Below are 975,175 nucleotides of genomic sequence, written 5' to 3' on the forward strand. Positions count from 1 at the left end.
TTTACAGTGGAAGAAAGGCCCAAAATGGTGAATTAAATTGCCTAATGTTGTGTAGCTAGCAAGTGAGGCATTTTTGAATCAAACACAGGCCATTTGATTCTGAAATATCTCCTCTCGTAAGCACCGTAAAGGAGAGAAGCACCCTTTTCTGGTCTTTATATGCCCCCAAACTTGTCTTTATATAAATTGGGATTTATGAACTCAAATGTGTTCAGGAACGAGGCAGGTAACAAAAGCATTATGTGAAGGTGTTGGGTGAAATGAAAGAGAGTGGTCAGCCTTCAATAAATCAGAGACTTTTCCAGTTTTCTTACAAGAACTGTGTGCGTCGAGCAAAACCACAGTTCTGCTCGATTCAGTCCATAGATTGGGAATTAGTGGTGATGCCACTTTGGATATATTTCAGATGTCATATGGCCAAATAGTGTTAGCCACTCCCTCTTTGGTGTTCCTGGGGCCTTCATGTACTTAGCACCTCATCCAGTATGGCACTGAGCAGGTCGTTAATGCACAAGTGACTGAGCCCCTGGCACGTGCCAGGCACCTAAGAAAGTCGAACATTGGCTTCAGTCTAGTAGGGGCCAGACCTGCACTAATGGCACCCGAGTGTCATGGTTGCAGTGATACAAGGCTGTTCAGGGGTGCGCAGGAGAACAAGAAGGAGGGGTGAAAATGGCCAGTAAAGGCCTCAAGGAGGCAGTGGCTATGGAGTCCATAAGGATGAACAGGTGGGCTCACATCAGATAAGGCCAGAGAGAAGCCAGGAGACAAAGTATTCCAGGCAGCATGAAATACATGCTTGAAATACTCTGGAATTCTTGGGGAAATTCAGGAATGTCCATATGGCTAGAACCAGGGACCTGCAAGGACAAGGGCCTGGTGAAGGGGGGACAGAGCAAGATGCAAGGCAAACCTTTTTGTCTGGATCTGAAACCTACCCTGTGGGCTAAAAGACACTACTGAAGGGCTTTAAGATGACAAGTAACACGACCAGGAAAGTTAGGTACAAGATGATTTAAATAGGTGGGTGTGAATAACATATCTGTGGATTTTTCTGGATGGGAAAGAAGAATGAAAGGCAATGAAGACAGATTGTAGCAACGGAAAACATGGACTCTCAAGGAATTTCTACCTGCTTGTGTCCAGAAGAGAGGGAGGCATCTACGATGATGGATTCTTGGCTTAGGAGGGCAGATGCATGGTAGTGTCATGCCCAGATACAGGGAGCATGGTTGGAAGAGAAGGATTCAGGGGGACACATACTAAGTTCAGTAGAATTGAGGTGCTTGGGAGATAAGTGGGTGGAGATTCCTAGCACGGAGGTTTTACTGCGTAGGTGTGGGCAGTAGTGGAACCATGGGAACAGATGCTTTCAAGTGGGTGCAGAGCAAACAGAAGACACGGTGGGGTCCAGGACAGGAAACAAGAAGATCTAAGGCAGGGAGGAAAAAGACAAGCCAGCAAAAGCAGCTGAGAAAGTGTGGTCAGAGATAAAAGGAGAATCGTGATAGAAGGGACCCAAGCCAGCATTACTGAGGAAGCCAAAGTACCCACTGCATCTGTCAACGCAGTGGCCAACAGTGCCAGCCCACAGTTGGGAGGGATCCTGGCGGGAGAGGCTGAGTGGTGAAAGTGAAGAAGTGGAAACCGCAGAGGTAGAAGGTTCTTTAGAGGAACTTGGCTCTGACCATGAAGGAGGAAAGCGACTGGAGGGGAATGAGTGAGTGAGGGTGTGTTTTCTCCCTACTGAAGACACCTGAGCCTGTTCCTCATCTGAGAGGAAGCAGCCTCAGGGAGGGAGAGTCTATAGGTACAGACGGAGCAGTATCTGGGGTTAGACGGGAAGGCACGAGATCAGCTCCCCGGTGGAGAATGTCCACATGTAGGAGCAAGAAGACCCCTGCCTCCGAGACTGGGAGGAAGGAGGTGAAAATGCAATGAAGGTACATTTTAGGACACTCACCCCGAAAAGTGGGAGGTCCATCAACACTGTTAATCCTCTCAAAGAAGTAGGAGGAAGGGCCTCCACTGAGAGCACCATCTTCAGAACCGTGCGGTCCACCTCCTTCCACACAGCTCTGCTGGGGTTTTGCCTCCGTGTGTCCTGGTCCTTTCTCCATCAGTTGGAGTACCTCTGTTGCCATAACAACAGGGTGCTACATTTTAGGTTCGTTTTTAAAGAGAGAGAGAGAGAGAGAGAGAGTGTGTGTGTGTGTGTGTGTCTGTGTGTGTGAGTGTCGTGGTAAATGTGTTGGTATGGGCTGGAGTGTCTGAGAGCATCTGCAGTAGGTGTCTAGATACGTAAGTTGGTGAGAGCGTGTGAGCTGTTTTGTGAGTGTGTGAGTTGTTTTGTGAGTACACCCCCTTGAGGGATGAGTGTGGGTGAGTATATTACTATGATGGCACATTCATGAAGAAAAGGTTGGTCTATTTGTATGGGTGCGAGTGGGTTTGTGTGGGGAAAAAGCCTACAGGTGCATGCGTTTTGCGTGTGGATGAGCAAGTGCATAGGTGTATGTCTGTGTGCGATGGAAAATGTGTGTGGATTCATGCATGTGGGTGTATGTCTGAGTGTACATGCATGGGTAGGTACCAGAGCATATACAACTAGGCTTTGCTGGCTAGTTAAAAAGGTTTGTATTCTCACTTTCCTTCTCCACACATATTTCAAATTATACCCTGGCCATCTTCTTCAATGCAACATTCCCTCTGTGCTGCTCTTAGGGGTCACCTGATGTTAGTAGGAGTCACATGCATAGGGACTTTGTGGAGACTCTGTAAGGAAGGGTGCAAGTGCAAGAGTGAGATGAGCGAGTGTACATCAGAGGGTAGGTGAGGACAAGGGTGGGGCACATGTGTGAGTCTGCACATAAGTTGCACGTGAGAGTGGACAGCGCTCTCAAAGCAAAGGGACAGAGCTCCTCTTTTCCCCAGTAGGCATTTATAGAGCAAATTCCATGTGTCAATCATTGTTCCGAGTACCGGGACGCAGCGGCAAACAGGACAGCCACAGATCCTGCTCTCCTGAGGCTTGCGTGCCGGTGAGGAGTGTCGGACCATAAATTAATAAACTGACATGCAACTCATCAGTGGAGAGAAGGACTAAGAAGGGAAATAAAGCAGAAAAGGGGGATGGAGAGCAGGAAAGGCGCTGTTTTATATGAGTGGGTCCGGGAGGGCCTCTCTAAGGAGGTCGCGTCTGAGCGGAGGCTGGTTTGGGCAGGTGGAGCAAGCTGAGGGTTGCCAGGGGGAACGGCGTTCTGGGCAGAGGAAGAGCGAGTTTCCCCAGGGAGGAGGGCGATGGTGTGCTTGAGAGGAGGAAGGAGGCCAGCGTGGCTGGAGTGCGTCGGGGCGCGGGGAGTGGGAGCAGATGGAATGGGAGGGTCGGGAGCCACAGCACGCACGGCATTAGCACTCGGGACACTCTTCTGAGTTCCTGGGAGTTTTTTCAGAGAAGTGCCATGAACTGACAAGCATTTAATAAAGATTTTCCCACTTGCTCTGTAGCTTGGGCTCTAAAAAAAGCAAAGAGCAAGAGTGGAAGCAGAGAGACTGAACAGGAAGAGTCTGTAGGCAAAGTCAAGGCAATGGCAGTGTAGACGGTGAGATGCTACCCGATCACAGACACAGTCTGAAGGTCAATCAGACAGGACTTGCTGATGCATCGGAATGGAGAGTGAGAAAAAGAAAGGAGTCGGTATTACACCGAATTTTCTGGCTTCATCAACGGGAAGGAGGACGACACCACTTGCAAAGATAGGGAAGAATACAGCAAGTGCAGCATCAGAGATGGAATCGAGAACAAGTCACCGGATGTGCGAAGTCTGTGGCAGCTGCTGGATTTCTGGGTGCAGATGTCAAGCGAGCCTTGTACATTCGAGTCTGCAGCTTGAAAAAGAGCTCTGAGCTCAGACTAGAAATTTAGGCGTTATCAGCCCGTAGATGGTATTTAAAGCTTCGAGACTGAGTGGGAACATGTCGAGAGCACCTAGCAATGAGTCTGGAGGGGGCACAGAAAGGGAGCTGCCCTAGCAGGTGGAGTTCGAGAAGTGATGAAAGATCCCACGAAGGAAATTGGGAAGGCACATCTAGAAATGTAGCAAAAAGACCATTTGATTCTTCTCTCCTAGAACCCAAATGCTAATAAAAAGAGTATTTCATTGAGGAGGAGGCACAGGTGAAGTGCTGCCAATAAACAAGTTAGGTGAAGACTGAGCTTTGGCCCTGGATTTGGCAGTCTGGCAGTTACTAGTAAGCATGGCGTGAGCAGCGTCTGTGCAGGGGCAGGGATGGCGGCTGGCTCAGAGCAAGATAAAGGGATAAAGTTTGCTCACTAGGGGGTTTTGGGATAGGATAATCCCAATCTATGATGGACAGAGCCCTCAGGGAGCAGGAGCAGGTCTTAGGGCCATGGACCTACTGGTTGGGTAGGATATGGGGCTAGCTTGCCCCGGTCACAGAATAAGACAGACCTGTGGAATTGCGTCCCTTTGGGGAAGATGAACATGTGAAGAACATTCTCCATGGGCTGATTTCGATCTAAAGAGGGACTTTACAACTCCATGTTCAGAGTTGCCCAGCATGTGGTGAGGACAGTCACCTTACAGAGGACCAGAACTGCCAGGGCTCAAGATCACCAAGTCCACCCTGTCCACAGGGGGCAACCAAGGCCCAGACAAGCACTGAGATTTGGCCAACTCCCTTGGCCAGCTGGGGGAGCAAACTCCTGAGGGCCTGTGACTCAGGGGCTTCCTCTTTCTGCTCTTAAGTGGTGAGATTCTGTGCCAGGGGTCCCGACCAGAATTCATAAAATATCCTCCCAGTGATACTGAGAATTGTGGTTTTAGAACTTCACTATTTTAGGCAAGCATTTGAATCCTACTAAAATGTAAAATCCTACTGAATCCTCAAGTATTTAAGTTTTCATCACCCAGGTTCTCTTTGTTGTAAGTGAAGGATTTGAGATCAGTGTTTGACCAGGCGTGGACAGAGGAAATAGGAAGGCCCTGCCTGTCACAAAGAATAACAGAACCAGACAGGGATGAGCTGGGGGTCCCAAGGGAAAACACTGATGTGTCCGAAGTTCAAATCTTGGTGGGAACTCCAAACACTAGACCAGGGCTGCAGTATGTGGCTACCAAACCAGACTGTGTCACTTGTACACCACATGATCCTGGGAAAGTCATGTGTCCTTGGCATATCTTTAAGAAACAAATAATAATCTTCTATCAGAGGGTTGTTCTGAGAACTGAATATTGTTTAATTCTCATTCCACAAGTATTCTTTAGAACTGCTGTAGGTATTGGACATAAACAGAATGGTTTTTTAAAAACCTGCTTTTTTTTTTCCTCTTTTACTTACCTTCCATGTATTAGTAAATGGCCTTTAGTTAAGAGCTAATTAAGGACTTGCATTTCAAAACTTCTGCTCTGGGATGCGATTGTCATTCAAATAGTAGCTAGTAGGAGATATTTGGAGTCCAACAATGGGTCTCTTTCTGATTCCCAGCAATATCTGCAAATCATGACTGGGAAAGAGAGGCACTAGCTCATCTGCATAATAATGTGTAACTTCTCTGGGGAAAAATTGCTCGAAAATGATGATGTAATTCCTATTTATGAACCAAAACATCTCTAGGAATCACTGTCAGTGCCTGGCCAACACTAGTCCTTTGCAGGACATAGAGTGGCCGGCTCCACCCCCTGCAGCTGCATACCCACCCCAGACCCTTATGCAGAGCTTGGATGGGCTAAGTGGCCGGCACTGGCTATCCCGTTACAACCCCCATGAAAGGGTTGGCTTCTTGGCTGGTTTTCCCTTGGACTCTGGACAAACTCCTATTTTGTGTACAGTCTTGAGATTTTTTTTACCCTTATACACTCTGAGAAAACAAAAGGAAAAATAATGTCTGACATTTCTGAGCAAATTTTCGAGGACCAGCTGGAAGCAGAACTTCGCTACTAGATGTTTCTTTTAATTCACAGCGGGGCCCTGTGAAACTGGGCTTTCACCTGTGTAGTTGGAAAAAGTGCCACACTTTTAACCAGCCTTGTGACTAGTCTAACAACCATTAGTGGTTGACGATCATACCTGGCTACCTTTTCCCCTCTTATATTGACTCCTTTACTTAAAAAAAAAAATGTGAACTGTTTTGTTTTTTTTCTTTTTGCAAATTACTCTGTTGCAAGTCTGAAATAAAGTTTTGTTGCATCCTCCCGATCAATTCTTCCGAGAAATTGTTCTTTAATAACTGTTTCCCTCCAGTCTCTCTGTAAAGTGTGACACAGTCACACAGCCTTGGGAGAATAGAGGGTCAGGACACTGAAGGGCACCATGGCACTGCGGCCGTGGAGGGGCGTGGGTGATCTGAGAAGGAACTAGGAGCCGTGCAGAGGAAGAACCCACAACTGAAGAGAAGCTGCACGGCTCAGGACAACGACGGCAGCTCCTGTGTGCCAGGTGTCATTCCTAGTCCTTACGTGGATCGACTTATTTCACCTTCGTAATGACCGCTGGGAACATCCTGCCTTATCCTGCTACCAGTGAGGAACCACAGCACCGGGAGGTCAGGGCCTTGCAGCGAGACAGCGCGGATCCAAGATCCGAGCACAGGCGCTGGTTTCTGTCCCCTCTCTTGCGTCTGAGCCATCGCTCCCTCCCTCCTGCTAGAAGACGAATTTGTCCTCCAAAAAGGGAAGCCTGTCCATCAATCATTTTTACAAAATGCAAGTCTGATCATGTTACCTGCCTTAAAATCCTTCAATAATGCCCATTGTCTTTGAGGCAGAATCCAAAGTCCTTAACTTGACACAAGAAGGCCAGCGTGATTTGACCTCTGTCCCCCCTCTAGAGGCTCATTCTTTTTTTTTCACTTGTCTCTTCCTCTCCTCCAAACCGTGGCTCTCAGGAGCAGAAACTGAGACTCAATTTTCTCTTTCATTTCAGTTCATCAACCGAGTCTCGCTTCTTCCTCAGCACCGTGCTTCGTAGGTGCTGAATAAATCATTGAATTTTAAAATACCTTATTAGGACTAGAGGAGAAGAGAGGCCAACGGTGCCCTCAGCACGGGGGTGGCTTCCTCCTCCTCCCGGGAACCTGAGAGTCCCTCGGTGCATTCGCAGTCTGAACTCGGCTTCCGGACGCCCGGGCTGCTCACATGGTTTATTGATTTCTTGTTCATCTCCCAGCTCCTCAAAGCCACCTCCTCCTGCCTCCCTCGCTTCCTCGGGGCCTGAGCCAGTTAGGTGTGAAACCCCAGCAGGCCAAGGAGGATCTTCCCGACAGGATGAGTGGGACTTGAGTTCACGCTTGCTCCTTCCTCTTTCCCGCTGCCCCTGCTGCCATGAAGAGGTGGTATGGAGCTCTGGGACCACACAGCCGAGGCTGACAACCCCGGGAAACCGGAGCAACAGGCCAAGTTCGTGGAGGGCACTGTTTACCCGGTGCGTGCTCTGGAAACCGCCCCATGGAAACCAAGTTCAGAGAAAGAGAAACCTGTTTCCCCTTCAGCTCTCTGCAACGTCAGGGTAGGGTCATCACCATGACTTACTGAACATCTGTCTAAAGTTCCAAAGAGGTCACCCGTGAGATCACCGCCCTCTACACATGTGTGCTTTGCTGCAAGCTCCTTCCATTCCCTGCGTCTCAGTTTCTTCATCTGTAAAATGGGGATAAAAATAAGATCTTCCTCATAGTGAAGGTTAAAGGGATTATTAAATTATGTAAAGTGCTTAGAAAAGTGTAAGTGTAAAGCATGGTAAGTGCTCATGTTGCTGCTGTTCTTACTCTGTGTGAGGATAGCTTCAGGTTCAGATTGCTTCCACATAGCCTATCGGGTAAAGTATTTATAAATTAAGCTGTGCTTCCAAATTTGCAACAAAGCTACAGGTCTCCTGTAAGAATTAAGATGTAGGTTTGGCTGCATTTAACAAACACCCAGAATAAGGATAGCTTAAGCAAGACGGGGATTTATTCTTTCTCACATAAATGTTGGAACTGCAATAGCTTCTCTACAAAGTCAGCTGGAGGGTAGTTTGCTTTGCTTTTTGCTCGGGTTCCCTGGGGTGTGTCCTGGCTTTGCAGGGTCCCAAGTGTTACCTACCGTCCCTTCACATCCCAGCGGGAGAGCAGTGGGGAGGAGGGAAGGGAAGCTGTGACATGGACATGGCGTTCTCAGCTCTGCTTGCCCTCTGTCGGCCAGGACTCGGTCTGCAGTGCTCATTCTCTGTGGCCCCACACCCAGCCTCAAGTTCTCTTATTCTGGGAGAAAGACAGAATGGACTTTGGGGGAAAAATCTCTGCCACACTGCCAGTGTTCACAGTAGAATATCCATTTCTAAATTTCAGAGATAAAGGGTTTAACGCAGGGACTAAGGGACTCTGGAGCCAGACTGCCTCCGTTTAAATCCCAAGCTTGCTACTCATTAACTGTGTGACTTTCAGCATGTTCCTCGAGCTCTCTGGGCCTCAGTTTCCTTGTTTGTAAAATGCAGAATACGTCTTTAGCCTCTAACCCATAAAAACTAATTATACACCACATATCTACATCTGTCTCTATCTAGTTTAGAATATGGACCATTTATAGTAATCATCATAATTTTATTTTGCTATTATTGTATTAATAAACCCAGTATTATTATAAACTCAATATTTTTAGTGAATAAAACAGATACACAACTTTCTCCAAGACAATAGTATTGCTGATAATATATGAAGTTTTAGTGTACTGGTGAGTTTAAGCTTTTTTCCTAAGATATTCTACTATAATAATAACATAAACTCCTAGGCCCTCACATTTGGTTTAGAGGTTTATACATGTAACATGCCTAAGGTCGTCTTGTACAGCAGCAGTGTGTACATCAGTGTGTACCAGACCTAGAGCCAGAGGACTTAGATTCAGATTATTTGCTGTGTGACCCTGGCCTGCCATTCCTCCACTCCGAACCTTAGTTTCCTCTTCTGTTACACAAGGAGACAGCACCACCCATCTTAGGGTGTGGTTGTGAATATGAGATGAGAGGGCGACCGGGAAACCACCGAGCCTTCCCGCCTGGCCCCTGGTTAGGTGTGCGGCAAAGTCCTGCTGTATCTGAAACCCCCAAAGACAGATCCTGTCCTCGCTGCTCTCTGAGAGGGGCCAACCGTGGGCAGCTTCTCCATCTGGGCGCTTGGGCAGAGGAAGTAGCAGTTTTAGAAACCAATGGCCCGCTGCCATGTCTTTGCTGGATACAGAAGTACTTTCCTTAAAGAGCGAAGTACTGAACCTTCCACTCACCTGCCCACGACTGTGGTTCCCATAGAAAGGAGGGCGCGTGAAGGTCAAGTGCAAGGTGAGAATGTCCTTGGGACGACAGCTCCCTTCTGCCCGCCTCCCCTACTTCGCTTTCTTTCCCCTCCCACCCGTCCCTCAGAGACGGATTATGTCTCCCCTGACAGGTTCTGGAGATAGAATTTTCCTCAGAACGGGGAAGAGCCTCTATTAGAGCTGCGGCTGCTTATCTCGCACTGTCCCTGCCGCCTCCACCTCCTCCTCATCCCTCCTGGCTCTCTCGGGTTCCAACTCATCGCATTCCTCTTCATTTTTTTCTTCCTCCCCCCTCCCCCCACTCCAATCTCTCGGTCTGCTTTGCAAGATTAAAAAGAAGTGAGTTTGCGATCTCAAAACCTGATGCAGGCGTTTGAATTCCTTCTTCCTTTTCAAGAAAGCTCCTTTCCTCTTCTCTTACATCACACTGGCAACTGCAGATGCCAGGGATGGAAAGTTCTGGAACTTTAACCATTGCACCAGTTATGTGACCTGGGACAAGTCAAGCTACTACACCTCTCTCAGGAACCCAGTTTTGTCTTTTGAAAAGCAAGGAGAATTTATAAAAAAAAAAAAAAAGAAAAAAGAAAAAGAAAAAAAGCAAGGGGAATTAAATCCTCTCTTCGAGGGGAAATTAAATCCCGATAAACAATTAAGGAACCTCGCACAATTCCTAGAATAGAGTAGCCATTCATTCAATCATTTTTTTTCTCTTTTTTGCTTTCCTTTAATTTTTTCTTCTCCCTTGCTAATTCTTTAATTACTATAAAGGCTGCAGAGCTTATTCACAAATAGTTGAAGTGTCAACAACTTGTAACTGGGACAACAAAGAAAAGGGATGAATCTATTTCTCGCTGAATCCAGGTTATTGAGTACTTACCTGTGCCGGGTCATTTCTATACAGTTTTCATATATGGAGATGCACTTCATATCCTCCTAGTAAGCCTGAGAAGCAGGTGTCCTTGTCACTGGCTGGAGGTAGCAGACCTTGCCCGAAGTCACACAGATGGAAAGGGCGGGACTTGCACCTGACCCCAAGCATCTGCTGCGGCTCAGGTGAATGCTTTCCCACAACCCCATGCTGCTCTCTCCTAAGCGGCTGAGATGGAGCCTCCGTCCGGCCTGGTCAGGAGCACAGAAACTAGGCATTTAAAACACAGGAAGTTTCATACAGGGAACTGGTTACACAGGTGACAGAAGGGCTGAGAGCCCAAACAGGATTCCAGCACTAAAAACCCACAGGCAACTCAGAAGTTCCCATAGGAAAAGTGACAGGTGATTCAGAGGGTCCAGCAGTAAGAAGTTGGTGCCACCCCTGGAGCTTTCGATCACAGGGAAGTGATGGCACTGCCAGAGCCCAGAAGTGGAGCCCTGCCGTGGGAGTGGGAGCCAGAACCACGGCGAGGGCTTCCTTGTAGGAGCCGAGTCCCAGGAGAGAGGGCGCTGTAGCCTCCAAAGCCCAGAGAGAGGGAGGGAAAGGCCCCAAACGTTTTCCCATCTTCTGCCCGTGCCCCCACCCCACCTTGGATGAAATTACTGGGGAGCAAAGGGCAGAGGAGCCTGGCAGTGTCATTCCCCATGGGGCAAGCAGAACAGGACCTGACCTTGGGGTGGGTTTTTGAGAACAAACAAGAAGCCAGCGAAAACTGCAGTGATGGAAGAGGAGGAGAGCTTAGAGAGGACCCGATTAACTTGAAACACTTAAGGAGAGGCACAAAGGAAAGTTACTCGACGAAGGAGAGTCCACTTGCAACCGAGGCGATTCTCAGGTTGTCGGCTTTGACCGGGTCCTAAGGACGAAGCAGCATTTCTCCAGGGAGGTGGAGGGGAGACCCAGGTCAGGGGAGGAAAACAACAGCCCGTAAAATGGTGTTGCATTAGGAAAACACCTCTCCTTGCAGGTAAATGGAGCAGGCGCATTGAAGAAGGGCTTGCTATGGGTACTGGTGACCCATTGCGGAGTTTGAGGAAGGTAGAATTGGTCAGAGCAGGGAGGAGGGCCATTTTTTAGGAGGTGGTGGTCCTGACTGAGTTTGTTGTAGCGTGCAGTAGAAAAGGTTTGGAAAACCTTAAGATGATGACCAGGCCTCTCTGAGTACTGAGTGTCAGATAGATCCACAACCGGGAGCTCTCCTGCACAGCCTGGGGCATTTCAAACCCACCCAGCAAGTGTCAGGCTACAGGCCACTTTCCTATTTGTCCTTCAGAGACAGAGAGGCAGAGTTGATTCTGTGTTAAAGATCAAATACATATTTGTCTGGATCCTACAGCACCAGGAGGGTGTGAGAGCCCCCCTGCACCGCACTCCCTGCTATTTCCTTTGGTTTCTGCTTTCCCTCCAGCTCTGCCACCCGCCCTTCTTGCACGGCAGGTAGAATATGTCTCCCCGGCTCCCTTGCATTCTGGCTTCTGGTCGGGTTCAGCCAATGGGAAGTGCCGGCTGGAGTCACAGCGTGGAGGACAGATGCAGGTGTTTACGCCTGTGTCTCTCCCTGACAGCCTCAGGTGGCTTTCCGCCCTGAGATGACAGCACGTCCAGCCTAGGCCAATGGCTTCCCTGTGTTCATAGTCCCTGGATGCTTCTCCCATTCCTTACTTGTTCTTTCAACTCTACCCGAACCTCTATAAACAGTCCTTGTGTTAAACTTTCTCGGCAAGCCTTCGGAGTGTGCCGTGCGTTCCCAGCCAGGCCCATGCCCGATCCTACATCCCTGGGATACTTACACAGTCACAGAACCTCCGTCCACAGGATGGCACAAAATACCTAGACGGTGTTGGCGGGAGAAGGACTTTGGACATGCCTCAGTAGGTCTAACTTCCTAATTGTGCCGATGAGGGTCTAACTGGAGCCCAGAAGGGAGAAACCCATGTCACAGCCAAGTGGCAGCTGAATGAGAACAGGCTTTCCCCCCAGCGTATTCACCACAACATCACACAAATTATTTTTTCCCTTAACTAAGTAAAAGTAATATTTTTCTTCAATTAACTCGTGTGTAAAAAATAAATGTTTCCATCATAGCAAAACTGCCTTATATAACCAAGAGATTCAATAAGCTGCCATTAAGCATAGCATGTGCTGAAGATAATAGCAATTTATGTTATGCCATATCTCCTTGTTTACACTGAAGTTGGTTGTGTTTACAGAATAGAGAATTCATTTTCCATATTCTGTGTCTGCTCAGTTGGCCTTTCTTTCCTGTGCTGTTTTAAAAGGCATCTAGAATGATAAATTATAACCATTTACGGGGAAGACAAGACAGGAGGATCCCAGTCATCCCCCACACCTGCTAGCAAAGAGCAGCTTGTGTCTACACAGAGGGCTCGAGAGATCTCTCTCCCATCCTTGTCGAGATAAACGCTCCTGATGGTCTGCTCAGCTCCCGGTGAGCTTTCTTAAGCACCCCTAAGCCCCAGTTAGTGGGGTGATCCTGTGTCTCTGGCCAGGTGATTAGGCAGGGATGGGAGGCACTGACGCAAGTCAGCCAGTCAGGTTCCTTCCCCAGGCATTTGGAACTAGGACGGGGTGCTTGCTGAAGACAGAGGCCAAGGTACAAAGCCATGTGTCCCGACAATTCCAGAGCCGTGGGTGGCTGTTTTCCGCCATGTGCACTGGAGAATGGAGAAGTTGGAACCTCAAAGGCAGAGTGGTCATTTGGTCTCAGTCCCAACAGTTCCCACCAGGGCCTGACCACCTTCCTGCCCTGGATTGTGGTCCATGTCCTGTCAGCGCACTGTTCACCTTCATGTGGCTTAAAGCACACATTGGTTCCCGTTATTTAAAACATGTCCTTATTATTCACACACCCTAAGGACGTCCCAGTCAGCTGTGAAGAGGCAGAGCTTCCTGGAGAGACACATTCAGAAGTTCTAGGCCGAAAGCAGACTTTGAATCTGTCCCGTGAGTCATGACACTCCCAATAAGTAAGGTTTCCTTCCATCTGACTTGCAGGAAGTGGCTCAGAGAAACCTCATGTCACCCAGATAAACAGAGAATTTCCTGTTTAAAAAAAATATAAATATATATACACATACACACGTCTTAATATCATTACCTCCCCCTCCCCCTTGCAGATGAGAAAATGAAGGTACAAGAGGTTAAGAAACACGTACCAAGGTAAAACAACAAGTACGTGGTAGAGGCTCAACTCAGAAGCAGGACACTCTTTGCACATGACCCTGATTGATTGACAGGCCTCCTGTCTCGAGGACCCAACCTGATGATTCCCTGTGTCCAGCCTCATCCGCTTCTTTAGGGCTGGCGTCACCCTGACATCCACAGCTGCCAGGATTGGGATTTCTGCCTGTGCAGAGTCCTTAGCTCCCCAGCAGGTCTAGTCCTGTGGTTCTCCAGCTCTAGCGTGGTCAGAACCACCTGCAGGACTGACTTCAACACAGACTACTGGACTCTCCTGTCAGGGTGTCTGATTCAGAAGGTCCAGGGTGGGGACCGGGGATTGCATTTCTAACAAGTTCCCGGGTGACGCTGTTGCCACTCTTCTGGGACCCCACGTTAAGACATGGGCTGACCTTTGCATCTGACAGGTAAAGACACTGAGGTCCAGAAGATGCAAGTGACATTGCCGAGGCCACAGTGAGAATAGGAACCTTAGAGCCCAGACCTGCAGCTCCTGGGACCCTGCCTTTAACTCCTCTCTATTCAGGGTGACCCCAAAGGTAAGCACAGGCCAGACAGGTAATTTTTCAGTTCCTCTAGGAGAGAATGACTTGGGATGCTAAAGTGACAGGAAATGTTCTGATGTGTCTTGATACTTTTAAAGCCTCTGGGAAAAATTAAAAGCAGTAAGAGATGGAAAAAAATGCTATTTGTTACCTACTGCTCTTACAAGAGAGCTCCTTCCTATAGGAAAGGACCCTGCCTCACCTCTTGGAAATTCGGTATTAGGGAGTAAGGGGACAGAGCGGGGGAAATGAAGTTCTCATGCTCACGCTGTATCTTTCCCTGTTTGGGACACACAGCAGAGATACACTCCCTTCTTTCTGTGATCTGTTTGAGACGAACAATGAAACTGGAGGTTTTCTTAGGTTCAGTCCGTGTGATAACCTAAATTTTAACTCACTCACCAGCACTTTCGGAAAATGCTCCTAAAATATTACTGTGAATTTCCATAAGATCAGAGAGTCCCAGAACTGCAGTGTTCCTCTGGAGGGTCCGATCCCCTGGCAGGAGGCACTTGGACTTATACTGTCCCCAGATGATGATACTGGTGATGATGACAATGATGACAGCTGATATTTAGGAAGTGCTTACTTGCCTAGGTCCTGTCTAAGGGCTTTACACGTGTTAATGCTTAGAACAATCTGTGAAGCAGATGATATTACTTTTAATCTCATCTCATGGATGTAAAAACTGAGACACAGAGATGTTAAGTAAGTTGTGCTAGGGCACACAGCTAGTGATGGCAAAGGCCAGAAGTTAAACCCAGGCAGTCTGGCCCTTAACTTCTCACTGCTCTATCTCTGAAGATGGTAACACAGAGTGTGTCTATCACTTTGTGTCTAGACAATACTGCATCAGAGGTGGCATCTGTCAACTCTCAGAGTTGTATCCTGGACAGAATAAGGACTTTGGAGGCAGATAGGCCTTAGGAATCTCTGTCACTTACTACCCATGAGTGACCCAGCCAATCCATTGATTTCTGTGCCCCTCTCCATCTGTGTGTGTGAAAGCCGTAACAACAGCACCCTCCCAGAGCAGGGGTGAGCGTAAATAGTTCTCCACACAGTGTCCGACAGAGACCCTGGAAGACAGGGGGTGCTCAAGCTGTGTTAGTTCTCTCCTCGCCTTCTCCTTCAAGAACAGAATAAAAATAGTTTTAGACTGCTCCAAGAATAATAGATGAGAATAAGAATAGCGCGGAAGACCTTAGAGAGCATCTAGTTCAACCGAAGCATTTTACAGACGGAGAGACGGAAGCTTGAATAATGAAAGCTGGGCATAATGGAGAACTTTTCAAGGAGGAGGTTGCGCAACCTCCTCTGCAGGTTTATCATTTTGTTCATTCTTCTTCCTAGAGTAGAATATATTTACATATGCAGTGGCCCTGCCCAAAGGCTGAAAATTAGATCAAATGAATCCTATGTGTCATTGGATAATATATTTTAAGAAAATCTTGTAAACTAAAAAATTAAAGAAAGTAACTTACATCTTTGAGCATCTTTTATGTATCGGGCACTGTATTTATACCCCTCGCTTGTTTCATTCTAACAACGTCCCTGTGGGGAGGATATTACTTCTTTGGTGTGCAAATATAGGAGGAAAATGAGGTCCAGGGAGAAAGAGTAGGACACAATGGATCGGAGGTGGTAGAGGCAGGATTTCAACCAGGCCTGTCTTGCTCTTGTTTATTTGGAACTCAAACTCTTACTCTTATACAAGTATAAAGGCTTCTTACTTGTGGTGTGCAAGCGTTGTGTGTGTGTCTACACTGATGCTCAGATATACCGATGACCACTTGTCCATCGGGCACCTAATGAAGGGTGTCATTTATATGCACATTCAGTGGAACTTAAGGTCACTGGATGTCAAAGGCAGGTCTCCGTTAGAGCTGGGCTATTTCATTACAAATGAAATGGAGATGTACAAGGAGCCCTGACTTTCACCCATGGCTGTTGCCTGCGCCTTGACTGTCGCACTCCATTTGGCTGTGTGTGCAGAGGGGTCTCAGATCAGTGGGTCAACAGAGACTCGTCCGACCTGAGCACTGAACAGAAAAGTCAATTACGGAGAAACAACCAACACTTGGGAATAGCTCCTTCTGTGGGTTATCAGAGCTTGACCTAACTAGAGGGGACTACAGTCAAGTTGAAGAGCTTTTACACAAAAAGGGAATAGGCTTGTTAAATCTGCTCCCTTTCAGCCCCAAGGGATAGAAATAAGGCCATGAGATGGAAGTCACGGGGGACCAGACTGGCCTTGACATACAAAGGAACTTTTCGTTCGTCAGAAGTGTGTCAAGATGGAAAGGCACGCTTTGCAAGGTGACAAGATCCCTGTCACTGGAAGTGTATGAATGCAGCTTGAGTGAATGTTCTTAGGGGATCTTGAAGATGACATTCAAGCAACAGATGGCCGATTGTATCAAGTATGATTAGATATTCTGTCTCTCTCTCTTTTTTTAAATTCAGGATATTATGGGGGTACACACATTTTGGTTACATGCAATGCGTTTGCCTTGCCCACACCAGGGCCACAAGCATGTCCTTCCCCGATACAGTGCACTCCATTTCCATTAATTGTGCTACCATGTGAGCACCTCAGTGTTGATCAGTTAGTACCAATTTGATGGCGAGTACATGTGGTACTTGTTTTTCCATTCTTGTGATACCTCCCTTCAAAGGATAGGCTCAAGCTCTATCCAGGACAATATAAGAGGTGCTAGTTCACCATTGTTTTTTTATGGTGAAGTAGTATTCCATGGTATACATATACTACCTTTTATTAATCCACTTATGTATTGATGGGCACTTGGGTTGTTGCCACATCTTTGTAATTGTGAATTGTGCTACTATAAACACTCGAGTGCAGATGTCTTTATTATAGAATGTCTTTTTTTTCCCTTTGGATAGATGCCTAGCAGTGGGATTGCTGGATCAAATGGTAGTTCTATTTTTAGCTCTTTGAGGTATCTCAAAGTTACTTTCCATAGGGGTTGTACTAATTCACAGTCCCACCAGAAGTGTAAGAATGTTCCAGTCTGTCCATATACACACCAGCATTTGTTTTTTTTGGGGGGACTTTTTGATAAAGATCATTCTCACTGGAGTTAGGTGATATCTCACTGTAGGTTTGATTTGCATTTCCATAATGATTAAAGATGTTGAGAACTTTTTTATATGTTTGCTGGCCATTAGTCTGTCTTCTTTTGAAAGGTTTCTGTTCATGGCCTTTACTCATTTATTGATGGGGTCGTTTGATTTTTTCTTGTTGATTTTCTTAAGTTCTAGATAGATTCTTATTAACAGCCCTTTACTGGATGTGTAGAAAGCAAATATTTTCTCCCATTCTGTAGGGTGTCTGTTGTCATCTAATCTTTGATAAAGCAGACAAATATATACATTGGGGAAAATAATCTCTATTCAATAAGTGGTGCTGAGAAAACTGGATATCCACATGCAGAAGATTGAAACTGGATCCCCACCTCTCACAAAAATCAACTCATGATGGGTAACAGACTTAAACCTAATGCACAAAACCTTAAGAATTCTGGAATAAAATGTTGAGAAGACTCTTTTACATTGGCATAGGCAGAGAATTTGTGAAGAAGACCCCCAAAGCAATCACAGAAGAAATTAAAATAAACAAATGGGACCTGATCAAATTAAAAAGCATCTGCACAGCCAAGGAAACTATCATTAGAGATTCCTTCTTTTAACACTGGGACAAGGTTCTGATGACAGTATAGCCAAGAATGCCAAGAATACCCAAATCTCAGCCTCATCCCAGTGACACCTTCCTTGTGAAGTTCTTGGGAAAACTCTACTTACAAGGAGCAATGAAAATAAGAAACAAAACCAGCATTTTGTTATTGATTGGGTCAGTGTGTTTTTTCCCCTCAAGGGTATATATATGGTATAGCTGGGTTAGAGCAAAACCTCACGTATACAACCATCGAGGTTTCTACCTTCCCTGAAGTCCCAGTGGATCCTAAGATCACAAGCTCCCTGGCTTGCTGCACTGATCGTGAAAACAAAACAATGACATACTCGTCAGATACACATGCAAGGCAGAAAGGAGAGGAGATCCCAAGAGCTGAATACCAAGTGGGCTCTAGCTCAGCTTTCAACCCGCTGCATGGAGAAACACAGAGGGAAGACCCATGTGCATTTATGCAACATTTTGATGCATGCTGACTCTGTGCACTGGCAAATATGCCACGATGGACTATTAAGCTGGTAACTCCCTTGCCTTGTAGAGAAACTAACAGGGTTAGGGGAGAGGAAACTTCCCTCCTATCTATACCCTCTGGCACTTAATCATGTATTAGACTATGGAAGGGCCAATGAATAGAAGTTACAGTGAGCTGAATTTTTGAATCAATATTAGGAAGGGTTTATAATGGAGCTGCTCCAAACTATAACAGGTGGATGATTACAGCATGAGTTCTCTTATAGCAGGAACAAATTCTTTATTATCTCTGTAGCCTCCAAGATGCCTGGCACAGAACTCGTGGCAGAGCAAGTGTTGGGGAACGGTTTGTGGAGTCTGGGCTGAGTACATTGCTACAAAGGACCTCAGAGACCAGATGACTGTTCAGAAGAGCTTCTTGCATGCAATTTATCATTATACTATATAGCCTCTAGATTTCATATTTAAAAGTCTGCGACTTGAAGTTTAGGACTTATTTGTGTGTTTTAAAATGGATTGGGCACATTGTGAACTCTTATAACAGTTAAACCATAAAACTACTCTTCTAAGGGTGTGGGTGTGGCTTTTAGTGACGGGAGAAATTGAGATTCGTAGAAAGAGTTAGATTTGAAGTCAGAGAGACCTGGGTTATGGTAACAATTACATGAAATAACAGGAGGAGGTAGACTGGCCTGGCTCTGAATACCAGCTCGGCCACTGCGGGGGAAGCAGAGAGTCCAAGCGGGAAGCTGTGGGCGAAGGAATCTTAGGCTGCCCAAGCCAGACACAACTGTACAGATGTTGTTATGTTCATTCTATGAGACAAGCCTATGGTCACACTTTGAAAATTCCCAAGTGATATCTTTCCTGTCTCTCATGGCTGAGTGACCTTAGAGGTAGCTTCTAAAACTCAAATACAGTTCTGTGTGATATTTCCTTTTGTATACATACTTTTCTGTACTTTCTATTCTGTCCACCTTGAACACGACTCCCAAATTTGTGTCACCAACTTGAACCTCTTCTTTGAACTTCAGATGTGCAGCTGCTTCCTTGCCATTTGTACGTGGATGTCTAATGAGCAGCTCTAGCTTAGCATGCCCCAGACCTGCTCCTCCATAGCCACCTGCATCTCAGAAAGTCACTACTCTGGCTCTCCAGCCGGTCAGGCCAAACCCTGAGGTCATTCTTCACACACTTCTCTTTGTCACTAGCCCAGGTCTAATCCATGGCAAATCTGTTGTCTCTCTCTTCAAAGTAGAACCAGAATTTTATTTTGTAGTAGATGATGTTACTGTTATCCAGCTACCCTGACTTCTCTCTGTGTGATGGTCCTCTCTCTGTGAGAAGCATTTTCATCCCTGCTGTGCGGAACTCGGGGGCAGTCCTGTGGCTCACTCTGGCCAATGTCTCTTTTACAACTGGTGACGTCCAGATGGAAGATACTTGTGTTTGCAGTAAAGATAAAATGAATTAGAGCCACAGACATTTCACGAACACATGCACCTTAGCAAGCAATAGACCTTTGTTCTATGCCACTAAGAGAGTGGGGATCTTTTGTTATTCGGGCATTCCATAGCCTATCCTAACTGATACAAACCACTTCTCATCACCTGTACTGTGAACACACCAGTCCAAGCCTCTTTCAGCTTCTGCAGGGAGTACTGAAATAGCCTCTCTATTTCTACTCCCCCCCCCCATGATAGTTTATTTTCAACATGGAAGCTGAAGTGATCCTTTAACAAAATAAACTGGATCATGTCATTCCTTCACTCAGAATCTTCCAATGGCTTCTCTTCATATTCACAATTAAGGACAACGTCCTTACACGCCTGTTTACAAAAGGCCCTACATGACCCTACAGGGTTCTTTCTGCCACTCCCACCCCCAGCACCACTATCTTTTGGACCTTATATCCCACTCCTCTCCTACCATCCACTGAACTCAGTCATATTTTCCTCCTTGCTGTTCCCCAGACATGCCAAGTACGATCATGCCTCTGAACCTTTGCACTGGCTCTTCCCCCTGCCTCGTTGCTCTTCCCTCCGCTATCTCCGTGGCTTTTCTACCACTTCCTTCTGTTCTGTGCAGTGTTCCTATGTCTTACTATCTACCTTCAAGCTCTCTCTCTCCTGCTACCATGCTTTATTTTTCTCTCTCATGTGTATCATAATCTGACCTACTATACATGCACTTTACATTTGCCATCTGTCTCCTCCATCTAAAATTTAAATTTCATGATGGCAGGAACTTGTCTTGTTAATAATAAAATAGCTGTATAACCCCGTACTTTGACTTGTATCCATCACAGGGCTCAATAAATATTTGCAGAATGAACGGAAAAGTAAACTTTTTAAAACCAGAAAGAGTAAATAAAACAAAACAGGGGTAGAGAGAAGAATGTGTTTCTTTTTAAAAAAGAAAGCAATTTAGTGGTGGTGGAGACAGATAGTCACACACAAACGCGTCTCAAATTTCAGGACCACGTTAATGAATGCTATGATGTAAGTGGCATCCCTGATATATTAAGCTTCTCACTGTGAATTCAATTGGCACCGTGTACAGTTGGCACAAATTTACTCATTTTTCACTTAAAAATAAAACTCCTTTTAAAAACTGTCCCTGTTCCACTGATAAAAAAGAATTTTTTTAAATAAAAGGAAAAGCCAAAATCAAAAATTACTATATTTTTATATTTCTGTAGCCCTTTGTGGTTTTCAAAGATCTTTAACATTCTTTGTCTTTCAGAACTTCACTGAGGGACAGAGACTGTCGTCCCCATTTACAGATGGTGAAGTAGAAGGCCAGGAAGGTGCAGTGATTTGCCCAAACTCCTAACGGAACGGAAGTGGCAAGGCCAGAATTCTAACCGGTTAGCCATCCTAAACCTGACGCCAAGAAAAATACTCTTTTTTTACTCTCCACGCTATCTCCCTCGATTTAAAGTAGTATGAAATAAGATCATACAACTGAAAATCCCTTGCAAATGGAAAAGTATATGACAAATGTTCTTCTTATTTTTATTACTGCTGCTACTGCCATTCATGAGGTGTATTTGGAAAACTGTAACCTCAACTGGAAGTGAAGGGTTTGGACAAAAGCGTCTCCTAGGGTCTTTTTCAGCCTGCATAGTTGATGATTTATTTTCCTTTAAGATCCTCTGGCATTACTAAATGGGCCTGGGCAAGTCCTTCCAGAAAGGATCAAAGAAAGGGCTGTCAGGGAGGAGAGACAAACATGAGAAAGTTCAGCACCTCAAAAAAAAGTAATTATTTCAGAGCAGGAGAAGCCAGCCAACAAAAACACCACGCTCGCGGGTTTCAAATGAAAGTGTCTTTTCAACCACGGCTTTAATGGAAACCACTAATGAATCAGGGTACCTGGTAAGGAATAAATAACAACTTCAAAGGCGTTTGGGGCTCGGGCAGAATGCAGAGGCTGATCTAAGAGAGTCGAACAGGACACAGAAGGTTGTTTTTCTCGTGCTGGAAGGAAGTTGCAGCAAGTGTGTTTATTACTTATTCATTCATTCTGCAAATGCTTAGTGAATGCCTACTGTGTGCCCATCATTGTTCTCAGAGACAGTGCACTTTCCAGGCGTGATAGGAAGTAGGGAAGCTAACAGGAAACAAGTTGGTCAAGATGGTATGATATCTCAGTGGCTTAAACATTCAGCTTCTTTCTTAACCACTTCTGTACAGCGCTCACCGGCCGTGAAACCTTGCCCACAGCCGGCACTCACAGTCCGCACGACAGTTTGTGCTGTGCATTGACGACAAATCCGTTTTGCTCTTGTGAGATGAGGAAAGCTTTAAAGCACTGAAAGCTTGTTTTACTTTACAGGCAGCTTTAGGAGAATAACTATAATAACTACTACTAAGGACTTGTTTAAAAAGGTCACAGATTCGTAGTAACTTATTAGCTGAATGTACACACTGCAACCACAGAGATAAAAGTAAAAGCTTTTGGCTGTCGACTAAAGTTGATGCTTGGCTGTGCGCCTTCATATCACGGCTGCTGGCTAAAGTCGACGCTCTTGTTCATCTGTGGCTGTCGACTATAGTCGACACTGCGCTGTGCACCTTCATCTGTGGCTATTGACTATAGTCAATGCTGGTACCGAAGTGGTTAAATATTAAAGGCTTGGAAGGAGCCACGTTGGTGGCTGGATGACAGGGTAGACTGAAAAGGAGGCATTTGTCACTGAGGCCACTCCCTGTACTAGGGTGCTAGGGCTGCCATAGCAAAGTGCCACAAACCAGGTGGTTTAAACAACAGAAACTTATTATCTCCCAGTCCTGGAGACTAAAAGTCCAAAATCAAGGCGTGAGCAGGGTTGGTTCTTTCAAAAGGTGTAAGGGAGGATCTGTTCTAGGTCTCTCTCCTCGACTTGTGGGTGGGCGTCATCTCCCCGTGTCTCTGCACGCTGTCTCCCTCGTCTCCACACATCCCTCTGCATCCAAAGTTCTTTTTCATATAAGGACACTGTCATATTGGATTTGGGCCCACCCCGATGCCCCCATCTTAACTTGTTTCCATGAAGACCCTGTCTCCAAAGAAAGTCAGATTCTAATATACTGAAGGTTAAGAATTCAACATGTGAACTTTGGGGGAGACACAGTTCAACCATGCGTTCAACCCATAACACACCCCTTCTCAGGTACAACCAGCCACTGATAGGGAGTGGACAAGGAGGTAGTTTAGTTCAGTTCAATTACAACTTACTGAAAGCCTAGCAGTCCGTCAGATACTAGATACATTCGGAGATGACTGAGGCATGTCCCTTCCTTGAGCAGTCATTGCATTCATGTTGTGATCTTGTTTGGTTGCTTGTCACTAGAGGTCAGGATCTCTGTGAGGCCCTAGGCACATAAATATGAATAAGAGGGGACCCTAACTGCCCAAGAAACATACAGAAACAATTACAACAAAACGTCAAAGTGCATCTAACCCGAGGATGGCATCACCTTGGAGGCGACGTTGGAACTAAATCTGAAGGATGGATGGGAGTTATCCAGATGTGACTTAGGTATCCTTGTTCATCCTCTGCTATGTCTGTAGCCTGCAGGCTGGAGACCCAGGGAGGAGTTGATGTTGCGGCTCGAGCTGAAAGGCAGATTGCAGGCAGAATTCCCTCTTCCTCGGGGAAGTCACTGTTTTTTCTCATAAGGCTCATCCAATTCATTGGAGGAGGTGCACCCACGTTATGGAGGCAATCAGCTTTATTCAAAGACTACCGATTTAAATATTACTCTTATCTAAAAAATGCCTTTACAGCAGCATCTAGACTAGTGTTTGACCAAATATCTGGGTACTCTGGCCAAGTTGATCCATAACGTTAACCATCACACCCTCTGTTCCCAGTGTACTTGGGAACACAGAGGATGCTCACATGCTCTGGTCTTACTGTCACACAAACTCCTGGTACATTCTGCCCCATTCCTCTTGGTATCTGGTGGTCCTGTACACCTGCTCACACATGACCTGAGTGTTGCTAGGAGACACCCTCACATGGCGATTGGTCATCAGGGCTGTGGAGATTCCAAGCACATGTAGGACATTGACTACACTTACTTAGAGGGAGAAGGTTGGCAGATGGAATCTCAAAACCCAGGGTGATGTGCTCCCTCCTGAGATTCCCAGGTGCTGGGTGTGCAAGATCTGAGAGCAAAGGGTGATGTTGCCATGGAAGACAAGAGGGGAGGCATCTCTCTGGCTGCAGCGCAGGGTTGGTTTTCCTACCTAGCACAGCTCCCAGGCACGCCCGTGTTGCCCTCACAGGACACCAGTCTCCCCACTGGCCTAGCATTTACTTTACTCCCTGCTGAGATTGGAATCATTCCTAGGAAAAAAGTGCAAGATCTAATCCATCCAGTTTTCTTCATAACAGTCAACATTATCTGGCATTAAACTGGTGTGTTTGTCTCCTTCACTAGAGTATAAGGACTCTGAAGGCAGTTTGTTCATTTTTTTCCTTTCTCCTTTCTCTTTCTCTTTCTCTCTCTTTCTTTCTTTCTTTCTTTCTTTCTTTCTTTCTTTCTTTCTTTCTTTCTTTCTTTCTTTCTTTCTTTCTTTCTTTCTTTCTTTCTTCCTTCCTTCCTTCCTTCCTTCCTTCCTTCCTTCCTTCCTTCCTTCCTTCCTTCCTTCCTTCCTTCCTTCCTTCCTTCCTTCCTTCCTTTCTTTCTTTTCTTTCCCTCCCTCCCTCCCTCCCTCCCTCCCTCCCTCCCTCCCTCCCTCCCTCCCTCCCTCCCTCCCTCCCTCCCTCCCTTCCTTCCTTCCTTCCTTCCTTCCTTCCTTCCTTCCTTCCTTCCTTCCTTCCTTCCTTTCTTTCTTTCTTCTTCAAAATATTAAGGGAGTACAAATGTTTTCAGTTACATGGGTTGCTTTTGTAATGCTTGAGTCCCGGCTGTAGGTGTGCCCATCACCCAAATAGTGTTCATAGTACCCATTAGGTAGGTTTATTTCCCCTGCCCTCCTCCTCCATCCCTCCGGGAGATTTCCACTCAGTTTTACTTCCCTGTGTGTACATGTGTGCTCATCAGTTAGCTCCAATTTAATAGTAAGTACGTGTATTGTCTATTTTTCCATTCTTGAGATACTTCACTCAGGAGAATGGTCTCCAGTTCCACACCTTTCCCCAGTCAGAATGGCTTTTATTAAAAAGTCCAAAACAACAGATGCCGGTGTGGGTGCAGACAGAAAGGAACACTGATACACTGTTGGTGGGACTGCAAATTAGTACACCTCTATGGAAAACAGTATGGAAATTGCCTCAAAGAACTAAACGCAGACCTACCATTTGCACTACTGGGTATCTACCCAAAGGAAGAAAAGACTTTTCATCAAAAAGACACTTGCACTTGAATGTTTATTGCAGTACAATTCACAATTAAAGTAGTTCTTTCACCGTTCACTGCAATTTTGTAGTATCTAGAAGAGTATCTAGCACATTGTGGTCACTCAGTATATAATTGTGGAAGGAAGGAAGGAAGGAAGGAAGGAAGGGAGGGAGGGAGGGAGGGAGGGAGGAAGGAAGGAAGGAAGGAAGGAAGGAAGGAAGGAAGGAAACAGGGAGGGAGGGAGGGAGGGAGGGAGGGAGGGAGGGAGGGAGGAAGGAAGCAGGGAGGGAGGGAGGGAGGGAGGGAGGAAGGAAGGAAGGAAGGAAGGAAGGAAGGAAGGAAGGAAGGAAGGAAGCAGGGAGGGAGGGAGGGAGGGAGGAAGGAAGGAAGGAAGGAAGGAAGGAAGGAAGGAAGGAAGCAGGGAGGGAGGGAGGGAGGGAGGAAGGAAGGAAGGAAGGAAGGAAGGAAGGAAGGAAGGAAGGAAGCAGGGAGGGAGGGAGGGAGGGAGGGAGGGAGGAAGGAAAGAAGGAAGGAAGGAAGGAAGGAAGCAGGGAGGGAGGGAGGGAGGAAGGAAGGGAGGGAGAAGAGAGAAGAAGGGAAAGAGAAAGGGAGGAATGGAGTGTGGGAGGAAGGGAGGGAGGGAAGGGGGCAGTGATGATGTTCAGACCCAGGCCTCTGCTCCCTGACGTTTCCCTCCCAGTATTTTCTCAGAGTCACATTTTCCTGTTAAGTCTCTTCCTTTCCAATTCCCTGGCTCATTGGCTCACGATTATGGATCTTTATAATAGTAATCACCAACCCTTATCAATTGTTTAACATACACCCAGCATCATTCTAAGTGCTTTATAGTAAATCCTCATAGAATTCCTATGTGGCTGCTATTATCATACCTACTTTACAAGACCCTGAGGCACAGAGAGATATTAATATTAAATTTGTAAAAGTTACAGAACTGGTGTGTGGCAAAGTTTGATGTAAGCTTGGGCCATCTGAATGCAATGTCCACTCTTTTAAGCGTTGCATTATGCGTGCACACGCACACACACACACACACACACACACCCTGTAAAACCACTTGTTTTGTCCTCCCTCAAAGGTAAAGCAGGTCTTGCTTCTTAGAGACATTCCTTTATGCTGAGTGACCCCAACTCCACGAAGGTTGACAAAGGGACTTGCTGCACCTCTGAGAACCCAAGACACAAAGTGAGTCTCAGTGGGTCACACCTGCCTCCGTGTTTGCTGGGCGATCGGTACTGCCTAGTATAGCAATGTGGGAAATGGGAATCCACCCGTATAATTATGCTATAAATTATACTGGCATTGTGGAAGGATCTTGGGGCTCTCAGTTCTTTTGTTCTTTAATAGTTAAGCTAAATATTTTGGTCTTATCTCAAAACAATATTTATTTTTTAAAGTATCTTCATTCTTCATTTGAGAAGCTACAAATGTACTTTATAGAAAAAAAATATTTCTTAACCTTTCCATATTATTCACAGTGTCTAAACCAGGGATATAAGCTAGATAGGCTAATAAATAATCGTATTGTGACTCATTCGGGTATTTCTATCATTTCAGTTCATTAAGCTGTCAAAATGTAAGTGTGTTTATGCTGAATCGCTGAAACATCTAACCACATCCATGCTCTGTACTGCCGCTGAAATTATCCCCCATGTCCTATTTTCTTCAGAAACCAAACTACAAATTCTTTAACACAACATTCAGGTTCCCTCCTAATCTGGCCCATTCTACTTGTGCAGCCATATATTTTACCCGTTTCACAAATTTTCCTAACACATCATGCATCTTTGCAGCTATGTACTTCTGCTTATATAATTGCCTCTTTTTAGAATGACCATCTCTCATTTTTCTCAGTGTATACTGAGAAAATAAATAAATAGATCCTCATTTATTCTTCAAAAGTCAGTTGAGAAATCACTTTTCCCATGTAGTATTTATTGACAACCCTAGAGTTGGCTATTCCACTTCGTACACCCATAATTCTAGTACATGATATAATGGCAGCACATAATATAATACATTATGATCTTAGAAACACATTGATTCCTGTATCCTAAATATCTGTCTAAGCCAGGACCTGGCATGAGCTATTTACTCATGGAGTCTTTTTTGAATGATTTCACTGCTCCCATATCCTTTCAAAAAAAAAAAAAAACAAAAAAAACAAACTGATGAGAATGGCACATAGGATATCCTAAAACTTAATAATCAGAATGATCGGGTTGCTTTGGTATATAGTCATCTAATACCATGAACTACTGACTGAAAACCAATCACAAAACATACCACACATATTGAGCAGGTTTTAAAATTTAAAAACCTGAACAAGAAATGCTCATAACCCCCTGGATTCTACTGAGTTAAGTTATAAGACCCAAAATGTATTCTATTGCCAACTGTTAAAAAGTCCTTTTTAAAAATAGATTTTTCTGTATCTTTTTAAAGTTTTGGTTTTCTTGATCATAGGAGCAGATCCCACTATTTGCACAAAATTGAAAAATACAATAATGTAAAATGGAGAAAATAAAAACAATACATACAATTCTACATTCTTTAAAATAAGCACTATGAACAATTTGATGTGTTTTATTGTAGCCTTTTTTTCCTAATGGTATATTATATTCAAAATTAGTGACAAAGTGTAATGAAGGTGTTTACTATTCTATCCTTTCCACTTACTAATATTTTTGAACTATTTTCCAAGTCATTAAATATTACTTGAAAACATGATTTTTTTATGGCAGAATACTTTCTGCTCACATTTATTTAGCTGTGCTCCTCTTGTTGCATATTTAGATTGTTTCCTTGTTGTTCTTTTGCTTCTATAAACACTGCTGTGATGCACATGCTTGAACATAAAGCTTTCTGCAATATTAGCTTGCATGAAGTGGCAGGATAATGTCATTAAGGTTATATGTCTCCTGTGCAGAGATTATGTGGATATAAATTTATGGACTATGTGTACTGCACAGACACAGTCTGTGGGAGTCCAGACTGAGGGACAAGGATGAGCCTGGCCACTGGCCATTCCCTGACCTGTCTGACCAAAGAGCAGTCCTCAAGTGATAGAGCCGGATGAGTATTTATGTGGGCGGGGCCTTCAGTCCTGAGATGAAGGGCTTTGGGTCCAGAAGAACATCACGTTGTGCACTTAAAGAGAAAATGTCACACGGTACACAGTAGCTTTACCCTCCTTCAGGACAGGAAGGGCTTCAGCTGCAGGGCCCACTGACTGTCCCACTTAGGAGAATGGTAGCACCCAACAAGAACTGTGTGAGTAGGAAGCAAGGAAAGCCCCCCAAGGCAGCAAAGGTAGCTCAGGGCTCCATATCCAAAGGCAGTACCAACTCAAGCCCAAGCAAAGATGCTGTTCATGTCCCAAAGGTCTGACCTAAGGGCAGTCTAGTCAATGCAGTACAACAAGCAGCATGCCACCAGCTTTGAACTCTTCTACCTACCCGGGTTCTGATTCTGGCATTGCCTCCTGCCAGCTCTTTGATCTTGTCCAGGTGTGTAACTACTCAATGTCTCAACTCCTCATTGTAAGACAGAGCTAATAATGTCTACCTTGACTTACAGCTGTAAGAGCTAGAAGTGTTTTATGAAATACTCAGAACAGTGCCATGGCACATAGCGTATGGTCTGCAAATCATAGTAGCAAAAAGAATAGAAGGAAGAAAGGGGAGAAAGAGACATGTATTATGTCAGGTTTTTTGGGAAACAAACCCTGAGACTTCTGTGTGTGCAGAAGGTGTCTTCGGGAATGATTTCAAGACCCCGAGAGAGTGAGGGAAGCAGGACAGGACAGGCGAGAGGTCGAACTGCCACAACGCTGCAACAGAGACCTTGGGATGGCCCATCAAAGTTGTCTTGAATTGAAGCGAGGGACCATGCTCTACTCCCAAGGAATGAGAAGACACTGGGTGCAGACTGACCCCAGGGAGACGTGCCTTTGGTGAGGCAGCTCCCCTCAACCCACTCTCACAGCACCAGGCAGAATGAGTATGTTGGCCCAAAAGTGGAGATCTAGTTGGGACCAACTGTCAAATCACTGCATGTACTGCAAGGAGAAAATCTGCTGTTGATCAAATGCTTCTACTGCGTTCCAGGCACGGTTCCAAGTTACAGATATTAACTCATTTACTCCTTGAAACAGCCCCATAAGATAGGTACAGAGTTTTATTGCTGAGGACACTGAGAAAGATTAAAAGATTGACCCAATATCTCCCAGCCGTACCTGCCAGAGGCAGGATTTGAACCCAGGCAGCCTGACTACAGAGTCTGGGCTCTCAACTTCAAGGATAATAACAAACAATCTTGGCTCCAGAGGGACGACTCACTGCTTCATCTGATGTGGGGCAAAGTCTTGTTAAAGGCAGGATGTTGGTTTTCTATTGCTGTCATAACAAATTACCACCCATTTAGCAGCTGAAAACCACACCGGCTGATCTCACAGTTCTGTAAGTCAAAACTCTGGCACAGTGTGGCTCAGCTGGGTCCCTTGCTTGGAGCTTCACGGTGCTGAAGTCAAGGCGTCAGAAAGGAAATGTCTCATTCTGGAACCTCTGGGGAGTGCATCCGTTGCGACCTCAGCTGGGTTGCTGGCCAGTTCTGTTTCTCAGGGTTGTCAGGTCGCGGTCCCCATTTCCCTGCTGGCTGTCGTCTGGAAGACAGCCTCTGCTCCTAGAGCCGTTCACACTCCTTCTCATGCCTTCCAGTTCTCCCTCCCTAGCAGCAGCAGGTTGAGCGCCTCTTGGGCTTCCCATTTTTCCAAATTCTTCTTTTGCCACATACTTCTTACTCTAGACCTTTCTCTGCTTTTAAGGGCTCTTGTGATTAGGCTAGACCCTTCCATAGTCCAAGATAATCTCCCTCTCTAAAGGTCCGTAAACTTAATCACAACTGCAAAGTCCCTTTTGTCATGTAACAGCATACTCATAGGTTCCAAAGACGAGGACTGAGTGGGCACCTTTGGGAGACCATCCTGCCTACAGAGGCCGTTCGGAGCTACAGACACTCCTGGTCTGTCATCGCAGTGACTGTTCACTATCATCTTTGTCTCCAACTCAGGTGCACCTACTACTTATCCATGGGACCAGCACCCGACAACGATGAGGGTGGGAGCCACGGTTCAACTATAGCTGTTATTTTGGGTCTTTCTCTCTCCTTAATTTTTGCTCCTACTTTGTTCTTGAATTTTTCTGGATTTTGGTCTTCTTGTTTCTGTCTCCCCCTTCTAACTCTGTCCTTGTCTCCTAGGCTTATTGAAGGGTGGGGCTTCCCTGGTCTTCTCCATGTCACCTGCCGCAACAAGGCTCCTTCTGTGGCTGGGCCATCCAGGGAACCCCTCCACCTGCCTGGCTCCCCTGTACTTCTTGAGACCTAGGCTGCCCAGCCTCTGCCTACGTCTCTAGCTCCACTTTCCTCTGCAAGGCAGGGACTCCATCATATTCATATCTGTAGCCACAGCTTCTAGGATAGTGGTGGCAAAGGGTAAGCAATCAATAAAGGCTTGCTGAATTTTGAAAGGAAGGAGGATGGATGGATGGATGGTTAGATAAATGAATTGGATGAACAAAAGAGCTCAATTAGTTATTAGCATTGCCCTTTCCTAAGTGCAAATGATTCATGAGTTAGGCCAGCAGGGTGAAACTCAAATGTATTTTCCTTTATAGTTTATTTATTAAACAAATATTTACGGAGTGCCTACTATAAATTAGATTCTATAATAGGTTCTGTTGGTGATAAATAAGACATGCCCCTTGATCTGAGAGAAGTTTGCTTTCCATCAGGGAGTGTAGCTATGTACATAGTAGCTTCAGTCTCTCTCCCTGTGTCTTCTGACTCATCCTTCCTCATCCCCTCGTCCGTGCTATCTATATTCCTGCCACTCTGCCTCTCCCTCCTAAGTCACTCCCAGCCCCACAGCCCCTGCCACTAATCTTGTAAAGAAAGAAATTTCTCATCCTAGTCTATGCCTTAGAAACTAAATATTAAGGATTTGGGAGCTGGCTAGATGTCTTTATTGGCAAGAAAGGGAATACGCAGTATTCAAAACCTTAAAATTTATACCCCCATAATATGCTGAAATAAAAAAAAGAATGGGAATATGAAACAATTTTAAAGAATTTTGTTATTTTGATTGTTTAATGGCTCCTCTTAAGGTTATTTGCACTTAACTCCTATGCTTTCTGGCATAGATAGCTCCATTTTGGTGCTAGTTTCATGATTAGAACCAAGTAAGAGAGGTAACAGGGCCATGTCCAAACAAGATCACTATGAGCTTTGGGACCAGAGTGTCTGGGATTTTCTCATTTTTCTTTCTTCTTTTTATTGAGGCAAAAATCACGTAACATAAAATGAACCACATTAAAGTGTAGAATTCAGTGGCATTTAGTATATTCACAATGTTGTGCAACCACATTTTTGTTTCTGGTTTCTGTCACTTAACATAATGTTTTTGAAGTTCATGTATATACATTGTAGCATATATATCAACACTTCATTCCTTTTTATGGCTGAGTAGTATTCCATTGCATGAATATACTATACTTTGTTTATTCTTACACTGATACATTTTTGAGTTGTTTCCACCTTTTGGCTATTGTGAATTATACTGCTATGACCATGCATGTGCATGTATTTCTCTGAGTCCTTGTTTTTGATTCTATTGGGTTTCTACCTAGGAGTGAAATTACTGGGTCATATAGTAATTTTAAGTTTAACTTTTTGGGAAACCAAAACTGTTTTCCACAGCAGCTATAATATTTGATATTTACACCAGCATTGTACAAGGGTTCCACATTCTGCACATCTTTGACAATATTAGTTATTTTTATTTTTTTTTAAATTATAGCTTTCCTAGTCGGTGTGAAATAGTATCTCACCCCTTACTCATATTTTTCCTGTACCTCATTCTCAATTGCAAAGGGCTTATTCTTCAGAATTTTTGCCTCTTTTATGTTAACATGGGTCTTGCCATCTCTAGAAAACCCCAAAGTCCTTACACATTTCAGCCTAAGCTCTTATGCTTTGCAAGGGAAGCCTTCTGGGTTCTTAAAACATCAGAAGATCCGAGTTCCACCCACTGCACACAGCTGCCTAACAGAGTGATTTGGAGGAAGCTACTTTATCTGTAGAGCCTCAATTTCCTCATTTGCTTACTATCTTGGGATTAACCCTTCCTCACTGGGTTGGTGTGGGACTCAAAGAGGCTGTTAATTGTAATATAAATGTTTTGTTGTGTTCATATTGCCCAGAAGGATTGGATCTTTTTTGACTGTTTCCCTAGCACAGTATCTGATCACGATAGAGAATTAGTGATGAATTAATGAACAACTATTATTATTGTTATGACTTCACTGTTAAAGCTCGTGGGAATGACAAAGAGATAGAGAAGATATTCTAGTTTTACTTTAAACAGAGAAGTTTAATAGATAAAAGAATGTTCAGCTGGAAAGTGTATAAATCTGGCCTTGCAACAGTGTTGATTCCTGCATCTCCCATACTGTACAATCCTGGTCCACTTGCCAGGCTCACTAGGGACCCATTTTCCACCAGGCACATCTTGTTGCCATAGTCCTGGTCACAGCATGAGGTGGGAAGGCAGAGCTACTAAGGTGTCAATTCATGGGCCATTCGTGACCCTGGCTTCACCTGGGGAAAAAGGATACAGTCCTTTCCATGCATGGGGTACACTGAGTCCTTGTCCCTACCCACGAAAGGGGTCTCTGACCCCCACCACCCATACCTGGTCCTAACATCTACAGATCAGGATACTTCAATTTCAGGCTTCCCACGTTAGATTTCCCCATCATCTATTTCTTTCTTATACTTTGAACAAAACAATGTTATTCTTATAACTATATAAAATGTTTTATCTGTAATTTCTATGCATTGATAACATAGAACAAAGGTTCAGAACAGGCTCATGTCTCTAAGTTGACCTTCATTATTCTTTGTACCATTTTATTAACCAGGCCTGTCTAATTCACACCACACTCCTCCATTTATGAATAAATAGATATTAAAGATAGATACTCAGAAAGTAACTTATACAAGTCTTACTATGTTTGGTCTTTATAGCATCCCTGTTATTATTCTCATTTTACAAAAAAAAGCACTAATTTGACATGTTCAAGATGCCCATAGGAAATAGGAACCTCATTTTATTCTGACTCCAGTACCATCAGATGTGACAAGTGTACATACTCCATGGCTGTGAGGAAGCAATCACATGTGTGTTGCATGTGCATGCACACACACACACACATACACACAGAGTAAATACATTTTTGGACCCATAATGCTAATCAAAGAAAGGTTGTTTGCTTAGCACTTGTCGACACCATCATTTCAGCTATTTAAATAGCAGGAGAATTGTTCACTTGTGTTTCCCTTTTGGACTGATGGAAAACATGAAACTCTTTTCAGTGGACCCAGCCTATTAGAGGCAACAGAAGGGGGGTGCCCTTTGCCCCTTCCTACCCTTTTTCTAGAAACCATGGATGCAGAGACCAGAGCACTGCATCCGACAGTAATGGGCTGTAATTGAGTTCTCCGTTTGTTTTAACTGCCTGGGTGTGATTGCCTGTGAAATGGTTTGATTTTATACTCTTTGTGAAGCTGCGTCAAGCCCCATTTGAAATAACAAGCACCTTGCTTTCTCTTGCTCTGCTCAAAGTGGGGATGAGTGGAGAGAAAAGGAGGAGGATGCTGCTAAGAGAGCGTGCAGACGGACTGTGAGCAATCACGTGCAGACGTCAGCATGCAGATGGGGGAAGCAGTGCTGAAAAACTGCCCCAGGCTACCTGGAGTCTTGGCAGATGACAGGTGGAATATACATCTGGAATCTTCCACACTTCTCCTCCAATCAGTAGCTCTTCCAGGAGGCCTGGGCAGGTAAGCACTGGATGAGATCTGCCCCATTTCTGTGGACAAGGATAATGCCCTCCTGGGGGACAAGGAGGAGAGGTCAGGGGTCAGAGGTTAGACTCACTACTCAGGGCATCATAGAGCCCACCAGAGAAGTTCACCCTGCCTTGGCTTGGCTGTTTCTGGCAGTGGCAGGCCTCAGAGCTGTGATGTCCAGTATGGTGGACACTAGCCGCACCAGCCACACGCAGCTACTGAGCACTTGGAATGTAGCTGACCTGAGACGTACAACACACCTGATTTCAAGGGCTCAATGTGATAAAAGAATATGAAATATGTCAAAATGATGATATTTTAGATGTATTGGCTTAAATAACATATATTAAAATTAATTGCACATGTTCGTATTCTATTGTGACTACTAGAAAATTCAAAATTACATGTATGGCTCACATTGTATTTCTATTGGCAGTGCTGGTTGAAAGGCTTCCTCAGAACCCATAGCTTCCTCCCTTAAGCTACAGCACAGATAAACCAGGCTGGGTATTACGCATTGTTTTACTGAGTAGAACTTCTTCTTCTCCGCCCTCCTTGAGAAGCATATTAAAATGCAAAGGAGTGGGAATTATATTATTGTAGAAATTACCTTGAAACTAGTGCTTCAGAAAAGTGCATCATTCAACACTGTTGTGTTTTCTTATTTTCTTCTTTTTATTTTTTTAGAGATGGGATCTCACTCTGTTGCCCAGGCTGGATTGCAGTGGCATGATCATAGCTTACTGCAACCTCGAACTCCTGGGCTCAGAGGATCCTCCCTCCTCTTTAGCCTCCTGAGTAGCTAGGGATACAGGTTCATGCCACCATGACTGGCTCTGTTGTGTGGGGTTTTTTTTTTTTCTTTTTTTATTTCAGAGTTTTATGGAGCTACATGGTTTTGGTTACATGATTTGCTTTTGTACAGTATGAGTCAAAGTTGTAAGTGTGCCCTTCACCCAGATAGTGTGCACTGTACCCATTAGGTGTGAATCTACCCATCCTCTTCCCCCCTTCCCCCTGCCTGATTTCCTTTGAGTTTTACTTCCTAATGTGCACATAAGGGTTGATTGATTAGTTCCAATTTAGTATTGAGTACATGTGGTACTTGCTTTTCCATTAAACAATAAAAGCAATTCTTAGTGTTGTTGTTTAATTAAGAGCAAATTCTTTATGCAATACAAATATCAATGAGACCCCTCCCTAACTGTTGAGATTTAAGTTAATTTCTCCTTGATGACTTTTAATCCCATGGCCCATGGAAGTCTTTAGTATTGAAGGTGATACAAGCAGGTAAGAGCTATGTTCTAGTCCCTACTGCCTTCTGGGCCCTAATTTTCTCATCTCTCCACCACATGGAGTAGTCACCATCCTGAGTTTCCACCACAAAGAATCTGCACACCAGGCATTCATGACTTCAGAAGGCTTTAGTGAAGACTGGAGCAGAGGGGGTATTTCCTGGAGAAAAATCACATAGAATTGTGCAGAGACTTCTACCGTTTGGCCGGTGTATCGGTCAGTATCTGCTAGGCCTGCCTCACCCAGGTGTTGGGAGGTATGAACTGTAAAGCCCCCTACAAATGTAAGGCCCTAGCACAGGACAGCCCGGAGTCAAAAGGGTTGTATTTCTAGGATATGAAGGAGCTCTCAAGTACCCAGAATATACCCATAAATGCATCAAAAATCTTGATAAGAAACCAAGGTGTTCATCCTGCACTTGGGAAGCCTGAAAACTAACAGGGAGACAGCTTATCATTATGACTAAATGAATACCAGGTATGATCAGGTTCCAGAGGGAAAACATTCTTGGGAACTTCAGCTTTCTGGGCTACTGAGTTAGAAGAACCATAGTCAACCAGGTCTAGACCCTCAGATGAGGAAATAAGAAGAAAAAGAAAGAGGAAGAGGAGGAAGAAGAGGAGGGGTCAGAGGAGAAAAAGAGAGAAGAATATGTACATCTCATGTCTCATTACTGGCAGTGTACAAACAACCTGTTGCATCTTCTGATCCCCCAGAATATGTTGGGAATAAATTGGCATGTTACAGGTGCTTTAATTAATCAGGATATTTAACACTAAATGCTAAAACAACCAACCTGAAAATAAGTCTCAGTGGTTCGACATAACAGAAGTTTCTTTCTCTCCCTTTCACCAAGGGCAACTCTTGGTTCATATAGCTTAGAAGAACATAGGGTCTCTCCAGGAATTGAAAGAACTCTCAAAACCCCATGTTCTCCAGAAACCCCAACTCTATCCACTCAATTTCCATCTGTTAAAATTTGCATGTAATTTAACTGCTAAATCAAATACTGTTTCTCTTCATTCTCTTTCTCCTTTTCCTCTCCATGAAACACTGACTGCTCCATCCTAAGATTCCCTTGAATACTTTGCTCATACAAAAGTACTTGCCACATTTTGCCTTGTGTTATAGTGGTACCTATCTTAGTATTCAGATGTAGACCAGCTCAGTATCCCATAAGTAATGGGTGCCAAAAAAGATTTCTGAATAGATAGATAAATCAAGAAATGGATTGATAGATACATGGATAAATGTATCGCTGTAAGTTAAAAACAGTGATAAATGGTTAGATGGGTGAATAGACAAATAGATGGAAAATATATTTATAGATGGAATTGTGGTTTGATAAATGGGTTGAAGATTGGGCAGATTAATGAGTGGAGAGATGGATAATTTTATAGGCAATAGATTGATGGTTGACTGATGGAATTGGTGGGCATAGGTGAGTGAACATAAGGGCAAAGATATGGGTAGATGAGTGACTCAACCTGTGCATTTGAAGGACAGCTTTCCCTTTTAGGTGTGTGTAGAATTCTAGTTCCTTCTTATATAAATCAAATATGCAGCTGGAACAATTTTCTATAGTTTTAATTTTTTCCATGGTAATACTCTTAGAAGATATCTAGAGAAAGTTGATGCTCTATCTCCTTTAGATGAAGTCTTAAGAAATGTAAGTAAAAGGTTTATGTGTTATGGTTTTTATATTGCTTATTGTAATGTGTTTGAATATCTCATTGAAGAGGAAAAGGAAAAGCAGATTTTATATAAATGTGTGACAGCCCATTAATCTTGACTTGCCTCCGTCTTGGATTCTGAGAGTAATGCTGCCCAGATTGACTAGGGAGGGGAGGAAGAGGTTGGGGATGAATGGAGCAGAAAGATGGTCTGGCTAATCATTTGCACTCATGGGGCAAAACAACACTGCAAAATGCAAATCCTACTTGCTCCCTTTACCTCACTCTCTGCTGCATACCTGCCCCCAGGCTCAGCTGCTCTCTCTGCTTTGGAATGAGCAGGAACAAAGTTGAACTCTAGAGCTAAGTCATTCAGAAAAGGTATACAAGTTCTGAGTACTAAATATAGTACCCGTGATCCAATCTGACTTAAATTGGAGTAGACTGGAATCTATCTGTACCATCACTACGAGGGTATTAAATGTGATGTGGTTCAGAGTGGTCAAGGATCCCCGGAGGCAGGCAAATTTAGGTTTGTGTCACAATTCTTTATCTTACTGAGTGAAGGGCTTTTGTTTCTGTCAGTTGATAAACTAGGTGCCTCCGCCCAGTACCACTCCCAACAATCCTCCTGCTGAGACAACCGTCCACTGCTGGAGAAATATTTTTGTTCTTTGACCTTGCAAAAAGGTGAGTGTTACTCATAACAAGGACTGAGCTTTCTCTACTATTGCCCCTTTCTAGAGGTGCAAGCATAGCACTGAAGTTTCCTGTGCCTGGAGTGAAATTTCAAAGATTTTTTTTTGCAGTTTTACAGGGCCCAGAGACAGCTAACAAGATACAGAGTCCACTTAATATAAAGAGATCTCTAGCATAGGAGCTCCTAATAAAGCCAGACCCTACAGAGTTTACATCTTTAGTGCATAGGAGAATTAGAAATACCCATCCCCTGGAGGACTTCAAAAAAGTTTGCCCATCTCAGAAACCTTGGCATGAATGGGGAGGAATATTTGCCAATAAGAAGTTGTAAACATTAACCAGCTATCAGGCAGGTTGCAGTCACAATTCACTCTACCTGTTGAACATCTAGCTAGGAATTCAGTTTAAAATGGCCCTAGTCTTGTAGACCCTTGCCCCAGGTAGCTAGCAGAAACTTAGGTAAATCTTTTCTGGAATAAACCATCTCAAATTATTTTCAGATGTAAAGTTTCACAAAAAATGTACACACATCAGTAAAGTAGCATACAACCTTTATAGGTTTCTGTAAACTAGATTTGGCTTCACCTGTCTACCCTATAGTTACCATCTTTCAAAATGGTAGGTGCTCCTTTGAGTGCAAGGTGATGAAGCTTTCTTTGGAAGAAGAAAGTAGAGCGAAGGATAAGAATAGGAAGGAGGAGGCAGAGGGTGAAGGGAGGAGAAGGAGGTGGAAGAGGAGGAGAAAGATGCAGATGTGCAGAAAGAAACGCAACTTATTGGACTGCTATTGTGTTGCTGGACATAAGACTGTGACCAATTTTGATTAATATAAATAATGCTGAAAGGAGTACCTCTACACTCAAATATTTCACTAGACTCTTTTTATTTATTTGGAATTATTTCCTAAATGTACAATTGCTGAATTGAAAGGAATAAACATTTTTAAGTCTCCTAATTCCCAATGAGTTAATTTACACAAAAGAGCCTTCTGACTCTCAGTGAGGTAAAAAATAAGTGACTTAATGTTATTTTTGTGAAAAGATATGGAGGCATGGAGTGTAAGAAAGGTGGTGAACTTTAGTGTGATTAAGTCACCAAATATCTCTTGCTATAGTCTGTTTTGTTCATCCTTTCCAAATGTCATGTTGAAATTTGACCCCCAGTGTTGGAGTTGGGGCCTAATGGGAGATGTTTGGGTCATGGGGTGACTCCTCAGGAATAGATTAAGGCCTTTGTGGAGGGTGAGTGAATTCTCACTCTGTTAATTCCCGCAAGAGCTGGCTGTTAAAAAGAGCTTGGTACTTACCACCCCCACCCCCACCCGCACCTTGCTTCCTGCTTCCTCTCCTGCCATGTGACCTTAGGCACACGCCAGCTCCACCTCACCTTCTGCCAGGAGTGGAAGCAGCCCAAAGCCATCACTAGCAGCAGATGCCAGTGCTGAGCTTCATGTGCAACCTGCAGAATGATTAGCTAAGTAAACTTCTTTTCTTCATAAATCACCCAACCTCATGTGGTCTTTAAAGCAACAAATGGACTAAGCCATCTCTTTAGGTCATGGTTTTAAATATCAAGGAAATCCTAGGTGCTGGGATTACATCCATAAAAATTCACAATCTTTACCCTCCAGACACTAAACATAAATGAAATGAGATGGGTAAATAACTATATACCCTGGGTTTGCAACTGTGCCAGCACAGAGCAGATGCTCAATAAATGCTGTTGAATTAAATTCACAGGTACTCAGAGTTCAACGATGTTATGATAAGGATGCAGGAGAGATTTTTCAGGTGAGCCTCAGCAGAGGCAGGAGGAGAAAGCTCAGTTAACCAGCTTCCTGGCAAGAAGGCAGAGGGCTCTGGAGCAAGACGTGGAATGCAGAATTCCGTCCTTTGCTTTATTCTTGGGAAACTTGAGGAGTGGATGTTAGCAGGGATGTGGGGACAGTGGAGAGCGGAAGCTCATGCTACATTGAATCTGAACCTAAACTGAAAATCTCCCCAATATAGCCAATGTTCTAAGTTGCTAAGCACAGCTTGGAGTATGCTATTTTCCATAGTTTTCATGTTGGGATCACTCTTCTCTACTTGGGGTGACTCCCTTAGGCCTCGTTGGCTCCCTTCACATGGATCAAATATCAGCTCCTCAGAGAGGAACTTCCTGACACTTCCTGACCCCTCACCCTTCCCGACCGAACTCCATCTAATCACCACTCTCCTTACTGGTTTGTGGGTAGCCATGAAAGGAAAAAGAGAAGGGTCTTTGTCTCTTTCGTTCACTGTTGTAACTCCAGTGCTCAGAACAGGTCTGTAGGCATCGTGGAAGCTCAGCGAACATTTGTTGAATGAGCAAATGAATGAATAGGTAAATAAAGGCTATTTTTTTCCTGGAAAGCCATCTCAACAAAAGGCACTGTGTTGACTTTTCTGTGTTCATCCTTTCATTTAATCGCCCAAGAAGCATATGGGATAAGCCCTACTTATATCCCATTTTATAGACACAGAAATTTTGTGAGACAGAGAGGATTTTAAATGTTCTTAGCACAGTGGCTTTTCATCCTTGTTGCTTTTCTACTCTATGTAACATCAAGAGAAATTTGTGTATGTCATCTAAATCACATTATGTAAAAATTAACATAGCAGAGTGAGGTTGTGAGGAGAATGTGAGATTTACAGTCAGGTCACCTGAATCACAGCTCCAGCTCTGCTTCTGTCATGCTCTGTGACTTTGGTGGGGCCTCCCTTTCCTCATTCGTAATGTGGGAGCTCTTCCTGGTATTGCTAACTTCGGGGGTTACTGTGGGGAAGTTAATAAATGTAAAAGTTCTTAGCAAGCTCTAATTTGGCTCTGCACAATAGCTGTGTATAAATCTGGCTATACTTTTATAGTTATGCCCTCAGGGGAACTAAGTCTAAAAGACCTGAAGTTTCTGGGCTTCCAAGTTTATCTTCCTCTGCATATTTCATTTACCTGACTTTAGTGGACAGGATCATTAATATTAATATCCAGGCTTCATGAATAATGCACATGAACCAAGGCATTTTTCTTCTACTTTTCCCATCCCATACTTCATCTCACAGGCCCAATGAGCTTCAGCCACTACAAAGGTGCCAAGGAAGATGAAGACGAGTTGCATCCATGGGTTGCCCAACACGTGGCCATCCCCATATTAGGCATTATGGCTAGCTGTATGTATCTGCTAGCCATAGTAGGCCAGATGTATGCATCTGCTAGCATGCAATTAAAATTCCAAGTGTGGATCTCAGTGTTTGCAAAAACCCCATTGTATCATTCACTGTCTATTGACTCAGTGCATGAGGTTGGAAACCCTTGTGTTGGAAGCTCGGTTACACCCTCAGTCAGTGGCTTGTTCACAGGGTGATGGACCCTGAGGAGCACATTGAAGTTGTTACCATAAAGGGACAGAGGGAAGAGCGTATGTATCTGGTATAAAGGTGTTACTACAACATTTCCTCAGCAATCAACAAGGTACCAAGGGAGGGAGAGGGAAGGTTCCTGCAGCATGCAAAATAATACCACCATCTTCCCCACCAAAGATAGCTCCATCTAATACCATGAACCTATTAATATGTTACATGGCAGAGAAGAATTAAAATTATAAATAGAATTAAGGTTACTGAACAGCTGGCTTTGATATATGTCAATTATCCTGAATTATCCAGGTGGGTACAATGTATTCACAAGAATTCCTGAGTGGTGGAGAGAGAGAGCACTGGAGTATTGTGATGGGGGAAAGAGTCACCTCCCCATGGCTGGCTCTGAAGATGGGGGAGGGGAGCAAGAGCTGAGAAATGCAGACAGCCTTACAAAGCTTGAAATAGATTCTCCCCTAGAATCTCCAAAAAGGAATTCAGCCCTGTCAACACCTTTATTTCATTCCACTGACAGTCATTTCAGACTTCTGACCACCAAACTGTGTGTGAAATGTGTTGTTTTAAGCCACTAAGATTGTGGTATTTGCTACAGAAGCAACAGGAAACTAATATAGTGCCAAAACTCTGAATATCATCTAGAAGTTTCTGATCAGAGGTTCTGGCTTATTACCCTAAAAGCTAGAAGACTGAGACGCTAAATCAATCTGGAAGTTAGAAGATACAAGATATAGTATCTCTACCCTAAAACTGGTGAGCTGCAAGATCAAAGGTTCCTCTGGAAACCTCCACTTATGCATTTCTGAGAGGGCTGGACATGGGTCTCCAGATGTATAACCAGTGTCTCCAGGAATGTTTTGCCTCTGTGGCTGGTGACTACTGCCCTGACAGGAATGGACCCGCTAATGCAGCTGTGTAAGACTGGGGGACAGACACCAAGACTGCTTTTGGAGACAACGCACAAATACTTGAGATATTTTAGAATGTTGCTATATTTGGTATTCACTGCAGCACAACAAATCTCTCCAAGACTCAGCAGGTTAAAGCAACAAACACTTACTATTTCACGGTTCCTGGGAGGCTCCGAGTATTGTTTAGTTGGGTGCCTCTTGCTCAGGGTCTCTCTGGAGGCTGCAATCAAGGTGTTGGCTGGGGCAGCAGTCATAAGTCATATCAAGACTTGACTGGGGGAGCGTCTGTGTCCAGGCTCACTCCCGTGGCTGTTGGCAGGGTTCGGGTCCTCTCAGGCTGCATATGAGCTCCAAATCACATGGCCTTTCACAGAGCAGCCCACAGCAGGGCAGCTGCCTTCCCTCAGAGCGAGCAAAGCCACAGTCTTTATGGGATCTAAAATCCGAAGTGACATCTAATCCATCTCCAGTATTCTGTTCATCAGAAGAGAATTTCTAAGTCCAATTCATGCTCATGGGAAGGGATGACACCAAGGCATGAATACCAAGAGGTGCGGCTCACTGGGAGCCACACATCTCAGTTCCCCTCTGTAATATGTGGAATGATGAATTGGTGAATATCCCCAACCATTACAAAGAATAACGAGTTTGAATCTCAGATGAGGGGGAAAAAAAATCACATTGTACTATGGCTGGTTTGACCAAAAGTTAGGAGATTAATCTAATGAGCCTGAAGTCATGTCTTTGAGCCCTTGTGGACCCACCACCTTCAGCCTGGCCTGGGATTGCTGAGGATGATGGATGGGAGAGTTTCTGCTGCTCTCTCCGGATAAGCTGCCATCACTTCACACCTGGATGATCGCAATAGCTCCTGAATGGCCTATTGCCTTTTAATCTTGCTCCTTTTCAACTCATTTTCTACAAAGTAGCAAGAATATTTTTTAAGTAAATTATGCTACTTTTCTGCTTAAGATGTTTTCATGATCCTCATGCACTTAGAATAAAGCCTAGAATTCTTACCAGCCTATAAAACCAGCATAATCTGGTGGCTGCCTGTCTCTCCAGTCCTGTTTCTTATTCATAATACCTCCTGATCACTGCTCTCCAACCTCTGTACCCTCCTTGTAGTCCCTTGAACCTGTCAAATTATTTCTTGCCCCAGGGCCTTTGCACATGCTGTTGCTTCTGTCTGATATATATTTCTTTGGACTCTGTCTAATTTCTATTTAGTTCAAATTTTGCATTTTCAAGTGATATAACTGGCAATTATGCATGTGGGTTTCTTGTTTGAAGCCTCTCTTACTCATTCGACTAAGTTTCAACAGAGATGAGCCACATCTCATACACTTACCACTACTTATTATCATCTTTAAAAAGTACCTAGTACATAGGAGCTTGATAAATAGCTATTGAGGGAATAAAGGGAACCCAAGAATATCCAAACCCTGGCTTGGACAAGCCACCTCTCTTTCTTATAGGTCTTAAAAGAACTATAAACACAAAGAAAGAAAAACAGGGCAGGGAACTTATGTTAGAATTGAACTAATAAGCAACTTGTAATAAAAAGCAACGCTCGGGCACATGTAGGACATCTCTCTTACTATACTTGTTAGCGCTAACTATAGCCTTGCATTAACCAAGATGAACGCCTACCATGCCTATTTCTTTCCAGTGTTCAGTGAAGAAGAATGTCTAACCCACTGCAGAGGGAAAATCTTGCTTAGGCTGCCCACAAACTTGCTCAGTCTGGGGCCGCATCTAAGGGCTAGGCTGTCCCTTAGAGAAAATAGAACAGCCAAAAAGGAAAGAAAGAGAAAAATGAGGCTGTGTGATAATTGACACGTAGGAGGAAGAAAGAGAAGAAGGACATGGGTACCAGGTACCGGGTCTTGAAGGCTCCTCCTTGTTGACGGTGAGATGCTGTGACCCTGGTCCTGCTACATCTCTGGGAGGATCAAAGATTGGAACAGGAAGAGGGATTGATTGGAGCCTTGAACTCCTTTTCCTAGAGACCAATCATGGCAGCTGTCAGAGTATGGTGGCTCCTGTGTGTGTGGAAAGTGTTGTGCCACCCTGAGCATTGGATTCTTTCCTCTTAGCGCTTTAAAGTGGGAAGAGTGACTTCACATTTAGTATCTTCTTTGATCCTTAGAGTACCTCTGCAACATAAGCAATAGGCTTAGGTCAATGTTGCATATTTTGTAAAAGGCGAAAGATTTATATAATCTGAAGAGAAATCAGAGTATGATGTTGCATGTTTTGAAATAACTCAATTTCAAAGACTGTGACTTTCTTTTAAAAGATGCTTCTAAAAAGTCTTAGAGGTTCTAGCCTTTTTATTAATTTAGGCACGTATTTGTAAAAACACTGACTTGGGGTGTTAAAGAAGAATCTTTGCCTCAAATATTATTCCCCTTCTTCTTCTTCTCTTCTTCTCTTGTTATATTCAAGATTCACAGGGCTGCATCACAGAGAGACAGAGTCACCGAGGCTGTAATTATCAAAAGGAGTTTTATTGTCTAGCTCGAGCTAGGGTCCTAGCCCCTAGAGTGCGAGCCCAGTGGCCTCTACTTCGGGCAGGGACCCCCCTTTGTGTGCTAGTGACCCTTTTATAGCTAAGTTGTTTACATACTGACCATGCATCCGCCCCCACAGTGATTCTTACTTCATCCTGCCCCTGATATGCTCTAACCTGTCCGGGTCCTAGCTGAGAGACTCTGGTTTCTGCGTTCTTTGTCTTTTTCCTCTGCATCCCATAATGTACTCATAATGCCTTGCGGTTAGCAAACAAGCAGTAAACAGAAGCTGGAAGGTGTCCATTGTCCTTATAGCCCAGTATCTTACACTCTCAGCCCCACTCCTGCTCTTTCCTTGCTGAGTAAGTCAATCCCCAGGCTGCCAGGTACTGTAGCAAATGTAGGCGCCTGCACCCACCAGGGAGGGAGCTGCCATGACCTGGAGCCAACAGGGTCGCACAGGCAGGGTGGGAGGGTCACAGGTGAGGGCTGCCCTGAGCAGGGTCACCTGAGCCCTTCCAGGGTGAGGGGGCTTCCATGCAGAGGGGCGTGTGAAATGTCAGGACTGGAGCATGTGGCTATGTTGTCTGTGTCAGGAGAGAGTCATCCATGTGGGGGTGGGGAACAACCACAGAGAGGAGCAGCTATTGGGGCCCAGTGGGGTGATTAGGGTATCTGTGGGGTGGTGCTGGGGGTTTGCTCCACACAGGTAGTCAGAACCCAAGCAGGATGACGAGCACATCTGCATGAAGGGCAGTTTGTGGGGGGCTATTGGAGCCCAAGAAGGACAGGGGACCCCACGGGAGGAGTGAGCTTGAGCATGAAGAAGTAAGGAAGGGTGTTCTGAAGTGGGTTCCTCAAGAGGATACCTGTGCACAGGGGCAGCCCAGGGCAGGGACAGCCAAGACTCAGCAGGGTGAAGGGGTGTCCCTGTGCAGGCTATTGGGGTTCAAATGGAACAAGGGCCATCTGTCCCTGGGGGGGTGTGTGGCAGGGGAAGGAGGCGGTTAGTTACATGCAGGGGGATTGCTCAAAGTGGCAAATCAAGTAGGGAGAGTGGGAACCAGCTGGAGAAGGGAGGTACAAATATGGAAAGACAGAAAATTAGAATGAAAATCATAGTTTTGGGGTTACAGTTGGAGTGAATTCACGGTTTTTAATGAAGATAGGTAGATGAGATATAAATGTGTGGATCTACACAGACACTTTCCCTGGTGCTGTCTACTGAGAAGACCTGGGAGCAGTGACCTCCCAGCCGCAGTGAGCACACTTATAGCTCATATGCTGGTTTCCTAATACCATCCTCCAGTGAAAGAAACCAGAGCCTTCTAGGAAATGGCTTATTTCAGAGGGAGGGCAGCGAAAGCCCAAGATGAGCCTGGAGACATCTCTCCCGTGACAGAGAGAAACCATGGGTGCATGTCAAAGGGGACCCAAACCAGCCTCAATAGAGCCCCGATGGCCAAATTAGGGACAGAATAAATAATGATACTAATAGATGATGACTTTATTATTTTATTGTATGATTTTATTATTATAGAATAAAATAGGAAACTGCAAATCCATACTGATAAGACTGACAACAATGGCATATTTGTGTAGTGTCAAAGTGCTTTTCCATAAACACATATTATAATAGTTACAAAAGGAAGAGAAGCGACTTTAGCATGGGGGAGCCCAGCAGACGCCCCCTTGATCAAGAGATTAAAATTAAAAAATGAACTCATCTACCACCTATGAGGTGCAATGACAAAAAAAGACAAAAACTCCTTTAGCTGAGAGGGAAATTATTGGGACAATTGGAGAAACTTGAGTGGAACAGAGGAGTGGATGGTGATGGTGTATCAAGCCTAACTTTCTGATTTGAAAGATGTGTTGTGATTATAGGAGAATGTCATTGTTTCTAAGAAATACACACGTAAGTATTCTAGGTGATAGGACAACAGATTGGCTACTTACTCTCAAATAATTTAGTAAAAAATGTTTCTGTATTGTGTTTGCAATTTATTTGCTAAGTTTGGAGTTGTATCTAAAATTTTAAAAAGGCAATTGGAGGCATAATGTTTCATTGGTTAACAAAAATACCAATGTCTTTGCTTTTTTACTGGAATTAGTCTGATAACACTTCTAGGTTCCCTCCTGCTAATCAGAAATCCTAATTTGCAGCCATGACTGTCTTTGATCCATTTTAGCAGGAGGATTGGGGAGGGAAGAGAAGAAATCAAGCATAGTTGGATAGATCACATTTTCCAGTCTATGGAATTCTTGGGGGAAAAGATTACAAAGAGGGCCTTAGGAATAGTAAGTAATAGTAATTTTAACAGCTAACAGTTGCTGAGAGTCTTCTACGTTCTAGGTGTTGTTCTATTTTATATTTACATTCATTAACTCAGGTTAATACTATCCGTAACCCTTTGAGACAGGTTTTATTAATACCCACATTTTGTAGACAAGACCACATAGTTGGTAAGTAGCAGAGTCAAAGATTCAAGCCTAGGTAGTTTGACTTCTGGGTTCATAATTACTAAATTGGTAATAATAACAATTTTGTCAAAAATAGTTAATATTGACTGGGCATGGTGGCTCATGCCTATAATCCTAGTGCTCTAGGAGGCCAAGGTGGGAAGATTGCTTGAGCTCAGGAGTTTAGACCAGCCTGAGTAAGAGTGCGACCCCCATCTCTACTAAAAATAGAAATTCTAGCGGGGTGTCATGGCCTGTGCCTGTAGTCCCAGCTACTCGGGAGGCTGAGGCAGGAGGATCACTTAAGCCCAGGAGTTTGAGGTTGCAGTGAGCTATGATGATGCCACTACACTCTAGCCTAGGCAACAGAGCAGGACTCTGTCTCAAAAAAAAAAAAAAAAAGTTAATACTTATCAAGTATTTACTATGTTCAAAGCAAAGTATCATGAAACTTACCTTGTTTAATGTTCATATAAATCCTATCAATTCGGGTTTCCAGGTGAGGAAAATCTAACTAATAACACTCAGTTAATAAAGAAGGAAGCAGGAATTCAAATCTGGATCTGTTTGAACCCAAAACCTGTGTTCTACATTACCTATCTGTTAGTGGAAAAGTAAGGAACCCTAGAACGTTATACTTTGCCTTCCACTGTCCCTTGCAGAGTCTGGATGTCAGACTCTTTATGCAATGTCATTTTTAAAAAATAGATAAGAGACTTGATCTTTGTCAAACTCTGTCAACAGCTGCCATGTTTAAATGACCCAGTCCTGTGAGTGGTTGGTCAGTTTGTCAATATATTTTTAAGTAACTTTTCCTAGCAGAAAACTGACTTTGAAGGTCTCCCTCACAGCACTGATCACATGCTGCTCTTGTAATCCATCTTTTTCAAAGGCCAAGCTGATTAAAACCTTCTAACAGGCAGCCGAGTTGTCTCCCAAATCTTCATCTAATAGGGTCAGAAGCAGCTGTACTTTGCGGGTTGGTGCCGTTAATTATGAAATAAAATGCCTGGGAAGCCAAGACTTGATAAACAATTGTAAATAAGTGAAACCAATGTCAATGATAGTTCTTCCTGTCATCCTAGAATTTCAACAGAGGCCCCAAAGGCCTAGAATAGTATAGTGGATGATGGGTATCCATCCCCACATCCTAAAATGAGGTGTCGGATCCCCCACCCACGATGGAATAGGAAACAGTACAACTGGTTCTGCCAGCAAAATCGTTTACATCCAGTTTATAAACATATTGAGTTGGAAGTATTTGAGGAGGGGAGTCCTTTGGAGAGAGCTGTAGAAGTGTGAAAGGGTCTGTCCCCTCTTTCTTCTCAAGGTAGAGGGAAGGGGCTCACCTCTTGATGTTAAATTGGATGAGAGGTTAATGGGACCATACAGGGAGCTTGATCTGGGTCCTTGGGGTTGAGGGAACATTGAGACTGGTGTGAGAGGCTGTGAATGAACCCTGTGAGTAAGTTCTACTGGGTGAAAGAGATTCTTTCACTATTGGTGGATCAGCCACAACTGAGAGAGCTAGCCTGGAACATCTTGGAAGGTTTTGTGCACAAGGATCCCTGGGGCACACAACCAGAGGATGGGCCACCTTTGGTTGTCCCCACAGAATGCATTGATTTCAGAAGGGGAATTGCCCTGAGGGAAGCTCCCAAGCAAAACACACACTCAGTAGTCCAAGGAAGATGTCAGTTTTAACTGTTCACCAAGCCTAGACCCCAAAACCAACTTCCAACACTAACCAGCCACATGAAACTATGCCCTTCTCCCCATTCCCCTCTTTGTTTGTCTGACCGTAAAGGAGAAACAGGAGCCAGTGGTGTAGAAGGTGGTCATGAGAGACATAACCATGCCCTTCATCAGCTTCCAAGCTGAGGGAGGGAATGAGCTTAAATTTGAATTGTGTTCAATTTATGCTGCATTGTAAGTTTCGACTATGTGAAAATGTCATTTACATAGATTGAAAATTATCAAATATTAGCAATTTCTCATGATTTGACTTGAAATGGTAGATTGGGTTGGACAGTTTATTTGCCAAAATGAAGTTATGCTTGAGACTGAGAGGAACTCAGAAGGCTGTGGTACCTGAGTGAGATTTCCTCCAGGGTTGGGGTAACAACGGGCCTGCGCAGCAGCTTGGAGATCAGCAGGAGAGAAAATTAGGCTCTATTACAGTTGCCCCCATCGAGTGCAGCTCAACACATATAATGGAAGCATGTATGAAATACTTTTCTGTTGGAAAAAAATAAAACCTGGTTATATTCATGAGCAAATGTTCTTTGCAAATAGTCATTCTTCAACATATTGATTTATTCAACAAATACTGATGGAGATATTAGCACTGCTTGAGGTTCCAAGAATATATGCCGAAGTGACCAAGACAGACAGGATCCCAGTCCTCAAGGAGCTTATGTACTTTTAGAGGTCTAGAGGGTAGGGGAAAACTATGAAAGAAAAATATAAATAAATAAACACACAAGAGCATGCCAAGGTGTAATAAGTGATAGGAAGAAAACAAACAGCATGGTTTGATGGAGATTATCTGGGATTTGGTGACCAGCAAAGGTCTGTGTAGGAGGTGGCTTATGAACTGAGATAAGAAGGAAGAAGTAGTCAACCATTTCATGAGCAAAAGAAAGACGGCTCCAGACAGAGAGAATAGCAAGTGCTAAAGGCACCAGGCAGGTGTGAAGGACAGAAAGGAGTTCAACATCAGTGGCGATAAGCAAGCTCTTCCCTTTGATGGTGACCTGTTGGAAGACTGAACCATGTCCCCTCCATGTCAGTTTTCCCAGTCCACAGATTGGCACAGTGTACATGCACAACTCAGGATGCTAAATAAACCTCATTTACTCTGAGGGAACTCTGCCCAGGCTTCAAGTCCAATCTACCTTTTGAGAAAATTTCACAGCTGGGCACAGAGTTTGGCCAGTAAGAAGATGCACAGACGAGTGCAAGCCCAGTCACTTACTCAAAGCCTGGGTCCTTCTGGCTGTGAGTGAGGACGTGGTCCATAAATGAAAAGAAAAGTAGCACAAAGAGGAGATGGAGAAAGAAGGGACATTTTCAGGAGGAAAGGGGCTCAGAGGGTTGGTCAACAATAACCTTTAACCCTCTGTTTTCATAAGGACTTTCAATCACTCATATCTGCTGTTGGAGGTAAAAGTCACCAGCTTTCTACCATAAAGAAGCCGAGCCTCAGAAATAGCACACAGCAGGGAAGCGAAAAGCCTGAATTTGAAACCAAGGCTGGGAGAGTCCAAGTCCACCAGGGCCCTTTTTACTGTAATGCGTGCCTCTAAGGTACAAGGAAAAACGAGCTCATGAAAAAATGACTGGCAAGTGGTCCACCCCTATACACCCATTATTTTATATCATTAAATCCTCCTACAAAAATCACAATGGTGGTACTATAACACTGCGGTACTTTGGCTTCCCTGGGAAGCAGTTGCCAAGATGGAGTTAGAAGCCCAGGGCATTTACTGGGGCAAACGCCCGCGGAGGACAAAAGGGCGTGAGAGCAGGAGTGGATGGGGCGCGTCTCAGACCACACGAGGGTCTGACAGCTGTGAAGGGAGAGTGGAAGGCGCAGGGCTGGGCAGGAAGCGCCTCAGGCTGCAGCGTGGCTCTGGGAAAGCCCCAGCGAGGCCAGTGTGTGTCCCAGAGCCAAGAGGGGATGCGAGGGGTCCCACCGTGACGGAAATGGCCCAGCTCTAGTCTCCCCCAACCCCCACACATGCTGAACCCTGGCTGAGCGCGGCGAGAGTGTGGCCTCAACATAAGGTCGTGGCGGTGTGACCCACTGCCCTCCTCCCAGGCCCGGGAAGTTAGATACTGCTAGGTTTGGATGAGGTGTGTTTGTCCCCGCCAAAACGCATGTCGAACTTGGGGCTGCAAGGCGGAAGTGTCGCGATGCTGGGAGGCGTTTGCGTTTGCGTTGTGAGGTCGGACCCCTCAAGAACAGCTTCCCCCTGCTCTCCTGCTAGAGAGTGAGTTCTCGCTCTCGCGAGTCTGCGTTAGTTCCCGCGGGAATGGATTAGTTCCCACGAGAGTGAGTTGCTGTAATGCCAGGTGACCCCTCCGTGTTTCTCTTCTCTGCGCATGCCCACGGACTGTCCTCTGCTACAGAGTGGCGCATCATGAAAGCCCTCATCAGAAGCCCTGGGTGTGCCCTTGTACTTCTCAGCTTGAAGAACCATGAGCTAAATAGCCCTCTTTTCTTTATATATTACCCAGTCCCAGGTATTCCACTGTAGCAGCTCAAAACAGACCAAGACATGTGCCCGAAGCTGCTCATTAATAGAGTTGTCATTCTGACCCAAGTCTCTCCAAAAGCAAAACGCTTTCCCCCATAGCACCAGGACGCAAAAGAAAGCAACATGGATGAAAAGGTCTCTCACTGTTCCCCGCGGTGTTTTCACTCTCCCTGATCTTCATCCCATGATCTTTATCCCACACTTTCCAGCCTTTCCTTTCTCTTGCCCCAAGCCCCAGCCATACCAATTTTTCCTGGACGCATGAGCAGCCCAAGCTGTTTTCTGTCTCCATGGTTTTTACATACTGTTCCCCCATCTGGAGAATCCCTCTAATCCTGTCTTCAGTTGGCATTTGCGGTTGTTTGTTCTCATTATCCATTTACATGGCTGCCTTCCCCACCTGACCACCTGCCTTAAGGTCAGTAGCCTGTGTACGGCACTTCTGTGTTTCTTCATCCCTGGCCCATTACCAAACACATAATACGGGCTCAGAGTGCTTTTGGAATGAACGAATGAACAAACAAATGAGTGAGTGGCTATGATCACTCCCAAGAACCATTCCTGGGCCTTTGGCCTTCCCTCTTACTACTCCCCATCTGTGTAACCAGGTGAGGATGAAGGGTTTATCCATGCGGTTCCAATAGGTCGTCGTAACAGGTATTTCTACTGTTTGCCAATGCCCGTTCGTCGCTACTTTGGTCCAGACACACGGGGATGATTGCCTCTCTCTGCCCCTCTCCATTAGAGCTGGCGAGTTTGGCTTACTTTCCTCATAGTGGCAGATTTCCATCGCCAGGCCTCCCTTCTGCCAGGGAGCATGGCAGCAGCACACGTTGCCATGGAGGTGCCACAGATCAAGGCAGCCCGAGGTGGAGAGCCAGCACGTGGAGGGGCGCCCACACTGACAACAGACGTTACATGAGTGGGGAATTCTTTTTTGTTGTGTTAAAGCATGTGATACAATTTGAGATGTGTTTGTTGCTCCTCTAACCTCCTACACTTGACCACCACAGGCACCAGCTCATAGAACGTGAGAACTAGCAAACTAGTGGCAGTTTGCACACCTTCCTTATGACAGATGTGAGTTCGCTCAGCTACAAACTCTCAGGTCCCTCCCACAGAGATCTGAGGTTCTCTGGGCCTGGGTTAAGGTTCAGGAATCTGTGTTTTCATCAAGTTGCTGGTGGCAAGTCAGGTAGATGTACAGACTCACATTACAGAGTATTAAATACAAAGTTCTTCATTTCATATAAAAGATGTTGGCATTTGATTTGCTCAAGGGATTCACTCAAGGATACCCCATCGGTACTGGCAGAATCTGGATTGATGCTGCGGTATTTCTAGTTCTTCCCCTTCTGCCCCATGGCTTTGCGTCCAGGCTCCACCACTTATCAGCCGTGTGGCCTTGGACGAGTCTCTCTGAGCCTGTGTCCTAGAATATAAAATGGATCATAAAATATTCTCTGCTGGGTGGTTAGGTGAATTATGTTGGGTTTGGTACATTAAAGGTACATTACCTAATTTGAAGAGCGTGCAGTCCAGAGAATCACAGTAACGTGCCCAAAGTCACACAGCAAGTTTGTGGTAGTGGAGGCCATAGAAGGCAGGATTGCTTCCGCCTCCCCAGCTGCCCGTCTGTGTAACCAAGCCCGGAGCAGAACCTCCAGGTGAGAAAGGGACCTGGGCATGGTCAGAGAGAGCAGCAGGCCAGCTCTGCTCTGTGGGGCGCTGGGACAAGGCTGGCTGGCTGCCTGGCACATTAGTTCCCAGGTACCCGGGACTAAGTGAAAGCCTGCAGCCAAGCAGTGGGAGTGCAATCTCTCTGCAATTAAAAAACTAATGGATTTTAAATGGAGCTGCTTCTCCAGCTGGCAAAAGCCAAGTCGCCTTCAGGTTGTAATAGAAGATGGAGAGAGAGGAAGGTGGAGCTTTTAAGCTCAATCCAAGAGCATTAATTTTAAACCACCTAAACTCTTCCTTCCTTCCAGTCCACAGGCAATGTCTTCTCTGAAGGGTGGGGTGGCAGTTCTATGGGTGCAAAGCTCAGACCACTGGGATTTGGGCCAGTTTGGCCGTTCTCTTTGCACACTAGCCAGTTCCTCTGCGGCCTTCGGGCTGGTGTAGTAGTCAGTTACTTGGCAAACAGATACAGAGCTGTGAGTTAAGGGTTGGGGTGGGACCAGTGGAAGGCCAAGGCATGGTGCCATGCTGCACAGAGAGCTCTGGGCTGGGAGTTAGGACACTTCAGTTCTGGTCCCTGCTCTGACACTCACTAGCTGTGTGGCCTTAAAATGGTCACTTCCCCTCTCTGTGCTTCTTTATTTGTAAGAGAGTAGATAGGCCTGGAGGTGGTTGGATCAGACAATAACATTAGGTAACATTTATTTAGTGTTTACCATGCTCCCGGCATTGTTTCATTTTTACACTTACAGACTTAATTCTGACAACAAACCTATTTCATCATTCTCATTTTACAGGTGAGTGAACCGAGGCACAGGGACTTTAAACAACTTTCTGAAAGTTATAACACTGCACTATTCTGGGTCTCCAGCCTCTGCCTAGCTTGACCAGGTTATGGTTCCAAGGAAAAGACCTGGACCTCCTGTCCTCAGAGTTTTCTTCCTTAGCAAATAAAAGAGACTGTCAGCAAAAATGTAATATTGGGCACCATAGCCTGGAACAGACTTCAAGAGTTCAGGGAGGAGAGAGAGGGTGGTCTGGGAAGATGTCACAGCAAAGCTGAGATTAGATTCAGTCCCTGAAGCATAGGTAGGACTTGGGTAAGCAAAGGAAGAGATTCCTAATAATAGAAATGCATCAGCAAAGACCTGAAGGTTAGAAAGTGAATGGTGTCCCAGCCAGAAAGCAGGGCTGGGCATACCATCTCTGTCTTGCAACCATCTCTGAGAAAACCGCACCATCCTTCCATGCTCAGCACGAGTATTATCTCTTTATTCAGTCCTTCAGGACCACCCTTCACCTGCACAAACTTGGGGCTGCTGTCATCTCTGTAACTCTTTGCTTTTCCTGCTGGTCAGTGAGCGCCCCTTGAGGTCAGAGATGGAGCTCTGTATGTTTCCCCATCGCTCCACCTCTGGATCACAGAGCCTGGCAATGTGGTGAGCTGTAGACAATGAATTCATACCAGAGAAAATATTTACACCAAATAAGACTGGGGCATGTTTCTGATGCCTGGCCATCAGAAGAATTTGCATTGGAGCTAAATATAGACAGGGAGGTTGAGTAATCTTGGGCAGAGCAATGGCCCCATAAAATCTGTGTTCCATGAAACCCATATTGGAGGGGCCAAGACTTAGGGTGGACCAACGACCTTTGCCCTTTTCATATGAATTTAAGATCTTTAGAAGGGCAATGGATGATTCATATTCTGCAATCTTTACCTTGTTATTGAAAGGGTGATGATGATGGCCATGTGATGTCAATGGTAGTGATGGTCCAATTTTGTCTTTTGGGTGCTGCTCCTCCAAAATTCCTTTCACTTAAACCAGGCATAGTTTTTTTTTTCTTTTAACTTATGTATCCTTATTATTTCTCTCTTATTGTATCTTATTATCTCTATTATTTCACCTCCTACACCATATTCAGTTTCTAGGATAATGCCTTTCACATAGTAGGTTTAAAAAAGGGAGAGAAGGAAGGTATGTTTCACAGTGTCTGGATTTAGTAAATTTTAGGTCAAACCATCTAATCAAAGATTTCTAGGAAAAGATATTTTTGAAAATTACCTAGGTAGCCTATTTCAGGTTTATATTAATACCACCTTTGAAATGCAATAATTCTTTGTAACTAATCTACCACCCTCCAGCTATATCACAGACACAGGAGAAGGGAAAAGAAAGATAGATCCTAAGCCTAGAGTATTTTTTCCTTAAAAGGTGAAAACAGAGAGAACTCAAGATAAATTAGGATGAAGGGATATGAAGTCATTTAAACAAGGAGGAAGATGCCCAAAGCTGTTCTGATTCCAGAGCTGGGCAAACCATTTAGCAGGTGCTTTGAGCTCTTACTAGCAAAAATCAGAAAAATAAGCAAAATAATGATTATTTAGAAATAATTAGAAGAAGATGAACCTCCCTAGTTGAAGAAACAAGGAACTAAAATTGCAAGGACATTTAAGCCTTCAAAATATAGTTGTCCAGATCCACAAAAACATCTCCAGGACCTGAGTATTAAAGCCCCAGCTCTTTGAAAGAACACACACACACACACACACACACACACACACACAGAGCCATATCACAACACTGCTGGGAACACACAAAACCACCTGGACTTTACAGCCACTTCTTACAGGTGCCCAAGGAGACCTGCTTCTCACTTGAGAGACCACTTAGCAAGACAGAATTCTGTCTTCCCTTAATCCTGTCTGTGCCTTATTGGCCAATTTTGGGTCCCAAGACCAGCTGTCAAGACAGGATTCCTCTTTAGGAAGACATGATATAGTTTCAGGTCCCCGGAACTTGGGAAAGTTAGTGCCTGACAATATACACTCCAGTGAGTCCAGGGAGATTGCCAAAGCAAAGGACATTTACTCATTCCTAGATACAACCTCTTCCTCTTCCTCCACCACTCATCACCACCAATCGCACATATTCATACTTTCACCACACACTCACACGCACAGTACACAATCACACACAAAGCCTACCGCCTCCACCCAACCTCACCTTACTCCTTGATTAACTCACAGGTCATGGGACAGCTGATCTCATTTGCACAATCGCAGTAGATTCCCCACCCCCATTTCACATATACTCGTATGCACAGACACCCCAGTATCCCATCACCCCACATCCGTCTGTTTGTTCATATGCCATGTCCTGTTCCCAAAGTGGAAGGTGCACCAGTATACAAGACACGTCCTGCTCTCACGGATCGTACATTCCATGGAGAGGAAACAAGTGAATGCTTTTATAAGCAAGATGGATTTAGAGACTGATAGTGCAAAGAAGAAATGTGAACAGGGTAATGTCAGAGAGAGACATTAACAAACCACTGAGCAGCATCTACCCCTTCCCACTCCCACCACTCATAGGCACTGCACCCTGGACCCCTCTATAGCAAAAAGTACCCCCCCACACACACCCATCATGCACATGCATGAAAACACGTGTCTCAGTCACCTCGTGCCATTACCAGCTACCCACCCACACTCATTCTTTCCTGCAGACAAATAACTACACAAATGACTCCTTCCTGTCCATGCTTTGCCATCCCTCACTCACACCTGCTCATGCACCAGTATCCTGGGGTCACAGCCACACACGACTCCTCCCATCACACTACTGTCCCCTGCCACCTGTCACACAGGCTTGTACATGGTGCACATATACGTAGGATTCCCACAGCCACACTTCCACGTCACCTACATGCGACGTAACTCCACGTGTACCACACATCCGTGCTGTGACTCTGGTACCTGTGGATCATCTATACCTGTCTACACAAAGACACACACTTCATTCACACACACACACACACACACACACCAGATCTTACAATTTCGCCTCACGAGGGGGCACTTCTAGTCTTGTTCACCAGCTTACATAAGCAGCACCACAACTCATTCCTCCCCTTCTCCGGCCCCAGAAATCACTCAGCCTGTAGCTGTGTTAAGAATAGACAACACTTGCTCTGATCTCGGATTAGGTGATACCTATAAACAGTGACAGGGGAAATAACAAGTTTATTTGGTTGAGCTTGCAACCTTTGTGCCATTTCCCCTGAAGTCAAAGCCTCTTCCTCTCCCCACTTCTGCTCATGCAGTTTCTGAGCTGCCGCTGGCCACTCATGGCTGGAAACAGAGGCTGCCCCAGGTGGAGGTCTGTGGAGTGTGGCTGACTCCACACTGAATGAAGCGCTTGGTGGCTGCTTCAAGTGCTCCTTTGAGTGGCTGGTGGGGGCTGGGATGGCTCAAGGGGACACACCAGAGGTCACTCTCAGGGTATCGGTTTTCTATTGCTTAGTGGTTCAACACAGCCTCCATTTATTATCTCACAGATGGACAGGTCAGGTGTCCTGGCATAGGGTAACTGGGCTCTCTGCTGCGGGTTTCAGGGGCTGAAGTCAACGTATCAGCCAGGCTGAGTTCTGCCCTGGAGGCTCTGGGGTAGAAGCTTCTTCCAGGCTCATTCATAGCTAGGAATCTGATTCCTTGCGGTTGTGGGACTGAGGTTCTTACTTCCCTTTTGGCTCCTGCCCTCGGCTCCTAGAAGCCCTTCATAGTCCGTGCCTTATGGACTGTTCCATCTGCCTCCAACAGGTCCCTCTTACACTTTGTGTCTCTGACCTCTAGGTGCAGATTTAAAGGGCTCATGTGATTGGGTCAGGCCCACCAAGATGCCCTCTCTATCCTAAGGTCACCTGATTTGGGACTTTCATTACATCTTCCAAGTCTCTTCCCAGTAGTACCTAGATCAGTGCTTGGTTGAGTAACTGGGAGGAGCGTGTCCATCACAGGTTGGGAATCTTGGGGCCTTCTTGGAATTCTGTCTGCCACACCCTGGCAGCGGGATCCAGCCAAACCACTATCTCGCTCCTGCAGGCTTTCCCTTGGCCCTCACTCAGCCAAATATCTCCATTTCCACTTTGATTTTAGCTTCTGGCTTGATTCCATGCTTAACTAATCGCTGTGCCGAGGCCCACGAGTGCTCTCTCCTTTATATCTCCAGCCTTCACGTATTTGGCAGTGACCAGCACATCCCTCTCAGCTGGTGTTTTGCTGCATCTTGAAAAGCCAGCTCCTTTGAGTTTTCTTCATGAGGTACTCTCAGCAGCCTTCCTTCTCTGAACCCTGGCCCAAGTCCTCTAAGAACCATGGCATGTCAGCCCTGAAATGGCACTTAAAAATCACCAAGCCCAAGCCCCTCGTTTTACTGTTAGGAAAGCTCAGGGTACCAGAGAGATTGCCCAAAGTCACACAACAAAGGCTACAGCATCTTAGAATGGCACCATCCTGAGTTAGTTCCTATCTGCGCACCCCACTGGGAGAGTACAGGAACCTTCCCACCAAACAGGTAAGAACAGCCAGGGAGAGGAATGGAGAAGGAAACTGTTTAATAGTATTTGTTGATCCGGCACTGGGCTAGCTAGGCGTTTAGTATACTGCATCTTACATTCTCATAATAACCCTCAGAGCCAGTGTTTTTAGTGGGGATAATTGTGCCCCCCCCCAACATTTGGAAAATCTGGATATATTTTGTCACAACTGGGAGAATGCAACTGGCATCTGCTGGGTAGAGGCCAGATATACTGCTAAACATCCTAGAATGCACAGGACAGCTCCCCGCAGCAAGGACTTTTCTGGCCCCAAATGCCAACAGTACCGAGGTAGAGAAACCCTACTTTGAGTTAAAGGCTGTTATCCCCAGTTTCTGTGCCCCCCGTGATTCTCAGGCTGCTCCATATTTTTAGGCACAACTGAGTTATGACAATAGTAATCACGTTTGTTATATAGGCTGTTACCCACTCCCTGCTCCAAGCCAGAAAGAGTCAGTTTCTTTCAATGATGTCCCATGGGTACTCATGAACAGTTTCAGCATCTCAAGAGACCTGCCAAGCTCTTCTGCTTTGATCTCCCAGGAGTCTCTCCCAGCAGGACCGTGGATACCTGTGGAGCTGCATGAAGGTACCTCACTCCTGCCTCTGATGCTCACCGCCAAGCGCCCTTCTGCTGGGGGCTGCTATAGCCTCTACTGCCTGGCTGACACACTGAAACCCTCCAAGTTCCAGGATGGCATCCCTGTCCCAGGAGTTCACAAAAGGCCAAAGCCATGAAGGTGTCCCTTATGGAAATGTTCCCACCTCTCCCCAGCCTGGCACCTCACTGGGTCTTCCCAGCTCCCTAAGAGGGCTACCTGAGCACCGATGTCTCAAGGAACTTTCTAATGACAACAGTGGAAACTGCTTTTTCAGCTTCTGTTTGCATTGTTTCTTTTTCTAGGATCCGGATGCAGGATTTGCTGTCTGGATTAAAAGAACAATTTCTGACATAGGCATCATTTCCTTCTCTCAAATTTCCTCCTCCTTGCTCATGCACTAACTGTGTTTCTTCCACCAAATGCTGTAAGCAAGTTGACTTTTGCATCCTTGGGTGTCTACCCTACCTTACCTTTATAGCTGCCCATTCTAGACATTGTCCAGGCCAAATCTGGGATGTTTGCTACCTACCACAAAGGAAACAGGGCTCAGGAAGGTTAAGAAATGGGCCTGAAAATACACAATAGATAAATACTGGAGTCAAGATTCTGTCTCACTCCAAAACCTGTACTAAGAGCATCTACCTCCTCTTTCTGCAGAGGTAGAAATCAACTGCCTTCCTTCTCCCTGATTAAGACAATCCCATATTCACTTTCTGCTGATCTATCCATCAACCATGAAACTCCTCCTAAGGCCATATTTGTATAAAATAAATAACTAAGACAATTCCAGCCTCTCCTCTATGCTTTTTATTTCATTTGAAATAACATTTCTTTTCTTCATATTATCTTCAAGTCTGAGTCACATTTAAAAAAAAAAACACCAGTTGCTTAAATTTGCTTAGTGACAAGGCAAGCGCATTTCTGCGTGTGCAAACCCAAGCTGTTCTATCTGACTTTTCTAAAGTTCACTTATTTCAATCTTTTCTCCAAAGTTCAAGGTCATTCTCCTCCCTCAGGAGAGCTATATTTTTCATCAAGTCGGAGCCCACCCACCTCACCTCTCCATCGCTGGGGGTTCAAACTGCTGCCCTGTTGTTTCCCTGGTCTTTTGGCTGAGCTAAGCCTGGATATTCCCTCCTCATAATGTTCTCCAGATTCTTCTCTGAGTCCAGAGAGCCCCTTCCAGGCCAGTTCCCATGGGAACAGTGGTTCCCAATGCTGAGACACCAGCTGAGGGGAAGGGTCATCATGTGTGGCCATCAAGATTTCTCTGTGAAAATCATCATGGCACAGAGTGGCTCAGTCCCCATGTTCTGAGCTCCCCTGCTTTGCTCCAGCCCAGTGTCCCCCAAACCCTGTTGTGCATTAGAATCACCCGAAGGAATTCAGATTCCACTACTCAGCGGGGGGGGGGGGGGCAGGAATTGGCATTTTTAATGATTTTTATTATCCAGGTGACTGATGTTCAGCTAAGTTCAGAAACCACTGTTCTAACTACCAGTTAACTACCCTGCCAAGACATCCTGGGACCCGAGATGTTCGTGATTTCATTTTTCAACCAAAATCCTCCTACTGATGAAAGTCAGGCCAGGTAGGGCCATCCCATTGCCCAAGCCATTGTTGTGCTCTTTTCCATCATTCTCCCATACACTCATAATTATTAAGAAATTATTATAAGTCAGATTCAGCTTTTGAGTAACATAGTCCATCCAGAGAGAATAAAACTTATTGACAAGGCATCTAGAAGAGCTAGTGTACACCAAGTCCTGCTCACTCTGGAAAAGGTAATCCTGGCTGCAATGTCCAGAGCAATTTTATACATCCTAGTGCAAAAGTACCCAGAAGGTTTGGATTTTAGATGCTGTGTGTTTGGTGGGTAATAGGAGTAGCACACGGGTAGGTGAAAGTTAGAGTAAGTGTTCAAGTGGGGGTCCATACCTAGTTATGCTATTATAAAAGTAAAGATACAGGACCATGCATGGCAGTGACAATGATGTATCATGAACAAAAGGTTATGACTAATCCAATTCTGGTCTACTATGATCTATTAGGGAAAAACAATCATGATTTTTCTAATAATCACAAGAAGATCTGTTGAGAATCACTGGACCAACACTTTAAAATGAGAACTAAATGCAATTTTTGCTATATTTTTGCATATTGTGTGCCACAAAGGCTATCTGGTGATATTTCTAAAGTCATTTTTCCAAGGCTCTTAAGTGTTATTAGTACCGCATGTTAGCAGTAGAAAATAAGTAGCATGTCAAACAAATGTGTTGTATAAAATATAGAAAATGCAGAAAATATAAAGAGAAATATGAAAATGATCCTTAATTCTACTATCTACTACAGCCATTGTTAAAGTTTGGTGTATGATTTTTTTCCTCTCTCCCTACCTCTCTGTCTGTCTGTTTCTATGTGTGTGTGTCAAGATTTTATAGAGTGTATTTTTTAATTTAACACTCAATTATGAGTTGTTTCCCCATTATGAAATATTTTAAGTCATCTGCACCGATACATTTTAAAATTTGTGTGTCAGTTATGTGCCTGACACTCAGTTTGGCTTGAAGATTTAAAGGTGAGACCATAAACACAGTCCCAATCCTCATTGGTCCAAATCCAATGAAATTTAGCATCTAGTAGGAGCTGTAATCACGTGACTACATGGGTAAGTGTAAAGAGACAACAGTCACGAGAGCTATGAAGCTAAAATATGTGGTTTCATGAGCGCACGTGTCGAGAGAGTAAGCAGAAGTGGGCATTGGGGGACAGGTAGACAGGGGAGCATCCTAGCCAGTGTAGTGGGTTGAACTGAGTCCCCCAAAAGATATAGCCAGGTCCTAATCCTAGTACCTGTGAATGTGGCTTTATTTGGAAATAAATAAGATCTTTGCAGATGTAATTAAGCTAAGGATCTCAAGATGAGATCATCCGGATTTAGGGTTTGCCCTACATCCAGTGACTGATGTCCTTACACAAGGAAAGAGGGATAAACTTGAAACACAGAGAATAAGGCCATAAAGATAGATGCAGAGATTGGAATTAGGAAGCCCCAAGGCAAGGAACACCAAGGGTTGCCAACAGCAACCAAAAGCTAGGAAAGAGGCATGGAAAAGGTTCTCCTCCAGAGCCTCCAGAGGGAACCACCCTTACAGATACCTTGATTTCCAACTTCTGGTCTCCAGAACTGTGAAAGAAGGAATTTTTGCTGTTTTAAGCCACCTGGTTTGTGGTAATTTGATAACAGCAGTCCTGGAAATGAATATAAGGGTTTTTCCTTCACCAAAAGAAGGTACTTGCCAAGATTATACTCTAGAAAGGACACCAGACTTTTATGTGTGTGGTAAAAACACTTACCATACAACCTACCTCCTTAACACGTATTTTTTTGCAGAATACAATACTGTTAACTATTTTTCTTTTTTTTTTTTTTTTTTTTTTTTTTTTTTTTTTTTTCATGGAGATCTTTGGAATGCATTATATATATATTTTTTTATTTTTTTGAGTTGTCCAGATAATTTCTTTCTATTTTTTTAGTAGAGACAGGGTCTCGCTCTTGCTCAGGCTGGTCTCGAAAATACTGTTAACTATTAATATGTGCACAGTGTTGTACAGCAGATTTCTAGAACTTGTTTGTCTAGCATAACTGAAACTTTGTTCCCGTTAAACCACAACTCCCAACTTCCCTTCCTCCTAGCTCCCTTCAGTCTCCATTCTACTCTCTTCTGAGTTTGACTATTTTAGGTACTTCATCTAAGAGGAATTGTGCCATATTTGTCTTTCTGTAACTGGCTTATTTCACTTAGCATAATGTCCTCCAGGTTTATTCATGTGGTTGCATGTGGCAGGATTTCCTTCTTTTTTAGGGCTGAGTAATATTCCGCTGGACATACAGACCATATCTTCTTCATCCATTTGCCCATTGATAGACATTTAGGTTGTTTCCATATCTTGGCTATTGTGAATAATGCCACGACAAACATGGGAATGCAGATATCTCTTCAAGATCCTAATTTCAGTTCTTTTGAATATATACCCAGAAGTGGTATTGCTGAATTATGTGATAGTTTTCTTTTTAATGTCATGAAGAACCTCCATAATATATTTTTACATAGGCTGCACCATTTTACATTCCAACCAACACTGTATAAGACTTCCAATTTCTCCATATTCTTACCAACACTTATCTTTTGTTTTATAACAGCCATCCTAACAAGTGTGATGAAATATCTCATTGTGGTTTTCATTTCCATTTTTGTAATGATTAATGATGTTGAGCATCTTTTCATATACCTATTGACCATTTGTATATCTTCTTTGGACAAATATCGGTTCAAGTCCTTTGCCCATTTTAAATAGCGTTATTTGTTTTGTTTTGTTTTTGCTATTAAGTTGTAGGAATTCTTTACATATTTTGAAGATGAACCCATTATTGGATATTTGGTTTGAAAATATTTTCTCTTGTTCTGTGATCTACAGATTCAATGCAATCTTTATCAAAAGCCCAATGGCATGATTTTATAGATATAGAAAAAAGATCCTAAAATTCATGTGAAACCACAAAAGACTACATAGCCAAAGCAAAAGAAAAATAAAGCTATAGCATAATATTTTTATTTCAAAATATATTACAAAGCTACAGTAACTAAAATAGTATGATACTAGCATCAGAGAAAACCAACAACATATAGGCTAATGGAACAGAATAGAGAACCCAGAAATAAACCCACATATGTACAGTCAAGTGATCTTTGACAAGGGTGCCAAGAATACACAGCGGGGGGAGGACAGTCTCTTCAACAAATGGTATTGAAAAAACTAGATATTCACGTTCAAAAGAATGGAATTGGACTCTTATCTTTCATCATACACAAAACTCAACTCAAAATGGATTAAAGATTCAAATGTAAGACCTGAAACTATAAAAATCCTGGAAGAGAAGCTTATATGACTTTAGTCTTGGCAATGACTTTTGGATATGACACGAAAAACTCAGGCAATAAAAGCAAAAATAGACAAGTGGGGCCACATCAAACCAAAAAGCTTCTGCCCAGCAAAGAAAACAACCAACAGAGTGACAAGGAAACCCCATTGGATTGTATGTGGCTGTGGCCACTTCCATAAAACATTTGAGGCTAATAATTCAGGGTGCTAAAACAATAAATATATAAAGAATAAGAACAAACTGAGATCCAAGAGAGGAAGACAGAGGCAACTATTACCCCTCCTCTTCTCTGAAAAAATCTCCCTCCTTTGCTTCATTTCTTCCTTCCCCCTTTCTGTGCCATTTAACAAAAGAGCCAGCAGATTTGTTGAGCTACAGAAGTTGAGCCAGGAAGCCGAGCAGCAGCCCCTGCACCCCAATAAATCACAAAGCTCAAGCCATTTGGGCCCCCAGAAAGCTTCTACCCAGGATCTACTTCAGAATGTGTCTGTGCTCACGTATCAGTCCCATTCTGAGATTAATTCATCACCCTGTTCCCCTCATGGTCCTTTCAGTGATGCTCTGGGTAGGGAGAGAAGGATAGGGGAAAATGGAATCACTGGTCAGATCCAGGTTGTGTGACTGGAGGGTCTCCCATAGAACAATTTCTGGAGTCAAATGGCTGGAAGAGACCTCCAAGGCCATCTAGTCCACACCTCTCCATCTACACATGTAGAAGCTGAGACTCAGCAAGAAGAGACTTCCCTATGACCTTTCAACATATAGGTGGGAGGGATTTGCTCAAGGTCACTTAGCAAGATGTTGTGAGTGAAGGTTAAAATCCTTGACAAATTCCTTTAAGCTCTACCAGAAAGTGTCTACATGTGGAGCTGTGATACTTATTTATACTGTAGAATTCTAGATTGTGGTTAAATGTTAAATTATATATAATTGTATTCTTGTTAGGATGAGAGTTTCCAGAGGTCTGAGACTTTGTTTTTATCCCCATATTCTAACACTTGGCATGTAATGGGAACTGAATGAGTAATAAATGGGTGGATGGGTGGATGGATGAGTAGACTCAGTTGGCCACTTTCTCCTATCTCTTTCTCAAAATGTGATTTGCCTTTGGGACTGCTCTAGTGCCTAGGGTTGAACTAGAGAAAGCTGCAAAATTGAATGAATTTATGTATGAGACCTTGATTTTTCCCCGGTCGGCATGGCTTTCCCACAGAACTCATATCTTCCTACCGCTACAGATGTTGGGAGGCTTCCCACTGTGCTATGTCGCCTGGGACTAGTCCCTTCACCTCTTGTGCCCGTGCTGTATCTTTGACGAGCACCTGTTTCTCATCAAGGTGTACCTGTCCTGTCTCCTCTTCCCCTCCTCTTTATTAATTTTGCCTCCAAGCAGATAAATTTGGAAGTCATCAACACCTATCTCCTTTCCCTTGTCTAGGTATGAATTTTTTCTTATCCAACCATCACAGTGTCACTAACTTCACTTGCTTCTCCCTCCACGGCGTCTCTCCATTCATTTGTTCTTTCCCATCTCTGGTGCCATGGACCTATCTCAGGCGCTCACTTCCTTTCTCCTTGTCACTGCGGTGACAGCCTAACTGGAACCACTCCCTAGCCTCTCTTCCTTTACCTTGGTGTATGTAGTGTGGCACTAAAGCGATTATTTTTCTAGTCACATCATTCACTCACCCCACAGTCAACGCACACTCACACTCACACACATGCTCACTCACCCTCACGTTTTCTTCTCCTAGCCTCAGTCTCACCACTTGCAAAGTAGGGTCAGTGATAAATATTTCTCATTGTTCTGGTGCCATGTAAATGAGGTAATAATAACATGTACCATCATAAATTAGACATTCAATATGAGCAAAGCGTTACACCGTGAGCTTACAGTATTATGCCATCTGTTTCTCACAGTAGTCTCAGAAGATAGGTATATTTCACCTTAATCTTACAAATGGAGACCCCACGGCAGATAACAGTTAAATAGGTTGCCCAAGTTTAAGCATTAGATTCTCAGTTTAAACCCAGGCAGTCTCTCTTGAGAGCCATTGCACTCAAGTACTAAAGAACACCACTTATATTTTATATAAAGCACCTATCAAACTGCCTGGCAGCATTAGGTGCTCATTTAATATTTTCAGTCTTGTCTCCCACAGAAATGTTGAAAGCACTAAAGTAGACATTTAATATGTCGTTGCATTAAATGCGATTGATGTTGGAGTTCCCAATTTTATCCAAGTTGGAGTAGCTTGTATCAGATCAACCCTCCTGCCAAGAACAACTGTAAGTGCTGAATCTACAACAACAGTAACAACTGCAACAGCAGCTGTTCCAGGGTATTGGCGGGAAAGTAAGCCAGCCAAGGCAGGAGGCGCCCCGGTCCTGGAGAGAAGGAAAATGCAGCAGGCAGAGCATGATGGCCTTGGCTGCTTCTCCCCCCCAAGAAATGTGCTGATTTGTTCACCACCTGGGGCAAGAGGCTAAGCTTTGGGTAGTCTCAGGGATGGGGAGGCGAACATTAGTGATCATAACTTCTAAGTCACCCAGGACTCGAGGGACTGAGATTCTCTCACCCTCTTGTTCAAAGATTTCTTTTATTGAAGAGTTTGTTGAATTTGGGGCCAAAAGCCTCAACACTGCTCACTTCAGTGCTTCAGTTCAGGGCTGACAAAAGCAACTGGAGAAGAGATTTTCCTCTCCTCCCCTCCCACATCCCAACAATCTCTAATTCCTGTTGCTTTTGCCTCTTTTAACATCTCTCTAACCTGCCTTTCTGCTGCATCCCCAAAGCTGGATCTTGCTGCCTTGAATCGCTCAGATCTTCATTATCTCTCTCCTAGATTACTGACCGTCTTCCTGCCCGGACACTCCCTGCTCTGATCTGTTCTTTGTGCTGATGCTAAACCCATCTTCCTAAAGTACATATCTGATCCACTGGTTCCACAGTTGGAATCTTTCCATGGCTCCTCGCTGCTCTTAGCACCCACCCCCCAAAAAGAGCCCAACCCTGATAGCGTCACAATGCAAAGTCCATTGACGCCCTGGCCCCTGTAAACCTTTCTAGCGTCCTCTCTCTTTACCCTTGACCTTCTGATCTGTCACCTCAACCCACTGCAGTTCCCCAGACTGTCTTCACACGTCTCTACATAACGTCCCCTCTTCAGGAGACAGTCCCCTCCCCTCTGCCCTCTGTCTTCTCCTGGGCAGGTAGTATCAGCTGCCACACTCAGCCCATGCAGCAGCTCCACAAGGTGACCCTCCCTAAGCCACCCCCTTTCCCACCTTGCATCTGGATCCCGTGACCTTTCTGCATCGTCACAGCCCCTGATGTAACCCTCTGTCATAGTACTTGGGTACAGTGCCAGAGAGAACCAGCCAGCTACTCACGCCTGGCCCTATTTGGCCACTATCTTTCCGACGGCAGAGCCTGTGAGATCTGTCTCCATGACTCAAATGCACAGCCTGGTATGTTTCGAGTGAATAACAGAAAAGAGACATGAGAGAGACATATGTGATGCTAATTGCTGCCAGCTTCATTCAAATTAGGCTAGACTGGGCTGAGATCAGAGGAAAAGCAATAGGCGAGACCTTTCCGCAGGTCTCGAGGCGTGGGAAAGACGGCTTATCATGGAGCAAGGCTTTACTCGGGGCTCGGGTGGTGCCCCCTGACTCAAATTAGCTCAGACAAATAAGAGATGCTATTGGGTCACGCACTCAATCCACAGCAAGGTCAGGGATGGTGACAGCAGGGACTCCAAGCTCAGCCGCAGAATTGACTCTCCTGAACCCATGCCGTTCTCCCTCCCAGCTCTATTCCCCTAGATCAGCGTGCCCCCTTTGCCAGGGGAATTGGGCAATGGTAGTTCAGGCTGATGCCATTTCCTTTCCAGTTTGGAGAGAAACTTCTTACTCCCTTCAGTTCTCCAGGCGAAAAGTCCCGGGAAGGACTCTGATTGCCCCACTGGACTAACCATTGTTTTTTTGGAGTAAGGCACTCTGATTTCATCCAGATCATGCCATATGCTCATCCCTGGCCTGGGCTGGGGACAGAGTTGGTAGGAGGATGGCATCTTTCTCTTTGGACCCTGTGGCTGAAGAAAGAATAGGCGGAGAAGCAGCTCTCCCGGCTGCCACGGTTGTGGCTTCTGGGGCATCACCAGAGCCAGAAAGCCAGGCGAATTTGTGTCAATGACAAATGGCTCTAGAGGAAGATTCGGAAAAGCAGGAGAGGGAGGTGTATAACTTAGTTATTGCTGCATAGGAAACAACGTTTAAACTCAGCAGCTTAAGATAACACCATTTAGCTGGCTTTCAGCTCTGCAGGTTGACACTTGGTCTTGCCCCAGTTGGATGGTTTTTCTAGTCTTGGCTCAGCACACTCCTGAATCTGTAGTCAACTCCCAGTCAATTAGTAGCTCTGCTTTTAGGAGTTGACTGGCTCAACTAGGGTGCCGGGGGTGATGGGGCCATTTATTCCTCCCCGTCCAGCTGGATGGCCTGGTGTTGTTGACACAGTGGCTCAGCATGGTTCCAAGACAATGGACAGACACACGCAAGCCTCTCCATGCCTGAGCTCAGAACTGTACAAGGTCACTTCTACCATATTCCATCATCAGAGAAAGTCAGAGGACACCCCAGATTCAAGGGGTGGGAAATAGATTCTACCCTTCAATGGAAAAGGCTGGAGAGTACAAGAAGGAGTGAGGAACTGTGGTCATTTTTGCAAACTGTCATAGGAAAAGAGAAGGAAAGAAAGAGAAGTAAGGGGTTGACAGCAAGCAGAGGGTAGGGGAACCAGGGGGACTAAAACCATGGGCAGTGTCCCAGCATGGCAGGAAAAGTGTGGCCTGGGGGATGTGAGGGCCACAGAGTCAAGTGCAGCTGTTGTCATCTGGGGGTCTGGACGGTGGGGGCAGGAGGATAAATGTGCCATGGTCTCAGCCGCATGGCGCCCAGCTCCAACCCTGCGTCTCTGATATTTCAAGTTAATATTTTAATTGGCTGTCTCTAGGAGGACATGGAGACTCTGCCTTAGCTGAGCATTGCCCGGAACAAGAACACACCAGAGAAGACTGGGAGGCATTTCAGAAACAGATCTAAGTTCGGTTCTCTCCTTTTGTTTATGCATTTTGCTTTATAAAAATTAAAAAGATAAAAGGAAGGCAGCCCCTGTGTTCCACTAAACCGGCTGTTAGGGGACTCCGGAGGGGAATTAGCAAGTGTGTGTTATGATGATAGCATCTAGTTAAGCCAGCAAAATGGCTCCTCCAGCTCCAGCGGGTGGGAGCGCTCACAGTATCCGAGAAAGCCAAACGTTTATTTCTGAAAGTCAAGGTAAAAGCTGCAGCAGGGAGAAGCTCTTTACGCAGGAGCTTCTGCTGGGGGGAACGTACCAGGAACTGCCAAAAGAAGTGGGTGCGTAGGGGGAAAATTGAGGGGGAATCCAGGAAACAGCTCATGGTTTGGCAACAGGAAACATTTGCAAGAAGCTCTTTCTGCCACGTTCAAGCTGGGTGACCTCGCGCAAGTTAATTTCTGAGCCCCAGTCCCCACATCCGCACAATCAGGGTAATGATGATAATATCTGCCTCAATGGAAAATGTGAATGATTTATTGAGATAAGCTGGTAGCACAGAAATATGAAAAGTTTAAACACAAGGCATAGTTCTTGCTACTTGGGGAAAGTTGGATTCCACAAGTCAGAGGCAAGATGCAAAATGAATGATAAAATTTGTTCCCTGAGCTACAAAAATCCTCACTTCTATCCCATAGTCTCAAATGAATGAGACTTCTCTAATCAGAAATTGAACGTGAAAGAGAGAGCTCACCTGGAAACATTACCCTGCATCAGTAATTCCAGCCAGAGCCGTTTTTCCGCATAATTATTCCATATGTGTGGCAACATGGACGGGGCTTGGGCTGCATCAGGGCTGCTGCCCCGGGCTCTGGGTCTCCAGGGCTCCCTGCCCATCACGGAAACCTGGAAACTGTGTCTTGGCTGAAGATGTCATGCACCAGGGACAAGGAAACTGACTTGCATTCCAACCAGTTCAAGAAAAGTAAAAAATCATTATTATCCACATTTTTAAAAGAAATGATATCTTTTAAAAAATATAAAATCAGGAAATGCAACAAGTACAATTGTATTTAAGAGTTGTTTATTATTTCTTTTCTTTTTCCAAAAAAGAAAGGGGGTACAAATGTTGTTTTTTTTTTACATGGATACCTTATATAATGCTTAAGTCGGGGCTTTTAGTGGGCCCATCACCAGGATAGTGTACACCGTACCCAATAGAGAAGGTTTTATCCCTCTCCCCCTCATACCCAACCTCCTTCTTGGTTTCCAAAGTTATTTGCATCTCTTTGTGCCCCTGTGTGCACATCGTTTAGTTTCCAATTATTAGAGGGCACACATGGTGTTTGTTTTTCCATTTCTGAAATCCTTCACTTAGGATAATGATCTCCAGTTCCATCCAAGTTGCTGCAAAAGACGTTATTTCATTCTTTTTTATAGCTGAGTAGTACTCCATGGTATGTGTGTGTGTGTGTGTGTGTGTATGTGTGAATATGGGTGTGTAGATGTATATAAACATGCACACACACACACATACCACATTTTCTTTATCTACTTATGAATTGATGGGCACTTAGGTTGATTCCACATCTTTGCAATGGTGAATTATGCTGCAATACACATTGAAGTGCAGGTGTCGTTTTGGAAAATGACTTGGTTTCCTTTGGGTAGATACCCAGTAGTGGGATTGCCGAATCCAATGGCATTCATTGTAGGATGGCAAACGAATGAGTGAAATGAATGAAGATTATTAATCTCTGAAGTTAGAATGCTTAGTTTCATTGCTGTTTGTTTCTGCACTTAAATTGAAGTAAATAACAAATAATGTGAGCCACACTTAATAAACAAGTATTTATAAAGTTCCTATTATTTTCCAGGCTCTGTTCTAGGCTCTGGTGATATAGCATAACATCACAAATAAAAAAAATGAAGAATATATACTGATGTGGAGGCCCACCAAAAAAATTTTAAATAAATGAATACGTAAAACGTTATGCAATGAGCACGTTAGAGAAAAATGAAATAAGATAGGGGAATGGTGGGTGCATGAAGCATGTTCTATTAATTAGGGTGGTTGGGGGAGAAAGGAAGGGGGACTTCACTGAGGACAAAGCTTGGGGGAGCAGAGGAGAGCACATATGCACCTAATGGTCATCTCCTTTCCGGCAGGAGAGGAAGAGAAAAGACTGAGTGATTCATACGTAGTTCCTCCGTCCCAACTCACCAATCAAAGAAGAAAACTGAACTTCTGCAGAAGCAAAGATGAAGGTGAAAGGCCCAGAGTATTACACTAATTTATATCTCTCCACATGGAAGGAAACAGCAGCAGCAGGAAGGGGAAGTTCCATCCCCACAAGTATCGCTTGAGATGACCCAGGTAGAACACCCAGTAGAGCGTTGGCCTGTACTGGGCACTCGATAGTAATAATAACAGCAAAAACAATAGCAGGAATAATCATAAGCATCACTGAGTGTGCAACAGCTGCCAGATATGAAGCTAGGCACTTTCTGGGTATATCCTCCGTGTGTCTTCACAATGACCCTGGAAGGCAGGTGTAATTATTAGGTTGAACCATATAAAATTTTTCATATTTCACTGTTCAATCTAATCTGATCGCTAATTGACAGATAGGAAAATAATTTTGGTTATTATTTTTTTTTATTACTCTTGCTTCTGTCAATAGTCACTGTCAAGTTTTGACCTTAGAGAAACCCATCAAAACCAGGATGTGAGACTAATACACTGGTTTCTTCTTTCCTGAGGCTGAATTTGCTTTGAATCATTGTCCCCATTAGCCAGCAGCCCCCACCAGCCCTTATGCATATTCCAGAATGTTGGCAGATCTTTAGTGGCTCGTTGTATGCTCATTCTGGGTCCCATCCTCAATATTTTTTTATTTTTATTTATTTTATTTATTTTTTAATTTTTCTTAAGAATTATTATTTTTTTTTTATTTTAGCATAGTATGGGGGTATAAGTATTAAGGTTATATATATATTGCCCATGCCCCCCTCCCCCTTGAAGTAAAAGCTTCAAGCGTGTCCATCCCCCAAACGTTGCACATCTTACTCATTGTGGTTGTATGTGGAGGAAGACTTAGCACACCAAGCAAATGTGCATGTGACGGTGCTAACAGAGCTAGACTAGCAAGCATGAATCAAAGCATCGAATGTAAAGGTTCCATGAAAGTGACCGATTAGATTAAAGGCAACAAAAATCTCATCCATGCAAACATACACTTTTTCACTCAAAAATTACTTATTTGGTATCTGTCCTACCGTGGGCATTGTGCTGAGGCAGGGGATTCGGAGATGAACGAGACAAACGAGGTTCTTGTTCTTGCTCTGTTGAGCTCACGGTTTAGTTCGGGAGACCTCCCATACACAGGTATATCGACGAGGTAACTACCGATTGTGATAAATGCCACCAAGTGGGGTGAAATGCAGCTTTAAAAAAAATGTGAGTTTTATTTCTGTGACTGAGTGTGTACTGATCCCCTCAGGCTCAAAAATTGCCTGCTCAAATACTGGTGGGGGAGAACTGGGAGAGGCCATGAGCTTCCTTAATGACTTAATGACAGAATCGTGCCACAAGTTAGCATAGTGACAGCAGGACCTGGCCGCGGGGAACCACAGCAGGCTGGCACCGTATTAATAGAGCTGCATTGCTCATCATGAAAGAGGTGAGCCTCCTGCCCCTCTGTGATCCTCAGAGCACAGCTGCAGCCCTGTGTTCAGACCCCTGAACCTCACTTTCAAATGATGTCCACACACCGAAGCCCATGTAGAGGGAAAGCAGAATAAAGTTCTGTAAATAACGTGAAGTGCAGAACCACTGAGGAAACTGTGGCTTCTCAGATTGAAGAAAAACAGATTTGGGGGTATAATCATTGCCTTTGAGTGTCTGAAGCCCTGTCATATGGAAGAAAAAAACAAACAAACATCAGTTGAGAGCTTAGGTTGATCCAGGAAAGGCATTGTGCTTTAAAGTTTTTGTCACATTGAATCTGTCCAACAGCCCTTGTGAGGCGTGGGGCCTTATCCCCACTTTTAATTTTCGCCTAAGGAAACTGGCCTTTACCTGAGATTTTGTGACTCCTTAGTGACAAGGCTGGATTTGAACTCAGGACTAAGCTGGTGGTTTATTCATTATGTCACGCTACCCTCAAGCAAAAGATAGTGACTTACTTATCATGAGCCCAACAGACAAAGAGAGGTACAAGTTACCTAGAACTGGTCTCCAAGAAGAAATAACTTTCTGGGAACATGTGTGTTGTATAACAATGGAGTTATGCAGCCAGGAGGTATTGGACCCAAGGCCAGAGGAACTTTGGGGAAGAAATTGTGGCAGGACCCTATGTGGGGGTGGGAGGGAGGAGGGACTTGAGCCCTGAAGACCCTTTCAGGATTAATGAGATTCTCTGGTTGTGTTCCTGTAACCATTTGCCTCTATGCAGAACTAGCATGTTCCAAATGCTGTGGGAGGTATATAGGCCAATGGAATGGCATAGAGAGTCCAGAAATAAACCTACATATGTATGGCTAACTGATTTTTGACAATGGTGCCACAAAAAGAGATTATATGATAGGACTCAACTCCTCTCTTCCTGACCAGCTGTACAGTGTGAGCCTCCCACTGCCTCACCCCTCATAGGTCTACCCAGAGTCTTCTAACACAAAGTGGAACAGGTCCATGAGCTCTAGTTTGACTCCTGGCTCTGCTCCTCTCTTGCATGCAGAGTCTGGTCTCAAGATGATGGCTCGGGAATACAAACACTTCTTCAGAACAGATATAAATCCATTTCACAGTGTGCAGCAGATGCAAGACTGATCTCACTTTGGACTTAAATTTCAAAGGAAGAGAAAAGTCAAGAGTGGAATTTTCCTCTTTTCTTAAAAGAACTGATCAGCTAATCTTAAGAGGACAATCCCCACACATACATTGGCGTAAGCATGACCACACCGCAGGCAGGTAAATTACATCACTCAGGCTCACGGTACATGTTAAGTTAGTAAGTGCGTCTATACAAGTTACAGTCCACGCAAGAGCAAACACATACTCAAAATCATAGCACGTTGCATGCTAATTCCATACACATATGTGCGTAATCTTTCTACACACCTAAATGCCTCCATCTCATGCACATTCACAAATGTTCAAAACCCACGCACTTTCAAATGCATGCACACACAAATGCACACGTGTGAATACATACACATGGTACAGGCATACTCATAACTGTATACACATACCTATTACTGACCATTAGAAAACTATCCCCAGGTTGCCTGATTTTCTCCTAATTCAGACTTGGAAAGGGCTTTTCCCTCCTCCCGTGTTCTTGCACATGGGGGCAGGTGGGAACACTGCTTGTGCATATCAGAGGAGTCATGTGCTCTCTGCCTTCACATAACTCCGTCTATAAATAAACATAACATTCATTCCCTGGGCCCCTGGGGTAGGGGATTAGTTAGAGCCCTGGGTTGGCAATCTCTAAATAAACAATTACTCACTTCTCCTGAACTGGAAACCAGGTGATCTTGGCCAGTTGGGAAAGTATGAGAAGGCCTCCCTCTTTGCCTTGAGCAAAATGAGCCCGCCCTCCAAATCTTCCTTATCAGAAAAAACAGGGGATGAGAAGCAAATAGAAGGCTAACGAATCTCTTTTCCTTCATAAGACCAGTATCTTTTGTTGTTGTTTTTACCATTTTCATTCCACAGAAAGTGTCAATGAAACTTCAAGCCAATCTAAAAGCTCTTGGAAAGGGAGAGGTAAAGTTGCAGCCACAGAGATTTCAGCTTTAGGACATGTTTCACCCTTTCCCCAAATTCTAAGGTTCCGATCGGTGGTACTAATTGGTCTAATACCAGAAGTCTCTTGGCTCCACTCCATTTTGTCTAGCATGCTGTGTGAGCGAGTTTTATTTTGCAATGAATGTCACACCGACCTGAATGCAAATTCTTACTGTGCCATGTACAGGGCAACTTTAAGTAACATATAATAGTTAATTTCACAAAATTTCAGATTTATTTTCTGTAAAATGGAGAACCGACATCTACCTTGCAGTATTACTGGAGAATTCAATGAAATAACGACTGTGAAAATGCTCTGCAAAACATAATGAATCTAAAAGTGTCAGTTGCTGGTTGACATGGGAAAGTATCTCAGTGACTCATTTCCCACATTTGTAAAAGTTGAAAATTCTGGAGAATAAATATATGCAAAGTGCCATGTGCGACACAGAAAATAAAAGTATTATGTTAACTCTTTCCTTCTTTCCATTGAGGCAAGATTAGAGTCTTAGAATAGAGCCAGTGTCACACACATAGTATTTTTATGGCTTTTTGTTTTGTACAAACCCTATCCTACATCTTTTAATACATACATGGCCAGGCGTGGTGTCTCACGCTTGTAATCCTAGCACTCTAGGAAACTGAGGCAGGAGGATCACTTGAACTCAAGAGTTCAAGACCAGCCTGAGCAAGAGCAAGACCTGGTCTCTTCTAGAAAAAAAAGAAAAAATTAATTGGGCAACTAAAAATAGAAAAAATTAGCTGGGCGTGGTGGTTTGTGCCAATAGTCCCAGCTACTTCGGGGCTGAGGCCAGAGGATTACTTGGGACCAGAAGTTAGAGGTTGCTGTGAGCTAGGCTGATGCCATGGCACTCTACTGTGGGCAACAAAGCAAGACTCTGTCTCAAAACAAACAAACAAAAAACAAACAAAAAACCATATATACTACATGCTCTCTGAGGGCATCAGGTGTTAAGGACTATGCTTTGTCTTGAAAGTCAGTGCAATATACTAAGCCAAGTGTCATAAGGTCAGAGATACAGTTCTGGCTTGGCAACTACATGCTGGGTAATTTGAGGGAGACATCATTAAGGATCCCAGGTTCTCATTTTTCAGATTTATATGATGTGATATGTGATATGTGATGTGATATGTGATATGATGTGATATGATGCTATTAATCTATTAATGTTCTACTTCATAGAGCTATTTTGAGGATCAACTTGGATAACCAACATGAAAGCACTTCAAGAAGTATTCGGTTATTAATCAGGTGCTTTTCTTGACCAGCAGATGTTGCATAAGTAGGTAGTCAAGGTGCTTAGCTAGTTGTTTGAAACCTCTCAACCATAATCTCTTGGTCAGTGGATAATCTAGCCCAGGGTTTGGCAAGCTTTTTCTGTCAGGGACCAGATAATAAATAACTTGTGCCTACTCACCTCAGTACCTTTCAGTGGAAAAAGGGAAGAGGATCTCAATCATGACTATTCAACTCTACTGTTGTAGCACAAAAGAAGACATAGACTATTAGATTATATATATATATATATTCCATTTATTTTTGATTTGTTTATATTCATGGAGTACAAGTGCAATTTTGCTGCATTGATACATTGTAAAGTGGTGAAGTCAAGGGCCTTCAGTGCATACAACCCTGAAGCAATGCACACTGTACCCACCAAGCAACCTCCCATCATCCACCCCCTCTTACCCCCACCCCTCTGAGACTTCCACACTCTGCTTCCATGTATACACAATATTTAGCTCCCATTTATAAGTGAGAACATGTGTTATTTGGCTTTCTGTGTCTGAGTTGTTTCCCTTAAGATAATGGCCTTTAGTTTCATTCATGTTGCTGTAAAAGACATGATTTCATTTTTTTAATAGCTCAATAGCATTCCATTGTTTGTGTGTGTATATGTATGTGTGTGTGTGTATACATATACATATACATGAATATATATAAATGGATATTTCTGGTCCAGAAAAAATAACATAGGCCTACTCTTCCCTACCTTCCCCTCTCCCCCAACTAAGCACAGTTATAAATCCTAAAAATGGTACAAGAGACAACCAAAGGAGAACCCTGACAGGCAGCGAGAGGAAGGAAAGTGGGTTTGGGACCCTAGCACTAGAGGCAAAAAACAGTGAGGAGGCATCTTACACCCCCTACCCAACAGAAGAAGGCCAACTAGAACTAATGTTTTTTGACCCATTACTTAGAAAAACAAGGCATCCCAGATAGATTTATTCCTCCAATAGATTGGATGGGAGACCCTCCAACAACACCAGGTAAGCCTAACACCATCACAGCTGAAGTACTCTCCTTTCTCACTAAATCAGAGACTCCCTTTCTCTCCTCAGGGATAACAAGGCAAGCAGGCAGAACTGGCAGGGGAGACTCAGTAGTAGCAAGTGCCTGGTCCAGAAAGCCTCTTGTCCCCAGGGACTTGAGATTCCAACCCCATCCAGAGATACCAGGACGACTGTGGGTACCAATGGGAAGGTCTCACCACACTCCTCCCCAACAAAGAAGTCCCTCTCCTACCTCAGACAGTACCAGCAGGGAACACTGGGAACCCCAGTAGTACCAGATAAACCAAGCAGACCCAAATTAGCACTGCAAAGGCTCTGAATACTAAACCTCCTTTGGAGCTGTAGTCCACAAAAGTAGGCCAAGACACATATGCTAAACCAAAACAAAGTGAGTGCCTGCTAAAATAAAAGATGGAAATGGAACCCAGAGCCTCTTAACATAATAGACAAAATATAATGGATACAATTTTAAAATCACCCATCATACTAAGAACCAAGAAAAGCACAGCTAGAATGAGAGGAGACAATCAATGGATGCAAACACTGATATGAATCAGGTATTGAACTTTTCTGACAAAGATTTTAAAGCAGTTGTCACAAAAATACTTTAAGAACTAATTATAAATTATCTATAGGCAAATTTTAAAAATAGAAAATCTTAGCAAAAAAAGTTATAAAAAAAGAGAACCAAATGGAATTATAGAACTGAAAAATGCAATAACAGAAATTTTGAAAAACTCACAATGAGTTCAATAATAAAATGGAGATGACAGAATACAAAAATCAATAAACTTAAGTACAGAAAATAGAATTCACCAGTCTGAACAACAGAGAAAAAGAATCAACTGAAAAAAACCTGAGAATTCATCTGCAGGACAAATAGCAAAGGTCCAACTTTCATATGATCAGAGTTATAGAATCAAAGACAAAAGAGAATGGGGCTAAAAGAGTATTTGAAGAAATAATGGTTAAAAACTTTGTAAATTTGGTGAAAGACAAAAAACTACAAATTCAAGAGTCTGAGCTCACCTTAGGAAATCCACACTAAAATATACCTTAATAAAAATTTTGAAAACTAAAGAGAAAGGGCAAAGTCTTGAAAGCAATTTGAGAGAAATGACACTTTACCTGTAGTGGAATATCAATCCAAATGAGAGAGGATTTTTCATATGAAATCATACAAGTCAGGGGGAAGAGTTAATTATACATCCAGTGAAATCAACTTCCATGAAGTAAGGGGAAATAAAAAACATTCTAAAATTGTAAAAAATGAAAAATTTTAAAAGAAAATGAAAAGAATTTGTTGCTAGCATATGAACACCTAAAGGTGGATCATCAAATAGAAAGGAAAAGAAAAAAGGAAATATTGGAGTATCAAGAAGGAAGAAAGAACAAAACAAGGTCAGAGATATGTGTAAGAGATATGTGTAACAAATTGTCCTTTTCTTTGTGAGTTTCATAAATCATATTTGATGATTGAAACAAAAGGTAGAATATCTTCTGATTATTGAGACAATGATATTCAAAAGTGAGGAAAGTAAAGGGTTCTAAATGGAAATGAGCTTTTCACATTCCACAGTTGTGCAATGATGATCCCAATTGGCTATTATAAGTCATATGCATATATTGTAATACCCAGAACAAACACTATGAAATCTATACAAAGAGATATACTCAGAACCACTATAAATAAATCAAGATGGAATCCTAAAATATGTCAAGTAGCTTTCAAGAAGATAAGAAAAGAAACAGTGGAAACAAAAAGAAAACCAACAATAAAATGGCAGACTTAAGCACTAACATATCAATGATTACCTTAAAATATAAATGATCTAATACACCAGTCAAAAGACAGACTGACAAAATAGATTAAACTAAAAAACACCCATGTATATGCTCTTAACTTACTGAAACTCACTCCAAATTGAATAACATAGGTAGCTTGAAAGTAAAAGAATAGAAAGAGATATACTATGCAAACATTAATTGTTTAAAGAAGTGGCTATATTAATATCTGAGAAAGTAGATTTCAGAGAAAAAAATTACTAGAGACCAAGAATATTAAATAATAATAAAAGTGTCAGTGTTCTGGAAATACATAATGATCCTAAATATGTACACAGTAAAAACAGAGCCCCAAAGTAAATTTACAATTATAGTTGTATACTCCATCACCCCTTTCTTAGCAACTAATAGAACTACTAGCTTGAAAATAAGCAAGGATATAGAAGATATGAACAATATACTCAACCAGTAGGATCTAACTGACATATATAGAGCACTTCACCTAACAGCAAGATACACATTTTTTAAAGTGGCCATTGAGCAGTCATCAAGAAGACATACCTGGGTCATAAGCAAATCTCAGAAAACTTAAAAGAATTTAAGTCACACAAAGTATGTTCTTTGACTGTCATGGTATCTAATCAGAAATCGGTAGGAGCAGAGCAACAGAAAAATTTCTAGACATATAGATATTAAATAACATTCATCTAAATAATCAATGGACCAAAGAGGAAGTCTCACCATAAATTTAAAAAAAAAATCAAAGGACTGAATAGAAATGAGAGCACAACATATCAATATATGTAGGATGCAGCTAAAACATACTGAGAGGGAAATCAATAGTATTAAATGTTTACATTAGATATGAGGGGAAAAAATCAATAATCTCGATTCCAACCTCAAAAAACAAAGGGCAAAATAAACACAAAGCAAGCTAAAAGAAGAAAATAATAGTAATAAAAGCAGAAATCAATAAAATTAAAATAAGAAAATAATAGAAAAATCAAGGAATAATAGCTATCTCCTCAGTGCACCATGCATTTTCTCCTACAGCACTTGTCATATTTTCTGCTAGAGTCACTAGTTTAAATGTCTGTGTATGCTACAGTCTATAAACACTGAGATAGGGAGCTGGATCTTTGTTGCTCATTGCTTCAGGCCCAGTGCTTGGTATATAGTAGATGCTCAATAAATGGTGGTTTCATGCACAAATGGATTATTTTCCTCCAGTGATCTGGCTCTTAGCAAATAAATAATCTTTCTCTCTCTCTCTCTCTCTTTTTGCTTCTTACCCTAGAGCCACAGCTTCCCTGCCCCAACATCATTTCTAAGCAGCAGGATATACTATTAATATTTCCAAGCCAAATTGTTGAACCATCTGTACTCTCCTTACATGGGAAATGTCTTTGTTGCCCAAGCGGTGAATAGGTGACAATACGTGGCCAATCTGCTTTGTCAGTTTTTGGGTGTGACATCACTCTTCCTACTGAGCCTACAATAGTCAACAATTCCGATGGGCTTTAGGACCTGTTTACACTAATTGAAGAACATCTTTTTGTATGGGGAACAGGATTATTTGAACTGAATGGGAGGGATCCCAAGAGGATGGGCAGCTTTGAAAGATGTGATGTTATCATCTGTGCTATGCAAATTGAGTTTGGGTTGAAATATGAGTTCTGTTTGCCTGACTCAAATGCACCGGCTGGAAACATCAGAGTTACTGTAAAATATGGTGACATGCTAGAGCTCACACATTATGCCGAGAGGCCTCCAATACACCATGCAGCACAAGCAATTCTCCTTTATTCTTTTATTCAGTATTTGAGGGAGTTGCTGATCTAATAATAAATTCTTCTTGTCGGGAAGAGGGGACCAGATGAGTGTAAAATAGCGTTTTTGATTAAAAAAAAAAAAGTATGTGTGTTGGGGGAGGAAATCACTTTGCATTTTTTCACCTCCTTCCATAGAAGGAGGTGGCGCTGAAAAACACACACTCATTTATTGTCACAGCAGCAGAACAGCAGGGACTCCTTGCTGTCTGTTTTTCTAAGAAAGGAAAATGGAGCCACAGGAGAGTTCCTGAGTACTAACAGCAAGATGAAGCAGGGACCAGAATGTGGAAACGCAGCATCTCTCTTGGAACCAGTAAGGTTCTTGGGGACGGCACTGTCCGAAAGGACAAGGGGGTGGCCAGTGTGACTGCCAAGACATAGGCTGATTTTGTATAGAATAGGATGAGCTCATTTGTGATGATTAGAAAAGCCTAAATGGATAGTTTCTAAACTTTTTAATATTACTTACCCTATAAGTTAAAAAAATGTGTGTGAGGGGGCATGCATCACCAATATACCTATCCCTGTCACTCCCTCATGTTCCATGAAGAAAATATAAGCTCCGTGAGGATGAATTGTCTTATTCAACACTGTAGCTCAAAGGCCTAGAACAATGCCTGGGGCATAGTGAGAGCTCAATAAATATTTGTTGAATGAAATAATAAACACATGAATAAATGTATATTTATGAATTATATTCATGTACTCAAAGAAACAAATGTATATTCATGTAGTGAAATATTATGCAAATCTTATAATAATGCAAATTGGAAAAGGAAAACCTTTAGAGAACAGGATGCAAATAAATATGAATAGTTCATGTGATTCTCTCCCCTCATCAAAATATTTCCATCTACTTCACTTTGCACTAGATATAAAATTATTTTTAAACTTTAGGGTGAATATGAACCACCAGAGAAGCTTTCTAAAAATGCATATTTTTATTCAGCCCTCTCATCTTTCTTCCTAACTTTTGCCTTCAGATTCTTATTTAATAGGTTTGGTTAGGCAAGGATCAGAAATTGTGGGGGTTTTTAAATTTCAGAATATTGTGGGGATATAAATGTTTTGGTTACATGAATTACTTCTGTACAGTTGGAGTCAAAGTAATAAGTGTATCCATCACCCAGATAGTGTTCATTGTACCTATTAGGTGTGAATCAACTCATCCCCCGACCCCTTCCACCTGCTTGATTTCTGTTGAATTTTACTACCATATGTGCACATGAGTGTTGATCATTTAGATCCAATTTCATAGAGAGTACATGTGGTGTTTGTCCATTCTTGCGATACTTCACTTAGAGGATGGTCTCCAGTTCCATCCAGGTTGTTACAAAAGATATTAGTTCACCTTTTATTTATAGCTGAGTAATACTCCATGGTATACATATACCTGGAATTGATAAATAAATTTAACAAAGTCTTAAGTTACAAAATCAATGTACACAAATCAGTAGCATTTCTATATACCAACAACAGTCGAGAACCAAATCAAAGACTCAATACCTTCACAATAGCAACAAAGAAAATAAAATACCTAGGAATATATTTAAAAGGAGGAGAAAGACTTCTACAGGGAGAACTATGAAACACTGAGGAAAAAAATCACAAAGAATATAAAAAAATGGAAAAACATATCATGCTCATGGGTTGGCAGAATCAACATTGTTAAAATGTCTATACTACCCAAAGTGATTTACAGATTCAATGCAATCCCCATTAAACTACCAACATCATTTTTTTTTCAGATCTATAAAAAATAATTCTATGCTTCATATGGAACCAGAAAAGACCCCAAATAGCCAAAGCAACTTTAAGCAAAAAGAACAAATTGGGAGGCATCACTTTACCAGACTTCAAGATATACTACAAGACTATAAGAACCAAAACAGCATGATATTGGCACAAGAACAGAATCATAGAACAATGGATCAGAGCAGAGAACCCAGATATAAAACTATCCTCATATATCATCTGATCTTTGACAAAACAGATAAAAACATACAATGGGGAAAATAATCCCTATGCAATAAATGGTGCTGGGAAAATTGTATAGCCACATGTAGAAGAATGAAACAGGATCTGTACCTCTTACTGTTCACAAAAATTAATTCACAATGGATAACAGTTTTAAACCTAAGGTATGAAACTATAAGAATTCTAGAAGAAGAGGTAGAAAAACTCTTATAGATATCAGCCTAGGCAAATAATTTATGAAGAAGAGCCCAAAGGCAATCACATCAACAACAAAAATAAATAAATGGGACCTGATTAAATTAAAAGGCTTCTGCACAGCCAAGGAAACATTGATAGAGTGAATAGACAACCTACAGAATGCGAGAAAATATTTGCATGCTACACATCTGATAAAGGGCTGATAACTAGAATCTACAAAGAACTCAAGCAACTCAGCAAGAAAACATCAAATAACCCCATTAAAAAATGGACAAAAGACATGAACACACCTTTTCAGAAGAAGATAGACTAATGGCCAATAAACATGAAAAAAGATGCTCAACTTCTCTAATCATCAGGGAAATGCAAATCAAAACCAGGTGAGTTATCACCTAACTCCAGTGAGAATGGCCCTTATGAAAAAGCCCCAAAACAACAGATGCTGGCATGGATGCAGAGGGAAAGGAACATTTATATGGCTGGACTGTAAACTAGTTCAACCCCTATGTATCTCCATACTACTATGGAGATACCTCAAAGAACTTAAAGTAGGCCTACCATTTGACTCAGCAATCCCACTATTGGGTATTTACCCAAAGGGGAAAAAAAGATATTTTATAAAAAAGACATCTGCACTAGAATGTTTATAGCAGCACAATTCACAATTGCAAAGACGTGGAAACAACCTAAGTACATATCAATACATGAATGGAAATTGCATTTTTATGAGCTCCAGGAAAGTGTGATGTAGGTAGACTTTGCAGTACATTTTACAAAATCTGTTGTAAGAAAAAATTGTTGGCTACCTGGGGCCTAAGTCACTATAGGTCTAAGCCTCTGATTGGACCTGTAGGTAAAGTGAGCCAGCTCTACCTTCCACGGTGATGCAGTTTTTTTGGAGCCTGGCTTTCCAGATAGAAGCACATACACACATTCTTGGCAGTAATTTTTACTCTAAGGGTTATATTCAATTACAGCCGACGCAGAGTCTGAGATCACCTGCAGCAATGGCTTGTCCAGGTTGGGTGCTAGAGACATTTCAGAACCATGGACAGCTCATGGGAGCCTGCCAGCCACCCAATTCACACTAGTTTCCTAGCATCCTTCCCAATTGTCTGCTGCCCCCTATCTGGGGAGTGAAGTGCTCTCTAAGCCCCCAACAATGCCTATACTGCACCTGAAGGACATTGTAGTTGCCTTTGGATCCCCATATCTGCCTTTGTTTCTTCTCCAGTGCTTCCTTCTCCAGAATGCTCATGGTACTGAACAGCATCATATAATTCATGGCCACACAAAAAATAATAAAGAGGGAACCAGGAAATGTGGGGATGAGAGAACAGCATCCCAGGTGGGCGAAACTGACCGATCATGGATAAGGCGGCAAAACCATTCTACAAGCACATAGGAGGTTCCTATCATATGCCAGGCACTGTGAAGGAAGCAACCAGATTAGGTCTCTTTTCTTTCCTCTTTTTAACTTTTCATTTTTAAATAATCTTAGACTTACAGAAAAGTTACAAAAATACTACAAAGTGTTTGCATTCGTAACATTAACAACTTAATCATAATTCAATCACCAAAATCAGGAAATTAGCATTATAGACAATTCGGGTCTGACCAGCTTTTCCCCTGGTGTTCTTTGTTCGTTCCAGAGTCTAACCCAGATTCTGGCATTGCACTTATTTGCCATATTTCCTTTGTCTTCTTGAATCTGTGAAAGTTCTTCATTCTTTCTTTGTTTTACATAAATTTGACTTTTATTATAATTTACTTCATTTGTTTTTTATATTTCATGACACTTTATTAGCAATTATAATAAACTGATTACATACAATGGATTAATATCACATGATATTCCTGTATTTCCAGATAATATAAATATTCCTATGGTAATGACCATGAGTATATGCAAAAGGATAATGTATTTCTTTTTTAAATTTCTTTTTTTGTCAGAAAAAGTTGTATATATGATAACCCAATTTAAAAATGGGCAAGGGACCTGCTCATTTCTTGAAAGAAGACATAGAAATGGCCAACAGATATGTGAAAAAGTGTTCAACATTCTAATCATTCAGGAAATGAAAATTGAAACACCATGAGATATCACATCTCACCTATTAGGATGGCTATCCTCCAAAAGTCAAAAGATAATACATGCTGGTGAGGGTGTGGGAAAAGAGAACTCTTGTACACTGTTGGTAGGAATGTAGGTTGTGACAGCCATATGGAAAACAATGTGGAGGTTCCTAAAGAAATTAAGAATAGAACTACCATATGACCTAGCAATTCCACTTCTGGGTATATAATCAAAGAAGATGAAATCACCACCTTATAAAGATAACTGCAATCCCATGTTCATTGCAGCATTTTTCATAATAGCCAAGATATGGAAACAATCTAAGTGTATGTTAATGAACAAATGGATAAAGAAAATGTGGGAGATAGGCACACACACATCACATACACACACATCACACACACACACACACACACACACGCACACATGCACACAATGGAGTGTTATTCAGCCTTTAAAAAGGAGTTATAAGAGAGATGTAAGAATGTAGGAATGCTTAAAATATACTGTCTTAGCAATTTATCATGACTGTCATATTTTTAATTTGTAATAATTAGTTATTTCATAAAGTATCTCTTAAAATATGGGTTTGTCTGATGCTTTCTTATGATTATTTTTTGAGGTTTGAGGTTATAAATCTTTGGCAAGATTAACAAAGTGTGATATACTCTTTTGGTACATTACAGCAGGAGTATCTGATATCAAAATGTCTTATGGGTGATGTTAACCTTGATCACTTGGTTAAGGTGGTGTCTACCGGGTTTTGTCACTATAAAGTTAATATTTGTCATTTGCAATTGATAAATAACTTGGGATAGGTAGTTTGAGAATATTAAGAATATATTGTTTTTTATCAAACTTTCACCCACTGAGTTTTGTATCCATTGGTAGATATTGCCTGCAATAATTACTACTGAAATGTTTGCCTAAAGGTGGTATCGTATTTTCCTCTCCACTATTAATTGAATTCTTCTGTAATAAAGAGCTTTCCCATCTCCCCCTTTATTTGTTCATTTAGTTATTTATTTATAACACTATGGATTCTGGGACATTTATTTCATGGTATGGGTAATAACCTAATACTGTTCTCATTTATTTTGTTGCTTGAATTGTTTCATCTTTGGCCATTGGGATGTTCTTACAGTAGTCTCCTGTTTCCTTTGAATACATCCTTTTTTGAGCATGTTCTTATTTGCTGGCATCAGAAGAAAGATATTCGAGGCTCATCTTGTATTTTCCTTGACTCAGCCCTGGAGTAAGCCACTTCTCCAAGGAGACCTGGTTCTTTTTATTGAAGAATAGCATTTATTAAATAGAAACCAAGATCTGAGTGGTAGGAATGTTTACTGCCACTTGGGTGACATTGCTTAAGTTCTCTCAGTGATCAGACCTACAAATAAATGCATGCATACATAAATATCTATATTTATTTCTATACCTATCTGTTTGTATATATTTTAGAGACATGAGTTCATACTGCTACCTCTAATTTCAATCCAATACCACTGAGTTCATTCTAGCTTTCCCCCTTTTTCTTATTTGTAACTTCTTTCTCTGACAGTGAGATAACTGGATCTTATTATCTACCATTTATTCACTTGTTTGTTCAACAAGTATACACATGTAATAATAGAATTAGAAGCATACCCTTTGAGAATGTAATATCTGCACATATTTCTTCTTGTCTTTAACCTTGCAGCATCTTGTATAAAAATTACTGCTTTCCTAATGTAGAGTAATCTTGATGTCAATTTATGATGTATGGGTGTATGTTTTTGAGTGTATGTGTTTGATTTAGTACCTTCTGTGATTTAAATGCTTCTACTAGCCCCATTTCCCAAATCTAAACTGAAATTAAGCCAGTAGAAATAGCTGCTATTATACCAGATGACTATAGTAGGCTAGGGAACAACATGGATCTCACAGAAGGTGCTCTGTTTCAGACACTAGCTCCTCCCTCCTCTAACCCTCTTAATGTGCATCCAGACCTACTCCACAAGGTTTGCAATTAATCACTTGTCAGAGTCTTACATAAGCAATAGCCAAATCTCTGTCCCCCATTTTTGAAATTCAGCTTCTACATGTAGACACCTGTGCTTGCCTCTGTCACAGCATGTCCTGCCCTCTATTATAAACTAGCTTTTACCATTGTTGCCATCACTTCCTCACTCCAGACTCTAAGTCCTTGAGGACATAGAGAGCATCTTACTTATATCTCTGTCTCCATTACCTCTCTTAGTGCCCAGAATGGAGCAAGTACTCTATAAATGTTTCCTGAATGACTAAATGAACACGAGTCAGATTGAGGCAGCTTTGGTTAAATGGTATTCTTGGATCCTCCACAGAAAATCACCAAATGTGCTTGCTGAAAATATAAGCCCAGAGCCTTTCCTGCAAGTCTTAAGATCTAGTAGGTTGGGGCAATACCCAGGAATAAGCATTTTTACAAAGAAACGAGGAATTATTACCTAATTTCAAGTTTGCTAACCACATGGATGCTAGCTCATATAGTACTAACAGGAAGTACATTGAAAAATAAAGAGTTTGTTGGAATGGAGTAATCAGGGGGGACTTCTTGGAGTAGGAGTTATTATCTTAGTTGGATAGATCTGACTAAGCCAAGAAAAGATCATTGTACCTGAAAACAACAGGATTGCAAAAGTTATTTCATGACTGCTTTAGTGGTCTGGGTGAGTGAAGAAAATTTTTTTTAGAAATTTTTCTTAGGAGGCCCAGCTTTGCCCTATGAGTATAGCTACTGTTCATATAAAAATGCAAAAGATAAGTGTTCTGGGCACATCTTGCCACTAAGTTTCTGAATGACCTTAAGAAATATTGATAATAATAATAATAATAATTATTATAGTAATATTATTATCATTATTAGTATTATCACTTACCAAATATTTAAAATATCTCATGCAATATGCTAAGCATTCCATAGGCATTGCCTCTGTACGTTGATCTTAGACATGGTTACTGTTATAATTTTCATATTTCATAATGACATTCAGATTCAGAAAAATTCAGTCACTTTCCTAAAGTGGCACAATGAATGGTTTCCTTATATGCAAAATGGGAATAATTTCATCTCCCTTATAGGACTGTGATGAGTTTTAAATTATAAGAGTTGCTGGGAAAGTTTCTGGATGAAATGGAAAAAAAAAAACTGTCTTTTCTCTGAGGAAAAGAACCAGGATTTGGGATGAAAAGAAGATTAACATTTCCTTGTATATTATTTAATACTTTGTGAAATTTGTGTGAGCTTTCATTATATTACAAAAAATAATTGGAAAAAATTGGGGATAGCAAGGCAAAATATATATATTGGAAACAACAGAAAGCTGTTACCATCCCTAGCATGGAGGGAGAAAGAGAAGAGACAGCGTTACCAGATTCCAAGAGTCAGAGTCATCCAGCAGAAGCTGGAACCAAAACCAAACTTTTGACATGCCTGTCAAAAGAAGCTGGAGTCATTAAGGAGGGCATTTTCCCATCCTATTTATTTTAGGCTTGACCATATAACTAGCCTTTGTCCAAGAGATATTAGCAGACATGACAAAAGAAAGGCTTAAAATATCAGGTGCAGTTAGACTTACCCACTTGCGCTTTTGCCATTGCAATGCAAAGAACATGCCCTGGGTAGCCAACTAGTCCCAGAAGAATAAGAAACATGTGAAATAGAGATGTCTCAGCTAACTTGCAGAATTGAAGCACAAGGCATATTTCCTCCAGCCACCACAGCTCAAAACAGAACCACCTCAGCAGATCCATTGACGTGAAATCCAGAAATAAATGTTTACCATAGTGTGCCACAGAATTTTGGGGTCATTTGTTACATAGCAGTAGCTGACTGATGTACCTAGCTTCTCCCTTCCTTCTGCGCTCTGGTCTGCCACCTACACTTCCCATTTGCTAAACCCAACCAGAAGCCACTTGATTTTAGGATCTTGGAAAATATTGGCTTTTGGGATATAGAGATGTGAAAGGGAAGAGCAAGAATAGATTTGGGTATGAGTGTAGGAGAGTGCAACTAGGCACATACCTGTCACAGCTTGTTATAGCTTTACAGTGCCCAGCAAAAAACAAGTTGTTCAATAAATGGAGGTTATTGTGACTTGGGGGGGGGGGAATCCTCTGCGAGGAGATAAGACCCACCATTGGGCTCAAAGTCACCTTCCAGGACAGTGTTCCTGGATTCCGTTTGAAGAAGAATACTCCTGAGAAGTAGGCCTACTGAGAGGCAAAGCATAATAGTGCCCTCCATAGTGATGATGAGGATGATGGTAATATGCTGACATAGCTAACACTTATTCACCATTGAATATGCTACCAGCACAGACTTAAGTTCTTTACTTGTTGATTGTAATTTGATCCTCAGAACAAGCCCATGAGGTTAGCACTATGTATACATTTACTTTCCCAGTAGGAAATGGAGGCACAGAGAGGCGACTCCAAATCCCATAGTAAATACCAAGGACAGTATTTAAACCCAGGCAGCAGCTTTCCCCACTACAGTAAGCTGAGGAAAACTCTGTGGTTTGGATAGGCATAATGAGGAGATATGAGTAGCGGGTGTGTGTGCGTGCTTGCGTGTGTACGTGTGTACGTGTGGCTGGTAGAGACAAGAGGAAGGACTGCCCCCTAAAACTTAATCATACACATTATGGATTTACAGGCTTTGCTCACCCTGGGGAAGACGAGTGGGGAAGAGATGGCTGGGTGAGGGCGCTGCACCTTGGAGCCAGGTGGATGAAGCAGAAGGTGTAAATCCTCTTTCCGGAAGCAAACCCTTCCTCCTGGGGGCTGGCAGCTGACAAGCAGGGGAGAGGGACACTGCCACCTGGGCTGTGGACACGACCGGGGAGGGTCTCCTCTGGGAAGTCAGGCAGCGCAGGGACAGAGGGACGGAGGGACGCATGTGTGACAGGAGCAGCCCTGCGTTCCCTTCTCAGGTAGCGGACGAGGGGAGGAGCCCCAGGGGCTGCTGCCAGAGGCTCCACGGGCTTTGGCATCAGGGAAGCCCAGGGCTGAATCTGGGCTCTTCTTGTTATGAGCTGTGTGGCTCTGGGGAAATCATTTCAAATCTCTCAACTGACCCACTGACATGGGCAATTTCCCACATAAAAACTGCCTGATAATACCTCCCTGGGAAGGTTAAAGGGAAGATCCAATAAGACAATGTTTATTAAAATACTAGCTCGGTGCCTGGCACCTGGAATTGCCTTTAACTGGTGGTAATGAGACCAATAAGGGTAGTAAGTTGTTTGCCTATAATCAGACCCCAAGCATCACGGCAGCATATTCCGCAGGAAACTCAGTCTAAAGGAAGGGCCTGCTTCGCGTGTTAGAGCTGGAACAGATAGGCGCATGGGCTTTGTCATCAGCCACTTGGGTTCTAAGTCCAGCCCAACCACTCCCCTGCTGTATGGCCTGCAGCTCATTAGTTAATGTCTTGAAAGCTTAGTTTCTCATCTGCAAAATGGGTAGTAACAGCAGTTCCTCAGTCACTGTGGTGTTGTAAAAGCTCACACCGCACGCGTAGCGCGGTCCCTGGCTAAGAGTAAACTCTTGATGCTCATTAGCTGTGATTATCATGGCTCATGATGTAAGATGTATTGATCAAGGGTAAAACCAACTTAATTAACTCAAAATCTACCTCTGGCAGTTACCATTATGTAGTAAGCAACCTTGGACAACAGCTCAATCTCCCTGGGTCTCTCAGCTTGCCCACCTGTGGCGTGGTGATAACAATGCAATCCTCCCCACGGAGGTTGCTGTGAAGATTAACTGATTGGGTGTATGCAAAACACTCAGAATAATGCATGGCTTAAATAAAGATTCAGGAACCATGACATTTTCTTAATTTCTAAAAATTATCTATCAAGGGGGCTGCAAGGAGCATTTCATCAGATCGCAAAAGCACTGCACATACACACCAAGCTCATTCCATCAGGGACAGGAAGCAGAAATGATCAAACCAAACAACAATGACACACCTAGGAGAAAGGGGTTAAAAACAGGCAGAGGTTATTGATTGGACAGAAACTGAAGTTAGAGCATGTTTTCTAAGCTCTATTGAAAGGGAAGAATCATACAAACAATTATATCCATAATTCAGAAGAGATTCTTGAAGATTTTTTATTATATATGTATACATAATCTATATCTCTATTTCTATATTTTACATGTGTATGTATTTACATATTTTGAAAATATAACAATGGAAAGACAAAGAACTTTCCATACATAATATCTGGGAAACTCTAACCTGGTCTCATGAAGCAGTGTTGTATAGAACAGGTGCTCAGTGATGTGTTGTTGAATGAATGAATGAATGAATATCGGCAGCATATGTTCCAAATCATTAACTGATGATGTACACAAGCTAAAGATCATGGAGACCACTAGCCTACAGAGATCTTTAGAATTCCTAACTTAGGAATCCAAACTCTTCCTGTCTCAACCCCACCTCCCTTTCCTTGGTCTTGTTCTTCCGTCCACCCACCATCTACTTGCAGTCGTTCCTCTCTCCCCAAACACAAGCTACTCGCTTCTCTCTTCTCTCTGCCAGAGGTGCCCTTCCTTTTGTCTCTGATAAACTCCAACTCATCCTTTCAAACCAGACTTACACCCCCATCCCCTGTGAAATCTTTGCTAACTCTCCAACTCCCCTCTTTCCTCCTTGCTTCCATATCATTTTACACAGCTTTTATTACAGCTCTGATCACAACGTGTTATAATAATCTATGTTTTAACCTGTCCCTCTCTCCTCCACCTTGACTGCAGTAGGACAGTGCTAGGCACAGGGGGTGCTTCATTTCTATATGTGAGAAAATGAACAAAACAATGAATGAATGAATGAATGAATGAATGAATGAATGAGTGAGCGAATGATACTTTCAATCCCTAGACTCCCGAGGCCTCTGTGAAATCTCCCCTGCCCTATCCTTCCTGCAAAGACTTCTGTCTCACTCTGAGTGTCCACAGAGCACTGACTGCATCATTGTCTTACTCTTCTTAATCTTTCACCTTTGACCTTTGCTTATCTTGCCACTTTTTGCTTTCTTATGTCTTTCTCACCACTCTCAGCTCCTCTCCTATCCAACCCTCGGAATTTGTGTCTGGCATCGCCACCTCCAGCAAGCCTTTCTGCACAACCCACCCAAACTCTTTGGAAGAGCCATTCAGGATTCAGGCCTCGCTAAGCTAAGACTCTAAAACCAGAATGGACTGCTAGCTAGCCCTATGCCCCAAACCCTCGCCATCTATTCATTACCACTCGATGCATTTGCAATGAGCCTGGAACGCTTCCCACTGTTCTGGCTCTGCTTCCAGGCTGCATGCTGCGACACAGGGAATTCTGTGTCAAACTTGCAATTAACTAACTACTGTACTTAAGCTAATCTCTGCCTAATTAATGACTGCTCTAGTCCTGCTGATAAGGCAGGACTCTCCTGCCCCAGGAGCTTGGCTTCCTTGACTAGCCCATGTAAGGAGAAGGCTGTGGCACCCAGCCAGCCTCCACGAGAGCCCTGGGAATTTTTAGTTAACTCACAGGGGATTGAGCAGGAAGCTGAATTTGTATTTGCTGGCCTTCTGGGGATCTCAGGAAGTGCTATCCTAGGGTTCCCCCGATCCCTTCATCTCCCCCACCTCACTTAGAGGTGCCTACAGGAGCTTGCAAGATCCATGGAACTATTTGTCAGGCAGTTTTGCTGACAAACTGGCACTGTGCTGACAAAAACTTTGTCAAACTTTTGTATTTATTTCTTTTAAGGATTAAGGTAATATAAGCATGGTTTTTAAAATTATATAAAATTAAATTTCCCCATAAATAAAATAAAATATCTGCTGATCATAGAATACTTAGAAAATATAGAAGAGCACAGAAAATACAGAAGAAAATACAGAAAAGAAATATACCATTCTAAAGGTGATCTCTTAAATAATTTTGATACATTTCCTTCCATTCTTTTTCTATACAGTGTTTTATTCTTAATATTTACATAGTTTTGAACATTCTGTGGATGCCTAAAATCACTTTGGCCAGTTTCCTCTACGCTAATGGCTTTGCACGTGTTCAGGCACACATGAGGGGAAATATCAAACATCTTATTCACATTTTAAGCAGATTTGACATTGGCTTGCTCTTCTTGATAGGCAGTTTCCAGCCAACTCTCTCTGTGATAGATAAGGCAGAATCTAAATAGAATGGGAGCTGTATATGGGTTTCCCTTTGTCATCAATTTAAAACCTCATTCCCAAGTTTATGTTATCCTTTCCTGATTTTTGTTATTGAGATAATATAATCCTTGTGGCTATTGATAGAATTTGGGCTTCAGGGTACAGGATTAATCTGAATGCTAACTCTGCCACTTGCTGTTTTCTTATCCTTGAACAAGCCATATAGCACCTGGGACCTTCACTTTTCTCATTCACAAAAAGTAATAATAATGCCCATCCTACAAAGATTCCTGCTTTGAGTCTTAAGTGAAGATAAGTAAGTCAATAAGTGGCCGGGCGCGGTGGTTCACGCCTGTAATCCTAGCACTCTGGGAGGCCGAGGCAGGTGGATTGCTCAAGGTCGGGAGTTCGAAACCAGCCTGAGCGAGACCCCGTCTCTACTAAAAATAGAAAGAAATTAATTGACCAACTAAAAATATATATAGAAAAAATTAGCCGAGCATGGTGGCACATGCCTGTAGTCCCAGCTACTCGGGAGGCTGAGGCAGTACGATCGCTTGAGCCCAGGAGTTTGAGGTTGCTGTGAGCTAGGCTGATGCCACGGCACTCACTCTAGCCTGGGCAACAAAGTGAGACTCTGTCTCCAAATAAATAAATAAATAAGTCAATAAGTGTATAGCATTTTATACTGTCCTTGACAATTAGCAGAATTCCATAAATTGTAGATAGTTTTTATGTATGCCTTAAGACATTTGGGGTTTTAGCCTTCCTGACAGTAACTATCATTCATTCAGCCATAGCCTTTTATTTTTACTAAAGTGTCTGTTCTATCCTAGGCTTTGAGCTAAGTTGGAGAGATGCGAAGATTAAAATTTTTGATGTGCCTGTGCATTTCCCTCTATCTCTTCTGAGAGGCCTAGACACTCCTGCCTAAAAGCAGGAGGCTGGGAGAGAAAATAGAGGATAAGCCACAGCAATGGCTTCAGGCCAGACAACGCGCACGGACGGCGAGGAGAAGGGGCTCTGCCCGCCCAGCATGCGCCTCACACAGTGGTACTGTTGGGTAACGCATTTCTGGCGTGAGGATTCCTAAAACACTATTCCTTAATTTATACTACTCACAACTAAAATCAGTGCTTTGCCCAAAAAGATCCTGAAAATGCGGGCTCTGTGCAACTCCCTTTATGCCCAGCTCAGATTCTTCTCCTCCTTGCCGCACAAATGCTTACGGGGGACGCCTCCCTAGAACTGCATCCAAAGTGGAGCTCGTCAGAACGCTGGTTGCTTTTCCCCAGCTATGATTTGTTTCATGAACATATGGATGAGTTCTTTATTTCAATATCATTATTGTGGAGCGGGACTCCATTACCAGGATGCGGCTTCATTCGGGCGAAGTCTATGCACATGCACAGCTGATCTTACTTTTGTGATCCTAAGAATATAAACCCGCATGGCTCCTCTTCCTTGTTTCCTGATGCTCCATCTGCCCGTATGCTTTTTTCTACATCCATTCATGGATCCTACTCTGTTTCCATTAACTGGTATTGATAATTTTTTTCCTATCCGACATAAAACATCTCTCTCGTGATCAATTCTGCCTATTGCACAGAGTTCACCATGGAACCAGGGAGACAGACATAAAATCAAAAGTGGAAAATATCATTAAGTAAAGCAGTCTTGCGTCTGTACAGTGGGTGCAAGTTACAGTGGTTGATGTAGGGAAGGATATTTAATTCCACTTAGAGTGATCAGGAAAGGCCTCTCTGGGGAGGGAGGATTTGTACAACACTGCCAGATATAGCTGGAATGCCATCAAAAAAAGAAAAAAAAAAACAGAAAGAGAGAGAGAGAAAGAACTAAGAGAAGCCTCAACCCAAAGCCGTGGCATATGCCATGAGACACAGAGGCCTGGACCATGACGGGCACCGGGAGGTAGCGGGTTCTCTGATGTGGCTGGAACACAGGGAGCGTGGGCCTGACAGATAAAAGATGAGAACAGAAGAGTAGCTTTAAAGCCAGACCTTCAAAAAGACATAATACGAACACGGAAATTATAATAGTAAGCTATAATGTTTTGCAAGACATAATAGTAAATGGAAATCAGAGTATCATGTTCATTGTTGGGCGACTCTGTGACATGTCAATAGGGCTGTGGGTAGTTGGAGGAGCAGGAGGTCAGGTTCAAGGCGAAAGCAGGACCTCCACTTCCCTCTTTCACATCCCTAATCTCACACTCATCCCTTGCAACAAATACGTTGGCTGGGAACCCTCCTCGTGCCTTCAGGGAAAGCAGTCCAGGCCCCAGCTAGACCTACGACAAGCTCAGAATGGTGGCCATGCCGAGGACCGGGCTTCCCGGCAAGGCCAACTCTATCTGCTCACACGCGTGGCCCAACCCACCACCTGAGCTCTCACCAAGCGGGACTCCTGGAGCAGTTAATCGGAGGCTTTCTCCCCATTTAAAGGCGAGGTGACTGAGCATTAGAGAGGCTAAGCAACTCGTTCAGAGTCACACAGCTTATAATTGATAGAGGTAAAACTTAATTCCAGGCCTGTCACACTCCGAACTCTGCACTTTGCCCCACATTTTAGAATGACTACTGGTGACTGGGCGGAGTAAAGGTTAGAGGAGCTATTCATTGAAAGGAAAGCAGAGCAAGGTCAAAAGAACCTGAATTAAAGAAGCAGCCACAGAGGTGGGGAACGGAAGGAGAGAGATCAGATGCATTTATACCACTGCAAATCTAGAGAGGGAATGAACTGGATTTGTTAACTGAAAGTGGACAGTGAGGAAGAGGAGGGAGTCCAGGCTGCTGCCTATGGGCTGTCAGAGCAGAAACGAGAGCTTTGAGAGCTCCATAGCTCAATGTCAACTGTCCTCCCATCCAAAACCTCAGTGCATCTGGTCTTGAAACTTTTTGAAAGTTTTCCCAAAATACCAGGACACCTGCTGTCTGCTTCGCCTTTGTCTCTAACTACCGCACACCCTGACATGATTTAGCTGCTTTATTACAAGTTGCTTCTCACCTTTGATTTGCCAACCAGCTCTTCCTCCTTCTCCACTGATCATTCTTCCAGACACGGCTCAGGCGCAGCCATTTCTACTCCGGCCAGCTCCAGCCCGACAGAACCGATTCCCCTGAGCTCCAGCACCACTGTTTCATGGTGTTGGCGGACTGAGCATTTACTCTAGATTTGTGTCTCCCCTGCCCAGCACAGTCTCTGGCTCACAGGAGGCAAAGGAATCCATGAAACTTGGGGATTTTTGTGTTTCCTCCTATGAGAAAAGGGAATAGGAAGACCTATCTCAGAGGACGGTTTTGAGAAGAAAATGTGATAATAAAGATAAGAGTGTACAGGTTGCATTGTGCATTGCACATGGGAGGAAATGTTCTCATCGCCGTGGTTATTCCCAAGGCCAACATTCAGGGATCTTTCTCTCCTAGGAAGAACGAGATGCAGGCCGTGGTGAGCAGAATGACAAAAACTGCTCTAGGGACCCTGGACACACACCAGGCACAGGAATTGATGGGGAATTGGTGCGGGGACCAGGCAGGGAGAACAGCAGGGCCAGAGGCACAACCCAGACTCCTACTGAGGAAGAAATCTCAGGACTTTCCTCAAAACTAGGACAGTAGCAACTACTGCAACATCAACTTCTGGAACGAAACACAACTGACAGCGCCAAGATAAACACAGGCTGCGGCTGAGAGTTCTAGCTTTTTACCTTTTGTCGTGGTATATCAGGATGCACTCAGGTTACTGCAGGATGCAGTGGAGTGGAATGAGAAGGGAACCGAGAAAGCACCTGGCCGGTGGCAGAGCAGAGTAAAGGGCGTCTCTAGTACCTGGGAAAATCATAACATGGGCTAAAGGGAAAGGGTGAGTTTGGGCAAAGGGTCAGCACTAAAGCTGATAAAAGGGGGCCTATTTTTAAGTGGCAGCTCCTGCTTGAGAACATAATGTGTCAAAAGAGGCAGGCAAACTAAAGACTTTGAAGGAAAGCCCAAGATTTATTTTGTGCACTATTCGAATGTAAGCATCTGGTTTCCAAAAGAATTTCTGTCTGGAAACCTATGCAGCTATATCCCTAAGCTTAAGTTGAAAATGAGCATTTCCTGCATATCTTTAAGCTGATCGGTCAGACCATCCCCTGCCTTGAAACGATATGCCTCTAGATGAAACCATCCACCCGCCGGCTCTACCAGGTGCCTGGGAATCATAGAGCCACAGACAGCAGAGATGCAGGGGAAGTATGAATGGGCTCTCTGACCTGGAGGGAGGCTCTGATCAGTGGGCTCTTGAGTGTGTCGGAAGGGCCAGATATAAACCACAGCTACCTTGCTGCTAAAGTCTGTGAAGAACCCTTGACCGAGGAGCCATCCAATCCAGGACCAATCAGAAAAGGCACCAACGTGGTAAAGGACAACCCTGAGGACTGGATCAATGCTGGGGCTGGGCCAAGTCGGCTAGTGGAGCAGGATGGGAGTTATCAGTTCAAGGTCACCTGACAAGGTTACACATGAAACATTAGGCAAGGCTTGTGGCTCAGTGGCTGGGGTTGTTCTCCATGAGTATATATATTCTTACTCTAAAAGGAGAATTGTTTTTGACATCATTTATACCACTGCAAATCTAGAAAACCTTTATAGATTTACATAACCATGAGCGACTTATCTGTTAAATAGACATTAAAGTACATTGGGTGCAAGTGAGAGAAACTCAACCTAATCAAGCTTAAGAAAAAAGGAATTTATTAACTCATTGACTGGCATCATTTAAGGGTCTAGAAAAAGCTGAAGTTAAAGCAAGACCAGATCCTGGGTGCAACCAAAATAGTTGAGATTCTATGATTCTCTCCAGTTCTCCAGCACGGTCTTCCTGCATGAAGGAAAAGGTGGCAGAAACTCCCTCTTACCATAACCCCAGACTCACTATTTATTTCTAATGGAAATAAATATTTCCAAAATTTCCAGGAGAAAGCCCCATAGAAGACTCTAACTGGTCCAGCCTTGATTGTATGTCTACATCCCTAAACAAATCACTTTGATAAGGAGAATGGGATATTCTCATGAAAAGACTTTATAGTAAAAGAAGGTGCAGTGGGTGCTCTAGAGAGGGGAAGAGATGTCAATGCCTGTTCCTTTCCTGTACTGTGAGGACCAGTTCAGATAATACTTGGAAATTGTGTTGCAGAGTGAAAATTCTTATAAAAACACAGAGACGTTAAACATTTAACTAAGAGGTAGTAAATGCTGATGTTTATTCACCAGTGTCCACAAATAGCTGAGAGATGAGTGTGGGATCCTTTCTCGAATTTCCCTCCCACAGTGAGTACTAGAAAGAGACAGTCTCTGGTGTAATGAGACCCAAGTTCAAGGCTGGACTCCCCTCTGTTACTGGATACATAATGATCTACTCACTCTCAAGACTATTGGGAGGATTAAAAGAAATGCAACATATGGAAGTATTTTGAAACCCAGAGAGCTGTATGCAAACATAAGAGGAAACAGTAAGAGTTTTGGAGTCAGATTACAGGGAAAGCAGAAATCGGCAAGATGCCAATGGCTAGGAGCTGAGATTTCCCCCAAAAGCCTGCAGGGCAGCTTCAGGGCCTGAGGTGGAAAGACAGCAAGATAGAACTCTCTGGAATGGTCAGTCACAGGGGCAGGCACTGATGCCAGGAGTTTTGGGGGATACTCTATGTGGAGGGAAGCCCAGGCTCAGCATGCCCATGCCCTGCAGCCATGCCAGCTTCTCCTCCTGTATCACCCGGGTCCTACAGCCGGCACTTCACTCTCCTGGAGGAATTCAGGAATGAAAGAACTCCAAGAAAACAAAGGTTACCCAGAAAGCAAGAGCTCATTGTTAAGTCAACCTGGGTGGTCCTACTCTACCCAGATGCACCTGCAGGGCAGGGAGGGAGAAACTGGAGAAAGGGGTTAGAATGATTTGGCCAAAATACATGGACATCTTTCATACCAGACAGTTGGGTTTCATCTTATCTGGAATGCTGTGCCCCAAGGCTGGAAAAAGAGCCAGCCTGCTTCTGGCTGCACCTCAGTTAATCCATTGATTCTGTTAAAATACTTTATTCTCATTCTCTAAACACCCCACAGTGCTGCTCACTGCTGTTCTATTAGAATTCCCGGAGTCCCTGCTGTGTGCCAGGTCCTGTGCTGGGATCTGGGGATGTGAGCGTGAGTGGCTTGTTGTCCCTGTCACCCCAGGGATAAGCAGGTAAGCTCACTTAGCACGACTAGGAAATGCTAGTACTTAGCACTAGCACTCAAGTGCTTAGCACTATGAGGAAGGCTGTGGCAGGGAAGTCTGGCTGGGTTGAAGGGACAAAGTGTGGAATCAAACTCAGCCCAAGGAGGCTTTCTAAGAGTGCTCTCTGAAGGAGGCAACCACTGAGCAAAGCGGGCATTATCTAGGAAAAAATAACGTGGGAAGGCCATTCTGTGGTGAAGAAATGAGAGAAGCAGCCCCAAACCTGTAGCGATTATGAAAAGGCTTGTTTGACTAGAGCGGAAGTGTGAGGCAGGTAAGAGGTTGCTGCGGGGCAGCATCGTGGGGGCGTGAGGTACGTGCTGAGGGGCAAGCACCTCATCCTGTGGTTGTTAGGGAGACGCTGGAGAGCCCTGAATGGACGGTCATGGTCTTATTTTCACTTCAGGAAGAGCTTATGGGGCCCGCATGGATGATCTATGAGAGGTGAACCTGGTAGAGAAAGTAGAAAGCAAGAGCAATAATTCAGATGGAAGGTAATGAGGTTTTGAGTAAAGGCAGATTGCTAGTAGGGGTGAGGGAAGAAAATTAATTAAAATAGATGTGTAAGGTAAAATTGGCCAGATAGGCCACTGATTGAAAGCATGGCTGAGGGAGAGGACGACATCTAGACTAACTAACTCCTAGGCATCTGACTCCAGAGGCTGGTGATGACATTAAATGCATTAGTCACAACAGGAGAGCCGGTTTAATGGGGAAGATGGACGTTTGGTTCAGGACATATTTGAAATTGTGGTATTCACGGAACATCAAAATGGAGATATCTAGCAAGTAGCTGCATCCACAAGTCCCTACACTAGGGAGATGTAAAGGTGATCATCATCGGACTAGAGGTGGCAGTTAAATCACAGGCCCATGTACAATTGCATAAGAGTAACTTACAGCCTGATAGAATGAGTTAGCTGTGCATGCCAGGAATCTAAGAGTTTTTAAAAGGCGAAGGTAGGGAAGGTGAAGGGAAGAATGGCCAGGAAAGGACAGACACAGAAGAGAGACGCTTCAAGGTGGGAGGAAGTGACCATGGCCATCAAATGCCGCTGGGATATCAGGTGAGGTGAGGACTAAAAAGAGCCACTTGGGATGTGGTGACTGGGAAGTCACAGATGACCTTGATGGGAGTGACTGCAATTGGATGTGACCAGTTTGGGGGAGCCAATTAATAGCATCCCTATCTTTCTAGTCTGTGGCCAAAGCCAACTGACAAACTAAGACACAAAAATCAGATGGAAAGCAAAGTGCGGCTTAGATGTGTGGTCACATGGGCTTGTTACTTTTCCCTCCCCTTCATAACTTCACTGCCCTTGTCCCCAAATGTAGCCCTCTTGATCTGCAGAGTAGGACGTGCCCAAGTGAACTTAAAGCTCTGATGAACAGATGAGTCACAAAGAAATGGAGCTAGGGGTTGAGCAAGCAGACGTCAGTCAGCCTTTTCCCAATCCCGTCCGTTAGATGAATCTATCCATCTACAAAGAGGTGGAGGGAACAGTGAGGTTTCCTTCTCAGGAAAGCTCCATCCCAGCAGGGGAAGGAAGAGTTGCCTTCCTTCTCTTTGAAACAAAAGTGACAAAGGAAGATAATGTTCTTTTTAACAATAGTAGAGATAAAAACCCAAATTCAAGACCTTGCGGATTTTATAACTTTGCCTTGATGGGTGTGTGTGTGTGTATATATATATATATATACACACACATACACACATTAAGTGCGATGTGCATTGTCAGGGGGATGGGCATGCTTGAAGCTCTGACTCGAGGGGGGAGGGAAGGCAAGAGCAATGTATGTAACCTTTACATTTATACCTCCATATTATGCTGAAATTAAAAAAAGACCCTGCGGAGTGAATCGAATTAAGGAGGCAGAGACTGCTAAGATAGGCATCTCATTCTGGGGACTGTCTGGGAAGAACAGGAGTGAGAGAGGAGAGAGAAGGATGGGGTGCTTGGGCCAGAGCCCCTGCACGTCTTCTATCCCAGATGCTCGGATTTACTTTTGTTTGGTGGGCCCTGCCCAAAGGCTATGACTCCCTCTTGATTTCAATAAACAATACATTCTGATGCAGGAGAGAGACCACCTTATCTTAACCAAGATGAATTAGCAAAATTGGCCTTTTCGTCTCAAATACTTTGCTCCACGGATGATAGAAAGAGCAGCAAGCTTGGAGTCAGAATGTCTAGACTCAAATGTTGGCTCTTTTACTGACTTCTTCCATGACCTGGAATAAGTCTCTTAACTATTCTGAGCTTCAGATTTCCCATCTCAGAAATGAAAAAAAATTTGGCTCTATTTCACAAAGTGATTGTGAAAATCAGGTGGAATGAGATCAAATCATATTAGGTAAATATCAATTGGAGAATGTATATGAGAAGGGCTCAGCACAAGGCTTAGATGTGCAATAGATGCTTATTGATTCTATTTGCTGGCAACAATACTCTTCCATAAAAGCATCGAAGAGCTACAATTCAGAACTGTAACGCAGGACAGTTAGTGCACTGTCGCCCCTCTGGGAAGATCTCCTTTGTGTTTGTGGATAAGAAATGTCAGACTAGGACTCCGGCTCACTGCTCTGAGCACGAGCACACCAGTGCCTTGTCAGAATCATTCCTTTTTAGAATTTAGTCCTACTTTGCATCTTTGGGTCCTCAATTTTTTCTCAATACCTAGAGGTGATATAATTCATGGTGATAGACTCACACTGCCCGAATTGACAAAAGACTAATATCTAATATAGGTACCAATTCATTTTTTAATGAATCTTCTATTCCTTGGTAATAATACTCACCACGTTACATTTATTCATTCAATCGTTCATTCAATACTTAGTTTCATTATGTTTCAGATGGTTTGAGTACAGACATGAACAGAAAGCAATTGTCTCTTCCCTTTAGGAGCTCACAGACTGTTAGTAGAGACAATCAGATAAACAAAGGCGTGGAAAGCAATACATTAAGTGCAAAAATCCAAGAGTGAGGGCCTCAGTGACGCTGACTGAAGAGAGGCTAATCCTGCTTGAAGGAATCAGGGAGCTTTCAGAGTTAGCAGTTCTTGAGCTGGGTCTTGAAGGGTAAGTAGGAGTTCGGTGAGACTGAGCACTCTGGACAGAGGGAACAGCACTCACAAAGCTAGGGAAGCACAGAACAACCTGCTGCTCAAGGAGCGACTCATTCTGGGAACAGGCTTAGTGGGGCCTGAGAGTAGGCTGCGCCTGCCGGCAGGTGAAGTTGCAAGTGGGAAGGTAGACGCCGTGCCAGCCACGGCTGTGCGCACAGGAGCTCGGACTCGGGCAGAGGGTAGTGGTGGGGAGGGGCAGGGTGAGCCCCCCTCTGCCCTTAGGGAGGCCACGCATGAAACCACGGTCTCCCAGGAAATTGCTCGCCGAACCTGATATCGGAACAAGCACATTTTGATGACATCCATCATTAAGATCATTCAACTCTCCTTGTTAGTTCATTACCCAGTTGGTCTGCCGTCATCACTTGGCAGAGGACCCCCTCTTCCACAAATGAAAGAAAGGTTCTAGGCCCCAAATGGGCGACCTGCTTCCATTAACAAAATTTTTTCTAATCTAATTACCATATAGCTTAGCAGCCAAGAGCATGGAGCTGGCCTGCTTGGATGTGAATCCTGGCTTTTCCACGGATGAGCAATGGGACCTAAAATGCGGGTTTCATTCTTTTGTGCCTTAGTTTTCTCATATGTAAAATGGGGAAAAGTATAACTGCTACCTTACAGTGTTGCTGGATGAAATGACTTCATATATATGTGCTGGGAATAGAGCCTGGCTCATGGGAAAAGCTACATGATGTGAGTTGTTATATCTTAACAATTAGATTAAAGCCTTAAAGTTCTTCTGTAGACCCAAGGGATTATTCTAGACTCTGGGTGAGGGTCGGTGGGGGGGGGGTTCTCTAGTGTTAATCAAGGAGATTCAAACTACCTAGATTCAAGTCCTGGCTCTAGCCTTCAGTGTCTATTAAACTTTTACAAGTTACAAGACTCTGTGAACCTCAGTTTCCTCATCTATGGTATCAAAACAATAATGTGCACCTCAAAAAGTTATTGTGTTTATCGTAATAATATTTGCAAGTGCTCTTGTTGCATACAAGAGGTGTAATCATTTCTTTTTCATTCCATTAGGAATCAGCCAACAGCAATTCTTACCTATGCTCCAAGTAAGAATACAAACCCAATAAGAAAGAACACACATAAGACATTCTTTTCAAGTAGGTTAAAGAGATGGAAAACTGAAGTAAGAACTGGCTTTAAATTTGTCTTTAAAGCCCAGCGAATAGATTAGTCATGATTTATCCAGACACTAATTTGCTTAAACGGATTTGAAAATTGTGAAAAATGACTTCTTTCACATTGACCCTAAACTCAAGCCATGGGCACATCCATCCCAGATCTCTTTCATGCAGATAAATGGTGCTGAAGTTGCACTAACTGTGATGGCTCACCTTGGTTACAGACTTTGGATTCCTGCACAAGTTGCTTTTGAAGTCCCAAAGTGTATATCCATCTGACCTGAAAAGGCTCCAGTTTGAATCAGTCTAGCTGCCCTTCAGTTAGGCTCAAATTTTCCCTTGGCAGAGATTCACCTTCCGTGAACATCCATCTACAAATATTTCTTTTGAAATTTACTCATTTAGGTAGCTGACTTCTCACTGGTAAAATGCAGAGTTTAGATTATCAGAAATCCTTAATGAAGGTATATATTAAATGCAGGGAGAATTGGGGAGATGTCAATATCTTCATGGTGGGTATGCTTTCTGCTAACGGTGCAAGCCTTGTGGGGATTCTGATAGTGGCTGTCCTGGAGGAGGATGGAGGGGGTAGAAGGAGAAAAATGGTACAACCGAGCTCCCTCCCTGCCACCAAATACTGTGCAGCACAGCAAGGTGGAATGGGAGCTGTTTTTACAGGAGTCTGAATAGCATGCATGAGGAGCAAATGTTAAAAACTATTGAATTATAGTATTTCTTAGAGCTTTGGTAACTACAGTGAGGCAATTTAAGCAGCACAGGCTTAAAGGCTGGAGAGGCAATATTCAAATCCCAATTATGTCTTTTATTAGTTAGAGTGAAAACTTGTTCGAGTTGTCTTAGCCTTGATTTCTCCATCTATAAAATGGGGATAATGATAATTATCTCATACGGGAGAAATGGAGAAATTGAATTTAAAATGGTAATTGTAATATGTCACAAATATTAAGGGCTGAAAAATGTTAGATCCCTTTTCTCTAACATCCCAAATCTGTGATTTAGTGTGTGTTACAGGAATACATTTTTCCACCCACATTAGGAAGAACTTTCCAACACTGAGGGAGGGCTTCCCAGCAATGAAATAAAGTGTAGGATGCTGAGCCCCCAGTCCTCACTGCCTCCAGTCCTTGCTGAAATATTCAGACACAGACTCAGCAATCCCATTATGGACATTTTAAAGATGAAGAGATAGGAGATTGGACTAAACGTCATTTAAGCTCAAAGATTTTTAGATTCCTTAAAATCCACTTCTCATTTTTAAAATTCCCTAGCAGGATGAACTAGATGCTTCTGAAGACATCAAGATTATTCACAGGAGTTCATGGTGACCCATCCCTGTGGCCCAGAAAAAAAGGATGATGCTCAAATATGAGCCTGGTCATGAGAAGGAAATTCTACTGATGTTATTTAACCTCAAGGGCATCCACCTCTCTGGGACATTGTCGAATTGCTCTAGTGTGTAAAAGCGGAGATTACTCAGTGTCACAACTGTCAGCCGAGAAAATGAACAGGAAAAAGTATCCAGCCACATGGTTGCTCATCTGCTTGACCCCAAACAGCCGGTCTGACTGACTGTTCCCCGTGAACTGTGGCGTTAATTGGAGGGAGGTAGAATGATCCGGAAGAGCCTCCAGGTTTGCCGTTGCCCCTTTCATTTGCGAGGAAGCAAGGTTTCCTGATGAGCACCTAGTCTTGGACTCCATGCCTGTCCCTGACAGCCATGTGTCCTTAGGCCAGTCAGTAAACACCCTGGCATTTCAATTTCCTGCTCTCTAAATTAAGGATAAACCAAATGTTCTTTCAACATCTTGCAGAGAGATGTTATAAGAAAAATTGAGACCTGATTTTTCAGATTGTGGTTTTTGTTATCACTACAGTTCTACCGATGAAGGGGGTGGGGGGAAATAATGACAAAATTTCTCAATCTACATTGTCCAGACCAGCTCTATACTGGTTTAGGATTTCTTTTCAAGAAAGGATTCTAAGATTTAAAAATATTGAAAATTCTTAGACTCTTTCATTTATTCATTCATATATTCATGCATGTTTATTTTGTCCTGATAAATGCCAGGCAATGTCCTAGACCCTGGAGATATAACAGTGCCCAGGACAGACAACATCTTGGCCTTCATGGGATTATATTCTAATGTCAAGGAAGTAGAAGGGAAAGTGATAATTACTTTATTAGGGTGTCGGCGCTAAAAACAAGAAGTCTCTTCTCACCAAGATTTATTGTTAAAAATAAGGAAATAAAAAAAAATAAAAAAAAAATAAAAAAAAAAAGAAGTCTGGCTATCACTTGGAGAACATGTAAGATCTGAATGTGAAAACTCAACCTCTCTGTCAGATTTCCTGAGGAATTGTGCCCACTTTGCTAGAAACTCTTTAGCTTAGTGGGAAGAGAGTTGCCAAGTGACAAGGTGGGTCTAGTGAGCTAGTCCAGGCATCCTTCTCTGGTTGAGGCAAGAAGCTCTTTGCTCAAAATGACTTGGCAAACTTTCTCTCTGTAATGCCCCCAAATTTACCACTCTTCACTCTTTAATTATATTAATACTCAATCCACAACCTATGGCTGTCTGTGGATTGCCTTTGGTCAGCTTTTCCTAGGCATGGATCATTTCCATACCACTTTCTAGATTTTTTCTTTTCTTTTCTTTTCTTTTTTTTCTTTTTTCTTTTGCTAAAATATCCATATATTATGTTAGTATTTACTTACTATCTAGGTTTAAATCTGCTCACATTTTACTTAAGAAAATTTACTTAACCAGAACTCTCTAGTAAGTGAAAAAGACCAAAACCTCTTTCCACAAAAAAAAAGAAGGCATGCATGAAGAACAGATACCACACAGACAAAATAATGTCATTAAACTTGAAAGCGTTGCCTGCTATAGGTTCTGAGCCTGAGGCCCTCTCCCTCTTTGTTAAAATGCAGCATGGCAAGAGCTAGAATGCTGCTATGAAGATATGCTGACACTAAGCTGGGACTTTCTGCTTACCTTACTGAGACATATGGAAGTTGGAAAAGGACTAACTGTCTCATTATGTTGCTCAATGTTATTTAATTCCACAGCTGCATACCACCTAAATTGCTCTCGAGTCCCAGAAGCACCTAGTGCCTCCAGAAAGCCACGCCTGGAGAGCTTGGCTTTGGCAGACCTTCCATTAGGCTCTGGGATGTCTTAGCTCCGGCAGGCAAGCCCTGCCTTTTGATGCCCTGTGCCCTAGGGATACGCTTCCATCTGTCACCCAGTCTGTGAGCCAGGAACGCAGTCCTTGTGTCTGAGCTCCAAACCTATCTTTCTTGACTCTGTGGCTGATGCTGAAACTGCAGCTCCCAGTAAGCCACATTTCTCTTTAGATCCTGCCAATGGGAGGCATTCCAGGGTGGCTGCATCCCAGGAGGAGGCAGAAGGGACTCGCTCCTTCTCCTGCTGGTTCTGTCCATTTTGCCCCAGGATTTGTGCTTCACCTGGCACAGGTATTGTTTGCACTCTCTGGTTTCTTTGTGCCCTCCCAGGACCAGTGGGTTGGTTCCTTCCCCTTGGACAGGAGGGTGCATCTGTACCCCAGCTCCCTGAGGTCCTCTGAGCTCCAGAGGTACCAGCATCACCTGGGCAGCATGCTGTCCTTGAGGTCTGCGCCCCAGCTCCTCAGGATTTTGGGTTCTGATAACCCCAACCTCCCAACCCCTTTGTTCCCCAGCCCTATCAGTGATGGCTGCTTCCTACAGTTACCATCTCTGGAACTTGAGTGCTTCCTTTCAGCTTTCTCAGTTCTCCAACATCTGTTCAACCAATTCCTTTTATCAGATCCTCTTGGCGTGAGACACCTAGTGTTATTCTGTTTTCCTGGCTGGACCCTGACTGGAAGGTACATGTTTACATCTTTCTCACTGGACTGAGCTCCTTAAGAGCAGAGATCATTATTAAACACTTAACCAATGTTTTCTGAATGCTTCCTTTGTAGAAGGAAAAAAATCTACCCTCTCACTGTCTCTGCTGATCACCTTCCAACTCTGGCCCCATCGCCTGGGGGAGAGAGATGCTACACTGATGGGTTAGCAGCCAAGGCCTTGACTTTGCCTCCTTCTCTAGGGCTCAGGGTGCCCGGGAGCCATTCCCTCTTCTGCGCCTCCTCTCCCACTCTGTATGGAGTCAGGCTCTTTCCAAGGTCTAGTGATCTTTCTCTTTCCCCCGCAGGTAACTCAAAAGATGTTGCTCCTAAGATTTTGATTCAAAGGAAAATAAGAGTCTTAACTTCCAACTCCAGGGCTAAGCGCCATAGCTCAATACAAATTTTACCATAGAGCTATACATTGTGGTTACTGAGTGCTGGGTCCAGTAATGATCAAGTGGAAATTTGACATACCCTTCTGCTGGTTCTTACATGTTTTGCTCCCTTAGGAATTTGGTGGAGATGCGGGTCTTATCATTTTCTATTATTGCGTAACAAATGACCCCCAAATTTAATGGGTTAAAATAACAACTAAGTATTTGTTCATGATTCTGTGGGTTGGCAATTTGGACAAGGCTTAGCTGGGAAGGATCCTTGCTGTGCCACGTGGTGTCAGCTGAGCTCATTGATGTCCCTGTGTTCATTGGGTGGATCAGCAAGGGCTGGCTGGCCCCGATGTCTCATTATTGGCTGGGATGGTGGGGCCAACTGAGCCCCATGTTTCTCATCTTCCAGCTCGTTAGTCTGAACTTCACAGGGAGGCTGAGTCCCAGATGCAGCAAGAGAAAGAGAGCAACCCTAATGTGCAAGTGATTTTCTAGTTTTTGCTCCCATTTCATTGGCCCAAACAAAAGAAGTCACATTCCACCAAACTTGTTCTCTCTAACTTTCCTGAGGAAAGAGTTCTACAGAACAGAAAAACTCAATCTGTTTGCCTCTTGCACTAGGATGGAGTGAGAGCTGGGCAAGCCCAGGATGTTGAGACATTCTTCCATCCTATCTGGACTCTTGTTTGGCCAATGTGCTCTATCATTGATCTTCCTGAATTTGAACTGTTCGCTTTAGAAATCAGTTTATTTACCATTTACAGTTACTCTAACGTACTCCCTGGGAGTGTTAATGGGGTGGGGAAGAATAGATATAGCTGCTATAATGTTAAGATTTTTTTTTGTCTCATAACAATTTTATATTTGCAGACATAAATGGGAAAATTGGACCAATGTGGAGCAGCAATAGGAGGATTACTCAGAGGCTAAGACTAGATTTAACATCTCAAGAGCCATACCTGAAAAGAATGCTTGATATGCCTGCTTAGAGAGCACGTGCTATGAGACAACTCTGATTCTTCCAACAGCACTGTTCTGAAAGCTGTCCTTGGTGTACATAGTGACTAACCCTTGCCTGACCTTCCAGAGTTGGAGAACATCTTGCTTTGATCAAAAGGAACCCCCTCACACACACACCATCCCACCACCCCAAACATCAGTATGGAAGCTTTTACAAACTTTTATAAAATACCTTGTCATCTAAAAATCCATTCCTCCCACACCCAAAGGCCATTACATTTGGTTGTCATATCTTCATCATAATGTGTGTACACTGCCCTGTACATAGAAGATGCTTAAAACCACATAATGGATAAATGGATAATGCTGGTCAACAATAAGTAATGGAGTCCATGTTCAAGCCTGTATTTGAATATGTAAAAGTACAAGCAGGAGGCATACCTTATAACAGGTACTTGACAAATATTTGTTGAATCAATGAATGAATGAATGAAGCTTAGGCCCTAAGAAAGACCATAATTTCCAGTGAGGTCAATAATCTTAGGAGTCAACCTTTTACTCTTGTTATTTCCCCAAAAGTCAAAATCAATTATTCTTAAAACCTGACCCAACACTGAATCTCTGATTACACTTGAATATGTTAACAGAAATAAAGAAAGAAAGAAATAAAAGAAGGCCACCTGGAGAAATAAATTTTATGGTGATAGGCTTGGAAAGGCAGATTTGATTCAATCTGGCACATCTTAGGCAGAAATTTAATATAGAGCAATGAAAAAACAGTATCAATGTCTCAGGACAGTGTGACACAAATCCTGCCCACTGCTGCTTGCCCCGCCCCACCCCTGGGAAGATACAAAGTCGTTAGAACATCAAAGCTGGGGCTGAGTAGAAGTCCCCTTGGCTCTGCACCTTCTTCTTCTGCATGGAGCCACAGATCCAACTCAAGATGAACAGAGTAGGCAGCACATGGCTCAAAGGCAAGAGTGTTCTGCTACAGGTTGGCAAACGCGGGTTTGCATCCAGACTCACCAGATTACAAACTCTAGGAACTGGATATGTTATTTCACCTTTTGGGACTTTCGCTCCCTCATCTGCAGATAACTACAATAATGCCTAAGACTGTGGTAAGCAGTAAAAGAGAAAGTGATTTACAATGAGCAGTGCTACATTGTACAAGCTGTCATTATCATTACTATAAAGACAGAGCTCTTGACCTCAAGAACTTAAAATCTAATCAGAGAGACAATCATGTTTGAAAACTAGGATCCATGAAAATCTATATTCCTGATCTCTCTGTTCCTTGAGTGATTTCCAATCACTGTTTGTTCTTTTAACAAACATTTATTGAGTGCCTACAACCGGGGAGATAATGGCATTGAGAGGACATAATGGCAGACAGAGAGACATAATCACTCTCCATATGGACCTTCTGACTCAGTGGGTACCCACCTGCAGTCACACACAACCTGGATGCTGAATGCTTCCTAAAACCAATCCCATTCGGTTGCCTATCTTTCTCAATTATTTGCAATCACTTTATTTTAACTCCCTAGTCTTTGAAGACATATAAGCTAGCTGGTAACAACTGGGTAAACTATTTGGATTTTATTTTTTCTGTACTGAGTGGGATACAAAAGCCAAGGGGAAGATTAAAATGCACCTGACCACAGAAGGGACGTGAAAAGGGTAGGTAGAGAAGCCAGAAAAGCCTTGGAGATACAGGGCATCCCAGTCAGAAAGTTTTCATAGACATAAAGGATCAAGTTTAAAAGAAGGAGCACCTATGTTTTTCCCCAGACTGGCTCTTTAGACCTAAAATTTTGAAAGGAGGCCTTTGTACGAGAAAGCAGGGTCAATGTGGTCTTTTCTAAAGTCAAGGCTAAAAGGCGAGAGAATTGGTAACCCCTTCCTCAGGAATATAGGCAAAAAGCTGAGGTTATCATGTCAGTAAGAAAGTCATGAAAAATCTGGGGAATACAAACATGGGAAAGCTGGTGAAATTTTGACACATTGTGTTTGTTTTTTCTTTTCTTTTCTTTTTCATACTAGAGATCAGCAATAAAAAACCTTTTATAAAAAGGAGGAGGAAACATTTCTTTAAGAGAGGCTGAAAAAGAGAGTGCAAGTAGATTGTTCCACTTTGCAGCCAGAAGGGACTCCAAGCAAGAGCCCGGGCAGGGGCTGCTGCAAAGCCAACGTGTGTCAGGGGGCTCTGCTGGGAGGGTGTGGATGAGAATGAGCCATTCAGATGCTGACACCATCCAAAGAAGGCAACTTGGGGCTGAGCCTCAGAAACACCAAGGAGGGTTCACTGAATTGGAATTTTAGTTAAACATCAAAGAAAGCCATCCTAGGGAAATTCCCTTATTCCACAGATGAGAAAATTGCAACCCAGTGTTATGGACTGAAATATTGTGTCCTCCCAAAATTCCCTCCAAAATTAGATTTCATGTTGAAATATGTTGATGGTATTTGGAGATGGGGCCTTTGGGAGGTAATTCGGATTAGGTAAGGTCATCAGAGTGGAGTCCCCATGATGGGACTGGTGGCTTTATAAGAAGAGGAAGGGAGACCTGAGCTGACACACATATTCTTGCCATCCTGCCATGTGATGCTCTCTCCACGCTATGACACAGCATGAAGGCTTTCACCAGATGTGGCCCCTCTACCTTAGACTTCCCAGCTTTCAGAACAGTAAGAAATAAATTTATTTTCTTTTAAAAATTACCCAGTCTATGATATTCTGTTATGGTAACAGAAAAAAGACTAAAATACCACCCCAGTGTTCTTTCTCCCAACCACTCAGATTCATGGGTTCATACTACTCTACCCAGAGCCTGACACGGGTCATCTCTCATCTGGATCACAGGCAAGTCTCATAGCACGTCTACCTACTTGCAAAGTTCCCTGCTGCAGTCCACTCTCTGCAATGTGGTCAGTGCAGTACTTCTAGAGTGTGCACAACAGGATAAATGGAAGGCCTGAGGGCAGGCTCCATAAAGACAGATTGAGCTAACTCAGAGTTTACAAACCAGAGAGCTAGTGGCTGGCTAGATGCAGCTCTCAGACGTGTTTGTTCGGCCCACATAGTATTTTTTTAAAGAATAAATTAACTGGCAAAAAAGGGCAATGAAAATCAAGCTAGAGAGTTACCTAAAAGTCTACATTTCTTTTTCTGGAAAACATGGAACATCTGGAATTACTGGGCTAGCATTTGCAAAGGTAACAACCCAACGGGGTAGAGCAGCATGGTTCTCTAGACAAGGCATTTGCTTTGTAGTTTGCACCAGTCTCTGCCTTTAGGTTTTTTTTTTTTTTTTTTTTTTTTTTTTTTTTTTTTTTTTGAGACAGAGTCTCACTTTGTTGCCCAGGCTAGAGTGAGTGCCGTGGCGTCAGCCTGGCTCACAGCAACCTCAATCTCCGGGGCTCAGCGATCCTACTGCCTCAGCCTCCCGAGTAGCTGGGACTACAGGCATGCGCCACCATGCCCGGCTAATTTTTTGTATATATATTTTTTTAGTTGGTCAATTAATTTATTTCTATTTTTGGTAGAGACGGGGTCTCGCTCAGGCTGGTTTCGAACTCCTGACCTTGAGCAATCCGCCCGCCTCGGCCTCCCAAAGTGCTAGGATTACAGGCGTGAGCCACCACGCCCGGCCATTGTTTTTTTTGGCATATTATGGGGGCACAGATTTTAAGGTTTCAATAAATGCCCTTTACCCTGCCTCCCCCCACAAGTCTGAGTTTCCAGCATGACCATCCCCCAGATGGTGCACATCTGCCTTTAGTTTTAAATGCATCCTGCCCCACATAGTTATTTTAACTGCTTGGACTTTGGAGGCTCTGAGTTTGTAACAACTTGGAGGGCTGCTTGGTTGCTTCTGGGCCGAGTAACACAGGCAAGCCGAGGGGAAGTGTTGAGACACACCCTAACAGTGGAAGAAGCTGGCTAGGAAAGGAAGAGGCCAGCGAGAGGTGTCAGAAATGGCAAATGAGAAAGTTAGATAACGTTCTCTTGCACTGTGTGCAACCCTACCACACCTTCTGTGAAATCTCTACTTCTTATGACTGTTTTTGTATTAATAGTTGGGTTTGAAGATTATATAAAAGCTTTGAGAATCAGCCAAAGAAGGGCACATTTCAATAGTTGTTGGGGGCTGGCTCGGCGAAACATGGCTTTTGCATCATCCTGGTCACATTGTTCTCCTGCATAATAACATCTGTGTCCCTCTTTCCTACTCAGCTGGGGGTCTTCAAGGGCTGGGACCTCAGATTTTCTTTGTGTTGTCTGTTCCATCACTTTCATGATTAAATCTAAGTTCCTTAGACTAAGATATAATGCCTCCAAGATTTGACTTCTTTCTCTGTTCTCTTTTTTTTCTACTTCTTCCAAAGTATTATGAACTCCATCATTACCCACATGTTTACAGCTCTCCAAATGTGCTTTATTCTTTTACATCTTCATGCCTTCGTGCTAGATTTTTCCACTCCCTGCAATATCCAACGTCACCAAGCAAATTTAAATTTTTTCTTCAAACCTCAGCTTAAATATCTCCTTATCTTTGAATTAATCCTAGATTTCTTCTCTTCCACATGCCAAATGAGTCATTCTGTCTTCTTTGTGTATCTCTCAATTATAGCATCCATTGCACTACAGGGTGTAGTTACCTCTTTATAGGATTATTATCCCAAAAGTATTCAGAGCAAAGATAACAGTCAATGTATTTTTCCATAGCTCAGCTTTCACCTGTTAATATTCTACAAATGGAAAACTGCCACCCTCCCTGTGCTTCTCTTTGGCTTTTAACCATTATGCTATCTGCTGAGTGGGTGAGTATGTGCGTGGTTGAGTATATACATGGCTCAAGGAATGGAAAACTGATCCCTAAGGTGTCCCAAGAATGACTACTCTCCTCTCCTCCCATGTTCTCCTGGCTCTCACATGCTGAGCTGGAACTCCCTGCACCCAAACTATCTGTAGACTTAGCAGCACTGCTATGGCCTGAAGGAGTCCTATGCCTTCATCCTCCTCTGTCTAGGGCCAGGACTGTCAAAGCTGCCACTGCTCCGCCTCCATCGTACCTAAGGCTCTGACTCTGGGTCGCACAGTCTCTGTGCAAGAGGCCAAGCTAAGCCTCTGGCATGATTCTTCAATGCATGCTTCCTTATTGGATCTGCAGATGTTCCTTCCCTCCTTGCCTGCCCTTTTCCTGACCAGACAGTGAAAGCAAGGGTTAAACCTAACCGCTAGACCGGATCTCATTTATTAGTCACTTGCATCATTCTTTATGGTTTTTCTTTCCTTACGATGGAACAAATTCAGCCCCCTTCCCCAGGGGAATGTGCCCCTCCAGAGATGTTCCCCCATCCTCTGTGCTCTCCTTCAGTTTTCTGCTTCTCGCCCCCCATCTCAAATCATATTTCACTCAGGAGGCTCAGCTCAACTCAAGCTCATGACTCTCTTGGATGCCTTTGCCACACAGATGTCTATCTCTCTCTCTCAGTAGCCAGGGCTTCGAAGAGTACAAACCATCTTTTCTCATCTTTAAGTTACCTAGCACAGCACAGCACTGGCCAAAAGTAGTTGTTTAAATAATTATTTGTTCAATGAATGACTATCTTAAAACCTGACCCTTAGTAGCAATAATAATAACTATATTAATGATGCCTATCATGTATTGAGCACTGGAAATGCATAAATTATGTCATTTAATTCTCCCTTAAACCCTGAGTGGTCATATTTATTTTTTTCCATTTTCCAAATCGACGCTCGGAAAGAATATGTGATTTTCCCAAAGTCACCATTTAAAAGAGGCACCCAGCTGAGATTTGATTGAATATTTGACTCCAAAACACATCCACCAAGTGAATGCAAGAGTAGATCTGTGAATGTTTGCATGTGAAGGTAAATAAACAAATAAGTGGAGTCTAAATGTTGCGTTGCAGACATGATTATACCCTGCACAGAACTGCTACCAAATTGCACAGCCCTGGTCATCTGCAGGTGCCCAGCATCTGAGAGGCCAAGAAACTCAGGCTCCTTTCTTCCTCCAAAGTGTGTTGCTTGGCTGACGAAGGAGACCAAGGAATTAGGGAGGAGGAAGGTGGAAAGGCCATGGCGGGTGGGAGAGTTGACAGAGAGTCCTGTTCTGTTCATCCCTTCTTTGGCTTAACACGAATTTTTCTTTGATTTAAAAACAATCAAAACAGAAACCTCTTTTGCCTCTCCCTCTGCTCCTCCTAAACTCTCAAGCTCTTTTCCACAGACTCACAAAACTATCAAATATCCACTGAAGTGGAAAGAATAAGAGGTTCTCTATACTTCAAGTCACAAGCTTGGGAGCCCCTCTGGGATGGCTCTTTCAAAGAGAAGGCTTGATCTGTCACCTCGGTAATTACACCATCTTCGACAAACTCCCCTGGTGCCTCCAGCAAATCTCACTCTCTCCGGACGAGCAACCTGGGACTGAGAGAGCCTCACCTCACTGACGCAGGTGTGCGGAGACCCAGAATCCTCTTCCAGAAGTGGATTTTACTTGTGTTCTTGAGACCGGGGCTAGAAAGAGTGTTTAGCCTTTTTAGTTACCCCCCCCCCAAAAAAAAGCAGGCATCAGGGCTGCAGAGGGAGCTGGGCAGTGTGGGGCGGCTGGCAGGAGGTGTGCTCTCTCACTCTGAGACTTCCGAACTTCCCTCAGAGGCTTTTTGGTCTCAGAAACTCACAAACATGCTACTCTCTCATCCTCAAAATACACTCCCCTGGTCTCTTCAGCTAAGCCACTCCAACCAGGACTTGTGGTCTTGGTCAAAATACCGCTTCCTCCCCAAAGTCTCCGCTGCCCCTGAGATTTAGTGGGAAGAGTGGAGTGCTTAAGAGAACAGGCGCCATAATCCCAGAGTGATCTGTGCTTGTACCCACAGCTGCCGCTTCCTAGCTGTGGGCTTGGGGCGAATGATTTCATCTCTCTGTGCTTCCATGTCCCCTTTTAATGTTAAATGAGGAGAGTAATGATGTGAGGACTAAGTATGTTAGAACATGTAACTCACACAGAATCATCTCTGATATAGAAGATTTCCATAATTGTCAGTTATGGTTATTATTAGGATTTTCCTTTATTAAACTCTCAGCACTTGGAGTTATTTGTTCGGTATCAGCATTTGCCCCTAGACTTCGAGATCCAAGAGATTCAGAGTGTGTCTGCCTTGTTTACTGCTAAACGATAAGTGCTCGGTATGGTGCATCGAAGACTGAATAATAGAGTTTGAATAATGAGTGAATCAATCCGTGAACTGAAAATCTTCAGCAAATGCCGAAGTGACACCAGATCCCTCCAAAAGTATCTATCATGTTTTCTTTTAAATCCCCAGAGCCTAGCACAACTTCAAGCTTATGATAAACAAGAATGAAGTACATTTTGGATGAACAAATGATGCTTTTGGGGGAGGTGAGAATTAGTAGAAATAGGAAATGCAATTGCCAAGCACGTGCAAAAACACCAGAAAATGTTTATCCTTGCAAACTCTTAACATCTAATGAAAATCATCTGTGATAAAGGGGCTTGTCATGTCGCAACCTATGAAAACATAGAAAAGAAGCAAAGTGTGGCTGCCAGGTGATACATCTGAGACAGGTTATGCCAGGAAGAAAGTAAAAACAGAGAGCTCAACCCTTAGATCAATGAACAGTGATTTCTGCTCCTGTCCCCTGTGCCCGGCTTATGGGCAGGGAGACCCTGCTTCCTGGCATCCCTCAGGCACCAGGTAAACAGAGGCTCTGCCGTATTGCGATGCTGCCATCTCAGCACCAGACTTCAGGGTTTGTAGCATGAAGGGAAAGAGCATGAAGAACACAAACACGCTCAGGGATAGAAACCGAGAGCCTTGCACCATTTGTGCTCCGGTGAGTCAGCACCACCGAATCTGAATCTTTTGTGCAATTCCTAGAAGGCAGAAGTCTTTGGAAGCAGAGTGGGAGTGAAAATGCATTATCTTAACAGCTGGTACCAGAATTTTTCTTAAGAAAAAAATTGTCTTTTTTTTTTTCTTTCCAGACAAATACCTTAGTAAGTTTCTTGGGGTAGAAAGAGGAGCTCAGAAAGCATGGGTGTTAGCAGAAGCTCTCGCAACAAAGAAAAAACGAGCCATTAAGCCTGAGATACAGGAGGAGAATGAAAAGCAGAGGAGAGCTGTTGTTCCTGGGGCGGGAAGGCTGGCTAGGAGAGAGAGGAACAGAGAAGGGAGGAGGGAGGAAAGCACCAGCAGCACCGCATGAAGCTGACATGCTATGTCGGGTGGGTGGCAGGTGAAAGGAATCCCTCGTGATTCTGATGCTAAAAAATCTCTGATGAACAGTGCTGGCAGCTGTGCAATTTGAAGTGACATGCCTGAAATATAAACTGTGCCCCAACTTTCTTTTCTTACATACCTGTCTTCCGTCAATTCAACCAACACAAATACCGCTTAATGCGAGCGTACTACGTGTGAGTGAATGTGTGCGTAAGAGGCTGAGTTTCCCGTCTAGGTTGAGAACGTATGAAACTGAGACGGCATGCACTGGAGCCTGAGAGATCCCATAAAGCAAGGGAGCCAACGCCAAGTGCCAGAGGCAGCCATAAGCAATGGAAGCCCCTGGCTATCATCCCAAATAGAAATATGGGAGAGAACTTTGACATTCTAGACTGTAGAATGGAGGCCAAAACATCTCATTAAGATGAGCAGAGACGGACAGACCCTGGCTGGCATCTGGGACACATACAAATTAAACACTCATAAAAACATTTCTTCTCTAATGCCTTGCAACTGTAAAGTTGTACACTAGAAATAAAAGGGTTCGTGGAAAAAACAGGCTTCAAAAAACGATAACAATCCTAATAAAAATGTTAACAGAGTTAACTTTCCCCCAGCAGATGCATGTAGACCACAATCAGTCCTGAACAGTTTCACGCCTTGGTTCTTATGCATTCCTTGATTACCAATTTCATCAAAATTAAAATGCGACCCAGGATGTAGCCTTCTTCCTGATTTTTTTTTGTTTGTTTGTTTCCTTTGAGACAGGGTCTTGCTTTGTTGCCCCAGCTACAGAATGTGCAGTGGTGTCATCATAGCTCACTGCAGCCTCACACTCCTGGGCTCAAGTGATCCTCCTGCCTCAGCCTCCTGAGTAGCTGGGGCTACAGGCACATGCCACAACGCCTGGCTAATTTTTCTATATTTTTTAGAGACAGAGTCTTGTTCTTGCTCAGCTGGTCTCGAACTCCTGGCCTCAAGCAATCCTTCAGCCTCGGCATCCCAGAGTGCTAGGTTTACAGGCATGAGCCACTGCACTCCACCATTCTTCCTGAATTTAATACAATTTGATACAAGGAAAATGTCTTCTCAGATTCTCTAGAGGCTGAACATGTGGAAAGCACGGTAATCCTTGAAGCCTTCAAACTTGCCATAGATGCGACAAAGAAGGCACTTTCTCTTGTGTTCCAGGATCTTCTTTAATTATGGGGAAACTTGCTCCTGATCATACCAAAGCAATAATGTGCTGGGAAAAACCATGAATGAACTAATGTGACTTCCACATTACTTAGACATTACACTGACCACGCACTAGGTAATTCATGTCAACGAAACGTGTTGTGGCAGAACAGATTGCACTGACTACTTCCTTTGTCCTGCATCCTGTCTTTGGGTTTTTTTGGGGGAAGATGGAGACTTCAGGGCATCTTGAAATCTATTGAGTCACCCATCCGGAGCCCTGCCTACCCCAGCAAGCATCCTTGGTGACAGCTGCAGTGATCTTGGGTGGAAAGCCAGAGAAAGCCATGAAAGTCATGGAGAGACTCTTGTCAGAGCCCCTGGCTCCTACATATTCTTTTACTCTTTCAAGAGTGAGTTTTGTCTTAGAAATTTAATTATATTTTCAGAAACTTTTCATTGTCATATATTCATATTTATAGTCTTTCACTTATTCATTTTTTCATTAAATATATATTAAGCACCTGCTGTGTTGAGGATACAGGACATGAATATATATTAATTTTTTCTAGGCTATCTCCCTCACCAAATTTTGAAATCATTTAAGCTGAATGCTCATCTCTCTGTCTTCATGGTCTAAATCAGAGACTAGAATAGAACAGGTCTCCATAAATCCTATTGAATGAATGAATAAATCTACACCTATTCACTCTGCACTTAAAAGCACACACTCTAGATCCAAAAAGAGCCAAGTTTGAACCCCTGTTCTACCTTCTGACTATAACTGCAGACATTTTAATGAAGTCCACTAGCCCCCTCAGTTTCCTTATATGTGAAATGGGAGCAACAATCGTTATTGTGACCTTTAAATGAGACTATGTGTGTTAAACATTTAGTATAGTGAGGATTACAATTCATGTTCTCAATAAGTGTTAGTAGTTATTATTATTAATGTATTAATAAGACTTGCATCTTGCCTTCAACTTATGTATCCATGTATCTAAATGATTCTAGACATGATTTAAGGGATCTTTTTATAGACGGGGAGATTGACTCTCAGAGATATAGAATGATTTGCTCAAGGTGGATTTAATAATATAAAGTCAGTTTAATAAATGGCTAAATGAGTGATATAAATCCTGGTCTTCCTGTTAAGTCTTTTTCTGAATCAGTCTTTACCCCTCACTCACACCCATTGTTTGTAGAAAATAAATAGAAGCTACACTCATGTTCCCCATGTGTATTACTGGTATTACCTCGAAGCCTTAGATATGGCAAATATTAATTCCATCAAGTAGCAAGGGTTCTTTAAATTACAAGTAGTAGAAAACTCTACACAAACTGGATCAAACAATAGAGGAGACTGTTGGCTCATGTGATAGGAAAAAGTGAATTGGGCAGGCTCCATGTGGGTGAATCCAGTAGCAGCCCAATGACATAACCGTAAGATCCTTATTTATGTCTCAGCTCTACTCCCCAACATTAGCCGCATCCAAAGGCTAGTCCTCATCGTGGTCAAAGAATGATTGATGAGCAGAAAGCTTAAGTTCAACAGAAAACAGAGACCCATCTCACAATCATCAAACAGCATCTTGCACTTTGCAACGACTAGGCCACATCTGAGCCAATTCTGGTGACCAGGGAACTGTCATGTGCCAATTGGCTTAGGACTGTGATATTCTCAACCAATCATTGTGGAAAACAAATTAGAATTAACCTGATTGGCTGTCCAAGGCAGACGGCTGTTACCCGGTGGAAAGAGGTAGAATGAGGAACTGATGGGCTACGCCCTGGGTTACCAATGAGGAAGCAGAGACCAGAAGACTCAAATGGAAGGGGGGCATGTCAGAGCTGTCTTTATTTTTATTTATTTATTTTTTGTGGGTTTTTTTTTTTGAGACAGAGTCTCACTCTATTGCCCAGGCTACAGTGAGTGCTGTGGTGTCAGCCTAGCTCACAGCAACCTCAATCTCCTGGGCTCAAGCGATCCTGCCTCAGCCTCCCGAGTAGCTGGGACTACAGGCACACACCACCATGCCCAGCTAATTTTTTCTATATATTTTTAGTTGGCCAATTAATTTCTTTCTATTTTTAGTAGAGACAGAGTCTCGCTCTTGCTAAGGCTGGTCTCGAACTCCTGACCTTGAGCGATCCTCCCACCTTGGCCTCCAGAGCGGAGCTGTCTTTAAAACATGGGCTTGCTTGATTTTCATGCCACCGTGGTTTTTCTGCTGTTTGCTCACTTCTGTGAGGGGTATGGTCAGGTTATTACTGATTCCGTCTTTGCTCTCCAGGGATGCTTTAACAACAGTGATGTTTTCTCACTGCATCACTGCTTGCTGTTACTGTCTGCAACAGATTAGAATGAGTTTGGGGGCCTCCAGAGGTCAGAAGAATCCTACAGTCACTGGGTAGATCACCTAGGAGCAGGCCAACTGGAAAGAAAGTCAACTTGGTGTTGTTCAGCTGCTACCCCTCCATTTACCCATCCCTAAAGCCCATCCCGCCACGCCAACCAAAAGATACCCATCCCAATGAATTGCTGAATGGCTCCAACCTGGCAAGTGTTCACATCTCATCACCAAGGAGGAAGAATGTCAGCACTATCAGGACCTCATGATTCGGAAAGTTTATCCCAAAGATTGAATAGAGCCTATGACTGGCAGAAGCCAAGCACAGATTCTACCATAACTTGGCCTTTTAAACTTGAAAGAGTGATGTGGGAGGAAGGACCATGAAGTAGAAAGAGTGCTAGACTTTGAATGCAAAGACCTGTGTTCATATCCTGGCAGTCATATAAAACTTGCTTGTCCTAAATTCTCCTTGACTAGCATATTCATCCAGCCTCTAGCCAAACTTCCTTTTTCAAAAAGCAACCTTCCTTTGATTCCACACCACCTTCGAGCTTCCCCCCATTCTCTCCTTTCTCTCTCACGCCAAATTCCCAAAAAAGTTACCTACATTTCTCTATTTCCTCAGCTACTTCAATTCTTCTTTTTCAAATGGCATTATTAAGATATAATGTATATATCATGTATCACTCATTTAAAGTAGACAGACAGCTTTTAGTATATTCACAGAGTCATACAAACATAATCATAATGAATTTTAGGACATTTCATCACCCCAGAAAGAAATCCATACCCCTTAGCCATCACTCCCAATCCCTTCATTAACTCTTCTTGAAACTCTTTTTATTAAAAAATATGTCATAAAGGCAAAGAAGTACTTTGATATATATGGGTAAAGTTTAAAGAATAAAAATTTAAAAAAGCAAACACTAAGCATTTGTTGAATAAAGAACTGAGTAAAAGTTAAAAAAAATTAAAACAAACCTCATGTACTCACTCCTTAGATTGAAAAGTAGAATATACTAATAACATGTGCTTTAGTCTGACTTCATTGCCTGCCTTCCTCCTAGAGGTACCAAACGTCCTGAATTTTTAAAAATCAATTTGACTATTTCTCTCGGTAATTTTTCGAGAAATGTATTATTTATATTTGCTTGTTTTTGAAAGTTGAATAAGTGACATCAACCTGAGCACATTCTTCCACAGCTTGTTTTTTCACCTTCAACATTATGGTTTTAAGATTTATCTGCATTGATGCTTGTAGCTGTAGATAAGTTATTTTCACTGCCTGTTTGTTTATGTTGTATGAGTGAAGCACAATTTATTTATTCATTTCATAGACAGACATTGGAATGTTGTTTTTGCAATTTTAGAAAACAATGCTGAAATGAACATTCTCTATGTGCCCTTAGTGCTCACAAATGCTCCTAGCTGTAGAGAGCTAGATAATAGGCCATACTCGTTTTCAAATTTACTAAGTAGTGTCCAGTTGCTCATCAAAGCAGTTGTTCCACTTTTTGTGTCCTCTGTAAATTGAATGAGTATCCTCATTGCTTCACATCTTTGTTATTGGTCATTGTTCCCATTTAAAATATTTATTTTGCCTTTCTCTGTTTATTAATGAAGTTGAGAACTTTTTGTCTTTTGACTTTATTGGCCAGTTATGTTGTGTGTTCCACTAAATGCCTGATTTTGTCTTTTGCTCCTTTGCTGTTCTGTGGTTTGCCATTTCGTATTGTTTCATAGGCATTCACTATACCTTCTGGATGCTCATCCTTCCTTGGTTGCATATATCGCAAATATCTAGTCCAACTTTATGGCTTCTTTTTGTGGTTTCTTTCAGTCAGTAGAAATTTTTAAGTGTAAAGCAGTCAAATTATCAGACTTATCCTTTATGGGCAGCACACCTTTGTATCTTACTAAAAAATACCCAACCTACCCTGAGATCGGAAAATCGTTGCCTTATACAGTCCCCTAATAATTTTGAAAGTCTGCTTTCATATTTAAATCTTAGATCCCTGTGGAAATAATTTTATGGGTGAGGTGCAGTAAATGCCCATTGCTGCTTTTCTGTGTGGATAATCAATTATTAACACACATCTAACAATAGGCCATGATTTCCTTTGATCTGAAACATCCACTGCATCATACACCATGACTCCATGTAGCTGAAGGTTTGCTTATGAGCACTTTATTATGTTCTTTGGACGTATTCGGCTCTTTTGCACCACCACCACAGATTATAATTACTATAGTTTCACAGTGAGTCTTCATATCTGGCAAGATGAGTCTCTGGGCCTGATTTGCCTTCCTTTGGAACATCTTGACTATAAGTTGACCCTTGGTTTTCCCTTATAATTATTAGAATCAGTCTACAAAGGCCTACTGAAATTCTTCTTGGGATAGTGATTGGATTTTTGGTGAGCTTAGAGATAAATGTGGAAGGAATTGACATATTTATGACATTGAATTTTCCTGCCCATTAGCATAGTATCTCTCTCCTAGTAAATGGATCTTCTTTAATGACTTTCATATAACATTTTATGCGTCTCACCATAAAACTCTTGGGCAATTTCTCTTAGATATATTTTGATGACACTAATTTTTTGTAAATGTTGTTTGATATTGTATTCTTCACTTGATTGTTGCTAATGTATAGAAATGTAATTGGCTTTTTATATATTGATCTTTTAGCTGGTAAATTTGCTAAACTCTCTTATGCATTATAGTGATCTATAGATTTTTGACATTATTGATGTAGAAAATCTCATCTTAAAATAGTGACACTTTGATTCTTGATTTTCAATGTATTTTTTAAATTTATTTTTCTTGTTTTATTTTGCTGACTAGAAATTTCCAATAAAGTGCTGAAAATAACTGGTGGTAGCTATTATCCTTATCTTTTTGTGATTGTAAAAGGAATGTATTAAATATTTTATGATCAAGTATGATGTTTGCTCCAGGGCTTTTGTGTATATGTAAGAATATATTTTTCATTCCAAGTCTGGTAAAAGTTTTAATTTTATCATGAATGGATGTGAAATTTTGAAAAATTCATTTTTGCCTCTATTGAGGTGATCATTTATTAATAATTCCCCTTTGACTTGGAATGTAGTGGTTATAATAATAAATATTTCTAATTTTGAACCAACCATGCATCCTTGAAAGAAACTGAACTTGGTCATGTTATATTATTATTTATTTATTGCTAGATTTGGAGTATGTGTGTGTGTTAGGGAGTGAAGATGCTCTACAATTTTCTGTTATTATAATAGCATGGTAGAGTTTTGATGTCTAGTTTACTGAAGGCTTAGAAATAAACTAGGAAAACTTTCATAATTTTATATTACTTTTTTAAAATTTTACTTTAAGTTTACATACAGTAATATTTATTCCTTTTGATGCACATTTCATATTGTTTATTTTTTCTATTTAAGTCATATGAATAGTTGTTTAGTAGAATCCCAACTAATGACTAATGGTATCTCTTTCCATGTGCCATCTGTATGTCTTCTTTGGTGAAGTATCTGTTCAAATATTTTGCTCATTTTTTTCAAATTGGATTGTTTGTTTTCTTACAGTTGAGTTTTAAATTTTGTTTATATACACATTCCTAACACAAGTCCTTTACCAGATATATAATTTCTAAATATTTTTTCACCATTGGAAGTAGTGCTTATTCTTCAAATTTTCCCTTTCCTCCCCAACTGGCCTATTATAATTACTTTTCAGCTTCCTCAGGTAGTTGATTATTTTTTGTGGTTCAGATATTTTAGTTGTAATTATTAAGAAAGATGGGCTATAAAGAACTAATTCCATCTCGGCCTGCACCAAAAGTCAGCCATTTTTCATTCTTTAAAAGCTTTTTTGAAAAATTAGAGTATTAGGACATGATAGTCTTTTTTAAAAAAGGAAAAATTAGAATAGTCTCTTTGTATTTTGTATAATTCACATGGAAGACCGTTTGAGTATCTGTTGGTAGATTTTAACGATCACTTTATCTTTTTACATGGACATAAGACTACAGTTGACCCTTCGGGCAACACAGGGCTTGGGGTGCTGACCCCCCCATTCCATCAAAAATCCACATATAACTTTCGACTCCCCCAAAACATAACTACTAATAGCCTACTATTGAATGGAAGCCTTATGATAACATAAACAGTCGATTAACATATATTTTGTATGTTATATGTATTATATACCGTCTTTTTATAATAATCTGCAGAAAAGAAGATATTATTAAGAAAATCATAAGGAAGGGAAAATATATTCACTATTCATTAAGTGCAAGTGGCTCATCATAAAGGTCTTCATCCTCATCATCTTCTCATCGGGTAGGCTGAGGAAGAGGAAGAAGTTGGTCTTGCTGTCTCAGGAGAGGCAGAGGCAGGGAAAAAAATCTGTATATCAGTGAACCCACTCAGTTCAAACCCTCGTTGTTCAAGAGTCAACTGTTATTCAATTTTTCTATTTCTTCTTCAGTTGGTTTGGTAGTGTATGGTTTCCTGGGAATGTATGATTTCACTCAGGTTTTAAAGTTTATCAGCAGAAAGTTATTCACAATATTCCCTATTTAATTATTATTTTATTTTTAGTTATGGCTGTCTTATTATAACATCATTTATTTTTGCCTCCTTTCCTTAGGGGAGGTAGTAGATCAACTTTTCCAGGAGTTGGCAATTACATTATTATTTATGGAGAGCAGCTCTGTCTTCTTTATTGTACATTTGCATTCTATTTCACCTCTTCCTGCACTGCTCTTTATTATTTTGTTCCTTCTACTTTGATGTTTGCACTTACTCTATATTTAACTTCTTTAGTTGGATGTTTATTTCATTTATTTCCATCTATTTTGTACTGAAAGCATTAAAAGCCATGCTTTCCCTCTATTGTACCACCTGAGTTTTATCCCACGAGTATAGGTTTGTGGTTAGGAATTCTCAGGACAGACTCCTGTATTTTGGTTAGTCTTGTATTCCTGATAGTTTATGGGGAACGATTAGCCTTAGGGAAAATTAGCCTTTCTTTGGAGGCATCTCAGCTTCCAGTCCAATGTACTAAGCTGAGTGTCTACTATGTGCCCTGTGGCCGTCTCTTTCCCCCAGGAGAGCCCACCTGTGGTCCCCAGCCTGCATCCAGCATCATAGGACTCTCTGGAAATAAATGTCTGGCGGTTGTCAGCTCACTTAGAAAAGGCTCTTCTCTCTCTTGAGTTTTCATTCATCTACTCCTTTTTGCTTTCACAGGTTTCATAGATCTTAAAAATGTGAGTTTTGCAATTCACTAAATTTTTTTCTAGTTGATGCAATGGGAATGTGAGCCTGCTGTGACCTACTACATACTACTTAGAAGTTAAAGTCCTCTTTGGACATTTTAAAACTATTTCTTATATTTTTATGACTCATAACTTTATATCTCTAGTTCTGAGCTCTCCCCTGAGCTTTGAAATCATACATTCAACTGCCCTGAGATTCATCCACCTGAATGTCCTACTTACAGTTCTAACTCAGAGTCTCCAACGCTGAACTCACTAGGTCCTGCCTCCCATACCAGCTCAGTCCTCTATTCTTTCCCCAGTTGGTGGCGTCCCGGTCTCTCTAGTCATCCAAGCTGTTCCCATAAACATTCTCCACACTGCATAGCTCGCATGTAAATTGCACTTTGCTTACCTCATATCTGTAACCATTATGATTGGTTAACAGATAAAAGCTAACTTGGCTCAAGATGGGCCAATTAAAATACTTCCCTGAGAATTTTATGTCTAAATCTGAATCTGGAATAAGAGGATCTTTCTCATCTGGGATCACATGTGACTGTAGTTATTAGAAGCCAGTCTCACAGATAAAGCAGAGCTAGGGGGTGACTCTGACATAAACAGGATAGCAAACATGAGAGAGAGAGAGAGAGAGAGAGAGAGAGAGAGAGAGAGAGAGAGAGAGAGAGAGAATGAAACACAGAAAGAGTGCAGAGAGAGAGAGAGAGAGAGAGATTCCTATTAGCATCTGAGTCCATCATTCTAGTCTTTCATGTTCTTCCGTCGGCTGGGAAAGTTCTGCAACCCCAGCTGGTACAAGTTAGCTGTCTGTTGTATACAGCCAACAGAGCTCTGACTTAAGAAGTAAATCAACAAATCTCTACTGGGTTTAGAGCAGGGCATAAAGCTAATAGTGAAGGGTGTAAAGGAGACTACCCCTAGAAGCTCATTATTAATGGGGGGGGCAGAGAAGTAACACACACACTAAGAATGATCATTGCGTGAATGTTACGGCAAGTGCTGCACGTGTCACAGAGGGGCGAAGAGTGCACATCTGGGTAGGATCATCTATGAAGGCTTCGTGGAGGACAGGAAGAAACAACATCATGGGAGGCGACAACGGCGGGAAATAACACTGATCGCTAATGTTAACTGAGCGTTCGGTATGTGCCTGGCACTGTTCTTCCTGCCTTGTGCGTATGAACCGCCTAAATCCTTGTGATAACTGTATGAGGTAGGTACTATTACTCTCTCCATTACATAGGTGAGAAATTGAGGCATGAAGAGGTTAAGCGATGGCCAACATGCTAGAGCACCCGCCCACGGCACAGGCAGGCTGGCTCTTCTCCTAGCCACTGTGCTATACTGCCCCCGATGGCCAATCAGGCATTGCAGCTGAGGAACATGACGTGGAAAGGCATGATCACGGTGCAACTTCATGGTGGCAAAACTTCCCACGTGCGGGGAGTAAAGGTTCTTGTGGAAAAGAAGTGCAAGATAAGATTGAAAAATGAGCTTGTAAGTCATATGCTAAGAGCTCTTCGAAGCTATGCAAATCTGGGCTTGATTCTGTTTTCCCGAGGTCATCATAGCTAAAGCATGTCAAGCTGCAATGCAGGTCACTGTGCACAACTGCTGAAGTCACGCACTGCTCAGGGGCACCGGCCTGCAGGGACCAGTGGGGACTGAAATCTAGTCTGTGCATCTCTGCAAACTGAGGGTCCTGCATACGTGGTATCCACCTGGAAGTTGCACCATTTTATACTATGTATGAAGTACTGTATTAACTGGCGGCAGCCCATCCTTCTTTTTGCAAGGTTGTTTGCTGTTAAAAAACTGGAAGGCAATAACGGGATGTTTAAATGCCTTTACTGTTCTAATCCTTACACAATCCAGTGCAGGAGGTTGTAACATCCCCATCACAGAGATGAAGAGCTAAAGGCAAGAGAAGCCCTGTCACTCATTCAAAGTAGCAGGGACAACATCCTAAGCCAGACCTGACTCCAAACAGCAGAGATGTCTCAGTTCACTCTCTCAGCCTCTCCAATATCCAAAATGAATCCAAAAGTCCACCTTTCAGCACCATGCTATTAACCATGGCAGGAATAAACCACACCTAAAACCAAAGACCCGGTTAAGCTAAAACCTCCCAGCAGCCAAAAGCGAGGTGACAGTCGGCTTCCTGGTTGGCAAAAGCAACACAGACTGAGCCGACTGCCGCTTGCTTTGAATCCTGCCGGGAGATAAAACACAGAAGACAGATGAGCAGTGTTCCTGGCAGTGGACGGAGAGTGAAAATGAAATCTATTCTAAGCTGCCAACTCGCACCTCTCCCTCAGTTTAACAAGTGTATTATTGTCGAGTTTGCAGCTACGGACATGCCAGTTATGGTTCAAAACCCTTTCTGTTTTAGCTCCATCTCAGTCAGTCAGCATTGGCAGGGAAGGATTTGAAAAAGTAAGAAAGAATGAAAAAAATAATTAAAAGACACTTTCCAGCCATTGTTCTCCAAAGCAACTCTTAGTTGTCATGACTCAGGGTGAAGACGGGTTGGAGCACTCCCCACGGGTTTGTCTTAGGTCAGTGAAGGGCACATTTTGCCCCACTCAGTCCCTTGCTTATAACTGGTACCTTCTGCAAATAGATTATTTTTCCTGGAATTGTTTAAAATTTCAAACATCAAACACAGTCTCCAGGGAATTCTGGTTGAGGGCATAGGATTCTTACTGAGCCAAAGGAAAACAGAAATGATTTCAAATTAAGGAACTTGCTCGCTTGAAGAGATGCTACATTGAGACCTGCAGAATGGAGTCGGAGAACCTCAGATTTATTGTAAAGAATAAGAAAAGGAAAGATCTCTACCTCTCCTTCCCGTGCTACAAGCCATGCGCTATCCTAAGACGTTTGCATATATTAATCCATTTAAACATCACAACCACCTGATCTGTTAAGTACTATCACTCCTACTTTACAGAGGAGGAAACTGAGTCACGGAGAGGATAAATAAATCCCCAAAGTCAAAAATTTGGTAGTACTCTGGTAGAACTCAAGGAGTTTGGACTGAGAGGCTATGCTCTTAACCACAGTGCTCAGTGCTGACCCCACTCCATGGCAACCAGTGGAAGGAACAACAGCCATGATGGTGATGATCACACAGAATGGAGGGAGAGCTTAACGAAGGCACGGCTTTTCCAGACAAAAGCCAGAGGGGGCAGGAAATTAGAGACCACTTCACAAAATAGATAGACTTGGGAAGGGTCTTGAGCACTAGGTAGGATTTTGAAAGGTTAAAAATAAGAAGAACCTTCTAGATGGTTCCACTCCCTTGAGATCAGGTGTGCAGCTTCCTGTTGGACCCCCCAAGTTGGCCATCCACTGTGATTTCAACTCAACATATCTAAAACTGAACTCAAAATGCTTTTCCGCTCCCTCCAACCTGAATCTTTACTGGAATTGTTCCTGCACGTTGCTCTCCACGGACTGACTTTGGGGTACTTCCCATGAAGACACCCTCAGGGACTGTCCCGTGTGTTCCTTAGGCCTGGCTCTCCTGTTAAATTGCATTTCTCTTCAAGAGAAGGTTGTGAGGGACAAGATCACAGCTGAGTAGATACTGAGGGGGTGAAATCAAAGTCGACTTCTAAGTCAGTGGTTGGATGAAGGGAGAAGCCTCCATCATCTGCTCCTTCTAACCCTGCATCTCTTGCACTCTGCGTCGGACCATGGTGGCTCGCCAATCACTTGCTGCTGCAAAATGAACTCACCTTTCTGGGCCTCAGATCCCTCCTCTGTAAAATGGCAGAAGAAACCAGAAAGGTTCGAAATTGATGGACTAAATTATTTCTAAGTTGTTTTTAGTTCAAACATTCTCTCATTCTTTGCTTTCTGTCCACTCATTTCTAAGCTTAAGAACCTGCAATAGATTCCTTTTTAGCTACATTAAGTGTTAATTACCCCTCTGCTCGCTCTTCTTAAGTTTTGAAGCCAGACAGTTTTGACGTACCTGGGAATTCTGTTCCTTACAGGGTGAGAATCTTCAGGAAATTGCCTCACTGAAGTCTCTGGGTCTCCATGCCCGTTACCAAATTTAGTCCATGTGTTTTTTTTATTTACTTATTTTTTAAATCTTAGACAAGAGGACAGGCCCAAGAGGCCTGGACAACGCTTCCTTTTCTGTAAATCACACTCTGGTTCCTGCCTGGGTCGCTCGGGGTGAGGGCTTCTCCCCAGAGAGTCACCCACTGACTTGTCTTATCAACTCAGCCACGGGAGAAAGAAAAAACAAAAACTCCAGAGAAATGAGAGAAGTCCAAGAAAGAACAAGGTAACGAGCCCCACAAAACCCCCACATTTGAAACAAGAAATCCCCAAAGGAAAAGATACCAAGATGCAAAAAGAAGTTGATTTTACCCCTCCCCAAATCACACACACACCAAGGCCACAGGTCAAGACTGTGTCTTTGTCAGACAGAGAATTTGCCTCAGGAGTAAAATGAGGCAAGGAAACCTTGGGCTCCTCTTAGAAGTCAAATCCTGCCACTGTCACTCAGTCTGCCAAACAAACAGTAGGTGCACAATCAATACCTGTCAAAGGAAGAATGAATGCATTAACATTGTGATGTTCTTCTCAACAACATTTTTAATAACAAAATCCAATTCAAGTCATCGTAAATATTGGACCAAATAAAGCAAAGTTTCTTTTTTATTTTCCCTCACAAACCACTTAGCCTTTGGGTCTCTGTTCATTTTGGTTTTTATTTCTATTTTATAAATTTCTCTATTTATAACCTACTAGTATCATTAAATTTGTTTTATTGACAAGGAAATTGAGGTTCAGAGAGTCCAGGTACTGTTTTCTAAGAGTCAGAGTCATGAGTAAAGCTGGATTCAAACCTACTTCTACCTAACTTCTAAGCTAGTATCATTTCAATCTCACTGTGCATTGCTAGGGAGAGATGTGAGCAAAACTCAAGACAAACAGGTTGAAGTTTTTTTGTCCTCCTCCCCTCTAACTTGTTGAAAAGGTAGAACTTTGCTTTCCTGTTGACTTGTCAATATATTCCTCTTAGAAGCTGTGTCAAGAGGGAGATAATGTTTCTTTAAAGAGCATCCCTTTTCCATTTCTAGAAGTGATGACTTTACTGCAAGGCTGACATTGCATTATTATGGATTTTTTTTTTTACTTAATTAAAATTAATGAGTTTTTCAGCTGTACTCCCCCTCCTAACAATTCTTCTTAAGATGCTGGAAGGACTATCAGGTGTATTTGGTTACTGCCTTTCAGTTCAAAAAATAGAGGCAACGTAGTCTTCCTTCCAGGGGCACAGGACCAGGGGGAGGAGAGGGTGGAAGAGTAGGATGGATGGTGTTTTCCTTTTCCCCTTTCCTGTCACTGTCACTATGACTCAATCTATTCCATTTGTAGTTTAACTGTTATTTTTCTGACCCTGTTGATTCTTAGGGAGTCTGGTCTTTTCAAGAGACTCTGCCAAAAATACCAAGCCCCAAGTCAGACTCATAGAGATGCCAACACTAGCTGGCTTATCTACACGTGAACTAAACTGAATGTAGACTGAAGCTAAATCTTGGGAAGTTGGGGGCCGGGTGACAAAAAAGCAGAAGAGGGTATGTTTTTTATTCACTGAAAAGGCTTTGGTTTTCCAAATGACTGACTCATACACTTGCAGTTTTAATAACTTTTTTGTTCTTTAAAAGTAATTTTGGTGATGATATTCTAATTTCTTTAAATTGTAAAGACAAAATATTAGTAAAATTACTGTTCAGTGTCAGCATTAATCAATTAATATTACTGTTGGTGTAGGCACACATTCCCATGTGCCCATGTGCAAATACACACACACACACACACAATGCACACAGCTCCCCTCTAGACCCTTTCCCCTTTACCATTCTTAGAGATGAAGTCTTGTTCCCACAACCTAATGTTTCCTTGAGTGTGAATTGATATCCTCTAGTGTGATTCCCACGCCTCTTGCCAACGCCTAGCTCACCGGTCCTTGGTATGGGGCCGTGCGTGCTCTGATAGAAGTTTGCAAAGAGGAACCAGGTGTGTGTAGCTGAGTCTTGTTATCTCTTTGGAACCGGCCTTCTCTCAACCATGCGGTGAGTTTATCTATAAAGCCCCCTCTTCTGTTGGTAAGAGCCTTCCCACCCCTGCCTGCATCTAGGTGGACAAGCTGTCTCATTCTGAAATTCAGTATCAGGAAGCCCGTGGTCGCAACTCATCATCGTAAGCCCATTTTCTGATCCATCTTTAACAATGGCAATATCTTGCTCTCCATTGGGTGGTGCCTTTCCCTCTCTCGATTGGTTCGGAACAGACACAGCAGAGAGAGGAATGATGTATCCACCCCAGTGACCCTCAACGACAACTACCTCTGTGTTCTGACCTCTGAGCAGACGCTGGCTAAAGGAAGGGCACAAACACAGGATATCTTGATGGAACACGAAGGATACTCCTAGATGTCAGCCTTCAAATGATCCTTCTTTCTACAGTTGGGGGCGGAAAGAGAATCCTGGCTTCCTTTATAGACCAAACCATAAAATCAGCAACACCAAATTACCCCCAAACAGGAATGAAGACCCTCCTACACACCCCTTGTGAGTACAACCGTGCTCTGCTGGCCCATTTTACAGATTGGGCAGCACTTACGACAACGCACCTACGCAGTGGGGATGACAAAATTATACACCTTATCAGGTCACCAGGAGGATTAACTGAGACAATAGATGGATAGCACTCAGTTTCTGACACTTACAGAGTCTCAATACAGTTTATCTATATTTGTTATTTCTGTGCTTTTGTTTTTATTTCACGTTGCTATATATATATATATGTATATATATAATAAGAATGACAATGAGGCCCAGTGAGGTTATGCATCTTATGCAAATACTCATTTCATAGTTTGGCATCTCTTTGCCTTGACACCTCACCCATCTTTCATCTGGTTGTTCGTGTGATGCTGAATTAGCCTCCGTGGACGGGTCTCCTTTTTATGTGCATGTTGTTAGAACCCTGATCATATTTTCAAAGTGATCACCTTTAATCAAGAGAGACAGGACCTCCGTGTGCCAAGAGTTCTCACTCAGTTCTGCACTGATTGGTAAAGGTGTTAATGGCACCAGCCTGTAATTAATTATGCAGCCCTCAAAGGTCAGCATTTCCATTATCTCCAGCTCCATCATTGATGTGTCTAAAGTGAGGGAAGAAAGGAGCAAGAGAAGGGCCTGATGTGCCCCTCGGGGCCGTTATACCCCTCGGAGTCCGGTCAGAGCCGCAGAGTGCAGTAAGAGCAGACTGGGACAGCAGGAAGCAGGTGATTGTAAGAACACGATAGTTCACAGTGAAAGGCTATTGGCTTCTAAGTCAGGAGTTTTGGGTTAAGTCACCTACCTGCCACTAAGCTGCTGAATGAACCCTAAAAACAGGAGGGAATCAGCATTACTAAATGCTTACTCTGCCAGAGCCCTGAGTGCATGATTTCATTTCACCTTTTTAACATCACTATGAGAGAGAGAGTATTGCCCTTCAATTTATGAGGAGTAAAAATTAAACTCTGAGTAGGGAACAAATTTACTCAAGGAAACACAGCTGGTGGGTTGCAAACATGGACTCAAACCCTGGAAACGGACTTGTTTCACTGCATCCTGCTGTCTCTAAGACATCAGTCTCCTAATCTGCAGATGAGGGGTTGCCTGCAATGACCACCTGCTCATATCCGACTCTATCAGCCAAGCAGAAGCCCAGGGCTGCTTTCTCCACGATGCTGCTTCTGAGTCTCCAGGTAAGAAACAATGTTCCTTTACCATTTCCCCGCCAGGAGTTAGCAAGTTGTGGGCAATTAGAATCTTGTCATTCCCCTCTGCCTCAGACAGCCTAGACGTTTTGAAAGATTTGTTCCTAAAATGGATGAAAGGACTAGGTCTTCCCAGAATCCGTCCCTTCCCCTAGGAACAGCACCTTCTTTTCTGGGACCTTCTCTTGCAATTCCAACGATGGTGTTCGAACCAGTACTGCTATCTTCTTACAAGCACTGTCTCCCTGATGACATCATGTTCAAGCCGATCAGTCATGACACCGCAGCTGCCATCCTGTCTCCCCTCCCAGTTGGTTAGTCCAGGAGTGAAACAAGCAAAAGAGAGACTCTGGAAGTGGAAAAAACAACATGCAACACACAGAACCCATCTGTGGCCATGTCCTATGCCATGTGTGCAGTGTGCATTGGATGGACTGAGGCAGAGAAAAGAGACCGAGGCAGTGGGAATCCTGATGGTTCTAGGTCCTCCATGTGCAACCTAGCTGTATCTCTATAGTATCTTCCATTCTGTAGTTCAGTTGATACCACAGTATGCTTGCAACCAATTCTGCTTTTTTGCCTTCCTAAGTTCAGTAACTGGTAGCTAAAATACCCTAATAGAACATTTATCCATCTCGTGGTACATATATACACTCACACAGTCTCCAATTTACAATGGTTCAACTTAATGATTTTTCAACTTTATGATGGTATGAAGGTGATACACATTCAGCAAAAACCATATTTTGTATGCCTGTATCAAACAAACACCACATGTAACCTATAAATATATACAACTATTATGTGCCCAAAATAATTAAAAATAAACATTTTTTAAAACCATATTTCAAGTACCTGTACACCTATTCTGTTTTTCACTTTCAGTGCAGTGCCCAATAAATGACATAAGATATTCAACAGGTTTCTATAAAATAGCTTTGTGTCAGATGATTTTGCCTAAAAGTAGGCTAATGTAAATGTTCTAAGTGTGTTTAGGGAAGGCTAGGTCAAGCTATGATGTTTGGCTGGTAAGGTATATTAAATACATTTTTGACTTAGGATATCTTCATCTTACAATGGGTTTATCAGTACATAACCCAGTCGTACATTGAGGAGCACCTGTATATAATGATTCAATTCTCATTATTCATGGATTCCACATTTGAAAGTTTGCCTACTTGCCAAAGTTTATCACTAACCCAGTATAACGAATACTCGAGGCACTTTCGCAATTACTCGCAGACATGTGCAGTGGGTGAAAAACTTGAGTCGCCTGAAATGTACATTCCCAGCTGAGCTTGAACAAGGTGACGCTCTGCCTTCCTATCTCAGCTCTTGTACCCCTAAACAAGTTTCTTTTTGTGGTCTCTTTAGTGCCACGTTTTTCATAGTCTTGTACTCTTTGTTGGTGATTTCACCGTTTAAAACGGCCCCCAAGAATGTGTGAAGTGTTGTCCAGCGTCTCTGAGCACAAAAAAGCTGCGATGTACCTTATGGAGAAAATGGGGTTGTGAGGCAAGCTTTATTCAGGTATGAGTTTTAGTGCTGTTGGCCATGAGTTCAATGTTAATAAGCAACAAAGTGTATTAAACAAGGAGTCTTTAAGCAGAAATATACACAAAAAACAAAGTCACAAATTGATTGGTTAATGGAAATATTGTGAGCAGAGGCTGGTACAGGAAGCTAACCCTGTATCTGCCTTAAGAGAAATGGTTCAATATTTGCTAATTCGGTGTTCACAATGACTTTATAGAACATTACTGAAGATAATGAGAATCAATTGTATTTATATACTATATATTATATGCATACATATATGTGATATGTGCGTGTATATAGAGAACATAAGTACTGAGAATAATGAGAATCAACTGTGTGCATACACATGCACACAGATATACAGCCAATCCTATTATTTGTGGTAGTGATGTTCTCTCTATACATATACACATATATATGTAAATATATATGGAGAATATAGCTACCGTGAATATGTATATATACACACATATATACATGTCCACATGTATATATACATGTGTGTACACTATGTGCATATATGTGTGTATTTATACATATGTATGTATGTATATATGTGTGTGTTTGTTTGTGGAGAGAGATTTACTGTAAATATTTTCCAACAATCCCTTGCAAATGAATCCTTTGGATGTGAACTTCTTGCACATTCTTGACCTCTGTCCCCACGGTCCCCTACTTTTGTCTTAATACTGAGTACATGAATGCTGATCACCTCAACGGCCTAACAGATGCTGGTTACTCAGCACCTGCTGTCTATCACCGCGAACATACATCACGGCTCACCTGCACAGCCACCCTGTGGGGAGCGATCACAACTTCCCCCTGGGAAGGACAGCTGCTTTCCCCGGCTTCACCAGTGTTAGGGGCACCCCAATTGAAGATCCGTGGATCCTGTCTCTACACCCAATCCTGGGCCTGGAGAGTAACTTCAAGAGGAAGAGGTGGAGCAGAGAACATGCACTTGGGTGGGCCGGATACTCAGCTCAGCTCTTGGCTGCACGCTCACTAGTTGGAGGCCTTGCTCGTCACCTACATTCACTCGCTCTGTGAAATGCTGCTTCTGCTATGCAAAGGTGCTCTGGATTCACCCTCGCCCAGAAACACTCTGAGATGTGTACCAGTGGGGATGTCCCCTGAGTTACACAGGGGGTCTGGGAGAACAGCACGCCCTCAGTGCCTCCCCTGCCGTCTACTCACACAACACAATAGCTAACATGACTGAGTTCTGCACGAGGCCACACAGCGCAGCCACACAAAACGGCTCAGAGAGGACTTGAGCCTGCAGCAGGGTCCCTAAACCAGCAGAAATGGCCAGCCAGAGACAAAGCTAGCCATGCTAGCAGCAGGGGAAGGAGGTAGAGTAATTAAAAGCCCCAGTGATAATTCTGTAATAAGGGGAAAGGTGAATTGTGGCATGGCAGGCAGAAGCTATCCTGGGGCTACTTTCAAATTAGGAGAACAAACAGACAACTCCCTGGGGAACGTTAATGAGCTGGGGAGCCAGGCCTCCATGGCTGAGCCTCCTGCGCATGAATGAAAGCTGCTGACTAGTCAATTCATTGCATAAGACAGAATAACGGCTCATACACAGGCCTAAACACTTTTTAGTTGGCAAAGCACTTTCCTTACATTGTCTCACATTTGATTCTCAGTACGCTGGAGAGTAGGCAGTTGAGATGATACTGAAGAGGAAATCGAGGCACCAAAGTTAGGAGAATTGCACAAGGTCACATCGGCAGTGAGAAGGGACCTGGGGCATTTTGTGCTAAACACAGACCTCTTTCCACCCCCCACCCCCCATCACTGTTCCCATGAGACTTGAGGATGCTGAGGTCTGTTTGGAGCATGTTCTAGGCTCTTTCGTTGGAGACCAGTAATGTTAAGCCCAACTGTCCCTATGGAGAGCAAAGAAGCAGGACATCTACAAAGGAACTAATAACAGGTTGGGCCCAAACATCTTCTCGTGGGATAGTGGAAGATGCTTTTAAATATCCCCCAGGTGATTCCAATGTGCAGCCGGGGATGAGAACCACTGTGAACAGCGCTTCACAAACTGTGGCATGCACCAGCATCACCTGGAGGGCTTGTGAAACGACAGGTTGCTGGACCCCACCCACTCCCTGAGATCCCGATTCGATAGATCTGGGGTGGGGGGTGCCAATAATTTTAATTTTTAACAAGATGCTGCTGGTCCGGGAACCACACCTGAGGGCCACTGAGCTGGAGCATTCCAGGGGCTGTCCTCCCCTCTCTCTCTCCTTCATACCGCCCAACTCGCAGGGCGTTTCTTCCTAGTCAGCTCCCCTCTTCATGGTATATTCTGTGGCACAGGCTTTGAGGCCTCCATAACCAAGTGTGTGTGTTTTTTTTAAAAAGGGAGCCCCAGAAAAAGTTTAGATCAAAGCCCTATTTCCCAATCCAGCTGTACTTGGAATAAAGCTAATATTTCTGATCCCTTATACAACTTTAAAATTGAGTGTCTACCCAAAAGTAGAGGACAAGGGTATTACTCATGTTAATACATATTCTAGAACACAATTTTCTAACCTTCAAGTGTGGTTCTGGTTTAGATGAGACTTTTGGGGTTCTTGGAATAGGGGTGAGTGTAATTTGTGAGTGTAGACAGGAAGGCTGGCTGTGACCAGTGGAACCATTATCCCCAGTGCTGTATTGCCCTGCAGTAGTGTTACGCGCCCACACCCTTGCCGTGGCATCCAAGTGGGCAGAGGTTGCTTCCCTGTGCCTTGACTTGACTTTGCCCAAAGGGATGTTAACGAATGTGACATGATCAAGATTTAAAATGTGCCTGCCTGTTGGAGCTTTTGTTCTTGTGACACCACTATAGAAGGGATATGTTTGAGGAAGCCATCCTCCCCTGACCTGAGTCCCCAAAAAGAGACAGGTGGGACAGAGCCGATCAGACCTGAAGTCCCACGCTGAGTTGCAGCCAGCCTGCGGACACCTGAGTGTGAGGTTCAAGCTTATTATTATATGTCATTGTGTTTTGGGTTGGAATGTTATGCAACATTAATATGACAATGCAAGAAGGATAACAGAAGTCCAGAATGAGGTATAAAAAGAAACAGAGGAATGGAAATATTTGAATACATTGTGAGTGTATTATTCGGGATTTTCCAGAGAAACAGAGCTAACAGGATGCGTCTACATCTGTCTATGTCAATATCAAGAGATTGATGATAAGGAGTTGGTTCACACAACTGTGGAAGATGCCATGCTCCCAGATCTGCAGTCAGCAAGCTGGGGGATGGGAGAGCCAACGGTATAGCTCCAGTTCGAAGGCCGGCAGGCTTGAGACTCAGGAAGAGCCAGTGTTTCAGTTGGAGGCTGAAGGCAGGAAAAAACTCATGTTTTAATTTGAAGGCCATCAGGCAAGAGGAGTTCCCTCTCACTCAAAGGAGGGTCAGCTTTTTTGCTCTATTCATTCAGGCCTTCGACTGATGGAGAGAGCCCCACCCACAAGGGAGGCAATCTGCTTTACACAGTCTACTGATGAAAATGTTAATCTCATCCTAAAAGACCCTCATAGGCACACAGAGAATAATGTTACATCAAATGTCTGGGCACCCCATAGCCCAATCGAGTTAATATAAATTAACCAACACTATGAGCAAGAACCTTCCTAAAGAAAGAATAAGACAAAATATTGAAGAAGTTCATAAAATATCAAGCAAGATAGAAAACAAAAACCCTTAACTAGGCATAGTTGGTGAATTTTAAGCACTTAAAAGACAAGGAGGAAAACAGAAATGCTCATAGAGAGAAATACAGGTCAAGTGCAAATGAATACAAATTGGCTATCAAAACAACATGATGTAATGGCCAGTCTGTGGGCCTGACTGGGTCAAATTCAGCTGAGCCAATTACCAGTAGCATATCATTGGGCAAGTTACCTAACTTCTCTGTGCCTCCGTTTCCTTTTCTATAAAAAATAGCTAATAATAATACCCAGCTTTATTAGAATATTTATTAGCAGTAAATGAATTAATATACTTTGAGTACCTAGCATACAAGACATGATGTGTAAATCTTCACTACTGTTATTTATATCATACCTTTAAAATTAGCACCAGAAGCTAGCAGACAATGACAAAATATTTTAAGTGTTGTATAATAAAAATTTTGAACTTGTATTTTGCATTCTACTAAACTATAATTTAAAATTAATATAAAGTCTTAGATGTTAAGGTCACAGGCCATAGATGCAGGTCCACTAAAGGACTGAGAACTATTATAATTAGAACACTTTACTTCCTCACCTCTGAATAAGCTACAAGATACAGGCTTTCTCTGCATACTCATGCACACAAAAAATAATTTATAATCCATAATTTTAATAATATATTTAATGACAATAATCTATGACCAAAACTGTGAGGGCTTGCAATAGGGTATACAATATAACACTCATCCATCTTACACATACAGGGGATTCAACATATAATTTCTTGTTGACTTTTCTGTATGGAGACATATAGAATATAAATGTCATCTTTGAAAGACTAAAAGCTGTGAATTCTAATCCAAATATGATGAGGAAAAAGTAAATATTGTCAACATAGCAATGGAGGTAATGCAAAAGAAATGTGAAAATAGCATTAATAGGGAGAGCATAATAAAGCATATTAGTTGATGAAATAAATGTAGACTAAATGTAGAATAAAATCTCTGATATAATTTGAATAATTTTAAATCTCTGCTACATGTAAGAGATACTGACAGCAAATTGACAAAACTTTTGTGCCACAAATATTATCATCAAGAAAATGAACCAAGATAGGTGAAGGTGGAGTAAAATAACAGAATATTATAGAACTTTCCAGCAAATAATCTCCCACAGAAACTTCAATTTGAACAGCTACCCATGTGCCAAAATACTTTCACAAGAGCTAAGGAAACTAGGTGAGAGATCAAAGAACCTGGTTATAGCATAATAATAAGAAAAGAAACATAGAACCGCGCAGAGCATAGAACAGTTTTACATTATTGACATCACACCTCCCTGAACCCTAAGCAGCACAGCATGGAGAGAGATACCATATGAAAAGAAAATGAAATGAGCCAAAGACTCAGCCTTGAACTCTAAGACTGGGCCTACCACAGTAACACCTAACACTAGGAGACCCCTATGGCCTCTAGGCTGAGACCCAAGGACTGAGCCTGCAGAACTGCCCTGGTGCCAAGCAGGAACTGACAGCTTCTGGAAGGCAGACTCAATCTCCAATCCCCACTGCTACTGGCCAATTACAGTGGCCTTGGGTTCTGGACAATCCTCAGCAGCAAACAGGTCTCAGTAGCTGTGGTCTTTAGGCACACTCTAGATCCATACCAGCCTCTGTAGCCATGGATTCTAGCCCAGCACCATGCCAGCTACAATGTTCTCAGGCTTAGGGCATCCCCCAGTGCTGCAGTTGTCACAGTGGTCCCAGGCCTAGAGACCACACCAGAAAACCTTCCCAGAATCTCTACACTGGCTTACTGTTAAAGGATATTTTTAGACAAAGCCAGTCTGCAAAAAACTAGAATAAGTATCTGCTTCTGCAAATAAACAGATGCCAGTGCATGGTCACAAAGATCAAGAATAATTAGGAAGACATGATATCACCAAATGGACAGAATAAAGTGTCAGTGACTAACCCAAAACAATAGAGATTTATGAAATGCCTGACAAAGAATTCAGAATAACTCTATAAAAGAAGCACAGCAAACTCCAAGAAAATACAAATAAACAATTTAACAAAATGAGGAGAATGATAAGTGACCAGAATGAAAATTTCACAGAAAGATTGAAATAATAATAAACATAAAAAATAGAAATCCTGGAGCTAAAAAATATAGTAAGTGAAATAAAAATGCAATAGAGAGCATCAATAGCAGACTTGATCAAGCAGAAGAAAGAAAGTTATTTTAAATAACTTAAAGACAAGTTATTTAAAAATATACAATCAGATAAGGAAAAAAGAATGAAAAGATATGAAGAAAGTTTTCAGGATTTATGGGGCAGATTCAACAGTGTGAATGGATGATTCACTGAGGTTCAAGACAGAAGAAAGAAAAATAAAGATGTGGAAAGCTTATTTAAAAAAATAGTAGCAGAAAACTTTCCAAACAAACAAAAAAGATATAAATACCCAGGTACAGAGAAGTTCAAGGCTCAAATATGATTCAATCCAAATAAGACTACACCAAGACATATTAATAATATAATCAAGCTGTCAAAGATCAAAGACAGTGAGAGGATCATGAAAGGAGCAAGAGAAAAGAAACAAATAACATGTAAGGGAGTTCCAAAACACCTAGCAGCAGACTTCTCAGCAGAAACCTTACAATCCAGGAGAAAAGGATGATAATTCAAAGTGTTGAAAGAAGAAAAAAAAAAAAAACTTCCAACTTAGAATACTGTATCTAGCATAGCTCTCCTTCAGAAATGAAGAAGAAATAAAGGCTTTCCCAGAAAAACCAAAACTGATGTAGTTCATCACCAGCAGACCTGTCTTACAAAAAATGTTAGAGAGTCCCTTAGGAGGAAAGAAAATGATGCTAATGAGTAACATGAAAACATCTGAAACTATAAAACTTACTGGTAAAAGTAAGTACACATTCAAATTTAGAATAGTCTAACACTGTAATGGTGATGGGAAAATTACTTATATCTTTAGTATAAAGGTAAAAAGACAAAAATATTAAAAATGGTAATAACTACAATAATGTTTTAATGGATATGCAATATAAAAGGATGTTAATTGTTATATCAAAAAATCAGAATATGCAGGGGTGGAGAGTGGAGTAAAAGTGTAGAGTTTTTGTTTGGCAATCAAAATTAATTTGTTGTCAGCTTAAAATAATCTGTTTTAACTGTGAGGTGTTTTTGTAAGCCTTATGGTAACCACAAAGCATAAACTGATAATAAATGCACAAAAAATAAAAAACAAAGGATCGAAACATACCACTAGAGAAAATCACTTAGCCACAAAAGAAGACAGCAAGAGAGGAAGCAAAAAATAAAGTAACTAAAACACAACTACAAAACAATTAACAAAATGGCAGTGATAAGTCTTCACCCATAAATAATTATGTTGAATGTAACTGGATTAAATTCTCCAATCAAAAGATATAGAGTGGCTGAATGGATTAAAAAACAAGACCTAACTATATGTTGCCTACATAAGACTCACTTCACCTGTAAGGACACACATAGACTGAAAGTAAAGGGATAGAAAAAGATGTTACATGCAAATGGAAACTAAAAATGAGAAAGAATAGCTATATTTATATCAAATAAAATATATTTTAAGTCAAAACTGTAAGAAGCTTTTTTAAATGATCAAAAGTCTTGAATAGACATTTCTCCAAATAATTTACACAAATGATTACTCAGCACTTGAGAAGCTGAGCATCAATAGTTGTCATGGAATTGCATAAAAAACCACAATGAGATACCACTTCCTCCCTACTGGGATGGCTATGATCAAAATGACAGATAATAACAAGTGTTATTGAGGATACAGAGAAATTGGAAACCTCATAAACTGCTGATGGGATTGTACAATGTTGCAGCTTCTTTGGAAAACATTTTGGAAATTTCTCAGAAGGTTAAAATACAGTTACAATATGACCCAAAGATATATACCCAAGAAAAATAACATCATATGTCACCCAAAAATGTATACACAAATGTTTGTTGCAGCATTATTCATAATAGCCAAAAAGTGCAAACAACTCAAAATGTCCATCAACCAATGAATAGATAAATAAAATGTGGTGTGTGTGTGTATGTATAAAATATCCCATTACATATAATATAATGCATATATTATACATATGGTATGTATATATAATGGGATATTGTTTAACAATAATATACACATAATGGAATATTATCAACAATGCTGAAACATTCTACAACATGAAAAAACCTTGAAAACATCATATTAAGTGAATGAAACCAGTCACAAAAGATGACATATTATACGATAAAATTTATATGAAATGAATTTATAGGAATACGAAAATTTATAGAGGCAAAAGTAGGTAAGTGGTTTCCAGGGCTCAGAGGTGGTGGAGGGTGGGGAGGGATATGGAGAGTGACTGCTAATGAGTACAGGATGTCTTTAGTTGTTGTTGTTGTTATTAATGCCATATTCTAGAATTTATCGTGGCAATGGTGGCACAACTCTGTGCTTATACTAAATCTATTAAATTGTTCATTTTAAATAGGTAAATTATGTGGTATATAAACCATAGCTCATCAAAAAGAAAAAAACCAAGAGTTAAGCAAATCTAAACAAAAATATATCAAGAATTATAATAATATTAGAAAACACAGAATTCAAGGGAAAAATCATTTCAAAAGCTCATTTTAAATTTATGAAATATTAATTCCAGAGTTAAGATCAAAGAATCATACATCTTAAAGGGCTAAAAATAAGACACAAATATGAAGAAACTCTTAGATATTAAGTGAGAAATTTACAAAAACAATTTTTGTCAAAGACTTTAGTATACCTTGCCCATCCTTGACAGAATAAGAGATGAAAAAAAAAATAACACAGTATGATAAGCTTGATAAAAGTATATATTCAATTATATGAACATCAAATAGAAAATACACCTTTGTAAGCATCAGTGTGATGTTTACAGAATGTAATTATATAGTAGAGATCGTAGAGGCCATATTCTCTGGCAACACTGCTTTAAAGCTAGAAATTAACCACAAAGTGTAATCAAAACAATGTGAGAAAACCACTTGGAAATTAAACAACATTCTATTAAATAAGGATTGGTTCCGAGAATAAACACATTTATAATTACATGCCATTTAAAAAATAGCAAAACTGGGAACAATATTTATCAAAACCATTGGGGAAATATTAGCCTTTACCTAAAGTCAGATCCCTTAAAAGTTTTCGTTATTAAATAGAAAATCATGTAATGCAGAATAACTATGTGTTTAATTTTTAAGAAATTTACTAACATTACACCAAAATCAGCATCCAGGAAGGAGAAAATGATAACATTAAAAGAAGATATTTTTGAATTACAAATAATATTTGGAATGATTAAACTCTGAGAGCGATTCCTAGACTTCCAATAATGGGACTATGACAAGACTAGAGTTCTCTAGAGAGAACTCAGAAAAGCACATAAAATGCTGGATAAAATATGGAATTTGAAGTTTTAAATGCATGGCTAGAAAGTAATACAAATTTTTAGAAGGCTAAAACAAAATGTAAAGAACAAATGCAGAGAAGTAACTGAGCCTTGCTGCTCCATTTGCCCATAGGACTTATGTCATCCCCTGATGGTCTAGAGTGTGAGTTTTAAAGGTTCCAAATATGTCAAGATAAGACACATATCAGAAGACAAAACCTGAAACATGCAGATGGGAGACCCTTGCAAAAAGCTGGGCTCCTCTAAGAGCAACACCATCATTGGTGAGTTAAAATCACACACACACACACACACCCCACATCACACACACCCTCAGAGATATACAATCTGGACCCTTGTCTCTCTTAGACTTGGCTCAGGCTTATGTGAGACAAGTGAAAAAAAAGAAAGAAAGAAAGAAAGAAAAAAGTAAAAGAAAAAGATTTCACTCAGGGAATCCTTAACTCCAAGTTCACACTCATATGAAGTTTTAACTGCCTTGACCATTACCCTCAAAAAATAAAATCAAAATAGAGAATAGTTCTCCCTCAGCTACAGTTTCACTTTCTGTGGTTTCAGTTATGCACAATCAACCTTGGTTCAAAATATTAAATGGAAAATTCCTGAAAGAAATAATTTATAAGTTTTGAATTATGTGCCATTCTGAGTAGCATGCCTGCTATGGTCTGGATGTCTGTCCTGTCCAACTCTCATGTAGAAATCCAATCCCCAGTGTGGCAGTGTTGGGAGGTGGGGCTTCTATTAAGGAGGTGTTTTGGTCATGGGTGCAGATCCCTCGCGAACAGATTAATATCCTCTCTTAGCAGAAGTGAGTTCTTGCTCTGTTAGTTCCCATGAAAGCTAGTTGCTAAAAAGAGCCTGGAACCTCCCTCTTCTCTATCTCTCTTGCTTCCTCTCTTGCCACGTGATTTGTACACGCAAGGTCCCCTTTGCCCCCCGCCTTGAGTGGAAGGAACCTGAAGCCCTCACAAGAAGTAGATGCTGGCACCATGTTTTGGGTACAGCCTGCAGAACTATGAGTCAAATAAACCTCTTTTCCTTATAAATTACCTAGCCTCAGGCATTGCTTTGTAGCAACACTACATAGACAGAGACAGTGATGAAACCTCATGACGTCTCACTCCCTCCATTCAGCAACACAAATCATCCCTTTGTCCTGCATGTCCATGCTACCCATGTTAGCCACTTAGTAGCCTTCTTGGTTATGAGACTGTCATGTGTTGCATTGCTTGTGTTCCAGTAACCCTTATTTTACCTAATACTGGCCCCAGAGTTCAAGTAGTGATGCTGGCAATTCAGATATGCCAAAGAGAAGCTATAAAGTGCTTCCTTTAAGTGAAAAAATAGAAGTTTTCTACTTAATAAGGAAAAGAAAAAGAAAGAGTATGCTGAGGTTGCTAAGATCTATGGTAAGAATGAATCTTCTATCCATTAATTGTAAAGAAGGAAAGAGAAATTTGTGCATAGTATACATACTATCTACAGTTTCATACATCCACCTGGGGGCTTGGAGTGCACCCCCCGTGGATAAAGGGGGACTATCTGTGGTTTTAAGTGTCCTAAACTGATGATCCTTTCTCACTAGCAAATATATTCCTCTCTGGAGAAATGCACCTTAAATTTATACCTCAAAAATTCCCACAGATAAAGTTTCACAAAGAATGATCTCATAATTATAAATCATAGGACTTACATGAGGAATTAAGCCACCATAATGTGAGGCAGCGGAAATGACTAATCATAGCCACATTGACTATAGATATAGGAATTATAAGGTAGGTAATATATATTGATATTTAATTTATTTAAAACCAAAGGAACCAAGTGATCTAGTGTTCAATGCAGTCTCTATCAAAATTCCAAAGACTTGTTTTGCAGAAATAAAATCCTTACTAAAATTCATATGACATCTCAAGGGACCCCAATTAGCCAAAACAATCTTAAAAAGGAAGAACAAAGTGAGAGAACTCATACTTCCATACTTCCTGATTACCAAACTTACTACAAAGCTACAGTAATCACCACAGTGTGGTACTGGCATAAAGAGATACATATAAACTAGTGGAATACAATGCGGAGCCCAGAAATAAATACTTGTATATATGGTCAACTGATTTTCAACAAGGGTGCCAAAACTATTTAGTATGTAAAGGACAGTCCTTTCAACATATTGTTCTTGGGAAACATGAAAAATAATATATACATATACAAATATTAGCTGAAATTGGATCAAATACCTAAATGTAAGATCTAGGACTCTAAAATTTCTATAAGAAAACATAGAGGTAAAGTTTCATAACATTGAATTTGGCAATGATTTCTTGGAAATGACATAAAAACACAGAATACAGAAAATAACAAGTGCTGGCAAAGATGAGGAGAAATTGTAACCCTTGGGTATTGCTGGTGGAAATTTAAAACTGTGTAGTTTCTATGGAAAATATAGCAAAAAATGAAGCACAGAATAACTATATGGTCCATCAGGGTCACCTCTGAGTACAGATTCTCCTTGACTTACCATGGGATTACATCCTAATAAAGTCACCTATCATAAGTTGAAAATATCAAAAGTCAAAAATACATTTAATATACCTAACCTACTAAACATCATAGCCTAGCCTAGCATACCTTAAAGGTGTTCAGAGCCTATAGTTGAGCAAAATCATCTAACACAAAGCCTATTTTATAATAAAGTGTTAAATATCTCATGTAATTTATAAAATACTGTACTGAAAGTGAAAAACAGAATGGTTTTAAATTACATTTTCTACTGAATACATATTGCTTTTACAACATTGTAAAGTTAAAAATGTTAAGTCAAACCATCATAAGTCAGGGACTATCTGTACATACCCAAATGAATTGAAAGTAATTATTTGAACAGATATTTGTACACAATGTTCATAGCAGCATTATTCACACTAGCTAACAGAAAGAAAACAGCACAAATGCCCATCAATAGATTAATGGATAAACAAAATGTGGCATATGTATATAAGAGAATATTATTTAGCCTTAAAAAGGAATGAAATTCTGAAACATGCTACAACATGAATGAACTTTGAAGACATTATGCTAAATGAAATAGGCTAGACACAAAAGGGCAAATATTGTATGATTCTACTCATATCCTATCTAGAGTAGTCAAATTCATAGAGACAGAAAGTAGAATGGTGGTTGCCAAGACCTGCAGGAGAAAGAGGATGAGAGTTATTATTTAACCGGTATAGAGTTTTAGTTTGGGATAATGAAAACGTTCTGAATGTGCAGTGATGATGGTTGTACAACTATGTCAGTGCACTTAATGTCACTGAACTATACACTTAAAATGTTAATTTGTAAATTTTATATGATGTATATTTTACCATAATAAAAATATTAATTAGATATACACATATATTGCATTATTTTTAGGACTAATTAAAAATTTTATGGATTCCCAGAAAAATGTTTCTAAAGTATAATTCAGGAAAATAAGTCTATCACAAATAACCAAGTGGATTTTAGAAAGAACTGAAAAGAGCTTCTACAAAAAAATGTTTATATAATAATAGAAAGTATAATAGAAACCCTTAGGCAATTTAAAGAACAGATTAATGCACCTAAATAGAGGATTAATCTAGGCATAGTGGCATGAGTTGTAGTCCCAGATACTCAGGAGGCTGAGGTGGGAGGATCTCTTGAGCCCAGGAGTTTGAGAACAGCCTGGGCAACAGAGCAAGACCCTGTCTCAATAACATAACATAATGTAACACGCATAGCATAAAATAAAATAGCAAGATAGAGCTGAAGGAATAATGTAAAATCACATAATTGTGATTATGTAGCACAGAGTAATAAATGTAGCACAGAGTAATAAAGACAGAAAAAAATGTAGCACAGAGTAATAAAGACAGAAAAAAATGTGATAAAGAAGTTAAGAGAATAGAGGAAAAATTGAGAAGTCTATTATGTGTCTAAGCAGAGCTCCACAGGAGTATAATAAAGACAATGAGGAAGATACAATATTTGAAGAGATAATGGCTGAAAAATTTCCAAATAAATATAATTGCCTAATGCTCAGATGCAGAAAAACCAATGAAACATTTGCAGAATAAATAAGATGACACATCTAAATCCTTCTTTTTCAAACTGCACAACAAGGGACAAGAAAAGGATCTTAAAATCTGATAGAAAAAGTAAATGCCACAGAGAACAGTAACTGGAGCCTCAGCTTCTGTCTCCTAGCAAAATGGGAAGCCTGAATACTGGAGTAACATTTTAAAATTTCTGACATAAAATTATTGACCATTTAGAATGCATACCCAGGAAATTATCACTTAAATGCTATGGCAAAATAAAGACATTTTCATTGAAAACTAAATAATGTTTTTACACAGACTGTTAAAATTTTAAAAGGATGAATTGGAAGGATTGATTTCAGGAAGTAAAATATCTCACAACATATGTGAAACTCCAAACACACACTGGTTAAACAAAAATAATGTCTAAATTTTAGACTTTCAAATAAGGTAGAACTAAAACCTTGCCTAGTAATCACATAAAACATTAGGAGAAAAGTATAAGATTATATAATGCATTGCTCAGAAGGAGAGTAATGATACTGATTAACTTTTGAAATTGATGTACATAAGTACGTTAAAACTTCCAGGGTAACCACTGAAGAATTAGTATGTAATTTCTACATTATTAGAAGGAAAAAGTAGAATTCAGAAGACAGCATAATTAATCTACAGGATGGCTAGAAAGACTAAAAAATGGTACGTAGAAAAAGTGTGATAGAAATGAGTCAAAATGTAGTTGGTTTTAATAATCACCATATACACAAATTGGCAAATGCACAACAGTAATGGGCAGAATTATTCAACTGAATTAAGAAGACACACCCTTTCCTAGAGGCCTTTGGTGTGACCGGACACGTAACACTGGATCCAAATTTACTGTAGTATATGTAGGGTATTTTGACATTGCAGTTTTCAGAGAGGTTTTTAATGGGCCTTCTAAGGCTGGGTCTTTAAGCCCTACAGCATGTGGTATTAGATGTTGGCTGGTGAATTCATCTAGTGGCAGCTCTATTCATAGGCTAATGGCTGTTTTTATAGCTGCAGCTCCACTTACCCTGGCCCATAAGCAAAGGCAGAGGCGGTACAAGGGCCTCATAAAGGATACGCCCCGGTGACTTCAGTGGACTTCTGTGCAGACACCCTGGCAAGCAGAGGCTGCGTATTCTCAGCATGCGCAAGGTCTGCAGTGGTGGGTCTCCGCGTGCAGTTCTCAGACCAGCAGCCGCGGCAGGGCCTGGAAACCTGTTAGAAATGCAAATTCTCGGACCTCACCCTTGGTCAGAATCAGGATTTCAGGGAGTAGCACCAGCAGCCCGGGTTTTAACAAGCCCTGCAGGGGCGTCCCGTGTACACTGATATCTGAGAACCACCGGGCTGCAGCAGCAAGGACAGCTTAGGAAAGCACGGACGCCTCGCACGAGGGCGGATTCCGCGTGCACCTGCCACAGCTCATTCCACAGCAACGCTTTTCCTAAGCATCTGAGGCTGTGGCAAATAGTCCATGAGAGAGAAAAGAGCATTTTTTTTTTAAATCAAACTTTGATTCGTTTGGGAGTGAAACAACATTTGCTGTGCTCAAAGTGCGGGACGGCTGAGTTACGTGTATGCCTGTGAGTCCTGTGGAATTTCTAGACTTAAATGATTAATACCTGCTCCCCGTTAAAGCACCATTCTACTTTCCGAGTCTATGAATTTGACTGTTTTAGGTACCTTGTATAAATGGAATCATGCAATGTTTGTCACTCTGTGACTGGCTTCTTTCACTTAGCATAAAGTCCTCCGGGTTCATCCGTGTTGTTGCATATTGCAGAATTTCCTTCATTTTTAAGACTGAATAGTATTCTATTTATTAATATGAACAACTTCATTTTCTTTGTTCATCAATGGTCATGAAATTTCAGTTAAGCAAAATAAATAAGTTCTGGAGATCTCCTGTACAACATTACACCTATAGTTAATAATACTTCATTGAATACTTAAAAAAAATTATTAAGAGGGTAGATCTCGTGTTAAGTGTTCTTACTACAATAAAATAATTTTTTAAAGTGCTCAGGAAATATGCAAGAACCTCAGAAACAATTTTTTAATGACATATCCTAGGTGGATACGCAAGACTGGAGCATTTCCCCAAATTCCATTTTACATTCATACCCTGGATGTGAATCGGTGGTATAAAATTTGGAAAAGGGTAAACAGAGGGTGTTTCGGCTGAGAAACAGTGGAAACAAGACAAGGATGTGCACTGTCACCACTGTTATTTAACACTGCCCTGGACGTACTGATGCATTATTAGCGAACAGCAAAAAGAGACAAGTAAACAATCATTATTTTTAGATTATATTATTCTAATCCAAAAAAATCAAATAAAAAACTGTTAACACAGTAAGAAGTTTCAGGAAGGCAGCTTGGTGTGGTGTCATGAAAACGTGACTTTGAGGTCTCTGACTGTAGGGGTCATAGTCGGCCTGTGGTCCCAGGTACTGGGCTGTGACATCTGTCACCACGGGAGCTGAGGCTAGGCCTCCCAGACAATGGCTGAAGAGTGGGAGAGATACTAAGGCAGGCTTATTCCTGGGAGACGGGGGCTGTTGGAATAACTGATCCACAGGAATAGAATCCCACACAGATAGCATCTGACCGGGGCACCCACTTTGAAGTGAAGGCAGTCTGGGAATGGACCAATGACTAAGGTTCACACTGGTTGTATCACATACTGGCCATCCGGGGACAGCCTGGTCTCACAGAATGCTGCAATGGCCTCCTAAAGCTCAGCTGAAGTACCAGCTTGATGGTAACGTGGTGAAAGGATGGGTCACATTCTTCAGGATGCAATGTGCATATTAAATCAATGAACTCTGTATGGTATTTTATCCCCAAATGGAAGAACGGGCCTGGGAACCAAGTGGTGGCAGCAGGAGTGGCTGCATTGGCCCTCACTCCTAATGACCCACTAGAGTCTCATTCTTCATTCTATTAGCTCTGGTGTTGTTGTTGGAGACAAGATCTTGCTCTGTCACCTGGGCTAGAGTGCAGTGGCATCATCATACATAACTCACTGTAACCTCAAACTCCTGGGCTCAAGTGATCCTTCTGCCTCAGCCTCCCCAGGAGCTGGGACTACCGGTGTGCACCACCACTCCTGGCTAATTCATTCTCTCAACTCAGGACTCTGCAGGGTGGGAGGGCCTGGTTTCCAAAAGAGGTAGCCTCTTGCCAGGGGACACAGCAAGAGTTCCATTGAGCTAGAAGGAATGGCTTTCACCAGGGCACTTTGGGCCTCTTGTGACCAGGGATCATCAGGTGAGTAGAGAAATCACCCTACTGGCCAGGGCAATTGACCTTGATCAGCACAAGGAGGTGGGGATGCATTAGACAATGAGGACACGAGGGAACACAAGTGGACCCAGGTGATCCACTGGGCACCTCCTGGAACCACCCTGATTTCTTACCTCATTGTAACTGACTGAGAAGGATGTAATTGCCAGGGTTCATATTTCTCATGAATGTAGGTTTGGATCACACTACCAACTAAGTCACCACAACCTGCCAAAGTCACAAGGAAGGGCATTTAGAATAGATGACGGAGGAGACAGACAGTGAGTACAGGTGCAGCCCTGAGATCAACTGCAGTGACAGGTGTTCCACTAACCTCTGTCTTCTATGTTTTTCCTGAGAATAAAAGGCCCACAGGAACCGTGGAGGACCCACTCCCACCTCTGAGTGGAGAAGTACATCTGTGCAGTGCAAGGGGTGACAGTGATGGCCAGAAAGATGTGCCTCTCAGACCTAAGGGAATATAATTGTCCAACAAGGTCAGCAGCTACACTTGAAATCCATCACCACAGGCCTGCCAAGACCACACTTCTGTCAGGATGCTCCCAGTCAAGGACCGAGCACGGCAGGGAAGATGGAGAACTCTCCATTGGGCAACTGTGGCTTAAGGGCTGCTCAATGGCCACGAACTTTCCTTAGAACTGCACTGCAATCTAAAATGCTTCCGCTCAAGCTTTCTTTCTTCATTTGGTGTCATACCAGCATCTCTCAGCCTCTCTGGACTCCCCCTCATCTTCTGATGAGCATTTCCACTGATTCTTGTCTTAGCATCTGCTTCTTAGAGAATCTAAACTGACATACTTAATGTATAATTAATATATTTGTCAAATACGCATACAACAAACTGTTTGTATATTTCAATACCAGCAATTAAGAGAAGACTTCATTTACAATCACAATAAAAACAGATTAAAATATCCAGGGAACAGAATAACAAAAAATATTCAAATGTAAAGTAAAGTAAGGAAGACATAGGTATACAAAAATGTATCATGTTTTTGGATATCTAAACTCAGTATCATAAATATCTTAATTCTTCTTATGTCTGTCAACTAAGAAGAGGTGAAGAAACCAGACTGCCCAGACTGCAATGCATAAGATAAGGGGTTATTTGGGGTCTTAGGAATTGCTATTCAGGAGACATAAATTCACATCATATTCTGAAGAGAGGGAGGAGAGTCAGGATTTTTAAAAGGAAGCTAAGGGTGATTACACAAGTTGTTTTGAAAGAATTGTCATTGGTGGAGGGGGCTGGCTCAGTACATTAGTCCACAGTTCATTGGTTGTTGATGTTCAAGTGTTGCAGCATTGCTGAAATTCAGCTGTTTTCTAGAATGCTGTGGTCATGGCAGTTTGGCTCAGTTCAAAGGTTCAAGGAAGCAAATTTCTCTCTCTCTCTCTCTCTCTCTTGCAAGGTTGCAGGTGGTTCTTCTTAGAATGGTTTCCCATTTCCATTTTCAAGCTCTGAATCAGAGTGACGTCATTTTTTTCATCACATTTCACATATCTTTTTAGATCTTTAACATGATCCCAGTAGAAATATAGACAAATTTTTTAGACTTATCAATTTTAAAGTTTATATGGAAAAATTGCAAATGTCTAGACCTTTTGAACCAGGAATCTCAACTCTGTGAAATGACTTCTATACAGGGTGAATTATTGGAACAATGTTTGCAATAACTAAAGACTGGGAATGATGCAACATTCACCAGCAGTGGGCTGGTTAATGAATATGGTGACTACATACGATGGAATATACTAAGATCCTTAAAGAAAATGAAGAAGTTAACTAGCTACTTACATACTAATTTGCAAAGACCTCCAAGTTAAACTGTTAAGTAAAAAGGCAAAGTAGAGAACAATGTGTATAATATACCACCCCTTCTGTATAAAAAGAGGAAAGTAAGAATATATCATCGTATTTTTGCACATGCATAAAGAAGTTCTGGAAGTTATGGAAACTCAAATGATCAACTCCAGCTAGGGATAGTTGGGTATACTGAGAGCAGAGGTAAAGCAAGACTTTGACTTTGAACTGCGGGCATAAGTGACCTATTCTAATAATTATAAAAACATACCTTTAAAATGCCTATGGGATTTACCACTCTGTCGCATACCACTTTGCATCCACCAGTTTGACAAAATTAAAAAGCTTGGTAACACTGAGTGTGGTGAGGGTGTAGGGCATTGGGAACATCTACATATTTCCCATGATGGTGTAAATTGGTTCAACCCCTTCATAAAGAATATAACCTAGTAAAGTTAAACTCCAAATACCATGTGATCTTACAATGTCACTCCTTCCTATATATCTGAGAAAGTCTTGAACATGGGTACTAGGAAATATATACAAGAATATTCGAGGAAGCACCATTTTAATAGAAAAAAAAAAACAACTTCGAAGCAATCTAAATATTCATCCAGAGCAGAATGGGTAAACTATTTAATATCCATGCAAGGGAATAACATACTCATGTGAAAAATAATCAAATCTACTATATACACACACTATAATGAACCTCAAAAACTTATGCTGAACAAAACAAATCATGTATTATGAGTCAGCTGATCAAAATTCCAATAATGGAAAAACTAAACAATATCTGGTTTAGAAGAAAGTGTGTATATTATAAATATTAAAAATATGGCAGTCACCTGTACACTATTCAAGGATGTGGTTATTTGCCCACAGAAGAAAAAGAGGCTATTTAGAAAGGATGAGTGTGGGTTACTAATAGTGTTCTATTCACCTCAAGATTGGAACAAAATGTTTATCTTAGTTGTAGCATTTAAAAATATCTATATAGAAATGCAGTCTTTTGTGTATAGAACATATTTCCTGTTCCTTCTTAATGTAAAAAAAAATGGTTCTTTATAAAGATTCATAAAATGGACACCTCTGATGTGTTGAATCAGAAAAATAATTTTAATTAGAAAAGAATTTTTGTGAGTGATGAGGAGAAAAGAAAATATTAAAGACTCTAAACAACTATTTATACTTAAACTTCAGACTCTCCATGAAATGGAAAAGGTCTGAGGCAACAGACACTTTTAAAAGTTTACTCAAAAAAGATAGAAAACCTGAATAGACAAGCTACTATGAAAAATTCCTAAAAAATTTATCAAAGAATTACTTTATAAAAACTGCCATGCCAGACAGTTTTCAGATTTAGTTCTTTCAAATTTTTGAGGGACTAAAATCCCTATGCTATTGAAATTGTTCTATGCATAGGAAAATATGAATGCATATTTTATTTTACAAATCCAACATAACCCTGATTTCAAAAAAGTAAAAAGGGGGAATAAAAATCTGAAGTAAAATCGGAAATGGATGCAAAAATCCTAAATAATATATTACTAGACCAAATCCAGCAGCATAAGTAAAAGAATTATTCACAATCACCAAGTAGGATGTATCCAAGAAATGCAAAGATCACTATTTTAAAGAGATCTTTTAATGCAACATTTCACATGAATATTTTTAAGGAGAAAATAAGAATTACAATTTTAGTATAGGAAGGAAAGCCTGTAAATACATTCAAAGTATATTCTATAATCCTCAAATTTGTTTTGGGAGAAAATTAGGAATGGAAATATTTTGTTAACATAGTAAGAATTTATATCTTAAATCAATTAACTATTATTTTTAACAGTTAAAAACTAAAGAGAAGTCCTGTTAAAACCAGATGCAAGAAAGCAAATAAGATGCCTGTTGTCATCATTATCATTTAACATCATTCTGAAAAATCTGAGCAATGGAATTAGCATGAAACCTGAAGAGGAGATAGGATTATTTAAAAAGGAATATCATTTTGTATGACATTAAACTAGTTTTGTGAAGTAACTTCATAGAAAAGTGTTTTTAAAAATATGTATATTTCATATATATCAATAATAATCCATAAAATATAGCAAAAAAGACATTTTTACAATGGTAACCAAAACATAAAATTCTAAGGAAACCAAACTTTTTGAAGAATAAGTAGAATATATAGGATATAGTCACATTTGCTGAAAAATAACAATACTCACTTTTAATATATAGGCAAAAATATTCGTGTATGAGAAAAAAGTGTACATTAATTCTTGTGATATCAATTTATGGTTTTAATGAAATTCCAATTGAATTCCTGATGGAATTTGTTCGTTACTCAATTATTGGATTCTTAAATTCACCTGAGGGAAAAAGCACTAATAATATAAACAAAGCAGAGTCATGAGAAAATAGCTAAGAACTTTATTTTTCTTGAATGGATGTATAATTTTATTTTCTTTGAAATATTATTAAGTAGGCCTTACCTAAACAGTTCTTACCCTTGCCTCCAGTTGTAGTTTTTTTTTCTCCAACGCATATAAAAGTTAGGTAGTAAAGATCAGATTTTAAAAAACATATTTGTGTAAATCAACATATTTTAGTATTATTAAATGTAGAATACTAGAAAATGTAGAATACTAGAGTTGGAAAGAAGCTTTTAAGATATCTAGTCTATGCCTCTTACTTTCTAGGTGAAGTCTAGAAAGATCGAATCACCTAGGAATCCATGACGAAGTTTAGAGGTCAACAGGAGTAATTTCCTGATTCCTGATGTTTTTTTCTTCCTCTTCTGCCAAGGATGACTATGCTCTTGCTATTTTTTACTGCACAGTTGTTCTTGATATTGTTCTTGATATATGCATTATAAGGTGCTGTACCTGGTTGCTAGATGGTTACAGAAATATTGATATACACACACACCTAAACACACACATACACTTCAAGTCGTGTTTGCAGTCTACCGGGCAAGAATCAACTATTTCTCTTTCTAAATTATTCAATTTTGGAACTGTTCTCCTTTATTTTTTCCAGAATGTTACAGGGGAAGAAACATTTTGGTTCCATAAATTGCTTTTATACTGTCTGAGTCAGGGTTGTAAGTGTGCCCATGCCCCAGATAGTGTGCATTGTACCCCTTAGGTATGAATTTACCCATCCCCACCCCCCCCACCTGCTTGATTTACAATGAAGTTATTTCTGTATGTGCACACAATATTGATCCATTAGTTCCAATTTAATGGTGAGTACATGTGGTGTTTGTTTTTCCATTCTTGTGAGACTTCACTTAGAAGAATGATCTCCAGTTCCATCTAGGATAATACAAGAGCTACAATGTTCACTGTTGTTTTTTGTGGCTGAATAGTATTCCATGGTATATATATACCACATTTTATTAATCCATTCATGTATGGATGGGCACTTGGGTTGTTTCCACCTCTTTGTAACTGTGAATTTGTGCTGCTATAAACATTCGAGTGCAGGTGTCTTTTTTATAGCTAAGAACTTTTTAAAAAGAGTGATAAGGAAATAATTTTACTGCAAACAAAATTCATGAATTAAAACATACGACATCAAAATTGTGTGATAAAAACAGAAGAAGAAAGGTTATTAGAAGAAGGTAGCTGCAAAATAGGACTGGTTCTTCCCCGACTGAGGCGGCGGGAGCCTCACAAAACGAGGAAGCGATGAGAAGTATTCACTGTATTTTCAGGGATAAATTCAGCATTGGGTGAGGGGAATGAAACTGCACACTCAACTAAACTACCAAAACCAAATTCTGTCCTGATAAAGAGTTAAAAGTGAAAACAAACAAGCAAGTACACAAAGGCAGAAATCTAGAGGCAGCTGCGAGGGCGAGCCCCGGATGTCATGGGTCAGCCACTTCCGCACTAAGCCCCACCCTCCTCCCCTCTGCGCATGCTCATCCATCAACAGGTTCCCTGGGACCCGGTGCTGACCAGGTCTCTAACCTTCACCGACTCCCCGTCTCTGCTGTCACTTCACCTGCCCAGGCCGCTTTCCCCTGGACCACTGCAGTCCTCTCCGTGGGTTTTCTGGTTCTGTCTCCCTCCAATCCCCTGTCCACCCATTGGTCAAGGTCAAAGTGACCCTCACAATGCAAATCTCTTTGGGTCACTTCCCTGCTTACTTCCCTTCCCATATGCCTACCCCTTGTACTGGGGATCAATTCCCAGATCAAAAGGCTTGTGTGTGATCTCATCCCTGACTGCCCCTCCACGCCCAGTTTTGCTGTCTCCTGTCCCCCACTTTGCTGCTCCAGCTACATTGTTGCCTTTGGATCAGTTTCTCAAAAGCGAAAAGCTTAGTAAAAGAAAACAAAGACATCTAATGAAAGAACTGCTAAAAGAAAAGATGAATAGATTGGGTTACTTAAAGTTTTAAATTCTCTGTACAATAAAAATCATCATTGAAAAAAATCATCATTGAGTAAAATAATGAAAGATGATGAGCTGGAGGGAAAGCGTTTGCAACAAACAAGTGGAGAGGGATTCAGAAACACTGCTATTTAACACGGCTCTTCAGAGTGGTGAGATGGGAACAAAGATTCCAGTTGGAGCCTGGGTTGCAGTCTGCACAGGCAATTCACCAAAAAATGCTTAAGACAGATAATACGTGAAAGATTGTCTTTCTTACTTAGCAAAGAAATGAAAGGGTGAACTACAAGAGCATTTTTCACCTATTGTTTTGGTACATATATTGTTTTCTTTTCAAAGTGTTTTTATTGAGTTATAGCTTATATAAAGTATGCAGAGGTTCAGCTTTTACATTTTTGTAACAGTACATTTTGTACTCTTTGCATAGTGTTTACATCCATATAACTACACGCAGATCAAGATATAGAACATTTACAGCACCCCAGAAGCTTCATCATTAATACCCTTCTCCTAAGAGGTGAGCATTATTCTGACTTCTATTTCTGTAGATTCATTTGGCCTGTTCTTGAACTTGATAAAAATGGAATTTTACAGAATGTACCTTTTTTGTATTTATCTCCTTTTGCTCAACAGCATACCATGTGGTGGCAATCATCAGTATCAGTTTTGTTGTTTTTTTTTTTTAAAAAAGATTGCAGTGTGGTGTCCCATTATAGGAAACACCAGGACCAGGTGTCGTGGCTCACACCAGTAATCCTAGCACTCGAGGAGGCCAACATGGGAGGATAGCTTGAAGTCAGGAGTTTGAGACCAGCCTGAACAACACAATGAGATCCTGTCTCTACAAAAAAATAAAAAAATTAGCTGCTCATGGTGGTGCATGCCCGCAGTCTCAGCTACTGGCGAGGCTGAGGCGGGGGATCACCTGAGCCCAGGAGTTCGAGGCTGCAGTGAGCTATGATCACATCACTGCACTCTGGCCTGGGAGACAGAGTGAGACCCTGTCTCAAACAAAAAGGAAATACCACACGTATCTCTTCATGCTCTGGTTGACGGACATTAGGGTTGTTTCCGGTATGGGCATAGTATAAATAGCTCTGCTATAAAAATTAGTGTACATGTCTTTTGGTAGGCATATGTATTCATTTGTTTTAGATATAAACCTTGAAGTAGATTTCCTGGGTCATAGATTAGGCATATGTTTAGCTTTAGTTGATACTGCCAAGTAGTTTTTCAAAGTTATTACGCCAAGAATTAGTGTTGAAGTCTTCCAAAATAAAGTCTGGTGCCATTTATAGCCACAGAAAGTGAAGATAGAATGCTCCTTCCTTTTTTCCTTTCCTTTTTTCCTTCCTTTCTTTTCCTTCCTTTCCTTTCTTTTTTTCCTTTTCTCCCTCCCTCCCTTCCTTCATTTCTCCTTCTCTTTCCCTCTCTTTCTGTTCCTTAATCTCCCCACTCGCCCTTTTCCCAGCCCCATCCCTATCCCTCCTCTTCCCACACTATCTCGGATCACCTACAGCTGGAAGATGCTTCTGGCCTGAGCCAGCCCATAAACTAGATTCTGAACTCCTTGCATCAGCAACTGCCTAATTAGAGGCACAATTTGCGGTCGAATGAAGTTTCCACCAACCTAATGTGCATCACAGAGCTGTGCTTCTGCCAGTAATTCCCTCTAGCTTCCAGTTAACAGAAGGACAAGAACATCTGTACTAAGAGTGACGAGAAAGCCCTTGCCCAGGGTCCTCCGGGTCTGAAATACAAAGCGGGGAGCCAGATCCCCGCTCGGGGAGTGGGCCATCCTTCCTCATTCACTGATGGGAGCGAGCGTGCAGCTTCTCAGCAACTCCTGTTGCCTGTCTCTCTTGCTCAAAGGAGACAATTCAGTTTCTGCTACTGGAGGCCAGCAGGTGTCTAGCTAGTGTTTATTATTTAAATAAGAGAAACGAACCGGGAGAAAATGGTGGTGTGGTGTGGAGCATAGATTCTTAAACACAAGCACGCTGAGGCATATTGCAAAGTTAGTCTGTTCCCAATAATTAAAGGGCCAAAGTGTCCAAATGATTCCCTTTCCAACGGACAGAAGAGTCAAGTATTTCCTTGTGGTGACAGCCCTCTCGTGTACATGCAATAGTCATATATTTAACTCTCTCCCCAACATGCAACAGGTGGAAATTCAGGAGCAAACAAAACAGAAGTGAACTCTGATGTCATCATTAGGTATTAATTAAATAATCACTTAACAGTTTGCTTAGTAGCTGTGTTTCACATTGGGGAGGAATACAGCCAGGAGGAGGGAGGAAGATCTTTGAGAAGTAAAGGATGTACCATCCCCAAAATATGTTGAATTCCTATATTGATTATTTCAAGCTGAAAACAATGGAAAAATGATAGTTTCAGAAATGGCTAGGTAGCCTGTCTTTTCCTACATGCAACAAGCCATAAACTTCCCCTGGGAGGCATGCTGTCCCCACACCAGGGTGAGAAAATAGCCCTCTCACCAGATGATTCAGGCTGCCACGGGCAGGCAGTGGGCACCTGGAATAAGTAAACCTCCCAGAGTAACCCATCTTCCACTAGCTTCACACCCCCATATATCTCCTTGTGACTTTCCCAGAATTTACTGCTCCTAGCCAGATCCCCCTTGTCCTGTCATTTCTTCACAAATTTATTGGTCTTTGTCTAAAAAGTATAAAAGCATCCCACTTTGGCCATTTCTCTGGGCTTGACTGTCTTTTGAAGCTGCCCATGCACATATAAAAGTAATCAAACTTGAATGCTTTTCTCTTATTAATCTGCACAGTGTTGATTCGGTTCCTAGACCCAGACAAAGAGCCCACGTAACACCTAAGGTGGGGGCAGGTGGAGGTGATCTCCCCCTCCCCTATAATCTGCAGAATGAAGGAGTGATGGTGGGGTGTCAGGGGATGATTGATCAAATAGCTGAGGACAAGGCTGCTTTGGGGTAGGAGAGAAGGGGGCAAGATTGCAATAGGGCAGCAGAAATTACTAATCTTCTGGTGGCTCCCTTCTGCATATCATAGGCATGTGAAGGTTTTCATTTGTTGAGTCTGGAAAACGAGACACAAGGTCTAGCAGCTGTTATTTTTTGAGCACTTAATCTATGTCATGCACTGCTCTAAAACCAAAAGTATTGTTCTCATGTAATTCTCATAGTCACCTTTTGAGGTGGGACATCTTATAGTCTCATTGTGCAGAAGTGGAAACTGAGGCACAAACAGGGAAGTAAACTTCACAGGGTCACCCTGCTGGTGAGCATGGAGCCAAGTATACAAAGGATTCCTGTGTTTTATGGAAACAGCGGCGGTAACCCCTGTTAGTAGCAGCGGACCTATCATTCGCCCAGGGAGTTCCCACCCAGACGTGAGGAAGCCAGGAGGCTTCCCACGGGACGCTTCTTTCCTGAGAACACAGTCAGGGCCCTGCCCCTGCCCAGCCAACATCCCGAGAAATGTCCACCCAGGGAACCGGGAGAACGTGTGTGCTGTAGCGTGTCAAAGGAAGGCAGCAGGACACTACCCTGTAGATTCAGCGTGACGTCAACCGGTGAGAACGTCAGCGTAACAGGCATAGCTTTGCTCCACAAAATTCAGGTTCAAAAAAATATTTCAGAATATGTTCTTTCTTTGAATCAGTTGGAATCCGACTTCTAGGACCATGAGTGGCTAGATCGTTCCTCTCCCCTAAGGTCACCAGAGAGCTCAGAGTGACAGAATCAGTACAGAAAATGTTGCAGGGAGCCCCGCTCTTGCTCCCGGGAGGCCCATTCTCCCAGCTCAGAGCTGGGCCTCGCTCTCCCAGGCGAGCAAGGCCTAAAGCTCACCCTCCGAAAGAACAAAGGCTCGCTCGTTCCCTCCTGGGGCCAGTGAAGTTCAGTCCTCCATTTGCTGGGCGGCATATATAAAATAATAATGCACCACGTGGCTTTCCTGATGAGCTGAGGGGAGAATTAAGTTATCCTCTGTGTGTGTGTGTGTGTGAGAGAGAGAGAGAGAGAGAGAGAGAGAGAGAGAGAACAAAACCTAATTAGAAGAAAATACTTCAAATATAAATACAAATCACTGCTGTGTATTGGGATTTGGGATTTTTATTTCCTTTTTTATACCTTTCTCTATTTTCTAAATTTTCTAAAACTGACTAGTGTTGCTGCCATAGTCAGAAAGGAAACAAAAGGAATAGTCTCTCTCTCTCTCTCTCTCTCTCTCGTTTTATTCCGGCCCTATAATTACAAGATGTCTTTGCCGAACACAACCTCCTGGAACTTCCCTGCACCACAAGCTGCAGTTTTGTTTCCTTCTAACTGCCATCACGGCCACTATTATTATCTCTCTCTGGCTTTCCTCCCGCCCGTGTCCAGAAAGCAGGAGCTGGGAAAGCCAAGCCCCTCATTTTGTGTCTGCGAATCAGTCCCAGGGCTGAGGACTGTGACCCCCGCACCTGGAGTCCAGAGTTGAGGGGGGATTTCCTGGTGCCACACGGAACTCAATTAGGCCAGAAGGAGGGAGAGAGACCACTGGGACAAAGGAACCCATGATGCCTCAGGGCTGCCTCTGCAATTTTGTGTGTTTTGACAAGAGTAATTTAGTTCTAATTACTGACAATAATTATTTCTCAGCCCGCAGGGAAGCTGTGGGGCTTGTCACTGTGGTGGATTCTAAGGGTCTCTGTTTTGGCTGTGCTTCTGCTGAGAGGCAGAGTGGACCCTAGGGGCTCTCTGCTAAGAAGGCTGAGCCTGGAGCTGAAGGAGGAAAGGGAGGAGGAATTCCAGGCCTTCTCAGCCAAAGAGAAGTCCCAGCAGAGAAGTCCAAGGAAACCAGGCTGGCATCCAGAACTTCAGCCCACGTAGGGGACATAGCAGGGGCCCCAGGGACAGGAGACCCAGTTCAAACTTGCTGTGCAGATGTGGACCTCTTTAAGCCTCAGTTTTCTCATCTGTAAAATGGTGATGACATAGGTTTGTTGTGAAGATTGAATAGAAAGTTCTGGAAGAGAGAGGCTTTGTTGAGCTTTGACCTCCCAGCATTCTCCTAGCTTCCTTGGGTAACTACACTTCAACTTCCTTCTGAGGCTCTTCCTCCTCCCACACCCTGTTCAGGTGCCCCAGGAGGAACCCCTCACCTGGCTCAGGTGGCCCCGCCGCCCATCAGCATGGACAGCCCTTGGCCCCTCGGCTCTCAGAGGCAGAATGTGGGTGTGAGCTTTCTGTTACCAGAGCCAGTGGAAACTACGTACATCAAGGGGAGGCCACTCAAGAAAACCAAAATGTCAAGTCTTCTCACTTTCTAAAAAGATTTAATTAACATAATAATAATAATTGTGTATATTTATGGAGCACAATGTGATGTTTTGATCTAGGTATATATTATAGAAAGATTCAATCAAGATATTATTAATAATATATCCATCCCTTCGCCAATTTATTAATTTTTTGCAGTAAGAACATTCAAAATCCATTTTAGCAATTTTGAAATATACAATACATTATTATTATTATTTTAGCGTATTATGGGGGTACAACTGTTAAGGTTACATATATTGCCCATGCCCCCCTCCCCCTTCGATTATTAACTGTGGTCATCATGCAGTGCAATGGATCACTAAAACTTATTCCTCTGGTCTAACTGTAACTTTGTACCCCGTGATCAACATCTTCCCTCCCCCCACCTTTCCCCGGTAGCCACCTTTTTACCCTCTGTTTCTATGAGGTTGACTTACTTTCTCTTTTTCAAACTCAAGACTATATTCGTTCTATGTAGGAACATTGATTAATTCATGCTCATCAGGTCTCTTTGTGGAATTCCTTTGGTTTTTACAAAGCATGAGTACAAATTAATCATTGCTTAGCAGATGCACTTTTCTAGACATGACCTTCCAAAACATGACACCCGTGGGGGGGAGGGGTGGGGGTTGGGAGGAATAGCTCCAGGGCTGCTTGGGTATTCAAAATGATGAAGTCGTAAGTAACTAGTTCCCTTCTGGCTCTCACAAACTCTGAGCATCACGTGGAAACTGCAAGCCTCCTGACAGGCAGAGGGGAGTATTTGAAGATTTGGGAGCGTAGCCCAGTAAGACTAACACCACACTGCGCGGTCAGGTGCAGGGCCGGCTGAGCAGGGGTAGCGTTCTACTAGGCTCTGGCTGGGAGCTTTCTCATGGAAGCCTCAAAAACACCTGGGAGGCAGCACTATTATCAATATTTTTCAGATGAGAAAACCGAGGCTTGGAGAGTACAAATTTGAGGGCAGGCTTTAGAAGGTGAAAGGCAGGCAGGCACATGTCCAGGCCCAGCTCTGAGCAGGCTGGGAGTGGCAGCTGCAGCCACGGTTTCTCCATCCTGGCATGACAGCTGAGCAAGTATGTCACTGGAGCCAGTAGTTCCAGCGTTGGAGCTTCTCGATCCCCTGGCTGAGGAAGCGGCTCCCGGGGCACGCTGGTTCTGCAGTATTGTTCCGGCTGTTCCTGGAGCACCAGACTGATGCCTTTTCCCCAACCCTTCTTAAGGCTTTGCTAGATCCTTTAAACAGATCCCTGCTCTGTTTAAAATACTTCCCGCTGAAAACATGGAATACAGTTTCTGTTATCTTTAACTGATTCCTGGTTGAGTCAACTCCCAATCTCACCTCCCACGTACTCAGGAAGAGGAAGAAGAGGAATACCCAAAGCAGAACTCTTCCATGGGCTTGATTTTCATTTATTTTCCCCACTGAGTTCCGCTTCCCGACTGTGGAACAGCTGGGACTGGAGTGAGTTTGAGGCTGTTGATTTCACCTCTTCCTTCTTCTATTTTGCTGCAGAATGGCCCACGGCACAGGCTTATTTAAGGAGCAGGATGAATCTTCCTTCTTAGGTGCCTTCTAATTACAAATTAGCATTTGGGAAGCCCTTTGCACCTTTACAAAGCGTGTAGCAAAAATATTTCACTAGCTATTCCTCCTGCTACTGCACCAGGCTCTGGATGGGGTCTCAGAAGCCACGTGGGGACAGGCTACAGATCTGTGGACCAGAGTAAGGAGGAGAACATTCTGGAATCCAGAAGAACTTCTGGCCCCACCTCTGCTTCCTCCCTGCTTGGAGGCAGCATGGTACCCTGGAGCCCTCAATCTGTGTTAGGTATTTCATATTTCTCCCCCCTCTCCCTCTTAGTGCTGTGTGGCCACCAACATCGATTTAACTATTCAGTGCCACTGTTGCTTGGATTATAAGCATTGGGATTAAAACAGCACCTACTTCATAAAATTGTTGTAAAAGTTAAATGATGTGCATACTTCACTTAGAAGAGATCCAAGCAAAAGTAAGTTCTATAGAAGCATTTATTATTATTATTATTCATTTTAATGTGTGGGGTGGATATTAGTTCTGTTTTACCTTTTTACATTTGAAGAATCTGAGGGTCAGAGAAGTGGGGTAATTTACCTAAAGTTTCTGCTGTCCCTTCCTGTCTGGCCTGACAAAACCCCAGTCCTACTTCCCTGCCCGGCTGAAAGGCACCTTCTCTGTGAAGCTCACATACACACACAGCCCAGGTTAGATGTAATATTTCCCTTCACTGTATTTTATGTGACTCATAAGACTCAACACATTTTGCAACATAAATTTAACAAGGGTACTAATATTATCCACTTTCATAAATTACAAGACTCTAGAAAACAGAGAGCCTATATGTTTGAATGCCCCACTGGCTACCAGCATAGTGCCTTCCACGTAGTACTTATAATAATCATAGCGTGTATCCAGATTTGCAGGTTATAACAACCTTCTGCTTGTGTCCCAGCATTGAGTTCCCACCATCTCCCTACGGACTAGCTATTGCTCTTCACATCTTAAAGAATCAGAAGCCACGAGATGTGACATCACACAGCCTATGGGATGGAGAGCTAGGGTTTGAACCCAAGTCTGACACCAAAGCCCAGGGCTCTGTAATATACTGCCGCTCCTTCAAGAGCTTGGGTACAGAATGGAATGGCATGGCATAGAGTAAGTGGCGTGGCATAAAATGGATTGGAAAGACAGAACACAGTGAGGGGAGGGAAGCAGAGAGCAGCATGAGCAGGTAGAACAGTACGCATTATCAGAGGCACAAAGTACAAAAATCAGTACAACTTGACCACTGGATCACACTTTTACAATAAAACCACTTGTCCATTCCTTTTCCTCAAGGCTATTGTGATGTTGCAATGAGAAGGTGGGGAAGCCAAGAGAATGTTGAGGAAAAAAACAGTGCACCCTAGAAACATAAAGGATTGTTGATCTTGTCCCAGGAACAAGGGTGATGACAAGGACTCCGGTGCCCTCCCGTTCAGAGTGTCCTGAACTGGTGATGCTGACATTAAGACCATTGAGGGCAAGCACTTGTTGTTCCCTCTCCTCTCAGCAAATGCAAAGCTTGTTTCTCCTTCTCTCTACTGAGCTGAGATACAACAGAACAGAAGAGGGGGACACCCTCTGCCAGGCTCAAGTCAGGTTGAAAGGGACTGGTGCCAGAGACAAGCCTGGGTCAAGTTCATGGCAGGTCAACAGTCCCAACTGGAGTGGCAGGCAGGGCTGTGGGGGCCATGCAGAAATCCAGGCCTGCCGCATGTGGTCAGCAGCTGGGTAGCCTGAGAGAAGGTAGCAAGGACCCACTCTATAAGAATGGGTTTTATGATCAGATTTCCATTTCGGGATGAATTTTGTGGAGTAAAAAGATGGGTACCCTTTCCACAGGCAAAATGCCTAAGATACAAGGAAGTGTCTTGGTCACACCAATTATGCAAGGGCCCAGTTACTCAACAGGAAGCCCAGGGCCAGCGCAGGTCTAGGAGCATAATCTCTCGGATGCTGAGTCACCGCAAGTCCTCACTGGTGGTTGTACAGGCATAAGACTGGCCAGGCTGCTCTCCCAGCTGGAAGTAAAGAGAGCCCACCTATGTGTCACTGGGCCCTGTGTCTTCCCGTTGGCCCTATGTGAATTGAAAACAAGTTATGTCCCAGCTAAAATAACAGATGGGATGAATGTACGTTATGAGATAAACTCTTGGAACCACAGCCTGAGCTACGTACCCACTGCATATTCAGATGTTTCCAGACTCTGGGGATATTTATATGAGACTCTATTTATGTGAGAGCCCAAGGATCGCATAAAGGGGCCAATGATTAAACATGTGGTGTGATCGGGAAACAAGGCCACACACATTAATTCACTCTTTTTAGTTTTCATTTATCAAACATGACAAATAATAGATTGTTCCTGCTTTGAAGGAGCTCACACAAGACAGACATGTAAATAAATTATTGTGTGCTTTGAGCGAAGCCGTGCCACAGGCAAGCACGTGTTGCAGTGAGTTTACTGTGAAAGGTCAGAGAAGGAACATCTTAATCAGATTCGAGGGAGTGAGGGCCAGTTTCCAGGAAGAGATGGGGCTTCGTTCAAATATTGCAGGTGAGAATGAGTCCACTGGACGATCAAGAGGGAGAAGAAGATCTGGGAAAATACTTGGTTTTCTCAGCATGATGTGCTGAGGCCATATGATGAGCCAGGCACTCTGCTGGGGACCAGGGTTATGGCAGTGAAGAACTAAGCATGTCCCCAGCTGCATGGAAGCTGCACCTAAGTACGCCCCCATAGACACCACACACACTCCCAGTTGGTATCCCTGATAGGAGAAGAAATTTGAGAGTGATTTATTTTATAGAAGCTTATAGAAAGGAAATGAATAAGGGTCAAAGACAAGCCAGGATTGAACTTGGTGTGGATGCGATCAATGACTTGGAACACAGGGTGGTGTGCTAGAGCGGAGATCAACGTTCCGGTAAGATCGTCAGGTGCCACAGCTGCATTGCTGCATCGTTGGTAGGAACCAAAGCTTTATGACCTAGTGAGAGAAGATAATGTGGGTGAGATGGAAGGTGAATCCCAGGTGTCCACCTGAAGCAGGTATTTACTTGGAGCAGAAGACAGTTGTTAAGGAGGTAAAGTGTTATCTCATCTCAGCAACCAAGAGGCGGGGAGGTAGAGAGAGGGTGACCCCCACAGCAAAAGAAGCCACTTAGTGTACTGTATCATGTGGGCAGGAAATAGCAGGTGCCAGGAGGTGGGAGAGGATGGTGGGCCTGGCCACTAGAGAACCTCTATGAGGCACCTGCGAACTCCTGAAGAGGACGGAAGGATTGGGAAGGGACTGGGGTCCAGAGACTCGATGGTAGGCATAGACCCAGGGTAAGAGTTGTGGTTTGGCTCCAGAGAAGTCATGATGCCCTGATGCAGGGGCTACCACCTCTTATTCAGGAAGACTCACTCTCCTTAAGGTCATAACATCAGATCTCAGATTGAAATCCTTCAAAAAATGAAGCAAGCAAGAAAATCAAGTAAGCCCGGCTGACCAGGGTACCTCGGCTGTGGAGGCCAGATCTCTCGTCTCATAACAAGGGGAGGCTGGCTGGCTTCACTAGCTGTACCTAGGTTTCCTCCTGTGCCTGTTTGTGACGTTTCCCCTATTATCCCAACAGAATATGTGTGGCCATGGTTATCTCCTTGGAAACAAAAGGGTTCCAGGTATTTCTGCTGGATACAGCATCTCCCTTTCAAAATGAAGTAAAGACATAGAAGCAAAACCGGTGACCAGTGTTGGGGGTAGCAAGGGACTCTGCCACATCCTTGGAGAGATAAATGTATGATAGGCAAATGCCTTCCCCCTTCATCAAACACCCTTCCCCGCTTAGTCTCCACACTCTCCCCGTCCCGTTTCTAAACATCTTACCTCTTCTTACCAGGAGGAACCTTCTTTATCTTACCAGCCATCACCACCAACTGTCACACGGTGTTAGGTTGGGATGCCCCAAAATAAACCCGGAAGTTCTCCCTGTTATCTGCAAGGCCTTTCCCTGAGCGCAGACAGGATCCAGGATGTGAAGAGGGTGCTGGGACTGGTGGTTGGGAGCGTGACACTCTGGTGTCAGCTGAGTACTTCCTGAAGGTGCAGTTTAACTAGGAGGGAGGATGATGAAGAACAAACCCAAAGGCATGACGGGAGGAGGAAAGGGCAGCAAGGGTGTCGCATTTAGCCTCATTTTACAAGTGAGGAGAAACTAGGTCTCAGACACGTTGAATAACTTAGAGAACGTTACACATAGCTCATAAGAGCAAACACGCTACGAACCACGTCAAATTAGAATTCTAAGTTCAAGTTTAAAATTCCATGATACTCACAATAATAATCTCTTAACATTTGTTGACTATTTACTATGAGCCAAGCCATACCCTAAGTGCACTTGACATAAATAACTCACCCGATCCTCACAAAAGCCATGAGAAAGTATTTGTACTCTGTGAAGTAGATACCTATATTGTCCCCATTTTATGGATGAAGAAACCAAGGTTACACAGCTAGTGAGGGAGAGTGCCAGGATTTATATTTGGACAGGCTGGCTCCAGAAGTCATGTTCTTAATTTCTGTGTCATGCTGACTTTCTAATTTTTGTTCATGATCAATAATTACTTGGCTAAGCCCTTGACGGAGCAATAGTCATAGGACAGTGCCTAGCAAATGAAAGCAAAGTGACCCTTGATTTTATTAGCTGAGACTTGGAGTGAAACTCCCATGCGAAGACCTCTGGCAATGACCTTTCCCCTAAGATAAGCTTAACCCCAAGAAGACTCAAGAAGTCTGTTCTATTTGAACACTGAAACTGTATCTTAGATCTTACCAGCATGAAGTAAGGTCAGCTCCCACCCATAGAACTGGCTGAGGACTCAATGTACATTCCAGATTATAGAAAGGTAGAACTGCTAGCTCCCAGGAGGATTTGAATGTGGCCAGTGAGGAGTTTGGATCCAGGTGATAAAACGTCAGTGAAGAAGGTCTAAATTAGTTGCTCAAGGATCCTATTCCAGAATTGTTTAAATCATATCATGGGCAACTGTTCTAGGAAGACTAAGAAGACTCAGAAGTCAATGTCCTGGAACTTGGACTGCAAGCTGAAACAGAGAAAACCTTGATGCCGAGTTCCCCCAATTTTCAACTTTGACTTCCTGACCCCCCTTATTGCAGTTGGGCTTGAGGTCAAAGTGGTTCCAAATGTAGGGACCAGAGAAAAGGAGAAGATATTAAAGACAGTCCATAGCAAGTGTGCTTAACTCCAAATGGAGACATTTGGGAACAACCTTGTGGTCAGTAAGGAAGCAAAGAAGTGAAGCTATTAACCAATTCCCACTGATCGGTGCTGATTTACTCCTTATCCCACTGCTATCAGAATACTGATGAAGTGCTCTTTTATTCCTCCATTGTAACCACTGCATGGGATGTGAAACCATCTGTATCGGATCTCTAGGGCACTGTAGTGCTCCACCCTTCTTCTCAGTGCCCACAGTGTAGAAGCACTTAGGTTCAAGGTCTGCCTTTGCTCTTCTGTGCTGTGCAACATTGGGCATGTTACTTAACCTCTCTGAGCCCCAGCTTCCCATCTGTAAAGCTAAGAATGAGAATAGTGATAGTACCTAATTCAGTGGGCAATTATGAGGATTCAATGAAAGAGATGGTGTAAAATGCTCAGCCTCATGTTTGGCTCATTGTAAGATCTCAAGAGATGTCTGCTCACGCATTGTTCTTTTGAAGGTGGGCAAGTGCTGTTGAGACGAATCTCGATTCACACCAACTCAGAGATTTTCACCACCCTCGTGCCTGCCTGGTTAGCCAGGGGGGAAGCCCCACCCTGTCCCCAACAGTGGCTGTCAAGCAGTCAGCACCTGACACTGTTGCCATGTTCCCCGGTGGCCAGAGGACATGTCCAGTGGACAAGGATAGGTGATTTGGTGGGAAGGACAGACCTGGGGGACAGGCAGGGCTCTAGGACAAAGGAAGTCAGAGACTGAGATTCTGAGAACAGTGCGTGCTGCGATGCTCACTCTGTCCCAGCAGGTTGTGCGTTCTGGGACTTTTCTTCCCAGAGAGTTTTCAAAGAGGCTGGTGGCAGGGGGGCGCACGAAAACAAGCATTATTTTACTGTCTTTAAAAGCACTGACCTTTTAATCTGTTCTTCCAAAGAGAAAATGGTTTGCACTTCATAATTTCTGCAAAGTCAATGATCCTGAATACATTCCGTGAAACAGACTCTCATAAAACTATACATGTACAAGTTAAAAAGATAACGAAGCGCTCTGATTCTGAGAACCGGCCGTCCTTGACAATTAAAAGACCCCAAATGCATTCATCTCAAGCGTTTCTCTTTTTGGACCCAAAGACCTTTCCTTCCACTCTCACTCATTTTCATAATAATTTAATCAAAACAATACTCACTCAGCATATTTTCTTGTCCAGGTCTAAGAAAGTCCCGTAGAGAATACAAAATAAATAAGAAAATGGGGCCACTAGTCTCAAAGAACTTAGATTAGGGACAAGGAAAATTTGATTAATTATCCCACCAATATTGTCAGGAGCCACAGATATACCAGTGACCCAGATAGACGCAATCCTTCCACCATATGGAGCTTACAATTCAAAAAGCTTGAAAACAGGTTAAGAGCAAACCCAAAGCTAAACTCAGGGGCCCGGTAAGTGGTAATAGCAGAAAAGAACCTGGTAGCATTCACTAATTTGAGCACCTACTATGTGCCGACACTATGAGGGGTGCTTGCTTGGCATGTACTTACTATATTATGTAATTCTACAAGGAAAAGGTAGATATTGTGCAACCTTGTGAGCAAATTAACTGACTGGCCCAAGGTCACATACAGAGTTGACGACAGAGCTAGGATTTGAACTCAGGTCCAACTGCAAGGGAATGCCCTTTCAGCTACAGCAGAAGTGCTACAGTATGGGGATTTGCTGAACATCCTGGACCCAGGGCCTAAAGAATTGATTGGATCCCAAATTGTAAGCAAATTCCTCACATGATGATACTGAGGGTCACAGACATAGACACGATTTGTCACAGGTTGAATATATGTGCTGTTCTTTCTTTGCCTAAAGACAAGGCCTCTTGCTTTAGAGGCCTTCCTGTTCTCAACTCTCCTCAAGTGAGATGAAAGAGACCCCCATGTGCTCCTGAGAAGAGCTAGTATCAGTTTCCCAGGGCCGCTGTAACAAATTACTACAACTCGGTGACTTAAGACAACAGAACTGTGGCTTTCCAGCTCTGGAAGCCCGAAGTCCAAAACCACGGTGTCAGTAGGGTCATGCTCCCTCTGAAGGCTCTAGAGGAGGTTCTTCCTTGCCTCTTCGACTTACGGTGGCTTCTGGAATTTCTTGGCTTAAGGCAGCAAGACTCCAATCTCTGCTTCTGTCTTCACATGGTCTTGTTCCCTCTCTCTTTATGTCCTCTCTCTCTCTCTTTTTTTTTTTATGAGGACACCATTGATTGGATGTAAGGGCCCATGCTAAACCAAAGATGACCTCACTTTTATATCTTGAATTAAATATATCTAGAAAGACCCTATTTCCAAGCAAGTTCATGTTCTGAGGTTCAGGATGGACATGAATTTTGGAGAACTACTATTCAACCCACTACAGAATCCTATAATCTATTTTGTTGTTTTATAAAGACAGCTGGATGTTGGTCAACTCACGATGGTCCTTCTTAAGATTTATATTAGGGTGGGAGGAAAAAATGGAGAGGAAGTGGATCTGGGAGGTTATTTTGATGCTGTGAGGTACAGTAGGAACAATGTGGAATGTGAGCTGAGAGATTTTGCTTTTAGTATTAACCTCCTCATTTATCAACCATGAGACCTTGGATAACTTATTTAACATCTCTAGAAGCTCTATTTCTCATATAAGAGAATGGAGGCTTAGGGAGGTTTAGAAATAGCTAACCATCCACCAACGATTGCTGTTATCTCTTCAATAGCAGAAGTTATTGCTTAGAAGTAATTTACCAGCCAAAGATAGCATCTCAAGTTCACCTTCCATCTGGTTGAGGCCCCGTGACAAGACCTCACTAATGGAATGCATGTACCTCCAGGCTGAGTTGGTTAAGACGTGGTTACACCTTTTCCACCTTCTATTTCCCCATAGGTAGGCTGAGTGAAGAGGACTAAAGGGGGGACTGAGAAAGGATGGAGCCCCAAGATGGGCAGAGCCTGAGCCCCAGAATCATACCATGAAAAGCCACCCAATAACTAGAAGCACAAATGTCACACTGTTCAGTGAACAAGAAATACAGACTACAGTGGGTCTTTTAGATTTGGTGTTTTTATTGTTATAACACATAATATTACCCTAAATAATGCCCTACCCAAGGTCAAGGACTGGAAGGGCTGAGGTACAACTAAAATCTTCGCACTATTCTTTCCTTTCCAAGCTTTGAAAGGCAGCAGGATCTGGACTCGGGCCAGAATCTCTATCCCAGAGTCAAGATGAGCATCTGGCTGGAGTAGAGTTTACCCTAAATCCCTCCAGAAGTTGAGTTTGATGGATGGGGTGCAGAAAAGCAAATGCTAAGGGCGTCCCAGAGTGCACAGGAGTGGTGGATTGGGTGAATCAGTGTGAGCATTGTTGGGGTGATCTCAGGGGCGGATTTGGGAGGGGAATTGTAATATGGACGAGCAATGCCTCAGGCTCTGCAAAGGGAGATGTTTTGGAGATGCAGTGCAGCCTCTTTCAGATTTACCGCTTCCTCTTTCTCCACCCAACACAGAACAACTTCTCAAAAGACTTTTCATTGCTCTTTTAATAAACCTGAGCTCTCTCTTCTCTCTCTTGCTACGGAAATGTATGGGCCTAAGATAAAGAAATCCCTAACTACAAATTCAAACATCTGATATTGAAAGTCAACTGTTGATGTTAAAAAAATAAAATAAAAAGAACACTTCTTGTAGAGCACATTTTTTGAAAAGCCCTTGTACTTCCCATTATTGAAGTACTGGTATTTTATTCAGCCAAACATAAGAAATTTGAAGCCATTGTGGACTATCCAGAGGAAGTTTGTGGATGGAATTTTCTGTCTGAGATTAAAGGCATATTTGAGCAAATGCTTACCATTTTATCCCACGAGAACTGGGGCTTTGTTAGGTGGTGGGAATGGTCTTTAGCACCGCGTTCAATGCCTGTGTTACACTTAGCTGTGCACATTCAGAGCACTGGTTTGAAGCCTAACAGACATGATGTTCAGGAATTCATAAAGTTTTGGTATTTGGGACCCCCAAAATACTCAGATTCAGCCACCATGGCTTTTTTCCCAAGGCAGAGACACTCACAAGGGACAATGACACATGGGAAAACTCAGTAAAATGTTATTATTAGTTGAGCTTATGCCCAAAACTACATGAAGAGCTCTCTGATAGAATTTACCTGGCAAATGAAGAACTCCTTCCTGCGTGGAGGGGTAAAAGAAAGCAAAGGAAGGAGAGTTGAATCACATCGGTGCATCTTACACCCTAAAAACCCACGCTGGGGCTCCAAACACACCCTGCCTCTTCCTATTTGCGTGCCCTTTGGGGAAGTTCTTGGTCCCATCTGCCCTGGCCTTCCTCGGATGACTGACATTCGAGATCAAAGGGATAGAATACGTAGAGTGTCTAAAGCAATGCCTGGAATTCTACTCACACGGCTCCTTTCCTAGCTCAGATAAAGACAGGAGAGAGTCTGAGCTGGAGGTAGAGGTCAGGCGACCCCAGCTGGGGAAAGGAGAGTGGCGAAGTCTGGGAAGGGATTCAGGAAGAGGGTGAAGAGACAGACGTGAACTGGAACGAGACGTGCAATTCCCGGATCAGAAGAAGCAAGAGTCCTGCTCGCTGTGGGGCTGGCATCCAGGTCATGATGGGATCCCCGGGCAGGTTCTTTCCCCTTCTGATGAAGAAGCTGGTTAGTTCTGGAGCCCGAGCAAGCTGGGCCTGCACTGGGGACGACACAGCCTGTGTTGCAGCAGATCAGAGAACGTGGGGCCAGAGCCAGGCAGGTCATTGTGCATCCAGGTGCCAACCCACAAAGGACGTGGGGCCTGGCAGTCACAGGCCAAAGAACTGCCAACACTCTTGACAATCGTCATTTGGTTCAATTGTTAGGAGACAGCCTTGCTCAGCAGTAAATACACCGAGGAGGCTCGCAGGAAAATCAGATATTCTGGTGGCCACTGTGGCGTGATGAACAACGGAATAACTCTATCAAAGGGAGGCGGGCCGGGGGAGGGAGGAGACAGCTGTGAGGGGAACTGGGCTGCCCTATTGTTCCGGCAGAAAAGACTCCAGGACTCGGAGCTCAGCAGTTCCTCTTTTGGGGCCTGGGCCCTGATCTAGAAGGTGATGCAAGGCCGTTTTTGTTCAGAGCTCTCTGCCCCACTGGGAAGGGGAGGGGTCGTTGAGCTTTTGTAGGCTCACTGGGGGGAGGAGGGGATTTTCCTTAACCAGAGGTACAAAGTCAGGGTACATAAATTAATGGTAATTACTTAGATATATTGAACATTTACAGTGTTCAAAGCACTGTTTTACCTGCTTCTACGACTTACTGCATTTAATCCTCTAAATAGCCCTATTGTCTTAGCCTGTTTTGTGCTGCTTTAACAGAATACCTATGACTGGGTGATTTATAAAGAATGGAAATTTATTTCCTCCCATTTCTGGAGGCTGGAAGTCCAAGATCAAGGCACTGGCAATGTGCTGCGGGCCTTCTTGTTGCAGTTTTGCATGGCCAAAGGTGGAAGGGCAAGAGAGCGGGAACCCACTCCCTCAAGCCCTGTTTATCGTGGCATGAATCCATTTACGGGGGTAGAGCCCTCGTGACCTAAACACCTCCCCCAAAGCCCACCTCTCAACACTGCTGCTTTGAGGATTGAGTTTTCCAAAAAAAAAAAAAAAAAAAAAAAAGAATGAGGGAGCACCTATGGATTCGGAATAATTATAATATCCATTATTTAGATGAAGAAACTGAGGCTCCTGTATGTTAAAGAACTTGCCCGAGGGAACACACAGCTGGTGAGCAGCTTATCAGGAGCTCACGCCAATGCCCACACTCCAAACTGCAGCACCATGCTTCCAGGAACATTAAGAGTCTGGTGAAAACATATTTAGTGCCATTTCTGCTGGATGCATTTGGTTACGAGTAATAGATTGCTTGACTGATAGCTTCAAGCATAAGAGTAGTTACTGTTTACTTAATAAAGTCAGCACCCATCAATATAAGGCCTCTGACCAAAGTCTGCGAAGCTTTCTTGGCCTTTCCTCGTTGCTGAAAGAAACTGCCACAGCTGCAAGGTTGACATCCTTACCTCACAGCTGCCACCCATTTCTCTGCTCTCCTGTACAGCGAGACTCTTCAAAATCACTTCCCATACCGTCTCTCCTCTGCCTCCTGCCATTCTTTTTGGAACCCAATCTGGTGGGGCTATTCTCTGCACTGACCCACTGAAACTGCTCCCTGGAGGTCCCCAGGGGCCTCCACATGGCCTAACCCCATGGCCCATTTTCAGCACCTGCTCTTACTCGACCCATCTGCAGCATTTGGTGGACAGAATGACCCCTCCCCTGTGACACACTCTCTGGCTTTGCCACCAGGACTCCACCTGCCCCTGGCCTCCCTTTCGCCTTGATGGTCTCTCCATCTCAGTCCCTTCTGCTGGTTTCTCCTCATCTGTGCAAGGTCCAAAGTTTGCATGCCTCGGGGCTCAGGAAGTAGGCCTCATCTTTCTGTATTTGCTGCACAATGCCTAGGTAATATTATTCAGTAGGGCTTTAACCACCATTTATAAACTCCTGACTCAAGATGTATGTCTCTGGCACTGAATTCCAGACATGAATATTAAACTGACTTTGTGACATCTACACTTAGATGTCTCCAAAGTTCACATGCCCCAACTGAACTTTTGATCTCAATTCGTTCCCCAAACCTAATTCATACTCAGTCTGACCCTTCTCTGTAAAGGACAGCTCTGTTCTTCCAGTCGCTCAGATCCAAAGCATTAGAATCATCCTTGGTCCCTACCTTCATCACCCTACATCCAACCCATCAGAAAACCTGCTGGATCTGCCTTTGAAATAAACCTATAATCAGGCCACTTCTGAGCACTTCTTCTCTTCCCTCTCTGGTCCAAGTCCCCATCATCTCCTAAGCAGGCTGTTGTAATCGCATCTTCCTGTTCCTTGTGCAACCTTTGCCCTACTATATTACGTTCTCCAAAGAGCAGCCAGAGTCATATTTTAAAATCTCAAATCACTCCTTAACCCCAAGGTCCATATAGCCTCCCTACTCACTCAGCCCTTTTCCAGAACCCATCTGGGCTGTCATTGCCTCTCTCATCTTAATTCCTACCATTCTCACCCATCTTAGTGTAACTGTGGGTTCTGACCTCCTAGAAAGTTATGTAGTCAATTTAGATAGTCATGACCAGAATTTTTTAATAAAATATAATAGACAATGTCACAGTGCATTGCACATAGTAAAGGTAAGTGTTCTTTTCTGAAACTTCGAATTCAGTGTGTGTGTGCGTGTGTGTGTGTGTGTGTGTGTGCGTGTGTGTGTACTGGGTCAGAATGTGAAGCTTATTTCTCACTGTGGGTCATGGGGCTGGCTCTCCCTGCTCTGGTCACTGAGATCCCTTGATTTCCCCAATGTGCTGATCATCCTACCCTCTAAATGATGTTGTGTTTATTACTGCCTCACCTAGAATTTTCTTACACCCAGTATTTGGTCCCTACTTCTTTTCAACCTTTCCTCAAGGTTCACCTGATGTACGAGGTCTTATCTGGTCACACTATGTAAAACAACCACTTCATCGCTATCCCCCCTCCCCCGCTTCTCACCACTTCATCTACTATGGGTTAATTTTGGAAACTAGTTTATTGTCTACCTTCCTCCATTGTAATAAGTTCCATTAGGATAGGGATTTATTTGTCTGTCCTGTTCACTACTGTTTCTAGATCTTCCAGTTTAGTTTCTGGCACATAGTGGGAACTCAATGAATATTTATCAAATAAGTTAATTATGTAACCCAAGCAGGAAGGAAGGAGACCAGCTGCAGAAAAAAATCCTCTACCCATCATATATTGTCTCCAGAAACTTTCCTCTTTCATGTCATTGTTCAGAAATGGGTCATGTGACCTCCGCCAGAGCAGCATCAGTCAAAGAGGAATTCAGTGGCCATTGCTGGCTTAGACCAATCCTGGTTCCCTGGTGCTGCATGAAACTGGGTTCTAATAGTCAAGAAGAACGTGGGGTGCAGAGGGGATGGATGCTAGTAGGTAATTAGCAGGATCTGTCACAAAGGCCTCTGAATTTCCAGATATGCTCGGCAATCAGATGCAAGACCTCTGCCCTTCGGGGCCATGCGTGTGCGGGCAGAGGCGGCTAAGAAAGGCTAATGTAGCCCATATGTGGTGAAGCTATAACTCAAACGCAAGTTGCTTTGGTCCAATTTCTACCCTTCTAAGCTCTGAACTTCAATCAGTTTGTGTCTATGAATTTCAGCTTCCTTAATGTGTAGTTGGGAAAGTCATCGGCTATTCAGGATAATACAAAGACTTCATAGCAGAAAGGCTTAAGAGACAATTTGTAAATCTTATGATTATCCTATGATTGTGATTCACTGAACATAGCATTTTGTCAGGCAGGGCTTTCTCATTCTTTGAATGGAGAAACTGCCCCCACTCTGAGCCATTTGTCTTTCTTGAAAGTCTATGAAGTATATGAAAACATGAAATGACTAGACTTAAAGTCAACTCTTTGGGTAAATCACTTCCACTCTCTGAAACTAAAAGTATTTTTGTCTGACAATGGTTATGTTTATTAATATACCTATCTCAGGAGATTGCTGTGATTACTAAGTAAGAAACATGTGTATAGTGTGGTGTAAAATAGATGAACAACAACAATAATAATTCAACTAATCTTAAATGCCCACAATATCCCCATATTTTAGCCTTTGGAGAAAGAAAGGGCTAGTTAACTTCTAGTGCACTTCTTGGTGCCACAAAGAGTCAAGTCCCCCCAAATGTTGTCCTCTCTAGAGACAAGAATAAGCCATTTCTTCTTCGGAGGAATTGATCTCTCTCATTAGAAGGGATGGGAGAAGCCTCCTCCCGAATGCTGGGCGTGCTCCAAGCTGGGAAGGAGGAAGCCAGGGCGGAATCATGAGCTGAGAGCTTCCCTAAATAAGCTGCATTCCTCACCCGGCAGTCACGAATCCATATTGGGCCCTGTGTGTGGGCATCCATCGGGTTGGAGGCCTCCTTATCTGCCTTCCCCAGCTCCTGGCAAAGAAGCAGGCCAGGCCCCACCTCCATCTTAAATAGCAGGGAGAGCTTCCTTGCTCCGTCTCGGGGGATGTCAACAAATTCACATCCCCAAACGCTTAAAAAACATTTTTGTGTGAGGCGCTTTATCCCCTGAAGATAAAGCCATGGAAAAGACAGACAAAGTCCCTGTTTCCACGAAGCTTATGTGGTAATACATTTCTGAACAATTACACTAATAAAGCAGCTTCATCAGCGAGACGAAAGTGCTGTGAAGAAAATTAAATAATGTGAGACAGTGACAGAGGGTTGGGGGACAGGACAATATTATATGAGAGAGTTTTGGGAAAACTTTTCTAAGAAGACACATTTGAGCAGAGCTAGGAAAAAAAAAAAGCACAGGGTAGGTTGTATTCTTGTTCTTCCAAATACAGGCAGTCCTCATTGTACACGGCGGTACGGAGCCGTAAAAGTGACCACACAGGCCAAACAAAGCAATGCCAGCAATGGGGAACATTATGATTGTTCCCTGACTTTAAAAATGTTTGTAAAAGCATCATTGTTATTTATAAATCTAAAGAGAAATTAAAAAAATAAACCTGAAGCAATAGTCTTATTTCCCTCCCTATGTATATCCCTGCTTGGTGACAAAATAACTATGTTTCTGTCCCGTCGAGCATTGGATTTGCTGAGGACAACAGAATGTGAGTGGAAGTGACATAGAACTTCTGGGCCAAGTTTTAAGAGCTAGGCCTGGGTCCGCCACATCCTTCTTTTCTGTCCCAGTTGGAGGCTGCTCCCTACGCTGGCAAAGTAAGGGTGGGGTAGAACAATGCACAGCGTTCACGCAAGGTGAATGAGAAACACACCTTCATGGTGCTAAGCTTGTGGTTCTTAAACTTCAGTGTGCATCAAAAACACCCAGAGGGCTTGGTAAAGCAGAGGTTGATGGGCCTCATCCTTAGAGGTTTTCATTCAGTGGTTCTTGGGTAGAGATCAAGAGTCTGCCTTTCCATTAATAAGTTCCCAGGCGATACCAACACCGCTGGTCCAGGGACACAACTTTGAGAATTGCTGTTCTGAGCCACTGACATTTGGGGGTTCCATTGTTATTGTAGGATACACTTAGCCTACACTGACTGGTACAGAAGGGCATAAACCAGTCATGCACGGACATAGGAAAAGAATAATTCAGGCAGCTGGTGCTTCGGGGCTTTGGAATCAGACAGACTTGAATTAAACTCCCTCTAGCTACTTACCATGTGCGAGGCAGTGTGCCAAGGGCCAGGAAGATGAGGGAGAGCTCCTGCCCTCAGGAAGCTCACACCTTTTGGAAGGTTTATCCAAGTTAAAAAAAAATTGATCTCTAACTACTTCTGGGTGATACTTATGATGCCACTAAGTACCTTTACACTAAATCAAGATGTGTCAATTTGACTATTTCTTCCAGAGATCTAAAATTTGGTTAAAGATATTCTAGCTAAGCCTTATCTAGTAATGCAGGAAATGTTAACTGAAGATTCTATGGGTGGACATTCATAGCTCAGCATGTGTGACGGGTGGCAAGAAGAGATAGCCTTCAGAACAATATGCAGGGATTGCTCAAGGAAAGCTAAACATATGACCTAGAGAGATTGTCCTGGTGTCTTTCCAGATCCTCGTTTCAATTCTTTCCTAAAGCCGAGCTTTTTTCTTTTTGGGGGGTAGCTGACATGAGACATGTATTCTTTCAATGAAGCCCCCTAATCCCTCGAACATATTTTTTTGCTTTAGCAATCTCCAGTGGATATTCATAACTTACAGCCAAAGAATCATAAGAATGAAGCTTTTAAACAAACAAACAAACACAATGCACTGAGATAAGTCTGTCGAATGTGCTGTCAGTGATTTTGATGAGTTTGATCATCCTAACAACTTTGGCAAGCACATTGTCCTTCTGCTCTAAAATTGCAAGATAGATATAATTACATGTTTCTTTGGCAGCACTTAAATATATAATAACTCACCAAGATATTATTTTCAATGGACAAGACACTGCTTTTAGACAGGATACCCTACAGGGAATGGCAGGAGATGGGGTGTTCTGCTTGTACTAAGAGCCAAGGAAGGGGAGGGCTTGCAAGGAAGAGGCTTCATGTTAAGGCATTACCACATTTTACCCATTCGCTGTCCCCATGCCAATGCTAGGCCTTGGAAGGGCCCTCCTGCTTGGTTCTAATAATCAACTTCAGGCCTGCCTCCTGCCCCAAATAACTCAAATCCTCACCTTAATCATTGATGTATGACATTCCCTGCTGCTGGAAATGTTTGTTCTCATTCTCAAACCAAGGTCTGTTCCATGCACACACTATAGGTGGGATGATGAGGCATACCTACCTCTCAAGGTGCATCCACTCCTTCATTCACCCACCCACCCATCCATCCATCCATCTGTCCATCCGTCCATCCGTCCATCCGTCCATCCATCCATCCATCCACCCATTCATCCAGTCATGCATCTATTTATTCATAAAAAAATGTAATTATCAGCCACCTATCATGAGTCAGAACTCTTGTGGTAGATACATGAACACAGTAGATTTAAACATAAGTAAAATATGATTCCTTCCTTCCGGGAATCTGCAGTACTGTGGTGGTTACAAGCATGGATTTTAGAGTTTCTTCATCCTTAAAATGATGACTTGTTTATTATAAATTGGTTTAAATATTCATGGAGGTAATGCATGGAAACAAAGCACTAAGAACAGCCTGGTATTCTGATAAGTAGTTGCATGGTATATATTTTTCTAGCCTTTTTTGTTTACCCTATTTATGTCTTTATATCTAAGTGGTTTTCTTTATCAGCACCATGGACCCAGGTCTTGTTTCTTCATCTAATCTATCTCTTGAGTGTCATACCTTTTTGAATTAATGTAATTATCAAGGTAGTTGGGTTTTAAACCACATTGTACATTTGCTTTCTTTTTATTCTATCTGTTCTTGATCTTTATTCTGTTTTTCCTGCCTTCTTTTGAATTAATTGAATATATTTCAGTATTTCATTTTGTCTCCACTATTGGCTTAATCATTATACTTTTATTTCTTTCTTTAGTGGTTGCTCTCAAATTTACAATGTACAACTTTGTACTTTAATTAATCGCTGCCTTCAAACATTATTATATCACTTTATGGATGACATAAGAAATTACATAGCACAACAATTTCTTTTCCCCTTCCCGTCTCTGGCTATTATTATTTTACAATTTTCTTCTAAGATGTTATAAACCCCATAATACATTGTTAATATCTTAAACAGTCAATTAACTTTTAAAGTGATTAAAATGAGAAAAAAAGTATCTCATATTTATTTCATACTTTATTACTTCTGGGAGTATTTATTCCTTTTTGTAGGTGGAAATTTCTATCTAATATAATTTTCTTGTGCCTAAAGTTTCTTTTAATGCAATATTTTGTTGGTAGATTGTCCTGGCTTTTGTTTTCTAAAAATTTTAATTCAAAAAAAATTTCTTTTGTTTTAATTTTTGAAAAATATTTTCACTGGAGAAATAACTTTTCCTTTTCAGTTCTTTAATTATTTTACCTCAATGTCTTCTGACTAGCATACATTTTGGTTAGAAGTCTGCTTAAAAATCTGCTGTCATTGTTAATTTATTCCTCTGTATGTGATGTGTCTCCCCCACCCCCAACCCTGGCTACTTTTATTTTTTCATCTCCAAATAAATTTAACTATGATATGTATTTATGTGATTTTCTTCATCTCTACTTGAGATTTGTTGAGATTTTTGGTTGTGAATGTATAGTTCTCATCGAATATAAAAAAAAATAGCCATTATTCTTTCAAATGCATTTCCTGCTTCTTTCCTTCTAAAATTCTAAATATATATAATTTAAATTGTTTTACATTGACTCACAAGGCACAGAAGATTTTCTTGCAGCCCATTTTAAAAGATTTGAATCTCCTAACCATGGAATTCCTAAGTCATGATGCAAACCCTCATGGGCCCCTCCATGGTGCCCCTGTTGGACTTTGGAGGAAGGAGAAATTAATGCTATGAATAACCAGGTTGCTTTGTCTCTATTCAGGTGTTTCACGTCCTCTGCCAACATCCAGGAAAAAATCTCAGACACCTCGTAGCTCTTGCCAGTGGACACCGTATGATCTCTCACACCACAGTCTGGGGCCAACCATGATTGTTCTGCCTCCACTGGCAGAGATTAACTCAGGCATTGACATGAGCTCGATTCTAGCCAATGTGATGTGAGAGGAAGCTAATGTCGTGGTATTTCTGGACAAAGCTTTCTGTTTTCAAAGAGGGAAAGAGAAGGAGGAGGAGGAAGGCAGGGGCCAGGGCAAGAGGTGGAGAAGGAGGTAGAGGCAGCGCAGGATTTGGCCCTGTTCTCCTCCTGAGTGTGTTAGGCTGAGTAGCCATTGGTCAGTCCACAGATCAGCCAAAAGACGCTAAAAATAGGAGAGCAGAAATATGGAAAGAACCTGGGTCCCTGCTCACGTGGTTGAGTTACTGAGTCAACTAATCCTGCGAGCTTTCTATATTTGAACTTTGCTTTTCTCAAGGTGAATTTTTTATTGTTTTTGCCAGTTTGAATGAGAGTTTCTGTTATTTGAAGCCATTATCATCATAAAGAAGCAAAGATAGATTAATAAATAGTGAGAGACAAAGAGAGATGGAGAAACCATGGAGAAAAATAGGAAAAGGAAAATGGAGAAAAATAGGAAACGGAAAATGGAGAAAGAGAGGAAGAGAGAAGGAGAGAGAATCTGATAGAAAGATACATTCAGAAGATGCATCTTGAGAGTCTGATGTAGACCAAAAACCTTTTCTACACTCAAAGGCGGCCAAGACCAAGCAGACAGAGAAGCAGACACCACTGGAGATGGCGTCTTGGGGGCAAGGAGAAAATTGGTCATCAAAAGACATTAGTTTTCCTGGGGAGTTGGAATAGCTCACCCCATGCCTGTAGCCTCTTATGGTTTTCTGCATTCACGCTTGTTGTTATTTCATTATTGTTCTTGCAACAGTGACAAATGAACTTGAAGAAAAGAGATAAATTTGAAAGTGACAGAATTTTGGTCCCACATCAAATAGAGCACGACGTTCTCAGTTCCAGTGTTCTGAGACCCTGGAAGTTGCCAACCAAAGTCCCTGGAGAGGAGACCAGCACCATCTATGGCCTCACTCCCCATTTATCATCTTCCCAGCCCTCCCCCACCCTGTATGCGTCCGTCCATCTCCATCTCAGGCCCCCACTCCCGGGGCTGGCTCTGCCTGTAACTGTCTCAGTGGGGTTTCAGGGAATGGAGGTTAGACCTTCTGACTCTCTACTGCTGTGGCTGTCACAGTGCTTGGCAGGTACCAAGCTCTCTTTAACAGTTGGATGGATGGATAGATGAGTAGATGGATAGGTAGATGGAAGGTAGAATAATATAATTATTAAATTTCTGAGTTTTAGAATCAGGCAGAATTGGTTTAGAATCCCAGCTCCATCACTTACTATCTCAGTAATTGTGAGCAGATGATAAAATTTGTTTGCACCACAGTTTTTTTTTTTCTTTATTGGAAAAACATTACCTACATCATGGAGTAGAATATTCAGCAAATATTAGCTTTTTAGAAATCATTATGGGAGCTAGTTTATCAGATGGTGAAGAATCTTCTTTCAAGATTGTTCTGACGATGATGGAAGAGGAGGAGGTAGATGTTGAGTTGGGAAGAAGGAAAAGTATGAAAGCTCATGTAAAATCCAACAATGAATGAAATGATTCTTGGCCTCTGAAGACCAACACTGAGATTCATGGAGGAAGCAACCAGCTATAGGATCTCAATGTACATCCAGAAGTAACTTAGAGAGGAGAAAAAGGGAGATGCATTATACTCTACTTTCTCCTTCTGTAACCTTGAGAAAGTGAGTTTGGAAGTGGTTTTAGTTCCCATCAGCTGATATTCTAACAAAGGAAGCCATTAGAACCAATTAACCCTAAACGCTCTGATTCTAAATTACTTATAATCCCTCTCCCCATAGAGTGAGTGGACAGAAGTCACTGCCTTTAAGAGTCAGTGTCCATACAGGAAGATAGGAACCAGGTATTTACAACTAGGTATTTTTAAAAAATAAGATTGGCCAGGTGTTGTGGCTCACACCTCTAATCCAAGCACTCTGGGAGGCTGAAGCAGGAGGATCATTTGAGCTCAGGAGTTTAGTTTGAGACAAGCCTGAGCAAGAGCAAGACCCTGTCTCTACTAAAAACAGAAAAATTAGCCAGGTATCGTGGTGCACACCTATAGTCCCAGATACTCAGGAGGCTGAAGCAGGAGGATCGCTTGAGCCCAGGAATTTGAGGTTGCAGTGAGCTACCATGTCACCACTGCACTCTAGCCTGGGTGACAGAGCAAGACTCTGTCTCTAATAATAATGATAATAATAATAATAATAAAGAATAAAAAATAAAAATAGAAAAAAAATGTAATACAAGGAACTAATTACCAAAGTGTTGCCAAGGCTGAGAAAGCAAAATGAAGGTGTGATAGCATGTAGGTGAGTAAGTGCAGGAAGCAGTGACCACCCTAGGTCTGGAAGAACAAAAGGAGGAGATGGCATTTGAAGAGCCCAGGAGGTTACTGGGTCAGGGCTGGAGGTGCCCAGGAGAGGTGGCGCCAGTCCCTGCTGGAACCATGGAGGAGGTTCTATTCTGCTGGAAGTACTGAAAAGGGCCTGGTTCTACGGGAGGCTCGGTGGCCCCGTGCTGGCTGTCGGCGAGGGTCATACTGTGCGAGTCGGGTGCCTCTAGCCTGGGGCAAGCCGCTCCGGCCTAAACACGATGTGCTTTGAGAAAGGGGTTTTGAAGTTGACAATGAAAGTCATTTTTTCCCCCAGTAGAGCCTAAATGGCAGCTCTTGAAAGCCTGTCAAGCAAAGAATAGTTTAAAAGAAAAAAAGAAAAATTAAAAGCGCTGCCACAATCTACTCCCTAAAAGAGAGGGACATAATTCAAGACATAGCAAGCTATCTGCACTGAATTGTCAGAAAATCCCCATAAACTGGGTTTGCAAGGAGCTGCAGGTCTGAAGGCCCCCCACAAACGGGTGCCGCTCTTGGGAGAGCAGCAATGTGAGCCGGGGTCGGTGGGGTTCGTGTTAGTATGGACAGGGTTAGGGGCCCTTCCTGAGAGATCATCTTGATAATGGAAGAAGATAAAAGCACCCAGGCCCTGGTGCTCAAGGCAGGAAGGAAAAGGGACCACCGTATTAGTTTTCTGTCACTGCTAGTTTCCGTCACTGCAGAACAAATTACAGCACACTTAGTGGCTTCTAACAACACACATTTGTTAACTCACAGTTCCTGTGCATCCGCAGTCCAGGCACAGCTTAAAGTCCTCTGCTCAGAGTCTCACGGGGCTGCAACAAGGTGTTGAGCAGAGCTGGGTTCTCGCCTGAGGCTCAGGGTCCTCTTTCGACCTCACGTGGTTGTCCGGCGGCATTCGGTTCCTTGCAGGGGTAGGATTTGTGCTGGCTTGCTTCTTCAAAGGCAGCCACGGGGAGAGAGCATGATTTGGGAGGCGGGGCGCAGAGAAAAAGGGTCTCGCGTGAGTCCGCTAGCAAAACAAATCTTACATGACATAACGTAATCACGGGAGCTATGATGTCCCTTCGCCTTTGACGTATCTATGGGCTAGAAGCAAGTGACAGGTGCCATCCATACTGAAGGAGAGAAATGGTAAAAGGGCACTAATGCCAGAGGATCCTACAGTCTGTCTGCCACCGTCACTGGCGCTGCAGAGCACAGTAATGACAAGATGCTGCTAAGAACCTCCTGCTCTCTGTCTCCCCACCTTGTGCCTCCCAGCCCACTCTTTCTCACCTGGCCCTCCCACCAGCCCACGGACCATGCAGCAGCTTCTGAGCTTTCCACACCTTGCAGGAGACAACACTGGAAGTCTTCACGGCTCAGGGCTGTCCTAGAAGTCCAGGGGCAGGAGAGATGGCCTGGGGTGGCGGGGGCTCTGTGTGCATCAGTGGACGCTGTCTAGGGCACCTGAATCAGGGTATAGTGTGGGAGCTGGGGGGAGTGGATCAGCAGGCTATGGGGAAAGGCATGGTTGTGTTTGAGCTTTCTCCCCTTTGTCTAATCTCTTATTGACTGAGAAACATCCCAGAGAGGTGTCTGGGAGAATTAACACTAATCCCTTCCTGCCTTTGCAGTGGCTGGGCTCGCCCACCCCTGCCCCTGCAGGACGTTCCCTGCGGGTCTGCCAGTCTGTGAGGATCCCCGCAATCAATGAAGAGGCTGACACGCCCCCTCGGGAGATGCATCGGCCCCGTCCCACCAGCACATCCTTAAATAAAAGGCGATGAAAGTGAGATCCGGAGCATCACGAATGAATTCAAAAGGAAAGATGGAAGTGGGGAAAAATGCAGAAACGGCGAGGGGTTTCATTTAAAGAGGAAAGGAGAGGAGATGGAAGAAATGAAAGGAAAGGAAACAAGAGAAAGAGAAAGGAAGTAATTTTTCTTCTAAAGCTTAATCCTTCTGCTCCAAACCAGGCCAGGCCAGGGCCCCAGGAACCGGCTCCCTTGGAGTACACAGTTAGTCTTGCTGAAAAGTGAGATGCAACGTAGTGAGAACGTAACAAGAGCCAGGTCAAGGTCAGGCCCTGCTGATCAGGATGGAGTCTGGCCCTCTCTCCAGGTGTCCACATTGCCCTGCACAGAGCCTGGTACAGAGGAGATATTCTGGAAACGTGTGTCCAATGAATCGGTCCTTTGTTTTTGCTATGCCAATTTTGATCAAGCCCTTCCCCTCCAGGGCTATGGTTATCCCATTTTCATTCGTGCACCCATCCATTCATCCACTTATCAGATATGTATTGAATGGTCCCCACTCTGCTTCGGGCACTTTGATGACAAATGCTGGTGCAGTAGTGAATCAGAGACATGGTTGTTTTCCTCGTGGACCCCTACTGCTGGGCAGAAATTAAGTTAGGACCCATCGAAGAGGCATGTAACCTTGGTTTTATGGGACATGGAAAACATCTTTGAGCAAGTTACATCTAAGTTAAGAAGTAGCAGGTGAAACCAGGCAAGAGGGCATGGCACAGCGTGTTCCACTTGAAGGGAAGAGCATGGCCAGGGCCCAGACGTCAGAGGAGATGAGCAGGCTCAGAATGACAAGAGCAGGGGTCAGGTGCCAGCATCCAAGTACAAGGACAGGGTGCCTGGGACACAGGCCTAGAGGAACGAGCAGGGTCAGATTATGTTGGGTGTTTTGTTCTGGAGAAAAGGGAGAACTCCCGGAGGGCTTTACGCAGGAAAAATGACATAACCAGGTTTGTGTTTAAGAATTTTACCCCTAGGGTGGAGAACAGATTAAAGGACGCAAAAGTGAAGGCAGCCAAGCGAGTTAGGAGGCTGAGACAACAGTGCAGATGGAGACAAAGGTGACCTGAATGTGGTAGTAGTGGAGGGAATGAGAATAAGTGAAGAGATTTTTTTGGGGGAAAAACCCAAACTGACAGAGCTGAATGAGCAAAGGGACAGAGGGGAAGAGTTAGGAATGACTTTCCTCCCAGTGCTGATCTTGTCTAGCCCGGGTGGAGGGGGGTGCCGTTGACTGCAGGAGTGGGCAGGAGTTGGGGAGACAGATGATGGCCACTGAGTATGGGGGAGCTCAGTTATCTCTGGGGTGTCAGGTGGGGTGTCCTACAGGTTTCAGGGGAGAAACTTGGATTAGAGACCAAGACTTCGGTGGCACCAGCATGTGGGTGGCAGAGGAGGCCAGGGGACAGATGAGCTCATGCTGGGAGACGTGAATCCGCAGCCAAGCTGTGCCCTCCCCCTCCCCTGCCCGCACCCCCAGGTCAGACCCTCCACTCCCAGTCCACACCAGAAGTGCAGACGTGCCTGAGTTCCACTCACAGGGACCCTGCAGCAGCTTTTTTTGGTGGCAGGCAGAGGGGGAGCTTCCTTAGCATCGGGTTTGGGCAACAGAAAAGCTTTCTGCTGTTTCCACTGTGATTCCTAGAGCCAGAAATGCGTATTTGGAAAGCTGGCTATTTTTGTACTGCCTATATTTGCTGCAATTATTTCCTTTCACTTTCCCTTAGTGTTTAGTAAAAATCTTTCTGAAAATACCAGCCTGTCTCAGTTGCGTGAAAGGGATGGAGGTAAAGGGAGTTTTGTCGAGTTTGGGCCCGGCTGCTAAGAGGGCGGTTGCAGCTTTGGGGACTTGGCTTGGGGTCACAGGAGGAACCAACCAGAAAGAGACTGGAAAGGGAAGGAAAGCCCCGGGAAACAGAACCGGGGCTATTTGTACCTCTGCCCCTTCCTAACCAAAGGTGGTTTTCCAACCTGGTTCTCTGCTCTCACTTGCTCCGCTTTATTAAAGGATGTAGTGGAATGTTTTGGAAAGAGAAAGGATGTTGGAATCATATAGAAATGAACAAATTGTGAGACCCTGGGCATGTGAGCCTCTGTTTTCTCACAGGCACAATGGAAATAATAATAACTGACCTTGCAGTGTTGTTAGAATAACATCTGTGAAACTCAAAGCCCAGGGCAGGCACTCAAGCTATGGCACCTGTTGCCTTCACGACCCTGTGTGCAGCCATAAATAAGGACAGCAGCTGAGGAGTAGAATTCAGAAGTCAAGGATGAGCCTGAGGGAGCAGCATCGAGTGGGCTAAGAGGCAAAAGTCACTGGGTTAACTTCGGGTCCAAGCCAGGCAATGGGTTCAAATCCAATGACTGGTGAGAAACGAGAGGTCTGCAGGAAGCAGAAGGACGGGACAGAGTCAGTAGATACAAGGCACCAGCCTTTGAAAGACGCCAACCTGAGACCTCACCGGCTCCAGCTCTTGGCTTCGTGTATTTTTCTTGCTGGGACAGAGGTCTACTCCTGGGCTCAGTTTCCCTGCGATCTGAGGCTGGCCTGGTGGCCAGAGAGTGGCCGGAGCATAATGTTCTTCCTGGTATGCTGACATGCTCCCTCTAACCATTCATGCTAAGCCCTGCTGCTTGGGGTGACAGTGGGTGTAGCCCATACACTCTCTATCTACCTTTTCCATCTTCTCTTTCCCTTACTCTCTGGGCACCTGAGCAGGATAGGACCTCAGCGGTATCTCCATCTGAGCACCCTTGACACACTGGGTGAGTGACCACAGAGACAGCAGCCGTGGTCACCAACCCACTTCCTCCCCTTGCCAGTGGTCTCTGTTCTCTTCCTGCCTCCCTCAGGAGGGGGTGGATGGATTATAGTCACTGCATAGGAGTCACAGCTGGACAGACGCCAAGATGCCTAGGGAGCAGGCGTATCTGGTATGGAGTCACCCTTTTGTGTAGGTATTTATAATGCTGGAGCATTTGGAAATCACTAAATCCAGGGGTTGCAAACTCAGATGCAGTCACCTCAATGCCATGCTCCTCCGTCCTTGAGTCAGAACAGCCCCCTTCCCCTTCCCCTCCCCAAGGCCAGGGGAGCCAGCACGTGCTGTTCATTGTGGGCTCAGCATCTACACTGTCAGAAGAGAATGAGGCTGAAGACTTTTATCCAGGGGAGGGGGATGAAAAGTCATCCCCCTGCTCCTGAATGTGAATGAGGAAGCAAGTAACCCCAGGAAGTGTCAGCACCTGTGCTACTAAAATGAAAAGTCAGCCTTAGATCAAAGCAAACTATTAACACAAAGAATAGTAGAACCAAGAGAGCTGAGGGGGAAATGGAGCTGCAACCCCCAAATGTATTGCAAGCCCCTAAATGAAACAAGCTCTGAAACCTGCTGTATTTCAGGACCGTCTGGCTGGTGCCCGCAAGCCTGTGTGAGTCAGATCCATCACTCGAAACATCAGAGCCTCCTGATTTACTGAGAAATCCCTACTGTTCTCCTACTTTGGATGGGTCCAAATAAGGACGTCCTGACATGCTCCTCTCTGCACTGTTTGAAATGCTGACTTCCCTTCGACCTTGGAAAAATCACTCAACCTCTCTGGGTCTTGGGTTCTTTTTCGGTAAGGTGGGACCCACCTCTAGACACTATTGTCACCAAGGGAGACGACACGTTCTCAGCTCCACCTTACTGGTCACTGGTTGTGTGGGTCACTGGGATGGGGGTCAAAGGGGCTGGGTTAAAGGATCAGGGCCAGGATGAACAAAAGCTATTGGTGATACAGTGTCAGTCATTCCAAAGCCCCCATGAGTTGTGTGATTCTGTAAACCCTAAAAGAATCAGGGGCAACCATCTCTGACATTTATTTTGTGCAAAAATTGTCAACCTCAAATGCCATCTGGAATTCTCCATATGACACAGTAGTCACCAGCCTGCCTGGTACCTCCCCATTCAGCCCTTCCCCCTGCTCCCAAGCCACACCAGGTGGACAGAATAGTTCTCCAGGGAAACCAAGAGCTATCACTTCCTTTCCTTCATAACACAATTTGTCCCTGATAATCCACTTGTTATATCTGACTCTCTCCTTCCTGCCGGCAGTAACCAGAGCCCCTCTCATTACACGACTGCCAGGCCTGCTACAGCCTGAACTGCTGCAGAATTAACTTGTCATGTCCGCCCCACCATGGGGACCCGCGGGGTGTCAGAGCCTCAAACAGCTGAAACGCCGTAGGGAAAGAGGCTCGCCTGCCGGTGTCGTTTCCATCTGCAGCGCCACGGTGAGCTCATTAAGGAGCGGGCTGGAAGGTGCTGTGGACAGATACGTGCACTGGGAGGATGGGGACCTACTTTTGAACTTAAAGCCCCAAGCACACATGTGGGTAGGATGTTTTGTACCTTCAACACACTTGTTCACAATCTCACATGTGAAGCAGCCCATGGGGATGTAATTATTTCTTTTTTACACAGAGTTGGTTACCACATTGCAGAGAAATCTCTGAACTCTAAATCCGGGGGCACCAGTTTAAGGAATGTCTCTGCTACTACCAACTTATGAATCTGTGCAAAGTCACTTCACTTTTCCCATCCTCAGTTTTTTCAGCTCCAAAATCAAGGCAATAAAAACCGATGTTAATGTTAAGGCTTGATCAGAGGAAGATAATTTTTAAATGCTTTATAAATTTTGAAGCACCGTACACATTGATCCATTGCAATGATTCTATTATGAAACTGCAGCTCAAGCTGGAATCGTGAAGCATCAGAGAAGGCAGGAGGGGCAGGCAGTGCCCTGGAGTTGGACTTCTGAGTTTCAGTCTCTGCTCCTCCTCTTCCTCATTCTGTGGCCTGGGGTAAGTTATTTACTTTCTAGTGGATCCATTATTTCATCTATAAAATGGAAAGCAATAGAAGCTATTTGAAGGTTTATTTTTTTTTTTTTTGAGACAGAGTCTCGCTTTGTTGCCCAGGCTAGAGTGAGTGCCGTGGCGTCAGCCTAGCTCACAGCAACCTCAAACTCCTGGGCTCGAGCGATCCTCCTGCCTCAGCCTCCCTGGTAGCTGGGACTACAGGCATGTGCCACCATGCCCGGCTAATTTTTTATATATATATATCAGTTGGCCAATTGATTTCTTTCTATTTATAGTAGAGACGGGGTCTCGCTCTTGCTCAGGCTGGTTTTGAACTCCTGACCTTGAGCAATCCGCCCGCCTCGGCCTCCCAAGAGCTAGGATTACAGGCGTGAGCCACCGCGCCCGGCCTGAAGGTGTATTTTGAGGATTGAGTAGGTAGTACAGGTAAAGTACATAGCACAGAGGCTAGAACGTTATAAACCTTCGGTGAGCACTTGGGATCATCACCATCATGTGTATGAACACCTAGCAACCAAACATCAGGGCCAGACTCACGATCCCTGGTCCAGTGCTGCAGAAGTGCCCTGTCAATTGGATGACCTTGACCCTAACCTCAAACCAGAGAAGGTTAAAGTTAGGGGCACTGGAGACCTCAGTCTGCCTTTCTGCTACTATAGACAAGAGAATTGGAGTTTAGAGAGGAAAGTGAATTGTTCAAAGTCATAGGTAGAATTAGCAAAAGAACTCAAACTTCAGCCCAAGTCCTGGGCTCTCAGTCCAGTGTTTCTTCCACCAACCCACAGAGTCCGAGATTCACAGATCTCAGGACTGCAGAGACTATGAGAGGCCACCTGGCTTACCCCACTGCTCATGATGGGAGACAGTCATGATCCAGACATGTCATAAGTACACAGATGCTGGAAGTCATTCACAGTGTCTCCCATAAATATATACAACTTTTATTTGTCAATTATACCTTAATTAACCTGGAAGAGAAAGAATGGCAGAACAAATATATAATACCCTTTGTCCATCTGACTCCAGAGCTCAAGTGCATATTTATTTACTCAGTTATTCTTCTTCTCACTTGCAGAAACTGAGGGTTAGAGAGGGAAAATGATTTTCCCATGGTTTATCAGTGATGGGGTGAGGAGCTGGCAGGTACACCCCGTGTTCCCACCCCAAGTCCCCAGGAAACTCCATCAGGCAGTAGTTCTCTTATGCAACCTCCACGTGTGTATTTTCTGGCCAAGTCTTCCTTGGCTCCAATATGATGGGATTTCCATATAAAAGTTGCTGCAACATTTGTACCAGGTCATGGTGGACTGTGATGAAGACATCCTGTATACATGAGGAGCAAGAGAAGTGAGGAGTAGGACTGGGCAGGTGCCAGACAACTAGATTGTCAAGGGGATGAAAACCATTTCCTGTAAAAGTGGTGTAAGGAACTAGCTATTCTTAACTTGAAGAAGAGTAGAGAACAAACTTTTCATGGCAAGTCATGGAACTTCTTTACAAATTATCTTTTAAAAATGCTAGGTAAAAGAGAAAATAGATTAATAAACATTAGCCATCTGGGCTCTGGAGTCGGAGCCCTGGCTTTGAATGCTGACTTCACTGCTTCCTAGCTACGAAAGCTTCCTCAACTCAGCTGACCTCGTGAGTTTCAGTTTACCTGCATCTGCCAAAATAATCCAGTGTGAACAATGATGCCCTTGCCCACCTGACTCCAGAGCCCATGTGACTGGGGTAAGGATTAAAATGGGCCAATTCCCAGTCCAACAATTATTTCCACTCAATATTCAAAGACCTTATAAGGCCACTCAAGAGTCAATTTCTGAATTAAGCTAGAGATGGGATCATAAAGGATTTTCAAGCTTTTTCCAGTGCTACATTGTGTTGCACTACGTGCCACTTGGATAGGCTCAGCTATGGACATCATTTATGTCATGTGTCTGTAACATTTGAGGGGGAATGATGTCATCCAATGTGCACCAGCATCCATAAATGATGCAGATATATTTAACCATGGGAGTTCTCCATAAAACTACTTTGCCCAAGAAGGTTGTCACTGGCAGTTTTCATAGAACAACTCTGCAGGTCCTTTGAGACCTCATGGTGTGCAGAGATAAAAAGAAAATGTTAATTCCATTATTTTCCAAAAGGAAAGAAAAAACCCTCATAGCAGTCAGTAGAGGATGCCCAGGCATTCACAACCTGGTCCTTTAATCTAAAAACACTGGTCCCATTCCTTTGTTTCTGGTTTCTTCTCTCAGCTGGCCTATTCAGATTGACATTTTGGTTGGCTGGACTGTGGGATTAGTTTCAATTTATCCTTTCTTCCTTGATGTGGCCTACCTCTGTGCCAAGATCAGGTTCCCCAAAATCTTGATGCTACCAATAATAATAATGATAACAATAATAATATCATCACTGATTCATAGAGAAGTTGCAACTCACTGAGAGGAAAATAAAAAATGATTGTATTTTTTCAGGAAATTTCCCCAAACTGTGTTGTATATATTTTAATAAAATTTTGTTGAAATGCACGTATATACAGAGGTATGCACAGATCACAAGGGTCTATAGCTCAATAAATTCCACAAAGTGAAAAACATATGTCACCACCACAGATCAAAAAACAGAACATTATCAGAAAAACAAGAGATCCACTTAAACTCCATCCCAGTCACTACCCCTCCCTCTCTCCAGAGTTAACCACTATTTTCACTTATGACATCAGAAACTATTTCTACATTTTTGAACCTTACTAGAAAGGAATTGTATAGTATGCATTCTTTTGTGTCTGGCATTCTTTATTCAACATCGTGTGATATCCACCCATATTATAGTATGTAGCAGTATTTTGTGCATTTTCATGGCTTAATGGTATTTAATTATAATGACTATGCCACAAGAGATCAAAGTATTCTCCCAAATTTGGATTTCCAATTTGAAGCTATTATAAATAGTGTTGCTATAAAATGCCTCCACATACCATTTGGCGTACGTATGCACACATTTCTGTAGGATATACATCTAGGAATGGAATAGCTGAGTCATAATTTCTACATGTATTTTGGTTTTGGGGTTACTGCTAAATAGTTCTCCAAATTGGTTTTATCAATTATATTCCCACCAGGAATTTATGAGAGTACTGATTTCACCAATTCCATGCTAAAATTTAGTATTGTTAGTCTCTTTAATTAAGTCACTATGGTGGTTCTGTAGGGTTATCTCATTTATCTCTTGTCTTATTTAATTTACATTTTCCTGATGAATAAGGAGACTAAGCACCCTTTCATATATTTATTGGAATAGTTGGATATCTTCATTTTGAAGTTCTGTAAAGTCTGTTTAAGTCTTTTGCTCATTTTTTCTACTGGTTGTCATTTTTAATTAACTGATAGGAATATATATTAATATATATTCAAATATGAATTTTTGTTATATATATTCTGAATATGAATTTTTGTTATATGTAGTGAATATCTTCACCCACTCAATTATTTCTTTCAATGAGCAGAAATTTCTCAATTTAATATAATCCAATGAGGCAAAATTTTGGTGCATTTTGTCTCCTAATAAGTCTTTGCTTATCTTTCAACTTAAATCTATAATCCTGTCATTGATTTTTGTGAACAGCTTAGCATTTGTGTCATTATTAACTTTTTTCCATTTAGATATTCACTAGGCTTAGAACCAATTATTAAAGAAACAATCTTTTTCTCCCTACATTGTAGTGGCAGGTTTACCAATAACACACTGTCATATAAAGGGCCAACATGGCCCTTTGTAATCCTGAGTCATACAGTTAACACTAACCCTTAGTCCTCTTCCTCTCTGACCTTTCCCCTTCCAATTACATCACTTCCTGTTACATCACTTCCTGCTATACCCTGTTACATCCTAGCTTCACCCCTTCCTGTCCAAAAATTTCAATCTCTCCAGCCTGACCCCTCTCAACTGCCCAAAACCATCTCTTCCCATCATCCCATTCCTGCAGACTAGATTGGAGGAATAGGAGAGAAGAAAACAGTTTTCAAAGACTTCTAACATCTGGTGTATTAACCCCCTTGGGTTGCCATAACAAAGTACAATAGTCTCCCTCTATCCAAGGAGGGTATGTCCCAAGATCCCCAGTGGATGCCTGAAACCTCAGATAGTACAGAACCTTGTATATACTATGATTTTTTTCTATACATACATACTCATGATAAAGTTTAGTTTATAAATTAGACACAATACTTTTGTGTTTTGTGGCCATTATTAAGTAAAGTAAGGGTTACTTGAACACAAGTACTGCGATACCATGTTAATTGATCTGATAATGGAAGTCTGATAATGGCTACTAAGTGACTAACTCGGGTAGCATATATCTCATGGATATGCTGGGCAAATGGATGATTCATATCCAGGTTGGACAGATGAAACCATGCAAGATTTCATCATGCCACTCAAGAACAGCACACAATTTAAAACTTATCAATTGTTTATTTTTGGAATTTTCCATTTTGTATTTTCAGACCACAGTTGACCAAGGGTAACTGAAACCACCAAAAGCAAAACTTCAGATAAGGGAGGACCACTGTACCATTGACTGAGTGGCTTAAACGATGGAAATTTATTTTCTCACAGTTCTGCAGTCTGGGAGGTCCAAGATCAAGGTGCTGCCTGATTTGGTTTCTGGTGAGGGCTCTCCTCTTGGCTTGTAGATGGCTGCCTTTTCATTGTATTCTCTTATGCTAGAGAGAGAGTGAGCTCTCTGGTGTCTCTTAAGGACACTAATCCTATTGTGTTAGGGCCCCACCCTTATCTCAATCAACCTTAATTACCTCCTTATAGGCCCTCCTTCCAAGTATATTCACAGTTAGGGCTTTAACACATGCATTTAGGGGAGGACACAATTCAGTTCATAACACTCTGCCCTGGCCCCCTCAAATTCATTCATGTTTTCACCACATGCAAAATACATTCATTCCATCCCAGCTCCCCCACGGGTCTTAACTCATCCCAGCATGAACTCTAAAGTCCTAAGTCTCATCTAAACATCGTCTAACTCAGATATGGATGAGACTTAAGGTATGGTTGATCCTGAAGCAAAATTCTTCTCCAGTTGTGAGCCTGTGAAACTGGACAAGTTATGTGCTTCTGAATACCAGGTGGCTTAAATAGCAGAAATCTATGTTCTCACAGTGTGAAGAATGAAAAGTCCAAGATCAAGGGTCAGTCTGATTCAATTTCTGTTAAGGGCTCTCTTCCTAGCTTGTAGGTAGACATCTTTTTGCTGTGTCCTCCTATCTTGGAGAGAGCAAGCACTCTGATGTCTGTTCCTATAAGGACGCTAATCCTTTTAGTATTAGGGCCCCATCCTTTTGACCTCATGTAACCTTAGTTTTCTCTGTCTGGGCCCTGTCACCGCATACCATCACATTAGGGGTGAGGGCTTCAACATAGGAATTTGGGGAACACAATTCAGTCCATAACATCTGGTAATGTAAGTCTTGACATTTTATTATTTTTATCAAGATTTTCTTGGCTGTTCTTGCTCTTTTGAATTATTATATAAATTTTAGAATCAACCATTTAATTTTCACAAAAAAATATTATAGTAGTATTGATTAGGATTACATTGAATCGGAAGATCAAATTATAGAAAATTGATACCTTAAAGTATTCAGTCTTCCAATCCATAAATATGATATATTCTTCCATCTGTTTGGTACTTTTTATGAGGATGTAACATCCTGTACTTGTTAGATTTATCACTTCATATTTGACTTATTAATGTTATTGTAAATGTTACCACTTAAAATTTTATTTTCTATTTGTTTTGCCAATTTGATTTTTTTTCTTTCAAATTATTTTATTTTAAAAAAATATTACTATTGTTCTGTACAATAAACCTTTATCATTTTAATTTATCCACATGCTTACTTTTTTCTGTTACTCTTCATTTCTTCAATTCTGTGCTTCCTCTAAGAATATGGTCTCCTACACGAATAACTCTCTTTGGCATTTTCTTTAGCATGGGTTAACATAGTAACATATTCTTTCAGTTTTTGTTTGTTTAAAAATGTCTTTAGTTTATCTACATTTTTGTTCTGTATAGAATTTTAAGTTGCTAGTTATTTTATTTTAGCACTTTGAAATTTTTTTCTATTATCTTCTGAACTTTCATTTCTATTGAGACACAAGCTATCTTACTGTTGCTTTTTTAAACATAATGTATCTCTTTGCTCTGACCACCTTAAGAATTTGCTAAAAGAGTGCATGTGTTTTCACCACAAAAAAAGATAGGTATATGAGGAAATATATATGCTAATTAGCTTGATTTAGCCATTCCATAATGTATACATACATCGAAATATCATGTTAAAAAATTTCTTTTTGTCTTTGGTTTCCAACCTACTTACTCCAATGTGCCTACATGTGTTTTCTTTGTATTTAGTCATCTAGAGATTAGTTTAACATCTGTAATTGGTGACTTGAGTTTGTCTTTCATCAGTTTGGAGAAATTCTCAGCTAATATTTCTTTAAATATTGCCTCTACTTTATTCTTTCTCATCTCTCCTCTGTGATCTCCCTTTTCACACCAGTTGTTGTAGATTTTTCATTTTCTTCTGCATACTACATTAATTTTTCTCTTCATGCTAAAGTCTGGACTTTTCTTCAAATCAGTCTTCCAATTCATTGTATTCTCTCTTCATTCCCATCTAATCTGCAGTTAAATCAAGTAACTGAATTCTAAAATTTAATTACCATATTTGTTTATTCTAAACTTTTAATTTGTTATGTTTTTGGCTTCCAATCCTAGGATGGAAATTTCCAATTTGCCTAATTCTTTGAACATATCAATACATTCTAAAGTTCATTTCTAATAACTTTAGTATCAACATTTCCTGTGAATATCTTTTCATTTAGCAAAACAGCTCAAGCTCAGCTATCTTGTGGGGTTTCCTTTTAAGCCATAGGAAACTTGCATGGCTTATTCATACCAAATTGTGGGATATGGAACTGCTTTGCTGGAGGAGAGAGTAAGGTGTATTTCGGTCAGCTCTGCCATCTCTCTCTCTTTCTCTTACTCTCAGCATCATTAGACACTCTGCTGATCCAATAGCTTGAAGAAATTCCCAGGAGAGTTTTTCGGGGCCCAATGCATAAGACAGAGGTGTTAGTGTGGGTATATCTGAACAAGAGTTATTCTCTTTGGACACTCTCCTTTGCTTCTTTGGCTTGGGTGGAAGGATGAAAGGACAAGCAATGGGAAAAAGCCCCTCTTCATAAGCAGTTGTTTTTTTGTTGTTTTTTTTTTTTTTTTCTAGAGCAGCTTTTCTCATTTGCAGCCCCCATCTAACATTGAATGGTTGTGGATTCTAGAGGATGAGAGTTAGAGACAGAGTCTAAACTGGCGCCCTGTAGTTAGCCCTCCAAGGTGGGGGCTGATACCAAATGATGGCAGTTTCATAAACTTGGAACATGTGATACTTAACATCTTCTTTCCTCAATTTTGAAACTTAGCTACAATTCTAGAATGATAGGTAAAACCCTGCTTGATACCCTACAAAGATAATAATAATAATTGCTACTATCATTAATAACACATAGGAAAATGAAATACATATTATATTAAGCACCCTTCAAATACTTTGCAAGTGAATCCCCAACCTTATCATGTTTAACCTTTTCAACCACCCTATGAGGAAGATACTGCAGTAGTCCCCTCCTATCCATTCCACAGTTTCAGTTTTCCGAGGCCAACCACACTCCAAAAACATTAAATGGAAAATTCCAGAAATAAACAATTCATGAGTTATAAATTGCACGTTGTTCTAGGGAGCATAATGAAGTCTCAAGCCATCCTGCTCCATAAATCATCCCTTTGTACAGCATATACATGTGGTGTATACCACCTAATAGTCATTTAGTAGCCGTCTCAGTTATCAAATTAACTGTCACAGTATCAGAATGTTTGTGTTCAAGAAACCCTTATTTTACTCGATAATGGCCCCAAAGTGCAAGAGTACTGCACTTAATTTGTAAATAAAACTTTATCATAGGTATGTAAGTATAGGAAAAAAACATAGTATATGTAGGGGTTCCATACTATCTGCAGTTTTAGTCGTTCACTGGGACTCTTGAAACCTATTACCTGCTAATAAGGGGGAACCAAAGGATTGTCATCCCCAAGTTACAGGTAAGAAGACAATAGGTTAATAGGAAGTTAAAAATTCATTCCCAAGATCACATAATTTGTAAGAAGTTATCTGCGATCATTAACTCAATGCAGCAAATTTCCACCATCTGGAAGGAGTAACAACCTTCCATACTCAACAGGGTCCCACAGCAAACTGACATGGAGCAAGTGCAAATGAAAAAATGCATCCAGTTCCTCTGAGAACAGCTCCCTTCCCCCACTCCTTGTGCCCACCCAGGACAGAAATGCAAAATGAAGGTTGAAAAATATTTTTTAAACATCTTAAACTTGAATGATAATCATACATTGTATGAGGCTCTGTCCATCAGCTCTGGAGCGCATTGCTCTCTCCTTCTTAGAAGGCGTTTCTGTGAGGGAAACCTGCCATCCATAGAAGTTTTTATTCCACCTAATGCAGGTTTCATTTACCTTTGGAAACAGCCCAAGTGCCCATCAATCCAAGAACGGATTAATAAAATGTGGTATATGTATACCATGGAGTACTATTCAGCTCTAAGAAACAATGGTGATATAGCACATCTTATATTTTCCTGGTTAGAGCTGGAACCCATACTACTAAGTGAAGTATCCCAAGAATGGAAAAACAAGCACGACATATACTCACCAGCAAACTGGTATTAACTGAGTAGCACCTAAGTGGACACATAGGTACTACAGTAATAGGGTATTGGGGAGAGGGGAGGGGAGAGGGGGGCGGGTATATACATACATAACGAGTGACATGTGCACCATCTGAGGGATGGTCATGCTGGAGACTCAGACTTGTGGGGGGAGAGGGGGAAAGGGCATTTATTGAAATCTTAAAATCTGTACCCCCATAATATGCCGAAATAAAAAAAAAAGGCAAGGAACCAAATACCCAGCTGATCTCCTGAGCAGAGAGTAGGAGGAAATCCTCTGGCTCCCCCTGACAAGCTCACTGTGACCCCAACACCTCCCTCTCCCGTGAGAAGCAGAGGACGCTGCCTAGAGACAGCCACTTGTGTGAGAGTTGGGTCAGAGCTGGGGACAGAGGTGTGGGATGAGGCATGATGTAATCTTGCCCTTGAATTCCATTCATGGCTCTGCCAAGATCCTGGGAAAGAGTCTATCTATAAATGTGGGTGTTTTCTTTTTTTTTTTTTTTTTGCTTTGTTTTGTTTTTCAAATTTTGGAAAGGTCACCTCTGGTTTTAAAATAACTACTTTCTGCTGCAAGCAGATTAGTCAGTTCCCAAGAACCATGCTACTTTCTTTCTTCCCATGTTAGAGTCACCTGGACACAGATCCCAAAGGATACTTCGCAGGAGAGACACACAACAGAGAAATCGCATTTTCCCCCTAAGGACAAAAGAGGTTACAGCTCTATTTTTGTGAAAGTATCTGCAAATTCTTAAAATGCAATGCACATATTTTTTGACCGAGTGATTCTATTCTCTCTTTTAGACAAGGAAATATATGAAATGATCATCACTGCAAAATCTTGCTTATATTATAATAGCAAAAAGCTGTGATCAACCAAATAGGACTGTGGTTAAATCCTCTATGGTGTATGTCATATATGCAATAGAATATTGTGTAATCATTAAAGTCAGTGATAGGTACTCACATAGAAAATGCTCCAAGATATAATGTTGGAGGGAAAATACGATGAATAACAGTATGTAGATTTCCCAGTTCTGGCACAACGTTGAATTAAGATAATGCAACTATCCCATCTCCATCCCCACACTCTAGTGAAAACCATTAACATTTTGGATAAAATATAACCTTCTCTTCCCCTGTGCCCCCACAAAATTTTATAGTGAAGTTCAAAAGAAAAAGAGAGATATAAACATAAAGAATAAATTTAAAGACAGAGATTTAGGTTTCATGCTGTATGAGGGCAGCCTGAAGAGGAATCAGAACCAGCTATACTATATACCATGACATTGGGGTGGGGGCAGGGGGGGCTGGAATTTTCATGTCCATGCAGGAGTTCTGGCTAAAACTGAGAGCCACACTTCCTGAAGCTCTAAGCCCTTAGAGAAAGAGGAACTTAAAATTTTTGCCAACTAGAATAAGGAAATGCTTTCGTGCTGGAGTAGGAAAAGAAAATTCCCATGAGAACATAAAATCCCAAATCTGAGCTACTTGTAAATGTGAAACCTGAACATTTACCTTCCCCGTGTATAAGGATCCTCAATTCAAGAAATTGACCTGCAATTGACTCTATACTGGTAAATACTTTTGGAAAACACAGAAGAAACTAATGCAAAACCACACTCAGGAGAAACTTTTATAACCCAGGTGTCATTAGACTAGCCCGGGAAAAAAACAATCCCCAAAGATGATGAGCTCCCAGAAAAATAACTACAAACTACTTCAGGTAATGATCCACCAGGGGAGTGATTCAGCAGACGCAGCAAACAAGAGCTTTAGCACCCTCAAGAACTTGAGATGAGAGAACAATGTGTATAAGATCCTAACATGGTTTTATTTAAAATGACCAGAGAGACAAAATAAAAGAATAGAAACCACATGAAAATGTAGAACTTTATGAGGAAAACAATTAATAAAGTGTTTTGTTTTTTAATTTTTTCCAACATATTGTGGGGGTACAAATGTTACGTATATTGCCCTTGCCCCCCTCCTCCTTTGAGTCAGAGCTTCAAGAGTGTCTATCCCCCAGTTGGTGCACATCCCATTCATTATGTATGTATATACCCATCCCCTCCCCTCTACCTGCCCGACACCCGATAAATGTTATTCTTATATGTCCACTTAGGTGTTGATCAGTTAATACCAATTTTCTGGTGAGTACATGTGGTGTTTGTTTTTCCATTCTTGGGATACTTCACTTCATAGAAAGGGTTCCAGCTCTGTCCAGGAAAATACAAGAGGTGCTATATCACCGTTGTTTCTTAGAGCTGAATAGTACTCCATGGTATACATATACCACATTTTATTAATCCATTCATGTATTGATGGGCACTTGAGTTGTTTCCACATCTTTGCAATTGTGAATTGTGCTGCTATAAACATTTGAGTGTAGGTGTCTTTTTCATAGAGTAATTTTTTTTCTTTTGGGTAGATGCCCAGTAATGGGATTGCTGGATCAAATGGTAGATCTACTTGTATCGCTTTAAGGTATCTCCATATTGCTTTCTACAGAGGCTGAACTAGTGCAGTCCCAAAGTGTTTTTAAAAGAATAAAATATGTCAGAAATTCAATTAAGAATATAGTAATTAAAATAAAAAATTTAAAGTAGGCTTCAGTCTAAACATAGTCTATCTCTATTGCCTTCCTGAATTTTACCATAGCATAATAAAATAATAAATATTGTATAAATCCAGAAGGTAAAGCCATCAAGAGAAAAGCTAACATCAGATGAGAAATGAGAAAGCAATTTTTCAAAATGGAACTTAGCAAACTAAAGAAAGCTGAGACCCAAAATCCTGAGGAAGGGAAGGTTAAATAAAAACAAAATAAAACAAACTAAAATACTAATATGCATTTGGAGAAAGCCTGGACAGCTTACAAAATTGAGGTGCCAGATTCCTGGGATAGTAGGTAGGAACAAAAGCAGAATTCCTTGAAGCTCTACTTAAAGAGAAATTAGACCCCCAGATTCCTCATTAATTTCACATAGCCAAGTGACTCCCTTCCCCTCATTTAAGCAAGAGAGATTCTGCCCTCCTATGCACAAGACACAACAGAGGGCAGAATATTACAAGAGTTGAAGGAGGGAGAGTTAAAAGTTAGACAGGCAGACATATAATGATAAGGCACCTCAGCCCCATAATCTCACTTGTCTCCCAAAAGATATTAGGAAATTATAAAATTCCTGCCTGCAGAAGGAATTGGCAAACCTAAGAGACCTACAAATACCTACATTTGAAACTAGCCCACCAAATTGGATTGTTCCCTACACAAACACTCTTTGGCAAAGCTCACCAGTCAACAAACCTTACCCATGAGAGACAGTTCACTATTCATCAACATTAACTACTTCACACTACTCAAGTGTTAACAGGCAGCCAAGAACAATCAGAATCAAATGGACATTCAAGACCTGCACAACACAAAATCTGCAATTAAGAACTAATTGGTTGAGTTTAACAGCAGACACAGGATGAGGAAACTCAAAGGCCAATCAATAGAAAAGATCTAAATCAAATCACAGAGAGAGAAAAATAAAGCAAAACACAAAGGAGAGCATGAAAGAGCTGTGAGATGTGGTCAAAAGGCCTAACATAGACGTAATTGGGGTACCAGAAGGAGAAGAGAATCAGGCGGAAGAAATGATGGCTCATGGGTTTCCAAGGCTGATAAAAGACATCAATACCCATGTTTAAGAAAAACGGAAAACTCAGAGAAAAATAATGTCATAGCCAAACTGAGTACCAATATTGGAGAGAAAAATCTTAAAAAATCCAAAGAAAAAAAGAAATTGCCTTCAGAGAAAGAAAAATGAGAGAGATAATTCACTTATTGATAGATACTATGTATCTTAGTTGTTATTTATAAAGAACACCTGAACCTGGGTAATTTATAGAGAAAAGAATTTATTTCTTACAGTTCTGTAGGCTGCGAAGGCCAAGGTTGAGGGGCCGTACCTGGGGACGGCCTTCTTGCTGGGGAAGACTCTCTAAGGGTCCAGAGGCAGCACAAAGCATCTAGTGGTGAGGAAGCTGAGTGTGCTAATGTTCTTACCATAAAGCCACCAATTCACTTCCATGACGACCCAATGGTCTATTGACCACTAATCCATTAATCCACAAATGGATGAATCCACTCCTGAGGGCAGAGCACTCATGACCCCAATCGCCTCCTACAGACTCCACATCTGAACATGCCACATTGTGGATTAAGTTTTAACATGATGATTTGCAGGGAACAGATATCCAAACCATAGCACCACAAAAGCTAGGAAGCAAAGGAACAGCTTCTTTAAAGCTCTGAGGGAAAATAATTGCCACCCTGGAATTCTATCCCAGAGGAAATACTCTTCAAAAATGAAGGTAAAATAAAGGTGCATTTCTAGACAAACACAAATGGAGAGAATCTGTAATCAGAAGACTCACACGACAAGAGATGAAGTCTTTCAAAATTATTCCAGATGGATTTGTGAAATTGCAAGAAGGAATGAAAAGCAATGGAGAGGGTAAATATAAGGGTCACTTGAAAAAAATGTGTTGACCGTTCAAGGAAACAATAACAATGCCTTGTGAAAATTATAACATGTTGAGGGAAATACACAGTAATTATAACAAAATAATAGGAGAGAGACAAGTGGAGATATTGAAAGACATGACCCCCCAAAATTAGAGGAGATAAAATATAAACTAATAAAAACTGCTAAATAGGGAGAAATAGAACAAAGAACAGAAAGGACACATAAATAAATAGTAAAATGATATATTTGACAAACTTAACCCCAATTACATCAGTAACTACATTAAATGAAAATAAAATAAACACTCCAATTAAAAGATTATCAGGCCAAACGAAGCAAGGCCTACCTATGTGCTGATTAAAAGAAATATATTTTAAACATAAACAACAGATTAAGAGTAAAAGGATGGAAACTATATGTAATTCAATTATAAAAACACTAAGCAAAAGATAGCACCTATGGCTATATTAATATCAGCAAAAGGTACTTGAAGGAAAGAGCTTTTATGAGAGAAAAGCGGGTCCCAATATAATAATAAAAGAGTCAGTTCAACAGGAAGATATAGCTATCCTAACATTTAGAGTACTTAATAATATAGTTTGAAAATACATAAATTTTAAGTAGACAGAACCAATGGGATAAGTAGACAAAACCACAATAAGGGTTAGAAATCTTAACACACATCTGTCAGCCAATGACAGAAAAAAAGTAATCATAAAAGTTAGCAAGGGTATAGAACATTTGAACGAGATGATTAAAAAACCTAACCCCACTGAATGCCTCCAACAATGCAAAATCTGTTGCAAGTACACATAGAACATGTACCAAAACAGACTATACTCTGGGCTAAAACTCAAGTTTCAGAAGTTTCCACGGAAGGAAATAATTTAAAGTGTATATTCTGATAACTATGGAATTAAATTAGAACTCAACAGGGAAGGATACCTGGAAAATCTCCAGATGATTGAAAATTAGATAATACTCCTAAATAATCTATGTGTCGAAATGGAAATCAAAATGGAATTTAGAAAATATTTTTAGCTGAATACTAAATATTTCAAATACCAAATATCTAAATTTGTGAGATGAAGCTAAAGTAGGACCTAGAGGGGAAATATACATTTACGCGTGTATATTAGAAAAGGAAGAAAAGTTGAAAATCAATGGTATAGGTTTCCAACTCAGTAAGCTTGGAAAAAACACTAGCTTAAGCCCAAGGAAAGTAAAAGAACATAATAAAAATAAAAGCAGAAAAATTACAAGAGAAAATACACTTGCTAGCTTCTATTATGAGTTCAGTGTAACCTGGTCCTAAGACTTGACAAGAACATTTTAAGAAACAGAAGGTAGATGAAGATCTTTATGAATATAAAAGCAACAATCCAAAATAAAATATTAGCAAGTCTAATTCACTGGCTATTTTTCTTTATTCCAGGAAGGCCTTGAAGAAATAAACAATTACAAGAAACATTATAAAAAATTGCATGCCAGCCTCACTTGTGAAATAATAATAGAAGTAGTTAAATCCTAAATAATGACAACAAAAATAAAATAACAATAATAAACAAATTATGTAATAGGTTTTTTTTATAGGAAGGCAAAGTTAATTTGTCTTTGTAAACAGAAGACAAAAATTATTACAATTTTTTCAAAAGATGCAGAAATAGCATTTGATAAAATTGAACATTCATTCATTTTTAAAAATAAAGAAAAACTCAGGAAATGAGGAATTGCAAAAAAGATTTTTTAATCTGATAATTGTATCTTCAAAAAATACCTTTAGTAACATACTTGATGGTGAATTGTGACTATGGGAACAAGACAAAGATTTCTATTATTAATTTCCATTCAACTGCATTGAATTGTGCAAATAGAAAACCCAAAAGATCCTACAAAGAAATTATTAAAAGTAATAAGCAAATGTAATAAGGTCAGTGAATATAAGGTCAGTATATGAAAATCAAGTATATTTCTACATTCCACAGCAAACAAGTAAAAAACAAAATTTGAAAAACAATAACATTACAAGAGCATCAAAAAATGCCAAATCCTACAATATTTCCATATATTCATAATTTAGAAGACTTACTAAATTAATAAAGTTATCAATTTCCTTCAAATTGATATATAGATAAGTGTAATCCCCATCAAAAGTCTAGAAGGGGTGTATGTGTATGAATTGACAGGGTACTTCTAAAATGTATATGAAAGTTGAGGCCGGGCGCGGTGGCTCACACCTGTAATCCTAGCTCTCTGGGAGGCCGAGGCGGGCGGATTGCTCGAGGTCAGGAGTTCGAAACCAGCCTGAGCAAGAGTGAGACCCCGTCTCTACTATAAATAGAAAGAAATTAATTGGCCAACTAATATATATACAAAAAATTAGCCGGGCATGGTGGCGAATGCCTGTAGTCCCAGCTACTTGGGAGGCTGAGGCAGGAGGATTGCTTGAGCCAGGAGTTTGAGGTTGCTGTGAGCTAGGCTGATGCCATGGCACTCACTCTAGCCTGGGCAACAAAGCGAGACTCTGTCTCAAAAAAAAAAAAAAAAGAAAGTTGAAAAAACCTAGAATAGTTAGGAACATTGTAAAGAGAAAATTTCAAGGATTTTGACTATCATATTTCTATACTTCCTATAAGTTACAATAAATAATGGAGTTTTGGTATTGGTTCAATGATAAATAGATAAATAGAACAATGGAAGACAACAGTGATTTGGAAATAGATATTCATGTACATTGTTACTTGATTTACTGCTTGGGCCTCAGTGCAACTCAGTGGGGAAAAATGGTATTTCTAATGTCTTTTTTTTTTACTTTTAAAACTTTTTAAAATTTTATTTTTAATTGACAACAATAATTATATATATTTATGAAGTACAATATGATGTTGTGATATATGTATACATTGTATAATCAGGCTAATTAACATGTCCATCACCTCACATGCTTACCATTTCTTTGTGGTGAAAACATTTACAATATACCCTTTTAGCAATTTTGAAATATACAATGCATAATTATTGAGTGGTATTTTCTATACATGATTCTGAAGCAAGTGACTACTCATATGAAAAAATAGTAATTGACTTCTTTCTCACATCAAAAATTAATTTCAGGTGGAATACATACCTAAGTATAAAAGAAAAAAATATAAAGTTTCTGGAAGAGAACCTAGGCAAATATCTTGATGACCTTGGGAAATGGAAAAATTTCCTAAGCAGGACATAGAAAATAAAAGCTAACTTATATTTCATTAAAATTAAAACCTACTATTCATCAAAATAAATGACAAAGAAAGTGAACAGGCAAGTGCCAGACTAGAAGAAATTCTCAATGCACATATCTGACAAGAACTTAAAAACAGAAAACCTATTTTTGTTTAACTTCACCAACCCAGTTAAAAATAAGCAACAGACCTAAATCGGCACTTCACAAAGGAGGATATCCAATACATCTGCAAATGGCCAATAAGATCAACATTGGGAAATGAAAATTAAAACCACAAGGGGATACTACTTCATAATTCCCAGAAGAGTTAAAACTAAAAAGACAATGCCAAATTTTGGCAAGAATAGAGAGCTACTGGGTCACAAGTGACCAAGCAATTCCACTCCTGTGTATGTACACAAGAGAAATGAGTGCATATGTCCACCAAAAGATATGTACAGAATTCTTATAGCAATTTATTCATAATAGCTAAATCCTAGAAATGATCCCAATTTCCAGCAACAGCACAGCAATAAAAAAGAACAAACCACCCAAACATGCAACAACATAAATGAATATCACAGATATTCACTGAGTGAAAGAAGCCAGTAGTTTAACATCTTCTGATAGAACCCGACCTGATGTAAGTGGATATTATGTGACAAAAGTTCAAGAACAGACAAAATTAAACTACAATGATGTGGTAAGAATACAAGTTAACTCTGGGTGGTGATATTGACTAGGAAAGGGTAGGAGGGAGTCTTTTGAGGTGTTGGTCGTATTCTACATTTTGACTAGTATGGTAGGTACATAGTTGTACACATATGCAAACATCTGTTAAGTTCTTCACTATATCTAAGTTAGGCTTCAATAAAAAAGAGTATTGAACTGCCCTTTCAAATCCATTTTCCATTTACTACCTTTTCCTTGCCAAATTATAAGCATATTTTTATGTTATAGATATTACCTGTTGATCTATTAGCAATATTACATTTTTCATATCTATTATTATTTATTGATTTTGCCCATTGATTCTAGTTTTTTTTTTATTTCAGAATATTACGGGGATACAAATACTTTGGTTACATATATTACCTTTGCATGACCCAAGTCAGAGCTACAAGTGTGCCCATCCCCCATATTTACCCACCACACCCATGGGTAAACATGCCCAGCCTTTCTTTTATATCTCCTGGCCTTTTAGCTATGGTTAGGAAGTTTCAAGGTCCCAGATTTTACATGTAGTTCCCTGAACATTTATAAAATTTTTATTCAATCATTTTTATATATTTGAACCTTATACATATGTAGTTATTTTGGGCTATATTGTATGTTATGGTCTGTCTACATTGTGTCCTCTAAGCTTTCACATGTTGAAATAACCTCTAATGTAACTATTTGGAGGTAGGACCTCAAAGAAGGCAATTAAGGTTACATAAGGTCATAAGGGTGGGGCCCTGGTGCGAGAGGATTAGTGTCTTCATGGGAAGAGACACCAGAGCTTTTTCTCTCCACCATGTGAGGACACAGCAGGAAGGTGCCATCTACAAGGCAGGAAGAGAATCTTCTTCAGGAAGAACCCTGCTGGCGCCTTGGTCTTGGATCTCCCAGCCTCCAGAACTGTGAGAAAATAAATCCCTGTTGTTTAAGCCACTCAGTCTATGTATTTTATTATGGAAGCCAAGCAAACTAAGGCAGCGTGTTGTGGGAATCTATTTTCTTCCAGGTGCATAAATCAATCCCTTTCAAATAACCTTCTTTTCCCCACTCATTGAACTTCTCAAACATTTTGGAATCAGTGTCTGGGTTGTCTCATCTATTACATTGATAAGTTTGCCATTCCTATACACATTTCAATACTATATGAAGGCAAAAATGCCCAGAAATACCCAAGAGAAGAAAAAGGAGAAGGAAAAGGAAGAGGAGAAGGCGGAAGAGAAGAAGAAGAATAGGAGAAGGAAAAGAAAGAGGGTGGGGACATATATCAGACTATCTTGTAAGGCCCCTGAAATCAAATTAATATGTTGCTGCCATTGGGGATACACTTAGAAGTATGTTTTCACACACTGCTGGTGCAAATGTGAAGAGGATAATGATTGTGGAAAACAATTTGTCTAACGTCTATTAAAATTAATAATACATATTCCTTTAAATCCAGCCATTTCAACTCAGAGTACATCTCCTACAGAAATAAAAGCACTAAGTGCATAAGGATGTGAGTACTAGGGTGTTCATCTCATTATCCTTCTAAATGGTGATGAACTGGAAATAAAGTTAGTATCTATCAGTAGAGAAATGGCTGAGTAAACTGTGAAGCATTCACACCATGGAATATTATGTAGCTCATTATAGGGAACAAATTAGAGCTATCTGAGGATTTGGGAGGATTTCCAAAAGGCATCATTGAGTCAGAAAAGCAAGATATACAAAAGGTTGTATATTATGATCCTTCATGTGTAAGTTAATCAATGGTAATAAACTTTTTGATAGGTATATGTATATGTATAATGGGTTCTATGTAGATACTTATAGAAATATGCAAGAATTCAATATAGATTATTAATATAAGTAGACAGTGAGAGTAAGTGGAGAGAAAAGGATTAAGTATTTGGGGAAAAAGGGGGGCACAGTAAGAAAAAGCAGATATGTGGTTATATGTATATATTTGCGTAAAATTGTGTGTACATACTAAAATATGCACAAAGTTGTTAAACTAATTTTGACATAAAAGAGAAATACTGAAAATGAATAAACTGTAACAAGAAGTTACTGTAACAAGAAGTTACTGTAACAACAAGTTACAGTAACAAGCTGGGAAAAAGGGATGAAACAAAAAAGAGAAGATCAGAAATTAAAGAAATAAGAAAAAGAAACTATAAAAATGAGTAATAAAATCAAAAGTGAGTAATTTTAAAAGACTGATAAATGCAATAAGCCTCTGGCAAGGTTGACCAAGGGAACGGAAGAGGACTGTGTGCTTCAGCATGTTGAAACGAAGAGACATCTGCCAAACGATGTGACAGATTGTCCCAGGAATCTAGGTATGGAAGAAGAATTAAACTCCCCTTACTGCAACAATTTACACAGTGACTGAATTCTCACTCTGCCTAAGAGCGTCTATAATCATATGTGTACCTACATAACCAATGCAACACCACAATGGTCTTGCAGCCGGAAGATCTGGATTAAATCAGACATCTGCCACAGCGGGCTGATAAGAAACAAAATCAACTCTCCTAACATTTATTGAGGGTTTTACTCTGTGTTAAGTCTTATGCCAAACATTTTTGATGCATACTTGTTTAATCCTCATAAAAACCCCATAAGGTATGATCTCTTATCACTATTATTATTTTACCTGTTTTTTCAGATGAGGAAATTTCAACACAGAGAAATTTAATAACCTGTCCAGGGTCATGCATCTAAGAAGTGGTGGAGCTGGAATCATCCCAGGTCCTCTGGGCCTCGGTTTCCCATTTATGGAGGGCAGCTAGTGATCTCTATCTCAGAAGGAAGACTTTAAAACAAAGAGATCAGGAGGCTGAATATGTGTCGAAAACTGTGAAGGGTGGACAAATATTACTTACAGAGGTGTGGTTTCCAGAGTCAAACGGACTGCGGTTAGAGTCAGTCTTTGCAATTGAAAAGTGGTCTTACGAGAGTGACTCTCTAAAGCCTCAGTTGAGGGTTGCCAGATTTAGCAAAATACAAACGCAGAAAGTTGAGTTAAATTTGAATTTCAGATAAACAATGAATAATTTTTAGCATAAGTATGTTCCACACAATATCTGGGACATAATTATACTAAAAACATTGGTTGCTTTCAATTCAAATTTAACTGGATAGTAACCCTACCTCAGTTTTCTCATTTGAAAAGATGAATAAGATCAAAATAACGAACTGCCTGATACATCAGTGTCACCAGTCTTGCAGTTGTCTCCAAATATCCATTCTCTTCTCCCTTAGTAACAGAACGTCGATTTTTTTTCTTTTCTCTCTTTTTTTATTTCCGCATATTATGGGGGTACAGATTTTAAGGTTTCAATAAGTGCCCATTCCCCCCTCCCCCCACATGCTGAGTCTTCAGCATGACCATCCCCCAGATGGTGCACATCTCACTCATTATATATGTATATACCCGCCCCCCTCCCACCCACCCAATATCCTATTACTGCAGTACCTATGTGTCCACTTAGGTGCTACTCAGTTAATACCAGTTTGCTGGTGAGTATATGTGGTGCTTGTTTTTCCATTCTTGGGATACTTCACTTAGTAGTATGGGTTCCAGCTCTAACCAGGAAAATACAAGATGTGCTATATCACCATTGTTTCTTAGAGCTGAATAGTACTCCATGGTATACATATACCACATTTTATTAATCCATTCTTGCATTGATGGGCACTTGGGCTGTTTCCACAGCCTTGCAATTATGAATTGTGCTGCTATAAACATTCGAGTGCAGGTGTCTTTTTTGTAGAGTGTCATTGGATCTTTTCGGTAGATGCCCAGCAATGGGATTGCTGGATCAAATGGTAGATTCACTTGTATCACTTTAAGGTATCTCCATATTGCTTTCCACAGAGGTTGAACTAGTTTGCAGTCCCGCCAGCAGTGTAGGAGTGTTCCCCTCTCTCCGCATCCACTCCAGCATTTGTTATTTGGAGACTTTTTGATAAAGGCCATTCTCACTTGAGTTAAGTGATATCTCATTGTGGTTTTGATTTGCATTTCCCTGATGATTAGAGATGATGAGCATTTTTTCATATATTTGTTGGCCATTCTTCTGTCTTCTTTAGAAAAGTTTCTGTTCAAGTCCTTTGCCCACTTTTTAATAGGGTTATTTGATTTTTTTCTTGCTGATTTTTGTGAGTTCTAAGTATATTCTAGTTAGCCCCTTATTGGATGTGTAGGATGCAAAAATTTTCTCCCATTCTGTAGGTTGTCTGTTTACTTTCATGACTATTTCTTTGGCTGTGCAGAAGCTTTGTAGTTTGATCATGTCCCATTTAATTTTTTTTGTTGCTGCTATGATTGCCTTTGGGAACTTCTTCATAAACTCTTTGCCTAGGCCAATGTCTAAGAGAGTGTTTCCAACATTTTCCTCTAGAATTCTAATAGTTTCATACCTTAGGTTTAGGTCTGTTATCCAGCGTGAGTTGATTTTTGTGAGAGGTGAAAGGTGTGGGTCCTGTTTTAGCCTTCTACAAGTGGCTATCCAGTTTTCCCAGCACCATTTATTGAAAAGGGATTCTTTTCCCCAGCGTATGTTTTTGTCTGCTTTGTCAAAGATCAGATGGCTATATGAGGATGGTTTTATATCAGGATTCTCAGATCTGTTCCACTGGTCCATATTCCTATTTTTGTGCCAATACCATATTGATTTAATTACTACAGCTTTGTAGTATAGTTTGATATCTGGCATATTAATGCCTCCCATTTTGTTTTTGTTGCCTAGAATTGCTTTTGATATTCGGGGTCTTCTTTGGTTCCATACGAAGCATAAAATTATTTTTTCTATATCTGTGAAGAATGCTGATGGGATTTTAATAGGTATTGCATTGAATCTGTAGATCAGTTTGGGTAGTATAGACATTTTGATGATGTTGAGTCTGCCGATCCACGAGCATGGAATGGATTTCCATCTGTTTACATCCTCTGCTATTTCCTTCCTCAGTGTTTCATAGTTCTCCATTTTTAGCTGGGCATATAGCCACTCAACTAAAGGATTACATTTCCTAACCTCCCTTGTGGAAAGAAATAGCTGTATAAGTTCTGTCCAGAGGATATGAGAGGGAGTGGAAAGTATAGGGAGTGGGGTTTCTAGAAACTTGTCCTGCGAATGAAATGATATGGTCATCCTTTGACTCCTTTTCCTTACATGGATATAATGGCTGTAATTCTGTTATAACAAATTCTATCCTAGACCATAAGGATTAGCCACACACTTTCTAGGGTTGGCAGACATAAGAGCTGGAAAGATTGTGCCTTAGTGACCATCGGCAGTGGGCCTCACCTTGGCCGCACCTTACAATAACCTGGGCACCACTGAAAACTCCCAATGCCCTAAACAAGTAGACCAAAACTTCTGTGGACATCTGTATTTTAATAATTTTTTGATTAATTTTTTAATTTACACATTGTCATTGTACATATTTACAATGTACAATGTGTTGTTTTGAGACATATCTATCTTGGATCACAAGCCAATCACGATAGTGTATCCATCACCTCATGCATTTATCGTTTTCTTGCAGTGAGAACATTCAAATGCCACTCTTCTAGCTATTGTGTGATATACAAAATTTTACTATAAACCATCTAAAGCTCCGTAGGGTCACATTGTACAGCAGAGGGGAGAACAACTGTTTTAAGTTTTCTTCAGTGTTTCCCAAAAAATGCCCAATGAATGACAAGAATCATTATGCCTTTCCAATGGAAATTATAATACAGTAGGTTTAAGTTGGGGCCCAGGAATCTGGTTTTTGTTGTAATTGTTTAGTTTTTAAACCAAGCATTCCAGGTGATGTCTGGCTTCAGTCAGGTCTGGGGGACACTGTGTCTAGCTCTGCGGTCCCCAACCCCCAGGCTGTGGCCCCAGTACTGGTCCCTGGCCTGTTAGGAAATGGACCACGCATGACCATCTGAGCTGTGCACCCTCCCCACTATGACGACCCAGCCCCCACCCCTGGTCCGTGGAAAAATGTCTTCCATGAAACTGGTCCCTAGTGCCAAAAAAGTTGGGGACCACTAGCTAGCTTAATGAGCATCAGAATGACCTTAGAGAGCTTTTTTTTTTTTAATCAATTTTATTGAGGTATATTTTACATATCATAAAATTCACCCATTTCAAGTGTACAATTCAATGATTTTTACTGACTTTACTGAGTGGCACCATTAATCAGTTTTAGAACATTTGCATCCCCCAGTAGATCCCCCCTGCCCGTTTCCAGTTAGTTCCCTTCCCACCCCCAGCTCCAGGCAACCTCTGATCTACTATCTGTCTTTACAAATTTGCCTTTTCTGGACACTGCATATAAATGGAATCGTGCAATATGTGTTCCTCATGTCTGGCTTCTTTCACTTAGCATGATGTTGTTGAGATGCATCCATGACGTAGCATGTGCAGGGAGTTCGTTCCTTGTTTGCTAAGTAGTATTTGCAGAGTTTGTTAAAACCCAGACCTACTCCTGGGCTCCACCCACCTAGAGATTCCTTTTCAGTGGAATCTGCAATTCTAACAAGCTCTCAGCTGTCTTGAGTAGAACTGCTCTAGAAGATGCCAAACCACAAACTGATTCATTCAACACACCTGTCTGCTAGGTGCAACTTCTCAGTGAGTGACAGAACGATGTCATGAAGGTGCTCTGGACACATGGGCTCATTCTGAGAGGCTCATCGCCAGAAATTGCCTTTTATTTTTACTTTGTCACCTACTGACAAAAGTGTTTCTGCACACAAGTCCCTGCCAAAAGCTTATAGGCCATTTAGAAAATTAAAAAGAAATAAGGTCATCGGTAATCAGGATCATTGTAACTGGAAAGAAACTGCTTCATTTCACTAATAATTGAAAAGATAAAAATTTAAATCATGTTACTATATCAAATTATCAATCATATATTTAAATATCAAATATTCAGTGATGATGAGGGCATAATAAAATAAGTGCCCTATTTATGACTGGTGGAAGATTAAGTGGTTAGATCATTTTGAAAGATGACATAGCCATATTGTCCATGTCAAGATCTTTAAAATGTTCATACCTCTTTCTCAAAGTCGTAGAACTTGTGGTACAGCATTGAGATCTGAACCCAGGTAGTCTTACTCTGAAGTCTGAGCTATTAACCACTATGCCACATTTTGTCTTAAAGGAGTTTACAGTTTAGTTAGAGAAGAGGACACACTTTTCTGCAGAGTAAATAAAGGAACAAATATTTTTTTTAATGGAGGAGGGAAGTGATAAAGATATAGTATGGATGGAGCATGTAACCAACTAGTCTTAAGGTTTTCATATTAGAAAATGTATAATTGATCCTAATGCTTATATGTTACCTTTCTGACAAGGTGCTTAATAATAGATCGTAGATAGAAGTGTGTGTCAGTAAGTTTGGGCTCACATTTTAATGGGTAGATCTTTTCTGGACTGGCTGGACTCGGTGACTCTCAGCTGAGCTTGCTCATGTGATTTAGTGGTAAGGTCGTTGGGCGTTGGCAGGTTGGCAGGAAGCTAGCTAGTCCCAGCTGGCCTCACCCACAAGTCCAGTAGTTTGCTGGCTAGGAGCAACAGCGGGGACTGTGCCACGTGTCCGTCACCATCCTGCCAGCCAGCTCAGGCCTCTGCACAAGGCAGGCTAGCCCAGACTTATTCAAATATCTGCAGGTTTCAAAAGAAGCAAAAGAGGACATGCTCCAGTGTGCAAATTTTATGAAGAAGAATTTTTGGCTGCCTTTATAATCCAGGACAGTGTGCCCTCTGAAAAACTGCTTACTTTCCAGTCATGTGCAACAGGTGCTTGTCCTATTGTCAGACCCTCCAGAGTATCACCCAGTGATAGCATCAGGGTAAAGTCTAGGATTCTATTCCTAAAAATTAATCCTAAAGAAATAACTAGAAATGCACGTACATATACAACACTGTTGGAGGCGGTGCTATATTTAATGTTGAAAATCTAACTGAAAACTTGAACACAGTGGAGAAAGGGGCTACACACACTTTAACTTAGTCAGTATGTTACAGAGGCCAAGAGCACTGATTTGTGCTCTAATTTATATGAGTTCCAATCCCAGCTCTGCCAATTGCTGGCTGCTGCATGCCTGGGGGCAAATCACTTCATCTCTCTCTGCCTCAGTTTCCTTATCTATAAAATGGGAATAACAACATAACCTACCTCACAACGGTACAGCAATTCCTAAAAATATCAAATGCAGAATTACCATATGATCTAGCACTTCCTTCTAAAAGCAGAGACTCAAACAGGTATTTGTACACCATGTTCATAGCAGCACTATTCCCAATAGCCATAAGGCAGAAGCAACCCAAGTGTCCATGGATAGATGAATAGATAAACAAAATGTGTTTTTTTTTTCCTGCAATGGAATATTATTCATCCTTCAAAAGGCAGGGAATTTGACACAAGTTACAACATGGGTGAACTTTGAGGACATGATACTAAGTGGACTGTCAGTCACAAGGACAGGTGTTGTATAATTCCATTTATATGAGGCAACATGATAGTCAAGTTCACAGAGATGGACAGTAGAGGACTGGGGAGGGGGGTGGTGTCTGATAGGCACAGAGTTTCAGTTTGAGAAGTTGAAAAGCTCCTGGAGATGGATGATGGTGATGACTACGCAACACTGTGAATGTGATCAAGGCCACTGACCTGTACACTTAAAAATAGTTAAAATGGTAAATTTTATGTTATATATATTTTACCACAATGAAAAATGGAAAAAAAATGTTGCCTCCCTTTTAGAGTCTCTGTGAGAAATAAATGAGTTAATATATGCAAAACATTAAGGTAGTGGCTGGTACACAGAAAGCATGATGTGATATCTGTTTGACAAATAAAGATCCCACGTGTTTTCAAAGAATATTAACATGTAAAAACACTCATGAGAGAAGGTTAAATAAAAATGCAGGATACATTTTTCGAACTATGCATTACCAGTAAAATTCCAATTTTGCTTAAAATAGTTTTAAGATCCATGCATTTGTATGCACAGGAAAGAAAGAATGCAATCAGTGCAACAAAATGTTAACCCGTTAGTTCTGCATGATGAGATTTTAAGTGATGTTTGTCTGGATGTATTTCTGATTTTTCCAACGTGGTCAAAAACCACATGTTATTTTTATGAGCATCACTCTTAATAATGCTTTCAGGTGTTTAAGGAGAGCTTTATGGGCCCAATATCCTGTGCACACTTTCTCATTGACTGGGGATGCCTTTCTCTCCCCAGATAAATAGACCACGCACATGACATGTCCACATCCTGTTTATTCTCCCCAGAACTTCATCTGTGTGCCCAAGACAGATCAGGGGTCTCTCTCATAAGACCTCAGAACATTTGTTTCACATTGTGCATTCAGATGAATTCTGAGAAGCACCAGAGACAAAGAGACTAGAACTTCAAGGGGTTCACTAAAACTGGAAGGAGACTTTCTTGCCTGAATCCATGCTGTGAACTTTCACAGCATGCTTGTGGTTTTGCTTCTGCCTAGTGGGATCCTGTTCTTCAGCCTTTGTCAAAATACTGGCCCTTTTTCAAGGCCCTAGTGGATTGCCCATCTTTCTGCAGCCTCTCCCAGTTCTCCAGGAGGAGAGGAGGCCCCCATCATCTGAGTTGCCAGAGCAGTTGGCAACTGTCCACCTGGCTCTCTCCTCTATGACTAAAATATGAGCTTCCTGAGAGCCGGATGGTTCTCGCTCAGCTCTGCAGCAGGAGCTCAACTAACAAATATTAGGTACAGAAGTATTTGGCTCAGTGTCACCTTGACTTTGACACATCTCTACTGGTATCCACAAGCTCATTCTTATCTACTCTGTATGGCTGATAAGAGAACATGAAGACCCAATAGATCATTTGGGGTGAGGAACAGACAACAACAAAACCTCTTATTCAGAAAGTTCCACAATTATCCCAAAGGATCACGATCATAATCATGAATGTGCCTGACTCCAACTTACAGAGCTGGGCCCAAAACATTGCTCTGGTCACAGCTTTGATTTATACTGCCAGAAATGGAAATGTTTCAACTATATTCACCTGAATAATTGAGTTCATTGCTTGGGAGAAGAACAATTGAGCATTCAACTGTCAGGAGAGGAACAATTGAGTATACTTCATTGTTTGAGAGAGGACTGATTGAATGTTCCATTGCTTGGGAATGGAACAATTGGGCATGAAACAATCTGGAAGAGAAATAATTAGGCATTCCATTGTTGAGGAGAGGAACAATTTAATATCCCATTCCTTAGAATAGGAACATTTAAGGTCAGACTTTCACCAATTTAGGACCCAATTCTACCTAAAAGTTAGTTTCCAAGTCATTTATTTATTTGCAACAGAGACCATATTTACCTAAGGAAATCATGTTTGTACTTATTTGTAGGATTCTGGAGTTGCACATTCATCCCCACCAAATCTATTAAATTTCCATCGTATGTGAAGTTGAATGCCAGTTACAATTTCATTTACATTATACCACTAATTATAATACTGCACCTGTAAGGTTGTATGTTCCCCAATCCAGCTCTGCATGCCAAGAAGTTGCATGACTGCCTTCACTGCATACAGGTGACCTCTTTCTTCTCTGCCCCGTCCATGTCCTGACACAGGTGTACAGATTAGAGACTCTAGCCAGGTCATTTTAACTCTCAAACATTCCACATGAAGTGAAATTGACTATGTGTATTGGCATAAGAGAAAGTCACTCCTCAGGGAGTACTGAATAGAGTATTGATTCAAATGTTTTGTATCCAAAAGTCAGTGATAAATAAATCTAAGGTAAAATCTCAGAGTTCCATTGCTTTGTATATCTTGTCTCCCAAGAGTAAGTGATACTGTCTGCTTAGCCAGAGGAACGTTTCAAAGCTTTCACTCTCTCCAAACTGTTTGTCCCCATTTAGGAACTGAGATGAATCTCTGACAGTGACAATATCCTTCAACTAGGAGTTTAAATAAACCCTTCCATCTTTCCATTTTAATGTCTATGGTAGATTGTTTGCAAAAATGACCACCATGGTTACCCTCCCTGTCATCAGACCCTTGGGTAGCCTCCCACCCCATTGACTCTGAGCTTGGCCACATAACTTAATTGACCAATGCAACAACAGAAAATGCAATGCAAGCAGACTTGAAAAGTGTTTATGCACTGGGGCTTGCTCTGTCTATTCTTAAAACTCTGCTCTCATGTGAGGGAACTTGGTCAAGCTTGCTGGATGACGAAAGACACTGCTGCCCTAACTGACAGCCTGCCAACTGCCAGGTGTATGAGTGAGCTCATGACTGAATTTTGGTCACCACTCAATCTGCCAGATGACAACAGACTCATGAGCAAGCCCAGTGGAGACCAGCCAGGATGACCCCAAACCAAAAGAACAAGCTGACCACAGAATCAGAAGCTGAACAAATGGTTGTTGTTTGAAGCTAGGATTAGTGCGCAGCAAAATCTAGCTGGTACAGAAATTGATACCTGAAAGTGGGTGGCTGCCACAACCACAGTCTAAAACACCTGGCATTGGCTTTGGCACCAGTGGATGGAGTGTTGAAAAAAGGCAAGGAAGATGTTAGTGAAGGCTAGAAAAATGGTGAGCTGGTTGCTAGTGCAAACTGGAAAGCAGTGAGAAAACTGCAATGGGAACATGGAAAAATATTGACCTGTGATATACGAGGTGGAACACTGAGCAATGCTGCCTTCTGTGGTAACTGGGATGAGAGCAAACATACAACTTTTGGACCTTGGCAAAATCACTGCCAGGCATAAGGTTGAAAGAATCAATTGGTTTACTTAGGTGTCTATGATAAGGTACAGGACAAGATATGGTAGATGGAGAAAGAATTGGTCAGTGCAATAATAATTTAAAGAAAAAAAATAGAGGAATGAGGATTTGGTGGATGAAAACATAAATGTATTGCTCAATCCCAAGCTCTTGAGTCAGTAAAAGATTCTCAAAGTAAGTAATGGCCTCAAGGGCAAGATAAATCAAGGGTATGGCTCTAAGAGACTTTGTAAAGATCTCTGAAATATTTACTGTTTGCCTATCAGACAGTCTTAGCTAGAGAAAAGGGCTTGTAAGAATCTTAGGGCAATTGTCCCAGAGTAGAGGGAGGCTTTTGTGGAGTGGATTTATATTGGATGCATAGAAAGCCTATAAAGTGTTAGGGGACTTATATCAATAAAAAAAAGCCATCAACTTTAACTGGATTGGACTGATATTGCTCAAACTGCAAAAAGAGCTCTGGGCCTCCAACTTTATATTGGCACAAAGCAGGCAGAAAAAGCTACACAGCTGTCAACACACCTGTCATGTCTTACAAAAAAGGAAGGATGTCTGAAAAGATAGGATCAAGATAGTGGACCCTTGAAAGCAATAGATTTGGAGTCCATCTCAAAGAGTTAGACTCAGCTCTTATCGAGGAAAATTTCCTGTCTCCAGGGCATGGGACAACACAACATTTGACTGGAGGGATTTCAGAATTGCTATGGACCATGATGGCTGTCTTTTCATTTTGACTTTTATGGTTGTCCTTCCTTGTCTTACTATGGAATGTTGGGTGTGGGTCAGAAATCTCTTCTTTAGTTCAAGGTCTCTAGATCAAGAATACCCACATTCAAAGGATCACACCCAAGAAGCCTCATCTATATCTGAACCTGATGAAAATCAGGATATCTGAGACTTTTTTCAGGGGATACGTGTAATATTTTGATACATTCAAATAATGTGTAAAGATCAAATTAGGGTAATTAGGATATGAATCACCTTACATATTTATCTTTTCTTTATGCTGGGAACATTTTAATTATTCTCTTCTAGCTATTTTTAAATGTAAAATAGACTACTGTTAACTAAAGTCACCTTACTGATCTATAGAACACCAGGTCTTAATTCCTGAACCAACCTCTCCTCCTGCCCCACCATCACCCTTCTCAGCCTCTGCTGTCTACCAATCTACTCTCTATCCTCATGAGATCCACTGTTTTTAGCTCCCATATATGATATGTGTGAGCACATGTGATATTTGTCTTTCTGTGCCTGGCTTATTTCACTTAACATAATGACCTCCAGTTTCATCCATGTTGCTGCAAATGACAGGATTTCAACAAGGTTCTTCTTGTTTTTGTTTTCTAGTTTTATTCCTGTGTGATCATAAAAGATATTTGATATGAATTTATACTTTTTTGAATGTATTGAGACTTGTCTTGTAGCCTAAGATGTGCTCTATTCTGGAGAATGTTCCATGTGCTGACAAAAAGAATATGTGTTCTGTAGGAGTTGGGTGAAATATTCTTTAAATGTCAGCTAGGCCTAATTGGTCTAGGGTATGGTTTGTTTGTTTGTTTGTTTGTTTTTGAGAAAGGGTCTTGCTTGTTGACCAAGCTACAGTGCAGTGGCTCACTCTAGGATGCTCTAGGTTGCTCACTGCAATCTCACACTCCTGGGCTTAAGCAATTCTCCTGCCTCAGCCTCCCAAGTAGCTGAGACTACAGGCACACACCACCATGTCTGGTTAACTTTTCTATTTTTTATAGAGATAGGGTCAGGCTTGTCTGAAGCTTGTGGCCTCAAGTGCTCCTACCACCTTGGCCTCCCAAAGTACTGGAATATAGGCATGAGTCACCATGTCTAGCCCTAGAATATAGGTTAACTCTGATGTTTCTTTGTTGATCTTCTATCTGGACAGTCTATCACTGAGAGGTGGGTATTGAAGTCCCCCACTATTATTGTATTGTACTATATCTCTCCCTTTAGATGTATTAATATTTGTTTTATATACTTGGGTGTTCCAGTGTTGGGTGCATCCTAGACTATAATCCTGGTACTAAAATTGGATGATATTTTGGAGGGTCTGGAGATAGGAAAGCATACTTTGCGCATGAGTGGAATGTAAACAATTTTGCAGGGGGCACACTGTGGTAGATTACAAAAGTAGACAAAAATTTGTCTTAAAAAGACTTAAACACTGAGGGGTTGCTCTTTCTTGCTTCTCTTGTTTCAAAACATCATCATTTGAAGAAGACTGGGCTAGCCTGCCATGTGCAGAGGCCTGAGCTAGCAGGCAGAATGGTGACAGACATGTGGCACAGTCACCTCTACTGCTCCTAGCCAGCGAACTACCAGACATGTGAGTGAGACCAGCTGGGACTAGCTAGCCTCCACCAACCTACCAACACCCAAAAACCTTACAGCTAAAAGCAAACGCATGAGCAAGCTCAGCTGTGAGCCACTGAGTCCAGCCAGTCCAGAAGATCTACCTATCAGAAATATGAGCCAAAACTCACAGACACACCTGTAACTATCTATGATCTATTATTAAGCACCTTGTCAAAAAGGCAACATAAAACCATTGGGATTGATTAAACATTTTTTTATATGAAAATGTTAAGAGTGGTTAGTTACATGCTCCATCCATACTTTATTTTTACCACTTCCCCTCCCCAATTAAAAAATGTTTGCTCCTTTATTTTCTCTGAAGAAAAGTTTGTCCTCTTCTCTAACTAGACTATAAACTCCTTCAAGAGAAAACATGGCATAGTGGTTAATAGCTCAGACTTTGGAGTAAGACTATCTGGGTTCAAATCTCAATTCTACAACTATAAGTTCGTTAATTTTGAGTAAGTTACTTACTTCACTGTGCTTACCTTCTTCAGCCTTAAAATAGGGATAATAATGGTAATCACCTCTAGGGCTTTGGGAGGATTATATGAGTCAAGAAGTGTTATCTGCTTACAATGGTGTCTGGCATTTATTACTAGTGAGTGATATATGTTTCCATTATCTGATGTCAAACAAGACACCCTGACACCCCTCATTTCCCATGCTTTGAGCGGTACACTTTTCTGTAAATAATCACTAGTAAAAGATATGGGTGATTCCAGGGCACTAATTAGACTACAAGGCAGTGAAGCAGCTGTAATATACTCATAAAGTTACCAGTATAAGGTACTCATGTAATACTTTTCTTTTGAGGATCTGGGAGTGTGCCTTAGTCATTATCTCAGCCAGCCCTGTCACCTGCCCTGCTAAGTTCTAAGCCTAAAAACGGGCAGATGACTTTTTCGAACATTGGCGCTTTGCTTTTTTATTAGAATAGCATCTCTGTGCAGAGAAAATAACAAGAAAACACTTGTTGTTTTATCTTGGTGGCTAGCCAAGACTGACAAGAGCAGCCCCTTGGTGTTCACATCCCGCCTTCCTGATTGAACCTGCCACATGGTCTATGGGCTTTGCTTTCCATGAGGCTTTTATCGAGTCTCTGGACAATCAAGCAGCACAAAAGCTTTGAAGATAGAGCCACATGATGTCATCATGAGAGAGAACCTGGCAATGAGTCTTCTGTGGGCCAGTGCAGGTAGAACTTCCCCAACGAAAGAGGAAGAAGTATCATTGGCAATTCCGTGAAGAAAGGGAGCTTCCCCAATGCCACGAGTCTTCTGCATCTCCTCAGATGTGAAGTTTGTCAACCTCAAGTTACTTGTGGTCCCCAGTAGGAGTGGGTGACATCGAACAATTCAGGTATAGTTCACTGGCCTCAATAAACACCTGCATTGATTTAATTGCTTTTTTCCTGCAACCTGGATGTTTGGACTTTTGTCAAATGTGGTTCTTGACTCTGCATCAGAATCTCCAGGGAGCCAACTGAAACTTCTGATGCTGTGTCTCAAGCCAGATCTAGCGAGTCAGTTTCCCTAGGGTGGGTAGGGCCTGGGAAGTGCCTCTCAACAATCTCCCCAGATGTACCTTGTACACGCTCATGTGTGAGGTCAGGTGCCGGTTGTGCCTTAATCACAAGATGCCCAGTTAAGAGACTTAAGAAGTCAGGAGTCGGAGTCCCCAAATGTCCACTCTTAAAATTGCTTTCAGGGATTCAGATGAGGGAAGGGGAAGAGAAAGAGGACAGAAACAGAGACAGAGACAGAGAGACAGAGACAGAGAGACAGAGACAGAGTGAGACAGAGAGAGAAATACAGAATGTCTGTATAGAACATTTTTTTACATCAAGACCTAACGTAAACACATACCCATAAACACACACACTTACCTGGAATAAGTTTCAGGAAACAATACTTACAGAAACTACTTGACACAATTTGATTATCTTCTATCCTTTCTATTATAATTTGTAAGGCTCCTGGTCACATTCCAGTGAACTGTTTTTTCCCACCCACTATGGGATTTCAGAAAGCACTAGTGTACAGGAAGCAGGGCTGGTGGTGGGAATAAAGGTAGATAAGAATCAAAACAGCTTGAGCTTTTTCCTTTTGCCATGAAAGCCACTGACAGTTACGGATCAGAAACAGAATAAAAGGAGACCCCCTTCCTCCTCCTGCCCCAGCAGCCATCATTCTGTCCCTTTCATAAAATGAAAGTCATGCATCTCCTAACATTACTAAAAATCTTGGAGAAAATGAATTGAGAACAAGAATGGTAAGCAGAAGGAAAAGAGTAAAACAACATGATTTGTGGGAATTCTTAGCTTTATACCAAACAAGGTTGTTTCTCGTGGGGAAAACTGCACTTAGGTTAACATGAATCTGCAAAGAGTCAGGAGAAATTAAGTTGTACATCTGTCAGCAAAACACCTAGCCTTCCCCACCACTCTTTTATTTGTTTAACAAATATTTATTGAGTGCCTAGTGGAGTTAGGGATATTGCAAAGAACAAAACATACAAAAAGTCCCTGCCCTGGTGGAGCTCCTATTCCAGTGGGAGAAGACAATTTCTTGTACAAAAGTAAAATATACAATACGTTAGATGGCGGTGAGCATTAAGAAAACAAGGAGAAAAGAGTGAAGATGAGGGTCTTGGGGTGGGGGCTGCAATTTTAGACGGGGGTGGCCAGAGAAGAGGTCACTTAAAAGTGACCATAGTGGGTGGAATTGTGTCCCCCAAAGATAACGTTCAAGTCCTAACCTTCAGTACCTGGGACTGTGACATTTGGAAATAGACTCTCTACAACTGGAATCTAGCTAAAAGGCAATCATGGGCCCCTAATCCAGTGTCTGGTGTTCTTAAGCGAAGAGAGAAATTTGAATAAAAGCACAGAGAGAAAAATGCCACGTGAAGACACAGAGAGACACCCAGGAAAAACAGCCACGTGACAACAGGGGAAGAGATCAGAGTGACAGCTGCGGTGGAGGGACGCCAATCACCAACAACCACCGGAAGCAGAAAGAGGCAAGGACGGATCCTCCCCTGAAGGCTTCAGAGAGAGAATGTCCCTCCCAACGACTTGTTTTCAGATTTCTAAGCTCTAGAACCGTGAGAGAACAGATTTCTGTTCTTCGATGCTACCCGGTTTCTGGCAGCTTGTTACATCCCCGGGAAATGAATGCTGTGACATTTGAGAGTGTTTCTGAAGGGGGCAAGGGCGGCCCGTGTGGATATGTGGAAGGAAGACAGGAACAGCCAATGCGAAGGCCCTGAGACGGGAGCGTGCGTGGCATGTCCGGCGATGACCAAGGAGTCTGGTGGGGCTGGAGCAGACGGAACAAGAAGAACAGCAGGTGCGCTCAGAGAGTGGTCGGGCCAGGCCATGTTGGGCCTTGTGGCTTTTACTCTGAGTTAAAAAAGGAGGCATTGCAGAGTTTTGAACGGAGGAATGGCTTGATCTGACTTGCATTTTAATAAGCTCACTCTATCTTCTTCGATGAGAATAAGCTGAACAGTCGGGGTGAAAACAGGAAGATCAGTTAGGAAGTTACGCAAAAAGTTCAGGAGAAAGATAACAGTGACTTGGACCTGGGTGTAGTAGGGAGGTGGGGAGAAGGGCAGGTGGCGAGAAGGTATGTCCAACAAGATTGACAATCAGTTGACCTGCCTGCCTGTCTCTAGGCCATCAGCTACCTGCTTTCTGACACTGTAGTTAAGATTTGCATTTAATATAAATGGAATCACATAGTATGAACCCTTTTGTATCTGGTGTCTTTTCTCAGCATAATGTTTTTGAGATTCATCCCATGTCAGTGCATGTATTCATAGCTATATTATTGCTAACCAGTATAGACAATAGGATAATTTATGTATCTAGTCATCAGTTGATGGACAGTTGGGTTGTTAGAAAGCGTTTGAGCTTTTATGAATAAAGCTTCCAGGAACATTCATTTACAAGTCTCTGTGTAGATATGTTTTCACTTCTCTTGGGAAGGTGTTTAGGAGTGGGATAGCTGGGTGATGCAGTAAGTATATGATTAATTTTTAAAGAAACCACTAAACCATTTTCCAAAGTGATTGTACCAGCAGTATATGAGTTCAATGGATTCACATCCCTATCAACATGGTGTATGGTCGGTTTTGGGGATTTTAGACATTCTGCTAGCTATGTAGTAGTATCTCATGATGGCTTTGTTTTTCCTTTTCTTCATCACTAATGATGTGAGAATCTTTTCAGTATTGGGAGGCCATTCATTCATTTTCCTTTGAGGAGTGTCTGTTCAAATCTTGGCCCAACTTTCACAGCTTTATTGAGGTATAGACAGCATATAATAAATAGCACATGCATAAAGCATATAGTTTGATAACTTGTGACAAATGTGTACCTATGAAACCATCCCCTAACTTCCTTCAAAGAGTATTTTTTTTAAAGAGTTGGGCTTTGTTCCAGCAAGCATTTAAGTTACTGGATGATTACTTGAACCTTTGGAGGCTTATTTTGAAGCTTTGGTAGCTATTTTGGAAATTTGATTTTGCCTTGTAAGTCTGTAAAAGTCTTCCTGGTTCCAGAGTTAAATGTATAAAGTGAGGTGTATTCATAGATATTTAGCTTCCACCCCATACCACACACTTTACTGTTTTCCTGACCTTATAGGTATGTAATACCTTTTTTTTTAATTTCAGCATATTATGGGGGTACAAACGTTAAGGTTATGTACATTGCCCTTGCCTCCCCTCCCCCCTCGAGTCAGAGCTTCAAGTGTGTCCATCCCCTAGACAGTGCGCACCGCACTCACTATGTGTGTATATACCCATCCCCTCCTCCCCCCTCCCACCTGCCCGACACCCAATAAAAGTTTTTGTTTTGTTTTTTTTTTTTTGTACTCGCCATCAAATTGGTACTGACTGATTAACACTATGGTGCTCAAATGGTGGTGGTGTTCGCCAGGGATTCGGGGGTTGGGGGGTAGACCCACGTCTGAGGGGTGCGGTGAGCATTGTGGAGGGGAAGGGCATACCTCTAACCCTTGCTAGGGAGAGACAAAAATATTAAATGTAATACCTTTTTTGATTGTGTTTTTGGTTTATCTTCCCATCACAAATATACATATACATATGTAATTTATATCCTCACCCCATTTTTAAACTATGCATGCACATTATCCATTTTGCTTAATTTACTTTAGTGCAGAAGATGATCTAGATACCACTCCATAGCTAGTTTATAAACATTCTTTGCATAGTTTATAAACATTCCTTGTTACAGCTATGTAGATATCAAAGTTTATTTAACTAGTGCCCTATTGATCTCTGCATACATTTTCCCACTCTTTTATGCACTTTTACTTTTGCCAAATAGTATTTTTAGATTCTCCTTTAAATTTTATGTAGACTTTGGATTTATAGACAACAGAAATCTCTAAAGACCAGTTTGGAGGTAACAGATGAAGAGAAATACACCCTGTTGATGTTTTATTTCAACTAAGTGTTATTTTTTTTATTTTTTTATTTTTTTGAGACAGAGTCTTGCTTTGTTGTCCAGGCTAGAGTGAGTGCCGTGGCGTCAGCCTAGCTCACAGCAACCTCAAACTCCTGGCTCAAGCGATCCTCCTGCCTCAGCCTCCCGAGTAGCTGGGACTACAGGCATGCGCCACCATGCCCGGCTAATTTTATATATATATATCAGTTGGCCAATTAATTTCTTTCTATTTATAGTAGAGACGGGGTCTCGCTCTTGCTCAGGCTGGTTTTGAACTCTTGACCTTGAGCAATCCGCCCGCCTCGGCCTCCCAAGAGCTAGGATTACAGGCGTGAGCCACAGCGCCCGGCCAACTAAGTGTTATTGATCCCACGTTATGTCAAAAATAATGGGCTAAGTGTCATGGGGAACACCAAGATAAAGAGCACCATCCTTCTCTAAAGGGTCCAAGTAGGTCAAAAAATAGACAATAGACAATTAATTGTGTGATGAAGGGCAGGATGAGATTAGCGTTATTAAAGAAGTATAAATGAGAAGATGAAGAGAAACCATGCAATGACTTATAGCTGGGAAGAATCAGATATTACTTCATAATGGAAGACTGAGCCTTTTAGACATTACAAACGTGTGACCTAATATAGGTAGAGGAGGGATGAGCAGCCAGGGAGAATCAAGGGCATGAGCACAGGTATGCTCAAGGGATGCACAAGGTGAAGCCCGGAAGTCACAGGGAAGTGTTTTGAGGTTGACATAAAGATGGCACAATGTCTAGGAATATAGGCTTGAGAATTAATTAGACACTGGAGTCCGAGCCCTGCACCTGTCACTTACAAGGTGACCTTCGGCAAGTTCCCATAACACATTCTTATGCGTGCGTACCCCGGACCAGGCAATGTGAGCGATCCCCCGTGCAGCTCGGTCCTGAAATAGAACTGCGCAGTGTCTGACATCCATCATCGATGACCTCCTTTTGGAAACTCTCCACTTTGGGCGTCTGGGACGATCTCCCCGTTTTCTAAGACACTCTCTCTCCTCGCCGGCTGCCTTTCTCCTAGCGTCCCAGGCAGATGCAGCTGCAGTCGAGGAGACCCTGCCTTTGTTCTCAGCACAGAATCCTTCTACCCCAGGTTTCCGCCTCCTCAGCCCGCAGACGTGTTGGCTTCTATAGTAACCACCTCCGCTGGCTGCACGCACATCTCTTCCCCCAGACACCTCAAGAGAACTTCCCCCCAGCTCGGGATGCTGGTTTGTACCTGCAGCACCTCAGCCAGCCTACGGTTATGTAAGTCAGAGAAGTTCCCCCAACTCCAGCCTTTCCTTATCCAGCACGCTTTATTCTTCCTTGCCGTGTCAAACCACTTCAGGCACTGTGATGTAAGATTACCCTTCATCTCTCCTCAGCGACTGTAATAATAATAGTGGACATTTTAACATGTATTCAATAAATATTTATGGATGATCTATTTTGTGCCAAACAATGTTCTAGGTACCAGGGATAAAGGGGTGAACAAAAGAGACTCAGGGGAGGCTCTTACGGAGCACACAAAATATTCCTGGAATTCTGCTAAATATTTTATGTGGATCAGGTAGCTGAATCCTTGTAATGACCCTCTTTTAGGTGAACATTTTTGTTGTGCTTATTTCTTACAAAGGTGAATAAAATGAGTGTTGGTTACATGAACTAACTTGAAACCCTGTTCATCCTCTGATTAGTTGTCTAACTTTAGGCAAATTTCTCATCACTGCCCTCTGCCTCACTTTCTCTGTCGGGAAAATGGGGATTATGGCAACTACCTCTAAGCACTTTGTGAGAAATAGATGAACTCTTACCTAGAAAGAAAGTAGAACAACTGTACCTGGCATGTTTAATAAATGCTAGCAATTATTGCTGTATAATTCCACCCTTAGCACATGATATAACATTCAGTTGTTTAAGCATTTGGCCCATTAGATAGTGAGATTCTAAGGGTGTGGAATTTGATTTTTCGTCTCAAAATTCTCATGTGGAAAATAGGCTACTTCCTTTGCAGCTGAGTTATAGGGTTAGAGAGAATGTTTATACAAAGGACTTAGCACAGTTGCTAAGATGTAGAAGGCGCTCAGAAATTATCACTGTTACTACTATTATCACTATTAGTGTTATTCTCTAATGATTAGCATAGTGCCAGCAATGGAGAGATGTTCAATGTTCAAAAAACATTTTGTGACTCAAATGGAAATTAATGGGATAGAATTGGCTCAAGCACTGCCCTCCCCTTAGCCATGGGACCTAAGGGATTACCATTGCCCCCTCTGCTTCCTCAGTGGCAGCTCATCACTTGCTTTGGTTAACACTGAGCAGCGAGGGCTCACTCCTGCTAACTACTTAAAAACTAATATTGGGTTTGCAAAAACTGCTTTTTAATGATCTTTAACGGCCCTCCAGAAAATCTCATTAGCAGCCACCGAATCACTTGGGGCTGTGCCGGGGAAGGTTGGCACACATGGTCAGAGGTCGTTAGCTCCCATTTGGCTCTGATTAAAGGCAGAGCATGTGGCATGCATGAGCTACACAAAACCCCTCCACCAGGTATCAGAGAGGCACCCTTCCTTCCCTTGTCCATCTTGCCTGAAGCCTCAGGCCTTCTGAGAAGAGTACTGCAGTCACCTGCTAGCTGATCTGACACCAGGCTCTTCCTGCACAGATCCTCCTGGTTTTAACAGCTAGGCATCACTCCTCTGCTCAAGCATCCAGCATGTCTCCCTATTGCCTCTTTCTCCAACTCCAAGCTCTTTACCAGTGATCCCTTTCTACTTCCCTCACTTGCTCTCTGTGACTCCCCTGCACTGAGTGACTGTCCAAATCAAGTGAATCAGTATGCTCTGTTCCAAACCTGAAGTTTGCACTCTGTTCCTTCTTGCTCCCAAGCCTTTTGAGCATAGAGTTCCCATTATCTGGATCTACACTGCTCATGTCACAGTTGCCCCTATGGCAATATAGGGGAGCAGAACAAAATCAGGACGTGGACTCTATAGATGGGTCTATATGTGTTCTTGTCCTGCTTTTGCCCCTAAACAACTTTTTGGCTGAGGGCATATACATCACTCCATGGGCCACCTGTTTTTGCTCATTGTTCAAAATATTGCAATGGTGTTTCTAAACCTTGATACTATAGACATTTAGGGTCAGATAATTATTTCTTATTGGGGCGAGGGTGCTATCCTGTGCATCATAGTATGTTTAGGAGGGTTACTTCTATTAACTAATTTAATCATCACAGACCCCATGAAATAAGTACTTGTATTGTTCCCATTTTAGAGATGAGCAAAATGAGTCACGGAGAAGTTAAATAACTTGCCCAAAGTCACACTCTCAGAATTCGCTTCCGGGCAGGTATCTCCATACTCCCTCTTCTGATTCCACAATCTCTCTTAGATTAAGTAGGCATTTTGAAATAAGACAGACCCAAGTGTACATTCCAGCTCCAGCACTGATGAGCTCCAGAACTTTGGACAAGTTAGAGCTCTTATTTCCTTAGTCAATTTAATGAAGATAATAACATCTATGCTATGAGAGCAAAGTTTAAAAATAATATGCATAAAGCTCCTAGAATAGGGTCTGACCCACCGAAGATGCTCAATGAAGGGGGCTGGTGGTGACAGCGATTGAGATAAAAGAGGAAGGCCAGGAGGTGGGAGGACATCACAAAGCAGAAACTGTAAATTCCTAGACAAAAAGGTAGGTAACTCTTTTTTCTTCCTTGCATTCCCAGGATTTGGGCAGTGCCTGGCATACAAGAGGTATTGTATCTCGGTCTTTTCAGTACTTAGCACATGGGTTGGCAAACTACACCCTGCAGGCCAACCCAGCCCCGCATTTATTTTTGTTAATAAAGTTTTATTGGAACACAGTCTTTCCCATTCATTTACGCATTATCCATGGCTGCTTTTGCATTACAGTGGCAGAGCTGAGTAATTGCAACAGAGACTGATGGCCCACAAAGCCAAAAATAGTTGCAATGGGGTCCTTTAACAGAAAAGATTTTCCCACCTCTAAACTATAATTTGAATTACAACACACTGGATGTGAAGACCTCCAATATCCCTTCCCAGATCAAATACAATCTGTGATTTTCTGAGTTGCTAGCTCCAAGCTCCCCTCTCCCATGTTACCTTCTGGAACTGACCTCCTCCCATTTAAGCTTTTCTGACTACTCTCTCTCATTGCCTCCCTCACACCCCAGATGAAGGCACTATGCTATTAATTTGCACTATGTCTCATGGTATCAATTTGTAGGTCTCTCGATTGCTTTCTGCAAATGCTTCTGCAGACCAACCCTCCAGTGCTTGCTCGAGGCTGTTGCCAGGAGCTGCCCTTGGAAGCTTGCTGCCAGCCCAGCTGCTGGCCTCCAGATCGGAGAAGAGATACCAACCTCACCTTCACAGGGAATGAGAAGGAAGACTCAGGAAGTCCCACATCTGGGCCCAACCCCTTGTCCTTGGATTTCCCCTGTCCTTCCTGGTGGCTCCAGACCCCACTGGTCTCCTGTAGGTACCACCAGGCCTTTCAATCTATCTCCTCTCTGTCTTGACCAGGTCTGGTACGACCAAGTTCTGTTTTAAGAATTCAGAAATACATCAGGGAATAAGATAAAAAAGTATAAAGAAAGGCATGAGTGAATTTTGCTTCCCAAAGGCTAATGCTTAACTTCTAAATTAGCTTCCAACTCAGAAATTCCAGCATTCCAAGCATTCACAAAGTGACTTGAGCTGGTATTTGCAGATACAGGATTTAACAAACATAGGTCAGGACCACTCACCAGTTGTGTGCATCCTGTGTATCTCTCTTTTCATTAGGGAAAAAAAATTCTTCCCAGAAACACCCTGAAACTTCCCCTGTAGCCCTATTGGCCTGTAGAGTGTTCTATGTTCTTGCTGTAGCTGCAAGGGATTCTGAGAAAGTAAGCATCTATCACTTTCAGCTTCTGTTGTGAGACGTGATCTTTGGAGAAGAAAGGAGAGGAGGAGGAATAGGTCCTGAGCAAGAGCAATCAGTGTTCACCATGATGAGTTGTTACTACTCAAAAATAAGTAATAAACATCCGCTTTCTGTATACAGCAATGCATACTATTGTTTACAAATGTCAGCTCTACCCAGAAAGCCCACGCTGAGAGCCTATTTTCATTTTTGCTCTCAGAAGGACAAAGATCTACTCTCTCTAGCAAGAAGCTTTCTTTCCCTTGGACAGATTCCTCAGTTCATTTCCCCACCGCCTGGCGAGACAGGTACATGCTGGGGATGGGAGGGGGCTAAGGAAGGAAGGTACCTGAACATTCACAGTTCCCGTGTGTCCGGCACTCTGCTAATTACTTTCCCCGCATGATTTTATTTCATTCTCATCTCAACCCCATGAGGTAGATATGATCATCACCAGCCCCCACCCAACGCTAGGCTGAGGCCAGTGAGATGCCTAGGACTAAAAATTTAAGGAATCACTCATTCTCAGGGTTGTGACAGTGGCGTCCCTCCAGTGATATGACCAAGAGAGTGTGTGCTTCCTTAAATCTTGCTCCCACGCCTCCTCCTTCATCTCAGCCTCATCTGGCCCTGATCATCACCATTGTATAGTGAGAGTATCAGAGAGGTTGTAGCTTATCCAAAATTATATTCCTGAAAACTGACAGAGCTGTGATTTAAACCCAGTTTGCCTGACTCTGGAGAACTTGCCCTTAAACCCTCAGTGATGCTGCTTTAAGTATGAATGATGCAGGTGCCATGGAAACGGGTATCACGTGGAGTCTGTTCAAAGAGCTGGGGCCAACTGGTAGACAAGATGTCTTTAAGAAGCAAGCATCCACTTCCTTGAGTGCTGGTCCATCAAAGGCCACATGTTGACCACAGCTGGGAGGCGGCTGTGCAGCCTTACCTCCCTGCTAACTGTCAGTCCCACCAACGGCTCCCTCCCCTTTTATTGCATTCCTCCCGGGCAGCATTTGCTGTCCCCCCTGGTGGAACACACCTGCAAGTCTCTCTACAGCACTCCTGAATCCCACTTTCAGATAATTAATTAAAAGTCTAAAATAGATCATTACCCAACACCTTCTTAGCGTCATTCAACAGGAGATTATCTCCCTACTGGATAGCTTGTTGCTTGACTCATCTTGATTTAGATTTCCTACGTGGCAGGTATTGAGGAAACTGATATAGGGGCCAAAGGAAAACTTCCCCGTCATCCTTTGAAGGTTCACTAAGAATTAATAAAAGGCAGGAGAAAAGGCAGACAAATTTATGTGATCATAGTCTTATGTGATGCAGGAGTCTTCAGAATGAAGACACCAAGATACAAGGGAAACTGCTCATTTTTATGCTTAGGTCCAAAAGAGCATGGACAATCATGTAGAAATATGACTGGGCAAAAAGGGGATGATCCAATGCTAATAGAGTGAGTGGGGAAACCCCACAAGGCCTGTCTGTCTAGATTCCTCTTAGCCTCTCTGAGCATGCATTCCTTTTGGATGCGGGGCAGAACTCTCTCTGGAATTGGGGTCTTATGACCTACAATCAAACAAGGTAGGTCAGATAATTTCTTTATGGTTAGTTTTTACACAGAAAGGCAGGGGAAGGGGGAGTTAGAGTAATATTTTTAGGTTTTATGGCTGGCTTTGAAGAAAAGCGGTTCTGGTTTCTATGACCTGTCCAGGGGAAGAGGGATTCTAGTTTCTATGACTGGCCTTGGGGGGAGGTTGAGGGGCCAGGGACAGGAGGGCAGAAGAAGTTCAGACAAAACTTAGAGCTTAATTTCTTGCCCAAGATGGCACAGCTAGAGAGTAGTAAATCTGGGACAGCCTGGAAAGTCCAGCGTGAGAGACTTTGCTCTTAACTACTGTGCTTCACTCGCAGGTGGATGTGTGGGATAAAGGAAATGACAGCAAAAATAAAAATGCAGTTGCATTTTAAAGTGATAAGGAATAATTCCAAAGTGCCAAAAAGAGTGAATTTAAAGTTTACAAAGAAGTGATCAGGGGTTTAGATCAATATCCAAATTGGTATTAGAACAAACCATTGGCCTCAGAGGCTGAGACTGGGGTTTTGGTACCTACCCAGAAGCAGGAACTGAGAGCTCGTGGCTGCTTAAGGTAGTGCCCTGGAACTGTTTTCTCTGCATATAGCACATAGTCTGAATTGCTGCACTGTGGCACAGGGATTAGAAAAACAACCCATGACTTCTGTTTCCAGATGTAATAGATGACCAGAAAAACCTCCTGGTACAGAATTCATAAAAACTCTGAGTCAAGTATAAAAATCAAGAAAATCTCCAGAGGTTAGAAATGATGGAAAATACAATTCACAAAGAAAATTATTATTTTTCCTAGGACTATCTGCTAATTTTTCATGACCTAGAACTTAGATTTTAAGGAACCATGTACCCATGGAACAGTAGACAAAACCTAGGAATCATGAGGAGAAGTTGAATCAGAAATCCATAAATAAAGACAAGATTATCATAAGTGACTTAGGAAAAATAAAATAAAACAATAAACTTGCTCTCCAGAAAGCAAGATTGAAATGTTTGCTTATCTCTGGGTAAAGTAGATTAAAGCCTTACCAAGAATCTCTACCCACAAGCCCATCTGCACATGAGTTTGTGTCCAGAAATCACATGTGATGTATAATCCAAAAAATATTCCAAAGCAAAAATGTAGTTGAAAGTAGTCCAGTGTTTTAGTAATGCAGAATACAAGTAAAATTCTCTTTTGAGGAATGTACTTTAACTCAGGTCTCTGGAAGTAACATTCCAAGAAATATGCACTCATGGTAACAAATTGCATGATGTATAGAAGCCAGTAACTATAAGAAAGATTAAAAACAAGAATATATAACAACAAAAACCTAGACTTATGATCAGTGTTAGAATTAACAGGCACAATTAAAAATTCGTATAAATAATATATTTAAAGAAATAAGGTAAACATTGAAAGTATAACAAAAAATCACCTCCCCTCTCTCCCCCAAAACTATCAAAATAAATCAGAAAAATTTGAAAAATAGTCAAATGGAACTTTTAGCAATAATAAATGAATAAATGGTAATTAGAAACTGTGAATAAATTAGATGGCATATTATACAGAGATAATGAGAGTCTTGGTGAACTGGAAGATAGGTTTAACCAATTGTCAAGACAGTAGACAAGAAAGGCAGAAGACAGTAAATGTGAAAAGGCATCACGAGTCACAGAGGATAGAGCAAGATGGTCTAACAAAGAATCAATTGGTGAACAAAAGGAGATAATAAAAAGACTAAGGAAAAGGAGGCCATATTTTAATAGATCATTCTCTGAAAAATTTTCAGAATCACTGAAGGCACTATTTGGTAGGTGCAAGAATCTAATGAATCCCAAAAACCGAAAAATGTGCATTATTGTGAAAGGGGCTATAAACTGACAACTGGCTTCTTATGTGCTAAAATAAAAGCAGAAAGACAATGGAATAATATCTTAAAAGTACTATAAAAGAAAATCATCATCAATCTAGAATATACATGGTTTCAAAGAAACCATCTTCCTGGAACAAAGGTGAAATAAAGATATTTTCGAACAAAAAAAATAGTATTTAAGATCAAGAGACCTTCATAAAATATGTACTTCAAGAAGAAGAAAAACAAGCCTCAAAAAAAAGCATTAAATGAAAGGATGGGATGGTAAGTAAAAAAAAAAAAAAAGTAAATGTGCATATACACAATCATTATATTCACAATCATTATACATATATATACGTATATACACAATCATTATATTCACAAATGTGAATATAAACAAACTTGGAGTGTACAGAGCAATAAAATTATGTCTTATTTATGAGGTTAAGGAAGAATTAAAAATAGACATCATTTTTATTATTTGAAGGTAAGCAGCAAAAAGCATTCCATAGTTCTTTTATTGTGCAGAAAGATAAACTTTATATTTGTTTAAAGCTAAATATACATGTTAAAACATCCAGGATAACCACTAAAAGAATGGAAAGTAACAATCTTCTTTAACACTGCTAATAAGAAAAATAGAATATGAAAAATCTCAATTCAAAAATGGTACAAAAGGAGATGAATGATCGATATGAGAAATTTTAAAGAAACAAAAATAAAAACATATTACCTTTATTCCCTTCTACTGTTTGGGGAAGGAACAAGCAAACATGTTGATCATCTGAGTTAGAGGAAGAGAAAGTCATGACTCAGTAATTGGTGCTCCATTCCCATGTCATGAAGAATGAAGCATGGAATCCACACTGTCCATGTGGCTTAGGAACCCCAGATTGGGAAATGTGCAAAGAAGTTGATGCAGAATAGGTAAATTCTGTAAGTCCAGAATTTACAGGCAAATGCTAAACTACTCAACAGGATGTCTTTATAAATCAGGGCATAAAGAATGTACAAAGGAAAATAAGTACCACTACAAATGAGCTAGTAGTAAAAATTACAAACTACATGATGAATAAATGTCAATGAGAGCTCTCAGACATAGCAAATGTCAGAGTCACACCCCAAGGACAATGAATAACAAAAAAAATTAATAGCACTATTTTGTCGACATGGTAACTCAGTTTCCATGAAATTAAGCTGTCTTTCTAGCCTTCAGTATGTTACATTTTACCCAGCATTCTGACATGTTTGGAGCCAAGGATAGATTAGGGATGTGGCTTTCAACTTAAGTATGTTTAAACTATTCAAAGAGGTAAAAGAAGAAAGAGAATCAGTAATATAATAGCAGTATGAAAAAAATTACCACAGATTCGAAGAAGAACTAAATGCAAATTGTAGAAATAAAATACATTAATAGAAAAAAAATTAAAAACCTCAGTAGATAGGTCAAATGGTAAATCTGTAACTAAATTTCAGTTCTGGCACCTATTGAATAGCCTTGGTTGGGCAAGTTACCTTATTTCTCTGAGACTTAGTTTCCACATTATAAAATGGTTGCATAATATCTATCTCATAAGGTTATTGTGGAATTTGAATGAACAATATACATAAAATCTGGCACATAGTTGGTTTCAACTTTGTTCCTTTTCCACATTTCTGCCTACTGTTTTGCCTTGTATAATAGCTATTTTATACTTGACTTTTCCACTACTAGACTGTATTCTCTTTATAAGCAAGACCTAATACAAAATTTGCATATAGAGAGTTTTGGAAAAATACAATTTTATATAATAAAATATAAAATATAGATAATATAAAGAAAGTTAAAATGCATTTGAAAATGAATATTAAGAGAAAATAAAGGTAGAAAATAAAGTAAATCTAGGGTAAGTGTTAGTATCCAAATACACTAAAAATTTGTGAATAGTTATCCCAAATTTGGATTTATAGCTCCTGGAATTCAGCCACACCTACTGTGGTAGCTCCAGAGTCAGCAAACTTTTTCTATTAAGGACTAGAAAGTAAATACTTTAGGCTTTGCAGGTCACATAGTCTCTGTTGCAAGCACTTAACTCTGCCATTGTAATGCCAAAGTAGCAACAAATATGTAAATAAATAATCATGGCTGTATTCCAATAAAACCTTACTTATAAAAACAGGTTGTAGGCTGAATTCAGCTCACAAGACTTAGTTTTCCAACCTCTGAGATGGGCTACCATGACTCTATGTTCTTTTGCCACTTATGCATCACCTTTATTCGTTCTTATAACACCATATGGATATTATCAATAGACACAACAGCCTCCACAACTAGACCATGGATTTTTCTAGGTTAGGAACGTGAATGGTTCACATTTTTTGCAACCCCAATAATATCTAGCAAAGGCTTGGCATAGAATAGGAGTTCTATAAATATTTGTTGTGTAAATGAATGCTTGAGAGGAGGGGTCTAATCAAATACATACTGCTCTTAGTGACTTACTTGACTAATAGAATTTGACAGAAATGACATTGTCAGGGGGCTAGAACTTGAGAAATCTTATAAAATCTGCTTGGTTCTCTTGGAATACTGTTTGGAAGCCCTGAGCAACTATGTAAGAAGTCATACTGTTTAGTATGAGAGAACATGGGAAGAGGCCCTGAGACTATATGGAAAGGAGAGTGGCCTGGCTGAGTGCAGCCTTTTGACCATCCCCACCAAGACACTGGGCACAGAAACAAGCCATCTTACACCCTGCAGCCTAGTCAAACCAGCAGCTGAATACCACAAGTGACTCTAGTTGATGCCATGTGGAGCAGAAGAATCATCCAACTAAGCCCTATCTGAATTCCTGACTAATGAAGTCGGGAGATACTATAAAATGGTGGTCATTTTAACCTACTACATTTTGGGGTAGTTTGTTATACAGCATCAGATTATTGGAACACTTGGAGACATAACCACAACATTGAGGAGAGTCCATCCATGTCTCTGAGTACTACTAAGACTGTTCTCTTTGCAGGCAGTTCTTAAAATTGTCCTGCCCTACCCTGTTTCTTTCTCAGAAAGCTCTCCTGGCTCCCATACACCTTTGAAATTCTGCCTTCAGAACTAGACCAGTCCCTGCTGCCTCACAAAGCCCTTTCTGGACTTTCCCCAGCCATGGCCAACACTTCCCTCTCTGTATACCAATAGCATATGTTTTTTGTACCATCCTTTGGAAATTCTGACATGGCTATTGCCTAAAATTGTTTAAATATTACCTGGGCTTTTACTTTTCTATGTTCCTGTATTTCTGGAAGGTTGGGGTGTATGATCTCTGAGTTCTCATACAGCTCAGCAATTCTAAGACTACATCTAGGATATCTGAGCACTTACTCTACTTGTGCATGAACTTCTCTTTAGGGATTCAACAGGGATAAGACCTGGAGCCAACACCAGGGAGTTACTTGATGTACAAGCAGAGAAAGAGCAACAGGGTCACAGATCTCATGCAATATCTGTATCCTGCAGCCAGGTGTGCTTGAGTCTGGACGCAGCTGGACAACTTGTGAGTCTGGGCTCCAGGGAAGGGGGAAGGAGCCTCCCTGTTGCTCTGCCTGGCAGCGGGACATAAACATTGTGGACCCAGGTACCAAGCAGACTGAGCCTAGGTGCCAGGGATTTAGAGGAGCCCTGAGGGTTGCCAGGGCTGATCACCTGGGGACCTCCAGCACCTGGAGCTTTGGGAAGTACAGTCAAGCAGAGCCCTGCCCACCAGGCCCAGCTCACTCGTTGCCAGGCAACCAGGAGAGACCTTAGCAGGGTCACTGAGTCCTTCTTGTCTGCACAGGAGACTGGCCTCATTTCCTTTCATGTCCACCAAACCCCAGTCTCTCCTGTGTCTCCCCTGGGTTGAAACAATCCCAAGGCACCGCCTTTGTGTTGCCAGGCCCCATCCCCCACCGGCTTTGCCCGATGGAGAACAAACATGCCGTGTGCCTCTTCTGCGCCGTCAAGAATTTCCTTTTCTCACACTCTGCATCCTTGAGCAGTCCTTCACGAAACCACAGCAGATGTTTCTTAGTCCTTTCATTTTCCTTTTTCAGAAGAATTGTAATCGGCTGTGCTTTAATTAGGCTCTCCCTCAGGATACTCCAGCTTTCTTCCACACCCGGGAGTTTGCACATTCCCTCGTAGTGCACCAGGCTGATTAGATTTCTTAATTCCCTGAAATTTGCAGTCTCAAATCCTAATACCCTTGTAGTGATGAGGTCTGTTTCTACCCCTCCCCCATCGTTATAGTGTTAACCCCGGGCAGCGGTCACCGGCTGAGCACGTCCCCTGGCTTGGAACCCCTTTCTTGGGTGGGTGATGGGCCTTGCCGAGCAGCCTCCCCTTGGATGAACAGCCTTCTGGAAACTGAAAGGTGCCCTCTGCACAGATTTAAAAATCCCTCTCCAGGGCAGATTAGCGCTGGCCTCCTGGGTTGGATCTAAATTGGGGTGCGTGGCTAGCATGTGCCTCATTCAGATTTAGTTGTAGCTCTCTCATTCACTCGCAGTCACGTGTTGCATGAATTTTTTTCGTGCTCCTAACATGCGCAATGCAGATACAACGATAAACATGGTTCCTCATTTGATGGAAATTATGGAGACCAGTAAGTGAAAATACAAACACCATGCACTGCTGTGAAAGGTACTTGGAACAAAGCAGGACACCACGACAGGCATTTAAGTCTTTAAGGAAGAGAGAAGGGTTTCTGGGGAAAGCAGCCTCTAAATTGAGACTTGAAGGGTAAGAAGGAGTCGAGTCTTCAAGCCAAGGAGATTGGGAATGGAATGAGAAGCTATGGTAGAAGTGACGAGAATATTCTAGGCAAAGGGAAGACCCTTTGCAAGAGACAGTGAGGCTTGTTCCAGGACCTGCAAATAATTTGCTATTGCTAGAGTATAATGTCATGCGCAAGGAATTGGGGGTTGGGAGAGAGCAAGGAGTGCTCCTAGGAATCGGGACAGCCACTAAGTACCCACACTCTAGTTAAGGCTGGTCCTGGCAGCAGGTGCCTCTGCAGCCTAAAACACACACCATCTCTGCTCTTTGAAGCCTGCAAACATTCTAGCAGAGAAGCAGACATGAAAAGACAAAATGGGCCCAGCTGAGAACTAGACGGAAACTACTTACACCCTCAGTGAACCAGGAGCTGGGTGTTCTGGGCTGTTGAAGAAGAAATCGGAGTAATGGGGTAGAAGCTGCTCTCACTACATCCAAGCACGGCCCAGTATCCATCCCAGGTGGGTGCTACTGTTAATACTTCTCACGGATACGTGGGTTGCCTTTTTTATTTTGTGAAACTTTGAAAATTCAGAGTTTTTCTCAAAAGCTGCTAGGGAGTAGAAGTACGGGAGAAGGAGGCAGAGCAGGCAGTTGTGTCTGTTACTATTTTTTTGTTCAGATTCAGGGCAAAGCAGAGGAATAGAGCTCTCTATTCCTCTCTAGAAGGTTCCAGGGCCAGGACAAAAAGGAATTTGATCAGCGATCAGAGCAGGCCTGGAGTCAGGAAGTAGGGGAGGAAAATACAGACTAATGGGCAGGATGACATCAAAAGCTGAGTGTGACCAAAGGACCCAACCACACAACCCCAATTACAGACTGAGCCAAATCATCAGCCATTGAAATCGCAGTGTTCACAGCTGAGAATAACAACAACATGCATTTACCAGGCATTCCCTACGTGCCAGGCACGACCTTTGCTAGAAGATGGATAGGTAGACAGCTGGGTAAGTAGGTAGGTAGAGAGAAAGACTACCTGCCTCCATGGTTCTTCTGGTAGACAGAAAACCCGATGACTTCAAAAGCATTACTTAGCAAGGTGCATCCAGAGTTAACAGAAAAGAGACACAGGCACTCTTATCGGATTAAAAAATTATGTTAGTGTTTAGAACAGGATCTTAAATGTAGCCTGGGTGAAGACTACTGGCACAGTATTAACCCTCACAGGACAAGATATCTGATTTATTTATTTTTTTAAACTATGACAGGCTGTGGAAGAAAAAAACAGAGGGCTGCGAAGTCTAGAGGAACCCAAGGCAGATGGTTCCCAAGTCTTTCCCCCACGCCACCTCGCCTTCCTTCCCAGATTTCCATCTCCCCCTTCCCAGCAACAGAAACAGATGCAGGAATCCTGAGATGCAAAGGGAGGCTGGAGACTTGCTAATTGCTAGGGAATAACGACAGTCTGAGAAAGGAGGGGCGAGGGGGAGGAGGGAAGAGGACCTGGAGAGAAAGATGGGCGTCTGCAGGACGTCCCTCCCCGGCTGGGAGATCGTCTGCAAGGGCACCTGGAGGCCCGCAGCTGGTGCCATGCGCTGCTGTAGAAGCCCTGTTATCCACAGTGATCAGAACCAGCTGGCTGAAAAGATGGTTAAGATAGAGAAATCTTTTAAAAATGTGCACACCTTAACACTTTTGTTTCAATCTAAAACATATTACTGCATACTTGTTTGCCTTTTGCCACGGGGCCCACGCAGTTCTTCCGGTATAGCCTGCAAATTAGATATCCCAAACTTTTTTTTTTTTATAAACCTCCTTTACATTTTAATTCTAGTTTCGAATCTGTTAAAATGCAATGAGGATGTCGAGAAACACATGAAGCAATCTGAGTGAAGAGTCGTTTCCCATTTTTACCATTGCTTTCCAACCAGTTAGTATCACCTCCTGTATATCCGATTGAACGGCATTTTTAAATATCTTGGCTTTTCAAGTTTTTCCAATTAGTTTAACTTAGTTTTTATGGAAATGCTGCTCTATTTCCTTTTACATGTACATTTGATCAACTTATATAATATCTAATTAGGTTAAAGTAACAAGAGTAGCATCAAATGGGACTTTTACTGTTGACCCAGAATTAGCTACTAAGACTCAAAGCAAATGGCAAAGTGGCCCCAGTAGCACACATTCTAAAGGAAACTGAGACCATTAGGAGGCCACACACTCCTCTGGGTGTCAACAGGAGGCTGAAGCCCCCAGACGTCCATTCCATATAAGCAGGTGAAAGACTGGGAGAAGAGGTGGAATGGCAGGACACTAGCCAGACAACCTCATGTGTATGGGCAGGTTTATTCCCTCCCTCCCCACAGGGGGAAGAGGGGGGCCAGTCTTCATCCCAAGACATGAAAAGAGGACCCTGAAGCAGCACCAGTAGAGCCTGGGGCTTGTGCAAGGATTCTTTGGTGGATGGCAGTTATGCATCATACGTTTCCATCTGCCCCTGCTTCATGCCTACTTGAGCAGCAGAGAGAGAAGAGAATTTGGAGAACTTCCAGGGCAAGGAGGAAGCAGCCACAGAAAAGGCTGCACCCTCACAGCTGTTGTAGGGACGAAGAGTCTCTTGCGGGATAGCGAACACCGCAGAATGTTGCCGTGAGCTGGGGACCAAAGAGTTAGTCCCTGGTGAGGGAACGCTCATACAGACCATGAGCCGAGGGAGGCCCTGTATGGTCCTGGAGAGAGTCAGTGTGGAAGTATCTGCCACACAAAGGGCATCTCTGGGAGTCAGCGATGGACACGGTTGGCCTATAGCACGATTCATTTTTCCCCTTTGGCAACTTGTACCCCTAGAGTTAGGAAGAAGTGATGTTGTTAATCATTGCGGAGAGAAATGGGGCTGCTTTTAGAAACAGTGTCTGTATGTACATGCAAATATGTAGATACTGAAACAATAAAAATAATGACGGCAAATCTTTATACGGCACCAACTATGTAATAGACACTATTCTAAACACTTTACCTAGTCACTTCTTAATATTCATGTTTATGTTGATATATAAGAATATAAGAGAATATACACATATTGTACGTATGCTTTTTAGCCCATTAAAGTGGAACTTATCCAGAAATGAGTACCAGAGGCAGACACTTATCGTAGGTTACTCAATAGCCATCCTCCCCAATCCTTTCTTTCTAGCAGAACCCAGTTTTATTCTGGGCAGCAACACGCCCATCCCCGAGTGTCAGATTATAATTGTTCTTCTTCTCCTTGCCACCTGACCGTGTTTCTTCCAAAGAGGTGAAGACTTTTCAGAAAGGTTTTGCTTCCTTGATTACGGGGCCAGATTGCTGGAGCTACTCCTTCCTCCTTCTTTTCCCTGGACATGGATGTGGTATCTGGAGCTGCAGCAACCATTTTGTGTTTATTAGGCAGTAACTATGATTAGACAAAACAAACCTGCTAAGGATAGTGAAGCAGAAAGATGAAATGATTGATGGTCGTTGACAGCATTACTCAGCAACTGAACCAATAACAAGAACAAATTTCTTAATGGGGGGAACGTGGATGTTGTTTAATCCTAGGTCAGGATTTATGTTACTCACAAGTGAAAACATTCATAATTAATAATATCTATCCCCTAATAGATTTACACCTAAACTACAATATTTAAAAGTCCTTCTGTTTTCAGTTGTGTATTTAAGTATATTATATGAGTGATACATTATAAAATGATGCAATTTTGTTAATCATATATTAAGAAACAAAAAAAGCCCTCTTTGGAATACTTGAAATGAGTTCTTAGCAAGAATATATAAGTAGTACTATAACTGTGAAACGTAACTTCTATGCAAATAGTTGACTCAAATGCAAAGAGATTGAGTGATTTGAAAACCTGGTTCTGACTGAAAAATATATGTATCATCACAGGGCTTTATCAAAGCAAGTGAAGTTATGTTTCATGTTTCTGGGCATGTCTATTCTAACCACAAGAGGATAAAATTAAAAATGAAACAGTTTTAATTCCCGTAGCTTTGTGATATATTTTTTAATCAGGAAGTTTAATGCCTCCAGCTTTGTTTTTCTTTCTCAAGATTGTTTCAGCTATGCGTGGTCCTTTGTGGTTCCAAATTTACATGAATTTTAAAATTGGTTTTCATATTTTTGTAAACAATGTCATAGGATTTTGATAAGTATTGCATTGAATCTATAGATTGCTTTGGGTAGCATGGAGATTTTAATAATATTAAGTCTTCCGATCCATAAACAGAATATCTTTATATTTATTTGTGTCTTCTTTAATTTCTTTCATCAACGTGTTATAGTTTTCAGTGGGCAAGTCTTTCACTTCTTTAGTTAAGTTTATTTGACTATTTAATTCTTTTTGATGCCATCATAAATGGGATTGTTTTCTTAATTTCCTTTGTGGATAGTACATTGTTAGAGTATAGAAACACAACTGATTTTTTGTATGTTGATTTTGTATCCTGTAATTTTAGGGAATTTGCTTATTAGTTCTAACATGTGTATGTGTGTGTGTGTGTGTGTGTGTGTGTGTAAGAAGTCTCTAGGGTTTTCTACATATGAAATCATGTCACCTGCAAATAGAGGTAATTTTACTTTCCTTTCCAATTTGGATGTCTTTTATTTCTATTTCTTGCCTCACTGGTCTGCCCAGGACTTCCAATACTATATTGAGTAGAAATCATTTGAATTGGCGTCGTTGCCTTGTTGCCTGTCTTAGAGAAAAAGCTTTCAGTTTTTAACCATTGAGTCTGTTGTTAGCTATGGGCTTTTCATATATGGTGTTTATCATGGTGAGTTAAATTCCTTCTCATCCTAGTTTTTCAAAGGTTTTTATCATGAAGCAGTGTTGAATTTAGTCAAAAGCTTTTTCTCTATCTATAGAGGTGATCATGTCATTTGTACCCTTCATTCTGTTAATGTGGTGTGTATAACATTAATTGATTTTTGTATGTTGAACCATCCTTGCATTCCAGGGATAAGTCCCACTTGGTCATGGTGGATGGTCTTAAAGACAGAGGAATGACGAGTTGAATAGAATAGACAGCTGGAAATGAATTCATGCATATATGGTCAATTTATCTTTAATAAATGTGCTAAGAATATACAATGAGGAAAGGATAGTCTCTTCAAAAAATGCTGTTGGGAAAACTGGATATCCACATGCAAAATAATGAAATTGTACCCTTTTCTTATACCACACAAAAAAGTCTACTTGAAATGGATTAAAGACTTAAAATAAGAACTGAAACTTCAAAATTCTTAAAAGAAAACAGGGAAAAAGGTTTATGACATTAGTCTTGGCAATGATTTTTTGAATATGCCACCAAGGAACAGGAAACAAAAGCACAATCAACAAATGGAACTACATCAAACTAAAAAACAAAAGAAACAATTAATAAAGTAAAAGATAACCTACAGAATAGGAGAAGATATTTATAAACTATATATCTGATAAAGGGTTAATTTCCAAAATATGTAAGGAACACCTACAACTCAATAGCAAAAACAAATAAATAAACTGATTAAAAATGAGCAAAGAACTTGAATAGACATTTCCCCAAAGACATACAAATGGCCAGCAGGTATGTGAAAAGATGCTGGACATCACTAACCATCAGGGAAATGCAAATCAAAACCACATGAGATACCACCTCACACCTGTTAAGATGGCCATTATAGAAAAACAAAAAGGCAAAAGGTAAAGAGTGTTGGTGAGAATGTGGAGTAATTAGAACCCTTGCATACTGGTGGGAATGCAAAATGTTGCAGCTGCTATGGAAAATAGCATAGACGTTTCTTAAAAATAGAATGACCATATAATTCAGCAATTCCATTGCTGGATATTTACACAAAGGAATTGAATGCAGAGATACTTGCACAGATTTTCACAGAGATACTTCCACTTCCATGTTTATTGCAGAATTATTCACAATAGCCAAGGTATGAACACAACCCAAATGCTCACTGATGGATGAATGGATAAAGAAAATGTGGTATATTTATATACACATACAACGGAATATCATTCAGCCTTAAAAGAGAAGGAAATCATGCAATATGCAACAACATGGATGAACCTGGAAGACATGCTAAAGGAAATACGCCCATCACAGAAGAACAACTATTGTATGCTTCTATTTATATGAGGTTTCTAAAGTAGTCAAACTCATAGTGCAGAGAGTAGAATGCTGGTCGACAGAGGCTAGAAGAAGAGGCAAATGCGGAATTGCTATTCAACACATACAAGTTTTCAATTATGCTAGAGGAGAAAGTTCTAGAGTTCTGCTGTACCTTGTGTCTATAGCTAACAATACTATATAGCCCACTTCAAAATGTGTTAAAAGGCCAGATTTCACATTAAATATTCTTACTATAATAATAAAAAAATGAAACAGAAGAGCATCATGATGTGGGTTTCCTTAAAATGAGAGAGAGAGAGAGAGAAGAGAAGAGAAAAATTGAGGATTGAAGGAGAGTATAGAATGAAGAGTAAAAAGATTCCTTCAATACTAATTAGGAATGACTAGTCAGTTGAGAAGTCAAACTGTGTATAGATCTTCATCAGCCTTTGCTACCTCAAGCCGTGAGACCACGCTGTGCAGGACAGCTGATGACAACTGCACTGTGCTTCATCAAGCACCCCATGTGCTTCTCCCCACTTGGTGAGTGTAGATGGGCTTCCAGTTCCAGGCTGAAACGTGCGCCAGGTAGATGGTGACCACTTGTCCCTGGTGGGCTCCTGAATGGACCATTCTTGACACAGGTAAATCTGCTCTGAATAAGGATTCTCCAAACCTTCAATTTTTGGGGAAAAAAAGAGGCTAGAAAAGCATCTTGATCAAATAAATCTCTTTTGATCAAATGTCAGAAGCCAACTCAAGCCAGCTTTTAAAAGTGGGTGGAAGGTGGTGGTTTGTGTCTCATTCAAAGGAAAAGATATATATTTAGCTTTAAGCCAGGCTAGATCCAGCTGGTCAGACAGCATCAGTTGGTTGGGAAGAATCAGTCTCTCTCTGTCACTCAGCTCTGCTTTCCATTGTATTGGCTTAATTTTCAGCCAAGTCTTCTCCACACTGGTGGGAGGGGTGAGGATGGAGGCCAGAAGCTCCCACAGGCCTGCATGATCCCAGTTTCAAGGCGAGTGGAAAGAGAGCTTCTTCTCTTTGCCAGAAGTCACAAGAGAAGTTCTATAATTGCATCTCATGGATTCCCAGATTGGGTCACATGTCCATCCTGAACCAGTTGTTGTCAAAGGGAGGTCACAGTGTGGGTGGCCAACCTTGGGTCATGTACCCTTCTCTGGAGTGAGGGGTGAAATTAGTTCTACTTGGCTGAGTGGGCTGGGAGTGCTTTCCAAGAGGAATACCAAGACACTGTAATATCTTGTTTTGAAAAGTTTCTGTTCATGTCCTTCACCCATTTATTGATGGGGTTGTTTGACTTTTTCTTGATTTTTTTGAGTTCTCGATAGATTCTTGTTATCAGCCCTTTATCAGATGTGTAGAGAGCAAATATTTTCTCCCATTCTGCAGGTTGTCTATTTGCTCCAATGATAGTTTCCTTGGCTGTACAAAAACTTTTTAATTTGATCAAGTCCCATTTATTTATTTTGGTACCTGCTATGATTGCAAAAGAAGACAGAATACTGGCCAGCAAACATATTAAAAAATGCTCAACATCTCTAATCATTAAGGAAATGCAAATCAAAGCCACAATGAGATATTACCTAACTTCAGTAATATTGGTCTTTATCAAAAAATCCCAAAGCAACAAACGCTGGTGAGGATGTGGAAAGATAGGAACAGTCAAACACTGATGGTGGGACTGCAAATTAGTGCAACCTCTGTGGAAAAGAATCTGGAGATACCTCAAATAGCTACAAGTAGAACTACCATTTGATCCAGCAATAGAACTATTAGGCATCTACCCAAAGAAACAAAAGTCATTCTACAATAAAGACAATTACACTCGAATGTTTATGGGAGCACAATTTGCTATAGCAAGGATGTGGAAATAACCCAAGTGCCCATCAATCCATGAGTGGATTAATAAAATCTGATATATGTATACCATGGAGTACTACTCAATTATAAAAAACGGTGGTGATCTAGCACCTCTTATATTTTCCTGGATAGAGCTTGAGGCCATCCTCCGAAGTGAAGTATCACAAGAATGGAAGAATAGGCACCACAGGCATTCACCATCAAACTGGCTCTGACAGGTCAACACTAAGGTGCTCACACAGTAGTAATATTCTTTGAGGGTAGGGGGAGTGGGGGTGGGTAAACTCATAACTAATGGACACAGCGAGCTTTGTAGAGGGGGAGGGGCACATCTCAAATCATGGTTTGGATGTGACAAAGTCATAACATGTAACCAAAATGTTTGTACCCCCATAATTTCCTGAAATAAAAAAAAAATTTTAAAAAGACACTATAATAATAAAAAGAGGTATGATGGGTTCCTGGTAGGAAAAAAACAGATGTCTTATACAGATAAGTAAAATTATTAATCTACCATTAATTAAGCATGCACTATGAGGCTGAGGAAGTTACTTGCTTTGTGTCTTTTTTAAAGGTATTTGCTCCTTTTTAATTATCATTTCAAAGTATTATAGGGGCACCAATATTTTTGGTTACATGTGTCAATTCTGTCATGCTCGAGTCAGGGCTATAAGTGTGCCCATCACCCAGATAGTGTTAATTATACCCATTAGGTAGGTTTTAGCCCAACCCATCCTCACTCCTCCCCACAGCTTGATTTACACTGAGTTTTACTTCCCTCTGTGCACTTGTGTGCTCATCGGTTAGTTCCAATTTAATAGTGAGTATATGTGGTATTTGCTTTCTCATTCTTTAGCTACTTTGCTTAAAACAATGGTCTCCAGTTCCATCCAAATTGTTGCATTCCATCCAAAAGGCCTTAATTCATCCTTTTGCATGGCTACATATTATTCCATAGTATACATATACCACATTTTGTTAATCCACTCACGAATTGATGGGCACTTGATTGATGGAGTTGATTCCACATCTTTGCAATTGTGAATTGTGCTGCAATAAACATTCACATGCAGGTGTCTTTTTGATAAAATGACTTAACCCTCAATAAATTAGGCATAGAAGGAATACATCTCAAGATGATAAAAGCCATATATGACAAACCACAGCCAGTGTCATCCTGAATAGGGAAAAGTTACCTTGTATCTTTTAATCTACACAATATTTGCAGAGGTAGGTATCATTACCCTTATTTTACAATGGAAGAAACTGAGACCTAGAGCATTTAAGAGAATTTTCCTGGCATCACAAAATGAGTAAGAGTTATAGGGACATTAACACAAACATGTCTCATCCTAAAGTATCTACTCTCTGGTGTTCTACTTTCCATTGCTCCATTTATGAACCCACAAGCAAGCTTCTCTCCAATCTTGGGTGGGAACAGGTTAATGCTTATCTTTTGTTCTGCTTGGAACCAGCAGGCAATTTCAAAGATAAGCAGAGAATTGAACAAGACCTTGAAATGGGAGCAGAATTACTTAATTGAGAAGAAAAGACAAAATCAAAATTATAAATACCAACTATTCTAAATCTGTAAATAAAAGGTACCAAAGGAAAAAAGACTAGAATCATATATCCCAAAAGGTTGAGAATAAATGCTACAGCCAGTTAAAATTTGAGGAATTCTTTTCTTCTTTATATTTTTCTGATCTTTCCAAATATTCTAGTGGGAGAATGATTTATTTTTAATCATAGAAAAATCTACTTAAAACAATCCTGTAAGTATAGTATGAGAAAAGATAAAAATAAGATACTTGAATCAGGTTGATAAGCTAGAAAAAGCTGTAAAAATCTTGTCAGTTTCTGTGAACGAAGTTTTTAAAAATGAAACATCAGAGTTAATAGCAAATCCTCTGCATGAACAGAAGTTGATATTTCCATGCCTTCTGGCTCTCAGAGGCCAACAGCATACAGGGCATGCATATATATTAACAGCCTGGACATGGGTACAAACAGCAAGGTGGAAAAACTTGCTAGACTCAGGTTGGCAGTTGGCAGAGATGAAACAAGGACAGACATGAGAATTCTTCCTGGAAGATCCAGAATTTCCAGGATCCTAGGCAAAAGGAAAGGTGAGCAAGAGATCCAGTGAAAAGAAAGGAAAGAGATTCTCCCCCTGGGTTGCAGGGCCCTGAGCAATTCTCCATGGGAGGGGAGGGGTCCTAGTTCCCACCTGCATTGGTCAGGGTTTGCCAGAGAAGAGGGAGATCGATCACACACATGCAATTGATCTAGGTCAGGGGTCCTCAAACTTTTTAAATAGGGGGCCAGTTCACTGTCCCTCAGACCATTGCAGGGCTGGGCTATAGTTTAAAAAAAACTATGAACAAATTCCTATGCGCACTGCCCATATCTTATTTTGAAGTAAAAAAACAAATGAGCAAAAACACCTGCATGTGGCTGGCAGGCTATAGTTTGAGGATGCCTGATGTAGGTATGGTGCCAAGACCTTAGAGCTGGAAAAACTCTCAGATTTAGTTATAGATTCCAGTCTTAGTCTGAAGGCCTGAGAACCAGGACCCTCACCGACACATCCAGAAATAATGAAATAACCTTTCACCATATATCTGAGCAGCCCATGATGCAGTCAAGTCGACACAGACACATACAGTTAATTAGCGTATCACCTGAAATCCCTTCTCCCTGTGAAATGGAAGAAAATAATCCTCATGACAAGCAGAGCCCCCTGGGTTTCTATCACGCATCACTGCTACAAGCCACCCCTTCATTGACTAAGTCATTTGATTCTTACCATCTGCTCCTTAGGCTAGCAGAGCAAGAAGAGCAAATCCCCTAAAAGTCTGGTTGTGATTACCTCACATCAGAAGGTAAAAAAAAAAAATTGAAAAGCTTCAGGCTATGTTCATGTTATGAACTGGAAGTAGCATTTTAAAAAATTCAAAGTGATCTTGGAATGATTAGCAATGGCTAATTGAGAACCTGTGCATTTCTGCTGTTGCTGCCTGTTGTCCTAAGGGAAAAAACAAATAAATGAAACTGAGCCATGAAGAAATAAGTCTCTCTCCATTCATGGGACAGACCGACATCATATGGCTCCCAGTGTCACACCCTGGGAAGGATACAGCATCCCTTTTGTGGTATTCCTGCCAAAAATTTATAACCTGAATCTAATCATGAGAAGACATCAGACAAACTCAAATTGGGAGATGTTCTACAAACAACTGGCCTGTGCTCTTCTATAATTACAATGTCATGACTGACAGAGAGTGAACAATCATTCCAGATTTAAAAAACACTAAAAAGATAATATACCACATGATTCTGGATGGGGTTCTAGACCAGGAAAAAATATTTTTTTGGCTATAAAGTTCATTATTGCGATAACTGGTGAAATCTGAATAAGGTTTGTAGATTAGGTATCACTAAATCAATGTTAATTTCCTGATTTTGATCATTGTACTCTAGTTATTATAAGAGAATATCTTTGTTTCAAGAAAATGCACACCAAAGTATTTGAAGTAAAGGAGCATCCAGCCTACAAATTGCTGTCAAATAATTCAGAAATAGATAGGGGGACAGATAGATTCATACAGACAGTATGATAGATGTATTTAGTAGAATGACAAAGCTAATGGGTAGATACAGAGACAGAGACAGGGATATGGGCATAGACATGGAATGATAAAGACTGTTAACAATTGGGGAAACCACATGAATGCAATAGCATAGATCGTGTGTGCCTCAGTTTCCCCATCCTTCGAATAGAATGAAACAAGAGAACATAGTGCATAGGATTGTCATCGGCCATAAACAGATACCATAGTAAATAAGTTAGAACAGAACCAGGTCCAAAGCAAGCATTCAATCTCTGCTGTTTTTACGGCCATCCAGAGTGAAGTCGGTGCCAACAAGACACCAGATAAGCAGAGCTCCAGGAGGCGACAGGGGAGTTGTCTTCACTGGGTAGAGTGCTGCAGGGCAGGAAGCTCTGAGAGGCCAGCGCCACGCCACAGCCACCTGCAAGCTTCCAGCAGCATCTGAGAAAACCACTGTGGAGTACGCAGAGCACAGCCGACTCGGGCAAATTCATTATGTTTTCTCTGCTTAAGTTCAGGGTTTGCTGCACCCTGCCACATCACAGGCTCCTGAAAACGTGAACTTGAACTTATACCAACATCTAAATTGTCAGGATGCGATTAAGCCTTGGAGAAGACTACCGACTTTCTTATTGTCAACCCCGCTCCCCACTCACTCACTGAGTTCCCTACCCCCACCAAGTCTCTGAAACAATCTTACTTTATAAACAAGGTTCTAATTAGCAACTCGAATTCGGGCTGCAGATCTTTTGTGAAGATTTGGTCACAGACACTGCTTTCATCTCTGAGGACCATTCTTCAGCATGCAGGGAAATTTCAGTTACTTTCTGGGGCCTTTGGGGAATTTCAACTCATGTGAATAACTGCTGCCAGTTCCAAGGACCTGCGGAGGAGTGAACTCAAGATTAAGCCTCTAGAAGGGCCAAAAAGAATTCTTTTTAGTGTTAGGCTTCCTTCCCATGCTTTCTACATCCTCGCAGAATACTGCTTGCACTGGTGTTTCTCTCAGTCGGGGTGACAGGGAGATACGGTTCTTCAAATGGACAGGGACACCGCAGAGTGCTGCCTTGCTCGCCCATCCGAAGGAGCCATTTAGCTTTGGTGGTGGATCCTCTCAGCCTGGCCTCTGGTGCTCAAGTTCCTTCCCCTCCTCCACCTTCCTGTGGGCGCACAAGGGTCCCCACATCACATCAGGCCTGGACCACAGTCTGTCTCCACTCTGCCCCCCAGGGCGTCTTCCCTCCCACCTGGCTTTCGCTCTGCTGCCAGATGAATGATCCTCAATGCAGCTTTGATTGCACCACTGTGTCCAAATAAAACTTTTCATGGCTCCCGGCTACCAAGTGATCAAAGTCCAGGGTCCCTGCTCTGGCATTTAAGACCCTCCCTTTTGTGGGTCCAAACCACCACCTCCACCCAGCTGCTTTACCACTTACACACCTGGGTTCTAGTTCTTCCAGCTGCAGGTGGCAGCCTATCAAGGAGGTCCTGAAATCAACTGAGTGATAACCAGCACTTTTTAATGAAATTTATAGCAAAAGAGCAAATGCTCATATTGTTGAACTACACAGCATGCTCTGTTCTAAACACCTTACATAGACTCACATACCTCTCACACTGTCCCTGAGAAATAGGTGCTGTTGCCATCTGTGCTTTGCAGATGAAGGCAAAGGGACTGGGGGAGGTCGAATAAGTTGCCCAAGCTGGTTACTTCAGGCTTGAATTGAGACAGCCTGCATCAGAAGCCATACTCCTAAACACCCCCCTACTCTGCCTCTGCGTGCTACATGAGGTCAAACCATATTCTATATTCCACAGAACTCCAGGGAGTGGAAGAGAAGATTCAGGGCATGCTGCATACATAAGGGCAAATGCTTCATGAAGGTCTGTGGCAGAGAGTTATAAATGTATCCACACACAAGCATAATAGAAAATGTGTACTGAGCTGAGTACACAATGTAAAATGTTTGTCTTACTGTGGCCTGTGGTTGAAATGTGTGGAACCTGCTGTTCTAACCAAAATGAAGGACATGCCAATGGTCCTTCATGCTTCTCTGTCTCCACGTCTCCACCCACTCTGCTCCCAGCACTTGAAATGCCTTTGCCCATCTCTTCTCGCCTCTTTGGTCCGAACCGTCTTGTCCAGAGTCATCCTTAATTCTTCTCTCCATTTTCTCTCCTACATTATAAGCTTCTCAAGGACTTGGGTACGTGCGTTTGCTAATCAGGACTTATTTCCTGACAAAGAAGGGAGCATTTTCCAGGAGACTTTCACGTTCAACCTATTTTAATCCCCCACTGGGTTTTGATGGGTTTCTGATATTCGTCTTCTTTCTGCATTTGTGCAGAAAAAAGTATGGTTCTCAAAGTGTGATGCCCGGACCAGCAGCATCAACACCACCCGGGAACTTGTAAGAGATGCAATTTTCGGGCCCCACCGCAGACCTACAGAATCAGAATTGTCAGAGTGAGCAATAGCAATCTATGCTATAACAAGCCCTCCAGGTCATTCTGATGCTCGCAAAAGTCAGAGCAACACTGGCTTAAGGAAAAGCAATCCTTATTCAACACCAGAGAAATGTTAGTTCCGTGAATCTGGGCCCGTTGGCTGCATTATCATGGTTATAAGGGCAAGGTCACGGGGTCAACTTCCTGCATGCAAGTCACATTGAATGTAATATTTTACACCACACACTGAATCTCCTAACCCTAGCTTTTCATGCAATTGCAAGCTATTCAGCCCTAAGAGAACTGTGGCTGTCTCAGTAAAAGTTTGTTCCTGCTCAAGGCTAACTCACAGCCCTAAATTACTACTGTATGGAGCCAGGCTCAGAGCCACGAGCCACCCAAGCACCCAGAAGGGGGCAGTGAAAGCAAAACCAGGAGCGGACAAGGACCTTGTTGGAGGCCAAGAGCACATGGGCAGAACACCGGTTTATAAGGCAAAAGCATTTTAGGAGTTATGGCCAAGACAGATTGCAAATGATCACTAAAGGCAGTGAAAATCCAAGTGAGTTTAGGATAGGAATCAAATTTTATAGGAAATCCAAGGTCACAGAAATGGCAAACCAAGAAGGCCTCCGAGATAGCATTTGATGCATTCAAAAGCATTTCCACAGACAGACATCTGATATTTGAAGAAATTCAAATCCATATTCTAAGAAGTTAAGAAACAAGCTCACACCACGAGGAAGCAGCAGAGCTAGAATGCAAATCCAGCTTTTGCTGTGCCGGAGCCATTTGGAAAGGTCTGTCTGCCCCCAGGAACCTGCGGGCCCCCTCCCCTCGGCCGTTCTGCGCCCTCTGCACTCCCACCAAACTGGCCCCAAATGCCGCCATGCCCGTCCCCAGCGCTCTGCACTTACTCTTCCTTCTCTGTTAAGTGTTCTTTCTCCAGATGTTCCCACAGCTGTACCTGCCTTGCCCTTTAGGTCTCAACCCAATGCTGCTTCCTCAGAGAGGTCTTCCTTGACCACCCAGCCCACCCTTCTGTGCCTGCATTAGTTTCCAAGGGCTGTGGACACAAATGACCACAAACCAGGTGGCTGAAAACAACAGAGGTTTGTTCTCTCACAGGTCAGGAGGACAGAAATTCAAAATCAAGGTGTCGGCAAGGCCACATTTCTCTGCAGGCTCTAAGGAAGAATCTGTTCCAGGTCTCTCTCCTCACCTTTGGCAGTTGGCAGCTGTCCTTGGCCTGCCTTGACTTGCAGATGCATCACTCCAAGCTCTGCCTCCCGCATGCCATAGCCTTCTCCACGTGTGGCTTCACATGGCATTTTCCTCTCTGCGCCCGTGTCAAAGTTCCTCCTTAAGGACACCACTCCTAGGATTAGGGCACACTCTGATACACCATGACTTCATTTTAACTTGATTACGTCTGCAAAGACCTTAATTTCAAATAAATTCACATGCATATGTACCAAGGATTAGAACTTCAGCATATCTTTTTGGAGGGGACACAATTCAACCCACACACAATAGTCCAGACATTTTCTAAATACCTTATTTTATCTTCTTCAGAGCACTTACCAGTACATGAAGTTATCCTATTTATTTATAAGTGTATGTGCTCATTGTCTGCCCACCCCATCCCCGGACTAGAAAGAAAGCCCCTCACTGCCAGGCTCCTGTCTTCCTCATTCACAGCTGAATCTCCTAGCATGGAGCCTGCACAGAGCAGTGTTTTAACAGAGATTCACTGATTGGCTGAACCGGGTCTTCCCCTGGGATTTTTAATTACATAGACTCAACTCCCCAACCACAGGGATGGGCACATGACCTAAGCTATCAGAACCACTTTAAGCCTATCAGAACCACTTTAAGGACAGACTATGTGAGAGGGAGCCATGTTCTTTCTTCTGAAATTATTAGCCATGAGGATGATGTCATAGGGTTTCCAGATCAAATACAGACTGCCTAAGATGCTTGTTAGTTACAAATACGTCCCATCTAGTATTTGGGCATACTACAAATACTACTTTGGACACTTATACTAAAAAGGGTATTAATTAAGAAGTTGAATTAAGAAATTCAATTTAACTGGGCCTCCTATATTTTTAGGTACTAAATCTGGCAACTTCAGCCTTGCTGTCCACCTTGTGGAGAAAATGTCCCTGAGAATGAAGCCTTTCTAGAATAAAGCAGAACCAAGAGATAAAGACTTATTCCTGACAGTCTTCCCCAAGCCCCTGGATCCAGCCAAGCCTGAATGCTTTCTTTATTGCAGGAACTTTTCAGTAATGTGTCAATAAATTCCTCTCTTTTTTTCTTTCCCAAGCCTTTTGGAATTAAGTTTTTGCTACTTACAAATGAAGAAGTTCAGGTGAAGTAAGTCACCTTCCAATCAGTGTCAGCTCTTGTCTTCATGATCACCTGGAGGTCCATAATCTCTTAATCTCCCTCCTACTTTTTCTGCCACTTACCCCCAGTGATTCCCATTTCATTCTGACATGATCCTTTTTGTTCAGGCCAGAAAGGTCCATCCCAGCTGTCACCTTTCAATCTGCATCATCAAGTCCCATCAAGAAGCAGAATATGCCCAAGAAGACACAAAGCCTCTCTCTTGCTGATGCCCCTTGCCTTTCAGAGCACGAATTCAATATCTTATTCTGCTAAAAGGTCCCCTCCTCTTGATCAGGAGTGAAGAATGAGAGCAAGAAAAAAGGTGGAGGAGAAAGCAGAGAACCCTTCCCTGCTACAGCCCAAACCTCACCTGAGTCTCCAAAGGAACCGGCCCACTGCTAGGTCTGGGTGCTGCGAGCTCCTTGAGTGCAGAATCCCAGCTTTTCATTTCCTTCTCCAGCTTCACTGCACAGTCTTGAGCACAGACCCAGTTGGCCATGCAAAGGAGACAGCAAAAGAGAAGGTCCACAGAGCCCAGAGAGCACTTGAGATGGTATCGCCTGCAGATGACTTGTGCAGTGTTCCTGCCATAACACTTATCAATTTCATCCTGCACAATAAATCTCCTCTTGTTGAAGCAACAGATGGTTGGGCTTGCTACTTTTACTTTTGGCAGACCCTCGTTTGATAAAGATCAAGTCTTTAATTCCAAGCAGAAGAGAAAGAAGAGGCCAAATGCTAAGGTGCCAATCCCTTAGCAACTGAGCAGGGGAGAAGAGAGAAAACTCACCGCCTTGCCAAGAGATCATTCAAATAGCCATCGGCAGGGACACTGACCTCCTTCCAAATTAAACACTCAGCCTTCTGAGTCCAGCAGTTGCCAAGCAAACACTTTGTAAATCAAGACAACATTAATTCATCCAGCAAATGTTTATTAAGATCAGACAATATACAAACACTGTGCTAGGAGCTTGGGAAAAACCCACGAGCAGTTGTAAACATGGTCTTCTATGGTTTGAATGCTTACATCTCCTCCAAAATTTATGTTGAAATGTTATGCACTTAAGTCCCAGTGCAACAGTATGAAGAGGGGAGGCCTTTAGGAAGTGGCTAGGCCATGAGAGCTTTGCCATTATGGGTGTGATTAGTGATCTTCTGAAAGGGCTGGAGAAGCTGGCTGTGCCCCTCTGCCCTTCCACCACGTGAGGCCACCATGCTCATCACTTCCAGAGGACTCGGCTACAAGGAGTCATCTTGGAACCAGAGACCAGGCCCTCCCCAGACACCAAACCCGCCAGCGCCTTGATTTTGGACTTCCCAGCCTCCAGAACTCTAAGAAATGAATTTCTACTGTTTGTAAACTGCTCAGTCTTAGGTATTTTGTTATACCAGTAGTAACAGTTTGGACTGGACACTGTCCCTTCACTCTCACACAGTCTCTAGGTGGAAAGATGGGCATCGGCAAATAAATACTTAAGTAAATAAACACATCACTGCAGTAAATGCTAACAAAGAGAGAAACATATAATACAAGAACAAATAAAAAGATTCAACAGGCTTCATTCAATATTCAACAAATATTTGTTGTACCTCCGCTATGTGCCAGACGCTGGTGTGAGTGCTGGGGCTACAGCCTCACTTTATTCATCAAGAGTTTAGATCTATTTATTAACTGGAATTATTTACCCTCCTCCCCCACCCCCATGCAGAAGCTCATCTCAGTCCTAGCATGTGCAGTGAATGTTCTCCCATGCCGTTCCTGGCTTCCTGGTTTCCTCCAGCCCAGAGTGCTTGCCTGCTGTACCTACTCATTTAAGCTCATGGAAACCAAAGGTCTGCAATCCGTCACTGGGCTCCCGGGAAAAGCAGGGCACAGGCAAATGAGAACTGGAATTGGAATGGTGCAGGCTGTTATTTCGTTTTTGGACTCCATCTGTGAAACTGGTAAATTTTAGAGAATTATAGAGTAGAATTAATGTAGTCTCCAACTGGTTAGCATTCGGGAGCTTTGCACTTTGCCGATGATTCATGAGGTGGGAAGTTTGGGATTTTAACTGCTTTATATTAGCCTCTGCATTTTTGGGGTTTTTTTTTGTTTTAAATATTCCTAGCTGCTTATGGCTTGTCTCCAAGTCTGATGGTCTCCCCATGACAGTTTGGCTTACAAACTCCCCTACTATAGTCTGAGAAAAACCCAGTGGTTATTTTCTTGCCATGAAAGTGCCCTGACTCTACCTGCAGAGCATTCTGGCTGTTTGCCCAGACTCAAAATTCTCAAAAATTTGTAAACTAAGAAAGTGTCCTCCGGCTGCTCTGGACTTCAGCATCTCGAGTCTTAGGCAAGAGTCTCTCAACTGCATGTAAGAACAGCTCCCCTTCAAAGAGCTTAAGCAAGGACAATTAAAAGGGGAGGGAGGGGTGAGGATTATTAGGAATATACAGGGTGTCTCCCAGAACCCAAGGGAGTAGGACCCTGCAGAGCCCCATAAAGGTCTGGAACCAGAAATTGGGCAGCCAAGAGGAAATGCGATGATCACCACCCAGTCTCCCATGCCCCAGCGACAATCATCCCTGCTGAACTCTGCGTTACCTGGGTCATTCCTTCCTGTTGGGAGAGCAACAGTCTTTTTGCCCTGAGCACGTGAGGGAACAGGGCTGCTCAGCAGTTCTCGCATTTCCAGTCCCTCAGTTTCAGCCACATTAGAGACCAGCTGCCATTTTCCTCTGAAATTCTAAAATTCTGCCACCTCGGTCGTTTAACTGCACGTCTGAAGGGCCTGCCACGTGCCAGAACCTGTTCTAAGACTGTACACGTGCCCACTCATTGAATCGGGCTCCTCAAAAAAGCCCCACTCAGTATTGTTAGTGTCTTACGATACGGTCCAGCAAAGGATATCTCTCTCCCACACCTGTGCACTAAATAATTTGGGAGACGAGAATAGGGGCTGAAATATTACTTGTATTATTAATAAAGACTGGGTTGGAATTACACGAGTTGTATTTGTGGGCAAGTGATGCAAGTGATCCGTATAATACTGCAGTCCAGAACTGAAGGGACTTGCCCCTTTGCCCGCTCCGACACGAGCCCCTGCCGGTGTGTGTCCCAGCCTGTCCGCATACAAGACGCGCTGCCTGGAGGAGCGGCTTAGAACTCGTTCGCCCTAAGGGCAGCTCACGCTCCAGGAGAAATGGGACAAGCTGAGTTGAGCATGATAACTTTACTTTTTCTAAACTTACCAAATAGATAAATCACTTCACCTTCCCTAGGGCAGAGTGCCTACAGAGGCAGAGAGAAGCCAGAAGTGGAGGAACTAGCTGGGCTCCTTCTACATGAAAGAAAACACTAGGCATCTTCCACCCCAAACAGCCATATTTAATATTATTCTTTCTTTTTATCTTTTAAGCTTCTTAAATCTCTCATTAAAAAGCCTAATTTCCTTTTTCTTTTTTTTTCTTTTTTTTTTTTTTTTAACTGTGTGGGCACATTTTCTGCTAATATTTTGGAAGGTTTCATTTTTTTATTGTCATTCTTCATAACTGTTATGGTTGTCTTCATAACTATTATTACCTTGGATGCTTTCTCCTCTGTTCTCCAGCCTGAGTCTGCCAACTCCCTACTATTAATATACAAACTGTGACAAGGTTAGCATGTTTTCCCTTCCTCGCATACCTTTTCCATTTCACCGCCACCCAATTCTAGCTGGCTATCATACGTTTAAATATCTCTGTGACATGGTTTATCATCTTTGCATGATGTTGTTTGACCTCTGGCTATGAAAAATCAGGAAGGCAGAATATGTGCTGGCATCTGTCACCATTTTTTCCCTCTTCTCCTTCAAGTTTCCCCTAATTAAACCATTTCTACATCGGGAGAGCTTATAAAGCTTCGTTCTGCAATCGTAATCTTTAAGTTTATTTTAGTCTTGGTCCCATAATTAGGTAGATTCCACACTCTCCATGAGCCTTATTTCCATACTTCCAACTTTCATCCTGAAGGCCATCCTCTAGTGGCTGCTTCCAGCAGGTTCTCAGGAAATACACTCCAGTGCTCAAGTGTCAGTCTTCTGCCTTTATACACAAGCAACAGCAACTATGGGAAAAAAATCCTTTTATCACATATTTTCTTACAGATTTTATAAATATTGTTCCCACCACAGAAAATTGTCATAGAGAAGCTGGAGACCTTTTTGGGTGATTTTTGGCACTTTCCTTGGTTGTCTAAGGTATTTGTTTTTTTAATTTCAGAATATTACGGGGTTACAAATGCTTTGGTTACATATATTGCCAAGTCAGAGATACAAGTGTGCCCATCCCCCAGAAAATGTGCACCACACCCATTAGGTGTGAATTTACCCATGCCCTCCTTCCTCTCCCACCTGCCCGACACCAGATGAATGTTACTTCCATCTCTGCACATAAGTGTTGATAAATTAGTACCAATTTAGTGATGAATACATGTGGTATTTGTTTTTTCCATTCTTGTGATACTTTACACTTCGAAGAATGGGCTCCAGCTCCATCCAGGGTAGTACAAGAGGTGCTAGATCACCACTGTTTTCTGTGGCCAAGTAGTACTCCATGGTATACATATTCCACATTTTATTAATCCACTCACATATTGATGGGCACTTGGGTTGTTTCCACATCTTTGCAGTAATGAATTGTGCTGCTATAAACATTTGAGCGCAGACGTCTTTATTATAGAATGCCTTTTTTTCCTTTGGATAAATACCTGGTAGTGGGCTTGCTGGATCAAATGTTCTACTTTTAGTGAAGATGTTGACAAAATACATGTGTATGCGCGTGCGTACACACACACACACACACACACACACACACACACCTATGCTGCCTGGGCTCACCTTAAACCTATGACCACTAAATTCACATCAGCCCTATAGGAGCACCCAACCATCATAATTTTTCTTAGCTCTTTCATTTTCCCACCCTCATAAACAATGATTTTGCATTTTCTTCTTTCTCCTCAAACCTCCCACAACTCTTTCCTAATTCACTTTCAGCTGATAATGTTTTCTATTCCTTTGAAAATTTAGAAACAAAGGGAGGAGAACTCCGACATAGTGCTTCTACCACGTACATGAAACTATCAGATTTACTCCCATATACTGTGTGCCTTTCTGTTGTCAAGGATGAACTGCACATTCTCCTACCAAAAGGCTAATCAATCCTTCTGTGCAATGGATCCCACCCAGTTGCACCTCCATCAAAAATCTCTTTCACATTTTTCTCCTTTCTCCTGCGTTGTCAATATCTCTCCTGTAGATGGTTACCATGAGCACACTGACGTACTAACATGCTTACGTTCCTCATCTTCTTGCTGCTGCTACCGCATTTGCTCAGCTCCTCGTCAGAGCAAAACTCATGGCGTACTTCTTCCTCTCTCTCCTGGTCTCTTGACCTCAGCCAGCTGGTTTTTATCTCCACCCATGTTTCAAAGCCCAGTAAATGTCATTTCATCCTCCCATTTTCTCAGGCAAAAAAAAAAAAATGCCCTATGTTTTGTCTTCCCTGTCTCACCTGCAGACTGCTCCCTGGACTTAGGATTCATCCACGTGAATTTTTCATCCGTGTGAATTTTTCATTCATTCCTGTCTTCTCTGCTTCTCCTTCAGGCCAAACTGGGCCACAGAAGCTCCTGACATCAACCACACAGCTGTTCCCATTGCTCCAGCTAAGGGCTTTCTGGGTTTGTCTCTTGGACGTGCCTTGTACTTTAGGGAAATATGTTTGGCCATGTTCTTCTGGTATTTGCAGCTGCGAGGATCCTTTCCCTGCAACTTCCCTCAACTTACTTGACCTTCACTGCATTTGGCAGCTCTCCTCTGTGGATTGTGGCTCAGGGTTACAGATGTCTCCTGGCTTCATCAGAGATGAAGATTTCTTTTCTTTTCACATAGGCTTTGTTGCTTTGAGGGTGATCTCCAAGAGGAGAAAGAAGAAATACTGTCTCTCACTGCTATTTTAAAACTGGAAAGCATAAGAAATATGATTCATAATTTGCTTCTTGAGAATATAAATATGACCACAATATGTAGTAAGAGGCAGGGTATATTAGTCAATTAGTCAGGGTTCTTCAGAGAAACAGAACCAATAGGACAGACAATAGCTATATTAGAAAGAGAGAGAGAGAGAGCTAGCTGTGGGGATGTTACCGCCAGGTACTGGCTCATGCAATTAAAGAGGCTGAGAAGCCCCACCATCTGCCCTCTGCAAGTAGGAGACCCAGGAAAGCTTGTGGTGTAGCTCAGAGGCCTGAGAACTGGAGAACCAGAGGTGTGGATTCCAATCTGGGTGTGAAGGCCTGAAATCCAGGAGTGCTGAGAGTAGAAGACTGATGCCCCAGCTCAAGCAGTAAGGCAGAGTGAGAATCCAACCTCCCTCCACCTTTTTGATCAATTCAGGCCCCCCAGCAGATTAAATCGCACCCACCCACTCTGGGGAGGGCAGTCCTCTTCACTCAGCCTACCACCAGTGCAAATGCTAGTCTACCTGTAAACACCTTCACAGACACAGCCAGAAATGGGGTTTTACCAGCTACCTGGCCATGTGTTGGGCCAGTCACCTTGACACATAAAATTGGCCACCGTGCAGGAAAACCATTTGGTGATGGCGGGAGGTCCAAAGTGTCCAGGAAGCTGTTGAAAGTTAGACAGAAAAATTGAGGAAGACGGGAGCCTTCAATGGCTTCAGAGATGTGGCCACTCCAATGTGCCAGTGAGGACTTAATTGTAAGTAACAAAAAAACTAATGCAATTTCAAATTTTTTAAAAGAGGTATTTGAGAAGGGCTAGGGGAGTGAGTTCTAGGTAGGGAATGATTAGGAATGTCTCCAATGGAGCACCCCAGAACTGGCTCGCCAGGGGAACCTCTGCCACATTAGGGCTGCTGGGGAATCAGAAAGCCAGTGTTCTAACTACTGCTGCTAGGATCTCATCACGTGATCCCGGCGTCAGGGGCCTGCTGCCACAACGGTTGGACCCAGGAACGATTCTCCTGCAGGGCAGTTTGGGGACCAGGATGCCGCCATCTGAATGTTGACCTCTAGAACCAGAGTGAGTCCAGACACTGGCACAATCCGCACTTGATTTACTTCCTCTGCCTTTTCCCACTCATCTTGGTGTGAACCTAAGTCTCACATGTGTCTGGTTGGGAGGGAGAATCTTACATCAAAAACTGTACCTTCAACTGAGAAAGTAGTTTTTAGATGCCCAAACTGTCGAGTACAGAAAAGCACATAAGAAGAAAATTGGAGCCGATGATGAGCTAAACTACCCAAACTACGCAACTTTGGCCCAATTTTCTTCCCCTTCCAGCTGAGCTCACTTTTCGCTCCTTTAGCTTGCTATGAGCTCTGCTTCCCTCAAGCCCCTCTCCTTAACCCATGGTCTTCTCCCACAAATACCTTTGTTACTCTGTGTCACACTGTCTTACTTATTATGACAGCCATAGGTATTATTAACTCCTATTTTGTGACCAAGGACATTGAAGTCCAGAAAAGGCGAAATAATGTGTTGGAGGCCACCTAGTCAATAAATGGTGCAACTGAGACATAACCTAATCTCGTCTTCTTCCGCCTGTTAAATCAATGAACTTCTTTGACTATGCCTCCTTCTAAGCTGAGAAGGGCACCGGCCTCTCCCGGGCAAGCAAAATAAATAGGTTTCTCAATCACTCTTTCTTTCTAAGACCTATGCCCCCACTGCTGCATGCTCAGATGGTTAATGTTGCCAGCCTGGCTGGGGGCTACATATAACATTCCTCTCCTCTTGAGGGGCTGCCGTCTTACCGGTTGCCTCATTGTATTTTGCCTGTGCAGATCATCAGTTGAGTTTTCCCTCACTGGTAAAAGTTACTAATGGTCACTTGCTCCTGAATGTCTAAAAGGGACCCCCTGGTCTCTCCAAGCCACAGGCCTTCCTCAGTCAGTAAACATTGATTGGAGCCTTTTCTGGTCCCAACCTTTCCTGGTAACTGTTACTTTCTCCCATGAACCTGGTCAAATTAAACTTATTATTATTCCTGAACACACTGCTAGTTTCATGCCTTTGTTGATACTATTCTTTCTGCCTGGATTTCCCTTTTCTTTTCCAATACCTGGATATTTAATTCTTAACCCATTTGCAAAATTTAACTCAATCACTTCCTTTTCCATACTATTTCCCTGGACTCTCAACTAATTAGAAGTGAGTTGTTCTGTTTTTGAACTATGTTGACATTTCTATCTATTATAAGTCTCTCTTATAATACCCCTGACTTTCTATTTGGTATTGAAGATGATGTAGGTTGAATTACCAGTCACAAATGTTTATTCCCTTTTGGTAACATCATATATCCACACTTTTGGCATGGCCAGGAGTACTTGGCTTTGGGCTTGAACATGTAACTTGCTTTGGCCAATGAGATTGTTAGAGAATGCAATATATTATTATAAGAAAATGTGTAAAGTGTACTTGCATAGCTGGGCCTGTCCTCTTGCATTTCTGCCTTTTGCCAGAAGAATGTCCTGAGGGTAGGTATTGGTCCAAGGAGGAGGAGAGGCACATAGAATATATTTGCACCCCAAATGCAGCTTAAAACCAAGCCCAGACAATCCTAGATCAGGCAAACCCTACCCAATCCAACCTATGTGTGAGCAAAAAAAAAAAAAAACCAAAACAAAACAATACATGCTTGTTTTGCCTGCCACTGTGTTTTTTTTCTGGTGTTCTTTTATGGCAGCAACTAACTAAAACACCCATCCGTGCAATTTTATTTTCTTTCATAGATTACGCATTCCTAGAAGATAAAGCTTTCTATCTTACTCTTTGTGTAGCTTTGTGATAATGACAACAATATAATAAGATATTTACTATGCATCATGTGAAAAAGCTGAGGCCTAGCAAGTTTTAATACATTATCTCAGGAAAATGCAAATCAAAATCACAATGAGATATCACCTCACACCTGTTAGGATGACCATTATCAAAAAGTCAGAAGATAATAAGTGTTGGCGAGGGTGTGGAGAAAAGGGAACTCTTGTACTCTGTCAGTGGAAATGTTGATTAGTCCAGCCATGATGGAAAACAGTAGGGAGGTTCCTAAAGAATTAAAAATAGACCTACCAGAAACCCTCTTCTGGGTATATCCCAAAGGAAATGAAATCAGACCTTTTAAAGATATCTACACTCCCATGTTCGTTGCAGTATTATTCACAATAGCCAAGATATGGAAACAACCTAAGTGTCCATCAACAAATGAATGGATAAAAAAAAATGTGGTATACAGGCACTATGTAATATTATTCAGTCTTCAAAAAGAAGGAAAGCCTGCTATTTGCAACAACATGGATGAAACCAGAGGACATTGTGCTAAGAGAAATAAGCCAGACAGAAATAAAAATGCCACATGATCTCACTTATATGTGGAATCTTAAAAAAAAAGAGAGAATACATAGAAATAGAAACAGAAAATAGAAAAGTTGTTATGGGAGTGGAATGGTTGGGGATATATAGGTCAAAGGGTACAAAGTTGCAGTTATGTAGGATGAAGTCTAGAGATCCAATGTGAAGCATGAGGACTATAGTAAATAATATTATGTTGCACACTGGCTATTTGCTAGGAGAGTAGATTCTGGGTACTCTTAACAAAACAAGGTAACTATGTGAGATGAGGAACATGTTACTTTACTTGGCTGTAGTAATCATTTCAATATGCATATCAAAATATTTTTTATACCTTAAATATATACAATAAAAAATTATAGTAGTTATCAGAACTGCAATTGTTGGAAAATTTTATTATGTAGTTATTATAATACAAAATTAAAAATAAAGCAAAATGTTTATAAATAATAAATTTTCATTATTTTTCAAATCTGGTTTTACAATTTGTCTGTTAAATTCAACTAACTGAATCACAGTTAGAATTTTGGTTTTTGTTTGTTTGTTTTTTGAGACAGAGTCTCACTCTGCCACCCCAGGTAGAGTGCAGTGGTGCAATTGCAGCTCACTGCAACCTCAAACTCCTGGTCTCAAGCCATCCTCCTGCCCCAGCCTCTCGAGTAACTGGGACTACAGGTGCGTGCCACCATGCCCAGCTAATATTTTCTATTTTTGGTAGAGATAGGCTTTCTCTCTTGCTCAGGCTGATCTGGAACTCAATTCAAGTAATCCTCCCTCCCACCTCGGCTTCCCAAAGTGCTAGGATTATAGGCGTGAGCCAGCGCATTAGACCAACAATTAGAATTGATATATAAATTTAATATTCTTCCAAGATGCAAGCTCCAGGTATAAAAAATATTACACTATAATTTCAGTATATCAAGTTAAACTTAATTTTTAAATTTCAAAGACTGCAAATAAAAAAACATGGGGGAATCTGGGGGGAAATTATTTTAGAGCAAAAATTAGATTATATAAATGAAGAAACAAACCATCAAAAAAAAGTTTCCTAAAGTTACATAGTGAAGTAGTAGCAGAGATGGGGTTCAAATGCAGGCAGTCTGGCTGGAAAGGCTTGATGCAATATATCCACCCACATAAAGGATGTTTAAGAAAATATTTGAGGATTGGAAGGATAAACAAAGGCACGGAGGAAAGGAGAGAGGAAATAAAAGCTCTTCAATTTTTGTTGTATTTTTTTAAAAAGAAGATTTTTCCATTTGCCACTGAGTATTTAAAAGTATAATTGTCATTATGATTTACACCCTTAAAGAGGATGTTTATTATTTGACTGCCCAGGAGTCATTCCTTTTCTGTAAGGAAACCTGACTACCTTTCAGGAAGCACCCTGACCCACCTGTCTTGGAGAGGAACACACCCTGCAAGACCCTCCCACAACAGAGCCCCTCTTCCCACAAGGTCTCCTTCCCCTACTGTGGTACAGCCAAGGGGTGGGTGGGCTTGTGACCCAAACTGAAGCATTGGCTGCTCTCTCCAGGACTCAGGTGAGTGGGGGAAAGAGGAGGTGCAGTTAGTCATCACAGGACCAATGTGCCTGCCAGACTCGCTGCTTGGGAACCATGGTTAGGGCTCCTACCATGAGCTCCTCTGAGCTCCCCCAGCTCCTACCAATTTCCCTGACCTCCCTTAGATCTGTGGGTTTCCCATATTCTTCCTATGAATCTCTTTTCACTTAGGAAATCCAGCATTGCTCGCAACCAACAACACTGACTGATTTCGTTCCTTTCCCCAAAACAATCCCAATATTGATGCAACTGGATGCTCCATTGGCCTGAATTCAAGAAAAGGCCATGAGAAAGTCCGAATGACTTAGGTTCTGAAAGAAGCAAGTTCACAACATAAAGTTGCCTTCGAGTTGCTGTTTTGCCAACTGTGGTCTGCGTGAGATCGGCTCTTGGCCCCGTAGCCCAGGGTCTGAACGCCAGGTCTCCCACATCTATGGCCGGGAGAGGACAAGCAACATGACCTGTTTCACATCTCCCGTCACTGATCACAGAATGTCCAAACTGGACAGGATCTCAAAGAACAGCTAGTCCAACTCCCTCATTGAACAAATGAAAGCAAATGAGGCTCTGGGAGAGGAAGTGACTTGTTCAGCGATTAGAGCTGACTGGCTGAGCTAAGACCAGCACGTGGGTCTCCTGATTCCCAGCCAGGGCTCTCTTCACTCTGCTACAGGCTGTCCATCTGCTGGAATGTTTGTTCTCATTCAAACACTGCACAAGTTCTGTCATGGTTTACAGCACAGTTGTGGTGGGGCAGCCCACTGCGCTCGTATCTGAGCAAAGTCACTTCCTGGCTGTCTAACCTTGGGAGAAGCACCTGCCTGTCTGTACTTCGGTTTATGAATCTGTCAAATGGGGATAATGATATTAATAGTATCTACCCCCATAAGACTGTTATGAGGAACAAATGCCATAAATATCTTATCCTAGTACTGCACATATAGCAAGTGCCCAATGAATATTAGAAAAATGATTATTCATAAAGGAAGAGACCTTGAATATCAAGTATTTCTTATGTTAGCAATGAGGAAACAGGTGCAGAGATGAAGAGACCTGACCAAGGTCGTGCTGTTCCCACACACCAGGACTAAAGGTTTGTGTCCCTGCAAAATTCATATGTTGAAATCTATTCCCCAATGTGATAATATTTGAAGGTGGGGCCCTTAAGAGGTGAAATCACCTTTGGTATGTGAATATATCACGAAGGTGGAGCCCTCATAAATGGGATTAGTGTCCTTATAAACGAGATCCTAAAGAGCTCCCTTGGCCCTTCTGCCATGTGTGGGGGCAGTGAGAAGACAACCGTCTATGAGCTGGGAAGTGGACCCTCACCAGACACTGAATCTGCTGGCACCTTGGTTTTGGACGTCCCAGCCTCCAGAACAAGAAATAAATGCTTGTTGTTTAAGCCTCCCAATCTACGGTATCTTTGTCACAGCAGCTCGCATGGACTAGGGCATCACACATGTCCCATTTAAGCCCAGGGTGTTTTCAGTAGCAAATGACAGGCAATCTCAACCTAACAAAAAATTATTGACTTACATAACCGAAAAGGAGCGTTGCTGATTAAAGTCATGTTGGGTCCAGCTGCTTACATAATTCTCTCCCTCCCTCTCTCCCCCCTCTTCCCTATATCTGTCTCTCTCTCTCTCTCTCTCTCCCTCTCTTTCCCTGTCTCTCTTTCTATCTCTTCTCATCCCTCTCCCATCTCTTGACCTTTTTCCCCACTGAGTTGGCTTCCTCAAGTCCTCTGCACACGGAGACTCTTACATCTCCAAGTTTGAACTATGTTTATAGATAATGGTCTCTATGGAAAAAGAGCTATGGTTTTCTAGTTATTCCTGAAAAGTTCTGGAATTCATGCCTTTTGGGCTAATTAAAATCAGGTGTTCAAGCCTGACCCAATCACTCCGGCCAGGGGCACTTCACGTGCTCATTGGTGGCGCTGGGTGGGTGGGGTCTCTCCCACTTACATGCGTAGATGGGGTGCAGGAAAGGAAGCTGACGCGGGAAGAAGGAAGGAAGGAGATGTGAACCCACACGTGCAGCCAGCACTGATGGAGCCTCATCTCATTGCATGGCATGTTCTGATGCTATGGTCTGAGCTTAATGGGGGCCCAAATGCATCCATTTACCATCACTTCTCTGTCCCTTGTGCCTTCAATTCTGTCCAGTTCCTCATTCTGCTTACATCTTCTTCTTAGGACTTGAAAACTATCAACTCCTCTGTAGACTCCTAAGGGATCTCCAGTCCCAAATCTGAGCTCCAGCCACTGAGTACAACTCCCTGAGTACAACCAAACACAGAAATGTGGTAACCTACAAGCACAGTTATCTTTGAAGCAGATCTGGGACTCAGCTAAGAGGGTAACCTACTTCTCTTTCCTTTAGCACCTTAGACCCCTCCTGGCTCAGGGACTGTTGGCTCCAGCACTGGCCTCACCCCTCAGCAGCTGGGATCCTCTAAAGAAGAAACAGTGGGGGCTCGGATGTTCCAAGAGCCAGCACAGCTTTGAACACTGCAGGGGGAGTCAGAGTCATCCTCTCCTGCCGACTGCAGCCGTTCCACAGCAAGCACTGCCTACTCGCTTGCTCAGAAGGTGTGGGGCCACGGGAAGGGGCTTATGCTGTGGAGACGTTGGTTCTAATACCAGATCTGCTGATTAGTAGTAGTCAGGTGACTTTGGGGAGGGCACGTAGCCTCTAAGAAGTCTCAGTATTGTAGTCTGTAAAACAGGAGCTGTAACACCCGCCTTCCAGGGGTGACATAAGCGTTAAAGGAGAGAATGCGTGTGTTGACTTCTAGAGACTTCTCGGCACACTTTGGTCTCCATCCACATCATCCCCCAGTTCTGCTCTTTAGGGATGAGTCAAGATCTAGGGCAAATATCTCCACCCCCAACAAAGGAGATGGGCCAAACTGATGAATTAGATCCTAAGGTGCAGATTGGACTATGTGTTCTAAGGTATAGATGCACCAGGTCTCTGCTTCTCTTCCTCTGTCTCCTTAGGGTGAGGGCTGGGGCTGCCTCTGAATTCGAGGAGACCCAATTCTCTCTTCCTCTCCCCTTGTGGCTACAGGTCCAGGTTTAGAAAGACTAGGGCTGCCAGTTCCAGGCATTGGGACCAATGCTTTCTCTTCTCTCTGTCTCCTGACTCCATATCCTCCAGGGCCAGGGGAGCCTCATCTCATTGCTTGGCATGTTCTGATGCTATATGGTCTGGGCTTAATGGATACAACATTTTGCTTATCCAGTTTTGGTAGCTAAGCTGTCCTTATAAAAAAGAAACAGGGGTCCTGCCTCAAAAATCAGCCTTTGGGCCAAATAGCACCCAACACAAGTTTTTGGAAATTACATTTCCTTGAAACACTGCTACACTCGTTCATTTACATACTGTCTACCAGGATGTGCTTGTGCTTCGGTGACAGAGTCACATCTTCTGCAGAAGACAATATGGCCTGCAAAGCCACAAATATTTACTATCTTTTCCTTTACTGAAAAACTTTGCTGACCCCTGGCCTATTGATACATAACCCAGCCCACCTTCTAGACTTCAACCTTGGGGTTTAGAACCAAAACCCCATGAACTAATAAATACCACTTTTCTTTCTTTTGTCATGTCACTCTCCTTACAAAATTATATAATCAGTCTTGGACGCATAGAGGGGGCTTTGGAAATACTTAGGTCTCTAAGCTATAAGGTCTAAATTTATAATTACTTTCCACAATATCAAAATGCTTACACATCAAGCATTTTCACTTAAGTTTTCTGTTTGCTGTCATGATTATCATTGGTCATGGATTCACAGTGATGTAGCAGGAGTGAGGCCTTCTAACATGAATGCAGTCCACGTGCTATCTGCAGAAGCCCACGTGGCTGAGCTTCTAGCAGCTCTTCCACTTGGTAGCTATGTGACATTCCACAAGAAACTTAGCCTTTCTTGGCTTCCAAACCCTCTTCCATAAAATAGAGTTAAATAAAACTAGACTTCCTGGTCACTGTAAAGGTGATATGGGATCACAGGTGCCATGCAGTTAGCACAGGGCCTGGGATATTGTAGATACTAATGAGCCGTTTATTCTTTACTCTCATCTCTCTTCTTGCAAATACGAAGACCTCTATCCTTTGTGGCGCTGGATCTCTAGCCCAGTTGCATGAGGTCTATATGTCCTGCCCAGTAAGAGCTCAGGGCCCAGAAGTTTCCTCTTGCTCTGCTACCACAATGTGTTTTCAAGTGTCCTGTCTACCCAGCGCTCTGTTCCCTTACACCAGCCAGTAAGATCCTCTGAGAGGCTTTTTTCAAATCTCCTTTGTGAGATGCTCATCCTGCTTTGTGGTCAAGGGGGAAAAGTGCTGGACTTGCTGTGACTCTGCTGTGACTCTGCTAAGTGCCAGCTGCGTGACTTTGGGGCACCTCGTTGCTCCTCCGTAAACCTATTTCCTCTTGTGAGATGGGGACGACAATACTTCCTCCATTAGAGTGTGGTGCGAATGCAGTGCTGGTTGCGGTACAAACCCATGTAAATAAGGGGCATTATTTGGTACATATGCATGAAAATGTTTTCTACAAATTTCTCTCCCTCTCCTACCACACGTAGACTTCCTTAAAGCCAATATATCATTGTTTCAATGTATCATTCCTTTGAGGGCCCTGCATTGAATGATCGAGTAGATCGACGGGGATTCTCTTCCAAAATATATTTTAATTATTTTATTTACAGAACGAAGAATTTTCCAGTTCATTTCTGTATCCCTCTGTCTAGTAGCAGTAGCTATCCAGCGAATGTTTTCTGGTTGAGTCGCTGAATAATGGAATGATAGAGAAGTCGCATCTTCTGTCTGTCCATCCTCTCCCTTCAATCTCCCTTCCTTGCACATGCGGTGGTCACCTGCCTTGTGTCTGTTACTTTGCTAGGTGTCCTCAACTCTGTGCCCCTGACATGCACAGCACATTTACACACTAAGAAAGCTACCTAATGAAGATACGGCACAGTGTAGTTGCCATGATCGCAGGCTCTGCACTAAGACTACCTGAGCTTTAAGTTCCAGGACTGCCACCTGTTAACTGTGTGACCTTGGACTGGTTAATAAACATCTCCACGATTCAGTCCCTTCCCCTATAAGGTAGGAATAATAAAAACTTCCTTGTAGAACTTTTGTGAGAATTATATCAGTAAGCATTTACAAAACACGTGGAACAGTATCTGTACGTAACATTATTAATGCTATGGGTTGAATTGTGCCCCCCTCAAAGACACGTGAACCTAACCCCTGCTGTCTGACTTTACTTGGAAATAGGGTCTTTGCCGATGTGGCCAAGTTAAAATGAGGTCATTGGGGTTGGCCCTAATCTCATATAGCTGATGTCCTTATACAAAAGGGAAATTTAGACACAGATACACACAGAGGAAAGACAACATGAAGACACAGAGAGAAAGAAGGCAGAGGGAGAGATTGGACTGATGCATTTACAATGAATGAACACCATGGCTTGTAAAACTCCAGAAGCTAGGAATGGGCAAGGAGAGGACCTGCCCTTAGAGGCTACACAAAGAGTACGTGGCAACACTTCGATCCAGATTTCTAGTTTGCAGAACTGTGAGACAATAAATTGCTGTTGTGTTAAGCCACCCAATCTATGGCATTTTGTTATAGTGAGCATAAGAAACGAATGCAATTAGCTATCATTATTGTGTGGCTAAAATGCTTATTGAATACGAGGATGACTTCATGCACTTCTTATGGAAAGATGCCCTCTTTAGGTTCCCAGAGTCCTTTCCTTGGGCACCTGGAGTACGATGAGAATTCAGAGAGCAAAGTGGTTGGCAGGTCTCTGAAGGCTTTATTGGAACCCTTCTTCTCATGACATCGTGGAAACAAGGCCATGAATATCTCCAGCCTGATTCGCTAGGTGAATTCCAGCTTAAGTTTATCTAAGTCTCAAAAAATTCTGCTCCTTCTCTAATGATTCACAGTCCTCCTACAGTGTCACCCTAACTCCCATCACATCACTGTAACAAGCCATAGCCCATGACAGGCGACAGGCACATCACACAGGGAGGTGAGAAGAACCAGCCAGGCAGCGCAGCCCCCGGCCCATTTCGGAAGAGCTTGTCATCAGCCGTCACATCCTCGCCGGTTTACTCTCTGCACTTGAGTCTCTTTCCCACGAATTCCAGACCGGTTCCAATCAGAATCAGACTGCAGTCAACATCTTGGCACCAAGCATGTGACCTAAAAACCTCCTCCGCATCTTCGGGAATTTTCCCATCAAGCTTCCTCCTGGTGGTTATGTCATTTGGAACATGTGTGTCTTCGTGGACTGGTTAGACGGATTCATACCATAGAGGTCACGATTAGTTGCCCACCCAGCATCCCTTTCCCCCTCCTCCTCCTTAACTGAACAGTGATTGTGTCCAGGGACCCACCCTCCTCTACAAGCCACGTGAAACCCAACCCCTCCAGCCCCAAAATGGATCCTGATTGGTCTGAGTATAGTCTCATTTCTCACCCAGGGGTTGGTTCAGAAACCAGCACTACCCGGTTCAGGCCTATAAAACGTGAGGGGGATTCTGCAGGTGGGCTAGTGAGAAAAACATCATTACTCCTAGTGAAAGAGAGGGGTTGCAGGGAGAGGGACAGGAGAAAGAAGAAAGGAGAGAGGGGAGAGAGGAGAGAGGAAAGAGGAGAGAGGAGAGAGGAGAGAGGGGAGAGGGGAGAGGGGGGAGGGGAGAGAGAGTGAGAGGAGAAAGGAGAGAACATGCACAAAGGGAAGGCAGGGGTCTCGTTTCCCCGAACATTATTGCATCTGGATGTGACAATGGCAGTCTGAGGATGAAGGCAGCACTGAGGGTGGCAGAGAGATTGAGAAGGAACCTGGACCCTTGATGAAAATGTTGACCTGATAAATCAACCAATTTTAAAGCCTGACATGTTTTTGGATATTTTCTACTATATAAGCTTATAAATATGATTTGTTACTTAAGCCAGTTTGAATCAGTGTCTGTTACTAGCAAAATAAAAGCCCTTTCAATATATAAAATGTCATGTATTTTTAAACCAAAAATTACGATATAAAAATAAAGTTTCTTATCTTGCTTTTTCACTTGCCAAGAGAATGTTCCTATGTCAGTGGATAATCATTACAAATTTAACTGTATAGGACATTGCTATATTTTGAAAATGCATCATAATTTACTTAACTATTTACATATTTTGAACAATCAGATTATTTCCATTTTTCATTATTATAAATAACATTGAGGCCAACATCTATAAACAATCCTATTTAGTTCCTTAAGACAGATTAGAGAAGTAGAATTACTGGTTCAAAAAAAAACTTTTTGAAGATTCTTGATATTGCCAAATTGCTTTCCAGAAAGACTGAATCAATTTATACTCCCATTAGCATGTATAAGAGAATCTATTTCACCACAGCATAAATCATAGGCAATTTAATAAAAAAGAATGGTATTCTCATCTTCATTGAAATGTTTTGATTACAAATGATGCTATGTTCTCTCTGCTTACTGGCTACGTACATTTTTCTTCAACAAATGGCTCATTCATGTTCTTACTGATGTTTTTAATATTTCCCTGCAGACTTGTACAATTCTAGGATTAACACTTGCCTAATATGTGCAATAAACTAAATTCATAATTTAATCATCAAAATAATTTTGTTCAATAGGTATGATGGAACACATCTTCCAGAGGAGATGATGAAGCTTAGAGGTTAAATGAATTTATAGTAGTTATCAGGTGTGTTTCAAGTTCGAGTACAGGTACACACACACGCAAATACCAATTTGACATTTGACATTTGGTAGTGACTTAGCTGTCACCTAGACTCTCCTCTTTTTCTTGCAGGTGAGGCTTTATATCCGGGGAATCATCTGGTGCTTTATGCAGAAGACATACTGGTAATTTATTTTAGAAAAATAGAAGGATGCATTTTTTCCACTAGATGAGTTTCCTATTCTTTTGATGACACATATATTACCTAACTCCCTGAGAGTACCCTAATCCCCACCATCAGAGTGCCCCCTGATGGGGCAACTGTAGCAGTAAATCCAGATGTTCCTAATGTATGAAATCCAGCCAAAAACTGCTTGCACCACCTGCTCCTTGCTTGTTAGCAATTGAAGGGATAATTGCATCCTATGCTTGAATTGACAGATGATACAAGCAGTAACAGGACACTTTGAACTTCCATTTTGGTAGAAATTATAAAAGTAATCCAAAGGAGGAAACTAGTAGAATTCATAAGGGTTGGAAACTATAGAGCAGTGGTTTTGAAACTTCATGTAAGAACCACTAGGGAGATTTTTAAAACCTCATACTCAGGTCATACCCAATACCAACTAAATTAAAATCTCTAGGGGTGGGATCCAGGTATCAGTTTTTAAAACTCCCCAGGTGATTTCAATGTGCAACCAAGTTTGAGCACTAGTGCTATAGAATCATGCCTCTAATTTTCTGTCCTGAAAAGAAAACATCATGCCCAGAGATCCAGGAAGGCTCCAGGAGAGAGAGAAGCAAGAAAGAGCTCAGGGAGAGCCTGGTGACCTGCCAAGACCAACAAGACCATGCTGAGACTGTGTCTTCACTGCATGCCTCAACTTGGGGATGTCCCATGTTCATTACAGCATTATTGACAAAAGCCAAGATACAGAAACAAAGCATCTGTCTATCCAATGGATAAAGAAATGGTGGTGTATACGAAGTCTGACGGGAAAGTATCCAGCCATGGAACTGATCTCATTACATTAACAATGGCTGGATACTTTCTGGACAGACCCCATGTATGTGTGTACACACACACACACACACACTAGAATATTCGGCCTTAAAAAAGAAGAAAATCCTGCCATTTGTCACAACATGCCTGAACCTGGAGGATATTATGCTAAAGGAAATAAACCAAACAGAGACAAATACTGCATGATCCCACTTTTATGTGGAATCTACAAAAGATAAAGTCAAGCCCATAGAGGCAGAGAGTAGAATGATGGCTCCCAGGGGTTTGGGGTAGAAGGGTGGAAAGGGGAGATACTGGTCAAAGGGTACAAACTTCCAGCTGTGAGATGAAAAAGTACTAGAGACAAATAAGCACTAGCGCACAGCATGGTGCTATAGTTAATATTGTATGATATACTTGAAATTTGCTGAGAGTAGATCTCAGGTGTTCTCACCACCACAAACAAAATGGTAACACATGAGGTGATGAGCATGTTAATTAGCGTGATTGTGGTAATCATTTCACAATGTGTGTATATATATCAAAACATCATGCCGTACACCCTGAAAATATGCAATTGTTATTTGTCAATCATATTTCAATAAAGCTGGGATAAAATAAAACAAAAATAAAGGCACATTCATTTTATAAAAAGCAAGATATATCTGTTTATTTAAGTGACGGTTGTTGAGATTTTTTTCCATCAGCCTTTGAGCAAACTCAGGCACTAAAAAATTCAGCTCGTTGTCTGAATTGGTTGGCTATGGGTCAAACACTGAGGGGGATTCTTGGCTCAGAAACCAAGTAATAGGAGATGAGGCATATATTTTATTAGAAATATCTCTTAGATTCATGAAATAGATACAAGCTGGAAGGTGGGCAGGGCCCAGGGACCCTCCTCCATGAGTGTGAGGATGCTGTGAGCACTTCCCAAACTCCAGGCTCTTGTCTAGACCTTGCCAGGGAGACAGTCTCCCCAAGGCTAAGTAAAGGCAGAAGAGAAACTTCCCCTCCCCCACCAAACAAACCAAAGGGAAAAGAGCAAACTCACCGAAGTGACTTCTCCCGGCTCATTCTTGCCCCTTTGGTTCCTCTTCCTCCTCCAAGCCACCGGCTTCTTCTGCCACTACTTAGATGGAAGCTCTTTATTGCACAAATGTGCTCCAGCATTTCCATTGTCTCAGAAAAATCTTTCTCCCTCATGATCACAAACCAAAATATTACTTTATCTTCTAACAAGCTCTGTTTCTATGGCCATGTGGTTCCCACTCTCTCTTTCCTGTGTTGAAAGCAGCCAGACTCTAAAAATGCCCTGGTGCGGAGCAGGCACCACAATCCCCAATTTGTATATGGAGAGGTCAAGAGGCATCCCCAGGGGCTCAAAGCTACTCGGTGGATGCACTGAGACACATCTGCGGCCAGAGAGAGAGTGGTAGCTCAAAGACAACCAGAAAGCAGAGACACTCAGAGACTCAAAGAAAAAGACATGGAGATTCAGAGACATAAAAACACAGGAGGAAAGATTCAGTGTCGGGACTAGAATGGCCTTTACTCACAATAAAGAACCTGGAGGCAGATCGGAGCATCAAAATCTACTGACAGAGTGGTGTTGGGTCATTTCCACCCCTCAGTTTCCCCCTGTGCAATGGCTGGGACTGGAGCAGGGATGACGAATGAGTTTCATTTTGTGTGCCAACTCCAATCAGTCAGCAGTCACTTAAGCACTGCCTTGACAAGGATTTGAGGCTGCACCTGGGCTCGCAGAGAAAGACTGCAGTGATGGATTAGTAATGTCTGTCATGGCTGTGGGTGAGGAGAATTACAACACGCGGGCCAGGTGTTCTCCATCTCCAAAGTAGATTGCCTCTAAATTCAAATTTCAGCTCTAACATTCTATGATTTCATGCAACCGTGACAAAAATGTAAGATCTTTTCGCTAGACTACGTTTTTCTCTCAAATTGCGGCTATTACCTGTCATCATTGGGTAAGAGGAAAAAATATATGATCCAAGGAATATTTAAAGAGGGAGTATTTGTGGTTTTTCTTCTTTTCTCCCAGAGCGTCTAGAAATACGAACATTTTAGAATGCTGGGGGCTGTTTCTTGCATCCCTTGGAGAGATGGAAGAAGAAAAGACAGCTGGAAAAATTTAGGACAGTTGTAAATTATTTAGGACCCTTTGCTTTACTTGTATTTTCCAAAAGAACACAGGCACCAAGGTTTCCGCCGCACGCACCCCGCTCACTCAATAAGAAAATATGGAAGCTTAGGCTGTGAAAATGAAATAACCCCAGCGTGCGCTCAGAAACATCTGATAGCTGGAGTTTAGTGATTTGTGTCTTACAGCACAGGTAATCCTCCCTCCAGGAGCTGAAGTCTGTGAGGGAACAGGGATGGTTGGCAGAAAATTCAGACGCATGGTGTTTAGAGGATGGTGGGCTTTAGAAACACTAGAATTCTCTTCTGGTCTGGGGTCTGGGTTGCCATTGGGGCTTTCACACTCCTATGACTTATAGCAGAGGTAACTATATAATGAGATCCTCTGGGCTGGGATATTTTAGATCCTAAGTATATCCGAAATCTGTTCATTCCTTTCTGCCCCTTTTTGTCCCAGATGAGGTCTGCATGATCTTTCACCTAGACTCTTACCAAGGCTTCTTATGTCCTCTCTTGACCTCTTGTCCGACCTTCTGACTTCTCCTCAACACTGTAGCCCAGGCGTCCTCAAACTACAGCACTACAGCCTAGCACATTTATCTGGCCCTCTGGGTGTTTTTGCCACCGATGCCTGTCCTGCTTAGCAGCTGACTCATCCCCGGCCCACTTTGCACACTCTCCAACGGTCTGAGGGACAGTGAACTGGCCCCCTGTTTAAAAAGTTTGAGGACCCCTGCGTAGCCAGACTGACCTTTGCAAAATATATACCTCACTGTGTTGTTCCTGTTTAAAACTTCTCTACAATTCCTTTTACCTTTAGATAAAATGCGAGGTGCTGAAGGTATCCTAAGAGATCCGACCCCTACCTGTGACTTTGGACCCCCACTTGCTATGCTATTAACACCAACCCAGTTGAGCTTCCCTGTAACTGTGCTGTTTCTTACCTTTACACCTTTGCTCCCATGGCTTCACCTGGAATGGTCAGTCCCTCACTGGCCACCTGGCTAACTCTTTATCCCTCCCTTTTTCCACCATCTGCAAACTGCTGCCATGCCATATAAGCCATATTTAGCTACAATCATTGATTTCTCTCTCTACTCTTCCAGACAGGAGTTCCTTGAGGGATGGGAGCCACATCCTAGTCATCTTTAATATATGCCATCTGATTATGCGCCAGGCACATAATCTTTGTTCAATAAAATGAGTGGATGAATGAATGAATAAATGAAGGAATACAGTGCAACTGCCTACCTCATACAGGTTTTTATTCTTTAGCAAATTTACCCAAAGCAAGTTCTAGTGTATCTTTCAAGGATTAAAACAAAGTCAATTTGAAATTTAAAATGGGTTATACTAACAGCCTATCTCATCCCATTTTGAATTATTAGAAGACTAATAATTTTAGCACTCATTGATAATGATGTTAGTGGGAGGGACGGGAGAAAATTTGGAAGGAAAAGCAGAGATTTATTCATCAAGAGATGATAGTGTTTTAGAACATGCATCCTATCTGCAAATCTATTTTAAGCTATAGGACCTCAATCTTTGTCTAGATTTCTTCATTCTCTTCACTCCTTGAATATTGCTTACTTCCTCCTTATGTGTGTGCACGTGTATGTTAGAGAGTGAGGTTCTCTTGTTTCCTTTTTTGCAAAGGAAATATTGATATTTCATTTTGTAAAAGAAATTATATGATTGTACTAAGATGATAAATGGATTTATCTGGTTTCAAATGCTGCTGGAAAAAATTATTTCTGCCTGATTCTTGACATTTTCCTGTTCCAAAAGGAATTCCCATTTAGTCTAATTAGGTGCATTCTCTCTCTCTCTCTCTCTCTCTCTCTCTCTTCTTTACTGGAGCTCCATCACTCATTAGTTTCCAGCTGGGTGATGCATTAGAAGACGTTTTCTAATTACCTCTGTTTTTCAGGCCTCCTCCCCTGCAGGTGGCCAGGGGATGCTGACCCAAGCCAGATTGTGGACTCCACTGACCTGGAGTCCAATCTGCTTGTTCTCTCTCTCGCCCTTTTAGGAACTAAAGAACAAAGACCCACACCATACAGTGCAAAGAATATCACCAAATATAGGCTTCTCAAAGAGTCGGCATTCTAGAAATGAAAAAGTAGTGCTTCACCCTTCTCAAAGCCCAGAGTCTCTTTAGCTCGAGGTTTCTCAATCTGACCATCTTGGCCCACCGGCAGCTGTTTATGCTTCACCTTATGAAACCTCTAGTTGATGGCTACCAGCCACTGCTATCCTGAACACGTCAGCAGCTCACAGAAATTTTCAATAATTAGGACGAGTGTATCATTTATCATCCAAATTAGGGTCCCTTCAGAAGTTGAAGTGGGCACTGTTATAATCACACCAGGAAACCAAATGTAAATGAGGACTGTCCCAATCCATAACTCTATCGATCACTGACCTAAGCATTTGTGTATTCCTCTTGTTATCCCCTGTGCACGTTGCTCAAGTCCCAGTTGGCAGGCTTTGTGATCAAGACCCCAAAATGTGGCCCGGTTCTCACTCTGATGCTGTTTGTTTCCATAGCACCCCAAACCCTCCCGTCACAGAGGTTTCCTGGATCATGGATGTGTGTGTCATGGTGTTTCCCCCTGGACTGTACCCTAGATGACAGCAGGAATTAGGTCTCTCTCAAGACCCCAGCACTTAGCACAGCTCCTAGTATACAGTAGGCCCCTAATACTTCTTTTGCACTTGTATGGAGAATACCTACCACTAACCTGGCTCACTGTTGGTTCAATAAAGACTTCTGGATCACAGTGATAAAGATGACAACAATTCACCCATTCATTCATTCCTTTCTCCTTACTTTAAATCAGTATTTATTGAGCACCTGATATATACCAGCCACCCTATCTTCATGTGAGTGCAAACCAAGGGGTATTTGGCCTCTGTAACTTTGTTTCACATTCTCTTCCAAAGTGAATCAGCTGACACCCTGTGGATCTTACGCTTTTTAATTCCCAAGCTTTCATTTTCCTCTTGCTGCCCCAAACATGATGCCTATTTTCGAGTCATAAAGGTTGTAATTTTTTTTTAAACAGGGTCAGTGGATTTTGATCCCTAAATGCCACAATGGGATAATATGATAGATTAAGCCTAGACAGTCACAATTAATTCCTAAACAGACTTAATTTAATTTCCCTTCTCCAATAAACCCAATTTACCTCAGTGGAGGTGTGACACGTTTGATTAGACACAGCGATGCTAAGCGCAGAGCAGGGGCTGTGTGTGCCGAGTGATAAGAGATCAAAGCTGAGCGGGGTTCCTGTGCAGCGTGATTACTTGTGATTCCGCAGAAACTCCTGTGCAGTTGTCCCTCGGTTCCTCTTTAATTGGAGAGATAATTATGCCGGGAAGGGGTGGGAAGGGGAGCCAGGGTCAACCCTCACTTAACACTGGAATAACGGAGAGAGAAGTTCAAGGAAACAACCTTTATAATTCCTGAATGCTAACTCCAAGCCAGAGTGGTCACCATTCAGGAGAAAAGGATAGTGCTTCAGGGACAGCCGTCTTCTCAGGAGCATTAAGAGACACTGAGCATTTAAGTCATTACTTATGCAAATTATCTTTTCAATTCAAGTGTTGATTAGGCACCTACATAAGGGTTGGGGCACAGGATGTTTGACCACGTTGTGTTGACCTACTCTGGATGCCGTTGGTCCACACATTTATGCCACACACCAATTCCCAAGAACTTTGAAGGCCTCGAGCATCACAGACTGGATTTCTCCCATCCAGTCATTGGTTAATTTCTCCCAAAAACCTTGAGATATTTGAGCACTCATTCTTTACAAGGGTGTTTTAATCAACCTTAATTTAATCTCATTACTTTAGCATTCTTCCTGTGACACAGACAGCTGGCTCTGTGTTTTTAATTCCTTGCTCCTGTCCTGGCAAACTGTGCAACTTTAGGAAAGCTATCCAACCTCTCAGATACTATGACCAGCCACATGGAGATCAAATGAGGCAACTAACAAAAAGCACCGTTTCATATATTCTCAACAGAACACGGTGCCTTTCTTTTCTAGGCATCGCTACAGTGACAAGTGCCAGGTCCTTGTGCACCGCCCATGGAAGAATTTCAGACAATTTCCAGATTAAGCAAGGAAGCATCACGATCAGGGGTCCTCAAATGATAGCAGGAGAAAGGAAGAAAAAAAAAACACCTCTTAATTGTGACTCTGTCGAACAGAACTGAATTTTAATTAAGTGACATGACGGGAGACACCGTGCATTTCCGGGCAATTACGGAGCACCGTAGGGGGTGTTGTACAGTCGGAGGCTGCAGACGGAGTGACTTCAGAAGTTCACCAATTAATTCCCACTGAAACAGGGGGTCCAGGATGCCTCGCTGCCGACAGGGAGCAATATTTGTCAATGAGCATAGGAGAGAACTCCAGCGGCATGACCGAGAGGGTCACCACGGGGAAAAGTTGGATTCTGTCGTCTGAACAGAATGATCCTGAGCTTCCTCCGTCCGGTGCTGAGCGCACACTGAAGACTTCCTGACCCTGATGGAGGGGTTTCGTGGCTTATCTGCGGTCGGTTCTACCCGCGTCAGCACCGGGAGCAGCGGAAGCCCAGCGGGGTGCCCACAAAGAGAGATGCGAGACCCAGGGTGCTAAGGCTGTCTGCTGGCACAGCTTAGTGAATGTGTGGAGGGTAAAGACGCAGAGGAGAAGGAGCGGAGAATCCAGAACAAGTCCAGAATCTGGTGACAGAGGCACAGTTGGGGACCTGGCACCCTTCTCGAGTGGGAAAGCAGCTTCTATTTCACAGTCCATTCATTTCCTCAGAGTAATGCTTCTCTGCGTGCCAGGCGTTGTGCCAAGTGCTTTATATAAATACAGTGCTGTATGGTTTGTTACATTCATGTAACAGGAAAAGAAACTGAGGCTCAGAGAGATTAAGTCTGTAAGTTCGTGCATTTCCCCAAAGCTACACAGCTAGCAAGTGAGGAGGAAGGATCTCAACCCAAGTGTTTGATTGCAAACCCACGCTCCCAATCACTGTGCCGTGATGAAGTGTAATCGATGCCTTCAGCCAGATTCAAAATTCAGAGGAGGCAGTTTCGGAAGGGAGGCAAGTTGAGGTCAGAATGTATAAGAAGAGGGAGAATGAAGTTATAACTTGAGTCGGGATCCAAAACGTTTAGCTAACATTCAAAAGATTGATTAAATAACTATGGGAGGTCAAGGCAGGCAGCTGGTCCAGCATCCCTGAAGCTAGTCTGAGTAGGAGAAGTCAAGATTTGGGCAAGGAGACCCAACAGCCTGGAGAACTTTAATATTGCATCAACTCTTTGCCTAGGCCTGGGAGCTTTCATCCAATCCCTGCTGAGAAGGGTGCCATCCTCAGTGTTTTTTTAACTACTCTCTAGGGTGCTTCTTTGCTTTGTCTGTATGGTCACATTCCAAGGTATTAGGGGTTAGGGCTTCAATCCGTGAATTTTAGGGGTGCACAATTCATCCCATAACAGAGTGGGTATTGTTGGTGGCACTCAGCTTGCATGAGCCTGTAAGGAGTATCCAGGCACATGACGCTTGTGCACACACACACACGCGCACACACACATCATTCCACAGTCATTAGAAAGTCATCTAGATTAGAATAACACAGAAACTGTGGAAGGTGCACATGGCTGTGAGCAGTACAATAAAAAATAATCCTGGACTATTGGCCAGGAGGCTTGGGATTGAGCCCAGCTGTGACACTAATAACTGTGTGAACGTAGACATGTTGATTACCCTGTATGGGTTGTGCAGTGCATGGCGAGGCATTGCTGCAGAAGACATAAAGTTCAACACACGCTGCAGAAGACACGAAGTCCAACTCACACTAGCCAAAAAGGGGAATTGTATTGACCCATGTAACAGAGGAAAACCAGGGGTAAATTGAGCTTCTGTAATAGTATGGCTGGATCCAGATCCTTGGGTGATATTATCAGAAATTTTTCTGCTCATTTATAGGCTCTGCTTTTCCTTGTGTTGACCTCATTCTCAGATAGATTCTCTTCAGCCAATGGCTCCAGAAATCCCAGGCTTAAATATTCCTGAGCTCAAGTGTAGCCAGCAAAAGAGCATCTTCCTCCTAATAACCTCCCAAATCATGAGATTACCTCTGATGGATGTTTTAGGCTACACAATTACACCTGGAGTTGAAGGTGAAGTCAGCTCACCTGGAACTTCATGGAGAACCTCTGGGCTTTGTCCTTGGTTCTCTTTTTTTCTGTCTGCAATTGCTCCCTAGATGATTTCATCTGGTCCCATAGCTTAAATATCTCTATATCTTAAAGACTCCCAATAGCTACCTGCAGCTCGGACCTCTCTCCTGAACTCCAGACTTATGTATGAAACTATCTCCTATACACATTTGCACTTGCACATCTATTATTCATCTCAAATTTAAATATTCAAAACAGAATAGTTGATTTTCTCCCTCAACCCAACTCTTCTCTTAGTCTTCCCCATTTCATTAAATGGCACCACAGTCCAACAAATTGCTCAAGACAGAGTCTGTGATACCACTTCTCTATTCTCTTCTATAACTACGCACCAAGTACAATCCATTTGCAAGTCCTTTGGCTCCTCCTTCAAAATACATCCCACATCTAACTACCTCCTACTTTTGGAGAATTCTAACTGAACTCTCAGCTTCCTCTGTTGCTTCCTATAGTTTATTCTCAATGTAGCAGATATAAATCCCTGTTCTACTCAAACACGTCTGGCGGCATATGTGCCTTCAGAGTAAGATCCAAATTCCTGCCTAGGACCCATGAGGTCCTGTGTGCTACAGTCCCACCCTCACCTCTGCTGTAATCTCATTCCTCTCACGCTCGTTCACTCTTCTTCACCAACACTGGTCATTCTGCTGGTTCTTGAAAATGCCAAGCTAGTTGCTACCACAGGGCCTTTGCACTTGCTTTTCCCTCTGCTTGGGACACTCATCCCCTGGAACTATCACATGATTTGCTCCTTTACTTTATTCAGTTTTCTCTATCAGTGAACTTCCTCAAAGAAAACTTCCCTGACATATCTCTTTCCTTCAGTCTTTCCCAGTCAAATTCTATACTTCACCTACTCTAATTTTCTTGAGAACATTTATCTCTTCCATAAATACATTAAATATGTTTATTTCCTGTCTTCTCTACTACCATGTGGACTCAGGGGGGTAGGAATCTTGCCTGTCTGACTCACTACTGTATCAATAGTACCAAGTACCAATAGTATCAAGCATATCATAGGGACTCCGTAAATATTTGCTAGAAGAAAGAATGAACTGATAGTGGAAGATGGGTAGTTATCTTTTTAAAAAATGAGGGTGATTATATTGGAATAAGGAGAAATGAGTATTGGGCAGACACTGGCCACACTGTATATAAAAATATCTAATAATCAGGTCAACTCACTTTCTGAGAATTCCCAGTAACTAGGAGGCAACATACATAGTAACAAGCATAAGAGTCCAACCTTTTCTTAACTCATCCAAAATACTAGATTTATTCAGTAATTTACTTAAGTTCAAAAGATACTGTTGAGGTTGATTCGGGCTAGGGCTCAGGACTATGTAAACTTCTGGCTAAGAAATTCAGAAGTGAAGGTACTCTGCAAAACACCCCATCATGCATTTCAGGTTAGCATCGGAACTTTTTTTTTTTTTTGAGACAGGGTCTTGCTCTATCACCATCTTGCTAGAATGCAGTGGCATCATCATAGCTCACTACAACCTCAAAATCCCAGGCTTAAGCAATCTTCCTGTCTTGGCCTCCCGAGTAGCTGGGACTACAGGCAAGAGTCAGCACACCTGGCTAATTTTTCTATTTTTTGTAGAGATGGGGGTCTCACTATGTTGCCCAGGCTGGTCTTGAACTCCTGGCCTCAAGTGATCCTCCTGCCTCAGCCTCCCAGGATGCTGGGATTGCAGGTGTGAGCCACCACACCTAGCTGTCAGAACATTTTGATTGAATATTTTCATTTTCCTTTTTTACATAAGAGAAACTATAAGACGGGCATTTAAGAAGGAAAAGGTAAAAAGTCTGTCATCCTGAATGGGGCTGATTTGATTTCATACATAAAAGTTGAACTACTTAGAATACATGAACTAGATCATTCTCTTCCTATAAATACAACAGAGCAGCCTAACCTATTTTCAGATTGCGTGACACCCTTTTATTCCTCCCGAACCTTATGTTAAGAGTCTGATTTAAGGAGCAGGTGATTGGCAACGTGGCCTCATTTGCAATGATGAAAGGCTGACATTGTTTTCCTGCCTGTTTTATTTACTCTCTTTCAAGCAATTGCCTTGAGATTTTAAAGATGATTTCATTGATTCCCCAAATCTCTCCATCCACCCTTCTGTCAATACCAAGTTCAAAGTTACCGGAGATACCATTTGTCTTATTGATGCAATTCCTCCTTCTTCCTTTACTAGCCTGGTTTGGATCAATTTTATTAATAATGCAACTGGACTCTTTCCACACCCTTCCCCTCCCTCAAGCCCCAGCTACATTTCAACTTTAACTTCCCCCTTAACATCACTCATTCTTTTTTGGAACATTCTGAAAAACTGCACTCGCAAGAATGAACCTTCCCTTGCTTGACTCTGAGCTGTGAGTATTTCAATTTTCAATGAATATTTTTAACACTACATGGTGTATTTAAGAAGGTACAAGCTTAGGGAGTCTTTATTTCCAGTGTTTACATGTTTTTTTTTTCATTGCATAGAGTGCTAAAGTCCAATCTCACTTTATTTATCTTTCTACAATGAGCATCCATCATTATTACATATTTCAAATTCCTTTCTCTCTTACAAGCTTCTTGAAGGTAGATACTGTGTTTTAATCACCTTCGAATCTCCCACAGGGCTTAGCAAAGAGCCTGGTACATAGAAGTCACTTGATGACTGAGTAACGAGTGCATGAGTATGAATTGTTGAGGGTTCCACAGGGATGTATATGTTTATACTCCCACAGGTTTCCTCGAACATAAACTTGACAAGTGAATTAACTCCACAGGACCGGGCTTCCAAAGAAATTGGGTCTTCCTTATCTCTGTAACCCCAAGGATAAGCTAGCTCATGGCACAGAGGACTAAAGGCTGATTACATAAGAGAATAATTGCAATACTATAAACTGTTTATTAAAAGGAAAAGTTGCATATAAAGCTCCTTACATTATACAGGATGCTAACTTTTTCTGCTGGGAAGGGAAACTTGCTGAAGAGCACTATTGTGAGTTGCATGGTATCCCCCTTTCCCAAAATATAAGTTCAAGTTCAAATCCATAGATTGGACTGTGAACATTACTTTATTTGGAAAACAGGATCCTTGCAGATATCATTAAGTGAAGGATCTTGTGATGAGATCATCCTGGATTACCCGGTGGGCCCTAAATCCTATGACGGTGTCCTTAAAAGAGAAAGCAGTAAAGACACAGAGAAGAGGAGAAGTTGATCTGATCATGGAGGCAGAGATTGGAGTGGGGCAACCACTGGCAAAAGAATTCTGGCAGCCACCAGAAACCAGGAGAGGCAGGATGGATCGTGGCAAAGGAAGCGCAGCACTTCCAGCCTCCAGAACTGTAAGAGAATAAATTTCTGCCGTGTGAAACCACCAGGTTTCTGGCAATTTCTTACAGCAGTCTCAGGAAAGGAATACAGGCATGAATTAATAGAAAGAGTTATTTCATCTCATTGAATCTCAACTTTTAATATTGTCATTTCTACAGATGAAGGAAATGAACTGCGTTAGTCTCTTCGTGGTCAGTCACAGAGCTTAGATTCAGAGCAGGTCTTGTTGGACACTTCCCTCGCTCCCAGCCCCGTGGGGCTCCGGAAATATAGACTCAAATAAGACGGAGGAGATCTCCATGAGATCTACCTTTGAGGAGCTTTCAGGGAACATGCTGTTTTGGGCCAAAGCCCATGCTCTTTCCTCTGCACACGCTCTGGAAAGGAACTTAGAAGTTCAACTTACCCAAATGTGAATGACTTCATCTCTGCTTCACTTGCCAGCCTAGACATCCCGCATAACAGCGAACCACCTAGCTTGTCTACCAAGGACAACTAGATGCAGAGAAGGAAAGAAAGAAGAAGAAGAAAAAAAGAAAGAAAGAAAGCCAAACTGCAAGAAAGGGGTAACGAGGAAGGGTTCTGAGATGGGGGACGCTGGCTTACCCGACACACAGCTGCCTGAGACACCAATACACTCCGTCCCCAACACCTGGCCAAAGGCCTCCGCTACAGTAAGATACGGAGAGGGAGAACGCACCTACAGAAAGCAGCCAGTTTCTCGTGGAACAGCCCTAGCTCTTGGAGATGGCATAGTCCTCGGAGAGCTGCCTCCCTTTAACTTTCACCATCCATCCCAGTTTTGCCCCCTGGAGTGATGGAGGTTTTTAAAATTTTACTCTGATTTCCCTAGGGAGTCCTTTAGACATTTTAACACAGCCGTTGGATCCTGTCTATGTGGACTCTTTTTCAAGCTAAAGCTATCACTTTGTGTACTCCTTTAGAGTTTGTAAAATACCTCCAACGTATATTAATATGCTTAACTCTTCCCGCAATGTAACGAGATGGGAATATTTTCTCACTTTGTAGGAGAGGGAAGCAGTTCCATCGAAGTGAAGAAGTGATTTTTCCAGGAGTTTAAATCCAAACCCAAGAATTCCGAATGTGTTTTCCACCACATCGGAAGGAGGCTCGCGTGAAAAATGAGCGGCCAAGATGGTGTATCAAGAAATGCTAGTTCCCAAGTATCCAGTCTCCCCTTCTTCTGTAATACTAAGACCTCCAAATTATAGCGAGACATATGGCCAACCAAAATAAAAACAACATGTCCTAGCCTCCTTGGCAGCTAATTACGATGTATGACTAAGTTCTAGCAAAGAGACATAAGCAGAAAGTTGCGTCCAATTTCTAGAACAAATCTGGTCTTTAAAAAAAAAGAAAAGAAAAGAAAAAGAACTGTGCCTTTCTTGTCTCTCCGTTCTTTCTGCTCCTGGGTGGAATGCTGATGTGTTGGCAAGATCTGAGCAGCCACTGTGGACTACTAGATGAATGCTGTTTTGAAATGCTGGATTAACTAGCCAGACAGGAACTGGCTCCCTATTGATCATGGAATAGACTTGTCCTCTGTGGATTGTCTATGTTTACGTGAGGGAGGAAGGAACATCTATCCATTTTCTTTAAATGATTATTATCTCCCAGGATATAATAATGGCTGTCATTTTCAGCCAAACCTAATTTTCACTTACAAGGAAGCCAAATGGTTTGAAATCTTTAGTTTTAAAGGTGCAGATGGTTTGCCAGAGCCTTATAAATTACCAAAAACTGCTTTCACTGCCTGAAAACTGTGAAAATGAGGAGAAGTTAAACTCAAAGTTGTACTCTGCCATGAGACAATTATGAAGAGTTGAGATTTTGTTATTTAAGAGCTACTTTCATTGATGAGGAGGGATTCCATTTCTTTTAAGTCTTGTGAAGGTCGAATCACCATTTATTATAGAGATTGGTTAAATAATTAGGCTTTGTGTAGTTAGCTTATTGTGTAACAGCTTTATTGAGACATAAATCACATACCATTCAGCTTATCCATTTAAAGTGCACAATTCAATGGTTTTCAGCATATTCACAGAGTTGTGCAATCAATTTTATAACATTTTTATAACCCCCAAAGAAACCCCCTGCCCTTTAGCAGTCCTTCCCACTCCCCCATCCTTCCATCAGCCCTAAATGATCACTAACTCACTTTCTATCTGCACGGATTTGCATATTGTGGACATTTACAATAAATGGAATCACACGGTGTGAACTTTGGTGACTGACTTTTTCCACTTAATATTTTCAAGGCTCATTTATGCTGTAGTTCATACCAGCACAGGCTGTCCCTGGATTACGGAAGACCTGACTTACAACATTCTGTACTCCCTGGGCTCAGCATAAGGATAATTTATAATTAAATAATTAAATTAATAATTCGGAAACTGGTTTCTTCCACACATGTAAGCAAACCTGCAGGGCATGAGTGGTTCCTTGGCATGGCATCCTTACGCCGGCAGCTAGTCTCATAGATAGATGGAGAAGCAGCGGAGAGAAACACAAGAACAGGAAGAATCAGAAGATCCAGAGCCAAGAAAGTTTATGACAAAAGAATTAGCTGAAGCCTCTCCTCTCATTGAAGCAGGATTTGCTAAGCTTGAGGAGCAAGATCCGAACGTTGAGGTGTTTACAAAGGTTTACTGTGCAGTCAGTGAGACTGTCAACTGCTGCAAGGCCATTTATGATGAAGAAAAGAAAAAAGCTGTGCAAACAACCCAAGGATACCTTTCTCAAGAAACTGACTTCAGCAGTAAGCTCCCTCCTCCAGCAACAGAACCAAACCCTGATTCTCCAGCACCCACTCTGTCCTCTATAGCCCCAATTAATGTCAGCTACCTTCTTGCCTCAAAAATGCCCCTGCCAGTAAGCAAGACATTGATGCAAGATAGGTGAGTGTTAACTCTGAATATTCTTTTTTGAAATTTGTTTCAACCTCCTATCTAAACTTTTTGATGGGTTTATTTTTATGTTCTGTTTGTTTGAATGAAAAGAAAAAGCCCAGTAGTTTCTGTAACTTATTATTATAGTACAGGGGTATTATTATTATAATAGCATTACACTGTATTATTACCTCATATGAGCCATTATAGTAATTGTTCTTGTTATTAGCATTACCATATATGCATTGTTCATCAGGCAACTGAGTTACATACAAATCTGACCCAAAGACATTCTCAGGAACATATCTTGCCCATAACCCAGTGACCACCTGTACTCCTTTTTATGGCCAAATAATATTCCATTTCATGGAAATACTACATTTTATTTATCCAACCATCAGATGATAGACATAAGGGTTGATTCCAACTTGGGGATATGCTAAATCACATTCTGCTGTGAACATTGATGCATTATTTCATCTTTGAAGAGTTCTGACTATTAATACTGAAAAGATTTTATTCATAGTAAACCACATTCTAGCACCCTCTAAGTTACAACTATTTGTTTGATGTAATTTCTTGATAATTATTTCAGAAGACAAAATATATTCTTATTAGTAAACTGAAGTTGCGTTATTCCCATAATGCCATGGGAAAAAAGCAAGATGTTTGTAGTGTCTAAGAATAAAAACAGCAACAAAGATACTAATAACAATAATAATAGCATTAACCAATTGTTGAGATCTTCCATGTGTTTGTCATTTTCCATTCATTCATTCAGTTGATGCACCTTAATTTATCTAATAATTCTACTATAGCTGGTGGATTTGGGTTGTTCCCATTATTGTACTAGGAAGATAAATACTTTAAGAACCATTTTCATGTTTTCTTTCTTTCTTCTAGAATTATTTTCTCAGGACAAATTCCCAATCCTTGCAAAAGAGGATAAACTGTCTTAAGGGTCTTGATGCTAAATTGCCATATTGATTTCTAAAAGCATTTAGAAATGCTAATTTCAGCACACTTCACCAGCAGTGGGTGCTAACTTTTAAAAAGGCTTACAAATTCTATCAGTGAAAAAACACAAACTCTTCAATAATGCCCTAATTTGCATATCTTTGATTACGAGTTGAGATTAAATCTTTTTTTATTGCTTTCTTGAAGACTAAAGCTGAGTTACCTAATGGCGTCTTAGTGAAAAATTGAATTTAAAGGAACACACACTTAAACTCAATATCCTCATGAACCACTGACCAGAGGGGTGGTGACATGTTTGATTTAAAGATGATTACCTGGAACAACAACGAGCCTCAGTGGGATTTCCCAGAAACGGCTGTGAAGCTCGATTCCATTGAATGTTTCATCTTCATTAATGATTTGGGAGAAAACAGTAAACAGTACCCAAATTAACTTCACAGACGGCTCTAAATCAAGAGGATTCGAAGTAGCAATGAATAATGAGAACTACACGGGGACCAGAAAGGTGAGAACTAGCAACACATAAAAACCAGTTCATCCTGGGAAACAAGGCTGTGGAGCAGGAAAACAGAGGCTTACCTTCCGGAAAGCGCCACACCACACCCCCACGCCCACCAGCTGCTCACCCAGCACCTGCCACCGCCCCTCCTGCCCCGAGTATAGCAGCCGTCTCCCCGACCCGACCACTCACACATGCTGTCTTCTTTGCCCAAATGCCTCGTTCTCCTTTATTCCCTCCACTGACTCCTTCTGGGGCTCCGTTCAGGCAGAAGTTACCTCCTCTGGGAAACCTTCCCTGGCCTCCAAACCACCCCCTCCCCACTATCTCTGCTCTTCCAGGGCAGCCTGTGCCTAAAGTCACATCAGCACTTCTAAATCCACATTTTGCAGTCACGGAAAGATGGCTAGTGTGGCATAGTAGTTTTTGAATCGTCTCCCATAAAAACATATGGAGCAATTAGGATAACAAAATCAAAATTCCACAATGTCTACAACAAAACCAGGAGGCAAGATATCCACAAAAACAGCAAAACAAGACCCAACAAAGACAAATCATGGTGATTCCTGCTCACAGTGCTGGGACCAGTGTGTAAGGAAGGGGAGGGAAGCAACGGGGTCTCTGAGGCCAGAAGAACTCCCAAAATAGCATCACATATTCATTAATAAGTGCAGTAAGTCAACTTGACGATAGCAATCGATACTGGAAGAGTTGCTTCCCCATAATTTGCAAGTGAATACGAGGGGGTCCACACAAGGGCTGAAGGGGCTGAAGTAGTCCATGCCCTGTGAACACCCGAGACTAACTGGTCAACATACCACACCCACCCTTCCAATATAATTTCTCACACTGGGGAGATAAACGAGGAGTAGAGGTGAAATTGAGCAGGACAGAAATAACAGGGGCAAAAGACAAAGAAATCCGGAGAAAAGTAGAGGAAGGAAAAAGAGCCAAGAGATCTCAGAATTCATAAGTTCTTGACTTTTTGACACTTTGCAAAAACAACAGAAAAAAGAACTTTAGAGTTCTAAAGGTATAAAATCTTTCCTGACTCCAAAAGTTCAGGAAAATAAATCTAATGTGAAAATGAGCATCAGAAAAATATTATGCTTACATTCCATATATTGTTATTAATATTATTAAAACAGTGAATTAAGAGCAAAACAATGTCCTTACATATGATAAAAGATGACAGAAAGTGTTTTTGAAGAAGCAGATGAAATTGTTTATAACCTAATATTTCAAAATGAACTTTAAAAATTAGAAGCAATAATAGAAGATAGAGAATAACGTAACATATCGGAATCAGATACACTAAAAAATGGGAGGTTAAAACTCAGGATTAGAAGCAAACAAGAATTAGAAGCAAACAAACCGAAAAAAAAAAAAACACCAGCATTTCAGAAATAAAGACTAAAATAGAAGAAACTGAAGAGTAAATAACAGAGAATGCCATAAAAGAAATAGAAGACGAAAAAGGAGAATTTTTAAATGAAAAGAAATAAGAATTCAAAAGAGAAAGTGACAAATATAGAGGGTAATAAAAGAATCCAATACATGTATTGAGTGTTAGAAGAAGAAAAGCCAAAGAAAAGGAACAAAATAAATCCTAAAACTATAATTCAAGAATTTTTTAAAAATTTGAAACAGTATTTAAAAGGGCACATTTTATGTCTAGGTACAATCAACCCAGGCCAAACAATATAGAGACATGTTCTAATAGAATTTCTTTACTTAGAAAAAAGAGTGTTGGAGCATCCAAGCACAAAGACTAAGTCACTTATAAGGGAAAGAATAACAGATTGTCATCAAACTTTTTGATAGCAATCTATTATGTCAGAAGACCATAGATAATATATTTCATATATTCGAAGAAAAAAAATATGAGCCAAGGATTTCCAATCTAGCCTAGCTGACTTTCAGATATGAAAGCTAACAAATGGCTCTCATCAAGGAACCACTAAGCGAATATTGTTTCTACAAGCTCTTAAATCACCCTGGAGAAAGCAACACAAAGACTAGGTGTGAACATTAAATACACACACACACACACACACACACACACACACACGCACACACACACACGTGCCTATAGAGTAGAAGAAATCAGGCCTCCTTGGAGAAATGACTGATTCTATGTCTGGAGCAGCAAATGGACAGGTGAGCCTAACATACTGCCATCCCAGATTCTAGGGAAACTACCGAAGACTACCAAAGTAATGTTGAAAAAATCAGAAGCCAACTTTAAGACCATTGGCTAAAAATGGAACATATCGAACATGAATGGAAAATAACTTCAATGGATTAAAATACACCAAATGTATTAACACTCGGGAGTGCATAATGATGCTTAAAAATTTTAAACTAATTGGTCACTATTGGGAGTTTTTGTTTTTTTTTAAATACCTGCCTTCTCTCACTTCTTGGTAACCAAATAGTAGAGGCAATAAGTTGATTTTTCTAGAATCGATAATTTTATATTGACTCAAAAAGGTGCAACAGAATTAGAATGTAGCCATTTTGTAACCCCTAATTAATTAACATCAATGATGGCCATCAACATCACAAAAGGAGAGACAACCAGACCTTATATGCCTTCTTTGGAAGAGACTTGCCAAAAAATACTGAACTTCAATCCGACCATGCCTTGAGAGCCACTGCCAATGCGTAGGAGATATGGAGGACAAGGGAACAGGGTAAAGGGTAACATGTGGATACAATCACCCATATCCAGACTACGGAAAGCTATAAAGGACAAATGATATAGTGGCAAGGGGAAAAAAGAGACAGGCATGAAGGATTAAAGTATACATTAGATTTAAAGAATCTTAAAACACATGTCAACCAATCACAAGGTGTGGACCTTATTCAAATAAATTATTAAAGAGGACATTTATGGAAAATGGAAATTTGAATACTACCTTAACATGTAATGGCATTAGAGAATTACTGTTAATTTTTTAAGGTTTGATAATGATAGTAGTTTTTAGAGTCTTCATCATATAAATACTATAATAATTCTGGAGGAAATTATATAATGTCTCAGATTTGCTTCAAAATAACATGGACAAAATATACAAACACAAATGAGTAAATGAATATAGGTAAAACTGAAGAAATCTAAATAAGATTGATAGATTGTATCAATGTCAATGTCCTAGCTCTCATATTGTACTACAGCTTTGCAAGAAGCTAGAATCGGGGAAAACTACATGAAGGGTACACAGATACTTGTTTCATTTCTTAAACCTTTATGGGAATTTATGATTATCTCAATAAAAATTACAATTAAAAAAATTATATGGGGGATGTTGGTGGAGGTATAGACAAAGATTGGTGATTGTGGCAATGAATTGATAATTGTTGAACCTGGATGATGGGTTCATGGGAGTTCATTATTTTTTCCATACTTGTATGTGTTCATAATTTTCTATAATAGAGTTTTTAATGCATTTATTTTCATATCTCTCCATTTGTGAACTTTTTGAGGACAGGTTTTGTGCCTTGTGTATCCCTGTAGTCCCAGTTAGTTGCACAAGAATTGATTGAGAATATGTTTGTTGGATAAACTCATGGAGAAATGGATGGAAAAATGGGGATGTGAATGAGTGTACAAATCCCAGTGAGAAAGTGTATACAAATGGCGAAGGATTCTTATCCCAGATCCGATGCAAAACCCCCAATGGATATTAACTATTGCCCAGCGAAGGACTTTGTATAACAGGAGTATGACAGACTAACTGCTTGCCAACAACGGATTTCCCACTGTGGTGGAGGGTTATAATCCCAAACCCCATTTAAGGGGGGTTGTCAGGTTTGTCGTAAGACTTTGATTTGACCAACTAAATATGACAAATTACTTCCAGGAAAACTTTAAGGAATAATTCACCATGTTCCCTCTCTTTTTTGTTCCCTTTTTCTTTTTCTTTGTTCATAGCTCATGACATAGAAAGCATGGCCCTTCTCTTTGTCGCAGACAGAAAGACCATCATTGTTCTAGAAAGTGGACGCTCCGCCCCAGCGTTCGGGGCCTGGAGCAGTGTGGAGCAGAAGGACAGCCACCGGTGCGGAGTGCGCAGTGTGTGCGAAAAACAAACCTCTGTTGTTGAATGCCACAGGCGTTTGGGAGTTTGTGTTGTTACGTCAAAGGGTAGCATAACCTGGCTGATAGAGGGAGCCGCTTAGGTTTTGCTTTGTTTTGTTTTAGCAGGAATGAGAACAGCAAAAGCTGGGCTTGCAGCAGCCCAGAAAAGAGTTGAGGAGAATGTAAAGGAAGCCAGAGGCAGTGGAGAGGGATGGAGCTGAGAGATGCTGTAGCAGCAGAATCCACAGGCTAGAAAAACAAATACAAAGAGAAGAGAGAGGAAGATCCAAGGGGGCTCCCGGGGGTGCACCTGTGAATGGTGCCACTCTTCCTGAGAAAGGGAGCCCTGGAAGAGAAGAAGGCTGTACTGATGAGGAAGACAACTTTGGTTTTAACTTAAAAGGGTTCCAGCAAGACTAAAAATACACCTTGTTTGTACCATTGAGCTGCTCAGTAAGCAAACCGGAATCTCAAAACAGACTGTGGGTATCAGAACACTGGAGAGGTGAGCAAAGATCCACCCAAGGTCGCGTACTTGGCCTCCAAGCTGGGCTGGGCCTGCAAAATCCCTGACAGGTGAGCGCATTCCTCTTTCTCATCCTTTGCCAGGAAGCCGCTCCAGGAGCCTAGCAGTGTCTAACAAGGCCAATGGTCAGCAGGTTTTCCCCTTAGTAAGCAAGCAACACTCGCCCCTGGGGTGGGCTGACCACAGAGCCTTAATCAATATAACCATGCTTATCAAAGCTTTCAAGAATTGGCTTTAGCATGCCTGGATTTCTGGAATCTTTCTGAGCTTCGGCCAAAACAAGCCATGAGAGATCTAAGTAATACATCTTAATTTGGTAGCTTTTTGTGGACGCCATCTCTTACCACTAGTAGTAATAAGAAAACAACAATAATAAAAAATTATAATTTATTTAGCACTTTCCTATGTGTCACTGTGCAGAGGGCTTCATATATTTTCCCTCATTCATGCATGGCACCTCACATCCACAGTATGAAGTTGTAAAAAATAATGCTAGGGCATGAGAGCTAATGCACATGGCTTCTGAAACAGATTTCTCCAAAGAATAGCATAGAAAGAAGTTTATTTACTTTTTCCCGGGTGGAAAAAGGGCCAACACAGGAGTGAAGGAGGTAGAGAATGTTAGCAGAGAGAACCAGGTATTCAGACTTTTTATTTAGGGGATGAAGAAGGTTTATGGCTGTAGCCAAATTAACTGTGGTACTGCTGCATCCACTCTCGTCTTTCTTCTCGGTAGAAGATGGTAACAGAAGCAATGGCAGGATGTCAAAGTCCAAGAGTTGCTCCCCTGCCTTCCCTTGGAGAAGGAATTTTCGCAGGAGATGTGACTTTCCCCTCGAGATATGGCTGGGATCTGAAACTCGTTCTCCTGCTTTTCACTCAGGATCTCTGCAAAAGCAGATCCTCAAAGGCAATTTCAAAAGAGAAAGATTTATATCTCTTTTCCGTCTGTTCAGCTCTTTTCAGAAGTTGTGCAAAACAGAACTCCTGCAGGGTGCCTGTTAGTGAGAGAACTCATAGGATTGATCTTTAACCGTTACTAGGAAATTGCAGGATTAGGTATTTTCCTGTTAATGTTTGCAAAGCAGCCCCTTTCACTACATGCCATTGTGCAGAGGGCTTCCTATATATTTCCTCATTCTTGCATGTCACCACACATCCACCGTATGAAGTTATAAAAAATATTGTGATGGAAAACATTAGCAGTACTTACTGAGAAAGAAAAATTCTGGTGACTGCAGGGTCTTCTGTTTGCTGAATAGAGGGATGGTTGTAGCATGTCAGCTTGGGGGAATCAGAGCTAAATTATTATACATCAGAGGAGGATAAGGAATAGCAGGGAGAGATGGAAAGAGGGACAGGAAGAAGATCTAGGAGCTGGAAGGCAACAGCTAGAAGTTGGAGCCCTGAATATGAGGAGACACACACACACACACACACACACACATAATTGATGGAGTATCTGGAAATCTGAAACAAATTGGTACTTGTCGCAGGGTGTACCATGTAAAGCCCTTCTGAATTCCCTTTACAAAATCTTTAGCAAAGTTTTCATTGCTTACTAATGCTTTGAAAAGATTTTGTTGGAGGAGGGTGATAAAGAGGTGCTGAGCCCTGCTTCAAGGTCAGGACGAGGCAAAAACAAGGATGCTCATGAGGTCTTTACAATAATGATAACAGCAATGTTTTTATTGGGCAAAAGAAAGCCGAAGCTCTAAATGGATTATGTATGGATGTACCACACACTACTCAGCAATCGAAATAACAAGCTGTTGATTCAACAGCAACATAGGTACTATCTTAAATGTATTTTGCCAAGTGAAAAAAGTCAAGACCCAAAACCTTCATAGTATACGATCTTATTTATATGATATAATAGAAAAGGCAAATGATAGGGAAAAAAAAAACCCAGCTTGATCGATTGCCAGGGGTTGGGAGAAGAGAAGGAGTTGACGACAAGGAGGCCACACAGGGGAAATTTGGGGTTGTGGAGCTATTCTGTGTGGCTCTGCAGTGGCGGATACAGGACTATGCATTTGCAAAGATTCTTTAGGAGTACACTTTATGAAAATGTTTAAAAAACAATCAGGATGTCCAGGGATTCCGGGATGGAATACAGATAATAAAAAGTAAATCTAGCTGTATTACAAATGTGTCCCATCACCCCTGATGGGAGCAGGGAAAACAGGATTAAACCTGATTAACTTTGGAAAATGGTGTTTCAACTGTCTACTAGGGTTAAACAAATAACTAAATAAATTGTAGATAATGGGAACTATATGTTTTACTGTCAGAGAAAGAAGTTAAATATAAGCAAAGAGGGAAAGCTAGAATAAACCCAGGAGTGGGCTGGACTTACTGACTCATGTCCAAAGAATAAGTTATGGAAAGGGGGAATGACTTACCATGGTTCGACACAGGGTGTTTTTACTTTATAATGTTGCAAAAGCAATATGCATTCGGTGGAAACTATAATTCAAGTACCCATATAACCATTCTGTTTTTCACTTTCAGTAAAGAATGCGGTAAATTCCATAAGATGTTTGACACTTTATTATAAAATAGACTTTGTGTTAGATGATTTCACCCAACTGTAGGCTAATGTAAGTGTTTTGAGCAGTTTTAAAGTAGGCTAAGCTAAGCTACGGTATTTGGTTGGTTTGGTGTATTAAATGCCTTTTATATTTTCAGCTGGCAATGGGTTTGTGAGAATGTAGCCCCTTTGCAAAGTCAAGGAGCATCTGCACTACCCTTGACATGGATAAAACTGGCAGATGCCACCCTAACCAAGAGACCAAGATTAACATCGGCTGTGATAAGGCACGAGGAGGTCACACACCCCTGATACAAAATGATGAGAAGGACACTTAACCTCATTAGGGTTTTTTCCCCTGTATCCCATAATATGATGTTTTAATAATGAGAAAAATGTCAGAAAAACTAAAATTGAGGAACATCTTATAAAATATCGGACCAGTTCTCTTCAAAACCGCCCAAGTCATGAAACACAAGGAAAGAACGAGAAGCTGTCACAGGTTGGAGAAGACTAAGGAGACATGATAACTAATTGCAATGTGGTATCCTGGGTTGGATTCTGGAACATTAAAAAAAAGTCTTCAGTGGAAAAACAGGTGCAATCTGAAGTCTGTAGTTGAATTAATGGTAACATACCAATGTTAGCATCTTCTTTTTGACCAATGTGCCATGACTCTGTAAGACACTAGTACCAGGGGACGCTGGATGAAGGGTGTGTGAGAACCTTCTATTCTATCTCTATAACTTTTCTATTAACCAAAAATTATTCCAAAATATTGCTAGGCCAGGGTAAAGTATATCATTTCTGCCCATGTAGCATTGGCTAGATCCCACCCACCTGTCCCTAACCTGTAGAATAGCTGGGAACTGTAATCAGCCCTCATGCACAGGAAAAGGAATATAAAACAAGATTTAGTTAATACTTAGAATGGTCTCTACCACTATGAAGGTACAAGCTAGCAGTGGTGGTAGGCAAGAAAAAGTTCGCTGCCCCCACAAATTTAAGCAATACTTTTTCCCCAAATGAAATGCTTTTAATCCTAGCCATTAACCACCCACAGAGCAGCCAGAAACATTTTGGAAATAGACTCAGGACTTAGCCACAGCTGTGGTGTTGTGGGAAGAGTTTGTACAGCAATGGTGGGAACTGACGCTTAGAGAACCTAAACAGCTTTGTGCTTTAAATATATTGTCCCGTTTTAGCCTCACAACCACCTGCCAGTTTTAGAAATGTGGAACCTGGGGATTGGAGAGGTTTGGAGTTTTTCACCATATGGACCTACCAAACATCAAGTTATAGATGTTTAATGAGTCCATATGGTCAAAAAAAAGAAGAAGAATGCCTAGTGGGTCTCTGTTATGACCTGAATTGTGTCCAACCCACTCACCCCCAAAATTCATGTATTGAAGTCCTAACCCCCAGTACCTCAGCATGCGACTGTATTTGGAGATATGGTCTTTAAAGAGGTAATTAAATCAAAATAAGATCGTCAGAGTAGGTCCTAATCCAGCACGACTTTACAAGAAGAGAAAATTTGAACACAGACGTGCACAGAAGGAAGACAACAAGAAGATCCAGCAAGGAGACGACCACCTGCAAGGCCAGGGAAGGTCTCAGAAGAAACTAGAACTGCCGACACCTGGATCTCGGACGGCCAGAACTGTGAGAAAATGATTTTTTGCTATTTAAGCCACCTGGTCTATGACACTCTTTTATGATGGTCTAGAAAACTAATGTGGTCCCTCTGCAGTTATTCCTCAGGCCACGGAGTCCCAGAGGAAGGCGTGGTCTTTTCCTTAAGAGAATCCAACCTCACTGAAGCAGGGCACCACCCACTCACTGCACCCCGTCCGTCACCACCAGGACCTCCATCGCCCTACCAGAAAAGCAGTGTAGTCTAGGGGGACAAGCCTAGGCTGTGCCACTTTTGAGCTGAGTCACCAGAATGAGGAACATTGGCAATACCTGCCCAACAAGGTGCTTGTCAGGCTAACTCGGTCTAACGCGGGAAAGCACTAAACAGCGCGCCTCGGACATCTCAATCAACACAACTGGCACACCCAGGGTTATTGTCTTGTGAGGTCATGGCCAAGAGTGGAGGTTTGGGAATCAGATAGACCCAGGGCGTGTCCTTAGGTCGTCACCGGGTGACTCAGGTTACCTCGGCTGTTTGAACTTTGCCTCTCTGTCCAAAGGAAACAATGACAGTGGCTCCTTCCCGGGACTCCTGTGGGGTCCCAGTGAAATCATATGCACAAAGATCTCAGCATAGAGGTTGGCCCATCATTAAGGGTTCATCAACAAGTCTATTAGAATTTTTGGTTTGGTTTGGTTTTTAAAATTCTCTTCTTCCAGTTCCCCATAATGCACTGGCACATGCACCAGCTCACCTGAGCTCAACCAAGGCATCACGTCCCAATCACCAGGGGGCTGATCTGCAGACAGGCAGCGCTAGGAGCCTCGTCACATTGTCACAATTCACAGGGAACATGATGCGGCCCCAGACTGTGTTTTTAAAACGGCCTTTTAATGGCTTCTGGGGAATGGATACCTCCTTCCACACCTTTATGTTAGAGATGTCTCTACTTTAAAAGGGCAAAAAATGTTCAGGGAAGGAGGATTACATCCTTGTTCTCAGACGTTGTTCTGGAAAAGGAACAGAAAGTACTCCCAACAGGTCGGCATCAATACAATTCTATATTTAATAGTGTGGTTTGCTTTTGTGAATTCTTTATTAGCTGGTCATTAAGAGCATAATTGCTGATTGGAATCGGTGCACAGGGAGGGATTTACTTGCCGCCTGCTTTTGAATCTTAATTGTAAGGCAGATGGAATGAGTTTGTGTACTGACCTGGGAATGGGCCTGAAGACGTATTCTCAATTGGAGACAAAAAAACAAACAAACCAGCCCACACGCAGCCTGCCCCCCAGCTTGAACAACCTGGGAGGTTTCGGGAGAGAAAAACTGGACAGGCCCTCCTGGGGCTGGACTCCCGCTCCAGCGACAAAGGGATTTGAAGTCTGAGTTGATCAGTAAAAAGGACGAAGGCTGAGCAGGCTGCCCACATAGGTTCAGCGAGCTTGTCCTGAGCCCCTCGAAAACATCCCGTCCTCGATGGTCCACCACCCACCAACCTCGTAAACCCAGGACAGCTGCTTCCTTCCCCTGAGGCTCAATTGCCTTAGCGGTAGAATGGGGCTGATAATGCCACTTAATAGCACCGCTGTGAGATTTAATGAACTAATGTGTGTTACGTGGGAATCATTCAGTGTCGATGATGAATACAGGAAATATTTCTTAAGTTCATGCTATATGCCAAGTGTTTTATATGGGTTATCTTATTGAATGCACACAATCCTCTAAATAGGTACTGTTATTCTAATTTTAAAGAAAATCTAAGCCATAAAGAAGTCAAGTAACTTTCCTGCATCTCAGAGCCAGTAAGGGTAAGGCCAGAACCAGGTTCTAAACTCAGGTCATTTGATTCCAGAGCCTCAACTCTTAATTATTGTGAAATTATGGTCGGTAGCAGAGGCGGGAACACCCAGCTTCACTGATTAACTAAACCACAGTCCGGCGCCCGAACAGCTTGCAGAGTAATGAGGAGTCAGAGACGTCAACACGCAAGTGACTAACCAGTGATCCAGGTGCTGGAATCGAGTCACAGAAATGCTGTGAGTGTACGGGGCAGGGAATGGCTCTCCTGCCTGGTGGGGTCAGGGAACATCTAAGGAGGGAACGTCTACGCCGGGGGCCTCGCCGGGCAGAGAAGGGTGGGGTAGAGGGCAACACGGGGAAATGGAACAGCAGGCATAAAGTCATAAACTCAGGGGAGGGCAGGCTCTGTGCGGGCTGTGATTGCAAGCCCTGCGTGCCCTGGCGGATGGGGCAGGAGTCGGGGGAGCAGTGACAAGCTGCTCTCAGTAGGGCTCAGTGGGGCCGGGTCGAGAAGGGCCTTACATAGGCCAGTGATGGGTGTGTCCTGCAGAAACCAAGGGGCAAGGGCAGGTTAAGCAGGGCAATAAACTTAGCAAAGTGTGCGTTGCAGGAAACCTCCTCTTGCAGCAGTTGGGTGTAGCAGAGACAGTCCCTGAAAAGGTGACAGAGACTTTGAAAATGAGATTAAGATCTGGCCAGTGATGAACAAATCAGGACCGTGGTGTCAGCAAACTGTAGCTCACGCAGTAGGCAGGAGGGGCCCTCTGGCCCAACAATGAGGCACCTGTCCCCCACCATGCGGAATTGTGTCTGCTTAGATGTCAGACACACAGTGGAGCAGGCTTTGAAATGAGAAAGGAAGGAGGGAAAGAATGCCCAGAGAAAACCTTTGCCTGAGGACACTCGCATGCATTCAGACATTCTACAGATTCTTATTAAATTGTAGGTACGCGGGTCAGGGGTGGGTATAAAGATGAACAAACTGCTGCTGTTTCTGCCCTCAAAGGGCACACCGTCAACGCCTAAGAAGAAGTTTGGAAGCAGGAGGTTCCCAGGGGTCAGCATGAGAAAGACTTGGGAAAACATGCCCAGGTGTCTCTCCTCCTGCCTTACAGAACAGCATGGACGATGGGCAACGGGGCCCAGTGGTCCTTGCCCAGGGAGACCACGTACTCCCAGAGCACCACAGAGACCCGGGGAAATAGGGTTCAATAAAGGACAGCTCCAGGGTGTCAGAAAGTATTCTTTCTCTTTTCAAAACATAAAGGACACAGATTCTACAGACCAAAAACTGGTGAGCAAGTGACAATGGACAGAGGCATTTTGTATCAACATTATAATACGATAGAACAACCTTGTACCATTTTAAGAACATGGGATTTGAAGTGTCGCCAACCTAGGTTACCTCTTGGACTCTTTTGTTGATTCTCTAAGTGACCCTGAATCGTTTACTTCGTCTTTCTCCTGACGCCACAACCTCTTGGTCTGAGGAATGTGGACAATAATACCTTCTGCCAAGGTTTATGATGAGAAATACAGGATGGGACATTATAAAGCGCCTACTCAAGGGACTGGAGTACAGCAGGTGACTGCTGGCGTCTCTGAGGCACATCCAATAAATATTCCTCTCCTCCCTGCCTGGACTTCCAGACAAGGAGAGAAATAAAAGGCAAGAGAGTAAAAATAGAGGTCAAATATCAACTTTACTACTGATTATCTGGTTATCTGCAAACCATCTTAAAATGTAGTGGCTTTAAATAAAACCATATTTATTTTGTCCATAAAGCTGCCACTTGGACAGCCCTGGATGGGACAGCCGGCTCTGTTCTACTCTGCGTCCGATTGGCGCAGCGCCAAGGTCGAAGGCTAGAGTCATCTGAAGAAGGCTCAGGCACTCATACACCTGGCAGCTGATGCTGCTGTCAGCTGGGACCTGTCGCCAGGACACTGACACCTGTCCTGTCTGTGTGGTTCAACAGCATGCCTCCCCAGAGGACCGAGTAGAAGCCATCTTGCCTTTTGTGGCTTAGCCCAGGAAGTCACACGGCATCATTTCTGCTATTTTCATAGTTCTGCCCGGATAGATTTAACAGGAGGGAACATCAACTCCGCCTCTTGATGGACAGCGTCATATGTTGGTGTGTGTTTCCAAACACGGTCCCACTGACAGAGGCTAGCCAGCCAGGCGTGGTTAGAAAGGAGAGTCTAATAAAGCGACTGTTTATAAGGGCATGGGAAGGGCTTAGAAAAAGCAACCAGACCTAGCTACAGTAGAAGTTGTTACGATGCCTAGGCCTGGAGGGACAAGGCGAGGGAGGGGTTGCCTGGCGGAGTTAAGGGAAGCAGCCAAACAAGGTAACTGGCAAGGGGAGGGCTGAAGGAGTAGATACTCTAGCCTCCCTCTCCTCTTGCCTTTTAATCCCCCTCCAGTCCTCCCCAGTCTGAAACCAGAGGACAAAGTAGCCTATTGATGACGAGGATGCAGTTTGGCATGCGGCCAGAACAGAGAAGGGCAGCAAACAGATCTGGAGGAGCAAACAAAAGTCATGTGGCACAAAATCCATGTTGCAACATCGGGGTTTGTGTGGGATTGCTAACTGGATCATTCGTCTTCCAGCCTCCCAATCTAGAACCAGGACCAGCCCGTCGCTGGGATGTTTGCATTTGTAGAGCAGGTGCATTTACCCAGGACATTGCCTCCTGTGGGTCACCTGGAGGAGGAAGGAGAGAGACCAAATGAGTCCTGTCTGCTGCATTGTTCCAAACAGAAACGGGAACCACCTCTCTGAAGGTGGAAGGTGTAAAGCGTGAGCAAAGCTGTCGAAAGTCCCTATCGAGGAAACAGCGGTTGGGAAGATTCCCCCAACAGGGCTCAGTCGCCTTTCCCTTTTGCCTACCTGCCCGCTGCCTTCCACGGAAAAGGAAACGATGACACCTGGGCTGTGTGCATGGAGTGAGACAGAGATTTGTGTATTGAGCCAGCAGCATAATCCATCAATTTCAGGCACATCAAACGACCAATTTAAAACAGAAGACTTTTCAATGATTTCTGCATTTCCCATGTACACAAATAATGCGAGAGGAGCCAAGCAGTGCCTGGGCATCTCAATCTTACTCCTTCCAGAACCTGACATTCTTCAGGACAACTTTTCAAATAAGTAGACAAGAATGGACAGGAGGCAAATGCTTTGTGCAAACACCAATAATTCCCATTCTATCCTCTCACATATTGACATGTTCTGGCTATAATCTCTCTCTCCGTCTCCTTCTCCACCCCTCTCTCTCCTATTTTAAGCTGCTCTCCTTTGGGAAATGATGAAGGGGCTGAGAAGGCAATTTCAACAGCAGAGAGCAGAAGAGGAAGAAGGGTGGCCTTGGAGATGCTGACCTGATGGTGGTCTCCTGTAGGGCCCACCACGGACACCCCAGGCATGGTTGACCGTCCCCCTGTCTGCACCCCCACACACATGCTATGACCTCCACAACTCAAACACTGCATTTCTTTGTGCACACGTTCACTCTTCCACCCTCCTTAAGGGTAGAGGGCAGCTCCCCCTGGGCAGAAGCAATGTCTTCCCCACCTCTTCAGAGCTCAGTATCCGGCTCATTGAACGCGAGGCAGAACCCAAATTTAACATGGAGCAGGGCCAAGTGGAGTGAACACACCAGCTATGGAAAAAGCCATGGGGACACTGGTACCACTCTTCCCCTTCCCCACTTGTAATGCTCCAATAAATGATGCATAGGAACTTGCTGTACAACCTGTCATGCCTCTCATGCGCTATACTAGTCTAGTGCTGAGAGGCACAGCAGTCAAAACCCAGGGCCTCCAGATCCCAGCAACATGGCACCATGAGGAAGAGAAACACTGCCTCGGTTCCAGTCCCAGCTCCACCTATTACTAGCTGTGTGATTTTGATCAAGTTGCTTACCTTTCTGTACCTTGGTTGTATCACTTGTAAAATCCAAAATACTTTATAATGGAATCTGTCTTACAGAGTGGCTTGAAAATCAAATGAACCAATATATAAAGCTTTTACAACAGTGCCTGGCATATAACAAGCTCTATATTAATATTAGTTATTATTCAAAGTAGTATTGTTTTCATTATTATGCTAAAAACTTGTACTTGGCTCCGGCCACAGTGTCCTGCAATCTTAGAAGTGGAGAACATCTTACAGGGCCTGAATTCCAACCTCCTGCCACTGCACCCTCTATGGGCAGGTGGCCACCCATGGAGGAAATTAACCTTTGTTAAACACCCACTGTGTGCCAAGACATGTGCTAAATGCTAAGTACACAGCACCGTCCTTTTGTCTCAGTACAATTCAGTTTCAACCTGCATAGCTTTCAGGCTGGGAGATACTGGAGGAAAAGCAAACGTGAACTCACCTTGGTTTACCGTGGCTTAAATTCCCATCTTCCCTAATACACCTGCTGTGACTTAAATTTTCAGAATGTTTAAACCACTTATCTGCATTCAGTGTGAGAAAAAAGAGGGAGTGTGTTTTTTCGTCTTTTTTCTTTTAACTTTATGTCTTTTAAAAACTTTTTATTATGAAATATAATATGCATTAGAATAGTGAATAAGATGTGAATACATAGTTGCATGAGTATTAATCAATACTGTAAGTTGATGCCTGTGAAGCAACCACCCAGGTTAAGAAAGAAAACATTAATGATATCCACAAAGCCTCAATGACAAGGCACTCCCTTCTCTGCTAAAAGTAACCAATATCTCCTGATTTTATGGCAGCTATTTCCCGACTTATCTTTTCTTTGCCATCTATACTATATGACAGTATGGTTTAGTTACATCTTTTTTAAACTTTATGTAAGTTAAGTCATACTTATGTAATCTTTTATGTCTGGCCTTTTTTGTTCAACATTGTTAAGGAGATTCTTCTATGTCATGTGTAGCTGTTATTAATTAATTTGCATTTCTGTATTCCATTGTATAAATATATAGCACTCGGTTTATCCATTCAAATTTTGATGGGTTGTTTCTAGTTTGGGGCTGTTAGGAACAATGCTCTGTAACATTTTTTATGCATTTTTCTTTGTGCACAGGAGCCCGAGTTTTTCCAGGATATATACTGGAACAGTGGAATTGCTAGGTCGTAGAATACATCTTCAGCGTCAACAATAACGGCAAAGTGTTTTCTCGTGTGTTTTTCCAATTTACACTCTTACCGGCAGTCTGTGAGAATCCCTGTGGCTGCATGGGGCTGGGTCTTACTCATGTCTGTACCTCTCATGCATGACACAAATGATGTTCAATCCACATTTGCTAAGCCATTGAACCGACAGCTGGCTGTGGCTGTGTTATGTGTGACTGAGATGAAATCCTTTTGTTCAAACTCTGAAAAGCCTTGGGTTACGCTCCACTTTCATTAGAAAGGAATTGAGGACATGTCACAACAATTATCTCCAGTGAAAAATGTGCTATAGCAAGCTAATGATGATTTGTGAAGGGGAACGGAGAGGCTTGGTCCTTTGATGGCATATCAAAGGCCATCATCCTGTACTCGAGAGCAAAGGGGTTGGCGGGAGGTTGTGGGCAGGGGGACAGAAGGAATATAAAAGAGGGATTGTGTCAAGAACCTCAGGGCAGGAAAGAGAAGAATGACTGAGTAAATTCCATGGTTGAGGAATAGCGTGTGAGTCATTTGTTGTTGTGTGTCAAGAATGACAATTCACTCCATCAAAGTGACGGTGTTCAAGACTAGATTTGAAGAATTCAAACTATGCGGTGTTAGAACAGACAGCCTCATTCCATTTCTGTACTCCAGTTTTAAGACTTTGTCCCATAAACCGCTTTAAACTAATAGTTCTGAAAAAATCTTTGAAACGTGGGAGACAGACAGCTCACTACACAGGGATGATCTCATGGTCTTACGAGGTTAAATTATAAAGTTTATATAACCCTTCTCAATCTGATACAGATGTAAGATATTCTGAATTAAGTGAAAATTACCATAGAACCCCCCTGAAGAGATTAGTTTTTGGAAAACTAAAATCCCTTCAATGCAACAACCAGACTAAACTTCATAATGCAATCAACAGAATGCAGAGCAAGTTTTCAGCTAGCAAAGTGCTAAGTAAGGATTGAGGCTGTGGAGGTCTCAGCTGGAATCCAAACTCCACCATTCTGTAGCTTTGTGGCAGGAGGCACGTTTCGCTTTATACTTTGCTTCCCTCATCTGTAAAATGGGTGAATGACAGCATCTACCTCACCGGCTTGTACTTTCTCTCGTCTCTCATACCTGGTCCCCACGCAACCCTGTGATGTCAGTGGCAGAGGTCCCTGCAGGAGGCGACAGGAGCCTGTATCCTGAGGGCGGGGCCCTGGCTCTCTGATCAGTGCACCTGTGATCGCAAGAAGGTGAAACAAATACTGGTTGCTTTCTTTAAACACACTTTTGAATTTTAGAATAGTTTTATATTCACAGAGGAGTCATGAAAAAAGTTCCCTTGCACCCTATATCCAAGGTCCCCTACTATTAGCATCTTACAATAGTCTCCCTTTCTCTGCCTTCCTGCAGCGTGGCCCTGGATACAGGCACAGCTAAGTGCATGGCAGAGCAAGGTCACCAAATCCCCAGTTTTCTAAACAAAGGAAAGGCAAGGGGAGCCCCAGTAAAGGTAAAGTGCCAGGGACATAAGGAAGACAGAGGAACTCAGGAAGGTGACATCAAAAAAGTGGTTTATGAATCCCTGCGCTCACATCCAAGCTGTGCTTGCACGGATTTGCTCCTAACTGACATGCCCAATGCTCTCAGAACTGACCAACAAAGAGACCACAACCCATGTCATTCCAGGGGTGGGGAACCTGAGGTCTTCTGATTTCAAGATTGCTCTTTTTTAAGCACCAAAGGAGGCAGGATAAGTTTCATCTTTCTCTGCTGCACCCCTTTTAATAAAAGTATTTGTTCTATAAAATTTGGATTCAGTCAAAAAGCTGCACCCAAGGACCTAGAAGGCCACAATTCACCTTAAAGCTGAAGGTTCCCCACCCCGGCAGAGTGGTGCAAAGTGCAGACATCAGTGTATCTAAATAACACTGCAAAGGTTTGAACACTGTACTGACGTTGGAACCAGAGTCCACAGAGAAGGGTTGAAACTTGCCACCTGTAGCTAACCAGAATGATTGCTGCTAAGGCAAAAATTTTTTATCAACATTTTTCTATAGTAGTTAAATAGGAACCAAGGTTACATAGCATACTATTCAAAATGTTCAAAATCCAATCCAAAATTATTCAGCATACCAAGAACCAGAAAGCACTTGATTCCCCTGGGGAAAAGCAAGCAACAGATGCCAGTGCCCAGATGTTACAGATGTTGGAATTCTCTGACAAAGACTTTAACGTAGTCATTATACAAATGTTCCAACTAGCAATCGTAAACAATCTTGAAACGAATGGAAAAACAGAAAGTCCCATTAAAGAGATAGAAGATATATAAAAGAATCAAATAGAAATTTAAAAACACAATAACTGAAATGTTTTAAGAACTCACTGGTAGTAGGTTCAAGTGCAGAATGGAGTTGACAGAGGAAATATTCAGTAAACTTGAAAGTACATCAATAGAAATTGTCCAATCTGAAAAACAGAGAAAAGAAGATTGAAAAAAAAAATTAAGCAGACCCTCAGAGACCTGTGGCACCATAACAAAAAGTCTAATATTCATATCATCGGAGTTCAAAAGGGAGAAGACAAAGGGTGCGGTGGCGAAAAAATATTTGAAAAAATAAAGGCTGAAAACTTCCCAAATTTGGCAAAAGCCATAAACATGCAGATTGAAGGTGTTCAGTGAACTCCAAATAATATCCACTTAAAGAAATCCACATACACACTCAAACTGCTCAAACTGAAGACAAAGAAAAAAGTCTTGAAAGAAGCCAAAGTGAGAAAAAAAAAAAAAACATTACCTAAAGGGGAATAATAACTCGAATGACTAGATTTTTCATTGGAAATCACAGAGAGCGGAACTATAATAGCACTATAATATTAGTACTATAATGTTTAGTACCATAATATTAGTAATATAATATTACTATATGTGTAGTAATCTACATTACTATAGTATTAGTACTATGTTTAAATGCTGAAAGAGAAGAATTACCAGTCTGGAATCCTATATCAAGTGATCTATATCAGGAAGGAAGTCAAAATAAAGGCATTCACAGATGGAAACAAACGCACAGTATTTTTTTACAGCACATCTTGAAAGTAAACTGCCTTGAAGGAATTGCTAAAGGAAGTTCTTCAGGCAGAAGGGACAGGAAAGGAGGAAAAACTTGAAATATTAAGAATGAAGATAAGTTGGTGAGGTGACAGATGTGTTAATTAGCTTGATTTAATCTTTCTACCATTTATACATATAGCAAAACATCATACCCATAAGTATATACAATTATTCTTTGTCAATTAAAAATAAGTAAATAAAAAGAATGAAGGAAGAGCAAAAGAAATAGAAAATATCAAAGTAATATAATAAACAATTCTCTCCTTTTGTGTTTTTAAAAGTGTAGTTCATAGTTGAAAGTAAAAATATAACATTTTTCTGATGGAGTTTTTAACAAATTTAGATGTGATTTATAAGATAAAATAAAGGTGGAGTGGTAAAAGAACGTGTATGATGCTAAGGTTTCTGCATTTCACTTGGAGTGATGAAATATTCATTATAAGAAGACTGTGATAGGTTAAGTATCTATATTGCTATTCCTTTTTTGACCATTAAAATTACTATTAAACGAGATACAGTCAAAATCTAAATAGATAGATTAAGATAGAATATTAAAAACATTCAAAGAACCCCAAAAAGGCAGGAAAGGAGAAATAGAGAAAAACAAAGGAAACAGAAAATGGTAAGTCTAAATCAAAACATAAATTATTATATTCAATGTAAATAGTCTAAATACACTCAATAAAAGACAGATTTTCAGAATGAATAAAAATGCGTGACTCAACTATATGCTGTGTATAAGAAACTCACTTTGAATGCTATAGATAAGTTAAAGGTAAAAAAAAATGAAAAATGACCTATCATGCAAACACTAATAAATAGAAAGCCGGAGTGACTACACTAAATGGACTCTAGGGCAAAGAAAACTACCAGCAATAAAGAGGAATGATACATAAGAAAAGGGCCAATTCAACAACAACAACAAAATAATAATCTGAAATGTGTATGCAAACCAACAAGTTTCAAAATACATGAAGCAAAACTGACAGAAGTGAAAAGAAAACTAGCCAAATCTAAAACTATAGTTTGAGATTTTAAAACTTATCCTGAAGTAATAGATAGAATTAATAGGCAAAAATCAGCAAAGATACATCAAAGAATGGAACAAGAACATCAACGACTGGATTTGATTGATATTTTAGAATGTGCCACCCAACAACATCAGGATACACATTCTTTTCAAGTGTATATGAAACATTCACCAAAATAGATCATATTCTAAGCCATAAGATAAATCTTAACAAATTAAAAAGACTTAAAATCACATAAAGTATGTTCTTTGACTAAAGTAGAATTAAATAATAACATAAAGTCTGGAAAATCAATACAATTGCATATTATCAATACACTTCTAAATAATCTATGGATCCAAGAGAAATTCTCAAGAAAAATTATCAGATATTTTGAACTGAATAAAACTATAAAAATTTGTGAGCAGTGGCTAAAGCAGTGCTTAGAGGGAAAATGATAGTATTAAATGTTTCTACTAGAAAAAAGGTCTCAAATCAATAATTTTCACCTTTAGAAACTAGGAAAAAGATAAGAAAAGCAGTATAAACTCAACACAAGCAGAAGGAAGTAAATAAAGATAAGAACAGAAGTTGATAAAATTGAAAAAAGAAAATCAATGAAACCAAAAACTGTTTTTTTGAAAAGATAAAAAATATTGACAAACTTCTACTGAGACTGTGAAAAAAGAGAAGATGCAAATTCCCAGTATCAGAAATAAAAGAGAGAATATCATTGCAGACCCTACAGACTTTAAAAGGATAAAAAAGGAATATTACGAACAACTCTACTCACACAAATTTGACTAATTAGAAGAAATAGACCAATTCCTTGAAAAACCACGAACTCATAACTATTATAACTCATTTAAGATGAAATATTAATAGATAATCTGAACAGGCTTATAACTAATAAAGACATTGAATTCAGTGTTTACAACCTTCCAAAAAAGAAACTTCTATGCCCAGATGGTTTCACTGGCAAATTCTCCCAAACATTTAAAGAATAAATAACACCAATTTTACACAGTCTCTTACAGAAAACAAACACAGAGGGAATACTTTCCTATTCATTTTATGAGACCAGCATTACCCTGATACCAGGGAGAGTTCAGGTCTGGCAGTGCAGAATTGAGAGTCAGCAGAGTAATTAATAGCAATGCATGCAAAATCCGTGCAATGACTTGAATTCACCCAAGGAGCCCACGTCTAATAAAAAGAACTGCAGGCCATGGTAAGATGCTGGGTACCACGTAGGCCTGGCAGCAAGAAGGGGCTCAGTAAAAGAGACAAAGAAGAAGTGGTCAGAGTTGAGGCTCAAATAAGCAACATCTTCAAGAAGAGGCAAAAGGTCAATGGTATCAAACGAAGCAGCGAGATTCGAGACAAGAAGAAAAGTGCCTACAATTATTGTCCAGTTTGGAGTAACAGGCTCCCAAGTCCATCTCACTGGGTTCAAATCCTGGCTTCACTAGGTAACTCAGTTAACCTGCTGTGTCTTCTTCTGCAAAACGGGGCTGATAATAGTCCCTACTTCAAAGTTAGCTAAGAAAGAGAAGTGAGCTAAAGGGAGGAAAGTGCATGGCATAGTTGCCAGGCACATAGAAAGTGCTCGATAAATATTAGCTGCAGATAATGCAGCGCCAACATTCCTGGCAACAATCAGACCTAACATAGGTGACGGCAAAATGAGGTTTGCAACCCTATCCCTCCCCTCAGCCAGTCTCATTGCAAACCCACTACTCTTGCCCTTGCAGTGAACTCTTCCATATTAAAAGGCGGCATGGTGTTGGTCCGGGAATGGTAATCTAGTTCTCCAAAGATGATGGCTCTAGCTCTTGATCTGTCACCAACGAGCTGTGTAAACCCGGGCGATTCCACTTACTTTCCTGAGCCCCTCATCAATACTTCCACGTGCCTTCCCCATTTCACACAGTGGCACTTTCATCAGTAGCTGGCATGGGCTCTTCCCCTCACTGGACATTCCTGAGACTCAACAGCTACTGGCTGAGCCTAAAGTCGCCAGCCTGAGTCCCACCTGGGAGATTTTGAAGATCAGCAGCCCACTTGTGGATGGATGACTGATGGAGCGACTTCCAAGAAGTCAAGAAGCCATCCAGCCTCTGCTGCCACGCTGTTCATCAAGACCAACCTTCAAAAGCCGTCTCCGCGTTGGAACAGCTCTCTCCATCCGAAAGTCCTCCCTTTGGGAATGAAAGTAGAAGAATCACCAGCACCAGAGTCAGGGGACTTGGGTGCCAGACCGAGTCTTAATACCAATTAACTGTTGAGATCTTGGACAAGGTACTTCCTCTCTGTGGGCCTTGGTTTCCTCATCTGTAAAATGAGAGTGTCGGCCCGCCTCACGACAAGCTCAGTTCTGGCGCTTAGATCCTTCATTCTAAAATGAAAGGGACAGAGAGGTCTTCCTGAACTTCGGTGAGTGAAGCTTGCTGGATGGATCCCTGAGAATGAGAACAGCTATGATGTCAACCGCCAGTTTCCCAGAGTCCACGGGAGCTATCCAGAGAGCTAAACAAGACCAAAATAGTTTGTTGATTTTGGGTAAGGCAGTTTTTTCCCCTCCCTCCCTCCCTCTCTCTCTCTCTCTCTTTGGTTGCCTTTTAATGTTCACAGAAGCGTAGGTTTTAAGCGTACCACGGCACAAATGCAAGATGACAGGGGTGCGAAATGGGACAAGAGGAACTTATTCTCATAACTGCCTCCCGTTCGGGGGGCACAGAAGGAATCCACGCACCGTCATCGCCCAATTACTTCTCCTCCTGAAACTCATTAAGGCTTTCTCAATTCATAATCAATACGTTAAAGTCCCTCTGTTTTATAAAACAGCTCATCAATATTTTATTGTTTTAATAATTTATGTTTTATTACAGAAGCAGATGGAACCCTACAGCACACTTAACCTCTAGAGACAACAGTGAAGAAAGAAAACTTGAGCTGCAGAATCTGGGCTTCAATATAATCAGCTTTTCTGGGCCCCTGCCTGCAGTGTGGACTTTTGCTGGGAGGGCTGGTGGCTGGGGGATGACTCATCTGACTATACACTTCAAGAGGCAAGGGACCAGTTCCGACTATTTGTTGAGCATCTGTCAAGCATCAGGCTCCATGCTGAGTCCCCAACAGGCATTGCTTCATCGAATCCCCCCAGCAGCCATAAGAGAAAGGTATTATTGTCCCCTCTACACAGATGAGGAACCTGAGACTCAGAGTTAGCAAGTGTGTTGGCCACGGCTGCACAGCCAGGAAAAGGCAGAGCTAGGATTCAAGCCAGGTGGTCTTGCTCCAACATCCATGCCGTTAACCAGTTAACAACTGTGCTTATACAATGATGGTCACCATCCCTGCTTTTGGAAATATTTATTTATTGAGCAGCAACTTTTCTAAGCACTGGGGATGTAGAGATGAACTACATAGGTGGGGAACTGGGACCTCATAGAGCTAACAGACGGGTGGTGTTGTTACACCAAAAACAAGCAAAGGGTTTTGAAAACCAAGAGAACTCAGAACTCCCACCAGATTCCATCCACATTCCCCCTTGCAACAAGGCTCCTGCAGCCCATGGCCCTGGTGAGGCCACCGCAGGACTTGCCGTCTCAGCTGTGCTCGTGTGGCCGGGAGCACAGACCAGGACGGGACAGAGGAGAGAGGCCTTCCTATCAAACTAGGTTTCAAACAGGTCCCCCGACAGGTGTATGCTCTGATGAATACTTTCCCCTGGGACTGTGCTTCCCCAGGGCACCAGGAGTGTTCTCCTGGGTGTTTACGTTTTCCCAGTGGCTATGATTCCCAGGGGAGCTGTGGTTTGCTGCAGGCCCGGGACAGTGGCTTCCTTCAGAAATACACAAAGGAACTTCAGTCTGGTGGAAACGTTTTGCTTCAGTTTCCAACGCAGAGGCAAATGTATGAAAGCTCATTTCCCTATAGTTTCATGGTCTTTTTGCAAATCGGTCTCTCATGTTAATTCTTAAAACCGGGATTTATGTTTCATTCAGTGTTAGACCTCATTGCCTAACACAGTGCTTGGCACATATTAGGTGCTCAATAAATGTTGAATGAATGAGTCGCTGTTTGAGTTCAAAGCCAAGGCTGTCCTTTACTTCCTGTGCAAACGTGGGCAAGTTAACTCACCTCTGTGCATCAGTTTCCCCACAAGTAAAACAGAGCATGGAACAGTACCTACCTCATAGGAGCTCTCATTAGGAAAAAGTAAGTTAATAGACGTGAAACTCTCAGAAGAATGCATGACACATGATGTGCACAAAACAAATGATAGTTTCCTGATTTCCACACTTGGTATATAGTCAAAGGCCATTTTCAAGATGAATATAATTTTCCCAGGTGTATTTTCCCCATGGATATTTGTTCCATTCAGGATATGTTTCTATAGGTATTAATATTTTTCATACCAAGTGTGATTATTTTTCCAGTAGATATTTTTCCCTGTGCATATGTTTTGGGTGGTCATTCTTACGAGCGAAAATCTTCCTGGTAGCCATTTTTCTAGAAAGGATATTTCTCCAGAGGGTCACCGATTCCCATGTTTGGCAATGATTTTTCTTCAGTGGATATTTTTCCTACTAAATGCTTTCACATTGAACATTTTCCCCAGATAATATTTTTTTAGTGGGGGTTTTTAGTGAGCATTCTTTCTGATGTGCATGTTTCCCAGTATCTCTTTGCTAGACAGCATATGTGTCCATGAGACATTTCTTAGAATAAAGTTTGTCTCCAGCAGCTGTTTTTTTTGAATAAGTATTTTTCCTACATGTGTTTCCTCCAAGGAACATGGTCCATTTTATGGGCTGAACTGCGTATCCTCAAAATTCATATGTCGAAGTCTAAACTCCAACGTGACTATATTTGAAGATAGGGCCTTTGGGAGGTAACTGAGAGGTTAAATGAGATCAAAGCAGTGGGGCTCTGGTCCAACATGACTGGTTCCTTGTTAGGAGAGAGAGCGATGAGGAACAGCTGCCCACAGAGGAAAGGCGTGTGGGGCCGCAGTGAGAAGGTGGCCATCTGCAAGACGTAGAGAGACCAACCCTGCTGACACTTTGATCTTGGGCTTCCAGCCTCCAGAACTTTAAGAAAATAAATTTCTGTTGGTTAAGCCACCCGGTCTGGTATTTTGTTATGGCAGCCTGAACAAACTAATACACTGCCTGCTACGTCGTATTTTTTTGGTCGGAGCTGAAATAGCAATAACCTCTCTCCTTGAGGCCACTTTGTGCTGGTCACCCAAAGGCATCCCCCGTTTACCCCATATTGAGCACTAAGGTTTAACTCAACATTAAGGTTTAACTCACCCCAATTGAACACTAAGCTTTAACTCACCCTAATTGAACACTAAGGTTTAACTCAGCAGAAGCAGAAAGTCTACACTGACCCGTGGCTCCCTTTTGTGCTGATGAAAGAATATACTGTCCTAAATCCAGTGTCTTTTCCAGCCCACAGCTCTCCATAACTCTAGCCCTGCAAAACCAGCTGCATCATTAGGGCTGCGTTCCCACTGATATAGCCCTGAGGCTGTGCCACAAGGTGTGGCAGATACTGAAGGATCTCAGGAGCAGGAGAGCTCACTTGGGTCCCACTGCCTGGGTAAGCGCACTGGGGGAAGGGGGAACATTCTGCTGTCAGTCTTCTCCTCCACATCCCTCCCAGCCTGAACGTGGCTCCAGGGACAGTATGTGTTTGGAGCTGTTCGGATCCTCTCCACTAGAGGGCAGCCAATGGTGACATGGCGGCTGCTGAGAAAAGCCACCCTATACATGCAAATGGCAGGCTCTGGATAAACATGTATTCATTACATGTGAGCATACTGAGAAACGCTGGTCAAAACAGCCTAGGAGGGCCACCCACACCGGTAGGTAGAGACCACTTTGTCTTTAGCCCCCAAATCACATCCTATACTCCAGTTCTCCAGCTCCTGTAGAACCAAACCCACCCACCCCCACTCTGAGTGATGGATTCCACTCCTTCTACAGAGCTAACCACTGAAAGTTTTCTACTCCCTTCTTATCTCCATTATATTTTTTCTCTACAACAAAAAATAATCAAAAACAGATTCATACTGAAGTCCACACAATTCATAACAATGAAAAATGTTAGTCCTTCCTCCTCCCATTTCTTTTTTTCACACATTCTTTTGAAAGAATCAAGGCCTTAAATTAAAGGAATAAAGTCTACTGTATGGAATTTCCAGGGTTAGCTACTTGGGAGAGGCACGAATGGCAGGTGGCGAGACATCAGCTGTGGACCTCTCTCTCCCCTCCCTGCACCCAGGAAGTCAGAGAAGCAAAGTTGCCTTGCATGGTGTTAAAGTGCTACCTGATACAAATTCTTTAGACACCAAACAAGGCACAGAATGCTCTTCCCCAACCCAAGTCAGCACAGGCATCTCATAGAGTGAGAGCTTCATGCAAAACAGATTCTCCATGTGTAGCAGAAAGAATGATGCCCCCCACCCAGATGTCCACGTCCTGATCCTGGAACCTGTGACTATATGACCTTGCATGGCAAAAGGGACTCTGCAGAGATGATGTTATTCTGGATGGTCCAGGACAGGCCAACATAATCACGAAAGTCCTTATAAGAGGAAGGCAGGAGGGGCAGAGTGAGACAGAGCATTGCAATACTGCACTGCTGGCTTTGAGACCAGACTTGGGGCCAAAACATTCAGGTGGCTTCCAGAAGCTGGAAAAGGAAGGGACCATATTCTCCTCCGGAGTTTCCAGAAGGAACACAGTCCTGCCAATGCCTTGATTTTAGCCCAGCGAGACCCATTTCAGACTTCCACCTGCCAGAATTGAAAAACAATAAATTTGTGTTTAAGCCACTGAGTTAGTGGTAACTTGCAAGAGCAGCAACAGGAAACTAACACACCACTGCCCTGTGGATGCAGAGTTTTTCAATCAGCGTGGGGAGCTGACCTGCAGATATCCCAGTACACTGAAGGGCTGATCGTTTAGGATGCGGCTCAGATGCCACCTGCACCATCAGCCTGCTGTGCCTCGCCAGGTGGCAGTGGCCTCCCCCTCCTCTGGGCATCTCCGGCCTACCCTTGACCGAAGGAAAGAGAAGCCACATTCATGGACCATAACGACATACCACAGCAGCCTCTTCAGAAACGCTCCTTCCACCCCCCCAGCCCCGGAAGGATGTCATCGTCCCCACCTGAGAGGTGCAGAAATAAGCTCAGAGAGGTTGCACAGCCAGCGCCTGATGCTGGAGCATGATCCCACCCGTTCTCTCCTGCTGCTCACCTCAGCCCCTCTCCAGAGCACTCTGCCCACGCTCGTGACATTTATCATGTCACCTCAGTTCTGAGCACAGTCATATGTCGCTTAATGACAGGGATACATTCTGAGAGATGTGTTGTCAGGTGATTTCATCATTGTGCGAGCATAAATACATCAGTACCTCAAAGGTGTACATCAGGAGAGTGCTCATGCACACCTAGACGGGGCAGTCTACTGCACACCCGGGCGGTAGGGTGCAGCCTATTGTGCAGGCTACAAACCTGCACAGCACGTGACCGTACTGAATACTACAGGCTGTCATAAAGCAATGCTAAGTACTTGTGTATCTATGCATAGAAAAGGGACGGTAAAAGTAAGGTACTATATAATCTTATGGGACCACTGTAGTGTACACGGCCCATCATTGACCTAAACTTCATTGTGCAGCACGTGACTGTACTTATGTCTCTTTCTCGCCTTTACGCCCAGCCAACAGGCCCTCGAGGGTCCGCGCTGGCTTCAGCTTGTCTCTCCCCACACCCCTGATGTCTAGTAGATGATCACTAGATATTTCTGAAAAGAAAGAAGGGTGACACACAGAGGGGGAGGGGAAGAAGGGAAGGTGAGATGAAGACAGACAGAAAGGAAAGAAAGAGGGAGGGAGGGAAGAGGGAGGGAGGGACAAAAAGGAAAGTAGGAAGGAGGAACAGAGGGAGGGAAGAGGGAAGAAAGGACAGAATCGAACACCTATGAGAGGCTTTCAGCTTGTCCCCTACTGTCTGCTGCAGCATTTCTCTGGCCCAGTAGTGCCATTTACCACCTATGCAATTCTGATGGGCACGGCTGGTGCTCACCAGCATCCGTGTTCTCTTCTCCAGGGACACACGGCTGGACAGCATTTTCCAGCTGTGGCCAGTGGAATGTGGGCAGAAACATGCGCCACGTCTAAGTCCAGCCCCTAAAAACCTCCTCGGGACGGTGCCCACACTCTCTCCCCAGCTAAACCGAGATGTCTCTGAGGACTCGTAGGAGGGAGGAGCCCAGCGGTGGAAGGAGCCTGGGTTCCTGAGGGACTGTGTGGAGCAGAGCCCCTGCCCTTCCTCCCGACACACACACTGGTCCGTGATGTCCGTGAGAAATGAAACTTTACTGCAGTAAGCCACTCAAATTTGGAGGGTGTTCACTGCAGTAATTAGCCTATCTTGGGCAATTGCCTGGCCCTCTCTGAGCCTCAATTTCTGGACTAGGAAATGAAGGTGTTAGGTGATACCTAAATGCCTTGTCATTAAAAACTCTGCAGGTCTCTGACTTTCTCCAGAATTTAATCCTAAGTCTTACGCAATACATTTTTTTAAAAAAATGAGTGAATTCAACCACCAACCGGGCTCTTAATGTTATGTATGTTACTCTCTGAACAGATCCATTTCTTTTAATAATAGAACAGCAGATCCATCCATAACGGGCTCATTTTTGGAAAAGGGTTTCTATTGACTGGGCCTCAGAGCGTTTGAGTCCTATAACATAAAATCAGTCAGCAATTGACTGAATTTAACTAATTTCCACTTGTGAGGTGGCCTCTGATTTAAACACCGTTTCTTATCTGTTTCCCTGTCACCTGGCTTCTTGCCAGCTCCGTACCTACAGAGGATGATTCTACATCTTCCGGAACTCTCCGGGGGGGCTAACCACTTGGAAGGAGAAAACACTGGCCTTGATTTCCTGTTTGGGAAATTTGGGCCATACCTAGTGGGAATATCAGCAGCCTCTCCCCCGGCAAATGTTACTGATCCACAGCAATGGAACCCTCCCATGATGTTGACCAGAGGGGGTGCCCACCAGGGCATGAGAGAGAATAAAGGTGGGTGTTATTTGTTTAGTGATGATGGACCTTCCTAGTGGCCTCCCTGCTTGCTACCTTCATTTCACTCTCAACACATCAGCCCATGTGACTCTGTTAAAATGCAAGCCAGATCATGTCAATCCTCTGCTCATGGAATTCCAAAGAATTCTCTCACTCCAAGTAAAAAGCTAAAGTCCTTACAAAGATACCCAAGGCCATATGTTTTCTGATCTGACCATATTTCCTTCTCATCTCTCATTGCTCCCTCCATCCCAGCCACATGTACCTCTTAGCTGTGGCTGACTAGTCTACTCCTGCCTCAGGGCCTTTGCACGTGCTATTTCCTCTTCCTGGAACACTCTTCCCCAGATATCTTTATATTCTCCTCCACTTCCTTCAACATTTTGTTCTAATAAGGAGGTCTTCCCTAAAAATCTTATTTATAATTACAAAATCTCCATCAGTGACATTTCCTATTCCCCTTTCCTGATTTTATTGTTCTCCTGTTATGCATATTCTAGCCAACATAGCCAGTCTTGCTTTATTGTCTGTCCAGCCCTCCTGAATGCAAGCGTCATGAGCACGTGCTATTGCTCTTTGCTGCCACTGCCCCAGCACCTAGCAGATTGGCTGGCACATAGTCAGTGCTCAATAAATGTTTGTTGACTGGAATTGAAATGTTGCTCTGACCTTGTATTTATCAAGTGACACTATAGGCCCCTTATATTTAATTTCTTATATTATGTGCCATGGATAGGTGTTAATTACTACTGTTTTTACTATTACTCTTCTGTGATTCCAGCGTGGTCACCCAGGGGTAGAGAATGGAATGACATTGTCCCACTCTGAAAAGCCAGCTTGGGGCGGAGGAAGAGAGGGCTGGGAGTTCCTGAATCACTGGGACCCTTTCACTCTGGGTTGGAGATACCTGTGTCATAGCAGAGGTTTCTACCCAAGACGCATGCACCTCAAACTTAGGAGGGCCTGAAAATCCCCTGAAATCATAGGCAAACATGTGGCTGTGTGTGTGTGTTAAACATATATGTCTGCTCATTCATTCTTTTCATGATGCCTCCTAGTGCCAACTCCTTCCTGGGCCCCTGAGTTGCAAAAGAAGTCCTTGTGCGGCTTATATTCTAACAAGGGAAGAAACATTGAGCAAATATATATTTCTGTAAATAATGAAGCTAAAAGCCTAGGGAAAGACCAAGCTGGCAGGTGGCTTTTTCAGGTAACATAAAATGGAAGCTCTCTTTGAGAAGATGAACCTGTAGCAGAGCTCTGAATAAAGCAGGGGGAATAAACAATGCAACTATGAGGCAGAGAGAAGAGCAAATGCAAAGATGCTGCAATGAGAACACCTTGGCATGTGCAGGAAATGGGAAGGAGGCCAGTGTGGCCGGAATACAGAAAGCCATAGAGAGAATGGCAGGAGAAGAGGATGGAGAGTAGGGGGGTGGGGGCAGGCAGGTAGCAAGCACCATGCAAAGTGCGGCCTTTGCATGTGGATTTAATTGTAAGGATGATGGGAGTCCAGGCGAGGGTTGTGAGCGAAGGTGCAGCAAGATCCGCCTAGAGCTTCAAAAGGCTCTCAAGCTGCGGTGTGCAGAGCGGACTGCAGGGGGCAAGCTTAGGAAGCAGGGAGCCAGCGCAGGAAGCACAGCAGCTAGCCACAGGAGAATGGGTGGCCTGGGCCAAGCAGTGGCAGTGGCAAAGGCGAGGCATAGGATTGCTGGCTGATGGGTGTGGATGCATGGGCATGTATCCGGAGAGAGAGTCGTTATCAGCCACCTGTCTGTTTCTCCTGACGGCCCAGCATGCTTGCCTGCTGCTTCTGGTGAAAGCATCTCCACTTCATGTTTGGGGAACTAGCCTGCACCAGGGGACGCAGCCTGCGTGGAACTGCCCTTTGAAGGGGATCAGCCCTGGACCTCGGCTAGGTCAGTGAGGCTCCCTTACCTGGAAAACTGTTCCTTCAGCAGAGTGACACATAGGTCTGAAATCGGAAAACATTCACCCTGACGGTACTCCCCTGCGAGAGCTCCCAGGAGTTCTGCTACCCAGACAATGGGGCTGCTTTGTTCCCATCCTTTCCACTTTCCGCCCATGATACCAAGTGATTCTTATGCCCGTGACACTTCGGAAGCACAGTTTCAGAGTCAATGGGATATAGGAAAAGGCTATCAGACTGAGATTCAGGAAACCTGGGTCCTAGACTTTGTTCTGTCACTAAATAGTTATGTAATGTTGGCAAACATCCTCCCTTCCAATCCTCTGCATTTAATTTCCTTACCTCTTGCAAAAAAAAAAAAAAGAGAGAGAGAGAGAGAGAGAAGGCAGAGATGCGACCCACTGTATCTTCTCGAGACACTTGCTATGTACCCATATCCAAGCATGTGGCATAGAACATTATAACCAGTAGAATGTTTGTATCCCTCGCTGGCCTAGAGAAGGGGGCAGTGTCATTCATTCACAGGGAAATGTTTGCTGAGCCCCTTCCATGTGACGGGCACCATGCAATGTTCCAGGGTGATTACCTGTGTCTGCTCCTGCTCAGTACTAATGTCCAGCAAATGTTTTCAAACAAATGATTTAACTTCAGGATTCCTTTAGAGACCAATGAATGCATTAAATGCATACTGTAAGGTGATTGAAAATTATTATTATGAGAATTATCTCTTTAGAGCTTCCTCTCCAGTTCCAGCAGTCTATGAATCTATGAGTTGTTTATTTGAAAGGTTAGCGAGGATGGACTGTGTCTTCTGGAAATCACAGCAGCTCACCTGGTGCTTTTCTTAACGAGATGCCATGAGCAGGTTATCCTGACCCACTCATCAACACTTTCTTAGACAACAGGATTAGTAGATAATTCACCTGTCTGGAAAAACAGGTGCTAACTTCTACTTTATGGCTAGGCTGAGGGGTGGGGGGGGGGATGAAAGTAACTGTTTCCATAGCAACAGAAATGCACAATTTAAAGAACATAGTGTCTTGCTTAAATCTATTTATAAAGAATGTGTAGGAAATACAATTAAGGAAACTAACAGCAGATGAAGTGCTTGGGCTCTGAGTTGATTGTCTGTCTTCCATCATTTTGCAATCAAGAAAAATCAGTTGCAAAAGGACCAAGGGGTCAGTGGCAGGGGAGTGTGCACAAAGAGGAGTGTGCAGCTTTCCTGCATGGTGGCAGAGCCAGGCTCCTCCACGCCCCTGCGTTCCGGGCCCCAAAGTGAGAGCTCGCACCGCCCCTGCGCAGCCTTGTTCAGACAATTTTCAAGGCTGGCCTGAGGTGTGGGTTAGTAGGTCACCACCTTCCAGACCTGATTTAATAGTCCCCTGTGGCGCACTAGACTGCTAAAACCTTTATTGTTGACCTGTAATTTTCACCGTGAGATTTCCAAAGCTGCATTTGTAACGCCTCCTTTGTTTCCAAAACTCATCATGCTACCCATGTGCCTCACGGCGGCCCCAAACTGACACATCCAAACCAGCTCCCCTTCCTGACCGACTTACTCCGTCCCATCACCGCTCCAGCATCCCAGATGGATACCTCTCACCGCCCTAAATCTTGCCCACTTTTTTCTCAATTGTCTCTTGCAACCTTTCAAGTGTCATGACCCAAGATGACCCGAAATGCAGAAGAGCAGGTCTGGATGCAGGTCTTTGGAGGGACATTCCCTGGCTCCTTTCTTGGGCCACGTCACCTCTCCCAGCACACACGCTGGTCCTGGGCTCCAGACCCAGGAGTGCCCAAGTGTCTAAATCCCGCCTGCCAAGCAAAACCTTGACCGTGCGTTCCTTGAACTTCAGGTGCTGGCGCAGCTGTGTGCTGGTGGGTGCCTCACCGGACAGTCTCAGCTGTCACTAACTCTGCAGGAGCTGTGGTTGTGCAGCTGCCCGCCCATGACCAGTTACACCTTCATCCTGCACTGGGCCGCGCAAGCAGGGTGTGCTCAATTGTTGGTGGTGACTGCCCACACACCCCCTTCCTTCCTGCACGGTCCCCAGCAACCACGAACTCTTGCTTAACCTGGAAAAAAGAAAAGGCCTCCTGGTCCATCTCTCCGGTATTCATGCTTCTCTCTCACTAACGAACCAGAGAGGCTGTATGCAATCCAAGGGACTCCTAAATGGAATAAAATGACTCCCTTGTCACGTGGGTCGATGATAACCCAACACTAAATAATAAAGAAAAAAGATCATAAATACAATAGTCCTCTGGTATCCACTGTTTTGCTTTCTGTTTCCATTACCGTTGAGGGTTCTGGCCGAGGTTTCAGTTACCCTTGGTTAACCATGGTCCAAAAATATTAAATAGAAAGTTCTAGATATAAACAATTCATAAGTTTTAACACGTTGACTGCCACGTGAGTTGTATTTAACTCAGGCTACTTTTGAGCCTGGGGCCTCGTGAAGCAAAACCCTGCAGTTGGTTCGTGATAATCTTACTTGTTGATGTTCTTATTGTTACAGTTAATATTGACAATTTAATTCTAAAAACGTGGATTGCGTTGCATATAACTTGTGCACAGAAAACAATAAAAAATAAATTAGAAAGATTGTTTTGTTTTAATAAAACACCGTGGCCCCAGGGAAAATATTCTTTTTTCTAGTGTGGCAGGCAGTGTGTTGCAGTGCGTGTGTTCTGAGTGGTGTGATGGGATCTCACACTGCTGCTCAGCCCTGTCCAGACGTGACTCTTGCCCGTGTCCAATGTCTCCACACCGTCCGTGCTAGTGGCCATCCAGGTGATCAGATTGGCTGTCCAGGATTCACAGTACTTGTGTTCAAGTAACCTTTATTTTACTTAATTTTCACTTTACTAATAATAATTTTACTTAATTTTTACTTTACTAATAATAACTTAAGTCTTAGTTATTGATGCTGACCTAATTTATAAACTTAACTTTGTCAAAGGCATGTGCATATAGGAAAAAACACAGTTTTTTTGCAGGGTTTGGTGCTACCCATGGTTTCAGGCTTCCACTGGGGGTCTTGGAACGCATTCACATAAGCGGGGACTACTGTAAAACACAAGAAAACCAGTGCCTTGCATTACAAAGAACTCTTCTGGTCCATTTCTCCAGCACCCTCCTTCCTACCAGAAAGAATCTAATCAGAAGACTCTTGAGTCTTTTTTTTTTTTTCCTATAATGACTAAGGCTCTGTGACAACAGGTGCAGCCCAAGGAATTTAACCCTCCAGCCGGCTTCCCTAAGCCTTATTCCAGCTCCGTCTCCAGCGCCTGCCACATCTGTCTTCCTTTCCTTCCCCAAACAAGCCCGGCACATTCCCTTGGGACTTGCTGCTTCTTCTGTCTGAGTCTCCTCACCTCAAATTATTGCTTGTTTGGTTCTTACCATTCATTTCCCAGCTCAGAGAAGCCTTCCTGGACCAGCCTGTAGAGAGTAACCCCTGCCCCCAGCCAAGACTTCTATTTGCTCTGTTTCATCCATGGCATTCACTGCTGCCTCCAATTATTTTCTCCACTTGCAGCTCCACTTGCTTATTTCTTATTTCCTCCACCAGCATATAAGCTCGTTGAAACAGACACGCTGTCTGCATTGCTCACCTCTACGTCCCCAGTCTCCAAACAGCGCCTGGCACAGAGCAGAAGTTCAGTAAACACGCATCACAGGAATGAATGCTCGCAGGAATGAATGAATGGTTTGGCAATACAGCCTAACAGAACCACGGGCTCCAAAGTGTGACATCTTTGTGTGTGAATCCTGCTTTGAGCATTTAATAGTTAATCTGACCACAGGCAAGGCAGTTAACTGTTCAAGGTCTTTCTTCCTTTGTAAAATAGGGCAAAACACAACATTTATCTCATGATTGAGAGGACTCAGTGAGATAGCACAGGCCAAGCACAAGGGCTGGCGTATAACCTCGACAAATGGAAATTGTAATTATCTTCCTATTTTCACCTATTATGTAATACTCTTCCTATTATTGACAATTAATGGAGTTAAAATTCTTTTAAACCTTACCTTATAGAAAGTCCTCTTGGGGAAACTCTAGTCTAATCTAATCCTTCCCTATTGCCATATTGAAGTTTCATCTCCTCTCAAATTACTGTAAAATAAGAATTTAATGACTATTTAATGAGCATCTACTATGCTCAGGCATTTGATATATATTATCTCTTTCGTCCTCCACTGGGGGAGGAGCAGACACTGGTAATTGTGCCATAATATCCATTCTGCATTTGTATTTAGCGAGAGAATCCCAATTATTAATACTTGGGGGGGGAGGAACAAAGAGAATATCTCCCAACCTCGCCGCCCTGACAGTCAGTCGTGCCATGCCGTGAGACTACTCCGTGGCCGTTCAGATAAAGCAGAGGGAACTGAGTCAGCCAGGATACTGGCCTGTGTCTACTCCAGCCCCACAGTTGTGGCAGCCTAGAGGTGGGCTTCATGGCAGGGGCTGAGGAGGCTTGAAGGTAGCTTGAACCACGAGGTAAGCACGAGAACTATGGGGCAGAAAGGTAACCTGGAGGCCCTACCTCCAGACTACATTTATGGAGAAATAAAAAATGCATTTCTATTTAATTCAAGTCAGTGATGTCCAAGCTTTTCTGTGATAAGAAGCAAAACCTAATCCTAACCTTTATCATGGGCATTCTAAGCCAGTGTTATTAATGAAAAACGTGAACCTTAGAAGGAATGAATGATTTCCCCAAGATCACATGGCTAAAAAGTCACCAACCTGGTATTTCAGTGCTGATGAACTTCATTCCAATGTAGAAGACTCTCCCATTAATCCTACAAACTATTTCTCAACTCGGATCTCAGAGGGGCTTACCTCAAACCCTCAGAATCCTTTCTAGAGCACCCCTGAAGGACATCGAGCTCAAGATTCATTGCTCAGTCCTTTGTTTTTACTATTAAGAAGGTTCTTCTTTAATGCGACTGCTGAACTGTCCTCTGCAGTAGCCACATCATAACTGAGAACGTGCAAACCAGTAAGCCTCGTGGAGTGTGCACTCAGCCCTTCAAACCTCTGAGGACGGCCTTCAAGCCTTCCTCAGTCTCCCGTCCTCCAACAGCAGTGAGCTTTCATTCATGCATGACGCAGGAAGGAGGGATTCCTACATGCCAAGCACCGTGCCATGCGCCGGGCAGGTGTGATGGCTGGCCTCAGGGAGCTTAAAGTCCAACAGGGCTCCCGGAAAGGACGTGGTCTCCTTTGATCACAATAAAGTTTGTAGATTACTTTTGGAAGAGTGGTCCCTAGCAATGCTTCCAATTATGGGGACATGGACTGGTAAAGTCAGATTCTCAGTATCGAGCGGGCCCTACCCTTAGCCTCCTTCCTTTTATTCTCTTCATACTCTCCTCGACAATCTCAATTATGCCTATTATTCGAGCAGTCAACTGCATACCGAAAAACCCGGCCTTTATCTCCAGACTTTCTCTTGGGCTCTGGACTTTAATTTAAAGGTCTAATTGTCAACCTCACCTTGATACACCACCAGGCCTGCAAAGGCAGTAAGTTCAAAACTGAATTCATCGCCTCTCTCCCTCTCTCCCTCCTCCATCCAACACGGTCTGTCCTCCTGTGCTCTCTGTTCTGGTTAATGTCACCACCAACTACTCCATTTCCCAGGCTTGTTTGACCCCCTCCTCCACCTTACACTCAGCCGATCTTTCACGTATTTCTCACACCCACCCCTGCCTCTCTGCCTCCATATCTGCTATTATTAATAAGTCCCTCATCCTCGTTTCCCCGAACCATTCCAACCCCCCCCCCCCCCCGGCTAATCCTCCTGCTCCTGACCTCAGCCCTGCACCTTCCTATCTAACCTACACACTCTTAGCACTGATCTCTCCACATCAAACCCTTCCCCACTTAAAAACCTTCCATGGAACATGCCTACTTATCAGCTGCAAACGCTGTAGCCTGCCCTAAAATGTCCTCGTCAATCACGCTCCAATTCGTGTTTCCAGCTCCATCTCTTTCCACTCCCCTGACCCAAATTCTACACCCCGAACTCCAGCTACATGAAATGGCTCCCTGTGTCCTGATGTGCCACATGCTTTACTGACCCTGTGTCCTTCCTCTTTGGTGGCCCCTCTTTGGTGAAATGTCACTGCCTGTGCGCTCCCCAGCTCATCGTACAGCCTCTGCTGCAACCTCGCCACACGACTGTAGATCACTTTTTATGTGACGGTCTTTGTGACTATAAGCTCATGGAGGGCAGTAATCACTTCCCACTCACCTCTGTGTGCCCTCGATGTACACGTGCTCTGCGCACAGAGGGGAAACCAGAGGCGATTAACCATTAATGACCTCTCCTGTGTTTCCAGCACCACCTCGACCACCGCACACGACTACTATTCGCCTGACTACTGTGACAGGTTCTTGAGGTCAGAAAGTGCAGCATAATAATATGCTTAATAATGCATAACGTTTATTAAGCACTTACAGTATGCCTGGTGTCAAAGCAAAAATTGCACTGGGTAAAGTTAAGCAGGCAAGGAAGGCTTTGTTCAAGGCTGCTGTGACAGGGAGAGAGGCCAGAACTCAGCCTGTGCTCAGCTGCACTGGCACAAGGTTGGAAGAGGTTTTAAGAGCCAGAGGGGTGGGATCATGGACCACCTGCTCTTGCTAATAGGCCTTACCCAAAGAAGAAGTACTCCTTCTTGCATCTCCTTGACAGGAAATAGTTATACAAGTTGGAGCAAGGCACCCAGCCTCCCACTGAGACTTGGAGTTAGGGGCTTGTGTTCCATGATGGTCACATGTCAAAGGGATGTCCCCTACGTCCTGGAGAAAGACATTTTTGGGGCTACAAACTGGCAAGAGACTTTTAAAAAGATTTACATCTCAAAGGGGCATAGAAAAAATTTGCAATTACAATTTCTCTGAAGTCAATGCTCTAAAAAGGGAAGGGAGGGACCTGGAGTCAGGAAGAAGCCTGTCTAACGTTGAGTCAAGCTGAGAGGAAAGTTAAGGCCATCTTAGTCACTGGCATTGTGCTCAGCACTTCACCATCCTATTTAGTGATCCTCACAACAACCCTCTGTAGAAGACATTAATAGACCCTTCGTTTCACAGCAAAAGGCTGGCAGAGCTGCACGCCATTGCTGACCCAGCTGCCTGTCTGTACCAGCTAATTCATTTCTTCAACCTCGGTCTGTGCTCAGTCTGGCACATAGTAAGAACCTAACATGTTGGTTTGTTGAGTGAATAAATGACCTTTGTGTTACACCTCTCTGGCATGTAGTTGGCCAAGTGATCCCACTGAGTGAAAAAGGATGGTAGATCCCATAGGATGCTATGAGATCTCAGCTAGCAATTGGTGGGTCTCTTCTGGAATACCAGGTGCTGTAGACCAAGGGCAGGCATCCTACACTTGAGCACAAGTCCACAGGTAGCAAGACACAGAAGGGTGAGCAATAAACATTTGTGCAAAATGCTGAAGGAAATTTAAAAAGATGTGAGGCACTACAGAGTGTTTCATATTTTAGGCAGCCACCTTGCCGTTGAGCAGCTATTGGTTAAGTGCTCAATAAACGTTAGCTATTATGCATACAACTGGTGTGGACAATGCTTAGGAGCATGAACCCTGGGATCAGACTGCCTGCTTGTGGCAAGGGTTAATGTATTCGTTTGCTAGGGTTGCCCAGAGTACCACAGGCTTAGTACCTTAAACAACAGAGATTTATTTCCCTATCATTCTGCAGACTGGAAGTCTGAGTTCAAGGAGTCAGCAAAATTGGCTTCTGAGGCCTCTTTCTTTGGCCTACAGATGGTCGTCTTCTCCCTGTGTCCCCATGTGGTCTTCCCTCTGTGTGTGTCTTTGTCCAGATACCCTCTTTTCACAAGGACGCTAGTCAGATTGGGTTAGGACCCACCCCAATGACCTCATTTTAATGTAATTACCTCTTTAAAGGCCTAATCTCCAAATACAGTTACCTTCTAAGATACTGGGAGTCCAGGCTTCAACATGTGAATTTTCGGGAGTAGATGCAATTCAGCCCATAGCATTTATGAGATTAATAGATGTAAATATATGTAAAATTCTTCAGAATGGTGCCTGGCACAGAGTTTGGTGCATAAGTGTTATTATTATAATCATTATCTGTAATTTTAATAAATTTTATTTTCATGCTTTTGTCTGACACATATTATTCAATAAATATGAGCTGTTATTAATTTATTCTAGAAATACGCATTGATCGGCTATTGTGTGTCAGCTACTGTTCTGGGTGCAGGGATGGGGCTGGCTATGAGTAAGATAGATGAAGAATTTGTCCTCATGAAGTGTCATTATCATTATTATTATGGTTATTATCATATCTTAGGCAATTCAATATCTACCAATCACACAACCTTAATTGTAAAAGCAAAGCCGTGGGTCTGTCAATCCATAAACCATCTGTTTGCTATTTGTCCTACGACTCGATGAAATTAAAGTCCAGTTCAGTGTGTTACCATGTCAAGGGTCCACTTTACTGTAAAGTGGGACAGAACTTACCCATGTTTGTTCTTTCTTTCCTCGAACCCTCCTGATCTTTTCTCTGGATCACCGGCTTGCACCTGGGAGGCAGTCTGTCAACTCACTTAGAGCAACTCCCTTCCGCCTTCCTCGTCAATGCCCCCGCAGGTCTTACCTGTGTGGGCTGCAATTCTGCCTTCATGCTGCTTGTTCACCCTCCCCAGCTCTTATCCTGAGTTAGGCAGAACCCCTTTCATTTAAAAGCTAAGGAAACCCAGCTTAAAACCCAAACTAGCAAAAAATGGAATTTATTGACCAACATAGATAAAAGTCCAAGACGCTCCAGGGGAACTGTCAGGTATCTCTCTCCATCGTTTGGTTCCGTCTTCAGCTCCACCGTCTTCAGTGTCACACGGGCTTGCTGGTGACAGTGGCGAGATGGCTCCCAGCAAGCTCAGTCTGGATCCTGTGAGCTCGCAGCTCCGGCAGGGAGAGGCCTTCTTTCCGCCAACGTTCCAGCAAAACTCCAGGGCTGTCTCATCATCTTCAACTGCTTCATAAACCCTGTCTCAGACTATTCATTTGATTCTGATGGGTCAGATTTGAGCATGGGCTGAGGACACCTGCAGGGCCTCATGGCTGGAGAGGGGACAATGAGCAGTTCCCCAAAGAAGATGCTGTTGCCAAAGGAAACAGGAATGGATGCAATTAGAGAAGCAAAACTTTGATGCCCGTAATAAATTTTATTTTCCATGCTGGTATCGGTGGAGACAATTTGAAATTGAAAGGTTCTGCAGTTTATTTTTAATGTTTTAACATGACACCATTTTTCTCAAGCGTTGGCTTTTCTTTTTCCTTCGCCTTGCTTCAAATAACATTGACACCATCGTTTTTGAGGTTGCCTAGGAAGAGCAAGTGAGATGAGAAGATCTCGAATTGCACCTTGAGGGGCTCTGACATTTGAAGTCTAAGGTAGGGGAGGATGTGAAGGTAAGAGGACTGAGGTGGAGCTTCCAGGGAGGTGGGAGAAAGAGCAGGCGAGTGTGTGCCCCAAAAGCCAAAAGAAGGGGGACGGTCTCGTCACCAATGCTGACAACTGCCGCAAGATCAAGCAACATAAATGTGGAAAATGTTCATTGGATTTAGCCATGTGCAGATCTTTGGAGACCTTCTCAGGAGATATTTCCGTAGAGTGGTGAAGACAGATAAGAGTGAGATGAGGACTATGTGGGAGGTGAGAAAACAAATGCATATATCTCCTTTGAGGAAGAGTGGAAGAAAAATGTGGTGGGAGATGCATCAGCCGCCCCGAATTCCAGCATTCAGCTCGGTGTCATACTCAAGTGGCAAAGAGACAAAGGTGCCAACCGAGCTAGGAGCAGACAAGTGGATGAGATGGAAGGAGAGCTCTGGGCCCCCTTGGGCTGCACATGTGGCCAAGGGACCACTGACGGCTGCCTGCTCCAGGGAGAGGACACCGAGTTTCCAAGGGAAATTGGCAGCAGAAGTCTAGGGGTGGAGCAGAGTGAATATAGAAGCAAATAACCAAAAGCACAGACGCCAGCACATATATCAACCCGTAAAAAACAGATGGCACCAAACAAACAAGAACAAAAACCCAACCCAAAATGATGGGGGGGGGGCTGTTCAAAGGAATACACCAACCAGTTGGAAGAGCTCCCAATGGTCAATGCTGGATCAATTTGAGCAACATTTATGAAATAGTATTGAATTATAACCCAAAGTATAAAATAAACATCATGAGTTCACACTGATATAAATAAATGACTAGATGAATAAATAAATGGTGGATAAGAGACAAATCTCCTGTGCAGAATTCCAAATAGCATTTGTGGATGTTCCACCCTCAAGAAGGTGAAACATAACTTCCCACTTCTTAAGCGTGGGCTGTACAGAGCGACTTCCTTCCAAAGAGTCCGGTGTGAAAAGTGGCAAATAACTTTACACTGGAGAAACCTGACAACCATTACATTAGCCCAGGTTGTCAAGGGCAATGTCAACAGCGATTAGCCATGCTGATAGTGTGCACCTTTGATGTGATATGATAAAAATGGTGCTTTCCCTCTGAGACGGTCTTCCCCAAAACCCATAGCCCCGATCTCATTGTGAGAAAAACATCAGATAAATCCCAACTGAGGGACAGTCTACAAAATAGCCACCCAGTACCCCTCCTAACTGTCAAAGTCAGCAAAAACAAGGGAAGTAGGAGAAAAATGTCACAACCAGGAGGTGCCTAAGGAAACATGATGACTAAATGTCATAGGATATCCTGAGTGGAATCCCGGAACAGAAACGGGACATTAGGGAAAAACTTAGGAAATTTGAATCAAATGTGGACTTTAGTTAATAATAATGTGTAATATTGGTATACTAATTGTGACAAAGGTGCTGTAGTAATGTAAGATAGTAATAACAAAAGAAACTGAGTGTACAATATATGGGAACTGTCTGTACTGTCTTTGCAATAATTCTGTAGATGAAAAACTGTTCAAAAATGAAATGTTTATTAACAACACAAGACAGATGGCATCAGATGAAGAGTGTTTCGGGGTCGCCGCACCCCTGGGGGATGCTCTGACCAGCCGCTCTGCAACAATTGCCAATAAAGATCCCAAGGATTTGAGATGAATTCAAACACCCTGTTTCCCTCCTCCCCTGCACATAAAACACTCTCCCTCTCTTTCACTTAGATTCCCACTTGCAGAGAAACAGAAGGGAAACACTCTGAAAATTAATTAGTTGTAAAATCTAAAGGACAAGTTTAAAACACTAGACTTTTGAGTACTGCCTTGGACCCGTCTGATGGGGCAGAGACTCACGTGGGCCATCAGAATGGTGTTGGAGACATAAAGAAGCTCCTTTTACATCACCCAGCTGAAACTGTGGATAAACGTGCAACTCTTTTATCCATGGAGCCGTGTTGTCCAAGATTCTAAAAAGTCCCGGTGCAGCATGTACCTGCGCCGCACAGGGATTACAATCCCCAAACCTGAAATAAGGTCAAGTCGTCCTGAGGCTGCCGCCACAACGCCAAAAGGCAAGTGCTGTGCAGGCCCTGTGCAGGCCGGCCTGCAGAAGACAAGGAGGGCCTGGGGAGGGAAGGGCTCTTTCCTAGGTGGAGTTCCTTGCAAGGAACTTGTCCTACAAATTCACCACACTCTGGAGGTGGATTGTGAAGCCTGCTTCATGCAGGCGCTATGGCAGCTGGAATGAAGAAATTCAAACTTGCCCCTGAACCACCCTTTACAGCAGCAGTCCCCAACCTTTTTGACACCAGGGACTGGTTGCATGGAAGATAATTTTTCCACAGATTGGGGTTGGGGGTTGGAGTTCAGACGGTGATGTGAGCGATGGGGAGCAGCTGTACAAGCAGATGAAGCTTTGCTAGCTCGCCTTCCGCTCGCCTCCTGCTGTGCGGCCCAGTTCCTAACGGGCCACCAACAGGTACCAGTCTGCAGCATGGGGGTGAGGGGCTGCAGCTTTAGGGGACTCTCAGCTGGAGAGATTCAGCTGGTCCCAACTGATGTTAGCGTCTCTTTCCCCGGAACATAAGAAATGGCATTCCTAGTACAAGCCTATAACGCCATCAAAAATGATGCACCTGGTTTTTCTTCTTATTTTTCCATATTTAGGCGGGAAACTAGACCACCGATTGTTCCCTGTTTTGGGAGCTGGTGAGGAGTTGGGGAAGGAAGGAGGTTGTTTGGCCTTGGGGAGCATCACTTAACATGCAACTGATTTTATAAAAAAGTTTAGCAGATTCAAACTAACTAATGTACAGTATAATAGTAAGCAAGTGTACAATGGCTGACTGTGGTAGCAGGGCCTGAAAGAAGGGAACCAAGGATTGCTAGGGAATACCGGATGAGATAGGAGACCCAGTGGCAAGAAATCCACTCCCTTGCTCGTGATTAGGAAGGTTGGCCCCTTGCCTCAAATCCCAAGTGCAGGTTGGGGTATCCCACAAGATTAGCCCAGAGTTCAGTGGTCCCTACCCTTCCCCCTGTACCCCTGACTCTGAATCAGCAGACCTGGGGTAGAATCCATAAATTTGCATTTCTAACAAGCTTCCAAGTGATGCTCACAGCTGGACCATGGACCCCACTTTGTGTAGCACTGGTCTGAAAAATAAAAATTTTTAACTATTACTTTACTATTCCCTGATTTCCTTCTCCAGAGATTCTGATTCAATGGGCCTGAGCTGGTGTCCAGGTGTTTTGGTACTTTATAAGAGCTCCCAGGTGATTCTAATGTATAACCAGGGTTGATAAGCACTGCCATAGCCCATGGGGAACTTACAGTCTCTCTCTCTCTCTCTCTCTCTCTCTCTCTCTCTCTCTCTCTCTCTCTCTCACACACACACACACACACACACACACGCACACACACACACACACACACGCACTGGCATAGAGCAGGAGGCATGGAAGACGTCTGGTGGGGTCTGATCAGGCGAGGGTCAGAAAAAGCTGTCTAAGGAGAAACCCAGCATAACAGCCCCTAATTCCCTAGGACACTAGGAGGACAGCAAAGGCCCCAGGGAGTTGGAGTGTAGTGATCGGGGGTGGGTGTGGCTTATATTATGGGAGTTCCAGGAGTTCAACTCTTGGATGACGCTTTGCAATCCGTGGTGCAGTACGGATGCAGGGAGAGCACATCCAGAAGAACTTAAAAGTATATGGAAGGTTCCTTCTAGCCAAGCGATGCCTCAGGCTTTGCAAAATTTGGTGTAACAATCCAACAAATGCCAAGTAGAATTAGACACATGGTAGCTTTTGGCCTAGAACTGCAGATGGCAAGCCCGTAGCAGGTAGCTTTGCCTGGCAGCGTGAGAGCTAGGGGACAACCTAACCCGTCACAATAACCCAAGCTGCCCGGAATGGGCACTCCATGCAAGCAGGGCCCTTGTCCTGTTCTCCTCCTCACACCCCTGCCCAGCACAGGGCCTGGCGCACAACAGAGGGTCAACAACCGTGTGTTCATGGAACGAGCAAAGGAAGGAAGGAATCTGAGCAAAGCCACATTGATGATCTGCAGCCCTTAGAAACTCTGATCCAGTGGGTAGGAATAACACAAACACCCATTTATCAACAACAAAGAAGTGAGATTTCTGCAGTGCTTTGGGCGTCTCAAAGAAAACATCTAGATGCACATATATCCAGACAGCAATTTATACTGTGCCGTATGTAATGGGAAGAAAAAAGACCCAAATCCTATTGATATCAGAGTGAGGGTATGGAGGGTTGTTTTTGGTTTATTTGTTTTGTAGCTTTTTCCCTAACAATTGAAAGTTATTAGGAAGAGGCAAAAGAAAAACTCAGTCTGAAAACATTCTTAGCCTCTGCCCCAAGTGAACCTCTTTTGAATATCAAAATACAGCTCATGAAAACAAACCCTTAAAACTAGAATACATTCCCACGCTCTCCATGAAAGATTCAAGAGCTGGGACAGATATCTGAGGCTTTACATCCAAACTGTACTACAGGGCAGCAGTCCCCAGCCAGCGAGCGGGACCCAGGCAGGAACTCAGCCGCCCTGACTGCCAAGGGGCGCAGCTCCACCCTGGGGTGACACACACCTGCCAGCATGGCGCCAGCTCTCTCCTAGCTTCCACCGAACACACCGCTCAGGTTAAATGTTCGTACTTCCCAAAGGACTTTTAACTGAAAAATCTCACAGAGCACATCGTGTGTCAGACTCAAGGAACCTGGTGAATCACTTGTCTGAGGAGCTGAACGTGGTGAACTCGGTGACCCCACAGGTCATCGAGATGTTCGTAGGCTCCTTTTGTTCCATACAGACCCATAATGGATCCTCTTTTGGATTGGAAGTAACCCAGCAAATAAGCAAAAGCTCTGCATCTGGAGTGGAAATTGCATGCATCCTGGAATTGATGCAGGAAAGTGGGATAAGGTTGTGCTGCTTGTCCCCCTCTGGATAAGGGTAGCCCTCAGAAGCAGGCTTAAGGTAAGCCCTGAAGAAATAGTTTACGAGAGACCCTTCGTAGCACCCTGAGATAAGGACAGCAATATAACCATGAGTAAGAAAGCAGAGTAAAGCAATATGTCAAGTGAGTGGCTCAGGTGCTAACCACTGTACATGGGTTTGCCCCTCTCAGGTCTCCGTGCCAGTTGGAAGCAGAGAAGTAGAAGGGACCCTTTGAAGTGCCTCTAACAACTCACACCTCACTAAAATTGTCAGGAGTAAAACCTTGGGTCCACCATACCAAAGTAAAGAGGTGTCCTTGGAAGAAGAGAAAGCAAGCCCACAGTGGAGGGGCAAGGCTTTAAAAAAGTATCTGTTTGAGAAGGGAAAAATGAAAATGTTGATATTTTTGCTAACCTTTTTTAAATTATTTGCTCTGTATAGGATGCAGAGACAACTCCTTAGTGAGGATTTCCTCGGGCTATGGCCTCTTCTGTTGATCTGTCTTGCTGCTGGGTTTGTCATCTTAAACCTTGTTTGGTTCTGTATGTGATTTCTGAATTTGCAGAAGCTGGTCTCTAGGATCACCTACAGGATACAACTGACAGCTCTGTACTCAGAAGTCCTGTGTTTCTTTTCTAACCTAGCCCTGTATCAGACATTGTGTACAGGGTGACAGTCCATTTGGCCTTGTCATTCCTCACTGTTGTAGTTGTTGCTTATGACTGTTTATGCCTGGTAATCTGTTGTTACAAATATACTGCCAAAGCTTTGCAATGGCATACATAAGTATAAACCTCCCATCTAACACGTTGCCCCAATTCAGCAGGAAGTAGAATGATGACTACTCTGCCCCTCCTCCACAGATATGGAAGAGTAAAATTGATATTGGAGAATATGTAACAGAGAGAATGGCCTGGAAAAAAAGCGGCAAAAATGCTTTCTGTCTCTTTAAACCTTCTCACTTTTTTTGAGAACTAAAATCTGCACCCCTGCCTCCAGCCAGTGGTTGTGAGGGTCAGGAGAATGTCCTTTGATCTTTGTGCTACAACAAAACTGTCTGGCAGAGGGTGGGAGTCCTGGGTGGAGGTCACAGGATTGTCTTCAGCAGAAATGGGATGGAAACAGGACAATCAGGATCATAGACTGTAGTTGAACAGCAATTGCTTGAAGCTGAGAACCCACCCTTTAACACTTCTGGACTTCTGCTTATTATTAGGACAGTGGAAATTTTAGACAGTAGTCTCCATCCTCCTCATTTGCCAGCAAATTAATACAATCCTCTTTCTTTCTCCTAAAAAACTAAAATAAATACATAAATAAATAAAAGTATAGAGGCCCCCAAAATGTTAGAATCATAGGTTCCAGTATAGAATTGGGGGAACAAGTGGTCAGCTACAAATGGAGGAGGTAAACATTCATACTTGTGCCATCCACAAAGATAATTGCCTGTAAGCAATTTACCTGCCCAACGGACAGGCCCTCTTAGAGAGTCCACCTCCAGGATCTGCTTTCCTGGGTTCAGAAATATGTTTTGACTTAAACTGGTGATTTTTTTTTTAACATGATCAAGGACTGAATTGAACATATTGGCTGAAAAGTCAAGATCCCACTGAACTATTCCATAATTCTGATAGACCTAAGAGCTTTTTTCACCTCCTACCCTGGAGAGATGATTACTAGGAGGAGGATTACTAGGAGGGATGATTACTAGGAGGATTACTAGGATTATTAAGAGGTTGATTACTAGGAAGCCCTAACAAAAGCTGCTTTCATGGTATCTGTAGTGTACGTTGGCATTCATGACCTGTTCTGGGACCCCTCATTTAAGAAGTGGAAAATAATTTCATCTATTATGCATTTATTCTAAATATAATTGCTCCTACTTCCATTAAGTCATTTATTGACCATTTACTATATACTGTGCACACTGGGGACAGGGACAATGGACAAGCCCCCATCCTCAAGTAACTCACAGTCTCGTGAAAAAGACAAATGGTCTGTGATAGTACAGTTTGTGCTGAGACGAGAAGAATTTGCAGAGAGGAAACTCAACCCATGTTAAGGGAATTGGGAAAGGCTTTCTGGAAGAACTGATATCTGAATCATGTTTTGAAGGACAAGAAAGAGTTGGTCTATGCTATGGACTGAATTGTGTCACTGCAAAATTCATATGTAGAAGGTTTAACCCAAAGTGATGGTATCTGGAGCTGGGACCTTTGGGAGGCAATTAGAGTTGGATGAGGTATGAGGGTGAGTCCTTATGGGATCAGTGGCTTTATATGAAGAGGGAAATAGAGAAAGATCACTCTCTCTCTACCAGAAGAAGACACAGAAAGAAGGTGGCCAGCCCTCTGCAAGCCAGGAAGAGAGCCCTCGTCAGGAATGAATCTCTTGGCACATTGATCTTGTACTTTCCATTCTCCAGAACTGTGAGAAATAAATGTTTGTTGTTGAAGCCTCCTGGTCTGTGATGTTTTGTTATAGCAGCCCAAGCAGTCTAATATAGTTTAGTAACAAGGGGAAGGAATGGGCATTCCAAGCAGCCCGAACAACATAGAAGGGTGGAAGGAACACTCCAGGTAGCAGGAGCAGTAGCAGAGTCCCAGAGGGATGAGAGAGCTTGCTGTGTTCTGGAGCTATGAGCACTTCTAGATGCCTGAATTACAGGGTTCCCATATGACTGGTCCTACAAGGGAGGTAGCAATGACAGTGATAATTAGAAGTTCAAGACAACTGATACCCAAGAGCTAAATTGCACACTATCAACCCCAATTAGTATGTGCATTCAAGGAAGGGCAAGTTCAGCGAGTGCCAAGGGCCAGGGCAGGAGGCAGGGGGTAGGGAGGATTTCTTGGAGTGGATGTGGACAGCAGAGAGGAATACCACCCAAGGCCCAGAATGGAATCCAGTACATTCCCATTTTGCCTTCATTGTAAAGTGAGCATGGCTTGCCTCTCTCTCCCCACCCCCCTTTGCAAAGTTTGCATTCCACAGGAAGCTGTTTAGGGGCATGTATTTGCTTGAGGCAGATGGAGAGGTCATGGCTTTGGTAAATGTGCATGGAGCTCATTCAAATCAGATGGATTAAATCACATTTTGGCAAAAGGATTTTCAAAAGCCTTTGCCAGGCTGGTTATATAGAGGCAGCTTGGCTGATCATCTGACACCCTTCCACATGTTGAGATATACATCTATAGCAACCTTTTAGGGCACTTACCCAGTAAAAAAAAATTAAATTATGCATTGAAGTGGAGGCGTGATATGCAAGGGAGAGACAACAGCATTTCTATTAAACCACTTAGCACCACCGTCCTCAGCCACTTGGGACCGGAAAGATGGTCTGTTTAAGGGTGGTGTTTAAAAAAACTTGTTCCAAGGCACTTACAGAAATAGTTTTTTTCTAACAATTAAGACACATTTTCAGATATTTTGCTCTGGTGGGGTATTTCAGAAACATTTATGTCTTTAAATGCCAGATTCTTCCGACTGGTTATTGCAGAAGTATTAAAAAAAATCTATTTGAAAATAATTGTTTCAGAATGCATCCAGTGGTAGTGGTTCAGCATGGGGAATTTTTTAATCCTTTTCAACCTTTTGAATAAATCCAGAGAGTACCTCGGGACCCCCAAGGACCTTAATGCCTGGCTCCCTACTGTATCCTCTTCTCTTGAAACTCTTCAGGTGACCTGCTACATTCAAATACTATCAAGGTGTCAATAATTAACCAAAGATTTTATAGTGGTAGGTGCTTTTGTTTCTCTATGCCATTGCCTTTGCCTAGAATGAATTTTTGTCACTGTTTGTCTGGCAAACCCCTTTCTAGGCCCTTTGAAATAAACAGAAACATGACTTCCTCTGGATCCCTAAGATAACAGTTATTCATTTCCTCTCTTCTGCAGCAACCAGTTCAGTCCCCACTCTTGGCCACTTGGGCAGAGTGTATGAGCTGCTGCTCCTCTCCCCACTACCTTAAAACAATGGGGCGTCAGAAACAGCTTCAGAACATGACCCTTCGCTCCCCACCCACCCCATACACACACCCTCCCTAGGCCTGCCCTGTGCTTGTTCCAGAGCTCTGTGAAGCTCAGGTGGGCATGTTCCTATCTGATAAGCATCCATTCTGTGTATGTTCTCTTAATGGGCCTACGGGCATGGGGATGCACATATGATAATATCTGACAGTCATCGAACACTTTGTGCAAAGAGCTTTTCTAAGTTCTTCTCATGTCTTAATAGATGGATTCTTTCTTACTTTCAATCTTGATAGGCCTGGGCTTACAGGGGCACAGAGCAAACCAAAGGATCAGGCTCATGCTGGCCAACTGGCCAAGCCTTGGGATTGACCTCTAAGCATTCTGACTAGCACTTAATAGAGACTGGCACAAAGTGCTGTGAAAGCACAGAGGATGGAGTTGCTGATCTTGCCTGGGGAACAAAGAGGGCTTCGCAAAGGATGTGCACCGTGCACCGTGCAGTCATTAGCTCTATGGCGATGTGTCCCATCGGGCAAGATGAGGCTTATTTGTGATGTTTGGTAGCACATGGATGAACATGTAAGTTAGAAAATGTTTCAATTTAAAGATAACAGTACAGGTGGCATGTGGATTAGACGAAAATTAGAACTCAGGTTCCTTACATGCCATTCTATTTGCTTCATTAATAAATGCCATTCTCCCTTTACTGTAAGAGAGCATTAATCTAACTATTTTCAACGTTAATTCATTGGACCCTCACAACAACTCTATGAGGTAGGTACTATATTATTTTTAGGTCCTTAGGGCAGAGGAAACTAAGGCGCAGAAATGTTAAATCACTTTCCCAAGGTTGTAGAGCCAATGGGTGGATTTGAACCCAGGCATTATGGGGCTAGAACCTATGCAGTTAGACACTGTATATGCTGCCTCTTGTGCAGACATGCATGGAGAAGCCATATGCTCAAGGGAGCTAAGGCATATATCTTACTTTTTTCCTCCACTGTACTCATCTTGGGCTCTTATTCATCTTGGAATCTTCTCACGTCCAGCACGTTCCTGGAACATAGTATTTGCTCACTAAATTCATTCACTTGAAAAACATGTATTATGTGCCTTATATGCTGCAAAACTGCCTATCACGTAGTAGAAGAAGATCCATAAATGGTACTATAATGATGCTGTAACAAATAGGGAGAGAATTTTTTTAAAATCGAAAATGATCAGGTCTATACTTGTGTACAGTAACATGGTATCACAACAAGGGTACCTCCTTCTAAGAAAACCAGATTTTTCACAAAAGAAAAGTTGAGAGAGCAGCCATATTCCAAATGTTACCCCCCAAAATACAATAAGGTTCCTCCTTGATACTGATTTACAATATTAGGGTTCCTCCTTTATATTGATTCCCCTGAAATATACTTCAAAGTTATTCTACTTTCAAAACCTGAACTTATTCCAGCTTTGTCAAGGCCAGCTCAGCGACAGAGTGCACCCACAAATCAATCAACCTACAGGATGACACATATCTCATGGTGAAGCCCTTAAGAAAGGGCACGGAGCATTCTCATCAGAGTTCATAATTCTTCTGACAAAGTCATGTGATGCCTACCTTTTCAGTTATAATTAGTGACATTACCCAATATAGCAGGGTACAGAATAGCAGAGGAAGAAAATGAACTTTAACGTTAGCCCCACATGGATTCAAATTCTAGTCTCCCACATCTATTTGTGTGCCCTTGAATGTGTGGCTCTGCTTTTCTTTCTTCCTTTGAAAAAAAATGAGAATAATAATGCCCCTCTGCACAGGGCATTGGGAGATAATGGCTGCCAAGTGTCAGACACATGCTAGCTCCGAGATAAATGTGCATTTCCTTGACTTCTTTCCCATGACCCTCGGTATTTGTAAAAAAAAAAAAATAACAAATCAGCTTTATATGACTAATAAGCAATACCAAAAGCAGAAAGACATGCCTTGCCAATGTCTTGACCCCTTGAGGCAACTGGACCAGGTGTCTAGCTGCCCAGGAGGAAGCTAAGAGGAAATAGCAATTTATGACTTTGACTTAGCACTTATAACTTTGACTCAAACTGCACAAAAGCAATTCATATAACGAAAACGTTTGTACTCCCGCTAATATTCTGAAATTAAAAACAAACAAACAAAAGAAATAGAACAATAAGCGGGTCTACCCCAAATCTTGGGCTTTCTTGGGGCATTTCAGTGAGTTCTTTGAAAACTTGACAGGAGAATTCTCATCGCACTATTTCCTGGAGTGGCTCAAGCCATCTCCAGCAAACTATAAGTGAAGTATGCGTGCATGTACATACTAAGGAGTATGGTGTAGTTTTCAAAAATGTGCAACCTAGAGCCAGACGGCTTAGATTTAAACCAAGACTTCAGCGTGTATTACTTGTGTGTGCTTAGCAAAGGTATCAAACTTCTTTATCTTTTGTAAAATGAAGAAAAGAATAATACTTAACCTTGTAAGGTTGTTTGGGGAATTGAACAAAATAAAGCACTTAGAATAGAGCCTAATGTATAGTAAGTGCCTAATAAATCCAATATATCATACATGTCCACAAGTATTAATGGGGTTATCTGAGTGGTGAAATGATGATTGATTCTTATTGCATTATATTATTTTATATTTTCTGAGTCTATTGCATTAGTGTATTAACTGATGATTTCACACACAAAAAAACTGTAATACTGTTTCAGATTTTTTAAATAGGATTTATTTTTAAAAAATCAATTCAAAGGGATGAGAAAGTTGGAGATTCATTTAGAGCCAATGGGTGTAATCTAGGAAGAGCCAACAATTCAGGATTTGGTGATGTAGTCTAGGACAATCCAGGGAAGAAGTAGCTGCAAGGGCTTTTCAATAGATGACCTGAAACCACAGGCCAAGGGGTGAATAAACCTATAAAGTAGGGGTCCGAACTCAAATACCTGCTGGGATTCCTTTAGGTACCATGAATGAGTGACGTTGAGAGGGAAACCAATGGGGCATGGTGGGATCCCTGGACAACATGGACCCCATTTAGCAAGGGCAAATGCCACCAGCACCTGCTTGCTGTGGTAGGGCAGTATTTCCAGATTTTGTGCTTTGTAAAGAGAACTCAAAAATCTAGAATCTTATGCAAAATATCCCACATTTTAAATGTTGGAAGCTAGTGGAAATTTTTAAAAATATTGAAAACTAAACAAGTATGTCACAAAGCCATCCATTTACAAACAGTGCACTAAAGGCTCCTCTCTATCACAAAACATTGGTAGGAGGAAAAGAGACATTCATACAAAAATCAACAAGAGCCATGGGAGGTGTCCAGTGGATAACAAAATAGAAGGAAGAGAAGGACCAGGGTTCTTGATGATGTTGTTGAGACAATGAACCGATCCTGGCATACCTATCTCGTGTCTTGTTAAGAAAACAACAAATGCTTAATGGTTTCATCCACTATCTGCCAGGTTTTCTTTTATTTTCAGCCATATATGTGCTTACATGTTCATGCTCACATGAAACAAAAAAGATGAGCAGCAATCTGGAGGAAAAGATGAGGAGTAGGGACAGACAATTAAAACATGGTAGTGGGAGCAGACAACTGCCTCAGAAAGTTTATTTGTCTGCTAACTCATTTTACAAATATTTATTGTGTGACCACACCATGCCACGCACTGGGCCAGACACAGAGAGTGTGAAAGATATATCAGACTCAATGTCACAAAGCTCACAATCTGGTTTGCATTGGCAGCTTATCTTAGTCCACTCAGGCTGCTATGGTAGAATCCATAGACTAGGCAACTCCAACAGTACATTAACTTCTCCCAGTTCTGGAGGCTGAGGATTCCAGGATCAAGGTGCCAGCAGATTCGGGGCCTGGAGAGGGTCTCCTTTCCGGCTTGCAAATGGCCACCTCCTTGCCATGTCCTCACATGGCAGGGAGAGAGAGTGGGCTCTGGTCTCTTCCTCTTCTTATAAGGACATCAACCCTATCATGGGGCTTCACCTCATGGCCTCATCTAAACTTCATTTTCTCCCAATGCCCCCCCTCCCAATACCATCACACTGGGGATCAAGGCTTCAACATATGAATTGGGGGGGAATGCAAACGTTCAGTCCACAGCACAGTTCATCTTCTTGGACAGAAAGGAAAAAGAGAACTGGCTCGGAAGACCAGGCAATGTGAATGGGCTGCTTGCAGGTGCAACGCAGAGGACAATTTCATTCCGGGCAAGGTAAAGAAATAAATCTGTAGACAGGCCTCTGGCTGGCTGCCAAGAGCACGGAGCCTGTGTGCAGACGTCAAGGACACAGTGCACAAACGGTGGCCGCCATGCTTTACTTATAACCTATTTCCATCTGGCTGCTATCTGGGAAGGCCCTGGCTCTCATCTCCTTGACACTTTCTTGTACCGTCCAACTTGACAGCATAATTTACAGTTCTCCCTTCCCAGATACTCCTGGGGCCTGGGGAAATGTAGATAAAGGGGGTGGATGGCCAGAGAAGGAACTTAGGGAGACTGGGGCTAGGGGAGGGAGGAGCTGGCTGCAAATCTCTCTGCCTTACAGAGACGAGCAGGAAGTTGTTTCTGTATCTGCTCCTGCTAGCCTCTCTGACCATGCTCCTCCACGTAGACATGAATGCAAGATATGGGGAAAGACGGAAGTGAGTTTAACAGACCCAGAAAGCTGCATAAATTAAAAGAAGAGGGCCAGGTGTGCCCAGGAGCAAGGAACCTCCTCTCTTTCTGTCTTGAAGTCCCAAAACCCACCAGCACAGCTGGGATGCCTCTTCCTGCTCCCCACCCTGCCTTTGCTTGCCCATCTTCCCCTCTTTAGAAGCACTGCTGGAGCCTGGACGTCATTGCTATTGAGTTATCCAGCAAAACGTAACTTGGAAAAATCTGGTTTGCTTTTTTTTATTTTTTAAGCATCATTTGTACCCAGAAAAGCTCCACTTAAGGGATGATGGCTTCCACCAATAGCGGTCCCGTCGCAGGATGGTCCGGCATTACGAGAGTCAACAACAGCAGGGGAATGTTCAGGACTGTAATATTTTCATGAAGTACTGAAATATTTGGGGGCAGGGTGGAGCAGATTTGGTGTCTTGGAGGGGCCTGAGCAATCGCATGCCTTTTTGCCTCGTGGCTGCTGGGGCCCTTCGAGGAGGTTGAGCGCCTCATTGCTAGGAGGGCTTATGGTAGGCAGCGCACCACTGAATCCTAGTCTGCACTATGAAACTGATTTCTTGCACTTTATTTCCACAGTTTGCTACAGTTTGAATGTGTCCCCCAAAAGCATGAGTTGGAAACTTAATCCCAATGCAACAGCGTTGGGAGGTGGGGCCTAAGGAGAGGGGATTAGGCCATGCGGGCAAAGTGAGTGGATAAATGTCATCTTTGCCAGAGTGGGTTCCTTGTAAAAGGATGAGTTTGGGCCCTTTTTTGCGTGCCTCCCCTGCCCCCCACACACACATGCAACACTTTCTCTTGCTCGCTCCGCGCTCGCTCGCGCTCTCTCTCCCCTTCTCCCTCTCTTTGCTCTGCCGTTCTTGCACCATGTGAGAAACAATATCCCTCAGCGTTCAAGGCACCATCTTGGGAGCAGAGACCAGGCCCTTGCCAGACACCAAACCTGCTGGTGCCTTGATCTTACAGCCTCCAGAGCTGTCAGGAATAAACCTCTGCTCTTTATAAATTACCCAGTCTCAGCTATTCTGTTATAGCAGCAGCACCAACCAGACCAAGCCACAGTTTAAGTGACAGAGGTGGGGAGGTGAGCAGCTGTTTACTTTGAGTGACCCAAATCCAAAGATGGAAAATGCCCCCCCACCTCCTGACTCCCCATCCTTCCTCCCTCAACAGGTGCACGTTTGGCAGGCTGAGCCCCTCACAGGTTTCCACACCAATTTTGCTCACAGTGTAGACCCAGAACCTATTTATTTAGTCATTCAAACGAAACATGTCATTGAATGTCTTCAAATGCTCTGGGGTTGTAGCCAGGAGCAAGAAGGAGGCAAGGTGCCTACGCCCGTAGAATTCACATGCTCGTGAGGAAGAACAGAGTGAAATAACAAATACGATAATATCATAGACTAGTGTAATAAAGAAAATATAGCTGATTGCTACAGAGTGACTCCTCCAGGGCAGGGTCTAGCGAACATATTCTGTAAAGAGCCAGAAAGTAAATATTTTTGGCTTTGGGGCCATAGGGTCTCTGTTAACAACTGCTCAACTCTCCTGTTGTAGTAGGAAAGCAGCCTTAGACAATATGTAAAGCAAAGAGGAATAAAACCTTCTTTACAGAAACAGGTAACAGGCCACCCCCCTGCTCTAGGGGAATGTGGAAGAAATATTTCATGGGATGGACTGAAAAGGCTGAGGTCTGAATGATGAGAAGGAAACAGGCATATAAACATTAGAGCGAAAGCATTCCGGACAAGGGAACAGCATGTGCAAAGCCCCGAGTCATGGCTTCTTCAGAAGCAGAAACATCTACTGGTGTGGTCGGGCAAAAGGAAGAGGAAGGAAAGAGAAAGTACAAACTCAGGTCAACAGAGGGGCAAGGATCAGGTTGCAATGGGCCTCACAGTCCATGGTGAAGCTGGAACATAGCAGGCATTCAATTAATTGATATGGCTCTGTCAAAGAAAATTTAAGGAGCTCTAGTTATCATCCAAATAATTTAGATGATGGTCCATAGCTTTGTTCAGCTCTATGTGTGCCAGTTCTAGCCACAAAAATCTCACTTTGGTCTTGTGAGCAAAGTCCCACCTAGAACCGCAGTTCCATAAATTATGGAACCCCATAAATTATGGAGGTTTCAGCCTCCTCTCCTATTAATAATCCCACCTATGCCTAAGCCCTGCCTCTATAACCTAACTTGAGACCCCCAGATCCTCTAAAACAAGATCCTTGACTTAAAGCTAAGAGCCTCTTGCCTCCAATCTCCAAGAAGGAAGAAACCTGCCATGTGCTAGCTGCTCACAGTGGGTGCCTATGGTAGCAGTCATTAGATATGCTCACAAATGTTCTGGTTCTCTTCCTTCCAGTACTTCCTTATACCCTGACAGTTACATGTAATCCATGACTTGCTTTAGCCAAAGAACTGTGAACAGAGAACAATGACACAAAGATGTGGCATGTGTCATTCCCAGGCCGAAGCTCCAAGAGCCCATGTAGAAACTGCCACATCTCTTTGCTTCTGCCACCATGAGTGTGGAAGCCTTTGTCAAGAGGGAGCCTCCTTCTAACCCATGTTGGACATACGATATTACCAGAAATAAACCTGGGTTGTGTTGCAATACTAGGACGCTGTGACATTGACCTAACAGTCGAACAATGGGTGACTCTGGGTATCCAAAATCGAGTTGAGAGAGAAGCAAGCCATGGGAATATAAAAACACAGCAAATCTAAGAGATATGACTACTAATGAGTTGTGGACATGACTACTGGCTTACAGGAACTAGTAGGCATTAATTATGGCCTCTAAAGGCTCAGCTCTGTAGGGAGCACAGTCAAGTAAACAGATAACTGCAATACACTGTGTAACAAATGCCATGGTAGAGTTGGAAACTGCTCATAGGAACCCAAGAAAGTGAAGTGACATTAATGATACATGTAACTATACAATAGTAGTAAGATTAATTGGCCAGGCTGAGCTTGGTAGATTATGTTGCTCTATGAAGGCAAGGATTTGTCTGTCTTATTCTCTGCTATAACCCTAGAACATTACTAGAGATTGATGAGTAAATATTCTATAGATCTTTGTTGAATGAATTTCTATTTCCAGAAATATAATAGTAAACACGTATTTCCAGCAGAAACAAGAGCATATGCCAATGCATGGTGCTTGACCTTATAATCTAAGGATTTCCATTTACCTGGATAACATGATATGCCCAGAAAAAGAAGGAGGTTGAGGAGACATGAGGGAGCAGGTAGAGGTGACCCTGGAGAAGTCACCTGGGACTCTGCTCTATAGAACCTTGCATGCCACCCTTGGAGACCAGGCTAGTCAAGGTCAAACACCCAGAGGGATAAGGAAGAAAATATAAATGTGTGCAGTGATAGGTTAAGATAATATGAGGGGGTAGAAACCTAAAGGCTTTCCATTTTGGATATTCAAAAATATTGTGATAGCCAAACACATGTCTGTAGACTGTAGGCCAGTTGCAAGACACCAGTTTTCAAACCCTGCTAAAAGAGACAGTATCAGAAGCCAAGAGAAGTTTCAAGAAAGGAAGTATAAGTCCACAATTCATTATCCACACTCTTGGAATTCTAAAAATTGACAACTGAAGGTTTTTACATAAGTTTGGCACAAAGTCATTTGGCAGCAGACACTGCCTGAACTTGCGGGAGGCTATTTATGGTCTTTATCTACCCGTCTTCATGTGAATATTCATACATTTCGCTCTTTCATGTTTGAGTACAGGGCGCTGCCCCAGAGTACACTGCTCTGGACCTACATGATATGCTATATCTGGCTTTTCTTAAATCCAAAAGAATCCGCATTTTTGGAACACTCAAAGTTTTAGATAAAGGATTATGGACCTCTACCATGATTAGATTCATAGTCTTCCAGAGGAAAACTCCTTTAGCAGTTTTAAAGATAAACTCAAGGAAGGAGAGAAGGAAGCTAGTGAAGAAGCCATGGGAAAACCAGTGGTGAAAAACACTGCGAGCTGCACCAAGCTGAAGATGCTGGAAATGGAGGAGTTTCAGGGATGTTTCCCAGATGAATCAGCACGACTTGGTGCCTGAAAGGAGGTGGGAGTAAGAGAGGAAAGAATGCAGGAGGAGTCTCACGCTCCTTGCTTGTAAGAGTGGACAGATGGCGAGGCATCCCCCACGAGACAAAATCAAGAATGATTAGAATTAAGCAGGAAAATTCTAAATGCCAGGTTGGACATGGGTGTAAGGTTCTTCTCATCCTGTGGTTGGAGACACATGGTAAGAAATTAGAAATGAGGGTCTGGGGCCCGAGAGAGAAGGTGGTGTCAGAGGTACAGCTATAAGGGGTATAATGAGTTGAATAGTGTTCCCCAAAATGATATGCCCAAGTCCTAACCCTCAGTACCCATCAATGTGATCTTTTGTGGAAATGGAGTCTTTGCAGATGCGATTAAGTTATGGATCTCAAAAATGAGATCATCCTGGACTTAGAGTGGGATCTAAATCCATGATTGTTATCCTTGTAGGAGAAAGGAGAGAGATTTGAGACACAGGCAATACAGAGGGAAAATAATGTGAAGACAGAGGCAGAGATTACAGTGATGCATTTGCAAGCCTAAGAATGTCAAGAATTGCCAGAACTGCCAGAAGCCAGGAGAGAGGCATGGGTCCCCACTCAGAGTCTCCAGAAGGAACCAACTCTACTGACACCTCGATCTTGAACATCTGGCCTCCAGAACTATAAAAAAATAATTTCTGTTATTTTAAGCCACCCAGTTGGTGGTAATTTGTCATGGCAACTCTGGGAAACTAATACAGAAAGCTTTCAGCCATGCAAGGCATTTTCAGCCCCAGAATACAGTGAGGTAGGAGAGAGGAGGACCCAAGGACAGAAATCAAGTGACACCAACATTGAGTAGAAAACAGAATGGGGATTAAGAAAGGGCAGTTGGAGAGGTAAGATAAGAACTGGTAAAGTGAAGTCTCAGAAAACTATGAGCTCCAGGCAGGAATATGTGCTCTACAGTGGTCAAATTTTGCAGAGAAGACACATAGAATTAAGGCTGAGAATACCAGATTTATTAATAGCAAGGTTGGTCATTATGACTTCTTTAATAGATTTTTTTTATTTATTTCAGCATATTACGGGGGTACAAATGTTTAAGTTACATATATTGCCTTTGCCCAACCTAAGTCAGAGCTTCAAGCATGTCCATCCTCCAACTGGTGTGCACCACACCCATCTTCTCCTGCCCCCTCCCACCTGCCTGACACCCAATGAATGTTACTACTATATGTGCACATAAGTGTTGATCTGTTAATACCAATTTGATAGTGAGTACATATGGTGCTTGTTTTTCCATTCTTATGATACTTCACTTAGTAGAATGGGCTCCAGCTCTATCCAGGATAATACAAGAGATGCTAGATCACCATTGTTTTTTTTGTGGCTGAGTAGAACTCCATGGTATACATATACCACATTTTATTAATCTGCTCATGTATTGATGGGCACTTGGGTGTTTCCACATCTTTGCAATTATGAATTGTGCTGCTATATAAACATTACAGTGCAGATGTCTTTTTTATAAAAACTCTTTTTTTTCTTTTGTGTAGGTGGCCAGTATTAGATTGCCAGATCAAATGGTATTTCTACTAGTAGCTCTTTGAGGTATCTTCATATTACTTTTCACAAAGGTTGAACTAGTTTGCAGTCCCACCAGCAGTGTATGAGTGTTCCTATCTCTCTGCATCCATGCCAACATTTATTGTTTTGGGGCTTTTTGATAAAGACCATTCTCACTGGAGTTAAATGATATCTCATTATGGTTTTGATTTGCATTTCCCTGATGATTAGAGATGTTGAGCATTTTTTCATTTGTTTGTCGGCCATTAGTCTATCTTCTTTTGAAAAGTTTCTGTTCATGTCCTTTGCCCACTTTTTGATGGGGTTGTTTGATTTTTTTCTTGCTGATTTTCCCGAGTTCTATACAAATTCTAATTATCACCCCTTTATCAGATATATAGCATGTGAATATTGTCTCCCATTCTCTAGGTTGTCTGTTTGCTCTTATGATGGTTTCTCCTTGGCTGTGCAGAAGCTTTTTAATTTGATCAGGTCCCATTTATTTATTTTTGTTGTTGCTGTGATTGCCTTTGGAGTCTTCTTCATAAATTCTTTGCCTAGGCCAATGTCTGTAGGAGTTTTTCCAACATTTTCTTCTAGAATTCTTATAGTTTTATCCCTTAGGTTTAAGTCTATTATCCACCGTGAGTTGATTTTTGTGAAAGGAGAAAGGAGTGGATCCTGTTTCAGTCTTCTATATGTGGCTATCCAATTTTCCCAGCACCATTTATTGAATAAAGATTCTTTTCTCTAGTGTCTGTTTTTGTCTGCTGACTTTTTTGAGTCAGAATTGTTTCAGTAAACTAAGGAATAAGTAATATGTGAGAAAAGTAAATCAATAAAGAATCCTTTCAAGAAGTTTGGCAATAGTGAAGGGAAGAGGGTGGCTATGTCAGTAGCTTGAAATGGCTTGGAGTTCAGAGAAATGGTTTTAGGGTCAGAAATATGACTATGTCTACAGGATGTTTATAGTAACTAGTGTGAAGGCAAGGTTGTCAATATAGGACAGAGGAAAGAAAATGAAAGAGCTAGGACTATGTACTACAAATAGCTAAATATCTATCAACATTTGGGGTGTAGAGTACAGAGCATTTCCTAGTATAAGGCTATTGTTGGGAAGCAGTTACCCAGTGAGAAACAATGCTTCCTGACTCCCTTGCAGCTAGGTGGGTGAATGTGACCAGTTCTCACCAATGGAATGAAGAGGAAGTGTAAGGGTCTCCCTGAACCAAGGTGGGTGAAAAGTGGGTATACCATCTCCATCCTTTCTTCCCCCATCTGCCAACTGGCAGCAGAGGAATTCACAGTCCTTAGGGATGGCAGCATCACAAAACTAAAGGAGCCTGGGTTCCTGAATCACTCCCTGGAGGAAACTCTCCCATTCATGGGAAAATCCACAATGGACTGTTATACAAGTGAAAAATAAAGACTATCTAAAGTCACTGAAATATGGGAGTTTATTTGTTTTAATGCTAGTGTTACTCTAATACAACCTGCATATTATATGCACCCAGATCTCATACTGCTGGGTTCCAGCTGCCTGCCAGAGAGCTCAACTCCTGCCAGACTGACTTACTAATAACCATCTGCCTGCCAGAACCTAGCATCTGTCCCTTTCTGACTAAGGTCTCTCAATCATTCAACACAAATGCATTAATTTCCTACAATGCACTTAGAAGGAGTTAGGGATGCAGCCATGCCTGTGATGGATCTCTGCCTTCATGTATCTTATATTCTCATGGGCAGACAGACAGTAAACAGATGAACACATAAACATAAAATGCAATACCAGGTAGGAATATGTGACATGCTATAAAGAAATAAACAAAGCAGAATAAAGGGAGAGTGATGGGTGGAGTGTGGCTGAATATTAAATAAGCTGGTCCACCAAGTCCACTTTGAGGATATGACCTTGATGCAGAGACTTATGTGAAGTCACTGGATAAGCAAAGAAAAGGGTGGAGGAGAGGTAATTGAGACAAAGGAAGCAGCTCATGCAAAATCCCAAAAAAGAGAATGTGTGCGGCATATTTAGAGAGCATGGTGGCCAAAGCCAGGTGAGTATGGGGGTGGGGGCAGTGATAACAGGTGAGGCAGGGAGATGAACAGCACATGCAGGGCTGCGGAAGGACTTTGAGTCCTGTTCTAAGATATAGGGAGCGCCTGACTCCGCTTAGCCTTCCGGGCAGAAAGGGCTTCACTGACCACTTCCCAATAGGCTGTTCCTTCCTTGAAGACATGTTCCTCTTTGAGGACTTGGCTCCTACCTGCCTGTTCCCTTTTCTATTCCTTGTTCTGAGTCCCCTGTTCTCCCCTATTCCGCCACTGACCAGCCAGACTGCAGGATGCATTTGCCAAGGAGAAGCAAAGCAAAGACCTTCTTTCATGGAGAGGTGAATCCTTTGCAAAGAAAATAAAGCTCCTCCATGGGCTTCCCAGGGGAGAAGCGGTGCCCACAAGGCGGCGGGGACAAAGTCTATATTTGAGCCGAAAAACACGCAGATGGGCGGGCGGGAGCCCAAACACAACTGCTTACGCCTTATGCAATCGCAAGTGAGTAATTTTGCCTCCTGGAGCTCCAGGAAGTTCCTCCAGCTCTGAAACAGAGCCATCCCTCATGCTAGAAGGCTGCAAAGATACATGGAAGGGCTTTGGGACCTCCACAGGTGGAAACACTTTTAACAGGGACAATAACACACCTTTGCAAACTGTACTTCACTCTTTCCATCTATGTCACCCTCCTGACATCAGTCTAGGACAGGGACTGGCCGGCCTTATTTTTAAAATGAGGAAATTCTGACCTAGGCAGGAGAAACAAACAATATGCCTAAGGTTACAAAGTCAGTGGTTATTCTTATGAACCACATTTAAAAATGTAACTATTCTTCCCTGCTTGACATTGTCCATAGCTACTTAAAACCCAAACCTCCTCCCATGTCCTGCAAAGTCTCATATTAGGCATCAGCAAACTACAGCCCGCAGCCTGATTTTATAAATAAAGTTTTATTGGAACACAGCCACAGCCATTTATTTATACATTGTTGCAGCTGCTTTTGCCCCACAGCAGGAGGGTTGAATAGTTGTGACACAGACTGTGTGGTTCACAAAGCTGCAAATATTTACCTTTTGATCCTTGTGGGGTTGTGGACCCCACTGCCCATGGTCAGTCCGGGCCTTGCCTTTTTAGCTCTTTTGTTCTGCCCTCCTACACACAGTTTTCCAGGCACCAATGTGTCATTTTCACAGGCTGGCTTCCTTTCACTCTTCACGTCTCAGATCAGATGCTGACTCTCAGTGAGGCCTTCCACGATCTCCCATGTAACGCGGCCCAGTCCTACCCCAAACTCACTCTCTGTTGTTTGTTTGTTTGTTTGTTTTTGGTGGTGTATATCACCTTCTAAATTATTTACGTATGTACTTATTGTCAGAGCATCCCACAAGAATAATATCTCCATGGGAACAGACACCTTGTTTTGGTGACAATTAAATCCCTGGTATTAGAATAATGCCTGACACACAGGGGGTGCTTCATACTCAAGTGCTAAGTGAGTGAATTAATGAGTGGATTGTGACGCATCCTTAGTCTACACGTCAGGCTTTCTCCACCTTGGCGCTATGACATGTGGGACAGGATGATTCCCTGTTGCGGGCGCTGCCCTGTGCATTCGAGAACGTTGAGAAGCATCCTTGGCCTCTACCTACCAGATGCCAGCAGCACCCCTGCAACTCCCCACCAAACCGTGACGGCTAAAAATGTTTCCAGACATTGCAAAATGTCCCTGGGAGGGGCCATGGAATCAGCCCCAGTTGAGAAACACTAGGCTACAGGGTTTTAAGTTGCCTAAAATAGAAGCGCAAGCTTTCACCCAGGACCACAATCGTTCCAGATTTCTAATTAATTGTAGCTGTACCTATAGGTGACCTCTGCTTTGGGGCCATCTCCTTGACAAGTTGATGAAATTGCTGCTTTGAGGAAGTTAGCAGGGCTGTTTTGGAAACAAAAGTCCCAAGTTAGAAACCACTTTAATGTTTTCGGTAGGGAATGATTAATAATCAGGGAGGCAGAAGGTATAGGGCTACAAGTTATTGCCACGTCCGGGAATGACACAAACGTAAAGCAATGTTGTGTTGCGACGAGGGTGGTAGCTGGGAGGAGGCAGCGCGGACCGAGGGGCCAAGGGGCTCCCGTGGGGATCTGGCCATTTACAGAGATCAGAATTATTAATGTGAGTGTTTTGTTAAGTCTTTTTCCATGACAAGAAGAAAAATGGCTGAGAACAGAGACGGAGCAAATGCACCGACTGGCAAGGCTGCCTGCAGTCTCTGGGGTGCGCAGAGGAAGGGAAGATGAGGAAAGTCGTTTAGTGATCTTGTTTTCTGGGAGGAAAGCGCTGAGTGCGGGGAGCCTGCTGTCGCTGCAACCTGGCTCCCGCCGCTGCTTCTCATGTGGAGGTTGGTCAGTGTATTTCGCTCAGTTCCTGGGGGTGGATTCTATCTTAATAGCTCTGGGCCCCACAGGGCACAGCTTAATGTGCCACCCAGCGGACACAGCTACATCTCCAAGAAGGATGGTTGTCCTCCCGCAGATGACCCGTGGGGAGGGACTCAGGCCAGGACAGACGGCCTTGACCCCTGAGCGGCACTTGCAGATGAGAGTGAGAACTGGAGGGGAGAAATGGGTGGCACAGGCAGGATCTGGGAGCCATGCCTGTTCAAGTAGGTACATTTCTCCCAGGCTGACTCCCCAGGGGTCCTTGTCTCCCTCTGACAGCCTCCGGGGACTAATCTTCCGTCCTGTTGCTCATCACAGCTGCCCAGGCTTCTTCTATATTTTAGACTTTGTCTCTCACCAAGAGCTGGTTTCAGATTAGGATGCATCCCTGGCTCCCAATTTTAATGGAGAAAAACAAGCACACAGTGTTTTTATTCCTATGGTTTCAGGACTGGAAAATAGATGAGGTGAATGAAAATAGTACCAGAAGAAAAATAAATGTTAGTGGAATATGCTGTCTCCAGTTATCTAGCATCCATTCCCCCTTCTGACTACAACACTCACATTTTGGGGGAATCCACCACCCGCTAACGTTCAGTTCTTGGGATGTGGGTTATGGCTAGCCTCAGCCATGCCAGATTCAGGGGTAGGCACATGACCCAGGCCTGTGCCCATCATGGTATTCCATCCTCCTGGCCATGGCAAAAGGCTCAGAGGTGTACAAATGTCCCAGGTCAATCCAATCATCATGAATTAAAGGGCTTAAGCAGAAGAGTTTAGGGAAGAGGAGTGCTCCTTCTGCCTGGACCAGGGAGAGAACAGGATGAAGGCCAGAAGCTGCTAGGAACCACTTTGCCACCACTGCTGGGGAGTCTGCTGATAGACCCAACAGTGACAAGCAGAATATGAGGTGGGACAGTCTGGCTCCATCCTGACAACCACGTGAGCTTCTGTGCAAGGCATGCCTGAAGTCATCCTCGCTCCTGAACTGGTCAATTATGTAGGATACATATTATGTAAAATGTTTCTTTTAATTTTTTTCTCAAGCATGTTAGAGTTGGATTTTATATCTCTTGCAAAAAAAAAATAGAAGCTTGTATTATAACTGACAAAGTTCTCAGATTCTCACAAACTTCTCAAAGACATGATCTTTTTGGTCAATATTAATTTCCTTTACTCTCTGTGACTCCTAAGTCCCTTTCTTAGACAGTAGGTGGGTAATTCTTCCTATCTAAGAGTGCTTCTTCTTTAATCCCCATGCTGGAAGCTGCTAAGTATTTATTGAGCACCTAACATGTTCAAGATGCCATGCGTGGTTCTTTACCTAAGTTTTGGGTTTTTTTTTTTCCATTTAACTCGGATTATAAGAATAGGTGGTAGATAGTTTCCCCCACCTTAAAGTTGAACAAACTGAGATTCTGAAAAGCAAAGTAAGTGCTGAAAGCCACACAGCCAACAAAGAGCAGAGTGAGCATTCAAACCCAATTCGCCTTTCCATGGTCATCTGAGCTCTTCTCCCATTGAAGCCTGGAGTTGCAGCAGACAGAGCAGCAGCGATTGTTGCCTGACCGTTCAGTAATAACAATACAATTCACTACCTGAGCACTCACTATAATCCACCCTGTGAGCCATGTGTATTGCCTGTAGTATTTGTAATACACTACATTGTAAGAGAGGAATTATTTTCTTCTCATCATGTCCATTTCATGGATGGAGGTACTGCGGCTCAAAACATAACTTAAAATAACTTGCCCCATTAGTTCAAGAAGAGATGGAATGCAAAACCACGGAGACTCCAGAGCTAGTGTTCTTTCCGGTAGACCAAATGTCTTCCCAAGCCTCAAGTGAGAAATTAACCTTTTAAGAGCTTTGTTTTCTCCCACCCCCATGAAAGAAAGCTCTGAAAGTCTGTCATAGGCCATCATCTAAATACTTCATGCAGAAAAGTTTGAATTCCCCGTAAAAATATGACACCTGAAGGCTTGGTCCATGGCTTACCCATCTTCCACACACCCAGAGGCATGGCAGGTGCATCATTAGTACTTACTGGAAAACAAGGAAATCCTATACTGTTTCCATATCTTCAAACCCTCCATCTAGAACCTTTCATCCAAGTGTGGTCCCTGAAGATTTCCCTGGGAATCCTGCTAAAAGCACAGATTCTGCTAAAATCCTGCAAAAATCCCAGATATGAGCTTAGATCTACCAAATCAAAATACATAGAGACGACACACAAAAATCTGCATGTTATAAAGCACCCAGGTGACAGGTACGTGCATCAAAGTGTCTAAACAGCAGCCAACCTGAAGAACAAACTTATATTTTATTCTTTCATTTAATAAATTTCTTGAGTGTCTCCTACACAAATCGAACCTTGCTAACTATTAGGAATAAACAGTAACAAAGGTCACTGCCCTCAAGAGGAAAAAGAGTATAGAAATCATGATAAGGCCATTATCTACTTACAACTGTGCCAAGTTTTGTTGGAACGTACAATGGGAGGATCTGATCTTGTCTCAGTTTATATCATATGTGTGTTGGGGTGCACTCTAGGCCTCGTGGACCAAGAGGCTTTCATGCTGGGCTCTGGAGGTTGGTTAGGAAGTAACCAGGTAAGGTGGGAGACAAGGTATTGCAAGTATAAAGAACAGTATGTGAAAAGGCCTTGAGATAGAAAGGTAAAAAGAAGGTTCTAGAAACCAAAGCAAGGGGAGAGGGTCTATCTTGGAAAGACAGGGTAAGAGTGCTGCATTGTGATGCTGCTGAAGCACATCATGGAGGGGATTGTGTACCACAATTTGATCTGCATTTTTAAGGTATCCGCCCAGCTGCTTTACAGAGAAGAGATAAGAGGAGGATAAAAACGAAGGCAGGAAAACCAATGCAAAGACTATTGTGCTCCAAGCGAGAAATGAAAGTGATATGGACAGGAGTGGCTGTGGACAGAAACTATATATATTTTGGAAATAAAAATGACAGCCTTGGCAGTGGATCAGATACAATGGTAGAGGAGAAGAAAGAGTTGCAAAAGACTAGATAGAAATACACCAGAAGAGAACCAGAGTTCACTTGGGAAATATGGATAAGCTTGGCTTGGGCAATGTGTGTGTCAGGTCAGGCTGAATTGCAGGCAACAAAAACCACTCTAGCTATTTTAAGCAGTATTGGATTTAATTCCCAGAATTAGGTGTTCTCTCATTTATCTCTTACTGCATAATAAACTATTCCAAAACTTTGTGGCTTATAATAGCCATTTACTTAGCTCACAGTTCTGTGGGCTGTTGATCAGAGCTGGGCTTAGATGGGCAGTTCTTCAGCTCTTGGCTTGGCTCACCCCTGTCCGTGGTCAGTTGTGAATTAGCTAAGCAGCTTTGCTTCTGAGCATTGATTGGCTGATGGTTGAAGGTGATGAGGACCAAGGGCCACCTATTTCTCATCATTTCTCATATTCTCATCATTAGCAGGCTAGCTTGGGCTACTCACATGACTTCTGGGAGAGTTGCAAAAGAGAAAATGCATACAAGGCCTCTTAAGGGATAGGCTCGTAATGAACACAATGCCATTTTATCTCATTCTATTGGTCAAAGAAAGTTACAAAGCCAGCCCAAATTCTAGGAGTGGGAAAATAGACTCCACCTCTTAATGGAATGAGCTGCAAAGCCTCATTGCAAAGAGGCATGGATATAAAGAGGAGCAAAGGATTGGGATTGTGGCCATTTATGTGAACAATCTATACCCGGGTACTTACAAAGTCACTGGAAGGGCTGGTGGAACAAACTCCATGTTCAGCCTCTCAGAGTCAGTCTGAGACTGTGAGAATGTGCCTGCCAGGGCAACACCTGCCACTACCAGTCAAGAAGCTGGCAAATCCAGAGGCCACACCAGGACCACTGATTTCAATAATAGACCACTGTCATTGTGACCCAAGGACCAAGAAGCCATTCTTGCTGTCACCTCAGCTGCAATGACCATTCCACATTCTGGAAGGCAGCGACTAGCACCTGGAACCCTTACGAAGAAAAAGCCAGCACCTCAGCTACTGGAGCAGGAAGACGGCATTCACCTGCCAAACATCATGTACTGCAAATAATTTGTGGAACCTGAATTCATTGCAACTCCAGCTGCAAGGGCATCTGGGAAATATAATTGCTAGCTTTCCAGCTTGTTAGTACAGGAAGACACTCTAGAAGGAGTTTGGAACGGATGCTGAGTGCCAGACCACCACATATGGCTCGGGGTGACTGCGAAAAAAAGCCAAGCAGAAATGATAAGGAAGCAACTAGATAGATGTTACTGTGACTCAGGTAGGAGGCCTGGGCTGATTTACGTTTGAACAAAGATCTGAGCATGATCTGGGAATGCATCATTGTATGCCCAGGATTCATGCCAAGGCCCAAATTCAAACCATCCTGGGATATGTTAACACCCTATCCCACGCTCACTGTCTCAGTGTTTCTTGCTTCAAGACAGGTATAGAAACACCCTAAAATTAAACCGAGAAGACCAGAGTCTAAGCTTGTTACTCAATAGCTCTGTGAGTTTGACCATTCTCCTGCCTCCATCACCTTATGTTTTTCCAAGTGCAGCAAGATGAGGGTTTATCTAGATAGGTGAATCTTAAAAGCCCCTTTCAACAATAGAATCTAAGAGCATTCCTTGTCTCCCGTGCACAGGTGCTGCTTATCCTGCCCCTCTGGAGTCTCTTGTTGAATGAACCCTTCCCAGGTGATGGAAGGGCTCACTCACCGGACACTTGGCAATTACAGCAAGGGAGGTGCCTCGGCTGCCTGCTGGGCCGGCCTGCTCCTCACCCTGCCAAGCAGCAGACGTGCCCCCAGGCCTGGGCTCCCTCCTTTCTCTTGCCCACTTCACCCCTCCCACCTACACACACCTGCCCCCATCCAGCCTCAGACCTGGTCTCAACTTGGGGGACAATTATAGGACATACTCCAACTATTATAATACAAAGGCAGCTTAATGGCTGGAATCTCAGTAAACCCCCCATTATTCAGTGGTTATTCAGGGTCCAGCCAGATAGCTGGTAAGGTAAAAATGTTTGAGGACCACAGAGCTTCATCCAGTGGAACTAAAGGATCAACTGAGAGAGGTAACCAAAGATGGAAGAGCAAAATCAAAAAACTTAGCAGTTCCATCTCTTGGTCTAATCATAGAATCTGAGAAAGCACTTGAGCAGGGTAGTGCCCCAGATGTAAAAATGAGTCACAGATGTGTGTATTTGGAGACCACGCATATTGCACTGAGCAGAATGGTTGGCATCCAGTGTTTTAGTGTCCTTACTACAGGGCCCAAATTGCTTCTTACTCCAAGAACTGACATAGAGATTCCTCTTTCCCACTTCTTGTCCCAAATTTTAGTCTTGAAAATATAATTTCCCTATTTTCATTATTTTCCCTATTTTCACTCCTCCCCAACCCATCATCCAACAAGTGACCATTCTGAAATGCAAACATGACTGGATTTTTTTGTCCCTATTTGTAAACTTTTGATGATTAACTTTTGTCCTCCTTGACTTTGTAGATGAGACCCTTCATGCTCTGGCCTCTGCTGGCCTCTCCAGTCTGTCTCTCACTACAGATCCCTCTTGCAGGCTAAACTCCAGCCCTGCTGAACGTCTTCCAGTTTCCTAGAGACACCCTTTCCTCAACTGCCTTCAATTCTTTCACCTGGAATAGTTTCCCACCCACCACCCCGACCCTGTGTCTGACTTTCTCCAGCTCCTGCCTTGGAACTTCACCCAACCTTATCTACCACTGCTTCCCAAAAGCCCTCTTCCGAGTATGTTCTACATCCAACAATTGGGCTTTCCTTGTCCTCTTTCTAGAGGAGGAGTCTATGAGGGTAGATATTGCCTTATTAGTGGCCAGTTGTCTGAGCCAGAAAAGGCACAGAATACAGGTTAATTTTTTTAAAAGATTATAATTTAAAGTAAATAAATCAGTGAATTAAATAATAAATGGTCTCTGGGTATATGAATTCTTTTACTGGGTACCTCGGTATATAGACCACAGTATAAATAAGTGCAAAATTTCAGGACAAGGCATTGGATCCAACTGACGAATGGTCCCAATAACACTCCTATGTGTCTTGGCCAGAGATGGGATCCCTAACCTGCACAATGACCCTGATGTTCAGTCACCAGGGGTACCCAGAGAACAGAGTATAAACATAGTAGCCCAATCATTTCTCCAAATTGATCAACAAATATTTATTAAGCAATTACTGTGTGTCAGGCACCATTCTAGGTGCTGGAGGTTCAAGTGCAAATATGTTTCACAAAAGGTCTGTTGTTGCTGGGCTTGCATGCTAGAGAGGAGACAAGCCTTACACAAGTGAGTATGAAAAAGAACAACTTGATTCACTGCTTCCCTTAGCCATAGCTAGTGTTTAGTGCCACGAAGAAACCAAACCAGACAATGGAATGTCGAGTGACTGCAAAGGCTGCTCGGAGGTCACGACGTCACCCAGGAAGTGGCATATGAGCTGAGTCCTGAATGGTGAGATGCACTAGCAAAGAAAAATGGTGAGGTTCCAAGAAGATAGGCCAGCAGTGCAAAGGCCTTGAGTGGGTGAAAGTTTGGGGCATTCGAAGACAGAAAGGCAGCTGTCGTGGCTGGAATTCAGCAAGTGAAGGGGGAAGTGCTAGGGCACAAAAGGTCTGCAGGAATTGATGATGTAGAACTTCATGGACCATCCAAGGGTGGGAATTTTATTCTCAGAGCAGTGGGAAGTGCTTGGAGTGTTTTATGCACAGGAAAGGCGTAATGTAATTGAAATATCCCTCTTGCTGACCTATAAAGAGTAGGTCATGGGGGCAGAGGAGGAGATGAAGCAATTAGGAGGCTATTGCAGCCATCCAGGTGAGAGGTGACATGAGAGATGATGGAGCCCACACAGACGTAGTGGCAGTGGAGATGGTAAGCAGGGGACAGACTGGGGAGGCAGGGTTGGCCAACAGGACATTCAGTTGCAGGGGGTTAAGGTCCCTTAAACTGAGAACAGAGAAACTGAGAAGGACTTCTAGTTGTTTTGGCTTGAGCTATTGTGAGAACTGTGTTGACATTGGTCAAGATCAGGATATTTAGAAGAATGACAAAGGTGGAAAATAGAAGTGATAGCTTATCCCACATTACACTTGAGATGTCCATAAAATGCTGAATTGGACACTTGAAATAAGCATATGGATAAGAATCCAGAACAGAGGAAGCTCAGAGATAGTTTCTGCATTATCACCAAATACATAGTCTACAAAGGCTTGGACTGGATCACCCAGGAAGATCACAAACAAGAAAGGAAGTCTACACTGAGTGCAGGGGCAGTCTGTCATTTTGAAACCAGGCAGGGGATGACAGGTCAGCAGAGGACTGTGAGGAAGCCAGAGAGGTAGGAGTAAAACCAGGAGATCAGAGTATCCTGAAACCAAGGGAAGCCCAGCACTGGAATAGATGAGGGTAGAAAAGCCCAAATCCATCACCCTTTCTGGAAGGATATTTGATCAGTGCTATCATCTCCACAGAGAAAGGGAAGAACTTGCAGAGGAAATGATGTTGAGTAAATAGCTCTATGATAATCAATAACCAAATCAGGCAGAAGAACAATTTGGTTCAACAGTAATTACAAGCTAAAATCACAGATTGTGGTTTGTATTACCTTTGAGAGCTTAATCTGGAAAGCCTCCATCCCAAGAATAGGAAGAGACCAACTGGACAGGAAATACCTTGGGAGACCCAATTCCATCCTTTGGATGATGTCTTCAAAGTTTCCACTAATTTTTTTTTAAAAAGTCTTAATGTGAAACATAATTGCTTTGCAATGCTTTCAACTGTAGCTAATCAGTTGTAATTTAAAGTGAAATGAGATGCTTCTGCTAAAGAAAGCAGAAGAGCACCAGAGCACCAGAGAAAAGAGAGGTTTGATGCAGATTGTTCAGACCCTTTGGGGAGCTGTGGATAGAACTCAGGGGTTTGTGAAGTTAGACAGCAAATAAAAAAATTCATCTTTATTCTGACTTATCTCTGATATTTGGCATTTCCTTCAGTGCCTTTGACTCTGTCACCAAGAGGGATCACAAATATCTTTATATCATATCACAGTTTTAGATATCTGAAAATATTGTTTATATTCATCTACTTCTTCAAAGGAGAACTTCATCTAGATCCTATTATTTAATGTATTAATAAAGAAGCACATACATTACCATATCATAAGTTTGGTTTGTTTTATTTGATAAATATTTTGATAACTGAATTTCAACATAATTCTTTGGTACTCCTGTGGGTTTTCTCTGATTCCTTTAAAAGGATTATTCTGAGAAGGGGTCTATAGTCTCCACCAGACTTTCAGAGGAATCCATGGTACAAAAAATGTGAAAAGACAGTGTCTAGAAAGAAGTATGGCCCCAGTGGAAGAGAATTGCTCCAGGAAAACCAGAGAAGATGATGATGACGGACACAAAGCTACCCCAGAGGGCACAGGGCTCGAGAAGTAATATACCACATGTGAGAACAACAGAGCTAAGTGGAAACTGCACCTCAGAAAGACAAGAAAACACCAAATAGAAGAACTTGAAACAACGTGGTACTTCTTAGTACCTGGAGGGAAGCAAAGAAATGGATATCCATGATTTTTGGAATAAACTGAAGCAAAAGTGCCCAAAGCAGCAATTTTATAGTAAAGGTTAAACAGGACAATAGTACAAGTGAGAGATTGTTATATTAATGGTCTCCAATATGGGGATGCCAGATTTACCCAATGAAAATACAAGATGGCCAGTTAAATCTGAATTTCAGATAAACAAAGAAGAATTCTTTGTATAAGTATACCCCAAGTATTGCATGGGGCATATACACACTACAAAAATTAACAAAGGGTAAGTTTTAGACTAAGTCTTAGGATCCTAACTATTGCACAGGCCATACTTATACTAAAAATATATATTCTTCATGTGTCTGAAATTCAAATTTAACCGGTTATCCTGTGTTTTATCTGGCTACCCTACCAATGAATCATGGCTCCCAGCAGCCGCCACATTTTTCACAGCCCCCTCCCAGACTGCCTCTGATCACATGACTTGCCTTGGCCAATGAGAGGTCAGCAAATGTCACACAGGCAGAGGCTGGATCAATGCCAGTGGAAGAGGCTCTTGAGCTGCTGCTGTCACTGTGTGAGGAAGCTTAGGTCAGCCTCTTCCAGGATGAAAGAGCCTCTGGAGAAAGAAGCTCAGCTGGCCGGGCTGACCCAGCCCCAGCTAACCCTCCCGCTGGGTGTAGCCACACGAGGAGCCCTGGTGAGCCCAGCATAACCTCCCAGAATGTCAGCCCACAGAACCAGGGAAAATAATAAATCTCTGTTGTTTTAAGCCGTCTCCACTGCCACTACGTCTGTGGAGGCTCCACCCTCTCTCACATCACCTCTCACCTGGATGGCTGCAGTAGCCGCCAGTTGATTCCTCTCCCTCCCCTCTTGTCTCCATCACCTGCTCTTTACACACTGGCCAGAGTGAACTTTCAATTAGATTATGCCATCCACATGCTTAAAATCCTCCAGCTGAGTTTTAGGGGTGGTTTCTTATGCAGCAATAGATAAGTGCTATAGTACACCTTATCATAATTCACTTAATGAAGATTTCTGGAGCATAGTATATGAAAACATAGGTAGATAAGCTGTAATTCCCAGAGTGCTGTAATCCCCCTACACTAGAATTGTCCAGATTTTATTTGTTAAAAATCCACATTCATGGACCACTCCCATTGAACCAGAAACTTTAGAGGTAGGACTAAGGCATTTGCATTTTTAACAAACTCCCCTCAAACTGTAAAGAGGATTTATAATTTTTTTTTTTAATTTTAAAGAGGATTTTAAATCCTCTTTACAGTTTGAAGATTACTGCACTAAAGAGATACAAAAATTTGTAGACACTGCTGTGCCCTCAAGCAACGTAGTCTAGGGAAGGAGATGGAAGGGTACACACGTACGTATAATACAAGGGAGGAGGAAATGACTGCCAAAAGAAGAGGCAGAAGGAAGACCCCATGAGTGACAAAGAAAGGTGAGATTGAATCGGAGAGGGAGACACTGGAAGGCTGTGCGGAAAAGACCTTAGAGCTAACCCTCATGGAGTGAGGATGCATCAGCTCTGGGTAATGGAAAAGGGCTGGACCAAGAAGTTGGCTTCCCAGGTTTGGGTCTCAGCTAATGATAGCCACCATTTATTGAGCAACTACTGTTTGTAAGGCAATGGGCTAGGCTCTTTACATGCATTCTTTAGAATCTTACAATAACTCTGCAGGGCAGGTACTATGATCTTATTTGGTAATGAGAAAAGAGTTTCAGAGAGAGGATGTCCCTTGCCCAAGGATGCACAGCTAGCAGCTGCCAAAGCGAGAATGTCATACCGTCTGCCTGACTCTACAGCCCAGGTACCTTTCACTGTGCCACATGGCTGACATCGAGGAGCCAGCTCACCCTTCTGGGCCTCAGTTTCCTGATCTCGAGGATGGGACAGAGTGCACAAGATGATTTCCAAGGCCCCATCGTTGGAGGCCAGTCAACTCTAGGGAATGATTGCACTAGGTGGGGGTGGGTGGGCGTGGTAATAAGAGGAATGAACCTCAACCCTTGAGGAGTCATCTCTATGTACCCAACATAGAAAATACCAGTCACAAGCCACCTGCCGGTCACTCTCAATAACTGTGGCTCTAAAGACCCAGCTTACCTCTGTGGGAGGAAGAAAATGAGGAGGAAAGAGAGAATGGAGGTAGGGAGGCAGGTTAGTAAATAATTGAGTGGCTGAAGGAATGAGGGAGAGGATAAAGAAGATAATGAATGAATGAATGAATGATGGGAAAACAGAGGGTTGAGGAACTCTGATAAAATGGCCTCTAGTTCCTCAAATTAAGAAGAAGGTCTCCTGCTTGAGAGATGGGGGGATGAGTGGAAATATGTGCTCCAGTGACAAGAAGAGTTCGGCAAGCATGGTGCATGTGTGACAAGATCCAGCTACACGGCTTTGGCCTTCGGTGGTCCAGGAGGAAGGGCAGAAAAGGTGGAGGGGCAGAGGAGACCCAGCAGAAGGGGAAAGGGGCACCAGGGCCCTGGGACAGTGACAGCAGCCCCAGAGCAGCTTTTTTGGAATAAAGGCAGAGTGCAGAGCATGTGACACACCCAGCACTAAGTTCTGCCCAGAGTGGATGAGAAGCCGCTAACTGATGGTGAAATAAACAGGGAGAGTTCACTGCAAAAGGTCAGTGAGGACATTAAGATGCCTGGGTGGTGAAGTGTTGGGATCATTAGAGGCCGAGGCTGAGCAGGTTAATGTGACGGTCAAGGATATCAGCCCATGCTGAGAGCCCTTAATTCTGTGCTAAATTAAGCCAATTCAGATCATTTAATTAACTATGTTCTGAAGTTTCCTCACTTTGAAGGGAATAAAAATACTTCCATTTTATTCTGATTTCTGAGAAAATTAGACCATGCATGTAAGCACTTTAAAAATTATAAAGTGTTTTTAAAAATGCAAGAGATTGCTGTTGTTAACCAAGGACATCTTCTAGGGGAGAACAAAAGATCCAACATTTGTAGCCAAGCACCAGGCACTTCATAAGTATCAGATCATATAATCATCACAACAGCCCAATATGGTATCTTCTTGTCTCCACAGATAAGGAGATTGAGCCCAAAGATCTCTAGTCTGGCCGGGTGCTGCCTCTTGGACTGTCACCTGTGTGTCATTGTTTGACTTCCCTTTTCAGGGTGCAATCCAGAAAGTTCTTGTCTCAAATGTTTGCCATACTAAAGCATCTTTTCCATTGCCAAGAACCATCCTATTAACTGAATTCAACTAATAGAGTCCAATTAACAGGAATCCAATCTAGGATCTGACTTTTCAATAGCATTTCATACTATTGCTTCCTTCTAGTTAAAAGGGTAAAAGTAAGAGTTGGAAAGGAGCATTAAATTCAACTATGCCCTTAATTGAGGCTCTCTTCCAGTGGTAATAACGATAAAGTATATTTAGGTAGAATGTGCTTACAAAATTCAAGGGATCTCATAATTACCTGCATGTTCAAAACCGAACCTTCGCTTTCCCCCTCCTGCTCTCCCGCCCTGGGGTCTCCTTAGGGTTTTCCTCATCTCAGTCAGTGTCACTAGCCTTCATCCTACTGCTCGGGCCAGGTGTTTAATAAGCATCTTGTCCCTTACCCCCACCCCCTCCTTGCTTCCCCTCCAACCCTGGTCCCCAAACCCATTCATTTCCTCAACCTCATCACCAGCCCCACACCCACCATGGTTCCCTTTACCCCTCAGCCAAGGCTTTCCTTCCAACTGGTCCCCCACTGCCAGTGTCAGCCCACTCTGATTTGTCCCCGCACAGGAGCCCGAGCTGTTGCCTTAAAACATAAACTAAAGGAAGTCATCTCCTTGCTTAGACTCCTCCAGTGATCTGGAGTTGAGTTACTAGTCTTGCACCTGTGTTAATTTCTAAGTTCTGGTAAATGTACCGTGGTTACAGTCAGAGATTTGCATTAGTGGAAACTGGGCAAAGTGTATAAGGAGAGCTCTCTATGCTATCTTTACAACTCTTCTCTAAGCATAAGATTATTTCACAATTCTTTAAAATGTTTTTTAATTCTCCAAAAACTTTCCTTCGACTTAAAGAAAACACGATATTAACAGATGGAAGAAATCAGCCTGCCACTGAGACCTTCATCCCTAATCCAAGTAAGTGTGTCTCAGGAGGCATCCTTCTCTCATCCTCTTGAAAGTTTTGGATATCTTGTGACCCTCAGCTCAACATTTCAGTGCTTGGATTCCCTCCTTTCCCCCATGTCCTAGTTCCATGGACCAGATAAATATAGAGATTACAAAAATTCTGTATATCATCCATGGGAAAGGGGAAGCCTTCAAAACAAGCAGAGTGGACTTCATGGTTCTGTTTAGGAATAAGAAAACACGGTAGAAATAGCTGTCATTTATTGCACACTTTACTGCATGCCAGGCACTTAGTGAAGTATTCGCCTTACGTTGTCTCATTTGATCCTTCACAATGATGTCCCCCAAATACCTAGGATAGGCATACCATAGGTGCTTGATAAATGTTTAGCTATTAACAAATGAACCATCCTCTAACATAAGTACTGTTAATATCTCTGTTTTATAGATGAGAGTTCTGAGTCTTAGAAGAGCTAAGCAATTTGTGCCACGTGACCCAAGCAGGATGTGGGAAATCGACTGAACCCATATCCAGCCTTCCCTGTTGTGACAGCTAATCGTCACAGCCCTCCACTCCAATTCCCAAACTCATTTGGATACAGGTTCATAATATTGCCTAATCCTAAAGCACAAATATTGCTTAATACTCCCCCAAATCTAAGGGTTTCACCCTCACACCCAGTACTTCCCTACTGGCTTTCCGGATGATTGGATCTGCATGCTGTTCTGAATGAAAGAACAACCTCATAAAGAGACCTTTCTTCAAAGTAGCATTTTGCCCTTTAAATTTGAAAGTCATCTGACACTGTATTTTTTTCATTAGTTCAGGGTTGCTGAATTTCCACTCACTTTTTCAGTGAGTGGCTATACAGGGAAAACACACCGCTTAGGAAGTCCAGATCAGCTTGGCTGAGTAACCGGAGGGTGGAAACACTGGTTTGACTGGTGTTCTCCCCAGCCCGGGCTGCCCGTCTGAACCCGGGAGAGGGCAGCCAAATAGCTCTCCTAAGGCTTCCAGCCGTCACCTGGGGAACAGGAAGCCACGGGGGCAGAAAACATGGGCAAGGAGGTAAAGGGGAATCAGAAGCATCTCTTAGAGAATCAAAGCAAGGAGAACGGTACTATTTATTGAACAGAACAGTCATAGAGGAAGACGATGGGACTGGTGTCCCTGGAGTTGTGCAATATAGCAGACACCTCTGTGGGCCAACACCTGCGCTGAACACCTTACACAGGTTCTCTCCATTCATTCTCACAACAGACCTTTGTATCAGCGGTATTATTAAGTACAATTCCAGTGCAGAAAGTGAGGCTCAGAGATGGTGTGCATCTTGCCCAAAGTTGCACAGCTACTACGTGAGAGTAGAATTTTGCCAGCTGTATGAAAGTCAGTAAGAATATAGAGACGGTGTCTGCAGTGGCGAAATGGCCTGGGCTTTAGGAGACGTGGATTTTAGTCTTAGACTGTTTCTTACTCGGTATGTGTTCACGGGCTAATTCCTTCCCTGCTCTGAGCCTCGGTTTCCTCATCTGTGAAATGAGGAAACTGGACCACACTGGCCGATACATGGGGGGTTACTGCCTACCGATAGTTGGTGTTTGGGGAGAGGAGGACCTAGTACAGACCGAAACAGACGAAAGACACAGAGGAGCCACCGGAGGTAATATTTGATCTGGGATTTAAAAGAGAAGAGTTTGTGGGACCAGATTAATGAAAGGGGATTTGGAATTTCAGGTACTGGGAGAGGTATGTTCTAAAGGACAGAACTAGTGAGCATGATAGTTAGGAACACTGGTGGCTCGGAAGCCAGAAAGGCTGAGAGTCAAATCCAGCTTCATGTTTCCCAGCTGGAGAGTTGTCTAGTTAACTAGTCATCTCAGTTCCCTCATCTGTAAAAAGAGGGAAATAGGAGAACCTACCTTATGCGTATTGGGAAGATTAAATGAGATGGTCCACATAGTTCCTGGCCTACCATAAACCCTCAATGTTAGTAAGTAGCCTCTGGTATTACTTCCGCTATTTTTATGAAAGCTTTAAGAAAATGACACATTCAGGGAAGGGCAAGGATTGGTGTGGCTGGCCACTCACCCATTCAGCAAATGCTTATTGATAGCGCATGTGTACAGGCGTGTTCTGGATTGATAGGAGGAGGTGGAGTGGGAGGCAGGGACAGTGACAGGGAACAAAAAAGTCAGGTGGGAAGCATTGTGTAGAGCCTGCTGCACTAAAAAGAGGAAATTGGTATTATCTTGAAACTATGGTGAGGTCTAGAAGGATTCTGATCAAAGGATCACACGTGCAGCACAGCCAGACTGGAGGCCAGGAAATGCTGGGCAGTAAGGGGAAGGGAGAGGCTGTCCTGACCTGGGGTCAGGCTGGGGGCAGTGGTGATGGAGGTGAGAAGGTAGAAGGGAAAGATGTTAAAGAGGTGAAAACTAAAGCATAGAACTTGGTAATTGGTTGGATGTTAAGAGACAGGGAAAGGAAAGAATTTAGGAGATGGATGGATGATGGATAAATGGATGAATGGACAGAGGGATAGATGATGGATGGATGGATAGATGGAAGAATATGTGGGTGGATGAGTGGATGGATGATGGGGCATGGATGAATGAATAAGTGAATGCATGGATGGATGATGGATGAATAAATGATAGGTTTGGATGTGAAGAAGCTCAGCTGTTTCAGACAAAATATAACTCATGTTTCTTCCTCATATCCCATGAAGAGGCATTTCTCAACTCCTCAATATTCTCCCAAATAAGTGACACCAATTTTACATCCAAGGATATTTGTAGCATACATATTCTAAAATACTTTGAGCTTCAGAGTAATGCTTAAATTACTTCATGTGCTGGTCTCTGGAAACCCCTGTGGGTTGCATTGTGAGGGGAGAGAGGTCCGCTGCATTGAGAGACAGAAAACCGCCACCTCTGCATCCTACCACAGTGCAGGGGTGGGGAGGGGGTTGTAGATCACTTCTGTTCTCTGCCTCCCTGCTTGTTTTTAAATCTGTGAGTTGAAGTAATTGAGTTAGATGCTCCGGGAGTTTCTATCAAGCCCTAACCTTTCCTACATGAAATTAGATGTCTCTGTGACATTATCTGGAACACCAGAAAGTGCGTTGTATGGAATTTATTTACAATAATGAATGTGTCACCTGGATGTATATTCTAATTAAGATAACTTTCTCTAAACTCCATACCTTACTTCAGCTACCAGATTGTCTGGATTCGAACCCAGCCCTGCCAACTACTAACTGTGGAAGCTTGGGTTAGGCTCCAGTTTGTTCCAGTTCTCTCTGTTCTACCTGCTCTCCTGCTCCTAGAGCTAGGAAGACTTTGGTCTTTAGTTACATTACTGGAACAAGATAAGAAGAAATGTCTTCAATTTTCTAAAATGACATTCCAGCTGGAAACCTGGGGTCAGTTTAGTAGATACTCGAGACGCAGCATGCACTCTCCTTCCCCATCTCACTCCACCGAGTTGGACTCCAGAAATCTTAGAATTTTAACCTACCATAACCTGAAACAGTGATCACTACTTATAAGCATCATATTTACATTGCAAATCGAATTCAGTAGAATGACTTTCAATCACCATAAATGACAGAGCTCAATCTTCAATATATTTTTTTAACAAATCAAAAAACTAGAATATCTTCTTCCTGACTTGTCATACCACCTGAAAGTCCACTATAAACATCTGTTTTAAACAAGCCCTACTGTAAATATAAACCTTAAGTTTTTACCAGCTAATGCATGATTATTTTCCAAATCCACAAGATTGATAGACAAAAAAATGAACCTTGGTACAAATGAATTAATCACGAGAGAGAGAGAGTCAATAAAAGATACTTCCTACTATGGCACAATTTTCCCAGAGGTTCAGACCAGGCTGAGAAATGCAAGGAATTGTGTGCCTGGACTCGAAAACCTCACTTTAGAGATTTTGCTTGTCAGAACTTATATGACTGCAGAAATACAGTGACAAATGAACTCAATAATTAATGTATAAAAAGGCTCAATGCATAAAAATGTGAAATTGGTCATGTGAATCAAAGTCCTTTTTTGTTTGTTGCGTTATAGTTGCCAAACAATTTCCATGGCAATAGCGGTGGCCAAGATACAGCACCAACACGGTGTCAGGTGTTAAACATCTCTATAGGTGTTAAACATTTGCACCAAATACACAGAGATGAAGCAGCAAATGGAAGATCTTCCTCATCATCTTCTTCAAACTGTAACAGACAAGAAAAGAAAGATCCGTTTCCTATAAAAATTCATTTAGGCTGTGACATTAACCCTTTGTGTTCCAGAAGCTAGACATAAACACGGCAATCTTTCAAAGCACAGGGAGGGTGGATTGGCAAGAAGCACTAGCTTGGCTAGTGTTAAACTTCAACAAAAGAAATTATATTTATCACCCAGTGTGGGACAAATTAAATTTGAGATGGGTCTGGAGGGCTATTTTTCTTCAAAAAGCCCCAGTACATACTTCCACAGAAAGAATGTTCTGCCTCATGCCTTGAAGAGCACCGAGTTTCATCTGAATCATTTATTACTTTCGAGTTTGGGAAGATAGGAAGGGTTTGGAAAACATAGGACTCTGATTCATAAGTATTTGATTCTATTAGTGGCGAATTTTGACTATATTTCTGTGACCGCAACTGTGAGCCGCTTGAATAAATGCTTTCCTCTGACTCAGATATGTCCCCAACCTTTCACACTTTCCTCCAAAATCCGGTTCCATGTGAAACCCAACGGCAAATCTACCAGGAGCCACTGCTGGAGAGGTTAATGAAAATGCTTATCCCAATAGGCATAAACTGAAATGTAGGAGGGAAAATCATGTAGCCACTAATAGTTCCTGCTTTGGGTTCACGGTTAGGAGTTCTACGACCTTGGCCAAATTACTTTACCCTACAGAGACGTATTTTCCTCATCTGTAGAATGGAAATCCGAATACTCACCCAGAAAGGCACACATAAGTCCCAAATGCCAGGATGTCTGGAAAGCAGTCGGCATGGTGCCTGCCACGTTATAAGCCACGATGAGTGGAAGGTACTATTGTAAGGGAACAGTGAGGGATAGAAATAGCAGGAAGTAGTGTTCGGAAAATGGGCACGACACCTCTAGATCTGGCACAGTCTGGAGCTGTGAACACCCCGACCCAAAGTGAAAGAGAGAAAAGGAGAACGGTTTCTCAAGAACTCCCATGAGCTAGAGAACAAGGACCCCCCGCCTTCTTATCTCTGCACTATTAATGCCAAGCACAAGGTGTGGCACATGGAAAATGCTCAGTGAATATTTGAATGAATAAATGAAAGAACCAGCCAAAAAATCAATTAAGTTAAAACCATGACGGTGATGATGACATCAAACATTTGTGGAGTGTTTACTAGATGCCAGGTACGTATAGCGAGCATCTTAAATAGACCCACTCATTTAATCCTCATGTCAGCTCGATCAGGAATGTCTTGCTATTACGCACATCTCAGAGAGATGGAGCTGAGACACAGAGTTGGGTCTTCTGTCCCAAGATCACATAGCTAATAAGTAGCAGGGGTGGGATTTAAATCCAGGCAGCCTGGCTCTTGATTTCATGCACTTAAATCTAAATGTCTTCGCTACCTCAATAAAGAAATTTACTATTTTGTTTTTTGAAAAAGCAATTAATGCTGATTTTGTAAAAATCGTAATGTACGGAATGGTTAACCTTTTGGTTTACTTCCTTCTAGGCTTTTTTCTATCCTTATATAAGCAGGTATGACCACAGGTCACATACAAATTTACATCCTGCTTTTTAAAAAGACTGGTTACATAATTAGTTCGTCCACAAATCTCTGTAAAGAATTTTTACAAAGTGAAGATTTGCTGCTATTAATGGTGCCCAACTCAAAAACTGGGGTTCTTCTTGGCCTTCTGGTCACAGGAACTCTGACAGAGCTTTCCTTCCAGAACCCAAATCTGGAATCTGGAAGCTGATAATCTCTGATTGGTACCTACACCCTAATTTTATATGCTCCAGAACATTCCACTGCTCCCCACAATCTGCTCATCACCTTCTTCCCCATTCCCCTTCCCATATCCCAGGCAGGTGTCTACTGGGACAACTGCTATTGAGCACAGCAGGGGATAGGAAGTGTTTGTTTTTTCCTATGAGTCCTTGTTAGTTTATTCCTCTGGGGCCTGTGAGCTACAGTCTGCAGGAAGCAGAGTCCATACTTTTCAAGAGCAGCTCATAAAGTGTTACAGCTAAACCTGCAAATCCTCTGCCCGTTGCTGCTGTCCAAACACAGCATTTATTAAGCCTACATATGTGGTGCAAATAATATACAAGGGTACAAGAGTTAGAAGCCTTTATTTCACCCGATATTGACCTGCAATATCCAAGTCAGTCCCATTATTCTCAACATTACTTCACCTAGGAATATAGGGGCCCAGGCAGTGGTTCCAAATTTAGCAGATTGCTGGTATCACCTTGGTGCTCGGATTTAAATACAAGTTCCTGAGCTTTCTCCACCCCTCCTGGATCAGACTTTCCGAGGGGAGTGCCCAAGAAGTTATGTTTTTAAGACTTCCTTTTTATATCTGGTGGTCAGTGCTTATGGGAACCACCAACCAAAGGCAAGGCGTAGTAGAAAACACCAGGCAACCGCATTTCAGTTGAAATGCTAGCTTTTCACACAGTAAATGTCAATCAAGATAGAACTCAATAATAAAAACACAAATAACCCAATTAAAAATGGGCAAAGGATCTGAATAGACATATCTCCCAAGAAGATATGCAAATGGCCACAATAAATGCATAAAATGGTCTCAGTATCATCAGCAATTAGGGGATTGCAAATTAAAATCACAATAAGCTACATTAGGATGGCTATAATCAAGAATACAGACAATAACAAGTGTTGGTGAGGATGTGGAGAAATTAGAACCCCCATACACTGCTGTTGGGAATGAAAAATGGTACAGCCTTTGTGAAAAAAATACTCTGACAGTTCTTCAAAAGATTAAACATAGAGTTGTGATATGACTGAACAATTGCACTCCTAGGCATATATAAAAGAGAAATGAAAACATAGGTCCACAGCAAAACTTATTCACAAATGGTCACAACAGCATTAGTCATAACACCCAAAAAGTGAAAACAACCCAACTGGCGAAATATAATGAAATAATATCCTGCAATTAAAGAAATGAAGTACTGATAGATGCTATGATGTGCATTAACCTTGAAAAAAGTATGTTAAGTGAAAGAAGCCAGTCACCAAAGACCACATATTGTATGATTCAACTCATGTGCTATTTCCATATATGCAAATCTATATAGAGAGAGTAGATTCGTGGTTGCCTAGGGCTCAGGGAAGGGGTGACGAGAAGTGGGGAGTGGTGGGGGTTTCCTTGGGAGGGCTACAGAATGTTCTAAAATTGCTTGTGCTGAGGGTTGCACAACTCAGAACACGCTAAGAACCATTGAATTTCATACTTTATATGGATGCATTGTACGGTATGTGAATTATATTTCAACAAAGCTGTTTTAAAACATCGGTCAAGGTAATCCGCTGGCTCGGTCAGACAGTTGTCATGATTTTGTCATTAAGATGATTAGACACACCAATGAGACCATTTTGACTCAGCCTTTTCCTTTGTTTAGATATGTTAATCATCCCAAACATGATGTCCTAAAACGTTAAGCATTTATTCATGCATCTGTGGGTCCACAGAGTGGCACTGCTGGGCTGAGTGAACTTGGCTGGTTGGATGGACCTATTCTTGTGTCCCTGGTCATCTGGCCAGTCTTGGCTGGTCCAGGTTGGTCTCAGCTGCACTGCTTCATCTCTGCCTCATGTGGTCTTTGCTTTAATGCATGAGTCTGGTTTCCGGTTTTGTTCACATGGAGATGGTGGGGGTCTAAAGGAACAAATGGACATTGGAAATTGGCATAGAGCCACATCCACCCACTCAACAGGACAAAGCAGGTTATAAAGCCAGCAGAGACTCAGGGGCAAGGGTGAGGGGGTGGCTGAAAAATCACACTGCAAAGGACAAGGATACAGGAAAGTGTAAAGAATTGAGGCACTTTTTTATAACCAGCCTATCACATACATAGTCTTTGGGGCAATAAGTCTAGCTTTTAATTTCATATTAATCACTCATCTTGCGGGTAGCTTTGGGCACATTTATTGCTTCTCATTGCAAGAAGAGATAAGGCACACTTGACCTTCAATCAGATTTCTTACTTAAAATGAGATTTAGAACTTCTTTAGGCTACTTATTTTTTTTAAATGAGGTTAAATACAAAGAGAGTATTCCATACTTATTAGCAGCAAGTGTTTTACGATCCGTGGATATAAATAAGGTGGAGTTCAAACTACCACATACTGGAAAGAGCAGAGATTTCTGAGAATTAAAAACCTATTTAGGTAATACCTACCTTGGAATGAAAGTCAAGTACAGAAAAGTTTTACATATCCAGTGTGATTCACCCATCCAGTTTATTGTGACCTTGTGTAAGACACTAGGGATACAAGAATGAATCACCCTATCCATCCCTCCCTTCTAGGAGCAAATTGGAGTGGAAATAGGGAAAGAGAACTATGTCCTAGAATCCAGAATATGAAAATTACAAGAAGGATGGATGGCCAAAAGTGGAACATGCATCTGAGAAGAGGTGACATTAGAGTCATGATGAAAGGGAGCCACTAGATTTGGCAGGGCTCATTCATTCTACAAATGTGAGTTAAGTTACAATAAACTAGGTCTTCTGTTGAACTCCAAAACACAGAATTAAGAAGGCTCCTCAACCTCAAAGAGCAGAGTGTCTAGTGGGAGAGAACAGACATCAGAAAAGCAACAATAGAGTGTGAAAAAAAGTGTTTTAATGGAGGTTATTGGTCTCCTTACAATGTATGGTTTCAGTGGAAAGAGAAAACAAAAGAAAGACTGTGGCAGGTAATGAGCGAGAGAGAAAGACAAATAACTGCAATTGAAGAGAAGAAAAAGTCAGACAGCAGCTTGAGGAAAATGTGGAGTTCCAAGAAAGTTTTGCTTTTTTTTTTTTTTTTTTTTTTTGAGACAGAGTCTCACTTTGTTGCCCAGGCTAGAGTGAGTGCCGTGGCGTCAGCCTAGCTCACAGCAACCTCAAACTCCTGGGCTCGAGTGATCCTTCTGCCTCAGCCTCCCGGGTAGCTGGGACTACAGGCATGCGCCACCATGCCCGGCTAATTTTTTTTTATATATATATCAGTTGGCCAATTAATTTCTTTCTATTTATAGTAGAGACGGGGTCTCGCTCTTGCTCAGGCTGGTTTTGAACTCCTGACCTTGAGCAATCCGCCCGCCTCGGCCTCCCAAGAGCTAGGATTACAGGCGTGAGCCACAGCGCCCGGCCAAGTTTTGCTTTATTTTTGTCTTTGTTTTTATTTTTGTACGGAGACCACCAAAGTATGTTTGGAGGCTGATGGAAGAAGCCAGTAGAAAAGAGAAGCTTGAAAATAGAGAAAAACAAAGACTAGCACTACCTCCGGAAGGGAAACTAGATCCAGGACACAAGACGATGGTTTATTTTGGAAGGAAGTGGGGACAACTTCTTCCTCTGAGGCAGGAAGAAAAGCAGTAAACTTGGGCGAATGCCTATGCTTTTCAACAAAATGTCTGAACACAGAAAGCAGTTTGTGCCATTTGGGGGCCAAGATAAGCAATCTAGGGAGATTGATGCTGGACTTAAAAAATACTGGCATTTCCAGGGATTTTGAAGATTAACTGGGAAAACAGGACAGAATAATTAAAATTGGGAGTTTCCAAGAAAGCTAAGACAGGTGCTTGCTTAGACATCTTTTTTGGAGATGGGTGTGGGAGAAGTGGAAATAATCATGCCTGTAGATCTCCACTTCCTTGGTGGGGCTGGAGTGAGGTCGTCTGTTGAGACCCAGCAGGGTGGGATGAAGCACAGGATGTTAAGGAGAGAGGCTGCAACTGAGTAATGGACACAAAGATGGAAAAGGACACTACCCAGGACTCAGCTCCCAAATTATAGGGAGCTGCTGCCGAAGGATTTATGTATTCTGGGAGAGATGCTGAAGAGGTCATGCTGGTTTATGGGAAGCCTAATTAGGAAAGTTAATCAGATGCAAAATTATCGCAATGAATTCCATGCATTCCAAAGCTAAGGAGTTATGATTTGAGGATTACCTGCTGTTTTGGATTTGTATGCTTCCAACTCTCTTCTGTTACTGCGAAAAATTGTGTCGGCTCCATAGAGTGTCTCTATATATAAATGTGCAGGGCGTGTCACACTTTCTGTAGGTGCCACTTTTCTCTAGGCAAGCTCATTGCTTTTAAAACAGTAGTAGTACTTGTGGCAGTGTCTGGAAAAAGGACAAAACAGCCAGACACAAAACCACCACAGCCTTTGACAGTGTGTGAGTGATAAAGTCTGCCATCCTAATGCCTGAAAATATGTCACCTCCAGCCCCAAAACGTCAGTTCTAATACCTCTCATTAAAATTTGCTTTCTTGTTTGCTACAAACTCAAATGGGTAAAGGAGAGAGTTGTCGACACTTCTATGGATATTTTAACAGTGAAATTGAAAATAACTGCACTGTAAAAGAATTGCAACTACATTTAATCATAGTCTTGATGTAGTAAAAAAAAACAAAAACCCAGCACAGGTTTTGAAGTCAGATAGTTCTAGACTAGAAAATCAGCTGTGTTAGTTGGGGTCTGTTATCTGGGTTGAGTTCTGTGAGCTTCAGTTTTGTTCTCTGGATTATTCGGCTAGTTATATGTACAGAAATATGTGTAAATATAATACATAATAGAAAGACAGATGATTGAGAGAGATAGGTAGGCAGACAGATGAATAATAGAGATGATCAGGATAATGATGATGATGAGGATGGATGGATAGATGGGTAAATAGGTAGATACAGAGAGGTAAGTGATTAAGAAGGAGACAGGAAAAGAAGGAGGAGAGAGGCAGGGAGGGAGGAAAGAAGAAAACTCTACACGTTAGTTAAGATATACTGGTTAAAGGTACAGGCTCTGGAGTTAGGCTGCCTAAATTAAACCCAAAATGTTTCAGTTACTAGCTGTAGGACTTTGAGCAAGGTCTGCCTGATAGAATGTTTGTGAGGATTAAACTCAATAATCCTATAAAATCCCTGGCACATGGCCACATTAATAACCAGGAGTTATTGTATGACTACTCTATGTCAGTTACCAAGCTGAGCAATTTATGTGCATTAACCTACCCAACTCTCCCAACATCGCCTAGAGGAAGAAAGATGTTGTCCCCATTTTCAGATAAGGCTCCAGAAAACCACATTCAGCCAGGAGGTCCATGCATCACCCAGCTCTGGGGCTGCTATTCACAAGGAATATCCGAGGCTGGGGCTTTATGGAAATTAAATAACTTGCCCAAGTTTATGTGGAATCCAAAGAATATGTCTGACACTAAATATATGGTTTTTAGCCCCAAGACACATTCTACCATAAGTACTTATTATTATGTTATCCAAATTAGACTGGTTGCAAAACCATTTTAGTATTCAGATGTGTGGAGAAGAGGAAAAAAGCTGTTGAAAAAATTATCTTGACATGTCTCCATTTCTTCTCTGTCCCTTCCGTCTCAGGCACTGCACAAATTCCATTAGCAATCCTATAAAGCCAGCTTACACTGGATTTAAAATTCTTTTGTGCTTAAGCTCTTGGTTATTCCCTACTCTCGATTAGCTGGGTGTGGCTTGTCCTTCACTAATCCATCTACAAATGCCCCTTATTTTCCAACCAGTGTGCTATTGGCCATTCTTGCCTCTGTGACTATTAGTGTCTGCTGGGGAAACAAAAGCCAATTTAAATCCTAGCCCTAGGAAATCTTAATTGGGAAGTCAATCTTTCTCCCTGCTCTAAAAAATTCCATTGCTGAAGGCTTGGCCTCAGCACATAGTCAAGAAAGTGGAGACACCCATAGGCATTTAGATAATGGGGCCTGGATTTGACACTGACAGTACCACATGCAGGTTCTAGCTCATGTCAGCATCTCACCTAGACTGCTCACATCAGTGCCTCCAGCCCACTTCTTTCCCTTTCTTGTGTCATGCCCAGATTGAGCTCAAATCCAGCATTTAAGAACACGAGGACCAAAACTTTTGATGAACCCTTCTGTCCATGGTGCTGAAAAAATAATGCCTTAAAAGCATCCTTCTTTCTTTTAATACAGTAACTCCTGTCCAATCTCTGTAAGGAATGCAGAGCCAAGTGAGGGAAGAATTAAATACACAGGGGAGAGACAAAGGCAGAGACAGAGAGATAGAGACAGAGACAGAGGCTGTTTGGTGGTAGGAAGAAGCAGGACATAGCAACTAAAGAACATAAATTGTCAGGAAGAAAACGTAGACTTCTGATGCCATTTAAAAATAATTCAATTTCTAAGAAATATTCCCCATTGCCAGAACTTAAGGGATAATATAGAGCTAATGGTTTATAAACACACACACACACACACACACACACACACATACGTGAACCACCCTTCTCACTACTCTGAGTGAGGCCAGAAACCCTTTGTGGTCTCCTAGCACCAGCATATTCCCTCCTTGTGACTACACCTAGAGTTTCAAAGCATCTTCGCAAAGAAACTATCATTAGAGTGAACAGACAACCTACAGAATGGGAAAAAATACTTGCATGCTACACATCCAATAAAGGGCTGATAACAAGAATCTATATAGAACTGAAGGAAATTAACAAGAAAAAAATCAAACAATCCCATTAAAAAAGTGGGCAAAAGACATGAAGAGAAACTTTTCAAAAGAAGACAGAATAATGGCCAGGAAACATATAAAAAAGTTATCAACATCTCTACTCATCAGGGAAATGCAAATCAAAACCACAGTGAGCTATTACCTAACTCAAATGAGAATGGCTTTTATCAAAAAGTCCCAAAACAACAAATGCTGACATGGATGTGGAGAGACAGCAACACTCTTAGACTGCTGATGGGACTGCAAATTAGTACAACCTCTGTGGAAAGTAATTTGGAGATATCTCAAAGAACTAAAAATAGAAATACCATTTGATCCAGCACTCCCACTGCTAGGCATCTACCCAAAGGAAAAAGGGCATTTTATAATAAAGACATCTGCACTGGCATATTTATGGCAGCACAATTCACAACTGCAAAGATGTGGAGACAACCCAAGTGCCCATCAATACATGAGTGGATTAATAAAATGTGGTATATGTATTTCATGTAATATTACTCAACCATAAAAAACAATGCTGAACTAGCACCTCTAATAGTACCCTGGATAGAGCTGGAGACTATCCTTTGGAGTGAAGTATCACAAGAATGGAAAAACAAGCATCACATGTACTTGCCATCAGATTGGTACTAACTGATCAACACCTAGGTGCTCACATGGAAGTAATGTTCACTGGGTGCAGGGTGGGTGGGAGGTGGGTGGTGGGGATGGGTAAACTCACAACTAATGGGTGTGAAGCCCATTGTATGGGGGATGGGCACACTTGCAGCTCTGGCTTGGGCGAGGAAAAGGCAATATATGTAACCAAAATGTTTGTACCCCCATAATAGTCTGAAATTTTAAAAAAAAATAAATAAATAAGATAAAAGTAAATAACTTTTAAAAACACATAGAATTACAATAGAACCCAATCACATCTCAATAGAGCTATCAAAATATTTTAAAATACAACACGACAACCTGCATGCTTCTTTGTTATCACATTAACAGCAAGATTCAGTGGTGGGTCTAATATCTAACATAAGTCCAAAGTAGCCATGAGCAATAGCAATAACAGAGTGTAAAAATATCAATTTCTATTGTTGACAAGTTCTCTCAGGTACTGCTAACACAGCCACAGTCTTCTGTCTATATTCATGAGGAAAGTAAATTGTGTGGAGATATTAATGCAAAGAAAAATGTAATGTTTTCCCACCATGCTTTCATGAACGCAAGAACATACACTATGCTATACTACCTCTCAACTTTGGTAAAGGTGTAACTTCAATTTTAAAATTTAAAACTGTAATGAAACAGAAGAATAATACTTAACAAATAAATATGCTTAATAGTAATAATACGTAATAAAATATAGTAAGGCTGAAGGACTTGTGCAGGGGTAAGTGCCACAGCAGTGGGGCATAAAACCTTCGGTGTGTTCTGGACTCTGCAAGGGTTCCTTTTCCACACCAAGTGCAGTCATTGGATATATTCGTTATCTATTGTCACAATAACGCCATGCGACACACAGTCACAAAACTTCAGTAGCACTCAATAATGGCATTTCCCATTCACACATCTGTAGTGTCCAGCTAGGAAGCTCTCTCGATTTTGGCTGGGCTATGCTGGACTTGCCCACAGATGTGAAGGTTGCCTACTTAGCAAGTCTAGGGTGGCCCTGGTTGGAATAACTAGGCAACCATATCTCCTTCATCCTCCCACAGGCTAGCTCAAGAAGGCTGTCATGGTGACAGCCAAGGTGCAAAAGCAAGCGCCATCACACAAACACTTTTTAAACCTTGGCCTGAGTCACATTAGCTAAGATCCTATTGGCCAAAGCACATCGCGTGGCTAAACTCAGTATTCGATTCAGAGTGGGAGGCCACCACAGAGTTACATGACCACTGCATGGGTACAGAGGACAGCAGAGAATTTGGACCACTGATGCAATCAGTCTACCACATCTTCCAGTAGGTCCTGTTTCATTGCATTCTCCCTCCTGACTTCCACAAAGAGGTTCCCATCACTAACATAATAACATCGAGGATCTCGATATCATGTCAGAGCCCATCTCCATGATTCCCAGTTCCGAGTCTAGACCTCAAATGGTCTTGCATGCTTGGAACTCAATATCAGATCAGAGACCATCACGACTTCACCTTGAGGTTTTTGTACAAATGACCTGAAGTGGGGCTATTGGTCGAGCAAAGTGGAAGATGTGAATTCCCAAGCTGTCTCAGCTGCTGCTGACTGCCAGTCAATCAGAGAAAATTTTCCATCTGGGCCTCCCACTTGGTAGCTTACATAATAAACCAGGAGAGTTCAAATAATCGGCTCTTTATTTTTCTTCACCAAAGTTGGAGTCCTTGATTTACTTAGCACCAAATAAAAGATAAGCATGGTGCTGTCTTCCTCCAGGGACTCCAACAAAGTAAGGGAAAAAAAAATCTTGATCTATTTTGAATTACAGGAATTTCTCATACATCTATTTCTCTACGACTCTCCCTGCCTCTTTTTAAGTGAAAATGATTTGAAATAAATTATTAGCAAGCCAAGGTGATGTACTGAGAAAAATTACATACAAAAGTAGCTAAAACTAACCTCAACAAGTGAAAAATTAAGACACAAGCGTCCAATTGGTAAAAGTAGGCACTATCTGCCTTAATGTCAGGAATGTAGTATATATTACACTAACCTGCTCCAATTCTTTAATAGCTCTTGACTTCCCACCAAAATATTTAACCTGACATTCAAGACCCTTCACAATCTAGCCTCAACTAACTTTTCTAAGGAGATGTCCCAACACTTGTCTTTGTATGGTTTGTGCTTTTGTCAAACCAACCTACACACCACACACAATATGTGTTCCTTGTCCCTGAATTTTCTATATAACAAACCACTCTCCAAACTTAGTGGGCTTAAAACAGCATCCATTTTTCATTACTCACACATTTACAGGTAAGATGAATGGTCCTGCTGATCTGGGCCGAGCACAACGTGTACCTGCTGCCTCACTCCTGTACCTGTGGTCAGCTGACAGGTGATTGGGAAAGGATCAAGCTAGGATGGTTGTCAGCTGGGGTGATGAAGATGCCTCGACCACATGTCCCTCATCATCCACAGGCTCACCTGGATTTGTTCTCTGCTGGCAAGACAAGAGGGCAAATAGAAGCATGCAAGACAAGTTTCTGAGAGGGCAAATAGAAGCATGCGAGACCACTTGAGTCTAGACTCGGAACTGGAACAATGTCACTTCTATTGTATTCACTTGGCCAAAGCAAGTCACAAAACCAGTCCACATTCAAGATACAGGTAAATAGAATCCCCCTAATGGAAGAAACTGAAAAGTCACATTGTTAAGGGTATAGATATAGTGGGGTATGGAGAATTGGGGACATTTCTGTAATCAATCTATCATAGAGAATTTTTAGATACAGATTTGGCTGGAGAAAAATAATTCCCTTAGCTGCAATGACCAAGATAGAATTTTCTGGATGTTTGTACATGATGGTGATGATGAGGACACAGATGACTCCTATTGCAATCCTACGATGTCTACTACTTCATAGGTTTAATGTGAAGAACACATCTTCACAGTAAATCTATGAAGTAGATACCATTGCAATCCCCATTTGACAATGGTGGAAATTTAGTCTTCCAGGGGGAATGTACCTTACTCAAGGTTATCCAGCTTCTAAGGTAGAACTGGAAACACGCAGAGTCATCACATGGAATGCTGGACAGCTGGCATAGGCCCCAGCTGCAGAGAAAATTTGCTAGATGTTTCCCAACTTGGCTGAGAGCTGCAGGAGTCTTTTCTATTCATCTAGTTCTCCTTCTCCTATTGCATCTTCTTCTTCTTTTCATCTCTCTTGATTATCCCTATTTCTAAGTCTATTTTTCAGATTTATTCCATAATGTTTTATAATAAAGAACTTTTTTCACTGCTTTATAGAGACACAGAGGGGATTAATAGTTAATTTAATGTTTGCAAAATGCCTTGAGCACCTTGGAATTAAATATGTCGTGTGCAAATAAATAAATAAAGGCTTTAGAGTGTAGAGACATCAGTCTTCCCTCACTCAGAGCATCTAAATGCATGCATACACACAGCCAGCTGAAAATCTACTGATTTCACTACACGGGCACCAAGCGACCCTAGAATTTGCACTTTCCCATGTGGTATTAGAAGGAAGAGATGAGACCCAAAATTCCATCACCCATCACACTGCCACCTATATAGGCAGGAGATGAAAATCAATACAAATGCCTTCCTAATGTTTGATAATCCAAGCCCCCTCCCTAGGACTCCCATTGCACTAACCCCTTTACTACCCTTCCCATGCCCTTTTCTCCCTGTTCCCACCATCTCTCCAAAACCACTCCAGGATCCTACCAGCTGATGGGTGACTGGGTGGTGAGGGTAGAATAAGAGGTCTTATTTTAAAAAGAACAAGAAGGAAAGACAGCAGGAGATCTGAAGCTTATATGGAGGCCATCTCTAGGTTACTACCATGCTTTCATTGATAGCTAGTTTATCAGAACTACTATCTCTGACTGTGGCAGATAGAGCCTCCACTCATGCCAGCCACTGCCAGCTTCTTGAATCCCCATCTAGCATTCCCTGAGAACTCAGCATTCGTGGAAGTCGGGGGTGCAAGGATCCTCTGGAACTCATAATTTGAATGAAATTGCATGGTAACAGTAACATCTTCTCTTTGGAGAAACCATTTCAAGTCCTAAACAACTGAAATATGAGTGGACTTTTAGGGTAAAATTCATGGTTGCCAAGGTAAGGTGGATTTACCATGAGATGAAGCAAACGAGAGGAGAAAGAGCCTCCAATTTCCAGGCCCACCCTTCACCCACATGGTGCATTTTTGTGAATTATTTTCCTTCTGAGGCTGTTCTTGATTTTCATTTTGACCAGAGTAGAGGAGTGAGCAGGAGAACACATCATGTGAGTGGCCCTAACCTCCATCAACTTTGGAAGGACCATGGGATGGAAGATGGACAAAGAAATTAATGTGTCCTGGGTGCCTCTAGGAGCTGGTTAAGTTTTGTTTCTCTGCATTGTCACATTTCATCCTTCATATTCTTCAAGGGTATTATTAGAAGAATATAGAAATGTTATCTGCATTTTACTTACAAAGTCGGTGAGGTTAAATATCTCACCCTAGGTCTCTCACATAGCTCTTCAGTGGATCGTGGGCTCCCAGAGCAGAGGGCAGAATCTTATACACCTTTGCTTCCAAGTACCTAGCATAGACATGGCATAAGAAAGGTATTCAGTACACACTTACTGAAGAAAAACTGAGAAAGTGGCAGAAGTGGAATTGAAATCTATCCCTATCAGTCTCCAAAATCTTTACACCTTTCTACAGAACCAACCTCACTGTGTCTAAGACCCAGGAGTTTTTATCTTGGCATGGAAAATGCCCAAGACTGAAAATGTATTAAGCTATTTGTTGGTTCTTCCTTTCCTTTCCGAAAATGATGTATCATTGGAAGCATCTCCTTTGACAGGACAGGTATTTTTTTATTCCTCTTATACACTTGTATTCTCATTTCTTTTCCCCCTTCCAGGGATGGGTCCTGAGCTAGAGCAACTCTCTATACTGGATTCATTCATTTTTCCAATGTAAATCCATTTGAATAAGACCCTTGAATTCTTGGCAAACTACCTATTTAGATCTGAAAACTATATGCAGATGGGAAATTCTTATTTTATTACCAGTTAGAGCTTTGGACCCAGTGCTACAGACTTCAGTAGGATCTTGCCCCGAGGCACCACTCAGCCCTCATTTCCCTCCCTATCTTCCCTATTCATTGACCCTGGTCTCAATGGCCTCTCTGTTGCTTTTTGGACAAACCCATAATACTCCCATCACAGGGCCTTTGCGTTTGCTGTTTCCTCTGCCTAGACCTCTCTTCCTGTAGAAACTACATTTCTCACTCCTTCACATCCTTCAAATCACTGCTTAAATGTCACTGTATCAAGATGCCATTCCTGACCACACTATCTCAAATAGTGCTTCTCACCCCATCATTCTCTTTGCCTTTAACCTACTTGTTTTCTTCATGGCCTCAACACTACCTGGCATATTATAGATGGATTTGTTTATTGTGTGTTTCCATCTCCCACCAGGATGTAGGATCTTTATTTTGGTCACTGCTGTATCTTCAGTGCCTAAAACAGTGCCTGAAACTTAATGAAAACTCAGTATTTTCTGAATGGATGGAATTCCTGCATCATGGATGGCAAACACATGTGCCCTCACTCCTCTGTTCCATGTCTGCTTCAGACCTCACTAACCAATCATAGTAATCACCCTGATAAACCAACACAGAGCCTCAGAGTCTGTTCCACACAGCACTCTGGCCATAGCCACCAACCAACTGAAGTCAGCATTTGCAAAGAAACTTATTTGCCCTTTTCGTGTGGACTTCTACCCTGGTGAACTGAGCTGGCCCAAACATTAGTCATGAGAACCCTCATTTGTGGCTTTGACTTAAGGCCAAGATTATACATTAGCCAAGTGGACACTATTGGACTATTAGAATAGTGGACACTATTCCATCCATAGTGTCTTTATTTCTGCTGGGTCCACAACCTGATCCTCTGATTTTGCCCGGAGATGTACTGAAGCTGGCTTGGACTGGGTCCCTAGAGCAGATTGTGCAGTAACTACATGTTGGTATCTTAGAATCAGCCTTGGAGGGAGTATTTACACCATAGTAATTAGCATGTGCTACAAATCAGGGCTTGTTTTTTGTTTGCTTTTCTGAGACCTAGTTGTTAAACCAGCACATCACTTCCTCAACTCTCTGAATTCCAATAACTAGAGGAAATGTAGAAGAACAAGTCCAAAGGGAAGGTTTCTTTTCTCACTGAGAACAGAAGTGGCCTAAGCCACTTCCCATGGGCCCCAGCCTGGTTTCTATTAATATTTAGTCTTGTAAGGGAGGGAAAGGAAAGAAAAGCAGTCTGTGTTATAGGAGAGACAGAGAGAGTAGCAGCTTGACACATGGAAAAAAGAGGTTTTAGCCTCTTTGTTCTTTCCATGAAAAACTCCATCCATACTCCTAAGCATCTGTGGGTCCCTCCCCATGGTGAAGTGAGGCTGAGTGAGGAAAGGACCTAGAGAGACTCTCTTTATACTTTATGCTTTTTGTACTACCTGCACCAGAATCCCCCGAGATGTCTGTTAAAATATTCATTAGCCTGGTACCACCCCAGAGGAGCTGATCAAACTCAGAAGATGGAATTTAGAAAAATGCATCCCAATGAACACAACAAAATGACTCTTATGAGCACAAAAAGTGATTCTTGGATTGGTTACATTGAATCAGACTCACTCAGGGAGGTCATTTAAAACCTTTCAGAGATTCTGGGCCTCTTAGCAAGAGATTCTGATCAGTAGGTTTAGGGTGGGGCCCTAAAATCTATGGTTTGATAAAGATTTCCAGGTGATTTTGATGATAGTCTAAGTTAGACTTTGTTATCAATACAGATTTTCCTTTTTTGTTCACAAGATGAGCTTTTTTGAATTTCCTGACTTCTTTGCAAGAACAGGCCTTATCTATTGTAAAAAATCTGGATACTTTATTTTTTAAAATTTTTTATTTTAAATAATGGGTACCAAATAGTTGTATATCTTGATAGGTGGACGCTTTCTTTAGATAAACACCAATAAACATATATAGAACACATATGGTAGGACTTATGCCAAGCTTTTTGTTTGGCTTATTTTATTTAATACACAAAATGAGCCCGTGAGATGCAGAGGTGGATGGTGTTATTATTCCCATTTTACAGTTGAGGAATCTGAGGCTTGGAGGAGTAAAGTTATTTGTGCAAAGCCAGAAAAAGTAAAAAGAGGCAAAACTAGAATTCATACCCAAGCAGTTTGATATTGGAACTCTCACACTCCTAATTAAGTTTACTGCCTCCCAAAGATTTTCATAAATAAAAATAAATAGTAATTTTAAAATCTCTCAGTGTGTGAGCAAAATGATTGATTTTTTTAAAAACTAATGCCAAACATTTCTCCAAAATGATAAATTTTACTTTTCTAGATTTTCCTCATGTACAAGTCTGAACCGGTTACGATAGATTTATATGGGTAGAAAGCAATCAGAATAATTGTTTTAGGTAGAGCAAAGTAACCAATAAATTAGCTGAACATGACCTTTCAGAGGCAGCCTTCTATTTTGTTCTTATTCTCTGCCCCTGAATTGTCGCTCGTTAATTGGTAGTTTGTTCTCTAGTCGGGCTGCCTGTTTCTGACACTGGGTAATGCATTATGAGATAATCTACTTCCTGTGACTTCACACAGTTCCCATGGCAACCATCAATGCCATTTCTCTGCAGAATGGCTGCTTCGCTTGTTTCAAATGTGTTGCAGAAATGTAAACATCTTTGATAAAAATGCCCAGTAAAATGACAGTCCAAGCAAAGAATGGCATTTATATAATTACAAAAGGGAAACAATCTATAATTATTAGAACTCCTTTCCCCAGATTTAAAAAGGAAGGTGTAGGGTTTTTGGTTTTGGTTTTTTACCTTTTTTTGTTTGGGGAAAGAAAATAAGGAAAAGGTTTGCTTAACAAGACAGAATTGAAGAGACACAACACTTCTGTCAAAAGACCTTGTTCATTAAAGCTATAGTTCATTATAGTTAAGGTGGCAACATTTCGGGAAGGAAACAACCATATCCATCAACCCAATCGCCACAAATACAAGGGAAGTGGCTCACCTGGAACATTGCCTCAGGTGACCTACCCATCCTGACATTCAACACTAATAACCCAAGATTCTCTTGGTTGATAGAAAGAGTCCTTCATTTTTAATTCCTGCTGGCTGGCTATCTGTTTCCCCAAAGTGAAATTTCTCATCTCAAGATGCAACCCCAAAATAAAGTGAGTTAGTAATTGGATCTTTTTTTTAAATAGCTTTTTTGAAGTATAACTGATAGACCAAAAACCTGCACATATTTAATGTATACAATTTAATAAGTTTGGACATAGCATCTGGATCTTGATAGCAACTGCGCTATGTTCTCTCTTCTTTGTACATGCTATTCCGTCCGCCTCAGATGCTTTTCCCATCTTCTGGGCAGGCTCATTCCAGCTGTCCTTTGGAACCACATTCAAGGATCCGCCGCACTGGTGAGGCCTGGTAGAGGCAGAATTCTAAGATGGTCCCCAAGGTTCCTGCCCCATGGTGTAGACACCTCGCATAACCCCTCTCCTGGAGTGTGGGTGGTACCTAGGCGTACACTGGCGTATCTCTCCTGGGATCAGGTATATCCAAAGGGAGTTTATTCTAATGGGCCCCCCATAATCAGGTAAGCTCTTAAGGAAGTAAATACAGGGCAGCCAGTTTCAGCTTTGACACATAAAGAGCTTGGACATTGTCATACCCATCCTTACACTAAGGAAAAACTGGACAACCTAAAAATTAATAATTGTATTGGACCTGTAAGAGAACTGGAAATGTAGGAAAAACTGTCACTGTAAAATATGGAGGGACAGTCTTGAGATCTGCTTACCTAGAGAAGCTGCCTCTGGAGTCATAAACTGGAAAAAAGACTCAAATGGTAATTTTGACAAATTTCTGGAGGCTGAGTGTAGACTCCTGTGAGAGTGAGAAACCTGTAGGGGCCACAGTCATAGGGGGACCTCCAAATAATTTTGGATTTTCCTCCAGAAATCTACCAGGTTCACAAGGCAGAGATCTGAGAAAGACCCCGTTTCAGGCTCTGCTAGCAGGAAATGTTAAGGATTGCAGATTTAGAAACCAGGCATGGCTATCTGCCTTGCACTGTCTGCTTACAAGGTTCATTCAATCTTCTTAACAAATGTATGAGAGATTAAGAAGCTTGCTTGCAAGGAATGATAAATTTGAAATTCGGGGGGAGAAGGAGGACAGCACAGAGTGCAGATGGGGAGAGAGATGAGGAGAAGAGGATTTCTGGGTGGTCATAGCCAGTTTATTGTTTTTTGTATATTATTACTACATTCTAAACATTTATTTTTATGTATTCATTTATAAAATCAAATGTTTAAGATACAGCATGTTTGCCCGGGGTTACAAAATTAGTCTGTGGCAGAACTGGCTGGCACTTCGATTCAGACTTTGCGAATCTAAATCTGGTGTCTCTCCCACTCCTCTGTCGCGTAGCAAATGCCACCATGAGTTATGTCGTGGTGCACCAAACCAGCATCTGTATCTGACCGGGTATCCAGGGAGTAGGCATGATTATCTGCCTTGGTTAATACCTTGACATTTAATAACAACAATGCCCTTGTTATTATTACTGTTATAATAGTTTTTGCAATGCACAGATGTGCATTATGTAATGCTATGTCTGGTTTTATATATATGTATATATAATCACTCAATCGCATCACAACAAGTCCTATTATTTTCATTATTCAGAAAAGGAAATTCAGATTAAGCACTCACAGACTACAAGGGATTGAACGCATTTCTGCCTGATCCCAAAACAGGATTGTATCCACTAGTCTCTTCTTGTCAAGTCCATCCCTACCCTCGGTTTTGTAATCGTGCTTCTCTGCGGTAAAGGGGGAGGTGTGCAGGATTGCTCTGACTCTGTCCCAGCTACCTGTCCTGGGCTTACACAGGAAGAATAATCGCAGAATGGTTGTCAAGGTTGCGTTTCATCCAGAGCTTCCCATGAGCCAATCAGTCATTGCTGCTGAGCCTGTGGCTCCCACGTGAGACCAAAGTGTCCTCCTGCCCTCTGACTCTTGGGACAGACATGCTCAGGCAGCCATGCAGCGAGAGACAGACCGAGACAGAGACAGAAACACAACTGACTCCTTCAGAGGGCTCCGGAGTCCACCTCCCCACTTGCATAAGGGAGTGGGGATGTTGGGGTTCACATCTTTCTAGTCACGGTGACCTTGATTTTGTAGAAGAGCATAGCCCAGTGGGTGCCCTGGACACGGAACAATCCCATGAGTAACTCATATCATTTTTGCATCCTTATGGCAATGCAGTGCCTGAAATATGCTGACGGCAAAAGACAGGTGTTTCTTCCAGAGCCACATGGTCCTTTCCCTCTGCTCCCCGCACTCCTCTTGATGAGCAAGCACTGAGCTGGCCTCGCCATCTTCAGCAGCGCATCGAGCCGATGTCCTCGTGCAACAGTTCTCAGGGAAGTCAGGGCCCCGCTCTTGGGTCACAAAGGAAAGTGAAGAACACTTCTTCTCCTGCGTGCTACCTGGGCTGGTTCCCTCTCGGCCCGTCGCCTCACACTAGGCACCATGCGTGTGAGTGTCACACTTTGCCCTCCCCCCAGGACCCTCCCCACATCCTTCCTGGAGCCCCTGTGTCCTGCCATGTCATTAAATGGAAAAGCTCAGAGAGACTTGCATCCTTAGAAGTCCTGCGAAGGGCAATTGTGAAAGTACTTAGAAGTCCACGATCCCATGCAAACCCTGGGCCTTCCGTTTCCCCCTCTCAAGAAGGGAGGTTGACATCAGTTTCTGAACATTAAGCTGGTTTCCAGTCTATAAAATACCCCCTTCCCCAACCCATGGCAGGAGTAATTTTTAAAATATCTACTTTCATGTGGAATAAATCCCAGCACTTGTCAACTACCATCCCTGCTTTTTTTTTTTTTTCACAGTTCTGTCTCCTTGTAACATATTCTATTATTTAGTCATTTGTTTTTCTGGGAGTCTCTCTGCTCCCACCAACACTAAAAGATAAGCCCAGGAGGCCAGGGCTTTTTGTCGGGGATCTTAGCTCTGTATCTCCTGTGTTCTAAACTCCAGTATGTACTTGGCACTCAGTAAATACTTATTGACTGATTGAAGAAATGAACAAATGAATATTAGAAGAGAATATTTTTTAGGTTTTTAAATACACTTGGGTATTTAGAAGTTTATTCCACCCCCCCCAAAAAAAAGACTATCCCTAAAAAATAATCTCATATTATGTCCTTACAAAATCTCTGAATGAAGCTATTCACTCAGTTTTTCCCGGGGTTATGACTTCATATTTACAAATGTCAGATGCCATTCTAAACCAGGCATGCTCAAGTTGGACCTGCTCTTGGACTTTAATTTTGGCCTAAGCAGGTCTGAGTTCAATCTGGCAAACAAGATTGCTGACCAATACAGAGCAGGAGGGAGCCGTTGACCTCGTTTAACAAAGATTCCTAGTGAATCTTTGGAAAATAATATAAACCAATGTTTGTAACACACTACTCTGAGCCAACCATGTTCTTCTATGTGCTAAAGCAGGTAGAAGAGCATGATTGACTCACTTTACACACACACACACACACATACACACACTATGTACTGTGGCTCATAGTTTATATATACGTGTGTGTGTATGTGTGTGTAATTTCATTTAATTCTCACAAGGACCCTATGAGCTGCCCATTTCATAAGTGGGAAAACTGAGGCACAGCAAGGTCAATGACCGGCCCGAATCACACAGCTAGTAAGTGGCAGAATCAGGGTTCGAACAGTAGCAGGCTTGGCCAGAGACCACGCCATGCTTCATTGCTGACACCAACTTGAATTTCATGTGTGGGGAACAGAGTGTTGTTAGTAAACCCATCCAAAGAATCTGGACTTGCCCCTTTCCCGTGTGCTGTGAGACATCTGGACACACAGGAATGTCCACAGGGGGCGATTCCTGGCAGGACGCACCTGCCACCCGAGGATGCCCAGCTCCGCAGGCGAGTGACCGGGCGCGCATTCTCACCTGCAGCCACGGGGGCGTGGGCAGTCCTGCACACGTGGCCAGCAGGCTGGACGTGCTCTGCTCCGTGTCCCCCGCCTGCTAATCCCCACGGGCTGCGCTGGCTGGCTTTGACTTCAAACACAAAATCTTTTTTTGATTGAGATTATGCAGCTCCCTAAAGGAAAAGGATTATTGCCTGCTAAAAGAAACGTCGTCACGGAAATGGAGCATGGACATTTGGACTTGTAGCGAGTGCAGTGTTGGTGATGCAGGGAGGGGAGGTGAAGACCCTCAGCAGCACAGCTGGGGATAGAAACCAGTGAAGTGGGCTAATTGTCAGAAAAGGAAAGGCGTAATTGTGTTCGTTCCCTATCTTAAAGTGGAGGAAATGTGCTGCAGCGGATGAGAGTTCTGGAATCTGAACTGAGCATGAGCCTAAAGAAGGAGCAATGATTCACCCCATCGTAAGCATGGGGTTTGGGATTCGTTCAGTACTAAGTTCAAAGCCAAGGCCAACACTACTTGCCTGATGTTGGGCAGGTTCCTTAACTACATCACAGTGGCCGGGAAACCAATTTCCACTGAGCTTGGCACAGGGTGGCCGCTCAACAGATGTTCTGTTCCACTTCCCTTTGGTGCTGTGCCCTCTAGGGGCCACCTCTTCCACATTCCCAGTCTGCTCCTCCTGACCTGAGACTTCTCCACCTCTGCTTCACACCAAACACACTGCATCCTCCCATGATGCTTATTAATACCTATAAAGAGTAATCACTCAGGGTTAGCGTCAGCAGGGAGTGAGGTGACAAAACAGTAACCGGAAAGTTTGCTCTGGAAACACTGAGCAAAGTCCAAAGGAAAAAAATTAAAAGACATGGTCAAAGAGAAATAGAGAAATCAATCCAGAAGAATCTAATTCTAACTTGTGTCCTAACCAATATGCAGCCTTTTGTAAATCACTCGACATGCCTATGCCTCAGTTTTCTTGCCTACAAAATGGGGGCACAGGAACTAAACAGTTTTATAAGTGCTTAAAGCTACAAATTTTCCTCTGAGCACAGTTTTAACTGCATCACACAAATTTTGACATGTTTTCTTTTTAATTTAATTCAAAACACGTTCTATAATTTATCCTGTGATTTCTTTTTTGACTCAGAGGCTATTTAGAAGTGTATTGTGTACTTATACTTTGCAAATACTTGGGGATATCCCAGATATCTTTGTGCTATTAATTTCTCATTTAATTATCTGTGATCAGAGAGCATACTGACTTAATTCATGCCTATCTTAGTGAATGTTGCATGTGCACTTGAAAAAAATGTATATTTTGCTATTGATGGGCAAAATATTCTGTCAGTGTAAGGGCAAGTTGACTGACAATATTATTCAGTTCCTCTGTATCCTTACTGATTTTCTACCTATTTGTTCTACCAATTATTGAACAAGGAATGCTGAAATCTCCAATTGTAGTTGTGGATTTGTGTACTTTTCTTCTCAGTTTAATCTGGTTTTGCTTCACATATTTTAAGCTGTTATTAGGAATAGAAATAATAAGGATTGTTATGCCTTCTTAATGCAATTATCCTTTTACTATTGTGAAATGTGACTCTATATTCTTGACAATATCTTTCCTTCTGAAGTCTACTTTGTCTGATATTAATACAGCAACTTTGGCTTTCTGATGCTTAGTGTTGTATATGGCATATCATTTTCCAACCTTTTACTTTTAACCTACTTCTTAGTTTATAGTTAAAGTGAATTTCTTGTAGACAGCATAAATTTGAGTCTTACTCTTTTTATCCATTCTAACAACCCCTACCTTTTGATTGAAGCACTTAGACCATTTATATTTAATATAGTTATCTATGTGACTTTTTTTTTCATTTATCATCTTGCTATCTGTTCTCTGTTTGTCTCACTGCTCTTTGTTTCTATTTTTCTCTTTTTATGCCTTCTTGTGGATTGGGTATTTTGTAGCATTCCATTTTATCTTTCCTGTTGGCTTATTATATATAATTTCTTTATTTTTTCAGTCATTTCTATAGGCTTTAGAATATGAATCTTTAAACCATTATAATTTACTCTCAAATAATATTAATCTACTTCACATATAATAACACTATAACTGTATACTTCTATTTGTTTTTCCTATTTTTCCTGTAATATTAACAGTTGTCAAACATTTTATTTCTACTATGTTATAAACTGCAAAATACACTACTGTTAATTTTGCTTGACATGTTCATTTATCTCTTAATGAGAATTTTTAAGAGAAGAGGGAAAGTCTTTTAGATTTATCTATATACTTACCATATCTGGAATTATTAATATTTATTACTTTGTATAGATCTCATCTAGTATAATTTCTCTTTAGCCTGAACAACTTCCTCTAATTTTGTTTGCATGCTTACCAATGATAAATTCTCTCAGCTTTTGTTCATCTAAAAATGTCTTTATTTTGTTTTCATATTTGAATACTACTTTCACTAGGTTTGGAATTCTGTATTGGCAGAGTTTGAGGTTTGGTGGATGTGCTAAACTTCTTGGGCTGCCATAACAAAATACCAAGACTGGGTGGCTTACACAACCAATATTTATTTTCTCACAGTTCTGGAAGCTAGAAGCTTCAGATTAAGGTCCAGTAGGTTCAGTTTCTAGTGAGGGCTCTCTTCCTGGCTTGCAGGTAGTCACTTTCTCCATGTGTTCTTACATGGTTGAGAGAGAAAGAGTGAAATCTCTGGTATCTCTTCTCATAACGACACTAATCCTATCAGAGCAGAGCCCTACCCTTATGACTTCATTTAACCTTAATTATGCTCTTGCTCCAAATACAACCACACTGGTAGGCAAGATTTCAACATATGAATTTGGGTGAGTGAGAAGGAACATATATTCAACCCATAACAGTAGGTTTTAATTTTTTAGTACATTAAAAATGCAATTCCATTGTCTTCTGGTTTTGTTTCGGCCGGTATTCTACATTCTTATCCTTACTCCCCTGTTCATAGGTGTTTTCTTTTTTTCTGACAGCTTTTAAGATTTCCTCCTTATCACTGGTTTTCAGCAATTTGATTAAGATGTACCTTGGGTGGTTTCTTTTGTGTCGATACTGCTTGAGGTTTGTTGAGCTTTTGGGGCCTGTGGGTTTATGGTTTTCAATAAACTTGGAAAATTTTCCATCATTATTTCTTCAACTATTTTTCTGACCCTGCTCCTATCTACTAGGTCTCATAATGTCAAGAGCCACATGTCATTGAGGGTCTTTTAAATTTTTTCAGTCCTTTTTCTCTTTTGATTCAGGTTAATTTCTGTTGCTGTCTTCAAGTTCATTTGATCTTTTTCTAGTGCCTAATCTACTGTTAGTCACATCCAGTAAATTTTTCATTTCAGATATTATATTTTCTTATTTCCAGAAGTTTCATTTGGTCCCTTTTTATATCTTACTCTCCTTATTCTGTTCCTTTTTTCTTTTAAATCCATGAGCATATTTATAATAGCTTTTTTCTTGTCTGTGTCTGATAATTTCATCATCTCTGTCATTTCTAGGTCTGTGTCTATTGCCTTATTTTTCTCTTGGTCACATTCTTCTGTTTCTGTGTATGTGAGATATTTGTTTATTAGATTAGATTTTATTGTCTTCTCTTAAAGAATGTTGGATATTTCCTGGAAGGCAACCACATTACTTCCAATTTAGCTTTCTTTGTTTGAGAATTGTTTTCAAGCTATGTCAGGGCAGATCTAGAGTAGTCTCTACTCAAGGGCTACTCTAGCCTTATAGGAAATGCATGACCCTTTAGGATCTCTACAGAACACCTTGGGTGTTTAAGGAGCTCTTCCACTCTGACTGATCACAAGCCACATATCTCTGGCCCTGTGTGAACTCTAAGAATTCTTTAGTTTATAGCTCACCAGTCATTCTTTGCTCAGCTTTATGGAGTTACAACCCTACACACATAGCTCAGTATTCAGCAACTGGCTTGAATGGATCCTATATAGATTTCTGGAGCTCTCTGCACTTCCTCCTTCTCATTGGCTCTGTGTACCATAAATACCAGCCACCATGGCCTCCCTAAACTCCAATCCTTGTCCCTTCATCTCAGCACGACTTTCATACAGCACAATCAGGGTAGTGCCTCTAAGCAGATAGCCGGTAAGGCTCACACCTTTGTTTCACTTCTTCTAGAGGTCATAGTCCTACATTGCCTACTAGCCAATGTCTAAAAATAGTTTCATATATTTTGTCTTGTTTTCTACTAGTTTACAGTGGGAGGACAAGTTCAATCCCAGTGATTTCATTATAACTGAAAAAAGGATTCTGGTGAATTGTAAAACACTTTTTAGCAACAAAATTGTCTTTTTTAAACAAAATCTGTCATATAAACATAATATAGCAAGGGACAAATGTGAGAAATTCAAGGTTATGCTGAATTTAAATCCATATTGTTGGACATAATTATTTTATTATTTATGAGACACCTTAGCGCTCCTCTATTAGCATCAAGTTTAAGAATCATTGTCCAGACCAGTTTCTATATCTCCAGACCAGAGAAGGATCTGGAGATTAAGGGTCTGCAAATTCACCCTTATGTGTGCTGGAAGAAAATACTAGACTTTATTTTCAACTCATTTTTATACATGTATTTTTGATAAATGTTTTATGGTGGAAAATATATTAGAATAGCAGTACACTTAAATACTACTTTATAGATAAAAAAATACACACATGTAGGTTAAAGGATGTGTGTTTATTTATTTATTTGCTTATTTACTAATAGGAATGCACATTAAAATAGCTCAAAGACCTCTGTACTGGATCAGAGGTTGGCAAACTTTTCTTGTAGAGAGCCACAGAGTAAATATTTTAGGTTTGGAGGTCATACGGTCTCTGTCAAAACTATTCAACTCTGCCTTTGTAGCACAAAAGCAGCCCTGGACTATATGTAAATAAATGAGCCTGGCTGTGATCCAACAAAATTTTATTTATAATAACAAGCAGCAGGCTGGATTTGGCAGTCAAGCCATAGTTTGTCGACCTTTGGTCTGGGTGATTTCTGAAGACCCTTTCAACAGGAGTTTTTTGACTAAACTTCAACCTGCAAACTGTAGAGTGGTGAAGTGGAGCATCTGATATCTCTAGCTCCTATCTATTCTTAAAGGGTTCATATATTTATGCCACTTAATCCTAACCTTCCTCCCACATAAATACACCACTTTTTTAATCTCTTCGAAAAATCACAGAGTGCTGAAAACTCAGGCAGTGGAATAAAACAGAAGTTAACATCCTCACTCTACTGTGTAGAGCTGAGCTCAGCTTCATTGCTCCTCCATATCCCTCACGTCAAACTAATAGGTACCTGGCACAGAGTTTGACACGCAGTATGTGCTCAATAAATGCTAGATTCCTCCCCTAGTCTCTGCTCTGGGCACTTTTCCCCTCCATAGCAAAACATTGCCAAGAGCAAGAGAGAGACTGAGAGGAGGAGAGACAGAGACAGAGTTTTGTTTCTTTGATCCTCCTCCCCACAAGTTTAGCTTCTGTGCTAGGAAAAGTGTAAAGAGGAGAAGTTCACCTGGAGCTCTTTATGCCTTTGCCACACACCAAGGCACCTTCCTAAGGAGACGGGGTGGCAGCAGGAAGGTAGGTAAGGGCAGCAGAATCTGCACCACACCCTTTAGGTCAGGGGTCCTCAAACTACAGCCCGTGGGCCACATGCAGCCCGCGGAGGATATTTATCCAGCCCACCAGTTGTTTTTGCCACGGCTGCCTGTCCTGCTTAGCAGCCGATTCGTCCCAAGCCCACAGAGCTCATGTGTGGAATGTGCGCCGCGCTCTCCAATGGCCCTCCCACGGTCTGAGGGACAATGAACTGGCCCCCTGTTTAAAAAGTTTGAGGACCCCTGCTTTAGGTTAAAGGTCTCCAAGAGGAGTGTCTACACCAGGGGTTTTATAAGATGATCCACTGGGGCACAGGGAGCAAATGTTAGAACGTCTATTCATGTTTACTTTTCATCCTATCCTTTTATAGTTTCTATTTTTGATTTTTTTCTCATGTATTTAATATATAACACTGTAGTACATGCATGTAGTTTATCAACAATTATACATAAACGAATGAATATGCTTTCAAAATGTCCCCAATTGTGAGTACGATAAAGGAGATAAAATGCTGTTCTAGGGATGTACTTCTCAACAGGGGTATTCGAACTCATTGACGTGTCAAGAGACTCTAAAAGCAGCATGATGAATCTGGCACATCTTCTTGGAGTATCCATTTAGTTCAAAGATTTTTCTGGAGGGGAGAAAAGAGTTATCATTTAAAAGAAACACACATATTTTGGAGTTGAATACTAACTTCCCATGATTTTTGTTTTAAGTTTAAAGTTCAGCATAAGACTTCTAAGAAATTTTGAAGTAGCGGCTGGTTCTTTCAGATATACCCCAGACCACTCAAGGTTATGTGTTTCTACACTTTTGTCTGGAAAGTTAGAGAAAGTTTGAGGAACTGTGCTACTGCCAAAAGACCCACTTGAGGGGAGTCGCTCTTATCTCTCTGAACCCAACTAGTCCCAAAGAACAGAGTGTGGTTCATATTCTAGATGTGTACCCTAGAGATTCACATCAGACTTCTATAACAACAAAAACAATAGCTAACATTTACAGTGATGCATTTACTCTCTATCATGTCATATGATCTTCAAAACAACATTATAAGGTAGGTGCTATTGCTGTCCTCCTCCTGCAAGGATCTGCGGTGAGCAGAATTCTCAAATGACTGTCAATGACTCAAGTTCTTGTATAATTCCCTCTCCTGGAGTGTCGGCAAGACCCATGGATAAGATGGGAAATCACCCTTGTGATTGTGTTACCTTATTGGGCAAAATAGATTTTTGCAGATATGATTAAGGTTCCCAAACTAGCTGAGTTAATAAAAGGTAGAACATCCTGGGTGGGCCTGTCCTAATCAGGTATTCTCTTAGTAGGTGTGTCCAGCAGTCACAAAGTAAAGACGATGGAGAGACACGTTCCTGCCAACGCAGGAGGAAGTAGAGAATTGTGCTGTGAGCCTCCCATGACAGCCTCGAGGAGCCGAGAGTAGTCCACCGCCAAGAGCCACCAGAAAAATGGAGCCTCTGTCCTACAATCACAAGAAAATGAATTCTGCCAACATCCTGGAAGCCTGGAAGAGGACCTCAAACCTCAGATGAGAATTGCAGCCCCAGCCAGTATCTTGATTTCAGCCCAGAGAGACCCTGAGCAGAGGACCCAGCTAACCCAGACCCAGGGTTACACCAGATCCTGTAAGACTGGTGTAAGATAATACAGGTGTGTGGTTCTAAGCCACTAAGTTTTAGGCACTGTGTTATGCAGCATAGAGAACTAATATAGGAGTTTGAGAAGCTCACTTGAGCTTCTGCCTAGCAAGAGGCAGTGTCAGAGTTCAAAGCCAAGCAGTCTTTGTCCATTTGTTCATTTGATCATCTATTCAGCACCGGTCCTGGTCATGGGAATTCACCAGTGAGGAACCGATGTCCTTGCTCTCATGCAGATTCCACCCTAGTGCCCCCAGAAGCCTTGCTTTTAATGCTATATTACACTGCCTCCCTGTAAATGTCCTTAAGACAAAGTCTAGTATCCCCAGATAGAAGAGATTTCAGATCCTTCTCTGCAATGTTTTAGAAGAGGGTTGTTTTTCCCAAATAAGGAGATTGAGAAGGCAAGCCAAGGTGAGATCACCAAACCCAATATAATTCCCATATATACCACTTTGCTTCTGCTTCTTCTGGGACCCAGTGGGCCCGATGAAGGGGTCTTCCTCATCTAGACCAAGGAATGTCTGCATGGGGGGCTCTGCCACAATGTGGTTAGTCATAAATTTAATCTTATTTAATCTGGTTTGTTTCTGTGGGGTTTCTTTTTCCCCAAATCAGGTTGTGATTTTTTTTAAGATACTCATAGATTTCCCAAAATAGTTTTAATATACTTTTAAAAGATTGATTACTTTGATGCCAGTGCCTAGAAAGGACTAGAAAGTTGGCACTACTCCAGGAGGACCATGGTTAGGCCACCTCTAGGCACCTCCTGAACACCAGCACCCAGGAATGTGGTGAAAGTGAAGGAAGTCGATTGCACGGCCGTGTCCTCAGAGAGAATGAACAGAAACGCACATCATAAATGTAAAGACCTAACAGTACAAAGGTTCACGGATGTCGGCACCGATAGGCACACCCGGAAAAGTCCTTGTGCTTTGGAACCTCACATATCTGGGTTCCAGTCCCCGCTCTGCTCCTGTCTGCCTTAGAAGATTTCCAGAGTAATAAAAGCAATACCAAAATTTTATTTAGTGCCTACTGCATGCCAGACACAAGGCTAAGCCCTATATATATAATTGCAATCACTCATGCTCACGAGTATGAAAAGTACAGTATGATCTTTATTTTACAGATGAGGCCATAAAGCTCAGAAAAGTTAAGCAACTTACCCAGCATCTCCCAGCTAAATAGCGGGGAAGGTCCATTTAGCTCCTCAACCTAAACTAGAAGCTTCAATTTCCCCATTTTTAAAATGAATTAAATAACCCCACTTCACAGGGTTGCACAGAGGAATAAATGAGATGATGTATATAATGCATCTGGACCAAGATAGGGGCTCAGGTTATGTTAGTTTCCCTGTGGAAGCAATTACTGAGCTGCAGAAATCCCAGCAGGCTTCTTGGAGTAGGTGTGGCCTGAAATGGGTGGATCAGACTGAGAGATCATTTTGTGTTCCAAGCTTTTAGAGGTGCCTCCAGTTCCTCTCTGTGGTCAGGCTGCTGGGCACTGGGCAAAAAAGAGACACGCTGCCTGCTTCGTAACAACGATGCATTCTTCTTCTCCCAGTAATTCAGGTAAGGAGCATGTGAGTCTGTAAATGCCCCGTGCTGAGCACATACTGGGATGGATGCCCTGACTGGGCTGCTTTACAGAACAGCCGCATGGAGAGACAGTGACACCTTCCTTGAGGGGTTATAACCTCTTTCCTGTTTGAATTGACGGAGAAATATTTAGCCCGAGTTGCAAAAATCCTCCAGGAAGGCATCGTGTGAAAAAAGAAGAAGAAGAAGAAAAGAAGGGAGGAAGGAAGGAAAGGAAAAAAGAGAGAAGAAAGAAAGAGAGAAGGAAAGAAGGAAGGAAGGAAGGAAGGAAGGAAGGAAGGAAGGAAGGAAGGAAGGAAGGGAGGGAGGGAGGGAGGGAGGGAGGGAGGGAGGGAGGGAAAGAAAGAAAGAAAGAAAGAAAGAAAGAAAGAAAGAAGAGAGGGAGGGAGGGAGGAAGGAAGGAAGGAAGGAAGGAAGGAAGGAAGGAAGGAAGGAAGGAAGGAAGGAAGGAAGGAAGGAAGGAAGGAAGGAAGGAAGGAAAGAAGGAAGGAAGGGAGGGAAAAGAAAAAAGAGAAAAAAAGTCTTGCTGTATTGGATAAGCAACGCTTCCCTTTTGACATGCCATAAGGCACAGGTTTGATAGCACAGAAGCCCCAGGGACACACTGTCAGCTAAACTGCAGGCGAAGGCATGTTCTGAGGAACACAGGCAGTGCTGTGTCCTTGCCTTCGTCATCCTGAGCACAGCCATGTCTGCAGTATCTCTAGTAGACCTCTTTCTCCCAAGGTTAACTCACCAGGGACTCCGGCTTCCAGTCTACCCTCATAAAAATGCACGTTTTAATCCATGCCTCTGGCTCCCCTGCAGAACCCACCCTGATAGGCAACAACTCCAGGGTCTGAATTTGAGAAATTTGGCGGGGCTCTCTGGGGTCTTCCAAGAGCCGGTCCTCATTGTTTCTGGCTGGCTTTTCAAAGTCACTGCTCGCTCTTTGGTGAGAGGGAGAGTGAAAGCAGCTACCCCAGGGGTGATGATGTCAGGACCAAGGGGAGGTTTAGATAGGGCTCCACCATTTATTTCGTGCTCCCAGCAGCTCATGGTGGGTTTCTATGAGGCATTCACTGCAACAGCTTAAAATAAAATTTTTTTAAAAAAATAAATATTGGGTGGAGTTCAGAATCTGATCATCTCCAAGATAAAATCTGAGGATCTCCTTAGTTGCTTAGAGAGGACATTGGCACGCTGTAGCTCTCTGAAATCAGCGTAAATACGATTTACCTGCTTGTTTTATTAAAAATGTGGATTCCTAGCCCCCATCCCACGAGGCCCTGATTCAATAGGGGGACCTATAACTCTGCACTTAACGAGCCTCAGGTGTGGTTTCGATGCGATGGCTGGGCAGTCAGCTTCGGAAACCGATTAAATGAAAACAGAAAGGACTCTGGAGTCGGGCAGCAGCATCTGGCTGTGATTCGAATCCCCACTGAGTCCTACCCTTGCTCTGTGACTTTGGACACGTGACTTAGCCTCCCTGAGCCTTGGTTTCCTCGCCTGTAAGTAAACCTCAGTCTTAGGAGCTATCACCATTTAGAACCCTAATTTACAGAATCTTTGGGTAGGAGAGGGAAGGGGGCAGGAAAAAAACACCTGAGCCCTGCCATGAGCCGGGCATGGCATGTGACAGTGGCCTCTCCAGAGCTCACTCAGCTAAGCATGTCTCTTAGTGAAGTCAAGTAGTACATACTAATCTGTTTGGGCTTCTGAAAAGTGCCTTCAAAGTGGTGGTTTCTGACTCATATGTTAACACAAGGTGTGTACGGTGAGTTAATTTTATTAACACACATCAGTTGTTTTGTAAAAGGAAGGTCAACTTGTACAGGTTATTAAATGCAATTCTGTTCATTCATTCAGCGAGCATCTATTGGGCTCCTACTGTGTTCTGGGCCCAGTGTGAGATGCTGGGGCTCCCACCGTGAACAGGCACAGGCTGCCCTCGCCGAGCTGGCATTCCTTGTTGGCTAACAGGAAAAGTTAATCAGAAGCCTCTCTCAGCCCAGGCGTTCGAGGCAGAGAGGAAGCTGGGAGCCGCGTGGTCTGGGAGCCAGGCCGAGCTGAGTCAGAGCTTGGCTGCTCTGAACCAAAGGAGAGTAAGGCCAGGTGAATTCAAAACACCTGCCTGCAATAAATAGCAAAACAATGATAATGTGATATTTAAGCACCAGAGCCCAGACGTAGAGCCCTTATCAGCTGTGCAGGCTGGTAGGGAGCGGATCAAAACAGTGGAAAGGGCACACGCGCACCCTGAGACAGGCAGGTGCAGATACAAACAACGGGTTTTTCTCTGAACAGAGTCCTCAGGCCACTGCCCACACAAGCACCTGGGGATCTCATTTAAAATTCACGTTCCTGCTGTCCCACCCCAGACCTACCCAATGCGAACCTTGATGGGGAGGGCTCTTCCCGCCCCCTCCCGACCCCCCAGCCTCTCTGTCTGGTCTGCAACCTGCTGCATCTAGTCTGCACGTCTCTGGCAGTGGACATTTCACCCTCCTTTCTGGTGGGAGTGATGATCAGAATAATAATCATGGAGCACTTTCTATCTGCCAAGAGTTGTCCAGGCTCTTTACGTCTGTTTTATCCCCGTGATAACTCTGTGGTGGTGTTATTGTTATCCCCATTTTACAGACGGAGAACCTGCAGAGCTTGGTGACTTGCCCAGGGTCTTATTCAGAAGGAACGTAGCCGAGACTCAAACTCAGACCTCTAGATCACACATGAAAAGATCCAGCTTTTCATAAAAACAAAACAAAATAAAAGCAAGGTGTTGATGGCAGTTATTTCTGGATGGTGGGAACACAAGTAATTGAATTTTTACCTATGTGCCCTTCTAAATTCTCTATAGTAACCGTGCTTATTTTTGGTATGAAAACAGACTTGGGTTTATATTGGTATTCTGCACTCCTTTGCTATACAAATGCAGGCAAATATCTTAATCTTGAGGCTCAAAGTTCTCATCTGTAAAATGGGTATAATAATTGTTGTTGTCGTATTGAACTAAGATATTTTATATTAAACAGATAACATATTGCAGTTCCATAACCGGTACCAAAACACATGAAGTCGTTTTACTTACTTCTTTTCCACCACTACTCTTTGTACCCAAACAGGCATCACTGTTTTAGCTGTCACTGTTGGCTAGAGCTGGAGCTGCAGTCTGAGCTCTAGAACTTTCCTGCCTCAAGTGTAGTCCCAGACCCACAGCATCAGCGTCCTCTGGGAATGTGTTAGAAATGCCGACGCCAGGGCCCCACCCAAGACCTACTGAGTCAGGATATGCATTTTAAGATCCGCAAGCGAGTCTCATGAGAGCATGGGCTAGAGACGTGGCGGTCTCCAGAAAGAGGGATGTTACACAGGGAATAAAAACACAGTGACCTACCAGGGTGCAGGAAGAAAACATTAGAACTTCTAGTTTATATTTATTTCTAAGCTCCATTTTCAGTGTCAGATTTGTGTTTTTCACGACGTATGTCGGTGATTGGTACGGAGTTCGCACACATCTGTACACAGTTTGCAGGTAAACAACGTCCCGAATGGAGAGGGTCTCAGAGTCACACAGGCTCAGATAACATCGTCCCTTTCTGCCCTGCAATGCTCCTAGCACCAGCTTCCAGGAGTTCTGTTGTTGTGAGGAGGGTTGCCCTTCTCTGCGCCTGTGGTTTTCTTACTTTGAGTAAGAGACTCTCGGTGTTAGTAGTAATATTTCCAACCTCCACCCTCCCTAGGAGGGGAGGAGTGAGGTAACCACATGGTAAATCTGTGGCGTGCGCCTTTCTCTTCCGTCTCTCCAGCCAGGACGCATTTCATTCTGCTCCTCGCCAGTGAGTGCAGAAGGGGCATCTCTCCCGGACAGGTGCCTGTCATCATCAGAGTCCCTTCCTGGCATATCCTATCAACCCCCCACCCCTGCCCTGCCTCCCCTGCACTAGCCCAGCAAAACCCAAATCCCTGTCCACTCCAACACCCAGCCTGCTCAGACCTGCCCCGGGGAGTTGAGTGGCTGGGAAAATACACACAAACAAGCTGGCAGCACTCTCCTTAAATGTGAGTCCCTGAGCCTCAGGTGGGCCCTAATCCTGCCTGGCCCCCTGCCTGCCTTGTTTCCCTACTCCGTTCTTCCTCCCACTCTGCGGGACCCCTTCCCTGCACTCCTCAAACCTCCCGAATCTCACCCCTCCACCCCCCTCAGCTCAGGACCTTTGTCTCACGCGACAGATTTTGAGAAGACACCTGTCCTTTGCCAAGGCTTGTCTCGCCTGCATTTTGTACTTAGATATTTCAGTCCCTTGGAAGCAGATCAGATCCTCGCTAATTCTGTGCACTTTCCAGCACACACGGCACCGCTGGCTCCCTATCAATGTTGAATACAAACACCACGTGTTTAGAAGCTGCCCTTTTCCCAAGCACCTTATTAAGCCTCAAAGCAATTGTAAGCTTTAACACATTTTTGCTAGCGATAGGTGACCTGTGGGACAGGCCACGGCTCACGCTCCCCATTTTCCAGACCAGGAAAACAAGGACGCTTGACTGAATTCCTGGTCCAGCATCACGCAGTGAGTCAAGTCTGGGTTGGAAGGTTTCTTCCTCTCCCGAAAACCCACTGCCTCTTTGGGACTGTATTCTAACAAAAGGGAATCAAAAAATGCAAAATACAAAGGCTTCTCCCCTGCCCCCCAAATGAGTCTGAATAACGCGGCTGAAAGTTATCTGCAGATACAGGCAGGTTTGCAGGCCCAGAATCCAGGATGGGAGGCTCTGGGGAGAGGCCAGTGTTTTCATCCAATGAGACTGTTTGAAATAACAAAAATGACCTAGATCTGGGCTGGCTGCAAAGGGCTTTCAGTTCCCCTAGTGGTTCTCAAATGCCAGCCAGGTTGAGCACAGGCTGTGCAGAATCACCTAAGCCTGTTAAAAATACGCATTTCTAGGCCCTGAGACCTCCTGAATCAGAATCTCAGGACTGGATCAAAAAATCTTTATTTTTTAACACCCTCCTCAGCTGCTCCTGTTGCATGGTTAGGTTTAGGAACTCTTGCATCCTTGTCATTATGAGTCTATTTACAGTATATCCTAAAATGGCAAAGCTGGCAGGGACTTAGAGATAATTTAGCCCAACCTCTCACTTTTCAGGTAAGAAAACTGAGTCTGGCTCAGAGAGCAGATGTGACCTGTCCAAGTTCCTGGACCCAGGGCAAGTTAACTGTGGCCGATTGAACTTGCAGTTACAGTCCCAGATTTACTTCTGGGATCAAACTGACACCAGTGAAATTCACTTAAATATTAACTTTTGTAATGATTAAAAAGTAGAGCCAGGTTTCTCATTTAGATTCTTCTATCCAATAAAACAGGTAATCTAAATCAAGAATAGGCATCCTGGAAGCTCAAAGGACTCAGCAAAGTGATTTCCATCTTGAACAGGAGGAGGACAAAGGAAATGCATCCTGTGGCCCTTTTTAATGTTCTGCACTGGTCTTTGGGTATTGAGCAGAGTTGGTCCTAAAAGCAGGTCTCAGGTCCCAGGAATGTTTTGCTCATCATCTCTCCTTGTCCCACGCTGTTGGATTCCTGAGTCCTCCAAATCCTAAATGATCAGGTGACTGCTCAGTCAGACCCTGGAAGCCACTCACCTGCAACAAACAAAATGCAAATGCATTCTGCACACGCCTTCTCCCTGTGGCAGGTTTGCAAATAGAGGCTGGACACACTGATGACTTCTTAAAAAAACAAATTAAAAACACATGCCCCTGGCCCGGGAACGAGAGTCACTGATGGGAGAATAAACATGCCACCTAAGTGGATGTGCAGTTGGGAGGGTAGCTGCAGTTGTTACTGCCTGGAAGTCCCTGGCAAGGTCTCTCCCTCTAAGGATTTGTCCCTACAGCCTTTGTTGGAGCTGCCGATCCCTGGCCTGTTGTTCCTGCTGCTGGCAAGCTGGGTGCTTCCCCAGACATCCTACTCCGTAAACTGACCAGAGTCCCCTGGGAGCCTGGAGTCTAGCACAGTGCCTGGCCCTTGGGCACTAACAAAAATATTTGCTGAGCCTTTGAATGGAACTTACCCTTTCTGATTTCCATGTTTCTTGGGTAGCTTCCAACCTAACAGCTGATGCCAAAGTGAACTCGATTGAATTTTTATCCGACAAGCATGGAATGCCTGCTGTTTGCTGTAGCTGTATTAAGATCAATGAAATAAAGGTCCTCCTGGCCAAGAGGCTGCAATCTCGGGGAAAACACAGACACACATTTACATCATCCTTACATAAGGCAGCCTGTGATAAATGGAACTCAAAGGAGTGCAGAGAGACAGGCAGCACAGCGGGAAGAGTCCCCCTTTCGGTTTTATCCAAAGCACCTCCTAACCCACCATAGATTGTTTATCGCCCAGTGCCCCCTGCCCAGACGGTAAACTCCTCACGGGTGGAAATCTTTCTCTCTCTTCACTAATCTTGCCAAGCACCTAAAACAGTTCCTGGCACATAGTAGGTGATTCGCAAATATTTCTGAGTGATTTTGGATTCCTATGAGAGCAGGATTCTGATTCTCTTTCTGCTGCCTATTGGCTATGTGACCCAAGACGACTTGATTTTAGCTTCAATTTCCTCCTCGACGAATCAGGAATAATGATGGTCGTTATGAGAATTAAAGTTTATAAAACATGGGGTTCTCAATGGATGGTATTAATGTTACTGTGGTCAGCACATGACCTTTGTGTTAATACTTCTAAAAGGCACAGCATCTTGGGGGGAAGGTGATTATAACTGGCACACCGATTCTGTCTTTCAAGTGTTCACTAGGTTGCCTTCAGCCACAAGTAACTTGAAAACCAATTCACAGTGGCTTAAACAAACAGGGATTTGGTTTTCTCTCATATAACAAGAAATTTGGAAGTGGCTCCACAATGTCAGGGCTGGTGTCTGCAATTCTCTTGATCAGAGGTGAACAAGTCGTGGCCCACAGGCAAATGCGATGCACAGACTGTTTTTGCAAATAAAATTTTATTGAAACACAGCCACGCCCACTTGTTTACCTGTTATCTGTGGCTGTTTTTGCACTATAATAACAGAGTTGAGTAGCTGCAACCAAGATCATATGACCTGCAAAGCCTAGAATATGGGCTAAAATATTTACTATTTGCCTTTACAGATAGGTTTCCCACCTTTGCTCCTGACCATTGTTTAATGAGGCCCGGCTGACTTCCCTTTCCATCTCATTGGTCTGAACCAGGTCACATGTCCACTCCTTGCCGAAAGGGAGTCTGGGAAAGTAGGAAATGGATTGTTGTGATTGGCTACACCTGAGCTGGCCTATAAGATGCCACAGGTGACTATTCAGCTCTTGAAATGTGGCTGGTCCAAATAGAGATGTGCTGTTAAGTATAAAATTCACATCAGATTTCAAAGACATAATACAGAAAAGGAATGTAAAAAGCTCATAAATAATTTTTATTAATTACCGGCTAAAATGCCAATATTTTAGGTATATTGAGTTAAATAAAATACTGTCAATATCCATTTCACCTGTTCTGTTCTACTTTTTAAAGGTGGCTTCCAGAAAATTTTAAATTACATACATGCCTCACATTGGTAGCTCTCATTATATTTCTGTTGGACAGCACTGTGCTGATCATGATCTGTTGCCTGAGGCTGGGAAAATTGCTACCCTAAACTACAGGAGCACTCTGTTGGCAAGAAGGAGAAGGGAACAGATAGTGGATAGTAACTAACAGGGTTTGCTGTAATTCATCTATAAAAGAAGAAAGAAAAAAGTACCTAGACCATGCCAAGCACTATGCTAGATGCCTGGAATACAACAGCAAGCAAAACAGATGTGGTCCCTGCCCTCATGGAACTTAGAAAGTCTTCCTGGACAAAGTAATATTGGACCTAACATTTGTGGAATGGGATGAACTTTGACAGGCAGTGACGGGCAGAGTTGGATGATGGGCAGAAGGGCATTACAGGCTGAGGGAGGGGAAAGAATAAATGTTTGAGGAGTGAAAGGAGGTAGGATGCAGGGGAGTTTCTACCCAGGCTCACTGCCCTCTTCACCCTGCTGCATCCTAATCCAGGCATACACATCACCTCTCCATTTCCCAAAAATACCATGTAGGTTCCACCTGTGAGACTTTGCCTGTCCTACTCCTCCAACTGGGAGGCCTTTCCTCATTTCTATCTCCCCTTTGTTGGCTGAGAGAAATACTATTATATTCTGAGCATCAATGTAACGATCCCCTCCTCTATGAAAACCTCCTTGGCCCCTGATCCCAGAGGTCAACTTCTACCTCCTTTGTACTTTAATAAAAATAATAATACACTGTAGTAGTCATAAACATCTACTGAGAACTTACTGTGTATCTGACACCATGTTAAATACTGTGTATTAATTAGAGTGAGTTTCATGACCACCTTATTAAGTAAAAATTTTATCCCATTTTACAGATGAAGAGAAGAAAGGTTAGAATGATTAACAGTCTCATTTCACATGGCCTGAGCTCTGACTTTGAACACTAACAAAAGATAGGAGGCTCTGGGGTAGGGTAAGAATAGGAAAAAGACATTTTCGAGAGAAGGAGCAGAGAGACCATAGAGTGTCACCAAAGCAGGTGATTCCCCAAAGGGAGAGGCAGCGGGGCAGGGGTGCGGCCACCCAGGGAAAGAAAGGATGGGGGAACAGGAAACTTCAGACAGGGAAGAGCCACGTGCTACATGGAGATCTGTGAATTTCACTTTGCAGCTACTTGGGAGCCACAGAAAGAAACTGTGGGCATGAAGGGCTAAATTTGCATTTTGGAAACAGGAGAACTTTTGGAAGGTGACCCCATCCATCCAGACAAAAGATGAGGAGTTCAGTGAGTTGAGGAGGAAGGGCAGTAGCTGCAGGAACAGAGGTCTGTGGGAGCTTCAGGATGCACTCAGCAGCCTGATGGATAATAATCTGCACACTAGGGCGGGAAGAGGAGGTTCACTCCCCAGCTTCCCATCTCAGTTAACCCCTGTCACCCTTCAAGTAAGGCTTTACCATTCTTCTACAGATGAGGACGCAGAGCCCCAGAGAGGTTAAGTGGGCTGCTGAAGGTCACACCAAGTACCCAATACACACAGAGAAGTCTGCCTAGCCTTTCCAAGCCCAGGATGTTGCTGAAACCCTACACTACTGGTAACCCTAAACCAGGAAATGATTCTCTGTCCTTAGCACTCCTTGTTTGACAGACATTAAATAGGATGCAAAGCATTTAAATTCCTCATCAATTTGCAAAGCATTTTGCAGTGAGGGTTCTTCACTTGACTTTCATTTTGTTCCCTTTGGGGTAAATACCATGTTGCAGATGATAACAGCACCTCTGGTTTATGTCCACTCAAACCTTTAATGGTAAGGAAAAGTTACTGATCTCCTCTGACCTTGAGTGCCACCCCACTGCCCCCACCCTCCTCCTATTCATCTCCCAGCGCCTGGGTCAGCTCAGAAGGAACCCCTCCAGAAGGCCACAGAATCTCCCACAAAGCAAGATACATTGGGAAAGATATATCTTGGTTCTACTTTGGAGGAGGGCAAAATTCTACTTTAAAAAAGAGACTAAATTAAATGAGTACACCCCCCAAAACCTTGGCTGTAAACGCAGTTATAGCACTTGTCAACTTCTAATGGGCTTTTGAGTCAGCTCAAAAGAATGTGGCCCTTCCCACTCTATTTACTGTGAGGGCTTCACACCCAGAGCCTGAGTCTTCCCCAACCTGGTCTCCCCAAAATCAGCCTCACCCAGTGTTCGTGCACAGTGCCTTGGAGAGGCATGTGGTTTGGGAGAAAGTCCTTGAGCTAGTTATTGGCATCTGAGCTCTACTTTTCTCATCTCAAAATGGGAATAATGATGCCCATCTAGCAGAGTTAGCATCATTAAACAAGATAATATGCAGGAAACAGAAGCTACTTGATCAATTTTACTTTAGTTAGTTCTTAAGGGAATGTTGGAAAAATTAAATATGATAAAGATAGCTTTATGTTTAAATAAGTTGTTTTACCTGTTTGTTATGCAAGTCTAGCTTTTTTCTTTTGTGATAGCATTTCATACTCATTCCAGTTTAATGAAAATCTACTTAGCACCTATTGCCTTCTTACCACTTGCTAGTCACGTTGCAGGGGGCAGGAGAAGGGGAGGAGACAGAGAGGAGACAATGAATATGCCAGAAGGAAGAGAGGGACTAGCACTTATTGAGCAAGTACTAGTTGATAGATGCTGTTAAGAGCTGAACTCACCTCGATTCATATGTTGAAGTCCTAACCCCTAGTCCCTCAGAATGTGACTAGATTTGGAGACAGGGCTTTTAAAGAGGTAATTAAGGTAAAATGAGGACATCTGGTTGAGCCCTAATCCAATCTGACTGATTTCCTTATAAGAAGAGGAGATGAGGACACAGACATGCACAGCAGGGAGACCATGTGAGGACCCAGGAGAAGACAGCATCTGCAAGCCAAAGAGAGAAGCCTCAGGAGAAACCACCATGCTGACACCTTGATTTTGCACTTCCAGCCTCCAGAACTGTGAGTGGTAAGTTTCCATTGTTCAAGCCACCCAGTCTGTGGTACTTTGTTATGGCAGCCCTGGGAAATTAACATAGCCACCATCCTTGATGCTTCATATATTCATTCATTCATTTGTCAATATTTACAGAATAGCTACAATGGGCCAGGGCCAGGTCTAATATAAAATAAGTCAGATGTGGCCCCTGCCTTTACATTACTTCCAATCCAGTGCATGCTATTTTACTTACTCTTCATGATAGCTCATGTGACAGATAACAACGGCAATCATCCCCATTGTACAGACGGAGAAACAGAGGCCCTAAAAGAGTAGCTGGATAGCATGACACAGAATGTTGAAAGCTCCACTGGGCACTTAGGGGTGACTAAAGCAGGCTCAGTGTCTGAAAAGGCCCAATCCAATGAGTAAGGAAGGAGTGGCAGTTGGAATTTAAAACCAGAGATACGACGGGTCATAGAAGGCCCTGTGTTAGGAACCAGGAGGTGAGAGCAGGGTAGGACTCACCCCAGCCCCCCAGGGAAGGGACTGGTAAGAATTAGGCAGCATGAGCCCATGTCAAGGGCACAGCCTCTGGGTACTTACAGAAAATTCATGCCTATATCCATTTAGTTTGTGAGGAGTCATGGGGTCTCAGCCCACTCCAATCAGGACACATCCTGGGTAAATCAGTGGGTTTGCTGGGTATATTACACCTTCTCCACTACATCCTCCCAAAATACTTACCCAAACTGCAAAAACCTCAACACAGTGGAATTTGGCGTGGGAGTCAGTGAAGGGTCAACATTTATAGGAAAGCCATCCCATAAGGTCCAAGGGACAGCTAATGTTTGAGTTCTAAAACTAAGAGTTGCTGTTTCCTTTTATCAAACACCTACTATGTGCATGAGATAATTGCATAGATTCTCATATTTAACGTTTACAACATCCTTACAAGACAAGTACTGGAATCCTTCGCATTTTGCAGTTGAAGAAAATAAGGGCCAGTGAAGTTCGTAAAGTTGCTTAACATCCTTCCTACATACACTCAGAAACAGATGACACGTGGGTCTGATCTCAGGCCCTTCCAAGTCCACATTCTTGCTCTTAACTACCACACTCTACTGCTTCCCAGATTCAGGAGTTGGGCCCAGCCACATAGGGGAGCGTCTGGGCTGACTGGGAGTCCAGCACACCTTTCTATTCCCCATCACTCTTTCCGCCAACTCACCAGGTGCTTTTCTTTAACATTTAGGTAGCTTTTTAGAAAATTGGAATAGAAGCAAAAATCAACTACATGGCCCTACATCCTGCTCTCATCCCCAAACCCTATAAATGGCAGAACACATTTGAAAAAGAATGCATCTATAGTGGGGATAAAAATCAATGGAGGACAAGTGGCTCAGAGGAATATCTGAGAGAGAGAGAAGGCAAATGGACCAGATGAACATCTACAGGGACTCACCAAGCACCGGGAGGTTCCAAGGTTAGAGACAATGCACACGGGAAGCAGAAAAGGGCTCTGGAGAAAACATCAGGGTGACTGGTTTGGAAGCCCATACCTTCAGCATCCAGCACTTTGGCCCCTTCTGTGACCTCTTATGTCAAGTAGAGGCAGCAGGGGCTCCTGCCTTGCACTCCCACCCAGGCTAGCATTACTAGTGTGGCTGTTTTGGCCAAAGAACCAAGATGAAGGTAATGCCAAGGAAGAATGGGGAGCCCCATATACTAAAGAAAAAAATTACTGAAAGGCCTTCTTGGAATCATGTCCTATACTGCTTCCCTACAGCCATTAGAGACAAGTGGTAACAAACACAAAGAAGCCACAGGCAGATAGGGAACTTCAAGTACAGAGACAGGCATATAGCCTAAAGCCACTGGCCATCAGAGAAAAGCAACACCCTGAGAGATGTATAAGGTTGAAATGTGTTCCCCAAAAGTTATATTGAAGTCCTAATCCCTAATATCTGTGAATGTGACCTTATTTGGAAACAGAGTATTTGCAAATGTAACCAAGTTAAGATTAAGTCATACTGGATTAGGGTGGGCCTAAATGCATGACTGGGGTCCTTATAAGAAGAGGGAATTTGAACACAGAGACACTGGAGAGACACTCTCGGTCATGGGGAAGGAGGTCATAGGAAGGTGGAAGCAGTGACTGGAGTGATGCAAATTCAAGCCAAGGAACACCAAGGATCACCAGCAACCCCCTGAGGCCAAGAAGAGGCAAGAAAAGATTCTTCCTATAATAGCATCAAAAGGAATAAAATACTTAGGAATAAATTTAACCAAGGAGGCTAAAGACTTGTACACTGAAAACTATAAAATATTGATGAAAGAAATTAAAATAGACACAAATAAATGGAAAGACATCACATGCTCTTGGATTGGAAGATTTAATAGTATTAAAATGTCCATATTACCCAAACTGATATAGACTTAATGCTATGCCTATCAAAACCCCCAGTGGCATTTTTCACAAAGGTAGAAAAAAACAATTCTAAAATTTGTACAGAAACGACAAAAGACCCTGAATAGCCAAAATAATCTTGAGAAAAACAAAGTTGGAGGCCTCACTTTCCTGACTTCAAACCATATTTCAAAGCTATAGTAATTAAAACAGTATGGTACTGGCATAAACCAGATATATAGATCAATGGATCAGAATAGCAAGCCCAGAAATAAATACATATATACTGTGAAACAATCTTCCACAAGGGTACCTAAACTATACAATGAGAAAGGATAATATCATCAACAAATGATGTTACCATCAACAAATGATGCTTTAGTTTTGCAAAATAAAAAAATTCTAGAGGTCTACTGTATAACAATATTCACATAGTTAGCAATACTGTATTGTACAGTGTTTGGTAAAAGGATAAATTTCAGATTACTGTTTATGGTAATAGAGAAAAAGAAAGGATTCTTCCCTGGAGCCTTAAGAGGGAGTGTAGTCCTGCTGACACCTTGATTTCAGACACCTAGACTCCAGTACTGTGAGAGAATAAATTGCTGTTGTTTGTAAGCCACCCAATTTGTGGTTATTTGTTACAATCACTTTAGGAAATTAATATAAGAGAGATACACCAAGCTCAACAAATGGAATAACTAATGCCCAAGGAAGTATAAGAAGGCAAAAAGAAAAAAAAAGTAAAAAGAATCTGAAAGAAAGAAAAGTAAATATTTTCACAAGGAGAAGGGAAGATATCCACGAAATAAGAACAGGTACTTAAGAAATAAGAGCAATCAGCCATTATGGGTAATATAATTCTAAAAATCACAATAACTAATAGTGTAAAGAACAAGGTGGGCACAGACAGAGAACAATGTGAGAAGTTGGTCAACATAGCCTAGGAATTCCCCAAGAATGCTGTGCCAAAGTATAAAAAGACAGAAAGTAAGAAAGATGAAGATACAGAAATAAATAGGTAAGCCCAAGCATCTTCAAACAGGAATTTTAGAGATAAAGGAGAAAAATACACAGGGAAATAATAATAAAATGAATAAATGAAGACATATCCCAAAACTAAAGGAAGAACAAGGCTTCAGATTCAAGGGCACAAAATTACTGGACAGTTTGAATGAGAAAGTATTTTGACCTTATGGATTTGGGTACCAAGGGCATGAGGGACTCAGAGGTAGCTAGAGTTCCCACTCTTACCCTTAGCATTCAATACCAGGCACTTCACTATGTGGAGGTAGTGTCCTTTCCTCTCTCATCTTCAATGGGACTTCTATGTTATCTGAAATGCAATAAAAGCATTGGTTTAGAATTCATCCTTGATTCTTGGCCAATATTTGTGGTGTATGGAATTGGAAGTGCCTATTTCAGAAGAGGCCTGTGGTGTAATTAGAGTTTATTAGTCTCAGTAGTGTGTGTTCATCAGAAGTTCATCCAATTTGACATAGTGTTGGCCTGTGACAAACTAAAGCTTTAATCCCTGCCAAATTAGAGGGAAAATCATGATAAGGAACCATCTTGAGATTTTTTATTGCATATAAAACATTTTAAAATGCTAAAAAAAATCTCATGTAACAATCTGTTTGGATAATATTATTGGAGATGTTGACATTTAAGTGAGAAAATTGTTCATAAAGTGAAGTGAAATGAGGATTGTAAGAATCTTTGACCAGATAGCAAAACTGAAAAGCTATATAAACCAATCAATTTTTAAAATTAAAACAGCATTAATCTGAGATGTGAAATACAAATTTTGTAAGCATGATTCGAGGCTGGCATTTGGTGAGGTCCAATGTCTCTTGAGGAGTGAAGAGTTCACAGAATTATTTTGTTAATCAACTCTTAGGAGAGAGATTTGGTAAAAACATTTTACTTAGTAAATGAAACATATTTAATTTGGTGTCTCATTCTGTCAGTTTGTCTTCAGAGGAACCCGTATAAAGACTTATAACAACAGCTTTCCATCAATAATTGTTTGACAGTTACTATGCTACTGGGTGCACCTTTCAAATTTATAATTAGGAAGACTTGGCAGATGGGACATGCTGATCAATAACATAGTCAATTTTCTATTATGGAAATAAATTGATATTTCCACTGTAAAAACATTTCTTTCAGCACCTTAGAACAACACTATTTATTTCCAGCAAGAAGGTAACAAGAGGATGTATAAATGTTAGACAAATTATAGTAGATGTTTACCAATTCTTTCAACTATACTCCATTTTCAATACCCCTAAGAGATAGCAGTCTTGCTTATCAAATTCTTTACAGGGAATTTACTCTCAGATTTCTGCTTTGGGTCAGGAGAACTGGATCTGATACATTTTATACTGTTCTTCCTACCAGGTTTGACATTATCAGAGATAAAGTTGGCATTGGAGGGAGGTGTAATACAGTGGAATGAGCATAGATTAAGGAATCTGACAGATTTGGACATAAATCTTAGCCTTGAACTTGAAGACACTGCTGTCTCTGAATCTTAGCTTCCTCACTTATAAATTGGAATCAGCTAGATCTAGTTTGCCCTTCTACTTACTCACTAGCTAGATGAACCTAATCAGGTTACTGGACATGTGCTAGCTTATCTTGCCTCAGTGAACTGTTGTGAGTGAAATGAAATAACATATATAAATATCACAGCACCAAGGGCATGCTTAACAAATTTTAGTTCTTTTCCCCTTCACTATGATATGTTATAAGGGCAATGTACAAAAAATGCTCCAAGGCATAGAAATTTGAGATACAATTGTGCAAAGTGTTCAGCTTTTTAGATGTCATTTTCTCTAAGAAGATGGATGTATATCCAAATATGAAATCATATTAATATACCAGCTTCTTTTGTCAATTGTTTGTGACATCTACATGATCAAGTCCAACTCATGGAATTGTTGAGAAGCAATTATACACAAGGCATGAGAATGGATGGTGTGAGGACCACGTCATGACCTCCGATCTCAAGAAGGTTAAATCTAGTTAGGAAGTTCTTGCTCAATCCAAGAAGAAACCTAGTCATGACAATGGCACTACTGTCCCCTATGGTTAAGAGGAGGCCAGCCTCTAATAATTTCAGGACTTTTCACCAGTACCTAACTTCTGCTGAACTATATCAGAGGACATTGCATCTGAGTCTTCTGGCTCCTGGGGTCTGCCTTTCCCAGTGGGAATCTAGCCTGCTTGAGAAGAAAGGAGTAGTTCAGTCTTGCTTTAATCACTGACAGCCTTATCACATGCACGGTCCACCTCAATATGACATATCATCTGCTCCCTCCAATATAGCCATCCAATATTAAAGAATGCTCAGAATCAGAATAATACGTGGCCACTTCCATGGGACTTGGGTCTTGGAAACCATCTCAAGATGGTCAAGATGGACAGTGGCACTATTTATAAGAAAAATCAGGAAAAAATTCTTTTTCCTTGTTTGGGAAGGGTGGGAGAATAGAAAATCAAGAGTTTTATTTTGGACTTGTTAAAATTTACATTTCTACTCAACATCCGTGTGGAGATGTCTAGTAGAATTTTAGACACATGAGTCATGCACTCAAAGGAGATGTCTGAAGTAGTGAACCGATGTTATAAATCGGAGCATTATTATTCCATGGAGATAAGTAGACCCAGGGAATCACTACGGATTTCCCAGGGAAAGAGTGGAGAGACAGAAAAGAAACTAACCCAGGAGAAAGCCTCTTGAGGAGATAGCACTGAAGGATCAACAAGATTTGGATAGATGAGAAGACAGGAACACCTTTAGGTAGGTTCAGCATGTGAACGAAGGCACTGCAGGGCCAATTGTGATACCTTGTTTGGGGCTACTGAAGATACTAGCTAACTGGGTTTTCAAACAGTGCCCCATGGAACCCCATGGCTCTTTGGGTAGTATGGACATGTTAACAATATTAATTCTTCCAATCCACATTGAATATCTTTCAATTTATTTAATATCTCTTAAAGACGTTGGTTAAGTGATAAAATCACAGGTCTTAAAGTCTCAAGCAATGTCTTGTGGTCCAGATTCTGGCACTTATGTCTGTGTGACCTTGATCAAGTCTTGTCTGATATAAAATGAGGCTATTAGTACTTCCCACTTTGTCAATTTGTTGAGAGAATTAAATAAGAAAATCTGTAAACATAACTAACAGAGTGGCTGATGCCTCGTAGGTCCTCAATTCTTGCTGGTTTTATTCCTTTCTTAAAGGAGTGCTGGCTTAGAAGAGTTAATTCCAGACACATTAATTTCTAGGTTTCTCTGGCATTGCTGGCCTGACTCCAAAGCCTTTTTGTGTCTTTGGGGGTTTCTCCTCTTCTACTCCCAGCCTAAGCAACACACACACACTCGCGCCCACACAAGTTTATTTTCTTCCTGTTCCCAGCAATGTTAAGTCTACCCTTCATGTGGACCTCACCTGTCTGGGCTCCCTCTCACTCCTGTGAACTCCCACATGGCAGCCATGCCAGATCAAGGCCTGCCCCAGGGCCCACTGGCTCCCCAATGGTCTACAAAGCCCCCTGATCCTCTCTGGGAATCTGCTGCAGGAAGGAACCTGCCCAATGGGACTGCTCCTCTTTCGGGCTAGGCTTAAATGGGATTATTTGAGAACTCATGAACTCACTTTTTCCCAGAGAGAACCCAGAACTGAAGATGTCTAGAGAGGGAGCTAGGGGCCTGGAGAGTGGAAGGAGAAGAATTTTAAAGGTTTGATGGAAAAGCTATACATTGCTTCTTTCTTCCCTGGGCTAGATTGTATTTTCCGAAGATCACAGCACCAACACCTCCACCCCACATGCTCTTCTGCAATGTGACCCTGACAGCCCTCCACCAAGAGAGAGGTTCTCATTCTTCTCCCCGTGAAATCCAAGCTGATCTTAGGACTTGCTTGTAACGAGGAGAATGCAGCAGACGTGTCCCTGTGACTTCAAAGGCCAGGTCGGAGCAGGCCAGGCAGCTCCCACCTGGTTTCCATGGAACGCCTCCTCTGGGAGCAGTCCCTCTTGGAAACGAGCCGCCACGCTGTGCAAAGGCCACGCCGCACGGAGAGGCCACACACAAGTGCTCTGTTGACAGGCCCAGCTGTGCACGGCGTTTGAGTTATCCCAGCCCGGGGAACAGACAATAATATGTGAGTGAAGGAGCCTCCAGATGATTCCAGCTCCCGTTTGTCGGAGTCACCACCAGCCATGTGAGTGGCCCCGAGTGAAACCCCAGACATGAGAGAGCAGAGACAAGCCATCCCCTGTGTTCCCTGCCTGAAGTCCTGACCCACATAACCTGTGCGCGTAACCCACTGGTCATTGTTTTACGCCAGTCAGTGTGGGATGGTTTGTTACACAGCGTTAGGGAGTGGGACAGTCTCCCAACACGTATAACAGGTAAGCATGCACACATGCACACACACATGTGTGCATCTTCACCCATGGTGGGGAATGGGATACACACACATACACGCATGCATGCATCCTTACCCATGATGGGGATGTGACAAATATTAAAGAAAGATCAACTCACTAACTCTCCCCTCGTCCCAATTTCTCCATCCGTCAGGTGATAGGAAGAAGAGACTCTGGCTCCCAAAGGCCCTTCCAGCTCTAACATTCTGCTCGTGTGATCACCCTCCCCCCCTTCCTTTCAGTTAAAGCCTGCTCTGAAATCCTTTCTCTCCTCTGAGATATACATCACTGACAACTTCCCAGGACTAGTTGCACTTTAGACAGCGTTGAAGCCTAAAGGGAAAGGAATAAAGCTTTGATGGTGGAATTTCAGAACCAGTGGATTTTTGTTTTCAAGAGATTGGGGAGAAGTGGTTATCTCAAGTCTTGAAGTTAGTAGTATTGGCATATCATTATTATATAAGTGAATTATAGTATACACAATGATTGTTATTATTACTCGGAGTGTCACCATGTGTTGAAGCTCACTTTGAGCTGAACATTCTTCTAGGCCCTGTGCGTGCATTACCCTATTTAATCCTCATGGTAGGAAATCCCCCCCACCCCAGCATGAGTGGAACCTACCCTGATACTATATTAGGGAACACAGAAAAATCTGTCACATGGGGACATGAATATACCTGACAATTCTACACTAAATGCTGGTTTTCAAGACTTGCTGCAGCAAAACACTTTCTATGTTCTGAATCGAGGTGTTCTCCTAATAAAATTGAATAATGTTAATTTTAATTTTTTAATTGCAGAGAAAACATGTTAATGTGGAGTGTTTTTAATTCTCCTTGCATAATTTTTGTTTAAAACCTTTGATGTTCATTGCTACTTGCTGGCTAAGAAAATCAGTTCTAGCTCAAAGGAGAGGCAAAGACTGGAGCAGTTACCAGGGTAAACTCCAGAGTTAGACCCGGGTTCAAAAAATGAACAAAATTAATTTGCCATTTACTGCTGGGTGACCTTGGACAAGTCCATTAACTGTTCTAATGCTTCATCCTGTCATCTATAACGTGGGGGTAACTATAGTTCCTTTCTTATAGGGTGGCATTGGGATTAAAGGACATTATGTATTCAGCCCGGTGCCTGACACGGAAATAGTTGACAAAGGTTTGCTGTTTTATTAATAATCCATTCCTGTATTGTAGGCAAATTCAAGATAGAAGGCAATTTTCAAGGTGATTTTTGTCTGCTAGAGGAAGTCTTACAAAAAAGAAAAACTGTGTATGTGCGTGCATGAACATCTGAGTTTTACAAATTAGATAATTTCTTACAATAATATTTCCAGATTAGTTGTTTAACTTTCCACTTTTCTGACATAAAAATATCCTAGAGAAAAGTCATATACTGATCTGGAAAAGCATGGCCTTTGAAGTGGAACAAAAATGGATTCTAATCCTAGGTAAGTTCCTCACCTTCTCTGAACTGTGGTGCAGACATGTCTAAAGTGCTCAATAAATATTTGTGGAACAAACTTCTAAAAATTATTATATTAATACCTTTCTTTGTCTTGTTAGGATTAAATGAGATACAAAGTAAAAATACTTAACTCATAGTTATTGGTTGGCAAATGTTAGTTTTCTTTATTCGCACACTTTTTAAAGTACCTGGCATCTTTTATTAAGAAACTCCAAATTTGATCGGTTCTATTCATTATGATGAATTTTAATTCCTCTGTTTATCATACGGATAACTGGTTTTACTGAATATTCTCACTGTTTATCTTAGAGATTCTCTAACAACATGCTGTGTGGATAAAGCAATGGTACTGCTCAGAGAAAGTCAACAGGATGCACATAATTAACCCAAGAGATAGCTGAGTTAGCTTTTATCACTAACACACATACCCCCCTTGAATATGGTGCCTCATTATTACGATGAAGTCGGAGATTGTCTTGGACTCATTAGACTCCCTTCCTCTGGAGGTGAGTTAATAGATATCCATGACTTCCTGAAAGAAAATCATTTGTTTCATCTTTAAAACTAAGGAAGAAGGGTCGAAGTTCAGTAGGAATTTTTGTGTGTGTGTGTGCTCAGCGATTTCTATTCCTCCACTTAGAAGCAACTAAATTCACATCACATGACCCATCTTCCTGCCATAAATCTGGTGATCAATCTAAAAGCTCTGTCTGCCAGGCAGTTCCTAGGTAACCAACCCCAAGTGACTTTAATGGACAGCCTGTAACAGGCAGAAACCAGTAAGAGAAAGGAAAAACCTGTCATTTTGTACTTTCCCCCCCATACTTTTAAATAATTAAAAACACCATCAAGAAACTAATCCATAGATAAAATGATATGTAAAATATGATTGCATAGTGCTTCTCCACCTTCATTGATTCATTCTAAAGGGGAAAGAACCATTTACTCAACGCTTTACTTGTCCTAAAAGAAATTTCTTCCAACTTTTGATGTGACATTAGAATTATCAGGCCAGATCTTGTTAAATGAGTGAGTTACAAATGATTATGAGATAAATATTTGTAGCAGTAATGACCTCTAAGTTTCCTTTTAATCTGGAAATATAAATTAACTCTTTTGGGGATGTACATTGAATAAAATTTAGTAATTCAAGGAAGTTTAAAAGTTCAGGTATCCCACTTTTTGATAGGGTTATTTGATTTTTTCTTGATGATTTTCATGAGTTCTAAGTAGATCCTAGTTATCAGCCCCTTATCAGATGTATAGGATGCGAAAAGTTTCTGCCATTCTATAGGTTGTCTGATTGCTCTCATGACTGCTTCTTTGGCTGTGCAGAAGCTAAACTTTTCAAAAGAAGACAGAATAATGGTTAACAAACATATGAAAAATGCTCAATATCTCTAATCATCAGGGAAATGCAAATCAAAACCGCGATGAGATATCTCTTATCTCCAGTAAGAATGGCCTTTATCAAAAAGTCCTAAAACAATAAATGTTGGCCTGGATACGGAGAGATAGGAACACTCCTACACTGCTGGTGGGACTGCAAACTAGTTCAACATCTGTGGAAAGCAATATGGAGATACCTTAAAGTGATACAAGTTGATCTACCATTTGATCCAGCAATCCCACTACTGGACATCTACCCCAAAGAACAAAGGACAGTCGACAATAAAGACACCTGCACTTGAATGTTTATAGCAGCACAATTCACAATTGCAAAGCTGTGGAAACAACACAAGGGCCCATCAATACATGAGTAGATTAATAAAACGTGGTATATGTATACCATAGAGTACTATTCAGCTCTAAGAAACAATGGTTATATAGCACCTCTTGTATTTTCTGGGATGGAGCTGGAACCAATACGACTAGGTGAAGTATCCCAAGAATGGAAAAACAAGCAGCACATGTACTCACCAGCAAATTGGTATTAATTGATCAGCACCTAAGTGGACACATAGGAATTACATTTATTGGATATTGGGTATGTGGGAGGGGGGAGGAGGGGTTGGGTAAATACATACATAATTAGTGAGATGTGCACCGTCTGGGGGATGGTCATGCTTGAAGCTCAGACTTGAGGGGGGAGGGGGGCAAGGGCATTATACGCAACCTCAAAATTTGTACCCCCATACTATGCTGAAATAAAAAAAAAAAGGTTAAGGCATCCATTTGGGAAGCAGGCCTCGGTGAATCCTGGGTCCAAAACATATCTGTTGCATGACTTTTGAAAAGGAATGTAATCTCTGTGAAACCCTATTTATTCATCTGTTAAATAGGGATAATGTCAGATTGTTGAGATGCTTAAATCAGGCAATACAGATAAAACACCCAGCTTAATGCTGGTCTCATAGTAAACACTTAATAAAGGTTAGAAATAAGTTAAAAGAATAATCACCTTCTTATATGTAAGTACTTACTGAATGTCAGACACCAGACTAAGGTATTTATACCTATGAAAACACTAGAGTAATAAAAAGTGAAAGGGCTCCGGAGTTGAAAGAAAGAAAACCGTTAGCTCTATAATATCATCAGCAGCATCATAAACGGCAACCATGTATTGAGCACCCTCTGTGTACAAAGCAGTGTAGTAGCTGGAGAGCATGGGGTTTAGAATAAGAAAGGAGCTCATTCTTTCATATTAGCTGTGTGACCACCATTAACGTAAATTAAAATAGCAACGGGGCCTGAAGAACCCCTGAGCAGAAAAAGCCAGTTAGGCCTCTGAAGCGGCCTTGACCTTGCTTGATCTGCACACATGAGCTAAACTTGAGCTATGTCTTGTGAATGCCTGTATTAACAAAAAACAGAACTTAAGCTCAACTAATCAGAAGCAGCCAACAAACTTATAATTCTATAGCTAGGGACTTTTTGGGGGGATAGACCAAATAAGGCAACTCTGTAACTGTAGCCAATCAGATATTTTCTTCCTATTACTTCCACATTCACTCCATAAAAGCCTGTTTGGTTTGGTGCGTCCTGATTCATGAATCACTGTTTGCTCAAATAAACTCTTTAAAACTTTGTTGTGCCTCAGTGTACCCTTTTCAGTATATACTTTTTTTTCAGTTGTCAAATGGTCCATTACTGAAATATTTTCGTTCGTACTTTTTCACTAGCTGGCCGTTCCGCTGCACCACTGCCGATGTCACCTATGGTGTCATGAGTACGGTGGCCATCAGCATTGTCACATAGACTGGAAAGTCCCTGGGGTCTCTTTAATGGTTCCAGAGAGTTCTCTGGCTAAAAATTGGTGCCGCGTCTGTCTGGCAATGTTGACAATTTCATCAAAAGGGACATTTCTGTTGTGTTTCATTCTTTTCTGTTTCTTTCTGTCTCTTGGTGGCTCCTTGAGAGATTTAATAATCGGGGCAGAGGCAGAAGGTGCCACTTCTATCTGGGCCTGTCTGTTGTGAAGAGTCCGTTTCACTGTAAGCCTCAGACCCTTCCAGTCACTTGTTGTCTTGGCGATGTCATCCCCAACCTTCTTTGGAGACAGACCCATGGGGCCGATCTTGGGGGCCAGGGCAGATGTGGCACCAACTGTGCCACTGGTGCACCTTAGGTACATGACTTGGATCTCACCGGGGTCTAACTTAGGCGGCCTCGCGGAAGTGGCTGGTGTCGGATGAACCTGGATTCAGGACCACTGACGAAAGTTGCACCTCGGCCTCCTCTGAGCTGAAAACAGAAAGGCCAGCAAATCCTTTCAATACTATAGAAAAGCAACTTACCTCTCATCTTCAAAATGAGTAAGTCCACCCGGGCTCATGGTTGTAATCAACACAAATGGACTCAGCGATCTTAACCACAAAAGGCAATTCATTACAAGTACTGAGGACACTTACAGAATCAAAGAGAGATGGGAAGAAGACCAGTTTGGAAAACTAGTAAAGGATTGGGAAGACTCCATAGAGCTAGATGGAAGGAACCTTAGAAAGACCACGCAGCAGCAATGATCTGGTTTAGAGGCCACCAGTGCTGCTGGCATGGATACAAGCTCCAACTGGCCCCCTGTTGTCGGATCACTGGCTCAAGATTCAAAGTCCTCAGTGGTGACTGCTACGTCACTCACATGCTGCTGCTGGTTCTACCATTATTGGAGGGAAATATTCCTTCCACCATGACCATGCATGTTGAGCTATTCCAGGAAAGGGCATTTGGGTTCCCAAATGGCAAATGATAGGAATAAGAATACAAAATATTGCAAATTCATCGTGAAAACAAAGGAACTAAAGTCTTTAAAATGCATATCACAATGTCCAGCACACAATTTGCACCTAACTAGTGCTATTATTATACTGGAAACTATTATCATTAGATATTCAAAGTATAGCCTCTGGAACCAAACAAACTTTATTTGATCACCTGTTCTGTGCCTGGCCCTATGTGAGGCTTAGGGTACACTGGTGCTAATATAGGTTAATACGGTTTACATCTGCTCCAGTATAATGGAGAATGCAGAGAGAAGTGAATGATAATAATTTGAAATGCTTGTGATGAGGACCATATGCTCTGGGTAGGAGTAAAGTGCTCTGGACTCAGAGGGGAAAGAACTATTCATTCTCTCTTGTGTCTCTGGAGGAAGTGGAAAGGAAAAGGAATTTCTCACTGAGATGGTGGCCGTTGAGGTTTTTGTCTCATTACTCATTTATTATCTCAATAGATGTTTCTTGAAGAGGTGAGCCAGGCAGTACTTCTCAGTGGTTAGGCACCTGGGTTATAAAATCAAGCAGATCTTGATATATAATAGATCCTACATTTGCCCTAACTCCCCAGGTAACCTTGGGCAACTCACTGAAACTGTTTAGCCATATGTAAACCAGGGGTGAACATAGTAAACACAATCACAGAGTTGTGACACCACACACTTATACCTTTGTAGGATGAGAGGCATTCAATAAACGTTAGCTACATTATTACTATAAGTAGCATGTGGGAGAAATTGCTTTCTAGTAGCAAAGAGAAGACACGCTGGAATTTTCAAAAGCCTTTGTTAAATGCTAGCAGAGAAAGGAAGGAAATAAAGAAAATTCAAGAAATACAAGTCTGACATTATCAAGGTCAGCTTTCTGATTCTTCCATCACTAGCCTGGTCTATTTCACTACTTCTTCGGGACCTACAATAGTGGCTGGCACCAACAAGGTTCTATAAATATTTCGTGAATTATTTAGTTAATAGTGCTTGTTTAACTAATCATTGAGGTTTATCCCACAACAATACCTTGCACAGTTCCAGGAGATACCTCTTATATATGACACACATAGATGACAACATCATGCTTCAGAGCAGTGGTTCTCCAACTGAACCAGACTCTGGAATCCCCTGAGCACATTTCAAAAAATACTGGGCTGGGCATGGTGGCTCACGACTGTAGTCCTAGCACTCCAGGAGGCTGAGGCAGGTGGATCGTTTGAACTCAGGAGTTCGAGACCAGCCTGAGCAAGAGCGAGACCCTGTCTCCACTAAAAACAGAATTAATTGGCTGGCTAAAAATATATAGAAAAAATTAGCCAGGCATGGTGGTGCACGCCTGTAGTCCAAGCTACTCAAGAGGCTGAGTCAGGAGGATCACTTGAGCCCAAGAGTTTGAGGTTGTTGTGAGCTAGGCTGATGCCACGGCACTCTAGCCTGGGCAAGAGAGTGAGAATCTGTCTCAAAAAAAAAAAAAAATACTGATGTGTAGGCTCCACCCCCAGAGCTTCTGATTTAATTGGTAAGGGGTACGGACTGGGCCTGAGGATTTTCTAAAGCTTCTAGGAGATTATAACGTGGAGCAAAGTGTGAGAATCGGTTCTCCAAGAGGCCATTGTATTGTGTGCAAGTTTTGAGCCCTGGATTCTACAACAAGGTGGTCCACACGTCTCCAGTCCCATGTTCTCTAAGATACACAGTGATGGGGAACATTGGCGATTCTGCCAAAGGTGGTAGTTTATTGTGGTGAAAGAGTAGAACATTGAGGTTAGGTAGACATGGGTTTAAGTCTCAACAAGCCTGGTTCTAACCTGTGTGACCTGGAGCAACTTACAACCAGAGTCTCAAAATTCAATGATCTGTGATACAGTGTCTGGAGGAAGGGGCAGCCCTGAACCAAAGGCGATTATATCTAAGTCTTCCCCGACTGTTGAAGAGCAATCACGTCTATAGCCTTCTTTCACATCCAGAGTCTAAACCAGGGGTTGGCAAAGAGCAGCATGTGGATCAAATCCAGGCGGCCACCTGCTTTTGTAAATAGTTGTACTGAAGCATAGTCACGCCCACGCCTTTGTGCATTACCTGTGCTGCATTCACACTACGACATCAGAGTTGAGCAGCTGCAACAGAGATAGCATGGCCCACAAAATCTAAAATATTTACTCTCCGGCCCTTTTAAAGAAAAAGTTTGTCAGCCTCTGGTCTAATCACCAATTAAATATGTTTTTTTTGTGCTGTTTATGATAAAGAGCGTCTATTGTTATTTGCAAACCCCTTCCCCCACATCAAGTTTGTAAGCTCTTTGAAGCTGGACCACCTCCTGTAGTTTTTCTCTAATAATACTATTTCACATTCACTTCCTACTTTCCAAAGAACTTTGATGTGTGAGCCATTATTTCCCACAGAGTCTAGCATAGTGTTGAGCAAACAGAAGACACTCAAAAAATATTTGACTGATTGATTGCATTTCTCTGATTTATTTCAAGCTCCGAGCAATTGGGGCAATGGTTATTTTTGTCGCTGATGTGAAAGGTCATGAGGACCATTACAAATCCCCATATGTAGTGGGGATGGAATATTTCAAACCATTGTACAAAGTGGCTTTTTGTAACATTTCTGGTTATCACTAGTTTTTATCCACATCCTTTCTAAGCATTATGTGATTCTTCCCACAAGAGACAGTGCCGTTTTTGTATAAAAGAACAATGTTTAGAGTCAGACTTGAGTTAAAATCCCAGCTCGGCCACTTCCTAGCTTTGAGGCCCTGGCCATATGGTTCGTGTTTCAGTATCATTTAGAATCTAGACAACTTAGAAACATGTTCTTCCCTTGACTCATATGTCTAAGTCTCACTTTGCTACCTATCAGCTCCATGGTAACAATAGCTTAGGATCTACCAGTTCCTAGGAAATCACATTGTGTGACTTGCCTTTTAGAGTTGTAGACGAAGACAGAGACCATAAAGTCAGGTAAATTTGCTAAGAAAAAAAACAATATTGAGAAGCAAATGTTCAAGACAGAAGATAAGAATTGTCATGAAATATCTGTGAAGCTCTGGAATGATGTGACGTCTTTTGTCATCTATTTGACCTACTTACAGCCCTTCTATAAAATAAATGACAAAGCACTCAGTATTGGTCAAAGTTCTATTTCTGCACAATGAATAGTTAATTGTAATGATGCTTTCTAGTTGATCTTTGCTTGTTATCGTATGAACCAAGAGGGACTCTTTTCTTTTTTAATAATTGAATTTACCAGGGAGATTTCATTACAAACCTTAAGCTGAATAGGGTTCAGTACGTACTATTGTGGCTAGAGGTAAACCGATGTTGAGATTTTTAAATGGGAGATTTATGTAATTATTTTGAGTTAATTCTGTCTTTATTCCAATTATTACATGCTTCTTTGTTGGAATCTCGTATTTATTTTGTGCTCTATTTGTGTCTTGTTAAGAATGTGGATAATTTATAAAAGAGCCCCAGACAGGGATTATGTAGCTGGAAAAGAAGATCAAGTGTGGAATTAAAGAAAAGGAGTCAGAAAAGAGGGTTTTCAACTATAGGCGAAGACAGTATCGTCACTGGTAGCTCTGCACACTATTTCAGGGAACCAAAGACATGAATTATCTTCCCTATAATCATATATTTGGCAACAAAAATGAATTTTTATATTTATAAATATGAATGGGACTGTGAATAAATATGAATATGGAAAGATCTCATATGAAGGGAATTCACTTCAAATTAACACATTAACCACCATATGGGTTGTATTTAACTCACGCTAGTTTTGAGCCTGGGGCCTCATGAAGCAAACCCTGGGCAAAGCCCTGCAATTGGTTCATGAAAGTCTTATTTGTTGCTGTTCCTATTGTTACAATTAATATGGACAAATTCATTCTAAAAATGTGGATTAAATAAATATAAGTCAATAGATTTCATTTTTCATTAAATTTTTGATTAAATTAGAAAGGATTGCTTTGTTTTTGAAGTTTCTATTCTATTTTTGTAATAAAACACTGTGGCCCCAGGGGGAAAAAACTTTTTTTTCTATTGTGGCAATCAATGTGATAAATAACAAACCATGAAGATTTGGGTATTCTTTAGAACATTAAAAATGATAAGGCTAGCTAATAGATAGCAATAATCTCTCCGTGGTACCTGTCTTATCTCATTTGGTCATCACAATGATCCTATAAGGTAGTGTGGCAGGCATTAAGATTTCTATCACATGGAGAAAGACACTGAGCTTTAAGGATGCACTCAACTGGCTTAAAACTCGTATCTGACTTCCAGTCCTCCGGGGTTTACAATCCTTTATATATGAACCATCCTCTGTCCCCTAGAAGAAGGGCATGCCCTGTCCCAACAATTTTCCTATGTTCTCTCTTCCGACTCCCTTCCAGAGTCTATTTAGCCTCTGGCTTTTTATCTAGTTTTGTCTCCCAGCTCTAATCTGCACTTTCCCCCTTGGGAACTGTCACAGAACTTAACTTCACCCTTTGTTGACCAGGTTTCTGGCTCCTAGTTGAACCCAGTCTTCTAAAACTCTTCTCCTAGACCTCAGTCCAGTCCTCTCAACCCTTGGCAGACAGTGCCTGCTCTAATAATATGTTTTGGTCTGGCAAAAAAAGTCTGTGCATCCCATTAACTCTGGGACTTCTGTTCAGAGAATGGTGGTAGACAGTTCCTGCTGGGGGCTGGGAAGAGGGGAAGAGATGAAGATTGTGAAAGAAATGTTCTCTAGCTGGCTGGTTACAGCAGCTCGTGTTGGTCCCTATGGCCAGAGGACTATAGAAATAAAGCAGATTTTTTTGGCATGAGAAACTTTATGAGACTGAGCAAAATCAAAGCTGCTTTTAGGCCTAGTGTGATCATTCCTTCAAAAGGTGTTTATGAGCAACTACTATGTGCCAGACATTGTTAATAAACCCTAAAGATACATCAGGAAGTGAAATAGAAAATATTCCACTTAGGTGTGATGGCTCACATCTTTAATCCCAGCACTATTGGAGGCCAAGATGGGAAGATTACTTGAGGCCAGGAGTTCAAGACCAGCCTGGGCAAAACATAATGAGACCTTGCCTCTACAAAAAAAAAAAAAAAAAACAAAAAACAGTTTTAAAGTTAGCTAGGCATGGTGGCACAGGCCTGTAAGTCCTAGCTACTTAGAAGGCTGAGGCAGGAGGATCGCTTGAGCCCAGGAGTTAAACATTACAGTGAGCTATGATTGTGCCACTACACTCCAGCCTGGGCACCAGGATGAGACCATGTCTAAAAAAGAAAAAGAAAAAGAAAAACATTTTGTTGGGAAATGTAGACAATAAACATATAAACAAAAATATATAAGTGTGAGAGTTCTAATCCTTGAACATAGTATATGTTTCTGTTTATAATATTTAGTTATATCTCACAGCAATGCTTTGTAACTTTTAGTGTATAAATCTTAACTTTTATTAAATTTAGTTTTAAGTATTTCATAATTTTTAAAGCTAGTGTAAACAGAATTGTTAAATTTCATTTTTCAATGTTTGCTGTTAATATATAAAAACAGTTAAGTTTTTTTTATATTAACCATCCATGCAATCCTATTAAATTTACTTACTAGTTCTGGTAATTGTTTTGTGGAATCCTTGGGCTTTTCTATGTAAATAATCATGACATCTGCAAATCAAGACAATTTTACTTCTTACTTTCTGATCTTTATGCCTTTTTATTTCTTTATTTTCCCTATTTCAAAGGTTAAGATATCTGGTAAAATATTAAATAGAGTGATGACGGTTGACATCCTTGCCTTATTTCTAATCTTAGGAGGAAACCATTCAATCTTTTACTATTTTTTTATTAATTTAATTTAATTTTATCATATTATGGGGGTACAAATATTGTTAGGGTTACATATATTGCTCCTGCCGTTCCTCCCCCCAGCCCCTGCCTTACCAAAACATCAAGCGTGTCCTACCCCCAGGCAGTGAGCTATTTTGTAAGTATAAATTCTTCCCCTTTTCCCCCCTCCCATCTGCCCACCACTCAATAAAAGTTTGTTTGTTTTTTATTTTTTTGACCTTTGGGTTACATTGTATATCTTTAATCTTTTACTATTAACTATGATTTTAGGTATATATCATAGTATAGTTCTTTATACATGTCCTTTAGCAGATTGAGGAAGTTCCCTTCTATTCCTAGTTTGCAGAGAGATTTTTATCATGACTAGGCAAATTTTTGTTAAATGTGTTTTTGTATATGTTAAAATGATCATACAGTGTCTTAGTCCATTTGTGCTGCTATAACAAAATACTACAGACTGGGTAACATACAAGTGATAGAAACTAGTTTTCATGGTTCTGAAGGCTGGTAAATGCAAGATCGAGACCCCAGCAGGATTAGTGTCTGGTGAGGGCCCCTCTCTGCTTCCAACAAGGTGCCCGTTGCTGCATCCTCCGGAGGGGAAGATGGCAGAGGGACAGAGGGCAAAGAGTGTTCCCTTCAACCTTGAGCCCTTTTATAAGGGTGCTGATCCTGTTCATGAGAACAGAGCCCTCATGACTTAATCACCCCCCAAAGGCCACACCTCTTAATGGGCTGTATTAGGGATTAAGCCTTAACATGAATTTTGGGGCACTATCATGCAAACCATACCATATGGCTTTTCTTAGTCTGTTAAATTATGAATTACACTGAGTTTTTAAACACAGATATATAAAACAAGTCGTAGACTAACTGTGATAAAGAGAAACAAACAAGTTAAAGGGAGTGAGAGTGGGCAAGGAAGTACTCTTAGAAGAGATGGCATTTGAGTAGGGACCCAAATGAACTGGGGGAGCAAGTTATATAAAATCATGAAGGAAATATCATTGCAGACACCAAATATGAGCCCGAAGAGATAACCAGGGTCACATAAGCCATTGGTGGCCATGGGGAGGAGTGTGGGATTTTATTCTGAATGCCACAGGAAGTCTTTAGTAGTTTTTAAACAAAATAGCTCCATGAACTGATTTATGGTTTTAAAAGATTATCCAGCTGCTGTGTAGAGAATTGAATGTGGGTGGCAAGAGTGTACGGGCAAATCAATCAGGAGATTATTTTATTATGCCACAAGGGTTTACAGCATCCTGGATTAGAATGGAGACAGATGAAGTGGTGACAAGTGACCTACTTTGGGTCAGTTTTCAAAGTTGGGTCAATAGGATTTGCTGTTTGATTGGATCTGGGGTTGAGAGGAAGTGAGGGTGAAGGAGAACTCTTAGAGTCTGCAGCCTGGGCAACTGGGTGCAGTGTTGCCCCATGAGGGAGAAGAGGATTGGAAGAAAGAACCGAGAGATCTGCTTCTGAAATTTAGATATTCATCTCTCTGGGTGAATCCAAAACAGACAGCTATCCAAAACGGATGGCTAGATACACGATTCCGGAGCTCGGGGGAGAGATGAGGGTAGAGAAAAAAACCTGGGGAGTCGTAAACTTAATCCCGTGGGGCTAGGTGATCTCAGCTCCAGCTCCAGCACGTGAAGGGGCAGGAAGAAGAGGAAGGACCATCTGGGGAGGCTGAGAAGGAGCAGCCAGTGCAGTAAGAGAAAAATAGAGAGTTTGGGTGTCTCAGAAGCCAAGTGCAGGAAAGATGTCAAGAAAAAGGGAGTGACCCATTGTGTCCAATCTTACTGTGAAGACAAATGAGAGGAAGGTCAAAAGTTGGTCATGGAATTTGTTTTTGTTTTTATTTTTTTTGATTGATTGATTGGTGACAGAGTCTTACTCTGTCGCCCTGCCCAGAGTGCAATGCAACCTCAAACTCCTGGGCTCAAGTGATCCTCCTGCCCCAGCCTTCCGAGTACCTGGGACTGCAGGTCCCACTGCACCCGGCTAATTTTTCTTTTTCCATTTTTTGTAGAGATAGGGTCTCACTCTTGTTCAGGCTGGTCTCAAATTTGGCTGGACATCATTGGTAACCTTGAAAAGTGCAATTTCAGTGCAGGCAGTGGATTTGGAGTGGCCCGTGTGAAAGAATTGCAGTCAGCAGGTATAGACAATTTTTTTTTTACAAGTTTTACTTTAAAGGGGAGCAAAGAAATTACTTGGGCCAGGAATGGGAAACAAAGCCTAAGGATGTAGTTTGTTTAATTTTGTGTAATTATCATAGGAATTTCCCCTGTGTGTATGCTGACGGGGATGAGTCAGTAGAAAGGGAGAAGCTGAGGATGCAGGCAATAGTCGGGGCGAGTGAGGGAGCAGCACAGCCCGCAAAGATGGAGCAGGATGAAGTCAACCGTGGGACCACCTGACTCTGGAGCTAGATGGATCCCCTGCCCTCTCAGCAGGGAAGGTGGAGTAGCTGGGAAGGTGGAGTAGCTGGGAAGGTGGAGTAGCTGGGAAGGTGGAGTAGCTGGGAAGGTGGAGTAGCTGGGAAGGTGGAGTAGCTGGGAAGGTGGAGTAGTGGGGAAAAGATGAAGGTAGGCGGTGGATTAGGAAGTGGGGAGCGACAAGATAAGGTTTGGTTCCATCATTTCAGTAAAATAAGGCATGAGGTCATCAGCTGGAGGGAGGGGCCGGAGCAGCGCTGGAAGTTGGAGGAGAGAGAAGTTAGGAAAAATTTGTCTTAAGGGCGACAGAATGAGTGGATTAGGGAAATCTAGCAGGACAGCCAGACAGTGCTAAAGTCCATCTAGGACTCATGGTCAGAATTTGAATTGAGATCCGGCAGCTCGCTCCCCAGCTGTGTTTTTCTACCTCCACGTTGTGCTGCTTAGCGCAGAAGCAGGGGCCGTGGGTCTAGCGTGCTAGCCTGGCGGAGGTGAGGTGAGGGGCGAGGAGAGCAGGGTATATGTGAGGGCTGGATCGCAGGCATGGACTCTGTTATCTACGCCAGGGGCAGGGAAGTGATAGGTAGTAAAACAGTGTTGGGGAAATGGCGGCCTCAGTGAGGTCAGAGAAGTGGCAGTCAAGTAAGTGAGCTGGAAAAACAGAGAGTGGTTGTCACGGCAAGCAGGATGCTTACATCAAGAATTTGAAGATGGCAGAGCTATTGCTAATGACACCGTCTAGAATACAACCTTGTGAAAGGATGCTTGACATTTGGCGGCAGAATGAGATCTTGCAAAATGAGAAGGGTATGGAAGTGAAGGACCAAGGCCTGCATGTTGCCCTCGGAGTCTTGCCCTTTGCATGTTGTCCCCCTCTGTTAGCTGCACAGCTCACTCCCCGTCACACTGGCTTTCTGTTATGGTTCTATCATTGTCGTCCACCCCCACCTTCCCTGCGTTATTTTTCTATTATATTTATCACCAGCTGAGATATTCCCTGGGTGTTTGTTATTAGTTGCCACATTCTGCCATGAAGGCAAGCACTTTCTCTGCTTTGGGTCACAGCTGCAGCTTCAGAAGGGAGCCACCGTGGGCCTGGTGGGGACAAGACAAAGCACTGAGGACACGTATCCAGCTCCTAGCCCGGTGGTGACAATCAACCAGCTCTTCAAGGAGCAGCCAGGGAGGCAGTGCTCACAGGGGCAATGAAGGGAAGGGGCCCGGAGAGCAGGGGTTACAGCCCTAGAATTGGTGAGTGTGTGTGTCAGACAGAGGACAGAGTGAATGGGTAGGCAATTGAGTCAAGTTTTTGGATGCGTGTGGCAGCCTGAGGATGTGCCCAGGGGACCAGAGATGGCCAGAAAGGCCTGGGAGTGTGGTGGTGACATAGGCAACAGGAAGAAGAGGCATAATGGGACCAGCACTGGTGGTCCTGTAGGGAAAGGTGAGTTTTGCAATTTTCGCCATGAACTCCCTTTAGGGATTGGCCTCGTGGGTGGTTTGTAGCAGGAGACAGATAGTGATGGTTTTACCAGGAGCTCAAAGATTCCTGGAGGCCTCCTTAAAGACTGTGGTGGGTTACATCATGGGACGTTTCTCCCCACCTCTGCACAGAACCCCGCACCCGAGAACTGGCAGTTTAGAAGGATGGTGTGACTGCCCTTGCATCTAGACATCCTCACGATGTCACAGCAGTGGCAGCCGTAGGGGTCCTTTGAGCAGATTCCAGAGTGGTGGACAAGAATGACCGGAGCTGAAGCAGAAGAGGAGCACCTCCTTTAAGGATTCCCCCCAGATAGCCTGCATTGCTTTAGGAGGAGATATGGCATGGAAACCTTCCGAGTCACTGTCATTTGAACATAAATGTGATATGATTCCATCCTATCATGGGTGCATTAATAAGGCCAGAGGGCATAGAAGTTACAAGCAATATCTGGCCTCTTTGCCAAACCTTTCTCTATGTAACTCACTTCTTGCTCTCCCTCTTTTAAAAAATCATAAAATTCGCCTTTTTATATTTAAAGCTTCCCTGGTGTGGAAATCCTTCAGCATTGAGATTTCAAAGGCTAGCTCGGTTTGCAGAGTTCCCCATAGCTGAGACGTCAGCAAAGCAAGTTGGAAGGTTGAGAGCCACGGAGCTGTCACGTGCACCTGTGCAGGTTCCTCTGCACCGTGCACCCAGACCAAGGAATGCCCTTCACTCCTGTGAGCAATGACATCGTACGGGCAGATGGCGTTCCTGAGTCAATAAACCTGAAAGCAAAATCTGAGTATATGTCGAAAAGGCAGCAGAGTACTCTTCATGTGCATAAATAAAGTAGGAGGACGTGGATCTCATGCATGGGAGGAGAGATTCAGGTTCGAAGTGGAGAAAGAGACCCTGTTGTGTGAATGATCCTAAGGGGTCTTAGAGAATAGCTTTTTAAAGCAAGGCTTCCAAAAGAAGATAGTTTATGGTATTTTGTCTTCAATTCTGCATGGATGGGGTAGAGGACCTCTCAAGGTCTCTTCTAGCCCTAGTGGTATATGTAATTGCTTTTGTGTTTCCCTTTCCACTCTGGGGGGCAGGATCGTAGCTGCTTCATCTTTACAGTCCCAGGACTTAGCCAATAGTGGGTGCTCAGAATCCGTTTGTTGAACTAAACTGTACAAAATGCTGCATGTATAATGTGAAGTTTTAGTTCTAAGACAATTTTGAGCTCAGAATTTTAATATTGCAAAATCAGAATAGATACTCAGCACAGCTAATCTTTACTGAGAGCTCTGTATGAATTGTACTATTTAATCTTCACAGCACAATCCATAAGGTAGGTACGGTCATTACCTCTCTTTCATAAATAACAATCACAATAATTATGAATACTCACATGATGCTTAATATGTGCCAATCAGGGTTACAAGCATGTCTACTCATGTTAACTAATTTATCCTCCCAACAGCCCTTGGAGGCAGGTACTATTGTTATCCCCATGCAGCTGATAGCAAAACTGACTTGGAGGCAGCACATTTAGTAAATAGCAGAGTTTGTCATCTCTCTGGCTCCAGCAACCCTTTGATTAACCAATAAATGTTACTGACTCCTCAAGTTCTCTGGTCAAAATAATCAATATACCAGGATCTTTCAAAACATCTCTATTGATCTCATCCCAAAGCCAACAATATTCTAAACTCTGAATCCAAAAGATTCTGCGTTCTTAGGAGAGGGGAGAGTCACAAGAAAGAAATGGGAAAGTGAGTCTGTGAATGTGTTCAATTCCAATGAAACACTGACGGGAGGGAATTAAAAATCCAAGAGTTTAGAAATGTTATTTCAAAGCCTGACTGCACCCTTCAATGATCAGTATGCCACCCTCACCGTAAGTGGCTCCAGTATAGATTTCCCATTTGGTCATTAACACCCATTATCTCACTCCCCCTACAGACTTGCCAAATTTACTTTTAACTGCTCTCAGCACTGAGACAGGAGGGGGGCAGGATAATGAGTCTCCACAATGTATAATTATTATAAATGAGCAGAGATAAACTACACCTGTCAAAATAAATGATCAGCATCCTAAATCGCTGGTTTCTCCATTTACTGTTTTGTAAACTTGAGTTATTCACCCTTGCTAATCTCTCCCACTGTTGTTCCAAGATTTTTTTCCACTGATCTGAGCCCCTAGAGTTAGCTCAGAAGGTGCCTGTCACCTCCAAATTCCTCTGAAGGTAAGAGAAAAGCTCAAAGTAAATTGCTCCTGCAGGAAATGAATTACTAAATAACTAGACTTCCCTGAAAGGATGTCAGACATGGGCTGGCTCATTGTGGCTCCGTCTATCAACGTTCAGCCTTTCAATAATACCCCCCTTTTGTTCTTTCCTAAGGTTCTGCCAAGTGACAAAGAGACAATGGCAATGCAGCACAGGAGTCAAGCTAATTTTGAGTGTAACTGTATTTAAGACATGTTCAGCCGACAGCAATTTGGATGCAGGAATACTTGTTTCCATAGACTCCCAAGTTCAAATCCAATGAACGAGACACTATTGGCTGCCTCCAGATCTCTGTGTCCGCACTAGTATAAAATACTTATGTTTGTGGTTTTTAACGCTAGAACACTTACATCTGTTTTCCCTGCAAATTTGTTTTCTTACTATCTGGGTGTATGGGTCGGAATTCTTCGGATGTGAGCAACAAGGAAATGAGCGTTATCGGAAGGACAATGAGGTCGCCCAGCAGATCAGAGACAGGCCTGGACAATCAGGCAGGAACCGGGGCCACGTGAGCGTGCCAGAAACAGGAACACGGCGCTTCCCAGGGGCTCCTATCAGAAGGACTTTAACACCACCCATTGCCTTGGAGAGAAAACCTGATTAACCCTGAGAGACTTATGCGTCCAGCTGCAAGGGCGGGCGAGGAATATACAGTGATAAGTGGGCTGGCAACAGAGGAAGGGAAAATAAAAACAAACAGAAACATAGCTCCCACCCTGAGTTTGGTTTGTCACTTCATACAAGAAACTCTAACAGCCTTCCAGAGTTTAGTCCTTGCTCCAACACTCTCCAGCCCAAGACACAAACATGAATTTCTTTGAGTTCTTGGGTGTTGAGCAGCTCTAAGGAAAGAAAGGCGAGTGGTGTCTGGAACAGGAGGCTGTTGAGACAACGCTGAGGCCACGAATTTGCTCCTTGTTGCGCTGGGCTGAATTCAGTGCAAGGAGAGGTGTCTGGCCTCTACCAGCCAGGCACCCCCAATAGACTTCTTACTTGAGAATCTCTCTCACGCTCTCTCAGCTCCCTGGTGATCCTGGGGTTCATTTTGCTTTAGGGATGAATATATCCAAGTGTGATTGATATTCAAAACCTTTAATAACCTGCATATTAACCTGCATTGCCCAGCCTCCCCTGCCCCCCCAGACCAAGCTCAGCTTCTGCCGTGCCCAAAATTACCCCCCTTTAGTTACTGGATCACAGGAAGGTCTAATTTCTCCAGGGAAGAAGCCTGGGGTGGCTGGGATCTGGGAAGGGCACTCAGGGTTCTCAGCACAGCAGCTGTTTACCAACCAGTACAGAATATTTCAGTATTTTAACTGTCAGTAAGGCATATCTGAATGTCAGCCCAGCGTACAGTCCCTGGAAGACTTAAGCCTGCGGGTCTGTGGGTTCTTTGAGCAGATAAAAATCTGCCTAAGAACAACCTTAGGCACTGGAAGTTTTGATTGAGGAGAGAGAAACAGAGGAGCTTTAAAAAAAAAAAAAAGATGTGAGAGAAGAAGAGGCAGCTATATCCCAGAACCTACCAGATGTTCCCTCCTCCTCCCAGGGAAGGTGCACCTGCTCTAAGAGGCCCTGTCCTTTCCCCGCAGCTGCAGCTCCTGCTGCCACTGACAGCCCAGTTCCCAGGGGCACCCTGGAGCTCCAACCTGGAACTTGGCATCAAGACCTTTTGCTGCACATCCGAGCCTGATGGGTTGGTGCGATTGGACAGCTGGGCTCCAGCCCTGTTCTTGAGCCTTAGTCCCCACTGAGTGACACAGTATAGAGACACTAAGGCCACCTTTGTCCCCTGTAACTGGCTTCTGTTGCAATGATCTGCCCAGTATCTCCTTCCCACTCCGTGATGGGCATGGCCTGCACTTCATCATTCTTGCCATTCATCAATGGCCACTGACAAACATTCCCTGGGGATTCCAAGATTAATCAAACACAATCCTTGACCTCGAGAAACCAAAAGCCTCACTTTTGAGCCCCACCTTGTGCCTGGGGCTGACTACCTGCTTACAGACCTTTGTAGAAGCAACAGCCTACATGGATATCCGGGTATCTCTGTGTCTAAAATTCCTGAAGCTGAGCTCCAGCCATTTACTGGGAAACCTGAGTACTGGGATGGTCATTGGAGACTGAAACAGTTGGAAATCAGGACTCATCCTACTTGTAATCCTGGGAGATGCACCATACCCCCAAATGGGATTATGTTAGCCCTCTCACCCCCCTCTCACCTTCCCTATTCTGAGTCACCGGCACATCTAGCCATGTCCCCACATACAGCAATCTTAAGTTCCCCTTAAATTCCTGCTCCATGATCCTCACAGGGACTCCTGTATTTTCCTGTTCCTTGGGAACTTCAAGACCATGGACTATATTAACCTGTACAAAATGTGAATATTCAGCTTTCCCCAAAGCTTCTGCTTTCAAATAAAAAGTATGATATCAGCTTAGACAGGTCACCATAAAAAAATCATCACTGAAAATAGGTTATTAGTTCAGATGTCTGATTTTGAAATGTCCTACTTTGTTACCCTAAATTTCAACCTTTGCAATATCCATGTTTGGCTACCATGTAACTATCACAGTGTTTACTTTACAGAATACAGGAACTCAGAGGAATTGGCAGAAATGTGTTTTAAGGGTATATTTGTCCTTCAAAGAGAAAAATACCAAAAGAAGGCAGGATGTCACCTGCAGGTAAGAGACAAATTTTTGTGTTATTCTCAAGGCTACGAAACATATAACTGGTGATAACCAAGCAGGCACCAGGCTGTCTTCCTCTGTTGGCTTTTAGTGAAGTGAAACAAGGTTGGTAGGCAAGGCTTGGTTGGCTGCCTGAAAACAGTTTATCAATGTCCCAAGATGTGAAGAAGAAACATTTCTAGATGCAAAAGGCCACTGGCATTTAGCCCTGCAAGAGTCTCTCTCTATAATTCATCAACCTCAACCTCAAATATCCAATGACACCTGGTCTGACCCTTCCCAGGCCCACTCAGCACATGGCATTCTAGCCTGAATTCCCCAGGCTTCTGACCCCATCACCTCTTTTCTAGTTGATGGCCTTGGTCCATCTTGAAGGCCAAATATACAGTTCCTCTTTCCAAACTATGACTTCAGAAGCCCTCTCCAACTACTTTGTCTCTGGATGCTTCGGGTAAATAACTTTCCCAATTCTGTTTGGCCACTGGGCACTAGCATGGTGTTTCTATTTTAAAAAAGAGAAAGAGATGATTACTAGCCAAGCTTAATTACTCTCTTGAATAAGCTAACATTTGTCTTTCCCATAAAGATTGGCAATGACATGAGGCCATTCCCTTCAAAAGAGGCTATGAAGTCTATTGCCTTTGTTTCTATCTAGGATTTCATAAGGTTTTGTGAACAGCAACCAAAAAAAAAAAAAAAATCCAAGAAACAAAAACCTGATTTGCTGCTTAAGTGGTGAATTTGGAAGTTACGTGGACATTGTGGTTGCCTTTAGTTTGAGCAGGAGGACTTCCCAGCTGGCTCTCTTGGCCCAGCCCTTGGATGCTGGAGCCATCTCTGCAAAGAATACTCATCACTTTTGGCCGTTTGGTACACTGCAATAATTAGCCGGTAGTTTATGTGATAGATAACAGAGCTTTTGAAACCAGATTTTTCCCCCTGCCCTCTTGTCAAAAATGCAGGGTTGAATTGTTCTTTCAGAGTGTTATTGGGAGAGTTAAGGGAAAGCATGGAAACCAATACAAAACTGCAGCCTAGTGTGAGGAATCTTCTGAAAATGTTCCATCATGCACCTGTTTGCCAGGCAATGAAATTTGTCAAGAAGAATATTTGTAGAGGGGAAGTGGTTCTTAAACTCAATGTATTGCTGGCTTTAGCTGTGGGTAAAATCAAGGAAGCAAAAGTGTTCCTTTGCTTCCTTCATTCTTTAGAAAATGTAAAAATTATATACCTCACTCTTACCATGTAAAAAGCTTTATCAAAGTGTTTTAATAGCAAGTGTTCAGGACTCTGAATTCTAGACCTGATTCTTCCCCCAACACATCATGTGATAGATACAGAGCATTCATTCATTCACAAATATTTATTCAGCACCTACTGTGTGCCAGACACCAGGCCGGGCACCGAGCATATTTGTGTCAGTAGAGCAGAGAGCACCCCATCGTTAAGAGGGCATAAAAGGGAGCACTGGATACACCAGGATGATGGTCCATTGTGCCTTTAGCAAGAGCCATTTTCCATAAAGTAACAGCATCAGAAGCTTAACTGGAGCAGGTGGGAGAGTTACTGGTGAAAGAAGAACTGGAGACAGCAAGGCCAGCAGCTGTTTCTGATCTCCTCCAGAAGGCACACATATGGGAATCACGCCCTCTTAGAGAAGAGACCTCATTTGCTGCCTAAGTGATGAATAGGTGCATAGATCAGGCCTCCCTCCCCAGATCCAGGAAGTGGATAGTGGCAAATTAACCACTTGATGGGAGTTTTCGCTCAACAGAGTTTAAATTCAGAATGATTTGGATTCTCCTCTTCTGTTGCAGAATGACTATCATCTTGCTGAGCAATTATCTCTTCTGTGCCTACAGTTTTGCCCCAGATACCTCTGCTCCTCTGCTATGACTTTTGGCAGCTATAACATGAGTTCAGACTACGGGCTGGCCTCTTAGAACACAATTTTGCTTGGAGTAGATGATCCCAGGGGTGAGGATGACATATTCTTAAATTTTGTGGGTGTTGGGAAAATCTTATGAGTGAGTACTATTGAAAAAAACCCTTCCCTGACCCTCAAGTGATAACTTTTTATCTCTTAACAACAAAATTTCTCAAAATACATGAATCAAAGCACCTAGCCTGGCCCTTGGAATGTGCAAACATATATAAATGTTTGTCGCTGTTGTTTCTAGGACCTAACTCCCCTGCATCTCTAGTTAGGGCTTGGATGATGGGTGTTCTGCATATCACTCACAATTCTAGAGTGCTAGGCAGTTGACCATGGAGAGCTATCAAAAGGAAACACTTTTGTACATAGTAGAGTTTGAAAACCATAAAATTGATCATTATAATTATAATTGATCATATAATTGGGGGATTTGCAGCCTGGGTGAATGGTTCTTGAGATATATGTGTTGAGATGCATTCATCTGCAAGTAACACTGACTCACCCAATCTAAACAGTTAAGGAAATTGCAAGTTTTCAAAATTGCAAGCATCCTGAAGTAAGGTGGCTTCAGAGTTGATTAATTCAGGGTCCAGTGACATCATAAAGGACCCATATTTCTTCTAATTTTCAGTGGTACTATGGTGACCACTTTGTCAAGTTCGTCCTCGGTGAGACGATGGTCACGAGACGGCTGCTGCCATTCCAAGCATTGCATGCAGACACCGAAATGTCCAAAGGAAGGAAGCAAAGGTGCCATCCCTTCCACTGTCCCTTTCTGCCAGTGATATTAATAAAAAACTTTGCCCCCAAATCTTCGGCACATTTCTCACATTTTATTGGCCAGAACTAAGTCACGTTTCTACGCCAATTTCTGGCAAGGGAAATAAAGATTTAGATGGTAGATTCTGGTGGATCTGGGCTCATTAGAATGTCCCCCTGGAGCGGGAGACTTTGCCAGCAAGGAGGAAGGGCTTTGGCAGTAGGCAGTGCACACGGTGTGCATGGATGGCTGCCGGGCCAGTGCACAGACGGGTTGCTTCGCTCTAAAGAGTAGAGAAAAATCAAGCCTCCTGGAATCTCTTTCAGTGCAAGGGTACACAGAGCAGACTAAGAGTGTTTTATAAAAAAAATACTTAACAAAGACCTGGTGTTCTGGGCTGGGAGTGATAAGGGAAACAGTTTTGGAAACACCGCCTGGGGCTATTTCCTGCTGGATATATATACATTTATGGGAACTGACCCAAAACTTTCCACCCGACAATGGACAACACTAACCTCCCCCGAAAGCCCCCTGGCTGGAAGAGTCGGCTACACTACAAATTTAGTGAGGCTGGACAGCAAAACATTTAAGTCCTTCTCGAAAATAAACCCCAAACAAATGAAACAGCCACAGCAGTAAGAGCCTCACTTTTCCCTAATGGAGTCCTTGGGAAACAGAGTAGGAAGAGGTTAAGTGGGAAAGGAGACGAGATAAATAGTTAAAGCATTCCTAAGATGCAGGAAGGGCTAGAAGAGAATTTTAGAGAGAAAGACGCAGAAATGAAAACCTGCATCTTGCTCTTTAAAACCCCCAAGAGAGAATGCATTTCCACAGGAAAACTCTATACCGTGCAATGGCAGGTATCTGTTGGTGGATAGACTGTAGACTTTCTAGGGGGGTTTACCATTATGTATTAGGCACTTAGCTCAATAATGATCTTCCATGATGGCCCCTGAAGTTTTCAAATCAGGTTCTTGTTTACCACAATTTAAGTGATAATGATTTATCTCTCACTTGCACCAATAATATTTTGTACCTGTAGACCAATAGTAACTCTTCTGAGTCAGTTTTTTTAAATCAACTAATTAAGTAACTATGCACACACCCCTAACATAGAAAATAAAATATCATGTGATGTAAAAGTACATATTATTACTCTTTAAAGACTTAAATGAAAATTATTATTTTTTTAAAAAATCTTATGTAGAATTTCTGGATGTTAGAGCTAAAGGTAGATCAGTTCACACCATCCAGCCAAAATCTACAGCCAAAGTATCAGTTGCTATTTCTGAATGGCCCCCCCAAACGTCCAATTTTGTTAGTATCACAAACTGACCTGAAAGAGAAGCGCCTGAAAGCTTCTACAGAGAGACAACTAAAATGATTAAGTAGATTTAATCCAGAAAAAGACTAAAAATAATTGTACTTTGTAGAGACTTAGAGAGCTTTTGGTATCAGTTAATAATGTCATAAAGGTTAATCAGAAAAATGACAGTCACTGCGATTTATTGGCTGTCGATTATGTGGCAAGCATCCTGCAGTGAGCACCTACTCTTGGGCATGTTTAGGGTTACAAACAGCAGAAACCATTTCTGGTGAAGCTGGGCAGGAAAGGGCATTTTAGAAAGGAAATGCTATTGAACTCTATTCTTAAAAACAGCAGAAAATAAGTGGCTTAGAGAGCTGAGACCATAGGCAAGGACATATCTCAGGGTTAGTCTGATTGGGATAGAACAACATCTGAACAATTGCATCTGCCTCCCTTGGACTCTGCAGCTTTCAACTGGGCAACCTTGATCACGTGTGGCCATGTCTCAGCTGCCAGAGAAAGGGACCATCTGCCCCTCCTCAGCTTATGGGAGGTGGAGCTGTGTCCCGCCAAGGCCTTTACAGTAGAGCATGTCACCATAAGAGGAAGGAGGTTCAGGTGCTGGGTAATCTAAATAAATAAATAAATGGTCCTTGAAGTCTACCCCTTGGGCATTCAGTAACCTCATAACCCTTCTTCCTATATTTAAAAATGATTTCTTGGCCAGGCACTGTGGCTCATGCCTGTAATCCTAGTACTCTGGGAGGATTGCTTGAGCTCAGGAGTTTGAGACCAGCCTGAGCAAGAGCGAGACCCCGTCTCTACTATAAATAGAAAGAAATTAGCCAAACAACTAACAATAGAAAAAAATAGCAAAAAATAGCCGGGCCCGGTAGCAAGTGCCTCTAGTCCCAGCTACCTGGGAGGCTGAGGCAGGAGGATCGCTTGAGCCCAGGAGTTTGAGGTTGCTGTGGCATGGCAACAGAGTGAGACTCTGTCTCAAAAAAAAAAAAAAAATGATTTCTCTCCACTAACAAAATACCCCTTCAATTATCCCTTTCACAACTGAGAATGAGGCATGAAATGCTCTGCTCAAAACACTGTCCATGATAGGCTGTCGAGTGTCACCCTCGAGTGACACCACAGTGCTACCATCTTGGCTTGTACACACAGTGCAAACGTTCTGGACACCAAACTCAAATTGTTTCCTCCTCTGTCATCAGGAAATCCCACTGGAAGTCTTAGACATAGAATGAGAGAGGGGCAGCAAAGTAAAAGCAAGTATACTTGGAGTTTGAGCAAAGTGTTTATGCAACTTATTTGTCTTCAAAGTCATTTGGGGGTGTCTTTATGCCTATGTGTATGTGTGCTCGTGTGTGTGTGTGTGTGTGTGTGTGTGTGTGTGCACGTGTGCGCATACATTTTATTCGACCATCTCAGCTATCAATTAGAACTACTCACAGCTGTCTGAGCCAGCACACTGAATGCGGTGTCCAGTGTGTGTACTCAGAGCAAAATGATCTGTGATGGATCCTTTTCCATTAAGAGTTGAGTTTTTAACTGGACTCCAGCTCAGGGTATGCTGGGGTATGAGTCTATTTCTAGGTATGGAGCCCATAAATAGAACTAGCTTCTTCTCCAGAGATATTGCCCTTAGGCCAGGGAGTTACCTTCAAGCCAGAGAAAAACTGCCTCATTAAACATGAGAAGGAAGGGATGCTTCCCCTAATTCTCAATGGGAGAATTACCGAAGGTTGAGAGTGTTGGGTGCGCCAAAGTCTCTCCGATATGCCTATTCCAACTGTCGAGGGCCCACTGTTTTCTTAATAATAACCTAGTCTACACAAAAGACATTTGGTGATGCTGAGAATTCAACACACATTGCTTTGCAATCAATAGATTCAAGTTTTACATTTGGTTTTCGGCTCTCATAGATAGTAGATTATTTAACTGCAGTCATTAAAAGTCCTTGGTTTCTGGGTTTTGAGCTAAAATGTTAGAGATTTGAGGATATCATTTTATTTCTCTACATTATCACTCATAGCCCATGAATTCCTCCTGCTCTCGTAGATACCAAATGTGACGTGTTAATTGTTAACATTTTCTTCTGCCCTTCTCTGTTCCATATGGTAAGTTTTAAGCTTCTCAGCCTGCGTTTCCCCCTCTCATGGCTAATAATGTGATTTCATTACTTAGCTTGAAGCTGCATGCTCTTCTAACCTCTGAAGAAAGAAATCTCAAGAAAAATAAGGGGATAAATGTTCACTCTTTCCCTTTGGCTGTAGAAAAGCAGATACGGTTCTGTGATGCTGCCCGTGCAAATATATTTTCTTAACAAAGGAGTCTTGTAAAACTATCAGACTTGAGATGGTTTCAGTGACCAGAGAAAGTTACCTTTAACCTCTAAAAAAAACAAAAGCTGCAATTGTCTTTGTTATTTTAATTATTTGCTGCCTGAATATAATCTATGGAGGGACATCCTCACTTTTGTAAAGGCTACAAATACTTGTGGCATTTCTTTGATAAGCCAGAAGGGTTTAATTGGTACATCCCTCTTTACATGCATGGAGTTAAAAAAAAATTAAATAAATAATTTTTTTTTTCATTCTGTTGGGTTTCTTATTTAAACAAAGTATCTCAGACTATTTCAATAACACCCTTTAGACTGTTCTATGACTGCGAACACTCACTACACCTCGGAGGTGATCAAATGCATTGATTTAATTAACTGTAACACCATCATATACCTTCGTCTGCCAGATTCTCGCAACCACAATTAGGCTGGAAACAATTACAGACTATTCCCTTTTCCCTAATGGTCTACTATTGTCTGCAACCTACTCACTACCAACGTTTTCTGTACCACTGCGTGTTCCTGGTTGCAAACATCAGACAGAAAATTATTTTATTGGAAGGTTATTTTATGGCTCACAGAATATATGAAAGAGATGGAAAATCAGGTTCAAGACAAATGTGGAATCGAAAGAAGCCAAGAAACCAAAACCATAATCAAAGCTGTGCCTCTCGGAATGTAGTTAAGAAGCCACTATGGGTACTGTCCTCTCCAGAAAGTCCCCACTGCTGCCTCAGACCTGTAATTCCACTGCGGCCACCAGTGACAATCTCTGATAGGCCTTATATGTCTGCTTGGCTCCCTCAGATGGCAAAGTCCTCGATGGGACATTTGATTGGCTCAGCCCAGGTCACATGCTTGTGCTGTAGCTGTAAGAGAGGGCAGAGAGAGGCAGGATCTGCCCTGGGATAGATACATGGATATCTGTCCTGTGTTCTGGCTGCCCAAGACCTTTCGAGCACCTCATAATCTCTGGGTAATCCATCGCCCCCATGAATCCCACCTCCCCCAGGTAGAAGTCTGAAAAATCATTTCTCCAGGTTTCTCTGCAGCCTTGGCCCAGACATGGGACCTCAATGTCAACCATCAGGAAGGGACAACAGGAGGAAACAGGTTCTGTGTGGAGCACCCATTTTGAGGGGTTGCCAGATGCAAGGTCAAGTTCATCATGCGGAAGTGGCATCTGAGTTGTGGCAAAGGTTGAGTTCTTAATTCAAGGTTGCAAACTTAAAGGTTGCAAACTCTAGAACCTAGAACTCAGGGGCAGCAGAGCAGTGTCCTCACTGGGCCAGCTCCGCTCCCAAGCATGGCTGTGGGCCTTGTTCCTAATCTCCTGCGTCTATTTCCTCAGCCCTCTCAATGACTCATCCAGGGTCAGTGTTTGACAATCACAATCAAGCCCCCTGGCTAATGGTGTACATCCCATTTCGTTTCCACACCAGAAGCTGGGGCCGGCCTCCCACTAAGACCAAAATGATGGGGATTTCATCCCAAATAGAAATATTCTTCCAATCTTGGGTAGCCAAAGAAACAAACAAGACACATTAATACTACAACACTACTCTCACATACATTATCTCCAGCACTCACACCAACCCTTACATTTGCCATTACTATCCATTTTTAGAAATTAAATTGATTAAGTCTCAAAGAGACAAAGCAACTTGCATAAAGTCGCCCAGGCAAGTACCTGGCAGAGCTGCAACTAAACCCATCAGGTTCCGATTCCCAGCAAGCATTCTAAGCCAGCTCTTTCTAATTCCTCTTTTATTATCTTCCACTGCAACACACCTTTCCATTAACTGAAAGGAAAAACACAAAACAAGAAACCCCAACATTAACAACAACATTTTTCCTGTAAGAAAGCACGTTGTAAATTTTGAGAGACTCTGCTAAAAGGAGGCATTATAGAGTAACATTCTGTAGGGTAACAGATGATACTATAACCAAGAAGTTTACAATGAACACACAGTAGAGATTCATTCAGCTTCTTCTTGGGTCAGTGTAGCATCATCTCTAAGGGCACAAGGTCTGAAGCCTCTGCCACTCAGGCTGTGGTGCCCGGGGAAAGTCCCTTAACCTCTCTGAGCTTCATCTTACTCATCTGAACAGCCAGGATAATAATAGAACCATCTCCCTTGTCATAAAAATTGAAAGACAAAATGCATACAAGCACTTAGGGAGCACAGTGTCTGACATATATTAAATGCTCAAGAAAGGTGGGCTATTATTATCCTTGGGCAACCTTTGATAAAATGGGGAGGCATTCCATAGAGGAGCAAGTCGGCTAAGGGTTCTGAGGGAGGCCACTGTGATGGGGTCCAACTTGATTCTAAACCTCTACAGAGTAAATCAACGATTAGTTTTGTTTTATTTTTTTTTTCCTCAGAGAGAAAATAACATCTACCTTCCCTAACTCACAGAGCCATTAAGTGGGCAAAATGAGATAATGCATTTGCAAAAAAAAAAAAAAAAGAAGCAACAGAGAAAAAAAGTTAAGTGCCATCAAGTTTCAAGGTATTGTTGTCCTTGCTGCTGTTAGTTGTTTTTGGAAAGCTTTTACCCTGATAAATAATAAGACTTGCCTTTGAAAGCTCTTTAAGTATATAGGGTCTAAATATGTGACTAAAGAGGAAAAAAAAGGTTTCAGGGACTTAAAATTAATCTGGCAAAAGCAATGCTGAACAGGGTGATTTAATTATTTTTTGTAACGTGAATATTGCCTCCACTGGGAGGGTTGTGACCACGTCCTCTGGTTTCTACCAAAGGCTAAACAGTAGGAAATTAGTTTCTAGTGCAACTGGAGGAGATTAGTTTAACCCTGAGAAACACCCCCAGACATTCTGTTGGAAGAATTAAAGGTGTCACATGTAGATGCTGTGAGTGTAACAATTCTGAGCTTTCCAGAATGAGGCATCCAGGTGAATGCTTTGGACAAAGGGCCAGTGGTTTATAAGATATGATCGTGGCTGGGCGCGGTGGCTCACGCCTGTAATCCTAGCACTCTGGGAGGCCAAGGCAGGCAGATCGCTCAAGGTCAGGAGTTTGAAACCAGCCTGAGCTAGAGTGAGACCCCCGTCTCTAGTAAAAATAGAAAGACATTAATTGGCCAACTAAAAATATATAGAAAAAAATAGCTGGGCATGGTGGTGCATACCTGTAGTCCCAGCTACTCAGGAGGCTGAGGCAGGAGGATCACTTGAGCCCAGGAGTTTGAGGTTGCTGTGAGCTAGGCTGACACCACAGCACTGTAGCCCAGGCAACAGAGTGAGACTCTGATTAAAAAAAAAAAATACAATCGTGAATTTTATTCTAAAGCTAAGCTGAGATAGACCATGAATTCCACAAAAGGGAATCTCAGCTGAGCCAAACAAATGATTGGAGGGAGTCCCAGCGAGTCCATGGGATTGTTGGAAGGCCATTCCATTCCCACTGGGAGTTGGAAGAACATGGGGTGAGAGAGAACATCACAAACCAACTCAATTTTTAGTCAAAGGAGCAGCGATAGTTTTCAGATAACCTCCCTGTTTGGGACAGGGTGTTCCCGGAATACGGTTTCAGGTCAGACAGACGACACGAGGAGGTTAAGTGGATCTCTCAGCAAGGATTAGTGAAATGCAGTCGAGGGCACCAGACAGGCCATGACACAAGCTGAAGCTGGGTTTCCCACCTCTCCTTAGCTTAGGCAAAGCTGAAAGACAGACAGAGTGATAGAATATTGCTGGAGAAAGTCCCAGACCTGTGCTGACTCGGTTCAGGATCAATTCATGCTAAGTTCAATGGGCCCACGCTGCTACTTGGCAATCGATTTATTCAACTCTTTTGATTCCCCTAAATACCCTCAACAGCTGTTCGTGTCCTATTCTTCTCTTCAAGACTCTCCCTCCTACTCACGAAGCTCCAGCGACACGGGCCTTTGTTTAGTTGCTCAAACATGCCAACTTCTCTTGTCTCGTTGCTCTGCACATGCTGTTGCTTCAACCTGGACCGCTCTTCGACCTCACTGATTGCCTCAATAACTCCTTTATATCTCAGAAAGACCATCCAGAACTATAACTTTGGTTCTTTCCCATAGTGCCTCCTTCATTTCCTTTGTAGCATTTGCCCCAATTAACAATGATGTATGTCTTTGTGTGTGTTTGCTTAATGTTGGTTGCCCCACCTGGATGAGAACCTCCACCAGAGAAGGAACATGTCTGTCCTGTTCACTATCGGGACCAGTCTCAATTAATCCTGGTTGAATGAGTTAATGTTAGATGAATAAAGTCACTTTCCACCAGTTTTCAGCCAGTACTTTACCTATCTTGGGCAGGAAAGAGTTAACTCATTGCCACATTCCTGTCAATGGCGGGGTGAGCCCAAAGGGACAATCTGGTTAGCTTACTCTGGCTGACTTGGGTAGCTCTTCCTATTCCAAGTATGTCTTCCTATGCTCTGCTGAAGTGGAAAATTATTTCCAAGAAAAGAAGTATCTGAGTTTCCCTCCTCTTGCATCCAACCCCAGCCTGATTCTGTCGGGAAGTTAGAGTATGTACTTTTCACTAAAATTACAGCATCAAACACATCCCTCAAAAATTGATGCACATAAAAAAAAGGCCTAGAATTATGTCACAAGAGAATAATAAGTTCTTCCCCTCTCCCTCTCGAGCACGAAACAGCTTTGGCCAATTACACATTGTTTTGCACGATCTCAAACTAAAATATCCGTGTAATCACAGGAAAAGGAGAAGTCGCACAACACAACATGGCAAAGTGGGCCTGTCAGCCGAGATATTCGCACCAACTGCCCGGCTGCTGGTGGGGATGGAGGAAGCTCATGGTCATGAGCCACCTTTATTGCGTCCATGGAGGCAGCAGGAGCCTGAACTTCATACGCAGACCCTTCCAGGTAACCCCGACCACCTGCTTTCTCTTTGAGAAACTGTAGGTCTTGACTCAGCAGAATCAGAAAAGTGCAGTTCCCGCAGGTAAAGTAGAAGAGGTAAGCACAGTGAGAGGGAGAACTGGGAATTGTAGTTTCGCACACTCCACTTGTTCAGGGTATCAGAGGGCCAGGTGGAAGGAAAGAGAAGTTTCATTCTCAATTCAGCAAAGCCACACAAGTTGCAAGTTGGCTAAACGGGGCTCCTGGCCAGGAGCATTTTGTGCATATCAACCTTCTGTCCAGCTGCAGGTCTGAAAAATAGTTCAACACGACCTCCGAGAATTGGACTAAGGGAAATCCATCAACCCAGGGTACTGGTAAACACTGGGTGTATAGATGGATTTGTTCTTATTTGAGGATAAATGAGCAAGAAAACACCAACCATACTAAGCTGGTGAAAAACACTGCAGAATAAGGGAAAGAGAATATCTTAAAGACTTAAAGAAAGATAAATTCTCTCAAAATGATTTACTGTAGGAAATAAAGCAATACTTTAGAATGTGCTTGACATCCATAAAATTGTAACAGAAAGGCCAAGATGTCAAGACAAAGAAAATGAAATTAAAAGCGAGACAGGTGACATAAATAAGGATTGTAAGGAGAATGAAAAATGAAATAGAAATGGAAAAATTAAAGTCTACCATGAAGCAGTAAGGAGTAGAGTTGAACATAGGGAAATTTGGATTGGTGATATGGAGGTTAAATCAGGGTACCCCGCTCAGAAGGCATATGTAAATGATTAGGAGTTAAAAAGAATGAGATAATGATGTCTATGTTAGACAGCACATATAGACAAAACAGATAGGGAGCTAGCCTGCATTTTTATCCACTTCCTCCCCAGCTATTAGTCAAGGTTGTGAAAATCTTTAAGAAGCCCCTAATGCTTTGTTCCACTGGCCCAGAGATGTCCTTCCAAATTCATCTCTTACCTTTTACTGTGATCTCGTCCATTTGTTCCAGTGCTCACACTTTATAGAGCCAAATGGCACAACGGTTAAGAGTACAGATCTAGAAATAAACTGCCTGTGTTTGGATGCCAGTCCTACTATTACTGTGTCACCTTTGGTAAGTTATCTGACTGCTTTATGTCCTAGTTATCTAATCCGTAAAGTGGCCATGATGTTAGTAATAGTAACCGCCTCATGGGGTTTAGTATGATTAGATGAGCTAATGCCAATGAGCGTTTTGAACAGTGCCTGGCAGGTTGCAACTCCATAGTAAATCATCATCCAACTCTTTTGCACTGTCCCCGGTTTCTTCCTTTTTACTCAACCCCAGCGAATATCCCAGGGTTGATACTGCACTTCAGTATCAAGGGAAGGTCTGGACTTTGGATTGTCTGCTGGCTCTCCTTTCGGGAACCCATGGAGAAATCTTAGCCTCACCTGTTGGATAATCCCCAAACCCCGGTTTAGGGCTAGAATCCCAGATCTCCACATAGGAGAATCAAATTACTGATATCTTTAGAAAGGAACTAAAATAAATAAGAAGTAAACAGAAGCTAGTGAGCAGTAAGTCCAGATTTCCTTTGTAGAGGCAACTTGGTAAGGATGTGTTAGGAGACTGAAGATAGGCAGGTGGGTTTTGTGATATTCCAGGTGTGTGATGGGGTCTGAGCGAAGGCAGTAACTACGTGGATAAAGCAGAAGGAATGGATCTGAAGGACATTTTGAGGGTAGGATAGACAGGGATTTGTGACTGAGGAAAAACAGTGGATGAACTCCATAAATAGTTAAGCATTTAATCCATCACCTTTTAGTGGTTTTTCTCTATCTACTTGACCACGAGCCATTAAAGAACAAGAACTACGTTTATTTTTATTAAAATCCTCAGTGGTCAGTATAGCAACTGGCACGCAGTAGCGATTCAGCTACTATTCGTCAAATAATTCCAGACCTCACTTGGCTTTCCAGTCTCTGATCCTTTAAACAAATGCTTCATCTTAGCAACCACACCTTCCGCTTAACATCTTTCCTGTTTCTCAAAGCGTAACACTCCTTCACTTTACATATGGCCAAATCTCGACAAATCTTTAAAGTCCAACAAGAGGCTCCTTTTTTTAGAAAAGTCTTCCAAAGATGGGATGGGCCCTAGCAACCTCTCTTCCAGGTTCATTGCCCCAGTCATCCCCAATGCATCTTTCAAGAATACTCAATGACAACTCTTCATGTTTATCTAATTCTTGCAAAATCATTTAACTCATCAAAGTAGGTGCTTTGCTCCCCAAATTGGATCTGGAGATTCTCAAGTATAGGAACCACCTCCATGTTTCTTTCAGTTCACCCTCCCTGACTCCCAGCCCGGAGAATGCACATCACTTTAACATGGAAGAGTAGCTGCCCAATCAAACATGGGCCACATGATGCTAAACATTCATGTTACACTTTTTAATCTTTTTAAGTTAGCAATCTTTTTTGAATATTGTTTAAGTAGAAAAATCCCTGACTTTCTAACAGGACTAGGCAAAACACTGCCAGAACAGCCTCTCCCTGGCATCCAGGCATTCTGTAATCTCCCATGAGAGAGGAAGACCAGTCTGAGGCTTGCATTTGGGAGTTTAACTGGGACATAATGACTTGCCACCTCCACACAGAGCTCATTTAATCCAAACACCCTAGTTCTGTGACCATAGCACACTCAAGTCCAAATGTGCAAACATCAAAGCCAAAGATCCAAGTGCTCTGGTGAAGAAAGGACCTGTTACAGGAACTTTGACTCATCAGCAGTTCTCTAATCAGGTTCTTGCCCGAATATAGATCTATAAAGATTAAAGCAAGGGTTCTGGAAGCAGAATTCAGCTCCCACGATGAAAATACTAGCAGAAACTTCTCAGTAGGGATGAAGGTGGTTAAAGGACCAACCAAGCGGGCTGAGTCTCAGGATTTGACTCCAGATACAACAGGAAATTCAATGATAAACAGGCCCTCAGGCAAACAAATGTTGTAGTGGGGCAGAACATCGGCATGTGATAAGTGTTGGGTGGAGGACGGGTAACTGCAGCTTCCGGCATCTAGATCTGTTCACACCAGCATAAAATAGTCAATGATTTCCAATTTGAATTTCACTCTAGAGGAGAGGGAGCTCCTTGCATCCTTTCAGGATTGGCTCTCATTGCATCCAGGAATAGAAAGGATGAAAACCACCAAGCCTGAATCTTCATTTTCTATATTGGTAAGGTTGTTTTTGAATGCAAGTAAGAGAAAACCCAACCAAAACTTACATAATAGGTGGATTTATCAGCTCTCATAAATGAGAAGCTCGGAGTTAGGACCAGTTTCAGTGTTGGTTTCATTCAGTGACTTCATGATGTCACCAAGATCCTAGAGCAGACACTGTTAGTACCCAAGAACCACCTCCTCTCTTTTTCTTCTTTGCTAATAAAACCTCAAAATGTTCCGTCTTCTAGAAGGTGACTTGTGACTAGCCTAAGTCAATCATAAGGAGAATTTACTAAAAAAACAAAAAAAAAAAAAAAGAAAAGAAAGGCTTTTTCTGCCTGCTAGTTTGGATGCTGGTTTCTGCTTTGGATACTGGGTTGAGAACATGATGTTTGGAGCTACCGCAGCCGTCTTGTGACTATGAGGACACATGGGAAGCCAAGATGCTAAGGAGGCTGCATGTCAGACTAGAAAGATCTTGGGTCCTTGGTGAAATTGTTGAGCTGCTGCACCAAACCTGGGCTTGCCTATCTTGAGATTTCTCAAGATGTGAGATAATTATTATTTAAGGTTAGCTGGGTATTTCTGTTATTTGCAGCTCAAAGCATTCCTAACTGATACAGATTGGGTTTTCTGACTCCATGCTCTGTTACCCTCAGTGTCTGCTTTAACATTTGTGGTGGCAACCTGGCTGTAGAAGCGCTTCGTTTTGTGTCTATACCCCACACAGTCCAGCAGGTGAAAGAATACTTTTAGTAGTTCAGCATCCCATATAAGAGTCTTGAGATTCCCCTTGACTGGACCGCTCTAGTCATCTACCTAGCCTCAAACCAAGGATAGTGGTCAGGGATATGGAATGCATTGATTAGCTTATGCTGTTCAGGATCTGGTCTTGGAATCAGGGATAGGAATCAAAATAAAACCAGGATTCATTTAGCAAATGCTAATGGGGCCTTGCTCATATCTCCTAGGCCTAACTTGGTGATCACCTCTACTTTTGATGAGCAGTTTCCATACACAGTAAAGGCTTCTTGCCTTAAGCACCTGCCTTTCTCTGTTGAGGTTATTCTCTGGCCATAGGAGCACAGAGGAAGTACCAGAAATTGATCACTTCCCAGGAGCTACCCTCAATAAATGAAGGGATTTGACAGATATTCCTCTAGGTCTCTTGACCTAGCAGGAGAGTTCTGAGTTATGTTCTATATCTTTAGTGTTCAACACAGTAACCACCAGCCACATGTGGCTACTGTAATTTAAATTTTAATTAACGATAGACAAAAATTCAGTTCCTCGATCACATAAGCTTCATTTCTTTCTTTTTTTGGGGGGGGGGTGGAGGAGAGGGCTTCAAGGTTCCAAGCGCAACCCCTAGGACGACTCCTGCCCTACAAAACTTGGGCACCAGAGTCCTCTCCCCACAGCAGCCTCAGTTCAAGCACACAACAGTCACATGTGGATAGCGGCCACCATATTGGACAGCGCAAGTATACGACAATCCCAGCACACAGTTCTTTAGGGCAGCTATTCTGCACAGTCTTTCAGAGTATCCTCTCAGAACCAAGCACTTGTTGACAACTTATTCACCCTTAGTTAGCCTTTTTCCTTTCCCTATTTCATTACCTCACACCTTCACTCTGTCTTCATCCATTTGCACTGCTATGACAAAATACCTGAGACTTGATAATTTATGAAGAGCAAACTTTCCTGGAGACTGGGAAGTCCAAGATCAAGGCACTGGCATTTGGGGTCTGGTGAGAGCCCTCTTGCTGCGTCTTCACAAGGCTGAAGAGTGGAAGAGAGTGAACCCACTCCCTCTAGCCCTTTTATGAGGGCCCTAATGCCATCTATGAAGGCTCTGTCTTCATGATTTAGTCATCTCCTAAAGGCCACACCTCTTAATACTATCGCATTGGTGATTATGTCTCAACACATGAATTTTGGGGGGTATTCAAATCATAGCACCCTGCTTTCCAGAATCAACTCCCAAATAAGCTTCTTGCACACAAATCCTTGTCTCAGAGTTCACATTTTGAGGAATCCTAACCAATGCAATACTGTCTGGAATAGGAAAGGGAGGAAAGAATGTTGTCAACTACCAACAGACGTCTTCTGCATCCTTGCTACTCAAGGTGTGGTCCACGAAGAGGAGCTTGTTAGAAAAGCAGAATCACAGGCCTCACCCCAGGCCTACAGAAGCAGTATTTGCATTTTAACAAATGCTTTGTCCTGCTTTATAGCTTTCTCAAACAGAGAGTTGGGGGAGAAAGCAGAAATTGATAAAACATACCAGTTAAATAGGGCTTCTTGCTTAAAAGCTTCAAAAGATATATGCCATCATCTTTTATTTCATATTTCAGGACTTTGCTGCCTTTACCAAAGTTTGAATTTTTTTTTTCTATTTTTGTCTTGAGGGTCTTACAGTCCACCAGCTTGAGGTCCTTTTCCATCAGGAGGGCCAGGACTTCAGGAGAAAAGCTCTCTCTGTCCTTTTTTTTTTTGGAGACAGAATCTCAATCTGTTGCCTGGGCTACAGTGCTGTGGTTTCAGCCTAGCTCACAGCAACCTCAAACTCCTGGGCTCAAGCGATCCTCCTGTCTCGGCCTCCCGAATAGCTGGGACTACAGGTATGTGCCACCATGCCCAGCTAATTTTTTCTATATATTTTTAGTTGGCCAATTAATGTCTTTCTATTTTTAGTAGAGACAGGGTCTTGCTCTTGCTCAGGCTGGTCTCGAACTCCTGACCCCGAGCTATCCTCCTGCCTCTGACTCCCAGAGTGCTAGGATTACAGGCGTTTCTCTGTTCTTTAAGTTGACCTTTTTAGCACTGATTTTTTTTTTTTCTTGTCTCCAAAGGGGTATTGGCTTCCCAGTTCAGCATTTTATCAAGAGGTGATCAGGGAGCTATACACCTGACAAGGTTTTACTCTGATGGACCTTCACAGCCGGTGAGTGAATAAACTTTCTCTTCTAAAGACAATGGGATTCTCTATCGAGAGCCAAATTTGTTCTAATTAGCTGGCTCTGAGGTTTGCCGTGGCGAGTCTACCGGAAGTTAATAATGCTATTTTGAGAATACTTATACCTCATCTGCTTAATGAACATGATGATACAAACATAAAATATTTTTCATTTCACAAAGAAAGACTTTATCCCCATTCCCTGTCTCATGTCTCGATTCTGGACTGGCTTTGTTTTTAGTTAAATTATGTTCAAATCACACTTCCATTAGTGTTAATTTGGTGGCTTTTGCAATGTTCTTTCATTCTTTAGCTAGCAAGTGGCTTCTTCTTTGCTTAGCCCTGATGGAGGCATTTTGTTTTGCTCGGGAATGTCTTTTGATTATTGGCCTGAATGACAGAGGAATGCTTTATGCCTGGTGCTTAAATTTTCACTTGAAACGTGTCTTGATAGAACATCTTTGGCAGATATTTCTCTAGCATTGGTTTAAGGAAAATTAGGCTTTATACCTGTGCTACCTGAATGCTGTTTGAGTCCTGACCCTCATCAAGGTCATCGTAACCTTACTTACTGGTAAGATGTGGGAAAAATTATTGTGTGACTGCTAGAGATTCACAAGACCTGAACATTTGATTGCTAGATACTGAAGCCTACAAAATAATTTTGGGCAACTTTCCGTAGGATCTGACCTGGTACTTAGTTCCTTTGACAAGTGTAACATTACTTGTTAAAACACTGTGATCCTTCCAGACTGGCTAGTAAGTCTCCTCTACTACCCCCTCCCCAATTATACCCTGCCTCACCCCTGCTGTGGGAACCACCCCTTCCTCCCACCACCCACACCATTTCGCCAGAACCCAGCACTAAAGAATTAATACCTGGCCTAGCAGGGGCTTTCAGGACTCTGCTCTTATGCTAGTGTCCCTATGGTTGGCTTGACTTTAATTACGTTGGCAGGTTGGTGCCCTGCTGCACCAGTTGTTAAATATTTTAAATACCCCTCCTGTGAGAATGCATTCATCTTGTTACCTGGCTCTTGAAGAGTGCGCAAAACATTCAGAAAATAGTCCTCAATCTTTGAAAGAAAGTCCTGTTTGGAATGGTAAAAATAATTGAGTTGACTTTCAGATAGTAAGAGGCCACTGTCCTTTCAGCAATATTCCTTTCTTGTATTTTTAATTTTTTTGGAGGTCAGAAAAGAGTTGGGAGTCTACATTCTTGACTCAGGAGTCAAAACTGGACTCAGGCTGTTCAAAACATAAGGCTGGATTTGTCTCCAAACTTTGCACCATGGTCTTAAGTTGTCTTCAGAATCCAGTTCCACTAGGAACAGAGGAAAAACGGAGGTGAGAGTGTGTTTTCTGGCTTCCTCTTTGAGATGCCTTTAGGGCCCCCTAGTGGCTGTTTTAAGATGCCAGGTTTCTTAGGATTACGTCTCCTTGACCCTAATAAAAAATAAAAGGGAGACCTTTCCGAATCTCTTCAGTGACAGATACAATAACTGTGTGGAGATAAATAAGTAACAGTTGGTTTAGAGGGCTCCATATTTTTCCATTTCTTAGTTCTTAGGAAAAGCTGTGCTGATTTTTTAGAAATAACAGATATATCACCTTACATATTTTATTCTGCATTCCTCACACTACATTATGTCGCAGCTGAAATCCTTTTAAGGCATTTATATCTTGGTTTGTGTCAAAGGGCTGTAATTCCTAGGCAACTACATCCTACCTTGGGTTTTCCATACATATGATATATGTAGTTGTTTGGGCTAGGGAGTTCCGGAGCTTTACAATTTTCCAAATGAATTCTTTAAATGGGGGGGCTTGGGTGGGGCTCGATTATTAACTAACTAAAAGGTTCAGCTTGTGGAATACTTAAGTCTGAAAACATTTCTGTCATTCAGAGCATTAGATATGCCACTGACTTTTAAAAACTGCAACCTTGAATCGATAGAGCAAAGCTTTTTCACATTTAATGTGCTTATTGAACGCTGCGAGTGAATTTTGTGAAGTCCCCTAATAATTATGTATTCAATGCACCTTACTGACCAGCGTGAATATTGCTCCTTCCCTCCCTCCTTCACCATGGTTATATTTTTCCTTCTAAGGTCCGATCTAGAGAATGCACTCCACTTGGGTAATTATAATGAACATGCTTCTTTCCCACATGCTTATATTTCAGTTTCTGATGTTATTCAATTATTTCTCCTTTGCTTGTAAATTTCAGGTCTCTTTTCCCTTCCTCAGTCACGTTACCCTCATTAATATGCTAATGTGCTGTAATAATGCATTTTACACCAGTAATGAAGTGAAGCAAAGCAATAAATAAAAAGAAAGCGCAAATTCTCGCTGTAACTCTACCCGGTTCCGGGGCGGGGGTGGGGAGGTGGGGGAGGAGGAAGAGAGCAGGAGGAAGGAAGGACCTTCGGCCCGCAAAAAATAAAAATGATCCCCTTGTTTTCAGCGCGTTCTAGAACAGAGCTGCACGTCAGAGGAAAAACGGAGCAGCTTCGAGCTAAAAGGCTTGGCATTAAACTTTGACACTTTAATGGTCCCTAGGATATTAGATAATATTTTATCCTATAATGTTCTTTTCCAACACGGTAATGGCATCAAAAACAGATACGATCTCTCATCCCTGCGACGTGCACGGCGAGACTCGTCCCCGCAGAGATAAGACAGCAGGACCCGAGCTTCGCAGCTAACTTATCCCGAAGCTGCGCTGCAAACGTCTCCTACTTCTTCGCCGCGGACGCCGCTGTGCGGTCGGCAGCTTCCCCCGCGTCCGCGCGGCGCGGTCTGCGCTGAGCCTAGGTAAACAGCGCCCGGGAGCGGGAGGGCGCGCGGAGGTGGCGGGGTCGCCGTCCGCCAGGCTGGAGGGGAGGCGTGGGGGAGGTCCCGCCGGGCCGGCCGCGGCCGAGCGCGCGGCACCCAGCGGGGAGCCGGGTCCCCAGCCCTGCGGGCGCGAACCCCCGGAGGCCCGGCGCCCAGCCGACCTCGGGGAGCGAGGCAGCCGGAGCTCGGCGGCCTCCCCTGCGCACCCTCCCCGCCCTTTGCAGGAACCAGGGTGGGCTTCCCGCTGCGTCGCGCGCGCCCCGGCGCGCAGGGACAGGCGCGCAGAGGGGAGGCAGACCCCCGGAGGCCCGCCCGGCTGGGGAGAGGTGGGGACCCGGGGGGAAGGGGACCCCAGAAGCCCTGGGACCGAGCTGAGGAAAAACCCGGGAGCTGGATCGCGCGCCCGGAGCTTCGGGCTCCGAGTCCGAGTTGTGCATCCCTCGGCGTCCTGTCTCTCTCCTCCTCTGGGCTTTCTCTCCAGGGAGGCCGCCCCCCATCCACCCTCACACCCCGCCCCGGTACCCCGGCCAGTCTCACGCATTCCTCCCTAGCGTGGGAGGACTCGCGGCACCCCACCCTCGCCCTTAGCTCCCGGAGGCTGGAGGTCCATTCAATGGGATGTTGTGCGCGGGCTCCAGTGCCAGGAAGGAGAGAACAAGAACAAAACCGGAACGAGGAGGGGGCGTGCTGTGCGTGCATGGGGGCGCATGTGTGTGCGTGTTGCAGGGGGCACGGAAACGCCGTTTCCCTAAAAGAATACAGAAAAATCCTTGGACAGGATTCTCGGATACAGACTCCAAAAAGATGCTGTCAAAGCCCTTCAACGGGGCTTCTCGCAGCCTCAGGCTGCCCCATACCCTGCCCACCTCCGAGAGAAGCGGAGACCCGGGAAGGGGAAACTTCCTACTTCCCACGACGGCTGCTGTGCAAAAGGAGGGTGGGCAGGCTGCACGGCCCTACGAGCTTGCAAGCGTCTCCACAGCAGCAGCTGCGCACCCGTCCCGCCTCCCTTCCCCCTCTTTCCGCGAGGCACGCCAAGCCCGAGGCGGCCGGGAGCGGCCCGGGTGGGGGGAGAAGGGCGGGGAGCGCCCAGCTTGCAGCCTTTCACGCCGACCCGGCCCGGGATCCCGGCTCCGGGTGTTGCTTCCGCCTGCCTGCCTGCCAGCAGCGGCAGGAGGAGGGAGGAGCCTCGCTGGGGGGCGGAGCCCGGGCGGGGGCGGGCCCTCGGCTCGCGCGGCTGCGGCGCTTGCCATTGGCCGGCCTCCCGGTCACGGGGTCGAGGGCGGGCGCCGGAGCGGGCGCGGGCCCCGCCCCCGCTCGGAACCCAGCCCCGGCTCGCGGTCCCCCCCAGCTGCACAGACATGACACAGACACACAGTCACTGCAGCTGCTGAGCGAGCCCGGCGCCCTGGGCACGCGGCGGCGGCGGGGCCAGCCCGGAGCCCGGACCCCAGCACCCGCCCGCCCGTCTTCCCCGCCGGCCCCCGCGCGGCGGAGCCCGCCTGGCCCGGCGCAGGAGGCGGGGATCGCGCGCCGGCTCCGGCCAGCAGCGCCCGGCTGCCGCGGCTGCAGCGGCCGCCCAGCTCCGAGCGCCGGGCGCTCCGGGAAGCCGGCGCGTCTCGGAGGCGGCGGCGGCCGAGGCCGGCGAGCGCTCCCAGCGGCGGGGGCCGCCCGCCTCTGCTCCCTGCACCCACCGCGCTGCGCTCCGCTCGCCGCGCCTCCGCTCCTGTGACCTTCCCGGGGCGCCTCCCCCGGCCCCGCGCCCCAGGCTCCGCGCCCCAGGCCGGGGCGAGGCCCTCTCCAGCGCCTCCTTCCCGCGGAGCCGCGGGCGGGCGACGCAGGCCCGGGGGGAGGGGGATCCGCGGCCGGCTGCAGCCCCCCCGCCGCCGCGCTCGGCGCCCGGCCCGGCCGGACTGCCTCTGCCCCGCCGCGCCGGAGCCCGGGCGCCCGGAGCTGGGGGCGCGGCCGCCCTCGCCTCGCCGGGCCGGTTGCGGGCAGGCCCTGCCCTGAAGGGGCGAAGCTACGGGGAGCGCGGGAGGTGGAGCCGGCCCCGGCGGCCGCTCACCGGACCCAACCCGAGGCGGACCCAGGCCCCTGCCCATGCGGGGCGCCCCTGGCTCAGAAGAGTCCCCCGGGCAGGGAGCGGTTCCAGGCAGCAGCCTCAGAGGAAGAGAAAGAAGGGACAGTGCTCAGCTTGGGCGACCCGGACCCTCCCCGCTGTGTTTGGAGCCGGGGGCCGTCGCGAAGTCTGCCCTTGGCACCGCCGCTCAGGCTAGGGCAGCGCCTGCCGGGACCACGACCCGGACCCCCTGCGCTTCGTAGGCGGCGTCGCCGCCGCGCCACCCGGCTCTTCCGCGGTCTTCCTCTGCCTGGCGGCAGTCTCGGCCAAGGTAAGAGCCCCGGGGTGCGAGAGAGCCGCCGCGGGGGCGCCCTGCTGAGCGGCGCCGGACAAGTTCTCCGAACCTGTGGCTGGTACCCTCTGTACTCGGGATGCTCGCGGGGAGGGCGGGCACACCCTCTGCTGCCTGAGCCGGGAGCCCTGGAGGGGCTGGAGGTGGAAGTCCCCAGGCTCCGAAGCCCCCAGGACCCGTCTCAGGGCCTGCCCGGCTCCTAGGCACACGGGCTGCTGACCCGGAGTGAGGAGTTTCCCCGTTAACACCAGAAGGTGAAGTGCCTGTCCGCCCCCCACTTGTTAGCTGTGAGCACCTGTGTTTTGGGGAGCCTGCTGTGTTTGGACAGTTCCCTCTTTGGCGGTACTGACCTCCCTTTCCTGGTGTGATGCTGTGAACTTTGCTCCTTGTTGCGGAGCGCGGAGGCCAATTTGGGGTGAGCGGCCACAGCTTGCGAGCCACTCTTTAGGACGGAGTGGTTGGTTGGCAGTGGTGTCTGTAAGGGGAAAACCTAACCAGCAGTGTCCGTCCTATTAGACAGAAGCTACTTGTGAGGAGTGATCCATTTATAGCGATCCAGACATTCTTGTAAATGTCACTGCTTTTGAAGTTTGGAGTGAGGACTCCAAAGTTTGTGCATCCTCAAGTTATTTTGTTCATTGCCTTCTTACCTTCTTTCAAATGTTCCTCCTAAGGAACCTCATTTCTACAAGCCTGTCCTTGCCTGTTTGAAATTTATGAAGCCTATGAGCTTCCTCCGGAACAATCTGATTTTAAATGGGTCACTTTGGAGGGAACAGATTGTCTTTTGCACACTGAATCCATCCCCTGGGTGACCCTGTTTAATGGGGATGGATTTTTTTTTTTTCTCTCCTGTGCTGATGTACCTCGGTTGAGCAGGTTTCTGCTGAATTCAGAATCCGTGAATTTTGTCACTCAGTCCATTAAAATGATCTCCTCAGGGAGCAAAATAGCAGCTTACATTTTCCGTGAATGTCACAGAAAGTTTTTCAGGGTCTTATGTAAGTGCCCCAAGAAGGAGCTCAGACTCATCTTTCCTCCAAGGGGAGACGGGGAGGGGGTGTCTGGAGGGAGTGTTGGAGGGGGTGGCTGGTGGGGGCGTCCACCTCACCTAAACCAGATGCCTTTCCACTCTGACACAGGTGGAGACCTGAAGTGCTTATTCACTCTGTGGAGGCAGTCACCTCAGGTTAATTTTTCTCCTCACCTCTCCTGCCTTCCCACCTCAGGAGTCGGCTTTGATAGACTTAAGATAAGGAAAGGTTCTAAATTAAGAAAGGAACAAGAGGTGGTTTTTTCCCCTCTTCCCTCACCAATGGGTGACATGAATGAATTACTCACAGTCATGCTGGGCCCTCACTAGGGGAAAAAATGTTTAAAAAACCTGGGCTTTAAGGTTTCACACATCTCTAAGTGAACCTTTATTTTTCAAGAGTACTTTAGTGAAAATTGCTTGAGCAGAACGCATTTATCGAGCCTTTCCCTGTTAATTCCATACCAGGAAGAAAACTAAAACGGAGAAGCAAACTCACGGAGGGTTAGATTGTAGTGGGTTTTCAAGAGTGGTGAGGAAAGGAAACAAAGCCCCCTGGTAGGCGTACAGAGGTTTGTAAAGAAAAGATCGCATCACTCTGCCATGGGCAGTGGCTGCTAGTACGAGCGGGCCCTCCGGCTTCACTTAATGCAGTGTGCTGGGTTGGGGATTAACTTTTTGATGTGAAATAATGCAGATTTTTTTGGCTTTTAAACCATAACTGGAAGGGCCTTAGAAATGAAGTGGACGTTTTTTTGGTCTCAGGTGCTTCCACCTCTTGGGAAGGTTGTGAAGGTTTCCTGTGGTTCTGGATTCCTGAGCTGTGCTTTCTTTAAAATTGATGTAGAATGCAGGAGAATGTGTCCTGTAGTGTCTCCATTCTTCAGCCACCTACAGTGGCAGGACACTAGGGGGGACTAGTTTTCTATTCCACCAGTGATGAAGAAGACACAAGGACCCGTTTTACAAAAGACGTCAGGGCTCATGAGCCTAACTTTTTGGTACCCAGTGCTTGCTTGCAAGAACAAGTGGCTTCCAAATAAATAAATGCTCAAGTGATGGGCCTGCTCTCATTGCAAGTGTCCTTTGGACAGCTCACAACTGGTTAACTGCAAAGTGTTATGTGAAACTCTGAAAAGACTCAGTTACAGTCTCCAAGTAGATAAGGGCTGTAAGTTTTGGGGAGATAGACCCTCCTGCAGACTCTACCCTTTGGGCATTAGACCGTGCTATCTTGAAATTCTCTAACAGTTTGTAATCAAAACTTCCCTTTTTGATTTTCTGACTGCACACCACCCACAGTCTTCATAAAATCACATTACTTCAAAACGTCTCTAGAATCGACTCCATCAAACTTAAAATTTCTTGCCATCATCCCCTTACATGTGCATGCCTTATAAAGATGTCAATGTTTGACAATGTAGTTGCACTTTCATCTCGGATGCTCTCTGTACTTCTAACAGTATGAAATCTTCAGTGTCTGGGGTTCTTCCAGCACAGTTGTAAAATAATTCTTTTTCCCCGAAGATCACTGCCCCATTGCCTCGGCTCACCCACAGTAGCCAGGTCTGGCTGAAGCTGACCCCAGAGGTGGGGAGACGGGAGAGATGAGAGGCAGAGTCCAAGAAGAGACTGTCCAGTTTCCAGTGTTGGCAAAAAAAAAAAAAGACAAATGTTGCCAAGATTTAGGTCTTACTGGATTCCAAAAGGCCCAATTCAGCATGCAGAATTAGACCCTGTTTGGAACCTGTGAACCTGCATGAGTTCTTCCTTCTCCCTGAACTCTGGTAGACTGCATTTGTGACCCTTTACCCATGTGGACAGTGCATGTTTTTTTGGGTAGTTGAAGGGGAGCAGGAGCTATTGTGGTCTAGGAAAAAAAATGGTCAACATAAAGCTTTATTTCTACTATCAAGACTTTACAGATTGATTCTTCTAGGCACAGTATAGCTAAGGGGTCAGAGACCAGAACCATTACATTTGCCATGGGGCCCCAACTCGTGGAAACTTGCTCCCGGAGAGGATGTATGCTGTGGTCCTGAGGCATGGAATGCAGTCTTGTGAATTTGAGGACTGCCAGATGGCAGAGGGAGAGGCAGGATACTGGTCTTCCTTAGGATCTGCGAATGGGAGAAGGTGTCTTTTCAGCCAGAGAGTCTCAGAGAGGAAGGGGCACAGTCGGTCGGGGGTATAAGACCTATGGGACTGAGAGCTGCAAGCAACCTGCCATTGATACACCTTGTGGATACAACCACCTCGCACAATCTGCTAGTCTTGGTGAGGCTTCACTGCTCTACTCTAGAGTATTTGACATTGAGAGGTAGTCAGCTTTTCTCTGTCTCATTGATATTTGGACAATAGTAGGCAGCAGCTGGTCAAGTTAAGGCTTAATTAAATGTAGTTTAGAAGACTTTTCTCTTTTTAATGTAACGTATAATAATGGACCTCTGTGCTGAGGTCACAGAGACTGCACACTTACCTTGTAGTCTTTTTGTGTGTTGAGGGGGCAGACATGGAAACATTACTACGAGCTAAGTATTAATATTACACTGCCACGCAGGTTTGTTCGAGCGATGAGTTTGAGCTTGCCAGGATAGTAGGAAGGAAGGAGGTCCCAGGCATAAAGACATAAAGAGCAGGATGGAAACCTTCAAGTAGGTAGTGTGCAGGGAGAGTAGTCAGAAACTAGTGTGGCTGGAAGGTGGGATGCCCTGGAAGAGGAATGCTTGGTGTTAAAAGGGAAATAATTTAGTAGGATTCCACGCTGAGAACCCTGCCCCAGCTCCATGCTTTACATATTCAAACAGTGGCAAGAATGGCCGTCAGATAAGATCCATGAATACTAGTTGATTATCCCGCATGGTTATTAAAAACAGAAAAAGATTTTTTTTTCTGCATTATCCTTCTACATACAGCATTTTGCCTGTTCTTTAAAAAACTATTAGCAATGCAAATAAAGAAAGGGTCCCTTATCAGCCCCAAGTCTGCCCTCTTGCGTACATGAATTACACCTGGCGCATTCATTACGCAATTATGCAGCAGTGGGAAAAATGACACTGTTACTTGACAAATGATATAGTTTGGTAAAAAAAAAAACAACAAAAAAAAACATAAAAAGAAAACCCTACCTCTGTGAGAACAAATTCCATTTTGTCAGTTTTGCTTCTGGGTAGAGATGTGGTCATGATTAATACCTGAATAAGGTTCTTGTATTAGAATCATTTAAGTTTTGGCCTAAACTTCCTTTGCCGTTGGAAAAGGAAGAGTTTTAGAATATTGAGAATGGGAGTGTGCGTATATGTGTGTTTTGTAGAATGAGCCAACTATATGGTGAGGTAGGAAAAGCAACAGTGTAGCTATCTGGAGGATATTAGAGAGAATGGAAAATTGCAGTTGCAACAGCAATCTCCAAGGCCAGGTGGATTTAGTTTTTCAGAAACAGAAACCAGAAGGACAGTGGTGAAAGTCAGAAGCCTTTCTGTGTGTTTGTGTTTGTGTGTCTTTATTTCCATCGTCTATCCCTTTGTTGAGTAGGAGAGACAGGATGGTTTAAGTAAAACCAGGAGAACTGGGGTCCAGTTTTACACCGTCCTATGCCAACTTGCTGTGTGACCTTAGACTATTTCTTGATATCTCTGGGCTTCAGGCGTAGTCTCTATATATTAGTGCAGGGTTATTTATCTTGTAAATAGGAATTTCGATGCCCAGAGAGGGAAAGGGCTTGCCTAACTTAGTTTGTGACAGAGGTCAGACTACTGTTCCTTAGGTTTTTCTAGTTTTCTAGCTCTGAAAGGGGAAGAGGCCTGACCAGTTCAAAGGTGAACTCTACCTTAAAATGTAAAACACTGTTAAGTATGAAATGCTGAAGAAAAGAATCACTAAATTTTTGCTGTGTTGGTCGTGGCCATTTATGTACACAGGCAGTCAGACTTGCTGCCAACTTCTTATGTCTTGTGGAAACCTGTTAGTTACGAAATGTTACACTGTTCTTTGGCTACAACGTGGGAATTAAGTGCTTTGTGATAAAAAAAAAAAACAATGCTGAAAATTTAAATTGTTTCAAAATTAAGTAGATAAAAGCTGATTTGGCCCATTAGGATTTTGCAAAGCCTAGATTGTAACTTGGAAAGGGAAATCCATTCCTTTGTCTGGAGAAGTTACCTTGCAGGGAAGCTGGTGGGTGAATCTAAAGAGAGGGATATTTTGAAGAAAAATAGATCCTAAGAGCAACTGTGTAGAAGCATAAGTCAGGAAAAATGAAACCAACTTTATTTTATGCCTCCAAATTTGTGAGTTGCTAGAAGAAGCCTCCTGACCACCCCTGATCTCCTGGGGTTATAGGGCATTTCTTATTGGAAAGAGGAGATTTGAAGTAAGTGCAGTGTCAATATGAGGTTTGTTAACATTATTATTTCAATATTGAAGCTAAATGGAGGAGTGCTTTATTTTAGGAGAAGTTGGCATATAAAATGTGATTTTAATCCCAGATGATTTGAGGTAAGTAATTGTTTGGGGTGCAAAAGGATTTTGATTTTACAAAAGGGATTCATAGCAAGTCTCCTTTTAATAGCTAGTTCCTTTATTGTATTTGGAATTATTTGATTAACACAATCGTGATAGATACTTTTGGGAGCCTCACCTGTTATATAAAACCAAGGACTTTTCAAACGTAAACTAGAATGTTTTAACAAATAACCCACTAGGTTGGCCTATCAAGAAACCTAATATTGAATTACAGTTACAGCAAGACGTACAGTAGTTATGTAAACTGTCATACCCACTCGCCTACCACATGGAATTACTTTGCCTCCTTCCTTACTTCTGGCAGATTGCTTATTTAACTACTGTTTTTCCTGGAGATAACAATATTAACTACCCACCCTCATAAGTTCCTTAACCACCCTCACATTCTACCTCTGTGAGTATATCAAGAACAGAAGTGGTTTAGCAAGTAAGTAAGGGGAGAGTTTCCAGGATTCTGAGTTCTCATCATTGCAGAGACATGGAATTCATTTTGTTCTGCTTAAGTATACAGTAGAGGCGGTGTGCATGAGCCATTAAAAAAAAAAAATCGAAATCATTCTTGTCTACTGACTTTTCCTTCACTGTAACGGAAATATCTAGGCTTTTTTGGGTTTTTTTTTTTTTTTTGGTTCCTTTATCTCTTGTGAAGGTTTCCAAAAAAGAATTTGTTCTAGGAATGGAATAAAATGTAAGGCGTTTAAGGCTCCAGAGGTAATTTTGGGCAACCTGGAGTTGTAGGTAATCACAGGCTGAGGCTGGAATTGAAAGTGCAGTCTCACCCATAATTTGAGCCTCTCTTGTCACATTATGGGGCTGTGCTTTGGACAGGCAGCAGAGGCAGATGGAGACGGAGCCCTGTCTACCCGGAGAGCTTTGCTCTTAACATAGTCCTTTTCTGAATTACCAAGGCCAATTGGGAAGAAAGGGCTTACTGATCTTTTCAGCTGTCCATGGTAGCATTAGAATTTAGGAAGATTTACAGCAGAACATGGGCATGTGGGGATTTCTTTCTTCCTTTTTTTTTTTATTTTTAATTTAAATTCAGCAGGGAATCATGGACTTTTGAGTGTTATTCTGTGGTTAGAGATTGCTGCAGCCGCCTTGGGTACATGAAGCACATACTTGTCATGATCGAGTAAGGTTGACATTGCTGTGGCTAACTGGAAGCCATCCCCTCCCCTGTTGCTTCCAGAACAGTTGCACAGTTGCTTAATATGCCAGCGCTATTTATTTGTGTACCAGCCTCCTTGACTGATGGCAGCTCTCATCTGGGACTGGCATTTAGCGGTTGTTTCAGGAGCCGAGGGAGGAGCGAGCAGGCATGGTGATGAGGAGGTGGGGCTGTTTCCACCTCCAGGAGTGGTGCTGGTGCTTAGTAGGTCTGCACTTAATAAGTTGTGTCCACACTGAATGATTTATGTAGTGAATGAATGAATGGCCATGCCTTCATTATTGGAGTGGGGGTGATGGTGGAGGGAGGGGGGTGAATAACAGTGGACTTAAATGGTGATGACTTGGACTCCTCGAGGCCTCTCCTGGAAGCTTTTATTTTAAAGGTATAAAGGACATTTCAGATTAGCAGCATGAATTCTCTCTCTTAAGGATCATTGTTGTGATCCAAACATTGATGGCTTTGTAAATAGGCAAGGAGAGTGCAACACCAAAATGCGTCGTGTGTTTCCTTTCCCCCGAATTTGTAGGAATTTTAACTTATCTGGAATGAGAAGAATGGGCATGCTGTAAAGCTTGCTCAAATTTGCATGCCAAGTGGCCCTGAAAATGCCTTGAAAGCCATTTCCAATGCAAGAAGCCTCAGGATGATTGTTGTCCAGAGCTGGCGATGATGATTATGAAATGACGTGGGTGTAGACAGGGGCAGTGGCTCCCACATGAAGAGGTTGATGTGGACTTGGGAAGTGGAGGGGAGGGCCGGAGCGCTCTGTCTCCAGTAGGAAGAGCTCCCCTCTGCCTTCTCGGTGTCTGTGCCCCTCTCTCTGCTTGTGTGACTTGCTCCCACCTGAGCACGACACAGAGACACCCCCTCTCTGTAAGGCAGCACTGCTGTGCTGAGAGACTGCCAAGGCTGGACGAGACCTTTGAGCCACACTAGACCGAAATCTTCATTTTACAGCTGTGGAAACAAACGCCAGGGAGGGGAAGAGAATTATCCAGAGAGAGGCTGGACTAGACCTCAGGCTCCCTGACCACCAGATGCGTGTGGCTCTACCTCCCCCCCCCCCCATACTTTCTAGGCTTCCTTTCACTTCTGTACTCTCTGCTTCAGTCTGATCCATACTCAAAAGCACTTTCTTCAAGTGCTCCCTCATCATTTGTGTCATTTCATCCTTACAGCAACCCATTTCTCAGATGCGGAAGCTGAGGCTCGCCCAAGTCACATGGCCACGAAGCATGGACTCAGGACTCAACTCTCAGCTGCTCACACCCTCAGTCAGTTGTCTCATTGCTCCTTTTTGCTGGAGCAAACCCTGCATCCTCTCTGCTACCTCTGTTTGGTTGAACTCTCTCTGTCGTGACTGTAGGCTCCATGACACTCTGCCTCCTTGGGGGGTTTCCTTCACTCATTCAGCCAGCAGATGCCAAGCACACCGAAGGTGCACAGGTCGTGGCTTGTGGTGGAGGTGCACATATTGTGTTCGTCATCTGCCCAGTGGCCTTGTCTTGGTGAGGGAGGAAAATGTTAATAAAGGCATGAATTAAGGGCAAAGGGCAGTGGGGACAGTGTGTTGGGTACCATTATGCTTGAAGGAATCAAAGAAGATGAGAATATTAGATTCGGGTCTTAATGAACAGGAGATGGGAGGATAGAGTGAGAGGCAGCATTACGAAACACAAAACCACCAAACCAAATCACAGGCATTGCCAGTGTCTAGATCCTTTTCTTATTCCCTCACTCCGGTATCAGCTCCGTAGGGGCTGCGACTAGGTTACTCTTATCCTCGTATCTATGGGAGCATCCTGCTAAGCTGTTAGCAGTTGGAAATCCTTCGATAAGTTGGAGAGCTTGGAAAACAATGTGAGATAAGTTAAGCAATAATAGAAGATGTAGACGAACAGTTCAGAGCAACAGTAGGAAGGATGTGATAATGCAATGAATGAAGTGGAGTTTGGAGGCCAAACACTGGTGGGAAACCAGAGTGGGAACTTCCTTTAGCTTCTCAGACTCCATGGAGCAGGTGGGATTTGAATTGGGTCTTTGGACAGAAGATCATTAGAATCTGACTGGGAGGATGAAAAGGAGGTTAGGTTGACAAGAGCACAGATATTTATTTTTGGGTTAGGGTTTCTGTTAGCAAGGAGTTGCAGATGAAGTTGGCAAGTTGGGTTGGTGCTGTGGGCTTTGGAGGCAGGGTAACTTTTGATCAGGAGAAGGGAGTACTGAAAGCTGTGTTTGGGGACGATGGATTTACACAGCGCTGGGGACAGATTGAAGTGGGAAGAGGTGAAGACGGGTGGGGAGAGTCCTTGGACAGCCTTTGGCACCAGTTCACAGATGAAGTTCCGAAGGCCACTGGGCTAGACCTGTTTCAGGAGGACAGAAGCCTGGGAAGCTTGTACATTTTTCTTGCATCTCAGTCACTGGCTTGCAAATGTTTGCTTGGTATTGAAGCCTGGGATGGTGTCCATTGCCCTCGGTAAAGTGGCCACGCTGGAATAAAGTCCGCTTATGACACAAGCAACAGTTCTTAAAATAGTACTTTCTCCTTTGGCTTGGCTTTGGTGGAAATCCACTCTGCGGAGCCTCTCTTCCTGGGGGTTTGTTTAAATGTGCCCCGGCTTATAGAACACCCTTTTTCCTAGCCTTGGAGGACACCCAGTAAGGGATGTAATAGAGAAAATTCTTCTTTTCCTCATGAGTGGCTTCTGAAACGGCTGTGCAGAGCTGAGAGCAAAATGCAGGGAGCTCTGACACCTGGGTTCCGGACTCGGCCTACAACTGAGGGCGGTTTCCTTGCCTCCCGTGACTGCTGGCGTGCCTCTGCCCGCTGAGATTTCAGTGCACGCTGCTCAGAGTCGTGGAGTATTCTGGCTAACAGTTTTCCAAATAGGATAGTCCAGTCCCATGTCTATAGGCAGTCTTTATTTTTAATCCTTAAGGAATGAGGGTTTTTCTAGAATGTTCTGTGCACTTACCCTCCCTGGCTGTCAGCCACTGGAAAACACCCAGACTTCTTAGGAGGACGCACAAAGCTGGTCATGAGCTGGCCTTTGCCTTTCTCTGCAGTCTCCTGGCACCCCCACGCCATGCATCGCCATGCCATAACTGGTTCGTTTTTTTTTTTTTTTTTTTCCTTCCAGGTTAGTTTTCCCTGAACCTGCCAAACTGTGCACATACCCCTCCTTCTGCCTGGTAAGCTCTTTCTTTGTCTGCCTGGGACACTGGATTTTTCCTTCAGAACCCAGCTCGGGTGGTCATTCCAGGGAGCTTTTTTTCCTGATGCTCAGCTACACCTGTGCCTCACACTGCCACTGCTGTGTGTTCTACGCGGTCCTCTCTGTTCTTGAGCCCGGCTGTCCTGCCAGGACGGGGAACCATTCGGTGAAGACTGCAGCTTCTGACTCTGGGGGGGTCCTCAGGGTTTGACTTTATATGCCTGGAACATGTCTATACAGTAAATGGTGGTGGTTGCTGTATTGGATTTCATTGAGCTTGCTGGCCAGGCACAATGCAGCCCTTTCTTGCTGAACCTTGAGGGTCACGCTGTGCGCTGTGCTGCAGGGGTGATGTGAATTAGCACTTCAAGGTGTCTCTGAATCTGAAGAGTATATTGGTCCCTCACCAGTTACTAGAAGGGCTGTTGGGTCTTCCTGGAGCCCACTGATGCCCTCAGAAAGTCTGATGGTGGAGAAGAAAGGCGTATCTGCCATCTCTCCAGACCTGAGCATGTCTTCACATAAGTGCGCAAAGGCTGAATATCGAAGTGGAGGGTGGGTGGGAGGACTCGAAGAACCTTTGTACCTTTTCTCACTGCCCCTTCCCTCATGTGGTTGGTTCTTTGTGGCTCTGCTCATTGGTCCCTGGATGCTGCTGGTCACTTTGACCGTGGCATCTGCCGACTAGGTTTAATCCCGTCCCACATTCTGTAGAGAACCAGAGGCAGAATGGCAGTTGTAATTGATGGAGAAATTATCGGACAGTGTTGGGGAGTGGCTAGGGAGGATTGGATGAATTTGTGCAGAAGCTCGGCAGCCGTGCCCAAAGACTCTTCTCCACATGGCCACACGTTTATGCTAGAATATTTAGTATTGCCTCTAGTATTTGTGAGGTCCATTTGGGTTTTTACTGCACTGCCCTTGTAATCCAGGCATGGGTGCTGCATGAACAGGTTTGCTCAGCAAATCACAGAGGAGTGACAGAGCAGCCCGGGGCTTATCAGAGGGCCTGTGTGATCCAGGCACTAGCAAAACTTTATGCACTTGCACTTGGCATGGAGTGTTATATGAAGCCCTGCTGCTTCTCCAGCGGTGGTCTGATTTAATCCACACCCAAGGGATGCTTTCTTTGGGTCTTAGCTTTTGCCATTTTCTTTGTTGTTCTGCTTGGATTTGTCCATAACTCCTGTCGAAACATAGCATTTTTGAGCTCATTAAATCTCTTAATGTATGTGCCATGTTGGGAAAGCATTCAGTATTAGCTGTTGTAATAGTTGTTCTTATTTGGAGCTTCTCCACTCCCCTCCCTGCCCACCCCCGTACACATCTTGCCCTTGCAGCTATGCTTGATAAAATCAGAAAACAAATGGCTTCTGGGCAAACGAGGCCACAGTCTTTCTCCTTTCAGCCCTGTCCAGCAGTCTCAGAAAATTTGCAGAAGCCCTCAAGGTAAAAGCAAACGCTTGCCCTCTAATCACCTGAGCCCATTTTTCAGGAGTTTTCTGTCTGCCTTGCTCCTTTCTCTCATAGGAAATTGGGGCGCTGACAGGTAAGGGGGATGAGAGCCAACGTATGGGATAGGAAAGGCCCCCTCCTGAGCAAGTTGTGACGAACAGTATGTAAAATACCAGTAATAACGGTGGTAATAATTATAGCTACCGTTTACTGAATGCTTCTTATGTGCTTATGCGTTGGGCTTTGCAGGCATGATGCCTTTTGATCTTTACTACAACCTCTGAGCTGAGCAGTTTCATTTTACAGGTAAGGAAGCCGAGGTTTGGAGAGGTTTCTTTACCTGTGAGTGAGGGGCTGCCTGAGCGATAAAGCCTGGAGACTGGAATCCAGTTTTGTCTCCAGAATATTTGCTTTTAATCTCTGCCCTATAATCTACTAACCCAGACGTCTCGATACTGGAATATTCATACCCCCAAGGATACATGAAGAATTCCCATGGAGTATGCAGGTGTGGGTAGTTTTAAGGAAATCAATTTCTAGATCTTCAGCCTCACATATGTGCCCTTCTCTGAAACTGATCGGTCTGCCTTGTGCAGGTTCTTCTCTCACCTGGCCTTTCATAGCTGTCCTCTCCCATTTTATAAAGGAGCATCCCGTACCCAAAACTAATCTTACCCTGGTGCATTGCACTAGGTATAAAAACCTCAAGGGGCACTGAACAAAAGAACTATTTGAAATTAGTGTATGGGACCTGTTTTCTACGACACTGCCACAGGACTGCTGCTTTCCTGTTGTCTTTGACATGTTTAAACAGGGCATTTGGGCTCCTTTCTCATGCTAAGGAATGATAGAACATTTTCAGCTCTTAAAAAATCACTTGCTCTTGAATTTTTAAAATAAATGGATGGACATTGGATTGCTAGAGTCCATTTAAAACTATGATGTGAAAGTTTAATTTTAAAATGTTGATGTTTATAATATGCTGAAAATTACATTCTTAGAAGTTACTTTGCTGGTGAAAACTTTAGGTGTCAGCCTAAAAATAGGCAAGGCAGTACAAGTTTTTCAAATTTCAGAATTAAATAAAAAAAGAGCTTGAAGATCACTGGTACTAATATACTTCTCCCTGAGATACTGAAGTATAGAGCGAGTAATTTTTAAGTTGTTTTCTGCCATAGATCCTTATACAGCTGAATTTTTTTTTTCCATGGAATTTCAGGGACATCGATATCTCCTAAAGTTTATACGTTGCATTCCTGATTAAGCATGCTTGGGGTTATATAAACCCATTTATATAATACAAACCCATTTTCCTGGGTTTCAGGAAAATGTAAACATACTTTAAGTTTTGATGAAACGTTTACACATGTGGCTGGACATGTGATCATATACCACAGTGCCCAGCGGCTCAGTGAGGACTGTTTCAGGCACAAATGATAGAAACTTAATGCACATTGATGCTAAACAACAGCAACCACAAGAACAATTCAACTTTGTCTGCTCAGGTAACTGACAAATAGAGGAAGCATCGGGCAAGGTTCCATCCGAGTCCTCCAACAGTGTCACCATGAGTCTGTTGCTCCATGGCTGGGCTCTGCCTTCATCCATGTTGGCTTCGTTCTCAGGCCGGCCGTCCCCATGGGATGGTAGGGATTGCCCCCAGGATCCCAGGGTCACGCACTGCCCCCTCACCATAGCAGCCGACGGAAAGCATCTCGTCTCCAGCACATCTGGTGGAAATTCTGCCCATGATCTGGTTAGAAGAGCTGACACCACATTCCCGGAGCTGGTAGGGGGAAGAGGGATCAGTCCTATTTGACTTGCTTGGGGAGTTGGGAGAGGGCGCTTGTGGAAGAGAAGCTGGGCAGACAGAAAGCCCCAGAATGTTAGGAAGGAGGACCAACCTGAAGATCTTGAAGTCATACCAAGCAGAGCAGAGTCTCCTGTCTTCAACCTTTTTGCTCTCCTGGATGTGCTTCCCCTACCAGCACCGGTCAACACTTTCCCCAGCGGGACGCCCATCTGTCCATCGGCAGAATGGCGTTCCTGATGCCTCCTGTTCCCTGCTTCGGTAATTTCAAGACTTTTAAGGAAATGGTAAAGAATTCTTGACAGTGTATTTTGTGATTTTTTTTTTTAAAGACCATTAGTCATGATTTTATTCATTAAAAAAAAAGATTCAAAATGGTGAAATTCCATCTATGTTAGTCTGCCAGGGCTGTGTCATAATGAAATACCACGGACTAGGAGGCTTAAACAACAGAAATTTATTTTCTCATAGTTCCAGAGGCTGGAAGTCTGAGCTGGGGGTGTTGGCAAAAGTGGTCTCCTCTGGGGCCCCTCTCCTTGGCTGGTGGGTGGCTGTCTTCTCCCTGTGTCTTCATGTGGTGTCCCCTCTGTGTCGGTGCCCTAATCTCCTCTTCTTATGAGAACACCAGTCAGACTGGATTAGGGCGCACCCTGATGACCTCATTTTAATTTAATCACCTCTTAAAGACCCTTTCTCTAAATACAGTCACATTCTGCAGTGCTGGGGGTTGGGACTTCAACATAGGAATTTGGGACCAGGGCACAATTCTGCCTATAATAGCCGTCTGTCGTTTCAGTGCTCTGAATGTGCAAACCTTGCTTGAAACACAAATTAGTAACAAATTCACCTCTGCAAATGCAAACAAAGTGTTACAGGGATGGCAAATTGAGGCAGAGTTTGTCATGTGGGTACACCTTTTCTTTTAATGGCGGTACAGCGAAGACGAAGTGTGGAGATGGGAACTGGTGGTGGGTTTGCAAAGAGTGATTGGGATTGGATGGAGAATCTGGGCCTTTCACCTCCCTGGGCTCAGGGATGCCAGGGAGGTTTCGTGGCATTGTCCTGGCAGATTTTAGCGTCCCTGAAATGCTCTGAGGGTGCACTTTGGTTGTGAAAGGAGTTTTATGACTTCTTTGGGAGGTGCAGAGGGGTGCTGCCCTAAGGCAGGACCCTGACATTGAGACCAGCAGCACGTGCTGCTCTTTCCACTGGAGCAGGGGCTTATCTGGCCGAGAGCTTGCTGGGGCTGGTGGTGCCAGTGCTGCTGTGTGTGAAGGACTCTTGTCATCCTGGGTTTTGTGTGTATTTTAGGGACCAGAGTTTGAGAGTGTGGGGTTTTATGAGTCCATTTAGCCCATGTTGCTGAAGGACTGCTATTGTGTTGGAATGGTTTCCATTCAAACCCAGAGCTACTCTTCTTTAAGGCTGCAGATGATACACCTGTTGAGTTATTCCACTTTGTCAAAAAGTTGTCATTGTTCTCGATCCTGCATTAATTATTGTTTTAATGTGGCTCGTGTGTTCATTGTCTGCCTATGTTTTCAATGGAACATCACAGCTGGAACCCCACAGAGGATATGGGGACTAGGTAGTGGCTTGTCAAATTGTGGTCTTTTCATATCAAAACGTCAAAATCCCCCACCCAAATTTTGCTTGCCTGCATTCCAAATGCTTTGGAAAGCTATTTGCTGCAGGACTTGGTTAAAGTGCATGTATGTTCAGGATGAAGGCCTGAAAATCTATTTGTGTATTATCTCCCCTTTATATGCCGGTGTGGATTGTGTTACCCGATTGGGAGATTGCCTTTATGGAAGGCAGTTTACAGTCCCTGAGAGACTAGGACTCCAGGATCAAGAAGTTTTGACGGAGTATGGTTTATTGTTATTTCCATGTTAAAATTTGCAAGCCCTCCTTGGGTCAGGAGCTTACCTTCTCTGTATTAGTTTCCTGTGGCTGTCATAACAAAGTACCACAAACTGGGTGGCTTAAAAACCACAAACCACAAAAATGTATTGTCTCACAGTTCTGGAGGCCAGAAGTCCAAAGTCAAGGTGTTTCAAGGTGTCATCAGGACCTTGTTCCCTCTCTGACAGCTCTAGGTGAGAGTCCTTCCTTGCCTCTTCTGGCTTCTGGCGGCTGCTGGTGACCTATTGTGACCTTTTGTGATCCTTGGCGATCCTTGGCCAGCAGACACTCCAGTCACGTGTCTGTCTTCTCCCTGTATCTTCACACCGGTCATGTTGGATTAGAGCCCATCCTCAGACCTCATTTTAACTTGGTTTCCTCTGTAAAGATCCTGTTTCCAAAGAAGGTCGCATTCTGGGGTACCAGGGGTTAGGACTTGAACGTCTATCTTTTTGGGGAGATAAAAAGGTCAACCCATAATCCTTTCTGAGTTTTATTTTTCCTCCTTTGTGGAACATGGTCCATATTTCATTCCCACCTTTAAGCTAAGGATCAAACACAGACTCAATGAGAAGACACTCTAGAAATGAGATCCCCAGGGTGACGGCCGGATGCCCTGTGAGATATTAGATACTCCTCATGCCGAGCGTAGGGTATCTAATGAGCTTTTGAGTCTGACACACGATGTGCTCTGTGAGATTTTTTTCAATTAAGAGGCCTTTGGGAAGTACGAACGTTTAACCTGAGCGGTGTGTTCGGTGGAAGCTAGGAGTGAGCTGGCGCCATGCTGGCAGGTGTGTGTCACCCCAGGGTGGAGCTGCGTCCCTTGGGGGTCGGGGGCGGGGGGGGGGGGCTGAGTTCCCGCCTGGGTCCCGCTCGCTGGCCGGGGACTGCTGCCCTGTAGTACAGTTTGGATGTAAAGCCTCAGATATCTGTCCCAGCTCTTGAATCTTTCATGGAGAGCGTGGGAATGTATTCTAGTTTTATGGGTTTGTTTTCATGAGCTGTATTTTGATATTCAAAAGAGGTTCACTTGGGGCAGAGGCTAAGAATGTTTTCAGACTGCATTTCTCTTTTGCCTCTTCGTAATAACTTACAATGGTTAGGGAAAAAAGTACAAAACAAATAAACCAAAAACAACCCTTAACACCCTCACCCTGACATAGAAAGATTTGGGCCTTTTTCTTCCCTTTACATACGGCATAGTATAAATTGCTGTCTGAATATATGTGCATCTAGATGTTTTATTTGAGATGCCCAAAGCACTGCAGAAATCTCACTTCTTTGTTGTTAACAAATGGGTGTTTGTATTATTCCTATCCACGGGATCAGAGTTTCTAAGGGCTGCAGGTTATCAGTGTGGCTTTGCTCAGCTACCTAGTTTGTTTCCTTCCTTCCTTCCTTCCTTCCTTCCTTCCTTCCTTCCTTCCTTCCTTCCTTCCTTCCTTCCTTCCTTCCTTCCTTCCTTCCTTCCTTCCTTCCTCCCTCCCTCCCTCCCTCCCTCCCTCCCTCCCTCCCTCCCTCCCTTCCTCCCTCCCTCCCTCCCTCCCTCCCTCCCCTCCCTCCCCCTCCCCTCCCTCCCCTCCCTCCCTCTCTCTGTTGTTGACCCTCTGTTGTGTGCTGGCCACGGGTGTGAGGAGGAGAACAAGACAAGGGCCCTGCTTGCATGGAGTGCCCATTCCAGGCAGCTTGGGTTATTGTGACTGGTTAGGTTGTCCCCTAGCTCTCGTGCTTCCAGGCAAAGCTACCTGCTACGGACTTGCCTTCTGCGGTTCTAGGCCAAAAGCTACCATGTGTCTAACTCCACTTGGTACTTACTGGGTTGTTGCACCAAATTTTGCAAAGCCTGAGGCATGGCTTGGCTAGAAGGAATCCTCTTTATTCCAGTCCCTAGAGGCTGATCAACAGGCTTTGATGATCTGTAAAACCAAGCTCCATTTTTAACATGGGAGAACTTGTAAGTTTTTAGCCTCTTTTGATTATGAGTCCTTTATGGAGTATTTTGAGAGTTGAACACTGTTGGGTGGGTTTTTGCTCGCTGCCTCTCTCCGCTGGGCAGTGAAGTTCTGGGATCGATCTTGCTATATGGCTGCCTCGCATAGTGCCACACTTGTGGTCTTTTCGTGGTGAGGTTTATATGTGGTAGTTGAACTGGGAATGCCTGGAAGAACAACTGATGTCTCCACATTGCATGCTGGAGTCAACAGCCGTCTTGCAGAAGAGCAGAGGGGATGTGCTGCCTTGTTCACTTCTGATGGGGAGGAGGGTGCGTGGTGCATGTTGTCCCCGAGTCCCTGCCGTTCATTCACTTCCTGATGGATAAAACAGGGAGACGACTTGTTTACAGCATTTACAGTGAGCTTTTCTGGAAGACAACATCTCAGGAGTGAGGAGGCAGGAGGGACTGTTTCTATGTGGATAGGAGAAGAAGGAACTGATAGATGTCTTGGACAATTGCATATGGGTTGGGTTTATCTTCAGATGAATCTTGTAATCTTGTGGGGAGAGAGGAGGAAATATATAGTAGTATTATTTGGCTTAAAAGTGCTTCACACTCATTGAAATGCACAATCTTTAGGGCTCCAAAGAGGCATATGGACCAATTGGTTTATTTCGTGGATGGGGACAGTTAGGCCCAGAAGATCGAGGGACCTGTCTTGGGTCACACCAGCTTAATGGTAAAAACCAGGTCCCCTGATTTCCAGCTTCTTGTCTCTCTCGAGCCTGGGCTACCATCCATATGGCTTCGGTGGCTTTTTTAAGCTTGACTAAAGCTGTTATTGGGCATTTGGGCCCCCACTAAAGAAACTTCACGGCCCTCCTGGTAATGGCTGGGTACCTTTTGGGTAGAGACAGCTGGGGCCATGTCAGTGCTGGAAGAAAGGACAGGACTGGGTCTTGTTTTTTAAACAGGGCCTCATTGCTGCAATTACCGGATGTCTCTTTTAAAGATGAATATAAAACAGCTACCCTCCCAAGCAAATCATAAAATAAATTATGCCCTTGCCACCCAGAACTACAGAGAAACAGCAGGCTCTTCGTGGCACAGAGAGTAATGGCTGCAATATTGAAACAACGGTGGGAGAACCAGGATCCAATAGCTGAAAGCAGGGAGGAAAACGGCCGCGTAGTCCCCCAGGAGTAATGGGTCTCGACGACAGGCCCCTGTGATTTATTGTGCTTAATGTACTTATTTTTATTTGTCCCCTTCAACACGGAGCTTTGTCACTGAAGAGATTTGATAATGGCCTGTTTGCAGTCACTTAGACTCTCATAATAAAGCGCCACGTTTTGGCTGGCTGTCGATGCGGCCGGCTTCATTGGCATTCCCCGTCCGATTTCACCTTCACTGGCTGAGATGGGAAGGATCTAGATAAGGCTTCTCCGCCTCCTTTGCTTATTCCCGTCATGCCACCCAGCCCCGACTTCTGCTGGATAGCTGGGCTCACCCAGCGGCCGCTTAGGCCCAGCCCACCTTCTGCCTGCTTTCTGCACAACTTCCGGACAACAACAGCAAGGAACCCATTATTCTGCCTGTGATAATTGATCTCTGGGACTTTATCTTCATATGGACCACCCATGAGAGTTTACTGCATGTAGCTTTTTGGGTAAGCAAAAGTAAAAGCAGGAGAGGAGGGGGTACGTGAGGTTTTGCAAAATAAAGGGCTTGATTTCAAGGCTGTAGCATGGTCTGATGGTGCGAGGCAGCTGTGTTGCCACGGTTGCATCGGATTCGACAGTTGTGAGTCTACCAGAGAGTTCCATTTAAGCTTCTTCCTGGGCTTTTGGAAGAGGGAGGTAGAAACTCTGCAGGGAGCTTCACAAAGCACTAGGCTCCTTTATGCAAAACTGTCCCCAGCATGCCAAGGTTTGGGTGGAGAACTCCAGGAAGCAAGAGGCAGGGCCCGTCCCTGGAGAAGCAGGCGCAGTGCTTTCCTAATCCCGAGTGTGGACCCCTCCCTGGTGTTCCACCGTCAGGTGTGGTGGGTAGTGAAGGAGCTGTGCTGTGTCGCATCTCACACTGGGCCCCTGGGACAGCCGGGAGAGACCGTTGCGTTCGTGCTGAATACCAGGAGAGAGCGAGTGAGTGGTTACAGAAAACTCAGAGTAACAGAATAGGCAGCAAAAGTCAGGAGCCGAGCAGGGGTGAGTGTTGGGAGTGGAGGGGGTCAGTGTCCCTGGGCCCCAGCAGGTGGGGTGCTGCGGACATGAGCTTGTGCATTCCAGCACGGTGAATGGCATGGTTGAGGGAGAGATGGGTCTGACAATGTGACATTGCTCTGGGGCACCCGGGTACCATCTACTCTCCCCATGCCTCTGTCAGAAGTTTTAACAGACTCCCAAGCCGCCCTGCCCCATGGAGGTACACTTTGGCCTCAAAATGTGTCTGTGGTACTGTAGGGTCCAGCAGTTCCACTTCTGAGTATGATATTACTGAGAGGAATTGAAAGCAGGGGCTTGATTGAATCTTTGCACACCATGTTCATAGCAGCAGCGTTCACCATAGCATAAAGGTGGAAATAACCCGAGTGTTCATCAGTAGATGAACAGATAAACTAAAACGTGGTGTATACACATAATGGAATATTACTCAGCCTTAAAAAGAAAGGAGATCTTATTAAATGGTACGAGATGGGTGAACTTTGAGGGCGTTATGCTGAGTGAAATGTCAGTCACTAAAGGACAAATATTTATGATTCCACTTATGAAGTCCCTAGAGCAGTCAAATTTACAGAGACAAATTGGAATGGTGGTTGCCAGGAGGCGAGAATTGGGAGTTAGTGCTTAATGGGTACAGAGTTTCTGTTTGGGAAGATGAAGAATTTCTGGAGGTGGATGATGGCAATTGTTGTACAATAAACAATGTGAATGTGCATAATTCCACTGAATGGTACCCCAAAGTAATTAAAATGGTAAATTTGATGTTTGTATGACTTACCACAATGAAAACGGAGTGTGCATGGCAGGCAGACTCTAAGGTGGACCTGTGACCTCCTGGTGTTTACGCCCTTGTGACTGTCTTCCACTTGGGTGGGCGAGGGGCTTGTGACTTAGTGGAGGGGAAGGGATGTGACTTCTGTGGTTCTGTTCTGTTACCTGAGACCCACCTTGCTGGTAGCCTTGTCCCAGAGGCTCTCCTTGCCGGCTGCCTGGAGTTGTCACCTTGGGGAAGCCCATGTGTCTAGTGGGAGTTGTGGGCAGCTTCAAGGAGCTGAGGGTGACCCCCGTGGGCAGCCAGCAAGAAGGCAGGCCCTCAGGCACGAGGTGATTCTACCAGCACCTGAGTGAGCTTGCGGGTGGATCCTCCCCCAGACTCTCCACCTGGGGACACCTTGACTGCAGCCTTGTAAGACCCCTAAGCTGAGGACCCACCCGGCTAGCCATGCCCAGCCTCCTGCCTGAGCTACGGGAGCTATGAGATCACACCTGTGCTGTTTCAAGCCACCGACTTCATGGTAGTCTGTTGCACAGAGTGGATATCTGATATATAGCCTCGCAAGGGACTTGGCTTAATCTCTTCCCTCTGTGATTTTCACTCTGGTCACCTCAGGTCTCCATCTTCTCTTCTTGTCCCTTGGGACTGTGCAGATGGCCTGCTCTTCTGTGTTCTATTTATGCTCAAGTACATTCATGGTTAGAGCCAATTCAGCCTCTCAGTTCATTCCTACTCTCCCTGGTTTCTGGATTGTGCGCCCCACCGAGAGACTCCTGAGGGCCAGCCTTGCCCACCCCTGGGCAGCTGCCCTCTTCCTCTCCATTCCACTACCCCGCCCCCTGGCAGCAGCCTAACCCCATCTCTTGCCTCTCCAAAACGATGCTCAAAACACAAAATGTGAGTGATCAGATTTTCCAGGGTGGCTCTAATTTCAAATATTCTGCCCTATTTGTTGTCCCCATAAACCATTAAACTGTCCCAGAAATTCTATTTTGGTATAGAAGGTCTTATTGGACTGGCTCCCAAATAGTAAATTAAGAAGAGCCACTGCCATTTTTTTTGAGCACCTGCTGAATGTCAAACACTTGATTAATGATTCTCATTGTGTCTTCCCCACAGCCCTGATGAGGTGGGTGTCACACAGCCTGATTTGCAGAGAGGTGCACTGGGATGCAGTGAGGTTCACTTCCTTCTCCAAGGTCACACAGAGCTCACATGGGGCTGAACAGGATTGGAACTCCAAAAGCCACGCTCTTACTTGCCCAGGGTCCCTGCCTCGGAAGAGTTTCTGCCAGGTCCTGTGTTGTCCTGGTTTGGCTTGGAAAATAGAGTTTCTGTATATGGAGAGCACTCGGAGATTTCCAGTAGTTCATCCCCGATGGGCCACAGTGGGACAGTAGTGTGGGTTGTGCAGGGGAGTGTCTCAGCTGCAACCTTAAGCTGAAATAAGGCAAGGAGAGCAGATGGTCAGGAACAAAGGTTGCAGCTGCAGTTTGCTACCACGGTGGGTAGAGTGAGGGGTCCTAAGTGGCTGTGTACTCGAATCCTCTGGGAAGCTTTAACATGGACGGATGCTTGGGTTCCACCCTTAGAAATACTGATTCAGATGGTCTGTGGTGCATGATGGTCACAGGGATCAAAAACTGCCCAGGTGATCAGTGTATGGAGCCAAGATTTGGAACCCTGAGAAGGAGCACCTCCAGATGGTGGAGGCTGAGCAGGAAGTAGAGAAGATAGATCCTGAGGATGGGGCTGGGGCCTCGACCACGCAGCTCCCTGCCCCGTCTGGAGGCAGACCCTGAGTGCTCATAGCCTTGGACTTGCAGAGTCTACGCCTGCAGGGCTGGTTTCCAGAAGCCCAATTTGGGGACCCAGTGAGGCATACTCATGCCTCTGCTGTGGAATTGATAGATGACTTCAGCTTACTTCCTACTCAACACAGAGTGAAAGGGGCAGAGGTGCCCTGGGGGATTTGGGACTTACGTCCAATAGGCCTTAATAAGTCAGCTGTGTGTGCCTGCATGGACCACCCTTTGTCACTGCTTAGAGGTCGTAGGGTCTGTCATTTTCCCATGTTACCTGTGGACCTCTTGATGAGAGGGATTGGGTTGTAAATGCCTAGTGGAGAGGACCTTAATATTTGTGGCTGCTGGAGTGAATGACTTGCTAATGTACCGCTCTCCGCTAACTCTGCCCCTGCCTTGTTTTCCCAGCTGACTTTTTCCCTGTAGCACCCTTGTTTGTTACCTGGCTGTGTGGTTTACTTGAACGTGAGCTGTTGATGGCAGGGCTTGCCTCCTATGTCCAAGGCATAGAAGGCTCTTAATTAATATTTACTGGGTGAATGGGTACAGTGGTGGCCAATAGCTCGGTGTCTGTGGGACCCAGAGAGGGGAATAAACTAATCTAAGATTTATTCCTTGGTTGAGTTCTGGGAGGACGTGCAGGCTCTACTGGGGTGGTGGGGAGAGGGAGTGAATGGGTGAATTTTGTTTTACCCTTTTAGAGCTGGTGTCTTCTTTCTCAATTAAAATGTATTTTTTTTTTTTTAGCGGTTACCTTGTAATGGAAAATGACACTTGTGCCAGCTTTAGTCTTTTATGTCTTCTAAACTGAGCCCTTTCCCCTGCTGTGGCTTCCATAATGCATCGTCTCATAAGTTCACAGAATTTAATGTGCCTCTGCTGAACCCCTAGTCTCAGCCAGGTAGTTAAATGAAAATTAACCACTGTAGGTTGGATTCAAAGTCACCTGCTCACCTTCTCCCTTTTTATACCCGCCCTCCCTCCGTGCATGCAAAACAGCGTCACATTTTTCTTTTAGAGAGAGGGTGTGAGGAGTGTGTGCACATGGGCTGTGGGAATATTGATTTATTTCATAATCAGAGATCCATGAAAAAATAACAGTGTGAACATACACGTTTTTGAAATGCTGCCTCTGCAGCTAAAGTACAGTGGAGTATGGGGACTTGATTTAACGAGAGCGCTACGGTTGAACCACATTTAGGATTCACAGTGGCTGCTGGTGAAACCAGCACGTGACCTGACAAGGCTCTGAAATGCACTCAGTCTTCATTCATTCATTCATTCATTTATTCAGTACCCAGCGATCATTGCATATGTATGAGGTGCCTGGGTGGTGGATGTGATAGGCTGTTGGCATTTAGTGGCCTCAATTCTTCACCCCTTTCTGAATTCCTACCCATCTTCTCTGACCTTTGACTTTGGGCTTTGACCATGTGGCTGCCTTTGACCTGTAGGATGGAGCAGAGGCGATAGTGTGCTCGTTCTAGGACTCTACCTCGCAAGACCTTCAGCGTTTCTGCTTTTTTGTGTGTCTTTGCCTCTGCCACAGAAAAGAGCATGCCCTGCCTGCCTGTGGTCACAGGAGGAGCAGAGCCACCCAGCCAGCCCACGAGACTTTGGTGAGAAACCAAGCCCAGCCCCCAGCTGACCTGCAGGTGCATGAGTGAAAATAAATGATGGCTGCCTCAAGGCACTGGTTTTGGGGCTGGCTTGTTAGGCAGCATTATTATGCAACAGATGACTGATGTGCTATGTTGTTGACACGATTCAGACACGGGTCCTGTTTGAAAGAAGTCTTGGAGTTTGGTGTGCGTAGCAGGAGGTCCAGGACAAGATTGTCAACTGTCATACACGGTAGAGAAAGCGCTAGTGCCCTAAGAAAGGACTTCGGCAGAGAGGACCTCATGGAGGAGGGGATGGGTTTTGAGAAGGCGTTTTTAGGCTGTGTTATCAAAGTTCAGAATGGAAGAACATTGACTAGGGTTCTGAGTTTACAGTATGTGTTATTTCAAAGAGGATTTCTTATCAAAGCCAATGTGTTGATGCCAATTTTCCATTAAGTATCTGACTTTTGCTGGAACAAAAAAAAATTTTACAAGTTAAAGCCAAATTGTTGTCAGAGAGCAACATCTCCTTTTGATAATAGCCAGAGAATTTTATCCAACATGTGTTTGGTGTACCTACTGTGTGCAGAGATGTGTTTGCTAATAAGCATTCTGTAGGTGTGAGCTCATCATCTTAACAATTGTAGATACTAATGTCAATTATGTTTTCCAGGTAAATTAATGAAGCCACTTGCTGAAGTCATGCAGGGACATCATAGTCTCCTTTTCCTCTGTGTACCCATCTTTCCCATTAGATGGACATCCTCTTCATTTATTTTTGTATTGCTAGCACATAGCATGGTGCTCGCACATAGTAGGAGTTCAAAAAATGTCTGTTCAGCAAAAAAAAAAAAAAATGAATAAATCTATTTAAAGGGAATGACTTCCATGTCTGTGTGGAAGTCGTAACCTCGTAAGGAAACAGATTCTTTCAGTGATTCTTACAAAACCATGAGGCAGATGTAGTGCTGGAGGTATTAGAACTATTTATTGGTATTTGGGAGAGCACAGAGGAGGGCCCTAGTTACAGCCTAGAAAGATAGCAGTTCGGGAACTTGAACTCTGAAATGCGTCTCAAGTGAAGAATCTGAATTAGACAAGGGAGAAGCAAGGGGCCGCCTGCAGAGGAGACGGGGTTCTCAGAACCACATGCGTCTTCCCTGGCGTCCAGCACAGCTTGTGGGACCCGGTCGGCCGTCACTTGTGAATGCTCGTTGTTCCGACCTGTTGTGAGAGGGAGGTGGGGCGGTGAGTCTCTGAGCAGCTGTGACCAACAGAGCTGTGAAAACTTGAGTCTCTGCAGTCTCATGACCCCTTTGTTTCCACCTTACCTAAAGCTGGTCGCTTTGGAGAAACAGAGGCAGCACACCACGAAGGAGTCGTAACCCACTGTGTCCTAAACAACCTGCGGAGTTGTTGCCTGTGATAAGGATCCTGTTGAATAGACCTGGGAATTCTTCAGATATAAAATAAATTTGAAGTAGCCTGTGGTCGCCCAAACATTGACATCCCTGTGCTCAGTGGCTCTTGGTTTTTGCAATGATTTATTGGTGACTCTCAACTTGACCAGGGCCTGCGTCTGAAACCTGGCTCCGGCATGGACCTGCGAGATTTTGGTGACGGTCTTTCACAGCTTTCCAACCCCAGTTTCTTCATTCCTGAAATAGGGTTACAATGTGTCAGATGTTCCCAGTAAGTGGTCTTGGTGTGAGTCCATTCAGCAGAGGCCCTTTTTGAGACGTGTCTGGACCCATCCCTCCGCTAGGACTTCAGAGAGGGGACCAAGGAAGAAGGATCTATTTAAAGAAACCATTTTGCAGAGTTTCCTAATACCCGTTATTCCAGCTCCCAAACCTCAAACTTATGAATGGAGAGGCTCCAGAGGACAATGCTTTCTTTTCTCCCATTGAAGAAGACGTCACAAATGGCTCTAAGGAATGCTGTCTGCGCCCAGAAGACTGCCTAGCCCAGGAGGGAGCTAGATTCCTGGACCTTTGCCACGAAAATTGTCAGGCAGCTACTCTGGCGAACTTGACAATTAAAACAGAAGGTGATACAATTGAATAAGAATCCTTTTCATTTACATTGAATGAGGGGCTTGAGGGAAAGCTCATGTAATTAAAAGGAGACCGAAGATGCTTCTGAGGAGCTCAGGAAGAATTTTAGAGGCAGACGCACCTGTTGTTTATCGTGCCGGTTTCTGTTTCAAAGTACAGCGCATGATTTTCTTTGGGGAACTGGGGTGAGATCCCGGACGGAGCTGTAGCTTTAGGGTCAGGCAGATGTGGCTTTAGAACAGGCACTTAAGTGTGTGGCTGACTTAGCTTCTGAAAACACCGTCGGTCGTCTCACATGTAAAGTTGATGAAAGCATCGTGTGAGGATATATTTGAAGGCGCATTGTAGGTCGTTGGGGCTTCATAAATGCTAGCCCCCTCCCCACCCTCATGTGTTATGCAAATCCTGTCAAGAGCATTGTCAGGGCATTTATCCTCCATGCACATGTGAGTGATTTCTTGGGTTGGAAGGGGAAAGGAGAGGCTGTTGCAAACGCAGCAGGAAGGGGTTTTCTCGAGGTTATTGAAGGTTTTGACAAAATGGAAGGGAGTGGGGAGATCGTTGCTCATTATTCCTCTGTGGGCTTGTAGATGTTCTCTGAGATTGTTTTTTAATAACTTTTTTAATGTTTTAGAAAATGAACATTTTGCTGTCATCTAAATCTAGTGTAAGTATCATGTATGTGACCACTTATAACCAAATACTGACCCTGGTCTTGTACCAGTGAGACATTGAGTTGGTACCAGATGATTCCTCTTCCACTGAGGAGGGGCAGGGAAGGAAGGACAGAGGAGGCCGGCTGTGGACGGGGACAGCGTGGTTCCCGCGTGGAGAAGGAACAGCAGAAGGAGCTCCGCGCGCAGGCTGGGGGCAGCAGCCTCACGAGAACCCGGCCAGCCTGAGCAGAGAGAACCACAGCCCCCCGGGAAGTGGTGGTTTAGGTTCAGGGGAAATAGCACTGACCATTACTTTAGGTTGAAAATACTGGTGTTGAACTTCTAAAAAAGCTTGACAGTTTGTTTTACTTTCAAAATAATTGTAGAGCCCCAGGTCCCAGGCATGCGAACTTATCCTAGTCTGTTCAGGCCGCTCAAAAAAAACCCAACAAACAAAAACCAAAAAACAAACAAAAGCCATAAACTAGATGGCTTATAAACAACACAAATTTATTTCTCATAGTTCTGGAGGCTGGGAAGTCCAAGATTAAGGCGCTAACAGATTTGGTGTCTGATGAGGCCCACTCTGTTGGCCTTGTTACTGCATCTTCACATGGCAGAAAGGGCAAGGGAACTCTCTGGTGTCCTCATTTTTTATTTTATTTTAAAATAACGGGAGAGTCCCATTCTGTCACCCAAGCTGGAACTCCTGGGCTCAAGTGATCCTCCTTGCCTTAGCCTCCCGAGTAGCTGGGATTACAGGTGCGTGCCACCATGCCTGGTTAACTTGTTTTATTTTTTGTAGAGATGGGGTCTTGCTGTGTTGTCCAGACTGGTCTCAAATGTCTGGCCTCAAGTGATCCTCCTACCTTGGCTTCCCAAAGTGCTGGGGTTACAGTGCCCAGCCCAGTGTCTCTTTTGTAAAGGTCCTGATCCGATTCTTGAGAGTTCCACCCTGAGACCTAGTCACATTCGAAAGGCCCCACCTTCTGATCGCATCACATTGGGGGTTATAGGATTTCAACATGAGTTTTGGGGACACAAACACTCAGACCATGGTAAAACTCTTTTGATGTTCCCATGCTGTTCTCTTCACTTGGGGTTCTGTTTCCTTCACCTCCTCCCAGGCCTGGAGAACCCCCACTCTCACCCTGCCCTCACCTGCCGCTTCCTTCACCTTCCCTCACCACCTTGCCAGTGGAAACCTGCCTTCTGTGTGTGTGGAGACCCATGGGGCAATTTTCTAGGTTGACTTCAGTGGCTTTTGTGGGGTGTGCTGTTTGATTTCTTCCTTCTCTGCTGCACTGGAAGCTTCTTAAGGGCAGGGGGTGTCTTTTTCTCATTCTCACTGCCGCACCCTGCAATGGCCAGCACGAGGCCTAGTGCTTAGTGCTCCATAAATACTTGTTACTGCAATCGTTTTTTTTTATTTTAACATTTAACATTTTAATGTTTAAATAAAAATGGGCTAGAAACAATTTAAGCCAAAACTAGAGTTCCCTGCCAGTTTCTTTTCTTTAGAGGTAAGTGGCCCTCGTCACTCAAGTTCCAGGAACGTTGTGTAAAGGGACGGATTGCCTACGGGCAGTGGCGGGGCTCCAGGTGAAGGAGAGGGAAGGCGGGAAGTCGGAACTTACCAGGTCAGGTCCTTACTGAGCACCAGGGGCAGGGCTGCCCTGGGCCAGCTTCCAGGGGACAGGGAAGTGGGACACAGCCTGCACCTGAGCCTGTGGCTGCTTACTCACCTGAGATGCTCACAGGAGGGAGTTTGTAACCCAGGGCTACCCTTCCTGGATTTCACGTCTTTGATGGTGTTTGGAGAGACCTGGAGTGGGAGGCGAGTAGGAAGTTGTAGCTTGAGTATTTCAGCTCCTGGAGGGCAGCTGAGCCACTTATGCCTACAGCTCAGCCTCCAAATGGGCGTTAGTCACTGGGTTTCCCCATAATTATAACTTTGGTTTAATGGCCTTTCATAGGTTATAAAGCACGTTAACAAGCTTTGTATTGCTCTGTCGGTATCACTAGGTCCTTAAGGCAACCTTGCGATGGTGACATGGGATAAACATTCTCATTTCGCAGATGAACAGACTGAGGCTTAGCAGGACTGATGAGAACTTGGGGCTTGGGACGCCACTCTGTATTTGGCCCTCTGTGCTCCCGGGCTCAAGTGTCAGAGGTGGGAGTTTCAGCTGCCCCTTCTGCAGAGGGTCAGCTAGGATGCCAGCTTGAAATAAAGCAGCCCAGTAGTGGCATAATTGCATTTTCAGCAACTTGCAAAAGAGATAGAGTCATTGGTTCTAGGGAGCACAATACCGCCTGTGGCTCCCACACCCTCGGGCCTCACAAACCTGGGTTTGAAAGCAAGGGCTGTCCCTTTTTGGCTTGAGCAGATTACTGAACATGTGAGCCTCAGTTTCTGCCCGGGTAAAATGGGGATCATGACGTTTAATCAGAGCATTAGGATGAAATGAGTTATTGTTTAAAAACTGCCTCACTCAGCAGTCACGCAAGTTCCAGTTATTATTCGTATTCCTCCAAAGGTCTTACCTGCCCTGTTATTTGAATTTTTTTTTTCCCTGCGGAAAGCCTCACAAATGCGTGTGCTGTTGGTGCCATCCCAGGCTCAGGGTGACTCTGCCTTTGTGCTTGGCAGGCATCTCAGAAGCTGCAGGAAGCTTGGGCTTCAGAGAACCGGAGGGGTGGTTGATTTGAGCTGTCAGGAAACCCGGGGTCGCTTCTGTCATTGTCCTTTGGAGACGAAGGTTGACTTTTGGAGCAAGTGCACGCATGCCACGAAGACAGCGATTTGCAGGAGGTGGGAGGCGTTCCCTCCCCGGGCAGGGAGATTAAAGGCTGGGTTGCTGGCCCTCGGCCGTGTGAGCGGTGACCTCGAGAATCTGGCAGCTCTGCGGGACGGTGGCATCTGGCCTTTCAGGGCCTCCCCAATCTGGCCTTACTTGGTCTCCCACAGATTCCCTGCATCGCTGTGACATCCCAGCCAAACTCACAGAGGCTTGGTTGTGGCACGTGCCTTCCCGTGTCAGCCCGTTGCTCGCCCCGGCAGGGCGTGCAGCCTCGGAACAGACGTGGGGTTTCGTAAGCGGGCAGCCTCTTCCCGGCTGGCTCACCCCGAACAGTCGCCTCGTGTGAAGAGCACACTCTTTAGTGCTGTCGGAGGAAAGAGGGGCAGCACACGACGACCCAGGGTGCTGTCCTTTGCATCCTTTGCAGACGTACAGTTGCTCTGTGGTGGTGTCCCCCGCAGCCAGGAGAGATGGTGCAGTCGTGAACGGTTAGTGCCTGGCGGAAGTCAGTGTTGGCCAAGCCCAGCTGTGTGGCCTTGGTTCCTGCCCCGGACAGGCCGACCTTCTTGTAGAGGGTGAGAGGTCATGTGGGCAGCAGAGCCCAGCCCGTGGTGGACTTAGGTGGTTCACATCTTTGCACAGGGGCACACTGAGCGCTGCTCTGCGTGGGGCACTATTGTGCGCACTGTGGGATTATTAGTAAACTGGGGGATGACGGTCCCTTCCCTCCTGGTTGAGGGAACTAGACTAACAATCAAAATAAGAATAGCATATTGTGCCTCCTGTGGCCAAAAGTACCATGGAGAAAAGACAATGCAGGAGGTGGAGGGAGGGTTGAAAGAGAGAGAGAGTGAGCCTGCTCGAGAAAGTGCACTGGGGAGGGCAGGGTAGTAGGGCAGGAGGAATTAGCAGAGCTGATTTGAGCAAATACCCGAAGAAGGTGAAGGAATGAGTCATGGGGAATCTGGGGAAAGAGCTGAGGCCTTGGTATGTGCAAAGGCCCTGAGGCCATTTCTCAGTTGCTCATTGAGAAACCACAGGGTGGTCCTTCGCCTGGCAGGGAGCAAGCCCTGTGGAAAGTGATGATGGCAGAGGGGCGTGGAGGCCCTGTTGTTCTGGGTGCGTTGGGAGAGAGCAGGAGCCAGTCATTTTTATCGGGATCACTCGGCTACTCCTGCGGCTACTGCGCATTGGCCCCGGGCAGCAAAGGCAGAGATGGGAGACCTCGAAGGAGGAGCTCGCTACCAGGCAGGAGGTGAGGGTGGGGTGTTGGGAGGCTTTGAGAAATACTTCAGTCTGCATGTGTTGCTTATATTCTCTATGATCCTGGGTGACTTACATCATCTCATTAAATGTTAATTTTCTCAACTCTACAATGGAGATAACAATACCAACCTTCACAGGTAGCCAAGCGCTGGCCCGGCTGCAGTGCGGAGCTTCCCTCCCCACCGTGGGCGCAGGGCGCGTGAGCCCCTTCCGTGTGTCTCACCAGGAGCGTCTTAACTGAAACTGCTGGGGCTGAAACATAAAGATAACAGCAGCTTCCTGCTGCACGGACTTCTCGGCCTTGGCATCTGAGGAGATCTTTAGAAGTGTTCTAACCCAAGCTTGCATTATTGATCCGGAGTCTGGGGCCCAAAGTGATGAGTTTTCCCATTTCCAACATCATTTGTCCAGCTGTGTGTCACGTCTCATGGCCCCTGTGCATGAGATGTGGAGGTGGAGGTGATCTGTGGACCAGTGTGAGGAAAATGGGATTATGCAGTGAGGAATTAAAAGAGTACTCAGTCTGTTGAAACTCCCATAATTTGGGGCTCTGGCAGTTCAAGATCACAGGAGCAGAGGTGGAAGAATTGCAGGAAGAGATTAAAATTCCCGCGCAGATCAGGTGTGCACACCTGTTGTCCCATGATCCAATCCCATAGGCTTCCTAGAAATGCTGGAGTGAGGTCATGAAGTGCATTTTTTTTTTTTTTTTTTACTCTGTGGAATGCAGAACTTTGATTTGCAAAGTGCCTAGTTTCCATCTTTGTATGTCATAGGTCAGCGTTGCTGTTCCTGTTTTCCTGGTGAGAGAGATGTTGCTCTCTCTCCTTGCTGAATTTTATCTTGGGTGTCTTTCCTAAGCTTTAGCAATACCACCTGCTGGGAGGTCTCCTGACTGCCTGTGCCTCCTCTCTCCGCCCAGTCAGGGTTGCGGGGGGTGGAGGTGGGAGCCGTTTGGCACAATTTGGATACAGCCTGGACTATATATGCCTTTCAACAGGCATTTCATTTGCTGTAGGTCCCTTATCAGAAGCACAAAGCCAATTGAGAGGGGGTGGTTTTGCTGGTGTTGAAAGGGTATTAGTAGCTAGTCTACTAATGTACCGTAGGAGACTTTTACTCCATGTCCTTTGTCCATCCTGGTTGTGGCACTGCCCCGAGGACTTGCAGTGTCAGCCTAATGTCTGGAGACCGAGCCCCAGGTGCCACTGTTTGCATGTTCATGCACCTGCAAGTGACTCCCCCCTCCCTTTGGGTGGTCAATTTCACTAACCCTGTGCATGATACAATGTTTTTAACTCTGTGTATGATACAGTGTAACGTTCCCCCCTCACCTCCATGGCCTCCCATAAGTGAAATACACTCTGTAGATGGGTCTTTTTCAAAATGGGATTCATGTCTCTATATTCTGTATGTTCTAGGAGTGGGAGCTGCTAATTGAACAAAATTATTTAAAGTAGAAGTTTATATTTTGATCAAATTGAAAAAAAAAGGTGGAAGATTTATAGGATCTGAAGAGAAACCAGAGTATAAAACTGAAAAAAAAATTGCCATGATTCTTTGCTGTGGTCATTTGCAACTGAAATTTTTCGTAAGACATGTGCTTTTTAACCAGGCTTCTCCCTGTCTTTAAAAAAGGGTCAGTTATTGCCCATGTTGGAGAAGCTTGATGATTCTGATTTTTTTGCGTTTCGTTACTCAAAATTCTTTCTAGGTGTTGAGGTTTAGAGCAGGCCTCTTACACAGATGCTCACCTTTCCTTTGAATTCTCCACCTGCTCATTAGGAGAGCTGGAGGTGACTTCACCTGGTGACTCAGTGCAGGGACCCCCGGGGACACCATGGCCCCACTGCAGGCTTTGAGCAGTTTGCCGGTTAAGCTGGACAGTAAGCCGTGCAGGCTGTCTTGCGAATGGAACTCCTTTTCTGGCCTCAGGGGGGCTCGTGACTGTGCTTCTGGAAACCTGGTACATGGGAAGGCATCTGGAACGTTAGACTCTCCATATGGGAGCCTGTCAGAGAATGGCGTTGCGTTTTGGCCTAGCAACCTCTGTGGCATCTTTATTGAAAGTAAAAAAAAAAGCTATTTATAAAGTAGGAGAGGACAGTTTGGAAGGGTAACATTTCTTCTTTGCAATGAGAAGGCTAACAAGTATATGAACATATACAGACAAGTAAATTAAACACAAAATACATTCAAATAAAAAGCACATTAGCATGTAAAATAAATCTTTCTTCTGTCCCTCTGCTTCTGTGTTGACTGGCCACAGAATGGTACATAGCGAGGCAGGTGCGAGGTAGCAGAATATACTTACATCAACGTCTGTGTCATAAGCAAGAGAAACAGAGAGAATGAAAATGTGCATAGGAACATTTTTTCCTGCGTTCAAAGCAAGATCTAGTTGACGATTCAGATGAAAACGTCTGAACTCATTAATGGCTGGGAGGTTTAGTAAAGCTTTTTCAGGGGAAAGAAAGTGTCACTTGTACCAGGTGGCTCTGTTGCACTGAAAGGACCGGAATCTGGGAGGGTGGGGCAGGCCACAGGATGAGGGAGAGTGTGCTCTTCAGGTCTCGTGTGGCAGGGACCATGTGTGACTGGTGCAGTGACAGGGAAAAGGCCTGGGTCTTAGCCCTGTCTCTTCTGGCCCTGGGATTCTGTGGCCGTGTAGTATAGTTCTCAGTTAAGCCTCAGTTTTCCTCTCTGAAACCTGGCATGATAATAGCAGTCTCCCCGGATTGTTAAAGTGTTCAAATGAGAAAGTACATCATAGTTTACTCGGTAACCATTTGTTCAGTAGAAGCTGTGGATGGTTGAGGTTTTGGTCAACACCTTTCTTCTGTCTGATCTGACTTGGGCCCAAATCTTCTGAAAAATATGTCAGGCATGCCCGGTCCAAAAGGCGGTGGGGATTCTGTCTTTTGCTTCAGGTTAAACCTGTTTTATTGGCCTTCTAGAAATGCTTGCAGAAGTAAGAGCATATTAATGTGGGTAGACACAAATTGGAGTGCTTGATTAACCCAGCAATTAATAAAAATGGAGAGGTGACAATTGGTGTTACCAAGCTACAGTTGAAAGCATTGCTCTTGGCCTCGCTCCATGCAAACAGATTGATGGAGGGGCCACCCATGGGGCAGAGCATCAGATTTCAGGAAAGGGAGGCCGGTTGGGAAAAAGATAACTGAGAACAAGAGAAACAGGGTGTCACGATGGGTGGGTTGGCTATTTCATTCATTTAATCAAGAGGTACTTACTGAGTAATTCTTATGTACCTGACACTGTGCCAGGAGCCACGGCTACATATGTGGGTAAGGCGTAGCCTCTCGTAGGAAGAGGCACATCCTATTGTGGAGGTGTTTAAAGTTCACGGATGACCAAAGAAGGGAACGGTGGATCTTATGAAAAGGAAGAGAGCAGTGCTGACTTTGTAGAAAAGGGGGTTTGGTAGGAAAAGGCGTTCTAGCACAGGGCACTGTAGGCGCAAAGGCAGGGAGACGTAGAATGAAGGGTGGATTTTTGGCTAAGCAGGGAGGCTGGGTGTAGAGGGGTTTGGAATCTAGCTCTGCCACGTACTAGCTGGGTCACTGTGGGCAAATCAGTGAGCCTTTCTGGGTGTTGGCTTCCTCGTCTGTAAAATGGGTGTGAAGAGTCCATATCTCGTGGGGATGCTGGGAGGATTCAGGGTTCATTCTTGTGAGGAACAGTGTGTTTGGCATGTGGTGTCCCCTCCTGAGCAATCAGAGTCAACCCTGAGGCATCTGGGTTCTCTGATGAGCTGTATCTAAGAAAGAGCAAGGACTGGAAATGCCACTTATAGCCAGATATTGAAGGCACTCACATATCACACATCATGCATTTTGTTTCTGCAAACATTCACCCCTGCCTGTTTAAACCATGTCTCCTCTCGAGGTACAAAGCTTACCCTGTAAAACACGGCCACCTGTTGGTGTGGTGACAAGTAATTGAATGTTATTAGGTTGGTGCAAAAATAATTGTGGTTTGGGACTGAATTTTAAATCATTATAACTAGGCTCAAACACATCTTTATTAATCAAAATGGGAACCATTACAATCAACGCATTGTTGCCAATGAGAAAGAAGTTTTGTTTATTCCTGTAGCATACAGATCCATGCTTTGGGATTCGATGAACTCTTGGGAAGCATTTTCTGCATCCTGCTGGCTGTGGAAGCATTTGTTCCTGCAGAAAGTTGTTGAGACGCTTGAATGTCTCAGGTGCTATAAGTATTTTGCTGGATTGTTTTATTGAATCTTCCCTGAATCCTAAGAAGTGATGATGTCTCCCATTTGAAAATGGGAGAACTGAAGCACAGAGGGATTGAGCAACTCGCCCAAAGTCACACAGTGAAGGTCTAAACCCAGATAATCTGTTTTCAGAGCCCTGCTGTGCTGGTTGACTCAGAAAATCTTGGGTGGGGAGACACTTGGAGAAGGCTTTGGGCTTTCATTTGGCATGGAGCAGGACATTTACGCCAGAGGACTTGGGTGGGAAGGCCTGAGGGATTGTCTGGACTAGCTTGAACCTTTGCAGTGGTCTTTAAGATTTAATTATATGGCAGGGCCTTAGTAAATGATACTCTTTTCCTTCTCTTCAGGCCCATAAAAGAAGCTTTTTCAAAGAAGCGGCTTTCTTAGTTTTGTTCACATGCAGAGCCATGCCTGGTGCATAGAAGATGCTCAGTAAATATTTGTGGAAGTCAGTGAAGATGCTTGGGGGATCACTGGCTGTGCTGATCTCTCTGAGTCGCTGGGGAGCTGCAGATACATTGTGCCACCAGACAGTGGCTTTATAGATGCAGCCCTGGCTGCAGGTGGCTCATATGGGGACATGACGAGTGTGTTCAGATCCAGAGCTCGTGCTCTGAGCTAGGACAGTCACAAAGGTTAGTTTATGTGTCCCATGCCAACTCTTTTTTTGTTTGTTTTTGTAGTAAAATTTTTTAATTGAAATATAGCATGTTAGACAAGTAGCAAAGCTCAGAAAGTATGCAGCTGCATATATTTTCACAAAGGTAACACATCTGTGTAACCAGCGCCCAGATGGAGAAACAGGACACTACCAGAACGCCAGATTCCCTGTCCCCTGGCCCCAGCACTGCCCCTGTGCCCCCCAAGGGTCTCCACTATCTCAGTTTGTGACTCCGTAGAGTGCCTTCATGTGCCTACAGTTTTGAGCAAATCCTAAATGTTGGATTAGGATTTGTTACAACCAAGTTATGATGGAGACTGGTATGGGGGCTAATTTGTTTCAATGCTGTTTTGTCCCAGAGTTGGGGTTCTAACCTGGTTCCCGTGTCTGTGGCACAGATGAGAAACTGAGGCCCACAGAGGATGTGCAGCTTGCCAGGTCTCATGGCTGGAGACTAGATCAGTGAGTCAGACCCAGAGCTGCAGTGCTCAAAGCTTGCATTCCTGACCATCCCGTATATTTACTTCTAGGACATTTCATTCTAGAATCCCAAGATCAGGATGCTTGGGTTGAGATCTTCAGATTGAGCAATATCTGGGAGTGGCTGCTTTGAAGCTGTGGGGGAGGGACCCACAGTTCCTCTACTCAGAGCTGAGTTGCAATACCCTCTGGGCCCAGAGGGTTGATGGCTGAGTGGGGCTCCAAGAGGCCCCAGGAATGTGGGACAGGCGGGCTTTCCATTGCCCCAGGTGTCCCACCTCCACTTGCTGCTGCTAAGTATTCTCGGGCACTGGTGAGGGAAACTTTCAATTAAACAAAGTGAAACAGCACTTTTCTATGCTCTGTGCTGCCCAGTGCCAGCTATGTTCACAGGGGGCCTGCTCCCTGCAGGCTGGGGCTGCCGCCTGAGCATTGCCTTGGATTTCAGCACCAGTAGATGCTCAGGGCGTGGGGCAGGCGTGGCAGGCTGGGGTGGGCTGCCTCTGCTTAGCCGGGAGTCTCCTTGGAGGGGTGGAACGTGGGCATTTGGACGCAGGCTGGGGAGCTTCGCTCGCTCTGCGGCTCTGTGTCACAGCTCTCTGCCCTCACGGTTCCCCGGTCAAGAGGGACAGGTGGTGGCTGTCATTCTGCACTTGGCCCTGGCCACAGAGAGATTTGCCAACAGTTCTGGAATGGAGATACCCCTGGCTTCTTTGGCCCGGAGACTGCAGCTTGACCCCTAACGCCGCAAGCAGGCAGTTCCCTGGGCCTGCCTTTCTTGCCAGAACGGTGGGGGTGGGGAGCAGGGAGAAAAGTACACTATTACACCAGGCTCCGTGCCCCTAGCACTGGAATTTAATTCAAAAGGCAAAATAAAATCAGCTCTTTGGAGGCGACGGTTCTTAGGAAAATGAAGCCATAATATTTATCGTAATAATCCTAGCGAGTGAGTTGTTGAACAGCTTATTCTTTGCTGGCCGCTGGGCCTAAAATAGTAGATTGGTGTAGCTCTGGAGCCAGCCTGCCCAGGGGTGAATCCTGCATCTTCATCCTAGCTGTGTGACCTTGGACAAGTTCCTCAACTTCTCTTGCCCTCTGTAAAATGGGGAAGGTGGGGATCGCAGCAGTTCCTACTTCCTAGAGTTGTCATGTTAATTAATCCACGGAAAGCTCTTGGACTACTGTCTGACATGCTGGAGACTCAGTAAACGTTTGTGTAGTGATGATGGAGCCAGTTTCAGTCTTGAGGGATCAGCTGTGGGAGGTAGGTTACTGTTCCTAATTTACAGCCAAGGAAACTGAGGCACAGGCAGGCTAAACTCCTGGCCCAGAGTCTCACAGCCAATAAGTTATCCAAGGTGGGATTTGAATCCAGAGATGCCTGACTCCAAGCTTTCCAGCTCACGTTGGATAGAATTATCTGTGGCTTGCCCTGGGTTTATTATCTAAGGCTTAAATATATTTCAAAAAAGACAACCCCCTTCCCCCAGAAACAAACCCCAACACTTCCAGTAAAAACAGGGCAAGTATTATTTATGTTGCAATCCATTTAGAATAATAAACATAGCTAAAGTTTGCTGAGCTAACCGCTCTGTTTTGGCTGCCACTTTTCTGCTGCCTCTCTGTTGGGGTCATGCCCCGAGACCTTTGTGGGAAAGAATTTGAGGTCACATCAAAGTGCAGGCGCATTTCTTCCCCCCGTGGGTGACGAGCTCCTGAAAGAGGAGGTGCCCTGAGGTTGAGGCCAGTGGCAGCGAAGTCTTGGAGAAGTAAAGACTTCCTTTCTAGCTCTCTAAGCTTTGTCTGTGCTGGCTTTCCTTAAGGTGAGCGGTGCCTTGCCCCGGCCCGCGGGTCCCTCAACCTCAGCTTGTCTGTGGTCCACCTGAGACACGCTGTGGGATCCACATGGCTGTCACAAAGGGCCAGGACGGCCAGGGAAGATGAGGTTTTGGGTTTGACAAAGGCAGGACGGCAGAACACAGCCCGTGGAAATAACGTACCAGTTTCTCATTTAAGTTCCCTGAGTGGAGGCAGGAAAACAGAGGACCAGGGGGAGGAGAATGCAGGAGGAGGGAGAGAGAGGAAAATGCAGTGGGGGGGGGGAGGTGGGAGAAGTGTCAGGGTCTGGAGGGGAGAGGAGAGGCAGCCGGGGGCGGGGGGTGGAGCTGGGGACCTGTCCTCGGCATCTTGTGACACGGGAGAAGGGAGGCAGATCCTGGGTGTGTGGAGGGGGAGGAGGAATGTGTGAGACACGCAGGGGGAGGGGAGCAGTGGCCCATGGATTTGGGGTGGGGTCATGCTATTTTTAGGGTCGGAATCGATGGTGCAGCGTTGCCGATGGGCAAACTGAGACTCCCTGCGGGTCACGAAGCTGGTCAGAGGCCGTTTCCTGACTCCTCGTCCAGTGCTCCTCGGTTGTACCACTGGCCTCGCAGGCTGGTGGACAGCATGGGGCAGAGGGAGGCGGAGCACGCTGAGTGTCCCCTGCCGGCGGTGCCCTGGAGGGGACTGTGGGTCAGGACCCTCGGCCCGGGCCTGCGGTGGGCCGAGGAAGGCCCCACGAGGGCTGCTGGCCTTTGGGGCCTTCAGCTGGGAGTGGGCAGTGCCCCATGTGACGCCGTTCGGCATAGACGACACAAATAAACTCCGCGGTGTGTCTCATTAGTCCAGGAACGGCTTGAGCTAATCGCGGCGAGCCTTTGTCGGGCGCTGCTCGTGCCAGGGGGGTTAAAAAAAGAAGCACTTACGCCTGATCCAAGGGCTTTTTGTGGGCAGTGCAGAAATAATAAACCCAAACACAAAGTCGAGCCGCTCGGGAGTGAGGTCGTGTGCCCCAGTGAGGCCAGATTCCCTGGCTCCAGATCCCCCGGCCGGGCAGAGGTGAGTGGGCACGTTTTCTGTTCACAGGATCTGATTCTGATGTAAAAGTCTTGTTTGTTTGTTTGTTTTCCCAGCTGGGTCAGTTCTGTGGCTGTTCACCGTGCCCCAACTTCACTCTGTTCCTAGCTCTTCCTGCTAGGAAGACGTAAGACCAGCTTCCTAAGCCCAGCTCCCAGGCCCAGCCAGCGCCAGGGTGCCTGCACCCGAGGTACCGTCTGTAAGTTCCATGGAACTTGCCTTGTAGGTGTGGAAACTCCAGTCCAAGGGCATAAATGCTTGCCCACAGCTTGTGCACAGCTCATGGTCGTGCTGATGATGGTGATGACGATGATGATGATGATGATGATGATGGTGTGGTGGTGAAGATGAAGGAGGACAGCTGCTATTTATTTTCCCAGGCACCATGTTACCTTCCCCGATGGCACAGGCTGTGTGAGTAGCAGTGATGGGCAGCATTTACTGTGTGTCCGCCTGTGCCGTGGAAGGTTCTGAGCACTTCCGGTACGTTCCATCTGACGCAGACTCTGCACAGGAGACGCTGGGATGCCCATTGCACGGTGTAAGTGGTGGAGGCAGGCACTGTTTTCTTCTTTGTTGTTGATGACTTAGAAATGGACGTGACTTCCTGGTGCTGGGACAGTGCAGCTGAACCCGCACCTATTAGTTCCCTGCACCAGTAGAACCTGCACCATTCTAGTTATCTTGTTAACTTGAGTGCTAAAAGGTGCCAACCTTAAAACATTTTGTTTTCCCCTCAAGGGGATCAATTAACTCCCCTCATTGTGGATTCGCATCATGAAAATTGAATATCGCTCACTGTTCTGTAGGACACCAGTGTGGTTCATGCAGTGAAAAAAATCTAATGTTTCAGGGAAAAGGTGCAGAGAGAAAGAAAAAAAGAGGAGGAAGAGGCAGGAAAGAGATGCATGGTCGAGGGGGTTAGTGGTGGTGGTGGTGGTGGTGTTTAGCCTTAAAATAGGAAACTTGAAGTTAAGGATGAGGTTCCAGTGTCAGGTGCTCTGAAACCATCTGCTATTTACCTGGACAGATTTTGGTACCTCTCCTCTAACAGGACTTCTCTGACTCCACCATAGTACTTGCCTGGATATATGGTAATTGGGCCATTTCCAGTCTTTCCAGTCAGAGCATCTTCCTGGCTGGGGCTGTGTTTTGTGTTTTCCCCTTACCTGACACAGTGCTAGCACATAATAGGTGCTCATTAAATGTTTACTGACATGACCTAGCACATAAAAAGCTGTGCACAGAGAGGAGCTTTATTTCACTCTGCCTGCTTTGAACTCTAGATACCGCAGTTTTTCCTTTCCTGATTTCTCTTGCCCATATGGACCTGGGTTGGTCTTAAAATGAACATAAGTATCCTGTAATTTGAACTAATTACATGTCTGAAAGTCACTGCCCATTTAATTTAATTTATTTGTGCCATCAAGTAAATGTTTTAAGGTGCCACTGAGTATGGAGCATTCTATTGGCAGGTGGAACGAAAGTTGGAAGAGATGCTAAGGATGCCGGCTTTGAAACCAGACCACCCGAGTCCAAGTCCAGACCAGACCCTCCCTTTTGGCTTTAGGCAGTTGTAGCGGGTGAGAACATAGATTCCGGGTATGAGTTTGAATCCAGCCTCCCCCACATACAAGCTGTGTGACCTTATGCAAATTACTTAACTTTTTTATGCCTCAATTTCCTCTCCTTTAAAATGGGACAGCCTCATGGGGTTGTTGTGGGATTAGGGTTATTGTAGGAATTGCATGAGTTTGTATGTAAAGCACTTAGTACCATATTGGTATTTGTTACTGGTATTATTTGCTATTAATGAGACTTTAGTGTCCTCATGTGTAAAACCCAACTGTGTCAGTACCTGAGTCTTCCTAGATTTGTGATGAGGATTGCATTATTAATAGTTTCCTAGGGCTGCCATGACAAAATACCACAAACGGGTGGCTCAAAATAACAGAAATTTATTGTCTCACAATTCTGGAGGCCAGAAATCTGGAATGAACCCGTTGGCAAGGTCGTGCTCGCTCTGAACCCTGTAGGGGTGTCCCTCCTTGCCTCTTGCCCGCGTCTGGTGGTTTGCCAGCAGTCTTTGGTGCTCCTTGGCTTGCAGACGCTTTGTCCTCATGTGGTGCCCTCTCTGTGTGTCTCTTCATGTGGCTGTCGTCGTATAAGGACACCAGCCACGCTGGGTTAGGGGCCCACCCTACTCCAGTGCGACCTCATCTTCACTTAATTACCTCTGCAGTGACCCTGCTTCCAAATAAGGTCACATTCGGAGGCACCGAGGGTTAGGACTGCAACGTATCCTTTTTGGGGAGACATAGTTCAGCCCGTCACTGGGATGAAATGAGAGAATCCACCTGCAGCATCGCACGCAGAACCTAGAACCACACAGCGCCAGGCCACGTTAGCTGTGGCTGTAGTCACCGCCCTGTCCTCACCAGGGTGACTGCCCTTTGCTGGGTGGCCTTGGGCAGTTCCCTGAACATCTTTGAGCCTCAGTTTCCTATCTGTTAACTGCATGATGGGGCTCGTCTCACGGGGCGAGTTACTTTGTTTTCCTGATCTGCATTGCCTCGTCTCCCCCGTGGGGATAGAGGAGAACCGCCTCCCGGAAGGCGCCCCCTTTCCCAGGATGACGCCAGGACACGCACGTGCTGGCGGTCTGGGCGCGAGGGTGCGTCCTAAGGTTGCTCTGCCCTGTCTCCTGCCTGGTGCCTTGTAACTCTGACGACAAGTGGCTTTTGTAGTCCCCCGGTCCGTGCCACCGTGCCGACTGGAGGGGGCTCCTCTTTCCATTCCCATGGAGCTAGGAAGACTCCGAGGTGCGTCCAGATGTGAGCAGGCTTGAATTCTGCAGCCCATTGGGCTGCTTTGCAGTAAGAATGGAAAATATTTTTTTTTTTCCCCACTTGGGAGCTGAACAGATTTGCTACAGAGAAGTCTAGATATCTATGGAAACAGTCCTAATTTTAGCCTTGCCACACTTAATGCCAACTCAGAGAGTGCTGTTTTGGGTCAGGGCCCAGGGAGCGGGGAAGGTGAGCAGGGCTGACAGGGTCAGAGCCGGCCAAGTGGCTGACTCACAGACAGAGGGAGGACACAGTAGAAATTTTAAGTGGATCCAAAGGGCTGGCTCCAAGGGGAAGGGGCCAGAGTGATGAGCGTTGACCAGAAAGTTGTGTTTTCAGTGTGTCGCTGTCCTCACCTCCCCACTTTCACTCTCCCTGTCCAAATTCTGCTCGTGTTTGGAGTCCAGTTCATGACCCTTCCTTCCACACCCCCGCCTTGGGAATCAGCCCTGAATTCTTGGCATTGTTTATGATTTTGGTGAAATGCTGTGGCAGCCCACTTAGTTTTGCGGTTAATCCGTGTATCTTGCAGTGCCCTTATTTATTTTTGAGCCCTTCAAGGCCAACCATGTTCATTGTCACATCTGGTACAGAGCCTGCCATGCATGGAGTGGACAGAAAGTGCACAGTGGGTGGGGTTGGACATGATGGGAGATTTCTGGTTGACCAAACCGGGGGCTGGGCAGCTGCTGGAAGGGGACATCAAAGGACTGAATACAATAAAGAAACTTCTGATCAGAAGGACCCACCTGGTGAGGGATGGAAATCACCTGTAATCACTTAAGGACATGCTGGGGGTGGGGTCACAGGCAAAAGGGGAGGCCACACTGAAGTGGGTGTCGGAAGAGGTGGACAGTGACCATTTTAGATCACGTGGGGAGTGTCACTCACCTTGTTGCAGCCCTGTCCTCCCAGCCAGGTCAACTCTAGCAGGAGTCATTGTAGAATATCAGACATAGGAAGAGCCTCAGATATCATCTAGTGCTGTATGTTTTGAAGGCTGGTGTTTAAGATAAGCATCTTTGCATTCATGCCTGGCTGTGTTTTAGCATGTATGTATACACCACATATAGTAGCATTCCGAGCCCGTTGTTTCTCGGGTACTGCTGCTCTAGACGAGGCAGGTCATGGTAGTTTGCTGTATGACAGGGTGGCGTTCCCACACGCCCATGCACGTGTAGACTCGTAATGAGCGCACGGCCTGCTGTCACCATTTGGAACTGAGGCTTGTGCAGATGGAAGAGGTTGCTGGGATGAATTCTTGTACTGAATTTCCATATGTTTTGTATTCTTTTCAGTAGGATGAAAAGCACCATGGTTGTGGGAAAATTGGGAAGGTAGTTGCAAGGGATTGCAGGGTGGGCAGCTCTGATCGGGTTTGGCCCTCTGCTTTGAATGAGGAGAGGTGAGCAAGGCGCAGGTAGACCAGCTGGTCCTGCTAGATAGTGACCACACCTTGGGACTTGAACCACGTCTCTTTTTCTCGTCTAGCCATCTTGGCGTAGTGGACAGGACGTAAGCTCGGTGCTGCCCAGTACTTGGGCACATTCAGTTATCTCATGTAATCCTACCAACAACATTCTGAAGCAAACACTATTTTTAATAAACCAGGAAGGGGAGACAGGGACTGAAGGACTTGAAATACTTGCTGAGGCCCAGCCTGCTGGTAAGAAGTACATCCAGTGATTCAACGTAGACATCCCATCCCATGACATTTAGCTGTGTCAGGGAGCTGCAAACGTACCAAAAGAAGCTTTTAGATTTTAGAAATAGAAACACGCGCAGGGCCACGGAGCCACTTGCCTCCTCCTGGGAAAGCCCCTCCCGGCACACGGTAGAACCAGCCCTAGACTGCATGTTGCCCAGGCCGGCGGGCGAGTCTAAGGACAGGGTGGGAGTTTTCTGGGCAGTGGGCTGCCTCTCTCTTGGGTGGCTCTGTTTGTCCAGGGCCAGCAGAAGGCCGTTTGGTCCCCGAGCTGAGCGAGCTGCCCCAGCTGACAGGGTGAGTCACAGCAGAGCTCAGAATAGAAGCTGGAGGGCATGTGTGCACGGGCCATCTCTGCCCCAGTCATTTGGGTTTTAAGATTCCCGTTCAAGATGATTAAGCTCTTATACATAACACTGTTTGCAGACTGCTTTATGATCATTTATTAGTGTCGCCTGGCAACGGCTCCGTGAGTTAGCCACATGCGTGCACCAGAGGGTGATTAACCCTGGATCCACCCAGACCCGAGTTCACTGCTTGTGCATTACTCAGCCTCCTCCCAGCTCCTTCATCCACTCATTCATCCATCCATCTATCTATCTATTCATCCATTAGAGCCCTTTCATTGGGCACCTCCTTTGTGGGTAGCTTGATGTTTGCCATTTCTTTTCCATTGCTCAGAATATTTAGGATGTGCTAAAATTGGATGCATTGGTATTCCTGCTTGCACAGGCAAGAATAGCTGCCTTTCTTGGGACTGTAAGCTCCATGAGGGCAAGGCCTTGCCTTTGTTCATTTCTCTGTCTCTGCTGCCTGGAAGAATGGCTAGCATACAGTCGGGGCTCTGTGAGCACTTGTTGAACAAAAGAGTGAATGGACTTGAGTGCCTGCCATGTTTGGCCCTTTGGGAGGTGCTTGCTATAAAAAAAATATCCTCCCAACAAAATCCATTCTGTACCATGCAGGTGTCTGTCCTCATTTCAGGGTACCATCTAGTGGGTGTTTATGCTATTGTAAGCATTATTTTAAGTACTTGCATGGCAGGTAATCCTCATCATGACTGAATACTGTAGTTACCGTTTTCCCCATTTTACAGATGAGGTGGTGAAACAGAGAGGTTAAATAACTTGCCCAAGGTCACACAGGCACAAGCTACTTCTTTACCTGTATATCAGCACCATCCAGGATTACTTGGTGCTTGACGGAAATGTTCTGTGTCTGCACTTTGAAATCTAGTAGTCACTAGCACTCGAAATGTGGCTAGTACAAGAAAGGAACGGAATGTTTCATTTCATTTCGTTTTAACAGATTTAAACTTACATATGTGGCCATGCGTGGCCAGTGACTACCACACTGGGCAGTGCAGCTCCCTGTATGCCATCTCTAGAAAGTAAATTACTACAAGCTGAATGTTTTTCAAATGCTTTACATGTCGTAAATGATTTAAGTCGATCCTCCCAACCACAAATGAATTACCAGGGGTCAGAGGCTGAGTAACCTCCTTCACTCCCAAGAATTAACGAAGAATTAATTAGAGTTGGTGTGATCCAGCTACACCAAGAATGAAATGGGAGTAGCTGGATTCTCCCTCGGGTGGATCCTGCTCGACCCCAGCTTTAAACTGTCTCCCTGTTTTTCTCCCTGTTTTCCGTGCTGATGGGTGTCACCACCAAAAACAAGATCTCACTGTTCTTAAAGTTCGCCAGCCCCCAACACCGCGCTGCCCATTAGACGTCTCGGTGAAGGGGTCAGCCCGGATGCGGGCTTGCGGACTCGCTGTTCCTACCAAATGACTCATTTAGGTTGGAAACATTTATTTGCGCGAAGTGGAGGTGTGTCAATGTCACTTTGAGAAATAACAAAAAGATGCCAGTATTCCTTACCAGGATGTTCTGTCGTGAAAACAAATGAAACAAAACCTGCTTCTTAGTGTGGCGGTGATGATATTTCGAGGTCAGGGTGAGAAGAAGGGAGGGTCAAGCTGAAATCATCTACGGTCCTGCTGGGTGGTTGCAGCTTGTGGGTTCGGTGACGTTGCGCCTCTCCCAGCTGTACCCTCCCTCAGGGGGACGACAAACGTGGTTCCGTGTCAGACTCGGGGTTACACGTGGAAGCAGCAGCAGGAGGGCGCTGACCTGCACATGGGTGGATGCAGAGGTCACCGAATTCTGTTGCATAGCAGCGGTCAGCAGTACTTTGTGATAAAAGTTCATCCCAGTGCCTGCGGATTGTTTGGGAACCATGAACCATCCTAGAGCCGGGCCAGGAGTCCACGTCAGGGGCAGAATCGGGTTAAACATGATCTGGAGAGACGCATGGAGAGGAAGTGAGAGAGAGAAGCCCCGCGGATGAGACCACATGAGGAGCACAGTCCAAATACAGGCCGTGATGGTGCGGCCCAGGGATTGCAGGCCATCTGTGCTTCCTGTTCCGGGCGTAGGAACAGGGGACATGTGGCCACAGGCCTCTGGGGAAAGTCTTGTTCTGTGGGCTTTGACTGGCCAGTTACATCCACGTTCCTTGTCCTGGTCTTGTCTCAGGAACAAGTCATGCAAGCTTCCAGAACCAGCCTCGTCCATCCATCCGTTCATCCATCCATCCAGCACTTAAGTCTTTATTCTGTGCGTGGTGTTGGGGATAGCATGGCGAACAGGGCACCATCCCTACCCTCAGGGAGCTCACAGTCTTGCCTGGAGATGTGTGCATGGGTATGTGATTTTGCATAAGTACCATGTGCTAACCGATTGCACCACTGGGGCTCTGAGTATGCGGATTTTGAAAGAAGCAGTGGGAGACTTGAGTGCTCAGCACTGCAGGGCCAGCCGTACCTTGTCCATGTAGCACCTGGCCCAGTCAAGCCAGCACTGGTGTCTCTACTTCTCTGCTTCTCTTTATACTTGGATCTGTGTTGTGCTTTGGAGTATTTAATTATAGTCATCGTAGCGCTTTGTTGCATCTTTATCGTAACCCTCCTGAGAATAGAGGCCTCCATGTATGTCCTCCCTGGGGTGGGACCCGGCTCAATTGTAGGCACTGGGTGGGGAGTCTAAGATTCTCAAGGTAATCGGAGCCCTTTAAATCTGGAGGGCCCTGAACAGTCGTCAGTGATCTGCAGGGTCTTCCTGGCCTTCCTCGCTCCCAGCTTCCTCCTCTCTGCCTCCCTCAGGGAAGCTCCCTCAGGGCAGGTTCTGCCGGGAGCCATTGCCAGGCAGTGCAGGAAGAAAGGGGACCTGCACCTCTCCCTGAAGACAAGGTCACTTACCCTCATGACACCTCTGCACGCTTCTCGTTCACCTGGACACACCGGAGGCATTGGTTTCGCCAGATTAACAGAAGTGGGGGGCCTCGCATTGACACTGCCTTCGGTTAGAGCCGTGCTTAAATGTGAGCGTGCCCCGGACACTTGGCTACCCTAAACCCCAGGTTTCTTTTGGTGCCATCAAGTTCAGGAACCATGATTTACGGCCTTTGGAAAATGAAAGCAGTCCTGCCTCCCTTATATTTCCAGTAAAGTTCACTGGAGCTCAGAAGGAGTCCCAGAAGTGGGGGCGGCATGGTTCAGGCCTTGTCCTCTGTCCCCGGCCTCCATCCCCCAAGGTGGGACGGGATGCCGCTGGGCAAACTGCGAGGCCTGGGACCTGCGCTACCAGCAGAGGAAGTAAAGCCACCAGCGTTACTGAGAGCTTCTCTGTGGCGGTGCTTTTCTCGTGTTATTTTAATTGTCTCAGTTACCTGATGAGGCTATATCATTCTCCACTTCAGAAGGGAGGGAAGTGAGGCTTAGGGAGGTGGCACACCCAAGGCCAAACAGCGACCGAGTGGCAGAGCTGAGACTCGAACCCTGCTCTGTTGGCGCCTGCATTCCCACCTGCCACGGTGCTGGGCAGAGAGGTGGGGACGGAGGAGCCCTGCCGAGGCTTCACATGAAGCCACTTTCTGGAACACGTCCCCCAGGGCCCTGGGCAACTTAGTTGACTTCTGTGCCTCGGTTTTTCTCATCTGTAAAATGGGATGACAATGTTTTGTAGGATTAGTAAGGGTGAAAGGAGATTATTCAGGTAAAGCCTGGCACGGGGTAAGCACTCAGTACGTGTTCTCTCTAACAGGTTTATTGGTATAATAGTGACATTAACCATCAGTGTTGTTTTGCCTGTTTGTTTTTATATCTGGTAACAATTTTGACCACGGGCTGCCCCTTTGTTAATAGATTTGTTGTGTTAATGAAGACACAGCTCTTATCAAAAGAGCTTATATTTTACAGCATCAACCCCACAAACGGCATCATGCCAGCCCCTGAGGACGTGTGATGGAGCTGGGATCCGAACCCACACTGCCTCTCCTGGGACCCAGGTGTCTGGCTGGCACCACACTGCTCCGTTGTGGTCCTGGGGACTGTGCTTGGCAGTCACTGTGTCAGGTGGCCCCGCTGTGAGTGAGTTCGCCGCCTGGCCGTGGAGCCTCACCACTGGACAAGACAAGACTGCAGAGTCATGCAAGGCCAGGAGCCGTCTTGAGGCCATTGCCCAGGGATGGCTGCAAACCCCCTTCCCCGGGAAGTCCCTCTGCACTGTAGTCACATTGTTTGGGTGTCACCTCCCAGCAAATCCTTCCCTGATGACGCGCACTCCTGCACCGCGGGCGCCTGGGCAGAGCGAGCGGGGTCCTCCTCTGCTCCCATGCGCTTTGTGTGAGCTGCTGCCGCAGCCTTCTCCACGGTGTCTTCTTCTGGGGGTTTCTGTGGCTCATCCCCTTCACTCGCTGTGAGCTCTTGAGGACAGAGGACTGTGCCAGCATTAGAAACTACTGGTTCTCACCCAAATCCAGACCTCTTTTTCGGGGGCCACTGGAATGTCACCCTTTCCTGCCCCTGTGGGTGGCCACGGGGCTCATGCCGGCTGAAGAGTGGTGAGCAGAAGTGAGTTACGTGATCGCAGCTGGAGCGTTTATTTGCTGGTGCAAGAGCCGGTGGGGCTGGGTGGAAGCGCTGCGGGGCAGATCTGGGTGTGGCTCCAAATGTGAGCCAGGGGAAGTCTTAGATCTGACAACTGAGGGTCCTCCAGCGTGTCAGCATGTCTTTTCTGCAGGTGAGTTGCCCAAGGCTTATTATAGCAAGGTCAATGGCTTGACCAAGGGACCCAAGCCGGTCTGACTTGTTCTAGGATCACGTGCTGCTGTTGGCCGTTCCTGACTTCCTGTGTTGCTGCTGCTATGTAGGCGAAGAAGGGAGTGTGCGTGCAGGTGGGCGGGCAGTGGGCGTGGGGGACAGCCAGCAGAGTCGCAGGGCTTCGTCCCGCCTTTTGTGGAGCAGGTGTTAGGGAAGGTTGACATCCTCAGCCCAGGTGGTGGCTGCGCTCGGCCACCGGGGTAACAGAGGGAGAAATGAGTTAGCTGTTATCTCCTTGCAGATGTCGGTTTCCCTTTAACGCGAGGCTTTGTTGAGAATACCAAGATGGGGCTGTGCTTACTGACCTTTTCCTTGATGCACAGATGGGAATAAGGAGGGTGGAAGGAAAGGAGGAGACAGGAGAGGGATCCGAGGCAGAGGCTGCCTGAGAGGCTTTGGAACCTCGCCTGACCTGAGAGCTCAGGGTGCAGGTCCTCTAGAGAGAGCGCCCAGCGGTGCAGGCCTCACACTCCAGGGCCCTTGCGGAGGGTGCGTGGATGCGGGCGTGTGGTGCGGGTCACGGCCGCGGCGGTGGTGCGGCAGGTCTGCGGAGAGGCCTCGGGCTGGCAGGGCCCCATGGGGTCCCCGTGCAGGCTGCAGCTTGCAGGTGGATGTATGATTTCGGCTGTTGTGGAGCTGTGGCCTGCCCAAGGAGGGTCAGGACGGTGGCCTGGTAATCTGGACGTGTTGGCATTGTCCCCACTTTGCCCTGGTGATGCCACTGAGGTCTGGTTAGTGTGGACCACACACGCATCCTCAGAATGGCCCCCTCTGAGGTTTGATTCTGTATCCTAAGCTGCTGGAGAGGTTGGATGACTTTCTTCAGGCCTTGTTTGCTGTTTAGTAGAGAAACCGGTTTTGAACCAGGATATGGTGAGTTCCTGACTGCCCGAATTACTCCTCCAGGCACTTCACGTCTCTGGCCACAGCTTTATTTCTTCCTTTGAAAATGAAGACAGTGGGAGAAACAAACATCTATTTGAGCACTCACCGTGTGCCAGGTGCTGTGTTTAGATTGCACACGGTACCTTATCTAAATCTTGTTTCAAGCCTTGGCATTAGGTATCATTTTAATGATTTAAAAAATAAAAAGATAATTTTTTTTTTTTTTTTTTTTTTTTTGAGACAGAATCTCGCTTTGTTGCCCAGGCTAGAGTGAGTGCCGTGGCGTCAGCCTAGCTCACAGCAACCTCAAACTCCTGGGCTTGAGTGATCCTTCTGCCTCAGCCTCCCGGGTAGCTGGGACTACAGGCATGCACCACCATGCCCGGCTAATTTTTTTATATATATATCAGTTGGCCAATTAATTTCTTTCTATTTATAGTAGAGACGGGGTCTCGCTCTTGCTCAGGCTGGTTTTGAACTCCTGACCTTGAGCAATCCGCCCGCCTCGGCCTCCCAAGAGCTAGGATTACAGGCGTGAGCCACAGCGCCCGGCCAAAAGATAATTTTTTAATTGTAAAATACACGTAACCTAAGGTTGACCATCTCAGCCATCGTTCAGTGTGCAGTTTGGCAGTATTAAGTGAATTCACGTTGTTATGTGGCCGATCTCCAGTACTCTCTTGATCTTGCAAAACTGGAACTCTGCACCCCGTAAACAATAACTGTCCCCTCCTACCCCAGCCCCTGGCAGCCAGCATTCTCTGTGGATTGGACTACTCTAGGTACCCCATATGAGTGGAATCCTATTTGTCCTTTTGTGACTGGCTTGTTTCACGTACCATGATGTCCTCGAGGTTCATCCATGATGTCACATGTGACACTGTTTCCTCCCTTTTTAAAACTGAGTAGTATTCTATCATATGCACACGCCACCCAGCATGGTTGTTGGTTCATCTGTCTGCTGATGGGCACGTCCTGAATGAACCATCCGTGATGGGTTGCTTCTACCTTTTGCCTACATTTTGTTGATTCTAGTAATCAGTCGAGAGCACGGTCACAGCTGGATTTAAACCCAGGTTTCTATTTGATACTCACCTTCTGACTTCTTTTTGCTTCTAAGGTTCCTCTAGCTCAGGCATCCTCAAACTGTGGTCCATGGGCCCCATATGGGCCCTCCAGGTGTTTTTGCCACCACCGCCTGTCCTGCTTAGCAGCCGACTCGTCCCGGGCCCGCAGTGCGCACTCTCCAACGGTCTGAGGGACAATGAACTGGCCCCCTGTTTAAAAAGTCTGAGGACCCCTGCTCTAGCTCTGGGAGAAGAATTTTACATTGATGTGGCCTTTATTACTCCTGAGACTGCTTTGGACCCACTGAGCAGGCACCTTTTTCTGAGTCCCCATTCTGACGGCATTTCTCCCAGTGCTTGTGGGACCCTGTTTATACCACCAGAGGCCCCCCTGTGAGGTGAAGCCCTTTTGTTTGTGCCCTGTTGGTACCCGTTATTTCTCCGGAGTGTACTTAATTTATGGAATCTACTTCCAAAGCTCTTGTCTTTGTTTTCATATTTTAAAAACGACTGTCTCGAGATGCCTCTCCGAAATTAGCAAGTGCAGCAATACGTTATTATCATGATACAGGTTTGAGTTTGCAAGGTTGGCTCCCTTGGGGCTAGTCCTTTTTTCTCAAGCTCCCCTCCCGATGAGTGGATAGCAGTGATGGGTTTTATGGTGTCAAAGGTGAGATCTCTTGTGTGAGATGCCAGAGATTCTGTCTGATTCAATCGATCATCATTTTCTATTTAAGCATTTTGTTTATCTAGGAGAGCATTAATTACTAATTGCTAACATTTACCTATAAATAACTCTAAGAACAATTTCAGTAAGTATTTCCTTAGTGCTTTTCCTAGGAAACGTGCTGCAGTTGATTTAGCCGTATCTTTTTCTGACTGCATCATTTCTTAGAGTGGAATGTCGACCGGGAATATTTATTGCCCACATCTTTTGAATCCTGGCCTTTTGGGGCTTCCACACCAGTTGGGTATCAAAAGCTCATGATGGATTTTCTCCTGCCCTTGAGGAGAATATATTCCTCTTGGCTGCCAGCTCAGAGTAAAAGAGGCACGTGAGCTCCCAGAGGCGACCGTGCGGTCTGCCCCATGAACCTTGACTTCAAGATGTTATTTTAGCTTTTTCTGCTTGCTTATGGCAAAACAAAAGTTGAAGGAAGGGGGATAAAAAAAGATAATGACAGACACGCTCATCTGACAGCTAACCTTAAAGGGGCCTTGTCTGTTTTTCAGAACCTACATTAAGAAACACATTCAGATGCGTCAGCCATTTGTAGAGCGCCTGTCGTGTGCCAGGTAAGACGTGAGGCATTTTCAAAGCTTTGCATTAAATACTCACAGAAGCCTTTGCCAGTTGCCATTTTTCATCTGGGCGACGGTGCTGAAGTGATGCCTAACAACGGCTCAAAGTAGAAGCCCCAGCCTGGGGCCGGCTCCTTCCTCTAAGTTTGGGGGTCTGTTGTGGTTCTTCCAACAAAGGAGATGGGGTGGTTTCTTCCTGGGGACTTGGAATTGGTTTCTAAATCGGAGTTCTTGTGTCGCGTTCTCTTTGCTGGTGATCTGCTTGTGACTCCCAGTAGCTGGGGAAACCTGGAGGCTTCATTCCAGCCTCTCAATTCAGCCCTCACTGAGGCTCCAAGGGGGAAGTGGCTGCTGAGACGTGCCCCCCAGCTTGTTCTGTAGGAATGGCTCCGACCCTGTGCCGTGGAGGGCTGGGTGGCTGTCTGGGTGGAGGACATTCCCAGGGGAGGCCACCTGGGAGCGGGTCTGGATGGAGCAGTGATTCAGCACTCGGGCTGGACTCTGCCCATGAACACCCTGGAATGTTTTCGGTGGCAGTCTGGCATGACGCTCTCTTCCACTGCCCCCCACTCCCCCAGCCCCCTCTTCAGAGGTCAGAGGCCATTTTTTGTGCATATTCATCACCCAGGTGCCGGGAGGCCCACAGTGAGCGGCTCTGAAATGCGAGTGCCTCTCAGAATGCCGGGACTCGATCCCGACTCCATCATCGACTGTGTTCTTTTAGCCTTTTGTGCTTCAGTTTTCTTGTCTAAAAAAGGGGGGTGAGGGAGGGGATGACAGTCGTCCCCCGTGGTGTCACGGCAAGGACTCAGTGGGCAGAAACGTGTCACGAGGGCAGATATTTTTGTCTCATTCACTGTTGTATCCTGAGGTTGGTGCTCCGTAACTGTTCACCGAGTGGCTGAGTAAGTGAGAAACCCCCTCTCTAAGCCTCATTCATCTCACCTTGAAAAATAAGAGGATGGTGGTAACCTGTGGTTCTCGTGGTGGGAGCGCTGCTGTGGGATTCCTTGGTGACCTTTCCCAAAAGCACAGGCAGGACCAAGCCCTGGCCCCTGACATCCCGACTCCTGCCGTCTTGACTGCAGCTTGGCGCGTGCATTCTGAAAACCAGGCTCCAGGGTCGTGGTGTAAGCCTTGGGGAATGACTGGCCCTTTGTCCTCGCAGACCTCTGGCCTGATTCTTTCTGTGTTGGGCAGGTAGGGGACAGACGGTTAGGGTCCTCTCAGTTTCCTACACCAGCTTTCCACCTGTCCTTCAAGGCCCAGCTTAAACACCATCTTCTCCGGAAAGACTCCCCAAGCCTAGCAGGCTAGAAAGTGCCCCTCTCTGCTGAGTGTCATGGGGCCCCGAGTTTTGGCTCCTGCAGTATCCTGATCAGGGTATCATGGAGGGTGTGTTCAACATGGAAGCCCCACGGCCCTGTCCCCGGGCTCTTATATCTAGTAGATGCAGTGCATATACTTAAATATGTCCCCAATGAATTTATGAATCACTATTTCCACAGCTAACTTCCTTGGTTTTATAAGTAGCAACTGCTTCCCCCAAGATTCCTTCTGTTCTTATTCAGACCAGTAACACTGGACGTCTTTGTTAGATTGGATTTTTTTTTTTTAAATAAACCAGAGACACTTGGGGAGAAAAAAGTGATTTACTCTTCCTTTGTAATTAGCCTCGATGATTAGGTGATCTTTTCCATTATGTTTTATTTTTACTTTCCTGGAATTTATCAAGTGGCCTCTTTTCTATGAAGGTTACCCTTCAAGTGAGTAAGGGAGCTTGATTAGAGCACTGGGGGATTTACTTTGTATTTTTTAAAAAATCAGACTCATGATGGAGAGGGCTGATGTGAGCAGATGGGGAAAGGTCAACCCTGCAGCTATAAAAAGGGGCCTCAGAGCTGAGAAACTGAAACTGATGCTCCCAGGAAGGACAAGTTGTTTTTTTTTTTTTTTCTTTTGCCGTCAACTGCTAGAGTAATTAATAGTCACTTTTATTTTAGAATGTGTTTTATATTTCACAAAGGTTCCTGAACCATCCTTCATGGCTTGTCTTCTGTGCCCAGGACAAAGTCCTGTGTTTTATTTTATTTTTAAAGCACACTGATAATTGCATCCATCAACTCTGACTTTGCAGTATGCTAGGTACTTGAACGTGATACTCATTTTATGTTATGTTTTTGATATCCATAGAGTTTGGGGTCAGTTCCAGAGTACCTTGGTAGACTCCTTAATCCCCAAAAGGTAGCTTATCTTGTTTGGTATCTGAAAGGACTGCCTGGTGGGGCCGGTCTGGGCATCTGGCCATCTGGCCGGCAGCGGCCTGCCCAGGAGGGACTCAGCTGGGACCTGCTGAGAGCAGTTTCACTTTCACACTTGCTTTCTCTTGTCCACAGCTGAACTGAGAGGTGTTCTTGGGGATCCCTAGCGTGTTGAGAACAAAGAGAAGAAGAAAGAGCGTGCATCCTTCTATCCATTCATCCATCTGTCCGGTGAATATTCATTCGGGGCCTGCCCGGAGGCAGGTTCTGAGAACGCGGCAGAGGACAAACAGACGCCGTCCCGTCCTCGTGGCTTGCTTTTGGCACTAAGCTCTTTCCAACTCAGCTCACGTGGGAAAGGAACTGGTACTTTTTTATGTCCTTGCTATCCTAGGAATACGTAGGCATACTTATTTAAGTTCGCAACTCTTTGTAAAGTAGGTATTACTAGGGGTTTATATCCTATTAATACGTATAAACATCATACTGGTATGGTGGTGTTTTGCATAACGGTTAAAGCTAAGAAATTATGCAGCTCTGGTTTGAAAATAAGCTCTGCCTTTTACCATTTATGGGATGTTGCATAAAGGACTTAAATATTCATGGTCTGATGTTCTTCTCTGTGGAACAAGGCTAATGGTTAGACCTCTTAGGAGGTTACCACTTAGCAGGCAACACTTAGTAGGTCAGTATGGACACACAAACATGTGATGGGAAAGTTCTTTCTGGTTTCAGAGTTCACACTTCTGCCCTTGTGTCTGGGGTTGTTTCAGGACTCAGTCCTGCACAGAGAGGCCTTATATCCAGGTCCTTCTAGGGAAGGAAGCTTGGGGCAGGGAAACTGGAGACTCGGGTTCTACCATCAGATCGTATGGTCTTGGACAAGTTCCTTGACCTCTCCAAGTCTTAGCTGTCTCGTTTCTGAAATGAGACAGTGGTGCATCTCCTTGGATGGCTTTGTTCCGGCCACCCTCTTCAATTCTGTCAAGACTTTAAATTTCCCATGGTGGAGGGCCCGCTTGGCCACCTCACTTATCACTGCCACCCTCGCCTGGCACTCCTAATTCCCGGTACCCTCCTCCGCCTTTTCTTTATTTCCATAGCACTTATCACCGTCTACCAGACTGTGCGATTTAGTCTTTTATTTATTCTGTTTGTTTTTTATAAACATAAAGCGAACGTTACCTTCGCTGGAATGTAACCTCATTAAGGGATAGGATCTTTTTTTTTTTTTTTTTATCTTGCACCCAGGCCCCCTGGAAATTGCCTGACACAAACAGGTATTATGAATGAGTGAACAAGTTACTGAGGAAAAAAAAAAAAGAAAAACAGCCCAGCATCTTCTGCCTGCTGTCAGCTTAGAGCCGGCAGCTCAGATAGCTAGGCCTGGAGCTCTCTTATTGATAATAAATAGCTCACCGAATACTGACAGGGGGGCAGGGTCACTGTATATTGGTGATAGAACAGGACAAAACAAGACCACTTCATAATCAACCCTGAGCACAGATAAAAACTAGAATACTGCAATCCACCAGAATGACCACATATTCCCCGCTGTCAGCTCACAAAAATGATTATTTCTTTACCAGTGATAGCTTTTAGCCCTGCCCTGTTCCTCTTGCCTCTTAGATAAAAATTAAGAAGATAGCTAGTCACAGAATTCCTGCTCTGTGACGGCGTCCAGTCCAGAGCAAAACTACACTACCTTGAACCCTCCCCTAAATCACTGAACCCAGTCCAAATGTCTGACGGGCTCCTCCTGACGTCCTCTTGCTGAGACATGTATGGTTGTCCATGGTATAGCGTCCCCCTGGCTGCGGTGAGCCAGTAAACCCAACTTTGTGTGACTCCACGTGTGTTCCTTCCTGGTGGTCTTTGACTGGAGCCTGCGGCATTGTCTCATGGTGAATAAAGCTTTGTAACAGGCATCACCATAGAAATGTGCAGGTTATTATTATTATCTGAATGATATTGAACAGATATGTACATAGTTTAATTGGAGAGCCAAGCCATACATACATTTGGTGGTTGTTGAAACAAACAAGGATGTGATAGAAGACAGAAACGCGAGGGTTGGGGTCTCTGAGCCTCAGGGTGTGGAAGTCGGGGAGGGAGATAGCCTCACAGGCTGGGTGGTGAGAGGAGGAGGAGGGACTGGCAGAGACATGAGGGTCTTGAAGACAGCGCTGGGTTTGGAGTCAAGAGACCCAAGCTCTTATGCAGGTTTTATGACATAGGTGCTCTTAACAACTCTAATTGTTAGATTTTTGATATGTTAAAAAGGTCAGTAATCTCGCCACCTTATCTCACGTAGTAGTTACCTTATGTGCAAACACCTTACAAACAGTCCTGTGCTGTAAAAGGGTAAGGCCTTGCTCTAATCCTGGAGAGAAAAAATAACGTGCTGTTTCAAGACATTTCACCCACAAGCCAGGTGCTAAATGATCCCTCTCTGTCTTCTACCACCCAAACTTTAGAAAAGAGTGTTGCCATAGGAACCTTGTCATTATCATTCAGCAGATGTCGACTTGTTCAGGGGGTATAGTTTTCAGAGACCCTTTAGGTTACTTGTAGAGTCTTGGGAGCAGGAGTGTGGTTGGGGGGGCGCAGACGAGAGGCAGGAGTGAATTATAATAAGGAGGGGTGCCAGGAGGACCCCTCCCCCAACCAGGTGAGGGGCCCAGGATCCAGCCGCTGCCATTATACCATCTGCCCTATCCCCCCCCCACTCTGAGTCAGACTTAGTTGTTAAAGGATTTAAATTGGAAAATGTATTAGCCAGATTATCCATCCAAATAAGGTTATAAAGTCTACCTGTATTAAAGGGGGGAAGATTTCCTTCTGTGGAATTTCGGGTCCTAATAATAATACTAGCAATACCGATAATACCACTATCTGTCATTTCTTGGGTGTTTGATATATGCAAGACACCATACTCAGCATTTGTGTGCGCTGCCTCATTTGTTGTCCTTGCGGCAAATTCGTTGTCATGCCCCTTTGCAAATGAGGCAGCAGTGACATACAGTCTGGATTACTCACCTACAGTCACCAACCAGCCCATCTCCCAGCCCAGACCCGAACTAGGTTCTTCTGACCTCAAGTGGTGACATCTTAAGACCCTGCTCCCTGGATTCCTCATGGATGATCCCAGGATATGAGAGCTGTTGTCTAGGACACTTGTCTTTTAAATGGGAAATGGAGGTTGGAAGAGGCAAAATCCCTTGCTTGAAGACCACAGTGGGGGGTGGGGTGGGGTTTGACTCAGGGCTTGAACCTTCAGATCCTCAGTCCAGAGACTTAACATGACTTTTCTCCCAATGAATTTAAATATGTGTGGCTGTGGTCCGTGGCCGTTTCTCGGACAGAATTATGGTCCTCTTTTGACTTTTTTTTTGGCCAGGACTTCAGGCTACATACAGAGCCTGACCTCCTGGGTGCCCGTCTACCTCTGCCTCTTACCAGCCATGTGACCCCAGACTTGTCACTTAATCTCTTTGTGCCTTCTTGCTTCCTCATGTGGAAAATGTACCTGCAGCACAGTGTTGTAATAAGAACTAGAGGAATTAATATATTTAAGACTCAGCCTGGTGCTTCGTCCAGGCAGTACCTATCAGTAAGTGCGACCTGTTAATAATGTATTCCATCCCTCGTTTGAAGGTTGTGGTCCTAATTCGAGTCTGTTCTGGTACGCTGGGCTCCTGCCCTAGCCCTGCAGGACTTATATCCTCCAGGATACATGGTTGCTGGCGAAGTTACGGTGACTTTGGTGGGGTGCCAGCAGGTGGGGTGGAGAGGCACTGCTTCTCCACCCTAGAGAATTTGCCTCCCAGTTACAAACAGAATCTGCTTACCAAATACAAGCCACGTGTGCTTACCAAGCCCAGCCAGGTGGTTGAGATGTTCTGTGAAGTGGGCTTGTGTGTCTGTTGGGCCTGGAGTTGAGGGGACAGGTTTATTTTAATGCAGTGTCCCATCCTGGAGTGATTCAGGGAGGCAGAAGTATTGCTAGTGTTGGGACTGATGACATACCATTGTTCCTGGACCAGAAGGGGCACAGGAGATAGAGGTTATATCCTGCTCATCTTTCTGTGCCTGGTCTCTAGGACAAAGCAGGTGTCTGTCCAGAGAAGGGACCACGAGCTGTCCTCGGTGATAGGTTCAGGTGAAGAACATGGAAGCAGAGGGAGTGAGTGGGTGGTGTGGAGTGGAGGAGAAAGGAATTCGCCTTCGTTGTGCAGTTAGCCTTTTTAATCCTCCTAGAAGGCCTAGGAAGTAGTGAATATGATTCTCTAATTCAGAGGCCAGAAGAGGCGTCTCAGAAGAGTTGTTTGCCCAGTGAGGGATGCTTTAAAGCCCTTCTGGGATGAAAGGAAGGGACTTGTCTTGAGCACTTAACTCAGGCGTCCTCAGACTATCCCCTGCGGGCCACATGTGGCCCGCTGAGGACATTTATCTGGCCAGCCGCTGCCTGTCCTGCTTAGCAGCCGACTCGTCCCAGGCCCACAGTGCGCATGTGTGGAATGTGCGCCGCACTCTCCAACGGCTCTCCAACGAACGGTCTGACGGACAGTGAACTGGCCCCTTGTTTAAAAAGTTTGAGGACCCTTGACTTAACTGAACGCCAGTTTATTCAGAACGAGGGGTCTTTAACTGGGAGGTAGACATGTGTTTGGTGGAACCAGGATTTTCAGGCCTAGTTCCTGGCAGCGAGCAAGGAGCATGGGGCATCTTTGTCTCAGTGTAGCTTTAGGAATAGGCCCCTTCCCTTTTTTGGTAAAGGCAGAATTCGAGTCAAGCTAGGTGGGCTCTTGGCTTGGGGGCAGGTCATAGTGAGTGTCTTTCCTTGTTTTTATTAATGGCGGAGGGAATGACTTCTGCTAAGAGTGGTCCAAGGGCCAGTGGGGGTGGGTGGGGAGAGGACTAGGGTGCTGGTTGAGAGCTCCTGACTCCTGTTGTTGCCACCCTGCTGCCTCCGTGGGGCTGTGAGCCTGGTGTGAAGACCACCCACCTGGTGTCTAGTTCTCATCCTTCTACGTGGTGCACGCTACATATAACTGTGTTGGCGGTGAAAACATGGGGGCAGCTGAGATATGCTGGGTGGGAGCTTTTCAATTAGTCTTTTCCTGATCAACACTCACTTGTACCTATTCTGAGTTTTCACGGCAGAGGACCGCATCAGCCAGATCATTCTAGTAGCAGGAAAAGAACACCAGACCGACAGAGGACTTTAAATCTGTTGTCTGCTTTAGTTTTGATGGCGCCTGTCTCTGGCTTCTTGCGTGAAGCTGCTAATTGACTACAGGGAGTCGCCGATTTTCGCACAGTGTGGTCCTGGCCTGAAGCAGAATGGCCGCATTGATGGTTTTGGGGTCCTTCTGACTCGGGCGACATTGAAACAGGCTGTCAGTTTAGTACCCAGCAGTTAGCAATCGAGGGGGTGGCAGGAATTGCTGGTTTGAGTTTTGATCCGGGGCTGTGGCTTGTACTTAAGCTATTTGGAGGGAGGAGGAAGCTGACGAAGATGAATGAGTTAGTTAAGGCAGTAAAAGATGGAGCCGTGCTGGGTCTTAGGCAGTTGTTTAAAAAACAAGACAGAATGTGAAATGGTGAAAAACAGGCATTGTTTGGCTTTTCCTAGTTTATAATGTGAGAAGAAAGGTGTTCGGGGTTTTCAGGAGACTTGAGTGTATCGCATGGTACGGGGAGTGGAGGGGTTGTGCCGCTGAGTTCATCATATACCACTACTTGGATGTTCGCTGATTTGACAGTACTGTTTATTTTATTCAGCCACTATTTCTCATTCACCTGCTATGTATAAAGCTCTATTCTGGACAAATGACTCCTGAATTGTCAGAATTTAAACTATATTCAATATTGTTAACATGGGAGGCATATCTTATGGCATTCTGAATTTTTTTTTTTTAAATTAGTAATCTCATGTTGTCAAATGAAAAGTTTTAGAACAACAGCCGAGTTTACTGCACCTGGGGTAAAAATAGGAAGATATAACTTTGTATGTTTGTATATGCACAAAATATTTTGGAAGATGGATAAGAAGCTGAAAAATAAAAGAAAGCGTTAATGAAGGGCTACCAGCATCACCAAAGAGAAACAACCAGATGCTACGTGCCTACTGGTGGGACTTGACTCTGCTCCGGATCCCAGGTCCAGCTGTGAAATCACAGGGAATATGAAGGCCAGAGGCACCTGTTAAATGACAGACAGAAAGGCAGTCATGAAGAGTCAGGCAGTGACTCTATCAAACTCTATCAAAAACAACTCCAATCTTCAAGTAAATTGCAAGGGAGAAAAATGGAGCCAGTGGCCTGCACAGGGCAGATGGTGTTAAGGAATTAATATTATTATTTTTTTCTTGATGTGATAATGAAATTGAGATTTAGTCTTTCAAAATCTTCATCTAAAAGGCAAAGATTGTGAAGTATTTATGACCAAGACAATAGCATATTGGGGATTTGCTTCAAACTATTCCGTGGGGTCGGGTGAGTCAGGACTATGGGAATGGGTAGGGCAGAGATGAAACAAGACTGGCAATGGTGTGATAGCTGTTGACAATGGGCCATGGATATATAGGGACTCTCTTCTTTTGAATATGTTTCACATTTTTCATAACAAGATTTAAAAATAATGATCTAGCCTATTTCTTAGCCACTCCCTATAGGTAGGCATTGTAAGGTCCATTGTAAGTAACACCCGGAAATGTTTCAGCTTGGTGTGATATTAGAAAGATGGTCTAGTTCCCTGGGGCCATGCCCTGAACCTCCAGGATTCTGAGTTCCCCAGGGGCTGGGGGAGGTGAGGGAGAGAGACCCAGGTAGGTAGGACTTCAGAATCCTTCAGGTGCACTTCAGTCACAGCCACTTCACCTGTATGTTTTAGATCTCGGAGTTTCCCTGTAAGATTTTGTTTGGGACAATAAAGAGAGTTTGCTGTCTTAAAAAAGTTTGGAAACCACTCTCTTATTTTATGAACAAGTAAAACTAAAGCCCACAGAGGAAAGGTGATGCATCTAAGTTCATACAGCAGGCACATTGCCAACCCCCAGCCCCTTGGCATCTGTTCTTTGTACTGCTCAGTTGTGCTCATCCCTGAATTGCTTCTCTTGCACAGGGCTCCCAAGGGAGGTAGATCACCTGCTTTCTGGTTTCCAATGCTACCTCATCCCCCTAAGTGGAAGCTGTGCTGAAGTCATTTTCTTCAAAGTGCCGAAGGGAGAGCCCCATGAGAGATGCACTGGCTGCACGCTGCAAGCTTCCTGCTTGCTCTTTTACTAAACTGGCTGAGCACCTGTGCCAGGGAGTGTTGTAGCAGGAGGAAGACATTGAATTTGGGAACCTAACAGTCTCATTGGGACTCTACCTGGGCTGGAAAGCCTGTATATTGGACACTTAATCATTTTTAATGCTGCTTTCACCTGCTGCTCTCTTTATTTGCCTTCAATAAGACCAAGAAGCCTTGGAGGGTCTCAAGAGATCCTATCTTTCAGGGCCAGGGACACCATAGAGCACAACTAGAATCCAGGGTTGCAAGTCTGTTTCTGTAAATTGCAGGGTTTCCCTCTCTTATCCAGATAGCTGCCTGGGATTGGAAGGGGCTGGGTAAGCTAGAAGCAGGAGGGAAGGTCCTGGGAACAGACTGGGACCTGAGTTGCAAATGCATTCTCTTACAGTCACGTTAGACCAGTGGCCCTTAAACTCATTTTACTGCACCAAAACCTGCAGGATAAGTAAGGCTTACTTTCATCAGTAACATTTTGGTAGAGATTTGGCCAGGTTGGGGCAGTGATGGGAGCTCTGGGGAGGGGGGTGGTGGTGGGCTTGGGTGCAGTTTAAATAAGCCCTATAGAAGCCTTGGGTTCTCCTGTGACCTCACCACTCTTCTTCCATCAACCTCTGTTGAGACATCTTTTTAGTTTCTTAGTTTGACCCTTCGAGCAAGACTGGTGTTATGGAGAATTCTTAGACCTCAGCTCAGGACTGGCATCTATCCGTTGGAGGCATCATTAATAATTTTAATCTCTAAAGAGCACCTACTGTATACTGCAACTCTGAGTTACAGGGATGCCTAAGATCTAGTCTGTACTTAAGGGTATACAATCTAATAATACAACGAGAACACATAAGAGGTCAATTTTATTGAGCTTTTGCTCTTCTCTAGGCACCATGCTAATGTATTACCTTTCTTTGGTCGTTTAGTTCTTGCAGCAGCCATAAAGGATGATTACCATTAATAACCCCGTTTTACAGATGGGGCACTGAGGCTCAGAGAGAGAGTGTAACTTGTGTGAGGTCATAGAGGTAGTAGTAAGTGATGGAGACACGATTTGATGCTAGGCAGCTGTCTGCAAAGTGCTCCCCCTTAGCACCCTCCTCTTCTGCCCTCCACGGTGGAGGGGGCAGGCTCATGACCCATTGCAGTGAAGCGAACACAGCCACAGAGATGTGTGTGCACACAGAGGCCGCGGAGAAGGAGAGCGGACCCCTCATGGGTAGGGAGGATAGAGAGGAAGCTCAGAGAAGGCTGCACAGGAGAGGAAGACGCCACGCTGGGAGGATGAAAAGGAGTCTACCAGGCAGGCTGGGAGTGTGGAAATTTAGGGGCAAATGAGCATCATGTTCTGGATCTTGGAGACACGAAACAGATGCCCTCCTTGGAGGACTGCAGGTGGCTTACTTGTGCCGGGATAGGCAGGGTGAGCACAAGAGAGAGAACAATAGACCTCATGGTGGAGAAATTTTCAAGGGTCACATCACAGCTGTCTTCCAGTATAGTAGCCACTATAGCTACCTGGGGCTACTTTAAATGAATTAAAATTAAATGAATTAAAAATCCAGTTCCTCCCTCTCAATAGCCTCATTTAGCAGGTGGCCACCATGTTGGAGAGCGTAGATGTGGAACATAGGCATCTTTGCAGAAAGTTCTCTTGGGCAGCACCGGGCTGAATATTTCTTTGTTGGGCACACATCCCTCACTCATGCTGCACCTGGTGTTCCATGACACGTGTGTGTGTGTGTGTGTGTGTGTGTGTGTGTGTGTCAGGTTTCAGAGGGGTTGCTTTGGTTTCATAGAACAGTGTGTGCTATCTGCCTAGGCTCACCCTGGAGGGCTTGGGGAGATGGTATATGTAGCTAGAGGAGAAACAGTTGCTGAAGATATGAATATTGGTAACTTTTTTTTATTAGCACTGCTCATATCAATATATAAAAATCCCAAGAAATATGTCATTTCCCCTCTAAGCCAGCAGAGCTGCTAGTTTCATTAAAAAGGCAACGGCACATCTATTTTTAATTTTATTTTTTATTAAAAATCACCCTACTGCTTCAGATTCTAATCTCTAACTGAATAATAGGTGTCATTTTGGAGTTGCAAATAGCCAGCGCAATAGCATGCATTGAAGGTACTTAATAAATAGGATTCGGTGCTTTACATTATCGTAGGGACAAAAATAGGTCAAAAAGCTTTTCCTTTTTACTTCTGAGTACAATATTCTGACTTTCCAGATGGTGAGGAACCATTTAGAACTACACAGGGATTTTGATTTTGATAACAGTAACCTTGTTTAATTTTACCAACTTTCTATTTTGTAAAAGGAACATGGCTTTCTCTGAAGTCCTGTAGGCAGTCTTAAATATTTTAGACTGTTATCTGTGACCAAGAGATTCAGTTTGGAGGACCGTTTGTGATTCACTTGTATATTTTAAAATAATTTGCTGCTATTTTTAGAGTGCTTGGTCCCGGAAGATTTGTGTCTGAGTACTAATTTTGTCTCTTGGTGTCTGTGTGACTTTGGGCAAGTCGCTCAGCCTGTACTGGGCATCTCTTGGTTTTAAAGTTAGTATTTATTCACTGTGCTTAGTTTTCCTTGAGGGACTCGTATTCATACCCACCCTTTAGCCTGTGGACTTTGGTGAAAATGGTACTGTGTAGGGCTTCAGGGTGAGGCATGTGACTCACCTTATTCCTTACCATAGTGACTGGCTTGGGGGTGGGCACGGGACCTCGTCAGAGCCAATATGAAGTGACGAGACTTTCTGAGAGGTACCTGTTTTCTTCTCCACTGGCCTTGAACCTTAGAGGGTATACCTGCACCCATCCCAGCTACAATCAGCCTAGCCGCTGTCTCACCACTGCCTGGCATCTGAGGACGAAGTCAGTAAGGGTAAGAGCAGAGCTGAGAGATGGAGAGAGTCCAGGCCATCTTCTGGACCTAGATCAAACTTTACCTGAGGGTGGATCTACCCCTGGACCTTACAGATTATAAACCATTCTAAGTCCTTTATTTTGCCTGGACTAGTTTGAGTTGGTTTTTTCTGTCACTTCTTTTGGAAAGCCCTCTTATAAACTCTGAGAAACCTTTTTTGGCATATTTATAGAGGAAAAAAATGGGAATAACAGCACAGATGCCCCATGACTTAGGATAGGGCTACATCCTGACAAACCCATTGTTAAGTTGAAATTATCGGAAGTTGAAAATTTTCATTTAATACACTTAACCTACCCAATGTCAGAACTTAGCCTAGCCTACCTTAACCATGCTCAGAACACTTTGGTTAGCTTGCAGTTTGGCAAAATCATCTAACCCAAAGCCTATTTTATAATAAAATAGTGAATATCTTTATGTAATTTATTGAATACTGTATTAAAAGTGAAAAACAGAATGGTTGTGTGGGTCCATGAAGTGTGGTTTCTACTGAATGCTTGCAGCCTTATAAGTTAAACCACTGTAAGCAGGCGGCTGTCTGTATTTGCCTGTTACCTAGGTTTCTGTAAGGATGAAGGAAGGTAATATGTCCATAAGCATTTTAAAAATGATAAAATATTTGCAAAGGACAAGGTGCTAGAACTTTTCAGACCAAATTTTGACTCTTCTTGTTAGAAAGGAATTAATAACTTGGTTTTACAGATCAAAGCTAATAGAAGAAATTAAACTATATTATATCACTGTCAGTATTTTGCCAGAGAGAGTTGGTCTCCAAAATTGTTTTAAATGAACATATATATAAAAGAAATTCTCAAAGATGGGAAGTAAAACTGCAGTAGGATTCCTTATTTACTTTTAGAACCATTTTTGGGTTTTTGAACCGGATACAATTTTGGTGTGGTTTCTGTTAACATTCCTAGATTTTTTAAGTGGGGGATGTGTATTTTCTTTGAAGGGGGTGCCTGTTTGGGGCCTGTGCTGGCTGTTTTGCATGTTTCTAAGTCAAATAATGTTATGTTTATGTATGAAGTAGGGTAAAATCCCAAACCTATTTAGTATGCATGTGTGTTTCCTACATATTCATTTTCCCATGTTGGTTTGCATCGTCTCTTACCTTCTTCAATTCAGAGGCATTTTCGAGGCATTTTCTCTAATGATTTGGATCGTGGATCATTTCATAATGATTTCATAATCCATAAGTGAATGGGATCAACAGAGCTTTATATTTTGTGCAGCAGAAAGTGCCTTGGGCTTGGAGGTTGATTGGACCCCAGTTTGAAACCTGGAGCCCCACGTGCCTTGCGTGTGGGGACCCCATGCAGAGGGCCACGGCCCCTGTCGAGGTGCATCGTGAGGTTTCAGTGAGGTGATGCACGTGAAAACCGCCGCATACCTAGGAGGTAGTCAGTAATCACTTTCCTTGTTTTTTTAATTCATGTAAATGTGTTATCATAAGGCAAGTCAGTCTGGCTCTAGGGAAATTAAGAATTTTTATTAAAGAATCAATTGGTCCCCATAGCATTCGTATTTTAATTCTTCAGACTACTAAATTTTACTTTCACTAGATGTTTTGTTTTTGTGATCTGTACAAGATGTGGTAGAATGGGAATGTTTTCTGTTGGCACGCTAAAACATGGTCATTTATTTTTGTTTGTTCACCATGAATACACACACTCACACACGTACACAGTGGGGACCTTCTCTGCCAGTTGTTGAGGAAACATCTTTTTTCCTCTAAATCATTTCTTGGCTTTTTGGTAGGTATAGACTGGGTTATTTCCGAAACTCCTGTTCAGGTAAAAGTAGTGTGTTTTCCGTCAGAAACTCTGCGTTCACTCCCTCTGTCGGCATGGGTTTTTCTGTCGTGGGAGTAGGCCATTCCTTTCATTTTTTCCTTCCCTGATGCAATTAAAAAACACAGAGAGCTGTCACGGGGAAGATGGACTGGATTAATTTTGCAAACACCACCAGGGAGCCCAGGAGCCCCAGAGGGAGTCAGGGCGCTGGACAAAACTCAGGAAGGGCTTTCCGCACCTGGAGCTCCCTGGTGGGCTGCCCTGGAATGGGCTGCTCCAGGTGTAGCTGAGATCTGCCACAGGTGTTTCAATAGAGGCCCAGGCACAAGTTTTCTAAAAGCATCATTGGAGATCCCAGTGGTTCTATGAGTCACTGAAAATTGGGTAGAGGAGATTCCAGCAGCCATCGTCCCCGCAGAGAATGTCAGGAGGACCTCAAAGTGTAGACCAGGTGTTACGAGATAGTAACAGAGTAATGGCCAAGAGCAACTATGGATCAGTCTGTCTTTGTACAACCCAGCCTAAGAATGAACAGGGTTCATTTTTAAAGAGTCTCCCCCCCAAAAAAAATTAAAAGAAGAATACCGTTTCGTGGCACATGAAAATTACATGAAATTTAGATTTCACTGTCCATAAATCAAGTCTTCTCAGCACACAACCATACCTGTTTATTTCCTGTCGTCTGTGGTTGCCTTCCCACTGCAGTGGTGGAGCAGTTGCCACAGAGATGGGATGGCGTGCAGAGCTTGAACGGCGTGCTGTCTGACCGTGCACATAGAACGTTTGCTGAGCCCTGTTCTAAAGTAGAGTTTCCCGAACCTTCCCCCTGCAGCCTTGTGGAAAAGGATGACGTTTGTTCGGCTTGCTGGGATGAGTGGGAGGTGCCCTGCTGGCCCAGGGCTGAAGGCGCCACTTGGGCACACCTGAGGCTCCTTTGTGCCACAGCCTCCAGGAAGTTCTCATTGGGACTCCTCTGGCCTCGCCTGAGTCCCGGCCGCTCCGGACACTCTTGCCGGGGTCAGCCTTCTCCTGGGGCTTCTCGACCCTGTGTTGACAGTCATCTGCACAACTGACTCCCACAAAGGTTCTTACAGTTTACAAATGCTTTTCACTTGTGCTGCCTTTTTCTTTGTTCTCAGTCGCTGTTTTGGGCTATTTTTGTCTCTTACAATCCATTTGGTCCTTGTCTCTCTCTCTCTCCATTTGAAGGTGAGAGGCAAGTATGAAAGTGTGTGTCATTAAAACATTCATAATGCTGAGGAGACAGGATTTGTGTATATGTATATGGGATGGAGAGTATTACAATGACCCCCTGCCTTTGACATGACGGTCACTATCATGGGGTGTGGTGGGGGGTTTGGAGAAGATGGGGCCGGACCTTATACACGTGGAGTGAAGTCAGAGTGAGGCCAAGCTCACACTCCCCCTGCCTGGGTTCTAGCTATGGTCTCTGTATTCTGGGATTCGTGGTAGGGAGACTCAGTGTCTCCCCTTTTGTCCTCAGTGTGCTCATGGCAGACTGCTGTTATCTGAGCTGGCCTCATTGTGTCTCTGTTTCTGGCACCCAGACTGTAACGCTAGCTGGTACATACAGTGTTCCAGGCCTGTCCTCACACGTTACATGGGTTCATTCATTTTTTTTTTTCCAGCAAGATAGATAACTACGATCATCCCCATTTTACACACAAAGAACCTGAGACACAGAAAGGTTAAGTTACTGGTCTAGGCCACCAGCTAGGTGGTGAGAGGTCTGAGGTTTGAACCTAGCTGGTTTGATTCTGAAGTTCATACTTTTCACTCCTTTGGTTTGTACTTGAAACCAAAGAGTGCAGCTGAGACAGCTGGCCAAGGAATGTGGTGGGACGAGAGGGAACGTCGAATTGTAGGTGAGTGACAAATCTAGGTAGGTGGGACTGGGCCTGGTCGGGTGCAGGGGTTGTGGAGGTGGCCAGGGCTCAGGATGTGCAAGAATCAGCAAATGCATGGAAACATACAATAAGGCTGGTACTTGGTCATGCCGGGCCAAAAGAACCTTCCATTTTCCCAGCAGGGACCGTGAATGGGGAGACTAACATGTAGTTGGCGCCTCTGTGTGCCAGGCATTTGTTATTGTACTTAATACTCCTAATTCTGCAAGCAGGTGGCCTTGCCCCCATTTTACGTAGGTGCCACTGTGCTCTGAGAGGTAGAGACCTCTGCCCAGGATCACCTGGTGAGTAGGGGCCAGAGCCAGGATTTGAACTTTTGAACCTTCTGCTTCCATTGTCTTTCTGTTTCATCACACCACCTCTGCAGGAAGCAGGCTGAAGTGGGCTCTATACGGGTCACTGTCAGCCTTTCTTGGTCATGGATCTTTTTGAAAGGATGTTGAAATATGGCCTCTTCCCCCAAAGGGTGCCTTTGTGCATACGCATGCTCACAGACTTTTGCATGCAAAATCAGGGTCTTTACTCAAGCTCCTTTATGGACCCAGAGCCCTGTTTCTGACCTTGCAAAGTCAGGTTGGTGCATGACTGATAACAGCTGAGAGGAAGAGGAATGGAGTGATTGCTGACTGCCGGCCTCATCCAGATCTTTCTCACAGGTAAGCAGTGACTTTGCTCCTCCAGGAGTTAGCATCACTTGAGTTCCTAATGTATGTTAGGTCCCAGGCCAAGAGCTCACATGCTGGGTTTCATTTCAGGGTCCCTATGCTGTAGGGGGCTGTAATTTTCTTTATTTTAAGGATGATAAAGTGAACCTGGGAGTTTAAGGGATTTATCCACGCCAGGTGAGCTGCAGAACCTGGCTTCTGACTTAGCTCTTAGTTATAATGGCTTTCAAAGTAGTCGGGCCACACTTAGTGCCAGCATGTCTTTTGCAATGAATAAATGAGTGCTTGTAGGCAGTGCCAGGCCCTCAAATGTCATTTCTCACCTGCCTCTGTTAGGCAGCTGAGATCCACCAGCCTGGGGAATGCTGTTGAATTTCTGGTTTTATCCTGAATACCATCCAATGCATTAATTAATGTGACTGTGAAAACACCTCACACTCTTGGAGGGTTATAGGACTGTGAAGTCCCCACAGCCTCTGTTGCAGGCAGCGGTGCAGTTAATCCCTGCTGAGACAGCGCCAAGCCGTCCAGGGGGCTGAAAATCATAAGAGATTTGCATGGACTTGCCTGCTATTACAAACCCCAAACTGCAGAATTGTAAATGAAAGGACACTTAAAGATGTCACGTATTGCGTGAATGCTTCTCTAGCAGTAAAATATTATACCGACATAAAACCCTTATGAACGTGTAATAATAATTTCCACATAAGCACCAGCCATAAAGTGAAATTCAACTCTATCCGGTTTTGCAAGAATCTTCCCTGGTGGAGAGTGCTAGCCATTGTACGAATTCTCATCTGGGTGAAGAAAAACAAAATCTATTTCCCTGAGCGTGGTTGTTCTTTGAAATAGCTTTGGCCTCAAACTTTAGAGGGAAAATTATCCCGCATAGGGAATGCTAAGTGTGCATAGGAAATGGCTAACAACACCGCAGCTTTGTTGCTGAGGCATATTAACATGATAGAAACTTCTATTCTGGGTTTGGGGTTTATGACTTCTCCCTGCTTGATGTTTTCACGTACTTAAAGATAAGTGAAATGAATGAGCAGCGCTTGTTGTTCCCAGCACTTTTCCCTCGGAATATTCACTTTTACAGTTTGGCTTTTTTAAAAGAAAACTTCCTTCGGCGTCAATATTTATGGTGAAAACTATAAAATAGAATGAGAAAAAAAAAATAAATCACTCTTATTCCCAGTACTCTCTAGTTATTTCTGAAGGTTAATATTTCATATTTACTTGACTGTGGTTATTTTTCTTCCCCATTGGTCTGAAAGCTCCACTAGGGAAGGTCCTCTGCCTCTTTTGGTCCCTGTAGGACCTTACGAAGATCTTAGCACATATGTAGATGTGAAATAAGTATTTGTTGAGTGAGTGTCAGGTTCTTAGGGGGTGGTGCAAGGGGTCAGGCTCGATCATATCGAATCGCCGCTTTACCTCTTGCTGGCTGAGTGGTTCTGGCAAGCTATCTCAGCTTCTCTGAATTGCAGTGTTCTTGTGGTGAAATGACAGGAACTGCACACCGAGACTGATGTCACCTGGTGTGTTACTTTGCTAGACCTGCCATAACAAAGCACCACAAACTGGGTCGTGTAAACAGCAGAAATTCATCCTCTTGCAGTTTTGGAGGTTAGAAGTCTGAGATCAAGGTTTTAGCAAGGTTGGTTTCTTCCGAGGCTTCTCTCCTTGGCTTGCAGGTGGCCGTCTTCTCCCTTGCCCCCACAGGGTGTTCCCGCTGTGCCTGTCTGTGTCCTCCTCATCTCCTCTTCTTGTAAGGACACCAGCCATGGTGGCGTAAGACTCACCCATATGACCTCATTTTTTAACTTAATTACCTCTTTAAAGACCCAGTCTCCAAATACATTCGCATTCTGAGGATTTTAACACGAATTTCAGGGGGATTACATTTCAGCTCATAACACGGGATTATGGGAGCCCAGGAAAGGGGCCACTGGCTAGAGTCTTCTAGGGAGACGTTTGATTTCCAGAATCCAGAAACCTGAGTTGGAGTCAGCCCAGTGGAAGAAATGGACAGTGAGAACTGCAGGAACAGAAAGGTGAGCAGCTTTTGAGGTGCGTGCAGTGGGCGTTATTCTAAACCTGTTACTACCAATGCCTGGAAGCCTGAGATTTGGAAAGGTGAAGTGGTGGCCTTGGGGTTATGCCCGGCAGGGTGACGAGGGGCTCTGTGCAAAGCCAAGCAGCTCGGACATCGTCCTCTTTGGGGGCTCAAGTCTGTGTGTGTGTGTGTGTGTGTGTGTGTGTGTGTGCGGGCGCATGCATCTCTGTGTGTATATGGGTGTTTCCTGAAGACCTACCCTGTCACTTCTACTTTTCCCTAGTGGCGTCCCTGTGCCTGACACCAAAAGGGATCTGTGGACTTCCCTGTGAAGGCTCGAGGGCCTGAAGCTAAGAGGAGAGAGACAGACAAACCGTGCAAGTTCTCCTTCAGTTACCTTGTTTAAAAACTTAAAAATACTTTCCCAGCAGCTGGTTCCCGGAGGCCACTGTCAGCCAGTGCTCCTGTGGGCCCCAGGGGCTGCCTGGGGACCTGGGCGGGCATCAGTTCCCAGAGCAGGCGGGGAGAGGAGGCAGCTGCCGATCATCTCCCCGGCCACCTTCACCGCGGCTCTCCCCGCGCCTCCAGCTCTTCCAGACCTTGACGCTGTCTTCAGATGTGCGGCTGGAGAGACTGGGGTGTGTGTGTGTGTGTGTGTGTGTGTGTGTGTGTGTGTGTGTGTATGTGGCGAAGTAGAGGAAGGGTGCACATACGCACGCACGTGCAAGATAAAATACAGCATCTTCACAAAACCCTTCTGTTAATGCATCTCTTTTTGTTACTCTTTGCTCTGTGTACCCTCAGAGTCTCTGCCAGCACAGTAGCAATATCACTATTACCACCACCACTGTTGTCCTCACTACCACCATTGTCACCACCATCACCATTGTCACCACCATCGTTGTCCTCACCACCACCATTGTCACCACCATCATTGTCACCACCACCATTGTCCTCACTACCACCATTGTCACCACCATCACCATTGTCACCACCACCATTGTCCTCACTACCACCATTGTCACCACCACCACCATTGTCGTCACCATCACTGTTGCTGTGGACCGAATGTTTGTGTCCCCTCAATATCCATACATAGAACCCTAACTCCCAAGGTGATGGCGTTGAGGTGGGGCCTTTAGGCTCTGCCCTCCTGAAGGGGTTAGTGCTGTTATAAAGAGGCCCCAGAGAGCCCCTCTCCCGTTGCCATGTGAGGGCACAGCAGGAAGGCGGCTGTCTGAACCAGGAAGAGGGCCCTCTGTCTGTCGCCAGACACCCGGTCTGCCAGTGCCTTAATCTTAAACTTCCAGCCTCCAGAACAGTGAGAAATTTGTGCTGCTTATAAGCCACCCAGTCTTTGGTATTGTGTTAAAGCAGCCCAAATGGACTAGCACAGTGTCGTCATCTTTATTGTCTCCGTCGCCATCGCCGTCGCCATGCCATCATTTCCTGCTTCTGTGACATTCGCCTGTATCGGCGCTTGTTCTTCCGAGAGCAGAGGAGGTCGGGCACGCTCGGAGTAACGTGGGCGTGCAAGTGCTTGTTCTTATTGCTTGATGTGTATGTAGTTCCAGTTACCCTGGGAGTTAGTTACTCGTTGCCATCCTCATGGTTCCTTTGGGGAAACTGAGGCACAGAAACGTTAAGTTGTCCAAGGTCACACAGCTGGTGAGGTGGCAGAGGTGGCATTCCCACCCAGGCTGTCTGGCATTCGAGTCTGTTTTGAACCATTTGCTGCCTCTCACAGAGCAAACGTGTCCCTGACAGTTTCTGTACCCGTGAGCCGGAAAGGAGGAAAAACTTGCCGGCAGCCGGTTCCCTTTGCCTCGGCCGCCTGCACTGTGTTGGTTGCCTCTTCTCCCAAGAGCTCCCCCACGTTTTATGTTGTAATCAAACGTGGTCAGCACTTGCTCGTGGAAATCAATTAAGCCAGACAGCTTGTTTCTGTAAACTTCCTGGATGGACGGAGTGTCCCGAGGAGACAAAGTGGCCGAGGGTCTCAGGCCTTGAGTGTCAGGGTGGGTGCACACACACCGTCGCTGTAATAGATGAGCAGGAGGCGCTGTTGGCCCCCGGCCCGAAGGACCTTGTAGACTGGTGGGCAGTGGCATGTTGCATCTGTCATGGCGATAGAATGCCTCATCTCCCTGCAGCTATGGTCTCCCCAAAGCACTTTTGCTCGGAGCTTCTGCATCTCATCCTTTCCTTGAGCAAGTCATCTATGATCACTCAAGCAGGGACCATGCCCACCTCCTGCCTTCACCCTTGCAGGGAAAGGTGGTCTCTTCCCAGGATGTCTGGAAGCTCCTTTGCTCGGAAAGGGTTAAGTCCAACCGAGCTGCCTCCTGAGAACCTGTCCCCCTGGATCACTGTTGGTTTTAATCTTCATTATCTTGAATGACAATGCTGTCAGCACCCAGGAGGGATTCTTGAACAGCCAGATGGTGGCTGGATTTTTCTGCCAGTCATCAGTTTTCATCCGATTGCAGTGCAGGTGCAGGGAAGAGGAGTTTTTCGGTACTCCCCTTACCTTCTGCTGCTCAGGCAAATTCCTCCAGGAATTTCCTTAGAGGAACTGTTAAGGCTGGGAGAATTTTAGAGGTAAGGTAGTGGGTTCGTTCACATAATAAAATATTTCTTGAGCACCTACTGTGTGCCTGAAACTGTACTAGGCACTGGGGATACAGGAGTTAACACCGCAAAGCCCCTGTCCCAGTGGATCTTATATTCTAGTTAGCGAGCAAATAGGTGTGGGATGTGTCAGGTGGCATCAAGCTCTGAGAAGGAAAAATACAGCAGGTGCATAGTACAAGGGGTGGAGGCTGACTGAGCCACGTGTGAAGGGTAGGATGATGTTGTTTTAGAAAAAGAGATGACTAAAAGCGTCTCTGAGAAGGTAGTGTTCGATCTAGCTCTGAATGGAGGAAGCAGGCCACTTACGGAAGTGGGGAAGAGCATTCCAGAGGGAGGGGACAGCGGGTGCCAGGGCCCTGGGCCCGTGATTAGCAAGGAGGCTGTGGTGGCTGCGTAAAGGCAGAGAGGGTTATATACCAATGTTATGTGCAAAGAATTTCTTCTTTCATCATAGCGTTGTTACATTTTCGCATTCACATCCTTTGCTAAGGACACCATTGGTGTTGGGCACTGCCTCAGGGGCTGGGAGTTTGGACGTAAGCGTGCTCTTTTTGGGGAAACCTCTGGGATACTGGGTGCTGGCGTCAGAGGTTCCCCCAGGGTTTTCTTTCTCAACCCTGCTTCTTTCTCATCCTTCCTTTGTCACTGGTCTTCTAAGAAGAGCCTGTGGCCACCGTTTGCACTTTCTCAGCCTGGCCGTCGGAATCCGGCTTCCAGCCCACACGCTGTGGCGTGTGCAGCCAGTGACCCAGTTGTTAGATCTAAACACGTTCTTCCATCCTCATCCTCTCTGAACTCGGCAGTGGCGTTTCATGCTGTTGGCCAGCTCCTTCTCCAGGAACCTTTGTCCCCGCACTTCCTTGAAGAGGACGCGCTCAGGATTCGCCCGGCTGTTTGAGCGCTCCCGCCCTGTCACCTGCGTCAGCATCGCTTCTCCTGCCCTTCAAAGGCAGGTCACCCCCAGGTTCTGTGGCTGCTTCTCATGGATGAACTCACTCCCCGCCTGTCCTGCTGGCAGCTTCAAACATCGTGTGTCCAGCGGAGAACTCTCCTTCCCTCCTCCTAACAATTGCCTTTACACTCCATCTCTTCTGGCGAATGGCACCTGTATCCCCTTCTGCTGCCTCGTTTCTGCTCATCTGCCAAAGGCTTAGGCGTTCTTGGGGTACTGCCTCTGACACCGTCCTCTTTGTCCCATTTCTGCTGCTTCCCTGGGCTATGTCCTCCCTGGCTTGCAAAGCGTGGTGCTCTCACCGGCAGCTGCACCATCGCCTGGGAACTTGTTAGAAATGCAGATTATGGAGCCCGGCCTCCAGATTCCCAGGATCTGAATCTCTGGGGTAGGGCCCAGCAGTCTGTTGCAACAAGCTCTCTAGGTGATGGCGATGCCACCTGCGGTTTGGGATCCACTGAGGCAGACAGCGGAAGTGGCTCCCGGCCCAGTGTCTGTGGTCCTTTCCCTCGGCTCCACCGTGAAGCCAGCTGGTGTCCGTAGAGAATAGCCCTGCTCCAGGGCTTGCTCTCGTCACATGCCCTCTGCACATGCCTCCTGCCCGGGCCACCGTGGGCCAGGTCTCGGTTCACATGGTCCGGGTGTGAACTCAGGCCTGAACTCTTGAAATTATTTCTACTCTGCTGGGCTAACTAACTCAGAAGTTGCTTTCTTGGTACATTTTATCCCTTTGTAGAGATGTGGCTCCTTTTATGCAGTCAGTGTACCAAAAATGTATGCATTTTTTTTTGGGTGGGGGAGGGAGAGTATTAGAATTTTCTTTTCAGTGAGTTCTTTAATGTTCGGGAGAAACCCTGGGCAGAAGTGGCTTTTGTTTGCCAGGCAGGGTCTTCGGGGTAACACTGGGCAGATCACTTTCACCTCAGGCCTCCTGGAGGTGGAGGAGGCTGGAATTAGCTGAATCTTAAAGCGACTTCCAGCTTGGATATTCTAGGTCTGTGACTCTTCATTCATCTGTTTTGAAAGGTTAAAGACTTTCTGATTTAAAAAGAAAAATGAGGTAAGAAGTTGGCCAGATATATCAGGTCCTAAATTTCCAGGGCCTGTAGATGTTACCTTATTTGGAAATTGGGAAAGACCCTTTGCAGATGTGATTAGGTTAAGGGTCCCGAGATAAGGAGGTGAGCGTGGATTAGCCAGGTGGGTACGAGACAGTCACCTGTATCCTCATAAGGGGAAGGCAGAGGGAGGTTGGACACCTGGAAGAGGAGGAGGCAGTGCCACCGTGGAGGCACAGACTGGGGTGACCAGCCACAAGTCAAGGAGTGCTGGCAGCCACCCGAAGCCCGGAGAGTCAGGGAACAGACTCTCCCCTGGAGGGAGCACAGCCCTGCAATGCTTGATTTTGGACGTCGGCTTCCAGAGCTGTAAGAGAATATGTTTCTGTTGTTATAAGCCTCCAAATTTACGCTACAGCAGACACGGGATATTTTACCACAATTAAAAAAAAAAAAAGACAGTGGGGGGGCGGGAAAGAGAGAGAAACAAATGCTTCTGTGTTGGAATGTGTCCTGGGTGGTGGGTCTGCCTGGCTCTGGCATCAGGATTCGTGGTGGGGTGTGTGTCCCTGGTACTGCCCCTCCCAGCCCTGTCTCATGATTTCCTACCCCCTGCTCTGCTCTCATACTCAAGAGTCACGGTTTCTGTCTCCCATGTCCACACCTGCTGTTTTGTCCTCAGTGTCCGTAGTTGGGGGGGGTTTAGCCGCTTCCAGTCTCTGCTGGAGTCCGGATTGCTGTGCGGTGGGGAAAACCGCAGCAGGCTTTGGTCCCCTGTCCCTGTCATCATCCCGTATTTGAGGATTTGATAACCATCCCTATCCTGAACTGAGCAGACCCCCTTTACAGAGTTTCTCCTTCATAGTGGCACAGTCATCTGGGTCCCTCCGGGGTTTCTGTAGTGCGAGCTGGCGTTCTCTGCAGAGTGGACTCGAGGAACTGTCTGGGATGCTTAGTCACTAAATTGCTCACTTGCTGATCAACTACTAGAATCACAAATTGCAGCATTTCAGGACTGGTTCCTGGAGATGACCGAATTCATTTTCCTCATCGTGCGTATAAGAAAACTAAGGCTGAAAGTGTTGCCTGGGATGAGCTGCAGTAGAATACAGCACCACCTGGGGCCTTGCTGCCCACCCGCCACCAGCCTCCCCCACCGCAGACTGCGCGGAGATATGTTGGTGGACGGTAGCCACCCTTATATTAAATTTTGTAAGCAGTTCACATTTATGGAAGCCACAGTATGTGCCAGGTGCTGTCATTAGCACTTTCCCCATATCAGGTCATTGCATTCTCATTACAGGCCTGTGAGGCAGGTGCTATTATTAGCAGAAAGTGTTTAGACTTCCTAATTGGTCAGACCTTATATTCTGGAGCCTTCATTGACTAGTTAGATTTGAACCTTTTATGTAAAATGGGGGTACTATGGCCTTAACACAGGTCTAGGAAGAAATAAATGAATAGGTAAGTCGTGGACTCAAAGAAATGCATGTAACAAAGAAATGGTGCTCAATAAAATATTAGTAAAACCCAGGGGCTAACGTGTTTAACTGGGGCATGTGGCATTTTGGTTCTATCATTTTCTCATCTGTAAACTGAGGATGATAATGCCTACCTAAAAGGATTGTTGTAAGGATGAGGCAGGATAACAATATAAGGACCTAACAGGGCCTTGAGGCTCCTGAGCACTCAGCACATGGCCATGGTTATTCTTAGCTGGTAGGCACTTACCAGGGCAAATGAGGAATGGACCATTTTGGGGGTGGGTGGGGTGCTCTGGGGTGACTATAAAGCCCTGATCGAGATCTGCCCTTTAAATAGGCCAGCTTGGAGGCGTGACGTGCATATGACTCAGTTTGAACAAGGGTATCTTGCCCCTGAAGGGCAACAGAGAGAGCTCTATCCACAAATGGGCCTGGCTGGAAAATTCCTCACTATCTAAGGGGAAGGCGCGATGGGCAGGAGCAGCCGTTGGCTGCGGGCAGTGCTCTGTCCATGGCCACACTGCGTGTGGGATGAGTCACTGCTGTGTCCTCAGACCTGGAGGCCAAGGACAAGGAGCACAGCGTGTCATCCGACCTTTCTGATGGGCTGGGTGCGGCTCTGCTCTGGAAGGGTGGCTGGACCTCAGTTTTTTTTCCAGTTGCCAGTTCTGTATAGACCTGGGCGAGATACTGTGATTCTTTTTTCATTAGTGATTTATAACAAGATGGGTAACTTAGATGAGTATTGTGTGGCAGGCACTATATTAGGTCAAAGGAAAACCCATGGTTTCTGTCCTTGGATAGCTTATGACACAGGCAAGGGAACCAGCGATAACATGTATACCAGGGTACCATGGAAGTATTTATACACACATGTGCATGCACAGACACACACACACACACGCACGCACACGCACGCACAGCCTTCGGGCAGCCAAGGTATGTGTTGTGGTTTGAGCTTCAGTTCATAAATTTTTTTCATTGGAAGGCCTCTTAATTGAGTCACGAACTTGTTATTCTTTTTAAATATATTTGTCAAGATGGATTAGGTTATGCTAACGTGAGCAACCCCAATATCTTTGTGATTTGAATAACAAAGATTTAGTTTTTACTTACGCAGCATGTTCGTGTGCAGTCGGTATATGCGTGGGGGTTGTATTCCGCCCCAGGTCACACTCCTACCCTGGGACTCAGGTGGGTCCACTATCTGAATGTCATAGGTCACTGTGGCCAGAGGAAGTGGGAACCTGTAGAATCCTCTGTCCTAGCTCTAGCCTTTGCTCACAGTTGGTTGGCCAACACAAGTCGCATGGCCACCAGTGGAGGATTCCACCTGCGCCTGGAGGGATAGGAACCAGGGGTGCCTGACAGCCCTAATGACTTCCACATCCTCTGACCAGCTTTGCGTTTGAATTTCCAAGCTGTAGGAGATCCGTAAAATAGTGCATTTGAAAGTGGAGCTTCAGAAGCGAGCCACAGCCATGGACTAGAGTGGCAATGCGACCTCTAGAAGCATAGGAAAGCCATGCCCACCAGCCGTCAGAGCTCGGAGGGGTTAGAGTGGAACCATGGAGTAGGGCTCATTGCCTGGACACGTTGTAGCTCCCAAGGGCACACACAGGCTGTCGCAACCTAGAAAGATTTAATGCCACATGGTGCCTTTCCCAGGCACTGTGCCAAGGTTGGGAATACATAATTAACTGGGATCATTAATAAAAATTTAGAATATATTTATTATATTGGTTTCCAGATCAGAGAAGTATCTTTTCACTTAGTTAAAACTAAACATTTTAGCAATAAAAACAGCATTTTTTTTTTTAACCTTAAAAATGTCACTTAAATGGAACCTGGGTGATTGGGACATTGCTGTTTTTAGTTTTCCGTTTCCTACATATGTGGTTTTTAAGTGCTTGATCATTCGGGCAGGATTTTTAGTCTAACTCCTCATTCTTATTTTTTTCTAATTCATCATATTTATGATTGTTGAGAATTTCTAATAATGTGTTGAAAGCCGAGCTCGTTGTATAGAAGTGTATGCATGCGTGCACACGCACACACGTACACACACCTTTCTGCTAGGAGAAACTGGAGCTTCAGCAAGCGGAAAGTCATCGATAGGGGTTGAGGAGGGTGCAGATCCCCCATGGAGCAGTCTCGCCTGTTGTCTCTGCTCTGTTCTCCTCCTCAGCATGCTCTTAGACACCCTTTATGCAGGTTGGTAGAAAGCAAGCTTCTTCAGTATCTTTGGCTCACTTTCCTGGAACTCTTTACCACCTAATCAGTCAAACACACATTTGTCTGACATGGTTTATGTCCCCTGAGCATGGAGGGGAAAGACAGAGACGTATAAGGGGTGGTCCCTGCACTAAAGCAGTTTATGATTTCAGGATGGGGAGGTGAACTAGTATTTGCCTACTGTGTGTCAGGCGCTGTCCCAGACTTTTTTTTGATACACCATCTCATTTGACCCTGTAGTGGCCCTCAGTAGCTGCCCTGTTTTTCCTACTTTATGATGAAGACGTTGAGACTTGGAGGAGACAGCCAGCTTTATCCGTGTTTACACGGGAAGCGGCAGCACTTGTACACGAAGCCAGGGTTCCCCTAATGCTGGTCTCTCCTCCTGCCATGGTGTCTGCCAGCCAGCATGGAGCAATTAGAGATCCCCAAACCAGGGGAGAATCTCAGGAGGGCAGAGTTTTTGTTCATTCCCTTCACCACTACATTCCTGGCAACTAAGCAAGAACCTGGTGTAGATACAGTGATGATTAAGAAAAGACCCTGCTCTCAGGGGGCTTGCAGTCTGGGGCTGTGAAGCGGGCAAGGACATTTGTGGTGTCCGTGCGCGATGTCAAGTACCACGGAACAGAGTGCCGGGGTGGAGGGGAGAGCAGAGGGTGAGGCAGGCAGCACAGGACGCCCCCCTGCTGGAGGTCTCAGCAGGGCTGTGACAGTATTGGGACTGGTTAGACAGCAGTGTGAAGGAGGCCTGGAAGAAGCAGGTGTGGAGGTGCCAGCCTGGTCCAGGTGCCATGATGAACGAGAAGGGGCTGAGTCAGAGAGTAGGGGGCCTGGCAATGTAACGGGTGTGCGATTGATTTTTTTTTTTTTCTTCCTTTATTTTCTCCTATGGCATTTTTGCCCAAATTCTTTTCTCTTTTAAAAAAATTTTATTTTAGAGACAGGGTTTCACTCTGTTGCCCATGCTGAAGTGAGTGCAGTAGTGGGGTGATCACAGCCCGCTGCAACCTTGAACTCCTGGTCTCAAGTCATCCTCCTGCCTTGGCCTCCCAAAGTGCTGAGATTATAGGCATGAGCCACTGCCCAGCCCGCCCCAACTGTTTAAAGTGAGAATAGAGATTGTAGCAGAGTGCTATGAGAGAAAATATAGGGAGGAAGAAAAACATTAATCAAACACCTGTTATATTGCCAGGCCCTATACTGGAGTTTTGGCATTTTTTCGTTATTTGATCATCATAACCACGGAAGAACGGTGCGTTAGTTCGGGCAGGCTGAATGTGTTCAAGAATGCAGAGCGACTCCAGAAGTTTATTTCACACTCACAGAATGAGTGAGTGTGCTGGGGAGAATGATTGTGGGGGGGGGGTGTGGTGATTCTGCTCCACACCGTGTGTCCAAGCTTAAGGCCCTGTTGTCACCCACGTGCGGTTTCTAAGCTCTGGACACGTGTCTGGCCAGCAGAGGGCAGGAAAGTGAGAGCGAGTGAGGGTAGGGCCCTCATCCCTGCTGCTGGCATCCCTCTGGGCAGGGCCTGGGCACCTGGTCGCACCTTACTTCATGGAGCCTGGGAAATGACTCATTCCGCGTCCAGGGTTTGGTGAGCAGCTAGTACTCTCCACCAATGGCCTGATTTATAGGTGAGTTTCTTGGAAAAAAATAAACTTCCTTAACCACTTTGGTACCAACGTGGGCTATAGTCGATAGCCACAGATGAACACTCACACAGCTGAGCATCGACTTTAGCCGACAGCCAAAAGCTTTTACTTTTACAGCTTTTATTGGAATTAATTCTAATTTTTCATTTATCAAAATAAAATTGTGAGCATTTAAAAATAACGTAACAAAAACACATATGTATATGTTACCTATTCTGATTGACATTACAAGTAAAGCTGCCTGTAAAGTAAAACAAGCTTTCGGTGCTTTAAAGCTTTCCTCATCACTCAAGAGCAACACGGACCGTGAGTGCCGGCTGTGGGCGAGGTTTCGCGGCCGGTGAGCGCCGTGCCGAAGTGGTTACGATCACAGAGCTCATGCGTGGGGTAGGCAAGGCTCACCTGCAGGGCAGTCTTTTCCCCCCTGGGAAACCTGGAAGAGTGGTTGGGGAGGTCGGGATTAAATGAAGTGGGTTTAGTGCGATGCATAAAGGCAATTAATTAAGCAATTAATAAGGAGGGGTGTTTGAAGTCAAGATAATTGACTTCAACTCTTAAATGATGTCAAGCAAGGGCTGGAGCTGGCGCTGAGCAGGCTTGGGGGTGAAGTTTGAGGGTGGCAGGGAAGTGAAAGATCTGGTACCCAGCGGTGTGGATGAGTGGCCGTGAGCCTGCTAGGGCTGCCCTGGATGGTGGCATGACTGGAAAGGGGAGGAAAACCTGAGGTTTGTTAGAGGACAGAAGAGGGACACAGAGTTTGTAGCCCGAGAGTAAAACTTCAAAAAAGTCATTTAGAGCATTCATATGTGTGGAATACCTCATTTTTCAGCCCCGCCATAAACTCCATAGACCGTCAGGCCAGTAGAGAGCTTTGCGCTCACATACCACTGGGAGGAAATTAAGTGAAATGTGATGACTGGGCTGGCAGAAATTGTCTGTCGTGATCAATCGTCTGAGATTACTATGACCACAGGAGCCAGTGTGAACTGAGGTCTGGGATCAGGCGGCTGGTGAGACCAGTCCATCCTCCTTAAACGGCTGGTCTTTCAAGTTGGTTTTAGCAGGAGAGTAGATCAGCCTAGCTGTCGGTGAGTATTTACAAAGCACATGCCACGTGCCCAAGCAGTTGGGGCTCCAGTTCCTGAGATGGGAATGGGAAGCAGGAATGAAGCTTTGCCTGCAGCCTTAGGGCTGATGGGACATTCAGCCCACCGAGGGAGACCCCAGGGCACGGTTCCCGCGGGGAGGGAAGACCTGCATTGGCACCCTCCTGAGGTCCCTGAGCCTTGACCAGTCACTGGGCTCTCTGGTCCTTGGGAGTCTCGTCTGTCTAAAGAGCAGTGAAAAACACAGGCAGAGCTGCTTTGTGCTCATTGTTCAGCGAGCACCTGCTGTGTGCCATCTGCTCAGGTCCACGGCGCACGGAAGGGTAGGATGCAGGGCCGCCGCCCTCAAGAAGCAGAGGGAGCGAGATTAATTCACGCAGGGGGGAAAGGTCAGGCTCGTACAGGCTGTCAGCAGACACTGGTGGAGACCCTGTGTTGTACAGGCTCAGTGTGCTGGCTGCCGGGTCAGTCACAGTCTGCCGCAGCCTCACCCCCCAAACTCCCTCCCCTTCCCTCCCTCATTTCTTCCCCCCCTCCTCTGACCCTCATTCATTCAGAAACTATCTTTTTGAACACCTCCGATTTATCCGGCTCTGGAGAGATGACCGTGAGTGAGTCGACAGGGTCTCTGTCCTTATGGAGCGTATGTTCTCCTTGGAGCGACAGACGTATAAACAAGCGAACAGAGGCGACGATTTCAGATCTGAACCCACGCCCTGAATCAGCGGAGGCCAGCAAGGGGTGGAGAGCCACCTGGTGGGGACACAGCTGGATGGGGGGGGAGGGTCTGAGTCCCCAAGGAGCCGCCTGAGAAGGAGCTGCCGTGTGACTCTGGGGACCAGCGCCTCACCTGTGGGTGGGGACCCACACCATCTCCAGTTTTCCGGGGAAACCGAAGTGCAGAACCCGCCCGTGGTCAGGTTAGCTGCAGGGCTGGGGTCCACCTGTAAGGCCCTGCTGCCGCCGTGCTCCCCACTCTTCCTCCCTCCCTTCTCCATTCCCTCCCTCCCTCCTTCGGCTTCTCCATCTGTCATAGAGGATAATGATTTTGTCCTACCTTACCGCTGACCCCCTCGATAATATTGACCTAGCGGGGAAGTTGTAAGGCATAACTAATAAAGATGACAATGCAGCACTTGCCAATAGACTGCGCGCTGCTGACTGCTAATGCGGCGAGGCCTGTCTGGGAGGGGGGCCTGATGGACTGGGCAGCTCCTTAGCCGGCGCGAGTCCTCCGGCCCCTAACTCGGCCAGACGGCGGAGTCCAGGGCCAGCAGCTCTGTCCTCGGGACTCTCGCTCTCTTACCTCTCTGTTGGTCTCTTCTTGTCTGGACTGGTGACCCTGCAGCAGCTCAGACACTCTTTTGTGCTGTGAATGGGGCTCAGCCGTCACAAGGATGGCGGACACCGTGCTGGGTGTCCAGCCGTGAAAGCTGGGGGGTCTCCCCCCAGGGTCTCCTGGTCTGGAGAGACAAGTGAGTGACCGGGGGCAGGAGGAGAGGGGAGGCCTGAGGCAGAAACTCAGACAGGGAGGGCCGCGGGAGCACCTCAGCTCGGGCAGGAGGAAGGAGAAGGGCAGGTGGGGGGGGGGGCTTCCGTAAGCAGCCACGCCGGGTGCAGTCCAGAGACGGTCCAGTGCAGGGGTCAGGAGCTTGGATCTGGAGCCCACGTGCCACTTTCTGGCTGTAGAGCTGGGACAAGTTGTTTTCTGTCTCTCTATGACTATAAAAGGGGGTGGCAGTCCTGCCTACCTCTTGGGCCGTTTTGAGCAATAAATGAATTAATATATACAGAGGGCTTAGAAAGTATCTGGTCCATAAGTACTTGAAATTCCTTTAAGTGGAGGTGCCATTCAGTGGCTGCAAAGACCTATAGAAGGACTGCACTTTCACAGGGGCTGAAGTGACAAGGCTGTAGGCAAGTGCCAGGGTGTGAAGAAACCTGTGCACCTGGAAAAGGAAGAACCATTGGAAAACTGCTGAGCCTCAACGTATATATTTGACATGGATGTATACTTACGTGTGTCTCCACACATACGTACACACATTTATATGCACACACATAGATGTCTGTATGTATACCAGTGCCTTTATGTTGGACTTCCCAGCCCTCAGAACTGTAAGAAATGAATGTCTATTGTTTATAAAGTATAGACACACATACAAACCGCTCACCTGGTGTCTTAGCTCCAGGCACAGGTTGTGGGGGAGGGGGAGGTCAGGTTGCAGAGAAAGGTTTGAGTGATAGAGGCACTTACAGGAGGTTGGCAGTGCATCAGATGAGTTCCCCCTTTCCTGGGGAACATTCTGAAATTTGACATGGTCTAATGAGAGTGAATACTGTGTTGTGAGAAGATACTAATTTTGGAGGTCAGATGGGGCTGACTTAGAATCTTAGCCCCAACATGTCCATCCATCTGTCTGTGTCTGCTATGGTCTAAATGTTTGTGTACCACCCCCCACCACCAGAATTCATATGTTGAAATCCAATCCCCAGTGTGGTGGTAGTAGGAGGTGATGAGGTCATGAGGGTGGAGCCCTCAGGAGTGGGATAAGTGCCCTTATAATAGGCCCAAGGGAGCTCCCTTGCCCCGTCCGCCGTGTGAGGACTCAGAAGATGGCCTTCTGCGAATCAGAAAGCAGCCCTCTCTGGATACTGAGTCTGCCAGCACCTTGATCTTGGACTTCCCAGACCCCAGAACTGTGGGAAATGGATGTCTATTGTTTATACAGTACCTAGTTTATGGTATTTGGTTATAGCAGCCCAAGCAGACTAAGCCTGCCTGCCTACCTATCTGGAAGCCAAACTGCTGATTGAGGATGACACTGGCCAAGAGAACCCAGATGCCGTCCTGCCCTGTTCATGGACAAGGTTTTGCTCCTCATCCCCCGCCCCTGACTCCTCCAAGGCCACGGGACACTCACTGAGTCAGGTCTTGAGTTCCCATCACGTGAGCACTTTTTATTTGTGAAAACAGTGCAGGCCTCTGAACACCAGGCCATGTCTTTGTGTGCTCATTTAGTGAGAAAATTGAATGCAAAACAGGAAAAGTTTGGAGATAATTGGACTCAGGAGGGTTGCCTGCATTTTTGGAGGTGATGAGCAGTTGATGGTCTCATAAGAAGTGCTCACGATGATCTGCAAACGGTTCAGCAGCTGAATCTCTTACTTCTGCAGCTCCTCCCGTGTCCTCACGCCGCAGACCCTCTCTGCTTCTCTGTAGACGTGTGAGGCTGAATGCTCTAGGGGCTCTGCCGACGTGGTTCACAGAAAGGCGTTCGGCTCCTTGCTATGCCTCCCTTTTTCAGGCACCTTTTTCAAGGCCAGCCTGTCTCTCCCCTGAGTGTCCAGCCCAAGTGCATGAGTCCCTGGGCTGGGTTGACAGACAGGTGGCTGCACTATGCACACTGTTAAATTCCCGAGAATGGGTTGTGGGTGAAGCATTCTTTTTGGTGGTAGAAGCCACCATCAGAAACCAATCCCTCATCCACTTATCTTAGAACAGACTAAGGCAACACAGCGCTTTTTCTCCAATGGCAGATCCTCTCGGCATGAGCAAAGGAACATAATTGGAAAATGGGCAATATTCACAGAGCAATTACTGTGCCTGTTAATGAGGTTTGCACGAAGGCTTCCAGTGAATTAATGAAGAACAATGATTTTGGCAGTCACGGTGAACAGCTGGACAGCGTGATAAGGGTGCAGACTGTGAGGTCCCTGGCTTATACAAGGTGATGGGGACCAAGGGAAATTCCAATCTCGCCTCTGCTAGCCCCTTCTTCCGTTCTCTTCTGATCTCACTACTGTCGTGGGAGACACGGAACATGCTAGGCTGCCAGCTGTGACTCCCCAGCCAAGGGTGAGAAGGACCAGTGTGGCTAGATCAAGGGCTTGCACCTTCTCTGGGCTCTGCCTCAGGATGTAGTGAGTGGCGAATCAGTCAATGTCCTTGTTTTCTCGGGTTTCTCATCGGGGATTGTGGTGACTTTTGGGGGACAGTGTGTCTCGGGGAAAGCAACATACCTTGTTGAGCCCCAAGATCTGAGTCTAAATTATGGCCCCGTAATTTAACGTCTGTGTGTCCTGAGCTGCAGGGAGCTGCAGTTTCCTCCTCTGTACCAAGGGCGTCCTGTTTCCATTGGTGAACCGTTGTGAGGATCGAAGGAACAGTCTGTGTATAACTACGTTCTGCATATGTTAGTTGTCGTATCAGGGTTGTCCAGAGAAGCAGAACCGATAGGACGACAGAGATGTAGGTATAAACACAATTACACACATCGGCTTCATTTTAAGGAGTTGGCTTATGTGATTGTGAGGTTGATAAGTCCGAAATCTGTAGGTCAGACGGGCGGGCTGGGAAGTCAGGCTGGAATCAGGGCTACACACGTGTGGCAGAATTTCTTCTCTTCCCGGACACCTCGGGTTTTGCCCTGAAAGCCTTCAGCTGATTGGAGGAGGCCCACCAGCCTTATTGAGGATAAAGTTAATGGAACACAGATGTTAACCACATCTGCAAAATAACTTTATAGCAGCATCAAGGCTAGTGTTTGCTTAAATAACTGGGGACTCTCGTCTAGCCAAGCTGACACATAAAACTAATCATCACTGGCATTACCATTGTGATTGATATGTCAAGAACCAAATAATGTATTTGGTTAGAAACATGTCATTTTCTGGCCTGACATGCACCCAGTGTCTTAGCTTGATTTTGGGGGTTGTGATCAGGTTGAGGAGAATGGCTTCAGTGATGGAGTCACTTAGAGAAGGTTGATAGTCCATCAGATGAGCCTTTCCTGGAGAACATTCTAGAACTTACAGTGATGTAATGGAAGTCTATGTCATGGGAAGGATATTAATTTTGGAGGTTAGATGGGTCTGATTTACAATCTTGGCCTCGACCTATCTTCCTCCTCACTACCGAGATAAGTAAGTTAACCTTTGTGATACTCTTTTTATTTTTTCCTCTAAACTGAGGAATTAATTCTTATCTTTTAGGCTTGTTGCAAGACTGTGGAGTATATCTGACATGATTTAAACACTTGGTAAAAAATTGCATCCCTCCCTGCATATTTTTTCAGTGTTTGTTGAGCTGTTAACGATACGACATTTGTTCTAATCTGGAGACTTTCCTATAAGGGGTTTGAGGTGGAAGCTGGGAGCATTGTAGAATGCAAGAGAGTTTTGGAAGACTGCAAATGTTAGTCAAGATGGGGGGAAAGGATGGCGTTCAGGGGTAGCTGAGCTTCCTGTATTCATAGGGAAAACACATTTCATCGTGAGATCTTTTAATGAGCAGAAAAGATGGAGCATCCCAAACTAGTGTTTTGTCATCGAGCTGAGAGCTGAGGTAGGACAAAAGTTGGATATATTTTGGTGGTTTTGTCCAAATGGGAATGTCCACACTTCACTGTCTTTGAAGATGAGTGGTCGCCATTCTCAATCCCGTTGCATATGTCCAGTGGGTTGCCGGGCAGAGGACAATCTAGATGTTAGATACATCTGTCTTCTACCAGGATGTTTGTGTGGGACATTGTGGGCTCCTTGTTTTGTTTCTAGGGTATTTGATTCAGAGATGAACAAAAGAACCTGTGCAATCCTGGTATATATCTACAAGCCTCTCAGGACTGGGGCAGTCTTGCTTGGGGGAGCTTGTTGCTTCTTAGAATGGCACTTGTTAGTGCAGTAGGTGTTGTTCTTAGTAACATCACTTAAACCAACACTGAACGCATGGCCTGTATTTGTATACCAATTTGGTACCACCTGATGGGAGAAAGCAAGCAAGCCAGTTGCATTAAGTCTATCTCTATTTTATTTATCTTTTTAGCCCTTCATCTCTCTGAGGAGGCTGTGGACTCCTTGAAGGACAGATGGTTGTCTTTTCATCTCTGGGCTTCATTGTCTAGCCCAAGTCCCGGTGTGTTGTCAGGGCATAGTGCACGTTTGTTGGCTGGGTGAATAAACTGTGAAGGAGCTACTTGGTCTGTGTTGTGCTGTTGCCTGGACAGCTGTTGAGGGTTGACTGTGCTTAGGGAATGAAATACTCCACACAGAGGGAAGCTCGGCAATGAGTCAGACCCCACGGGGCCCATCTCAGAGGTCTGATAGATGGACAGGGTGGCCCGCAAGGCTGTGCCATCTGTGCCTCCCACTCGGCAGCTGGAAGATGAATGTGTGGTTGAGTGTGAGGTCTCACCGATGGCAGCACACCCTGGCTGGAAAGTGTGTGCCAGGGGGCTCCGGTTTGAATCTCGGTTTTCCCTGGAGACTGTAATAAAGAGAAAGGCGCTGTGGTCTGCAGAGAGAGAGCCGTCACATGGGCATGTGTCTGGGGGAAGTCATGAATGGAAGACATTATTACATGCCATAAAGAGCCTTGTCTAACATGAAACTAAGTGACTGTCACAAATGATGAGCAGGTGAGATGCTGTGTCGGAGCCTTGAGGAGGCAGAGTAGGTCCGGGCATAACTCGCAGTATGTTTTGGAGCATGGTTGGAGCTTGGCATGGCCTTGGCCTTAACCTCATGAACCAGCGCTCTCGGGCACGTGCTCCTGGAACTTCAGATATGAAGTGCCCCTGAATGGGGAAAAAAAATGAGTTTTCAATATCTGTGTGTACATGTTGTTAATGGTTTTCTGCATTTGCCCACCCAGATTAAACCTATCAAAATAGTTTCCTGTGGTTTCTTTTAATGTTACCATTACGTACTTGTCATCCTTAGAAACTGCCTCTCTGTCTGATTTCCCCTCTGCTTGTCCCTCTCTTAGGTCACGCAGTTGAGCACTAAGCCCTGGTTAGGGTTAGTCCATGTCCTCCTGGTGCGTCCTGATGTTTTTTTTCCTTCTCTCCATCTGTCGCAGTTCTGGGCTGGGCTCCCTCATGCCTGGCCTGAGGTATTGCACTAACTGATGCTCTGGTCTCCTCCTTCCTGTGTCTCCTAATCCATCATGCTTATGCTGCCAGGATGATTTTTCTAAAGCCCAGAGCAGCTCTTGGCAGCCCCTGCTTAAGCCTCTGATTACTCCTCGTTGCCTCCAGAAAGAGCTCGAGCAATTCAACATGACGTAATAAAAGCTGTTCCCAGTCGGGCTCCAGCCTTCTTTCCTAGCCTTGGGCCCTACCTCTACATGCCAAATTGTGATTTCACCACTTCCTAAATCCAACATGTTCTATCATGTTTCCAAGATTTGGAAGCTCTTTATTTTGTTGGAAAGCCTATTAACTTTTTTTTCACCTGTCAGAGTTCTGTTTATCCTTCAAGACTCAGGTTTTGTTGGTTGAATCGAATGGCATTCAGATGATCACTTCAGGGGTGCTGGGATTGGCAAACTCCTCCGGAGTGGGCGGCTTTAGTGCGGTGGAAATTCTCTTTAGCTCCAGCCACGAGTGCCCCACGAGGGAGCCTAGTTCCTGCATGTCTTTACTCGCTCCGCTAAATGGTGTTTTATTAATGTGTGTGATTGTACCGATGCTCGGGCTTCTGTGCTAATGACTGATAATTGCCTTAATGAGCTATTTGTAAGAAATACAGTAATACCAGTAGGAATGAAACCAGACCCCACCACAGCTGGTGGTATAATGGCCCTTTGACTGGCTTCAGGGAGGAGCAGCCTGCAGGATTCTTGCAGCCAATGTGAGGGAGGGCTCAGAATTACCCATTTTTCCCTGAACACCGAATTTACCCATCTTTCTCCAGCACGTTAACCACGCGTGTGTAAGGCAGGAACAGGGGCTGGTGTATGCTGCAGAAACAAATCTCACAGACAGCGACAGAAGTCCCCTCCCTGCACACTGCGTGTCCCTCACGAGTCACCTGTGGTTCTGCCCCACGTTGTCCTCACCCTGGGATCTGGGATAGTGAGGTAGCCTCTATCAAGGGAGAGAGAAAAGGGCACACATTGAAGGTTCCACTTCGTCACTTGCGCTCTTACTTCCTTGGCTGGAGTGAGTTGCCTGGCCGTGCCCGCGCAGAGAAGTTCTTGTTGATGTGCTCAGAGCTGGGGAACCACCACACCGAGGTGGAGTTGCACACTGATGTGCCTCACATAATTTGGTTCTGTGGAGTCAATACAGAGATTTTATTGCCCCCAGCTGAAGGTCAGAGAGTACCGTGGTATGGACGCTATCGTGGTGTGGCCTCTGATTCTGCCTGTCCATAGTTCAGATCCTGACCACCACTTCCTAGCTGCGTGATCCTGGGGGACTAACTTAAATTCTCTCCACCTCGGTTTCTTTAGCTGCAGCAATACCTGTGCTGTAGGATTGTTAGGGATTCAATGAGATAATGGACTGGAAGCCATCCTAATTTTGTCACATTAAATGTTAGCTGCCTTTCCCTTCTCCCCCTGTGATATGTCTTGGTCAGAGCAAGAGATCAGCGCCTACTGTGTGCAGCCCATTGTTGTTTGTGCTCTCTCCCATGTGCCAGCCACACCCACCTGTGACTACTGAGTGCTTGAAACGTGGCTGGTGCCACTGAGGGACCAAACTTCAAATTTATCCAATCTTCATGAATTTACATTTAAAAACCAAAGCAGTATAAATATTGTTTCTTTAAACACAACTTCATGGTTTTGGAAGGACTCTATTTCATTTTAATCGTTGAAAATTTAGCATCCAGGTTGAGAAGTACTGTAAGTATAAAATACATATCCGATTTTGAATATTTAGTATGAAAACCAATGTAAGCCATCTCATTAATTAGTTTTACATTGATGACATGTTGAAATGATACTATTTTGGGATATTGAGTGAAATAAGATGTATTAAACTGTGGCTACTAGGAAAATTTAAATTACATGAGAGGCTCTCTAAGTATTACGTTTCCCCTGGGCGGTGCTGGTTTAGAGATCCCGTGCCTCACTGGGATCTCAGACTTGTTATGCGTCCATCCGTCCATCTGTTCATACATCCAATCAATGTATGTTCATTGGTAGCTCCTGTGTGTCAAGTCCTGTGCTAAATAAGCTTTTGGGAACCAGTGCTAATCAACACAGGCACCTTCTCTGTACTCACTGCTTAGTGGGGGGATGGAGCCCAGGTGTAAGACTGCACGTGTACCCAAGTGTAAACAGTGGTGCCATGTAGGACTGTGCAGGAGGCTCTGGACCTGCTCTTTTTAATACGTTGAGGGGCGGGCGAGGTTAGGGAAGGATGTGCTGAGATCCCAAATGAGGAGGACGCTGGATGAAGATGGGTTTGGGATTTGGAGAGGAGGGTTCTCAGCAGAGCCAAGAGCCTGCACCCAGGTTCTGAGGCTGAGGCGGAGATAGCCCCAGTCATCGCCATTGAACCTGTCTCCATCTAGTTCTTTGGAAGTTCACAGACAATTCATTTTCAGTGGAAAATACAAAGGATGGATCTCCTGGAAAATGAGTGAAACACCGGATCCTTTTCTGCATCCTTAAAGAAGGATAACTCCAGTGCAGTGTGTGGAATTTCTTTTTTTTTTTTTTTTTTTTTTTTTTGAGACAGAGTCTCGCTTTGTTGCCCAGGCTAGAGTGAGTGCCATGGCATCAGCCTGGCTCACAGCAACCTCAAACTCCTGGGCTCAAGCAATCCTGCTGCCTCAGCCTCCCGAGTAGCTGGAACTACAGGCATGCGCTACCATGCCTGGTTCATTTTTTCTATATATATTAGTTGGCCAATTAATTTCTTTCTATTTATAGTAGAGATGGGGTCTCGCTCTTGCTCAGGCTGGTTTCGAACTCCTGACCTCGAGCAATCCGCCCACCTTGGCTTCCCAGAGTGCTGGGATTACAGGCATGAGCCACTGCGCCCGGCCCAGTATGTGGAATTGATAGTAGACTGGAAGCCATCCTAATTTTGTCACATTAAATGTTAGCTGCCTTTCGCTTCTCCCCATATGCTATGTCTCGGTCAGAGCAAGAGATCAGGCCTACTGTGTGCAGCCCATTGTAGTTTGTGCTCTCCCGTGTGGCAGGGTTGTGAGCATCCTCAGGGTGGGGGAATACCAGACCTTATTCATATTTACAATCCCAGCGTGTGCGCAGTGCCTCGTGGTTTGTGAACACTCCATAAATATTGGTTGATGGGATTCATACTTCACTGGAGAAGACTTGTTTTCTGGGTCACCCCCACTTGTTTGTGCGGAGCACCTTTGCAGTGGGAGGCGGGGAGAGGGTCCCATTTGTCTCCTTGCTGACTCCTCCCAGCACTCTGGCTTCATCCTTCTTTTGCCAGATAAGGAGGTGGAGGAACTTAGTAAAGGCTTGAATGCAACAAGAAAAAATCCAAACAACCCATGTGAAAAATGGGCCAAATACCTTAATATACACCTCACCGAGAAGAGCGAGAGAGAGGACAAATAACCATTTGGAAAGATGGTCCACGTCATATGTCATCAGGGACATGCAAATTAAGACAACGGCATGCCACTGTACACCTACTAGAATGGGCAACATCCAGAACGCTGACTCTGGAAGATAGTTGGGTGGTTTCTTACAAAACTAAACATATCTTTATCATGTGAACCAGAATCACACAACTTGGTATTTACCCAGAGGAGTTGAAAATTCACATCTACACAAAAAGCTGCACGTGGATGTTCAGAGCAGCTTTATTCATAGTTGCCCAAACTTGGAGGCAACCAAGATGCCCTTCTGTAGGTGAGTGAACTCTGGCACATGCAGACAATGGAGTATTACTCAGCACTAAGAAGAAATGAGCTGTGAAGCCATGGAAAGACATGAAAGAAATTTAAATGCATATTACTAAGTGAAAGAAGCCAATCTGAAAAAAACTACCTACTGCATTGCAACTGTGACAGTTTGGGAAAGGCAAAACTATGGAGCTGGTAAAAAGATCAGTGGTTGCCGGGGGTGGGAGAGGAAGGGATGAATATGTGGAGCACAAGCTATTTTTAGGGCACTGAAACTACTGTGTATGATACATGTGGATACATGTCATTAGACATTTGTCAAAACTAATGAAATGTCCATCAGAGTGAACTCTAATGTAATGTGGGCTTCGGAGGATAATGATGTGTCAATGTAGGTTTACCAGTTGTACCAAATGCACCCCTCTGTTGGGGGATCTTGACAATGGGGGAAGAAGCTGTGCATATGCAGGCTGGGTTACATGGGAAATCTATGCACTTTCTTCCCAGTTTTGCTGTGATCCTGAAACGGCTTTAAAAAGTAAAGTCTATTAAAAAAAAAGGTAAAGATCTGGCTATAAAAGCAAATGCTTATTGGACACCTAGGGTGTGCTGGTTCCTATTCTAAGTACTTCATATGGATTAATTTGTTTAATCCTAGACAATCCCATGAGGCAGATACCACGACTGCCATCCTAATTTTGTAGATAATGGAACTGAGCACAGAGAACTTAAGAAATTTTCCCAGGGTCACAGAGCTTGAAGGTGACAGAGCCGGGATTTGGATCCAGGCAGGCTGTCTCTAGGGCTTGCTCTTAATGACTTGCTGGAGTCTACCTGCTGCAGCAAACTGCCTGTCAAGCTGTGTTTCTAGAAGTCGTGCAGTTCGAAATTACAAGGAAGAGGATTTGACATGAGCTCCAAGTGTCATTGTCTCTCTGAGCCGCTCAGCTGTCATCACTGGGAAACCTCAAAGGCCTGGTCACTGCTCTGGGTGCCAGGATTCAAAGATGAATAAGCTCTTGTCCCATTTTCAAGGAGCTTATAGTTGGGGAGATGTCACATTACAGGTAATTTCAATATAATGATATGACCATGTTCCTGGAAAGTGTTCAGGTAGTTATTTGTCCTCTTCCCGCGTGGGATCGTGTGAAGAGGTGTTTCTGCAGAAGGTCCTGGGAGCGAGGTGCATTTGTGAGGCTCTGGGCTGTCCTGGAGGCCAGACTGTCACACTGCACTGTGCTGACGTGTGTCACTAGGTCCGTCTGCCACAGCCACCCCACTTTGGTGTCAGTGTCTGAGCCTCCCATTATCTCGTGTGAACACTGCATGAGTCCACTTTCGCTTCTCTTTCCTCCTCCTTCCTTCTGAATGTTATATGGGCTGTTCATACATTCGTTTAACAAATGCTTACTTTTGCTTGCTTTTCTTTTTGGGTCAGAGGCTGTTCCTAGGCTCAGGACCTGCAGTATGAATGAAACAAAGACTGTTGTCATGGGGTTAAATTCTAGCAAGGGGTAGAGAAGGAAGCCAGGCACAAAAGGTCACACATTGTTTGATCCCATTTATAAGATGTGTCCAGAATAAGTAAATTTATAGAGACGGAGCACAGACCAGTCATCACCAAGCTGGTGGGGTTGGGGAGGGGATAGTCAGAAATTGCCCAATCGGTGTGGGGTTTTATTTTGGAGTTAAGGGAAAGTTTTGGAATTAGAGGTAGTAGTTGCACAGCATTGTGAATGCACTAAATGCCACTGGATTGATTAAAATAGTTCATTTTATTTTATGTGAACTTCACCTTAATAAATTTCAAAAAATGATTTTAAAATTTGAGTACAGAGCTTCAAAAAAGGAACAACCACGGGACTTCAGCCCTGTCCATCCAGTCACCTTGTTCAGGTTACAGTGCACGTCTGTCCTGTGGTGACACTGCTCAGGGCTGAAGTCAGAGAGGGGAAATTATGGATAGGGTTTCTACTCAGAATGAAGCAGGGAGCCATGGGAGGGGTCTGAGCAGAGGAGAGAGAGGCCCTGGCTGGCTTTTCTAAAAGACTTTGCTGATTTGAGAAGGACTTCGGGGCAAGGGTAGGGTCAGTGGGACTGGTCAGAACGGTAGGACAGTAGCTCAGGCAGGAGAGGCTGGTGGCTTGGACCAGAGTTGTGGTGGCCAGAGTGGTGGGGAAGTAGCCAGAAGCTGGGTGTGTCTTCCAGGTAAATTCAATAGGATTTGTGGGCACATTGGAAATAGAAAGGAGCACACAAAGGTGAATCTAGTTTTCTTATTTGAACGGCTCAAGGAAGGAAGGGGAAGGGGTGTGTCCATTTATTATAACAGGGAAATTGCAAGAGTAACCAGCTTGGGAGAAGACGTTAGGAGTTCAGTTCACTTCAATTTTATTGAATTAGTGGTGCTTTGTAGATTGATCCGAGTGAATACCTTGGGCCAGGCAGTTAGGCATGAGCCAGGAGTTCTGGAGTAAGTTAGGGTGGGGGATAGGGGGAGATCGGAGGCTGCCCGTATTTATGTGGCATTGAAGGCTGTGGACCTGGCTGAGATCAGAGAGGAAATGCATGCAGGTAGGAAGGAGGCGGCGGAACTTGATGCCCTCTGCATGCTCTGGAAGAATAAAACCTAGGGTGTACTGGGACATTAGGGGGTAGTTTAGTTATTTTTAAAAACAGAGATTCTTTTTTTCTTTCTTTCTTTCTTTTAACCAAAGAGTTTCAGTTTTACTCCTAGGGGAATATACAGGTAGGTTGCTCAAGGTACCAAAACCACACAGGTATGCAGTTGGCTCTGTGGGAAGTGGTGCCAGGTGTGTGTCTGGAAAATGTTTATTTACTGAGCAGCAGGAAGCTGGCCTGCAGGTCTCTTGCAGGAATCTTTCATATATGTGTCTCCAGCAATCAATCTGCAAATTATGTGGTATTCAGAAGGTGCCAAATGCATATTTGTGGAATGAATGGATGAATAATCCTTATCGTTGGTGTCTGGAGACCAAGGTAGAAAGATGCCTTTCATTATTTTTTATTGACTTAGGGTTTGAACCAAAGATGCTTGCATATACCTTAGTTACATTCCACCTTCAGGGGTTGGAGATTCACCACATTTTGGATAGACAGAGTGCTCAGAAGCCAGTTCCCAAAGAGAAATCCAGAATTGCTGTGAACAAAGGCAGCGTCATTGGGATCAGCAAGTAACTTCACAAGAAGAGTACTTTGGCCTGAATCCACTTGGACGTGTCCCTCTGTGCAGAAGGGAGCTGGTGTGACAGCCTGACTGCCATCGTTAGAGAGGCCTGCTCACCAGGTGGGCCTTGGCTGGCGTCTGGGAGCTTGGGTTTTAGGAGGGTCCCCACCATTCCCAGACCTGATAAGTCTGGGTTACTGGACCTAAATTACAGAAACAGTGTAGTTCATGCTGAACACGTGTTTTCCTTCTGGAACTCTATAATTTTGGATGCCTACCTGACCAGTCCCTGGCGAAACCCTGGTCACTGACCCTCCAGTGAGCTTCCCTGGTAGACACGGTTTCACATGTGTGTCAGAGCACACTGCTGGAGGACTTCAGCGTGTCCTGTGTGACTCCCACTGGGAGAGGATTCTTGAAGCCTGAACCTAGTTTCCTCCAGACTTTGCCTCATATGTTTTCCTCCTTTGCTGGTTTTGCTTTATGTCCCTTCGTTATAATATGTCATGGCCATGAGATGCCCTAAGTCACAGCTGCATCTATTTGCTGAGTCCCAGTCCTCCTAGGAAATCCTCGGACCTCACCTCCCTTGCTTTTTTGGTGGTTTGCATTGTTTTTTAAAAAAACCAGTCATGTCACCTTATAGACTTACGAATTCCTTTGGCATTTATTAGATTCCTGCTGGGTACAACATACCTGTTAAACTTCCAGATCTCCAGGCTAGTTTGCCTGTCAAACCGAGTCACACTGCCAAATGCATCCGTGGGTAACTTGTTCCCAAGACATTCCCAGATCTAGGGCACTGTAGAAGCTACAGAAATGATTGAGTCCTAGACCAATAAAATCTCCATTTGAGAGAGAAATTGTAAATTAGATAGAAGCAGAACCCCTAGAGCTTTGGGGGAAATGAAGTGCTCTACCGCTTCTGAGATGCAATGGCAGCTTTTATTAAGGAGTGGGTATTGACCGCTGTCTTGAGGGAGTTAGAGAAGTGGCTTGGAGACACTGGTGGACATTGGTGGAGAAAGAATACTTTACTCTTCCTTGGTGTCCCTGTTCTTCTTTCAGATTTCATCAGTGCGTCCGTCTGTCCGCCCTTCTTCCTGTGCATTTGTTCATCTGTCTACCTGCCCACCCACACATCCAGTGCGAGGCAGCTTGGTACTTTAACCAGTTTGAGTACGTGTGAGGCAGCGTTCTGGGCGCTGCAGTGCTGGGTTGAGTAGGGTCCCTGCCCTCCTAGGGGTAGGGTGTGGGGAGAGGGAGATAGACAGGGGAGCAACTATTTGCTCTCAGGTGGGAAGTGATGAACAGGTCTCTCTGGAGTCATGTGGGTGCTCATGCCCAATTCACCCTGGCGGGGAGAGAGGTCACCCTACCATGTATGTGTCCGAGGAGATTATCTGAACAGAGGGTTCGGTGCAGGGGTTATCCTTGGTCTCTGCCATTGAAGTAAAGGCATTGGGAAGAAAACCTCCTGTGGGAGTTCCCAGAATGTTAATTTAAAATATTCTTTCCATTTGGCTTTAAGGTGACTCAGAGTCATGTTTAGCACACAGTTGGGGCTGAAACCATTCCCAAAGGCAGGTGGCAGTTACCCTCATTCCCTTGCCGGTGGTGATCAAAGGAAGACCCCCAAACTGAGTCTTCTGGAACATTCAGCAGGGCCTGAGGACTCCCCTGTAAGCGACAGTGGGACTTAGCCTCTCCCGGGTACCTCCCTCCCCACCCTGAGCCTTGGCAGTGGAATAAGAGGTTCTGGAGTCAGCTCTTGTGAGCCGAAGGAGCCAAATTATCACATTTATTCTGGGCTTGCCTGGGGTCAGAATTCCTTTTGTTTCTGACTTGACTTTTGTGGGAGAAACTTGGCGTGATTTCATCAGCCATGTCCTGTCAGCCACGTTGTTCCTTTGTACATACACTTGTTAGCCCCTCACTCTCTTTAGATTTATTATCAGGCATCTCCCTATAGGACTTTCATGAGAGGAAAGTTTTGAGCAAAAGAAGGTATTATTTTCACAAGTGAGTAAAAATAATAATAGCAGCAAACGAGGTGTCAGGCCTTTGTTAAGCGCTTTATGTAGTTTAGCTCTTTTTAAGTCTGACAACAACCTATGAGGTAGGTGTTATAATGGTCTTCCCCATTTTATATATTTTTTTTTTTTGAGACAGAGTCTCACTTTGTTGCCCAGGCTAGAGTGAGTGCCGTGGCATCAGCCTGGCTCACAGCAACCTCAATCTCCTGGGCTTAGCGATCCTACTGCCTCAGCCTCCCGAGTAGCTGGGACTACAGGCATGCGCCACCATGCCCGGCTAATTTTTTGTATATATATTTTTTAGTTGGTCAATTAATTTCTTTCTATTTTTGGTAGAGACGGGGTCTCGCTCAGGCTGGTTTCGAACTCCTGACCTTGAGCGATCCGCCCGCCTCGGCCTCCCAAAGTGCTAGGATTACAGGCGTGAGCCACCGCGCCCAGCCAGCCCATTTTATATTAATACATAAGGAAACTCGTCACTGGGGGTTCAGCAGTTTGCCATGGACCTCTACTAATCTTGTATTAAAAAAATAGTAACATTCATAAACCGAAACAAACAGATAAACTGGGACCCAATCAAAGTTTAAAATGTGGCTTTGTGGAAGAATTTGTTAAGAGGGTAAAACGATAAGCCACTGACTAGGGGAGTATTGTGTAAATCATATATTCGACAGAAGACTTGTATCTAGAATATATAAAAATCTGCCCAGACTCAACAGGAAGAAAACAAACAATCCAAATAGAAAATGGGCAAAAGGCTTAAACAGATACTTTAGCAGAGAAAGCTACAGACGGCAAATGAGCACATAGAAAGACGTTTGACGACAGCAGGGAAATACAAATTAAAACTACAATCAACTACTACTACATACATAATAAAAAGAATAAGATAAAATGCACTAGCTAATCCACTGCATGGATGATCATGCCTTTGTTTCTCAGCAGCAGTGCCTGGCCGTGGTACTGCCCCAGAAGTGGTTCCTGAATGTCCAGGTAGTGGGCAGTAGTACCCTTTCTCCAGACGCCTGGTCCTACCCACAGGATTGCACGTGCCTCTCTGGCGTGACAGCCCCCCACTGAGGACATTCTGCAAGGCACCAGGCATGTCGCTGGTCTCCATCCTGATATGCACCAAGTTGCAATCAGAAATTTCCTGGAGAAAAAGAAAACTCCAGGAATCTGGAGAATAATACTGCATAAAGGTGTCCAAACCATCCCTGCATGCCAGTGGCCAGGATTCACTCCTGTCCATGACCAAGGTCTACAGTGTTGTTTTTTAATTGAATGCAATAGCGCAGAGTGGGAAGTTGAAAATGCCTGACCTTGAAGGTTCCTTCCAACTTGGAATTTCTGTGGCTCCACTTTTGGGATATGAGCTTCACGCTGGAGCACACGGAAGGCCCTCCTGGAGAATTCCTTCTTGTGACAGATTTAGGGTGGGTGTCATGGCGTCTGCATATGCAACCTGTGCCATGGACCAAATGCAGCTGGCCAGGTGCTGGTTTTCCTTTTGTGCATATTCCTCTAGTGTGTAAAGGATGTGGGGTGGCAGGGACCTGGGTGATTACATCATCTCCTTCAGATTAGATCTTTGACAAATACGACAAGGCCCTGTGTCCACCATTTGGAACAGCAGTACCTGTGTGGAACATTCTTGTTGCAGAAAAGCCCTGTGTCTGTCAATAAAGAATGGAGAAAAGGAAGGAGATCGTTATCCATTGAGCACGTCCAGTGGTTGCTTCTTCCATCAGTTCTCCCTTTCAAGCCTTAGGAATCCCAGAAGATTTTCTGTATTCCTTTTTACTTGCTTTTTTACTATGCAATATACGTGTTCATTTTTAGAGATAAATGCAGTATGTGTGTGTGTATGTGTAATACCAATACTCACACTATTTCAGACATTGCTGGATGCTTTAATATTTAGGTACTTTAGCATTTATTGCCTTATATAATTCGTGTAACACCCGTGCACATTAGGATTATGACGAGCCTAATAAAGTGGGGGTTGGGTGGAGAGGGATGGTCAGATGGGTTAAGACTCAAATCGGTTTGTGTTCAGAACCAGTTTACAAATAAAGGAGGGTCCCAGAACTCAGAAGTCCCTGTATCAGTTAGGATGTCTTTGGTTGTGAGGAACAGAATCTATAAACTGGCTTTAGCAGGTTAGGGAATATCCTAGAAGTTTGCTACAATTGAGAATTCCCGAGGCAGAGCCAATGTCAGGTGAGATAGACCAGGGCTCTCACGTGTCTCTTGCCGTTTCCTACACCCAGTGTCTTCCCTGTGCTTCTGCTCTTCCTCTAGCTACCATCGGCTCCACTGTACCTGGAGCAACTCTGGGACGTGCCCACCGGAATCAATCTCGGTGGCAAGGGGGCTTTGATTACACCCATTGTGCAGGTTAAGTGGAACCATCCCTGCAATTAGGGATGGTAGGACTCCTCCCCAAACCCAGACTGCTGAGTACTCCCTGGGTTTTTTTGCAAAGAGGAAAGAAGAGAAAATGCCTGTGGGGTAGTAACCAGGGTGTCTAAAGGCAGGGAAAGGAGGTGCTGCAGAGGCTTGGTCAGAAGGTAAAGGGGAGCTGAGAGGGCAGGAGGCGCAGGCTGGGGGGGTGGGTGTGTGAATGACCTGGAGGGTTCCCTTTCTTTGTCTTTTTCCTCCACCTGCTTCTTCTGGGGTGGCTCATAACCCAGCTGCCCACAGGTCCATCTGTCCTCATCTATTTCTCATGCTCTTTGACATTCACATCCCACTTTTTTTTCCTTTTATTTCATCATATTATGGAGGTACAGATATTGTTAGGGTTACACATATTGCCCCTGCCCCCCCTTCCTCCCCCCGATGTGTCCAATCCCCAGGTGGTGTGCACCACACACGTTATAGAAGCATGCACCCCTTTCCTCCTCCCCCCCTCCTGCCTGCCCACCACCCGCTAAAAAGTTTTTTTTCTCTTTTTTGTTTGTTTGGGTTTGTTTTTTTTTTTTGACATTTTGGTTACTAATTATCTCCCTTGGAATACGTTTGAAAGAGCCCAACTCCTAGGCCAGGCGCCATGGCTCATGCCTATAATCCTTGCGCTCTGGGAGGCCAAGGCAGGCGGATCATTTGAGCTCAAGAGTTCGAGAACAGCAAGAGCAAGACCCCAGTCTCTACCAAAAATAGAAAAAAATTAGCTGGGCATGGTGGCACGTCCCTACGTCCCTGTAGTCTCGGCTACTCGGGAGGCTGAGGCAGGAGGATCACTTGAGCCCAGGAGTTTGAGGTTGCTGTGAGCTAGGCTGACGACGCGGCACTCTAGCCGGGGAAACAGAGTGAGACTGTCTCAAAAAAAAAGAAAGGAAGGAAGGAAGGAAGGGAGGGAGGGAGGGTGGGTCCCACTCCTATCGCATCAACTTGAAGATAAAAATTTCCCTTCTCTTCCACCTGTGTCTGTGTCTTTGCACTTGCCAGGGTCTTCCACAAGAGGGATTTTGCTATTAAATATTTTCTTCCTCCAGTTTCTTTAATTGTGTTCTTCTTTGGCATAATTTTACTGGAAAATAATGTTCCCAATTCCCTACTTCTTTGATTTATTGTTTTTAAGGTTTATTTTGCTCTTTGTAGAGACTTTTGGGTTATTGCAGATGTTTCAGTCTCTTTTTCCCTAGAGATGTGGGGCTAGAGGTGGCTCCCCGGATGATAATTCCTGCAGTTGCCTAGCGTGCCTTAGTTGGAAGGAGGTGCGGCCAGTCAGAGGTGCTGCAGGCCCTCCAGGCTCTGTCTGCTTCCTTCTTTTCCAGTAGATATTCCGGATTCCTGGCTGTCCACTCTCTCGTCCTCATTGGAACCAACTCTTAGAAAAGGTTCTGACAACATGTTAAATTAATTAGCTAATTTGGTTATGCATGTGTATGAATATATACCTGAGAAATATTTGAACTTTTAATATGTTTGAATCATTATACGTAGATTACCTTATTTAAACTTCAGAAAACCCTTATGAGGTACATACAGACGCCACATTTTACAGATAAAGAAACCAAGGCCCAGAGATGTCAGTTGACTTGCATAAGGTCACACAGCCTAGAAGAGGCAGAGGCAGGATTTGAACCCGGTCAGTCTCAGGATCCATAGTCTGCATTCCTAACTACTGTGTCTGCCATGTTTATACACACACACACAACTCCATATATACATCTGTTAATGTGTAGTCATGGCTGCTGCAAGGATTAAGTTGGTTACGTCTATGTAAACATAGGTACAAGTAAGTAGCGGTAATAATTATTATGGCCACCAGCTAATGAAATACTTGCTGTATATCAGACATTGTGCTAAGTGCTAAGTGTTCAAATTCTTCCATGCCGAGTTTTCAACAGCCCTGCAACCTGATACTGTTGTGATCCCACTTTTTAGGTGAAGAAATCGAGGTTTAGGATTAAATAATTTCTCCCAGATTGTACAGTTTACAAAGAAGGAGCCTGAATTCAAACCTGTTATCCTACTTTTTAGGTGAAGAAATCAAGGTTTTAGGATTAAATAATTTCTACCATGCACGGTTTACAAAGAAGGAACCTGAATTGAATCCAAATCTCTGGCTCGTAAGACCAATTCTCTTAGAATAGAATCAGCAACAACTATTACTGTTCATCGAGTCCCACGACACGTGAAAGACTGAGGAAGACGCCACTTAACACGGTCTCACTTCAGCCGCCATCTGAGGTGTCTTAGCCTCATTTTAGATGATTCGCGCCCCCTTTCGCTCTCAAGATCGTCGCACTTAGAGCAGTTGACTCTGTGGTTGCTGGACAGACGAGGAAACTGAGTCTAAAGCATTTGTTTGTGCTTTGGCCACGGCAGCGAGAGGGCGGAGGGCGTTTAAACTCTGATCCACCTGTTGAAGAGGCCAGGTCTTTGCTGCTACGGCCACCGGGCTCCTCCGAGATGTGCAGCCTCTTTGCTCTTCCTGAGAGCAGTTCTGGTTCATAAAGCAAGGTCTGTGGGCAGAGAGGTGCCCCATCCTCCAGCTGGGATCACTGGTGCCTGGGCTGTGCCGGGGCTTTTGGCTTCCTCCCTCCCATCAGAAAAGAATCAAACTGGGGGATGCCATCCTTTGTGGTCCAGTGTCTGGGTAAAGATAGCCACACTGCCTCCATCAGCATTTGCAAATTAATCGCAAGTCATATGCACAGACACCTGATGCCCGATCACATGCTTCGTGCACCTGAATGTGAGTCCTGGGAAGCTTCTGGGTATTTGAGTTTGGGGAGTGGGGGGCATCATATCAGACAGACACTTACCACCTCCATGCCTGCAGCCTTACAATATTCAGGCCCTGTTTCTCCCTCACCATCAATGAACTTTATTTTCCCTGCAGTTGTAGGAAAGGGAGGCTCTGTAGGAAACTTGGAAACCAAAATAATATTCTTTTGAAAAAAAACAAAAACTGCTATCAATTCCTTGTTTATTAGTTTTCCTTTATTTTTAGATCCATTTGCATGAAAGCGAGAGACTCTCACACCAAGCCCTCTTTATGATTGTGACAGAGAGGCAATAAGAGGGCAGGTTTTTCAGAAAAAAAAAAAAAAAAAAAAAAAAAAAGGAGAGGCTTGCTTTATTTAAGAAAGATCTGCAATGATGAGGAAATAATGCAAACAAACCACGCAGATTAGGAGATGGGCTGGGAAAAGTTCTATTTAGGGAGAAGGATTTTTCCCGTGTTCTTGGGGGAGGCGGGAAGGACCCGGCAAGTGACAGTGGCCGTCCGTATCTGGAAGGAAAGCCGTTCTCCCGAGAGACGTGGTGCTCTTCTCTTCTCCCAGCCTGCGCTAGGTTTCAGGTTTTGCGGTGGGAAATGGACAGGTGGGCCTCTTCTTTCCCACAATGGCATTGTGATAAATAAAATTAAAGTCCTGATTTAAACACATACAGGGAAGCCATTGGGAGCCGCGACTTCTGTTCTGGAGGGTTTTCTTCCTCCCAGTCCTGGTGGGCGTCGCGTGTGCCAGGCAGGAGCGGAGACCGATTCTGTCCTTCCTCACTGAAGCCTGGAAGAGGCTAGTCTCCTTTATCAGATGTGCGGTGCTTGGCTGTTTCCTTTTCTCCTCCAGCCGTGATATTTTTAACATTGACAGCCCCGTAGCGATCCAGGGTGATGAGAGAGAGACTGACATTTTAAAGTTTCAGAATGTGTTTTCTGACTCTTCTTTGGATTGCTAATGTGAATAATAATGCCATATTGAACACTTATCTCGGAGATGCGGTAGGAGTGGGGTAAACATCTCATAAATCTTCCTGGCACTGCTCGCTACAGCACGGCCAGTCTCGGAGCGCCCTGCCTCCTCCCTGCTCCGGGCTCCCCGGGCTGTCGCTGTTCGGGGGGAAAGCTGCTGGTGGCTGGTAGAGGAGAGGGTACTTGCCATGGGCCAGAGGCTCAACATCAGTGTCTTCTCCATCCCCTTCCCTGGTCCCGCCTTCTCCTTTCTTTCTCCCATGGGTGGGGTTTTGGAGAAGTCCCCTGAACGTAGTGGGAAAGGAAGTCTGTTTTCTCCCAGGAAATTTGAAAATATTGGCTAGGGAAGCGGGAGAGAGAAGAGGGGGCGTGGATGGTGGTGGCGGTGGGCTTGGGAGCTCCTACATTTACTACGGAGGAAGAGTCTCAACACTCGTGTGCTTTTGTTTTTTGTTGTTGTTTTAATATGGGACTCGATTATTATGGTTTGTAATATCTTCTTTAGGGGAATGAAAGATACATTTCATTCCTTCTCATTTACCCAACATCCTGCCCTCTTAGGAGGTTCTTTAGTAAGAGATTTTCCCGGTCATTACCTTTGCCTTCCTAACATGCCTAATCCCAGGTGTCTGCAGCCAGGGTATGTTCTGTCGTACGGAGTGGAAACGACATTGGCTTTGGAGTGGATACATGGGCACCTGGACACTGGCTTTGCTGCTGGCTGAGCCAGCCGGGGCCCTCGGTCACTCTGCTTAGCCCCCCCTGGGTGTCCCGTTTCTCAGAAAAGGGGAGAGATGACAATAAAGGCTACCCATTGGGGCTGTCGTAAGGGGTCAGTGAGAGAATGTTACCAAGTGCCCGTCCTGGCACGGAGCAGGCAATTAATAAGTAAAACACAAAAAAAATTTCTTTTTCCCTTAGACATGAGTAAGACTTAGAGCATTTTTCCTAGGAAGTTGATAGTAGCTGTTATGTAGCAATAGGATTAGTAGTAAGAGTACTAGTACTGGCGGTACTAGTAGTAGTACTGGTGCTGGCAGTTATAGAAGTAGCAAGCCTTTAGCTTAGCTTCCACGTCAAAGTCCATAACGATTTCTCTCTGATGATCTTTGCTACTTAGCAGCATTTTTCCTACAGAAACTTCTCTATAAAATGTCCAATAACCTAATGAGAAGGCATTGTTTGCAGTAAAATTCATCCATACAGATGAATTTTCAGCTGAACGGATACTTTCCCCTCTGGGCAGCAAACAAAATAAAACTGAAGATGCATAATGATTTCATGGAGAGATTTCTAAACTAGTGTTTTTCTCCTTTTCCAAACAGAAAAGACTGAAAATTATTTAAACGTTGAATGAGGTGCCTCAGTGCCTCATTGTGCCTTACTGAAATCCATGGAAATTAGTGAGGTGTGAAGAAATGTTCTAGGGTGTGTGGCCCCCAAACTTTTGTAGTTCCAGTGGCTGCTTTTTATTCTTCTTTCTCTATCTCTGTTGCTGGCTGTCCTGGTCCTGCCAGGCCAACCTTAGAATACTCACATTGCTCGGGGAAGATTGGAAGGTGGCCACCACCAGGTCCCCATTTCCATTGGCGCATACAGACTTGTTTTTTTGGAAACAGAGTCTCACTCTTTTGCCCCGGCTAGAGTGCCATGGTGTCAGCCTAGCTCACAGCAACCTCAGACTCCTGGGCTCAAGCTATTCTCCTGCCTCAGCCTCCCAAGTAGCTGGGACTTACAGGCATGTGCCACTATGCCCGGCTAATTTTTTCTATATATTTTTAGTTGTCCAATTAATTTCTTTCTATTTTAGTAGAGATGGGGTCTCACTCTTGCTCAGGCTGGTTTCGAGTTCCTGACCTTGAGTGATCCTCCTGCCTCAGCCTCCCAGAGTGCTAGGATTACAGGCATGAGCCACCACGCCCAGCCACGTACAGACTTTTAAAGTTATTTATCTCCTTACTCATGAGCTTTTCTCATCTAATTCCAGAAAAATGAGTTCTTTCTTCATTTAAAAGTCTTGTCTTTGTAACTACTACCAGTTATAAAACAGAGCATCTGTCCTTTCTGTTCTCTTATGGAAACTGTGTTTGTGGTATATTTAAAAAAAAAACCAAAAAGTTACTGCAGTTGTTTTTGGTAGAATTTATCTGGTGTTCACCTTGAAAAGACATGTGCTCGTGGGCATTCTAAAGCAAAAAAAAGAGGATGGAAACTTCTGAAGTTATCTAAATAAATATTCTGGGTATGCATTGCTATGAAAACAAAATTCAAAGCAGCTTTTGGAAATACCTGTCAATTATATTTTATATTTTGCTAAACTTGGGAAGTTGGCACATCAGATTAGTAGATGCTCTGGATGTGGGATTTTTCAATCTTGGTGACAGGTAAGATAAACCTCGGTCAACTTGCAGAGAGGCATAGCTTAGTCTTTCATCCTCTATTTGAAGGCAAAGAGATAGATGGAAATCTCTGGGTAGTGCGAATTCTAAGTATTTCTGTTGAGTTATAAATACCTCAAGGAAAAGAACCATCTTAGTTTTCTTTTTATTCACTTAACAAGTGTATACTGGCTTTTGAAGCAGGTTAGGGTAGAGTTCTGGGGTTGAAAATGTTTCGGGCTGGGAGTAAAAAGGCTGGGTTGAAAGTCCTGCTGTGTCCTTGTCTGATTCGCTGTAGGCCAGTTTCCCTCCACAAAGAGTTGAGTGGATGCTGGGCCCAGGTGCCGTGACCCAGGTGGCCGTGCCAGGTGTGGTGGACATGGCTGAAAACCTGCCGGACACTCAGTCGCAGCCTCCTGGTCATTACTGGGCAGAGTTTGCTAAACTCTGTCATTCCCCTTTCTCCTTTTAGAGTCTGACCACCTCTTCTTAAGACCTTATTATTTACTTCAATACATTTATGGTAATAAGAAATTTATAACAATTTTCATAAATAACATGGAACCAAAGGAACTGATCATGTTCAAGTCTGGCTAGATGCTGCTGCCAACCAAAAGGTATCCGAAGAGGAACTCTGGTTCCCTTTTGTCACCTGTCGGAGGGCTACAAGGACACTCTAGGAGCAAACTGAGACTCTTCCGAAAACCATTAGAAGAGCTGTCAAGGGAGGAAGTAACTTTCTCACTAAGTTCTTTTAAACTGAGATATGAAGGTTGTTTTTTTGTTTGTTTTTTACGAGACAGAGCCTCGCTCCGTTTCCCAGGCTGGAGTGCAGTGATGTGATCACAGCTCACTGCAGCCTCCAATGCCTGGGCTCAAGCGATCCTCCTGCCTCAGCCTCCTGAGTAAATGGGACTACAGGTGTGTACCACCACATTCGGGGGTTTTTTAGTTGTTTTTTTTTGTTGTTGTTGTTGTTTTTGTAGAGACAGAGTTTCACTATGTTACCAGGCTGGTCTGGAACTCCTTGTCTCAAGCAATCCTTCCTCCTTGGCCTCCAAAATTGCTGGGATTGCAGGTGTGAGCCACCATGCTTGGCCTGAAGAGTTTTTGAAAGCTGGATTTAATAGTTGATTTTCTAATTCCACATGTTGAGGAGGGCTTCCTGAAGGAAGCCTGCACTGAGTCTGGTCTGGAAGAAGACTTTTGAAGTTGACTTGGAAGATAATTTGGAAGAAGGGCATTCCAGAAGGCCCATCATAAAATTGCTTCTATTTGATTTTGAAGTGTACAGTATTTCATATCTGGTATTAAATGTGGAAGTCTGAAATTCTGGAAGTTAAAAGCCGTTTCAGAAGAATATTGAGATGACATCACCCATGAAGACCTGTCATTAGGAAGAGCACAGGGAAAATGCCCTGATCAATGCTTTCACTTCTCGCTTTGGAAGAAACCACCACCTCTGGGAGTCAGGTCTCCAGTCTCACTACCTCCCCTGTTTCCCTGGAGCTTGCCTCTCCAGGCTTTTCTAGAGGCTTGGGTCAACCAGTAAATCGAGGGTTTCGGAGATCTTCTCTAAGTTCCTGTTTAAGGTATGGTAGAAGATAATACCAGCCACTAGTTGAAAGTAACGTGTGTCGTTCACTTTATGTAGAAAGAAGCAAGCCCCTGCCCTCACGGAGCTCACATGCTAGGGGGGCAGAACCACGGCAACTTAAACTCATTTGCAGAGGTATCCTATTATTGAGTCATACATAAGGTGGTGTGGGAAGGAGAGGGGTGTGGCACTAAAGGAGGCTGACCCTGCGCATGTGAGAATTAAGCGGAGTGAGACCTGAAAGGATCAGGAGGGAAAAATCTGGGAAGAAGGGGATGCTCAGAGAGACCCTCTGGAAGGAGTGGACAGAGAGTTAGGCCCATACTCCTGGACGGAAGAATCCCCCCTCTCTCCTAGGCGACCTCTCCCAGCCGGAGAGTCCGAGGCGGAATTCCAAGGGCTGTGTGACCGTGACTAAATGTCAGTAATTACTCAAAAGAGAAGTGCCCTTTGGCTGTGCGGTGGCAATATTGAACGTCCCATAATAGCTCATGGAGGGGGGGCAGTTTGGAGAGAATGAATATATTGGGGATTCTTTTTTCCAGTTAATGCACTTGAATTAAGTACCTTGGTGTACCTTTGCAGTATAAAATGAATGTAATAGTAAAAAATTAGAGCATTTTTCTCCTAGCAAGGGTCATATTGGAACTTGAACTTGGAAAGCTGCCTTCCCTGTCTTCCCAGCACCTGAAAAGTGTGTCCTACTTATGCCCCAAAGATGATGGGCTTTTTAAGGAATTCCATGCTTCCTAATGATCTTGATTTTTGTCATTTAGAAGCATGGTTTTGCTACCTACAGGAATAAAAAAATAATAATAAAGAAGTCATCAGACTTGGCCTCCAGGCAATTTAGTGCTGCCTGTGGCTTCAAATACTTGGCATTTTAAACAGTCCTGCTGCCTTTCTTTTCCTTTTTTTTAAATTTATTTTTAACCATTCTGCCCTGCTTGTGGTGACTTAATACACCATGCCTAAATATCTATTCCTTGTTTGCACGGAAGTAGTGCACAAATTGGATCAAATAGAATTTCCTTTCTCTCTTGACAGCTTGGATTTTTCTTTTTTTAAGTGGCTTTGACAAGAGTCAGGGCCAAATTATTAAATCACCAGGTGACCCTTTCTGTTCATCAGCTGCTAATGAACTTAGAAAATTGAGATCTCATCTGGCAGACAAACTCATTTTGTTTGACAAACAACTTAAAAGTATTTATAAACAAGAACAAATTAATGTGTTTTTTTTTCCCCAGTTGGCTCTGTGATCAGTACACATGGGTTTTAGAAGGTTTTTTTGTTTTTTGGGTTTTTTCCCAAACTTGTCAGAATTTTGTAGAAACCGGATTCCTGCCTGTCCTGGTGACTTCCGTTATGTACATTGTCAGTCTGGGGTAGCTGACACACAGGGGTCACTCTGGGATTAACTGGGGTAGGGTATTAGAAAGAGTACTTGTAGAACAGGTTGCCCAGGGCTTGACCAGTTAGTTACTCATCAAGTGAGTTTATAAGTTGTGTAACATCTGCATACCTGAGGTTCCCAATTCATAAAAATGGATAGCGAACTTAAGGAAAATAACGTGTGTATGCATATACAATGTATGTACATATATACTATATATGCAGATATAGCATGTATACTGTATGTTTGCATATATATAATATGAATATATATAGTTTGCATATTGTTTATGTGTTAATATGAACTCTGTGTGGGTTTGTGTGTGTGTGTGTGTGTATGAAATAAAGATTTGTTTTGTATTATTTGTACCTGAAAACAGAAAGACAGATTTTTTTGAGGGTATAATGCCACTTGTATTCTAAATTTTCAATATGTTATTCAATCTTACGCTGGAATATCTAAACTCTGAAATAGTTTATAAAGCAAATTAGGCATTAGAAATCTTTACCTTCTATTTCTGCTCCCTCAAATTTAAGTGATAATTTAGTAGTTCTTTAGTTAACGGGCAGGGGTTCCCGCTCTATAAACATGTGATATAGTGGAAAATAGACATTTTGGAGTCAGGTTTCTCACATTCTTGATCCATCACTTACTGGTTTTGGGCAAATTGCTTTATTTCCTTTTCTATAAAATGGGGGTAATACTACCCAATTAACAGGATTGGATTTTGGTAAGACAACGTATATCAAGCATTTAAAATACAGAGCGTGATACCGAGATACTGCTCAGTATGTGACAGAAAATACCGCTACTAGTAGTAATGTTAGTGTTTTATTCATTAGCTGTAAAGTAGTTGTTGCGATTGTTAAACACAACAGGAAAAGGATTATAATTATGCAGAGTCTAGGGGAAGCTCAAAGGAGTCTGGGTGGGCTTCACCAGAGAGGTGGCGCCTGAAGGATGGATGGAGGTTGTCACGAATCTGTCACGCACAGAAGGGGGAAAAAGGAAGAGGAGAGTGAGGGATTGCCTTAGGGATTCAGTATCGATTGGTTTTACCAACTTTGAAGCTCCTTAGAACGCAGAGGTCCTCTTTATAATCCACCGATGAAAGGCGACATCAGTCCCCTCCACCACCTGTTTCGCCCACGACTTTCAGGGGAGCCTGGTGACCAGCGACCTCCAGGAGCCCCTCCGCAGCTCAGGTTGTCGGAATCATGCAGTGGCAGGAACGCTGCCCTTCTCTGTTCTGCCACCGTATCCTCCGTCCCCAGCTGGGTTGCAGCACAATTTCTTGTACGTCGTAGCCCACTATTTTATTTTATAAAACTAACAGACAAAAATCAAAAACAAAAACAAAAAACCCTCTGCTTGGAGTAGCAGACACCTCTCTTTCCTTTTACGGAAAATCTGCGTGCCAGTTTTTCATATCTCAGCCTTCTTTCCCTTTTCCCCATGACCTGACTCCAGTGTGGCTTCCAGGAAACCTCAAACTGTTCTTCTAGAAAATGTTCTTTTCCTGAAAATACATAGTCTCTGCTTATAGTGACTCATTCTTTGATGAGAGAGACCCAGATCAAGCAAATGATCATTTTTTGCTAAGTGCTGTGATGGGAGACCTAGAAGACAGGCATTTGGCCCCTCACATAGGATCTTAGGGAATCTTCTGACCTTTTGGAGACTTAGTCTTTTCATCTGAAAATTGGGAACCATAGATAGCATTTATATCACAGGGTTATTACGCAGATTAAACCAGGCGTCAAGCACTGCTGTGTACTGCCCAACACGCTTAGGCTCTGGAAATTACTCAGGAAAAATAAAGGTGATTAGTAGAATTTCCCTCTTTTTTTAAAAAAAGTCTTGATTCTTTATCCTGTAGTCACTTCTCTGTGTTGTGAGCCCTGATGCTTCATGGTTCTGATGTTACTGATTATTGTGTTTTTTTGTTTTAGGAATAACTCTCATACTATAAATTTCACCCTTTTCAAAGCGGGGAGAGCTTCGGTGGTTTTTAGTAAATTCACAAGGTTGTATGATTGTCACCATTGTCTAATTTCAGAACATTTTCCTCACCCCCAAAAGAAACCTCATACCCACCCACAGTCTCTTCCATCCTCTCTGTGGATTGGGACTGGGAGATGCTTGAAGAGTTTCTCTCCTGCCTGTCTGGAATGCTTCCCAATCATGAATCTTGCTCTATTTCAGTCCTTTAAACATTTTAAAAAATGTGACTTGATTTGATGATGATGAGGAGGAGGAGGAAGAAGGTAAAACAGAAGCAGCAGGACCAGGAGACTAGAACTCAGATTCTAGACTTAGTTCCTTCCTTGGCTCTCTGGCTAACTCTGCACATGTCATCCTTTGTCCGAGCCTCAGTTTCCCTATCCAGATAATTGGTATTGGGCTAGAGAGCAGCCCCCTCCCCAAGTTCTCTTTCAGGCTTAAACTCAGCGATCTTGAGTCTGCATGCATATATATATATTTATATTTGCTTTTAACATGTGCTGGTTCTTTAAGTCTCTTGCTGCTTTTTCTTATCCGCAGAGCTGGCATTGCTTTCTATTTTTAGTTTCAGTGTTCTATATAAATATGGAAATAAATAAATTCATATATTTATTTGTGTGTGTGTATATATATAAAGCGGTGGCATTTTTTCAGGCCACTAGCCCCTGAGGACTAATGAGATCATTTATGTAAATTACTTAGCACAGGGTTTGGCACACAGGTATGTGCTAGACAGGTATTTTTTGCCAGGTGAGTGATGGGTCACCCTGGGTGGACTAGTTGACATATGCTCACGTGGAACTCGTTCAGTGAGTTGTCCCGAATGTTCCCAGCTGTAAGCTGCCTTCGATCTTTGGTTGGGGCCTCTGCTGTCTGCTTTCTTTCCTGCTTTGCCTTCACTGGTTTCTGAAACGTGTCAGTGTGAAATTATAGATTTGGAAAAACAAATGCTGTGAGAGGAGCAATTTACCTTACCCTGCTCTCTTTCGGTGGCGTGGGAAATGAAAAACGTCCAAACTAAGACAAATTTATTGGATACCAGGACCACCAGGCTATTGATTCTTAAAGCCAGACAGCAAGATTATGAATTGGGTGACAAAACTGGAGAGCATTTAGCTTGACTCCTAAGACGGGGGCATCTTTGTGTGCTGTTGCAGCCCTTGGGTTCTCTTGCCGGGCCCACGGCTAATGAACCAGCACTTATTAACCGGAGCGTGTCCTTGATGTGCCACTTCTGTCTGCTGTGTCGTGTGAGTGAGATATAGCCGGACAGTTTGACGTTTTCTGTAGAAGGTTGGGTGCCAGAGACTTAATCCCTAACTTCGAAGGTGGCAGAAACATTGGCTGGAAGTTTTTCACCTGGAGTGAGAAAAAGCAAGAGATTGTTCTAAGCCGTGAATAGTTCTGTACCTTGGCAGAGGAGGGATTTAGATCTCTGGATGGATTTTAGGACGGATAAGCAGACGCTGTGTTTCAGGTGTTAGAGATTAGCTGTGGAGCCCACGCTTGCTTTAGTGTGGATGCCCAGAGACGGTGAGCATCCGGCTGCATCGGAGTTCGTGGCTGGCCGAGACTTCCTGCAGCCTGGCTTTGTGCTCTTTCCTTCACCCTGTGTAGCATGTCGAGGCCTGTGGCAGCTCTCAGGGCTATCCTGTCTGTCCTCCAGCTGCTCAAGTCTGTCCTGCTGCTCTTTGACAGGTGGCCTCTGGGGACTGGGGACCCCTGACCCCATGGAACTGAAATGCCTTTTCCTGATTGTCTAACGGTGGTTTCCTTTCTTGACTTTTGCATGATGGTGCAGGTAACATTTATGGGTTGACTCGTGTCCCTCCAAAATTCTTATGTTGAAGTCCTAGCCCCCAGTACCTCAGAATGTGACCTTATTTAGAAATAGGGTTGTTGAAGATGTGATTAGTTAAGATGAGATCATACTGGATGAGACTGGGCCCCTAATCCATGTGATTGGTGTCCTTATAAAGGGGGGAATTTGGACACAGGGACAGTGCCATATAAAGACTGGGGTTGTGTTATCACAAGCCAAGGAATTGCCAGAACAGATCCTCCTCTAGCATCATCAGAGATAGCATGCATGCTCTGTTCACACCCTGAACTTGAACTTCTAGCCTACAGAACTGTGTGGCAAACTTCTGTTTAAGCCACCCAGTCCATGGTACTTTGTTATAGCAACTCTAGCAAACTGATGCAGTAACCCACTAAATTCTATTCCATGAAATTACGATTAGTTATTAGAAGAGAACAAAGTAAAGACATGGTTCTTTTGTTTTTAAATTATCAAACTGTCAATAAGTAGTTGATTAATTAATATACATTGTATAGCTGCCGTGTACCAGATAACATACTAGACCCTTTTCTACCATGTTTAAGCCTGGTTCTACCCCATGCTATGTGTGCAACATGTAGCGTGTTATTTAACCCACTCTGAGCCGTGGTTTTCTGATCTGTACAGTAGAATGATGACAAATAATAAGTCTTGGGTGAATTACATGAGATATAAATGTTGTCAAGTGCCCCCATAAATCCAGACATATCTAATTAAATAGCTACTGTTGTTTGAGTTCCCTATGTGTGGGGTTCCAGAAATCTAAAATCATTAATAAGATAAATCCTGTGTGCATAGAGCAGAGAGATTAGGTAACATTAAGAAAAGCCATTATTCACAATAAGCCCTAAGGTAGAAACATCCCAGATACATTATCAGCTGATGGAAGGATAACCAAATGTGGTATATTCGTGCAATGGACTATTAAGCCATAAAACGAAATGCCATGCTGATACATGCTACAACATGGATGAACCTCAAACATTACGCTGTGTGGAAGGAACAGACACAGAAGGCCACATAGTGTATGGTTTTACTTATGTGTGGTATCCAGGAATTGGTAAATCCGTACTGGCAGGATCCAAACTGGTGGTCGCCAAGGACTGGGGTAAGGGAAAATGGGGGGTTGACTGCCGTTTTCTTTCAGAGGGATGAAAATGTCTGGAACTAGATGAAGGTGGGGGTTGCACAACATTGTGGATGTAGTAAACACCACAGAATTGTACTTTTTAAAATGGTTAGTTTAATGTTATATGGATTTTACCTCAATAAAAAGCCATTCTCTCTGCAGAATGTATTCAGGGAAATCAAGGGAAAAAAAGCCAAATTCTCATTTGGTCACAAGAGTATTTATGTGGCCTAAATCAGGGGGGCATTGAAACAAAGGTTAAAAGTGTGTTGCTGCTGGAAGTCGTCACACGATAGAATTCAAGGGACTTGAAATCAGGAAGTCCATTGGCATCTATTCTATACCCTTAGACTTTTTATTTATTTATTTTTTTAATTAATTTATTTATTTTTGAGACAGAGTCTCGCTTTGTTGCCCAGGCTAGAGTGAGTGCCATGGCGTCAGCCTAGCTCACAGCAACCTCAAACTCCTGGGCTCAAGTGATCCTGCTGCCTCAGCCTCCCGAGGAGCTGGGACTACAGGCATGCGTCACCATGCCCAGCTAATTTTTTCTATATGTATTAGTTGGCCAATTAATTTCTTTCTATTTATAGTAGAGACGGAGTCTCGCTCTTGCTCAGGCTGGTTTCGAACTCCTGACCTTGAGCAATCCACCCGCCTCGACCTCCCAGAGTGCTAGGATTACAGGCGTGAGCCACCTCGCCCGGCCTAGACTTTTTTTTTAATGATCCAAGGCAAATAGGTTTCTGTCTATCTAAAAGGGGAATTTCCTTCCCAACTCTCTGTGTCCCGTGGCTTTGATGGCACTGTGACAACTTCTCCTTTCATTGCAGCTCATGACCAGAACTGGGTCGCAGGTCATCTCCAAACCAGTCCTTGGCAAAGGAGGTATTGCTCTAACATACCGAGGCCAGTCAGTGTCCCCTGCAGCTGGAGGTCCCACCCCTTAGTGCCATCCCCGCATACGGACTGAATCTGGGATGTGTTACCAGGAATGGCCCACAGAACAGGGGCGTGGCTGTGGGGAGGGCCCCTGGCAGGGTATCCCAGAAGGAGGTTTCAGGTTGGTCTTTGGACCCTGCACTTTCTCCACTTAAACCAGTCCTTGGTCTGCCCTCATCACTGTTAGTTTTCTTAAACACAGATGTCATCATTCCTGCTCAGGAATCTTCAGTGGTTCCCCAGGGACTGTGGAAGGAAGTTCAAGTTCTCCTTCACTGAGCCCTTAAGGGCCATCTCGGTCTCGTCCCCCTGCACCAGATCTGAGGGTTCTTTGCACCTGCTCTTCTGGAAGGAGCGGTTGGCTGTCACATCCTGGTCCCAGGCATGGCTTTGCACTTCTCCCAGTGGTTCCTTCTGCCAGGGACAACTTCTTCCTTCCTGACCCTTTTAAAACTGTGCCGTCCTCTTTGGCTGAGCGCAGGTGTTTTTTTCCCTGGGAATCATGTCTCCCGTGATCCCGACTTGTGTTCGTGTTCATGGTGTTTGTGCCTGCCTCAAAGGCTCAAACACATCCTCTTAAGGCTCTTCACGGGTAGGGGCCCTGTCCTGCACATCTCTGCATACCCAGCCTCCAGCCCAGGGCCTGGAATAGAGTTAATATGCACTTTGTGGCCTGCAGTGAATGGCAAGGGGTAGAAAAATCATAAAGCAATAGCTGCCTTCCTTGTATCTTTTGCCACCAGAAATGCATCCATAAAACCTCCACAGGCCTTGGAACTCGAGGGAACAATAGACTCTGCGAGTTCGGCATGTCAGGACCCTTCAACGCTTGCGAATGCTGAAGTGCATTTTGCAGTATGGGCCCTTGTTAAACGCTGATGAGTGTTTGCTTAAGCAGAATGAAAATGTGCGGCGTGCCTGCTTAAATCACTCCTTCCCACCATGAAAATCCAAAGGACAAAGACTAAAACACTCCGGGACCAAAACACTCCGGTGGGGGGCTTCACGGGTAGCCTCATGGATGTGATAAGGGCTGATTTAACATTCAGCAGAAAAACATCAAAATCAGCCTTCCCGAAGCTGCAGTCTGACCCTGGGAAAAATGTGCACCCTCAGGAAAGATCAGTCTGCATTCAGGATCTGTTTGGCAGTGCCTTGTTGAAAGAGGTTAATGCCATAAGTAGAAATTTCTGATTCCTTCTCGATTCTTCCCCCATTTGCTTCTCTTTCTGTGTCAGCCCGGAGAGAGCCTACACTGGAAGGAGCATTCACACCACCTGCCTGCGACAGCTCGATTTAACTTGAGTTCCTGCCCGCCTGAAACCAAATCCAGATCGCGTGGCGTAATACAAAGGTGGAAGTTAAGGAAACTAGCTGGGATGCAGATCGATGCACTTTATTTCCGCAGGCCAAGGACAGGGCTCTGAAGGACAAGGTGGCCACAGTGACCTTGCACATCTCCATGGCCTGGGCTTCGTTGAAATGGCCTCTGAGCACTTTAGCGAGGGAAGGGTCTTCTCTGAAGAAGTGGTTGCCTTGGACCAGGGTTTCTCAGCCTCGGCCTTACTGTCATTTTAGGCTCAATCCTTCTTTGTCGTGGGCTGTAAGATGTTTATCAGCATCTCTGATCTCTACCCACCTCATCCTAGTAGCATCTCACCCTCCCCAGGCTTGCCAATAAAAATTGTCCCCATACATTGCCGTATGTCCCCTGGGGGTGGGAGGGGACAGAGTCACACAGGCTGGGCAACATAGCTTCCTTCGTCCACACCTCTGCCCCTACGTCGGGGAAAACACACTGGACTTGAAGGCAGACGTCTTGGGGGTCCTTCCAGAATCCCCCTTAGCTCTATGACGTGAGCCACTTAACCTCTTGGAGCCCCAGTGCCCTGCTCTGTAAAGTGGATTGTAAACACTGGGTGAATTGAGGCCACAGGGAAGGTGTCAGTGTGGTACCCGCATATCCTGGTTGCCCGATACATGTTTTCTTTCCCAAGCACGGTTATCCCCAGTGAACTCCAGTTCTCTTTAGTTCTAAGCCACAGACTCCCGCTGCCGTTTATCCAGCCTGTGCGACTGCAGAGGCTTCTAGGTTCTCTCTGCCTCAACTCCGTCCTCAAGCCTGTGGCCACACACTAACCCCAGTCTGATGCAAAAGCTTGGAAAAGGTTTCAGCCTGCACTGTGCAGCACTGTGGCCACCAGCCCTGTGGCTGCTGAGCAGTTGAAACGGGCTGCTTCAAACTGAATGTGCTGTCAATGTAAGGTGCACTCTGGGTTTTGAAGACTGAGTATTGGGAAGAGAATGTAAAGCCTCTCATTAACAATCTTTTATATTGATTACTTACTAAAATGCTAATATTTTAAACATACAAGGTTAAATAAAATATTATTCTTATTTTTTGAGACAGGGTCTTGCCCAGGCTTGAGTGCAGTGGCGTCGTCATAGCTCACTGCAGCCTCGAACTCCTGGGCTCAAGTGATCCTCCTATCTCAGCTCCCAGAGTAGCTGAGACTATAGGTGCCTATTAGGACACCCAGCTCATTTTTCTGTTTTTTGTAGAGACGGGGTCTCGCTCTTGCTCAGGCTGGTCTTGAACTCCTGGCCCTGCAGTTCCCGCCCCCTGGGCCATGGACCTGTAGCAGTCTAGGGCCTGTTAGGAACCAGGCTGCACAGCAGCAGGTGAGCAGGGTGAGTGAAGCTTCATCTGCATTTACAGCTGCTCCCCATCACTCACATAAACGCATAAGCAGTGGCAGTGTTAGACTCTCACAGGAGCACGAACCCTCCTGTAAACTGCACATGCGAGGGGTCTAGGTTGCAGGCTCCTTATCAGAATCTAATGTCCCATGGTCTGAGGTGGAGCTGAGGTGATGCTAGCTACAAATACAGGCTATCGTTAGCAGAGAGGTTTGACTGCACAATAAATGTGATGTGCTTGAATCATCCCAAAACCATCTCCCCACCCCTCACCCCCGGTTCGTGGAAAAGTTATCTTCCATGAAGCTGGTCCCTGGTACCTAAAAGGTTGGTGACTGCTGTCCTGGCCTCAAGCCATCCCACCTTAGCCTTCCAAAGTGCTGGGATTACAGGTGCAAGCCAGTGCACCCAGCCTTAAAATATATTATTAAAATTAACCTTTCCTTTTCTTTTTACCTTTTCAGAGGTGGTTATGGAATATAGGATACATTTGTTAAGAGCAGTTGTTGTCTTATCCAAGGAAGCACATTGGATCTTCATGAGAGAATCATTTCCTGGTAGTAAATTTTGAGATACAATTCGTTTCATGGGACGATCCCTTTTTAAAGAATGGTCTCTGTATAAAGAGCAGTTAACATATTGAATGAGGCATTCAGAGGAGTACCCCACCCCCACCCCACTGTGTAGGTGAGAAGGTTCCTTGCTTTTAATAGCTCTCCCTTGAGGCAGGAACAGAGCACACCTGCCCTCTTCCGCCTGGTTCTCGGGTAGCAAAGCGAGGAGGCTCTAGTGTTTGTGCTATCCTTAGAATTTGGTCGAGCAGCTGAGTTCAGTCAATTCGTTTCAGTCTTATTAATACGACTACAGCGATTCACACTGTTGTTACGTAATCATGCTTTGGATTTCATTTGCCCTCCTTTGATCCTTGCAGCGACCTTTGGTGCTTGGTCTTGCCATGGGCTTTCCCCCTCCGTGGGAGGCTCTGGGGTGGTGAATGGGTCGCCAGGCGCCCGTGGCCAGTGTGTGCAGAGCTGATGCCGGGGCCCAGGTCTCCTGCCTCCCTTGCGTTACAGGTGCGGCGAGGCCCTGTGCAATGCAGACCGAGCCTCGGAGTTTGCTTATTATAGCGTAGAGACAAGACAGGCAAAGCTCTCCGGCGACAGGCAGTGTGTCCTGACCACGGAGACGCAGGGTTGTGTGAACATGAGCCGTTAAAGACTGTGTGGGAGGCCCCCGGGGGTGGGGGGGGGAACTACCCTTGATCCGTGACATCACAGAGGTTCCGAGGGCAAAAGGGCACCTTTCCCTGCGGCTGGAGAACTTGACTTCACAGCGGAATGAGCACAGACTGAGCTGGCGGGACTGGACCCCGGTGGTCCTTACAGCGTAGTGAGCTCCAGGTTTTCAGTGTTTATTTCAAAGCTTACTGTACATGGCTTTTACTCTTGGGGTTCACACAGTCAATTTTTAAACAGTGCCTCCGAGGCCAAGTGCCTTTCTCCAAGTGAGACAAGAAATAGGAAGTGCCAGTGCGACAGGCCAGAGGGAGAGATGCCCCAGGGCCCGATGGGCTGACGCATGTGTGGGTCCCCAAACACCTCTGTGTGTTCTTCCCCGTGGAGCTGAGAAAGGGGAAAAAGGTACTAAAAATGAACTTTGCAAGCGACCTTAGATGTATCAGAGCATGTCTGAGGGAGGCACACCATTGCAACAGGGACCTGCTTGGGGCACCCTGCAGATTTGTTCTCCCATTAGGAGGGTTGTGCTAGTAGGTGGGCCTTTATTTAAAAAGGGCTATTGAAACAATACTAGAATGAATGCAATCTACCTGATGGCACATTCATGTATTCATGCATTCATTCATTCAACACATACTCATTGAATGCTTCCTATGTGCCTGGGTATACATTAGATATAAAGCAGTCATGGTTTTTGCCTAAGTGGAGATTAAAATCTAGTGGGCATAACAGCCATTAAGCAAGTAATCATTCAAATAATTGTGTCGTTTTGAAATGTGTTGAATGCATGGTGAGAGACAAAGTGGGGGAGGGTCTACTTAGGCACAGAAATTATCTGAGTTCCCAGATTGACAGCATTCAAGATCCAGACTCAAAGATCCAGACAATAAGCATTTCAGGAATGCACATATTCTAGAAGTGAAGGGACCAGTGTGGCTGGAGTAGGGCTGAGCTAAAGGAGAGTGGCCAGAGATCTGGTCAGAGAGGTAGAGGTCAAGCCAGGTACTTGCAGGCCTGCCCGAGAGTTTGGGGTTTATTTCAAGAGCTGGTGAGAAACATGGAATGATTTCAAGCGAGGTTTGAATGGAGCGGCTAAGGCTGCAGGCGCACGCGTGAAATGATGCTGGCTTTGGTTCATGTGGTGGCAGTAGCCAAAGAGGGAAGTAGATGTGGGTCAGAGGTGAAAATGGCTGGATTTGAGGATGTGTGATTGACAAGTGAGATGAGTAAGTGAGAAATTGCAAATGGCTCTCAAGTATCTGTCTTGGGCAATGGAGTGAATGATGCTGCTCTTTATGGAGGTGGAAAGATCTAGTCAGGAGCAGGTATGAAGGGGGAGAGTCAGGACTTGGGGTCTGGGACGTAGGTGGATCTGTCCATCGGGTACAGTGACGTCATTGTATTAATGTGTAAGAATCTGGAGCTCAGAGGAGAGGCCAGGGCCACAGGTGCAGAGGTGGGGCATCAGCCTGAAGGTTGTTTTACAGGCTTTTGGCCTGGGAGGAAAAAAAAAAGTGTGGGTCTTGCACTGAATTCTGGAATATTCCCGGAATTTACTATTCAGGAAAGAGGAGGTTTGAGGAGGAAAGAAATGTATGAAATAAACATCTCAGAGGATGGAGAGTGAATGTATCAGAGAAAGGTAGAAGCATTTCTGAGCAGTTGGCTCCCCGTTTGAAATCAGAAATAATTAAAGGACACAGATCTGCCTGTCGGATGGTGTGATCTCCCACCCCAATTGGTTCCCACAGAAAGCCGTGGAGAACGAGGATGGCCGCGTTCATCTGGAGCGTGGAGTTTTTCCAGGCTAGTACAGTTGGAAAGGAGGAGGGCCGAGGGAGGCACAGGTGCGTGAGAGCGAGATTGTGGTAATGCACCGTGGCATCAACGCTGAGTGAGAGCGTATGGAGAAAACCTAGACCTGGGTGGGGAGTGGTGAGGAGGCCACTGGTCGGGTTCATGTGACAGTAAAGAATCTGTGCACTGGCAGCCTTGGAGGGCCGAGGCGGGGCCGGGGGGATGGACAGTGACATTGGAACTTTCGCAGGTTGTGCTGCTTTGAATGTGAAGTCCTAGAGCATGAACCTGGTCCTCAGTGAGGTCATCCAGGTCTTTGTTCTCTTGGGTACTAGGACCTCACCTTGCAAGAAAGGTTCAGTCAAGATAGGAGTGACAATGTGTGAGTGGCAGGATTCAGCCAATTTTCTAGTTAGAATCGGTGGCCCAAATCCTCCAATTGCTGCATACACCTGGGATTAATTTGGGATCCTGTGATTCTGAATGGTTTGGGCCATTTTGTTCTATGTATTTATATATATGTAAACAAATATATATGCTTTTTGGTCCCTTAGATTTTTATTCCCTCTTCATGTGCAGTGTTTCTAGACAGTCCACACATCTTGAATACCCATGAAAAATCATGTCTAACATCCATGATGCTAATTAAAAGACAGCCTCTGGTGTTGATCTCAGATAGCTGGAGCACACATTGAGGATGTGAGCTCTGGCTGAAGTCTCTCAGATGGTAACCAGCCACGCCTGGAGGGTAGATTCCCAATTAGGATACTACAGATGTTAACTCCTTACACCTAGCATGTAAATTAAAACTAACACATATATGCTATGCTGTGCTGAGATATTTTAAAAATTGCAAGCAATAGAACAAGGAGACATAGTGATTTGAGCCCTTAAGTAATTTTTAAGTTTCATAACAGCAGTGCATGCTCTTTGTATAAAATGTGGAGAAATATATATTCCTATATATTGAAATTCTCCATATCCTATACCGCAAAAATAATTTCCAATATTTAAGCCTTTTCTCATATACATAGATATGTAGGGATTGGTACTTGTATATAACAAGTTATTGCGTTGGACGGAAGGATACTTGCGATCACATTATACATTTGGCTTGGAATCCTACTTTTGTGGCTTGACAGATCATGATTATTTCTCTGGTTCGTACAGTGTTCTTCATAACTGTGAATTTCATTGGTTAGGACAGATGGGAGAAGACAGGTGGAGTAGATGTTTAGGAGGAGGAAGTGACCGGTTTGGCCAAGGAGTTGGATATTGGAGTTGAGGGAGAGGTTTTTAGGGGTGACACTTAGATACCTTAACAGGTGGGAGGTGTCCCTTTGCCAGGCAGCCCTGGAGGGAGAGCAGGTTAGGGGCTGGTTTTCCCAGTTAATGCATCAACATTTGCACATGTTTGGGATGTAATTTCCAGCCCACCTCCTGTTCCTTCCTTCCTTTCTTCTTGTGTTGATGCCTCTGTTGACTTCCCGGAGTAACTTCTGATATAAATTTAGATTTTTTTTTTCTTTAAAATGTGTTTTTAGTGCACAGAGGTGTCATTTAAAAGTCAAATTCACGGAGAAATATTTTTTACCTGCTGGGTTTAATTTCAGATGCCAGTGTTATCATAAAAGACAAACCACGCAGACTCTGTTTTAAAACTTTGCATGAATTGTGCAAGTTGAAATTAACTTCTGCAGATGGAGAGAGGAAAGGAGGAAAATAAGTGTTTTAAAGAGTTGAGTTTTTTTCAATGTTACATAAATATTAATGCCAGTTGAGTTTAATTTCCATCTTCTTACTTTCCCCTAAAGTTGAAATTTGTCTACAGCTTCCTAACTTTTGTCTACTTTTTTCTGAAATGAGAGCAAATGGTTATGATATATTTGACCCTGGGAAGAAATAATCACAAGGTTCAATATGAAGGATTTAGGTTAGATCAAAAGGAAAAATGCCCTCTGGCAAGAATTGTTAGACTCAATTACCAGAGGGAGAACAGAGCCCAAGGTGTTTTTGCCTTTTACTAGTTGTGTGTTCCCTTAAGCCAGTTAACTAATCTTTCTGGGCCTTAATTTTCTCACCCATACAATAGGGACTAAAAATAGTTCCTATCTCATAGGTTATTTTCAGACTTACATAAGCAGATATATATGAGAAAATATAGAAAATGCTAGACACATAAGTGCTACTTACTGCTAGTTGTCTTGACTATTATTATAAGTGAAATATAAAAAAAAAATATTGTGATTTTTAATGTGGTGGTGCAGTTGTCTCTCCGAATCCATGGATTCTGCATTCTGCATTTGCAGATTTAACTAACCTTGGATCGACAATATTTAGAAAAAAGTATGGACGGTTATGTCTTTAGTGAACATGTATAGACTTTATTTTTCTTGCCATTATTAAGTGATACTGTATAACATCTATCTTCGTAGCGTTTATATTGTACTAGGTATCGTAAGTAATCTAGACAGAATTTAAAGCATAATGTATGGGAAGATGTACTTAGGTTATATGCAAATACTGCACTATTGTATATCAGGGACTTGAGGAGCTCAGGATTTTGGTACCTTTGGGGGTGCTGGGGCCACCCCCATGGTTCTCTAAGGAGGACCGTACTGCCTGAAGGAGAACTGAATAGGTGGGGCCTTCGGGTTTAAAGCACCCATTTGGCATGTCAGTCAGTGCTTATTTGTTGGGGTCTGTTTCCTATCAAGTCCTAAGAGGGGGTGTGTGGGAATGAGCAGAAATAAAAACCTACTTAAGGCTGCTCTTCTGCCCTCCAGGAAGGGATGTCACCCTTGCAGTGTACTTGAATCTTGATCAATCACTTAGTCCAGGGCTCTCTCATTTGATCCTCATTCCATCTCGCCAAGATAGGGGGGGTCCGTTCAATTTATAGATGGGTAAAATGAAGCTTACCCAGAGACAGGGGACTTGTCGAGGTCACAGGTAGTCGAGCAAAGCATCTGGATTTGAACCCAGATTCATCTAACTGCATAGCCGTCTTCCCCCTATGCATTCTTCTCCTGAGAGACTCGTGTCTCGGTGCGTCTCATTCTCTGTGACTAGCACCATTTGTGTGTACAGGGTTTGTTTTCCGTGCTTTCGAATGAAAAACTTCCCTAGAGGGGACTTTTCTCAAGTCAACATTCTTTGTTCAAGAGGATTTTGCTTTTTCAGTTTTACTTTCTATTCCACACCCTCCAGCCCTGTGGTCTTTCATCTGTTTCGAAAGAAGGCCATTTAGAAAATCGTGTCAGAGTGGTTGCAGAAGAGAGCCGGGTTGACAGTTGAGATCGGCTCCATTAGGTGTTTATTGCTGGCAACTTGCTGAACACAAACTCCTGAAGCTTGAGAGCGTCGCCTTTGGTTAGAATCAGATTCCATTTATTCGTTTAACAGACAATTATCAAGCACCTGGAGGTGACAGGTGCTATGCTAAGTCTTAGGGACTTCAAGGTGCATCGGATGGGGTGGGGACCTGTCTTCTGGAGATGCCAGGGTTGGTGTGGAATGGAGGCCAGACCACCGTCACAGGGGTTATAAGGGTTACGGTAGAGGGAAAGATGCATGGTAGGCATATAGACGGGGACACCCAAGCCAGCTGCTTCATGAACATCCGTTCTTTGGGAATCTGAAGCCTTTTATAGCTGTCTGCAATGGATGGGTTCTGCTCTGATAGGAGGTTCCATATGAGTTTATCTCTCTGCCCATAGCCAGTGCGACATTCATGTTAGGAGGTGGGTAGAGATGAGGTCTCATGGTCTGCTGGGTGTATAACTCCTTCACAGGTTCTGTGAGTTCCTGGTCACATACTCAGGTGAAAGATCATGGGCTCTGTATTGTCTGCGTGGATCTTCTCGCTCTTCTGTGAGCACATCATGCCGGTCTTCTGCGGTGGTCTAAGGGTGGGTTTTCTCCAGGCTGTCTGTTCCTGTCCCTCTCTGTGTGTTTTCATGGTCTCCATGCTTCCTTCGACCTCTTCTTCCATACTGACGGTAGAGGCTGTGAAGACACAGCCTGCTGAGTCCCTGCTGAGTGTGTTTAGGTTTTCAGCCGTGGTTGAGGTGCAGTGTCCCGCAGATGGGGGTTGCGGCCCATCTGATCTCCCTGCCTTTGCACGGGCTTTCGAGTCAGCCCCAGTGCCCTTCCCGGTGCACTTTGCCCAGAATGCAGGAGTCGTTCTGCTGTCTTGACCGTGTGCAGATCACTCAGCACCTTCATTTGCCCTTCCTCGGTGGTCCCTGCAGATCTCAGCTGTCACAGCCTGGGTTCTCGTGGATGGTTTTTGTTGGTCTCTCTCGTTAGACTATGCTTTTCGAAGCTGTCCTCTGTCTTAGTCTTTAAAACACAGCATGTGGTTAGTGCTTGGTACATAATAGATGCTACCTAAATGCTCCTTTAAGTGTGTTAGTTCAGGTCTATAAAAGCTAACCTGAATATTGTAATTTTTTAAAAAGTAGATTCAGACCCATTTTAAAATGGGACAATCAGCCTCATGGAAAATTGGTATCAATCAAAAGAATGCCCTAGAACGTGAGGCCTCGCAAGGGAGGTCAGTTTCCTGACGTAACGGAAACAGATGACAGAGTTGTTACGTTTTCTTGCGGAAGGCTTTTCGGTAGAGTTTCCAGTTCTGTTTCAGTAGAGTTTTATTTCTATGCAATGCAGAGCTGACGGGCCCCTGTCTCTGCACTCCTGGTGCGCGGCGCTGCAGTGATGGCGATGGGGACACGGGGCTGTCGAGGGGAACGTTACGCCCATCTCTCGAATCATAAACACTACGAAATGTCAAAACAGTGAGAACGACACAACTTTGCCTTAAAGAGTACTAGACTGGACCTTATCACGTTATGTTAGAGGAAGACTTAAGAGTGTTCATTGATGTTTACGATTTTAATATTTCTGAGGCTATTATGGTGGCCTGCATATGTGCTGAAAGCCAAACTTTTAAATTTTTTGTGTTTTTTTTTAAGCAAAGAAATATTTTGATAAATCCTATCTCAATACCAAAAAAAAGAAAAAAAAAGCTAACCTGTATACTAAAAAGTAGGCCCGTGTGTGCGTGTGTGTATGAGAGAGAGATTGGGATATTATAGTTTTGGTGATTTACTTAACTGTCTGGTTTTGACAGACTGCAGCATTGTCCCTTGGGATGAAAGGTTAGCAGGAAATCACGGACCAGGCGAACCACTTTCAGGATCTATGAGATGTTTCTCGTCTGCAATCTGCACCCATTTCCAGAGCTGAGAACTCAGCCCTTCCTCCTTGTTCTTCCTTTCAGGAAGTATTATGAGGGAGGCCGAGGACTTCGTGCTCCGGACAGAGAAACGGCGCCGGGCTTAGGGGTTGCCACTTCCGAGAGGATGCTGGGAATCTGCAGAGGGAGACGGAAATTCCTGGCTGCCTCGCTGAGTCTTCTCTGCATCCCTGCTATCACCTGGATTTACCTGTTCGCTGGGAGCTTCGAAGGTAAGAAGGGGAGCCAGAGAGAGAGAGGGAAGGAGGGGGGAGAGGCTGCCATAGAATCTTAGAAAAGAACCTCAAAGCCATCCAATCCCAACTTTTCATTTTGTCGAACTCTAGAATATTATTGATGCCTAGTCACGGAAAAGGACGCACTTAGGGTCGATTGCCCAGGTAGTTGGAGGCAGTCAGCAATGAGAGGAGAAAAATGGGAACACGAGCTAAATAAGGCGCTCGTTGATGCAGTGGTATGGTGGTGGGCACACAGGTGCCAAATACCTGTTTGGCTACGTCGATCGCTGCGTCAGTGATAGGGCAACCGTCGGGCCCTGGAGAAAGCACTCAGCGGTTCACGGAGCCAGGTGTTTCATTCATTGGTGCATCGATGCATTCATTTACTCACACATGCAACGTTTTGCGGTTGTCGTTGTACATCCACGTTAAACCTGGTTCTGAGAATTCGGAGATAACAGATCTGGACGTTCACAGCACCGGGGAAGAGACAGACAGGTTAAGGAAAGAGGGGCCCGCACTGCGATGTGCGCTGTGACAGAGGAGGGCGGGTGCCACCGAGAGGTCTTTTGGAGCTGTCGGGCCGGTCTGCGGGTGAACAACGATCACTCACACTGACGGCCGAGCACAGAGATGCAACAAAGGATCCGCTCTCCCCAAACAAACAAAAACAAATGATAATCCCTGCCGCTTTCCAGAAATAAGTAGGAGAGACTCGCCATTCTTCCAGCCAGCAATTTCAGACACGGTGCAATGTTTCGTGTGTCGAGGGTGGTTTTCTGGGCTGCAGGAGGGAGGGAGTGGCAGTGTTGAAGACATACTTTCTTTTTTATGTACCCCCACACTTGAATTAAAAAAAAAAAAAACAGATCGCAAATGAAAATCTGTCTCAGAGAAGTCACTACTGTGTTTTTAAACATTTCCTTTATGCATAATTTTATTGACAGCTCAAGGCTACCTTTTAATTAGGAGCTCCACTTCGCTTTCAGAGGTTTGCCTTGAGTGAGCGAGACTGAATATAAATGAGGAGGAGCTCTGTGCCCGTGTGCAGGAAGGGCCCGGGGTGCCCAGCCTGGTGCCAGGGCCAGTGCCACGTCCCTGTCACTCTTTCCACTTCTTAGACACATCCACGGAGTAGCCGGAACCTCTGCCTAAGCAGTGAGATAGTGTAAACTATGCCACGGCAGAAGGAGGTTAGTGTTTGGCAGAGGGACCAGAGAGAAGAAGATGAGTTGATGTTGATCCTAGAAGAGATGTGACGAGACATTCTCCCAGAGATGATGGAAGAGCCCTTATAAAAGCAGGCAGAGGTACCTGATGCTAATGTAGGTTTCATACGTGAAAATGGTGACTTTTGGTAGGCTAAGTAGACCGGTAACAATAATAATAATAATAATATAATGATAGTGATGATGATGGTGATAACAATATAAATGACTAGTATTTTGAACATTTCTACATGACAGACATAAGGACTTTACATATATGACTCTTTCTTTGCAACGATCCTGTACAGTTAATGTACCTATTTTACAGATGGGGAGGATGAGGCAGATAAGCTTCAGTGATCTGCCCAAGGCACCAAAGCCAGTCAAAACAGAGCCTGGATTGGACTCCAGTTCCAACTTGAGTGTTTACTATAATGGCATGCTATGGATCGGTGCTTCAGTGAGCTATTAAACTTTGGCAAGGAATTTGCCAGTGTGTCCTGTGATTTTTTTGGTGAGGGAAGTTGCAGAATTTTGATTTGTGTTCATTGGCAGAAAGCCAACTCAAACCGATTTTGGCAAAAGGGGAATTTGGTAGTAATTATAATTAGTAAATTCAAAGATAGGGCAAGCTTCAGTCAGGGTTGGATCCAGGGACTTTGACCCCAACCCTGGGGACCGAATCATAGACTGCATTAAGTAGCAACTAGGTCATGTGGACACATTAACACAGTATTTGAGCTAGAATGACACAGGCAAGAGATTTCTTTTACTGAGTAGTATCAGTGTGCAGTTGGGCTGCTGCCTTTATCTGTGGTCCCTACATGGTCAGAACGATCTAGACATGTCAGCACACTTAGGAAGATCTAGGTGAGTGACAGTGCTCGTTCAGACTTGGGCACATAAAAAAATGGCGGGAAGAATTGGAGCTGTTCACCTTGGAGAAGCAGAGGCTCAGGGTGTACATGATCTGCTTCAGCAAACAAAGGACTGTCCCTTGAAGGAGAGATTAGGATTGCGCCGATGGCCCCTGAATCTATGGCGGGATGTGGCAGGGAGTCAGGGGTTCAGCTCTTCATAATGAGGTCGCCTGCCCGAAGCCGGAACGAGCTGCCCGGGAGGTGGAGAAATACTTGCCGTCAGAGATTGCAAACGGAAGCCAGTGTCGTGGGAAGGGGTGATTGGGCAAGATGACCTGTCTGACCCTGCCAGACCCAGAGGTCCTGAGACCCTAGAAGAGGCTGAGTGTTTACCAGGAGACAAAGGCTGTGCCTCCACGACGCTCCCCGCCCGTCGCTGCAGACAGCGCATTTCCCAGAGGGCCTGCAGAGACATTCTTTTCTCTGTAATTAAACATCACAACAACGTTCCGATCCATTTATTGACACCCTTGAGTTTTGGGCTTCATGGCAGGTGAAGCCATAAATAAGGGACTGTGTTGCTGCCTATATTCCTGGAAATACTGTTCATACTTTATGTGGGGTTCTCAACCCTGTTTAATTTCAGAGGATCTCCCGAGAGCAGAGCCAGGCCCTCCCTGCAAGGCGCGGACGCTCCCCACGTACGGTTCTGGGGGCAGGTTGCACGCAGCTGCGTGACACAGGGAGCGAGCACTGGAGGGGGTCGCATGTCTCGGGCTGTAAAATCAGCTCAGCCAGAGCAGCTGGGTGATTTGGGCACAGTCGCTCCTCTTGCTGGGCGCGAGTGTCCTCCAGCATGAAATGAAGTTGTGAAAACCAAGCCCACCTGCCAGGGCGCCCACATTCCTCCCACAAGCTTTGGATTCTGAGCATCTGGTGTAAGCGAATTGGAAACGACCAGAATCTTCTCCACTTAAGGGGGACTAAGTAAGAGGGTTTATTGTGACTTGCTCCAGGGTGTGGAACCAGGATGGATGCACACAGGTTATGCGGGGGCAGGTGTTGTTTCCATGTGAGAACGGACGCCTGTCCCAACCATGTGATTGGCAGGCAGCGGGGTGCTCCGTCTGGGAAAGAGGCGAGGTCCCCACTCCTGCAGCCCAATGACCACTGGTGAAGGACGCTAATCAAGGCATGTTTCTGTTGCTGCTTTAACTCCCAAGATCCTAAACCCAACTTCTTACTTCATTTCTTCCCAGCCTGCCATCTCAGCCAGCCCGCCCAGCCGCACGCCCTTTGAGCTACAAACTCGGGAGTGGTCGTTCTCTCCCTTCTCCCTCACTGCCTTCCTGGCTCGTGTGCCACTTCCTGTTGGCTCTGAGCATCCTTGCGGCTGCAGCTGCGGCTGTGGTTTCCCCTCCTTCAGCAGTGCTGATGCCCTGGCTCCACCGTCCCGCTGCTGTGATCAGGACTAAAGGCGGCAGGCTGCTCTCCCACAGGTCTCCTTGTCTGCCTCCCAGAGAGTGGCCCGAGCTCAGTTGCAGCTCCTTGTCGGGCCCCCCGGCCAACTCTGAATCCCACCCCTGGTCCCACCTCCCGCCGTGGCATCCGGCATCCTCAGCCCAGCCATGCCGGATCCCTCCATGTCCTCTGCTCTTCCACTTGCTCTTCCTTCTCCCTGGGAGCCTGTGTCGCCCTTTTGTTGTTCAGTCCCTCTTCTTCCCCTGGCCGCTTCGATCCTCCTCCAGCCTCAGCTTAAGCACATCGCTCCAACCCTTAACTAGGTTGGCTTCCTCTGCTGCATGTTCCCCTACCGCCTGTACTTCCCCCAAAGTACTCAGGGCGCTTGGTGTTTCTTGTTTTTGTAATCTCCTGTCTTCGCGATGGATTACGAACATCAGAAGGGAAGGAAGCGGTTCTCGTCTGTCATCCTACCATCTCTAGCACCTACTGCAGCGCCAGGGGGAGAGTCGGTCTCCAAGCGTTTGTTGAATGAATGAATGAGCGAATAAATGGGCCCTCCTCTGGCTTTGAGTGCTGACGGCCCTCATCATTCGCTCCTGGATTAACTTTGGGCTCCTTACCATGTCTCTAGGGTCTTTCATAATCTTTTATCCCCAGCCTATCATTTCTGTCTTGACTCAGGGTATAATGCCATGTTGAGCGCCCCTAGAATACTACTTCTCTGCTTCTTAATTTTCACTCTCGGTTTTCTGCCCAGCGTAAAGTACTTTTTTCTACAACCCTCTCTCCCAGCCAACACCTTCCGTACCCATGTTCAGTGTCTGATCCGGTGTGGAAATGTTTGTGACCAGCACTCATCATGTCATACTTTGGTGTCTTTCTAACCAACTGCCTGTGAGTTTCTCAAGACAATGGACTATTTAATTCATCCAGACACTCCCAGTGCCCACCTGTAATGTGTCCTTAACCAGTGCTTACTGGGAAGGATTCTGGTATCAGGGAAGTGGGAGCCACTGGCAGGTAAGAAGCATCTGGGATTTTGAGACAGGGGATATGGCTCCGGGAACCTCTTCTGAGACTTGAGACAATGTCATCCGCAGGTGCATTTGAATTTAGATGATACCTATTATTTTCTATCAGACTCACCTTTTCTCACGAGCATGGTAGGCTTTATTTGTGGGATGTGGTTCTTTCTTTTCTGTCCATCAGGGAGATGTGTCCAGTTGTTACAGACTTAGCAGCAGGTGGAGAAAGGGTGCTTTTCAGCCATTCAGAAAATTGTTCTCACACGGTGCCCTCTGACCATTCATAACCAGCTCTGTACAGAGGCTCCCCATTGTCAGGCCAGGGAGGGCGTGGGTGTTGTTTAAAAGCAGATGTCTTCAGAGCATGCAGAGTCCTGAACATTTAAAATTAGTGTCATGAACGGGCATAGGATGATATTTTCTGCACTGATACCTGCCCGCACCTGCGTTTTGTCATTCCTGAAGCCTTGGTTCGCTGTTCATTCTGTTATCGTCAACACAGACTCCTCCTAAAATGAATGCATTTGAGAGTTGTCACAGTAGATGTCAGCAGAAAGAAATGGGGCTCTGACATTTGACCATTTTGAAGAGTTGCAGTCAGAACCAAAGAATTGCAAATTAAAGCTTTCTTATTTTTTAATTTTTTTGTGCGTTGTTTCTATGGGGGACCCCGGGGCACTTGTGTGGTAGAATAGGGGAGATGTGCAGAGCGTACTTTATCTAAGGAGGGTTTGTCCAAACATGACGGATTTCCCAGCTTCTGTTCGCTTCCCCCCATCCCTCAGCCCAGAGAATGTGCTGGGAGGTTGGAGAACTCAGACTGCACAGGATGCCAGTGAATAATTTGCTGGAGGTTTCAGTATCCCCCAAAGCTAGTCTATACGGCAGCTTTGATGGCAGCAAAACCCATTTTTGCCTTCCTGCCAGTGGCCCAAATGTATCACTTAATAAGGATATTATGGGGTATAAGAACACAGGATGCTGAATGCAAAATGAAATGGAAAGTATAATATAAAAGTAGTATTGATTTTTTTTTTTCTTAATGGATCAAAAATGAAGAGCTTTCCTAGCCAGTGCTTAATAGCTGTTAGTGCTGAGCTCGAGGAAAAGCTTACAAAGATTGAAAATGTGAACATGAGAGTGGGCGGCTTCGAATAGTGCCCAGGCCTCAGGGCACACAGTGGGGCTGCATGCTTCTGTGGTTCTTACCTTTGGGTCAAGAAGAGTCTCTTTAAGGACTTGGCATCTGAGAGGGCAGTGGAGTCAATCCCAATTATTTGGTTGTGGGGTGGTGGTTAAGATGATCTCTACTTTTCTTATACCCAGGCTTTGATCTTAAAATAAAATTGACCATCCTGCTATGGTGGAGAAAACGACCCTGATGCATCAGTTGGCTGCCTCTCCAAGGCCGGCAGTGTAGCGTCTTCAAAGCACTGTCTCCAACTCTGTCCTCTGCCTGTTGTCACTTCTTCTCTGGCTGTGACTCTCCTGCCTCCCTCTTATAAGAACTCTTGTGATTATATTGGGCCAGCTAGCTCAGAAAATTCAAGGTAACGGTCCTATCGCAAAATCCTTAACTTAATCATACCCGCAAAGCCCCTTTTGCCATGTAAGTAAGATACTCGTAGGCCTTAGTAATAGGATGTGGATGTCTTTGGGGGGGGCAGGGCATTATTCAGCCTTCCATTCCCCTCCCCCATAGTCCCACGCTCCTACATCCTCTCCATTATCTTTTTGTCCTTTAGGACCAAAGAAAAGGGATTTTGTGCCATCCACTTTCTTATGTGGACATCTTATCCTGCCCTGGGAGTTTTGCATTTGAATTCGATATGCAGATATCCAACATTTCATTTATAGCTCATGAGAAAGGCATTGTATTGAAATATATTGGTCTGAATTGTTTGAACGATTTAAGACCATAATACTTTGTCTTTAAGTGTTTAATCAGTAACCAATGATGGAGTGAGGTTTTCTGAAAAGGAAGGTCCAGAATTTCCTGGTTTTAAGGCAGTTTCATTTATTTATTTTTTTTTTATTTCAGGTGCCAGTTTAACAAAAAGGAGGGGGATTTCACTCAGAGAGACTTGTTAATTTAGTAAAAGATGACCATTTATATAACTGATTTGGAAAACTCTTTGGTGTTATCAAGGATAGGCAAGCATATCCTATGACACCTTAGCTCTATCCCTAGCTTCCCAGCAAGGAGACATGCATGTTCATGGAAACAAAAGACTTGTATTAGAATTGTTCACAATAGCATCATTATAATAGCACCAAACAGGAAACTATGAAATGTCCATCAGCAGTAAAAAAAACACAAAAAACAAAAAAAAAAAAAACAGCGGCACATGCATTTAGTGAAACGAATGAATTTTCATTACAGAGCAATGAAAATGAAGATACAGACAATGTTGAGCAAAAGCAGACAGACACAACATAATCCATATGGTATGATCCCAGTTATGTAAAGTTCCAAAACAGGCAAAAATTAATGTAGGCACTCACCCATCCAGGTAATTCTGGGGTGGGGTGCAAGGGTGGAATAGAGTCTAGGGTACAACACAAGGAAGATGCTGCTAATTTTTTAACCTGTGTGATGATGATTATTATATATAGGTTTCAATTGTGATAATTCACCAAATTATTCACTTATGATTTGTTCACTTTTCTGTGTATGTTATTTTTTTAAAAACTATGCAAATCTTGATAGTCAAGTAAGTAGCTGAATTTGAAATGATTTTGTAGGTTTTGCATTCTTTTTAGATGAGAGGAATTTTATTAACCTTTGGGATTTATGAATCTGTGTCACTGTTTAACTTTGAAATTTAAATGCTTTCTTTAGCATGAAACTTTTCTTTTGGGATCATTGTTTAATGCTTCTATTTAACCACCTTTCCTTTTTTCTTTCCTGACATACCTTACCATTTGGGCAGATACTCATCCTATGAGGGTTTGCTCACAGCACTGATTTCAAGACCCGAAATTTGCTTATATAATAAAACCTTCATTCAGTACGAGTGTTTTTATCAATTGGAAACAAGAAAAGTATTATTACCAGGGCTGTTGCAATGACATAGCTCCAATTAATACTAAAAGATATATAATTTTTATATTGACATCAAGCCACATTAGATAATGTTCTTATCCACAAACATGCATCTTCATGAAATCGTTGTGCCTAGAAAAGAAAGAAAACTTCTATTATAGTATTTTTAGAAGATACAGAAACACAAAAAGGAAATGCACTATTTAAACTATATCCATAATGGGAACAATTGCAATCGCTTCCATTTACTGCTTGTTAAACAGAGATTGGCTGCATCTGGCCTGCAGTTGTGTTGGGTTTGGCCCGCCCACTGCTTTTACCATTGCTGAATTCGTTGCTAATGGTTAAACACTGGGAGATTGCACATAAAAACCATGATTTCTGGCTTTCCTTAAAAAAAACTGAAAGATCTAGCAAAACCAGACTGTCGTTTCATGATAGCAGCCCAGTGGCTGGAGCTGAGTAGTGGCTGTCCCTTTGCACAGTGCGTGTGTGGATCACAGTCTAGCCTGCCTTGTCCATCCCTGTGTCATCCCTGTGCTTACATAAAGCACAGTTGGGAAGAAAGAGCTTCTAGTATCTGCATATGTCACTGGTTGACCCTGCCCGGCTTGGACCTTTTGGCTTACTCTCTTCCTGGTAGTGGACTAGGGATTTTATATACATTATCTCATTTGTTCCTCCAAATAACTTCACGCTTGTCCCATTGGATAGGCGAGGAAACTGAGGCTCAGGGATGGTAGGCTGTTTAAGCAAAGCCACTGAGCTAGGAAGTAAGGGGAGGCTGGCCTTGCCTGAAAAGGTCCCGTGCACTGCAGTGTCCCATGAACTTGCAGATACAAAAACAACCGGTAGATGACATTTCAAAGTCAATATGCTGAAGTTTTAGACAAGGACGAGACAAACCCTGAGACAACTGAAAAGGGGCTATCCTGGATAAGAGAGAAGGCGAACCATGCTCTGAGCCTGGAAGGATTATTATAAGCCAGTATAAGCAGAAAATTCGATTAGTCCTTTAATGTAATTTGCATTTTGTTTCTGCCATCGACTCATACAATTAAGAGCAGGAACAGATATTAGGAATCATTTAGGCAGGCTTACAACCTAAGCAGATAAAACCCTTGAAATCTACACAAGGGCAGGGGCTGATGGTGGGGTGAACATGTCCCCAAAGGACAGGCAGACCTGAGTCTGAATTTGAGTGATGCCATTTAAATCACAGAGTGACAATAGGTTACTTAACACCCTTGCAGCTCAGTTTCTTCTTCAGTAGAAGGGGAACATAATGTGTAGCTGATACAGCTGTTACAAAGGGCTAGATAAGCTACCTGATACATACAGCAGTGGTGGTTCATTTTTCTTCCCTTTCTCACATTTCCCTAGAATCCTGTAAGGTCACCCACGTGGTCCAAATAGGCCCTTGTTTTACAACTGAGGAACTGACCTAGGAGGCTGTCACCTACGGAAGCTCACAGCCTCAGGCGTTAGAAAGGCCCAGGGAGACTCTGCTGTAGCTGTGGTCACAAATGCACCTGCAGGTCATTGTGGACGCAGGGGCCATGTTTGGCGAAAATTATTTCACCTTAAACGGCCTGTAATGAGAACTTCAAAGAACAAGGAGGAAAGGGCCGTCCTCCGACACAAAGTTTAATCACCTCCATAACAGATTTGTCTGACGGGGTTGTCCCTGGTTCTGCCCACCTGGTTCAGATTCCCAGACCTCCCCTTCAGTGCTGTGTTTCCTAACCCTTCTTAACCCAAATTGCCTCCTCCGAAATCGGGGGTGCTGTTACCAACCACACAGGGTCTTGTGAAGATGTGCGTAGCGCAGAGTGGGTTGACAGAGTCGTTTTGTCTTCTGGACATGCTGAGTGCGCATTTGGAAGCAAAATGTCACTCAAGGAGTTAAGAGCGTTGAGTGTTTAGCTCTGCACTGTTAGCAGGAACCCTGGCCCAGCCAAGATCCCTTCTCTTTCCAGGGCGGGACCTTTAGGTAATGGGGTTTTGGCTCTTTTGCTCCAGCAGAGGGCACTCCGTGCCCCGTTTCCTAGGGATCCGTGACTTCCCTGGATGGAGCACAGCCAGTGGTGAGGATGGCACTGTCCCAGCCGGGAAGCCTCCCCGCTCCATCAGCTGGTAGCAATTATGATGGTAGGCCGTGCGGCACGGGTGAACTTGACCTTTCTCCATATGTTTAAATAATCCTCCCACAAACCCATTAGGCAAGGAAGGTATTTCATTTCAGATTAGGTCACTGAGCTTCAGGGCCATTAGGTGGATCACCGAGGCCATTGATTCATTCAACGCACAGGCACTGAACTCTGAGCCACCTGAGTGTGTCCCCTCTTCTCATGGGGCTGACGTCCAGTGGGTGGAGAGAGGTGATGAACAGACAGACTCATCCTTTCCTGAGTGGTGATAAGTACGAGAGAGGAATGAAGCCGGGTGAGATGATAGTGCCAGTGCGGGCCGGTGGGCTTGGTGAGGAATGGGGAGTCGGAAATGCTCTTTTAATAGGGGGGTCTGGGTGGGCCCCTCCGGCAGGTGGTGGTAAGCAGAGCCAGCTGGAGATGGGGTGGAAAGGCATTTCAGGCAGAGGGAAGATCGGGAGGCAGAGAGTGTTTGATCGCTAGTCCTGCAGGATTGCTGGAGGGAAGGGCAGGAAGGGAACGTGGCGGGTGAGGTCAGGAGAGGAGGCAGGGCCGCCACACAGGCTCGAGGAGGGGTCTTGGGACCCTGACCTCTGACTTCTCATTCCTTGTCCTCCTCTCCTCCTCGGGAAGCATACTCCTTGCAGTCTGGACTTGCTTTTAGCTGCTAATCCAGGTTAAGAGGAACCTGAGAGAGTAATTCCTCCTCTTGCCTATCAAGAGGAACTAGGTGACTTAGGGCTCTAGTTCCAGCTTTGCCAGATGACAAGAGTCACCTAGCGCAATGGTCCCCAATCTATGGTGAGTTGTATAATTATTTCATTATATGTTACGGTGTAATAATAATAGAAATAAAGTACGCAATAAATGTAATGTGCTTGAATCATCCCCAAACCATCCCTATATCCCCCACCAGTCCGTGGAAATATTATCTTCCATGAAAACGGTTCCTGGTGGCAAAAAGGTTGGGGACCTCTGACCGAGCGCACTTGTTTAATGTATAGACTCTGGTCCACCCTGGGGCACTTAGGCAAAATACAGGTCCAGAACTGGCCCAGATCTGCTCAGTGGGATTCTGCAGGTGTCTGAATGTTTAACGAACACCTCAGGTGAGCCCGGTCTTCTGGCCCAGGTGGTAAGTTTCACCTGGATAGAATGAAGCCTCTGGAAGGTTGATGTCAGCTCCTGTCCTCCCCTCCTAGGCTCTGGGACTTGGTTTTAATAATAATAATCAGCATGCTAGTGATGGTACTGATTGAGTGCCTACTGTTTGTCATGCACAGCAGCCTCACTCTCTTTCTCCTTTGACTGTAAAATCTTAGTCCTCACACCGAGCGCCTGGCCCTGGCCAATCTATTATTTGTGCTTCTGTTAATCATTTATTATGTTGAATTGTGCTTCGTTTACATAACATGCCTCCTTCTCAGAGCTTTCTTGTAGAGTAAAATAATGGCGTACATTGCCTGGAAAAGGGCCCGGCACGAAATGAGTGCTGGTTAAGTCATCGTTATTGTTATTTATTCTGATTCCACACACAGCAGATGGCGAGCACTCACCTTTCCTTATCATCTGAATCCTTAGGCTTTGGCACAATACCTGGAAGAGAGTAGATGCTTAACAGGTATTGAAGTGCCAAAAATAAAAATGATATTGGTTATTATTTATGGGACATTTATTTAATATGCATCAAGCACCCTGACTTGTATTAACTCATTTGTTCCTGAGAACTGTCCTATGAAGTAGGTACTAACATTCCCATTTCACAGATGGGGAAATGGAGGCACAGAGACGTTCATGATTTACTCAAGGGTCAAGGGATGGTAGCATGTGATAGAGCTAAGGCTTGACCTAGGTAGTCTTCTATCATCTCTCCAAGGTTCCTGTCACCCTGTGAATTGAGAATGTTCTAGATCTCTTTCTCTTTTCTATGTAAGGTCGCTCCCTCTTGCTAGGTTCTCCATAGAGATTGTGGAAGCTGTTCATCTTTCTGAGTGTGAAGAATCCTTCACATATACTGGGGCAATGTACTAGATCAGAACTTCTATCCCTGGCTCAGTTGGCTCAGTTGTGTTGACTGTTCTTTCTTTTCAAACTGTGCATTTTCCTTGCTTGCCTCCTTGGATTATGTGCCTAGGCCTGTGGACTAGAGCCAGCCTTGCAGGACAGGGTCCTGCTCTGAGCAAGAGAGATAGCTGGGCCCTTGCCTTTCCTTGTGAGAAGCCCCAGCTGTGACTTACGCTTCCCTGAATGCTGTGCGTGGCTTGCTTGAGAGCCATTTGGGGCAGTTTGGGGTCCTGGGTTCTTCCAATCCGCAGTCCAGAAGTGAGCGTAGGCCCTGATGGGTGCCCAGGTGGGTCAGGGTGCACATGGGTGCTGGAGGGAGACAGGCATCTCACCCACGGCCTAATCTCATGTGTTGGGTAAACACTCAGAGGTGAGTGGCGTGAAGGGGCGGACGAGTAAGGATCTTCAAGAGAGAGTATTTACAAACATTTTTATATTTCTCTCTCACCAGTCTCTTTTAATAGATATTCCTGCCCAGGTGGCTCTCTGATGAATGGAAAGGAGTCTGTTTTCCCTTTGGTCCACTCCTCTGCCCTAAACAATCTCTGCATTGCTTCCCAGATGTTTCAGTGACAGGCAGTAATCAGAAATCTGAGACCCTCGAATTTCATATTTTCTTGGCTTCTTTGTGTGTTCTGTTCTTGGGTGAAATCCCTCGGCTCCTTCAGGCTTTGAGGCAATTCTTTCCTTCTGTCCTTAGAGTGGAATAATAAAAATTAACACTTGATGAGCCTTTGCTGTGCGTGCTGTTCTGAGCATTTGCTCTTACTTATTATACACAACACAGCACGTCTCTCAGGCGGGGTCTGAGAGACTGGTGTCCCTCCCCATTTGTAGGTGCAGGAAAGTACAGGATGTCGAGGAACTCACCCTACCTAGGTCGCAGGCCAGCCGCTTGTGTGGCGGGAGCCCAGGCTGTCACCCACCCTGCGCACTGCCTCTTATGGCCCAGTGATAATCACTAGCCCGTAGGTGGGTCAGTGACCCAGAGGTCCAAGTGTGTCACCAGTGGGATGAGAACACAGTGCACAAGGCACGATGGGACCCAGTGTGGCCAGAGGTCAGAAAAGGGCTTCCTGGGGAAGGTGAGCTGAGGCTCTAGGTCAGTAGAGGTGTTTTGGGGACCCCTGAGAGAGCACATTGCCATTTTGGAACACACAGAGGAGCGAAAGAGCCTGGGCAAGAGGGAGGCCGGACGCTGTCCCCCGTGTGCGGAGCGCCCCGTGGCCCATCACAGAGCAGCGTCCACCTGCGGGGAGTGGGGGCGGCAGGACTGGAGGGGACGTGAGCTTTGCGGTCAGAACTCAGCGTTTGAAACCTGCCTGTGCCGAGGATTAGCTGGGTGACCGTGGGCTCGTCTCTTGCCTTCTCCGAGTTTTCTCACGTATAAACAGAAACAACAATACCTTCCCTGCAGATGTATTCGAAGGCCTAGGAATGGTGACTGATGGAGGCAGCTGGCACATATTATTGGGCTCTCAGCAAATTGCGGCTACTTATTTAATTACTTTCACTTTTGACGAGGCCATTTATCAATAAACTTAAGATCTGTAATTGAAATAAAATATAGTATTAAAAAATCTATTTTGGCACATAGTTGTTGCTCAGTAAATATAAAGCAAAGACTTAATTTGCTTGCGGTTGGACAGGACTCGTTGCCAGCAGGGCGTAATGGAAAAAGCAGAAAATGAGACCGAGAGTGGTTAAGTGGATTGCCGGGGTCAGCTGGCTGGTGGGGGAAAGAGCTCGCTTTCTCGCTGACTCTCCCCGGCAGCCTGAGAGTCCAGCTGGGCTAACATCATCTCTCTCTTAGAGAAAATTAAAACCCAGGGATGTTAACTGTCTTGTGCAAGCCGTTCAAATAGTTGGCTCCTAGGATGAACTTCACCACCAATTAGCCACATGGCCAGTCAAAGACTCTGTTTCCTCCTCTGTAAAATGGGGTGATGGCATCTGCTCTGGCCACTCTAAGAGTCGTGGTGGAGGTTAGATGGGGTGGAGGCAGTCAGCCTGGCTTCTGTGTAGAGAACAGTGTACGGACGACACGAGTTTAGGCCAGGTCTCCAGCATGCAGGTGAGCGGTGAGGTGACTGAGTGTCGATGGTGCAGTGACAATGCAGATGAACGGGCGTGGCTGTCTGGGCATAGTTTTTGGAGTGGACCCTTCAGGCCTTGGCGATGTTTGTTGTCAAGGAGATAGAACCTATGACTCCAGGTTTCCACCTGAGCACATGGGTGCCTGGCGGTGAGGCCCGTGGGAGAGCCGTGTTGGACAGGTGATCAGTGGCTGGCTTGGAATATATTGATGGAAAATCAAAGATCTGACAGTTAGAATGCCCAGCCTGCTTGTTCCTGGGTGTTGGGACCCTTGAGCCAGTGACACCTGACAGCGAGGTGAGCTAGAAGCTAGTGTCAACCATTTTTGCTTACATGGGAAGAAAGATTGGGATGCCCTTTTTCATCTCCAGTGTGAAGTAGGCACTGTACTTTTGTTTTTATCTTAAATCAAAGTGTGGCTGAAATACAGCTGGAATGTCAGCGTGGCTCTATTGGGCAGGTCTCCCACCGTGTGTTGGGGTGAGAAGTGTGTGGGTTCTTGCCTCGGAAGTCTGACGCTACCACTCGCCGGCTGCGTGGCCTTGGAGAGGGGTCCCCTGACATTTCTGAACCTCAATCCTCATCAGCCTAAGTGAGCTCATAGTCCTTGCTTTAGGGGCTGGTGGCGACAAGGCAGGGAGCTAATCATATGACAGGGGCTTTGCACACACAGTGCTTCATGCACAGGGGTTGCTGAGTGACTAGTAGTCTCCTTTATGGGAGTGGGATGGGAAAGAATAAGGACATCGTCCACAGCAATAATAGTTACCAATATTTACGGAGCGCTTGCTATATGCTAGGCACCGTTCTCCCTGATTTACTAAGAGTAATCCTTCCAACCACCCTGTGACCATTCCTGTTGTCATCCCCACTTACAGGTGAGGGAACCGAGGTACGGAGAGGCCCAGTTACCTGCCCAAGGTCATCTAGCTGGGAAGTGGAGTTGGTGGGACTCTGGAGCTTGCTGCCTGTCTCTGGGGACCATGCTTTTGCTCACTGTGCTTTGTTGTCTCAGCATGTAGAGATGAACCCTCGTTAGCCCATCTGACAGATGAGAAAACCAAGCCACCAATTGCTTAAGTGTCTTATAGAAGCACAGCAGGTTGGTGGCAGTTGGCACGTTCTCGTTTGTGTGGTCGAAGGCGGGGTCTCTGAAGCTGGTTCTGCCAGGAGTCTCAGCCAAGAAGGAGTTCTTTGTCCCCAACAGGGGCTCCATCTGGAGGGACCGCATGGAACTAGCTTCCTTTGCTTACACACTCCTCCTGGCCCTGGGCTTTGAAAAGGTTGGATTTCTGGCAAAGATATTGCAGGACCACAGAACTCTGTCTACCAGCTGTAGTTCCTCGGTGTCTAGGTTCCTCTGCAATCCCACCCATGGGGTCTTCCCTGCCCCACCTGTGGCTTAATAGGAATTTAGGGTCATGGGCATGTGCAGGTGTGTTGGTGCTACAGCTAGAAACCTGGCGCCCTTGGGACTCCAGCCCACCGGGTTGGGTGCAGTTGCCGGCTAGGCGTTTCTGCGCGTGGCTCAAGCACACTTTCGTGTGTTGAAGAGTCTCAGGTCATTCCACTAGAGATGTTTGCAGCTAATCCAGGTGACTAATGTTTAGTCTTTCCGTTGTTGGTTGTCCTGTGGATGTTTACATTCCTATCAACCTGTGTAAGTGCCTTGAACCTTTAAAGCTGGCCTTGGGGCCTCTTTAAAATCCCTACTGTGCTTTGCGCTTAGTGGGAATGAAGGCAGTTGTTGAAGCGGTGTTCCTATTTCAGACCCTTTCAATTTGCATTTTTAACCTGCCCAAGGGAGGCATATTATTGCACGATCCGTCAGGTGAGCTGTTGTCAAGACTGTAATGTAATTAAAAGCCGAGGCCCGGAAGCCTCGGTGCTTGTGATGCCGTGGCGTTTATTCCACACGTGTGTACCTGTGTTCCAGTGTGCCGGTTATCATACACACGGCAGATACGTGTGCATCAGGTACAATTTGCCATCGATAATGGTTCCAGATCATTCTGTGACACGCGGAAGTATACATTGCTCTGCACTAGGCCTGCCCCTCTGGGATTCTCCCATGCCTGTTCCACATTTCCCAGAGCCTTAAAACCAAATGTCAGATGGTGTGAGATTTGAAAAGTCTGGAATCCTGATCATATTTAAGATGAAAATTCACACAGAGCTTGAGTGAGCGAAGATTGGGGTGGGGGTGGGGAATTAATTGTTTTTGCTTTTTTTTTTTTTTTTTAATTGCACACCTTTGGGAAGGATCTTGATGCTTTTGAGCAGGTGAGACCTGGGCCGCAGGCCTTCATGATCTCCCTGAGGTGTTTGCACCTTCGTTGTCAGATGTTGGGGCTCCCGTTGGGCAGCCCGCTGAAGCCTTTGGTGCCTCCGTTCATTCCTCACCCCCTTTTCCCTCCTAGGTTATTGAGCAGGGAGCTCCTATTTATTACACACTCGGTATGTGTTTGATACTGGACTAGAGTCTGCGTCAGACACAAATAAGATTAAGACCTGGTCCCTGTCCTCGGGAGAGTGGTTCTCTGGTTGGTCTTAGGTGATAATGACCTTTCTCTTAGTCATTCCCTGAAGATAGTGTGTCCCCGGAGGAAACCGGAGATAAGATAATAGACACACTGTTTAATGCGTAAGGGAGGTTATGGGATGGTGGGGAGCAAGAATCTGAGGCTAAGAGCAGCAGTCTCTATTGCAGGGAGGACTCTCAGTTGCAGTCCAGAATACTTGCTGTGATGGGAGCATGCACCTGGGTGTTGAGGAACCAGAGAAGGGACTCATAGGTATCTGGGGACGCCAAAGAGAGCTTTCATGAGAATGCCTTTTGTGCTCATCTTGAAACGTGATTAGGAATGGGCTGGGGAGAGAGGAGCCAGAGGGCCATACCCGAGTTCTGCCACTGGTTGGGCTCACCAGGCAGGGAAGGCCCAGGTCCGCCTGCTGAAATCACTGAGTGGGACCAGATGTGGTCTTAGAGATCAGTGTGTTGAACCAAATCAGTCACGTGATCTCAGTGGGAAAAGCAGCAAAGCAAATCCAAAACACTGTTACATCACGCCCTGCCTCAGCTGTCAGGCTCTGTGTTAACTTCTGAGCCTGCAGAAATGGGCTCCATCTGTATACGTTTAAGGGGCTCCTCTCTGCTTCCACTCCGGCATCTCAAGACACTCTCTTCCCATCCCCCACCTCCCTCCACGCCCCCATCCTTGGCTCTCAGTGATTCTGTATTAATAGCAGCGATTAAGCTGCCTCATCTCATCAGGGAGGAGATATTAATCTTCATCAGGCCCAGGGAGAAGCTTAATTTTTTTCATGCTCTTCTCCCCTTCCCAGGCTACCCCCGTTTTGCTCAGGGGCTGCCAGCTGCACCCGGGTCTGCGGGACACTCAGTGATCCACTTCTGCAGATGATGGGAGTTCACTTTGCTCCCTCCCTTGACCCCCTTGCACTAATTGAAAACCACTGTCAGGAGAGGGAAGGAAGGGGAAAAAATGCTCCCTCAAATAGAAATTCCTGGCCTCATTGTCTTCTGAGAAAAGGAGACCATGGCAGTACCACAGCTGGAAGCTGTGGTCTTTTTAGTTTATGAAATCCTGTTCAGCCCTTGGAGGAGTATGCGCTTTTTTCATGCTATGTTTCTGTGATTAGCTGGGAACTGAGGATGTTGGATGCCCAGGGGCAGGAGGCAGGGAGGGACAATTAGGAGAGAAAGGAGATATGCCCAAAGCCTAGCATCCCAGATTGGTCCTGCCTTTGTGAACTAACCACTGATAGTAGTGTACCGTCAATTCATTTTTTTGTATGTGTTTGACGCTGTGCTGGCGTCAGTTATCCACAGTGTCTCCTTTAATCCTCACAAACTTGCCAGGCAAGTACTATTACTCCCTTTTTTTCAGGTGCGGAAACTGAGGCCTGAGAGGTTAAGTGTCTTTGCTGAGGCTGCCTGGCTTGCAAATCCTATCCTAGCTTTCTTGACTCTTCCTGTAGCACTCTGGCCACTGTCTCTAGGATGACTGTGTAATTTGTTGTCTAAACTGGGATGCTTTTAAGAATGCTAAGGGATGCTATGAACAATTACCCAGGGACAGTGGACATAAATGAGGAGTGGTCCAAGGGTAGGTAGCTGAGAAGCGTGGTCTCTTGCTCCTACCACGACTGGAGGCAGACGGATGCTTCCATGTTCCTGCTGGAAGCAGAGGTGGCCAAATGGGCATCATGCCCCTTCATCATTTCCCTACCCTGCTTTCCTCCCACCTGAGTCATCTGAGGCCCCCAAGCGCCCTGCTGGCTTTCCAAATGCCTGGTGCAAGGGAGCCTGATGAGTTTGCTTCACAATGAAGAATCTCTAATAACCACTGCCCTTCTGCTCAGCAAGCTGCCTTCATACCCAGACCACCTCCCAGGACCCATTTCACTCCCTGCACTCTGTGGGATTGGCCTTTGTTCAGCCTTTGAGCACACCTGGGTTGGGGAAATGGTTCATTTCCCCAGAATGGGCTCTATTTGCATTCCACCAGCAATCTTCCTACTCTGAGGGATTCCTGGGACATTAAATTAGCAGAAAATGACATTAGCTCTAAGAACCAAATTCGATTACCTGAAATACAAGTATTATTGTAAGGAATGAAACAACCTCCTCTCCACCGCCCCACCCCTAGATCAGACCCTCACATTGAATTGTATTAATGCCAGTTTCCCCTTAGTTGGTGGAGGTTTTTTTGTTTGTTTTTTTTTCTTTTTTGGCAGATTGTCTTAAAGGCACAGTGCGTGTAGTAATATTGCATGTCGGTGCAAGGCGTGTGATTTGCTGGCTCTTCCAGCTGCAGCGTGTGAATGTGAATCCTGGCAGAGGCCTGCACCCTCTGCCTTCTTCACGTGGCCCATCTCTCTAGAATCCAGCCACATCACTGCTCACTTTTTCTCTAACTTGACAGGTATTTTTATGCCTTTATTGTTGCCTCACTCTTTGCTTTTCCCCTGGGAAGGATTCCACTGTCAAAGGTCCTCCCCAGTTGCCTGTGCACTTGAAGCCTTTCCAAACTCATCACTGTTTGCTCCTGTAGGCCTCTCCTTGCTCCCCTGTTAGGTAAGCGCTTTGCACAGAATTGGAGTTTAATATGTCCCGTAAAATGGGATGGTGATATCACTGCCTCATAAAGATGTAATGGGGTTAAGGAAGCACAAAAATAGAGCCATGCGTGTAGTAATTAATATTAGCAGTTATGCTTGTGACGACTGACTGTTGGGAAGATGATAAAATGCTGGTGCTTGGCGTGTGTCTCCCCCACTGAACCGACAGCCCCTGGAGGTCAGGGCTGTGTCACCTTACTCCATTTCATACCCTCATGGCTAAACACAGAGTACCTTGTAAGTGTGCCGTGAGTTAAGTTGAGTGAATGAGATAAAATAAGAGCGCACCTGGGGAAGGGAGGTTTTGAAGGAGGTGTTCTGGTCCTCTGTATACCTGCGGTAGGGTAGAAGATCTGAGATTAATTAGAAACAGCTCTGGGGCAAATAAGAAGATGATGACATATTGCAGGGTCATTTCAGGCTGCTGCAGATCTGAATCTGCGTGTTCCCGTGGGGTGCACAGCCTTCTGTGAAGGGAGCAGAGGATCCATGCTGACCTACACAGCAGCTGAACTTGAGTGCCGTGGGGGGGGGGGGTCTGGCCTGAGTGTTGTTCGTGGGGAGCCAGAGTGTTCTCTGGACAGGAGGGCAGAGAACTTGCATCTGAGTCCAGCCGTGCCTCAAACTCACTGTGTGGCACGGGCAGGTTACTCTTCCTTTCTAGAATCTGTGAAATAAGGTGGCTTAGGAAGGTTAAACAAACTTTACGTGGACTACTGTTCTCTAAAAAGGATAAAAATGAAAATCAAGTCAAAGTAGATCATAGGACTGAAGATCAAGGCTAAAGCTATAAGACTCTTAGGAGAATACATAGGACTAAATCTGACTTTGGTTTCTTAGATACGACACCAAAAGCACAACCAACAAAAGAAAAAAAAAGACAAAAATTGGAATTCATCAAAATTAAAATCTTTTGTGACTCAACTGGTCTTATTAAGAAAGAGAAAAGATACAAAATAGGAGAAATATTTATAATCAATATATATCTGATAAGGGATTTGTATCTAGGATAGATAAAGAATTCTTATAACTCAACCACAAAAAGGCAAATAACTCAATTAAAAAATTGGGCAAAGGACTTGAATAGATATTTCTCAAAAAAAAAAAAATCTGCAAATGGCCAATAAGCATATGAAAAAATGGTCAACATCATTAGTCATTGGGAAAATGCAAATCAAATACACAATGGGATACCATGTCATACCCACTAGGGTGGCTGTTATCAAAGAGATAGAAAATAAGTAGGGTTAGAGGATGTGGAGAAATTGGGACCCTTAGACATTGCTGGTGGAAAGGTAAAATGGAGAAGCCACTTTGGAAAACAGTTTGGCAGTTCTTCAAAAAGTTAAATATAAAGTTGACATATGGCTCAGCAGTTCTGTTCCTAGGTATATACTCAAGAGAATTGACAACAGGTAGGTACTCAAAAAAAGCCTCTCACAGAAATGTTCGTAGCAGCACTATTCATGATAACCCCAAACTGGAAACGACCCAAATGTCTATCAATTAATGAATGGATAAGGATCATGTGGGATAGCCATGCAATGAAATATTATTCAGACATTAATAGGAATGAAAAATTGACACATGCTATAACATGAATGAAACTTGAAAACATGCTGAGTGGAAGAAGCCAGATACAAAAGGCCACATAATACATGATTCCATGTACACAAATCGTCAGCATTGGCCAATCCATAGAGGCAGAAAGCAGACTGGTGGTTTTGAAGACTTGGAGGAGGGGAATATGGAGATGGACTGCAAACAGGTACAGAGTTTCTTTTTGGGGTGATTAAAATACTCTGGAATTGAACAGTGATGATAGCTACAGAACTCTGTGAATACACTAAAAACCACTGATTTAACCACGTATTTTTAACCACATATTTAAAGGGTGAATTTTTGTTCTATAAATTATATCTCAATAGAGGTGTCATTTTTAAATAAAGATAAAAATCATGCTTTTCAAGGCAAAGCAGGACTGGGGGATTTAGCTCCCTTCATTTGTTCTGTCTTGCTTTTGACCCCCCCTCCCTTTTCCCCACTGTTGAGGTGTTCCTTGAGATACCTTTTTGGGTGAGGAAAAAGTAATTTTCCCTCAACCCTTAGTTCTTAGCTGAGACAGATGCCTGTAACAAAAGGCAGATTAACAAGAGAAAAACAAACAGAATTTTATTAATGGGTATATTTTACATATACATGGGAGACACCCAGGGAATGAGTAATGCTCAAAGAGATGACTTAGAAATCCAGCTTATGTGATTACATAGCATCTTCAATGAAGAATAGTACATTTTTAGACAAGCAGCAAGACAAAGGAAAAAGGCTTTGAGTCTCTAGGGGTTTCTTAATTGCTCTCAGCTCAAAATAATCCTGATGCCAAATTGACTTGTTTGGGGTTGGCATACCTGGTCTCCTACACCTTCAGGGTTCCTGGGGACAGTTTGGAGGACCTGTGTGGTCCTTCTGGCTTGGATGCCATGTGTTTCTAGAGACCCCGTGTGAGGCACCGCTTGGCAACAGGAGGCCTCGTGGAAGATGTTTCCTTTTGCACATGTTCCTAAGCCCTGATTTTGCAAGGGGTGTGACCACCCAGTCTCCCAGTCTAAACAGAAGTGGGGGCAGGTCATCGTGACAACTTGCTGTTTAACTTACAGGCCAGTCCCGTGCCCCAGTTGAAGCCAAGGTTGTTACGAAAGAGAAGCATGAACCTTAAACTCCCCTTCCTCATTCAAGTATGAGAATCGAATGGGGCTTCCATGTCATTTTTAGGGACAAAAGGAAACAAGCAAAAGGACAAAAGAAAAAGCTATCTTGCAGATGCAAAAATAGTCTTTCAAAGCACAATGCTGTTTTGTTAGTTCCTGGCACAAACCCCTTCAGTGGTTTCCCACCACCAATAGGATGGAGTCCCGTGTTGAGGGCTCCAGTTTCCTGGTTCCTCTGCTGCCCCTGTGCACCTGCCTCCCTGCCGGGTCCCCGGCCAGTGTCTCCCCTCCTCTGTTCTTTGACCACATCAGTGTTCTTTTCTGCTGTCCTGTCCACAAGCTCATGTTCCTCTTTCAGGACCCATCTCTTCACCATGTTGTGGGTTCAACTGTGTCCCCCGCAAAAGATGTTGAAGTCCTGATCCCCCCTTGCCTGTGAATGGAAATAGGGTCCTTGCAGATGATCAAATTAAGATGAGGTCATCAGAGCAGCCCTAATCCCATTTGACTGTGTCCTTATAAAACGGGGATATTTGGACACGAGAGGGTGGTGTGTGCAGAGGCAAGATGATGTGAGGGCACAGGGAGGGTGCCGTCTGTAAGCCAGGGGACACCTGAGGCCACCAGAAGCTAGGAGAGGGGCCAAGGACAGATCCTTCCCTCTCAGCCTTCAGAAGGAACCAACCCTGCTGATGACTTGAACTTGGACTTCCAGCCCCTAGAACTGTGAGGCAGTAAATGTCTGTTGTTTAAGCTGTGTAATTTGTGGTGCTTTGTTACGGCAGCCCTGGCAGACTGACACACACACCACCTCCACGAATACCATGGTCTTTCTATGTCTCTTCATCGGGTCATTCACTTCTTCTGTGTCCCCTGGCACTTTGTCGTCTCATTATTACACTAAACGTATTACATTGTTTTAATTTCTGTTTGTCTCTCCAAATACACTGTACCATGACTATAGGGTTTATTTCTTTGCATTCCTAAGGCCTGGTGATTTAGAAAGGATGGAAAGATGGATGGATGGATGGATGGGTCAGAAAGTCTGTCAATTTCTCTTGATTTCCCCATTCCAGAAGAGAAAAGCCAACTTGTATCAAAGCTCAAAGTTTAAAATGCAAATTAACATGTGAAAGATATATGTGTCATCTCTATTTGAGTCTCTCTTTGGCAAGCAATCTTAGACATGCATTTCCCAGTGTAAATAACTCTGGATGTGTTAAAAAGTTCACCAGTGTTTAAGTTCATTAAATTAATGTTGTCATTTTGAGCTGCTGAGTGTGTTGCAGGTTGTAAGCTGTTCATCACATTGCTTTAATTCGGCAGTAGTGTCATCTTCGGGAATGTGGGGCGTATTAAAAATAGAATAGTTACTTTATATCAAAGAGCCCTGGACCAGGAATTAAATTACTAGAGTCTGCCACTTAATGCTGTCTGGCTTTTACTGATTCATCCATTCAGGAATTCAACTAAAATCTGAGAGCCAGCTTTGTGCCACGGAATCTGTTCAGTATGAGGCCTGGACAGGTAGAAGCATCAGCTCTTGCCCTTTAAGGGTGTCATCAGGTGTCTCACGGGTGGTGTGAAAGATGAGCGAAACCAAATTTAGGTGCAGAATGATAAGTGATTTGATGTAAGTTAGCACGGGGCTGTGGGGGTATAGATAGGACACCACGGCTCCAAGTTGGTCATCAGGAAGGAGATTGCATCATCAAAGGAGGTGCTTTGCCTGCCCACAGGGTAGATGGCGTTCCAGACACAGAGAAAAGCACATGCAAAGGCCCTGAGGTCAGCGCAAGGTTCTGCAGGCAGACCCCTGGGAAAGGGGCTGAGGTGATGGTGCCACAGGGGAGTGAGGGAGTGGTCCCTGATGGTGAGTGCTTTCAAGGCGACTGCAATCCTTTGGACACAGAGATTCCAGAGGGCTCCTTACACATGCAGTCCAGGGCATTCATTTTTTCCCATGTGTATAAGATTTGCTTACCTTGTCGTTCGTCACTCATCTCCTCACCCATCTATGGAGCCAGACTCCGTGCCCGTTCTTGTGTCAGGCACTGTGCTGAGTGCTGGGTATGTGGCAGGGGGTCGGATGGCTCCGCCGGGAGCTGCTGTGTGGTGGCGAGGCCCCGTGTTCTCGGCCAAACTCCCAGCCCTGTTTACTCTGTTCCTGGAGCACTAGTAGAGTGGTCCGAGCTGCTTCTCCAGCGTACCCCTGCCTCAGGGCCTTTGCACTGGATACTGGTTTCATTCTCTTGCTCTTCCAGATCTGCTCACCCTTCTCCACCCTGCTGTACGGATGGTATCCACAGCCTTCCTGGCCCCCGGCCACCTATGGGGGACCCTGACGGGAGATTAGCCAGAGGGAAGAGAGAGGCCAGGGGTTTCTTCTCCAGGCTTCTTCTCTGTGGCCAGAAGCAGTGAAGACCACAGCTCCTGCACGTGCCCTCTCTGTGCTGTTCTTGTGTCTGGTTCCTAATCGTCTCCTCCTTGGGGCCACTGCAGGCTTAGAGGTGCTGTGGTCCCTGCTGTTACTAACCCTGGGCTGCTCATGCTCTCGTTGTTTCCCTAAACCCTGCTTTTGTTTTTCTTTAACGAATTTCCTGGTTTATAGATGAGGCAGTTTCAGAACACATAGTATAGCTGAACAAGAGGCATTTGAATGTTTAATCATTATTTTTCTGTAGACAAATGTGGGCTAAAGGCAAGGACTTTTAAGTCGATGAATTACTGACTCAACAACTACGTCTAAAGCCGCCTTGTCTGTTTTTTTAAACCACTTTATTGATGTATGACTGACACACACAAAGCTGTAGATATTTAGTGTATACAGCTTGATGAGTTTGCAGATAAGTATACACCTGTGAAACCAACACCACAATCTATAATCCATCACCTCTAACACTTTCTTCCTGCCATCTTTATTTATTATTAGTAGTATTATTTTGTGATAAGAACATTTAATCTACTCTCCTAGCGAGTTTTTAAGAATGTGATACCATGTTATCGATAGGCACTGAGTTGTACAGTAGATCTCTAGGACTTACCCATCTTCCATAACTGCAACTTTGTACCCTGAATAATGTCTCCCCATTTCCCTTTCTCCCCACCCCCTGGCAAACACTATTCTATGCTTTTATTACACTCTCCTCGAATTACTCAATTTGATTTTTTTTTGCTTTTTCCTGTCAGAACTCCGACGAATACAACTAGCTATTCGTTTTCCTGCATTTTTCTTTTCCCTGAGATATCCAAGTTTTGCTCAAATATCACCATCTGAGTTCCCTCTGATAACTCTATTTAAAAATTCAAACCACTCTCCGCTTCTTATCACTCATCCCTAGTTTATGTTTCTCCTTAGCACTTGCCACTCTTTAATATGCAGTTTAGTGCAGTTTTTTTTTATAGTTGATACTTGAATAACTCAAGGATTAGGTGTGCTAATAACCCTTTGTACAGTCGAAAATTCGAGTATAACTTTTGACTTCCCAAACAGTTAACTACCAGTAGCCTACTGTTGTCTGGAAGCCTTACCAATCAATACACACAGGCTTCATGAGGGCAGGGACTTTTGTCATTGCTATACCCCAACCACAAGAATCATGCCTGGCATCTTGTGGGCCCTGCATAAATGCTTGTTGAAGGGATGAGCACTAAGCCTTAAAGCCTCTGCATTTTTGCGCACTAACTCATTTGTGTCTTGTGACCACCCTCTGCAGGAAGTTGAGAGAAAATGGTATTTGCAAATATAGGGACCCAGGCCAGAGAAGAGACCAGGGCTGTGTCCATCCTGTGTCCCTTTTGTTTTTTGTTGTTGTCCTGGACGTCATCCGCTGTTTAGCTATGGGCTTTGAGGGCAAATCTAAATGAGCACCCAGCTCTTTGAGGTACTGGTCCCATTTTTAGTTAGAGTACATGAAAAGCCACCTAATGTGACTACTTTGAAGGAGACAGAGTCATTAGATGTAGAAAGTCTGGCGGGCTACACCTGAATTCATCGTATTATTATGATATTGAGCATAGAGCGTATATTTGATTCATCATCTTTTGAAATGCATTTGTGATAGTTCATAGCCCCTGAAAAGCTGGTATTTAACCCATTTCCCATGGCATCATTCAGTGCCCCTCCTGTTAATGGAGAGATCTTGTTCAACGCCTCTCTTTGCTCTTCCTGCCGTGGCTGCCTTCACATTTGATGGCTGATTGCGGGCAGTGTCCTTTGCTGTGACTTCCTGTAATTATTTCCTTCCCGGCTCCTTATCCCATTGTATATCTCCTCTTGCTTAATCCGCACTTTGCTGTTCCGTATATACATATTTTAATTATGAGCCGGCTCATTTTGGGGGAGGGTAGGAATGAAGGTTTATATTATAAATGAAGTGGGCATTCGTATCACTATACTACGATCAGTTTATCATCAGTATGCATTGTTTTTGTGATGGCACTACATAAATTGGTTTCTTTTCTGAAATGAAGGCTCATTCCAAAAATTACTTTTTTACTCGTGTGCTTCTGGATTTTTTTTTTTTTTTTAAACAAAGATTGGCAGGCAAGTAAAGAAAGCTGAGTATTATTCCTTTGGCCAAGTTGAGAAAACTGAGGCCGACTGCAGACCAAGGACTCACTCACCTGACGCTGCATCTGTTCCCTTCTTCTCTCCTTCGCCTTCTCTTCATAGACTCGGTGCTAATCAGGTGTCTGCCACAGGCAGGGTCCTGCCCCCCAGCAGCTAGTGGGGCGTCCGGGCACAGCAGCCCCGTCTAGGACAGCGTCCCACCTGCCAAGTGCAGGCATGGCCTGCCGGGAGTGGGTCTGTCCTGGACAGTCAGGGACAACTTCCTGTTAATGGTGTCCCTGGAATAAACCGCCTGGAAATGTTTTAATTTGTGAAATAAAGAGTCTGTAGGCTGGAGAGACAGCCCACTTGTATGTGAAGGCGCAGATGATGCATTTGGGGAACTCTGCGTGGAGTTGGGGCTGACACGGTCGGTGAGAGCTAGCTCACAGGGAGTGGTTAGCGGGGTTGATGGGCGAGGGCATTTGAAGGGCTTTGAGCAGGACTTTTCTGGATTAGATGTGAATTTTCATTCAGTTTACATGGACACTTGGTGTTTGATGTTGGGACTTGTGAATGCCAGGCCCACCCCCCCTGGCCCCTGAATGCCCCTTCCTAGTGCCCAGTCCTGTGTTCCTGCCTCTCCTCCCTGCTCCACTCCAATCCCACCTACCCTAGGACACTCCCCCTGACCTTAACAAGCCTCAGGAATTTTCTGTCCCCACCTTTCCTCACCTTTTTATTTTTTTGTTATTCATTCTTTTTTTTTAAATTTCAGAATATTACAGGGGTACAAACATTTTGGTTACATGTATTGCCTTTGCATCGCCCAAGCCAGAGCTATAAGCGTGCCCACCCCCCAGACAGTGTGCTCTGCGACCATTAGTTACGAATTTACCCATCCCTTCCACCCCCCACCTGCCCCACACCTGTCCTCACCTGCTTTGCTTTGTTTTCTGTTCGTCATTCAGAGAGTGGACCTGGCTTAAGGTTCCGACCTCATCAGCCTGTGGATTTGTGATCCTGGGTGCACCATGTAACCCTGCTGGGTCTTGCTTTTTCCATCTATAAAATGGACATGACAGTAATACTTTCCAGACAAAGAAGATAAATAGCCACGTGTTTGTATTCTTCCTCAAACCAACATAGATTTGGGCTGGTGTCATCCCCAGTCAGTGGCATTCATGGTGGCGTTGGAGGCCACAGGCTCTAGCAAGTTGCACATCTCCGCACGTCCTGTGGTCTGGCTGCATTCGTGTTCCTGTAGTGTGGTGGGATGTGCAGGGCATCACATGCACTCAGGTCTGAACCTGGCCCTTTCTCTTACTTTCCTTGGTCTAGCAAAATATTAACCACTCCATGGCCCTTGGCTTCCTCATGCAGTATTATATGGGCGATATCTACTACCTCCTTTAATGTGAGAATTGAATCAAGTGGCAAGTGGAGCACCCCCAGTTCAGTGCCCAGCCAGGAATTAAATGGCTTAATTAAATGGCTTAATCAAACCAGCCCAAGCTCTGTTATTTGATGTAATCCCTTAGCACAGGCTGACATTTCTTGATTCCTGTTAACAACCTTAGAACAATATTGTCACAAGAAGTATTAATAGAAAACATCATTCTGTTCGGGGTCCAGTTCAGAGTCCATCCTTAACTATCTTCCCACTCCTCCTGGCTGCCCTGTGTCACCCTAACCTTCAGGTAGCGTTGTTTCTGCGGCCAGCATTTACCTGTCCGTGGGAGCCATGACAGACTGATTCTCTCCACCTTGCTTTTCCAAACCTGCTCACATCTCATCTCAAAACCTCTCTGTTTCCTCACCCAGATTGCCTTAATTTCTCATTCTTCTGCCATTAAGTAGGTATTGATTCCTGTTACGATGAACATCAGGATTTATTGAGCAGGGAGGTAAATATTGACACTAGCAGGGAGACGTGATCCAAGTAGGGAGGGGATTCTGTACTTCCCCCAAATCCCCCAATCCTGCCTGCTGCTTATTGAGGAGAAGTCCCAGTGTGGCACCCCAATCTGTGCAGGAGGGGACCTGCCCACCTGCCCACTACCTGGCCAGGTAGTGAACACTTTACAAATGCACCAGGTCAAGAGGGACCTCGTGCTTCTGCTATGAGAATATCTCCAGCCCTGGCACAGTGCTTGACACAGGTGGCTGTCAACAGATATTTTTAGAAGGAAGGAAAGGAGGAAGGAGGAGTATGTAAAGGCATTTGGCAACTCCTACCTTAGCGCCGAGTAAGGGGGAAGGAATTTGGGATGTGTACAGGGATGATTGCCACGTGTTTATGAGTATTTATATAAAGCTAATGTTTGAGCTGCAGTGAAAACCGGGTCCTAAAATAATGTTAAAGCTTGAAGTCAGTGATCTTCTCGATACCTCCAAGAGTTTTACAGTTGCGAGCCTTGAGGTTCAAAGTGGACAGGGACAGCCCCAGGGCCACATGCCAGTGCTTGGCAGAGCTTGGCTTAGTGCTACTCTTGGTCCACTCCCTTTTCTTCTCCATATTTCTTGATTTTCCCATATTTGTCTCAATTTGTCTGCCCGTCTGTCATACTCTACCTGTGTCTATCGTATTTACCTGCCAGCTTTCCTTGTTGTCATTTTGTGCTTTTAGAATGTTACTCGCTGTGATCGCTTGGGCAAGTTAATGTTAATATTTCAGGGCCCAGTTTCCTCATTTGGAAAATGAGATTAATTGTGAGGATTAAATGAGCAGGTTTCTAAACCTTGGCGCTAGACATTTTGGGCTGAAAAATTCTTTGTTGTCGGGGGCGGGGGGAAGGGCGTCTTGTGAATCATATAATGTTTGGCAGCTTTCCTGACCTACTAGATACCAGTAGCATCTCTCCCCCAAGTTGTGACACCGAAAATGTCCCCAGACATTGCCAAATGTGCCCTGGAGAGGCAAATTGCCCCTGGCTGAGAACCACTGGCGTTGTGTAAGCAGTCATTAAGTATTATTAAAATCACTATTATTATTTTTTGTTACTGTTCCGCAGTTATTTAATTTATCCCAGAAGCATTTATTTAGCGCTGGCTGTGTACACCACAGCGCAGATGCCCTGGGAAGCAGATGAGAAATGTAAAGCCGCTCCTGCTTTCCGGGAGGCTGTGATGGGGTCCACGCAATCGCACACCGGAGCACGGGCTTCCGAGGTGGACTTGGGTATTTTGTTCTGGCCTAAATGTCGCAGAAGGACCCTTTACCCCCTCTCAGGTCTTCTCCCTGGGTTGACAGTCCCTCCCTCCCACCCCCCTTTTGGTTACCAGTAAACTCAGCAATGGAGAGAGGCAATGTCCTTGTTGGCTGGTCCTCTGGTTCCCGATGGACTGGGAGAGACAGTGCCCAGATCGGAGCAGCTGGCTCTTTGAAAAGACAGACTGTGTGGCACGGCTGCTGGGCGTTCCTTTACCCCGGGCGACAGCAGAGCGGCCCTCGCAACACGTAACAGAGTGCCTCAGCTCAGACCCGGCCGTAAGCCCCGAGAGTGGCCGACTCAGCCCTGGGTCGCTGCCCTTTCCTGCTCACTCCCCACCAACTCAGGCGTGTCCCCTACACGGGCCCCTTTGGGACAGCTCTTTCCCCAGACCCCTTGTTGCCCACTCTGTCACCTCCCACAGGTCTTTGTCCACACCTCACCCTGTCAGAGAAGCCTTCGCTTGGACCCCTCCCCAGCCCACGTGGCCTGGGTCGTCACAACCCTGATGGCCCCCCAGCACTGTTGGTGTGGTTGAGGCTGTTGTTTTCTGTGTTCTCCCTTTGGGACATGGGCTCCCGGGGGCAGGTGACTGGTTGGTCTGGTTCAGTGTACAGAAGAGTGCCTGGCACGTCCTAGGCACTCGGAAATAATTGGAGAATGAACGAGTGGGTGAATAAATGAATGAACAAAAGAAGGAGAAGTTAATGTGACCGTATTCGTGTAAAGTTGCCAAGCGTGTGCCGAACCCTGGTCTCCCGGGAGGGCTGGACCTCCAGTCCCAAGGCTTGGGGACACGACCCACATTATTTCAACTCTTCCAACTAAATATAATTCCCTCCTGGGTAATGAGTCGGCCTGGGCATACAGATGGGGGCGTGAAGGTGACCTTTACAGGACTGTGGCTGCGAGCTAGGGACTTGCACGTGCACCTCTGACCCCCTGGCACAACAGCCCGGTCAAGAAAGACCCATCGCCTTTGTGTTGGGGGCCCAGTGTTGGGATTTAACCTGTGCCCTCTGCTTAGCTCACCCCTGTCTCACGCTCTGTCCTTTCACCCTTTCCATCCGATGCATGCTGAATTGTTAGGAGGAGAGAAGGTGCATTTTGTCGCTGTCACTCCTCTGACTGCTTGTCTTCCACTCCGCGTCCTGTGCCGGGTCCGCCTGTCGCCCTGGCATGCTCCGTCGCCCACGCCGCCTCTCGTTCCCCAGCCCGGGTTTTCTTGCACACTTGCACTGTGCTGGCCTCTGTCACTCTCGCCGCGCGTCCTGCCTGTCTTCCCACGCCCCACACGTGTCTCGTTGGCACTTCCCAGTTCACAGGCTTCTCCGCTGGGCTTCCTTTGATGCTTCCTTGTTGCAATGGTGCAGCCGCCTTCTTCTTCAGCGGAAGCTTCCGTTTTTGCGGAAGAGAACGAGTTTGATCAGCACTAGCTCCACGTTTGTCCCTAGGATATTTCCAGACGCCTTCATTCTCTTCCCTGTGCTGGCTGCAGCCAAAGGCTGGGCTCACTGCTGGATCCCAGCTGGAGTGGTGGCTGGGGCCAGGCCCCGCTCAGACTGAGGGTGATGTTGGGAGCTGTGTGAATACATGAGGTCCCCCAAAGAGACCCTCAGACAGTGGCAGTGGGAGGAGCCAAGGGGGGCTCTGAATGGCTGTGCAGATGGCAGGGTCCTCGAAATTTTTTTTTCTTTAAATTTCAGCCCAAATACAATCTTCCAACATTGTCTGAGTCATTCTTCAATTCCGTTACCACAATTTCCTGGGGAAACCCCAGACACCCCTGCCCAAATCTGCCCCATGTCAGAGCTGTCTGTCTGAGGCCCTCGGAACCCACACGTGCCTTTTCCATTCTCATTTCCAGCTCAGCGCCTTAGAGCGTCTGGCAGTGCACAGGAGGTCTGTAGACATGGACCAGTGCTAGAATTTGCCACACCCTGAGATAACAGCTTGCTTCCCTTCGTCCCTAACCCTGCAGGCTGTGCGCTTTGACCATAAACCCAGCTCTGGACTTGCTCTACAGCCAACCGGGAAATGGATGCATTGTCCCATTTACAAGAGCTTCGTAAAGTTCTTTTTATTTATTTATTTATTTATTCAATCCTTTGCACATGAAGTTCTTTTAAACTTGAAAATTTTTCTTTCCTGCAATTGCCCTAATGGTTGTCACATTCTATAAGCCTTTGCCGGCTCTTATCTCACCCGCTTGACTTTGCCTTGTCCTTCCTATGGATGCCGGAGGGATCGTCCTCAAAGGCTGTAGCACGCCCTGCTCTAACGCCTGCTGTGGCTCCTTACTGTCCAGAGAATGTGAAATTGAGGCCAGATACTGTTAGCAGTACATTCACTGCTTTCCAGGGTCTTGCCCTGATTTTCCTTTACAGCTTTACCAAAACAGCTTCCCCTACCAGCAACCTCAGCTCCCCACCACGACCCCAACCCTCAACAAACACCTGTGCTGTGGCCATAGAGTTGCGTCCCCAAATGCACCTGTCCCTCCTCTGTGTGTGTGCTGTGGCTCATGCCGCACTCACCTCCTCCTGCCTGGGCCCACCTGTCCTGTCTGTAGACTCCCTGTGAACTATTAATATTTCCTCTGTTCTGTCTTGGCAGAATGACTCGTCCTCTCTTATATTTCCCTCCGCTGGGTGACTTACTGTATTGCCCCTTCCACTGTGACTCCATTACATGTTTCCCTGTCTGTCCGGCCCTCGGGGCAGGAATGATGTGTTCCCCCGTAATGTTCAACTTGGCTCCACGATCGTCGTAGATGCTCAGCACAGTTGCATTCAGTTGAAGGACTTTGAATGTTGTCGTTGTCACATTTGTTTTTATTTTTATCCTCATCGTCACCCCATCATCATTAATATCTTCATGGCAACTTAGAATTGATAAAGTAATTTTCTTAGCTGGGATTTCTGTCGTGGTTCTGATGACTGGCTGTAGAATATTAATAGCATGCCAAAGGACAAAGACAAAGAGTACAGAACCGTGCAGGGCTTGATCACAGGCGTGTGTGTTCCCGCTTAGTACCAGGGAAAAGGTGCCCCTCGGACCAGACAATCAGCTGCTTCCTGTGCAGAAGCGGGGAAGTCCAGAGCTTCCGTGAGAAGAGAAGTTCTTTGTCCTCGTGGACCCCCTGGGGTTTTCTGTCCTGCCTTTCACATGCGCGGTCCCGTACGCTTCCCACAGAGCTGCTGGGGCACAGCTTCGCCTTGGAGGGTCATCTGTAAAGACACCTCTTGAAACTGTTCTTCAGCGTGTTTCTCTTCGTGCACGCAGGCCCGTGTACCTTCTTGTTCTTCGTCTTTCCCCCATCTCACCCAGACCTGGAAGGTAAGTGGGTGAATTTCTAGGTCACGTGAATCAGTGATAGTCATTCTCTATGATTATTGAGCGTAAGGAACTTGCACATTCCAATCCTTACTCAACCCTCATGGTGAACCTGTGACGCAGGTATTTTCACCCACATCCTACAAATGAGACCATTGCATTTCAGAAGGCATGCGTATCTTGCTGTGGTTAAATGACGTGTCAAAGGTCACATGGTTGGATAACCAAGATTTAGATGTGGATCCGGCAACTGTAAATCCAGTCCTCTGTGTCGTACACAACTCCTGATGCCAAAGTCACTTTTAAATGGATGGCCTCAATCGTATAGCAATTGCAAATTACAAGCCCAGTTCTATTGTTCTGTGGACACCACAGTGCTGAATTCCACTTCCTCTTGCCTCCATTTCTTTGTGTATCTATACCTAAATGTAGAAAAGGCACAGTGAAGATACAGTATCACAGATAAAAAAATGGGACAAGGATATAGGGCATTTATCATGAGTGGTGCTTGCAGAACTAGAAGTAGCTCTGGGTGAGCCAGGGAGTGAGTGGCTCCCTGCATGCGAAGGCCTAGGACATTATTGTGCACTACTGTGGACTTTATAAGCACTGTACACTTGGGCTACAGTACATGTATAAATAGAATTTTTTTTCTTCAATAATAAATTAACCTTAACTTACTGTTACTGTTTTACTTTATGAACTTTTTAAATTTTTTAAAAAACTTTTGGCTCTTGTAATAACACTTAGCTTAAAACAAGCACATCGTGCAGCTGTACAAGAAGAAATATTTTCTTTATATCTTTTCCATAAACTTTTTGCTATTTTTTTTTACTTTTTAAACAGTTTGTTAAAAACTAAGACAAAAACATGCACCTTAGCTTGGGCCGACATAGAGTCAGGGTCACCAATACCACTGTCTCCCACCTCTGTATCTTATTCCACTGGAAGATCTTCAGGAGTGTGACACACGTGGGGCTGTCACCTCCTGTGACATCAGTGCCTTCTTCTGGATTCCTCTTGAACGACCTGCTGAAGGCTGTTTCATAGTTAATTTTTTTTTTAACAAGTAGAAGGAGTATACTCTAATCATAAAAAGTACAGTATAGTAAATACACAAACCATTGATACAGTTCTTTATTATCATTAAGTATTATGTATGGTTCGTAATTTTATGTGCAAGACTTTTATCTGACTGGCAGCGCAGTAGGTTTGCTTACACCAGTGTCCCCACAAACATGTGACAGGAGTTTTTCAACTATGCTGTGATTACGGAACCATCTTATCCTTGACTGAGACGTTGCTATGTGATGTGTGACTATGTTTCCCAATTTCTGTGCTGTACGCTTTGTCACCATAGGGCCCAGCTCCGGTATACCACCAGACCCAGGCGGCCTGGGCTGCCCCTCTCTTCTCACCTCACCTGGTTGATTCTTAGCTTTGGGGACTTGGTTCAGATGTTGCTTCTTCCAGGGCCACTTTCTTGATGAGCACCAACCCCTTCCCTGCGGGCGGAAGCTCGGTGTTCTCTCATGCCCCTCTTGCTGACGTTGCCTGCGAATAGCACTTACCAGACTGTGCTGTGAATGTGTGCACTTGGCATCTGCCCTGTGTTTTCTGCGCTCTGTGGGTGGGTATGAGCTGAGCTGTGCTTTGTTTCTTTAACTCAGCACTAAGTATTAGGTACCAGGTCAGAGACTTAGATATGCCCAACAGATGTTTGTTCAAGGAAGGTTAGTTTTAAAGACAATAACCTTTGTGCTTAGCCCAAGGAGAGTGTTTGCTGTTGGTGCAAACTCTAATCCTGGGTGTTTAAGTTGCGAGGCTTATGGGTCTGCTCAAGTTTGAAAAGGGGGTGATGGGAATTCAGAAATAAGGCTGTTCTCTCTAAATGGTGCAATCTCAGGCCAGGCTGAATCTGGACCGGATGGTGAACTGGAGGTGAGGCGGGGGCCGCTTCACTCTCTGTGCAATAATCGTGGGCCAGGATGGAATGAGCTTAGCCCATCGGCCGTGTGGCCAGCCCAGAAGCTCATGTTGTTTCCACCCAATAAGAACCTAAGTCTATTAAAAATAATCATGGCTTCAGCTTCTGTGACTACCTCCGGGAGTCCAGTCAACACATTAATTAATTATCCTCAGTGTGAACAGATTTCATCTAAAAAGCCTCCCGTCTATTTATTTTCTTAGCCTCACTCTGTGCCTTCCAATTTGTCCAATCTAGTTTCTCTCTCGAATTGGTCACTGTCTTACTTAGGTTTTCCCCCAGCACTGGGTTTGGCTCTGCACAGTGCTGTCTGGGTGAGCCACGCGTAGCCAGGAGTCCTCAGCCCAGGAGGACAGGCCTCTGGGAGAGTCCGCCCATTTGGTAATGACATCCTGGGCATTTGCTCTCTGGGCACAGTCCTCGTGCGAATAAGGGACATTGGGCTGACAGTAACTAGCAGCGTATTTGGTGTGGTTAAAGGGAAAGCATAGATACTGCCCAGAATTTTTCTGTAACCACATGGAAAAGGTTGTCTACACTGCAATATTGTGATTGAGCCTCTCTTCTGATGGCTTATCTCATGGAGTGATGCCACACCGTGGAGATGAGGTAGGGAAAGGAGCAGGGCTGAGCTGGATGGGATGAAAAGGGAGTAAGGACAGGTAAAGGGACCTCTCAGGGTGGACGTGATAGGTGAGTGGACTGAGCAGGCCCCACACAGAGGGCTGGAGTCGGGGTGGACAAAGTGACTTTGGGGGAATGTGTTTGACATGAAATTCTAGGACGTAGTTGCTTAGCTGGTTCCATGAATGGTTTTGATAATATTTATCCTTCATGAATTAAGTTTCTTTTTTCATTTGTTGTAGCAGTGAAGTACGTGTCAGTTGGTTTCTTGAGTACATTCGTTGGTACTGATACTTGGGATTGTTCACAAGAGAAGCCTCTGCTGGGTTAACGGCCTCGGATAACCTGTGGCTCGGAGCGCTCCTGCCCTCCGTAGGTGCTCGAGTCTTCTGGAGTGGATTTATTGGTCGTAAAGAGCTCCTCCGTCTCTGTTTTGGAGTTCTGCAGGGTTATAATCTGACCCACGAAAATACTGAGTGTATGAAGAGGAGAGTTGGGCCAGGAGCCCTGCAGTCCTGGAAAGAGGAAAGCTCTTCCTCTGTGATAGCAACTGAGAGCAGATTTACAAAACACTCCTCCAGAAGAGGCCCCTGACGGAAAACGCTGGAGACCGACTCTGAGAGACAGGGGCACCGGTTGGGATGCCTCCCGGTGGCTGGAGGGCTGTGTTTCATGGGATGTCACAACAGAATGGTGCACTGTGAGGGAGGGATGGAGGGAGGGCAGGGTGGGTGGATGGGAATAATGGGTGGGTGGGTGAGCGAGTGGGTGAATGAGGGAATAAATGATGGAGAAGGAAGGGAGGAAAGAAGACACCCACCAACAAGTGGCCCCCAAACAGAAGCAGTAATTGTTCTGCTTGGAGAGGAAGGTGAACACAAGATAGAGTATTTTGGGGTATCAACTGGGAATTGTTTGGGTACTAGTAATAGAGAAACCAATTAACAGTGGTGTAAACAAATAAGAATTTATTTGTTTTACTATAGTGAGAGCTTGGTTGTTGGCATTGGCTTTGTGGCTCAGCAATGTCAGTGTTCTGGGTGGACATCTCTGTAGGCCTCCTCATATCTGCAGAATGGCTGCAGGAACTCCAGGCATCAGCTGACAGTAAAAAAATCATCCCTTCCCTGAGAACCGGTTGTTAAACATTTACCAGCACACCTGCCTCTATGTCTTGTATTTGCAGCAAATGACACAGCATAGGTGCAAGAAATATTTTTTAAATGAGTGCACAGATATGATAGGGTTGCCAGATAAAATACAGCCCTCTCTGTTCAATTTGAATTTCAGGTAAATAACAATTTTTTTAGTACAAGTATATTCTAAATACTGCATGGCGTATACTAATACAAACCATTTTTTATTCATCTGAAATCTAGATCTAACTGGGTATCCTGCAGTTTCTTTTTCTAAATCCATCAATACAGGACATGTTATGAACATAGATTTGAAGGTTTGCCCGTTTCTCAAAGTGAGGGGCTACCTGTTTTGATCATACTTAAGCATATAGTGTGGAGGTGGAAGTTTGTAGATTGTGCAAATTGTTGGGACAATTTATGTAGAGGGAAACATGGAAATGCAATTAGTAGTTAGCAAATGGGGAGTCAACTCAAAATTAAATAAACTTGCAGAAATTTCTTAGAGAAATTTCTTAGTGTTGGTTTCAGAACCATGAAAGGAAAGCCCGTTGACAGGTGGGATCTGCGGCACATTAGCGCGGGGCCTTTGCCTAGTCACGCCTGTCTGTGGTCCCATGAGTGGTGTGAGCCATGTCCAAATGAGTGGTGACTTCAGAGCAGAATGCCAGATGCCACTGGAGTTGCAGACAGGGGGCTTGTCTGATTTGCAGTCCTTTCCCCATGTTGTTGGACAGGGGCATGTCATTGTTATGAAGAATTTATGAATTAAGAACTTGTTTGAAATACAAATGCTTGGACTTTATTCCAGACCTGCTGAGGCAGATGCTCTGGGGGTGTGGGGGCCTGGTGGTCTTATATTTTAATGAGTCCTCCAGGTGACTCTGACAGCCACTAAAGTTTGGGAGCCATTGCTCCAGATGATGGGGGAAGCTATGGAAGAAGGTTTGCTTTGCAGTTATAAGGATGGCCGTGTTTGCAGTGGGGGGACGAGAGTGCAGCCAGTGGGGAGACCACACTGGAGAAGTCCCCCAGGCGTCACCCCAGTCAGTATCCAGGTTCCAGCTTGCCCTTAGGAGCATTATCTCAAAGAAATAGGATGGCAGGGGTCTGCTGAACCTCCAAGGAGCTACTGGAGGGGCTCAGTGGGCTTCAAGCCCACTTTGGTGGTAAGAGTGTCATTGATGTTAAGAAGTGGAAAAAACCTCGGATAATAAATATAGGAAGAAACTCTGGATACTATTAATAGTTCTAACCTGGCCAACAACTTGCTGAGTGACCTCAGACAACTGCTTATTTTTCTTTGGACCTCAGTTTCTGGTTGTCTAAAATGATCTCAAAGGAACGGCCCTGATTCTGACTCTTTCTAGCCCACGCGTCTCAGGCAGAGGGCGAAGATAATGCAAGTAGAATGTTCGTCAGTTGGGCGTGGAGTTCAGATCTCCCTGCTTCTTATCCATGGTCTTTCCTGTCTTTGTTCATTTTTCTCTTGACTTCTTGCCAACAGGTCCTTCTGGCAACGTTCCTCCGAAGGGTGTGAGGGTGAGAGAGGGACTTCCTGGAGAGGGTGAGCCTGTGGTCTGTGTGCAGGGCGTGTGAGGTTATCACCCATCATCTTCCCGTAACTGAGGTGGCGTAGGTTGGAATTCAGGGTGCAGCGGAGGCCAGAGTGAGGTTCAAAATGGTCGGAGACCTTCCTTCGTGCAATTAGTTTTCTTTCAAAAGTACTCGAGGCCAAATAGGCCATGGGAAATAGTAGGCCTGTGTGAGAACAAGTTGGGTTAGTTTTTAAATTTCTCTTAAAGACAGGGTCTTGCTGTGTTTCCCAGCCTGGTCTGGAACCCCTGGGCTCAAGTGATCCTCCTACCTGGACCTCCCTAAGTGCAGGGATTACAGGCAAAAGCCACCACACCCAACCCACATGGACAGATTTTCAAGATGATTTGGTGCATCATTATCGACTGCTGGGTACTCATTTTTAAGGGTTGAATATCAAGGAGACAAAGTAAACAAATGCATGGATTAACCACTTATGGATTAAGAAACTGTAACCTGGGGGGGGAAAAAAAGCCTAAGACAGAACCACCAATTAGATAATTAAGAGTGACAGCCAGGTTTGCTGTGTGCAGCTGTGTGTGCTGGCTTGTGTGTTAAACCACCAGCAACCACAGAATGAGTGAACCTCAAGAATTGGTGTGGTCCCCAATAGGAAGAGATGGTGCCGTGGGTTTATATACTAGAAGACTGGTGGGGGAGGTGGGGTTCTTAGTTAAAGGCTCTTAGGGGATACATCATAATGTGGTTTCAGAAGGGAATGGAGGTAGCCCTCTCATTTTTCTGTATCCCATTCAGTGGAAGCTGGGAGTGAGGACCATTTTTTAAAACCTACCCTATTTCCTTAATGATCATCTGAACAGCCAAGCCTGGGACCATTATGTACTAACACCCTCTAAGCTATACCCATTTCCCCTTGCCTGTAGATACAGCCATCCCCCTCTTCCTTTTTAAATAAAACTGATTAATTATAAGAAAATAGATAGGAAACAAAGCTGTGGGCTTCCTGGCAAGTCTCAGCTCTGACATGATGTGACCGTGCTCTCAAGATGAACAGGCTCCGTAACGGGGAGATTCTGAGGGCAAACAGGAAACAAATTAGCCACGGGATAGGCGATTGCATTGCCCTTAAGTGAGTAGCTGTCGTTGTCACCATTGACCAATATTTATGACACACCTTCGGCAAGTACGAAGGTGATGCGGGGCGGGTTCCTGAAGGCAGTAGAGTCTGAGCTGTGGAAACGTAATTTAAATTCCACTCTAGCTGAGGCTGTTGAAGAACACCAGCAGGGTGGGGTGGGGGTCAAGGTTACTGGCTTTCCGCCCCCTTCCTCCCCCTCTCCCTCCTTCTATCTCGCAGTTGCTGTGACTCTAACCACTGTTGGTTTCCTCCACTTCTCCACCTGTTCCTTTCTGTCTCTTGACCTCACTTGGAGCCAAGGCGCAGTTTGCTGATGAGGTTCATGACAGTGGAGTGGACCGTGTGACTCACGTAGCTGTCCAGGCGCTGGGCTGTCGCTCTGCTCTGTCTGGTAGCCAGTGGGTTCCTGGCATCATCAAACACTTTTCTCGTGTACATCTGACCCTGCCTGCCTCAGGGTGCCAGGGCAGGGCCACTTCTCTAGCCGAGGCTGGCATCCTTGCAGGTTCAAGGCCATTCATGTCTAGCATGCGGCTTGCCATCTGGGCCCCGCGGTTTCCCCACCAAGATAGCATCCACTGCCTTGTCCCTCCCCGCACAGGGCTGTGCTGAATAGGATGGGTTTATGGGTTAATGCCCTCTAGACCCCAAACTGCCTGGCATTGAATCTTGGCGTTCGCTTCTACTTGTTGGGTGATTGAGACAAGTTGTTCCACTTCCCTAGACATCAGTTTCCTCATCTGTAAAACAGCACACCACTGAATATGCAGCAGGCATCAACTCTTACCTTTGTTTTCCAAACAACCTGGAGGAAACAACTTCTATTTAAAACCCACATGTTGTCTTTCTTTCCCCAACTCTGCGCTTTTTTCTTTTGGTCTGGTTTCAGGAGTGCCTCTGCGCACATCATCGGGCCGTAGGCAGTGTGCATGGTTCCTGAGTCCTACAAATTAGCCCTATGAATTAGTCAGCCGTGGGCAGCTCACCTCACTTCTCTCCAGTAAGGTGATCAGCCCCATTTCTGGTTTCTGGAGTGTCCTTTAGATCTTTCTTCATTAAATATGTTAGGACACGTTTAAATGAAAGCATGAAGAATTGCTGATTGAGGTGAGGTGTAGCAAGTATTTTAACACTGAGGTTAAAACCCCTGAATGAGATCACTCCAGTCTACTCTCGAAGTCTCAGATTCAGCTGCAGCCCCAGGGAACCCTGGGCTCCAGCAGTGTACGGAAGACGGGAGCCATGTGGACACACCTTGCTCTGGGACAGCCCCCGCCTTGGTGGGGCTCTTCTCTACACAGTAGGGTGAGATGAAGTTTGGACGAATGAGCTCCTAAATGAGGGTTTGGAACAGTTTTCTATCAAAGGTCTTTTCCAGTTCAGTGCTTTGTCGCGTTGGACATTTCTAACAGTTTTATCTGGTCTTTTGAAGAAAGCATCATGCTGCATTTATCTTGCACTCCAGTGCTCCTTTGTCGAGATAATGACCTCTCATGGAAATATGCCCCTGGTTTTAAAGAATTTTGCCTTGTCCCTGTGACTGTCCCTTCCCCTTTACACACGGTATGGCTCCCAGGCCTTGAATTCTTGCTGCTGCTATTCCTTACTTGCTCAGCTCTCTGGCCGGTTCATGTCCATGATCATTGCTTAGACCCACACCTGGCCATTTCCTAGGGCCAGGGGCAGCTTTAGTTTCTTATGTGATACTTTTATTCACCGATTCACCTTCATTTCTCTTCTGAGAAGTCTTTAGTCATTAAAACCCTGTCCCCAGACTGGTACTGGGTATTCCTCAAAGGCTTAACACTCACTAATTAATTATTAGTACAATTTGTAGTACATTATTCTGCATACTTGAATATTATTTTTTATCTCCTTGAATTGCTTGTAAATGCCTTGCTGTCGTGAGCCATTGTCTTCTTTTTCAGAAACTGCCCAGGGTAGTGCTTTGCTTGTATAGCTACTCAAACAGACATTTGTTGAATGACAATGACATTTTCCAAGTAGAAACAGAGACAACGGGGGAGAGTGGAGTTAGGTAATGATGGTGAAGTTCTCCTTTTTTTCCTACCTAGTAAGGGTCTGATGAGAGAGGGAAGTATGCACATCAAAGGAGTGTTGGCATTAATTATAAGGGGAAAGTTTAATTGGTTCCTGGAGCGGCCCATCCTTCTGTGCCTGGGGAAAGCCGTTATTCTCAAGGGCGGCTTCTTATCACTGCCTTGTTTCAGCCTGGACGCTGCCCTGCCATGCTGGCTGGGCAGGAGGAAGACATGCTGTAGAGCAGACAGGTGCTGGTTTGGGTCTGATGCGTGCTCAGCCATGGAGCAGCGGCAAGCAGTCCCGCCGTGTCACCTCCTAGAGCAGAATCACAGAATTAAAACTGGGAAAGGGTCTTGTGACATGCACTTAACCTCCCTCTGCATCCATCTGGGCATTCACGTGTTTGGCAAATATTTATCACGAAACCACCATGTGCAAGGGTTTATGCTAAGCATCACCAAGAGGCACTGAGGAAGCATAAAATACAGTTTGGAGAACCGGCACTGACCTCGTGGAGGCTCACGGAGGGTTGTGACGATCCCACAGTTGAATGGCCTGTAATGAAGACTTTTAAACACCTTTCTTGTAATTGGTAAATATCAAGAAGTTGATTTAAGACTTAAAATGGAGCACAGGGAACTCCGCACAGCATGCTGTCTGGACCGCCCTGGAAGAGGGGAGGGATTTATGCTGGGTTGCTGTGGCCTCACCAGAGACCAGGTTAAGCCCAAATGCAGTCTGGGCGAGCTCAGTACAAATGACTAGTTGAGGTGGCTGGCGCTAGATAGACCCAGATATGGGTGCCAGCGTCACTCTTTTTAGATCTGTGATCCTGCGGTAAGTTACTTAACTTCCTGCACCTTGGCTCCCTCATCTGCAAATCAGGGTGTGACGCCAGCTTCCCCACAGGGCCGGGGCAGCTTCGTGGGGTAAGGGGGATAGTGTGTTGGGGGTCTTGGGGTCTGGATTTGAATCCTAGATCTGCCACGTAGGAGTGGTGTGGCTTCAGAAACATTGTTTACCTTCTGTGTTGTGTCTCCTTTTCCTCGGTGCTATGAAAATGACGATGACATTCAGGGCTGGACCGTGTCCCCTTTTCCCAAATTCCTGTGTCGAAGCCCTCACCCTCAGTACCCAAGAATGCAACTGTGCTTAAAGTAGGGTCTTTAAAAAGGTGATTAAGATAGATGAGGGTGTGCCCTAATCCAGTCCGACTGGCGTCGTCGTAAGAACAGGCAATTCGAACACAGGCATGCACGGCGCAGAGACCACGCGGAGACGCAAGGAGAAGACGGCCATCCCCAAGCCACGCAGATCTCGACACGTCCAGCCTCCAGAACTGTGAGAAAATACTGTTGTTGAAGTCCCCCGGTCTGGGTCTGTGCTGTTCGGTTGTGGCTGCCCCGTCAACCGAATACGATGACAGTCACCTGGAGAGATAAGATGGCATAAGCAGTCACACGCTGTCTGCGTCCTGGTGTGTGGCTTGCGGGAGGGACCCTGGCGGGGCCCTGCACACTCACCGCCACAGCCACCTTCTGTGACTGTCCCCACAGACAGAGTCAGTGCCTGGGGCACCGGCACGTTCATCAGATTTTCTTTCCCTTTTTTTTTTTTTTTAAAATAGCAGCTCCACTGAGAGTCAGCAACTTCTGCTCAGTGTGTGGAGGCAGACACAGGACAGCACCGGGCTCCATTGAAAGGACTCTTTTCTCCTCTAGGACACGTCCGTGCTTAGGTCTGAGCCCGTCATCCTACGCAGTGGCCAAGGGAGTTTTTCCTAAGGGTCCTCCTGGGTGATACTTGGGGCCACAGCCTTTGCAGCCCCTCCGATGTCATCAGCCTGGTCAGGTGTCACGCCTCTCTAAGGCCCTGGCTCTACCCAGCTGGCGTGTGTGCACACATGTCCACGCGACAGGTCTCTGCTCGGTGACTCTGCGGACAGAGCTGAGTGCATTTCCGTCCCCTAGTTTCTCTCTGGCTTTCTCAGATGTTGCTCACTGCTGGTGGTTCTTAGGGGGTGGGTACTCGCCCCTGGGGCCCTCCGAGCCCTACTAAAATCACAACAGTGACATCAGCTGCTTGGGTGTGCAGGTCGCCAGTGGGAGGCAGCTCCATCTGGAAACTAAAAACAGAAACAAAATCCTCTTCTTGGACCTCCCCCGGACTTATCCATATCTTTGCAGGTAGACAGAGCCAAGTAGGGAATTTACAAATTGATGCTTTTCTTTTCTAAAACAGCCTGATATTTTTAAAAGCTCCTCTGGTTCCCAAGCACTGGGAGCAGGGAGCAAGGTTGGCTGGGAGGCCAAAGCAGTCGGAGAAAGAAGGGGGCATGATGCGTGTGTGCTCGGAGTGCTGTGTGCTAGGAAAGTCTTGGTTGGGCCCTGCGAACACGGCCATAAACCCCAGGTGCTCGGTTCTAGCAGCCCTGTAACCACCTCCAGCAGCTAACACCTGGAGACTTGCTAAGTCACAACAGAAAGAGGATTCTTGGCAAGCCAAAGTTGATTTTCTACATTTTGTTATATGTGGCTTGAATGCTTTTCCTGCTCGCTGGGTCATTCCCTGTATTTTACCAGTGGATGCACAGTAAAATGATCAGGCTGCTTGTGCCGGGGGGCAGGTGTGGGCTGGGAAGGTGTCCCTTCAGCGCTGGGCAGATCCAGCTGGTGTCAGGGCAGTGAGGGAGGGAAGCCAGCCTGCTTTTCCCCCTTCCCCCCGCCCGTCTTTTTATTAGCATAACATTATTCATCCAGAATTGGTCTCGTGTGCCAATTCCGAATCTACTGGAGATGATAGGATTCTTACTCGCTGATGGGGTAATGATTTCTGTTTCAGGCCGCTTTCACTCTGCATTGGTTTTAGGATGTGAGCTGCTGTAGATCAGGAAGAATCCGTGATGGTAGCTGCCTTAGGGCAGAGAAGGGCCCTTTCACGGGGATCTGTGTCTGTGTATTTTGAGAAAAAGAACTTTGAAGATTGTGGGTTAGTTGTGCAAATGATCTGGGGCCCAGGTGTCTTCTGCTTGGACTTGCTGAATCATTTCCTCTCTTGAAAGCTATTCAGTTTGTTTTTACTAGAATCTCTCCCACCCTCTCCGAGGTGGGAATCTGAAATTTTATCAAGTTATTTGTTTAATAATTTTATTAGTCTTCGTGTGGCCAAGACTGACTTGACCCAGGTTGCACGTGGGGTTATGGGCAGAGCCGGGGCTTGAACCTGCGGCTTCTGTACTAGCCTGAAGCTGTTCCTCTTGGGCAGCGCTGTGTCTGCTGCTTTCCAGGAGCTGTCACCTTCCTGCTTCCTCCTCTGCACAGCAGATGGTGCCCCGAGAAGGAGCCTTCCCTGCTCTCGGAGCCTCTGGTGAGGAGGCCCCTCTTAGCCACCGGAGGTGGCACCCTGGAGGCCTGTGCGGGACGTGAGCTGAGCTGGATTATCCGTGTTTGCTATAATGGGAAGCGGCCCCGGGAAGAGAAAGAAGTACATTTGTATGCAGCCAGTCAGATGGAGTTAAAATAAACGCAGCGCTGCTCAAACTACACACCGCCAGCACATCACAGGCAAGACAGACCAAAATGGAATGCTGATTTTTTTTTTTCTCACTCTTGTCTTTAGAAACCTCCTTTCTTGCCGCCCACCTGGTGCTGTTAGCTGTGAGGGGCAGCCCTGGGTCCACATCCATTTGCTGATGGATGTGCTTTTCATTTATAATCTGTGGGACTCTTGGGGGTGTCCCTTTTCTGAGCTGTAGTTCTGTCGTCTATAAGCTGGGCATGTTAATGCTAGCTCATAGATTTTTAGAGTTAAAGTGATGTGTGAACGTCAGGTGCTTTGCACAAAGGCTTGCACAAGTTAAGCATTCACTAGCAGGTAGGTGCCGTTGAGGTCAACCCCAGCGCCATCATGGCCATTGCCTTGTTGACTTTGGAGGGATGGGATGATGTGTATGATAAAGTGCCCAGTCTGGAGCCTGGCCTGTGGTCATCTGTAAAGAATGGAAGCTGTCGCAGTATTGTGGGGTAACTCAGAGATCTGAATAATTCAGCAAATGCCATAAAGCTAGAAGATTTCGGGACTCAGAATCTTCTCCCAGCCCTACCTCAAAATGCCGGCATTGCCTTGGGCAAGTCGCTTTACTTTCCATGACTTCACCTTTCTCATCAATCAGATGGGGCCAACTCAGCATTCTGCGATATTGAAAACAGATAACAGAAGCGCTCATTAGCTCAGTGCTAGAATGAAGCAGGCGTGGGATCGATGCCTGTCGGATCCGAGTTGCTGGTGGCACCCACATTGCTCTTTCTGGAGTGAAAGCTCCCGGTTCATCAGAAGAACTATACATTGTGCACGACCTTTAACTCCGTGATACGCTTTTTAACTCGGTGATTTCATTTTTAGGAAAGTACTGTCCTCAAATATATATTCTAAGAGAAAAGGTTCTAAGAGGGGGCTGGAATAGATCCTGCAAGCATCGTTCATGACAGCCCTGTTGAAAACAGCTCAAAGTTGAGGACTCCGCACAAGAGTGTTGTCGTCAGGGGTGTTTTGGGGTGTCGTCACCGTAGAGCCCTCTGTGGCTGCGAGGTGTGTCAGATGCATGGACAGTGTACGTGGTTTTCTAATCTGTGAGGTGTCCCACGCTGATGAGCAACGGTGGTGGCCACGACTCACTGTTTTGGCTGGGGACTGGCCAAGGTTTCACAGCCGCGAAGTGCCAAAGAGAGGATTTGAACTCAGTTTTTCTGTCTTCTGGGGTACTCCTGTCTGTGAGTCCCCCGCTTTGGTGACAGTCAAGGCACTGCCCCCGAACCTCTGTGTGTCTGGCCGTGACCTCAGGGACCTCGTGGCAGTGCCAGAGAAGACCCATCTTGTCAAGATCCGGAGCTGCTTAGATTCCACCTAAGTGATTCCTTTAGCAGCAAGCGACATTCGGCCGAGGGCGCAGAGCTGGCAGAGGCCGAGAAGGGGGGTGTCGGAGGTGAGTAGCGAGGATGTGATGCGGAGGGGGTGAGGAAGGCAAGGAGGCTGGCTGGAATTTTACCTTTAAAGGCAATTCTGTTTGCAGACAGGGACCAGGCAGAGATCTATGGGGACCTGCACAGACGCGTTATTGCCTCTGCCCGGGCTTCTCTGATGGGCACCGTGCCCCACAGTCCTGGTACTTGGGGACTCAGGCTCAGTTGAGGCTTCTCAAGGCTTGCTCCACCCCCAGTCCCCACAGCCCCGACAGCTGAGAGTGCTGCTCACAAGGGCCATCGCAGGTCTCTGGGACAGAATGCTCAGGACACTTCTGGTCCCGAGAAGGCACTGGGTGAGTGCTGGTTGCCTTTCCCCTTCCTGGAGTTGAGGCAGGGTGAGGCCTTTTTAAGGCATATGGCAGTCATCCGGCCAGAATTTAGGGGAAAGTTCCCAATTTCCAATACATTCCCACTGTCTGCACACCCATGCTCGTGTGGATTACAGGGCTACCTATGGACAATATGTATGCATCTTTGGGAATCTTAGGGTGGAACTTGAAGAGATGAGATACCATTATGTATTCCACTCGGGTTATTCCTTCCTATTTTATAAAGTCATTATAGTCTATGATAAAAGAAATGAGAGTTAATAAAATGGGGAATCAGACATGTGGTAATTCCTGAGATTGAAGATCTGGAAATTTGACGATTCAGTGCTTTAGTGTCCCTCTGCGAACACGCTTTAGCGGCATCTCCTCACTGAGGATAAAATTTAAATTCAGCCTGGCACACAAATCCCTTTCAAGACTTGGCCTGCACCTGCCCCCTCGGTTAGCTTCATTTTTCTGACATTCTTCTTTAACATTCTGGAAGGCACGCCTCAAACAACACGTGTGTATTAGTTTCCTGTTGCTGCTGTAACAAATCTCCAACGAACTTAGTGTCTTAAAATAATACAAATTTATTCTTTTATAGTCCTGGAGGTCAGAAGTCCAAAATCAGTTTCACTGGACTAAAGTCAGGTGTCAGCAGGACGGGTTCCTTCTGGAAGCTCTGAGGGGACAGTCTGTTTCCATGCTTTCTTTGGCATGTAGTGGCTGCCTGCATTCCTTGGCTTGTGGCCCCTTCCTGCATATTCAAATTATATATCACTCCAGTGTCTGCCTCCATCATTGCACCTGCATTTCCTGTGACTCCTGCCTCTCTCTTATGAGGACTTTTGTGATTATGTCAGGCCCAGCCGTATAATCTTCCCGTCTCAAGATCTTTAATCCTACCCACAAAGTCCCCTTTGCCATGTAATGCATCTCCCACAAATTCCAGGAATTGCCACAGGGACATCTTTGGAGGATGCTATTAGTCTGTCTTGCACTGCTAGAAAGGAACACCTGAGGCTGGGTAATTTATCAAGAAAAGAGGTTTATTTGGCTCACAGTTCTGCAGAGTGTACAAGAAGCCTGGCGCCAGCCCCTGCTTCTGGTCAGGGCTTCTGGGAGGTTCCAGTCAAGGCGGGAGGGAAAGAGGGGGCAGGCCTGTGCCACATGGCAAAAGCGGGAGCAAGAGGGGAGGAGATGGGGCCAGGCTCCTTTAAGCAACCAGCTCTCCTGTGAGCTAATCAAGTGAGAACTCACTCAGTATTGACACCAAGCCATTCCCAGCAGGCCCCACCTCCAGCACTGGGGATCGCAGTTCAACATGAGATTTGGAGGGGACAGTCTCCAAACCATTATATCATCAGGGGGCATTACTTAGCCTGCCACAATGTAGCCCCCAGTCCTTGTACCCAGTGTTCTCACTGCTTAGGACACCTCTCCTTGCCTTGTTTGCCAGGCTGACTCCTATTCGCCCTCCAGAACCCAGCCTCAGCGCCTTCTCCTCTGTAAGAAGACAGCCTTGGCCCTTCTCTCTCCCCCGCTCCTCTGTCCTGGTAATCTGCCCCTCTTCCTTGCTTATCTGACGTCTTGGGCCCACACCTATGGTGACATTTATCATTCACTGTGTCGTTAATTGTGCATTTATTTGTCCATGTAGCCCTGGGGGTCAGGGGTTGCACTGTATCATAGTCCTCTTCTTTCCCCCACCACTCAGACCCAGGGCCACATGTGGCAGGCACTGTGTGACGGATGCCCAGGAAGCCGGCGACCACAGCAGTAGCCACGTCCCCCACCACGGAAGCGTCCCAAGGCCCTCCGTCCTGGGATCCTCTTTGGCCTGCAATTGCATTTCCTCCTGGAACCGCAGGACGCTGGGCTCCAGCGTGTCAAGGTCCCGTGTTTTCCTGTCCCGTCAGCTGTCTAATTCCCTCTTTGTTGGGCTGCAGTGGATTAGCCTAAGTAAAAGTGAATAGACAATTTCCCATTAACATTTATATTGCTTTTCTTTTCTATTTCTCGGTGAGGCTCTGAGGACAGGGATGGCTGCAGAAAATGTTCTTTCATCTCAGTAACGTCCCTGTTGGGGGCTAGCGTCCGGCTTTTTGCTGGGATGTGGAGGAGAGTGGGTGTGGTGGACTCAGGGGGCCCAGGAAAAAAATCAAGGCACAGAGGTCAGTCCAGAAGGGGCCAGGCAGATGCAGTAAATGGTTATTATGAGCTGAGTATTGTTCCAAGTGCTTTAATTTTATCTCCTTGACTTCTTAGAACAACCCTGTGAAATGTAAGCACCATTATTCTCTTGAGTTTTATAGATGAAGAAACTGAGGCTGAGAGAGGTACTTGGCACGTTCAAGGTCACACTCTAGCAAGTGGCCTGGGCTGTGCAGCCCGCTGGTGACCACCTTATTGATGGAGAGGCACAGTCCCTCTCCTGAGGTGCTCCTGGCCTGCAGGTGGTGTCTCAGCTGGCACTGAAGGGTGGTCAGGGGACCCACAGGTGGTCAGAGGTTTTGAAGGGCATTCCACGTAGAGGGAATAATAAAAACAAAAGCAGGGAAGTGCGAAAGTAATTATTTTGTTCAGGGGAGAGCGAGCAGCAATTCCTGGTAGTGTAGGTTTCTTTTAAGGTTGTAGGAAAGGTTGACAAGGAGCAAGAGATCTGGAAGGACAGGAAAGTACAGCCAGAGAGAGGATTTCCAAATCCACAGTTCAGAAGTGAGCAGCTGGAGGTGAGGATGACAATGAAGGCAGCAGTGTTTCTCAAGCTGTAATGGGCATACCAATTTCCTGGGATGTTGTTAAAGTGCAGGCTCTGATTGATAAGACTGTGATGGGCGTGAAAGTTTGCCTCTCTGACACACGTGCTCAGGCGATACTGACGCTGTCGGTACCCGGATCCCTCTGTGAGTACGAGGATGTGGAGGGGAGTGAAGGTGCCACGAGGTGTGTGGGTGGAGATGTTTGGAAATGAGGCCTTTACCTTGCTGTGGGGCCAGAGCATTGGGTGGGTCCCTGGTAGCGTTCTCCAGAAACATGGCAGCGCATGGAAAGGCAGATGGGGAATTGTGGGCAGAATCGTTCAGCAAAGTGGAGGAGGAAGCTGGAGTTGTGCAGGTGAAAAGGAGGCCGTCAGGCATAGAATGGTGCATCCATTGCTGTTAGGCTCAACAGCATATGACAGTAAGTTCCCGATAACACTGGCGTAAACCAGTTTATGTTTATTTCTTGCTCACATCCAGGAAGCCAGGAGGGCGGCAGTGTAGGGTGGAACGGTGGTTTCATGGTGCCATTAGCTTTCCGCAGTCTTGTCTTCCTGTTTCGCCATCCTCGGCTGTAGGCCGAGGCACTTCAGCGTCCGCTGTGGTGTTAAAGCAGAAACATCTTTGTTGTAGGTCAACAGCCAAGAAGCAGCCAGGGGGAAGGCCAAGTGCAGGCACATATCCCAGTGGGGAACTGTCTCAGGGGGCCCTCCCCAGGCCCCACCGTCGTGCCTGGCTGCAGAAGCAGGGAGAAGATACTGCCTTTCCTCTGGCTGCTTTGCTCTCCTGACTGGGCAGGAATCTGTTCCTACGCAGAACAGGGAGGGTGGGCGCGGGAGCGACCTGGCAGTCCTTGCTGCATGTGGAATCCACGGTGAGAACTCAAAGGGGCAGGGCGAGGTGTTGAATTAATCAGGTTCTTAGGGGACGGTCCCTTGTGCTCATGGGTCTCCAAATCCACGTGTGTCCTTTGCTGTTGCTGTTCATTAGCATGAGCGCTTCTCTCTTCAGTCATAAAAAACCTTCCCAAATCCTTCTCATCCTACAAGATCCAGCTCTACTGCTACCTCCTCCAAGAAGTCCACCAGGGCTCTTTTATCAGAATCGATCCTCCATCCCCTGAACAGAGCATGGGACTGGCATCTCCTTCAGCCCTCCTGTCATGCATTGCGTACTTTATGTAGTCGTTTACACACGTTCCTCTCTGGATTGTGGTGCAGCCATCGGCCCCCAGCATGGTGCGTGGTGCGTGCTTAATTCTCACGACACTTTAGTTAAACTTAATGAATGGCGAAACTTGAGTGGTGAAGCCTATAGTGATGGCACTGGGTCGTTTTCCCAGAGCAGTGACGCTCAACCCCGCATGCATCGTAGTCCCCTAGCCTTGTCACAACACTCGTGTCCTCCCCCAGCGTCTGATTCAGCAGGTCTTGGGGGGCCTCAGAATGTGCATTTCTGATAAGTTCGCAGGTGATGCTGATGCTGCTGGTCCCGGGACAACCCTTTGAGAGCCACGGTCCTTAAGATATAGGACCGTGGATATACAGATTCCCCTCCGCCCCCTCCCCGGGAACCTGCAGTGTCAATCAGTCCTGAAAACAGACATGAGAATTAAATATAGGGAGATCAAGTCAATGCATGAACCAACAGAGAAACATTTGGGATCAAGGGTGCTTTGAAGTCTTGTTTCCAGTTTTGTTTTGTTTTTTTCCAAACAAATTTTCTGTTTCACCTAACTTTAAATGCTATTGATTGTAAGATGCATATTATTTTATGTAAAGCCAAGAAATTAAAAAAAAAAGCCTTCAATTAAACTGTGGCACAATGCTTTCCTTTCCTTTTGAATCTTTCTTTTATACCTAATGAAAAGAACCCTTTTAGACTTAATTAGATGGATTTTTGTCATGTTTTATTGCTATGCCTGCATATACAGGAAAATACAGGCAAATATATTGGTTCAGGTGTTCCTAAACCTTCTTCACTTTGAGTCTCGTGCTTTGGAATCCCATTTCAGCTCTGTGCCATCCCTTTCCACGTTTCTCTGCATGCTGCCGTCCTCTGCACCCTCGTAAACATGCAGCATTTCTTGTAAGAATCCTGCAAACAAGACACTGGAGCCCATTTGCATCTCTGTGGAGCTGGCTTCCTCGTGGCTCCGCTTTCAGGGATGTTGCTAAACACATCTCCATCTCATCCTGCCTCTTCCCACAGCCATTTGGTTCATAGTGGTGACTATTAAAAGAGACACTGCTTTCACCGTCACCACGATTTTCATGGAAGCCTCCAACGCCCCATCCTGTGAGTCCCGAGAAGGCACCAGCAGTGACAGCTGTGTGACCGCCACCGTGTAGTCTCCAGTTATCGCTGGATGCTTCTCCATCTCAGAGACTTTAGAATGTGAAAAGCAGTTGGTCTTAGAATCAGTAAACTTTTTTACATGCCCACTGTGTGCTGAGCACCCGTTTTCACTGTCAAGGGTTTTCACATAACCAGTCTCAGATCATGGTTCGGACAATGGCTCCAGGTCAGCCTTGGCAGGTCAGTTTTATAGAGGGGGACCCCGAGTTCCCATCAAACATGTGGGCAGATGGTCATTCGCTCCTCAGATAGTGATGGAGCTCCTACTATGGGCCAGTCGCCATGCTGGGCGCTGGGGATGCTGGAGTGGACAGAGGTCCCTGGGGGCAGGGTAATCAGGAAAGAGAAACAAGTAAGACTGAATCAGGTAAGTATTGTGGAGAAGAAGGTAAGTCAGGGTATGCAGGCTAGCAGGGAAAGCATTTTGAGCAGACGCTAGAGTGAAGTTGGGGTTCACACACACAGATACTAAGAGGATGCAGTTTCGAACCTAAGGACATTGCAAATGAAGAGGTCCTGTGGCAGGACTATGCTTGTCTTATCTAAAGAATAACAAGGATGCTGGTTGGGCTGGATGCTCAATAAAGGTTTGATGAATGGACAAGGCTGGGATGTAGCTGAGCTGAAATTTCCAGATCTTTGGGTTCCAAGTCAAGGGTTTGTCCACATGCAGTTAAGTGTGAGAAGCTACTGCAGATTACACCTTTCTCTGTTTACTGGAGTGAGTTTAATCTTTTAAGAAACAAATGTCTTGATTAATTCAGCTCCAGTAGCGAGGCACAGCAGAGAAATATGCTCCTTGCTGTCACCATCGTGCTGCCTAAAAAATACTCACAGTGTCTGATTCCTGAGCAGCAGTGTAACCCACCCAGGTAAAGATAAGCACACAGGTAGGGTGAGAAGGAGGTGACAGAGGAACACAAACATTCCATCCCCAGTGCACGATCTCAAAATAGAACGTTGGACTTTCAACTCTTTCTCCTTTGAAGAACATTGTCGAGAGAAAGGCTCTGGCAGCACACCGCAGAAGAAAGACTGGAGATCTGAGTCTTGATCCCAGGCTGCCAGTAATTAGCCATGGGACTGTGTCCATTAGGGTTCAGTTACAGACCACAGATGCGTAAGCTTGAGCAGAAAAGGAATTACTGCCATTATTAAGTGCCTTGCAGAATTCTAGGGGAGGCTAGAAGCACACAGAACCAGACCACCAAAAAACCCGTGGGCAGGAAGCCACAGGATGACTCCTCACTTAAGGACTCTGCCGTGTCCACCGAGATCTGTGTGAGCAGGACAGACACCTGCTTTTTGGTACTTGAGAAGTTTGGGACTAGACTCAGGGCTCTAACTACAGCTGCCTCAGAAAGGAAAAATGTCCCTTCCTCATGCTTGCCAGCAAAGGGCAGAAGCAAGCAGTGCAGCCCCCACCTCCTCCTGATGTTCAGCTTCACCTCTCGTTGCATGCCCGTGCATGGCTTGGTGGAGACTGAGTTTCCCAGCAGGAGTCCAAGATGCAAAGGAGTTTGGAAAATGTCTAATGTGGCCCCCAGTGTGTGTAGGGGAATGTTTAAGGCAATCCCACTGTAGGCGGGAGAGGGCGAAGGGATGCAATGGGATCTGAGTTTTCTGCACTTCATTTGAACTGGTAAAATGTTGGGCCCACTAGGCTTTGATAAATCATGCATATATAATGTAATACCTAGAGTAACTATCCAAAAAGCTGCATTAAAAACCACCATATGTTGATGAAAATGGAATTCTAAAAAATGTTCCAGTAAGCCACAGGAAGGCAGCAAAAACCACTATGAGATGCCACTACAAAACCACCAGAGTGGCTAAAATTAAAAAACAAAACAAAACTGACAGCATCAAATACTGCCAAGGGTGTGGGCAGCCATAACTCTTGTATATTATTGGTGGGAGAATAGAGTAGTTCATCCCCGTTGAAGAAAGGTCTGGCGCTTTCTTATAAAACCAACCGGACCTCTGCCCTTTGACTCTTCAGTTGCAGTAGTAGTAATTTGCCAAAACTGAAAGCATCCCAGGTGTTCATCAATGAGAGAAGGAGTAAATAACTTGTATTAATATGATAGTATGTTCCTCGCTGTGCAATAAATAGAAGCAGACAACCGATGCATGGAACAACATGGATGAGTTACAAAAACTTTATGCTATAAAAGAAAGCTTACCCAAAGGATTTTCCAAAACAAATGGTTGAAATAACCAGGGAGATGCTTGTCTTTTAAGGTCTGATACAGACACTTGTTACCCTCTTTTTTTTTTTAAGAGGTGAAATATGGGTGTAGAAGGAAGGAGAGAACTGCTCCCCTGGAGTCCACGGGAGCTGCCTAGAGATTAGGGGTCACCCGTCCCAGGCCATGGCTCTTCCTCGTTCCTTAAGTGTCTTCCATTGTCTTCATGTGAGAACCATTGAAGGAAGCAGTCCAGAAAGCAGGAGGAGGACAGTTGTTAAGAGGAGTCGTGGCCTTTGCAAATGCTTCTTAGAACTCAACCGTGATGGGCTGGGACACGCTGGGAAAGTTAGGAGAGATTAATGGGGCTTAGCAAATTTTTCCGTCCCAGTCCGTGCAGAGACGCATGGATGTGCGCAAAGAGGCATGTGTGTCACACGCTGGCTGCCTCGCGTGTCTCCTGCCATGTGAGGAGCCGTATTCCAGTCTTGAGCCCATGAGGTTTCTCACTGTGCAGTCAATATTTGCTGGTGAGAAATGAGCCCACGGGTGCTGGTGCGTCCAGTCCTCTGCTGTGCTCATTGTCTCTGTGATCAATGCCGTGCGCAGGGCTTGGAGCGTCAGGGCGACAACAAATCTATTCTTAATTCCCTCCTCCCTCCCATCTTTTAGAAATGGGTGAAGCCATTCTTCCTGACCAGTAAAGCTCTCCTCCTCCTCCTCCCTCTCTCCCTCCCTCGCTCCAAATGTCAATTGGATTAACATTTTGCAGTTGAGGCAGGCGCCACGTCTGCTGAGCAGCGCGTGGCTGGGCTTTGGGAAGCAGCTGCGCGGAGCCTTTGTGGGGTTTCTATATTTGCTTTCCTTCGGTGACGTCCGTGGCAAATTTGCACTGCTCTCCAGCCCGAGGAGGATTTGCTCAACAGCCGGGCTGCACAGCGGCCCCGGGCCCTCCCGAGCCCAGGGCTTGGGGCCTGCTGCCCACGGCTCTCACGGAGCTTCCAGAACTGGCAAGGACCTGGCACGCGTGTTGGGGAGGTTCCAGGCAGGGTCCACGTGAGCACCTGCTGTGTGCCGCGTGGTGGCTCCGCGGTGCTGGGGAGCCAGGAGAGCCTCGGATGGAGTGACGGGCTGCATGCGTGGGTGGGGCAGCGGGAAGGGACCCGCGCATGTGGCAGCGTGTGATACCCACGGTGCCAGATGGAGACGTCCCCGAAGCCAGCCTCCGCGTCGGCTGCCTGTGTCACCGGGGCCTCAGGAGCGCTCATTCCCTCGCTTTTCCCTCTTTGTTCTCTTCTCTGCCCTCACCTGACGGGGAAGGTCCCTCTCCCTTCTTTTCTTCCTCCACACCACCTCCCTCCCGCCCCTCTTGCCTGTGGTCTCTAGTCCAAGGGCGTGGGGCAGTTACTGGGAGTGTGAACTTAGTGCTGGCTTCCTCAGGGGTCACTTGGATGGCAGACACCTGCCATGGGGTTGGTGGGGGCCCTGGGTAACAACAGCGACCACTGAAGCTGCTAGCCCTTACGTTGACGTGGTTCTCTGCGTGTGCGCTCAGTCCTCAGGTGGGGGCTCTTAGCCTCAACGTATGAAGGAGGAAACTGAGGCCTCAAAAAGCCACTGGCTTGCTGCAGGTAACATGGCTCTCAGTGATGAAGCCAGGGTGGAACCCAGCGCTTCCTGGCTCCCGAATACACGCTCCTGTCCTTCATGGGGCACCAGGATTCCCCAGGGAGCACCTCGCACGTGGAGCATGTAGGAGGGAAAGTTCTCTAATGTGCATTCTGAAAGGTGCATTCTGCCATCTAAAAGATTAGTTATTCATGTCACATTTCTCTGCATTTTGAGTCTCCTCCCCCCTTTTCTGTATACTACTTCATATTCCTCCTTTTGGGAACTTTGGCTCTTCCTCTTCTTTCTTTTTTTCTTTTCTCTGATTTGGTCTCCCTGGGATGTCCCCTCTTCTCTGTGCCCATTTCCTTTTTGTCCTTTACTTTTTGTGCTCCCCAAAATCTGTCCTCCCTCTCTCTGTTCCATGCCTGTGTGCTTTTTGCCTTCTGTGCCCGCCCCCCCATCCCCCACGAGTCTGTCTCATCTTTCTCTGTTTTACCCATCTTGATGCTTACCAAACCAAGTCCCAGAACTCCAGCAGGGATTGAAGTCACCCCTGGAACAGCGAGGCGTGAGCTCAAGAGACCAGACTGGCCTGGGGCCCCTGCCGCAGCGCACAGGTGCCAAGGATGGCGTTCTGCTCCCCCAGCCAGTGGCAGGCGCGCTCTGGAGTTATTCCCGCTAGAGGAGTGACGCAGCACCGCTGCTGAGGATTTAACCTCCCCAAAGTCAGGAAAGTTCCGAGGTGGAATTTGCGCTACTCGTAACTTAGCCAGTCTGACTCTCTCTCTCACGTACGCACACTCTACGGCAGTAAATTTGTCAGCCCTTATAGTAACACAGTTCTAAATATGGGCATGGCAGGAAGAGAGATGGTTACTGTGGGAACTATAATTTTTAATTTACTGGCCTGAAGCTCTAAACCAGGGCTTGGTGCTTAATGTCGTGTTTTTACATTTGGATGTGTGCTCAGGAAAGGCATAAAACTTTGCAAAGCTGGGGGCAGTCACCGAAGGATGTTCCGGGCATGGTGGAGAAGTTGGGAGGTGGCGTGGGGTCCCGGGGACCAGTCACTGTGCTCTCAGAATCAGAAGTGGAGGTAGACAATCATGGAAGGCCCCATTGTCCAAGGTGGAAGGCTTGATGGCCAGCAAGGCCACTCCCTCCACTTGGTGACAAGGAAGCTGAGATCCAGAGAGGGTGAGTGATGCGCTGGGGAAAGAGGCTGAGGGTGCACAGCTTTCGAGACTCTGGATTCAAAGCCGTGCAGAAAGCAAGGGATCTGGACTCGGAAAGTCTGAGCTTAAAGTAACGATGAACAGTTCCCACCCCTTCCCACGTGCCAGGCACTGTTCCAGCAAGTCAGCCCCACCCAGTTTGTCCTCTCCACAGCCCCAGGGGGCTGCTTGTCTTCTCACCTCTACTTTACAGATGGGCACCGAGGTAGAGAGGGTGTCCAGGCTAGGATTTCATCCCGGGCAGGCTGGCTTCAGAGTTGGTACACCTGATTAGCTCTGTTTCGCTGCATTTAAATCCTGACGTTGTTACTTACTGGCTGGGTTGTAAGTTTCTTAACCTTTCTGAGCCTTGACTTTCCCCAGCGAAATGGGGACAGGAGCGCCTTCCTCCTGTGGTTGCGGTGAGTCTTGGGAGAGAAGAAGTGCATGGGATTTCTCTATAGGTGTGATGCTACAGGAGTATAGGTGTATTATGTTCATCATCAAGAGAGAAGGTGAGTGAGGGCCCCTGTTAGAGAAAAAATAGGACAAAAGTTAGTATTGGGGCATTTTTACTTGTCAGTGGGCAGCTGTGTTGGCATTTGGCCTACCTGGCAAACAGCCGAGTCTCTTCCTACCTGTGGCTTCTCCGTCTTCCACGTGAGAAGAGCGTCCTCCCCCCACACTGCTCCCCCTCCTGTCTTGCCACACTTTCCCCAGCACGGGATGGAACTGGGACGTCAGCAGCACCTGCTAGGGTGTGTCGGGCTGGCACAGCTTCTGGTATGGCTGTCTTTGGCAGAGAGGATTGCAATGCCTTCTGGAACATTCTGCCTCTGTGAAAATCCAACAGATGTTTATTTTGCACCTACTGTGTGCCACTTGTCGTTCTCTGCTCTCAGAATACATTAGTGGCTCAGACAGATGCAGTCTTTGCTCTCGAAACGTTCCAGTTAAGGAAATGGATTTCAACGAAATTCTACCAGCTGATGAAGAGTTTTATATTAAAAAAATAGTAAATAGTGATTTTTTTAAATAAAAAAAAATAGTAAAATAGTGGGGGTTTTAGCAGATCAGGGAGCAGAGGGTGAGAGGAAAGCAGAGACCTGAAGGAAGAATATTCCAGATGTAGGGAAGAGCAAGTGCAGTGATCCCGAGACAGAACTAGATCGGCATGCTCAGGGGACAGCAAGGAGGAAGCGATGAGAACAGAGAGGCCAGCGCCAGTGATCTGGGGCCTCACAGATGTAGCCAGGAGGTTGGGTTTTCTTCCAAGTTCAGTAAGTAGGAAGCCATTGACATAGGGTTGCCAGATAAAATAGAAGATGGCCAGTTAAATTTGAGTTTCAGATAAACTACAGATAATTGTTTAGTTTGGACGTAAGCGGGCATCCTGTATTTTTATTTGCTCAATCTGGCAACCCTACATTGATGGGCTCAGAGCGGTGACTGGCTTTGCAGAGAGAGCATTGGCTAGAAGGAAAAATCACAGTTAGGGGAAAAATGCACTTAGAGGACCAGGAAGTCTCCGGGGTCCCCAGAGGCGGGGCTTAGTCCAGGCCATGGTGTGCCCTGAGGATGTGCGGAGAAGTGTTTGCGTCTGGGATATGCTGTGATGCCTGTGCCACTTGGCAATGGATTGGACGTGCCAGGGAGTGAGTGGTGTCAGGGCTGGCCCTGAGCCCCAGTTCACAGGGAGGAAACATCAAGCGTCTCAGGGCCCGGTGAGCTGTACACCGAGTTGCCAGCCATATCCCCGATCCCAACACATGTACCTCTTGACGGGTTAAAGATTCATGTGCCCACAAGAACAGAGAGCCGGCTGATTTAATTTGCTGTGTTTTGCTGCATTTGTTTTTACTCTCAATAAATTTATATGCACTCTGTATAGATAGATGAATTGATAAATACTATCATGAATGAATTTATCATCTTTTGAGCACTTATCCTGTTCCAGATCTTCTGCTAATTGCTCTTAATGTCTGTCTTGTTTAATCCTCCCGCTACCAGGTGAGGTCGTGCTGTGATGGTCCACGTTTCACAGCTGAGAAACTCGAGGCCCAGTGAGAATGAGGCACGCATATGGTGCCTCATTCTTGACACTATGGTGTCAAGTTTATTTCTTCCCTCAAGTTGTGTGGGTGCGTGAGTTTACCAGACCCACAGTCAGCCCTCAGCGGGGACATTGCTGGGACGAGGGGATGTCTTGCCCCAATTCTAAATGCCAGAATTGGCACACAGTTCTGATTCCAGAACCTCAGACAGCAGCATTCTCAGACTTTAGTGGGAACAAAATCCATCTGGGGGGTTTGTTGAAAATGCATATTTCTGAGCCTCATGCTTGGGATTCTGGTTTAACCAGACAGGGGGGAGACCAGGAATCTGCATTTTAGCAAAACCACAGTTGATTTAGATTTCATCATTCTTGTATCTGCTTTAGGAAATGCTCCATGACTTTGCCTTAATTATGCCAAACAGAAAAGTGTCCCCAAATGCTCCCAGCGTCTGGATGTCTGGATGCCACAGTTTGGGTATCAGGGATGCAAGTTTGAATGCAGTTTGATAGCACAGACCACTCACGTTCGTAGTTTTAGGAATGCCCACGTGATTTAATAGACAGCTCAGGAGAATGCTGTCGGGCAAGATGCTTGGTCTTCTCTTGGATGTTAATACTCCTTCCACCTGCTTAGCATGTCACCGAGTGCCCAGGGTTTCCATGTCCCTGTCACAAGTCCTCTCTCCACCCCCTTCCCTCCAGCCTCTGCCAGCGGCCCAGACGCTGCCTCGAGCAGAGCACTCGCCCCTGCTGTGTGCACAGTCCAGGATGGGCTGCGCTCGAGTCCCTCTCCCCCCAAGGGCACTCTCTGGAGCTAGGAGCGTGGAGTGGGATGACCGGTCTGTGCCTGGCGGCTCCACCGCAGACGCCTGGCAGTCCTCGGGTGCAAGGCGGCCGGCATGGAACCTCGGAACCTCGGCAGACATCGTCGGCACCTTGAAGATATGAAGCAAAATGTTAAGAGCCTGGGTTGGAAGAGCAGGATGAAAAGGGGAGAATGTTGCTGTGGGAAGACAGAGGGGACTGGGTGGCATCCTGTCTGTGTGTGTGTGCATGGGGGGTGCCGCAGGGAGGAGAGTGGAGTTCTACAATGAGGTCTCTGCTTGTTAGTTCCACTGTGGCTGGCTTGGCAATACTCCTCTTCATGCTTGAGTGTCCCGATGAGGACCTTACTGTTATGTGCACACAGTGACCCCTACAGAGCTAGGTCCTGAAGCTCCTCAGCCCCTCGCGGGGTCACTGGCGGCCACTCGCTCTCTCTAAGTGGGCCGTTTCCTTGTTAATAGGCTGCAATACTCATGACGCCAGTGAAACCCTGGTTTCATCTGCAAAGAAGATGTTCTCAGGGTGACCTAGGGTCTCCCCCCTGTCAGTCCTGTTTCTCCAGGTGGGAGCACGGGGGGCGTGTAGGGTGCAAAACACACAGTAGCCTGAGGCCCGTCTCCAGGTCCTTTTACTCCCGTTGGCCTTGGTAATCGTGTAGTGGTTCTTTTATGTTGCTTATAAATTTGCTGTCCCGGCTGCGGGGGCTGGGAGCTGGGCAGCGCGGGGAGCGGGCGCGGAGAGGAGGTGCTCCATCCAGAGGGAGGTGTTGTACTACATGCTCCGTCCCGAACGCATTCCGCATTCGCCGGGTGTGCGGCCCGCGATGATTTCTGGTGCTGCTGACTCGAGAGCAAGTACATTCGGTCCTAAATCTTGCTTCATGTCTTATTAAAGAGCTTCTCACTATAAAACTGTTATGTTAGTATCTCAGAACGGTTTGCTCTCGCCACCTTCCTGCCCCGCTGGCTGTCGTGCCAGAGGACAGTCTAAAGGCGGGGGCAGCCTTGCCTTGCTGCGGTTGCTGCCGCCGCCGCCGCCACCGCTGGTGATACCGGGATGGCGGCCATGGGCTGGACTCTTGCTGCTTTACTATGGGGACGCCAGAGTGCCCTGCTGCATTTCTGAACCCGAGCTGGGCTTTTCATCTCGGGCTCCAGAGAGGGTGCCCTGTTATCCCGGTGGTGTATAGTCCACTAGCTGGGAGGGGAAGGTGTGGACCCAGACGGGCAAGGTTCCCATCCCCACCATTTAGCTGCCGTGTGACTTTGTGTACATTGTCTAACCATCTGTCCTCATCTTGTCTCTAAAATTAAAGGTGTGTGTGAGAGGTTTTCAGAGGAATGGATTATCTGTCTGTCTGTCCATCTATTCATCCTGTTGATTCTGTTATATACACTATATAAAGACATTTATGGTAAAGAATTGGCTCACGTCATGATGGAGGCGATGTTTCAGTTGCAGTCCAAGGGCAGGCAGGGAAACACCAATGTCCCAGCCCAAGGCCGTCAGCTATGCAGAGGTCCTTCCTACTCAGCCTTTTGGTTCTGGCCAGGTCTTCCCCTGATTGGCCGAGGGCCTACCATTATCTGCCCATTCAGTAAAACACCCTAACAGATGCACCCCGAATAATGTTTGATGAAATGTCCAGGCACCCTGTGGCCCAGTGAACTTGACATCAAATTTACCATCACAGAAGATAATAACATCATACGTCTTATGGTGTTATAAAAAGATAAAATAAATTAAAAATGCAAAGTACCAAGGACAGTACAGGACATATAGGAAACCCTCAGTATTTGTTAAAACTACTGTTATTTCTGTCATCGTCATTGTCATCACCCTCTTTGTTGTTGCTGTCACAAAGTGGATTGGAGCCAAGAAACCTGCGATGGAACTGCTGGCTGTGGTCTGTACTGTCATCGTGGCCTTGGGCTAAGTATGGGCCTCCTGAACCTTTAGTAAAATTAAACCACATGTCTCTGGTTTACCTTACCATTCAGGTAACATAGTAGCAGAGCATGCGACAGAATGCCTCCATAGGTGATACACTCACCGGTGCATTTCACCAAGCTTCTGTCGTGTGCCAGCTAACATGTTAGTTGCTGGCGATCCAGTCATTCAAAGATGCCTGGTCCCTGTTTTCAAGGTACCTATTATTTCCCAAGAACTCAGGTGTGCTGAGAAAGGATTTCATGCAAAGAGATGGCTGCTGAAATGGAAGGGTGTGAGGGCACAGCCCCGGTCTAGGGGAGCTGATGTTTGCTGGCCAGAGTCAGGAAGACTTGCCCTGTGTGTGTTGAGGAAGACTTGAGAGTTGAGTGAGAATTTCCCATTTGGGGGAAGAAGCGGCCTGGATGGCAGGGAAGAGCAGGGCGTGTCCTGGTGAAGGGTAAGGGGTGGGAAGGGTGGGAGGAGGAGGAGAGAGGCTGGGGCCAGACCACAGGTCGTTTGGGCTAAATTTCTTCAACTTTAGTATCTTGCAATCCCTTTTCCAAGGTATACAATTTTCGCAGACCCCTGTGTTGACATAAGTTATTTTCATTTTAATATTACTGAAATGGCCAATTTGGTGCAACCTCCATATGGAGACAGCCTGAATAAATGATAAGAGTACAACAGGTTTATATAATTAATTCTAACAAAACTGCAAAACTAACAAAGTTCAGATGATCCACATTTTAACATGTCAGGTGATGCTGTGTTACTCTCCCTGCATGAGTACGGGTGGATCACCGTGGCTTAGAATTTGCAGTGCTGTATATATACCATGCCGTGGCTCATATTTTCCGTCACTTTTCTGTGTTTCAGCCAGAGAACACCCAACCACTTTGCACCAGATTCTCGGCCTTTGCGTGGTGGAACACCATGTATATTACCTAGTCTTTCTGTGTTCTCTTCCCATTACGCTGGGATGGTTGAGGTGGGGGTACGGCCTGGCGCTGTCATGACCATAGACACAGGTGCAAAGTGGGCCGTGACACTGGGCTCCACTAAAAGGTAGCTGTCCAGAGGCCTCTGAATTTGCTTCTGTGATTTTTTTTAAAAGATGATTATCAAAGTGAACATTTACAAATTAGCAAATACTTTCAGAAAACATAGGAAATCCACCCTCCCACTACTATTACATGGTTGATTGCATCACACCAATATAGAGTGAAGGAATGATAATTATTGTGATTGTACAAGTGATGGTAATCGTTAATATTATAGGAAATACTTATTTTAGCAAGTGCTTAAAGTGCCAGGCACTGTTCTGAGTGCCTTATGTATGTTATCTGTTTCAGTCTTCACCATACTCCTGTGAGGGAGGCATTGAGGGTAGTTCCATTTAGCCCAGAGGAAGGAAGGATGAAGGAGAAAGATGAAGCTCAGAAAGTATAAGTCACAGGTCTAAGGACACAAGGCTAATCAACAGCAGACCTGGGATTTGAACCCTGGTAGTCTGGCCCTGGACTCCTTGCTCCTAACAACTAAGGGTATGAATTAACGGTTCAATGCCTGTTTTAATAATTTCCTACACAAATAACTAATGACCCATTCACATTATTCCCTGCAGGTGTTTGGGGGGTGACAACTTGCTAAAATTTATTATTCATAGCAATACTGCCGTAGCAATTTGACAGTTTTAGGTATAAATCTACCTTAAAGACATACAAGTACAAATTATGCAATTTGATTTTTAAGTGCTTTTCCAGCAATATAAATAATGAAGTGTGTTGGAACTGGCAGGTATAGTACATTAAATTGAGTGTGCAATTAAAACACTGTGATATTTTTAAATTAACAAGAAAAAAATAAGTGGCAAAATTAAGAAATCCGAATCTGTCTTTGCAGCCTCCTCCAGCTGATAACCGGGTGGGTGATTGCAGAGGGTATTAGTAACATTTATACTCTGGATTTTGAGTGTGATGATAGTCACATTTAACACAAAGAGCACTTTGATTTCGCTTCTGCATAACAGGCAGATGACATTTCCAACAACATAATCTTTTCAGTTATTTTTTGAAAGCAGATGACAGAGGGGTATTCTGAGAAGACATCTGAGTTGAAATAATGACTTGCCTTCTGGGTACTGTCTCACTGAGGCATCTGAAAGTCAGGATTCTCTGCTAGACAGAAGAATCTGTATCCTTCACACTCACAGGCGGGCTTCACCCTCTCCCAAAGCCAGCAGTCTGTTCCTTGGAAACCAGGAAGGTGGTGGAACTCTGGAGGTGGTTCTGCAGGACCCTCCCAGAGGCTTCATATGGACAGAGATCTGCTCTTAGCCAGTAGTCACTATAATAGTAAAGCCCGATCAAATACATATCTGTGCATTGAATGTCTCTTCTGCAGTGCCCCCACCCTGTTCTGGACTTAGAAAGGTCCAGGTACAACACCAGTGATTTTGTTGTGAAAAATCTGCATTTGTCTGAGTGTGTTTCCCCTGAGATCGATTGTCTTGCTCACCTGTCCACTTCCTCCTAGTAGTTAGTGCCCTTGATCAGTGTTCAAAGACCGCACGGGAACTTTGTGTTGTCCAACTAGGTGCGTTGCCTGCAGTTCATGGTGTTGGGTGGCCAAATCAGGACCTTGAGCAGCTTTAGCCTGGCATGCAGTTTCCTCAGTTTGAAGACTCTGTGCATTAGCTTGCTAACGCTGCATAACAAAATGCTACAAACTGCATGGCTTAAACAAAAGAAATTGACTTTTGTTTCTGGACGTTAGAAGTGCAAAATCATTGGTGTTCATTGGTGAAGCTGTGCTCTCTCTAAAGACGCTAGGGAAGAATCCATTCTAGGCCTCTCTTCTAGCTTCTGATGGTTTCTTGGCTCCTGGCAGCATAATCCCAATCTTACTGCACGTGTCCCTGTGTCCAAATTTCCCCTATATAAGCACATCCGTCACATTGGATGAGGGGCCCTCTGTGTTCCGCTCTGACCTCATCTTAACCAGTTACCTCTGCAACAACCCTATTTCCAAATAAGATCGCATTCTGCAGGGCTGGAGATGAGGACTTCAATCTATAAATTTTGTTGGGGGGACACAGTTCAACCCGTAGCACCCCGTCACTAGCAAAGTGGCTGGCACGTGGGAGACTGAGTCACACAGTCGGTATTCAGTGAGTGGGCATCCGAGTACTTTGCATCAGGCACTGTTCTAGACACTACAGATAAAGCAGTGAGCAAAACAGACTCTTTGATCTTGGGAAGCTTGTATTTTAGTGGGGGAGACAGATATTAAGCAAAAAAATGTAACATCAACTCATGGTGTGTGCTCTGAAGACAAGAGGGAAGGCATAACCAGTGATGTGTGGGAGGCGGTGGGAGGTAGAGTGGTCGGTGAACTGGACTCAAAGCAGGTGACCTTTGGGCTAAAAGCTTTTATTGAAGTGAGCGAGTGATCCAGGGAGAGAGTTGGGGAAAGATTGTTCTAGACAGAGCAGGATGCAGAGTTGTGTGTCAGTTAAATGGTAGACATTCGTAGATTCGATTCAAGAAGATATTTTGGAGAGGAGGTTTATTCTTAAATAAACACCCTCGGGGCATTTGGGGGATGAATTCTGATAATTAAGAGATGGGAAAGTACCTTAGGGCCAAGCAAGTTAAATGCGTGGTAGAATTCTCAGAATCTTCTGTCCCTTTGGATGTGAACAATATCCTGGGAAGCCGTTTCCAAGGAGGGGTGTGGAAAGGCCCACCATTCCAAGTTCAGGGCTTTCTGTCCCTGTTTCAATTTTAGGTTCATGGTTTCAACAAAACTCCCAAGTCCAGTCAGGTCTTCCTCCCACCTACTGCAGAAATGAGGCTGCTTTTCCGACATCCCGGCGGGCCTCTGTGTACAGCTCCCTCTTGGCCCCCTCCTAAGATGGCCCACTTCGTTGTTGGACAGGAAGCTCCAAACCTGGCTCTTCGGCCCCTGGAGGTCCTATGGCTGTTTTTCTTCCTTGCCCAGGGAGCCTCTGTCTCCTTGTTTCCATTTCATGCCCTAAACTGGTGGTTCTCAATGCCGATTACATGGCACAACCATCGGGAGAGTTTTGCAGATGTCCAGTTCTGGGGTCCCAGCCTGCACCTGCTGAATTGGGGTTTTGGGGCTTAGGACTTGGTATACATTTTTTATATAAAGTTCTAAGATTAGTTCTGCTGTGTACTCAGGGTTAGCAGTCATTGTCCTAATGCACTGACACTCTTTCTGCAGTGGTCAACTCTTGCATCAGAAGAGCACTGAGAGAAATGATTGCAGGGGGGTGGGGGGTGTGGGGGTGTCACCTCTTCTCCCACCACAGTGTCTTGACAACTTTGAGGCAGCACTGGCTCAGGATCTCTCCTCCTCATGGTAATTATGACAGGTTCTGTTTGGTGGCTCACTATGCTCTGATTTGTGGGGGATTTGTCATAATAAGCACACTCTCCTCAGATCTCAATGCATCATTAAGAAATGCTGAGAGATCTGGGTCAGCTTGGAGAAGCAGAAAAGAAGGAATTAGCTGGTTCTGGTTCTGGTGCCGAAAATAGAGCTTGAGCTGAGATTTATCCTCTTGTCTTTTAAGGACCATTTGGACAGAGAGATCGAAGACAATAATGAGGTTTCCTATTCTATCATCTCCATAGTGAAATCGTATATAAAGTGAGGAATTCTTTGCAAGGTCAGTCATCCTCCCTCCCCCGAGTGTCTTGTGTACACATTCAGGTGATGGTTGATTCTAGGTTGTCTGTGCTGAGTCAGATATTTCATGGTATCCAGTGACGTCCCCCTTAGAATTATGATCCACTTCAGCAAGTCCACCAGGAGGCCCCTGCTTCAGGTAATGCTCCTTCTCACCCTGCCCTTTATAGGGATAAAGAGCTGCTTTCCACAGCCGTTGCGATAGTATCTCTTTACATAAAATGAGAATAGCTCTCCCCACCCTTGTATTTTTGTAGTTGTACATGTTGGATTTTTCATCTATATGATTATTTGGCCTCTGCATGTCCTCTAGATTATTCCTGAATCAAGTAAACACATCCCGCTTATTTTAAGTAACATTTTACAAATTGGCTTTCTGCTCTTCTGATCTGTGCGCTCCTTCTCTCATATTGTAGATTCTAATTGTTCATTCCCTTTTCTGATCTCAGACGTGTTGAGGTGTGTGCCTGCTCCTCAAGAGCAGGCTTTTGCCTGTAGCTCCTGCGTTCCTGAATGTCTTTGGTACACAGGACCATCCCATCCTTGGCCGTGGCTGATTGGACGAGGAATGCACCTGTGACCCGTGCCTAGCTAACTCCTGTGCTGGCTTGGGACCCGTTGGATTCTCCGTCTCAAGAATCTGGACAGACAGACACAGAGTATAAGCTGTGGGCCCAGATTAGAAGAGGCTGACTCAGGGCAGTGGCACTGCTCCGGCAGGTGTAGTTGTCCCCATGTCAACGGAGATGCAAGCACCTGTGGGCAAGAGAACGACATCAGCTGGGAGAAAAGGGAAACTGCTGCAGACCCCCAAAGAAAGCACAAACAAGAGACCCTCTTGTGCTTCTGATGGGGGTGGGTGTTGAGGGGAGAAGAGAAAAGGAGGAAGAAGAGGAAGAGGGAGGGAGAAGGGAAAGAGAGTTGGAAAAGGAGATAGAGAAATATACGGAGAGATAACTGCCTTGATTTCTGATGGGTTTTCAGTTTGTGCAAGAATCAGAGTACTTTGTTCCTGTACAATTTCCATGTGTTTATGATGAACTGCCCTTTTTCCTTAGGCCACTAGGAGTGAGTTTCTGTTCCTCACTCCCGAAAGATTACAGACTGAATCACATTTGGAGCTGTTACATCTTAAGGATCATGTCATTATATCTTCCCCTGTCCTTTGCACCAAGGGAGTGTGTCTCCATCCTTGGGCAGTCAACCACAGGGCCTGGTGAAAAGAACCTGAACTCTAACAGTCCAGCACACCTAGGTTCTAATTCTGGCCCTGCCAATTACAAGCTGGGTGACCCTGTGCAAATGGTTTAAGGTCTCTGAGCCTCAGTTTCTTCTTTTGTAAAGTGTGGTAAGTGATACTTGCTTCCCAGGGTAGGGTTTTATGAAAATTAAATAAATTTCAGGAAACATTTTAATTTCCCCTCTGTGTGATAGCCAAACTCAATTTTATTGCTTTGAAGGATATGAGAAGACTTTTTCTTGGCCTTCACAGACAAATTGGCAAACTATAGCCTGCAGGTCAAATCTTGCTCTCCACATGTGTCCACAAATAAAGTTTTATTGGAACAGAGCCATGTCCCTTTGTCCCTGTGTCACCTGTGGCTACTTTCAAGCTACAGCAGCATAGTTGAACAGTTGCAACAGAAACTATGTGGCCACAAAGTCTAAAATATTTAGTGTTTGGGCCTTTATGGGAAAAGTTTGCTAACCTCTGTTCAGTGATCTTATAGTCTTGTTGGGAATTAATACAATGTCCTTCTGTCATACAAGTTGTTTATTATTGTTGGCTTTAACTCTCTAATTTTATTATATCAATTTCTTGGTCTTTCATATGTATTTTGGCTCTTCACTTTTCTGATAATGTTTTATGCCATTCTTAGTTCTCTTCCACTGTCATTATAAAACATTTTCAGCTAGCCAGTATCTTCTTTTCTTGCTATTAAATCTGTGAGGTATGATGTGTAGGTTTAACCCTCTGGACATGCTCTCTCACTTGCAAGGAATTTGATGTAGTCAGTCACATCTAGAGGATTCTTCCACCTGCAGCAGACTGGTTCCTCCTTGGCCAGTTGCATCTGCACAAACTGGCCTCTCTGGGGGAAGCTCAGAGCTGTGACCCACGTCTCTGCATCCAGTATAGTGAGCAATGAGTCTGCATAAGCCATTTTTTGATGTTTTGTGCAAAAATATCCTTTGTATATCCAAAATATCACTCTACAACTTGTACTGCTGGTATCTTTAATGCATAAAAACATAGAACTGTCTTTAGAACCAGAATTTAAATAAACATTTAAAGAAAAAAAAAATTCCAGGCTTTACAAGAACCATGGTTTGGCAAAATTGTGGATTTGGGAGATAGATTTTTGTCCAAACCTCAGGCCCTTTCACCTACCAGCTGAATGAGCTTGGGCCAGTTATTTAATTTATCTTAGCTTTAATTTACTGTCCTCTAAATTGGAGAGAATACCTACTGCAGAGAGCTGCTGAGGGGATTAATTCAGATGATGCGTATAAAGCAATTAGGGTCATCGTCCTGTGTATAATCCTTGCGTGGGGGGTGGGTCTTGGAGAATTATCCAGAGCCAGTTCCTTTGGCAGGTCTCTAAAAATTGTGGTACCAGTTATAATGGAACTGCCTTGGGCCAGAAGTCTAAAGAAAGCTTCAAGTTGCCACTGCCTTCGGGTCAGACAGCCCACCTCCTCCGTCCCCTTGTTCACTCTGTTCCACCCACACTGGCCTTTATTTTGTCTAATTTTGTTGTTGTTTGTTTTCCAGTTTCCCTAGTACACCGATCTCTTTCCTACCTTAGGGCTTTTATATTCGGTCCGTCTGTCTTGGACATCCTGCCCCTCCTGCTTATGCCCAGTTAATTCCTTCTTCAGTTCTTGGAGCAAATCTCACTTTCTCAGGCATGCCTTTCCTGAACCAGACTAAGTCGGGTTCTATTCTTGTGTTCTTTTTTTAAGCAAACAAACAATGTTTTTTTTGTTGTTGTTGTTTTGTTTTTCTGAGCCCCTACTGTATGTTAGTAAGTATGCTAAGTGCTGCAGATAGAATGGAAATCAAAAGCATGTGCCCTTTCTCCTCGTTTGGAACTTGCAGTCAGTGAAAGAGAGGGGCCTTGCAAGCCTTGATAGCATTTGATTTCGCCGTGATCAGATTTGCGGAGGAGCAGCCCGTGCTGCCATGGGAGCCAGGGACCCACAGATTGGATGTGTTGGGGGCATCGGGGAGATTTCCCTGAGGGTGGGGACTGTGGGCCCTTATCCGAAGGGTGAATAGGAGTGAATCAGAGATCCCGGGAGAGTGAACCATGCAGTGGGAACAGCGTGGCCAAAGGCCTGGCAGCAGGAGAGACGGAGAGGGCCATCTGCCAGGCCTGGGAGAGTGAGGGCGGAGCGGTCTGCCAGGACATCACTGGGAGCTGAGTGTGCACAGTCTTGGCCCACGTGGAGGAGTTTTGTTTTTGTCCTTTGAGAAATTAAAGCCACTGAAGCTGCGGTCCCCAACGCTGGGGCCCCTGGTCAGTACCAGTCTGAGGCCTGTTAGGAACCGGGCTGCATAGCAGGAGGTGAGTGGTGGGTGAGTGAGCAAAGCTTCGTCTGTACTTATAGCTGGTCCCCATGGCTCACATCATCGCATAAGCTCCGCCTCCCGTCAGACCAGCGGCGGCATCAGATTCTCATAGGAGCACGAACCCTACTGTAAACTGTGCGTGCCAGGGGTCTCGGTTGCACAGTCTTTAGGAGAATCTGATGCCTGATGGACTGAGGTGGAGCTGAGGTGGTGATGCTAGCGCTGGGGAGAGGCTGCAAATACAGATTATCTTTAGCAGAGAGGTTTGACTGCACAGAGATACCTCCCAATCCCTGCCCAGTCCATGGAAAAATCCATGAAACCAGTCCCTGGTGCCAGAACGTTTGGGGACTGCTGCACTCAAGGGTTTCCCATGGGGGAGCGGACAACATGGTCAGGTTGATATTTTGAACAGCTCCCACTGTGCAGAAAATGGATTGGAGGGCAAGGGTGGATTTAAGTCGGGGGCACAATGCTGAGTGAAATGCACCTGTCACAAAAGCATCCGTCCTGTGTGACCCCACTTCTGTGAGGGTCCCAGAGGAAGCAAATTCAGAGAGAGGAAGTAGAATGGTGGTTGCCAGGGGCTGGGGTTGGGGAAAATGGGGAGTTAATGGGTATGGAGTTTCAGTTTTGCAAGGTGAAAAAGTTCTGGAGGTGGATGGTGGTGACGGGTACACAACAGTGTGAATGAGCTTACTGCCACTACATTAAAATGGTTATGATGGTAAAATGTACGTTATGTGTATTCTACCACAATTAAAAGTAATTTTCAAAAAAACAATGGATGCAAGGGGACCAATTCTGTTGCAGCGGTCAGAGAGACCTGCTGAGCCTTTGAACTGCGAAGGTGCTCAGGGTAGGGAGGGGTGGGCGAAGGTGCTCAGGGAGGGGTGGGGTGGGGAGGCTCCAGTGGATCTGAGAGGTGATAAGGGGAGGCAAAAGAGCTAGGACGGGGGTGGGGGGTGGATTAGCCATGGTGCAGTTCGGGAGCACGGGAGAGTGCAGTGTCAAGGGTGGTTCTGGGTCTCACCTGGTCCAACTGCTGGGGCCATTGACCAAGGCAGAGAATCTTGATAAGGATCTCTCAGAGAACCCCACACTTGTAACTGAAGAATTGTCTGGGCCTTCCATTGTCCCCTGAGGAACTGTAAACAGCACACAGGCAGATGCCACATCTGCCTTCTTGCCTACGCTCCCCAGCTCCTGGCATGCTGTGTTGCACATCATAGGTGCTCACAGATCCTTGAGCAGTGCAGACAACTTGGGGAGTATCGCGTTTGCTCTCCACTACCTGATTTGGTTCTTCAGCTTATTTCTAGCATTGAGGCTTCACATGTTTCAGAGGGGAACAGATGGAGAGAGAGAAGGGGTGCAGGACCAGGCAGAAAGAGATCAAAGTACCACTTTTTGTTGAAGCCATTTGGAGAATGTGTCGCAACCAGGTAGACTGACTTCCTCATCCAAATTAGCCGGATTTAGCGGCATAACAAACAACATCAGGTCCTGTCCCGGGAATATGTGGCACATGCTGTCTGCAGGCAGGCAGACCCTTGAAGAGCAGGATGGCAGGGCCAGCTGGAGGTGCCCAGGTCCTTTTTACAGACTGGCCAGTCGGGTGCGTCACTCTGCTGCCCCAGGAAGGGGAGTGAGGACGAGAGGCTGGGGGAGTGGCTCTGGTAGGTAGAGCTTGCTCCTCGTGGAACCCTAAGAAATGAGGTGGAAATGTGAATATCTAGGCTAGCTTCTTTTTTTTTTTTTTTTATTGCTGCAGTCTTCAGAGCTGTAGGTTTTTCTGAGGCAGATCTTGGGACTGAACAAATCACCTGGTCCCCTAACTATTTTCTGTAGTATAAGAGATGGCACGAGATACAAGTGGGGTACCTGTCTCCTCTTCTGTGTGCTCATTCTGGGGCATACTCTCTAACATCTCTCTTCTTACTTCTTTTTAAAACCCAAGTTGGACATGATGATTTCTGATCACCTAATACCTAGCTGTTTTCTAACTTTTGGAACAGTCAGATAAACTGGGTGATACAGCCAGTGTAGCTTTAGATCAATAAAAAGCATTTCTATGCCTGGTAAGGAATTTCTCTTGAACATAACATTTTAAAGGAAAAACACCTTCATGTAAACTGTTTTAAAACATAGACTTTCAGTGTTCTTTATTGTCACATATATCACACATACAGACAAGAATAGTCAGCATTCTTAAAAATCTTAAATGATACTTCAGAGAAATGTCAACATACATTGTTTCCGCATGCTGAACACATCAAACACTTTGTGACGTTAAGCAGTTCAGATGTCACCGAATAGCTCTTTCTCTTTCTCCATAAGCTTTGGCAATACTATGGAATCGGGAAAGGAGACATCAGCCACCTGCCATGTGAGGGGTCAAAGCAGGACTTAACTGCGCTGTAGGTTGACTCATTTTAAAGTATGAAGCATGGACATACAAATGCTCGATAATGTTCTCTTTTCTTTGTAAAGCATTTTATACTTTACACAGAGCTTTTACTTCCTTTTCAACGCATTAGGTGCAATTGCAGGCCATTCTTAGAGACCTCATGATGGCTTTCATTTTACCCAGTGTGGACTCAACAGTGTGCTATCCACATAATGGGTTGTGAAATGCGGCATTCTGAGAACTGGGGAAAGCCCAAGGAAACTCAGGTGGTGTTGCAGTTCCCCCAACAGGGAAGTTAACAAAAAAATTCTTTCATGGCTCCCAGTGGCCTTGGATGAAGTTCAAGTTCTTTGATGTGTGTACAAGGCCCTCTGTAATCTGCTGCTCCTGTCTTGCCAGCTTTGCCTTCACTGGCCCCAGCCCTACCCCAGTGCATTCATCTTATCAAAGAATGTGGGCACCACTCCTACCCCCTCTGCTTTCCTACCATAGGGAACCATATTTTCTCATTTTTCGTACCCCTCATATTAGTAATTTTTTTCACAGGGCCCATGAGCCAAATGAAATACCTGTGTCACTTACTAAGCATTTCTGTCCTAACAACTTAATATCTGTTTGGAAAAATAACATATATAAATTGGAGGGGAAAATATTATTGCTTCACCGTTAACCACGTTATTTACTTACAGGATGTGTGTACCTGTTGGGCACTGCATAATTTCTCAAACCTTGGAATCAGATTGGACAGCTGTTGCACATTGATTTTCATACAGTTATTGCTTTTTATTATAGTAGTAAGTGCTGAAAATTCCGCTTTGGAAAAACATAGCCACTCAGGGAATTAGTGCAGTCTAATGTTGAAACTGTAAACTACCTCGAGCTAGTAGTTGAGGCAACGTCTAGCAGATACTGAGAACTGCTGTGCTTTTCTGGACATTTAAAAATATCCCGTGGTGCCCCTGTGGGTTCACTGTGGCACCCTGGGGCTCCTTGGCACACAGTTTGGAAACCATGGTTCTGTGCTTTGTGTGTGCCATTTCCTCTGCTGAACTCTTCTCTCAACGCAGCTTCTTGGTGCTCATCTTTCTGATCTCAGCATGGACGTGATGAGTCCTAGAAGTTTTCCCTTAACCTTTAAGACTGCGCTAGGAGGTGCTTCCTCGTGCTTTCTTTGCACACTGTCTTCAGTCCTGCTAGTTTATCTCTTTGCACTGTGATTGTATATTTATCTTGTATTCTACTGGGCTTTATAGTGACTGCTAGGGAAAGGGACTGTATAGTGATATTGTAGATGAGTCATAAACATATGCATTGAATGAATATTACTATTGGATCTTGTTCAGAATGAGCTTGTTGGCTGGAGAAATTCAAAATACCATAACCAAAGAAATAGGTTGACAAGTACAGGGCCCTTTTCATTTGTAGGAGAATAGCTTTTGTAAACTCCTGACCTTAGGAACATGCAATGTTTGTCTCTGGCATCCGTTGGCCTCTTATGCTCCTTGGCTGCACACCGCAGACCTCCCAGGTTATAGGCACATGGCCTCATGAATTATGATACAAATAACAGTGGAGGTCAATTTGATCCTTTTGCATTTATTCATGTTGTGAGACATTGACCCATATGCATGTCTCTTCGGTTCAGAGATTGTAGTACAACTTGCTTCAAATGTGTTTGTTCTTTCCTTTAGAGGGAAATATATTAAGTTGCCTGGTGGTTCAAACTCCCGGCATATTGTGCTGCAGTAATTTAATCTAGAGGTGATGGGGGCTTGGGGACTCTGGCGCAGGTCCTGTCAGAGGGAACAGAACTTGGGTTTTACACCACGGCAGGTGGGAAAGGTCTCTCCAGGGCCTCAGCCAGCAGATGGTGTCATCCAGATGCCTGTGCACTGGCCCCATATATTTCTGGTGTCTATTCCTGGGACTCATATTACATCAGGAGCCTCCTGGTGCAATGCCTATCAAGGAAGAGGGATGTCCATTTCTTCCACCAGTCTGAAAGAATTCAGATGGTTTTTCTGGGCTCTGTGGACTTTGTTTTGCTTCAGTTTTGCCTTGGCCCCATGATATGAAGATTATGTAATGTAATGCTAAAATCTAGCATGGAGGGCTGTTTTTATCACGAAAGAGCATGGTATGTGAATGTTGGCTAATAATATCAGTAAAGTAATCTCAATGAAGTTCTTGAAGTAATCTCAAGAAGAACATCATGTCCCATGCCCTCTTGCCTTCCTGTTTTACCTTTGCCTATCCCATAGACTTTTTAAAAAAATGCATTTTCAAAGTAGCCAGGTAAGATGGAGAGAAAAGTTTGTTCCTGGTCAGTTGAGGCTGAGAGGTGTTGGATTACTTCCCCAAGGTCAACACAGCTGCTAACCCTTCTGTGTGCTCCCCTGTCATGGCTCCTTCGCTGCAAGTGGAGCCTTTTTTCCCCACTGCTGCGACTTCCTGAGCCTTGAAGGCTTGAATAAGGTAGCCTGAGGCTGCGGGACTAAAGGTCGGCTGTTTGTGGTCCACTGTTTCCTGAAGGACAGAGGTCTGCTTGAAGTGTCCTTTCAGATGCTTCAGATGGACTCTCTCCTGACCTTTCTTTATTGCATGGGAAGATCCGTTTCTATCCATCTTTTCATGCCATTGAATACTTACACTGCTTCCAAAGTTAAGAAGGTGGTAAGAAGCATCAAGACGTGTACCAGAAGCGATTTCAGGGAATGTGAAATACACGAGAAGAGGGGATTTGATTCTCCTTCGGGTCCTACTGCCAACATTCATGGAGATGTTCGCTAAGTACCTGTGGGCCTCTGGGTAGTAGGTGCAGTCTTGCCTTATGCAGAGCAGGTACAATCCCAGTCCCTTCTCTGCCTGTATCGGTGGACATGAGACATCAACGTGCCAGCACAGCCCCAGACACTCCAGAATTGGTCTCGGAGTGTTCTATCCACGTAAAGGTGTATTATTTTTATCAGAAGCACAGGGGAGGTTATTTAAGAGAAGTGTTCACAGTTTATAGGAAAAATGACTCAACCAATGAAATATGTAATAAGATAAATAATAAGAACTTTTGCCAAGCCCATATCTCATGCCTCACTTGGGAAATTAATGCCTCCTGTATATCATCTCATTTGTTTTTCAATAATACCATGAGGTGAGTGCTTGTGGAAAGATTCTTCACTCACCTCCACTTATGAACACATCCGGTAACCAAAGATTCATCGGTTCCTTCTGTCAAAGGACTGTTCGTTGCCCACAAGATGCAGAGTCTACAGCTATTGGGCTACTCTTTAGCACCGACTGGCATTGCCAATCCCATCAGTTAAATAGTGTGCTTAGGGTTATCAAGCCTAATGTGATATATGTTTTCCATATAATTAAATAATATAATTTAATGAGCGATTACATAGAACAATGAAATATGAGTGCAGGGAGAAGTGTTTCTGTGGAAAAAAAAAAACAAAAAAAACTGAGTCGTGTATTTTGGAACAACAGCCTAAAGGCAAAGTGCCTTAAAAAGAGCTGTCAGATGAAATGCAGGCAAGACAGCTAGAAACTGGGGGAAAGATAAAAAAAAAAAAAGGTGTGAAAGGAATTCTGTATTCTGATTAGTTCACAAATGTCTTTTAAGTTTACCCTGCACTTGAAAGAAACCCAAGCTCTAATTTGTTTGGCACTTTCTTTGTGGTTTATGCAAGAAAGGCAATGTAGAATTTCAGAAGGTGGTCATGACCTTAGAGAAAAGGCCTTTGCCCCACATCAAAAAATTGCCAGATGAGTGCATGCATATTTGTATGTTACCAACTAAGTAAAATGTTCGTAGTTTCTACACACCCTGATGGAGCTGCATGTAGAGAGGGCATCATCTGACCTGCCACCTGCATCACAGATGAGGACAGTGACACACCAGGAGGTCGTGAACTCAACAAGATGAAGAGACCCAGAGTTTATGATTCTTCTTCTTCTTTTTCTTTTTTTAACCTGCTGTCTGTGTCTGTCTTCAGAATGTCATGGGTATAATTTTAGGCACCTTTTTGGGCCTCAGTGGCTTTCTTATTACAATCAGTATTAAATCAGGCATTTTGAAGTCCCTCATTTTTCAAGCCATGCTAAGACCAGTGTCCCCGCTATACCCCTCTGAGTGATGGCTTTTCTCTCTGTGACCGTATCCTTTCCTATGGGAGGAGGCAAGATGTGCTGCTCAGTAATTTTCCTCCTCACAAGCCAAGATAAATGTCATACCAGAGATGAGCCCATCAGGTACTTAGAATTTGATGCTGTCTGCATTTCCTTCTGGCTTGTTCTCTGTGGCTGAAGCTTCTCGATCGTCAGGTGCAAAGATTGAAAAGTGTCAGGAATATATGAGGAGGGTGCATGCCTTCTTTTTGGAGAGACTCATAACCGTTCCGTCATCCAGCGAAACACGCCAGGTGTGTGTGTTGGCGAGAGTGAGCGTGCGTGTACGCGGGCACCGGGCCGGCTAATCACAACCCTCATAGACGCTTATTGTGGTGGAATGCATCCTCCTCAGATCTGGAGAGGGAGGTCTCTTCTGTGAGCTCTAGATTTTGACAAATGGCATATTTTGGGATGTGGGGTTTATTTCTGCTGAATATCTGGCTTGATTAGCGTGGAGAAGCACATGCAAAGCAGGCGAGAGCCCCACCCCTCCCCAGCCTCCCCAGTGCTGTACAATCAGGAAGTGCATTCTCCCTCCCATTGTGGCTTTGGAGGGAAGTGTGCTTTACATATGCAAATGCAAGCCCCAAGTTTCACTTAATAATTATCAGCTGGAGATTCTATTGATGAGCAGCTGAAGCTACTCATCAGGAGAGAAACCAAGTTAACCATTTCCAGGCCACCCTGGAGCCTCAGAGCAGCCTCTGAGTCCTCCTGGGATTGCAGACAAAGGTTTCTGGTTCCCCCTGGTTCTTCACTTGTTCTGTCTGGCAGGGTCTGGCTGCTGAGTCTTCCTGACCTCCTTTGTTATCCTGTGTGCACCTTTGCCCTACCCCCACCTCCTTTCTGTTTTATGGGCTGCAGAAAGCAGAATAGCCCTGTCTCTGTAGCAGCCCCGTTGCTCACAGCCCTGGCAGTAACAGCCTCAGTACTCCCTGCAGTAGCTCTCCTGCTTAGGCAACTGACAGTGTCCTTTTAAAAGGACACCGGGAGACTCCGAGGCAGAGTACGCAGGGTGTCCAGATCCAGATGTCAGGAGCTTGCTGCCTTTCCCCACTTCTCTGCATGCTCACCCTCTGGGTGCGCAGTGGTGTATATGCACTGCTGCTTTGTGGGCCTGGCTTGTTCTTGTTGCGCCTTGGTAGAGTTCAGCTGTTAAAAAGGGTTTTATTTGAATTTCTTTGGTATTCATTTTTCTGCAGTAAGTTCCTTACTTTTCTGATTCTTGTTGAATCTAGGCTCCCTCTTATCTCTAAGTGTGGTGAGGGGTGTCCCTAGCTTGTCACATGGGAATACAACCTGTATTTCCTGGAAAGAGCTATTTAGAGGATGAAGGTAGAATGGAAACAGAGTTTTGAGGGAGTCAATTAGATCTTTGTGTTTTTTCTCCCCAGAAATTCAGTTTTCCTTCGGGGATAGGGTGTGGGGACCCCATAACTTAAAACTGTTTTATGTTTTTGCAGATGCCCCTTCTGGGATTTTTCTTAAGGTATTAAAATACATCTTGTGCGTTTTTGTGCATTGCTACTTCCAAATTTTACTATTTCTTTAAACCTATACTGTAAGTTACTTTATAATTGTACAAAAATGAATATTTAAGTGAGTTACACAGTTGGACCTCTAAAAAGAGATTAAATATATTTAACCAAATATTTGAGAACCCTGTGGCTTAGTCAAGTTGACATATAAAATTAACCATGACAAGTCTATCCTTGTTAACCCATACGCATCTTCTTAAACCATACTCAATTTCCAAATAAAGATACCAGCAAAGTAATAATTCTATCTAATATAATGCATCTAACATGGTACAACCAATAAATGCGCTCTCTCTCTCTCTCTCTCTCTCTCTCTCTCTCTCTCTCTCTCTCTCTCTCTCTGTCTCTCTCTCTCTCTGTCTCTCTCTCTCTCTTTTTAAGTCTTGGCAAATTACTCAAGCTCAATGAGCCTCTATTTCTGCCTTTTTAAAATAGGGATGATAAAACCCGTCTCAGAGGATTGGATGATTACATGAGATGATGTGTGTGAGACTCACCCAGCCAGTGGCTAGTCAGTAATGGAGCTCCAATCATCTTCATTTGAAACCCAGCTCCTGTCATTGAACCGTTCCAGCGATTGCTTGTGTTCACTTGTATTCTTCATTTAGTTATTCAGGATGTATCTATTGAGAGCCAACTATGCTTGGTTCTAGACCCTGGAGAGATCTTGGTTGAAGAAACACATCCACAAAAGACTCTGCCACCACTGAACTTATATCCTAGAGGCAGACACAGGCAAATAAGAAGGAACTAGAGGAATTTATGCTTGGGAAGAGGGTTACGGTGTGCGCAATGGAGAAGAATGAACCAGGGGGCGGAGCGAGAGAAGGATTGGGGATGTGGAGTGGGCAGGGTGGGTTTTAAGGCTGGTTTACAGATGCTTCTCCAAAGAGTGGTATGTAAGCAGATTCCCAATGACGAGGGTGACAGCCAACAGCAGGTGCAGGGGCCCTGAGGTGGGAGAGCGCTTGGTATACCAGAGAAGAATCTGGAAGACCGGTGTGGCTGTCACAGAGGTCGGGGAGGAGCATGTTGAGGTCAGAAAAACAACTCTGGTCTCCCATGGAGAGCCCCACAAGCCATGTGGGCAGTTTGGGTTTTGTCTTCAGTGTGACGGGCAGCCTTGGCAGGGAGGTTTGAGCAGGATGGTGTGCTCTGATGACCATTTTTAAAGGTCACATGGCTGTGAGCGGCATGTAGACCGAGGCAGGGTGACCGGTTGAGTGGCTGATCTATGAGTCCAGGTGAGAAGTGGCGAGGGTGGTGGGAAGAGTTTGCATCCAGGGAATACTTGGAAAGTAGAGCCGACATTCATGTTGCTGATGACGTGCATGTGAGCCATCAGGGAAGACATTCAAGAGCAAGCCCTAGTTTTTTGGCCTGAGCAACGGGAACAATAGTGATAGCATTTGTTGAAAAGGGGAGCAGAAGGTTCTGGAGGTGGAAGTCCAGGGCTCTTGTTTGGATGTGGGGTCATCAAGTGACTCTTAAGTCCTCATCTGTTTCCACGGTGTCATGGCCACATAAGAATGCCTACTGCTTGTAGACATTGTGCAAGGCACTTGGGTGGCACAGGTGGTTCAGCATGGTCCCTGCCTTTGCCAGCACACTGGCCGCCCTGAACAGGCGTTCAGTGAATACGTGTGGAGGGGAAGCGGGTTGCATAAACAGCCACTGCACGTGGAGTTGGAGCCACGACCTCAATCTGTATAGTGGAAGGTGGTAAGGAATCCAGTGATGATGAAAGGAGTGCAGGGCCCAGCAGGTTAGAGGAGGGGTTCCTAGAAGGGATTTTTGAACCAGGTGTTAGAGGGTCTGTGGTAGCTCACCAAGTAACAAAACCTGCAAAGGTAATAGCAGAGATACTTAATGCTTATTTCAACTGCCGATCCTGCAACCAGGAACTTAACATAGGGCTTTTATGTATAAAGGGTCCAGAGATCCTTGCTACTGAAGATCACTGGTTCACCAAGGACTCTTTGGAGCCAGAAGGTGAAGTTACAAAGTTCCAGGGATTTCAACAGCAATTCCAGAAAGTCTGGAAAGGCTTGAACCAGCATCTCCTCTTGACAAATCAGCCCATCATTCCCAGCTTGACACTGTCTCTGAGATCAGTCCCTTAGGGGAGCCTCTGCCCTGCAAGGGACTCTTCTCTTTGGGGCCAGAAATTAGGATCCGTCACTGGAGGCTCCACCATCAAAGGCTTCTCTTGGGCCCCCTGGATCTGGCAGTGCTTCCTAGCCCCAAGCCCAGGCTTCCTCTCAACCTGCAGAGGAAAATCCCGGCTTTGCTTCCCAGTGGAGTAGAGTTGAAAGTCCTTAGTTGTATCCTTCTTACTTTTATAAGACTGTTGGAAGCACCTTCTAAAAAAATCTCAGGAGGAGGACTTGGAAGAAAATACCAATCCATCAAGAGTAGGGTTGGCAGGTTTTAGCTTATATAGGCACGAGCACAGCATTTTACCCCAACATCTATATGTTGTCTTCACCAAGTGTCCCTCCCGATGAAGTACATTATGTCTTTGTGCTAAAGTCCTGATAAACTCTGTCCCCCTCTTCCCCCAGTTTATTTAATAAAAATTCATGCTTCATTTTTGATTTTCTCTCAGGGGATGGTTTGCATTTGTCTGGTGAAAAAAAAGGGACACTACGTTTTGTTTCTTCTGTGATTTCCTTTTCCAATGTAGCTACTCGTGGGAATTAGAATATAATTTTAAGTCAAACTGATAAAGAAGGGTTGGAGACTACGGTGAAGAAGGGAAAAGAAGATTGGAAAAAGGAGGAGAGTCATTTAGAGGCGAAGGGATGTCCAGGCAGGCTTTTGCTTGTTTTCTCTTGTTTTTAATTTACAATTGAGCTGAGGATGGTGACATCGATTTAGGTGACGAGGCCGTTCACAGCAAAGAGATGCTGTTGAAGGAATCAGCCACATTCATAAAAACACTTGCTTCCATTTCTATTTGAAATGTGTTAGAATATTCCATATGGCTGCTCCTCATGCCGTTGGGCTCTGTCGCCATTGCTAACTTTAACAAATGCAAATAAAGAGCCCTACTTGTCTTTGATGACTAGCTCTTTCTACGGATCTCCTTTCCGGCACCTTTCTTTCAGTCTCTCCTCTGGTCCAACTATTACATAACGAGGAGCACTGCAGGCCAGGGTTGGACCTCGTTGGGAAGCGTGGCTGGCATGAAACACCGCATCCTTAGAAGGTCAGGCAAGGAGTGGGGGGTTGTGTGATGGACGTGGCTTTGTCTCAAAGCCATTTCGCTGTAGAGGAGAGGAGCTATTTCAGAGGGCCCTAAGAATACAGAGCACATCAAGTCAGCCCCTAATGGTGTCAGAGCTCCTGAAAAGACCACAGAGGGGGCAAGGGGTCTCCCCTCATTTTGATCCTCACATACATGCAGTATGAGGGAAGAGAACATCTGCTCAGATTTGGCACGTGCCTAATTTCAGGTGTAGTGAGTGGTCAGGTAAGCGAACTGACCATCGTCGCCAACATAGAGCCTAAAGAACACTCTCTAGACTTGGAGTTACATCTCGCATGTAGTGTTCCTCTTGCAGTCCAACAGCATTCACGAGACCAATGACCTCCAAACCCAGAGAAGGATATCAAGTCTGAGGGGGTTATCTGGTCGTCCCCTTCTTCCAGAAGAGAACAAAACACCATAATTCAATTCTGATTAAGTCCAATTAAAGACACACTCATGATGTAAGGTAATAATCCTTGTAGATCTTTTTTTTTTATATAAGAGTCCTTAACTTTTTCCTGTAGATCTGAAATTCACTTGGGTACTTCAGCCCTGCAATGAGATGATCATAGCGGTCGAGTCACTGAGCAGGACCAAGGAAGAGGAGTGGATGGGGCCAGGGCTTTGCTGGTTTTTCTGGAGTCCTCAAGTGGCTGCTGTTCACCATTAAAATCTCTCATCCTTCTATAATCCAAAGCAGACATTATTGTCAACGCTCCCCATTGAAGGAAAAAAAAAATCACAGCTATCCATTTTAGTAAATGAGTATGTCCACCAAGAATGGCAATTTGAAGTTTATGACATGTCCAGATTCACGTGGTGAGAAAAGGGTAGTTTCCAACATACTTAGCGTGATGAATGTAAAACAAATTGTAAAACCTTCGCTAAAGGATCATCTCCTGTGGTTCTCTTGATGGGAACAAGATTTTAGCTACCAAAATAATCAAACCTCATTAAAAAATCTTACTGTAAAATATGGTTCTCCTCCACGCATGTGATTTGTCACTCTTGGAACATATTAATAGGATTTTATAAGGGCTATGAATATTTCATATAAAATAACACATTTATTGCAAAGATTTAAACAATTAGATCAGTGGAAAAGCACTTATGAAATGTTTCATCTTGAGTGCTGCTAAAGAGAATTAAGAAATTCTACAATATTTCTGCATCTGGTTCTCTCGTCAAGAGCCACATCGATGATGGCCCAGTTTGTACTTTGCAAAGGGTGGAATCATGATGCGTGCTTAACGTTTAGTTTTGGTGAATCTACCGGCAGAGGAGGTTGTGTCCAGCTGTTGCATATGTTTGAAACAGGGCTCCAGAAGCTGAGGAAGGAGGAAAGCTGACTTCTCAAACTCAGCCACTGAAGACCCTGCTAAAGCTGGTGGGTCTTGCAGGCTATGTGGAAAGCGATTGAAGGTAACGGGCTAAGTGGGGACAGAGACTAATCAGAGATGGCTGGAATGCACCTAGATTGTGCTCTCACACGGGTTGATCCTCAGGATTGGGGGTGAATATCCACTCACGTTTTCCAGCATGCACTTTTATCATTACCTCCAATGACTGTTTTCTGAACCACCTGGTGACCTAAGGGACCACGTTGACTCTGCTGTTAAGTCATTCAATTTTATGGGAAATAGAGCACTAAGTACATTTTCCCTTGTGTTGTCCGGTGACTATTCTACTGCTACTAGCAAAGCCCTTCTGTCCATACTTAGACTCCATGGACATCAAAAAGAAAAATAATTGGCCAGATTCGGAAGCAGAAAGACGCAGTTGCCCCGCTATGAGAGCAGTCGTTCAAAGACCAACTGCCTCAAACTCTCAGAACTTAGGGTATTTGGCAAAAAATATTCGAAGCTTTGAAATCATCCAATCTGAAGTTTCAAGTGGCAAAAACTGACACCATGGCTCGTTAGGGCACACTTCAAGCATTTATAGCCTAAACCCAGCTATGGGTACAGCAAATTGGTACTAAAAATGTCTTTATTTTCTTGACTTAATGAAGCTCTGTAAGACAAGGTTCTTGAAAATAATTTTATGGAAGACAAAAGTCAGATCTCATTCAGCCTATTATGGCAAAATGAATCCAGGCTCCTTTCCCTGCCATGTGGTTGAAAATTCTTTTTAGAAGCTTGTGAGGAGCTCTTTTCCTACGGTTGTTCCATCTTTGTCAAAGGATCTATCTCCAAGGCCTTTGCTGGAACTCGAGTTTGCTTTGGTTGCCAAAGATAACTTCCAGAAAAATCACTTTAGGAAATTTTTGGGTAAAACATTCCCTGTTTACCTCATCACAAATGAGTAGCCTTTCCATGTCATTATTGCCATTTTCCTTCCCACAGCAAATCTGATTCCATACTTTTGGAGCTTAAGAAAATGGCTCAACCTGGACCTGTGTCATTTTGCTCAGACTTGTAAACTGCCCAGAATGGAAAAGCTAGTGACCCTTTGGCTGTCTCAGCTGTCATGTGGACATCCAGGGATCAAAATTAAAAAGAAAATAATAATGTAAGACTTTTACGATCAAACTGAGTGTTCTTAAGTTTTTCTAAAATGATGTTCCAATATTTAATTTATTTTGAAATTTCAAATGGCATTGAATAAGGGTGTGAAATTTTTATGTTAATTAAAAGGAGGATATCGTCTAAAAAAATTACAAATATACTTAGTGAACATAGCCTCCAGCGGAAGATGAGAAATTGGAAAATTCATTGGAATGAAATAACTTAATATTATTGGTCAGGAGAAGGGAACCTAGAGTCAGGGAAGCTGGACAGTCAGGCAGCTGGACAGTCAGGTAGCTGTATGAAAGGGACCATCATTCAGGAAAAAGGGAGATTGAGAGGTACAAAACAGGCTCTACACTGGTAGGAGGTAGAATGCCAGGAAGTCAGTAAGGTCCTGAGTTTGGGCTGCATGACAGGACCTGCTCTCAAGAGTGCAGTAGAGGCTTAGACAAGGGAACTGGGGCCCAGGGTCAGAGCAATACTATAATAAAATATGGCAATGCTAAGACCTCCTTTGCATCTAGAATCTGGGGAGATGCCTAGGCTAGAATTTCTCCACCTTGACTACGCATGAGAATCCCTTGGGAGTGGCTGCTTTTAAAAATGCTGATAGTCCAGCACCTGCAGAGATGCTGGACTGATTCATCCAGGGTGGGGCCTGTGCACATCAGTATTTAAGTTTCCCAAGTGATTGCAGTGGCAGCCAGGATTGAGAACCACAGGCCTAAGGGACCAGGGGATGGCACAAGAACAACCACTACCAATTAGATTGGACTTGTTTGGAGAAGGGTGAACAGGAGACATTCTAGTTTGGTGCAAAAAGAACCACTGATCTGGAGCCGATGAGACTGGGTTCAAGACTCTCCTCCCGCCTTTGCTGCTGGGACGACATTGAACAAGTTAAATCATGTGTCTAATCCTCATTTCTTTTCATTAGTCAAATAGGAGTAGTGGGAACACCCACTTCATTACAGTGTTGCATAAATTAGGATGGGAGGACACACACACAGCTTCCAAGGACATGTACCAAGGAGGAGCTGATCGAGTATTTGTTGAATGTGACAGATGACCTTGGAGTAGATGGAGTTGTTTCCGTAAAGTGTCAAACTATGCAGTGGTGGAAATAGGATTGAAGTACATTATCCACGACACCTTGGAGACAGGAAGAGCAAGAGATGGGGGTGGGGGTGACTAACCAAGGAGACTAGTATGATGTTTTAGGACAAGAGTCCATGAACAATGGCCCCAAACTATGCTAAACCTGGCCCACCACTTGCTTTTGTAAATAAAGTTTTACTGGAACACGGCCACATCCATTTGCTATGTATCTCACTCTGTGGCTGCTTTTGTGCTATAAGTGCAGCAGACACGGCAGAGCCCGCAAGATAAAACCTAATTTCCTCTCTGGGCTTTTACAGAAAAAAAGTTTGATGGCCCCTTTCTTAGGGTAAGACGAAAAGCTTTGGCTTGGGATGAGATGTTTGAAATAAAATGAGAAGAGCAAGTGCTTCAAACATCAGGAAGGAGGAATTGGCAGGCCTTGGTGACAGATTGTACGTAGGGGGGTTTTGCCATATAAAGGTTAGAGATGCAGCGTCTTCATCACGGGCAGAGTGATGCGGGAAGACAGCTTTCCTGAAATCTGGGGATGAGTGCAAGATCCTGGTTTCCTAGACTAGAGGGAGCTGGGTCTGTCACCCCTGGTGGCCTGAGCCCCTTCGTGGGAGGCCCCTGCAGTTCCATTCGTTGAGCACACGGTGCTAAGCGCCAGCACCCTGGAGAGATCCAGAGATGTGCAGCCCACACGCAAATTGATTGAGATCATCCCTTGGGACGTTTTGGATGGCGAGTCCCTAATCTCTGTCACTGCACTGCATGGAGGTTGATTTTCAATTTACCTTCTTTGTTCTGAATCTTAGATGTTTTGATTCTTAATTCAGAACATTCATCTTGAGTGGATTCAGAGATTCAAATTCGATGATAAATTCATGTTTGTTGAGAAGTTTTGGAGGGCGGAGGAAGATGTTGTCAGCTAAGGTTTTGAATAATGTCTTGTTTGACATTTTAGACTCAAAGTGGGCTGAACTACAGATCAACACATATACATGTTACGTGATAGAAAGATGCAGTCTGTGTATAAATAGATTGTGCATATATTAAAAAATAGAAACCTGGAAAGAAAGGTAGTAGGGAAGCAAAGTTAAAGGGGCTTATAAACAAAGGGTCCTACCCCTGTTGCCTTCCTGTGTCCCACCTCCAGGTCTAGTAGGGAGGGGCTGGGAGAAGAAAAGGAAAATTTTAGTATTTACTCTACTTAGGCCTGATGCTAGGTAATATGTACACACACACACACACGCACACACACTCATACACACATGTACACACATGTATACACATGCCCATGTCCTCATTTTACATATAGAGACAGTGAGTCACAGAAAACTAAGTACTTCACCAAAGGTTATTTATTAGAAAGTGGAAGAAGCATGATTCAGACTCATCTCCGACTTATGCAGAATCCCAGGCTCTAACTACTCTGCTTATCTGTTTGCTTTTCTTGGTTATCTCTGCATCCTCCCCTGGCATTTAGTATTCAAATGAGGTCTCTTTTTAAAAAATTGGTAGTTTAAGATGTGCCATTTTTTTATGCTTTTTGTTTTAAGTTTTAGATGTTAAGTCCTGCTTTTCATTTCCAAATGCTTGTTAGATATCGGAAGTGTGCCAGGCCCTGGGGATAGAGATTGGGTATTGGACAGTGCCATGTAACATGTGATCTGCAGACTGTCATTGGTCCCTGTATTAAGGTTATCCAGAAAAACAGAACTAGTGTGTGTGTGTGTGTGTGTGTACACACCTGTTCATTTTAAGGAATTGGCTTCCATGGTTATGGAGGCCAACCCAGTGTCCAGACTCTGCGGAGCAAGCTGGAGACCCAGGGGAGCCAAGATGTAGTTTCCGTCTGAGTCCGAAGGCCCGAGAACTGGGAGAGCCGGTGGTGTAGTTTCAGTCCAAATGCCAGCAGGCTTGAGACCCGGGGAGAGCTGACAATTCAGTGCCAGTCTGAAGGCAACAAAAAGACGGTACCCCAGTTCAAGGGCAGTCAGGGAGGAGGGATTTTCTCTTATTCAGGGGACAGTTAGCCTTTTTGTTCTGTTCAGGCCTTCACCTGATTGGGCGATGCCCACCCACACTGGGGAAGGATATCTGCTTTATTCAGGCTACTGATTTAAATGTTAATCTCATCCAAAGTCACCTTCACAGAAACACCCAGAGTAATGTTTGACCATATATATCTGGGTACCCCATGGCTCAGTCAAGTTGACACTCAAAATGTGTCGCCACAGTCCCTAAACCATTACTGGTCTGCAGCAAAATCTGTGTGGAACTTGAGAATAGGCATTTAGAGACTTCTAGAGCATGTGGACTTTGTGGCAGCAACAAGAGTGTGATGGGTAGACTTGTCCTGGTGAACAGGGTGTAGACCAACTTGTTGAGAATCCAAGTGATGAGCTGCAGGTGAGGCAAGCTCTATGCTACCCATGTGCAGTGGGGCCAACTTTTTGTCCAGGGTGGATTAGGGGAGGAAAGCTAGTTCTTCACCACAGTAGTTTGAGAAATACCAGTGTGGACACAGTTGTCTACATAGGCTATAAAACCAGCCTGTTGGGCCTTATGGTGATGACCTGTGCACACAGCTTGAGCGGTCTTCCTGGGGGTGACCAGGGCCCACAAGGCGCAGCAGGGAAGCACAGACCACACCTCAGGGGCCTGGCCATTCACTGTCCACCCTCTGCTCCTGGAGGCTCAGGAGAAGCCTGGACAAGATGTCAGGAGACTGACCAATAAACAGTCCAGAAACGAAATCAAGAGCGAAGGTGACTGAAACTATAATGAGCCATGAACATGGTCAAGCGGGAGCATGGCTGAGTTCAAGGTCCCAGAGACCTTGCTTACAGTCAGGCTGCAACACAAGCGGAACGTGGCCCAAGCTTTTAGTCTCAGTCTCTGCATCCGTAACAGGGATGACTGTCGCACCTCCTTGTGCTGTGATCACAGTGCAAGGCGTCATCAGCGTGCACGACCTAGCACGTGCACATCCGTGAGAGCCACTGTGCAACGTCCAGCTGTCTCCCCTGAAGGAAGCTGGTGTTCGTCTTCGCCCAGCCCAGCTTGAAGGGTCGATGTTAGTTGAGAAACCACGATTGCTGTCAGCTGCCTATTCTTTTTCATTCTCAGTGGCACTAATTTGGTTTTACCAAACAGGGAGACAGGTCTCAAAAGCTTGGGCTGGCGTTTGTCATTGGCCGGTGCGGTGACAATGCAACTCTCATCAACCTGTGATTTTATGTCCTCGACAGACTCTGCCCCGGTGTTGGATTTGTGGTCGGGGGCAGTAGAATCCAGTGGGTCATATTCGTTGCATTGACAGGAGGACCCGGAGCTCAGGCATTTAACCCTGAGGCGATTAAGAGGGGGAAAAAAAGAGTCATATTTGTCAAGGCCCAAAGGCACATCAAAGAGCCCTGGGCCGAGGCCGACACAGCGAGGACAGCACGGGTGAGACGTGCAGGGGGTGACTCATCACAGTCTTTGATCCTCAAGTTTTGTGAGTCACAGAGACTCTCTGGGACAGTGTGGAAGCTCAGTGGGGTTCGGGCAGGAAGGAGAGTATGGAAAAAAGAGGAGTGACTTTTTTATTTTTATTTTTGATAGACGGCTGAGAAAGGATGATTTTCTAGAGATGTGATTCTTTTGCTTGGCAGCCCCTGAGGCAGCTGCAAGTGTAGCTGGATCCCAGGATTTCTGCAGAGTGGGAATTAAAAATAAGTGACAGTTTTGGGTATGTCTTGTGTCACTGGGGTTCTTCAGTAGTAAGCATGCATTGAACACCTACTGTGTACAAGGCAATACGCTAACTGTCCTTGGGAGTTATGGTTTTTATGTTAATAATTTTTTAAATCGTTGGCTCTCTCTGAAAGTTTATTTAAGTGGAGGTTGCACAGTCTCAGGCCTAAGAGAATGGGGGAGGTGTAAATTCTGGCACCGCCATTCTGGTTATGTGACTTTGGGAGACCTACTTGTCCTCTCCAAACCTCAGTTTTTATTGCAGGGTTGTGAGATTGTTACGTGGAGTGTTGCTTGCTCTCAGTTTAATGGTAACAGTTTTTCCTGGAAAACCCTGAGATTGGCCATGCTCCTACTTTCTTCTTCCTTGTTGCTCTTCATTATTTATTGTTGGCATTAAATACATGTCTCCACCCTTCCTCCCTTTTGTCAGATATTGTGATTGGTTACCGCAAAGACAAGTAACCCAGCTTTTGCCCTCATTGAACTCCTAATCCTCATAGGAAACATTGAGTAAAACAATTTACTAAATACACCAGGACAGATACATGTTTTCATAGTGCTATGTACAAGTTACTGTTGGAATATGCTGAAGGACGTTTTGCCGGCAAATGCAGGACGATGGTTCCCCCCTGGAAGGTGATGCTTTTCAAAACAGGGTTTTGAAGGATGTCTAGGAGTTCACGTAGGAAGAGCTCGATAAACTTAGTTATTATTGTTTACTTTCTTTTTACTCCTTCTATCTCTCTTTTGCTCTTCTCCACGCCTGTATACTTCTTCCCCCCTCCCTTTCTCTCTCTCTCTCCTCTCCTTCGCTTTCATAATGCTCTATTGTTGCGAACGTCTACCTAGAAACATGCCAAGCGGGGAGAGGAGGGCAGCGCGTTTAATTGGGAACGATTTTATTATGCTTGTCCTCTCTAAGAAGCATGTTAGTTTTTTTCGCCATACTAAGTCATTCTGTTCTCAACTTTGTTCCCAGTTCAATCTGGATGCACTGATTTGTAACTCACTTTCCATCTGCTTTCCCTTAAAAGCGGGGCCGTGCGAGGAGCCTCAGTCTGTGATGCTGGATGTCTGGGTGCGTGGAGGGGCTGGGGGCTCAGTTCACTCCGCTAACTCTTCCCTGGTCTCTCCCGCCCTCAGATGGGAAGCCCGTGTCCCTGTCTCCGCTGGAGTCCCAGGCGCACAGCCCCAGGTACACGGCCTCCAGCCAGCGGGAGCGCGAGAGCCTGGAGGTGCGGGTGCGAGAGGTGGAGGAGGAGAACCGGGCCCTGCGCAGGCAGCTCAGCCTGGCCCAGGGCCGAGCCCCAGCCCATCGCCGCGGCAACCACTCCAAGACCTACTCCATGGAGGAGGGCACTGGGGACAGCGAGAACCTCCGGGCTGGCATCGTGGCAGGCAACAGCTCCGAGTGTGGGCAGCAGCCGGTCGTGGAGAAGTGCGAGGTAAAGGGCACCCGCGGCCCAGGGAGGCGGCCCTCTGACGTCCTGATCCCTCCCCCTCCCTTACACATGCCTCCTGGAAGCACAGGCGGGGGCCTGGAAAGAGCTGGCGTTCTTGACTCCGGCCTGGGTGTGAATCTGGCTTCCTCCCTGCCTTTGCTGAATGGCCTGGCAAGTCGTTTAGCTTCTCTGAGCCTCAGTTTTCCCACCTGAAAAGTGGGAATAAGAAGGTCTAACCCACAGAGATATTAAGCGGAGCTAATGGATGGAACCTACCCTTTGTTTCTTAGTGGTTCATTTTGACATGTTTAGGGTTCCTACACCTAGTTGTCATCCTGAAGGGGCCTTGTTACTTAGACTGTAGTGTGAATGATGCACCTGTAGTTGTGGCCCTTTTGGGCATTTCCCTTGGGCCTCCTTGTCACTGCACCCTATGAACAGCTTCTGCAGTTCTGAGCCAGAGACTTGTTGCTTGTCTGAAGCAGTAATTGGAACTTTCCTGGCTTTGAATATCATTCTCCCCACCCATTTTAGAGTATAGCTTTTGTTTGTAGCAACTCTTTGGAAATGTGGAACACTTAACCAGTTCTCTGGTGCCCCGCCACCCTCACACGCCTGCACCCATGCTTATGTGTGCCCTGAACACACGCACAAACTCTCACACTCATTTCCCACTGCTTCTAGTTCTCACGGTGGAGGGGAATTAGAGCATGCCCGTGAAGAGCAAGGCCTTCGACACACAGACACACCTGGGTTTATATCCCAGCCTTGGTGGCTTCTGCTGTGAGCACTCGAGCAAGTCACCCAACCTCCCTGAAATTCAGATGTCTCATCAGTAAACTTAGGAAAATACTACCTGTTTCGTGGAGTATTTGTGAGCATTATAAGAAATGGGATGGCTATAGAAAGCCATGAGTAGTAGTGCCTGGTACATAGTACATTTTCAAAATTATGGGTAATTTTTTATTATTTTTAGTTAAATACAGATATTACCTGCTGGTTTCTTTTCTCCATTTCCTGGAATAAAGAATGTTAGACTTCAAGCTCCCTGAAGAGAGAACGCTGCAAACTGTAATATGCTGTTGGTGTGATTGGGATTACTGGTGATATTGGTGACACCATGCAGCATGTCACTGAGGCAGAGTGGGTCCCCGCAGTGTTGTAGACTAAGGTTTTTGGAGGCTCCACGGTGAGGGAGGAGACTTCAGGTGAACTGTCAAGGAGAATTCCTAAGGATGGCAGGATTTCTCGTGGTTTCTCAAGCCTGGTGGAGGTACAGATGGATGGAGAAGTGTGGAAAGGCAGATAGAGGGTATCCAAGGAGGAACGTCTCACGTGAGAAGTAAAAACGTGAAACAACCATGTTGTCTTAGCAGGAAAGAATTCATAGTGAGTTGGTCTTTCAGCTAAGCCCAGAGAGCCAGGCTAGCCCGGGAAACGCGGTTCTGCTGCACCGTCCTCATTTGTTTACTCATTCGTTTCACAGACAGTTATTGCACCCCTGTTATATATCTCAAGCTGTTCTATGTGTTGAGAAATAGCAGTGAAGAAAAAAAAAAAAAAAAGACAAAACTCCCTTTCTTCTGATTCTGGTATCCTGTAGTGGGAGGTAGAGGAAGAGATAATAAGCACATAATGAAATACAAATGTCAGGATATGATAAATGCTGCGTATTTATTCAGCCCTGACCATATGCCATGCCCACTCTCCTTTAATCTTTAACGACCATAGTTAGTGGCTTGTATTACTTAATATCCCTGTTTTACGTCTGTGAAAATGGAGACTCAGTGATGTAGGCCAGTCTGGGGAGGTCCCTAATTTGGGGAACTTCCGTTCTTGCCTTAGTGAAGGCTTGTTTGATTTCTTGCAGGTTCTCTTGTAGCAGGTGGTAATTCAGAGTGGGTTAGTTAGGATGGGAACCCTTATAACCAGTCGAGATGGCCCTGGGGTGAGGGAATTGTTGTTCACCAAGTGTATTTGCATTATTATGACTCAGGCCTACCTAAAGAACCAACTAAGAATCAAGGAGATGAAAATAGAAAAGGAAAAGAGGGGGAAAAAAAGAGTATAACAGAGGGAGAAAAGAGTTGTGTTTGCTTGGAGATTTCCTCTTCTTGCTCATGGCCTTGCTAGCCAGCAGCTTCCCTCCCTGCTCAGTTTTCTGGGAGGTCTGAGTTTTATTTCAGAAGTGGGCTCCTGCCCTGAATCCCTGCAGAATAGCGTGGGCAAAAGACCATTGGCTTCTGAAGCTGGGAGTCGTGAGTCTAATCCTGGCTCCGTGCCTGGTTTAATAGCTCTCCGGCTTTAAGCAAGTAATGTCACTTTGCTGTGTTTCATTTTCCTCATTCGTAAATCACCGGTTAAAATCAAGTTCCTGCCTCATACTCTTTCAGTGGTGACAATGCCTATTAGAACTTGCGGGAAACTCTGAGGTAGTTAGTGGTATGAGCCTTTGATTTCACTGGGAGTTATCAAAAAATCCTAACTAACAGTGGTTTCAGCAAGTTTTGCATCTTATTTCTGTTCCTGTCTAAGATGTCGGGAGGCCATCTGTGTAGCGATGTAAGTATCGGGGATGTGGATTCCTTTATCTTCCCCCCAGCCTGCGTGATTGACACTTCCAAGGTCATCTCATGGTCCCTATGACTATCAGAGCTTCAGCCGTGTTGCCCACATGCCAGCCGGCAGGAAAGAAGCAGCATTATGGCGGGACGTGTCACCTTCCTTTAAGAACACGTCTTAGAGATTTCACACCTTAGATCCCATTGGCAAAGCTCAGTTGCAGGGCCACACTTAGCTGCCACCTAGCTGGAGGGGAGTCTGAAAAAGATAGATTTTTATTCAAGGAAGCCATGTTCTCCGGTAACATTTTAGAGTCCCAACGAACATTCTCTGCCACGTGGGTGGTTCCTGAACTTGGTCGCGCATTAGGACTATATATCAAAAATGCACATCCATTGGGACATGCCCCAGACCTGCTGATTGACAGTCTCTGGGAGTAGGACCCAAGAATATGGATATTAAAATAAAAATCTACCTAGGTGATTCTGGGATAGGACAGACTATTTGGAAACCATTGCTTTAAGGCACAACACGTATGAATAATGCACTTCTCTCTGTCCCTGTGTTCTTTGAAAGATAAAATAGCAATATAGGGATTCAGACCTTGAACTTGTTGACTCTTACAATAACTTACTTTCTGGTGTTTTGACTTGCACCTGAGAATTAGATTTTAATTATTTGTTTTTATTCTCTTTCTCTGTGTTTCTTAATCGTGTTACTTCTTAGACCCTTAGAAAGTTATTTTTGGTAGAATTCTTCTGTGATGAGCCCCTGGTCCTGTGCTGAGCTTCCACAGATGCATTTGGGAGTCTTGGTCTGATGCCATCTTATTCCAAAGTGATCTACGGTGGCTGCACCTTTACCATAAGGTGCTGGCTTTGTACCCGTGAGCAGTAGGCTTCTCCTGTCTTCGTCCCTTGGTGTCTTTAAGAATTTTAGTGAAAAAGCCGTAGAGGCAAACAAGAAATGTCAGTCAGTGGAGTGAAAATAGAAGCTCCCTCTGTCACGGCACTCTTTGGTTCAGGTGCTGACGCTCATCTTGACATCCCATCGGAGTGCAGGGCCACGCAGCCAAAGACGCTGCCGTCATCTGCGGTCGCGCTGAAACTTCTCTGGGTTATGACAAGTGTTTCCGAAAACTCTCCTATAATGATGCCAAGACAAGGCTGTCAGCTGAGATGCCTGGAGGTAGAAACAGCGGGCCCTCGCCGGTCCCTGCACCTTCGCCTTCATAACCATTTGCTAATTTTGTGGCTTACAAATAATTGCCTGTTTTATTCTTGCATATTTCTGCTGTCTGGGCAGTGCTGCTTCGGCGAAGGCCTGATTTCTTTCTGTGTGTCTTGGAAGTTGGAACAGAATGATCCCCTTGGATGTTCACTCGTGCACGTGTTTGGATATGTGTGTTTTTCTTGACTTCCTGGTTGGAGTCTATTCTGAGAGTCAGCTATGGTACAGCAGGAAGAAAAACCACTGGAGCTGGAGCCAGAATTCTCGAACGGGAGTCTTTGCTTTGCTGCTCACTAGTTATGTGGCCTTGGATCATTCAGTTACCCTTTTGGAGTCTATTTCATCATTATAAAGTGAGAACAATAATATGTTCTTCCCAGAGCAATTGTGAGGATGATATGAGACAGTGAGGGGATGGTGAGCTAACTCTGTGTGAATGCCACATGTACTTACTATGGATATTCCACTTCTCCACTGCTGCCTAAGATCACCCAACACTTAATGGTTTAAAGCGGCACACATTATTTTATTAGCACTTGTGGTTTTTGTTGAGTCAAAGATTTGGGAAGGGCTTAGCTCAGTGTTTCTGGTTTGGGGTCCCTCATACAGTTGTCACGTGTTTGTGGCTGGACCTGGAGCAGTGGGCAATGGCCCTGCATCTCTTTGTTTTTGTCAACTTGGGGCTTCTCCCTGTGGTCTGTATGGGCTAGTTGGGCTTCCTTGCAACATGGCGGCTCTGAAGTAGCACACAGCCATCTCTCAGTGGGAGTCACGTCAAGGAATCTGTGGGTGCACTTTAAAACTGCCACGATGGATATTGTTGTTATGGAAAGTGGGTGAATGGTACCCTCTGATGTCAGACCCTTCCTTAAAAAAGTATCGATCTTTCCTTCTGCTCCTTGCATTTGAGCTTCATTTCTCAGTAGTAACGTATTAGTAATGAAAGTTAAGCTTTAGTCAGCCCCTGCAGTGTACCAGACATCATGATAAGGCTTTACAAAAATATTAATACCTCGTGTAATCCACACAACATGCCTTCTTCATGTGACGGATGAGAAAATTACAGCTCGGAAAGGTTGCACAATCATTTCAAGGTCACACAGCCAGGAAGAGGTGGAGATTGGTTTGAAACCCAGGCAGTTTGCTTCTGGGACCAGCACCCTCGTCAGCTGCTGAGCCCCCATCCTTACTGTGTGCCCGGCAGGTGCCTCGGCTCTGAGGTGTCAGGGTGACCAGTCACAACATGGGGGTCTTCTTTCACCTCGGGGGCTAGGGCAGCTCCATGAGGGTAATCATTCCTCAGTGGGTCTCAGCAAGGATCTGCCTGTTCTTTTAAAAGAAGTTGGATTGTTTTAAACTTTTTTCCAGAATGGGACTGCATTTGTTAGCTCAGTGGGGGGTTGGCATTAGGTTCATAAAACTTGATACCTCTCACCTACATCTTCTGGGCCCCCAAAATGTAGCAGCTGAAAACATCAAGCATTTGTTATCTCATATAATTTCTGTAAATCAAGAATCTGGGAGTGGCTTGCTTGGGGATTGTGGCTTTGAATCTTTAAGGGGGTTGCAGTCGACATGTCTACCAGGGCTGCAGTCATCTGAAGGCTTGACTGGGACTGAGGGCTCTGCCTCAAAGGTAGTTCACTGGCGTGCGTGGCTGGAGGCCTCAGTTCCTTAGGACTGCATGAGCATCCTCTGTAGGGCTCCTTCAGTATCCTCCTTACATAGCAGCAGGCTTTCCCCAGAGTAAGCTGTTTAAACAGAGAGGCAAGCAAAAGCCACAATGACTTTTATAACCTAACATTGGATGTCACATACTGTTATGTCTGCTCAATTCTATTGGGCATACAGTTTGACCCTGATACAACATAGGGGGAGGCTACACAGGGCATGAAAATTAGGTGGCAGGGATCTTTGGAGACAGTCTTAGAGGCCGGGCACTACACCATGGCCAAGGCAGGAGGCCATATCTCTGGCAGCCTCCTGTCTGTGCCTGCCCCAAAGTAGCCTTGTCTTAAATCTGCTTTGTAAGTTGTGTTCTCTTGTAAAATTTATTTTAGGAATTATGCCATTGAGAACAACAATAAGGAAAGATGCAACCCTCTTATTTTAAAGATGATGAAGCTAAAGGAGAGAAAAAGAAAGGGCAAGCCTGTGGTTACAGAGGTTGCTACTGCAACCCAGATGATGAGTCTAGTGTCTCATTTCATTCTGTCTCATGTCTTCTGCCTTCTGGGTGGGGAGAGGAGGAAGGCAGTGTCAGTATCTGACAGAGCAGAGGGGAGTGAGCAGTTCTGGAAACTTTGCTTTCAGCAATGGGGAATTCTATTTCCAACCTTGCTTGAAGGTGGAAGGAGGAGTGAGGGAAGAGGGAACGAAGCTAACGCCTGGCTTGAGGAAATTTAGGGCTCAGATCTTAAATGTAGAACCTTCAGCTAACTATAAACTCTTTATAATAATAATTATTATGATGATTTATAATGATGACTGCTGATACATACGCAGCACTTACAAAGCACCAGGCTCCAAGCCCTTTGCGTGAGTCATCTCAGTTCATCTTTCCAACAATGAGTCGACACAGTTATCATCCCTTCTTTACAGATAAGGAAACTGAGGTCCTGAGAGGTAGAGTTATGTCTTGAAACACAGGGGAGGGTTGGATGTAGGTGAGGCGTAGGGCCGGGGCATTCTAGATTGAAGGCACGTTCCAAAAGCAAGAGAGCCCAGCGAGTCATCCGGGTAGCCCATAGCACCTGCTCAGCTAACGTTTGTTGAATGGCTGTGTGGACTTTTCAGACCTGGCCACTCCTGCAGAGGCCCCAGAGGTAGGGGTGTCACGCACGCCAACCGTGCCGGATCAGCACTGGGCTGTTTTTAGACAACCAGCCTGTGCCAGACATGAGTCTGTCTGCATCGACAGGCAATAGAAGGTCAATAGGAGGATATTCTCTTGACCCACCCCCAAATCAGTGTCACCCCTTAATATATTTTCTGTATAAAATCTGGGTTTCCTATTCCACAATTGGGCAGGCCAGGAATATGTAGCATGGAAAATGCTGGGTGGTTCATTCATTCGTTGTCCATTTATCTGGCCTGGACTGTAGAGAAGATGCTGAGAGACACCCCTGGATAGTTGGTCTGTCCTGCTCTCACACCAGCCCCTGAGACTCCTGTGCCTCTGCCTGCCCGCTCGAGCCCTTGGCTCGGCTGCCAGCGTCAGGAGGAGCACCAATGTCTGCTTCTGCTGGCTTGAAACAATTTTGTCTTCGGGTCCATGGTTCAGTATTTAGAGCAAACATAGGTCAGTGGTTTCCCAGGAGAGTAAGTTGCAAACCTGGGGGTTTGTAAGATGATTTTGGATGGCGCATTAGATTAGCAGTATAAATATATATTATTATTTTAATGGTTACCTATGAGTTTTTTGGAGGCCAGTGACCGTGCATTTGACAGCAGGACTCTGAACTCAGCCCCTCACTTGCCACTGCCTGGCTGAGTCTTGGGACCTTGAGCAAGTCACTTCACTCCTCTGTGACTCACTGTCTTCATCTTGAGTTTTGCAAAACCTTGAATGTTAGCAAAACTCTGTGTATAGAAATTCCAAAGCCCTGGTTTTATAGAGGCAGTTGCTGAGGATCTGAGGGGTTGAAGGACTTGCCCCAAGTCACTCAGCGGGCAGAACTGGGCCACTGTCCAGCTCCCCTGATGTCCAGGGCTCTGCTCTCTGTGCAGGAGAAGGCTGCACCTGTCCTCGTCCCTTTGTCCTTCTCCTCCCCCTGGAAGAGTGGTGAATTCCGAGGCCTTGGGAGTGCGAGGGTAGCTGGAAGAAGAATGTGGCCTTTCCTTGTGTTATCCGAGTGAAGGGAGGTAGCATTCTCCACTTGAGAGGAATTGGAAATAGATTCTTTGCACACCCTCATACTCTCTCAAAATAATCACAGCCAGCATCTGCTGAGCTTGTACTCCAGACGTGCTTCAGAGTGCTGTAGATAGAGCAGTGGGTCTCGGAGAGTCTCCCTGGGCCCAGGCTCTTCCCAGGCCTCGCTCCAAACCCCACCCTCTGTTTGAACCAGCCCCCTGGGTGACTAATGCACGCTGGTGTTTGAGAGCCACTTTCTGGGTGTCCTCACAACCCCTTGAGGGTTGTGTCCCCATTTCACAGATGAGATCTCAAGTGAATCCAGGAGGATGTCGAGCAAGGTCTCACTGTGCTGTTGACTCACTCGTTGAACATTAGCAAGCACCGAGGTATGAGGTGCACTTTCTCGCACTTGGCTTGTTTAATCCTCACACAGCCCGGTGGGGCGGCTGTTTTCATCTCCATCTCACAGAGGAGGCCACTGAAGCCCGGGGACATTAGGGGACTCCTCCAGGGTCATGCAGCCGCTTAGCTCTGCGGTTGCAGCTCAAACCAGGTCTGTCCAGTCTTGTCGAGGGCTTTCCGTGCCACCCGCCCCTGCTTCTGACCCTCATGCTGCCTCTCTGTGCCCAGGTGTGTGCTATTCCCCAGCCACCTTGCAGCTCTGTCCTCCGGGAGGCCTTGTCCACCCCACCCCCGAGTCCGCAGCTGCAGTTCAGAGTGTGGGCTGAGCTGGCTTTCCCTAGCACACATGATGTCCACTTCAGTGGCTTCCCCTCTCATTCCCTCGGTGTCCCCGAGAGGAGACGCGTTAGCTGAATTGCACCCCGGGCAGGATGCCCCGAAGGGAGCAGTGCGGGTAGGAGAGGCGGCCTGCCAGGGCCACAGCTCTGCCTGCCATCCCGTAGTTTGGTCTGGATTTCTTTGGGGGCGATTGTGTTTTCCCCGCATCCCCATTTGAGAAAACGCCCTTGGAAGATTTTTTCCTGTAGGGGGACAGAGCACGGAGAACTTTCTTTTTCAGGTTTTCGTGGAGGCTGACAAGTTCCAAGTCATCAGTCCCAGCTGTCCCTGAATGTCCCGGGTGACAGGCTGCTCTGGTCTAGTCACTGAAGTACCTTCTCCTCTATGACGTTCTCCCTGCAAACTCTCGGTGGGGGTGACATTGGCTACTCTGGGATGCAGGGGTGGCGAGCTTGCTGTCGTGGGCGTCTTCTCAGCCTCTGGTGGGATCACCTGGCTGGCTGTCGTTCTGCCTCTGCACTTGACCCTGTGGGACGGGACTGTGTGATTTGCCTGTGTTTCCTCCGAGCCCAGCACAGTACCTGGCACAACAGCAACTCCACAAACCTTGACGTCATGAATCCTTCCTGCAGGTTCTAAAATAAAGGTCACCACTTGACCCACTTCACAGCTCTAGCACTGCCTTACCTGTCTTACCTGCATGTTCAGGTGCAGCTTGCAGAGATTCATGGTGTACTGGGCACCATGCCAAGAACTAAAGGAAGTGAGTGGAAGCATTAAGCGTTTCTTTAGGAGTTTTTGTGGTCCATGACTCTTAAGAGTTTTGTAAATCTCCTGAAAATTTTGAGTAACTTCCAGTCCTGCAAGCTCCATGCATGATAAGTGCCCTTTAGAGGTGTACCATTATTTTTTTATCTCTTACATTATATTTGCTGTGCCTTTTCTTTTCTTTTTTCTTTCCTTTTTTTTTTTTTGAGACAGAGTCTCACTTTGTTGCCCAGGCTAGAGTGAGTGCCGTGGCATCAGCCTAGCTCACAGCAACCTCAAATTCCTGGGCTCAAGCAATCCTCCTGCCTCAGCCTCCTGAGTAGCTGAGACTACAGGCATGCACCACCATGCCTGGCTAATTTTTCCTATATATATTAGTTGGCCAGTTAATTTCTTTCTATTTATAGTAGAGACGGGGTCTTGCTCTTTCTCAGGCTGGTTTCGAACTCCTGACCTCGAGCAATCCGCCCGCCTCGGCCTCCCAGAGTGCTAGGATTACAGGCGTGAGCCACCACGCCCGGCCTGCTGTGCCTTTTCTATGTTCAGATGCATAGATAATTAGCACTGAGTCACAGTTGCCTACAGTATTCAGTACAGTAACACGCTGTACAGAGTTGTGCCCAGGAGCAATAGGCCACACCATATAGCCTAGGTGTATAGTGGGCTACACCATCAGAGTGTGTAAATACACTCTGATACTCACACAACCATGAAATCACCTAATGATGCAGTTCTCAGAACGGAATCCCGTCGATGCATGACTATAATTTCAAGAATGGAGAGGAAAGCTCAGTAATGGGCCAGTGGTCCCAGAATCTGAAATTCTTACCCTGACCTTTGATGGGAGGAATGTCCTCCGAGTAGTTTTGCCCATCTTTAATCTACCACACCGAGAAACTTAAAAACCTGGACTTCATAGCTTCAATACCCAGAGTCGTCATGACAAGACCGTTTTTGTAACCCTACTCTTTCAAGGTACACTTATCCCTGTTCCCTCTTTCCACACCCCCACCCCCAGCCTGACTCCTGTGGTTCACTTCTATACCCACAAAATTTTGGGCCACCCAAAACTCTTCCAAGAGCATATTCAATGACACTCTGATTTTCTGCTTCCCTGGGTAGCGGGGCCCTGCCGCTGTGGCTCCAGATGATGAATTTATTCATGGTGGCAGGTGTATCCGATGAAACTAAAGAGATTGGGAAATTATGTAAAATGTTTGAGAATGTGCGCGCTTGTGCTTACATTTAATGGGCCCATGTAAAAAAGTCCCTGAACCCTGAAGCCAAGACAAAGTTTGATATCTCGGAGGCTGTATGTTTAAATATTTGTGATTCAGAAGAGCCTGATTCAGCGTGTTCTTCCCCATCCGCACCCCCTTCCCGGTTAGGTTTCCCATGTGCAGGCATTTTCCTATTCATTTCCGTCACGATTTAAATGGTGACGGTTGAATCTGCATTATACGATCTTTCATCCTGAGTGTTTTGCAGATATTGTCAGAGATAAGCAGCGGTGCCTTCCTTGTACAGGTGGAGAAATTAAGATATGCATAAACCCAGAGGGATCTGAGCTCTCCCCTCTTCCCTCCCTCACCCTTTTTCTTCCTTCTAACACAGGGATGCCTAACAATGGTATACTTGTTCTTTGTGGTAGGGCCTTCCCGTGCCCGGTAGGGTGCTTGCCAGCATCCCTGGCCTCTACCCCCTGGATGCCAGTAGCATCCCCACCAGTCCCCACCAGTGGTGACCGTGACCATCAGGGATGTCTCCAGACACAGACACACGTCCTGAGGGTTGTAGGGGAGGGAGGTGAGTTGTCCCCTCTTGGCAACCACTGCCTTCCTGCAGAGTGTTGGAAGATCTTGAGCACCAGAGATTGTGAATTAATCGGTCTAAGGTGGAGCTGGGGCATAGAGTATATTTTTAAAATCTTTTGAGTATTTCTGAACATCCCCCCACCCCCGGGGGTTAAGAATCTCTGTCCCCAAGTTTGAATTCCAGCTCTGTAAACCTGAGTTTCCCGATCTACGATACTGAAATGATAATGCCACACCTGCCTCATACAACTGTGAGACCCAAGTCTCATAATCTGTGCAAAACATGAAGCACAGGGCCTGGAACGGAGTCATTTGCTCAGTGCCCATTAGCTCTTGTTGTGCTGCTTTTTCCTCTCTTGCATCTCCCCTCCTCTTTCTTGTACCAGGTACAAGAGCAGAGGGGAGGCTGCAGAGCCCACCCAGGGCTGGGGATCTGCATGTTGTGTGCAGGGAAGGTAGTGCGAGGGAGCCGAGGGTAGCAGAAGGTGATGGTTCAGGGAACAACGGTGGCGGCTGCAGGGGGTGGGGAGGATTGATAGACGGGAAGGGGCTTAAGTGCAGGAAGAGGAGCGGGTGGAATCGCTGTGAGCCCCTGCAGGTGTGGAGAGCCCATCGTTATAGGCTGTCTGAGAAAGACGAGGTTCTTTCTGGATGACGTTGGAGGTGCAGCTTCTAGGAGTAGATGGGCAAGGTGGGGTGAAGGTCATTTGAATTAAAGAAGTCACGGATGTGAGGCTGAGGGATGATCAGGATAATGGGGGTTTGGGAAGCTGTGCCATGGAAGCGAGGGCTGTGGATGGTTCTGGAAAAGCAGCAGCATTCCCAAGTGCCCTCCCTTCAGTCGAACTATTGGGTGCTGGAGGGAACCTCTTTGTTCTGCCATACCCTTCAGGACAGCGCTCGGCCTGGAATGCGTGTTGGGAGGCAGTTCCCATTCAAGGAAGGCTGCGCTTCAGGAGGAGGGACAAAATCGAGAAGTGTGACCCTCCCTTCTTTGAGAGGCTGGGTGATTCCCTGTCCGGGACGTCTGGGATGCCTTACAGCGGCACTTTCAATCACTGTCTAGTCGTGCCACACATAGAGCGTGGTAAGTGTGTGGCAAGAGGAAGAGAGAAAAGGTACTGGCAGCGGGGGCTGGCCACGCCTGAAGATGCCAGTGCTGCCCTGCCCGCTAGCTTTGAGAGAGGGAGGAGATGAGTCCCTTTGTCACCTGAGATTCAGGCACAGCACACCAAGGCACCAAGGTGGCCTGCTTAAGAAGCTCAGCCCTGGAAGATGGTTTCTGCTGGGATTGGAGTGCAGGACGCCGGGCAGTGTATTCCGCTCTTGGCATCGTTCCACCCTACCACCACCTTGCAAGACACTTGTCACAGTGCTTATGTTGCAGTGAGTCAGCTGACCCTGCAACTCTGCCAGGGTCACCCTGGCCGAAGGATTCGTGTCTGAGGCCCATGCCCCTGACTGCTTAGACGAGGCGGCCGATGAGGTTCCGTTCTACTCTGCTGTCTTCGGTTCTCGGCGTGCTGTCCCAGATGGGGTGCGCAGTCGTTCCTTGGTCCCTTCAGCCCTTTTTTCAGGGTTGGCCCTAACCCAACACGTCTCATGGGAGCAATTCTCAAACTCTCCGAGCCATCACTTCTCAGTCTGAGATCCCGGGTTGTCAGTTCTTCCTCTCAGGGCATATTTCTTTCTTCTCTCTTTCACCAGTTGTCATTGTCTCCCAGCTTGGGGGCAGGGGACTCACTGTTTGCCTATTTGAGCCAGTCACCATCTCTCTCGTCCCCAAAATGTAATTGAAAAGAGCCTTAATGGTTTCCAAATGATGATAGCTCCATAAACCGATTAAAAAGGCCTTAATAAAACTGTCTTCAGTTATTTTGCACAGCTGCAGACGGTGCCCTTTGTTTTCTAATGATCCCAACAAGAAATCAGTGCGATTTTTCTTTTTTGTGTGATCTGAAACACCAGGAAGGCCTCCTTCCATCCATCTGACTGCTCACTCCGCTTTCCTCTCTCCCCAGACGATCCACGTGGCTATCGTGTGTGCCGGGTACAATGCCAGCCGCGACGTCGTCACCCTGGTCAAATCCGTCCTGTTTCACAGGTAAGAACAACTTTGTGCTCTGTGGGCTGATGTCTGTCACTGCCTGCCTGCACGTTTCCTTGGGGAAGGGTTAAATAAGAGCAGAATTATTCATCCCATCTTTGTAAGTTCTTGGACTTCTATCCTCGAAAACTGTGGGAAAATAAATTCCTATTGTTTAAACGCCTGGCCTCTGTAGTATTTTCTTATAGCAGCCCTAACAAACTCTTGCAGTTGCTTACTGCATTCCAGCATGGGCCAGCCCACCCCTGGGCATTGCTGACTGTTCAAAAGTGCTGCCTTGCAGTAAACTGAAACTCCCCAAGCTACGAGTGCTGTCCAAGTGGTCCTTGTGGATCCCCCATGGAACCAGGCATATTGAGGGTTGGGTCCTCTTCCACCTGGCAGTGATGATGCCTTTTGTGGTCATCTCCAAGTTAAGTGTTCGCCACCTCCTCCTACTTTCTTATGGGACTCTTCTTCTGGCCCCTCACGGTGTTGATTGCCATCCAGACATACTCAGGGTCACTCCCAGCACAGAGCCCGCAGTTCTGGCCAGTGCCCGGGCTCTGTTCTCACACTCTTGCCACGGTTTGGATCAAGCTTATCCGCAGCTGTAGCCAACAGGACAGACCTCCGTTGGATGACCGAGTCAGGACCCAGGAGGCTTTCAATAGTCAGAACAGTCATGAAAGGCTTAGAGTTCAGTTGAGCAGAGATGAATGCCAAGTTCTACACCTGAATCCAACTGTCAGTGGCATAAGCAGCGATGGGAGGAAAGGTGGACACCCCAAGACCTGACAACCCTGCAAGGAAGTGGGATTCACCATCACTCCCACCTTCTCCCTCAGTCTCCCCTCAGCCCAGCTGTAGTCAACTCCCCATAGTTCTTCTCCCTCTTGGGTAGTTTTCACTTCCAGCCTGTTCATTCTGTCCCCACTGTGACCGCTGTAGTTCAGATCTACCTCTTCTCTCCCCTGCACGTGTCCTTGCTGCCTCCCTGGTTTCTACTCCTCAGATCCCTCCTTTCTTTTTCTTTTTTTTTTTTTTTTTTGACCATAAAAATATTCATTTATCTTTCTTTCTTTTTTTTATTTTAGCGTATTATGGGGGTACAAGTGTTAAGGTTACATGTAATGCCCATGCCCCCCTCCCCCTTGAATCAGAGCTTCTAGCGTGTCCATCCCACAAACATTGTACCTCTTACTCATTGTGATCCCTTCTTTCTAATTCAAGAATGACATTTCAGACAGGCAGATCTCATTTCTTAAAACCTTTCCATGCTTCTCCTTGCCAAAGTGTTACCGTGGGCCACAGACCACAAGGTCATTGTTCATAGGACTTCTCTCTCCTTTCTTTGCTCGGACTTCACGCTCCAGCAGCTCTGACCTGCTTGTGGCGCCCAACCCTCTCCACAGTGTGTCCTGCCTGTGACGTCTCATCATGCTGCTCTATCTGCCCATTTCCTCCTCCTTTCTACCTTCTTCCCACCCCAAACTGGCAAATTCCTTTGTTTCCTTTAAGAGTTTGCATAGGCTGCATTTCTAACAGGAGCCCACCTGTAACCTTCAGTCTGGGCTGGGGCTTCTCGTCCACAGCCTACAATACCCTGTGCATCTTTCTATGGTTAGATTTAGTGCCTTATATTTAACTTATCTATTCATGATAATGTCTTCTGTAGTAGAATGTAGGCCTTCTGGGATGGAACCCATGCTGTATTTTTCTATATCCCTAATATCTTGGCAAAGTACCTGTCATGTATCATATACTCAATAAATGTTTGTATGTTTAACAAGTCAGTCTAGGGGAGTCCATCAACAAAGAACCTGAAGATATTTATTCCATCAGTTAACTAATATATCTAACCCAGACTTAGTTCAGTTTCATCTATGCCATAATATAGCTGAGTGATTTTCAGAAGGTCATTTTGACTCTTTAGACATGAGTTCCTATTTTAGTTAGCTTTTGCTGTGAATCAGTTCACCCTAAAACTTATTTGGTGTAAAACAGCAATTTATTTATTAGTTTGTTTAATTATCATTTAATAATAAATAAAGAAGTTATTATTTAGCTTGTTTGTTTCTACTGAACTTACCTGCGTGGTCCTTTTGCTGGCCCCTATGTGCCTACAGTGAGCTGGCAGGTGAGCCACGCACAGACCCCCTGCCCTCCTGGAGTGGGGAAGGGGCCACGGGAGAAGAGAGCAGCAGCTGAGTGTATCCCAGTACCAGCTAGCGCTGGGAGTGTCCGTTCTTCCTTGTGGCTCTGTCCAGTTGCAATTGTGATGTCAGTTATACGTTGGAGGAGGAAATGGAAATGCCACATAAAGACTGGCTGCTAGGGGCTCAGCCCATTGTCTTCTGACTTGCAGTGAGAGACCTCTTCCACACTGCCACAGCTTTTGTGTGGTGCTGAAGACTCCATTTGGCTCTGCAGCCTTCGTCTGCATCTTGAAACCAGGCATCTTGCAGGCCAAGCATTGAATTAGATGAGTGGTTCTCAGCCTTTTGTATATGTGCTCCTTGTCTCCATCAAAGAACTCAGGTCCCTCCCTGATAGAAACAAAAAGCCCTCTTTTCAGAAAAGAGTAATTGCATGATTATAGATATTCAATTATGCTATTTTTCAATTATAGCGAATTTTGAGGTCATAAAAGTTTCTGGTGGTGTTAGGTATAAATTTTATTCCTGTTGCTTTAGCTACAAATCAAATAAGCTAATAGTTGTTGAAATTGTAAGAATCCTATTGAGTATAAACTTTTACTCCTACAGTAACTGTGGTGCAGCACAAAGATGTTAAATTTAAAAATAGCAATAGCACTATTATCAGCTGCTGATGACATGCCATACTTTTACAGAGCCATGGGGATTTGAGACGAAAGCAAAGTCTTAACATCTGTAATATAAATTCTGCTTCCCATGTCAATGACCGCTTGATCATCTTGGACCAAAGACCACTAAACTCCCTCCCATCCTTGAAATTATGCAAATGGGAATGATTCTGTGAATTGATACACTGGTGGTAACGAGTTGAGATATCAAGACAAAAGGACTTTTGAAAGACTTTCAGCTCAGAAAGTCCAGCTATAAATAGCTTCAAAGCCTCCCAGGGACATCAGAGGGATTAAGTAATATTAATACATGATTAGAAAATACTTTGACAAATGAAGTATCTTTCTAATGTTAATAATAATATAATAATAGTGGTGTAGGATGCTTCTTTCAGATTTCATTGTTAATTACAGTAATTACAGTTATTTTCCAGACAAAATTTTTAGCAAATTTTTATGTAAGGCTTCCTTTGTGACATCAAATCAATTTCATGTCTGCCATATGCTTGGCAACAATGAGTGTGGTATACTTCAAAAGATAGTAAGAGTGTTATAGGCATTCTCATACACTGATGCCAGCGCTGAAAATTGCTATAATGTGTTAGAAAGAAATTTCATAGGATGTGCCAAAGACCTTGACCCTGTGTGACTACTTTAGGGATGCTATCTTAAAGAGATGACTCTAACTATAGAAATACCTTTTAGGAAATACTGCTTATAATTATAAAATTGGATAATATTTACAATAAGAATAAATGATTAGACATCCTCTTATAGTAAGCCATGGACTCAGTTGGTTTTAGAAAGTATGTCATAACATGGAGCAATGCTCATGATATAAAATATGTGAAAATATTAAAATGGAATGTGTAATTTGTATTTCAGTATATGTATGTCATATGTAAACATACAAGGTCAAAACTCAGGGGATGAAAGACTAGCAAAGAATACATAAAAAAATAGAACTTTTGTATATTGTGTTTGGGTGGTAGAAATAAAGGTGATCTTGTTTTATTTTTCAAGGAATATTTTTGTGTTATTCTGCAGCGTTTACGGGGAATAAAAATGATGGATGACAAAGATATATATAAAGTATATGTGATAAAAGTTTATTTATTACCCTAGTAGAAAATAGTACAATGCATGCCTGTGTTACCTAGATGATAGGATATTCAGAGAAAAGTTTGGGGAATGTCTATAACTCCAATCTCATTTGCAAATAAACTGGGCAATATTGCTTCTCTCCAAGGAAACCAAGCTCTTAGGAAGCAGAGAAAAGAAATATTTATTTAGTAACTAAGTGTTTACCTCCTGGGCAGAAAGGTGGATCAGCTTGTAAAAATTTAATATTTGTTTGCTAGGATGATCTACTTACTCACATTCTATAGCCCTGCTGGCAGGAGGAAGCCGGTTTATTTCCCTTACTTTGCATATCAAGTAGTTTTTGTTTTTTTTTAAATCTTCACTTGTACTCCTGAAGAACATGGAGGATAAAAGAGACTATTTGTGCCTCTGGTTGTCTTCCTGCTTATTCAGGCTTAAAGTTGTCATGGAAGCAGGTCCAGGCTGTGAAGGAGGACCATGGGCTTGGAGTAAAATGAAGCAGGGTTCCGATTCTGCTCTTGTCACACATGAGCTGGGTGACCCTAAGGCAAGTCACCATAGATCTTGGAGCTCCAGTGGGTTCCCCAACCTGCCATAGAGCCCAGGTTTGCATATGGAAAGGTACACCGTATGTGTCAGACTTTTCTGTGTTTTGTTTCGTTTAACAAATCCTAACGCAGCTCTCACTCTGCATCGGGCTCTGTTCCAAGCGTCGCACTGATTCCTCTGTGATGCGTTGATTAGTGCACCGATTCCTCACGTGCCTCCATGAGGTGGGCACGATTATTGTCATCACTATACAGAGAAGTGAGACTGAGGACCACGATGTTAGTCATGGCTCAAGGTCACAAAGAGAAGATGGGCAGAGCAGGGTTTGAACCCAGTTACTCTAGCTTCAGAGTCTGAGCTCTTCTCCAGAAAGAAGTTGCCACTTTTAGTATCATTATTCTTAGTTTTAGTTTTATTCATCATTCTAGGTGACAGTGTAGACACTGTTATCATTACTGTGTTCTCCATAATCATCCGCATTCCCCAGGTATGAATTTTTGTGGTGCTAAGAATAGAATGAATAAAGTTTGGAAGGACTGGGCATCAGTGTCTCTAGTAAGACTTAAGAAAATAGCATGATCAGATAATATCTTTGAATAGGTCAGAGATCTCTACAGTTTGGTCTTGCCCATAAATGTGAAACCAAAGAGAATGAATTTTTATAGTTCAGATGCTAAGCTTCACATGGATTATAACATCCTGGTATAGTAGATGCTATTATCCCTGCAATTGGATGAGGATACTGAGGTTCAGAGAGGTTAGATAGCTTGTCAAGGTCACAGATGAGTAAATATCCAACCTTGGCTCGGCCAACACCTAGAATCCACGCTGCTTTTATTGCACCACGAGGCCCTTTGATTTTCCTGGAAGTTGCTCTGTTCTTCTCCCTTGGAGAGCTTTTCTGACATAATACGGACTTTTCCTCGAATCGTCTCATATTATCAAAGCCACTTGGCCTCTCTCAAACCAAAGACTCACACTGAAAAACCCTCATTGTAGCTGCGATGATTTTCTGAAATGAGTTCTATTAAATCTCTTTAAGTGCAACAGATTCACTGAGCTTTCAAGGTACCATCACAGGCTCTTTCTTTTCCTGAAATTGCTGTTGCATTGTAAACTTGATAATTAAAGATGGTTTCAGCTCAAATGTCCTTGTATATTTTAATAAAAACAGACCGTGGATGGCCTTGTAGGAGCCGTTGCACATTCTTGACAAAATAAGAAAGGAAAGGCAGGAAGAAAGCAATGGTTTAACCATCTTTGCCTCCTTGTGGTACCATAGTTATTGCATCCCAGCCTGGAAGAAGGCAGCAGTCAGGGAAACCAGAGGCAGCAAGGGCCTTGCTCCTTAAGAGCAAAGTCTGCAGGCTCCGCTGAAGAGGAAGCACATACTTCTTCCATCGTTGGTGTGGAAGTGTGTTCGGGTCTGTCTCTGGGCCACAGTTGATGTCTGCAGCAATCCCTGTGTTGCACTAACCCAGGCAAGCTAGGTGGGGCCCCCTCTGTATTGAGATGTGGACCCAGGCTGGCCCGTCCAGGCAGAAGCCTTTTCTCCCCGGCCTCAAGCAATGCTCTCCAAGTGTATTTATAACTGGTGACTGGCATAAAAGACTATTTTAGATGTTATACAAATATAAAACTAAATAGCCTTGAATCATATATTGAGAAAATTATTCCTCTTTTATTATCTTCAGTTGGTGGAATTCACTTTGGTGTAAATATGTCCTTAGCATCTGTCTGGCTCTTGCTAATCTTCCTTTGAACAAAGGAGGGCAGGATATAGACTCACAGTCTCTGGCTGATTTTGGAATTTGCAGGGTTCTATTGTTAAAACTATGTCTTACCTTCCTGAGTTAGGAACCAAATGTGAGACAAGACCCAAAAGTCGCACATGCTCATTGCTGTTAGTCTGGAGTTGCAGATTTTTCCTGTAACTGTGGCTGCAGATCGGGCTGTCTCTTATGCATGACTTGGACTTACCTCCCAGTCAGAGGCCGAGCTGGACGGCTGCAGGCCTTCCCGGTGGGCAGACCTTTTGCTGCTCAGCACAGCGCCTGGAGGAAGGAAGCCCAGAAACAGCTGAGCGGAGCAGGCCCCTCCCTCTCCCAAACTCATGGGTCAGACCTCCATCCCCGATCTCAGACAATTAAGTAAATACTGGAATGTAATTCATTTGCCATAAATCCTACTCTTTAATAAAAAGTGCACAATTCAGTGGTTTTTAGTAAATTCACAGAATTGTGCAACCATCACCACCACCTAATATCAGACTATTTTCATTGCTTCACAAAGAAACCCCCGTACCCAGTGATCCTCATTTCCTCCTCCCCCCATCCCGTCCCGACCACTAACCTACGCTCTGTCTCTATGGATTTGCCTATTCCGGCATTTCATGCAAGTGGAGTTATGTACTATTTAGTGCTTTTGACAAGCTTCTTTGACTTGGCGTAGTGTTTTCAGGGTTCATCTATGAAGCAGCGTGTGTCAGTACTTTGTTCCTTGTATTAACCAGGGATGATCCACCGTGTGGCTATTCCACAGGGTGTTCATCTGTTCATCAGTGGGTAGCCACTGCAGTTTTTTCACTCTTTGACTGTTATGAATAATTGTGCTAATAATATATGTACTTTTTGGTGTGTGCATCTGTTTTCATATAATTTTGTATATAACAAGTTTATATGTATGCTTAATTTTTGTAGAACTGCCAACCTGTTTCCCAAAGCAGCTACATCATTTTACAGTTTCACCCATAACAATTGAAGGTTCCAGTATCTCCAATTTTTTTTTTTTTTTTTTTTTTTTTGAGACAGAGTCTCACTCTGTTGCCCAGGCTAGAGTGCCATGGCGTCAGCCTAGCTCACAGCAACCTCAATCTCCTGGGCCCAAGCAATCCTACTGCCTTAGCATCCTGAGTAGCTGGGACTACAGGCATGCCCCACCATGCCCAGCTAATTTTTTCTGTATATTTTTAGTTGTCCAGCTAATTTCTTTCTATTTTTAGTAAAGATGGGATCTCGCTCTTGGTCAGGCTGGTCTCGAACTCCTGAGCTCAAACGACCCACCTGGCTCAGCCTCTCAGAGTGTTAGGGTTACAGGCGTGAGCCACCACACCCGGCCAATATCACCAAATTCTTGTCAATGCTTATTATTGTCTATCTTTTTTATTTTAACCACCCTAGTGGGTGTGAAAATATAGCTCGTTGTGGTTTTGATTTCCATTTTCCTAACAATTAATGAGGATGATCATCTTTTTATGTGCTTATTGACCATTTTCGTCTTTCAGAATTCACTATTCAAATCCTTTGCTCGATTTTTAATTGACTGACTTGTCTTTTTATTGTTTGAACTGTAAAGGATCTTTATGTATGGTGGATACAAAGTCCCTTATCAGCTATGTGCTTGCAAATATTTGCTACTTCTCTGTGTGTTCTTTCTCATTTTGTTGATGGTGTCCTATGAAGCATAAAAGTCCGTCCCTCCCTCCCTCCCTCCCTCCCTCCCTCCCTCCCTCCCTTCCTTCCTCCCTCCCTTCCTTCCTTCCTCCCTTCCTCCCTTCCTCCCTTCCTCCCTTCTTTCCTTCCTGCCCTCTTCCTGACTTGCACTTGGCCATTTTCTAGCTGTGTCTTTAGATGGAAGAGAGAAGAATGAGACAAAAATGGGATTTTTTGTTTGTTTTTTATTTCAATGAAATCTAGTTTATCTATTTTTTGTTAATTGTTTGTGTTTTAGATGTCATATCTAAGAAACAATTACCTAACCCTATGTTAAAAGATTTTCTCCTACATTTTATTCAAAGCACCTCTGTATCCAGGTGACTGTGTCAAACTGTGGGGGCATTTGGTTATCTTTGGTAATTATTCACTTGTTCACTTATTCATTCTTATTCTTTCATTGAACAATTACTGGGTGGTTATGTCTATAAGGAACTATGAAAAAAAATCTGGGGATAAAATTATTAACAAAATAAACCCGCCATGCTGAGACTAGCAGGGAACAGAGAAGTAAATAGCCAGTAGATGATTGCAAAAATCTAAGTTAATTTTTGAGCCCTGAATTTAGTGGGAGCCTGACCCAGTGGAATAGGTATCTAACTTGAGAACAGAAGGCTGGACACAGTCAGTGGGGTGAAGTGTGGATGGTCCAGGCAGCATGGCAGCCTGAGCGCAAGCCTATGGGAGGACACAGCTCAGCCCTGGAACTAACTGCACCAGGGCCGGATGCCTTATAAGCCTGCGGTTGGAGAGAATAAACAAGACAGGAGGTGCTTTGTGAAACTAGAAAAATTCTACGCTAGACAGCTGACAGTGTCACAGGGGGTCAGAGAGAGACCTATCCACGAACATGGAGATTTCTAGTGCCAGTAAGTGCTAGAAAGAAACCAAACAGGGTGATGGAATGGAGAGTGATGGAGGTGGGGAGGTAGAGGGGAGATGGGGCTACTTTGGATGGGCTGGCCATGGAAGGCCTCTGTAGGAAGGTGACCCTTGAACTTATTCCTGCAGGAGGAGCAGGAGCTGGTCACACGCAGAATTGGGGAAGAACATGGCTGGCGTGCAGGGTATGAGGAAGGAGTGTGTGATCACATGAGATTTGAGAGGTGGGCAGGGTGAGCTCACTGAAGGTCCTGTTAGCAACATGGGAAAGGCTGAACCTTATACATTGCACGATGAGCAGAGGATCGTGCTCTCGTGTTATAGAGAGTGCAGGGCTTAAAGTATGGAGGGTGTATTGGAGGGAGCAAGAGAGGGAGAAAACGAGTGAATGTATTCATGAGATAGCACCAAAGGTAGGATAACAATCGCTAACATTTACTAAGTCCTTACAACCTGCCATTCACCATTCTAAGTGCTTCATATGTTTTAGCTCAACCAATCTGACAATAACTCCAAGGTAGGAGCTATTATTATCAAGCCCATTTCAAAGATTTGGAAACTGAGACTCAGAGGTGAAGAAGCTTGCCCGGGGTCCAACATTAGCTTGTGACAGAACCAAGATAAGGAGCCAGGCAGTTTTACTTCTGGAACCTGGGTCCTAACCATTAGACCGAGCTGCCTCTTGGCACCTGCCGTTGAGTGGAAGTATGGCACACGGGCGGGGAAGGAGCCCAGGTGTGCCCCCGTTCCTAGCTTGTGAGGCTGGGTGGATGGTGCACCTTTAACCCAGGCATGAAATTCAGAAGGAAGAACATGTTAGGGGCCAAGAGAGGGCAAAATGATTCCTGTTTTAAAAATTAATTGAGGCTTTCCTCAATGCAGTCATTTAGAATAAATTGGAGCCTGTGCTTACTGTGTCGGGCTGTGCTTTGGGGGCTGGGACACAGCAGTGAATGGCAGACCAGTCTCTGTCCCTGTGGAGCTTACATTGTAGAGGAGAGACAGGTATTAAACAAACACTCCAGAAATAATTAGAAACGTGTGTGTCGGGAGCATTGTAATTGGGGCCTCCTTGATTCCCAGGGACCTGTGGGATATGAAAGTGGGACCATCTGGTTGGCAGCCAGATTTACAAGTTAAAGCCCAGGGGAAACATTCCGGCATACACAGAGGATCTGAGAGAAGGCATTTGCGCAGTGTTTTTAGGTGCTTTTCCCGTGGCGTGGTGGATCGAAAAGGAAGAGGCCTCGACAGGAACTACGTTCTCGTGATGGTCCCAGATTCTCACGATGGTACCCAAAATGGGACGTTAGTGGAACCCCTCTGAGCACATATACCAGCTGCTGCTGGTTTCCCTGCCTTTGAATGCTGAGACAGTGTTCTCAAATGCCAGGTCTCAGTGGTCACCTGCGCTAGGGCGCTATACATCCGAGGTAAGCTCATGAGGCATGCCAACCCCTTTGAGAGTGCGGGCACCCACTATCACCCCAAAGATGAGGTCAGGTTTCTTTCTGCATTTCCTCTCCCTTCTGGAGAGATGCTTTAAATAGCCCCGAGGAAGAGGAACCTGGGAGAAGGAAGCCCCATCTGAACGTTTGCAGCATTTTCCTCTAAGAGCCTGTTCCTCTTACCCCACGCTGCTCTAACTACTGCTCTGCAAACAGGTTGTGACTTCCCGGAGTTGCGACTTGGATCTGCTGCCTGCTGAGCCTCCAAACCTTGCCTGGCCCTTTTCTCTTAGAGAACGAATCATGGACACTTGCTAGACTCTCCACTACCAAGAAGCAATCCCTTTTGCCCTCACACTTCCGTAGCTTTTGTGCTTCTCCTTGTGGAGTCATCCTGTATGGTTGTGCAGGTTCTGCACATTTCTGTTTAAGTCAGTCTGTGCAGATGGCTCCATGGGAGGTGAGCTGTTCCCAAGCTCTGCAGCTGTGTGTGGCAGCCCAGCCTAGTGGCACACCCATGTTCTAATATGTGGGTGATTTTTTTTTAACCTCTGCCAGACTGTAAGGTGCCTGAAGAAAGCACCCTTAGCTCATTCGTCACCTGTGTCTCCGTTGAGCCTTAGGTGTAGTTACTGCTTAAGAACTCTTTGTTGGACTTTTATTCATTCAACCCTTTTTTTTTTCCTATGGGTGGAGATACTAATTAGAAATACTTTATTGGAAACTTGATGCAAAAATAGTAGAGAAGATAGTCTCATAAGTTAATATTGGTAGTAGTTAGCATTTATGGAAATTTGACTACGTACCATGTGGGCAACCTGAGGACAAGGTGGATAATGATGAGCTGAGAGCTGTAGTGGAAGTGAATCCATCTCAACGTATACACGAATTAGCAGCAAGGTTTGGCATTACTATTCCAACAGTGTTGGACCTTTTGAAACAAATGGGCAAGGTAAAGAAGCTGGACAGATGGTTCCACATGAATTAAACAAGTGTCGGAAGAGAAATCGTCTGGAAGCTTCCATTTCTTTGCCGTCATGACATAAAGGTGAACCGTTTCTATACCATATTGTTACGTGTGATGAAAAATGGATCCTTTTTGACAATCACAAGCATTTGGCACAATGGCTGGATAAGGATGAAGTGCGGAAACATAGCCCAAAACTGAATAATCATGAAAAAAAGCTGATGGTGTCTGTTTGGGCGTCCAGCACTGGTATTATCCACTACAGCTTCATGAAACCTGGTCATTCGATTACAGTGGATGTCTACTGCAAACAGTTGGATGAAATGATGAGGATACTGGCGATTAAGCAGCTAAGCTCGGTCAACAGAGACAGGCCAGTCCTCTTGCAAGACAGCGCTCAACTGTGCCAAAAGTCTAGGTGCACACTTTGATTAATTGTCCTGCTTCTTGTTTGAGATATAACCTGCACTTTGGATTTGAAATCGAACATTTCACATTTAATGACCTTAATACTTTCCTAAACACTTTATGTGTGTCATCTCACTTTATCCTCACAATTACCCCAGGCAGTATTGCTTTCCACTATTGTTCCTGTTTTGAAGCTGAGGAAATTGAGTCCTGGGGAGATGAAGGAACTTACTGAAGGTCACTGCAGCCAGGGTTCCAGCCTGGACCTTGTAGAGCAGAGCCCGGACTCTGAACTGTTCATGCGGAGTACATCGTCAGCTGTCTTGCCACCTTCTGCCGGTGATCACGGTGTGATAGAAGGGGGCGTGTTGGCTTTCTTTTTCTGTCACAGTCTTTACTGGGTACCCAGTATTTGCCAGGCTCATTCATCCAGCAGCACCACTGGCTCTGCCACCCCAACCTTAAACCTGATATGCCCCATTCCAAACTCATCATCTCCCTCCAATATGCCTTTCGTGTCATATGCCCTGTCCTGGAGACATTGCCACCAACCCAGGAACCTCAGCGTCACCTTCTGCTTCTCCCTCTCCCTTTTTCCCATATCTCAGATCTGCTCTTCTGCAGTCCTTCTAGATTCAACTTTCTTGTTGCTCTTCCTTGGGCCCTGTCTTAATCAGATCCGTATTACATGTCCACATCTGTGCCCCTTACCTGTCCACAATCCACCAACCCATCTCTCCATCAAGTTCACTTATTAAACTCCTACTGCATCCCAGGCCCTGGGGTGTGGACCATGGGGCTATCTGTTTGAACACACCTGACATGACCCTTGGTCTCACTGAGCTCAGTCAAGTGGGGATGTAGACATGTCGACAGGAGAAGGATGGGTAGATGGATACGTAGTGCTGAGATAACCCAGTTGGGAAAGGGTTCTAGGAGCAAATGATGTCAGCCCTAAAGCAGGCTGAGAGATAACCAAAGGCTGCACAGGGAAGGTGAAAGAAGGGGGTGTCAAGACTGGGCTCCGAGACAGCAGGGATGGTGTGGCTGTGTCTCCTCCCCCACTGTGTCCCCAGCATCCAGCTCATCACCTGGCAGACAGGTGTGCGCAGTAAGGCTGTATTGAATGGGCAACTGCGAGAGGGTTTGCTGCAGAATAGACCACATATGCAAAGGCCGGGGTTGGAGAGAGAGAGTACAGGAGGGGCCGTGGGAGACTGAGAGACGGTCAGCGTGTCTGGAACATGGGACAGGGCTGGGGAGCCACTGCGCGGGAGGCCAGGGCTGAGAGTCAGGTCCTGCGCCGCCCACGCCTGGCTCAGCTCCATGCTGTTGAATAGACGTTCACTGCGCTGCCCACTGTGCACGCTCATCTCGCTCCTGCTCTGCTGCAGCCCCGGAGTCCCTGCTAAGCACCTCGCTCCCTAGGGACATAGGTCCCTGCCACACTCCTGGTCCCCTGGTCCCCGCTACTCTCCTGGATCGCAGATTATGCCCCCGTCCTCTCTTCCTCCTCCCCCTGTCCAAGCCGTGCTTATCCTTTAGGGCACCGCTTCCCTCTTCTCTTCTCTTCCACATCCTTCTGACCCCATCAGAGAGTCAGCCCTGCTTTTTCTTTACTCCCGCAGAACGTCGTGTTCTTTTGTAGTCATCACAGTCTGTCTCCTGTTTGTGTTTAACTGCGATTTGTCTGTCTCTCTGAACAGCGTGAGCTCCTTGAGGTCAGGCGGGCCAGGCCATTTCTACTAGGTGCTCGTTCGTGGCATCGCAGTTCATGTTAGTTTTGGTAGCACAGTGGTAGTTGTGACGCTAGTTCTCCTTGACGGGCCTGTTGCCTTGTGCCTGCAGTTCCTCAGTGAGGCATATCTGCCATGTGTTATCCTCCTACGTTTATTTGTGATATGTCAAATGTTGCACTTACTATCTTATTTAATCGACACAGCAGCCTTTGGAGAAGGTTGTTCTACACGTTTTACAAATTAAGAAACACCAGTGCGGAGCGTAAAGGGTATGTTCAGGGTTCCCACAAATCAGTGTCAGGAGTGGGTTTCGAACCCATTTCCACTTGATTCCAGGAGCTTTGTCCTTGTGTCACGCTCTTGTGTATTTTGGGTGCTGCCTCAGTGAGGGCTGGTTGACTGTGGCTGAATGACTAAAAGCTGTAGGTATAATGAAAGCAGGGACAAGCTGATAGCCAGTGAGGGGAGCTCCAGAAGAAACTCCATCTCTGGTTTTATCTTGGAGAGGAACAAGCAGAACACAGAACTGAGGTGCCATGGAAGAAGTATCTTGCCAACTGCCTGCAGCCAGTCTGTTACAAAGGACTTTGCCCTCTGACAACGTCTTTTCTGCGTTAATGCCAATATGTGTAGGTGGCAGATGTAAAGGGTGGGCTAAATGGTTACACGTGCTTCACCTAAGAGTCAGAAACACAGGTATCCTGATAACAGGTATGGTAGTTGGCTTGAATTGGGTGTCACCAGTGATTTCCCCCTCTCTGGTGCCTGTCACCTTGCTGAAATGCTGAGGTTGGGTGAGATGTCACCTCTGCGTTCCAGCTCCGACATCCTCACCTGTAGCGCTTGTTGGGTGGCATGCCTGATTTACTCCTACAGTTCCTGTTAGAGACCAGCCCCGCCGTAGGGGCTGGGGGCAGTGTGTTTGCAGCTGGAGTCACAAGCCCTAACTCTGCCTCTGACTCTTCCTCCATTCATCCCCACAGGCGGAACCCTCTGCACTTCCACCTCATTGCCGACTCCATCGCGGAGCAGATCCTGGCCACGCTCTTCCAGACCTGGATGGTGCCCGCCGTGCGCGTGGACTTCTACAACGCGGACGAGCTCAAGGTACAGGGCAGGGGCGCCTCGCTGGTCTCCTCTCGCTGGAAGCTTTTCTCACTTGTGGTTCAGTAGACTGTAGTAATGACAGAAATCTCAGCTCCTAACTGAAGGTGTCCGGGGTGTAACTGAGGTTGTTTGCCACCTGAATCTGATTTTATCATCAAAAGCATAATTTAACCATTCCATTGGCATAGAATCCACATCGATCCATGCAATTCTGGCCACCAACACTTTCCGTAGAAGCTATTGGAGTCTATTGGCCTCATATATAATCTGAAAATGGTCTGTGATGGCTCATATCTAGACCAATCTATCTCCCAGAGAGGTAAATGATGAACTTGGGTTTGGATTTGTGTATTGTTATTTACTAGTCATAAGGCACAAAGTCAATCACCCGCCTATGCTGGACCTGCTTTCTCATGGGTAGAAAGGTGATTATAATTAATACCAACCTTGTGGGGTCATGAAGAGGCTCAAATGAGAGAAAGATATGCGAATGCACTTTAAAAGACTATGCTGAATAAACATGAAGGGTTATGTTGGGTTGGAGGGCTTCAACCAGATGAAACCCATGTGGTCATCTCCCTCGCTTAAGATTTTTCAGTAGTGCCACTTCATCTGCATGCTGATTGAGAATCACAGTCTGATTAAGAAGTCTCATATATTCTGCCTCTCAATTCTACTTGTAGTGTCATCACTTATCATTCCTGCAAATTTCCCCTATTATTTTAAGTGGTAGACAGCACCCCTCATTCCCTTTGCCCTCCCTTCCATGCTTGAGGCTTAGCTTATGCTGTTCCTTCCACCTGACATGCCCTTCCCCCCTATCTTGTCACAACTCCTACTCATCCTTCAGGACTCAGCTTCACTTTCCCTCCTCTTAGAAACTTCCCTGACTTCTCCAGGAAAAAGGAAAGAATTCTCTATTCACTTGTATAGCACCTGGCCCCTTTATAATAAGGTAGGGAGAGAAGAAACATTTATTATTCTTTTATGTGTTTCTGGTGCATAGCAAGTACCTTATCATGCTTGTGGATTTAACAAATGGGTATTAGAGGAGTATGTAACTTTTGCAGAAATATGTTGCTGCTCTGTCTCCCATCACCTTGGGAAGGACTAAACACCTAGGCGCGAGGCCGATTCTGGCAAATTGCTTGTTCCAAACCTCACAAGGCCATTATCTTTTCATTTTAGAGCCATAACATTTTAAGTAGATCACTGAGATGCGGGCCAGAGTTTGTGATTTTTCACGTATTTCAGGCTCCGAGGTTGATCGAGATGTTCAGAATTTAGCATTTGGGGATTGTCGTGCTAATTTGCGTGCCATTCCAATCTATTCTGAGCTAAAATTGATTAACACTCTTAAAAAGGGAAAAACAAAATTTAGCAAATTGCTGCGCTAATTAAGGTGAAAGCAAGCCGCTCCGGCTCCCAGGGTCTTCTCGGCGACACGGTGGGGAGAAAGCAGCAGGAAAGGAGGAGTGGCAGCTGGCGCAGCCTCTGCCTCTGCGTCCACTGCGCGCCTTCTCTTGACGGCCTGTGCCATGTCCCGTGCAGGCCTGCAACTTCTGCTGTTAAGAAAACACAAAGTGGTTAAAAAAAAAAAAAAAAAAGTTCAGATCCTGGTTAACCACTGAAGCACGAGCTAACAGGTTCTGAGCCTTGGCGCTCTCGCCTGTCAGATGGGTGGGGACAGCCACCAAGGACGGGGCGGAATGAGATCACCCAGCTTCCGCAACATGGCAAGGTCTTGAAAGTGCTTCACTCCGATTTGCAGCCAGGGCCAGAATGGCGCAAAACGCCCTCGGTGGTGTCGCCTGTCGTGAAATCCACTGGGAGTTGGGAAGTTGAAGGAGTGAGGCACCCAAGGCTGGAATCTGCTCCCGGGAGCCCCAGGGCTTCCGTGGGGTCTCGGATGAAAGGGGAGAAGGAGAGGAAACACTGGTGCTCTGATTTCTCACGCCCACTTTAATGCAGGTAGACCAGTTGTCCATGATTTTACATACTGGATTTTTATCCATTTGAAATGAAACCTCCAGGGCTTAAAAAATAATAATTTTTAAAGAATGCTATCTGATGTGTTCAAAAGGATATTGTCTTCTGAGGCTTGTCCTCTAACCAAACCTCTACTACCGCCGACTCCGCAGGTCCCTAACATCTGCATTTTATTTCCCTGCCAATCAGTCACTTCTTGTGCGTATGTCCCTTGATCCCATGAGACTGTTTTCAGAATCCAGTAGGACAGCAAGCATGAAACCATTTTATTAAACGTGATTTTTCCATATGGTGACAGCAGTAATAATTTGTACAAAATCCAGCTCAACAAACCCAAAACCATGACCTGGCCCACTCCTCCCTGCCTGATCCCCCCACTGGCTGTGGCACTACCATCTACTTAGTCACTGATACACAACTGCGAGTTTGTTTGTCTTTGACGCGTCCCTTTCCCTTAGCCTGGGTCTAATTGCGCCGCGCCCTGGCTTGGCTTCTCCTCCCCTGCACCTAGTTCAAGCTTTTGTGATCTTTCCTGGCACAGCGGCATTTATTTCCCGGACTAGTCTCTTCCCATCTGCTCTGCTCACCTCTCCTCCCCCAAATCTATTCTCGGTCTTTAGCAAGAGTCAGCTTTCCAAGAAACAAGCCCAGTCCTGCCACCCCTTTTCCTCTGTATAAAGGCTTCGCCGGTTCCCTGCTGCTCTGAAGATAGAAGCCACAGTGCGTAGCAGACTCTCATCTCCCTGCACACTCTGGCCGCTGCAACCTCTGCCTTGTGCCACTCTCCTCTCGCTCTCCAGTCCTGATTCGCTCTGCTCCCTCCTTCCCGCCAGGGGCCTCTGCACAGGTTATTTTTTCTCTCTTTTCAGCTCTGTCCCCCGATCTCCTTCCTATCCCCCATTGCTAAGTAATTCCACGTTTTTTTGTCGTTGTCGTTGTTAACGTTATATTTACTCAGGGAAACCTCCCCTTGCCTTGATCATCTCCTAGGGATTCCTTCTGTTATATGTTCTCCTAAGATCACATACACGTATTCAGTAAGCTCACCAGCGTGTAAGCTCTCGTGCCTTCGTGTGATGAGCTGATAAACGTCTGTCCCTCCTCTGTACTGCAAGGTCCCAAACCACGGTCATGTTTGTTTTTCGTCACCTTTGTATCCCCAGTGGTGTGGTGCTTGGCTTCTGAAAATATTTGCTAAACGACTGATCCACAACAAACTCAGAGCTGGGTCCCTAAGAATAATAAAGCCAATGGCAAGGGGTTTCTTTGTCACTGTTGAGGGTCACCACATTCCCAAGGCCTGGCTGAGCCTTGGGGCTTGGGTGGGCAGCTATGTGTTTGCCTACCAGTGACCCTTCGGTGGCATAAATAAGGCAGCCCCGTCTGCACCAGGCCACATCCCAAGAGTGGCCCTGGGGCAGGTGAGTGTCTTTCCATGACAGAAGTGCTAGGAAAGGGATGCATCCAGTAGACGATGTTAGAAAAGGAGGAGGAACAGGAGAGAAACGGACTCGTGCTGTGTTCCGCAGTTGCATTCAGCAGCGTGTCAGACAGGACTCTCAGCAGACACACGTGATGGCCCCCCGGCATGGCTCTGAGAAATCACTTTGTACAACTGCTGGAAATGACATTGCTCAGAAATGCTGCTGTGGCCCCCTTATTATATCTGTTGGTGCTGGAGAATGGAGTGACAGGGAACAGGAAGTTTGTGGGGATTGGTGCAAGATTAAAAACGAACTGAGGGAAATGTGCGGTGGACTGGCATATTTCTCTCTGTAATGACCAATTAGTGTGGATTTGCAAACAGCAATTGCTCGGGCTGCCTGTCTTTGTGGCCTGTGAAATGCTCATTGGTCTTCCTGATGTTTACACGGCTCATTTAATTTCCAGCCTCCCAGTCCCCATATCAATAGGCTACCAGGGCTGAGGGCCTCTCCGTGCTCTGATCTCCACTCCGAACATGTAGATCCTGCCAGTGGAGGAGGAGGAAGAGGAGGGGGAGAACTTACTTTTTGCGTAGAGTTTTGCGGATGGCGTGTGCTGTCCCCTCTCACGGCAGCCTTGTGGGATGGAGAGAGAAGCGTGGTTACCTCTGTCTCACAGGTGACTCACAAATCGAAGCACAGAACTGAAGCATATTTACCCGAGATTAGGCCGCTAATAAATGCGGAGGTTAATATTTGGCTGTCCCCATTCCAGAGGAAATGGTACGAGCTGTGGGATTGTATGATTCGGCAGACATGGGCATGGTGTGGCTCTTACAGGAAGGAGGGAGTCCTGGGTCGTAGACGTGGAGGAATGAAGTTACCACTGTCAAGTTGCACTTGAACTTGAAATTCCTCTTTTTAGTGGCTTTGGATCTCATAGGCTGTGGGCTAACCTCCTGTTGCTACAGGAACATTTCCTTTGTTTCTCATTTTTTACATGTTTCTCATGACTCTCACAGCTCTTTGGAGAGGGTCCTATTGTTACCTACATGATACATATAAGGAAACTGAGGCTGAGGGAGATTAAGTTAACTCCACATCACATAGCTGGTATGTGGCAGAGCCAGGATTAAAACCCAAACGTGTCTCACTCCATAATCCTATGTTCTCTCTCTTTCTCCCCGTGGCTTGTTAAGCTGAGATCTATAATTGTGTGTAGACAAGGGTCCTCTGAGCTGTTGGTGGGGTTCCTATTCTGGCTGTTCCTGAAGAACAAATGCACGAACCCTAAATTTAAAGGCCTGCTGAGAGTGGGACTTCCTGGGGGGGATAAAAGTGAACCATTCTAAGGATGCTGCTGAGGTGTGGGGTGGCCGCGTCACTCCCATCCAAGGAGCGTGCTCTGAACTGAACTAAGCAGTCTTCGCTCTGGACAGGTGGCTCCAAATCAGCAAAACATGTCTTGCCAGTTCTCGGGACAAGGGCCTGCATGTCTACCAGCCTTTGTTCTCGCCCCGGTTGGCCCAGAAAGTCACCCGCATGCCACCACTGGGGTGCACGTGATCCCGAGCTCCCTAAGGGAGCCGGCTGGGGCAGTGGCTGTTTCACGATTCACCTGTCTAGCGGGGGCCCTAATTTATCTCCTTTTCTCTTTGACCTGATGCCTGCTTGTTACCAATCTCAGAAAGATTGTGCGGTGGGATTCAGGACTGCAGTTGCAGAAAATATTGATGGCTGACTGTATAAATCAGCCTCCTGCTCACACTCAACTTGCCTTTGTGCTGGTCTCCACGCAGTATGGCAGCGGTCGTCGTCAGATAACTGTGATTGTCCAGCCCCTGCAGTCCTTTGGGAGTCAGGCTTGTACTGTTCCTCTCATGCAGGGTGTGGGTAAAATGCTGCCTAGCCTGTCTCCTAGGATAAGCTTCCCGAATGCTGGACATCATCCGCTGGGAGAGACTGATGAGCACATGAAATCGCAGGGTCCCAGGCCTGGAAGAATGCCTGATCATTTAGAGGCCATTGTTTGGACAGACTGGGCCAATGAGGATCATTTTTGGGACAGACTGGGCCAGGAGGGGCAGACAGGTTACCCAAGATCTCACATATGATTCTGTCTAACATAAACCTTTTCCAAAAATTGCATCTGAGTTTTCTGTTTGTCCGAGCCTGAGATAGAGTTCAAAGAGCCCCCACTTAGCAATGCTTGAGCTTCAAGTGCTGTGACTAAATACCCCAAGGAGGCTGGATTGGTTCCGGAGAGATGGGGCCTACGGAGGAAAGGCAGAAGACCAGGAAATGTCTCACGGAGGGCAGCGTCTGCTCTAGGACGCCCTGCAGAGGCATGGGGAGTGAAGTCAGGTTTGTGTGGCCTTGTGAGTTTCCTGTCCCATTCACTAATAATGTATTAATACCCAGGGTAGCATATAGGCATAATGGCCTATCAGAATTGGTAGCTCTAGCTCTCTTTTATTGGTAAAGATCAAATGCAGCTAAGTGAGGTCTTTCTGATAGAAAGAATGCATAGTGCATGGCACGTAGTCAGCACTCAGCAAATTCTATTTCCTTCTCCAACGTGGCTGCCTTTCACATATTTGTAGATGGCTGTAATTAACCTCTTAAGTCTTCTCTTTTCCAAAGCCCACGACGTCAACACCACCTCTCCTCTGCAATAATGCCTGTCACTCTCTCATCAGAGGGTGTACATTTTGGCTTGTTGTTCAAGAATAGTTGATGGAATTATACTCTTGTTCCTTTGCTTTTTCTTTTTGGCCCTATGTTATGCAGGACAGCTGGCAGAGGTTAAATATTATGTGCAGGTCTGAAAAAATTGCCACTCTCCTATTTTCTTTATTATTTTATTGGATCCCATGGATTTCCCATGTGAATTCTGAATATGAGGGCTAGTTTTGGAAGGCCAACAATGTACCTCTGGCCCTTGTCACGAGCTTCTCTCTCACATACTGAGAGCAGGATCACAGAATGGACATGGATAAGTTAGGTAGCGCATTTGAAAACATACTTTTTTGTATTTGGATGACTGATCTTTGGGGGTTGTTATATATTGGACATGGAAAATTGTGGACAATGAACCAGAAATTCTAATCTAATTCATTAGTAACGAATCTTTTCATGTCATTTGTTCAATTCACTTCATGCACAGGCAATTTTTTTCTTTATCTAACACAGTCTCCTAGTGAATGGGCCTTGTCCCCTTTTGAGAATCATAGAATCTTAATTAGGAAGGAACTTCGCAGTCATCTGGCATAACCTTCCGCTTTCTTCTATGATATTTTATACAAATGGTCATTAATCTCCTGCTTTTGAGTACTTCCAGAGATAAGAGATCATTACCTCCCAGAGGACCTTGTTCCATATTTAGAAACTCTATTAGCAATATTCGCCTTATGCATTACTGAAATCTTCATTTTTTTGATTCCCCCCATTGGTCCTGAGCATTCATAAAGACCACATGCACACACATGTATCATTTGTCTGTTAGCTTATCTGCCTTCTCTACCAGAGTGTGAGAACCTGGAGGGCAAAGTCTGTAACCTTTACCTCTGTGTCCAGCTCTTAGGACAGAATCTGGCCAGGCATGGCCCCCGACAAATGCACAGGTTCTGTGCATTAGGGCTGCACGGGGTAAGTCAACCGGTTGTTTGAAGACCTGGCATATCTACTGGGCCTTCTCTTCTTCTCACTCATTTTCACCCCATTTCTTCAACTATTCCCCAGATGACAGTGGTTGGAGCCCAGTTGACACTTATATATCTCCTGACCTATTTGTGTGATCAATGGTTTCCAGGTTGTTGAGTTGCTGGAATGTGTTCCCTTTTGTCTCCATCCCATTTCTTTTTCATTTCCTATGGTTCTTCAAATTATAGCACTTGTTCCAGAGCCCCAAACGTGACATGCTCCACATGGAGCTGTAATTGGTCTGAGATCAGAGACTTAAGCTCATTTATAGCAAATAAGTGTCTCCCGCCTAACCTTTTCCCCATCTTGAGTTAGTCGCTTCTCACACTTACTTTGCCACGGTCTTCATAGATCATTCGCCTTGATAAAGAAGGAAATGCTTTAATGTAACCTTGAGTTAAAAAACTTCATTGATTCAAGAGTGTGGTTACAATGATGGACTTTGGAATTTAAGCTGGATCCTACAAAAAAAGAAGGCAAGGAGAAAGATGGACAGAGGTGTTTGATGGATGGTGAGAAAGTGATGGCAATGTGAAATGGCAATTTTGATGAGGCTGGGAAATTTTTGCAGTGAGAACAGAGTCTTTGTCCCAATGTCTTGAAAGGGAAAGAAGCTAGATTTGGGGAGTGAAATGTTAGAGCTTTGGTATTTTAGATGAGATATTTTTGTTGTTGTTTCCTTTTGGCATGGTAGCCTAGGATGGAGACTGAGGTTGTGTGGTGAAAAGTTAATGAAAATTAGGGGCTGCAAGCGTTGCAGGGGTCAGGGTGTTGGATGGATGCTTCATCCATATGTTGATGAAATTCAAGAAAAATTGTAAAGAGCTGAAAAGAATTACATATATGCAGATTAGTAGGGACCTCTGTAATCCAGGTGAAATCAGTGATAAGTTGCTCTTATTAGTGTGTACAGCCTAGAAAAGTATTTGAATTGCAAGGACTAAAGCAAAATTTCTCCTTTAAGAAGAATAATTCTCACTATAGTAATGTGCCCCAAAAAATGTCTGCAGAGTTTTGAGCAAAACAGAGACCCAAGAATGCCAGCCAAATTCTCTCATGTTTAAAGGTAACAGGAAGAAGGATATGTTATGTATATGTAAGAGCTCAGAAAATATACACCAGTTTATCTTCTTGAAGAAACATCATAGGTCATTTGCCAGCCACCCAAAAAGGTAACCAACACGAATATTCAAGAATGAGAAGGTCTTGTAATAAAGGGGCAGGCAGTATGTACTGAAAGAAATTGCACTAGAATGATGTGTAAATAATTGTTTTAAGTCAGCTACAAAGCTGAATGCAAATGACAAAGGTTTGCCTTGAAAACACATACCAATAACAAGCTGACCACAGTCATTTTAAAACACCCTGGGAAGTGTGGATTAGGTTTAAAAGTTGCCAAATTTGGGGAGTTATGTGGGGTAACTCACAGGGTATCTTTTAACCCTTTGCTTTGATTATCCCAGGGAAAAAGGTTAAGATGTTTCTGCCAAGCTCAAATGTGACTGCTGGTGAAGTTATAATTTGGAATGGTTATTACTACAGTCAAAAAACAATAGATTTTTAGCGAAAATACAGTGAAAAGGGAATGCTTATACAAATGCAAATTAGTACACCTCCATGGAAAACAGTATGGAGATTCCTCAAAGAAGTAAAAAATAGGCCCACCATTCAATCCAGCATTCCCACCACTGGATGTCTGTCCAAGGGAAAAGAAGTTATTATATCAAAAAGACACATGAAGGTATATGTTTATTGAAGTATTGAAGCACAATTCACAATTGCAAAGACAGGGAATCAGCCTAAGTGCCCATCAACTGATGAGTGGATAAAGAAAATGTGGTTTATATGTACATCGTGGAATACTACTCAGCCATAAAAAAGAATGAAATGATGTCTCTTGCAGCAACTTGGATGGAAGTGGAGGCCATTATCCTAAGTGAAGGAACAGGAAAACAAATAGCATGCGTGCTCTCTTGTAAGTGGGAGCTGAGTGATGGGTATGCAAGTCACACCGAGTGGTGTAATGGACATTGGAGATTTAGAAGGGGGGAGGGTAGGAAGGGAGTGAGGGTTGCAAAATAGGGTACAATGTGTACTGTTCTAGTGACAGGAACGCCAAAAGCCCTGACTTCACCACTATAGAATTTATGTAATAAAAAAACACTTGTATCCCCTGAATCTATTGAATTTTTTTTTTAAAAAAAACTAAGTTATTGGAGACGATTATTGCAAATGAAACAGAGTCTATATAAAATAAGTAGGAAGCAAAGAAAATGAGAAAGAAAAAAATAATGATGTTGGAATATAAGATATCCACAGGGGGGAAAATGAACCCTATACCACATACAAATATTAACTTCAGTGAATTTTATACCTAAATATAAGAGCTAAAACTATAGAACTTATAGAAGAAAACAAAAACTCATAGTGACCTAAAAATTGATGAATTGAACTCATCTAAATTGAAAATTTTTGTCCTTCTAAAGATATTAATAAGAAAATAAAAGGACAAGCCACAGACTAGGAGCAAATATTTATAGAGCACCTATCTAATAAAAAAAAATGTATCTGGGATATATAGAGAACTCTTACAACAATAACAAGACAAAGAACCCACTTTAAAAATGTGCAAAATATTTTTAGAGACGCATCACCAACAAAGACCTCAAATTGGCCAAAACAATCCCTGAAAAATCTTCAATGTTATTAGTCATAAGGAAAATGCAAATTATGACCATCATGAGATACCATTTTATATCTACAACAATGACTAAGATTAAAAAGATTGAGGGTACAAAGTCTTGGTGAGGATATGGAACAACTACAGCTCACTTGCATTACTGGTGAAAGTGTAAAATGTTGTGACCACTTTGGAAAACAGTTTGGCAGTTATTTAAAAGTTAAACATGGGTTGGGCACAGTGGCTCATGCCTGTAATCCTAGCACTCTGGGAAGCCGAGGCTGAAGGATCCCTTGAGCTTAGGAGTTTGAGACCAGCCTCAGCAAGAGTGAGACCCTGTCACTACTAAAAATAGAAAAATTAGCTGGGCATCGTGGTGTGCACCTGTAGTGCCAGCTACTCAGTAGGCTGAGGCAAGAGTATCCCTTGAGCCCAGTAGCTTGAGGCTGCAGTAAGCTATAATGTCGCCACTGCACCCTACCCAAGGACAACAGATCAAGACTCTGTTTCAAAAAAAAAAAAAAAAATGTTAAACATGAATTCACATTTTGACCAGTTCCATTCTAAGGTATTCATCCAAGAGAAATAAAAACATGTGTGCACTCAAAAAATTGTGTGTGGATATTCATAGCAGTTTTAGTCACAGAACTTAAATATCCATGAACTGGAGGTTTGGTAAACAACCTTGGTATAGCATATAGTGGGAACAACTGTGGTCTACCTCAGCAATGAAAAAGAAATGGACTGATGACATATCGACACATGCAACAATACCAGTGAAAACGTATTATGCTAAGAGAAAAAAGCCAGACATAAAGGGTGCGTGTTGAATGGTTCTGTTTCTATGACATTCTTGAAAGCAGGTCAGAAGTTAATAGGAGCCAGAGGGTCATCGGTGAGGAGGGTCATGTCCCAAGAAAGGGGCTTGAGGAAATTTTTGAGAGTGGTCAAATTATTTTATAAAGTGATTGCTTTGGTCATTGCACACGGTATATACATTTGTTAAGTTGAATTGTACATTTAAAAGGGGTGAGTTGTAATGTTGTAAATTTTTTTCTCCAAGCTGAAAAAGAATGTGTAAAATTCTGTTATAGAAGTAAAACCAAACATCAGTTATCTTAATAAGCGTAAGTGTTTTGAAGTCTTCTATTACTGGATAAAAATTTAAGTTCTTTATTAAGTAGCAGGTTTAACTCTGTATTTACGACTTTCAAGAAACACACCAAAAATAAATTATAAGGTTTAAAAATAAAATTTATGGTAAGATGTCTCAGATATGTGAAGACAAACATGGCATGGGTATGTTAATATCAGATTAACTCAAATATAATAAAATATACTTAATTAGATAAAGTTAATAATTCTAAGTTGACATACTTCATACCTATAAGAGAATGTAATAGCCAAGTTATTTTCCATATAGAAAGCTTCCAAATATTATAAAGCAAAAACTGATAGAAATATAAGATATGTTAAGAAGTGTTTCAGCTATGAAAAAGGCAAATCATGTTCCTGACAAAAACAGTTTTAAAAACATAATCAAAGCACTCTGGGAGGCCAAGGTGGGCGGATTGCCCGAAGTCAGGAGTTTGAAACCAACCTGAGCAAGAGAGAGAACCTGTCTCTACTATAAATAGAAAGAAATTAATTGGCTAACTAATATATATAGAAAAAATTAGCCGGGCATGGTGGCGCATGCCTGTAGTCCCAGCTACTCGGGAGGCTGAGGCAGAAGGATCGCTTGAGCCCAGGAGTTTGAGGTTGCTGTGAGCTAGGTTGACGCCATGGCACTCACTCTAGCCTGGGCAACAAAGCCAGACTCTGTCTTAAAAAAAAATAATAATAATAATCAATATTGATATCAAACTACATTTCTGTACAGTTGGATAAAAATGGATTTTCAAGTGTTCGTGAAAGAAATGACATAAATGATGGTGTACTAGGCCACAAGAAAACCTCGTGAAATTCCAAACCATAAAGATTATATAGGCTCCCCCCTACTTTTGACCACAGCGTAGTAAAACTATGTATGAGAAACAAACTTTTAAATATGGGGCTCAAAAGTCTTCAAAATTAGGGAGAGGGTAAAGAATTTTCCTAAATGTTTATTTAATCCAAAAGGAAATAAAAACTAAAATTATAGCCTGTTTTGAAAACAGCAGAAGAACATTTCACACTCAAGGTTATGGAATGTGCCCAGAGCTATCACTGGAGATGTTTTAATAGCCTTCAGTTCTCTCATTATTCAAAAACAAAGATGATGGTAAATGAATCTCTTGTTCTATTCAGTAACAGACACGTGAACAGTGGTGTGTCCCCTAAGGAAATCAGAAGGGAATTCCAGTTAATCACAGAAGTCTGTGACGTAAGAAAAAAAAAAACAAACTAAAAATACTAATTTTAATTAGTTACAATAATCAGAATATTAATTTTTAATTGATTAATTTCCTTGTATAAGAAGATGGCAAACCTCAGGTAAATAATAAGCAAAGTAACGAATACCATGAATATGTTATATACAAAAATATACAATTGAAAAAAAATATATATATATACAATTGAAACTATACATAGAAAAATGTTAGTAAGATAACAATAATAAGCAGTGTTTATTTGGCACTTATCACATACCAAATACAGAACGAAGCATTTAATGTAGGCTATCTCATTTAATTCTCACAACAGCAAGTTAGTGCTGTGGTGATCTTTTGCAGAGGAGGAACCCGAGAATAGAGACTTCTTAGCCATGGACTGGTGGAAGCAGGAACTCAGCCCTTCAGCCTGGCCAGGGCAGGCCTCATCACACTCCATGCTGATTTAAGAAAAGACTAAAATGCAATGTTGTGCTTGCCTCAAAGGAGATTTGCGGGTATTGCTGCCAACTGCCTGAGGCACTGCCATTCCTAATCACTTTGAATTAAATCCTGCACTTGAGGGCTGTCAGATTGAACAGGTAGCTTGAATTCAGACCTCATATCTTGTGTGGTGCAACTCGAAGGCCCTAATTCTCAGGGAAGGTCTCCCCACTCCCCACCCCCACTGCAATGGCCATCAAGGTAAAACTCAGTGTGTTTCCTATTTGTCCCTTCCGTGTGGTGCAGTTTACTTCTAAATGACCTTGATACAAAGAGTATAAGATTTGGGGTTCCAGTGATTCAGGCATCCTCTCTCTGACTCCTCATTAAGCCGGGCTGTGCCCCCACCCCAGCCCAGGAGTGCGGCAGTGAAAGCGGAAGTTCAAGAGCTGCTTCCCTCCGGGCAGTACTTGGTTTCAGGAATTACTTATATTCTGATTTTCCAACTCAGACTTTTAATTTTTGTAGTTTTGTTTTCATGCCCACTGTAGTTTTACACACATATACACGTACATGTATATTATTTCTTAGCTCTTTAAAGAGTTTTCACTGTGAGGGTTTTGGGGTTATCTAGCTCAGCACGGTACCTGAAGGAGAAGTCTTCCCGCCCCATCTGTCCTTCAGAGCTCAGTCCACATTCTCAAGGAAATTATTCTCAGCCCGCGCTGTTAATGTTTGGGTTCCTCCACCCGCCACCTGTGCTTTGTTCTCCATGCTGTTTAGCATGGGGTACTTATTTGTTAAATAGCTTTGGTGCAAGACTACCGGTCACACATCTGACTCGCATACTATGGTATGACGTTCACGTGGAGGGACTCTTCTGCCCCTACCTCCATGTCCCCATTGTTGGCATGTGCTCACTCATGATTGACTCTCACCACGTGTTTCTTTTTGTTGTCATTGTTGTTTTGAGACAGGGTCTCATTCTGTTGCCTGGGCTAGAGTGCAGTGGCATCATCATAGCTCACTGCAACTTCAAATTCCTGGGCTCAAGCAATCCTCATGCGTCAGCCTCCCAATTAGCTGGAACTACAGGCTTGTGCCAGCACACAAGGGTAAATTTTTTAATATTTTGTAGAGATAGAATCTCACTGTTGCCCAGGCTTCTGACCAAATGTTTGAATGCAGAAGTCTTGAGGAGGATTCTGAGGCTTTTTTCAACTCATTTGGGGAGAGTCCCAGGAGCAGTTACCTTTGTCCACTGTGAACATAAAAAAAGAAAGAGTGATAATTTGTGTTTTGAGTATTTGTCAACTCTTACTCAAGGAAGAATTCCCAACCTGTAGAGAATGATTAGATCACAGGGCAAAAGGCATTATCCTGAAGATTGAGCATTTGGGAAAAGATCAGATAGGATATCACCAGATATAAAAAATTTTGTATTAATTGAAGGTTTATCTTTAAAAATAAGAACATTAAACAAAACTAGGAGAAAAATATGGAAAACTTTGTCTAAGGGTGAGGAAGTTTTCTTTATGCTCGAGAGAAATGGGAAAAAAATTTAAAGGAAAACTTTAATAGATTTGATAAATTACAATAGAAAAATCAAAGGGTAAATTCTGAATAAACAGCCCAAAACAAGTGAAATGGCAAGTGATAAACTAGGAAATTATACTCAAAACAGATAATAGCATATAATAAATACATAAAGAGCTCTTACAAATAAATAGGAAAGATAGACAAACAGAAACATGGGTACAGGATAATAATGAAGGAATTCACAAAATAAATACAAATGATAAAATACAGAGTAATATAATAACATTACTAAATATTCAGAGAAATCGGAAATATTTTTATATCTAAATGGCAAAGACTTTAAAATGTTTGTTACCTATTATTGGCAAGGACCCACTAGGACCAACTCTTATGGAAGTGTCTGTTGTAAATGAATATCAGAATAGCTTTTTTTTTTTTTTTAACATTTTGGCAATATCTATCAAGATTCTTCAAAAAATATACAGCCTCTGTGATGCAGAAGTTCTTTGCCCTGAGGAAATAGAGATGGAATCAAAGGATTTCATCAAGGTATTATTTGTTTGCAATAGTAATCCTTAGATACAACTTAAATCCCAATAGTGGTGAAAGGGTAGACAGATTGTGGTACATCTTCACATTGGGATATTTGAAGCACTTCAAAATCATTTTTTAAATAAGATTTTTATTGATTTAATAACAAAGTTGAGGGTTGCTTGAACTAATGAAACAGGAGATATGTGTGATGTCATATTAAGCTTAAAAAGGATACAAAACTACTCCCTCTCCAAAAATAATTTTAATGGTGTCTATATAGTTATATAATTATTTTAAAAGGAAGCTCATATGGCAATGTTTAATCTGTTACCTCTGGGTACAGGTATTCTAGTGTTTTGTTTTGTTTTTTCCTTTGATTGTATTTTACAAAATTTTTATAGTGCAGTTTTTTAAAATGTGTTTATTCCCTAGGCTTTGAAAGGGACAGAGGGAGGGAAGGAAGGAGAAACTGATGACTTCAAACAGATGGGTGACGGGAATAGAAACCCATGTGGGGCAGCACTGCCTGTTCAGGGGTGTAGGAGCAACGGTATAAGATGGGGTCCAGCCTGCCTGGGTGTGAACCGGGGCTGCCTTGGGGAAGGTCATTTCTTCAAGAGGGGCTTGCAAGTGACAATCTGGAACATCTCACTACCTGGGTCATATTCAAGGGGTGTTCCTGGGACACAGAAGGGAGCACCGTGGGGAGAGGTCTCTAGGACTTGCTTCGCCTCCTTTTGCAGCCACTGCGATTTCCCTCCCTGCATTCTCTGTGCGGTTAGTCTCCTAGTCTCTTACACGGTGATCTCATATCAATTAGATTGCTTTGGGTTGCAAGTTTAGAAAAAGGAAATAACATGAGTAAAAGTGGCTTAAGCAATCCATTCATTTCTCCCATATGGCAACAAGCCCGTTGGTTGGCAGTTCCAAGACTGATAGTGGTTGTCTTAGAGAGTCTCTTGGACTCTTTGTGGTCATGGGGGGAGGTTTTAGTAAATCCAGCAGTCAGCTCCTTCCAGGACAGAGGGGAGGAAGCCTTACTCTCACATTCGTACATTCATTCTCATTCATTCATTCATTCTCTCTCTCTCTCTCTCTCTCTCTCTCTCTCTCTCTCTCTCTCTCTCTCTCTCTCTCTCACTTGCCCGCCCCTCTCTTCTCTATCTCCTCTCTCTCCATCTTCTCCCCCAGTCTCCCAGGAGACACCCACAGCAGGTGCACTGGCCAGGATCCTGTCTTAGGCACATGTCCCATCTACAGCGAAGACTGAGAAAGAAAGTGACCATTTCTGTGTGTGCACATCTGTGTGTTTTCATTCTGTTCAGGAGAGAATTGGAAGTATAGCTGTGGGTAGGCAACCAACAGAGTCTCTCACATTTCCTTTGTAGGTTTATTGTAAGAAGAAAATGCCTCCTTAGGAAGCAGGGATAATCTATCTATGTAATTGTTGCTCTCCTCTGCTCTCTCTTTTTAATCTGTGACTTCCGAGTTAACCAGTTTGGAGTTTGAGTTGCATGACTCCCTTAGGATTTCTGAGGCACTGAATTACGCACATGGGGAAGGTCCCAGCCCCTCCCAGATCAAGGTGAGCGGACTGCCATTGAGTATCCATTTTCTCAGCAGCACAGGGCTGGAAAACCTGGTGCCAACTCTAAGTAGTAGGTAGCTGCATTCTCACCTGATTAGGAGGAAGCAACTTAGGTCTGTACTTTGGTAGAAATCGGTTAGTAGATAAGCACTTGCCGAATGCACACTATTCCAGGAGAATTCGGATGTGGAAAAGCTAATGTCTTCTCCAAGAGAAAGGCATAGTGAAAATGAATGAAATAGGGAACAGTGCAGTGCCAGTCAGTTACCAGCTGGGTAGTCAGGGATGAACTCCCAGAAGAAGTGGGACTTCGAGCTGGGCCTTGGGGGCTACTGTGATATCCAGAAGTGGAGAGGGACAGGGCAGGTGTTCCCCGTGCTAGATATGTCGTCATTAAGAACATGGAAGGTTTGAGCAGGAACTGTAGAGGAGGCATAGGAGCATTTTGTCCTGCTGTCTGAATTAATGACAGGCTTCCATTGCCCAAAGAAGAGAGTACCTGCTCCCAAGCAAGACTCCTCTGCTGAGCTTAGCTATAATGGTTCATATCCTTATCGTTAAACTTTTTCTGACAGAAAAGAAAGAAATGCATTTCTTTTGTGTGCCTGACACTTGCTTCTATTCTTCACTTATGAAGGGCACATGTTTTGGGTAGTTGAAGATTATCCAAATCTCTAAAACTATCACCCAGGACTGTTCAAGGTACCCAAAGGAAAAAACAAGGGGGTTAATTTTTATCTTCTAGGCTTTGATATCCACATAGTATGTCCATATTTTAATTAAAAACAAGCAAGCAAATTGAATGCCTACTGTTTGCATCTTGGGCAGTGCTAGCGGAGTTTCCAAGGTAGAAATGGTGAATCTCTACAACAAAGGATGGTCGTGTAGGGCAGATGCGTGTGTACCCAAGTGAGTTACCCGCAGGCTAAACTGGGCAAGAGAAGTACCCTTAGTAGTGGATGAGTGGGGACCTAACTGGCCTTGCATTTGGAAAATTGAACTTTCATTTTACAGTGTACAGAATCCAATTTAAAGTCAATGTGCCCGACCTATTCAGTGCATTTGAGGGCAGGAGATGGAGCCGAATGGCATAGGCGTTGTTAAATGCCTCCCTGAGCTTCTGTTTTTCTTATTTATATAGGATAACTTGGCGATAGAGTGGCGACTCTATGTCCCGTGACACATTGCTAATATGAACACATAAGCCTGACGCCCTGGCCTTAATGTTCTCAAGCCCAGGGACCTAGTGACGATGTGGATCCCGAGGGCAGTAGACTTGGTGGATGAGTAGAAAATCAAGAAAGAATGAAACTGGTAATCTTCTCCAGACTTGCCATTTTACCCTGTGACAGTTCCCAAGGAGAAGGTACAGAAGTGTTGGCTGCCTTCATCCTGTGCAGGTGTCTACAGAAGAAGCAGATTGATCTGAACAGCTGACTCGCCAGGGTTTGGACACATTGGATGTGGCAGACAGGTAGATCTGGGATGTAGGAGAGGAGGATCACATCCGACTCTGAGAATTCTGGAGCAAGTTGGTGGGTGCACAGTGGTGGAGGGATGGAGAAGATTGAGGAAGGAGCGAGCTTCAGCAGAAAGAGCAAGAGTTCTATTTGCCGTCTGGACGTCCACTTAGAGCTGGGAGGTAGGTAGTATAATCCGTGTGACCGGAGCTGGCCAGAGTGGAGAAGTGCTCATACTTATTGCCACATATTCCCCTGGGGGCAGAATTGCTCCCTGTGTTAGAAACTGACCAAATTAAGGGTAGCCTCACTGTATAGGCAAGCACCCTGATGCCTTTGAAGGCAATGGAGTGGAAAATTGAAGCCACTGAAGTCAGAGACCAGTCAAATGGATTTATGTCTTTTTAGTCCCAGCCGCATGAGAGCCATGCGATGTTGTCTGCACTGGACGCCTCACCTGTGGACACAGTGGTGGTGGCTGTTTGTAACTCTCCTTCATCCTTTGGGACACTGAGGGGCCACATCCTCTTTGTTCTCTAATTGAAGCATGCAAAGCAAGCCGAGTAAACAAAATATCTTTTGTTTATTTCAAAGCAAGGATAACTTTGAGTAGGAAACTTGGAAACATTTCATGTTTTCATCCCTTGTACCATTTCACCAGCTTGAATTTGGGAAAAGGTGCCCATAGTTATATAATGTGAGTTTTCTTGCCTAAGAGCAGTAGAGGATGCCTCACCACCTCTTAATTCCATCCGTTTCCCCAAAGCTCAAGCATTAAGTAGTGGTGTCAGAAGGCCCTCAGCCTCATAACAGCGATTTTCCTGCAGGTCAGAAGGGGCAAGTTTTAACTCTGCCACCTATAAGCTGTGCAGTTTGACACAATGATGTTTTTAAGTCTTCGGTTCCTACTTGTCAAATGGAGATATGAACCCCTTCCTTGCTTAATTCACAGACTTATTTCAAGCGTCAAACGAAATGATAGGTGGACATTTGCATCACAAGCTAGAGAATGCTGCACATACATCATTATTACTATCATCATCATCGTCCCTATTATCACTTCTGAAAGGTGGACGTCTTCACAGACTGACCTGTTAAATATCCTCTTGTATGCTCGACTCCCTGGGCTAAAAACTCATCTAACTAGGACATTTTCATTGGATTTAACCACTCAGCCAGGCTGAATTCAAGAACCCCAGTGGGTTTTAAATCCGCTCACTACTGGCTAAATAATATGTTTGAAGAGAAAATAGCAAGCGGTGATCAACATCTTATTCATAGGCATAATAGCATTGCCGAAACTCCCTGTTCCCGTCCCCTATTATTATTAATGTGGTGTTATTACTTAACGTACATTGTGTCTCAGAGTGTGCCTGTTGCCTTACATTATATAGTGTGTGTATGTATGTGTGCATGTGTGTGTGTATATAAAAAAATATTAATCCCAACCCTCCCAAACCAGCCGTTGTGAAGAAGGAGAGAAAAATCACACGTGTTGACAGGGTGGTAAAGGACTAGCCTCTCGAGCTCTCTGGCTGTGATCAGGCTCAGGCCTTTATTCCACTTGTCACGTAATGAAGTCTTCCTTCCTTCTAGACTCGGAGTGATCCGGCAGCTCAGTTCTGTCAGGCACTCCGCTGGGTACTTCCCTGTGCATCATCCCGCTTCGGTCCTGCAGGTCGCGGAGGCAGCTTTGCGTCTGCATTACACGGGCAGCACCGGAGACTTGGAGAAGGGACCGGCTGCATCCCACCTTGTCCTTTCAAACGCTGAGCGCAGTGCACCTGCCGTTATTCCATGCTGCTCACAGATCAAGGAGGCTTCAGTATTCCCAGGGAATTGCAAAAGTATACTGTGCAGAAACTCAGCGATGTCCGTGCAAACAACAGAAAAGAAGTCAAGTTGCGGAGTTAAACATAAAGTGGGCTCTTGATTTTTCCCTAGTTAGAATTTTTTGGTTGGTTCATTTCCCCCAGCTGTTGTGTACCTCAGGCTCCATTGCACATAAGAGTCACTTGATAGGTGTTAGGAAAACAGAACCACACCCCCAAAACAATGCTAGGTGCCACCCTAGGTTACACATTGGCATCACTTGTCTTCTTTATCAAACCCAAACAAGCGGCAATGCCAGGCCCCACCACTAGATGTCCTAATTTAGTCTTTCTTAGTGGGCCCCTGTGATTCCACCGTGCGGCTTCTGCTGGACTGTGGTTCCAGCCGGCTTCTGCTCTAGACCCTCCCTAGTGTTCAGATGCTGACCATTAGTTTTAGAAGGCCGAGCATCACAGGCTGAGATGTTCCCTGGCACGCCCTTCAGGTAATAGAGGCAGAAGTTAAGAATCCATTGTATGAATAACAATCTTTTTGGATTCGGACATATTGTTTTCAAGCTTCCTTTTCTGCTTTTTATTTTTGGTGTTAACAGGCTTCTCAGTAGAGTGTTACTGGCCAATTGCAGTCCTGTAGAGACTGGAGAAACATTTGCACTGAGAAAGTGTTTGTACTGTAAGGAAGAGGTGACTCCTCCTTAGCTGTATTGGTTATGACTGTGTTGGTTCATTTCTGCCAGAAGCATGAGCTCGTTCTAGTGGTCACGTACGTCTTTTCTAGTTTTCTTTCCATTTGCTGGCACAGTTTTGTTCCATCCCAAGCATTTCAGTAAAGAATTTGCATATAACTTTCATTGCCCAGTGATCATTTCAGTGTTGTATTTGACGATGTAGACTTTTGGAAAGAGGCAAATTTGATTTTCAATCCCAGCTCCTGTAATTCTTTATAATATTTTGTGGTTTCTTTGATGTCTACTTTATGGGGTTGTTGTTCAAATTAAAAGATAATACTTGTAAATTGCTTTAGTATAGTGTTTGTTACATAGTAAGTGTTCAACAAATGTGATATTATTATCATAAATATAATATTAATAATCTCTCCCTTTTAACTGTGATCTTCTAAGAAACAGGAATACTTTGCATTCGCTGCTCTCTCCTTAGTGTCTAGTACAGAATTCGGAACACACAAAGAATGTTTAGATAAATGAGTCACTTTTAGAATTAGGTGATTTTTTTTTTTTGAAAGGGGATTTACAGCATTAGGAATTCCTTTGATCTGTAGCCAAATCCCCAAGTGGAAGTAAAGGCATAATGGAATTAATCTTGTACCGTGCACCATCTTCTGTAGTACTTTCTCAGGGTGACATTCTTTTCCCTCTGCATTCTCATGTATGATAAATTCTAAATCTCGACAGGTTAGACAACTATCCTCAAAATCGGGTTTCCTTGACAACCATCATATTAAATAGTAAGGGCCTGTTGTGAAGGGTGAATGTCAATATAACCACAGTCTAAGTCTTCCGAAGCAAGGCTTCAAGGCTAAGGTTAAAATATTTGAAATTGCAGTAGACCTTTGGTTAATGTTTATTAGATGTATTACAAGAGCTGAGTGAAGCTGTCATCTATTCCGGGTGACCAGGGATGGAGGCTTATCTTGGTTGTCAGCCAGAAGAAATTCGGACTGCCATTGACAGGCTCTTCCTGTGGTTCTTTTTTATCCCGAGAGAGTTTTGCCTTCCATGTGTTGTGAAAGAAAACGTTTTTTTAAACCAACCAGAAATTAATTACCTCTGGTTCATCCTCCTTAACCCTCTTTTCCTGCTTGAGAGTTGCGTCCCCACGTGTCCCATGCGCTTAGAGTGAAAGTCACTGCAAGGCGGATCTCTGCAGCTGGGAACAGAGATTGTCCCAGGCAAGGGCTTCACCTGCAAAGTGCCACAAAGCCCTCTGCAAATGGAAAGCAAAGAGCCTCGTGAATGCAGAGCAGTGTGGTGCCTCTTTCATTATAGGCTGCGGTGGCCGCCTTTTCTGTGAGGGAGGTGGTCAGAGTGGAAAGCAGGAATGGGGGGGAGAGAGAGAAATTGCTCCCCAAATCTCCAGGTGAACTTGACAGCCGAGAAGTGTGTTTTCTGATTCAGCTGCCTTCGATTGAATTCAGGAAGGCAGGAAGAACTGCCAGATTCAGCAGGTACTGATATCTGTAATCAGGTTTTTTCTGTATTTGTGTGCTTTTGCACACTTGTCTGTTTTGCGGCTGGTTTTGTGTTATATGAGCCTCTAGAGCAGTGTTTCTCCACCTCTTTTTAAAAATCATCACATACACCCCAGGGGCCTTTTAGATTCCCCCACCCACCCACCCAATTAAATTCCATGAGATTTTAATACCAAACCATTGGAATATCTGACTTTTGTTGGTTTTTTGCTTCCACAAGAACTAATTTTTGCCCCTATTAAGAATGCCTGTGGCCTGGCACCGTGGCTCATGTCTGTAATCCCAGCACTTTGGGAGGACAGAGCAGGAGGATTGCTTGAGGCCAGGAGTTTGAGACCAGCCTGGGCAATACAAGAGTCCATCTCTACAAAATAAAAATAAATAGCCAGGCATGGTGGCACATGCCTGTAGTCCCAGCTACTTAGACTGAGGTGGGAGGATTGCTTGAACCCAAGAGTTCAAGGCTACTGCACTCCAGCCTGGTGACAGTGAGACTCTGTGACAAAAAAAAAAAAAAAAAAAAAGAATGCATGTAATACAGTACATTTATAGTAATAGGGAAACAAAAATCTTTTTTTCCCCTTGTATTTAACAGCGGGATGATTATCTCTATTTTAAGCACTTTTGGCAAGAGTTAAATATAATTATATATATGTATTATGTAGACATACCTATATATACACACACATACATATACAGTCAGCCCTCTGTATGTGTGGGTTCTGAATTCACAGGTCCAACCAACTGAGGATCAAAGATAGTTGGGAAAATATAAAGATGCTTGTGTCTGTACTGAACATGTACAGATTTATTTTCTTGTCATTGTTTCCTAAACAATTCAGTATAACAACTATTTACATAGCATTTACATCGCATTAGGTATTATAAGTAATCTAGAGATGATTTAAAGTATGCAGGAGGATGTGCGTAGGTTTATGCAGATACTACTCCATTTTATATCAGGGACTTGAGTGTCTGTGGATTTTGGTATCCTCAGGGGTCCTGTAAACAGCCCCCGTGGGAACCGAGGAATGACCGCGTGCACACACACGCACACGTATCCATATATGCACGTAGAACTTCCAGTTAGAGCTGGGGGACCCAGCTGAACCAGCCCATCTTCTCTCTAGGCCACCCTCTTGCCCCGGGGTTGCCAGTGCTGTCTTTACACACAGGCATGTACACGTGTGCAGACAGAGACTGCAGGTGGGTAGGGCATGGCAGACACTGATGAAACACCGTGCCCTCTAGCTTAGGCCCAGAACACCAAAGCCACCTGTATGTCTTCACCACCCCATCCCCCAGCCTCTCCTGCTCCCACCCGCATCAGGATGAACTGCTACATGCTGCGATGACGCTTTTTGAAATTATTTGTTATATCTCCCCAAACGGTGCCATTATTCCTTCAAAGCAGTCACCTGGCACAGTGCCTCAGACTTACAAGCCTCTGAATTGTTTGTTGGGTCAATGAATGAATGATGAATGAATGAAGCGGGTTTACCAGTATATCCCCCATTAGGAAGAATGGTTCTCAGTAAGCATTGTTTGTGTGAATGCATTGTTTTACTTTTTCAAAACTGTTCACCAAGCGCCTTCTGTGTCAGGCACTATGCTAAGTATACACACATAAACACATACTGTGCACTGTAATAAGAAGAATTGCAGCTTCTAAAAATATTAAGTCCAGGCTACGCAGGAGCTAATGCAATTTTCTCCTCAGTGCATTGAAAAATCTATTAGTTAAGAAGGCGGCTATATTTCAGGAAATTAAACCACTGTAACAGTCCAGTTCACAAATCAGAACTCCCAGTGCTTTGAAATGCTCCATTTCATAACATAAAGTACCGAGGGGATGTGCAGGCAATCCGTAAATGCTCCAGTGACCAATCCCCTTAAGCTTTGCAGAGCTAAATAGAGGATGCCTCTTGCCGGGCGATGAGAGAGGAAGAGGTTTTGTGCCACCGACATGGGGAGGGATGTGTTTGTGGATCCCTGGTCACGCGCACCTTAACTCCCTGTGCCTTTGTCATCACTCTACAATTACTTACATTTGTGGAAGGTGGTTTCTCAGTAGATTTCTGAATAATGAGCGTTTTAGGTGGAAGCCAGATACTCTTATTTGAGGCTAGGGTTGTATGCCCTGAATAAATGTTCACTGATGCTTCGCAGAGACTGCTGTCACCTGCAAAGACCAGCTTCCAGGCTCTTACAAGGTTTCCCTCTAAGTTGCGAATGTAGGAAGACGCGACATATGTAATTCAGCTCTCTGATGCTGGTTGCTGAGAATTTCGCTGTAGCTGACCTAGGGCTGCTTTTATTGAAGCAGGATTTCTAAGTTTAAAAAGAAGTACAGCCAGGAGAACTTCTTGATCCCAGAGTCATAAACTGACCTGTGAGGTATAGAGATATCTAAAGAACTCCTAATCTTACATCAACACTTTCTTTTATTAATCTTTGAGAAAGGTCTTCGCTCCCTATACATCCGACAGAGTGTCAATTTCAGGTGGGACATGTAAGCTTGGGTTAGCTTATGACTTGTTTCTGAGCAGTAAGTTGGTTGTTGATGTAGTATACAGTTATACTACATTCATCCCAGAAGACCTTGAGAAATACTGTTTTCTGTGTCTCCTAACTTGGCATTTCTTAGGGTGTGATCTGAGGACACCTGTGGTAGAATCACCTGGAACGCTGCTTCAAAATACAGATCTCTGGGCCCTGACCCAGACCCAGTGAATCATCACCACCTCTTGGTATTATCCTGGGAATCTGCATTTTCAGTAGGCTTCCTCCAAGGTTCTGATGCCTCTCAGCTGCCTTCTGTTAATCTTTTCTCCGTAAGTCACTAGAGCATGTTCCAAAAATATAGATGAGATCACATCTCTTCGCTAATGAAAATCTTCTTGCCTCCCCTACTGTCTCTAGGCCACTGTCTGATGCTCTTAAGCATGGGCTACAGTATTCTCCAGCATTTGGCCTTTCCTGCCATGCCATATCCTTCTCCGTCATTTCCAACTCCAGGTTTTACTGTTAAGTGTATCATACTGTAGTTATTTTACATGCACATGATTGTTTATATCTCTGTGCCTTCATTGGTGCTAATACTTCTCCTATCATACTTTTCTCACGATATTTAAGAAACTCAGTTTTCAACTCATTTTTCTTTTTTTTTTTCTGAATCTATAAGTGCTTTATTGGGTTTCTTGCTAGGAGCAACAAATATTTTACATGTGCTTATTATGTTAAACATTTTTTTAAGTTAGGCTGGTTTACCTCTTAATTATCTTTTTTTTTTCTTTTAATTTTTTTTTTATTTCAGCATAGTACAGGGGTATGAATGTTTAGGTTACGTATATATTGTCTTTGCCTTATCCGAGTCAGAGCTTCAAAGGTGTCCATCATTTTTCAAGACCAAATTTTAGACTCGTCTCTTTCTGACGTCTCTACTTGATTACTCTTTCTCCTTTCTCTCCTCCCACCCCACTGCTGCTGTATACAGTGGGTTCTATATCTGTGTACTCAAACAACTGAGGACTGAACATATTTTTGAAAAAGAAAAAAAAAGGTATGGTTGTGTCTATACTGAACATGTCCAGACTTTTTTCTTCTCAATAGAACAACTATTTACATAGCTTTTACATTGTATTAGGTATTATAAGTAAACTAGAAATGATTTAAAGTATATAGGAGCATGTGCATAGATTATATGTAACTGCTACACCATTTTATGTCAGGGACTTAAACATCTGTGGATTTTGGTATTCAAGGGGGGCCCTGGAACCAATCCCTCATAGACCCCAAGGATGGCCATCCTTAGTGTTTATCACAATCCAGTCCATACCGTTCTGTAATTATAAATGTGGTAGCTAATTTCCAAGATGGCACCCAGTAATCCCCATCTCCCAGTTTGATTCATTCACACCCTTGGCTCACCCCTTCTCACATTGCATAAGCTGACCTATATAACCAGTAAGACCTTGCAGAAGTGACACTATGTCACTTCTGAGGCCAAGTCATCACAGACATCCTAGTTTCCATCTCACTTTCCCTTGGACCACTCACTTTGGGGCAAGCCAGACGCCACGTTGTAAAGACACTCACTCATTCCTCCAGGGTGGCCCACATGGCAAGGAACTGAGGCTCCTTTTAACAGCCACCGTCAGCTGCCGGGGACCTATGAGAGTGCCATCCTAGGAGTAGATCTCACAGCCCAAAGCAAGTACGCAGGTGACTGCAGGCTCAGCTGACGTCTTGGCTGCAACCTCATGAGAAACGAGCAAAGAACCATCGGCTGATGTGCTCCCAAATTCCTGACAACACGGAGACCATGCGAGATAATAAATAACCGTTGCTGTTTTAGGCTGCTGCGTTTTGAGGCACCTTGTTATGCAGTAATGGGTAATGAGCATCCACTAGCCCATAGACTGCGTGAGAGCACCAGCCATGTTTTATTCATAGTGGACCCTGGCCCCTCATCCTCCCCGGTACCTGGCTCGTGTTAAGTGTTCCATAAATGTTTATTTAAATAATTTTAACAGAACTCAACTGGAGCTCCTCTCTGCTGGCAAGAATAAATACTCGCAGATGCAGATGCTTTAATAGATATGAATCTTGTCTTCTGCTCTAAGTATCATTAGTAATAATATGAGCAATTAACAACAATAGCCAATGCTTATATATATAACCCCAGCATTCTCACAATCCCGTGGAGTGTGTGCTGTAAGTGTTCCCATTTTACAGATGAAAAAACTGAGGTATGTAGAGATTTAACTCCTTGCCCAGGGTGACCCAGCCATTGAATGATGGAGCCAGGATTCAAAACCAGACAGACTCCAGCGTGTGTTGTTAACCATTTTAAAAGCTCATATTGAACCCTTTTCATGTGGCGCCTTGGTTCTCCTATCTCATATAATGCTTTTTCAAAACTTATGCAATATCGTATTATTTTATTTTCTGAGTGAGAAGATTGAGGCTTAGAGAAATAACCTTGCCAGGGTGATGGTGGTGGAATCTAAATTTTTAATCTGGCCAGTTGGACTCCCCAGCTCCTGTTCATTTCGTGGTCCTCCTCTGAGGTGCCCCCCAGAGTCTCTGCCCCACCCGAGCCCCCCTCCTTCCATTCCCAACAATTATGTTCTGAATGTACAGGTTGGTTGCCAAGACAACCACTCAGCAACAACATGAAAGGCAAATGCCTTTTCAAACATTGTGCAGCTGGGATGACTTCTTTTTTTTTTAATTTTTAAAAACATGTCAAGGTGATTTGTAATCCAAAGGAAAATGTTGGTATGGGTAAGAAATCTATTTTGAGCAATAAATATTTCCAGTATCTTGGATGAAATCGTACAGACTACAAATATAGTAACTCCCTAGGAAAAAAGCGGATAGGCTACTGTTTTCCCTATTTTACATATGAGAATATTAATGCTGGGAGAAATGTAGAAGCCAGGAATGCCTCACTCCAAGGCTTTTGTACCTGATTGCCCTGAAAAGCACTGCTTCTCAGTGAATGAAGATTGGCCTGGGTGGAGGCACGGGCTCAATTCTGACCCTGCCATGATCCAGAGAGTGGAGAGCACATCTGAATAGGCCAGTGTCGGTGGGCAAAGAGGGGACGAGAGGCAGAGTATCTAGGGCTGGAGGACTGAAAGTTGGGGTGAGGGAACTGACCCCCAGACTTCGGATGCTGGGATGATAATACCCAGCTCTTAGGCTTGCTAGGAAAGGTTTAAATAAGATAGTACATAGAGAGCTCTTACCACAATGCCTGATACCCAGCAAATGCTGGGTATTTTTTTCTAGTGTTACCATTACTGGAGCATCCCAATGCATCCTGCAAATCAACACCTTCCAGAAGTGGGCATCATTTCATGACAAAACCAGCCTCTTTTCATGTCTTTCACTTGTGTATCGGAGGTCAGGAACTTGGTGTCACCATGCAGACACGGCTGCGGTCCAGCCCTCTGCCTCCGTGCTGTGCCACTATTCTGCTCAGGTTTTCTGAGTAACTTTTTTATGGACCACCCAGTACCAGATGGAATGTAGAATGACATGCAGCATCTCATAAAAACTCCCCTTAGGGTCCACCGAGTAACTGGAAGCTTCAGGAAGGTAAATTTCCCTTTGAGAACATCTCCGAGCGGCCACTTTACATAAAGCCTGTAAAACCTGCATGCTCCTTTATCTAAGCGCATGAGGTGGTAATCTTGGGCATGATTGCATTTTTGCTAATTAAAGCTTAGACCATGCTGCTTAGAATTATTAATAGCCATCGCAAGGATAATACTCTGTCCATTAAAATAAGCCCAACTTTCATTTTTATGATCGTTTTAATTACGTGAACCCTCTGGCACGTTTATAATGAGGAAGAGCGTGGTAGGTTATTGCTCTGCCAGGTGTTGTCATCTCCATAGGACATTCCTGGGTAAGTCTGCATGGTGCCCTGCAGGTTTGCTCAACTTTCCTCTGAGGACGTTCTTCTCTCCATTCCGCCCACGACCTTAGGTCCCTGTTGGAGTGAAGTTTGTGGCAGGGTGGGAGTGAGAGGGCATCAAGAGACTGCCCCAAGAGGTGGCATGGGTGACCACTCCCACCCACCCTTCCTCCTCCTCAAACCAAGAATGTGCTTTGTGATTTGGATATTTCCCGGAGGGGCTTTGCATTTTCCACATCTCAGTTAGTGACTTTGCTAATCTTTCATATGGGAACATAGGAAAAGTGATAAGTGACTGACTTATTTCCCCCAATAAAACCATCTCCATCCTGACTTCCCTTTACTGTCAAAGGTACAGTAAAGCAGTACCCTGCTTTTATCTAGCTCAGAAAGCTAAATCATCTGAGCTGCACCAGTGCTGACCGGCATTCACTGGGAGGAGAGAAGTGGGCTCAGCAGAGGCCGGCTGTGCGCCCAGCATGAGGCCAGACGCATGCAGCAAACTGCATACTATACGCCCCCATTTTGCAGATGAGAAAACTAAGGCTCATGGAGCTTTAAGTGACTTTCCTGAGGTCACACAGCTCATTGGAAGTGGAATCACTTCTAAAGCCAAACCACGCCTCTTCCATTGTACCCTGCTGACCCAGGACTTTAGCAATTATGGACACTTCTGCTCCTAGGTGAGAAAAAAGGTCAAGAGTACCATTTGAACCTAGGCCTGGCTGACTTCATGGTTATGCACATTCATCAAACTATTTTTGAGTAATTACTATGTTGTTGCCACAGTAAAAAAAAAAAAAGAAAGAAAGAAAGAAACCATTGTCCCTGCCTACAGGAGTTGCAGTCAAGCGCAGGAGAGAGACATGGGAAATTAGACACAGTGTGGCACCGTGCTGTGCTGGAGGGAGGGGACAGCTTGTTTTGGAAGTCCTGGGGCAGTGGGGAGGTGGTGACGGGGAGGCAGGGACTTCTAAGCTGAGACATGCAGGAAGAACAGAGTGTGGACAGAGGAAGGGGACGAGCATGCCAGATGCCAGCCTACCTCTAAGAGGATGAGCCTTTTATTATACAATAGGCATACCTGCTTCTTACCACAATTACTTTCCTCCAGATGCCTTAGGTTTTCCACCCTTTCTGGGCTTTCTTTCTGAGTACAGACTCATCGGATGCCTCCTTTACTTCCGATTGAACATTTGGGCTCACTTGATTATGTATTAAGTTGGGGACCTGGGGCGACATTCAGGCCCGGGCTCATGTTGAGATTAATTTATTCCTGTAGTCGTCCTGTTCCTCGATGCATCCGAGCGCCTCACATGTGTGTTAAAAATAAAGCTGAGAGTCAGGGCAATCTAATTAGACGGCTTAACCCAACACTCTGGTGTTCGGTCTCCACCAGGCCCTCCTGCTTTGATGGTAACCAAAATAGATGAATAAGTTAATCAAAGGTCTGATTAAATAGCACGGCTCTGCAGCATGGTCTGATGATTGCCAAGCTTCAGTTCAGGCAAATTGTCAGGGGAGAGAAGAAACCGGCTGAGTTCCAAAGGCCAGTGCTTTCATGAGGAAGAGTTTTATAAAGTACACTGGAGGGAATTACTCGCTAAGTCCTCAGATCTGAAGGTGACGGCTAGTCAGAAAGCTGACTCCAAAAGGAGGCGAATGCGTTTGGGGAAAGAACACAGACCTTCCCCTGGCAGATTCTGAGGATAGCTTTGCATCTTGCCTGGTGTGGGATGGTAGACAAATGAGTCTCCTTCCTGTGCCTGCCTGCTGCCATTGGTCCGTCTGTCCATCCATCCATCCGTCCCAGATATTTGTTTTGCACCTAGTATGTATAAGGCACTGTGCTTTGATCTTGCCATCATTTGTTTAATTTCTGTCCTGTGTCAACAGTCTGACTCTGCTGGTTGTATTAGGTTTATCCCTCCAGATCACTCACCCTCCTCCTCCTCTTTGTGCCCCATGAGGCTGATGCGTAGAGACCATGTCCCCGATCTTGCTTTCTCTCTGGCTTCCATGTGGGTTGGCCAGAGGGACACCCCACCAGGGGATCGGTGGACAGGAGCAGAGTGAGGTTGAGAATTTTTTTCCCTGTTCCTGTCCTGTGGGTCGCCACAGGTAGCCTGGCCACTCGACTGAAGGTTGCTGCCCCTGCCAGGTGGCCTTACTCACATGGCCACCCGCTCTGGTTTCTAGCAGCTGTGGCCTTGGCCCTTCTGGCCTTGGGGTGGGAATGGCCCCAAGTACTCTCCCCCTCTCTGAGTCACCGTGTGGTTCATGTTACTGCCACTAAATCTGCATACACATATATAAATAGTCCCTTTAGTGTTAAATTTTCCTTAGACTCCCCAGTGTGGGTGAGCCCTCTGCCCACCCACGTCCTCACTGATACAGTGAAGTAAGCACATGGAAGTAACTGCCGTTTATGAATGGCAGAAGCTCAGAAAGGCCGAGCACACCTGTCCAAGGTGATTTGGTGATTAAGTGATGATACCAGAATCTGAATCCAGGTGTGCCTAACTCCAGAAACCAAGGCTCTGTGCTCTCCCATGTCTCAGAGACCCTCTCATTCAGTGTGAAGCACTGAAAGAAGCATTGGTATCTATGTACTTAGAATAAGGTGGGGGCTCAGGAAGAAGAGCGGGAGCTTCTGTTTGCTGAGTGTACTTTGTGTACCAGGCTCCTGAGTTCTGCACTCTTTTCATTTCTGCACCAACCCTGTGATGTAGGCATCATCTCTGTTTTGCAGGCAAAGAGACTGAGGCTCAGAGAGATCAAACGCTGGAGCCCAGCTTTGAACTTCTGTCCCTCTTCCCTTCTCCACGCTGCCCCAGGTGCAGGGTGATAGGGACTCCAGACATGGTGATTCTCATCCTTGAGACTGATACAGGGTGAATAGTTCTGTCCTCAGTGTGTTTTCATTTCTTTCTTTCTTTCTTTCTTTCTTTCTTTCTTTCTTTCTTTCTTTCTTTCTTTCTTTCTTTCTTTCTTTCTTTCTTTCTTTCTTTCTTTCCCTCCCTCCCTCCCTCCCTCCCTCCCTCCCTCCCTCCCTCCCTCCCTCCTTCCTTCTTCCTTCCTTCCTTCGCTCATGTAAGCAAAGGACCTTTGCAAAACCGAGAATACGGAGTAGCTAAAATGATGTTCTCAATAAACGTGCAGATGGAATCACGACATGGAGTGGGTTTGAGGGACGGCCTGGTCGCAGGAGTGGGCATGGGGAGTCCTTCCTCGTCGCATCCTGCGTCCTCCCTGTTCTCCCGTTTCTCCACCATCGCCATGTCAACCACATCATGGTGTGTTTGGAAAGAATGTGGTGCCTAGATTTTTTTTTAACAGCAGTAGTAGTTGCCCATTTTAAAAAGTGGGAAAGAGTGTATCAGTTAAATTTATGTATGTGTGTGTATATACACATAAATATTTGTGTTCACAGAGAAAAGGAGACAGAGAGAAACTCTCATCATCCCCAAATGATCACTATTAGTAATCCGCTATCTTGCTTGTATTTCTTCTTCTACTGCATAAATTTGGGTGTATGTGTCCTGATGCTGCTTGGTTTTACATAGTGAGTTTTGAACAAAAGCAATTTTAAGCTTACTTTTCCCCTCTTAACATCATATGCAGGTTTTTTAGAATTACATCTTAATCTACATTGTTTTAAGCCATTACTTGGTATGCTATCTGAAAAAATGTATCATGATTTAAGTAATTGTTCAATTTGGGGACATTTGATTGGTTGCTATTTCTTTACTTTTATAGCATGGTGACAAACATCTTTGGGAATTAAACTTCAGTTTTTTGTTTTTAAATTTGACTTTAAAATAAAACAGTGTCCTCAACATGGAATTATAAGAACAAAGGAGATGAATATTTTTGTAATCCTGATAAGCTGGCCCTATTTCCCATTAAAGGGCTCTGTTATAAGTGTTAACCTCTTGAAAATAAGAAGTGTGCTTTGGATCCCATGGAAATTCCCCTAGACAGCTAGGATGGGGCCCCTGCCTGTGGTGATCTTCATAAATGATCCTACACATATGAAAGCTTTTATTATGCTAGTGTTCATTTTATTTTTAGCTTTGCCTTTATGTACCAAGTGGTACCAAGGTGTGTGGCTTGCTAATGTCTCTACCTACCTGTGGGACATTGATTGCTCCATTACATCACGTGAGGATTACAGTGTCAGCACCCCATGGGTTACTCCTTTCTGGCCATTTTGTGTGTGTGTGTGTGTGTGTCGTCTATTGCTGTCAAGGTGAAGAATGTTGCATATTTTATGACCAGGTCGTCCTTAAGGGTTTATCTGAGAGTAAAGAGAAGGTAGCAATACTAATCTATTCAATTACAGCCTTTTTAATTATTATTACAGCTTTATAAAAAATAAGCATAAGCTTTAACAATACCATTGAGCACTGATCTTTAATGACACAGAAATAGAATATGATTTAAAGAAATATATTTACCTAGGAACAATTAGGTACTAGTTGCAACAAGTATATGCAGTATGATTCAAGTTCTGTACCTTTATGCCTTCTTTTTTCATATCCTTATTTTCTTCAGTGGACCTTTATAATTTCTTTAATAACAAAAATGTTATTAAAAATCTCAGCATAGGGTTTGCATGTAATAATTGTTTTATAACTATTACTTTTTCTCTTCCTTGTTTCAGATACATTTTCTTCCAGAATAAAACTTCCATGTGCCAAAATATAAATTACATAAACAAATCTTTTTAAAAAATTAATTCATTTATTCAGATTTTTATTGGATACTTTTTATTCCCAGCCACTATGTATAATATATATATAAAGAATTAACGTAGTGATTTCTTTTTTTTCCCTTTCTCCACCTCCCTCTCTGCCCTGTCCCGTCTAGTCCGAAGTTTCCTGGATCCCCAACAAACATTACTCTGGGATTTATGGTCTGATGAAGCTTGTGCTGACCAAGACTCTTCCTGCCAACCTGGAGAGGGTCATCGTCCTTGACACGGATATCACCTTCGCCACCGACATTGCGGAGCTGTGGGCCGTGTTCCACAAGTTCAAAGGTAGCTGTAACCCTGCTTTTCTCTGACATCTTTGTAGGTGTCGGCATGCCAAGAATGTGATTGTATTCTTTAAAAAAGGTGAGGTCAGCTAGATTGAGGTCATGCTAATGAAATGGTTAAGGATTTACCAATATGGTTTGAATATTAGCTCTGCTTCGATTTGAAACATGTTAGAGAAAAAAAAATGGCATGTGTTGCGTTTCCTTAGTAAATGAAGAGGTAAGGTCTATTTTTCACAAGAAGAACCCAATTCAGGATGCTTTAGAACAGATAAATATGAAATGTGCATTCTGTATGCAGACAATTGAGTGTTCGCACACCTGTGTCGAGACATGTGTTTATTGGTTTTCTCTTTTTGTCAAACGATATTTTGATTGCCAAGAAAGCCCGTGCGGTGGTGGAGATGGGTATTGATTATAGCACGTCTGAAAATGTTCTTACGGCTTTTGCTTTCTGCTAATGTTGTGGTTTATCATTTCAAGGAGGTGTATATGTTTGGCTTTAGGAGACATTCTTTCTAGTCTGGTTGGTTTCTTTGCAGCTATGAGTATAACTCTTGTCACTGCCTCAAGGTGTATGACAGTACCTGGTGAGCAATGGTGAGTCCAGTCCTTGTGTTTAACTCCAGCATGGATACAGGAGAGAAGTGACAGGTTTGCTCAAATTTGGGGCTATTGGTTTGATACGCCTCTCCCAAATGTGTTTCCTGAAATTATATTATCTTTAAAATTCTTCTCTATTTTGGGTGAATATAATAAGAAAGAAATTTGACGGTGAGATTATTCCTTTTCTCTTTATTTATTTTTCTTTTTGCAATTGTGCTCTGGCTTCTGCATTTAAAGTCTTCTCTGCCTCTTCTCTTAGCTCCTTATCCTCTGAAAGTGAAATACCACTTAATGAATTTTAAACCACAGCATCTTCATAATTCACCGGATGTTCCCGTTGGTTTCTGTTGCCATTCATGGACAGAGGGTAAATTCCTTGCCTGGCCATTGCCTGCTTCCCTTGCAGAGTGTCTTAGGTCTGGGCTAATTGAAAATCCTCAGCAAATCAAGGTGATGACTTTCTGATCCCTGGGACTCTTTTTCCCTCATCAGGATTAAAATTTACTTTTCTTATCTGTGCCAGTAATGACACTAACAAAGACATCATTTAGCAAAACTGTTGAAAACTGAGTGTGTCTCACCTCCGTGATCCCTGCTTCATTGAATGCCTGGATCTGTCCTTTCATTTTCCAAACTGGGGCCGCAGGGTTTTGCCGGAGTTGAGGTCAGAGTGTGTGTGTCTTGGCTTTCGTCGGCTGCTCTTTCAAATTCCCCTGTCTTTTCTGCATGTTTTTCTCTTTCTAATCACATTGAACTCACTGGGGGCAGTTTTTCTATAATTATGTGGTGTTTTATTCATATTTTTATGCTGGTGTTCAGTGTTCAGTGAGCCATTTATTCAACAGGCATTGATTGCATTCCTACTGGGTGTCAGGCAGCAGGGCCTGGCTCTGGAAATGAGGAGATGAGTAATGAAGGGACAGGAAGAGTTGTCACTTCTCCTCTGGGCGTTAAAGAAGGTAGCTGGGAAAGTAGCCCGGAGGAGGTGGTAATCGTGCTCTGGCTCTTCAGGAAAGAGTAGAGGGTGTGTGCAGTGGATGCCCACGTCCTCCTGCTGCTGAGGGAGCTGCCTGCAGAGGAAGGGCCCCCAGGTATCAGCCTTCCTTGGGGATGGCCTCAGTTGAAAAGAGTCACCTTGCCCATGGCCACGCCTCTTCTTGGGGGGCCCCACATCATGGAATTGCTGATGAACCTGGGCTGAACCTGCAGGTCAGCTGTAGCACTCCCTGCAGACTCCTAGGCTGGCTTCCCCCTCTGCCTGTCCTGCTGTCTGCCCTTCCCTGTCGCAGGTGCTGTTCCCAAGAGCTCTCCCTAATAAACCTCTTGCACGCTGGCCTCCATCTCAGAGTCATCTTCCTGGGAAACTCGACCTGCAGCATACATTTAGAGCTGTAAGTCTCCCTTGGGTACGTGTAACCACCAAAGTCACCGGAACAGGTGATCAGAAATTATGGAGCCGTAGATAGGAAATCATATTTATTCTCCCGCAGCTAGAACTGACCACAGTGCTTAGTGGGGTTCTATAGCCTGTAACAGCAATGCTAGTAATCATGGTTTTAAACACCCTGGTACCATACATGGAAGGGAAGGCACCAGAGCTCGTGCACCTCCCCAGCTGGCTCAAGGACTTGGGTTGGAGGACTCTGAGATTCAAGGCTGTTCCTGGGGCTGAGCAGACTATATGGGCCAAGGTCAGGACAGGGACAGAGAAAATTTGAATGCAAGGAGCTGAGTTAACGGGCTGCATTTTATTTGTTCATTCTTTTATTGGTTTATTTGGAGCATTTGTTAGGCCCCCATTGTGCAGAGGAATACATTAGGTGCCGTTGTTACCTGAAGCTGTTGAGAACACAGCACCTGCCTTCCAGGAAGTCACAAACAGGGCAGACTGCGTTACATTTTATCTATCACCAGCAAAGGAGTATAAAACATCGGAGGTTTTCCTATGCCTGCCCTAATTTTTCTGGGAAAATCTAGAGGGGAAAAGAAAAGAAGTAAGCGCATCTCTTCTCCATACATCACTTTTTTGTATAGCTTTTTTTTTTTTTTTTTTTTTGGCTGATTTGTTTGTTCTAAACTGGAACTATTAGAAGCCAGGTCATGGAACAGGAAGAAAACCTCTGAGGGCAGATTCATAAGAGGAGAAGCAGGGAAACCGTTTTGGAGACTGCCCCAGGCATCCAGGTGAGAGAGGATGTTGGCTCAGATGCAGGGGAGCAGTAGAGGTCAGAGGGGTCGTCACATTAGGGGTGCGGGTTGAAGGTCAAGTCCTCAGGGTATCCCACTGATTGGACATGGGGAGCGAGAAAGAGTGGGGGCAAAGATGACCCCCAGGTGCTGACGGTGAGACGCCGAGGACTCTAAGGACACAGGTCGTGGGGAAGACGAGGGGTTTGTTGCGAGGAGGCGGCCAGATAGAGGATTGTTTGTAAAGCAGAGGACAAGTAACTGCCATGTCTTAAGTACTTCTTCTGTTCTGGGCACTGAGCTGGAAGTTTTGCACATCTGAAAGTTAAATAAACGGGGCCTAAGAGAGGTTAAATTACTTTTCGTGCTCAGAAAGCTGTTGCATAGCAAAGCTGAAGCCCAGACCTGGCTCCGGAGTCTGTGCTCTGCCCACTGCCTGGTGCCGCCTCTCTGGGCTTCTCGGTGGAGAAGAGATGCCCAGTGACCCTGAGGCAATGTCAGCTTTTAGAGCAGGTGTGACCGCTGGCCATGGCCCCCCAGGACCCTGTCTCCCTAGTTTTAACTGTGCAAAAGAATTGGAAATAATGTGTGATTGTAGCAATTTGAGGAGGCTGTGGTGAAGGTGTAAATAATAAATGCACACCCATAATTTGAGGCTTGTGGAAGAAAGCCATGCTGAATATTCAAGATAATGTAGGGACTACGAATGGTTTTGTTACATGGATACCTTGTGTGATGCTTAAGTCGGGCTTTTAGTGTGCCCATCACCAGGACAGTGTTCATTGTACCCAACAGGTGAGTCTTTACCCATCACCTCCCATCTGCCCTCCCTCCTTGTTGGTTTCCAATGTCCTTTACATCTCTTTGTGCCCATAGTTTAGCTCCCACACATTAGCGAGAACATGTGGTGTTTGTTTTTTTATTCTGGAAATACTTCACTTAGGATGATGATCTCCAGTTCCATCCAAGTTGCTTCAAAAGACATGATTTCATTCCTTTTTGTGGCTGAGCAGTATTCCAGTGTGTGTGTGTGTGTGTAAGCACTTTTAAGCACTTACTCTGGACCAGTCATTCTGTTAAGCTCTTTATGGGTAAACTCATTTAATCTTCACATCCCACCCATGAAGTAATTACTGTGCATGCTCCTGTTTTAAAGATTTGGGAACTGATGCTTAGGGAGGCCAAGTAGCTTATGCAGGGTCTCCTCGGCTCAGAGCTCTTGAGCTGTGGAACTGGGATTTGAGCCCAGATAGTCTGGCTTTAAATCCAGTCCTCTTTACCCTGCACCCTGCATTCCCTAGAAGAGAAGTAAGGAAAAGCATGTCTATGTGGGTGAGTTAAGAGTCTCTTTGGAAAGACCCAAGTTAGGTATGTGAAAGAACTCCAGGTGACAATATAAGCTAGTTTGGAGAGGAGCAGCCCAAGGTGATACAGGCATTCAGAGAAGAGAGACTTGGAGAGAACATCAGGCACAGAAAAGTATAGTCATCTCAGCATTTGAGAAGTAAAACCTCAGTCTCCAGAATCCAGGTCCAGCATGTGACTTCCCTGAATGTCACAGTAACCATGGTTCCCAGGAGCTCTACTCATAGACTCATCGTGGTCCAGTAGAATAAGTCAGAATTGGGGCTCACCATAATGACTCTGTGACTGTGGGCAGGCGTTATGCTCCGAAGGTTTGTGTCCCCCCACAATCCATGTGCGGAAACCTAACCCCCAGTGCAATAGTATTAAGAGGTGAGGTGGGGCCTTTGGGGGCTGGTCAAGTCATGAGTGCTCTGTGAATGGGATTAGTGCCCTTGTGAAAGAGACCCAGTGGGGCTTGTTCACCCCTTCTGCCACGTGAGGACACAACGGGAAGGTGCCACCTATGAAGCAAAGAGTCTTCCCCACACATCAGGTCTGTCGGTGCCTTGCTCTTGGACTTCCCAGCCTCCAGAACCGTAAGCCATAAATTTCTGTTGTTGATAAATTACCCAATATTTTGTTATAGTAGCTCTAACAGGACTAAGACAGCAGGTTGCCTGACTTCTCTGGGCCCCTATGAACTAGGAACGATGCTAATGGGGTTGTTTTGAGAATTGAACAAGAAAACATACGTTATTCTCCTATCTTTCACTCTCTCTAAGGACTCCCACCGGAGTGTATGGGGTAATGGTGGGCGCTGTTAACTGTGTCTGCCCCGTTACCTCGCAGTTCTGTCCACAAAGCCAGCGTGGCTGTGAGTGGCTGTAAATGTTAGGTAACGTAGAAAAGCTGCACATGAAGAACATTGAAAGTATTACTTCTGAAAAGACAGTTGTCCAATGTTTATGCTTATAATAAGTTGCCTTGAAGGAGTTTGTAAAAACTCTTTGAAGTTTCTGCAGGTCTCTCTTTCTTTCTTACCTTACCCCTGCTTGTCTCGGGGGATTGGTGGAGTTGCAAGAGCTTAGCAAATGAAGAGGCCAAGTTTCAAACCCCTGCTGGTCTCCTTATCAGCAGGGTGATTTTGCAGAGGTCATTTCCCTGCCCACACCTGCTCCCAGTGGTGGTGTGAGGTCTGGAGGAGAGATGCCCTGATCCGGGACCAGGAGCCACCCAAGCCCCTGTGTTTCTCCCCCCTCCCCTTCCTCCTCTCGCCTGTGTCTGAGTTGGTTCTTCTCTCATTTGCCCCCTTTCCTTTAACTCCTTCTCCTTCCCTCCCTTCACCTGTCTGCAAGGGAAGCTCTGTGTTCCCCCCTCCATAGCTGGTGTGAAAGGAATCGAAGACCTTTCGGGACGACCGTGTAGCCCACGCCCGTCAGGTCTCCCTGAATAAAACTGTCCCTTCTTGGCCGGCCCAGTGTGACCTCTCTCTGGGCTCAGTGTAGACAGATTTCCACTCATCTCATGTCCCGACAGTTCTCAAACTTGAGACCGTTTTGCCGCAGGCAAGAAAAACAGAAATTTTTAAAAGATACAAATGTTTAAAAGATACAAATACATAATGCACTTTGAAATGACTCCCAGCAGCCGGCCTGTCTGTATATATAGGCGGTGGCACTATTCATACAGAAAGCGCTGGAATTTGGCTGGGAAAGAAACAAGGCTAGGTCTGTTTTTTGTCAGTAATTGTATAATTTTGCTAAAAGTCTGGGGCATTTCTTTTTAATCTGTGCCATGTTTTAAAAAGTTCTCCCACACTCTGTCAGTATCGACAGGATTCCTCCCTGAGCACCAGTGTGCATCGTTGTGTTTAGGGTTTTAACTCCTTCTAACTCCTGGTTGATTTTCCACCTGGAGAATTTCGATCGCCTCTCACATTTTTCCTTCCTCACACCCTCCTGCTTTCTCCACATCTCTCATCTATGCTGCCTTCGGCTCCGAGTCAGAAACTGGCCCTTTGCATTTCTTGTTCGCTACTCAGGCTGCTTCCGTCGGACCGGCCAAGACGTGTGTGTGCCGCCGGGCAGCAGCAAGTATTCCGTTCCTGGCAAAATTGGTAAAGAGGTTTTAATTATTTCCCAGTTAACTCTGAAGGGAGTCAGCCTTTTCTTACTGTATTAGAAAGATCATTTAACTTCTCCAAGCTCTGTTGATCCATAAAAGTCGGGGAAAGATACATCAATAACTGCCCCATAGGCTTTATTTTGGTGATTAAGTCGGACAATGGTTCTGCATTACACAGGACCTAAAAATTAATTGTTCCCGTCTACATCTTTGGATTTGTTTTTTCTTGTTCTTTAACACAAACTTCCTGAGAGTTAGGAATTACTTAGGGGAGCAGAAACTAACCTACCCATGTTCCTTCCTGCCTCCCTTTCTCCTTCTTTTCCTCCTACCCTTCCTCCTTTTTACTCACACTTCCTTCTTTCCTCCTTCCCTTCCTTCCTTCCTCCCTGCCTGCCTTCCACCTTCATTCAGTCGTTCCTTCTTTCATTCATTCATGACCTTTTGAACCCCTTGGTCTGCCCGAGGCCCGGGGGCTAAAATAATAAATGAGAGGGACCCAGTGCTGCCCTCCTGCTGCTGATATCCCTTAAATGCTTTTTATGGCCAGGCCCTGGGCCGTCCCCTTTAGCCTTCTTAAAAGTCATTAAGTGAACTGTCTTGCCTGGAACCACTAACCACAGTGGCACAATCCGAACTGGATCCAGACTGCCCTCAGAGCCCACACTCCCAATCGCAGGATTCCAGACTGATCTGAACACGCAGTTCTGTGAACGTGTGGAAAGTCCGGTGAGAAGGAAAATTCAGGGGGGTGGGGAGCCCCGTTTTAGGGAAAGCACTGCTGATCTGGGGAGCGGGGGAGAGTCAGGAGGGCTTCTGAGGGCGAGAGAGGTGGGCGCACTGGCCTCTGGTCTCCCCTTAGGGGGAGCGGTGGCGTAGGTACAGAGTGGCACAGACAGAAAGCAAAAGAACACTGAATCTGCTCCTCACAGACTAGGTGGGCTCCTGCTTTGGTCTTCTGCCTTCATGTCCCCTCTACCTGGAGGGGGCACCTCCCCTTCAGGTCTCTCCTCGGCTTGCCCCCAGAACTCCCTTCAAGTCAAGCTCAAATCTCAGCTTCTTAGCAAGGCGCTCCCTGACTGCCCATGTAATCCTACACCCTGAGACACCATCCCGTTCCTCTCGCCCTGCCCTTTATTTGTTTTTTTCAGTAGCACTTCAGTCACCTTCTAATCAGTATGTACTTGTCAGGAGGGCTGCTCTGCCCCATGCGGTAGGCAGCATAGACCCAGGTGCCAGAATACAGTGGCGCTCTCTGGTTATTGTGTGTCCCAGGCAGTGTCCCTGGATATCCACGGGGCATTGGATCCAGGTTCTCCCATGTGTACCAGAATTCATGGATACTCAAGTCCCCAAGTCCCTGATACAAAATGGTATATTTGTAGATAACCTGTGCACATTTTGCCTTGTACCTTAAATCATCTCTAGATCACTTGTAACAACGAATGCAACATAAATGCTAAGTAAATAGTTGCTATACTGTATAGCTTAGGACAAGAAAAAGAAATCTGCACATGCTCAGTACAGATGCAGGCATTTTGTCAACTATTTTCAGGCCAGGCTGGTTGAGTCCACACACGCAGAACCCATGGCCCCAGAGGCCGGTTGTGAGTAAGCACTGACGGGGCAGGGATCTTTGTCTCTTTTGTTCCTGATGCGGCTCAGTGCTTAGAACTGTGCTTGGCACATAATAGGTGCTCAATAAATACTTGTTAAATAAATGAACAAATAATACAGGTGATTCTGGGTGAAGAGAGTGGTGGGAAATGAGGCAAGAGAAGCATGAATCTATCCAAGGTCATCGAAAGACAGTTCTGAAGACTGGGAAAAGAGCCCTTTGGCTGAAGTGTGGGGGTGCTCTGAAAGGTGAGCCAGGAAACCGGCATCTGGGGAGAGAGTCTCGGCACTACTGCCGTCTGAGCAAGCCGTGATCGTGGCCCATAGCAGGGTATTGGCCTGGAAGGCAGAGCGGAGCACGTGGATTGGAGGTGGTCTGGGGAAGTAGGGTGCACAGGACAGCGTGGTGAGGTCAGCTTGGGACATGCAGACATGGCGTGTCTGGATCTTACAAGAAAGGTCTAGGCTGGAGGTATCTTCAGGTGCTGCCTTTATGGAACTAAAGTAGAGCTTTTAGGTGTTCTAATAGATGTGCTCCCCAGGTTATTACAGTTTCCGTTTCTGGACTCCAGGTGTGCCCCAGTGGAGAACCCAGGGGTGCCAGTTGTGTGGCGCCTGGTCCTGCAGGGAGAGTGGCTGGATTTGATGTACCTGGCAGAGGGCTAATTGGACGGTGGCAGAATGTAATCAGCAAGTGCAAAGGCTGGGCCAGGTGTGATTGGCAGGCTGTGATTAGCGAGGAGGAGGAGGAGGAGGAGGAGGAGCGGATGCGGAGCAGAATTCATCAGGGAGGATCACTGGACGTGCCCTAGTTGTCATCTTGAGCTCCTCCCTGTGCAGCCCACACCCAGAGAGTGGGGCCAGCTCCTGCCTCAAATTGTCCCTGCTGGGTAAACCAGCCACGCCCTGGGTGCCTGGCTCTGCGCTGCTTCCTGGGTGGGCCCATCACCAGGATCCCCCGACTCCGGTGGGACCTCTGCCCAGTGCGTGTCTTCCTTAAAGGCACAGGGGCCAGGCTCTCAGGGAAGTGAACTGGAGGACACTCTCAGGCTCGTAATGAAAGGAAGGAGAGACAGAGTCCTGGGAGTGGATGCGAGGTGATTCTTTTCCCGCTTTCTTTCTCCTCTCCCTTTGCCAGTGCAAGCGCTCCCTCCCGGGGAGCGGGGACCGGGGAGTCCAGGGCCTTTCCCTGGGGCTGCTTAGCATCCTTTTGCCGTCTCTGTAACCCTGGGGTGTTGCGGAGATCTCTGAACCTCTCTTTCCTGTGGGCAAGGTGGGGATAGTGATATTCGTGGGGCATCGATGTGAGGGTGACGTGAGACAGAGCATATGGAAGTCTTAGTGCAGTGCCTGACACGGTGAGCTCTTGACAGTGTTAGTTCCTGCTTTCATTAATATCAGAGTCATCTTGTTACCGCAGTAACATAGTTGTCTGCAAGCCTAAAAGATTCAGGATGGGGGAGGTCCTTGGCTTTGGAGGAGACGGTGCTGTTCTCCATGAGCAAAGACAAGGTCCCATAGTAACCTCGATCTAGATGGGGGACAGTGTTCTGTGAAAGCATAGGACTGGGGGGTTTGTCCTACATGGACAGAGCTGGCTGTGGATCTCAGCAGGGATAGCACAGGCTGTGGAGTGACACAGTCCTAGGACCCTGGGCTGGAGGCTGAGCTCTTCATGCCCTTCACACTTGAGTTTCTCCTTCTCAATGAGAATATTATTTTGAGAGCACACTATGTCATTCACCTACACTCTGCAAATGTTTGTAGTATTATCTTAGTTCTGCGATGCAGGGTTTTTCACATTTTACCGCTTCTGAAATAGAGATATGACTTACAAAAGCAACTTGACAGTTGGTCTTTTTATCCTGGAAAATGTTTTGATATATCCTGTAATCAGTCGCCTCTTAGAATGCAGAAAATAAGGTGTTATTATTTTTATTAGTATTATCTCTCTAGCTTTTCCTTTTATCTTTGAATGGTAGAGGAGAAAAGGAGGGGTGGGTCAGGCTCTAGACTGAAGAAGAGCTGAATCAGTAAGAGAGAAGGATTTGGGGGTCTTAGCAGGCCACTCCTTGATGAACTTTTTAAAGGATCCTGAAACATGTGTGTCATTGCTGTTTCTATAAAGATCTCACTTGTGTCTCACATGTTGGAATATAGGTACCATCTCCCTGTAGCCCCTCACATTGTGGAGACTGACGACTTGTTTCCTGGAAGCAAGTGTTTATATAGGTTGTGAGCAGTGAAAGAGGGGAAGTTGAGGGACATTTTATCTTAGAACAGAAACATTTTGGATTTCTCTGAGAATTTCAAGCAAAAATATTGAAAACCTGAGCAGCATTAAATCCAGGACTGCAGGAAGCTACTTGGCTAAGAAGTCTTTTCTTGCTCATTCAGACAGTCAATAAATATTTATTGAGCACCTACTTGGTACCAGATGCACCAGTTATGCTCAGTCCATTAGAAATTCATGTAACTAAGTCATCCTTTGAAAAGATATGATAGTTCTGGGAACATTTTTAGGGTTATGCATTTTAGGGTTATGCACCATTAATGTGAAATTTTTAGCCAGATTACTTTTCTAACATTTAGCTGATACCTGCTGCCTTGAGTTAAGGAGATTTTGAGTGTGACCGTAGCTACTATAGATACATAGAGGGGTAGGGCTTTCCTAGGTCATCCAGGAGGAAAATAGGGCAAGGGAGAGCAGGTTGGGCCCCAGTAAAGGCAATGGGCAAGATACAAATACACGGAGATGAGAAACAAATATTAATTCTTGTTGAACGAATTTAGGGAGACCAAGTCCACCTTTAGAATCATGTGCTCAGAAAAGAAGCTAGTTTTTTTTTTCCTTGTTTCCTCTACAAGTATCTCAGCCAAAGGGACCCTACTTGAAGGTTAGCTCTATTCCTGCTTTATAGTAGTAACATGCAAGATTGAATTAATAGGCATGGGAAAGCTAAGCGGTAACCTAATGATGCCTTACAACTACATCCTTTGAGCAGTAATCCTGAGCTGCAGGGTGGAGGGTGGCTTCAGTATGAGAATTACCTATGGGGTCTTTTCAAGTTGCACAGGTCAGTGCCAACTCTTGTGCCCCAACAGTGGCCTGCACACCACCGGTGACTTGAGAATCATTGCTTTAATACAGGGGTTCTCCACCTCAGCGCTATTAACATTTTGACAAGTGTCAAATTGACATTTAACATCTGTATAATTCCTCTGCGCATTGTAGGATGTTTTGCTTTGTCCCTGGCGTCTGCCCACTGTCCTCCACCCCTTTAGCTGGGACAACCAAAAATATCTCTAGGCGTTGCCAGATGTGCTCTGGGGTAAGGGAGGCGACATCTTTCCCTGTTGAGAACCACTTCCTTAGTGACCCACTGTGACTGGCGGACACGTGCAGGGTCCGCCAGGAATACGTGGTGCTGGTTGTGGTGGTTTTCAGTAGTTGATATTGACGAAGAAAAGAAATTAAATCTAAACCTTCTATAGGTCGTTTTTATCAGCTCATAACGCGGGGTTCCCCCATCCCTATGTCCTTTGAATGACTCTGAATTAGCTCTATGTTAAGGCTCCTATTGTATGTGCTTCAGACGTTTTTTCCCTTCTTGTCTATAATCAACAGTAGCCTTAAAAGATGCTTGAACTGTGATTTTTCTCTTCTAGGGCCACAGATAGTAGAACACCCAGTAGTGAATTTCCTCTTTCAGAAGATAAATAAATGCATTCATTCCCCTGTATCTAGAAGGATACGTACATAGTACTAAGGGAAAGTGTGATTGAATTAACCGGACTCAGGAGCATTCATATCCACGATAGGGCACAGATTCGGTTAAAACCTGCTAGAATTTATGATCGTCCCTCGAAATCAGAAGAGGGACCAACTAGTTTCTCATCTGCATACTCACGAAGACAGGAGTCCGTACGTGCCATTCTGTGAATATCATAAGGACACGGCTTCTTTTTTTTTTTCTCTCCTAAATGCATATACATAGATTATTAGCCCCATCTAATATATGACAAGGACGGACGTGGCCTGTCAACGAAGACAAATACGCTGGTCTCTTCTCCGCACAGTGCGCTGGGCTTGCCCATCTGGAAGATGCAGTGGGCAGAGTTGTGCATGCAGAGTCTGCATCGGATGGACGGGGGACCTTAAAAGGAACATTCACAGCCAGAGTAGGTCCCGGGGAAACCACCAGATTCCCTAGAAGCAAAGGGATTTTTTTTTTTTTTTCATTAACTGCCACCTTCATCAGAAAAGGAAGCTCCGGTTTTTGTTTTATTATTTTCCTTTTGGTGGGTCTTAGGGACAAAGAAGGCATGACAAATTTAGGCTTCTCTTCTTTACTGCTTAGATGTCAGAAAAGACCACAGGTCACATCCCATGGTAGCATAAATTCTTGTAAGATAAAAGAGAAGATTCCGTAAATCCAGACCATAATCTTCTTTTTAAATTTTATTCTTGAGACAGTGTAATAATTCTATAACTAGAATACGAAAAAAGGCCAGATGCAGTGGCTCATGCCTGTAATCCCAGCACTTTGGGAGGCCAAGGTGGGAGGATCACTTGAGGCCAGGAGTTTGAGACCAGCCTAGGTAACATAGCTGTATGTTATGTCTCTATGGGGGGAAAAAAAAGAAAAAGAAAAATTAGCTGGGCATGGTGGGACACACCTGTAGTCCCAGCTACTCAGGAAGCTGAGGCAGGGTGATATCTTGAGCCCAGGAGTTTGAGGTTGCAGTGAGCTGTGATGATGTCACTGCACTCCAGCCCAGGCAGCAGAGCGAGACCCTGTCTCAGCAACAACAGAAAGGCAGCCCTTGAAGCACCTGCCTTACATTGGAAGTGGGGCTAGGGGAGTGGGGGTGGGTTGGTTGGCAGTAATGTAATTTTTTTCTTTTTTAAAATAATTTTTATTGGAACAGCTTTAGATGTACAGAAAAATTATGCAGGTAGCATTTAGAGTTCTGATATTCCCTACATCTAGTTTTTCTTATTATTCATATGGCATTTTTTGTAGGGAACTTGCTTTCATAAGAGGGCTGGTGTGGCCCAGACTCTGCATGTAGTCTGGGTGTTCTACACACATTAGGTCCTTTCGTCCTCTCAACAGTCCTGATGGATGAATAGTCCAGCCCCTTTTTTACAAGAGAAAAAAAACCTGATGCTTAAAAAGGTTAAATAACACACTCAAGTCATCTGACCTAGTAAGTGACAGAGCCAAGATCATAGCCCTCTCCTCTTTCACTTGATTCATTGCACAGGTTTTTGAGCACTATCTTCATCAGTCTCTAGTCAGTACTGGGTTTGTAAGGATGGGTGAGATGGTCCACCTGCCTTCGAGCAGAGCCCATGCTAAGTGAGAATACAAAAGAACAAACAAATAATGATAAAGGATGCTGGGAATAGATGGGGTGTGGGGCATGTACCAAACATAGCAGTGCTGCCATGGAGAGAGTAAGTACCTTTGGATACCAGGAAGGATGTCACCCACAACCTAAGATAAAGTGGTCCTTGTTCGATGGTTGGAGATCGCTACATAGGAAAAGGGGAACAGGCCATTCTAGACTGGAGAACAGAGTGGACCAAAGGCATGGAGACGTAATGGAACGTGGCACATCCCCAGAACTTTAGGACGTTCCCTGTGGCTGCAGTATTTGATACAGAGAATTGGGAGCCAAAGGGGGGCAGGTTTAGGAAGGTGATGGAAGATTGCACAGTAGGCAGGAGCCAGAACCAAATCGTGGAGGGTTTGGCATGCTGTGCCATGCCGGGGAGTTTGGGCTTTGCTGGAAGACAGTGAGAAGCACTGACAGGAGAAGCGTGACCTCGTCAGCCCATTCAGCCCTCACGATCAAAGTGAGAGTGCAGGAGTCAGGGGGTGGGCTGGAGGGTGCAGAACCAAAAACAGAGAGCCCAGTTAGGAGGCCATGCCAACTATCCAAGTAAGGAATATGATCATTGCTTGAACTAAAGCTGAGGGTTGGGTGCAGCAGCAGAATCAAGCCCTATTTATGGGTTAGAAATGGGCACTGAGGTCAGATGTGGTACAAAAGAGAAAAGGTTCGTAGATGACTCTAGTTTCCCCGTGTGGCAGATTAGGTGGGGAATACAAAAGGAAGCACATTTTTTCTTTTATCTTTCTTGGTTGAGGTGGTTGATACTGAATATCAACCCAATGTTGAGTATATCAACTCCAGTGTGCTCCAGTGTGGAAGACATGCTGTTCCAATGCTTATTAGCATCCATTTCCCCTTCCACCAATATCAGCAGAACGTCTGTTTTTCTTTTGAAAAACCGTGCCTCCCCTCGTCTCAGGTGGTTTTCAGTGTGCGTGAGAGGCTGATCTCATCCCTGCCTGCAGAGATAAGAGTGTCACCCAGTCCCGGCCAGCAAGAGACGTCTCCCTGGCTTTGGTGATTGGGTCAGATACGTGACCCCCAGCCCAGCCAGAAATCACAAGCATCATGCCAAGGACTTTTACCAGAGCTACTGGGAAAGGTGTCATCTTTCCACTGCAGTTGCTGAACTATGAGGAGGTGAGGCTGGAATCAGGACGAGTCAGTCGACACTGTCAGAGGTTCCCGGGCACTCAGCAGGTGCTCGTTACAGTCAAAGGATACAAAGCAAATCCACAAAGGGAAAAGGCACACGGTGAGATGAAACCCAGAGGAAGCTTCAAGAGTCCCCTCCCAATGGACTTTCCCAGCACACGCCAATTCCCCTGGCAGGGAGTGGTGACAGCACGAGCGAAATGATATCCGCCAGAGAATCCCATTGGAGACTCAGCACCCAGGATTTTTACCAGGGACCGGTCATGTGGGCACCTTCTCCCTAGCACAGACCAAAATTCCAGACTCCTGGAAGGACAGCAGGTGTTTATCGAAAACCATTTTGTTTGCACAGTTCAGAAACAGTGAGCCGTTATCAGGGAATAGCAAGAACCCTCCCCAAACCCACGTGCCCAGACACCAGCCAGGGCCAGCCTCGCAAGCAGGCTGTTCTGAGGACAGAGTCTCACTGTGCTACCTGCCGTGTCACCTCTCTCCCGCACAGCCGCTTTGTCCGAGAGCACACGCAGGCCTGAGAGCTGGGAATGAGAAGACAGATTCCAGACTGTATCAGGTCTGAGTCGCTAGTTCCAGCCATGCCTGAAGCGAAGTTTCTCTTTTTTTAAAATTTCTTAAGTCAGCCCAAGTTTCTGTCACTTGCAACCTTAAGCAGCATGCTGGCTAACGGAACCCATTCCAAGTAAACAAAATGTTCTCTTCTGACTTCTTCCCTACACATCGCCATCTCTTCTTAAATAACCAGGGTCTTCTCATTCACGGAGGCTTTACCCCCATTGGCTAACACAGAACCCAGCGTATCAGAGACGTTTGTAAGTTGTTGGTGCATAAATGAATTTTCTGTAGCAGTCTAGAGGCTTACTTTGTTTAGATGGGACAGGTAGATTATGTAGCCTTTTTGTCCACTAATGTGAACTAAATTAAAATTTTGACCAAGCAGAATATCTGCTTGATTTTTTTCTTTTACGAATTCCTCTTTGCTGAGAAATTGGCCACTGCTTTTCGTAGCTAGTGCCTCCTATTTGGGTTTGCTGCGCTTTTTTTTTTTTTTTCCCTTGTTTGGCCTAATTAACTATGTCATCATTCAACCAGATTAGGTGTGTGCCTTGTTGGGAGATCAATTAAAAAATAAATCAGTGTTTGTCAAAGTGGAAAGGAACGTGTTGAAAGATAAATTTTCTTTCCAGTCTTGTGGGGCAGCAGTAGGAAACAAAGGACGTTTTGTAGTGGCTTTTACTGATATGCACACATGTAGGAAATAAGAACTGGAAGGGATTTCAGAGATCATGAATCAGTTCAGTGCTCCTGGTTGCAAAGGTGAAGAAAGGTCCGGAAAGGTCTTTGACTTGGGCAGTGTGATTGCAAGAGGTCTTAACTTGGATGCAGGTCTGTGTTTTATCATCACCGACCTCATTAGGCAAGTCCTTGTACCTTTCTGACCCAAGGCTCTGCTCAGTAAGTATGTACTGAATGACTGTGGAAGGAATGAATGACTTGTACACTAACAGATTTGACTAGGTGGTCTCAATATCTCTTTTAATTCTATGGATCATCATGCACAAATTCCCACTGTCAGAGGCAAAGCCAGAACCCTATAAACTAAGGGTCCCCTTGATGGTTCTATTGCCCTTACCCCCTGCATTTACCTGCCAGTAAACCCTAGTGGTTCTATTTTCAGGGTATATCCCAATCCAAGCCTAACAAATGCCAAAAAATTAGTTATGGAATAAACTTTTTTCTCCCTTATTGCTCCTGTAAAGTAGCAAATCACAGGTGCCGTGGAGTCACCAGGGGGACTTGAATCACTCAGGTGATACCCAGGCATGAGACTGTCCAAGGCAGGAATGGAGACACAGAGTGAAGGAGAAAGATGAAGTCTGCCCCAAAACAGGGTTCCCATAAGAGCTCAAATCTCCATCGAGTGAACAGTGACCCAGCGAGAATCTCAAAACATAACACAGGGCTTCCAAGTCTTGCTAGATTCTAGCCTGTATCTCTGGAGACAGGCCTGCAGTTACAATGGAGATGGGCTTTTGAACAGCTCTTAATGTTTCTCAGAGCAACACACAGTAGGTGCTTAACCCCATGTGTTTGTTTCCTGGACTCAGATTTCTAGAGATACCCTGAGATCCCATGATATGAGCTCTACTTTTTTTTTTTTTTTTTATTCTTTAATATTGGGGAAGAAAATATGTTTTCTTCGTAGAACAGTAAGAAGAGAACTCCAGACAGGACAGGGGCTAGTTAGAATAAAGATGCCCTCTGGAGCATTATTGTAATAGCAAGGGAACTTCATCTCTGGAGGCAAAATCAAGAATTTACTTACTAGACCTTTCAAGAATAGACTGCTCTGTCATGGGCATCATTAAGGTTCGCCAGACTGATGCAGTTTGTATGTGTGTGTCATGAATAAAACAGTGCATGTCCACATCGGACAAGGGAGAAAATGGAACTCTCCTGCATTTCTGTGACCCACAGTTAACTGTTGTTAACATTTCAGACACTTGTCTGTACGTATAAGATAGGGTTTTTCATAAAATTGGGATCATATTATAATACTGTTTGCATGATGGTTTTTTTTTGTTCTTCTTAAGTACATATCACAACCATTTTCCCTTGTTATACACCATGTCATTTTTTATGCCTTTCCTGGTGTCCCATAAGATAGCAGTATTAGTATTAATATTTGTCTACTCGGGCCTTGTGTTTTGGATTGTTGGGCTAGTTCTCCCTGTTTTGAGTGTTCTAAGGAATAATAAAATGCTCTCTCTTTTGAACATTGTAAAGCTACAGTCCCAAGACTGCTCACATGCAGGTATCTATAGGTGTTCCAAGCTTGACAGTGCAATGTCATGGGTAAAAAAAGTCAGCTAGCCCTGTGTTCAAGCCCCAGCCCTGGCAGTGTGATTTTGGGTGATCCAGTTAACTTCTCCTTGCCGTATTTTCTTTGTAGGAAAACTGGTCGCCTTCCCCTCTCCCAAGTACACTTGACCTCAACTCTTGCTTCAGTTTAGAATCATCTGGGAGCAGGTGAGAAATATTGATGCCCAGGTCTACCTGCTGGCAGCCAAGTCAGAACCTCTGCTATGGGCACTGGGCATCCACGTTTTTTAAAAGCTTCCTACATGATGCTGAAGGGTGAGCAGGATGAACACTCCCTGGCCCAAGGTTGCTGACCCGGGACCCGCTGGCTGCTGCAACAGAGGAGACGTCGTGTGTTGGTTGTTTTGCGATGGGGACAGCGGGGCAGGGTAGTATTTGGGAGAAGTGTTTGGAGACAGGATTAAAATCCTGGCCCTTGTGCCTCCCGGGGAAAGGAGCCAACCTGTTTATTTTGTGTCAAAAGCTCAAGCAGTGATCAAAATCCGATCTGACATCATAAATGCCAGGAAAGGTCAGGGCTGGGCTGGTCATGGGATCGAGCACACACAGCCGGGCCAGGTTGGCACCAGGTCAACTCCAGACTCTTAGCTGGCAGGCAGCGCGGGGGACTTGGCACGGCCCAGCCACTGGGCGCCTCTGTCACAGAATGGAGGCTCACACGGCTCTGTTGCCTTTGTCGGAGGAGGAGAGATGCCATTTTCTCAGCAGTCGTTCTCCTTGACTCATTAGTGTGGTTGGCATGTGGTTATTTTTTAACTTCGCTGCAAATATTCATGGAAAGAGAAGGGGAAGGGAGAGGAAGGCCAGAGGTGTTCACATTTCCTAAGCTACTATTTGGTGCAGGTCTTTGCACGGTTAAAGGGATTGGCCTCCTAGCAGCAGGCTCACTGCCAGTGGTCCAGGTGAGGGGCCTGCCCCCCCCTCCACCCCCAGACATCCAAGGTCACATGGTCGGTGGAGCTGGGAATTCTTTCCCAGGTCAGCAAACCATCAAAGCCCATATTTTTTCTTAGTACTAGACATCTGAAGCATTTGGGGGATTTAATTAGACCATTTCTGGATAATCTGATCTTGATCGTGACCATCGAAAGGAAATCCCATTGTAGGCTACTTACAGGAACTTTCCACATAAGTGGTCAGTCCAGCCCAGGTAGTAGAATGAGACGTGTTTGAACAGGTCATTTTCCCTCTTAGGCCCATGTGGAACCCCATTGTCTCCTTTAGTAAAAGAATATCCCAGTCCTCAGGGTTGGTGATGCAGTGAGTGTGAAGTACAGACGCCCATGGGCACAGGGAGTTTATCTTCCAGGCCTTTTGTTAAAAGAGCTGGCAGGATTCCATTGCCAGGCCTTGCTTTTGTAGGACCGTGGACACTTTTCATACTTTCTAGACTGTATCCCACAGTAAGAAATATATTTAACATCACAATCCTAAAAACATGTATATGTATGTGGGAACTAAAATGCTCACCCCCCTCCCCCCCAGCTGACTGAATGGACCCCCTGGTGGCCAAAGGAATATTCTAGGGCAAAGTTGCCTGCTGGGAGGAGGGAGGTCAGACATGCCTTATCATGCCCCCCTCCCTTCTTGGAGACTTCCTTTGTAACTCATTAACAGGCCTGAGGGTATGCAAGACAAACCTGCAGGCCCTCAATTTGCAACAAATGGTGGCTTATCTCTGGTAAACAGTTTATGTTAAAACATTCCAGGTCTTTAGACAAAGCTTCATGTCTTTAGCCAATTACAATCTAAAGAATCTTTAAACCCACCTATAACCTGTAAGCCCCCCCCCCTTTGAGATGACCCTCCTTTTTGGGCCAAACCAATGTGTGCCTCCCACACATTGATTGATGGCTTTACCGGAACCCTTGTCTCTAAAATGTATAAAATCCAAACTGTAACCCAGCCACAGCAAGTCCACTTGCCCAAGGTCTCTTGGCAGTGGCTCCGGGTTATGGTCCTCAAATTTGGCTCAGAATAAATCTCTTTAAAATTATTTTGCAGACTTTGGCTTTTTTTCCGTTGACATGTGTTTGAGTATATATACATTTATACATAACATATATACATGTACATACATGCAGATATGTAATTAAAACATTTTCAGAAAACAATACTTGAATTTACTATCTTCAATGAACTTTTATATTTCTTTTCTAATTTTTGATGTATTTTGATTTTTAAAATGCTTGTTCAGCATTTTGACTAAATTATTTTTATAACCCCCACATGTGTTGCAAACCCTAGTTTCAAAAACACTGGGCTGGAAATTGTCCTAAGATGCCTTTCCGCTCCATATTAAGCATTCTGAAATTCAGCAAAGTTGCCAGTAATCAGAGAGGAGATCATAAACTCATCTAGAACCCGAGTGCTGGAAGGGGCTGGGATGAGATACATGGGTATCTCGTTTTGGCTGCTTCCTTCTTCCCCGGTGGACCCCACCCCCTTCAGTGAGCTCCTATGTGTGGCAGTGACAGGCACAGTGGCTGGCACATGGTGTGAGGGGCCTTGTCTCTCATTTTCTTTAATTCCCAGGCAGGTGCTGCATTTTTTTCATCTCTGTATTCCTAGCATCTAATATAATGCTCAACGTTGGGCTCAGTAAATGGGTGGGGGAGCCAAAGAAAAAATGTGGCTCAATTCTCTTTTTTTTGTTAAACCTTCAGGAAAGATGGCACAATCTGCCTTTATAATGCTATTCATTCTTTTAAGTAGCTTCACTTCAATTCAGGAATATGTATTGAATGCGTATGCTGTGCCAGGTCATGTTGCACAGGGAAGACGCTGAAGAATTGCACCAGAAAGGAAAGGGATTCTTACTCTTAAGGGACTCCTGTATAAATGGAGAAGGGGAATGAAAAAACATACACAATTGCAAAGTCACGTGGCTGTTGCTTATGCAGAGAGTTTGCCAGAGTATGGAGCAGGCAGAGAAGAAGGAGAATCAATTCTGCTGTGGGGAAGCACTTGAGCTGGGCTTTGAAGGCTAGATAGGAGTTTGTGAGCATCCAAGTAGCAGGGAATTCCAGGCAAAAGGAGCCCCTTGGAAAAGGCCAGGAAGAATGATTCTGCAGGATGTATTTAAGGCTCAGTGGCCCAAGTCTGGGGCTAAAACTCAAGTGTTCCCAGGAAGCAGGCATGCAGAGAAGCACTCCACCTCAGAGGCATAGGGTTTAGGTCTGATTCCCAGCTTCTCCTCTTTCTACCAGATAATGCAGAGTAACCACCCCCAAAGGCATCCTCATCCTAATCCATGCCCTGGGACCTCTGAAAATCACCTTGCGTGGCAAAAGCAGCTTTGCACGTGTGATTAAGTTAAGGGCCCCGAGACGGAGAGAATGTCCTGTGCTATTCAGGTGAGCCCTGAGCATGGTGCCCGGGCGTCTAAGAGGCAGGCGGGAGAGACGCGGCTGCAGAGAGAAGCAGCAATGTGATGACGGAAGCAGAGGTTGGAGTGATGTGCTCCGAAGACGGGGAAAGGACCACAAGCCAAGGAATGCAGGCGGTCACTAGATGCTGAAAAGGGCAAGAAATTTAGATCTCTCCCGGAGCCTCCAGAAGGAACCAGCCCTGCCCCAACGCCTTGACTTTAGCCCGGGGAGGCTGATTTCAGACTTCTGCCCTCCAGCACTGGGAGGAAATAGACTTGTGCAGTTTTAAGCCACTTCGTTTGTTTGTCGGTAATCTGGTAGAGCAACAATAGGAAACTAACGCTGTTTTACATGCCCTTTGGGATTCATTTGCACCTCTTTAAGCCTCAGTTTCCTCATGTGTAAAAATGGGGCATAGTAGAGGGGGGTGATTATGGCTGAAGGAGCAACTCACAGGCTAGACCTCCCTCCAGAAGGATTGTGTGTGTGGACGCAAACACGGGGCGTAGCCGCTACCTGGCATGTCATAAGGCCAGATTTATTCGTGGAAGTAGATAAAGACGAGACAGGAGAGCAAACCGTGGATCGGATTTAGGTTTTTTTTGTTTTTTTTTTTTGAGACAGAGTCTCACTTTGTTGCCCAGGCTAGAGTGAGTGCCGTGGCGTCAGCCTGGCTCACAACAACCTCAGTCTCCGGGGCTCAGCGATCCTACTGCCTCAGCCTCCCAAGTAGCTGGGACTACAGGCATGCGCCACCATGCCCGGCTAATTTTTTGTATATATATTTTTTAGTTGGTCAATTAATTTATTTCTATTTTTGGTAGAGACAGGGTCTCGCTCAGGCTGGTTTCGAACTCCTGACCTTGAGCAATCCGCCCGCCTCGGCCTCCCACAGTGCTAGGATTACAGGCGTGAGCCACCACGCCCAGCCCGGATTTACGTTTTATTGGAAATGCGTGTCGACTCGTCTTTGTTTCCGGCTAAGCTGCAAGTGCCGAGTGGAAGGACCTCATCTATCCGGTGCATCACTCTCTCCCTGGCGTATAGCGTGGTGCCCAGCGCGTTAAGCCTTCTGTAATTAATTGATAAATGATTAAATGCGTGCTTTGCTGTATTTGGAGATCCGAAATCACCAGTAGCATGGAAGGCCGTTTGTAGCGGGAGGGATTACAGGTAGGGAGACTGATGTGGCGTCCCAGTAATCCTGGTGAGCGACGATTTTTCACATCCAGTTAAATTCCCTCATGTTGCACTTCTCTGCTCATGCCCTTTAATTCCGTTCTCAGAGCAAGAGAACAGCTGCAAACTGTCCTCAAATAGTCTCTTCTCTACCATTAATTTGTGCTCCAGCCCTCCCTCTCCATACAAAATGACCCAAATGATTTTGGCTTTCCCTCGTTCCGAGCGCTGTGTTGTAATGCCTTGCATATGTTGCAAGCGGATGGCCCGGAAGACAGATTTGGCTCGCATATGTGCTTTAAGTGACCCACACAGACTTTTTTGTTTGATGTGAATTATAGAACATCGCAACTTGAATGCAGGAGCTCATCTCCATGCCTTCTCAAAGTTCACTAAAATGTTACGAAAGGAATAAAAGAAGGCGTATGTTCACAAGGACAAAGGTTCTAGGAAAGGAGAACACGACAGACAAGGGATGTCAGCAAATTTGGGAGCAAGAATGCAGATGGGGAAGTGCGACCCCGTGCCGCAGAGCAGGGACCCCATTGGGCACCAAGGCAGGGAGTGGCTGCCGGACTTTGTGGGCCCCACGCAAGGCTCAGCCACCAGAGGCTCCAGGCTGCCAGATGTCTTAGGAAGGCACCCGCGGCCCTCTGAGAGGTCCCGTCAGAAACCGCTGGGACCCCTGGCCCTGCCTCCGGCCCAGGCAGATGCTCTGTTTGGCCCCTGCATACTGCTGGAGGTTTGCTCTTGGACACACTGCACCGGCGTGGCCCTGGGCACAGCTCGTCGTGCACAGATAGGGTCACAGCAGGGCACTGGAGCGAACATAGGGAGAAAGTTTGCACCCTGAAAGGAGAGGCCCCTCAGCCCCTCCTCTGCACAGAAGCCAGACGCTTGAGGCAGGTTTCTGTCCTTCAGCCGAGGGACTTATGATTCCTCTCTGGGGAAGCAGCCCCGCCCAAGGTTGTGATGCTGATGTTGGGATGTCTCGCTGTGCTCGTTTAAGGTCGTGTTACGTTATTGCTCTCCACTTCAAACCCACCCTTCTGGACTCTGCGCTGGCACACTGCCTACATTTCGGTTTCGCCAGCAGCTCTTGCGAGGTTCTACAGACAGGGCACCAGGGGAGACGGAGGCTGGAGGGGAAGAAGGGACTCGCTCTTGCTTGTCTGCATCCTGGTTTTTTGTCAGAATCCCCCCAGCAAAGCGCCCTCACCTGGCTGTGCGGTTGGTTCTATTGTAGTTGCAGTCTGTCCTCTCCTCCCTGGGTCCCATGCACCGTGGGGTCCTGAATTCTAACAATCCTGACCCCCTCTCTCCCTGCATTGCTCCAGCCCTAACGATGATGGCAGTTGGCACTTGTGGTTGCAGTTTGTGTGACATCTCAGTATTCCCCATTTGCTTTTGCAACCCCCATACCTGGCTAGCGGCTATTTCTGGGAGTTCTCTGGCTCAGGTTCCAGTTTCTTGACTGGCCCCTGACAAACAGACCCACCTGGTGGCGGAGGCCAAGAGCCAGGGAGCCCACTCACAGACTCAAAGCTGCCAACCCATCTTTAGTGTGTCACTTGTACGCACTGTGAAGCGTCCACAGATATCGGGAGAAAAACTCTAATAGAAAAGTCAGAGGTCAGTTTTGACAAATTGGAGAAAAGGAGTGGGTAAGAATCAGAGATAAGGCAGAGAAGAGCAGAAAACTTCAAGAAAGCTAAAATTAATGGCCTCAGAGAGATGAAACAGTTATTTCAGTCATAAAACTTAAACAGGATCCTACATTAAAAAAAAAAAAAGGAAGCTTTGAAAAACAAGTAAGAGCTTTAGGAAATTAAAAGTGCAAAAGTTGAACATTTTTAAAAATGGGTCAAAAGTCAGAAGACAAAGTTGGGCGGTTCACCAGCTAGGTGCTTTCCCATGACTTTAGGCTCATGAGAAATAAATATAAACCATGTGTTGTTGGACACTAAGTGTCAGTCACTGGGCTTTCTCTTGCTTTCTATTAACGTTGTCTCACTTATTACTGGTAGAAACCCACAGAGTCTGGGCATGTTACATCTGCTGTGTTAAGCAACTGAGGCTCAGAGAACCCTGCCTGATTTCAAAGCTCCTGCAAGCCTCATCGCCTCTGAGAAAGGGAATTGTACGCCAGCGAGGCGGCCTGCCGCTAAGTTTCCGAGGGGCCATGCGGGGAGACAGCCTCTTCATTGTCTAGCTAATTGAAAAAAGGAAGGTGTTTCGAATAGAACTCAGCCCATATGAATAGTCCCAAGTGGGAACTCGTTCTTTCAGGCATGGACAGGGCCACCCGGCAGCTGACGGCGTTAATAAAATTGTCAGGCAGCTATTAGAATAGCTTAAAATTATCCAGTTTTTATAGGTAGCTAAAAAGGCCGAACAGCTCTTGTCTTTGCTCATAAAACGAACATCTGTTAGCTCCTGGAAGACTGGTACCGTTGTTAATGGCTGGGCCTCGGCGCATCACTCATCCCAGGATGTTCAGTAATGTGGTCGGGTTTTTACCCCCTTCTCTGCATTATCAATGCATTGGTTTGATGTTTCTTTTTCTTAAAGATTTTTACTTTTTCCTATTTCTCCCACCGAAAGGACTTGAAGTCAAATATTTGAATTCAGCAAGCGCCTCCTGAGCTCCAACCTCTTGCATGTCTTGCTCTGTCCTAGCGCTTTGGGGGCGCAGGTCCACACTCTCAGTGCCCGTTTCAGCTGAATTGCTACCTGGGCGTCACCGAGCAGCAGTTCTGGGCCAGTCGTGGCCCGCGCTGCTTGGCTCCCACAGAGGAGTGGACACACGCTTGTCGTATGGATAAGGGAAAAAGCATCGTAGGAATGAGTTCTTTCCTTCCTTCTGAAAAATCAGCACAGTCTGAATGTTACATCTTAGAAATATCCAAAGGGCCTGAGGAGCCTAGAACTGAAGCGACCGATGATGATTATGATGGTGACGAGGATCGTTTGAGAACACGAACTGTGCCACCTCTTAGCTGTCTCACCCTGAGTCAGGGGGCAGCCTCAGTCTTTGTATCTGTAAAGTGGGGATGAGAATCTCTGCCTTAGAGAGTTGGTGGCTGGATCATTTGAGATCATGGGTATACAATACATCGGTTGGCACCTGTCACAGAGTAGGGTTCAGTAAATGGCTGGTTTTCAGTTTCCCCCACGACAGGACTGGCACGTCCAGGCAGACCCACCCCAGAGCCTGCGGGAAGAGAAACACGTATAAAACAGAACCTTCTCCTTCAGAACGCTTGCAGCCTAATACATTTTAGCCTTCTGTAATGTAATTTCTCAAAGATGGGTAGAGAAGCTGTTATAGGTGGGGAACAAGAGATTAACAAGCCCACAGATCTCAGTGTGCAAGAAAACAAAAGCTTGGGTTAACGCAGTTAGCGAGTGGTGGGGATAAAACAAGAGTTGTATCTGGCCCACCTCATCCCTGTTATATTTGTCCATTCATTTAACAAAGTGCCTACTACGTGCCAGGTGTATTAGTGGTGTGCACCACCGCTGCATCTAAGCTCGTTGCACAGTCGTGCTAAAACAGCTTCCTAGATCACCTGGGCACTCCTGAGGCTTCACCCCTCCATGGCATCCCTTCCCTGCGGGCTTGCAGCGTGCGGCCCGCACACATTGGCAGGGAGCTCACCTGGCCAGACAGTCTTCTGCCTCTCTGAGCAGACCGAGCAAACCTTGAGCAAGCCTGCACCGGTGTCTCTCTAACCTCCTCGCCTGGTTTGAGTTCTGTCCTCAAGACCCTGCAGCTGAGACTGAGGGGTTCTCCTGCGACAGTCCTGCAGGTTGTTGAAGGTACTGCCAGAGCCTCCCGGGAGGCTTCCATCCTCCAGGCCACACAGTCTGCATTTCTCCAGGTAGAGGAGGAGTCCACGTTCATTGGGATCTTTGGGGGAAGCAACACACAGTCACAAAACCAGCATTGCTGCAATGCATTCGTGTTCCCCTCTGCTATTTTCCATCTGTGTGACCTTGAACCAGTAAATTAGTCTCCATTGCGCTCCTCAAAAGGAGGTGGTGGAGATGATGATGGTGTCTGTCTCCAGGTAGCTGGAGGGCTCATTGTTGTAATTTCACGTAAGGATGCTGCACGTCGACTAAGCCATCCCGTCTGTGAGCAAGTTCAGTGCCCCTGGCTCAGTGTCGCCAGGTCTCAGGTTACAGATGAGGAGGCCGATGTACATTCAGGGCAAGTGAGTCACCCAGAGGGTCACATCTGTTAGTGTGAAGATGAGGAGTGAGACCAGATATCAGGGCCTTTTCCCCATTGAATGACTGTGCAATGTCTGCAATGCCTGAGCCCCTACTGTGTGCACTGTGGAGCTTCATGGCCAGGCAATAAGACGCTGTCCTTTCAATAGTGTTGGGAAAATGACCGGACACCCAAATAATTGCATCGGAATGCAGAGCCCATCATGTAGGCTGGTGCTTCTCAAATCCGAATGTGCGTCAAAGTCTGCCCCATAGGGAGCTTTGAGGTCCTGGCCCTCGTCTCTAGAGATTCAGATTCTGCGGGTACCGTAGGGGGGCCTCTAGTCTTGTGAAGCTGTGATGCAGTTGGTCCTCGGGGTCAAGAAGAGAGCAAATATGCCCTAGCTTCTAAATGCCTACGTGACCCGAACCTTGTGAGCCCAGAGAAAACAAGAGTGCCTGCAAGAAAAAGAAGTTTTCTGCCTGCTTGTTTTGTTTGCATCTTAATTTAGCAGGAAAATATAAAAACAGTACCATTAGGAGGCTTAACTGATGGCATAAAAAAATGCCTCAGCGAAAGAGTCTTTCCCAACAGGCAATGGTATCTGCTACCGTTTAATGAGCTTCGTAGGTTTCCAAGTTCGTACCAGATGCTGTTTTGTATCATTTCAGTTAGGAGAGCTTTTGGCTACAAGTAACTGAGCTTTAAGCCAGAAGGAGGTAGAGAGTCTGGTGCCTGTGCAGCAGCTCAACAGTGTCATCAAGGCCCCAGATTCTTCCCATCCTTTTTCCATTCTCAGCACACTGGCTTTTTGTCTCCATACTTTTTGCCTCGTGGGTGCAATATGGCTGCCATTGCCCCAGGTGTCTTGTCTTCACATCAGAGGCCCAAGCAGGAAGCCAGAAACAAAGCCAAAATTCTATCTCCTCAGGAAGAAGCCCTGCCTTTTTATTCAGGGAAAGAACCTGCACGGAACACTTCCCTTTACAGCTCATGGTTTAGAAATTAGTCACAAACTGAACCTTGGACCCTATCACTGCTCGTAGGGAAAGGAATTAGCATGACTGGTTTATACAAATTATGAATCAACCCCCAGGTCCAGGGAGAGGCCTGCCTTTCTTGAAATCAGGAATCTCTCCCTGCTGCTTAAGCATGGGCTTGTGGTTCTGTTAGCTGGAGAGAAAGAGGAAGGCGTTTGGGGAGATAACAGTGAGTATCTCCCGTGAAGCTCTGAGAGAAGTCATTTTCCAAGGACACGCACCCTGCAAGGATAGATCGGTGGTCAGATTCAGGTCTGCCTTTAAAGCCCACGTGCTTTCCGTTTTGCCATCCTGTGTCTGAGACCACGGAGCCTTGCAGTCAGCCAGAGATGCTTTCTGTTCCAGCAAACCCTAGAACAGGTCTAGCCCCTGCCCTGGGTGAATGACAGCCAGTGTGGGGGAGGCGACTTACCCAAGTTCACTCGGCTGTTGGGCGGGCCGTGAGCCTCGTCGTCTTGTCTTTTGACGTTAAGTGCTCCCTGCCCTGCCAGCGGCTGTCCACATCCGGGCTCCTCTTTGCCGTCCGTGTACTGCACTGTCCACTAGCACCTTCGGCACCAGCCGCCCGGCCGGTAGACGCTCTTGCCTGGATTCCTAGTGGTAGTGGGGCGTTCACGGTAAATTAGGAAGGTCATTTTAGCTATTGCGTTGTGGTGTCCCTCAGTGGTGGCGTTGTGCCGCTCCCTGTGCCAGGTCAACCCGAGGGACACGTGGGAGGGGGAGAGCGCACAGGGGTTGGGCTGCCAGGCAAGAGGCCATCGCGGCACTCAGTGGCGACACGCCAGGGATAGAGAGGGATTGTCATTTCCTCTCCAGGAGAATGGACAAGATAGCCTTTAAAGTCCCTTCCCAACTCTTGGGAGAGTTCTTTTTTGGGTAAGACATGGACTGGTGGGAAAGAGACTGAGGAAGGAAAACAGAAAGAATAATTACAGAAGAAAACTACTCTGATGTTAGGGTGTGGGGCAAGGGCAGCGGGATATGGCAACTCGTCCGAGGCGGGTGTGTTAATTGCACACATTGATGAGTTTCTCCACTCGGAAAGGTGGGGCTGGTAGCATTTACTGCCTCGCAGGCTTGTTCTAAAATCTAAATGACTCCATACGTGCAAAATGCTTAGAACAATGCCCAGCATGTGGTAGGTCCTCAGGAAATGTTAACTATTCCTATCATTAATATTGGAAATTTTGTGAGATTTGACCCACCGCCCAGATAGAACTCATAGTTTGAAGAAGAGAGTGCATACATCTGCTTTGTCCAAGGGTCTTTTGCTAGATCATTTTACTCATATTTTTTTTCTTATTTAATCTTCCAAACAGCCTGAGAGATCGATATTAATATTCTGATTTTACAGAGCAGAAAATTTGGGGGACTCAGAAAGATTAAGCTGTTTGTTCAAGTCCAGAAATACGTTGACACCAAAGTTGTTCTGCTCTTCTCTATGAGAAATCCACTTCTGCCTACAAGTGGCCGAGTCCTGCGTCTAGGAGCAGGTGTGGTTTGTCATTTGGAACACCTGTTACTCCTCTCAGGAGTGGGGAAGGCCACATGTGGCCCTGCACACCCCTAAGTGCAGCCCCTCAACCAAATCCAAACTAAGGGATTTGTTCTGTAAGATTTGGATTCAGTCAAAAGGCCACACTCAAGGATCCAGAAGGCCACAGGTAGCCCCAAGGCCACAGGTTCCCCACTCCTCGCTGCCCAGCCGACAGACACTCTGTGCATTGTCCCCTTCCTTTAACGGGTTCAGCATCTGGGCAGATGATTGATCCTTCCCTTATGGGAAGGCACAAAGCAGCCAGGGAACCTCGGACTGTGGATGGATACAGGGGCATGCCAGCTCACCTGGATGGAGAAAGACGGCCAGAGTGGTCTAAGTTGGCACCTGTCTTTGAGGGGCCCTCTTGACTGATCTACTCGTGCCACCCACCAATAAAAATGTCATGCAGAATTTATCTCCACTGGGAGGGTAAGTCTGATTGCCTTTGCCCTGGGCTCCCACTGCACCACCTCTCGGGACCTTTAGAGCCCCGGCCACGTGATCATGTCGTTCGTTATCCTTGTGCATGTCCCTCCCCAAGTGTGCCGGCCATTCTCCACATGTGTTCTGAGGACCACCTGCTCCAGAAGTTTCTGATGCACCCTTGGGAAAGCAGACTTCCAAATTTAGCTCCCAGACCTATATGAGTTTTATCCTCGGAATCCATATTTTTAAGCAACTCCCTTGGTGATGCGGATGCTGTCTTTGAAAAATGCCGCAGTCAAGTGTGAACTGCAGGGACGCCCGACTCCGCCTGTATCTCCGCATTCCCAACCCCTCACCGGGCATGTTTTTTTTTAATTGAACGGTGGATTAATTGAGTATTTGATTAATTAGTGTGTAAAGAGAACAGAAGGAAGTCCAGGAAATGGGAAGTCCTAGTTTCCTAAGAGTAAAGGAAAACGGAATGAATCAAAGTTGCCCTGAAAGATCCGAATGGCCTCTGTGACCTGCGGGCGTGTGCTCAGTGTTCTTTCTCTGAACCCTTCCCGGGGCCCGCCCAGCGCAGGCCGTCTGCTCAGCCGCGTGCTCACGCTGCTACTACACTCTCTGAATCTTGTGCACTGCAGAATTTTAATCTCAAGCCAAACCGTTAGCCAGGGAACTTTGCAGAAAAGTGAACAGATGCCCATTCTAGATTTACTCATCTGACAAATGCCTCCAAAGGCCCCACGTCCAGTGCCGGGCATTGCCTTCCCTCTGAAGTCCATTCCCCTCTCTCTTGGCTCTCCTGTGAGCCAAGCAGGGTCCGTCTCTCCGTTACGTGAGCGTTGTCAGTTGCTGAGACAGACCTTGTGAAGGGCCCGGCATGGTACTTGCTTGTTCACATGTGCATCTCCCTCATTAGACTAGAAGCCCTTGAAGACAGAGGATTTCAAGTGTCGTGTTGGTAGTAGGCATAGAGTAATAATAAGTATTTCTGGCATCAATTATTAATGGAGTGACCAGATTCTGATGCCAGCTCTGCCTCCTAGGAACTATCTGACTTAATCTCGCTGCATCTGATTTTCTTGAATATCAGAAACTATTAAGCAGTGGATCAGGCAGTGAATGGAGAAGAGGCTAAATGTTGGGGCACAGAGTCTTTTCTTATTTATAATATTAATATACAGCATAATTATTTTAGCTCATACTCCAAAGTGGTAAAGATATTAGTTCATGTTGCTTTGATTTTTTTTTTTTTTTCCTAGCAGAACTAATTTTTCATCAGGCCCTTATTTTCTAGGTCTTTCTTCAAATAGTTTATGGGGCAAGCCATATCTTTTTATTTTTATTTATTTTTATAACTGCTTTACTGAATTATAATTCACACACCATAAAATTCACCCTTTTAAAGTGTGCAATTCAGTGGTTTTTAGTTTATTCAGACATTCATAGAGTTGTGAAGCCAGCAATTCTGTGAAATTTTAGAACATTTTAATCACCCCAAAATAGATACCCGTTACTCATTAGCAGTCACCCCCCATCATACCCCTCCCCCACCCCTCCAGCTTGTGTCATCTACTGATCTACTTTCTATCTCTAAGATTTGCCTATTCTGGATATTTCATATAAATAGGATCATACAATATGTGATCTTTTGAGACTTGCACCTTTCACCTAACATGTTTTCAAGGTCTCATGTGTGTTGTAGCATGTATCTGTAGTGCATTCTTTTCATGGTCAAATCATATTCTACTTTATAGATATACCACATTTTTAAATAGTTTAATCAGCTCATAGACGTTTGGGCTGTTTCCACTTTTTGGCTACTGTGAGTAATGTATCTGCGCATACTGATGTACATAGGTTTTGTGTGGACATGCGTTTCCAGTTCTCTTGGGTACGTTCCTAGAAGTGGAATTGCCAGGTGATACGGTAACGCCATGTGTTACATTTTGAGGATTTGCCAAACCGTCTTCCAAATGACTGCCTCACTTGCAAGCCTGTATCTTAAACTTAGCTGTTCACGTGCTGAGAATACCTATACCCCGTGTCCTCCCTGAACGCCAGCTAACCGGACAGGTGAGACACAGGTGATTAATGTGGAGCAAAGAACTGCAGAATCTTCCCATCCCTGTAGCCACTCCGAGCACTGATTCGGAAATAATGAGTGGGCCCTGCGTGCTGGGGGAAAACACAGGCGATGCAGGGCGTCCGGGTCACCTAGGAACAGATGAAGTTGTTTAACTGTGAACTAAAGGCAGGGTGATATTTAAACGATAAAATTTCATATCTGAAGCCTGCATCCTAATTATAAATCAGGTATCACTTGCATTTGTTTTTCTTTATCTTCATGATATGCAACAGAGTTATTTTAGAGGCTGTTTCCCGCAGCGCTCGGCTTGCTTCAGTCTCTTTTTCTACTGGTGCAGCAGTCACAATCAAGATTTTTAATGCCTCCGATTTCTTACTGGACATCACACCTCTTAGGCTGCAAGTCATGCTGATACCCCATGGCCCTGGGGTGGCAGTGGAATTTGCACAGGAAACGGTTTCATTGAAGACATGTTTTCTCTGGGCGTCGATCTGGAAGGATCAAGCAGAGCATATTACTGGCGGAAGGTCAGGGGACCCCTCTGTTCTCCATGGGGCACCTGAAGAATGGTGGGGGCAGGTTGAACTCTCCACCCCTTCCTCCCTACACTAATTGTCATCCATCTCAACTGAGACATGAGTCCCATCTTTATGATACCAACACATTACCTAATGGAAAGATTCTACACAAAAGATCAAATATTTAAACCTTCTTATACCAGAAGGCTTGTGTACTAAATTAACAAGAAGCGGGCCAGGCGCAGTGGCTCATGCCTGCAATCCCAGCACCCTGGGAGGCCGAGGAAGGAGGATCACTTGAGCCCAGGAGTTTGAGGTTGCTGTGAGCTAGTCTGATACCATAGCACTCTGGCCCAGGTAACAGAGTGAGACTCTGCCTCAATTAAAACAACAGCAACAACAACAACAACAAAACTAAATTCTAAACCATGTCAGTGGTTGCCCACCTATTTCATTTCAGACAAGTCCCTGGGGTTCCTCTTGCCTGTTTGTTTTTTTGTTTTTTTTTTTACCACAACAAACTACCTCTGCCAACCAGAGCTAAATTCAGTGCACAAACCTGGAGAGAAGGGACCCTCTTTGCAGGGCCTTCTCCCAGTGGGCTGTACTCTGCTTATGGCGTCTTGTTTGACTTAAGGTTTTTTGAGCTTTCCCTGGCACGTTTTGGCAGACAAGTGACTCTAGTCAACTGGGAAGCGGAAAGTGGTATTTTCAGCCCTCTCGGGAGAGGTTGGTTGCACAGGCTCACACCCATATCTGATGGGAAAAGAGAGGGGCTGACTGCAGGCTCGCTGGGATGGAAGGGAGTTGTCTGGCACCTGATGTGATTTGGGAAAGGGGTGGGTTGGAGAGAATGGGAGGGCGCAGGAAGAATGATAGGTGAGATGTTATGCGGTCCCAGGATTCGGTTTGAAGTTTCCCCTGCTCGAGTAAACAAATTTTGCATCCGATTCTATATTTGCAACATTAGAGATGATTACATAAGATGACAAAAGGGTCAATAAAAAATAAATAGGTTAGAAAGAAGATAGTATTGGTGGTTTCCAGCAGTTAGGGATATAGGGGGCATGGCAAAGGATGGGGTGTGATTTTAAAGGGCTAGAATTAAGGACATCTGTGTAGTGATGCAACAGTTCTGTGTCTTCTTGATTGCCATACTAGGAACGTGAACGTAGAACCATATATACACATTGTATCAATGTCAGTGTCCTGGTTTGGATATTATATTACAGTTATCTATAATAATATGTCACCATTGGGGGAAGCTGGATGAAAGATACATAGGACCTCGCTGTACTATTTTTGTAATTTTCTGTGCATCTATTATTTCAAAATAAAAAAAAAATTTCAAGACCTGGAAGGAAAGGAAACAGTAATGCGAATAAAATAAAAAGGAAATGATGTGATAGGCAATGCAAATAATGTCAGAGCATTGAGGAGATGTGACTTCTGGGCTTCTGACCAATGGTGACATTGAAAACAGGGCAGCCACACTGTATCTTTTGTGGTGGCCTTCATTATGATTTCCCAAGAGGAAAATTTTTGTGATCCGTGTCACAGACAATGGGCTAATCTCAAAATTACATACAAAGAACTCCTAGAAATTAATATTCAAGAGACCAGTACCCATAGCCAAGAATATAAACACATAGTTCACAGAGGAGGAAATACAAATGGTGGATTCTTAAACTCTGAAAGAGACACAATGTCTCCCTCTCAAAAAAAAAATTTTTTTTAAAGAAATGCAAATAAAAACTAGACTGAGGTAACATTTTTAACTCTCAGATTACTGAAAATCTGTAAATTTGGTAACACGTTCTGTTGGTGATGCTGTAGAACAGAGGCCCTCTCAGGCTTTGCTGGTGGGAACATAAATGGGATGGCCCTGTGGACAGTGCCTCAGTGGTGTGGACAGCATGCCCGTAGCAGAGACGGCTAACTGTTCCCAAGATTTGTTTCCCTTGCTTGGTAATATAGTTACAGCTGGAAAGAGGGTGAGCTAAGGGCTACACTTTCCAGCTCCTCCTGCAGATACATTGCTGCATGTGAGTTGAAAAAAAAGTACGTGTGTGTATGTGCGTGCAAGTGTGTGTGTTTGCAAAAATGGCCGCAAGTTCTTCCCCTTCCAAGGCCCAGGCCCTGTAGTGGGGCTTCACATCTTTTCCTATCAAGAGGAGTCTGTCTCCACTTCCTGAAACTGGGCTGGTTAGGTCACCCGTTTTGGCCAGTGGGACAGCAGCCAGCATGACACAGAGACCTGAAAGGTACTTGAGCACTGGGGGCTCCTTCTGCCGCTCTTGGAACCCTTCTGCTGTGATGTGAAAAAGCCTCAGCTATGAGTACGAGAGACCCCACGGAGAAAGGCCCCCTCATCTGAGCTGTCCCGTGATGGCCGTGGAGGTCACCCTGTAGTAGCCAGCCCCAGCCTTCTACCCGCTGACTGCAGAGGCAGGAGCAGGCCCAGTACACTGGCCCCAATCAGGACAGCCCAGCCGAGTCAGGCCATGTTGCTCACCTGCACTTTAAGCCACTACATTTGGGGGTCGTTTGTGACACAGCAGTACTGAATGCTACAGTGTGCTCCTACAGGAATAAGGTTTCTGAGAACCGTGTATGCCCCCACCGTGATCTTTTTTCACCATCCCATGGTCATTCCTGAGATAACCCCTAGTTCAAAGCCAGTGGAAGATCTCATTTTGCAGTTAGGCAGGCGATGCCAAGAAATACTCATCAAGGTTCCACTCTGCCAGGCGCTGGGGACCGGAAGTCCCGTCCTGGCCTCCAGGAGCTCACCCCCCGCTGGGGAAAGGGACATATGTGAACAGCACAATTATTCCTTGTTAATAGACATGTTTATTTCAGGCACCGATCAGTGCAGTGCGGAGAATGACGCGGGAAGGCTGGCGTGCCTTACCTAAGTTGACAAGGAAGCAACTCGACACTCTCCTTTTGCAGTGAGGAAAGAGAGAAGCCCACGCAGAAGTCCCCAGACAGTAGCTTGTGTTGTGCCCAGGAATCCCACCAATTTCTCTCAGACCGTGCCTCACAAAGCATTACTGAAGCCAGGAGAGAAAGACACAGGAAACTTTGGGGGTTCAGGCGGGACAGACTGGGGTGAGAATTCACACGTGGGCAGGGGAAGAGGCCGGCAGGAGCTGGCCACAGCCCAGCTGAATGTCCAGCTGGTGGTGAGTTGGAGATGACCACGCTCAGCTCTGCCGGGTCCTGCAGAGAGCTCAGAGTCCCCTCCCGGGCTTGCTAGGGACACAGAATCTTGCCATCTCCTCCCCGCACCACGCGGGGTCCGGGGAAGCCCATCCTTCAACCACGGGCTGCATCCCAGGCACACAGCAGTTTAAGAACCACTGGACAGATGGACAGACAGTCTCGGAGCCTCTCTGCAAGGAGGAGCCAGGGAGAGCAAACGTTTTAATACTAAGGAAAAGAAAATGCCATTCAACCAACTACTGAGAAGAGACAAGTCCCCTGTTCTTAAGAACATGACGACTTAGATTCTGTTTTCTTTTCTACGCAACATTATAAACAGAATGTGGGCTGGTGGTGTAGCCGTCTAGATCGGGCCTCTGAAGGAATGAATTGTTTTGTTTTGTTTTTTCCTTGTTCGTCACTTCTAGAATATCAAGTTTCCTCTTTTGGTGTAATGACAGACTTACTGGAGCAGAGCAGTGGAGGATGTAAACATAGCAGTGATTTAGAAAAAAGCTGGGAGAGAATCATTTAGAGTTTTTTTTGTTTTTGTTTAAATTTAGGAAATGGGCAGGAGGAGGGGAGTCTATAGCCTGAGATGGAACCCGGGTATCTGTGGGCAGCCGAGGCAGGGTCTGGTTCTGTGCATATTTTATCAGCTCAGGTCGCCTGGCCCTGGCCCTTGGCCTCAGACAGGTTTTAGAGGTAACAGTGCCCCCTTCTGGTGAAAGGGAGTAAGAGTCGGGTTTAAGTGAAAGTTGCAAACCTCGGCAGAGTGGAGCTTTTCCCTTGGTCTCTGGGGCAGAAAGCATGCTTTAGCTGTTCCCCCAGGGACTCCCCTGGGTCTCCTTTGGGGTGAGCCCCTCTCTGGGGTCTATGTGACTCCCCCTACGGCTCAGGGACCTGCAGAGTTTTGCCAGAGACCACTGTAATGAGTCAGGATTCTTTAGTCTTCACTTGGATTTTCATTGCTCGCCTCGAGCATACCCATGAGACTTTTTTTTTATCTGCAGAAAGCCACAGTGTCTCACGACGTGGTATCAAGCTGCCTGTGAAACTTGTTGTTTTATTTTCCTTTGCCTAAAACTAGTTCTACCTAGCGGAGTATATGGAGTTCCCCGTTGTTCCTGGGTGTGTGTGTGTGTGACTGTTTCTTGCGAGCTGTGTCAGAATGTGATCGGGATCGAAACTTCGGCCAGCGATCGCTCCCACGCCCCTTTCTCTGCCCCGTCCCCCACTCCGAGTCCCTCAGGGGACATATTTAGCATTCTCACACTTAGACTCCTGCCCCGGTGAATTCTCCTTGGCCTGGTGACCTGGGAGCGTCCCTTTGGGTGACACTAGTGGGGAAGGGCCTGGGCTCAGATCCTCAGTCTGCAGCACACTGGCAGTGCAGCCGTGGACAGACGATCTAAGTTGCTTGGGCCTCGGTTTTCTCACGTGTAAAATGGGGGCGCTAGTAACAGTACTTAACCCTAGGGTCAGTACGAGACACAAGTTCCTGTGTGCTGTGTGTTTAGAGCAGTGCTTGGCAGAACGGACTCCATGCGCTCTGGCCATTATCCCAGCTTCTTAGCCGTAAGGCCTAAGTTGTCAGGCGGTTGTCGTCTTAGTTTCCTCAAGTCCCACCCTGCTTCCCATTGCCTCGAGGAGAGGGCGCCTCGGGTCACGTAAAAGTCTGTAGAATGATCCGAAGACAGCAAGGGAAATGAATTCTTGGCCTCATTCAGTTCTACTTATAATCTCTAGGCCCTGCTCACTGGTGTTTGACTTTGTGGCCTAATTTTTTCAGATGAAGCCACTATGATTGACCCAAAACTACCCCTTCTTCCTTAGGGTGGTGTGCTCTGTCTGTCCAATTTATACAGAAGGGAGGGGCTAGACCAGTTCCTTGCTTGAGTCCCCCCTCCCAGGTCAGGGAAGATGTTCTCAGAACCTCTCAGAAGTTATGTGCAATTTTTTGTGTGTGTGCATTATATGTATTATTATTTTCTTTTGTAGAATTATTCCACAAAGTGCATCCTTTTCTTAGAGGGAAACTTCTAGAGGTCAGGGTGTGTAACCCGTTGATGGTGATAATGCTGGGGGTGGGGGTTGGTGGTGAGGGATGTGAGCTTGTAGCCGCTTCCCAAGTTTCCACCCCACATTAGCTTTCCTGAGTCATCCAGAGCTAGCTCCCCGGTGGCCCAGGTGGCACGGCCTCGGGTTATCGGTCAATATTAACACTTATTCACGGTTAAGGGGAATCTGCAGGAAAATAGCCACATGCTGCCTTCCAGAGCTGGGGATTTTCGCCAGCTCCTCTGAATTATTCACACTCCTATTCCCTCTTTTAACGTAGATAAGAGAGAGTTTGGGGCATTTTGGAGACCCGGGCTCCAGTACAGGAGTGTTCATTTTCCTTTTAAGCTTCCAGTAAATGCTTAGAAAAAAATTAAATGATGGTGTTCCTGCGGGTACTTCTGTGGGATTCTTGTCATCACTCTCTATGAAACAGGGGACAAAGGTGCTTAAAGAGGAGGAAGTGGGGGACACTTGCCCCAGTGATCTTGGCCGGTCCCCAGTGGTCTGGCAAGATAGGACCAGCTATATAATTTGTGGGGCCTGGTGCAAAATTAAAGATGGGGCTCCCTTCTTTAAAAATTATTATGAATTTGAAAATGGCAACAGCAAGTCATTAAACCAAGCACAGGGTCTTCATCAGCACGAGGCCATGTAGGTCCTGTGACCCTGAGGCTGGCCCTGGCAGGAGGCTGGGACATGGGCTTCTTCTTACGTCCTCACGCCGCTTCAGCCCATCGGGCGTCTTTCTCGGCCTTTGTCACACCAGGCACATGTCTGCCCGACAGCTTCGTGCTTGCTGTCCCCCACCTGGAAGTCTCTGTCCCCACATGGCCCTAGAGCTCACGCCCTCATTTCCTGCAGGTTTCTGCTGGGCTGGCCCCGATCAGTCTTCTCTCAAACAGCATCCTTCACGCTCTCCCCGCACCCTCTGCGGCAAAGACCGGAGTCTCAGTGTGTATTCGTTTGTTTATCATTTATTGCCGTTCTCACCCTGCTGATAGGTGAGCTCTTGGAGGGGCAGGACTTGGTGGAGTCTGAGGCTGGCACGGTGCCGCAGCACACGGTTGGCGCTGTGCGTGTGGGACGCACAGACCGGAGTGCTCCTCGCTGGCTGGAGAAGGCGAGAGGGAGCGAGAGGCCGGGGGAAGGGGGAGGGGTGGCTCTTGATGGTAATCTTCCAGGAAGGAGTTCTTTCCTACTTCCCAGGGCCATCATGCTGGGTGCCGTCTGTAAGATCCAAGGCCCGGCTGGGGAGCCTTCTGAACAGATTAAGTCAAGGGACTGGCATGTCCCCTCCCTGGGGTCCTCAGTTTATAAAATGGGGGGCTTTCTGACTTGGTTCTGGATGAACCCAGAGTTCCTCCAGACATTCGGGAAAATACAATCCTGGCTATCTGTTTTCACTGTTCCGTGTCAAAATTAATGCATTTATTCAACACACTTATATCAAGTGCCTGTCATGTGTCAGATACTCTTCTAGGCTTCAGAATTCAGCAACAATCAACAACAAACAAACCTTGTGGCCCCAGAGCTTACCTTCTCATGGGTGTCTGGGATGAACAGCCTGCCGTGGGTGGGTTTGCTGGCTGTCTAGATCTCCGCGCGTCAGTAATCACTCGAAACCACTCGCAATGGTATAAAAGAAAGGGTATTTGGACCAAAAGTCTAGAGACCTGGATTGAAAGCCAGGCCTCAGCACCAACCAGGGTGGCTTTGGGGTCAAGAGCTTGTGGTCTGAAGTCACTCCACGTGGGGTCTGATCTTGGCCTTACTGTTTGCTGAGAACTTGAGCAAATAACTGTTCCATATCAGTTTGTTTTTGTTTTCATCTGCAGAATAGGGACAGGAACACCACCTGCCTCCAAGCAGATCTTCACATAAAGCTCCTAGCATGACGCCTGGTTCATGCTGGTCATGCAGTGCTATGTGTTCATGTTATTAAGTTCTCTGCAAACTTAAGTCCCTTTCTTTGGGCCTTGGATATCCCCTTCTATAAAATGAAGTGCTTGTTTCAGCTCTCTGTAGGTTTGTGTTTCTGATTCAGTTTAAATAGTTTATTAATAGGGTCATTGTCTCTCCTCCACATACAGACTGGCTGGCTGAAATAAGGCTGAGATAACATACACACACAGTCATCCCTCAGTATCTGCAGAGCATTGGTTCTAGGCACCTGTGGAGACCAAATTCTGCAGATGCTCAAGTCCCTTATATAAAATGGTATAGTATTTACATGTTATCTACGCACAACCTCCTGTATACTTTAGATCATCTTTAGATAACTTATAATACTTAATACAATATAAATGGTATATAATTAGTTGTTATATATATTTTTATCTTTTATTTTTCCCCCTTTGGGTATTTTTGAATCTGCTTATTCTGACCCTGTGGATATGGAGGGACGACTGTATACACTCACATGTGTATGTATGTATGATATGTTAGTTTATATGCTAACGTTATACATTTATATTTACACGTTAGTTTACATATACACATATGCATGATATATAGGCATGCGCATCATTTGTGTGTGTATACACACATATTTACAGTCATGCATTGCTTAATGAAAGGGATATGTTCTGAGAAATGCATCATTAGGCAATTTTGTTGTTGTGTGAACATGATACATAGAGTGTACTTATACAAACCTAGACAATACAGCCTACTACATACCTAGGCTATATGGTGTAGCCAGTTGCTCCTGGGCTACAAACCTGTGCAGCGTGTGACTGCACTGAACACTGTAGGCAACTGGAACACAATGGTAAGTATTTGTGCATCTAAACATAGAAAAGGTACAGTAAAAATAAGTCCCATATAATCTTATGGGACCACTGTCGTACATGTGATCCCTCATTGACTGAAATGTCATCATGCACCACATGACTGTATATGTCTTTGTATAAATTGAAACAAGGACATCAGCTTTTAAGTCTCTGGAGAGCTCCCCGCATCTGTCAATGCAATTTCTCAGCCAGCATTCCAGCCCTTGACACATGCTGCTTTTTCACATATGTGGGAGTGTTACAGGATCAGAAAAATGATTTCATGTCCCTTCCAATTCAAGGGTTCAGTCCTGTTCAATCCAGGGAGGGTTTAGTTTCCTCCTTTGCACGTGTTTGTGTTGTTTCTCTTTGTTCCGGAGAGTTGCAGTTCCCTCTCTCAGTGTCTGGATCTACAAATCAACCTGACGTCCTCAGGCAGGGCCTTTTCCTGCTGCTGGGCTCCATTACTCTGGGTGCCTTTGTAAGACTCGGGACCCTGGCCGTGGAAGAGTCTGGAACAGGAACCAGAAAGTGTTTGAGTTGCTTTCTGCTCAGTAATACACTGATTTCACAAGGTTTAGCCCATTTAGCACGTGGAGGAATCTCAGCCAAAATTTAGACATGGGTTAGCTTTTCCTATTACCTTGAAATTAGTCCCGATTACCCTTAAATTACTGAAGATTGACCACCATGCAAAGTGGTTTCTCCTTCCATTAATCTTACTAACTGGCTGCATTTGTTACAAATCTTTTCTCCTAGCCAGCGCAAGATTCCTCTTCTGCAAAAAGGGCTTCTCCTGCAGTGCCTTTCTTTTGCATTTCTCGCTTTTATTTGAGCATTTGATTAATGGTCACACCAGAGCACATCCTGACAGCCGTGCTTCTACCTGTGTCTCAGCAGCAAAGCCATCTGCGTACAAGGTTTGCTTCTTCCGGACTCCTCATGTGTTAGGCATCTCTTTTTGCAAAATCCTTGGTTGGGTGATGTAACACATCTGGCTCAAAATAACATTAAAAAAGCAGTGAATGTGTTTCCTTAGTATAGACTAAAGTGTGAGCATCACAGGATATGTTGGAGACTAGAGAAAATTAGAAGAGACAGAAATCGTACATCTCCTACTACCTAAAGATCACCACTTTTTTGATTAGTTTCTTGCAGTCTAGTTATCTGTACATTTTTTAAAGGCAGTTGTTTCCCTTCTTTATGCATTTCTGATTCCTGCTTTTCATTTCCACTTAACATTATTGATCTTTGTAACTACCACTTTTACTGGCTGGGTAATGTTCCATCTAGCAATAAATCATCTTTTTTTTTTTTTTTTGAGACAGAGTCTCGCTTTGTTGTCCAGGCTAGAGTGAGTGCCGTGACGTCAGCCTAGCTCACAGCAACCTCAAACTCCTGGGCTTGAGCGATCCTTCTGCCTCAGCCTCCCGAGTAGCTGGGACTACAGACATGTGCCACCATGCCCGGCTAATTTTTTTTTTTTTATATATATATATCAGTTGGCCAATTAATTTCTTTCTATTTATAGTAGAGACGGGGTCTCGCTCTTGCTCAGGCTGGTTTTGAACTCCTGACCTTGAGCAATCCGCCCGCCTCGGCCTCCCAGAGAGCTAGGATTACAGGCGTGAGCCACCGCGCCCGGCCTAAATCATCTTTTTTAAACACATTCTCCTATTTGGGGCCAGTTAGATTGTTTCTGATTGTGTGAAAATTTAATTAAGACTTTGTAGAATTTCTTTGGCATATAGCATTCCAGTATTTCAGTTCATTTTTTTCTCATATAAATTACATAGTATGATTTCTGGGACTAATGGTTTAAATTTTCTTAAGGTTCTTAATCCACGTTGTCAATTTCCTTCCTATGAGACATGAACCACTTTATAGTGCAACCAGATATGACAGGGGGAGCCCTAGCAGAGCGACATAGAATGTTCTATCTCATCATGAAGTTCTGTGCATGGATTCGATTTTCCTCTTATGAGGCTTTTTGGATATAAAACAATAATTTTAAAAATAGTGGCTTAAAAAAAAATCGTGTGGCTAACCCACAGATAAACAGTTTCCTTTCCTGGGCCTCAGTTTTTCTCTCTGAAAAATAAAGAGATCAGATGAGATGATATACCGCAGTCCCATCCATGGGTGTGGGCTGGCCACAGAGGGAAGTCGGACCACTCAGTGGAAGACTTGACATTCCTTTTCATGGAAAACAAGCAACCTTGACATCACTCAGGTTTCTCTTACTAGGATGGAGTGAGCAGAAACTGCCTCGCAGGAGATAGAGGACACAGAGGTGAGAAGACAGACTGGGGCCTTGCACAGGTGGAACATGTTCCTCCTCCTATGAATGCATCCATTCTGCCAAGTCCTTTGCTAGGGTGAAGCCCTCTGTCCCTGTCCTAGGGCCTAAAGATGTCACAGCTTATGGCAGGGGGTGGGGATGTCCATTCTCTAGACTGGAGTCAACCTGTCCTTATGGGATTAATCCCAGTGGCGGCACTGCTTAGGTCACCTAAATCCTTAGACATTTGAAAACTGTGATAACAGACCCAGAAGTGTTCTGGAATTTATGACATGGAGCTGGATCCTGCGTCGCTCTCTATAGTAGCAACATGGACAACACATAGAAAACCTCTTTCAGTGCCAGGGAAACACCACCCATGCTGTCCGCGCTAGACACTTCAAGTCTCCTTAACAATTTAAAGGAGATACTCATTAACTATTTAATATCCCCACATATGGTGTTAGGCTTCCCGAATACGCCACATCAAGGCACAAGGCAATAAGACGCAGGTATGGCTCATGTGCGCGGCATCGGCAGCATAAAGTTAAAAGTAGCGGCGATGCAAGCTGCACCCAAGTGCCGCTGCCACATGTGAAGACATCTGTCCCAGTGGGAGCAAAATCTGGCCGCCCCAGATTGGTCTCATCAGTCATTTAATAGCCCATCAGCAGAACAGGAAGAACGTCTCTGGTGATGGATTGCTTGACGTTACAGGACTGCACTGGCACCCGCCACCTCGGGTTTTGTTCATTTGTGTGTGTGTCAGTCCTCCCAAGAACAGGGACCACGTGCCAGTCGTCGGAGAGCCTGCTGTGTGTCCCACAGACTTCAGAATCAAAAGCTAAGTCAGTTTCTAAGCTCCGTGGGCTTTGGCTTTCTCATCTGTGAAACACGGATAAACGCCACTTACCAGGACGGGCAGTGGAGTGTAGTGTAATCCTTAGCACCTCCTCCAGAGCCAGGTGGGCTGGATTCAAATTTTACCTCCACCTTTTGTTAGCAAGATGACATCGGCCGAGTTATTCCACCTCTCTGGCTCAGTTTCCTCATCCATAACTCATAGGGTTGTTACGATCATTAAACAGGTAGACACGTACAAAATGCTTAGAGGAGCCTTAGGGCCTGGTAGGCACTTTGTTCACATTTGCTGCCATCACTTCTGTCCCCTTATAAGGTGGCTACAGGAATTAGGGTGCCTATCTTTCTACTGCCTAGTACAGGGTAGGGACTTAATAAATGGCAGTTACTATTATTGTGTTTATCTCCTTAACTCCCAGCACATTGCTTGGTTATGGTAGTTTATTGACTAGAATAATAAGCTCATTCCTTGCGTTTATTCTCTAATCTGTTATGCTGAATATTGATTTTATATTATCACTGCATTCGCACATTCTAGGTCTTTAGGTCTCAAATGCAGATCAAAGCAAGATCAGAGATGAGGCCTAGCTGTGGAGCACAGGACTTTATCCTAATTGCCAAACCTTCCTCGATAAGTGAAGCCAGGTAAACATGCAGTACTCACTCTTCCTTCACTCTCTCTGCGGTTCGTTTCTGTCCAAATGAAAAGCAATAGAGAGATTGTAAGATACCGGGTTCAGTTTAGGGAAAACACAAACCAAAAATTCACTTCTAAAATCTCCCTTGTTCGATAGCTATCTCTCTGTTAAACACAGCACCATTTCATCCTTGGGATATGATGTGTGCTTGGGACCACCAAGAGACTTGTTTTCGTTGCACTGCCTCTGTTTTACAGAGACAGCTGAGTCTGGGAGAGGCAGAAGCTGCCTTGGATGAGGTTAGGAGAGGATTGATGAGGACAGCGGTTCTCGGGTGGCCCTGGAACTAGCAGCATCAGCAGCACTTGGGAACTTGTTAGCTATTCACAGTCTTGGGCTCCACCCCAGATCTGTTGAATCCCTAACTCTAGGCTGGGACCCTGCAGGCTGTGCGTTACCAAGCCCTCCAGGTGGGAAGAAACCTCCAGACCCACTGGGGTTAGGCTATGTATTTCAGGCAGGTGATGTCTTTTGTAAGGACAGCCTAAGGCCGGTTATACCTGTTCCTTTTCCTCACTCCCCAAGCAAATATATACCTGTGACCACACAATCAGAGCGGTAAATTGAAGTCAATTAGCAGCTAAGTAACTGCCAGCACTTGTCACCAGGGTAGTTGTTAGTAATTAGCACTAATGACTCTAGAGAGGAAAGCAGTTGTGGTTCAAAGACATCCCCACCATGTGAATTCACTCTGGATTTTTTCAACATCTCCCTGCCATAGCTTTTCTTTTACATGCAAACCACGTCAGTCGGATGGATGCTTCTCTGCAGACAAATGTCACATGAAGTAAGAATATATGTGGTGTGTTTTTTAATGTTCGCCAGGATGCGCTTGGTTCAGTTGGGGTGTATGTGAAAGTTGTGAATCAACCTTTTGGATGCACCTGAGTACTTGCTATAGCGGTGTCATGATGTACATTGTAACTTTCTCCAGGAAGCATAAAGTGATTTATAGGCTTGACAGATTGCTGGATGAGATCACCAAATGACAGTTCTGTCTGCATCCAGCGAGAATGGCACCAGAGAGAAGAGAAATGAAGACAAAAGGACTTTCAGGTAGAAAAGTCAAATATGTGAACTTCAGTGTTGAGCTACCAAATGTAGGTTTCAGAAACATATTCCAAGAAAATTTTAAGGATGTGATTAGCACACCCCTCTCATCTGGTTCCCCGTGAACGTAGCGTGCGTTGGGAGAGGGAAAGGCTGTTTTGGGAGCCGTGCTGCTCCTGCAAGTCGGCAGCGACTCTGTTTTACTTGTCCCCAGTGCTCTGCAGGGGCCCCTGTGCCTTGCCCAGGGTGACTCTCCCCAGTTAGCTTCAGAGAGTTGGGGTGACTTGAGCGGAGTTGGATCCAGCGCCGTCTGATTTGGCCGTGTGAAATTCTCTTGTTCAGCATAGACACTGTGCGCTTCCCCGTGATCAAAGCCCGTCTCCGTGAAGGTTTTTGAGGCTGGCAGATGTTTAGTTGTGTGGGGTCTTGTTAATTAAGGGAGGAAGCCAGTTATCAAAGGGAAGCGTGGCTGTTTCACTTCTGTCTCTTTTCTTCCCTCAACCCAAAGGTCTAAAATTAGGGAAGTTTGGCAGAAACTCAAGCGGGAGGTAGAAATTGTGTGATTTAAAGGTCCCCCTCTTTCAGGAGGTGACAGCTGCTTAAAACTGCTAGATTATTTGTGACGAGTGAGTCCGCAGCAGTCCCCGTGGGTGTGTGATTCTGGTACCACACCCGTGCAGACACGCCAAGATTCCTGACCTTTCACAGGTTAGAGAATGGTGGTCGTGAGCATGTGTCTACCAGAACACCAGGCTTCCTGGCATTTTTTTAAAAAATGTATTGTGGTATATAGTATACCTAACAAAATTTTACCATTTTAACCATTTTTAAGTGTATTGTTTAATGGCATTAAGTACATAAACATTGTGATTCAACCATCACCACCATCCATCTCCAGAACTTTTTCATCTTCCCAAACTGAGACTCCATATGTATTAAATAACACCTCTGCATTCTCCTCTCCCCCCAGCCCCTGGAACCGCCCTTCTACTTTCTGTCTCTATGAATTTGACTAGGTACCCCACATAAGTGGAATCATATATACCACAGTTAGTTTTTTGTGTGTGTCCATCTGGCTTATTTACTTAGCGTGATGTCTTCAGGTTTTATTCATATTATATAGCATGTGTCAGAATTTCATTTCCCTGGGCATCTACTTAAGCTTCCTTAGCCATGCACTCAGAGCTCCTCTCTAGGATTAGCTTCTAGCACCAGATGCCTGTGCGGACAGCTTCGTTTCATTTATGACTTTCTGCTGTCGGGTCTCAGTGCCTTTGCAAAAACTGACCGCCACGCCTGGGGTGCTCATCTCATCAGTCCGCTAAATTCTAGCTCATCCTTAAGACTTTCCTTGACCGTCATCATGGCCAGGAGTGTGTACTTGGATCATGGCATGTGACACTCTCCTGACCACGGATTCCCTTATCTCTTAATGACGTCCCATTCCCCATCCCTTCACCCTGGGAGTACCTGGAGAGCAGACCCTACCCCACTCTTGCGTCCCCTGAATATCTGGCCTAAAGCCCTGGTGCACAGTCTGTTGTGTGTCGCTCAGATAATTCTCGTGGGTTTTCAGAGGAGGTGGGTAGCTCGGTAGACAGAGGCCAGAAAGACAAGCCAGAGTCCCGCTTGAGTTTTAACTAAAGGAGACACACTTGTGACCACAGATTCTCCACGCCCCTTTCTCAGCTCCTCCCCACGTGGAGCTGCACAAGCTGGGTTCGGCGGAGGCTGAGAGGAAGAGTTCCCTGCAGGAAACGTCCGCAGTTGTGTGTCCCTGACCCCAGAGCCCCGCCCTGGGGGGCCTGATCTCTGACCCCAGGAGACGCACGGCTTCTGTGCATAGTCCAGAGTTGCCGTTTATGGCTGGGTTTAAATGGAAAATTGTTCCAAAAGCAGCAGCCACCTCCCCAGCCTCAATTAAAAGATATGTAGATATAGATATGTGTGTGTGTATTTATTTAGCACATACTATGTTCAAGGCCCTTTGAGAGAAGAGCTTGAAATGAGGCCCCCTTCCTCCCTTCAGGGAAGATCTAATCTCAAAAGGGAGCCAAGCAAATGCCAAGAACACACGGCCGTGAGTCCCCTCGCTGAGCGGCAGTTGCAAAGCCACTCAGGGAATGCTGCCGCTTTGATTGGCACATTTGGCACCTGCTGTGCTTCGTGGCTGGGGCGTATCTGGGCTTGGCATGACGATCTCATCCAGTGTACACTAGCCGGTGCTTTGTAGACTAGAGCACAGGGTACTCTGGGAGCAAAGTTGTTGTCAGAGCCATCATTTAGTAAGTATTAGTAAACAAGGGAAAAGAGGGGAAACTGATTCCAAATGACAAGAACCAAGAGGTGATCCCTGCAATGACACAGTCTCAGCATGACAAGGAATCCTGAAAGCCCGGGATGGCCGCTCACCTCACCCAAGTCATCCGGCAGCCTGTGCACGGACGTCCCAGGGACGGGGAACTTGCGACCTCTCAGGACAGCCCGCTGTGTCTCCAGAGAGCTCTGGCCTTTGAAAGTTCTTCACATCCAGCCCCAATCTCCCCTTGTCACTTCTCTCTTTGTTCCGGGTTTTACCCCTCACCATGCGGAATAAATCCCTCTTCCAGCATTGCCCTTCAGATGTCTGAGGCTTCTACCATGGACCCTGGGAACCTTTTCTTCTTCCAGGGAGACCAGCCCAGTCCCTGCAGCCCTTCTGGGGGTGGGGGCGACCCGTGAGCTGGGCGGGGCATTAGTAAAGCCCACTGGGACCCTCTCATCTCCGCCACGATACTGGTGTTAGCATGTTAGCAGTGGCTAACACGGAGAGAAGCGGGCACACGCCTGAACACCTGGCAGTCCAGGGCCCCTGCTCAACCCAGCCTCTGCACGGGCTGCAGGGAGAAGGCCGCCCTGGCAGGCCTCTTTATTCCATCGACGGGAGTGCTGTCCCGAGCCTGTCTCCACTGTGCACAGCAGGACACAGGGAGAGGACGGGAGAGGCGACAGGCTGTCGAAGCTACGTGCCTGTTCAGTGCTGATGAGACTGGCACGTGCAGGCTCTTTTCCTCGGTGCACCGAGCATTTTTAACTTGCAGTATCAAGGGGTTAGAAATGGAGTTGCCTCCGCATACCTGACACCTTTGGCCGTGGGTCACCGTCTCACCTGGGGTACGCGGATACCGTCCACCTTTGCTCTGTCTTCACATCCAAACCAGGACAGACGGTGAACGCTCTAGTAACGCAGCGCTTGCCTGCGAATGTGACCAGTTGTGCTTTTGAATGCCCTTTGTTGTTTCAAAAATCACGGTCTCTGCTTAAGGTATCAAGCTTTTTTAACTGTGCTTTAAAAAAAAAAAGTGAGTATCTTACAGCAGATGTGATGCTTGACACTTCACGTGAAATATTTCATTTTATAGTAGCAGCAACCCCAAAAGTTGGTGTTAAGCAACTTGCACAAATGTGGGAACTAAAGCTAAAAGAGAGAAATCCACCTGGTCTGTTGCACATGGCTTAGCAAGTAGTAGAGCCGGGGTCCAAAGCCCAGTCTGTTGGACTCACCTAGTGTGCTTTTAGTCAATGTTCTTTTTTAAAAAGATATATTTCATATACCATAAAACGTACCCATTTATAGTATATGGTTCATTGGTTTTTAGTATATTCAGAGTTGTGTGACCACCACCACAATCCAACTTCAGAACTTTCACGACACTCCCAAAAGAAGGCCCATACCATTAGCAGTCACTGCCCATTTTCCCACTGCTCCCTTCTAAGGCAAGTACTGATCTACTCTCTGTCTGTATGGGGTTGCTTTTGCAAACACTTCACATAAACTGAATTATGCAGTATGTGGTCTTTTTTCTTTGGCTTCTTTGACTTGGCATGACGTTTTCAAGGTCTGTCCATGATGTTGCATATATTAATCAGTATTCCATTCCATTCCTTTTTATGTCTGAATAGTATTCCATTGTATGGCCACACCCCATTTTGTTTATCTGTCTGTCATTCGATGGGCATTTAGGTTTTTCCTACTTTTTTTACTATTGCAAATAATGCTACTGTGAACATTCACATACGAGTTTTTGCATGAATATGTGCTTTCATTTCCCTTGATATATATGTACCTAGAGTGGAATTGCTGGGTCATGTGGTTAACTCCATGGTTAGCATTTTGAGGAGCAGCTCAACCATTTTCCAGATCAGCTGCATCATTTCTTGGTCACTGTTCTTGACTGCTTTTTTTGAGTAAAAAAATCCCCTCTTGGGTGCTCTGAATACATCCTCCCCCTCCCTTCATTATTCTAGTTCAGCAACTCCTCTGGTGGTTTTTTACTTCGTTGCAAAAAGCAGCCAGGCAGGCAGTAGGGCGTCTGAAGCTCACCTGCCCAGAATCTCAGCTCAGCGACTTACCACCTGTGTGACCTTGGTTTCGTCAACAGTTCTTTGTCTAGCAGCAAAATGAATTGACATAAGGAGGCAGTGAGATATTATGCGGGAAAAGCCCGGCACGAGGCCTCAGGCGTGGCAGGTTCTCTCTCCTTCACTCAGCGCTTATACTTGGATCCCTTCTGTGCGCTGTGGAAGCAGGCGGTGGGAGCTGAAGAGGTGGGCGGTGACAGCACAGAGCTTACATCCAGAGGACGGGGAAGGCAGTCTCCATGCCTGCTGCCTGTTCAACCTCGCCTCTCCACACGTGCCTCTCGCTGGCCTGCTGGCTTCAGACACACCGATGGCCTGTGCTTCTGCAGTGAGGCATTCTCCATGCACCTCAGGGGCTTTTCACATGCTCTTCCCTGTGTCCCCTCGGCCAACTGCCCTCCCTTTGCTTGGTTGATCCCTACACGTTCTTCCAAGCTCAGCTCTGTCGTCACTGCCTCGGGAGACTCTGACCCGTCCAGGTACGTTCTCCTGTTTTATACCTCCCCCAGCACCATGTGTTTCCCCTTCATAGCACTTACTTGCCATTTTATACTGGATTGCATTTGCATGTTTCTGTAGTTAATGTCCATGTCCCCTACTAGACTATAAGCTGGTGAAGACCACTTGCTTTGGGCTGGAGGGACAGCATCACCCGTGCCCACCAGGGTGAGCCGAGAGCCCTAGTACAAGCCACCTGCCACCCTGTCTGGACCACGAGGCCCGGGGTTCAAATCCAGCATGTGTTGATGGACAGCTGGGCGTTGAGCAGGTTGAGGTTAAGAAAGACTTGGAGCACTTCCTACCCGTTCCAGGAAAGAAACCCAGAATGTGTGAGATCAGAGTGGAGGGCTGCCAGCGGGCAGTTTCAGGGAAACCAGCCCATCTCCTGCTCTGTATTAAAGTTAATTAATCCTCCCTCCTATCCATCCTCTTCCCACCCTGTGACCCCCGCCAGCTACTGATCATCACAGGTGCCAGCGTCCAGATTAACGCCCCCCACCCCCACCCCGGGGCTTGGCTCCTTCTGCAGCCGACCCAGGGGCGACCTCCCAGCCTCTCCCCAAGTCTGCGTCTGCCGGTTCCCACTCCCGTCTTTGTGCGGAACAGCAGCCCTCCCCGGCCCTCTGCTGCTCACTGCCTTTGAAGTATAAGTAATAAACTTTTACAGATGGTGACAAGAAAAGCCTCATTAGCTCCGTCCCTGACTCAGAGAGTGGCTCTAATCCACTCGCCTTCTGAGAACGGCTCTTTAATGTATCATTTTCAATCCTGTACCTCTCAAATGCAGCCCTGGAGCTGCTTTGAAGTGTCACAGCCTGTCCCCTGCCCATTGCCTCTCCCCGTTCTTGGTTCTTCATTGTGTTCTGGGCAGATCAGTGGAGGGTCCTGGGCTGGCCAGGAAGCCTGCCCCGCGACCTCCCTCCAAAGCCTTTTCGCTGGTCTGATAATGGTGGTCTCTCCCTCTCCCTCTCCGCTGAGCTCACTCCTGTGCTGGGAGTGCATGCTCCTCCTCCATTCCTGCTGGGGCCCGCAACCCTCGCTTAGGTGTGAATTTCCATCAAGCCACTTACTTGGATCGGCTTCTGTGTTAGCTAGCGCTAAAGTAATGATAATAATGATACATGCATCTATTGATAATGCCAGTCATTAGACTAATGGCTTCATGTGTACTGCCTTATTTAATCTCCCAACAATCACACAGCAAAAGTGCTTTTATCATCCCTGTTTTATGGATGAGGACACAAAGACTTAGAGGGGTTAAGTAGCTCGCCCAAAGTCAAATCGTCAGCAAGGAGAGATTCTGCAGAAGGATGCAGGAGCGCGCACCTAGCCACCTTGTAAACCACGGAGCCATGAGACCTATTTTTCTTTAACAAACACACCAGAATTTTTATATCCAAATGGTCTCCCCCGGGGAGAGTCTGCACTTTAATGATGTTTTTCACTTGCTTTAATTGTCAACACCGTGGTCCTCAAAGAGTGTTTGTACCTATAATTGGACAGGTAAGATTAGGAGTTTTGGAAGATTGAGATAAAGTAAGTGCCTTGCTAATTCCTTTGCTGCCTAAAGATACTCCAAAGCTTAAATTTAATGATCTTTTGAGAGAAGCATCTCCCACTTAGCACCTAACTGTTGGCAAAGCAGTGTGCTGAGCTCTGGGGATTCAAAGGTGAATTAGACCCACTTTCTACTTTGAGAAGCTGATGTATAGAAGGAGAGGGAAACGTAGAAGCAGGCTTACATATTATCTTACATGTGCACATTATATATGTCTTTTAATGTATCTGTATCTTTATCATATAAAATTGTATATTATAGCCTTCCATGTCTAATACCTGTTGCAACACATGATTGCATAAGCCGCTTGTTAGCAAAGAAAATCCTTAACCAAACTGGCTTAAATAATAAAGGAATGGATTGCTTCATGTATTGAATGAAAAAACAGAGGTAGGGCAGGTGTGGGGGGTGGGTGGATCTGGCTCATTTCTCCAAGATTCTCTCATCTTCATCCTCAGGCTGGCTCTCCTTTTGCTAGCGGATAATTTCTATTCCCCTGGGCTGCAGGCTTCCCCTTTCACCTCTGGAGGGGGAGGAGTCCGGTGCTTCCTCTGCTTGTGCCACCTCAGCTCACATGCCCACTCCTTAACTAATCATCGTCGCTAAGTAAGTGGATTATGCTCTTTGCCTTATGCAGACAGGGTCCACACTTTGAGCCAGGGGTGAGGTCAACCCCACCTAAACCGAATGGCTGCCACAAAATGGAAGGAGAGAGGAGTGCATAGAAGGCAGCTCCAAGCACTAGTCTATAGAAGCACCTCCCTTGGGCACCCTCACCACATTCAGGGCAGAAAGCCCTGGGCTTGGGTTCCGCTCTGACCCCAGAGTCCAGCCTGCCACCAAGCACTGGCCTCCCCGTGTGCAGGCAGCAGGCAAAATGCAGTATCAAGGAGGCTGCTCTAGATGTCCATCATCCAAAATTGCTGTTAAAACCACACGAGTCCCTGTTTTATAGTCGGTTTTATTTTTTCCAAAAGAACAAACCCTATTACCGTCTTTTACCACCATCTTATTTACAAGATTTGGAAGTGCATGGGATTCTTGGCTTTTTCTGAAAATTAAATCAACTCTCAAAGGGAAAAGATATGCCAACTCTTAGGTGTTTAGAAGAATATGTTTTAGGATCTGAGGACAGTTCCAAGACACTTGGCTGCTATAGCGGTGATTTTAACAACAGCAACATCATCAATATACATATGCAGCCTCCCCTATGACTATTTTGAAGAAGAAAATGTCCTAATCACAGCTTGCTTTTTTTTCCTACCAAGTCATGCTAAGGTGATCTAGAAATTATTTTAAAGGAACAGTCGTGCTTGGAAGACTGCCACCCTTATTTGAGATTTAAGGAAATGCAGTTCTCGTAAAAGTTAAACTTGCCCCCCTCTTCCCACCGTGGGGCCAGGGACAAGCCACAGTTCTATTTCCAACCCCCAGCTTTCCCATTTGTAAAACGAGCACCCTGCAACCCTGGCTTTGTACAGTGTAGATAAACTGATATCTAGTACATAAAACTCCTTATTTAAAAATACTAAGATGCCAGTAATATATGATGGTTATCATTAATGTTACTTATCTTAACACCAGTTATTTAGCGAAGCATTAGTAAAATGTTGGAGGTAATTCACAATATATTGCATTGATATCCATGCCTTTTTCTAGAAGAAGAAGCTGCTCTCGTTTACTGAGCACGTACTGGACGCTTTGTATGTTTCGTCACATTGAGAAATGGACAAGAATACAGCCCTGCGCTTCTGGCAGTGATCTTACATGAATCATCTCTACTGAAGTACAGGACTCTTCTTAGACACCGTGGGGAATAAATTATGACAGCTAGTACTGACATAGCCCTTAACACCGGGCCAGTCACCATGAGGCAGGCATTATTATTTTTGTCCTTAGTTTATACTGAAGAAACTGAGACATGGAGTGGTCACTTCATTTGCCTAAGAAAACAGCAGAACTAGTTTCTGAACTTGTCTGTGTTGTTCCTGAGTCTGGGATTTGGGTCCCTACATATACTGCCTCTCCAAGTGTATTGGGATACTTTAGAGAGAGCCTTTTTTCATTGAGAAGGCCAGAGGCGAAATAAATGGGGGTAGGGGTAGGGGACAAGAGAAACAAGACAAAGTTGAGTTTGTTATTTATTTCCTCGCCAGGCAAGGGGACACATGCCAGTGTAAAAGTTTATGGACCCGATCGTGGAGGGAAAAGCTAGGAGTTTTTAAGCGCAAAGGTGAGTAAAGGAGATGGAGTTTGAAAACTGTCTTCAGGGCAGGATGGAATAAATTCATAGGTTTGTAAAAAGTGGTTGGAAACAATAGCATAGTTCATTGGCTAGGAAAGAAGAGTATTCCTTTAGTTCTGTCTTAGTCTATTCAAACTGTTAACAAAACACCATGAACTGGGTGGCTTATAAACAGCAGACATTAATTTCTTACCATTCTGGAGGCTATGAAGTCCAAGATTTGGATGCTGGCAGATTTGGGGTCCGATGATGGCCCTCTTCCTGGTTCATAGCACCTTCTTGCTGGGTGATTACACGGTGGCAGGGCAAGGTGGCTCTCTGGGGTCTCTTTCATAAGAGCACTAGTCCCATTCATGAGGGTGCCATTGTCATGACCTAATCACCTCCCAGAGGCCCCACGTCCAAACCGTCACCTTGGGGATCAGTTTTTAACACATGAATTTTGGAGGACACAAGCGTTCTGACCATAGCAGGTCCAGTTAGAGCCCCCTGTGGTCATGGAAGAAATTTAAAACCAGGCATATTGAAATACAGACTTCAGTTTTTATCTTTCCTGGGCATTTGCTCCTGGGGGTGGCGAACTTTGTCTTTACACTCTATACCATATACTGCGTAAGGTGACCAAGGAGCTTGGCAGAGCATAAATAAGCAGACTAATTCAGATAGTGTTCAACACTACACTAGATATAAGAAGATAACCAAGACGAGTTTGGTGGGGACGGACGGCTGCTATTGAAAGTCACAAAGGATGAGAAAGGTAGACCAAGACAAGACAGCAAGGAAGAATGTTCTACGCAGAAGGGGAAGGCAAGTGCAAAGGCAGGAGAAGCCTGTGAGGTTTGATGAGGAGGAAGGAAGCCAGTGTCTAGCAAGCGTGTGGGGGTGTTAGGAGTGGGCTCGGGCTAGTTCAGGCAGGCCTTGCCGTGCACTGCAGGAGGAGAGCAGAGTGGAGGGAGGGAATGGGCAACAGTGCCAGACTTGGGCTTGGAGACACGGCTGGGTGTAGTGGGTGCCCCGCTCAGCTGGAGGATCCAGCTATCACCGTAGGGGGCAGCACAGTGAGAGGACAGAGACTCGGGGACAGTTGCCTGCCCTCTGAAGTACTTGCCGTGTGATCCCATTATCTTCCTTTGCTGTGATTTTGCGGATCCCATAGGCGGTTTGGATGCAGCACTGGATGGGGGAAAAAGGAGAACCAGATTTCTCCTCTTAGCTGCCACACAGCTACCAGCTTACTGAGTGTCACTATGCTAGTCCGTTAATCTTGCTGAACCTCGTGTTTCTCATCTGCAAAATAATCTGATATTAGTTGAGCTCCCTACCTGCCAGGAGAGTTATACATATCAATTGAAAAATATAGGTGGGAAAGCAGTTTGAAACCATTTTACAAGGTACCAATTTATAAGGAATTGATGCCATTGATCTAACCAATGGAAATAAAATATGGCAGCACAATATCTAATGCTTTAATGGAACTATCATCATCACCATCTACTGTTTATTGAACACGTTGTGTTAGGGTTAGACACTGTATGAGCACTGTCACGTACATTAACCTGTGTCATGTTTTAGTAGCAGCTCAGTCACTGTTTTCATTTACTCAAACCATCGAGTAGCATTTAACCTAGGGAAACTTAGTTAATCTTTACAAGAGTACCAACATGCAGGCACTGCCATCTCCATTTTATGGGTGGGGAAATTGAGGTATATGAGTTAGATTCAGTGCTCAGGATCCAACAACCTGTAAGTAGAAAAATTCCAGATTCACCCCCAGGTCTCTTTGGCTTCAAAGCTCACAATGAGACCACTGTGCAAAGCTTTCTCTCAGCAAAGCTTGATGCAGCTGTTCAACATCACTGATATCTATAAATTAAGGCTCAGACCTGGCTTCTGGGCTGAAGAGCTTAAGAAGTGAATTTCTCGTGGCCATTTATCCTTGTACCCATGTTAGCATGACCACGCTCAGAGTAGCATCTTTCCGATGAAAGCCTTTGGCAGGGACTGAGCAATTGGCTGTGCATTTTGCAAATAGAAAGTGGCTCGTGACTGCTACCCAATCAGAAGATAGAAGGTCCCAGTCAGCACATGGGTTGAGAGGGCTTCTTAATTATTTCAGGAAAACGGACACGCTGATATTTATTGGCTTTGTGCCATGCAGATGTTTACCAAGAAGCCAGGCTGCCTGGTGTCGTTGTTTAAAATAAAGGCTCTTGAGTCCAACAGTGTGGGTGTGAATTTCCTCCCCAGGATGTCCCACCAGCTCACCTTAGACAAGTGGCTCAGTCTCTCTTTCTTCAGCTTCATCTGCAAAATGGGTATGGCAGGACCACCTACTTCCTATGGCTTTTGGGGGAAGGGAATGAATTGGGACGATCCAGGTAGATCACGTTGGCCTGTCCTGGACCAGTGCTCAGACTCAGCTGTCGTCACCGTTAGGCTGAGCTGTCGGAAACACCACGCTCGTAGGATTATCCATTTGGACAGGGATGGCTTTTAGCAGGAATGTAGCGTAGATAGGTTGTTTCCCAATTTGAGAGAGTACACTTGAGTTACATGCCAGAGTGCTAATATTCTCCTCGCCCAGCCATTAAACACAATTTTGACTTTAATGGGGTACTCTGAAATTTTCTATTTTGCCCTGGAAATGGATTGGTAGAGGGGCGGCAGCACGGCGGAATATGTCGCCTTTCAAAACGGGACACACCCCCCCCCCCCCGCCGCCATTTCCCTCCTCTCCCCCCTGGATACACCTTATGATGCCAGGCACTTTTCAAAGCCCCCAGGACAAGGGTAGCGAGTGCATCCTTCCATATGGCAAGTAATCTAAAACATTTCTTTTCACTTAACACACAAACAAGTATATTATGAGGTAAAATTTAAATGTGTCCAAATGATTAAAATAAAAATTGAGGCTTCAAAGAAATCACTCACACACTGGCAGGCTAATTGAGGCTGCGTATTCATTCTCGAGGGCTCCTAGGAATTATGTGAGCGAAAGAATTTGCAGAGCTCTGGGCACGTACAGCTTTGCCTTCAGACAGACCCGCGCCGAGTCCACCCTGCTTCCTGTTTGCCGTGCAACCAGAGTTTGTCGCTTAGAGGCTCAGTTTCCTCTGCTAAAAATCAAGAGATCATTTTTCCACTGCAAAGGATTTTGGGGACAATCAAAGGAGATAGCTGATGTAAAGGAAGAGCCCAGTGCCCAGTCGGCGGTTTGTACCCTGTATAATTTCCCAGCCGCCTTTGGCTTCACTCGATATTAGGGAATCCACGTGCCCCTGCCGTGTTCCCTGGTCCTTGGCACCTGCAGCCTCAGCCGCTGACTCTTTGTGCCGCTTCATCTTGGGGCTTGGAGTATTTTGATGCCTTTCCCCGCTGTCTCCCTCAGTGACACATTGGCTCATCTGTCACCTGCCAGTGGCCGGCCAGTCTCCATCAGTCTTGCTGTACCCTACTTGTCCACCTGCTTATTTCTCCTTTCTGTCATCACTCATTTACTACTTTTCTCATACCCACTCTGTGCAGAACGCTGCCAGTGACACTTTTGCATCTTTCTCGTTTTGAAATAGTCCATGAAACTCTTCTTACCACGTATTGAGCCACACAGCCCCATCAGTGGGCTGGCCATCATCTCAGCAGAAATTTTGCATTGCTGCTGGCTCCGGAATGGTTTTCTTTTGCCCCTGACCTTGTCTGCATTTCATAGTAATTTAGCCACATCTTGAATTCCTCCTCTTCTCTGTTTCAGTTTGACAATTGTGTTTTGTTTCAGCTATGCAGTGCTAGCCAACAAGACTGATGAATTCATACTATTCAAAAGCTTTTAGCACCTACCCAATACTGGGCACCAAAAATGGGACTATATGATTGAGTTCCAATTTCAAATTAAGTGGCTTATTGTCTAGGCAGAGCCCCTGGTGGTTGCCCTCCATAGGCAAAGAGCTGAGGCTCAGGAGCCAACCAACACTTTAATTAAAAGGAAGTTTTGAGAAGATTCTTTCATCCTGAGAATTTTCTTTCACCTTGAAATGAGCATCCGGCATTATCTTTCAAATTATTGAGTCTTGGCTGGCTGGGATAGTTGGGTTGAGAACATGCATTCATCTTTTTAACTACCTTTGTCTGAGGTTCTGTCTGGCCCTCCATGGATGTGGGTATAATGACCCCAACTTCTTCCCGTCTGAGTGCGGCTGTACGTGAACACATAGCTTCCTGCTCATTCCTTCCTAAGTAATCATTCTTGAGCTGCGTTTTTACATAATCACGTGTAGTAGGTGGTGAGCTATTCGGAAAACAGCATTTTAGTGCCCTCAGGCTTCCAAAATGCCTCTACATTCGGAAGTAGACATAGAACAACAGTACTCAGAGCAATTCTGTATACTGCGTGCCAACACATTCATCTTAAGAGATATATATCCTCTCAACTGCCTTCACAGCAGGTCCGTGTTTTATAAGAGAAGATTCCGAGGCCCAAAGGTGTGTGTGTGTGTCTGGCCAAAGTGGTCTCGCAGCCATTTAAGTGGGACATTTGGGTGTCAGGCTCAGTTTTGTCTGGCTGAGCTGCTGAGGTTCTTTCCATTTCCTCCCAGAGAATATGTAGGCAACATAAAAGAGGAGGAGAGAGAGACATGGGAATAAGAGAGAAGAATGCCCGGGGACTCGGTGACAGCGGTAGGAACAGGTGAACAACAGAGGAAACTCACAAAGTGGAGCAGCTCTGCCGCTCAGGGTGGGGGGCACAGAGGCCCCAGGATGTTCGTCCTCTGGGCTTTGAAGACGCAGAGCCTCCCTGCTGCGTCTGACTGTGGAGAGTGGCGGAGAGGATGTGAAGAGCCAGTCCCCACCTCTAACTCGGCGCAGTGCCTTCAAATGCCAGCCGGCCCTTTGGAGAGCAGAGGAGCTGCCTGTGTAGGGTTCCCAGGTACTGCGGCATCCACTGTCGGGTCGATCTTAACGCAAGTCAGAGACTAAAATCAGAAACATTTTAGCCATGTAATGAGTGAAGTAATATAGCTAGAAAACAAATGACTTACAAAAAATTGATTTAGAGTAGTCATAATGGTTATAGCAATAACATATTTACGGAGCAGTTTGCATGTCTTTGTGCTATTCTAAACATTTTGCATGTACTGTTTCGTTTAAATGGCACACCAGTCCTTTGTAGGAAGTGAATGAGGTGAAAAGAAAAGCAGGTCTTCTTCAAATAAGGGCAAAATTATTCTCTAGTAGGGAAGGTGGGCAAGGTCCACGGTTGGTGTTCCATGAAGCTTCTGGAATGAATAAATGAGGATGAATAATACATAGTCCCAGCCCTTTAGGAATGTGAACCTAGCAGGGAAAACATATACCCAAATATATAACTATGTAATGTTGCATAACACTAGATTAATCAAGGTATTTATAGTATGTGAGGATGATCCAGTTGAGGGAGCAAGTAATTATGCCTGAAAGGATTCCCCAAAGCTCCAGAAAGAAAGTAGTGTTGTAGTCAGGGCTTGGAAAAGGAGGAGGAGGTGGCGGCCAGGTGTACGTACAAGGTGGGGAAAATGTGTTCCAGCAAACAGTAAGGTGTACACGAAAAGTGTCTGCATGCCCAGGGACGATGTCCTCCTACATACGCAGGAGCGCCACTCAGCCCAGCCCTCCCATGCGTTCCATCTCTCCTTAGCACTTCCTCTTGTCTGTTTTGTTCGTTGTTCTCATCCCAGTATTCAGAATATTGCCCTGCACATAGTAAGTGTTCAATAAAGTTTTTTGTGTGAATGAATGAGTTTCAAAGGCTTTAGGAGGATAATGTCTACATAGAAAGTCATCCTCCTCTCCCCTCCCCCTGCCACCCCCCATATTTTGGCCTCCTTAGCACCTGTCACCATTGGGATTCTGTGTATCTTAAATATTTATCTATTTCCTGTCTTCTCCCACTACCATGTGTGCTCCATGAGGGAAGGGACTTGATCTTGCTTTCTGTTTTCCTCATTGCTTTAGCCTTGGCACCTAGTGTCACATGTAACACATAGCAGTGCACTTGATAAATGTTGAATGAATGAGGGAATGAGGTTACTGCGTGGGGATTGAGTGGTGAAGGGGCGGTTAGGGCAGTGGAGAGGAGGAGGTGGTAAACTGCAGTTAGGTTGCAAAGGGAATCTTACCCCAAGCCTGAGGGCTTTGATAGGCACTCTAGGGAATGAAGTGCTTTGTGAAGGTTTTGAAGTTGGATGTTGTGATTATATTTGCACTTCATAAGGAACATTTGGTGTGGCCCAAGGGAGGTTTAGAGAGGTAGGTTATATCCAGACTGATGACTCCTGGCATCCGGGAATATTATAAGCATTTCCCCAGATCATGATGATGAGCTCACAATTTATTTTTGGAAAACTCAAACTCATCCGTAAGTGCAGGGTTATCAGCATTAACATTGTCAGGGCTAATGGTAGGGGCGCCATTTGGCTTGTAGGAGTGGATTCTGTTTGACTTATTTTTCATGTCTTGATTTTGCCTTTGCTAATTAGTAAAAGATCTGAAAATACAATACCTCCGAATGCTGCTAGACTGTTAGTAACCACAGCTACTAAAGCTGTCCTGTGAAACCATCCAGATACCCTAGGAATTACTTTGTCATGACAGCCCCAGAATGAAAACAGCCTCATTCTGTTAGCCACCAAAAAATGACTGAAATTGTGCCGAAATTTCACGGACCTCCATGGAACTGACTCTTATGCCCTCCTGCTGACATCTCTCTTCTCTCTCCTCCCATCTTATTTTCCCTCCCTGAGCTCTGCCCAGTAGAACTTTCTGCAGCGATGGGAGTATTTCATATCTGTACTGTTTGACGTGGTAGTGACTACCATGTGGTCACTGAGCACTTGAGATGTGCCTCATTCAACTAAAGAATTGAGTTTTTAATTTAATCCAAGTTTGATTCATTGTTTAAATCGCCACACGTGGCTAGTGGCTGCCACATTGGACAAGCACGATCATAAGCATTTGGGTCGACTCTGTCTGAAATCTCACCAAGTCCTTTGTGTACCAACGAAGTGTTTGAGCCCAGAACTACCCTAGTTACTCAAGAAAAGCCTCTTCCTGGGAAACAAATGGCAAAATCCTTCGCCAGCACCTTTACCAGGAGGCTAACATGAGCTGCACGACTGGATTAAGTAAGATTCTGCTTGTTAAAGTGCCTCTCACGCCACCTGGCCCACGGAAAAGCTCCGTAAGTAGTAGCATGTGTTTGATCCTCACCTCGGCGAGCCCAAGGGGAGACGTCATCATCTCCTTCTGCAGATAGGGAAACTGACACTCGGAGCTTTACATCAAATGCCCAGGATGGTCTTGCAGCCAGCGAGCAGCAGAACCGAGATTCCTTCCCAAGTTGGCCTGTGCTTTCCCGTACACCGGGCCAGGAAGCAAACGTATTTTCCAAGTTCCAGTGAGTTTTATAAACCCCTTATTCGGCTAAAGGAAGTCCTCTCTTAACAGCAATGGCACAAACTCTGCATCCTTTGCGGCAGGTTTTCAGTCTTTCTCGTTTGCTGAGTATTCTGACCCTGCAGGATGAAAGGCACCTTCTCTGATTACCCCAGCTTGGCAGCTGTAAGAAAAGGCCTTTAAAACAAAATGCTCTCCGAAGGTCCTGACTTGAGAACTCATGAGCCAGGGAAGCGGCCAGAGCGCCGGGTATTGGAGCAAAGGACCCCAGGCTGCTGTGTAGAAATCCATCAGACTGATGCGATTCCAAAAGAGAGGAATCGGAGATCTCCGTCCTCCCACGTGGAGTGGGGACCAGGGAATTCCGCAGACCGAGCTCAGAAGGCAGCTCCCTAACTGCTGATGCGAGTGGCTTGCTTCTTCCTTTCCAGTTTGAATGAGGTTCTTTATCCCCATTGCGTGAACCAGCGTCTTGTTGATAGTGCAGGTTCAGTGATCATCGTCAGCTGGATGAACAGGGGAATGAATGAATAATTTGATGAGTGTAAGCTGGCTCTTGCCCTGAAGCCCTGCTCCTTTAAAAAGAAAAGCGCTTGCTCCTACATAGCTTGCAGCCATCAGGAAGGACTGAAGAGTAAACTTGCTCTGCAGCAAATGTGAAAAGGAATATTTGCATCTGCCGTTCCGATCCAGCCTTCCGATAAAAGTCACAGAATTACAAGAAGAGCACGGTTATGTAACGGCGTGAACAGATTCGAAAGGAATCTTGATGTGCTCTCCTAACCGTGTTACTGAATTTCGGCATCGGCTTTCTGAGGATTCTGCAACCCTGAAGCCAAGTTCAGGGAGTGGGGGCTGGAGAAGGCCCCCCGGGTCCCCTCTCTTTCAGAGGGAGTCAGCGAGGAAGGCTGGACCAGCACGAGATCGCACGATCCCCACCAGTGGATGTGGAGTATGACAGTCGCCAAAAGAGTATTTAAATCAGATTTGGGTGAATTATGTGAAAATTAACTCCCCTGCCTTTCAGTGCTCTTTCTCTCCCTCTCTCTGAAGTTGCATTTAATCTCCCTGATGGATTTCCTCGGTCTGTCTCCGGCTGTCTCTTCTGTTTAGTCCCGCTGACTCAGCCATGGCATTTTAGGTGCGCTCCATGCTTGATTTTGATGCCTAGTTTGAGATTCTTGGGCTGATTAACCAATAGATAAAAATTAATGAGATAATCTAAGCGGAAGCACTTTGCAGACTGTCAAGTACTGCGCCAGTGCAAGGAGGGGCTGAGTGGTCAGATCCTGCTTTCTTTGGCTGTGTAGAGCCCTCCACAGAGTCTGTGTGACGTCATAGAACAAAGAGATGGAAGAGCCTTTGGGCATCGCCTAGCCCCAGCCCTGGCTTTTCTATCAGTGAGGAAACTGAGGCTCACAGGGGACACGCAACAGGCCTGGGATCAACCAGAAAGCTGGCAGCAGAGCTGACGCTGGGACCCGTGTCTCACGATCTCTTCGCTGTTTGTCCGCCCTCTTCCCCTTTGCTGGCAGAAGTGCCAAGAATGGCATCTGCAAGGCCATCCTCGTGAGCAGGGGTCCTTGTTTCTAAGACTTCTTTATACTGTCCTTAAAGAGAAGCACTTGCTCTTCTTGAGATAATCAGGACTTAATTCTCCCACATTCCTTTATCCCCGGGCACGAGGGATTGAACAGCAAACAAGACAGACAAAAACTCCTGTCCTCAAGGAGCTTCTGTTCTCCTCTGGGGGACACCACGAATGTGTGTGTAGTGTGTCAGGTGGGGCTACGAGCCTCAGCGGAGAATAAAGCAGAGCATAAGGGGGTGGGGGTGTCGAGGAAGAGGCGTTGCTGTGCTCAGTGGGAGGTGTGGGTCACAGCAGCCTCACTGTGACCATGTGGCATTCGAACCGATGGTGGAATCCTGGTGGTGGTCTAACTTTAGAACACAAATTCAAAGTCATGATTTAGTGGAAATCAGGGCAAGGTTTAAAAAAATAAACAACTGAATATCTGGTTGCCAGAAAGTCCACTAAAATGTTAACCCTGCCAACCTGTAGTTGATGGGACTACAGTGCTATCTAGTTTGTCTATTTTTGTTTCCTGAATTTTCTACCAAAAAAAATATGTATTACTCTTGTAATTAAAAAGAAAAAAAGGCTCATCGATTGCTTTGGGTGAGGGAATTTCACCATAGGGAAGTGAGAACAAGCCAAAATGGGTATAATGGGGCAGAGAGAGATTGAACAGGAAAACCAGAGTGGGGGCCTGGCTTCGGTCCTGATGCGGCTACATCTATTGACAGATGGAAGTCAGAGAATTTGGAGGAAGAAAGTAAAAGCCGCCATCGATTGACTCCTCATTTAAAGTCAGCAGGAGAATAGGACTCAGCCCCTCTCCTGTCACGAAGGCCCCTCTGTCGCAAGTAGAGAACCCCAGTTGAAGCTCTGATCCCTGGCAGGAGCCACAGCCTCCCTGCAAGCCCTTCCCTCCTCTTTTTATAACATGAGAGTCCCCGGGCCCTTTTTACCTTGCTCCTGCCTTTAAGATGCAGAAACGCTGAGAAGATGGGAAAAGAGGAAATTGATCATTTCCTTAACATTTGTTTTCCAGAAACATCATTCTCTTTCCAAGTATGATTCACAGTAAGATTTATTGAATGCATCCTGTCCCTGCTTTTAAATCATGATGACATTGGTTTTAGAAAAAGAAAGATTCTTATATAATCATTAAGTTCAGACTCCTCAAGGTTAGGGACCATGGCTCATTTTTCTTTGAATCACCCATAGCACCTAGCCCCATAAATATGTATTGATTTTTATCAGTAGAGATTGTGTGATAAAGTGAGAGAAACATTCAAACTGTAGCTAACTAATCTTTTCGACGGAGACGTCAGAATCTCCCTCAAAATGTCCATTATCCCAGTGTCTTTGTATTTGATGAGATGCACCTTTGAGAGCATCACATTTAAAGCCCAGGTAGATAAATGTATCTGTAGGAATGAGGCCCAGATCACTGCTTTCCACTGCTTTCCCCCTGCATGCTCACAGATTACCAGGAAATCTAAATTCCCAGCTGCCACGGGCATGGGGCTGACCTTCCAGAGGACCACAGTGACCGCCCCACCGCCAGGCACCCCCAGCCGCAGACTGAAATGTGCTGGAAACGGGGACCAGAGCAACAGGGTGCTCTCCCCGAGCCTGCTACCTTACAGATCTCCAACCCCTTCGTGTGTCATCCCTGTATCAGAAGAAAAATCCAGAAGCCGGTGGCCCACTGTCCCGTCTCCATCAGTTTAACAGAGTGAAAATAATTTAATCGGCCTTTAACGAGGCAGAGCTTCAGTGCCTCTTGGTTATAATTAAGAGCATCAGGGATCATTATCAGCATCCATTATCCCAGCCCGGCCCCTCTTTCGTTCCCCTTGGCTACTTCCCTGGCCACTCTCACCTGTCTGTCTTTCCTTAAGTGCCTAGAGCCACTGTCTGACCGTTTCTAAGCTGCCTCTTCACTGCCCTTGTTCTTCACCTCTGTGCCTTTTTGTCCCCATCTGTTCACCACTGCTGTCTTGGTCCCCCAACATGGGAACAGGCCAGGTTTGCAATCTCATAAGAGAAAGCATTTATTTAATAATATGAAATCTTGGGTCTCCAGGGTGGCTCTGGAAGTAAAAATGTCTTCTTCTCTAGGAAGAGAGAGCTACATCAAAGCTCACCCCTCAAGCCCTCTGAACTTGACCTTCCCCTGTGGGGCCTTTCTGCTGACCCTCAGGACACTGCCACTTAACTCTTTTTTTTTTTTTTTTTTTTTTTTAGTTAAGATTCTTCAGGCTGATGCCACTTAACTCTTAATGCTCTGGCTCAAGTGTGAACCAACAGTAATGCAGACCAGCCAAAACTTTCAAAAAGAAATTTTACAGTTAGAAAAGAGATGGAAGAAAACGATATTAGTAGATAGGCATGACGACAGCCTGAAGAAGATAAATGGTGAGGGTTTCTGCTGCTGCATTGGTTGATTTGCTTCAAGGTCTTGTAAGTCCTGTCCCATCTCACCTGCAGTCTCTGCTATCCTAACTTCCCAGCACCACGGGGACCCCCCCCCCAGGCTGTTGGCATAGTCATTGCCAGGAACAGTGGAGCCAGCTTTTTCATTTTCCTTCCCCAGCCACAAATAAGGAGGACAGAGTTCTTTTAGCTCCAGTTTCTCTTCCAAAGGAAGCACCATGGGTTGCTGCTCCATAAATGTATGGAAATACAAAAACAAAAGACGGGAAGAAGGAAGGCAAGAATAACACCACCTTGTATTCGTCAATATTGTAGCCATCACAGCGCATTGCAGGAGGGATGGGGTCTCTGGGAGGTTTTTCTAAATTGCAGCCTTTCTTGTAAGTCAGCTTCCAAGACCTGCTTTTGACCCCAAGCCAGATAATTCCACCTAATTCCTGATTCAAATTGGCAATCAAAGTTAACAATCATTTTGATAATGTTTTAACAGTTTGGGAAATGCTGGATGGATTGGTTGGATTTCAGAGCTAGCCTGTGGAGTGGGGTTGATAGGATGATAATTATCACAGTGATATTTGGTAGGTGGTGAGAAAGCTGAGAATCAAGGAAGTGGACCCAGCAGGCTGGCAGGTAGGAGAGGAGAAACTCTAATCCCAGAGCTGCCCCAGTGCTATTTGGAGTAGGTTTCCTGACTCCAGATCCTTGACCCTGTCTGTGACCTCCACGTAACTCAAAATTTTATTGTCCTAAATGAGGTGGCCACTCCCTGCCTTTCTCTAGGACCAATTTCTACATCAGCTGCCAGCTTCTGCCTGGGTTGGCAGTTGCTCTAAGAGGCAAGGTTTACCCCGGAAATATATACCTTGAATGTACCTTGAATGAAAGCTCTGCTCATCCAACTGATAAGTTAGTGATAGACCCCAATGGTATAGTGAATGGTGTCTCTCTCTTCTGCCTAAGTGTTACTTTACCAGTTAATGTTTGACAAGTAAGGAGACAAATGAAAAACTGGGAGGGTGGATGAGGAGTGGATACAAAACACCATTATATTTTTTTGAAACAAACAACTGGAGAGAAAATATATATCCTAGATTAAAATTTATGGATCAGTATTTCAATATGCAAAATATTCCTATAAGTCAATTTAAGAAATAAAGAGAAGAATGGGAAAAGGACATGGATGTTTTTCTTCATTGAAGAAACAAACCCAAATAAGTCATTTAACACATGAAAAAAATTCTACTTTGCAAGTAAACAAAAAAATGAAAATTGAAGCAGGAATTAAACACTGGCAGTGCCTTTAAATTTATACATGTAGATAGATAGATAAATAGATAGCACCAGTGATGGTAAAGGTAAGAAAAATGTGAACACTTCGCTATGCTGATATAAATCAGGGAAGTGTTTTTACAAGGCAATTTGAAAATATGTATCTAAAGTTTAAAAGTACATGTATATTTGACGTAGCAGTTTCATTTCTAGGAAATTACAAGAGACCAGAGCAAGAAGTTTTACCCTTATTTATAGTGAGAAAATTTTGAAACCATACCCAACTTCCAAAAACAGGGACTTGTTAAATATTGCTTTATCCATACTACAGAGTAATATAGAACTTGCACATAAAATGTAGAATGTTGACATGAGAAAATGTTGATGATACACTTATAGATCAGCTGTAAAAGTAGGTTACCTAATAATTCTACCATTATCCTTTTTTTGTCAAAATACCTATCTGTATATCTAAACATGGAATGAAAGTCTGAGATTACATCATCTCTAGGTGATAGCATGTAATTTTTTTTTTTATGTTCATCTTTGTGGGTTTTATTCTGGTTTGTACATTTCACGAAAGAAATGCTTTTTTGTTTTGTCATTGGAAATGAAGATCAAGTGCATCTGAAGTTACTGGGAACACGAGATTTGGTTTACCGTGATGCCATTTACACGCAGCCTTTGGAGACTGTGTCTGTTGCTTTCGGCAAGGCCTGGCTCTCCACTGCGGGGAGGTGGGGGGACTGCTTTCTGGAAGCCCTTCCCTGGGAGGACAGGAGCCACTAGGAAGTCTGCCCTGGAGCTCCCGCAGGCTCACCTCTCCTCCCTGGGCAGAGAATCAGAGAAAAGAGCAGAAGATTTATACCCCGCCTGACTTCCTGTTCTTATCCTTTTTGATTAAAAAATACATCAAGACATGAGACGGATGGGAAAACCCATAAAAATAGTTTTACTGCATCATAAAAGGCTTACATTTCTGACATTAGGATCATGGAGGGATTAATTGATACTGTCACTCCGCATTCCTGGCAGAGCATGCTCTGAGGTGTACGTGGAACCACGGAGGGTGCCTCCTCTTTGTCCCCATTACCAGTCACCCTCTGTTTAGTTTCGGTGCCCTTCTAGGCTGTCGTAGCTCCTAGAGGGCAGGGCCAGTGTCTCGGGCCAGTCCCTGAACTTTGTGCATTGCTTGGTCCATGGGAGACACCCGTTTTTGCTAGTATCCCCCACCCTTCATTTTAATTCTTAATATCCTAATAATTTGGGAGTAGCAAACAGATCAGGAAGTAATCTCAATGCACTTTGATTTGTCAGTGAGTAATAATTATTGACCACCAATTTTCTAAAGGGTAGTTTGGCTTAGTTTATTTAATCGTTCACTTATTCATTCAACTAACATTTGTTTAGTTTCTCTCATATGCCAGGCCCTGTTCTAGTCCTATTGGTTACAGGAGTGATGGACAAGAGACAAAGGCACTGACTGCATCTTCCTTTTTTTTTTTTTAATAGTTCAACTTTTTATTGAGCATGTGATAAAAAAGATTTAGTCAAAAAGGCCAAAGCCCATGTCATCATCAGACCCTGCAGATTCTTCTTTCTTTGCTGCCACTTTCTTCTCTTTGGCTGGGGCAGCAGCGGCAGAGGGGGCGGGACCTCCTGCAGGTGCAGCACCAGCTGCTGGAGCAAGCCCCCCAGCCCCGGCATTGTAGATGAGGCCCCTGATGCTGACGCTGGCCAGGGCCTTTGCAGATGAGCCAGGCCAAGGAGGTTCCACATTTACACCAGCTGCTTTAATGAGGGCATTGGTCTGACCCTCTGTGACGGTCATCTCGTCGTTGTGCAGAGTGAGGGCCAAGTAGATGCAGGTGAGCGCAGAGATGAGGCCATGGCGCAGGCGAGGACTGGGCTGGCACTGCCAGGTGCAGTGGTAGCCACCAGTTGGAGTGAGGGCCTCGCCCCAGTGTGGCCTTAGCTTCCTGGGAAGGACCGAGCAGCAGCTGAGGAAAGTCGAAGGTGCTGTTTCCATAGAGTTTATGTCCAGTGGAACTGAGACCAGTCCTTCCTTCCTTCCCTTGTCCATTCCCTTCCCTTCTTCCTTCTGTTTGTTCGTCCATCAGTCCATCCAATCATCCATTCATCCACCCGCCCATCATTGATGGAGGGCTCAGCAGGTGCCAGGTGCTGTGCTAGCCATTGGATGATAGCAACAAACAAGACCTGGTTCCTATTCTGAAAGAGGTCAAGGGGGAAAATTAGTGCCAGGGCTGTCTGGTAAATGTGACGTCAGGCACCAAAGGGGCGCGTGAGAACCCCCCGACCCCCAGCTCTGCAGAGCATGGGGGAGCCTATCATTATCTAGTTCCTGCTTCCGGCTTGCTGCGAGGAAAGTTGGCCTCGGAATTCAGGCATAAAGAATCGAAAAGGATGGCACCTTGCTGCAAGGAGAACACGCTGGCGAATGGTAAGGTTCCTTGAGGAAATAGCTGCTATTATATGGTACAACACCCGATATCAACTACACATGGGGCCACTGCTGTATCTGGGAATTAAATGGAAGGTGAAAGTCTCCCAGTACCCAACATATATGTTCTAAGAAGACTGTCCCCTGGAGAAGATAATTAGCAGAGCTCTCCAGCGTCTGAAAGTGCCAAATCAGTGACTTGGGCTGATCCTTCTACAGGAACGCAGTGAAATAAGAGGGGAAAGAAAGAAACTCTTATTGAGCACCTATTAGATTCCTCCCAGGCATTTTGCTAGCTGCTTCCACATGCTATCTCATTTAATTTTCACAGAAATCCTGTGACGGTTCATTATGTTTTCACAGATGAGGAAATTGTGGTTCAGGGAGGTTAATTGACTTGGCCAGGGTCACAGGTAGCAAACTGCAAGACTGAGTTCCCAAACAGAACTGTTTGACCTCTCCGTCCTTTTGCAATTAGGGAAGCAGCACGGAGGAGGGCTCACCCTTTGGCACTTTATTTGAAGTTCTCTCGTGGCAATTATTTCATCCTACTTTGCAATGCAGCGCTGTTTCCCAGACTATTTTGCAGAACAGGAGATGTTAACAGGTGTTCTGGCCAAAATGAGCCTCCGTGGTTAAATACATGGGGGAAATGCTGGGCGAAACTGCCTTTAGTGGAGCTCAGTCCTTGATGCATTCGGTGTACTTCCAGGTGTTGTGAGGCTGCAAGAGGAAACGACAGGAGGTACACGGTGACTCAGGGCACTAGGGTCCTGTGGAAGCCCATTTAGGAAGCTTGTTTATTTAACAAGCATTTGATGAGCTTCTATTCTGGGAATGGCCTCTGTGCTCCGTGTTCTTGCTCCCTCTCGACTGTGAGCAGAGATCGTATCTTCCTCCCTCTCCCCAGTGCCAGTGGAACTTGTCATAATTAGTGCTTAATCAATATCCGTGTGGGTGAGGGAATGGGGCTCAACCTTGACCCTAGAGAAAGTAGAGCAAAGAGCCATGGACTGGGAAGAGAGCTTCCAAGGAAAGGAAGGGTTGGGCCTATGACTCAGAGATGCAAACAGAGATGCTGAATGTTTGAGAAACCCAGAAAGGGGTTGAGTTGAGGTTAGATCTGTGACAGTCAGGGGTCCTTTTTTAAAGCACTTGGACTATTTTTGCTGCAGTGAAATGGACTTTGCGGGGCATCAAAAGATTGATGTTGGCCAAAGGCCTTAATTCTCCATTTATTACCTATTCATTGGGATGCTCAATACTTCCCAGGCCATAGCCATACTGCTTCTAGCCCATTGCTTGCAGGTGAAATTGCTTAGCTGAACCCTAAGACATGGGAGAGTTAACTATCATTTTGGGGGTGATGGTGTATGTGTGTGTGGCTTGGGCAGAGTTGCCTGTAGCCACAAGCTTCTGTGGGGTATTCTAAACCCGTCTAGTATTTTTCTTGGACATGAAATTAAGGTCCCATGAGGACAAGTAGCTTTCCTTCACCTTTTTTGGAATCCTGATAGACAAGTTTTTCTCTGATCTTTTGGTGAACTCAAAAGAACAAGCAAGCCTGGTTTCTAAACAAAGAAGGAATTTGACAAAGAATCTTTAGACAGCATAATTATCAAGTAGAAACTTTTGACAAAGAGCCCTTTAGAGATTGCAAAATTGCCCTTTCCTTACAACGGACAAGCAAACCCTTTCTTGGAAGGGACCCATTGGCCTCGCCTTACTTTTGCTAACGCATCATAATTACGGTCTGTTGATCTCCCCCCATTCATCTGAGAAGGAAGACACAAGTGTCACGCAAGTGTCAGGGTCCCTCAAGCCCCAGGTGGGGCTTTTCCTGAGAACATTCCTTACAGAATCTGCTTGTTGTCAGTGGCGTTTTGAAAACTGTCAGCTGCAGCACAACTCTTAGCACTGCTTTTTCATCTCTTTGAAAACTTTTCCCAGGTTAGTTATTTCTACACGACCTAAGGAAAGAGAACTTGTGACGAGCTCATACGGCCCTTCAGTTCCAGCGAGTAGAGGTGAGCCCAGGAACCACGGGGCAGCACATCCTAACACGTGTCACCGGAGCTCCATGTCGAATAGATGAAAAAAATCCTGTACACACCCACTGTCGGCGTTAGTTATCTACAATCTCCCGCTGCCATTTGGGGCCCTCAGATTCTGCCCTTCTCACTGTGACCTCGTCACGAATGTACCTTCTTAGCTGCTTGTATAATTAATACCCCACTATTCCCTGGAGGTGGGGGTAGAGAGCAGGGAAAAAAGAAAATGACACTTTATTTAAATGACGACATACTCTAATCACACTTATTCAGACGATGGGCTCTGGACAGTATTTGGGCAGCAGAAATGTGGTTAAAAAGATTGGCCAGGCTGGACGCAGTGGCTCATGCCTGTAATCCTAGCACTCTGGGAGGCTGAGGCGGGAGGATTGCTTGAGGTCAGGGGTTCGAGACCACTCTGAGCAAGAGCGAGACCCCCATCTCTACTAAAAATTAAAAAATTTAGCTGGGCGTCATGGCACACACTTGTAGTCCCGGCTACTGGGGAGGCTGAGGGCAGGAGGATGACTTGGGCCCAGGTGTTTGAGGTTGCAGTGAGCTGTGATGATGCCACAGCACTCTAGCCCAAGTGACAGAGCAAGACTGTCTTAAAATGAAAAGAATGCCTAATTGTATAGTATAGTAATTATATCTCAATAAAGCTGTGAAAAATAGAAATAATGACTGACTGATACTAGGTACCCAGTATGTACCAGGAACTGAACTAAACATTTATTCTGCATTATCTCCCTCAGTTTCTCTTTTTTTTTTTTTTTTTGAGACAGAGTCTCCCTTTGTTGTCCAGGCTAGAGTGAGTGCCATGGCGTCAGCCTAGCTCACAGCAACCTCAGACTCCTGGGCTCGAGCGATCCTTCTGCCTCAGCCTCCCGAGTAGCTGGGACTACAGGCATGCGCCACCATGCCCGGCTAATTTTTTTATATATATATCAATTGGCCAATTAATTTCTTTCTATTTATAGTAGAGACGGGGTCTCGCTCTTGCTCAGGCTGGTTTTGAACTCCTGACCTTGAGCAATCCGCCCGCCTCGGCCTCCCAAGAGCTAGGATTACAGGCGTGAGCCACAGCGCCCGGCCCCTCAGTTTCTCTTTATAACAATGTAAATCCTATTATCATCATCCTTAACAAATGAGGAGGCAGACTAACAGATATGCAACTTGGCCTTGGCTGGTAAAGTTGCACAAGTAGGAAGAGAGGAAACAGGCATTCAAACCCTGGTAGTCCAATCACAGGATCCACCTTCTATATTGGATTAGGCAAGATTCCCGAAAAAGCTTCTAAACTCACTGTACTAAACCCCCAAGCTCTGCTCCAGTGAGCAGGCTGTACGATTCCCTGTCCCCAAATTCAGCTCTTCTGCTCCCGTCAGGGTGCACACCCCCTGTGGCTCCTAAAGATGATATGAGGGTAAAGAGAGATGTGGTTTGACAAAAGAGGGCACTAGGTCTCAGTAAGTCCTGTTCCTGGCCTCTCACCTCCATTCTACTGTCTTCTTTTTCTACCACTTCTCCCTTGAACAAAATTGCTTCAAGATTGCAGATGAGCAGCTGTGTTTTGGATGCAGGAGCTTTGCCATCTTGCTGACAGCTGAGTTTCCTCTGGGGATATCAGCTCACCCACAGCACCCCTCTCTTTTTCTGCACTCCTTATTTCCTCTTGTGACCATAAATGAATCAGAAAGAGAACTGCTTTTCAGTTATTCCTGATTATCTTGAAACAGATGTTCAAGGTGAGGCTCAGGATCACTTATTACCTCTAACCCTTGCTAAGGAGAGGCAAAAATATAAAATGCAACCAAAATGTTAAAAATATGTGTGTGTGTATATATATATATATATATATATATAGAGAGAGAGAGAGAGAGAGAGGATCTGTGTCCTGGCAGAGCAAGGTCTCAAATGCATGTGTGTGCAGGTGAAAGGCAGGTAAGGTCATATGTAAAGCTTTCAGGTATAAGGGGGTAGGCGCTATGTCTCTTGCATGGCAACCTAGCGTGGCACCTGTCTAGTTCTATTGCCTTTCAAAAGATGGGTTAAACACAGTGGCCAGCTATACATGTTGGAGGCCCTTTGGATAAGAAAGATTATTCAGATTTAATAACACGGAGGTTCCCTTGAAATGTGTGATCCTGTGATATGACGATATTCTTTCAGAAGCCAGGCCAACCTGCTTTCCCCTCCAGAGATGTGTTGGAGAACTACTTTGCAGAAAACTGTAAGAATATGAGATACCCTCAGATCATGGAGGGGTAGGAAGGAGTGTATTCATGTCAGCCACATGTTTCTAGAAAAGAGCATGAATATGAAAAGGGATTAATTTGTATAACTAAGAAAGTGGCCTCTTTTTTTTTTCCCTCCCTCTCCTCTCCATTTAACAACAACAAAAAATGTTATCACTTTCCATGTGTCTGGCACCATGAGTGCAAGGGGAGAGGGTATAAAACAGAATGGGTAATATGATTTTGAGAGTACAATCCATTTCAATATGGTCACGCTCACTAGAGTGGCCAAACACATCCTGGTTTGCCTGGAACTTTCCCAATTTTTGCATTAAAAGTCGTACATCCAGGAATCCCCTCAGTCCCAGGCAAGCCAAGACATCTGGTCACCCTAATGCTCAGAAATGACAACTCCAGAAGACATGATGAAATAATCATGTACTAGCATCAACAGATAGAATCCCTGTGCATGCAGCAGCTACTAGTGCAGAAAGATACAGGTATATTGTTTTGGTGACTCAGATATTCAAGCAATGCTGCTATTGGTACCATTATTTCACAAAATCTTGAGCAACTCTTGGTAACATTCCAAACTAAGGAAAGCACAATCTTTTCTCGATTTACTTGGTGGTTGCTTTGCTAGAAAATTCAGCATACATTAAAATGTGCAGAAACACTTGGAGTTTAAAATATGGTTTTGATTTTATACACAGATGCTTATTGACATCTTTTTCACTTAAATGACTATCTGGTGAGACATTTGAAAGTCACAAGAGGCAAGGGACAATTTTTGGTGGTGTGGACTTTCCCTGTATGTAGGGGAATATTGGTCATCCCTTGGCCTCACCTTCTAAATTTAGCCAATGGCATCCTCTACTTAGAGCAACAACAAAAAACACCTGCACAGATTTCCAAACTGCCCCCCAGGAATCAGTGCTGCCCTTTTTGGAAACAACTATGCTAGATATTTGAGAAGAAATACAGCATATTTAAGAAAGGGTAAGGAATCATCAGATCCTTCCTCTATCCTTTTATCTTCTCTTTGTTCTCTCCCAACCCCTCTCTCCCTCTTCGTCCTTCATCAGCTACAAACAGTTGGAGTTTTCTCTGTGCATAGCATCCTGCAAAGTGCTCGAGAAACCCTGCAGGTAGCTACCACCTTTGTCTCGAAAGAGCTTCAAGTATGCTTGGAAATGTAAAACCAACCAAAGAAAGGATCAAGGATCGGCTCTAAAATGACCCATGGCACTAAATCAGGATTGTCTGCTCAGCTCCAGCTGTAGCTGCATTGATTGGATGGTCTTCCCACCGCGTCTCCGACCGAGGCTCTACTACTTATCTTTTATTGATCACAAGATTAGCCCAGTGCTTTCAACCTATTTTTGTGCTGTGGTCTGGAACAGGAGAGAGGGAAGGAGCTGAGGCCCACGTCTCCCTGTGTGGAAGAGTTTGCTGGGCACCCTTGTGTTTGACCCCAGCCGGTTCCTCCGTGTGGTTCATACTGGCATTCTCTTGGGCAGAGCACAGGCGCGGGGTTGGGAAATGAGAGATGAATGTAAGACACAAGAAATCAGTGGTTGGAGAGAGAAGAAACAGAAATTATTAAAGAAATACATTGAGTAATTGAGCAGATGCTTTGTATATAAAAGTCACAGTTAAAATAATAATTATTACTATTGTTTTTATACCTTTTGGGGTTGATTGGGGACTTTCCAGAATCAATATCTCATTGTTGGAAGAAGGGCTCATAGATGTCATCAAGTCCCACCATGTTTGTAAGTCACTTGTCCAAGCATTGTCATAGACAGTCCTCACAACGACCCAGCCTAATACCCCTGCTTCACGGAAGTGTAACCTGAGGCTCAGGGAGGCTAGATGATTGGGTCAGAATCCCACACTGTGAAATAAGGGACTCGGATCCATTGATGGCGTTTCCATGACTCAACACTACATTTTACTCACAGAAGGTCTGTGGGGCTGAATCCAAATGAAACATTAGATCATGTGGGCTAGACCAGAGTGGGGATAGTCATTCAGAGGTGGGAGAGCTCCTTCTCACCAGGGAGAGACCGTCATGGAAGAAGTGGGATTCCACCTCGCCGTAGAAGTGTGGGAGGGTTTATGGAGGGGAAGAGTAAGGGGCCCCTCCTGGGAGTTGAACGAGAGCACGTGCCCACGTGGGGAGCTGGGGGCTTCGATCATGAGACCAGGCTTGTTGGGCCAGTGGGCACTTTCATGTTTGTTCTGACAAAGAGGGGAACTTGGAACCAAAGGGGTAGATTCTAAGGTCTTCGCAGGCAGACACTGTCCATTCATGTCCACCTTCCCCATACCTGGAGCATAGGTGTCTGAAACACAGTAGATGCCTGATAAATGGTCACTTGAAGGTTGCACGGGCCGGTAGAAACCAAGCCGGGGAGTTGAGGCTTGAAGCCATCAGAGAGAAGGCCCGTCTGCCTTTTTGGAGTCCACTAATAAGTCTGTGGTTTCTGATTAATGAAACTGGCAGCTCCTGCGGTACAGTGAGTGTGGTATCTCAGGAAGATAGATCAGGCAGTGGTAGAAGCAGGAGGAAAGGTGGAAGTTGGAGGTGGGTACTGATGGAGATCTGGGCCCACAAGGACTCAGCTAGAGAATGGGGGATGAAGATTCCATGAGACTAAAGGAGGCAGCTTGGGTGATGGAAAGAACTGGGCTTTGGAATCAGGCAGACCTGGATTTGAATCCCAGCTCTGCCATTTTCTAGCTGTGCACCCTTGGAGAGGTAGCTTACACTCAACTTGATTTTCCTCCTCTGTGCAAATGAGGATTAATATACATACCTCAGAGAGCTAATGGGAAAAATAAAATAGATAATATATGCAAAGAGTGTGTTCCCAAGAAATACTCAGTAAATGTTATGGCTTTTTGTCTTTCTTTTTTCCAAAGAAATTATTTATCAGGATTAGACAATTAATGGAGTTCAAGACTCTAACTTGTGCTGCCTAAAAATGATGGTTGTAATTTTTTTTTAGAGATGGGGTCTTACTATGTTGTCCAGGCTGGCCTTAAACTCCTGGGCTCAAGCAACCCTCCCACCTCAGCTGCCAATTAGCTAGGATTATGGGCGTGCACCACCATGGCCACCTAATTTGTTCATTTTTTTGTAGAGACAGCATCTCACTATGTTGCCCAGGTTTGTCTCAAACTTCTGCCCTCAAATGATCCTCCTGCCTTGGCCTCCCAAAATGCTGGGATTGTAGATATCAACCACAGCACCCGGATCAATGGATTTTTAACATGTTGGCTTTGAGTGACATCCTAGTCGAAATGCCCATTACAGAGTTGATGATACGGGACCAAAACTCAGATGAGGTTTGAGGGGAGTTACTAGCCCTGAGGTGTTGATTTGGAGAGTCCTCAACAAAGAAACGAATGCTCTGATTGAAGAGTAACGAGATCAGGTCAGAGACCGGGCTGTTAGTGTTCCATATATTCACCAGCATTGCCACATTTTAGGAAACGATCTGTTCAGTTCCGTTCAGTGGGATACGTCCAGATGTTACCTTCAAAGTCTGCGTTCCTTTCAGATTTCTGATCTACCACAGCTAGCAAGATTGGCCGAACATTCAGGCCCCCCCTCAAAGCCTCAGGATGATTGGAGAGAAGCTGGGTCAGGCACTGCACTGGCACCCAGGGTAGGTGGAGCTGTGCCATTTCCATGGCAATGGAAGAGTTGAAGAGTGAAGCTTTGGCACCTTGGACCTTGGCCAAAGCAATTCCAGATGTTAGAACCAGAGTAGCATGCGCCTCTGTTGCTTTCCATCCATGTGGCATTAAAATTAGAGAGCAACCGCCGAGTAATGAAGTCTGGGTCATTCCCCATCTGTCTCACTAAATGCCACTTGGAACCAGTGCCTTTTCATTTGACAATAAAATCAATGAATGAAATATCACAGGGTTGAAAGTGACGCTGTACGGAATTCATTACAGACGATGCTGTGGTCCAAAGGATGGAAAGGCTCAGCTTTTTGTACTTTACTTTCCGGTAACATCAACACATCTACTTAATGAAACTTGAACCTTCTGTTAATCCTTCACCCATTTGCTTTTAAATGTGAATTCTTTGAACAAAACTCAAAACATCCTTTTTTTTGGGGGGGGAAGTATTCTGCCTGTTTATGAATGAGCTATAAATTAAAAATCAGCCAGATACGGTCACTCATGCCTGTAATCTGAGCATTTTGGGAGGCCAAGCCTGGAGGATTGCTTGATGCCAAGAATTTGAGGCCAGCCTGGGCAACATAATGAGACATATCTCTACCAAAAAAAAAAAAAAAAAAAATTAGCCGGGCATGGTGGCATACACCTGCAGTCCCAGCTACTTGGGAAGCTGAGGCAAGAGGATCACTCGAGCCCTGGACTTCGAGGCTGCGATGAGCTCTGATCACACCACTGCACTCCAGCCTGGGTGAAAGAGTAAGACCCTATCTCTTAACAAAAAGAAAATGGAGTATGCAGGAGTTTAAAGAAAAAAGAACTAGTTCATTAGGAAAACAGCTCATAAGATTGGAGAACCTTTGCTAATAAACACTGGGTCTGCTATCAGCCCATACTGTTTCCTCTCAATTGTTCTTTCCTTTTGAGGAATATCTCAAAACGGAGCACACTGAGCTGAGAGTCACAACTTGTACAGATTCAGAGACAGCCACCAGGTGGGTGAGCAAAGAGGGGTGGCCAAGGGGAGGGATGGTGTCCCCCGTCTTTTCCTCAGAGTTGACACCTGCCTCTCGAAGAATTGAAAACAATAATGAAACAATATTGAAACAATAATGTCATTCCTTTACAAGTGGTGAAAAGCAGGATCAGCATGAGAAGACTACCTCTGAGGGCAGGCGTGTGCATGGTGGGGAGAGCGAGGCCAGCACTGGTCATCTGCTGCCCTTTCTATATACAAGTACGCATTCTGTCCTTGGAACAGTGGGTGTTTGGTTTACATGAGAGAATCAGAGCAAAAGGTAATGCTCACAGCACATCTAAGAAGTATCTTCAAACTTAATCCAATCTTCTTGTTGTTTTTTTTTTTTAATTGAGCACTTACTGTATTCCTAAAAATAGAGTGATCAGTAAGTTATCGGCTCTCTTCAAGAGCCTGTGTTCAAGCATGAGAGAAGCAAGAGAACAGGCAAGAGAAAAATTACGGACGTGACGTGCACTATGAAGGAAGCACAGAGCTGGAGAGTAAGACAGGGCAGGGCGACCTCCTTTGGAGAGGGGGACGTAAGGGAGGAAGAAATATAAGCTGAAAGAGCACGACGGAGCTGACCATGAGGAGACTTGGAGGGAGTGTCCCAGCATGTAGGGGGAGGGGCTTGAAGCAGAAAAGAGCTGGTGGCCTTGGAGGGATGGAAAGTCCAACGTGGCAGGAATACAGGGAGTGACAAGCGGTGTTAGGAGGTGAGGATGGAGAGGAAGGAGACGAGAAGGGGCTTGCTTGGGTAGGGGCCTGGGGCCCACCATAATGCATTTGATATTTTACTTTTAAAGGGAGTTTTAAAGCAGGGGACTGATGAGATCGGAGTGGGTTGTGGAGCAGGGCTTGGAGGAGACGTCATGGAAGCAGGGCGGCCAGTTAGGACTAGCTGGCAAGTTAGTACAGCAGCCTTTGCAGAGAGAGGTGGCTAGATCCAAGACGCGTTTTGGAGTTGGCATCGCTCGGATGCTGTCGGTGAGGTGAGGAGGAACCAGGCTGACTTGCAGCTCTGCACCTTGAGCAGCGCTAGGCGGATGGGGTCGCTGTTATTCATCACTTACCACCCATGCCCTCTGCATGCTCCGTGGCTGGCGTAATAGAACCAGGTGGAATCCAGTCCCAGCCCTCGCTGGGTTCAGAGTCGAAACAGGAAGACAGACGTGTGAATGAACACTTAGCAAACGCCTGATGGTACTGGGACGCAACTGGAGGTGTTCTGCAGAATGCCCTGCAAGCCTGCTCTTCTCTGTCCCCTCACCCACACCCCTAAGTCTGTTTGCTGGTTTGGTTGAGATTGTTGTCACTTTTGTTTTTGTTTGTATATTTAAAATCTATGGCATAGGAAGGAAGATTTTGTAGATTTAAAATCTATGCGCATGGGAAGGAACATATATAATGTTTACATGCCGTTTAAAGAATAGTAAACCTAACATCCATGTGTGCACCGTCTCGCTTAAGACAAAACCCCTCCGCCAAACACTTGAAGTTCTGTGTGCTGTTTGTCCCAGAGGTAACAAACTATACCCCAAACTCTGGGTTCAACACTTTCATGCTTTCACTTTCATTCTTCTTTATAGTTTAACATCCATGATCCCAAGTAAGGCATTATTTTAACTTGCAATAAATAATGAAGCATTCTACATTAATACTTCTATGACTTGCGCTTTTTTTTTTTTTTGGCTTTAATTACATTAGTGAGTTGCATCCATAATGTAGCATATACATTGAACTCATTCACTGCTGCATAGGAATAAGGTCAGCATATTTATCCATTCTTTTATCATGGGGCATTTGAGTATTTACCATTTTTGGCTATTCCCAACAACATTTCTATCAGTATTAACTACAGTCATCCCTCAGTATCCACTGGTGATTGTTCCAGGCCCCCCACATATACCAAAATCTTCACCCAAATCCACGCATACTCAAAGTCCTGCAGCAAAGCCCACTTGTACAAAAGGTGGGCCTTCTGTATATGTGGGTTTCACATCCCACCTGTACTGTATTTTCAGTCCACATTTGGTTGAAGGAAATCCACATGTGAGTGGACCTGTGCAGTTCAGACCCGTGTTGTTCAAGGGCCAGTGTATGCAGTGCCTAGGACACATGCCTCTAGGGTGCTCCTATGTGGAGTGTGTCAGAAACTATACACACACTCAACTTTATTAGTGGTTGCCAGGGGTTTTCCACATTGGTTGTTGCAGTTTACACCCCTGCCCTAGGGAGAAGGAGTTCTCATTGCCACCCATCCTAAGCAGCACTTACTCATTATTGTTTTAAATATTAAAATCTTTGCCAATCGAGTGGGTAAAAAATGATACCTAACTGGAATATTAATTTGCATTTTTCTATCAATAATGAGGTTGCACATTTTATTGGCTGGTTGCATTCTCTATCCTGAGACGTATTTGTTTATATCTTTTGCTCATTTTTCAGTTGAGTTGCTCATCTTTTCCTCGTTGATTTGTAGCCACTCTTTATCTGTTCTGGAAGCTAAGCCTTTGCCAATTTTATATGCTTGCAAATATTATCTCTAAGTTTATTGCACGTCTAATTTTTCACGGCATCTTTTGATGCACTGAAGTTCTGAGTTGTAATGTAATTGAATTAGTCCTTTTCTTTATGGTTTCCGCGTTTTTTTAATTCGGTTTAAGTAAATAACCCATAACCTAGGGGCATAAAATTATTGTCCATATCATATTCTAAATTTTTGAAAGTTTTGCCTTTTACATTTGACTCTTTAATTCATATGAAATTGATTTGTATGTAAAATATGGATAAAATGTATTTCTCTCTGTACGGTAACTGTTTTTTCCAAAATAATTTTTCAAATTACCTTTCTCTCACTTATCACACACAGGTCAAGTTCCTGTGTATGAATGAATAAGTTAGGTTGGTTGTTTGTCTATCCCTATGTCAGTACCAAATTATCTTTAGATTATTTTTCCTTTATAATAATTTTTTTGATTTTTGTTTTATATATTTTTTGAGAATATTATGGGGGTACAAATGTTTAGGTCTTGATGGCTGGTAGTGCTAGGCCCCTCACCTGTTCTCCTCTCTTTTCTAAAATTTAAAAACTGAACTATAAAAACACATAGTACCACCAGCTTAATGAAGTGTCACAATCTTGGCTATTATTAACTATATGTATTTTAGGGTAAATTTATCAAGGTCCATACACACATCCAAATACACACACACACACATTGGGATTTTGATTGGAATTTTATTAACTCTATAAATCAATTTGAGCATTATTATCTTTATGATAATGAGTCTCTCTATAAACACAATTTGTTATTTTTTTGATTTATTTATTTTTAGTGAATTTCAGTAGCATTTTACAACATTCCTGACGAATGTCTTGCACATCTTTTCTTGGATGTATTTCCGGATGTCTGGTATATTTTGTTGCCATTGCAAATGGTATTTTAGTGTAACTTTACCTATTTATGGTATATGAAAACACAATTTTTGTATATTGGTATTCAGAAGCCTACTAACCTAAACTCTCACTAATTTTAATAATTTATCAATAGGCTTCAATTTCTTATAATGTAAAAACCACCTCTGGTCATGTATTAAAGTCTCTTTTGTCTGTCATTAATACAAATGCACCAGCTTTCTTTTGATTTATATTTTCTGTTATGTCTTCTTCCATCTTTTTATTTTCAAAGTTTTTCTTTTGAATGACATATAGCTGGATTTTTTTTAAAATGTCCCCATGAAAATCTGTCACCCAGAAAGTAAGCGTGCATTTACTAGGTTGCTGTTACCAATATGACTGGTCTTATTTGTTCCACCTGATAGTGAACTTCTTGTTCGTCTCACTTGTTAGGTTTTTTCATTTCTACTTTCTTTGTATTAATTATAGATTTTTATTTCCCATTCTAATTTAACCTCTACTAGATTGAAAGTTATATGCTAGGAATCTCAGATCTTAAACATGCATATTTAATTTCAGACTTAAAATCTGAAATTAATGTATTTGCTCTCTTCCAACACAGTGTGAGAACTTTAGAACTCTGTAATCACTTCCTCCTGAATTATGTTATGTATTGGTTATTTCAAGTGTGCTTGTCCTATTTTGCTCTTGTTCTGATCTCATTAATTAGATAGCATTGATTTTCAGTTGGTATGTTTTAAAATTTTTATCTATAAATTTGCTATCTTCTTTTCTCGCCCATTCTAACTCACATTTCAGACTTTCCTTCTGGGATTGTTTTCCTTCTTCCTAAAGAATATCTTTTAAACTTTGCCTTAGTAAGTGTCTGCTATTAGTAAAATGTTTTCATTCTCTGAGAAATGTCTTTATTCTGCCATCCTGAAGAATATTTTCACTGGGTCTACAATTCTAGGTTGACAGTTATTTTCTCCCAGCACCCTGAAGGCAATTATTCCACTCTCTTGAGGCTCACACTGTTTCTGTTGATAAGTCAGCTGCCAGTCATGTTTCATTTCTGCAACTTTTACTTGGGTCCTTTTCAAATATGCCTGGTCATCTTTGACAGTTTTCTTGTTCTTTTGTCATACTTTTAATACTCTGTGTAGTTATCTATTCATGTATAACAAATTAGAATAAAACTTAATGGCTTAAAAGAATTCATTTATTATGTCTCATGATTTCTGTTAGGAATTCAGGAGAAGCTCAGCTCAGCTTGGCGTTTCTCATCTGCAAGCTTGTCACCATTATCCCGGGCTGGATAACCGACTTCCAAGGTGGCTTGCTCACGTAACTAGTGAAAGGCAAGCTTCCCTGTTCGGGTGCTGTCTTCAGCTTGCCTCACTCTCAGGATTTGTGCTATCTTGTCAGCTTTCTTTATTGACTCGGAGCATTTGCTTTATGTTCTTGCCTTCTCATCTGTTGCTGATACACACGTGCACACTTCTATACATACGTTATTTTTGGTCCAGCATTTTTAGGTGTTTTCATGCCAGGGTTTTGTTTTTCGGGATTTGCTATCCTTCATCATGTCAGATCTCAAAGTGCCCAGGAAGCTCTTTAAAAATTCAAATTTGCTCCTGTAATCCTAGCACTATGGGAGGCCCAGGCAGGATTGCTCGAGGTCAGGAGTTTGAGACCAGCCTGAGCAAGAGTGAGACCCCGTCTCTACTAAAAATAGAAAGAAGTTAGCTGTACAACTAAAAATATATAGAAAAAAATTAGCTGGGCATAGTGGTGCACGCCTGTAGTTCCAGCTACATGGGTGGCTGAGGCGGAAGGATCGCTTAAGCACAGGTGTTTGAGGTTGCTGTGAGCTAGGCTGATGCCACAGCGCTCCAGCCCAGGCAACAGAGTGAGACTCTGTCTCAAAAAAAAAAAAAATTTTTTTTTCGAATTTGCTAGCTCAACCCAGAGTTAAGAAATTAGCAAATTAGAATCTCCTGTGATGGGGATCAGGTATGTATATTTAAAAAAATAAAGAAATAAAAACCTCCCCAGAGTATCCTAATGCCTGCCACCGTTAAAAGATAATTATTATAATAAAGACATGGTCCAGAAGCAGTGGAAGCTCAGCAGGAGAGCTAAATCTGGCCCGGCCCATGAAGTTAAGGAGGTGGATATTGCATTTTGCCCTTTATAAACATTCCCTCTCATCCTCTCCATGCTAAAGTGAGCTTTTTGATATGCAAGCACATCAGCATCACACTGTGTGTTTGAAGGCCCTAGGAATGCTAAAGGCACCATATTCTCTCTCTCTCTGTCCTGTAAGACCATGTGTCTTGGCCTGCTTTGTAGTACGAGGTTCTCCAGCGTTTGCTGATGCCCATCCACACGTGTGCCCATTGCATGGGCTCAGAGCCGCTGTGGGCCAGCTTATAGAGCAAGGACACACCTGCATTGTTCTTTGCATTGAGGGCATGCAGTTGGCTTTCTGTGCTGGCAAGTATAGCATAAAAATGAGAGAAATCTAGCAAGGAGGGTTTTGTAGAGGAGACAGCTCTTAGAAGGTCCTATCTCATTCTTGCATGACCCTGAGCCATACCAAACTCTGCGATGTCAAAGAGCTTTGTTTGATGTTAATCTTTATTAGCCTATAAAGGACTTGCACCCTGGACCACATCCCTAGGTCCACATTGAGAGCAGATGCTAAACAGTGCATGAGGCATGTACATTTGAATCCTGGCTCTACAACTCATTAGCAGCATAACTATAAGCAAGGGACTTCACTCTCTCTGATCCTCAGTTTCCTTTTCTGTTAAATGGAAAGTAAAAATATCTATCTTCTGAGATTATTAGAAGTAAGCGAAGCAATGTATTTTAAATGCCCTGTGCATTGTTTGGTGTCTGGTGGACATTTCTATTTATTATTTTCACTGTTGCTGTTGTGGTTCTTCAACACCCTAAGGGATATATAGGGTGAGGATTATTTTCCTATTCTTCTCCTGTTTATTAGCAAATGTGATGCCCACCCACTCCTGCGTACAGGTCAAAACCAGACATCTGTATCCACAAATTGAGCCCACTCTTCCTTTCTAGATTTTGTTCCTAATAATAATAGTAAAAATTCACAGCTTACCAATTAAGTGACGCTAAAGTATTAGGTACCAAGCTAGATACTTTACAGATATGATCCCTCGTCCTCACAGGAACTGCAGGTGGGTTTTATTAGCCCCATTGGACAAAGAGGCACACCAAGGTTCAAAGAGTAAAGGCCACTGCAAGGTCGTACAGTTGGCCAGTGGCTGAACTAGGACTTGAAACCAGGATTGTGCTGTTTTCCGTATACAGACAGCCTCCCCTTCACTGTGCGCTACTCTCCCATGACTGCTGTGCTCTTTGGCCGGCCTGGAAGGCCTTCCACCTCCTACTCTGCCCAGTAAGCTCTTATGTTTCCTTTCCGTCCCAACACAAATGCCACCCACCTTGTGAGGCCTCCCTGTGGCTCCCTCAATTGCAAAGAATTACTCTTTCGCAACATTTCCATGGGATTTTACTTGGGTCCCATTTCCGGCTTACTTTATATTGTCTTTTGTGTCTTATGCACATAAATGTCTCTTATACTTGGTAACATATCCGAGGTTACATCTCGAATATATCTTACTCATTTTTTTTAAACAAGAACCATCCATTATACTTTCGGTATGTTCTCTAAATGTTTATTGAATTAGAGAGTAAAAAGTACATTCAGAATGGCTATTATTAGGTACATTCTTAGGTAAGCTTGTCCTTAAATCTTTAGTGATGCTATACAAGTGACTACCATCTATTAGTGAAGGGAAGAGCTGGCACACGTTCCCCCTAGTGCTGTGCTTTGATGATAGCTATAAACTTCCCGCATTGCAAGTGTGCAAATAAAGGAGCTTCTGCCTACCGAAGTTTTCTAAGTTGCAGAAGCTATTTGACTCGATCGGATCTGCTGTTCCCAGGCCAGATCTTTCTCTGTGGCCCTTCCGGCTGCTTCGTTCACACCTGGCACATTATTCCACATCTACAAAAGGTCAGCAGACAGCATGTTGAGTTCCATTAGCTCAGAGCTGCAGCTGCTCCCACGAACAAGCTCTTTAAAATGATTCATCACGAGGAACCTTACACTTAAGTTACGGGGTCACCGTCACTCACAGATTGCCTAAGTGGAATGGAATTAGAATCTCTCGGGAGCTAAAAGGTTATGTTTCTAACAGGTTCTGCCATTTCTGTGATGTCTTTCATTCAATGACACTTCAGTAGGAAGTTAATTGAAATGGAAAAGATCAAGCAGAAAGGCAGAAAGCAGAAGGACTTTATAAGATGTTTAGGATTATTCCACACTTCGACGAGGCGTGGATGTAAAAGCCACAGGCAAACCAAATACTTTATGTTTCAGAAACTGTTAAGACAAAATGTCCAAAGTCTGCCTGACTCTAAGAAAAATTCAAAGTACTGCAAGTAGAGGAGCATTTGGTTTGATTCAGCACATGAGGTAGGTCAGAATCCTTAGATCATGTGGAAGATTCTTGGTACAAATGGGATTGTGGTACAATTTGATGCAAATTGATTAGGTCTAGGTCTCCAGCAGCTATGAAACCATAGGCAGCCATGGAATCCTGCACTGTCAGAAGTCAAAGGGGCCTTTGGGAGGATTTGGTGGAAATATGTTATTTCACGAGAAAGTGAAGGTCCAAGTCTCAGAACAACTGGGCCTGGCCCAGAACTCTGGCCTTGGGTTCTTTGTTCGTAATGCCGCCTGCAGTAGTTGCTCAGACTGTCACAACACTGTCACGGCAGGAGAAAATGTACCAAAAAAGCATTGCTGTGTGATAGGACAGAGGCTGTAAAAGGAGGCAGTTGAGAGCCAAAAGCCTTTTCTCTGAGTTAGCGCCCACTAGGGCAAGTCACAGTTCAGCTATCTAGAGTATTCAGAGGCACCGTTCAAGCACACGAATGCAAAATCCGACTAGATTTTTTACGACCTTTCCCAGTTGTCTAATCCAATAGCGATTTTTTAGAGCTCACCATTGTTGAATCTGTCTAAAGAAAATCAGCTCAGTTTTCAGAGAAATGACTCTCTTTATGCACACCTAATTAATAGATTTATGTGATATTTACTTAGAGCACTTAATTGTAACGACAAGGAGAACTGGCACACACAGGTTCAGGAGCAGACACGGCTCACTGTTGACAGGCGGAGGTGGGGGTGCTGTCCCGGTGAGCTCTCTGCATGCCCCGAGCTATCAGTTGATGTAGACATGCTCCTGGGATTTGTCCTGTTTCCTGTGATACCTTGGATATCTGAAGCGATGGGGAGCTCTGGCGTGTTAGGAGGTCTCCTTATGCTTTTGGGGCTAATTCGTGGTCTTGATGATGGAATACCCGTGGGCCACTCTCATTGCAAGTTCAATCACCTGTGAACCAGTGTTTTTAAATGTCATAGGTTCCACCCCAATGATGTGCTCTGTTCATAGAAAATTTTCATTCACCTTTATGCAAAAAGCAATGGAGAATAATAGTGGTCCATGTGGGGAAATACTCCCCGGGCCAGTGGGAAGGGTAAACTCACCATCATCTCAAGGGGAAAATTTGGGTACCTATTCAGGAGCGTCATTTGGAAAGAGTTCTCCCCTTATTAGACTACATAATTTTTGTACCTAAATCTAAGTGAAGGAATGAAGCTATGAATTCTGGTGCTTAAAGCAACCTTGCTCATCTCGGTACTCTGATTACCTGAGGACTGCACTACAGCTTAGAAGTTGAACTGATGCCTTTGGACACTTATCTTTTGCCTTTTTAACAGTTGTTCTTTTGAAAGTGAGTTTGCTATGCTGTGCATGTTTATAAACTCTTTGGGTGGGGGAAAGAGATAGTTTCCCCAGACCTGTTAAATTTGTATTGAAGGTGGTTTTTAAAAATAAAGTTTTTAATATCTAAAAAAAAATAAGAAAAAAAAGAAACTCTCCTGGAAAAAGAGAACACACTGGTCAGAGGGCCTCAATCTGTTATAATCCATTTCCTTCGTTTATGGGCCCAGGAAGGTAGAAGGATGATCTGGTGACGTCTTGAAAACGTACTGATACTGACAGACCTGTCAAACACACTGATAGTATTTACTAGGAGAGAATCCTTATCTGTGGGTTGGATTTTAGCAATAGGTACCTGGTCTGTCGGGGATTGCTATGGCAAACAAATCTGTAATCAATGGGATTTATTAGACATGGCTCCCCAGAAAAGAGCAAGTAAAATATATAATTGTTGGAGCATAAAATTGAGATGTCTCGTGGCTGACACAGCTCCCTTTAGTGTAAACGATGACACAGGCTTAGCTCAGAAACCCCCTGTGCTAAATCGGGCCAGGACATCTTTCCATGTGGCCGGCAATCGAGGAATGCTGTTGGGAGGGGTGCGGGCTGCATCAGGCTGACCTTGCCTGGTGGTTGCCTGACCCTAGGAATGGCCTCTGATTCTCGTGATTGTCATCCTTTGTGTCCCCTCAGTTGTTTAATCTGGCATATTGATTAAGTGCAGTTCCATTAAAACTGCCTCTGGTGCGTGCTCAAAATACTATTGGAAAAGGATAAAATAACTGGTTTTCCCCATTTTTCAGAAGGGTTTCCTAATGGTTCAGATTTCTGAGAAAACTGTGTGAGAACCCAGACCTCTAGCGGAAGCTGCAGGAAGCAAAATGATAACAGAAACTGGAGGGCAGAACAAAGTCACTCATAGGTGAGTTTAGCCAGACTGCGTAAAAAAACCAGGAGCCAGGGAAGAGAGACACAGAGGCAAAATGAGGATGGACTGCCTCCAGCTGCAGGCCAGGTGTGCTCAGATCAAGGCTCATGCACAGCACCTGGCTTCTCAGTGATAAGCCTGGACTCTTCTCTCCCAGACTGTAGCTGACTCTCTGTGCTGGTTGTGGCTTTATGAACTCTCGCCATCAGTGGTGGGGTAATTTTGGTTGCGCTCTGGGAGACTGGACTCAAGTATGTAGCTAGCTATCAAGTTAGGAAATCAGTGAAAGGACAATGTCTCAAGGTCTTAGCTATAAAAGAGTCCTAAACCTTTCTGTAATGACAATGAAGTCAGCTTATCCCTGGCCTGCTACTGAGAGACTAGAAAATGTGAAACGATTTTCAAAAACTCACATGCAACAAATCACAGAGACGATGCAAGAAGGAAAAACAAAACTGAATCTAATGGGCCCTGTGTTTGTACATTCCATTTTATTGATTCACATTAAAAGCCTATTTTATCCTACAAAGAGTTTTAAGAAACCTATAAGAAAAGACACAAGATTCATGTATGAGGATTCTTACGTCCTACACGATTTTTAAAGTTGAACTCTGAGCTTCCTGGCAGCCAATGTAAAAAAAAAAAAAAAAAAAAAAAAAAAATCTACTTGGCCAATTAGAGGATTCTTGCTCCAAAAAAAATTTTTTTTCATTTATTTTTAATGAGGTCAGGTTAATCCTGTTGTTTAGTTTTAAAAGGAATTTCTCACCTGGGACTTGGAAAAGGAACATCAACCTAGTGCTGCAGGGGACAGTGTCCTCAGCAGCATCCCTGCAAATAAAAGCAATAAAGAGTTTATAAAGCACTCCTACTTGGTGTCCTTGCTTCTGGGAAAGCTGGAGAGCAGGCAGGGACTTGCACAGGCCTAGGCAGTGCAGCTCAAGCATGCAGCATTCTGTGGGTCCTCACCGCCTTTCAAACAACCCTCCACCATCACTCCTCTCTGACGAGCCTTTGACAAGCCACAGGTAGTAGATTGTGCAGGTTTAATATCTTGATGCAAAAAAGAGGGGGAAAAAAATGAGCCTCTTCTAGGTCATAGTAACCATTAATTAAAATAGGAATAATTCTGACTAAGAGAAAGGGATGGCAAAGCTGCAGCCATCTTTAAAAGGGTCTCACTTAAAACACCTGGACCTCTGTGCCCAGTGGGGGCGGGGGGCTGTCGTCTCTACGCAGTCCTCTTCTGTTCCCGAGGTGGGCACTCCACTCCAACATACCCACTGCATGGCCAGATAAAGCCTGATCTATTCATTCCCAAGCAGCCTTGAGCCCTAAATAAGGAACAAATGCCACCCTAGGCTGACTTTCCCCTGCCACTTGCTACTAAACTGGTGACCTTTTCCATGTCTAGCGTAGGACAGTAGCCTCTATACGTAGCCAGCTCACCTGGGACAGGTGCATCAGGGCTATCACCTGGAGGCCTCGGCACCGCCGCCTCTCTGTGTGCCTGCCCCTCTTTCTCCTTGCACGGCATTTGTCTGAGCAAGGGAAATGTCCTTTTCCCCAAACGTCGTCTCAGCTGTGCTTCCCAAGCCCCCTACTTCTTTGTGGTCTGCCTGCCCTGCACCCACTGCTCTCAGCCCCTTTGTCTGCCTTCCTTTTCCTGCCACCTCTTATCGCCACTTAGCATTTGTGTCGTGTATCTATTTGTGGTCTAGGACAGCGCTGGGCATGTAATCAACTCTCAGTGAACAACTTGGGGAATGAACGAGTGGATGAGTGAATAAATGCATGAATGAATGAGCAAATGAGCAGGCGACGCAGCGAATGGCTGAATGACCGGATGAGGGAATTTAGGCTGGCGTGCAGTCTCTGGCTCCTTGTTAAGAACTTCTTGCTTCCGAGCATCCTTTTTGCTTGGTGGTCACTGACACACACACACAGGCAGATGCATTCCTTCTCTTGCTCTCTCCCACTGCTGCCCACCCCCCTCTCTGTGACTTTGCCAGATAACATTATTTTCTACCCTAAACTTGGACACCTCCATTTAGCCTCCATCAGAAAGGATATCGAAACTATTTATTGAAAGCAAGGTCTTCTGCATTGTTGGTGGTGGTGATTTAATGGCTGGAGAAGACCAATGGCTGACCACTATAGGCGTATCGTCCTTGGCTTGCTAAGGGGGAATTCTCTCCACGAAGGTCAGCGGTGAGCAGGCTTAGACAAGTGCATCTGGTCTGCCTGTGCCACAGAGCCCCGCTCTGCCAGTGGTTTTTGTGGTGCATCTGCTCCTCAGGGTTTGGAGGGGTTGGATGAGAAGAGCCTTGTGTCATGGCTAGAAGGAAGCCAGGTCCATGTAGCTGCTGATGATCTCAGCAGCTCTCATTCCCAGGTCGATGCTGAGTGGCTAATAAGTGCAATGTTGTTGAGAAACAAGGATCCCGGCCTCCACTTGGCTGTGTGATTTTGAGAATATCATTTCCCCTCACAGCAATTTGGTTTCATCAGTTATATGATGAGAAGGTTGGAGTAGATGAGTACCAAGGTTCTTTCCAAGGGTGATTATTTTTAACCACATCATGACTTTCTCTTGATATGATGTTCTAATGTCCGTTTTCTCATCATTCAAATGAGAAGGTGGGTCCAAGATACGCTACAGGCCTCTGTGCCTTTGACTCCTGTGCTATGATGCTGCACCAGGTCTTCTAAAAAATACAAAAGCCTCATCTTCAATGCAAGTGTTTCCCTGGACACAGCAGAGGGTTTCTAAACACGAGGGACACAGTCCTCTTGCATGAGCAGTTGGCCTCAGGTCAAGGCAAGGAGGAATGTGGTTTGGGGCTCAGCTGTCCCTCAGAAGTGGGCTGGCTGAGCCAGCATGTTGTTTCCTAGGAAAGACTGGGAATTGATTTCTCTCCTTAAAGGGTGTGCGTCAGGACACATGCAGTACCGGGCATTTCAACCCAAAGTGGATGGGAGTGATACAAGAGACCTTGTGAAGGAGGCCAGCTGTGTATGTCACTGTAGATGGAGCATCTTGTGCATGAAAGGTGGTTGTAGCTATAACGAACTGGCAGTAAATACAGGTCCTGGAATCAGAGTGTTTGCAGATTTCAGATGTAGAAAGATCTGATATGTTGATAGTCTAAAACTGGCACCTGTAGATTCCCTACTGGCGGCTACACTTTACACAGTACCACAAAGTATCCTGTTATACAGCGGAAGTTATGCACATGCCTACCCAGGAAGACTCCTGTCTGCCTTCTCTTCCTCCTCTGCTCAACAGCTAAACATTGGGGGGGCCCAGCTTGTCCTGCCTTGGTCTTCTTCTCTGTTCATGTTCCAGTGATGCCCATATCTACAGCCTGGAAGTCTGGCTCAACTTAGGGAAAACAGAGGTCTTGATTCCACTCAAATGATGGTATATCCAGACTCTATACTACCACTCAGCAACAAGAATAAATGTAATATTAATACACATAACAACTTGAATGGCTTTCAAAAGCATTATGCTAAGTATAAGAAGCCAAACAGGAAAAACTAAATGCTATATGATTATAATTTTTTAAAATTTTACTTTTGTTTACTTCACTGCATTATAGTTATAATTCTATATTTGTGAAATTCTAGAAAAGGCTTAACTGCAGGGACAGAAAGAAAATCAGTGGTTTCCTAGAGCTACAGTTCTAGGAAATTGATTGACTGCACAAGAACACAAGAAAACCTTAGGCCCTGGAACTGTTCTGTATGTTGATGGTGGTGATGGTTACATGACTGCATTCAATTACCAAAATCTGTTAAACTACAGTTAAAATGGGTCAATTCATTGAATTGTATTGTGCTTCAATAAAGTTGGGGAGGAGGGGAGAGGACTCCACAGTTTCAGATTCAAAGGATAGAATGAACTCCCATGGACTGACATGGGGAAGGCTAGGGGAAAGAGCAGGTGTGGAAGAGGAAAAACAGGAGTTCCCTGTGGGACATGTGGCATCGGAGATGCCTAGTGGGTGTCCAGAGCAGAGGGATCAGGAGGGCGGTTGAATTTATGATTTTGAAACTCAGTGTACAGGTCAGTCTGGAGATAGAAATTTGAAGTTATCTACACATAGGTGACAGTTAAAACAGTGGCCCAGAGGGGACCACCCAGGATGCAGGGTGGACAGAGACCAGGAGAGCTCTGAAGATTGGGGCCTGTGCACCCCAGCCTTTGTGGTGCAGATTAAGTGGGATAAACTATGTGGGAATACTATTGACATATACCAAGTATGACTTTCTTTTAACTTTTTAAATTTCACATATAAAAATTATATATATATTTATGGTGTACAACCTGATGTTTTGATATTTATATACATGGTAGAATAACTAAATCAAGCTCATTAACCTATGCATTACCTTTAAGTATTACTTTCGTGTCACCTTTATCATCATTTTTTATTGAGGCAAAATTCACATAATTTTGACCAATCAACCATGTTGAAGTATGCGGTTCAGCGGCATTTAGTGTTCTCACAACCCTGTGCAACCACTAGCTCTCCCTACTTTCAAGACTTTTTCATCACCTTAGGAGAACACCCCATCCCCATCAGATAACCACTCCATGTCTCCCCTCTTCCCATCCCATTAGCCGCCACTCTGCTTTCTGTCTCTGTGGATTTGCCTGTTCTGCATTTATCATATAAAAAGAATCATATGCTATGTGACCTTTTGTGTTTGGCTTCTTTCACTTGGCACAAGGTCCCTGAGGTTCATCCAAGTTGCAGCGTGTATCAGTACTTTGTTCCTTCTTAGGGCTGAGGACGTTGTCACTGTTTTGCTACTCTGTGGCTTTCCAGCTGCAGAGCATGCATGAGTGCACCTGCCCTCGCTTGAGCGGCCCCGTCCCACCTGCGCCTGGGGGACTTGCCCACACCCGAGCAGCACCTCTTCTGCATCGCCAGCACATGCACCGCAGTGATTTTTCAAAGTTGCCTTCACCACCTCTTTTCCCAGACCCTGATTGGCTCTGAGCACGAGCCAAATTGTTGCAATTGCATCCATGCCACTCAGCGAGCGGGAAGAGGTTGCGAGGAAGCTGTCCGCAGTATGCCGAGCCCTGGGAGATGCCAGGTTATGGGAGTGTCAGCACAGGGCCCACCACCCTTCCTTCAGGGCCATGTCCTTATGGAGGTGACAAGGGAGGAAGGTGCCCAGGCATGTCACCTGCACACAAGCCCCTCAGAGCAAACACTCTTGTTGACTAAGCTCTGTTTCCATCCCTCCCCTCTCTCCTCATCTCCAGGCTTGTGCATCTGTAATGTTAAGAAAGAAGGAAAAATAAGCCTTTGACTTATTGACTTTGACTTATTGACCCCCTCGAATCATCCACTGATCCTTCTCCACCCAGCATTAAGTGTGTCGTCTTCCAAACAGAACTCTGACCGCATCGGCCCCCCACTCCCGGCACCACCCGTTGCATGACCCCAGGAGGCACCGTCATGTCCCTCCTTTGCACGCATTGCCCTGGTGCTCTGCAGCAGGGTGGTGCTGCCTGCCTGCGCCCTTTAAGGGTGCCCCCTGCATGTCCTGCATAGAGAGACCCCCTCTCTAGCCCTGGCCCCGGAGGCCCTCCGGCCTGCCCTCCTCTCCCCCACCCTCCTCTCCTCGGTCTGTGTCTCAGCCACATTGGCCTCCAGTCCCTTGGGAGGTGTTTTTTCCTCCTGACACCAACCAATTCTCTGATTCCGTGCAGACACCACTAGATGCCCTACAGTGACCGGTTCAGTCCCAGCCCTAACTACCCGGAATCGGAGTCAGACTCCACAGGGTGAGGGCTCAGTGCCCCGACGCTGCCCTCATGCTCACCTTGGAGGCTGGTCACACCTGTCGGGTCCCCAGGTGACTCACACTCTGTAGACTGGGATGCACAGTGGGGGCTTCCGACAGCCCCCGTTCAGGTTTGATAATTTGTCAGAACGACTCACAGAGAAGTCAGGATGACTGAGGAAAGCCCTTTTCTACTGCCTGTTTATTATAAAGGATATCACGCAGGGACAGCCAAATGGAAGGGATTGATAGGGTAAGCTGGGGGGGTATGAACATACCCTGCCTGGGTATGTTCACCCACCGGAAGCTCTCTGAGCCCCATCACTTCGGGATTTTGGTGCAGCCTCATTATGTAGGCATGATTGATTGGCCATTGGTGATTAGCTCAGTCTCCAGCCCCTGCTCCTTCCCTAGAGGTTAGGGGTGGGGCTGAAAGTCCACCCCCCAATCCTGCCTGGTTATTTCCAGCAGTCAGCCCCTGTCCCGAGGCTGTCTAGGGGTCCCCCAAGAGGGCCCTTCAAAAAGTGCTTTTATCACCCAAGAAACTCCGAGAGATTTAGCAGCTCTGTGTAAGAGATCGGAGAGGGACAAAGACCAAATATCTTTCCATGACACCACATCGCTCATCCTCATCAAGTTTCTTACGGTAAGGTCTTAACACACTCTATTCCCCCTCCCTGATTCCTTCGGATCCCAATTAAAATCCTTATTTAATCCTTATTAAATCCTCTACAGCCTGCTTGTCTAACTTCCCATCTTTTAGCACTCTGCACCTCTCCTTCTTGGCCCTTTCCAAGTCTCAGTCCACATTCGTTGATATGATTGTTTCGTGACCTTACCCTATGTTATCAGCCGAATTATGCCCTGCCAAATTCATATGTGGAAGTCCTAATCCCAGGGCCTCAGAATATGACTGTATTGGAGATAGGATCTTTAAAGAGGTGGTTACGGTAAGATGAAGTCATGAGGGTGGGCCCCAATCCAGGAAGACGGAGGTGCTCGTAAGAAGAGGGGATTAGGACACAGACCGCAGTGAAGATACAGGGAGGAGATGGCCATCTCCAAGCCCAGGAGAAAGGCCTCAGGAGCAGCCAGCCCTGCCATACCTTGATCTTGCATTTTCAGCCTCCAGAACTGAGAAGATCCACTTCTGTTGTTTAGGCCCCCTAGTCCGCGGCACTTGGCTATGGCAGCCCATGCAGACGAACACACCTACAGCTGTTAGCGCCGCTGAGGGAAGGGCCCGGCTCAGCCCTGCTTGGTGCTACGCTCTGGCGTATATTCAATAACTACGTGTCAAATAGAAGAATGACTTATCTCGCAGTGATGACAGAGATCTCTGAAACATGGAAGTTTTACTAACCCTATACTGAGTAGTCCCAGGACAGTATATCTGTATCCTTTCAGTATCTCTGTTTTGGATTCCCTCCACTTCCTTCCTCATTCAGCAAGAGTTACTGCATCTTTTTAATCTGTCTAAGGATCAGCCTTAAGAATGTAAAGAGATTTTCTGCATACGTTTTCTGACTGCTTCTCCACCACGCAAGGGCCACCATTGGTCACTTTCACCTCCCAGCTGCATTTCAGAGAATGAACTTCGTGTGGCATCAGGCCTATGGCTAAGTAGAGTGTCGATGAGTAATAATGTTGTCATCCCAGAAATGCTATAAGGGGAAAAAAAGTTAAGCAATGACTGCTTAAAACCCAGAATTTTTTGCTATCGATGATATCACTTAATCGAAATTGAGTACTATTGTACAATTTAACATTTCCTTTTACTATCAAAACAACCTTATGATAGAACTGGGGTGAATTTTACTATTATCCATTACAAAAAGCAAAACAAAATGAAAAAGAAACCACTAAAGCTCAAGATTCAAGTAGTTTGGCTCAAATCACACAGTTAGTAATTAGAAAAGCCAGAACGTAAGTGCTGGCCTTGGAACCCTGCAAACAAGTGCTTTTTCTGCAACCCCGGGAGGGGAAGTTAAACAATCTCTCCTAGGCACTATTACCGGCCGGCCAAGGGAGCGTCTGTGAGCAGCGTATCTGAAAGATGCCAACACATTGTGTTTTTAAAAAGCGACAGATCCAGAACATCCACGGACAGAGGTTGTAGCTGGGCGGCGGCCAGGTCTGCCTCCCTCACGGCGGCCTCGTCTGGGAGGTGACAGCAGCCACGTGTCCTGGGACTCGGTGTGATAAAAGCAGCCTTGGAAGAGAGCCCGGCAGCTCTGCGTTCCTTTTTTTAGTTTTTCCCACGTCCAAGGACCAAAGATCACAGAAGGAAGAAGAGAAAAATCATTATTTGAGATTGAGCAGGAGTTTTAAACTGTAAATTAAGTTAATGCGGGCCCATTCGGGGATGCCTTGGGGATTTGGGGTGGGCAGGGGACTTGTTCGTGGCAGATGGAATCATTATCTGGACCTCTGTTGGATTGAATATTCTTTTCTGAGTCCCAGGCCTTCCTTTTCTATTTTCCCTGGGTGCCCTGGGTAGGGTGTGCTCTCAGCTCTCAGTGCGCTGGGATTGATGCTGAAGGTAATTAAACTCTCACGTCCCAGTAAGCACTGGAGGGCTCTGCAGAGTGTCCCGGGCTCCTGCCTACAGTTCCAGGTGGCAGCGTGGACAAGAACCAGTGGGCTGGTCAAACACACCTTGACTAGTCTTTCTAGCTGTCCCCTCTGTGCCCTTTGAGCCTTTCCCATGGTGGTACCGGCTGTAGCCCTTCCCCTGGGAGAGAGCTGCTCTGAGGATTGTTCCTAATTGTGAGTGTAGGTGTGAACACACAGACTTCTACAACCGAGAGACTGGAAGGCAAGCCCCCACTCTGGGGCTCCTAGCCACTTGGACTTCACAGGTGACTTTGGCTCTCTACACTTCGGTTTCCCTTCTGAAAGATAGAAAGCAGCACAGTGCCCACCTCCAGGGGTTGTTGTAAGTTATCTCTGCGATGACATGCGAAAAGTACACGTCCCAGTGCCTGGGCCGAGTGCCCACATAGAGAGAGCTACAGGCTCCTTTACAGGCCAGCTGGCCATACACAGGCAGACACACAGGTGGCAGAAGAACATGGATGGGGATTGTCCAGCACAATGAGGATGTTGAGAAAACTCAATTGGTGGCTCAGAATAAAGAGATCCCTCCATCACATTGGAAGGGAGCTTTGAGGTCTTCCAGCCTGGTCTCTGCTCAGTGCAGAAATCCCCCTCCTGCAGCTCACCTGGGAATGCAGCCACTCACGCACAAAGGTCCCCACCCCTGCCCTGCGTCACTTCCCGGGCCTCACCCCAGAGCATCTGCTTCAGTGAGACTGAGGGCAGTTCCTGGCAGGCGGGAGCCAGGCCGTCAGAGAAGCTCTTCGTAAAGATGAAATCCAGAAGGGTGGAGTGTGGCCTGCTTCCTTCACTGCTGTGTGTCTGGCAGTCGGCACAGAGCCCGGTGCACGTGGGGATTCCATAAATCCCTGCTGGATGCGCGCTGAGTCACGCAGCCTCTTCCAGAAACAGTTCAGTGATCGGAACTTCTCCCTAGAAAGGGAGCTGGTTTCTGTTGCAGTAAACTCTGATGGCTATATCATTTATCGGGTGCCGGGCAGGTGGGGAGGAGGGGATGGGTATATACATACATAATGAGTTCGATGTGCACCATCTGGGGGATGGGCACGCTTGAAGCTCTGACCCTGGGGGGGGGGGCAAGGGCAATATACATAACCTTAACATTTGTACCCCTATAATATGCTGAATGAATGAATGAATGAATGAATGAATGAATGAATGAATGAATGAATAAAGGAAAAAAACCTATAATGGCTTTGCTTGTAATAAGCAAAATCTATCCTCCTTTGATCATTACTTATCCTTAGTCTACCTTCTAGAATGGCACAGATTCTGACTCCTTCGAAGGCATTTGCCTTCAACCACAGAGATCAGTGTGGGTGGAGTAATTTTCTCCAAGTGAAACAGGGCTAAGCAATGAATAAATTAGGGTAGCGGTGCTTCATAAGGTAACTAAAACCCAAGGAATCAAAATGAGTAACAATTAATTAGAGTCCATAGATTCCATTTGAAGGACATGCAAGATAAACCTGGGATCCATACACCTGCTTAGGAGCCCCAGTGAAACCTCAGGAAATATTAATAGATACCATTACCATTTTACAGATGAGAAAAATGAAGAACTAAGAGTTTACTCATGATTCCGTATCAAGTATAGAAGAGATAGAATTTATACCAGGTGGATAATTATATGTAGCAAAGTTTAAAGAAAGAAGCCAGGTTTGAGATGCACAGGGGAAACCCTGAGCTTTAAGTCAGAGTTGGAGTCCTAGCTCTTCCATCAACTGTGTGTTCATAAACACTGAACTCCTCTTCCTGGGCTTCATCTGTAGTAGTAGGTGGTTGCAAAGTCATGCTAGGATCTTCACGGCTCATCTGCATGTCTGTGATCCCAGGGTGCACTGAGCAGGAGCTGAGCTGCAAAGTAGGAGCTGTGAAACATGCAAGTTCAGAAGCATCCCTTTTCAACCTATTCAGGGTTGTTCAAATACCCTTTTGTGTGCATCTTCTCAGGAGATGTTTTATTATTCTACACCGACTAGCCAGGGGCACCTGGGGCCATGTAGCAGTTCTTTTAGGATGTTTAGTAAATGGTAATATCATACCGTATGTTTTCCTATTCATAGACACCCTGCACTCAGACACGCATTGAATGGTACTACTAAAGGCTTTTTCTCTTTTCAAATAGCTTATTAGAATAAATATGCGGTTGAGAGGGCATTGTTAGGTTCTCTGCTGATACTCAGGACAGCCTCTGGTTTTAACATTTTAGTATCCACCTAGTGGTATAAGCACAGGTGATTTGATATGTAGCAGTGATGGGCAGACTTCCTCTGTGTGTCCAGGGGCTTTCCTGGGGGTGGGAAATAAGAGACATTAATGAAAGCACCCTACAGATCAAAGCTCGAGACATGTTTACCTGGTGTTTACCTGGAGAGGTTAGCTAGTACTCATCCATTTCCACTCCATTCAGATAGAATTTACCAGTTGCAGATGAGATTGAAGGCAGGGTATGCATAAGATTTATTTTTCATTCACTCAGCCATTTATTCATCCACCCATCTGCACTATAGGACCACAGCAGCATTTAAGCTTTTCAGTCAAAGAAGCAAAATCAACAGATTTGTGCCTTCAAAATATTTCTACGTCTAGGTGAGCAGACTGGAACTGGCCACCCTGAGCAAAGGTGCTCAGGTACAAATCCGCTAAGGTAACCAAGAGTGTGGGAGACAATGAGGGCAGGGTAGAGCGAGGGAAGGGCTGGGCTTGAGAAATACCCCGCAGGTCCAATCTGTAGGACTTGGCTATGGTGAGGATGTGAGGAATGACGGGAGGAAGGTGTCAGGGTTGAGTCAAAAAGGTTGATTCTACCTTTGGTGACGAGTTAGATCTTGATGCTACCAACCAACAAAACAGGCAGAGGCCACACCATTATTTAGGGGAAGATGACGGGTTTGGTTTCCGACAGCTTGAGTTGAAAGTCATCACAGAGTAGGCAGGTGAAGTTGGTGAGCCGACAGATGGATGGAAGAGCAGGGCGCTCTGGAAAGAAGCCTGAGCTGAGGACAGAGGTTGGTGCGATGGGTGGGATGATGCCATGATTTGTGGATAAAAGGGAGAGCAAGAAGAAAAGGGGGCCGGGGCAGGAGGCAGGGGAAGCAACCAAGGAGCTAGTGTCACAGACGCTAAAGGCTTCAACAAGGTGGAGTAGGTGGGAGCCAGGGACAGCAGGAACGGGGTGAGGGGGCAGTGGGGCAAATTTTACTGCAGCTGATGTCAGCACCTGGATGGGAAAACCTAAACTTTGTGAACAAAGGCGGTAGCAAAAGGGAGGAGGAGCCGTGCCTCCAGTTGAGCACCTGCTGTGAGCTCCAGGCACTTTGTATATATTACCATATTTGATCTGCTTATCTGTTCTTAGAGGGAAGAGGTAGATTTGATTCTTAACCTTTTCTGATAAGGGAACTGAGGCTCAGAGAAGTTATACCTTGGTCAAACATACTGAACTGGAGCCAGAACCCCCCCCCCCCGTTTTGCGTGTCCTTCTTACGTGCCGTGCTACCGTCCTCCTACCTGGGGGCCCGTGCTCGGTCCGACCTTCCCGCGCCAGATGTGCCGCCTGGGAGCATCACCACTCTCTGCTCCATGGTTCTCCCGAGCCGCACAAGCCCTGCCTTGAGCCAAAAGCTGCCAAAGGAGGGGGAGCGCGGAGTTCCCAGCCCGGAGCCATCCGTCTGCTGGCTGGCGACACCGGCACCAGGGCCCGGCAGAATAGCAAGCTTGTTCGCTCTTGTCTGGCTGTTAGTGGTGATGTATGAATAAGCAAAGAGGACAGCTTCATTTTCATAAGTTAACTTGTGCCTGGAGTAAGGAAGACGGAGAACAGTGTACTTAATCATTACCACAGGCCCAGCGCGGAAAACAATGACAAAGCCTTTTCTGCGAGTCACGGTGTTTTATTGTAATAACTCCTGAGAAGATGAGGCAGGCGGTGCACAGTGCCGAGTGAGCCAGCACGCCGTGGCGACCCGTGTCATCTTCCCCACGGGGAATCCCCTGGGATCTTTCTTCTTGATGGACGGCAGGCTGGAGCTATATTTGCATCATCGAGGTTCAGGCTTTAGACTTGGGCCTCTGGACACCAGGATTTAGATGCCACCTGGCTGACGCACTGGGATTGGTGGAACTGTCGAAGATGGCCTGTCAACCCGGGAGCAGAGGGGACCGCCGTCCTAGAAGGGTGTTCCTGGACGTCACCGTTAGCGGACAAGCCTTGGGGAGCTTGGGAGTTTGGGGGTATGGGTGGCAGGGAGGGGCCGTGGCCGGTGGCTCCAGGGGGAGACAGCCAGCACCAAGCAGGCAGCACCCACTTGTTCCCACTTCTCCGTGTTTTTGTCCTTGCAGGTGTCATCCTGCTTCATAACTGCGTATCTGTCTCCTGTTCCAGCTGCCCCTGGGGCGAGAACTGCATTTTACTTGTCTTTGCTTTGTTAGCATGTTGTGTGGTGTCTGACACAAAGCAAACCCTCAGTCGGTTTAAGCTGGCCCAGAATCCCGGCAAAGTCAGGGCCTCGTCAGCTATGGGAGGAGGTGGCGGGGCTGGGCGTCCAGGCAGGTGGGGCAGAATATAGGCCCAGGGACTTCCGGGTGTCTTGATAAGCGCAAACGCCCACTGCACACTATACTGTTTTCTAGGCACTGTCAGTGGTGAGGTTTGAATAAGCAAAGAACAAAGCTCCATTTTCACAAATTACCTTGTACTCAGAGGAAAAAAATTAACTCAGCGAGGTATGTACTGTTTATTAACTCCATTTTACAAATGAAGGAAGAAGCAAGCATAGAGAGGTTAAGTAACTTGTCCAAGGTCACACAGCTAGTCAGTAGAGGAGCCAGGATTCGAACCCAGGCAGTCTGGCTCTGCTGTTCATTTCCCTCACGGCTTTACCATACGAGAGAAGCACAGCACTGGAGACCACGCTGAATTCTGCTGGTTTATGAGCTGAATTGAGACACGGCATGAGTGCCAATGACCCTGCAGACTAAAGCGAGACCAGATCTTCCAGATGTCAGTAATTCTCAAGCTTTAATGTGCATCCACATTACCTAGGGCATTGTTTGTTTTTTTTTCCATGCAGATTACTAGTCCTCACCGCCAGAATTCTTATTCAGAAATGTTGGGGTATGAGGGAATTAATATACGATGTTGTCCCCCCATATACACACACTCCAGATACCGAACCAATTTAGAGTAAGAGCAAATGCCACCTTATTTTACTGATAAAGGTGACATTGGAAGACTCAGCTTTAGACGTGCATCTGCAGCAGATATTCCTAACACCAGAACCGAGAGTTGGGATTGTTCACCTGTCATAGGAAGTGCTGGGTGACTCACCGCCTCATCAGGAGGGGGGTCTTCCCTACGAAACTTGTAGCATGGGACAACAGCTCAGTCGTGGGCTGGCTGTCGGCACGCTGGCTCCTGGAAGAGGGAGGGAGGGAGGAAAAGGCAAAACTCCATAAACTTGGTTTTCTCTGAAACTCACCTGTCAGGTGCTTCCATAGCTTCCATACCCATGGGAAAGAGAAAGGGTTGGTGGCAGAAGCCAGGTAATCCCTCCTTCTAGAAACCAGGGAAGTATGTCTATGGCCATACCACGCTGAACGCACCCAGTCTCATCTGATCTCGGAAGCTAAGCAGGGTCGGGCCTGGTTAGTACTTGGATGGGAAACCAGAGGAGTAGGGAAAAGCTGTTTGCCACTGGTAACTGACTTCTACGTTCAGGCCCAGGAGCGAGTACTCTTAGCAAGAGTCCCACATGCTTCTGAAGCAAAGGGTCCTCAGACCGTACTTGGAGAAGCAAAGTTCTAGAATGGCCTAGTTGTTGCACCGAATGCCCTTCGAAGCAAATCGAGTGCATGAACTCGCTCTTTCAGAAACCTACAGGTCAGGTTGGAAAACGATATTTATAAAGAACTCACTTAGTGCTTATAGTTTCAGCTTCTATGCCTGGCACTTAGCATATATGAAGTCATTTAAACATGTGAAGTCACAATAGCTATAAGAGCTAAATATCAAGTCAGAGACAGGTTAAGTAATTTTCTTAAGGCTACACAGCTGGAAAATGGCGGGGCTAAAAACTGAATCCAGCCAGTCTGACTCCAGTCTATACTCTTCACTTCTAGCTGTCATGTGCTGTACATGGTGCCCTGCACAGACCTCTTCAGGGGGTGACACATAGAACAGTTAGCTCAGGGGATCCACACGCAAAACTCAACACTGTTTTCTTAACCCTTACAAAATTCCTTACCCTTACTACTGTTTTAGTAATTGAAACAGCAGCTAATGAATCCATTTAAAAAAGCAAAATGAAGTCTTAGTAGCTATTTATTATTTTGTTTTTTTCTCAACCAATGGTTATTAAAATGACAACTATGAGGTTGCTAGTTAAGGATATATATACATATATATAGTTATATATATATCTAATTATATATATATATAATTTCAAAGAGGATTGGTATACGTGAAAGGATTATGTGTTACCATCAAAAGAAATGCACTAAGGGGCAAATCAATAAATGAGGAATTTGGATATTATTCTTTGGGGTAACATGACTTATGATTTACCATGCAAGTCATTCCTTTTTTGGAGATGAAGACCTTGAGTTCAAGCCTTATGTGGAGCACCTGAAGCAAAAGATGCTCGCAGGTTCTGCCCTCCTCTCTCTGCAGTTTTCCATGCAGGACAGGCAGGTGCCTGGGTTCCCAGGGCTGAGTGGCAGCTACATGGATGGATGATGGGGGAGAGGGTGGAATGATCTGCAGCTTCAGAAGCATGGGGACACTCACACACGGTGCCATTAGTGGGCTTCCCAGGCAGGAGGGATCTACCCACCAGATGTCATTTATTTAGTAGATATTTATTAAGCACCTACTGTGTGTTAGATACTACATAGTTCTTGTCTTTGGACTAAGGAAGGAAATGGATATTTACAAATGATGTGTGGGTGTGCCTGGATATTACCCATTTCATCCTTCAAAGCAGCCATCTCCAACCTTTTTGGCACCAGGGACCAGTTTCATGGAAGACAGTTCTTCCACAATGGGAGGGGGAGGGGGCAGGCAGTGCTCAGGCAGTAACACAAGCAGTGGGAGCGGCTGTGAATACAGATGAAGCTTTGCCAGTTCGCCGGCTGCTCACCTCCTGCTGTGCAGCCCCCAGTTCCTAAGTTTCATGAAAGACAATTTTTCCATGGGCCAACGAGTGGGGGGCACAGTGGAACTCTGTGGCCTCATCCCTGATAGGATAAAGACAGGTACCCATCCCCAGTTTGGGGGTTGGATATCACAGCTTTCACAGGTGTAAGTCAGCTGATGGCAAAAATACTGGTAGGATGTACTAAATAGAGATGTCTTCCATCTAGCGCAGGAATGAAGATAAAGTTGTCACTCAGACTTGGGTTTATTCATAAAAGGCTTCATGCTAGAGATGGCCCTTGGAAGGATTATGGGTGGGCATCGGCAGGGGACAAGGGCAGTTCCTGCCGCTCGGGGAGGACCGTATGAGCGAGACACAAATGAGGACACAGGCAACAAAACTGTGCATTTTGTTTGGCACAAATGAAGTGGGGCTAATAGAGGATTTGTCTGAAGAAGCAGACTAAGGCAAAGTACAATGCAGGAGATGCCACAATGTCAAATTTGGACTTTCAGATATCTGAAGGTGACCTTCCTTGAAATCCAGATGGTCACCCTAAATTCAATGAAGTATTATTCCCCTTTGGTCAGTTCTGAGTGTGACACCCTTTATCATGCCAAAAAACATCGTGATCCCAATATGGGGTCCTTAGTAATTACGTTTCATCTCACCCAAGGACTCCACTTCCCCGTTGCACCCCATCCTTGGCGTGAGGTCGTTAAATGAGGTCTCCCGCTGGACCATAGCTTCAGGACTCCGCACACAGCTTTCCCAGCTAAGGGCATCATGCTTTTCGGATCTGATAGTTTTGCACAAATGTCCTAAGCTTGTTGCACGTGAAATTGATTGGCTCTTGTGCTCCCTGAATTGGTGATATGTTTTTCTGAGGAATTCTACAAGTTTTAGATGTGATCATATACAGTGACGAAGTGGGTGTAGTATTTTTCCCATGCCTCTAATTTATGTATTTGTGCTAGGGTGATGATTTAGATAGGAGCTCAATAAATTGATCAAATAAATTACCACAAACTCACACACCATCATTTCAGGGAGCTGTCATCATACCAAGGAGGTTCTATATCACCCAGCATGGTGTTCCAAGAGAACTGCTGGGTTTTTTTTTTTTAATGTGTTTCTGGGCTTTTATTTGGTCAGAAAGGTCTTTATTTCTCAGGTTGGCCAACATTATAAGGAGTTTAACTCCAGGAGACGTGGGTTAGCTGTGGAAAAGAGTTAATTATTAGTTGCGTGACTTCTGCACGTTATTTCAACTCTCTAAGCCTCAGTTTCCCTTTTTATAGAATGTTGATGTATAAGATTCCTGCCTCAGACGTTTTTTGTAAGGGTAAGCAATAGTGCCTTGGGGTGGTGGGAAGCATCTGTGTGTCAGACAATGTAGACTCGTGTCCTCACTCCATCACTGGCCGTGCAAATCACTGGTCCTTTGTAAGCCTCAGCTTCCGAGGAGGCTATAAAATGGTATTGATGATAATTTCAAGGAATGCATTCTACAGGTGGCATGAGGGAGCAGTCTAAGGGATGCCAGGTGGGTCTGATGCTCCCGGTTGGAAGGGCCAGGGACATCAGCGCCCTGCGAGATTGACTACAAGACTGACTCACCTAAGATGCCAAGATGCACCAGACGCTGTGGCCAACATCAAAGCCCTGTTGCTCTAGACAACACTCCTGCATTGACATGATGTTTGTTGACACAAGATAAATCTATTTTAGAGGAAGCAGTGAGTGTGCGAGCAAAACCCTGTTAAGAAGGTGGGCAAAGGTGGCTGTTCCCTGTGGGCTCCCATCTCATCAGACAGGGGTGATCCCCCCCCCTCTGACGTGATGAAACAATCAGTCCATGCCCAGAAAGCCAGTCAATTAATATACCGCAGGCAGCATCAGAATTGGAATACAGGAAGAGTAGTATGTCCGTCAGTAAATATGTGTTCTATGAGTTAAGAAATGAATGAATGAATGAATGAATGAATGATTGATTTTGGACTCTGGCTTTAACACAAATTAACCTTGTAACTTTGGGCAAATTAATTGTTTGGGGGGGCCTCCATTTCTTCTCTATAAAATGGAGATAATAAAAATGGCTGGCTAATTGTGAGAATTAAGCCTGTCAGTGCGAGTGAAGCTCAGTCAGGGCCTGGCACCCAGTAAATGAGAGCTGTTGTCGTGATGATTTGCCGTCATTCACATCGTGTGGTCAGTAGTCGCTGATACAGATGGCTTGGCTTCTCCTTTTCAGATGTTTGCGTTCTCTGTACTTACAGGTCAGCAGGTCCTGGGCTTGGTGGAGAACCAGAGTGACTGGTACCTTGGAAACCTGTGGAAGAATCACCGCCCGTGGCCGGCCCTCGGAAGGGGCTACAACACAGGTAAGGAGGGGGCGGTATTTCCTGGGGTTGTGAGGGGTCACTGCTCCTTCCTCAGGGAGAAGAGAGGGCAGAATCTCAGGAGGAGGCCACCTGGTGGCTGAATTTAGCAGTGCAGGCGGTTGGCATTCCAGACTCCTCTTTTTTTTTTTTTTTTTTTTTTATTTCGGCATATTATGGGGGAACAGATTTTAAGGTTTCAATAAATGCCCTCCCCCCCCACAAGTCTGAGTCTCCAGCATGACCATCCCCCAGATGGTGCACACCTCACTCATTATGTATGTATATACCCGCCCCCCTCCCCCCTCCCCCCTCCCCAATACCCTATTACTGTAGTACCCATGTGTCCACTTAGGTGCTGCTCAGTTAATACCAGTTTGCTGGAGAATATATCTGGTGCTTGTTTTTCCATTCTTGGGATACTTCACTTAATAGTATGGGTTCCAGCTCTAACCAGGAAAATATAAGGTGTGCTATATCACCGTTGTTTCTTAGAGCTGACTCTTCTCAGTGGAGCTGCAGCTACTGGCCGGTCGCTGCTGGGCCTGGGCGGTCTGTGGCGGTCTCACCAGAAAGCCCCTCTCTCGACCTCGAAACCTAGATCCCAGTGGACATCTTTATCAGCATAACCCATCGGTTCCTTGGCCCTGCTGATACAGACTGGAGGTCATCCTGCAGTACCACACAACCCCAACATTTCAGTTTTTTGCCACAACAGAAATGTATTTTAACACAACAGGCCACGTCCATTTTAGGTCTACAAGGCCCTGTGTTCACAGTAGGTACTCAGGAATCATCTCGGCCCAAACTTCCATATGTTCAGTGGGAAAGGAGCAAAAGTCATATTGTCTCTGCCGTTCAGAAGTGACACCATCTCTGCTCATGTTTCATTAGCACATTGACTGCCACACTAGGAAAAAAATTTATTTCCTTGGGCCATGGTGTTTTATTATAAAAATATTAATAGAATAGAAACTTCAAAAACAAAATGATCCTTTCTAATTTAAGGAAAAATCTGTTAATTTTTATTGTTTTCTGTGCATGACATATGCTCTCAAGGTAAAGAGACATGTGAGTTACATGTTTCACGAGGCCCCAGGCTTGAAACTAGTGTGAGTTAAATACAACTCACATGGCAGTTAATGTGTTAGCTAAAGCATGTCGTGTGGCCATTCCTCCTTCAAGGGTGTGGGCAAGTGCAACCTACCATGTGCCCGGCAGGAGAAAAGGCTGAAATATTTGGTAATCAGCACTTCTGAGGACTACAGCCTTCCAACACATCATATGCCTAAAATCAAATCCGTTTTTCTTCCTTGTTACTTGCCCCAAACTTGCTTCTGTCTCTGTTATTAGTGTCATTCATTCATTCATTCATTCATTCATTCAGCCATTCTTATTCACCAGCTGTGTCTTGACTTCTTACTGGGTTTGAGGCCCCATGCTAGGTATGGTGGACACCGTCTGTGACCTCATGGAGTGTATAAGCAATGAAACTAGTCTATCTTATAAATGCCTCCGGATCCTCTTTCTGCGTCCCCGCTCCATCCTCATTGCTGCTGCCTTGGCTCCCTATTCTCAGCGGATGCTGATGCATGACCTTTGTCAGGGCTTAGACTTGGGGCCCAGAGAGCTGTAGGAGGGGTGAGGCAGAGAAGGGCTGGGGCCCGGCATCTAGACCAGCAGAGGCACTGCGTTGCGGCAGGTGTCTGGGGACACACCTGACAGGGGTGATAGGAGAAGCCTGTCCTGCAGGCTGAGGCCAGTCTACAGTGGGAAGAGCTAAGAAGGCAACTGAGAATTGATGGTCAGACTCCAGAGAGGTCAGATGCAAACCAGGGCCCCAGAGGCCAAAGGAAAAAGAGATGAGTGAAGCTTGCAGAGGTGAGAATTAAGAGATGGGGTGAGAGTGGGGGGTCAAAGCTGGAGGAAAACAAGGAAAGAACGTCCAGCATCGGAGTCCTAAGCAGCCAAAGGTGGCAGCCAGGGAGCCCTGAAGGCCGACTAGGAGCTGTAGATTCTTCCCCAGCTGATGTTTGCCAGAGCACCAGGCGTGCCTCACTCTGTTATTAATAATTTTTCCCTGTAACACCTACCAGGCATATATAGAAGTTGCATCTGGAGAATTTTAACCACCAGCCCTTCATGGACCCAGGTCTCCATCCTGAAAGCTCCCTCACTGCGTTGGGCATTAACCCTTTAGTTGCTGGACGGTGGGGAGGTCTGAGGAGTCCCTGAGGGGGACCGGGGTGGGGAAGGGCAGCTGAGGGGCTCGGGGCTGCTCTTTATTAGCAGGTAGGGAAGCATTTCAGTATTTCCATAACTAGTCAGGTGGTGCCTCTGCATACCAGCTGAGTCTAGGTGCTTTCTCGGTGTTAATCTCAGTTGATCCTCATGCTAACCCCAGGAGACGGGGCTATGCTTACCTCTCTTCTATGGAAGAGGGAACCGCAGCTTAGAGGGTTTAAGGCTGCAACTCTGACAAGTAAAGGAGCCTGTGGTGTCAACTACTAACTTCCCTTGCTTGAACTTTAATAGTTTCAGGATCAGACACTTTTCAGAAAGGGATAGTTATGGCTCTGCCCTTGAAGATCCTAATTGACAGTGTCTGTGGAAGAGACCAGGATTCTTACCAGTAGGAAGGTTCTAGATGTTTCTTCTGGATCAGGATGTCTAAGGGCCTACCCTCACCGCATGTGGCTCTCTGTTTCCCACCCCAGCAAGCTCCCCCGGGGCACTGTTTCCTCAGTGCATTCGAGGTTGAACCCTTTATGAGCCCACAGCGGGCCTGCAAGAGGGCCCCACATGCTTTTAGTTGGAAAAGGACTTGTCACCCCCACCCCCGTGGGTCTTTTGTGCCTGGATTTCTGGATGTGTTTCCTCTGAGCTTTCACGGAGCTAGAGACACTCATGTTTGTTGGGTGGGAGAAGGGAAGTCCCAGGGAAACCCTGCTGTATAAGTTTAATCTCTGTCTTCCGTGACATATAATAGAAAATGTCACACACCGATATACTGCAGCGCCTCGAGGATGAGGCGTCAAGGTCACGGTTACCTGCATAAAACAAAAACCACTAGTCATCAATCCGGGTTTGCAGGCAGAAGAAGAATGTAGCCCTTTGGGGAATTTACTATGGCGAAGATGGCATGTCCCCTCCAAACCCTCCCTATTTGCTACAGAAGGTTGAGTCAGGAGACACACAAGTGCCTAAACCACCTGCAGCTCCTACTTGATCTGCCAAGGCAGTGAGTTACTTCCCGTCTTGTTGGTACAGAAAGGGCAGAGCCAGATGGGGGGAAATGCCCGTTAGGAGTGATGTGTCCATTTAAATAAGCCCGTGACACCAAGTGATCATTATAAAAGGATTTATGAGGCATCGACATGCATTGGCTTTCACAGTGGGGCTTTGTGGATTTGTTATTTTAAGACCAAGGACTGCGCCACACATCAGCGGATGAGTCACCCAGACATTTAGATCTTCGTGGAAATTGAGGCTGTTGCTGGAAAGAACCTGCCACCCGGAATCCCAGCACGCTCGAGCCTGCAGAAAGGGCTTGTCCAGCAAAGCCCCCGTCGTGAGCCTTGAGCTTGACGTTGGGGAGCCCGGGGGAGCTGGGGTAGAGTCATGTTCGGCCATTTGGTCTCCGTCTGAGCGTGGCCCGTTTGCTACACCTCCTCGGACCTTAGTTCTCTCCCTTTTAAACAGGACAGTGACAGAACGTGGTGTGTGAGGATTAACAGTCAATGAGAAAACTTAAAACAACTGCCTAGCCTGATGTCGGGCAAATAATAAGTGCTCAATAAATCTCAGTCTTTGTCCTCTTGCATTTTTCAGCCTCATACTCTATCAGGGGATGGGATCCTCCTGCTTTAAAAAATGGTGCTTAAGCGATTGAGCAGGGTTTGCTGAGGTCTCCCAAGCCCTCAGGTCAGACAGAACCAGTGAGTTTTCACTTTCCCCCAAAGATGATGCAGGCACCTAGAAGTTTTTCTCACACTGCTCCACTATCTGGAAGAAGTTAGCTTTCCCTATTATTTTAGGGATAAAAATGAGTATTTCAGTTCCTAGATCAGCTGAGTTTTACTTTGAAAATCCCTAGAAAAAGCATGAGATGTCTGAGTTAGGAGATCCGCCTTCAAGACCTGACTCTGTTGCTTGCAAACTCTGTGCCTTCTGGAGAGGTTACCCGAGCTCGGGGAGCCTGGGGTTCCTCACCTGCAAACTGAGAGCGAGAACTGTACCTCAGAGCCCACGGTGAGGTGCTGTTGTGATGGCTTAGTCTTGTGTGTGCCTGGGGAACCAGAGCACTGCAGGAACTTGGTTGGAGTTTATTTCTCCTCCTGAACACAGCCCGAGTGCCCGTTTCAGATGATTCAGATTCAGCCCAGGCCTCAAATGCAGCTGCATTCCCTGCACCTGCGAGGCGTCAGGCATGGTACCAGGCACCGCAGCATGCCTGATCTTCGGGAATGCCTAGAACATCTCGGAAAGTGACATTCCCCTTCAGAGAGCCAGCTAGGTTCCCTTTGCCTCGGTGTTATTCTTCTGTCCCAGTCTGCTTTCACCGAGGTTGGGGAAGCCCACCACATCCCATTCTTCCTCCTCTGTCCTTACTGAAGCTGTTAACAACTTAATTCCATCGTAAGGAAGCTACTGAGCCACAGCAGGTGTGGGTGACCAGGCAGATCCCAGCACAAATCTCTTGCCCATCACTGTTCAGGTGGAATTAAGGACATCTCCCACATCCTGGCTCAGAGATGCGTTAATTCTGATCACTCTGTCCATTCATCATCTGCTTGGGTGCAAAAAGCTGTCATTCACCGAGTATTCAGCTGTCTGCAGGACATGGGGGGGGAAAACTCATGGGATTTTGACAGCCTCATTAAGATTCCACTCACTTCAGTTCCTAAGATGATGGGTGAATGTCTTAAAAACAAACACCAGCAAAGAAGAGAAGGGGGAGGAGGGCTAAACAAGGGAGGGCGTGATCAGAGGAAGAGGTGAGGGAAGGCAGGCGGTGGAATGAAGATGACAAGTTTGCAGATGGGTTTGTTTGCGTAGGAGCCTAAAGGTTACTCAAGGACAGGGTGCGTCCTTCCACAACATGAAAGGCACGCACGCCGCTAGCCAGAGGATGTGCTTTTAAAAACGATTTAAAAATAAAATGTATCGTGTTCCATTCAGTCCCCAAATTAGGCCAGAGAAAGGCAGATGGAGACCTGGCTCTCTAGGGAGGGAGGAAAATGTCTCTAGGAATCCTCCTCTGCAGAAGAGCAAAATTGGAGCATTCAAGGACTGGCTCTGAGGCTGGACCAAACTCCAGGAGGTGATGGGCGGTGGGAGAAAAAGTGGAAGGTGATGATGGGCGGTAGAGTCAGACACCCCAGTGAATTCCATGGCAGGGATTCAAAAGGAGAAAACATTTAACAACTTGCCAAAGAGCTTACAGACAAACGGCTTTAGTGGGATGCACAGAAGTGGGCACCTTACTTCTGACATCTGGCACTCTGCGATCCTGGGCGAGTCTTGTCTGTTTCTCTGCACCTGAATTGTCTCTACTGTCAGAAACTAAGATCTCTTCATGCTCTGAAAGAATACTGTGATTGGATGATTTCTGTCTATAATAATTGCATCCACAGAAACAAGAATTAAATGTAGTTCATACATTTATTCAATACATGCTCCTGAATAGCTATTATTCTGGTAAGGTTGAGGTAGAAAAAGATTTTTTTTTTTTAATGGGTGATACTAAGAACATTCCTTCAAAACAATTACAGTCTGGTAGAAAAGAGTTTGCATATCCACAATGAATTTAGTGTGACTTGAGCCTGTAGCTTAATTGAGATTTAGAGTTGATGAGCATCAGCCCTGCAACAATGACCATGGATTAGCATTTGCTAGGTTCATTCCATAAAACATTGCAAGAGATGTTAATATGTGAACAGGTAAGATTGAGAAATCTGCATGCCGTATGCCTCCCAAGATGCAGATTGGTGTATTAGGGATCCTATAAAGCCCATGAGTAAAGAAGCTGTTAAACCCAGAAGCATTTCCTACTTTTACTTGATCCTAGAGCTATAGAAACAAATTTGGAAAAAACTGCCCGTAGACTAACTCTAGGGACAGTGATTATCTGTTTTTGAGCTCTGTACCCCAAGCTCTTAGCACAGAAGTATTTCAATGGAGTTTGTAGAATAATCCCATTGAAAGATGCTTGTTATCCTAGGAACAGTTCATCTGACACCACGCTCAATGGAAATGTCTACTCTGTTTTGTACCACGAGCTCTCATTCATCTTTCCACTGCAGGGACATAGGCACTGTCTTAGTTCTAGTTGCTGTATCAGATATTCCATAGACTGGGTAGCTGCACGGCAACACATTTATCTCTCACTGTTCTGGAGGCTGGAAAGTCCAAGGTCAAGGTGCCGCGCATTCTGGTGTCTGGTGAGCACTTGCGTCCGTGTTTGCATCTCATCAGAGTATCCTCACATGGCGAACAGCAGAGAAAGGAGCAAGCTGTCTTTGTGTCTCTTCTTACGAGGACACTAATTCCAAACATGAGGTCTCCACCCTTGTGATCTCATTACCTCCCAAAGGCCCCACTTCCTAATGCTATCTCATCGGGAGTTCGGATTTCAACATGTGTATTTTGGGGAGACACCAACATTCAGCCCTTTGTGGACACCATGTCTTTGCACCTTCTTAACATGCTGTGTGTCACTGCTTAGCTGCAGCCAGTCACCAGCCAGCACCCCTGCAAAACCTTCTGTCCAAATGCAGGGATTCTATGTGAGATGGCTTCTAGAACTTTCAATGTCCTGAGAGGTTGACCACCTTCTGATAGCTCCAATTTCTTCCTTTGGAGGTGACACTCTGACCTGAATGATATGCACTGTTCATTATCAAGTAGCTGGGGGCTCACACCTCCACCTGACACTTCAGCCCACTGCTCTGAGTCACTTAAAATGCCTGTTGAAAATGTCAACTTCCAGGCCCTACCCCAGAGAGAGAGAATCTGCATCTCTAGAGGTGAGGCTGGGCAACTGTTATTTTAAACATGCTCCATACATGATTCTGACAGTTACTTAAGTTTGAAAGCTAGCACTGAGGCCTCCTGTTACATACTTCTATTGCCAGGTTGCACTTGAAGCTCAAATTGACCTTGAGTTCAAGTGAAAAGCTCCGTGAATAACGGTTCGGCCAGTCGTTCCCTGGTCTGTGCTTCTTGTGGTAGCTTTATTGAGCCTAAAGTACAGATTTTATATTAATCTCTGCTTTGGACCAATCTTCGCATCATTTTGTTAGACTTCATTTTAGTTTTCAACTTAGGGCCATTCACAAAACATAGCAAAAATGCCTTCTATTCATTCAGCCAGTGGTCTTCCCCATTTTTGTAACAAATGTTTTAAATGTCTCTTTTACAATCCTGGAATAAAATTCAAGGGTGATCCTATATTATAGTACCTACAGGTATATTTTTTTAAAGTCAATATAGTTTCCTGGATAATAATATAAAGAAGAAATGAAAGGAAATTAATTTATTATAAAATAATATTTACTTCAGTATGCAATTGCTTAGGCTTGGCTATAGGAGACAACCCAATGCAGGGCCAGATGCTTCAATGGCTGTATTCTGGACAGAACTGCCTTCATGGTCACGGCTACAAGTGCAGAACGGTACTGCCGTGGTACCAGTGAACCAGATTGCATGAGTGGGGTTTGCCATCTATGAGAAGTTTATCCGAAGTAGTGACCGACCAACTCTTGGTGAAATGTCAGATGACAGGAAGTATCATCTTCCCTTGATTTGTGCTTCAAGTTCAATGGCTATTAAAACCATGCTACCTAAAAAAGTACCCTCTTTTTTTTTTTTTTTTTTTTTTTTTGAGACTGAGTCTCACTCTGTTGCCCGGGCTAGAGTGCCGTGGCGTCAGCCTAGCTCACAGCAACCTCAAACTCCTGGGCTCAAGTGATCCTGCTGCCTCAGCCTCCCGAGTAGCTGGGACTACAGGCATGCGCCACCATGCCCGGCTAATTTTTTCTATCTATATTTTTAGTTGTCCACCTACTTTCTTTCTATTTTTTTTAGTAGAGACAGGGCCTCCCTCTTGCTCAGGCCTGTCTCGAACTCCTGAGCTCAAATGATCTGCCCGCCTCAGCTTCCCAGAGTGCTAGGATTATAAGTGTGAGCCACCACGCCCAGCCAAACAAGTACTTTTTTCAAAAGCATTCCTTAAGTAGTGTTAGTTTCAGGCTCAGGTAGTTACAACAATTACGTACAATTACAAACGTGAATGCTCAGTGGGACCCACGTGTTAGGCAGGTGCATTCTTTATTGTGCTGGGCAGTCCTGGACAGGGGCACTGCCCTCGTGGAGAGTCCTAAGTCCAAGGTATTGTAGCTGTTCCATGGGCTGAGTCATGCAAAGCCATGATGTGTTCAAGATCTTTCCTGAGGTTGGCGCCAATGAACAAGGTGCTGCTCGCTGCTCACAGGGGCAGTCAGCCAGCTAACAATCTGCTTAGCAGTGCTGCCATCAGCTACCTCTCTCTACTGGACCTTTATGCAAGTTCCTTGACCTTGTCCAAAGCTTGTCCACTTCATGTTCCGTACCAGAATCTTCTTTGGCCTTCGTTGCCTTTTGGGCTCACACAGAAAATACATCTGTCTTCCACCTGCTGACCCTCCAGATACCTAACTGAAGGAAAGCAAACAATACAACCTAGTCTTCTCTTCCTGCATTCCTGCCACCCCTTGGTCCCTCAGTAATTCCTGCACATCACTTATTCTCTGAGCTCCAGTTTATTCATACGTGAGAGGGGGATGGTTGTAGTGCCTGCCACATGAAGGATTGTTGTGAAAAGAAAATGAGAAAACATAGTACATTTAATATAATAAGTCAAGGTCTGGCGTGTAGTAAATGCTCAGTAAGTAGAGCAGTAGTTCCCTGTTGTTGTTTTTTTTTTTAAGAGGCAGACTGCAAGATGTCTGGCCTCTTACCATATTGGACTCCAATGTTCCTTTAGCTCATATTTCATTTTTCCTGTTAAGAGACAGTACTGCTTATGTCCTAGAGCTGAACAATCCTTGGTTCAAGTCCCAGTTCCACCTGTTAACTAGCCCCATGAGTCCGGACAACCAACAACCTTTTTCTGCCTTTATCGTATCAGGATAATGAGTCACACCTCACAAGGTACCTTTCAGGAGAAAATGAGTGCCAGGGTCAATAAATGCTAGATGTTAGTACTTCGGCTTTAATACTTGAGGTTCACAAACAGGGAAAGGGAATCATGGCTCCTCAGCATATTTTGATAATAACTCCGTCTGTTGTCCACATAAGATATTTGGGGCTAGGCATTGTCTCCCCCGGGGCTGCCCATCCATCTGTCCATTCATTTGTTAGACAGATGTCCAGCGTGCATCGAGCATGTGCACCGTGCCAGGCTCTTGTCAAGGCCCTGGGCGATGATGCCACGTGAACAAGACAAATGAGAGCCCTGGTCACAGGGAGGTTACTTGTTCTTGTGGGAGAGAAACTGTCTTCCCTCTTACATTCTTCTGTTGTCATCTCCTCCTCGTGTTCGCCTTACCCACTCCGCTCCAGCCACCCTGGCTTCCTTGCTGTTCCTTGAACTTGAACACACTGATTTAAAACCGTGAGCCTCTTCACCTCCAAAGTGCAGCCTGCAGAGCATTAATTACCATCTGACCTGCTGAGGTTTTGCTCATTTTCTTTCCATTTTTCTGTCTCTTTCCATGAGGCTATAAGTTCCTCAAAGGTAGTAATTTTTTCCTGTGCATCTCACTGCCTGTCTCTTGTACCTAGAATCATGCCTGGCCTATGATAGGCACTGAGGAAGCATTTGTTGTTGAATGAAATAAGCAATTTTGGAAGATAAGTGTTTTGAAGATGGTAACACAGAACAGCAATTCTCAGAGAGGTCGGCGGGAAATTTTACTACCCAAGTGACATTGGCAGCGTCTGGAGACAATTTTGCTTATCACAGCGAGGGAGAGTCTAGTGGCATTTAGTGGGTAGAGGCCAGGGATGCAGATGAACATCCCACAGTGCACAAAACAATGCACAAGTCGCCCTGTAAAAAAGATTCATCCGGCCAAAAATGTCAGTGGTGAAACTGACATAAAGTGATGCATGCAGGGAATTGGATTCTTCTAGAAAGGGCCATCTAGTTGATGGAGGGTCTCTGAAAAGATGACTGTTGAGCTAAAGACCTGAAGGAAGGGAAGATGCAGCCATGCTGAGAACTGGAGCTGAGAACGTTCCAGGCAGAGAGATAGCACATGTAAAGATCCCCAAGCAGGGGTGGTCACATTTCCTTCTTGGGGTCATGCCCCCCACCCCTGGTCAGAGACATCAAACAAGCCTTGGCCAAGTTACAGGCGATTGGCCCCATCTCTGGGCCTTTCCTGGCCCTGTAGACCTTGTTTCCCTCCTGCCCTCGTCTAGTACGCTTGAGGGGACTTCTCCAAGCGTCGGATTCCGAGCGCCCCCACTTTCTTCCCTCCGTGCCCTTGAGGCTCTCCGACTCACACTAACACGCTTTTGAACTGTACGTGCGTCCTCTGTTCCTGCCTTTGCCCCGGGCTTCCTGAAGATCCCCACTAGCCCAGAGGGAGTCATGGCACAGCGCAGCCTCATGGGCAGGGAGCCTGCCAGGGCTGCTTTGGTCTATACTCGTCCTGCTCACTCTCCCGTTCAGCCACCCTGGCCTCCTGACTGTCACCCATGCACACTCTCACCCCATAACGGGAGCTCTCTGCCTGGACTGCTCTGCTGCCAGCTGCTCCCAGCTCATCCCATTCCTCCCTCTGCGTGGTGACGATCTCACAGTGGCTTCCCCACCCATCGTATTCAAAGCCGCACTCTCTGTCCCCTCATCCTGATGTATACGACTCCATTGCACTTTCCATCCGTGTTATAAAATATATGTTTTTGATCATTTGCTGCCTGTTGTGGCAGGCAGAATGCCCCCCACCATGAAATGCCCATGCCCTACGCCCTGGAACCTGTGATTGTCACATTAGGACACGGCAGCAAAGACTTTGCATCCGTAACGACAGACCTTAAAATAGGGAGATTATCCTGGTTTATCCAGTGAGCCAGTCTGATCATTGGAACCTTTAAAAGCCCAGAATTTCCCCCACCTAGATGCAGAAGAGGCGTGGTCAAAGGGGGAGAGAAACTTCAAGTGTGAGAAGGACTCCACCTGCCATTGGCTTGCAAGTGGAACGATCAACAGGACGCACAGGTGGCTTTTAGGAGCCAAGAGAGGCTCCCACTGATGCAGAAGGGAAGCGGGGACCTCAGTCCTCCACCCACACGGAGCTGAATTCTGCCCAGAAGTGGCTTCTCCCCCAGACCCTCCAGGTAAAATCCCAAGATGGCTGACACCTTGATATTGGCCTTGTGAGACTAAGCAGCGGGCCCACCTGAGCCCCCAAGATTTCTGACCTACATAACTGAAATAATGAATATATGGGTCTTCAGCTGCAACAGTAATTTATTATGGCAGCAAAGGAAAGCTAATATCGCTGTCTTTTCCACGAGAATGTGAGCCCCGTGAGGACAAGGGTCTTGTTACTCCCCTGTCCCTACCTGGGACATGAAGGCTCTCAGTAAATACTTATTTGAGTGAATAAATGAATTCCAGCCTCCCTCCCTCCTGCCCGTCTCCCCATAGAGGAGGGGACACACTGGTGACTAGGAATGGAAGAGGACTTAGAAAGCTCCTGGTGGAGGGAGACATTCCATATTCCCCGGTCCTCCCGTGTGCCCATCTAGTAGGCAGGTGATCAGCAGGTGTGGGGTGCCTGGCATTATGATCTGCACTAGGAGTAGAAATTAAAAATACGATGTGGTTTCTGTTTGTACCATCATTGTGTCCTCCCTCCCAAAAAACAGCAGGTGGCCCATGTAGTGCTAAAGATCAGAAGGTTAAGGACAATTAAATGCAGTGTGGCCTGCCTGCACATGACGGAGGGGTCTGTACACAGTTCCAAGAGCCAGAGTGGAGGCCCACGCACGTGGGTGGAGGGGAGCGTCAGGGCAAGTAGGACTGGAGGTGAGGATGGATGTGCACCTTCCAGGCCAAGGGAGCAGCGAGCCCCAGCCCAGGCTGCGAGCTACGGAAATACTCAGCATGGTCAGGGAACAACGCACAGTTTGGCTTTTTAGTTTAATCAGAGGCACAACTTGCAGAGCATATGCTCAGAGTGCAAGGAGCAGTGCGGCGCCCAGGCTCTGGCTCCATGCACCCATGAGCAGTTGAACAGACTTGGGCAAAACCCTTCATCTTTTTTGTTTGTTTGGCCTGACTTTCTCACCTGTGAGGTGGGAGTATCAATATGGACTCACGGGGTTGCTGGAAGGATCCTGTGACTGAATGGAAAATGCCTGGCAAACATTAACCATGGAATAAATGATAGCTAAGGCACCTGGTACATAAAGCTATAGAGAGCGTGGGATGGGAGGCTAGTACATGTCAGGGGACGTGCACATCACTTAAGCCAGGCGTCCTCAAACTATGGCCCACGGGCCACATGCAGCCCACCAAGGACATTTATCTGGCCTGCCGGGTGTTTTTGCCACCGCTGCCTGTCCTGCTTAGCAGCCGACTCATGCAGGGCCCACATGTGTGGAATGTGCGCCACACTCTCCAACGGCCCTCCAACAGTCTGAGGGACAGTGAAGTGGCCGCTGTTTAAAAAGTTTGAGGACCCCTGAGGCTGGGAGCCAGATAGGTATAAGGTCTGAATGTTAAACAGGCAGTCCAGCCTGATCCAGCATGCCGGGAGGTTTTTTTGTTGTTTTGTTTTGAGGAATAAAAACATTTTATCTATGTATTCAGAATCTCACACGAGTTACCTTTACAATACAATTTACTATATAGAAATCATTTGGGTTTTATATTTTCAGTTAAATTTTGAACTGAAATTACAATATTGTAACAAAAAAATTTACATTAATTCACTACTTTTTTAGCACACCAAATTGAAATACATAGGTTCAAACTTCAGATTTATGGCAAACGGTCTTCAAATATAATACAGACATTTCTTAAAGTTGCCATATTATTCACATGTGATATCTGCAACTCTTGAGCTGGTTCACATAGAACAGGTCTCCCATGGATATGGCAAAACTGATAAGCCACGAAGTTCAAGGCTGTGTGGTTAAGCCAATGACTCAAAGTTGCACCATTAAACCATTTACATACAAGTACACAGTTCTTATACTAAGGATCCGTGTTAAAAAGTCTTGTAAAGTTAATGTCTTTCACCCAGATATATCAAATGTCAGTGGAAGACCAGTGTGACTTCATTAGATACGTTTAGTGTATTTAGAATGTGTAGATTTGTGCTTTGAACTGTAGTTTAATAAATGTAAAATTGCATCATAGCATTTGTTGTATTTGACCTAATGTAACCCTTGTATGATTGCAATAAAATTTTGTGTAGATTTTACTGTTTTTTCAGGCTAAAACTTTGGGAAAGGAGCTAGCTAGCAAAGGTAGGTTCGAAATAGATGTGTATTTGGACTGTCTGGAAGGTTATTTTTCTTTATTGCCCATGCCGGGAGGTTTTGAAACAATACAGTTTCCCTCCTAGCCCTGTGGAGAAACCCCCACCCAACATCTTCTTCCTTTTTTATTGTCTCCATTTATGTCTTGTCTCTGAGCCAAGTTTTCATCTCCCAGGGCTGTGGCCGCAGTGTGTTCAAATGCTGTGTGACAGCTCCCAGCCGCAGGCCAGGGCACTCAAGCCACCACGTCCCTTCGGCCTGGCTGGGCTCCCTGAAGTCCCCTCGCAAGGCAGCCATCCGAGAGCCCCTCTCCTCTGAGACTCGGTTAGGGGGCCTCTAATTAAACTCAATAGCTAGAGAGTGTTCCCAGCTGCATCCTGAAAAGATGGCGAGATTTCCCGCTGCCTGCCCTCCTGAGCAGAAGCCACTGCTCTAGAAGAGTGGCTCTAGCATTGCTTCCTCCCTTCCTGGGGCACTGGCCTCACAGGAGAGAATGCGTATGCAATTTAAGGCTTCTAGAATCTGGTCTAAAGTGCAAGAAGTCCGCTGCCTAACTTCTCTCTAAAACAGTGGTCCCCGGCCTTTTTGGCACCAGGGACTATTTTCGTGGAAGATAATTTTTCCACGGGAAGGGGGAGATGGTTTCAGGATGATTCAAGTGCATTGTATTTATTGTGCACTTTATTATTATTGCATTGTAATATATAATGAAATTATTATACAACTCACCATAGGTGGAGGACCCCTGCTCTACAAGACCTTTTCTTTTGAGCTATTTTTCTTATGAACAGTTCTATTTCCTGGGTAGCTCTAGTAGCAACAAAAGCTTTTCCTCTTTTTACTAAGCACTTCACAAAGTTACTGCATGCTGAATAGAAGGAAAACAAAGCAGAAAGAAAACAAAAATGAAACTCTTCCAACTGAACTGGGCCTCGCCTGTGGTTGAACATCTGCATCTGCCCAACAGAAACGTGGGGTGCTAGTGTCCTCCTGACTCCCCCTTTCTACTCGCACCTCCTGAAGTAGTCAGGCCTCCTCTCCAAGCCCCAGCGTCCTCTCCTGTGAACTGAGAAAAGCAATGCTGCCTTAGTCTATTCAGGCTGCTCTAACAAAATACCATAAAGCAGGTAGCTTATAAACAACAGAAATTTTATTTCTCACAGTTCTAGAGGCCGGGAAGTCCAAGATCAAAGCAGATTCGGTGTCTGGTGAGAGGTTGCTCTCTGGCTCCTAGAAGGCACCTTCTAGCTGTGTCCTCACATGGTGAAAGAGTCGAGCTAGCTCTCTGGGGTCTCTTAGAAAGGCGCTAATCCCATTCATGAACTCTCTGTCTTCAGAACCTAACCACCTCCCAAAGGCCCCACACCCTAATAGCATCACCTTTGTAGTTAAAATTTCAGCATCTGAACTTGGGGAATACACAGATATTCAGACTGTAGCAAATGCCTTTCCTGAAATGGAGGCAGTATCCCTCACGGTATTGCTGAGATGAGATGCAGATGCCATGGAGCTCCATGACACTATTAGCAGCAGCATTTTCTCAGCATCTCAGTGTGAGTCACCAATCCTAGTCACCCCCTTTGTTAGCTCCTTCCTACCCACCTGCCCTCAGTTTATCTTCAGCCATTCCTCATTATACCTGCAGTCCTCAAATTTGTCTCCCCAGGCCTGTGGCACAAACCTTTTTGTTGTTGTTGTTAAGTATACATCTAGAACTTACTTACCTTGCATAACAGAAACTTTCAATGCATGAGAAACAATTCTCCATTTCTCCTTCCCCCCAGTCCCTGGCAACCACCATCCCGTTCTCTGCCTCTGTGGGTCTGACTGTTCTCGATGGCTCATGTAAGTGGAATCATGCAGTGTTTGCCTTGGATCACTTAGCACAAGAGACCCTTACACACTGTTGGTGGGACTGTAGAATGGTGCAGCCACTATAGAAAGCAATATGGGGGTCCCTTGAAAAATAGAACTAGCATATGATCCAACAGTCCCATATGATTAAAAATAGAACTAGCATATGATCCAACAGTCCCACTTCTGGGCGTATATCCGAAAGAACTGAAATCAGGATCTCGAAGCAATGTCTGTGACCCCCATGTTCAAAGCAGCAGCATTCACAATAGCCAAGATATGGAAGCAACCCAAATGCCCATCAGCAGAAGAATGGATAAAGAAAATGTGGTGTATGTATACAATGGAATATTAATCAGCCTTAAAAAAGAAGGAAATCCTATCATTTGTGACGATATGGATGATGTGTGCCCTTCATCAGCAGGGACTCACTATGCCTTGATGTTCGAGGGGGTGGTGAGCAGTGGCAAAAAGCCCCAAGCCATGATACCAAGTCAGAGTGTCTCAGGGGAGAGGTAAGGCTATTATAAGGTAGATATGAATCAAGTATGTATATAAAAAGACCATATTCTGGAATATAGCAGCCACTCAATAAACTGTGGCTCTTTTTATAGAAGAACATGGTATGCAGTAGGCCCTTCAGAGAGAGAGTGGTTGAATCACTTTAAAATTCCATTATTGACTTTGCCAAGAATTAGGGAATCTTAGCAGATTCTGATTCTAGATTTCTAAAAGAATACAATCTTTTGTGTTCTTCCAGCTACCAAAGAATACAGTGTATTTTTAAGTTTTAGACTATTTAAAATATTTGCAAGAACCATCCACATTCACATTTGTTGTGTAGGACACATAGCAAAGGAATGCCTTGGCGTGCTGGGGCCCCAGCCTGCACCTGCTAGGGAAAGCCTCTTGTTACATTTTCAGGAAACATGGGATCCAGTCATTAAGCATAGCCACTATTAAAAATCAAATTATATAAACTTAACAATTAAATGAGTTATTTTAAAAACAAAGGTATAATATTCAAAATACTCAGAACTCATCACTTCCTAATCACTCCGCTATCTGTGCTCTTAAGGTTATTTGCATGTGCTGTATCTGTGAGGTGGAAAAACTGTGCAATGGTATGTACTGCCCATCTCTTCCTGACTCTTATTCAGAGGCGCTGCACTGGCAGCTTCAAATCTGCCCTGGAGCAGTATTTACACCTTGGAAATTGGCAAACGCTACAAATCAAGGGTTTTCTTTCTCTCTGGAGAGCCAGTTGTTGAACATTTACCAGCACACCTCTGAAATATCATAATATATGAAATCCCCTCTCCCTCTCACATTCCCTGACAATAAGTTTTGTCAACAGTGTGCGGTGTATTTTTAACTCTTTGGTTTCGACATAAGTAATTATCTGCTTCTCTCTATGTATGTGTCTTCTTTTTGAATTGTTATATGCTCTATTTACTTAAAATATTGGGTATCTTTCTACATTAGTAGACATGAAGATGTATTTTCTTCTTTCTTTTTAAAAACTAAATAGTTTTTCCATTTGACAGATGTATCATTATTTATTTCATTTCTTATTAATAGGTATTTTAGTGGCTTCTGGGTTTTCCCCTCAATTGTAAGCAATGCCATACCTAAATATCCTTATTCTTCATGTTTGTTTACTTACAAAGTGTTGATACACATTGGATTCTTAGAAGTGGCACTGCTATATTAAACATTACAGATATTTTAAATTTTGATAGATCAGGAAATGCCAAATGTGTCAGATAATTAAAAATAGCTAGAGATAATATTTTTTAAAAAACCATTTTAAAGTTAAACATTAGTGTGTGTGTGTTTGTGTGCATTTTTGTATTGCTTGTTGGTTTTCTGTGCTGGGCACGCAGTCTGTATACTGCAGGAGAAGCAGTATTTTGCCGAGTAGCTGCTGCATAGGAACCCAACTTTAGCTTTTTTCAGTTTAGGCACATGATCTCTGGCTGAAAGGTCGAGGCTTTTGAAACCATGCATCATTGACCAGTGGCCAAGTGAAGCAGAGACATTTCCTTGCTGTGGGTAATTGCCTGGCTCTGGCATTTTGACACCAGGCTAAGTGAGTTGACCTGGCCCAGTAGCAACACAGAGGTAGCCATTCCTGAAAGTGTGTCTGCCCTACTCTCCTGACCCATACAAGGTCGGTGGCTTTCCCTGTCACTCACTGAGGTCTTTAGCATCACGCTTGCTAACACCAGCTATGACCCAACCAGCCACACACCTGTGTGGTTCAGTTGGCAGTAGAAGGGAAAGAAGGCAGGATCTGATCCTAAATCTTTGTGCCATAAAGAAAATCATCTGGCTTTCAGCTTTCATTCGGCACATGGTTTCCTTGAAGACATATTTGTGATGGGAATAAGCATCTGATTACTTTGGAGCCTCTCAAGTTCACTGTACTCATCTCTTAGGTTTGACTCATGCTTTTGTGTGCATTAGCTCATGCAACCCCCATTTTACAGAGGAGCTGATGGGGGCTCAGGGAGGGTGATTAATTTCACAAGTTAGCAGAGCCAGTAGATGACAGAGCCCAGGTACGACAGCCTACCTTCCAGTCTCTTCTTGGGCCTCCAGTGCTTGAGAGCAGTTGGTAGAGCAGTTACTTAGCTTCAGGGGTTTGTCCAGTCCCCTTCTTAGCATACAGGGCTAGAGGGCTTTGGACCACCCTAATAAACATTGTGCTGTCTACGAAGTTTAGCGCAATACTTGAATCATGGCTGCATGTTAGAATCACCTGGGAGATTGAAAAACAATCCTGGCATCTGGGGTGAGACCTCTCCATCGGCAGTTTCTAAAACCAAGCAAGTGACTGGACAGGCATTCCCCTTTATCTTTCCAAAGACTGCATTATAGAGACCTCCTCTGTACCTTGACCACTCTGTACCTTCTCTCCTTCCTCTTTATTGCCTAAACCTTCCTAACTATCACTAGACTCTTGGACTCCATGGCTGCTTGAACGTGTGTCCATTCATTCAGCAAAGATTTTTTTTGAGGATTAACTGTGCATAATATCAGACCCCACACGAGGCTCTAGGGGTGCTTGAGTGGGAAAAAAGAAGCCTGGCCTTAGTCGGCTAACTGTCCAGAAGACCCGCAATTACAAGTGATTACAATACCTGTGTGTCCTGACGGAGAGAGCCCTTGGACCACAGGGAAAAGGGGACAGGAGCAGTGTATGACCAGTGACTCATCTGCATCCCTGTCCTTGCCTGGATCCTGGCCCGTTACCCTGTACTTTCCCTTGGGGCTGGCAGAACCCAGCTTAAAATAAATGCCAGTGACATCAGGGAGAGAGTGAGACCCGCCTCCTGCTCCTTCAGTCTCACCGTGAGCTGTGAGCTGTCCTACCCCACTGTGCTCCAGCCGCCCCTCCTTGTCCACCAGCGCTGGACTGCCACATCTCCTTTTAGAGCATATCTGACGTTCACCGCAGCAGGTCAGATGTATCTGGATCAGAATGGCACGGGGGGCCCTGAACTGGTCGGCAGAGCCCTGTGGGACTGCTACGCGTGAAGGGAGTCTCAGCTAAGACACTTATCCGAGAGAAATAGCCCAGCTCAAGGGAGGCAACAAAAGGAACAGAAAACATGGCTCTTATCTTCCACAAACCCAGGCTGAAGTTGGAGTGGCCAGGCAAATACACTGAGGAAACACACTTATTTTATTCCCTAATCATTTTCAACAGTGGTCCCCAACCTTTTTGGCACCAGGACCAAATTTTCATGGAAGATAATTTTCCACAGCCTGGAGAAGTGGGGAATGGTTTTGGGAAGATTCAAGTGCATTACATTTATTGTGCACTTTATTTCTATTCTTATTACCTTATAATATATAGTGAAATAATTATACAACCCACCATAGGTTGAGGACTCCTATTTTTCCAAGTCTATTTAGTACCCTCCTAATGAATGTTTAACTATTTACGGCAGGTTTGTCCCCAAGGAAGGTTTTTACATTTTCAAATAACTGAGAAAAAAAAACAAAAGACAAATATATTTTGTGGCATGTGAACATTATATGAAATTAAAATTTCAGTGCCCATTAATAACATTTTATGGGCTCACAACCACATCATTCATGTTTTATCTTTGGGTGTGTGAAAGTTGTCAGAATTAAAGTAGAGTCACTGGCCGGGTGCGGTGGCTCACACCTGTAATCCTAGCACTCTGGGAGGCCGAGGTGGGAGGATTGCTTGAACTAACGAGTTCAAGACCAGCCTGAGCAAGAGCAAGACCCTATCTCTACTGAAATAGAAAACATTAGCTGGTGGCATGGCATGTGCCTGTAGTCCCAGCTACTCGGGAGGCTGAGGCAGGAGGATCTCTTCAGCTCAGGACTTGAAGGTTACAGTGAGCTAGGCTGATGCCACGGCACTCTAGCCTGGGTGACAGAACAAGACTCTGTCTCAAAAAAGAAAAAAAAAAAATGGAGTCACTAATGTTAAGAAAACCCCAACAGAGCCAGGGAAGGCCATAAAGAGAGGGTTCTCTCACTTGTAAGCCTGATAATGGAAAGACTATACAAAACCACAGCCTTGTACAAAGGCCATCGCGACCTTACACAAAAGATACTTCTGCAAGGACACCTCCGCCCAGAGACTGCCTGTCGCGGACCTCAGACTGGCGTCACCCTTGTTATTGATCTTTGTAGCCAAGGATAATTATTTCAAAACAATTAAGTTATCCTCTTCATTTTTTCCTTTATAAACCTTTGTCTTCCTTTGCCTCCCCAAATATACACTGAGTTTTTATATTCCTGTTGCAACGCTCTGTTCCCAAACAAACTTCTTTCAGAGAGGTTGGCAGCTGCTTTCAGGCTACAGCGGCACAAATTGAGTAGTTGCAACAGAGACAGTTTGGCTCCCGAAGCCAAAAATACATACTTTCTGGCCCTTTAGTGAAACAGTTTGCTGACCACGGTTTACAGCACAGCAGAAACAGCATGGTCTGGGAGGTCTAGCAGCCTTGGGTTAGGATCTTGCCTATGCCAGTTAGTCTTCCACATCTGGTTAAGTGGGAATAACGACACATTCTTAATTGGCTGTTAGGAGGATTAAATAAGCTGTTGTAAATAGAACATAAACCCCAATGATCCAGAACTAGTATCAATGCCCAGTAAATATTGGTGACCGTCACCTATCTTAATTATATTAATATACAAATATAATTTCTTATCTAGGCCCTGAATGAAGGACAAAATTGCATGAGGCCTAATTCAACTCTCAACCAGTAAGATATGCATAAAAGATAAGGGAGAGGGAATGTGACACATACACACACACACATATATATATGTGTGTTTGTGTATATATGTTATATATATGTGTGTGTGTGTGTGTCTATAAAAGCAGAGCCTTCTCACTCTTGTTCTACCCTTTATCCTACAGCATATGGTAGAAGTTCAATAAATATTTGTGAAAATCACGTTCAGTCCTCCTCATAACCCATGTAGTTGTCACATGTTTGAGCTAAAGGATCAGACAGTCAGTATGTGGCCCAGATTCTGCTCCTCCATGTACCATCACATGACCTTGGGCACCCCACCTGCTCCGTGCCTGTGCCCGTACCTAATGATCCAGGTAATGGGAAAACCTATTGCAGAGGACTATGGTTAACACTGAGTGGGGTTTAAGGTGTGCCAGACACCTCTGCAACCCCAAAAAGGACAGAAAAACTGAGTAAATATGTGTGCATTTAAGATGGAACACTGATGTTTCAACGCACAGGCCTCTTAGAAATCTGTCCTGTTGGTGTGGTAGCAAGCAGGAAATCCTGGCAGAGTCTTGAGATGGAGAGAAGAGGAGAAAAATTCCAAGATGCCAATCTGGCATGGTGGCAGGAATCAACATTTAAGGAGCAGCTTCATGGGATGGGTCTCTAGGGAAATGGATGAGTGGATTTTGAACAGAGTGGGGAGGGAAGACCTGCAGGTGGAAGGGCTGTGGCCAGGCAGGTCCAGGGTGCCGGCTTGGGGGAGAGAACTGCGGTCGTGAGGGCGATGATTAGGAGCTGCTCCTCACTTGCTTTCTGGAGACCTGATGAGAAACTATCATCAGACCTCCCTTATAATGAATCCACACCTGCTCATAGCAAGCACTTATTTCTTCAGCCTGGTTTCAAAGTTCTTTGGATTTATTTTAGAGTGACTGGGTAAGGTGAAGGAAATCCATGTGTAAGGGTAATGGCAGTTCGTTCCCACCACAAGTATTAATCTTTCCAAAGATTCCTTACACTGATCTTTAATGGTCTTCATTTCATCTAATGCGTTAACATGACCACAAATGAGTAAAAAGGGACCATCCATCTTCACGAATGGCAAGAGGAGAATTCCTTGCCATGTGTCAGGGGCCCAGTGTTGTACTGGTATCACCAACTAACTCTCACTGAGCATTTACTCCGCACCAGGCCCTGTGCTAAGTGTTTCTCCTGCTTTATCTCACTTAATTCTCGCTGCATCCTTGGTAAGGAGGATCACACAAGTTATTCAAAATCTGTTAGATGGCAGCAAAGCCAAGAGTAGAACACAGAGCTTTCTGTGTTGACTGCAGAAGGCTTATACCCCTGTAGTGCCTTATGTATGCGGTCTGTTGAAACCATCACTCCCCACCTGGGAGCAGGGGCAAGGAGGGAAGGATTCGCATGTTGCAGTGTTGATTACTCCCTAAAGTGATTAACCAGGATTCTGTAACTGATGATTATAGGGTAAGACCTCTCTGAGGAGGTGACGTTTTAGCCCAGACCTGAAGAGTGGCATGAAGCCATCCATGCACCTGGCCAGGGGACAGGGACGCTACAGCCCTGATGTGAGCACCAGCTTGGCCTGTTTTGGAACTGACTTTCAGGTGGGGGAGTAACTTGAGTTGAGACTGGGGGGTAGGTGAGGGCTTCCATGTGATGATGTGCAGTTTGGATTTTGTTCTGTGACACTCTGGCAAAGGCAGCACCTGGCTGGGAATATCAGTGATCTTCTGAACATTAATAATGATGAATATGGCACAATTAATTTCGTATTTGTTATTCCTTATTTGATAGCAGCTTTACAGCATTTCAATGAGCTATTTATTAATGTGCTTTGCTTTTTATTTGATATGCATAACTAAGAGGCATTTCCCCATCCACCCCTCATAGCGGGCCCTCTCACCAAATATTCATTTGATTGTCGACTCTGAGTTACATGCTGCTAATTCAATGTTCTGGCTGAGACTTAGATGGTTCGGATGAAAAAGAGTCTTGGTACCTTTATAATCACTGTTTCTCGGAGAAACGTCCACTGCATCTCCTGCCCCCCCCCCCCCCCGGGGCCCCTGTGGCTCCCTGGGACACATTGGGCGGGTGGGACCCTGGGACGTGGAGCTGGGAAAGAGGGCTGTTCCCGCCCCACCTGCCACTTTCCCTTACTTCCCCATTGCCTCTCTTTTTGGGAAATTATCCCCAACCGGTCTTGGTATGATTTAAAGTTAAAAATCTTGTATTTGAGAGCAAGATCGACAGAAGTCAGTCTGCCCAGAGTGGAATGTTCCCTAAGAGAAACCCGCTTTGGGGAAAAGGACTGTATCGTTGCCCCCATTTCACAGATTGAGAACAGAGACACAGAGAGGTTAAGTCAGTGTTGCAGTGTCTCACACCAGGAAGCGTCTGAGAACAGATTCAGACCCAGGTCTCTCTGACACCAAGCCTGAGCTCTTTCCAGCACCCTCTGCTTTGGCCCAGAGGTGGCAAGTGGGCTGGGAGTTAGGCTAGAGAGAGCCTCCAGAGAGCAAAGTTTCTGACATTTTTTGCTGTGAGTAGGAGAAAGGCAGTCACTTCAAAGAAGGCTGGTTTTTGACTACATGGCCCAGTTGGTCCTGGCTGAAGGCAGGGGCTAGCTAGGGCCCCACCCCAGCCCCATTCATCCAGCACAAACTACAAACTTGTATACATTCTTTGAGTTTGTGTGCCCTGCTGGAAGGGCCCAGGAAGGCTTCCAGAAGGGAAGACCAGCAAGGAGGAGGAGGAGGAGGAGGAGGAGGGAGAACAGAGGGTAAATGAGGGAATGAGGAAGAAAGAGCAAATGCAAGTACCAGAAAAGTAGAAAATTATATTTAGCTGAATTAGATAGAGCTCAGAAGTCTGGTATTCTAAAGAGTTCCATAATTGGCTTTGAAGGGATCCAGTTACAAGAGGAGAAAAATATGAAGGAAGCGTAGATTAGGGTGAAGCTTAAAAGCCAACATGAGGAGGCAGCAGACTCCTTTATTCTCTGTTCCCCACCCACCCACCGGAGTGCATCCCCCGTGTGCTTCTGGGTGGTCCTGTGGACTAAACCACCTTGGGTAGTTGCTCAGTATAGCTGTCACCACGCCTCCCCTCCCCCACACCTAACAGAAGCAAAATTCCTTTCTAGAGAGAAAGTTCACCCTGCATTAAATAGATCCTTAAAAGGACGGTGCAGTTTGACTCCACTTCCCCTTACTTTGGAGTTATTCACAACTGGTAAGGTTACTGGAAAGCACATTTATCACTCTTGCCTGAAAGCTCACACCAGGGTAATTCTGCACAGTCTTTTTCAAAGATTGACACCACAGCAAAGCTGGCTTTAGTTCTCCCTTCTTTCTCCCCAGCACTCAATGTGCGCCCCAATTTCCAATCCCAATCCAATTTCTAGGAAATCCTCTCCCGTGAGCAGGATGTGGGTTTGCCCACATCTAGCTGGTGAAGAGCAGATAGGCTCCTTCATTAGTGTAGGTTCAGAGCCCAAAGGGGCCTACGGCTGCTAGAGTCACTTTCCAGTAGGCAGGGGCGTTCATGTGCCCAGGAAGATAACGTTAATAGTCCTAGCTAACATTTATGGAACACTGGTTACGACTGTGGTATTCCAAATGGATTATTATCTTTTTTTAACTTTCACAACAGCCTAGAAGGCAGGCACTGCTTGCATTGCTCTAGCACATCAGCCCATGCAGGGCCTTTGCACTTGGGGCTAGTTCTGCCTGAGTTCTTCCCCCTTTACCAGCTTGGCATGCTACTCATCTCCTGCAGGTCTGCTCTTAGATGTCACCATCTCAAAAAAGCCTTTGCTGACCACCCGTTAAAACTTAAGCACGTCCAATCACCCAAGATCTCCCATCTCCCCTCTCTTCCTCATATTCATCATCACAGCACACACTACATGTCTAACCTACTTACTTTGTTGAGGTTGAATGAAAACCATAATATCATCATCGTAACTATTTTACAGACTAGGAAAGAGAAGTTCAAAGAAATTAGCTAGCGTGTCCCAGGTTATATGGAAAATAAGTAGCAGATCTAGAATTAACCAGTGTTTGTTGGCTTGGACGTTTTAGTTTTTTACAAATGATGAGCCTGCCTCTCCCTACCAGGCTGGCTAGATGCTTCACTGCCCGAGATGATGTCTCATTTGCCTCCCAAGAAGGGCGAGTCAGCTCCAGTGGCCACGTAACTCTGATCAGTTGAATGTGAATATCACATTCAATATCACGTATCACATTCAAGATACAAATGGAAGATAATGGCGCCATAACTTCTTGGGGGCCCGGGCCATGAGACGGCTGCCCTACAGAAGCTGGACCAGGAGGGGACACAGCCTTTGTTGGAAACATTGTCCCCACTCAAGAGGGCACAGAGGAGGGGTGCCTGCCCTCTCCTCCCACCCTCCAGTTTGTTGCTGAAGTTTACAACCAGGAGTCAGCCATGAAGGATCCCAAGTGATTTGCTACGTAGGAATGAGTGTCCCGGGAACAGAGGAGGGCAGAGCATGGACAACATGACGCTTGTGCATACCTGGCACGGAAGAGGCGCTCTTTCCATCCCATAAACAGGGCGAAAAGCACAGAAGGCAGCTGTAACCTCTGCATGCTTCCCTGAAGGTGTCCCCAGTGCCTGCTCTTTCTTTGAGCTCGTGGGCAAGTGGATAATGAAGGTGACGCCCTGTTGTGCTCTTCCACGCGAGCTCGCTTCAAGGTGGAAGTTGTAGGAAGCTTCTTGCCCTTGTAGCAGTTCATTATTAGCGCCACGTCCCGGCCGGCGCTAGCGCACGAGCACCTGGTCAGAACTGCTCGGCCATCCAAGCCACCTCCCCCTTCTCAGGAGGCAAATGAGACATCATCTTGTGCAGCGAAGCATCTAGCCAGACTGGGAGAAGAGGCAGGCTCATTATTTGTAAAAAAAATTAAAATCTCCATGCCAACAACCCGGTCAGCAGATCTGACTTCTGTTCAAAGAGTTGTAGGCATTTTTCAATAGCTAGTGTGTAGTCCATGGGGTGTCAGAGTCTCTCGCCCTCCGCCACCCCAGGGGGCTGTGCAGTGCTGTCCTGGGCTTTTGCATCTGCCCTCGGTTTTTCCAAGGATTGCACTGTGCTCCGTTTTATTCAGTGGCAATTTTAAGGCCAGTATCTTGGTATGACTCTCTATATTATTCCCTCTTACAGCTGTAGAAAATATTTTCTCTTTCCTGAGATAGGCTAGAGAGTCTTTAATAACCACCTTAACTATGGTGGTCTGGGCGCAGCTGGAATGTGTTTGTTCAGTATCTGTTATCTCTCGCTGTCTGATGGACTGGCTGGGAAGGACCGACTTGGCTCAGAGCAGATCCTGTAAGAGACTTGACCTCCTGGTGGATTTTCTGGGTGGGAGGAGAGACAGAAACATGGATCAGTGAACATAATTTCTGCCTTGGGTTTTTCTTATCACCTACTGTCTAAATGGACAGAATTACTTGCCTTCTGTGATTTAATGATTAGCTGAAAATCTGTCCAAATCCGGAAAATGACAATAATTGCTTTTCCGGGACTGCTATAACAAAATACCACAAACCAAGTGGCTGGCGTAAGACAGAAATTTATTACTCTGAGCTCTAAAGGCCGGAAGTCCAAGTTAAGGTGTTGGCCAGACCGTGCTCTCTCTGGAGCCCCTGGGGGAGATCCTTCCTCGCCTCTTCCATTTCCGGTAGCCCAGGCAGTCCTTGGCTTGCAGCAGCGTGTCACACAGCCCTCTTCCTTTTGTGTCTGTCTTTGTCCCCTCTTCTTATAAGGACACCAGCCAATGAATTGGGGTCCACCCTAATGCAGTATGACCTCATCTTAACTTGATTACAACTGCATACACCTTATTTCCAAATAAGGTCACATTCGCAGATATTGAGGACTTGAACATACCTTTTTGGGGAGACATAATTGAACCCATAACAACACTTTTCCTCAACTTTTTATTTGCAGAGCGCTCTCTGGTTAAAAGGCACTACTTGTGGAATCTTCTCAGGTGTGTGGGGTTGGCCAGGAATGACCCCTCTGCTTTGTCAGATGAGTCTAAGAGCACTAAGGAAAGCTGAGATGAGTTTGGACAGATTGATAGAGAGAAGCGGAGAGTTGGAGTTGGAAAGAAGTAGGAAACTTCTACTTTTTTACTTTACTGGAGGAAAGGTGGGATTCTCAGGGACTTGGATGCTTGTCCTTTCTTTACTTTGTGTTAGTTGTTTTGCTTTGAGCCTCAGTTTCTTCAGGGCAGTAGGGATAGAGGAGATGGATTTGATAACCTTCTTTGAGGTTTTTGCTTGGTTGGTTTTTTGCTTAATATTCTTTGATTTCTAAGAAGACTAGCAAAGTGGACAGCAGGTGTCACGCAGCTGAAAAAGTGGGTGACACTTTGAAAAGTCTCTGTTGTTGTAGGCACAAAGCCAAATGTCGCTTGTCTCCAATCGGCTTTGGGACCCACATTCCTTTGCTTTAAAAGTGATCAGAAAAATATATGAGGAACTCCTACAAAACCAGTAAGAAAAAGACAACCCAATAGAAAACTGAGCATAAGAACAGGCACTTCTCAAAAGAGGATACCCGAAGGGCAATTAACACATAAAAAGGCTGTGAGCTTCATTAGTCATAAAAAATGCAAATTAAAATCCATATGGTTATACCACTACACAAAGTTTAGACCTTTACTAGGAGGTCTAAAATGCAAAAAGTCAGACAAAACCAGTTTTCAGTGTGACCATAGAGCAATTGGACTCTCAAGGACCATTTTGCAGTATCTGCTTAACCTGAGGATAGGCACACCTAATGTGGCCATACATATGACATCAGAAGACGTGGTTGAGAATGTTTATAATAGCTTTCAAAATTGGAAACAACCCAAATGGCCATCAGCAATATAATGGAAAAATGGAATAAGGTACATTTGCATTATAGATGACACAGCATTAAGATGAACAAACTACAACCACATGCACTAATATGGAAGGATTTCACAAACTAATATGGAGCCGAAAGACCAGTCCCAGAAAGGGTACATACTGTGTGATTCAATTTACATAAAGTTCAGAAATGGATAAAACTGCACAGTGGTGCAAAAGCAAGGATTGTGGGTATGTATATGTTTAACTAAAAAAGGGGGATTCTGGCCTGTTAGTGGTGTTCTTTTTCTTGGCCTGGATTCTCATTACAAGGGTGAGTTTGGTTGGTGAAAATTCATTAAGCTATACACTTATGATCTGTGCACTATTATACTTCAATTAAAAGTTTGCTTAAAATAAAAGTTTGCAAAAAATAAATAAATAAAAGAATCTGCAAGTCTAGGTTAAAAAGTGTTTTCCAGCCACCAAACCCTTCGTGTTCTTAGTCCTATCACAACCATGGCCAGATGAATCCTGTCCGGGAGATGAAGAGGAAGTATGCAGTGCTGTTCCACTTCCCATGACATGACACCCACCACACCCTCCTTTGGGAGCCCACCCTGTCTGCCTAGAACATGCCTCGCTCTTTGAGCACATGGGACACCTCCACACTCTGTTGAGTAGGGCGTGTTCTTTCTCTCTCCCTATACGTTGTGCCTGAAACATAGAAGTTGCTCAAACATTATTTATTGAATGAATGAATGAATACGTGAATAACCACCATCCATGCATGAGGTTTGAGCAGCCCTTTGTACTTCAACCCATCCACGCTTGCAAAAAACCCAGTAAAAAAAGTCAGAGCTTTAGGAGGTAGAAGGAGTTCCATCCTCTCTCTCTTTCTCTCTCTCTCTCTCTGGCAAACAGCTTTTAGGAAGAAAAAATTTAAAACAGCGAAAACTAGACTACGGCACCTTTTAATTTATATGATCAAAAGTGAGTTCCAGGTAAAATCAGCAGGGGATTTTAAATTAAGTGGTTTTTAATAAACTCGCCTTCTGTTGGGTCGTGCGTAAGAAGACAGCTCTCTCACTTCAAAGCAGAAGGGAGGAAAGTCGTGATCGTGAGGGTCATTTTCATAAACGTTCCCAGATGAGAGTCGCATGCACCCCAGGGCCCTTGCCGAGCACCCCTCAGTGCCCACGTCGGGTTTCTCTGGTTCAAACCAGCAAAGCCACAGAACCAGTAAAGGACTAAGGGACAAATCTTCATTTTCACGTAGTGGCCTTTGCAGTGCAGGTGGAGCGGGGAGCTGAGGAATGCAGGCAAAAGCAGTGCGGACTCAGAGTGAAGGTAGCAGTGCTATCCTACCAGATTCCGCATGCAGAGGGGGCAGCAGTTCTGAAAAGGTGGGGTGATGTGACCCCCTATAAGATTTCCCATGCACGTTGATGTTCCAAGTGTTGTTTCACTTTATTTAACCCATCTTCTACATTTGTTTAATTTTGCTTTCCATACCTACTGGAATGTTCCCATATCTACTGGAATGCTCCCACACATCCTACAAGAATGCCACAATACACTGGGGGAAACACTGAGTTTGAGAATAAAAGGTTTAATCTGAACCCTTCTCTGAACCTGGTCTGTAGGAGTCATGTAGCCACTTTGGATTCAGTTTCTCCTGCTGAATCAAGGAGGCATGTGGTCGAAAGTGCCCAAGCCAATTCTAGCCATATTCTTTAGCTTGGCTAGAGAATAAAAGTGAGCACAGGGAGGAAGAGAGGGATGGAGAGAACAGTGGCAGGACCTCCTCTTAAACAGCAGGCTTCCTAACACAAGCTTAGCCATCCCCTTTGCTGAGAGCATTTCAAGGGGGAGGGGGGGTTGCCTGCCAGAGGGACTCCTATACATGCTGTGCATTTAGTTGGGTAGGTTCAGATGAAGAAAGAAGCAAATCTCCCTAACCTGCGGGAGGGCAGGTTGACATAAGTTAGCTTTGGAACAGGGTCCTGCTTTGAATGTTTCTTGCCCCTCTCCCCCAAAGCCCCACCCCCACCCCAGTGACCCATGGTCACTTATCCCGGATCAGGCCCTACCCTAGGTCTGCTGCTCCAGTTTCACACAGGATGGTCCCCAGGGAAGCCCTGCCTTGCCTGGCCTTTATGATGCTTGGCATCTTCCGAGGGTTTTACAGAGGCAATCTGGTTATGACCTGTGGTCTTCTCAAAGTCCTTCAAACATTTACTCACTGCTCCTCCAGGAGCTGCTGTTTTGTTTTGGCTGTAGGCCAATTCAACTATGCCCCACCTTGTTTAGTTATGGGCATGTATGCAGACGCACTGCATGGAGATGGACACACATGCAAACACACACACACACACACACACACACGGCATGCTTGAAAGGTCACGTGGTTGGAAGTCAAAGAGTGAAATTAATTTTGCCACTCTCTCGCCACATGTGAGCCTTAGTTTCTTCACCTGTAAAATGGGGATAACTCCATCTGCCTTGCAGGTTTGCCGTAAGAATTGAAGGTCATCTAAGTACTTTGTCGCTAGTATACAGCAGTGACTTGATAAATAGTAGGTAGCATAATCATTGTCACCATTTTTAGCCTATTCTTTCTTTTGTAGTTGCACTGGCAAAAAGCAATATCTGGCTTTAAAAAAACGTTATTCTCACTTTCCTGTCTGCATAGACATCTGCTTTTCTTTTCTTGCCATCTTGGCTACATAGTCCATCATATTCCATCTGGGAAAAAGAAACATTGCCCTCTGATCCGCAGATGAAACGCCCTGCCCCTGGACCAGATGTTCATGAGAGAATCCTTTGATTTTTAATTTATTCATTCATTTACTTATTTAGCACTGGTGTCTCCTGCTCCCGGCACAGCAGCTGTAGGTAAAGCCCTGCGGGTCACCTGCAGCCCGGCCAGCGCCACTGACAGTCCCTGTCGAGTGTAAGTCACAGTCTCTGTGCGGAGCCCTGCGGGGCAAAGGGCTCGCTCTGCGCTCCCAGACCCCAACTACAAGGCTGGAAATGGGCGGATCTGCCAGCAGCGAATGCCAGGCGAAGGCCAAAGTCAAGCCCTTTTGGCACTACCTTCCTCGTGACAGCAGAAAAGCAGTGTCAAAATCTGACTTGGGACGTGCATTCCAAAGCCAAATCTGTGTCATTCCAGCTTGAAAAGGTCCAATTTCAGATGGAGCCATTTTCGTTATTGTAACCAGTATTCACTTAAAAAGCCTGTTTCCACTTTGCATGCATACACATAATTTGTATTCATTCCAGTGGGAATTATGCAGGTTCAGTGAGTGATAATTAGGCACCTTAATGAGGAAATGTATAGTTTCTGCAACTGTTATTTATTAAGCTTTTATGTACCACTCCATAGTCTGAAAGCCCTTTACAACCATTAGTTGGGATACCTCCCCAGCACCGTAGAAGTGAGGTCAATAAAGAGAGTTCTGTTTCCCTTGGAAATGTTGTTTTTCAATTCTTTTATGACTGGAGTGAAAACTCCTAGCCTCAGAAGAAACAGGCAGATTCTCTTATCTGCTTATATTAATGTGATTTTATTTAACATCCTAAACAGACTCCTTAGCTGCTTAAGAACACGATTTATGCACATAATTTTTCCAGATGGTGGATTTTCTTTCCTTTATTATTATTTTCTTTCCGGGGCTGTATTTCTTAGCTGCCACTTGGAATAACCCCAAGGGTTCTCCTAAACATGGTGGTCGTGACACCATAAGCTGACTATTGTCAGAAGACCGAGAAGGCTGTGGGCCTGGAAATATTTCAAAATATTGAAGGTATTTCAAGCATCCGATACATTCAACACACACAAGGGGATTTTGAAGATTATTTGAATGATCAGTGAATTCAGGATAGTAAAGGATTTACTAGGTGTGAACATTATCGACTAACATTTCTCCCTTCAGCATTAATGGGTACTCTTCCTACTATACTCGACACCTTCAAAGGCATACTTTTTTATTCATGAGAATCATCTTGGAGTTCATGTGAGATTGTCATTGTATTATTATACAAATAAGGAACTGAGGGTCGGAGTCCAGTGACCTTTTCAGGAGTCATAGTGGTAGTGAGGAAGGATATCAGGTCTCAAACCCAGGACTGTGTTTTCCAAATCCACTAGTCTCATTTTTATTGGGGTTTTCTTAACATACAGCGTTTTCTTCTGGGGTAGCTACAAAAAATACCTGTGTTCTCATAATTGATTCTGCTGTGTCATTCTGAGAATGTGAGGATATTTATTATATGAATAACCTGTGGTTAATTATAGATGTATGAGCAAAGACAAATGTTTTCATCCAAGCTAGACAACTTTATGCATCCTCCTTTTAATTTTTTTTTGGAGGGGGTAGGAGAGGGGAATGAGTCATTACCTTTCAAGTTCTGCTCTTAGATCTGGAGGAAAGTGTTTGCTGCCTTCTAGACATGCCGCAGCCCGTTCCTTTGAAACTCCTGCCCTGAAGGGAGAAGCCTTCTGGCTGGGCCTAAACTTTTCCCTAATTCTTCTCCCCAGACCACAGCCGGTTTCCCTGTCCCCAGGGTCTTTCCCATCTCCTATTTATCACAGTGCTTTGCATGTTCTCCTTTACCCATCCCCTCTCCCTAGCAGCCCTTTCTGCCTGAGGACAAGGACCTCGTTCTACACACTGCTCAATCCCCAGTTAGCCCAATGACTGGCACCATAACAGGTTCTCCAAAAACATTCTCTAAAATGAATTGTAGAAAAATGAACTTTTAAATGCAGGACCCATGAATAAAGGCAGGCCGGGTCCCCAATCAATAGTCTTGTTGGCGTGTCCGTGGTAGCTGGCGTGTGGCCTGGCTGTGGGGCCTGGGAGCCCGGATTCCCATGCACTCGTGTGGGCGTATGTTGGCCAAGCACACGTTCGGCGTTTACGTTCAGCAGGAAACACAGTCTTTTAAAATGTCAAGATGTGAAGAAAAGCCGTCCATGGGCGCTGCTGGCCCGGGGAGCCCAGGGTCTTCATTGATTTTGATATTCTAACAGGCGTCCTCAAAGTACGGCCCGCGGGCCACATGCGGGTGTTTTTACCCGTTTGTTCTTTTACTTCAAAATAAGATATGTGCAGTGTGCATAGGAATTTGTTCATAATTTTTTTAAAACTATAGTCCGGCCCTCCAACGGTCTGAGGGACGGTGAACCCACCCCCTATTTAAAAAGTTTGAGGACCTCTGAATAAAGACCCTTCCCCAGACAGGCAGTAGGAAGCGCTTGCCGGCACCGTGACATTGGGAGAGCGACCCCCTTCCCACGTCGCTACAAAACCAACGATCGTGCCCCACCTGCCTCCTTTCTAAAAATGTTGTGAGATGAGAGGAGACCCAGGGTGCTGTAAGTGAAATTTGTAAGCTTTGTGACATGTTTGCTCATGAATTTTTCTGTTTGTTTTGGATTCCGCATCTTGGTTGAGTCGGGAAACAGAGAGTGGTATGTTTAGTAAATTTTCCGGGATTCTGAAGAGAAAACCAGCCTGAGTATTGGCACATTGAGTTTGCAGAGGCAGAGGGCGAGGGGCCTCGTGGCAGGGTGCCAGCGTGCTGGTTTTGCTGGAAGGAACGGTACCGTTAAAAGGGAGAAATTAAATTGCAGCAAGGTCTGGCCACAAGCAAGGGTTGTAGCGTGTTCTGTAGACTTCCCTGAGACGCCAGGGGCCTTTGATCATGTGAAATGGCATGATGTTGCAACATTGGAGGTTGGATTTTCTAAGAGAGATTCAGCCATGTTCAGTCTCTTACTCAAAATCCTTCTCTGGCTTCCCAACAGTGTGCCACACATGGGTGACATGTGCCAAAATAGTCATCCCCTCAACCACGGGGGCACTTGCATTGGGCCTGGGGCAGCCGGAACCCCTGGATCAGCCCTTCCAGCCACAAGCAGCTTATTCTGTTAACCCCGATGGGTCATCTGTGTGGAAAATGGCGTGAAGATGGTTGGAAAGCACCTGTTTTGCATAGATTCAAGGCTATTCTGATCCGTTGCCTGTTTTCCTGTTCAGGCCCAGGTCCTGGCATTTGCCAAAGCATTCGATCGAAACCACGCTACTTCTTGCCACGCTGTCTTGCCACCCAGTCTTGCCACGCTGTCTCCTGCCTTCATGCCTCTGTCCCTGTTCTCTCCTCAGGTGCTCCTTGCTCCCCTGTCTGCCCAGCCAAATGCTAGCTCAGCCAGCTCAGGCCTCCCGCTGGACTCCCTTCGTAGGCAGTGCACGTTCTCGGCGTCTGCCGCCCTCACGTTGAATTATGGCAGTGCGTGTCTTGTACATGTGCTCATCATTGTGTTTCCATAAAAGGGCCTGGCAAAGATTGCATATTACACTACCAGTAAATATATGCTGAATTAATATTTTGAAGAAGGCCCATTCGATTGGGGAAAGTAGGGAAGAAAAAGAAGTACAAGTCTATTTCTATTAGTTCATGCATGATCGGCGCTCAGTAAATAACTGTTGAATGAATGAATAAAAGAAGAGATGTAAAAGCTGTTTCCAATGTGGAATCCCTGAGACTTAGTAATGGCCTGACTATGAGGAAGGAAGATGGAGTAGTCGAAGATGTTTCGAGACAAGCAGCACCATCAACAAAGCTATCCCTGTCCAACTCTGGAAGCTGTACCCTAGCTAAGCTCTCAAGCATGTACCCAGCGAAACATGAATGGTGATTAAGTGTTTGTTGCAGCATTCTAGGAAACAACCAAAATGTCCTTCGGTAGGGGAATGCAAAAATAAATCATAGTATATTTATCAAATGAATGAAGTTCTTACAGAGAATAAACTAGATACTGAAATACTAACATGGTTGAATCTCAAAGACATACCAGTGGGTAAAAAGACAAGTTGGCTTAGGAAATATGTAATACAGAACACAGTGAAAATACCATAGATTTATCATTAAATACGTATAGAATAAAAATATAAAAACATGCACAGAAATGAAACACAAGCACCACAAGATACTGGCTGCCTCGGAGGAAGAAATGAGGTTGAATGAGATGGAGGAACTTTTGATTTATCTGTAACATTTTATTTTTTTTTTAACAGCAAATGTGACTATCAGTTAGCATCTATTACATCTGGGTGGTAGGCATTATATTGGTTTTTGTAATTTTCTGTTGGTTTGAAATAGTTTATAATTTTTAAAAATTAAATTGAAATCACACAAAAGGAAAGGTTGGCTAGCTGGGAGAATGGTCTTGCATTTCTGCGTTTAGTCTGTCATTTTAGACATCCCCACTTTTCAGGGAGCCTGACAAATGATGCTGAATCACATCTGCCACTTGGGACTCGCCAAGTCTTAACGCCACTTAAAAGCAACTGTTCTCAGCTCCGTCTCCAAAGCCTGATAGATCTACCACGGACCTCTCTAGAGGCTTCAAAATGTGCCTTACTATCTTTGATCATTTATTTACAGCTTGCATCCCCCCTCCATTTTTACTCTGTATTGGAGCATCCGTCCAACCTAATTAGAACTAGTTTTGTGCAATAAGATTTAATGAAATTCTTTCACATGTTTGACTGGAATCTATTTTCTTGAATCAGTCACCAGTGACTTACACCACTGTACTCTCTGGGTTTGTAACTTTGTAAATGTTTCTTTTCCCTTCTCCCCAAAAGAAGCAATGATATGTTTGTAGTGAGTGTTACCATTCCTAAAACTGTCTCCATATTTGGGGAACAGTTTCATCTATGAGTTGGAATAAGCATGCACTGGCTCGAGGGGGCCAGTTGAGTCCCTTTCTCCCCAACTTACTGTTCAATGTCATCACATTGCTAGCTTGAAATTAGCCATGATGGGAGTACTTACACCATGGCAATTGGCAGATACTACGTTTTTGTTTTTCCCCAGGAGAGCTGGTATTTAAACATTACCAGCCTACCACAAGAGGGGATGAGAAACCCAGAGTCAAAAAAGAAGCCTTGGCCTGAGCCCCATGGCTCCAGAGCAGTAGCGCTGGGTCCATGTGATTCGCTTGCTTTGGAGTCAGGCAGATCTGAGTTTGAGTCTGGCATAGCTACTTTTGAAGTGTGAATTGGACAAGTGTCTGACTTAGCCCTTCAGTTTTCTCACCTATAAAATAAAGATGACAAAATCTATCTTTTAGACATCTTGAGATCGTTAAAGAAAATGATACATGCAAAAAAAAAAAAAAACCTAACAAAGCACAAAGGAGATGTGCAAGAGATGTAGTTTGCCCTTGTGACTTACAAGTTCAGATCTCTGTGCATTATCCCATTCTTCTCATTACCATTTATATACTTTATTTTTTTTTATTTCAACTCTACCTGAGCAAACACCCTTCACTAAATGGTGAATATACTTTTTCTTCAAATAGGTACAACTGGAATAAGTGAAAAGTCTTAGAGTTGACATTTATGTGTAATTTGGGGAAATCTATTTCTTTCCTACAATTTTAGAAATGCATGTACTAGGTATCAGCTGAGATCATTTTTCAACTGCCCGGAGTTTTCTCCACTGACCATTCTGCTGAGCTAAGCATCCTGAAGAGGATTGCTTTGGGGACCCATGGGTGCTACAATTCCATCCACCAAATTAACTGCAGTGGCCTGCAGGGAAATTCTCTTGGCTTTCTATGTTCTGTGCTCTGTGAGGGTTTTTTTTTTTTTTTTTTTTTTTTTTGCACAGTCTAACTGACCTGGTGGTAGATAGCTACTTCTGAGCCATTCAGCTAAGTCAAAATGTGCGTTCCTTTTTAGATTTTAATTAATTAATTTTTTTGCCTGGGTAATGCCTTTAGTTGTTTTAACACTTTTAAAGATACAAAAGCATTTGTACAATGAGAATTTCCCTCCCATTCACCTCGGTCCCGCTCCACAAAAACTGACAAAAAAAAAAAAAAAAAAAAAGAAGGAACCAACCTCTTATTGCTGGTTTCTTACATGCTTTTGAAGCTCATCTTAAAGGCCCAGTGTGGGCTTTGCCTTTACCATAGCTGAGATAAGTGCCGATTGTGGGTGGGCCAGAGAAGACCCTGTTGACATCGGGAACACTGAGACAGACCCCATGGCTTGTCAGTAATTGCCAAGCAAATTGACAAAGTGGTGCCCAGAATAAAGTCACAGAGGAGCTAATTTTTATCTGTAAAGATAAACAAAATTTATATGCTACAAATTCCATCTGTCAGCTAACCTTAGGTAGGTTGTTGTACCTCTGGGGAAAAGCATAGGAGAAACCGTAATGTTTATAAGAAATGTACTAAGTATCAGGGGCAGAGCTAAGATCTTTATTTCATCACTGTGGTCAACATAACATAAATTTACCATTTTGACCATATTTGTGTGTACACGTCAGTGGCATCGAGTCCACTCACATTGTTGTGCAAACCTCACCACCATACCATCTGCAGCAAAAGCACTAGGCTCTTCCTGCTCATCTCATTCCTTACAGCAGCCCTTTGAGGTCTGTGTCACTCTTCTCCATACGACAAGGACGTCCAGACAAATGGTCTAAAGTCTCATGCCAAGTAACTGGCAGAGCCTAGGCTTGGACCCAGGTATTTTCATCTCCAGCACGTGTGCCCCATATGGTGAGGTCTCACTGGGAAAACTTCCAGAGGGAAGACTTCTCTGCAGCAATGCTTGGGACTCTTCTCTGCACAGCACGTTGTCCCCGAGAGGCTGTGGCCGTGTCGTGGACAGGTGTGCCTGGCTTTCTGCCTTACTGTTGCTTTTCGCTCCTCTCTCCTACGCCGCTGCCCAGGGGTGATCCTGCTGCTTCTGGACAAGCTGCGGAAGATGAAGTGGGAGCAGATGTGGAGGCTGACCGCGGAGAGGGAGCTCATGGGCATGCTGTCCACGTCCTTGGCCGACCAAGTGAGTGGCCACCGTAGAAGGTGCACGTGTTCCCGAGCACTCTGGGGCTGTTTCCCAAAGGCACTTAAAAGGAGATGAGTCTTGTTTTTCTACCTATTGTGTGACTCTGTACACTTGAGTAGAGCTGCCTTTTAAGCCAAGCCTTTTGCTTAGATCCTATACTAGTGGCCCTGTATGCATTTAAATGCATTTAAACAGAAAGGACAAACCACCTGGCTTTAGAAACCACCTTCTTTTCCAGGTAGTCTGAAAAAGTTCTTGAACTCCACCAAACTATTAACCAGTATTGATTTTAAAAAGCCCCATTTCTCACTTTGACTAGGAAAGGCAAGCGGGCTCAAATCTTGACCCTGGATCTACCAGGATCATCATTTAGATTTTGATATCCCTGTGGTATTGGTGGCCATCTGGAGACGCTAAGATGACATATGGGTTTTCTGCAATTCGTCCTTTTCATCCAAAGAGCGAGCTCAGTCTGCACGTTTTTGTTCAGTGTTCAAGACCCTGGTTCGTTGAATTCCTGCAAAGTTTTCTAACACAAAGGAAACAAGAACTACTGTAAGGTTATTTTGCTGTTTTGGTTTTTTTTTTTAAGCATTATTATTCTGTATTTCCCAAGCAGCCAGAAACTGAATTGCTTTTTCAACCATGAGATACAGCATAATGAATGAGTTAAAAAATAAAATAAAATAAAAAAAATTCCCAGGTAGCTATTTTAAACCGGAGGGGAAAACTGCCTGCCATCCTCATCTTTTAAGTCAGGCCACAATGACTTGAGCATGTCCCCAAAAGCTAGCAGTTCTATGTCCACGTCCAGTGGGGATAGATTATTCAGCCGTCTCCTGCCGAGAAGGCCCGTAACTCACCCCCTGGCACCGCCTGTCGGCAGCTAGTTAATGAGTATGGGCTGGTGCGAGAGCTTGGAGAAGAGCCCCAAAGAGGTGAAACCTCCCTAGACAAGTCAAAGTTGGCTTTCGAAATGGAGAATGCGTATTGTGGGCACCAAGGCCTGCAGGAATCCAAGGAGCATCCATCACTGAGCCCACCAAAAGCCCCGGGAAGCGCTGCTGAAGGGGAGGATCTATCATTTGTCTCAGCCCCTGAATTAGCAGGGTGACTTGTCATCACGCAGATTCCTCTCCAGGAGCTCAGGATGGATGACACTGGTTCCCGCATAGGATGGCAAGAGGGGAAGGAAAGAGACCTCATTTATTATGTGCCCACTCGGGTAGAGAACTCGCTCCCCGTGCGCCCCATGTGAGCTGGCTGGATAGCGCTTTAGAAGGCCGGCAGGACCCTTGAGCTTCCAGTGAGTCTGGGCCATTCGCCCTTCCCTGTCCAAGCATTATCTCTGGGTTCCCAGAGATTACCAGCAGGACAAATGCCCTCCAGTGTAAGCCAGCTTGTGCTCAAAGCAGGGGGCTCAAGAGAGGTCCTTTCGTGGGGACAGGGTGGGTGCCTTGGGAGCCGTCACTGTGAGCTGAACCTACCTGATTGTCTTGGCTGTGTCTTTGGCTTTTGTCCCCAGGATATTTTCAACGCTGTCATCAAACAAAACCCCTTCCTTGTGTACCAGCTCCCCTGCTTCTGGAACGTGCAGCTGTCGGACCACACCCGCTCCGAGCAGTGCTACAGAGACGTGTCTGATCTAAAGGTAGGGTCGCGACAAGCCACGCTGGGCTGCAGGGCACATCTGCAGAGGCGGAATAAGGTGCCCACACTTGGCAGAGAGAAGCTGAGCCGGGGGAGCCCCCGGAGCACGATGGCTAGAGTGCATGCGGTGGGAGAGGTGTGGGCACAGGAGAGCCTGTATCTTCTTTGTCCCCACCCTTATCTCAGCTTTCTGGAAAGCCTGAAGCCCCCTGGCGTAAGAACCGCCTTGTCTGGTTAGTCTGCTGCTGGTTCAGGTCAGCTCTCCAAAGCCATTTATTTCATTCAAGCAAAAACATGCCTTGAGGGCCTACTCTGTGCTCGGTGCTGCAGAAGTGGAAGTTAGCAGATAACTAACAACCTGCTTCCAAGTCATTCATGGCTTAGAAGAGAGAAATGGGTAAGGAAATAGGTTTAAAAGAAAATAATAGGTGCCATGACAGGTGTTGGGGGAGGAGGATGCAAACATAACTGTCTCCTTCTCCCTCGCAGAGAAAGGGTGGTGACGGAAAAGCCCTCACCATTGTTGTCTGGGCACCAAACACAGTGGTAGGACCTGGCCGTAGAAAGATGAAGACGACAGGTGTATCAGTTATCTACTGCCACAGAGAATGCTGCGTAATAAGCTACTGTAATCGTGGCCTAAATCAGTGACCATTTATTTAGTTCATGAGTCTACAGGTTGGCTGGAGGGTTCTCTGATCTTTGCTATCTTAACCAAGTGTCTGTAGTCAGTTTCAGACGGGATGGCCAGTGGCAGGGACAACTTGGCTACCCTCCAGTGGGTCTCTGTCTCATCAGCAGGACAGTCCGGGGTGTTCTCAGGGAGAGGCAGAGGTGGCAGAGGAAGCCCTAGAGCAATGGAGGAACTGGAGTTATTGTTGCTAATGTCCCATTGGCTGAAGTCATGATATGGCCGAGCCCGAAGTTAAGGAGTGTGCCAGAATCCCCCAGCTGCCGTGGGTAAAGAATTGAGCACAGCTCTCAAGCAACAGAACAGAGATTTGAACACAGGCCTGTCTGACACTAAGTGCATTTGCCTCTCAGGTTGTTTCAAAGAGGGAACAGATACATATATCCGCAGAGTTTCTTTCACATAAAGTTTATAGTCATGCCGGGTGTGGTGGTTCACGCCTGTAATCCTAGCACTCTGGAAGGCCGAGGCAGTAGGATCACTTGAGGTCAGGAGTTTGAGACCAGCCTAATCAAGAGCAAGACCCTGTCTCTGCTGAAAATAGAAAAAAAGAGTTGGGTGTGGTGGTACGTGCCTATAGTCCCAGCTAGTAAGGAGGCTGAGGCAGTAGGATCGCTTGAGCCCTGGAGTTGGATAGTGCTGTGAGCTTGGCTGACAGCACGGCACTCTTGCCTGGGTGACAGAGTGAGACTGTATCTCAAAAGTAAAATAAAATTTATATTATATTCATTGCCCAAGGGGCACTTAAGTAAGAAAAAGGATCCCAAACTCTGCTTTCCTACTAAGTTAGTCTTTTCCAATCAGCTTCTGGTTCATGTCCACATGTGCATATTATGTCTTATTTATAATCATAATGCACCTTGAATGTTTCTTTCTGCGTTTAATTTGTTTATATCATAAGCATTTTCTGGTTTCACCACATGGTGTTAATGAACATCATATCCTATACATCACACCCTTTACTTAGGCACTGCCTTGACCTTAATAGTTTTCAAATTTTCACAAATATAAATTATGTCATAATGAACAGCTTTGTCCATAAAGCACTTTCCTTCTTTGAGAATATTTTTGTGGCTTGCCTTTCCAGAGTGAAATCATAGCATTAAAAATAAAGAACTTGTTTTTACTACACTTGAAATTCATTGCAAAATATTAGTGCTATTTAAAAGAGAAGTGCATCATTCATTCTTTCAACCAAAATGTATGCAGTTCTTTCTATATATCATGTACTTGTTAGATATAAGGAAAACAGACGATACAGACAGAAATATTTCCAAGAATATCATGGTCTAAGAAGTTTGGAGGGGAGGAAAATAAAACCAATCCTATACAGTGAAAGTGCTGTATTGAAAACAATTTGAATGGTTTGAAAGCATAACTGCTCCGTCCATGAAGTAAGTAAAGAAAGCAGAGGCCAGAAACAATGAATCCTGAACACAGAATCCTTCTGTGAATCCAGAAGCAAAAGCAAAGAGCAGCTGGATATGCATTTGCCCCTGACTCCTATAAAGTTGCGTTGGTGTTGTAAGAAATACATTGAGTCTTTGTTCCTGGTTCTGGACACAGAGCTCCTAAAACCATTGAAATTTCCCGAGTGATAGAAGTGTCTTTTGTTATTTATATGAGCCCCTTTTGGACCATACCTGAGTTTATGCTCATGAGATGACTTAGGGTAGTGCCTCTAGGTGGCCTCAGGATGGGGCTGATCACCGGAAGATCAAGTGTCTAAGAGTCACTCCGGTTGGAACTTGTAGCCCTACCCACTGACCCCTGGGAAGGGAGTGTGTGCTGGAAATCGGTCTCTGTAAAAGCTCTTGAACAACGGGATTTGATGAGTTTCTGGGTTGGTGAGCAGCCTTGGCACTGGAGGGTGGCTGTCCAGAGAGGACGTGGAAGCTCCACCCCACCCCATGCTTTGCCTGTGCGTCTCTTCTATTTGACTGTTTCTGAGTTGTAGCTTTTATAATAAATGAGTAAACATAAGTAAAGCATCCCATGGAGTTCTGTGAGCCATTCTAGCAAATTATTGAACTTAAGGAAAGGTTGTGAGAACCTTGGTTTATAGCCGGGGTCAGTCAGAAGTACGGGAAGCCCAGATTTGAAAGTGGCACCTGAAATGGGACAGCCCTGTGGGGACGAACCCTCACCCTGTGGGATCTGGCGCTGTGGTCAGGTAGATAGTGTTAGAATTGAACAGAATTGTAGGGCACCCCGTTTGTATTGGAGAACTGATCGGTGTGAAGGAAAAATATCACAACAACACACAAAAAAATCACAACATCTGGCATCAGAAGTGTTCTGTGTGAGAGTGTAGAGAAAGAGTGTTTTTCTCAGTAACTATAATTTATTGCGTAAATGAGGGAATGTTATCATGAGTTACACAAGGACAATACACTTAAATCGAAGTTAAGCAAAACATATATATACACACACTCATACACATATATGTGTCATCATTCTGTTCAAATGCTATGTATAGGACTTTGAAAAAAAAAAACTGTTAGAAGACCCTCCCATAAAGTCTGAATCCATGAAGAGTAATACCCCCAGTGTATCAACAGTTAATAAAACTCATAGTATAGAAGACAGTAGAGATTGTTGTGTCTGTATTCATCCTTGGCTTTAGATGGAATGAGGGAGAAATGTTTCCCCTGAGAATATCTCATTTTAAGTCTAAATTTTGGGGGCTAAAATTACATGCATGGTGACAAAAATAGAAAGGAAAAAAATGAAAGTTTGCCAGGCACATGGCAGAAGCAAACACAAATCTGATCTAAAGAACACTCTCAAAAACAAGCCTTCAGAATTGTTTAGCAAAAGTTTCAATGAAAGTGAGTTCTCAATGAGAAATCACTAAACACACAAGCAAATAAGCTACCCTGGGAAAGGGCAGAAGCTGCAAACTATAGAATTAAATCCCAAAGATTGCAGGTATTGAACTCATCATATATAAGACATACATAAGTATCTTTAGTATGTATAGAAATAGAAAATAATATTGAAAGTGGGATGGAGGAACAGCAGATTCTTACAGACACAGTAGCCATTTGGGATTAAATAGTATTTTTAGAAGTAAGAAATGTAATTATTGAAATTAGAAATTAAATGTTTGTGTTAAGCAGTAAATTAAACCCTTCTGAAGAGAGAATTAGTAAACTAGAAGAGGTATCTGAAGAAATTACACAAAATGCAACACAGAATAAAAAAGAGAAAAACTGAGAAATTAAGAAATCAGGATGTGTCTCATCAGACTATCAGAAGGAGATAAAAGAGAAAACTGGAATTGAGGCGTATCTTTGGTGTGCTGAGAGACAGTAACAAGTTGTATGCCTGGCCAAACGATTTTTCAAGCATGAGAGAGGAATATTCCGAGGAGCAAAATGAAAAAAATTTACCACAAATAGAAACTTCTAAAGGATTGCCAACCTCAGTAACAAACAGAGAGCGGATCTATAAAAGAAAATGATATTTATTTGAGGACATTGCAATGGGAACACACGTACTATAGTAAAGTATGTGCATGTTCTGGGGGTAAAGGAAGGCAAACGTTTTAAAGGAAAAGGAAAGAAGGATTACATAATTGTTTTAAGATAATAATCTTTGGCTAGAAGGATCAATAACAAGGGTGACACCAATCCGAGGGTAGATAAGCAATCACTGAGCAGATGTCCTCACAGAAGTAGTAGTTTGTTTAAGGTTGTGAATGGCCTTTGTGCAAGGTTGTGGGTTTTGCAGTCTTTGGTGACCGATTTTTTATCAGACATTTATGCATGAGAACCCTCCTGTTGTGGCCTTCCCAGCTCTATTTGTCAGGGTTTTAAAACACAAATGACTCCATTTTGATTCTGGTAACTTTCATTTCCCTCACTTGATCAAGATCAGTGCTGTATAATTTTTTAGTTAGGTTTTGATGTCTCTTGATAGCAGGATGGACCTGTCCTGGCTGCTGGTCTGGTCCCATATCGGAGGAAATGGACAGTGATTAGAAGTCAGTGTCAGAACCCTTTTAGGCACTTTTAAACAATAAGGGATGTTTAAACAGGTGGCTCTCAGGCTAAGTCTACCTGGAGTTCATTATTATGGTTAATTTTGTCACTTCGTAGGCATTCGTTATCATCTCAAAGTGCTGGGCTAGCTTATTCTCTTAGGAGTTGTACTTCTGCAAAAATTTATGTCTGCAAAAAACTATGTCTTGTTATGGCATCAGGCACTTTGGTGAACTTTTTCTATGACCCATACATCAGGCATGATATTTGTTTCTTAACACATTAACTGCCATGTGAGTTATATTTAACTCACGCTAGTTTTGAGCCCAGGGCCTCGTGATGCATGTGTAACTCACATATCTCTTCACCTTGGGAGCCGTGTGAACCATTCTTCAAGCTGCATATAACTCATTCACAGAAAACAATAAAAAATAACAAATTTTTCATTACATTAGAAAGTATTGTTTTACTTTTGATGTTTTTTTTTTTCTATTTTCATAATAAAACGTGGCCCCAAGGAAAAAAAAATTTATTTTTTCTATTGTGGCAGTATGTTGAAATTCATCTAGTTTCAGCTTACATGACTTTTGGGAACAGAGCACTTCCAGATTCTAGTACTTTCGTGGAAGAAAGTTGGATTGGAGAAATCTAGGAAAATTCAGGATCTAGTCTAGTCTACAGGTAGATAGCAAGAACTTGAAAGCAGTGCACAGAGCTACAATCTAATAACAGGTATATTATATCTTTTCTTTGGACATTTTTCCCACAGTCATCCTGATTTTTACCAAAGATAAGTTAAGCCAAATTTGTTTATAAAGTAAGTTTAGTTTTATCAAATTTTGCCTGCAAGAATGGTGCTTTAACCACATGGTAATCTTAGATTTAAAAATCTCTTGAGTCTTGGAAGCCAAACCAACACAGACTTTAGATTTTAGCTACAGTCTTAAGGTTCCTGAGCCTGCCAGAAAGTGACAATTTTTATTCATTCACTATAAGGCTGAGAATGCTTGAAGTCAGGTGTTTTATGCATATTCTCAAATATGACATTTTGGTAAAAGCCTCAGTTATATAACCAATGTTTTCAATTGTATCCTGTTATAAAGAGAGGGCAGATTTTTATTGAATTTATTCAAATAACCATATTTGCCATAAAAAAGAATACTCATGAATAGATTCCAAATTTTGGAGAGATCAAGTAGAAAGGAAAAGCAAATGTTTCCACCTTTGTTCAGAGAGGAATACTTTACCAAATTGTAGTAGATTATATATAACTCAAGAGAAAAATTCCTTAAATCTGGAAAATAAACCAACAGTGTTTCAAATAAAAGTCATAAAAACATTAGCTTTATTAGTTACTTAATCTTGTGTAATTGATTTTGGTCTGATTTATTTTTATTAGTAGTTTCATAAATGTATCGATGTTTTCATTAGAATTCTGAAAATTCTTATTTCAGTCCATTGATCTTATTTTAAAGTTATTAGAAAACTATCTGTGAGTACTTGTTAGAGTCATTCATGAATCTGATTACAAATGCAAAAGAGAAGAAGTCAAAACAATAATTGTAGATGGAAAAAAACTTAAAATAGTCATGGTTAAAAATCTGACAGAAGTCCATTATCATCAGCAGTTGACAAGGAAATTTAGGGATTTTTTTTGTGGCGTACAGCATAACATCTAGAATTATAACTGATAACACATTAGGTTTTTAAGAGTTGTATACAATTTTGAAATATTTTTATATGCTTAATCATTTAATATCTCTATAAGATGAGAGATATATTCTTTGATGCTCTCCAGGGGCCAAACTGGAAAATTCCAAAGTTAATTTTAGGTCAGAAAGATTAGTAATACAAACCCTCCAGCTTTTTCTTATAAAGGATAATTGAATCCAAATTATATTTCTGACAAAACTGAAACCTGTTCACATGGCTAAACTTTATTTGCCTCAACAGCTAATATAATGAAGGCTATGGACCAAAGCTTGGGGCAAAGCAGTTTTGTTTTTAAAAAAATTAATAATATTTTACCCTTTTTTCATTTTCAGCTGAGCTTAGACTTAAGTATGCAAAGGCTTACATTTTACCTAGGACTGGCTGAATTGTATAAGAAAAACAAAATCTCCAAGTGGCCTTAAATTAGTAGCAAATCTCTTTGTTTGCCAGTCTGGTTTGCTTGACTACTCAATGCAGGGAAGGAATCATTTCAGCAGAGGTTTTGGGGGGGATTTTTCTTTTGTTTTGGCCCCTGCGTAGCAGACAAAGCAACTTTTATACCAGACAGGAAGACTTTATATTATTGCTCTGAGCTCAAGATTTGACCTGTTTGATCTGAAAACTTAACTTTTATAAATATTTATCTAGTTATTCTTTGTTTGCAGCTATCAATTCTTCAATTAACTGTTCCATCACCCTAAGCAATTGTTAGTCAGGCAAACCTAAATTTACATTTCCAAAAGGTGTCTAGGTTTTTGGTTACCATGGAGCTGTTGTAATATGTAAAGCCATTAATTTGAAAGCCCTTTAAGTCTTTTTTTCTTTTTATCCTGGCTGGAATGCCATAAGCAGTGGTTTTTATCTCAACACCAGCAAAAAGTCAGCAGATTCAAAGTAGGCAAAAAAGAAAAAAAAAAAAAATAGAGAAGTTAGGAGGCTCTACATGTTAACTCTATAGTTGCAATCTCTTAATTTGGTACTAAGTAAAAACAAGCTTGGGGAATTCAAATGGTCCCTGTGATGGTCATAGATCCAAAACTGTGCATGAATAAAAGACATGTAACCAGCTGGAGTCTCAGAAAAGCTGGCATCCCTTAATATCTGAGACTCTCATTCATTTATTATTAATTTCTCAAGAGCAAAGAAAATCCCATAAATCATGTCAGGAAATGTCAGGAGTTTGGACTGGTGTTTTAGATGGTAGCAAATGCCCTAGTGGTTTTTAACTAGCCATCCTGTGCCCATAATTTAGATTGTTTATTCTTGCTCTCAGAAGATTTTCAGACACAAGCTAGGGAAAAGAGCCAAATCATTTATAGACACACATAACCAAACCAAAATAAAACCAAAATAAGATCATTCACAAATTTTAACCTACACGTGCAGATGAAATAAAATATTAAACTAGGTTCACAGACCAAAAATGAATTCACTAGAAAAGACATGTCTCACAGACAGAACATAAATTCTGTAGACACCAGAGTACTCAAACCTTAAAGACACTTGTCTTTATATCAAAAAGGATTTGTCAGAAAAGACAAAAAGGCTTTTTTTATCCCAGGAGAGATATAAGGTCCTTTCTTCAGGTGGCCTTATCTAAATCAGATTCCAAATAAAGTCAAGAGCTCTACCAAAGAGAGCTCAGGCTTGGCCTGAGAGAAGACTCACCAGGGCAGAAAAGATGAGCCTTGGAAACAGAGAGCTCGAAGGGCTCATGTGAGTACTACACACCCATTTCAAGAATCGCCTATTCCTTCTGAAGGTGATCTTGTTCCAGATCCCACTTCTGACACCTTTAATGTCAACCTAAATAACAAATAGAGGATTTTTAAAAGAAAATAATACTTATTCAGGAATAGGGCATTGCAATAAGAATACGCATGTCCTAGCAAAGTATATGCATATTCAGGGGGATAAAAGAGGATAAAAGTTTTTAAAGGAAAAAGAAGGAGGATTACATCATTATTTTAAGGTAATTATCCTTGGCTACAAGGATCAGTAACAAGGGTGACACCAGTCTGAGGTTAGACATGCAATTGCTGGGCAGGTATCCTTGCAGAAGTATTTTTTGTGTAAGGTTTTGATGGCCTTTGTGCAAGGTTGTAGGCTTTATAATAGTTTTTTTTTTTTTTTTTTTTTTTTTGAGACAGAGTCTCGCTTTGTTGCCCAGGCTAGAGTGAGTGCCGTGGCGTCAGCCTAGCTCACAGCAACCTCAAACTCCTGGGCTCGAGTGATCCTTCTGCCTCAGCCTCCCGGGTAGCTGGGACTACAGGCATGCACCACCATGCCCGGCTAATTTTTTTTATATATATATCAGTTGGCCAATTAATTTCTTTCTATTTATAGTAGAGACGGGGTCTCGCTCTTGCTCAGGCTGGTTTCGAACTCCTGACCTTGAGCAATCCGCCCGCCTCGGCCTCCCAAGAGCTAGGATTACAGGCGTGAGCCACAGCGCCCGGCCTATAATAGTTTTTATTATTAGGAATTTATGCATGAGAACCTTCTTGTCTTGGCCTTCCCTGGCTCTGTTTGTCAAGGTGTTTGAAACAGAAGTGACTCTATTTCGATTCTGACAACTTTTATCAGATGCGTTTCAGGAATAGGGAACATGATTCCAGATTCAAGAAGGAATATTGAACAATCAAATTAGTAATGTTTAGAAACCCCAAACAACAATTTCTAGGTAATAGTAATGGTAAGAATACATTATTTGTATTTGTGGGTTTAAAAAGTTGATATCTATAACATCAGACAGTGACAGCATGTAAATAATTAGAACTAAAGTCCTCATATCATTTCTTTGTTGTGGAGGAGAAGATATTAACCTTAGACACCAAGTTGTTTATGCTTGCTAACATTACAAGATTAGGTTATAACATAATTGAATAAAAGTATATATATGACTTATAAATCCATGGGGGATAAGATGGTAAATGGAATAGAAAATCAAAAATAGTGCAATCATTTAATTTTTTTAAAAGAATCCAAGAAAAGAAAGTGAAAGCATAGAAAAAGTAAGGGAAATAGCGAGATATCAAGATGACAGAAATAAGTCCAAATATATCAGTAATCAAATACAGATAAGCAATTAATTTTAGCAATTGAAAGACATTGTCAGGTTGAATAGAAAATGATATCCAACATATGGTCTTTATAAGAAGCACATACCTAACTCACAACAACCTGAAAAGGTTGATAAGAAAATTTTGGAAAGGGAGTAACAGGCAAATATCCAAAAGAAAGCTCGGGTAGCTATACTGATATCAGACAAAGCATTAGTAGTGATGGAGATTGTCACAACTTGTATACAACTCATGTTATAGCACATGTATATATAAACATATATCTATATCTTTACACACAAAGAGCTCATTAGAACTCCAGAGAAAATGGACAAGTCTACTACTATAGTGGAATATTTTAACTTTTTTTTAAATATTAAAAGATCAAACAGATAGAAAATTAATAAAAGTAGAAAATATTTTAACTTCACAGTTAACATGCTTGATTTATTGGGCAAATAAAAAACCTTGTACCTAACAATTAGAGAAAATACATCCTTCACAAGCTCACCTGGAACATTTATTACAAAGTAGACTATAAAGCAAATCTCAGTACATTTCGAAGAATAATATTATACCATAGTTCTCTGAACAAAGTACAATTAAATAAAAAGGCAGTAACAATAAGATGAAATTCTATTTGATTAAAATTGAGTACACACTTCTAAATTAATCATAGTCCTAAACAGAAGTCATAATTGAAACTGAAAACTACTCAGAGACTAAATGAGGATAAAAATAATACCTGTCAAAATTTGTGGAATGAACAAATGTGCAGGGAAATATATAACCTTAACTGTTTATATCAAAAAGAAAAAAAGCTGAAAATGAGTAAGCCATGTTTATAACTCAAGATGATATATAAAGAATATTATAGTAAATTCAAAGAAAATAAGAGCAAAAATTGATCAACAAATTGTTCAATGAAGTCAAAAGCTGTTTTCTCCAAAGGGTCCAATAAAATAGACAAAGTTATAGCGGGGACTCATCAAGAAAAAAAGAGATAACTCACCAAAAAATGAACAGGGGAACATAACTTTGGATTCATTACTCATTTTCTAAATGTTTTTGTGCCAGCTATTCTTCTCAGTTCTAGGTACACTGCAAACAATCTCTCAGTTTATGGAGCTTTCAATTAAACAGATACAATAGAGTTTGGAAAATAATAGAATACTGTGAACAACAAAATGTTAATACATTTGAGAACTTATGTGACATGGACAAACTCCTAGAAATGTATAGTTTACCAAAATTGATTTAAGAAAAAAAAACATAAAGTCTGGATTATCTTCTACCATTAAACCTTATTACAAAGAAAACAGCACCCCTAGATGGTGAGTAAAAATAAGTTCTACCAGTTTTTTTTTTTTAAATCAAAGTATATTTCCAAATTTAAATAATCTTTTCCAGAGAAGAGGAAAAGAGAAACATACATTTTAACTCATGCAGTAAAGCCAGGATATCTTTTACACCAAAATCAGATAAGGAGAGTTACAAGAAAGGAAAATTACAGGCCAGTCTCACTCGTGAATGTATTAATAGATACAAAAATCTTAAGCATAATATTTAGCAAACGAAATCTAGCCATATGTAAAAATAAGATGATATATTCTGGCCTACCTTGATTTATTTTAGGAAAGATAAGGTTGCAAGATACGTAAGTGTCATTTAGCATATTAATAGACAAAAGGGAAAACACCATATAATCATCTCAGTAAATCCAGTTACCCAATAAAAGTAAACACGCATTCAAGGACAACAACTCTGATAAAAAGTAACTGCTGAAAACCCATAGCAAACTTTTGCTGAGCATTTGCTCAGGGCTGTGCCAATTATTAATAACAGAAAAGAATGGAGAGCCCAAGAATACCCACAGATTTATGGAAATTTGATATATGAAGAGGTAGCGATCATTGGAGAAAGGGTTACAGTTTCTGTAAATCGTGTTGGGACACTTGGTTTTCCATATGGAAAAAAAGTAAAGTGGATCTCAGTCTCACACCATGCACAAAATTAATTCCAAATAGAGACTTAAAAGTGAAAGACCAGGCCGGGCATGGTGGCTCACGCCTATAATCCTAGCACTCTGGGAGGCCGAGGCAGGATGATCTCTCAAGATCAGGAGTTCGAAACCAGCCTGAGCAAGAGCAAGACTGTCTCTAGTTAAAATAAGAAAGACATTAATTGGCCAACTAAAAATATATAGAAAAAAATAGCCGGGCATGATGGTACATGCCTGTAGTCCCAGCTACTTGGGAGGCTGAGGCAGAAAGATTGCTTAAGCCCAGGAGTTTGAGGTTGCTGTGAGCTAGGCTGATGCAACAGCACTCTAGCCCAGGCAACAGAGTGAGACTCTGTCTCAAAAAAAAAAAAAAAAAAAAAAAGTGAAAGACCAAATTAAACTTTTATTAAAAAAAAAAAGTAAACTAGCAGTCAGACCTCAGAATAGAGAAGGATTTATTCAACAAGAAACCAAAAACTTGTATCATAAATAAAGGATCATTAATTCAACCACACTTAAATGAATAACTCCATCAAAGGGATATGAAAAAGAGAAAAGAAAAGGATGTTAACTGACAAAAGAGTAGTAAATGTACTATATAAACAACTCTTACTAAATAATAAGAAAAATCTATAAAAGATATAAAGTCATTTCACATAATTGCCAAGAAAATGGCCAGTAAACATGTGAAAAGAAGTACAGCCTCATGTTAACCAGGGAAGTGAAAGTTAAGACCACATAATTTTATACCCCCTAGATTGGAAGATGGTACTATCTGGTCCCAGTTGATCAGTAGGAGCACTCAGGTACTGCTGCCAGGAATGTGTATGGGTACTGCCAAGTTGGAAAGCACTTTGCCATTATGTTGTAAAATTGGAGGGGTACATGTTACAATTTAGGGCTTGGATATAACTGATCAAAATGGAGAAGTGGGTGACTTTCTAAAGAAAGCACTCCAGGTTCAGCTATCAGTGGGCAGTACAACAGATTGAAGCATTGCTTAGAAAGGTCTATGTCCTCATGATATTAATAAATGACATTTCTTGACCAGGCAGGGCACAGGGGACTTCTAAACTCTCAAGTCTTTTTATATAAAAACAAAAAACTTCCATAAAAATCAGTGCAACTAAGAACCTTGGCAGGCCTTGAAAAGGAATGAAATTCTGCCATAGGCAAGAACATGGATGAACTTCGAGGACACTATGCCAAGTGAACTAGGCCAAACACAAAAAGACAAATACTATATGATTCTGCTTATATGAGGTACCTAAGTAGTCAAATTCATAGAGACAAAAAATAGAACGGTGGTTGGCCCAGGCTGTGGGGGAGACTCAGGAATGGGGAATTGGTGTTCAATGGGTACAGAGTTTCAGTTTGGGAAGGTGAAAAAATGTTAGAGATGGGTAGTGGTGATGTTTACACAACAGTGTAAATATATTTAATGCCATTGACCTGTACACTTAAGATGGTTAAAATGATAAAGTATATGCATATTTTACCACAGTTTTTTAAAATCTTAGAAAGAAAAAAAAACTTGGCAGGTGTCTCGTGAAATTCATGAGCCAGGATATTGGACATGGTATCTGAGAGCCCCCAAATTGATAGCCACAGAAAGCAAAGGGAAAGACATCATAAATCAGAGGAGGCCAGGAGCCCAGGCAGGGGGATCACTTGAGCCCAGGAGTTTGAGTCCAGCCTGGGCAAGAGAGAGAGAACCAGTCTTTAAAAATATATATTAGAGGAGAATCTTCATTTGTGAACTTTCAACTTAGATATTTTACAGATGCCAGCAAAGCTAGGTCTCCAAGTGAAAGTACGTCACCTCTGCCTACCACAGACATGCAGATGCATTCATATCGCTGCGTTTATTGAGGAGGTGCTATAGGCCAGGCCCTGTTACTAGCAGTGCTGTGGGAAATAAAACGACCAAGCCGTTGTTCACGAACAGGCTGCGTTTTGGCGTAGCAGATGGCTACACCACGTTGTCATTGCTTAGCAGTCACTTAAATATCATCACTTTAAACCTATCAAACAAAATGATTTGTGAACTCCCTTTGGCAGCCTCTTCTATGTGTAAGTAGAGGAATTTCTGTAAAATGGCAAAACCATGAAGACAGAAGAGCCAATCCAAGTTTGACTCCTATCTTTTTAGATAAACCTAAAAAGGGACCCTGAAGTCATATCACCCACTGATACCTAACAAATTCTTACGCAGAACGCTAACATATAGCCGATATGTCAGAGAGGAGCTTCCCTGGAGGTGGGGAGAGGGATGAGGGAGGGAGGTTGGCAGGGCCCAGCCCCACCCTCGGTGCCTGGACATTGTCGAGAAGCAGCACAGTATGTCCATATGTCCCTCCAGGACAACCTGGGCTCAGATTCCAGGTCAAGGTGCATCTTTGCCATTTTGTTTTTTCTTCTCTTCTTGCTCCCGTGTTCTGTATTGTTCCATCCATCCCACCCCACATGTATTAGACCACCTATATGCTGGGTGTCATGTTCCTCCCTGGAAAGTACAGTAGTCCTCCCTTATCTGTGGTTTCACTTTTCAAGGTTTCAGTGACTCACAGTCAACCACTGTCTGAAAATATTCAATAGAAGGTTCCAGAAATAATTCATAAGTTTTAAGTTGTGTGCCGCTCTGAGTGACATGCTGAAATCTCACTCCGCCCTGCTCCATCCCACCCAGGAGAATCATCCAGCGTGCCCAGGCTGTAGATGCCACCCTCCCATCAGTTACTCAGTAGCCACATCAACTGTGGTACTGTCAAGGTGGCATCAAGTCACCCTTCTTTTACTTCCTAACAGCCCAAAGTGCAAGAGTCAGGATGCTGGCGTGTTATTATAATCATTCAATTTTACTATTAGTTACTGTTGTTAAGCTCTTGCTGTGCCTGATTTATAAATTAAACTTTATCATAGGTAGATATGAATAGGAAAACACATGGTGTACAAAGTGTTCAGTGTTATCTGTGGTTTCAGGCATCCCCTGGGGAACTTGCACGTGTCTGGGTGCTCCTGCAGACGGGCGTACCTGCCCCTTCTGGTCTCCCTCGGCCCACACTCTGCCACTCCAAAGGGGAGGCAGCCTGAGCAGCCTGTCTCTCGGATACCCTGTGCTGGATCAGCTAAGGGAAAATGTCAGTTAAATCAAGAATCACAAGAATATTTTAACTTTGATTTACTTGTCTTTTCATGTACAGGCAAGGTTTTCTGGTCTACTGACTGAGCGCTGTATTTATTATCTTGCATAAATCACCCTCATCATGCATCTTCTATGGTTCAAGTGTTCTTTCCTTCAAAGTGGAACAAGAACGTAAGGACTCTTCCGAAAGCACTGGAGGCCAGTCCTCGGTTATTTCCACTTTCCCCTAATCTTCTGTCTCACCCACACCTAATGTGAAGGCAGATTTTTTTTCAGGGACTTCTTTTCATCAAGTGGTTGCAAAGCACGTACCTTGTCTTTCGTGGAAACAGCAACTCTTACCGTTAACTCAAATGATACTAATTCAAATAATGTCATAAACTCAAATAATATTTTAATTCGATTTTCAACGGCGTTAGAAACAGAAGATACAAAAACACCTTTGGTAACACACGCGGCTCAGTCTCCCGGTAAGCGCAGAGCTCAGATGGAGGCAAAGACTCCCGCCTACACCCTACCGGCAAGAGCCATCCAGCCTGCCCCGGGTGCTGGGTTGTTAAGAGAACTTCTAAGGGGAGAAATGTTTTCAGGGCAGAGGCAGAAGGAGTGTACAGGCTTTTGGAGCCAAACAATCCTATAAATTCTGATGACAGTTCGGCGTCTCCCCAGCTGAGGGACTTGAGTAAATCACTTAGCCTCGCCCAGGCCCGGCTACGTTATTGGTAAAATGGAGGGCATTATTCCTGGCCCCGTGCTCAGCCAGGCCCCTGGAGTACTCACAGAAATGCACTTGACTTCACCTCAGTCTTTTGTGCTTCAAAGACTTTCATTTTTATCTCCTCAGCCCTGATGCTTGGTGACTCAGCCTTCCCCTGCGGAGTCTTAAGTTAAAAGAGAAAGGGAGGGATCCGGAGGAGCATCTTTTCATCCCTGTATCAGTAGCACAAACTCTGTGGAGAATGGGGGAGATTCTGTGACACTTTGGTGCAGCCCTTGAGTCTTCGAAGGACCATTAGAGGAGAGCGAAGGAAGCCCTGGCCAGAACCAGGGAGTGGCCAGGAAGGGGCAAGCAGAGGGTACAGTCCATCCGTGGGGCTCTGGGAGTTACTGGAGCCAGAGCTGAGCACGCCAGGGTTCCCGCCCTCAGGAAAGTCGCCTCTAGTGAGAGCTGACTGGGGAGTAATGGCAAACTCAGTGCGGTCTGCTAAGTGCAGTGATGGCAGGAAGTGAGAACAAGAGGAGGGGCGCCTATCCGGGCAGGTTATGTGGTGCAGGATCTGTATCTCACGGGCTTTGGGTAGGAAACCTGAGCAGAATATTGATGTCCAGACTCCCGGGCACCTGAATCCACCCCTTCCTCGTCCTCTGCCCTCGTACATGCCTCAGCCCCAAACACCCGCAGTCCCGTCTGCACCACTGCTCCCCCCACCCCATGCCCCTACCACTGGGAGAGAAGAGTTAGGAATAGTGAAATAATGGGTGCTGGGTGGGCAGCAGCAGGGCACGCACCCCTGCTTCAGAAATGTTTGCACAGAACGCACTGAGCTCCTTCCGGATCAGCAGAAGTACATCTCAGAAGGAAGCTGGCCTCAAAAGATGAAAGAGAGTTTTCTGGGAAGATTTGGTGGGAATGGCTTCCAGGCATGGTTGATGTTTTGGGGTTTGTTTATTTGTTTTGTATTTTTGAGGCAGAGTCTTACTCTGTTGCCTGAGTAGAGTATCATGGCATCGTCATAGCTCACTGCAACCACCAACTCCTGGGCTCAACCGATCCTCCTGCCTCAGCCTCCTGAGTAGCTGGGACTACAGGCATTCGCCATAGCTAATTTTTCCATTTCTAGTAGAAACAGTTGTCTCGCTCTTGCTCAGGCTGGTCTTGAACTCCTGAGCTCAAGCGATCCTCCTGCCCCAGCCTCCCAGAGTGCTGGGATTGCAGGCGTGAGCCACCGCGCCTGGCCCTCACTTAATCTTTACAAGTCTCACAAAATGGTTTATAAATCACAGAAATTCAGTCTGTTTCATAAATCACAAAAATTAAGGATCGTACAAATTAAGTCACTTTTCTTGCCGAGAGTCACGCAGCTAAATATGACAGAGCGGAAATTCCAGCACACGTCTGTCTGACTCCCAGTCCCTAGCTCTTTCCTCTGACCCAGGGCTGAGTTTCTACCTGAATCTATTTTCCAAGGAAAACACAATGTACGATGTAATGATTCTATAGGACTCCTCTGTGTGAGCTCTCTTTGGATTAAAGGGATTTTCAGGGGGCGAACTCCAGAACAGAGGCCCTAAATATAGCATCACGTCCTTGAAAGAACATCTGAATTTTAAGCAACAGCCTCAGAGGCTAAATTCTAGACTCCAATCCATTCATAAATTGGGAATTGAGTACACCTAAGAGGAAAATCCTAAAGCAGAAGCGAAAAACCAAGAGAAAACATGCCAACATGATATATTTTCTCAGAGGCAATTTATAGCATTTGCATGAAAAGAGCAGCCCATAACTCAAGCTTTCAGACGTCCTAGAGACGTGTCAGTTTCCACCTTCTGGGGAGAGCTCGGGGTCACCGCGCAGCCGCGTCGCAGCTAAGCAGACTACAGTGAAAAATGAGGCGGGGGAAACCGAGGGAAGGTAATAAGAATGATGAATGGTAAGGCTGATTCTGGAGGATTAGGATGGATAGAGGAAGGAAAAACTGTTGGTTTGGGGGGAGAAGATCTGAAATCTAGAACTACCACCTTCTAGCCAGACCTCTGTTAACTCCAGGCCAGTGTCTGTTTAATTTCGTTGTGTGACCCAAATCTGAGTGTTTTATGATCTCCGTGCACACTGCCGCAGCCAGTAAACTCAAGGCATCCTCGGGATTAAATAGGAGGCAGCTGGACCCTCTTCAAGGAGCCTGCCTTTTGGCACCGTTGCTGAGTGGCTTGTGCCGTGGCGCCGTTTGTACACCCAGCAGACATTGCAGAGCACCCACCCAGGACGGAGCTGTCAGCATGAGTTCTTGCACCTGTCCTAACCAAGTTTCCTCATCTGAGAGGGAAGGACAGTAACTGTGACTTCGCAGAAGAGATGTAAAGATGCAAAGGGGCAATACATGAAGCAGGCAGTACAGGGCAGGGAAATAGTACAGTAAATCTATTATTATTTAAAAAAAATCAGTATCACTCCTGCTCTCTCTCAGAATAATTTCCTTTAGGCCGGTGGGCAGACACATGTGAACAAGGGCTCTTCTCACTCTGTTCCAACAATCTCATGTCACAGATGGAGAAATCTGGACCCAAAGCAGGGAAGTGGCTTGTCCAAGGCTAAGCACGGCTGTTGGCGGAGCTGGGCTGGGTACCTGACCCTGACACCACGCGCCCTAATGTCATATCGGAGAATGGCATATAAGCAACGAGACCTTGCGTGATCTAAGCTTGAGTCTTCTGTCTTCACTCTTCCATCCTTTTTTCATTTGGTAATTTTCAGAACCTAACTCCTTTGAGTTTGATTGATTTAAGTTCTCCATCCTTGGCTTTGTTACACATAGCTGATGAACTTCAGATGCGATTATGCCTAGAAACATCAACACGATTTTTAGAAGCACAATGATGCCTCTGGGAAAATGTACCCTACAACAGGCTTTCCTGGGGTATATACATCCAAACAGTTCTAAGAGCTGTTAATTGGATTTATTTAAAACAGGGGAACTGGAAAGGAGGATGGGGAGTTCCATGTACCATGTATCAAATACTAAGTCCAGTAGTGAGGAAGCTGATGGATTGTTCATTCCCAGCATTTCCCACAGGTATTCTATGTCGACACACACCGAGATCCCTTTGATTATAGACTACCTTGTGGGGACAGGTTCCTTAGAAGCCCACAGTACTTGTGCAGTCTGGTTTCAAGTACTTTGTTGCAAACTTGCCTATTGATGCAATAAAGAACCTCGGTGTAGGATGCTTGTCCTGTTATCTTGCCCTGGAATCCTTCTGTTCTTCCAGTTAACTGTACCTTTCGTGATCCCACATGTGCTCTATTCATAAAATGTTGTCATCATTAAAGTAGGAATTTGCTGTTCAAAAGATAACTTCACCATGACATCTTTCCTTTTGTGCTCGCAGAAAAGTCGCTCTGTGTGTCTTTCATTATTGAATCAGAGTCTGGCTCGAAGCAGGAGCTGACACACGTCAGAGTCCTCTGCACGTCAGATCAACTCCATAGCAAATCCCCCAAATAATTTGATCTAATACTGGTTTCTTTCTTCAGGTCTCCAGCGTTATTTTCTATGACTCTTCCTGCAATATTTGCTGACATAGGCATTTACTTCATTTTTTTTTTATCATATTATATTTTGTGTATTTTTTCCAGCCATTTTTGCCAAGGCAGGAAAAACAAGTGTTTCCCTTACTAGACTTTATTATCTTTTGTTTTTATGAAAGAGACTTTAAACATCATCCAAAAATGATGGGGACTGCATGTTCCGGATGCTTTGTTTTTAAATGTCTTGCTAACCGTGCATCTTTGTAGGAGCATTAAGTAATGTCTCAAGGCATAATACGCACTTGGTTTGAAATTTTTCCTTAAAGATAGTGGTTGTAAATTCATATTTCAAATAGTCTTGAGAATTTAGATTTGTTCTTGCCAATTCCTTGTCAGATCCAATTAGTTAGTCATTTCTGTACTTTGTAATGGAGCTAAGGAGGAGCTTGTCCTGGGAACAGAAGTGTCAGCTCAGCTGTTTTCTTGCTATCATATGAGCTTGTCTGATTGGTATTCCCGATCTGTCCTTCCTTTGTGCAACTCTTTTTTTTTTTTTTTAATATAAGCTTTTATTTGGAAGAATGTTAGAGTTAAAAGTTGCCAAAGTAATATAAAGAGTTCCCATATATCTGTGGGCCAGCTTCAGTTTTTCCTAATGCTGATATCATGTAACAGTATTATGTTGTCAAAACCAACAGACCAGCATTGGTATGTTGCTGTCTAACTAAACTTCAGGCTCTCATTGCATTTCACCCATTTTCCTTTAGTGCCCTGTTTCTTTAGTCTCCTTTGCTCTGTCATAATTTCTCAGTTTTTCCTGGCTTATCCGGGACTGGCCTCAATAGTTTTGGGGGGTACTGGCAGATAATTTATAAAATGTTCCTTAAACGTGGTGTGTCCAGTATGTTTTCTCATGATTAAACTGAGGTTTTCGGAAAGAATATCACAGAGGTGAAGTGGCCTCCTCATCACCTCCTACCAGGAGGCCCCAGTACCCTCACACTGCATCAGTAGGGATGTTTGGCTCACGCAGTAAAGGCAGTGTTCTCCAGGTTTCTCTACTGTACGTTCCTAATTTCCCCTTTCATACTTTATTTTTTGGAAGTGAGTCACTACCTCCACCCCACACTGGGAGTGGGTAGATTTAATGTCCACCTCCTGGAGAAGGGAGTATAGTATTACATCTGCATTAATATCAGTAGAATTCCTCTGTAAGGAAGATTTGTCGCTTTTTCTCCATGTACTTATTTATTTTAAAATCGTTTATTTATATCTACATGGGCTCACATATTTTTATTTTATGCTTTGGGATATAATGCAGGGATTTTCAAAAGCCATTCATTCATTTTGCAAGGGTTATTTTATTAAATATTTTTATTACTGAATAATTAAATACGCTAAAAATAAATAACAACATGGTTGGTGGAACACTTTGCCAGGCACATTTAGCCTCAGTACAACCTCAATAATGTGAGGGTGTCGTGTCATGCCCTCTGCAGGGACAGCTAGTTACGGGCGCTCAAATGACTTAGCGTAGCCCTCTCTCTGTCTTTCTCTCTCTCTCTTTCTCCCTCCTCCCCACCCCCTTCCTTTCCTCTGTAGGGCAGAGTGGCTTCTTGAGGCCCTCAGTAGTATGTATACCTTGGCCATTCAACAAATATTACTTACACACTTGCTATGAGACACACACTGATTATGCAGTAGCAAACTCAACAGCATAGGCCTTTCTTGTCCTTGAACCCATGTTCTAGTGCAGAATACAGATAACGCACAAGAAAGCAAATGATCAAATTGGTCGTTTCAGGCAGTAAAAGGCGCTGTGAACAAATCATATCAGGGTGGTGTAAGAGTGACTGACTAGAATTCATGATCCCAGACTGGAGGGAGAGACCCTCTTTCTCTAAATGTCTCTACAAAGAGAATCTGTTGACCCTTCATAAGACACGTGTCCATGCTAGAACCTACGTCCGTGTTCTTATGAATGGTTGGGAATGACTCAGTGGTCAGCCTGAGTCATACGCCCATGCTTCCGGCAGGTCGGGCATGACCGATGGCCCCATTGGAATTGCAGCCAGAAGGCCGGGTTCAGTTCTGCAAAGGACTGCATGTGATGCAGGGAGACAGAAAAGCAATAGCGGGCCACCGTGGAAGGTGCCGGCCGGGAACCAGTAAACGCAGCTGTCTCTCCCAGGGTTTCCAGGCAGCGAATCACATGCCATCCACCCCCACAGGCATGACTGACATCCAGCCAAGCTGGCAGCACCCCACTGGACCCCAAACCCAGCTGCTCCTCAGCCAGCCCTGGTAAAATCCCTCAGCCAAAGATGCCACGCCCATCTCTAGAGGTGGAGTCTGTCCCCTGCCTTCCCTGTCCCCAGACCAGCACACACGCCCCCAGGAGGACACCGCGGGGATGCTGTGAAGTGCTTGGGTAGTCTTGGTAATTAATTCCATGGAGACAGCAAGGACACGGGCTCGCTAGCACCCGAGGGTCTGCACTGGGTCTCGGGGAAGCCGCATCGAGGCAGCCGTGGCCGAGGGGCCCTGCTCCGTCTGCGTGCCTTCCCGGTTCCTGAGATCAGCGTGGCATCCGGAATTCTTCATGCACAACAGAACCCAGTTCAAATTGATTTTTGCCCCCATATCTTAGCAAAAAAAAAAAAAAAAAAAAGAACCGAAAACATTGATCATAATGTATGTTAGGGAATGTGGCTGGATCTTCTCATGAGTTCGTAACCCCTCCACCCAGCCCTGAGTATCATAAAAGGTACCATTTTCCTGTTGTCCTTTTATCCCCTCTCCAACCTCTACCTCCTCAAGCAGGGACAAATAAGAAATGTTCCAGGCGACAGAACAAGAAATGATAGGCTACTGGACAAGGCCTCAGATTCATGCGCTGGCCTAAGTGTCTATGTTTTCCAGATGAGAGAAGGAACTAAATAATCAGCGAATTTGGTCTGTTTTCTTACCCTTTCCTGGGTAATGATGCATTTTTGTCTGGGAAGAATTTTTTTTTTTTCTTTTGGCTGAGACTTGTAAAAAACCAGAAGGCGACAGGAATCTGTATAACAGGAGGCAAAGAGCCGTGGGTGCCAGCCCACACTGCACCATGGCAGAGCCTCAGTGGCTGCAAGAAAAGTCTCAGTATCAAGGACACTGTTTTTCTTTAATATCAGTGCCTGGTAATTGTCGGGAATGGGAAAGGGAAAGGAAGAGGGGCGGGATAGAAGCTTCAGCAGCTGATGGGGAGAAGGAAAAAGCTGGAGTCCATTGCACTGGCAGGGAACAAACATTGACCAAGCCTCACTTTGTGTACAAAGTTGGACAAAACACAGGTGTCGCATTCAAGGATGCAACAGTTCAGGCTCATAGGACAGTATCTCTTTAGCGAGTACAGAGCCTTCCTCGGAGACAGCATCTCCTGGGAATGGAGTGTGCACGTTCTAGAGGTTTGACTCTCTCGTGCTGAGCACATGTCTGCTCCAGGCCACATGGTAGACCAATAGGAGATATATCTATACCTATCTTAAGAGATTTATTATGAAGAATCGACTCATGATACGGAGGCAGAGAAGGCCCGCGTCCTGCAGTCTGCAAGCTGGAGACCCAGGAAAGGCAGTGATATCCAAGTCTGAAGGCCAGAGAACCAAGGGGGCTGATAGTGTAGGTCTCAGTCCCAAATTCCTCCTTCCTCTGCTTTGTGTTTTATTCTGGCTCTCGGTGGATTAGGTGGTGCCCACCCATGTTGGGGAAATCAGTCTGCCTTACTGATGCCGCTGATGCAAATGCTAATCTCATCTGGAAACACCCTTGAAGACACATACAGAAATAATGTGTATCCAAATATCCGGCTGCCCCATGATGCAGTCGTGTTGACACATAACTGTCACAGTGCCTAACCCTATCTTTTGTCCCATTGATCCTCTAAAGCTGGTGTTATCATTTCCTTTTAACAGGTTGGAAAATAGAGGTCCACATATGTTATGTTGTTTGGGTGACAGAGTTGGGAAAAGGCAATGGCAAAATCTGAACCCAGACCTCCCTGGACCAAGGCCTTGCTCCCCTACCTAGCAGCACTGCCGATCTCTGCCGAACGTGTTAAACCCAACCCTGCATAGGCCCCTCTTCAAGTCTCACCTTGAGGTCCACGGCCTGGCTCTCTCTATATATTGTCTGCACCCTCCCTATCTTTGTCCCTCAGGTTCTGTGACAATCTGCAGTCCCTTGTTTAAAATCCTGTTTCTTATTCCTCCTCCCCCATAGAGGTTCTGTTTTCATCCAGCTGTCCTAGTTGGTCAGGTGACTGTTTATGAACCAGACTTCTTTTGCCACTGAATGAACACAGGCAATGTGCCTTCATGTCCATTGTTTCCTCAGTCCTGATCTTGACCACACCTGTGCCAGGTAGTTGTGGGCATGCCCCTTCTGCGGGGGGCTGTCTCTGTGATGTTAGGCAGCTGAGTGCAAGCCACAGCCAACCAGAGCTGGAGCTGGTCCCCCGTGGAGGTCTGCCTGCTCCTCCTCTCTACCACGCATCTTAATCCCGGAGATGACAAGGAAAGGACTCGTGCAAATGTTGCCCTTCTCTTTGAAACGCCAAACAAGGGGGAAACGGAGGGAGCTTAAACTCCTTCAAGAAAAAATGACAAGCTGTTTGGCCCTTAGACAAAGAAAAGTAGAATATGTTTCTCCATTCTAAAGCCCACATTAATAGGGCTTTTATAATTGATTTACTGTAGACAGACAGCATGTGAGGATTATTGAGAGTGTCATCATGATTTCCATTCTTGAACCAAAGGGCAGCTATGGAATACTAACTACCTTCCAGGCCCAGTGGCACTCAGGAAGAATAATAAGCCATGCTCCCTTCCAGCCTGGAAATTTACATGCCAGTGCTGCCAAGTGTAGGCATGTAAATAAATAATTACCAGAAGCATGCAATGAGTTCTCTAAAGAGTCTATGGAACACTGAGGAAGGACCCAGCTGTTGCCTCCAGTGTCATATCAGGAATGCTTACAACGAGAATTGTAAAACCCAATGCACAGTGGCTTAAAATGAAATAGAGGGTTTGAATTTCTCACCTAAGAGTTCTGGAGTAGGCAACCATATGGACACTGGTTCACAAGAGAGCAGTGTGTTGACCTGTCTCTCGTGGGCACGGGATGGCTGTCATGGTTCCCGTCATCACATCTCTGTTCATGATAGAAATGTGGGTGGGTGGGTTGGAACGAGGATAACACCAGCCACATCTGAATCTTTTTATTATGAAATGAAATGCTTCCCCATGTAACTTTGTGGGCAATCCTGGGTCACATGGCCACCCCTAGCTGCAAGGGAGACAGGGAAATCAGAGACCAGGATCATCATGATTGGCTTAGGTCTTCAATGGATCATGATCCATTCACAGAGGCGGGAGACACCTGCCACTACAAACAACATTGGTGTGTTAGGAATGACGAATGGGGTGGAGAGGGAGACATGCTGGGAGGCAGCCTTCTCCCACGAGTGTTCAGGGAAAGCTTTGCAAAAGAGGTGCGTTGAGCTCAGCCGTGAAGGATGAGCAGGAATTGGTATGAGAAAGAGGTAAGGCATGGTAGAGAAGTAGTAGGACATTGTAGGAAGGGGAAAGCATATCCAAAGGCAGGATCATGAAAGACAGGCTCAAGAAATACCTGGAATTCCTCCCAGATAGAGCTGGGATCGAAAGAGGGAGCCAGTTTGCAAAGGCTTAACTGTTGGGCTAAGGAGTATAGAAGTTATTCTGTGGATCACAGTAAGTCAGTAGGAATCCTGAGATGCCACTTATCCCAGGAACTTGGAAGAGATAAGACCATGTTCTTATTCGCCTGGTATTTGCACACTGGCTCTGATTTCGTAGGTCTTTTGCACCATTGCAGACCCCTCTGGGGTCTGAGTACTTCAGAAGTTTTGGCTGAACTCTTTCCATTGCCTTGTCCTTGTACCGAGGTCTGCCTTTGAACTGCTTTTTTTCCTGCGCCCTTGATGGCGGATAGAGTTTCTTGTTTCTCCTTTAATCACATTGACTTCTGCTGCCTTCCCAGATGATGTTTAAGTTTCCTGGACGGTAATCAATTTCTGTCAATTTTCCCTGGCTCACTACAGACTGACTGCAAGTCCGCACATATACTCAGCCTTTATGGGCATTTCAGATCCATCAGATCACACCACGGGGACCCTGATGCTTGGCAGCTTCCGAGGCCCACCTGGCACACGACCTGATGCCTCCTTCTCTGCTGTTTGCTGGCGGGAGCTTCCACCCGTGTATCCTGCAAGTCCTAAATCACTCAGCAGCCTAAGTATGCTAGGCATGGGTGTTAGGAGGGGAAAGTGGGTTTCTGGTCCTGTCATCATTTGTAAATTTCATGTTCATTTCTATAAGCAGAGTCATTTAATGATTACAGATATGGGAGAAATAAGGAGCACAGATTCCAAATTTCTCTATCTTTTTGGGTTCAAATCCTAACTCCTGATTTCTAATGGTGTAACTTGGGGGTGGCACAGTGAGACCAGCACTTGTCCCAGGTGTGTAAAGAGAAAATGAGCAATCACAAGCAAAGCGATCACAAGCAAAGCCTTTGCAGCAGTGCTTGGCACACAGTAAGCGTCTGATGTATGTTAGCTGCTCATACTAATTATTATCATTATTATTATTATTGTGATAATGTGGCTTCGAAAGTGGAATAAGCCACGCTAGGTTTCCCTTCCTCACAGACCCACATGTCTTCCCAGCTCCTAGCAAACATCTGTTTTGGGCACATTCTCCAGTGTCACTCCGTCTCAGATGTGAAAGCTTGTCAGTGAATTACAGCACCAACTTGCGGCCCCCAAGCCAGCAGCGATGGATGATTCTGTCCCTCAAGGGACCGGGAAATGACATTTCTCAGTAGTCAGACAGATGCTAATCAAAAATACCAGCAACATGAGTCCTGAGTGAGATTTTCAGAGTCAGAAATGTGATTTAGTGGAAGCAGCAGTGGCCCGGGAGGCGGATGCTGCCTCTGCTTCTCCCTCTGCTGTGTGGCTCTGGGCAAGTCACTTTCCCACTCTGGGCCTTGGTTTCTTTGCACTTAAAGTGGCCTCATCCAGGAAAAATCACTGACAACCTGTCTCTAAATGCACACCCCATGATTTGGCGTGGGCTGTCACATAATGCCTGCCTCTGCCTCTAAGCTGTGAGTCCCAGAGAGAGGGTTGTGATCCCCTAGATCAGGGCCCGGCACGTAATCAGTGCTCATTTTAGTATTTGGTGAATGAAGAAAAAGATTTTAGAGCAAGATAGACCTGATTTTGTATTAAGCTTGACCACTTACTAGCCCAGTGACTCTGGGCCAGTCCCAGCCTCAGACTCATCATCTATAAAATGGGGATAATAATTGAAACAACCTTACTAAGTTGCTTTGCTTGAATATGACATATACCCATGTATACATGCACACGGCCACATTCAGTCTACGGAAATCTAGAAAAATAAAAATAGCTATAACTTATTTAATACTCATGTATATGGATACATAGACACATGTGTGCACATACATATATATACACACATACACACATAGGAAAACCCTGGCCAAATGTCTAGCATACAATGGATATTAAATAAATGATGGCTATTATTTATTTCTCTGGTTCCTAGTACAAGATAACGGAATATTCCACATCCTGATGATTAAAGACTCAGTTGTAAAAGATAACTGAATATGTCCTAAAAGACTTTGAGTGGGCTTCCCTATCAGAGGGCTGGATTGCAGGCCGGGCGAGGTGGCTCAAGCCTGTAATCCTAGCACTCTGGGAGGCCGAGGCGGGCGGATTGCTCGAGGTCAGGAGTTCGAAACCAGCCTGAGTAAGAGCAAGACCCTGTCTCTACTATAAATAGAAAGAAATTAATTGGCCAACTAATATATATATATATAAAATTAGCCGGGCATGGTGGCGCATGCCTGTAGTCCCCGCTACTCGGGAGGCTGAGGCAGAAGGATTGCTTGAGCCCAGGAGTTTGAGGTTGCTGTGAGCTAGGCTGACGCCACGGCACTCACTCTAGCCTGTGCAACAAAGTGAGACTCTGTCTCAAAAAAAAAAAAAAAAAAAAAGAGGGCTGGATTGCAAAGGGTTTTTCTAAAACCGCCTTTGCTTGTCAATGACCCCACTATCCTCTTTCCTGACCTTTCTTTTTACATAACACCAGCATTTGCCTGTGGGCAATGCACAAGCCCAGATTACTATTCAGATACAGACCAGAATGAGGCTCCATGGCATAAGAGATGGCTTGGGGTGAGTGGGGTCACCGGGAGACCTGGGGCCTGATCTCCACCCTGGCCTGGCTGAAACTCACCATGTGATCTTGGGTAGGTCACCTCTCCTATCTGTGAACCTCACTCTCCTCACCTGTAAAATGTTCATTCATTGAGACCAGACATGCTAGTAGTTAAAAACTGCAGGTTTCAGGTTTAGAACTGGCTTCCAGTCTCAGCTCTGCAAAGTACCAGCTGTGAGATATGGGTAAGTCACATACCATCTCCATGAAGTGGACAGTGACATTCAGATGGCTGATCTGGAGAATTTCGTGAGACAGTGTCTCCAAAGTACCTGGCAGATTGTGCACAGCACATCAAGCTTTGTTTATATGGGACCCATCAACCAGCCCTCATATTCACTTAGTTTCAGTTCCTCGCTGTGGAGGAAGCCCGTGTTTCCTGAGTCAGATGAACATCCATCAGCCTTCCTGCCAGCTCAGCACTTGGCAGGCACCAAAATCATTCGCAGAGAAGACACGATCCCCACTGGGTGTGAGTGACAGCAGCCCACATGCAATTATTTTAATGCATGGCCCAGGATCATCTTATGCCTAGATTGGATGTGTTCTCAGGGGACAGTCTCCCCTCTTGTACCCTTCAGAAGGCACAGGAAGAAAAGTGCACATTTGCACTCATCTTTCCCTGAAATGCAGGCGTCATCAAGTGGTCTCATTCCAAGGAGCTCTACTGGCCCTCTGTGCCCCCGCCCAGATGTGCACCTGCTTCCTTGCTGATGGCTACAGCAAGACCCCGTGGTGGCAGAGGGAGGAAGGAGGGCAGAACACTGGTTGTGCAGTTGAGTTGCCCCGTCTTTAAAGAGAAAGGGAACCCGCGTTTGCGGGGCCACCCTGACATACAGGCACTGCGCTAGCTGTTTATTTAACCCTCTTCACTGCTTTGCCAGGCATACCCATCCCCATCTCGCACTTGGGCAAACGGAGTTTCCAAGAAGAAAAACGAGCTGCACAAGGACACAGCTGGGATTCAGACCTCGGCTGGCCTGAGGTCCACAGTTCCGGCTCTGGCTACCGTGCCGTTGCTGGTTACAGGAGACCAGGGGATGCGGTTTGGACGCAACAGGTTTCCTGTTACTCCCCATACCACAAGAGAGAGAATACCGCCAGGGGGTCACCAAGGCACGTCCCCAAAAGAGAGGGCAGAGGGAGCCGGGTCTTCCAGGCCTGTCTCTGGGTGGCCGGCCCTGGCCCCTGCTGCCGGCTCTCACAGACAGTCACGCCATAGGGCACGACTGAGCTGCGGACATCAGTTTCTTTCCTCAGTGACTTCATCTGTTCAGGCTGCTGTGACAAAATGCCACAAACTGGGTGACCTATATAAACAGCAGACATTCGTTTCTCACAGTTCTGGAGGCTGGGAACTCCAAGATTGGGTCACCAGCAGATTTGGTGGCTCACTTTTTGGTTCATACGTCGCACTGTGTCCTCACGTGGAGTTAGGGGCGAGGGAGCTCTCGGGGCCTCTTCCATAGGAACAGCGATCCCATTCATGGGGGTTCTGCCCTCCTGACCTAATCACCTCCCCCAGGTCCCACCTCCTAGTACCGTCGCCGTGGGGGTTAAGACTTCAACATACAAATTTGGGGGGGACATAAACATTCAGTTCATTGCATTAGATATGCCGCTCCCACCCCCACTGAGGACAGAGTGAGGCGTTCCAGGCCTTTACAGGGGAAGGTGACAGCTTTTTGTTTGCTGTGTAAGCAACGCATGAAAAGGGAAGGTTTAAAAACCCCGCTTCTCCTGTTCTCCGCGGTGTAGAGGAACGAGTGTGGGCTTTGAAATCAGACAGACTGATGTTGGAATCCTAGCTCCCATGTCTAGCAGCTGGGTGGCCTTGGGCAAGTCACTGCTTCGCTGTTCCTTCATCTTTGCATGTGCATGCCGTGTTAGGGCCGCTGTGGGGATTGGAAGAAGCCAGTGGTGCGGACCCGCTGGCGGAGTGTCTGGCCCACCAGGGGGGAGCTGCCGGCCAAGGGCACGGGAGGTGGCCACTCAGCACAGCTGCCCTTCATGTCTCGGGGTCCGTGGAGGGCCCCTGTAGACCCGGCACGGGGTTTCGCTCCACTGCGCTAAGGCTCGGCCTTGCCTGGTGTCTGCCATGGAGCATGGAGAACGTGAGCACTGACCAGGGCCAGCGTCACGGGTCTCCTTCCCGGGACCTGTTCTCGATGCTGTGTGATATTCCTGTCCCCTCGGGTCTCTGCCTCCACCCCCTCGTTCAGGGTCCAGCTCGTGTCCCTTAGCTGTGAGAGCCCGCCTGACTGCTCCATCCGTCCGTCTTCTCCTCCTTGGTCCTTGGTAAACATCTGTGACACTCCCCGCCTGTGCAGGGCCCCGTGTGCTCATCTCAGAGACAGTGGGCGTGCAGTGAGTGGCTGGGGAGGTGGACTCTGGAGCCGGGGTACCAGGGTTCCAAGTTTAATTCCGTGTGACAGCAGGCAAATGACATAGTCTTTCTGTGCCTCCATTTTCCCCATCTGTACAGTGGGGTCTGTAATAGTTGCCATCCTCATAGTTATGAGCATTAAATGAGTTAATATAAATGATTTATTGCTAATATTTATATAATAATAAATAATTATTAATACTCATAATAAATGCCACTAAATATTAATAATAAATTAAGATGCTCTCTTAGAATAGATTTTAGCACATATTAAATCTTCTACTTAATTTTTGAATATTTGCTTGCTTTTCCCAGGTTTTTAGGTATTTTTGTGCCTATCTTGTCTCTCCAACCCAATCAGAAACTGTCCCAAGGCCGCCTCTCTCAGCTGGAAGTCACGGCTGGCTCTGGCTGACCTCCCGGCTCCAGTTTTGCCCCTTGTTCCCTGCCTCACCCATCTTCTCTGTTATGCCCAGAGTGATCTTCCTGACACCTGGAGTTGGTCATTTACATTCTCCGTAAAAATCTCCGGTGGCCACAGCCTCGCTGATCTGGGGCCTCACACCGCCACCACGCCAGCCACACGTCCCCTGCCCCTTGAGCTCCAGCTGTCGCCACACCCACAACCCCACAGGTCCCCCCTCCGCCCCAGGCTCTGTCCCCTCGGTCCCCAGACTCCTGCCTGTCCTTCAAGCCTTGGCAAGAGTGTCTTTGACACCTCTGAGGATTGTAGAGCTGTTTCTTTTTGATCCCTTTATGACATTCTCATTGCCTGTTGGCGGCTACTTCTCCCCAGCAAACCACCACGAGAGCCCGAGCGGGTGCCGTGGGCCGGCCCATCTCCCCACCCTATGTACTTGTAAAAAGAAAACCCAGCCTCACCCACCTGCAAAGAGCTGGCCCCACAGGCCATCCATTAAGAAAATTTCTTGCCAGCCTCCCATGAGCAGGGACATGCAAATCGTGCCTATATCTAGCACCCCAAACTAAAGCTTATCTAACTCCACACTCATAACGAATTGTAAGTTTATCTTACAGTAACAGGCCTGGATGCAAGACTGAATCAGGCCTTCTTCCACCTACCCAGGGACAGCTACATAACTGATGCTCCCTTCCCTTATTTTATGTAAAATGTAGATTTCTTGGGCTTCACAAGAATGTAGCCACTACGTGCTCAGTGCCCCAACCCCGCCTCTTTCCTTCTCTCTGAATGCATTTAAAATACTGAATGTTCCTGCCTCCCCTTTGGAAAAAAACAGCTCACAGCTCTTACACAGTTCGGTTGGTGTTTATCCCTGGGCGCGTCCTCAAAATCTCGGCTGAATAAACCTGCACCGACTGTGATTTTTGCCTCCGTCATTCATTTGGGTTGAGACGCTGCGGCACTAGCCAGTCAGCCAGCACGTGTTGGGCACTGACCCTGTGCTAGGCTCCATCGCATGCTTTACTGCATTAACCCGCTTATTTTCCACAGCAGCTCTTGTGAGACTGTGTATCGCTCAGGGGCCTGGCTGGAGCCAGCAACCATCCCGATTCTTGGAAAATAGAATTTAATCTTTAAAATGGTAACTAGGCATAAAGTGTTCACTCGGTACCTAAAGAAAAGAAAAAAAAAAAGAAATTACAGGCAATGTTTACTACCCCTAGAGCTGAAGGAAAAGAGGGAAGAGGTGGGAATTGTTAAAACGTGGGGTCACCAGCCGGTTCCAGGGGCGGCGGCAGTGGGCAGAGAACGGAGGGCGAGGAAGCGTGTTCTGATGTTGCAGAAACTGCAAAATGGCTTTAGCCGCTGCTGACGGCGGTGCCCCTGCCAGGGCGAGGAAAGGAGACCAGAGTGATGCCTACAGGTGCAGGAAGCAGCAGAGAGGGGCAAGTGTCCCTGCCCGCCCCCTGCTGGAAGGGCAGAACAGGCAGCACCTGGCCAAGCAGAAACCGGGTTTGCAGAGTCCCGGCCTCATGCATCACGAAGCCAACTGGGCCGAGAGACGATAATTTAATAACTGGCACAGGCAGGAGCTGTTTCGACTCCCAATTTACAGATGGGGAAACTGAGGCACAGAGGGATTTGAGTGAGTTTCCCAAGATTAAATGACCACCTAGAGCAGAGTCAGGATTTGGTCCCAAGAGCATCCTAGCATCCTTGGGGACCTTACCAGTACCCACTCCACCTTGAATGTCAGACGAACGCGTGGCTGAGCAGACCACAAAGCGCGCCAAGGCGTGGCTTCCCGCCTGGGCGAGGTCCCTCCCACCTGACTGCCTCCTTCTCCCCCTGCCAGGTCATCCACTGGAACTCCCCCAAGAAGCTTCGGGTGAAGAATAAGCACGTGGAGTTTTTTCGCAACCTGTACCTGACCTTCCTGGAGTATGACGGGAACCTACTGAGGCGGGAGCTGTTCGGCTGCCCCAGCGAGGCCGACGTCAACAGTGAGAACGTGAGTGGCTCGCGGGCTGGGCAGGGAAGGGCGGCTTCTCTGCTGGTCTCCGGAGGGCCTCCCGCATGCCGGGCTGCGCGTCAGGCTGGGGGCAGGACGTCGGTGCACGCAGCGCCATGCCTGCCCCGGGTCCGCTGCCTGGGGAGGGAGGCAGGCGCTAGGGTGGGTCTCATCCCTGGGGACCGCGGTCGCTGCAGATGGGTTGCAGCCGGCCCAGGCCCAGTGGAGTCAGAAGTGAGTTTCTAAGCAGAGCAAACAGACAGAGCAGAAAGCACCAGTGAAACAGCAGACGAGGTGTCTATCACAGCCAGGAAACTGCAGAGCCTTTGTGGATATGGTGCACACATGGGAGTCCCCGGTGTTGGTGTAGTCAGCCTGTGGGGTGGCCGAAAAGGAGATTTGCACAAGTAACCGACTCCTTCAGGGGTCAGACGGGTGAAGGCAGCGTTAGAAGTAGTCACAGCCATAGCTACCATCTACTGTATTTTCCTGTCTCTTTGCCATTTATAATTCTTTCATAGGTTGTATCTCAGTTGATGTTCAGAGAAACCCTCTTTTAGAGTTGAAGAAAATTAAGGCACAGAGAGGTAGGCAGTTTGCCTATGGTCACACAGCAAACAAGGAGCAAAGTTGAAACTGATTGTATTTGAAGGATATGGGGAAGGAGCACTTCAGCAGAAAAAGCAGGGCATTTGGTGTCAGACTGAGTTGGGTTTGGCTTTTTAATTTTTATTTATTTATTTAGTCATACACTGAGATATTTATATTCTTTTAGAAACAGGGTCTCACTTTGTTGCCCAGGCTGGAGTACAGTGGTGCTGTCATAGCTCACTTCAGCCTCAAACTCCTGGGCTCAAGCGATCTTCTTGCTTTGGCCCCCCAGGTAGCTGGGATTACAGGTGTGCACCACTGTACTTGGCTGATTAGTTTTTTTAAGAGATGGGGTCTCTCTATATTTCCCAGGCTGGTCTCAAATTTTTGGCCTCAAGCGATTCTCCTGCCTCAGCCTCCCAAAGTGCTGGGATTACATGAGTAAGCCACTGTGACCAGCAAGGTTTGGCTTTAATTCCTTCCAGTTACTACCTGTGTGACCTCAGACAAGTAACTCAGCCTCTCTGTGCTTCAGTTTCATCCCCTGTGAAATGGGGCAGAAAACCTTCCATAGGGACGCTTTGAGAGTAGGTGACGAATTACGGGCAAAGCACCTGGCTGTGCCAGCCACGTGTTAGATGCTCAATAAATATTTGCTCCCTGCTCTTTCCTTGACCCTTAGTATTAGACACAGAAGTAATTACTTCATTCATTCCATCAACAAACGTTTACCGAGGGCCTTCTACTTATTATGAGGCACTGAGTATTCACAGCTGAAAAAGGACAATGGCCCCTGCTCTCATGGAACTTACATTCTGGTGGACAAGACACAAATAATAACTAAACAAAATCTCAGAAAAAATTACCGTGTTTCCCCGAAAATAAGACCTACCCATAAAATAAGCCCTAGCAGGATTTCTAAGCATTTGCGTAATATAAGCCCCACCCTGAAAATAAGACCTAGTGCTGGGCGTGGCTACGCAGCGAGCGTGCACAACCCATGCATTTCGTCGCGGAGCAGTAAAGAAGACGAGCAGCCCTTCTCATCTGCCCCATTGTGACAGCTACTATCCCAGAGGTGACTCGAAAGGTGCGGGCAGCCCCACCAACAAGGTCGGCTCCCCTGTCAGGTCCCGGCCACCCTGTGCGTGCTGCAAGCTGAGGCTTTGAGGGGAAAGTGTCCTCAGTGAAGTGAGGAGCGGGACGCTCCGCTTTAGGTATGTGTGTCCCCAGGGGGAAGAAGGAAAGCGGTGGCTGCCATTTTACTCAGCACTGTGGGCCTCTCTCAGCCCCACAAACACCAGGGGCTAGGGGAAAAGCTTGAGCGATCAATCTCCTACTGAGCCCAGAGAGATCATTTCTGCTCCACTGTGCAGACTGGACCCAGTGCTCACTGGATCTCTGATATATAGGCCAGCGCTGCTCATTTAATGGGAGCTCTGTTGCTCGACTTGAGAGATTGGGGCCGATGGTTCTAAAGGAAATAGAGTCACAAGACATTCAGGATGGAATTCGGGGTTTGGAGAGTTATGATGATGTTCCAGAAGACGACGACTTAACTATATTTCAATAGATGTAGATTGTTGTGCCGTACTTAAAAAAAAAAAAAAAAAAATCCCCCGAAAATAATCCCTAGGGTGTCTTCTTGAGCAAAAATAAATCGAAGACCCTGTCTTATTTTCGGGGAAACACGGTATCAACCAGTGGCAAATGCCACATAGCAATGTCGTAAGGCAGCGCCATCGGTTTGGGGGTCAGGGAGGGCTCCCACGAGGAGGCGATTTGCATCCGAAGCATAAATGACGAGAAGGAGCCAGCCATGGGAGAGCAAGGGCCGCGCAGGCCAGGTGGGGGAGGTGGCCGGGGCAAGGCCCTGGGGCAGGCTGGGTTCCTGGTGAGGAACGAGGACGGCCGTGTGCCCAGGGCCTTGTGGGGACGGAGGCAGGAGCCAGGTTGGTAGGGGGTTGTACGTAAGCAGGGTTGCAGAGTGAGAATCTCGGTTTATTGCTATTGTTGTTGTTTTATAGTTACTTTGGATGTCGTGAGAATTCCTTTAGTCTCCCGTGGCAGGACAGGCCACCTGTGGAAGGCCAGAGGCAGGCACGCACCTGGCCTTTCACCAGATCTGTTCACTCGATCCCCAAGTCACAGTGGGGTGGCGGTCAGCCCCAGCCCCACGTACCCCTAACCAGGAAGGTGTCCCTTCCCGGTGTCCCCCTCGCTCCACGACAGGCAACACAGGAAAGAAAAACATGAAGCGCGTAGACATTTTCAGATTCGGAAAGCAATTGGAGATTCCCACAAACACTGTGTTCTTTTGGCTTTTCCTTCGGTTCCCTTTGCTCGCATCAGGATTTGATGTCACCATCAATATTTGAGTTGCCCCTTTGGTGCTTGTTTTCCCAAATATTAAAGGAAAACTGTTCTCTGGCGTCTTTTTTCCCTCTCCATGGCGGGGGCTCACAGGAGAAGCCCTGCAGGACGGAGCCGTCCGTTAATCGTCCGCCTGGGCGAGCCCGGTGGCGAGCTGCTAGTGTCGCAGGAGCGGGACTCCCGTTGCAGGTGACTCACCGGCTTCTCCTGCCATCTCCTTCCCCTGGGGGCTTATCGGGGTGAAGAAGCGTCCTTGGTCTTTCTTGGAATCCCTGCTCGATCCGAGTGCGTGAATGCAGGCCATCCGCTGGGCACTGCACCAGGGCCCGGGACTGAAGTGAGAGACTGAGCCAGTCCTGGGTGTGAGTTGTCTGCGGCTTAACGACTCTTTAGAATGCCGGGAGGCAGGTCCGTCGGTCTGGTCCCGAGAGGGCCGGGAATGAGAGAGTGGCCTCCTCTAAGCCCGCCCCTGCCTGTCATGCCAGCCTCTCCCCCTGACCACTGTCTGCGAGCTACACACACCTCCTTTTTGTTCTTCCTGCATTCCAGGTTCACCGCAGGGCCTTCATGCCTGCCGTCCCCACTGCCTGCAACATCCTCTCCCTCGCTGGTTAAATGTCTTGGATGTAGCATCATCAGAAATTGTCCCTTCCTCCCTCCATCCTCCAGAGTAACCCCTTAAGTCACTTTCTGTGGCACGCCCCGTTTTCTTTTCATCAGGGCATATACTAACTACTGTCTGCAGGTACCTGGCTCCTGTATTAACACTTGTTTCCTAAATATAGTACCAAAATGCAAGAAGACTCTTAGATGAGAAATGTTGTGCTATTCTCCTCTGGGCTTCCCTCCCCTAGAATAGAACCAGGCACTTAACAATCATGTATTTAATGAATGCACTGAGCAAACGTCAGAGCACAAAATGAAGTACCAGGTACAGGGAAGAGCAGATGAGGGAGTGGGTTGTCAATGCTGGTGCTTGGGGTAGGAGAGCATAGGCATGTTGGGAGGCGACAAGGGGCAAAGCTGGCCTGGAGGGGCCGTGCTGCACTTGGGAACGCTTTCTGCTGTTGACAGGGAGGAGCCACCCGCAGGTGTTAGTCATGGTCAGATTTCCATTTCAGAAAAATCGCTCAGCGTAGAGCATAGAGTGAAAGGGACGGGACCAGCGGCAGGGCCACCACATAGAAGCTGTTGCCATGTCCCAGGCAAGAAGGTGAAGGATGAAGGATGGGCTCTGACCTGGGGCAGCAGCAGCGGGAATGGAGGGAGCAGGTGGACTGTTTTGTGGGTGCTAAGAACAGGGGAGCCAGTGCGGCCCGTGCTCGTAGCTCAAGACAGCGGTTCCCGTGCCCTGCTCCGGCCCGGCTCCTCCTCCGCCAGCAGAGGCAGGGACGGGGCGCAGGGAGGGTCTGCACACACCGCGCCCCTGAACCGCGGCTCCGCGGGGAGCTCCACCACCTGGCCCGCGCAGTGTGCAAACACAGCCGGAGGGAAAGGGTACGATCTTGGATCCAGCCCAAACCGGATGCTCCCAGCTCTGCGGAAAGAGGTCATTAGAGCTGTAATAAGTGCACAGATGGTGGTGAATCTGGAAGAAACAAAATCAGGAACCTTTTCTTTGGACGTCAGATCCCAGATGGTAGCAGGCTCCAGTGGCAGCGTCTAAGCCGCAAGACTCATTCTTCCACCCGGTAGATATTTATTCAGATTGTCACCAGCCACAGGGCTAGTGATCTGGCTGGCAGCGCTACAAGTGGAACCTGGCTCTCCAGTGTTTGTCTAGGGAGGGTGGCAGACAAGCAGGGGGTTGGCATACAGTGCAATTAAGTCCCAGCACGGTGGTAGTGCTTTGAGAGCACACAGGAGGGGCATTTCACAGGGCTAGGGAGAGAAGGTGCATCAGGGAAGACTTCCTGGAGGAGGTGAGATTTGAAGGATGAATGAGGAGGAGTGAGGGGAACAGCATGAGCAGTAGAGACCAGGAGTGAACACACCCATGACATGCTCAAGGAACTGCTAGGGCTTTGGATGAAGGCAATGTCAGAACTATAAAAAAATGGCACAAGTTACTTTTTGCATTATTTTTTATTTTTTCACTAGGGAAGTGATGATGATGATGATAATGATGCTGATGGTGTGAGCTCTCTAGGAATCCGGATCACTCATTTTAAAAGACACATGAGCACAGAGAAGTCACGTGAATGCTCTGAGCCTCAGGCTTACCGTCTGGTAAATGGGGACAGGGACGCCATCGTCATAGTGTTTCATGGACAGTTTGTATTAAGTCACCAAAACAGAAGGACTGGGCACCAGGAACACAGTGCACCATGGGTGCGTTTTTCCACAAACCACAATGCCCGACCAGTCCAATCCTAATCCCTTGTTCCATGAACAGGATTTGAGTTTTATTAGCAATTCTGCTAGGAAGGCCTGGCAGAGAGAGGAACCTACAGAGTTGCTTAGAAACCTGTCTGGAAAGCATGTGAGGAGCTGTCGTATTTTCTCGGGGTCTAACAATCTGGGTATTCCCACCAGTTGGGAAATCCAGCGTAGAAAGGAGAGGCTGTTTGGTTTGCTTTGCTGCCAAAAAGTAAAAGTCAATGCAGGGATTCAGCTCTTCAGCAAGGAGCTAAGATGTGAGGGGCAGCACCTCCTTTCAGAGCCTCTGTTTGGGGACTCGCTGTAAGACAAGACACTTGGTTTGAAAGAAACCAGGCTGCCCCAGTGGTGGAGAATGGCAGCAGCTTATTGGACACAGCCACTTCTCCCAGTTTGTCTGGGCATCTCTCCCTGGAACCAGTAAGTTATTTATGTCACGTGTAATACACGTGCAGCATGCACTGGTTATTGGTAGTTGACTGACGTAGGGATGGAGGTTAGAGTTCTCTGCACCGGCATCGCTTCCCTTCCCCCAGCAGCCCAGCCCCGCAAGACTATCCCAGAGACCCTGGGACTGCACAGAACACGGCTGGGCAATCACCGACACTCTCCACACCCTTGTCTGTTCAAAACTCCTTCTGCAGTATCCCTAATAGGCTTACATCTGGCTTCAGCTGGAATCCTCCCTGAGACAGGGAGCTCACCACCCCCAAGGCAGCTTACTTCACTGTTGGAAAGCTCCAGATGCTAAGCTGTTCACTTCATGTTGCGCTGAAATCTTTCCCTTTATAAAGAACCCATTAATCTGAGTCCCTGTCCTCTGCAATGTTCAGTAAAAAATAAGGACACACCCCCAGCCCACACCGACACCTGGGCAGATAGTACAGAATGTTTCCATGCAGTTTGCTGTTGAGAAACGTGCAGCTCTCCCTCCCTGAGCATTGTGTTTGCAGAGTGACGCTTTATCTGCAAGGCGGCCTTCCTGCACCTAAGGGAATTTCCAGATGAAGGAAGCTCATCGTTTCAAATGCAAGACCGTTAAAATAGGTTGGTTTTAACCAATTTGGATGGGAACTTTGCTAAAGTACATGCCCTTCCTTTAGTAACCAAACACTGAACCGAGTGTACCATTAAACTCAGTTTACAGTTTTTGGTGGAGGTTGCATGAAGCGGGCTGGAGGGGACGAGGTTGGCCAGGGGAGGGAAGATGCGGTTCGTCCTGGCAGGAAAGGGCCTCAGACTGTTCACGGCTTATTCCGCAGATTCCTTTTTGACCGCTGTCACTTTCAGCTTCTCAGCTTATGAATGACCCTGTCTGGGCTCACCTCGAGTTCCTCCTTCCAAAGGCAGCCAAAAAACAAAACAAACAAAAAACCCACAAAAGTATTTAATTGAGAAAGACCAGTGAATAAAGAATGATCTGTTGGTATATTAAAGCTAAATGTGATGAAACATAGCAAATATCCAAAAAGTACAGATGGAAGGACTGGACATCAGTTGAGGTTTTTAGTTTGTATGGAAGGTAAGTCAGCAGTCAGTGTCTGCGGATTTAGAGCTTCCTTACACTGTGCCCATGACAGACGTCACTGACTGATGACCACCTTCCATCCCCCTGGGCCCAGCCCAGGTGTCCTCCCTAGGACACCAGCAATCCAGGTGGTCAGTGTCTCCCAGCCCAGGTGTCCTCCCCAGGACACCAGCAATCTAGGTGGTCAGTGTCTCCCAGCCCAGGTGTCCTCCCCAGGACACCAGCAATCCAGGTGGTCAGTGTCTCCCAGCCCAGGTGTCCTCCCCAGGACACCAGCAATCCAGGTGGTCAGTGTCTCCCAGCCCAGGTGTCCTCCCCAGGACACCAGCAATCTAGGTGGTCAGTGACTCCCAGCCCAGGTGTCCTCCCCAGGACACCAGCAATCCAGGTGGTCAGTGTCTCCCAGCCCGGTGTCCTCCCCAGGACACCAGCAATCCAGGTGGTCAGTGTCTCCCAGCCCGGGTGTCCTCCCCAGGACACCAGCAATCCAGGTGGTCAATGTCTCCCAGCCCGGGTGTCCTCCCCAGGACACCAGCAATCCAGGTGGTCAGTGTCTCCCAGCCCAGGGACCAGAGCCAGCTGAGCATCCCCGTGCCAGGTATCGATCACTCCGGTCTCTCTGCATGAGCGCAGCTCTTTGTGCTGTTCCTAGACCTGTCTCTGCTTTCTAGGCTCTTCTAGCCTTTGGGAATTGGAGATTCTCAGCAGGGAAAAAAAAGGGGGGGGGCAACTTCAGTCTTCACCACAAAGGGAGGGAGGCCTCAGGAGTCATAGTTCACAGATACGGAAACCCAGGCTACAAAGAGATGAGCCACTTGCTCAAAGTCACACAGCTCCTAAGTGCAGGGTCCAAGAATACAAACCAGGTCTACCTAACTCTCAAGAGCGACCAGACCAGGGCGCGATTCCCAAGTGGATGTAGCTATGTATGTAGAAGTAACTTAATAAACAATCACAAGGTAGTCAGTGATTCTCCTAGTTGTTTCACTTCTATAATTGCCTTACTCTTTCACTAGCCCTTCAAGCTGGTTATTATTATCTCCACTTTAGAGAGGAGGAAAGGGAGGCTCAGAGAGTTGAAGTCACAGCACAAGTTGATGGCATTGCTAGAACTGGCATCAAACCCTGATTCATAGTTGAGTGGCCTTTCTACAACTATTTAAATCACTCCCCCATCCAAAATTGCAATACCTTCCCCCTACCCCAGCCCTCCCTGTCTCCCAGGGCTCCTTTTTTTATTTTGCTGCATAGCACTTGTCACCACTATATTCATGACTTATTTATTTTGTTGATTATGTCTCTTTCCACTAGAATGTAAGCTCTATGACTGCAGGGATTTTTATCTGTTTTATTCATCACTATATCTTGATGCCTGTTAAAGGCTGCCTAGCACCTAGGATGTACTGAATACATTTTGTTGAACAAAAGAACTGTAACAAGTCCTTTTCTTGAAGGTTTTTGTGGTGCACTAGAAAGATTCCTGTACTTGGAATCAGAAAATGTGGCCCTAGACTAGATCTATAACTTTGGGCATAACTCTAGCCTTCCATCAGCCTCAGTTTTCACACCTGTAAAATGGTCAGTAAATACACCCAGCCCGGGCTATTTTAGGAGAGATGAAGAGGTTAAGGTATTCAGAGTGCCTTACAACTTCGGCAGTTACTGCTAAGAGTATGGTCCGAAAAGCTTGTCTTAGGCACCCTCCCTTCCAACCACGCTGAGATCGCTGCCTCGCCTCCAAAGTGAAGACACTTCCATGTTCAAGTCCCTCATGCCACGGAGGTGACGGGCTGCCTGCAGGGCCGTGTTCCCTGGTACTGAGCGCACTAAGAGGAAAAGACAACAGCATCACCGTGGCTCAATTAGAAGTTAAAAATAAGACACATATAAACAGATTCTATAAACACTTTATGCCATCACCCTGCACGGCAATGCCAGGGAACAGATGGCTCGGTGGAAACAGCTGTGCCTCCAGAAACCCCCAGAGAAAACCCAGAATGCTTTACTGCTGTCACATGTGAGCTGCATGCCACCAACTCTTTAATCACGCGGCGGGCGGCAGAGCCCAGGGTGGACGGCGCCCAGAGCCTGAGACGGGCTGTCCGAGGCCGGTCCCCAGCGCCCCTGCGTGGGCGTGTCAAGCTCCAGGGACTTTAGGACCACCCTGTTTGCTGGGAGGCGGGGGGAGGGAAGGAAGGGAAGCCACAGGGTCCAGAGGCTCAGGGGGTAGAAGTCTGGGCCAGGGGTGTGCCCTTGTGGCCTGGCCGCTTTGGTGCTGTCCAGCTCCAGCTCGCACGGAGCCCCGTTCTGCTCTCTGGGCTCCGGCTGTCATCTCTCCACACATGCCAGGGGCTCTGCCCTCCTGGGGCTTTACACCTGCCTCCCTTTTCTCACCTTTGGGCTGCATCTCCGATTTGTGACCTCCCATTCTTGTGCAGTAGTAATAAGGCAGCCTCATGTGAAATCGTAGGGCCACCAGCTGTGAAATTTTAGGCCATCTACTTAAACTCCCTGAGCCTCAGTTTTCTCATCTATTAAATGGGAGTCATAATTATTCCCACCTGATAGACTTAAGAGACCTAAAAACGGTAAGACAAGCTGGGAGCTTAGAACCATGTGGCATATGGCACTGTGATTACGGACTATGCTCTCCTTCCAGATCATATAGCAACAATTTAATTGCAGAAACCGAGGCTCATTCCCCATTCCTAGCACAGGACTTGGCATAAAATAAGAGCCCATCAGTTGTGTGTGATGTGTAAATTCATACTGGTACCCGGGAGGGAGGAGACCAGGCCTTTTATTTCTTTATCTCCTCCAGGTCCAGGTCAGGGTTGGCAGACACTCTCTGAACCCTCACTGAACAGACCTGAATGCCGCCTCTGCACTCACCCCCTGCAAAAAAAGAAAGTGGCTCCCGGTTTGGTTTCCTTAGTAGAAAATGCTCTGGGTTCCTGGAACTTGTTGATTAATGCACACAGCAGGCGACCAGTGAGCTAGTGATCTTTCTCTACCTGTCCGTGTGGTTTAATAAAACTTAACTGCTTCGTGGAAGCCACAGGGAAGAGCCCTGGATTAGGTTTCAGGAGATGAGAGTTAGAGCCCCAGCTTCCCTGAGCAAATCCCTGGTGCCCTAATTTCTTCATCTGTCAACTGAAGGCCACGAGGGCAGCCCTGCCTGTTTCATACAGATATTGGGGAGGAAAAAAGGAAAGAGTGGATACTATAAAGAGAAAGTAAGTTGAAAGCATCATATAAGGCAACATGCTTGAGTGTTCATCTACCCACCTGGCTTTCCAGGCATTGCTCCAAGACATCAGAAAAAGGGGGTGTCACAAGAAGAAAGAAATAGGCGGCCTCTGAGACTCCTCATTTGGTCCCCTGTGCTGTGTCCTCATCACTTACTAGCTGGAAAAGTTCAAGTGTGCCTGTTCGTTCAGGTAGCACAGGCAGCCTTAATGTGGCTCCACGATCTGGAAGTTTATTACTCGCGTAAAACCCAAATGATTGCTCTGATTGGTGGATGGCTTTTCTCCAGGGTCAGGGACCCAGACCCCTTTCATCTCGTGCCCTGCCTTTAGGAGCTCTGGACTCTTACTGGATTCTATTGCTCTAGCTTTCTGTCCAGAAAAGAAAGTAAATGAGACTTGTGCCCGAGTGAGACTTCTAAGTGGTGCCTCTACTAGCACGAGCCTGTCCACATTTTACTGACCATAGAGGGTTACCCTTCACTGCAGGGAGGTTGGAAATACAACCCAGCTCTGTGCCCGGGAAGAGAGGAGAACGTGGATGTTGGTGAGCACAGGTTGCCTCTGCCGTCATGGGAAGTGCCTGCATGGAGTCTCTGTAGTCCCAGAACCAGCCAGCCTCAGAACTAGAACGAAGCCCAGAGGCTGGTTAACTAGGCATAGTGCTGACTTGGTTACATGCAAGAACTCAGGAAATCTACTTGGGTTTGAATCTCAGCTGCTCTGTTCTCTCATTGTGTCACCTTGAGCAGTGACTTACCCTTTCAGCCGATGAATATCTTCATCTGCAAAACAGGGCTGACAGTGGTCCTTAACCCATAGCCTTAGTGTGAGTATTAAATGAGGAGGAGCCTGCAGAGCTCTCCCCACATTTTTTTGTTACTTGGCTCAGTGAGTGCATGATCCTTGGGAGTTCTTTTATGAAGTCCAGACTTGTTCTTAATATCCAGAGGCATGACTTGCCCAAGGTCACATAGAAAATGAGTGTCAGAGAGATCCGGTCTCCGTTTCCAGTTATGCCCATAATCTCACTCTGTAGTTTTACCGAACTGTGAACAGAAGTCCTTCAGACCAGGGCCTGGGAATACCCTTCCACCCCCTGTGAATCCTCAGGCATGATGGATCATCATTTCCGGCAACTCAGAGGTCAGTCTAGGCCACTGTCTTTCAGGATGGGAAAAAATAAATGCAAACTGCTTTTAAAGGGCCATTTTCCCTTGAGTCCAAATCTCCGTGGGCCTCAACTGGCTGCCCCAAGCAGCAATTTAGCAAATGTGGTTATCTCAGGGGAAATCTGCCTTTTGTTTCTGTGACTTGCTTGTGAGGACCCCCTGCTCCCCGTGGCGGAAGCCGGAGCACGGGGTGCAGTAGCGTCGAGAGCCCGTGGACGCCAGCGCTCCCTTCTGCTCCCTGTCTCCCCAGAGAAATCACCCAGACCCTGGGTGACAAGGAGACAGATTTGACGCAGCTAGAGTCTTCCGCTGAGATAACATCAGCCAGGCAGTCAGCAATAAGCAGGCCTATATTAAAATTTGAGAAGGTACACGATGTAATCATAATCACATTGCTTTTGTGTAGCGCTTTACAGTTTGCAAAGCACTCGTACATGCACTAGCTCATGGGAGAAAATTGCAGGGAATTAGTTAACTATGGAAAAGCATAAAGAAACCAGTAAAATTCATCTGTGAATCCACCACTCCGAGAAAATCTTTGTTAACATTGTAACGTGTTCCCATCACCCTATTTTCCAGTGGGGTTTTTTTGCCTATCTTTTTGCTTTATTGTGACCATGCTGCATATATATTTTTATGGCCTGTTTTGTTCATGGAACATTGTGCCTTCTACCATCTCATTTGATCCTCACATCCATCTGCTAGGAAGAAGTAATTGTGTGGTGAAGTGTCCCTGGTTTGAGGTCCTAAGACTAGATTCTCATCCTTCGCAGACTCTTCTTGCCAGTTGAAGCATACCACTGAAACCTGAGCCTCAGTTTCCTCCTTTGTAAAACAGAGGTGTGTGCTGAAGGACTAGGTTAATGCCACAATGCTCCTGAAAACATTTAGCCCCGCACCAGTCACATCCTAGGTGCCCGGTTCACATTAGCTAAATAAAGGTGCAAACCACCGTGTTGATGAGAAATGTAACATTAGAGTTCAAGGGTGGCATCTGGTGGGCTCAGAGTCCTGCCTATGGACAGGTGCTTTCTATAACTCCCACTGCGGTTGGCAGACAACAATAAACAATATTCCTTAGACCGACCTTTAAGCAGCCCTGTGATGGCCATTGGTGAGCATAGGATGTAGAGGCCACTGGATCCCATGACTGCTGCCATGAAGTTCAGAGCTGGAGGCTGCTCATTCCTCAGTACTGCTGGCCGACCCTCCCTACTAGGGCAGGTTGTCCTTTGGTAGTTCTGGGAGCACTCCCATTGGCCACTGCCCCCTCTCCTAAAATACAGTGGCTGAGCACAGCCAGCAGGGACTTGTTGAGCATACAGGATGCTCTGGGTGTCCTAGGTTCAGCGGTTTCGGAGATGAATGGAAAGCAGCTCCTGCCGTACAGCTCCTCTGTAGAACATGGCTCCTGCAGCCATTTACCTTGGAATGTCCCTCCCCCCAGCTCAAGGACATGTATCTGTGTGTGTACAGAAAGGTGAGGAGGAACCCCCATGCACACGTGCATTTCTTACCTTCTGGTCATTAATGTTCTTTCTTACACGGTGAGGACCAACTACTTGGTTGAGGCCTCAGCAAAGAAAGACCCTTTCTCCAAACACACATGCCTGCCTGTGCTCACGCACACGGCCACACACGCACACGGCCACACACACACACGACCACACATTCCCACTCTCCTCTTTGTTGAACTGGAAGCCATGCATTCTTGTTAACACATTGAAAACACAAAACCAAACCAAGAAAAGAAAAAAAGCCAGCCTTTCTCTTGGAGAGATTTTGCAGATGTCTCTTCTCCAGTGGGGGGTGATGTGTGTGGTCTTCTGCAGTCTGGGTGAGGAGGGGGCAGGACAGCAGCTGGTGGCGTTTCCTCCCGGGAGGCAGCGTCATGGTTTCTGGGCACGTGTGATTTCCTCCAGGGGAAGATCCTGGGGACCCTCTGGCATCTATGAATCAGAAGGGACGCCCTGGCTCGTCCGGCCCCTGCCTCCGTGCCCACCAGGCCCCAAGTCTCCTCCAGGTGAGGCTTGAGGGGAGAACGTGTCCTCCTGGGTGTCTTCGGTGGCCCAGGTGTACTGTCCTGCCCACATGCAGCATCTCTTGGAATCCTCCAACAGTCCCCCGGGGGATGTAATGCTGCCATCCCCATTTTACAGTTGAGGACATTGACCTCACCTGAGATCTCCCAGGCAGGTATGGGATGGAACCAGTGACCTTGGCCGCCGTGCTGCACCTGCGTCTTCACCTGAGGCCGAGCAAGCATCTTTCCCGCAGAGCAGCATGGCAGTGGAGGGGCACAGACCCAGGTTGACCTCCCTGAATGGACTCTAGATTTTGAAACTGCCTTCTAAACAGTCAGACGAGGCTCCAAATGCCTCCCCGGGGGGCTCTCGGAAAGGAAATCACGTGTACCCAGTACGGTGCGCAGAGCCCGGCACTTGCTTGTTTGTTCTCTAAAACCTTTGCAGCCATCACAGCCCCGTGAACTGCAAATACTGGAGCAAATAGTGAGCTTAAAATGGGCTTATTGATCACCTTCTGTGCATATAATTAGAAGACACAAGCCAAGGAGTTCAAGGCTGCAGTGAACTATGATTGTGCCACTGTACTCTCAGCCTGGGTGACAGAGTGAGACCTTGTGTCTGGGGAAAAAAAAATACACAAAAGAAAAATTTGAAGGACAGGCCTTAAATTCACAGTGATGACACTCTTTTTATACGCAGCAGATATTTTTCACCCATGTAGCACATGAACACTGAGCACCCGTGATGCACCAGACACTGCTGGGGGCAACGGCAAAGAGTCACAGTCTCTCCAGGGAAGTTGCCCTTAAATAATTTCGGTTCAAGTTGACAAGTGCTTTAACGGAGTTATGAATCAGGCACTCTTAGAGCACAGAGAAGAAATGGGCCGTTTCTACTTGGCAGCGCTGGAAGAGGTCTCCTAGAGAAGGCACCATCTAGGCTGGCTCTTGAAACGTAAATAGAAGGTTTTTTAGATGGAGAAGAGTTGGGGGAGGGGAGGGAGGGCATTGCAGAGAGGGACGAGTAAGTCACAGAACAAAGTCTAAAGGTGTAAGGGAAAGGCAGGTTTGGGGAGCAGAGAGAAGAGCATTGCTAAGAGTACAGAGTATGTGGGGGTGATGGTCAGAGAGCAGTCCGTGGTTGCCAACAAGGAAATCCGGTTTAATCCTGCAGGTCGGAAGGGGTCTATGGGCTCATAGGCTATTAGTTGGAATGAGAATTCCAGCTTCCTGGTCTTATATTAGTTTAAACGGTTGGCATAGGACATGAAATTGACTTGAAAAGATGAAAAAAATCCTTGGTTGCATCCTTTAAATAGTTAGCCGAGACTGTCTCAGACATGGTTGGATCTCATCTGATTCCCCAAGCAGCATTTGGAAGTATGTGGGTGCAGTTGGAGTTGCACAGGGCTGAGAATGCTACAAACATTTAGAGGGCAGAGGTTTAGGAGCCTGTGCGTGATACGTGGGGCAGGTCCCCATAATGAAAGAGTGCCAACAGCACTCTATCGGTACGTATTGCTGGAAACCCGTCAGACCTCAGCGGCCTACAAGAAGTGGTGTTTGTCGAGGCCGCTCTACTGATCGTGGCGGGGCTTGCTCGCGTGACTTGGCAGTTGCGGAAGACGCTGCTCTGCCCAGGTACCTCTCATCCTCCAGCCCGCTGGCCTGGGCATTCTCCCCTGGCAATGGGAGAGGTGCAAGAAACACTTCCCTCGAGGTCTGAGCTCAGGACTGGGACATCATTCCTCTGCATTCTGTTAGCAAAAGCACATCACAAGTCCTGTCCTGATTGGAAGGGACAGAAAAATGGACTCTGCCTCTTTAGTAAGCACCACTGCAAGGGGTAAGGATATGGGGGGGGGGGGGCAGATAAGGATCAGAGCAATGGATGCAATCATCTGCCATAGCACTGAACTTGAGAAACAGTGTCGTAGCATGACCTGTCAAGGCGGTGGTCTTAACAGTCTTAACAAGATGTTTTCTTGTTGATGACTTCTGTGTTGGTTTGGGGGGTTTTAAAATGTATATCTTCTTGGAAAAATGCTGTATTATATTCAGTTAGGTTGGTGACCATAACCTATGTTCAACTACATGGTATCGTGTACCAAGGCTGATATAACAGGAAAAATATTGCAACCAGCTGTGCAACCCGTAGCAAATTATTTTTTGAAAGTTGATTTTACTGAAAATGAATTCCCTACACTAAGTCCTCCTGTTCTAAGCTTGCAGTTTGTCAGATCTTCACAAGTGTGCACCCCCACGTCACCGTCACCCTGGTCATGATGAAGAGTGTCCCCACCACCCCCAAAGCTCTCTTGGCTCTTCCCAGGCCACTCGCTGCCCCAGCCCATCCCCGATCCAATTTCTATCACTTGTAGATCAGCTTTTCGTCAAGTTGTTTTAGGTTTTAATTTCAGTTCTTCGTCTGCTGAACAGGTGCCACCACACCACCCCACCCGCCTGGTGGGGCTGTCGGGATTTGCATGAGATGGTATCTGTGTGTCCAAAACACTAGCTCCTTAGCTCCCTAGTAGCAGGTCAGCCGCTCTTTCCACTAGTTGGGGAAGGAAGAAGAGGAGTGGAGCTAGTTAAAGGACTTCTACAAGCAGATTAACAAAGACAGAGTTAGAAAAATGAGAAGAGAAAAAAACGTGGGTGCAGAGGCCCTAATCTTAGGTGAAATGAAGGGGAAAGGTGTCTTCCAAATGTTTATGTGTTTGCTGTGTTTTCTTTCCAGTAGCCGGTGCAAAGACTGAAGTTGGTAGCTATAGAGAAAGAAAATCATCAGGTCGCATCGAGGTCCTTTTCAGTGGCAGCTGCTCTCCTTGGGCGAGTCCCCACATTATTTGAAACGGTGGCGCTAAGTCATCTAGGAAAACGTTTCTTGTTTGCTTCTAGGGAGTTTATGATTGGATATACATTTGTCAGTGAGCAGCTTAGCTAAGAGAGGGGGCTCGTTTCTCGGATGGTGAAGGCATCTGCTTTTCATCGTCACCTTTCTGAAATTAGATTCAGTTGCAGGGGGGAAGAAAGCGGCGGTCCTCTCCGTCTGCGTCTAACCCATCTGCAGCGTCCCCAGGGGTGATAAACCCAGGGGATGGCAGGGCCCAGCGGGTAGGATTGTGGGCCCCTCGGACCTTTCCTCTGTGTTCCCAAGCGCCCTTCCTTGCCTTGCAGCTCCAGAAGCAGCTGTCGGAGCTGGATGAGGACGACCTGTGCTACGAGTTCCGGCGAGAGCGCTTCACCGTCCACCGCACGCACCTGTACTTCCTGCACTACGAGTACGAGCCTGCCGCAGACAGCACGGACGTCACCCTGGTCGCCCAGCTCTCCATGGACAGGTACCGCAGGCAGCCCTGCCCACCAGCAAGAAAGAGCTGGCCCACAGGCCCAGAACATTCATCCCCTCCCCAGCACTGAAAACCGAGGGCTCTTGTCTTGCCGCTGTTGTTTGAGGATAGAGGGAAGGATTGATTCTTAGGAGGTAGAGCCCTATTCGGACTACCTCAAGGAAAAGGGGGAGTGTATAGACTGGAGCCACAATTGCTCCAGTTTATTGATGCAACGAGCATTCATCAAGCATTTCTGGGCAGTATTGACTGGAGTCCCACCCTGGTGTCCCTTACAGTCTAATGCACTACTTCCCAGCCTTGGCTAGGGACAGATTGAATCACCTGGAGAATTTTACAGCACATTCGTGTCCAGGCTCCATTGCAGACCAATTATCTAAGAATGTGGGCTGGAGCCCTTCACGTTGTTTTGTTTTTGTTTTTTTTTTTTTTTTTACGTTGTTTTGTTTTAAGCTTGCAATGTGCAGCCGGGGCTGAGAACATGGGGCTAGTGGTATAAACAACAGTAAACAAATAAAATGATTATAATTGCAGTAAGTGCTTTGAAGGAACTGGGATAGATAATCCCAAAGACTACTTCCTTAGCTAATGTGGTCAGAGGAAGTGTCTCTGAAGAAGGGACATTTCTGTAGAGACCTAAAGGAATCAAGCATATGAGTTGCTGAGAGGAGAGTTTTCCAGATGGATAAAATAGCGAGTGCAAAGGCCCTGTGGTAGGAAAGGGGCCTTCACATTCAAAAGCTGGATGTAAGACCATTGTGGCTGAAGCATAACAGGGGATTGGGAGGAAAATGTCATGAGATAAGATTATAGAATGTTAATCATGTTTGTGCGTACCCTAAAGGTAGTAAGAAGTTATTGAAGAAATTTACATGGTTACATGATATAATTTATATTTTTAAAAACCTCTCTGACTGCCAGGAGGTTGCTCACCCAGGACTGTGCAGCTTTTCTGTACCTGGCCGTTCTAGGTGTCCCCTCCCACCTTGTCTGCAAAATAGCCACTTCAATTTACACACAGCCCATGGAGGCTGCCCCTGCCCCAGCTCCCTTCATGTCATCCCCCTCAGCTCCCACAATTAGGAAAGAAGTTTGATTGATTCATTCCATTTTTAGAGCCACTTCAGAAGTACTTATTTATCTATGGATGAGATTCCATGGGATTGGTCTAAGGATTAAATGAGCTAATGTCTGTGCAGTGCTGAGAACGGTACCTGGCACATAATAGGTGTTCAATAAATGGCAGTTGTTTCTAGTCATGAATGATTGAAGTATGAGCACATATGAAAGGACAGGCACCTGGACATGAAAGAGGCTCACATAAAGTTGTCCAGGAGTGCCCGGAAGTGACCGGAACCTGGTATCCACAGGCCATCTGGGTATGATTTGTGTTGAGCGGGGCTCATGGAAGTGGATTCCTTGCTCCGTGAGTCCTGCTGTGTGTTAGCAAATCACTGCACATGTGTTAAGTGGCCTCACTGGCCAGCGGTCTCTAGGGGGTTCACAGCCTCCAGAATACCTTGGGGGAAGAAGGCCTCTAGGACTTCCGTGCACAAACAGAGAACGTGCAGATCATAGCAGGTAACAGGTAAAGACACGGTGGGGCAGCAGGGAAGGGAAAGCATCGCGGCTGTAGCACCAGCTCCGTGCTCAGCCTGCTGCATGAGCTCCAGCAAGGCCTTTCCCTTCTCGTGGCTGCAGTTTTGCAGTTTTCTCATCTCCAAATCCATGTGATCACTCAGCAGATACTGCTCAAGCCTCTTCACTTTTGCGTGCCAGGCTCTGATAGGGCTGGGAATCTATCTAAAAAGACCCTACCCCTATGTTCAAGGAGTGTGTGGTCTATTCACAGCTCAGACAGTGTATTCGTTTTCTATTGTCAGGTAATAAATGACCACACGTTTAGCAGCTTGACAAAGCACACCGTTGTGACCTTACGGTTTCTCTGGGGCAGCAGGCTGGGTGCAGGTCAGGGGGTCCTCGCTCAGGTCTCAGCACTGAAAGCAAGGTCTTGGCTGGTGCTGGAATGTCCTCCATGAGTCGGCATCCACCGCCCAGCTCATGCAGGTTTGAGCAGAACCCAGTTCTGGGACAGAGGTCCCCGTTGCCTTGCTGGCTGGGTCCTGCTCAGCTCCCGGAAGCCACTCTCAGTCCCTAGCTGTGCGGCCCCCTCACAGCACGGCAGCTCAGGGTCAGCGGTAGAATCGCTCCCTGGTGTGCTGTGACACAGCCTTCTGTAACGTAGCACCATCATGGCTGTGACAGCCAATCCTATTCCCAGGTCCTGCCACTCCCCAGGGGAGGGAATTACACAGGGTGCGTGCACCAAGGGGCAGCATCTTGGGGACCTTCTGAGAGTCCTGCCTGCCGCAGACAGGCAAGCAGGTCTTACAGCAGAGAGTGCTGAGTCTGGGCGCCATGCAGGAGATGCTCCCATGCCTTGAGAGCCCAGAGGAGGAGCCCCCTCCCAGCCAGGAGTGGAGAAAGGAAGAGACAAGGAATGTGTCCGAAGGAAGGTGTCACCTGGGTTAGGTTGGAGGCTGTGATGGCCATGAGTGGAGGCATAGAGGAGAGAAGGGGCTCCCCAAGGCGAGCATGCAGCATGTGCAGTAGACAGGCAGGACACCAGGCCCAGCGGGGGGCACACAGAATTGGATGTGGCTAGAGCCGAGGCTGCAGGAGGCAGGAAGAGGAAAGCACATGAACTTGGCCAGGGAGCAGGGGAGGTGGCCAGCCCTTCCGGCTCACATCTATCAGGTGTCCTGTGTGCCCCAACTCTGCCCCACCCTGCGGCCCCATCAGTAAGTCATCTGGCCACTCCAGCCCCTCCCGGCACACGTGTGTTTCCTTCTCCTCTGTGGCTTTTTAAATGGTGATAAAATCGAATTCTCCATGTTAATGCTAAATGATGGTCTAGGTGGGTCTTCAGTTCTGTAGGTAGCGTGAGTGCACGTCACCCTCTCCCATGAGGCACCTGAAGCTCAGGTGCTATAATCTGTGCAGGTGAGTGAGTTCGGCATCAACCCAGGTGCCCGTCTCCTACTGAACATCACTGGCTCTCCTCTGTCTCATTCACGCTTCCTAATAATGTGTTCAGGTCACCAGCAGAATACTCCAAATCAAGGTCAGTGGCCCGTAGCACCAGAGAAATCTGACATACTTTCTGATCAGAATAAAAAGCCGCTGAACAGTGAATGAGACGTGGCCCCTGGAGTTCTTTGTGGTCCTGCCACTTATTGAGTTTGACTTGGGAACAAGTCACTTAACCACTCCAAGCTTCAGTTTTCTCATCTCTAACCTGGGAATGATAATCCCATCATTATCACAATTATCCCTGAGGTTGTAAAGATCCAGTGAAAGAACTCAGCCCAGTACTTAGGTCCGACGCACAGTCAGGGGTGTCTAAGTGATGCCAGCTCTGTCGGCCAAATCTTCATGTGTGTGTCGTGCCAGGTAAAAATGCGCCGGACCTGAGGACAGAGAGCCTGGGCTCCGCTTCATCAATCCTCAGCCAGTGACCTTGGGCCCGTCACTCAGCACCCTTGGGTTTCTTGTCTCTCCTTCTGTGAAACAGGGTTAAAAAATACTTGCCTCACAGGGTCTGGTTAGGATCAAATAAGAGATTCTCTGTAACAGCCCTTGGCATGTATTTGGTGTCCTGTAAACATTGGCCAGATTTGACCATCCTTCCGAAGGCCTCTGCACGTGGTAGGTGTGTAGGAGAGGTGAGGCGATGCAGGAGAAAGAGAAAACGGGATCCCCGGGTTCCAAGTCCAGTGTGCCACGCCCCGGCTGCGTGAGTCCAAGCAGGTCACTTCGCCCGCGCGAGCCTTGCTCTGCCTACCCAGGAGGGGCAGTAGGGCTGTCTGTCCAGTTCGTAGGTTGTCATCTGGGTGCTGCATTAATAAAATAAGAAGCTGTCAAGTGCCCAGGAAGTCATAGGTGTGAACAAATACTAGTTTCCCTTTCCTTAATGTTTCCTACCTCTGTGCTGACTGTAGAATTTGCTTTCTGGAATTAACAACAAGCAGAGGAACATGGTTTTAGTTATTAACAACTCAACCCCGTCCTTCTGCACACACTTGTTAGCAACGAGAGCATCCAGGCAAACCCGAGCCCCTCTTTCTGCTGCCAGCGGGAAGTGTCCTCATGGCCTGGGCCCCAGATGGCCCAGCAGGACCCCCCCTCCCGGCCCCCTGAAAAGAGAGCCGGTCCTTACACCTGCCGTGAACACCAGGCATGGGGGCCTTCCCTCCAGAGCACGAGCACCCGGTTAATGCATTGTGACAAGTGTGGCCATCCCGACAATACCTCAGAGACCCCAAGGAGTCCCAAGCCCAGATGAGGGACGCTTAGCAGGGCACGGTCAGAAATTATAAAGCGGCCCCGCAGCTGATGAAGGCGGTAGAAATCCCTCCAGCCACTTCCGCTCCATCTACACATCCAATTATGATGCGGCACGCTGACTGGTGCCTGTTGGATTGATTTTTAATTTAAGAAACATTTCGGGTGTGTTTGTAAACCTTTCGAGTCAGAAGTAGTCCCTACGTGCACGCCACAACAAATCAGGGGAGCCGGCCTTCAGGCGTGCGCGCCCGGCTCCCTCTGGGATTGCGTTCAGGAGGAATGCGTGTCGCTGCTTGCAGCTGCGCTGGGGCATCGGCCTCCCTTCAGTTGGCCGGATCCTTCCCTCCTGTCCTGGCAACGGTGGAAGGGACAGAGGGAGCTGCCCGGGAGGGAGGGACACCTGGCACCACCCGTCTTCTGACACCTGGCCAGGGAGAGCCTGGCTCTGCAGCGCCCCTTGCATGAAGCTGTTGAAGTACTCACTACAGTTGTGGCGCCGTGTGGCTCACGCGCCTGCTCTCTGCCAGTGGAGGGGAGAACAGAGTGGGCTACCAGGGCCCCGCTCGCTAGAGCAGCGATGCAACACGCCTGCTCCCAGGACCGGCCTACGGCATCACCTGGGAGCTTGCCAGAAATGCAGGTTCCCAGGCCCCGCCCCAGACCTCCTGAGCCAGAATGTCCAGGGGCGGGCCGGGAATCTGGGTTGCAGTAACCCCCCAGGCGATGCTGTGCATGCTTATGTTTGGAAAGCACGGGCCGTTCCAGAGGGCAAGAGGTACTTCTTTCTGCATGTAACAACTATATGTTTTTCAGAATGTGAGTCAGGCCGCATCATTAAAACCCCCGATGGCGTCTCATTACATTTGGAATGGCATCCTGACTGCCCACCGTGGCCTTCCATGCCCATCCGACCTGGCACCTGCCTACTTCCCTGACGCCCTCATCTGCCTCCGCCCCTCACTCTCTCTCCCGTGCCCCACGCACACTGGTCCTGCTGCTTCTGGCTTGAACGCGCCAAGCTCATTTTGACCCCAAGGGTTGTTCCCTCTTCTCAGAAAGCTTTCCCCCAGACTTTCAGAAAGCAGGATCCATCTCATTATTTGCTGTAACAAAATACCGTAAACTGGCGGCTTATAAACAACAGAAATGTACTTCTCACAGTTCTGCAGGCTGGAAAGTCCATGGTCAGGGTGCCGGCGGATTCGGTGTCTGGGGAGGGCTGGCTTCCTGGCCCATAAATGACGCCTTGTTACTGTGTACACATGTGGTAGAAGGAGCTAGCTGACTAAGGGCGCTAATCTCATTCACGAAGGCTCCTCCCTCATGCCCTAATCACCATCCATTATCATCGCCTTGGGGGTTAGGATTTCAACGTCGGAATTTGGGGGTGACACAAACATTCAGACCATGCACCAGGTCTCAAAGTCCACTTCTTCTGAAGGGCCCGCCCTGGCCAGCCCTCACTGGTACTCTGTGTCCCTGGTCTGCTGCCTCCCAGCCCTTCCTTACATCTGAATTGATCTAAGTTCAATTTGTTGGTATCTTCTCCCCCCGCTAGGATCCAAGCCCCAGCAGCGCAGGACCCTTGCCCATCTAGCATCCCTGGCGCCTTGGAAGCCCTCAGTAAATATTCGTTGGATGAATGCGTGTTTGAAAGGCAGAAATAGAACCTAAGGAGGAAATTACAGCTATCATACACCGAGTACCTGCCGTTTATCTAGCTTTGTGCCAGACACTTTATGTAATTATCTCATTTAATACTCAAATCCAGTTGGATATCATATCAGTTATCTCTTGCTGCCTCACAAGCTACCCTGCGTCCTGGCAGCTGAGAACAACCACCGCAAATGAGCTCACGATTCTGCAGGTTGGCAGTTTGGGCTGGGCTCGGCTGGGCTCATTTGTGGGCCTGCCGCCAGCCAGGTGGCTGTTCTGGGGTTGTGTGGCCGTCAGCGGGGACGATGGGGATACCTGGGCCGTGTAGTTCATTATGTAGCAAGGTGGCTTAGGCTTGTGCGCATGGTGGTGATCCAAGGTTCCAAGAGCAGCAAGGGGCAAGCCCCACACACACAAGCCCTTTTAACACCTGCAAGTGTCATGTTTGCTGATGTCAATGAACAAAAAAGCAAGTCAATGTAGCCAGCCCAGATCAGCATGGAAGGTATTACCAGAGGGTATGGAGAGAGGACGAGGGCTGGTTTAGAGCTATTTTGTAGTCCACCAAAGAGATATTATCCCCAGTGTACTTATGTGGAAATCAGAGCTCAAGGAATTGTCCTCACCTGCGCAGGTATACTGACACAGCTCACAGGTCAAATCCAGGTCTGTCTGACCCCAAAACCCATAGGTGTAAGCCGCGATAATATACTTCGCAGCAGTGCACCTTGTAGGGTGAGAGTTCCCCTTCCAGCAGAGGCTGGGTGGCCCCGCTGCCTGGCTGCTTAGGCCCACGGACACCCTCGCATTCCTTCCAACCCTGGTCTTGTAGGTTTCTGCCTTGACCATCTCCCTGCCTGCTCCTTTATAACTACAGAGACTGCGGCGCAAGGCTTCCTGTCTAAATGGGACTGCCTAGAGTAACACCTGCCTATTTCTGGACCTGCCGGACATCTCTCTGGCCATTCCTGAGTCTTTGCTCACCCCTCCCCAACATGAAGCGACGGTGGGCTCTATGCAGAAGTGAAAACAAGCTTGGGACAGGTCGTCACGACTTCTGGGTTCTAATGTCAGTTCTTCCAATGACTCATCCCGGGCCCTTGAGCAAGGCACACCCCTTCTGTGAAGCTCAGCTCTTTCTTAGTAAAAATGATGGAATCAATTATCCAGAAGTGGTGGTGTACACCTGTATTCCCAGCTGCTCGGGAGGCTGAGGCAGGAGGATCGCTTGAGCCCAGCTGTTTAAGGCTGCAGTGAGCTATGATCGCTGCACTCCAGCCTGGGTGACAGAATACGACCCTGTCTCTAGAAAAATCATTTAAAAAAAAAAAAATGACATCATCAGACTAAAAAAAATCTCTAAGAATCTTCCCAAACTAATGATTCTGTGGTTTTAGAATTAGTCTTCACTTCTTGAAACATTCTCCATCAGCCCAGTGCTTGCCATCCCAGGATTCCATCTTCCACCTAAGAAACCAAAGAAAGACTGACGCAGAGCTTTGCACCAGGAGCTGCATAGGGACAGCCCTTAGGGAGCAGGTGTGGGAGGAGCCATGACCAGGGTCAAGGGTCAAGAGGACGTCAGGAGGGGAAGGAGCAGGGAAACGTTGACACCGAGGCAGGAGCACTCCCTTATTCCAGGAACCTGCAGTGAGGGGACCTCTGGGGACATTGTCCTCAACCTAACACTAATCCATGTTGAATGATGCTCTGGATCCCAGGCATTGGGGTCAGGCAGACCTGGGTGAGAATCTACTTGCTCCACTTTGTAGCTGCGTGACTTGAAAGAGGTCGCTGTACCTCCTTGAGCTTCCTTGTGTATAAAATGATGAGCAGCTCAATTTCATACAGTTACTATGAATATTAAATGCGTGGCTGGCACATTGCAAGCAGCAGGTAAAGGCATAGAGATTTATTATGCTGTTGTCACATTTTTTATATTATTGTCATTATTTTAAACCTCAGTTTGGCACTGTTGTTCAGTTCCTGGCAGAACAGTTGGTTCTAAGGGAGAAAAGATCGGAGAGACTGGGCCGGTGGTGTGGACACAGTGGTGGGTTTGGGACATCATTAGTTCTCGATCACTCACGCAGTTTCCACGGAACAATATCTGGTAGCATTTCCCATAAAGCTGATTTTTCACATCAACAGCACCCTTCCTCTGAGAACCTTAAGTGTGTCTTGTCTCTGTTCTCACTCTGAACTCTTAGCAGAGCCTAGGGCTGCACCAGGCCGGGTTGATCACTGCTGGGAAAACTCAGACACAGAGTCCAAAACTAAGTCCACGGGGGGCTCCCGAGAAGTGATCCTCTCTTGGCGCCCAGACATACCTCTTACCTCCCACCTCCTCCAGCAGCTCTCATACCTACACCCTAGAAATTATTCTTGCCCTTTATTCTCCAGTTCCCAAAGGGTTTGTGCAGGTGGCTCTCTCTTAAAGTGCACATTCCCCCCATTTTGCAGAAGATGCAACTGAGGTGCAAGGGGGTACGATTCCAAATCCGAGAACCTCAGAGCCCGGGAGAGAGCAGGGCACCCTACAGCAGAGGCTGAATGCGACATTCCGTGAGATTAGGCATCATGGAGAAGGTGGCACCTCTTTAAAAAATGGCTCTGATCAATTTGGTTAGCAAGCATGATTACCATGAGAAACAGAGGGCACTTTGCCCTGGTGAATATCTTCATCCTCCGTGTTGAAAGAGGAAGCACAGCCGGGCAGTACCAATTCACAGCGTCACTGAGAGGAAACTGGAAGTCATCGAGAAAGCCATCGAAATGAGACAGGTGTGCCCATTTTCTTTCGTTTAGAATCATGGAAATGCATTGAATTGATTTCCTGGTAATTGTCCAAATAAAGTGGGCATTCTGACCCGGAGACCGCTGACTATGCACCTCTTGCTGGGTACAGAGGAAAATTGAAATAGGCTTTTGCTGTTTCTTAGCCATAGATTTTATGTACCAGGCACTTCGAATGCCTTTGAAGAAAATATCTTTATAGATTTCTCTTCAAACATTTTTGCAGAACTCTCTCTGCTGGAAACCTCTTTTTGTTTTTTTGCTGGGCTCTGTTCTCACGCCTCTCCCTGGCTCAGCATCTCTAAGGCGGCCATGTGAGGTTGGCGGGGGCCCTGGAGCAGCGAGGGCTGGGAAAAGTGAAGACAGCGTCACCCCAGGTACACGTATGTTCTCCACATTCTCATGTTTTTGCATTCCCTTTCAAAGCACCCAGTGTTGCCTTTTCTCACCAACTCCAAGACCTGACAAGGTACCTGGTCTCTAAGTCCAAGAATGCAAGCTGACCACACATCTGACGCCCCCCCCGCCTTCCTGCCTTAGGAGAACAGGGAGAAAGACAGTGCTCAGGGTTGTTGGGAGAATTCTGGAAAGCACTTGGCACATAGTAAAGGCATCCGTAACTGCAGTTGTCGTGACTTGTGTTTTTTCTGCTTGTTTTAAAGCTCCTTGTAACTCAGTGATCCAGGTTGTCTAAGACCTCTGTGGTTTGTCACTGCCTTGGGAGATCAGTAGAGCTGTTTTACACCTTTGCCAAGAGAGCAGAATTATAGGAGCTTGGGCTGGAAGGGGGATCTCTAGATCACTTGATATAATCACCCCCTCCACCCCACTGCCTGCCTTGAAACGGAAGTCTGAGGCTTATGGGGGATGTGACTTGATATCACATAGTTCATTTGGAAGGAGTGAAAGACTAGAACCTGCAAGGTAAGTGTTTCTATGCCTGTTTTATTGGTGCAAGAACAGAGTCCTGTTTAAAGCAGGGCTTTGGATTTGCAGCCGGTTGACTCACTGTTGATAGAGGCCCCATGGGTGAGGCGTGGACGGCCAGGTGCCCAGGCTCACCCTCCCCGTCTCTTGCAGGCTCCAGATGCTGGAGGCCATCTGCAAGCACTGGGAGGGGCCCATCAGCCTGGCCCTCTACCTGTCGGACGCGGAGGCCCAGCAGTTCCTCCGCTACGCACAGGGCTCCGAGGTGCTCATGAGCCGCCACAACGTGGGCTACCACATCGTGTACAAGGAGGGCCAGTTCTACCCCGTGAACCTGCTGCGCAACGTGGCCATGAAGCACATCAGCACTCCCTACATGTTCCTGTCCGACATCGACTTCCTGCCCATGTACGGGCTCTATGAGTACCTCAGGTAAGGACCCGCGCACGGGGCCATGGTCTGGCCCAACACTTGGCCTTTCTAGATGGCAGAGAAGACCCAGAGAGGGGAAGGGGCCTGCCCCCGTCCACCCAGCGACAGAGCCGGAACCCAAGTTTGCATCATGAAATGGTGGTGGTGGAGACTGGTCCAGGGAATAGCTTTTTTTTGTCTCCCAGTCTAATGTTCTTTCTGTAGCATCAGTGAGAATAGACTGTCCCTCTTCTCATTTTTGATCAACCTTCATCTAACCATTCTAGAAAGATCGCTGCCTATTCCTCAAAACAAATCTAAGTGATGATGACACCTGACACTTACCCAAGTGCTAACAGCAGGCCAGGCAGTGGGCAACTGCAGGAATGAGACCCAAGGATGCACACCTACTAAGGCAGAGGCTGGTCACACGTGGCCAGTCTCCCCCCAGAGCCACGGGCTTAATCACTGCCCCGGCCGCATGTGTGCATCTCCAGTGTCCCTTTGCAACTCTCCCCCACACGGAGGGGCAGGTGTCCAGTGGCTGGAGAACGCACTCGCCTGATAGCCTCCAGTGGCTGTGCGAAGAGTGTGTTTATTAAAGAATAATAAGCTGAACGGAAAGGGACTACAGAATTCCTAGAGCCCAGAGGTCCCATTATACACATGAGAAAACAAAGTCACAAGATGTGAACGGTCCAACGACATTTTTAAAAAAATCCTTTGTTTATTGTCATTGTCGGCGTGAATTATCTCTACTGCGGGCGTGCATGCCTGGATCCAGGCACCACGAGAGGTGTTTTGCACGTATTGTCCCAGTGGGTCTACACAGCAGGCCCAGGAGGCAGCTGTGGCTGTCCTCACTCTACAGCCAGGAAGAGCGAGGCTCAGAGACACAAAATGACAGGCTCAAATCCAGAGAGCTCGCACCAGGGTGTGAACCAGTGTCCGTCAGACTCCAGGTCTGCAGCCCACCCTGCTCCACGCTTGTCTGGCTGCTCTGGGGTTTCCGAGTGTCCTTTCGTGTGCTCTTACCCTCCCGTCCCCCGCCCCCATCTGCCTCCTTCTCTGTCCCTTGGTGTCTTTCTGTCTTACGGTGTATTTCTCTCTTCCCTCTCTCTCTTTCTTTTCAAAAGAGCTTCCAAAAAGCTTTAAACCTTTTGTAGTGACACCAAAGCATAGGAGTGGCATGAGCACCCTCCGTGCCCTGCTCTCTAGAGCCAGGGAAAGCAGCCCGACTTCTCCGCCCAGCTTCTGAGTTGATCCTTCCGGGGGCATCTTGGGTGTCGTAGCATCAATTCCTCTCCTACGGCAGGAGGGGCCCCTCCCGGTGTCTCCCCATTAAAAACAGTAGGGTGAGGGACCCCTAGGCAGTGTCAGCTTGAGTCATGGAGGCTGGGAGGTCCTGTGGCGACCAGCACTGTGTGAGCCCCAACTCCGGACCGCCAGGCTCTAGAGATGGGGCTCCACCTGCAGCTCCGGCTCCGGCTCCCACTGGGGGCCTGGAATCCCAGTCTGTGGAGTGATGGCGCCCCCCTGTGGCCACATGGGGCTTGCAGCCCCTGATTCCTGTAGATTCTGAAGCTTTGGCTTCCCATACAGGGGGATGACAGCCTCCCAAAGCGACAGACAGATGAGGGAGTGAGGGCCACCCTTGACCTGGAAAAGGGAGGCTTCAGGACCGGACCCCTGGCCATCCTCCACCCCTCTGGGGCTCTTCCTCAGAAGCACCTGCGGGGCCTTCACTCCACCCAGCTGAGAGTGAACTGGCCCCATCGTAGGAGTCTGGGGTCTCTACTCCCCCTGCCCAAGGACTGTTTTATTATTTGACTTCATGAGCGTCACGTTTTAAAAAACCATACACGTGAACAGACTTTTATGTTGTCGCCCAGTGTTTTATTGATCAAAGACATCACCCACTGCTAATCAAGACCTCCCTCAAAGCGAGGTACTGGCGTTGCCCATTACTTAACAGTTGCTCGATGCACGGTCACTGGGTTGTAGCTGGCGTTTGCCGCCTTGTCACAGGAAGGTGTGACAGGAGCTTCGAAATATTGTAAATAGCTTTTAAAACTTCATTACTTTCTTCACAGACCTTGCTTGGAAATGCTGAGTACAATTCAATAGGGAGACCACAGTGGGCACCTTTCTGCTCAGTTGTGGGATCGTTGCTCTGGGGTGAGGCAGGACTACAGTTGCTGGGTATACATATTTTTCAAGAGGAGCTGAGAATCTGGATTTTTAAATAAGATTTTTTTAAAAAAATGCCGGCAACTGATTCTCAAAAACTGTTCTGAATGCTGTTGAGCCGGACCAAACATACCTCCCGGTTGCTTTGCCCCCCCTCGTCCCCGCCCCACCCAGCAGGGTATAACCTGTGGCCTAGGTGATTCCTCCGCACTGGAATTCTGAGAACCAATAAGAAATGTGATTCTCTCAAAGCCCCAAGTAAGCATGCACCGTCCTTTTCATGTGAAGATAATCGTATTGACTGGCGCTTGGCTTACAGGAAATGTTCTCTCTGAGTGGGATGGATTTGTTTCTGATCCGGAAGGTATCGGGGATCGACCTCCTGAGCGGTGTCACCTTGCTGGTTAAAGATATAAGGCTAAGGGTGCTGTTTGCCACGGTAGCTGAGGACGCCACCAAGGCCAGCAGACCCTCCCAGAGAACGACTTCCTCAGCCCTGATCTCCAACAAAATGCTGTACCCAAGCCCTGCTGAGATGTTAATGTCAGATATGTTACAACAATGACAGTTCCAAGTTATTGAGCTCTTACCGCATGCCGGAGACCCTGCCCGCTGCTTTGTCCACACTGCCTCTGTTCTTCATGCTTCTGTATGAGGCAAGTGTTGTTACAAGTGACCAGACTGAGGCCCCAGAGAGGTTAAATATGAGTGTCAGGAGAGAAAGGTGTCCCTCCCTACACAAGAGCCTGCTCACTTTGTGGAAGGGGCCAGATCACTCTCAAACCCTAAGATACCAGAGCAGGACGACTGGCTGCTCTCTGATTGCACCCCCAAACCCTTATATCACCCTTTTTGGGGGTTCCACTTGGTTACCAAAAAAAGTTCAGCATTATACTCAGCTGAGCTGTTGCTTAGCAACCAGCTAATATTATAGCAACAACAAACAGATCAATTGGAAAATAATGGAATTGGTTGTATGCATGGGCATAGCGGCAGAGATTCACTAAAATCTCTTTCCCACCCCTTCACCTATTTCTTCTAAAGAAGGAGCTTGTAGATGTTCAGCTTTCACTCTTGATTTCAGAAATGTCAAGTGAAAGTCAGCGGGGCATGGCAGAAGTCGTCCAGGGCTGCCTCTGAATCCAGGTCCTGCAGCAATTATCAAGGATGTGACTTGGGGCTGCAGACATGGTCTCCCCAATCCTCCATTTCCTCAATTAGTAAAGGGGCTAGTAGTAGCCTCTTGCGGTGGTAAGATAGGTGCGGAACAGGAGTTACTGTGCTGCCGTTGGCCTGTTCACAGCACCAGCATTGGACTTCCGTGCCAGGCCACAACCCCACTCAAACCCTGCCGTTGCAAACTGCCTCCCACCCTATATATAGCCTGGGGAACTTCATGTGACCACCTCAATTGTTTCTCTTACTGAAAATGAGAAACTATTCACATTCATTTATTTTTTAAAAAAAATTTAGTGAGCATCTTCTATGTGCCAGTATGTGTGCTGCATTATAGGTGACAATGCTGTCCCTGGGTCATTCAGACCTGCATTTCAATGCTGGGTACTCCTTACTCAGTATTTACTTGGCTTTGGAGAAGGCACTGAACCTCTCTAACTTGCTGTATCTGTGAAAGAGGGATCATAGTGTTTCTTCCCTCACGAGGTCCTGGGAAGATGAACTGCAATAGTATTTGGAAAGCACCTGGCAATACCTGTCCCTAAAGTTCCGGAATGGCAGAGGGACCAGGGATGGGCTGCCCGGGCAGCTTGATGCTGAGACCGTCCACATCCATGGGACGGGGGCCGCTTTCTGCCTCTTTCACCAACCCTGCAGAATCCTCATCTTAGGTTGATGCCTAGAGCTTAAAGCGCCTCTGCTGTCCTCACTGCTTTTGCTTTCTAGGGCACAAACGTGCCACGCTGGGTGGAGACTGTATTCTGACAGGAAATAGGAATGCCAAATTTCTGTTTTATTCTGTTCCCTCCAGGGTGACATCTGACCACCTCCCCATCACCTTTTCCCTGGCACATAATTGCTGCTCTGTAAATACTTGTTGAATACGAGCAGACATTTGAGCAAGGCCAGGTTGAGGTGGCACCAAGTGAGGCTGACTGCCTGCCGGGGGACATTACCAAGTGGCATTTCCTTGGATCCACTCATCATTTTAACTCTGCTATCTCTATACCACTTAACATTTACTGAGCACTTCCAATGTGCCAACCACTGTTGCAAGCCCTTTCACATGTATTCTATCATTTAACCTCACCGTAATTCGTTTTACAGACGAGGATATTCAGGCTAGGTAGCATGCCCTAAGGCACAGAATTACCAAATGGACAACTGGCTTATCTTGGGCTTAGCCACAGACATTCTGCGCTTAACCTGTTTACTGATCCAGGTGCCTGGTGGGCCAGACTCATCCCCATCTTCATCACGACGGCCGCGGTCAGCACTGTGACTCGCATTTGCCGAGCACATCCTGTGCACCAGAGAGCTGTCTTAATCTTTGCATGAGACGAAACATTTAATCCTTACAAGATCACACAGCACAGGTACTAATGCCATCCCCAACTCCCGGTGGAGAAAACTGTGGCACAGAAATGTCACCTGCTCAAGAGTACAAGCAGGTGGATGTCCATCCAGGTGGGATCTGACTGCCCCGGAGCTGCCCTCCTGCCTGCCGGGCCTCCCCTAATCCACAGCCAGCATTTAACTCGTTGCCAGGGTGTGGTAAAAGCTCTGCAAGGTTTAGCCGTGATTACTAACAGTAGACACTGGGACAATGGGGTAATAAAACAGGGATGCTGAGAATCACATGAGATGACAAATATGGAGTCCCTCGCACAGAGCCTGGCTCGTAGGCAGGTGCTCGATATGCTGTAGCTATTGTGACTGTTTATTTATTTTTTTTTAATTTGCCCCCAAAAGCTCATTCTTCACTTCTCTTTCTTACCTGCCCCTCTCTGACTACTGGCTTCTCCCTCTGGATATGTTAATGCCACCAACTAAGAAGCCACCCCATCTTGCCAGGGCCCCTGCCTCATGTGTGCATTTTACGGTGACACTCCCCACGAGCAGCCTGTCTCTCCTCGCTTGCAAGTCCTTGCTGTTGTACCCACACACCTCCTGCAAGCCAATCTGCCAGGAACTCATTTCCTAGGCAACTGGAATGGAATGCGAGCAAACCCTGCTACCTGGCCTCCACGAGCGGGAGCGGAAGGGAGGAGGAGGACGGGGCTGTGCCGAGGTCTTTTCCTCCAGCGCAAGCCGTGCAGATACGCGGCGCGGCTGCGCCCTGCTCCTTCCTTCCTTCATCTCTGCCCACAGGCTCGCACCCTGACGGAGCCTGCTTAACCCTCAGGTGTCATCTGGATAATTTCCCCTTGTGCTGGCTGAAAGCCATGCTCACGTGGGGCACTCCTGAAGCTAGTCAGTATAAAGGGGTGTAGGGGACAGCTGAGGACGGGGGTGCTTCTCGTGATCTCCCTAAGTCGCACATGCACGCACACATGCACACGAGTGCCCTCCCTTGCCTTCCGCTGGCTGATCAGACCTGTGTCTGCATGGGCCCCACTGCTCGCCACGTGTCGCTTGCTCCTGGTTCATGCCCACACACTCTGCCAGGAATGAGCTGAACTCGGAAAATGACGCCGCATCTCAGACCGCCCTCCGCTTTCTCTCGAGACGCGCTAACCCTCACTGGCTCGTGTCCTCCTGTGAGCGTCCCGTGAGAGTATGAGCCCACGGCCATCTGGAACAGACCCAGCAAGGAAGAAACAGAAGTCGGCAAGTGCCCTCCGTGTAGCAGGCGCTGTGCTAGGCGCTGGGCAAGTGTTAGCTTTCTTAGGACAACCTAGTCAGAGATAAGTGCCTTTATTCCCATTGCATTAATACAAGTGAGACTAAAACACAGAAGGTAAATTTGCCCAAAGGGTGTATATCTTTAAGTAGCAGGGCTGTGAGTTCAAGCCAGATCTTCGCCATTTCCGAAGGGCCCTGTTTGCAGTGCCAGCCTCTCTCCGACACCGGGCAGTCACAGATTGATTTCTGCATTCCCTGTGCGTGACTGAGAGCTACCGTGTGCCCAGCACCGTGCAGCAGCCAGGAACGCAGCCGTGGAGCAGGCGTGCCCCAGACCGCGAGCCCCACGAGGCTGGCACATGCACACACAAGCAGTCATCTCCGGGGAGTGGGATGGTCCAGGACGGAGCAGTCTCAGAGAAGATGCAGACTCATTTCAGGGCCCGCAGAGGCGGGGAGGGGAGGCGCAGGGAGACCGGAGTTTCTGATTAGCTGTGCACAGAGCCTTGAGAGAAAGGGTAATGCTGTTCTGGGGTTTCTGGAATAAATGCACACTCCAGCACAAGTTTCTTTCCCTCCTCTCGTCCCCTTTTAATACAGCTGTCAGCTTGAGGACACCATCCCAGAACTCCGGAGAGCATCTTTCCACCCTGCCTTGCTCTGCCCAGGGTGACTGCCCTGAGCATCAGCCCATTTGGTGCTCGTTACCATTCGGGGCCTCCTGTGGCCCCCACTCCCAGGCAGGGGTTGGGATGCTCCGTCCTGGCCCACGTGAGCTTCCGCTCCTATGACGGAATTGGCTGCGCTGACTGCCTCTCAGCGTTGCGATGAGTGGCCGAGGCCACCGCTGCCAAGTGACAAACCGCTGGGAACCGCGAGACTGAAGGCACTGGGGCTGCTGTCAGATTGCCAGCAGAGAGCCAGGCTTGTCAGCGCTCGGAGCCCTGGGTTTCCGCAGCATGTCAGGAAGCCCATTGTTTTAATCCAACCTGAGGTGTAAGGAATCCGAGTGGTTCTCACACTAGTTCCCAGGGACGCCTGTGAAAATCTTAACGTGGAGATTATCCTGTGATTATTGATCCTCCCTGATTAATTATAAGCCAGTACAGACTGACTCAATACAATTATTATCTCGTGATGTAATTACTTATTAACCTCTCAGAGCTTTAATATCTTCATCACTACACCAAGAATACTAGTGCCTGTGTCATAGGTTGCGATGATTAAAGGTGTAATGTATATATTAATATAAAGCGCTCGGCACCGTGCTTATACTGCATACATGTAAGCACTTATCATTGTCATTTGTCGACCCCTTACAATACACCAAGCATGCTCTGAGAAATTCAGTTTCCCCAAAGTCTATACGTTTGCTTCATATCGGAACTTTGCAATTACCAAGAACAGCGTCTCCTGACTGGCTGCCCTGCTTCTTGATCAGCACATAGGCAGATCTCCATGAGGGGAAGCACCCAGAGGATGACCACACACCCCAAGAACCCTACACGCTGTCTTCCACCCTTCCCATGCTCTGACCTCTATATGGACAGAGTTCATATCCATTCATTCAGCTCTGTACCCACTATCTCTGTGTCTGGCTTCATTAATATTCATTAATTAATGAATGTATTATCTTAGTTCTCTTAATCACCAAGTCCATAAAGTATCTATTATCATCAAGATAAGGAAACAAAAGCTCAGAGAGTTAAGAAAATTGCCTGTGATTACACAATTAGTGAAGGAGTGGAGTTAAGATAAAGTCTACATCATCTGATTTGAAAGATCAAGCTCTTTTTTTTCCCACTGTTCAGCCTCCCTTCAAACTGACATCCCATGGGAGACGTGCAGCCCTCAAATGTGTTGGAAATGATTGGAGTTGGCTCCTCTTGCTTGCAGTACCAGAATATATGGCCGCAGTCCTATATGGCAGCCATGCAGCTGGAATTGAGGGGCAGCTGCCTCCTTTACGCTGGGCGTGGGCTCCCTCCTCCTCCCTCTTGTCTCCCCGACACTGAAGTCCCCTGCCACAGGTCATGCTGCCTGCACTGTCCCTGCCAGCCCCACCATCACCCATGTCTCCAGCCTGGCCCCGCAGCTGTCCGACTTTGCCCCACCCCCACGCCCAGGAGAGACCCAAGAAGGCGAGAATTCCAAAACCATTTGTCCCTGTTGCAACTCAACTGCATTTCTCATCTTTCTTAAGCTCAGATTATTTTTCTAATTTTGTGTTCCTGAAGATGACATCAGATTGGGTCCGTAACATGTCTCAGGCCGTTCTGTGCTGCCGTAACAAGATACTCCTTTGTCTTTGTAAAAGACAGAAATTTATTTTGTCACAGTTCTGGAGCCTGGGAAGTCTAAGATCAAGACGGTGGCAGGTGGGTTGTCTGTGGGGACTGCTCTCTGCCACCAAGGTGGTGCCTTGGACTCCACATCCTCCCGTGAAAGAAGGCAGACAGGCAAAAAAGGGGCCAAATATTCTCCATCTAGCCTTTTTATAATGGCATTAATCTATTCGTGAGGGTGGGGCCCTCCTGGCCCAAACACCTTCCAGAAGACCTCCCCCCAACACTGGTGCATTGGAGATTAAATCTGGGGGGACACCATAGCACAACACCTGAGCCCACACCGGGGAGAGGGAGAACTTGTTTCAGGACGTGCTGAGTGGGGTAGATGCGTGAGTGTAGACAGGAGTGAGGGAGTTCGTCCTTGGTGGAAACTGACAAGTAACTCGAACCCCATCTTAGGCAAGCTGTGACCACTGTGGGACTCCAAGAGGGGTCTAATCGGAAAACAAGGTTCTCTTCTCCCAGCTCTTAGCTCACTGTGAAGGGTTAGGTCTTAGTCATGGGGCTTTACTTATTCCCTCCTCTCTGAACCACATGCATTAATTTTTTCCAGCCCCCAGTCACTTAAGATGAAGCCAAATATTTTGTTTTGTTTTGTTTTACCAAAAAAAAAAAAAAAAAACAACTTGTTACAACAAGGCTGGATGTTTTTTCCATATATGAGGTCCCCGCTTCTTGGTCAGTTATCCTGGTCTCTCTAGATATCACTATGTCTGCCAACCGCACCCCCTCTTCCGACCCCTCCCCAACCACCAGCGTGCATTCAGGATGGCGAGTGACGTGGGTTCTGCTCCTGACCAGTGATCCACCCCTGCCCTTGTTGACCCCATTTGTTTCTGCAGGACTAGGGGTGCCATTCTACATGGCCATTAGTCCACACCCGCCTGTTACCTGGTCTTGGCTGGGGCTTCAGGTGCCATTCCAGGTGCCAGTGATTGAGGTGGAGGAAGCCACCTGTGATCTCCCATTGCCAAATCCAGCAGTCAGCCCCGGTTCCTGTCTGACTTGCCCTCCAGCAGCACCTGACTGCTGATGACTCCCTGGTGCACACTTTCTCTGGGCTGTAAGAAGTGCAGCGCGGTCTCCTCATTGGTCCCTGCCCGCAGGTGCGTTGCTGGCGCCTTCTCACTCTGCCCTCATGGCCTTGGTGATGACTGTCAGACTCAGGGCACTGGGTACTGTCTGTCTGCTGCTTATCCCCAAACAGCTCCCCAGCCCAGCCCTCTCTCTTGACCTCAAAACACATACGTCCAGCAGTGTCCTTAACGTCTCCACTGGGTTCCCTCACAGGCATTTCAAATGCACGTTCAAAACCAAAGTCCTGATCTTCCCCCGCCAGCCTGCTGCATCATCTCAAATGACAGCAACTCCATCCTTCCCGTTAGCTCAGCCAAAGCCTTGGGTCGTCCTTCGTTCCTGTCTCCCACACCCTGCATCCAGCGCATCAGGGAATCCCGTTGGCTCTAGAACCAGGCCAGTCCTTACCACCTTCACGGTTACTCTCCGGCTCCAAGATACTTACCTCTGCCACCTCAGTGGCTCCTAATCAATCTCCCTGCTCTTACCCACGCAGGGCTACAGTGTCTTCTCAACACTATAGAAGTCAGATTGTCCCTCTTCTTAGCTCAGAGTTCCCCAGGGGCTCCCCGTCTCATTAGGAGTAAAGTCCCAAGACCTTTGTATTAGCTTTCTATTGCTGTTGTGACAACGACTACAGACTTGGCGGCTTATAACAGTGCCAACATGTTATCGCACAGTTCTGGAGGTCGGGACTCCAAAGCAGGTCTTGCAGGACGACAGTCCAGCTGCCAGCAGGGCGGCGTTATTTCTGGCAGCCCTGGGCAGGGGGACGGGGGATCTCTTTCCTTGCCTGCCAGGGGCTGCTGCCCACATTCTTTGGCTGGTGGCTGCCTCACTCCAACCTCTGCTTCCATTATCCTTTTCCTTCCCTAATTCTGATGCCTGCCTCCCTCTTCTAAGGACTCTATGTTGAGCCCCCCAAATACTCCGGCGTAATCTTCCCATCTCAGCGCCTGTAACTTAATCACACCTACAGAGTCCTCTGCCATGTAAGGTAATACATTCACAGGTGTCTGGGGCTGGGATGTGGCCATCTTCAGGGGCAGGGTTATTCTGCCTCTCACACCCTTCAGTAATCACCAAGGCCCTATAGGACCTGCAGCACCCCCTCCCCATTTCTCTGCCCCCATCTCTAGGTCTCTCCCTGTCCCTTGTTCTGTGTTTGTCACACAGGCTTCCTATTTGTTCCTTGGACACACACGGGGCTTCAGGGCCTTTGCATTGACTGTTTCCTAAGCCTACAAAGCCCGTACCCTGGATAACCTCATCACCTGCTCCAAGCACTTGCTCAAATACCGTACCCTTCTCCATGGGGCTTTGCTTGCCACCCTCAGTCCACACTCTGGTGTTCCTAAGCCCACTACCCAGCTCTGTGCTCTCTCTCGGCATTTCTCACTTTCTGACAGACTGTGTAATTTAGTAATTAGGCTTACTGCCTTTCTGCCCCACTGAAATGTGAGCTCCGTGAGGGCAGGAAGTTGTGCCTGTGCTGTGCACGGATGCATGCAGTAAGTGGTTAAGCAGTGCCTGGCACGTGGGATGGGTGAGTAAGCAAACGAAAGGACAGAGCGGTAAAGTCAGCCTTTGGCTGCACCTTGGACAGTGGGGAAAGGCCAGACTGGCCGTGAAGCCAGCATGGGGGCATGGGAAGCCAGTCCTAGGCACGGCCAGAGCGTATTGAGAGCTTGTCACCTGCCAGGCCCCACCTGAACAGTTATGTATGGGACTCACCCTCAGAGATCAATGCAGCCATCACCACGTCCGTTCTGCAGGGAGAGAAACTGCAGAACACAGAGGTAAAGGCGTAGCCAGGATGCAGACCCCGGCAGAGCCTGGCTCGCCACTGTGGCCCCGAGGAGGTGAAGGTTCAGGACCGTGCAGTGCGTGGTGGCTCCTTCCTGCTTCTGGGACACATCCCATAATCTCTTTGTGCCAGCAGCCTGTGCTGTTTCCCTGGTTACAGAGACCTGTCTCCAGGAGAAAGGATGGGGATGAAATGAGGTGCGTGTGAGAGAGATTACTCTTGGCATTGGGTAATTCCAAGCACCAGGGATGCCCAGCTCACTGGCGGCCTGCCCTTCCCGGCTGTTTCTGTGGTTTTGCGGGCTCTGCCCAGCTCCGCAGTGCTATGGGCACAGGACGTTGGCTACTCACTCCCGTCCCTCCCCTCCTCGCCGCTGTTACCAGGTGCACAAAGGACAGGAACTATTTGCACACTTGAGTGGATTGAGAGGAGGGGCTCGGGGGAACAGTGACACAGAAGAGCTGCCTGGGGGACTTGGGAGGCAGACTCTACCCAGCTCACAGCTGCCCCGCTGGTCAGCCCTCTGCAAGGAACACCTGAATTGTTTTTGACACAAAGAAGGCCTCAGCTAGCTGGCTGGAGACCGAGATCTAATGAGCTCTGTTTCCGTAGACAAGCAAGCCGAAAGTCTGGCCGTGTCGTGAGCAGTATGTTGTCTTTTCCTAACCCTCCTGCTCGCTCGCCCATTCTCTTGCCGTGGGCACACCAGTAAGCTGAGCTGTGACAGGGGAAGGGGGGCTCGTTGATTAATCAGTTACTGTGAGTCAGGCACTGCATTAGGCTCTGGGACCCCAGGGAGATAAGAGATGAGCAGTTATTTTCTCCAGTTACAGATGGGGAACCTGTGACCAGGAGAGCTTGCACAGTGCACCCAAGGTCACCAGGAAAAGGCGTGGCCAGGTTTTGAAGCTGGTCCTGTCTGGCTCCAGGTCACTTACATTAATATTTGACGGGTTCTCTGTTGTATCAGCAGGGTCATGAGTTACTTAGGTAGATACCTGTGATTTCTTTTAATATTAATGGTTCCTCAGTCCAAAATATTGTAATAGGTTTGTAAATGTTTTTGCAGGGATCTTGAACCAGAAGTAAAGGCAACATATCAGTCAGGGGTCTCTGGAGAAATGGAACTATTAATAACAGGTGATATAGAGAGTGTATCTATACATCCTATAGATGCCAAACTATCTATAGGTATATAGACAGATATACACATATCAGTATATAGTGAGAGGGATTTTAAGGAATTGGTTCACTCAGGTGTGGGGTTGGCAAGTCTGAAATTTGTAGGGCAGGCTGGAAACTCAGGCAGGATTTCTAGGTTCCCGTCCTGAGGCAGAATTCTTTCTTTTCTGGGAAAGCTCAGTTTTTGTTGTTAAGGCCTTCGACTGATTGCATGAGGCCCACCCACGTCATCAAGGGTCATCTCCTTTTCTTAAAGTGCACTGATTGTAGCTGTTACTCACATCCACAGAATAGCAACATCTGGACTAGTGTGTGACCAAGCACCTGGCCACCATGGCCTGGCCCACTGACAGGTAAAATTGACCATCCAGGCACCACATACCCAGTGCTTAATGCCTGCTAGGCATTGCACCAGGCACGTGCACAAGCTCCGTGCTTTTCCTCACCAACATACTTTACCAGTACCTCAACTCTGACACTCAGAATGATTAAAGCGACTTGCCCAAGAGGACAGCTCTGGTAGGGTCACAGCTAGAAGCCAGGTCTGTCTGACTGCCACTCCCCCAGACTGCCTTCCCAAAGCTTCAGTGTGAATAGTCTAGATCTGGCAATCTAAGAGAGATGAATGAAGTGACCCAGAGTCACTCAGCTTGTCAGGGCAGCACTCAGTCCCCTGCAGGACTCACTTTCCAGGTACGTGATGGCTGCAGATTGCCCACCCCCAGGTCAGCAGACCCCAGCCGAGGTAAGATGTGCTAAGAGAACACAGCGCAGAAGGGCCCAGGCTGCATCACCTCCTCCATCAGCACACGTGCCCAGAGTCTGCACCCCGAAGCCACCTTATTGCTGAAACAGCTCCACAATGAGAGCCTTTCAGGACATCAGTCTCGAAACCTCCTTGGACTGAGTCTGAAGTGGACCTGTCTGGTGACAAGCTCTTCTCTGTGTCAGCTTGTATTTTAGTGAGATTAAAGGAGTTTGCAGAAAGCACTGCAGAGGCCGACGCTGTCTGTGCAGGGGGAAACGAGGCACGTTGCTGAACGTTTACTCCGGGTCTTGCATTATATCAGGGTGGTTAGTTACAAGCAACAGAAAGCAGTGCTAGGTAGATTAATTTAAACAAAAAGAATCAAAGGAAAACAAGTAACAGTTGGGTGGTATATCCTATGGAATCAAAGTAGGACTAGAAAAACCAATACACAAGACTAACACACCAGGGTAGCTCCAGAACCCTCCACGGCAGTAGTTCAGAAGCCTCTAGAGCAGTGTTGCGTCATCATGGCAGGTCACCTCTGTGGTTTACCTGTCTCTGTGTTTCTGTTCATATTTGCAAGAATCAGAAACTGACTTGCTCAGCTTGGGTCAAGTGTCTGCTCCTAAACACCCTGTCCTGGCCAGGGGTTCAGGCAGAGCAGCTGAAGCTGTGGGAGCTGCTTCTACGTATAGGGCCATAGAAGGGGGAATTAGTTTTTAGCAGGACTTTTTCTCCAAGAAATAGTGACTGTAATAACTGTGAACATAATAGTAACTTCATACGTCCATATTCATAGATCTCTGTATCTATCCTGTGTATATGCGTGTACAGATATATACTCTACCTGTTCTTTTCCTACTTCAGCCCTCCTGGCCTTCCACTCTGTTTCTATAGCATTCATATCCTAAAATAATCAGCTGCAAATGCAATCTTGGGCTCCAATTTAGAGAGATTTGTCCTTAGGCTTTTAGCATCCTTCACCATTTACAACAAGAGTGTAACAGAGGCTTGGGCTGCTTTGTTTACCCTGTATCGTCAAGCGCCTGGCACATCATAGGCGGTCAGTGATCGTTGAATGAAAAGCAACCACACACCAATGCAGGGACACCTTTCCCCGTGCCCCAGGGGGCCCAGGGGCTTTGCCATCTTGGCCCAGGGATATCGTGTATGCCCATATGTCCCAGCCCCAACACCCAGAGTCAGTAGGTAAGATACACACACCTTTCCGGAGGGAAAGGTGATTAGCCTCAGCTCCGCCTATATCTAATAAAGGATAGATATCAAAGAGAATGCCAGCTGATATAGATGCCTGGCCATGGAGGAGGGAATCGTGGGTGTTTGAAAGCTGACATCATCGTCAGACAGACAAAGAGGAGTGCAGGCCAGGACAGGTGGACTCAAACCTCTGGCCCCCAGGCCAGCTTGCCACAATCTTCTATCTTGCTGTCATCCTTTGCAAACCTCCTCTGAACAGTGAGGTGAGAACTGTGTATTAGTATCATTTGGTGTATAGTTAACATACGCATAATGATGAAAAGGGAAGTGCAAATGATATTCAGAGGATTCCAGAATGAACTTCCAGTCCATCTCTCAACCACCGACTCTCCACGGGGAGCTGGTGAAACCCTTTAACCAAGGGTGGTTTCAGAAAACTGTCCTTACTCTGACCTGGCCCAGGTTCCCCTCCCCATTCAGGGATACCAAGCCCACCGATGTCCTTGGGCTGCTGTCCTGTAGTAGTCCCGCGCTGGCCTGGACTCGCAGAGTCCCTCCTTCATCGCAGGCTACTCGTTGCAGACTGGCCCTAGTCCCTGCTCGTGCACAGGCTCAAAGTCTCGTTGCGTGAAGGGACCTCAGTAACGCAGCAGCGTAGCAGGGGGCAGTTGTGTCGCCACACGGGGCTGCTGCTTCCTGTTTTTGTCGGAATGTCCCCCGCGCCTACAGTACCCCGGGGTGGCCACCTTCTCCGTTGCGGAGGCAGAAGCAGACAGCCCATGACGGTGCTGAGACCCAGACGTCTGCGGTCCGAGCAGGAGGCCAGAAAGGAGTCCCGGAGGCCTGGCAGAGAGAGACGATAGAAGACCGGGCCAGGGGGTGATGACAGTGCTGCAGGGCGATAGTGACCCCTCGTCACAGCAGGCCTGCCCGGGCCAGGTGTGCCAAGCAGTGTTATATTACCGTGTTTGGTCTTTACAGCAACCCCAGGAGGCAGACGTTATAGCCACTGTTTTAGGGAGGAGGAACCGAGGTGGTGAGACGCTGAGCTGCTTGCCCGGGATGGCAGGCCTCGCAAGTGACATCACCAGGGTTCACGTCCACTCCGTGTTCAGTAAGAGCCTCGTACTTTGTGCTCCTCCATGAGCCTTTTGTTCATTCCAAGTGACTGCCACGGAGCTGAGAAATGGCAGACAAATCCAGAAGGGCAGGAGCTGAGTCTCGGAGGAGGAGAACGGAAGGCCGGGCGCAAAGGCAATCAATGAGACGTGGGGAACCTTCCACCAAGGGGGGGACCAGAGCTCTGTCCTATCCATGCTGGTGGCACAGGGGCTCTGGCTACTGTAGAGGCTCGGGGTCTGGAGGATTCAAAGCGTTGCGGAGTCCCAGAGATGAGGCCTGGGAGTCCCAGGTTGGTGACTGTCATTGGCTTTCTGTCCACCTGCACCTGTGTGGCCGGTGGTGTGGCAGGGGTGGTTGGCCAGCCCAGGGAACCCGGCAGGCTGGGCTCCAGCCCCTGTGCGCACTGTGAGCCCCTCCCCTGTGCGTGGCTGACAAGAGCACACGCCGGAGGCTCCCGTGGCCCGGCCCGTCTGCCTGCTCCCCGTCCACCCTCCGGGAAGACCCGGCTCCCTGCCTCCCGGACGCAGGGTCTCAGGTCCACTCTGGCCCCCCGAGTGGTATTTGGCGAGCTGCTCTGCCTCCCTGGGCCTGGTGCCACGGGGACCCCATCTCTCTGCCTGCCCCCTTTTTCCAGGAAGTCTGTCATCCAGCTCGACCTCGCCAACACCAAGAAAGCGATGATCGTCCCCGCGTTCGAGACGCTGCGCTACCGGCTCTCTTTCCCCAAGTCGAAAGCGGAGTTGCTGTCGATGCTGGACATGGGCACCCTCTTCACGTTCAGGTGAGTGGCCCTCCCTGCCGTCCTGCGGGTGCCCGGAGCCCTTCTCTCGCCCGGGAAACCCAGACGCCCAGGCTGTTGGCCCAAAAGTTTGATGCTGCCTTAGTCTATGGCGAGGCCAAAATAGCACCGCTCGCCCCAAGCAATCTTGGTGTCTTCTCTCTCCTCCTCCCCGCGCCAGGTGCTTCATTTGTACGTGGATGACAGGGGTATCTGTCCAGCTGGAAGGGTAGGCATGTCCGGGCAAGAAGGTTAAGCTTGTTTCCGTTTGCACTTTTTTTCCAAACTCAGTCTAGGTTCCTGCTCCCATCTCCTGGCTCTGAATTCTCTCTTTTGTGTGCTTGTCCGTTCACTCCTTTGGTAAGTGGACTTCACTCTTTCCATTAGCGCCACGGTGGTGGTTTCTCTTTTTCTCGGCGGGGTGAGTGGTCTGTTCTCTGAGCCCGAGGCGTGGGACACGCGGCAGTTGCTTCAACAGCATAAAGTCACGAAGGTGACTCCAAAGTCACACACAGCAGATGTGGCAGCCGACTTTCCTATTGCCCGTGTGACCGTTGTAAGCAGAACCCTCATTTTCCTCATGTCCCAGACCCCTAGTCCTGCAGGAACATCGAGGGAGCTACCCTGTCGCCGTCCAGAGTGCCCCCGGAGTCTGTGTGAATGCACAGACTTCCACGCCCTGGGGACGGCCTGTGGCATTGAGTGTAGCAATCAGGAGACCAGGGTGGGAGAGGGGTAGTACTGCTGGGTCTCCTTTGCACTCGCTTGCTTTTTTCTCCATTCCTTTATTCCACTCAAGATTTAATATTTTAAATACCCCAGATTTTACAAAGAGCGGCAGTAGAATAAAAAACTGGAGTTTTCTTTTCATACAAACTTATTTATTTGGATTTTTTTATATTTCAAATTATTAATACATTCAAAGAGTAATTTTAATCTCTGTAATTTTTGCTAACTGTGTCGAGTCACACTCAGACATCCGCGTGCAAAGGGTTAATGGAGCAGTCTCTGGAGGGAGCCGGCGCTGTGCCTGCTGATTTTAAAGCGAGGTCTCCACTGGGAACAGTGTAAGAATGGCCAACCCTTCCTTTGAGCCAAGAAGCAGACATTTCTAGGCCACTGGACTTTTATTGAAAAGATTGTAGTCATATAACTTGGGTTTTCATACTACTGTAAAGTTTCTAGATGGTTTTCTCAAACTTTTTCTTGTGAAAATCACTCTGTGAGGCAGGTGACTCATTCAACAGTTCAGAGGTTATCGTTCTTCACATTATACACAGAGGAGTGGTGGAGGCAGGACTCAAACTCCAGGCTTCTCCTCTATGTAAGACTCTGGAAAATGACCTGGAAGAGTTAATATCCCCACGACCTTAGCCTGCCTTCTTTTCAGACAGAAATGACAACTGCCATTTTGCTTAACATATGCCAGCTTCTGTGATTACCTATTTAACTCTCACAATAAATCTGGGAGGCAGACACTATTAATATTATCCCCATTTCACAGATAGTGAAACTGAGGCTCTGAGAGGTTAAATAACTTGCCCAGTGACACACAGGCAGTGAACGGCAGAGCCTGGATTCAGCCCAGGTCTGAGGAACCACAGAGCCTGTGTTCTTAACCAAAATACCACCAGGCCACTGATCAAGCCCTGAATTTTCTTACTGCTGTTTGAAGATGCAGGGTAAAAACTTGCTTCTGGAAACTGAGACTTTGAGACCGAACCTTAGTCTGAGTCTCCCATAGATGCCACAGTCTGATGGCTGAACCCCTGGCGCCTTGTCAAGGCATCCTTCCTCCCATCTCCATCCCTAGGTGAGTTGAGAACTCATTTCAAGGTCACGTCCTTGGGCACGAGAGCTGGGGTTGGACCTGCTGTGTCTGTGATTGCTGCTCTGGCCAACAGCTGGCAAGCCACCATGCCAGGGGCCAAATTACAAACCTTCCCTCCAAGAAGTTGCCTTTGTCACCTGCTTGCCAAGTAATGAACTCTTAAGGCTCCTAGTAGCTAAAACCTACTCCCTACCACACCTGGAATGAGAAAGCAACTACACCCTGACCAGTCCTCTAGGGCAGTTGTTCCAGAATGTTCTCCCCGGGCTAGGAGATCCACATCCCTTCAGAGCTTGTTAGAAATGCAAGGTCTCAACCTGCCCAGACCTCCTGCGTTAGAAACTCCAGTTGTCATGATTTTGGGGTATGCTCAAGTGTGAGAACAAAGCAAAGTGCCCCAAATCTCTTCAATGGAATCATGTACAGTATACCCAGGAAACCTCTCTCATCACTGTTTTCTGGGTGCCACCTGTCATTCAGAGACCAACCCCTGAAGTTTAGCGTCTGCTGGACTGGCAACAGGTCCCTCAGGTCATTTCCAGTCTGTGGCTTGTTTTCATGGCAGGTTAATTGTGACTTCACCACATCTTGTGCCGCCCGGCCATTCGGCTCATTGTCGGTGTCCAGGCTGAGCGGACAGAAGCCGTCCTCCCCCTCCTCCCCCCCCCCCCCCGCCAGATCAACAGAAGGGATGCAGCCGTCCCAGCCCTTCCCTGTTGTTTTTCCTTCTTTTCTGTATTATAATTGGCCGAGAGTTTAGATTCTAAAGATGCCTCCATAGACAAATAAAATGGCTATCGGTATCACTGAGAGCAAGACCAAGCAATTGACATCACATCTGGGAGGCAAACAAAGAGAAATGATAAAGAGAATGTCCTCAGTTTTGGAGGAATTACATATATATAAAAATATATATTTTTTATATCTATATCAGTGACTGCTCTAAGTACTTTATGTGAGTTAATTCACTTTATCATCGTAAATCTGTGAGGCAGGTATTATTATTGAAACAAAGGTACAGAGAGTAATTAACCTGTGTGCACCTGTTGAATGGCAGAATTCAAACTGAGGCAGGCTGCCTCCAGAACCACATTTTTAACCACTTTGTTGAACTGCCTGTTAGGGAACTAACACTTACTGAATTCCTTCAGCACGCCAGTACCACGCGAGCACTTTACATTTTCTCATATAAGCTTCTTGGCAATGCAACCAGGTAGGTATTATTTTTCCCAGTTGACACAAGAGGAAATTAAAGCCCCGTTAAAGTACTTTGTTCTGCTAAGTTCTTCAGCTCCTAAGTGGCACTTGGTGGTGGGATTTGAACCCTGGCCCAGTGGCTCCACGGTGCCGCGCTTTGAACCTGACGTGGGTTCACAGACATCAGCCGCGCTGCGCCAGTTCTGTCAAAGGCATCAGGTGTCCGGACTGCCTGTTCAGCAAGTTCACAAAGGGAAAAGCAACTGCTTCTAGGCCTAATATTTGGATCACACCCAAGACTGACATCTCTCCCAATATCCCTCTTTTTCACACTCCATTAAAGTCATATCGATCAACCTTTCATTTTTCTTCCATTTAAGTGATTTAGGCTTTGGTGGAAGTTGCTGCATTGATGGAGCTGAGATTCAAGTCCCTGACTTGCCCCAGCCTGGCCGTGTCACCCAGCAACACAACTTGACGAAAGGCCACGTGTTGGCCAGTGCCTGTTCAGCCACACGGGCCCGTTCCCTGAGGGTCCGGGGCATGTCCAGTCAGCTGCATTCTGTGCCAGAGCTGCTCCTGCTCCACGGGCCACATGGAACACTCCTGTCACTTAGAGTCCCCCTCGCTTTAGAGAGCCTTCCCCAAGGATGAGATGGAGCCCAGGACTTCCACTAACTCTCTCCCTATAGCTGAGCTGTTGGGTTCCCACCTTCCTGTCTTGCTTTCATTTCATGAAGCTTTTCTTTCTAGTTCTGGAAACTGTTAATACTTTCCCTGACCCCTTTCTTTTAGGCCCTGTCTGGTCTTTCACAAGACACTTCCTGCTTCCTGCCACCTCTCTGTGGTTTCCAGTCCTATCCCGCTCACGGGCCTCTGTTGTAGGTGCTGCTCACATTGTTGGATTACTCATTCATTTATTCAATTTAGCACATAATCATTAAGCACTTGTTCTGTAGGCCAGAGAGTGGGGACAGTGACAGATGAGAGAGGTAACCCAGCAAATGGTTAGGGACCCTGGCCTTTGAGCCAGGCTGCCTCGGTTTCCATCCCAGCTCCACCATGTGCTATTTGACACTGGGTAAGTTATAAGATTTTAAAACAATACCTATCTACATAACATTTAAAATAGTCCTAGTACATAGTAAGTGGTTAATAAATATTAGCTGATTTTTATTGTGGTTATATGGTTATATTCATTTTCTGTCGCTATGTGACAAATTACCACAAACATAGCTTAAATCAGCATACATGTATGATCTCACAGCCTCTGGGGGCCGGAGGTCCGGGCAGGGAATGGTTGACTGACTGCTCCGGTCTCCCAGGGCGGAATGCAGGGGGTCAGCAAAGCTGCGGTTCTCTGCTAGAGTACGTGGTCCTCCTCCGAGCTCGCTGCTGGTGGCAGAATTCCTTTCCTAGCAGCTGTGGGCCTGAGGTCCCGTTCTGCTGGCTTTCAGCTGAGGCCACTGTCAACTCTTAGAGTGGAGTTCTTTGCCACATGGCAGCTCCAACGTGTCTCTTTGCTTTCTCCCAGCTCTGAAGGGTCACGTGGTTAGGTCAGGCCCACCCCATTCATCTCTTTTTTAATTAATCCAAGGTCAACTGATTTAGTCACCTTAATTATGTCTATAAAAATGCGTTTTGCCATATAATGTACCATAATCCCAGGAGTGATGCCATACTTACAGGTTGTGCTCCAAGGGGGAGGACATTCTACAGGGTGAGGGTTATGAAGGGCCGTCTTAAACGTCTGCCTCAGTGGGACCTAGCAGGAAGAACCATACTGCAGGCCAACCCAAAACTGGCTCCTTACAAGTGACACAGAGCCCCTCCGAAGTTCACTTACCTTTTCATGGTGAGAATCTCCTCATTAGCGAAGGGTGTAGATAACCAACTGGATTAGTTTCATGGGGCTGCCGCAACAAGGTACTACAGACTGGGTGGCTTCACATAACAGGATCTTACTCACAGTTCTGGAGGCCACAAGTCCAAAATCAAGGTGTTGGCAGGTCTGTGCTTCCTCCAAAGGCTCTAGGGGAAAAAAATCTTCCTTGTTCTTGTCTGCTTTCTTTCTGGTGGTTGCCGGCAGTCTTTGGATTCTTTGGCTTATTGATGCATCATTCCATTCTCTGTCTACATCTGTACTTCATATTTTTGCTGTGTGTTTCTGTGTCCAATTTTTCCTTTTATAAGGGCACAGATTAGTGCCCACCCTAACCCGCTATGATGCCGTCTTAACTTGGTTACATGTGCAAAGCCCTGTTTCCAAATAGGTCACTTTCACAGGTACTGGGGGTTAGGGCTTGAACGTTGCTTTTGAGGGGGGACACAGTCCAGCCCACACCAGCGACTGTATCAGCATGTAGCTCTTCTTCTTCCAAATCAGCAGCGGTTTGAAAGCTCAGCTTCCTTCCCTTAACCCAGTGGCTTTTCTCCCTGTGTCCCAGGTACCACGTCTGGACGAAAGGTCATGCACCCACAAACTTCGCCAAGTGGCGGACTGCCACCACGCCTTACCGGGTGGAATGGGAGGCTGATTTCGAGCCGTATGTGGTTGTGAGACGTGACTGCCCCGAGTATGACCGGAGGTTCGTGGGCTTTGGCTGGAACAAGGTGGCTCATATCATGGAACTGGATGCGCAGGTGAGAAGAACGGAACATTCACCTGGGTGCTGGGTGGGGAAGGAGAGGCCTAGATCTTAGAGCTGACAAGAAAGTAGAGACCTAAGAGAGAACAAGATGTGCTCAGGGACCTCGAGTTGAGAGTGTGCCTTGCTAATCTCTCGGGCTATGGATCCCAAACTCTACCCTTGGGTGAGAGTTGAGTTCCTGGCCACACAAATGTAAGTTTCCTGTGACAAACCATTTCACTCCTCATCCTCACCCACGCAGGTGATGAAGACAAGCAAATAGTGACCATCTGTCACTCGGCCTTTGATTGGCAGAACATCCTAAGACTTCCATATAAATGACACAGCATGCTGCTGAGACGCAGCTAATTATTCTACCTTCAAGTGCAATGATTTAGGTGGCAATGTTTAGGCTGTGTTTAGCCATGAGCCCCTTCATTCGTTCAGCTAATCCTCACTGAGCACCCCCTTCAAAAGAAATCTGCAGAATTCTGCTAGGTGAAACCAGAGATCAGTGAACTTTTTTCTGTGAAGGACCAGATAGTAAGTATTAGGGGCTTCATGGGGCCTGCAGGTCTCCTTTTCAACTACTCAACTCTGCCATTGTAGTTCAGTCATAGAAAATCTTTAAATGAATGGGTGTGGCTGTGTTTCAATAAAACTTTATTTACAAAAACACGAAGCAGGTCAGATGAACCGTACTTTGTCGATTCCTGTGTTAAACAAATGCAAAGCTGCTCTGGTTACGTTAGGAGAAGGATGCCTCAGTCCCCCAGCCCCACTCTTTTTTCTTTGTATGCCCTTCTCCTCCTGGAGCACAGTGTAGATATTTTTCCACAAGAGCAACTCCAATTCAAGCTAGGCTGAGGTTGGCTGTTCAAAAACATCACCAGAACTTTCTAACAGATCCAGTATGATTGAGAGCAGTCTCTGGTGATGGCTGAGGACCACTGATGGAGACCGAGCTTGGAGAGTGGTGTTCATGTTTAACAGCAGAAGGGCTGGCTGTCGTCATCCACATTTTCAATAACACTTGGAGCGAGCACAGCGCTGCTCATGCACGGCAATGTCCAGGCTGCCTCGGCTATCGAAAGAAACGAAATGCAATATTCATGTGTCCGGCACTCTTGGGAGGAGAACTGGCTCAGAGAAAGTTAATTTTTCCAGCATGGAGACCTGGGCTTTGTTTGTTTTAGACAGTTTTGACAGAACTCTTGAAAATAGATTGCATATTTTTCCTTCTTTGCCAATAGCCCATGCCAAACATAACTTTACCCTTCCCAGTGACTTAAGAAAATAATGAGCACATACCCGTCAGGTAGGACAGCCACACCCATGGGGGTAGTGGGGTTGGAGGGGCTCTTTGGCCCTACATGAGATGTCCCAGACAGGTCAGCTCTGGGAGGTCTCGCATTTCATTTTCATCTTTTTCTTTTCATTTCCTTTTTCTTACTCATTCCTTACCAGCAACTGTCATTTCTTGCTCCTGTCTATATATTTCTACCTGTAACAGCTACTTTTGCCCATCCTGATTTTCCCTTTCTGAATTTATTCTTATCTGAGTCTGGCCTGGGAAACTAGAGGACCCAAGCTTATGAGATATTATGTCCAAAATCAGCATAACTACGTGTGAGTGCAAGTGTGCTGGGTTCTCCTCTGAGCTACGTGGCCTATACTCATGTCACCTATTTCAGCTATTCAGAGGCCTTGTATTTTTGGCGTGAGTATTTAGCTGTGGTCTGCCATGTTGAGGATACTGTGTGATGGTGCCACTTGTAATAGCACGTATCGGGGAGAGTTTTATCCTTGGTGAGCTTCAATCTAATGAAACATTTTTTTTTTAATTTTCATCTTCCATCTTCCTTTTTTTGTCTTCTTCTTTCTTTTCATCTTCCATCTTCTTTTTTTTGTCTCTTCTTTTGCACTAATCTGTTGAGGCTGTCAGATCTCATCAAGTCCTGTGAGGGATCATGTAAACAGATGTCAATCGATTGAGCTAGAGAATACCCCATGGCTTGCTTTGTCCTAGATTGTCCACGTGGGTGTGAGCTCACATTTATCAAGAACCTTTTATGGGCCATGAGCTCTGCTCAGCACTGTCCATGTGTCATTGGTTTCGTGCTCACAGTCATTTGTCAAGGTAGATAGTATTGCTTTCACTGTATACATGAGAAAACAAAGGTTCAGAGAAGCTAAGTATCTTGTCCAAGGTCATGGGAACAGCCCTGAACTGTCCTGCTCCAGAGCCGTCATGCTGTCCATGCGATGATGGCCTGTGTGTCGGTGTCATTCTTCCGGTCATTCAGTCACTTGGTTCATTCAGCCGTTCCCTTGGGCCTTCCCCACGTGTCACGGGGGGTTCTTGCAAATGCTCACGCTGCTCTTGCCTCCTTCCAGGAATACGAGTTCACTGTGCTGCCCAACGCCTACATGATCCACATGCCTCACGCCCCCAGCTTCGACATCACCAAGTTCCGTTCCAACAAGCAATACCGCATCTGTCTCAAAACCCTGAAGGAGGAGTTTCAGCAGGACATGTCCCGCCGCTATGGCTTCGCTGCCCTGAAATATCTCACGGCCGAGAACAACAGCTAGCACCAAGGAGCCCACCCCTAGGGAGAGACACGCTGCCGGGGAAGAGCCACTCGCTGTTTGGGGCCCAGCCTTCAAATCCGAAATCGAGCAGTGCTTTGTGGTTTGTTTTTATTTGTCTCTTTGGCCCAACAAAGCTGCACTCACTACGGAGATCTTGGACGAGGATCCAGCCAGCCTCTCTCCACCCCTACCCAGCGTCCCCAAAGGGTGGGAAAACAGCCCACCTCTACAAGCCTCTTCAAGAAAGGGGACATGGCGAGGGGACCAGAAGTACAGGGGTTATTCCTTTACCGCAAAGCCACAACACCAAGGCAGGGCTTTAGGGTGTTCCTATTGCTTTGTAATAATTATGTTTCTCGTCATAGCTGGGGAGGAAGGGGAGTCAGGGTGCTGGAGGTTGGTCATCCCAGGAAATAAAAGCAAAACTGTCTCTTCATTTAGAGGAAACTTTCTCTCTTGCCCTGCAGTCTAGCTGGGTATCCAGAGGGGGAGGGCAAATCAATGATCTGAACCAACCAGCTGGAGAAACCCAACGGGGACACTGTATCTGGTGGGGCCTGGAGGTGGGGTTGATTGGTTCCTTATCCCCAAAGTCACTCTTGTTTTCGTTTTGATTTGTTTTTCTTTGGGGGATTTTGTTTGTTTGTTTATTTGTTTTTGGTCTGGCGATCCAAAATAGGAAATCCGATCCTTTAAGGCTCTAAAGGAAAGTGAGCTGCCTCAACCAGACGTCCCTCTATCAGCAGTGGCCCAGCAAGGAGGACGAGGGTCTTCAGCCAGTATCTGAATGTGGGCGGCTTCCTGCAGGACTGCCACCGGGGCTCCCACAACCGAATTCCTCCCTGCCCAGGCCCCAGGGCTGCCGTGGGGGCTCTGTAATTATGAGGGCTGGCTGCTTCACACACGGCGCGTTTTCTATGGGTGGCGACTGAGTCACGGGAAAGGGCTTCGAAGGGACTGTTTCCGTGCTCGCGGAAAGGTACGAACCTCCCAGGCCTTTGGAAGAACTGTAGTAATTCGTGCGAGCCCGGTTCTGAAAATTCACACGTCCGTCTGAAAACCCACAGAAAGAACGTGCGAGGTCCTCTGCGTTCTTGCCTGCTTCACTGTGGATGATGGAAGAGTGACAACCTCAGTCTCCCTTTGGGACCTGTCCAAGGGTAGGCAAGCACCTTCACCTCCGCGCAGCTCGAGGAGACACTGGACTTTTTACCCATTTTCTTTACTCTTCAATATTAATGTTGTGTTTACATCGATGAGAACCAGAGTTAATGCCCTACCCTCTGCTGGGCTGTTTGTATTGAGTTGCAATGTGACCAACGAAAGCTGCATTCAATAAATGAAAGTACAGACTGTTTCTTCCCCATTCCCCTCCCACTCTTGCAAGAAGCTACCGAGACACACTTCGATTCTGATCAAAATTGATAAGCAGCAACTTCACACTTTCTGTTCTCCCATTTTATTTTTCTCATCATTTGACCTTTAACCTTTTCTTTCCTCTCCTTGCCGAAGTTAGTTTTTACTTTATCCTCTAACCCTCAAACCGTTTTCAAATTTTCCATTTAGCCTCTGCCTCAACACTGAGGCCAGATGTTTTATTATACCAGATGTGAGCCAGCTGGGTAAATCATGGTAACAATAGAGTGAACGTTCCATCCCTTGGCCTGATAGTCACTTGCAACCTCACAGCAGTCTGGCTCGTGAGGTCACTCTGTGCGTTAACATGCACAAGTGGATGTTTCACTGAGATTCATACAAAACTTAGGAAAAATCACAATTAGGACCAATCCTTGCATAGATACAGATAAGTATATTTATATATCTAGGTCTAGCTGTATATAGAAAGAGAGCATATACATATACATGTATACAGCATGATTACAAAAGTAATACATATAAAAAGTGAAACATTACAAAAGGGTTCAAAGTACATGTTCAAGTCCAATTTCTTCAGTGGTGTGCTGGGCCAGCTCCTTCACGCTCACAAGAATTTATTATTCTCATCCCTCTCCAACTCCCATGTTCAGCAATCCACCCTTCTCGTTCCCAAGAGCTGGTTATTAAATATTCACCATCAGCACACCACTGCCTTTTCCTCTCCCTTATGTACACACAGATTCCTCTTCCTTCCCCGGAGAGGACCCCTGTTAGTAGGTGTACTCGTATTGATACAGTTGTTGAATTAATCATTACCAACTCCTCGAGCCTAGTGAAAATCTGCTGGTAGCACTGGTTCCTCAATGCAAAATCAAATCAAATTTTAATCCCCTAAAGCTTTTTATTTTAAAAAATTTTTCTTGGCCCCTGAATCACGCTCAGCCACTTTGCTTTCGCTTACATTTTTATGGGCATAGCTGGTGACCATATAATTTGTCGTCCAAACTAGGTCACTTCTGAGAATGAAAGAAGGTGCTAATTACTTTGAGACAATAGGTATAAACTGGGAGATGATGTAGCTTCACGTACACTGAATCTGTTAAAGCCAGAAACTGACACTCCACACCAACAGGAGGAAATCCTATTTCCCCTAAGTCAGGTGCCTGACACTCTAACCTGATCTCACTTAAAGCTGGAGCTTAGTCGTTGGCTGAGGCCCAAGTTCAACACAGAAGCTGCCAACCCAATGGAGGCTGAGGGCTGCAGTGCCAACGGCATGAATTCCCAGAACTTACTCAGGGAACAGCAGGTCATCGGCACC

The 975,175-nt window shown here is 44.8% G+C and overlaps 1 protein-coding gene and 1 pseudogene across 5 annotated transcripts; one reads left to right on the plus strand and one right to left on the minus strand.

Annotated features, from left to right (window-relative positions):
- Window positions 1-429,015: 429,015 nt before the first annotated feature.
- Window positions 429,016-429,418, minus strand: LOC105864358 (large ribosomal subunit protein uL11 pseudogene; annotated as a pseudogene).
- A 35,165-nt stretch (window positions 429,419-464,583) lies between these two features.
- LARGE1 (LARGE xylosyl- and glucuronyltransferase 1) lies at window positions 464,584-973,834 on the plus strand. 5 transcript variants are annotated; one of them, XM_012752215.3, is made up of 16 exons: window positions 466,907-467,384; window positions 518,862-518,924; window positions 593,342-593,529; window positions 683,332-683,633; window positions 696,626-696,708; window positions 711,089-711,212; window positions 744,267-744,438; window positions 849,979-850,083; window positions 887,376-887,488; window positions 889,017-889,142; window positions 920,988-921,143; window positions 937,641-937,804; window positions 947,693-947,971; window positions 964,081-964,227; window positions 969,700-969,895; window positions 972,280-973,834. In XM_012752215.3, exons 2-16 carry the CDS (start codon window positions 518,887-518,889, stop codon window positions 972,475-972,477), a joined length of 2,391 nt encoding a protein of 796 aa, XP_012607669.1. In that variant the 5' UTR covers window positions 466,907-467,384; window positions 518,862-518,886; the 3' UTR covers window positions 972,478-973,834. The 5 variants fall into 5 exon arrangements, with proteins under 5 accessions (XP_012607674.1, XP_012607669.1, XP_012607671.1 ...); XM_012752219.3 differs by lacking the exon at window positions 466,907-467,384 and adding an exon at window positions 521,327-521,557; XM_076007055.1 differs by lacking the exon at window positions 466,907-467,384 and adding an exon at window positions 521,327-521,422.
- Window positions 973,835-975,175: the final 1,341 nt, after the last annotated feature.

This window comes from Microcebus murinus, chromosome 10, assembly GCF_040939455.1.
Source record: "Microcebus murinus isolate Inina chromosome 10, M.murinus_Inina_mat1.0, whole genome shotgun sequence".
Taxonomy (NCBI): Eukaryota; Metazoa; Chordata; class Mammalia; order Primates; family Cheirogaleidae; genus Microcebus; species Microcebus murinus.

Excerpts from the sequence above, each read along its gene's own strand:
- LARGE1 (XM_012752215.3), top strand. The coding sequence starts at position 518,887 with ATGCGTCAGCCATTTGTAGAGCGCCTGTCGTGTGCCAG. Across the intron at positions 518,925-593,341 it reads GAGCGCCTGTCGTGTGCCAG|GAAGTATTATGAGGGAGGCC; the intron begins GTAAGACGTGAG and ends TCTTCCTTTCAG. Across the intron at positions 593,530-683,331 it reads GTTCGCTGGGAGCTTCGAAG|ATGGGAAGCCCGTGTCCCTG; the intron begins GTAAGAAGGGGA and ends TCCCGCCCTCAG.